At 43.2% G+C, this 1,153,433-nt stretch overlaps 1 non-coding gene across 1 annotated transcript; it reads right to left on the bottom strand.

Moving 5' to 3' along the window:
* Positions 1 to 470,977: 470,977 nt before the first annotated feature.
* On the bottom strand, positions 470,978 to 471,051 carry Trnat-ugu. Its single transcript has one exon. It is a non-coding gene; the product is annotated as a tRNA-Thr (tRNA).
* Positions 471,052 to 1,153,433: the final 682,382 nt, after the last annotated feature.

Genomic DNA, 1,153,433 nt, shown 5'->3' with positions numbered 1-1,153,433 from the left:
TGGACTACTCAGTATGTATATTCTACTAATTTTTTTCATAGTTCCACACAACTTCTTCCTGTTTTCTCGATTGATCTGTGTTCAGTTTTTCAAGGTCTATCCACTGTGCCAACTTAGAACTAAATCTGAGGGGGGTGCGATGGGGGGGTTCCCTTGTAAGTTAGAACGGCAACACATGGAGCAGCCGTAGATTAATGCTGGGAGGATCATCACTCGATATAGCCTCAATTTGGTAGTGATGATGAGTTCGTCGCTCGCCGGTACTGGGTAAAGTTGGCGAAGAAGGCGAAGTATTTGATTCTCGCCGTCTGGATCTGTACTTTAAATAGCAGACTGCTGTCAAGCACAGTTCCCAAGTATTTGACTTGAGCTGTCCAGGGTAGTTAGATATTGTGTAAAACAGCTTTTCACGGAGGTTGGGACGACGCCGTGTGAACATTGTGGCTGTTGTCTTTTCCACATTGCCTCCTCCAGGAGGAGCGCGAGGCCACGTAGCCGCCTGTGGAAGGATACGGCGCGATATTCCCTGATAGTGCGGACGTACAATAGGGCCGCCGTCCGCAGCTCTGCGTATTGCGACACACACGCCATGTAGTGTCTACGCTGGCGCCCCCGTACGCTGAGGCAGCTGCTGGTTGGTCGACTGAATACCATGCCTTGCCTCGTATATTTACGAACAATTGCGTAGGTGAGGCACGGATCTCACCTGGCCCGCTAAACATAGGCGAAAATATAGTGGTCGAACCATGCAGGGGGCAGCCATGCATGGACCACTGGAAACAAACGTGTTTTGTGAAACAATTACGCCTCACTGCGCCGGCCTGCTAAGTTCATCGAGGTGTCCAAACTGAAGTGGTCTCTCGCTTTGTAATCTGATCTACTGGGAAGGCACCGGCACCGGAAATGTGGCATGGCGACTGCTCTGGGGCTCACAGCGTGCGGTATGCAAAACTCGGACAATGCTGTTGCCGTCTTATATGCTCGGCCGCTCCGGACCTTTCGGTGTCTGCTTTAAGGCCGCGGAGGTTGGTCGCTCTAAAGTGCGGAATGGGACCTCGCTCACCTGAGGAAAACAAGCTCCTCAGCCTTGTACGACATTCTGAGATCCTTCCTTCACGAAAACTGCAAACAGATTTCATGTAACTACAGGACAGAAATAGAGAAAAGTAAGATATTAATTGCCGTCCCAATCCCTGCAATCAATAAATATTCTTTTTTTTTTTAAATTGATCTTAGATCAACTATCTTCAATCGAACTCGAACTAAATGAATTAGAGAAAAATATAACAATAAAAGAGGAGACGTGTCAGTCCATAAATTGACTGCCATATACGTGGGCAGTTCAATAAGTAATGCAACACATTTTTTTTCTCGGCCAATTTTGGTTGAAAGAACCGGAAATTTCTTGTGGAATATTTTCAAACATTCCCGCTTCGTCTCGTATAGTTTCATTGACTTCCGACAGGTGGCAGCGCTGTACGGAGATGTTAAAATGGCGTCTGTAACGGATGTGCGTTGCAAACAACGGGCAGTGATCGAGTTTCTTTTGGCGGAAAACCAGGGAATCTCAGATATTCATAGGCGCTTGCAGAATGTCTACGGTGATCTGGCAGTGGACAAAAGCACGGTGAGTCGTTGAGCAAAGCGTGTGTCATCATCGCCGCAAGGTCAAGCAAGACTGACTGATCTCCCGCGTGCGGGCCGGCCGTGCACAGCTGTGACTCCTGCAATGGCGGAGCGTGCGAACACACTCGTTCGAGATGATCGACGGATCACCATCAAACAACTCAGTGCTCAACTTGACATCTCTGTTGGTAGTGCTGTCACAATTGTTCACCAGTTGGGGTATTCAAAGGTTTGTTCCCGCTGGGTCCCTCGTTGTCTAACCGAACACCACAAAGAGCAAAGGAGAACCATCTGTGCGGAATTGCTTGCTCGTCATGTGGCTGAGGGTGACAATTTCTTGTCAAAGATTGTTACAGGCGATGAAACATGGATTCATCACTTCGAACCTGAAACAAAACGGCAATCAATGGAGTGGCGCCACACCCACTCCCCTACCAAGAAAAAGTTTAAAGCCATACCCTCAGCCGGTAAAGTCATGGTTACAGTCTTCTGGAACGCTGAAGGGGTTATTCTGTTCGATGTCCTTCCCCATGGTCAAACGATCAACTCTGAAGTGTATTGTTCTACTCTTCAGAAGTTGAAGAAACGACTTCAGCGTGTTCGTAGGCACAAAAATCTGAACGAACTTCTCCTTCTTCATGACAACGCAAGACCTCACACAAGTCTTCGCACCCGAGAGGAGCTCACAAAGCTTCAGTGGACTGTTCTTCCTCATGCACCCTACAGCCCCGATCTCGCACCGTCGGATTTCCATATGTTTGGCCCAATGAAGGACACAATCCGTGGGAGGCACTACGCGGATGATGAAGAAGTTATTGATGCAGTACGACGTTGGCTCCGACATCGACCAGTGGAATGGTACCGTGCAGGCATACAGGCCCTCATTTCAAGGTGGCGTAAGGCCGTAGCATTGAATGGAGATTACGTTGAAAAATAGTGTTGTGTAGCTAAAAGATTGGGGAATAACCTGGTGTATTTCAATGCTGAATAAAACAACCCCTGTTTCATAAAAAAAAGTGTTGCATTACTTATTGAACTGCCCTCGTACTAGTTGCCTTCAGAGAACCGGAAACCAAGAGTTCCTGATATTCTGGCACAGTCGGCAAAGAATGTTCAGGGGAGGGTTACAATTCATATTACAGGCTTATAGGAGTTGTAGAGGGGACTTGGCAGATAAAGTTATGATCAGGTACCCACGTCCAAAAATCTACCGTTTGGATATCAAATAAATTGGAAGACTGCATCACTTTCAAATTTCCCGTTTCACGGTACGTTGCAAATGGTAGAATTGCACAACCCAAGTATCGAAATTGTTTTCCCGATTTCCTCGGTCCGTCACATACAATTTTCGTGTGACTACAAGAACGGCTGTGACAAGCAGGTACGTACGCAAGCGGGAAGGTTGACAATGGTGCTCCACGGATGCACATCAGGCTTTGTGGACCGCGTCACAGGTGCACCTTGTGCTGTGAACAGCAGCGTCATACGTGGAGCATCTCCAGTAAGGGACACATGTCAGGGATCGTGCTCTGTGTGCATATCGTGAATTGGGAGGTTTGAAAGTGACCCGATCTTCAAGCTTATTTTCCATCCAAGATGTGCATTTCTGGAGACTCCTTTTTTTTTTAGTCATAAGTCTTCTGACTGAATTGACACGGCCCACTACGAATTCCCCTCCTGTGCCAACCTCTTCATCTCAGAATAGCACTTGCAACCTACGTTCTCAAATGTTTCAAATGGCTCCGAGCACTATGGGATTTAACTTCTGAGGTCATCAGTCCCCTAGAACTTAGAACTACTTAAACCTAACTAACATAAGGACATGACACACATCCATGCCCAAGGCAGGATTCGAACCTGCGACCGCAGCGGTCGCGCGGTTCCAGACTGAAACGCCTAGAACCGCTCGGCCACACCGGCCGGCACCTACGTTCTCAATTATTTGCTGGATGTATTCCAGTCTCTGTCTTTCTCTACAGCTTTTACCCTCTACAGTTCTCTCTAATACCATTGAAGAGTTATTCCGTGATGTCCTGCCAGATGTCCTACCATCCTGCCCCTTCTTCTTTACAGAGATTTCCATATACCGGGTGGTTATAATTAAACTTTCCCAATTTAACACATTATAACATGGAAACAAATTACCGTACGAGGACCAAACTACGTAATATTAATGTCAAGGACATGGGGAAGAGAAATAATGCAGAATCAATTCAATTGAAACACTCTCAATGTGCTGCTACGGTACATTATACCATTACATACCGGTACCATTACGACTACCAAAGAGGCTCAATAGGGTGCCCATAAGTTTCCAAAAGAGACTAAAAGCGCAGAATTGCATTCTGCACAGCAGTACGAAGCATTTCCAGAGGTGTTCTGGCTACCTCTCTTGAAATGCTGAGCATCAGATCAGCACATGTGTGAATGTTCCCCTGGTTATCCCTGTATTCCAGGTAGCCCCACAAACAGAAATTACGGGGAGTCAGATCAGGTGTTCGTGCCGGCTGATATTTCGATCGTTTCCAAGTGTATTTTGGAGAAGAAGGTGAACTTCACGGGCGATGTGCGGTGGGGCTCCATCTTGCATGAAAACTGTCGAGTTCAATGGGTATCTCTCCTGTGGACGGATATGATATACTGGCGAAGCATACTGCAGTAATGCTGGCCAGTCAACTGCACGTCTTTGGTCCTTGAGCGCCAAGCTGTTCAAAAAAGAATGGGCCAATTATGAACGTAGCCGTGAAGCCACACCATGCGGTGACACGTTCACCATACAGAGGGACTTCAAGTATAATGAATGGAGGTGAAGGTCCTCAAACTCGGCAATTCTGTGTGTTGACCTCAACTGTCAGAGAAAAATGAGCTTCGTCTGTGCAAAGGGATGGTCCAGGGCCAGCCGCCGCCGAGCAGTGTCAGCAGTGCTCAAATAGCAACATTAATGCATTAATTAGGCAATCTTGTGTTTTAATAACCGTTTAAATTTTGTGTCGATTGGTTTGCGCTCTCTGTAGATTAGTACAGACTTTCTTTGCACAACAGTTTTTAGCATGGATAGGGACTGCAACTGCTGTGTTCGGATGCAGGCTGAGTTGGCATCCCTTCGCTCCCAGCTTCAGGCAGTGTTGGCTTCGGTCACACAGCTTGAGGCTGTTGCCAATGGGCATGACTGTGGGGTTCCGGATGGGGGTTTGTCGGGGACGGCCAGCTCGTCCCACGCATCCCCCGATCGGACTACGACTGTAGTTGCCCGGGATACTGCCCGCATTGAGGCTGATCCCTCACCTGTGGTAGAGTGGGAGGCGTCTCAAGGTGTGGCAGGGGGCGAAAGACATTCCGGAGGGCTGAACGGAAGGCCTCTCCAGTTTGTCTGACGAACCGGTTTCAGGCTCTGTTTGAGGTTGATACTGATCTTCGGCCTGACATGGCTGCTTGTCCTGTTCCAGAGGTTGCCCCTCAGTCTGCAAGATCCGGGTGGTCGCAGAGGGTGGGCTTACTGGTAGTCGGGAGCTCCAGCGTCAGGCGCGTAATGGGGCCCCTTAGGGATATGGCAGCAAGAGAGGGGAAGAAAACCAATGTGCACTCCGTGTGCATACCGGGGGGAGTCATTCCAGATGTGGAAAGGGTCCTTCCGGATGCCATGAAGGGTACAGGGTGCACCCATCTGCAGGTGGTCGCTCATGTCGGCACCAATGATGTGTGTCGCTATGGATCAGAGGAAATCCTCTCTGGCTTCCGGCGGCTATCTGATTTGGTGAAGACTGCCAGTCTGGCTAGCGGGATGAAAGCAGAGCTCACCATCTGCAGCATCGTCGACAGGACTGACTGCGGACCTTTGGTACAGAGCCGAGTGGAGGGTCTGAATCAGAGGCTGAGACGGTTCTGCGACCGTGTGGGCTGCAGATTCCTCGACTTGCGCCATAGGGTGGTGGGGTTTCGGGTTCCGCTGGATAGGCCAGGAGTCCACTACACGCAACAAGCGGCTACACGGGTAGCAGGTTAGATGGCCTTGGGCAAGGACAGAAAGGGCAACAGTCTCAACGGGTGCGGGGCAAAGTCAGGACATGCGGGGACCAAGCAGCAATCGGTATTGTAATTGTAAACTGTCGAAGCTGCGTTGGTAAAGTACCGGAACTTCAAGCGCTGATAGAAAGCACCGAAGCTGAAATCGTTATAGATACAGAAAGCTGGCTGAAGCCAGAGATAAATTCTGCCGAAATTTTTACAAAGGTACAGACGGTGTTTAGAAAGGATAGATTGGATGCAACCGGTGGTGGAGTGTTCGTCGCTGTTAGTAGTAGCTTATCCTGTAGTGAAGTAGAAGTGGATAGTTCCTGTGAACTATTATGGGTGGAGGTTACACTCAACAACCGAGCTAGGTTAGTAATTGGCTCCTTTTACCGACCTCCCGACTCAGCAGCATTAGTGGCAGAACAACTGAGAGAAAACTTGGAATACATTTCACATAAATTTTCTCAGCATGTTATAGTCTTAGGTGGAGATTTCAATTTACCAGATATCGACTGGGACACTCAGATGTTTAGGACGGGTGGTAGGGACAGAGCATCGAGTGACATTATACTGAGTGCGCTATCCGAAAATTACCTCGAGCAATTAAACAGAGAACCGACTCGTGGAGATAACATCTTGGACCTACTGATGACAAACAGACCCGAACTTTTCGATTCTGTATGTACAGAACAGGGAATCAGTGATCACAAGGCCGTTGCAGCATCCCTGAATATGGAAGTTAGTAGGAATATAAAAAAAGGGAGGAAGGTTTATCTGTTTAGCAAGAGTAATAGAAGGCTGATTTCAGACTACCTAACAGATCAAAACGAAAATTTCTGTTCCGACACTGACAATGTTGAGTGTTTATGGAAAAAGTTCAAGGCAATCGTAAAATGCGTTTTAGACAGGTACGTGCCGAGTAAAACTGTGAGGGACGGGAAAAACCCACCGCGGTACAACAACAAAGTTAGGAAACTACTGCGAAAGCAAAGAGATCTTCACTCTAAGTTTAAACGCAGCCAAAACCTCTCAGACAAACAGAAGCTAAACGATGTCAAAGTTAGCGTAAGGAGGGCTATGCGTGAAGCGTTCAGTGAATTCGAAAGTAAAATTCTATGTACCGACTTGACAGAAAATCCTAGCAAGTTCTGGTCTTACGTTAAATCAGTAAGTGGCTCGAAACAGCATATCAAGACACTCCGGGATGATGATGGCATTGAAACAGAGGATGACACGCGTAAAGCTGAAATACTGAACACCTTTTTCCAAAGCTGTTTCACAAAGGAAGACCGCACTGCAGTTCCTTCTCTCAATCCTCGCACAAACGAAAAAATGGCTGACATCGAAATAAGTGTCCAAGGAATAGAAAAGCAACTGGAATCACTCAACAGAGGAAAGTCCGCTGGACCTGACGGGATACCAATTCGATTCTACACAGAGTACGCGAAAGAACTTGCCCCCCATCTAACAGCCGTGTACCGCAAGTCTCTAGAGGAACGGAAGGTTCCAAATGATTGGAAAAGAGCACAGGTAGTCCCAGTCTTCAAGAAGGGTCGTCTAGCAGATGCGCAAAACTATAGACCTATATCTCTGACGTCGATCTGTTGTAGAATTTTAGAACATGTTTTTTGCTCGAGTATCATGTCGTTTTTTGGAAACCCAGAATCTACTATGTAGGAATCAACATGGATTCCGGAAACAGCGATCGTGTGAGACCCAACTCGCTTTATTTGTTCATGAGACCCAGAAAATATTAGATACAGGCACCCAGGTAGATGCTATTTTTCTTGACTTCCGGAAGGCGTTCGATACAGTTCCGCACTGTCGCCTGATAGACAAAGTAAGAGCCTACGGAATATCAGACCAGCTGTGTGGCTGGATTGAAGAGTTTTTAGCAAACAGAACACAGCATGTTGTTCTCAATGGAGAGACGTCTACAGACGTTAAAGTAACCTCTGGCGTGCCACAGGGGAGTGTTATGGGACCATTGCTTTTCACAATATATATAAATGACCTGGTAGATAGTGTTGGAAGTCCCATGCGGCTTTTCGCGGATGATGCTGTAGTATACAGAGAAGTTGCAGCATTAGAAAATTGTAGCGAAATGCAGGAAGATCTGCAGCGGATAGGCACTTGATGCAGGGAGTGGCAACTGACCATTAGCATGGACAAATGTAATGTATTGCGAATACATAGAAAGAAGGATCCTTTATTGTATGAGTATATGATAGCGGAACAAACACTGGAAGCAGTAACTTCTGTAAAATATCTGGGAGTATGCGTGCGGAACGATTTGAAGTGGAATGATCATATAAAATTAATTGTTGGTAAGGCGGGTACCAGGTTGAGATTCATTGGGAGAGTCCTTAGAAAATGTAGTTCATCAACAAAGGAGGTGGCTTACAAAACACTCGTTCGACCTATACTTGAGTATTGCTCATCAGTGTGGGATCCGTACCAGATCGGGTTGACGGAGGAGATAGAGAAGATCCAAAGAAGAGCGGCGCGTTTCGTCACGGGGTTATTTGGTAACCGTGATAGCGTTGCGGAGATGTTTAACAAACTCAATTGGCAGACTCTACAAGAGAGGCGCTCTGCATCGCGGTGTAGCTTGCTCGCCAGGTTTCGAGAGGGTGCGTTTCTGGATGAGGTATCGAATATATTGCTTCCCCCTACTTATACCTCCCGAGGAGATCACGAATGTAAAATTAGAGAGATTCGAGCGTGCACGGAGGCTTTCAGACAGTCGTTCTTCCCGCGAACCATACGCGACTGGAACAGGAAAGGGAGGTAATGACAGTGGCACGTAAAGTGCCCTCCGCCACACACCGTTGGGTGGCTTGCGGAGAATAAATGTAGATGTAGATGTAGAACTTCAATCCTTGCGAGAAAGTGGAAAGCGAAGTCAACACGTCGTTGTGCGTCCTGCGGTGCAAAGATCTTCTACGGATACCATTTGAGAATGGTTCGAAGCACCTTCCGTACAGTGGACCAAGGGATGTCCAACTGCCTTGACACAGCATGCGCACTGCCTGATGACCGGGAATTGCCGCCATAGAGATTTCATCAAGCGTGGTGCAAGCGGTCGTCGGCCTCTTCCTGGAGCGACCCCCAGTTCTCGAGTTGATTCGAACTTCTTCGTCATGCTCCACACAGCAGGTGAAGAAAGAGGACCCTTCCGTAATCCTTTCAGCTGGCAATATTCTCGAAGTGCAGCTGCAGCATTACTGTCGTTTTGACAATAGGGCTTCGCCAGTAATGCCCTGCTCCTTTTTTCCAAGCTCATGTTGACACGTCAACTAGTGCACTGCGACCTGTCAGGTGTGTGAGCCTTTGAATCACGATGACCGATCACGGCCTGTTCGAACTGGACGGTGACGCCGTGACGCATGAAAATCACGCAGCCAATGCTGTGGACATTAATAGTGGCGAGTTTGGTACTCGTACGGTAATTAGTTTCTGTGTTATAACGTGTTAAAAAGGTAAAGTTTAATTATAACAATCCGGTACTTCTCTCCTCGCAGGCTCTCTGGAGAACCTCCTCGTTCTTTAACTTATCAGTCCACCTAATTTTCAACACTCTTCTGTAGCCCACATCTGAAATTCTTTGATTCTCTTCTGTTCCGGTTTTCCCATAATCCACATTTCAGTATCATACAGTGCTGTACTCCAAACCTACAATCTTAGAAACTTCATCCTCAAATTAAGACCAATGTGTGTTAGTCTGCTTATTTTATCCTCCCTCTTCATCCGTCATAGGTAATTTTGCAGGCTAGATAGCAGAATTCCTTAGCTTCATCTACTTCGTGATTCACCAATTACTATGTTAAGTTTCTCACTACTCTCATTGCTGCTACTTCGCATTACTTTCATCTTTCTTTTACCCTCAGTTCATTCTGTACTCATTAGATTGCTCATTCCACTCAGCAGATCCAGTAATTCTCGTTCACTTTCACTTTCAGTTTCCTTCCTTATCAAAATTTTATCTACCAAGTCTTCTCTACGCCTTCAAAATCCTGTAGAAACTGTCACATCTTATTGGAAATGTAATGCAGTTAGAAACATACGGTCTGCAGTAGTATCTAGAGTTGACAGTGCTGGAAGTAGTGCCGCCACAAGACTCTAGTCTGTTAAACGTATTATTGAAATAAATAAACCGTAAATCGACATGTTTATGCTGTGTGATGGTGAGTGAAGAGAGAGCTATCCATCGTGCCAACAAATAGCCTACTTCTCGTAAACAGCAGAAAGGTACCAGATGAGCTAAACGTCCCCATCCAAAGGACAAAACACCATCAACATTGTCGCAACTCTCACTCCACGACACTATGCAATGAGGTTTGGAATTTAATGCAGAACTTCTCGCAAAGTCTGACGATCGGGAACTTCGCGCCACCGCCTCTCTCCCGAGCCGGCCAAATACCGGCAGCGAACATTCTATTTGACTTCATCAAGAGTAATGAATTTAGAAATGAACGAGGAATCTGGCAAGCAATTGCATATCATCAGCACTACTGCCTTCATTTGCAGATGAAACTGTCGGAATAAGAGAAAGAAGGAGAAATACACGTAAACGGAAAATACCTCAAGCACCTTCGTTTTGTTGGTGACGTCGTATTATTTGCCTCCAGACCAGATAAATATCAGCTAAAAGTGAGAGATTTAACAGAGCGCCGCGCGGGATTAGCCGAGCGGTCCTAGGCGCTGCAGTCATGGACTGTGCGGCTGGTCCCGGAGGAGGTGCGAGTCCTCCCTCGGGCATGGGTGTGTGTGTTTGTCCTTAGGATAATTTCGGTTTGGTAGTGTGTAAGCTTAGGGACTGATGACCTTAGCAGTTAAGTCCCATAAGATTTCACACACACATTTAACAGAGCAAAAGCCTGTGTTGGTTGAAAATCAATTGAAATAAAACTAAAATACTGTATAACCACCACAGCGAAAAGAAAACTGCACAAGTTACCAGTCAATTAACAGAACTAGTTGGTGTATATTTGTGTTTAGATGAGCTGAAGACGTGATAAATAAGTTGAAGAGTGTATATTACCTGTAGTGTTGTAAGTAAAGTAAGTGGAACTTACAAATCGAAGCGTTCAGTGCGTCTGAAAAGTAATCTTTGAAATAGTGTGTTTTACCGGTTTCGACCTACGGAAATGAGACTTGGAGTTTTAATGCGAAAAACGTCCCAAAGCTGAATGTTGAAAAGTTACTTAGAGAACAATTCAGAGATGCACATTGGAAACTGCGAGGCGATAATGAAAATAAAATCGAAGAAGATGGGATATGTAGCCAGGGGAATGTGTACTAGAAGGGGTAACGAAGTTCTTTGATAGATTAGATAATAAAAAAGAATACCGAGGAGTCAATTAGTGGAAGATTGGTCGATGACGTTAGAAAACATGCAGGACCAACTTAGATACATACAGACGAAAGCCAAATACATGGAAAACTCTGAAGGAGGCCTTAAGTAACATAGATGATGATGAAGGTGGTGCTGATGATGATGATTGGGGGTGAACTTGAAGAAGATGGAAGCGTGTACTCCCAAAACGGACTGTTATATAATATGAAGAAGTAGTCTGTGTGGCTAAATGCTGAAAGTAAAAATGACGTTTAATGTTTTCATTTGGTGTAGGACATCTCACAAATATTCCTTGATATCACTTCATTATCTACAAGCTGATCGATCTTACAATCGCGTTGTGACCTTCATAGGAAAGTGTCAAGTGATTAAATCAGGAGCAGCAGCTAGGACTGGCCACTACTTTAACTTCCTTTTTTTCAATGTAATACGTCTCTTGGTGAGATCGATGGCGTGGTGAGTACTAGTGGGAAACAGAGTAGCGTGAGTTTTTAATGTTTTAGTGTTATCGTTGATTAGTACAGTGAAAGAAAGGGGCAGTGTTAAACAGTGAACTATCACGTAGTCTAACCCTATGGAGGAGCACCTAAGTTGTCTCCGAGGTTAAAGTAAAGGAGAGTGTTGTACCGTGGTATACTTTTCAGAATTTTGCCTCCAGGCAGTCCTGTAATAGAAGATTGATATATTTTCTTATTCCGTGTTTAAATGACAGCATACACTTTTTATGTGCTGAACTCTCTTTCTGCAATGAAACAAAATTACTCTGGAAAATTAAGGTTTTTATAAATGTGAGAGGTGTTCCAAAGTGCAAAATGGTCATGCACCTACGAGCAAATATTCTATTGAAATTTAGAACCGTTGCAATCGAGGCGAAGTTGTAAAAAAGAAATTGCTGTAGGCAAACTTTAAAATTTTACATTATTGACAAATGATCAGACATTTGATAGCTTCAAACTGAACTCCATTCCTAACCACCGACAACTTCAGTAATCAGAAATAAAGGTATCTTTTTCATTCCCTTTTGTAGCTGCGAACACCATCATTCTTCTCAAAATGTGATGGATTATTTATGACTAATTTCCTTGGAGAGTATACATATTGTGAAGGTACAATTAAAATATGTAACACCTTGAAGAGGCGTCTAAAATACGATTGTGAATGAACACCATATATTAATTATTCTTACTGTCCATCAGTACTTTCTAAGTTATGAGTTACCTCAGAAAATTACGCCGTAAGATATGAATGAGTGAAAATATGCAAAAGATGATTCATTTGTTTCCAAAATTAGCTATTATACGGAGAGAAAAAATTACTCACAATTTCTACATTACGTTTTACAATTCTTCATCTTTTAGTTCACATTGCTTTATACGACTTACACAGACATAAGTTATATTTATGACGGAAATAGTTTCGTTTCTAATGAAGAAACAAAATATTTGAGAGACACTTTCCATCTAAATGACGTTCACCTTAAAACATCGGGTAAATTTTTGACAAATTGGCTACCTCAGAAGTGCTCGACGTTTTCCAGGTCCACAACAAACGTAACGAAATTCATATTACGCACGAATCTATTATTTTTACACGGTTTCACATGGCCCCACGCATAAAAGTGTACCTCGGAAACTCCGATTTACATAATATCGTCACGATTGTAATGTTCATCACGTCTTGAAATTTCCGTGTTAGTTACTAACAAGGGAACATCCCCATTGCACCCCCCTCAGATTTAGTTATAAGTTGGCACAGTGGAGAGGCCTTGAAAAACTGAATACAGATCAATCGAAAAAACAGGAAGAAGTTGTGTGGAACTATGAAAAAAATAAGCAAAATATACAAACTGAGTAGTCCATGAGCAAGATAGGCAACAATAAGGAAAGTGTGGGCTCAGGAGCGCTGTAGTCCCGTAGTTAGCGTGGTTGCTCATGGACTACTCAGTTTGTATATTTTGCTTTTTTTTTTTTATAGTTCCACACAACTTCTTCCCGTTTTCTCGATTGACCTGTGTTCAGTTTTTCAAGGCCTATCTACTGTGGCAACTTACAACTAAATCTGAGGGGGGTGCGATGGGGAGGTTCCCTTGTAAGTTTATGCTATGGGAGTAACACTTCTTATTCTCCTTATTAATTTGTCCTTGGTTTATCTGTTTAATATTTGGTGAAAGAGTCCTGTTCCTCTCAAGAAGTGAATGTGGAGCAAATGCTTCCTGGAAATGAGATTACCAGTAATATTAACGTTGACCTGTAGATCTAGATCCTCTATGATTGCTTACAGCTTGTAGTCAGTTGTCCATCTACAATTTATTCCTAGAAAATGGAGCAAATCAGAAGTATATAATCAGCGGAATCTTCTTTTTCATAACTAAAACTTTATGTATTCCTACATAAAACTCAGATGGGGCGTTTGGGATTTTCCTGTATCTTATCAACGAGTGCACACACCTCTATTAAGATCAATATTGTGCATGCCAACATTATTCTTAATATCGGGGAACACGCTCTACATGTGTCCGTAGTGCTTCCGGTGACCCAGTCAGACTGTCAGACTAGCACTGCAAATATGGCTGACATCGAATGACCAACTTTTCTTTTGGAAAATGGCCGGTAAAATCCATGGCACCGTGACAGAAGACAGATGGGTTACGATTACTGAGATTTACGCGAACGTACATCTCTCTTTTGTCAACAAGAATGAAGTTATACGGCAATATCCGATGCATGACGCGGTTCTTGATTTCAGACCAAATATGACCTAGGAAGGACATTTCAGAATTATACTTGGAAACACTGAAGCGCAGTTCGAAGTACTTTTAACGTTGTTATATGTGAATATATTAAATGCAATGAGATGGCGGAAGTGTAAATTCAAGAAAAAAAAATTGTGTCTGTTTCCTAGTACTAAGTGAGGGTTGATAGAGGAGATAGAGAATATCCAACGGAGGGCAGTGCGCTTCGTTGCAGGATCATTTAGTAATCGGGAAAGCGTTACGGAGATGATAGATAAACTCCAGTGGAAGACTCTGCAAGAGAGACGTTCTGTAGCTCGGTACGGGCTTTTGTCGAAGTTTCGAGAACATACCTTCACCGAGGAGTCAAGCAGTATATTGCTCCCTCCTACGTATATCTCGCGAAGAGACCCTGAGGATAAAATCAGGGAGATCAGAGCCCACACAGAGGCATACCGACAATCTTTCTTTCCACGAACAATACGAGACTGGAATAGAAGGGAGAACCGATAGAGGTACCGAAGGAACCCTCCGCCACACACCGTCAGGTGGCTTGCGGAGTATGGATGTAGATGTAGATACAGCTGAAGGAATGAAACACTGAATAGATCTTTTGCATACTGAGGTAAAATAAGACGCGACTAATATTAATACCCAAAGGTGTGAGTTTGCGACAGGCGAATATAGCTGCACACTCGTCGGCCACTCCTATGGTAAAAGCGAAGTCAGTTGCCACTGATCCTGTTTCCATGAATTGGGCCCACGTAATTCTTTTCTATTTCCTAACACAAAAAATTGGCTTCGGAGGGAGAATGTTTTTTCGAATGGAGCGGTTATCTACGTTACAAACGTATTATGAAGACCTACCGTGACGAGAATTTTCATATCACAAAGAGGTTGTTGTATTTGGAACAGTACACTGTTCTCTTGGCATATTTATATTCAAGGGACATCACTGCTGCAGCACTGGGACTCTCCGACTCTGATCACAATTTGCTTTTAAAGCATTCATTGCACACAAATGCGCTGTAAAGATACTCACTGAGGTGACAAAAGGCATGTGATGGCGAAAGGGCAGTGGATTGACAGAGCTATCATTTTTACTCAGGTGATTCATGTGAAAAGTTTCCGACGTGATTACGAATGCACGACGCGAATTAACAGACTTTGAACGTAGAATGGTAGTTGGAGCTAGACGCACTGGACATCCTGTTTCGGAAATTGTTAAGGAATTCAGTATTCTGAGATCCACAGTGTCAAGAGTGTGCCGAGTATTTCTAATCCCAGGCATTACCTCTCACTACGGACAACGCAGTGGCCGACGGCCTTGACTTACCGAACGCGAGCAGTGGCGTTGGTGTACTGTTGTCAGTGCTAAGAGACAAGCAACACTGCGTGAAATAACCGTAGAAATCAATGTGGTTCGCACGATGGACGTATCCATTAAGACAGTGCGGCGACATGTGGCGTTAATGGACTATGGCAGCAGATGACCGATGCTAGAGGGCCTTTGCTAACAGCGCGACATCGCCTGCAGCAACGCTCCTGGGCTCGTAACTGTATCGGTTTGACACTACACGACTAGAAAACAGTGGCCTGGTCAAATGCGTCCTGATTTCAGTTGTTAAGAGCTGATGGTATCAGCAATTTCTCTGGCATTCACGTGGGACTGCATTCACTGACATCAGCAACTGCTGTCGGATTTGACAGCGACAGCAATTTACCAGGCGTGACACTTGCCTCCCGTCACTGTCAGTTAGGATCTTTTTACAAACACTGTTCTTACGCCTCCTCGTAGACCTGTTGGGGTCCCTGCATTGACACATCACGTCTTTCAGCGGTGGAGGGTCACGTGACCGCTTAGTAGCATTCTACTTCATCTACAGAACTCCAAAGCTCTGTCAAGGAGGTGACCAATAGGATGAGTGGTTCAAATGGCTCTGAGCACTATGGGACTTAACTTCTGAGGTCATCAGTCCCCTAGAACTTAGAACTACTTAAACCTAACTAACCTAAGGACATCACACACACCCATGCCCGAGGCAGGATTCGAAACTGCGACCGCAGTGGTCGCGCAGTTCCAGACTGTAGCGCCTAGAACCGCTCGGCCACGCCGGCCGGCATAGGATGATTGTTCAGTAAGCAATCCAACACATGTTTTGCTCAAAACAGGTTGGTTTTATTCATGATTCCAGTACACCTTATTACTCCCTGAGCCGTAGTAAAAAATTGCTGTTTTGAAGAGCGCGCCGCGGCGCGTTGTGTGAAGCAGTTGCCCTCCGTTTCTGGCAGTGGCACCGCTGAGGTAATCGCAGCTTTGGTGTCTCCCTCTGGTGGGAAAGCGGAAAGGCTGCCTGTTCACGTGCATTTAAGGGGCGCTATGAGCTCGGCAGATGGAGTCTGGGAGTCTGTCAGTCTGGGGGAGTCTGGTCAGTTGGTCAGACAAGTGGGTCTGGGTCTGTCTCTCGCCCGCATTGGTGAGGCGGTTAGTGTCTGTTTGTCGTCCGGAGTGCTAATATGTGTTAGGCCGCCAGTCTGCTCGAGTTTGCTCAGGCAGTGGGCATTGGCGGTTGGATCCATCCCTTGGGCGGTCGCGCACTGGGACACAAGATGACTTGTCCGTCTTGAGCGTCGGCGCATGTGAGATCGCCACGTCAGTCCAGTGGGCCGCGCCGTATTGCCAGGGGTACTGGCTTCGCGGCCGACTCGAGAGCAACAGGAGTCGACCCACGACGACGGTCTGGCCGGGGCGAGCTGCGACGCCGTGAGACGGGAGATCGGCGCGCCTTACTGCGTCTGTTGAAGCGGCTGGCAGCGGACGGTTCGAGAGAGCGTTTTGCGGTGCTGCGCCAGGTCTTCGCCAGAAATCGCAGTTCATTAGAAGTTAAGTGACTGGAGATATGTTGTGTCATTTAGTTGTTAAATTCTACTTGTTTTCTTGGTCAGTCTCTCGTTCCCAGCTTGCTCGTCTGTCTCTCGTCCGCATTTGTTAGGCAGTTAGTGTCTGTCTGTCTGTCTGTCGGTCTGTCGTACGTTAATAGCTGCCTCTGTCATGATTGTCGGATGCGGTGTTAATGAATTTATTGCTTAAAGTCCGAATTGTTGAAATATGTTTTTATCTTTCCTATCATCTTGCGAGGTGGTATATGTGTAATGTAGAGCATGTTGTACATTTTATCTAAGTCTGCATTTTATGGGTTTTATTTAAATAGTCATTTTAGGTTATAAGGTTGCCATCCTTCCACCGTAAGAGTCCTTAAAAAAATTGCACTTTCGGTGGTAAATAATTTGAGTGTTGTACCATTTTCATCCCTCTTACGGGGTGCATAGTTTACGTGTTTGTGTGAGTTGTTAAAATTTTTTTAGTTTAAAGTAATCTGGTGTGTTGCAGATTTGCACTAGTGTACTCTTTCAGAGGTTGTTGTGAGCGGTCATGACTACGGCCGCGTTGAAAGGGAGCAGGCAAGCTTCTCAGCCCGAAGGGTCATACTGTTAATATTGTTCTTTCTGCCTCTAAATAAAATTGTAACTTGATATTTCGAGGGTGCTTTTCTGCTTATAATTTTAAATCTGTTTTTGAAAACCTTTTAGGAGTAAAATTCACATTTGTTAAAAGTAATTTTATTTTCCATCAGTTACTTCCTGCCAACTACTTCCACGCTCACCTAGTGTGATTAAATGTGTTAATGTTCTTGACGAATCGCTAGTAAATAACGGAAATTCTTTAGGAAAAGATTTTGAAAGCAAAGTTCACTCCCCAATCTTTTGGTTGCAAAACACTATTTTTCAACATAGTCTCCGTTCAAAGCGACGGTCATGCACCATCTTACTGGGAGGTTCTGTATACCCGCATGGTACCACTCTCCTGGTAGACGTCGGAGCTGAGGTCTTGCTGCATCAGTAATGTCATCATGTTCCACTGCTTCTCGTGGAGTGCGGTCTTCATTGGAACAAACAGATGTGCACACACCTGCAGTCGGAAGATGACAGGTCCGGGCTATAGGATGGATGCGGAAGAAGAATCAGATGAAGTTTTGTGAGATCCTTTCGGGTACGCAGACTTATGTGAGGCCTTGCATTGTCATGCAAAAGAAGAAGTTCGTTTGCATTTTCGTGGCAACGAACACGCTGAAGTCGTTTCTTCGATTTCCTGCGGATAGCACATTAAATTTCAGAACTGATCGTTGCACTATGATGAAGGACATCAAAGAGACCAACCCCTTCAGAATCCCAGAAGAGATCGCGATGACTTTATTGGCTGAGGGTGGGACTGTGAACGCATATACGGACAGGGTCTTGTCAGAGATTTGCGGACACCACGTGTAGCAGGTAATTTTGGCACCCATTCCTTTACAGAGTTGGAGCGTCCGCAAATCCCCGCTTTCAGGCATTGGCGACCGCATCTTTCCTGACGGAGCCAGTACAGAAAGGGCCTCCATACTTCTACACTACTGGCCATTAAAATTGCTACGCCAAGAAGAAATGCACATGATAAACGGGTATTCATTGGACAAATATATTATACAAGAACTGACATGTGATTACATTTTCACGCAATTTGCCGGCCGGAGTGGAAGTGCGGTTCTAGGCGCTACAGTCTGGAGCCGAGCGACCGCTGCCGTCGCAGGTTCGAATCCTGCCTCGGGCATGGATGTGTGTGATGTTCTTAGGTTAGTTAGGTTTAATTAGTTCTAAGTTCTAGGGGACTGATGACCTAAGATGTTAAGTCCCATAGTGCTCAGAGCCATTTGAACCATTTTTTTGAAACTGCATGTTCCTTCTGTGATACTGCACAAAGACTTGGTAGGAATGTAGCCACTGTACGTGACTACTGGCAGCGGTGGTCATGGGAATGTACGGCCGCAAAAAGATCGGGCACCGGACGGCCACGTGGCACTACAGAAGCGGAAGACTATCGTGTTCAGTGCATGGCTCTGGCACATCGTACTGCGTCTGCGGCAGCAATTCAAGCAGCAGTTGGTACTACGGTGACACAACGAACTGTTACCTATCGGTTACTTCAAGGACAGTTCCGAACCAGACGCCCTGTATCGTACACTACTGCGCATTAAAACTGCTACACCACGAAGATGACGTGCTACAGACGCGAAATTTCATCAACAGGAAGAAGATGCTGTGATATGCAAATGATTAGCTTTTCAGAGGATTCACAACAGATTGGCGCCGGTGGTGACACCTACAACGTGCTGACACGAGGAAAAAATGGTTCAAATGGCTCTGAGCACTATGGGACTCAACTGCTGTGGTCATCAGTCCCCTAGAACTCAGAACTACTTAAACTTAACTAACCCAAGGACATCACACACATGCATGCCTGAGGCAGGATTGGAACCTGCGACCGTAGCGGTCGCGCGGTTCCAGACTGTAGTGCCTAGAACCGCTCGGCCACTCCGGCCGGCCTGACATGAGGAAAGCTTCCAACCGATTTCTCATACACAAACAACAGTTGGCCGGCGTTGCCTGGTGAAACGTTGTTGTGATGCCTCGTGTAAGGAGGAAAAATGCGTACCATCACGTTTCCGATTTGATAAAGGTCGGATTGTAGGCTATCGCGATTCAGGTTTATCGTATCGCGACATAGATGCTCGCGTTGGTCGAGATCCAATGAGTATTAGCAGAATATGGAATCGATGGGTTCAGGAGGGTAATACGGAATGCCGTGCTGGATCCCAACGGCCTCGTATCACTAGCAGTCGAGATGACAGGCATCTTATCTGCATGGCTGTAACGGATCGTGCAGCCACGTCTCGATCCCTGAGTCAACAGATCGGGACGTTTGCAAGACAACAACCATCTGCACGAACAGTTCGACGACGTTCGCAGCAGCATGGACTGTCTGCTCGGAGACCATGGCTGCGGTTACCCTTGACGCTGCATCACAGACAGGAGCGCCTGCGATGGTGTACTCAACGACGAACCTAGTGCACGAATGGCAAAACGTCATTTTTTAGGATGAATCCAGGTTCTGTATACAGCATCATGATGGTCACATCCGTGTTTGGCGATTTGTGGTGAACGCCATACTGGCGTATCACCCGGCGTGATGGTATGGGGTACCATTGGTTACACGTCTCGGTCACCTCTTGTTCGCATTGACGACACTTTGAAGAGTAGACGTTACATTTTAGATGATCCCTGCGAAACCGTACATTTCAGCAGGATAATGCACGACCGCATGTTGCAGATCCTGTATGGGCCTTTCTGGATACAGAAAATGTTCAACTGCTGACCTGGCCAGCACATTCTCCAGATCTCTCACCAATTGAAAATGTCTGGTCAATGGTGGCCGACCAACTGCCTCGTCATAATACGACAGTCACTACTGTTGATGAACTGTGGTATCGTGTTGTAGCTGCATGCGCAGCTGTACCTGTACACGCCATCCAAGGTCTGTTTGTCTCAGTGCCCAGGCGTATCAAGGCCGTTATTACGGCCAGAGGTGGTTGTTCTGGGTACTGATTTCTCAGGATCAATGCACCCAAATCGCCTGAAAATGTAATCACATGTCAGTTGTAGTATAATATATATGTGCAATTAATATCCGTTTATCATCTGCATTTCTTCTTGGTGTAACAATTTTAATGGCCAGTAGTGACAGTTCCGCACTGTCGCCTGATAAACAAAGTAAGAGCCTACGGGATGTTGGACCAGCTGTGTGGCTGGATTGAAGAGTTTTTAGCAAACAGAACACAGCATGTTGTTCTCAATGGAGAGACGTCTACAGACGTTAAAGTAACCTCTGACGTGCCACAGGGGAGTGTTATGAGACCATTGCTTTTCACAATGTACATAAACGACCTAGTAGATAGTGTCGGAACCACCGTGCGGCTTTTCGTGGATCATGCTGTAGTATACAGATAAGTTGCAGCATTAGAAAATTGCAGCAAAATGCAGGAAGATCTGCAGCGGATAGGCACATTTGTGCATGGAGTGGCAACTAACCCTTAACATAGACAAATGTAATGTATTGCGAATACATAGAAAGAAGGATCCTTTATTGTATGATTATATGTTAGCGGAACAAACACTGGTAGCAGTTACTTCTGTAAAATATCTGGGAGTATGCGTACGGAACGATTTGAAGTGGAATGATCATATAAAATTAATTGTTGGTAATGCGGGTGCCAGTTTGAGATTCATTGGGAGAGTCCTTAGAAAATGTAGTTCATCGACAAGGGAGGTAGCTTACAAAACACTCGTTCGACCTATAGCTGAGTATTGCTCATCAGTGTGGGATCCGTGCCGGATTGGGTTGACGGAGGGGGTAGAGAAGATCCAAAGAAGAGCGGCGCGTTTCGTCACAGGGTTACTTGGTAAGCGTAATAGCGTTATGGAGATGTTTAACAAACTCAAGTGGCAGACTCTGCAAGAGAGGCACTCTGCTTCGCGGTGTAGCTTGCTGTCCAGGTTTCGAGAGGGTGCGTTTCTGGATGAGGTATCGAATATATTGCTTCCCCCTACTTATACCTCCCGAGGAGATCACGAATGTAAAATTAGAGAGATTCGAGCGCACACGGAGGCCTTCCGGCAGTCGTTCTTCCCGCGAACCATACGCGACTGGAACAGAAAAGGGAGGTAATGAAATACGTGGCACGTAAAGTGCCCTCCGCCACACACACCGTTGAATGGCTTGCGGAGTATAAATGTAGATGTAGTGTACATTCCAGTGATCCCAAATCACCGCCAATTGCGACTTCAGTGATGTCAAGTGAGAGCTGAATGATGGGTGGAGCAGAGGTCTGTTGTGTTTTCTGATGAAAAAACTGACTCTCCCTCAGAGCGAGTGATGGCCGTGAGTTGGTTAGGCCAGCTGAGGGCCTGGAACCAAGCTCTATGCCTGCTAGACACACTGGACCTACAACTGTAGTTATGGTGTGGGGTGAGATTTCGTATGACACCAGCAACACTTTCGTGATTATGCTACGCACCCTGAATGGCTATTTGTATATCAAACTGGTGATTCGATCTGTTGTGCTGCTATTCATGAGCCGCATCCCAGGGGGGTTTTGCATCGCGATGACGCTCGTCCTCATACCGCTGTTTTAATTCACAATGCTCTACAGGGTGTCAACATGCTGCCTCGATTTCCAGATTTGTTTCCAATCGAGCACATAAGGGATGTCATCGGATGACAATCTAACGCCCTCTACAACCACGTTAACCGTCCCTGTATTGATCGATCAAGTGCAGCTGGCATGGACCTCCATTTCACAAATTGACATCCGGCACCTGCACAACAGAATGTATGCACGTTTGCATGCTTGTATTCAAGGTTCTGGCTGTTACACCGATTATTAATGTACCATGATTTCACATTTGCAATGGCTTATCCCGTCCTTACATTAACCTGTGATCTTGCAATGTTAATTACTTAAATATGTTTTAGGCCATTGTATTACCGAATTTCGATACTCTGCAACAATTACTTTTTGGCGTTGCGATTTTCTAGATTTTCTACCGTCAGTGTAAGTAATGATGTCACGGGATATGTGTTTTGTGATTATTGTTTCGTGCAATATGAAGAACAATGCCGTTATAAATTAATCTGCAAATATCAGGAAATTCAGATATGTCTTAAATATATACAGATTTGATTTTGATCAGCATATAACTTAGTATTCCTGTGGCTAGATTCTTAATCATTTGTGATAATTTCGTAGGATTAACGTGCATTTTACAGATTACTTGTGATTATATAACTGTTTTTAAGTGGACGCTGTTTTCCGTAACTGCAGTGTGAAATAATACTAAGCTTTATCTCGACAAGCTAAAACTGTGTTTTAATATACACTAAGGAAATGTGGTTCTGCCTTGAGCAAATATACTTTTTCTTGTTTTACTACACTTATAACGGGCGTTCAAAAAGAAACAAGCCGGAGGCATAATTACAGAAACCGGTAACTGTATGTTAGAAGTATTGACCCTGGATGTTGAGACACTTGTCCCACTATGACAAAAGGCGGTGGATTTCTGTCTCATAAAATTCCTGGGTTGCGATGTTAACCAGTCCCGCACGTACAGCTGGACGTCGTCGACCGAGGTGAATCTTTTGCCCCTCAGAGCCTTTTTAAGGGGACCAAAAATGGCGTACCCACAGGAAGAGAGGTCTTTGTCATGGAGCAGAATGACTGCACGGGTGAGACTGCCTGGTCGTTTTGATTTGATCGCTTAGCGAAGGGTGGTCAAGGTTTGCGAGTAACGCTGAGCATTCACTGTTGTCTCATGCTGCAGAAACTGAATCAGAAGGGGGCCATCTTGGTCAAAGAAGAACGTCAGCATAACCTTTCCTGCACTCGTGTGGACGGCGACGTCCAACTGTACGTGTAGAACTAGTTAACCTCGCAGCCCCTGGAATTTTATGAGACACCCATTCACCGCCTTGTGTCACAGTGGGACAAGTGTCTCAACAGACAGCGTCAATACTTGTAACACACAGGTACTGGTTTCTGTAATTATACCCCCGGCTCGTTTCTTTTTGAACGCCCCTTATACATGTTTCGGAGAATTTTCTCCATCTTATTTATAACCTGTTGAAAATATACAACGAATTTATGCGCTACGATATTTACCAGTTCACGTAATAATAGTATGTTACTAAAAGTGTTGAAAGAAATATTATCATAAAGAAGAAATTATACCTTATTGTTACATACAGGCGTTTAGAAGTCACTTTGGCATCTGCAGCACAGCTATAATTATTTCCTGCGAGCATGTTAACTGCAATTAATAAGTGTTAGTTAATGTTTTAACGTAATTTCTCAATTTTTTGGGTCTAATATTATGTTATCCATTTATTATTTTTATTTTTTTCTGTTGCACTACTGTCATTATATTATCTTTGTAAACAAAGATGCCAGCCGGTGTGGCCGTGCGGTTAAAGGCGGTTCAGTCTGGAACCGCGTGACCGCTACGGTCGCAGGTTCGAATCCTGCCTCGGGCATGGATGTGTGTGATGTCCTTAGGTTAGTTAGGTTTAATTAGTTCTAAGTTCTAGGCGACTGATGACCTCAGAAGTTAAGTCGCATAGTGCTCAGAGCCATTAAACAAAGATTAATTATTTTCTCTTTGACTAGAATTTTTTGGGTTACAGTACAATCTCACGAAAAAATGTGTTGAAATGTATGTTGATTGTGATTAGGCTTCCTGACATGTTGCTTGGGGAAGGGAGCAAACTATTTATGTAAATGAGTGTACTTACTTTTTGCAGATATCGTGTTTTCGTTCTCCTACAGGGTGTTTGAGTGGAGCTTCCTGACACACACTGTTTCCATGTTTGGATGATGTTCACTTGTTCTGCCATCTTGTTCTCGCGGTTCTGAACGGGAATTTTGAATTTTGGAGCGGCTTTACGCTGTGGGAGTCTGTCAGTTTGATTGTGTGTGCATGTGCGTCCGCGCGCGTGTTTGTGTGTATGTGTGTGTGTTCTGACAATTTCTCTAGAGCTGAGAACAGAGTACCATTGCATAGTGCTGTGTATTCATTCATCACTTCTATCACTTCTTTTCGCTCCACTATGGTTTCTCGTACATGGTAATTTTTATCTGTAATAAGTTTCTGTGAAGGGCTATTGCTGTATTTAAGAATTTTGAAGCCTATTAGTCTTGGTTTCTTATCCATGAGATTATCTACAAATGTGGAATGACTGTTGCTAGTCTTCAGCGCCCTTCTGCGTTCAGTGTACCTGAAGCGAAAATTTCTATTTGTTTGCCCAACTTAGATTGAGTTGCAGTCTTGAAGCATGCGGTGTTAGGTTCCAGATGGTCGTGTTTGTCTGTGTTAGTGTTAGTTATGCTCAGTTTCTTTTGCGTAGAGTCGTCTGTCAAAAAAATGGTTCAAATGGCTCTGAGCACTATGGGACTCAACTTCTGAGGTCATCAGTCCCCTAGAACTTAGAACTACTTAAACCTAACTAACCTAAGGACATCACACACATCCATGCCCGAGGCAGGATTCGAACCTGCGACCGTAGCGGTCGCGCGGTTCCAGACTGTAGCGCCTAGAACCGCTCGGTCACCCTAGCCGGCTAGTCGTCTGTCCTGTAGGCAATTTTCATTCTTTGTTTTTCGAATATATAGCGTATTCTGAAAGCTGCTTTGCCACAGTAGGTGAGTATCTGCCATCCGTTTGTTGTTCTGGATGCTTCTTTTTCAGATGCGTTCTGTGTGTTAGTGTTTAAGTTCTGTGTGCCAGTGGTTATGTGTTGGTGTTGATCTGTTTGCTGTTGTGCAACCACAATTTGAAAGGTTGAATATAGTTATTGGTGAATAACCCTTCGTAGCTAAGAATTTTGTATTAAAATGCTGTTCAAAAAATTTAATCTCTGGAACTACGTTTTGATTTGTTTTAAAAGTGAATACGAAAACGTTCAAGTACGCTGTTTTAGTTGTATCCTGGAACCAAACAATGCTTTCTGCTTCTTCATAGGGTAGAAAATGTGGACTGTTATTTGAACAAATCACCTTCTTCATGTTAAACACTATCATGTCTTGTCCTGGCACTGGAAACAAAGTAATCGCAGGATTTTGTTTCTCCACTAGTGCGACGTTCACACAGCTCCTGAGGGGTGGGGGAGGGGGCAAACTGTCGGCCCGAAGGAGGGTTCTCGCAAATTTGTGGTGTCCACATATCTCCGTGTCCGCATTCCTCCGAACACTTTCCGCCTCATTAAGTTTCCGAGCGAAAATTTCGAAAGAAACTGCATGAATTATATATTTTGGGCCGGAAACCTTGCACAGACTCTTGCTCACAGCACCACATAGAACTGCACGCATTCAGTGGGAGAAAAAACACACAAACTGTTCAGGGGGGACGTTCACGAAAAACATAAGCTATTTAAATGATTCACCAAACTCGCAACTTTGAAGATACGGCAATGAAATTTTGTACCATGCTTTACATTGAATTTGACATTTAGTCTTACGTTTTTTCGATTATATACCTTCAACTAATATATGTACCTTAGTGTTAGTTATGCTCAGTTTCTTTTGTGTAGAGTCGTCTGTCAAAAAAAAATGGTTCAAATGACTCTGAGCACCATGGGACTCAACTTCTGAGGTTCAAGAAATTTCTACAAAATTTTCTAAGTTCAGTCTCTTTGCAAATAGTAAGCTACTTTCATGAGGTTTTTTGAATAACTCGAATAAGAGAATTTTAACAATTTTTAATTATAATTCTCTAGGTTTAATATGAAATTCATGCAAAATTCCAAGTCCCATTTCGCAGTGTACACACAGAACTTCAAAATTTATCTTTGAGACGATATTTATTGGGTTTATAGAATTAATTGTACAAATTTCGTAATACTAGTCTTCATAGATGCTGAGAAAAAGATGCATAAACTTAAAAAGAACGTAATTTTCAGAAAATACAATTCAAAGTTCAAAATTATATTTTTTCTTATGTCATCTTTTCAGAAGGTGCCAGATTTGTAGTGAGAGTCCTCTTTCCCTTCAAGGCTTCTCCTCTTGTTTCTTATTTTCTGCCTTCTTTCCTTTACCGGGTCATCAGCTGACTTTTCAGCTGCAGACAAGTGCTGTAAATCTATTTTCCTTTAAATACAAGAACTGCATCATAAGTTTCAATTCTGACAACTGTAGGAGGTGAAAGTGTGCCAAAACAAGAATTACTTTTTCATAAACGAAGCAGCTGGTTTGTCTTTGTTTCTAAGATACCGAATACTCACAGATGATCTATAAACCCAAAGTACCTTCCAGATGCATCCCATTCAAGTTTACTTGAAAGTAATCTACGGAATCGTTATTCAGTGAGCTTGTATTCAAGTGATGCTTCAGAAAGTGAGTGTGGCAAGCAGGTCGCGTCACACAATTAATTATTTTTCAAGCACTTCGGATACTATTTCATCATTGAAACTTTGGGAACTTACTATCCATGAGTTCTACTAAAACATAAATTGAAAATTGAGATTTTCATTCAATTTCATAAACGTCCCACCAGTAGCTGACTGGAGACGTGTAATGTCGGTCGATGAGCCACGGCGTTGCTTCTTTTCAAACTATGCAAAGAGCAACAAAGCATTTAACTCAGGATGATGTTGAGGCCACAGGTGGTTGTGTGATGTTCTGGGGCTGCTTTTCCTAGCATGACGTGGGACAACTCTTTCATGTTACAATGCACATGAATCAGGATGTTTATTTCAGCATTCTTGGCGACCAAGTGTTTTCCTTTCTTTTACATATTTACGATGTGTTTGCTGTGGACGAGTCATCTTCCAAGATGGCAACAGTCGTATACAGAGGGCTGCTCCCATACGTTCGTGGTCTGATGAACACTCAGGCACCCTTTCGTATCCGGTCTGAATCCTATAGACAGTGTCTGGAGTTATTCGGAACTGCGGTGAAACGTACCATTAGACGTCGCAGCGATTTGATAGCTCTACCAGATCTAAGGATCGATGAGAGCTTCAGCTGGGTATCGATTACCTAAAAAAACTCTCTCTCACCGAATCGAGGCTATTATGGAGGCTAGAGGCGGGTTTACGTGGTTTGTGCTTAATCTATCATGATGGACACTAATTTTTTCCCCTGCGTGCTTAAGCAGTGTGAATGCGGACTGTGACAGAATGAGCTCTTGGATGCTCATGTTGCTGCATTTCTCGGTTTCACCCCTTAGTAACTCTCAAAAGTTTTTTTGTGTACCACCGAAATTAAGAGTGTTTGACGTCATCACGACCTGTATCACAAATTTCAGTGTTTCAGGTCTATCAGTAAATAAACAGGCGAGACAAGGATATACAGGGTGTTACAAAAAGGTACGGCCAAACTTTCAGGAAATATTCCTCACACACAAATGAAGAAAAGATGTTTTGTGGACATGTGTCGGGAAACGCTTGATTTCCATGTTAGAGCTCATTTTAGTTTCGCCAATATGTACTGTACTTCCTCGATTCACCGCCAGTTGGCCCAATTGAAGGAAGGTAATGTTGACTTCGGTGCTTATGTTGACATGCGACTCATTGCTCTACAGTTCTAGCATCAAGCACTTCAGTACGTAGCATCAACAGGTTAGTGTTCATCACGAACGTGGTTTTGCAGTCAGTGCAATGTTTACAAATGCGGAGTTGGCAGATGCCCATTTGATGTATGGATTAGCACGGGGCAATAGCCGTGGCGCGGTACGTTTGTATCGAGACAGATTTCCAGAACGAAGGTGTCCCGACAGGAAGACGTTCGAAGCAATTGATCGGCGTCTTAGGGAGCATGGAACATTGCAGCCTATGACTCGCGACTGGGAAAGACCTAGAACGACGAGGACACCTGCAATGGACGAGGCAATTGTTCGTGCAGTTGACGATAGCCCTAATGTCAGCGTCAGAGAAGTTGCTGCTGTAGAAGGTAACGTTGACCACGTCACTGTATGGAGAGTGCTACGGGAGAACCAGTTGTTTCCGTACCATGTACAGCGTGTGCAGGCACTATCAGCAGCTGATTGGCCTTCGCGGGTACACTTCTACAAATGGTTCATCCAACAATGTGTCAGTCCTCATTTCAGTGCAAATGTTCTCTTCACGGATGAGGCTTCATTCCAACGTGATCAAATTGTAAATTTTCACAATCAACATGTGTGGGCTGACGAGAATCCGCACGCAATTGTGCAATCACGTCATCAACACAGATTTTCTGTGAACATTTGGGCAGGCATTGTTGGTGATGTCTTGATTGGGCCCCATGTTCTTCCACCTACGCTCAATGGAGCACGTTATCATGATTTCATACGGGATACTCTACCTGTGCTGCTAGAACATGTGCCTTTACAAGTACGACACAACATGTGTTTCACGCACGGTGGAGCTCCTGCACATTTCAGTCGAAGTGTTCGTACGCTTCTCAACAACAGATTCGGTGACCGATGGATTGGTAGAGGCGGACCAATTCCATGGCCTCCACGCTCTCCTGGCCTCAACCCTCTTGACTTTCATTTATGGGGGCATTTGAAAGCTCTTGTCTACGCAACCCCGGTACCAAATGTAGAGACTCTTCGTGCTCGTATTGTGGACGGCTAATACGCTATTCTTCAGAGCTGCATCAGCGCATCAGGGATTCCATGCGACGGGGGGTGGATGCATGTATCCGGACATTTTGAACATTTCCTGTAACAAAGTGTTTGAAGTCACGCTGGTATGTTCTGTTGCAATGTGTTTTCATTCCATGATTAATGTGATTTGAAGAGAAGTTATAAAATGAGCTCTAACTTGGAAAGTAAGCGTTTTCGGACACATGTCCACATAACATATTTTCTTTCTTTGTGTGTGAGGAATGTTTCCTGAAAGTTTGGCCGTACCTTTTTGTAACACCCTGTATAAGGGGCGACGAAAACGTTTCTGTTTGAGGGAGTTGCTGCAGCGTATATGCAACGTAGCGCAATACCGATGCGGGTGTATAAGCACTGTCATGTAGGCAAGGCATTAGTGTGGAATTCGTGTCTTTCCAACATGCGTACGGCAAATGCGGAAACGCGAACTATGGCGACCATTTTACCAAATGCGTCCAACATGCCGTTGTCTTAGCTGCCGAAGGACAAACACCGGTAGACACCCATCAGAGAACGAAGAATGTCTATGGGGCAGCATGTCAGTCGAAAGCTACCCTTGTGGAGTGAAACGTCATGTTCCGTGCTACTGCTTCATGGTAACGCACGTCCCCATATCGCAAACGTCATAACACAGAACTAACGACAACTCAAGTGAAACAGACTCGAGCACCCGTCCTATAGTACTGATCTTTCCCTTTGCGATGTCACCTTACGGTCCTTTAAAAAAGATCTTGAAGGGTCGGCGATTTCTGTCGGACTAGGATGTGCAGCAGGCAGTTGCGGAGTTCTACATGCAGCAGGATACTGTGTTTTGCCAAACGGGTATCTCCAAGCTGGTGAGTCGGTGGGATAATGGCCTCTATGCTCACGGCGATTTTAACTGACTGTCATATCGATTCTGGACTGTACGGCCTTCGAACGGAAACATCTTGATCGCCCCTTATAAAAAATGGTTCAAATGGCTCTGAGCACTATGGGACTTAACATCTCAGGTCATCAGTCCCCTAGAACTTAGAACTACTTAAACTAACCTAAGGACATCACACACAATCATGGCCGAGGCAGGATTCGAACCTGCGACCGTAGCCGTCCCGCGGTTCCGGACTGCAGCGCCTAGAACCGCAAGACCACCGCGGCCGGCCGCCCCTTATACTTCACCCTCTTATTATTTAATACATACATAGATGATGTCTCCTGCAGATAAAGTCTACATTTAGCGCAAAGTCACAACCGAACGGCTCCTCAATGCTGAAACCGCTACTTTCTCTCTATGACGGCACAGTGATTTTTATAAATAGCCGCTATCTACAAATGCGGATACACTGACAGGAAAAAATCGCAGCACCAAGAAGGAGTTATGCGACATAAACGGAAGTTGGTAGGCGTGTTTCTACATCTGAAGGATGACGTCTATTCGAATTTCACGCTAGCCGCATCATGGTGGAGCTAGTAGCGCCACTATGAGGATGCAAATCAGGTTTGCTTTAAATACACGCAGTAACAGTCGTGAGCGCTGGTTATCTTTCAGACAGTTGAGTTGATGTTAGTCAAGAATGGTTTTAAGGCGACAAAGACGCCATTATCAAAACCCCGCTTAGTTTGAAGGAGGTAGTTTAATAGGGCTGAATGTTTCTCCTGCGAACTGCAGAAATACTTGGCAGAAATGTAGCCACTGTATATGAATGCTGGCAGCGGTGGTCACAAGAAGACCTTTGTAACGTCGACGAGATAAATTTTAGCTACAGTGCGACGAGAGGATTATATAATATTTTATGATGTAATTGGACATAGCGATGTGTATCATATGAAGACAATGATAATTGAAAATTCCTTTTATGATCTGCGTTCGTCTTCCTTTGTTTTTACCTTTTGTCCTTTTGTTGGTTGGCTTTTGTAGGTTGCGGACGCAAGACGCATATAAAACTGAGGTCTGTTAAGAAATTGTAATTATTTGTTAATTATTACTTGAGAATAAAGTTCATTATTATTATAAATATGAGTGAATAATTATTTATAACTTTAATTCCTCTCTCAATAAGTGTTATCTGTGTTCATTATTTCTTTCCGCTGCAAGGAGCGCAGCCATTGATGATAGCGATTTGTATCGCGTTTTTATCTGCGTTTCAAAGGTTTTCTTGATGAAAATTAGTCTAAATAGTGCACAATATGAAAGTAAAGTCTAATAAGCATTTCAAATACTTATCCTGTTAAATTTGCTCTAACAATAGAAAGTCTCTATCAATTGTCTGCCGCCATCTTAACAATTATCTCAGCGGCAAATTCAAATTACGCAACTCTGCAGACATAAATGCCGAAGGTAATAAAAACGTGTAAAAATAAATGTGCACCGGTGGTCCCGAACTCATTTTAATGAAAATAATTCGAATCAGATTGCTTCTTTAAAAACAGTGCTCATAGCACGATCCATATAATAAACTTTTCTTGCTGATGTATGGAGCCGAAATTAATTACGCACGAGTTGTGAAGAATACTGTTTCAGGTACTATACGTCAGTGTTGTGCGCGGCTGATATTCGGTGGTTTTAATGATCATTTTGGTGAAGATAACTGTTTCCATCATAATCAATAGTTGTATAGAATGTGTTGAATGAACTGTGATTTAATGACACTTACACAAATTACAGACAACACTTTAAAGCAACGTTAACTCGGAGTTCCTTAGCAACTTGATCAAATCTTTAGCCGGGAGAAAAATTATTTAGTGATTACTGAATGTAATAAAATAAGATTATCATTTTCATTTACAAATTAGTTAAATACTAAACCACTGAATAACACAGCGAACGCCACGCCTTGTATGGACGGCCACATGGCACTACAGAGACGATAGACCATCGTGTTCGGTGCACGGCACTGGCGCATCGTACTGCGTCTGCAGCAGCAGTTTGAGAAGCAATTGACACCACAGTGACACAACGAACTGTTACATGTCGGTTATTACAAGGACAGTTTCGAGCCAGACGGCCTGTAGTGTGCACTCCAGTCACCCCAAACCACCACCATTTGCGACTTCTGATGAAAGCCGGTTCTGCCCCGGTGCCAGTGATGGCCGTGTGTTGGTTAGAAGGAGGCCAGGTGAGCGCCTGTAACCATCCTGTCTATGTGCTAGATACACTGAACCTACACTTGAAGTTATATTCCGGATTGCGATTTCGAATTACAACAGGAACACTCTCGTGATTATACCACGCACCCCGGCTGCTAATTTGTAAGTCAACCTGGTGATTCGACCTGTTGTGCAGCCATTTATGAACAGCATTTCTAACAGGATAACGCTCGCCCACATACCACTGTTGTAACCCAACGTGCTCTAAAGAGTGTCGACATGTTGCCTGGCCATGATCGACCACCAGATCTGTCTCCAGTCGAGCATATATTGGACATCATCATTAACGGTCGCTGTATTGGCCGTCCAAGCACAACAGGTATGGAGCTCCATCTCACAAACTGACTTCTGGTACCTGCACAACCTACTGCATGCACGTTTGCAATCTTGCATTCAAATTCTGGCGCACCGGTTATTAATATACCAGCATTGCACATTTGCAATAGCTTGTCTCTACCTTAATTAACCTGTGATCTTGCAACGTTAATCACTTAAATATGTTACCTAGACAAATGTATTCCCGAAATTTCATTAAACTACATTAATTATTTTTTTGGTGTTGCGATTTTCTCCCGTCAGTGTATTATACGAACTGAACATATCATTCAAAAATAGTAAAGAATACGTCCAATCTAAAGATATTGTTAGTAATAATGTAACACCATAGCTCTAATGCTGTACTGATTTATTTTGCTTTTGTTTCATTTAATGTTACATTGCTGTGCTTCTGTAAATGTGTTTGTTTGAATCCATAACATAAAATTGTATACTCCTTTCTTTGTACAAACTTTGATGTCATGGTTTGGTTCTATGCAAAGTAGTGTATCTGTCATTTAAATTCTTTGTCCCATTTGGAGGGAACAAAACTTACTGTATGTAATTGCAATTTTGTGTGAATAATTTTTGGTAGAAATACTAATATGTGCAAATGTTCTGTTTTATTTAATGTGTTTGGTTGCTGTGATGTAAACTGCTGATCCTCACTTAGGGTTCTAAGTTATTCTGTATGTAAAAGTTGTAGTGGTTCCCCTCGGGAACGGAACTGTGTATCGCGCGCAAATTGTGGTTGGCCTATGTAGAAAAGGTGGAACTGACAGTCAGTCAGGGACGAGCTACGAGTCGGGGACGAGCTACCAAACTGTGCACTGTCATGTAAATGTTGCATATTGTGCTGGTTCCGAGAGAGGCTTTTCCTGCCGCTTTCCAATGCCTCGGATGGATGGATAAATAGCTGGAACTATTCTGGAATTTGTATCTGCCGTCGCCACCAAGGAATGACAGAGTCCAGCAATTCTGTCTGCGAATCCACCTACCAACATGCAGTTGCCACCACGTCGCGCAATCACTGTAACGTAATACTATAATGATGTACAGTGAAGGATCAGCTTAATGGATGTGCTAATGAGCTCAAATATAAGGTAATTTATATCTGAATTTATGTAACTACCCTGATTTTTCTCCTCATCATAACACCTCTCAGGTTCCTCTCCGTTTGAGCTAAAGTGGTATCCGAGTGTCCTTACTAAAAGAACATTAAAGCCCGGTATTTTGCTCATTAATGCCTCTTCAACATAGTAAAAAGAAAAAGTTAATGTGGCAAGAGAGTGAGTTAAAGTAAATGTTGTTTGCTGAAAATATTCCTATTAAAACTGCTTATTAAAGTGCTGTTGCCAACTTCAAAAGACTGAGGGTTATAAAGTAAATGATGGCATTGTTGTCTGTAGTAAATTCTAAAAGGTGAGTCAGTTTCTTGTAATTTTGTCAACATTGTGTTTCGCTGTAGTAAAAGTGGGAAACTGCAATAGTAGAAAAGTATATGTTCATGATTGCTAAGTGTTTGTCTCTCTTGTGTATTCGAAGTGCATATTAATAGTATAACAAGATACACAGTCTGTCTATTGTGCTAATGCTAGGTAACAAGTAACGGAAAGATCTCTATTTATGAAAACCATAATCTATTTATTAGAAAGACAGTGATAAGTAACCTGACAGTGAATTTCAACTAACTTTCATTTTAAATAGTAAAGTGTTTAACTGAGAGAGACTTAACCTATGTCCAGTATATGATCCTGGAGGGAATGTTAATGGTAATGTTATAAAGACCACTCAGTTTGTATGAGCCCTGAAAGTAATAGTGTGTTTCGGTATCTGTTATAATTCTGCAAATAGTTGATGTTGCTCTAACTGCTAGTTTCAATCTTACAGTAAACATATGCATGTGTCAGAGTTCACTGCACTCGCGTGTGACAAAGTATAGGTTGTGTTTATCCATCAAAGTTACTAATAACTATTTTCTTGAACGAGAATGTTAATCATTCTCTTGCCTAGTTAGGCTGGCGACCGTTTTCTTTATCCGTTAAACAGTGCAGATAGGCAAAATTTTGTTTGTTACTGTTCAAATATTTACGTAATTCTGACTTTCTTTTCCGATAAGCCACCTCCGTTAGGTGAAACACGGTCAACATAACAAAATTCCTCTCAGAGGGTAACACTGCTCTGTTGCTTTATACCATAATTGCTTTAACAAAACAGTTTTATTTCACAAACTTGTTTCCAGCTTTAAGATTATGGTACAGCAGTAGCAGACGGTAGTGTTATAATAAAACCGGCTTAAATTTTAAATTACCTGGTTTATGACATGGTTGTAGACAGCAGCTGAACACGTTTAATATGATATTCGAAGTTGTCAACAAGCATCTGTATGAAGAGAGATTCCTGGCTTTACAGTACAGATGACCCAAATGGCAGTGAGCACTATGGGACTTAACATCTGAGGTCATCAGTCGCCTAGCACTTAGAACTAATTAAACCTAACTAACCTAAGGACATCACACACATCCATGTCCGAGACAGGATTCGAACCTGCGACCGTAGCGATCGAACGGTTCAAGACTGAAGTGCCTAGAACCGCTCGGCCACCAAGGACTGGCTACAGTACAGAAATGAGTGGCGTTCTATATAGGAAATAATAATTTGAACAAACAGCATAGATGAAGATTAATAAGACATACTAGAGAATTTAACATTACAAACAGAATTAGAATACTGTCATAAAAGAACTTCTGTGGTTGACTGAAAAATTACAATAGAAATGGAGATTTTGCAACGGACGTGTACAGAAAATGGACACAAATAGACTGTCAGCCACGCCAAAAGTTTTTCAGCCCAAACAGAAAAGTGTTCCTGGCATGCCAACGTCAAAAGTCAGACCGCTCTAGGCGATAAGTTGATTAATATGGAAAGTAAAGGAGCTTTCATTTTTCACAAACGCGATCGTGTTAATTTAAAAGAAATGTAATACATGCACAGCATGGATAATTTTAAAATAATATTCTTTGTTCATTTACAAATGAACATCTTGTGGAAAGGAAACGAAAATATGGGAAAGTTAGTTATGTAACCGTAGTGCAATAAACTGTGCCGCAATATAGTGCCACGAGGTCGGTACCGCTCTCACGGAAGTAGAAGGGCGTATAAGCTCTGTGCTCGGGTTAATCACTCACATGTTCTGGGCTGACTAAAGTGCAAAAATAAATCACAGAAGAGTTGAGAAGTGCGCGAAGTACGGCACAGTGGTAACATTTCAGAGCACTAGCACTACTGTATCCCTGTTTGTTGATAGTCTGCGTTGTTTCAACATCAATCGCTCCGAAACGGTAATACATATAGACACTCTGCTATTACATAATATCTTCAGGTAAAGTCGTGCTTACTTGTAATTGTGTGGCAAATGTTTCACAATATATTTAAAGATTACCTCACATTTTTTCTCCCAAAATTGTCGTACGTTACTTCCTTAGGCATATGTCACCCACTGTTCAATGAAATCAGATCTGAAAAATAGATCGGTAGCTATTGGGATAGGAATAGTGCCCCAGTTACTATTTTTGTAATTACTAGCAGTTGAAAGTTTCGCAGTTCAGCTGTCTTTCACGCTGTGTACGTATTTTCATTTTGAGCTAGTCAGTTACTTGTTCTACCAGCATATCTGTCTGATCATTTACTAAACTGTCATTTGTAGTTCTTCGTAGGGCTGGCACATGCGCGTCTACGGTGAACATACGGATGAGAGGAACTTAAGAAAGACAGAGTTTAATCGTTACAAATACCTTCCGGAGTTCAAGATCCCTGGATACTTCTGACATCTGGCGGCAGCCAGTGAACTACATGAAAAGCCACCTCCGTACCGACAGATGGCAGGAGAGTTTAGACTGCTACTGTCCCGCGTCCTCGATTTTTCAGCCAAGTGCTACTTGGAAGTAAACACGTAGCTACTGTTTGTGTTAGTTCCTGCTATGCAAATATGTGCAGATTTCCTTAGTTTCAGTATGTGGAAATTATTTGTATTACTGAAAGCTTCCGTGTTTAGTATTCTTCCTGTAGCAAAGCAAGTAGGAAATACTAAAAAGTATGAAGAATGAATATTACGTGCACATCTGATCAGAATCGACAGACACGACGTGTTCGTTGTCCTACTACCGTAATCTGTTATGCCCCAGACATAAAATTTTCATCTTTCTGTTGCATTTTCTGTCGTGCTATTGCGCCATCTATCTCACTCGTGTAGCTCATTCGTAATTTCACAGAAAGACATTGGAGAGCCTAGTGAAACGAAGTGTAGAAACGCATAAAATGCTTACAGCAACACACCGCGAATTTAGGAAATGTTGTCCTCAGAATTGATACCTCACATCAGTGGGGAGTCACGTGACTGCTTGTTACCACTCTACACCAACTACAGAGCTCCAAACCTTTTTCAAGGAGGAGACTAATATGATGAGCGTTCAGTAAGCAATACAACACATTTTTTTTTTTTTAAATTCAGGATTCCAAAACATCATATTATTCCCCAATACTTTGGCTACAGAACACTATTTTTCAACATAATCTCCGTTTAAAGCGACGGCCGTACGCCATCTTACTGGGAGGGCCTTTATGCTCGCATGGTAACACTCTACTAGTCAACGTCGGAGCCAAGGTATTGCTGCATCAATAATATCCCAATTTTCCACGTACTGCTTCCCGTGGAGTGCATTCTTCATTGGGCGAAACAGATGGAAGTCGGAAGATAAGAGGACCGGGTTGTAGGGCAGATGAGGAAGAACAGTCCAATGAAGTTTTGTGGGATTCTTTCGGTTATGCAGACTTGTGTGAGGCCTTGCGTAGTCATGGACCAGAAGAAGTTAGTTTGCAGTCCTGTGGCGGCGAACACGCTCAAGTTGTTTCTTCGATATCCTGCGGGTAGCACATTATATCTCAGAATTGGTCGTTGCACCGTGAGGATGGACATCGAACAGAATTACCCCTTCAGAATCCCAGTAGACCGTCACCATGACTTCAGCGTCTGAGGGTGCGGCTTTGAACGTTTTCTTCGGAGGAGATGGGGTGAGGCGTCAGTCCGCGGATTGCCGTTCCGTTACTGGTTCGAAGTGAGGAAGCCATGTTTCATCTCCTGTGATGATGTTCGACAAAAATTTGTCACGAACAGCGTCATAATGCTCAAGCAACTCCGCATAGATTCTACCCCCGCGCAGACAGATTTTCTTATCGTAATACAGAGAAAATACTTAGTTCTGTTTCCTTGGAGTATTTCGCGGCGGCATGTCTGAATAAAATCTTCTCTGTTTATAAGCTGCATCAATTCGAACCGACGCGGCTTGTAAACCGAGAAGATCTTAGTCACTTAGTTCTGTTTCTAATTGCTTTTTCACTGGCAGATTTGAAAATAACTGACCAAAATGGACTAAAAGCGCATCAGGCGAAAACAACCAGACATCTAATGAATCAGGTAAAATTCCATGGCAGTCCACTATCAGCAGGTGACGAGACAACTTGTCATCCAGCGAGAGTGCGACGTTTCGGCGGCTTTGTTTGATCATCTGGAGAAACAACAAGCCCACCTGACGTACTTGTGGAGTAACACTGTTCTCATAACGATTAGAAGTTTTTTCCTCCGCCTATATTCAGATTTTGTCTTCACCTTCTTTGGCACCAATATTCACATATGTGAAGAAATACTCAGTGTATAAATTATTTTCTCACAAACATGAAAATACGTAGATTGAAATTACTGTATACCGTTTTTTTTCCCCTCTCTCTTTCACCCTTCACAGAACTGAGGAGGTTCATTACTGACTGAAAGTTTCATTTAGAGACTTCATCTACAACTTGGATTCATCCATTTACAGTGACGTTAAACTTGATGTAAAGAAAAAAAGGAGATATTACGTCTAGAGTGATATTTATAGATTACAATTGTCACGAACAATTACTGAAAAAAAGGAAAATTAAGGTCAGCTTATAGTGAATTTCGTCACCAGAGACACATCTTTCTGAAAAGAAACCAAGTCAGTAAGTGGCTTTACGACCACTTTTACTATGTTGTAGCTATTTAACATACATCTCCCATGTTTCCGAATGGCCACGAGCAGACGAATGAGATGTCCGGATTTGTGTAGGCATGTGTTTACCGAAAGGAAAGGCGAAAACGAATTAAGTCTCCCCAGCGCTCTAAAGAGAATCTTACCTAATTGGATATGTTTCTTAAGTAGATTCTCTGTGTTGAAATGCAAAAGCATCGGTGCTGTAAGCTCTTATTGGAGTACGTGAGAGCAAGGGAAAGTTCTTCCAATGAAATACGAGTGTAACACATTTTAAAAGAGACGAAAAATAATCGTATTCCTTGAAACATTTTTTTCAAGATAGAAATGCAAGATAGAAGTGTAACGTCGAACCATCACATAAAACTAGTTGTAGGAAAGGCAAATACCTGACTGAGATCCACTTGAAGAGTCCTACGGGAACGTAGTTCAACCACGGGAAATAGTAGTTTGCAAAACCCTCATTCGACCGATTCTTGAGTACTGTTTGTCAGTCTGGGACTCTCACTTCGTAAGATTAACAGAATAGATAGAGAAGATCCTTAAAAGAACGACTCGTTTCGCCACAGGTATGTTTAGTAAAAGCGAGAGTATCTCGTTGGATGATAAGTTATCTTGTCGCCTACTGCTCCTCAAACTCCAACAGCAGACGCTACATGAGAGACGTTTTGCATTACGGAGGGATTTGTTTTTTTTAAACTCAGAGAGCGAAAGTTCCAACATAAACATGAATACCACTCGTGGATTACGCCTTAAACCTGTTCCGATTGGCCGACTACTGCCTATAAAGCAGCGCGAGGACCGATCTGTGTTCGTGGGGCATGTGAACAGAATGTCGCTATTTCCCCATCCATAGAGGAATCCTAATGGTGCCTCCTCATTCGGACATGATGCTGACTTCTCTACCCTCTTCAGTCCCTATCACGCATTAATAATGCAAGTCAGCTACATTTGTGCTAATCGCTTTTTGTTAATGCTAGTTAACAATGAATGATCCTCAAAAATATTTTTGAAGCATTAGTGAATTATTTTTATAGAAGCTTTATCGCAAAAAGAAAGGTCAGACTACAAACTTAGTATTACAACTTTCAACAATTGTAAGTAAAAAATTCAAAACGTTAAGAAAAATTTTCTGCTTTCACTGTCTACAAGAAAACAGTAATTATTTCAATGATACACGTATTCTTACTCATTTTTATGTTTCTAGAAATCGCTTCTACCTCGATTTTGAGCAAGAGGCACTTTTTCTTCTTCCGGTGCACTGCATAAAAGGGTCATTTTCATCGTCAGATTCATCAAGCCCTGTGTCAGATTCATCTGGATTAACTGTGTTGACCAACTGTATGGTCTCTTCATCAGTCAAGTCTAGGAATCAAGTGGAAAAAAATATAACCACACTTCATCGTACATAAATGAAGTCAGCATTGAGTCCCGAGGTATAATATGTAATACTCAAAAGTTTAAAGCTTATAAATCAGCTATAACGTTAATTTATAGTTCGCTACTGGCTGAGATATGTCTCTACACTTTTTATACGATATTGAAACATGTGAAAACGCATTAATTGGAGAGAGTTATGTCTTTTCCCTTATTTCATCGAGACATGCTGTGCAGTCGCATAATCCTAAGTTTCCAGTCGGTGCTGGCACATCATAGTGCTCGACAGATGGACGAACAAGTGAACTGACGCGAGCACGATATCTGTAGTACGTGATATCACAGACCACAAAAAGTTCAGCAGTTTACGTGAGCAAGAAAAATATAAAACCTGGAGGTATCTTATACGATACTTCGGGACTGAAGAGGCAACGTCAGAAAAAAAACCACTAATCGGGACCGAGAATCGAAATCGGATCCTTCATTGCCTAAGGCAGTGACGTTAACCGTTCGGCTTTTACCTTACTTTTTTATGTGGGAGCCCCCATCTCCCCTTATAATCCATCCCGACTCTCCTCAAAAATGTCTTCTACGGCTAAATTCTCGCGTTATGTTCTCCATCGTGGTTTTTTGTGCTTTCTTGTACTCTTCTTTTTTTAATGTGAATTCTTGAAATTAAGTCTCTTTGTGTGTAAAATGGAAAACAAATCTCTTCTTCTGGATTATGATATTCTTCCTGGTCCAATAAAGACCATTAGCACTCCAGAAGCGTCGTCGGTACTCGTTGAATTCCAACTTGTAATCCTCATCGTTGCAAACCAAAAGACATGATTAAAACAATCTTTGGAACCGCTCAACACATTTTCTCGAGTAATAATATTCGAAAAAAAAGGATTCGAATGATTCAGGGATTAACATTTAGCGGTGAAGATGTATAAAGACGGAGTAAAGAACGTGTGATTCCAGTTAATTAAAGTTTTTGAGATTCTGCAAGTGATTTATGAACGTATGATGTGTGAGCTATAAATGATTGAAGAATGTTACTTTTACTGAGTCGCGGTGGGCAATAATTGATTTCTGAACCATATTTTTTTGCGGCCATAGCGCTTCTAACTGCTTGATATGTCTTTCATGTTTAATAAAAGATCGTGCCCCTGTAATTATATACCGGGAGTTGCGATTTATTAAGACCGAAAATCGACAGTGGTAAGTAAATTGAAAATATTGATCCAACTCTGATATATCTTCACGAACAACTCCGAATATATTTGTACTTTTCTGAATAGCTCTTTGATTCATCCCATTGCGTCGCACAAGAGCGTCAATAATTGCTTTGCTGTAGACTGTAGAGGGTCTCGGGAAAGAACAAAAAGAGTTTGTCTCAAAGAGTGTAGGTCAAACACAGGATAAGGGTAGTCCTCGGAACCATGGGTATTATCGCAGTGAATTGTCGTAGCTGTGTAGGAAAAGAACCAGAGCTCCACGCGCTAATAGAAAGCTCTGAAGCACGAATCGTTATAGGCACTGGAATCTGGCTAAAGCCGGAAATACGATCATCTGAAATTTTTACAAAGGACCTAATCGGGTTCAGAAATAATGGATTAAATAAAGTTGGTAGTAGCGTGTTCGTTGGTGTTAGAAGTAGTCCGTCTTGTAGCGAAATGGAATAGATAGTTCCTGTAAGTTAGTGTGGGTAGTGGTCATACTTGATAACGGGAATAAATCAATAATTGGTTGCTTTTAACGACCTGTTCGACTCAGATGATGCTGTTGCTGAATAGTCCAAAGAAGACTTGAGTCTCGTTTCAAATAGATACCTCACCATTATACTCGATGGTTACTTCAATCTACACTCGACATGTTGGCGAGAATGTTTGTTTAAAGCTGGTTGTAGGCATAAAACATCCTCCAGAATCGTACAAAATGTTTTCTCCGAAAATTATTTTTAACAGTTAGTTCAGGAGTCCAATAGAAGTGTAGATACATGACATTTGCAGTTGTTAATATGGATAACCATCAGCTGTGTAGTGGAATGACCACAATGAAACTTTGTACCGGACCGGGTCTCGATTCCGGATTTCCGCTAATCGTGAGCGGTCGCCCTCGCCATTTTCATTTTACAATACCATTTTAATTTTACAAGAACGGTTTTCCTGCAGTACAAAATTTTGTATCTCAGTTCGGAATGCTGATAACAAACCAAATTTATGTATATGAACATAATAATCATAGTTCTTACATGAAACAGAGCTTACTCTAAAATTAACGTATTAAACGCGCAAACTAAGTTGACATTCGGCGCACTGGCTAATGGGAGCAGCTGCAAAGAGGAAATGCCTTCGCAGTCGCTCCCATCAGCCACCGCGCCGAGTGTCAACTTTGTTTGCGCGTACAATTTATCTAATGACAAAAAATTACAGAATGTATAGGTAAGTAAGGAAACAGTTTTGATGCATCTTTTTTATTTACACAGTGTAAATAGAATAACAGAAAACTCCTTTATTTAGCATAGGAAACGGGAAAAAATAATTTAAAGATGCTCCTGGTGTGCGAAAACGAACGGGAGATCGCTAGTTTTGAATATGTCAGTCGGAAAGCGAACGCCGAGCATTTGATGAACATGAGAATAGAGCTTCACCGTCAACTCCGCGCACCAGGGAGTTTCTAACCGTGAGTCAGGATGGAGAAAATGCTCCCTAGATAGTTAGCAAAGGTGGACTAGTATTGTAACGTGTCATCCCATTATCTGGTGTTGTATTAGGAAAAACGTCCAAAAATCGATCACGTTCCTGAGTCCATTTCTGAAAAGATAAAGGACTGCAGTATCCTTTACCCTGGTGACCGCATGCATCCTCGATGGTGGAAAATACACTACTGGCCATTAAAATTGCTATACCAACAAGAAATGCAGATTATAAACGGGTATTCATTGGACAAATATATTATACTAGAACTGGCATGTGATTACTTTTTCACGCAATTTCGGTGCATAGATCCTGAGAAATCAGTACCCTGAACAACTACCCCTGGCCGTAATAACGGCCTTTATGCGCCTGGGCATTGAGTCAAACAGAGTTTGGATGGCATGTACAGGTACAGCTGCCCACGCAGCTTCAAGGCGATACCACAGTTAATCAAGAGTAGTGACTGGCGTATTGTGACGAGCCAGTTGCTCGGTCACCATTGAACAGACGTTTTCAATTGGTTAAAGATCTGGAGAATGTGCTGGCCAGGGCAGTAGTCGAACATTTTTTGTATGCAGAAAGGCCCGTACCTGCAACATGCGGTCGTGCATTATCCTGCTGAAATGTAGGGTTTCACAGGGATCGAATGAGGGGTAGAGCCACAGCTTGTAACACATCTGAAATGTAACGCCCATTGTTCAAAGTGCCGCCAATGCGAACCAGAGGTGACCGAGACGTGTAACCAATGGCACCCCATACCATCACTCCGGGCGATGAGGAATACACGCATCCAATGTGCGTTCACCGCGATGCCGCCAAACACGGATGCGACCATCATCATGCTGTAAAAAGAACCTGGATTCATCCGAAAAAATGACGTTTTGCCATTCGTGCGCCCAGATTCGTCGTTGAGTACACCATTGCAGACGCTCCTGTCTGTGATGTAGCGTCAAGGGTAACCGCAGCCATGGTCTCCGAGCTGCTGCAAACGTCGTCGAACTGTTGGTGCAGATGGTTGTTGTCTTGCAAACGTCCCCATCTGTTGGCTCAGGGATCGAGACGTGGCTGCACGATCTGTTACAGCCATGCGGATAAAATGCCTGTCATCTCGACTGCTAGTGATACTAGGCCGATGGGATGCAACACGGCGTTCCGTATTACCCTCCGGAACCCACCGATTCCATATTCTGCTAACAGTCATTGGATCTCGACCAACGCAAGCAGCGATGTCGCGATACGATAAACCGCAATCGCGATAGGCTACAATCCGACCTTTATCAAAGTCGGAAACGTGATGGTACGCTTTTCTTCTCCTTACACGAGGTATCAGAACAACGTTTCACCAAGCAACTCCGGTCAACTGCTGTTTGTGTATGAGAAATCGGTTGGAAACTTTCCTCATGTCAGCACGTTGTGGGTGTCGCCACCGGCGCCAACCTTGTGTGAATGCTCTGAAAAGCTAATCATTTGCATATCACAGCATCTTCTTCCTGTCGGTTAAATTTCGCGTCTGTAGCACGTCATCTTCGTGATGTAGCAATTTTAATGGCCAGTAGTGTAGGTCTCGTTCGGACACAGGAGCGTACTGGGGACGATCATGTGTATTGCGCCCAGATATAAAAGGGCCAGTAACTGCTGGAGGAGGAACAATACGTCCGCCGCCGCGCCGCACGGGAGACGATGTTCGTCCGTGTCGTCCACATTACACCTCAGGAAGAGGGGGCTGTCCGCCAGAGGGATGGGTCGGAGTTTGTACGCGTCGGGTATTTACCTGTAACGACGATGTACCAGATGGCTCTCGCGTCCGTGGTGAAGTATGGTTGACAAACTGCTTGCCACATCGCCGGCCACCTAACCTGTGGGTGATATTCTTCGTCGGCGTTCCTGGGGTGAGTCCGCATTAAGAGGTGATAAATATCACGCATAGTGGGAGCTTTAGTGCGAGGAAAGTCAGCATGGACATAAATGTATTCCAGAAGGAAAAGTTTGGTACGTGATAGCTCTGATGCGACGTGGCCACGGCGACCGGCGGTTGACACGAAGTAGGTGCTAGTTCGTCGACCATTGATACTGCTGAGGCTGTGATTCCATGATTTGAATATCGGTCGTACCTTAAGAGCTGTAGCGTGCGCATGGACATTGACCAGGGCGAAAACCCCTCTTCGCTTGGGGTGTGCGAGGGTTTCATACTTGACCTTCAATATGTGACCAGTACTGACAAAATAACCGAAGGCCACTTGGATGCGACGCTCCATAATTGTAGGGATAGATAAAATTTGTGCGGTGTGTGTTATGCGGGATTCCATACAAATGTTACCAAACTGCACCTTTTTTAACATGTCTATTGCCCGCAATAACTGACTTCGAACGCCTGTCCTGATGTTCTGAAGAAGACGCCGGAAGTCGACCACCGTGGTACGACGGATATCTAGAGTAAAAACAATTCCTAGACAGCGTAGGGTCTCCATCACCCTGAACGGAGCCACGTTTTCATCAGCGAGACTGCTTCAAATGGTCATCGCGCAGCATTTGTCGACCTTCATGTGGCTGTCCACCCCGCGCCCGTCTTGTACGGTCCCCCTGCGTTTCCTCTTGAACCTCCTCGTTGGCACGTGCGATGAAGACGAGGCCGCCTGCATAGGCGCGGCATTTGAATGTGTGTCCTGGTAGGGTGATCCCTGATAAATGTCGTTGGAGGCCGCAGAGAAGCGGCTCTAATGCGATAGTTTAGATGATCGTCGAAAGGCAGCAACCCTGTCGGACTGACAGTGTGACCGCTATTGGTGTTGTCGTTCGTCTATTGACTAGCACCCCCGACAAAGCGTCACGAAGCAGGTGCATGATTAACAGGACGAAGGTAGGTTCGAAAGTCATCCGTTCCATCACCTTCGCACGGAAGGTGTGGTTCATGCGATCGAATGCCTGATCGAAATCGACGGAAGTCATGGCTCCCTGCAGTAGACAGAATGCAATGGCAAAGTCTCGATAAACACATAGCGTTGATTGTATATTTGTATCTCCACCCAATGACGTTTGGGCAGGCGACAGGATCTGGTGTAGGACTCGTCTGACACACATTGCGAGGAGGGGCGTAAAAATTTTAAAATCTGAACTGAGTAAAGTGACTGGCCGATCGCTGTCAGGTCGCGTGTCTCCAGAGGGTTTGAATATCGGAATAATTAGACCTCCAGAAAAGTCAGTGGTGGCGACATCGTAGGGGACAGTAGTTCCTGGTACACTTCCCTCTATCGTGGCAACCTTAAGTCCTTGAAGGTCCTATAAAATTCTAACGGCAGGTTGACTGGTCCTGGCGATCGACTGACAGCCCCTTGGCGAGCGCATCAGTGATGTTTTCAGGGGAGATGTTTGCTACAAGGGAGTCGTCCGCCTGGCCATCAAGAGAGCGATGGACCATCTGTAGTATGTCTAAGTGCATCAACGTTAGAGTCTTCTTCACGGCAGAAATGACGATAAGGCTTTTGTGATGTCCGCCTGCCATACGAACTGTTGGCCGTCACTCATATCTACAGAACGAAACAGCGCTTGTCGACGGGGTCGGAGATCTACGACGACATGATGCATTGAGAGCGTTTCTCCGGTGATACAGTTTTGGCATCGCGCTCGGACAGCTACGCCTTCCAAGAGGCGTCGAGCAAAGGCCAATATCGTGGCCTTGACGTGTTGAACTTCGACCTGACATTCCGGGGATGGCGGATGCTCCATAAGGTAGTAAAATTCTGTCGTGTCTCGGTGCCACTGCATTCGTTCCTTGCCATACTGGACCAGCGTGCGACGCATCACTGGCTTTACACATCGTACCCACCACAGAAATATGGACGAGTATTGTGTGATGCGTCTTTCGCAGGATTCCCATTCGTCGAGATTCCGGTTCCTATAAGTAGGCAGCATTGTTTCCACGGGCCCCGACTGCGCCATATCATTTGTCGTCGGATGTTGATCGCGCACACATAAATGATATGGTCTAAGAAGGTCGAAGGCCATCCTTCCGTGTTCAAGACGTCTGAAGCGAGAGGGGGAGTCACATAGACGCGATTCAATCGACTGGCTGACTGGCTCATGGCGTATGTATATCCCAGGCGATCCCCATGCACCACCTCCCGGGCGTATGCGAAATTGAGTCAACTTACTAAATAACGGAGTTCGGGACAGGTGGTAAAATCTGGATGTTGGTCCTTCCTCGCGAGAACACAGTTAAAATCTGCACCGATAATTACATGCTCATATCGCCCCAGAAAAAGAAACGTGATAGTTTCAGAATAAAACTGTGAGCGCTATCTTCGTTGGTATGTGCCTGATGGCACATAGACAGTCACTAATCTGACCCCCTGTGCTGTCAGTGCTAGGCTTCGTGTTGGCTGCAACTAAGTGACGTTTCCTACAGCAATGCCTTTGCGCACGATAATCGCTACTCAGCTATCTCCTTTGGCGGCGGAGGTGACGTATGAAGTGTAACCATGAAAATGGAGCCAGGTCTCCTCCCATAGCTCTTGGAACAACATCCACTACTCGTAACGTGTCACTTAACAATTGAAGTTTAACATAGGAATCGATCATATTTAAATTGATGCCGGCAGTTCTGTACGCTTGAATTGACAGCACGTTGCCATGGGCGCTCATATCGGGAAGAACAAGTGTAGTAGGGTCTTAAGCATTGTCTGTCTCCTGATCATGCCTGGCTCACGTGGGCAGCTGTGGCATTTCTTCGTCTAGTGGAGGTTCCACGAAACGTGGCAGTCAGATCTGGCCAGCTGGTGTAATGGGGAACGTCGCCATTTGGGTCCTTAGTGCGTTACTGGGTTCCGGAGTCACTCAGTAAAACGTCCTGACCGTGAAGGGGATGGGTATCGGCATCTGCACACGCGACCTCCTCCTGTGAATCCTCTGGTGGCCGTGTGAGGGTTTCATCTTGGAAGCACGACTCCGAATCTGCCGTCGATGTCATCTTCCTCTTCTTGCGTTGTTTTGGTGACATTTGTTTGCGCGGATGTGGTTCAGATTCAGACGATGGGAGGGAGTCGCGACGCTCAAAAACGAAGGCGGCAGCAGGCACAACCATGGCATTCAGGACCATATCACCTTCAAGTCTGTCAATATCCTCATCCGGCAACGGGATCGCGTATTGCTGTAGACGATCGGCCTCGTCTCGTCCGGTCTCTCTCGGCTGTGAAAGATGGTGAGGAAGTTGCTGTGTAGTCATCTGGAGGGCATCAGGTCGCAGTGCAGCAGCGTAGGTGAGTGGAAGGGATGTCACAATAGGAAGGGGAGGAGCTTCGTCGGTCCGCAGCTGCGTAATTCTGAGTTGGAAGCCTTCATTACGCATGTCCTCGTTTACCGCATGCAGAACAGGTCTTTGGGTGCTCACCGTATTTGACTATGGCTCGGCAACCGCCAATGAACAGGTAGGACGGGACATGTTTCTTTAGCTCAGTGCAGACTTACCGCAATCCGTTCAAAACTGGGCGTGTAGTGAAGTGTGCCCATTTGTCTGCTACATTTCTAAGTACTTTTCCACAAGGACGCAGTGCCGCCATCATGTCTTCTGCCGCCATTTCGAATGAAAGTTCGAAGTTACGGATCGTGCATAATCCAAGACCGTCATGTTCAACAATTACTGGGCTGATGTGGCCGTCCGAATGTCGGCATTTGAGGCCATCTCTCGTCCGTTCTAAAATCTCATCGCAAGCTGGTCTTTTGCCAGTCTCACGTAAACCGCGCTACTAACGATGAACAGGTCTATTCCGAACATGTCTTCACGAGACATCTTCACATCGTCAAGTAGGACTTACTCGACGATGAGCGCTATTGGTCGCGCATATTCGTTCGAAAAGGTGAACTTCAATGAGGTTTTGCGATAAGGAATGGCCATTCTATCGTTGATCGTAACACGCGCGAATACCATGTGAAGTAAACAACCGCGAGGTACACGCAACGGCGAGAACGTAAACGTTTGGGTCTGCACTACTTGGCCACCGACGGCGAACTACCATTTGTCTGTCCGAGCACGACTCAGGGCCAGATGTTCATTTCCGAAGGAGCATTGCTTCGTAATTCGGACTAATACAGGTAATACAGACACTGCAATATCGCAGAAGTGTAAATGGTTGCCGAAACAAGCTCGACGTCTTAGCTGCAAATAATCCTGAAGAAATAGGGAGCATTAAGACGGAACAAGGATAAACAACCACAAGGTCGTTGTAACGAGACTAAATACCTTAACACCCAAACTCACCAAAAGTATAGGCAAAATATATCTATTTAAAAAGCAGATAAAGTGTTGCTTTGCTCCTTTCTAAGAGCCAGCCTTCATTCCTTCAGAAGTATGTAAGAGTAGACGAGATGTGACTTGAATTCAAAGAAATAGTATTGATACCAACTGAAAGATTTATTCCAAAAAAACTAATAAAAGACGAACTGATAGTTCATGTAACGCAAAATAAGTCAGAACACTGTTGCAGAAACAACGAAAAAAAACATGTTAAATTTAAAAGAACGCAAAATCCCCAAGATTGGCGAAGTTTTACAAAATCTCGAAATTTAGCAGACTTCAAAGCAAGATGTTAAAACAGTTCTCACAGCGAAACTCTGGCAGAAAATCCAAAGAGATTCTGGTCGCATTTAAAGTGCACCAGCGTGAGACATAACCAACACCTTCACTGCGCTCTAGCGATGGTTACAGAAGCCAGTGCCACTAAAGCGAGTTGCTGAGTACAGTTTTCCGAAATATCTTCGACAAAGGAGACGAAGTAAATATTCGAGAATTCCAAACAAGAATTGATACCAACATGAGAAGTTAGAAGTAGATATCTCCGATGCAGCAAAGCTGCTCAAGTCACTTAATAAAGGCAAGTCCTCCAGCCCAGACAGTATACCAGTTAGATTCCTTATACTGATACAATAGCTAAGAACTTACACACTCATATACAACCACTCACTCGACATAAGTCGTGTTCCTAAAGATTGGCATCCGGCCGATGTGGCTAGGTGCTTCAGTCTGGAACCGCGTGACCGCTACGGTCGCAGGTTCGAATCCTGCCTCGGGCATGGATGTGTGTGATGTCCTTAGGTAAATTAGGTTTAAGTGGTTCTAAGTTCTAGGGGACTGATGACCTCAGATGTTAAGTCCTATAGTGCTCAGAGCCATTTGAACCATTTTTAAAGATCGGCAAGTCTCCCAGGTCATACCAATACCCACGAAAGGAAATAGGAGTAATCCGTTTTACAGACTGATATCACTGACGTCAATTTGCAGTAGGATTTTGAGACATGTACTGTGTTCGAACTTTATGAATTCACTCGAAGGTACAATACAAACAGTCAGTACAAATTCAGAATACATATTTCTTGTGAAACACAGCTAGTTATTTATTCATACAGCGTAATGAGCGTGTAACCTCCCCCTCACTTATCGACCTTAATGACAGTGAAAAATTAAACGCGTGTACCTAATGGAAATTTGGGAAAAGCAATCGTTACCAAAGTCAATTTGTCGGTAAAGAGGGAGGAAAGGGTTACATCTAAATGAAAGGAAAAATGCAAATGAAACTGGTGGAAATTAATTTTGAAAAGGGGTAAAGTTAATAAAGAAAGTAAATGTGCGGCCGTTACGTTAACAATTAACTAGCGGTAATTAGATATTTGAGATTTGGGGGAAATGACGGTCGCCAGTCCTAAGGACAATTACTACAGTAACTGAAAAAAAAAGGTTATTACACGTATAATTAGCACTAGAAGCGTGGCAACTGAAGGTTGACACGTGTAGTGTGAAAACTGAAAGTTTGTCAGAAGTAATAAATTTCGCTACACTCTGACTTAATTTAGCAAAAGAATTAATAAAACCGGAAAATCGAAAGTTAATTTAGTGACTGAAGTTAATAGTGAGCTTTCTTTCTGAAGCACATCGAAATTCAGTAAAATACGGTTAGTCTTGGACTACCTCAACAATCATTTCAGAATCTACTTGAATCTACGCAATTTAGAAATAATCAACAATCATTTCAAAAGCTACTTGAATCTACGCAATTTAGAAATAAGAGATTTAACTTTGAACTTGAATTAAATGATTCTGAACAATTAACAATAGTAAAACTTAGTACATACCAAGCTGAGCTGCAGTCACAGGTAACTAAAATACGGTAACAAAACTCGCACTCTTAATTTGTGCTTGTGCAATCTAAATATTGTAGCCAGCTATGAATGTCTTAACTGAACTTTGAAATTAAAGCAGTGAAATCGAATGATGCTGGCGTTTGAATTTCAACGACACTCGGGCTCTCGGGCTCATTTCGGAAAAGGAAGGGACCCTGCTTGGCAATGCAATTGGGACAATGAGCAACAAAGGTTCATGCTAAGTTGCTGTAATTTTGTGATGCAACAATTTTAAAAGTTTGAAAAGCTGAGGTCTGCCATACAGTTCTAAAACTTTACGTGCTTCCAGTCTTCCTTGTTGGCTGATTGAAGGTTTGAAGCCGTCGATCGAGGAGGTGGCGACAGTCACTCATTGTCGGCCGTCGCTGTTGCAGAAGCTGGATGTTGGCGCGCCTTCTTCTCGACACGGTCACCAGACGAAACGGGCTCTTGATGTGCGCCAGCTAATGCTTCCCGTCGGCGACACCATGTCAGAAACTATCATCGCAAGTCGAGCGCAATTACATGCTGCCAAACCCCGAAAGCGCGGCAACTCGCGGGAGCTTCACACAACACACCTGCTCCACTGCACAACCCCAGCCAGACTCCCCTCTGCTCGGCCCGCGTTCCACGCGGCAGAGTTAACACTACAAAAGATCCTTAACACTTTGGTTCTCCACACGACCTATCGATGTAATGGTTCGATAGCATAGTTTCCCTAGGCCAGACCCAGCGTAAAAATACAAATAATCTTTACACAACAAACCAATTATACATCGACATAAATGCATATATATACAAATAGTAAAACAATTACAATATACAAAGACACAGAAACGTCATATATTCAGGTAACAAAATAAGGAAAAAAAATTATAGTACAATAGTTGGAAATACGAGGATATGCATTTCCGGCGTTACAAGTGCTGTCGACAAGGGATCTCAAATTGATTCCATATTTCTAGATATCCAAAAGGCTTTTGATACCGTTCCTGAGAAGCGACTTCTAATCAAATTGCGTGCCTATGGAGTATCATCTCGCTGTGCAACTGGATTCATGATTTCCTGTCAGAAAGGTCACAGTCCGTAGTAAATGACGTAAAGTCGTCAAATAAAACACTTGGCGTTAGACAAGGAAGTATTACAGGTCCTGCGCTAATCTGTATAAATTATGCAGGAGGAAATCTGAGCAGCTCTCTTAGCTCGTTTGCAGATGATGTCGTCGTTTACCCTCTAGTAAAGTCACCAGAAGATCAAAACAAATTGCAAAACGATTTAGTCGAGATATCTGTGTGGTGCGAAAAGTGGTAAACGACCGTAAATATTGAAAAGTGTGAGGTCATCCGCACGAATACTAAAAATAATCCGTTAAATTTCGACCACATGATAAATCAGAAAAACTGTTGTTGTTGTTGTGGTCTTCAGTCCAGAGACTGGTTTGATGCAGCTCTCCAGGCTACTCTATCCTGTGCAAGCTTCTTCATCTCCCAGGACCTACTTCAACCTACATCCTTCTGAATCTGCTTAGTGTATTCATCTGTTGGTCTACCTCTACGATTTTTACCCTCCACGCTGCCCTCCAATACTAAATTGGTGATCCCTTGAGGCCTCAGAATATGTCCTACCAACCGATCCCTTCTTCTAGTCAAGTTGTGCCACAAATTCCTCTTCTCCCCAATCCCATTCAATACCTCCTCATTAGTAATGTGATCTACCCATCTAACCTTCAGCATTCTTCTGTAGCTCCACATATAGAAAGCTGCTATTCTCTTCTTGTCCAAACTATTTATCGTCCACGTTTCACTTCCATACATGGCCATACTCAAAACAAATACTTTCAAAAACGACTTCCTGACACTTAAATCTATACTCGATGTTAACAAATTTCTCTTCTTCAGAAACGCTTTCCTTGCCATTGCCAGTCTACATTTTATATCCTCTCTACTTCGACCATCATCAGTTATTATGCTCCCCAAATAGCAAAACACATTTACTGCTTTAAGCGTCTCATTTCCTAATCTAGTTCCCTCAGCATCACCCGATTTAATTCGACTACATTCCGTTATCCTCGTTTTGCTTTTGTTGATGTTCATCTTATATCCTCCTTTCAAGACACTGTCCATTCCATTCAGCTGCTCTTCCATGTCCTTTGCTGTCTCTGACAGAATTACAATGTCATCGGCGAACCTCAGAGCTTTTTTTTCTTCTCCAGGGATTTTAATTCCTACTCCGAGTTTTTCTTTTGTTTCCTTTATTGGTTGCTCAATATATAGATTGAATAACATCGGGAATAGGCTACGACCCTGTCTCACTCCCTTCCCAACCACTGCTTCCCTTTCATACCCCTCGACTCTTATAACTGCCATCTTGTTTCCGTACAAATTGTAAATAGCATTTCGCTCCCTGTATTTGACCCCTGCCACCTTTAGAATTTGAAAGAGAGTATTCTAGTCAACATTGTCCAAAGCATTCTCTAAGTCTAAAAGTGCTAGAAACGTAGGTTTGCCTTCCCTTAATCTTTCTTCTAAGATAAGTCGTAGGGTCAGTATTGCCTCACGTGACAACCACTTCTACGGAATCCAATCTGATCTTCCCCGAGGTCGGCTTCTACCAGTTTTTCCATTCGTCTGTAAAGAATTCGTGTTAATATTTTGTAGCCGTGGCTTATTAAACTGATAGTTTGGTAATTTTCACATCTGTCAACACGTGCTTTCTTTGGGATTGGAATTATTATATTCTTCTTGAAGTCTGAGGATATTTCGCCTGTCTCCTGCATATTGCTCACGAGATGGTAGAGTTTTGTCAGGGCTGGCTCTCCCAAGGCTATCAGTAGTTCTAATGGAATGTTATCTACTCCCGGGACCTTGTTCAGACTTAGATCTTTCAGTGCTCTGTCAAACTCTTCACGCAGTATCATATCTCCCATTTCATATTAATCTACATCCTCTTCCATTTCCATAATATTGTCCTCAAGTGCATCACCCTTGTACAGATCCCCTATATACTCCTTCCAACTTTCTGCTTTCCCTTCTTTGCCTAGAACTGCGTTTCCATCTCAGCTCTTGATATTCATACAAGTGGTTCGCTTTTCTCTCCAAAAGTCTCTTTAATTTTCCTGTAGGCAGTATCTATCTTACCCCTAGTGAGATATGCCTCTATCCTTACATTTGTCCTCTATCCATCGCTGCTTACAAGGGAACCTCCCCATCGTACCCCCGTCAGATTTAGTTATAAGTTGGAACAGTGGATAGGCCTTGAAAAACTGAACACAGATCAATCGAGAAAACAGGAAGAAATTGTGTGGAACTATGAAAAAAATAAGCAAAACATACAAACTGAGTAGTCCATGTGTAAGATATGCAACATCAAGGACACTGTAGACCTAGCAGCGTCGTGGTCCCATGGTTAGCGTGAGCAGCTCCGACACGAGAAGTCCTCGGTTCGAGACTTCCCTCGAGTGAAAAGCTTTTTTTCGCAAAATTATGATCTGTCCATTCGTTCATTGACGTTTCTGTTCAGTGTAATAAGTTTAGTGTCTGTGTTTTGCGACCGCACCGCAAAACCGTGCGATTAGTAGACGAAAGGACGTGCCTCTCCAATGGGAATCGAAAACATATGATCGCAATGTCATGGTCAACCGATTCCTCCACAGGAAAACACGTCTGATATATTCTATACGACACTGGTAACGGCATGTGCGTCACATGACACGAATATGTTGTCGACCCACCTAACTTGTACACTTGGCGAATGGGTTTTACCTTGCCCGATTTAGGTTTTCTTGTGGATGTGATAATCACTCCCAAAAAAGTGGTGAAAACGTAAGAGTGTGTCACATAAACTGCAACAAATGAATGCAACAGTTTTACAGTCGCACAGTTTTCCCTGTGCTCTGTCAAAACATATGTTTTTAACGGTTTCAAATTTTTCCGTGTGTAGACCGTCAAATCCTGCATATGTCCAAGCAAATCTGAACATGTCCTGAAATTTTGGAGAGCGAAGTTGAATATGTGTGAGTGCCTGAACTTTGATAATTGTCTGAAAATAAAAAAATAAACTTTTCACTAGAGGAAAGACTTGAACCAAGGACCTCTCACTCCATAGCTGCTCACGCTAACCACAGGACCACGGCGTTCCTCAGCTCACATTTGTCCTAGATGTTGCCTATGTTGCGCATGGACTACTCATTTGGTATATTTTTGATTATTTTTTTCATAGTTCCACACAACTTCTTCCTGTTTTCTCGATTGATCTGTGTTCAGTTTTTCAAGGCCTATCCACTGTGCCAACTTATAACTAAATCTGAGGGGGGTGCGATGGGGAGGTGCCCTTGTTAGCCATTTTCACTTCCTGTCGATCTCATTTTTGAGACGTTTGTATTCCTTTTTGATTGCTTCATTTACTACATTTTTATATTTTCTCCTTTCATCAATTAAATTCAATATGTCTTCTGTTACCCAAGGATTTCTACTAGCCAGTAAAAGCTAAAGGCTGTCAATCCAACTATATACCTAGGAATAACAGTTACGAACAACTTAAATTAGAGCGCGCACATAAATAATGTGGTGGCGAAGACGAATTAAAGACTGGGTTTCATTGACAGAAGACTTAGAAGATGCAACAGGTCTGCTAAAGAGACTGCCTACCCTATGCTTGTTGTACTCTGCTGGAGGACCGCTGTGTGGTATGGGACCTTTACCACATAGCACTGACGGACGCCACAGGACAACACGTTGACCGGACCCGCTGCGAAAATAATTCTTTCCTCAGCAGCCTGAGGGCAACTCATGTCCACATCACCAGAAGCCAGTCTTGCTCCGAAAACAGTTTTCACCACAGCAGTTTGAGGCCAAGCATCTCCACATTACCTGAGGATAATCCAGTAAGTCAGGTGAACATAATACGACATCGAGAGATTTAGCAAGAATAATATTCTAATGTTTGACCTGCACACATGCAGAGCAAGGAATGCTTTCCAGATACGTGACTAGCGACTAGCAATTGACGGATAACATAGAAAAAGTTCAAAGAAGGGCAGCTCAGTGTGTATTGTCAGGAGACAGGGGAGAGAGTGTCACGAATATGATAAACGTGTTGGGGTGACAGTCATTTAAACAAAGGCGTTTTTCGTTGCGGCTACATCTTTTCACAAAATTTTAATCTCCAATGCGAAAATATTTTGTTGACACCCACCTACATAAGGAGAAATGACCATTGTAATACAATAAGAAAAATCAGAGGTCGTACAGAAAAATTTAAGTGTTTATTTTTCCCGCGTGTTGTTCGAGAGTGAAACAGAGTGCAAGTGGTCCGATGAACCCTCTACCAGGCACTCAGGTGCGAATTTCAGAGTCGTCATGTAGATATAGAACGAAGAAAGACATCTCAGCAAAATCTTTGATTTTGATGGGGCGGGCGTATACATATAACTTGTAACAATCACACTGAGTGACTTCTGTAACTTGGAATATGTAAAAAAGAAATATTTTGAAATCAGTAATTAATCCATTGGCAACGGCCTTGCCGCAGTCGATGCACCGTTTCCCGTCAGATCACCGAAGTTAAGCGCTGTCGGACGTGGCCGGCACTTCGATGGGTGACCATCCGGGTCGACATGCACTGTTGCCATTTTTCGGGGTGTACTCAGCCTCGTGATGCCAATTGAGGAGCTACTCGACCGAATAGTAGCGGCTCCAGTCAAAGAAAACTACCATAACGACCGGGTGAGCGGTGTGCTGACCACATGCCACTCCTATCCACATCCTCCGCTGAGGATGACACGGTGGTCGGATGGTCCCGATGGGCCACTTGTAGCCTCGAGACGGAGTGTACAATTGATTAATTAGCTTTGTGCAATATTGCAATTTCAGTCCAGAAATTATCAAGTTTTGCAAATTTTCCAATACTGTGTACATGCACGAATCTCATATATGCTTTGGAAATGTAATTTTGGTACAAGAGTAAAGTTAAATAAAGGGATAATATTAATAAGGGAAAAAATAAGACTAGAGATTCTATTACAGATATCTTTCTGGTCCCTCAAGAAGACGTATGTATGTATATATATATATATTATTAAATTAGTGGTATGCCTATAACATTAATCCTGTGAAAGGATTATTATTTTTGTGACCGTGACTGTGTAATGGCAAGGTATTATACTAATTTTGATTCCCTACGTATTCTATTGCAAGGAAGCAGTAGCAAGATAAGCGGAAACTGAGCCTAGGGTAATGAAGCAAACTGTAATTACGTAAAAGAAAACGGTCGCCAGCCTAAATGGGTAAAGTTGTACCCAATATTAGCATGGTTCATAAAGAAAGTTAACTATTGGGATTGACTTTACTTGATATTGACTTCTGTTTTGTTGATAAGATACAAGACAGTAGCACAACTTAGCAATTAACGTACCAGTGATTTGACTTGAACGACACAGAAGGAGTATTAATGCGTTTAGGCAACAATTGGCTCTCAATAATACTTACTGTCTGTACGTTACTGTAGGAAGCTAATGATAATTATAGGTAATTGATTACTAACGGTGACCACTACTGACTTGGACAAGAGGTTCTTTTGACGGTTTAATTATAGGAAATTACTCGTATTGATATAGTTATGAATTAATTGTATCTTTCACACTGATTATTATTTGCATTCTCAAGGAATATTCACTTCCTCGTACTATTTAGCTCCAGCAGTAAATATAATACCTGGATCTATTATAGTTTAAATATTTGTAACCAGTTACTTATTCTTGATTGCTGTTATTGTAATATGACCTTTAAATCTAGCTCGCCTATTAGCGTGGGGACAAGAAACTGATCTATCGGTAGACTCAGGTCGAGGCTGAACACTATAGTCACAACACAATATGAGAAACACTGTTACCTACTTAACACATGGAATTGTAAACAGTGTTATTTCAATAAGAAAAATCTTTGAACTGAAAACTTAAATCTTCTCTTAGTAACTGTACTTTGATGAAACATTAACTGTCCGTTTATGAAAGCTATCTGTAGTATTTCGAACCTTATCCTCACTAATTAATTATGTACTTTAAACTCCAAAACGTTTATTAACTTTTGTTAAAGGAGATAGTCGCTTTTCAGTTCAGTAGAATAAGATACTCGGATTTATCGTAGCACCTGGGATAGGACCCTGTCCAGGTAAATGACTAAGGATAAATTGGGATGGCTCAACACAAAGTTTACAGAACACAAAATTATTATTCAAAACGAAACCACATAACTGGTCCATGCAGTTGTACAGTACTCAACTGATAATTTCAGATGTACGTAGTGGCAGCGTCAATCTTCTGAGCTATTAAAAAAAAGGTGACAAAAATATCCATTGCTCTTCATGTGTACCGAGCTCTGAAAATTCTCTTCTTAGCGTCGGATTTTCATAGTACAGAGCTAAACAAAGTATGCCATGAATAATAACCCGAATTACTTCCGCCGCTCGGGATTAGCCGAGCGGTCTATGGCGCTGCAGTCATGGACTGTGCGGCTGATCCCGGCGGAGGGTCGAGTCCTCCCTCGGGCATGTGTGTGTATGTGTGTGTGTGTGTGTGTGTGTGTGTGTGTTTGTCCTTAGGATAATTTAGGTTAAGTAGTATGGACGCTTAGGGACTGATGACCTTAGCAGTTAAGTCCGATAAGATTTCACACACATTTGAACATTTTTTTCCGAATTACTTCCCCATCCGAGGCCTGTAGTTCTTCTCGCTTCTTTCACTTCACAGGATGCTCATACTTTGCCTGCTAGCCACCGATTGACTCATGCCACTCAGCAGTCTTGCAGTTTGACCGCCAGATCCACCTCTTCTATTCCCGCCAAACTACAGTGGAGAGCCAAAGAAACTGGTACACCTGCCGAGTATCGGGTAGGACCCCCGAGAGCACATAGAAGTGCTGCAGCACGACGTGACATGGGCTCCACTAATGTCTGAAGTAGTGCTGGAGGGAACTGACACCATGAATCCTGCAGGGCCGTCCATAAATCCGTAAGAGTTCGAGGAGGTGGAGATCGCTTCTGAACATCACATAGCAAGGCATCCCAGATATGCTCAATAATTTTCATATCTGGTGAGTTTGGTGACCAGTGGAAGTGTTTAAACTCAGAAGAGTGTTCCTGGAGCCACTCTGTAGCAATTCTGGACGTGTGGGGTGTCGCGTTGACCTGCTGGAATTGCCCAAGTCCATCGGACTGCTCAATGGACATGAATGGATGCAGGTGATCAGACAGGATGCTTACGTATGAGTCATCAGTCAAGAGTCGTATCTAGACATATTAGGAATCCCATATCACTCCAACTGCACACGCTCCACACAATTACAGAGCCTCCGCCAGCCTGAACAGTCCGCTGTTGTCCTTGGAACATGAGGTTGTCTCCATACCCCTACACGTCCATCCACTCGATTCAATTTGAAACGAGGTTAGTCCAACCAGACAACGTGTTTCCAGTCATCAACAATCAAATGTCGGTGTTGACGGGCCCAGGCGAGAAGTAAAGCTTTGTGTCGTATAGTCATCAAGGATACAGGAGTGGTCCTTCGGCTCCGAAAGCCCATATGATGTTTCGTTGAATGGTTCGCATGCTGACACTTCTTGATGGCCTAGCAATGAAATCTGCAGCAATCTGAGGAAGGGTTGCACTTCTGTTACATTGAATGATTTTCTTCAGTCGTCGCTGGTCCCGTTCTTGCAGGATCTTCTTCCGGCCGCAGCGATGTCGGAGATTTGATGTTTTACCGGATTCATGATATTCACTGTATACTCGTGAATTGATCGTACGGGAAAATCCCCACTCCATCGCTACCTCGGAGATGCTGTGTCCCATCGCTCGTGCGCAGACTACGCCACGTTCAGACTCACTTACATCTTGATAACCTGCCATTGCAGCAGTAACAGACATATCGACTGCTCTAGACACTTGTTGCCTTATGTAGGCATTGCCAACCGCAGCGCCATATTCTGCCTGTTTACATGTCTCCGTAATTGAATACGCATGCCTATACCAGTTTCTTTGACACTTCAGTGTAGTTCCGTTGAGGAGGGACTTCCCTCCGAGTCTTACATGATTACAAACGCACCTTCCCTATCCATGAACCAGTATTACAATTAATGTTGTAACTTTAACATGCTTTTATAGCACATTTCTTTGGAAGTGACATCCATAGGTTTCCTACAGTTACATAAATTATCACAAAAAGTGAACAAAACATTTACATGGATGTTGCATCAAAGAACATGGTTATAACGAAGTCACCTTAAGTGACAGACAAAGAAGTTAGATAAGAGCTTTATATGTAATAACAATAGTAGTATTACACACTCAAATGTACCGCCATGTTTTTTAAAGAAATTTTTCATTCATAGTAGGCTCACTGAACAAAGTCACCAAATCCTGGCTTGACGCACCGAAATCTCGTCAGCTGTTGCCGCCAGTTAATGCAAATATCATTACATACATAGAAGCTCAGATAACGCGCTTCGGTATTATGTAGAATTGAGTTACTTTTAAGTTTTGAAAACAGAGTGGAATACAAAAAAGATTCATGAGCCCCAAAAATTTTTCTGCTAAGCATACAGTCGAGAGTTAATAAAAATGGAATTTATTGAGAAAGTGTGTGGTAAAACAACACTGACCTTTGTCTTACACACCAGTAGGAATATCAATGGGGATCATTTTGTACTAACGCCAATGTGGTACGGAACAGCTACCAACACTATCTCTACTGGAGAAAAACTGCAAGCAGTAAATTTAAGAGCGACTGCGCTACGCCCCCAACGTCTTCTGCCATCACACAAATTCGTTTGCACAAGCCAAACATAAATATAGCCACTGCTGAGAAGAAATTGCCTCTAATAACCAGAGACGTCAAGACTCAGATAACGCTAACTCACAATTTTTAAACCAAACGGGCACGCTTCGCACTTTCTAAAAATATGTGTTATATGGAACCTTGTACATTACACGCAATACACTACAAAAAAACGACGCTAACAGACCATGAACAGTCGTTAAAAATATACTCTCTTTAGAATAAGACGTCATTCAATGAAACTAATAGCTGTAGAGCTTCCATACAGCAACGCTTGGTACGTAAAGGAATAGAATGTGTTTTTATTTATTTACTTTTATGGTTTTTAATTAATATGATAAGAATTTTTATTTCCAATGAGAGAGAAATTTTCCAGCACTGAGAATCTGTTAATGCCTTAGGCGTTAAATTGTGAGAGATCCCTTGGCACGCCACAGAGGACGGTAATAGCCAGTGCAAAGACGAAAGAGATCGACTGTAAGGGAAGACGGAGAATCCTCACTCCCCGACTCCCCCAGCAACTACCCCAGAAAAAAGAAAGATTCATCGTTGTGTTCACTTTGATAAGAGTAGCACAACTGTCAGCTCTCGTTTATTCTCTAGTTATTAGACAACGAACGACGTCTATGGAAGTTTTATCTCTAACCTTTCCTGTTAAATCAGAATTGAGGGTAATCATTCTCGGCATGTCGGCATGGATTATATAAAAAAAAAAAAAACAAAAAAAAACAAAAAAACTGCTAATGAAACATGGGACTCAGAGTAAAAGACGTCTGTACACAAAAATGCAACAGTATAATTCTAGCGGCGACCCTGAAGAAAAGCGTCTGGCAACAGCTGCTAGATTCACATCCCTAACAAGCGGTTTGTTATTGGATTTCGACAAAAAATTGTGGTATTTTTGAAAATTACAAATAATAGCTCGTAAAATAAGACAAAAGGAGTATGCTTTTAAGAGCACCCTGAGTTGAAAACTGTGTAGGAATGTCTACAAAAATTTCGTCAGTGGTTTTCAAGTGAGGTTATTGTTCCACCTCCTTAAAACAGTCAGTTACCGTCTGCTGCGCACCTAATAATTTCCTAAGTAAAACAAAGAAGTTTCTGGTTGCGGCGCGATTCCTTCACGAAATTTCAATATGTCAGTCACCAACTTTATCCTCGGAATGCGAAAATATATTTTTGACGCCAACCTACATAGGGAGAAACGATCATCATAATAACATACGGGAAATCAGAGCTCGCACGGAAAGATACAGTTGTTCGTTTTTTCCGTACGCTGCGCGAAAGTGGAATACAGAGAATTATTGTGAAGGTAATCTGATGAACCCTCTGACCGGCACTTAAGTGTGATTTGCAGATTTGCCATGTAGATGCAGACGTAGAAAACTTCCTCATCACCTCTATAACTTCTTCACGAATCTCATAATTTATAGAGTAATATTGTCATTAAAGTTCGAACACTCAAAAATTATGGAAACGTTCCACAGAACTTAGTCTTTCATTATTTCACGTAAATGAGACATTCAACAAATCTCTCGCTCTCCAGCACCGACATTTGTTAATGTTATCGATTGCAGCAATAAAACTATACAGAATGTGGGCAAAGAAGTAATAATTCAGCTTGCCTAAATAACACCCGTACGACTTTTGCCTTAATTAAATAACTATGATATTACTGACAACTCCCAAAAGCAAGCATTTTTAACATTTTCTAAGTATCAGAATAAAGAGATACAAATGATTAATTCTTTCCTTATTTCCAGTCTGTGGTCACCTGTATAAAACTATTAATTTCAGTTAATTGTGCTCTTTCTCAGTTCTTGGAAGAATAAAAGGCAAAAAAAGAAACAATGTAAATTTCTGTATTTCCGTATTTGTGAAAAAAAAACAGTTTATATATTGACCGTTTTCTCAGATATATGAAAATTATGACCCAAATCGTGAACAACATCGACATTAAAACGGTATTTTATGAGCATAGACTGGATGAGGAGAAAGAATCTCCTAGATCTTCTGCATCTCTGTACGTACACATGATTAAGTCGCACCTCATAAAATTAAGCAGTTTAGTCGAAGAAGCATGAAAATTGGTGGAGATACCATTCTCTACCATTTTTAGCAACTGGTTGTAGTTCATACAATCTTTTCTAACATAAGTGGGCTGACAAACAATTTCAGAAACAGGCGCTCACATTCTGTCAATGACTTTTGGAAGTAACTATAAAAAGTTTTGTTAACTTAGTAACTCATTTTGTTAGCCTTACGTCTAAAGCTTCATTAAAAGAGGGACTTTCTGGAGACACTGAAATGTGCCTTTGTTAATCCTGTTCGCAGGAAAAGAGACATTATATCTACAAATGTATCGTCCTGCTTTCTTACTGACAGATTTTTCCATAGTGTTCGAGAAAGTAATGTATCAAATAATCAAGTAACGTTTAAGTGGAGACAGTTTATTTAGCACATCACAGATTGCGTTCTAGAATAATTTCTTGAAAGAGAAGTCGTTTGCGCACTGACTCCGAAAGTATTACAAGCCCTAAGTGGGAAACTATCATCAGTTGGCGGTAATTTTATATTCTGTTACAAAGCTGAAGTTTGGTAGCATCAATGGTATTACGAAAAAGTAGTCTGAATTGTTCGAGTTGTTCAAAAAAGGAATGCCCCAGATACAAATTTCAATTGCATCAATTGCAAGCGTTGTAGGGTGTCGGTTCAAGGTCGTAATTAAAGAGTAACTGAGACAATTGTAGATAAGAGTACGCGCTTTGTTGTTTTCCCGCTTGCAGCACCACATGTGACACATACGAAAAATGGCGACTTCTGGGTTTGTGTCAGCCAGTTTGCTAAGAGTGAATGAGTTCAGTTCAACGTGAGTTCATTTAAAAGTTTAATTGTGATCTTCCATGTGGCACAAACAGTCACCTTGGTACAGTCTGTTCGAAACGACTGGATGTGCGTGTAAAGAAAAATGTACGGTACGACCAGTGGTGTCTGAAGAGGATATTGACCGTGCCATAGTATCTCACCTCCATAATCCTAAGAAGTCTGATCAGAAAGCGCCTTGAGCTTCAATTGCCACAGACCACAATGTGGAAAGTTTTAAGACATCGTTTATACACGTAGTGTTGACGCATGCCTTAAAATAAAGTGAATATGGTGCACATAAAGGTACGGTAAGGTAAATACCCACAATATTCGTATCTGGGCGTCAGAACGTCCTAGTGAACTTATAACACTACCACTCCTTCTGCTATACCATAACCCTAAAGTTGGAGGCAGATCGCATAATGAAATTATCTTATTAAAGAAATTATGGTATAAAGAAGCAGAGCAGTGTTACCCTCTGAAAGGAGTTTTGTTATGTTGACCGTGATGAACCTAAAGGAGGTGGCGTGTCGAAAGTGAAAGGCAGAATTACCACGCGCCGTCGGGTGGCTTGTTGAGTATGGATGTAGATGTAGAGAATTACGTAAATATTTAAACAGTAGCAAACAATATTTAACCTATCCACACTGTCCAAATGATAAAGGAAACGGTCGCCAGCCTAATTAGGCATAAGAATAACTAACATTTTTGTTCAAGAAGCTAAGTATGAGTAAGTCTAATGGAGAGACACAGCCTATACTTTATCACACGAGAGTGCAATGAACTCTCTCACTAACATATGTTGACGTTAAGGAAAGTGCTAACAGTTACAGAAGAACGAGTCTATTTACAACAGATCATGACACACACTATTGCCTCCAGGGCTTAGTCAAACCGAATGGTTTCAATAATATTACTATTAATATTTACTGTAAAACTATAAAGTTGGCATGAATTTAGTATCACTTGTCAAACACGTTCCTATCTGATATGAAACGTGAATAAAGTTCACTGCAAAATTATAAATTGGGCGTAGGTTTAGTCTCTCTTTTACCAATTACTTTTCTATCTGCACAGTACACATTTTAATAATATTCACATGCAATAAGATTCACACTATTCTTTAAAGGTAAAGAAGTAACTGTTCTCATGGACAATGACATTCATGGCAACTTTACCTTCAATGAGGATAAAACGGAAAGTGGGTGCTCATAAACTGACATTACACTTCCTAGAACACAAGGAGTACAGAACTCAACATAAATATCAAGGGTAGTTAGAACTTATTATAATCAAGTAACTTGGTGCATTTCGGCAACTTTTAATTGGGGGGGGGCCTTAATCTTGAATACTGTAGTAAAGCAAACTACACCTACTTTCATAAACAATTTAAAGAATGCCAACGAAAGAAAACTGTTTCAATGTTCTTTAACTTTTTAAACCAGAAGTGAGAAATTTTGAAAGATCACAAGACACAAAAATTATGAAAAAGTTCAGGTACCGGGAGGCTCTCACAAAAGCTACACTTACTTCCTCCCTCGACGTCACCAAAATCCACAACAATATTAAATAATTTACTTCAAACGGTTTGGATCCTGAAAGGTGCTGTGATAAGGAAAAAAATCAAGGTAGGTACATAAATTCATTTATAAGTTACCTTATATTTGAGCACACTAAAACATCCAGTGAGCTAATCCTTCACTTTCATATCTACAATTCGCCCATTACGTTACAATGGTTGCGCAATGTGGTGGCGAGTATATCTTGGCAGGTGGGTCAGCAGTTGATAATGATGAAGCTCTGTCATTTCTTGGTGGCGATGGAAGATACCAATTCCAGAACAGAGCTAGCTTACAAATCCATCCATACGAGGCTTTGGCACAATGGAAAAGGACCCAAAAAGCCTCTCTCGGCACCAGCACAATACACGACTTTTACATAAGCTGTTGGCAGTTTGGTAGCTCGTCCCCGACTAACTCTTAGTTCCACCTCTTCCTTCACACCAAACACATTTTGCGCGCGCTGCATGATTCCGTTCCCGAGGGGACCACATCACGTTTTATACACATAGAGAACTAATAACCCTAAGTGAGGATCAGCAAATACAGAGTAACTACAAGATATTTTGAACAAAACATATCGTTTGCACATATTGACAATTCTACAAAAAATTATTTACACAAATTTCAGTTATGTATGATAAGTTTTGTCTCCCTCCAAGTGAGGCAAAGAATTTAACTAATAAGGACAATACATCACACAGTATTTTATCCGGACATCAAAGTTTTTTTTTACAAAGAAAGGAGTAAACACTCTTATACAGTATCGAATTAATCATAGAATAATTACAAAAGCTCAACGATAGAATGTTGAAGGAAACAGAAAGCAAAATGAATCATCAAAAGGTATGTAGTGTCTTATCTATGGTGTTACAAATTGTACCATACTAAAGAGATTCCCCGAAATTAAACGTTTTCTGCGCTGTTTCCCAACGTCAAGTGTATGGACCTTTTCTTTTGTTTTCGCCGAAGCTGCCGTAACAGGGGTGACTTATCTGTATATGTTGCAAGAATGACTGTTTCCCCAATTAGAAGATGAACTTTAAAACGTTATTTGGCGACAAGTGAGTCCCTCCACACTAGTATCTCTGTGTGCGAGAGTGGGTGATAGCTGATGTTCACCTGACTTCACACCATGCGATTTTTTTCTTTGTTGCTTTATAAATGATCACAACGTACTGATTTGCCAGAGTTGTGACATGGAACTTAAGAGGCTATTGCTTCCATTACTCTGGACTTCTTAAATGAAGTGAGGGAAGAATTGGATTTTATGTCGGATGTGTGCCATATTACTAAAGACGCAATTATTAAAGATTTGTAGGAGAAACTGGGTTAGTTGACTCTCAGTTTCATGTATCATTGGTTGTAATTAGACTAAATTAAACTGTTGCAATACACTATTTAAACTGGGGCGTTCTTTTATGGACACCCTCTAATTAACAAAGACTGATAAAGGTGGTTCAGAACAATTCAAATAACAAAGAAGTAGAAGAAATGGTGCAGAATAATTCCAATAATGCAAGAGGGTGAAAACATTTATAATTTTACTTTGAAGAATAGTCTTATGGTGCCCTTGTAGGCATGACGAGTTATGTTACGGAAACGATGTTTTGGCGAAAAGTGATTTACATAGTAATTTTTATTTTGACGTACCAACGAATCGCTCATTTCGTGTTTTATGTACCTGCAAATTCAATGGAAAGATTTCGCGTGTAGATGGCTCAAGGTGTATGTAATAACATTTATGATGATCTGAAGATGGTAACTTAATTTTGCCGAAACCAGTTACCTGCAATAAAGCTTTTTCACAGCGATCTCGGCTAAGGAGTTTTCCTTCTCCTAAGTAAACACTACAGACCGGCTGTAGGAACTCAGCATGAGTAATCTAAAGAACATTTATAATTTCTTGGGAATTAAAACAGAAATAGATTTACAAAGAGTTAAATTTTGTTAAAATCCTGTTCCTGTGTATCCTCTATAACTTAAAATTTAATTGGCTCTTTTATCGCTGATATGACTGATATTATCAATCTTGCAAGTGAGATAGCAACAGAGTAAACTGCAAATAAAATTTTTTGGTAAAATTATTAAGTGGTGCTATGTAAATGAGTCTCTTAGCTTCGAAAGAAATACAGTAGATTCAGTTCTACTTAACCAGGACAGCAAAACAACTGCACAGCAAGAAATTTATTACAGAGGTTCTTAAACGACTAAGTTTGTTTACTTTGACTGTTTGCACTGCTTACTGAAACAAGAAGTGCAGTAGTAGATTTTAAGTTAACTTATTAATGTGTTGTTTAGAAACTGTTGATTGTGCAGAATACAACAATGAGAAGCGAAGCTTTAAGGAGTTGGAGGTTCAGATCTCCTTCGGAGAAGGTACATGTCTTTGCTAATGAACTTTGGCGTAAATATCCCAATACACATTCAGACTAATATTAGTGTCTGACAGGTAGGGAAGGAAATTTTAAATCTAAACTGAAATCGTTTCTCCTGCAAAAATTCTCCTGTTCAGTAAATAAACTTTTTGTTAAGAACTAGAGGCATCACAAAAATAAAGATACTTACTTTGGTAGCTACATCGTTTTGCTACAAAGATAACTAATATTACAGACAAATATATTAATTTATATTACATTTAAGCTACTGTGCTGTTTAGTAATCCGTAAATGGCTAGCATGACTACACACACAGACAAATCATTTATGTATACCTTATATACTATCTAGTTCTGCATCATACAATCATACAATCACACAAATGACCTAAATAAAAACTATAAACGAACAACCACTACAAAGAATTAAGAAAGGAAATCGACAAAATTTTAATATTTTGCAACAAAAAAAGTCTTTGAACACAGCAAACGAATTTTTATAAAAGAAGTGTATGAGGAGGAAAAAATATTGACATTTTTTTTTATTGCACACTGACTTTCATGCTATACCTAATACAAATAACTTTAAAAACCGAACATTAAAGCAGTGAGGAATGTATCATGAATAGTCATTGCATAGACTGTTGACTGGTAAGAAAAATCCAAACCTGCGGAAAAAGATGACTGACCAGTCTCAGAGTCTAATATGGAAATCAAGTGAAGCTTCGAAACAAATGAGGGGCGCAACGACAACTTCACGATCTTCCTATCCCATGTTCAGTTGTTAAGTAATACTAATCGTAAAAACATACACAGATCATTAGTGCCAGTACTCGGGGTGAAATACAAAAAGTTATCGAAGTTTGCACTGCTCTTGGCAATTAAACCAGTGCGGTAACAGTCAGACTTACCAGCCAGGATATGAGTGTAGAGAGCAAGCTCCCTTTTTTGCTTTAGGTTCAGCTGAGTTATTAACAAGCACTTTGCTGGCATTGCTTTGTCTTTTTGTAGATAAAACGGAAACACAGACAGAACTCCTACCTTCAGAGAGATAATAAAATTACAAACTTTATACGGGCGCCATACAGAAACGTTGTTGCTGCGAATAAAGGCAGGCGGTAATAAATTTACTGTACGTCCATCGCCTGCAGTCGCTTTGACTCAGATCACGCTTCATAAAAATATGACAGACCCGAGACACAGGGCTAAAAATTTTTCTGTTCCTGTACCGTAAGGTTAGAACGGGTGGGGCGAAGGGTTTGTCCTCTTGTCACTGAGTGATGACAGCGAACAGGAAAAAGGAACAGAATACAGTTTACAACTTAAGACAATCAATGTTGTGAATACGACTACTTACACAAACAGACTAGTGTATTTACAGTTCGGGCACGATAATAAGGAAGAGCATCGATGTGAGAGGTATAAAACGCGAGGGTTCGCGAATAATGTTGTGTTAAGCTATGTGACTAAGAATTTATATTACTTAGTACTATCTCATGTTCTTCGAAATATGTCTGTGATTTAGTTCTTACTAAGTTCTCTGATTTTTATACGCTTTGTCTATTAAGGGGACCCGGAACACCCTATACCTCCAATGTTAAATGTAAGGAACATTTTCTTATGAACTATTAACACCACAATGATGAAACTTTTACAGTATAATATTACATATATTTAATACCATGTACCATATGGATTTTAATTTAGTGTTGTTTTTTGGGAAGATATTAATTATTTTGTTACTGAAAATAATTGACACATTTATGGCATAGTATCTTTGAAATAAAATCTGTTATGAATTATGTATCACAAAAAGGCTATGGTACAAGGTGTATATTGGCACTGATTACATTCCTTGAAAATTTTAAGTCTTTATCTCTAATAGTTTAGCAGAAAATGTTCCTTATATGGCAAAAAAGTGAACTTGTGGAAAACGAGTTTCAAAGTTTCACTAACATTTTAGTGGAGTCCAGCAGCAAAAGAGGGGTTTACACTCACTGTCACCAGACATCTCCCCATCTAGCCTTCTTTTCTCACCTTTCATTCTTTGTCTGGCTTGCCTCTCACACTCCTTTTCTTGCCTTTCAGCATCCCGTTTCCTCTCATTGTCCATCGACATCATTACACTCACCATGTACTTTCCGGGCATCACATCCAACTTCTGCAGCACATTGCACTTTATAATGTTACCTTTGTTGTACATAGCAATGGCATCATATACTCCAAAATGAAGAGTATGAATTTCCACAAACACATTTTTTGGGAGAGAATGAGATTTCACTCTGCAGCGGAGTGTGCGCTGATATGAAACTTCCTGGCAGATTAAAACTGTGTGCCCGACCGAGACTCGAACTCGGGACCTTTGCCTTTCGCGGGGAAGTGCTCTACCAACTGAGCTACCGAAGCACGACTCACGTCCGGTACTCACAGCTTTACTTCTGCCAGTACCTCGTCTCCTACCTTTTACATTTTTTGGGATTCTGGTCCAAATTACATTATTCACACTCTCATTTTGATTTTGTGTACGTCCATGGAGACATTTCTTCAAAAGTTCAGTTGCAGAAAGATCTCTGAAAATTGGTTTTATAGCCTTCATGACAGTTTCTGGTAGACTGTGATGATGCTTGTATACACGTTCAGATCCCTGATATTTGTTGTACTTGCACCAGGAATTGGGTCCCTGTGGGCATAGTCCATGTAGTGGTTCCTCGTCAGTCGATAAGGTATGGTAGTAAAGTGCCATTACAGCCTTTTCCATTGCATCAACACTGTGAGTATTTTGTCTTATTGCCAGTCCATAGTCTCTCTGCAATCTGTTGATTACCTCGTCTGTCAATCTTTTAGCTCCACCCAAAGGTTTTCCGTCACTGAGTACTTGCCTTACATTGTGGTCTTCAGTCGACGCAGCCTTGTTCCCATAGTTTCTGAACGTGACCTATGCACTACTGTTTAGTAATGGTAACGTCATTTCCATAAGGTTTCAGCTCAGATACAGCAGCAAAAGACTTCGAATCACCATCACCCAGGAACTGTAGGTATCTCACCTGGTACCACAGAAGAGAGCGACTGAAATGTCTTTCACACCGGAAACTTCCATGGCCCCACTAGACCCACTATAATTCCTTCGACAGTTTTCTGCATGCTCATCCTTCACTCTTTTAGGACACCTACAGTGCTTGGATTTAATTACAACATTTATAACTTCTGTAGTACCAACACTTGTTGCCGTTATTACCCCATTGTGTGAAGTGTGCCCGCACTTCTGCCACATACCATATAGTGCGACAGTCAGGTCCCGAGGATTCTGAACATCTGGAATTTCTTCATTCACCGCCACAGCCTCCTCCACTGCTTCTTTCATGGATTCTTGGGCAATATCTTCAACACAGGATCCAACAACCGAATTATATTTTGAGAATTTCGTTGGTGGTGGTGGTAGATTCATTACACCACAAAACGTTTGACCAGCAGAGTATCCCTTACTGATTGACCTTAGAGCATAAACACATCTAATATTTACACCATAGTACTTGCTCTTCTCACTATCAGTTTCACCTTGGCCTATTTCGACATATTCTGAGTTCCAAAATGAAACACTGTATTGACAACTAGTACAATGGAGACAGATTTCTGCTGCAAGTCCTATGTGTCGCTTGACATTTACTGACATACTCAATTTGCAACGTTCCTTGCACGGTATTTTTGGCCGGCCGAAGTGGCCGTGCGGTTAAAGGCGCTGCAGTCTGAAACCGCAAGACCGCTACGGTCGCAGGTTCGAATCCTGCCTCGGGCATGGATGTTTGTGATGTCCTTAGGTTAGTTAGGTTTAACTAGTTCTAAGTTCTAGGGGACTAATGACGTCAGCAGTTGAGTCCCATAGTGCTCAGAGCCATTTGAACCATTTTTTTTACACGGTATTGAACTCTCAATCACCTTTGAGAGTAATAAAATGTTAATTATTTCGTTCACATGATCCTCACTACACTTCTCCAATAAACTGTAGTATTTTTCAGTTGATCCATGCAACTTCTTGCTTGTGCTAGAGACAGGAGTAGATTTCACTTCATGAATAACCTCACTATTTTCAGAATCATTTCCCAAGGTCGGAGAAATTGTCGCAGTTCCACTAGTATGCCTCGGAGGAGGCTTCTTCCTCTTGTAAACTCTGTTACTAAATCGAGGCATATTTGATAAGTTCCAGTTACGCAATAGAAATACAACACAAATCGTGCAATAACCACCAAATGCTCAATGTAAACAACAGTGTCCAAAGACTACAATACGCAGACAGAACAATTGCCTATCAAATCGTGTTGCCAACATAATATAAAGCCTTTGGAAAGACCAGAAGTTTTGAAAAACGGTATTTTCCATGAACATGTGTCCATGGAAATTCAATGTCGCGACATGCCCTCTACAGCACATTATTAAAAATAATATTTTCAATACTTGGAGTTGAGCTACAGTTAAGATTAATATGCCATTTTAAAGAGGAAGATCTGTAGTATTTTAGTTCACAATAAACTGAAAACCCAAAATTTCATCATTTTTAGGTTCCAGGTTCCCTTTATGACCAGTTGTGTAACGTTACTCTTGTCTGTCCATAATAATGATATTGTCATTCGACGACATCTAACACGTAAATACTTAACAGGCCTTGCAGACTGATATAAAAGAAACATGTAAATTACACTAATATTCGTTTAAAAATGGCACCATGGAATCACTAAAAGCTGTTGTAACGGTTATTTGTTCACAAGGAGATATGTCCGACAGAGCGACCATCTTCAAGTCACTGATCAAAAGTACAGGTTTCTTGGTGCCAAACACGGAATTATTTTTATTTGTAGCATCTGACACAAATATTTGCACCTATTACTTTACACATATTTCACCAGTCGCCAAATGCAAAAAATCGACAGTTCATTATAATGTTAACCATACTATCTTGTCAAAGTCATACTAGAAACTTACATCCGTCAGAATTCAGTTAAATACGGCAACGAGTCACTTATTTTCGGTTTCACTGTACTGTACAATTCAATGAGAAGCGATATTTAGAGATGTTTAAAACTCCATAGGCTATGAAAGAGATTTTATTATTTTACTTCGTACCGTATTTTCTTCGTCATAATACTAAACATCTTGAATGTTTGCTTCAGTCGTGGATCTGAGGAACAAAAGCTACCAAACGTTCTTTGTTATCCCTTCTAAGACATAATTATGCCGTTACATAGTTCCATTGTTGTTTGAAAACTACGATTAAGTTGCTTACAATTAGTAGTAGGAACTGCTTTATAAGCGTTGATTTGAAAATCTGGGCCGCAGATTAAAAGTATTATTGAAGCTGGAAAGCAGTAATAAACTACTTGAGAATCGTATTAACTAGAAAGTAAAAGAAGAAAAAAATGATTTAAGTGAACGTGCTTCCGTTGTGGAACATTGTCATGGGTACGGGAAGAAGGTCTTTTTTGCGATAAATCCAGTCAACGGATTGCCCTGCCTAAACAATATCTCCATCAGCATAAAAATTCTGCAAGAAGTGCTCACAACATAGATTGCGACAAACTAAATGACACATTTATTACGTGTCATAAAGAAAAGGAAACTACTGGAAAGAGCAACATGGGACATTTCACAGGATTAACAGTCCTTCATCAAAGAATGCAACGAGCAAAAAATAAAACACAGACATCTGAGGTTGAGATCCAATCTTTGAACTACACAGTAGTTTATGTCACTGGACACTGGCGTAGAGACAAAGAAATCCAGCACGCAGTATTATCATTGTATGAAAGGACACACTTACTGCGGACAACTTCAAGGAATGGCGGATCACGTATTTATACCAGAAATGGAACACGGTTTAAATCAAGACGTGACCTTAGTACCATAAGAGAACACAAACATTTTCAACTATCATAATTTTGAATGTGTATCTCTTAATCTGCTTATTTGCTTTCTTTTAAAGACACACTAATGTTGCATTGTCATTAATATTCTGGGAGTAGGTCAATGCGGATGTAGAGGAATCGGGATATGTGGTCGAACAGAGCACGCAGTCTAACTTATCATTCCAATTTGTAACTCCATGTTTATTAGGGGATCTCTTAACACATATCATGACGGAACTATTAGGATACATTTATCACTGCGAGTGGAATCAGCCTCTTATTCGAGATATTAGTTCCAAACCATGAGAGAAGTATCATTCAAATTCACATGCGAGAGAGCGGGCATCGCTTAATACAGCGATCTGCTACCAACGAGGTACCGTACGCAAAGAATGAACAGAGGCCAGTGAATGGTACCAAAATTAAATTATTAAAAATTGAAAAATACTCAATGAATAACAATTCTCCACGCATGGAGATATTCGTTAGGAACAGAATTTTACTTTGTGGAAGATGCATAGCATCGTTAACTGAAAACTGTGAAATAGGAACCACAAAGGAAGTCTAACGGATAAGGGCCACGCTATTAGATACAAAAACTCACCACTAAAGTAGTACTGATTTTAACACAATATCCGCCACATGATACATCGGTTAGTAAGAAATATGTATAGCAAAAGGAGGCTTACGATATCTAGTGCATTGGACTCAAACACACGAGATGTAAGCTCATAACTGAGCAAAGCATATCCCCATCAAAGTACACCCAATTCACGAAATTAAGTAAAAGATTCGAAAAAAGGGATTACTAAAATTTTTTCTACCATTATAAAGCTGAAATAGAATGGATTATGCATTTCTGCGAACTACACTATGTGTCAGATTCAAATACCTGGACCCATAACCGAGCGAGACAGTTCATGAGAGCTGCCCGCTTACCAATTTGCTGGAAGAGTGACGAATAAGGCGTTTGGACGAAATGGTTCCCCTTTCAAACAGGTTGAGAGGAAAGGCCTCGTAGCATAGGCCAACCACATCCCAATAACGTCTGGACTTAGCGTTCGTCTTTGGACTTGCGCACTGCTTTAGTTCTCTGCCATACCTCTCCACAAGGTAAGTTGGCAGTGGCTAACAGCTATGTTTGCTAATTCCGGTTGCCCTTGGAAACATCTGAAATCCACTTGCACGCACACACACATATTCATTCATCGTCAGGTGTAGGATAGATGGGTAATATGAAGAATGTATACAAGCAAAATAAATGAACAGATCGGCTCAGCCCTTTTCCAGAGGCCGATTATTAATCTGACACAGTAATGTGTGTCATGAAATCCGCACCACAAGCACACAAAAAACGTTGTAAATGCGAGGTTCATGAAACGGCTCTGACTGATCCATTTCAGTATATACACATCAGTCGATTCTACTAAGAAATTCAGCAATGAGGCAGGAGTTGGCCACCAATGAATCCTTTACGCTCCTCTTAAACTTAACTTTTTCAGTGATTTAACTTTTTTCGTTACTTTCAATTTACTGAAAATGTGTGTTACTTTTCTGGATCAAAGTAAGTGACATTAAATCCTTGTGAAGATTATTCTTATTTCTAGTACAGATTCAATGAACTGAACTGTCGTTTTGAAAAAGATATACATTGTTAACGACAAATATGATTGAGGAATAAATGTATTGAGAAGCAGCAGACAGTGTACTCTCGAACATGCCTCTTCATGAGCTCCTCACTTCATCTCACAAATAATTCCTATTACACGTTTTTGGACTCGGAAAACTAGAGCTTAGCTTTACCCCAAAAATGATTCCGTATAACAATACTGAATGAGAGTAAGCAAAGCACGCTAGCTTTTCTACTTTTATGTACCTAAGTCTACCAACATCCGATCTGCATATAAAAATTTGTTTCGCGGCTTCAGCAGTTTTGTGGTAGGGTCCTCTAAAAGAATTTATTATGAAACTATAATTCCAAGAATTTAACAGTGTCATCCTCTTATACCTGCTTGTCGAGATATTTTTAGACTTTTACTTGGATGGAACCTTTTGCATATCACGTATAGTATGTTTTCAGAGTTAAGTGACAAAGAATAGGCTAGGGATCATTTATTAATATCCATGAAAATTTCATTATCCGAATTTCTAAAACTATATTTGGTTTGCCATTTACTGCAACGTTTGTACCGTGGACAAACAAAACAAGCTTGGCATCTAGTAGTGTTGCTGTAGAAAGGCCATTGACACACAAAAGAAAAAGTTCCCTAAAACGGAACCTTGTGGCACACCACATGTAATTAGTTCCCAGTTGGATGATGTCTCATAGCTTAATGTAGGTCTCTTTCCTACTGGTACTCCTTGTTTTCCGTAAGAGAAATTCGGTTTGACCCATTTTCAGCACCTCCCGTTATGCCATAATATCCTAATCTCTGTGTACAAAAGGCAATGTTCTGACTAACTGATTCATCATCAGCCGGCCGGTGTGGCCGTGCGGTTCTAAGCGCGTCCATTTGGAACCGCGTGACCGCTACGGTCGCAGGTTCGAATCCTGCCTCGGGCATGGATGTGTGTGATGTCCTTAGGTTAGTTAGGTTTACGTAGTTCTAAGTTCTAGGGGACTGATGACCTCAGAAGTTAAGTCCCATAGTGCTCAGAGCCATTTTTTTGATTCATCATCGCTCAATCCAAACCACTAAGGATAGAAAATTGAAATTTCGAATACTCGTGGACCTTATATGTAGGCGTCGTTTACGAAGGAATTTTTCGAAATTCTAACCACAAGGGGGTGAAATAGAGTATGAAGGTTTGTTTTGAAAAATGTCACTATTAAGGCAATTTTGAAGATAGACCTACGAAAATTGGTATTTGTGTTCTCGATAAGGAATAAACAAATACGTGTTTCAGTACTTCAACTCTAGGGGGGGGGGGGGGGAGGGGTTGGTGGAATGATGAGTGGGTGAAAGTTTGTTTGGAAATACAACATTATTAAAGAACCACTAAAGTACATTTAAAGCTACATCTATGAACATTGGCATTTGACTTTTCAGTGACAGATTAAAAAAAATGTTTCAGTGTTGGAAACGGAACCTCTATGGGGTTGAAATAGGAGTGAGATTTTTTACAAAAATATTTTATTATGAAAGCATTTTGTAGGCTAAATCTATGAAAATTTAAATTTAGCTTCTCGGGTAGGCATAAAAAATACGTGTTTCACTGTTTTTGGAAACTCTACCCCTATGGTGGTGAAATGGGGGTGAAAGTTTTTATGGAAATATTTCATTGTGCAAGCATTTTTGAAGCTAAATCTATGAAAATTTGCATTTGGCATCTCTTTTAGAAATAAATCGTGTGCATGTCACCGATATGGAAATCCAATCCTTAAGTGGGTGAAATTGGGGGTAAAACATTTTATGAAAATATTTCATTGCGAAATAATTTTTAAAGCTAAATCTTTGAAAATTGGTGTTTGGCTCCTCGGTTCGAGATGGAAAAATGCGTGTTTCACTGTTTCTGGAAATTCAGACCCTAAGGGGGTGAAATAGGGTCAGACTGAGTCACTGATTCATCATACCCAGCCCAAACCACCAAGGATAGAAACTTGAAGTTTGGGAAGGGTGAGGATCTTATACTGTAGGCATCGCATAAGAATGAATTGTCCTAAGGGAGTGAAATAGAGTGTAAAAGGATGTTTGAAAGTATGGCGCTATTAAGGGAATTTTGAAGCTAGAACTACGGAAACTGTTATTTGGTTTTTCAGTCAGAAAATAAAAAATAACGTTTCAGAATTTTTGGAAATTCAACCACTATGGTGGTAAAATACAGGGTGAAAGTTTTTTGGAGTTAAATAATTATTAATGAAGAATATTTTAAAGACTACATATACGACTATTGGCATTTGTCTTCTCGGTCAGGAACAAAAAGTACATGTTTCAGTGTTTCTAGAAATTCAACTCTTAAGGGGGTGCAACAGGGGAAGAAAGTTTTTAAGAAAATATTTCGTTACAGTAAAAAAAAAAAAAAGTTACAGCTAAATTTATGAAAATTGGTATTTCACTTCTCGGCTAGATATAAAGAAATATTTGATAGGGGATGAAAGTTGCTGTGGACATATCTCCACAAGAACGCAAAAGACATGATCTAGTAACAGAATCGCTTTTCGGTCAGAAGCACATTCGGAAAAGACCATCTTATTGGGATTTAATTAGCGTGAAAAGCTTAGAAGGTGTTGAAATTTGTGAACAATATAAAAATTGTTCCAATAAAAACTATAAAAAGTCTCTGTAGGACATACAGTCTACACGAGCGAAGTAGGGGGCTTTAAGCTGGTTTATTTATAAGGGTAATGTGAGTTAAACAGTGAAACGCATTTGACAAACCGTTGAATATACCAGCAGCCCTTAATTTTTGTCTAATGAATTAAGTACACTTTCACTGTATGTGTAGATAGATTTCTCCATGTCGGACCCGTTAGAAGTTCGAACCGTGACTTTGATGAAGTATTATTTCTTGTCAGCCGATTGGTTAAGAAGTCGGTTGTACACACATTTTGTAAATTCCCAGAATAACAAAACTGCACCTTCCTCTTGCACCGGTGGCAAGAGAGTGTAACAGTATATTTCCCGCATGTCAGTAGCGGATCTGATTCTGAGATGAGAGCGTCACCCAACAGAGGACAAAGTCATATCCAACTACAAGGAACAGCACCATTCACGGAGGCCGCTGGAATAGCAACGAGCCAATATCAGGCGGCGCATCTCCGGCTATCGAGTATCGACCGCTTCGTCCGACAAGAGTTTCCGGATCATGCCTGTTGTAAGCTCCTCCCCTGTCATCCTCTCGCTGGGTGTTATTTTGGTCCCCTTTCTGACGTGCAGACTATGTAGGGAAGAAGCTGACAGACTTTACTGACTGGTAGGACCCCGTATTGCAAAGTGCAAAAAAGGGTCTGTGAAGTTCGCAGATTAACACATAAATCGTCAAATACGGAACAAAAAGCACGTTTATTTTAGCGGTTCCACAAAACAGACGCCGTAATAGTTATTAATTTCTGTAATGAAAGAGTGCCACTACCACACAGACACCCCTACAATGAAAATATAAAACGTACTATTCAATAAACGCCTCTGACCACTGTGGGCTCTAGACACGCTCCATAGAGCGATTCACTCTCCCGCATTCTGCTGCTCAACACATACAGCTCGTTGGCGCCAAAACAAAGAGCAACGCACTACACAGACAGGTACACCATTCAACAAACTGACACAAAACTGGTACGCTTGAGGTACACATGTATAGGATGTAACAAAAACGTATGGCCAAACTTTCAGCAAACTTTCCTCGCAGACAGAGGAATAAAATTTGTTATATGGACATGGATCCGGAAACGCTTTATTTCCATGTTAGAGTTCATACTTTGCTACTCTTCATAATCACATTAATCACGGGAAACACACACAAACAATGTACCGGCGTTACATGAAACGTTGTATTACATCAAATGTTCAAAACACCCTCTTGGTTAAAATGTACAGTACGTTGTAGTTCTTAGGTTCGCCACCAGTGTTTGTTGTTCCAATTGAATGAAGATGCTGTTGACATGTGACTCACTTCATTGCTTATGTTGTCGTGGGAATAACTTCATTGCTCCACTAGCATCAAGCACGTAGCATCAACTGCTTACTGTTCGTCACGGATTCTATTTCCAGTACAGTGCAATGGCCATGTGCTCAAACGTAGAGTTGGCAGATACCCATTTGCCGTACGGATTACCCGATAGCAATAGAAGTGGGACTCAACGTTCGTATCAGGAGAGATTTCCAGAACGACGGTGCCTCGAAAGGAGGTCGTTTGAAACAACTGATCATCGTTTAGAGAGTATGCGACGTTTAAAGCCTACTACTTGCGATTGGCGGAGGCCTAGAAGGCCGAGGAAACCTCAGCTGGAGGAGGAACTTCTTCATGCGATTGACGAGAACCTAGTGTCAGTGTAATAGAATGAGCTCCAACAAGTAACGTTGACGACGTGACTCGAGAGTGCTACATGAGAACCTACTGTATCCGTACCACGTACAGCGTGTGTAAGTATTATCAGCAGTTTTTTTTCCTGCACCCTTCTGTAAATACATGAAATGAAATTGCAGTTGCGAAAATGGACAGCCATCAGCTGTATAATGAAATGACGGCAATCAAAAATTGTTTCCGGACCAGAAATCGAACCAGGATTTCCCGCATATCGCGAGCAGTCGCCTTACCATTTTTTTGTTTTGAAGTAGGTAGGAGATAGATTTAACTCATAAAGTTCCACGGAAGACTTAAGGAAAAATGCAGTGTACAGCTTATCGAAGCAAACGAGACACCTTAGACATAGAATCCTACAGTAGACTGCTGGAACTGTATTCTCGAAGGAAAACGCCTCAAATTTACACGAGCAGGACTCGAACACGGAACCTCTAGCGCGATAGCCCTGAACCTTTACCGCTGCGACACACTTACTTGCTCACCATTTGGCTATCCGAACACTATTCATGGCCAGACCCAAACCCCCATTCATCATGTATATTCCAGTACGGGAAATTACGTAATGGATGTGTGAGTACAGGATTTAGACACGTGATTGACGGCATATGGAAGGATGGGCCTGGCCGAGAATCGTGCTGGGATAGCCAAATGGTAAGGCGACCTCTTCCGACAAGCAGGAAATCCTGGTCCGAGTTCTGGTCTGGCACAAATTTTCATTGCTGTCACTCCATTATACAGCTTGTGGTTGTCCGTGCTCGCTACTGTGATTACATTTCATGTACTTCAAGAAGGCTGTAATCACCGCAGTGCCTGTTCCAAGTGACGTGCATGCATGTCCGAATGAATGTTGCACCGTAATTCAGAATAACACAGTCTTCTGTGAATGGCCCATTAAACAATGTGCCAACTCTCACTTTAGCACAAATGTGGTGTTCACGGATGAAACTTCGTTTTAATGTGATCCGATTGTAAATTTGCACAATCAGCATGTAAGGTCTGTTGAGAATCCTCATGAAGTTGTGCCATCACGATATCAACAAAGATTTCCTGTCAACATTTGGGCTGGCATTGTTGCTGGCTCTTTATTTGGGTCCCATGTTATTCCACCCAGGCTCAACGGAGAAACTTACCTTGTAGAAACTCACCTCTAATATGGAAATAAAGCGTTTCTGGACTCATGTCCAAGTGATATATTTTCTTCCTCTATGTGTAGGAAATGTTTGCTGGAAGTTTGGTCATATCTTTTTGTTACACCTCATATGACACATATTCCCAGAAACAAAAAAAAACAAAATCATTTCGTGTGCAGCTGACTCAAAATGAGATTGATAAAGTAAAAAGAAAGAAAAACAACTCCTTACAATCAAATAAAAAATTCAAAAATATCATACAAAAATAAAAAAAAGCTATGTAAAAAATACCTATAAAATAAGCTTAGTTACAGTTTCAAAGCGATAGAAAATGTCAAAATGTCGAAAATGATTCCTTAAAAACATCAGTAACCCAAAAAGTGAGATAAAAGCAGTCAAACAAAAATCAAAACCCATTCCTCATGATATACAACAGTAAAGGGTGTGGACAGGCTATTCGGGAGTGGTTCTCTGGGGGAGCTGGAGAGAAGGTGTAGAAAATGAAGGCAGTCGGTAGTAATAAAAAATTTATCGACTTGTGAGTCAGACAGACATAGGTACATCGTACACAGGAGGTGGGCGACGGCGGTGGTCGGTGTACCCTCGATGGACAGGCGATGATGGGTTGCAGTCAGTGCTTTTGTCAGTATGGCAAGGTGGCGACCTTGCTAGCTGCGCATCAGTCGTTCCCGGTGTTGTGACAGCATGCGGCGTCTCTGGCTCCATAATTGCAGCTGAAATCTGCCAATATTGAACCCATCGGGATGTAGTTGCGTTGCACAGGGTCGAGTCATTGAACGGTGGCTGAATCTATCAAGTCCTAGAGACGCGGAGCTGAGAAGATGTTAGCTCGACCTCCGGCCCAGCCAAGCTATAGTTGGTCATCCAGCTGGTCGTCCTATCGAGATGGTGGAAGAACAATGGCTGCCTTATGGCGAAAGTAAACACACAGCAGATGTCAATTCTAAGTATAGACATGCTCAGCCCGGACAAACGGTCAACGTTTGTATATGTCCAAGCATGTCTTGCTGCAGTTGAGGTTACGTACGCATCCTACCAAACACTGTAGAAATGTCCTGAAACCCCGGTTTATTGCCCCAGAGCGAGGTTCGTACCTGCAGAACTGCTGTTGTGGTAAAACTGCAGAGATAGCAGGTGCTGAAAATCACCTAGATTTTGGCACTGGGTCTTGGCTTGTGCCCTTGATGGTACACTCTCCCCTCCAGGAATAATTCGCCCCACCCAATTCCTGGTTTGGTATAGTCTGACTAAAAACGAGGTGCTGTTACCCTTACAATTTACTCTCTTTGAACTCCCAGTTAAAAAACAAATTCGGAGTACAAATTCTAGTTTATGTGCAACGTGTCTACACTCTTTATTCTATTCTTAATATTGACGCCATTCCACAATCCTGAGGCTACATCTACATCTACATCTACATTGATACTCCGCAAGCCACCCAACGGTGTGTGGCGGAGGGCACTTTATGTGCCACTGTCATTACCTCCCTTTCCTGTTCCAGTCGCGTATGGTTCGCGGGAAGAACGACTGTCTGAAAGCCTCCGTGCGCGCTCTAATCTCTCTAATTTTACATTCGTGATCTCCTCGGGAAGTATAAGTAGGGGGAAGCAATATATTCGATACCTCATCCAGAAACGCACCCTCTCGAAACCTGCCGAGCAAGCTACACCGCGATGCAGAGCGCCTCTCTTGCAGAGTCTGCCACTTGAGTTTATTAAACATCTCCGTAACGCTATCACGGTTACCAAATAACCCAGTGACGAAACGCGCCGCTCTTCTTTGGATCTTCTCTATCTCCTCCGTCAACCCGACCTGGTACGGATCCCACACTGATGAGCAATACTCAAGTATAGGTCGAACGAGTGTTTTGTAAGCCACCTCCTTTGTTGATGGACTACATTTTCTAAGCACTCTCCCAATGAATCTCAACCTGGTACCCGCCTTACCAACAATTAGTTTTATATGATCATTCCACTTCAAATCGTTCCGTACGCATACTCCCAGATATTTTACAGAAGTAACTGCTACCAGTGTTTGTTCCGCTATCATATAATCATACAACAAAGGATCCTTCTTTCTATGTATTCGCAATACATTACATTTGTCTATGTTAAGGGTCAATTGCCACTCCCTGCACCAAGTGCCTATCCGCTGCAGATCTTCCTGTATTTCGCTACAATTTTCTAATGCAGCAACTTCTCTGTATACTACAGCATCATCCGCGAAAAGCCGCATGGAACTTCCGACACTATCTACTAAGTCATTTATATATATTCTTGATTTCTGGACTATCTCACTGCAGTTCTCAAACACTCGGTCAGTTATGCACCTATGCTGACACTATTGGTGTGGACCTGCAGATCAAGGGATGGTAAGGGTAGAATCTGAGCAACTCTACGCTTGAGGCGGCAATAAAAAATTTTTACCACCGCCAGGGTGAACCCGACCGACATGGCAGTTCCCACTGCGACGAACCAATGCTGATTTTCGGTATGGTATTTCTTAACATATCCAAGTAGATGTTACAAAGATAAGTGACCTTTCGGAGCATCCTGTATCTGGTCCAGGGGAGGCTAGGGAGGTCGAGTCTAAGATGACATTCAGATAGGTAAGGTTTCCTTCAGGCAAAATTTCGAAGGTAGCGGTCTGTTATTAGAGTAGCGAGTAGCTAGTGGTTAATGCTGTGGTTCCGTAGACGGTGGCAGGTAATCCGACGGTGGGTCCAGAAACATTGTATCTGGCGCCATTGGTCAGCAATCCTTGCGCTTGCAGTTCTAAACGCTGTGCGCTACCGAGACGTCCTTGTTCGTAACGGGCACAGATGAAAACTACAAGGTCTGCAACTGAAAATCGCCAGTGGACCGGATTTTTGAAAGAATTCATTTTTACTTGCGATTCCCTGCATGAGCCATTCAAACACACTTTTCTCAGAGTGGAATAAGTTGAGCTCACGTGATACTGGCACCATATGTATCAGTATTGTGGGGCAGACTGTAACCCGCTCGGCCCAGCACAGTTGCAACTCCAAGGTGAAGAGCAGTCCATGGAACTTCCTGTCCGGTGCTGCCAGCAGAATCTCGTGTACTCTTATTTTTGCACAATTTTTTCCATGTCCACTCATCACCTTAAATGCCCAATCGACACAGCAAACATTCCAGAAAAAATCTTTAAACTTGAAGCTAAATCACCAATAATAAATCACACACACACACACACACACACACACACACACATACACACACACACACATGTATATATGCGCACCCAGTAACAACCTACCTCTTCTTACGAACAATACAAGTGATTTATTTACGGAATGCTTTCTGATAAAAGGAGTCCCCAAAACTCTCTGAAACTGTGTAGTATAACCGCACTTTTAATTAACTTTATCGAAGTGACAGGAAAACGTAACTACACTCCTGGAAATTGAAATAAGAACACCGTGAATTCATTGTCCCAGGAAGGGGAAACTTTATTGACACATTCCTGGGGTCAGATACATCACATGATCACACTGACAGAACCACAGGCACATAGACACAGGCAACAGAGCATGCACAATGTCGGCACTAGTACAGTGTATATCCACCTTTCGCGGCAATGCAGGCTGCTATTCTCCCATGGAGACGATCGTAGAGATGCTGGATGTAGTCCTGTGGAACGGCTTGCCATGCCATTTCCACCTGGCGCCTCAGTTGGACCAGCGTTCGTGCTGGACGTGCAGACCGCGTGAGACGACGCTTCATCCAGTCCCAAACATGCTCAATGGGGGACAGATCCGGAGATCTTGCTGGCCAGGGTAGTTGACTTACACCTTCTAGAGCACGTTGGGTGGCACGGGATACATGCGGACGTGCATTGTCCTGTTGGAACAGCAAGTTCCCTTGCCGGTCTAGGAATGGTAGAACGATGGGTTCGATGACGGTTTGGATGTGCCGTGCACTATTCAGTGTCCCCTCGACGATCACCAGTGGTGTACGGCCAGTGTAGGAGATCGCTCCCCACACCATGATGCCGGGTGTTGGCCCTGTGTGCCTCGGTCGTATGCAGTCCTGATTGTGGCGCTCACCTGCACGGCGCCAAACACGCATACGACCATCATTGGCACCAAGGCAGAAGCGACTCTCATCGCTGAAGACGACACGTCTCCATTCGTCCCTCCATTCACGCCTGTCGCGACACCACTGGAGGCGGGCTGCACGATGTTGGGGCGTGAACGGAAGACGGCCTAACGGTGTGCGGGACCGTAGCCCAGCTTCATGGAGACGGTTGCGAATGGTCGTCGCCGATACCCCAGGAGCAACAGTGTCCCTAATTTGCTGGGAAGTGGCGATGCGGTCCCCTACGGCACTGCGTAGGATCCTACGGTCATGGCGTGCATCCGTGCGTCTCTGCGATCCGGTCCCAGGTCGACGGGCACGTGCACCTTCCGCCGACCACTGGCGACAACATCGATGTACTGTGGAGACCTCACGCCCCACGTGTTGAGCAATTCGGCGGTACGTCCACCCGGCCTCCCGCATGCCCACTATACGCCCTCCCTCAAAGTCCGTCAACTGCACATACGGTTCACGTCCACGCTGTCGCGGCATGCTATCAGTGTTAAAGACTGCGATGGAGCTCCATATGCCACGGCAAACTGGCTGACACTGACGGCGGCGGTGCACAAATGCTGCGCAGCTAGCGCCATTCGACGGCCAACACCGCGGTTCCTGGTGTGTCCGCTGTGCCGTGCGTGTGATCATTGCTTGTACAGCCCTCTCGCAGTGTCCGGAGCAAGTATGGTGGGTCTGACACACCGGTGTCAATGTGTTCTTTTTTCCATTTCCAGGAGTGTATATATTTAATAAGCTTTTTTTTGAAATTCTATTGAGCAGTACAGTGAAGTGCTACGATGCGTGACGTCACAATAGGTAACTTGCTATTCCAGCACACAAAGTTAACAGAACGAAAATGATACATTAAAATAGTAAAAGAATTTTGAAAGAATGAATAACCAAAATGTTTCTCTAAAAATGCCTTGTGAAATTTTGTAAGCAATCTGACTGCCAAAATATCGGGCACTGAATGATAAACACACAAATGTTACACTGCACAGTGAGAACAGAACTGTTTGCATAAGAAATGTAATCTGAACTAAGATTTGTTTAAACTGACGATACTACATTTTCAAAAGCAACACCTAACTGTGAGTGATCTTGTTATGTTCTGACTGTACTGTGACTGGCTCTCACAATTTTTTATGGCTTACCTGCGGCAATGGGAAAATGGTAATGTTGGAAGTGATGAACATAAAAATATGAAGTGAAGCAGCAAGCAAGCTAAAAGGAAAGAAAGTCCTAGTGCAGTGCAATGCGGGACATACAGCTATTCTAAGCACCTCACTATTCAATCTTTGTGTGCTCCATAAAGTACAATGTGGCAACACAAATAATCAGAAAATATGAAGTTCTTTCGTGAGACGACGATGATGGAATTTGAACTTGCTAAATGACAGAAAATAATTTATCCTTTAAGGAACAATATTGCATAAACTGATAGTCATTCCTCAACAATCACAATTACCTTTACAAAAATTATCATTAATAAGAAAAAAATTCTCTTTCATGAAATTAATTACTTCCGAGTGCAAGCCATATGAACTGATAACTGTACTTAATCACGTCCAAACAAAGAACCTGATTAACTCAAAAAATAAAGAAACTTTCAATTAAAACATTTCATTATTCAAACATATCATAACTATGCGCAAGCAAGCACCACAATCTATCTGGGGCAGGAATTTAATTACTTGATTTGCAAAATGTTTGCGTATGTTTCTCAATATTGAAAATATTACGAAGAAGAATCGTCATAAGGTTGTGCTGAGTGTTTTAAGCAATCTATTTGACTCCCGTAAATTGTTAAACAATTAATTTGCTAGGGTGGTGCAAATGGACTGTTTCCCACGATTTTTGATCTCGCAAATATTGCGTCAGCCCTCCCATTGTCCCCAGCATTAGCCAATAAGAACAAAATGGCTTGTGGAGGGATGAAAACCTCCATCTGTTTGTATGAGCACGTTGGTTCATGCATGTGTTCAGACAAACAGGAAGTAACCACTTGAGAGAGACAGAGTCAGGAAGCGAGTCTGGTATTGTCCCTATCAAAGGAATGCCGCAAAGTGATGCTTTGTTTGGAGGCAATAAGAACAAATTTAGGTCCCTCAGCTGGTAGGCACATCAGTTTGGTGTACTGGTTTGAGGCAGAGATAAAGGAAGTAGCCGCTTTCCCGGGTATCGAATATCAAAGGGCATTGACGTCTGGTCCACAGTTGGTGGTATTTAGTATTGTGATCCGTAATTAGGATATTGGGCAGTTTTCAACTTACATGGCGTGCAGATGTGTGCATTTGGGACTCCATCCGGTGCCTGGTGGCGTCCGGCCAGCTGATATATGTACTAGCGACTTAAAATGGCGGCTAATATGCAGCACTTCTTTCCCTTCCTCGGTGCTTACAATTTTACGTCACGGAAAGTTGGTGGAGAGTTCAAACATGAGTTCTACCCAAGTGGGGAAGTTCTGTCTCCTGCAAACTGATTAAATAAAGAATATGCAAATTGAATTGAACAATATATTATCATGTCATCTCATATTGATTGTGTTGTGAGATCCTTCTGCGTAAACAGCTCAGCACAGATTGAGTCTTTTTCCTGCCAGTTTCCAGATGGGAAAAGGGTGGGTGAAGTGGGGGAGGGGACGGGGAAGTGGAGGAATGGAGGGCTGGAGGATTTTTCAGAAGGTGGAAGAACTTCAGAACTGAACTGGGGAGGGGTGACATAAAAGTGTCTCTTTTCCCAGAGAGGTGGGGGAGGAGGAGGTGGGGAAGAGGAAGGTTGGAGGGTTTTTCAGGAGGACAGATTACCCCCATGTGTTTATTAATCAACTCTCAGGGGTCATAAATTACTTACCAGAACAATGATTTCAAGGGAAGGGTAGCGGTATGGATGTTTTAATTGATCAAATTAATCAACTAGATATCAATTTGATAACAATAGTGGGCCAGAAATTTCTTTGCCCCAATACTCATGGTTGGCTCTTGGTGGCCATCAGTATACAATTGACATGTTTCTCCCAGCCTGGTTTTGATGTTACCTCGCCAGCTTACAAGCCGACTGTATTAAAATTCAACGCCTAATCTGACGGATTTTGTGATGAAACCATCAACTGATATATTTCTCTAACCAGCCCCAGGTGCAGGAAACGCATACTGAGTGAGCTCTAAGCGTATATAAAGTATGTGATCAGAAGTAGTGGGCCAACACAATATTGAATTCCTGCATTACAGAAGTAGTGGGCCAACACCATATTGAATTCCTGCATTACCGATGGAGGGCGCCACTAACTTGTAAGTCATTTTCAGCCAGGTGTCCGGATACTTTTGATCACATAGTGTAATTATTTCCGTTCCCGATAACGAATGAGGCTCAGTTTATTCTGGATGGCATATACAGCAGTAATAACTTGCCCACATATACCGATGAAAAGCCATTTTCAACAGTTATGCGATGTTACTACGCAGTTCGAATTAAACATATTGGTCCATATCGTGGACTCCTACATGCTTCGGCCCTATTGCCTCCTCATCTGAGGTGGCCAATGTACAGACTTTCCTGAAAAAGCGTATGCCTACATTGTTGGAGGACGTAGCCCCACATATCAGAGGAAAGTGTGGTTCTATCGCGATGTGGCCCAGTGCACTTCACAGAACCAGTATGAGCAGCATTAAGTCCATCTTCGGCAAATGGTGGATCGATAAATTGCAAATTGGAACCGGTAACGTGCTAAATTTGTATTATATTAATTCTTAAGTTAGCCTGTGGACGAAATCTGTGCCCTTTTGAATGGGGTCTTCATCGAAAAATTTATTTTTCAAATACGTTTCTTCTAAAATCAGTGGTAGCTAGCAACCACATACTCACAGTTACCTCGCAAATGGCTCTTTTGTTGGTCCATGGTTACTGGAACGTTTTTGCTTCTGGTCTAATATACTTTGCCGTTGTCAGTTCCCGCTATTAAATACAATACACCTTGTACATGCGTGGAACCAAGAGGTCTTCATTTGCAAGTGCATGTTGTGTTCAGTTAAAGACCTCACACGTTCCATTCTTCCTCAGCTGACAGTCGACAAATACGAACGTCTGTGTGATGTGGCACGTTACTTACTATCTGCTGTCAGGAGTACTTCGCAAACTCTCGTCACTCATAGCTATCGTATTTTGCTGTGTTATTAGTGAAGGGTCCTCGAGTGCACTTAACACCGTTCAGAACACATTTCTTTCGATACTGGCAGCCATTAAGATGTGCATAATCAGCATGATGTTTTTTGCAGGGACGCAGAAGTTACCATACCAACCGAAGGTATCGGAGACCGATTTCCTACAGAGATTTAAAACGATGACGCGAAAGAGATGGGGCAAATTGTGGAGAAGAACTAACGAACGGAAACATTATCAAGAAATACGGCCTGCGATCCTGAAAACTCAAGGGTATACCTAGAAAATGGAGTTATAAACATAGAGCTGCGTGAAAACGAAACTGCAGGGAAAAATTCGTTAGAGATACGGGTGAAATATGTGTACAGATATGTTAAATGTACGTCAAATATATGTGGCATGTGTGTACGCGGGAAAAACCGTGGGTAAATATATTCCTCCTAAACCCCTGGATCAATTTCAAGCGAACTTGGTACACATATTACTTGTAATCTGGAATGAATAGTTAACAGGCAGCAACCTGCTATTGGGGAGGGGGGGGGGGCGATAACACGGAGAGAGAAGGGAGGACCAAGAGATGGTGATACAGGGGGAGAGGTACACAGATATAGGGGAGGAGCAGATGGATAGAAGCAGATGGACAGACAGAGGAGGTGCGGGAAATGGACAGATAAATGAAAGAAGAGGAGATGGACAGAGAATGGATAAGAAGATGGAGAGAGGAAGGAAAGAAGAAGTGATGGACAGAGAGAGGGGGAAGAAGGAGATGGATTGAGAGAGGAGCAGAAGGACATGGTCAGAGAGATGGAGAGGAGAAAATGGACAGAGAAAGGGAAGAGGAGATGGACAGAGAGAGAAGACAGGATCAGATTGGTAGAGTGAGAGGGGAGGAGAAGATACACTAATGGAATTGGAATAAATACGTATCCGGGTAACGCCGGGTACTAAGCGAGTAAGAAATGTAACTTGCTGCGAACCTGAGTTGTTGTTCTCAGTGTGACAGTGTATCCATTAGCCGCAGTGCATGCAGTGGCCAGAACTAACGGTCACCTATTTTATGTTCAGGGAGGGTAACAAGCATTGCACTCTCTCGTCTAGGATGACAATGAAGTAGTTTATTAAGCACTGAGAAATATTTATACATCCCCTAGCTCTGAACTTTCGTTTTGTGTTCTGCACGACAATTTTGGTCAACGGCATTTCACAGTTATAATATACCAGATAGCAAAGTTTTATAGCAAAATTTTATTGCAAAGTTTTATCATAACTGAGGTCAAGGACATATTACATGCCTGAGTCTGATTTTTTAATCACACGTTTCGATGGTCGAGCGACTAGTGACTGATAAGACCTATTGTTCGTTCAGACGTGGAGGACCGTAGAGCTAGATCGCGTCCCTTGAGTCAGAAAATGCGCTTGTTTGCAACAAGACAAACAAGCACATGGACAGTTGGACATGTGGGTCACCACGGAATGTCAGAAATGATGATCCATTTTTGCCTCTTGCCTTGACGCGACAGGAGAAAGAGGCGAACCGATTATGTGTGCCCAACGATAACACTAAACAAAGGAAGCGTAACTCGTCGTCTTTTCATTGTCTGATTCTGCGTACATCATTACGATGGAACTGACTGTGTGGAGAGTCTCCAAGGGGAACAACTTTTGCCATATGGTCGACACTGAGGCTCAGCACTTGGAATGATAGTACAGAATGCCACTGGGTACAAAACACGACCACGACTGTTTCGCATAGCCAATAATATAGACATTAGGCGTTATATTTCTGACATTTTCTGGTCGGTGGCTGTGCCCTGACTACGTGGCCTCTGTGACTTTATCTTCAAACAAGATAACACAAGATCGAATGTTGTCCGTGCTTTCGTAACTTACCGCGATATGTAGGGTGTTCTACTGTTGCCCTGGTTAGCAGGGTAGTTGGGGATAAGGCCCCACGAGGGATAAAAACCCTAACTGAGTTTTTGAGCTGACTGCCATCGATCCAGGAGTTGACCAACAAAAAAATGGTTCAAATGGCTCTGAGCACAATGGGACTTAACAGCTTAGGTCATCTGTCCCCTAGAACTTAGAACTACTTAAACCTAAGTAACCTAAGGACATCACACACATCCATGCCCGAGGCAGGATTAGAACGTGTGGCCGTAGCGGTCGCGCGTTTCCAGACTGAAGAGCCTAGAACCACTCGGCCACACCGGCCGGCAGTTGACCAACAGATGACAGGTTTTTTTTATTCAAATATTATTCCACGATACAGTAATTCGTCTCGGCAAGGCGCTGCAGAGGTGAGAAGATGAATTAAATCTTGTTATTCACTACTTACATGTAACGTTCTGATGTTGACGTGAACATTGCATAACGCAGGGCTTTTAAAAGAAGAATCGAGAAATTATCCGTTGACACTACTGCGTTTAACCATCACTTTCGGTGAAAATAATTGTTCCACATAGTCCCCAAAATCAACAATGGCGCAATCGTCGGAAAATTGCGAAATTGGGCAAATCCCCGCGGGTGTTTTGGGGTAAATTCTCACAGATCCAACCATTCTTCAATGATAACCTCCACAAAAGATAACATTCAACACAAACTGCGTGAGATTATCCCACCTGAATATATAATTCCGCAGCCTAAAATAAAGATTTCGGGGAAACTTTCTGGCAAAACACAGAAATTGTGCTACTGACGAAGCCACACAATAAAGAACGCATTGAAGAAGACTGCATGGCAAAAGAAAAGCGTGCTACTGAGAAGGAGTGACGTGCCTAAGAAAGAAAATAGTATAGTGTAGAAACAAAACGACATAAGCTAGATTTCATTCCATGGGCGCGAAAAAAGGAAGAAGACAGATCAAACAGTCAACTGATTGTCCTTCTCATATCATGACGGTAGCTCATCTACATCTACATCTACATCCATACTCCGCAAGCCACCTGACGGTGTGTGGCGGAGGGTACCCTAAGTACCTCTATCGGTTCTCCCTTCTATTCCAGTCTCGTATTGTTCGTGGAAAGAAGGATTGTCGGTATGCTTCTATGTGGGCTCTAATCTCTCTGATTTTGTCCACATGGTCTCTTCGCGAGATATACGTAGGAGGGAGCAATATACTGCTTGACTCTTCGGTGAAGGTATGTTCTCGAAACTTTAACAAAAGCCCGTACCGAGCTACTGAGCGTCTCTCCTGCAGAGTCTTCCACTGGAGTTTATCTATCATCTCCGTAACGCTTTCGCGATTACTAAATGATCCTGTAACGAATCGCGCTGCTCTCCGTTGGATCTTCTCTATCTCTTCTATCAACCCTATCTGGTACGGATCCCACATTGCTGAGCAGTATTCAAGCAGTGGGCGAACAAGCGTACTGTAACCTACTTCCTTTGTTTTCGGATTGCATTTCCTTAGGATTCTTCCAATGAATCTCAGTCTGGCATCTGCTTTACCGACGATCAACTTTATATGATCATTCCATTTTAAATCACTCCTAATGCGTACTCCCAGATAATTTATGGAATTAACTGCTTCCAGTTGCTGACCTGCTATTTTGTAGCTAAATGATAAGGGATCTATCTTTCTATGTATTCGCTCAGATGTAGTCATGGCCATCATGTATGGCTAAAAAGTATCCGAAGAAGAAGAAGAATCTGGGACTTCAAGAAAGTTTCAGATCACCTAAGGGAGGTACACTATGTACTAGGTGCCTAGATAGTTTAGCCGCAGATGTTGAATTCTTTCAGGTTACCATACTAATCTTCGTTTCGTGAGGAGAAAGTGTCATTTTTCTACAAGTATTTTTAAGCATTATGTTATTTACGAGGCATTTCTGTTCAGTGTTGCTTTGGGTAACTAGGCTACAATACAACAATGTTCCAAAGGGTTATTTCAAGTGTTTTATTATGCAGTCATCCTGTTTTAGCTTTCAGTATTTCAGATGGGGCAAAGACCCATATTGCGGAGCTTAATCATATCTCGTGGGGTAAACCCCGCAATGTTTGTTCTAGCTAAATTGTACATTTATTTGTAATTAATAGTCAGACAGAACTGAAATTTGGCTGTGTTATTGGTATCAGCTGTATCTATGACATGTTTAAGCACCATGGAATGCTATGCCTGTATCTGTCATCCAAGCCCAGTTCGGCTTGATGCCAAGTTGAGTGAGAGCCACTGTTGCCGTTCTAGACGGCAACCCTGTATACTGAATCTTACATCCTGTATACCCCCGAAATCACCTACAAACTTTATCACGCGTTCTTCCTACAATACTGTAAACACACAGTACGTAACATTTGGTTACTTGCTATTCTTCCTGCAGCTGCAGTTGTAATGGCCAGCAGAGTATCTGCAAAATATTTTACTCGAAAAATGAGCTGTCGGAGGTTGTTTCTGACCTAAATTTCAGAGTTACCAGACAGACAATTTCAGCAACAGTCGTGTGAGTTTTCGTACCTCTAGCGCTTCTTAGTATTCGCTGTTACTCGAGTACTCCACTGCAGCCGACAGTCTCCTGTCACGCGTCGGCTCCTCTTTGTTTACCTTGGAGTACTCCAGTGTGCTTGCTTTAAAGGCTGCGCAAGCCCTCCCGAGGAGACCGCATGTCTACCACCAACAGCTTTTACAGCCCTTGTTCCCGCACTCTCTGCGCTGGTAAACAGAACCAGCGGGCGGGCGTTCCGGAGTTACAGGCTTTTTGTTTGCATCTGCTCTCCAATACTTTATAAGTGGTACAAGTGAAGAACAGTAGAACACATTTTGTTTTGATAAGGGCTTTTTAACAAATAACACTATGTCAATAACTTACACCTATAAGACATCTACATCTCTACTAATAATATAGCTGTAAAACTGTAAAGTCTGTCTGTTTATATGGTTGCACGCTTATCCAAATTTACTAGGCGGCATTTCATGGAGTTTTCACAGGTAACTAGAAAATAGCTTGGGGCACCGTACAGGGTTTATTTTATCAAAAGCACATCAGGGAAAAGACGATATTGCAAATGAAACTTTTGACCATGCTAATATTATAATGCGATAGTAATCCTGTTACGTTTCCGTCACTTATCTACTGAACCGATTTCGATGAAATTTGGTATGGAGATAGCGTGAACCATCAGGAAGAACATGTTGTTGTTGTGGTCTTCAGTCCAGAGACTGGTTTGATGCAGCTCTCCATGCTACTCTATCCTGTGCAAGCTTCTTCATCTTCCAGTACCTACCGCAGCCTACATCCTTCTGAATCTGTTTAGTGTATTTATCTCTTTGTCTACCTCTACGATTTTTACCCTCCACGCTGCCCTCCAATACTAAATTGGTGATCCCTTGTGCCTCAGAACATGTCCTACCAACCGATCCCTTCTCCAAGTCAAGTTGTGCCACAAATTTCACTTCTCCCCAATTCCATTCAATACCCTTCCCATTAGTTACGTGATCTACCCATCTAATCATCAGCGTTCTTCTCTAGCACCACATTTCGAAAGCTTCTACTCTCTTCTTGTCTAAACTATTTATCGTCCACGTTTCACTTCCATACATGGCTGCACTCCATACAAATCTTTCAGAAACGACTTCCTGACACTAAAATCTATACTCGATGTTAACAAATTTCTCTTCTTCGGAAACGCTTTCCTTGCCATTGCCAGTCTACATTTTATATCCTCTCTACTTCGACCATCATCAGTTATTTTGCTCCCCAGATAGCAAAACTTATTTGCTACTTTAAGCATCTCATTTCCTAATCTAATTCTCGCAGCATCACCCGATTTAATTCGACTACATTCCATTGCTCTCGTTTTGCTTTTGTTGATGTTCATCTTATATCCTCCTTTCAAGACACTGTCCATTCCGTTCAGCTGCTCTTCCAAGTCCTTTGCTGTCTTTGACAGAATTACAAAGTCATCGGTAAACCTCAAAGTTTTTATTTCTTCTCCATGGATTTTAATTCCTACTCCAAATTTTCCTTTTGTTTCCTTTACTGCTTGCTCAAAATACAGATTGAATAACATCGTTGATAGGCTACAACCTTGTCTCACTCCCCTCCCAACCACTGCTTCCCTTTAATGCCCCTCGACTCTTATAACTGCCATCTGGTTTCTGTACAAATTGTAAATAGCCTTTCGCTCCCTGTATTTTACCCCTGCCACCTTCAAAACATAAGGAAGAACATAAGGTACTTTAAAAACTGTGTAGTATAAGATACTTGTTGATTTGAAGAATAAACTCTGAGACAAAAAAAGACGTACCGCGAAGGAATTATCCGAATGGGACGAAAATCGGTAGACGTGATCTACATGTAAAGACAAACAAATGAATACAATTCAAGAGAAAGAGCTTCACAAATTGAGTGTGACAACTCAAACTGAGCGAGACAACAACGCGTTGGTTCACCTTTGTGCCTTACGCAAGCAGTTATTCGGCTTGGCATTGGTTCATAGAATTGCTGCATGTCCTGCTGAGGAATACCACGTCACATTCTATCCAACTGGCGCACTAAATCCTCAAAATCCCGAGCTGGTTCGAGAGCCCTGCCCATAATGTTACAAACGTTCTCTTTTGGGGAGGGATCCAGCGACCTTGCTGGCCGAGGTAAGGTTTGGCAAGCCCGAACACAAGCAGTAGAGGCTCCCGCCCTGCCCGGGCGGGCATTATCTTGCTTAAGTGTAAGCCCAGGAAGGCGTACCATGAAGGGCGACAAAACTGGGGATAGAATATCGTCGAGGTGTAGCTGTGCTGTAAGGGTTCCGTGGATGACAATCAAGGGCGCCCGCTTTGAAAAGAAATGGTATCCCAGGACGTCACTCCTACTTGTCCGGCTGTATGGCGGGTGAAAATTAGGTTGATATCCAACCGCTACCCGGGACGTTTCCAGATAAGCATTGGGCCTGCACTATCATTGACTGGAGTAGAATCGTCTGCAGTGGTGAGCCCAGCTTCTGTATGACTCAGATGACCAGCGAAGGCTTGTTTGGAAGACCGCAAACAGCAGTGGGAAACCAGCCTGGCTGTCGCAAGCCATGCGGGCCGACAACCAGGAGCTGTGATCTGGGGTGCCCCTTCTTTGCATCGTAGGCGAAGTCATCCGCGGCGTCCTTATAGCAGAGCGGAGCATCGACGATATTCTCAAAAATGTTCAAATGTGTGTGAAATCTTATGGGACTTAACTGCTAAGGTCGTCAGTCCTTAAGCTTACACACTACTTAACCTAAATGACCCTAAGGACAAACACACACACCCATGCCCGAGGGAGGACTCGAACCTCCGCCGGGACCAGCCGTACAGTCCATGACTGCTGCGCCCTAGACCGCTCGGCTAATCCCGCGCGGCGACGATATTCTACCCCAGTTTTGTAGCCCTTCATGGCAAGCCATCCTGAGCGTACATTTTGGCAAGATAATGACCACACGCACATGGCTATAGTTTTTACTGCTTGTTTTTGTGCTTGCAAAATCCTACATTGGCCAGCCAGGTGGCTGGGTCTTTCCTCGACTGAGAACGTTTGGAGAATGACGGGCAGGATCCTCCAAACCAACTTCGGATTTTGAAATGGATGTAGGGTGCAGTAACTATGCAGAAATGAAGATGACTGCATAGCACAGGCTAGCAGCGAGAGCTACTTCAAACCAGTCTTTGGACTGAAAACCACAAGAGTAACAACCTTAGCTGAGCTGCAATATCAGACTTTACACAGATGAAGCAGATGTTTTAAGAAGTATACGCCTGTTAACAGACTTCACTAGTGATTCCGGTACGAAATGGTGTCATAAGAGTGCACTGAAACCTTTCTGGTAGCGAGAGTGAAATACCAAGTAACTTTTCAGGGGAACGACTACAGTGATATGGCCAGTTGCGCTAGTTTTCTCCGTTTAGGTCCATAGCTTGAACGGCCAGATTGCAGTGGTCCCATAAATTCTCGATTGGGTTGGAATCCATGAAGTTTATTGGACACGGGAGTACGGTAAACTCATCCTGGTGCTCTTCGGACCAGGCACGTTCGCTGTGAGCTGTGTCTCACGTTGTATTGTCCAGCTGGCGCTTTTCGCGAGAAGCACACTATGTGCCGGCACCGTGTTTCACCCTCTACCTTCTCTCAGAATCATCATACAACACAAACACAACACTATACTCACATCATTACACTCACCTACAGACTCCAAATGCATATACGACACAACACTCATACAGTGTATTGTGGCATTAATGTGACTGCCTATCAAAAGCTTGAATAACCACCTTTCCCAGCTCGGATCGCTGCGAGACGTGCAGGAAGAGAGCCAGTGAGGTTCTGGAAGGTGCCGACAGGGATATGGAGCCACGCCGACTACAGTGATATGGCCAGTTGCGCTAGTTCTCTCCGTTTAGGTCCATAGCTTGAACGGCCAGATTGCAGTGGTCCCATAAATTCTCGATTGGGTTGGAATCCATGAAGTTTATTGGACACAGGAGTACGTAAACTCAACCTGGTGCTCTTCGGACCAGGCACGTTCGCTGTGAGCTGTGTGTCACGTTGTATTGTCCAGCTGGTAGATGCCATTGTGCAGAGGAAAAAAAAATGTGTGTGTAGAGGTGGACCTGTTCCCCGAGGATAGATGCATATTGTGTAGAATAATTAGATTCTAGAACGATTAGATTACCCAGAGAATGCCCTGAAAACATTCTCGAGACCGTAACACTCCCTGCTCCAGTCTGGACCCTTCGATCAATCCAACGCCCATTTGTCTGTTGGAGTATGAAATGTGAATGATCCGGCGGCCGCAGTGGCCGAGCGGTTCTACGCGCTTCACTCCGGAACCGCGCTGCTGCTAAGGTCGCAGGTTCGAATCCTGCCTCTAGCATGGATGTGTGTGATCTCGTTAGGTTAGTTATGTTTAAGTAGTTCTAAGTCTAGGGAATTGATGACCTCAGATGTTAAGTCCCATAGTGCTCAGAGCCATTTGAATCATTTTGTGATTGACCTAAAAAGGCCACCTGTCACGATTCAGCGGACGTCTAGTTGCGGTACCAGCGTCCAGCCTTTGTGGCCAATGAACAACAGTCACCATGGGTGCATGAAACAGGCACCACCTGCGGAGGTTCACATGTAGCAACGATCACTGAATATTAGTTGAGGGGAGACTATTGGTAGCCCCTTGGTTCATTGAGGATCTCATTTGCTCAACAGGTGCACTCTGTTTGCCCGTAAACATATCCGCAGCTTTCATTCACCCTGTCATCTACAGCCCATGGTGCACCAGAGTTGTCTCAGCGCCGGTTTTGGATAGCACCATTTTGCCATACACGGTATACTTCAACCACAACAACATGCGGACAGTTTGCAGACATATCAGTTTCGGAAATGCTTGTACCCTTGGCTTGCAATGATCATGCCCTTTTGGACGTGAGCTAAATCGCTCCGTTTCCGCATTACAACAACGGCTGCGTTGTTTTCCGGCATCCGTCCGACGCACTTTGTGTACTTTCCACTGCTAATGCTACAACCTGCCGTCTATGAGTAGTTATTGCACTGGACTGATGTCGAACATGGGTGGTGGTCACATTAACGTGACCGCAGCGTGTGTATCCTCAAGGGACCAATGTACATAGCGGAAGTACATCTCTCCGATAGGCGGCTGCACCCACGCCATGGGATATCCCAGCCAATCATGCTATTCAACATTTGCATGTTTAACGTACTTTCTGCCTCGCGGCTAAGTTATGTGAGAAAGATAAATTGATCGGTCGGGAGACCATATAAAAGCTCAAGAAACTGCTAGGGTTGAGGAGGGGGAGGGGCAGGGATAGAGCTGCAAGTGACGGCAGTCACGGAAGGGTTCATGCTCAGAATTCCAAGAGAATGCGTTCCAAGGGCAATTAAACCACGTAGTATGCTGCTCGACATTAAAGGACATTAGAATTGCAACTACAACAAGGCGGCACGCAACAGACGTCAAATTGACATGAAGTGTACTACCAGCTTGGATATGAATGTGACTGGCATTTCAGCAGGAAGAAGTAATCTCATCTACATTCTGAATGCAAGGAAAGATTAACCAGTCATTTTTGATTCGGAATTAGCTTTTCAGTGTTGTTTGCTTGCGTGTAGATCGCACAAGAAGGGAGAAAGTTTAGCAGGACGTCTCGGATTTCGACAGTGGTCGGATCGTGGTTTATCGAGACTGCAGTTTATCGATGCGCGCGACTAGCACCCGAGAGGACAGGCATTCGTTCGGCCGTGCCCTAAGGACTGTGAGCATGGTGACAACTATTGCGGCCTCCTGTGACACTGCAGGAGAGAGAGGCGCTTTCACAGTGGTGCGTCCAGCGAGGACACTGGACACAGGAGTGGCGCCATGCCGTCTTTGCAGGCGAGTCCCTGTACCGCGCACAGCATGACGATTGGTGTACCGTCTGTAGAGGCTCCAAGGAGAACAGACGTTGCCAGTCTGCATTCGTCTTCGTCATCATACAGCTACAGCACCTGCTGTGATGCTATAGGGTTCCGCTGGATGACGACACAGTCTCCTCAGGTTCACACAGCTGGAAATTTGGACAGCAGCCGTTACGCTTCTGACGTTTTAAACCGTGTAGGCAAGCCCCACAGGATTGCCATCAGGAGAATTTCGTCGCTGAGACACCAACGTGAGTCCACTATAGTGCTCCCCAGACCAGTGTAGCACTGCTCTGGCCCCGAAACAGGGTCAATTGTACTGCTGAAATATGACATCCCTGTCGGTGAAGATCTCAAACATGAAGGGATGTATGTGGTTCGCAGCTGTCAGCATGTCTTCGATTACTACCACAGATCCCCTGCAAACGCAGGAGAATGTATCCCACAGCATAATACTGCTCCCACTAACCAGCCAGATTTCGCAGCGCGTTGCATGTCTCGAGCCGCCGTTCACCTCGGTGATGGCGTTTGAGAAGACAACTATCGACCTAATGTAGCAAAACCGTGATTCACCCGATGAGCCGACGCCTTTCCACTGATCGGCGGTCGAATCCCGATGGTCTAGTGCCCACTGCAATAGTAACTGACGATGGCGTTGGGTCAGCATGTGAACAGGTAGGAGTGGTCTACTGCGGATCTCCATGTACAACAATGTGCGATGAACGGCGTGCTCCGAAAGGCTTGTGCGTGCACCAGCATTGTGCTTGTAACACCATAGCTCTAATGCTCTAATGATTTATTTTGCCTTTTGTTTTATTTAATGTTACATAGTTGAGCTTTTGTAAATGTGTTTGATTGAATCTATAACACAAAATTGTATACTCCTTTTCTTGTAAAAATTTTTGATGTCTTTTAGAGTGTAGGAAGTTTAATATCTGTAATATGCACAATATGAGCAAATGATGTTTTGTCTTTCTCATAATATCTCTTTGGTTATCTTTGAGGTTGAGTAATTTTATTTAAATAATTTTGTGTAGAACTACCAATATGTGCAAATGTTCTGTTTTATTTAAAATGTTTGTTTCCTGTTATGTAAACTGCTGTTATTTTGTATGTAAAAGGTGTTGTGGTTCCCCTCGGGAACAGAACTGTGTAGCGCGCGAAATTTGTGGTTGGCCTAGGTAGAAAAGGTGGAACCAAGAGTCAGTCGGGGACGAGCTACCAAACTGTCAACTGCTCATGTAAAAGTTGTGTATTGTGTTGGTTCTCAGAGAGGCTTTTCCTGGCGCTTTCCAATGCCTCGGATGGATGTATAAACAGCTGGTACTATTCTGGAACTGATGTCTATCATCGCCACCAAGAAACGACAGAGTCCAGCAATTCTACCTGAAAATCCACCTACCATCATGCAATCGCCACCACATTGGGCAATCACTAAAAACGGAACCAAGGAATATTAGAAATATATGGTGAAGGATAAGCTCATTGGATGTATTAGTCTGCACGAAAATAAGGTAACATACTCGAACTCTTATACCTATCTTGTTTTTTATCCCTAGTCTCATTTCCACTTAGGGTCCTTCCCATGCTAAAGTGATTACCGAGTGGCCTTATTGAAAGAACATGAAAGCCTAGTGTTTTAACTAATTAATGCTTCTTTAACATAGTAAAAATGATGTTAAAGTTAAAGTGGCAAGAGAGTGAGCTGAAGTAGATGATGCTTGCTGAAAATAATTTTTCTATTTATCAATATGTTGTTTCCAATTTCAAAATTAAAAGTTCTTAAACTGAGGATTGTAAAGTTTTGCTTAGTAAATGATCACATTGCTGCTTGTTGCAAATCGCAAAAGGTGAGTCAGTTTCTTACAGATATGTCAAGCTGCGTTCTACTGCAGTAAGAGTTGAGAACTAATACCTTGTTTCTTTAGTGTACTGAAAGTGTGTTTAGTATGCTCTGCTACAGTGGTCAAGATTAAGGGCCCCCCTCCACTGAAAGTAGTTCAAATGTACAAAGTTACTTAATTATAGCAAGTTTCAATTACTCTTCCTATTCAAATGAACTTCTGTACAATATTGGACTCCCCTTGTGTATCAAAAGTGCATATTAATGTTGTAACAGGATCTATAGTTTGTCTATTGTGCTCATGCTACATAATAATTAATAGAAAGACAACTATTTATGAAAACAGTATCTTCTTTATTCAAAAGACAGTGAGAAGTAATCTGTTAGTGAATTCCATTTAAATTTCATTGTAAATAGAAAAGTATTTAGCTGAGAGAGACTTAACCTATGACCAGTTCATAATTTTGCAGTGAAATACATTTACAATTTTTTGTCAGATAGGAAAATGTTTGAAAAGTAATACTGAACCTATGTCCAATTTATGATTCTACAGTGAACATTAATAGTAATGTTATAAAGACCATTCAGTTTGAATAAGCCCTGAAAGTAATAGTGTGTATTGTTATCTGTTCTATTTATGCCAATAGTTTGTTCTGCTCTGTCAGCTCCAATCTTCCCGTGAACATATGCTGGTGTCAGAGTTCATTGCACTCGCGTGTGGGAAAGCATAGGTTGTGTTTGTCTGTTAAAGTTACTCATACTTATTTACTTGAACAAGAATGTCTATCATTCTCTTGCCTAATTAGGCTGGCGACCGTTTTCCTTATTCTTTGAACAGTGTAGATAGGTAAAATATTGTATGTTACTGCTTAAATATTCACGTAATTCTAACTTTCACTTCCGATAAGCCACCTCCGTTAGGTACAACGCGGTCAACAAACAAAATTCCTCTCAGAGGGTAACACTGCTCTCTTGCGTTATACCATAATTGGTTTAACAAGATAGTTTTATTTCACGGCCTTCCTCCAGCTTTAAGGTTATGGTATAGCAGTAGTTGACGGGAGTGTTATATACTCTTTCGACAGAGATTCCACACACCGATCTGTCCTTCTTTACAGAGCAGTAAAGCCTCCGAACCCCATGTTCTGTGAAGAGTTGTGGACATCCAACCATTTAGCGCCTAGTGGTAGTTTCACAGTCTTTCTACGTCAATTCGTAGATGCTCACTACAATAGCACGTGAACATTCAACCAGCATTGCCATTTTCGACACACCCGTTCACAGGCTCTGCGTTATAATAATCTGCCCTTTTTCAAAGTCGCTTACCTCAATGGATTTTCCCATTTGCAGTCCATATTTTCGCTAGGACGATCCCCAGTCTGTGTCTGCTCCGCTTACAGTGTCGCGGTGGGCAGTGGTAGTAATGTTTTGGCTTATCAGTGCACTGAACATAGCAGGAAAGTGACGACATAAACTGTACTTCACAGAAGAATAAGGATATGAGCAAAATTTTATGCGCATCTTTCTAACAGTTCCACATTTCAGATCATTCATAATAGAGGACCTGGATTCTTGATTTTATACTGAAGAAGCTGTTTTACAACATCACAACTCGATGTTTTACTCACATTTCTGTTTGTTGTCATAATACCAAAAATTTACAATAAAAACTTTTCTTGTATCAAAGGCAGGTTCTCAATTATCCGGCATTTTGCGTGATAATCACATTTCATAGAGAATTCATATATAACAAAATAATAAACGCACATACACCCTGCCAGCTACAGATTGACACAAAAATACGCACTTGGTGCATAGATTACTCTACTCTGCAGGAATCAACATTGATTCCGGAAACAACGATGGTGTGAGACCCAACTCGCTTTATTTCTTCATGAGACCCAGAAAATATTAGATACAGGCTCCCAGGTAGATGCCATTTTCCTCGACTTCCGGAAGGCGTTCGATACAGTTCCACACTGTCGCCTGATAAACAAAGTAAGAGCCTACGGAATATCAGACCAGCGGTGTGGCTGGATTGAAGAGTTTTTAGCAAACAGAACACAGCATGTTGTTCTCAATGGAGATACGTCTACAGACGTTAAAGTAACCTCTGGCGTGCCACAGGGGAGTGTTATGGGACCATTGCTTTTCACAATATATATAAATGACCTAGTAGATAGTGTCGGAAGTTCCATGCGGCTTTTCGCGGATGATGCTGTAGTATACAGAGAAGTTGCAGCATTAGAAAATTGCAGCGAAATGCAGCAAGATCTGCAGCGGATAGGCACTTGGTGCAGGGAGTCGCAACCGACCCTTAACATAGACAAATGTAATGTATTGCGAATACATAGAAAGAAGGAGCCTTTATTGTATGATTATATGATAGTGGAACAAACACTGGTAGCAGTTACTTCTGTAAAATATCTGGGAATACGGAACGATTTGAAGTGAAATGATCATATAAAATTAACTGTTGGTAAGGCGGGTGCCAGGTTGAGATTCATTGGGAGAATCCTTAGAAAATGTAGTGCATCAACAAAGGAGGTGGCTTACAAAACACTCGTTCGACCTATACTTGAGTATTGCTCATCAGTGTGGGATCCGTACCAGGTCGGGTTGACAGAGGAGATACAGAAGATCCAAAGAAGAGCGGCGAGTTTCGTCACAGGGTTATTTGGTAAGCGTTACGGAGATGTTTAGCAAATTCAAGTGGCAGACTATGCAAGAGAGGCGCTCTGCATCGCGGTGTAGTTTGCTGTCCAGGTATCGAGAGGGTGCGTTTCTGGATGAGGTATCGAATATATTGCTTCCTCCTACTTATACCTCCCGAGGAGATCACGAATGTAAAATTAGAGAGATTCGAGAGCGCACGGAGTCTTTCCGGCAGACGTTCTTTCCGCGAACCAAACGCAATTGGAACAGGAAAGAGAGGTAATGATAGTGACAAGTAAAGTACCCTCCGCCACACACCGTTGGGTAGCTTGCGGAGTATAAATGTAGATGTAGATGTAGATTATACGCTATTTGACAACTCATTAACGACTGTACTACGACTGAATCAACTGGCACGGATTCAGTTCTGTATATTAGAAAATAAGCTTCTAGTATGTTTGAAAAAAAGGTAATGGTTCTGATTAATAATTAAGTTGACTGGCTGTTTTTCAGTAGTGAACAATTTTAAAAAAAACAGCATCTGTTGAAGTTTACAAGAATGTAACGATAATGTTAGTAACATAGATAATTTTAAATAATTATGGGATATAACTTGTCAAATTTTGAAGTATGCCACATGTGTAAAACAGTACGTGCTTAATTTTTTCGACAATGCGAATGTATTTGTTAAATGTTAAAAATGTTTCTAAAACGCAACAATAATTTTCTGTTTAGTGAATAAATAATTTCGTGAACAATTACATAAATAAATTTTTGAAAATATACGAAATACTGAAACTCATTTAAAATGGAGTCTATAGGATAACTCATTTTCGTAGCATAGTATTATCTCACAGAGACATTGAAAGTTACTACGGCGTTATGGACAAAGTTGGAAATATAGAAGACTCGGCAAATGCAAATGTGTAGCCCAAAATTAGAATAAAAATTACTGAAAATGTAAGCTCCCCACTATATTTTGTTCTGTCTGAAATTTAGCCCTACTTTATCTCCCACTCTGTACAAACTACATATCGCTAAGAACTATTTCCCCACGAACTGTTATTCGACTTAAACTCGTATCCTGACCTTTGACTAAACAGAACCTAATCTGAACTTAACTGTAGCTAATCTGAATGCAAGTGAAGTAAAACAATTATCTAGCCCTAATCAAAATTTACACTTCCCTTGCGTCTTGACGACATTGCTGCAGATTTCTCAAAAGTACAACAGCAATCAGCAAGCAGGCTGTGGTTAAGCCAGATTTCTATTTCGAAATGCATGTTAGAACTGTTTAGGATGAAATATATGTTCAAAACGACAGAGTAAAACTTCGCGTGATCTACACACATAACATTGGTCTAAACAGTACTACGCTTAACAAAGTCAACGATGATTTAGAAAGCACACAAAGTTAAGAGAGAATTTCTATAACAATCAATCTGCTTATTCAATTAATATGCAAACACATGACTCAGGAAGTGGGATGGTCTTTCTCTCAGCTCTGAGCAAGTCTACTAGGTGATAATAATGATTCCTAGCTGCACAGTGTTGCAGTCTTACGTCAAACTTCTTCTCTTCGAAAATAATGACATTATTCGAAATTGACATTCTTTCCACCTTTCAATGTACTCATCATAACTCATCCCTGTTGCCCTTCCTACATCTAGCAGATACAATCACAAGTCCACCCAGCACTACTACACTACTGGCCATTAAAATTGCTACACCAAGAAGAAATGCAGATGAGAAACTGATATTCATTGGACAAATATATTATACTAGAACTGACATGTGATTACATTTTCACGCAATTTGGGTGCATAGATCCTGAGAAATCAGTACCCAGAACAACCACCTCTGGCCGTAATAACAGCCTTGATACGCCTGGGCATTGAGTCAAACAGAGATTGGATGGCGTGTGCAGGTACAGCTGCCCATGCAGCTTCAACACGATACCACAGTTCATCAAGAGTAGTGACTGCCGTATTGTGACGAGCCAGTTGCTCGGCCACCATTGACCAGACGTTTTCAATTGGTAAGAGATCTGGAGATTGTGCTGGCCAGGGCAGCAGTCGGACATTTTCTGTATCCAGAAAGGCCCATACAGGATCTGCAACATGCGGTCGTGCATTATCCTGCTGAAATGTACGGTTTCGCAGGGATCATCTAAAATGTAACGTCTACTCTTCAAAGTGTCGTCAATGCGAACAAGAGGTCACCGAGACGTGTAACCAATGGCACTCCATACCATCACGCCGGATGATACGCCAGTATGGCGATGACGAATACACGCTTCCAATGTGCGTTCACCGCGATGTCGCCATACACGGATGCGACCATCATGATGCTGTAAACAGAACCTGGATTCATCCGAAAAAAAGACTGTTGCCATTCGTCCACCAGGTTCGTCGTTGAGTAGACCATCGCAGGCGCTCCTGTCTGTGATGCAGCGTCAAGGGTAACCGCAGCCAAGGTCTCCGAGCTGATAGTACATGCTGCTGCAAACGTTGTCGAACTGTTGGTGCAGATGGTTGTTGTCTTGCAAATGTCCCCATCTGTTGACTTAGGGATCGAGGCGTGGCTACACGATCCGTTACAGCCATGCGGGTAAGATGCCTGTCATCTCGACTGCTAGTGATACGAGGCCGTTGGGATCCAGCACGGCGTTCCATATTACCCTCCTGACCCACCGATTCCATATTCTGCTAACAGTCATTGGATCTCGACCAACGCGGGCAGCAATGCCGCGATACGATAAACCACAATCGCGATAGGCTACAATCCGACCTTTATCAAAGTCGGAAACGTGATGGTATGCATTTCTCCTCCTTACACGAGGCATCACAACAACGTTTCACTCCGGTGAACTGCTGTTTGTGTATGAGAAATCGGTAGGAAACTTTCCTTATGTCAGCACGTTGTAGGTATTGCCACGGGCGCCAACCTTGTGTGAATGCTCTGAAAAGCTAATCATTTGCATATCACAGCATCTTCTTCCTGTCCGTTAAATTTCGCGTCTGTAGCACGTCATCTTCGTGGTGTAGCAATTTTAATGGCCAGTAGTGTAAATACGTCGATCATCTACCACATTTTTTGAAATATGAATGTATCAGACTGCGCAGGAGCGAAAACTGTGCCACGACAAGATCAAAGATTGTTAACAGTAATATAACTTGCTCTCTCTCTGCGTGCACATCGATGAGGTACAAAAATGAAAATAACATGACCACTTTACAAAAAAAGAGAGGGACTGCCAATTTCGAAAAACCCAGGAAGTTACCGCAATTCTTGGTTTGTTATGCCAACATCCCACGCCTTGAGTGTCTTTCTGAGTACAAATAATGATGTAAACATTAAGTTCACATTGTTCATACTGGCGGAAATCACCAATAACGCATGAGCGAGGATTTTTCCTCGATTCAGCTGATTGATTTACCGTTGTACAAATTTGCTTACGTCGGAATCTGCGTGCTTCGTTTCTCGGTGACGACAGCGCTCTTGCGAGGCGGCAGTCGAAGGCGGTCACAGCCGGGTCAGAGTGCAGCGCGGGCGCGCTATATATAAACGACAAGCAGCCGGCCGGCCAGTCACAGTGGAACAAAGTCAGGCCGGCAGAGATGGGCCGCGACGGCAGACAGCACTCTGCAGCTGCGTCTGCCTCTGACGCGACGCGACCACACAATGGATTAGTTACGGTGTCAGCACTCCACAGCCCTCACAGACTGATAACAGGGTAGCCACACACATTACCGGCAGTTCCTCCCTCATACGCTGATCCGCTGCTCGCGACTCCGCACGCTTGAAGTCCAATTAACACTGTTGTTACCGACTTTGGCCCACTCCATTCGCGGATTGACATTTCGAGAGAACTGTCTATATACAGGGTAAATAACGTAAAATTAGCACCGCAAATACTGCGGAAGTGGAAAATGCTGTTGATGTGGTGTTTTCACTGAATGGATTGGAGCTCGTAATGCTAGCCAGTTATCAGATAGCAATAATACTTAGCAAGTGGTTTCCTGTGCAAATCTAGACTTCTTTTTTAAAAATTGAACAACGCCTATTGACATTAACATATTAAAAGTAGGGTAAATCAGCGGTATTCGTTACAGGATTCTGGTGCGAGTCGTGTACGACATATATTTTGAAAGGTTTCCACACTGACACTTGTACAGTACTTGCGGTAGGGCACGCAAAAGAACACCACAAGTGCATACACTAGTTATGTGGATTTCGGCCAGTAAGGAGACAACTGACCATCACGGGTTGTGCTGAAGATGACCCCCGGCAGCGGCAATACGCGCTTCCATTCTGGAACGACTGCTGCACGTGGCTATTATTTCAGTGGGGATGTCCGAGCAAAAAAATGGTTCAAATGGCTCTGAGCACTATGGGACTTAACATCTGTGGTCATCAGTCCCCTAGAACTTAGAACTACTTAAACCTAACTAACCTAAGGACATCACAGACATACATGCCCGAGGCAGGATTCGAACCTGCGACCGTAGCGGTCACGCGGTTCCAGACTGAAGCGCCTAGAACAGACGGCCACACCGGCCGGCCAATGTCCGAGCAGACTGTAGTAATATGTCGTTGTATATCATTGTATGTAGCTGGTATAAACCTTGTAGACAACCTCTTGCAGCTTTCCCCTCAGAAAAACGTCTACAGGTGTCAAATCCGGGAAACGGGACAGCCAAGGTACATGTCTTCTTCGTCCAAATGGGCTCTGAGCACTATGAGACCTAACATATGAGGTCATCAGTCCCCTAGAACTTAGAACTACTTAAACTTAACTAACCTAAGGACATCACACAGGCCGGGCGGGGTGGCCGAGCGGTTCTAAGCGCTACAGTCTGGACCCGCGCGACCGCTACGGTCGCAGGTTCGAATCCTGCCTCGGGCATGGATGTGTGTGATGTCCTTAGTTAGTTTTAAGTAGTTGTAAGCTCTAGGGGACTGATGACCTCTGAAGTTAAGTCCCATAGTGCTCAAAGCCATCTGAACCATTATGACATCACACACATCTATGCCCGGTCGCGCGGTTCCAGACTGAAGCGACTAGAACCACTCAGCCACACCGGCCAGCTCTTCTACGCCCAGTCCAACGATTTGTGTACTTTGTGCGCTACGGTCTGGACAGCCATCACGTTGGGACCACAGGTTACTCCTATTCTACAGAGGAACGTCTTCTAGCATCCGTGGAAGATGGTCTATGAGGAGGCTGCGATACCTGTGAGCGTTCAATATTCCGTCCGTGAGAAAAGGGCATATGAACTTATGGTTCACTATACCTCACCAACCGTTTACACTCCATGTCCGCTGACTTTCCACCTGACGACGCCAAAGGGGTATGTCAACAGACTAACAGTGCATGTTTCCGCGGTTTATCTGTCCGTGATTTATAAGTGTGGCTTCATCACTAAACAAGATACAGCTTTTGACGGAGAGAGATGTGACAGAGATCCATCCTACGTCGATGGAAAATGCGCAGGGCGCTTGCCTGACTTATGCCACATTCTCGCGCGATTGCACGTGAAGTAACATGTGGATCAACTGCAGCAACAGCAAGAACATTAATTTCCCCACTTCTGCCTTCACCTGTGTCCTTCTTTTACGCTGTCTACACTATTGGCCATTAAAATTGCTACAACAAGAAGAAATGCAGATGATAAACGGGTATTCATTGGACAAATATATTATACTAGAACTGACATGCGATTACATTTTCACGCAATTTGGGTGCATAGATCCTGAGAAATCAGTACCCAGAACAATCACCTCTGGCCGTAATAACGGCCTTGATACGCCTGGGCATTGAGTCAAACAGAGCTTGGATGGCGTGTACAGGTACAGCTGCCCATGCAGCTTCAACACGATACCACAGTTCATCAAGAGTAGTGACTGCCGCATTGTGACGAGCCACTTGCTCGGCCACTATTGACCAGACGTTTTCAATTTGTGAGAAATCTGGAGAATGTGCTGGCCAGGGCAGCAGTCGAACATTTTCTGTATCCAGAAAGGCCCGTACAGGACCTGCAACATGCGGTAGTGCATTATCCTGCTGAAATGTAGGATTTCGAAGGGATCGAAAGAAGGGTAGAGCCACCGGTCGTAACACATCTAAAATGTATCGTCCACTGTTCAAAGTGCCGTCAATGCGAACAAGAGATGACCGAGACGTGTAGCCAGTGGCACCCCATAGCATCACTTTGGGTGATACGCCAGTATGGCGATAAAGAATACACGCTTCCAATGTGCGTTCACCGCGATGTCGCCAAACACGGATGCGACCATCATGATGCTGTAAACAGAACCTGGATTCATCCGAAAAAATGACGTTTTGCCATTCGTGCACCCAGGTTCGTCGTTGAGTACACCATCGCAGGCGCTCCTGCCTGTGATGGAGCGTCAAGGGTAACCGCAGCCATGGTCTCCGAGCTAATAGTCCATGCTGCTGCAAACGTCGTCGAACTGTTGGTGCAGATGGTTGTTGTCTTGCAAATGTCCCCATTTGTTGACTCAGGGATCGAGGCGTGGCTACACGATCCGTTACAGCCATGCGGGTAAGATGCCTGTCATCTCGACTGCTAGTGATACGAGGCCGTTGGGATCCAGCAGCAATGTCGCGAGACAATAAACCACAATCGCGATAGGCTACAATCCGATCTTTATCAAAGTCGGAAACATGATGGTACGCATTCCTCCTCCTTACACGAGGCATCACAACAACTTTTCACCAGGCAACGCCGTTCAACTGCTGTTTGTGTATGAGAAATCGGTTGGAAACTTTCCTCATGTCAGCACGTTGTAGGTGTCGTACTGGCGCCAACCTTGTGTGAATGCTCTGAAAAGCTAATCATTTGCATACCACAGCGTCGTCTTCCTGTCGGCTAAATTTCGCGTCTGTAGCACGTCATCGTCGTGGTGTAGCAATTTTAATGGCCAGTAGTGTAGCTGTTACATTACAATTTTCTCGCAAATGGTTGAAGAGGTTGATAAATAATTGTCTAGATGGTTGACGTCTATTGGAGTATCTTGCCTTATACATCGTACAAGAACGAACTCCATTTTTCCTACACAATCCATACACCATGAGCACGCCGGCTTTTTCTGCAATGGTAAATCCCATCGCTCACGCAGACCTACTGCTTGGACTGTCACGCACTAACTGACTAGCAAGTCGCAATACACTCAAGGAACACACAAACACACTGTAAGCGAACATAACAGCATAGTATCTAGCGACTACGCAGATTGAATGGCACAGACAAGAAACTTTTCAAAATACGATGTATCGTAAGCGATTAGCACTAAAATCCTGCAACAAACAGCTGTGTGGAATGTGACTACATTCTCATTTACCCTACTGTTAGACTGTTAATGTCAATAGACAATAAAAAAGTGTATGTTTGCACAAAAATTACACTTCGTAAGACTTACTAGAATCTGTTGGTTGGCTAACGACAGGAGCTCCTGACTACCAACCCATTCTTTAAAACCCGCACATCAATAGTACTTTCCATATCCGCAGTATTTCGGCACGAGTTTTAGACAATTCATCCTATGTATTATTAACTTAGCTCCTGCTGCTTCACTCATGCAGACTCTTTGGTGCGCCCAGATTTTTTTTTTTCTCTCTAATCGAATGCTTATGTTGCGCACAAAATGCAGCGTCGTCTAAACTTTTCACACTAATTAAGACCATAGAAGTATGATCTTTTCCGAATGTACTTCTGACTAAAAAGCAGTTCTGGTAGCGGAATTCAAGAGGTGTTTGTTAATCGTACCTTTTGACATATTGTGGTTATATTTCTATAAAATCTTTCATCCCTTACCTCATATCTTTTTAGAATTCAAATGCCTGTTTTCATAGATTTAACTTTAAATATTTTCATAAAAATTTGCATCCCTTATTTCACCATCTGAGGGGCGAGTTACAGGAAAAAAAAACGCCGAAACCGAGAAGCCACATACCAAATTTCAGAGATTTTGTTTCAAAAATGCTTTCGTACTGAAGTGGTTCCATAAAATCTTTTATTCCCTGTTTTACCCCCTTAGGGGTTGAATTTCTGAAAACATTGAAACCCGTATTTTGTGTGTTTCTAATCCAGAAGCCAAATACAAATTTTCATAGGTGTAGATTTAAAGATGCTTTCATAATGAAATATTTTCATAAAAATTTTCATCTCCTATTTCACCCCCGTCCGGACGGAATTTCAAACAATCGTTAGTATACGATGCTTACAGTACAAGATCAATACCCCCAGCAAGTTTCAAGTTTCTGTTATTAGCCCATTGATCTGAGCGATGAGTCAGTGAATCAGTCAGGCCCTATTTCGCATCCTTAGAGACTGTATTTTCAAAAACCCTGTAAACGCATTCTTTTTGTGTGTAACCGAGAAGTCAAATGCCAGTTCTCATAGCTATAGCTTCTAAAATGCTTTATTAGTTGTTAATTAATTATTTATTTCCAAAAATTTGCACCCATTGTCTCACTACCATAGGGATTAAATTTCCAGAAATGCTGAAACACGTATTTCTTCATTTCTGACGGCGGAACCAAATGCTATTCTCCGTAGTTCTAGCTTCAAAATGGCCTTAATAGCGCCATAGTTTCAGAAAACACTTCATCCCCTATTTCTTTTACTTAGGAGTGGAATTTCGAAAAATCCCTTCTTTAAAAATGCTTACAGTATGACCTCGGCGCCTATGAGACTTTAAGCCCCCAACTATTTGTTTCGCTTTCATTAGCTGACTCTATGTTCGGGGCGGTCTGTTTGAGAACGATCAATTACAGGGCTTGTGGTGACATGTCCTGTCCTCGGAGTCGATGAAAAGTTAGATTCTGAGCCACCATTCAACGACAACACAAACTCACTCGTGGATTACATTAACAACAAAAGACGAGTTAAACTTACTGCAGTCCATTACAGAAGTCTGACCGAAGAGTTTACTTCTGGTATATAAATATCATTAAGTGAGAACCATGTATGCATACAACACCATTTATTTCGTAAACACAGTTCATAATATAACTTCACAATAAGAATAGCCATCGCCCATGTCTTCTCACTATTGCAATCCTACTTTTGGAAGAGGTTCACAGAAATAAAAAGTACTGTAGGTCTCAACAACCTATCTCAACGTTAACTCACTCCAAACAACGTTTTGGCGTCTCTGAAAAACCTGTTTATCGAAACGATTCTCCCCACCACAGTTTAATGGATGTGAGGTTACAAAAACGAAGTGTAAACATGTACTTTATAGTGAAATTAAGCTGCCTGATGGCCGGCGCCATTTTAATTCAGATTAGATTTAACTTGAAAGAGTTTTTCGTTGGTGTATTAAATTATAATGTGTAGCGATGTGGTAGCAACCATACTTGAGTCCATTATTCTTTCCACAATTCGTTCTGCCGTCTTAGCAAACTAAATTAAATTAAATTTGTACGATATTTAAAACAATTGCAAACTGATGTGTGGAACGTCTCATGTTAAAGGGATTAATGTGCTGGTTTCAAATCTGGTCTTAGATTTTGCAAGTCTTTTATATTTCCGAAGTTATTGAGTATTTAATATTGTTATTCATATGTTATTAATATTAACTGGACTACAGTTCTATGTGTAACGCATGATCTTTTGTCCTACAGCATTAGTTGAATTAGCGTTACTAATGAAAACATTCGTTTAACTGAATTATATTATTGTGACACAGCTGCCTTTGTTAAATTGCGATAGAATTTCGGAATTAGCCAAATGAGTAGCTCTCCCACGAAACCTATTATCCTATAATGATGTTTAGTTATTATAGAACCTCAGTAATGGTAGAAAAATATGGGGTGGTGAATTTAACTGATTTCAGGATTCGATATGTGGATTTCTTGTATGAATCCTAAAATACAATTTCATAAACATCATGTGGTATCTATGGAAGTAGCAAACAATCACCAGTGTTGTGCTGTTGCTATAAACATGTCTTATGTATTTAGAAAATAGAAGTTTACGTGATATTACTTTAGGTTAGGGTCAAAGAGTCTATTGCAATGTAGACTTTGCTTCGATAATCGGTTATTCAAATTATATGTCAACATGTGTGTAACCAAGAGGTCTCCATAAACAAGGCGTGTTGTGCTCAGTGAAAGACCTTACACGTTCAGTTTTCCCTCAGTTGACAGTACACCTAAAGAAAGTTCTGTGTGATATCCGCTTTTAGGAGTACATGGCATCTCGTTAGGCGCTGCTGTCGTATTTTTCTGCTTGATTAGTGGCGAGCTCTTGAGTGCATTTAGTGCCGTTCGGAACACATCTCTATCGACCCCATTAACATAATCAGTGTGATGAAGGATCGTACAGTATCTATGAAATCAGCAATGTTGTGCTCCTCTTATAAGCATGTCTTGTGTATAAAAAAATGAATTAACGTGATAAAAATTTAGGTTAAGGTAGAGGCGTCAGATAATCGACAATCGACACATGGATTATATCTCAAGTTCGGTTCTTTAGAGCCAAATACCGCGTAGTTATACTTAAACTGACGGTGTTCCGAGTGCCGCGGTGTGGACTGCATACATCGCAGGACGTTGAAACATCGCAGGTATGTTCATTAATTGGTACACTCGCGAAGTATGCCGAAAAAAATGATAGTTCCACTTTCTGCCACCAGGTAAAAATATGGCGCTGTAAGCAGCCAGAATGTGGTGTGAGAGCACGGAAAAGGGGAGGAAGGATCAAACACATGATAATGGTGGCTCTGGCACGTTTATTAAGAAAAGGTCACACGTTAAAACATGTGGTCACTATGGTCTCCCGACTCAGCAACATGCTGCATGCGTAACACGGCATAGTCGACCGTTGCTCGCGGCATATCCGGGGGAATGAGAGTGATATGTCGTCATATGCTATCCTTCAGATCATGAAGTGTCCGGATACATGTCTTATAGACATGATCTTTCAGATGTCTGCACAACTAGAAGCTACATGGTTTTAGGTCGGGGTGATCTGGAAGGCCACACATCCTGAAATTGCCTAGAGATGATGCCGCCGTTACCGAAGATTTTTCGAAGCAAATTTCGCACGTGGCAAGCTGTATGTATTGTCGCCTCACCTTGTATGCAGTTACTCTCCTGCGAAGCTGGAATCACGTGTTGCAAGAGGAGGTCCTCATAACGTGCCGATGTCACTGCACAGCTAACAGGACTGCAAGGTGTCACCTCCACGAAAAAAAAAAAAAAAAGAGAATGAAGGATCTTATGAAACCACACCACACAGTCACATAACCTGAATACAGTGGATGTTCCTGCACAATATGTTACAGGGTGGATCCACATATGCTATAGTTCTGTGCATTCACGGTACCGTGCATTATAAAATTTGTCTCATCCTCCAAAAGAATATTCCCGGTCCGTATATAATCCATTTCAAATGGTTCAAATGGCTCCGAGCACTATGGGACTTGACATTTGAAGTCATAATTACCTAGAAATTAGAACTACTTAAACCTAACTAACCTAAGTACATCACACACATCCATGCCCCAGGCAGGATTCGAACCTGTGTCTGCAGTGGTCGCGCGGTTTCGGTCTGAAGAGCCTAGAACCTCTCGGCCATAATGGCCGGCTCATCCATTCCCACGCGTGCCAAAAACCGAAGGGCAAAGTCACGGCGTTTTAGCCTATCTTGGGGCTTCAGCTGATACACATTCTGCATCTAATAGGGATATCAATGTAAAACGCGCCACGAAGTCTTTTGAACTGCTGGCCATCGGAGAGATAATTCCCGTGGCACAGCTCAAGCACTGGCTGCAGAACTTGAAGCATATACTGCAAGGTCGGCTCAACTACTATAGGAATACGTTGCCGGTCTCTCCCTGCTGCACCACCGAATTCATCTCTTTCTTCAAATTTCTTGATCGTAATCTGCATGGAGGCTTAATTAAAAAGAAAGGGCTAACATTAATGAATAAATGCAATAATTTTAGTAGCTGTGTGACCGGTTACGAAGCCTCGTAACCGGTTGGCCCTGACTAGTATTAGCACGCAATCTGACTGCATAGAATAAAAATAAAGAATGACAAGGAATTTCCATTAACACAATTGATTAATTAAGTCCCCTGCAACTATAAAAGCTACAAAACAATAAAACACAAGTGTAACTGTTCTGTGTGTGGCAGTGTGACTCAACGTACGTGTATCTGGCTCGGTTCTTTCTCAATACGACAATTTACTGTGAACTAATTGAAAAACCAGAAATACTATAATTGTACATAGAAACCAGAATTACAAGTCTAATAAATGAACACGAGCCAGATGCTTTGTTGACTGTACCTGTGAGCAAGAGGGCTTGTCATTAACGAAAACTGTAATACATTTTTACCTCATTATATATTGACGAAAATATTCCATTACACCAGTATCATAAATCAAAAAACCATCTCCTTTCTCTAATATATTCTGACAATTGCAACTTCTTCCATCTATACATTGCACCAACAGAACAGCGTCTACTCTCTCGCCCAACAGAACAACAACTGCCCTCGACATCCTCTGAACTACTACTGCCTAGTGGAGGCGGCGGAATAATAATCTTTGGCGTAATCTCTGGCGCTGTGACTCAGTGTAGCCACCTTTCAATTCTTCAGCCAATTTATTGACAAAGGGCCTCTTCACAGCTGTTTCCGCCGGCTATATTCCTGCAGTGCAGCGCTGCTGCTGTTGCCGTTCTGATGAAGTAACTTTATCAGCAGTGCGCCGTCTTTCTTCTAAACAGCCATTGCATTTCACACGAAAAACTTCAATCCTCTTAACCCTTTGCTCAAGCAGTCACTCCACAAAGAAATCAACTCGTGTCGCCAAGTGGCAAACAGCGTACTGGCTTCAAAACAGGAAACGATTCACATTCTGAATACTTACTGCGCCCTATTTTCACCTAGTAGCCGAAAGTGGAAGTGTTATTTTCCAAGTGTATACTCCGCGAGCGCACCGATTAATGAACACAGTTACGATGTTTCAGCTTCCTGCTATGTATGCAACCTGCAGCACTCAGAACACTGTCAGCTTAATTATAATTATCTTGTATCAGGCGAGCTGGCGGTTGGATCGAAGGGATCGCAATTAGAAATAGGAAATCAAGGATATTTTTAGAAAGATTGGACGGTAAAGTTTCATGAAATCTGCCATTGTCTATGGAGCATGTGATGTAACATTGAAAATTTTTTACATTGAAATCAACTTGATCGTAAAAAATTAGTAACCCAAATGGCTGGTTGCAATTGCTAAGCAGTCATCATAACTTAAACGCAGCATGAAAACAGAACGCAAATTGTTACAGCAAAGTATGACACAAAAAGCGCATGCATATTAGAGTAGACGTACCTATTCAGCTTCTTACAGAGTAACGTGCGGCAGCTGTGTTCACAAAACACAAACTTCTTTCCGCACTTCTGCACCCCCCTTATAAAAGTGAAATAAACTGTCACTTGAGGACGCGTAAGCAAGCTTGGCTTACGTAAGTAACGATAACTATGTGAATATAAGATAGTAAGGTAGAAATACAATGACATTAGAACACATTATGTAGTAAGACGACCAATACAGAATCACGTAAATTCTATTTTCTAAATACATAATATATGTTGATAACAACAGCACAACACTGCTACTTCCACAGATACCATATGATGTTTATGAAATTGTATTTTAGGATTCATACAAGAAATCCACATTTCGAATGCTGAAAACAGTTAAATTCATCACCCCATATTTTTGCACCATTACTGAGGTTCTATAATAACTAAACATCATTATAGGATAATAGGTTTTGTGGGGAGCTACTCATTTGGCTAATTCCGAAATTCTATCGCAGTTTAACAGAGGCACCTGTGTCACAATAATATAATTCAGTTAAACGAATGTTTTCATTAGTAACGTTTATTCAACTAATGCTGTAGGACAAAAGATCATGTGTTACACACAGAACTGTAGTCCAGTTAATATTAATAAGACGTGAATAATAATATTAAATACTCCATAACTTCGGAAACATAAAAGACTTGCAAAATCTAAGACCAGATTTGAAACCAGCACATTAATCCCTTTAACGTGAGACGCTCCACACATCAGTTTGCAATTGTTTTAAATATTGTACGCATTTCATTTAATTTATTTTGCTAAGACGGCAGAACGAATTGTGGAAAGAATAATGGACTCAAGTACGTCTGCTACAACATCGCTACACAGTATAATTTAATACACAAACGAAAAACTCTTTGAAGTTAAATCTAATCTGTATTAAAATAGCGTCGGCTATCAGGCAGCTTAATTTCACTTAAAGTACACGTTTACACTTCATTTTTGGTTCAAATGGCTCTAAGCATTTTGGGACTTAACATCTGAAGTCATCAGTCCCCTAGACTTAGATCTACTTAAAACTAACTAACCTATGTTTTTAGCTGGAGAAATATATGGCAAATAAAAATTACACCACAGAAAATTGTTATGTAACATGTTAATCATAACACAGTTTTTGGAAGGAAGAGGTGATTAGGTAAAAGCACGAATGAATACAGATAAGGCCGATCGGTGTGGCCGTGCGGTTCTAGGCGCTCCAGTCCGGAGCCGCGCTGCTGCTACGGTCGCAGGTTCGAATCCTGCCTCGGGCATGGGTGTGTGTGATGTCCTTGGGTTAGTTAGGTTTAAGTAGTTCTAAGTTCTAGGGGACTGATGACCACAGCAGTTGAGTCCCATAGTGCTCAGAGCCATTTGAACCATTTGAACCAATACAGGTAAGAACAGAGCTTAAAATATAAAACATGCAAAGTAAATCGCAGAACTCATCTTATAAAATTTAAGAAATGACGATAAGCTGGCTTGGTGGCCTACAGAGGTGGAAATTTCGATCTACTCTTGCCCAGTCGACACCTTACTGCGTCAGCACACAGACTTGCCACTAGGAAGTCGCCCGCCGCGTCTGCCAGATCACACAAACAGGTCACGAGGAAACAGCTAACATGCTCCTTCCGCTGTCTGCACAACACTCACTGGTCGGCAAGAAATGAACTTTTCAGGGATGTGGAAATAAAAAGTTTTGATAGCATACTCCTTGATCGTGAAAAATACAATTAGGCTGTTTCCTCTTGTTACAGACTATCCCCATTCCTTCTGAGACGTTGAGCAGTCTTCCTTTAGATGCGGTATGGCGAATTTTCATTTTATGTGCCATATCTATAACTGAGTGATATTTGCAACCATATGTTCGCCCAAAGTATCATGTTGTTCGGGTAAGTGTGCTTTATGTAGTTCCAAATTCGCGTCCTGTCTGTCTCTTATAGTATCTGTCACAATCGTTACGGTGAATTTTGTATACACTTAAATTCGAAGATTTTATCTCATTTGTGACAAGTCTTACGGAATTATTTGGTTGGTTTTCAGTTATTGTGAAATTTTACCAGCTTAAGTCACGGCAATGCATTTAGTGCTTTTACTGTCAGTCTTAAGTGGTTCCTCTCCATTCCTAGACTGTGCTGCTTCTTGTCTTTTAGTCAAGTTAAAAAATTTGGTAACTTCCCTACCATCAACATCTGTTTGTGGTAACGTATTAAGTTCTTTATTTATTTCGTTTTGTTGCAAGGGCAGACATATCGGGCAATATATCAGGGAATTAAAGTTGGGTTTGTTAAATTGTCGTAGATAGTAGCAGTGGGTGTTAATCATGCCCTGTGTTGTAGTTAGCTTTCCGTAATTACGTTCTTGTTTCCTTTCCTCCTGATGGTCAAAACAATGTAGTTGACGCAAATATGTTTTCTATCTCAAGTACAGTACAGAAACAAGACCATTACTGTAGATGAATCATGGTGCGAGTATGTGACGACATTTGGATGTCTCTAACAGAACTGTAAGTTTTCAGGCGAGACGCCCTGAGAATGGACATGTACAGATTACAATCATATGTTGGACTTTGAGAATGGTCGATCATTGGCGTAAGGGACATTGGGGCATCAGACCAGCAAATCACACAGTAGCTCTCTGCTGACAGAATGATGGCGAAAGGGATGCAGGATAATAGTGGGGTGTGAAAGTAGGAATGGGTTCTTGCAGAAGGACTTTGACGAAGAGATAGATGACAACAACTGAAAGAGGCAGGATTTACAGGCAGAGTATAGTAGAGGTCAGCGGTCATACTGGAGCCAAATTCAAGGTCACTGATAAGATAAGACTTGCGTGAAGTTAGCTCCCTTATGACTACTAACCATCTACTGAATACTATCACGAACTTGCATGGTGCAGAGCCAGGTTTAACTGGGAAACTGAGCACCTCAGTAGGTGAGGATGAGATCGATATCGTCTTTTCTGTAGACGACTTAATGGAAGCTCACACGAAGCAGGTGTCTCTCAAACTTCTGGAATCGTGGTGTAAGGAGATCTTGGATATGAGAGCAAGATTGATTCGTTAATTGCTGAAGGGAGACTGGATACTTGCCAGTATATTGCAATGTTATGCAACAAGATAGTAGCGGAACAAGAGAGAGAAAACTTTTCTATTTCCCTACAGCCCAGAATTGCTCAAGCACACAGATGTATCAACACGAGCCAGCTCTAGGCGTAAACATTTCGGCAAGGTTAGGTGGTCACCAAGAGTGCGACATCAACACTTCTGTGTGTATGGGTGAGCTCAGTGGAAAAGTGTAAGACAAGTGCAGACCAACCTGCGCTGTTACTCTCGAAACATCTAAGAAGCACTAAGCAGGTCACAACAAAACCTATCAGGGGTTTGACGAAGCAGTTATGATACTGAGATAGACTGATTAAGCCAATACAGCAAAACAGAAGATCACTGACGACTCGTAATGAGTGAGACTGATTTGGTCATTACGAATGATGTCACACAGCAAAGCTGCTCGTCCATGCCATAAATACTACACCCTGCTAGCCTAGAGGCAGTCGATCAATGGCATCGATGGCGTTCATGTCGTTTGCACCCGATTCTCTGATTATTGTATTGCAACATCTTGTGTGGCATTGATCAAGTATTGGTCGCACTCTTGCTGCCTGATGTGATGATCACTGATCTTTATCTATGGATGACTACAAACTAGCATTCAGTACTGAAGTTGCTGGCCGAGCGGTTCTAGGCGCTACAGTCTGGAACCGCGCGACCGCTACGGTCGCAGGTTCGAATCCTGCCTCTGGCATGACTGTGTGTGATGTCTTTAATTTAGTTAGGTTTAAGTAGTTCTAAGTTCTAAGGGACTGATGGCCTCAGAAGTTAAGTCCCATAGTGCTCAGAGCCATTTGAACCATTTTTGAACTGAAGCTCCCACTGATGATTAGTCCACGAGTGTACTAACACTGTTCTAGTTCAGGACACCAACTACTCTGAAACTTCAGCATAGTTTGGGTCAAGCGGCATACCGAACCGGCAGGTCAGGGTCAGCATTCAGTGCGACATTATGAAATCTGACATCACGGCCCATCTGATGGCAGAATATGGGTACTGATCTGAGGGTGACTGTGCTTTCAGTAAGGCGGGTGAGCCAAACATACATGCGCCGTAGTCGCAGCCTCATCCTTAGTAGATCAGATGAGGCGAAGTGTCCAAAACCAACAGGTGAGCAGCCTGCCACACTCCGAGTCATCGGCATGCACTTGGGGCTGATGCAGCGATCTTCGACAGTCCTGAATTTGCCTCTAAAGTCAGCAGATTCCACTCCAGCTTACGAAGCCACCAGCCACCACTGAAAACAGGCGAGAAGATGTATTCTGAGGAATAAAACCAGTAATATTTTGTCTTGTTTTATTGCGTCTGACGACGCCACACAGGTTCCTCAGCCTCCACCAAACAAACGAGTTGGGGTTTTCCAACCTGGAAGTCAGCAACTCCTACAGCAAGAATGGTAAACCCTGCTGTGATACACTTTATTATGATTAGGGTAGCAAATGGCGAGGTCCTACTCTGAACTCTGAAGTTCACACCTCAGACGTCTTGAGGAATACGTAGATCTTTGACTGATCTGCCCAGTCACTTGATGGAATGTGTAGAGATGCGATGGGAAGATGTACAATTTCACACAAGCCTCCAGCCAGCAATATCCCTGAACTGGCACAGTATGGCAAGAGATTCGTCAATACGGCATTTGGAAACTTTCTGCTTCCTGGCCACAATGGACGCCGAATACTAATGTTGATTACGAACGTCATTTCCGAGTGTAATGAAAATTTAGCAATACACTGCCATTATGTGATGAATATCTCAGCAAAAATCGATAAATAAAGGAATATTTCATTCGGGCTTAAAAAGAAGATCGTAGAGTCACAAATACTCCCCGCACTTGACTGTTTTGATGTTATTCTTCAAGGACTTTCGTACGAAAGCTCGTGTAGGCCAGAACTGGCGATGAATGCCTGTGTGCGATACATCTGCGACGTAAAAAATAAAACAATAAAAATAAAAATAATTAAACATAATCTTAAGTCATTTCTAGTGGAAAAATGATATTACTCTGTAAAAGAATTTTTAAATTACAAAAAATAGCCTTGTAAACAATGATTATGTAATAATGGTTGAATTCAAATTGCTATATTTGCCACTTGTAATTTATGACTGTTATCTGTAATTAATTTTGTCATACTCTCTCTCTCTCTCTCTCTCTCTCTCTCTCTCTCTCTCTCTCTCTCTGTGTGTGTGTGTGTGTGTGTGTGTGTGTGTGTGTGTGTTTCTGCTCCTATCGCAATTTTGACTTGTCCTATATTCAATGTACTGTTTAAGTATGTAATGAATCAAATGGACCAATAAATAAATGAATGAATACGCAATTTAGACCATATCATCCTACAAACGAACAATTATGTGGTTGCATGCCGATAAGCATAGAGATTATCTTCTTCTATTTTTGCTTTATCGTCTTTTCAATCATTGATCTTGTTTATTTTAAATGTTACGCTACTGCCTGAAGATCATAACAGAAATACTCGTTTTCAACAAAGTAAGCCGGCCGTTGTGGCCGACCGGTTCTAGGCGCTTCAGTCCGGAACCGCGCTGCTGCTACAGTCGCAGGTTCGAATCCTACCTCGGGCATGGATGTGTGTGATGTCTTTACGTTAGTTAGGTTTAAGTAGTTCTAAGTCTCGGGGACTGATGACCTCAGATGGTAAGTCCCTACAGCCAGCCAGCCAACAAAGTAAAATGCTCTTTGCACCATTGCATAACACTACCCTACTCTCTAAATCATTTTCTATATCAGGAAACCGACTTTGGAACAACCTTCCTAAAAAAAATCAGAGGAATTAAACTTCTTACAAACTTCAAATGGCCGGCCTAAGTGGCGGAGCGGTTCTAGACGCTACAGTCTGGAACCGCGCGACCGCTACGGTCGCAGGTTCGAATCCTGCCTCGGGCATGGATGTGTGTGATGTCCATGGGTTAGTTAGGTTTAAGTAGTTCTAAGTTCTAGGGGACTGATGACCTCAGAAGCTAAGTCCCGTAATGCTCAGAGACATTTATACCAAACTTCAAATGATACCTACTAGTCTGCAGCTATCTTCTCAGTCCTCCCTCCCCCACGACTTTTCTCTCCCCCGAGTTGGCAGAGTTCTTTATTGACATTCCCTTCTTTTCTAAGAGCCACTGTCACTGTTATTTCAGTCTTCTCCTCTCTCCTTATCCCTTCCACTTCTATAATAGTAAACATGTATTGAAATGTGCTAAACTAATCCATATCATCTTAATGTCCTTCACTTTTAGTCTCATTAGTGTCAACTGCTGTCTTCATTATTATTATTATCATTGTCAATTATTATTATTGTTATTATTATTATACCTGTGAATGCTTTGTAATATCTTTGGTATACGTTATTCTGGTCAGATGTAAGAGAGGGCGTTAAGGCCCTAATCTGGTCGGGCTAAATAAGCATTAAATAAATAAATAAATGTGGGACTCTTGTTTCATGATAAACACTTATCGTTTTTAGCAGTATAGCTAGGGCACAATTTCGATCATAACGCTCCCCCCCCCCCTTTCTTTTTTGAGCTAACCGGATCAAGTCGGCACAGTAAATTTAAAATAGTATACGTAAATTAAATCGGAACTTAGCTATAATTTGCCACTGCACCGGCACCAGTGGAGGTGACAATGGGTGACCGACGTGATGTATTGGGAAGGGGCGAGGGGCGAGGTATAGTGTGTGTTTGTGTGTGTATGTGTTTACAGTATACCCTAGATTACAAGGTGATTTCTCATTGTAAGTTTTATCGTAAGTATTAAAAAATCGAAACTTGTGATTTTTGTGGCAGGGGGTATTGGGTGGGTTGGTGTAGAGGGGGGGGGGGGGAGGGAGGAAGGGAAGAGTGTATTGTTGAAGAGGACCGTTCCAGATACTAATAGCTACTTGAAAAATGGAATTTTGTGTGACTGGCGTTACGCGACTGTCAATAGACAGCTTGTAAACGCAGTGTTGTAACGATTCAAACTGCGGTGGTCGCTCGTAACACACGCAGAACTTTCAGGGGCAACCCCAGCAACCGTAACGTGGGATTCCACCGCGGGCAGCGCTCGCACGTGGGCTAATGTGTCCTGTGCTTGAAATTCCGGCCTCTAATTCCGCGGCGAGCGGCAGGCGCAGCTGGAGACGCCTCGCAGGGCTCCTCAGCCGGCAGAATTGAGCTAATGCCCGGCGAAGGCCGGCCTCGTTGGAGCGCGCGCAGGCGCCGCCGCTGATTGGCGGCGCACTTGGCGCGCCCTTGGCGCTGCGCCAATCACTGCACCAGACCCACTGACCGGCTGACTGCCCGCGCGCTAGCTCCAGCCACCGGAGTGTCCGCGCGCTGCCCGAATCTGCGTGGAAGCGACTTCTGCCGCCCACGCGTTCCGGTCGCCGCTTTCCACCGGAAGAGGGACCGGTTTTAAAATGAGCCTGGGCGTGCTCTGAATGGAAATCTGAGGCGACGCGCTGCGGCTAAGACAGTATTCGACGAATGGAGCATTGATGAGTGTCTCAGCAATAATTATAAAACTATAACGCACGGTGGTCAGTAGCGGCGCAAAGAAACAGTTTCCCCTTCCGAACCTCGTCATTTCAGCACTATTTAAACGCACTGCTCTAACTCTTTAATAACTCTGGTAGCCTTGGACATACACTACTGGCCTTTAAAGTTGCTACACCAAGAAGAAATGCAGATGACAAACGGGTATTCAATGGACAAATGTATTATATTAGAACTGACACGTGATTACGTTTTCAAGCAATTTGGGTGCACAGATCCTGAGAAATCAGCACCCAGAACAACCACCTCTAGCCGTAGCAACGGCCTTGATACACCTGGGCATTGCGTGAAACAGAGCTTGGATGGCGTGTACAGGTACAGCTGCCCATGCAGCTTCAACACGATACCACAGTTCATCAAGTGTAGTGACTGGCGTATTGTGACGAGCCAGAAGCTCGGCCACCATTGACCAGAGGTTTTCAGTTGGTCAGAGATCTGGAGAATGTGCTGGCCATGGAGCAGTCGAACATTTTCTGTGTCCAGAAAGGCCCGTACAGGACCTGCTTCATGCGGTCGTACATTATCCTGCTGAAATGTAGGGTTTCGCAAGGATCGAATGAAGGGTAGAGACAAGGGTCGTAACACATCTGAAATGTAACGTCCACTGTTGAAAGTGCCGTGAATGCGAAGAAGAGGTGACCGAGACGTGTTGTAAGTAGGCTGTTTAGGTTTTTATATTGGTAACGCCACGTAGTGCTCTGTATGAAAATCACTGGCTGTGCTGTGTGCAGTCTGTGGCTGGGTGGCATTGTTGCAATAATCGCTATTGTAGTGTTGGGTGCTGGATGTTAACAGCGCGTAGCGTTGCGCAGTTGGAGTTGAGCCGCCAGTAGTGGTGGATGTGGGGAGAGAGATGGCGGATTTTTGAGAGCGGATGATCTGGACGTGTGTCCATAAGAAACAGTACATTTGTAAGAATGGATGTCATGAACTGCTATATATATTATGACTTTTGAACACTATTAAGGTAAATACATTGTTTGTTATCTATCAGAATCTTTCATTTGCTAACTATGCCTATCAGTAGTTAGTGCCTTCAGTAGTTAGAATCTTTTATTTAGCTGGCAGTATTGGCGCTCGCTGTATTGCAGTAGTTCGAGTAACGAAGATTTTTGTGAGGTAAGAATTCATGAAAGGTATAGGTTATTGTCAGTCAGGGCCATTCTTTTGTAGGGATTACTGAAAGTCAGATTGCGTTGCGCTAAAAAATATTGTGTGTCAGTTTAAGCACAGTCACGTTCAATTTTTCTAAGGGGACGTTTCAGTGTAACCAATGGCGTTCACCGCGTTCACCGCGATGCCGCCAAACACGGATGCGACCATCATGATGCTGTAAACAGAACCTGGATTCATCCTAAAAAATGACGTTTTGCCATTCGTGCATCCAGGTGCGTCGTTGAGTACACCATCGCAGGCGCTCCTGTCTGTGTTGCAGCGGCAAGGGTAACCGCAGCCATGGTCTCCGAGCTGATAGTCCATGCTGCTGTAAACGTCGTCGAACTGTTCGTGCGGATGGTTGTTGTCTTGCAAACGTCCCGATCTGTTGACTCAGGGATCGAGACGTGGCTGCACGACGAGTTACAGCCATGCGGATAAGATGCCTGTCATCTCGACTGCTAGTGATACGACGCCGTTGGGATCCAGCACGGCGTTCCGTATTACCCTCCTGAACCCACCGATTCCATATTCTGCTAACAGTTATTGGATCTCGACCAACGCGAGCAGCAATGTCACGATACGACAAACCGCCATCGCGATAGGCTACAATCCGACCTTTATCAAAGTCGGAAACGTGATGGTACGCTTTTGTCCTCCTTACACGAGGCATCACAACAACGTTTCACCAGGCAACGCCGGTCAACTGCTGTTTGTGTATGAGAAATCGGTTGGAAACTTTCCTCATGTCAGCACATTGTAGGTGTCGCCACCGGCGCCAACCTTGTGTGAATGCTCTGAAAAGCTAATCATTAGCATATCACAGCATCGTTTTCCTGTCCGTTAAATTTCACGTCTGTAGCACGTCATCTTCGTGGTGTAGCAATTTTAATGGCCGGTAGTGTATTTGTAGGCTGTTTCGGTTGCATACATCAACAAATATGGTAATATTATTCGTCTAAGATGTCACTTACTTTATCCTACGCAACTCCTCATATCTGAATGAACTTCTCTCGTGATTTAATCTCTGGAAGTTTTTACCTGCATAGATCCTGATAGGTAACTGAATAAAAGATGTCTGTCACGTTTGACACACAGCCACTGTCGACAACAAACCGTTCACGGAGCTTGCGCTCGTTTCAAACTTCCCGGAACATTGAAGCTACGAGGGGAACCGAGATTCGAACTCGGAACTCTGCCTTTTGTGGCGAATGTTCTTAACGGATGACTTGCCCATGAAAAGCTTTATTTCCGTCATTACCTCTCTCCTGTGTCATGCAAGCTGTACCTCATGCCATGCTGCATTAGTATTCTTGCAAGGAAGGATATTGTAAGAACTGGGTGAGCCACAGGGGATCGTTTCCACAATGAATTTTTCCCTCTGTACCGGAGTGTGTGTCGTTTTGGGTCCTCCCGCGAATAAGGAAATATCGAAGTGAAAGGAGACGATTTTCTTATGAATAGTGTGTGACAGGCAATAAAAGGTGGCTCTTCATCATTACAAGCCTGAAACAGAATGCTAGTGTTGCCCGACGCCATACGGATTCACCATATGCGGTACCTGAAAGTAATGTTTATTAATGGCAACAGAATTTACAACGGGCAATGGAATTTATCGTTCACATATGTGTCCTACTTTATAAAAGAATAAGCTGCACATTTCTACAGGCCGTTACACTTAAGACAACTTACGACCACAACCGTCCTACTTCCACTTCGGAGAATGTTTTTCGTTTAATTTCGTATTGCGATGATGCTCTTCTCTAATGAGTTTCGTAAACACACATCGATAAAGGAGCAAATACACTAATGTTCAGAAAAAAGAGAAAAAAATTAACGAATAGAGATAGGACGTTTATATTCACAGGTCATGTACATTAGCAATTTTAATGGCCAGTGTATGTTCTGCAAAATGATTAGCATTTGAACCACACCGGCTCTCGGGTTCAAGGTCAACATCGATGTCGCTGCGCAACACCACCTACTGGTAAAATGTGCCTGCGGCTCTCTTTGTCTCTATAAACCGAAGTAATGGATCAGTGTGACTTGAGCAGGCGTGCGGGACGCCTCGCAGACGTATGCGCGAGTCGTATCGTCAGAGCAGTTAGTTTGGAAGAGGGCGTATTTTTGGCATGCTGGACTGTGATGCATCCATCCGAGAAATTGCTGTTCATGAGGGACGCAGTGTTTCTGTAATGCAACAGGGTGTGCAGAATGGTTCACGAGAGCCCGTAGAAGACGACGAGGTGGAACAGGTCGCACCACCCAGACTACCTCCTGAGAAGGTCGACAATGGCACTGCAGAACACACCTGCGTCCTCCTCGGCTATGGCCCAACAGTGGTACATACCGTACACTATCAGGGGTCGCCTTTTATTACGGCACGAGTTATGTGCGAGTCTTCCATTTCTCCGCCTACCTTTAACGAAAGTGCAGAAACTTATTAGACGCCTGTGATGTATGGAACGATGCCACTGACGATAGGAATGGCATCGGACAGTGTTTTCGGACGAACCCAGGTTCTGTTTGTTTGAAATAGATGGCCGCATTTTGGTTCGCCGCAGACAGGGGGAGCGGCATCACAGTGACTGCATTCGCACGAGACATACAGTACCAACTCCAAGTCTGAAGGTGTGGGTTACTATTGATCACAACCACAAATTACTATTGGTGCGTGTCCAGGGCCCTGCCACCAGTGTGACTTACGAGAATGGCATCCAGCAATCCGTAGCCATGCCCTTTTGGCACAATACCGCACACGCCATTTTTCAGCGAGACATTGCACGGCCACATGTTGATGACGAACACGTACTTTCTTGGTGTCACAGGATGTCAGCCTTTTGCCCAGGACCGCCAGACCACCAGACTTATCGCAAGTCGAAAGCGTGTGGGATACGGTGAAACGATGGGTGCAGTGACATGACGCAATGCCAACCACTACAGTTGAACTTTGGAACCAGAGGAATGCAGCATGGATGGCTAATAACACCGGATGCCATTCGCGCCTATACGAGTCGATGTCATCACGCCTGGAGCAAATTATCAGGGCCCATGACGGACCCTGTGCCTACTAGGCAACAGGACACATGCTAAGCCGAAGTGACTGAAAGGCTAATCATTTCTGCAGAACAAGATAATGTACTTGTCCTGTGAATATGAACGTCCCAGCTCTAGTCGTTCACGGTGTTCTGTTTGTTCTGAAAATGAGTGTTATAAATTATATACATAAATATATATACACTCCTGGAAATGGAAAAAAGAACACATTGACACCGGTGTGTCAGACCCACCATACTTGCTCCGGACACTGCGAGAGGGCTGTACAAGCAATGATCACACGCACGGCACAGCGGACACACCAGGAACCGCGGTGTTGGCCGTCGAATGGCGCTAGCTGCGCAGCATTTGTGCACCGCCGCCGTCAGTGTCAGCCAGTTTGCCGTGGCATACGGAGCTCCATCGCAGTCTTTAACACTGGTAGCATGCCGCGACAGCGTGGACGTGAACCGTATGTGCAGTTGACGGACTTTGAGCGAGGGCGTATAGTGGGCATGCGGGAGGCCGGGTGGACGTACCGCCGAATTGCTCAACACGTGGGGCGTGAGGTCTCCACAGTACATCGATGTTGTCGCCAGTGGTCGGCGGAAGGTGCACGTGCCCGTCGACCTGGGACCGGACCGCAGCGGCGCACGGATGCACGCCAAGACCGTAGGATCCTACGCAGTGCCGTAGGGGACCGCACCGCCACTTCCCAGCAAATTAGGGACACTGTTGCTCCTGGAGTACCGGCGAGGACCATTCGCAACCATCTCCATGAAGCTGGGCTACGGTCCCGTACACCGTTAGGCCGTCTTCCGCTCACGCCCCAACATCGTGCAGCCCGCCTCCAGTGGTGTCGCGACAGGCGTGAATGGAGGGACGAATGGAGACGTGTCGTCTTCAGCGATGAGAGTCGCTTCTGCCTTGGTGCCAATGATGGTCGTATGCGTGTTTGGCGCCGTGCAGGTGAGCGCCACAATCAGGACTGCATACGACCGAGGCACACAGGGCCAACACCCGGCATCATGGTGTGGGGAGCGATCTCCTACACTGGCCGTACACCACTGGTGATCGTCGAGGGGACACTGAATAGTGCACGGTACATCCAAACCGTCATCGAACCCATCGTTCTACCATTCCTAGACCGGCAAGGGAACTTGCTGTTCCAACAGGACAATGCACGTCCGCATGTATCCCGTGCCACCCAACATGCTCTAAAAGGTGTAAGTCAACTACCCTGGCCAGCAAGATCTCCGGATCTGTCCCCCATTGAGCATGTTTGGGACTGGATGAAGCGTCGTCTCACGCGGTCTGCACGTCCAGCACGAACGCTGGTCCAACTGAGGCGCCAGGTGGAAATGGCATGGCAAGCCGTTCCACAGGACTACATCCAGCATCTCTACGATCGTCTCCATGAGAGAATAGCAGCCTGCATTGCTGCGAAAGGTGGATATACACTGTACTAGTGCCGACATTGTGCATGCTCTGTTGCCTGTGTCTATGTACCTGTGGTTCTGTCAGTGTGATCATGTGATGTATCTGACCCCAGGAATGTGTCAATAAAGTTTCCCCTTCCTGGGACAATGAATTCACGGTGTTCTTATTTCAATTTCCAGGAGTGTAAATTATATATATATAAATATATAAATTATATATATATATATATATATACATATATTATAAACAGAAATATTCCATATCTAGAAGAATTGGTGGAAACGGTTTGAGTTGTGCAGGGATGATGTGTGGTATATACAGAGTGACTGAAAATCCATGTGCCACAGAACAAATAGGGTGAACATAACTCCACCAACAAACTTCAAGAGGCAGTAATGTGGACCTAAAAAAGAAAAGAAGTCTCATAACTCCACCAACAAACTTCAAGAGGTAGTGATGTGGACCTAAAAAAGAAAAGAAGTCTCATAAACATGGGATGTCTAGTGACATGGTCCCTAAATTTCATAGCTTGAGAGCTATGAGCACTTCTTCTTCTTCGAGACTTCGAAACGAATCTGTTATACTCCAAGCTCTTTGCTAACCGTATTTTGAGAGTTGGTAGTATGAACCAAAACAAGAAAATAATGACCAGTAAATATGGGATCCAAAGTGCATACCCTAAAAGCTATGACCTCTTGTTCAGCAGATTAGGCGTGTTTGACAGTAGTGAAGATGAGCAAGTAGACATAGCTCGTACGACATACACATTACAGCCCATGTATTCTTGACTTTTTTTCTTGTTTTAGTTCATACTACCACCTGCCGAAACAAGGAAAGCAAAGAGCTTGCAGTAGAAGAGATTTGTTTCACAGTATCAAAGATGAAGAAGTGCTCATAGCTCTTACGGTATGCATTTATTTTCCTCATTTGGTCCATTCTATCAGCAGCCCACTAACACCAGTGAAAGTTTCTTGGTGGAGCTCTTTTTCACCCGTTTGTCTCATGGGACATGACTTCTGCATCACGCTGTAATTGTCCGAATAATGGTGGGTAGGAGACGGATTATATAGCACTTGATATAGAGCTCGAGATGGGAAATACAACTATACACCAGTACACTTTTCGGAATTTGGTTATCGCTTTTACCAGCCCTAACTATGTGTAACTAAAATACTAATAAATACACTCCTAGTCATTAAAATTGCAAGGCCATGAAAGTGGCGTGCAACAAACGTCAGACTGGCGTGCACTCGTTCAGAGCCAGTTTGAGGAACGCCAACTGAATTTTTGTACACAAGCAAAAATTATGTATTTCGTTTCTTATTCAGAAATCGCATTTGAATGTTTGTTGCTTGTGAGAAGATAGTGTTGTGTTTGTACAGAAAAGCAAACGTTTACCAGCGTATATCGGATTTCGACAGCGGCAGGATCGTGGCTAAGCGAGAGATAGTTCATCCTTCCACGACAACGCTGCAATGTGAATATAAAATCGATGGATTCATGAGGGATCAACGCCATGCACTACACCAACAGCCTCCCGTGACTTGCGCCCGAGAGGACAGACATTTGCTCCGTAGCGAAGGATAACACAATCAAGTCAAGTATCTTTAGTCAGGAAATGGGCTTTTTTGCAACAATACAAGTACCCACTCAGACATTCTGATGACTTCTGGAGTGTGACAGACTGTCTGCACGGTGGCTGTGGTTGCGGCTTCCACGGAGCAGAAAACTTTTTAAAACACTGAACAAATTTTGCACAAAAAATGGTTCAAATGGCTCTGAGCACTATTAGACTTAAAATCTGAGGTCATCAGTCCCCTAGAACTTAGAACTACTTAAACCTAACCAACCTAAGGACATCACACACATCCATGCCCGAGGCAGGATTCGAACCTACGACCGTAGCGGTCGCGCGGTTCCAGACTGAAGCGCCTAGAACCGCTCGGCCACTCCAGCCGGGCTTTTGCACAAAATATCTGCAGGATGTGCTATGAATATTTTGGAAGAATTGGAGATATACGAAAAATTTCTCTAACGCCCTACGCAAATGAAAACTCTACTTAGAAAATTTTATGGAAATTTTCTGTCACGAGAAAGGATAAACATATGAATACACAGATGACACGTAAATTAAAAAAATTAACCGTATAACATCTAAGCAAAAAAAAGTACCACACCTGGCTCGCAAAGATAAAAAAAAAATCTGTAAACTTATAGCATTTAAGAATCCCAACTGTCCAATAGTTGTCAAAGCATTATTATCACGAATAATTTCATATTACATCAGTTACGTGATTATAAAAGCAATATTTCACAACAGAAAGCTCACAGTTGGCCCCTGTATGTCATGTGATCGTTAACTTCACCTAGACATAAGTAGAAATTTAATCTATAAAATACATTCTTAATCATAAGTGAGATGTAAATAAGATTCGGTATTCATAACACCCGCAGGTGCATTTGAAAACGGCGTTGTAAGTCGAAACAGGCAAGCTTGCTGGGCAGAAATATCAGATACAAAGGAATAAATATTACATTCCAGTGGCTAGAACTGATTTCTTTAAAATGTCGTATTTTGACCTACTGAGAAAAAAAAGTTAATTACATTTTTCTTGATACTTCTTTCTCCTTAAAATGGTGCTTGGTCAGTTCGTTTCTGTACTACCAGTAACATAGCCTCATTTAGGCCTAATATGAAGTGTCAGCTACGACTGCAGCATGTTACTTTAACAGAGCACATGCTTTTGTACCGTTATAGAAAAATTTATGTGAAAATGTTATTGGGGGGCTTAATTTGAGGGTCCACAGCCTAGTGTAAGTCGCACAATAACTGCACTCTTCTAGCAGCTGACACATTATTTTACAGAACAATGATACAAACATTTTAGACTTGGTAATTACACTGACGTAATGCTTACATATTTTTGATGAATATTACAGGCACGGAAATACTGTAAGTTGCGCCATTTATATATTTTCGACAGACATTTTAGATGTGCAAATAACACTGTCATTTACATTCTGTTGCTGATGATACTTATCTATTTTTACAGATATTTTAGATGTGAAAATAACACTGATATGGACTTCGTGTTGCTGATGTATGTATTTTTGACAGGTATTTTACATGTGGAAATACACTAAATTACGTTTTTTTACATATTTTTGACGGACATCTTCGACGTGAAAATAACATTGAAATAAAGAATGTGTTGGTGATGTTGCTTATTTTACCTAACATGTATTTTGTACGATTATATAACAATAATACGGACAGTCTGAACATGTAAATATTTAATTTGAGGGTCAATTGTGCCTTAAACCAAGTGTGGTACAATGATAGAACTATGATCATTTACAGCTCCAGCTTAACCTGTAGGATCAATCAGTAGTAATATCATGCGTGTTTTGACAATTAATACAGTTATTTAATGCCTGAAAATATTTAATATGAGCGTCCGTTGTGCCCTGCACCAAGTGTGTGACAAGGATCAAGATATGGTCGTTGGAAAATGGGAGGTAGAAGAACAAGATGGGAATTGGTTGTTCTGTTTTAATGCGTGGTAAAATACAATGCTGTTCGTGTCTGTTTGGCTTTGAGCGTCAGTGAAAGTACTGGCTGCGATTGGGACAGCAAAACCTCAATGTGTATGTGTGAGCGAGATGTAGTTTAGTATGAAGCCGAATTTTTGCTGTCAAAACTGTGTATCAGATTACCGCTGACATAACTTCTTCCCCAGCATCAAGGAAACAAACATGTGTATGTTATGTGTATGGTACTAAGTCACAAATGTAGCAGCAAAGTGGTTCAGGGTTGGTCAAAGTTGGCCAAGTAATACATTGCTACACTAACACCGACAATGTTAGAAAAGTAAGTCCTGGTACAGGTCCACGGTAACCGGAATGTGTGAAAAGCATCTCCTAAAAGGCACAAAACCACTTCTGGCCTGAATTACACCGTCTGCACGTTTCGGTTTTGCAGCTGAAACGCCACATTGAGCTGTCGGTGCACTCTATACCTTGCGCCACAGGAAAAAATGATGCTTAGTGTTCTGTTTTCCTATCCTGCACCACCGTAGTAATGGTGTTCTGGAACAGAGCTGCCAAACTAATTAGCACCATATACATAAACACCCGTTTATTGCAACATACACAAACCATTTCAGGTTAAACACAAACATGGATCTGTCCTGGCTGAGACTAAATCCTGTACACAATACAGTCATTTCTCAGAGGTAAACACTGTCCAGATCTAAGTGCGTTCTGAAGTCAAGATGTGATAGTGGCTGCTGCAGCTACTATCCATGTTGTCTGCTGATTCCAGAGCGGCAGCTGCTCTCTCCAGATGCTGCTAGCTCTCAAACTACACACAAAATACTTCCAGACAGGATAAAAACTACCGTTAACTCATTGGGGAGCTAGTTAAATAGTCATGCTGCCTGATACTGAAAATACACGCCACTGGCTGTCCTTGCTGAGCGATAATATGCATCTCACTCATTGGCCCCCAGGTGAAGTGATGTTAGCCCTCTGCCCGACCGGTGCATGTGACAAGTTGAACAAAGCAGTGTAGCCGCCACAGTCGTCCTCTGGGTAAGACTGCTGAAGACCATATTGCGTTAGCTTTCCATTGACGTATGCATAGCGGCACGCCACTGTGATACTAGGTTGGACTACCCGGCAGGAGTAGCGGTGTTTATCATAACTAAAAGACGCAAGAGCTCGACTCATCGCACCACGCTACAATACGATCAGGTACTGTCCATTTTCTGTGTAATTTGACCTATTGAAGACTTGCTGCTTTATGTGCCACTATCAGGGAAAAACGCCCGTCGTATGCCTCTGTACGCGGCCAAATCTCTGTTACTTTATACTTATGATCCCTAATGATATTGAAAGGTGGCTACACTGAGCCACAGCGCCAGAGAGTTTTGTTTAGCCGCCTCCACTGGCAGTGCTTGGGGAGAACTCGTAATAGTCAGTGCTTGTTGAGAACTCGTAGCAGAGAGTGCTTGCTGAGATGTCGTAGTGAGGAGTGCTTGTCGAGGTGTGGCAGTGCTCAGTTCTTGTTGAGATGTGGTAGTAGCGACTCGGTATGGTGATAGATTGTAATGTTTAGAGTGCTTTTCATCAATATAAACGAAGGTAAAAAAAAAAAATGTTTTTTCTTTTCTCTCTCATTATTTCAGTGTCTTAAATAATGTGTCATTACAGGTTCAGTCAACAAAGCATCTGGCGTGTGTTCTTGTATTAGAGTGTAATTCTGGGTTTCTTGCGCAATTATAGTATTTCTATTTTTTAGTTACTTCAGTATAAATGGTATTTAAAATTTCTTGTCTTGTTGAAGAAGAACCGTGCCAGATGTGTACGTTGAGTCACACTCCCACACACAGAACAATTACACTTGTGCTTTGGTTTCGTAGGTTTTATAGTTGCTGGGGACTTAATTAATTAATTGTGTTAACGAAAATTTTCATTTCATTCTTTGTTGTTGTTCTATGCAGTCAGATTGCGTAATAATACTAGTCAGGGCCAACCGTTTACGAGACACAGCGTAATCGGACATTCAGCTACGAAAAATTAAAGATTATTTTCAAATTTAATAATAATTAAGCCCCCATGCAATATATACGTTAGTGTCGGCATTATGCCTGCGTAGTCTTCATCGAATATAGGTTCTTCACTTTTAGCTAATAGGATTTCGCCGAACTGTGTCGTCTTTCTTCCAACGACTTTCATTTACACTACTGGCCATGAAAATTGCTACACCACGAAGATGGCGTGCTACAGACCCGAAATTTAACCGACAGGAAGAAGATGCTGTGATACGCAAATGATTAGCTTTTCAGAGAATCCACACAAGGCTAGCGCCGGTGGCGACACCTACAACGTGCTGACATGAGGAAAGTTTCCAACCGATTTCTCATACACAAACAGGAGTTGACCGGCGTTGCCTGGTCAAACGTTGTTGTGATGCCTCGTGTAAGGAGGAGAAACGCGTACCATCACGTTTCCGACTTTGATAAAGGTCGGATTGTAGCCTATCGCGATTGTAGTTTATCGTATCGCGGCATTGCTGCCCGCGTTGGTCGAGATCCAATGACTGTTAGCAGAATATGGAATCGGAACGCCGTGCTGGATTCCAACGGCTTCGTATCACTAGGAGTCGAGATGACAGGCTGCATGGGGGCTTAATTATTATTAAAATGCAAATAATTTTAATTTTTGGTGGCTGTATGTCCGATTACGCTGTTTCGAAAACGGTTGGCCCTGACTAGTCTTAGTACGCAATCTGACTGCACAGAACAACAACAAGAATGAAATGAAAATTTCCTGTTAACACAATTAATTAATTAAGTCCCCAGCAACTATAAAACCAACGCAACAATAAGCACGAGAGTAACTGTTCTGTGTGTGGGAGTGTGACTCAACGTACACATCTGGCACGGTTCTTCTTCAACAAGACAAGAAATTTTAAATATCATTTATACTGAAGTAATTAAAAAAATAGAAACCCTATAATCACGCAAGAAAACCAGAATTACACTCTAATACAAGAACACAAGCCAGATGCTTTGTTGACTGAACCTGTAATGACGCATTATTTAGGACACTGAAATAATGAGAGAGAAAAGAAATTTTTTTTTTTTTTTACCTTCGTTTATGTTGATGAAAAGCACTCTAGACATTACAATCTCTCCACACCGACTCGCCACTACCACATCTCAACAAGAACTTTTCAGTATCACATCTCAGCAAGCACTGCCTACTAGCACATCTCAACAAACACTCCTCACTACGACATCTCAGCACAGACTACCACGAGTCCTCGACAGGCACTGTGGAGGCGGCTGAATAATACTCTTTGGCGCAATCTCTGGAGCTGTGGCTCAGTGTAGCCACCTTTCATATGCCCCTCCTCCACGGGCCAGAATTTGATGGTATTTTTGCCAGCATTGGTGGTGAAAATACCACCAAATTCGTCCACAAAAATACAGACAAAAATTAAAGATAATATTAATACTTAAATATCACATAATTAGATAAAATTTTGGCTTTGCACTGACCTTTCCATAACCTAATATATAAAATACAGTAAGCAATACAACTTCTTCTCATACATGTGACTTTACATAAGAGTTCACACAATACACAAAAAATCAGTTTATACAAATGTTCACATAAAATGCTTTTAATGATTAATTCCAGTAGTAGCACCCAGCGATGGTCAACAGGTGCAAATACCAACAAGTGACATCATTTTAGTAGAAGCAGTCCATCAGTGGCACCCAGCAATGTTGAACAGGTGCAGACACCAACAAGTGACATTATTTCAGTAGAAGCAGTTCATCAGTGGCACCCAGCAATGTTGAACAGGTGCAGACACCAACAAGTGACATCTTTCAGTAGAAGCAATCCATCAGTGGCACCCAGCAATGTTGAGTAGGTGCAGACAGCAAGAAGTAACATCATTTCAGTAGAAACAGTTCTAACAGTGGCACCCAGTAGTGTTGAACAAGTGCAGACACCAACAAGTGACGTTATTCCAGTAGAATCAGTCCATTAGTGGTACCCAGCAATGTTGAGCAGGTGCAGACAGCAACAAGTGACATTATTTCAGTAGAAGCAGTTCCATCTGTGGCACCCAGCAATGTTGAAGAGGTACACACAGCAACAAGTCACATTTCTCAGCAGAAGCAGTTCCATTAGTGGCACCTAGCAATGTTGAACAGGTGCAGACACCAACAAGTGACATCATTTCAGTAGAAGCAGTTCACCAGTGGCACCCAGTAATGTTGACAGGTGCAGACACCAACAAGTGACATTATTTCAGTAGAAGCAGTTCATTAGTGGCACCCAGCAATGTTGAACAGGTGCACACACCAACAAGTGACATTATATCAGTAGAAGCAGTTCCATCTGTGGCACCCAGCAATGTTGAAGAGGTACACACAGCAACAAGTCACATTTCTCAGCAGAAGCAGTTCCATTAGTGGCACCCAGCAATGTTGAACAGGTGCAGACACCAACAAGTGACATCATTTCAGTAGAAGCAGTTCATCAGTGGCACCCAGTAATGTTGAGCAGGTGCAGACACCAACAAGTGACATCATTTCAGTAGAAGCAGTTCATCAGTTGCACCTAGCAATGATGAACAGGTCCAGAGAGCAGTCCATAATATTCACTATCACTGATCACACTGCTAATCAGAGTTTATAAGCAGAAATTAAACTTGTCCTAGTGGCACCAATCATGTAGAAAAAGTACAAGTAACAGTCCATAATATTCACTATCACTAATCAGACAGTTCAGGCATGAACAATAGTTTGAATTCACATACAAATGCTTTTACACTAAACATACAAATCATAACAAACACACAAATGATGTCAGATAATTGTCATATTAACTATTACAAATACACAAATATCAGTAAACCTATAATATTTATGGGTGTCAGTGCAAGCCACTACAGACAAATAAAATAATATTTAGGAGATAGGTGGGTAGGCTTAGGAAAGGAAAACACACAAAACACACTCACTCATCTTTCATCCACATTAAGTACTACTGTGTAATTGAATAGTGTTAACTGTGTAAATGCAATTCTGTCAAAATTTGATGTTCATCATGTGTATCAAGTAGTAGTGGCAGCAATGTATAACAGTCAATAATAGTTAAGTCAACGTCATAGTCATCATGTCAAGACCAATGTTTGCCAAGCCAGATCAAATGTACTGTTGCTGAACAACTGTCAGTGAGCCAAGATATGCAAATACTTCCTCTCTTCAAAAAAAAGTATATACTGCTTAGTGATTTAACAAAGTGTGTATATAGACTATCTTCCTTCCACTTTAGTGTTCTAGTCTGCTATCTTCGTCCTCCTTGTTCCATATAGACCAACAAAAAAAAAAAAAAAAATTATGCACCTCACTTACTTTACCTCTTATCCACCAAAACTCCAATAAACATCAGCATCACATAATCTCAATACTTCAATAATACCTCTTACGTCGATACATATAAATCTTATCATCAGTATCATTTACCTTACCTCTTGTCTTCAAAAACTCCAATAATCATCAACTTCACACAATCTCAATAATACCTCAATAATACCTCTTCAATGCGTCGATACATATAAACCTTATTACCAATATCATTTCACTTCCATAACAACTCTTTCCTCTAGTCAGTCTCCTCGAACAAGTACAGATAAAATCCTAGTGCAAACTTCAGTTCATAATCCCATACAATCTGAAGACACATTGTCAACACACAACCTCAGAGTAATCCGTCTGACCCAAATCTTCTACTCATTATGAATTATAAACAAAGAAATGCATACATGACCTCTAACAGACTTAGTTCGAATAACTCTCAGTAATTAAGTACGATTACGGAGTGTGAATGATCATAATATTTCACAGTGTGTACACCACTTCAAGAATTATGGCAAACAGAAGCAAACATGTGGAGTATTTCTTGTGTCAAGTGTCACTTCCTATTTCAATTGCTCACGAAAAATGCAGTGTAATAACTGTCAATGGTCTAAACCTAGTTTTGGTATGTCATGTCGTTAGCTTCCTTCCTATTAGCATACATTTATACAGCTTTCATAAAACCTCCAGCTCATGTGACTTCTATGAAGTTTCTTGTACTAATGTCGTTCGTCGGATTATAGCAGTTCATTTTCCTATCTTAAAAATATAAGGCACTGAGCGTAAGCAAAACATGCAATAGCGAGTAAATATACCAGTAGTGAACAGAATGTCAACAAGTGGATGCAGCACAATTCTTACAACGAGGCTCTGCCAAGCGAACAATCTGTAACCTATACCATAGTGTAACCTAAACTCTATGTTCGTACACTGTACATCAGCATTGCTATATACCCAATTAAAGAGTAGTTGTGACAACAAACAGAAATGTATAAATATGCAATCCATACGCATAGCAGCAAACATATATCCTACGTAATAAACAGGTCATTAGCATCATATCAGCATAAGCAAATTAATGTTCATATGTCATCTTAATAAGTAAACATGAAGGCGCAAGCAGATAAATCACAAAGTATAACTTACATACATAACCACAGTCAGCACAATTAATCAGGTGACAATTATAATTTAAATAAATAAGCACAGCAGGCACATAATAGAAAAATATGACATCAGTGAAAAAGCAGTGCAGCCAAGCGATGCATAATATATACAAATAACAACCCTATTCAATCATCAATCATTGTCAAAATAAGTTAATGTACGCAAGCACGTCGCTTCACGAGTAAATTCATAGAACATGAAATTAGCACAAAGTATGAATCACGTAATTGCGAGCAGCAAATGACGTCTAAAGTACGTACCTAAGTGGAAATATGTTACCTGAAAAATGAACTCAATTAATAGTTACCTTTTTTAGTTTATTAATTTCTTCTTCAAAATTACATTCTTCCCGAAAATTTCTCGATAGCAAGTCGTCTTAACGTCGGACACGCACAGAATTTACCTGAAGTTCTGAAATATTTTATAGAACCGTATCCTGAAAAATACTGAATGTTAATAACATAATTCATCAAGTCACTATAGCTTTATACTGAATTTAGTCGGAGAAATTAGACTGTGTATTTGTTTACGGCTGTCAGTGCATTCGCACTGAGCGCTCGATCAGCTGTAGGCGCGTGACGTAGGAAGCAATTGTTCGCGGTCAACGACTGCCTTGTGAGGCGCGCAGACTTGACTGTTGCTTTGAGTATGTGCCGCCGCCAAAACACAGCGCGGTATCCTTGTATTCTCTGCGTGTTTACATGTAGCTGTTAGTTTCTCTAAAGTATGTCATTCCACAAAAATTTTAACGTTTGATATATGATGTATTCCCTTAGAGCGTCGCGATTTAAGAGTTTCTACTTCAACAGCGTTATCATGAATAATTTTGCGAATTCTATATGGACCGTTATAAAGCAGAAAAAATTTGCGACACAAGCCTTTTCCTTTGTGCGACAAACGATGAGACTTAATTAACACCTTTTGGCCAACTGAAAAAGTTTTTAAACGACCAGGACGCTTAGCTGATTTCTCTCTTCTAGGAGCCGCAGATGCAATATTTTGCAGAGCCAGGTTCACAACTTCAGAATGCCGCAGTTTCCGTGAAGGCGGAAAAGGAACGATTTCAGATATGCGATTTGTCGGTGCTTTGTTTTTTAATATCAGTATGGGCGGTAAAGAAGTTGAGTCATTAGGAAGTTCATTCAGAATGTTTTGAAAAATATGAAGATACTGATCCCACGTTCTGTGATTCTGATGACAATAAAGACGACACAATTTATTGATTTCCTTCATCCATCTCTCTGAAGCGTTAGACTGTGGGTGAAAAAGTGAAATGAAAATTGGTTTAATCGTACGACGCCGTAGAGTACGAAGCCAAATTTTAGAACGAAACTGTGATCCATTATCTGATATAACCTTATCAACATGACCCACTTCTTTAAGAAAATGTTTGATGAAAGCATTAGATACTGAATGAGCTGTTGCTTTGCGTAACGGTGTAAAACACACATATTTTGATGTCAACTCCACTGCTACGAAAATGTACGCAAAACCATTAGTAGAACGAACCACTGGACCGAACAAATCGACTGCAGCCATCTCCTTTAATTTCGCTGGAATGATAGGAAACAACGGTGCTCTGTGAGAAATTGTTGGCGGCTTAGCCTTTTGACATAATTTGCATTTCGCCAGAACAGATCGAATACGTTTTTCCATATTACTGAAGTAGCAATTTTCCCGTAATTTATGAAAGCATTTTCTGGGACCAAAGTGTGCATAACTGAAATGCGTATACTAAATCAGCTTATTAACCCACTCATCAGGAATACAAACTAACCAAACAGAGTTGTCGACCGATTTTCGTTTAAAAAGAATGTCATTGCGAACTAAATAATGCTGTCTAATCGCTACGCTTTCCTTTCTCCTCCACTTCTCCTTAATGTCCTTCCAGATTGGAGCCTTATTTTGCTCCTTAGCGATATCCTGGAGCGAAGATGAAATAAAGTTCTCAAACGCAACACCTTGAATATACATCAAACAATAATTGTTTTCCTTGCAGTCCTCGTCAGCACTTTGTTTCAAACCCATAGGTGCACGTGATAAAGCATCAGCAACAATATTTGAAGAACCCAGTATGTAAACAATACTAAAATCAAATTCCTGTAGGTACAACGCCCATCGTGACAATCTGCCATGAGTTAATTTTGTCGACATAAGAAATTCCAGAGCTCGATGATCGGTATAAACCTTAGTATGTCTGCCAAACAAAAATGTGCGAAATTTTGTAAAAGCCCAAACAATAGCCAAAGCTTCAAGTTCCGTAATCGAATAATTCTTTTCTGATTTAGAAAGAACACGACTTCCAAATGCAATAGTCTTTTGTACTACAACGCCGTTTTCTTCTATCTCTTGAAATAAATGTGCACCTAGGCCTTTGTATGATGAGTCCGTCGCCAAACAAAAATCTTTAGATAAATCCGGATGTGAAAGAAGTGGAGCAGCAACTAAAGCATCACGAAGCTGTTCAAATTCTGACTGAGCTTCCTCATCCCAACACCAATTAGGTTTCTTTCCAGATAGTTCACATAAACGAGGTGTGGCCAAATCGTCCAATTTAACAAAGCGTCTAAGAAAATTACAGACACCAAGAAAACTACGAACATCACGTTTTGTGGTAGGAACAGCATAATTACGAATAGCGTCAAGTTTTTCTGGATCAGGAAGAATACCTTCTGTAGAAATAACGTGACCGAGAAATTTCACCTGAGAACGACCATATTCAGATTTTTCTAAGTTCACCGTAATGCCAACTCTTGCAAAAATACGGAATAATGAATCCAAAATTTTGTTGTGTTCACTCCAAGAATGTTTAGCAATAAGAATGTCGTCAACATATGAAGTAATATTGTCACGAAGATAAACAGGTAAAATTTCATTTAAGCTACGAATGAATGCTGCAGAAGATACAGTAAGTCCAAACGGTAATTTCCGAATCTGGTAACAGTTACCAAAGGCTAAAAAGGCAGTATATTTTCTACAATCAGGGTGGAGTTCTATTTGCCAAAAACTTGCGCGCATATCAATCATCGATAAAACTTTAATTCCATGGAAATGTTGAAGAAGTTCATCTTAATTTTGTGGGCGGTCAGTTTCAGGAATGATGATATTATTTATCTGTCTGGAATCCAGAACCAAACGAATTGACCCATCCTTTTTAAGAACAACGTGTAATGGGCTGGTATAAGGACTGACTGCTGGCTCAATAATGCCCTGATCTAACATGTATTGAAGTTCATTCTTAACCTTGTCTCTGTAAGCCAAAGGAATAGCGTACGTTTTTCCTCGAAATGGTGTGTGTTCTTTTGCTTTAAATAAATATTGTAAGCCTTGTATAGTTCCTGTGTGATGACTAAATACTGTAGCATGTGAAGTCAAAATGTGGTGCAGCTCTTCTCTTGCAACGTCATCTGGCACTTCAGCTTTCTTAACCTTTTCATTAATTAATTCTTCGCTATTAATTATATCATCCATCGCGTCTCTGTATCTATTGTCATTGTCATGAATAAACACACTGTCGTCATAACGCTCAACGAAAACATCAGAAGTAAGAAACTTTAAACATCTTGTATCTGACTCAGATCTTGTTAAACACTCGAAAAATTTCAAACATTTCGGCATTCCGGCAACAGTCAAATTCACACTTCCTTCTTTAAAGTTCAAAATTGCCTTATGTGCGTTAAGAAACTCCATACCTAATATAATTTGTGTACTGAGTAATGGAACAATAATAAAATTAGCAGAAAATTCGTATCCTTGACAAATGAAATTTAAGTTGGTCTGTTGTTTAACTTCCACACTTTTTCCAGAAATCCCTCCTCGAATTGTAGTTTTTGAAATAGGTAACACAGGACAAGCAATAGTTCTTACACATATACGAAAAACTGATTCACTAATAACATTCAGTGGGCTCCCGGAATCTAAAACTGCAGTGAACTTATTCTTACCGACACATACTTCAATAACAGGATGTAAAAATGCGTCTACATTATTTTCCTTTTCGTCTAGCAAAACGTCTCTCATGTCTTCCAGGCGTACGTAGTGTAAAGTCGTAGTGTCATTACTTTCTGAACCGTCTATATTGCTGCCAGAAGCCGAAGCTGCAAGTCATTGTCGATTGTTTGCGTCACGTCTTTGAGTATTCGCGTCATTTCGCGGATCAATTTCTACGATTTGCACTTGTCTCTCTGAAGTTCTGTCACGTGGAGGATGCCAATTAGGTCCTTCCTGTCTGTTAGATGCAAATTCTTGGTTGTGTCTGTAATTAAAATTTCTGTTTTCCTGTCTGTCTGCATAACTACTTCTTGTGTAATTTCGACTGTCACTTCTGAAATTATTGTTGTATCTACTACCCTGGTTAGTTCTGTAGTAAGAATTTCTGTTACTGTATGAATAATTTCTGTCCTGATGATACCGATTACTGTTTCCGTATGATTGATCATTCCGGTACGAATTACCGCTATTATAATTGTCTGTGTAATTTCTGTTAGAACGTCTGTTATTGTCATAGGGCTGGTATCTATTGTCCTGTCTGTTACGTCCGTCATTCTCAACATTACCCATATAACGCCCGTTCCGATGACTATTCCTTTTCTCTGAAAATCTATTGTAATTACTGTTACTGAAAAAATTACAGGAAGTCCCATCGTCGTCGTCATACTCGAGTTCTTGTAGCAAAGTCTTAAAAGTCTCAATGTCGTCTTTACATCTTCCGGCTAAAGCAATTTGTCTTATGGATTGTGGCAGCTTAGTTAAACAAATGCGAATTAATTCAGTCGGGCTATAAGGGTTGGACAGGAACTGATTCTTTCGAATCATGTCTTCAAAGTACTCTGCCGGCGTGCGGAACTCAGACTGTTTAAAATTACGCTGCATAATCAGACTATGTTTGACTCTGTCTTGTGTGTTTTCGGACCAATATGCCGATAGAAATGCATGATAAAAATCATTTAGATTATTACAATCTCCAATGAGTGCGCGCATCCGCGTCGCCGGTTCGTTTTCTAAATATCCACACATAAATTCCAGTTTGTGACTTAGTGGCCAATTTGGTGGAAGTGCGTACATAAATTGATCTAACCATGCACATGGATGTATGTCATTCTTAGAATTGCGGAAGATCTTAAATTTCCGAACAGTCAAAAAGTGTTTATAGTCAAAGTTTTCGCCTCGTGGCGACAAAGTCCTACCGCGTCTGTTCCAGTCCGAATGTCGATTATTGTCAAGTTCACGCGCCTGGCGCTCTCTTGTTGCTTCTCGTAAATGAAATAAATTATTTTCTTCAAAGCCCTCTGCTACCCGTGATTCTAAATTTCTTCTGCTGTATTTTCCTACGATTTCGCCTTCAATTTGTTTGACTTGCTTTCGTAATGCCTCAACTTCCCTTTTAACGCGTTCATTAAATTTTCCCTGATTTTCAACATGCTTATTTATATTCTGGTACTCTTCGGTTGCTGCAAATGGCAATGGTGCTGTATCATCTGAATCTATGTCCCCAGTTAAACTAAGACTTGTCAGTTTATCTGAAATCTCCTCAACTCTTTCCGATAAACCACCTATTTGTTCTTTCTGTTTATTTATGTCTTCCGTAAGCGTCGCGACTCGGGTTTCAGTATTAACACATTTGGTAGCTAACTGTTCATATTGTTGTGTTAGATTATTTAATCTGTCATTTGGTACGGATTCCTCGATTCTCTCAAATATTTCTTCCTTATCTTTTGCACGTTGTAAATTTAACTCTGAAAATTTCTGTACTATCACGCGATCTCTTTCTTCCTGTTCTCTATCCTGTTCCCTTTGTCTAATCTCTACTGCAACTAATCTATTATTGTGAGCATTCAAAATCGGTTGTACTTCTTCTCTGATTTCTTTCTTTAATTCATCTTTCATATTTTTGAAACATGTCCCTATTCGTGAATCTAACCGTGTTTCCAAAGTTCCCATCTCTGTTTTAATTGTTCCAATCTCTGTTTTTAATTCAGATCCAAACCGTGTTTCCATTGTTCCCATTTGTGATCCCAGTGAGTCTAACCGTTTTTCCATTGTTCCCATTTGTGATCCCAAATTTAATATTGCACTCATCAACTGCTCCATGTTAACTGTTTCAAAATTCTTTTCGCCCCTAACATTTCCCGCAAAACCAGCTTCCTTCGTCATAGCTGTAAAGCTATCTGTGTTCGATACTATTTCAGAATCTTCTATCGGTAATCTCGTATTCTGTGAATTTTCTGATTGAGAAAAATTTTGAAATGGTTCCGGACTGTCTTCCCGACTTATTAAATTGTTTTCAACTCCATTATTCATCATACTGTTGTCCTGTGTTGGCGAGTTCGCCATGTCAACAATTTCATCATTCTCACTATTCATCATTTTCGCCTTTTGCATCGACCGCGTAGTCATTTACAAAACATAAAAAAATTCGTCACTGTTCGAAAATTACACACAATGACTCTTTATCTCCAACAATACCATTTACATGAAATGTTTCCCTCAAACACGATTAATCGAACAATTGAAATAATTGCACTAAATTGTCAAACGCGTATACAAGACAACAAATCAAATTCTGAGAAAAAATACCATTAGAAGAATGACAATTACCAAATCTACACACGCAAAATAGACTACAATTACTAAACTACAGATTACTACAACAATACTACTGTCTACTATCTTTACAATCAGAAGAATTCCAAGGGACGATCCGAAGCAGCGGTCGCCACGTGTATGGGGGCTTAATTATTATTAAAATGCAAATAATTTTAACTTTTGGTGGCTGTATGTCCGATTACGCTGTTTCGTAAACGGTTGGCCCTGACTAATCTTAGTACGCAATCTGACTGCATAGAACAACAACAAGAATGAAATGAAAATTTCCTGTTAACACAATTAATTAATTAAGTCCCCAGCAAGTATAAAACCAACGCAACAATAAGCACAATAGTAACTGTTCTGTGTGTGGGAGTGTGACTCAACGTACACATCTGGCACGGTTCTTCTTCAACAAGACAAGAAATTTTAAATATCATTTATACTGAAGTAATTAAAAAAATAGAAACCCTATAATCACGCAAGAAAACCAGAATTACACTCTAATACAAGAACACAAGCCAGATGCTTTGTTGACTGAACCTGTAATGACGCATTATTTAGGACACTGAAATAATGAGAGAGAAAAGAAATTTTTTTTTTTACCTTCGTTTATGTTGATGAAAAGCACTCTAGACATTACAATCTCTCCACACCGACTCGCCACTACCACATCTCAACAAGAACTTTTCAGTATCACATCTCAGCAAGCACTGCCTACTAGCACATCTCAACAAACACTCCTCACTACGACATCTCAGCACAGACTACCACGAGTCCTCGACAGGCACTGTGGAGGCGGCTGAATAATACTCTTTGGCGCAATCTCTGGCGCTGTGGCTCAGTGTAGCCACCTTTCAAGGCATCTTATCCGCATGGCTGTAACGGATCGTGCAGCCACGTCTCAATCCCTGAGTCAACAGATGGGGACGTTTGCAAGACAACAACCATCTGCACGAACAGTTCGACGACGTTTGCAGCAGCATGGACTATCAGCTCGGAGACCATGGCTGCGGTTACCCTTGACGCTGCATCACAGAAAGGAACGCCTGTGATGGTGTACTCAGCGACGAACCTGGGTGTACGAAAGGCAAAACGTCATTTTTTCGGATGAATCCAGGTTCTGTTTACAGCATCATGATGGTCGCATCCGTGTTTGGCGACATCGCGGTGAACGCACATTGGAAGCGTGTATTCGTCATCGCCATACTGGCGTATCACCCGGCGTGATGGTATGGGGTGCCATTGGTTACACGTATCGATCACCTCTTGTTCGCATTGACGGCACTTCCAACAGTGGACGTTACATTTCAGATGTGTTACGACCGGTGGCTCTACCCTTCATTCGATCCCTGCGAAACCCTACATTTCAGCAGGATAATGCACGACCGCATGTTGCAGGTCCTGTACGGGCCTTTCTGGATACAGCAAATGTTCGACTGCTGCCCTGGCCAGCACAATCTCCAGATCTCTTACCAATTGAAAACGTCTGTTCAATGGTGGCCGAGCAACTGGCTCGTCACAATACGCCAGTGACTACTCTTGATGAACTGTGGTATCGTGTTGAAACTGCATGGGCAGCTGTACCTGTACAAGCCATCCAAGCTGTATTTGACTCAATGCCCATGCGTATCAAGGCCGTAATTACGACCAGAGGTGGTTGTTCTGGGTACTGATTTCTCAGGATCTATGCACCCAAATTGCGTGGAAATGTAATCACATGTTAGTTCTAGTATAATATATTTGTCCAATGAATACCCGTTCATCATCTACATTTCTTCTTGGTGTAGCAATTTTAATGGCCAGTAGTGTATATTATACGGGCATTTCTGTTACGCTTTTTGTGCTGGTGACACCAGCCTATTACTATCCTAGCGCCGCGTCTCTGTATTTGTTAGATATGTATTATCGTGCCAGCTTGATAAGAGTTCCAAACATTGTACTAATACTCTAGATACTGGTTACCATATGTAAGGGGACACCGTTGTTGCATCCCGATCGATACGAGAACAAATAAAACCTGTACGTGGAGCAACAACGCGTGGTTAAGTATCTCTGCGTTCAACTGTGAGTTCTACGATGGCTTGTTTTCGAGCGCGCGCTGGTGCGGTGGTCGTCAGCGTGGAGTTTATAAAAGTGGTCGGTGGCGGAAGCTCTGCGGCGAGCGGTATTCTAAACAAAACCAAGAAGTGCAGTGAGGTTTACGGTCGTGTCTCGAGAGAACATTCGACAGTAATTTGCAAGAAGGAAATGGCGTCCAAAATCAAAGCATTCGTGAACGGTGAAGTTTTATTCGAAATTCCTGGCACGATTTTGTCACTAAAATTCAATAATATTCTTCGAAAGACGATATAATAAACTAACAGTGGCATTTCAGTCCATTCCGATTAACGAACTTCACCCAGTTCATTATCGTCGACATCATCAACGAAGAGCAAATTCACAAGTAACGTCTTGTAGGCGATTTTCTTTGCAGATTCATTCCACTTTCCGATAACCTCTTCGATAAATCTAAGCCACATAGTCGCTTTCCGTAATACTGAATTCACTATTTAGTGCGTAACAGGTACCCAAAGGCATGTAAAAATTGGTTAGGGATTTCGTAACACGTTCTCTTACTCGTCACAAGTTCGTTTCGTTTTCTGCTGGTAGTTCTTGTCCGACTTGCACCTACTCGACAGTTACCTTATTCAGTTTGTTACTTTCAGTGGTCCCAGCCGGTAGTGATTTGAACTGCCGAATATGTTTCGTAACATCTTCGTTTTCTTTTACACGTTATTAGATTTAGTTAACCCCCGATATGTTTCGAGTCTCATGAATTCGCAGGCCGCGGTGGACGAGCGGTTCTAGGCGCTTCAGTCCGGAACCGCGCTACTGCTGCAGTCGCAGTTTCGAATCCTGCCTCGGGCATGGATGCGTGTGATGTCCTTAGGTTAGTTAGGTTTAAGTAGTTCTAAGCCTAGGGGACTGATGGCCTCAGATGTTAAGTCCCATAGTGCTCAGAGCCATTTGAACCATTTGATCTCATGAATTCGTTCCCACACTGCACCAGACTGTCCAATGAACAAAGAAGATACAGATTAATGTATGAATATGTGATAGTATGGAAATGTTACAGGCTTTAATCATTAAATAAACTACTGAGAGTCAACTAGTGGGCAGACTTTATGGTATGAGTAACGTTATGCCACATTTCCGTACGGAACAAATTTAATTATGCCTGGCTATGCTTTGACTTCGCTTCTTATTGGATATTACGCTACATCGACAAGTGCGAACACAAAGCACAGACAGCTTGTCTTTGAGTCATGATATACTCTCCAGCGAACTCTCAACTGGCTGAGGTGAAAGAACTTCCGATTCACATTCGTCGTCAATATCTCATAGCAAAATTTTTATTATATGGGACGTGATTTACAGAAGATAAGCTTTTAACGAATATTCGATAGCTAATCGGCGTGTAATTTACCCGTTCAGCCCTTGCGGGGTATGCTGCTACTAGATGCAAAGTAGCGATGAGGACATTTCACCTGCAGCAGCAATATGGATGTAGAACCGAAAGAGAGCGGAGTATAGACATTGAGCTGCACGGCTGCAAAGACCCTACTCAGATGGGCAAACCCTTTGATTGTTGACATCTTCAAACAAGCGCACACCGCAGCCGGTAAGCAGTTCGTTCGCTAACGTGAAGCACTGTTTTATGCTTCGTTATAGTACTGTGTTGATTACTTCGCCCCTGACTTGGTTTACGATTTGGACACAACAGTGGTTCTTTGTATATTGCTTGCGACGGACTTGCCATCCGTTTTCCTATGTGAAGTCGCACAACGCCATCTCCCAGCTCGCATCGTTTGTGAATTTGTCGTGAACCAGTTTGAACTTTGAACGATTTGTGTTTGTATCCAGTGGCATTCAAAACTACCAGAACACTATCTTTCATCGGAGTTCTCCTTAGTCCTCGTTTTTACGATTGGGGACACTCATAGTATCATAGAAAGTGTACAAATGACAAACCCATATAATCGATGCTTCTTTAAACTAAGGTTGATTCTTTGGCACTGACTAGTATCATGCTGCCAAAAGAAAAGGAAAATTTGTGTTCCCGCCAGACATTGCTTTTTTACCAGTACAGCTGCTAGACACTCAATGTAATTACCAACAAATGGAAGAAACGATCATCAACTTATAGCAGTATTGATATGAGCTCTCTCTCATAAAATACTGAAACAGCATAAGCAGTTATCATACCACTGATAACGACATCCAGGACTGCCAACATTACTCCACAACTGTCAACAGCAGCGCAATCTCTCTTGGATAATGGTAAATTGTGATAGTAAGAGAACTAGTAGATTCTATGGTTTAGGAACACAGATGGGGTGTAGTCCTCAGTCCGAAGAGTGGTTTGATGCAGCTCTCCCAGGCAGTCTATCCTGGATAACTGCTGCAGTATACATCAATTTGAATTCAAGCTTTGGTTCTCCTCTATGATTTTTCTCCCTTCACACTTCTGTCCATTACCAAATTAACTATATTCATGCTCATAAATTAAGGATAATGCTGATACATGGTGAAACAACTCTCTGGTGGGATGTTTGCGGGTTTAAATCACCTCGGGGTATGACCATGCTGTGCATTTGACCTGCGGTCGTCGCACGGTGGCGCTGGCAGCAGTCCACATACGCAGAGGTGTGTTGGTGCATGTCAGAGTACGGTACAGCGAGTAAGTGTGCAGACGTTTTCAGACGTGCGAATGGTGACTGTCTATTGAAAATGGCTCAAAGAACACATGTTGATGACGTTATGAGTGATAGAATATTAGGGCGACTGGAGGCTGGTCAAACACAGCAGACCGTAGCACGGGCCCTCCGTGTGCCAGAAAGTGTGATCTCAAGACTATGGCAACGATTCCAGCAGAAAGGAAAAGTGGCCAGGGGCTACAGTACTGAACGTCCAAATTGTCCAACACCACGAGAAGACCGATATCTCACCATCAGTGCCCGCACACGGTCACGGAGTACTGCAGATAGCCTTGCTCCGGACCTTATCGCACCCACTGGAACTGTTGTCTCCCGGCATACAGTCTACAGACGATTGAACAGACATGGTTTATTCGCCCGGAGACCTGCAAGGTGCATTCCACTGACCTTTGGTCACAGGAGAGCCCGTAAAGCCTGGTGTCAAGAACACAAGACACGGTTATTGGAACAGTGGTCCCAGGTTATGTTCACGGACGAGTTCAGGTATAGTCTGAACAGTGATTCTCGCCGGGTTTTCGTCTGGCGTGAACCAGGAACCAGATACCAACCCTTTAATGTCCTTGAATGGGACCTGTATGGAGGTCGTGGTTTGATGGTGTGGGGTGGGATTATGATTGGTGCACGTACACCCCTGCATGTCTTTGACAGAGGAACTGTAACAGGTCAGATGTATTGGGACGTCATTTTGCACCAGTATGTCCGCCTTCATGGGTGTAGAGGGTTCCACCTTCCTCCTGATGGACGATAACGCACGGCCCCACCCAGCTGCCATCGTGGAGGAGTACCTTGAAACAGAAGATATCAGACGTACCAGACGAATGGAGTGGCCCGCCTGTTCTCCAGACCTAAATCCCTTCGAGAACGTCTGGGATGCTCTCGGTAGACGTATCGCTGCACGTCTTCAAACCTCTACGACACTTCAGGAGCTCCGACAGGCACTGGTTCAAGAATGGGAGGCTATACCACAGCAGCTGCTCGACCACCTGATCCAGGGTATGCCAATCCGTTGTGCGGCCTGTGTGCGTGTGCATGGTGATTATATCCATATTGATGTCGGGGTACATGCGCAGGAAACAGCGGCGTTTTGAAGCACATGTGTTTCGGGACTGGACTTATCACCAATACCGTGGGCTTACAGATCTGTGTCGTGTTTGTTACCTATGTGCCTATGCTATTAGCGCCAGTTTTGTGTAGTGCCACGTTGTGTGGCACCAAATTCTGCAGTTATCGTTAATTTATGAGCATGAGTGTACTTTTTGAAACCTCGGAGTGTATCCTCTCAACATATCCATACTTTTAGTCAACTTGTCACATAAATACATTTTATTCAGTGATGAATCTTAACACTTATTTCTTACACAGGTTTGGGTCTTCAGCCAGAAAAATGGATAACAACCACGTAGAAAATGCAGTCATTGATAAAAGCTACATTGATCACAAGAGCGGTCTAAGGCGCTGCAGTGCGGCTGATCCCGGTGGAGGTTCGAGTCCTCCCTCGGGCATGGTTGTGTGTGTTTGTCCTTAGGATAATTTAGGTTAAGTAGTGTGTAAGATTAGGGACCGATAACCTTAGCAGTTAAGTCCCGTAAGATTTCACACACATTTGATATTTTTTGATCACAAGAAAGAATCAAAATTGTTCACCGATACAGAGTTGTGATTAGTAAAATCTTTATGGCAGATGCGCCAAAAGAGGAAATAAATCAACTTCGTGCAGACATAAACAGTGTACATAAATGTATCCAATTAACCATAGAAAAGAAACAAAAAATTCTTGCAGACAATAGTAAATAGATGACAATAAGCACTAATTTGACATTTCAAGAATGCAAAAGCACCAGACATATCACATCAAATCACCGACAAGACTAAAAACTAGAAGCTTTCACATAAACTATATACAGACTGAATAAAATTCCAATCAGCAAGGAAACCTATGAAAATGAATTAGAAACAAACAGCTCGTAGCCAAAAACAATCGATATAACACCCAAAGAATACAGAAACTCAACCAGAAAATCAAAATGAAACTGAATAAACTTATAACTAAAGAAAAATGAAACTAATCGGACGACACAAACAAGAAAGACACACGAACACAGACAACAGGAATATGGTTCAAGTGGCTCTGAGCACTATGGGACTCAACAGCTGTGGTCGTAAGTCCCCTAGAACTTAGAACTATTTAAACCTAACTAACCTAAGGACATCACACACATCCATGCCCGAGGCAGGATTCGAACCTGCGACCGTAGCAGTCACGCGGTTCCGGACTGAGCGCCTAGAACCGCACGGCCACCACGGCCGGCAACAGGAATACTTACGACACGACTAATATAAGGAACAACTCACTGATCGTGTTAGCCATTAAAAGAGTAACAGAGGTACAGCAGATAACCAGAATAAATAATAACGCAATAGAATACAAACAAAAGACAAACGGAAAATACAGAGTGACAGCTGGTGACACTACACACAGTAAGCAACCAAAACAATCCGCAATGTATTAAATCGAAACATCCTAAGTACTCACGCCAACTAAGTACAACTTCAGAACGGCACATATGCACTAATAAGATCACAAATTGTAATTAGAAACAAATACTACTTTAATGTCACAAAACTTGTGTCAGAGAAAATTGTACTCGTATCTCACATAACAAGAAAATATAAAAAACAGCTGTAATTGTTACATAGTGCCATTATTATATAGAAAAACAAACGTTCACAAGCTACTGAAGATGTTTCACGAACAAAAAGAAGCGAAACGCGTATGACACAATACAAATACCCTTTCATTTAGTTTCGTTAGACCTGTGATTCCTAACCTGGGGGCAGTTACTCCCTGAGGGGTAAAATTAAATTTTCTGAGCAGAAAAAAAAAGATTCGATACCGCTTCGGTCACAAAACTAAATTGTTTTTAAAAGGTCATTAATACAAGGAGGCGCACGAAAAACCGGCCTCGTCTACAGACTGCTTGCCAATTACGCATGAACTGTTGCCCGCCACGAGAAGATACAACAGCAAATAGATAAACGTGTAATAACTGTATTATCACTATTTCCGAATACGGTAATACTGCTTACGTAAGTTAGCAATAATTAAATTTTTTTCAGATAGTGGCATTAACATATGACATAATATGGTGGAGGTTACAGCTTCTGAAACGAATGTATTAACATCATCTTCCTCACATAGTCCACCCTCTACATACATACTTTGAGCTTTGTTCAATGCGTTTGTGACCACAAAACTGAGACATATATGTCACATATGCCTAACATCTCATGAAAATCACTTCCCTGAATTGCAGATAGTTCCCGCAATGGACTAGAAACTGCTTCATTTTTCTCTTCGCAACAGATAAACAAAGTAATTGACAGCACAACACAATAGTAAGTCTTTAATGGTTACTACTCTGCTGTAAGGTTTATACAACACTATCAACAGTATCATCATCAGCATCATCATTATAATTATTATTATCAATTACTACTTTTATTATTATTAGTGGAGCGGTCATAAACAAAGAAATGGCAGCCTGAAATCTCCCAGTTTCTACTAATTCAGAACTGAGAAGTCCAGGAGTCAAATTTACAAACAATAAGAATAGTGCACACATTTAACTTGATTGATTTTAAATAGGAGGGGGGGGGGGGGCGGTGAAGGGTGTGTGTGAAGCGTGTATCGCTAAATAGAGGAGTTCTGCATGTTTAGTAACAAGTGACTTTCCTCAGTCTGGGTAGCGAGCTTTCTTCCCTGGAAAGAAGTTGTAGGCAGAAAAAAAAGGTTGGCATAAATAAGCAGTACCAGTTGAGTCATTGTCTCAATCGTTTGTGGTTTAACGAAACACCTACAAAACTAAGTATCAGTGCCTTTCATCATCTTAAAAATAAAAGTGTCCACAGAAAATTCTTTTTCATTCTGAAGTTTAGCTACGTGCTAGTGCACTCAGGGGAAATGATCTTAGAAAAATTGGTACTGCATTACACAAACCACTTCTCCCAGAATACCTGTAGGGCCTCTCAAAAATTAGGTGCTGTGCTTACCCACTGTTAATCCTATGCCAGTACGTCATTGCTCTGACAGTCACCTTCGTTACTAAGGTTGCTAATACATGTGCGTGTGTATGTGTGCGTGTGTGTGTGTGTGTGTGTGTGTGTGTGTGTGTTGAATTAGGGACCTAGAAGCGACGGAGAAGCCTCGTCCCCGGCGTAGTCCTCAGTGGTTTACAACCCCACAACAGGCCACGGAAGTCCACTCACCCCACCGCCGCCCCACACCGAAACCAGGGTTATTGTGCGGTTCGGGCCCCAGTGGACACCCCCCCCCTCCACCCCATAGGGGAACCTCTCATACCAGCCGTGTGTAACCCCAAATGTTTGCGTTGTAGAGTAATTATGGCGTACGCGTATGTGGAGACAGTGTTTGCGCATCAATCGACGACATAGTGTAACTGAGACAGAATAAGGGGAACCAGCCCGCATTTGCCGAGGCAGATGGAAAACGGGCTTAAAAACCATACACAGGCTGGCCGTCACACCGGACCTCGACACCAATCCGCCGGGCGGATTCATGGCGCGGAACGGCACGCCTTCCCTCTCGGAAGCAGCGCGTTAGACCGGGCGACTAGCCGGGTGAGCTGCTAATACATGGCTCTGCAGTGGCACAATTTGGATGTAATCAATTCGAAACTCGGTGGTGGGAGAAATTTTCTCCTCCAACATTAAGCTGGCAAGGGGAGGAGGGATAGAGTGTACTGTTCCTGATCGTTGGACTTCGCGCCAACGACCTGGATTGGATTCAAAATCCCAAGTTGTGTTTCATGCTGCGAAGGCGATGATCCTGTCGGATGGGGACATCAAGCTCGGCGGTCCCCTGGGTGCTATTTGAGAGGAACTATGCAGTGGCAACGGATTTCTCTCCCTTCTCTCGTCAACAGATGAGTGGAGATTAAAATGTTTCCGTTTGAGAGTGCTGCTGCAGCGTACATGCAAAGTAGCGCGACTCCGATGCGGGTACATAAACACTGACACTTAGCCAAGGGATTAGTGCGACATTCGTGTCTTTTCAACGTGCGTGCGCTAAATGCGAAAGCGTGAACTATGGCGACGTTATTATCAAATGCATTAAAACAGGACGGACGTGCTTGTTCTTGGGTATCAATGGAGAAACACCTGTAGACATTCATCAGAGAATGAGGGATGTGTACGTGGCAGCATATCTGCCAAAAACCACTACTGTGGAATTATGCTCCAAGTTCCGTGCTGGTGGTGATTCGACACAAGACGCCGGTCGGTCTGGGAGGCCAATCGCACTGAAGTAGCAGACACTCGAACACCTGCCGTATAGTTCTCCTCCCACCCGATTATCACGCCTTCGACCCTTTAAAAAAGGCCTTCAAGGTTTGACGATTCCTGTCGGACGAGGACGTGCAGCAGGAAGTTAAGCACTTCTTCACGCAAAACACAGTGTTTTAACAAATGGGTATTTTCAGCACGGTGCGACCGTGGGATAATTGCCTCAATGGTCACAGCGATTTTGCCTGTTTGGCATGCCAGTTGTGGACTATCTTGAAAGGTAGCCGTCCTATTTTCCATGAGGATGAGCCGTGGCAACTGGCGGTCGCGTTTTCTACTTGAATCGCTGATATCGATATACGGCTGTCTTGCTATCTTTCACTGCTCCCCCCCCCCCCTCCCCCCTCCAGGCGGGTTTTCCGGGCGAACGTGTGACGAACCAACTTGTGTTGAAAACAAGCCTGCGTCCCTACCGTGGTGCATGGACTTCGCCATGCTCGCCGCCCTTCTCTTTTGTCGCTCCGGATGTACGGTGCCGATCATTGGGCGCCTTGACATGCAAAATTGTGGTGGATTCGTCGTCTCACGCTGAATAGCTTCCCAGCTCGTAATTTGCAAGCTCCAAGTTACATATGACTTTTCTTCTGTGTTTAACTAAGCAGATTGTTGAAACTTATTGTGGCATGGGTACCTGCCCAAGATGTTTCTGAACTTGGTTCCACAGTGACGATTTCAAGGAGGCTGATGTTCCTCATTTCGTTTCTTATCATCTGTGGAGTGTGATTTTTAAGTTGTTTTCATGCAAATTTTAACTTGTTTTTAGGACATATTGACCGCTTTGGGACTGGTTGCTGTTGTGTACGCTCCCGGCCGCCGTAGAGTTAATGGTTTAATCATTTGTCTCGGCAAGATTTGGTATATTTATTTAATGTCAGAAGTGCCTTAGGGCAACTGGAAGTGATCTCTAAGTTTCCTGCTAATTTACTGGGAGAAGGGTAATGTTAGAGTATTGCTCCATAAGAATTTGTGGGCATGCTTATTACATATTCCAGTGTGCCTGTGATTTGACCTTGTTTTCATTGCAATCTATTTGTGCTGCAGGCCATTTGTTAAATCTACTCGTTTCCCGGTGTCTGTGCGGTTATGGATTCTTGTCAGGACCGCTCATTGTGAGGCCGGTCGGGCTATATATAAATATATACCACCTGCTAGTGAGCCTGCGCACAAGCCGTGGGGAGTGAACGCTCGTGTTGCCTGCCGGCCGTATCCTCATTTCTTCCAAATACTGCTGTGGGCCCTAACGCTGTTCTCTAAAGTTGAGTGCAATTTGGGAATCATTCCGAGTCATTATGTCCGTTAGTCAAGTGAGGCCACTTTGTTAATATTAGCGTTCCTGTAAGTCATTTAACTGGTTGAGTTATTACTAGCCATTATTAGTTAACACTTATGTGTATCTTTTAACACTTATGTGTATCTTTAATGAATGTGCAACTTGTTATTTTTCCTGTGTGCCATTTTTGCGACCTTGGTTGGTCCACTTTACATTTTTAGTATAAGCATGTATCACTGTGGACCTTTATGTGTGCAGTTCAGTTTTATTAAGCTTTAAGATCTTTTTTTTAATGAAGTTGTGGTACTATGTGACTGTGTAACTTTGGGTTGGAAGTGTATAGTGTTACTAGTCTTTTGAGATATGGTTTAACAAGAACGATTGTTTGATTGATTATTTCAGCGTGCCAACTATCTATGATTTTGGTTGCAGACGCAAAATATGATACTTATTCGTGTTTATGTAATTCAATTAAAGTGAAGATTTGTATATTACATCAGTAAGAAGGCAAATGTCCGAATTGAAGTTTATAATAAAGTCTGTTTTGAGTCAAATTTAAAATTGCAAAACAATCACAAGCTTGTCCATCACTAGTGATCCCGGGCTTCCTATTTCCTTTAAATAACTGTGGTGAGATTGTAGTTCCTGATTTTCTAAAGAATGGAGTAGTACCACGGTTCAAGGATTTTCGAGAAGTTTTGCTCATTAAGTTAAAAGGAAGTTGCTAATTTGGTAAATGTTCTCAACCCTTGCAGTGTAGATATAATTATATTCTTTGTAAGTCTTCTCTTGAGGTCTCAGATGTTGGTCAGAGAGGTTACTTCTTTTGAAGAGAGTAGCAATAGTGTGTGTTGGACAGAGTGACTATGTACTTGGTTTGAAAAGGATGGAAGCTCACCTGCTGTATAGTGGAGGCAGCATTATTTGAAAAGGATTTTGCACTAATGTGTTTTGAGGGAAGAAAATATTAATGGAAGAATGTGAAGAGGTCACTCTTACAAGGTAATCCAATTTTTTTTTTTTTTTTTTGTATTTGTTACTGTGTAGTTTCTTACTGTTCCAACTTGTTGCCACGATATTTCGGCGCAGTGTCTTCTAGCCATCTTCAGGTTAATACTGACAGGAAACGCACTGAGCTCACGTATTTAAGACCAGCCGGCACATGCGTGCTGTGTCCAGTTGGCGTTGAGTATGCGCTGTTTGTCTGCAATTCTGTGCGCTGCGTCGCGCGCCCTCCGTGTTGAAAGCTGACTTGGTCGATATCAGATTGATTGTCTTTGCATGGCAAACGACGCCGGCTACGCAAAGTACGAAGTTGTTCTATGACGGGATTTAGTGCAGAATTTAACTGGAAACCACTGTCTCGATTAGTAAGGGACTCGGACAGTCGTATTTCAACTGCTTCATTGATGATGGAGCACCAGACGTTTGATCTATGGACCACAATTTTCGTTTGGTCGTATTTCATCTAGTGACCAGTGTACAATGTTCGGCTATAGCGGACTTATTGTCTTGGAGACTCGAGTATGCCGCTGATGTCCTGCGATGCGATCCTGCACTGTACGCGTCGTTTGTCCTATGTAAGATTTGCTGCATTCGCACGGAATTCTGTAAAAAACTGCCTTGAGCAACTCTAAGTCATCTTTAACAGAACCCAATAGTGCCGAGATCTTAGAAGGAGGACGAAAAACTACTTTATGTCTTCTTAATATTCTACCGGTTTTGGCTGAAATATTTCAAATATATGGTAAACAAGCAGTCGTTTTGAAGGTCTCATTCTCTTGTTTGTCTTGTCGTTTGTACGTGTGCAGCGCTCTCTGTACTTGCTGGGACGAATATGTATTGTTCTGGAACAGAGTTTGCAGGTGCTCCAGTTCTGTTTGCAGATTATTCGAGATGGCAAGAGCTCAGTGGATTAAGGTCCTTAGAACGCCCATCGTTTGTACCGGATGGTGGCAACTAGTGGCTTGTAGATATAGGTCTATATGAGTGGGTTTTCGAAACACCGTATGGCCAAGTGTGCCATCGCTCTTCTGTCGCATCGAGACGTCTAAAAACGGCAAGCAACCATCTTTCTCCATCCCCATAGTAAATGTTATTTTTTCATGTAAGGAGTTCAGATGTTGCAGAACCTTCCGGAGACTGTCCAAGCCATGACGCCAAACTATCAAACCATAAAAGTTTCATCAACGTACCATCGAAATTCTTTTGGTTTTAAAATAGCTGAGGCGAGTGCTTGCTGCCGGCCGAAGTGGCCGTGCGGTTAAAGGCGCTGCAGTCTGGAACCGCAAGACCGCTACGGTCGCAGGTTCGAATCCTGCCTAGGGCATGGATGTTTGTGATGTCCTTAGGTTAGTTAGGTTTAACTAGTTCTAAGTTCTAGGGGACTAATGAGCTCAGCAGTTGAGTCCCATAGTGCTCAGAGCCATTTTTTTCGAGTGCTTGCTCCACAAAATCTTCCATAAAAAGACTGGCCACCATGGAAGACAAAGGGCTCCCCATGGCGACACCGTCAGATTATTCAAAAAACTCGTAGTCAAAACAAAAGTACGTCGAGGAAAGAGTGTGCCAAACAAAGCTGTAATGTCAGTCCCAAACCTACTGCCGATGAGACGCAGTGAACCCACCAGAGGCACATTTCTAAAAAGCGATACGACATCGAAACTGGCCTACAAGTCGTTGCTTTCCAGTTTAAGTGACTTAAGTCTGCTGATAAAACCGCCATGTAATTTTCAAGTTTGGTTCAGACTTCATAATTCCTTCAAGAACATTGATAGCAACAGTTATTCTGGCACATTTTATTTCCTTTGTCATGTAGGGTGTAGTTAAACAAGCTTCGCATATTAAATACTTCCATTCATAGGTAATCACGACATCCATTACTCTCCTTTTTTGGGGATTAATGCAAAGGTACGGTCTCAAGGTAGTAAGCCATGCCCCGAAACAATAAACTTTTGCCCTACTACTGTAAAATATACGGTGAAAACAAGGTAGTTGCACAGAAATATCGTCGTCCAGTTGTCTTGCCCTACCAACGGCCAGACAAAGCAAAAGCAAATTATTGTTGTTTACAATTCTACATTATAATTATACGCAACGTTCTTGTGCGTACCACTTTTGATGTAGTTTTTAACAGGCACGTTTTCACCAGCTGTAGAAATATAAGATTTTCCACTGTTCCGCCTACTTTTCATGACACTCTGCTTACAATTTGATGGATCTGGTTTCCTGCCTGTGTGTCTGTTTGACGATTCACTATTCTCTACAATGAAAGTTACATTAGCCACGTCCGCCGTTTTCAGTGATAGACAACGTTCTTCGCGTATGGTCAACTTTACATCTACACACAGCTCAACTTGTAAACTGAAAAAAGTGCATCCATTGCTATGGTAGCATGTCTCATGAGATGTACCACTTTATTACAGTGAAAACTCAGCTTTGCTGAAAATGTGGTATACTAACTTGTTCGAAGCAGGTCCTCAATATTTGCGCGCTCTGAGGAATTTGATCATTCTTCCTGCGCTCCATAAGCGCATCTAAGAGAAATAAACCCGCAATACGTGATACGACAGGAAGTATCCTCTGCTATGCACTCCGGCTCCGCATGAACTTTAATTTTCTGATTTTCTTGCAGTGCACGTTTTCCGAGGCGTATTTGGGAGGAAGCAATATGTTGACCCACTCTTCTTGGAAGGCACTCTCTCCAAACTTCCACAGTAAACCTGTTCGCGATGCAGATGGTTGTCTTGGAGTGCCTGCCAGTGGAATTTGCTGAGCACAACCATAACGCTCGCGCACCTTTTCAACGACCCTGTGACAGGTCGTATCACTCTCAAGAGTTGAGCTTACAATAATTTATAAGCCACTGCTTTCATGGATTAATGGCGCGCCAGAATTAAAATTTAATACAGTTTTACGGATACCGAAATAAGTGACCCTGAGACAGAAAAGCACCTTAAAGCGCTCAACACAGGTAAGGACACGGGACCTAACGGGATATTAGTATGATTCTACATACAGTATACGAAAGCACTTAGCCCTCTTTCAGAAGCACTACACCGCTAGTCGCAGAAGAAGCGAAGCGTTTCTAATGATTGTAAAAAATCTCAGAAATTCCCGTTTTATGAAAGGGTCGTCGAACAGATGCCTATACCTCTGACGTCGGTGCTTTGCAGAATCTTGCAACATGTATTATGCCCGCTTATTATGACATTTTTGGAGAACGAAAATCGCCTCTGAAGGAATCAGTATGAGTTATGAGAACAACGACCGTGTATAACCCAGTTCGCTCTCTTGGTCCACGAGACCCAGAAAGCAGCAAATGCCGGCGCTCAGGTAGATGCCGTATTCCTTGACTTCCGGAAGGCGTTCCTGACATTTCCTGACTGCCACCTAGTGAGCAAAATATGAACGTACGGAATATCAGACTGGTTGTGTGACTGGATTAAGAAGTTTCTAGCGAACAGAACGCAACGTATCATTGTGAACGGAGAGAAGTCTTCAGACGTAAAAGTAAGTTGGGGAGTATCCCAAAAGAATGCTACAGGACCATTTTCACGATATACTATGTGTTTGTAGTATAAGTGCAGTTATTTCTGTCGATGACCGAGAACAGTGTACTGAACAAGATTACATCAGTGTTTACTTCATTTGCTGACTGATTGCTACAGCTATTAGGAATAGCAGGTGTTCAGGTTGGTTTGTACCTCCAAATCCGCATGGCACAGGCCAACCATTAATATTTATTTTCACCGGGACAGCAGGTCAGCTATTTAATGTGGACACGTAGGCAGATAGGAGTAATCCACTTCGCGGTCCAGTTACGACCGTGCAGAAAACATCAGGTAGAAGATTATGTGATGGGGTTGTGGGGATATTATTAGATGCACAGAAAAAACAACTAACATATTGAAGTGGGTACATATTAAGGTACTCATTATCACAATATCTGTACCTATACACCTAACACGCTCTACGTATATAAACTGTCTACTGGATAACATCGGAGTTTTTCGTCAGCCTTGTCGCCTGATGTTGTTGTATATAGAGAACTCACAAATCAAAAAAATAGTAGTGAAGTGCAGTAAGACGTGCAGAGGATCGACGCTTTGGGAGATGAATGACAATTCATAAACAATGTAACATGCTGCGTGTAAACAGACAGAAAGTCTACTACACCACTGCAGAACGATCACTGTAAGTAGGTACCTACATGAAATGTGTAACAGTATGCGTACACACCCATTTGAAGAACTGAGCATTTGAGCACTGCAGTACCGTCTAGATTCATAACCAGACAGAACTTGTATAGGACATTTCATTACAGGTTTGTTTAATAAGCGCTAAAGTATCAAAGAGATGGTCAGCGAACTCCAGTATGGCAGACGCTGCAAGAGAGGCGTTCTGCATCACTGTGTGTTTTACTATTAAAGTTTCTAGAACAGTCAACAAGTTTACTATTTCCTACTACGTTTATCTCGAGGAAAGACCACAAAGGTAAGCCGGCCGCGGTGGCCGTGCGGTTCTGGCGCTGCAGTCCGGAACCGCGGGACTGCTACGGTCGCAGGTTCGAATCCTGCCTCGGGCATGGGTGTGTGTGATGTCCTTAGGTTAGTTAGGTTTAAGTAGTTCTAAGTTCTAGGGGACTTATGACCTAAGATGTTGAGTCCCATAGTGCTCAGAGCCATTTGAACCACAAAGGTAAAATGAGAGGTATTCGAGCTCACACGAAGGCTTACAAGCAATCGTTCTTCCCGCGAACCATTCGCGACTGGAACAGGAAAAGGGCGAAATGACAGTGGACACGAAGTACTACTCACCACACACCGTAAGGTAGCTTGCGGAGTGTGGATGTAGATGTAACTCCTGGGTAGTACTCACACGATTAAAGGCTCTCTGTTTCATAAATTAAAAAAGCGTAGTGGGCGTCGATCTCAGGCCACTCGTGTGTTTACCACAAATTCTGAGCGCCAAGTTACGGGGACCGACAACCGAGGAATAGGGACGGACAAGTGCAAGGCAACAGCGATTCTTGCGTAAGAGTCGGGGAATCCCCGCTCGCTGTGAAAGGCAGCGGCCTTGCCGTTAGAAAGAGCGAAGGCTGCCGGCAGAGGGCAGCGTAATCTCCCAGGCCGGCGTCTGAAATCTCGGACACCTTATCTAACAGTCCAGCTTGTCATGTTAGCCTAACTGCTCCTGGGGGACCGATATCGATTCCCTCGTGCTCCCTCGCAGTGACAGCATGTACAACTGCACTTCTTGTGGCGGCTGACACTAGGATAAGAACTTAAGTTAGCGTAACCAGACTCCATACCCACTGACTAGATGCACTGTTGTACTCGCTTTCGCAGTTATGTTCATAGGACATCGTCATTTGCTGCCGACACATTGCCTAATATACTGAACGCCTCCAACAGTAAGTGCGACGCCCATAGAAATTGAACGCAACAGTTTTCATCCGATGATGGTTCTAATGCCGTTCCAATCACTGCAGTGCTGGAGCTCTTGTAACTGCTAAAGACATGTCCAAGGATAAGTACGCTGTGCTTCAATGAAAACTGTTCATAAGAATAACTTATAAGACAAGGAATAAGATTGAGAAACATTGACCAGGAGCAAAAAAAAAAAAAAAAAAAAAAGGTTCCTTGGGTAACGGTTGTTAACTTCGATAAGGTACAAGATTATTTTCCCAGTTACATAAAATTTATGCTTGAAAATTGAATGGTTTAAACGTCGACGCCCTATTCAAGCCAGTAATGTATACAGGTTATTAACAAATACTGAACGACAGGAAAGTTTAGATGTATTTCTGGAGCTCAGGTGGCACCATCAATCATCTGTTCTACACTGAAGCGCCAAAGAAACTGGTATAGGCGTGCGAATTCAAACACACAGGTATGTAAACAAGCAGAGTACTGCACTGCGGTCGGAAACGCCTATAAGAGATAGTAAATGTCTGGCACAATTGTTACATCGGTTACTGATGCTAAAATGGCGGTTATCAAGATTTAAGTGAGTTTGAAAATGGTGTTAAAGTTGGCGCACAAGCGATGGGACACAGCATCTCCGAGGTAGTGATGAAATGGGATTTTCACGTACGACTATTTCACGTGTGTACTGTGAATATCAGGAATCCGGTAAAACATCAAATGCATCAAATGGCCGACATCGCTGCCGCCGGAGAAAGATCCTGCAGGAACGGGACCAACGACAGCTGAAGAGAATCGTTCAACGTGACAGACGTGTAACCTATACGCAAATTCACGCAGATTTCAAAAATGGTTCAAACGGCTCTGAGCACTATGGCACTTAACATCTGAGGCTATCAATCCCCTAGAACTTAGAAATACTACAGTCCATTAGAACTTAGAACTACTTAAACCTAACTAACCTAAAGACATCACAGACATCCATGCCCGAGGCAGGATTCGAACCTGCGACCGAAGCGGTCACGCGGTTCCGGACTGAAGCGTCTAGAATCGCTCGGCCACACAGGCCGGCCTGCAGATTTCATTGCTGGGCCACCAGCAAGTGTGACCGTAAGAACCATTCAACGAAACATCATCGATATGGGCTTTCTGAGCCGAAGACCACTCGTATACCCTTGATGTCCGCACGACACAAAGCTTTACGCCTCGCTTGGGTCCATCAACACCGATAATGGACTGTTGATGACTGGAAACACGTTGCTTCGTCGGACGAATCTCCTTTCAAATTGTATCGAGCGGATGGACGTGTACGGCTAAGGAGACAATCTCATGATTCCATGGACCCTGCATGTCAGCAGGAGACTGTTCAATCTGGTGGAGTCTCTGCAATGTTGTGGGGTGTGTGCAGGTGGAGTGATATGGGACCGCTGATACGTCTAGATACGACTCTGATAGGTGACACGTACCTAAGCATCCTGTCTGATCACCTGCATCCGCTCATGTCCAATATGCATTCCGACGGACTTGGGCAATTCAAGCAGAACAATGCGACACCCCACACGTCCAGAATTGCTACAGAGTAGCTCCAAGGAACTCTTCTGAGTTTAAACACTTCCGCTGGCCACCAAACTCCCCAGATGCCTTGCGACGTGCTGTTCAGAAGAGATCTCCACCCTTTCGTACAATTGTGGATTTATGGACAGGCCTTTAGGATTTATAGTGTCAGTTCCCTCCAGCACTACTTCAGACATTAGTCGGGTCCAAGCCACGTCGTGTTGCGGCACTTCTGCTTGCCCACGGAGGCTCTACACGGTACTAGGCAGGTGTACTAGTTTCTTCGGCTCTTCATTGTGTAAGGGGCGACCAAAATGTTCACGTTCGAGTGTCATACTGTCCACAATCGGTATGCCAATCAGGCAAAGTCACTGCAGTCATTGAGGCAATCATCCCACCGACGCAGCAGGATGAAGATGCCCATGAGTAAAACACTGTGTCCTGCAGCATGAAGAAGTCCGTAAATGCCTGCAGTATATCCTCATCGGACAGAAATCGTCGAAACTTCGTGGCCTTTTTTAAGGGACTGAAGGTGTTATAATCGCATGCGGACAGATCAAAACTATAGGGCGAGTACTCGAGTGTCTGCCATTTGAGTTGGCGTAACTTCTGCGCTATGATATTTGCAATATGGGGACGTGCGTTATCATGAAGCAGCGGCATCCCGTGTCGCTCCATTCCACAACAGTGGTTTTCGACGGCCTTGCTGCCCCATACACGCTCTTCATTCTCCGATGGACACGTACCGGTATTTCTACTGTAGCAGACAAGAAAAGAATAATAGCACGTTGGTCCTGTTGGGACGCATTTTGTCATAACGTCACCATATTTCATTTCCGCATTTATTACACTCACGGCGGAAAGACACAAATGCCACACTGACCCCTTGTCTACATGTCGATGTTTCTACACACACACCAGAATCGCGCTACTTTGCATATAAACTGCAGCAATTCCCCCATATGGAGGCCCTTTGATCGACCCTTACGTGATACTGTGAAACATCCCCTTAGAAAAATTTATGAATTACTGTGCTGGTAAGCCCCTTACGTTATTTGATTTTCAAACAGCTGAGCAAAACTGTACGTACTCAGACATTTCTCTCTTTGTCATCACTAAACTGACACACAATATTTTTAGCGCAACGCAATCTGACTTTCAATAATCCCTACAAAAGAATGGCCCTGACTAACAATAACCTGTACCTTTCATGAATCACTTTCCTCACAAAAATCTTCGTTACTCGAACTGTAGGGAAGCAGCATACTCACGCCTTATAAAATTCACATCAGTCTTTCCATTGTGTGCCAGCCTAGTCCGCTGTAACTAGCTCTGACGTCATAAATATTGCGCAATACTTTAAAATGAAGTAAATAACCTGAAACATTTCTGGCATGTCAGGAGTAATACAAAATCAATATGTGTTGGATATCAGTTCAATAACTTTAACCATTTTCGAAATTTGGATGTTTTTTCTGTAAAAATCATTGGCGCAACAGAAAAGAGCTAGAAACTTAAAAATTTATATTTAGATTCTTTTTGCATAATAATTTAGTAGAAACAGTATTCTGGATCTCACAATTAAAATTTTAGTTGAAATTCATGATTTTCTGGTTTTTGTCTTAGAAATTAAGGAAGTAAGATAGATTAAGTAGGCGAATAAATAAAGCTAGGATGTTTAAATTTAAGTAGAAGGGAGATCCGCTATAATCATAAAAATGTGAGAAGTTTCAACAGAATAATTATAAAACTATAGCGATAGCGTATCTCCAAAGAGCAAGTTCAGAGCTCGTCTACTGCGTGTAGTGTAATTAAATTAATTCTCTCGTCCAAAATATTTGACTTAGCCACGTCAGACTTTTAATATGATTACTTACTAGTGTGCTGATTGCACAATTAAATTGAAAGCTTCATCGGCCATCAGCAAAGGAAGCAATGATTTATTCGATAACATAAAGTGGTGCATTACTAGTCCAGTGGCTAGTCGGATGAGCAGATTTGATCAGGCGTTCCCTTAGTCGTCCGCACCGCGGCTTTATATGTAAGAACGCTGCGCGAGAAAAGGAAGGCCCCAGTTCTCTCCAGACGCTGATTAGCGCACCACCTGTGCCGGGAGTCGCGTCGCGTAGCGTCGGTATGCCGTAATAAGTTTCTCGGGATACGCGTAACCATGAAATCGTTTTCGAGTGAAGTGTTAATTCTGGGATGACTTTAATGATCTATCTTAAGTTTGCGTATGTCGTATTTTCACGTGCCGCCGCAGGACAGACATTCTACCATTATTTATCGTGGCGTTTGATGAACATTATCATCAAATTATGGCGAGCATTCACTTAAACATTTAATTTGAACAGTTATAGTGGCATCAGGGCATTAGACTCTGAACTGCTCTGGTAGTTGGATTATGTGGATTCTTTTTGGTCTGTGACTTTCAGAATATAGTGACCATTTTAGAGAGAATGCTTTTTGATTATGAATCCCAGACAATCTCCTAATTCCTCAGAGCTATAAGCTGTAGCTATAAATGTATTTCTCAGATGAAGTGGGCACTAGGAATTCTAATTACAATCTTCACGTTTTGCTAATCACTTTCTGGTTGCCAATACTGTAGTTAGAGAGCCAGTGTTGAGAACGGCAAACAGCATAAATACAAAACATTTATTCTATTATTCCACCCGACGCCCCACAGAACTACTGCGATACAGCTAGCGCCAATACTGCCAGCTAAATAAAAGATTCTAACTACTTAAGGCACTAACTACTGATAGGCATAGTTAGCAAATGAAAAAAATTGATAGAGAACAAACGATGTATTTACCTTAATTGTGTTCAAAAGTCATAATATATATATCAGTTCATGACATCCAGTCTTACAAATTTCCTTTTTCTGGCGGAGATACGTCTTGATCGTCCGCTCTCAAACTCTGCCATCTCTCTTCCTACATCCATCACTGCTGGCGGCTCACCTCCAACTGCGCAACGCTATGCGCTGTTCACATCCAACTGCCCAACACTACAATAGCAAATATTCCAACAATGCAAATGAGCCACAGACTGTATACAGCACAGTCAGTGATTTTCATACAGAGCGCTACGTGAGGTTACCAACATAAAAACCTAAACAGCCTACTTATAACTGAAACGGAATTGTGATTTTTTCCAAATTTTCTGACGCCACTTGAGTCTCATTTCTTCTATATCTGAGTTATTTATGCTTTTAATTGTCATGCCATTACCACTTTCGGGGTGTGAACCACATCTTCAGCCGGGCGGAGTGGCCGTGCGGTTCTAGGGGCTACAGTCTGGAACCGAGCGACCGCTACGGTCGCAGGTTCGAATCCTGCCTCGGGGATGGATGTGTGTCGCTTGGTCTCCGGATTCTATTAGTAGTACCATGTCTCGTCTCCCATAATGATGCGAATGTCCAACAACGTGCGTGGCGGTGCTTCTTGCGATTCCATAAGAAGTGTTTGCTGACCGTTTCCAACAGCTTTATAACCGATGTCAGAAACGTGTTGCAGCTAATGGTGATTACTCTGAAGACCAATAAAGGTATTTTGTTTGAAACTCTTCTTTTCTTTATTTTCCGAGACCATACACCGAACTTTTCAGGCGCACCTTGTATATTCCAGATGCATGTAGGTAAACGTACCTAAGTTATCCTATGGTTGTTTTCTTAGTTGCAAAATAACTCTTAATACCACTACATAATTACTGAGATGATTATAATGATTACTTATCAGAATGTGGTGCAATAAAATTAGAGACTATCTCCCCCCTTCTTATTTCAGTACTCACCTCTCTCTCTCTCTCTCTCTCTCTCTCTCTCTCTCTTTCTCTCTCTCTCTCTCTCTCCCTCTCTCTATGTCTATCTCGCTCACAAATACACACACACACACATGGAAACCTCCTCGTGCTTTTAAAACACAAAATTACCAGGAAAATCACTCCTGATGAAATAACTAAAATTTTATTCCTTTATCTTTCTCCAACATTTAAATATCAAATCGCAAAGATTTGAGAAATTATTCTTGACGATAGTTTGTGTGTTTGCATTTAAGCATCTTGTATCATTTAGAGTTTACGAAACGATTTGTCGTACATTCAAGTTCCAATGGTGAGAAAAGCCATGTTACATAAACTGAAAGAAAACCAACATGTAAGGTTACAGGAATAGATCGCGTGGTCTCCCTTCCTTCTGCGTGCGGAATTTCACAATTTTCCGTAGGAAAGCTTTCAGGCGAAGGCAGCCCTGTCTCAGCCACCAAATTTCAGATGTTATCCTAATACTCATCCAATATAACAAATGTTATAATCCCAGTAAAAGGCTGTGCCGTCAACGATAAACTTGGCTGGAGTACCTCGAACACCAAAACTGCCAACTTTTCCTCCTCCTCTGAGAGATTATTTCTGGAGTTTTCTAATTGACGACTACACGTTAGACTTTGCGCTCGCTTCGAGAAGAAGTTTACACGAATAGTGATCGACCATATTAATTTCATGTAGGTTTCCCTAGACTTTCGACGGTGGAAAGAGATAATTAATCAGATTACATAATTCAGTATCACTATAATAACTCTGCTCATAGTGTTTGGAAAGCAAATGCACTTATATCTTTGCAGATCTGGATATATTCTGCTCCAGTAACTTCACGAAGGAACCAGTAACATAAATCGAGTCTCGTTATTTAGCACTTACAATTACCTGTTTCTCAAGTTGAATGATAACGCGTTCATGAAACACAGATTCCATTTCACACCAATCAAAATAGGAAACTACTACTACTACTATTACTACTACTACTGTAATGGCTCACACGACATTACGTAACGTTTCAGGACACATTTAATTTAAAAGAAATTGGTTTAATAACTCTTCTGTTTGATCAACCCTGTTCACATATGTATAACTGGTAGAAATCTTTTAGTGGTCAGAATGTCAGTTTCGAATACTTCACTTGACGTCTACAAGAAGATGGGCCATTAGTAGCGTACATATGTTGTATATCAAACGCTTATACCCGTTATCTAGCGTGTTCAAAAATGGTTCAAATGGCTCTGAGCGCTATGGGACTCAACATCTTATGTCATAAGTCCCCTAGAACTTAGAACTACTTAAACCTAACTAACCTAAGGACATCACACACACCCATGCCCGAGGCAGGATTCGAACCTGCGACCGTAGCAGTCCCGCGGTTCCGGACTGCAGCGCCAGAACCGCACGGCCACCGCGGCCGGCTATCTAGCGTGTTATCAGATATGTCTTCACTATTATTGTGTTAGATTTTGTGTCATCAAAAAAATGGTTCAAATGGTTCTGAGCACTATGGGACTCAACTGCTGTGGTCATCAGTCCCCTAGAACTTAGAACTACTTAAACCTAATTAACCTAAGGACATAACACACACCCATGCCCGAGGCAGGATTCGAATCTGCGACCGTAGCAGTCCCGCGGTTCCGGACTGCAGCGCCAGAACCGCACGGCCACCGCGGCCGGCTATTTGTGTCATCGTTTCAGTATTTTACTGCTACTATGAGTTAATTCATCCTGTTATTAAGACACATAAAGCGTTTCGTTTTGGTATTTTAGAACTAATTAACTACAGCCGTACCATTAAGCTTTGAAATCAATTTAGTTAATGCTATTGTAAGGCTCAGCTATTAGCTGTTTCGTCACTATTACTTCCGTATACAGGGTGAAAAGTATTTAAGCCGACAAACTCTGGGAGGTTGTAGGGGACATCAAAACAAATATTTTTCCCTAATGTCATTTTTTCCTATGAGGAGTATTTAAACCAGTAGAGGCGGCAAATCAATTAAACCAACAAACACTTTTCCATTTTTTTTATGACCAAGAGATAACAGATTAACACAACCCAGTTTCAATTACAGTAGATTTTCAAAAGTGCCTCCACAGGTTACACCGTCGGATCATGTTCTGTCTGACACGGGCAAAAACCCCAGGAGTATCCTGAATTGTTCCTGTTGCTGCTACTATCCGGGCAACCAGATCCTCTTCTGATGCAACAGGAGATGCAGAAACAAGGTTGCGCATCTCTCCCCACACAAAAAAGTCCAGAGGGGACATGTCTGGGGATCGAGCAGGCCATAGTACAGGACCACCTCTGCCAATCCACGTTTCTGGGAACCGTCGGTCCAGGAATCGACGCACACGACGGCTGAAATGTGCCGGCGCCCCGTCATGTTGGAACCACATGCGTTGTCTTTTAGGGAGCAGGACGTCTTCCAGAAATTCTGGCAATGCTCTGGCGAGAAAGTTGTAGTAGTGCCTACCATTTAATGGCCTAGGTAGCAGATACTGCCCAATTAAACAGTCCCCAGCAACACCGACCGACACATTAACGAAGGAAGAACCGCACTTGTTGAGCGTTAGTAACTGTGGCATGTGGGTTATCCCCACTCCAAACATGCGAATTGTGAATGTTGAAGACTCCATCACGCCCGAACGTTGCTTCATCGGTAAACAACTCAGAGGATGGAAATGTAGGATGCATTTCACACCGTTCCAGGTACCAGTGCGAAAACTGTGCTCTGGGTGGATAATCAACCGGTTCCAGGTTGTGGGCACGCTATAAGTGAAATCGACGCAACGACTGCTCTCGATGGGCTGTTCTCACATTCATCTGATTCGTCCCCGTGTTACGTGCAATTTTACGAATGCTGATTGAAGCCTCCCGTTCCACATGTTGCAAGGCAGCTTCCTCAAATTGCAGCGTTCTTAACGTGCGACTGCGTCTCTGTCCAGGTAATCCGCTAAATGACCCGGTCTCACGCAGACGTTGGTACACAGTAGCAAAGGTCGTATGATACGGGATACGGCGATTAGGATATTGTTGTTGATAAACCCGCTGTACAGCTCGTCCGTTGTGATGTGCTACGTAGTACTCACCAACCATATCAGTGTACTCACTCCAGGTTTATCGCTCCATTAGTAAACAGAGACAATGCACTACTACACTGGTGGACAGCAGTTGCCTACAACTGAAGAGCGTAATACGGCCTCCACCGGTTTAAATAATCCTCATAGGAAAATATGACATTAGGGAAAAATATTTGTTTTGATGTCCCCTAAAACCTCCCAGAGTTTGTCGGTTTAAATATTTTTCACCTTGTATAGTTTATAGTCGCGGCATGAGGTGTACTAAGGACAAGGTATCAGCAGTAAGAAAATGTATGTTACACCACTATTGGAGATACTGCGAACAGTACGGACTAATTTTATTACTTTTATCCGCTTTACTGTCAAATTTTACGTTAGTACAAATGTAAATTTACTTGGTGATGTCACCAGAAGAGTTCACACAATGTTAATAAAACATGCTGTAAAGGATGTTTTGTGTGCAAGCGAGAGTACGCCCAATATAGTAAATTTGTGAACTACAATCTCATGAGTGACTGCAAAAATCGTGCTGTGCTACTTACACCTCACTGTTTAACACAGACTATCGATTAAGACGGGTCAAAGGGAAGACGGAACGGGTAACGAGTAGTCGAGAGAATACTAACGATTTACTGAAATTAAAATTGGGTAACAAGAAGCGCAGAAGCGATAGAATTCTGTTAACCAGAAAGCAAGATAGAACAAAACGGTGATAGAAGCAGACTGGTACAGACAGAGAAGGAGATAGACACAAAGAAAGAAAGTGGTAAGTGTAGCGTGCCAGGGCTAATTTTAACCAGAATATTAGCACAACCTTTTATTACCCTACTTCTCTACAAAAATAACAAACACACATTGTCTTTAAAAAACTTATCTAGGCATTTAATCGTAAAAGAACATTTACTTAGTTCAGTGGTTAAACAATATGCGTATTATTAAAAACAATGAAAGAGTGTTACTAACTGCGATAATTAAACAATCTTTACTTCAGTACAATACACTTTTGGTTCACAGGTGTTACCGGTAACTTAACCAGTTCACTGGAGCGTTTGGAATATTAATGCCAATTAGTCAGGATAATAATAACGCGGGGCTATAACAGAGAGAAATAAACAATTAAAATAGCATCGAGATTATTAAAATCCCACTTTAAACAAGTAATAAAATCTTGGTTTGAAAGCAAGTGAGATTCCAATTATATACTTTGAAACGATTAAAGGGTACAATAGAATGTTAATAAAAAGTACGTGTGGTTCACCGATGCAGACATTATGTTCTGATTTGGTACCCCCGAAATTGTCATGTGGTGCATGGGGGCTTAATCAAATATAATGCAAATAATTTTAACTTTCTAGATTTAGTAGCTGTCTGTTCGGCTACGCTGTTTCGTAGACGGTTGGCCCTGACTAGTTTTTGTACGCAATCTGACTACTTAGAACAACAACAAAGAATGAAAGAAAATTTCGTTAACACAATTAATTGATTAAGTCCCCAGCAACTATAAAACCTACGAAACCAAAGCACAAGTATAACTGTTCTGTATGTGGAAGTATGACTCAACGCACATCTGGCACGGTTCTTCTTCAAGAAGACAAGAATTTTTAAATACCAATTATACTGACGTGATAAAAAAAATTAGAAATACTATAATTGCGCAAGAAAACCAGAATTACACTCTAATACAAGAACACACGCCAGATGCTTTGTTGATTGAACCTGTAATGACGCATTATTTAAGACATTGAGATAATAAAAAGAAAAGGAAAAAATTTTTTTTTTACCTTCATATATTGACGAAAATCTCTCTAATCATTACAATATATCTCCACACCGACTTTCTACTACCACATCTCAACAAGAACTCTCCACCACGACCTCTCGACAAGCACTCTTCACTACCACATCTCAGCAAGCACTGACTACTACGAGTTCTCAACAAGCACTGGCTACTACGAGTTCTCTCCAAGCACTGCCAGTGGAGGCAGCTGAATAATACTCTTTGGCGCAATCTCTGGCGCTGTGACTCAGTGTAGCCACCTTTCATATGCCCTTCCTCCACGGGCTAGAATTTGATGGTATTTTTGCCAGCATTGGTGGTGAAAATACCACCAAATTCGTCCACAAAAATACAGACAAAAATAAAAGATAATATTAATACGTAAATATCACATAATTAGATAAAATTTTGACTTTGCACTGACCTTTCAATAACTTAATATATGAAATACAGTAAGCAATACAACTTCTTTTCATACATGTGACTTTACATAATAGTTCACACAATACACAAAAAATCAGTTTATACAAATGTTCACATAAAATGCTTTTAATTATTAAAAAAAAAAAACAAGTAGTTGATAGTTCCAGCAATGGTCAACAGGTGCAAACACCAACAAGTGACATCATTTTAGTAGAAACAGTTCCATTAGTGGCACCCAGCAATGTTGAACAGGTGCAGACACCAACAAGCACTAATCAGACAGTTCAGGCATGAACAATAGTTTGAATGCACATACAAATGCTTTTACAAAATTATTCTCAATGCTCTTACACTAAACATACAAATTCTAATAAACACACAAATGATATCAGATAATTGTCATATTAACTATTACAAATACTCAAATATCAGTAAACCTATAATATTTATGGGTGTCAGTGCAAGCCACAACAAACAAGTAAAAAAAAATTTAGGAGATAGGTGGGTAGGATTAGGAAAGGAAAACACACAAAACACACTCACTCATCTTTCATCCACATTAAGTACTACTGTGTAATTGAATAGTGTTAACTGTGTAAACGCAATTCTGTCAAAATTTGATGTTCATCATGTGTATCAAGTAGTAGTGGCAGCAATGTATAACAGTCAATAATAGTTAAGTCAACGTCATAGTCATCGTGTCAAGACCAATGTATGCCAAGCCAGATCAAAATGTACAGTTGCTGAACAACTGTCAGTGAGCCAAGATATGCAATTACTTCCTCTCTCCAAAAAAAAAAATATATATATACTGCTTATTGATTTAACAAAGTGTGTGTAGAAAATCTTCCTTCTACTTGAGTGTTCCAGTCTGCTATCTTCATCCTCCTTGTTCCATATAGACCAAAAAAAAAAAAATATGCACCTCACTTACTTTACCTCTTATCCACCAAAACTCCAATAATCATCAGCATCACATAATCTCAATACTTCAATAATACCTCTTACGTCGATACATACAAATCTTATCATCAATATCATTTACCTTACCTCTTGTCCACAAAAAATCCAATAATCATCAACTTCATATAATCTCAATAATACCTCAATAGTACCTCTTGAATACGTCGATACATATAAACCTTATCACCAATATCATTTCACTACCATAACAACTCTTTCCTCTAGTCAGTCTCCTCGAACAAGTACAGATTAAATCCTAATGCAAACCTCATCATCCCATACAATCCGAAGACACACTGTCAACACACAGCCTCTGTGTAATCCATCTGACCCAAATCTTCTACTCATTATAAATTATAAGATGGATTTTAGTTACCCTTCCATCATTAAATAAAAGAAATGCATACATGACCTCTAACAGACTTAGTTCAAATAACTCTCAGTAGTTAAGTACGATTACGGAGTGTGAATGATCATAATGTTTCACAGTGTGTACACCACTTCAAGAATTATGGCAAACAGAAGCTAACATGTGGAGTATTTCTTGTGTCAAGTGTCACTTCCTATTTCAATTGCTCACGAAAAATGCAGTGTAATAACTGTCAATGGTCTAAACCTAGTTTTGGTATGTCATGTCGTTAGCTTCCTTCCTATTAGCATAAATTTATACAGCTTCCATAAAACCTCCAGCTCTTGTGACTTCTATGAAGTTTCTTGTACTAATGTCGTTTATGTCGAATTATAGCAGTTCATTTTCCTATCTTAAAAATATAAGGCACTGAGCGTAAGCAAAACATGCAATAGCGAGTAAATATACCAGTAGAGAACAGAATGTCAACAAGTGGATGCAGCACAATTCTTACAACGAGGCTCTGCCAAGCGAACAATCTATAATTAATACAATAGTGTGACCTAAACTCTCTGTTTGTACACAGTATATCAGCATTTCTATATACCAAATTAAAGAGTAGTTATGACAACAAACAGAAATGTATAAATATGCAATCCATACGCATAGCAGCAAACATATATCTTACGTAATAAACAGGTCATTAGCATCATATCAGCATAAGCAAATAAATGTTCATATGTCATCTTAATAAGTAAACATGAAGGCGCAAGCAGATAAATGACAAAGTATAACTTACATACATAACCACAGTCAGCACAATTAATCAGGTGACAATTATAATTTAAATAAATAAGCACAGCAGGCACATAATTAAAAAAATATGACATCAGTGAAAAAGCATTGCAGCCAAGCGATGCATAATATATACAAATAACAACCCTGTTCACTAATAAAACATTGACAAAAATCAGCAAATGTACGCAAGCACGTCGCTTCACAAGTAAATTCATAGAACATGAAATTACCACAAAGTATGAATCACGTAATTGCGAGCAGCAAATTACGTCTAAAGTACGTACCTAAGTGGAAATATGTTACCTGAAAAAATAAACTCAATTAATAGTTACCTTTTTAGTTTATTAGTTTCTTCTTGGAAATTACATTCTTTCTGAAATTTTCTCGATAGCAAGTCGTCTTAACGTCGGATACACACAGAAGTTACCTGAACTTCTTAAATATTTTATAGAACCGTATCCTGAAAAATACTGAACGTTAATAACATAATTCATCAAGTCACTATAGCTTTATACTGAATTTAGTCGGAGAAATTAGACTGTGTATTTGTTTACGGCTGTCAGTGCATTCGCACTGAGCGCTCGATCAGCTGTAGACGCGTGACGTAGGAAGCAATTGTTTGCGGTCAATGACTGCCTTGTGCGGCGCGCAGACTTGACTGTTGCTTTGAGTATATGCCGCCGCCAAAACACAGCGAGGTATCCTTGTATTCTCTGCATGTTTACGTGTAGCTGTTAGTTTCCCTAAAGTATGTCATTCCACAAAAATTTTAACGTTTGATATATGATGTATTCCCTTAGAGCGTCGTGATTTAAGAGTTTCTACTTCAACAGTGTTATCATGAATAATTTTGCGAATTCTATATGGACCGTTATAAAGCAGAAAAAATTTGCGACACAAGCCTTTTCCTTTGTGAGACAAACGGTGAGACTTAATTAACACTTTTTGACCAACTGACAACATTTTTAAACGACCAGGACGCTTAGCTGATTTATCTCTTCTAGCAGCCGCAGATGCAATATTTTGCAGAGCCAGGTTCACAACTTCAGAATGCCCAAGTTTCGGTGAAGGCGGAAAAGGAACGAATTCAGAAATGCGATTTGTCGGTGCTTTGTTTTTTAATATCAGTATAGGCGGTAAAGAAGTTGAGTCATTAGGAAGTTCATTCAGAATGTTTTGAAAAATATGAAGATACTGATCCCACGTTCTGTGATTCTGATGACAATAAAGACGACACAATTTATTGATTTCCTTCATCCATCTCTCTGAAGCGTTAGATTGAGGGTGATAAAGTGAAATGAAAATTGCTTTAATTTTACGACGCCGTAGAGTACGAAGCCAAATTTTAGAACGAAACTGTGATCCATTATCTGATATAACCTTATAAACATGACCAACTTCTTTAAGAAAATGGTTGATGAAAGCGTTAGATACTGAACGAGCTGTTGCTTTGCGTAACGGTGTAAAACACACATATTTTGATGTCAACTCCACTGCTACGAAAATGTACGCAAAACCATTAGTAGAACGAACCACTGGACCGAACAAATCGACTGCAGCCATCTCCTTTAATTTCGCTGGAATGATAGGAAACAACAGTGCTCTGTGAGAAATTGTTGGCGGCTTAGCCTTTTGACATAATTTGCATTTCACCAGAACAGATCGAATACGTTTTTCCATATTACTGAAGTAGTAATTTTCCCGTAATTTATGAAAGCATTTTCTGGGACCAAAGTGTGCATAACTGAAATGCGTATACCAAATCATCTTATTAACCCACTCATCAGGAATACAAACTAACCAAACAGAGTTGTCGACGGATTTTCGTTTAAAAAGAATGTCATTGCGAACTAAATAATGCTGTCTAATTGCTACGCTTTCCTTTCTCCTCCACTTCCCCTTAATGTCCTTCCAGATTGGATCCTTATTTTGCTCCTTAGCGATGTCCTGGAGCGAAGACGAAATAAAGTTCTCAAACGCAACACCCTGGATATACATCAAACAATAATTGTTTTCCTTGCAGTCCTCGTCAGCACTTTGTTTCAAACCCATAGGTGCACGTGATAAAGCATCAGCAACAATATCTGAAGAACCCAGTATGTAAACAATACTAAAATCAAATTCCTGTAGGTACAACGCCCATCGCGACAATCTGCCATGAGTTAATTTTGTTGACATAAGAAATTCCAGAGCTCGATGATCAGTATAAACCTTAGTATGTCTGCCAAACAAAAATATGCGAAATTTTGTGAAAGCCCAAACAACAGCCAAAGCTTCAAGTTCCGTAATCGAATAATTATTTTCGGATTTAGAGAGAACGCGACTTCCAAATGCAATAGTCTTCTGTACTACAACGCCGTTTTCTTCTATCTCTTGAAATAAATGTGCCCCTAGGCCCTTGTATGATGAGTCCGTCGCCAAACAAAAATCTTTAGATAAATCCGGCTGTGAAAGAAGTGGAGCAGCAACTAAAGCATCACGAAGCTGTTCAAATTCTGACTGAGCTTCCTCATCCCAACACCAATTAGATTTCTTTCCAGATAGTTCACATAAACGAGGTGTGGCCAAATCGTCCAATCTAACAAAGCGTCTATGAAAATTACAGACACCAAGGAAACTACGAACATCACGTTTTGTGGTAGGAACAGCATAATTACGAATAGCGTCTAATTTTTCTGGATCAGGAAGAATACCTTCTGTAGAAATAATGTGACCGAGAAATTTCACCTGTGAACGTCCAAATTCAGATTTTTCCAAGTTCACTGTAATGCCAACGCTTGCAAAGATACGTAATAATGAATCCAAAATTTTGTTGTGCTCACTCTAAGAACGTTTAGCAATAAGAATATCGTCAACATATGAAGTAATATTGTTTCGAAGATAAACAGGTAAAATTTCGTTTAGGCTACGAATGAATGCTGCTGAAGATACAGTAAGTCCAAACGGTAATTTCCGAAATCACTTTTGGGTAAAATAGTCATATCCGGTTATTGTTTACTTACTCTCTAGATAGATTGATAGTCGAAGAGTTGTTTTGACAGATGCAAAGAATAGTAAAAGAGTAGGCAGCGGTACAGAAAACTAAAAGAGAAATAGCACCACTACAGCTCGGGGCCCTATGCACGCTACGGCACATATTCAGTTAGAGTAGTGAATCCCCTGAGGACATTAATAGCCGCACATAATTTCCAGTTTGTGACTTAGTGGCAAATTTGGCGGGAGTGCGTACATAAATTGATCTAACCATGAACATGGATGTATGTCATTCTTAGAGGTGCGGAAGATCTTAAATTTCCGAACAGTCAAAAAGTGTTTATAGTCAAAGTTTTCGCCTCGTGGCGACAAAGACCTACCGCGTCTGTCCCAGTCACAATGACGATTATTGTTAAATTCACGCGCCTGGCGCTCTCTTGTTGCATCACGTAAATGAAACAAATTATTTTTTTCAAACCCTTCTGCTAAACTAACACTTGTCAATTTATCTGAGATCTCCTCAACTCTTTCCGATGAGTCACTTAATTGTTCTGTCTGTTTATTTACGTCTTCTGTAAATGTCGCGACTCGGGTTTCGGTGTTGTCACATTTAGTAGTTAACTGTTCACACTGTTGCGTTAAGTTATTTATTCTGTCATTTGGTACGGATTCCTCGATTCTTTCAATTATTTCTTCCTTATCGTGTGCACGTTGTAAATTTAATTCTGAAAATTTTTGTACTATCACGCGATCTCCTTCTTCCTGTTCTCTGTCCTGTTCCTCTTGTCTAATTTCTATTGAAATTAAACTTTTATTGTGAGCATTCAAAATCGGTTGTACTTCTTCTCTGATTTCTTTCTTTAATTCATCTTTCATGTTTTTGAAACATGTCCCTATTCATGAGTCTAACCGTGTTTCCATTGTTTCCATCTCTGTTTCTAAACGTGTTGCCACTGTTTTTAATTCAGATCCTAACCGTGTTTCCATTGTTTCCATCTCTGTTTCTAAACGTGTTGCCACTGTTTTTAATTCAAATCCCAAAGTTCCCATCTCTGTTTTAAATTCAGATCGTAACTGTGATCCCAGTGAGACTAACCGCGATCCCAAATTTAATGTTGCACCCATCAACTGCTCCGTATTAACTTGTTCGGAATTCTTTTCGCCCCTAACATTTCCCACAAAACCAGTTTCCTTCGTCATAGCTGTAAAGCTATCTGTGTTCGATACTATTCCAGAATCTTCTATCGTTAATCTCGTATTCTGTGAATTTTCTGATTGAGAAAAATTTTGAAATGGTTCCGGACTATCTTCCCGACTTATTAAATTGTTTTCCACTTCATTATTCATGATACTGTTTTCCTCTGTTAGCGAGTTCACCATGTTAACAATTTCGTCATTCTCACTATCCATCATTTTTGCCTTTTTCATCGATCGCGTAATCATTTACAAAACATACAAAACTCGTCACTGTACGAAAATTACACACAATGACTCTTTATCTCCAACAATACCATTTACATGAAATGTTTCCCTCAAACACGATTAATCGAACAATTGAAATAATTGCCCTAAATTGTCAAACCCATAGACAAGACAATAAAAATTAAATTTTGAAAAATACCATTAGAAGAATGCCAATTACCAAATCTACACATGCAAAATAGACTACAATTACTAAACTACAAATTACTACAACAATACTACTGTCTACTATTTTTACAATCAGAAGAATTCCAAGGGACGATCCGAAGCAGCGGTCGCCACGTGCTTGGGGGCTTAATCAAATATAATGCAAATAATTTTAACTTTCTAGATGTAGTAGCTGTCTGTTCAGCTACGCTGTTTCGTAGACGGTTGGCCCTGACTAGTTTTTGTACGCAATCTGACTGCTTAGAACAACAACAAAGAATGAAAGAAAATGTCGTTAACACAATTAATTGATTAAGTCCCCAGCAACTATAAAACCTACGAAACCAAAGCACAAGTATAACTGTTCTGTATGTGGAAGTATGACTCAACGCACATCTGGCACGGTTCTTCTTCAACAAGACAAGAATTTTTAAATACCAATTATACTGACGTGATAAAAAAAATTAGAAATACTATAATTGCGCAAGAAAACCAGAATTACACTCTAATACAAGAACACACGCCAGATGCTTTGTTGATTGAACCTGTAATGACGCATTATTTAAGACATTGAGATAATAAAAAGAAAAGGAAAATTTTTTTTTTTACCTTCATATATTGACGAAAATCACTCTAATCATTACGATATATCTCCACACCGACTCTCTACTACCACATCTCAACAAGAACTCTCCACCACGACCTCTCGACAAGCACTCTTCACTACCACATCTCAGCAAGCACTGACTACTACGAGTTCTCAACAAGCACTGGCTACTACGAGTTCTCTCCAAGCACTGCCAGTGGAGGCGGCTGAATAATACTCTTTGGCGCAATCTCTGGCGCTGTGGCTCAGTGTAGCCACCTTTCAGTGGCTTAATTAAAACAAACCATGGTTATAAGTAGTCTCCGTTGATAACAATGGTTATAAATAGCTAAAACAGTATTCAACAGTTATCATTCGATCCAGAGGAAGAGAAGGCAAATGTCATCACTCACAGTAAATCATATCGATAAACACACACATGAGATATTAGCAATGGCATGCAGCAATAATTGAACTTCAGTGCCAATTTTCCGGTGCGATGCGAGAGGCAATTTTTGCATAAAGTTCTCACCAGATAATATTTCTCTGTGACCGTCCTAGAGTAACGATTTCATAGACCTCGTCGTCGTGTGCCAAACTTATGGGGCCAGAACGCTTCCACTTCATTCAAATAGACTAACCTCCATCTTAATGCCCTTTTCAAAGATAACCGCCAGACGTAGACTGCAGAAGCCACACCGGCACTCGAAGGCGCCGGGTAAAGCCTTCTCGCTCGGCGACAACATGAAATTACATGGCTATGCAGCGCCTCTAGCCAACGGTATCTAGACCTACCTCTAGCTGGTGTTGCTCTAGCCAACCAGCGACAAAAATTTCCCTGCTAACTCCAGCACACTTCTGACTTCAGCGAGCGCGACCGATTCGCTTTAAGTCGGTGTAGCTCCGGCTGTCCCCTGTGGGTGAAGAAGTTTAACGCGTTCTTGCGAGTTAAGCAAAGTTGCAGTAAGACATACTATCGATCCCGCGCACTCGAATGGGTGAGAAAGGGAAAACGTTTGCGACAGTCATGACCTGGCAAACGAGTCTCTTCGCGCCACGCTAGTTTTTGGAAATGTGCACTGCGCGCCAGCTTCCTTTCTACACAGCTATGTAGAAACACAGTTTGACTACAGCGCTGACCATAAAGGGAATTTAGTTCCTTTACGTAGGAACGGGCGTAGATTCTCTCCAACATCTACGATAATTAACTATTGTTAATAAATTACCATAGTATCAATAAATGAGTGGAGGAAGTGTGGGGGGAAATTGAAGATATCAAACAAGAAATAAATCTGTGAGTAGCCCTATTTGGACTCAATAAGTCAATAAAGGAAGTAGATATACGCTCTTAGTAAAAAAATTAAATATAGTGGTACATAGAAATGACGACGAGAAGTTCAAGTAATTCACACTATAAACAAGTACCAAACGTGTTTCAATCTAAAATTTATAAATGTACTTTAAGATCAGTATCGATAGCATCATTGGTACAGGGGATTGCGAAGAATAACTGGCAGTGTAGTTCGGATGTAAAATTATACCCAGAAAGGTAGGAACAAGAGGGTTCTCAAGATCTAAGGAGGGAGGCGGGAGGGGAAGGGATGTGAAAGGAGGGAAGGGGGGACGGCGGTTCATTTTAGTACTCCGGTGAATGACAAAATAGTTTTGAGAGTTCATAACAGATGACTCTGGGCACAACTGCTACCTGTCAGTATCCATCACATGTTTCACTTTCCTTATAACGATATTCTATCGATGCTCTGCTGTTTGGTGCGACCAGATACGAGTTCGGTTTGAAAATATTGTTTACCCTAGGATGTGGGGAGATGAGTAGTATTTCGCCGTGATCCTTCCAGCGTAACATTTGGAGAACACGTGAATCCGTGTACATTATAAGTGTGTTACGCATGTACACTATTGGCCATTAAAATTGCTACACCAAGAAGAAATGCGGATGATAAACGGGTATTCGTTGGACAAATATATTATACTAGAACTGACATGTGATTACATTTTCACGCAATTTGGGTGCATAGATCCTGAGAAATCAGTACCCAGAACAACCACTTCTGGCCGTAATAACGGCCTTGATACGCCTGGGCATTGAGTCAAACAGAGCTTGGATGGTGTGTACAGGTACAACTGCAAATGCAGCATCAATACGATTCCACAGTCCTACAAGAGTAGTGACTGGCGTATTGTGACGAGCCACTTGCTCGGCCACCATTGACCAGACGTTTTCAATTGGTGAGAGGTCTGGAGAATGTGCTGGCCAGGGCAGCAGTCGAACATTTTCTGTATCCAGGAAGGCCCGTACAGGACCTGCAACATGCGGTCGTGCATTATCCTGATGAAAAGTAGGGTTTCACAGGGATCGAATGAAGGGTAGAGCCACGGGTCGTAACACATCTGAAATGTAGCGTCCACTGTTCAAAGTGCCGTCAATGCGAACAAGAGGTGACCGAGACGTATAACCAATGGCACCCCATACCATCACGCCGGGTGATACGCCAGTATGGCGATGACGAATACACGCTTCCAGTGTCGCCAAACACGGATGAGACCATGATGATGCTGTAAACACAACTTGTGTTCATCCGAAAAAATGACGTTTTGCCATTCGTGCACCCAGGTTAGTCGTTGAGCACAGCATCGCAGGCGCTCCTGTCTGTGATGCAGCGTCGAGGGTAACCGCAACTATGGTCTCCGAGCTGATAGTCCATGCTGCTGCAAACGTCGTCGAACTGTTCGTGCAGATGGTTGTTGTCTTGCAAATGTTCCCATTTGTTGACTCAGGGATCGAGACGCGTCTGCACGATCCGTTACAGCCATGTGGATAAGATCCCTGTCACCTCGACTGTTAGTGATACGAGGCCGTTGGGATCCAGCACGGCGTTCCGTATTACCCTCCTGAACCCACCTATTCCATTTCTGCTAACAGTCATTGGATCTCGACCAACGCGAGCAGCAATGTCGCGATACGATAAACCGAAATCGCGATAGGCTACAATCCGACCTTTATCAAAGTTGGAAACGTGATGGTACGCATTTCTCCTCCTTACACGAGGCATCACAACAACGTTTCACCAGGCAATGCCTGTCGGTTAAATTTCGCGTCTGTAGCACGTCATTTTCGTGGTGTAGCAATTTTAATGGCCAGTAGTGTATGTAACATTTGTGCCTTATAAAGAGCAATTAAATTCTGTTATAATCAGACTTGACCTAGATGTCAAGACACTTTTAGTCTTACAATTTTTCCATAGTTAAGCGATCCACAGATGTCAACTGTGACCTGTTTTATACCTAAGTTGGTGTTCTGTGATGTTGTTTACGTGGTGTATAGTGGCCAGACACAACGAACTGCTATTTGAAGTTAGAGAGACACCCCATCGAGTTTTTCTGTGTTCGGGTGCTTTCGTGGCTAGGGAAAGGCCCCTTTATTGTGCTTACGAAAATTCTAAATGCATAAAGATATGGAGGTATACACATTTTGTAGTATTGCGTAGTGCGTTCAGTAGAATACGTTTGGAGACAATGAATGTATGAACATGACAAAAAACCTTTTATAAAGCAGCGTCTTTGAAGGATAGTTTGTGGATAATAACATTCCTGAAATGGAGTGGCCTGCTCTTATTCGCGACCTGAACCCAATGGCGCAGCTTAGGGATGAGTCAGAACGTCGACTTCGCCCCAGACCCCACACTACCTCCTCTGGTTTCGGCTGTTGAGGCAGAATGAGCTGCCACTCATTTGCAGACACCTCAATGAAAGGAGCCGTCAGCAGAATTCAAGCCGTCGTAGAGGTCATTGGCGAACACACGATATATCCATGTACATTAATTGGTATCCGGATACTTTTCGTCGGATAGAGTATAATCTTTCACCCTTTCTCAGATTCACATTAACTCGACTGCCCTTGGGTTCGGTGCAGACCTCGGAAAAACTCGAGCGACAGTGCCTCGTCTGGAATTCGTAATAATATCCTCTTTTTAGCATATTGTACACTCGGTATAAATCGAGCCCTGTGTCCCATGTGAATTGCCACCTATTCAATTTCCTTACACAGTGTAAAACAACTACATATCCCTAGGAACCGTTTACAGTGACAAAAAACGAAGAATTAATGAACGTTGTGAACTACATATCTCTTGGAATTGTCTAAAATTTGAACAAATGAAGTAGCATTGTTATCACGACCTAAAAATTGACTAACATAAATGTATCCTACTAAATCTGTCTATAGGAGCAATTAATAAACAGGAATTACAGTTTCTAACATCAATACAAGATATAAAAGGGAAAACGTAACGCTACATAACACAAATGAGTCGTCGTAAGGAACTTTAACACTTATTAGCTGAGAATCACTTGGCTCTTTTGTGTTCTGAAATCTAGTAGTACCAGAGCGCACGACCAAAACCCCGTCTCATCGTTTCGTGGCCAAAACCATATTAAATCCTCAGAGCAGATGATCACGGATCCGACTAGGTGGGTACTAATGGTCAAAAACATCTAAGCTCCACATGGGTCCACTTCTACTAAGACCAAAAAAAAAAGTTTCTTTTCAGATTTTCAGCCATTTTCGATGTCACTTTGTAACTTCCCCACAAATAATTGTATATATAATAATATGATTATGATTCTAATTTTAGTATAACCTCAGAACAAAATTGGTTCCCATTTATAACCTCCCTACAGAAATTCATTCACATTTAACCTCCACACAAAATTTGTTTCCCATTTAATGTAAGCTCGAAACAGAAAAATTCCTAAACCTCGTAATAAAAAATAAATTCAGTAACCTGGTAAATTTTGGACGAGAGCAGTGCTGCGTCATGGCCCTGTAAGATCATTCTGATTAAAAAAGCAAAAATTCTTACCTCAATAAAGTCGCCAACTATCTGCTCTTACAATAACCTTTTTCCGGCACAGCTCTGTGCAACGCTGGCCGATAGATTTGTCATTTATGAAAGGAAGCAACTGATTTTTCTTTTGCAACAATCGGAATGATCATGGATTGGAGAAATTAGTAAATTCTTTAGATTGAAATGAATGCTTGTAAAAAAAATTAATTTATACACTCCTGGAAATGGAAAAAAGAACACATTGACACCGGTGTGTCAGACCCACCATACTTGCTCCGGACACTGCGAGAGGGCTGTACAAGCAATGATCACACGCACGGCACAGCGGACACACCAGGAACCGCGGTGTTGGCCGTCGAATGGCGCTAGCTGCGCAGCATTTGTGCACCGCCGCCATCAGTGTCAGCCAGTTTACCGTGGCATACGGAGCTCCATCGCAGTCTTTAACACTGGTAGCATGCCGCGACAGCGTGGACGTGAACCGTATGTGCAGTTGACGGACTTTGAGCGAGAGCGTATAGTGGGCATGCGGGAGGCCGGGTGGACGTACCGCCGAATTGCTCAACACGTGGGGCGTGAGGTCTCCACAGTACATCGATGTTGTCGCCAGTGGTCGGCGGAAGGTGCACGTGCCCGTCGACCTGGGACCGGACCGCAGCGACGCACGGATGCACGCCAAGACCGTAGGATCCTACGCAGTGCCGTAGGGGACCGCACCGCCACTTCCCAGCAAATTAGGGACACTGTTGCTCCTGGGGTATCGGCGAGGACCATTCGCAACCGTCTCCATGAAACTGGGCTACGGTCCCGCACACCGTTAGGCCGTCTTCCGCTCACGCCCCAACATCGTGCAGCCCGCCTCCAGTGGTGTCGCGATATGCGTGAATGGAGGGACGAATGGAGACGTGTCGTCTTCAGCGATGAGAGTCGCTTCTGCCTTGGTGCCAATGATGGTCGTATGCGTGTTTGGCGCCGTGCAGGTGAGCGCCACAATCAGGACTGCATACGACCGAGGCACACAGGGCCAACACCCGGCATCATGGTGTGGGGAGCGATCTCCTACACTGGCCGTACACCACTGGTGATCGTCGAGGGGACACTGAATAGTGCACGGTACATCCAAACCGTCATCGAACCCATCGTTCTACCTGTGGTGTCACCGCCAGACACCACACTTGCTAGGTGGTAGTTTAAATCGGCCGCGGTCCATGTAGTACATGTCGGACCCGCGTGTCGCCACTGTGATCGCAGACCTAGCGCCACCACCAAGGCAGGTCTCGTGATAGGAGAGTGGACTCAAGCCCAGTTGTACGAGAACCAAGCTACCGCCCAGTTGTACGCGAACCTAGCTATCGCCCAGTTGTACGAGAACCAAGCTACCGCCCAGTTGTACGAAGCCTTTCTCTCTCATTAGCCGAGAGACAGAATAGCCATCAGCTAAGTTAATGGCAACGAACTAGCAAGGCGCCAATTGTATCAGTGCCTATAGCTTACGAGTATTCAAGAGAGATGTATTCCACGGCCTAAATAAAAGATAAGTAAAAAGCATCTACATACTTTTCTTCTTATTCATTTATAAGTTCTCATGTTCCAGACTTCACGCCCGTCTGCTTTAGCCTTGCGTGCACTATCGGCTACAGCGTTAGTCTAGCTTTCATTTTCAGCCATCAACGTCACGGTGTCGGCCCAGCTACCGACACAACACTACCATTCCTAGACCGGCAAGGGAACTTGCTGTTCCAACAGGACAATGCACGTCCGCATGTATCCCGTGCCACCCAACGTGCTCTAGAAGGTGTAAGTCAACTACCCTGGCCAGCAAGATCTCCGGATCTGTCCCGCATTGAGCATGTTTGGGACTGGATGAAGCGTCGTCTCACGCGGTCTGCACGTCCAGCACGAACGCTGGTCCAACTGAGGCGCCAGGTGGAAATGGCATGGCAAGCCGTTCCACAGGACTACATCCAGCATCTCTACGATCGTCTCCATGGGAGAATAGCAGCCTGCATTGCTGCGAAAGGTGGATATACACTGTACTAGTGCCGACATTGTGCATGTTCTGTTGCCTGTGTCTATGTGCCTGTGGTTGTGTCAGTGTGATCATGTGATGTATCTGACCCCAGGAATGTGTCAATAAAGTTTCCCCTTCCTGGGACAATGAATTCACGGTGTTCTTATTTCAGTTTTCAGGAGTGTATCACAAATATTATTATTAGGACATTTTTAAAACATTTACATCGGAGTTCACATAACATTACTAGATATGCGCGAGGCTGCTTTTTACCTTATACAATAATACTCAGGCTCCGGCATCACTGCACCGCGACCGGCCAGCCAACACGATACACCAGACCAGAGCAGAGCAGACTCCACACAAGCGCAGACTAGCGCAGACTAGCAACAACTTGCTGCTACAGCTACACAGTTCGTACTGCGTCAACACTGCTCTCTGGTCAGCGATTCTCTTATACCTTGCCTATCGCAGGCAGCGCATGAGCAATACATCGAAATTACATCTGCTTGGACCTCTTACATAAAATTACATCTGTATTACATCTGCTCGGACCTCTTGCATAAAATTACATCTGCTCGGACCTCTTACATAAAATTACATCTGTATTACATCTGCTCGGACCTCTTGCATAAAATTACATCTGCTCGGACCTCTTACAACCTATACTTCCAAAACCGAGAATAAAGTTCCAGTGCTTGTTGCCCTCCTATGTTGAAAACTGCTACTTACTTGCTACGGACCTTGGCTCGGATTTTTCATCTCATAAACGAAACAAGTTAGACAATCGGATTTCATAAAAGAATTGCAGAATTTTAAATTTAAAGAATATCCTATGGAACTTTAATTAATAATTGGTCACAAGAGGACACGGCTCAGATTATCGGGAACAAAACCATACATACTAATCAAGAGATGAGCTATGAATATTGAATCGAATATGGTACTGTTAATTAAAAAATTAATGAAGGTCTCATTTCTTAAGAACACGAAGAGATGGTTTACTCTGTTTGTCAAATTAGTTATTGCATTCAGTATTCAGCACTGGCCTTTTAATGTACCATATTTGTCAAATTAGCTATCGAGATCCAGTATGTATTCAATATACAGCACTGACGTTTTCAGTATAACGCTTTGGAGTATGGTATTTGTAAAAAGTTCCATAAAGTTCCATAAGATGTTGGCGTTGGCTATTGCCGCCATTTCGTATCAGTATGAATCAACTACACTAATATTTCGTGCCTGTATGAAACAGTCGGATTCCTTTAGTGAAATATTTACCTGATCTTCATGCTTTGACCGGTTGCGACTACAATCCTGCGTTCTATCACAAAGGGAAAGAAAAAGTCATTGACAGTTCTGAAAAGTACAACACGCCACCAAAAATCTATCACAGAGTTCGCAAGTATACTTCTGACACTTCTGAATGTACTAAATGTCTTACAAGAATTAACGTGCAGATTGTGCAACGAAAAAAGTTAATGATGTCGACTGGCTTAGATTAAACACTTTTAAACAAACATATAAAATTAAAGGTGAACATTCTTCTACAGCTCTAAATCTGAATTTATCTAATTTTGACGAGCGCAATCTCCTGCCGTATAAAACAGATTTGGAACAGCATTTACTCAAAAGAAAATGCATTTCACAAACGTGAAGCAACGCTCATGCGAAAAACCTAACAAAGATTTCAGTTGGTATGGCAACTAGCGACGATACGATTTTTCGTGATTCTGCGGTAGCCAACTACCAGAAATGACCGACGTTATTTTAGACGATGAAGCTACATACGCAAAACGTATAACTGACTCGAATTTCACTGTAAGAGTTTTATAAAGAAATGAGTGTTTTTACTAATTATATTCTTGTTCTAGAAGAAAATATTAAAGAAGTTGGTAGTGATCTGGAGAGTGAGTTTGACGATGATAGTTATATTAATGAGTTCCACAATTATTAAAAGACGCTCACATTTTTTCTCTTTAAATAAGTTGTATTTTTCGAACTTTATTACACTCTCTTTTTGTGCAATTTATTTACAGAATCTTCGGTACGATGGTTTCGAGTGAGCTCTGTATTAATCTAATTATTAAAATGCAACACTCGTTACGATCTTGTAATAATTTGTGAGTATCTAGTCGTTGTCTGATTAGTAAGGTGCACGACTAAATTTGTCTGATATGAATTTTTGGTGCATTGTGTCAATTTATTTTATCATATCCAACAGTTTTCTGACGTAATGTTTTGTTACCGGTGGGTAAAATATTTTAACATTTTCACAACGGTCTCAAAATTGAATGTGCTCATATTTTCTCCTCAAAAACAATTTCTGCGTGTTAACTGAATCAAATCTATTAGTAAAAGATATTTTCGGACGGTTTGCTATGATTTTGTTTCTGGTTCCATTTTGTATTCTTTCAGGTGAATCCCCAGGTTTGCGGTACGTCACAGGCATCTGGGAAACGTGTGTTGGTATGTTAAATCTGTCATTCAGTTATACTCCTAAATTCAGACGTACTGCAATGATAGAGTTCTGTAAAATTTGTTGACGTTTTTAAAAATAAGGTCATATCAGACTTGGCGTAAGAAATATCCGAAATTGCTATATTTAAGTTTACGGTAATCGAATCTATACAGGGTGGTCCATTGTTCGTGACCGGGCCAAATATCTCACGAAATAAGCATCAAACGAAAAAACTACAAAGAACGAAACTTGTCTAGCTTGAAGCGGAAAACCAGATGGCGCTTTAGTTGGCCCGCTAGATGGCGCTGACATAGGTCAAACAGATATCAACTGCGTTTTTTTAAATAGGAACCCCCATTTTTTATTACATATTCGTGTAGTACGTAATGAAATATGAACGTTTTAGTTGGACCACTTTCTTCGCTTTGTGATAGATGGCGCTGTAATAGTCACAAACATGTGGATCACAATTTTAGACGAACAGTTGGTAACAGGTTGGTTTTGAAATTAAAATACAGAACGTAGGTACGTTTGAACATTTTATTTCGGTTGCTCCAATGCGATACATTGCCTTTGAGAACTTATCACTTCTGAGAACGCATGCTGTTACAGCGTGATTACCTGTAAATACCACATTAATGCAATAAATGCTCAAAATGATGTCCGTCATCCTCAATGGATTTGGCAATACGTGTAACGACACTCCTCTCAACAGCGAGTAGTTCGCCTTCCGTAATGTTTGCACATGCATTGACAGTGCGCTGACGCATGTTGTCAGGCGTTGTCTGTGGATCACGATAGCAAATATCCTTCAACTTTCTCCACAAAAAGAAATCCGGGGACGTCAGATCCGGTGAAGTTGCGGGCCATGGTATGGTGCTTCGACGACCAAGCCACCTGTCATGAAATATGCCATTCAATACCGCTTCAACCGTACGCGAGCTATGTGCCGGACATCCATCATGTTGGAAGTACATCGCCATTCTGTCATGCAGTGAAACATCTTGTAGTAACATTGGTAGAACATTACGTAGGAAATCAGCATACATTGCACAATTTAGATTGCCATCGATAAAATGGGGGCTAATTATCCTTCCTCCCATAATGCCGCAGCATACATTAACCCTCCAAGGTCGCTGATGTTCCACTTGTCGCAGCCATCGTGGATTTTCCGTTGCCCAATAGTGCATATTAAGCCGGTTTACGTTACCGCTCTTGGTGAATGACACTTCGTCGCTAAATAGAACGCGTGCATAAAATATGTCATCGTCCCGTAATTTCTCTTGTGCCCAGTGGCAGAACTGTACACGACGTTCAAAGTCGTCGCCATGCAATTCCTGGTGCATAGAAATATGGTACGGGTGCAATCGATGTTGATGTAGCATTCTCAACACCTACGTTTTTGAGTTTCCCGATTCTTGTGCAATTTGTCTGCTACTGATGTGCGGATTAGCCGCGAGAGCAGCTAAAACACTTAGTTGAGCATCATCATTTGTTGCAGATCGTGGTTGACGTTTCAAATGTGGCTGAACACTTCCTGTTGCTTAAATAACGTAACTATCCGGCGAACGGTCCGAACACTTGGATGATGTCGTCCGGGATACCGAGCAGCGTACATAAAGCACGCCCGTTGGGCATTTTGATCACAATAGCCATACATCAACACGATATCGACCTTTTCCGCAACTGGTAAACGGCCCATTTTAACAAGGGAAATGTATCACGAAGCAAATACCGTCCTCACTGGCGGAATGTTATGTGATACCACGTACTTATACGTTTGTGACTATTACAGCGCCATATATCACAAAGCGAAAAAAGTGGTCCAACTAAAACATTCATATTTCTTTACGTACTACACGAATATGTAATAAAAAATGGGGGTTCCTATTTAAAAAAAAGCACTTGATATCCGTTTGGCCTATGGCAGCGCCATCTAGCGGGCCAACCATTGCGCCATCTGGTTTCCCCCTTCAAGCTAGACGAGTTCCGTTCTTTGTAGTTTTTTCGTGAGATATTTGGCCCGTTCACTATCAATGGGCCACCCTGTAGATTTTATATGCTGTAAGTCAGAAATGTTACTCGTGGGGGGTGTCGTACTATAGAATTTTCTTGTGTGCTATGTATAGGAGCAAAATTCATTAATGAATAGCGGAATGGATAGTGAACACTCGTCCAGAACAGAATGTGGGATGATTTTCAAGTCACTGTAGAATCATAACCGTGTTTTCAACATCAAAACAATTCGTGTAATCGGATCGTACAGGCTAGCCCCTTCAGCAAACGCCGACAGGAATTGTGTGCACGGTGAACGCTGGCAGCCAACTGACTGACCTCGCTTCACAGCCCAGGTAGGATATCAACATTCGAGACAAATGGTGTGCTACCGTACGCAAATAGCTAGCTGTTATAACCGTAACGTGTGCTAGCGGGAACTTTCTAAGCCTTCCTGTCGTCTCTTACCCTTGTACATAATTTGTGTGACTTCAACGTTGATGATAGTAATCTTTACTAGTCGATGCGTGATCTGCTGTCGTCCAGCAAATCACCTATCGTGCGACGCAGTCTACCCGTTATCTTTCAGACCGTAATTCTCCCTAGGCAATTGTTGAAGCACGGGATATATGAAACAGAAAATCTTTTTTGGAGGCAGCTGCAGGGAGAAATATTTTGTTATATGGTGTAAAAATCACAAAGGATCATTATGAATTATGTGCTGTCAGTAATAGTTACCCATTGTACGCTAGAGTTGGAAATTGGTCAGTAGAGTATTACAACGATATCTGTACAGTCGGGTCGCACACTCTAGCTCCTCTTCTGTTGTGAGATGGAGCAGCAATAGTGTAAATGATGAAAATGCACATACATAGAAATCTTAATGTTAAACAGAATACGTCTGTCAAAAGCACACACACACACACACACACACACACGCTAGAGCAGATAACATTGTGTATATTAAATAGAGGCCTACCGGCAGTGCAAATATGTCTGTCAACTAGCGTAAATTGCAAGTTAGTATTCCAAAATCAACTGTTCATAATGTTACGTGATTAGGATTTTGAAAAAGACATTCAAATTGAAATTGTTTTACAGAATCAAACAGAATTTCCCAAAAGTGTCAACTGCGTAATCATTATGACACAAAAGATGTAAGACAATGAAAAATTTTGAGATATTTTCACATAGGAGATAACTTCTCGTGTCAACAGGTGCGTCAGTTGGCACAAATTCTGCATCTGGGGTGTGGAGTATCAAGCGGAAATGTTGATTTTCATTTTAGTTCGCCTCGAACAAAAGTTTGATGAAGTTACCCAAACTTGATAGAACTTGTGTGCTTTTCTTACCGAATATGAGAGCTATATAACTAGAAATGAATAGTATTAGCATCAGCTTCCATTTTACAACAAAGATACAAAGGGCGTTCAAAAAGTTTTACACAGTCGCCTCTAATTATTTGCAGGAGGATACTGAATTTTTTTGTGAACATATTTGAAACATTTAGCTATAAGTTGGTGTATAAAAGTATTTTCTTTTATTTGCAGGTGAGCCATAATGGACCGTAAAGTAGATGTCAGGTTGCGACAACGGTCGAAGAGTGGAAACAGTGTTTTGACGGCGCCATTACCAAGGATGAAACATGGTTGCTTTTGTCCGAACCTGAGAGCAAAACCCGGCCATGGAGTGGCGTCATCTGGGTTCCCCTCGGAAGAAGAAGCCAAGACTTTCACGAACAGCAGGCCGAAAATTGATGGCCCCCTTCTTCTGGGATCAGTGTGGTGTCATTTTCATTGACTTTTTGGAACCTGGCTCCACAATTAACTGGGGCCGTTACTGTTTGGCACTGGACAAGCTGCGACTTGCCATCAAGACCCACAGACCACAGCTTCAGGTTCATCTCATCAAACTACACCATGACAATGCCAAACCCCGTACAGCCCTTATGCCGCAAGAGAAAATCCGGAAAATGGGTTGGAAAATTGTTCCTCATCCTCCCTACAGTCCGGACTTGGCTCCATCTGATTTTTACATCTTTGGCCGTCCGAAGGCCCACCTGCGCGGTAAAACATTTGATAGTGAGGAAGACATTTCCTGTGTCAAGCCGGCCGCTGGTGGCGGAGCGGTTATAGGCGCTTCAGTCTGGAACCGCGCGACCGCGACGGTCGCAGGTTCGAATCCTGCCCCGGGCATGATGACCTGAGATCTTTAGGACCATAGTGCTCAGAGCCATTTGAACCATTTATTGAATCCTGTGTCAAGCGATGGTGTAAAAGTCAATCCCCAGAATTTTACCAAAGAGCATTTACATCATAGAAAGAACGTTGGGCAAGATGCGTCACAGCTGATGGAGGCTACATTGAGTAGGCTCATTGTACAGGTAAATGTTCCAAGTAAGTTCACAAAATACGTCATTCTCCTCCTGCAAACAATAAAAAAAATAGAGACGACTGCGTAAAACTTTTTGAACGCCCTTTGGCGAAAAACAGCTGAAACAGTTAATATTTAACAAGTTCCCACTGTCCTACGGATTATCTGTGAGGTCCTATATAGAATTTGCGACTGCTGTTAATCACAATTTACTCCTCAAAAGATATCTAGTCTTTGCTGTGGAAACAAATCACTCAGAAACAAATAAAAGGCAGCAGAACAGATCGCCATTAATATCGTTCTGTATCTCTTAGGCCGGTATTACACTATCAAATTTCTTTGTCAAATATCTTTGTCCAATATCTTTGTCAAAGATATTTGATGGTGCAATAGGGAACGTTGTCAAATGTCGTCAAATATTTGATCAAATCTAGGTCTCGCTCTAGATTTGATCAAAGAAGTCGCTTGTCTTCTGCTTACTGCAATGTGACATGTTACCACATGGAGTGCTAGCATCGCTGCATTCTGTCGTCTGTAGTGTTTTTATAAACATTGCCGGTAAATACAATTGGTGTTTGACGACAACTACAAAATTAATAGAGATGTATGAAGCTGATGAGGCGCTTTACAATGTGAGGCACGCTGAATACAAAAATAGATTACGAAGATTTGAGACCTGACGTGACCTAACCTAATCTAACCTAACCCTCTCCTGTCCCCAAGGAATCGGAGTGTTACGGTGAGCCTACCTTCTGCAGATGTAGCAGTTCTTAAGTGAATATTATGCGTTGTGATATGAGGATACACTTCATTGAGCGCATACAGAAATGTATTCTCATCCATTCTTAAGTAATTTATGTACGACTAGACGCCCTCCACTATAAGCTTATGTAACAAGTTTTGTTGAATGCTTTTATCGTGTCGTCGTAAAACCCACGGCTTCACCCAGGTATGTTTCCTTTCTTCCCCCCGCTTCTCTTCCGCATGTGTACACAGTGCAATTGTGGTACAGGCAACTGCTGCGGTTAATAACAAGTTGCTGTCGTCAGCCATCTTGAACTTTGACGAAAAATATGATGACAGTGTAATACCCCTTCTAACGCTACGTCAAAGATCTTTGTCAAACATATTTGACGGAATATTTGATCACATCTTTGATCAAATCTTTGACAAAGAAATTTGATAGTGTAATACCGGCCTTACCTCTACCACTACAGAATCAGCGCTCAAGTGTAATTACTTGTAGCAAAAGACCTTCTCTATAGCAGATCAGTATTTTTTTTTCTTTGTGTTACGGCGTGAAGTCAAGCGCCGGCACCTCAGCCAGGAACGAAAGAGAAGAGAAGGCCGTGAGAAGAAATCAGCCAATCGAACGCTGAACGGAGCTCCCGCCAGGACGACAACGCGACAGCAGCGACCCCTATGTGAAGAGGACATAAGCGCCACGACCGACTGATGACGGCCCGGTTCAATAGCAGCTTCAACATTAGGCCCTTGTATAGCAGCGTCAACGCTAGTCACGTCGCTTGTACTCTCTACGTAGTTGTTGGGGTTGTCTATACTGAAGAAGATCGAGTATTTTGCATGTCGCCTTTTGCTTGCGACACATCTGTGTGGTTGGCAAAGTTCAATACTCTCTCTTTTCTTATTGTAATAAAACTCATTAACACGACTTGCTTGATTGATTGTCTAGCGAACTGAGTACGCAGGCTTCCTAGACAGCCGGCCGCTGTGGCCGAGTGGTTCTAGGCACTTCAGTCTGGAACCGCGCGGCCGCTACGGTCGCAGGTTCGAATCGTGCCTCGGGCATGGATGTGTGTGGTGTCCTTAGGTTAGTTAGGTTTAAGTAGTTCTAAGTTCCAGGGGACTGATGACCTCAGATGTTAAGTCCCATAGTGCTCAGAGCCATTTGAACCTTCCTAGACACAAGATTGACGACGAGGCTGGACGAAACACTTTGGGGTCATTAGTCTTACAATTGGTTTGATGCTGCCCACCACAACTTTCTCTCGTACGATCAGCATGGACTGAAAAAACAGGTTGTGCAATAAACTTGCTTCACACATGACATTCTAAGATGGTTCAAATGGCTCTGAGCACTATGGGACTCTGTGGTCATCAGTCCCCTAGAACTTAGAACTACTTAAACCTAACTAACCTAAGGACATCACACATATCCATGACTGAGGCAGGATTCGAACCTGCGACTGTAGCGGTAGCGCGGTTCGAGACTGAAGCGCCCAGAACCGCTCGGCCACACCGGCCGGCCTTTATTAATTCCGTCACTCGTTTTGCACGTGATCTTACCTCATTATTTGCGTCTTTAAAAGGAAAACAAGATGGTGCGGAATCTAATATCAGCTGCGACTTGTTGTCAAATATCTCGCAAAAGTTGTTTCGTGACCAGTCCATACTCAGATAGCCTTAAGTTACGTTCACCATTCCTAGAGAGGAAGAATGAAATTGTCCAGTACGAGGACAGTAAGGTTATAGATGCAGAGATAGGGGAAGGTAGGTTGCTCTGCTCTTAGTGCCAAGTTGCCAAGTGTTGCCTACCTGTGCTATCTATTTCGTGCCGCATTCACTAAGTTTAAAAATAATGAATAGAGTATAAGGAACGTCCAAATGTTTGTGTTTGTATAACAGAAAGCGATCAATTAGTTAGGCAAAATGTGCTGGTAAAAAGAGTAACAACAGTTGTGTCGTCTTCGTGCAAAGAGAAAAAATAAAATAAAAAAACTAGGAACATATAGAAAATACACTACTCAGTCACTTCCGTCACGATAAAAATTGTTATGTTACATAACTATGGTTTTATCGAGATTCAGTCATTGCTATGCTAGGATGAACAGGCCATAGAAATTCAAAATCACAAAAACAGCTGTAATAGAAAGGAAGGAGGATTGAAATTAGACAAACTGTAGGCTTTAGTGCTAAATAGAGCAAACAGTGCCAACTCTTCCATATTACAAGCTTCATGACACACGTCGGCGCGGCTCTGCAGTCTTAGATATCGGTCTAATGACGACACGAACCAACCATTGCGTACGTACGTCTAAACTGTTTGGCTTGCTGAGCTTCTTAAAGTGTGTACTGCTGTCTGAATCTGTATAGCCTCTGATGATGTCCCCAGGACTGGAAGACGGTTTCGTGGCGCTAAAAGCCACATCTTCAGGTGAACATATGACTAAAACACTAGAGCGGAAAAGCTTGGAATGTTTTTAACCCAACATTCGTAGTCCGTCTAAAGAAAGCACAGCTAAAAGACAGTACTTCATAGATTAAAAACTCCAGTATAGTGGATGGATCCAAAGAAATCGTTCCATAGTGATCGCTTCTCCGATCTATACAGAACCACCCATAGATCGGAGAAGCGATCACTATAGTACGATTTGTTTTGGACCCATCCACTATATTGGAATTTGGCAGTTTTTAATCTATGACATACCGTCTTTTAGCGGTGTTTTGTTTTGACGTACAACGAATGTTGGGTAAAAAGATTCCGAGCTTCTCCGCTCTAATGTTTTAATTATACGTTCACTTAAAGATATGGCTTTTAGTGCCACGAAACCGGTTGTGAGCCAGTAACAAAGGACTAAATAAAGCTGAAGAGGCTGTTAATACTGAAGATAAGATGGACTGGTCAAGGCTTAGACCAAACTAAGCAAAACACCGCTGATAAATACGATACTAGTATTGATTTTATGAAAGTTATTTTTACTCCCAGTGCATAACAGCCGAAAATGAGGCGACAAGCAGCATAATAAATCTACAGTAATGCTACGATCAAAACTACAACCAAAGGAATTTAGCATGTATCAGTGTAGCAACTCGATACTTGTCACTACACATGCACGCAGCAGCCGTGCTGACAATCTCTCTCTCTCTCTCTCTCTCTCTCTCTCTCTCTCTGTCTCTGTCCCTCTCTGTCTCATCTACTCACTCCGTGAACCTTCTGTTACGCTCTCTCCATCTCGCTCTCGTCCACAACACCTTCAACCGCCTTGAAGGGTTGTTTCGCTTCAAAAATGGATCTGAGCACTATGGGACTCAACTGCTGAGGTCATTAGTCCCCTAGAACTTAGAACTAGTTAAACCTAACTAACCTAAGGACATCACAAACATCCATGCCCGAGGCAGGATGCGAACCTGCGACCGTAGCGGTCTTGCGGTTCCAGACTGCAGCGCCTTTAACCGCACGGCCACTTCGGCCGGCTTGTTTCGCTTCGCTCTGTATTCTTCGCCGCCCTGGGCTATATAAACCCGCACCGCGCAGCTCCTACTCGTTTTGTACGCGTAGTTCTTCAGCATGTGAATCCACGCACCACTTTCGGACCGCAGTCTATTAGATTGGTGTTTGCTATTGACTACAGTTGTAAAATTCAATATCTTATAGCGATTCTGTGCTATGCTTGCGTAATACAACTCTCGATTTTGGAAGACAGAGTGGAGTGTTGACTTAAATGTATTGCAACAAAACCTTTTATCAAAACTTCCAAGGTGGTTCGCCAGGAAAATGCGGCATAAACCTTAAAGAATTCCCAATCAAGACCATGAGAGAAGGTGATGTTACTATTTCAAGCTCTGCAGCCCTCCAGCAGTAAGATATGTTATATAACAAGCTAGTTCTGGATAGTTCCATGCTAAGATGCCCCAAAATTTAGAAACTATACACCACAACTGCAAAGGCAAGAATGAACAATTTTTTATACGCACGAAAGAACAGTTACTGAAAAGTCAACAAACTATGAAGTATGTACCCAAAACTATGAATGAAAAAGTCATGGAGGTATTGTATCTGGGTTGGTTATCGCACTGCACATGTCGACAAAGCTCACACTATACTTGAGAGTTTAATAAAACCATGTGTGGCAGACGTAAAGAAATAAACGCTCGATGAAAAACCTGCGAAGCATCTGTCTACAGTGGCGACTTTAAAAGGCACTATTTCACGTTGAATTAATTGTCTTGAAGGCTACATCCAACAAGAACTAATCGGTTACCTTCAACACAACTAATTCGTTTTGTCAATGGATGAGTCGACTGATGTTGCTGGACTGGTCATTTTGCAGACAATTATGTGATATCCATATAAACGCTCATTCAAAGAAAAAGTTCATTATGTCCGCATCGCCCAGAAAAGAAATTTTTGACATGATTAACAGTTTTTTTCTTTGAAATAGATTATCTCGACTGGAATGACTGTTTCGATATCTGTACAGATGGAACCAAGCCAGTGATTGGTAACACAGCAGTAGCCGAACCACTAATAAAAAGTAAAGCGCTAAAATGTAGTTCCAGCGATTGTATCCAGGATGGACAAGCAAGCACTCGCCGTAAAGAAGATACTTCCACTCTAAACCGGCTCTTGGTGAAGCAGTAAAAATAATAAATTGCATTACATCATGCCCTCGTCAGTGCTAATTGTTTTCAATATTGTGAGAAGATTGTGGAACCGAACACGAAACACTACCGCTCCATACCGAGGTTGCATGGTTATCTCTAAAATACTACTGCTTATCTTGGTGCAAGACCTTAAGAAGACTATTTGAACTAAGAAATAAATTACAAGTAGATATAAATGATATTTATTTTAAATTAAAAGACCGTTTGAGCTATGTGACTTGGTTGTTGCGACTAGCTTTCTAGCCCTATATTTTTGGAAAAATTTAATGAATTACATCCATCTTTACAAGGCAGACAGAAAACTGTTTTCAGTACTAATAACAAACTAATTGCCTTAAAAAATAAAATTTTTGGCTTCGTGGTGTTGCAAAGACAGAAATAGAAACCTTTTTAACAATTGATGTGATTATTGGCGTTTTGAAGAATTGGTGCAATTACTTACTTTACTTTTCCGTGCCCAGATCAAATTTTATTTTTCCAATAGTTAGCCACCGCTACGGCTTTGTCGTTGGCTTGTAGCAAGTCACTAAAACTGCAGGGCTCCGGCAGTGGTCGGCACATGAGCAGATGTGCCTCGTCTTGTACCTCTCCGCATCCGCAAAGAACGTCGTCATCGTTAGTCAGCAGTCCCCACTTGCACAGATTAGTTTTGCATCTGGGTACAGCAGCACTCAGCCTATTTAGTGTTCTCCACACTGTATAAGGAAGTTTGTTTCCAGGTGCCATTTGCTCTTTTGGTATTATCTGCAGTGCGGTTTGTTCATTCTTCCATTTACGGACTCTATTATCTTCCTGTGAACCGTCAAGGATCTTGGTTCTTGCAATAAAGCTATTTCTAGACTTAAGCCTCCGAGCCTGAGCGACGTGCCCATTCAGTGGGTGTCGAGAATTTGTTTCTTTCTTTGTTCTCTCAGCGTCTGCTGCCACCTGCCTTCTGATCTTGGATGGGGCAATTCCAGCAAGTAGGTACAAATTACCCGTTGGTGTGGGTCTGAGACAGCCTGTAACAATTCGCATTGTCTCATTTACACTTACATCAACCTGTTTAGCATGTGCAGATGCTTCCCATACTGGAGCTGCATAGTATACTGCAGAAACACACAGAGCAGGTGCTGATGTTCTCAGTACTGATGGTTGAGCTCCCCATTCATAGTTTGTCAGCCTGCGGATGATGTTATTCCTGGAGCAGACTTTAGCCTTGGTGTTTTGGCAATGCTGCCTGAAGGAAAGCGTTCTGTCAAGTACAACCCCAAGGTATTTAGGTATTGGACAGTGCTTTAGCTTCTTACCTTGCCATGTAACGTCGAGCTCAACTACAGCATCTCTATTGTGCAGATGGAAAGCACATACCTGAGTTTTGTCAGGGTTTGGCTTGAGGTGATTGGCGTCGTAGTATTGAGCCAGTTCTTCAAGCGCTCTAGAGAGATTTCCAGATGCTGCATCAAAATTGGACCCCTGGACCACCACAGCTGTGTCATCAGCGTATACGAACACTCTTGCATCTTGAGGTATAGGTTGGTCATTAGTGTACACATTATAAGGTGTAACGCCGGAAATGCATATACTCCTATTTCCATCTATTGTACTATTATTTTTTTTCCTTGTTTTGTTACCTCAAGATATGACATTTCTGTCTCTTTATATATTGTAATTGTTTTACTGTTTGTATATATATATTTATGCACTCATGTCGATGTATAATTGGTTTGTTTCGTAAATATTATTTGTATTTTTACGCTGGGTCTTGCCTAGGGAAAACTGCTATCGAACGATTACGTCGATAGGTCGTGTGACGAATCAAAGTGTGTAGGATCTTTGGTAGTGTTAACTCTGCAGCGTGGAGCGCGGGCAGAACAGAGGAGTCTGGCGGGAGTAGCGAGTGGAGCAGGTGTCGTGTGACGCTCCCGCGAGTTGCCGCGCTTTCGGGGTTTGGCAGCAAGTAATTGCGCTCGACTCGCGATGATAGTTTCTGACATGGTGTCGCGGACGGGAAGCATTAGCTGGCGCACATCAAGAGCCCGTTTCGCCTGGTGACCGTGTCGAGAAGAAGGCGCGCCAACATCCAGCTTCTGCAACAGCGACGGCCGACAATGAGTGACTGTCGCCACCTCCTCGATCGACGGCTTCAAACCTTCAATCAACCAACAAGGAAGACTAAAAGCACGTAAAGTTTCAGAACTGTATGGCAGACCTCAGCTTTTCAAATTGTTCCATTTGCCTCGCAAAATTACAGCAACTTAGCATGAACCTTTGTTGCTCATTGTCCCAATTGCATTGCCAAGCAGGGTCCCTTCCTTTTCCGAAATGAACCCGAGTGTCGTTGAAATTCAAACGACAGCATTAAAATAATATGATTAGATTTCACTGCTTTAATTTCAAAGTTCAGTAGCTGGCTACAATATTTAGGTTACACGAGCACAAATTTAGAGTGCGAGTTTTGTTAGCATATTTTAGCTTACCTGTGACTGCAGCTCAGCTTGGTACGTACTACATTTTACTATTGTTAATAGTTCAGAATCATTTAATTCAAGTTCAAAGTTAAATATCTTGTTTCTAAATTGCGTAGAGTCAAGTTGATTTTGAAATGATTGTTGAGGTAGTCCAAGACTAACCGTATTTTACTGGATTTCGATGTGCTTCAGAAAGAAAGCTCACTATTAACTTCAGTCACTAAATTAATTTTCGATTTTCCGGTTTTATTAATTCTTTTGCTAAATTAAGTCAGAGTGTAGCGAAATTTATTACTTCTGACAAACTTTCAGTTTTCACACTACACGTGTCAACCTTCAGTTGCCACGCTTCTAGTGCTAATTATATGTGTAATAACCTTTCTTTTTCAGTTACTATAGTAATTGTCCTTAGGACTGGCGACCGTGATTTCCCCCAAATCTCAAATATCTAATTACGGCTAGTTAATTGTTAACGTAACGGCCGCACATTTACTTTCTTTATTAACTTTACCCCTTTTCAAAATTGATTTCCACCAGTTTAATTTGCAATTTTCCTTTCATTTAGATGTAACCCTTTCCTCCCTCTTTACCGATAGATTAACTTCGGTGACGATTGCTTTTCCCAAATTTCCATTAGGTACACGCGGTTTAATTTTTCACTGTCTTTAAGGTCGATAAGTGAGGGGGGAGGTTACACGTGGCGACCTGGTGACAGGACAATCTTCAAATTTGAGGTTGTTCTGGACACGAATTTTGCATTGTACAAATCTCGTAACAAAGTACTGGTTACGAAATGGTCGATACGTCAGCGAGAATATTAGTGTGAGGAATCCTAATTATATTTGAGATTTGGCATTTATATTGAAAATTATTAAAATGAGTGAAGGCAACAATTGCCAAAATTTGGTAGACTTGGATAAGGAACAATCGGTCGAACAGTGGGGAACGCGCACCGCGGTACCCATTGTTCAGGGACAGGCGGCTAGCATGAAAGATGCGACCGCCGAAACGCAACAAAGAGCAGAAATGGAATTCCACACTTTAGAAAATGTTTCGGAATCAGAAGTGAAAATCAAATCTGAATCCCTTGATGACGAATACGGGGGGACAATTAAAGAGGAAGCCGCTACGGAAGTAAGACCGGTAGTTTCCGGGAATTTAACTGATTTATTGAACGTTTTGATTAACGAAATCAAGAGTCAATCGGTCAAGCAAGAAGCTCAGTCTGAAAAATTTGAACGGATGCTAGACAATCAGAACAAAGCTATTAACGTTGTTAACAACAATGTTGGAGTTGTTAACACAAAAGTTGATAAAATCAAAGAAGATATTGTTGTAATTAATACCGAAATCGGTAATCTTAAACAGGAAATGATAGGCGTTCAGGCGGAAATTGCGAGCATAAATACTCGTTTTGATTCCGAAATTAGCAGAATCGAGAAAAGTGTAGGAGAAGCAGTTGCTCCGATCATCGAGAATAAGGTGACGGAACAAATTCAATTAGTGAAAAAAGAGGATCAACAGAAGGTGGAAACTTTAAAGGCTTTAGTGTCCGAAGTAGACACTAAAGTGACGAAGCAGGCTAATACCTGCGAAGAGAAAAAGAGGGAAGTGGAAACGCTTGCGACAACCACTTGCCAAGTAATTACGAGAGTGTCGGAATTAGAAAAGAAACTTGACGAAAAACAGAGCTATGTGCCAATCTGTGCACATAGTTCGGAATTGTTGACGAAAGAGGAGCGGTTCGACCCCTTGAAAAAAGGCGGTATTCACGCGACGGATTTCATTAAAAATTGTGAAAGAGTTTTACCCAGATCATGGACTAATGAGAGAAAAATTAATGCGGTTATTGATGTGCTGGCTGGTGATGCCAAGCGTTGGGGCTTAAACCTCAACATTACGAACCTGACTTTTGACGAATTTAAAAATTTGTTTCTGGCTGAATACTGGTCAGAGCAAAAACAGCAAAGTGTCTGGCGCGAATTTGTCGTATCGAGGCCTTTCGATGCGAATTCGCGCGGCTCCATGAAGGAGTTTTGTGAGGGCTGGATCCGCAAGTTGGAATATTTGCGTGATCGCCGCACGGAATCCGAAATAGTCTGGGAACTCTACAAGAAGCTTCCAGATGATACAAAACGCTATGTAGGAAGCAATTACAGGACAATCAATGATTTCCTGGGAAGAGTTGAGGACGAGGACTATTGGGCACAATAATCGCGACAGTGGTAGAGGCCGTGGTAACAACAACGGGTACCACAGCAACCACAACAACGATAACCACGGGAATAATGCATACCGCAACCACGGCAGCAATAACAATAATGGTTCGGACCGTAATAACAATCGGTACAATGCAAATAATAAGAGGAATAACGGAAACCAGTATCATACTAGCGTGATACGGGCTTCGCGCAATAGTAATAACGTCAGAGGGTGTGACCAGCCGCCTCAGCAGTATCCGGGGAGAGTATCTTCTGGGACGAGACAGGGAAACCATTAGCCGCGCCGGAGAGGGGCCGACCGGGCGTGGAGAAATTTTGGCGGCCCAATAACAGGAGAAAACCCAGGTGTCGTCGTTATGAAAATTCTGTATGGAATAATCAACGGCGGGAGAGTGTGCCAGTATTAGGAGAAAGGAGTGCGCCCACAAGTAGTAGATCAGCTGTAGACACGGCAGTAGAAAATACATTCACTGTCAGTGAGAACAATTTAAGTAGTGTTCCGGAAATCGATTATAAAGGGGCAGCTGTAATACCCACAGCGGAACTGGAGATTGAGTTTAAGAATGATTCGCAATTGTTGAGAGAAGATCAGATGTCGGATAACACGTCCGTCATTGAGCGAGGGGATGCAGAGAGGGATGAGGTCTGGTTAAGGCAGTTCGGTCGCTTATACGACGAACTAAGAGATTATAGGGGCCTGTACGGGAGAAGTATTTATGGAGAGCGCGGGCAGAATTTGCCGCGTCTCGTCCCACAGGAAGATAGTATTTGTAAAGTGTTGGAAAGTTCTGGCCCTAACCGGCAGACTTTACCAGAAATAGTTGATGTTAATGGGGAGCACGAGCAAGATTCGTCGTGTTTCGTCCCGCAGGAGTTAGATGTTGAAGTAGTAACGGAAAGTTCTGGCCCTAACCGGCAGACTTTACCGAAAGTTATAGTGGTAGAAGTAGCCGACCCATCCGACGCAAACCTCCAGTTTAAACATTGCGAGAGTATTAAGGGGAAAGATTACGAAAATTTTAGTGATAGCCGGACACAATTGGTAGAAAAGCACATAGATTTCAGCGTGTATGAGGTTAGAGCTGACGTTATGCGGTCAGACGGTAGCAGTGTGGGTTGCGCAGATCCAGAGGAAGTAATTTCAGATGCGACTGGGCACATTCCTCCAGGTAGATTGGAAGATGAGATCAATCTGATTAAAGAGGAATCAACGAAGGTGACAATTAGTGAATTGATAGCAAAGCAACACTCACTAGTTGACGAGTTACAGGAAAAGGTTTCGGTATTGGAGGCGAAGCTAGAGACTAAGCCTCAGGACAAACGTGTTGAAATTAAAACTGTATGTGAACAGAGGCTGAAAAAGCCGCCAGATAAACCGGATTTGGGATCAAAGCCGGATGGTTTTTTCTGGAATGACCTGGATATAGACGAGGATTTACTGTGGGAAAATAAAGAAACAGTCGAGGACAAGTGTAGACAGATAGTAGTGTCTGTTAATATGCACGACCTACAACTAAACGTGTTGATTGACACCGGTGCAGAATTGAGTGCTGTATCTGGGAAAATATTTGAGTTACTGAAAGATAGACCTGGCATCGTAGTTATGCCAGTAACAGGAGTGAAAATTATCGGTGCTACTGGGAAGGCCAGTAAACCGGTCACAAAACAGATTTTTGTCCACTTCGAGATATGTGGGGCAAGATTTGAACAAGAGTTTGTCGTCGTGCCAGACTTGACTACGGAAGTAATTATCGGGTTAGATTGGCTGTTAAAGTACCGTGCAGTGATTAACTGCGAAAGAAAAAAGGTTGACATGTACGTCCCAAGATAAAACAATAGTAGTTAGTTTTGACGAGACAGGAGACGGTGTGCATAGGCAATACCAGCCTATACACATTGTTAACTGGCCGAATGGTATTGACGTAGGTATGAATTTGAACTACTGTAATGTGAGGAATCTCGGCATTGACAATAGTGTAGAAAGTGAATTGGAAAGTATTGTAGACGGTGTGTCTAACGTAACACACGAACAAAGACGAGGCCGACTTTCCCGTACCTACTGCCATCACAACCATAGGGCATGGGGCAAATATGAAGCAGAATTTAAGAGAATTATGAACACCTTGAGACATGAATCAACGGGATTTTCTCCAGAGGAAATCCTGCTGGATGACAGAAGTAAAAGTTTAGTGGAAGAGATAATCAAATTCCCTCCACGGATTGACATTAGTATTGGTGTGAAAAAAGATCGTTTGCGAGAAGTAATGAAGCTAAAAGCCGATGCTCGCATACGTCGTCATGACACTAAAGCGCGTTTTGATTAATCAATTTAATTTTAATCAATTTAATCATGATCTAATCAACTGAAAAATCCAAGCTGCTAGTTTAAGTTTTCAGCTGAGTCACAGTAGATTAAGGAATGTAAATATGATTTTGTAAATAGCTGTAAGATTTCATAAATATGTGATTTACTAGTCATTGCCGATGTACTTAGACGCTGTTTTAAGTTTCAGGCTAGTACATGCGTGTGATGATGGACAGTGTTGAGTTATCCACTGTGATAGTATTAAGGGACTCCTTGAGATTACTCGGGAGTGAGTTTTTCCTAAAGAATTCAGTGAAACGGACGTTCTGGAAACGCCGTCACAAGGGCGAGTGAGATCAAGCGTGCCGCACACGCGGGCGCAACAATACTGGCGAGGCGAGCCGCTGTCGGCTCTTGTGCCGCTGTTGGCTCTTGGGCCGCTGTCGGCATTCTTTGTACTCGCGAGTACGGAAGGCGGAATTGTTTTTCTTCCTGGACAGCTGAAAGAATTCTGCTGTCAATATTTATGTTTTTTTCGATCTACTGAATATTATTTTCTTGTTTAGCGTTAAGTGGAATCTCATGACGAGATATTAATTATGAAAAGGTTATGCAAAAATGTGTATTCTATGTAATTAATTATTAATTTGCGTATTTTGATCTACCTGTTTTTATGACCATGTACTTTGATTAATTTTGCAAATAGTATTCCATTTCTCATAGTGTTACGAATTTTAATGATTTTGGAATAGCTAAACCATTTTCTATATCTTCTATGAATTTTAATATGTTGTCAACCTGTTTTATTTTGTGCAAGATGACAGAGTGGAATAAGATTAGGAGTGTCCCCACTCAATTATTATGGTCTAAAAATTGATTTATGATTAATTAGACGAATGCTAAATTTTGTTGATGTTTTGAGCATATGCATTTCCGCTGTTTCTTTTTTGGGACATTTTCTGAGTCTGTTTACGTTACACGAACATCCTCAGACAATGTGGGGCACGTGTAACGCCGGAAATGCATATACTCCTATTTCCATCTATTGTACTATTATTTTTTTCCTTGTTTTGTTACCTCAAGATATGACATTTCTGTCTCTTTATATATTGTAATTGTTTTACTGTTTGTATATATATATTTATGCACTCATGTCGATGTATAATTGGTTTGTTTCGTAAATATTATTTGTATTTTTACGCTGGGTCTTGCCTAGGGAAAACTGCTATCGAACGATTACGTCGATAGGTCGTGTGACGAATCAAAGTGTGTAGGATCTTTGGTAGTGTTAACTCTGCCGCGTGGAGCGCGGGCAGAACAGAGGAGTCTGGCGGGAGTAGCGAGTGGAGCAGGTGTCGTGTGACGCTCCCGCGAGTTGCCGCGCTTTCGGGGTTTGGCAGCAAGTAATTGCGCTCGACTCGCGATGATAGTTTCTGACATGGTGTCGCGGACGGGAAGCATTAGCTGGCGCACGTCAAGAGCCCGTTTCGCCTGGTGACCGTGTCGAGAAGAAGGCGCGCCAACATCCAGCTTCTGCAACAGCGACGACCGACAATGAGTGACTGTCGCCACCTCCTCGATCGACGGCTTCAAACCTTCAATCAACCAACAAGGAAGACTAAAAGCACGTAAAGTTTCAGAACTGTATGGCAGACCTCAGCTTTTCAAATTGTTCCATTTGCCTCGCAAAATTACAGCAACTTAGCATGAACCTTTGTTGCTCATTGTCCCAATTGCATTGCCAAGCAGGGTCCCTTCCTTTTCCGAAATGAACCCGAGTGTCGTTGAAATTCAAACGACAGCATTAAAATAATATGATTAGATTTCACTGCTTTAATTTCAAAGTTCAGTAGCTGGCTACAATATTTAGGTTACACGAGCACAAATTTAGAGTGCGAGTTTTGTTAGCATATTTTAGCTTACCTGTGACTACAGCTCAGCTTGGTACGTACTAAATTTTACTATTGTTAATAGTTCAGAATCATTTAATTCAAGTTCAAAGTTAAATATCTTGTTTCTAAATTGCGTAGAGTCAAGTTGCTTTTGAAATGATTGTTGAGGTAGTCCACGACTAACCGTATTTTACTGGATTTCGATGTGCTTCAGAAAGAAAGCTCACTATTAACTTCAGTCACTAAATTAATTTTCGATTTTCCGGTTTTATTAATTCTTTTGCTAAATTAAGTCAGAGTGTAGCGAAATTTATTACTTCTGACAAACTTTCAGTTTTCACACTACACGTGTCAACCTTCAGTTGCCACGCTTCTAGTGCTAATTATATGTGTAATAACCTTTCTTTTTCAGTTACTATAGTAATTGTCCTTAGGACTGGCGACCGTGATTTCCCCCAAATCTCAAATATCTAATTACGGCTAGTTAATTGTTAACGTAACGGCCGCACATTTACTTTCTTTATTAACTTTACCCCTTTTCAAAATTGATTTCCACCAGTTTAATTTGCAATTTTCCTTTCATTTAGATGTAACCCTTTCCTCCCTCTTTACCGATAGATTAACTTCGGTGACGATTGCTTTTCCCAAATTTCCATTAGGTACACGCGGTTTAATTTTTCACTGTCTTTAAGGTCGATAAGTGAGGGGGGAGGTTACAAAGGGATGGGAGAAAGTACACTTCCTTGTGGTAAGCCATTCTTCTGCAGTCGCCATCTACTGTTCTGACCATTTAGGGAGACATAAAATCTTCGAGTCTGCAGAAGACTACCAATAACCATCGTCCACCTACTGTCCCCTGTGAGGTGACAGAAATTGCGCAATAGCTTTCTGTGGTTTACCGTGTCGTATGCAGCAGTAAGAGCTATGAAAGCTGCTCCAGTTATTAATTTTTTTTTCAAAGCCATCTTCTAAATGTTGCGTCAGATTAAGTATTTGCCCACAACAAGATCTTCCTGGTCTGAAACCGGATTGTTCCTTTATGAGCTTTCCATCTATAGTTTCTGCCACCCGAATGAGAATCATGCGCTCCAGTATCTTATAGAGATGGCATAGAAGTGACACTGGTCTGTAACTTTTGGGGTCCTTTATCTCCTTGTCAGGTTTTAGTAAAGCCACCACTCTCACCTGCCGCCATAGTTTTGGAATATTCAGCTCTTTAATACAGGTGTAATCGGCGGCAGTTTGAATGTTCTGACTGAATCTTACTGCTAAGCACAAACAAATATACTGAAGCGCCAAAGAAGCTAGTAAACAAACAGAATACGGCGCTGCCGTCGGCAACGCCTATATAAGACAACAAGTGTCTGGCGCAGTAGTTAGATCGGTTACTGTTACTACAATAGCAGGTTATCAAGATTGAAGTGAGTCTGAATGTGGTGTTATAGTCGGCGCACGAGCGATGGGACAGAGCGTCTCCGAGGTAGCGATGAAGTGGGAATTTTCCAGTACGACCAGTTCACGACTATACCGTGAATATCAGGAATAAACATCAAATCTCTGACATCACTGGGGCTAGGAAAAGATCCTGCAAGAGCGGCACCAAAGACGACTGAAGAGAATCGTTCAACGCGACAGAAGTGCAACCCTTCAGCAAATTTCTGCAGATTTCAATGCTGGGCCATCAGCAAGTGTCAGCGTGAGAACCATTCCACGAAACATCATCGGTATGGGCTTCCGGAGCCGAAGCCCCACTCGTGTACCCTTGATGTTGCACGACACAAAGCTTTATGCCTCACCTGGGCCCGTCAACATTGACATTGGGCTGTTGATGACTGGAAACATGTTGCCTGGTCGAACGAGTCTAGTTTCAAATTGTATCGAGCGGATGGACCTGTACGGGTTTGAGACAACCTCATGAATCCGTGCACCCTGCATGTCAGCAGGAGACTGTTCAAGCTGATGGAGGCTGTGCAATGTTGTGGGGCGTGTGCAGTTGGAGTGATATGGGACCCCTGATACGTCTAGATACGACTCTGACAGGAGACACGTACGTAAGCATCCTGTCTGATCGCCTGCATCCATTCATGACGATTGTGAATTCTGACGGACTGTGACAATTCCAGCAGGACAATGCGACACCCCACTCGTCCAGAATTGCTACAGAGTGGCACCAGGAACACTCTTCTGAGTTTGAACATTTCCACTGGCCACAGACTCCCCAGACATGAACATTATTGAGCATATGTGAGATGCCTTGCAATATGCTGTTCAGAAGAGATCTCCAATCTCTCGTACTCTTACAGATTTATGGACAGTCCTGAAGGATTCATGATGTCAATTCCCGCCAGCACTATTTCAGACATTAGTCGAGTCCATGCCACGTCGTGTTGCGGTACTTCTGCGTGCTCACGGGTGCCCTACACTATATTAGGCAGGTGTACCAGTTTCTTTGGCTCTTCAGTGTATGTCGTTATTATTATTATTATTATTTTCTCTGCTCTGCTTGAGACGTGGAATGGCAGCTCCTAATTACATGCTAATTGTTTCTCTCGTTCCATGAAGGCAAGTTTTTCTTTAAAGTGTAGATTTAGCGATACTATAAGCCATTAGCACTCTTCAACGGAGACGGGGGAGTGAGGGTTTTTTTTTTTTTTTTTTTTTTTTTTGCGGTTAGCAGTGCATGGTGCCTGATATTATGTCCCCTCACATTTCACTATTTCATACATCAGCATCTCTTTTCTAATTCTTTGCTGTTCACCAATGTTGGCAACCGTTTCTGTTTGTCTTTGTGGCTGCTTTTGTTTCTATTGTGGTTTGTAACGAGCCAGGTAGTGCAGTGGTTGGCACATTGGACTGATATTCAGCCAAAGGACGCTTAAAACCCGCGTCCGGCAATCCATGTTTAGGTTTTCCGTGATTTCCATTAAACGCTCCAGGAAAATGCCGGAATGGTTCCTGTGAAAGGCACGGCCAATTTCCTTCCCAATTCTTGACGTGATCCGAGCTCGTGCTCCGTCTCTAATGGCCACGGTGTCGACGAGACGTTAAACTCAGTCTTCCTTCCTACCTTCCATACTTTCTTATTTTGGTATGAAAATCTACCTCTGAGTCCTCATTTCGTTGTTGGATAAATGTAGAGAGGAGAAGTATCGTAGGTTTAAAACCCAGGTATAGCTAGCAGTTTATGACCCGCGGGCCTCATTCATGTGCTTGCTTAAGCTCGCGAGTCGGGTCGTCACGTGACAGAACAGCAACGCTTGTTACTCACAAAGTCAAATCCATACCACCCGTAATGGTAATTTGTATGGGGTAACGCACCGATATGAATGACACACCTTTCCAGACACGCTACGCCAACAAATTATGGCTAAAAAAATGGCTCTGAGCGCTATGGGACTTAACATCTGAGGTCATCAGTCCCCTAGTACTTAGAACTAGTTAAACCTAACTAACCTAAGGACATCGCACACATCCATGCCCGAGGCAGGATTCGAACCTGCGACCGTAGCAGTCGCGCGATCCCGGACTGAAAAATTATGGCTAAAAACACGCGTTATTGAAAGGATATTCATTTTATGTTCACCCCATCTTCAGACGTTTACATTTGTTTACGTATCGTGAACATTGTTACCTAATTTACAACGCTTTGCAGTAGCTGTCTTAAAGGCTACCGTTGCTAAATTCTGCAACGCGATTAGTAAATAAACAATGTCCAAGACACGTAACTAACGACAGGGTGCCAAGTACCTTGAAATGTCATCATGGAAATATAAACACCTATCAAAGGGTCGGCCGCGGTGGCCATGCGGTTCTAGGCGCTTCAGTCCGGAACGGCGAGACTGCTACGGTCGCAGGTTCGAATCCTGCCTCGGGCATGGATGTGTGCGATGTCCTTAGGTTAGTTAGGTTTAAGTAGATCTAAGTTCTAGGGGACTGATGACCTCAGATGTTAAGTCCCATGGCGCTCAGAGCCATTTGAACCTATCAAAGCAACTGGTTGCAACTAATTCATTATTAATGCCTTTCAGCTTCAACAACAGCAGTGCTCTAATACGTCGACAACGGGCAAGAATTATTGAATTATTTACTACAGTTAAAACAAGAAAGAATAGAAAAACGAAATACGGCAATGATGCAGGCAATCCCAGTCGACAAATAATTATGAGTACTTTTGTGATTTTTGGACACGGGCATGTCATTAGAGTGTTTGAAATTTAGGTGTCAATATAAAAAAAAAATGAAAATTGAGGATGCGTTAAATGACGATCAATTTGGCTGTAGGAAAGGTAAAGGCACCAGAGAGGCAATTCTGACGTTGCGGTTGATAATGGAAGCAAGACTATTGAAAAATCAAGACATGTTCATAGGATTTGTCGACCTCGATAAAGCGTTAGGCTTTGTAAAATGTTGCAAAATGTTCGAAATTCTCATAAAAATAGGGGTAAGCTATAGGGAGAGACGTGTGATATACAGTATGTACAAGAATCAAGAAGAAACAGTAAGGGTGCCCAACCAAGAACTGAATGTTCGGATTAAAAAGGGTGTAAGACAGGGATGTAGTCTTTCGTCCCTACTGTTCATTCGGTACATCGAAGAGGCAATGCCGGCTGTTGTGACCGTGCGGTTCTAGGCGCTTCAGTCCGGAACCGCGCTGCTGCTACGGTCACAGGTTCGAATCCTGCCTCGAGCATGGATGTGTGTGATGTTCTTAGGTTAGTTAGGTTTAAGTAGTTCTAAGTCTAGGGGACTGATGACCTCAGATGTTAAGTCCCATAGTGCTCATAGTCATTTGAACCATTTGAAGAGGTAATGATGCAATAAAAGAAAGGTTCAGAAGTGGAATTAAAATTGAAGGTGAAAGGATATCAGTGATAAGATTCGCTGTTGGCATTGCTATCCTGAGTGAAAGTGATGAAGAATTACATGATCTGTTGAATGGAATGAACAGTCTAATGAGTTCATAATATGGACTGAGAATAAATCGAAGACAGACGAAATTAATGAGAAGTAGCATAAATGAGAACAGCGAGAAACTTAATATCAGGATTGATGCTCACGAAGTAGATGAAGTTAAGGAATTCTGCTATCTATGCAGAAAAATAGCTAACGACGGACGGAAAGGGAGGACATCTAAAGCAGACTGGCACTGGCAAAATGGGTATTGCTGGCCAAGAGAAGTCTTAATTTGAGGAAGGAATAGGTCTTAAATTGAGGAAGAAATTTCAGAGAATTTACATTTGGAGTACAGCATTGTACGTCAGTGAAACATGGGTTGTGAGAAAACCGGAACAGAAGAGAGCCGAAGCATTTGAGATGTGGTACTGCAGACGAATGTTGAAAATTAGGTAACATACAGGGTAAGGAATGAGAAGGTTCTGTGCGGAATAGGAGAGGAAAGTAATATGTGGAAAACGCTGACAAGGAGAAGGGACAGGGTGATCGGGCATCAGTTACGACATCAGGGAATGACTTCCATGGTACTAGAGGGAGCTGTAGAGGTCAAAAACTGTAGAAGAAGACAGAGATTGGAATACATCCAGCAAATAACTCAGGGTGTAGGTTGAAAGTGCTACTCTGAGATGAAGTGGTTGGCAGAGGAGAGGAATTCGCGACGGGCCGCGTCAACCAAGTCAGAAGACTGATGACACAAAAAAAGAAAACTCCACAAACACTGTTAGCAAGCATTTTTTAAAAATATTTGTCCAAAAATATTTTTGATGACTGGTCACATGAGCGTGGGTTGATCTGCATCACTAAATAAATTAAGCTATCGTTTCTTTTTTCATTTTAAAACGTTTAAAAGCCCAAATCGCGCGATCTCAACATATATTGGTTGTCTTTAAATGGGAACATTTCGGGTTAGGCTTTACCGTGACTGTTACTGATATCTAATAAAACAACAAGTTACTGTTACCAGTCATGGTTTATTTACACCCACGACTCACTTCGGAGGTTTAAACCTCCATCATCACGTGAAGTTACATGTGTTAGTATGAAATGTGTGTGTTGAGCTACGACTGGTGTATCATGACAGAGCAAAGAGCCTGTAATTCCTGGAGACAGTGCCACAGGCCACACAAAGTCTTAACACAACACACACGTGTGGTACTAACACATGAAAATCTAGTTGATGTTGGAGGTTTAGCCCTTCGAAACGCGTAGTGGATGTAAATTAACAGTCACTGGTAGAAGTGAACTTGTTTCATTCGCTACATCGTTTATATTGCACAGAAGCCAAACTAGAAAAATGTGAACAACAGAGTGGTGAATATCTGAAAACGCGTCGTGGGCGGTGTACAATGCGAGCGCCTCGCTCTCCCACGAATTTGTTCCGCGGGCCGGACTGAAAACAATCGCGGGCCCGGATCCCGGTCCGCGCGCCGTCGGTTGCCTGCCCGTGGTTTAAGTGACTGAGAAACAGACTGCTGAAATCCACAAATTCATTCTCTGCTTATGTTTACGAACAAGTTACAACTGCGTCAGATACAGGCACACTGTTTAAGAAACGCGTAACATATGACAGTTGCGCTGCAGCGGCGTCGCCGGCCCGCGCCGCGAATTGCGATCGCGGGCGCGCCGCGTCCGCTGTCGACTGGCCCGTCTTCGCAGGCGGAGCTCTTTGGCACGCGGCTGAGCGCGGAGCCCAGCAGTCGTATCGTGACAGCGCGCGCGGTAGGTTCGGACGCGACCGCGACGGAGCTGTGGGGCCACGCGCACGCGCTCAAGTTGCCGGTGCATCGCGACGCGGCCGTCGGACGCCACCAGTGAGTGACATGCAGTGAATCCTCCCGTGCCAGTGTCGTGTCATCGCAGTCGACCTCTACCGCTGGCACCATGGACGCACCGACGTCATCGTCAGCTGTAGCTGGGACTTCGTCCTCCGCTGCGGAGACTACGCAGCAGCAGAAACTGTTGCAGCAGATTCGGCAGCCTGTCATCGTGGCTACGGAGACTGTCACCCACGAACTCACATACGGTGAGTTTAGCCCATGTCCCGTTCGCGAAGCCGGTGTTTCACGTAACTGTTGCTCCACTGTAGTATGGTGCCAGCAGTGAAGACCATTTCTCAGCTCTCTGCAGGGTCTTCCACATGCCGTGGCCCACGTGCTGTGTGTATGTGTTTGTGTGTATGGGCAGTCGGGGCCACCTTTCTGGGAGAGGGCGGGGCAGCGGCGGCGCGTTCTGAATCACGCTGTTACCAAGGCTGACCGCGCTTTCTGCTGAGGCACGCTCAGGTCGGCGCGCTCTTGTCTTCGCGAAACCCGATAAGCCGCCACTTATCGCGGGTTTCCTTGACAACTGCAGAGGCTGTGTCGCTCTGTTCCCTTGCGCGGGAAAGCGCAGCTGTTGCCCCACTGCTAAGCGTCTGATTAATGTGGTGGCGCGAACGGTGGAAAACATCTCACTTGTTGTCATCATTAGACACTAAAGACAAGCCTTGTTTATTTAACCAGTCTTCTCTGTCCTTCGCCATCTTCGCCATTTTATGGTAGTTGTTACGGTTCGTTTCACTGACAACACTTCGTATTATGGATTTGCTCGGTGTGCTTCTTGATTTTTTTTTACTAGGATTTGCCCTTTGAAGCTGCTTTTATGAAGCTGTTATGTCAAGTTAAGAGTCACAATTAATGAAATGTTCCGTGCTATTATGCCGTCATCGAATGGATTTCACTTTAAAGCCTGACGTTTCGTCCCCATCTGTGGATGAATGTCCGATTCACACCCTGGCTCTTCCCGCAGATGGGGACGAAACGTCGGGTTTTAATGTGAAATCCATGCGACCACGGCATAATAACCCGGATCATTTTATTAATTGTGACATTTCCGGCCGTGAAAGTTTACATTTTACAACAAGTTAAGGATCCAAATAATTTCGTTTTTCTTCTCTATATTATGTTAGTCGATATCCTTTCCTCTTTACTCTATTGTGATATTTGTCGATTAGATTTTCTTTCAGCACAGAATGTTTTTGTGGTTTTTCCATATCAACATTTATGTTTCTTCTGATTTTTTCTTTTCTTTTACCCCGGTATTATCTGCATGAGACGTTTAGCGGTTTGTCTTTCCCCTATTGCACGTAGACAGTTTTTTTACATTACAGCAGTGATCTTGAATTCTAATCTAGTGTAAGAAGTGTGCCCCTCTCAAGATGAGAGAGTAAAACCTTCACAACTCTATCTTACATCGTTCCAAATTGTTGTAGCTGAATAAATCAACAAACCATTCCTTTCTACTTTGCTTCAGCTATTAAACGTTTCGGACATTTTAAGATGCCTTCTGCCTTTACTTGGTTATTGTTTTTTTAGAAAGTGTATACTGACCAGTGCAGCAAGTGTATTTTGGTGAGTACTGCATTACATAGCAGATTGCTGCGTGGTTCTGATTGTATATTCTGTTAACACAGGCAGATATACAGTGTTTTGAAAATTTTACATTGTTCGTCAACAGAAAAATTTAAATTGACAAACAAAACATGCTGCAGAGATTTACTATTATTATTTATTATCTGCATGAGGCGTTATACGGTTTGTCTTTCCCCTACCGTATTTCACGTAGACAGTTTTGTTTCATTACAGCAGTGATCTTGAATTCTAATCTAGTGCAAGATGTGTGCCCCTCTCAAAATGAGAGAGTAAAACGCGTTCTGGAACAAAAAATAATAACAATAAGGGGCACATGCATTGTTTTTTATTAATCAACTCGATTTGCACCATCTCGGACTTAAAGCCCACCGTGGATGTCCTTAAATTAAAAGTGTTTTGTTATTAATTTGTAATGCTCAACACCGCAAACACATCTATTCATCTTCGTGTTGACCAATTAGGATCACATAGCTACTTCAGTTTCTCGCGTTTTCCAGTACTTCATCCTCTACTTGTGCTGTCTTTTTCTTCCATGTTGCCCCCGATATCTCATTTCATCTTCCTCGTAATCATGTAAATTTAGTATTTTATTCTTGAAAAGGCTTTTTTATGTGATATTACCAGCCTACGATAGCATAAAAAACTTTTTAAGTTAAAAAGCTTACTATAATAGTATTAAAGACAGCAATTTTATGCTACTTAGGATGTTTCTGTAGCCTGAAAGACAACTCGTGGCACTGCCAGTTTTCAACTGGACATCCTGGAAAGTAATGCCTCCGAATTTTTAGTACAAAAACTCTTAAAGCTTTTGAATAAAACAAACGTTATTAATATTCTACTTCTTAATTCTTCATGTCTAGATGTTTATTTCTCGTCGCAGTCACCCTGGCGACGAACACATTTCTCCCAACGAGAGACCAGTCTGTTGACACCGCCACTATAGAATTTTGACTTCGTTGTTGGACCCGCACCCTTACCTCTGCTTGCATCGCTTCATCGCTATCAAAGTGAAGCCCTCCAAAGTGTTCTTTAAATTTTGGGAACAGATTAAAATCGAATGGAGCCAAGTCGGGGCTACATTAAGCATGATCAATGACAGTGAACCCAAGGCGTCGGATTGTTGCAGATGTCGCAGCACTCGTGTATGGTCTGGAATTATCATGCTGAAGAAGAGGGTGCTCAATGTGTGACCGAACTCTTCAGATTCGAAACTTGATTACAGCACGCTGTTTCTCAGGCGTCGACATAGTTACGGTAGACACCGCCGTGTTACACGCTACAATTCGGAAGCCTCTAGGGGCATTGGGCTGCAACTATGTAGACATGAATAATAAAGATATACAACGTTAATAACGTTTATTTTATTACATACCTCTAAGATTTTTCACATAAAAAAGTCGAATGACTGACTTTTCAGCATCCCCTCGTACTAAGAATTACTACCCAGGTGTTCAAGGACAGCTGACCTTCTCATTCAGTGAGAGAATCCCAAATGACGGTGAATTGCCTCTATTTCTAATGGGACCTGTTAAATAATACGACGAGTAGACTGGTTGTACTACATTGCACCCTCAGTTTACAATTTCTTTCACCGTTTCGGACGAAGTAGTAAGTTTTACTAAACAGTGCAGTGATGTCTGAAGGCATACAGCGCTGACAGGAGTGACGGGAAATATAAATCACATTACTTACGAGCTAGATAAAAAGTGAGTTGGAAATTTTGCTTTGTGTCAATCCGCCGGCCGGAGTGGCCGAACGGTTCTAGGCGCTACAGTCTGGAACCGCGCGACCGCTACGGTCGCAGGTTCGAGTCCTGCCTCGGGCATGGATGTGTGTGATGTCCTTAGGTTAGTTAGGTTTAAGTAGTTCTAGTTTATAGGGGACTGATGACCTCAGAAGTTAAGTCCCATAGTGCTCAGAGCCATTTGAACCATTTTTTACGTCAATCCAAAGACCGTCTGAATGAAAGAGAACTACCTTGTAGACGTACAGTGTTGTGGCCAATAGAATTTCTCGAGGTTACAATTGGCTGTAGTGTCATCAGTTCTCGAAGTGACCGCCTGAGTGACAGCCACGTGATAGGGAGATCAAGAGATAACAGCGTATTCGATCGCGGGCCGATGATTAGAACGAGACACATAGAGCACTTTCTCTAATCACGTTAGAGAGTGCACTAACATGTAATCAAATGTGACAAAATAGCGGGTAGTACAAAATTAGCCTTTAAGGTACAGAAATGTAAAGGTGTCCACATCAAGAACTGTTTGAATGCAGTAAGCTTTCACTACAAAGCTAATGAGTCAGAATTGGATTACGTCCAACCATACAAACAACGTCCTAACTGTGCGTGGACGTATAAAGTGAAATGATGATACAACTTCACTTTCAGGTAAAGCAAATGGCAGGCTTCTATATGTACCTATAATACACCGGTACATTATTTTCGTGTCCAAGACATAGGATTGTAAAATCATGCAATGGCACAGGGGAAATATACAACAATGCAAGTGAAGAGTATCAAATGTAAAAAAAAAAAAGAATAAAGACGTCAAATATGCAAACAATATATCAAAGCTACACAGAAATAAAAATATGAAACTGGTGGTAGGGCTCGATGTTCTACTACCTGTATGTTGTTTAAAAAATGGAGGATTGGATTTAACGTCCCGACGATATCGAGTCATTAGAGAGTGTGCATGTTGTTTCCATTAGCTTTGAACAGAGGCAAAGGTGCTATGTACCTATCAGTTCCCCACGTTCACAGAGTCTGAGCTGATGCTTCGGATTGTCCTTGCACTACTGCTCTTCTCTACTCCGTATCTTCCGCGCTGTACTCCGCTTGTCGGGGCCAAGACCAAGTGTCTGCTTGGTATCGTTAGATTGACTTCCAGGTATTGTTCTTCGTCAGAGCTCTATTCGGTGGGACTTAAGAGGGTGCGGAATGAGTTCCGCCTTCAGTAGAAAGGCTTTGTTTGAGCTGAGAGCAGGAGACAGCTTCCATAATCACTCAATGAATGACCGCTGCTGTCGTTTTTCTGCTTCTTTTCTCGACTTCTGACTCTGCCCTTAATCTGATGTCAGAGGATTCTATGACTGTAAGGTCTGCCTTGCTGACAGGAGTCAATCGTAGCCATCCTGTTACAATACGTCATTTATCTTTCGAAGCAGTGACAACCGGTTTGGTGTAGGAAGTATATTTTCAGACGGGTGTCACGTATTGTGTCGCGCAGAAGCACAGAGCAAGAGCTGACGTGCGGGGAACATCAGGATGCGTACCCTGCTTCTGCTACTAGCGAGCGTGCGGGTAACATGCCTTCATGTCCACACTGTCGAAAAAATAGACTGCTCGTAAAACACTTGTGGAATACTGATAAAGTACATTGGATACTTATCATGCTGAACCGACTAAAGACAACGAAGGATTGAGGGCCAGCGCCAAGTTGTCACATGTTTATTTGACAGATGGGAGATTAAAACAAAATCTGCAGTACTTGAAACGGCAGGCACTGAAAGAAGACGCATGATATTCTTCAAGAGCCTGATTAAAATTTTCAAGATGACCTTTTCTGGGCAGAAGTTACGGTTATTAACCAGTTTTCTACATATCACTTCTGTCAAGACTCTGAACATAATTAGAGGCTTAGTCGTTCTTCAACCAGGTCCGTCTGTGAATCGAAGGGAAGAAACTGTACGATAAAGCTGTTCTCAACACGAAAGCTGGTGTGAATACCATAGCGCCTTATCAGGCTTCTTCTTATTGGATGTAGTAGGATGTCATTGCCTTACTTTTATCTTCGAATTGGCGTACCCCTGCCAGTTAACAGACCTTCCGTTGGACTCGGAAAAACGGCGCGACTTGACATTTTTCACATACAGGAATAAAATCGGCATGCGATTCCTCATTCAAGACAAACGTTATGTAAAGAATTCATATCGAGTGTATTTTGAGTACACGTGTATGAAAACGAGGAGTCGACAACACTATCACACTGAGTAGCGCATCGGAATGTATAGAGAAACGTGTATCACGCCGCTATTTCGTATCAGCCGTCGTAACTCACTGAGTAGACTGCTGAAACATCAAAAAACCCACATCCATCATGGACCTATGGTTCGAATCCTCATGTGGTCCCTTTTTTTAATTTTGTTTGGACGTCCATTCTCTAGTTTCGTCGTTTATAAGCAGGACATCATTTTATCACATGGCAGTAGACTGTCACATGGCAGTGGGATCCATCAAACTGCTTGAATGTGTCTACTAACTGCCCAGTGTACAACCATAACTGGTCATGTCAAGTTCATGTGGGCGGCTACCCGACGGAATACACAAACAATGAATATGTCGATACGCTTTTGGTGCTGGGTGCATCAGATAACCAAGCTGCTGCTGCTGTTCGTGTGTATGTTGGTCGGAGCCCTCAAAGGCGCCATCCATGTTGTCCAAGGACTAGACGTACAGCACAAACAGAAGATGCGATTCTGGAAACCGTTCACCAATCACCTCGGCGAAGAACCGGTGATATTGCAGTGTAGTTCCAAATACCTCGAAAACTGGCTGAAGAAGTCCTGCACGATAAAAAACTGGATGTATATGATTACACGTTAACTCAATACCAGCAGCCAAAAGACCGCATTCGACGAGTATAGATGTGTGATTAGCTTTTGCACCAAGTGGAAGATAACGAATGTTTTATAAATAACGTGATGTGGACAGACGAATCTAGCTTCACTCGTGTGGGTGATTTCGAACTCCACAACAACCGTTATTGGTCTGAACACAACCCACATGTTACCCGTGAACGAGGCCCTCAGTCATATTTTGGTATAAACCAATGGGCTGAGCCGGCCGCTGTGGCTGAACGGTTCTAGGAGCTTCACTCCGGAACCGCGTTGCTGCTATGGTCGCAGGTTCGGATCCTGCCTCCGCCATGGATGTGTGTGATGTCCTTAGGTTAGTTAGGTTTAAGTAGTTCTAAGTTCTAGGGGACTCAGATGTTAAGTCCCATAGTGCTCAGAGCCATTTGAACCAATGGGCCGGAATCGTAAGAGGAGTGCTTTTGGGCCCTTGCCTATTGCCGGACAAGTTGAATGCACCCCTGCATCGTAAGTTTCTTTGCAATACTTTGTCTGACCGATTAAAAAACGTTCCACTTGATGTTCGGCGACGGCTGTGGTTTCAGCATGACCCTTTGGAACGAATGTGCATAACTATTTTAATGAAGCGTTTCCATTGGCCATGGAGGTCCAATGTTCTGCACTACATTTTTATTTGTGGCGACACTTAAAGGAACAAGTTTATAGTAATCCACACATGGATCTACACGACCTAGTAGCTCGTGTGCATACCGCATCGGCAATAATGGATGCAGGAGTGTTGCGTAGTGTCCAGCAAAGTACGACCCAGCGAGTGGCTAAGGGCTTGCAAAGGCAAGGTGGTCGCTTTGAACATCTTCTCTAAGGTAAATGTTGCCCATACACGTACGTACCGGCTTTGTGAATATAGGCCTGGACGTCAATTGTAGAGAATGCAATTATCGTACATGGCATCACGTGCAACTAGTGTAGCCTACCTGTTGCACTTTTTGTACCTCATTTTCTACTGACGATGTTATTGTGTCCACTATTATTTTCTATTAGCTTTATTTGTGTCATGGACGAAACAAAGTGGTTGTTTATGTCTGTGAGAAGTTCATGTTATGTCTTAATGTTACAGAAAGAAACACACAAAATACAGCGTTGTGGAGATGTAAATTGGATACAATTTTATACTTTAAATGAAAAAAATATTGAACACGAACACGACTCGAACATCGGCGAGTCTGCATACGCTTCCCCACGGCAGTGCCCTGTTTCACCGATCTAATGGCACAGCTCCGGCACACTGCATAGTTCATGCTACCTGTTCTTGGCCACTCTGCACGCAGTTATAACGTTGCCATAAACTCGTTTTTTATCGCATTTCAGTTAAATCTACTGGCTGGACTAGGTTTTGCTAGATACACTTTTGTCTTGATTTGGGATGAGGAATCGTATGCTGACCGCCAAGTGCAGTATTTTTTCTTCATCCTTTATACAAATCGCAGCTAGAGATGAAAAAAAGAAAAAAAAACAAAGCTGTGGACAGATTGAATACTGAACAACGAATTTTTGGATTTTCCGTCTGACAGCTATCCATGTAGCCACCACGTCACACGCCATACATAATAAAGTAACCTCTTTCGCACGTAATTTATAGAGCACAAATTTATATGTAGCAACCGTGGAGGCTGTAATTTCTTTTTTCGCCAGCGACCGTTCCAGGGGTCACGTTTAAGCACCTCAGTTCAGGCAAAATTGTAACTGTCAGCTCAAGTGTTGTGGTCAAAAACGTTCGAATGGCAGGGATAACCGCCAGCTACATCGGACAGGCAGAAGAGAAATGCGCATCAAAGTATTAAAGATCGCTAACCAGTTAGATGATGGAGTAAAACATTTCAAGAGTAGAGATATCAATGGCGAGCAACTGCTCGTCACGAAGTGCAGTGGCCGCCGTCCTACACGTTTTATGGCAGAGACGTTTCCGTTGGAACTCTAAATGCGGAAAAATTATCAACGGGTAGATGAGGCATACACATACTTGTCCAGCTGAGGTCCCTTCTAGAGAAATTATCCGTAAAATGGAAGTGCATTACACTGAGATTCGTCACTTTTTTCGGTTGGTAGGCTTCTCAAGTGAATAATTACTGTGTGCGTATAATATCACCAATGACATTGTGTATATTAAGAATCTGAGAGCAAGACTAGTATCATACAATAAAATACTTTGTAAAAGCCTGTTCGCAGAACTCTATGATTGATCGAAGAACTTTAAGCACCCCACGAACGGAAGTACAGTGGGCGAAGATGTTATTTCGACATAGCTCCAAACAATTTTATTTGAAACAAAAATAAATGAAACCAGTTATTGGTGTTTAGAGGGGGTTATTAAAATGGAAAAGGTGAAACCACTGACTTGCTCTTTTACACAAGAGTATTGGACACTTGCAGTGGTGAATTGTAGCAAAAGTCGCGAAGATAAGCATGGAGAGATGCACAGCTGCATCAGCCAAGGCACCAGCCACCATAGCAGCCGTTGCGACGATATCAGTGCAAGAACTGGGCCTCGAAATAGCTTCTCTTACTGTGTATTTGACTCCTTGAGAATATTTTATATTCTCTGTCTTAGAAAAGTATACTCCAAGGGAACAAATTTGCAAGGTTATCTGTGATTTATACGTGGGTCAAGTATTAAGCGGTGTTGAAAACATTTTAATTTTCTGAGGTTATAAAAATATGGAGATTGTTTTGGATAACATATTTCTGAAAGTTTTTCGCCCCTGTGTGATGAGATGTCTACATCTACATCTACATCTACATTTATACTCCGCAAGCCACCCAACGGTGTGTGGCGGAGGGCACTTTACGTGCCACTGTCATTACCTTCCTTTCCTGTTCCAGTCGCGTATGGTTCGCGGGAAGAACGACTGTCTGAAAGCCTCCGTGCGCGCTCGAATCTCTCTAATTTTACATTCGTGATCTCCTCGGGAGGTATAAGTAGGGGGAAGCAATATATTCGATGCACGTCATAAGATGGATTTCTGGTACCAGTGTCGGCCAGTGATGATGTTCTTATACCGAGTGATTCAGCTACACGCATCGACTCAAATTTTTTCGGAACCGTTTACAAATATCACAATTCTTTTTTAACCCAGATAAATAATAAGAAAATTTTCACTGCCAAAAATGTACCCTTTTTCCATAAGATATTAATTACGTAAATACTGACAGCAACTTGGCTTGTTTCATATAGGGCTGTAGCAATTTCTGTTGCTGGTGCAGCAAATTTCGAAGAGATGAATGCAACTGCGTTTCAGTCTTAAAGCTCGTCGGAGAAATTGTAATATTTAAAACATAGGATGTATCTGTTTTGAACATCAGCCGATTGCTGTGTTACGTGCATTTTCGCAACTTCACATCCTGTAAGGAAATACGACACAAAAGATAAGGATGAAACAGAGAGTTTCGCAGCCAAGATACCGTTTTAAAATGGTCACTGTTTTCAGTTTTGTTTGTGTAGTTCACGTTTAGTGAGCCCTGGTTTCTTTTAAAATTCCATGCACCAATGGTCTACTTTTTTCGGAGGTTGTAGAGAAAATGAGAATAAACAAATTAAGTTCAATGCACAAATTTATCCTGACGCACAGTGTCCAACAAGTACGACAGTTCAGAAAATATGCAAACAATGGTTGGTTGAAAGGCACCGGGATGCTTCGCTCAGCGTAAGGGGCAAGACGGCAACAAGTGGAGCGAACTAATTGGATGTTCTGGCAGCTGTTGGTCATAATTTACACGTTAGCTCCAGAGATACTGTGAGTGCCTCTGGAATAAGTCAGTCAGACGTTCTTGGCTTTATGCGTGCAAACAGCTTCCATCCCTCTCATGATTCAGTTCAGCAACAGATTAACCAGTGGGATTTTGGGAGACGCGTGGGATTCTGTGACTGGGCTCTGACTCGACAGATTGTTTTTTGAGAACTGTCTTGCAATTAATCTGACTGAACATAGAATAACGATATCTTAAACGGTTCCATAAAAAAGTGAGGTGAGCAGCTTAGCTGAATTGGCCCGTACATTCGATATTTACGCAGGATACTTCACAAAGGAAGACGTAGAAAGCTGTTTACAAATCATGTACAACGGGATTTTCGTCCACAACGCTCTGTAGTGGACCTGCACGTGTTTTAAGACAAAGGACCACCACCAAATATGGTCGTAATTAGTGTGTGGATACTACACATATGTGAGGGTGAATTCATTATACCTACATATATGAGGGTGAATTCATTATGCGTGAGTTCATGTGACATCAGTGCTGTGGAATTAATCTGGGAAACTATACAGAGGAATGCACGTACATTGGATTCAGTTCCGACCAATTGGACCCGATAGATGAAATGTGTTCGCAGTTGCGAATATGGAAAACCATCAACTGGATAGTGGAATACCGACTATGAAAATTTTTCTGCCGGACCGGGATTCGAACTGACTCGCCTCTTATCGCGAGCGGTCGCATGACCATTAGACTATCAGAGCACGTTTCACAGCCAGAACCAACTTCTATTAAAACGTCTCCCTTGTAGGGGAATATACACAATGAATGTACGAGTGCAGGTTATAGATACGTGGTTGGCAACATATGGAAATTTGGTTTTTGTCGTGGAGTGTGAACGGATAGCCTAATGAAAAGGCGACCGTTTGCGTTAAGTGGAAAATACGAGTTCGAGTACCGGTCCGGTACAAATGTTCACTGTCGTCATTCTGTTATAGAGCTGATGGTTGTCCGTACTCAACTCTGAGAGTACATGTCATGTATTTCATAACGGCTGTAGTCGTCGCAGAGTCTGGTCCTTTGGACATGCTTGGATCCCCGAAGGAATATTGCATTGTACTTCTGAACAACAAAGACACTTCAATGTCGTAATTGGACACAATGCTGAACTCTTCAATACTTTCGATGTCTTACTAAAGTTCATTCCACAGAGAGTCATCATCAGTACCAGGATCGCACATTTGCTACATGCTACGTGGGAAGAGTGTTTGATTCAGCCTCCGGCGTATGAGGACGCAACGGTGACCGAGCCAAGAATTCGCGTTATAGAATGGAACAAAATGGTTATTCCCGAATGTTTCCGCTCATCGAAACGTTCAATAATATCCCTAGGGATACGTTATTAGACGAAAGAAGACCGGTGTTTGCTACACCGTTGACGCATCACACAGCGGAAATATTGTGTGGTGGTCGAAAATTCTAACAGCTCAGCTATTACAAACACATCGCTATGACGCCTGCGGCAATAGAGGTATTAGGCAGTCAGACATGGATTATTTTCCAATTACAAAAATGGTTCAAATGGCACTGAGCACTATGGGACTTAACAGCTGAGGTCATCAGTCCCCTAGAACTTAGAACTACTTAAACCTAACTAACCTAAGGATATCACACACATCCATGCCCGAGGCACGATTCGAACCTGCGACCGTAGCGGTCACGCGGTTCCAGACTGAAGCGCCTAGAACCGCACGGCCACACCGGCCGGCCACTATTAAGTAATACTGCTTATGTGGACGACTGACGAGTTATAAATAATGGGAAGTTAGTGGCAGTAATAGAACTGACGATTTATGAGTGGTGTGGTTTAATTAGGGTGCCCATTAACCGGGATTATCCCATTTTCTTAGTCTCAAAAATTCGTTCTGACATTACAAAAAAGTAAATAAAAACAATAAAACTGGCTATTTGGCCCGATTTTCAAAAGGCTTATTATCAAACATTTCCAAACTGGTTGAAATATTTTCTTATTGTCGATTTTATGAACTAACAATCGAAAGTGTCATTCCTTATATGTTGGTACCCCCTGATATGTGTATAGATTAAGCATTATAACCGCTGCGATCTATATTTTCTTTGCTTTTGCCTGGTGTTAGCACCAGGATTATTTTCGGAAGGGCTAACATATGGTGGTGATAAATTACAACGAGTTGTAATACTTATAATGTCGCAACGGAAATAAAACTTCTTGTAAGAGCTTCAGCGCAAACTGCATTGCATCACTGCCACAGACAATGATTTTCCAACAAAATGTAAGATTCGTAATTGTGGTGTATCCGTGTCTCGCGACTGTGCTGCAGGTCTCGGATTCCGAGAAACGCGGGAAGAATCTTCTATCGGCAGATTCCTCGCTAAAGACGACTAGATATTTTGTGACTTCAAACGCAGAGAAACCGAAAAAACGTAATTGCAGCAGAAGGATCCATGTCATTCTATGTTGTTAAACATCACCAGAGCTACCATTCTAATGACTGCAGTGTGCAACTACACACACACACGCAGAAAATGTTTCGTGTAGAAGAGTATAAGAACCAAGTGCGAGGCAATTAGCAAAAAAGTTATAGCTCCGTGTACCCAAAGGAAAGTGTGTAAACAGTACAATTCCAGAGGAAGAGGAAATTTGGAATCAAAGTCGATATTTTACGAGAAACTAAAGTCTCTCTTTTGCCCAAGGAAATTATGGTCATTCTAGGTTTAATGTTACCCTGGCTGCGTACGACAGAGTCCTGAAGATGCAGCTACATTTGGAGGAGAACGTACGAAGTTACGAAATTACGTAGCTGCTCAGTATGGAAATATTGGAGAGGATAAAGGTAACCTAATACATAGGACACTGAAGTAATAGCGGATCCATGAATTATGTATGTTATCCTGTCGGAATTTCTAAATTTAAATATGGATGTCTTTCTATTCTACTGAAGGATAGCGTGAATAAACTTTTCTCTTTCCAAGAAGAACACCTAAACATTAGATTAATCCTTAGGCGTATATGTTGTTCTTGAGCTACGTATCTAATTAAATAGCTGGAGCCAGTTTTGATGTGGAAACGTTGTGGAACTTCAGAGTTTGCATAGACCTGTGCGCCCTTATTATGCAAATATCTGTTAAGAGCAGTTTAGCGTCCAGTGTGGAACAGTATGGAGATTCGTTCTTGTGGAACTCTGCCACGTCGAAAGATACCCTCGAGCGAGGTGACTTTGCAGTCAGCATACACAGTAGCTTCGTCTCCCGATGTAGCGGGTTTCGAACCACCGTCCGACCTTACAAATTTAGATTTTTCTTGGTGCACCCAAATAAATTAAAGCGAATGCTCAGATGTCTCTCACAGAATTCCACGGGCGATTTGAATCTGCACCATTCCGGAATTGCCGCCTATGTAACTAGCCCTACTACTAGCATGCACAATCCCTCCCCAATAAGAGAAGAACTCGAAAAAAATAAATTTACATGGTGTTAAGAATTATGATTTGTAATGTAAAGGAACGCAGTGCTAGCAGTCTTGCTACACAGAAGTTAAAGTTCTGGGCAACTGCAATTGAGCATACAAATGGCTGTTTTCTGCGTAGATTGTTATTGGTATAGTTTTCAAATATTTTTCCGTTATGTATTGTTATTCCTTTACTTTCTCAGACGTTAAGTCTGGTTAAAAATGGAAAGTGACGCGGACCTTGATCAAGCGTCACTTCCTTTTAACTGTACGGTATATGTTACATTGCATTTAGGAACTTTCGGGTAATTGAACATGTATCAATAATTACAGATTTCTGTAGTTGTATATGTAAGTTTGGATGTAGCTGTATTGCATTGATGTACTGGTGGATATTGTGTGGTATGACTCCTGTAGTTGATAGTATAATTGGTATAATGTCAACTTTATCCTGATGCCACATGTCCTTGACTTCCTCAGCCAGTTGGATGTATTTTTCAATTTTTTCTCCTATTTGCTTTTGTATATTTGTTGTATTGGGTATGGATATTTCGATTAGTTGTGTTAATTTCTTCTTTTTATTGGTGAGTATGATGTCAGGTTTGTTATGTGGTGTAGTTTTATCTGTTATAATGGTTCTGTTCCAATATAATTTGTATTCATCATTCTCCAGTACATTTTGTGGTGCATACTTGTATGTGGGAACGTGTTGTTTTATAAGTTTATGTTGTAAGGCAAGCTGTTGATGTATTATTTTTGCTACATTGTCATGTCTTCTGGGGTAGTCTGTATTTGCTAGTATTTTACATCCGCTTGTGATGTGATCTACTCTTTCTATTTGTTGTTTGCAAAGTCTGCATTTATCTGTTGTGGTATTGGGATCTTTAATAATATGCTTACTGTAATATCTGGTGTTTATTGTTTGATCCTGTATTGCAATCATGAATCCTTCCGTCTCACTGTATATATTGCCTTTTCTTAGCCATGTGTTGGATGCGTCTGGATCGATGTGTGGCTGTGTTAGATGATACGGGTGCTTGCCATGTAGTGTTTTCTTTTTCCAATTTACTTTCTTCATATCTGTTGATGTTATGTGATCTAAAGGGTTGTAGAAGTGGTTATGAAATTGCAGTGGTGTAGCCGATGTATTTATATGAGTGATTGCTTTGTGTACTTTGCTAGTTTCTGCTCGTTCTAGAAAGAATTTTCTTAAATCGTCTACCTGTACATAATGTAGGTTTTTTATGTCGATGAATCCCCTTCCTCCTTCCTTTCTGCTTAATGTGAATCTTTCTGTTGCTGAATGTATGTGATGTATTCTATATTTGTGGCATTGTGAACGTGTACGTGTATTTAGTGCTTCTAGGTCTGTGTTACTCCATTTCACTACTCCAAATGAGTAGGTCAATATTGGTATAGCATAAGTATTTATAGCTTTTGTCTTGTTTCTTGCTGTCAATTCTGTTTTCAGTATTTTTGTTAGTCTTTGTCTATATTTTTCTTTTAGTTCTTCTTTAATATTTGTATTATCTATTCCTATCTTTTGTCTGTATCCTAGGTATTTATAGGCATCTGTTTTTTCCATCGCTTCTATGGAGTCACTGTGGTTATTCAATTTGTAATCTTTTTGTTTAGTGTGTTTTCCCTTGACTATGCTATTTTTCTTACATTTGTCTGTTCCAAAAGCCATATTTATATCATTGCTGAATACTTCTGTTATCTTTAGTAATTGGTTGAGTTGTTGATTGGTTGCTGCCAGTAGTTTTAGATCATCCATGTATAGCAAATGTGTGATTTTGTGTAGGTATGTTCCAGTGATATTATATCCATAATTTGTATTATTTAGCATGTTGGATAGTGGGTTCAGAGCAAGACAGAACCAGAAAGGACTTAATGAGTCTCCTTGGTATATTCCACACTTAATCTGTATTGGCTGTGATGTGATATTATCTGAATTTGTTTGGATATTAAGTGTGGTTTTCCAGTTTTTCATTACTATGTTTAGAAACTGTATCAATTTAGGATCTACTTTGTATATTTCCAATATCTGTAGTAACCATGAGTGGGGTACACTATCAAAAGCTTTTTGGTAATCAATGTATGCGTAGTGTAGCGACTTTGTTTAGTTTTAGCTTGATATGTCACCTCTGCATCTATTATCAGTTGCTCTTTACATCCTCGTGCTCCTTTGCAGCAGCCTTTTTGTTCTTCATTTATAATTTTGTTCTGTGTTGTATGTGTCATTAATTTCTGTGTAATGACTGAAGTTAATATTTTGTAGCTTGTTGGTAGGCATGTTATGGGGCGATATTTAGCTGGGTTTGCTGTGTCTGCTTGATCTTTAGGTTTCAGATAAGTTATTCCATGTGTACGTGTATCAGGGAATATGTATGGGTCTGCAATGTAACTTTTAAATAATTTAGTTAGATGTGAATGTGTTGAGGTGAACTTCTTTAGCCAGAAATTTGCTATTTTATCATTTCCAGCGGCTTTACAATTGTGCGTAGAATTAATTGCTCGGGTGACTTCATGTTGCAAAATTATCACTTCAGGCATTTGTGGTATCATCTTCTATGAGTCTGTTTCTGCTTGTATCCACCATGCATGCCTGTTATGTTGTACCGGGTTTGACCATATGTTGCTCCAGAAGTGTTCCATGTCTGTTATGTTTGGTGGATTGTCTATTTTTATGTGCGTGTTATCTATTGTTTGGTAAAATTTCTTTTGGTTTGTGTTGAATGTTTGGTTTTGTTTCCTTCTATTTTCACTTTTTTTGTATCTTCTAAGTCGTTTGGCCAATGCTTGTAATTTCTGCTTCTTTTCATCTAATTGCTCTATTGCTTCTTGTTGTGAAATTTTACCTAACCTTTTTCGTTTTTTGTCTGATATTTCATTTCTTATAAATTGTGGTAGCTGTCTGACGTCTTTTCTCAGTTTTTCTATTCTGATCTGTAGCGAGTGTTGCCATGCCGGTTTTGTGGGTTTCTTCTGTGTGTTGGTTGGTTCTGATCTCTGCCTAGTGTGTATATTTAGTGTAGTGAGTGCTCCTACATAAACCAGTAGTTGTAACTCTTCCACAGTTGTGTATTCATTTATTTTGTTATTTATGATTGTGTTGATAGTTTTTATTGTTGTTTCGACTTGTGGGCTATTTGGTGGTCTATGCAAGAATGGTCTAATGTCTGTATTTGTGTCTTTGTATTCTATATATGTCAACTGAAATTTTTCTTCTATATCTAACATGTGTGTCACTTCGTGTTCTATTTGTGCTTGTGCTGGTGGCTGTCTTAAGATTTCGTTTTCCTCTGATTGTTTAATTGATGCGTGTTGTTCTTTGTTTGTTTGCTCTGGGATGTTTGAGTCCATTACTGTATTTTCTTCTTCTTCTAATTGCACATTATTTTGTTCCATTACTTGTTGTTTGATGTTTTCTAATTCTGACTGGGGTATCCTGTTATTTTTTATTATTACACGGATCTGATCAGCTAGTTGCTGTTCTGTTAAAAATTTTAATTCCGGGTATCTGGTAACAAATGTTGTGTATACTTGTGATCTGTATCCAGTTGTGTTGGTTCCTAGGTTTGTTGCTTGGTAATAACAGAAGATGAGGTGTCGATTAACTTCATCTGACCATCTCATCCTCTGTCTTTGTTTTCCTTCTAGGGTGGTTGCAGGAAGCATATCCTGCAAAACACCTCTATTTGGATTTAAATCATTTTCCAGTTGGCTAGCAGTGTCATTACCATGTGGGTGGGCATAGAGTTCAAGCGTCGTCCCCGACCATGACGGCGCTTGTCCGAGGCTTCTTTAGTTCTGTCCTGAAACAAGTAATCACACTAAAAGGGGGGTTAGCCCTATTAGTGGTTTGTTCTTTTCGTCGCCTTTTACGACTGGCAGAACATACCGGAGGCCTATTCTTTTCCCGGGCCTCCACGGGGATGTATTGTTATTATTATTATTATTATTATTATTATTATTATTATTACATTCAGGACAATTGCAGTGACTTTCAATAGATAGTTCTTCCTATAATGACGTCAACACACTAACTGAAAAATTCAATTGCGTGTCATATACTGTCCAGTAATGCCAAAGATTAAATACCATAAATTGATCGAAATTAATCTGAAATTATTTTGTCTAAATACGTGTGTAAGAGGTAGCGCTCTAGAATTGTTCCTATAATGGAAGTAATTTATTTTTCTTACTCCTAACCTTGTGCAGTAGCCAAGAATCACTACTACCAATAACACATCAGACAGCTCTTTAACCTAAGTCACAGATTTTAAATGCACTCGCTTTCCTATTGAGCTTTTAGTAAAATCACAGTAAAGGTTAATATATTTTGCTACCTTCTTACTTACGCGTACTACCTTCATCAAAAATCCGAGATATGTTTCAAATGTATGAATTTTGACAGAAACAGTCAGAGATCTATTTTGATTGTACGGCAGCGCCCGTCCATAATGTAAACAGCGTCTCTGTCTATTACGAAACTACATTCGTAAACGTTAAACTTTAGAACAAAAATAAACCAATTCTTCGTATTTTCTGTGCTTTTAAATAGATAACTCACTCTTACATCCTTTTAAAAGCAAACTATAGCCCTAATTATTTTATTATGGTTTTATCAGTTAAATGATCTTGAAGTGAAAATTCTTTAACTCGTAAATACTTTGGATTACCTATCTTGCGTTCATTTGTCTCTCAACAATCTAAGACTTTGACAGCTCTTTTCTACTTGCGAGTATTAAACAGTTTAAGATCTCAAATAGCAATTATTTAGTAACTTTGGGCTGAATGAGAACGCGTGGACTAGGTTTTGACTTTTAAACAAAATAGCAATTTATTTCCTTGTCTTTACTAACAACGTACACAGCAAACGCCAACGAGCGGTCGAGCGACAAACAAAACTAAATCCCCACTCTAAGCGAAAAGAAGTAACACAAAAAAAGGTGCTACAGCCACTTTTTAACTCAATTTCAAACTCAAACTGCAAAATTCTCAGCCACATCAGTTGTTAGCAATCCGCGATCCCACTAACAAAACCTCAGTGAAAATATTACTCGTCAGTATTACCTACATTAATAATGCCTGTAGTGGAATTCCCTTTAAATATGGTTCAGCCAGGAGCTGGATCAACGCGAAACGTTACTATTGCTACTCTGAATGGGGTAAACTTTATCAAAATAAAAAAAAAAAACAGCGGTAAAAATCTTCAAATCTCTACAAAAATCGAGAACTCCGCTCGACGATAAAGTAATTCATTGTCCGTAAAATCCTACTCACATATCACCTCAAATACCAAATCCTTCTGCGTGTGTGCGTTATCTTAGCGTAAGTTAGTTTAGTTAACTTAAGAAGTGTGTAGGCCTAGGGACTGATGACCTCAGCAGTTTGGTCCCATAGAAACTTACCACAAATTTCCAAAAATTTTTTTACCAAATCCATCCAATACATTCACGGTCGTTGCTCTATGCCTCAGAGAGACTTCGCCAACTTTTACAATAATCACGGCACCCACTTAATAGGCGTGTTACAGATTCATCATAACCGGAACCCCGACTCAAATAGCTTCAGTCCGACGGCTGAAGTCAAACATTACTTCTTCGATTCATGATTCACAGTCTTCAGAAAACCCGCAATCGCGTTAGAAGTACAAAACTTAAATCCACAATCAGCTAATTGAAGAATGTGTCACTGCGATAAATCTTCAAATTAAATTGAAGAGCACAATAAAATTAAATTATTCCCAGTCTTTGATATGTGGCCCTATACACGTGGCTGCAACCTTTCACGGAAATGCAGACACACTCAGCAATACTTCTAAAATTGCGGAATCTTTCTACCTGCACAATAAATCAATACAACCGTCTGATTAATTAATATGGAATCAGCTCAAATTAAGGATCAAACAGCAACTAAATATCCAATTCTTCTGACGTGCTACACACAAACTTAGGTCCTCTCAAGAGTCTGTCACTGCTCCTCGATAGTAACTCAACTTTCCTCGGACATAAAACCATGGCTTAATCATTTCCTTGACAAAAGTACGGCGCCACTATTATTCATTACCAATTGTAAATGAGCAACATATAGCCGTCGGTCGTTCTTCTAGCGGCCAGCAGGTGCACGATGGTCTCTGGCTCCATCCCTCTGCTGTTCTGTGTGGGCTGACGGATGATCTTTGCCGCCACCTCCCGAACTTGCTGTACAAGGTAGACGACTATCTACACAAGCACACGAGCCATACAATACACAGAGAAAGTTACAAATTTTTACACGCTCGTTTTCCCGTATTTTATTTGTCTCGTCTTGTTTCAATTAATTACGTCGCCAAAGCGTGCAAAATCATTCTTTCCTGCACAAATCATCATCGTTGTCCAATCCGAGCTTATGCACTGTCTCTAATGACCTCGTCGTCAACGACACGTTAGGGCCTAATCTTATCTCCTTCATCACTGTTTGTCATACTCCCAAGATGATAGCAACAGGTAGCTGCCGTATTCCAGCACCTCTTTTCCCTTAACGCCAACTCCTTTGTGACCGAGGCCGTGTACACAAGCATGTTGGGTCACGTTACATCAAGTGAACATCATCCTTGAAAGGGAAACGTATATGCATTTGATCCAAGCCAAATCACAGAAAGGGGTCACAAGAGGACACTGAGGTGACAACAGTCATGGAATACCTTCTAATATCGTGTCGTATTTCCTTTTGAACGGAGTAGTGCAGCAGCTCAACGTGGCGTGGTCTCATTTAGTCGTTGGAAGTCGCCTGCGGAAATATTTAGTCATGCTGGCACTATAGCCGTCCGTAATTGCCAAAGTGTTGCCGGTGCAGAATTTTGTGCACGAAGTGACCTCTCGATTATGTCCCATAAATATTCGATAGGGCTCATGACAGGCGATCTGGGTGGCCAAATCATTCGCTCGAATTATCCAGAATCTTCTTCAAACCAATAGCGAACATTGTTGCCTGGTGATATGATGCACTGTCTTCCATAAAAATGGCATCGTTGTTTGGGAACATGAAGTCCATGAATGGCTGCAAATGGTCTCCAAGTAGCCGAACATAAGCATTTCCAGTCAATGGTTCGTTCAGTTGGACCAGAGGACCCAGTCCATTCCATGTAAACACAGTCCACACCATCATGGAGCCACCACAGGTAGCAGAGTGCCTTGTTCACTACCTGGGTCCATGACTTCGTGGGGTCTGCGCCACCCTTGAATCCTACCATCTGCTCTTACCAACTGAAATCGGAAATCATCTGACCAGCTCCGGGCTTTCCAGTCGTATAGGGTCCAATTGATACGGTCACGAACCCAGGAGAGGCTGCAGGCGATTCGTGCTGTTAGTTACGGCACTCATGTTGGTCGTCTGCTGCCATATCCCAGTAACGCCAGATTTCGCCAAGCTTTACTAACTACGTCTTACAATGATTTACAATGCGGTTGTTTCACCCAGTGTTGCTTGTCTGTTAGCACCGACAACTCTACGAAAACGCCGCTGCTCTCGGTCGTTAAGTGAAGGCCGTCGGCCAGTGCTATGTCCGTGGTGAGAAATGGTGCCTGAAATGCGGTCTTGTCGGCACAGTCCTGACACTGTGGATCTCGGAGTATTGAATTCCCTAACCATTTCGGAAATGGAATGTTCCATGTGTCTAGCCCCAATTACCACTGTGCGTCGTGCGGCGATAATCACGTGGGAAACCTTTTCACATGAATCACCTGAGTACAACTGACACTCCGCTAGTGCACTGTCCTTTTATACCTTGTGTACGCTATAGTACCGCCATCTGTATATGCGCAAATCGCAATCCCACGAGTGTTACCTCTGTGTATACCTATCAGACAGGACACAACTATTATTACATGGGTGGATGTGAAGTAATAAACATTTGACCAACTGTTTCACGGTAGCCGGTCTTTCGTTCTCTGTGCTACATGCTGCGTGCAGTTGTGGGGTAATTGTGGAGGGCGGTTCGCAGAGGCGACATATCGCTGGGGTGAGTGTGACAAACTGTGACAGCGAACGCTGCCGACTGTATAATACGGAGCAGGTTTCAGCTTCATAAACAGAAAATATTAGGCTGTATGGCATTGCTCGTAGGCTAAACGACGAAGGTACTATGAACGTTTCTAGTGTGTGAAGGTAGTGGATCTGCAGAAGTAAAATATGGCGCGCATCATTTACCTGTTTAAAATAAATAAATAAATAAAATATGTTAGTGGTAAGTCTTTTCCGTATGACGAGAATCTGCAGAAATATGCCGTACATTGGGTAACTCATCAAGCACCGCGTGCTGTGAGAAAGAATTTCCTAGCCTGGTGCCAAGATATGCCAGACTGTCTTCAAGGCTATTGTGTAGAAATAGTTTAATCTTTTCGGCGTTTGGCGGTTGTATATAAGAACATGTATATAAGAACAATGACATTCAAATATCTCGTCTAACAATTACAGAAATGGAAACCTCAAAAATGAAGCATTATGTCGTAACAGTGACTCACTAGTGCTTTACTCATGTATTAGTCTAGCTTCCCTTTGGAACCTATGCAATCGCTTAGTACGGTGGAGTGATGCCGAGCGACAGAGAATGCAATGCCGACATGCCGTTAGTGGAGCCAGTAATCTGCCCACGAGCCGTGGTTGTGGTATTGCATAACCACTTAACCAAAGACGAATTCCGAAGGCGACACGCAGTCGCAACAGGTTTCGACAAGATGATGTAAAGTGAGTCCCAATGATATGGACATGCACTCGAAACGGATGTAACAACGTCCGCAAGGATGTTTTGAACCACGGCCGAATACCCACAAAAGGAATATCTGGACATCATTGGGTCGTGACTTTATACAAAAATCCGAAAAATGATCCTCCTATCTCATCGATTTTGGGCTTATTATAGACGGATGTGGCTATCACAGACTCACTCTGCACAAGGATGCGACAGCGAATAGTTCGTAGCATCTTTGAAGCAACCGTTTGCTACGACCCTGAAATGATTTGGGGAGACTACGGTAAACTGATATGAGGAGATGTGCAAGTTCACCTTACCTCATCTCGTGTATCACTACGTTTTCCCCACAGTTGTGCGCTATCAGTCGGTCAATGACCCGAAGATAGTTGGACTAAAACCCGTCTAGACGAAGGACCATACCAGATGTTTCTAGTGGGTTTCTAGGACGAATGTCAAATTTCGTGTAGTGAGTTTTGAATTTTTTTTTACAATAAAAGCAAAATATATCTAGTTCATGTTTCTCTGCGCCACAGACGAAGAAGGGAACTGAATTATTCTTTGTAGACTCCACAAGTATTTTTTTTCTTTTTATGTGTCAAGTGCACAGGGGTTAATCTGTAACAGTTGCGACTGTATGTATGTGTAGCAGAGTACTGCAGACTGTATTTTTTTGACTCAATTACACTACTGGCCATTAAAATTGCTACACTGGCGAAAATGACGTGTTACAGTCTCGAAATTTAACCGACAGGAAGAGGATGCTGTGATATGCAAATGATTAGCTTTTCAGAGCATTCACACAAGGTTGGCGCCGGTGGTGACACCTACAACGTGCTGACATGAGGAAAGTTTCCAACCGATTTCTCATACTCAAACAGCAGTTGACCGGCGTTGGCTGGTGAAACGTTTTTGTGATGTCTCGTGTATGGAGGAGAAATGCTGATAAAGGTCGGATTGTAGCCTATCGGGATTGCGGATTATTGTATCGCGACATTGCTACTCGCGTTGGTCGAGATCCAGTGGCTGTTAGCAGAATATGGAATCGGTGGGTTCAGTAGGGTAATACGGAACGCCTTGCAAGATCCCAACGACCTCGTATCACTAGAAGTCGAGATGACAGGTATCTTACCCGCATGGCTGTAACGGATCGTGCAGCCACGTCTCGATCCCTGAGTCAACAGATGGGGATGTTTGCAAGACAAAAACCATCTGCACGAACAGTTCGACGACGTCTGCAGGAGCATGGACTATCAGCTCGGAGACCATGGCTTCGGTTACCCTTGACGCTGCATCACAGGCAGGAGCGCCTGCGATGCTGTACTCAACGACGAACCTGGCTGCACGAATGGCAAAACGCCATTTTTTCGGATGAATCCAGGTTCTGTTTACAGCATCATGATGGTCGCATCCGTATTTGGCGACATCGCGGTGAACGCACGTTGGAAGCGTGTATTCGTAATCGCCATATTGTCGTATCACCCAGCGTGATGGTATAGGGTGCCATTGGTTACACGTCTCGGTCACCTCTTTTTCGTGTTGACGGCACTTTGAACAGTGGACGTTACATTTAAGATGTATTACGACCCGTGGCTCTACCCTTCATTCGATCCCAGGGAAATCCTACATTTCAGCAGGATAATGAACGACCGCATGTTGTAGGTCCTGTGCGGGCCTTTCTGGATACAAGAAATGTTCGACTGCTGCCCTGGCCAGCACATTCTCCAGATCTCTCACCAATTAAAAACGTCTGGTCAATGGTGACCGAGCAACTGGCTCGTCACAATACGCCAGTCACTACTCTTGATGAACTGTGGCATCGTGTTGAAGCTGCATGGGCAGCTGTACCTGTACACGCCATCCAAGCTCTGTTTGACTCAATGCCCAGGCGTATCAAGGCCGTTATTACGGCCAGAGGTGGTTGTTCTGGGTACTGAATTCTCAGGATTTATGCACTCAAATTGCGTGAAAATGTCAGTTCTACTATAAAATATTTGTCCAATGAATACCCGTTTATCATCTGCATTTCTTCTTGGTGTAGCAATTTTAATGGCCAGTAGTGTATTTTGGCTTGATGGAAAGTATCATTTAAGGAGACCTGAAGATTTTTGTTTCAGAACGTGGCCCACACTCGATAAAAAAATTAATGATGTCTGTCAAATAAGTTGCCAACGTATCCTAGAAGTTGTAGTACACATTTCATTGCGTATATATGGGTATGATCATGTTGAGTCACTTTCCTCAGAAACTATACACTGGTGGACATCTAGTCCACCCTTTAAAACCAGTTTCGTAACTCCTCTTCCTTAATGTACTGTGAACATTAACGTGCGCAAGGCAAAAAATAACCTGCTTTTTAAATATATTATTTTCTCAGGTAAAGGAATAAGTTTTTGAGATTGTTGTCAGGTGAGAATCGAAATTGGTCTAAAAATCATGAAACCTGACCAGACGGTCCGCTCCAAACCCCGATGCGATTCATTGCGGGTGGAAAGACTTTCTGACGAGAAGTAACGTTTGTTGACGTCTCAGCTCTTCACGCAATCGTGATAGTCCCGAAAACAACAGTGCCATGAAATCCTCCAAAGTGCGGTCAGTGTGAACTTAATTCCAGGATGAGTGAGGGTGGCACTTCTTTAACTAGAAAACTCCCATACTTCCAACACCTTGAAAAAATATGGATGTGCAAAGTGGCCCTTCATGCCACTATGATCTTGGGTTTAAATTAGTGAGAAGCGTTTATTGTTTCTCACAGTACGTTGTAATGTCTTGTATTATGAAGTGAACGCGTCATGGGTGGAATCCAGATTGTGAGAGTTAGCGACCTGACAGTTGAAGAAACTGAGAGCAGTAGTGAAATTAGAGGTGACGGATATGCTAATGAAGTGGCAACCGCATCCTAATATCGTCGCGGATGCCAGTCGGAAAACCGATGTGAACTGCAACACACCGTCAGTCTAGCACGTCCCCGATCAAGGAGCTCAGTTGCGGCAAACGACGAAAATATCTGTTTTTTGTGAATGTTTGTCTGCAACGGGATGCGGACTGCCCAGATGATTGGCATCCATTCCTTGGTGTCAATATAGTCTGTGAAAGATGGGCATTTTACTTCACAGCCGGGAAACTGCCATAACCAGTGTATTGCTTCTCTATCTTTAACGCCTTATTTTGCGAGTATTTTCCTATGTAAGCAGTCGCATTGTGGTTTAGAAAAAAGAGTCACCTACAGTTGTTATACCGTCTACAGAGTTGATATTTACGACCTGAAGTAGTTGACCAAAGAGCATCCTAACGGAAACAGAAATGTAGAAAAAAAGTCTTTGAATTCTGCGTTTAAGGATGCCGATGTTGGTACCATAGGCTGGTAAGTTTGCAAAGTTCGCTGTTACGTGTCATGAATGTTTCTTTCTCAGTATGCTTTTTATTGCAGGTTTGATACCATTAAAAAAAAACAGCTAACTACGAATAAATTACATTTATACTTTTGTTATTGCTGCAATGTAAAATAAGTCAGACTGAAATATGATGCCATTTTTTATTTTTTATTTTTCAGTGTTCACTCGATTGCGAAATTAAAACAACAATGAAAATTCGATGAAGCTTTGCATAGCTGTGTTCCGCAATATCTCTAGTACGCCCATCGACCATGTCACGTCGCACTTTTCAGTTCGAGGGCGGAGTGAGCACGTAAAACAATCCTAAGACAATAGTCTCCCGCCATGTGTGAAGTGCGCGCTGTCAAAATAGTCATTTCATAATATCTGTGTTGAGTGATTTGTTTCCCAGAATTTCAGGGTCATTTCTGTATACTGGCGTAAGTGAGAGATTTTAGTACAGCAAATTTTTTTGCGAGATGGGTTCCCAACGTGCTGTCTGTCCATCACAATACACACCGCAAGGGCGCTACCTTGACGTTTCTTTAGCGCTGCTATGCTGAAGGAGAAGATTTTTTGAAAAAAAATTGTCACAGGGGATGAGACTAGGGTTCATTTCAGACGTGAAGAAACAAAAGAGCAATCCACAATGGATACAATCTCATTTCCCGATTAAGCCAAAGAAGTGCAAGCGAATCCTCCGCATCACAAAGTGAGTGGCTACTTTATTCTGGGAACGAAAAGGAGTTTTGTTGGTGGAATTCAGGGAATGTGGCATAACCGCCACTGCAGCCTCATAGAGCGTGAATGTTGGACGTTTACGGAGAGCAATTCAGGACAAGCGAAGAGAATGTTGTCATCAGACATGGTCTTTCGCCATGACAATGTTCGGCCGCGCTCTGCAGTTGTAAGAATGGTGCTTTTGCAGCGTTTCCGATGAGAAGTGATTCATCATCCACCATACTGCCGAACCTGGCTCCCTCTGATTTTCAAATCATTGCTCACATGAAACGCTGGCTAGGAGGACAGCATTTTGGCACAGACGACGAGCTGCAGACCAGCGCAGAGGCAAGGCCATAGCTAAAGGCGGCTCCAGGAGGTCTGAATGCCCCTCCCCCCACCCTCCACGCCGTATCACCTAAATGAAATTACACAGTACCTAGTCGCTGCTTAGCGAAATTGAAAGATACACTACTGGCCACTAAAATTGCTGCAGCAGGAAGATGACGTGCTACAGACGCGAAATTTAACCGACGGGAAGAAGATGCTGTGATATGCAAATGATTAGCTTTTCAGAGCATTCACACAAGATATGCGCCGGTGGCGACACCTACAACGTGCTGACATAAGAAAAAGTTTCCAACCGATTTCTCATACACAAACAGTAGTTGACCGGCGTTGCCTGCTGAAAGATGTTTTGATGCCTCGGGTAAGGAGGAGAAATGCGTACCATAACGTTTCCGACTTTGATAAAGGCCGGTTTGTAGCCTATCGCGATTGCAGTTTATCGTACCGCGACATTGCTGCTCTCGTTGGTCGAGATCCAATGACTGTTAGCAGAACATGGAATCGGTGGGTTCAGGAGGGTAATACGGAACGCCGTGATGGAACCCAACGGTCTCGTATCACTAGCAGTCGGGATGACAGGCATCTTATCTGCATGGCTGTAACGGATCGTGCAGCCGCGTCTCGATCCCTGAGTCAACAGATGGGGACGTTTGCAAGACAACAATCATCTGCACGAACAGTTCGACGACGTTTGCAGCAGTATGGACTATCAGCTCGGAGACCATGGCTGCGGTTATCCTTCACGCTGCATCACAGACAGGGGCGCATGCGATGGTGTACTCAGCGACGAACCTGGGTGCACGAATGGCAAAACGTCACTTTTTCGGATGAATCCAGGTTCTGTTTACAGCATCATGAAGGTCGTATCCGTGTTTGGCGACATCGCGGTGAACGCACATTGGAAGTGTGTACTCGTCATCGCCATACTGGCGTATCACCCGGCGTGATGGTACGGGGTGCCATTGATTACACGTCTCGGTCACCTCTTGTTCGCAATGACGGCACTTTGAATAGTGGACGTTACATTTCAGATGTGTTACGACCCGTTGCTCTACCCTTCATTCGATCCCTGCGAAACCCTACATTTCAGCAGGATAATGGACGACCGCATGTTGCAGGTCCTGTGCGGGCCTTTCTGGATACAGAAAATGTTCGACTGCTGCCCTGGCCAGCACATTCTCCAGATCTCTCACCAATTGAAAACGTCTGGTCAATGGTGGCGGAGCAACTGGCTCATCACAATACGCCAATCACTACTCGTGATGAACTGTGGTATCGTGTTGAAGCTGCATGGGCAGCTGTATATGTACACGCCATCCGAGCTCTGTTTGACCCAATGCTGAGGCGTATCAAGGTCGTTATTACGGCCAGAGGTGGTTGTTCTGGGTATTGATTTCTCAGGATCTATGCACCCAAATTGCGTGAAAATGTAATCACATGCCAGTTCTGGTATAATATATTTGTCCAATGGTATCCGTTTATCATATGCATTTCTTCTTGGTGTAGCAGTTTTAATGGCCAGTAGTATTTTTCGATTTTCAACCATAGGCGACGAAAAAAGATAAGCACTATCACTAATCAGCAAGACCAACGATAGGTTTAAACTATCACTACATCCACAGTACTCTCGGCTGTCGTAAATTCCTATTTAAGCCAAGACCAGTTGTTGAATTTCTTTGAGTTCAAGTGTTGCTTTGTTAATAAGTTCAGTTCTCACTTGCAATTGAGTTTAATGCAAGTTCTACCGTTTATTGGCTTTGTGCTGTGTGCTGTTGTGATAGTTTCTAAGTGTGGATAAGTTTGTAACAAGAAAGAAGAGGAAAATCGATTTTTATTCATTCGCTAGCGTTATGGTAAGTTAAAAATATGTACACACTACCGTAATAACCTTAATACCTATCTACAGAATTTTAATGTTAACACATTAGATTTGTTATTTGGAGGCTGGTAGAACTTTGGGGTTGGAATATTTCAGCATTTCAGAAGGCAATGGAGCGGTAAATATCATTACCAATAACATTAAATTAGTAGCGGTGCATAAAAATACACTCGGATTTGTCTGTCGCCCAAAAATCGCATTGCTCAACAAAAATATCAACCAAACGGCGATGGTTGCATTTCTTTTTTAAAAAAATTGCTGAATATTGTATCATTAGTATTCCAAATGGCAAAATGTCACCCAAGAATGGTCATCTGAGCGGTACTCAATTATGAAAATCCGGGCTGCTTGAATTCGTTCAAGTCGACTGCACCCACTTTCGTCCAAAATCTATTTACACTGTTGTAATAATGTAATAACTGAAGCCAGCAATTCCATGTACAATTAAATTTTAAAATATGCATGTATTCATGCGCTATCAAAAGACTAAATATGCACAATTAAAGAGAAAACATGCAGTATCAGAATTCAGTCTTTTGCTGTGATGCATTTTCTTTTATTTTGAAACAATGTACAACAACCAATTTTTAAAATACTCCACCGACTTGGCTTAGCGCCATGTGTTCGGCTGCTAAGCTAGCAATCCCTGGATTCGTTAGGCGAGATAGTTTGAACCAATCCGCTCACAATTTTGAAAATGGTTTTTCCGTGGTTTCCTATTTTCAATTTAGGATAATTCTGGGTTGGTCTCTTACTGCAGACCACAGCCAAGTACTTCCGAATAACTTTCTTTTCTGACAGATTCCAGTTCTCTTAAAGATGCAGCCCTTCTGCTTAAATGAAAAGAGTTGCATTGAAGGCTATCCGAGCATCTCTGTGGAGACTCCCGGCACAAAAAGCTATATGATAAATAAACAATATTCCAAATTCTCCTCATTTAGGCTCACACATTTGTCTGCCGGGACATTCTTTAATGCATAAAATGCTCTTTCTTACATTGCAAGAAGATAGAGATGCATAATTAAATGAGGAAATTTGGGAAAGTATAAGGTTGAATAATTCGGAACCTTTGTATTTGCGCCATGAAAAATTGTTCTAGCTTCTCTTTCGAAGAGAGCTCTCTTTATTCCAAAAGCCCTGTCAGTAATAATCACGATGTCCCAGAAAATTAGTTCTCGTCCGTTCCTGATCAGTTCCCCAGTTCCAATCCAGGCTGAAAGAAGAAGAATGTAACATGACAGTGGAGGGAGAAGAGAGACTGGAACACGACTATTTTTTTATGGCTTGCCAAAATACAGCACTTCTGTGTAACGAGATTAGATCACCGCTTGGTGACAACCTCGAGATCATTGTCGAATAAAATGGTCTACCGTTATTTAAGGAATTTTAATCATAAATGAAAAACATGAGTCTTTTCGAGGCCCTCTTTAACAAATTGTACACCCCTGCCCCTTAGACAAAATTCTGGCTACGTCCTTGACAGAGAATAAACTGAGAGCACCGGCGGCTGCCTTCTACGACAAATGTCTCTTCTATGTAGAGAAGTAGCTGGAAAGTGTATCTAAATGTTGCAAATAAAACAGTTCTGATTTTCACTGCGGTTTCCATTTCGCGACTGATCAGACCTTGAAAAAATAAATAAATAAATAACCCTCTTACTTAATGGCATCAATATGATAAACCTCTGGACGGAGATGATTAATATTTGAAGGTGTACTACTGCTCGAACGTTTATGAATGAAACGAAAAATTAACAAAATTCTTTGTTGCGAAATAAAGCGATCGGCTCGTTGTAGTTCATGTTCTCATGATCTTTGGCCCGTTTGGCAGGCGTAACAGGGTTCAGTTTACAAGCTGTAATGGTCGAATTTCAGTCGGGTCTCGACACTCAGTCGCTCTACATGAAAAAAAAACGAAAAAAAAACGAAGCACACTAGAAACAATCCTTACGGAAATAAAAATCAAATGTAGTAAAATGGGGGGGGGGGGGGGGCGTTCAGTAAGTAATACAACATTTTTTTTGGTTGATTTTATTCAGTATTCCAGCACACCACATTATGCCTTAGTCCTCTGACTAGAAAACCCTATTTTTTGAACATAATCACCATTACAGTCCGCTCCTGGTAACTGAGTGGTCAGCGCGACGGAATGTCGTACCTAACGGCCCGGGGTTCGATTCCCGGCTGGGTAGGAGATTTTCTCCGCTTAGGGATTGGGTATTGTGTTGTCCTTATAATCATCATTTCAGCCCCATCGAAACGCAAGTCGCCAAAGTGGCGTCAACTCGAAAGACTTACACCAGGCGAACGGTCTACCCGACGGGAGGCCCTAGCCTCTCCGTTCAATACAACGGCCTCACGCCACCTTACTGGGAAAGCCTGTATACCAGCAAGGTGCCACTCCACTGGTCGACGTCGGAGCCACTTGCTGCATCAGTAACCTGCCGATCATCCATGTACTGCTTCCTGCGGAGGGCATTCTTCATTAGGCCAAACAGATGGAAGTCGGAAGACGTGAGATCCGGGCTGTAGGGTGGATGAGGAATGGCAATCCAATGAAGTTTTGTGAGCTCCTCTTGGTGCACAGATTGTGTGAGGCGCTGCGTTGTCATGGAGAAGGAGAAGTTCGTTTGCATTTTTGTGGTGACGGAGACTCTGAAGTCGTCTCTTCAATTTCCTAAGTGTAGCACAATATACTTCAGAGTTGATCGTTGCACCAGTAACACACAATAACCCCTTCATAGTCCCAGAAGACTGTCTCCATGACTTTACCGTCAGACGGTGCGACTTTGAACTTTTTCTTTAGACGAGAGGTCGTGTGGCGCTACTCCATGGATTGCATTTTGTTTCCGGTTCGAAGTGATGAACTCATATTTCATCGTCTGTGACAACGTACGACAAAAATTATCACAATCAGCCTCAGAACGCGCAAGCAGCTCCGCAAAGATGTCTTCACTTAGGAGGCGAGGAACCCACAAAGCACACACCTTTGAGCATCCCAATTGATGGACGATTGTGTCAGCCCCTCTCCTCCCCCCCCCCCCCCCCCGTCCCCAACAAAGACGTCCCGTTCTGCAACGAAGTGTTTGATTGTCATCCGTCCATCATCTAGAATGAAAGAGCCCGCTCGCTCCAACATTGCAGGATCTGTAGATCAATCAGGATTGCCCGACCCAACGTCTCAACGTGCTTTTGTTCACTGTCAGGTCTCCGTAGACATTCTGCAAGCGCCTATGAATATATGCGATGCTCTGATTTTCCACCAAAAGAAACTCAATGACAGCTCTGTGCTTGGAACGCACCTCCGTTACAGACACGTTTTTGATGGCTACGTATAGTTCCGGCACCTACGGGAACTTCGTGAAACTATAGGACCTAAAGCGGTAATATTCCACGATGTTCCATAACAAATTACACATTTTTCAACTCAAATTGGCCTAGAAAAAAAAGTGTTGCCTTACTTATTGAACGCTCCTCATATAACATAATGTGCTGATTAAGAAAATGCAAATTAAATATCCAAGAGTAGGTGTAGAGAGTGATTTAATATGGAACGACAACATAAAAGCATTCCCGCGCTCGAATGGTCTAGAACGTTAATGCACTGCTTCCAGGATCCGGGAAGATAAGAGCTTGTCCACGATCGAATCCGCCACGCGTATTAACATGGAAGGCTGGTGAGCCCTTCAGCCTGGATATGGTATTCAGGAGCTTTCACACCTCCAACTAGGTAAATACCAAGCTGCTTCTTGCGTCCCGCCTCAGATACACGCTACGCAAACATTTGGAAATCGTTCTTACATTTGAACATGAGAGTTACTCTAGACGATAACATATGGGGTACACAGATTCCATCGCAGGGGGACTGCTGGCATCAGGAAGGGCTTTTCGGTCACTATCTGGCACTAACATGCAAAAAACTATGTAACAATTCCGTCCACGCTGAGGTACGGGAAAAGGGAAGGAATAAGAAGAAGGAGAAGAAGACCAAGTAAAACTAATCGCAGGTAAGGCAGATGACAGAATGGGGTTCACTGGAAGACTCCTGAGGAGGTGTAGTCACTCATAAAAGAGGTAGCTTACAAAACCATCGTTCGACCAATACCTGAATATCGCTCGTCAGTCCGCAGTCCGTACCAGACAGGATTCTTAGAGGAAGCAGGAAAAGTCTAAAGACGAGCAACGCGTTTCGTCACTGGTTCATTTATTAAGTGCGAAAGCCACACGGAGATGCTCAGCCAGTCGACCAACTCCAGAAGCAGACGCTGCAAGAGAGGCGTTCTGCATCACTAAGTTGTTTGCTGTTAACATTCCGAGAACGTACATTCCTGGAAGAGTGAACCAATATGTTGCTTCTCTCTACAAATATTTCGCGAACAAGACAATAAGGCAAAATTCGTAAGATTAGAGCTCACACAGGAGGCTTATCAACGACAGTTCTTCCTGTGGACCTTTACCGACTGGAGCTAAAAAGGGGGGGGGGGGGAAGTGACAGACGTACACAAAGTTCTCTTTACTACACGCCATAATTTGATACGGAGTACAGATGTAGAATCAAATGCAAAATATATCGTCATTACCTGTGATTTGGTGCTGCGAGGGGAGATTTTCCTCTTTCCCGTCCCTCCAGGACGGCTCTCAGCTTGTTATCAAATGAGTACCAGGATTCTTTCCCAGGGGTAAAAGGCACCCGGGGGCGAAGGGCCCGTCAAACTTGCTCTCCTCGTGCTGCGGAAAGGAAAAAACTGTAGTCTAGTCACAGTCAGGTCAACAGACCTGTTACAGGGCTTACATCACGGCCCGTACCTCTACGTTGTACTTCTCGTAGAACGAGGCACAGTCATTGAGGCAACGGTGCCCATTCTACTGACTGTTAAAGTGCCTATCACGAAACTCGACATATCAAGGTCATCCATCTTACCTTCTTATAGGGTTGTTAGTTAGTGATAATTCCAAATGCTAGTAAATATTCCCAAGAAGAATGAGGCATCCCTATCTTTTATGTAGAATATGAGAGTGTGTTTTACACAAGAAAGTTCTTGCCAGTGGTTACGAAAAAAATTAAATAAAAATCAACTTTCAAATAAATTTTGAAGAAAAATATATTTCCACTGCGACTTGTGGAAATAAAGAGAAACAATAACGTATTTTTACCGAAAAAATGTATGAAAATTCTCAAAGATGTGATAGGTCTTTTATTGTGAAAAACTAAAAGTATTCCGAGATAAAAGATAACATACTGTAAGAGGTGTGAAAGTGTTTCGCCTGTATAACGAAAAATGTCGTCGCTGATGAATTTAGTTTCTGTTGGACCTAGTAGAAACTTCCAGCGATAAAGCTGTTAAGGAAACTATAAAATTATTCTTACAACGTCTGAGACATCATTATTGTATCGTGTCACCTATGAATCCAATTTATTTACGAGACACACCATGCTCGGCAGCGTTCAGATAGTTGTATTCCGCCGGCAACATTTTATTTCTCATGGTTCGCCTTAATAACATTGAGAATACTCCCTACCGCCCGAAATTTTTTTATCTGCTGTTGTTACACACCTTTCATTCATCATCGCCCTTGCCTCCTAGAACGCCGATATATGCCACACTAAAGTAACTATACGAACTTGAGGCCACTACTTACGTTGCAGCCGAGGAAAATATATTTGTTCCTATGGATTTGTGAAACCCATGTTTTATTGAAGCATACTATAACACTGTCGTAATTTTTCCCGATGGCATGTATCTCTACTGTACGACTAAGTGATAATAGCATCCTCATCGGTAAAATATTTCGGAGGTAAATTAGTTCCCCATCCGGATATCAGGGAGGGGACTACTCAGGAGAATGTTGTCATCAGGAAATACAAAACGGATCGTAGCGTGGAATGTTAGATCCCTTAATCGGATAGGTAGCTTAGAAAATTTACAGAGGGGAATGGATAGGTTGAAGTTAAATACAGTGGAAATTAGCGATGCTCGGTGGCACCTGGAGCAGCACTCCTTGTCAGGTGAATAAAGGATTATAAATACGAGATCAAAAAGGGGCAATGCAGGAGTAGGTTTAATGATGAATAACAAAATAGGAAAGGGGTAAGCTAATAAGAACAGCATAGTGAACGCCTTATCGTAGTCAAGATAGACGCAAAGTCCACACTCACAACGGTAGTACAAGTCTATATGCCAACTAGCTCCGTATATGATAAACAGGTAGAAGAAAAGTACGATGACGCGAAAGAAATTATTCAGATAGTGAAGGTAGATGATAATTTAATAGTGATAGAGGATGGAATTCGATAACAGGATACAAGAGAAGGAGAAGTAGTCGGTGAATATAAAGTGGGGTAGGGGAAAGGAATGAAAGAGGAAGCAGCCCGGTAGAATTTTACACAGAGCATAATATAATCATCGCTAATAATTGGTTTAGGAATCATGAAAGAAAGTTGTATACTTGGAAAAGACCTGGAGACACCGGAAAATTTCAAACTGATTATATAATGGTAAGACAGAGATTTCGGAACCAGATTTTAAATTGTAAAATATTTCCAGGGGCAGATGTGAACTCTGATCACAGTTTATTGGTTATGAACTATAGATTAAAACTAAAGAAATTGCAAATAGGTAGGAAATTAAGTAGTTGGGACCTTGATAAGTTGAAAGAACCAAAGGTTATTGAGCGTTTCAGAGAGAGCATTAGGGAATGATTGAATAGAATAGGGGACAGGAATGTAGCGGAAGACGAATGTGTAGCTTTGAGACATGAAACAGTGAAAGCCTCTGAGGATAGAGTAGGTAGAAAGACAAGGCCTAGTAGAAATCCTTCGGTGACACAGGAGACATTGAATAAATTGATAAAAGGAGAAAATATAAAAATTTAGCAAATGAAGCAGACGAAAGGGAAAAGAAATGTTTAAAGGCCTGGTTGACAGGAAGCGCAAAATTGCTAAGCAGGAAGGGCTAAGGATTTAGAAGCATATGTTAGTAGGTGAAAAATAGATACTGCCTACAGGAAAATTAAAGATACCTTGGGAAAAAAGAGAAGGTGTGTATAGAAAGTCTGTAGAAATGAAAGAAGACGTAGATGAAGATGAGAGGGGGGGGGGGGGGAACAAACTGCGGTAAGAATTTGTCAGACGACCTAAGTCGACACATGACCCCAAGGAATAGACAATATTCCGTCAGACTTATTGATAGCCTTGGGAGAGCCGGCCATCTGGGCGTGCAAAATGAATGAGACAGACGAAATACCTTCAGATCTCAAGAAGAATATAATCATTCCAATTCCAAAGAAATCAGGTGCTGACAGTTGTGAATATTACCGAACTACCAATTAAATACGTCGTGACTGCAAAATACTCACACGAATTCTTTACAGAAGAATGGAAAAACTGTCAGAAGCCGCCCTCGCTGAAGATCAGTTTGGATTTCGGAGAAATGTAGGAACACGCGGGACATTACTGACCGTACGATTATCTTAGAACATAGATTACGGAAAGGCAAACCTACGTCTATAGCATTTGTAAACTTAGAGAAAGCTTTTGACAACAGTGACTGGAATACTTTCTTTGAAATTCTGAGGGTAGCAGGTGTAAAATACAGGGAGCGAAAGGTTATTGGGAACTTGTACAGAAACCAGACGGCACTTATAAGAGTCGACGCGCATGAAAGGGAAGCAGTGAATGAAAAGGGAGTGAGACAGGGTTGTACCCTATATTATTCAATCTGTTCATTGAATAAGCAGTAAAGAAAACCGAAGAAAAATTTTGAGAAGAAATTAAAGGTCAGGGAGAAGAAATAAAAACTTTAAGGTTTGCTGATAACATTGTAATTCTGTCAGAGATAGCAAAGGACTTGGAAGAGCAATTGAACGGAATCGATAGTGTCTTGAAAGGTGGGTGTAAGATGAGCATAAAAAAAAAACAAAACAAGGATAATGGGATGCAGTTGTTAAATCAGTCGAAACCGGGGGAATTAGATTAGGAAACGAGACACTTGAAGTAGTAGATGAGTTTTGCTATTTCGGAATTAAAATAACTGATGATGGCCGAAACAGAGAGGATATAAAATGTAGACTGGAAAAGGCATGAAAAGCATTCTGAAGAAAGGAAAGTTATTAGCGTGGAATATAGATATAAGTGTTAGGAAGTATTTTCTGAAAGTATTTGTATGGAGTATAGCCATGTAAGGAAGTGAACCATGGGCGACAAACGGTTTGATAAGAAGGGAATAGAAGCTCTTGAAGTGAGATGCCACAGAAGAATGCTGAAGATTAGATTCGTAGTCACGTAAGTAATGAGGAGGATCTGAAAAGAATTGGGAAGAAAAGGAATTTTTGGCAGAATGTGATTCGAAGAAGGGATCAGTTGATAGGACACATTCTGAGACTTAGTATTGAAAGGAAGTTTGGGGAGTAAAAATGGTAGAAATAGACCAAGAAATGAATGCAGGAACCAGATTCAGAAGGATATAAGTTGCAGTATATATTCGGAGATGAAGGGGGTTGCACAAAATAGAGTAGCGTGGAGTAGGATGCACCAAATTGTATTGAAGACCACACCAACAACTACATGACTGTTGTCCTCGGCACGCGGTAAGTGCAATACACACGAAAACTTCGCTCTTGCTGCTGAAATTTTTCTGCATTTCATTAAATATTCAAGACGCAGAAGAATTTATGATATTAGCTGCCAGTAAGCATTAGTTTTAATGAATGGGCGAAGTTGAAATTTCTTAACTTTTCCACGCACTACTGATTATCGTCATTACTCGTGGCATTTCACTGATTCCCGTAAGAATTCGAGCGTGGTGTGCGTCCGCAGTGAAGTGATCATTGACAGTCCTCGCCTTAATTATATACGTGGTATCTGTTCTTTCGTGCGTGTCCGAAGAAACACACACCACACATACCATTAAATATTTTTGTCCGTAATTACACTTTTTTGAATGGAAAAGCAAGTCAACGAGCAAGACGATGAACGGAGGTCGGATGCTCTCCTCTTTCGTAATAAACAAGTAGAAAAGTTGAGCATACACATTTTTTTAAAATCATCAAGTTCCCTTAGCTTTCCGTTTCCTATTATATCCCTGTCGTGGAGAATCAAAAGCGGGCCGGAGTGGCCGAGCCGTTCTAGGCGCTACAGTCTGGAACCACGCGACCCCTACGGTCGCATGTTCGAATCCTGCATCGGGCATGGATGTGTGTGATGTCCTTAGGTTAGTTAGGTTTAAGTAGTTCTAAGTTCTAGGGACTGATGACTTCAGCAGTAAAGCCCCATTGTGCTCAGAGCCATTTGAACCATTTTTTGAGAATCAAAATACGGCCTCATATCTAAGATTCTGTCCATGTTTCTGCATTGTTAACATTGATTCGGAAATGCGACAAGCTTTTGTTTTCAGTTTATAAATTTGAGAATTTTTTTATTATTCTTGACTTCTTCATTGTTGACCAGATCAGTAAAAAAAACCTCCAGTACATTTGATACTACACTGAAGCGCCAAAGAAACTTGTATAGACATGCGTATTCAAATACAGGCAGAATACGGCGCTGCGGTCGGCAACGCCTATATGAGACAACAAGTGTCTGGCGCAGTTGTTAGATCGGTTACTGCTGCTACAATGGCAGGTTATCACGAGTGAAGTGAGTTTCAAAGTGGTGTTACAGTCGGCGCACGAACTTTGGGACACAGCATCTCCGAGGTAGAGATGAAGTGGGGATTTTCCCATACGACCATATCACGAGTTTACCGTGTATATTAGGAACCCGGTAAAATATCAAATCTCCGACATCGCTGTGGCCGGAAAAAGATCTTGCAAGAGCAGGGTCAATGACGACTGAAGAGAATCCTTCAACGTGACGGAAGTGAAACCCTTCCGCTAATTGCTGCAGATTTTAATGCTGGGCCATGAAGAAGTGTCAGCGTGCGAACCATCGATATAGGCTTTCGGAGCCGAAGGTCCACTCGTGTACCCTTAATGACTGCACGACACAGAGCTTTACGCCTCACCTGGTTCCGTCAATACCGACATTGGACTGTTGATGACTGGAAACGTGTTGCCTGATCGGACAAGTCTCGTTTCAAATTGTATCGAGCGGATGCACATGTCCGGGTATGGAGACAACCTCACGAATTCATGGATTCTGTATGTCAGCAGGGTACTGTTCAAGCTGGTGGAGGCTCTGTAATGATGTGGGGCGTGAGCAGTTGGTGTAACATGGGACCTCTGATCCAGAATTGCTACAGGTGGCTCCAGCAACACTCTTCTGAGTTTAAACTCTTTCGCTGGCCACTGAACTCCACAGTCATGAACATCATTGAGCATACATGGGATGCCTTGCGACGTCCTGTTCAGAACAGGTCTCCACCCCCTCGAACTCTTACGGCTTTATGGACTGCCCTGCAGGATTCATCGTGTCGATACCCTCCAGCACTGCTTCAGACATTAATCGAGTTCATGGCACGTCGCGTTGCGGCACTTCTGTGTGCTCGCGGGGGCCCTACACGATATTAGGCAGGAGTAGCAGTGTCTTTGGCTCTTCAGTGTATAATTTTAGTTTGTTTTCGAGAGTCTCGTATCCCTTTACGCACAGCGACTAGTGCAAGTCTTTGCCCCTGCATCATGCTCGCTGCAAAACAAAGGGCGCTGCATCTTTCTAAGGAGTCCTGAAATCACATGTGAACACATGATATCGCACGAATACTAAACGTGCAGCTGGTGCTGACCTTCGTCGTTGCTGCATTGTGTGTGGCAATAAGGCTGTAAAACGGACAAATCAAAGCGTTTTGCGTCTGACGACACCACACAGCGGGTATGGCGTTGTGACGCCTATTTTGGTCACACCCATCGAAGTAAGAGTTATGGAAGAGGGAGGTCTGTCACTGCGGCAGCACAGTGCTGGGTCGGAGGTGTGGAGCAGCTGTGAGGTCGACGGGCGTCAGAGCAGCCTGGATAGGGCAGCGGCGCCTGTTGCCCGGCTGGCAGGTGTCTGCGCGAGGCGGCTGACCGTAAGCGCTGTCCTGGCCGGGCCGGGTCGCGTGGGCGGCGGCCTGCGACCCACGCCGCACGCGCCGGCCGCTCACTTTCTCCGCAGCGCCAGCCGCAGGCTGAGCCCTGCGAGGTGCGGCGTGGAGTCTGTGCCGGGTGACGCGGCGGCCAGCCAGCCCCCCACCACGTCATAAGGAGACGCGGAGGAGGACACGCTCTAGAGACTCCGGTATCGTCGAGCCACGGGGTTCGGTACTCGCGCCACTTCCATTTTTGCTTTTAAATAATTCAGTGAATGGGTCGATATATCAGTAGCAACATATGTTACTAAACTAGGGTGTCCATTTCATTTTCATTGAAAAAGGGGACATTTAAAATAAATCAGAGAAAAACCTGGGACAACGAAGAAAAAAAAGGGACATAAATATTGTATTGACTAAATTTAATACACATACAAGCTTTTGACAATGTTGACTGGGATACTCTCTTTCGAATTCTGAAGGTGGCAGGGGTAAAATACAGGGAGCGAAAGGCTATTTACAATTTGTACAGAAACCAGATGGCAGTTATAAGAGTCGAGGGACATGAAAGGAAAGCAGTGGTTGGGAAGGGAGTGAGACGGAGTTGCAGCCTCTCCCCGATGCTATTCAATCTGTATATTGAGCAAGCAGTAAAGGAAACAAAAGAAAAGTTCGGAGTAGTTATTAAAATCCTTGGAGAAGAAATAAAAACTTTGAGGTTTGCCGATGACATTGTAATTCTGTCAGAAACAGCAAAGAACTTGGAAGAGCAGTTGAACGGAATGGACAGTGTCTTGAAAGGAGGGTATAAGATGAACATCAACAAAAGCAAAACGAGGATATGGAATGTAGTCGAATTAAATCCGGTGATGCTGAGGGAATTAGATTAGGAAGTGAGACACTTAAAATAGTAAAGGAGTTTTGCTATTTTGGGAGCAAAATAACTGATGATGGTCGAAGTAGAGAGGATATAAAATGTAGACTGGCAATGGCAAGGAAAGCGTTTCTGAAGAAGAGAAATTTGTTAACATCGAGTATTGATTTAAGCGTCAGGAAATCGTTTCTGAAAGCATTTGTATGCAGTGTAGCCATGTATGGAAGTGAAACATGGACGATAAATAGTTTGGACTAGAAGAGAATAGAAGCTTTCGAAATGTGGTGCCACAGAAGAATGCTGAAGATTAGATGGGTATATCACATAACTAATGAGGAGGTATTCAATACAATTGGGGACAACAGGAGTTTGTGGCACAACTTGACTAGAAGAAGGGATCGGTTGGTAGGACATGTTCTGAGGCAGCGTGGAAGGTAAAAATCGTAGAGGGAGACCAAGAGATGAATACACTAAGCAGATTCAGAAGGATGTTGGTTGCAGTAGGTACTGGGAGATGAAGAAGCTTGCACAGGATAGACTAGCATGGAGAGCTGCATCAAACCAGTCTCAGAACTGAAGACCACAGCAACAACAAGTTTACCTTTACAACGTGCACTCAGATGATCCCAAATCACTTTTTACAATTATTCTGCCACACTGCCACCGTACTTCTCACTTTTATGTACTTTATCAAGAAGTGCATTTTCGTTTGAAATTATATCATCAAAGTCAGTACACGATACACCATTAAAGTGTGTTTTGGCAATGAGCAAGGCCCTCACTGTTTCAACTTTCATTCCGTTTTTTTTTTCAGCTGACCACAAAGAGTTCACTAACGAAAACACACGTTCCACAGCAGCATTTGACCCAGGAATTACCAGACAAAACTCCACCAAATGAATCATGTTTTTCATGTTAATGTTTTTACTTTTGAAAAAAGCAAATATTTTACATCACGTTGCACCAACACTTTCTTTTTCTCCTTCTTCACTTTTTATGAAGTTCTGTGCACATGAAAATTCATCGAACAGTTCGTCTTCATCAGTAGGAAAATTTGGTACAATATTTTTAACAAAAACACAACAGTGCTGAATATCCTTCCACTGTAGCTGCTCCTTTTCAGTATTAACCCAGTCAACTGCTTTAAAAGGTGTGAGAAATGGTAAACACCATTCTTTAATCAAAGAGTCATAGAAGATGTCAGCATAAATATGAAATTGTTCTACAGTAATTTCACCCTATTCTTCCAGCTTTCATAGAGTCTCATGTACAAAGGATGTGAGAAATCTTTCGGATTTTCTACATTGTAATTTGCCCAATAATTTGTTTATTTCTTGATAAACTTCCACTATTGTGATTTCTTGTTTCGCAATACATTTAATTGTTGTGGAGAAAGGTTTTAGCTGGCTAACAAGAAAATGTAGAAGAACAATAGACACAGGGTTATCAAAGAATTGCTTCAGGATAACAGGACACTTATCAAGGGAAATGAAGTATGATTTCAAAGCAGGAAATATCTCTACAATTGTTTCCAATGCTAGTACCAGAGATAGCCACCTTGTCTTGCTGTGCCCAAGTACAGTTTTGTATTCAGTTTCAGTAAACTTACAGAATGACTTCAGAGATTCAACCCTTACTGTATATATGTCGAAATGCTGGTAGATTTTGTTTACAATTAATTGGCAGTCGACGGGTAGGCAATCTGAGCCAGTTTGTAAGGAATTGTGCACCACATGTGCTGGACAGCTAACATCTAGTATATTATTCACTGTGCTCTGTTGCAGTTTATAGAACAAATTGTTTTTTCCTTTCCTCTGCTTACCACCAAAATTGGTGTTAGTATTGTCTTCAGAAACTGCAATCACCTTTCCCTCAAGATCATATTTCTTTAAAAACTCCAGCACATAATTCTGAAGTAAATCTGGAGTTTCTCCAGCTAAATTAACCAATTCGAGCACTTTCACCGTGATGCCATTTTCAGGGTGAAAATACCTGATAAGGAGAGGAGCCAAGTTCAGATCCAGACTATTTGATGTATCAATCATTACAGAAATGAATCGAGCACTTTTCAGTTCATTTAAAACCTGCTGAGCTGCATACCGTGCAATAACATTTGAAATGATTGCGTTACATTTTTTGTGGTCACATGTGAATTTAAGATTGAAAAGTTTTTTAACAGCTCCTGTAGTACAGTTCATTGACTTACAGCTACGGTTATCGATTTCATTGTGGTATGCAAACGTAGCTTCTGGTGCTGCCAACTGCCTACCCATTTCTGTTACTGGTTTTAAGTTTACATAGTAGTCACTCACGCATTTATTTGCTCTTTTCGTTTGATCACTCATGCGATGTTTCTTCGTCTTAATGTGACTCACAATGTCAGACCTTCCACCATGACCAAAAGCAAATTTTGATCTGCACAACGTACATTCTACAGTTTCTCCACTACCAGTGATAAAAGGAAACTCGCTTTTTATATTGCTGTTAAAATTACACTTTCCTTTTGGCATAATGAAACAGTGATTGCACAGTGCAAAACATTAACAGTGTGGTGACGAAAGCCAGAGAGCAAGTATCAGTAGTGAGAGAGTATCTCTGGACCCAAAGGACGGATTCAGTGGATCGATTTAGAAGAGCAGAGTCTTCGTTGTTATTCGTAACCTATAGTGCGTTTAAAATTACTTGCGATTTTTGACAGTTCGGTGCAAGTTTGGGGTATGCTGAAAGTCATCACACGCTTCATAGCGTAGATAATTGCGCAGTTAATAGCAAGTCAAACAACCAGTAGCGTAAAATACTCTAGCCAAGCGGAATTATAAAAAAAACGGGACATTTGAGTGTCCCCAAAAAAACTTTCGGGACAGCGGGACATTTTGTTAAAAAACGGGACTGTCCCGGGAAAAAACGGGCGGATGGACACCCTATACTAAACACCTGCAGACGCTTTTAGGGAGGTGTCAGTAAGTGCCGCACAGTGTCGCACAGGTTAAGGGGAAGAACTGTCGTCTGTTGCGGCTAGTGGAGGCTGGTGAAAGTGATCGCTTGCCGTAGGCCGGTAGAGCAGTAAAGTAGCGTGTAATTTCATTACAAATTGAAGAAAAATCGATGTCGTATAAATCAGATTTTTGCTGAACATGCGAGGGGCGTTCAGTAGGTAAAACATCGTGTTTTCCTCTTCACCAACTTCGGTCGAAAAAACGGGGAATTTGTTGTGAGACATCACGGAATATTCCCGATTCAGTCCCTACAATAATGTAAAAGTTCTGATAGGTGGCGGCGGTATTGATAGCCTTCAAAGCGACCTCTGTAACAGAGGTAGGTTCCAAGCAGAGAACTGTCATTGAGTGTCCTTTGGCGGAAAACCAGAGCATCGTAGATAGTCATAGTTGCTTTCAGAATATCTACGGAGACTTGGCAGTGAACAAAAGCACTAGCGAGTCGTTGGGAGAGGCAACGAGGTCGTGCAAGCTAGTCAGAGCTCCCACGTGCTGGACGGGCGCATACCGCTGTGACTCCTGCAATGTTGAAACGCGCAGACAGTCTCATTGCAGTTGATCGAATGATCACAATCAAACGCCTCGCTGCTCAGTTGGACATTGGTAGTGCTGAACAGCTCGTCCACCAGTTCGGGTACTGTAACGTTTGTGCCCGGTGGGTTCCTCGCCGCCTAACAGGATACCATAAAGAGTGTGGAACTGCTTTCGCTTTACGATGTTGATAGTGAAAATTTTTCGTCGAATATCGCCGCAAGCGACGAAACATGGCTTCATCACTTCGAAGCGGAAACAAAACGGCAATCCGTGGAGTAGCGCCACACCACGTCTCTACCTCAGCTGGTAAAATTATGGCGACGTTTTCCTGGGACTGCCGGCCGGGGTGGCCGAGCGGTTCTAGGCGCTACAGTCTGGAACCGCGCGACCTCTACGGTCGCAACTTCGAATCCTGCCTCGGGCAAGGATGTGTGTGATGTCTTTAGGTTAGTTAGGTTTAAGTAGTTCTAAGTTGTAGGGGACTGATGACCTCAGAAGTGCCATAGTGCTCAGAGCCATTTTTTTTTTCCTGGGACTCTGAAGGGGTTATATGAAGATGGTATCTGTTCTTTCCGACATGTCCGAAAGAACAGATACCATCTTCATATACAGTTCAGGCTAATCGGCCATTGACCTTCTTCTGTGCGGTTGCACACGTATTGCCCGAACTCTTACGGGACTCGGTAAGATTGTCAGTCCAGGTTTTATGGCGAGTGTGACATTCGGTTCTACAGCTACTTTTTCAGCTGTCGTTCTCTTATTTTTCGTCACAATCGTTTTTACCGTCCGTTAACTCTAGTTTACACGACGACATTGGGTTGCGCCACTCGTTGCGTGGAATGAGTTGCACGCAAATAGTTTCATATTTGACTTTAGACACGGCGAAACCAGTATATACTTCAGTTTCGTCGTATTGTGGGTTCCTGAGTCGTGTCTGAAATGAAAGTTTTGGCAGCTGCACGTCGCACAAGTTGTGATGGTGTTAAGGCTTTGTTGCGTGGAATCGCTGCATAAAATAAAATAAGAAACGTGTTTCGATTCGCGACTGGATGAAAAAAAGACGTCAGCTCAGTTTCTCAGCATCCTTGCTGAAATAATTTGTAGTGGAAGACCCAAGAAGTTCTTTTCATTATCTTAGAATGTCACCAGAACTGTTAACGTTTCTTCCAAATAGAGTTAATTATGCGACAAGGAATAAAGATATTCTAATGCATGAAGCACTGTCGCCGAAACTGAAATTACATATCACATTGCATACATTACAATCGGGAACACTCGGCACGTTATAAGATGCGGTTTCAGTTGGTGATGACGGCTTTTCGTTAACACCAATAATTATTAACATCAACAGTAGTAAATACTCGATGTAGGTCGCATTTAAGAAGAGAATGCTTTGCAAACTACTCTCTTGAAGATGGTAATGTTTCGAAATTCAAACATACGTGAATGGGGAGCACTGCTGCGCCGTTTTAAATAGATGAATATTGAATAAAGAATGTAGCTTCTTGATTTGCGTAGCCATCCCTTCTGTCAACAATATTCCTTAAAAAAAAAAAAAAGAGTGAGCCAACTCGAACGATGGAAATTTAGTCTTGTAGACAAGAGTATTTCTACAGCTACAATTACATTTGCTTGTATTTTTCTTAATTCAGTTGTATATATGCTCCTAATTCAATAAATTTTGCCCTGCAGCTCAGATATTGTCAAACTATCTATGCTCTGATCGCACATTATGGTCTCAGGAGCAGCAATATGTTGCTTATTTTTGTAATCAGCGCCACTGAAATCCCACAAACACCTATGCAAAGCATATATATACAAAAAGCGAAAATTATTCTCCGTTCGCCACTTCATATTTCAGTTTTTCTACAGTCTACGAACACACATAACCACATAACTCATGGAACTAGTGTCGCCCAAGTTGGAACACGCCGAAACTATTTATTTTCACCTACCAGTTGCGCCAACGCGCCTCGTGCATGTGCAGTGGCCGGTAGCGCAGTTGCCTGCAACCTAGTCTCGTGTAAACTAGGCTTTAGGATCAATCAACACATACCTTTCGTCCGCGTTGTACTTAGGGGGATGAAATTTTTCTGCTTTCATTTGCTGGGATGACTCTTGTTTCACAGTGTTTCCTACTTGTGGCCGAGTTTACGTCGCAAGTGTGAAACATGGCGGGATGCTCGATGATGATTTGGGCAGCCATATCCTAGTATTCCATGGGCCCCGTGGTTACCTTGCATGCTCGTTTTACTGTAAAAGATTAAGTGACCATTTTAGCTGATCAAGCCCATCCCATGGTACAGTGTTTGTTCCCCAGTGGGAACCGTATTGACACAGATTGCATCGTCCAAGATTGCTTTTGTGGCCACAAGAATGAACTGTGCTTTTCCCGTAGTCACCACAGTGACCAGATCTAAATTTTACTGAGCCTTTGTGGTCTACTTTGGAGAGATCGGTGCCTCGTCGCTATTCACTCCCATCATCGATGAATGAACTTGCCAGTATTTTGCAGGAACAATGGCGTAAGATTCCCTTGGGCCCTTCGTTATCCATTCCGAGACGACTGGAAACTGTCTGAATGCCAATGGTTTTCCTACGCTGTATGAGGCATGGTAATCTGTTGCGTCTTTGGTGTTTCCAAATTTTTGTCTATCCCCTGTACGTACTCGCTACAAAGAGCCCGCGTTGCAGCCATTAGCTAACTGGAGCTTTTTCTGAAAGAACGAAGCATTCTTGGAGAGCTCTGATAGAAAACAGTGAACTCGATTTGTTCGTATCAGAACTTTAAATGTGGCGCTTTTGCGCTTGCCTTTCCTCTATTTTTAAATTTAGACTGTTCTCCACTTTTACACAACGACGCTCCATAAAGGATTTATCCGAATATGGGATGAAAGTCAGTAGATGTGATGTAAATGTACAGTCAAACAAACCATAAAAACTTCAGAAAAATTGGATGATTTACTCAAGTGAAAAAGCTTCACAAACTGAGAAAGTCAGTAACGCATTGGTCCACTCCTGGGCCTTAGGCTAGCAGTTATCCGACTTGATGTTGATTGATAAAGTTGTTGGATGTCCTCTTGAGGGATATCGTACCAAATCCTGTCCAATTGGCTCGTTTGATCGTCACAATCCCGAATTGGTTGAATGGTCCTGCCAATAATGCTCCAAAAATCCTCAGTTGGAGAGGTCCAGCGACGTTGCTGGCCAAGATAGGGCACCCCAGACCATCACTTCTGGTTATCGGGCAGCATGACGGGCGACATTCAGGTTGGTATTCCAGTGCTGTCTGGAGTATCTCCAGAAACGCTTTTTATGGCCTCTGGGACTCATTTCGAAGCGGGACTCACCATCGAAGGCAGTTCTACTCCAGCCAGTGACATTGCGGGCCGAAGATGTGTCTGGATACGCTCCAGACAGCGGTGGGCTACCAACCTGACTATCGCCCGCCATACGGCCTGACAACCACGAGTGATGGTCTGGTTCGCCATTTCGTTTCATAGCAGGACCACTTTGATTGTCATCCTCCACACCCTTACAGTACAGCTGTACGTCGACGATATTTTTCGCCCCGTTTGTTGCCCCTCACGACAAGCCATCCTGGTTTCACATTTCAACAAGACGATGCCCGCCGGGACACGGCGAGAGTTTCTGCTGCTTGTCTTCGTGCTTGCGAACCCTACCTTGACCAGGAGGTCGTTGGATCTCTCCCAATTGAGAACGTTTGGAACACTATGGGCCCTCCAACTATCTAGAGATTTTGACGATCTAACGCGTCAGTTGGGCAGAATCTGGCACGATATGCGTCAAGAGGACATCCACAATCTCTATCAATCAATGCCAAGCCGAATAGCAGCTAGCATAAGGGCTAGAAGTGGACCAACGCTTTATTGACATGCTCAGTTTGTGAAGCTCTTTCTCTCCAATGAATCATCCAATTTATCTGAAATTGTAAGCTATTTTTTGTCTGTATATATACCTCTCATCTACCGGTTTCCGTCCCATTCGGAAAATTCCTTCATTGTTGCGTCTTTCTTTTTGTCTTAGAGTGTATTAGAGGGAGAGATTTTCGGCGGCAGTGGTTGCGGTGCTACTTCTTCAATCTAGTGGTCACATCTGAGAGTATTTCGAAAAGGATTGCTAAAAGGTTTCTATTAGTGGTACAGAAGTAATGACAATTTTAACCCTGTTTCGCTGGTCAGTGCGAGGCGACCCGTATGAGAGGCATTTAATACTGTAGCAGTGCAAGAGGATTAATCGAGTTGCCATAAACGTTTCCGTGTTAATCTATGGAGCCGCAACTTGCGCCGTTCGCCGCACAGTGCTGGGATTACACAGACTCCAGCCGCGATCGCGAGTGGCTCTCCGCGCGACAGCAGGGACCTCCTGGAGCAGTGACGTCAGGCCAGCTCGCTGTCCCCCAAACCGCTGACAGCCCTGTAGCCAGCAATGAAAACTACAGCCTGCAAATGGTAACACAGAATGGCAAGAAAACAGGCAAGAAAAGTAGAGAAGACACTGTGCGCAAATACCGACAATGGACGTAAAGTACCGTGCACGAGAACTCCACATGAACCAGGGAAAGATCTCATCCCCTGGGAAGGTTCCTAGCGAGCAACAGCTCGGGAGTTTTGAGGACTGAAGGAAGGAACCGCTATAACTGGTAAAATGAATGAAATTAATTTAGGTCGCCATATTGATACAATGGCTGACACATTACCCAAGGAATTTCCAGCAGGGAACTTAATCTTCCAGAGATTGTGGTTTACCCATGTTTGACCAAAATTTATTGTATGACAATGCTTTTGAAAGAACGCATTTTCCATGGTCCCTGTGGCAGCCGTATTTCGTTACTGTTCAGCCACTGAGACCTGTGTTTGCCCAACAAGTAAGGAGCTTTATGCCCCTTTATAATCCCTCAATTAATTGCAGTAGTTTTAACTTTAATTCCTTTTAGCGATGTACGGCGCAGAACCTCCCGCCCATCATTCACGAGTTGTAAACTTAGGGATCATTAAGAGGATTCACCTTGTTTTAAGTACTAAAAGTGCACTGTAACGAAGTAAGTGGGTGTTATTTTGTTCATCTACAGTAATTCTTTTCATATGTGTATCCTCTGTACGGCATTCCATATTTCAACATATAAGCGGAAGAAGGTATTTCTGCAAAGTTGGTCACCTTGAGCAAATGATGATAATGCGTGGCTTAATTGGGTATTATTGCATTTAGGTAGAGTTCGTGATTCTTTTTTTTTATGTTTCGTTCGAGCTCTGAAGGAGATGGCACGCTATGGTAGAGCCCTTTTCAACCAGTTGCTTTTGATTTTGTTTGGCATTCTTTATTTTCGATAAGGATAGAAGCTGAAGCACTGCATTAAATTTTGTGCCATAGCCAGGACGTGAACCCAGGTCTTCTGCTTACTGGGCAGATGCGCTAACCACTACAGAACCACAGGATTATGTCTACCACAACTGCATGGACAACACTAGTTTGCTTAGTACGGAATTTGTAGTGCAGGTTGAAGGAAAGAAGATGCTCTTAAACGTACTGCATAGTTCTGGCATTCATCTTACAGTTGAGGGAAAACCTTCCTGTAGAAAAACCACAGATAGGATTGTCTGCCTTGTGTCATGGTGTTTTGCGTTCTCCTACTTTCCACTAGCCTAATGTCTTAAATGTTTTACCAGTAATATCTCGTGTTACGGAGTCATTTTTTATGCTAGACCATCCCGAGTTCTAGTCGGTGTAGTGGGTCTAAGAAGAAGATTGCTTGTTTTTTCATTGTTTACCAGAGGCTCGTGGAATACATCTGATGTAGCCTGAACTGTGCAGTTGAAAATACCAGGAGAGATTTCGTGAATCCTCCACGCTTTATTCGTTGAGTTCATGTCTAGCGCATTGCTCTTTGAGTCTGTCCTGTGATTTCTTTGTGTTGAGACATTCATGTGGCCGAGCGGTTCTAGGCGCTTCAGTCCGGAACTGCGCTGCTGTTACGGTCGCAAGTTCGAATCCTGCCTCGGGCATGTATGTGTGTGATGTCCTTAGGTTAATAGGTTTAAGTAGTTCTAAGTATAGGGAACTGATGGCCTCAGATGTTACGTCCCATAGTGCTTAGAGCCATTTGATATGAGAGATTCAGGCAGTGAGGGAAAAGGGAAGTCGTATGCTAAGCCTCCAGTTATTCTTAGCATCCTCTTGCCCATAGACATGATCCTTTTATTGTTAGTTTGGTTGGGTGACGTTATCCACGACTGCATTCCAGCGAACTAATATTTAGTTTGCTAACAATGACGTCACAAGCTGTAAATTTCAAAAGTCCTACTCGCTTTAGTCTATTCTCTCCTTTTATAATTTTTTGTGATGCCCTTTATTGCTAGTTGAATAATGCGCCCAAGTAAATTCCAAGGGATTTTGCGTGTGCTTGTGTGATGATTTCTTGGCTTATAGTCGAATTTATAGCTTCTGTGTTTTCTGTACTTGAAAATTAGTGAGGTGCCTGGTTCGGAACAATATCAAATGATCTTTTGTGGGGTTCGGTCTTATCCTTCACCTTCATAGTCACGATTCCAGTCTTCCTATAGCCTTTGGCCTGTTCGATAATTTTGTCACATGTTGGGGTGTGACATCAGTATGCAGTATCATCTGTAATTCTATTCCTTCTTTCCACCATCGAGGTCTAGGAGTGTTAGCTGTATAAATTATGTACAGTTGCTGAGGTGTAACTGTCCCCTGAGTTAGCCTTGCTTTTAGTGTGAAAAATTTCAACAGTTGCTCACTGTCTTCGATTTGTACTATCTTGTCACAGATAAGAATATCTATCAACCGCAAGATTTCACACGGGAAGCTGAAACGAAACATTTCAAAAAGTAGCCCAACAAGTCACAGCTTATCGATCATCCGTTCAGTGTAGAAGCATCCCCAACTCTCATGTGGTTCCCTTTTTAGGTACTCCACGTCGACGTCTGCTCATTTAGTAATTTGCCCGGCTAAAACTCTCCCCTTTTATGATTAAGACAGCCTGCGCCACCTTTCGGAGAGAGTGGGGACGTCAAAGAGTCACAAAAGTTCATATTAAGCTGTCCGTAAAACACGTAAACGTCACTTCAATTAGCGTGTTAGTTAATGCCTACGCTTTCCGCTAGATGGTGCTGACTTACTGCTGAACAGCTTTGGTTCCGTGAAACCTTCACTGATTAGTACTAGGTAAATGAAATAAGTACAACACTCTTGTACTTCACTTTCACTCTATATTCAAGGATTAAGATGGTAATGGATGATGGTCTATTTCAAAGGTTCCTAGCCTGAAGGAATCTAAATAGTCCGCAAATGCCGATATGCACGCGCTCTATGTCCAGATTCGCAACTAACGGCACACGACACTTTCAAAACTCCATACGTTAATATCTGAATACCGGTACCCCTGAATTCACTCGTATCAGCAGATAATTTGAGTTTCTGTCGTCTATATGTCCGTAAAGTTCCAGTCTAGCACTGAAATCTTAAAATCCCCTTAATACTCCTTTGCTACCAACAGTCAGAGATCGTACACTACATCACTTTTAATCTCCGTAATATTCTAACAGTTTATCCTGGATCTTAACACGATAAAGTCCAATCTTATTATTGTCTCGCTGACTGACACGTGTTCCCCGCCCTTTAACGAAACAATCAAGGAAAAAAGGCGGCAATAATGACGATCAGGCCTTTTTATAGGTTTTTCATCACAAGAGTTTAACGTCACTGTCTTGTCCATGACGGAGCTTCCGTGGCTTTGCTGTACTTAGACGTTGAACTACTTGCTGATATACTATAATTTTGATCTGCAATTACCGAACTCTGATTCTACACTGTTTTCCCCTCTAAAAATTCTATTCTTAATTTTAAATTATTCTTTCTATAGCTTTTATCACTGTAAGCTGAACCGAGGTGTTACAGTGTCCAACAGAAATGGTGCTGTTACACATGACATGTTGCATACTTCTGTCGCTTTACTGGTTAACCTTACAATAGGATTAGTTGCTGATGTAACCGACTGCAGACATATCCACTACAAGTATCGAGAACATCTACTTATAGGCCGCTGGAACACAGCCTAGAGGGTGTAACGAATCCACATGTCCTTCCGTGATCTCCGGGTCTTGTAGGAACGAGAGACGCGGAATACTTGTTCCGGCTGGGCAGACGGTCATCCTTGAACAGAGTGAAGCCTCTGCCCACAGAACCGTTCCGCGGTGCTAGCTGGCGCCGGACGCTGTGGACTTCCTCGTGGTCTCAGCCAGCGTGTCGCAGCCCAACGGTGATAAGGCGCGGAAGTGGCAGCCCGAGAGTCACTAGGGAAACGCCGTTGCTACAGCGCGCCGTCGAAATCTTCCAGGGAAAGTATCAGATTTTCCTGGTACTACGAGTTTTTAAATTAATCACGTTTTTCTTTGTTATTCACATTTTTATTCTCTGCATGTTTCTGTTGATTTCAGTTCTCATCGGCTATTTACAGTTTTGTGTTAGAAACGTCCTTCTTTGGGATCTTGCTCAACTCAGTCGTTACAATGGCTTGAATGCCGGGTATATCGTCACAGCGTTGACCCTTCATGTGGATTTCTGTACATTGTCGTTTTGTGCTTGGTTTGTAGACGGTGCTATGCTCTGAAAAAAAAATCTGGCGATACCGTTTGCAAAACTGATGAAAACTGTCTGACCTCTGATACCCAAATAACAGGTTCAATATTCGCCGCTAATTTACCGCTGTCTCCACTACAGCCAGTATCGGACCCAATCTCGTCTAGCAGTCGTAAATATTTGTAGGAGGCGGCCGGCCGTTGTGGTCGAGCGGTTCTAGGCGCCTCAGTCCGGAACTGCGCGACTGCTACAGTCGCAGGTTCGAATCCTGTCTCGGGCATGGATGTGTATGATGTACTTAGGTTAGTTAGGTTTAAGTAGTTCTAAGTTCTAGGGGACTGATGACCTCAGATGTTAAGTCCCATAGTTCTCAGAGCCATTTGAACAATTTGTAGGAGGCAACAGGGGAACCCTACAGAACAGCAGTCCGAAAATTGAGATTAAAAAAAAAATGGGGGGGGGGGGGGGGGGGAGAGAGAGAGAGAGAGAGAGAGAAATGCGAGGTAGCAGGCTACAAGTTAATTACCACTTATCCACGGTCCAGGGATAGTTGATCGGTCTAGCCTGGGATATACTGCTGCAGAACAAGAGAAAAGAAGCAAGTAATTTCAGTATAAACAAGCGTCTTGTTATCTTGTCCAGTCCTTGATCAGAGAGAGAGTACACGGGTAGATGATTAATAGCCACGATAACTGTGCGGATTGAAGCCCCGGCCGGGACAGTACAAAGCATTGGGTGACTGTAATTAAATTTCTCCTATTTAACTCTTTATAACACGAAAAATAATTACCATACGTGTACCAAACTTCGTAGCGTTAATGTCAAGGACATGGAGAAGAGAAATAATGCAGAATCAATTCAGTTGAAACACTTTTAATGTGCTGCTGTTGTACATCATACCATTACATACCGGTACCGTTGCTGCTACAAAAGGGGCTCAATATGGCGCCCATCAGCTTCCAGAAGAGTCTTAAAGCGCAGAATTGCATCCTGCACAGCAAAACCAAGCATGTCCGTAGGTATGCTGGCTATCTCTTGATATGCTACTCTTCATGTCAGCACATGTGTGAATGTTCCCCTGGTAAATCCTGGCCTTCAGGTAGCCCCATAACCAGATATCACACCGACTGAGATCAGATGAATATACCGGCCAACCATTCGGAAACGATCGACTGATAATTCGATCGTTTCCAACTGTGTTTCGGAGAAGTAGGCGAACTTCACGAGTGATGTGCAGTGGGGCCCCATCTTGCATAAAAACTGTTGAGTTCAATACGTCTGCCTTCTGCAGGACGGTTATGGTATGCAGCGAAACATATCACAGTGACGCTGGCCAGTCACACGGCACGTCTTTGATCCTTGAGCTCCAACCTGTTCAAAAAAGAATGGTTCAATGATGAACGTAGCCGTGAAGTGACACCACACAGTGACACGTTCACGACACAGAGGAAATTCATGCACAGTGATTGGAGGTGAAGATCCCCACACTCGGTAATTCTGTGTGTTCACCTCATCCGTCAGAGAAAATTAAGCTTCGTTTGTCCATAAGATGGTCCAGGACCAGCCCTCGTCAACTTTAGTCCTTGCGATAAAGTGGAGAGCGAAGTTAACACGTCGTTGTGGGTCCTGTGAGGCAAGTTGCTGTACGGTATGGACCTTGTACGGATACGTTTGAGAATAGTTCGAAGCACCTTCCGTACAGTGGACCACAGGGTGTTCAACTGTCGTGACACAGCACGCGCACTGCCTGACGATCAGGAATTGCGCGCAGCGTAGTCTGCCGGAACAACCGCGATTTCATGAACCACCTGTGATGCAACCGGTCGCCGGCCTCTTCCCGGAGCGACGCCCAGTTCTCCAGTTGATTCGAACTTCTTCATCATGCTCCGCACAGCAGGTCGAGAAAGAGGACCCTTCCATAAGCATTTCAGTAGGCGATGTTCTCGAAGTGCAGCTGCAGCATTACTGTTGTTTTGATGATAAAGCTTCACCAATAATGCCTTGCTCCTTTTGTCTAAGCTCTTGTTGACACGTCAACAAGCACACTGCGACTGATCAGTAGACTATGAATCAGGATGACTTATCACGGCACCTGTTGGAACTGGAAGGTGGCACTGTGACGCATTGAGATCATGTCCCCCATATTCTGGACATTAATACTACCAAACTTGGTACTCGTATGCTAATTTCCGTGTTATAACGTGTTAAATAGGAAAGTTGAATTATAACCACGCGGTACTTCTACGAAAATAAGGCTAGCTTCATAATTTCCGCCCACTGAAATGCAAGCCGTTACATTTCTACGAATTCACGACCGAAATAGCCCCGGTTGCATTACAGTGAATGCGAAACAGCACTAATTCGAGCGCTTAGATCCATGGGTGCTGTTAGGAACATTAAGCATACAGAAGGATACAGAAATGCTGACAACACCGCGCTGCCGAATATCATGAACCGACTCCAACCAAGAACTGCAAACAACCGAGGGCTAGGGGGCTTACTCGTGTTTTGTTATGGAGGACACGGCACCTTAGTATGCGTCCACTGGTAGAAAGAGGCTCGCATGACCAACCTAAACAGGATGAAAGTTAGCACTTCTTCCAGCCAGTAAGGCCTGGTCTCACAGTTCAGAGGTTGGGGTTCCTGGAATGAGACGAAATGGAGGGACAGACTTGTGTCCCTGCACTTCTAGGAACCCGTGACAAGAAATTCAAATTAACGGATCGACCAGCGTTTGTGGCTGTTTCCCATTTTACGAATTATTATGAGTAATTAAAGTAAGACTCGTAAAATTCCTCCATCCCCATGATTCAACAGTCCTCTGCTTAAGCAACCTTATGGTAATCTGTAAATGTCGAGGAAAATTAGTTTGATACCATTAAATTAATGAATAATTTAATCATATTTAAGAATGTTATTCGGAGCGTTCCATAACACAAATCAAATGATTCTTAAATTTTTGTACAAGCTGTATACTCTATCGGAAATGCAAATTATATTTTATTGGGAAATTCTCTCAGGAAGGCTGGACAGGTCGGCAGTCGTTCCTTTTGTTTGTGTGTTAAGTTCCTATGGGACCAAACTGCTAAGGTCACCGGTCCCTAGGCTTATACTCTACTTAATCTAACTTAAACTAGCTTAGGCTAAGGACAACACACACACCCATGCCCGAGGGAGGAATTGAACCTCCGACGCGGGTAGCCGCGTGAACCGTGGCAAGGCGCCCGAGACCTCACGGCTACACCGCGCGGCATTCCGTTTGCATGACTTGTGGGCTAGAGAAAAGTTCCTGATCTGAAGGTTCGTACTGTTAACGACAAGACTCGTCTCTGACGTTGATTTTTTTCCAAAAATAATTGACTGCGTATTGCATTTTAATCAAGTCATGGCTGGCATCAACGCCTTGCTATTTCTGTTCGCGAATCAAGATGTATGGACAAGTTTTGCAGACACTTTTCAACGCTTAAGATAGATATGTTGCTCCAATATGTTTTGTGCCACGACAACGTTGAGACACTGTGATCGCATGTGCACTACTTAACACTGCCTGTTCACAACTGTTTGGTCACAAGAGCAGCTGTTGTTTACAGTTGTTAGTTGAAGTTGCCACCACAGGCATTGCGCTGACGTTGCTTATATGCTTGGAATAACACCAGTCGCGGAACATCTTGGGTGGGTGGATGTCCTTACATATTGAGTTCCTTTCAGTTTGTATGATACGGCTTTTCTCTGCGGTGAATCTGGAATTTATGACAAATCGTTTCATGAAGTGTATAGATGATACTGAGAAGTTAAGCTGCAAACAGACGAACTATTGTCGATAAAGTTTTCTTAAATGACTGGACTTGTGTTCTGTCAGACGAAGGTAGAACATTATTCACCACGTATGTGAGGGACTACACCAAGAAAACCATGAAGTTCATAGCAGAAATCGAAATAACAAGGCTAAAAAGTGACCATAACCAAGGATTCCAAAGAGACACTCAAAATCTGTTAAAAAATTGGTCATGTGTCAGTAGGACTCAGGTACTGAGGGATCCCTAGAAACATAATTGATATTTCACCCATCCTGGGAATCGACAATGTCGACGATTTTTCCCGGTTGTCGATATCGATACTAGCAAGATATTGGTCCGGCGTTTGCCAAGATTGTATCAAAATCTGTGCAGTATGTCCTGATACTAGCCCGGACATACAACAAGAATCATACAGGGGAGCTCAGTTTATATATGTAGGGAACGAAGATTTAATGAGATGTTTCGTATTTGCTTACTGAAACGTGACTACAGCTCACGCCGATAAATACCAAACGACGTCTCGCTTGGTGTACGGAGCGTAAACATTGGACGATTGAACAGTGGAAAAACGATGTGTGGAGTGACGAATCACTTAACACAACTAGCGATCCGATGGCAGAGTGTGGGTATGGCGAATGACCGGTCAACGTCATCTGCCAGCGTAAAATTCGGTTGTGTTCTGGTGTGGTCGTGTTTTTCATGGAGGAGGCTTGTACCCCTTGTTGTTTTGCGTGGCACTACCATAGCACAGGCCTACATTGATGTTTTAAGCACCTTCTTGCTTCCCACTGTTGAAGAGCAATTCGGGGTTGGCGATTGCATCTTTCAACACAATCGAGTACCTGTTCATAATGCACGGTCTGTGGCGGAGTGGTTATACGACAATAACATCCCTGTAATTGACTGGCCTGCACAGAGTCCTAACCTGAATCCTATAGAACTGCTGTGAGATGTTTTGGAACTCCGACTTCGTGCCCGGCCTCACCGACCGACATCGATACCTCTTATCAGTGCAGCACTCCGTGAAGAATGGGTTGCCATTCCCGAAGAAACCTTCCAGCATATGATCGAACGTATGCTAGTGAGAGTGGAAGTTGTCATCAAGGCTAAGGGTAGGCCAACACCATGTTGAATTCCAGCATTATCGATGGAGTGCGCCAAGAACATTTTCAGCCACGTGTCCATATACTTTTGATCACGTAGTGTATTTTTTAACTGCAATGAGTTAGAAGCTTGAATTTCTTACACAATCAAGCAATCTTAGACCGTAGTATGTTTCATAAATTTCAACTTTATATGTCTATCCAGTCCAGAGTAAAAGGGGCCTTAACGGACAGACACACAGACAGGCGGATAAAAAATGACAAAACAAGTCTTTTTTTATTTGATATATTTACAAATTAACAACTTTCGGATTTCTTTCCTTTACTAATACTGTCAAACCTAGCTTCATGCTAAATTCATGGTTATAGGTCAACAGAAAGTACCTTGTAGGTGATTAGCAAGTTTTTCTGTGTCAAATATTTGATATAATATTTGACATAAATCTTTTGATTGAACTGATTTAGAAGCTTACATTTATTACACCGACAAGGGACCATAGACTTTTGACATAAATTATAATTTGATAGGCCTAGGTGTTCTTGAGAAAAAGGGTTCTGTGCATCGGACAGACAAAAAAATGATCCTACAAGGGTCTTTTTTTACCAACTGAGGTACGGAATCCTAAAAACATGAAATTTACGCTATCACAAATCCCTATAAAAAGAACAACACAGAAAAACCCCAGAGCACGCACACTCGATAGTTTACAAAAAATTCACATGCCCATTATGCTAATCAAACGTGTGATCAGTTTCAGAATTGCACCAGCATATCATTTAGCCAGACACATGCACAAACAACATTAGCTTAGTTTTTGAGTATCAAACATTTGACATAAATGGGCGTATCTTTTGATTGCACTGACTTAGAAGCTTACATTTATAGATAATACCAATGACCTGATCCACAAAATCAAAGACATGAATATGCTATGAGCGAGGTGGCGCAGTGGTTATCACATTGGTCGCGCATTCGGAAGGACGACGCTTCAAACCCGCGTCCGGTCATCCTGATTTAGGTCTTCCGTGATTTTCCTAAAACGCTTCAGGCAAATTCCGGGATGGTTCCTTTGAAAGGCCACGGCCGAGTTCCTTCCCCATTCATCCATAATCCGATGGGACCGATGACCCTCTCCCAAATCCATCAAGCAACCATGAATATGCCCCATACTACTCTCGTTTCATATCACATTAATGTACACCCACATACAAACTGAAGAAACAATAACAATAATTGAAAGACAGCGAATACAGAAAAATATTATACCAGACAAGGAGACACGTGGAGTCTAAACCGTGGCCGAGCGGTTCTAGGCGCTTTAGTCCGGAACCGCGCTGCTGCTACGGTCGCAGGTTCGAATCTTGCATCGGGCATGGATGTGTGTGATGTCCTTATGTTAGTTAGGTTTAAGTAGTTCTATGTCTAGGGGACTGATGACCTCAGATGTTAAGTCCCATAGTGCTTAGAGCCATTTGAACCATTTGTAATTGCAAAGATAAATTATTTCAAATTTAAAGATGAATTTTACATATAGCAGGAATGACTCTCCATGAGTTCACCTGGCAAATATCTTCAGTACTATCTTAAAGATAAAATCTTTGAATAAATAATACAACCAAAATAGTACAAATTAGTATGCTGGTACCAGTATGTTGAAGGCGTAATTTGCTAGGTGGAAGAAACATATTATTGGCTACCATAGTTACAGAGGGAGGTCAGTGATACCCACTCAGACATCCAGTTTCCACTTGTGACTGAAACAAACAGAAAAATACACATCCTAGACATCAGAATAGAAAACAAAAACCACAAACGCTAGTTCTCTATATTCAGAAAACCTTTATCAACCAGTAAGATAACACACAATACATAAATAATCACACGGCACATAAACATGTCAGCCTCACATACATGTTACACAATCATCATCATCATCATCATCATCATTTAAGACTGATTATGCCTTTCAGCGTTCAGTCTGGAGCATAGCCCCCCTTATAAAATTCCTCCATGATCCCCTATTCAGTGCTAACATTGGTGCCTCTTCTGATGTTAAACACTTCAAAATCATTCTTAACCGAATCCAGGTACCTTCTCCTTGGTCTGCTCCGACTCCTCCTACCCTCTACTGCTGAACCCATGAGTCTCTTGGGTAACCTTGCTTCTCCCATGCGTGTAACATGACCCCACCACAAACTGAACGTAATTTCAATGGATAAGATTAGACACGCAATAACTAAACATCATCCGGCAGATTGTCGCAGTAAATGATTACAAAGCACGAGTATATACAATAGAAAACCGCAACCAGATAATAAAAACGCGACTGAAACCAAAAAAATATAATGATATTACAGCGTAACATACCAGTGCGATCACACAACAGAGAACACACAAAACACAGGAAAGCATGGCACACACTGACGTTTCACAACAAGTTTACACACAGAGCAGGAAACATTATTACAAAAGAAGGAATACATGTGGCGTAGAGCGCAAAAATACGCTACAGATAAGATTAAAAACACTCACCACCAAAGTAGATAAATTCACTGAAGCAGAACTCTGAAAGGCGATGGCACACACGCCACATTCAAAGAGCCCTTCATTGAAACAAACCACCACTCTAGGGCATAGAAACAGACGTACAGATCCACAGCTCTTAAAATGAAATAATCATCGGTAGGACTTTTGAACAACAAAGGAAAATTACCACGGGGCACCATAAAGAGCAAAAAAGTCATCAATGATCAAACAGTACTCTCCAATAAAACATTCAATGCTCTAAACGAACTACAAAACAATGCAAAACAAAATTTGCACACACAAACATGCACACACACAGGCAGATACACACAAACAGCCGGCCAAGGTGGCCGAGCGGTTCTGGGCGCTTCAGTCCGGTCGCAGGTTCGAATCCTGCCTCGGGCATGGATGTGTGTGATGTCCTTAGGTTAGTTAGGTTTAAGTAGTTCTAAGTTCTAAGGGACTGATGACCTCAGATGTTAAGTCCCATAGTGCTCAGAGCCGTTTGAACCATTTTTTGAACACACAAACAAAATGAAAACACATGTGGACAAATTCAAATTTCGTGATCGGCAATCGAAAGCGAAACAATGAAACAAACAACTGCCAACAGCTCATCTCAAACGTACGTTGCGCAGTGAAATGTGGCCAAAGCCAAAGCAACATTATAAAATCCAGACTTTACCAATGAGCAAGAGAAAACCAAGTAGAGGTATTAAAATATGCAACACATTCTATGAACAGTAAATGACATCAAATAATTTTCCACATTAACGCTTCAGAACTTTTTTTACCGATGTCAACAGGTTATTTTAAATAAATCACCAATAATAAAGACATAAGCTCAGGATAAGTCTAATACAGTAATGGTGAGTGTAAAAACGGGACATATGTCTCAATTTCATTGGAATATATAGTTTCAAGGTTGTAAATAAAAATTCAGTTCAGATGTTGCCCTAACATCCTTGCGTTACAAACGACATGATGTACTGATTTAGACTTGGGGCGGATTTCCGTTGGCCGGCAAAAGGCACATCAATGTAAGAAAAAGAAAGAAAAAAAAGTAGGGGAGAATCCTACAGTATCGATCGTCTTACAGTATCGGCCATCGCTAGTTATCGTTTCTAGTACTGATTGACAGCACTTACAAACGATGAGCTGAAAGATGCCGCGATACGTCGGGAATTTTGTCCTGCGTTGGGTTGTTTGTAGATTGTGAGCGTTCATTGTTGTTTGTGTGGGAGGAAGGCGCAAGAAGATAGTTAAAGACTGTGGCACATGTTTATAAGGCGAGTAAGTAAATTTATTTTTACATTTATTTTAAGTGTATTGTTTAAGGATAATTTAGCTGTAAAACTTTCGAGACATCGTTTAATAAACAATACGCAACAGGTGTCGTTTTTATTGCGTGATCGTCGCACAGTAACGGCCGGCCAGTTGTCTTCCAGTTCCGACCAGTCAGAACGTTATGGGAAAAATAATTATAACTGTTTCTATTCATTTTTCAGAGTGCAATGTCTGAGAACAAGAGAAAAATGAAAGGAAAATGGAATGAAGAGAATATGAAAAAATGTTCAAATGTGTGTGGGACGTAACTGTTAAGGTCATCAATCCCTAAGCTTACACACCACTTAACCTAAATTATCCTAAGGATAAACACGCACACCCATGCCCGAGGGAGGACTCGAACCTCCGCCAGGACCAGCCGCACAGTCCATGACTGCAGCGCCTTAAACCTCTCGACTAATCCCGCGCGGCGAGAATATGAGGATGGCAATGTATCAAGTAGAATCGGAGACAATGACAGAAGGCAGGCAGCTGAGTCTTTTTATGTCCCGAGGAACACTTTAGTGAAAGTAATTAGGATAGGCGCATCTGTGGATCTAACTCCTAAGGTGGGCAAGTTTAAGAAGACATTCACCGATGATATGGAACTGCACTTAGTTCTGTATATGAAAGATTTAGACAACAGTTCCATGCACGTAGCAGCAAAGAATTTTTGAGTTCAGCGTTTGCTTTGGTTGAACATTTGAAACTAGTGTAAAGTGTGGGCACATTATTTCCTGCATGCACTGGAACAGAACTTAAAATTTCATTGTGATAGTTCTGTTCATTGACTGGATGCTAGTACTACAAAGGAGTTTGATTAGAGAAAATTTGTGCGCCGTATCGTAGAATAATGCACGAATGTGTGAGACACATGCCAAACAGGACTAACAGGTGATGCTGTGTGTCAACAAAGATGCGCAGCAAGAATGGTCTTAGGTTTGTTTGTCTGAGGGGAGAGCGCCACGGAAACGCTGTTAAACAATAATTTGAAGACACTCGTAGATAGATGCCAATTATCAAGCGAACATCCGCTTAAAAAGTTTGAAGAACCAGTATTAAGTGAAGAATCTGCCCATCACACACTGGTCTGGAAAGGACGGACTAATTCTAGCGGGCAGAGAGACGTTTATGCAGTCATCGTGCCTGCGCTACGTTCGCCTGTGGAACGGGAAGTATCAGGAGACGTGCACTTCACAGTGGTTAGCCGATTATGTACACAGATGCAGATCTGAATGTGTACTGTAAACGTAAGCTTTGAGTATCTCTGGTGTATAAATTACAAAAGAAAATCTAGTACAAAAATGACTGTAATGTTAACAACCTCAATGTATATAACATTTTTTAGTTTCCTCTCCAAGTGTAGAAATCAATAAATTCTTACGTAACCCCTCTCTTGAGCAAGCAACATAAAATATTTTTGTATGTGACTCCCTTCACCTCCTTCGCATCCCTACTTACACTCATAGGTGTGAAATGCGTCAGACTGTCGGCACTCACGTCGAAAACTATGGATTCAACAGTAATATCGATCGTTTTTTATTATCTCTACTTGTCAGCTCTTTAGAATCTGCAACTGCAGCCCTAACATTGCTAAGAGCGTCTTACGTCGATACTGTTATTTGTTTTACCGACAAGAAGTCCTGTACGTACCGCGTTCAGTTGAATGCGCTCGAGGTGTTCCAGGGTTACGGTTACGTGTGACTACTTTCTGACGACTGCTCCTTAAATAGTAACTTTGCGGCTCGCTTGCCTGTACATTATCTGTTCCCAGACTGTAAGTCGGATGAATTCCAAAATTTTTCTTCCGTATCTCCCGCTCCCAGTCCTGTCCCCATCCCAGTGCTTGGAGTGTTCAGGGTGTTCTAGTTCTGCAGTACTTCTTTCCACATAGTAGTTCACGTGCGTTCCAAATTCGGTTGGAATAGCCACATGCCTTCCAGAGTTATGTTTTATGTACCATGTCTTCCTACTGGAAACTGTGGGTTAGAAAGCAACCAGTAAGGCGTCCACCCCCCCCCCACCCCCGCAGAAATGTAATAAGTAATAATTTTCTTTATTTCTTTAATTTGACGGATATGTCAGCGAGACAGAGTTTCGAAAAGATTTGAAGTATGTTTAAAGTTTGTTGGAAGTCGGTAAGAGCTCTCACTCTCAAATACTCGACGAATATAGTCTTGATAAGTCGCGCGCTGTGAATTGCGCCGCCCCAAGACACATGCACGATTTATAACTTCAACACTTTACTTACTGTGTTAAACTAACGGAAGGTTACATATCTTATTGAGTAGATTATGGTAGCATTTTAAATTTTTAAATTTGGCCAATAAATATATGAAGCACTGAAAATAATATTTTTGTTTCCCCTGGAAGTTATTAGACAAGCAAATTACGAATGGAAGTGGGTGATTGTTGTAGGCATTTAGTAATATAAGCGACGTTAGTTTTCGGTTGCTTCACACCCATACTCCACCCCAGGAATGCTAGCGGTGTCTTAACCCAATAGCATATTTTTTCATGGTGGTCTTAATTACTATACTTGGAAAAACGAGACAGTGAAATGAATCGGAAATTTTATGATCATGTCCATCTACTTTCTTTCCTGTAGCGTATTTACTTCGCCAGTGTACATTTAGAAGCCCAGCTGCGTCGTCAGAGCTTCATTTGATTATCGAAGGACCTTCACTGCAACGTCAACACTCCAGCAACGCGTATCTGTGATTCACTTCGCTTGCATATCCCATGGAAATGCCGTTGCTTCCACATATCGTGTACACTATTATATGAACATACACAGTTTACAAACATGCCTCTACAAATATTTGTTTTCGGGTAGTGAGTTATGTACATACTAACACTGTCATTTTTTTGTTTTCCGTCGTTCCTTCCTTGCTTCTATATTCTTGGGATGTGGTTCGTGTAATGCAACTACATGAAATGTTGATGGTATTGTGCCACACGTATTTCGATTCCTGTTATTTGTGAAGCATCTTCGGTGGAGTGTTATATATTTTTACTTTTGTAATAATTATTGCATTATATAATAATTACAGATTTGTTATTACCTTAGAATTTGTTATTATTCTCTTGTTAGGTTGGAAGTAACTTTGTACCATAAGTTTTGTGAGAGTAAATTATTATTCTTTTTACGTACGATTTGTGACGTTACTGATGCATGCGTGCTGTAATGGAGTTGTGCTTACAAGGAAACCACGGACACTCGGATTTTTGTAATTTTTATGTTTATGGCAGATGAAGTTCAGAACTCAAATATCGATCAGTCAAAGCATTTCGATGCAAACGTCAAACTTCTCGATAACATCGACTCTGAAGTTCTTAGAGCGTCTTTAACACCCTACAGTAAGTTTTGCATAGGCAATTTGTCTCTGTGGTAGAACGCTTGCCTGCTACATAGGGATCCTGGGTTCGATTTCTGATTGCTGCTAATTTTTAAACAAAGGTGCATGTTCCACGAGCATTTTCGTGAGGCGTAAAACACAAAAAGAGAAGAAATTAGCAATAGTCGAGACTGGTAACCGTTGGATCACTGATTCGAGTCTCATTTCGATGATCAGTTCGGATAGCTATGTCATAAAAACATAAAATTCATCAATATACGCTAATTAACACGAATCTAATTGTAATTTTTATGAAAGATGCATGTTATGTAACTACTTATTACACACAAAAATCCAATTTACATAGCAAATAGAAATTATTAATTACCATCTTTTATAAAAGATTGTTCATAGCGATTGTTTGAATTTTTAAAAAATCGCAAATTATTTTTTCGTCTTTATGTTTTGTCAAATATAAGTCAGTCAAAGCATTTCGGTGCAACCGTCAAAACTTCAGGAGACAATCGACTCTGAAGCTTTCCGAGCTTCTTTAGTACCCTACAGTAAGTTTCGTTTTCGATAGGCAGTGTGTTTATGTGATGATGAAATGCTCGCCTGCAACGGAGGAGTCCTTGGTTTGATTTCACACAGAAGCTCGTAAATATGCACCTTTGTTTAAAAATTTGTCTGTACCGGAAGTCGAACCCAAGCCACCCACGTGGCAAGCGATCACTCCACCACACAGCACACAAACCATCGAAAAAATGATCCTATTGTACAGTATTAAAGACGTTTGGAAATCTTCAGAATTGATTCTCTCGAGAATATTTGAGAGTTACATGGAACAGCTTTGGTTGACAGATGTTTGTGTTCCGAACTTCCCTACCATACACTTGAAAAAATACAAAAATCTGATTGTCCTGTGGTATCCTGGTAAGCAGAATTCCAGGACGGCACATATGCACCAGTAAGAACACAAGTCGTAAGTGAAAACGAGTAACAATTTAACCTCACGAGTCTTATGGTACAAAAAGTTGCCTCCGACCTAACAAGAAAATAGCACATTCTAAGATAGCGACAAATCTGTAATTATTATATTATGCAATTGTTATAAAAAGTAAACATGTATAAAAAGCCAAAAAAGATGCATCACAAATAAAAAGAATTGAAACGCGTGCAGCACAAACAGCCTCTCATTTAGCCACATCAGATGAAGCACATCCCAAGAAAATGCTAAGTTTGGTTGAAATTGTTCCAAGTGTTGCTGTATGACAGTAACATGTCACCCCCTTCTAACGTCCTCCCTCCCCCCCCCCCCCCCCCAAGTCCGTAGGAGTGCTAGCCATGTCGTAGTCTTCCAACTCTTTTTTACAAAATTATGTGTCATGCGTGTTCCATTTACTGTCTGAAATTTTCGTAGAATTATAGAGTTATGCTTCACGTGTCATCTCTTCTTATCCCCTCCTCCCCCTCTGCGTCCTCCAGGTGTTAACTGTATCTGAAACTACCGTCAGTCAGTCCAGCAATCCAGAATACTACATAATTGAAGCTAATATACGAGGATCAGTCAAACAAAAACCGAACACCCACCATAACGGGGCCATGGAATGACTCCATTCAAAAGTAATACCACACGCGTTGCGACAGTTATCCCTGTGGAAGACGAGACGATCAATTCCTGGTTCGTAGAGCGCGTTCAGCCACTAGTTGATCCACAATCGCTCCCACTCTTCCACTTCCTCGTCCGATTGAAACCGACGTCTACGCCTGTCTTTCTTCAGGTCGTCAAAGATGTGAAAGATCCCGGCTACACTGTGAATGTTGCAGTGTTTCCCAACCAAATCGCTCAAGCGTGGTCTCCCAGCCGACTGGCAGTGCGGGAACTGGCATTGTCACGCAACAAAATGAGTCTGTCCGTCAGCATTCCGACAGGCCAAGGGCAAAAGGCAAAGCCAGCCGTGGAAACATTCACATCTTCCCAGCCAAAGAAAATCCAAAGCTGATCACACAAGTTCCGGTAGGATCATGATGACCTCCTTCTTCGACTGCAGGGGCCCTCCGCTCTTCAAGTTCCTCGAGCTTGGAACCATAATCAATGCGCATCGATATGAAGACACTTCAGAAATTGCGGCGCGCCATAAACGCCCAGGAACGCCGACGGATGGAATCATCTTCTTGCACTAAAACGCCCCCTCCCAAACTGCCAATCGGAGGAAGGCTATGATTAAGCGCTTTTGTTGGGAAACACTGCAACATCCTCCGTAGAGCCCGGGTCTTTCACTGTGTTATTTTCACGCCTTTTGCGACCTGAAAAAAGGCATGCATGGACGTCGGATTCAGTCCAGTGAGGGAGTGTAAGAGCGGGTGCGATCGTTGATCCGTCTGCGGCCAGCCGCGTTCTACGAAACAGGAGTTGATCGTCTCGCCTTCCAGTGGGATAAATGTCTCAACGCGTGTGGTGGTAACTTTGAGTGGAACCATTCCAGGATCCCGTTGAGGAGGGTCTTCTGTTTCTGATTATTTTTAAATGTCCCCACCTCTACGGCAGCTCCCCGCCCTAAATGTGCAACGGATGTAAGACACCAACAGTACATTTTCCCAGACAGTAAATTATATTGTGCCAATCTCACTTGAAATTTTCTTGAAGGCTTCCACTGTTACACTAATCTGTCACCATTTTTTCAGACGCATAAATAGGGGGTGGCTTATCCCCATGGTAATTGTCTCTTGGTATTAAGTCACATGTGCACCAAGTTCCAGGAATTCCAGAGAAACACTGCAACATAGACAAGAAGCTCCGTCTGATGCAGAATTTTGCTAAAAGGAGATTTAAGAGCAAACACTAACATCAGAAATATGTCAAACAACCAAATATTTGAGTAATTCGTGATTGGCTATCTTACATATGGATATTTAATAGAATTTTAAAATCAACTATAAGAGTAAGAAATACATCGTAGAGTCAAATGTTCAAATGTGTGTGAAATCTTATGGGACTTAACTGCTAAGGTCATCAGTCCCTAAGCTTACACACTACTTATGCTACGGACAAACACACACACCCACGCTCGAGGAAGGACTCGAACTTCCGCCGGGACCAGCCGCACAGTCCATGACTGCAGCGCCTCGTAGAGTCCAAGTTGTGGCGCTGTACTACATCTCCAGCTTAGAACGTGTGAAATTACAGTACAAAAGCATTTGGATTTCGGGATAACTGTCCCCATTTGTCAGCCCCGAGCATCAGAGCACTGTGGCAAGAATTTTTTCCAAGAAACAGAAATGGAGATTTCGTCTTACGCGAGACACTATTGATTTACGTTTCTTGATTCATATGTCTATCAGCACATTGTGGGCTATCAAAAATGGCTTTATATTTTATTTATCTGCCTGAACATTTTGTCAACGGTTAACAGCATTTCAAGTTAAGAATTAACATTATTTCTGCAAATAGTCATATTAATTGTGGCTTTTATTCGAACTTGTAGCTGAAGGCTATAATACACACTGTGAAACTGACCTATACATTATTCTACGTTTGTTCTTAAAAATTAGATATACAGAACTATTTGTGGGAATAAGACAATAAAATATTTGGATTTATTTTACGTAAGATTACCAGTCCTGAGTCAACAGTATCACAAGATAAACATTTCTACAATTTGTCAATCGTATCAACGTAACGTTCTTTCTCTCCAGAACGAAAAGATTTTTTTCTACTAGCCACAAGATTGTAAGTTAAGTCGCACAGTATTTAGAGTGACATACGTAATTGCTGTATTTTGAAACATATTACCACAAATGTGTTTCTGTTTAACGAGTTCACTCAGCACGAACTAATGTTTTCTAATGGAAACTTTGTAACGTATTCTGCTATATGCTTGTGCGATATTACTGCTGATGTTGGTGTTTTATTTGTTTTCCCAGGAATATGTTTGCGGGAAGCCCACAGTTAAAAAAAAAAAAAAAAACAACGCAGTGTGTGTGTGTGTGTGTGTGTGTGTGTGTGTGTGTGAGGGGATGGGACTAAGCAGATATGTGTGACTGGGCTACAGACAACAAGAATCATCAAATAATAGAGAGAAATAATCACGATAACAAAACAGGAGAAATCACAGGTCTCATGGAAAGGTTTCAGTTTTCGTTTTCCCCGCGTGCTGTTTGAAAGTGGAACGACAGAGAAATAGCCTGGATATAGTTCGATTAATCTCTTAAATGTGAACTGCAGATTACTCCTGTAGCTGTGGACCAAGTGTCGTGGACGCATAGAAGAAGTGAGACGGGAAAGTGGTTAATGTATTTCATCTCTGGTAGTATCAGTATACCTGTTTAGTTCTTCTGTCGCGGGAAAAGGTATTAAGGTATGTTAGTGGGAAGTCGTGAAGTGTGTTCGTTAATTGTATTTTTATTCTGAACTGTTGTGATTTCTATGAGAGGATTTGCCTCTATCATTAATTTCTAGTACGAGCTATTACTAATTGTAAGAAGTCTACAGTTTATGTCTTTGTGAGTGGTGAATTTGCACCGCACATTGGGTACTAAATGTTCTCTTTTTTGTCTGAGCTGTTCTGCACACTTAGTTTTCAAATCCTTATATGTTTGACCTACATATACAGATTGGCCCGAGTTGCAGATTAATTGGCAAATACTCGATTGGCTGTGCTAACCAATCACAGCGATTTCTTTCCCAAGACCCCTTTTATAAAGCGCTAGGAAGCAGAGCCCAGCAGAAAAATAAACAACGAAATCAGACTAAACAATGGGCAGAGGAATAAAATAAAAAAAAACATGACAGCTATGATACCTGACAAGACTAGAACATGCAGTATTTAGAATGTAATAAGCCATTAAAACAAACAAGATGATGATGATTATTATTGTAGTTACTAGAAGGCCGTAGCTCAAAATACGAACATAGAAACGCAACATGAGAGGACGATATCTCTCTAGCTGTATACTAAAGCTCTTCGCAGTCCGGAGTGTTATTTGAAAATCGCAGTGCTTTAGTAGGCGTCATCCATTTGGAGGTGATATGTCCTCGTCTTGCTCAGACTTTTGGACTGGGCTACCCAGCAGGTATGGGAAAACCAGCTGCTTACCGTGAATACCAAACCACGATGCCAGTTGGCTTTTATCACGCACAGACGTCAAAGGAGTGATACGTGACAGAAATTGTCCTAGGACCGACCGGAGGACGAATATCTGACCTCTGAATTTTAATCGTGGCATCTGTAAAATTAGTAATGTGCTGAGGCGACTCATGAGAAACCTAATAAAATTGACAGACATGTCCACAGTGCATGTTCGTTATCCCGTGTACCTTTATAACAGCGCCAAAAATCTAAAATAATCCGTAGGTTTTGTTTGGTTCCAGATGAAGGCTTGTTCTTTGAATTCATGAACCACATTGAACTAGAGAGGGAACGCAAAAATTGCGAGCTACGTAGGTTGTGAATTCATCGAAATAAAGCTGCTTCACGATAATGCATTTGGCTTTTACGCTGATGAAATGTTTTGATGGAGCCGCACGCAGGACTGCCATCCGCGAGTGAACGCAATCTGACGACCTCGTCCCTACTTTCTCATCTCCCCTTCGCGCCCTCTTTATCAGCTTGCTGTGGCGTGCTGTTGGCGTATTGACTGAGCTGATTCGCTAGAGTGCGTTACCTCTTCACTTACCGCTACGAAACGTCGACGTCTTCTTCTCCTAACAAGGGCATCTTCGGACAAATTAACAACATACAGTGGTATTAAGATCTCTCTTTATAAGTTTATCTGTTTAAACAATAAAAAACTTGCTAATTTTTGTGGTTACATAATTTCACAATATTCCTCACTTTTATTTTCAAGAATAAATGTCTTTTTTCAGACAGTTCAGTAATATAATGTCTTTTTCTTGAGGTACTATGTCTTGAGCAAACTCAGTTAAATATTTACACATTTATATGGAAACATAAAAAGTTATGATGTTTAAAAAGAGTAATGTTTTTAATTTTTCAGATATTTGAATTCTTTACTCTTGTTTTCTGGTTACATGTCCCATATAACTTAAAAAAGTAGGATTTTGCTAGGTTATAAAAATACTTTTAATTAAAAATATTCACTAGATTATCTGTTATAACAATTATTATCACTGTGGTGCGATACACCGCTGTATGTCAAGCACGCCACTCGACAAATTAGGAATTAGGATTAAACTGTGACCAAGTTCATGTTTTTATAAAATAAAATAAATAACTTGGTGTTTTTTATTCTCCCCACAGACATTGGTGAATAGAAACAGCGGTGTTAATCCCCATTTTTTCTATTTATTGGTCTTCGGGGTAAATAGGAACACGTCAAAATCTGTTTTGGACCCGGGAGAATAAGCAAAAAAAAAAAAAATTATCTAGTTCGATAAAGTTTTATTCAATACAAAAACTATAGGTATTGCATGAATTGCGGTTCTTTATTACGCGTATCAAATAAAAATTGATGTATCTGTAATTGTGCATCTATAATCAATTTATTTTAACATTAAAATGATGAACATGGTTCTTCCCTTAATGCTTCAAGTCGCTGACATTACGTTAAAAATGATGTACTTGAATCTACAAGTCGTACGCCCAGAAGCAACGAATCATGCTCGAATGTCATCTGCTACACTAACAAATTATTCGTCACATAAAATAAACGTGTGTAATCGGCATTTTTTTTTTTTTTGCAAACAAACATCAACGTAACCTTTGCCTTCTAAATAACAAATTTTACATGCATACAATCTAAATGACTGCTTTTTTATCCATATACTTAAATCACGGCATAATCTCCTGTGTTGCGAACAGTGACGGATAGTTCGTGTCTGTCAAATTCTTTCTCTTCTTCTGAACAAACATTGGCGATTATTGTTTCTCTTTGTCCGACAAACTCTGAAAACACAATGCTACATTTTCAGTCAGCCGAAACATAAATCACATTGAAATCTACTTTATAACGGAATGTTTCGTTAATGAAACGGGGTTGCAAATTTGCTTGCCACAGGCTTCAATTAGAACAATACAAATTAGATTGCACTTACAAATAATATTCGAAGTAAGCAAATTCAGCATCACATCCGAGGTTTGTTATAGACTGTCATAGACAGGGTCTTCAACTTTGAAATTCATATTTTCCCTGTTAGATTGGTGCATTACCAATCCTTCACAAACAAACCTTTCAATTATATTCCCCATTTGTCTTCCACCATGGCAGCAGAGAAATTTTTTGAAAGTTTTCGTTTCCAATTACCCTGTTGTTTCTGTTCATCCCATTTTGCGGTACACTCCCTTAGAATTCTTTCGATGAGCCCTCAGCCCGCCATCTGCGTTTCTTACGTGTAGTTCTGTGTAGTCGTTCCACTTTAAATTGCTCTCTGTACATATTCCCAGATATTTAATGATGTGGCTGCTGTCAGTGCTTTTTCGTAAATCTTGTAATCATACAATAATTTCTTACTTAATGGGTGAAGGCGAGCCACTACACATGATTAAAATAATAATGATAAGCTGATGGGAGGTCTATGGGAATAAGCACGCGGGCAGAATCTCGAGGCGATACTTGCAGTGCTATGGTCAATCGGGAAAATTCACGGAAAGCAGAGAATAAAAGTAGTAATAGGCTTTAGTTTTTAGTTACTCACTCGACTGTTAAGTGAAATTGTAATGATAATAATAATAATAATAATAATGAGAAAGCGAACAATAATGAAAGGAGAGGATGACATTGTTCACGTTTGCTGTGGAGTGCACATTGATAAGAATGTTGATAACGAAATACTTATTTTCAGCATGCCTTTTACATTTTCTGTTGTTTACTTCTTTGTGCAAGCAGTCTCTCTCTCTATCCAAATAGCATCAGCTAGCGCTCGAATCCGAAGGAATTGGGTGGAAAGCATTTAACGTCCTGTCGACGACAAGGCCATCAAAGGCTGAAAAAGAACTCAGTTTTGGGAATGAAAGATTGGGAAGGAAAACGACCATATCCTTTTCAAACGAAGCACCCCGATATTTGCGGTAATCTCTTTTAGGGAAACAATGGAAAATTCTATAACTGAGTGGATGGAGAGGATTTGAACCACCACTGTCTTATTGCTGCGCCACCTCGCTCTGTACGAATCCGAACGCAGATCGGTCATGTATACTCGGATATTCTTCGCGTTGACATTATTTCTCCAGGATAGCTACCTGTATGAGTAATAGCTTGTTAGCCTTTTACTCACAGCTCCACCCATGCAAGCATATGTACACGTGTTACTTACGTCTCCTCATCCTCTATTTCTCTGTCCATTTCCTCTTCTTCCCTCCTCTCGCCATCTCCCCATCCCCTCTATCCATTTTCTTCTTCTGCTCCTATCTCCACCCACCTCTTCCTCCCCTCTTTCTGACCATTTCCTCCTCACTGTATCTGTACATACGCTTCTGCCCCCTCTCTCCTTCCCTATCCCTCTGACCCCTCCCTAATCCATATCTCTCTCTCTTCTCGCTCTGTCTGTAACCTCCCCCACCTCTTCATTTCCCACCTGCCCACTACCCCTCTCCACCTTCCACCTGCCTCCTGCACATCCCCCTCCTCTCTCCTCTCTGTGACCATCACCTCCTGTCTCTGTAACTATCCTCCTCTCACTCTGCCTACATCTTCTTCCCCCTCTCTATGTATATCTCTCCCTTCCCCTCTCTCTGTCCATATCCTCATCCTCCTCTGTCAATATCCTCTTCCCCCTTTCTTTGATCATATCCTTGTCCCATGCTACCTGTCCATCTACTCCTCCTCCCACTCCCCATTCATCTTCTCCTCAGCAAGCGAGGTGGTGCAGTGGTTATCTGCATCTACATACATACTCTGCAATTCACCATACGGTGCGTGGCGGAGGGTACCTCGTACCACAACTAGCATCTTCTCTCCCTGTTCCACTCCCAAACAGAACGAGGGAAAATGACTGCCCACATCCCTCTGTACGAGCCCTAATCTCTCTTATCTTTGTGGTCTTTCCGCGAAATCTAAGTTGACGGCAGTAAAACTGTACTGCAGTCAGCCTCAAATGCTGGTTCTCTGAATTTCCTCAGTTGCGATTCACGAAAAAACGCCTCCTTTCCTCCAGAGACTCCCACCCGAGTTCCTGAAGCATTTCCGAACCACTCGTGTGATGATAAAACCTACCAGTAACAAATCTAGCAGCCCGCCTCTGAATTGCTTCTATGTCCTCCCTCAATTCGACCTGATAGGGATCCCAAACGCTCGAGCAGTACTCAAGAATAGGTCGTATTAGTGTTTTATAATCGGTCTCGTTTACAGATGAACCACATCTTTCCAAAATTCTACCAACGAACCGAAGACGACTATCCGCCTTCCCCACAACTGCCATTACATGCTTGTCCCACTTCATATCGCTCTGCAATGTTACACCCAAATATTTAATCGACGTGACTGTGTCAAGCGCTACACTACTAATGGAGTATTCAAACATTACGGGATTCTTTTTCCTATTCATCTGTATTAATTTACATTTATCTATATTTAGAGTTAGCTGCCATTCTTTACACCAATCACAAATCCTGTCCAAGTCATCTTGTATCCTCCTACAGTCACTCAACGACGACACCTTCCCGTAAACCACAGCATCATCAGCAAACAGCACCACATTGCTATCCACCCTAACCAAAAGATCATTTATGTAGATAGAAAACAACAGCGGACCTACCACACTTCCCTGGGGCACTCCAGCTGATACCCTCACCTCCGATGAACACTCACCATCGAGGACAACGTACTAGGTTCTGTTACTTAAGAAGTCTTCGAGCCACTCACATATTTCGGAACCAATCCCATATGCTCGTACCTTAGTTAGGAGTCTGCAGTGGGGCACCGAGTCAAACGCTTTCCGGAAGTCAAGGAATATGGCATCCGTCTGATACCCTTCATCCATGGTTCGCAAGATATCATGTGAAAAAAGGGCGAGTTGCGTTTCGCTGGATTGATTCTTTCTAAAGCCGTGCTCCTGCATGGGCAGCAACTTCTCTGTCTCAAGGAAATTCATTATATTCGAACTGAGAATATGTTCGAGAATCCTGCAACAAACCGATGTTAAGGATATTGGTCTGTAATTTTGAGGATCCGTCCTTCTACCCTTCTTATATGCAGGCGTCACCTGCGCTGTTTTCCAGTCGTTCGGGACTTTACGTTGGGCAAGAGATTCGCGATAAATGCAAGCTAAGTAAGGAGTCAATGCAGTAGAGTACTCTCTGTAAAACCGAATTGCAATCTCATCAGCACCTGGCGATTTATTTATTTTCAACCCATTCACACTGGACTCACATTCGGGAGGATGACGGTTCAAACCTGTGTCCAACCATCCTGACTTAGGTTTCATGTGATTTCCCCAAATCACTTCAGGCAAATGCTGGGATGGTTCCTTTGAAAGGGTACAGCCGACTTTCTTCCCCATCCTTTCCTAATCCGATGGGACCAATGATCTCGCCGTTTGATCCCCATCTCCAAATCAACCAACCACCAATCTCCTCCTCCCTCCACTCCCTGTCTATCCTCTCCTACTCCTCTCTCTGTTGGTATCTTCCTCTTCCCTCTCTCTATCCATCTCCTGTTCTCTCTTTCTCTGTACATCTCTTCCTACCTTCTATCCAATCTACTTCTGCCCCCTCCCTCTGCTCAGTAGTGCCCATCTGCTCGTATAGCCCCTGGAACAGATTCCAATACTACGTGAACAATACACCTCTCACACCAGACATCCTAGATGTTGAAATCGACCCAGTGGATTAGGAGGAGATGTGGAACATACATACAAACATACTCGTGTACGTTTTTGTATAGGTTTATGGTTTAGTGCAGGTTGAGATTTGATCTACCCACACAGCGCAACACAGAGTGAGCTGGCTTGACGCACAGGAAGATGAGCTGGAGCCGGCTCGCGCAGCGGCCAGCTTTAGTGTGTATTTTAGATGGTTTCCCATGCTCGTTTAGGCAAATGCTGGTCTGGGTCTCACTTTCCGTCTCAGACAACACGTTACACAAACCATTAAAATACGATCACACAGAGAATAAAGTTTTCACGAAGACTAGAGGCGCACATCGCTTGCCTTCCCTTAGGTAACTGACGAAGCGGTGACAGGAAGGGCATCCGGCCACAGAGTTAAATACATCAAACTGTCAAAACTTGAGTGCAGTGGCGACCGTGTATAAGATGGGATAAATGCTAACGAACCGAAGAAGTCTGTGTCGAGACTACCTCCATGATAAAAGGGAAAGAGCCGGAGTATAGCATCACTGGGACTCTCCTCGGCTGTCTGAGGCATATTTGTCAGTTCCTTGAACAGTGGCAGCAGTTGAGGTTACCTAGTGGAAAATCTCAGAGAGAAGACTCATTATAACATGCATGATGTAGTTTCCAAGCCTACGAACTTTAGGATCGAAAGTGAAATTTGTGAACTCGTGCAAAAAAATGTTGTGACACGTTGATCGAGAAATTTGATGAACGAAAGAGGGTAACATTGTTAACGGGCAAAACAGGCGTATAACCAAGTTCACTGAGAGGCAGTGCCTGTATGACAAACGAAGTACGAATGTTGTAAGGGAGACGGAAATATTCTTGGAAACCATGGGAGAGACCATTTAATGTATCGATTGCATGGTACCTGAGACAGTTCAAAATGGTTCAAATGGCTCTGAGCACTATGGGACTCAACTTCTGAGGTTATCAGTCCCCTGGAACGTAGAACTACGTAAACCTAACTAACATAAGGACATCACACACATCCATGCCCGAGGCAGGAACCGAACCTGCGACCGTAGCGGTCTCGCGGTTCCAGACTGTAGCGCCTAGAACCGCACGGCCACTCCGGTCGGCGCTGAGACAGTACAAGACATTTTTCGCCATGGGTAATTCACAACGCAAAGGGTGCGCTAAATTCATATTGAAAAGTCACTTGCAGAGAGGCTGTAACAAGTAATGAGATGTTTTTGTCTCAGCTGGGTAGATCAGTACCCCGCACGTAATAACTATTACATTCTGAGGCGTATTTTTTTCAAATTTGATTCAATGAAGAATGTCTAACACTGCAGCACTCAGCAATATTTTAGTTTCGTAGACTATGCATGAAAAGGGTACTAATGACTTTGTTTCTCATGAAGTGCCTCTGACATGTTATAAAATACAGTTAAACAGAAGAAGACTTATCGCAACATCAACACTCATTAAACTTAGGATCTATTGTTTCGCAAAAAGCCGAAATTTTCCCAGGCAGAAGACAACTCTAATTAAAGTACCACCTGAGTACACCAGTTAATAGCCAATCTGTGAAACTCTGAAAAATATTGAAAGAGAGATATTCCGTGCTGCGGAGAATAGAGCTAAGGAAAATACAGATTAATTTAGAGATATTTGGAATCTCGAAACAAATTTTCTCATACGAATCTGTAGCTCTCAGTATGCTTACTCTTGTACTCTGCAGCACGCTAGGATATACTTCAGAATTCTATGCGACCATCATGATGCTGTAAACAGAACCTGGATTCATCCGAAAAAATGACGTTTTGCCAATTGTGCACCCAGGTTCGTCGTTGAGTACACCATCGCAAGCGCTCCTGCCTGTGCTGGAGCGTCAAGGGTAACCCGCAGCCATGGCCTCCGTGCTCATAGTCCATGCTGCTGCAAACGTCGTCGAACTGTTCGTGCAGATGGTTGTTGTCTTGCAAACGTTCCCACCTGTTGACTCAGGGATCGAAACGTGGCTGCACGATCCGTTACAGCCATGCGGATAAGATGCCTGTCATCTCGACTGCTAGTGATACGAGGCCGTTGTGATCCAGCACGGCGTTCCGTATTACCCTTCTGAACCCACCGATTCCATATTCTGCTAACAGTCATTGGATTTCGACCAACGCGAGCAGCAATGTCGCCATACGATAAAGCGCAATCGCGATAGGCTACAATCCGACCTTTTCGAAGTCGGAAAAATGATGATACGCTTTTCTCCTCCTTACACGAGGCATCACAACAACGTTTAAGCAGGCAACGCCGGTCAACTGTTGTTTGTGTATGAGAAATCGGTTGGAAACTTTCCTCATGTTAGCCACCGGCGCCAACCTTGTGTGAGTGTTCTGAAAAGCTAATCATTTGCATAAAACATCATCTTCTTCTTGTCGGTTAAATTACGCGTCTGCAGCACGTCATCTTCGTGATGTAGCAATTTTAATGGCCAGTAGTGTATATGTACAAGGAGTTTTCAAATGAAAAGGTACGAAACGTAATAACCAGACCAGCTGAAATTTGCATATGCAGTTTTGGGATGACGTAGTGAAACATCTAGGTACTGGAATCATGCGTCACCTCCACTTAAATAATTCAGACCCGTGCCCTCAACAGGCAAGATGACACTGACCGCGTTCTTCGACGTCGGAGGTGCGATCCCCATCGAATTTCTCGGGCAAGGAAAAACCATTACCAGTGACGTGTACCGTCAGACATTCCGAAACCCACGCTGTGACTTTCATGTATTTGCTTCGATAAAAAAAAAAAAAAAAGTCTCAGAGGGAAGTGCTTCAACTCGACAGCGAACTGAAGGACACAGTGGTGGAGGACTGGCTACTGCCACAGCCACAGGAATTCTGGGAACTGGGAATCCTTTGGCTCGTGAAACAGTGCTATAGTTGTGCTCGGACGTCTGGTGATTACTTTTGAGTAAAGACTTCTGTTACCTCCACAGTGTTGTTTCGTACCTTTCCTTTTGAACGCCCTTCACGTTCTGAGCAAGCAATAAGGAAAACCAAAGAGAAATTTGGAATGGAAATTTTGTTCAGGGAGACGAGATAAAAAAATTTTGTGTTTCGCAATGATATTTTACTTCTGTGAGAGACGAAAAAGGACCTGTAAGATCAGATGAACGGAATCGATAGCATCCTGAAAAGTGGTTATTAAATGGACGTCAATCAAAATTTAAAAAACGTAATGGAATCTATTTGAATTAAATTAGGCAATACTCAAGGAAGTGGATTAGGAAAGCACTACAAGAGTTTCTGTACTTGAGTACCAAAATAACTGAGAACGGTCGAATGCAGTCTCACAGCAGAAGGACAAATGTTTCTGAGAAAGAGAAATGTCTTAACACCGAAAATAAATATACATTAAGTGCTATATGTCGGGAGTGTAGCCTCGTAGTGAAGAGAAACGTGACTATTAACAGTTCAGGCAAGAAGCGAGGCGGAGATTATGAAAAATGTTGAAGATCAAATGGGTGGATCGGGTAACTGGTGAGGCGACAATGATCCGAAATGGAGAGGGAAGAAGAAGGAAGAAGATTAATGTGTCGTCGACATCGAGGTATTTGGAAACGGAGCACAAGCTCGGAAGGATTCAAGGATGAGGACGGAAATTGGCCGTGGCCCTTGCAAGGAACCATACCCCTATTTGCCTGGAGCGATGCAGGGAAATAATGGAAAATCTAAATCTGTGTGGCCAGACGCAGATTTGAAAAGTCGTCTTCCAGAATGCAAGTTCATTGTGCTAGCCACGAGGTATAAAGAAGTTTATGTCACAAGTTCACTAAATGAAGGTATCGGTTGATAGGACACGTCCTGAGGCACCGAGGGAGCCGGCCGTTGTGGCCCTAGCGGTTCTAGGCGCTTCAGTCTGGAACCGCGCGACCGCTACGGTCGCAGGTTCGAATCCTGCCTCGGACATGAATGTGTGTGATGTCCTTAGGTTAGTTAAGTTTAAGTAGTTCTAAGTTCTGGGGGACTGATGACCTCAGATGTTACGTCCCATAGTGTTCAGAGGCATTTGAACCAAGGGATTGGAACTGTCAATTTGCTAACGGACGTAAGTGTAGGTTGATGTGTGTGTGTTGAGAGAATGAGGTAGTTGTAGATGGAAGCCAAGGGATGAATACAACAAGCAGGTTCAAATGGATGCACACTGAGATGACAAAATTGATGGTGTAGCGATATGGACCTACACATACGGCGGTAGTATCGCGTACACAAGGTATAAAAGGGCAGTCCATCGGCGGAGCTGTCATTTGTACTCAGGTCATTCATGACGAAAGACATCCGACGTGTTTATGGCCGCACGAAGGGAATTAAGAGACTTTGAACGCGGAATTGTAGATGCATGGGGCATTCCGTTTCGGAAATCGTTAGAGACTTCAATATTCCGTGATACACAGTGACAAGAGTGTGCCGAGAATACCAGATTTCAGGCAGTACCTCTCACCACGGACAACGCAGTGGCCGACGGCCTTCTCTCAACGACCGAGAGCAGCATCGTTCGCGTATAGTTGTCAGTGCTAACAGACAAGCAACACTGCGTGAAATAACCGCAAAAAAAAATAAAATAAAAAAATCAATGTGGAACTTACGACGAACGTATCCGGCGAAATCCGGCGTTAATGGGCTGTGGCAGCAGACGACTGACGCGAGTGCCTTTGCTAACAGCACGACATGGCCCACAGCGCTTCTACTGGCCTTGGGACCACATCAATTGGACCTTAGACGACTGGAAAACCGTGGCTTGAACAGATGATTCCCGATTTCAGCTGGTAACAGCTGATGGTAGCGTTCGAATATGGAGCAGACCCTACGAAGCCATGGATCCTAGTTGTCAGCAAGGCAGTATCCAAACTGGTAGTGGCTACATATTTCTGTAGGCTGTCTTTACATGGAATGGACTGGGTCCTGGTTATGTGCGGGTACTTGGAGACCATTTGCAGCCATACCTGGACTTCATGTTCCCACACAATGATGGAATTTCCTATGAGAATGCGCCATGTCGCCGGGTGACAATTGTTCGCGTTTCGTTTGAAGAACATTCTGGACGATTCGAAAGAATTATTTGGCTACCCATATCGCCCGACATGAATCCAATCGAACATTTATGGGACATAATCGAGAGGTCAGTCCGTGGTCAACATATTGTGCTGACAACACTTTCGCAATTATGGGCGACTTTAGAGGCAGCATGGCTCAATAATTCTGCAAGCAACCTCTGACGACTTGTGGAGTCCATGCTACGTAGAGTTGCTGCATTACATGGAGTCCATGTTACGTATAGTTGCTGCTCTGCTCGGATAAAAGGAGGTCCGACACGATGTGAGCAGATATGCCATGATTATCATCATCTCAGCGTAGGTCGCAGTAATTAAGCAGAGATGGAGTATAGATTTCCGTTGTAAGCTGCATCAAACCAAACTTCAGACTTGAAGACGACAACAACAACAAACATCAACAACTGAAGTTTAGTTATACACCCGTAGCCAATATACGAGGGTTGGAATTATAATAGTGGCAACTATTTGTTTTCAGCTCATACTAAATAGATATGTGTTTTAATGTTTTACTGACCTTCACCTGCATTGTGTGTAGCCCGTTGCCAGCGATGTGAGAGTCGTAGGATACTCTTAGCAGTGCCAGTTGTGTTGACAGTTCGAGCGGCGCGGTCTATTGCTCGACGAATTTGTAGCAGTTCTGAAGTGAATGCGGTGAAGTGTTTCCTTCAGTTTAGAAATCGAGTTGAACTGGAGAGGGCTTATGTCAGGGGACTGCAGTAGATAGTACAACACTTAGCAGCCCCATTAGTCAAAAAACTCAGTAACAGCTTGCACTGTACGTGCCTGAGCATTTCCTGCAAAGTGATGGTCAGATCCTGCAGAAAGTGTCATCACTTCTGTCTCTATGGTGTTCAGTTTTGGAACACAACCTACGACCAGCTTAGTGACAGAAGCGATGACACTTTCTGCAGGACCTGACCATCATTTTGCAGGACAATGCTCAGTCACATACAGTGCAAGCTGTTACTGATTTGTTTGACTGATGGGGCTGCTAAGTGCTATATTACCTACTGCACTACCCTGAGTTAAGCCCTCTTCAATTCAACTCGATTTCTAAACTAAAGGAAACACTTCATGGCATTCGTTTTAGAACTGCTAGACCGCGCCGCTCGAAAAATGTTCAAATCTGTGTGAAATCTTATGGGACTTAACTGCTAAGGTCATCAGTCCCTAAGCTTACACACTACTAAATCTAAATTATCCTAAGGACAAACACACACACTCCCATGCCCGAGGGTGGACTCGACCGTCCGCCGGGACCAGCCGCACCGTCCATGACTGCAGCGCCACAGACCGCTCGGCCAATCCCGCGCGGCCCGCGCCGCTCGAACTGTCAACACAACAGGCACTGCTAAGAGTATCCTACGACTTCCACATCGCTGGCATCGGGTTATACACAATGCTGGTGAAGGTCAGTAAAACTTTGAAACACGTATCTATTCAGTACGAGCTGTAAATAAATAGTTGCCACTATTAAAGTTCCAACGCTCGTATATTGTCTATGGGTGCATAATTAAACTTCAGTTGTTATGTTTGTTGTTGTTGTGGTCTTCAGCCTGAAGTTTGGTTTGATGCAGCTTACCACGGAAATCTATACTCCATCTCTGCATAATTACTGTGACCTACGCTGAGGTGGTGAAAATCATGGCAACGGGTTGTTCACGATGCTGCTGATCACTTTGAAGGTCAGTGAAACTTTGTAACACATATCTATTTTGTACGATCTGCCCCTAGTAGTCAGCCACGTGTTTTTCCACGTTGTTTTCAAGCCCCATCCGGGACAGTGAAACAAATCCCTCTTGCTCTCTTCAGAGTGTAGCGAGAGTTGTGAGAAGCTCGTTCTACTGGAGCGCCCAATAGGTTGTTTACGCTCCACTGCTATCGTCTGAGTGTTTATTGGTACGTTGCCGGGCGACGACGGGTGGAGCGCACCCCTACCGGCTGTGTGTCCGCCGGAGCCACGAGGCGGCTGGCGCGGTGTTTAAGGACAGGTGACCAAGACGGATCGCCGTAATGAGCAGTTGCTAGCAGACCGTCTGACAGTGCTGGAGCACAGTCTAAAATATTCCCGCCGATTCATCACACAATATTTATCGCGCATCAGGTAACACGGCATTCTCAACGATAAGTGTAAAATCTGTGGCTAAATGCATCCTGAGAAGTGAGTCTGTAGTTCGCATAAAACTTCAGACTGAAACTGGTTCTCTATTTGGCGCGGCTTCACCGTTTCTGCAAATACATCGTTTTCGGAAATTCCCATCACAAACTTCTCCAATTGTAGAGGGGAGTGAGTACGTAATATTGAGAATAGGAACCCACGTCCGGAAACGTACCGTTTCCGTGCTACAACCGTTTGAAAACATCTTTGGTAGGTAGATATGCAACAGGGTAGTCGTGGTTAGGGGTGGTTACGTCGAATCGGCTGATATTATTTGACGTCTATCCTACGTCTCTGACCTGGTTCGAGCCTCATTCATGTGTCTGTGAGTGTTAGGGCAACATAACTGAGTACACATTTGAGGAGTACACTGACATGATCCTTTTGAATGGCGAATCTCACGATAATGGAAGAGCTGCTCGTCGTCTTTTTCAAGATCGTTCTCCACAACGTCCGACTCCATCGCGTTCCTTTTTCGTCACAATTACCCAACGGTTTCGAGAAAGGGTACCTTCACCATCAGCAGGCGTGACTGTGGTGCTCCATTGCAAGCGGCTGTACTGCATCACGTTGAAGAGAACCCGTCACCGAGTACGAGAGGGATATCTTTGGCTGTTAATGAGTGGAATTGTAAAAGAAGTGATGGACTGAAATGAAATGTCGTGTACCGAGGGTCTCCCGTCGGGTAGACCGCTCGCCTGGTGCAAGTCTTTCGATTTGACGCCACTTCGGCGACTTTCGCGTCGATGGGGATGAAACGATGATGATTAGGACAACACAACACCCAGTCTGTGAGCGGAGAAAATCTCCGACCCAGCCGGGAATCGAACCCGGGCCCTTAGGATTGACAGTCTGCCGCGCTAACCAATCAGCTACCGGGGGCGGACAGTGATGTACTAGGTCGTCCCTAATCAATTACTTGTAAAAGTAGTCGCTTTACCTACATGTTTACAAATGCTTGTAGCACAGAAGCGGTACGTTTCCGGACATTGGTTCCAATTCAAAATATTATCTACTCACTCCCTTCTACAACTACTAGAAATTTGTAACTGGTGTATCCGAACACCATGTATATGTTAAAACTTTATGAAACTTAATTCTTGGATAAAACTTAATTCTTGGAAATTGCACCTGTTGTAAAGTATTATAAAAATTTGCATGTAGTAAAAAACAATCTAGACCGCACACAGTAATTTTATTTTAACTTTAGAAAAGGCTTTATTTATTTATTTTTTTTTTTAAAGTGATCGCTTTCGATCAGTGTTTGACCTTCCTCAGACCGTTACTCTGCACACGGAGTACCATGAAAGTTATTAGAGGCCACGTAAAAAACTAAAAACAATAATAAAAATTCCATAACTACAATGTAAACAGAGAAGTACCCATGCTGCCCCCTGGATATGATGGCATAGAACATGAACCCCTCTAGGATGGCCTGAAGATTAACAGTTGGATGACATGCGATTCCCGTCACATAAATAACGAAAGCTCCGCCAGCCATTTCCAGCAGTGCATTACGTCAGTGATAGCCAATGGCCGTGAAATACGAATAAAACGGGTATAAACACAACTGAGAAATGAAACAATTGGATCACGACTACAGTAATGTACATATAAAAATAGACTTTATCAAAATTTAATAAAATAACATGCATAAGAAGCTTAATAAAGAAATAAGTAATTCACTTTAGCATCAGTCACAAGGTGTCCTGTATGGGGCTTGTGCATAACATACGTAGAGCAAAGATGGTAACCATGGTAAGAGCATAAAGATCGTTGTCTTCCGAGTATTAATCAAAGATACAAAAGTGTTGCCTTGTTAGCACAACTTTGATTCGGATCGGTATATGCACCATAATATTATTACACACAGCAGAAGTAATGGGTACAATAGATACGGTAGAAACAGACTACTGTAGCTAAATGTAGACTAGTTTTAATTACGTAAATATTTTGAATATTTTAAAGCAATGAAGTTTATCCTGTCCCTCACCTCCTAGCGTTTGTCTTGTTGAACGGGGTGCGCTGTTTTCATGGCTTCGCAAGTTTATTTTGTTGTAATTTTTGCGGTCGGGCCGCGCGGGATTAGCCGAGCGGTCTCTGGCGCTGCAGTCATGGACTGTGCGGCTGGTCCCGGCGGAGGTTCGAGTTCTCCCTCGGGCATCGGTGTGTGTGTTTGTCCTTAGGATAATTTAGGTTAAGTAGCGGGTAAGCTTAGGGACTGATGACCTTGGCAGTTAAGTCCCGTAAGATTTAAAAAAAAAAAAAAAAAAAAAGAAATTGTGGTCGGAGACCATCTTCTCGCCAGTCATCTGTTAACCAAATAAGGGAGCGAATCGTGTTAACTTCTTTCTGTGTGTGATGGTGTTTTAACTGATGGTGTGTCGTAATCGGTGAGGTGGAGGTTGCGGACCAGCCCTGTGTTGGTGTAAGCCGGCCAAAGTGGCCGTGCGGTTACAGGCGCTGCAGTCTGGAACCGCAAGACCGCTACGGTCGCAGGTTCGAATCCTGCCTCGGGCATGGATGTTTGTGATGTCCTTAGGTTAGTTAGGTTTACCTAGATCTAAGTTCTAGGGGACTAATGATCTCAGCAGTTGAGTCCCATAGTGGTCAGAGCCATTTGAACCATTTTTTTGTTGGTGTAAGTAAACAAGTAATACGCCGGCTGACTTCAATACAGATCTCGCTATCCTCTCAGGCTCGAAAGCTAGCGCGTTGCGTGTTAAGCTGTACGAACTAGACTGAGAAAGCTTAAACTAACGGCAGTTTTTGTGATTTTTGTAAGCATTCGGTTATGTAAATCACAATATCTTTTTTGATAAACCTTAATTTGCTAATACAATGAGTAATTATGTCATTTCATGTTTAACCGAAGGGAAGTGTAGAGTCAGTTTACTTGGGCGGGTTGAAAAGTAATGCCTTCGAATTTTTGTGTGATAAAATTATTTTAAATAAAACAAAAATTATTAACAGTCTACATCTTTATTCTTCATGTCTACATGTTTATTTCTCAATCTACATCTTTATTCTTCATGTGTATATGTTTATTTCTCAATATAGTCACCCTGGCGACGAATACATTTCTCCCAAAGGAATACCAGTTTGTTGATACCGTCGCTGTACAATGTTTGACTTTCTTGACCGAGTCACAACCTCATCAGTATCAAAGTAAAACCCCTAAAGCAGCTTTTTTTTTCTTTAAGGTAAGTTTTAGAAAGAGATGGAAATCGAATGGGGCTAAGTTGGGACCTTATGGAGAATGGTCGATGGAATTTTGTAAATGTCACAGTGCTCGTGTGTGATTTGGCATTGTCATGATGAAGGAGAGGGTACTCCATTTGCGGGCGAACTCTTCGAATTCGAAGCTCCGTATTTCTTATGCACCGACATATTTACATGACACACCGCCCTTTTGCACGCTGGAATTCGGAACTCCAAGCGGCAGAGGGCTGCAAGTATATAGACATGAAGAATAAAGATGCATAACGTTACTGACGTTTGTTTTATTTAAAAAGCTTTAAGATTTTTCACATAAAATATTCTGAGGGATTACTTTCCATCACGCCCTTCTAGATAGCCCAGAAAGTTTTCATGTTGTGTCATCTTTTTTTTTCACATTTTACGCGAGCTGATTTGTAATTTTTGCCCACTGAGGAGATAAACTTCGACACCGAATGTAAGAACTTAATAGAAAAAAACTGAGTAGCCCTGGAAATCAACTACCATAAGAATAAAAAGTAATGTGCAGGGAGCACATGAAGGAGAAAACTTTTTAAATTAAGGATGTGGTAATAAAAAAGTGAATTATTCCGTATATAGTTAAGCTGAAGTCAACGACTGCATGGACAGAACAATAAATAAACTGGAGAGTAATAATGCCGTGGAGTGCTTTAGCTAAACTAAACAAGGTTTTCAAAATTAAAGTTCGGACCTCTTGAAAAGCGAAGTTTTCATGAACAATTAAATTGAAATGAACGTGGGGGAGACATGTAAGAAGACGAATGGACATTGTATGGACCGCGGAATATCTTTGTTACATTCCGAAAAATTGGGAAAGATCGATACGATAAGCAAATGTGAGCTGCGTACATGGCGTTAGAGAACAATCAGGAGCATGTGCGATGGAAGCTTGTGGTCGGAGACACCGTAAAGTAAGCAAAACTGTAGACGAGACTTCTGTTCAACGGCGAGTGTCAAACGGCTGTTGACTGTGTGTGTCGATACAAGAGAAATATTTGATGGTGAATAAAGCTTCATAATCAAGCCTACACGAGTACGCATCTACAGAATACTTCTGCAACCATTATTAATTGACATCTCGTTAAATTAAAAACCGCTTATTCAGCCTTATAGATCACGTACACAACATCATTAGAAATAAAAGATCAAAGCGAAAAGGGATTGTGTAAAACTGAATTCTTTTTCGAAGTTTAAAGTGGCTGAATCAAATCGTTTCCAGAAAAGTTTCCAGATACTTCAGAATAAATCAGTCGTGTGTGTCTAACCTCAAACTTATGACCTTAGCATCCAGAACTGTTCAGAGGAAATGTATCGTTACAGAGTTTTGGAAGTTTGTCAGTTCATGCGATTTCTTTCCAGGAAGACGGAAATACGTTATTCAGAACATTGCGAGACGGTGAGGAGAGAGAGTGCTCAGCACTCCACAGATAGGCCTTCCTTCTACATACAGGTCGTGTCATCATTCATAGCGAAAGAAGACTAGGGTGAAGATATACGACAGTGCAGGGTGTTCCAGGAAGAAGGCTCAGTATTCAGGAATATGAGAGGAACGCTCATTTGAAGAAAAACTTCGTATGGACATATGCCCCATTCCGAATTGTTTCCGAGATAGGACACTTTTAATGTGCTTTTCTTTTAGGGCTAGTGGAGCCCAAGTATGTGTCTTATCCACCCAACGTCTTTGACGCTTTATTCTAGCCCATTCTACCTCATTTATTTTGTGTTTTCATGCTGCAGCTTGGGTATCCGTTATTTTATGTGTCTAGCAAAGCGGTGTCGGCAGTCGAGCAGCCAAGGCATTAAACTACCAAATTGTTGGTCCGTGTTCGATTCTTGGTCGTGGCTCTTTTTCGTTCGATATTTTTTCTGTGTACCTGATAATTTTCTCATAATCGGAATACTTTTCTCTGCCTTTTTTGAAGTAAAACATCGGTAGGTTTGATTAATAACCGAATAAGTATATATAATCTACTGACAGTTTATTTTTATCGTGATACATTGTACAAAAATACACCAAAAGCATGTTACTGCGTAAACTTTACTGATCGTCTATTAGTGAGCCTTCTCGCAAACAGTGTGGTAAAACTTATCATAAAAACAGGCGAAACATAAATGTTTCTCGCACCATGTATAACACACGAGCAAAGTCTAGCCGCATGTTTTCTGGTACACTTAAGATTCACATTGCTTGAAACAGATCTGTCAGATCTTAATTTCGATGCGTACCAAGCGTATGAAAACATATCTTGAAAGTTAGGTGTGGTCAGTAGTAATAGACTATTGCATGAATTTTGAGATCATCCACTATATCTCGTAATTCTCTGCTCTGATGTGATGTCGCATGATTTTGAAGTCGTTCGGTGAAATTATTTATGCTCCGGAAAAATTAAACATCACAGGGTTGATAAAGAGAGGTACATTTCGGTGGTATCGCTTTCACGATGTTGGTCGGTTGAGCATCATCATTTACGAAAGTCCTATCTTAGTGCGTCATATATGACGATGAAAGTACTGTAAGTATATCATATTTACTCATCTGATTAATAATCACACTTCCCGACATTTTACTTCAAAATAAGGAGAGAAAGGTATTCCCAGTGCCAGAATATTATCAGATACACCGAAAAAAATATCGAGTGGAAAAAAGCCATGACCAAGATTCGAACAGGGGCTAGCAATTTGTTAGTCAGATGTCTTGACCGCTGACCCCGTTCTGCCAGACACCCAGAATGGGTGCCAGCAGCCGCGTTTATACGATTGATACAAGTGAATATTATTGGTTAAAACAGTTGTTTATATTATTAGGGTTAAAATATAAATTTGTAAGGTGAAATGTTAAAATTTATTTGTAGCTCTTTTTATGAATCTGTGAAATTTAAATAATAAACTAGGATTAGATACCCTATTATTTTAAATGTTAATTATATTTACCAGGGTACTATTAGTTAAGGTCTTTAAACCCAAAGAATTTGGCGGTATCTCATTCCATTCAGAGGAACCAACCCCGTGATTGATAATACACGATTTACTCTACTTAATTTATGTGTTTGTATATCTCCGTTATCAGACAATCTTTTTAGAGTTATAATTCTCAAGATTTATAATTATAAAATATTTCAGCTACAGCGTGAAAACATAAAACGTTAATAACTCTAACATTATTAACTTTGGACCTCATATTAATAAAAGTGATTGCTTTTAGACGCTCTTTCAATGTATATCGATTTTTTTTCAAAAACTAGGAAGTGTGTAGTAAAAAACCTAAACGTGTAGTTCATTTATTTTCATTATAGGACGTCCTTGCAAAATTGTATCAAAATCGGTGACCTTACCCTTGCTAGAGATGAATGTGTTCAAAATACCTAGATCTTTTGATTGATACTTTATACTTGTAGTGTTCACTAATTGTTGTTTATGTGTACACGTGTGAACCTGACAATATGTTGAATAATACAGGAAGTAAATAACAGTGTACATTCAAGATTTTCGATCTCGGAAACATTCGGAATAGGGCATATGTCCGTATGAAGCTTTTTGCTTCAAATGATCGTTCCTATCATATCCATGAATACTCTTGGGACACCCGTAGGAACAAAAGCATACCAGTAAACACGGATGCGCAAGCGAGCCGTCTGCGAGGTAATTGGGAATGTATGCTTACTCACCACCACCGACGTAATTGTGGAGTGTTGTCGTAGTTAATACCTTTCGACTAAATTTCCATCTAAATGGGTTCAGATTTGAAACATGGCCGACGCTAACAAGAAATACTATTTTACTTCTGAATGTTACATATTACAATTTACAGTGCACACTTACCTCTTAAAGGAGGTGTTCCATGTGACTTCTTCGCATTTTGATGCAATACCGCCCTCGTCTCTGCATTGCGTTACAGACTCTTTCGAACACTCCCGGCTCATTTTATAAAAGCGTGATAAGATTGTACAATTCGTTGCTCCTGTTCGTCAACGTATCAAGGGCATGGTTCGGGCGCTGCTCATATCGGATCACATTGTGGTACATTAGGAGCAAAATGTGCCTGTGTCTCATCATGCATGTGCCACATTCCACAGTCTTTCCTCATGTGTGGTGGGTCCAATTAGAAGAGGATTCAATCGAAAACTGTATATTCAAATATAACTGCGTTAAGTGGGACAATGACTGAAATGAGTAGCTGCACGTATTCACACATTCACAGCTCTCTCGCAAACGGCCCGTTTGGGGAACATCGTTGCTTTAACGTTTTTTGTTTTATTATCGTATACTTCAACTCGTATCTGAAATTACTATTAATTATGATATACTCTGTATATAAAAAGATGAAGACTGTTGCAATGTTCACATTCTTCAAAGTAAAATCTCCGATGAATATCGCATTAAATTAACTATTGAAATTTCGTGACAGAGAAGGACAGGGCCTCGAACCTGCACCTTCGCAAGCCACCGTATTGTCTATTGTGTACGTCAGCTATAAAATCTCTTTCATCCTCCACACATGGGCATTTTGTTCAGAAATGCCGATAACCTGGTTTCCAGTCACCTTTCCAACTTTTACCAAGAAGTTTAATCACATTCAACTGTAGTAAAGAGTTGCTACTCTAGAAGGTATCAAAACAACGACTGTACATTTCTCATCTTAATTTGTAAAAAGGCATTCTGCACTTTGGTAGAATAGCCGCAGTTCTCTAATCTCCACTCAATTGGGTAAATTGGAACTTGCTAGCTAGCCCCCCAATCCAGACCGTGACCCAGTTACCACTTTTCACGTCCTGCATGTATTGTCAGATTATGTCCAGACTTCATTCTTAATGTCAACCGACATGCTTAAAGCTACACTTAGATATATTCGACAGGAGGACAGCTTACAACACTAATCAGATAAAAATTCTTCTGAAACTTCAATAAAGCTAATATATTGTGATATTATAAGCTAGTACAAATAAATCACACTGCTTCAACACTTTAATTGCATTAGAAAGAGTAGCAAAGAAAGTCTGCTTTATAGAATGTGAATTAAGAAATTAATCTGGCAGATATTTCTCGGTAATTGGATGATGGCGATCACAGCTAAATATATGCCTCAGATAATAAGGCGAAGGAGAGCGAGATAATATCAAGTAACGATAAAACGGCGGTAGAACATTTGGCGTTACCTGAGAGACAGCACCGATGATATCTTGACTTCGTGACACTGTTAAATTCGTGCTACTATCGTCGAATTAGCCAACGAGTTATCGCGACTCAGCTAGTAACAAGACAATTGGAGTGAGATTGAGACGGCAGCCTTCCTTAAGCTTCTAGCCTTTAGCCCTCAGGTAACTTGTACTAACTTGACACCGAAATTAAGGCCTGGTTCTCTGGTGCGTGGCTGTACCGCTCGCGGAAGCGGGTTTTGTTTCTTCGAAGTCCGCGTAAAACGTGCGGTCCTATTAAAAGATCTCTTATCCGGAGGCAAACAGTCGACTGATCACAGTCGAATTACATTTCGTGACCAACCAATATGTTCTGCTACAAATTCTGAAATAATCACTCTCGGATGTTAGTTTGCCAGACTGTGGTGCTCTTTTTGCCGCTAATTTCAAACTGCAGATGTGTACCTGCACTTGAAGCCTCGCTTTTACCTACAAATACATCGTCTTCACGGAATCTGACATTTTGTCGGTACATTGTAACTTATTAATGATATTATTTATTTAGTTGTAAAATGTGGAGAAAAGTGCCTCTTTGTTTGAGGAACATAATAACGTTATCGGCATCCCGCGGTTGCCTTCAGAAAGCAGAAAATAATAATATTAGTTTTGGTAATTTAGTACTTAATAGCTAATGAGGTTTTCTAATTCTTTCTTAGTTTTAGTTACTTCCTCAACTTAATTTGAGAACTCCTTGATTTTAAACCCGAGATCGCCACTCCTTGAACTTGAGGCATTGCACATCTTAAAAATCCCAGTGAAGTATCTGTACAAAGAAAAGCGTCTTTTGGATGCTGTGAAAGTTTCTGAATAGAATCTGCACTTCGTCAGGATCAAATTGGACTAACCACTTATTCGGACGCCGCGCGGGATTAGCCAAGCGGTCTAGCCATGGAATGTGCTCGCTGGTCCCGGCGGAGGTTCGAGTCCTCCCTCGGGCATGGGTGTCTGTGTTTGCCCTTAGGATGATTTAGGTTAAGTAGTGTGTAAACTTAGGGACTGATGACCTCAGCAGTTAAGTCCCATAAGATTTCACACACATTTGAGCACTTATTCGGACAGGGATTACTCGAACGGCCACTTCCTATAAATACGTCATTGGTAAGTACGGAAACTTGGTACAGCTGCATACGATATGCATAGTTTGATGTTCTGGAAGAAAGTATTCGCCATTTGTGTTTATATGTCGGCGATAATTATATGACTATAAAACTGATGAACTTAACCGAAACCGGTTAAGATTAAAGCAGCGACTGAATTTTTAACCACCGAACATTAGAGCAGCTATTATCCAGCATAAGAAATGTGAAGTGTACGGAGATGAAATATTGAGTGAATCAGTGATTTATTGGCAGATGTCACATTTTCAGAACAGGGAGTGAAAATGTTTACAGTGAAGAGCGGAACGAATGATAACTGAAGATAACTATTTGCTGTAAAGCGTAGACGCGGAAATTATATAAAGCGAACTTTTCAAATCGACGACCCTGCTTGTTGATGATAGTGAGGAACTAAAAGAAACTGTCGCCAGGCCGTTATCGGCATAGATGAGAGCACACAAAAAATGGGCCCATTGGTTGATAATGAACTGAAAATTTTAGACAATTCTCTAGGAAACTTGAGGAAGGTATGTACTTGCAAGGGTATGTTCCACTGCAGTAATGTCTGCGAAAATTCTAATACCAACGAACATCCTTGTTACTGATTAGAGTTCTACATCAAAGATTAAATACATGATGGTACGTAAATGGTCAGGACTTCGCCTCTTAAAACAGGGAATGGTATGATGTCTCATTGTCTTGTAATGAGAGACTCTAAAAGTCCTGAATTGGATTTATACACTCCTGGCGAACCGTCCTCTATACTGTTGCACGTGAGTCCAATATGCAACGACAATGGTGCAGGGCCACCGTGACCAGCAAGTTGCCGTGAACGACGGTCCAAAGAAGCAGTGTTACACATCTGTCTTTGGGGATTTCTCGCCGGATGAAATCAAGAATTGTCGTGATGAAATAAAAGTGGACTTGCTTTTATCTACCTATGCCCCACAAGCCACCTTACGGTTTTGGGGCAGAGGTTACTTTTTGTGGTATCGATAGCTGAAATGAAATGTCGTGTGGCTAGAGCCTCCCGTCGGGTAGACCGTTCGCCTGATGCAGGTCTTTCGATTTGACGCCACTTCGGCGACCTGCGCGTCGATGGGGATGAAATGATGATGATTAGGACAACACAACACCCAGTCTCTGAGCGGAGAAAATCTCCGACCCAGCCGGGAATCGAACCTGGGCCCTTAGGATTGACAGTCTGTCACGCTGACCACTCAGCTACCGGGGGCGGACGTATCGATAGCTACGATGCCACAACGCAGGTGCGCTCTGCTGGGTTGGCACTACGACACCGACCTCTAGCCGGCGCTGTGCAGCTCTACGAGCGCCGCTCCGGATTTAGCCCGTTTGATGCCGAGCCGACGACCAAGCAACATTGTTTCTATTTCGTAGTGGGCGAGCCACTACTTGTAACTTTGCAACTTGATGTACAGCTTCGCACCTACGTGCTTCTCTCAGCCAAAGTACATAGTAAAACCACTTTCAATTGCAGTACCAAGTGCTCTACCTCAGCTGCTCCTCCTAGCTTCTTACATCCGGCCTACCCTTCAAGTTTCAGGAGCAGACCCATGCGCCGCATATCCAGGCGGGATACAAACCTTTTAGTACCATTAGTTGATGCCCAGCTTCTTTGTTCTGGCGCGTGGGAAGAAAGATGTCGGTACATCTCAGTATTAGCTCTAATACCTCAGATTTTCTCGACAGACGTATGTGGGAGGAAGTAGTGTGTTTCCCGACTCTTACCAGAACGTGCTGTCTCGGATATTCAGTATCAAACGCCACCGTCATGTACAAAGTCTCTCTCGTAGCATCTGCCGATGAAGTTCGTTGGGCATCTCCAAACGCTGTCACGCCGACTAAACGATTCCGTGACGAAACGCTCCACTCTTCGTTGGATCTTCTCTATCCCTTCTACCAATACTGTGGTGTCACCGCCAGACACCACACTTGCTAGGTGGTAGCCTTTAAATCGGCCGCGGTCCGTTAGTATACGTCGGACCCGCGTGTCGCCACTATCAGAGATTGCAGACCGAGCGCCGCCACACGGCAGGTCTAGAGAGACATCCCAGCACTCGCCCCAGTTGTACAACCGCCTTTGCTAGCGATGGTTCACTGACAAAATACGTTCTCATTTGCCAAGACGATAGTTAGCATAGCCTTCAGCTACGTCAATTGCTACGACCTAGCAAGGCGCAATTATCAGTTGCTATTGATATTGTAAACAATGTACAGACAAGAGCTACGTTCAACATTAATGGATTAAAGTTAAGTATTCCACCATCTGCGTCCGTTTTTCTAAGTTCTCATTTCCTTGTCCTGTTCCAGACCTCACGCCAGCCTGCGTGACCTAAAACGCGTGCCTTTCGGCCTCCTCTCAATTTAGTGGGTTGGTCTCCTGCCAATCCACAACAAATACAACCTGTAGGTGTCCCAGACTGAAGAGCAATACACAACTATCGGTCGAACAAGTGTTTTGAGAACCCCGTCTTTCGTGAACAAATGAAATGGTTCAAATGGCTCTAAGCACTATGGGACTCAACATCTGAGGTCATCAGTCCCCTAGAACTTAGAACTACTTAAACCTAACTAACCTAAGGACATCACACACATCCATGCCCTAGGCAGGATTCGAACCTGCGACCGTAGCGGTCACGCGGTTCCACACTGAAGCGCTTAGAACCGCACGGCCACACCAGCCGGCGTGAACAAATGACATTTCCTTAAGATTCGCTTATGAATATCATCCTGGCATCTGCTTTGCCTGCGGTTTGTTTTGTATGGTCGTTCCACTTTAGCTCGCTCCGTATAATTACTGCTGTTTTACGGTATTTAGTGTTTAAAGTGATTTTTCACCGATAGTGTGGTCGCACATGAGGGGCCCTCTTCGCCTATTTATGCGCACCACGTAACGTTTATTTATGTTCCGGATCTACTGTCAGTGTCTGCACCAATCATCAACCCTCTCCATGTCTTTCTGCAGTTCGCTACAGTCTTCTGACTTTGCTACCTTCTTATAGACAAGAAAGCCCCAGGGCACGATGGAACTCCTGTCAGATTCTATATCCAGTTCGCAGCTGAGTTAGCTCCTCTGTTAACTATGATCCACCATAGTTTTCTCGAACAAAAAGCTGTACCCAGTGGCCAGAAGAAAGCATATGTCAGATCTGCTTGCAAGAAGGGCAGCAGAAGTGATCCACAAAACTGCCGCTCAGTATCCTTTGCATCACTTTGTTGTAAAATTTTAGTACATATTCTGAGCTCAATCATAATAATGTAGCTCGAACGGAACGATCTCTTTCACGCCAACCAGCATGGGTTTCGAAAACATACATCATGTGGAACCCAACTCTCACTTTTCTCACATGACGTCCTGAAAGCTATGGATCAAGGCAGTGAGGTAGATGCAGTGCTTTTCGAGCCCCGAAAACCATTTGACTCAGTACCTCGCCACGTTTATTATCGAAAGTACAATCATATGCGGTATCAGACGAAACACGTGAATGGGTTGAGGATTTCTTTGTAGGGAGTACGTAACATGTTATCTCGGATGCAGAGTCATGAGCAGATATAAAAGTAACTTCTGCTAGCAGTGATAGTGTTATTCCCAACGAAGTACAATCTGGACGAAGCCGTACAAATACTGAGTCAGACCGTGATAAGATTTCATAGTGATGTAACGATTGTCAGCTGGCTATAAATGTTCAAAAATGTAAAATTGTGCACCAAAAAAAAGTATCCTATGAATGTAATATTAGTGAGTCGCCGTTGGAATCTGAAAAATCTTACAAATACTTGGGTGCAACACATCGTAGGGAAATGAAGTGGAACGATTACATAGGCTCAGTCCTGGCTAAAACAGGTAACAGATTTCAGTTTATTGGTAGAATGCTAGGCAAATGCAATCAGTCTACAAAGGAGACTGTTTACAAATCACTCATGTGGCCCACTTTAGAATATTGCTCAAGTGTGTGGGACTCATACCATATAGGACTGGTAGAGTATATTGAACCGATACAGAGAGAGGCAGCACAAATGGTCACAGTTTTGTTTGAAGCGCAGGAGTGTGTCACTGAGATGTTGAACGAACTGAACTGGCAGACTCTTAAAGATAGACAGAAACTATCCCTTCAAAACTTACTAACAATGTCTCAAGCACTGGTTTTAAACGATGACTCTAGGAATGTACTACATTCCCCTACATATCGCTCCTATAGGGATCGTGAAGAGAAAATTAGATTAATTACAGCACGCTCAAAGGCATTTGCACAATCATTTTTTCCAAGCTCCATATGTGAATGGAACGGGAAAAAACCCTAATAACCGGTACAGTGGGACCTATCCTCTGCCATGCACTTGTCAGTGGTTAGCAGAGTGTAGATGTAGATGTTCTAGAGAAAAAAAGACGAAAAACTTAGTTCAGCGTTCAGAGTTAATCATGGGTGGGTGACATGCAAAACACAAAACCACGAACAACCAACATATTTATTTAAGGTGAGGTTAGCAAAAATATATTTAAAAAACATATAGTGCTCATCTAGGAATCCGAATCTCACAAACTAAGCAGCAAAAACATTAATGAGATCTGTGAAATTGACGTTGGCTTTCAAGATATCATTAGAGACTAGAGATAAGGTTATCCTTTCCCTGAAGTTCCAACTTCATTTCATTCGTGTGGGATGCGATGATTGAAAGTCTAAATTGGTGTCAGGGATGAACACGAGAAGTTGTAATGTACTCGATAAATCAGTAGACCCACGCAGCACCAGAGAATACCACGACAAGTGCCTAGCTTTCTCGCGTGTGTGAAGCACTATATTCTCTCCAGTTTGTTCTGTTCTCTGCACAGCTGAACTTACCGAAGGGTTGATACTGCCAAACAAATCGGCTTTCTTATGGCGCAAGGCATGTGCTGCTTCAATCATACACTCTTTGATGAAGTTGCCGTCGGGAAACGGTTTTTATCGTCCTGCCATGTTGTGTACAATTTAGATAGACTCATTTTCAGAAAAATTTATAGCGAAGACCACAGCCAGGAGATCTCCGCACGTGTGAAGATCTCCTAGTTGTTGTTGTTGTTGTGGTCTTCAGTCCAAAGACTGATTTGATGCGGTTCTCCATGCTATTCTATTCTGTGCAAGCCTCTTCATCTCCGAGTAACTACTGTAAACTACATCTTCCTTAAGCTACATAATGTATTCATGTATTCGTCTCTTAATCTCCCTCTGGATCTCCCCCCCCCCACCTCCCCCGATCACCACGGACAACGCAGTGGCCGAGCAGCCTTCACTTAACGTCCGAGAGCAGTGGCGTTTGCGTTGAGTTGTCAGTGCTAACAGACAAGCAACACTGAGTGAATTAATCGCAGAAATCAATGTGCGATGTACGACGAACGTATCCGTTAGGACAGTGCTGCGAAATGTGGCGTTAATGGGATATGGCAACAGATGAACGATTCGAGTGCCTCTGCTAACAGCACGACATCGCATGCACCGCTTCTCATGGGCTCGTGACCATATCTGTTGGACCCTAGACGACTGGAAAGCCATGGCCTGGACAGATGAGTCCCGATTTCCGTTGGTAAGAGATGGTGGTAGGGATCGAATGTGGCGCAGGACCCACAAAGCCTAGGACCGAAGTTGTCAACAAGGCACTATGAAAGCTGGTGGTTGCTCCATAATGATGTACGCTGTGTTTACATAGAGTGGTACTCTGGTCTAACTGAACCGACCACTGACTGGAAATGGTTATATTCAGCTACTTGGAGACCATCTGCAGCCATTCATGGACTTAATGCTCCCAAACACCGATGAATTTTTATGTAAGACAATGTACCATGTCACCGGGTCACAGTTATTCACGATTGGTTTGAAAAACATTCTTGACAATTCGAGCGAACGATTTGGTCATCCTGGTCGCCTAACATGAAACTCATCTAAAATTTATGGAGCGTAATCGAGAGGTCAGTTCGTGCACAAAACCCTAAACCGGCAATACTTTCGCAGTTAGGGACAGGTATAGAGGCAGCGTGGCTCAACATTTCTGCAGGGGACTTCCTACGACTTGTTGAGTCCATGCCAGAGTCGAGCTGTTGCACTAAGTCGGGGAAAAGGAGGTCTGACACTCTGAAACAAGCACCTGTTTTGTATAAGTTGTAAATAAATAGTTGACACTATTAAAGTTTCAACCCTCATACATTTACTTCTGCACTCGACAAGCCCTCTTACTCTGTGTGGCGGAGGGTAAGTTTGGTACCGCTATCATCCCTTTCCCCTTTCCCTGCCACACCATTACCTCCGCAAAACCTTTCGCATCCGCCAGTGGCGGGTAGGATGAACGGTAGTGAATAAACCTCCGTATGAGCACTAATTTGTGTGATTTTACTCTAGTATTCATTTCGAAAGACGTGAATAGGAGGAAATAATGTAGTACCTGCCTCTTCTTCGAACCTGTTATCTCGGTATTTCAGTATTCTGTGTTGCCCAACGCCTCTTTTATAGCGTCTGGCACTAGGATTTGTTGTTGACCATTTCCATAACACTCTTGCGCTTACTAAATGATCCTTGCCGCTCGTCATTGAATTTTCTCGATCTCTTCTCTTAATCCAGCTTGGCAAGGCTCCGCATTGGTGAGCAATAATCAAGAATCAGTCGAATGAGTGTTTTGTAAGCCACCTATTTCGTGGATTAATTACATATCTTTAATATTCTTCCAACGAATCTCAACCTGGCATCTGTTTTTCCTACAATTATATTTACTGGGTGGTTATAATCAAAGTGCAGCAATCACAGAGGTCCTGTGGGGCTGTAATTATAGCGTGGCAGCGGAACTTGGTAGATATTCGAATGCGTTAATGCAGAACCGATTTTTGCTGGGAAAGAAATTAGTTCCAATCTTGGCCACCAGATGCAAATCTGATGCTATATGGCATCTCGTTGATGTCTCCGGTGCTCATGTTGAACAAATTGTGTGAGAGGCGGTTCATAATAACAACATTATGCCTTTCTCAGTTGTTTGACATTTTCTGCCAGTGTCCCGTTCCTAATCCATTACATATGGAAATATTTCTGTACGCCTTTCTTTTACTCACAGCTACAATTTGCACCTGTTGGTCAAAATTGGAACTATTCTTTTTCCAGCGTAGTTTAGTTCAGCTTTAACGCCTAGGAGTATCTTCTAATTTCTGGTATCATGCGATACTTACAGCCCACACTGGACCTCTGTGAGTAGCCAAACTTTAATTATAACCATCCGTAATGTGGTCAATCCACTTCATGTCACTGTAGTTGTGACTGTTTCTAGTGATTTTCGGCTATTAGCGAAATCCAACAGTAATGGATCTGATACTGGCAGATTAAAACTGTGTGTTGTACCAGTACTCTAAACTGGGACCATTCCCTTTCGTGGGCTACTGCTCTTCCAACTGAGCTGCTCTAGTAACTTTACCTCCGCCAGTACTCATCTCCCACTCCAAAACTTCACAGAGGTTCTTCTGTGGAACTTGCAGTATTAGCAATCCTGGAAGAAAGGATATTGCAGTGACGTGACTAGGGAACTACACTACTGGCAATTAAAATTGCTACACCAAGAAGAAATGCAGATGATAAACTGGTATTCATTGGACAAATATATTGTACTAGAACTGACATGTGATAACATTTTCACGCAATTTCGGTGCATATATCCTGAAAAATCAGTACCCAGAACAACCACCTCTGGCCGTAATAACGGCCTTGATAAGCCTGGGAATTGAGTCAGACAGAGCTTGGAGGGCGTGTACAGGTACAGCTGCCCACGCAGCTTCAACACGATACCACAGTTTATCTAGAGTAGTGACTGGGGTATTGTGACGAGCCAGTTGCTCGGCCACCATTGACCAGACGTTTTCAGTTGGTGAGAGATCTGGAGAATGTGCTGGTCAGGGCAGCAGTCGAACATTTTCTGTATCCAGAAAGGCCCGAACAGGACCTGCAACATGCGGTCGTGCATTATCCTGCTGAAATGTAGGGTTTCGCAGGGATCGAATGAAGGGTAGAGCTACGGGTCGTAACACATCTCAAATGTAACGTCTCCAACATTCTGCGTGGTGTCTGTTGTTCTATATCGTGTCTCCCTACCACTTTCGCACAACGACGCTCTGAGCGTGTTTTTTAGGGAATTGACTAGTTTGAACCTGGGACCTGTTGCTGGTAAGGAGACGCCAGACCACACATGATATGTAGAGTTCAGTGAGACTAGCGATGATATAACCAAATACTTAATGATTTCAGTGTCAGCTCCACTGCACTCTCTATAAAAGAATCTTAATACTAACTAAATTTAGTGGAAGGGGCTCAAGGCTTTCCTATTTTTAGTTAGCTGGTAAAATAACGTCGAAAAAGCAGTTAAGTTTACCATTGGAAATTTTGTTCTACTCGCAAAACATTGTTTACAAATTGCACTATTGATAAAAGGAAATGTTTTAATACAGGATGGTAAAAACCAACTGCGTTCAACAAAAATGTGAATGAATAGTCCCTGAATGGGCTTCCAAGTTCTACAATGGATCGAAGGATGACCTATGCCATATCACATCTATAATCTAGGTTTAAATTAAGTTTCACAAAAGAGAAAACTATCAAAATGGTCTACAGTGACCCTCAATTATCTTTAATTACTTATCTAACTTATCATAAATTACAGTGGCTGATGTGGCTTCTCAATAACTATATAACAGAAAAATCGTCGCGTTTCAGATTTTTACTTCAAGTGGCAAATGTGAACACCATGAGCTTTAATTGACGATCGACACTAGTATTACGCAAAAAGGGAGTGTAACAGATGAGACTTCTGCAGTTCTGAGTGAAGCTTTATGCGCTGTTATGCGGCATCACGTGCGTTCATTACCTTGTCGGTGTTCGTCAGGGGCCGACGGGCAGCACAGCTCCGCTCACCTTGCCGTCTCGGAAGCAACTCTCTCCTTACTACAATTTACCGAAGTTGGTTTAAAAAAACTATCTGGCTGTGTTTTCATCTGACCAATCAGGGTCTCAATGTTAACCTTAAGCTCCGCCTACAAAAATTCTGTCCATCCAATGAGAAACGTTATACTTTTCGTGGTGGGGCAATGTTCTTAAAGTTTGCAACATAACAGAGACGCGAAAAAGTCTCACGCTGAAACTTGCAGCTGGTGTGGTCCTTTTAGTGTTATCGTAAGATCTATACTGTTCTTCTGGAGGGCTCTATCTTTTAACATGGGCTGGGGGGTGGTGGTCCTGACGTAACAGAGACGCGAAACAGTCTCACGCTAAAACTTGCGGCTGGGGTGGTCCTTTTAGTGTTATCGTAAGATCTATACTGTTCTTCTGGAGGGCTCTATCTTTTAACATGGGCTCGGGGGTGGTCCTAGCGGTTAGCTGGCGACGTGGGTGTCCGTCCCTTATCGTAGGGCCTTCCAGCTTAACACGGTTCTGCTCTCGGCTTCTGTTCTCGTTTCTCCCATCAGAACTGCATCTGTCTCACAGTGGGAAGGTATGACATGCATTTAGGCATTCTTGTGTTAGTCTGTGGTATTCCATTTGCTCACTAGTTACTCGTATTACTTTGGTTAATTTAATGTCACGATTTATTCGGAGCTATGTGACATACTACTGGATTTGCTTATCATGTCAGGGTTTTCATGGAAGGTGTTGGATTTGCCTGACACCTTACATGTCACCACCCTTCGAACTTAATTTTTGTACTGAAGTTAGGCAATGATTGTATCGTTGTCTGAGCCAGACAAAAATCATTCCGTTATCTACATTTTGTTGCCTACTGTTCAGCTACGTAATTCTGTTCTATGCTAGTTTGTATTACTAATTTATATTTTTATATTCTTCCACATTATTATCAAAAATATGTTTATATTGACAAGGGAAGAATATTTTTATTCTATTATAATCATTATTTTTTAATTATTTTCTTTCTTTATTTAATTGTGAAGTTTGTTTTTTAAGAAGTTTGTTATCGAAAGTGAGGAGTCTTTCACATCGATTTTCTTAGAAATATTGTTTCTATAAATGTAGTAATTAAGTAAAATCCATTCCTAACACATTTTCTAAATATCATGTACAAGTAAAATGTTTTTGTTTCTAGACACTCATTTCAACATTGTTACACTAACAAATAAGAATTATTTCCAAGAATTGCTTTGACAAAGAAATAAGTGGCATATAGTTTTAGTGTTTATTATGCCTTACCTTTGTTCTTTATATACTGTCCATTTCAGAACTAATGACTTATTTTTATCGATAGTCTATTTTTTACTTAAGTCCATAGTCAATGACTGTGATTTTGTAGTTTATTAGCTGTCTGGTGTGCTTAACTCATTTAGTTTTTCACTCATTTCTTTTGCACAATTCCTACATCACATAATTTGATTTCACACATTCACACAATCTTATGAATGTTTAAACATGAGGTTGGCGAATGTTTTTTTTTGCACAAAGGTGATGGACTTGAGCGAGATGGATATAGGCAAGTATTTGATGTACAGCTTCGTTCGTCGTTCCTTGTTGGCTTTGCAAGTGTGTGTTGCTGTTGTGGAGGTCCCATAATGGAATGGAGCTGTGAGTGCAGAATCTCGTGGTTTACTGGCTTCGTATGTGTGAAAGTCATCGTTATGTGTCGCTGAAAGCGGTCGTTTTTCGTTGTAATACTTTGCAGAGGACTAGTTTACAATAGGATAGGGATTTGGGAAGGTATGTCGTCTATTCTTCACCCATCTTCTTTCTTGCTCTCAATCTTGTGAATCTTCAACTTCTGTTCTTCCTGCTTTTTCTCTGCTTCTTACTTGCTTCTTGGTTCTTCTCTGGACAGGATATGGAAATATTTATTGATAACTAGTCGCTTTGAAGTTCTCCTCTTAGTAACAGTTTGATAAATTGTTTGGGAGTGTCATTTTTACTTTGTGGAAGTTTTCTTGAGTTTCGTGCATCAGCGTGCTGTTTAATAGCAGTAGTGTGACTTTTACACATAATTTTTTTTTTGCCAGTGGTGGCTTGCCCAAGCAGTCTTCTCGTCGGGCCGTTTTTTGCTTGCTCTGCTGAGTTGGGGCATCCTGGGGTTTACGAGTGGTGAAAGTCCGGTGTTTGCTTGTCAGTCCCTGCACCAGTTCCTTCCGTGTTCTGCCACTCTGTGGTTCCGTCTTCTGTCCCAGCAGGGTTCCGCCACCCTGTGGTTCAGCAGATTTACTGTCCACTTCAACTACCCTCTGTTGGTCTTGCTGTCCTTTCCCTTCTCTCGATGCTTCTGCCTTGTAGGAATCGTGTCTTGCTAATTACATCATTTTCTTTCTTGATCCTTCTTGCGTTGCAACTTGTGGGTCATTGCATCTGGTCTTTGTTGGAGTTTTTACAATGGTTCTTACAAAAAGTTTTACTTATAATCATTTAACATATGTCTAGTACCTACATTGTTTTACACCTTCTTAAAAATCTTTACAAATTTCGGTGCCCTTTCCATGTTACAATTCAAAGATATTTTGAGTCTTAACTCCTACAAAAATCCTCAAATTGGTTTTTTTATTTTTTGTGTAGTGTCGTGATGTATAGCAATTTAGTATTTCATGCTGTTAGACTATCTACGCTTTATCCCTTCACCTTAATCTATGGTACTATTAGTGTTATTTTTGTTTTTGTTTTTATTGAAACTACTTTCTTTTTCCCACCTTCCTCTCTCTTCATTCTTCTTTCTCCTGACGATCTTATCTCCAACATAGTCTTGAAATATTGTGCTGATTATTTACCAATAATAAAATTAATCTTCAAACTTGTACTGAAAGTGTTTAATACTGCCAGCGTTAGGTAAAAATACCTCTGATTTATCTCGTAAAATACCCTCTAATTCTCTTTTACTGTGTTCCGAAATACCTTGAGCTTCTTGCAATTTTTCGTCGATTTCTTTATGGACTTCTAACATGAGTTGAGGCGATTCCCCCTTTTGTGCTTACCACTCTAATTCTTCATCCTCTTTATCTCACGTCATTCATAATTGTTTGTTTATAACTGGTATTTCTTCTAATTTTAGCTTTTGCTCAAAGAGAAGTGTGACATTCCCGAATGTTACGCTACCTTTCCCCATATCTATTATTGCTCATCTCTCATTTAAAAAATCTACACCTATAATCAAATCTACAGTTAGTTTAGGTATAATCACGAAGTTGGCTTCGATCTTTTGACCTTGACACGAAAGAGTTAACCTTGTTTGTCTCGTAACTTCCGCAGCATTGTTTCTAATAGGACCTCTTACTTTAATCTTACGTGTTTTCAGAATTGGCAATTCCTCATTGGCATTACACTGCATGAATAAATTTTCTGAGATCGCAGTCAGTTCACTTCCGCTATCAATTACAATATTGACTGGGATGTGCTTTACCATGGCCTTCCCAATTGGTTGAATTTGAAAGGGTTGGTCCTGTTCTTCTTCTTCTTCTTCTTGCATCAACGAATCCTCCACTGAATCATACATGAGTCTTTTTAGGAATTTCTCTTGTGAATTCGAACTTTCTGTAGGATAAGCTTCGACTGCTACTTCTCTCTCTTTTATTTCCTCTTCTCTATTTCTTCCTTCATTTACGCATTCTTCAACATCCTCTACTTTTTCCTCATCCTCGTCTATCTTCTCCTTCTTCGTCGCTACTTCCACATAATCGCATTTAAATGCTCTAATTATCGCTTCATAACTTCCTTCATTATATACGTTGGGTTGTGTACCCACTCGTAACTTATTTTCAACTTCTGTCGAATGCACATTATCCTCATTGAATTCGCTTTCCCTGGTTTCCGTCTCAAATAGCTCTGCAATACTCATTACTTCGTCTTTTCCTCCTACATTCGTTGTGCATGCCTCTGGTAATTCATCTTCCTCGTCAGTATTCTCCCAATTAATTTCGCCCCAACACGATATTGTTATTTTCTTGTCTTCGTTTTCATTTGGTCCCTACGGATTTGTTTCTTCCTTCTTCTCTTCTCGTGATAAGAGTTTTACTTCTCTGTTCAAGGTGCTGCAATTGTCCTGGGTCGGTGCGTCATCCCCTTTGGCGTGGGCGCTTAGCTGTCAATTCGAACGTTTTTTGGGGTTTGGTGGTCTTACCTCCACCTCTTCTATTTGTATTCTCTTTTCTTGCTCCGCTTGTTGATATTCGTTTCTTTGTTGATAATTTGTCGGTCTATTGGTTCTCCAATATCCGTTACGGTTGTCGTTATTCCCTCTGTAATACTTGTTGCCGTTCCTGGGTAAATTATAGTTATTGCCATATTCTCTTCTAAATCCATAACCGGTTCTTTGTTGAAATCTATTGTCGTTTCTTGGTGCGAAGTTATCACATGGTTCATAATTATTGTTTCTTCGTACTGTGTCTTTGGATTCCACTGCTTTTTGCTTTCGTTTTCACGTGAGCTTCGTCTTTATCTTGCGTCATCTTCCGAAAATATGAACTCTAGTTCCCTTAGAATACCTTTAAATGCTTCGACGTCATTGCCTCCGCGACCTACTAATGATTGCTGGTATTTCAATGGTAGCTTCATCGCGCATAATTTAATCAACTCTCCGTCACTGTATGGTACATCTAAGAATTGATTTTTATTTGCCATTAATTCGAAAAATATTACGGGACTCTTCTCTCCTGAATTTTCAAAATATGAGTTCTGTAATAATTCGTACTTCACTCTGTTCTGTGCTTCGCTGGACCAATATCGTGAGAGAAGTTTCTCTCTGAAATCTTCGTACGATCGGGATGTCGCTGCAACATTCTGCGACTGTTCCTGACATGTGTGCACATATAAAGTCTAATTTGTGTGCTAGCGTCCAGTGTTCTGGTAATCCTACTCGGAATTGATCAATAAAAGTTCGTGGATGTAATGAGTTTCCTTCTCGAAAGTGTTAACATTTTCTGACTGTGAGGAAATGATCGTTGTCGTACTTCGTCATAGTTCCATATGAAATTCGCGATTCTTCGCCACTTTTGTTTCTGATCATTTCTCCCGTCGTTCTTTCCGGTTGTGGTAGATCCATTGGATATTGTCCACTGTAACTTTCGCCTACCCTTGCGTAGTATCGTTGGAGTGATACGCAATAATTTTCTTCCATCGGTTGTGAACGTGTAGCTGAATGCATTGCACTGTACTCTTCGCGACCTGGCTTTCCATTGTCAGGTATTGGTTCGGTATCTTGTCTGGCTAACCTTGCTGCTTCATTGCACGATCCAAACTGTCTTGAAACATACATTTGTGGTTCCGCATGTGTTTGTGATGACGTTTGTTCATCAAGAATTTCGAAACGTGTTTGTTGCTGTGCAGGCTGTCTGATTTCACGTATGTTACTTTCCGCCTGTGATTGGTATCGCAAATGCGTAATATCTTCGTTAATTGCTTGTTTTTCCGGTGCTGTTACAGATACGGATGTGGTTGCAGACTCTGTGCTTGTTCGATCCTGTTCACTATGCTCTTCAATGGTTTGCAACAACTCTGTTCGCAATTTCTGAAATTGTCGCTTCGTTTGCGCTTATATTTTGACTATGCGGTTATCATATCTTTTCAGCGCTGCTTTTGTGATACGTTAGTGTAACACACTGTTTTCAACAATTTCACGCGCTTTACCTGCTGCTTGTCTAGTAATTTCGTTTATCTGTTTCTCTAGTTTCTTGACTTCTCCATGGGTGTTGTCACGTAATGTTTTGATCTCGTCCTGAGTGTCATTACGCAATGTTTGTACGCCCGCTTGTACCTTGTCAGTGTCTGTTCTCAATTGATTGTGACCTGTTATTAAGTTTCCTACCACTTCTCCAGATTCTTTTGCCTCGTCTTCAATATGACTTAGGTGTAACTGAATTTTTTTGTTTTGTTCTTTAATCTCACGAATTTGTCTCGTGGTTTCTGCATTCTGAATTTTAATTTGGTTCGCAATTCTTTATTTTGTCGTGTCATGGTTTCTGTCATTAATTGTAGTAATTCTGCCAGATTGGTGGGTCCTATTGCGTTTTATTCCGACGTCCTACGCTCTGTGTTTTCGCCCAATTGTTGGTTTGCAACCGATTGAATTGAACTGTGCGGTGACACGTTTCTGCTCGCATCCCTTGTACTCTGTGGTGAGGGAGCTCTGATTACTTGTACTATGGGCTCTACGTATTCAAGACGCAAGTTAGAATCCTCATCGACTGTCTCTCTACTTTCCTGCTCCTCTGTCGTACGCCGACCTAGGTTTTCTGTGCCTTGGCGTACATTATCCTCGTTATGGTGCGTTATCTGTCCTATTTCTCGCGATACTGCATCGTCTGTTGTACTGTCCTCTATTCTCTGTCCATCTTCGTGCTGGGTCTCTACCTCAATTCGGTCAAGGTCTCGATCTGCCATTGCTAATGTTTCCGAATCCCTCATTTTCTGTTCTAAAAGCAATTCACGCGCCCTACTTCGAGTCAACAAGAGCTCATACGATCTCACGCGTTTCATAAACTTTTTGCACACACGACTTGACAATCCATTCACTTACTTGTTGGGTCAGAACCAACTTGTCAACGATGTATCCGCCACCTGTGCGCTTGCATTGGAGAGAAAACTTAATTCTAACAATATTAAAATTCACAACTTAATTATGCTATTGTCTCACTTTCTATTGAATACTTTCTTACTATCTATGGCTGCAGCTACTGTTTTCAACTATTTGTGCCTTTCAAAAAAAAATTTTTTTTTTTTAGGAAAAAAATTTTTTAACAGGATATTTTTCTGACCTAATTAGGCATGTGGTCGACCTTCAATCATGGTATTTTACCATCCTGGCAGGGTCGCCATTTGCTAACGTTCTGCATGGTGTCTGTTGTTCTATATCGTGTCTCCCTACCACTTTCGCACAACGACGCTCTGAGCGTGTTTTTTAGGGAATTGACTAGTTTGAACCTGGGACCTGTTGCTGGTAAGGAGACGCCAGACCACACATGATATGTAGAGTTCAGTGAGACTAGCGATGATATAACCAAATACTTAATGATTTCAGTGTCAGCTCCACTGCACTCTCTATAAAAGAATCTTAATACTAACTAAATTTAGTGGAAGGGGTTCAAGGCTTTTCTATTTTTAGTTAGCTGGTAAAATAACGTCGAAAAAGCAGTTAAGTTTACCATTGGAAATTTTGTTCTACTCGCAAAACATTGTTTATAAATTGCACTATTGATAAAAGGAAATGTTTTAATACAGGATGGTAAAAACCAACTGCGTTCAACAAAAATGTGAATGAATATTCCCTGAATGGGCTTCCAAGTTCTACAATGGATCGAAGGATGACCTATGCCATATCACATCTATAATCTAGGTTTAAATTAAGTTTCACAAAAGAGAAAACTATCAAAATGGTCTACAGTGACCCTCAATTATCTTTAGTTACTTATCTAACTTATCATAAATTACAGTGGCTGATGTGGCTTCTCAATAACTATATAACAGAAAAATCATCGCGTTTCAGATTTTTACTTCAAGTGGCAAATGTGAACACCATGAGCTTTAATTGACGATCGACACTAGTATTACGCAAAAAGGGAGTGTAACAGATGAGACTTCTGCAGTTCTGAGTGAAGCTTTATGCGCTGTTATGCGGCATCACGTGCGTTCATTACCTTGTCGGTGTTCGTCAGGGGCCGACGGGCAGCACAGCTCCGCTCACCTTGCCGTCTCGGAAGCAACTCTCTCCTTACTACAATTTACCGAAGTTGGTTTAAAAAAACTATCTGGCTGTGTTTTCATCTGACCAATCAGGGTCTCAATGTTAACCTTAAGCTCCGCCTACAAAAATTCTGTCCATCCAATGAGAAACGTTATACTTTTCGTGGTGGGGCAATGTTCTTAAAGTTTGCAACATAACAGAGACGCGAAAAAGTCTCACGCTGAAACTTGCAGCTGGTGTGGTCCTTTTAGTGTTATCGTAAGATCTATACTGTTCTTCTGGAGGGCTCTATCTTTTAACATGGGCTGGGGGGTGGTGGTCCTGACGTAACAGAGACGCGAAACAGTCTCACGCTAAAACTTGCGGCTGGGGTGGTCCTTTTAGTGTTATCGTAAGATCTATACTGTTCTTCTGGAGGGCTCTATCTTTTAACATGGGCTCGGGGGTGGTCCTAGCGGTTAGCTGGCGACGTGGGTGTCCGTCCCTTATCGTAGGGCCTTCCAGCTTAACACGGTTCTGCTCTCGGCTTCTGTTCTCGTTTCTCCCATCAGAACTGCATCTGTCTCACAGTGGGAAGGTATGACATGCATTTAGGCATTCTTGTGTTAGTCTGTGGTATTCCATTTGCTCACTAGTTACTCGTATTACTTTGGTTAATTTAATGTCACGATTTATTCGGAGCTATGTGACATACTACTGGATTTGCTTATCATGTCAGGGTTTTCATGGAAGGTGTTGGATTTGCCTGACACCTTACACGTCCACTGTTCAAAGTGCCGTCAATGCGAACAAGAGGTGACCGAGACGTGTAACCAATGGCACCCCATACCATCACGTCGGGTGATACGCCAGTATGGCGATGACGAATACACGCTTCCAATGTGCGCTCACCGCGATGCCACCAAACTCCGATGAGACCATCATGATGCTGTAAACAAAACCTGGATTCATCCGAAAAAATTACGTTTTGCCATTCGTGCACCCAAGTACGCCGTTGAGTACACCATCGCAGGCGCTCCTGTCTGTGATGCAGCGTCAAGGGTAACCGCAGCCATGGTCTCCGAGCTGATAGTCCATGCTGCTGCAAAACGACGTCGAACTGTTCGTTCAGACGGTTGTTGTCTTGCAAACGTCCCCATCTGTTGCTCAGGGATCGAGACGTGGCTGCACGATCCGTTACAGCCATGCGGATAAGATGCCTGTCATCTCGACTGCTAGTGATACGAGGCCGTTGGAATCCAGCACGGCGTTCCGTATTACCCCCGTGAACCCACCGATTCCATATTCTGCTAACAGTCATTGGATCTCGATCAACACGAGCAGCAATGTCGCGATACGATAAACGACAATCGCGATAGGCTACAATCCGACTTTTATCAAAGTCGGAAACGTGATGGTACGTATTTCTCCTCCTTACACGAGGCATCACAACAACGTTTCAGCAGGCAACGCCGGTCAGCTGTTGTTTGTGTATGAGAAATCGGTTGGAAACTTTCCTCATGTCAGCACGTTGTAGGTGTCGCCACTGGCGCCAACCTTGTGTGAATGCGCTGAAAAGCTAATCATTTGCATAACACAGCATCTTCTTCCTGTCGGTTAAATTTCGCGTCTGTAGCACGTCATCTTCGTGGTATAGCAATTTTAATAGCCAGTAGTGTATTTACGCAATTAAACTTTGCAGCGGAGTGTGCGGTAACATGAACCTTCTTGGCCGATTAAAACTGTATGCCGTACCGGGTCTCGAATGTGGGAGCTTTGCCTTTCGCGGGCAAGTAGTTTACCAACTGAGCTCCCCGAGCACCATAAGTTAGGTAGATAGGAGAAGAGGTACTGCCGAAGGTACAGCTGTGAGGAGGGGTCGTGAGTTGTGCTAGGGTACCTCAATTAGTAGAGCTCTTGCCAGCGAGAGGCAGTGTTCCCAGGTTCGAATCATGTTCTGGCACACGGTTTTAATCTGCTAGGAAGTTCCATATCAGCGCACATTCCGCTGCAGAGTGAAAATTCATTCTGAAAGTGCTCAATAGTTCAAATTTATATATATTCAAGGTCAACTTCTAGTCCCATCTTCAGTGATCGAACTTCTGCCGGTCCCCGTGAATTTCTCTATAGTCCTCTGTTATCAATATCGTCAGCGACCAGCCTAATCATTACTGTCCTGTGCGAACCTAAATGTGACAGTATGAAGAATACATTTTGCGGACACTCAGGATTCTGTTCCATTTTAACACACCTACTTGTTGATAATAGCTTTCTTCGTCGTTGACAATGTGTACTGGCACCTGCTTTCATGTTCCCACTCACTATTCGGTGAGCGATATTTCCAATTATAGAAGAGGAAGTAGTCTTGTACATCTCTCTGCTATTCGAATTATTCATTTACGATGTATTGTTCTGCAAATCCCCCAAGTTCGGATTCATTACATGTCGCTCGTGCACAATCGTAAATACTCCAAGCATAAATGTTAATTGAGTGTGGTAGCTCGATCCAGCAAACACCTAGTTTTACCTGCTTGAAGTGTTGGAGTGCTGTTAAAGTCTCCAAAGGGTATTCTACCGGAAAAGCCCCCTCCCCCCATAAAAAAAAAGGATTCGGTACCCGGTGTAGCACCACAATTGCATACTCTTTTTATTTATTTTTTAATTTTATTTTCTTGCTCAATCCGTCTGTATTTTTATATCTACATTTTTCTCGGCAGTTTTCCGCAAGGAACAAGAGCACAATTGAAGGAGTTTGTCTCTTTCCATTTTATCTGACATTTTTCCTCGTCTTCAAACTCACATGTGTTGTCAACTTGACTTCAGCCGATTCATTGGTAAAGTCTACAGGACAGTTCAAATGAGGATATTTTTTCATTCTGCAGGTTTTTTCACTCTCTTTCAAATACAGAGTACTCTTTTGAAGGTATGATATGCAAATAAACACAGTCGTGTGTGTGTGTGTGTGTGTGTGTGTGTGTGTGTGTGTGTGTGTTGGTGTGTGTGTGTGTTTTCTGTGCTTGAGGGGAGAATGGGAGAGACTGACGGGAGTTCAGGGCTTTGTATTCCTCTGTACAGCGTCGGAACTTTAAGTTTACGTTTTTTTTTTTGTTAAGGTTCGCTGTCAAGATAAAGTTTTTACTAAGCCTCTAATGCAGGTCACTTAAAATGGTTTTATGCTTTGGCCGTATATTCGTTGACAGTATATTTCTTGATTTGAGTATTTTCAGTTGGACAGCGTTTTGCATTGTCAACATGATATTCAGCGCGTCATAACTAATTATTATTCAGTCATCCTTAAGAAACCCACCTTTCTTGCTTTCAATCGCGTTCAGGCACTCTTGCTTGGTGAGATGTTTCGTATTACTCTGGCATCTTCCCATGCTGTTCCCCCTGTGGATTACGTGGCGTCACAGCCAGTTTTAAAGGATTTTTCCCCCCATGTCAAGAGAAAAAATCATTAACTGACAGCGTCTAGTACGCTTAAGTGAAATAATATTTAATTTTAGTGTGACAAGGAACTACGTAATGCACCGATGAATGAATTTTCTAATTCTTACCAGGGAAAATTACACAAAGATAATACTGATGGCCTATAAAAAGACTTGGAATAGCATGGAAAGGTCTATTGTTATCTGACACTCTTCCTCTTGGGTTCAGGTCTCTCTTGCTCTCTTGTTAGTTTCCGCTATTATCTCTGTTACCATTGGTTATACGAGATTGTTGCTGTGCTGTATAACTTCTTGTAAGTGTCGTAAATCTTTTTCAGATTAAAACTCTAAAAAGAAGTATTTTCTGCCTATAGACTACGTCATTAGATCATTATTTCATTGTAAAGTACAGTAACAGCATACCAGTGAATGAAAGTGAAATATTTAAATAAGGATCCTTTATCGTCTGGTTCGTGATTTCGTTACGTGCAGTTTTGTGCGTGATTACCATTTAATTGTTACACTCATTAGAACGTGAAATCAAATGTATTTTCAGATGTCCGGTAACCTTTACGAAGACAAAATATTATATTTTCGCAGTCAAATAAGTAAAAAAATGCCAAACGAATTGTGGACCGTAGCTAAATTCTGAAATGAGCGTAGAAAGTGATAAAAGTAGTAATTATTCTTGTCTGCGAAGCAAAGTAATTACGATAAATCAGAAAGACATAATTTCATATTTAGCCCCAGTTCTTCTTATAACGTTACCGTCAGATATAAGATCTTCAGTAAGTCATTTACGTTAACTTCAGTTTTGCCTCTTATTAGATTTGATAGTTAAACTCAAGTTTTATTTCAAATTACAGGCAGTAAGGTTATAATTCGAACAACTGGGAATTTATTACAGTATACCGCGCATTGTCATTTCTCTTGTTTGTGATTAGAGCAGTACAACTGTATTAGAATATCGCCCGCTTCTCCGATATCAGCGGTGCGTGGATGGCAAAACAACTCAGCCTCGCAGCTCTTAACGACACACGATGAGCTTACAGTTCCTGTTATCATGTTTCCATTTATTTGCATGCAGACCACTGTGTGCGTTCGCTACGAGTGAGAAATTGTACGATACGTGTTGTTATCACAAGAGGATATGTTTCTGACGGGCTATTTATTTTCGCGAGCTTTGCACTACAGCCTTGTATTCTGTATTTGCTTTCCCGTTAGCGGTGATGGTTGCTGCCACCACTACATTCCGCAATCTATGCCCAAGTATTTACCGTGTATCGTGCCGTGAACAGAATGTCATTTGAAAATCTCTTTTAAACCTCTCCGTACCCCCCCTCCCCCCCCCACCCCCCCCCCCCGCCCCCGTCTCTCTCTCTCGCTCTCTCTCTCTCTCTCTCTCCCTCTCCCTCTCCCTCTCCCTCTCCCTCTCCCTCTCTCTCTCTCTCTCTCTCTCTCTCTCTCTCTCTCTCTCTCTCTCTCTTTCTGTCTCTCTCTGTCTCTCCCCCTTTCTCTTTCTCAAACACGAGCGCAGAATGATGCGTCGTCGGCCAGTAGAGAAAAAAATGGTTATTTCGTGCCTATCGTGGAAGTCTCTGTCGAATTTAGTTTCAGCTAAATATATTCTTCTACTGAATGTGATCTTATATCGCGGCCCAAATTTCGACGGAAACACATGTAATTCACGTAAATGGAAAAAAGTATCTGGCACACTGCTTAGAACATACACTGTCCTCTGAAAATAGCAGGTCCTTATGTGTTGAACTATTCTGGGTAATATCGGGTAAATCACCAAACGTTGCAGTGAACTGTTAATCGTCACTTCAGTTTTGCATAATAGACCGAAAACTTAAAGGTCAGTAGTATTCTATTTATGCCACAGTTTACATGTGGGTTTCGCCGAATTTTCTGCCAATTCAGCGCTGGTGTTCAAATGCGAACGCACGTAATACTTGTTTGCACATTCCTGTTCCGTAGAGGCGCTCTGTATTTTTCTCTGACACTGTTTGCTGAAGCAGACTCGAAGTTCCTCCGGGGAACAGGATACGCCTCTTTCTCATCTGGACGCCATGTTTACAAAAACTTTATTGAGATTTATGCTACAGTGCTACTACGGCGTTACGATGTTGGACGCTTGTTCCTCAATACACTCGTCTCTTCGACATCGACTTTCTTGAAACGCAGTTGAAGTGTTTTGTTGAAAGACGTCGGTGTTAAGCCGATCAGACAGGAGTCCTTAGCAGAAAAAAAATAATAATATGTACGCTACAGAATCTAGAGTGATTTCTGAAGCTAGTAACAAGCCTTCCATGTACAGCACTGTTATAATGCACTAACAGGCAGTTTCTCGGCCATCTCAGATTACTCTATTTATTGACGGGTCATTTATATGCAAAATATAAAACTGTAGACTACCAATAGGCCGTGCGGTTCTAGGCGCTTCAGTCTGGAGCCGCGCGACCGCTACGTCGCAGGTTCGAATCCTGCCTCGGGCATGGATGTGTGTGATGTCCTTAGGTTGGTTAGATTTAAGTAGTTCTAAGTTCTAGGGGACTGATGACCACAGATGTTAAGTCCCATAGCGCTCAGAGCCATTTCAACTGCCAATAGGACACATGATATTTACATTAGCAGCCGCCGATTGCAGTCACTACTGAGCTTGCCTTTCTTGTTTTTGCACGATGAAAAGTGTCACCATTATCAGCGCCATAGAACAGTCCTCTAACTTTTTCCGAGGTAGCAGACCACTTTATTTAAGACACGCCAACTACGACCTCGCATCGCACAGCTACTTTCAATACGGTTTATCTATTCATTCTCGTCAAAATCTTAGTTCGTTTCTATTCCTATCCTTGTACTATAAGTCCTATGTAACAGTAATATATTTCCTCTCCGATGTAGTAATGACATACATATTCTCTCTTGAAAAAGTACTTTCATACTTGTGATCATTTCTTCTACTCGGATGTGGGCTTCACCGCACAGTTTTGGTACTTCTATAAAACAGACACTGCAACAGCCATAGCTTTATTCAACTTATATTGTATCTTTTCTGAGGTGGCTTCCCCACGTTCCATACATCGTGCCACACCGTGTCCTGTATCCTATAGAAAACGTATTTCTTATTTTTAATGTCTGGGTTTTGCATCGAAAGAACTCACAGCGAAGACGTTCAAAGTGTGTAATCGTTTATTTTTCCCAGTTTACATTATTGTTATGTACGGTCCAGTTACGTTAATGTGACCACTGCTACGTTCCACGTCGCTGTACAATAACCATTCGCAGACAGCAGATGGCAGCACTAGCAGTGAAGGGTATACAGGTATAAAGTGTGCAAGTGGCGGTGGTGACGGGGGAGGGGGGGGGGGGGGATCGGGGGCGCGGAAAACAGTGCAGTCGCTATCGTAATGCAGAAACGGAACGATTTATCTGGCATCCAACCGAAACAGACGCTGATGCATTTGTGGTGCACCATAGGCCGTAGATGACAGGGGTGAACGACGGCTGCGGAAATGTTTACGGGCGAATAGACGTGCAATTGTTGAGCAACTGACCGTCCAGATGAACCAAGGGGCTATAACAGTGTCTCTTCTATGACAGTGCAGCGAACGTTGCTGCGTATGGGCATCCGCAGCAGGTGCCTACTTCATCTACCCATGCTGATTGCAGTTCGTCGATATTTACACGCCAGAGCCGCAACTGGAAGTCTACTGAATGCCGGCAGGTGGCGTTTTCAGGTGAATCACGTTTTATGCTCCATCGCACATATGGCCATTGGCGTGTCCGCGTGAAACTTCTGAAAGCAGACACCTTGCAACAGTCGCAGGAAGGGTCCGGGCAGGAGCTGGGAGTGTTATGGTATGGGGAATGTTTTCATAGCATTACCGGGGTGATCTCGTCGTTCTGGAAGGCACAATGGGTTAACACAAGTATGCATCTATCCTAGGGGACCGTAGTACGACTACAACTTACCACGTCTCCATTGCACTGCACATACTACGAAACACTCCCAAAACTGGGCACTGACCCATACAGACGACTTTTCCGACTTTATGTCCACCTCTACATCCAGTTTGTTTCCCCTCGCCACTATGACAGCTTCCAGAAGGACAATGCAACGTGGCACGCAGCTTGCAGTGAATGTGGATGGTTCGCAGAACACTTCCCTGGCCACCAGACACTTCCTCCCCCCACTCCCCTCCACCGCAGATGTAAAACTAATGGAGAATATGTGTGACCACATCGACTGGGCTGTTTGCGACGTTGTCCTTTGCCATGAAACCTAAAGCAGATGATAACGGCACTGGAGTCGGCAAGGCTTCACATCCCTGTCGGTAGCTTTCAGAAATTCGTGGCACTCTTCCTGCACTTCTCCCAGAGGCCTGCGCCGCAAAAGATGGTTATTCAGATTTTTGAAAAATGGTGACATTAGTGACGCTGGGCGGTGTATGTTTCCTATATTATGTAGTCTTTGCATCGGAACTCCATTAATTTAAACTTTGCAAATACATTCCGCAGGAATTCTTCTCTACTACTGACAATATTGTGGATGAACAGGAAAGTAATTGCCGTTTTCTGACAACCAACTTATATCCCTCTAGGCGCTTCCACTTTCCAGTTTTGCAAGGAAGGACCGAAAATTAGAGTAGAGCATCCTATCGATGACGAGGTCGTTAGAGACAGGACGCAAGCGCGAATCAGGAAAGATGGGGAAGTAAGTCGGCCTTGTCATTTTCTCCTAAGCGATTTCGGAAAACTAGTCAAAACCTGAATCAGAGTGGCCAGACAGGGATTTGGACGTTTTCTTACCGATTTCGAGTCCGGTATTCTATCTCTGAAGCATTCGTCGATGTGCTTATAAGTGAACAATGCTAATAACGGTCTGAATACGTGTCTGTCTTATTGCATCTTTGAAACCCTGACTAAAGCACCATGAAATATCAGACGACCATCAACCAAACTAGAGAAGTAAACAACATCAATGAAGAGGTGGGCAGAAATTTAACTCTTACCAAGAGAGTGAATCAAATTGCTTGAAGCCCCAGGTTACAATGTGCTAAGCAATTGAATATGTAGGGGCATAACGGGATAGTTAGGATAATGTGTTGAACTACTGGTTAAGTTTGGGTTACACTTTTAACAAAGCCTTTATTACAGTAATTCCCAAATTTAACATTGACAGAAATTCCTGTATCACAGTCAGTTTCATGGACTCAGTCTCGCCAAGGAAAAATGTGACTTCAGAGCTATAAAAGAATTTCAGCTCTGATTTATATTAAGAGAAAATAAATTTAACTTAATGAGAAAGATAAACAATAAATCATTATTACGTAAGAGCGTCTGACTGAACCAGAGCTAAATAAATGTGCTTGAATACAAAACCTCATGCAGATTAGGAATACTGTAGTGAGAGAATTAGTTGTCAGACTGTGTGTCGGTGTACAGTCACCAGTGACAGTTACATTTCTCTGCGATTCCGTACGTAATAAGGCATAACACAGTCATAATTTATTTTCTGAAACAGATAAGGTTATGCGAAAATCTGAGTTCAAGATTATAATCACTAGTCACAATGGCGTCAATCCTTAAATAGTAATTTCACGCTGATACGGCTTCCCCAGAATTTTCATTCAGTTACACCAACAAATTTGGTACTTACAGACAACACAATTAGCCTAATATTCCAAGCAGAAAACTGGCCAGTAGTTTTTAATGGCAACATACTAAGACAACTAACTACTTATAATTATACGCCATTACAACCATAACTTAAAAAGTAGAAGTTAAAAACCAGATTAAGGCAAAGTTAAAAACCTTTTCCGATCTACAGATGAGATCCCAACTTCGGGAAATATCATGATCGTACGAGCTTTTTGACGCACGGTACCTTTTGCAATACTTTTGTACTACACAGGTGTGTACCAAAATTTCAAATACGAGTACTGAGTCATATAACAGATATATCTTCCTTGGACAAGTACGAAATACGTCACGCTACACTGCTTGGCGCAAATCTTTAGCACACGGAAACTTCAAACTGGAATGCATAATTAATAGCAATCGGGAACAGGCTGTTACTAATACGCAGAAATGACGAATCTTATTATCAAAAGAGTTCAGTTCAGTTCTTCTTCTAGTTACGATAATATCAAACAGCGTACAGCTTCACACGCATTACAGAACGGTCAGTTAACATGAGTTGACTTGCAAAACTAGTTACCAAATAATGGCTCCCACAAGAAGGTCGATAGAACTTGACTCAGCACATACAATCTCCAGTGAACTCGCTGTGGCTCACTACTGTTCCTCGCAGAATGTCACAAATATCAGTACCTTTAACACGAAGCGTAGGATGGCCACACCTAGCTGCACATAGTCTACAGTCAAGCTCTGTCTTCTTATGACCTGCTGGCTTAGTGGCCGCCACAACACAAATAGGCAACCCACGGCTCCAGTATGAACCGTCCGACGAGCTGCGGACCGGACTTTCAACGCTAAGAGCATCAAGAACCAGTACTTCTCGGTCACCGCTGCGTAACTGACTCCTCGTTCTTTCTTTTTTTTTCCTTTATTGGGTTTCGATTCCCCCTGAAGGCGATAAAACTGTGACGTAAAATGTAAAACGACGGAAAATTGTGGAAAGTTAAAACATAAATCTAATGGTGGGCGATGATAATAAAATACACAGGAAGCAGACAGGGAAAAAGTAGACAGACAATTAAAAAAACACGGCGACAGTCTGGATTCTGTTTGCAAGAGATATAAAAAAAAAACACACCCTGCGGCAGCGTGATGTCCGTTCGCAAAACTTCGGAAAAGATGCACAACACTTAACAGTCACTAGGAACACTGCACTAAAACGTCGGCACGAAGATGACACTCCACAGGCAAGGACAGATGGGAGGGGGGACCTGGACAGAGGGAGGGAGGGGGCGGAAGAAAAAAAGGGGGGAGTGGCGAGGAAAAAACGAGCTGCGGGGGGGGGGGGGGGCGACGAAGGTAGAGGACTCAGAAGGGGGAGCAGGGTAGACTCGAGAGTGAATGGGGAAAGGCAGAGGAAGGAAAACGGAAAAGGACTCGGTGGAGAGAACGGAGGCAGAGAGAGGGTAGGTGGGGAAAAAACAGGATGGTGGGGGGGAGGGGAAGAGAAAGCCTGGGAAAAGGACAAAGTAAAGAAGGGGGGGGGGTGAGGATCAGAGTCGATAGGAGGGATAAATGGAGGGAGAGAGGGCATCATCCAGGAGGAGGAGTTGATGGAAGCCACTTTGGGAAAGGAGTTGAAGGGTATAGATATGGAGTGTAGGGGGACACAACAGTGAAGGTGCAGCAGAGGGTGGGGGTTGAAGAGGAGAGGAGCAACCAAGGGATGAGGGGGAGCAAGGTGGCGGGAGGTGTAGAGTGTGCAGGTATGTTCGAGGAACCCTCGTTCCTCCTTGTCACCTCTCTTATAAACCCTACTTCACTAGCGATACCACGAGTCCAGAAAGCGGAAGTACTGCCAACCTCTGTGAACAGTGGCAACCCTGGCACAAGTGGGAGGGAGGGTAGAGGATGTTCTAAAACTCTATTCAGTTTATGAAGCGGCTTATTCTCCGTAGGCCATTTTGAGTGGAGAACTTACCTTATAAACTTTCGCCTGAATGACAGTTTGCATCTTGGTTTCAAGTTTATCGAACGATAACACATTTTTAGTTAAGGCATTCCAATGCAACTACCACCCTCACTTTACTCTCAGGATAGTTAGTAATTTACCACGATAATTCAACCTGAGGCTTTAGTAATTCCTCCTACGGCTTCCTATCGCATTAACGATTTACCCTCACGCCTAACTTGCGACGTAACGAAGATTTTCGAATGGGTTACCTCTCTGTTTCTGCCTCTTTTCTGTCCCAGCTTCTGTTTGTCTTCCTCCGACGTTCAAACTGACTGAATGAGCCAGTTAGATGAATAACTTGTAGCGTAACGTGCAATCCCTAACTTGTTGCATTTTTCTCGTATAGCCGGCCAGAGTGGCCAAGCGGTTCTAGGCGCTACAGTCCGGAACCGCGCGACTGCTACTGTCACAGGTTCGAATCCTGCCTCGGGCATGGATGTGTGTGATGTCCTTAGGTTAGTTAGGTTTAAGTAGTTCGAAGTTCTAGGGGACTGATGACCACAGCAGTTAAGTCCCATAGTGCTCAGAGCCATTTTAACCATTTTCTCGTGTACAAATTGTTACGAGATGATAGCGTTCACAAAAAAAAAAAAAAAAAAAAAAAAATCCACTCAGAATGAGCGCGGGGTATCACGACTTGTGGCGCCCGTGAACAAACTCCGAGAGTCAACCTAATCGCTTAGGGCAGTGTGTCCGAAAGCGCGGTCAGGGACGAACACGGAACTAAGAGAGCGCGACAGTGCCAAGTATTCACACGGTAGTGCAAGCGAGCGTAGGCCGAAGTAAACAGGAATCCAGGCTAGAGCTAGCAAACAACTGACTCCGAAGTCCTCCTTGTCGCGCCACAGAAGTTACGACACCAGAGAGGCTGCCCATTGCAGGCAACGCTCACGCCGCTTACGGTGGAGTCGCGGATCATTCCGACTCTCGACCGCCCTCGTCAAACACGCATGCGTCCGGCGGGGATACCAAACAAATAATTGTTAGCGTATAAAGAACAAGAAGTAAGAGACATAAAAACCAGTGACTGACCAAGGAAATAACCCGTGAATATCGATTTGTAGTGTGACACTATCCCACTTATCTAACGGTACATACGTCAGGTTTTTGGTGTGGGAAACGAAATCAGAAAATACTTCAACTAAAAGAAGGCCCAAAATAGTGAAAAACCGAATGTCAGCTGGTTGGTGTACCTGAGAAACCGTCAGATCGATCCCAACCTGATTACCTTAGCCTCTCGCAGGCAGTATGTGATCAAACTGCTTTCGAATGGGTAATTAGCTGATGCCCACTACAGAATCTGAATTCAGGCAGATCTCAGGTTACTTCCAGTAAGCGTAAAAAAATAAAACTGATTATAAAATTCAGTCCGACATTTATAAACTATACGGTTTACGTCAGCAAGTTAAAAAACACACTGCGTTATTTCGAAAAATACAGTGTAATGGATAGTACGCTGGTTCACTACCCCAGAAGCATCAGGCGCCAAGACCTCAAAAGAAATTGTTGTGCTATCCATTCAACAAAATGCTTTCAACCAATTGGAGAAAGTATTGTGCATATAAACATTTTAGTACAGAACATGTTGACGGTGCTAACACGAAGGCTGCAAATTTAATACAACGTTACTGGAGTGTTTGTTACTGCAGGATAAATACTATGTTCGGTCAAAAAAAGCGCTATGGAAAATTCATCATCAACTTTTTATGTTTCAAAAGGACTTGCTAGTCGGCCGCGGTGGCCGAGCGGTTCTAGGCACTTTAGTCCGGAACCGGGCGGCTGCTACGGTCGCAGGTTCGAATCCTGCCTCGGGCATGGGCGTGTGTGATGTCCTTAGGTTAGTTAGTTTTAAGTAGTTCTAGGTCTAGGGGACTGATGACCTCAGATGTTAAGTCCCATAGAGCTTAGAGCCATTTGAACCATTTGAAAAGGACTTGCTAATCCGTCGATCAAATACCGGCTGAAGAAATAAGTGCCCTAGCCGCACTGTTACTTTCACTGCTCTTTGTGAAATGCAGTTCATTCAACGCTTGTCCTCCATGTCATCAGATTGGCAACCATCATTATGCATTTTTAACGGTCACCTGTATTCATTGTCTTTGTGGGTGTTGTTTTACTCATGGCCTCTCTTGTGCGCAATAGCAGTTCGTACGTAGAACAACATCGGAGGTGTATCTGTGATATTAGTCTTGATATTTGTCCGATCTGGCCTTCTAACATTTGTCACATGGCCCAAAATCCAGATAATTTTGTATAAATTGAAGTATTAGGAACGATATTTGAAACTATTTGTGTGGAGTGTAGCTTTATATGCAATGCACATTGGATGATTAACGCTACATGCGATTAGTGAATAGAAGTACTCGAAATGTGTTGCTACAGCAGAATGCTGAAGATTACGTGCTTAGATAAAATAACTTACGAAGAGCCTCTTTGCACAATTTGACTGAAAGAAGATATTCTTCGTTAGGACACATCTCAAGGCATAAAGGAATCGGGAAAATGAACGAAGCGTGAAGGGATGCTAATGCTTGGATTCAGTGTTCCGGTTCAAGAGGACGTAGACTGCATCAGTTATACAGAGATGAAGATCCTTGCACAGGATCTATTTGTTTGGAGAACTGTATGAAACCAATCTTCGGGCTGAGGACGACAAACTATTTCAGCAGATTTAGTGACATAAAAACCAAATGTTTGCTGATGCTTCTCTATTCTTTCATGGTATTCGGACAAGAAAGCATTCCCGTTAGTGTCGAAAGTAACATGCTCAGTCCACAGTTTAAGTGGTCTTAACCGAACATTCACTTCAGTTTAATTTATTACATTGACGGTTAACTCTACATCGTATTGGCCGCTAGTCTGCGCGGTAGCAGCTGTTTAACTTTGATGTGGTGGAATCTAACAAAACGTTTGTCACCTGGTGTACTTTTCGAAGCAACAGCAGATTGTGTATTATGGGTATACACAGCTGTAGCACTGTACATGATGAATAAGACCGCTTCAGCTGCATGAGAAGTCTTTAATTTCTGGGTACGATCCATCTAGTTTCGCGGCGTTAAAGCCACACTTTCAGGGAGACATATTTATTTCAAAATTTATTTCAAACGATAACCAGTAGGTGACCCAGCCTTCTTCGTCAAATTGCAATAAAATGTTTAACCGTCAAGAGGTCGGTAACCCAATTTAAAACAGAGAATAACGCAGGGAACATCAGCCCGATACAAGAAATCTAAGGAATTAACGTCGCCATGCCAACATGAGGTACGCAGTGACCACCTAGACGAATTGAAATTGGACTACCGACGTCTTGGCGGTTAAACCTTTTATTACAGTTTGACGAAGAATGTTGAATTATCTACTGGTTATCGTTTGAAATAATTATGAAATAAATATATATCCCTGAAGATGTGGCTTTAACGCCGCGGAACTAGCTGGATCATAGCTACTCACCACTGTGGAAGTTTATTCAAAAGTGGTTATTGCCGGACAGAAACAGAAGAGAATGCAAAAGAAACATTTAAAGTCATGGGAATGTAATATTGCAATGTTTATTGAGTGGAAGATATTGCTCCTTCTCATCTAACAGCAGGAGACGAAACTGCAGTTCAGATCATCGAGTTTAATAACGCGACTCGAGAGTGTCCCAGCGATGGGAAACCAGTGAGGAACTCCTACAGGAGCGCTAAAATCCTCTGCCGCAAGCGTGTAGTCTCTCACGTCCATTTCTGACATTACATACCCCCCCCCCCCGCCAACATGGTGGTCTGTAGACAGCAGGAAGCGAAGGGCGCAAGAATCAGAAATTCTCTTCTCATCACCGGTGGACGATGCCCTAGAACAGAAGCAAAAGGATAAGGCGAAGACGAAAGACCAAAATAAAGAGAGAAACAGAGTACATATCTTCTAGAACTGAAAAATACTCGTTCTGCAAAAAGAAAATTGTTCGTTACTCGAAAGATACCTCATACCACAAAAAATGCATTAGCAATGGTGTGGCCACAGAACAGAGAGTATACCGAAAGGAAAGCAGCGAGCGGCTCCTTTGATTTGTTGTGAAGTCAAGCGTTGCGATCGACGCCATATTGAAACCGAGTAAACGCGAAACGGTAGCTGCTTCCTACTACGGCTCGAAATTGACATTCTTACGAAACGGTACTAATTTAACCGACTAAATTAAAACTTTTACGAAAGGAATCGCTAATGAAACAATGTGTGACAAATAGTAAGTTAAAAACGTATCACATGAGATTTTAAATTAATTACTGTGCGCATGTGCAAGCTGTGAATTGCCACTGCTTTTAGCTTCAGACGACAATGAAGTTACTTTGTTTTGTAAATATCATTTTCTTCTATGCAGCAATTTTATTTTACTCTTTAATTTTACTTTTATGGAATTGTGAAGCGATAAATCAACTTCGCTTCCAATGGAAACAGCTGTTACTGAACACTCTGCAGGAGTTTGTGTCTACATCATTGCTGGAATTATCATTCATGTTCTCATCCTGAAAGTATTACTTTAAATGGCGCCAGTAGGCTGATTAACATTTAATTTACAAATATGTTTTGAGTTAGGTCCAGATCCGTAAGTTCACTCTAACATTTTACATACTATGAATCGCATTCGGATAATAAATGACGACGGTTAGACTTTGCCCTAACCATGAGATGCGTGCATCATTTTTCGCGCATGTTGGGAGAGGCATTAGACATTTATGTTGGCATAGTTTCTACATAGTGCTTGGCACAGCGGAAAGAGTGCAGAACGATAATCCGTGGGTCGGGTTGGGGGGGGGGGGGGGAGGTGTCGGAAGGAGGGTTTGAGGGAGGGGGGGAGCCTTAGGGGTCGACACTCTATGTGGATACCATTTTGTCTTTGCCTCAATTTGTGTGTTACTTACACCGAAAAGAGACCGTAGCAATGCTCTATATGCTACATTTATCGATATATTCATAAAAGGTATGAAAAGGAAAGGCGAAGGCAAAATACAAAAGTGTTATCACTATTTCATCAATATCGGAGAAAATTACACCAGCCCTGTTTAAAAAAATTAAAAAAAAAAAAATTAAAAAAAATATTGACATACAGGGCGTTACAAAAAGGTACGGCCAAACTTTCAGGAAACATTCCTCACACACAAATAAAGAAAAGATGTTATGTGGACATGTGTCGGGAAACGCTTAATTTCCATGTTAGAGCTCATTATAGTTTCGTCAGTATGTACTGTACTTCCTCGATTCACCGCCAGTAGGCCCAATTGAAGGAAGGCAATGTTGACTTCGGTACTTGTGTTGACATGCGACTCATTGCTCTACAGTACTAGCATCAAGCACAACAGTACGTAGCATCAACAGGTTAGTGTTCATCACGAACGTGGTTTTGCAGTCAGTGCAATGTTTACAAATGCGGAGTTGGCAGATGCCCATTTGACGTATGGATTAGCACGGGACAATAGCCGTGGCGCGGTACGTTTGTATCGAGACAGATTTCCAGAACGAAGGTGTCCCCACAGGAAGACGTTCGAAGCAATTGATCGGCGTCTTAGGGAGCACGGGACATTCCAGCCTATGACTCGCGACTGGGGAAGACCTAGAACGGCGAGGACACCTGCAATGGACGAGGAAATTCTTCGTGCAGTTGACGATAACCCTAATGTCAGCGTCAGAGAAGTTGCTGCTGTGCAAGGTAACGTTGACCACATCACTGTATGGAGAGTGCTACGGGAGAACCAGTTGTTTCCGTACCATGTACAGCGTGTGCAGGCACTATCAGCAGCTGATTGGCCTCCACGCGTACACTTGGTTCAAATGGTTCAAATGGTTCTGAGCACTATGGGACTCAACTGCTGAGGTCATTAGTCCCCTAGAACTTAGAACTAGTTAAACCTAACTAACCTAAGGACATCACAAACATCCATGCCCGAGGCAGGATTCGAACCTGCGACCGTAGCGGTCTTGCGGTTCCAGACTGCAGCGCCTTTAACCGCACGGCCACTTCGGCCGGCCGCGTACACTTCTGCGAATGGTTCATCCAACAATGTGTCAATCCTCATTTCAGTGCAGATGTCCTCTTTACGGATGAGGCTTCATTCCAACGTGATCAAATTGTAAATTTTCACAATCAACATGTGTGGGCTGACGAGAATCCGCACGCAATTGTGCAATCACGTCATCAACACAGATTTTCTGTGAACGTTTGGGCAGGCATTGTTGATGATGTGTTGATTGGGCCCCATGTTCTTCCACCTACGCTCAATGCAGCACGTTATCATGATTTCATACGGGATACTCTACCTGTGCTGCTAGAACATGTGCCTTTACAAGTACGACACATCATGTGGTTCATGCACGATGGAGCTCCTGCACATTTAAGTCGAAGTGTTAGTACGCTTCTCACCAACAGATTCGGTGAACGATGGATTGGTAGAGGCCGACCAATTCCATGGGCTCCACGCTCTCCTGACTTTCATTAAGGGGGCATTTGAAAGCTCTTGTCTACGCAACCCCGGTACCAAATGTAGAGACTCTTCGTGCTCGTATTGTGGACGGTTGTGATACAATACACCATTCTCCAGGGCTGCATCAGCGCATCAGGGATTCCATGCGACGGAGGGTGGATGCATGTATCCTCGCTAACGGAGGACATTTTGAACATTTCCTGTAAAAAAGTGTTTGAAGTCACGCTGGTACGTTCTGTTGCTGTGTGTTTCCATTCCATGATTAATGTGATTTGAAGAGAAGTAATAAAATGAGCTCTAACATGGAAAGTAAGCGTTTCCGGACACATGTCTACATAACATATTTTCTTTATTTGTGTGTGAGGAATGTTTCCTGAAAGTTTGGCCGTACCTTTTTGTAACACCCTGTATATGTAGAACCCCTATGTGCAGGAGAACAAATTTCTTCCGTTAACTGACTAGTATGGAGGACAAACAAATCCATAATTATACGACGAGATTTTTCAAGATGAGGAACGATTGCCATCAGGCAGTGTTATAGTGATTCCCTCAAATGCACTACGCTAGTGCAAACCTACGGTGTCTGTTTCCATCGTCAGGTAATGAATTTGATGAGGAATCAAAAAATGGCTCTGAGCACTATGGGACTTAACATCTGAGGTCATCAGTCCCCTAGAACTTAGAACTACTTAAACCTAACTAACCTAAGGACATCACACACATCCGTGCCCGAGGCAGGATTCGAACCTGCGACCGTAGCGGTCGCGCGGTTCCAGACTGAAGCGCCTAGAACCGCTTGGCCACCGCGGCCGGCGATGAGGAATCTTCAAAACTGCTTTTATCTCATAGACAAAAAAAAAGGGTGGGGGGGAAATCATATTCTGAGTAGTCTGTTTCAAAATACATTCTATTGTACATCATCGGCTATCTTCGCCAGTGTTTGGCAACATGATGCGTTACGTGTGGTTTGCTGCCAAACTGTGCGTTGAAGGAGAATGTTTTTTGAGTGTAAGCCAAGTTTGTTTTTGTACAGAAACTTTCAAACAACTATGCAATTGTAAAATTACGACGTTTATATTGTGTGCAACATGCCAAGAATTTTGTTGTTTTCCCTGTTTTTACGATAAATATGACGCCAGCAATTGTAAATCATCAACTGCAAAATTATGAAAGCATCTAATTTTATATACGAAGTTCTCGTGTATAGTTTACAATCGTTTTCTGGAAAATCATATGTGATTCCAAATTTTTGTTTCCCTTTCCTTTTCATGTCTTTTATGGAAGTATTGATAAATACAATATGCTATGTTAAACATTATTTATGTTTATTCTGCAGTATAAGTAGCGTAAACAATTGAAAATATAAACGACAAAATATTTCCCACAGTGGAACTCGAGCCCGCGACTCTCGGAATTCCTTTCCGCACTATTTCCGGTGCGCAATTATAAGTGGCTTATGCCTAGGCCGAGTCGCTCCAAAAATGCAATCTTCTTTTAAACGCGTGGTCACTTTCGTTTCTGACCATGTCTTGCGTAGGCCTACTTCATAAATTTGGACGAATTTGGTGATGACGAGTAGGTGCGGTCCACTTGTGAGCTGCAGACTACTTTTGCGTGGTGCGCTCACGCAGCGCGCTCAAATAAAGTACTTTACCGTCTACTTTCTCCTACTGTAGTGAGATGTGACATTCCTTCCAACTTTAAAAACAATTACGATACGCTAACTATGTTTAGTATACAGCAACGTATCTCCAGGAGTTGATGTTGCTATGATTCATTTACACAAAGTATTTTTTTCCAGTTTAATGAGATTTTATTGTCGACAGCAAGAAAATTGAGAAACTTTTTTTTTTTTTTTTTTTTTTTTTTTTTTTGACGTACGGCTATCAGCAGCTTCGAGGGAATTGCTCATTACTTTTCTGTGTGACCTTTCTCTTACTGCTGTTCATCATACGTTTCTAACTTTCATATCACATCAGACAAATGTTTATGTGTAAGTAAGCCCAGCAGCTAAAGTGCACAATTATCAAAATAAATAAAACGCATCCGTTCGCCTTTGGCTTCAAACACAGCTATTTACTCGGTTTGAATACGGCAGACTACGCACATGCGCACTAAATTTTGGCAATTGGATTTCAGCTCAGTGTCAATCCCGTGTACTCTAATTTCTGTGGTGTGGTTTTGACTTTGATTATGACTGAATAGAGTGTGATAAATGTAAAGCATGGTAGCACGAGAAGTTTATGGATTATGAAGATGTAGAACATAATCTCTGTGATTACTGCTGAAGAATTCCGTATGCGAACTCTTGTCTGTGCGTGGTGATGGGACAGCTAGTTTTAACAACCCGCTGTCCAGTTGATTGTACTTTCGTGCAGTCAATTATTTCAGTCGAATGAAACATCCCAATGAAACTAGTCTCTGTGGCCGAGTCAACTACACCAATGTTTTCGCTCTAGCACTGTGAATACGAGAAAGATGTATAGAATGATGTTGATTTTGCTATTAACCGCCGCTTACGAAATTGTTCAGTGTGAGCACCAGAGACATCGACGAGGCACTGTGCAGCGGCAGATTTGCGCCTTGTAGCCAAAATTGGAACTAATTTTTTTCCGGCGTAAATCGGTTCTGCATTAACCCCATTAGCATATCTACCAGTTTCACTGTTACATGATAATTACGGCCCACACTGGATCTCCGTGAGTAGCCTCACTTTAATAATAACCACCCGGTATTAGTGTTTTCGCCGTCTCCGTGCTTGAGTGATAACGTTTACATACTTCTTCAACCATATCGGTTGTACATGAAGCATGACTAGCATTTTTTAGAGTTATTTCAAGTAGAGGCGAATAAAAAGTATATTTCTAAAAATGAAATATTTCCAAAATTTATGTATTTATTTACTCAAATACGGTTGTTTCCTACTTATGGCATTAAATATGAATTTTTAATAGGTTTTTAAAGGTTAATAACTGAAGCTATATTATAAATTTATGCTTAAACGAATCAAGAGTTACAGTTTTATTTATATTTATTGAAGCTCTGTCTCTCTCGTCCCGGGGATTTGCAATCATCGCCGATAATTCTGTTGTGGTAAATGCTGAAGTGACGTGAACAGAAAGCATATAAGATACAATTTTTTTGATTGTTTGGCGACTTAATCACTTGCTTTTCAAGCACATACAGTCACTTGCCGGAAGTAAAATTTCGCGAGAGAAATAAATGTTTGTCACATCATTAAATATTTCATAACATTAATCATCCTTTCGGATACTGTATACAGAGTGTCTCAAACCTTTTGGGTCATATTTAAACATGTAATAGTGGACCCACAACTGATTATATTGAGATAATGAACCAATGGTTAGAAATGCGTATTTATTGTCTTACGGACACGCACAGCATCACGGCGTAACAACAGTTTAGCTCGTAATAACTGTGCAAAGCGACGGCCGCCAGACTCTGTGCATACATGGCAACAGCGCATGAAGTTCTGTCGCACTCTCTCAAAGATCACTGGTGTCTGTTGTACCAGGAAACAGGCGGCTTGGATCCTAGCAAGCAGATCTTGATCCGTTTCTACGGGTTTTCATACTCCAACGATTTGGCGTAACCCCAGAGGAAAAAGTACAGAGGTGCGAGATCCGGCAATCGCGCTCGTCGTGGGACAGGACCTCCCCTTACAGTTTAATGATGAAGGTGGAGGAAAGGTGCCTAATAAGAGACACACTTTTGTAAACCCATTTGAAAGACCTAAAAGTAAGTGCAATTGTATTTTTTATGATGGTAAAAATATCTTGCATTATCTACTTTTACCATACAATTATCGTATTTGCAATAATAAACAATCTTTCAGAGTAGTTATTAAAGCTTCACAAACAAGGCATTTCGTAGAAATGAGATCACGGTTTCCCAATATGAGACAGTATTAATATTTTGCTTTAATTATTTTATTACAGAATAATGACATATGAATATACAATTTTTACATGTTCATTCATTTCTGTTATCCTTCACTCATTTCACACAACTTAGGTTTATATTTACGACATCCGTGGCAAACAAAATTGTCTTCTGTGACACCGCAATCTTCATGAGCCCAGCGGTAAGGTTTCATACACTGTGCCTATTTCTCCCCGTGTTTGCCTTCAGAAAAGCGACCAGTACAGAACAGACACTCCGCGTCATCATCACTGCTGTCTGAATCCCCACTGTCATCAAGATGGACATCAGATGCCGAGTCACTAGACGATTCTTCTGCTTTAGGCCTACGATTTGAAGATTTTCCACTCTTCTCCCCAAATAACTTTCTGGCTGCTTTCTTAGCTTCAATCTCTGATTTCTTCTGTTTAGATTCTTGAAATTGCTTCACATAAGGAGTTGAAGATATATTTGACTATCTCCAGGTGGGTTTGCGATATGTGGGAGAGCTCTGATGTCTGCCGGGCTGTCCGCAGCTCGTGGTCGTGCGGTAGCGTTCTCGCTTCCCACGCCCGGGTTCGATTCCCGGCGGGGTCACGGATTTTCTCCGCCTCGTGATGACTGAGTGTTGTTTGATGTACTTAGGTTAGTTAGGTTTAAGTAGTTCTAAGTTCTAGGGGACTGATGATCACAGATGTTAAGTCCGATAGTGCTCAGAGCCATTTGAACCATCTGCCGGGCTGACGGCTTGACCATCACCATCAGTAGTGTCATTTTCGTTTTTGGCATCTCTTTCTTGAAGAGCGGCAGCATGGCGATGGATTGAAAATCCATGTTCCGTGAAGATGTTACTGTTGCATGGGATGAGACCAGTTTTTCTGAAGGCATTCACAGATGCTTCCATTGCTGCTGCTCGGTTGTAAGCTGCCCCAAATAACCTAGCTATTGATAATGGGATGATAACACGACCTGGGTTACTTGCCAACCACGTTTCTATCTCTTGGGCATAGTGGGTTTTCAAAGGCCCCATAAATCTGACGTCAAGTGGCTGCATTTTATGCGTCGAGAGAGGTGGCAAACATTCAATATGAACATTGTTTTCACGTGCTTTGTCTAACACATCGAGATTCTTTGTGTGGGAATAATGACCATCAAGAATCAAAATGACAGGGTCATTTGAAGATGGCTTGACCTGACTCACAAAATGATCAAACCACTGAGTAAAAATGTGAGTTTGTATCCAGCCACTTGGATGACAAGCTGATATTGATCCTGCAGGTGCACCGTCCATCAATTCCTGCTTCATATTCTTCCTTGGGAAGACGATTAGTGGTGGAACCTAAGTGACAACTGCGTTCATACACGTTACAACTGTGATGAGATTTCCCCTTTGTGCTGAAGTCAAGGCAGCAACTTGTCTCTTCCCTTTCATAGCAATAACCTTGCTGTGTTTGTGCTGCACAGGCGTCACCCCAGTTTCATCAACATTGCAGACTCGATGCTGGTTATGGTTGACTTTACATAGCACAGATTTGTAAATATCAAAAAATCTCCCCACATTTTCTGGAGTTAAAGCTTTCACTCTTGCTGCTGCAAGACTCTGAGGAGTTCTCATTGATAAAATGGGATGCCTGTTAAGGAAAGCTTGGAGCCATTTCTTTCCTGCTGAAGCCTTTTCTGAATTGAAGGGATTCTTCAGCCTATTCCTGACAGCAAACTGGAAGGCCATGCTTCGTATGTCCTTACATTTAAGAGCATAAAATCGCTGTTCCATTGCGAGACAGTATTTCACTTGCCAAAATTTTACTACAATAAATGACAAAATATTGTTATGTCATGATAGTATTGCGAAAATTACATATAACAAATCGTGAGAGAACGAGTTCCCCCAATATGCGATAGGTATTGTAATATGCGACACTGTCGCGTATTTGGATCCCCATACTATCGCATATTAGGAATTTCGCCATGTTACACAAACAATCACGCACTTACTAACAACGTTCGTTGGAAAATGAACCTAATTGTCAATTACTATAGGTAATACCGTCACAAATAACATCAATAAAACAGTGCAGTAATATTCACTCACCTTTAAGCTGAAATATTGTCTTAACGCCGATGTCGCAAAAACTCCAAACACAAGAAATTTTCTATCAACCTCTCCGTACTGTGTCCGGCTCAACTATGGCGTCTTACTCGCTGTGTCGTCGTCTGGCACGCAATAGACGTGTTTAAGAAACTCTCCGCCAGAGTGCAACCCCTAACATGAGCACAGTTGGGTTATCTCATATTAGGGAACTATCGCATAATAGGCACCTTTCCTCTATGTGTTGTTCAGGAGTTCGCGGACGTTAACATCGAAGTGGGCTGGTGTACTGTCGTGTTGAAACGACATACTTTCGCGGAGAACAAGAGGTACAGTCTCCAAGAACTATGGCTGTTCGTACCACAGTAACACCACGTAATGTGGTACGCGGGGAGGTAGCAAATAACGTCGTATTAGGTGATCCTGGACAATGACTGCCAATATGTTGACAGAGAATCGTTGCTGGTGTCCACCGATGGGGTGGCGTGGGTATTGCGGCTGTTGAAAACAACATTACAGGTGAATGAGCCCTCATTCGTGAACAATACAAATTGTATGAAGTTTGGCACTACAGCACTGCAATGGATAATCCACTGACAGAAGTGAATGGGGGTCACAGAATCCGTTGGTCCCGTGCTCGCACGAGTTCTTAATGATAGGGGTGTAATATCTGTTCCATCAGTACTCTCCACATTGTATCATTCGAAGTGTGCGTTTGATGGGCAAGTTCACGGGTGATTATTGCTGGGTGGGCGGTCACGCATCCAACAATATCCCCTCGAAGTCTTTGGTGGGAACCCTGTTCGGCTCTCTGTGGCGTGAACGACCCCATCTCTCGTAGGTTGGTATCCACAGAGATAAACTTCTTCCAGTTGCATGTCACATGTTGGGAAAGCGTTCTTTGTACAGTCGTGCTACTGTACGTGAACGACAACCTGCTGCACCATACATGAAATACATGTCTGACAACTCTCGTCACGAATAGCGTGCCATCTTTGATCACTCGTCATGTACTGTACACAATATCACACATCACCATGAACACATCACAAGCTGTCTGATGCAGTGGACAACTGACACAAAGGGTAGTGGTGCGAACTGAACAGGTTACTGCGTTGGTGCGGTGCATGTGGTCGTCACATGACACAAGTACTATGAACTAAAGGTGTGCACAGTATGTCTGTTTGGTAGTCAGGTGCGTAAGCTGTTTATCACCCGCTGCCTTTCTCCTGTTACAACAGACACCGACGATTTTTGGGAGAGTGCGGCAGAACTGCATGCGCCGCTGCATTACATGCATTGAGACTGGCGCTCGTCGCTTTGAGCGATTACTATGATCTACATTGTTGTTACACGGTTTACGCTGTGTGTGCCACAACACAATAAATATGCATTTCCGACCACTGGTTCCCCTATACAATGTAATGGACTCTGGACCCCCTATCACCTGTAATAATTTGACCCAAAAGTTTTTAGACACCGTGCATAGCACTGAATTCATCTAGAGAATAACTTTTTGTCCCACCATGGAACGTTCCGCTATTTTGATCCAGACGTAAGGACTCACTACAAAGAAAACGCCTATTCATAAATATCGACGTTAAACGGAACTAAAACTTTCTTATTGGTACTCAATAAAAATTATATGTTTGAACGGAAATAAGAGTGATGACAGGTGATAACAGAAGGCAGTCAACAATAATGGTTTAACCATGACAAAACGAGCCTGCGTTTCCACCCGTAACTGAATGCGTTGCACGGCGTCGACTATTTTCATTCGAGTGTTCCCACAGACTGATTTCACTCGAAAGAAATGAATGAATTAGCATCCAACGGATACGTAAAACTACAACCAACTAAAACGATTGTTTTGATTTGGTTGGTCCCATACATTGGTTTCACTCAAAAGAATGAGCGAAATTCCCCCGGCACGTAAAACTACACGGAATGAGTCGATTGTTTCCCGACAATCGACTGGACAGATCGGTTTCATTCAATTGTTCCCTCACTACCTGCACAATTAAGAACATGCAGTGAACGCTTTTGTAGTCTCCCTCTTAATTTGAGGAGGCAACTATCAAAGATGGCCAAGAGCCAAGTCCACTTTCGATTTTTATACAGGACAGGCAGAAAATTGGAAAGCATATTAGCAGAAAACTCACAGTTGTGAATTTTTTATCTGCTCTTTTTTCTGTAAATCAAATGACTTTTAGCAACGAGAACGTGGCAAAATGTAGTCGTAAAACTGGCTTGAAAGCTGAACTTGGCCAGCTTTGACGCTAATTACGGATTTATCCGCTTTTGAAACTAAACCAAAGTGTACCCACGTACTTCTTGGATTAGTTTTTGCTGTATATTAAAAAAACAGAAAACAATCTGTGCTTCGTGTACTTTTGTTTTACGAATTATCCTGTTGATACTTAATATAGAATGAACACATAACACAGGAAGCATGGAAGGGTTTAAACAATAAAAAAAGCTGAACTATTAAATCTGAACGTTTATTAACTGACTCGTCTAAATTAAGTTGCATTAACATGAATTTTAGCTCTGGCTGCTCTTGAGTAAAAAGAGAAATACTTAAGATGTTTCTAACATTTAAATTTTCTTTTGCGTGCCTCGTTTGGAGGAATTGACATATTCATTTCCATTTTCACAAGGAAAAACCGATTGGAAATTGAACAAAAACAGAATAATAAACAGCGCTGAGACACATACACGCGCAAGCGCACACGCCCGCACGCACACACACACACACACACACACACACACACACACACACACACACACAGAGAGAGAGAGAGAGAGAGAATACACAAGTAAACAGAAGAAGATGGGTGTCGCGTACAGAGCGTGATTGTCTACTGATGCAGTTGGCTTTTGAAACGCCACCTGCAAGAGGCGTTTTAAAGCATATTCGCCCATTTTTTAAGCTCAGTGAGGCTACGATCTGGTTCAGCGCGGAAAATACTATGAGAAAACATCGATACCAGAAAATCTAAATAAATGTACTTGGCTGTTTTTGGTACAGGTTCCTCATTCATCTTTTCAGTGATTAATACGTAGGAGCTTAAGCGACAGGGTGGTATATGAAAGAATTACAATAAACAATTGCGTAGATTTTTGGATTTTTGCTCACTGTGTATTCTTACCAGAAACTCCCTTATCGTGGTTTAGTAAGAAAGGATGTGGTAGAAAACTAGACACGTGTTTGCTATCGTAGGACCCTTAACTGATATGCAAGTTAGGGGCCTATGTTATGTAAATCACACCCAAGTGAGTTTATAGCCGGCCGAAGTGGCCGTGCGGTTCTAGGCGCTGCAGTGTGGAACCGCGAGACCGCTGCGCTCGCAGGTTCGAATCCTGCCTCGGGCTTAGATGTGTGTGATGTCCTTAAGTTAGTTAGGTTTAACTTGTTATAAGGTCTAGGGGACTAATGACCTCAGAAGTTGAGTCCCATAGTGCTCAGAGCCATTTTTTGAGTTTATATTGAATCTGCATAAGGTGTGTAACGCAATTTTATAATGGCTTTGGTATTAAATCCTACGTGGGGTGGCTAGCCTCTCATATATTTTTTTCATTAAATTAATTGATCAAAGTTTCTCTTCAAGAATGATGATGAGAACGGATTCTGGTGAGTGTGACTGTTTGACAAATAAACGCTGTCCTACAAATTTACAATTAGATTTATTTTCTTTAAATGAACACATAATTTGTCATGAATTTCAACAAGGAACAGTCATGTATATTAACGTAAACCAAACATGTAAATAATCATCAGTTGATAGAGGTGTCGGCAAAAATCCAGTGCGAACGACACATAACGCAATCTAGAGTGCTCCTCTACTACGAAAAGGCGGAGCGAAGAGAATAGGTGAAACGTATAATGTTGATAAACAAGTGGGTAATTGACATCTCGTGGAAATCGGGTTTTCTGCCGGATATCAGCGTCTTCCAAACACGATATTTCGGCGTCATTACTTGACGTCTTCATCAGGTGTTCCCTGAGACTGTGGGTAATTGGTTGCAGTACCACGCGTTCACCTAAGGAGGCATAGTGGTTTTATGGTTGCTACCAGCGAGGAAGCTCAATTCGAAATTTGGGTGGCTGAAAAATCAACTGAAACCCTATAGACCATAAATGTGTATATAACCAACAATACAGAGCGTGCTGATGACGGCTGCTACTCGTGGTCGGCCGCTACATTGAGATGGGCTCTGCCTTGGAGACTGATCGAGCGAAGAGTGAGCGGAAAAAAAAAACTTCGTCAGGTGGCCGGACATGTGAAACTGCGAATGAAATTACTCTCCAGCAAAGGCGGCAAAGTACGTGACCGACTCCTTCGGTGGCCAGGAACCAACAGCTTCAAATTCTCTCCCGCTCAGCACCCAAAGAGCGGCCGTCAATAGACAAAAGATTTCGCCAATTATGGTCTTCAGTGAATTCATCTAGACTCTCACTACTGCACTGTGTCAATCTAGTCGCCAATACCGTTCCTTCCCACCAGTTCCCGATAGTGACTGCAAACGAGTGCTGACGTATCAGTCAAGCAGCCTATCGTAGCCTCCGCGAGGACTTAGTGCGGGAAGCTTTCTGGTGACGAATGTCACTGGAATATGATAATCGGGTTGTTGCATGGGGCGCCATTCTGTCGGCTATCCCGTGGAGCTCGGCGACCATTTCTCCAAAAAGAGGATCTCAAATTAAACACCTTTCAGCCGTCAATTTTCAACCACATTTTATTGGGCAACCAATTTCAGCGTTTTATTACGCCATCTTCAGGCCCCTGACAGACGTGTAGGAATAATCTACCTCGCTTGTGATCAAAACAGGGGCCAGCAATACTGGTATTAGTGTCAGCAAGTGATGGTTGAAGTGGTCATTGTAACAAGCAGATATCTAGTAATACCAGCGTTGCTGACCCTTGTTTTGATCACAAGCTAGGAAGATTTTTGCTACACGTCTTTCAGGGTCCTGAAGATAGCGTAGCAAAACGCTGAAGCTGGTAGCCCAATAAAATAAGGTTGAAAATTAACGGCTGAAAGGTGTTTAATTTGACACCCTCTTCCGAACAGCCGAGTCCCGCAACCGTCGCTAGAAAGATGGATATACAGAGATTTCTCCAAAACGTCCCCAACAAAAGTGCAGCCATGGCCCCGAGATGGAGCGTTCCTGAGAAAAATATGAGTCTTTCGCGAGAATACTGCCTCCAGCGATTGTAACATACAGCGAGCATCCGTCGCTCTGTCCCCTGAGATCCGAAATCAGGAGAGAAAGCCGCCTGACACGGGTCGGGACTCTGTGCACCATTCCCAGTGACTGGATGTTCCCCCCGCCTTCTGACCATTCGTTGTTATTACGAGCAATTTGCCTCCTCACAGCCCAGAAGTTCCCGCTCATCTCCTACGTGAAATGAACAGAATTATGGTACGCATGCATCCTATTCTCAATCATGTACATGCCGGTACAAAGCATCCGATTATCTACTTTACATGACAGTCCTTACGGGAGTACATATGGTAAAATTAGTCAAAAAGTGACATTTCGCGATTATTATCTCTTAATAATATTGGAAATCTCCTGAATGATTTGATGCATCATTCGTCAATTAATTCCATTTGGAAGTGTGGTTTTCATTATTTCAAAGTTAATAGTGTAAGTGTAGAAAAATCCAGTCATTCTGCAATGACTATCTTAAGTGTCTCCATCTCCGGAACTATTCAATCTAGAAGGCCGTGGTTTTCAGCTATTTATTCCTTGAGTTCGTGTAAACAGGTTGAATACAGTGTGTAAAGAGAAATGGCGCTATTACAGATGCATTTTGTGGAGACTCTGAAAGGTAAAGGAAGACTTACAGACAAAAACATTGATGAAATACACGTGACCTACAAGGGATGAAAAGAGCAGTGTCGGCTACATTCTTCCACAAATTATCCACTGATGATAAACATATACATGGTCCAAGTTCTGCATAGCTCAGACAGCGGGCACACAGGAACAATTTAGGCCCAAAAATAGCATACCATCTGCAGTGATGGAAGCTATTAAACCAATATACACTCCTGGAAATGGAAAAAAGAACACATTGACACCGGTGTGTCAGACCCACCATACTTTCTCCGGACACTGCGAGAGGGCTGTAGAAGCAATGATCACACGCACGGCACAGCGGACACGCCAGGAACCGCGGTGTTGGCCGTCGAATGGCGCTAGCTGCGCAGCATTTGTGCACCGCCGCCGTCAGTGTCAGCCAGTTTGCCGTGGCATACGGAGCTCCATCGCAGTCTTTAACACTGGTAGCATGCCGCGACAGCGTGGACGTGAACCGTATGTGCAGTTGACGGACTTTGAGCGAGGGCGTATAGTGGGCATGCGGGAGGCCGGGTGGACGTAACCGCCGAATTGCTCAACACGTGGGGCGTGAGGTCTCCACAGTACATCGATGTTGTCGCCAGTGGTCGGCGGAAGGTGCACGTGCCCGTCGACCTGGGACCGGACCGCAGCGACGCACGGATGCACGCCAAGACCGTAGGATCCTACGCAGTGCCGTAGGGGACCGCACCGCCACTTCCCAGCAAATTAGGGTCACTGTTGCTCCTGGGGTATCGGCGAGGACCATTCGCAACCGTCTCCATGAAGCTGGACTACGGTCCCGCACACCGTTAGGCCGTCTTCCGCTCACGCCCCAACATCGTGCAGCCCGCCTCCAGTGGTGTCGCGACAGGCGTGAATGGAGGGACGAATGGAGACGTGTCGTCTTCAGCGATGAGAGTCGCTTCTGCCTTGGTGCCAATGATGGTCGTATGCGTGTTTGGCGCCGTGCAGGTGAGCGCCACAATCAGGACTGCATACGACCGAGGCACACAGGGCCAACACCAGGCATCATGGTGTGGGGAGCGATCTTCTACACTGGCCGTACACCACTGGTGATCGTCGAGGGGACACTGAATAGTGCATGGTACATCCAAACCGTCATCGAACCCATCGTTCTACCATTCCTAGACCGGCAAGGGAACTTGCTGTTCCAACAGGACAATGCACGTCCGCATGTATCCCGTGCCACCCAACGTGCTCTAGAAGGTGTAAGTCAACTACCCTGGCCAGCAAGATCTCCGGATCTGTCCCCCATTGAGCATGTTTGGGACTGGATGAAGCGTCGTCTCACACGGTCTGCACGTCCAGCACGAACGCTGGTCCAACTGAGGCGCCAGGTGGAAATGGCATGGCAAGCCGTTCCACAGGACTACATCCAGCATCTCTACGATCGTCTCCATGGGAGAATAGCAGCCTGCATTGCTGCGAAAGGTGGATATACACTGTACTAGTGCCGACATTGTGTATGCTCTGTTGCCTGTGTCTATGTGCCTGTGGTTCTGTCAGTGTGATCATGTGATGTATCTGACCCCAGGAATGTGTCAATAAAGTTTCCCCTTCCTGGGACAATGAATTCACGGTGTTCTTATTTCAATTTCCAGGAGTGTATATAGAGAATTGGTTCATCCTGACCTCCTTCCCAAATGTGTCCATGGTCGAACTCAAAAACCGAATGAGTTTTTCAGCAATGTCATTTGGACCCGCATGCCAAAAAATGTCGTTGTAGGAATGAAAACTCTATGCTTGGGTGTTTGTGACGCTGTGGCAACGTTTAATGTTGGTAATAAGGAAGAGTTATGGTACTAGAGCGACTTGGTATCACCCCAGGAGTCAACAGGCTGCAAGCCTTCCAGTGAATGGATCGACTTAGGATTATGATAGCCCTGCAGCAGACGAAATGACTAAAGAAGCAGGAGGCAGTAAAAGAAAGACGCTTTTAGGTTTGCAGCATGATCAAGAACAGGATACAGATAATGCTGATTATGGGCCTGGCTCTTTCTAGGAGGTGGCATGCCTCCATATGTGATCTTATAGCAAATGAAACGTTTAAACTTGATTTCCTGAAATTAGTCAATTTTTAATATTTGACCCATTATCTCAGGAAGTATTACAGATACGTATATCTAATTGTACACTTTGGTACCTCTTAGTATACTGCTGCTGAACCTCCAAAACATTTCTACCTATAATGTTTTTTTCACTAATACAAGCCACCGTGGATTTACAAAAATTACATAAATTTTAAAAAATAATAACTAACCAATTATTTAAATTCTACTTACTTATCACACAAGTATTATGTAGTTTTTTAAACTGCATAAGATTTTCTGACATTTTCTTGTAGATTTTGACCTCCTAAAAACAGAAAAAATATTCAAAAAATTCTATCGCATAGGTTTTTATGTATATTGCAGTATTTATATTCATTAGCAATAAATCTATGTGGTTTCTTTAATTTAATAATTATTCAAAATTATATCAATTATAATTGATAAAATAAACTTAAATTAAAAAAAATACGATCTTAACTATTCTTTGGTACCACTTGCAAGTTTTACCGTGAACTCCTGGACGCCAGAAGAAAATGCAAACAATCTTATTGCTCAGTTTTATCATGTTGCGAAAAGTCAAATGACGATTTGTATCTCGCATGAAATGAAGAGAAACTCTCAGTAGACATATTGCTATTCAAGTGAACAGTGCTGTTGTTTCTGTCTAGTCATGGCTACAAGAGGTTGTGTTATTTCTCCAGACAGTTTTTGTTATATTTGTGGTGAATACACTATTAAAAGTCAACAGAGAAATAAAAGTGATTTTGTGAGGAAAGTTTATTTTGCTTACTTTAAATTAAAATTTGGCGATAAGATAAACCATGGACCCTGCATAAGGTGTGCAGAAGATGTGAAGAAGTTCTTCGTTTTGGTTTAAGGTTAAGAAAAATACATTTCTATTTGGAATTCCAATGATATGGCGTGAGCAGAAAAACCACTGATTGCTATTTCTGTTCAGCTGACGTAAAGGGATTCAATTCAAAAAACAAAAGAAGCATAAGTTATCCTAACCTTGACTCAGCTATACGTCCAGTGCCCCATAGCTCTGAAATACCTATCCCACAGCCACCTTCAAGTTTGGATGAATACCCGATTCAGTTGGAGGACGAAGTTACGGTACCTCCTCAAGGTGAATCAAGCTCACATTTTTCTTCAGACGAGACGAAATGCCTCAACTATTTTCGCAATGTGAGCTCAATGATCTAGTAAGAGATTTAGGTCTTTCAAAAGATGCAGCCGAAGTGTTAGGTTCCAGATTAAAAATAAAATCTTTTTATCATCTGGTACCTCATTTTCATGGTACAGACACAGAGAAAAAGAATTTACCCAGTTTTTCTCAAAAGAAGGAAATTTAGTTTTTTGCAATGATGTGGAAGGACTCATGCTTTGATTTGATACGCAGTATGACTCATGTGAATGGCGCCTATTCATTGATTCATCCGAAACTAGTCTTAAAGTAGTATTATTGCACAATGGAAATAAATTTCCATCGCTTCTCATGGGACATTCTGTGCATATGTACGAAAACTATAACGTTCGAAGACGTAGTGCGAAAGTTTTTGGGAAATTCTATGGATCCTGATTAGAAAACCATTGTTCAACGTATGCTGGCAAGATGAGATTGGAGGTCCATTTTTTACACTCCCACATAGACAGTTTTCCTGAAATCCTGGGAGCTTACAGTGAAAAACAGGAGGAGGGGTTTCACCAGGATGTCCGTGATATCGAGAGACGGTGGTAGCAAGGGAGATGGGATGTCACTATGCTTGCTGACTACTGTTGAATGCTTAAGTGGGAAACTAAAGATGGAAATCGGAAAAGGACTCAGCGAAGTATCAAGTAAAAGAAGAAAATGTTTCATAAAAAACATGAATAAGTATAATATTATTACTATATGTCTCAAAATAATATTTCATTGTTTGTAGAAAAATATTATGTTTGAAAATTTTGAATAAACGAGTGCTTTTACCAATTTTTTGTGTTTGAATTTGCAAAAAAACCCTATGTGATAGAAAAAAATGGACATCAGTTCTGAAATCAGCGTATTCTAAAACATATAAGTCAGTAAAAATATGTTTTTGCAGAACTGTATCATTTGTCTGTATTTTATGATTCTGGTTAAGTGATCAGAAAAGGAGTGAAACTATACTTCACGAAAATTTCAGATGTCTGTCAAAGATTCTGAGATAATGGATCACCATTATTACAAATTTAACATTGTAGGTATAGGATGTAGGTACTCCGCATAACTTACATATATGCAAATTCATATTTTAGAAATGCAAGATAGGCTGGTTTGATGGTCATTAAAATTGCTACACAACGAAGATGACGTGCTACAGACGCGAAGTTTATTCGACAGGAAGAAGATGCTGTGATATGCAAATGATTAACTTTTCAGAGCATTCACACAAGGATGGCGCCGGTGGCGACACCTATAACGTGCTGACATGAGAAAAGTTTCCAATCGATTTCTCATACAAAAACAGCAGTTGACAGGCGTTGCCTGGTGAAACATTGTTGTGATGCCTCGTGTAAGGAGGAGAAATGCGTACCATGACGTTTCCGACTTTGATAAAGGTGGGATTGTAGCCTATCGCGATTGCGGTTTATCGTATCGCGACATTGCTGCTCGCGTTGGTCGAGATCCAGTGACTGTTAGCTGAATATGGAAACGGTGGGTTCAGGAGGGTAATACGGAATCCCGTGCTGGATCCCACCAGTATCACTAGCAGTCCAGTAGCAGTCGAGATGACAGGCATCTTATCCGCATGGCTATAACGAATCGTGCAGACACGTCTCGATGCCTGAGTCACCAGATGGGGAAGTTTGCAAGACAACAACCATCTGCACGAACAGTTCGACGACGTTTGCAGCAGCATGGACTATCAGCTCGGAGACCATGGCTGCGGTTACCCTTGACGCTGCATCAGAGACAGGAGCGCCTGCGATGGTGTACTCAACGACGAACCTGGGTGCACGAATGGCAAAACGTCATTTTTTCGGATGAATGCAGGTTCTGTTTACAGTATCATGGTGGTCGCATCCGTGTTTGGTGACATCGCGGTGAACGCACATTGGAAGCGTGTATTCGTCATCGCCATACTGGCGTATCACCCGGCGTGATGGTATAGGGTGCGAATGGTTACACGTCTCGGTCACATCTTGTTCGCATTGACGGTACTTTAAACAGTGGACGTTACATTTCAGATGTGTTACGACCCGTGTCTCTACCCTGCATTCGATCCCTGCGAAACCCTACATTTCAGCAGGATAATGCACGACCACATGTTGCAGGTCCTGTACGGGCCTTTCTGGATACAGAAAATGTTCGACTGCTGCCCTGGCCAGCACATTCTCCAGATCTCTCACCAATTGAAAACGTGTGGTCAATGGTGGCCGACCGACTGGCTCGTCACAATACGCCAGTCACTACTCTTGATGAACTGTGGTATCGTGTTGAAGCTGCATGGGCAGCTGTACCTGTACACGCCATCCAAGCTGTGTTTGACTCAGTGCCCAGGCGTATCAAGGCCGTTATTACGGTCAGAGGTGGTTGTTCTGGGTACTGATTTCTCAGGATCTGTGCACCCAAATTGCGTGAAAATGTAATCACATGTCAGTTCTAGTATAATATATGTGTCCAATGAATACCCGTTTATCAACTGCATTTCTTCTTGGTGTAGCAATTTTAATGGCCAGTAGTGTATATGGAGAGGCCTGAGGGGGCTGCCGTTTTGCGTGGTAATGACGTGCACCGTAGTGACTGCACAGCAGCTCGAGTACGGGCCGCGCGGCGTGCAGTAGGCTGACGTCTGAGCAAGTGCCGGCCGGCCGGCAAGTAGCTGGCAGAGTTACAGCGGCCGGGGCCGGCTGTTAAATGTGCTCCTGCGCGACCTTGACCGAGTTCCTGCGCAGCGCGGCGTGCGCGAGGCGGCCGGCGCCTGGGACGCGCCTCTGGCCTGCAGTCTGCGCTGTGAGGAGCGCCGCCCATCGATTCCGCAAAGTGAAGTGCCCGCCGGACGCTCCGCCCTTCCTTGCCGATTATCTCGGCTGCCCGGTCGTGAGACGCTCGCCAGATAACTTTGGTAAACAAGCCGGCTCCCCAGATAACGCCAGCCGCACGGGTCGCCTTCGGGAGTAACTCAGTAAACCTACAGGAAAAAGTAGAACCGCTACGACTGTTTACGGGAAAAACTCCCCCCTACAAGTGTCACCAGTGTAGCCACGGTACTAACCCCATTTTTACAGAGACTGCAGTCCGTGTGGGGATCACAACTGGATCGCAACATATCGGAAAAGATTGCGGACCTCCGTAAGCCGTCCTATCCTGGTCTTCTCACTCCAAGTATGATAATTAAATCAAGACCTTAAGCTGTCAAGAGGCGCTGATATAGATCAACGGGGGCAGTTGAAAATGTGCACCCCGACTGGGACTCGAACGCGAGATCGCCTGCTTACATGGCAGACACATTGTCCATCTGAGCCACCGAGGGCACAGAGGATAGTGCGACTGCAGGGATTTATCCCTTGCACGCTTCCCGTGAGACCCATATTCCCAACTTAATGCCCACACACTACATTCGTAGTGCCCCTACCCATAGCACTCATTACTCGCGGCAGACTATCTTGAGTGTTATAGGCAGGGGCACTACGAATGTAGTGTGTGGACATTAAGTTGGGAATATGGGTCTCACGGGAAGCGTGCAAGGGATAAATCCCTGCAGTCGCACTATCCTCTGTGCCCTCGGTGGCTCAGATGTACAGCCGGCAGGGTAGCTGAGCGTGTTCGGCCAGAAGGGTTAGCTGCCCTCTGTAATAAAAAAAAAAAACTGAGTTAATCGATCAACAACGAACTTCAACGGATGTCTTACGACGTCCGCCTCGAGCAGATGCAACGAAGAAAAGCGAACAAAATGAGATAAGAAAAAAAGATGGACAGAGCGTCTGCCATGTAAGCAGGAGATCCTGGGGTCGAGTCCCGGGCGGGGCACACATTTTCGACTGTCCCTGTTGATGTATATCAACGCCTGTCGACAGCTTAGGGAAGTCATTTAATTATCATTTCATTCTAGAGAGCTGCATGGTCACTGATGGCATCTGTTCTTTCGGACATGTCAGAAAGAATAAATACCATCTTCATATGACTCCAAGTAGAGTGTCCCAGCGCAGTCATAGACGTGACGTCAATTATTCATTAGATACTGTTTTCTGAAATGGATCGCTACTATACGTGATGCGGATGTTCAGGGTTAGGCAGATTATTAAGTGACCGAGTCGAAATTTCAAAACAGATTATAGTTATTTTATTTTCGACATTGGTGTTCTTTAAAACAACAAAATACGAGGGGGTATCCGAGAAGAAAAAAAAAAAAAAACGGAATAACATTGCCGTAGGCGTCGGTTGTGTAGTACGCATTTCTACCGCTAGGCGTGTACAACGTAACTCATTGCCAGTTCATTGCCGCCAGTGTTAACGACCTTGCTCGTTCTGTTCATCTGCAGTGATGTGATTGTATTTGCTAGCGTCTTGTTTCGTTTTCTATCTCTGCTAGTTTAAGTGAACAACGTGCAGCTGTGAAATTTTGTTTTCCACTCGATTAAAATGCTGCTGAAACTGCTTTAATGTTGAAAACAGCTTACCAAGATGACGGACCGAGCGAGGTGGCGCAGTGGTTAGACACTGGACTCGCATTCGGGAGGACGACGGTTCAATCCCGCGTCCGGCCATCCTGATTTAGGTTTTCCGTGATTTCCCTAAATCACTCCAGGCAAATGCCGGGATGGTTCCTCTAAAAGGGCACGGCCGACTTCCTTCCCCATCCTTCCCTAATCCGATGAGACCGATGACCACGCTGTCTGGTCTCCTTCCCCAAACCAACCAACCAACCAAGATGACGCTGTGGGAAAAAGTCAAGTGTACAAGTGGTTTGCTCGATTTAAAAATGCCAACATGTCTATTGATGACAAACCTCGTTCTGGACGACCATCAGCTGCCCGAATAGACGAAAATATTGAAAAAAAATTCGAGAGCTTGTGCTCACAGACCGTGTACAGACAGTTGATCAACTGTCAAGAGATTAATGAGTTATCTTGGAGCTCGGTTCAGCGAATTTTAACAGAAGATTTGGGAATGAAAAGTAGTGCTGCCAAGTTCGTGCCTCGGGTTCTCACCGCCAATCAAAAGAAACGCCGTGATGAAAAATGTCGTGCTTTAAAACAACAGCTTGAAACTGACACAGATTTTCTGTCAAAGGTCATTGTTGGAGTCATGGTGCTACAGTCAAGCCAATGGAAAACGTCCGCATCACCCGCTCAAAAATAAAAAAAAATAAAAAAAATGTCGTCAAGTCAAAGCAAAACATCAAAACAATGCTGATTTGCTTTTCTGATCCCAAGGGCGTAGTTCATTCAGAGTTTTTCCCCCCCAGGTCAGACGGCCAATCAAACCATTTATTTGGAAGTCTTAAGAAGATCGCACAACGCTGTTCGTCAAAAAAGACCCGATTTGTGGCAGACAGGAGACTGGTTCTTCCACCACGACAACACACCTGCACACACAGCAATCTCTGTTGGCTGAAAATAGCATGGTTCCACTGCCCCACTCATCAGGTCAGACGTGTCCTGGCTCCGTGCAACTTTTTCTTATTTCCACGAATGAAAAGGGGTGTGAAAGGACACCTGTTCAACAAAATTGAAAAAGTCAAGAAAAAACGAGGTAGGAGCTGTCAGTCGTTTCTGAAGATGACTACAAAAACTGTTTCGAACAGTGGAAGCACCCTGGGACAAATGTATTAGTTCTAATGGAGAGTATTTTGAAGGGAAAAAGGTTGTTTTGTAAATAGTTTGAAGATATAAAGCTTTTAAAAAATAATTCCGTTTTTTTTTGGGCACCCATTCGTATTTATCGGAAAGGCACGTGATCACGACGACTAAAGATATGTAACGCACGCCTGATAACCAACGTATGTTACAATAACTCTTTTCATACACAGTGAATAACTTTCCTGATAAATATAAGGGGCTGTCGAGGAGTTTCCTCTCGAAGCCCGTACAGTCCAGAATCGGTATGCCAATCAGCCTAAATCGCTGTGTGCATTGAGGCAATCATCCCACCGATGCACCACGTATATTATACCCACTTGTGGCCCTATTGGTTACGGGGCGCCATGACAGTGTGGAATAATACGGGGCGCCATGACAGTGTGGAATAATCACTTGTTATTTTCTAATAACAGTCACTTTTCTTTGTTTTTGTGTTTAATTTAACTTATTGCAACGCGTTTCGACCATTTTCTCTCCAACTTCAGGCGTTTATATATAAAGAAAATCGTTACTTAAAAATAAAATAAACATAGTTTATTGATCGCTGCTGGTATGGCTGTTGGGGTACTTGGAAAGAGGAGGGAGGGCAATGGTTGCCCAGAAATTGATGTCCAATGACGTCTCTCGCTGATGTGGAGCTGTGTCGCGTTGGCCGGCCGGAGTGGCCGAGCGGTTCTAGACGCTACAGTCTGGAACTGCGCGACCGCTACGGTCGCAGGTTCGAATCCTGCCTCGGGCATGGATGTGTGTGATGTCCTTAGGTTAGTTAGGTTTAAGTAGTTCTAAGTTCTAGGGGACGATGACCTCAGAAGTTAAGTCCCATAGTGCTCAGAGCCATTTGAACCATTCTTTTGTGTCTATTATAATTGACACGACAGGGGTTTTGGCGTGCCAAGGCTTCGTTTGCATTATTGGTGCCCTGGCGGAGCTGAGAAGAGCACTACTTTTTGGCAGTTTCCCACTGCACAAATTTTTCTACATACATGTAAACACTACACGTTTAATACATGTTTTTCGTCGTAATCCACTGCACAAATTTTCTACATACATGTAAACATTATACACTTCATACTTATTGTAATAAATTAGAATTCCTATGTTAATTTAGTTTAAGACATTATTTTTAAGTAACATTTTTATGAATGTGTGAACGCCTGAGGATGAGCAGAACGTGCTCGAAACGCGTTGAATTAAACATAACACCTAATAAAAGTGAGTAGTTGCAGAAAATACAAATAAGTAATTAGAACATAGCCGATTGGTAAAACGCGGTGACCTGGTGCGTGAAAAAGTCCGTTGCTGCCTGGAGCACATCTCCATCCGACAGGAATTGTCGACAGTACAAGGACACCTGTAAGGGACCAAAGACGCGATAATCGCATGTGAAGAGATCAGAACTACCGGGCGGGAGCTCGACTCTGTCCCACTTGAGTTGGCGTATCTTCTGCGTTACGACATTTGCGATATGGGGGACGTGGCGTTATCATGAAAGAGCAGTAGCTCTTGTCACAATTGTCGTGGTTTTCAACAGACAAGCTGCCCCATAGACATTCTTCACTCTCTAAAGGATGCCTGCCGGCGTTTGACCTTCGACAGCTATGAAAATAATAACAGCAAGTTCACCCTGTTTGGACGCATTTGGTGATAACGCTATAGTGCATTTACCGCACGCATGTCGGAAAGACACAAACGCTACACAAATCTCTTGCTTACTTCTCGGTGCTTGTACAGTATAGTCGCAGTACGTTGCATATACGCTGTATCAACACCCTCAAACAGAAACATTTTGATCGTCCCTTATAATTATCCTGCACTGTTCGCAGATTCACGCCAACATGCAGTTATAGTTCTGCCAGCAAGAAGTACACCCTTCGATTAACTATCAGCGCGGATCACTTCCCGGGGCATCCTTCGTGACAGCCCGACATCGAAGTGATTTGGGTTGTTCGTATCTTTTATTGTTTTACAGTCGTTGTAATTAGATTATTGTAATAAATACTTCGTAATGCTGTTATTGCAAGAGACTTTTGTTCACGCTTTAGCAAATTCTTGTTTGATGTCGTGTTCAATTAATGAATAGTACTTGATGCTATAGGTTTTGTTACGGAGCCCGTACTCTGGTAGCCAATCATGGCGTGGTCTTCTCCGCTGTTTCCACGTCATCTAAGACATGAGCTCACTGAACTTTAGTACCATATGCAAATCTATGCGTGGCAGCTTTTTTTGGTCGGAAACACAGATCAGTACTTTTCTGTAACGTCATCTCCCTGCAATAACACGTGAGATACTTAGAACGACAAGAAAGTAACCAATGCTGCAACAGCCAGTTACACTTACATCGTTATTCTCCTGAAGATCAGTGTGAACACAGCTGTGCTTTACTGGGTGTGCGACTTTCAGCGACAGTATGCCCTCTCCTTCTGCTGATCGAAGAACCAACTTACTCAAGAAGAAATCTACCGTCTTAATCTGTATTTCTACTAGAAAAGCTCTATAAAGTGTGACAAAGTCTACTTAATGGATAACTACACGCCTAAAGAGCACATTTACGCATGTACTCTGAAGCCACCTTATGGTATGTGTTGGAGGGTATTGACGGTTCTGTGGTGTCACCGCCAGACACCACACTTGCTAGGTGGTAGCCTTTAAATCGGCCGCGGTCCATTAGTATACGCCGGACCCGCGTGTCGCCACAGTCAGTGATAGCAGACCGAGCGCCACCACACGGCAGGTCTGGAGAGACGTACTAGCACTCGTCCCAGTTGTACAGCCGACGTTCATAGCAATGGTTCACTGACAACTACGCTCTCATTTGCCGAGACGATAGTTAGCATAGCCTTCAGCTACATTTGCTACGACCTAGCAAGGCGCCATTGCTTTAATAATTAAATGTGTGAAGCATGTATCATCAAGAGCGATGTTCTACAAATGTGGATTAAAGTTAAGTATTCCAGAAGCTACGTACTTTTCTTTATAGCATTCATTACGTATCCTGTTTCAGACCTCACGCCAGCCTGCGTGAGTTTAAGCGCGTGCCTTTCGGCTTCCTCTCATGGTGTCAAGGCTGTCTTGTCTAGACACAACAGGTTCACCCCCCCCCCCCCTTCTCCCCTCCCCCCTCCCGCCACCCTCTTCCTTTTCCAGTTGCGAATTATCCACGGAATGGACGATTGATTGTTGGGCCTCCGCGTGAGCTCGAATCTCTCTAATTTTACGTTCATGATCTTCACGCCAGATATACGTATATGAAAACATGCATTTGAACGTGCGCTCTCGGAATTTTAACAATAAACCATACCATGATGCAGAACGCCGCTCCTGCAAAACCGCGGTGCTTTTCTTTGGATCTTATCTATTTCATCTACCAATCCTAAGCGGTAAAGATCCCACACCAACGAGCAGTAGTCAAGTGTTCGTCGTATCAGTGTTTTGCGAGGTACCTCCTTTGTGGTTAGTTTACGATTCCTGATGATCCTTACAATGGATATCAGACTTACCTGCCATTAATGCTGCATTATAAAGTCGTTCCACCCTAAATCGCTCCGTATTCACAACGGTGGTAGCATTCTGAACATATCCTGCAACCAAAACTGTTGTAGTGAATGAAGGCTTATCGCCCCTCCTTCTTTCAACCTTAGCGCGAACGCTAAAATGACAGATACCGAAAAGAGTTAGACGGGTGAACAGAACCAACTACAATCGATGAAGAAAAAAGAGTCTTGTTTGAGGGGTTCTAGTTATTATTTATTTACCAATGATGCTTTTTGCCTGTTTCAGGCATCTTCAGACTGGCCGATGTTAGATGGTCTTACGAACATGGGATAATGAGCACACAAAACGTCCCAGCAAATAACTGCCCTCGTCAAATATTCGTATGCACTCCACGGTGTACTTGTTGAGGCATGCAACGGAGATCAATGAATACAAAATAGTACCATTGGACTTCGTTGCATGCCTCAACTAGGACACCGTGTGATGTTTACGAAAATTTGTCGAGGGAAATTATTTGCTCCGACGTTTTGTATGCTTGGTATCCCGCCACCTAACGTCATCCAATCTCAAGATGCCTGAATAAGGCGAAGCATGTCATTGGTAAACAAATAATAACTACAACGCTACAACCACAACTGTTTGTTTCTCCACCGCGTATTAGGTCTACTCGTTGCTATACTAGCCCCGCTAGGAGCAAGAAAAAGTTTTACCAAGTAAAATCGTTCACCAGAGGAAACAGGACTTGATTCCATGGTATATCAAGACGGTACTGCAAAGAGTATGCGAAAGACTTGCACCTGTTCTAGTAGTAATCGCGGTGGCCGAGCGGTTCTAGGCGCTTCAGTCCGGAACCGCGCGACTGCTGCGTCGCAGGTTCGAATCCTGCCTCGGGCATGGATGTGTGTGATGTCCTTAGGTTAGTTAGGTTTAAGTAGTTCTAAGTTCTAGGGGACTGATGACCTCATAGTGCTCAGAGCCATTTGAACCATTTTTTTTTTAGTAGTAGTCTTCCATAGGTTGCTGAAGGAACGAAGTGATCGAGATAACTGGAAAAATGAGCACGTCATTCCGATTTTCACAAAGGGTTTTCGAACACACGCACGAAGCTCTAAACATACCTTTTGCTCACGTATTGTGACCATTCTGGGCACCGAAAGCGTCCCCTGTAGAAATTATCATAGATTTCACAAATAACAACCACGTGAAACCCAGCTTGCCCAGTTCGTTCACGAGATCCAGGAGGCAGTAGATACCGGCGCCCACGTTGATGACGTGTGCCACTACTTCCAAAAGGTCTTCGATACATTTCCGCTCTGTCATCTAGTGAACAAAATACGAAAGTACAGAATATTAGGTCAGCTTTGTGATTAGACTGAGGAATTCATAGCAAAAAGAAGAAAGCGTGTCAGTCTTGACGAAGACGAATCTTCAGACGCAAATTTAAGTTCAAGCGTAGCCCAAAGGTGTGTAAAAGGAAGATTACTGTTCATTGTATATAAATGATCTAACGGACAAATAATTAGTCTCTCGGTTGATCTTCGCAACTTCAGTTTTTTGTGTTTATACTAAAAAAGGAAAAGAATTCGTTACAGATGACTGCATGGCATAAAATAAGTCAAAATAATAATAGACCGCCTCTAAAGTACGCCTCTCAGTTTTAGCTCGAGCCACTGAGCTGTTCGTTCTACAACGCGCTCTCATTTGTAATTAAAACGTTCACATAAGGTACTTTAGACAGTGCTGTACATAAGATTTATCTAGGCCCGAAGGCACAAATAAATAAAGACATCAGAGCTTGTAAGTGTTCTGGTATTTGTAATTAATTTCATTTCTTATTTATATTGTTGGATACCATTTAGTGTTCGTTTTGCCTCGATAATTAAATTCTTGCGCAGTTAAAAGGAAACTATGTTTTGAAACTCATACAAAGAAACAAGTCTTTAAATTTATTCATTGCACAGTGATAGTAAATGTACAAAGGTAAGAGAAATGGGTCTTAAATTTCAAAAGTGATGAGGTCTCCCTGTTACAAAGGAGAATCATTACGCTAATAAGACAATGCTTACAGTAAAGTAACCAATGTCATCTATCTCGAACAACCGCTCTGCATTTTGAAACTTTTCGGATTAGTTGTTGTTGAGACCTCGCGAAACAGAAGACAGTCTTCAAAGTTGGAAAGAAATATTTTACTGAACTTGAAAAGTCAGAGACAATGTAGACGATGCCTCTGGAGAGGGGAGAGAAAACAAACTGAACAAATGCGGTGAAAGAAAAAGATGAAATAATAAAACGGATTCCTGCACTGTAGAAGTGGGTTATCTACAAATTCAAGAAAAGGGAATGTAGTGAATACATCAGAAACAGTTGGAATAAACACAATTAATTCGTACGCTGTACACTACGCAACAATGCCCATCTTCACTTTCTAGAGATAAGCGTTTGTTTTAATTTCACAAATCTAGACTACACAGTTCTGAAATGAACAGTAAAATATTAATCAGCATATAAAGCGCAACTAGGGATCGTCAAAAAATTTGAAGCTGGGTGCAGACATAGTGTACAGGAGAAACAGATTTCTGTTAAGGTAATAAAAAGCACCTTGAAATGTGAAATCAGCAAAGGTTCGAAAAACAACTGGCATACATACAGGCGCTTGGAATAGCGGAAAGCTGAGGTACAACGGAGTGAAAATAATAATAAGTACTGAGTAACGCGACTCCGGGACACAGTCACTATCATGAAACGTCTGTAACGATTGATAATAACGTGGTCGTTGAGCGTAACATCGATCAACGAAAAGTTCGTATCCTGACGAGCAAGTGAAACATAACAGGTAGCTCGCGTAGCAATTACACCAAAATCGTTTAGCGGATGTCGTCGTAAGTCATCCATTAACAGTCTGGTTGTAACCTTGACAATAGCGGTGGGCACATCACAGTCATATTCATAGGCAATTGGCAACTGGGTTATGAATGGGTTTACACAGTGCTACAGAGAGTGGGTGCAGCGCCTTAAGGTCGGTTCACACGTGATAGCACTCAACGGAACGTCAAAACATCCTACATTGAATTTCAAATGGCAGCACTCAGATAAGCCGTCAGCGGGACAGGATGTCAGCGTCAACGGCACCGGCACGGTTTCTCGAGGCGGAAATTTCGACGTTGACGTTGGTGGAAGATCGGTAGCGCTGTCTGCTAACCAACTGTCGGTGCCATCGCTCCTGCTATAGTTGTGGTTTTTCGTGCGTTTCTGTACTTTGCAGAGCTACCGGGAGGACATATATATTTTTGCTACGAGTGTCCTTCCACAAAAGAGGCCCGACACATAAAAGCGAGAAACATTTACGTTTTACAGAACCTCTTCACAATTACACTTCTGCGAAGGAAAAGTCTACAGTATGTATAAATAAAAACATAAGCATATCAAACACTTCCCGCTACAAAAAAACCAGCTCAAATGAAGCATTATTTGGTACTTGAAGAAAAAAAGTCTAAATGGGTAAAATAATTTCGTTTCATGTGTTTATATGCATATATTTTCCCTAGCAAATAAATATGGACGTTCTAAAATGCTTGGATGAGACTTTTCCTATTATTTCATTTTTCATCTGTTTACCATCTGTTTGTCAAGAACATCCATTATGAATTTTGCTTTAGCCATTAATAAACTTTAACATTGCTAGTTACTTTGTCAGTATAGATTAACCGTTTTGCCTCCTGGAGTTCACACTTGAACACCTGACCTGCTGCGCAGGGGTAAATAACCATTAATGACTTGCTCTTGCCACATGTACTTGGAGGTACCAACCAACTTAAAAATATATTGCTCTTAATAGCTATAATTATTAGTCTGCAAGTGAAGTAAATACTGATGAATGTCGTTCAGTACACTGTCCTCAGTCACCAATAAAAATATCTGGACTTACACCCCAAAGACCGTGTGTATATCTAATCCATTTATTTCATACATTCAATTTCAATTAAATGGAAAAAGATGAAGGCGAATAATCAGTGTTATTTTTTCTTTTTTCTCTATTTTTTTTAATCAACCTCTTACATCTCTTAATATTTTTAAGAGTTTTTTTTTTTACATTTACGTGCCATTTTAAAATTTAATGAAGTAGAAGACAACAAAGAGAAGAAAGTCATCCTCTATTCTTACAATTTTTGTGTAATTTATTGTTGTTACTGTTATTTGCCATTGACTTCGTTACAGCGAAGTTTTTGAGCTATGGATAGGAGATATATTTTCTTCCAATTTAAAACCGCAGGTGAATATTTTATTTTTTGCAAAACAAAATTATAGTGTTATACAGCCAGGGCGAGATGGCAAATCAGTTTCTTAGCGAAAGGAAGGGCTGCAGGGCATCGTCTGGTGTCTAAACGACTGCGACCATCTCGACTTCACTGTCTGGTGGGGATGAATAAATACTGGGAACAACAGAAATGAAGATGAGCAGGATCTCGATGTAGACCAACTACAATACTGGGACAATCAAGACATTTACGCGAATTTAAAGTCCGAGGAGGTCAGAGTTGGCTTTTAATCTTAATGGCCAACAAAGAGGTGTCGAACTGCAGAAATTTGATGGTGATGTCTCGGCGTCGAGTGTACCCGGTGGGTTTTGTCTGTGGCTGCATTTCTGTTATTGATAAAGTACTGCTGGTGACGTGAAGCACCTGATGTAAGTTCCCCACTGTGTGCATCTGTATGAACTTTAGCCCAACTTTACCTCCACTCTATAAAAAGTCTATATATTAACAAAACTATGTACCCACAAAATGTTATTCAACTTAAGTTCGTATGATAACCTTTAACTAAGCAAAATTTGAATTGAGTTGTAACTGGTCTGAGTACAACTTCTCTTTATATTAAATGCGCAACTGAAGTAAAACAATTATCTGGTTCTAATCAAAATTTCCTTTTACCTGCGTCTTGACAACATCGTTGCAGACTTCTCGAAAGCACAGCAAGAAAGGGAATGCAGAGAGCGGCTAAGCTAGTTCTGTATTTTTAATTAAAATTTCCAAACAATATTCAAGCTGTTGCATACCATATGCTGAATATGGCAATGCGTAATGATAAACCTTCTTTAAATTGTGGGATGGGGAGAGTAACTATTCCTACGAAATGATATGGAAAGACAACGGTTTTAGATCGAAACGTGTGTTAAAAAAGACAAGAGTAAAATTTCGCGTGATTTCACGCATAACATTGGTCTAAACAATAGTATCCTCAACAAAGCCAGCAATAATCTTAAAAGGATATAATGTTAACATAGAGTTTCTGTAAACATCAAACAGCTTAGTCAGTTAATATGCTAATGCACGACTCAGGGGAAAAAAAACATTATTCCAAGTTTATACATCATATTCATCCTTAGTGTCCTTTACAGTAAATCTTTCTTCATATAACAGATACGATCACAAGTCGACACAGCACTACTTAATACGTCCATCACCTGCCACACTTCAACTAAGAATGTGTCAGACTGCGCAGAGGCACAAACTGTGCCAGAACAAGAACAAAGATCGTTTAACAGTAAGATAACTTGCTCTCTGTCTGACGTGCACTTACAAAAATCGGTCGACATGGCCATGTTGCAATGTGATCGATCTCTGTTGCAGTCACTCTCTCGCATTGGATAACGGCGGAGAGTACAAAAGCATGGGGCACCATTTGTTACTGGCGAGAGTACCAGTATGTGTACTCAGAAGCCTCACTGGATTTTCTTTAATGGGATACTGTGGCAGAGAGTTGACGGAGTCTAATGATGCCAATCGTATCGCTACGTGTTTGAACAACGGGGGATAAGCGACGAAGGAAACGCGGATTAATTTGCCATGAGGTTCTCTTCGGCTATGTTTTAGAGGAAATAAAGAATGAATAAATACAGAAATAATAAAAAATACACAGAAAGGGTTAGCATAAATATGTCTATAAAAACTTGCAATGAGTATTTAACCAGAATATCACCAAGAAATCTCCGTGAACTAGAGATTTCGAAGATATATTAATTATCTTACTGTAAATCAGAATCAACACGATCTTACGCATTCCCGACAGACTATTTCCGTATTCGAAAGTTTCTTATCGTAGTTCATTTTATCTAGTACAATATGTGGCACTCCGACGTAGAGGATTTGGTAGACACTTTTTTTGAAACTAAGACCCACAGTAAACTTTTCTGTACTTTTGATTATTTTCAACCTTTGACTTATGGTGCGATGTCCTGATTTTGTTTCAGGTAAGATCCTGTCTACAATTCCACTTCTTGTAATGTGGGACTTTCGTCTCGTCTTTGACCAGTTTACCAACACAGCAGAATTAAATTACTGGTTCGCAGCACAATTCCAAGATGGGAAATTCTTGCAGAAATACGGTAAGTTTATTTATTTCAACATGAGAAATACTTTTGTTGCATGAAAACCGCCAGACCCTTCGGCATGTCTGGAAAATTCTTTGAAGAAACGAAACTGAGAACTATTTGCAAGGAAAAGGCGAGGGAAAGGAAGATTACAGTGGGATCTATTTTTCTGTTTTGTACATCATGCAATGTTTTCTTGTTTATCACTGACCTACAAGTATTATGCGGACTCTCCAATAAATTTGGGTTGTGTCTGAACTACCAAATTGTATGGGAGAGTAATCAGGACTGTGTATAGCATGTGTAAGGGCTTCCCAGGGAAAATTCTGCAGCGTAGACGAAACAACCTTTGCAACATGTGGGCGGGTTCGCATAAAATTTGCCGGCCGCTGTGGTGGAGCGGCTCTAGGCGTTCAGTACGGAGCCGCGCTGCTGCTACGGTCGCAGGTTCGAATTCTGCCTCGTACATGGGTGTGCGTGATGTCCATAGGTTAGTTAGGTTTAAGTCGTTCTAAGTCTAGGGGACTGATGACCTCAGTTGTTAAGTCCCATAATGCTTAGAGCCATTTGAATTTTTTTTCGGATAAAATTTATGAACAGTTATGGCGATTAATTTGGAAATAGTAAATCTGTCTCTTTTTCATTTGACTGCCCCTTGAATGTCGGAAGGCGTAATATGTTTCAGAACACATCAAGGAACGTTCCCTCTCAGAAATTTAAGAGCAAGCAATTCCATGATGTACTTCTTGCTTTGCAAGCAGTAGGGCACAACAGTTATCACGCAGTTTGCTTAAATTGAGCAATTTTGTGCTATAGACATGCGGTGTTTTATGTTTACTGCAGCGAATGTTTTTCATGCTTCATGTTTCCGCGGTAGTTGCCTGAAGCGGCAAAACAGCAGACTTCAGTATTTATTTAAAATTGTATGGAAAAAGTGCCTGAAGCTTATGCTGCCGGATCGCTTGGTCACACACTTCCAGCATTCTTTTTGGAAGGAAAACTTCTAATGTGTCTACAGATCTGACTGACTTCCATACTGTTCTCATACATTGAAGCCAGTACTTTCTCTCATAATTGCACGCTAAATTACCTGTGTTGCTTTAGATTCTCTCTTTCACAATTCTTCGATTTCCCACCAGAGGAGAGGCCACTGATAAGGCCGTAACTACGAGGATTATATTTTTCGATCACTTTTTTCTCAAAAGACTAAAATTTTCCTTTTCAAGCTGCTGACAGCGCTTTGTGTGTTCCAGAGTTAGGTTATAGTTCAATGCACCGCACCGGCATTTTAAGCGCTTGTACGAGTAGGACGAGGTACTTGTATTGTGACGCCGGAGAGCCCGTAACGAACTCTTCACAAACGATCGCCACACACACGCACACACACACGCACAAACACTTACACGCTCAAGAGCGCTTACTGATAGCGCTACCTATCGCTACATTGACTCTGAGCTTAAAGCCTATCATACTTTTTAAAAAATTAAAAATGTTTTCGTTGCAAGCACCGACTACGTCTGCTGTCCTATTAGGAAGGTGTGTTGAAAAGTAATGCTTCAGAATTTTTTAAGTAAAAGCTCTTAAAGCTATTTAAATAAACAACATTCTACGTCTTTATTCTTCATGTCTGCATATTTATTTCTCAACGTAGTCACCCGGGCGACGAACCCATTTCGCCCAGCGAGAGACTGGTTTCCTGATAACGTCACTGTAGAATGTTTGATTTTGTTCGTGGAGTCACAACCTCACCTCTGCTTGCACCGCTTCATCACTATCAAAGTGAAGTGCTCTAAGGTTTTCTTTTAGTTGTGGAGTGAGATGAAAATAGGCTGGGACCAAGTCGGAACTGTATGGGGGATGATCCATGACAGTGAACTCAAGGCATCGGATTGTTGCAGATGTCGCAGCGCTCGTGTGTGGTGTGGGATTATCATCCTGAAGGAGAGGGAGCTCCATGTGCGGACGCACTCTTCGAATTTGAAACTCGATCACAGCATGCTGTTTTTCGCGCACCGACATAATTATGTTACACACCGCCATGATACATGCTACAGTTCGGAGCCCTCTAGCAGCAAAGGGCTGAAAATATGTCGCCATGAAGAATGAAGATGTAGAATGTCAATAACGTTTGTTTCATTTAAAAGGCATTAAGAATTTTCACACGAAATAGTCGGAGGAATTACTTTTCAGCAGGCCTTCTTACATTAGCTGAAGGAAACGGCGACAGGTTACCAGTCAAACCAAGGTATACTTTAAATTCCTTCCCAGCGCTGATTACATTAAACGTAAATTTTCTGTTATGTTTTGTGGGTACAGTTTGAATGTTAATCAACTGTCCTCAAAGTACTGCTATATCATTGAAATGGAAATGCTGTGTGGCTGGGGCCACCTGTCGGGTAGACCGTTCGCCTGGTGCAAGTCTTCCGAGTTGACGCCACTTCGGCGACTTGCGTGTCGATGTGGATGAAAGGATGATGATAAGAACAACACAAAACCCAGTCTCTGAGCGGAGAAAATCTCCGACCCAGCCGGGAATCGAACCCGGGCCTTGAGGTATGACATTCGTCGCGCTGACCACTCAGCTACCAGGGGCGGACGCTATATCACTGATTTGTCACGATAATAAACCGTAAAACAGAACCAGCACTCCGACAAGATAGTCAACATATGGTACTGTATTGTGCAACATAATAAAAATGATGTCCAAAGGCCACAAGTTTTAATTTTTGCTGATGTTCGGAGAGAATGAATCAACTTTCGTTGTGACAAGTACAGTATATCAGTAATTATGAGCTGAGGCAATGATAAAAAAGGAAGAAACAAATGAAATTTTAAATACACTTTTTTGTTAAGTACCACTTTTTGTGACATATGTTCGAAGTTCCTGTCTGTACCACTGCCGCATTGTTTACATCGTCGAATAAATGAGTCTCGTACACTCTCGAAAATTCCTGATATCTAGAGAATGATCGTCGCGACCTCAAAAGTTCTTGCGGCCAGTCCTTCACGGATGTTGACTTCCGCGTGACCGTTACTGTTTGGTGGCCGTTTTGTGACCATAGTTCCACAAGTGTGCTTCTTAAACCTGTGGTTATATACGGCAGGTTTTGTTCGATTCCTCATCCCCCTACCCCCTCTGACCTCACTAATACGCTCTTTTTCTCCACCCTGCATATTGTGTGAATTTTGATCCGCCTTAGCCATTAATCTCGCCGGACCTTAAAGTCAAACGTAGGGATAAATAAATACTTTACGTATGGGGTACGAATGACAGTGAAGGGAAACATAGAAATTACTACGTGTTTGCTAGAGTGCGGAACACGGCGGAAGAATCAGTCTAAAAATCTTTACGGCGATAGTCATGAGCGATTAAAGAACTTGAAGAAATTGAACATGTAACCAGAAAACAATTTTAGAATCGTCATCGGATGTATATCTCATACTGTATCAGACTTACGTGACAAAATGACATTGTCTTGTCACCGTCTCTCGTTTGAAAGTAGTCACCTTGCTACCACACTTACACGATTGTGTTCATAAATATAGAACAAATATTGCCTGATTATTTTTCTTAATAGTGTGTCCAATAGAGACGCTAGGCATTTAATTTCCGTTTGGAATAGCTGGATTTAAGAAAGGACACACCCTGAACGATAATATTTTCAATATTAAAAGCATTTTTAAAAAAGGATGTAAACTTCAGTCAGTAGAAACAGACAGCGTACAATAATGTAAAAAAGATAATATCCTGTGCATCTTATAAATCTTAAACAGACAATCAAAAACTTTTATGAAGATTCCAAAACAATCATAACAACAGGAACCCCAAAAACAGAAGCGATAATAAGAAATCAAAATGTCAAGCAGTGATGCAGATTGTCTCCGATACTCTTTAACGTTTATATTGAGGATCTCCTAAGAAAACTGAAGAATGAAGCACGTGAAGTTATACAACTGAAGAGAGACTATAATCTGTTCTAAACCCTTTGCTACATAGGGATAATGTGGTCTCAATACAGAACAAGAAAGCAAACTTACAACATTCAGTGTAGAGCTTATGTGAACTAGGAGGACAGTGCTACAGTCTGAGAATATCTTCCCCTAAAACTAAAGTTATGGCCCACTATGGAAACACCCATTTATATCAAAAACTGTTATTGAAGACAAATAACTCAAACAGTAATCAGTTTTAGATATTTACGGTCTCATATCTACTCAGATAACTATGATGATGAACAGAATAAAATTAAAAATGTGCAGCAAATATGTGGGGCTATACATAAAATCTTAATGAAAAAGATGAGGAAATATAAAAAATTAAAGTTTTACAAAATATTGGTTGTGACTTTCTTGCTCCATGGAAATATATCTTGTATTGAAAATAGTGAAGACAGAAGCAGCATACAATCGGCTGAAAGAAGATTTATAAGGTCTGTCAAAGTTTGTTCAATGAGGGACCTTATAAGAAATGAGGATATACGAGAAGAATTATAAATATTTAACCTAAATGAGAAAGTGAAATAATATAGGTAGAAATAGAGATGGCATCTTAAACGCATGTATGAAGCCTGAATTACACTCATTGTAAACTAGCACGAGAGCGTGCTGAAAAGTAACGCCTCCAGATTTTGTATGTGAAAACTCTTATAGCTTTTTGACGTATTGCTTAGATCTTAAAGTGAAGAAAGAGAAGAAATAATGCAAAAGGGATGACTGTAAGTGGTCGCCTACGCTGAGAGTGACGTTGGATCGAATTTTGTTAAGATAGCAGAAAGTAAGCGTTTCGTCATAATGGGACTATCAAGTTACATGCCACAATAGTGTGCCTCGTAATGACTGGGTGTTGTGTGATGTCCTTAGGTTAGTTAGGTTTAAGTAGTTCTAAGTTCTAGAGGACTGATGACCATAGATGTTAAGTCCCATAGTGCTCAGCCATTTGAACCACAATAGTGTCAGCAATATTCGTTGCCATCCTCTACTGCTAATATGACAATTATAATGAATTAGATTTTGTGTGTGCAGCCGCTTAGACCGTATTTCATTCCCCGACATTCCGATCGTAACATCTTTCGCCCATCTTCCGACCGAGTCGACATTATGAAACTACAGTCCTGGCTCCCGTCTTTTATACCCGACTGCGGCCACAGATCACAAGCGCCAGATGTCATTCGGCGGTCAAGTGTACGCAGATCAAGAGCTACGCATAAAACGACTCTGTTAGTAACTGGTCGATACAGCCTGCGATATACCATAAATGTATCATTAGTTGTTGCATTTTAGTGATAACTTTGAGAATTTATTAAGAAAGCGATGGATTCCAAGCTCCGTCCTGGCTGAAATTGCTATCTCTGTTAATCTTCGCCAAACGAACTTCTACTATTTCCTTCAGCACTGAGTCCCACGAAGATGGAAGTGGACACTAAGATTTCGGAAACCTGCAGAGGCGCGTAACTATTGTCTTACATTACTTTCTCGTGTCGAGTAGGGGCTAGCCATCAGCTTTCATAAGAAGCCCAAAACGTCATAACTGATGTCAAGCAACGAAGATCAATACCATGTACAGTAAATCATCTATCAGTTCTGAATGTTACAACGAAAGAGTTAACAACCGGCATAAACATCCAGAATTTTGTTTGAACGTGTGCAGTCGAGTCCAGGTAGAATTATCCGCCGTGTAATTTGTAGCGGCTCTTACATGTGACTCATAGGTTTAGAAGTTACGTCACTAAGTTTGGATTAATATAGGTTACGGTCCGTCATTGTTAGTTATCGACATTAGTGTCTGGAAATTTGTGGTAAGGTCTTACGGAACCAAACTGCTGAGGTCATTGGTTCCCAAGCTTACACACTATTTAATCTAACTTAAACTAACTTACAGTAAGGACGACACACACACACACACACACACACACACACACACACACACACACACACACACACACACACACACCCATGCCCGAGGGAGGACGCGAACCTCCGACAGAGGGAGCCGCACGGACCGTGACAAAACGCCATAGACCGTGCGGCTGCCCCGCGCGGCCGCGTCTGGATAAGTTACTGTTACAGAAAAGGCCTGTCAGAGTAGCGTACAGTTTCATTCGCTTGTAGTGTCGGCAATGACTGCGCCCGACAGTCCATCAAACGGTCGTGATCTCATCCCCTGCACCTGGCAAGAAGCCGGCCATTGTGGCCGAGCGGTTCTAGACGCTTCAGTCTGGAACCGCGCTGCTGCTACGGTCGCAGGTTCGAATCCTGCCTCGGGCATGGATGTGTGTGACATCCTTAGGTTAGTTAGGTTTAACTAGATCTAAGTCTAGGGGACTGATGTTAAGTCCCATAGTGCTTAGAGCCATCTTTTGAACCTGGCAAGAAGATGCAATCATTTGTGTACGTTCGAGAGGTCAGAGTTCAGTTCAGGCACCCGTAATTTTTTCTCAATTTTCTTTCATCGTTACAGACAGAGATCTACCTTTACTTATTTTCTGGAATTTAAATTAACAGATAACCTAATCCACATCTGCCGTGGATACTGGTATATCATTATTGATATCGCTTCGACCACATTCATAGGTCAAAGGCTTTCTTCGACGTCTCAGGTTATACTGATCTCCCAGTAACAAACAAAAACTTTACGCAACTGAGAAAAACGACTTCTCGTTTAAGGAAATTGGTGATTCACTCACTGCAATCTTTTGTTTATTTTTCACATAATAGCTGTTTCTGACAAAATCGTAACAGTTACAGGCCCACAATGGCGAACATCAAATGATATGGGTGGCATTAGATGATCAAACCCCCATGCATTGTCATGTCGTGTTGATGAAAACTCGAACTGCAAGAAGCAGAATGCTGAGACTCTCAAACAATTAAGTTGGTTGGTTGGTTTTTGGGGGAGGAGACTAGACAGCGAGGTCATCGGTCTCATCGGATTAGGGGCGGATGGGGAAGGAAGTCGGCCGTGCCCTTTGAAAGGAACCATCCCGGCATTTGTCTGGAGCGATTTAGGGAAATCACGGAAAACCTAAATCAGGATGGCCGGACGCGGGATTGAACCGTCTTCCTCCCGAATGCGAGTCCAGTGTGCTAACCACTGCGCCACCTCGCTCGGTAAACAATTAAGTCCAGCTGCTTTTACTCTTCTTATAATTTCTAGCCTCGGAAACAAACGAATCAATGTCATGACATATTTTGCAAATTTTCTCTCAGTAATGTCTTATGGAATGATTTTATGGGGTAACTGACCACTTAGAAAGAAAATAGTGATTGCACAAAAGCGACCAGAAAGAATGATTGTGGTGTTCACCCACGGACGTGGGAGCCAGGCGTTTTAAGTCTGCCGCCACAACACATACACTGTCCTGGCGCATTAATGTGACCACATGTCAGAAGTCTCAATAGCCAGCTTTTGCGACACGGACCGCTGCGAGACGGGCAGGGAGAGAGTCAATAAGGCTCTGGGAAGCATCGGCAGGGATGTGGATGGAACCATGTCGACTCCGGTGCCGTGGCCAGCTGCACTGGGTTTCTCGGTTGAGGATCCCTGGCGCACACGGCTCGACCGCGATGGTCCCACAGATTCTCGTCTGGGTGTAAATCCGGGGAGTCTGGTGGTCAGCAGAGTACGGTTAACACATCCTGGTGCTCTTCGAACCACGCACGTACACTGCGAGCTGTGTGACACGTTGCATTGTCCTCCTGGTAGATGTCATCGTGCCGAGGAAAAGAAAACTGCATTTAAGTCCGCAGCTCGTGGTCTCGGGGTAGCGTTCTCGCTTCCCGAGCACGGGGTCCCGGGTCCGATTCCCGGCGGGGTCAGGGATTCTCACCTGCCTCGAGATGACTGGGTGTTATTGTGTCATCATTATCATTCATCGTCATTACGGTCGGAGGAAGGTAATGGCAAACCACCTCCACTAGGACCTTGCCTTGTACAGCGGCGCTGGTCTCCCGCGTTGTTCCCCTACGCTCTGTCAGAGAGTATGGGACTTTATCATCATCATCGTAAGGATGGACATGGACAACAAGGATAGATCCATACTTGTGTTGATGCATTACGCCTTCCAGAATAACGAAATCATCAACTGAATGCGACGAAAACATTCCCCAGGCCATAACGCTACCTCCTCAGACCTGAATCCTTCCCACTATTGTCGCAGCGTCTTTACTTTCAGATGGATAGAGAGGGTTGTATGAGCGCACGACGGAAAGGTCTTCAGCGCCCGCTGAGTAACAGATTGAGACGGGTGTCAAGAAAATACTAGAACATAAGATAAAACAGAACGTAAAACACAGGTAACAAGCTTGGAAAAATATGTGCCTACCCACACGGAAGCGTGGGACGAAGCATGCCGTCAGCAGTAAAACATGGACAACACAGGAAGAAAGTGGTAGAGGGAGCTAAAGCAATATAGCAGATGGAAGTGACTGGCTGACCTCAAAGAAAAGGGGAGGAGCCAGCCGCTGTGCAATACACTAAAACCTGCAGCCTAAAAGTTTAGGCCAGAGTCCAGACACATCACAAAACTTTAAAACCCTAGACACACACGTCTCATCGTTAGCTAAAACACAGGGCAGATCCCCATCGACTTGTGCTTCTGCCCTTGCATCACCGTATAAAATGCAGTCTGTTAAAATGTGCCGGACATAGATGTGCACACCACAAGCATTACAAAACGGGGGATCCTCCCGCCGTAATGGAAAGCTATGTGTGAGAGGACTGTGCCCAATCCGAAGACGCGTGAAGGTCACCTCTTCCCGCCTGAGCAACCGGTAGGAGAAACGCCACGGCCGGGTTGTCGACTTCACCAACCGCAGTTTATTGGCCGTCACCGCCAGCCATTTTTCCTCCCACAACTCCATGCACATCTTGTGGAGTGTAGAAATGACAGACGGCAAGGGAATAGGACACTGGACCACACCCTGCTCTCTGCAGGCTTCCTTTGCAGCCCGATCGGCCTGTTCTTTGGCCGATATTCCTACATGACCAGGCACCCAGCAGAAGGACACCTCCTTACCCCGCCGTTGGAGCAAGTACAGTTGGTCATATATCAGTTGGACCATCTCCTCAGTTGGGTACAAATTCTGAAATGATTGTAAGGCACTAAGAGAATCGGAGCAGAGGAGAAATCGATTGCCCCGAACACGATTCATCCGCTCCAGTGCCTTCAGGATCACGTGGAGCTCCGCTGCGAAAACGGCATTATTCATCAGGGAGCCGAATCCGGGTAACATGATCAGGGAACATTACAGAACAGCCAAAGAAATTCTCCTGTTTGGGGCCATCAGTGTAAACGACGGTAAAACCGTGATGCGCATCTAAAATGTTAAAAAACTGAGATTGGAATGTAAAATCTAGTGTACTATCTTTCTTAATATTAGTCAAATCTAAAATAAGTCTGGGTCTCCGGAGGAACCAAGGTGGAAATCTGCTCCAACCGCGACGGAAAACATAAAGACCAGCCACATCCATCACAGAGAGGCAATCCCGTGCGCGAATCCCATAGGGCCGCGACGCTCATTGCCAGTTATGAAATAGCCGTGCCAGAGGAAGCTGAGCAACGGTATGGTATGCAGGTGCGTATGGTGTGGACAAAGTTTTATACGCCTGGCGCACCGTAAGTAGCCGCCGCCGCATGTGAAGTGGCGGTTCACCAGCCTCTGCACAGAGGCTTGGTATGGGGCTAGTTCTGAATGAGCAGAGCTTTGCCCGCATATTCGTGGTCGTGCGGTAGCGTTCTCGCTTCCCACGCCCGGGTTTCCGAGTTCGATTCCCGGCGGGGTCAGGGATTTTCTCTGCCTCGTGATGGCTGGGTGTTGTGTGCTGTCCTTAGGTTAGTTAGGTTTAAGTAGTTCTAAGTTCTAGGGTACTGATGACCATAGATGTTAAGTCCCATAGTGCTCAGAGCCATTTTTTGCGCAGAGGTTTCACGCCGTACACGCCAGCGGCCAACTGTCTGATGCAGCATGAAACTAGCTGAAAAGGCCACCGCCGGCCGCAGTGGCCGTGCGGTTCTAGGCACTACAGTCTGGAACCGAGCGGCCGCTACGGTCGCAGGTTCGAATCCTGCCTCGGGCATGGATGTGTGTGATGTCCTTACGTTAGTTAGGCTTAATTAGTTCTAAGTTCTAGGCGACTGCTGACCTCAGAAGTTAAGTCGCATAGTGCTCAGAGCCATTTGAACCATTTTTGAAAAGGCCACCCGTCGTCACTCGGTGGCTCTCTAATTGCGGTACTGGGGTGCAAACAGTCGTCGTTGATGAACAGCAGTCAACACAGATGAAAGGACCAGGCGCCTGCTGTGGAGACCCATACAACGTTCCCTCAACAGTCGTTCAGGAGGCACTGTTGGTAGATCCTTTTTAATCTGGTCAGTCAATTGCTCAACAGTTGTACGCCTATTCGCCCGTAGACATCGCAGCCGTCGTTCAACCTTGTCATCTAAGGCCCTTGGTGCACCACAGTTGCCTCGGCGCCTGTTTTCGGTGGCACCATTTTGCCATGCACGGTACACTTTAACCACGGAGATACGCGAACACTTTACGAACTTCAACTTCAACCCTCCCGATCAGGCCATGAAGGCCCAACGCGTCACTGGATGCGGATATGGAGGGGCATGTGGTCAGCACACCGCTCTCCCGGCCGTATGTCAGCTTACGAGACCGGAGCCGCTACTTCTCAATCAAGTAGCTCCTCATTTTGCCTCACAGGGGCTGAGTGCACTCCGCTTGCCAACAGCGCTCGGCAGACCGGATGGTCACCCATCCAAGTACTAGTCCAGCCCGACAGCGCTTGACTTTGGTGATCTGACGGGAACCGGACTTACCACTGCGGCAAAGCCGTTGACATTTACGAACTTTGCCGTTTCGGAAATGCTTCCACCACTGGCCCGCAGGCCAATGATATGTCTTCTTGCATGTGAGATAAATCGCTCCGTTTCCTCATTACGACAACGACTGTGCTGTTTCGCGCGTCCCCCATACACGCTTTATATACTCCCTCCGCTAGTGCTGCTACTTGCCGTTTTGAGTGATTATTGCAGTTTGACATCGAACATAGGCAGTGGTCACATTAATGTGGCTGGACAGTGTATATTCACTATTAAAAATCATCATAAAAACCCATCACAATATGAGCAGAACTGTGATGTCCGTAGCTTTTAAAGTAGAGGGAAAATGACCTTTATTATCTGTTATTAAAGATCTTAAAGGAGCTCGGCATGCAGCAACGAAACTTTGTATCATTTGGCCAGTAACATGAAATGTCCGACATTAGCAAAATAGATTTTAAATCAAACTCCGGTTTTAAGTGTGGTTGCGCAGCACTAAAAAATGCGTTCATTGATGTTCACACTAACAATGTATCCTCTAATTTTTTTTACTCTCAATGTCCAGCGCAACTAAAAACATATCTCAGTCGTTCCAAAATGACTTCTATCAGGGCTGCCATCATACCATTATTCAAAACCAAAATGCAACGCCATCTTAAGGGACACACTTGTTGTTAAACCAGCTAGTACTGCCCGCACTTCTGTGTGTACATATAGCATATTTGGCAAAAAGTCCCCTTTCTACATCTACATCTACATTTATACTCCGCAAGCCACCCAACGGTGTGTGGCGGAGGGCACTTTACGTGCCACTGTCATTACCTCCCTTTTCTGTTCCAGTCGCGTATGGTTCGTGGGAAGAACGACTGTCTGAAAGCCTCCGTGCGCGCTCGAATCTCTCTAATTTTACATTCGTGATCTCCTCGGGAGGTATAAGTAGGGGGAAGCAATATATTCGATACCTCATCCAGAAACGCACCCTCTCGAAACCTGGCGAGCAAGCTACACCGCGATGCAGAGCGCCTCCCTTGCAGAGTCTGCCACTTGAGTTTGCTAAACATCTCCAGCTAGTACTGCCCGCACTTCTGTGTGTGCATATGGCATATTTGGCAAGAAGTCCCCTTTCTACATCTACATCTACATTTATACTCCGCAAGCCACCCAACGGTGTGTGGCGGAGGGGACCGCTTAGTGCAAATCTTTTTGTTTGATGCCACTTCGGCGACTTGCGTGTCTACGTTAATAAAATAACGACGAGGACAACACAGCATCCAGTCCAAGAACGCAGCACAATCTCCGACCCGGGCGGGAATTGAACCCGGGCCCCTTGCATGACATTATACCGCGCCGATCACTTAGGTTCGGAGGCGGACTTTGCCTGTAGTCTCTTCTCACCTTCAGCTGATGCACCTTGTTTTGTAATTGTGGTTGATGACATCATTCTTATGGCGTCAGCGAAGCTGTATGTCATAATCGCATCCGTCTTTTAATTCAAATCATCGCTTATTTAATTTCAAATAACGCTGAAGGCTAATGTCGTGCAAGATTCAACGTATCAAAATAAAAATTGGAGTTTTTTACCGACTGACGGGTTTGTCCGCGTGCTAATAAACTTTACCATATAAGTTGATTGAACTGGACTAACATGCGGATAGAAGACATAAAAACATCCAAAAATAAGTCCTCTGAAAATATCAAAATATAAATTAAGCAAATGTCGTCGTTATGTACATCAAATGATCGCATTTGATTAGGACAGAACATATCTAAAATCGGAATTTGTCAAGGCAAAGTATTTTGAAAGTTATTGATGCATTTTACCGATGTTTTATTTGATTATTTGAAACATCCTACTTTAGGTGAAACCATTTATTTGAATAGAAATATTTTGACTCGGTGCTTCGATTGAGATACTTCAAGTAGACGCAGCCTGATACTCTGATCTTCCATCCATCATTCTGAAAATTATCTGTCAAGACTTCATCGACCCCTATGATCTCACTCTGATATTTATAAAGTTTTTTAATAACAATACTAACAATCACGATTTTTATAGTTTACTGGAAGTGAAAATCAGCGTGAAATCAATACTAAAAGACTCTAACGCTTCAGGCAGAAGCTTACACGGGTGTCTTCCGCGTTCAGCTGATGGATGCTTTAGGTAAGGATGTTGTACGGATAGGGGTGTGCAGGTACGACAGAATTTCAGCAACCGATTTCTTCTACAGCACTGAGATATATTCTTGGATATATTGCAACCTCTTGCTAAAATTTCCATGTGACATTAAATTCGAACGCTACACACTGATACTGTACATGCCTGCGGTGCGAGGGCAAAAAGTGTTTTGACGAAGTTCATAGCGATGATTGCCTGGCTATTTTTTCAACGTGGGAACTTCCGTTAGCACCTTAGTTGCAGCAGTACCTCTAACAGCAACTGTGACATAATTGACGATCTTTATCATATTGGAGTGGTGCATAAGTTCGTAGCATTTTTCATAAGTTTCATAAACATAACAGACGCACATAACAGAGACTTTAGTCATCAATGATTTATTTTCCTTCACTATTTACAAGTGTCTGCCAACGCTACGGTAACATTTCGATTTCGCGACTGTAGAAATCACGTGGTTTGAGGCAAAGAACTCATCGAGCCATGTCTGGAGAGCATTTTCATCAGAAAAGGAAGATTGATCGATAGATAGAGGAAAAGGTGAAAATCTGAGGGCGCAAGATCAGGTGAATAACGTGGATCCAGAATGGCTTTCCAACCCAACTCGTGTACAGTGCGTGTTTTCTTGTCACTGTAGCAGAACACGGGCTGGCGTTATGATGAAGTAGGATCACTTCACGCAGTGTTCCGGGTCATTGTTCTTGGACTGCGTCTACAAGACCTCTCAGCTGTTGACAGTGAATATCATCAGTGAGGGTTACACCTCGGGGAAGCAAATTGTAGTACAACTCACAGTCGCTGTTCCACATGATGCAGAACATTATCTTTTGCGGTTGCGCGCAGGTCTTTGTACATAGAGTTGACCCTTTATTTGGGCCCAGTCATTCCTTTCATTTCCTTATGTTAGCATAAAGACACCATTTATCGTCACCAGTAACGATACAGAACAGAAATAGTCGGTACTGTTCACGAGCCAATTGATGACGAGCAAGCAGAGATGCACATATGGCCATTCACTGATTTTTGTGATTTCGGCGTAGAGCGTGTTGCACACATACAGCCGATTTTTGAACCTTCCCCATTGCTTGCAAGTGTCGCAAGATTGTGGAATGATCACAGTTCATCACATTTGCCAGTCATCGAGTACACTGACATGGATCGTTGTGGATTATTGTGTTTAAACGATCTTCATCATACCCCGAAGGGCTTCCTGAACGTGGAGAGTCAGTAACGTCAAAACGATCCTGCTTAAAACGAGAAAGACATTTTCTTGCCGTACTCTTTGCAGTGGCATTTTCCCCATACACGGCGCAAATGTTTCCGCCTCCCTCTGCTCCTGTCACCCGTTTATTGCGCTCAAGCAGAAGAATACGTCAGAAATGTTCCGATTTCTCCACTTGCACTTCATTTTCTAGCGTCTACAGTGCCACTCACTGTCTCCAAATGACAAAATGACGATATGTAAACTCAAATGGCAATAGTGAACTACAAATAAAAAATAACAATCGATAAATAAATTCATAGCAACCGGAATACCAACATGTAAAACAAAATCGCTACGAACTTATGTAACGACGTAATATTTTCCTTTGCCTCGCCAAGAGGCTAAGGGCCTATTTGTAGAAGCTGCGAACCTAAATTATTATCAAGTGTCAAGACTTTGCTTGCAGCTAAAATCAATCCTTAACATAAACTTTTGTATGAGATTTTAACAGAAAGACTTGTATGTTTGTATTGGAGTGATGTTAGAGATGTTTTATAGCTTCATTCATTATTGATCGAAAATTATGCACTTTCACAGACAAAACTTTGTGTCTGTGTATGTGTAAGGCGATTACATGCAACTCGTGTCGGTGGACCAAATAAAAACTGAAATAAAGAAACGTATTCTTGTACGTAACGTATACTTGTTGCGTTAATTTTACTTGGTTCTATATAATGTTTCATGTCTAGGATCAGAACCAGTCAAAGCATGGAGGAGAAATACCTCGTTACTGTCGTAACAGTTTGAGGGGGTTGGAATTTGTGCCGTTACTTTGTAAACGGAGCGAAGTGTGGAGGGCAAAAATTTTAGAGTGAGATTAAGTTAGAATACAGTAAGCAGGTTCAAATAAATGTAGGTTGATGTAGTTACGCAGAGACGAAGAGATTTACACAGGATAGAATAGCGTGGAGAGCTTAAGACGAAAGGATACAACAACAACTTCCAAAATAAATTCAAGTACAAAAGGAAGACCGATATAGCTCAACATGCAAATCGTATACCGGTACGCGTTATCTGAAATAGCGGAAGTAGAAAATACTCTTATGTCCTTAATGTTCAGGTTAGATTCTAGATTTTATACCACACGGGCTAAACCATAGCCGGAAGGTTATACTGCGCAGCAAACTGAGGATTCAATCGGAACATTATTTATTTCCTAATAATTTTCTGTCGTTGAAGATTTCGGTTTGCCTAAGTTATCCGAAGAACTGAAACACTGGTAGTCCTCCAGATGTGTGTGACCAACATTAACAAAACTGTCGGTAGAAGACGCAACAGGACAAAATATTCAAGGCTATACGTATTGAAACCCACATCCATTACCAAGGCTAGACGTGAGCACATGTATTTTTCTTATTCGACCAACTCGTAGCAAGTACGACTATAGTAGATCGTATGAAAGTAAACTGTTCAACAAAAGCCGGGAAATCCTGTGTGTATGGTCTACTTATAACTGAATTAACTTACGCATACAGCGAAATCAAACAACCGTTTCGTTTTTCTTTTGTAGAAGGGTAGAATCTTTTACTAATCTGTAGTAGGAACAGATTAATATCAAAGTACATTAAAGAAGAGGATGTGTGCCTCTGACTACAAAAATATCGCCCTGAGCAGCTTACATGGCACAGAACAACGCTGTTCGCTGTAAATAACTGTTGATTTGCTCGTTTATTATTCCAGAAGTGTACTTTGTAGCTTTTGTAAGGTTGGTGGAACCTACTGTGACAGAAGCTCTTTACTGCCTAGTAATAATAACACAACACTTTGTGAGCAGCAGAGAAGAGGCTGACGGTGAAAAGTGACTTAGAATAGAACAGTGTCGCGTGGCAGGGTACACTCGCGACTAGTGATTCGTATATCTGTTTCTTCTGATCTGCACGAATATCCTAACATGTTGTACAGTCGAATAATTTGAGGAATGATGGTAGATCTATAAATTGACAAGACATAAGAACATGTACTGTTAGATGGTCTGTTCTGTCTTAATATGACGTTCATGAAACCGATGCGAGCTACAGAAGCGATAGTAGTTTCACTCCGACAGCAATGCGAGAGTGGTGAATTCTGTTCCAATGCAATGCAACTATGCTAGACGGCAGCGCCCCTTTCTTTCAGTGCAGGCGCGACGAATTTAATTATTTATAATTGGTATCTGACCGTTTTCTCATTATAATAATATCTCTGTTTAGCTGAAGCTAATGAGAATGGTATAACAATATCTATGTCTATTATTGATATAATAACAAGAAAGCTGTAATTTATCTTGATGTCAATCCAAGTTTGTAAAGTTTCACAGGCATTTTTTTAAATAGTTTAATAAACGAGAGTTAAACAGAAGCCGATTTTGCATGAGTAAATGTGTAGATCATTTATGATTTGGTTAATAATGCACTATGGAGACAAATGAGTAACAGCTGTGGGTGAAATATTAAGCATCGTTTATAACTAGTATAATACAGCGCAATAATTACTAATTTCACATTGAAAAAATTCTTTCTTATCCACTACTTCGTACATTACTGGTGGGACTTATTCCAAAATTGTGTGTCGTGGGTATTAATGAGTCTTTCTGCATACCAGCGATGCTGTTTTGAGTATCATTTTGTGGGTATTTTTCAGCTAAGTTTAGCGTGTCGAAAGGAATCAGATATTAAATATTGATGCACATTCTTCGTTACTTTAGATACCTAGCAGTGAAGCAGGCAACGACTCAAGACAAATCGATGACTAATCTTAGGCATCAACGGAATTACAGCTATAAAACTAAAGTATTTTACTTTCGCTTATCAATGTGCTTCAGTTTACGTATGACAAATGGATCATGAGCTTGCAATAATAGTTTAGTCAATAACTATTCTGCGCACTGAGTTGAAGGATCACTTTTTCGAAGCTCCGTAAATGCCTCTTATTGCAACGTATAAGTTTGAATTTTCGTTTAAATGTACCAACAAACGTCCTCTGTAGCGATGCAAAGACTGTGATATCACACTGGCACCAAATTTCACCACAGTGCTGCCCATGGACGTGTCACACGATGAAAAAGTCGTCGCATCCCTGTTACCCACAATTCACCCATTCTTTAGGTCCGCCCCCGGTAGCTGAGTGGTCAGCGCGAAAAATGTCAATCCTAAGGGCCCGGATTCGATTCCCGGCTAGGTCGGAGATTTTTCTCCGCTCAGGGACTGGGTGTTGTGTTGTCCTGATCATCATCATTTCCTCCCCATCGACGCGCAAGTCGCCGAAGTGGCGTCAAATCGAAAGACTTGCACCTGGCGAACGGTCTACCAGACGGGAGGTCCTAGTCACACGACATTATTATTATTACCCCTTCTTTAGATGTCCCTGCGATGGAGGTGAGAACAGCGACACCCAGCGTTGAAATCACGAGTTTTTCTTGTGGATGGCCGACGAAACCATTTTAGACACACTGCCGCTCAGAATCGACATGAAAAGGCCTAAGAGGGTGGCATCAAGGGCGCCAGTGAAACCAACTGTTGTGTACATAGTTCCGCGTAGTCAGCGCATACACAACTTTCCCACTAGAGCGCGCCCCGCTAAGCACAACAGCGCAGGCGCAGCGCTCGTCCGTCTCCGCACTACGAGATGGCGCTGTCTTAGAGACAGACCAAATTCTGCTTCCGCCGATCCGCGTATTAATATGTAACACAGCCAATGAGATTGCTGCTAACGTAGAACCTTTTCTCCTCGCGGATCACACTCGCGCAGTGATACCTGAACGCTCGAGGTATTATAACGAGTGTACAGACCTCCGATTACTCAGTCTGCATTAGTCTGCAGTCAAGTTTCAGTCTGCGCCTAATAATATTATCATATTCCTGTACTTAGCCATGAAGATAAATGAATAGACACTTTGTCAAGTATCAGAGATATGTGAGAATAAGATTAACGTACCAAAACCAAAGTTTCAGTCTGCGCCTAATAATATTATCATATTCCTGTACTTAGCCATGAAGATAAATGAATAGACACTTTGTCAAGTATCAGAGATATGTGAGAATAAGATTAACGTACCAAAACCAAAGGAACTTCAGATTGTCAATTGTAAATAGCATCCAGAATCAAGTTAAGCAAGGTTTATGATTTTTACTATCTTGATAAATGCGTGTGAAAATTAATCAAGTTCTGTTTAAAGTTGGTCACCGTCAATCTGCTACTCTAAGCGTGCAAGTGGCATTTCTATCATCTGACCTAACGGCAGAAGATAAACACGCCGCGATAAGACCACAAGACATATTGCTGACACTCGTCTACTTCGTTAGAGCGACAAGTCAAATAATCTGATGGTGTGTGTACCAAATGAGCCTGGGGGCTGCTATAGCAGCTGAGGGTTATGGAATTACTTCGACGCCCTGCGGGTTACATTTTTCTCACCTTTAGTTGCTAGAGCAGCCACCAGACCGATTTGGTGTCGAAATTGGTGAACGATTCAAATGGTTCAAATGGCTCTCAGCACTATTGGACTTAACATCGGAGGTCATCAGTCCCCTAGAACTTAGAACTACTTAAACCTAACTAACCTAAGGACGTCACAAAAATCCATCCCCGAGGCAGGATTCGAACCTGCGACCGTAGCGGTCGCGCGGTTCCGTACTGAAGCGCCTAGAACCGCTCTGCCACCGCGGCCGACTGTGAACGATTCCTAGAGGTTCGAACCTGTTCGCGAGAGCAAAAATTGCGGTCGCGCTGCGCTGCGGAGGGGTGCTATCACATTCAATGAGGATGCAGCACCACAATTTCCTTATAGAGGGGTTGAAACGTCCTAGGTTGTCAGCAGCGTTGAAGGCTGTCAAGAATGTCTTCCCCCTGCTCGTCGCGCCACGAATTGTTGTTTTCGACCCCGAAATGTGTGCGAACTAGCGCCCCAGGGAAGGGTTGGTTTCACTGGCGCCCTTGATGCCACCCTCTTTGAACTTTTCATGTCGAGTCCGAACGGCGATGTGTCTAAAACGTTTTCCTCAGCCACCCATAAGACAAATGCCTGATTTTTCGCCGGGTGTCACTGTTCTCACCTCTGTCGCAGAGTCGTGTAAAGAAGGGGCAAATGTGAGTAACAGGGCTTCGACGACCTTCCCATCGTGTGACACGTCCACGGTGTCGTTGGGCAGAATTTTGGTGAAATCTGGTGCCAGTGTGATATTACTGACCGACATTATAGCTCACATCAGCTTCTGAGCTGTGGCCCTTTTTCGCATGTGTTGGTACCTTGCTGTCTGCCGAGCCCGGGGGTGACGTAGTGAGAGCCGGCCGGTGTGGTCGAGCGCTTCAAGGCGCTACAGTCTGGAACCGCGCGACCGCTACGGTCGCAGGTTCGAATCCTGCCTCAGTCATGGATGTGTGTGATGTCCTTAGGTTGGTTAGGTTTAAGTAGTTCTAAGTTCTAGGGAACTGATGACCTCAGATGTTAAGTCTCATAGTGCTCAGAACCAAAATGGTTCAAATGGCTCTGAGCACTATGGGACTTAACATCTGAGGTCATCAGTCCCCTAGAACTTAGAACTACTTAAACCTACATCTACATCTACATCTACATTGATACTCCGCAAGCCACCCAACGGTGTGTGGCGGAGGGCACTTTACGTGCCACTGTCATTACCTCCCTTTCCTGTTCCAGTCGCGTATGGTTCGCGGGAAGAACGACTGTCTGAAAGCCTCCGTGCGCGCTCTAATCTCTCTAATTTTACATTCGTGATCTCCTCGGGAAGTATAAGTAGGGGGAAGCAATATATTCGATACCTCATCCAGAAACGCACCCTCTCGAAACCTGGCGAGCAAGCTACACCGCGATGCAGAGCGCCTCTCTTGCAGAGTCTGCCACTTGAGTTTATTAAACATCTCCGTAACGCTATCACGGTTACCAAATAACCCAGTGACGAAACGCGCCGCTCTTCTTTGGATCTTCTCTATCTCCTCCGTCAACCCGACCTGGTACGGATCCCACACTGATGAGCAATACTCAAGTATAGGTCGAACGAGTGTTTTGTAAGCCACCTCCTTTGTTGATGGACTACATTTTCTAAGCACTCTCCCAATGAATCTCAACCTGGTACCCGCCTTACCAACAATTAATTTTATATGATCATTCCACTTCAAATCGTTCCGCACGCATACTCCCAGATATTTTACAGAAGTAACTGCTACCAGTGTTTGTTCAGCTATCATATAACCATACAATAAAGGATCCTTCTTTCTATGTATTCGCAATACATTACATTTGTCTATGTTAAGGGTCAGTTGCCACTCCCTGCACCAAGAGCCTATCCGCTGCAGATCTTCCTGTATTTCGCTACAATTTTCTAATGCAGCAACTTCTCTGTATACTACAGCATCATCCGCGAAAAGCCGCATGGAACTTCCGACACTATCTACTAAGTCATTTATATATATTGTGAAAAGCAATGGTCCCATAACACTCCCCTGTGGGACGCCAGAGGTTACTTTAACGTCTGTAGACGTCTCTCCATTGATAACAACATGCTGTGTTCTGTTTGCTAAAAACTCTTCAATCCAGCCACACAGCTGGTCTGATATTCCGTAGGCTCTTACTTTGTTTATCAGGCGACAGTGCGGAACTGTATCGAACGCCTTCCGGAAGTCAAGAAAAATAGCATCTACCTGGGAGCCTGTATCTAATATTTTCTGGGTCTCATGAACAAATAAGGCGAGTTGGGTCTCACACGATCGCTGTTTCCGGAATCCATGTTGATTCCTACATAGTAGATTCTGGGTTTCCAGAAATGACATGATACGCGAGCAAAAAACATGTTCTAAAATTCTACAAGAGATCGACGTAAGAGATATAGGTCTATAGTTTTGCGCATCTGCTCGACGACCCTTCTTGAAGACTGGGACTATCTGTGCTCTTTTCCAATCATTTGGAACCCTCCGTTCCTCTAGAGACTTGCGGTACACGGCTGTTAGAAGGGGGGCAAGTTCTTTCGCGTACTCTGTGTAGAATCGAATTGGTATCCCGTCAGGTCCAGTGGACTTTCCTCTATTGAGTGATTCCAGTTGCTTTTCTAACTAACCTAAGGACATTACACACATCCATGCCCGAGGCAGGATTCGAACCTGCGACCGTAGCGGTCGCGCGGTTCCAGACTGAAGCGCCTTTAACCGCGTGGCCACACTGGCCGGCGCTCAGAGCCATTTGAACCATTTTGACGTCGTGAGGGATCTCGCTTTTGCACCATTACAGGGGCAGGTTGTAGATACCTTTGAGTTAAGTTCAAAACTTATGCATTGTAATGGGAGGCAATTACGGAGTTTAGAAAAAGTAACCCTCTAATTTTCTTGCGCAGTGTAGTGTCCTCCATCTACTCTGTAAAGAATCTAACTCCCATGTATAAGACAAGTTAAGACATCTGATTGGTTTACAAGTCAGTTAGTATGTTAAATATTTGACGGTAAGAATGTAAAACCCTAATGGCCGAAGACGTAATACGTTCAGCGTTGTATGTGGGTAGTGCCTGCATAATGTGTCGCGATTAGTGTTAGTAGTAAAGGAGTTGAAGTTTTACTGAATGAGCAGCGGACACGCAGAAAGCGATAAACTTCTTTCTTTCATTACTTTTTTGGGGGGGGGGGGGGGAGGGGAGCGTCAGCGAGAAAAAGTTTCGTAAAGTTTTGAAATTGTGTTTAAAGTTTGTTGGAAGTCGCTAAGTGCTCTCATTCTCAAATATTGGAGGAATATGGTCTGAGTAATTCGCGCAAATCACTGTAAAATGCTTAACCGAGGATATGTCAAAAAACGGTTCAAATGGCTCTCAGCACTATGGGACTTAACATCTGAGGTCATCAGTCCCCTAGAACTTAGAACTACTTAAACCTAACTATCCTAAGGACATCACACACATCCCTGCCCGAGGCAGGATTCGAGCCTGCGACCAAACTGAAGCGCCTAGAACATCTCTGCCCCACTGGCTGGCGAAGAGGTATCCCTTCGTACTACTAGTTACGACTTTTTCCACTCCACTCACGTGCGGAACGGGAGAACGACGATTGCTTAAACACCTCTGTGAGTGATGTAATTAGACTTCGCTGCCACAAGAGTTTCTAACTTTAATACTTATCTCACCGTGTTAAACCTTTATTGTAAGACTGTCGCTCTTAATGAACAGATTACGACAAGAATGAAATTTTCACTCTACAACGGAGTGTGCGCTGATTTGAAACTTCCTGGCAGATTAAAGCTTTGTGCCGGACCGAGACTCGAACTCGGGACCTTTGCCTTTCGCGGGCAAGTGCTCTACCGACTGAGCTACCCAAGCATGACCCACGCCCCGTCCTCACAGCTTTAATTCCGGCAGTACCTCGTCTCCTACCTTCCAAACTTGCTAGTTCTGCTAGGTTCGCAGGAGAGCTTCTGTGAAGTTTGGAAGGTAGGAGACGAGGTACTGGCGAAATTAAAGCTGTGAGCACGGGGCGTGAGTCGTGCTTGGGTATCTCAGTCAGTCTGCCGCCGGCAGTGCTGCGAGGCGGTCACGCGCCAGAGCGCTGCGGGCGAGGCGCGCACCGTGTGTTTGTGTTTACTTCGGCCGCTGTAAGTTCCGTTTTTCCCTTCTAGACCACCATGGCGCACAACTAGCGGAAGAAGACATTACTTTTCAACTTTTGTTCCGACTTCGCCCGACCCAACGCCCTGGAGGTAGAACGATTTATTCGCGATGAAGTTAAAATACCACCAACGGATCTAACTGGTATCCACTTGTCCATAGTTGGCAGTACCGTCTATGTCAAAATGATCAACTATGCAGCGTGCGACAAGGTGCGTCAAGAGGCAAAACGTGGACTGCGCTTCTGTCATTCCGACGGCAACGTGGGACCCGTTACCGTCGATCACGCAGGTCTCGGCACACGGACGGTAAGGATCTTCGAACTGCCGTTCGAACTACCTGCAGACGTCGTCATCGAGGCGTCCCGTCCCTATGGCAACGTTCTGGAACCTGTTGCCGAACGATGGGTTCAATTTCAAACCTATCCCGTTTTAAACGGTGTTAGACAGGTCCGCATCGAGTTGCAGAAACACGTGCCTTCCTATCTACGTATCGGAGGCTGCCGTGACATTATAATGTACGACGGCCAACCTCGGACCTGTTCCGGTTGCGGGAAAGAAGGTCACCTACGGTCTGAATGGATTCAACGACGTGTCGCGCAGCTCCCGTTGTCGTAAGCGTCCGTCACACCCACGATGACCACCCTACCGGTCACTTACGCAGCGGCTCTTGCCGCGTCTACAGTTTCGTCCAGTCCGTCGCCCGGTCCTTCCGATCGGCACGTCCCACCGTCCCAGTCACCTATGGACGGTGCAGACGTCCCACCTGACAACATTGCCGCCGAACAGGCTCCCGCACCGGACGCTGAGGAGACCAGTACTTCTTCACAACACCTGTTTGACAATTTCATTGTACCCACCGACGCCTTCGAACCAGATCGACGCTCCTCCTTGCCATCGTCCGACACTGGGGAACACGTGCGCAAACAACGCTCGCCACGTAGGCGCAAACGCCGTCGCCGTTCACTCACGGGCTCTCAAAGCGTCGCCACCCGCGACGACGAAGACGACACCCAACCAGCCGAAATTTCAACGCAGAGGTAGGCGGACAACTTTCACGATGAACAAGACGTTTCGCAGGACGGGACCACTATAGAGGTCGCCACGCACAATGTAACGATCGGTGCGCCGGTTGAGACGCCTGTCTCCCCGCCGACAACTCCAGATCTCTCTCACCACGACGCAATTCCCATGGACATTGGACAGACCCACGGCACAGGAGCATGGGCTGACGACATTGAGGAAGATACGCCCCCTCCTCCGGATGAGTTGCCTCCGCCGGACGAGGCTGCCTGTTAACATCAAAAGCGAGGCACTGCAGCTGATGGGACGGGACTTCCTGTCGGTGCCCTCCTCTTACTTTCCTTGGTGATGGTAGATGCGAGTCCACCACCATTGAAACAAACGTACCGGGTTGCCACACTGAACATCAACATGATCGGCACTGCACCCAAGCTGCAACTCCTATGTGACATGCTTCGGGCCTCTGACATCGACGTCGCCCTTCTTCAGGAAGTACGCGTTGCCACACTACCACCAGTCTACGGCTACGACTCATACACGTCCACATGTGATCAATCAGGGCGTGGAGTGGCTTTCTACATACGCGAAGGAATCCCACTCAAGGACACGACAATCCTTCCCTGTGGAAGGGGCATGGCTGCTACCATCTTCGACAAGCGCGTCATCAGTATCTACGCTCCGTCTGGCTCCACGAACCGTCGGCAGCGGTCCACTTTCTTCGGACATGACGTGGTGCCCCTGTTTTCTGGACGCTATGATCGCCTTACTATGGGAGGCGATTTCAACTGTGTCCTCCATCCGCAGGACCAAATGCCTCGTTATTCGCCATGCCCGGCGCTGCTCACCTTAATCGAAGATTTTCATCTAGTGGACGTTTGGGAGAAAATTCATGGCAATACCCCCGGTTTCACCCATTATACAGCACATTCTGCGAGCAGAGTGGACCGGTTTTATGTCTCTGCCCACCTTGGCAATGAAGTCGCTCAAGCTGAACGATGGCCCCTTGCATTTTCGGACCACTGCGCCGTCATTTGCTCCCTGGCTCTGCTACCTCATTCAGTGTGGGGCAGCAGAGGTTACTGGAAGCTTAATACATCCCTCCTTAATGATCCACACTGCCGACAATGTATTGCCACTACATGGGCGTCTTGCGAAAGACGCCTTCCGCAGTACACATCCACGTTCCATCGGTGGCTCAAATGTGCCAAACCTGCGATCAGAAAGGCCTTAATACAATGCGGCAAGGACGCAGCAGCATGGCATCGAGACACCACAAATTTTCACTACGCCGTCCTCCGTGAACGCGATGCGCTCCCTCCATCACCTGACACCCATAGGGAACGACAGCGTACTACAGCTCGTCTCCTCTCTCTTCAACGTGCAGGACTGCATGGTGTCGTGGTGCGCTCCCGACGACAAGACCTCCTCCACGACGAAACCCCATCCACAATCCATGCCGCATCCGACCATAGTCGTCGACGTCGACTTTTCGTCCCCAACATCACGACCTCCGATGGTGTTAACCACACAACACAGGCGGCGGTGGTGTCTGCCTTTGCTGAACATTATCGCCAATTTTATGATGATGAACAGATGACGACGCCCATTCCTGATGATCTCCGTCGTTCCCCTGATCGGACCGTCACCGTAGCGGAGTCAACGTCCATGATGTCTGCAATCACCGCAGAAGAGGTGGTAGATGCGATCAACAAAGGGGCCAAGAACAAATCACCCGGACCAGATGGTCTCCCAGTGGAGTTTTACCGGGCGTTCACCACGTTAATGCTTCCTCGCTGGACGGAAATGATTCAGGAACTCTTTACTCCGTCCTTCCCAATTCCACCTGAATTCGTCACTGGCATTCTTATACCTGTGCCTAAACCGAAGGGAGGGTCTCATGTCTCTGCATATCGCCCCCTTACACTACTGAATGCAGACTATAAAATCCATGCACGCCTCTTAGCAGCGCGTATACGCACCGTCTTACCTACGGTCCTTTCACCTGAGCAGACTGCACGTGGTTGTGGGGCCACCTTACAAACAGAATGCCGTGACCTCATTGCACTGGTGTCGGTTTGTCACCTTCGTGCAGCACTGGTATCCGTCGATTTCACGAGTGCCTTTGATCGCGTTCGACACCCATTCCTCCTCATGGTGGCGACACGTATGGTGTTCCCATTACTTTTTGTCGATGCCATTCGCCGGTTACTACTTCCCGCGGTTTCGATGGTACAAGTCAATGGGAGGCTTGTAGGACCGATTCCTATACGCCGCTCTGTGCGTCAAGGATGCCCTATGTCTACTTTACTATATGCCATTGCACTTGAGCCCCTCATCACTGGACTTACCTCTAGACTGCAGGGCCTCACTTTGCGTGGATACCTTTCACTGTAGGGCTTATGCGGACGATCTCCTCCTTCTCACCTGCTCCTCCACGGAACTCAATGACGCCATCCAATGGATCCACCAGTATGGACGTCTTTCTGGTAGCATTCTTAATGTCCGTAAATCGACTATGATGCACATTGGGCGCGGCCTCCCGGCTATGGTGCCAACCCCACTCCCCGTCAGTGCCACCCTTCGTTACTTGGGTATCGAATTTACGAGCTCCACACACCGCACAGTGGCCCTGGCTTACCGGCGGCTTTTGCAGTCGATTCGGCACCATGTCCGCGGTCAAGTGCACCGTAACTTAAACCAACTCCAACGTGTGTCCTATGTCAACATGTATGTCGCCTCTAAACTGGTACACGTCGCCCAGATCCTCCCAATGCCGTTACTCCTTGGCCGCCGCATCCAATCAACCTTTTGATATTTCGTGTCGGCAAGGACACTTTTCAAAGTCCGCTACAACACTCTAACACTGCCTCCTGCCAAAGGTGGCACGATCTTCTGCACTCTTTGTCCATACCATGTTGCGGCACTGGCAGGGGCCGGTCCCGTCCTTAACACGCAGTCTCTTAGATATCCTTCGACCAGCTTCTCTCGGTCCACCGATCCACCTATTTCTCCATTATTGTACCACGTCGCCAGTTGTTTCATAGAACTCAGCTACGTTCGGGCTGATCTTCCAGTCACCCGTCCTCCCCGTACAAAAGATTATTATCGTTTGTTTATGCTGTCCAACCCTTGTGACCCTATGGTGCTTCAGCATCCTGACATTAACTGGCGCACGGTTTAGGGCTGTGTGCATGCACCCTTTGTACCGTCGTCTGTGTTTGCACTCTGGTATGTTTTAGTCTATGGAAAATTCCCGACTAATAGTCGACTTTATCGCATAGGACTGGCCACCTCCCCACTCTGCCCTGACTGTCAGCTCCAAGACACCGACGAGCACCGTCTTACGTGCCCCCTGAAACAAAACGTATGGCTCCTCATCCATCGAATCGTGGGCTTTTACCTCCGTGCCCCGCGAACGACGGTAACCCCGGATTTCCTGTTGTTGCCCCAGACATTTCACTACCCTCTTGCTAAGCACCAGACCCTAATCTGGTTTCGAGGACAGGCTTTAGAATACCTCTTTCAGAGTGGTCCGCATACAGTCCTTGGCTTCTGGTACAAAGTTGTGACCGCGCATAGCACCCTCACCCGAAAACCATCTTACCGACAAGCTTTTGCCGGTTATCTCCGCAGCGTCTTCCTTGGCCCCCCTCAAAGTTGGGGTGTACCATGCTTACCTGTCACATGATGCAACACCCTTATCCACATTCCCATGCATCGAACAAAAACAAAAAAACAAAAAAACAAAAAAAAAAGAAAAAGGAAGGAAGAAGATAGAATATGTTATATTTTGTTGTATTTAATCTTTTTTTTTTTAACTAACAGTCATTTGTGTATGTTTAAATGGTACCTTGAAGAACTCTTGCATAGTGAATATACACTCCTGGAAATGGAAAAAAGAACACATTGACACCGGTGTGTCAGACCCACCATACTTGCTCCGGACACTGCGAGAGGGCTGTACAAGCAATGATCACACGCACGGCACAGCGGACACACCAGGAACCGCGGTGTTGGCCGTCGAATGGCGCTAGCTGCGCAGCATTTGTGCACCGCCGCCGTCAGTGTCAGCCAGTTTGCCGTGGCATACGGAACTCCATCGCAGTCTTTAACACTGGTAGCATGCCGCGACAGCGTGGACGTGAACTGTATGTGCAGTTGACGGACTTTGAGCGAGGGCGTATAGTGGGCATGCGGGAGGCCGGGTGGACGTACCGCCGAATTGCTCAACACGTGGGGCGTGAGGTCTCCACAGTACACCGATGTTGTCGCCAGTGGTCGGCGGAAGGTGCACGTGCCCGTCGACCTGGGACCGGACCGCAGCGACGCACGGATGCACGCCAAGACCGTAGGATCCTACGCAGTGCCGTAGGGGACCGCACCGCCAGTTCCCAGCAAATTAGGGACACTGTTGCTCCTGGGGTATCGGCGAGGACCATTCGCAACCGTCTCCATGAAGCTGGGCTACGGTCCCGCACACCGTTAGGCCGTCTTCCGCTCACGCCCCAACATCGTGCAGCCCGCCTCCAGTGGTGTCGCGACAGGCGTGAATGGAGGGACGAATGGAGACGTGTCGTCTTCAGCGATGAGAGTCGCTTCTGCCTTGGTGCCAATGATGGTCGTATGCGTGTTTGGCGCCGTGCAGGTGAGCGCCACAATCAGGACTGCATACGACCGAGGCACACAGGGCCAACACCCGGCATCATGGTGTGGGGAGCGATCTCCTACACTGGCCGTACACCACTGGTGATCGTCGAGGGGACACTGAATAGTGCACGGTACATCCAAACCGTCATCGAACCCATCGTTCTACCATTCCTAGACCGGCAAGGGAACTTGCTGTTCCAACAGGACAATGCACGTCCGCATGTATCCCGTGCCACCCAACGGGCTCTAGAAGGTGTAAGTCAACTACCCTGGCCAGCAAGATCTCCGGATCTGTCCCCCATTGAGCATGTTTGGGACTGGATGAAGCGTCGTCTCACGCGGTCTGCACGTCCAGCACGAACGCTGGTCCAACTGAGGCGCCAGGTGGAAATGGCATGGCAAGCCGTTCCACAGGACTACATCCAGCATCTCTACGATCGTCTCCATGGGAGAATAGCAGCCTGCATTGCTGCGAAAGGTGGATATACACTGTACTAGTGCCGACATTGTGCATGCTCTGTTGCCTGTGTCTATGTGCCTGTGGTTCTGTCAGTGTGATCATGTGATGTATCTGACCCCAGGAATGTGTCAATAAAGTTTCCCCTTCCTGGGACAATGAATTCACGGTGTTCTTATTTCAATTTCCAGGAGTGTATATGTTCTTTTAGGTTGTTCAATACAAATTATTAAAAAAAAAGTCCGTAGAACACTTGCCCACTAAATGCAAAGGTCCCGAGTTCGAGTCTCGGTCCTGCACACAGTTTTAATCTGCCAGGAAGTTTCAGATTACGACAATATTGAAATCGGCTAGTATTGTATGAAACACTAAAGAAGAAATTTTACTCCCCTGAAAGCCTTTAGGTACGCAACCTGCATTATAATCAGGTGATCGTTTTTGCCACTCAGTAATACAACTGCAACATGCAAAACAGTAGACGAAAATATTCTTCGTTTCTTCCCACTTAACAGATTTGCACACACATTCCGACAACGGGTTAATGTGCTCACTATGGGATACGATCACCTCTGTGAGCAATACGGGTTCTGACAACGACGGAGCATGCTGCGAATAACGTCATGAACGTCATGTTGAGGCAATAGCGCCAATTCTTTCTGCGGCGCTGCTCGCAAGCCTTGGTTAGTGGATGCTGACGAGATGCAACCCCTCTCCCTAGTGCATCCCAGACATACTCTATAGGATTCCAATCGGGAGAGCGAGCAGGTCACGCCATGCGTGCAGTATCTTCAGTTTCCAAGAAAACATCTATGAGGTCGAGCATTATCACTCATCAGTACGAAGTCCGGAGGCATAGCACCTCATAACAACCGTATTTGAGGTCCCATGACCTCGTCACGATACCGCAGTTGAACCTTTCCGATTCACCCGTACAATTTCACGAAGAGGTGTTCATGTGGTCAACATAATCCCTGCTCACACCATTAGGGATCCTTCCCGGTATCGGTCTCTTCCCACAATGTTTGGATCCCCTGATCGTGTTCCACGTTCCCTCCAGATACGAATCCATCGAGAATCACTTTCCAGACCAAATCGGGACTAATCTGCGATAAGAACATTGGCTCACTATCTGACCGTCCAGGTGGCATTTAGACGACTCCGCACTACACGTTCTCTTCTGTGTGTCAGAGGCATGCATACAGCAGGTCTCCGTCAATGAAGGCCAGTTTACCGAAGCCGTCTGTAAACTGTGTGCCTCGATACAACACGTCCAATAGACGCTGCGAGGTCAGATGCCACGTGCCGTGCAGTACTAAGGCGGTAACGTCGTGCCCTTACAGACAAATAACGGTGACACGTGGATACAGTTATGGTGTGTGTAAACTGTCCCCACATCCGAGAAACAACAAAAAGATTCACTTTAAGCCATCCAGCCACATGAGTTTTCGACTGTCCTGCTTCCATTCTTCCTATGGCTCTCCACACAGAGAACCTGGTAGGCGTCTTCTCTGAGTATGCACACAGCGACTGTGGACGTCGGACTACCCAGCAAGCACCACTCCGTTCGATAGGTGGCCTGAGTCATCGTTGGCGTGGTTTTCCGTTGACCGAAATGCCATCTTCTGTGCAGAACACGATCGTAGGGGTATCTGTTGACGGTTTATATGATTATATCGTGAATTAGACACACGACGGGGAAATAGCGGTTTGTCGCTTTAATTTTGGGCACCAGTGTAATTTAAATATTTTAAACATTTCGCGGCCCTGTCAGCAACTGTATAAACATTAATTTTAATTTTAATAACCAACAGCCTCAGTTGCACCGTTTACCTATAAGTTACCTAGGTTTCAGTCGGGATAACCCAACCTTCTTCAGAATAAAAATAACTACCGTTTGTTCATAGTGGACATCGTCAAGCTAAAACTACAACTGCATAAATTATCGTCGGACTGTAAAACTTATATGAAACTGCCTCGGCCCCACTTCGCGACCGCGATGCAGCAGCCACGAGTGCAGCACAGATAAGTTTATACAGTCTGACGATAATTTATGGATTGGTATTTTTAGCTTGACGATGTCCACTATGGACAAACGGTAGTTACTTTTATTCTGAATAAGGCTGGGTTATCCCGACTGAAACCTAGGTAAATTCTAGGTAAACGGTGCAACTGAGGCTGTTGGTTATAAAAATTAAAGCCAGTGTAATTCACCGTTTGAATACACTGACGGAAAAAAACAACATCAAAATTTAATTAAAGTAAAGTAGTGAAATTTCGGCAATACATTTTTTTAGGTAGCATATTTAAGTGATTAACATTGCAAGTTTACAGGTTAATCTAAGCGCAAAAAAAGCCACTACAAATGTGAAACGCTGGTACGGTTATCACAGGAGTAACCACCAGAATACTGAATGCAAGCCTACAAAAGTGCATGCATTGTGTTGTACAGGTGTCGGATGTCAGTTTGTGGTATGGTGTTCCATGCCTGTTGCACTTGGTTTGTCAATAAAGTGACGGTTACTGTTGGTTGTGGATGACGTTGAAGTTGTCGTCCGATGATGTTCCAGAAGGGCTCGATTGAAGACGGATCTGATAATCGAGCAGGCCAAGGCATGTTGGCTTGCAACAGTGGTGTGTGGGCGAGCGTTATCCTCTTGGAATACACCTCCTGGAATGCTGTTCGTGAATGGCAGCACAACAAGTCGAATCACCATATTCACGTAGAGACTTTTAGACGCGGAGCTTGTGATAACCATGACAGTGCTTCTGCTGTCATACGAAATCGCACCCCAGACCATAGCTCTAGGTGTACGTCCAGTGTGTCTAGCACGCACACAGGTTGGTTACATGCCCTCAACTGGCCTCCTTTTAAGCCATACACTACCATCACTGGCACCGAAGCAGAACCAGCATTCGTCAGAAAACACAGCAGACCTCCACTCCGCGCTCCAGTGAGCTTTCACTTGACACGACTCAAGTAGGGAAGGGCGGTGGTTTGGGATCAGTGGAATGCACGCTGCAGGACGTTTGCTCGCATGTATCTTTGAAACAGCCCCTTTGTAACAGTTTGCTGTGTGACTCTGGCGCCAACTGCTGCTCAAGTTGCTACTGCTGATGCGATACGGTGCGCCAGAGCCATACGCCGAACACGGTGCTCTTCGCTCTCGCTAGTGCCACGTGGCCGTCCGGCACCCAGTCTTCGTGCGACCGTATATTTTCGTGACCACCGCTGCCAGCAATTACGTACAGTGGCTACACTCCTGCCAAGTCTTTGAGCAATATCGCAGAAGGAACAGCCAGTTTTTCGTAACCCGTATTACATGACCTCTTCCAAACTCAGTGAGGTGCTGATAATGGCGTCTTTGTTGCCTCAAGACGTTCTCGACTAACTTCAACTCGACATGTCCAATATCAAAGGTAACTAACGCTCATCACCGTTTGGCGTGTACTTAAAGCAAATGTGATGTGCATCCTTATAGTGGCGCTACTAGCACCGCTTTCACGCTACTGGCACGAAACATGAATAGACATCGCCTCTCAGATGTAGAAACACGCCTCCCAACTTTCGTTTATGTCGCACAACTACACCTTGCTGATGCGTATTTTTCGGTCGGTGTATATCATAAATTTGAAATTAATTATGACAACAGACAGACAGTTGAAACTTCCTGACAGATTAAAACAGTGTGCCGAACCGAGACTCGAACTCGGGACCTTTGCCTTTCGCGGGCAAGTGCTTCACCAACTGAGCTGCCCAAGCACCACTCACGCCCCGTCCTCACAGCTCAGATGGTAGAGCACTTGCCCGCGATAGGCAAAGGTCCCGAGTTCGAGTCTCGGTCCGGCACACAGTTCTAATCTGCCAGGAAGTTTCATATCAGCGCACACTCCGCTGCAGAGCGAAAATCTCATTCTGGAAACATCCCCAGGCTGCGGCTAAGCCATGTCTCCGCAATATCCTTTCTTTCAGGAGTGCTAGCTCTGCAAGGTTCGCAGGAGAGCTTCTGTAAAGTTTGGAAGGTAGGAGACGAGGTATTGGCAGAAGTAAAGCTGTGAGGACGGGGCGTGAATCGTGCTTGGGTAGCTCAGTTGGTAGAGCACTTGCCCGCGAAAGGCAAAGGTCCCGAGTTCGAGTCTCGGTCCGGCACACAGTTTTAATCTGCCTGGAAGTTTCATATCAGCGCACACTCCTCCGCAGAGTGAAAATCTCATTCTACACAGACAGTTATCGTATACAATTCTTTACACAGCATCGGATATACCAGGTTTGCTGTCGATAAATTGTGTTACTGATGAGGCTCCTACTCTAATGAATATAGTACAAAACTGATCCATCGCGTGTCGTATTTCTTTACAGCAGTGGTTGACATCCCGAAGAATCTCTCTACAGTCATGTAAATAGCCTAACACTTCTCCAAAAACAAGAGACTAAAACTGTACAAGGGGAAGATTCTCGCCTTCACTGATGAGTAATGATACCGACGCCTCCTCAGCTGTAAACATGGAGGAAAAGTTTTTACTATCAAAAACAGTCTTGATCACAATTTATTTATTACTGTGAGCGGTGTCGACCACTACTGTGGTCATCTGCAGACCAATGAGTAAGGACCTCCTTCTGCTGGAGATTCTGGAGATTAATAAATTAATTGTGACCAAGACTGTTTTTGATAGTAAATATTTGTAACGCTTTGATCACTGTTCACTCCCACAATGTATTCAAAAGTAATGGAGGAAAATAACTAACGGTTATTAAGCGCCAAGTTTAGATCAAATTCAAGTTACGGGATGCTTAAAGGATCTAGACGTAGTGAATGTCTGTGTATATCTTTGATCTGAGACGAATGACAAAGGAGAATTTGATAAAGAAATAAAACCACGAATCGTCTTTGGTAGTGCCGCATTGGAGAAACCCACAGCTGACGGAACCGGAAAATGTCCAAAGCAACGAAAATGCGCTTGATGGAATCATTGGTATTTCCTGTGATCTTGTACAGCTGCGACACTTGGACCGTGAAAGCTAGTGACAAGATCAGAATTGATGCCTTCGATATGTGGCGCTGGCGGAAGATAATACGCGTACCACGGAAAGAAAGAAGAACCAATGCTTCCATTATAGAAGAACTTATCATAACAATAAGTTAACCTTCGCGTGTCAGCCAAAGACGCTTCTAGTTCCTAGGCCACATTTTAGAAGGAAAGTGGATAATTTAGAAAAACCAATCTCTCAAGCAAAAATCGAAGACAAAAGGCCACGAGAAAGAGCAGCAAGCATATGGTTGGATCGAGCGAAGAAGATTACCGGTCTACTTCTTCATATTGTAGTAAGAAGAGCTGAAGATTTCTGTGGATGGAGACGCCTAGTTGAAGACTGAATTACTTAAAAAATGAAAGAAGAAATTAGATTATGGCGCTCAGCAATGAGTAAACCGAATAATGATGATGACGATACTGATGATGATCTAGTATTGAGATTACTTTATAAAGACTTAACACACTGGAACAGTAATCCAGAATTGGCTGCAGTAGCGGCATGTGTGCTATCCGCTTTACAGATGCACAACTCCTAATCAGAACCGTCCTTAATTTAAATACCGGGTGATCAAAAGTCAGTATGAATTTGAAGACTTAATAAACCACGGAATAATGTAGATAGAGAGGTAAAAATTGACACACGTGCTTGGAATGAATGGGGTTTTATTAGAACAAAAAAAAAACCAAGTTCACAAAATGTCCGACACATGGCGCTGGACAGCAAAACGTCAGTGACCAGTGACTGCTACCGTGACGGGTGAGAGGTACGCCGACATGTTACAGAATCGAACCATCCCCAGCCTGGTTGATAAACACTTGCTGGAACGTACGATGTTTATGCAGGATGGCGCTCCACTGCTAGACACGTGAAAGATCTCTTGCGCGCGCCGTTTGGTGATGATCGTGCGCTCAGCCGCCACTTTCGTCATGCTTGGCCTCCCAGGTCCCCAGACATCAGTCCGTGCGATTATTGGCTTTGGGGTTACCTGAAGTCGCAAGTGTGTCGTGGTCGACTGACAACAAAAAAAAAATGGTTCAAATGGCTCCGAGCACTATGGGACTTAACTTCTGATGTCATCAGTCCCCTAGAACTTAAAACTACTTAAACCTAACTAACCTAAGGACATCACACACATCCATGCCCCAGGCAGGATTCGAACCTGCGACCGTAGCGGTCGCGCGGTTTTCGACTGTAGCGCCTAGAACCGCTCGGCCACCCCGGCCGGCTGAAAGACAACACCCGACACCAATGCCTCACCATAACTCCGGACATGCTTTACAGTGCTGTTGACAACATTATTCCTCGACTACAGCTATTGTTGAGGAATGATGGTGGACATATTGAGCATTTCCTGTAAAGAACATCATCTTTGCTTTGTCTTACTTTGTTATGCTAATTTTTGCTATTCTGATCAGATGAAGCGCCATCCGTCGGACATTTTGTGAACTTTGTTTTTTCTTTGGTTCTAATAAAACCCTATGTTATTCCAAGCATGCGTGTCAATTTGTACCTCTCTATCTACATTATTCCGTGATTTATTCAGTTTTCAAATTTATACTGACTTTTTGATCACCCGGTACACTACAGAAAAAAATTGTCATTTTTACGAAACTCTGAAACTTTCTCCCATTGCGAAGCATAAGTTTGAAATTTGGCTCTAAGGTGTCTACTACCTTCCTCTGTAATAGTGCAAAAGCGTAGCGCCCTGCAATGTCACGCCAGGGCACGGAGACGCTCCGTACAGCAAGGTGTCGAAACGTGCGGGAAAAAAAGGCCACAGCTCAGAAGTTCATGTGAGGTGTAAGGTGGGTCAATCATTTCACATCGGCACCAAGTTTCACCACAATTCTAGCCAAAGCCATTGTGGACGTGTCTCACGATTCGAAGGTCGTCACACCTCCTTACCCATATTTCACCCCTTACTCTGACGCCTGCGCGATGCTGGTTAGAGCAGCAGCACCCAGCGTTAAGTGATTTTTTATAGGTGGACGTGGAAAATATTGCAGACACACCGCCGCTTAGAATCGACACGAAGAGCGCTCAGAAGGTGGCATAAACGACATCACTGAAACCACCCCTTCCTTTGGAGCGTTGATTCCCACTCGTTTATCGGTCTAAAACGACAGTACGCAGTGCAGTGAGCGACAGTACGACGTTCTTGAGAACGTTTGACGCTGCTGATACCACCTCCACTGTAAGGATATCGCGGGGCTGCAAACCCACAGAACGTGATCTGATCCCTTTCGAGTGTAATGCGACTGCAATGTTTTGCTGCGATATACAGAATGGAACCACTAGGGACCATGCAAAACCATTTGACGAAATTTGAACGTGACTAGGAGTAACATAGGGTGTTCATGGTTTTTTAGCCCTCCTGTCTCGCGCCCTCCTGTGGCATGATCATGGAGAAGTGCAACGTCGACCTGTGCGTGATTAAGACAGCAAAGGGTCCTTCTAAGACCTCGCACCCCCCCGCCCCCCCCCCCCACCCGGTCCCCACCCAGTTTGGCAGCACCTTCGCTGCCAGTCACGCACCTTTGCTGCTCATGTTAAAAATATTCATGTGAGAGACTTCGATACCCATTCAGTTGAGTCGTGCCCCGCAGCTCCTCATGCCCCAGGGGGCAGGCAGCCTCACCTAAGGAGTGTCCATTAGCTGTGGACTCACAAAGCAAAACTTTTGTTACAATGAAATGAACACCCTTAGCTGCTTACAGGCGTTGACATACGTCAACGGGGACAGATGAAAATGTGTGCCCCGACCGGGACTCGATGTAGAAACACGCCTCGGCAACGCGCCGCGAGTAATGAGTATAATGGGCGGGGGCACTACGAATGTAGTGCGGGACAATATGTTGACAGAGTGGGTTTCGCAGGAGGCGTGCCAGAGATAAATCCCTGCAGTCGCGCTATCCTCTGTGTCCTCGGTGGCTCAGATGGATAGAGCGCTGCCATGTAAGCAGGAGATCCCGGGTAGGAGTCCCGGTTGGGGCACACATTTTCATCTGTCCCCGTTGATGTATGTCAACGCCTGTAAGTAGCTAAGGGTGTTCATTTCATTGTAATTCCATTCTAACGAGCTGCATGGTCACCGATGGTATCTGTTCTTTCGGACATGTCCGAAAGAACAGATACCATCTTAGTATACAAAACTTTTGTGCTCGATATAAAGTTGAAATTTGGCTAGTAAACACATGAAATTTCAGTGTAATCTAGAACACAAACGAGCCTGTACCTGGCAACATGTTTACTGGTGCTCTTCTATGTCACTCATTCGTGCTCGAAAAGCCTCAGCAGTTCCAAGTCACCAGGCTCCTCACCTCTCTATGTTATCCTTCTGCTGTGTTCCAGTGAGTTAAAAATGTTGAAGGATTTGAAGACAGTATTTGAATATATACTGCGGAAGTTCCAGACATGTTATGAAAATCACTTACAGTGGTGTAGTACTGACAAGGGAAACCCTTCATCGGACTGCTCTCGATTTAGTGGTAAGATGTCCCAGTGGATATCCTGTCAAAAACTGAACACCAATCAAGCCTGATAACGGGAAGATTGGGTGCTGAATTGTGAAAAAAGAAGCAAAATCGAAACATTGAACGGCCCAAGCTCAAGATATACAACGCTGAGCGAGTTTGAATAGTCACGACATTGTGGTTATGCAGTCACGGGCCCCATTTTTTTCACAAAGTTATGGACTGTCTGTCCGGTCATTGACTTGTCTGTTCGCTGAATTCAAATTTGTGTCTGTGTCGTGATACAGCGTCCGTCTGCAACAGCGAGGTGTAATGGAGGGACCTCCAAACGTAGGTATCTCCTGTTTGTGCTACAGAAGCACCACCTGTTATCAGTCTTGCATTCCGTTTTGACTCTTGAATTCCTTTGTTGCAAGATAGTTCACACCCGTTTATTTGTTGTTCTCATTTCTGTGAGAGATCTATGCCTGATCTTACTATTCATCACATTTACTTGCGACGATAATTTATTCTTACCACACGAGCCATAATCTGTAACCATGACAATTGCCAAGACTATAGAAGGAGAACAGACACGTCAGTGACCGGGTGGAAAGTTCATAGTTTTGTGAAAACAAAAATGGAGCACGAGGAAAATTTGAACACCCTCCCGCTTTGCAGTCCAACCCCGTGACCACACAGCCACGACGCCTACGTTCTTGTTATTCTCTCGATGTTGCACATATTTGGCTTGGATCGTTCACTTTCTATTTTGCTTGTTTTTTCACAGTTCAGTACACATTCTTCCTATTTTCACCCTTGATCTGTGTTTAGTTTTTGAGCAGGTATCCACTGGGCCATCTTACTACTAAATCTGAGGGGGGTTCGATGGGGAGTTTGCCTTGTGAGATGGACGATAAAACTGCAGATGATGATTCTTTTTAAATTTCTCTCTCGCACACAATCTTACTGTCGTAAAGTAGTTTCGTCATGTTGCTTTGTATGGCGTCTTATATATATCAAGTGTTTTCATAAAAATACTAAAAATGTTCCGTGTTTTTCTGTGTTTGTTTTCCGTCTGAAACATAAGACTGAATGAAGTTTTGGGTTCCATCTACTTCGATAATTAAATATTTTCCTTCTCTAACAATAACTGTTTTTCATCCAAATGTTACTCATTTATTGCAGGAAGTACATTAGCTTTTCCAAATTTTTATGTTTATAGTCTTCAATTGAAACAACATTCATGAGCTGTTTTCTGTAAAAGAAGAGCTTTCATTTTAATTTGGAAAAAAAGATAGAGTTTTCTCACTCACGGGTAAAATTAGAGAAACAAAGCTTCAGTTATTTCTTCAGTCACTCGTACAAGTCGTCATTTTGCGTTCGAACGTATGCCGTTCTTTGTTCTCGCAGAGCTCGGCTGCACTCCTTGTGTTTATGAGAAAACCGTTTTCGTGAATAAACACTTTTACTGTATCCACGAAGGCGGCAAGCAACGTTCAAAGTCACAGCTGTCTGACATTAGAAAGATTCCTTTGTCTCCAGTCACGTGTTGAGTGTAGAATGTAGTTTCACAATTCCACGTCTTTTTCCATAAAAATTTTTGATCACTTCCTGCATAATTTTCTGGTAGTTAAAATGGAGACGGTGTGAAGCACATACATACTTTTCCCCCGTCCGTAAATGTTACAAATGCCTCAGGTTCGGATATATCAGCAGCCAGTGGCGGAGGAGAACCATCAGCTAACCACATGGGTACCAATTTGCAATGCCTACATTGCGGAGGAACCACCACGCTACGGAAAAGAACTGTCCTATTTTCTTCAGGAAGTGCAAAGAGAACGAGTTAGCTATACCCAATACCATACTGTTCAGTGACACAGAGGTCAGACTTAATACAGGGTGCAACGAAAACGCCTGGCTAAACTTTCAAGAAACATTTCTTACACATGAAGGAATAGAATGTGTTATAGGCTATACTCATGGGTCCGGAAACGCTTTATTTCCATTTTCTGCTTCTCTTCATAACCAAATTAATCGTGGGAAATACGCAGATACAGAGCATACTAGCGTTACGTTAAACGTTTTCTTATATGAAATGTTCAAAACATCCTCTTCGTTACGCTTGGTTAGAATATATAGCAAGTTGTAATTCTTAGGTTCACGGCAGAGTTCGTTGTTCCAGAAGAACTATATGGTTCAAATGTCTCTAAGCACTATGGGACTTAACATCTGAGGTCATCAGTCCCCTAAACTTAGAACTACTTAAACCTAACTAACCTAAGGACATCACACACATCCATGCCCTAGGCAGGATTCGAACATGGGACCGTAGCAGCAGCGCAGTTCCGCAATGAAGCACCTAGAACCGCTCGGCCACAGCGGCCGGCGTAGAACTATATGACATGTTGACATGTGACTCTCTTTCATGCTTGTGTTGACATACAACTAACTTCATTGCTCTATTGGCATGAAGCACGAAACATGAAATGTTTAGTGTTCATCGCTGATGTGGTTTCGCGTACTGTGCAACGGAAGAGTACTCAAATGCGAAGTTGGCAGATGCCCATTTGCTGTACGGATTAGCAGATGATAATGGCCGTGGCTCTCGGCAGAGAATACCAGAATGACGGTGCCCCAAGAGGAGGACGTTTGAAGCAATTGATCTTCGTCTTATGGAGCATGGGTTGTTCAAGCCTACTATTCGCGACTGGAGGAGACCTAAAAGGACGGGGACACCTCAGCTAGAGGATGAGCTTCTTCCTGCAGTTGAAAACAACCCTTGTCTCAGAGTAAGAAATTAGTTGCACAAGTAATGTCAACCACGCGACTGTCTGGAGAGTATTACGTGGCAAACTGGTGTGTCCGACTATTTACGGCTTGCGCAGGCACTATCAGCAGCTGACCTTCCTGCACGGGCACGTGTTTCCAAATGGTTCATTCAGCGATGTGTCAGCTCTTAATTTAATGCAAATGTGCTGTTCATGGATGAGTTTTTATCACAAAGTGGTTAATGAATGTGTTGAAGAGTTGCATAAACTGAGCTCTAACACGGAAATAAGCTTTCCCGGACCCGTGTCCGTGTAACATATTTTCTTCGTGTAAGTGTGATGAATGTTACCTAAAAGTTCGGCCACACCTTTTTGTTACACCCTGTTTACAAATCAAGGTCTCAGGAGGCTACTTGACTGACAATAACTATAGATATGTATTCAATCTCTGCACGACATTTTTGACATATGGCATGAGAACTCTTTCTTTGCTCTTCCTCAACTTGTTCATTAACAAAGAAGTTTCCGTTCTCCAATTGGTACGTCAAGACCGTCCTTCTCAGGTACACGCACATGAATAATTCAACGTAGACTTCAAGACTTCAGTTTATAGGGACAACAGTCCCCAAACGATTCTGATACCAGTTAATCGACAGTTTGGTACACGTAATAGATTTCAGTCTCAAGAAGTTCGAACGCCGTCCTTCGACCCGAGCGATGTGTCGGACGTCCTATGACGATGGACCGCTATCGTCCTCCATGTTACCCCTTAGACATTGGAACAAATGGCGGCAACAGTGAATTTATAGACAATATACGCAGTCTGATATTAACAATTGTGGAACATTTCTCTACCGTAGCATAGTTATAGAATCACAAATTTAAGGAACAGAACTGTAGGCATTATTTCATGTTATGGATGACAACTGACTGGAAGAAATGTTTGACTACTTGGCTCCTCCTTGTGTCTGTAGTCTCCCTGTTCCCCCAGTAGGCATAGTATCCGACCATTTCTTGCGCTCACCGTTTCAGTTGAATGACTTAAAGAAAGTGCTGAAGTTCTCAACCAATTCTGCCCCTGGGATGGATTATGGTCACTATCCTATGTCCTACAAGCTCTCAGATCGTGCCTTGACGACACGTCTGAGAACCTTTAACGACTTCTGGTTGAGGTGCAGGCCCCTACATTCTCTAGATCATGTACAAAGACCTCGTCTGCTCTGTCATCCATTATGGATGCGTTTTGTATAACACCACTAAATGTCCACTTCGTAAAGTAGACATGGTACAATTCCGATGTCTACGGATATGCCTTAGAACAATACGTTTGACTCAGACGAATGCTTCATTGCTAGAAGTCGACGAACCTCTGTTGTACGTCCGGCGCCAGTATTTGGCGAGAAATTTTATTGGCCATAAAAGTCCACATCCTGATAGTAGACTGGTCACTCTCGTACGAGAAATGCGAGCCAATCTTCTTCTCGTAAGGTCTACACTAGAAATGAGGAACCTTTGCCCTCTGCTAGTGCCAGAATTAGAATCAGTGCATATCAACGACCAGTGAATTGAAGTAGATAGCTACATAGCCCCATTTGGAACTCCATTCAGACTTTCAGACATCAGTTGGAAAACCTTAATATGCACTATTATAGTTTTATGTCTTTACGTATTGAACACACTTTGTTCCATGTGTTAATTGATAGCTCTACATTTCAAGAAACTTGAACAGAAGAATATTTCCACTACGGAATCAATAGCAATTCGAAAGGCCCTCAAATATGATCGCCATGAATTTCTCCAGAACCTGCTCGTAGTCTCAGACTCAAAAAGCGTAATGCAATATATTGAAAACTCGAAGTGGAACAGTAAAATGAGTATTCAGATACTGGAAATCATACGATAATCACGGCTAAATAAACGAAGAGGTATGAGAATCGTCTTTCTACGTGTCCCATCTCAAGTAAGATTGGTCTACAATGACATGGGCGACCAGCTAACGCAGGAGACCAGCCTAATGGAAATCAGTCTACCATCCTCCGATTTCAAGTTATGGCTATGGAAACAAGCGGAAGAAGATTGGCACCTTTCAGTCTGCCGTACTGGCCCCTTTCAGTCTACCACACACTGATCAGCTAGAACATTATGTCCACCTACCTAATAGCCGGTATGTCCGCATCCGGCACAGGTAACAGCAGCGGCGCTTCGTGGCTTGGAAGCAATGATACTCTGGCAGGTCGCTGGAGGAAGTTGGCACCACGTCTGCACACGCAAGTCACCTAAAATGTACACGTCGTGTGACTAGGGCTTCTCCCGTCGGGTAGACCGTTCGCCGGGCGCAAGTCTTACGATTTGACGCCACTTCGGCGACTTGAGCGTCGATGGGGATGAAATGATGATGATTAGGGCAAGACAACACCCAGTGCCTGAGCGGAGAAAATCTCCGACCCAGCCGGGAATCGAACCCGGGCCCTTAGGATTGACATTCTGTCGCGCTGACCACTCAGCTACCGGGGGCGGACACAAGTTACCTAATTCCCGTTAATTACGGGTAGGGAGGGGTGGGGGGGGGGGGGGGGTCGGTGAGCTCTGACGTCAAGTTCAATCACATCCCAGACGTATTCGACCGGGCTCAGATCTAGCGAGTTGGAGGACCAGAACATCAATTGGAACTCGGCACTGTGTTCCTTAAAGCACTCCATCACTCTCCTGACCTTGTAACATGACGCATTACCTTGTTGAAAACTGTCACTGTCGTCGGGAAACATGATCACCACGAAGGGGTGTACGTGGTCTGAAACTAGTGTTCTGTAGTCCTTGTCCGTAATGGTGCCTTGCACGACCTCTACAACACCGAAGGATGCCCACGTGAATGTTCCCCAGAGCATAATAGAGCCGCCGCCAGCCTGTCTCTGTCCCACAGTACAGGTATCAAGGAGCTGTTCCCCTGGAAGACGACGGATTCTCGTCCTCCCACCGGCATGACGAAGAAGGCATCGAGATTCATCAGGCCACCCAAGGCTCTGCCACTGTGCCAGCGTCCCGTGCCGATGGTCACGTGCTCATTTCAGTCGTAGTTGCCGATATCGTGGTGTTAACATTGGTACATGCATGGGTCGTCGGCTACGGAGGCCGATTGTTAGGAACGTTCGGTGCACCGTGTGTTCAGACAAACTTGTAAACTCTAATGTTAGTTCCGCCACAGTTCTCCGCCTGTTCTTTTTTACCAGCCTGATCAGCCTACGACGTCCGACATCTGTAAAGAGGCGTGGCCGCCCAACCCCAAGACGTCCTGGCGTGGTTATACCTTCGTTTCGCCACATGTGAACGACACGCGTCAGAACACTCCTCCAACACCCGACAAGTCGCGCAGTTTCCGAAACGGTCGTGCCGAGGCTGCGCGCCGTCACAATCAGCCCTCGGTCAAACTCAGCTGGGTCGTGCTCCTTCTCCAACCTACACAAGGACAACACGCTCACTGATACTATATGCACCGTGCGTTTGTGTGACTAGCAGTCCTTCCTTCATCGCCAGGTGACGCTGCTATCGCCTGGACGGCTTTATATCGACAGCAGGTCGGTTGTCGTGATGTTCTGGCTCATTAGTATAAACGTCAATACTACGATACGATCCAACCAGTGATCAGAAGAACACGCTGGTTTCGAAAATACAGCAGGACATTGGAAACTACGTTGCTACGAATTTGTACCAACGAGCTCCTTCCGTCTTGCATCAGATACGCATCAAGGATAACACTTTCGTGATTATTAGAAGGAAGAAGAAGATATCAAGCAGTTGATGGTTTCCTACTGTTTCTTCGAAGCACACGAAAACCTCTTACAGCAAAATTATGTGAAATTGAGGGCATTCCTTCCATCATGCTCTCCTGTTTTATTATGCCGTGAAGATTCTCAAACGTGCAAACTCATTTTTTTGTTTTCTGTTGGACTGTAAAGTGTCTATATGAAATTTAGTGTTCTGCAACTGGTGGGCTACACATTATAATCTACAGGTGTGTGCTTCCCATCATTGTTGAGTTCTTTTTATTTTCTATTTTGTCTCTGGTTAATAACTGAAATTTCCTTAGCTATATGTTTTGTACCTATGTGAATAATGTAAAATAACTTTAAATCATTGTTCCAACATTTTATATTGCACTTTCTCTGCGTTGTTGTTGTTGTCCAGTCCGAAGACTAGTTCGATGCAGTTTTCCGTGCTACTCTGTTTTGTGCAAGCTCCTTCACTTCCGAACCTGCTTACTATGTTCCTCTCTTGGTCTCCCTCAACAATATTTACCCCCCACACTTCTTGGTTACCCCTTGATGTGCCGGTCGGGGTGGCCGAGAGGTTCTAGGTGCTACAGTCTGGGACCGCGCGACCGCTACGGTCGCAGGTTCGAATCCTGCCTCGGGTATGGATGTGTTTGATATCCTTAGGTTAGTTAGGTTTAAGTGATCAGAAGAACACGCTGGTTTCGAAAATACAGCAGGACATTGGAAACTACGTTGCTACGAATTTGTACCAACGAGCTCCTTCCGTCTTGCATCAGATACGCATCAAGGATAACACTTTCGTGATTATTAGAAGGAAGAAGAAGATATCAAGCATCGAGGGGACTGATGACCTCAGAAGTTAAGTCCCATAGTACTCAGGGCCATTTTTTGAACCCCTTGATGTTTCAGAACGCATCCTATCAACCGATCGCTTCTTTTAGTCAAGTTGTGCAGCTAACATCTTTTCTGACCAATTGTACGCATTCGGTATCTCATTATTAGTTACATAACCCGCCAATCTAAACTTCAGCATTCATATGTAGCATTGCATATTCTCCTCTTGTCCAAACCGTTTATCGCCCACGGTTCACTCTCACACGAGGCCGCCCTTCACAAAACGCCGTCAGAAAACTTTTTCTACCACTTAAAAAATCTATATTCGACGTTAACAAATTTCACTTTTCAGAAACGGTTTTCTTGTCATTGCCAGTCTACATTTTATGTGAGTGCCTTTCACAGAGCAATTCGTGAGAAAGAAATATTTCAGAGTAGTCAAAAGAGCAAAAATAATTCTTTCAGATGATACGGATGTGGCGACGACTTGTATACATTATTTTAGGTTTTGACATGTACTAAAGCACACTTTCTCAGTATTCGACTTGATAATGGTCACATGATTGAAATTGCAATGCTGGGGTTTATAAATAAAAGAATTTTACAGTCAAAGGAGACAATGAAGCCATTTACAAAACAACTGAGATCTGAGATTCAGGTACAGAAGATATTTCTTTAGACGACCATTACGTCACTACCATCACTTCCTACCGTAACTGAACTTAACAAAGGTCCAGTATCCAAAAATTAATTGATTCTATCGAAGCAAACTGGTTTTTGACCGACACTGGGTTCCAAATCAAATTGGAGGCCACAGTTGATTTATCAATCTGACACCTGCCCTCGACTCAATATGCCATGAAGCAGTACAGCTTAAGGTTCTTAAAATAGATCCTTGCCAAATGTTATATAAACTTCTAAACAGTAACAAACTCCGATTTAAAGCACACTAAATAAGGGTAAAATAAGAGGATTGTACGTTATCATCAATGGCTTGCAGCAAGGAGTTGTTCAGTACTTAAGTGGCAGATGTTCGTGCAGTATAAAATAACGCATCTTTGTCTGCAAATGATACTGCAGTATTACACCAGAATAGAAGCTGGAGAACCATGAGGACGAACTCAGGAAGAGATTGAAGAAGTTGTTCTAGCACTTTTAAATGGCGCTTCAAACCCAGTATTCCAAAAGCAGAAAGGCGATTTTTCCTTCCACATACCAGGAAGCATCCTGTAACACAGTACCACGTTCTGGACGAATTGTAACAGTAAACTATAATTACACCCTGTGTGCCGGCCGGAGTGGCAAGGCGGTTCTATGCGCTACAGTCTGGAACCGCGAGACCGCCACAGTCACAGGTTCGAATCCGGCGCCAGCCGGAGTGGCCGTGCGGTTCTAGGCGCTACAGTCTGCAACCGAGCTGCCGCTACGGTCGCAGGTTCGAATCCTGCCTCGGGCATGGATGTGTGTGATGTCCTTAGGTTAGTTAGGTTTAAGTAGTTCTAAGTTCTAGTTGACTGATGACCTCAGAAGTTAAGTCGCGTAGTGCTCAGAGCCATTTGAACCATTTACGAGGGCAGTTCAATAAGTAATGCAACACATTTTTTTTCTCGGCCAATTTTGGTTGAAAAAGCCGGAAATTTCTTGTGGAATATTTTCAAACATTCCCGCTTCGTCTCGTATAGTTTCATTGACTTCCGACAGGTGGCAGCGCTGTACGGAGCTGTTAAAATGGCGTCTGTAACGGATGTGCGTTGCAAACAATGGGCAGTGATCGAGTTTCTTTTGGCGGAAAACCAGGGCATCTCAGATATTCATAGGCGCTTGCAGAATGTCTACGGTGATCTGGCAGTGGACAAAAGCACGGTGAGTCGTTGGGCAAAGCGTGTGTCATCATCGCCGCAAGGTCAAGCAAGACTGTCTGATCTCCCGCGTGCGGGCCGGCCGTGCACAGCTGTGACTCCTGCAATGGCGGAGCGTGCGAACACACTCGTTCGAGATGATCGACGGATCACCATCAAACAACTCAGTGCTCAACTTGACATCTCCGTTGGTAGTGCTGTCACAATTGTTCACCAGTTGGGATATTCAAAGGTTTGTTCCCGCTGGGTCCCTCGTTGTCTAACCGAACACCATAAAGAGCAAAGGAGAACCATCTGTGCGGAATTGCTTGCTCGTCATGTGGCTGAGAGTGACAATTTCCTGTCAAAGATTGTTACAGGCGATGAAACATGGGTTCATCACTTCGAACCTGAAACAAAACGGCAATCAATGGAGTGGCGCCACACCCACTCCCCTACCAAGAAAAAGTTTAAAGCCATACCCTCAGCCGGTAAAGTCATGGTTACAGTCTTCTGGGACGCTGAAGGGGTTATTCTGTTCGATGTCCTTCCCCATGGTCAAACGATCAACTCTGAAGTGTATTGTGCTACTCTTCAGAAATTGAAGAAACGACTTCAGCGTGTTCGTAGGCACAAAAATCAGAACGAACTTCTCCTTCTTCATGACAACGCAAGACCTCACACAAGTCTTCGCACCCGAGAGGAGCTCACAAAACTTCAGTGGACTGTTCTTCCTCATGCACCCTACAGCCCCGATCTCGCACCGTCGGATTTCCATATGTTTGGCCCAGTGAAGGACGCAATCCGTGGGAGGCACTACGCGGATGATGAAGAAGTTATTGATGCAGTACGACGCTGGCTCCGACATCTACCAGTGGAATGGTACCGTGCAGGCATACAGGCCCTCATTTCAAGGTGGCGTAAGGCTGTAGCATTGAATGGAGATTACGTTGAAAAATAGTGTTGTGTAGCTAAAAGATTGGGGAATAACCTGGTGTATTTCAATGCTGAATAAAACAACCCCTGTTTCAGAAAAAAAATGTGTTGCATTACTTATTGAACTGCCCTCGTAGAATCCTGACTCGGGCATGGAAGTGTGTGATGTCCTTAGGTTAGTTAGGTTTAAGTAGTTCTAAGTTCTAGGGGACTGATGACCTCATTAGTTGAATCCCAAAGTGATCAGAGCCATTTGAGCCATTACACCCTGTGTTTAGATAGGGCATTTATTAAGAGACAATTCAATTTTTCGTTGTGGTTTATATTGTAGGCTGACTTGCATAATGCGTAACCTTGCTGTAAATCTGGCACATAGCACTAGAGGAGCAGGCAGTTGTATCAGAAGAACTTCCTTTGCTTCCAGTTTGTCAGTTACAGAGAAATGTTCGCCAATATGTCCGGAAAATGTTAATATTCTTCACATTGTTTAGCAGCTATGAGAACAATCAGTGGAACGATTCCATCAACTTGTAGCTGTTACGTTCTGAAGATGTCAAATATTTTGCAGTTACTTTTGCGCAGAACAGTCATGTTTATAAATAAGTGGGGACACATTTTAAGTAACAGAGATATCCTTGGTTTGGAAAACTTTTACAAATTACCACGGAGGTGAGGGATACTAGGTCATCAGAGGAAGCCACACGACCATAAGAACCTCTATTTGAATAGCTTAAAGTCTGTCGGAGAGAATGACAAGTGAAAATTCCTGCAATTTTTAATAAGTGCATAGTCCGATTGCTGGTAATCCTCGTCACTATCTATCTATCTACCGCTTGAGCCTTGTCCCGCAGTTACGCAGGGTCGGCCATCGGTAATCGGATTTGGCATGTTAATGTTTAAGGGGTGGCCGGATGCGTGGCCGGATGCCCTTCCTGCCGCCACACCGTACCCCCCCAGGACGGAATTAGTGTACCCCTGCTGTCTGCGTCGAGTGTAATCCATGGAATAGTGCGAAAGTGTTCAGATGTCTGCGAGCCGTGTGACTGAGGCGGAACGTGGAGACCAGTTCAGTACTAACGTAGCGGGATGTGGAAAACCGCCTAAAAACCACATGCAGGTTGGCCGGCACATCGGCCCTCGTTAATCCGCCGGGCGGATTCGATCCGGGGACGGCGCGCCTACCCGAGTCCAGGAAGCAGCGCGTTAGCGCTCTCGGCTACCCTGGCGGGTTGGTAATTCTCTTCACTATCAACAAGAAAAATGTTTGGTACCATACCTGTCAGGGATCTGGCAACTACACTGCGCAACAGGAATAAAGAATCATTTCTTCAAAACCCCATAATTATTTCCCATTGCGGCGCATAATTTTGAAATTTGACTCAAAGGAACCTACAGCCTTCATCTGTAACAGTGCCAAAGATTGGCGCCCTGCAACTTCAATCTCGGACTCGACAACGCTTCAAACAGCAAGGTTTCTACACGTGCGAAAATAAAAAGACGGTAGCTCAGAAGTTCATGTGACGTATAAAGTGGGTTAATGACGTCACAGTGGCACCAAATTTCAGTACAATTCTGTCCAACGTCGCCGTGGTCGTGTCACACCATGGGAAGGTCACCACACCGAGTCTTACCCACATTTCACCCCTTGTTTTGATGCCTCTGCGATGGGCAGAACCGCGACGCCCAGCGTTGAAATTACGAGCCTTTCTTTTCAGTGACCGAGGAAAACATTACGGAAACACCGTAGCTGAAAATCTACACGGGAAGACCTCAGGCGGTGGCGTAAAGGACGTCAATGAAACCGTCCCTTTCCTTGCGGCGTTGATTCTCATATATCTCGCAGTAGATTGTTGTTGTTGTTGTTGTTGTTGTTGTAGGGGAAGGAGACCAGACAGCGAGGTCATTGGTCTCATCGGATTAGGGAAGGACAGGGAAGGAAGTCGGCCGTGCCCTTTGAAAGGAACCATCCCGGCATTTGCCTGGAGCGATTTAGGGAAATCACGGAAAACCTAAATCAGAATGAACCGTCGTCCTCCCGAATGCGAGTCCAGTGTCTACCCTCTGCAACACCTCGCTCGGTCTCTCGCAGAAGAAAACGACAGTCTACGGCGTGATGAGCAACAGGAAGACACTATTGACAATATTTGGCATTGCTAGCATTTTTCTGGCGTTTCAACCCTGCTCTAAGATGGGCTAGCAACCCCACTGAATGTGATTTCACCCCTTTAGCGTGCAGAACGACCGCAATTTTTGCTCTGGTTTACAGGGTGGAACCACTCGGGATCGTTCAAAACCATTCGATGAAATTTGAACGTGATCCGAATAAACAAGGGATCTTCTGCTTTCTCAGTGTTCCTGTTTCACGGACTTCTGTGGCGTTAACATGGAGAGGTGCAACACTGATGCATGCATGAATAAAATAGCAAAGGGTCCCTCTGAGATCCCCCGGTTCGGCAATAACCTACGTGGCAATCCTCCCCCTTGAGAACTTCGACAATGTACCTTTACGGAGATGAAGTTAACCGCAACGTCAGAACTAACTCTCTGGTGCCTTTACCTTTCCTAAAGTCAAAGTAATCGTCACGTTACAGACTCTCGATTTTCTTTTCCATTCTTCTGTATATTACTCTTGTCAACAACCTGGATGCATCAGCTATTAAGCTGATTATGCTTTTCCGAATGTCTGACGGCATAGCACCGCTCTCATACATTCTACATATCGATGTGAACAGTCGTTTTGTTACCACTACCCCCAAAGATTTTATAAAATTTTTGGTGGGGAATTTGGAATGAGGATTGAGGCAGCTGGTTCCCAACTCTTCTGTCAGAGTCTTTTAAAGAGGAACATATTCGCCATTTTTGTGCTCAGACAGAAGAAAAAATAGATGGTTCAAACGGCTCTGAGCACTATGGGACTTAATATCTGAGGTCATTAGTCCCCTGGAACTTAGAACTACTTAAACCTAACTAACCTAAGGACATCACACACATCCATGCCCAAGACAGGATTCGAACATGCGATCATAGCAGTCGCGCAGTTCCGGACTGAAGTGCGGCCGGCCCCGACAAAAGCATTTTTCCGCTGGTCTTCAATATGTTCCGTACAATCTCGTCTCACGGCACAGATGTTGCGAGGCAAGTCCTTCTAGACATGCTGCAGAATTTGCTTGCCAGGTGATCGGGACATTTAATTACTTGCTGACCAGCGAATTCGGGAGACTCGAGTAGCATCTAGTTTCTCGACAGCTATCTGCAGGCGGCACTGCAGACTCTACCATTCACAGCGCGAGTTTTGCGAAACAATATCTCGCGCTTTTAACGACATTCATTATGTTTTTCCATTTTATTAATTACCATTTTAAACAGAATATGCAATTAAATGCTCAAAATAAATTTGTAATTCGTATTTGTCGAGTTATTTTCGTTTAAATTTTGCAAATTATTTTATAATTGTAACTCTAAATACATTTGCGCAGGATTTCGAAAAAAACAAATTCCTGTCACGACAGCAAAGGGCGTACGTTTAAACCTGTGTAGTTCGGGATAGAAACTGAACTTAACATTGTTTGTTTACGTGTATGAAATTATTGTAAAACACACACACACACACACACACACACACACACACACACACACACACACAAATATTCGATGTCGTTACTGTAAGTGCACCATTTTTAGAAAGGAAATGAAAGGATAAGCACAGCAACACTTGTCTGTACAAGTGGAATGCAATAAAATTTATTTAATACAGTATCCTCCAACCAGAGATAGAATTGTCTGAAACGTAGACTAGAACATAGGTCTCGCTTTTCTAATATTCATGTACAAACGTTGCTACTACAAATATGTAGTTAAGGATAGTGTGAAAATGGACCACGCCTTCGGAGATATGCTCACTGTGTCGATGAACTCTTCTGAATGAAAACAAGTAACAGTGTCCATCTCGTCCTTAGGCGCATTGTTTTCTAACTGAAAGTCTCTTACTTTATTTTTACTTTTTGAAGTTTTACGTCTGACAGTCCTCACTAAGCCTGTTATTCTGAAGTATGGCTGATAATTTCGATTAGCAGTAAGTGCATGCTTCAAATAAAAAAATTAAACTAAAATACACACATCAAAAAAAGTTTTGCATCACCTCAGTTTCCAGAACTCCTGAAGATACACGTTGACTGTCGATATTGTATCACAGACACGGCCCCTTTGACTGTTCAGAGATGTCACTAAACCCGTCCAAAGATGTAAACAACCATGCATGAGCAGCGTCTATTAGACGGAGGGGGTCCGACAGCCGATCAGTTCCAGTCATACCACCCGGAAGGAGGTACTCAGCTTTTGTTGTCTGTAGTTCAACCATGCCTGGACGGTCAATACCGCTGCTCGATCGCGTCCGCATTGTTACTTTATATCAGGAAGCGCTCTCGACAAGGGAAGTGTCCAGGCTTCTCGGAGTGCACCAAAGCGATGTTGTTCGGACATGGAGGAGATACAGAGAGAGACAGGAACTGTCGATGACATGCCTCGCTCAGGCCGCCCAAGAACTACTACTGCAGTGGATGACCGCTACCTACGGATTATGGCTCGAAGGGACCCTGACAGGAACGCCACCATGTTGAATAATGCTTTTCGTGCAGCCACAAGAAGTCGTGTTAAGACTCAAACTGTGCACAATAGGCTCGATGATGAGCAACTGCACTCCCAACGTCCATGGCGAGGTCCATATTTGCAACGACGACAGCATGCAGCGCGGTGCAGATGGGCCCATGCTGAATGGACCGCTCAGGATTGGCATCACGTTCTCTTCACCGATGTGCGTCGCATATGCCTTCAACCTGACAACTGTCGGAGACGTGTTTGGAGGTAACCAGGTCGGGCTGAAAGCCTTAGACATACTGTCCAGCGAGTGCAGCAAAATGGAGGTTTCCTGATGTTTTGGGGTGGTATTATGGGTGGCCGACGTATACCGCTGGTGGTCACGGAAGGCGGTTGTACGATACGTGAATGCCATCCTCCGACCGATTGTGTAACCATATGGGTAGCATATTGACGAGGCATTCGTCTTCATGAACGGCAATTCGCGCCCCCATCGTGCACATCTTGTGAATGACCTCCTTCCTTGGATAACGACATCGCTCGACTAGAGTGGCCAGCATGTTCTCCGGACATGAACCCTATCGAACATGCCTGGGTCTGTTTATTGGCATCTTGAGGGATCTACCCCGAATCGCCGTTGAGGAGTGGAACAATTTGGACCAACAGTGCCTTGATAGACTTGTGGATAGTATGCCACGATGAATACAGGCATGCATCAATGCAAGAGGACGTGCTGCTGGGTATTAGAGGTACCGTTGTGTACAGCAATCTGTACCACCACCTCTAAAGGTCTCGCTGTATGGTGGTACAACATGCAGTGTGTGGTTTTCATGAGCAATAAAAAGGGCGGAAATGATTTTTATGTTGATCTCTATTCCAATTTTCTGTACAGGTTCCGGAACTCTCGGAACCGAGGTGATGCAAAACGTTTTTTGATGTGTGTATATTTATATAATTCGCTTGGATATATAACACAGCGGAAGGTGTATGTGAAAAATCTCTGTAAGCATTTGGCATTATTTACATGTGTTTAAAAGACGATGTTCCCTGTACCACGGTCCAGATTTTCAGATCCGTTGTGCTAAACCGCAGTTCAAATACTTTGATTACTCACATTCCCTTCTCTGTCGTACCTTAGCAATCAACTGTCATTCACAAATAATTTCAAAATTTCAAAACGTCTTATAAGTTATGTGCTGGATGTAATACTGATAATTTGATACTGCGACGTCTTGGTATACTGTCTGCTGAACGAAGGTAATAAGTGTGCTGTGGGCATGAGGGAGGAATTTTCCAAGTTCTAGACTTATGGAGATTTGTTTAGGTGGCACGAATAAAAATCCTCCGCACCTGATGGTAAGAGTACGGGAGAAGTACATGGCCTTGGATCTGGCGCAGACTTACTGGGTGGTGACCAAGGCCGATGCTTCGTAGGTGCGGTTAGCCAGGAAGGCGCAGAGCATGTAATAGATGTTGTCATTGGCGTATCTATGTGGATGGTGCCATGTCAGGTCAAGGCCCCAATGTTTCCTTGCACGAAATTCGACAGGAACAACTTGGGGTTATTAGTGAGACGTGTTGCACGATTACTGGCTGTCTGAGACCACTGCTTTTTTTTACGTTGTGTTACTGGAATTATTCCTTCTGACATTTGAAAAGAAGTAGAAACGCGAAAATAAAAGACCAAAGTAATGACACCTGAAGCTGATTCTCTATTCTGTTGCCAGTAAACATGTCCAGTTCTGAATTCGAGAAAGTGTTTTCTTAAAATAATAGAAATGGTTATTTCGCAATCGTAGCAAACGGAACTACAATTGTAGCCGGCCAGAATATCGTATCTTGAAACATGGATGATACCGGCAGTAGGGCTGTCACGAGACTAGTCAAAGGAGCGGACTACCTAGAAGTAACTCATTCGAATCGTTTCTGGTGTCACAATTACAGAAATAGCGCACATCTTCAAATGTCGATTGTGCCTAGCCCCATGTCCTATGGAAACAATTAGCAAACTCTACCGTCAGTGGTTTTGATGTGCCAAATTATCGTCTGCAGTTGTCAAGATTTGTAGTTAAGCTGGGTGTGTTTGCTGGGAATGTGTGTGAACTTAGATTCAAAGTGAACAGGACGTGAAGGAATATGATGCTAAAAAAAATAGCATCAGTATGAAATAAAAATAAAACAATAACTAAAATAAAGGCAGTCTATTGGCCAGCGCTCATCTCTAAACATTAGTGAAATCAAAATCTGCTGCTGGGTATCATTCAATTCCATGTTCCGCCGCCCCATGTGTTGTAACAGGCTTGGATCCGATTTGGCATGATGTCCACAAGGTGGAAGAAACCTTGCCACTCAAGCATGTGTCGTTTTAAAACCATCCTTTTGTCGTCCATTGTAAGAGGAGGGTTCCTGTGACGACGCACTAGAAGTTAAAACTGATTTCAAGCATAATCAGTCGAGATCACGTCAGCAGATACGGCACGATATTCCGTGCGGTTGATCCTTGCTCCTCGAGGAAGGTTTATATGAGGAGGGCGAGATGTTCCCAGATTTATCATCTTGGAAGTTGAGCTCGTCATCGAAATGTTGACTGCATGGCCGGACGATAGGTTGGACGACCCTGTCCAGATCTCGACAGCCCTCAAACTACCCTTAAAGGAATGAGAATCGCGACATCCGTGCAAGATACCTGCAACAAACATGTTGTGCTGTTACAGTGGCAGGGGGACCACGCCTTTATTGTGCTGAAAAGGGGTTAACGGGAGGTTGGCAAATACAGGACACATTTGCAGAATGAATTTTTCACTTTGCAGCGGAATGCGCACAGACACTCCCTTTGTCAGAAAAGTTCCAGGAGAGGTTTTTTATTTCCGAGTGTGTAAAATAAAAAGGAACAAATGTTGTTTTTTTGTTACCTGGTATGTGTGCGTTCTTGAAATGACCTTGGCCACATTTCCGCACAAACTCACTGGGTGGCAGGGCTGTACTTAACAACACATTGTTTGGGTTCTTGACTCTTCAGCCGGCCGAAGTGGCCGTGCGGTTAAAGGCGCTGCAGTCTGGAACCGCAAGACCGCTACGGTCGCAGGTTCGAGTCCTGCCTCGGGCATGGATGTTTGTGATGTCCTTAGGTTAGTTAGGTTTAACTAGTTCTAAGTTCTAGGGGACTAATGACCTCAGCAGTTGAGTCCCATAGTGCTCAGAGCCATTTTTTTTTTTTGACTCGTCAATTACGATGACACGACGGTTGCTGATTGTGAGCAAAGAGTGATCATTAAGTTGTGCTCGGGAAAACCCCTAGTAATACGTGGACAATGATTAAGCAAGCATATGCAGGCGAAGCACTTTAAAAAATCCGTGTTTTCGAGAGGTTCAAAGGGTTTCGTGAAGGTAGAGATACAGTGTAGACTATCCGAGAGCAGGTCGCCCGTCTGCAGCACATACCGCCGCAAACGTGGAGAGTGTAAAGCAGTTATTGCAAGAAGACCATCATGTAAGTGTGCGTGCGATATCAGAAGAACCTAATTTGAATCTGATGAATGTCATAAAATTTTACCCAAAAATTTAGGGCAACGGAAACTTAATGCAAAACTCGGCCCTCGCACTCTAATAGACGAACAGAAAGAGGAAAGACGAAGAATTTCTGCTGAGCTACTGGACAGAGCCAGACATGATCTCACATTTCTGTGAAGGATTATTGCTTGAGATGAAAGTTGGTGCTACCAGTACGATCCTCATACGAAGCGTCAAAGTGTTGAATGGCGGAGTCCTGGTTCCTAGGCCTCGAAAAAAGTCAAACGACAACCTTTGAAAACAAAACAAAAAATGTTGATAGCAGTCTTTGATGCTAAAAAATTAGTTCACCGTATGTTTCTCCCGGTCAAACAATGAAACAATCTATTTACACTAAAGTCTTGAAACCTTTGCGACATGCAATTCCACGTCGCGCGTCCTGATTTGTGGCATTTTCAGGACTGGATCGTACTGCGTGACAATGCAAGGCCCCATACAGTTTTATCTGCTACCGAGTATCCAGTCGGACATTCTGTTACTGTCATCCCATATCCGCTGTATTAGCTCGACCTCTCGCCTTGCGATTTTTCTCTATTTACCGCGAGTGGAAAAGTGTGTGAAAAGAAAGCGTCATTAAAAAGTCGCAGGCATCCAACGGGCTGTGACAAATGAGCTTGCCAGCATCGCAGTTGAAAATTTCTCTCCTTGCTTCCAAGACGTCCAGAATTGTTGGCAACTGTGTATAGTCAGCAACGGGACTACTTCAATAGGAAATAAAATCATTACTTGATAAGTACAATTTTCTACTTAGAAAAATAACGGTCACCTGGAAGAAGTCTAACAAAGGGAGTATGTAACCTCCTGGTAGACCTCGTGCCCTCGAAAGACAAAGGTCCCGAGTTCGAGTCTCCGTTGGGCACACAGTTTTAATCTACCTGCAAGTTTCGTAGGGCACGTTTGACTGAACTCAGGAATAGATGGAGTTTCAGGAGGCACAGCCCCACGTTGAGCGTGTCTTAGTATTACAGTTTAAGAGCAACAAAAATAATGTGTTTCATACACTGAAGCACCAAAGAAACTGGTATAAGCATCCGTATCAAATACAAAAACAGGCAAAGTATGGCGCTGCGTTTGGCAACGCATATATAAGGCAACAAGTGTCTGGCGCAGTTGTTAGATCGGTTATCAAGATTTAAGTCAGTTTGCACTTGGTATTGTAGTCGGGGCACGACCCGTGGGGCACAGCATCTCCGAGTAGCCACGAAGTGGGGATTTTCCCGTACGACCATTTCACGAGTGTACCGTGAATATAAGGAATCCCGTAAAACATTTAACCTCCGACATCGCTGCTCCCGGAGAAAGATCGTGCAAGAACGGGACCAACGATGACTGAAGAGAATCGTTTAACGCGACAGCAATGCAACCCCTCCTCAAATTGCTGCAGGTTTCAGTGCTGGGCCATAAACAAATGTCAGCGTCCAAACCATTCAACGAAACATGATCGATATGGGCTTTTGGAGCCGAAGGTCCACTCTTGTACCCTTGATGACTGCATGACAGAAAGCTTTACTCCTCGCCTGGGCCTGTCAACACCGACATTGGACTATTGATGACTGGAAACATGTTGCCTGGTCGGACAAGTCTCGTTTCAAATTGCATAGCGCGGCTGGACGTATACGGTTATGGAGACAACCTCAAGAATCCATGGATCCTGCTTGTCAGCAGGGGACTGTTCAAGCTGGTGGGGGCTCTGTAGTAGTGTGAGGCGTGTGGACGTGTACGGTTATGGAGACAACCTCAAGAATCCATGGATCCTGCTTGTCAGCAGGGGACTGTTGAAGCTGGTGGGGGCTCTGTAATGATGTGGCGCGTGTGCAGTTTGAGTGGTATGGGACCCCTGATACTCCTAGACACGACTCTGACAGGTAACACGTACGTAAGCATCCTGTCTCGTCACCTGCATCCATTCATGTCCATTGCGCATTCCGACGGATTTGAGCATTTCCAGCAGGATAATGCGACACCCCACACGTCCTGAATTGCTACAGAGTGGCTCCAGGAACACTCTTCTTAGTTTAAACGCTTCAGCTGCCAACCAAACTCGTCAGATATGACCATTATTGAACGTATGTGGGATGCCTTGCAACGTGCTGATCAGAAAAGTTCTTCACCCCATCGTACTGGTTTATGGACAGCCCACAGGATTCATGGAATCAATTCCCTCCAGCAGCACTTCAGACTTAAGTCGAGTGCATTTAACGTCGTGTTGCGGCACTTCTGCGTGCTCGCGGGGGCCCTAAACGATGTTAGGCAGGTGTACCAGTTTCTTTGTCTCTTCAGTGTATATACAGACATTTACGTACTAGTTTGACAAGGATGGGGCAGGTTGCCGTCTGTGGCCTTATTGTAGGAACGATCACAGAATTTATCTGAAGTAATAGAGAGAAACCACGGAAACCTTAACGAGGAAGGTCGGATAAAGCCTCTACCGTTCCGAATACAGGACCAGTTGCAACGGTACTTACGCGTTCTCGTCAATACGGTACCAGAACGTTTAAGTTCTACCACAGTAAAGACGGAAGATCCGCGATTCGGAATATCAGAACTGTGTAGTAAGTAGGGGCAGGAACACCACCACAAAATTACGTAGCACTAACACCCCAAACCATTGACTCTCAGAGAGAGATTTTAACCGTGTTAAACCTAATGGTAAAGTATCGAACTATTTTTCTCTGAATCATACAGTTTGTGGGAAAAGCAGTGAGAATAATTGCTTTTGGAAATCTTTAGTCAGACAAAGCCTGTTATAACAATAAACTGTTTCGCTTAATAAAACGGCCGCCAGCCCAAATCGGGCACATGTCTACACAAAAAGATGAAGTCAATTTTCGACACTGAATAAATAACTACTTTCGCTTACTTCGGTCACTTGGCAGTAAGTACTATTAATTTCACTTTCTGTTACTTATGGAATTTATCACTATACTTCAGTAATTATTTAAAGAAGACACACATATGTTTCAACAAGCATACAAAAAATATTAAACTTATAGCTGTCATTCATATGACCAAAACTATTATTTAACACGACTAAATTTCATTTCTTTAGGACTGTTATTTGTTAACGTTTTACGAACACCAATATTTGTCTGGCTTTCTTTGACATGGAGAAGCAACACGAACAATTACTGTTAAGATTGTTGCAGTTAAACAATTATGTTACTTTACTTTCAGAAATGCTATTGAAAACTTATCCTCATGGTCACGAAAAGCGGTGGCCCTTAAACTGATACGTCCAAACTTTAGTATTGAATAATGATTTTCAGAATTTACTAGCAAAACAATACTATTGCCAGTAATTTACTATTATTCAAGCTTCAATAAACATCAGGATACTCGAAATAAATTCGTTTAACTTAGGACCCTACTGAGGTAAATGAAATAGGAAAATTACGGTTAAACACAAAGGTACATTTAACACTTATATTCCACTGATTGAAGAAGGCTGGTTCATACTGTGATACACTTCTAAATAAAGTACTTTGCCTGTTACTGATGTCGAAGGTGGTGTGAGGCGGTGCTGAGTAGTAACATTGTGCAGGTACGGCTTTTGATGTACATAGATAGCTCTGTCTTCCTCTTGGTGGCGACGATAAAATTGCAAATTTCTGAGCTATTAATTTATTGCCGTGCTGCGCCAACCATGTATAACAAGTCCTAGGCCAAAACCCAGTCTTGCAGGTAAATTTGGGGCCTCTAGTGCTTGACCAACGTAATGCGTGTTCACCACCTGCAGGGCAGCTACCGACTGTATGAGCCACTTGCGCACCAAATCTCACTCGCGCGCCCCACCACTTTTTCCATTCCACCACAGAACGGAGCTCCGTTCTACCTATGATCCCTACACCTTTTCAATTTACACTTCTGCTTACAAAAACCCTAAGTATGAACCACCTACAATTGCATGATAGCATATACATACAAAATTGACATAATTACAGTTTTACTTGAAATATTACATAATTATTTACAAAATATGTTTTAATACATTTATTCCACCTACGTCAAAGAGGTTATTTTAAACAGATAAACTACACTCAACAAAAGCTTACTCTCGTTATAGTATTTGCTTAATTTTTCAAAATTATTACGGACAAAAAATTTTTAAAATATACAGATTAACGGCAGTATTATATTTACAATAGCATTGCACAGTGCGCTTAAAACAGCGCTGCCTCATTCGATTTATTCTTACTGTGCAATATTGTTTCGCAAATAAGCTATTTAATAATGTAACAGGGTAATGCTAGACTTTCAGTTCATTGCTCACTCCCAGTCACTGAACACACTGCACGCTCTATTCACAGATTGTAACACTGCATAAAGTATCAGTTGGTGTCAACGAGCGGCTGTGAAACAGTTTGAGTCCAGCTAACAAGTAATGACAGCAGTATGCGGGTATTTTGCAGACACTGCAGTGCAGGGATGGAATTTATGCACTCGCACACCGCTAGGAAAACTGCATAGACCTAAAAAGGGACTGCGTCGAGAAATCTGTGCATTATTAAAACTAAACACGTTCTTTCACTGCGAAGGTCGCTTGACAAACAGCTTGTAAGAGATTTGTTTCAGCCCATTACGGTATATCGTGCAACACATTCGTGTAACAGAGCAAACCTTGACTGCATAGGGAGCAAACAGTGTGAGGCACCAGCGGGAGACCGCTGCCGTGGACACTTGTGAGTAACCGCGAGGCGCAGGGAATCTCAGGTCCTCTAATGGCCGCCAACTTGGCCGCTGCCGGAGTGGAGCGCCAGCTCCTCCGGTTCGCTGCGAACAAAATCAATTACGCGGCGGGCCGAGGCTCGGAAGCCGCCCACGACCGGGACCCTGCCTCCTGCAGCAGCGCCGCCTGCCGGCCTGGACCGCTGGACACCACTTTGGTCCAAGTAAACCGGCTAACCAGCTACAAGAGCCGCAGTCACGTTTCAGCCGAACCCAGTCTGCTTTACTGTGAAGGGTGCAAGCTACCATTCAACAAGTGTTACCGGTACATCGCTTACGTCCCGGGCCTACTGCTACAAAAACAACAGATATCCTTATGATTCACATACACTACTGGCCATTAAAATTGCTACACCACCAAGATGACGTGCTACAGACGCGAAATTTAACCGACAGGAAGAAGATGCTGTGATATGCAAATGATTAGCTTTTAAGGGCATTCACACAAACTTGGCGCCGGTGGCGACACCTACAACGTGCTGACATGAGGAAAGTTTCCAATCGATTTCTCATACACAAACAGCAGTTGACCACCGTTGAATGGTGAAAAGTTATTGTGATGCCTTGTGTAAGGAGGAGAAATTCGTACCATCACCTTTCCGACTTTGATAAAGGTCGGATTGTAGCCTATTGCGATTACGGTTTATCGTAGCGCTACATTGCGGCTCACGTTGGTCGAGATCCAATGACTGTTAGCAGAATATGAAATCAGTGGGTTCAGGAGGGTAATACGGAACGCCGTGCTGGATCTCAACGGCTTCGTATCACTAGCAGTCGAGATGACAGGCATCTTATCAGCATGGCTGTAACGGATCGTGCAGCCACGTCTCGATCCCTGAGTCGACAGATAGGGACGTTTGCAAGACCACAACCATCTGCACGAACAGTTCGACGACGTTTGCAGCAGCATGGACTATCAGCTCGGAGACCATGGCTGCGGTACCCTCGACGCTGCATCACAGACAGGAGCGCCTGCGATGGTGTACTCAACGACGAACCTGGGTGCACGAATGGCAAAACGTCATTTTTTCGGATGAATCCAGGTTCTGTTTACAGCATCATGATGGTCGCATCCGTGTTTGGCGACATCGCGGTGTACGCATATTGGAAACGTGTATTCGTCATCGCCATACTGGCGTATCGGCTGGCGTGATGGTATGGGCGTCATTGGTAACACGTCTCGGTCACCTCTTGTTCGCATTGACGATACTTTGGACAGTGGACGTTACATTTCAGATGTGTTACGACCCGTGGCTCTACCCTTCATTCGATCCCTGCGAACCACGATAATGCACGACCGCATATTGCAGGTCCTGTAAGGGCCTTTCTGGATAGAGAAAATGTTCGACTGCTGCCCTGGCCAGCACATTCTCCAGATCTCTCACCAATTGAAAACGTCTGGTCAATGGTGACCGACCAACTGGCTCGTCACAATACGCCAGTCACTACTCTTGATTAACTGTGGTATCGTGTTGAAGCCGCATGTTCAGCTGTATATGTACACGCCATCCAAGCTCCGTTTGACCCAATGCCGAGGCGTATCAAGGTCGTTATTACGGTTGGAGGTGATAGTTCTGGGTACTGATTTCTTAGGATCTATGCACCCAAACTGAGTGAAAATGTAATCACATGTCAGTTCTAGTAGAATATATTTGTCCAATGAATACCCGTTTATCATCTGCATTTCTTCTTGGTGTAGCAATTTTAGTGGCCAGTGAAGTAAGTTACTGGTTCACCTGCAACTCTGTTTACAATGATGTTGTTCATATCGTGTACGTCGAAATTTTTAGCCGCTAGAATAGCTACTACTCTCAACCATGCGTGATTTCGATAATTTGTTTCGATGCTTTGGAAAACCATATCTACTGTTTTATGTTTCTTTTGAATTCACAAAGTTGCAGAAATTATATGGGAAAATGATTTTTTCCTGTTTCTAGGTTTGTACGTAAATCCCGTTACCGACCTGGAGAACTTGTGTTGAAAATGTGTCAGGAGTTGGATTAGTTTGAAGCTGAACTTTCATATTTGTTCTTAAATGCATTTTTTGACCGTGTTCCAAAAAATGAATATTTCAAGCGGGATGCAACTCATCAGCGCTTATTGAGCCAGATATAACTGGACGCGTTTGCCTAAAATCACCGGACAGTAAAACCAATGTTCCATCAGATGGACCTTGAGTATTATCTTTCAATGTATGATGTAATGCTTCCAAGGAATTCTTTTGATCCAAGGTAAATTCATTCCACACATTGATTTTACACGTCTGAAGAAACTTTTCCATTCCTAATGTTTTTGAACTGTCAGTTATTGTGTTTTTTTTGTGAACTGCATATTTACTGACAGTTTAAGAGCTGAATGCGCTGTTCTCCCTCCTAGCATCAGAGTGGCAGTAATGTCTGAAGAAGCAAGAGCTAACGCAATATAGCCGTTTGAAAGGGTTTTAGCCACATCAAGGAAATTAAGAACGTTTTTCCAGTTCCACCCGGATTGTCCGCAAAAGAACAGTCCACCGTATTGGTTGGCTACAGCTTGTATGGTTGTATAAAATTCCATCTTCAGCTCTGGAAGGAGTATCGATGTATTTTCTTGATGAACAGTTGTAAATCATTTCTAGAGCCCGAATTTGATGTAATACCAAACTAAGAAATACAAACAAAGAAGTGAAATATGTAAATAAATATGTAATTAAGCAGTTATATGTAAGAGCCGAAATTGTATTCTTTTGCTAGAAAATATAAGTTCATTGGTAGACTAGTCAAATACCTATGTTAATTGTTAATCAGTCCTCTTTTGCTACAAAGCACTGAAGTGCAAGTGTCTCCTATTCAAGCATGTAAGTTACATTGGAAAGGGAAGCACAATTAATTATAATACACATCTCCAAATATTATGTTGCCATGCACAATCTCCTGTCTGACAATATGGTTTTATAAATAGAGAATATTTGCTCAACTTCACAATAAGGCCGGCCGGGGTGGCCGAGCGGGTCTAGGCGCTACAATCTGGAACCGCGCGGCCGCTACGATCGCAGGTTCGAATCTTGCCTCGGGCGTGGATGTGTGTGATGTCCTTAGGTTAGTTAGGTTTAAGTAGTTCTTAGTTCTAGGGGACTGATGACCCCAGAAGTTAAGTCCCGTAGTGCTCAGAGCCATTTGAACTTCACAGTAAGTCAACGGTGCATATTTATACAGAGGGCAAATGCTAGGAATAATATTGTCCGGGGGTTCTACAGTGTCGCCATTAAATAAGCGGGACAAAATAAAAAAGATTAGAGTTTTCGTGGTTCTTATTCAGCACAGATTGAAGTTTACTGGAAACTACTCAACCCACTTCATCTCATATGACACTGACATTACGGAATGCATCTTCCATTACTCCCACAGCCTCCTGGAGAGGCATACTTGAAGTCTCCAATTTCTTGATACTGTCGGGAAGCCAGCTGAAATGATTTGCGATGTATGAAACTGAACTGAGCACTTTAGATCTGTGGAGTGCTGACAAGGATTCACTCACAGACACTGCAGAATCAGAAGAAAACTTCTTCATCACAGACTTCACCGTTTCAAAGTTTGTACTGTAGAAAATGATAGCTTCAGTCCAGGTTGCCGACCTTGTTATCACTGGCTGCGGAAGGTAGGTGCTGCTTGTAGCGTTGTATACGATAAGGAGATTTCAACAAATCCTTCTTCGTTGCTGATATCAGAGTATTTACTTCTGGGAATTAAAATCTGACTGTCTCTGCTACTCGTTGCAGTGCATGAATCGTACGTGTCACACGCACTAAGTTTGAATAACAGACATGAAACGATTTCTCCGCTTTCAACGTCAAAAGGACCCTTTGTTCTTTTACTCTATCAGTCCATTGTACCATAAGTCCATCATTATTTAACCTAGCAGTTGTTGAACTATTTGCTGCCCCCAAAGGCTTACAATAAATTAATCATGGTTTAGATGCAGCCTTAGGATCCAACTTGCCCACAATTAGACCAGCGATGAAACGGCCTATGACATCCGTCGGCCTATCAGCAGAAATCCAAATAGGTGATCTGCCAATGTCAGCCCTGATTTTTTTCTAATATGTCAACATAGTAAGAATCCTGGTAAGCCGTGCGGAGTGGCCGTGCAGTCAAAAGCGCCATGTCACGGAATGCGCGGCCACTCCCGCCGGAGGTTCGAGTCCTCCCTCGGCCATGGGGTGTGTGTTGTTCTTAGCATAAGTTGGCTTAAGTAGTGAGTAAGTCTAGGAACCAATGACCTAAGCAGTTTGGTCCCTTAGAAATTCACACATATTTGAACAATCCCGGTAATTCTTCCTGAGGGTGGATCCGTCGGGAATGCTGCGGTTGCAGTATTTATGTAAGAAATGTTTAACTTCAGGTACATGAATTTTGTTCCAGGATATTTTCCGTGAAACCAGTGCAAAACACAGTTCTTTGTAAAATTCACTATTAGGTGATGTACGCTTTCCCTGCAACTATGTAAACAGAATCTGTTTCTTTGAAGAGATGCGTTGCTTATTCACAATATGCAGAATGCTTCATAAATATTGTTCATTTGTAAATTTCATTGTACATCCTACTCGTTTATTACAAGCCTGGCAGAGGAATGTTTTAACGTCAGTTGTTAAAGCACTGTTAATAGATACCCATGTTTTCAACCTCGATGACCATGAAGGCGGCATTTGGTGCCATTGTTAACTTAAACGCAACTGACTGTTACTTATTGTGAAGCTCCTGAGAAGAAGAAAGGGAAGCATTTAAAACGAATCATGTTGTCGACATGAAACTTACGCAGTTTAGCTTTGGGTGTAACGCGGTTGACTGCAGTATGAAAACACAATAATAAAACTTAATTTTCTTTCCTTTCTTGCTGTGTTCGAAAATGTTTAATAATTCCGCAATAATATTAAAACGTCTAAAACTATCTACTATGGTGTGAAATTTGTATTATATCTCAAAATATGAAAATATGTAAAAAGAGTCATTTATAACTTTGAAATAAGGGTCCTTTCACTGTAATTAGTCGAGATTTTACTTTTGGTCTTATAGCTACACATAAAGGAACAGAATACGTAATTACGTAAAATCCGGGCTCTAGTCATTTGTGTTGTTTGATCACTCGCTGAGCAGTTCTCTGTCGAATGTTGCATTGATGGACCGATTTTGTGCTGTTATTCCCAATCGTCCCAACAACTTAACGCACGTTGCAACTTGAAGATCCTAAATGAAGACTAATGCTTCATTGTATAATTATTCTGTGAAATCCGAGGCATTTCCTGGCGCATTTTGTGCAAAGTATCTTCCGTGATGCAATCTTTGTAATAGTCCAGGATGCGACGGGGAACATGTAGATAAAATAGTTGCGAACAGTGTACTTATTTGAATGATTAGAAGTGGCTGATCGATCTTCAGTTGAGTTGTCCCAGTGATCGCCCTTTTCCAGAAAATGAAGTGCTAACACGCACTTCAGTACGTGTTATATACTATTTCTTCCACTGTTCGTAAATGTATAAATGATGTTGGACCACAATAGTTAGGAAGAATATACACTGTATATCCGAACAACGTTGAATGCTTGTACTTATGACTGCTTCTGATAACCACCTTACACTGTTTTCTCTGATGAGAAGCTTCCTAGTATTTTTGAGCAGTTTGCCGAGAGACATGATTTCAAGAGAACACCACCAAGTCCTAGGACACAAGAACAAAAAAGCTGACTAGTGGGGCCTCTAATTTGCAGTGTTGATGACTGAGATTTAGTGAGAACACACATGAAGTCTTCTAAAGTAGAAGTTGAATTTAAGAGGTTCCACAGTCGTTTCACTGGGTCAGTAATATAAGTAAAAGTGCATCCAAACTGTTTACATTTCAAAGGTGTTAACGGCGAGAAATCACACAGACTTCAGCATATCGAAAATGTAAAGCTATACAATAAAAGTTAAGGACTATAATCGGCCAGTGTTGTATACACTGAAGAGCCGAAGAAACTGATGCATCTGCCTAACATCGTGTAGGGCCCCCGGGAGCACGCAGAAGTGCCGCAACACGACGTGGCATGTAGCTCTGTCCTGTTGTTTTGTCCCTCTCGTGGACTGGGAATCCTAAAATACGCCACACTACTCCATTGCTGCTGATATATCTGTCGATTTGATATTGAGACGTTTCATGTAAATTACTTCTTGTTGAAACTCCGAACACGGGCATATTGCTTCTTTTGTTGACGTATTTGCAAACGTATTTTATGGTTTTCACAGAACTGTAATACTCAGCGTTGATGTGTGCTTTGAAAGTTTTGGATAAAAGAGGGAAATAAACCAACGATCATTTCAAATGTTCAAATGTGTGAATTCGTAAGGCACCAAACTGCTGAGGTCATCGGTCCCTAGACTTATGCACTACTTAAACTAACTTACACTAAGAACATAACATCCAAACATGCCCGATGGAGGACTCGAAACTCCGGCGGGAGGGCCGCGTAACCTGTGACAAGGCGCCTCTAACCGCGCGGCCACTTCGCGCGTCTATATTGTCATTTACTCCCACTTTCAAAGCAATTGCTTTTCCATTGTCTTGTGTACTTCTTCATCGATATATTGAGTAATCATCATTGCCAGTAATTGTGTCTATTAACAACTGTCAGGGATACCGTTTACAGCATTTTCAATCACTCGTACGTGGTGAATTTGTACTGATTGCTCCAAATGATCCGTGTATCATGTTCTTGGTCAAAATTTCAAACAATCTATTTTCAGTTGAGAGATTAGGTGTTTCGGTAGGTATTCCTTTATCAACTTCACTTGGCATTATCTTCACAGGAAGCAATAGTAGATAGTGTGCTTGTGACAATCCTATTTTTTGCCACTCCATATAGTACGTCCAATATTTTTTTTATCCGAAAACGTGTAGCGAAGTGATAAGTTAATGTATTGAGCCTTTGTTTGAATACGCGTGCTGTTATGCTGTAGCGATTAGTATGAGTTTTTCCTGGAAGTAGTAACTCTTTTATTTCATCCCATGCTGGATTACAGTTAAATATAATGAAAATATCGGAACGATCGTATTTTCAAACATACGCTATAGCTCCCTGCGCATATTCATGCAAGTGTTGTGGACTACGAATAGATGTGGCAAGCGGTACGCTGATCTTTCCCGTGTTGCTTTTATCTTCATCATTGCTTATCGGGTCTCGCAAGTGTATATATTCTTCTGATCTCAGTTTCTTTCGACTGAGCCCAATGAACAGCAATCGTTTCGGCTCTGTTTTCGAGTACATATCGACGAAATCCTGGTAGAAGAGCTGCCGGAATTTCAGAGCAGGGTTGTCTTTATTTTAACGTACCATGATCCGACAGGAATATAATCCACTGATCTAACTTCCTTGCTTATGAGTTCACACGTGACTGTGTTTTATCATTTTGATATTGAAATGACTACCGTCTTGACCGTCTGGAAACATAATTGGATACTGCAATGTATCTAGCATCTGTGAGTGTTAGAAATTATTTATAGTTGTTCATTTCTGTGCTGCAGAACATTATAGCGAGGATGAAATTTCTTTTACAACCATTGACAACTGCTACCTCATCAACAGCTAGAATACTATATCGTTTGGCTGACTCGCTGGATTGTGTTTGATCAGCACGAATGAAAATTCTAGGGTTGTCTGATTGTCGCATTTTTTAATATCTGAATTAAATAATTGTTGTCATGTGACATTTTTGACAACGACTCAACAATGTTCAATAGATGTTCGGCACCATGCATTCAGTTGATCATTTTCATCTGCAGTGAAGCAGATTTGGAGAAATTTATGGTTATTTCTGGGAAAAGGAAACAAAATTTATCGCTGAATTTTAAATGTCGGCACATAATGCTCCGCTACAACATTAGCGCCAAATAGTCATCTGGAAACAGGAATTGAAATTTCTGATGTTTTTGAGGAAATGTTCTGAAACATCATTAATTCCATTTAGCAGATTTTAGTGATTCTTTTTGCCGCTCAGATTCAGGTAGCTTCACTTTCCCGCTCATACAGAACATTCCGAGGGTATGTCCTTTAAATTTCGTATCTACTCAGTGCGGAGAAACTTTACCCATTTTCCTGACCTGGATGAATTTACATGAGATATTACATTGAATATCTGGTTCGCATGAAAAAGCAGTTCATTGATACAAAGCTCAATCATTCAGATACTGTAACTGTATACGTCTTCCCTGTTGATCTGATTATTCTGGACGATGTTCGGACTCTAAGTCGTCCATTGTCGTTTAAACATTCTTGATCAGTGCAATTTTATCTCCTTTGACGTCCTGCGACTGCGTGCCAAGAACGGTGGCTTATGTTCGAAGGCGAGGCATAACAGGTGATTGATGAACGAGGTACTATGACTTAAGAATCTTTTATTATGACATAAATATGTTAAGCTCTACCAAACAGATGTAACTGTATACGTCTTCGTTGTTGATCTAATTGTTCTTGGCGTTGTTGAGACGATTGTGGTGCTCTTCTTCTCGATTCAAATCATAAAACTGGGAAAAAAACGAAAGAAATGAATTTAATTGAATATAATAATCACAAACAAAGTAGCTCACGTTTTTATTTTTGAAAAAAAAATTAAACCATATCAAAAACAAAAGAAATTGATTGAAATGAATACAACAGTCGGTATCAAATTAACTCACATTTAGTTTTTCGAAAACAGATAATCAAATCACTTCTCAAATAATCAAGTTACTTTCAGCGATTGATTATGCACACCATTGTGTAGGAAAGCAGATTTTCTCTTCCTCTTCGACCAATAAAATTTGTAATATGGCGCACGAAATCAGAGACGACAATCAACTTAAAAAAACGAAACCTTTATCGGAAACATGTAATCAAATCACATCCTAAACAAAAGAAATGAATCAATGCAACAGTGGGAATGGAAGGAATCTACATTTTGATTTTAGAAAATATGTAATGAAATCACTCCCCACATATAAAAACGCGGGTTTTCGAATGCAACGTTGTGTCAAAATTTCGAGTCAATCGACCGACTACTTTTCGAACATTGCGGCCACAGACGTATGCAGGGTGAACGTTTATATATAAAAACTTTTTCTGTTGGTATTTTTGTCAAAATATATACTACTTCCAATTTATTAATGCTTACATACATTGCAAAATTTTCTAGTCCATTCTGCTGTATAATTTTACAAAATGCTAACTGCTCTATTTTTCCTATTTGTGTGTCTTTTTATTTTAGTGTGCGTTTTGTAACAGTCATAATTCTTTTTTCATGCGAAATTCTAACGCAAGTTTCATTCATCATTGTCTGCAGCAGATTTATTTGAGAAACTTTTTCTGTCATATTATCTGAAATTATTGAGAAAACGTGTGTAAAAGTCAGGCCGTATTAACTGAAATTCCCTATGATTTTCTTATCAGAAATTTTGCTATTTTTAAGCTCAACTTTACAGATCATTAAATATTTTCCTGGAACAGTTAAACAGTCAAAGTGATAAGTCGTACCCTTATGTAAGTTTTAATTTCAAATGGCTGAAATGTTTCTCGCATAAATTTCGCACAAGATATTGTATTTGCTAGAATGTTAGATTTAATGACTTTTTATTACTATCTTTCAGTTGAATTCTCTGATTAATATTCTCCTGGTTATCGCACGTTCACTTCTTGCCTACCATCGACATTTACCTCAGTTTTAATATTCATTACTACTGAATATGACTTAGTTCATTTCAAGAAGCTTCCTATATACCCTCGCAACACAGCCTGCTGGTTCATTTTCCCGTATTCTCTGTACATCAGTCGCTAAAAACGAAGATGGTATTTATTCTTTCGGACATGTCCGAAAGAACAAGTAGCATTGGTGATCTGCTGCTTCTTGAAGAATGAAATTACAATGAAATCCAGACCATTAGCTGCTTATGGGCGTTGATAAATATCAACGGGGACAGTTGAAAATGTGTGCCCCGTCCGGAACTCCATCACGGGAACTCCTCTATCCGACTGATCCTTCGAGGACACAGAGATTAGTTCGATTGCAGGGACTTATCGCTGTCACGCTCCCCGCGAGACCCACATTTCCAACTTACTGTCCACAGACTACATTTGTAGTCCGAAAGAACAGATAGCATCTTCATATAGATGAGGCTTAGCAGCCAATGATCTTCTTTAGTGCGGATACACTCACATTGCTCAAACTTTTACGGGGATAGGGAGATCGACTGCTGCGAGTAATGAGTATAGTGGGCAGGGGCGCTACATACGTAGTGTGTGGACAGTAAGTTGGGAATGTGGGTCTCACGGGGAGCGTGCCAGACATGGGTTCCTGCAGTCGCACTATTCTCTGTGTCCTCGATGGATCAGTCGGATAGAGCGTCTGCCATGTAAGTAGGAGATCCTAGGTTCGAGTCCCGGTCGGGGTACACATTTTCAACGTCCCCGTTGATATTTATCAACTCCCGTAAGCAGCTAATGGTGTGGATTTCGTTGAAATCCTCACATGTCACTTTGTTGTCCGTCTGTCTGCCTGTCTGTTTGTCGCCGGCCATAGTGGCCGTGCGGTTCTAGGCGCTACAGTCTGGAGCCGAGTGACCGCTACGGTCGCAGGTTCGAATCCTGCCTCGGGCATGGATGTGTGTGTTGTCCTTAGGTTAGTTAGGTTTAATTAGTTCTAAGTTCTAGGCGACTGATGACCTCAGAAGTTAAGTCGCATAGTGCTCAGAGCCATTTTGTCTGTTTGTCTATCCGACTGTTAAAAATCCTTTTCCTCAGAACAGATAGACGTATCAAGCTCAAATTTACGTCACATAATAAAGTCTGTGGTCGCTTAACGGTGTAATACTTTCAAACTTCTATTTCAATGCAGTCAAAAGATACGGCCATGTCACATAGTCTGATACTCGCAAACTCACTCATCAAAGTCTAGAGGGTACTTCCCGCTGTATAGAACCACGAAATTTGCCAACAAGCAAGCAAGGTTTCACAGTATACCTAAAGGATAAAATCCGAAAATTGTTAATTTCTAACTGTATCACACGGAAACCTATAATTTGTCATTTTTTATTCAATTATGTCTTTCCAACTGTTACGATCCCTTTTTTTTCAGTAACGGATAGATATATCAAGTTGAAATTTATGCCACATACTACGGTCTGCGGTCACTTCTCTCTGTTATCGAGGAGAGAGAGCTGCAAAACATGTTTTTGCCAGCCGTACCAGCACGCATACGAAGAGAAGATGCGTACTTTTAATGCAATGGCCGGCCGCTGTGGCCGAGCGGTTCTAGGCGCTACAGTCTGGAACCGCGCTACCGCTACGGTCACAGGTTCGAATCCTGCCTCGGGCATTGATGTGTGTGATGTCATTAGGTTAGTTAGGTTTAAGTAGTTATAACTTTTAGGGGACTGATGACCTCAGAAGTTAAGTCCCATAGTGCTCAGAGCCATTTGAACCATTTGATTTGAAGTCAATGAATTCGAAAGATATGCTGTTTATGTCAAATATTTTGATACTCGCAAACCCAGTCATTAAGCCTGTAGGGCCTAGAATCATGAAATTTGGAAGAAGGACGTTTCATATTGCAAGTAAACCAAAAAATCGGAAAATTGTTAATTTATAATTATATCACACAACAAAAATATTTCTTTTGTATTTGATATCCGACTTCAGCTTAAAATTAAGACATTCTCGAAAGTCTCGGAATTTCTCCGGACCGATGTCTTTCCCGTATCAGTGTCTATAGGACGCAAAAATCGTCGAGATTCCCGATCCCCTGAATGGATGAACTGTCTACATACAAAATTAAGTTTGTACGGAACCTTCAGAACGCGAGCACTACTCGCACCTGGCCAGTTATCTGAGTCTCAGCGTACTCGAAAAAAAGCGCGCGTACTCGAATCCTAGAACGGGCATTGTTAGCGCGACAGTGCCCAACAAATGTCCTCCTTTCAAAGAACACTGGTCCCGGCAGATGTAGTTTACATACCTTCAGTTTCAGGGATGCAATCTAGTCGAGAAACACTGATCAGCGTGTACTTACGTTGCAAGTAGACTACGTCAAAAAATCTAGTTCGGTTTTGGCGCAAAAACAGTATGTCAGCCGGGATGGAAGGTGATACCGTGACATTCTTCCCGTATAACAAGAGAGGCTTAATCAGTTTTTAGATACCGCGAAAACTCTCCTTTGAATCAATAAAACTGATCAGAATTTCGCAGGATTCAATTACTCAGCCGGTGCGTAAGCGAATGGACTGCCACAGCTGCTCTCGGTGAAGTAGTTTGGCCTTTCAAGCAGCGCCAGAAACAGGTGTTCGCGCCGAACGGCAGTTCCATTAGTCTCTCTCCAGAGTGCTGCGTGTTGTACAACACAGTGCAAAGTACCTATTACTATAATTAGTCGTTTCACGTAATTAGAGCGGGGTTAGGCCGCAACGGCTGGTGGCGTATTACCGCCACTTGTTACACGCGATCAATAGGATCCCGCCGCTTGCGAGTCTGTCGTTGCTAGGAGCAGCCCACGTCATACAGCCCTCCCTGTCTTAATCCCAGCAGTGCATGAAATTCCGTGATGAAGACCTTAACAACACATTGCAGCCTAAGCAGATGAGATGAAATTTCATTCGGAGGATCTCTTTCCATCTATTTCTCTAACTCAGAAACGCACATAAGCGCCAAAGTAACTTCTCGTACAAATTCAACGACTTACAGCTGTTCATCAAAAAAGGTGTGTGGATACGATATAGTAGACGTGAGGAATGTGAGGCGGTTAGTGCCGCGTTTCAGTATAGGTGTAAAGTATGTGCACTAGAAGCCACCCCTCCGTAGACCCTGTTCAATGTCATATTTCGTAATGAACAGCGTTTCGGTCATTTCATCCGTGATAATCCCCGAATTATGATCACGAAATTTTGTTCACAGCTGAATGTCGACTGTTATGCCTCAGACAAAATGTCACGCAACTTTGGTTACTTGAAGTGTTTTTTACTCGTGTTGAGTTCGTGGAGGCGATCAGCAGTGACTACTTAGGTGAAGAATTTCTTATGAAGATCTGAAGATGACAACTTAGTTTTACCGAAACCGGTTATTTACAATAAAGTTTTTTTCTTTGCAGTGGTCTCGGCTACGAAGTTCTTCTTCTCCTAAATAATCGCAAAGTGTGTTCAAGATAGGTCCAGAGCATTCTTAGACAAGGAAAAAAAATCGTCAAATGGAAATTATTCGTGACCTGCTGGACGAATAAGAGGCAGAAAGTGAAACTTTTTTGAACATCACCATCAACACACATGAGACGTAGTGTCGCTACTAACAAGGGAACCTCCCCATCGCACCCCCTTCAGATTTAGTTATAAGTTGGCGCAGTGGATAGGCCTTGCAAAACTGAACACAGATCAATCGAGAAAACAGAAAGAAGTTGTGTAGAACTATGAAAAAAATAAGCAAAACATACAAACTGAGTAGTCCATGCGCAAGATAGGCAGCATCAAGGATACTCTGGGCTCACCAACGCTGTGGTCTCGTGGTTAGCGTGAGCAGCTGCGGAACGAGAGGTCCTTGGTTCAAGTCTTCCCTCGAGTGAAAAGTTTAATTTTTATGTTCAGACAATTATTATCTGTCCGTCCGTCCGTCCGATGCGAGGTAACTGCGCCGTAGTATGGGGACGCTACACCTAAACAAACATCGAAACACACGACGTCAGTCGACTACTGCGCACGGAAGAGAGTATTCCTGCTAACGAGGCTCACTGGCTGGCAGTTGACTGTTCGCTACTTTGGACGAGAGTGCATTAAATACGTGAGATGTATTCCGTGGGCAATATGAATCCAGCAAATATAGCTCGCGACTTCAATAACAAGGTCAATGAATATTTTCCTGTGGAGGAATCGGTTGACCTATGACCTTGCGATCAAATGTTTTCGGTTTCCATTGGAGAGGCACGTCCTTTCGTCTACTAATCGCACGGTTTTGCGGTGCGGTCGCAAAACACAGACACTAAACTTATTGCAGTGAACAGAGACGTCAATGAACGAACGGACAGATCATAACTTTGCGAAAATAAAGAACGTAAACTTTTCACTCGAGGGAAGACTTGAACCAAGGACCTCTCGTTCCGCAGCTGCTCACGCTAACCACGGGACCACGGCACTCCTTAGATCACACTATCCTTGATGTTGCCTATCTTGCATATGGAATACTCAGTTTGCATATTTTGCTTATTTTTTCCCAGTTCCACACAACTTCTTCCTGTTTTCTCGATTGATCTGTGTTCAGTTTTTCAAGGCCTATACACTGTGCCAACTTATAACTAAATCTGAGGGGAGTGCGATGGGGAGGTTCCCTTGTAAGAGCTAGAATCTCTCAAACAGTCCATGGAGTGGTGAAATGCGAATTTTCCAGCAAAGAAGCAGTTCGAGACACACTCTACTGCAGGTAAAGTAATCAGCACAGTGTTCTTAGATAGCCAAGATGTCATTTCTTTTGGATGCCTTGGAGACTCGAGTAGCTGTCAATTCAGAACACTACAGAACGACACTAACTCGGTTTAAAGCCTCAATTTCCAGTCGCGCCAGAGGATAAGAAACTTCCGCTTGCCACTCAATGACGCCAGGCCTCACAACAGTTTGGCTACCATGAAACTCACCGTCAAATCTAGTTGCACTCTCCTATCATATTCACCGTCATATGCGCCGAAAATATTACCAAAGAGCAATGCATAATGTTGTTATTCAACTAAAACTTGTTCCGTGAGTACAACACAGTTGGCAAAATTTGGCCCATTCTGTTTAGTTTTATATTTGTAATGTAGTAATATTATATTCTCTCCACTCCCTTAGCCATCAGAACATAGCGTTTTATTTAACTGTGATTTTAATTCAGGTTAAGCGACTATAAAACCCATTTCAGGGTTCGACTGAAGTAAGAACCGACATTTCCTTTAAACTGTGACAAACTAATTCAGAAAGCAACAAGTGATACGAAAGGAAAAAATATCAGCTGTAGGCTTCTGACATTTGCTTTCTAGACTTACATTTGCGTTTGTTAATTCAGGTTAAGCGACTATAAAACGCATTTCAGGATTCGACTGAAGTAAGAACCGACATTTCCTTTAAACTGTGACAAACTAATTCAGAAAGCAACAAGTGATACGAAAGGAAAAAATATCAGCGGTAGGCTTCTGACATTCGCTTTCTAGACTTACGTTTCCGTTTGCTAACAAGGCGCAAAATTAAGAAAAAAATACATTTTCTTCTTTTCTCGTTTAGGTATCCTGAGGAACTAGTTTCCACTTTGCGCTGAGTTAGCAAAAGTCATGAGATACCTCCTAACATCGTGTCGGATCACCTTTTTCCCGGCATAGTGCAGAAACTCGAAGTAACATTCACTCAACAACTCGTTGAAAGTCCCCTGGAGAAATATTGAGCCTTGCTGCCTCTGTAGCCGGCCACAATTTCGAAAGTGTTGCCGGTACAGGATTTTGTGGACGAACTGACCTCTCGATTATGTCCCACAATTTTCGATGAGATTTATGTCACGTAATCTAGGTGGCCAAATCATTCGCTGAAACTGTCAGGAATGTTCTTCAAACGAATCACGAGCAATTCTGGTCCGGTGACATGGCGATATGACGCATTGTCATCCATAAAAGTTCCGTCGTTGTTTCGGAACATGAAGTCGGTGAATGACTGCAAATGGTCGTAGCCGAACATAACCACTTGCAGTCAGTGATCGGTTCAGTTGGGCCAGAGGACCCAGGCCATTTCATGTAAACACAGCCCACATCTTTATGGAGCCACCGTTAGTTTGCTCAGTGCCTTCTTGACAACCTGAACCCATGGCTTCGTGGTGTCTGCCCCACACTTGAACCTTACCAAATGAAATCGGGGATCATCTGACCAGGCCACGGTTCGCCGGTCGTGTAGGGTCCAAACGATATGGCGCTGCAGGCGATGTCGTGCCGCTAGCAAAGTCACTCCCGTCGATCTTCTGCTACGATAGCACATTAACGCTAAATTCCGCCTCAGTGTCCTATCGGATACGTTCGTCGTACGTCCCACACTGATTTCTTAGGGATATTTCACGCAGTGTTGCTTGTCGTTTAGCACTGACATTTCTACGCAAGCTCTGCTGCTCTCGGTCGTAAAGTGAATGCCATCGGACACTGTCTTGTCCGTGGTGAGAGGTAATGTCTGAAATTTGGTATTCTCGGCGCACTCTTGACAGTGTGGGCCTCGCGGTATTAAATTCCCTAACGAATTCCGAAACGAAATGTCCCATGCGTCTAGCTCCAACTACCATTCCGTGTTCAAAGTCTGTTAATTCCCGTCTCGCGGCCATAATCACATCGGAAACATTTTCACATGATTCACTACATCTCCTCCAATGCAGTATCCTTTTATACCTTCTGCATGCGATACTACCGCAATCTGTATATTTGCATATCGCTGTCCCATGACTTCCGTGCAGCGAGTGTCAAGTTACTTGCTTCATCAGATCTAAATCTACACTACAATCCACAAGCCTCCTAATGATATGTGGCGGAGGGTACTTCAGCTACCACTAACTGAGCCCCTATTCCCCGCTGCACGCGCAAATGGCGCGTCGAAACAACGATTGTCGGTAACATAAGTCTCTATATTAGGTCTAATCTGGAATTTTCCGTCGTGGTAATTTCAGGAGATATACACGGTGACAATTATTGAACTATATGAAATAAAATCGTCATTACTTCTGAATGGTTTGCTTTAGGACGTTCAAACCGCACGGTTGCTCCCAGAGCATGATGTAAATTGTATGGTTTGGTTTAGCAACGAAGTCCACTTTCATTTGGATGGGTTCGTCGATAAGCAAAACTGGCGCATTTGGGGGACTCGGAATCCGCATTTCGCTATCGAGAAGTCTCTTCACCCTCAATGGATGACAGTGTGGTTTGCCATGTCCAGTCAAAGACAGTCCGATATTCCTTGATGGCACGGTGACTACCGAACGGTACGTGAAGGTTTTGTAAGATGATTTCATCACCATTATCCAAAGTGATCCTGATCTCGACAAGACGTGGTTCAGCAATAACCCAAAAACCATTGCTGAGATGAAAACAGCCATTCATGATGTCATCGACAGCATCCATGTTCCGACACTTCAGCGGGTCATGCAGAATTTCGCTATTGGTCTGCGCCACATCATCACCATTGATACGTGTCATAACCTAAATCCGAATACCTGTAGTGACGTTTACGTGTTGAATAAAGTGTGTGCACGCCGTAGTTTGTGACTAATTTACGTTTTTTTCGTCTGGTTCAACTATCGTCGCCCTGTATGTGGGATGAAGTAATAAATATGTTGTACAACTCTTCCCGGAAAGTGCTCTCTCCAAATTGCAGCAGTAAACCTCTCCGTGACGCACAACGCCTCTCATGTAGCGTCTGTCACTGCTCAGTTAAAACAATGTAGCCCACCGCGAGACTCAGTACCGCCTGTTGGTGTAGCGGGCACGTGACCACCACTCCGTCTACAGACCACAAATGGCCCATCGGGACCATCCGACCGCCGTGTCACCCTCATCTACATCTACATCTACATCTATACTCCGCGAGCCACCTTACGGTGTGTGGCGGAGGGTACTTATTGTACCACTATCTGATCCCCCCTTCCCTGTTCCATTCACGAATTGTGCGTGGGAAGAACGACTGCTTGTAAGTCTCCGTATTTGCTCTAATTTCTCGGATCTTTTCGTTGTGATCTTTACGCGAGATATATGTGGGCGGTAGTAATATGTTGCCCATCTCTTCCCGGAATGTGCTCTCTCGTAATTTCGATAATAAACCTCTCCGTATTGCGTAACGCCTTTCTTGAAGTGTCCGCCACTGGAGCTTGTTCAGCATCTCCGTAACGCTCTCGCGCTGACTAAATGTCCCCATGACGAATCGCGCTGCTTTTCGCTGGATCATGTCTATCTCTTCTATTAATCCAACCTGGTAAGGGTCCCATACTGATGAGCAATACTCAAGAATCGGACGAACAAGCGTTTTGTAAGCTACTTCTTTCGTCGATGAGTCACATTTTCTTAGAATTCTTCCTATGAATCTCAACCTGGCGCCTGCTTTTCCCACTATTTGTTTTATGTGATCATTCCACTTCAGATCGCTCCGGATAGTAACTCCTAAGTATTTTACGGTCGTTACCGCTTCCAATGATTTACCACCTATGGCATAATCGTACTGGAATGGATTTCTGTCCCTATGTATGCGCATTATATTACATTTATCTACGTTTAGGGAAAGCTGCCAGCTGTCGCACCATGCATTAATCCTCTGCAGGTCTTCCTGGAGTACGTACGAGTCTTCTGATGTTGCTACTTTCTTGTAGACAACCGTGTCATCTGCAAATAGCCTCACGGAGCTACCGATGTTGTCAACTAAGTCATTTATGTATATTGTAAACAATAAAGGTCCTATCACGCTTCCCTGCGGTACTCCCGAAATTACCTCTACATCTGCAGATTTTGAACCGTTAAGAATGACATGTTGTGTTCTTTCTTCTAGGAAATCCTGAATCCAATCACAAACCTGGTCCGATATTCCGTAAGCTCGTATTTTTTTCACTAAACGTAAGTGCGGAACCGTATCAAATGCCTTCCTGAAGTCCAGGAATACGGCATCAATCTGCTCGCCAGTGTCTACGGCACTGTGAATTTCTTGGGCAAATAGGGCGAGCTGAGTTTCACATGATCTCTGTTTGCGGAATCCATGTTGGTTATGATGAAGGAGATTTGTATTATCTAAGAACGTCATAATACGAGAACACAAAACATGTTCCATTATTCTACAACAGATTGACGTAAGCGAAATAGGCCTATAATTATTCGCATCTGATTTATGACCCTTCTTGAAAATGGGAACGACCTGCGCTTTCTTCCAGTCGCTAGGTACTTTACGTTCTTCCAGCGATCTACGATAAATTGCTGATAGAAAGGGGGCAAGTTCTTTAGCATAATCACTGTAGAATCTTAAGGGTATCTCGTCTGGTCCGGATGCTTTTCCGCTACTAAGTGATAGCAGTTGTTTTTCAATTCCGATATCGTTTATTTCAATATTTTCCATTTTGGCGTCCGTGCGACGGCTGAAGTCAGGGACCGTGTTACGATTTTCCGCAGTGAAACAGTTTCGGAACACTGAATTCAGTATTTCTGCCTTTCTTCGGTCGTCCTCTGTTTCGGTGCCATCGTGGTCAACGAGTGACTGAATAGGGGATTTAGATCCGCTTACCGATTTTACATATGACCAAAACTTTTTAGGGTTCTTGTTTAGATTGTTTGCCAATGTTTTATGTTCGAATTCGTTGAATGCTTCTCTCATTGCTCTCTTTACGCTCTTTTTCGCTTCGTTCAGCTTTTCCTTATCAGCTATGATTCGACTACTCTTAAACCTATGATGAAGCTTTCTTTGTTTCCGTAGTACCTTTCGTACATGATTGTTATACCACGGTGGATCTTTCCCCTCGCTTTGCACCTTAGTCGGTACGAACTTATCTAAGGCGTACTGGACGATGTTTCTGAATTTTTTCCATTTTTGTTCCACATCCTCTTCCTCAGAAATGAACGTTTGATGGTGGTCACTCAGATATTCTGCGATTTGTGCCCTATCACTCTCGTTAAGCAAATATATTTTCCTTCCTTTCTTGGCATTTCTTATTACACTTGTAGTCATTGATGCAACCACTGACTTATGATCACTGATACCCTCTTCTACATTCACGGAGTCGAAAAGTTCCGGTCTATTTGTTGCTATGAGGTCTAAAACGTTAGCTTCACGAGTTGGTTCTCTAACTATCTGCTCGAAGTAATTCTCGGACAAGGCAGTCAGGATAATGTCACAAGAGTCTCTGTCCCTGGCTCCAGTTCTGATTGTGTGACTGTCCCATTCTATACCTGGTAGATTGACGTCTCCCCCTATTACAATAGTATGATCACGAAACTTCTTCACGACGTTCTGCAGGTTCTCTCTGAGGCGCTCAACTACTACGGTTGCTGATGCAGGTGGTCTATAGAAGCATCCGACTATCATATCTGACCCACCTTTGATACTTAACTTAACCCAGATTATTTCACATTCGCATTCCTCAGAGGAGGATGCGGATAGAAGGGGCAGTACATTGGGGTGTGGGATCAGCGCAACGCTCTCCCGGTCGTTATGATGGTATTCTTGAACGAAGCCGCTACTATTCGGTCGAGTAGCTCCTCATTTGGCATCACGAGGCTGAGTGCACCCCGAAAAATGGCAACAGCGCATGGCAGCTTGGATGGTCACCCATCCAAGTGCCGACCACGCCCGACAGCGCTTAACTTCGGTGATCTCACGGGAAACGGTGTAGCTACGGCAGCAAGGTCGTTGCCTGCGGGCACTTGATGCAGTGCGGTGGCCGAGCGGTTCTAGGCGCTTCAGTCCGGAACCATGCGACTACTACGGTCGCAGGTTCGAATCCTGCCTCGGGCATGGATGTGTGTGATGTCCTTAAGTTAGTTATGTTTAAGTAGTTCTAAGTTCTAGGGGACTGATGACCTCAGATGTTAAGTCCCATACTGCTCAGAGCCATTTTTGAAAGTATATAAGCGGAGCCGATACGAATGAGGAATTACTCTAGCGACAATAAGGATCGCAAATGGAGAAGTTCCCCGACATGAGCGAATTTCGCAAAAGGTAGATTGTTATGACCCGGTGGTTGCTAACGAGCACCCTGGGAATGGTGTAGCTATTACGCTGTTCGCGTGCTACAGCCGTGAACATCTTTGGTAAGTGAAAGTGCAAGTGGGCGAAACATGTAGGATCTCCAAGCATCGTCGCAGAACATGGAGGTCGGAGGCTTTCCCGCTCTGCAATTGGGATAGGCGACGGTCTGTAGCAGATCTGACGACAGAGTGCAATGCTGGTGCAGGCACAAACAATTCGGAGCACACCGTTAAGAGTACGTTGTTGAGCATGGGGCTCCCCAATAGACAACGCCTTCGTGTTTCCATGTAGATTGACATCGTCAGTTGTGATTGCACTGGCCACGGAATCGTCGAGATTCGGCTGTGGATCTTTGAAAGCGTGTCACCTGATCGGATGAATCATGTTTCTTGTTACAGTTGGTTCACAGTCGTGTTGGGGACGCCGTCGTCCAGGCCAATGGCTGATCGAAACATGCTCCGTCCCACAGACGCAGGGCTGTGTGAGACGTGAAGGAAGACGGAAGGGAGCCAATGAGGGTCTGGAAGATACTGAAGAGCCTCAGTGCCGTGGCCAGCTGCGCTACGTTTCTAGATTGATAATCCATGGCACACACGGCCCGATCGAGTCGGTGCCACAGATTCTCTACTGGGTTTAAATTCGGAGAGTGTGATGGGCACCGGAGTACGGTAAACTTACCCTGCTGATCTTCGAACCACACACGTACATTCAGAGCTGTGTGACATGTTGCATTGTCCTGCTATTAGATGCCATGTAGTGGTGGGCACAGTCTCCAAAAATAGGTGCATACTTGTGTTGACCCACTGTGCCTTCCAGAATGACGAGATCACCCAGGGTACGCCACGAAAACATTCCACAGACCATAACGCCCCTTCCTCCACCCTGGGCCTGTCCGACGATGGCTGCAGGGTGTCTGCTTTCAGATGTTTGAGGGCCATTTGCCCCGTGGAGCATAAAACATGATTCATCTGAAAAGGCTAACTGTAGCCACGCAGCGGACGCCCAGTTGCGGTAATGGTGTGCAAATTCCAGCCTCTGTCAGAATGGGTGGATGAATCATGCTCTTGCCGCGGAGGCTCATGCGCAGCAACTTTCGCTGAATGGTCGTTGGGGAGACACTGCAGGTAGCCTCTTGGTTAATCCGGGCAGGCCGGCTGCTGTGGCCGAGCGGTTCTACGCTCTTAAGTCCCGATCCGCGCTGCTGCTATGGTCGCAGGTTCGAATCCTGCTTCGGGCATGGATGTGTGTGATGTCCTTAGGTTAGTTACGTTTAAGTAGTTCTAAGTCTAGGGGACTGATGACGTCAGATGTTAAGGCCCATAGTGTTCGAGCCATTTGAACCATTTGAGCCATACGGGCAGTCAGTTGCTCAATAGTTGCACATCTGTTCGCCTCTACACATCTGTCAGCCATTGTTCATCGCTGTTATCTATGTCCCGTGGTGCATCACAATTGCCTCGCCGCCGGTTTTGGATTGCGTCATTTTGCCATGCATGGTATACTTTAACCACGGCGGCACGCGATCAATTTACAGACTTATCCATTTCGGAAACATTTCTACCCTTGACCCACCAATACATTTTATATAACCTCCATTGCTAGTGCTGCCATCAGGCGTCTCTGAGTGGTTATCACAAGCTGAGTCGAACATAGGCGGTGGTCACATTAATATGACTGCACCTTGTACCACTGCCGTGTGATAATCTATAATGGATAAAGCGGTACTGAATTATAAGAAAAAATACTGTAATCAGCCACTGAGTGATTGGTTGGTGAATTTCTTTAAACAATTTAATCCACAGTCACGGAGTTCAACCACCATCATCATGTGGTCTATTATCAATGTGATCTTGCGTAACACGTTTCTGCAGACACTGATTTAGAAACTGACTAAACTGAATTTGGGGTGGCACCTCGCGAGCCGTGCTTGAATGGTCAGTCCATCATAGCATTGGCATCAAAATACAGGGATATGGCTTGGAGTCCTGGTCCGGCACAAACAATTAATCTTCCACGTAGTCTCATAACAACTCATGCCTTGCAGCGTGACATATTAATATGTTGATATTCTACTCCGCTGGTCTGGATAGAAGCACAATCTCTCTTCACAGTCATACTCAAAAGTGTCATAATGACAACGGAGACCGTAGGAGGAGATTAGTGTTTTGTGTCCCTTTGAGAACGATGTCATTCCAGACGGAGGACAAGATGGGAGCAGGGAATGATCATCTCGACATTTGCCTTAAGTGATTTACGGAAATCACGGAAAAACTAAATCAGGATGCGAGGACGCGGGTTTGAACCGTCGTCCTCCCGAATGCGAGTCAAGTGTGCTAATTAATGGGCTACCCGTCTCGGTAACCGCGTTTGGTTCATAAAAATGAACTTGAATAATGTTCAGGCCTGAGGGCTTAGTTATTACCATTCTTCGACACTGCTAGTCAGACAGCATCGCTAGTAAAGCCACATGAGTGGAATTGGACGTATTTTCTACCTAACAGGAGCACATATATTTACAGGATGGCACAGAAACCGTTTGTATGAAATATTCACTGCGAATAGCAGCTTTATCGCTTGCTGATGAAAGTGTGTTCCGTTTCAGTGAGCTCTCGGTAGTATTTCGCAATAGGTCACTTCAGGACTATTTCACAAAACAAGGGGACGAGTGTCTTACCTGTCATGTTTATGCTGTGCATTGAAACCGATATCGGGCGGTAAGGTACGCTCCTCTCGTTTAATAATAGAGCGAAGTCAGTTCATGTTAGACATGTTTTTGAATCTTTATCTAGTATTCATGATTCATCTGAAATTGCGCCTTTCTAGAACATTATATTATTCACACTTCCAAGCTTAGAAGTGTAACCATTTTCGCGTTTTGGAGGAAGAAAGCGAAAGGTTAGAGATAAGTAGCCCAGCGTCACAGACTGATAGAAATGGAACACCAGCTTGTTGGGACAATGATGGGAGACAGAAACAGCTGTGACCTTATTGAAGGATTAGGGTTGTATTTTCTTGAAACTGTTTAGCCAATCAACAGAAAATCTGCTCCATAATGGCCAGGTGGTGATATGAATATTGCTCTCGCCAAGTGAGATCTTACGTTACTGATATCAACGAAATACAATTTGTGTGTAAAGACAATAAATTAGTTTAACAAGGAATAAATATACTATAAAAGCAATTCTGATATTGTGTTCAGAAACTGAAGGATTAATTACGAATAACAACGGTAACTTCATGTTAGCTATGCAGACAAATAAGCTTAAGACTGTGTTTAGTGTTAGGTAATTCTGAGAAACAGAAGAATGATAGAGGGAAAGAAATAATTTTCGAGCTCTTCTAACTAGATTCGAAACGATATTCTACTAAAGACCATTGAAAGTTCAGTGCGCTAGAAACATATGAAAGAAACAAATGTTAAGCAAAATTCGAAGAGAAATAAATTTTTGGGAAAACCATATCACCAGGCGGGATTGATTGATGAGCATTACGACTGTTTAAGTCGCTTTATGGTACTGTTGAAGATACATAGTGGCATAAATACACATTAGATTAAACCTTATGATAAGGAAGGAAGACAAGTGAAAACCTGTTCGATTACTGAAGTGCCAATTTGCTTGTCCATATCAGCAACAACAGTAATCTGAACACTGAGAACACGTATCATTTATAACCTCTAACATACTTATAAATGTTACTTCAGTTATTTAGTTCGTTCTTTCATTGTTTGTCTCACATTGACCCATAAAACTAGATGTTTCACAAGTCACGGTCAATGAACGCTTCGAGCTTACGGCTTTGTGGAACACTACAACTTCTAGAGTCATCGCAAGCAGTCCCTGCGAATTATTTAGGTGCACATGCATTACAAGCTGACCAAATGAATAGGAGGAATCACTTACATGAGGGATCATCGGTCAAGGTTCGTAAGATCACAATACTTTTTCGAATAAAAATGAAAATAATATAATCTGGTGCGTGAAACTTGTAAGAGATATAAAGAAAATAAATTGCTGATGTAAAAAACCAGTACTTCCTTAGTGCTAGTGACAGCTTACACACGCATCAAAAAGGTTTTGCATCACCCCAGTTCCCAGGACTCCTGAAGATAGCGTTGACTGTGGATATTGTATCACAGACACAGTACCTTTGACTGTTCAGAGACGTCACTAAACCCGCCCAAAGATGTAAACTACTATGCTTGAGCAGCGCCTATTAGGCGGAGGGGGTCCGACAGCCGATCAGTTCCAGTCAGTCCACCAGGAAGCAGGTACACGGCTTGTGTTGTCTGTAGTTCAGCCAAGCCTAGACGATCAACACCGCTGTTCGATCGCGTCCGCATTGTTACTTTATGTGAGGAAGCGCTCTCGACAAGGGAAGTGTCCAGGCTTCTCGGAGTGCAGCAAAGCGATGTTGTTCGGACATGGAGGAGATACAGAGAGACAGGAACTGTCGATGACATGCCTCGCTCAGGCCATCCAAGGGCTACTACTGCAGTGGATGACCGATACCTACGGATTATGGCTCGGAGGAACCCTGACAGCAACGCCACCATGTTGAATAATACTTTTCGTGCAGTCACAAGACATCGTGTTAAGATTCAATCTGTGTGCAATAGGCTGCATGATGAGCAAATTCACTCCCAACGTTCATGCCGAGGTCCATATTTGCAACCAGGACACCATGCGGCGCGGTACAGATAGGCCCAACAAAATGCCGAATGGACCGCTCAGGATTGGCATGACGTTCTCTTCGTCGATGTGTGTCGCATATGCCTTCAACCAGACAATCGTCGGGGACGTGTTTGGAGGCAGCCCGGTCAGGCTGAACGCCTCACACACACCGTCCAGCGAGTGCAGCGAGGTGGAGGTTCCCTGCTGTTTTGGGGCGGCATTATGTGGAGCCGACGTACGCCGCTGGTGGTCATGGAAGGCGACGTAACGGCTGTACGATACATGAAGCTATCCACCGACCGATAGTGCAACCACATGCGCAGCATATTGGCGAGGCATTTGTCTTCGTGGACGACAATTCGCTCTCCCATCGTGCACTTCTTGTAAATGACTTCCTTCAGGATAACGACGTCGCTCGACTAGAGCGGCCAGCATGTTCTCCAGACATGAACCCTATCGAACATGCCTGGAATAGATTGAAAAGGGCTGTTTATGGACGACGTGACCCAGCAACCACTCTGAGGGATCTACGCCGAATCACCGTTGAGAAGTGGGACAATCTGGACCAACAGTGACTTGATGAACTTGTGGATAGTATGCCACGTCGAATGCAAGCATGTTTCAATGCAAGAGGACGTGCTACTTGGTATTAGAGGTTCCGGTGTGCACAGCAGTCTGGACCACCAACCCTGAAGGTCTCGCTGTATGATGGTACAACATGCAATGTTTGGTTTTCGTGAGCAATAAAAAGGGCGGAAATGATGTTTATGTTGATCTCTATTGCATTTTCTGTGCAGGATCCGGAACTCTCAGAACCGAGGTGATGCAAAACTTTTTTTGATGTGTGTGTATATATAACATAGAATTAACATTGCCCAAGGACAGGTTGCTGCGCGAAGTGGCCGCGCGGTTCGAGGCGTCATGTCACGGATTGCGCCTCCCTAGGGTATGGGTGTGTGTGTTGTTCTTAGCATAAATTAGTTTGCGTTAGTTTAAATAGTGTGTAAGTCTAGGGACCTTAGGAATTCACTCACATTTGAACATCTGAATTTGAAAGACGTTTCTTCGAATTTACAATGCTAGGAATGAAGGTACAGACATTATTCATAACTGTATGAAGAGATGTGCTTTGCACAACATCCTTCGTTCTAGTGCGACATGTATTTGGAGATGTGGCTGTTGTTACCAATTCGACGCAAAATAAATAAATAAATCCGCTCACTCACCACAACTGTTTCGAAATAAAACTGTTAGTTTCTCTATACTTCGTGCAACGCAAATCCGTTCTCGGATATGTCAGTTCAGGTCAGTCATGAATATCGGACTCGCAGAGCAATACGTTTAACAGTTTGAAAAGCATTGACCTTTATCGAATGACAGCTATATTAAAATCTGAATGTTCTCTGGATGTAACGAAACGATGAACGCTGTGTTTGCACAAAAAAATTTGAGGTTACATAGGATTTAAATATATATTTCAACTCTACTTGCGAAAATGTAACCTTGATCACTGGCAGAAAACACCAAGAATGTTCTCACATTATTCTTGTGATGAAACTTGTCTGTGGACCATTACTCTCAACACCGCCATATAGTTCAAACTGACTATCTGGAACTCCTGAGCCATATTAAAGCGAAGAAAAGAAACAAGAAAATCTACCACTGTCCATTTTTTCCTTATGTATTTCTGTCTTCTTTTTCGATTTACTTCACTGCAATTTGAAATGAACGTGGCTTCCTACTTTTCTTCGAACCTCAACACGTTGTCTGTGATAAATGCCTAATCAAAATCAGATTCATGGCTAAGCAAAACGATGTGCTGTCGTGGTTAAGGAAACAGAAAAAAATAGCATTACATGCGAGCAAACACTTAAACATGATCGGCCAAACTGTACCACCTGTGTTTCGTTCATATCCAAAATCTCGATTGAGAAATATTCTATGCTGAACTCTTGTAAAAGTATCTACCTGCACTAACATAAATATTCGCGAAATTTCTTGAAGTTTTCTGTAAGCAGTGAACAAATGTGCTGCTCATAATAACAGTAGACTACAGGAAACCTCTGTTCTGTAGCATTTATTAAATGTTTTGCATCTTGAACTACAGGAGTATCTCAAAAACAGAAAGTTACAATAAAGGTACTGAAAGGACATGAATTTGTCGGTGGTGCAATCTTCTTTTAAGTCAGTAACACGGGCATTTCCTTTATCTCATCTTTCTTGAATCATTACGAAGACTTCTGAATATTCCTGTTCCTTCCTCATGTAGTTCATGTTCACGTGTTGTCCCTAAAAGTTACAGATCATTTTAAAACTGTGGCAACTAAAATAGTTATACATGAATGCTTGACAATGCATACAGTTAACAGTTTTTATTTAAAATCAGCGTTAAAACTATTAAAATGAAACAGAATGAAATGTTCATTTGTCGTAGCTATATTTTTCGGGTCAATCATAAACTCACACAATCGGTTTCGCAACTTTTAAATTGCATCCTCGGGTGCAAATGTAAATGCTATGTCATAGCTTACATAATGCCACAGAGTAACAGTTGGCGTGGCTAGGTGAAGTTCTCAGTCCTCCCCAATTGATAAAAAGCCATCATATCTTTGTATGTCATAAAATAAGTCATTTTTATACACATTTCTTTGAAAAGATAAAGTTGTAAATGACTTCACTGCTCCAAAGGTTTGAATAATGAATTAACCAGAAGTAAAAGTATTGACGCGAAAATCAAGCATTCTAATTGAACGCTTGGCCTGGCGTGCTCCGTGGTGACGTGCGCAACAATGCAGGGAAAACAACGTAGTGAGGCTTCGAAGTGTGCTGATACTATGTCAGTTAACGAAGATGTAAAATTATAATTGTGATAAACAGTGCGACGAAACATTCCCAAAGTGGTGTGGTGTTTACCTGCACGTTATTAAGTTGTCTCAGAAAAAATCAAGTCGCGGATGGAACAATTTCCAGACTTAAGGCGCTGTGAAGTGTTGTAAGCCATGGCTACTGCTGGAGCAATAGCTCTGGAAAGCGTCATTTTGGTCGCTATTTAGTGATATATCAGAGACGAGAAAAAGCTGTGTAAGATCATTAGCCACCACAGTTTTGACGATGCAACTACGATGGGGCAAGGTGTAACACTTATATCGATTACAAGTAGGTTTATATTATGTAACTGTGTATCTGTAATTATGAAGTTTTTATTCTTTGTTAGTTAAGGTCATTGGTTTGTGACAGGAAATTTAAAGTTAGTGATGTTTGTATGGAACAACATAAATGATGTTTAAAATAATGAAATTTTATAATATGGTATATTTATAAGAAAAACAATGTATATTTGAAACTGGTTCATGCTTAGGACACTTGTATTGTAAAATATAAAAGATGTAGTGAAGTCCCTCCACAACGGAAGTGGCATGGCGCGATGTGAAAGGGGGTTTTGGCGGTCGAACTGGGCGGCTCCTTGGTGTGAACGGTACGCAGTCAGTGGCTAGCCGTTGCACGGTACACGTCGACGGTGCCAAGGGAGGCAACTGGAAGCCGCTTTGCTAGGAATTTTGCCTCGGATGTGTATTTGGCTGTGGCTTGGTATTCTCGGCAGTTATTTCCGCAAAAGTTTTAAGGATGGCAGCCTAATTGTGGAATAAGAAACAGTATTGCTTGCTTCCTCCCTAATTTTTACGTATGAAGCAGATCAACAGAATAGAGCAGTAATTCTCAGTGAATATCAGAATTAGTAAAAGCCGGCCGCTGCTGGCCGAGCGGTTCTAGGCGCTTCAGTCTGGAACCGCGAGACCGCTACGGTCGCAGGTTCGAATCCTGCCTCGGGCATGGATGCGTGTGCTGTCCTTAGGTTAGTTAGGTTTAAGTAGTTCTAAGTTCTAGGGGACTGATGACATCAGCTGTTAAGTACTATAGTGCTCAGAGCCATTTGAACCATAAGGAACCTGATGTGATTGTACCAGTTCGTCGCCACGTAAGAGTACAATTTGAATTTACGTAAAACTGTGCGAATTCGGTCATACACTGCAGAGTCACATCACCGGGAGTCGACTTTGATAGCATTAGAAAGATTGAATTATTTTATATTTCGCTGATGGGTCTGTTACTCAGGTGTCATCCAATGTCTAGCCCAGCTTCAAAGTCACTGAGCTGCTCTGAACGATCCATTCTTCCGTTACTTCGATTCTACTAACAACAAAATACTCCCTGTCTCCTTATATATTGGCAGGTACTCCTCTCGTGGCTTCCACATTACATAAAGCTGTCTGTGTGGTGTTGATCAGATAGTGTACACTGTACTTACGAAAGTCATGGGATACCGCCTAATATGGCGTCGGACTTCCTTTCGCCCGGCGTATGCAGCATCTCGTCTTGGCACGGATTCAGTAAGTCGCTGTAAGTCTCTTGCAGAAACAGTAAGCCATGCTGCCTCTGTAGCCGTCCATAATTGCGAAAGTGTTTGCGATGCAGGATTTTGTGAACGAACTGACCTCTCGATTATGTCCCATAAATGTTCGATGGAGTTCATATCGGGAGATCTGGGTGGCCACATCATTCGCTCGAATTGTCCAGAATGTGCTACAAACCAATCGCGAACAGTTGTGGTCTGGTGACATGGCAAATTGTCCTCTGTAAAAACTCCATCATTGTTTGGGAAAATAATGTCCATAAAAGGTCTCAAAGTAGCCGAACATATCAATTTAGAGTCAATGTTCGGTTCAGTTGGACCGGAGGACTCAGTCACTTCTTGAAAACACGGCCCACAACGTTATAGAGCTACCACCAGTTTGCGTACTGGTTTGTTGACAACTTTGGTCCATAGCTTCGTGGGGTCTGCGCCACTCTCAGACCCTACCATCAACTCTGAACAACTGATATTCGGACTCATCTAATCAGGCTATGGTTTTCCTGTCGTCTACGGTCCAATCGATGTGATCACGAGCCCAAGAGAGCCGCTGCAGGTCGTGTCGTGCTGTTGGACAAGGCACTCGCGTCGGTCGTCTGCTGCCATAGCGCATTAACGCCAAATTTCGCATCACTGTTGTAACGGACACTTTCATCATACCTCCCATATTCATTTCTGCGGTTATTTCACGCAGTGTTGCTTGTCAGTTATCACTGACAACTCTACGCAAACAGGTGGCCACTGTGACCGAGCGGTTCTAGGCGCTTCAGTCCGGAACCACCCTGCTGCTACGGTCGCAGGTTCGAATCCTGCCTCGGGCATGGATGTGTGTGATGTCCTTAGGTTTAAGTAGTTCTAAGTCTAGGGAACTGATGACCTCAGATGTTTAGTCCCATAGTGCTTAGAGACATTTGAACCATTATCTACGCAAACGCCGGTGCTCTCGATCGTCAAGTGAAGCCCGTCAGACACTGCATTACCTTTGATGAGAGGTAATAACTGTAACTGGTATTCCTGGCACACACTTGAAACTGCGGATGACGGAATACTGAACAGAGTAACAATATCCGAAATGGAATGTCTCACGCGTCTAGATCCAACTACCACTCCGCGTTCAAAGTCTGTCAGTTCTCGTCGTGCTGGCATAATCATGTCGGAAACCTTTTCACATGAATCACCTGAGTACAAATGACAGCTCCACCAATGCACTGCTCTTTTATACCTCGTGTACGCTGTACTACCGCCATCTGTAGAAGTATATGACCACATCTTTTTGTCACCTCAGCGTTTGTGCTACGTCTGTAATGACCTCGTTGTTGACAGAATGTAGAATCTTGATCTTTCTTGAATCAGTATGCCACGTGGAACTCTGAGAGTTGTCTGTGTAAATATATTTAAGTACAGTTGGAATAGCATTCGATCAATCACTTTTTTTTACGACCATCTTCAAGGATGATATTAAATAGACCATTGGCGGCCTCAAAGCACCGAATTATTGCAAACAGTGCAAGCAAGCGTCTCAAGACAGCGAGAAACGGGTAGAGGTATTTTGTCGTTACATTCGCCATATCCTCTCATTCCACATTGAAATGGTTATAGATACAAAGATGTATGAAAGTCGGAGATAGAAAAAAGTTATTGAACTGTCAGTAGCTTTTAATATTATATTAATGATATTTAGACTGGGACCATCTGTTTGAAACTGAATAAAGGCAATATTTCTATTGCCAGGCATCATCAAAGGCTGAGTGTGTTGACACTGCCCTACATGTACTCTTGTTACACTGTTAATTAAGCTAAAGTTCTGCCTGTGGAACTACAAGCAATTTTGAGAACAGGTCGCAAACTGCATAGGCACTCTTCCCCTGTGTTAACATTATCACTGGTGATGCTTTAATACTCTGTCTGACAAAAACAGTGAAGCAACCAGAAGACGTGGTGGGACACCAATGTAACTTCGTAGGTATACACACCATCAGTGGGTATGTCAATTATTTGAATTGCAATTCTCTGTGACAGGTGCAATGACCACCAGAGTGCATTAGTGCTGTCTGTGTTTAGTGCTATTACCAGACCTGGTAGATTATACAAGGGCCGTAAACAGCGTCTTGTACTGGATGGTCACTGTGTAGGACACGGAGGTGCCACGTACTCGTGTAAGACGGCATTAATAGCAGCACATGATATAGTTTGAACGCCGCGTCATTGTGGTCTTCATTTGACCGGCTGATCGAAACGTGCAAATTCTAGACTTTTGGGGCTGTTGTTTGATTGCATGGGAACGTGAGGGCAGGCATACTCATCGCCAAGGTTCCGATCCACCACATCTGACCATCTCAAGGAAGAATCGACATATTGTGCACCAAGCACCTGATAACCTCTTCACATCTGCACCTGACATCTGTCAACATGTAGTGGACTTCCTGCAATATTATATGTCATCCCGCACCGTTGGTTGAGAATGGCGGCAGATGGATAAGGAAATTAACAGGTTGCCATTAACAAAACAACACAAACGACTGAATTTCGAGTGCCATTGGTCAGGAGCGGCCGGACAAGAGAATTAATGACGCATGCGCAAGCTGCCATTAATAAAGCAACACAAACGATTGGGCTTCGAGTGCCATTGGGCAGAGAGCAGGAGCAACCGGACAAGGCAATTAACGTCCCATGCGCAGGCAGCCATTAACAAAGCAACACAAACGGTTCAGTTTCAAGTGGCACTGTGACCAGGGAGCATGGAATGCTGATAAATGACATCACATTGTGTTCAGCGATGAATCGCGTTGCTACACTAGCCCGGATGAACATCGTCGGCGAGTATGAGGGCGACCTGGTTGCAGATCCCATTCGTACATTGTTTTGGAGAAGCACAGCGGTGTCATTGTTGGCGACATAGTGAGGGGAACCATCGGCTGTGACTTCTTGTCACAGCTGTTAGTGACTAAGGGAACTCTGACACCATAACAGTACTTCATGCACATCCTGCGGCCTCGTGTGTTACCTCTCACGTGACAACATGGTGGTGAAATTTTTCAACAGTACAATGCTCGTTCACACACATAATTTATCTTTATGATCTAGAGATGGGCAAAGTCGTTCATCCTTGGGAACTAGTTCACCAGTGATCGAACCGTTCATTTTTACTCGTTCACCGTTCATTATGCTTGGTATATGGTTCTTATGAAAAACTGAAAATTAGTAGCTTAGGTGACTGAAGATGGAAGGCACCAAGAGGTGGCACTTGCCTCCCCCCCCCCCGCCCCCAGGGAAAAAAATGGCTCTGAGCACTATGGGACTTACCATCTGAGGTCATCAGTCCCATAGAACTCAGAACTACTTAAACCTAACTAACCTAAGGACATCACACACATCCATGCCCAAGGCAGGATTCGAACCTGCGACCGTAGCGGTCGCGCGGTTCCAGACTGAAGCGCCTAGAACCGATCGGCCGCACCGGACGCCCTCCCCCCTGGAATACAGAATTTTTATTCATAACAGAATTCTCACTAACTTCTAATTTTCGTGATTCTGCAAAACAAATCGTTTAGCTAACTGTAGCGTTATGACCGAGCGAGGTGGCGCAGTGGTTAGACACTGGACTCGCATTCGGCAGGACGACGGTTCAATCCCGCGTCCGGCCATCCTGATTTAGGTTTTCCGTGATTTCCCTAAATCGCTCCAGGCAAATGCCGGGATGGTTCCTTTGAAAGGGCACGGCCGACTTCCTTCCCCATCCTTCCCTAATCCGATGAGACCGATGACCTCGCCGTCTGGTCTCCTTCCCCAAACAACCCAATGTAGCGTTATGTGGCTGATCGCAGTGAAATAATATAAGGTGGCGCACGAAAAACCGGCCTCGAGTACGAAAAACCAGTCCCGAGTACGGACTGATCGCTAGTTACGCACGATTTGTTGACCGCTACGAGCATAATAGATAAACATGTACTAATTATGGAGTGAAAAAATAAAAAATAAGCTATTGCAAACAACTTCGAAACAACAGATGACGATTGGTAAGCGACAATGAGCAGTCTAGTACTCGGGGCCGATTTTTCGTGCTACACCCTGTACCAATGAAATAATATTGTAGGAGTTATCGTATTCTCTTTACAAAATGTGACACCATACACTCGATTTCGAAGCGCGTGCTTCATTCGGTTGTAAGTCGACCTGCCTTCCATAACAATGAACATGCTCTTTTACCTTGGATCAAAAAAAGACGGAAAATGGCAATTCGTGTGTGCCGTGGCGACGTCCTTTGCATGTCTAATAGCAAAGAATCTTGCCTTTTTACAAATATTTCTTCTGCTGTTTATCGAAATTGTGAAGTAAGCTGATACGCCGTTTTGTTGCCTGAAAAGATGTATGTATTACATACCACGTAATTTTTATGTAATTTATGTAATTATAAAATACATTTTAATTGCCGGTCGTGGACGCTGAATAGAATACGAAAAGAACCAGAAGTTCAGAGTTCAAAAGAGGTTTGAAACAGATCTAGAATGGGCGTGCGAAGCGAACGAAACGAACAACTCGATGCTGAACTAATTATGAGTAGTCGGCAGTGGAACCTAGCGAGATGGCGCAGTGGTTAGCTCACTGGACTCGCATTCAGGAGGACGACGGTTCAATCCCGTCTCTGGCCATCCTGATTTAGGTTTTCTGTGATTTCCCTAAATCGCTTCAGGCAAATGCCGGGATGGTTCCTTTGAAAGGGCACGGCCGATTTCCTTCCCAATCATTCCCTCATCCGGGCTTGCGCTCCGTCTCTAATGACCTCGTTGTCGACGGGCGTAAAACACTAATCTCCTCCTCCTCCTCGGCAGTGGAACTGCAACGAGTGGCCACGCGAAAAAGGACGAGTCCGGCCGAGCGAGACCGAGACCGAAACAGACGGGAACGGGACCGAGGCTGGAACGAGACCGGCCGACTTGCTGTTGCGGGAACGAGACCGATCGTATCCCGACAGTGAGCACGTAAATATGCCTAGAAAAAGTGTCTCCCGCCAAGTATGAGGGCCTGATGTGAGATTTACCCTGATGTCATGGAACCCACATAACATAACTATCATGCGTTTCCTTACTCATGATAGTTCTCGGCCACACTTTGAGGGCCAGTGAAGATGGGATATGTTCGATCACTCACAGTACACCCCGTAACTGCCTCCCTTTAATGTTCATCTCTGGTGACGTTAACGGCTGACAGTGAAGAGGCATAGACAACGAGCTGTAGACCAGTGTAGAGAATTGGCGGAAAGCACTGGCGACTACCCTCCATGACGAGGGTAAAATGCTACGACAAATGTCTTTAAGTCGGAGTGGCGACTATGATGAGAAGTTGCTGGAAGGTGTAGCTAACTGTTGCAAATAAAACATTTTTGATTTCCACATCGCAACCGATCTGACCTTAATTTCCGGATAGCACTCTTATTTACGATTATGGCAGCTCTACGAAACTATCAATACATTCACTTGAGGAGCAGGCTGTTGCTATCTAGGCGGAAGGAAGCGCACAATGGCTGGCACGCACCCCATGGGAGAAGAGGCGCGCGTGAACAGCGAACTGCCAGCTGGCTCAGCTTCCTCTGCCTGTAGGCTCTGAAAGGCCTCACATACACAGCGCCACACTGTTGTCCCGTCTGATTATCATCCTGCTTAACGCACAGTTCGGCCGTAACACAAACGGTGTAGTAATGTTTATTTATATGAGCAGTTACGTCAAAATCGACTCAGATACGCAGAAGCGCTCAGGGACTGGAATTGCTGGAAGTTCCAAGCCGAGACGATAGCAACATGCATTCCCTCTGAACCTGTGTTTCCATTGTTCAGACACAACAAGTGTTATTTTTACACTTGTCAGTTATTCTATTGATGATGCGTTCCACCATATTTATCTTCTCCTTTCCTCGCACGTTATTATCAATTATTCTTTTCTATTATTCTTACACTATCAAGTGAACTACCCTCTGGACACCACAACAAGAGTTTTCCATAGGTTTCTTTCCTTATCGTATTCATTCACTTCAGTGAGTAGACCTACTTGAGACCTGAATTTTATGTTTAGCATTCTTCTGTAGCATTTCGCATGGAGTGCTTCCAGTTTCTCCCCAGCACGTTTTCTCTCGGTACATTTGCCACAATTTCTTCCTCAATTGCAGATACGTTTTAATTCTTTTACGAAATGTTTTTCGTCAGCCTCAGCGTGCACAATGGAGAAAAGAACAGCAGCTGATCGCGAAATACATCGTTTTATTACAACATATCAAGACTTTTGTGTTATATAGTCGTCTTCATTGCACTTAATAACAGGTGACATTAGTCTAAAGTGTCACGAAGCAAACAATATTGGTTGCTGCAGAACTACGTGATACTTTGGCCTAACGTCACCTATATACTAAGATGGTATCTGTTATTTCGGACATGTCCGAAAGAACAGATACCATCAGTGACCATGCAGCTCGTTAGAATGAAATTACAATGAAATGAACACCCTTAGCTGCTTACAGGCGTTGACATACGTCAACGGGGACGTATGAAAATGTGTGCCCCGACCGGGACTCGAACCCGGGATCTCCTGCTTACATGGCAGACACTCTATCCATCTGAGCCACCGAGGACTGTTTAATAGTTGAAATCTAGATCTGCTGTGATAAAACGTCAGATTTCGCCATCGATTGCTTTTCTTTTTTCCGTTGTCTCTATTACGAGCGCTGCGCAGTGACATCATACGGATTACAATCTAAATAGGCATATAAATGCTTCATTGGTTCCACAACCTTATCCGTTTTGGATTTTTTATCACTTATATTGTGTCTCCCTCCAATTTTGATGTTTAGTAAGTCACTGTTCTTCTTATTGTTGCTCTTTACGATCATCGTGTTTGTCTTGAAATCAGGCAAGTAAATGCCAGGTTCCGATCAACATTCCGTTTGATTGCTTTACCTCCGAAAGGTAGGACTTTGAGTTCTACGAACCTTAGCATGAATGTGTTTCTCTGGTACTTTCATCGTATTTTTACTATTTTTCACTTCCTTCAGAAGTTCTTCCACATAGAAGTTGATAAGCAGTGGTGACAACCTGCGACCTTGTCTATCACTGTACATACTGTGACAGTCTATGCTCATCTTCCACTTTTACCACTACCACGTTCTGTTTGTAGATATTGTTCATTTTTCGCCAGTCTCTGTATTCAATACCCAATTTCCTTAAAAATGAGAACATATTCTCTGACTTACTGTCTCCCTCTTATGTGTATTACTCTTAACCAGCATTTTTCAGCCACAGGAAAATTAGCCATAAATTCTGACATTGACTGATGCGGTTGCGGGGTGCTCTGTGAGCAAGCGAACTAGGGCTTCGTGAAAAGGAAGTTCGCTATCTGTTTCTGTTTCATGACAAACTATGTTTCTTCCTGAATGGAATTTAGGTGTTCCAGGAATTTCTGTAGTTTTTCGGTTTCATGTGGCCAGATGACAAACATGTCGTCGACATGCCGAAAGAAACAAACAGGCTATAGTTCGTCGGTTTCCAGTGCTATGTTCTCGAAGTAGTCCTTGAACAAAATTTGTTGCCCATGGCTACGTCATCAATCTGCTCATAGCATGGTCCATTGAAAATAAAACAGATTGATCTGAGAACGTGTCTATAAAGCTGTGTCAGCTCATGGCTGCACTTCTCATTGATTGGTTTTCCAAGCGGACTCGAGTGAAAAGTTAGACGACATCAAAGGTGACCATAATGTCGGACTCCTGCAACCTTAACTCATTCAGCTGACCGATGAAATTATCCTAGTTTCATATGTGATGTGTACAGTTGTCGACATGAGGGTCGAAAAGATAAGCCAGATGCTTCGTCTGGGGAGATGTTGGTGCCCCAGTGTTGCTCGCTATTGGTCGAATGCCTTTACTTCGCCAGCGCATTGCTGCACCACCTGGAATGTATAGCCTAACAAAGACCCACAAAGAAGGCATTCGACCAATAGTGAGTAACTCTGGAGCCCCAACATATCCCTTTCCGAAGCATAAATACAGATCTAAAAAAATGGTTCAAATGGCTCTGAGCACTGTGGGACTTAACATCTCTGGTCATCAGTCCCCTAGAACTTAGAACTACTTAAACCTAACTAACCTAAGGACATCACATACATCCATGCCCGAGGCAGGATTCGAACCTGCGACCGTAGCAGTCGCGCGGTTCTGGACTGAGCGCCTGAACCGCTAGACCACCGCGGCCGGCACTAAATCAACAGACCAGGCGAAATTACAGGAGACACACTGCTTAAACTGAGAACCGAAACAACTTTTCCCAGTGGCACTGAATTTTGTGGTACTAAGGGAATTATATGCAAAGACACCTTAGATGTTCCACATGACTGCTTTTAGGAAGGAGTGTAGGAGCTCAGTAAACAATTCCAATTTGCTTATACACTCAGAAAACGGAGTGTTATTCTGCGTTAAAGGCGATAAATTCACGTATTTGGCCACATTTAATAGTTATATAGAGCATAAGAACTGAAAAGCAACTGAAGTTGCCGTAGTTAATCTCGTCGTGACAAAGTGGGTGTCGATACAAAGAATTTCTTAACTGTAGCAGGTACGTATCTGAACACAACTTCTGGAAAACTGGAAAAGCGGAAAAATACTTGAAAGACGCACAACGTTTCCTAGTGACGGGAGTGTTTCGCTCCTCGCTTTGTGGCATTTCTGGTGAAAGTTGCTCCTCTGTAATGAAGCAGTTTGTGTTACACTGATTACACAAGAGGCTGTTTGCAATCTAGGGACTAGAAGTTCTGAACACAATATAGTAGTTCAGCTACGTGGCGGTGGTATCAATCAGGCACTGAAGCGATGTGAAGCAGCAGTTAATTGCGGGAGACACTGTTACTGCGAACAGCGACGGAGGATAATTACCTCCGCTCTTAACTGATCGGCCGGCGAGAACCTGAAACTATTTCATGGCAGAGAGCTAACTGAATATTGGTCGATATATTAGCTCTGTGAAGCAAAGTGACACAGAAATTTAATGATGTTGAAACAGTTTTAGTGTCGCTGTTTCTTAAACACATCCATCATCGATCTAATGTTTAAATTCGGAACTGTTTTGAGTTTGGAACAAAACTTTATACACACAGCCGAAACACACGTTGATTTTCAAGCAAGCTTCATCTGAGTGACTCTTGATATTTTTCATGGGACTTGTTATATGGACAGGAGTGGAATTTCATTACTTCGCGTAAAAATTAAGCGGCAATTATTTTGCTGTTCATCCAATTTTTACCACTTGAAACCGCAACTGGAAATGCACATTTAACTAACGAAATAACACGTACGTAAAAGAAGTTATTCAGCAAACACACGCATAGACGTACGCACGCACATACGCACACATACACACACACACACACACACACACACACACACACACACACACACACACACATCGACGCTGTAAAATAAACAGCGCAGTCCAAAAATGCAGTATTATACAGCACGTTTAATTATCTGCAATTCTGAAGCTCTTGCATCCGTAACGTGAGCTGTTGTTATCTTTCCTGCGTGTATATTCAACAAACACGGCCCACTACAGAGGTCGCTAACGACTTATATTGGTGCTTCAAACGAAGGTTCCTGAGTCGAATACTGGTGAATTTTCGTAAAGAGTATTTGGCTGTAGGTTGCTCAAAGGTGTCTCGGGTTGAGTACTGAATCTGCATGACATGTCTCACAGAGTATGCTGTTATCCTTTCATCGGATGAGTACGTTAACCGAGCACACCCCTTAGCTCTACTCGAAGGAATCCAGGTGGAAAGGTAGCTTAGGGTCAAACGTCTCGCATTCATGAGGTCATTAGATACGGAGCACAAGATGTGACAGGACAAAAACTGGGCAGGAAATTTTTCATTTCCTTTTCAGAGGAATAGTTCCGGCATTCACTTGAAGTGATTCAGGAAGACCGAGAAAAACTCGTATTACCAGGCAGGGGTTTGAATCTCGTTCTTCCAGAACACCCACCCATTGTCGTAACCGCTATTTCAACTCATTCGGTTGGCACTCCCCTCGAATGGACCGAGCTAGTTGACGCAGTAGGACAGTGGACGCGCTTTGGACCACCCGTGGTTTCCTTATTTCGCTTAAGATAAATGTTGGTACGGTTTGTTCTAAAAATTTCCACAAAAATTAATACAAGCTTTTGAGAAGTAAGCAGTGATACTTTCTTTATCAACATAAATTAATCAATTTAGATCTGTAAATTTATTTTCGGCGTTAATGGTTATTAATCGCATCGAAATCTTCTTGAAAAAATGAAGGAAATAAACGTCAGATTTATGTCACAAAAAATAATTGTCATTAAAAAGCACAATGTATTTCGAGTCCCGATGGCTGATCTTCAAGTGCTTAACATACTGTTTGTCGTTGTTTGTACATGGTTCTACTAGAGAAATGTTTATTTTGGTCACATTTATTTGTCGTATTTAACCGTATTTACTTAATAGGACCAGTGGATGTTCAAATCAGGTGGGCCTCTGGAGCTAGAAATCCGTAGATACCTATCATTTACGTTTCACGAATTTAAATCGCTCACAGCATCAGCAATAGCCGATATGAGTAAAATTAGTCTTCTTTCTTTTTCTGTTTTTCAGTAGCAGGGCAACTATTTCTGTGCAGACAGCATTCTAAAATTAATTTTTGTGTAATAATTTTGATCCAGTAGCAAAACATGTTCTATTGATGCCTAGCAACACTGATTAAATTTAAAAAAACACGTTTTTTCGAGAACTGTGGGTTACGTTTGGCCACTGTTCTGGAAGAAATGATAAGAAAAACGGTTCCACTAGGATGTGTGAGATGGTTTGCGAAGTTCATGCCCTACCTTTAATTTTTAATTAGTCGAAATCATTGTGCAGTTCCTAAAAGGCATTAGATTCTTGTTCTTGAAATAACTGCAGACTTTCTAGTCCTATCCCATTTCTCATCGAATGAAATAGAGTTGTGGATAATATCAAAGCCTAAATCTGAGATACATAGAGGTAACACCAGTACATTGTTCTTTGAACACTGAGGTGACAAATGGCACGAGACAGCGATATGCACATCTACAGATGGTGGTAGGCCTAATATCGCGTACACAAAGTATAAAAGGGCAGTGCATCGGCAGAGCTGCCATTTGCACTCAGGTGATTCGAGTGAAAAAGGTTTCTAACGTGATTATGGCTTCCAGACGGCAATTAACAGACTTTGAACGCGGAATGTTAGTTGAAGCTAGACGCAGTTCGGAAATCGTTAGAGAGCTGAATATTTCGAGATCCACAACGTCAAGAGTGTGCCGAGAATACCAAATTTCAGGAATTACCTCTCACGACGGACAACGCAGCGGCCGACGGCCGTAACTTAACGACCGGGAATAACGGCGTTTGCGAAGAGTTTTCACTGCTGACGAGATAGTGCGTGAGATAACCGCGGAAATCGATGTGGACGTACGAAGATCAGTTAGGGCTTTGCCTTGGAATTTGACGTTAATGAGCCATGGCAGCAGATGACCGATGCGAGTGCCTTTGCTAACAGCACGACATCGCCTGCAGCGCCTCTCCTGGGCATGTGACCATATAGATTGGATCCTAGACGACTGGCTAACCGTGACCTGGTCAGATGAGTCCCAGTTTCAGTTGGTAAGAGCTGATGGCAGGGTTCGAGTGTGGCGCAGACCCCACGAAGCCTTGGAACCAAGTTGTCATGAAGACACTGTGTAATCTGGTGGCGGCTTCATTATGGTATGGGCTGTGTTTACTTGGAATGGTCTAGGTTACTGATTGTAAATGATTATGTTGGGCTGCTTGGAAACTATTTGCAGCCATTCATGGACTTCAAGTTCCCAAACAATGATGCGCCATGTCACCGGGCCACAATTGTTCGCTGTTGGTCTAAAGAACATTCTGAACAGTTCGAGCGAATGATTTAAATTCATTCCATCGAACATTATATAAGGGTCAGTTCGTGCACAGGTTCTTGCACCGGCAACACTTTCACTCTTATGGACGGCTACAAAGTATTTCTACAGGGGACTTCCAACGGCTTGTTGAGTTTATTCCACGTCGAGTTGCTGCACTGCGTCGGGCAAAAGGGGGTCCGACACGATATTAGGAGGTACCCCATGACTGATTCACTAGATTCCAGCGATAGTGCCAACGAAAATCCATCTCTTAAAAGGATATTTTGGCATTATGTCTTTCGTATAACGTAGCAAGCCAGCAATGGCGTAACAGAAAAAAAAGGACAGAAACACTGTGCAATTTCAGAAAGATCGCGAACGTCCTAGGCAGTTACTTCCCATCTAGAGAATGACACGAAATTTGATTGAGATTATGAACTTTCAGTCCGTCAACTCACTGGGAAGAAGTCCAAAAGGTATACGGTCAAAATATTAATCCTGGTAATAGACTTTCTGCGACTACACTTCCGAATTCTAATGTGTCACTAAGGTTTTGTTTGAGGATCAGGGAAGTGAAAGAATAATTAACGTAAGTTACCTTTTTCAAATTTTACTCATATTACATATCTGTTTCGTATGGGTGACTACATCGTGATGTGACAGTTACCAGTGTACGGGCTTATCTTCTATGTGACCTGCATGAGAGGAGTCTAGCAACATAGCAGCTTCATCTATTATCACGTTAAGAACTCAGCTCGTATTTTGTTTGGATAAGAGAGAGAGATGGGTATGAAGGAATAAGCCTACATTGATAGTATGTTTCATCTGAAAGTTGTTGGATTGTATTGAAGATTGAGAAACAACCTGGTACCGTGACGTAGTACTCAGTCCGCGCGATGCCCCGTGACTGTCGAAACAACTCAGTACGTTACGTGCCTTCGGAAGCCTCGCGAGGGTTGTCGGCCTTAAGGTCGGTTGCTGCTGGCAGCCAAGGCAATGGGTGCGTGTATCCACCATCATGATTCATGCTGACAGCCTGCCTCAGAATCCCAATTACCTCTCCCGTCTTTCTCTTGAAGATAAGTAGTACGCGAGCTTCCCGGAACTGCACAGGTTTCTGCTTTGATTATTCAGCTCTGCCACCCCTGGACTTCTCTGATACCCCATCGTAAGTTCCAGATTTATGGAGAAGAAAACGATGGACTTTTTCAAGACAACTAAAAAAAAAATGCCTTTTGCACAAACTTGACATCGCTTGCTCAAACATGCCTCTATTGACAAACATTACTTCTGAACAAAGCAATTATATATATTTTATACACAGTACGATATGGCTAGGAACTTTGCTTATTGTGAGCGGACACAAGGAGAGTTGGCTGCTGTCCGTAAACCCCTGGAAGCTGCGTTGGCTACCGTCGACAAGCATCTACCTAATGCTGCGGTTACGTCACGGCGCCAGTGACGAGACCTGCGACAACTTAGGCGCCACTGGAATCTCCTGGTAACCAGGACGTCGTTGCGGCTTCTGATACACAACATCTGAACGAAACTACCTGGAAGATTAAAACTGTGTGCCCGACCGAGACTCGAACTCGGGACCTTTGCCTTTCGCGGGCAAGTGCTCTACCAACTGAGCTACCGAAGCACGACTCACGCCCGGTACTCACAGCTTTACTTCTGCCAGTACCTCGTCTCCTACCTTCCAAAATTTACAGAAGCTCTCCTGCGAAAGGCAAAGGTCCCGAGTTCGAGTCCCGGTCGGGCACACAGTTTTAATCTGCCAGGAAGTTTCATATCAGCGCACACTCCGCTGCAGAGTGAAAATCTCATTCTGGAAACATCCCCCAGGCTGTGGCTAAGCCATGTCTCCGCAATATCCTTTCTTTCAGGAGTGCTAGTTCTGCAATGTTCGCAGGAGAGCTTCTGTAAAGTTTGGAAGTTAGGAGACGAGGTACTGGCAGAAGTAAAGCTGTGAGTACCGGGCGTGAGTCGTGCTTCGGTAGCTCCGTTGGTAGAGCACTTGCCCGCGAAAGGCAAAGGTCCCGAGTTCGAGTCTCGGTCGGGCACAGAGTTTTAATCTGCCAGGAAGTTTCGTATCAGCGCACACTCCGCTGCAGAGTGAAAATCTCATTCTGGAAACATCTGAACGGTCCGTCCTCACTCCAGAGTGGGTGGCAGACAGTGGTGGGCTAGCGTGTCACTGGGCGGAAGACGAAAGAGGGAGCAGGCCGAGCGGCTGGCTCCCCACGTCTTTATTTATTTATTTATTTACACGTCAAATTCCGTAGACCCAAATTGAGAAGCAAATCTCCAAGGTCATGGAACGTGTCAGTACATGAACTTACAACATTAAAGTAATAACAGATAAAACTAAATGTTTATGAACCTGAAAAAAGTTAGTCCATAAGTTTAAATAAACGCAATCAACAATGCAACCAGAATCAGCTTAATTTTTAATGGACCTCCTCGACAGAATAGAAAGAGTGACCCATGAGGAAACTCTTCCGTTTCGATTTGAAAGCGAGTGGATTACTGCTAAGATTTTTGAATTCGAGTGGTAGCTTATTGAAAATGGAGGCAGCAGCATACTGCACAGGTTTCTACACAAGAGTTGAGGAAGTCAGATCGAAATGCAGGTTTGATTTATACCGAATATTAACTGAGTGAAAGCTGCTTATTCTTGGGAATAAATTAATATTGTTAACAAGAAATGACAGTAAGAAGTCTATGTATTGAGAGGCCTATGTCAAAATACCCAGACTCGTGAAGAGGGGTCGAAAAGAGGTTAGTGAACGTACACCACTTATTGCCCGAACGGCCCGTTTCTGAGTCAAATATATCCTTTTAGAATGCGAAGAGTTACCCCAAAATACACTCCTGGAAATGGAAAAAAGAGCACATTGACACCAGTGTGTCAGACCCACCATACTTGCTCCGGACACTGCGAGAGGGCTGTACAAGCAATGATCACACGCACGGCACAGCGGACACACCAGGAACCGCGGTGTTGGCCGTCGAATGGCGCTAGCTGCGCAGCATTTGTGCACCGCCGCCGTCAGTGTCAGCCAGTTTGCCGTGGCATACGGAGCTTCATCGCAGTCTGTAACACTGGTAGCATGCCGCGACAGCGTGGACGTGAACCGTATGTGCAGTTGACGGACTTTGAGCGAGGGCGTATAGTGGGCATGCGGGAGGCCGGGTGGACGTACCGCCGAATTGCTCAACACGTGGGGCGTGAGGTCTCCACAGTACATCGATGTTGTCGCCAGTGGTCGGCGGAAGGTGCACGTGCCCGTCGACCTGGGACCGGACCGCAGCGACGCACGGATGCACGCCAAGACCGTAGGACCCTATGCAGTGCCGTAGGGGACCGCACCGCCACTTCCCAGCAAATTAGGGACACTGTCGCTCCTGGGGTATCGGCGAGGACCATTCGCAACCGTCTCCATGAAGCTGGGCTACGGTCCCGCACACCGTTAGGCCGTCTTCCGCTCACGCCTCAACATCGTGCAGCCCGCCTCCAGTGGTGTCGCGACAGGCGTGAATGGAGGGACGAATGGAGACGTGTCGTCTTCAGCGATGAGAGTCGCTTCTGCCTTGGTGCCAATGATGGTCGTATGCGTGTTTGGCGCCGTGCAGGTGAGCGCCACAATCAGGACTGCATACGACCGAGGCACACAGGGCCAACACCCGGCATCATGGTGTGGGGAGCGATCTCCTACACTGGCCGTACACCACTGGTGATCGTCGAGGGGACACTGAATAGTGCACGGTACATCCAAACCGTCATCGAACCCATCGTTCTACCATTCCTAGACCGGCAAGGGAACTTGCTGTTCCAACAGGACAATGCACGTCCGCATGTATCCCGTGCCACCCAGCGTGCTCTAGAAGGTGTAAGTCAACTACCCTGGCCAGCAAGATCTCCGGATCTGTCCCCCATTGAGCATGTTTGGGACTGGATGAAGCGTCGTCTCACGCGGTCTGCACGTCCAGCACGAACGCTGGTCCAACTGAGGCGCCAGGTGGAAATGGCATGGCAAGCCGTTCCACAGGACTACATCCAGCATCTCTACGATCGTCTCCATGGGAGAATAGCAGCCTGCATTGCTGCGAAAGGTGGATATACACTGTACTATTGCCGACATTGTGCATGCTCTGTTGCCTGTGTCTATGTGCCTGTGGTTCTGTCAGTGTGATCATGTGATGTATCTGACCCCAGGAATGTGTCAATGAAGTTTCCCCTTCCTGGGACAATGAATTCACGGTGTTCTTATTTCAATTTCCAGGAGTGTATAATACCATACGAGATAAGCGAATGAAAAGAAGCAATGTAGACTAATTGTCGTGTCGAACGATCACCCACTTCAGATACCTTTCGAATAGTAAAAGTGGCAGTATTAAGTCTTTGAACAAGATCCTGAACGTGTGCTTTCCACGACAGCTTACTATCTATCTGAACACCTAGAAATTTCAACCGTTCAGTTTCACAAATCATATGCGCATTCTGTGAAATTGAAACGTCAGGTATTGTTGAATTGTGTGTTAGAAACTGCAAAACCTTAGTGTCACTGTGATTTAGCATTAGTTTATTTTCTCCAAGCCATGAACTTAGGTCATGAAGTGCACTATTTGAAACCTAACCAATGTTGCACGTAACATCCTTTACTACCAAGCTAGTGTCATCATCAAACAGAAATATTTTAGAGTTATCCGTAATACTAGAGGACATATCATTTATGTAAATAAGGAACAGGAGTGGCCCAAACACTGGTCCCTGGGCACCCCCACTTGACCGTACCCCACTCAGACCCCACATCACAGCCATTCTGAAATTGTGAATAATGACCACTTGCTGTCTGTTGCTAAAGTAAGAGGTGAACCAATTGTGAGCTACTCCCCGTATTCCGTAATGGTCCAACTTCTGGAACAATATTTTGTGATCAACACAATCAAAAGCCTTAGTTAAATAAAAAAAATATGCCAAGCGCTCGAAACCTTTTGTTTAACCCATCCAGTACCTCATAGAGAAAAGAGAATATAGCACTTTCAGTTCTTAGACGACTTCTAACGCCGAACTGTACATCTGACAGCAAATCGTGTGGTATAAAATGATCAATTATTCTTACATACACAGCCTTTTCAGTAACTTTTGCAAACACTGAGGGCATAGAAATACGTATAAAATTACCTACATTATCCCTTTCCCCCTTTTTATAGAGCGGCTTTACTACTGAGTACTTTAATCGTTCAGGAAACTGACCATTCCTAAAGGAAAAATTACAAATATGGCTAAATACAGGGCTAACATGTGCTGCACAGTACTTTAATTTCTGCTAGGCACTCCATCATAACTATAAGCGTCCTCAGTCTTTAGTGATTTAATTAGTGACTCAATCTGTATCACTGAGGAGTATTTCAGGCATCAATTTCGGAAAGGCATTTGTCAATATTTGCCAAGAAAGTCATATGATTCCCCGCAGAAACTAAATTTTTATTTAATTCACCAGCAATGCTCAGAAAATTATACTTAAATACTGTGCATATATCTGATCTATCAGTAACAGAAATATTTTTAGTGCGAACAGACTTTACATCTTCAACCTTGTGCTGCTGACCAGACACTTCCTTCACAACTGTTCATATGGTTTTAATTTTATCTTGTAAATTAGTTACTCTATTTGCATACCACACACTCCGTGCCGTCCTAATAAAATTTTTAAGCACCTTACAATACTGTTTGTAATGGGCTACTGTAGCCAATACCTGTAGCCAGATACGAGGTGCTACCCAGTATTCATGACAACTCTGAGCCAGACCGTGATGCCTCTCCTGTTGGTCAGTGGTCGATTTTCTTGCCCAGACCGGAAAAGTACAGAGGTTGGGTATGCTTGTCATTGGGAGCTCCAATGTCAGGCGGGTGATGGAGGTCCTCATGGAGATAGCAGGCAAGGCGGGAAAGAATTCCAGCATGCATGTTTGCCGGAAGGTCTCATCCGTGATGTGGAGGAGGCCCTGTCGGCGGCTATCGAGAGCACTGGGTGCAACCGACTGCATGTAGTGGCACATGTCGGCACGAATGTCACCTGCTGCTTCGGTTCTGAGGCCATTCTAGGCTCCTTTCGGCGGCTGGCTGATTTGGTGAAGGCAACTAGCAACGCACGCGGGGTGCAGGATAAGCTATTTGTAGCATTGTACCCGGGGTTGATCGCGGTACTCTGGTTTGGAGCAGAGTGGAGGTCTAAACCAGAGGCTCAGACGACTCTGCGACGGTATCGGATGCGAATTTCTCGACCTCCGCTATCGGGTGCAGAATTGTAGGGTTCCCCTTAATAGGTCAGGCGTGCACTACACGCAGGAAGCGGCAACTAGGGTAGCAGAGTACGTGTGGCGTCCACATGGGGCTTTTTTAGGTTAGAAAACCGCTCCCTTGGTATCAAAGACGATTTGCCTGTTATATCAGCCACAGTGACGTCAAAGAATCTTGGTCCTCACAGATCAGGGATAACATTAATATGATTTTAGTAAACTGCAGGAGTATCCAAGGGAGCGTTCTAGAATTAGTATCACTTACTGAAGGTTATAATGCACAGTTAGTATTGTGAACAGAAAGTTGATTGAAACCAGACGTCAATGACAACGAGATCCTAAGTTCAAATTGGAATGTTTATAGTAGGGATAGTTTAGTTGGTAATGGTGGCGGTGTGTTTATTGTAGTAAAAAATTCGATGAACACAGATCCCAAATGTGAATTAATCAGCGTGAAACTGAGTATCAAAGAACGGTCAAAAATGGTGATCAGATGCTTTTATAGACCATCTGGGTCATGATCTGTAGTTGTAGAGCGCTTCAGACAGAACTTGCAGAGTAACATTGGTAGTTTTCCTGATCATGCTTTTGTCATAGGGGATGACTTCAACTTGCCAGGAATACATTGGGAGTGTTATGCCATCAAAACTGACGCCAGAGACAGAGATTCGTGTGACATTGTTCTGGATGTCTTGTCCGATAATTACCTCGAGGAGATAGTTAGGTGGGCCACGCGGAGTAGCCGCGCGGTTTGAGACGTGTTGTCACGGTCCGCATGGATCACCCCTTCAGAGGTTCGAGTCTTCCCTCGGGCATGGATGTGTGTGTCGTCCTTAGCGTAAGTTAGTTTGAGTTAGATTAAATAGTGTGCAAGCTTAGTGACCGATGGCCTCAGTAGTTTGGTCCCGTAAGTCCTTACCACACACTTCCACAGACAGTTAGGGAACCAACTCGTGAGGGTATCGTCTTGTACCTCCTGCAACATACTGACCTGGACTTATCGAATCAGTTAACGTAGAGGAAGGTATCAGTGATCATAAGGCTGTGGCAGCATCTATGACATTGGTCCTGCAAGAAATGTTGTGAAAGGTAGGAAGATATATTTGCTCAGCAAGGATGGCAGGATATAAATTTCAGAATATTTCAGCAGTCAGCATCAAATATTCGGTGATGAGGACGAAGATGTGGAGAACAAATGGAAAAAATTCAAAGGTATCGTTCAATATTCCCTAAACAATTATGTTCCGAGTAAGTTTTTAAGGAATGGGAAAGATCCACCATGGTTTAGTAGCAGTGTTAGAAAAGCGCTACGTGAACAAAGAGCACTTCATCGCAGATTCAAGAGAAGTAAAAAACTAGCTGAAAAACGAAGGCTGAACGAAGTGAAAATGGCCGGCCGCTGTGACCGAGCGGTTCTAAGCGCTTCAGTCCGGAAACGCGCTGCTGCTACGGTCGCAGGTTCGAATGCTGCCTCGGGCATGGATGTGTGTAATGTCCTTAGGTTAGTTAGGTTTAAGTAGTTCTAAGCCTAGGGGACTGATGACCTCGAATGTTAACTCCCATAGTGCTTAGAGCCACTTTTTTGAAGCGAAAATGAGCGTAACACTAAGTGGGTCAAAATAATCTTTTCATTCTCTCAGTGAGGACACCGGCACCGAAACGGAAGATAACAGACAGAAGGCCGAAATACTGAATTCGGTCTTCCGAAGTTGTTTCACCGCGTAAGATCGTAACACTGTCCCTCCTTTCAATCGTCGTACGGACGTCGAAACGGCAGATACTGAGATAACCGATCGCGGAATTGAAAAGCATCTACAACCTCTTAGTAGTGGCAAGGCGTCAGCAGCAGATGAGATACCTATAAGATTCTATAAAGACTATGCGAAAGAACTTACTCACCTTCTAGCGGTAATTTATTGTAGATAGCTTGAGCAACGAAATGTATCTAACGACTGGAAAAAATCACAGGTCATTCCCGTTTTTAAGAAAGGCTGTAAGACAGTTCCACACAATTGTAGACCTATATCGTTGACGTCAATCTGTTGTAGAATTATGGAATGTTTTTTATGCTCAAGCATTATGACGTTTTTGGAAAATGAACATCTCCTCTATAAAAATCAACAAGGATTTCGCAAACAGAGATCCTGCGAAACTCATCTCGCTCTATTCCTCCATGAGATCCACAGCGCAGTGGACAACGCCGCTCAGGTTGATGCCGTGTTCCTTTATTTCAGTAACGCATTTGACACCGTCTCGCATTGCCGCTTAATGAAAAAAAAACGAACTTACGGAGTATCAGAGCAGCCTTGCGATTGGATTGAAGGCTTTCTTGCAGATAGAACTCAACACGTCGCTCTTAACGGAACAAAATCGATAGATGTGAGGGTAATATCCGGAGTACCACAAGGAAGCGTGATAGAACCGTTGTTGTTTACAATATATATAAACGATCTAGTAGAAAGCGTCGGATCCTCTTTAAGGCTGTTCACAGATGATGCAGCTGTCTACACCAAAGTAGCAACGCCAAAAGATAGTAAGAATTTGCAGAACGACCTGCAGAGAACTGATGAATGGCGCAGGCTCTGGCAGATGACCCTTAACGTGAGTAAATGTAACATATTATGCATACATAGGGAAAGAAATCCACAACTCTACAGCTACACTATTTATGACAAACAGCTGGAGACAGAGTCTGCCGAAAAATATCTAGGCGTAACTATCCAGAGGGATCTTATGTGGAATGACCACATAAAACAGATAGTGGGAAAAGCAGATACCAGACTCAGATTCATCAGAAGAATCTTAAGGAAATGTAACTCATCCACGAAAGAAGTGGCATACAAGGCGCTTGTTCGCCCCATTCTTGAGTATTGTTCATCTATCTGGGATTCCTACCAGGTAGGACTGATACAGGAAATAGAGAAGATCCAACGAAGAACTGCGCGTTCCGTCACGGGATCGTTTAGCTGGAAAGAGAGCGTTACGGAGAGGCTAAACAAACTCCACTGGCAGACGTTACAAGAGAGGCTTTGTGCATCACGGAGAGATTTACTATTGAAATTTCGGGACAGCACTTTTCAAGAGTCGGACAACGTTTTACTTCCCCCACATACATCTCACGTATTGACCAAGAGGAGAAAATTCGAGAAATTAGAGCCAATACGGAGGCATACCGATAATCATTCTTCCCACGCACTATCCGCGAGTGGAACAGGGTTGGAGGGATCAGATAGTGGTAACGAAAGTACCGTCTGCTGCACACAATTACGTGGTTCAAATGGCTCTGAGCACTATGGGACTTAACATCTGAGGTCATCAGTCCCCTAGACTTAGAACTACTTAAACCTAACTAACCTAAGGACAGCACACACATCCATGCCCGAGGCAGGATTCGAACCTGCGACCGTAGCAGGCGCGCGGTTCCAGACTGAAGCGCCTAGAACCGCTCGTCCACACCGGCCGGCTCAATTAGGTGGCTGGCGGGCTATGATGTAGACGTAGATGTATGAATTGGACGCAAATGGGGTGGACATCGGCTATGTCCCTCCTAAATTTATCACCCCGACATCCAGTTCAATGGGAAACCCCTTTGGATTCTCCGTAAGCACTTTTTAAGCTACCCGACGGTGTGGAACTGTGTCACAAGTTTTCCGAAGTTAAGATCAGTGGGTTAATAAACAGAGCAAGTTAATGCACGCGCTATCTATTCTTGCAAATACTGTGTCTATTGCTCCAGCTGAAGTTCGTCTCTGCAGATGAGCGGGCAGTGCGCATGACTGCCATGCAGGGGATACGTGCTCGATTCCCAGTACTGCTATGGATTTTTCCTTGGTAGGAGGACTGATACGGGGTGCGCTCAGCCTCGTGAGACCAACTGAGGAGCTACTCGACAGATTAGTAGCGGCTCCCTGGTCAGGGAAACTGACAACGACCGCGAGAACGGAGTGCTGACCAAATGCCCTCTATACCATATCCGATGACGCCACTAGTGGAGGATGGCACGGTGGTCGCCCGGCTCCGACTAGCCCGCCAAGGCCATAACGTGGAAATATAGCTTTCTACTTCCAACTGAAATAATCAGATACATGCATGAGATATATTCTGCACTTGTACAACTACTTGACTTCACTGAGATAAGAGAAATGAGATCGAAGATTTTCGTGGCGACATCCCTATATAACAAAAATTCTCAATTTACTAATCGCATCAAATGTGTCGGTGACTCATCGTATTTGCTAGAACGACTTGTGCCCTTTTCCACTCACGTGAGGCTCTACTTTCTTCCACCGATCTACGATACATCTACATCTACGTGATTACTCTGCTATTCACAATAAAGTGCCTGGCAGAGAGTTCAATGAACCATCTTCGGGCTGTCTCTTTACCGTTCCACTCTAGAACGGCACGCGGGAAAAACGAGCACTTAAATTTTTCTGTGCGAGCCCTGATTTCTCTTATTTTATCGCGATCATTTCTCACTATGTAGGTGGGTGCCAACAGAATGTTTTCGCAATCGGAGGAGAAAACTGGTGATTGAAATTTCATGAGAAGATCCCGTCGCTACGAAAATCGCCTTTGTTTTAATGATTGCCACTCCAATTCACGTATCATGTCTGTGAGACTATCTCCCCTATTTCGCGATAATACAAAACGAGCTGCCCTTCTTTGAACTTTTTCGATGTCATCCGTCAGTCCCACCTGATGCGGATCCCACACCGCACCGGAATACTCCAGAATAGAGCGGACAAGCGTGGTGTAAGCAGTTTATTTAGTAACCTATTGCACCTTCTAAGTGTCCTGCCAATGAATGGCAGTCTTTGGTTTGCTTTACCCACAACATTATCTATGTGATCGTTCCAGTTTAGGTTATTTATAATTGTAATCCCTCAGTATTTAGTTGAATCTACAGCCTTCAGATTTGTGTGATTTACCGCGTAATCGTAATTTAGCTGATTTCTTTTAGTACTATGTGAATAACCTCATACTTTTCCTTATTCAGTGTCAATTGCCACTTTTCGCACCATACATGCAAGTTGTTTTGATCATCTGATTTGACGATAGATGGTTGCTAGTAGGATATGCGGTATAGAATTTATGAGGACCCTATCAGGCCCAACGTCGTTTCCTGTATCAGGTGTCTACAGTCGTTAATCAGTTCATTCTCATTTATTTCTGTAACTGACATGTTCGCATTCGTAAGATCAAAACTAGGCATTATATTGCGTTATCCTTCGGTGAAGCTCCCTTTTTAAAAAAATAGCTGTTAGATCATGCGTATGATGGACCACATACTAGATATTATTTCAGATTTTAATTAAGATGTCGCAGTACGAAGTATAATCACGAACGTGCTCGATGTTCGTGTTGGCGGCTACCTGAAGATCTTCGCTTTTCTAAAGAGAGCGAGACATGTTCAGTTGAAAATATTGTCTTGCTGTCGCAGCTGTTCGTCGTTTCCTGTTCGACTAATTACTTCTAATTACATCGTAATATGCAGGCGCATTAGCAACCTAACTTCATTATCACCGGGAAATAACGCTGCATGATAAGCCCTGGTGCATCTTTAATGTAATCGTGTCCACCGTGTTAGCCTCGATTGAAAAGCTAAACCACATTATTAATGAATAATCACGCTTCTGTTGGCAAAATTGCGATGCAACTCACACTCCACGGTCTTTCATGAGACTGTACCTATATTTATGAAAATTAACAGCTGCACTATCCGTGAACAAACATTATAGCCATTTGTATGAGCTGATTGTAAGATTAAACTTAAAAATGTTCATTAGAACCACAGTGGAAACGATGACCATGGTTTCCATATGCAGGGTTTAGCTGCGGACACAGAGATCAAGCGAGTTTATTCATCAAAAGTGGTTATTTGTTTCTCTAGACGTAACATTATTGTACCAAGTAACTCCAGACACGTAAAATTCCACAAATAATGCATGAAAACCACAAAATCTCTATTTAAAATTAAACGCATCGCCTAGACACTAATTTTAGTCATTGAAGATATCCCACCCGATTCTTGAACAAAGTCCCCTCGACTGGTTGTAAATTTAAACCTCTCCATCTAAATATCAACAAACACCCTAAAGCCGACAGACTCAGAAAATATAATACTCATAATGGAATCAAAGACTCAGTTTCATACACTACTGGCCATTAAAATTGCTATACCACGAAGATGACGTGCTACAGACGCGAAATTTAACCGACAGGAAGAAGATGCTGTGATATGCAAATGATTAGATTTTCCGAGCATTCACACAAGGTTGGCGCCGGTGGCGACACCTACAACGTGCTGACATGAGGAAAGTTTCCAACCGATTTCTCATACACAAACAGCAGTTGACCGGCGTTGCCTGGTGAAAAGTTGTTGTGATGCCTCGTGTAAGGAGGAGAAATGCGTACCATCGCGTTTCGGACTTTGATACAGATCGGATTGTAGCCTATCGCGATTGCGGTTTATCGTATCGCGACATTGCTGCTCGTGTTGGTCGAGATCCAATGACTGTTAGCAGAATATGGAATCGGTGGGTCCAGGAGGGTAATGCCGAACGCCGTGCTGGATCCCAACGGTCTCGTATCACTAGCAGTCGAGATGACAGGCATCTTATCCGCATGGCTGTAACGGATCGTGCAGCCACGTCTCGATCCCTGAGTCAACAGATGGGAACGTTTGTAAGACAACAACCGTCTGCACGAACAGTTCGACGATGTTTGCAGCAGCATGGACTATCAGCTCGGAGACCATGGCTGCGGTTATCCTTGACGCTGCATCACAGACAGGAGCGCCTGCGATGGTGTACTCAACGACGAACCTGGGTTCACGAATGGCAAAACGTCATTTTTTTCGGATGAATCCAGGTTCTGTTTACAGCATCATGATGGTCGCATCCGTGTTTGGCGGTGAAAGCACATTGGAAGCGTCTATTCGTCATCGCCATAAATCACCCGGCGTGATGGTATGGGATGCCATTGGTTACACGTCTCGGTCACCTCTTGTTCGCATTGACGGCACTTTGAACAGTGAACGTTACATTTCAGGTGTGTTACGACCCGTGGCTCTACCCTTCATTCGATCCCTGCAAAACTCTACATTTCAGCAGGATAATGCACGACTGCATGTTGCAGGTCTTGTACGGGCCTTTCTGGATAGAGAACATATTCGACTGCTGCCCTGGCCAGCGCATTCTTCAGATCTCTCACCAATCGAAATCGTCCGGTCAATGGTGACCGAGCAACTGGCTCGTCACAATACGCCAGTCACTACTCTTGATGAACTGTGGTATCGTGTTGAAGCTGCATGGGCAGTTGTACCTGTACACGCCATCCAAGCTCTGTTTGACTCGATGCCCAGGCGTATCAAGGCCGTTATTACGGCCAGAGGTGGTTGTTCTGGGTACTGATTCCACAGGGCCTATGCACCCAAATTGCATGTAAATGTAATCACATGTCAGTTCTAGTATAATATGTTTGTCCAATGAATACCCTCTTATCATCTGCATTTCTTCTTGGTGTAGCAATATTAATGGCCAGTAGTGTACCTCCTTTCAGAGCTACCTGGAGAAAATCCGAATTCACAGTGAAGATATTAATACTGGGTGGCCCAAAAAGGATGGTCGGATTTGAACTGCGCAGTACCATTGAAACGTGAGGAGGGGGGACCACTGCTGGCCGTCTGCAAGTCGGCCATTACACCCAGTTTGCCACGAGATGGCGCAGTGGACGGTCGAGCATCGTGTTTTTGCTGTGGAACAGTTTTTCAGAAATGATGAATCGTTTATTACTGTGCAACGATTGTTTCGACAACGTTTTGGTGTAGCGCGTGATGGACCCATTCCAGATCGCAGATCCATATCACGTTGGGTGACTGCATTCCGGACAACAGGGTCTGTCAAAAGTGGTAAATCTACAGGGCGTACACGTACGGCAGTTACTCCACAGAACATTGATGATGTTAGAGCGTCAGTGCTGCAAAGCCCGCGTCGTTCCACTAGGCGTCGTGCTCAAACTTTAGGCCTCAGCCGTAGTTCGTTGCAGCGTATTTTAAGCCGTGAGTTACAGTTTCACCCATACAAAATTGTGATCACGCAAAAGCTGTATGATCGTGATTTTGAGCAGCGAAGACGATTTTGTGAATCAATGCTTGACATTTTGTACTCTAATAATGATGTTGTGCTTCTTATGTCAGATGAAGCCCATTTCCATTTAGACGGCTATGTCAATAAACAAAACTGCAGGTATTGGGCAGCAGATAATCCCAGAGAATTGCACCAAAAGCCTCTTCATAGTGCTAAGGTAACAGTCTGGTGTGGAATTTCAAGATTGGGGATTGTTGGTCCTTATTTTTTTGAGGAGAACAACGCTACAGTCACAGTGAACTCGAAACGTTACGTTAACATGCTACGTAGCTTTTTGGTGCCGAAACTGCGAGAGTTCCATGTAAATCGAGATCGAATTTGGTTTCAACAGGACGGGGCCACGGCCCACACAGCCAATGACTCCATGTGTGTTTTAAGGCGGATGTTCCCCCACCACATGTCCACTGGCCCGCGAGATCACCTGACCTCTCAGCCTGTGATTTTTTTTCTTTGGGGATACCTAAAGTCAAAAGTCTACGTAAAGAAGCCCCGAAACTTAATTGATCTGAAGGAGGCAATCAGTGCGGAAATTATGGCAATTCAAGAAGAAACAGTAGTGAAAGTGATGGAAAATTTCGAGGAAAGACTTGTGGAATGCATCACCGAGGAAGGACACCATCTTCCGGAAGTCATTTTCCGTACATGATTTTTTGTGGTTAGTTCTTGTAATTGGGTGCCTGGGAGCATTTAGTTACGTAATTGAATAAAATTAATTTGTAAAACTGATGGAGTTATAGTTATTTAAAATGTGACCATCCTTTTTGGGCCACCCTGTATTTTTCGATAAAAAATGCCAATAAAACTTCAGTGTATGCTTCATTCATGTAGTAAACTCCATTTGTCTACTACATTCCAGTACGGAGGAAAAAATCCTGAATTTGATCAATATTTTCGGCCGTCACCCTGTCGTTCGCCCGGCCCTGGATAGAGTAAGGTGGCTCTATAAATTCCCTTTGGACGTTCCTGAAATTCCTTTACAGCTGTCAGTTTAGTTCAGTTCTTCACGACGTGTTGGGTTCCATCTCTACGGAAGTTCTGAATCCACCATAAAGCCAGTCCGACACTGGATGAGTCTGTATTTGGTTATATATACAGCAATGCTTGAGATCTGCCTCCAGTGCATCGAGAGTATGTCAAATTTTTTCTACTGTTTATTTCGTGGAGCACTAGATATTCGAAACGTCCCAGGTTCCAAAGACACAGTCAACCGGTAGGAGCATTGTGGTTTGCGCGTTTCGTCTGGAGAGGACCATCACCATCGTCCTTGTATCAGCACATGACATTTGTGAATTCATTTTTCTCGCCTCCAACGTCTCTTCTCATGATTGTGTAAGAGGTACAATACAGGGTTGTTAAAAAGGATTCATTCGTTCTCAGAAATCTATATTTTACAAAGTATTTCATGTATAAATATGACTGATCCATGACAAGAATCGTAAATTCGCCGGATTTGCACTGTACTCACCATTTGCCATTACCAGTGCAGTGGCTTGGCTAAATGGCGACAAACCAAGAAAAGAGTATCTATGTGCTGGATCATGCGAGATGTTTATCTGGTATAACAGTTCGGCGTGCATACAGAAGGAAATACGGAGTAGTACCGCCCTCTAAACAGAGCATTTTAGGACAATTTAGGGACAGTGGTTGACTCTGTAAACAGAATATTACCAGTCGACTAACGAGGAGAACATGGTAAGTACCAGCATCCGCTTTCCTAGGAGCAGTGGAAGAGGAGTCAAAATAGGCAAATACGTGTCTCAGCTTATCCGTAGACACTCGACCGTTGCAGAAAAAACGACGGTCGAAGCTTTAGAGGTATTTTCGCGGTACTTTTGTGCCTTTTACCCCGTAATATCCTCAGATGAAATTGTGCCTCAGTGGTTAGCATTGTAGCTTCTTAATTTTGCACCACGTGTTTGAAACCCGATAATTATTTTTATTTTATTTTTTTTTGTTTTCCTATATCTACCCATGTCCGTAGACCGTTACTACACCAATGTTTCTTAAGAAATTAGGGGTACAAGGGCGATATATTAATTGTAAAATTACCACTGGCTTATACAATAAGTTTTACACATTTGTTATACAATATGTGTGAGTATAGTATGCTGAGGGGTTACAATCCTTACAAATTTTCGCATTCTGATATTTCATTCTCGCATCAGTTCTTATATTAACTCTCATATTTTGCTCATATGTGTCTTCTTCAGGAAGATCTGGTGCATTCCTTTGGATGATATCGATCGTAGAAAAATTCCAAACACCGGTATTTCGAACCCAACGAGCATTGATCGAAGTCAGGTTTGCCACACTGAGATTTCTTTGTATGAAACCTACTCGGGAAAGAAACGTCATTAGCATCGGTGAAGATTTCGCACCCTGACAATTATTTTGCGGCAAACCAAGGATAATGACCACTTTTCCGAAAATTGGCGCTTGCAATTGATTACAAATCAGGATACACCACAGCTGTTTCAATGAAAACAAATTTAAATAATTTTTATTGTTTTTTAATTCATTCATCTGAGGTACTAAGACGAATAAGGACATACCCTTATTCGTCTTAGTATGTCACATGAATGCACTAAAAAACAAAGAATGAGTGTGTATACAGGATGTTACAAAAAGGTACGGCCAGACTTTCAGGAAACATTCCTCACACACAAAGAAAGAAAATATGTTATGTGGACATGTGTCCGGAAACGCTTCCTTTCCATGTTAGAGCTCATTTTATTACTTCTCTTCAAATCACGTTACTCATGGAATGAAAACACACAGCAACAGAACGTACCAGCGTGACTTCAAACACTTTGTTACACGAAATGTTCAAAATGTCCTCCGTTAGCGAGGATACATGCATCCACCCTCCGTCGCATGGAATCCCTGATGCGCTGACGCAGCCCTGGAGAATGGCGTATTGTATCACATCCGTCCACAATACGAGCACGAAGAGTCTCTACATTTGGTACCGGGGTTGCGTAGACAAGAGCTTTCAAATGCCCCCACAAATGAAAGTCAAGAGGTTTGAGGTCAGGAGAGAGTGGAGGCCATGGAATTGGTCCACCTCTACCAATCCATCGGTCACCGAATCTGTTGTTGAGAAGCGTACGAGCACTTCGATTGAAATGTGCAGGAGCTCCATCGTGCATGAACCACATGTTGTGTCGTACTTGTAAAGGCACATGTTCTAGCAGCACAGGTAGAGTATCCCGTATGAACTCATGATAACGTGCTCTATTGAGCGTAGGTGGAAGACCATGGGGCCCAATCAAGACATCACCAACAATGCCTGCCCAAACGTTCACAGAAAATCTGTGTTGATGACGTGATTGCACAATTGCGTGCGGATTCTCGTCAGCCCACACATTTTGCACTGAAATGAGGATTGACACATTGTTGGATGAACCATTCGCAGAAGTGTACCCGTGGAGGCCAATCAGCTGCTGATAGTGCCTGCACACGCTGTACATGGTACGGAAACAACTGGTTCTCCCATACAGTGACGTGGTCAACGTTACCTTGTACAGCAGCAACTTCTCTGACGCTGACATTACGGTTATCGTCAACTGCACGAAGAATTGCCTCGTCCATTGCAGGTGTCCTCGTCGTTCTAGGTCTTCCCCAGTCGCGAGTCATAGGCTGGAATGTTCCGTGATCCCTAAGACGCCGATCAATTGCTTCGAACGTCTTCCTGCCGGGACACCTTCGCTCTGGAAATCTGTCTCGATACAAACGTACCGCGCCACGGCTATTGCCCCGTGCTAATCCATACATCAAATGGGCATCTGCCAACTCCGCATTTGTAAACATTGCACTGACTGCAAAACCACGTTCGTGATGAACACTAACCTGGTGATGCTACGTACTGATGTGCTTGATGCTAGTACTGTAGAGCAATGAGTCGCATGTCAACACAAGCACCGAAGTCAACATTACCTTCCTTCAATTGGACCAACTGGCGGTGAATCGAGGAAGTACAGTACGTACTGACGAAGCTAAAATGAGCTCCAACATGGAAATTAAGCGTTTCCGGACACATATCCACATAACATCTTTTCTTTATTTGTGTGTGAGGAATGTTTCCTGAAAGTTTGGCCGTACCTTTTTGTAACACCCTGTATATATATACACTCATTCTACAAACATGATCATATAAACGATAAACAAAAATAAGAGTTATAATAGTAAATCGAAGACGTGGCGCAAAACTAACAAGCCGCAGCGCTAACCATCGTGCGGTAAAAGGCAAATAAAGTACCACGAAAACAAAACCTCTAAAACTTTGTCTGTCGGTTTTTCAGAAAACGGTCGAATATCTATGGTTAAGCAGAGGTCGTGTTCTCTCATTCTGACTCCTCTTCCAACGAGCGAATCGTGTTCTCTTGTTTTGACTCCTCTTCCAACGAGAGAAGTTTCTTGGGTTCGGGTTATGGCACTTCCTGTGTTCTCCTCGTAAGTGCGGCAGTTACAACATTGGAGAAGCCTAGCGAAAGTTTCGTACACAGGCCAAACAAAGCAACGTTCCGCGCAAGCGACGAACTTTGAATACTGTGTGGAAGGTTTTTACCAGGGCGAATACATTTCAGACTATACCGTTCGTAGCTCGTGCAACAATTCAGACCGGAAGATTATGGCCGGCGCCTTCAACTTCGCATCAGTATGCAGGAAGCACTTTAGGATGAATATTTCGCCTTCAACTTGAAAGTCAGCGACGAAGAAACCTTCTATTTATTTGGAAAGATTAATCCTACAATGTGAGAGAATGGAACACTGAAAATCCTCATGAAATTGTGTCGCACGAACAAGATGGTGCTGTGCAATGTCACAGGCGAAGCTATACGGACTGCTTGTATTCAGTGAAAAGACTGTAGGGCACCTTTTACCTTGATTTGATGCAGTTGTGGTTGTTTCCAGAATTGACTGCCGATTCCGAGAACTTCAGAGTTGAGTTTCGTCGCTACCTAAACTACGAACTTGGGTGTCGCTGGATTGAGCGTTGTGGTGGCGATGATGTGGTTCTGTTCCCTTAACCCTCCAGGTTACATGTAATTTTTTTTCATTGAGGGTACATTAAGGACCGTATTTACGTGTCCACGTTTCCAAGAACACTGGAACAGCTCAGGGAGTGCATCAGTGCTTCTGCGACGACTACTGACAGATTAGTTCCTCCTGTTTTTCCAGGTTAATACACAACATTAAGATGAATAATACCAAAATAATGGCATATACAAAATTCATTGCTCTGACTGTAAAGCGAGCTACATTGAACAAACCGGATTTCAAAACGCCATATAAGGAATTAAAAAGAGAAAAATCATCGTTACCATGTCCACATTCGAAGCTCACCATATACAAGACAGTTACAAGGTACACAGTATCGAAAACAACCGCTTAATCCATCACGCAATGAACAAGGTCTACTTTATGGACAGAAGTTTACCCTTACATGAAAAAGTCAAGGAGAAGTCGATTACCGAGGGATATACATAAATAACCACCAATTTCTTGGATATCTGCCTCCCAGTTATCGACAACTTCCTTTACCAATAAAGATTTTCTGCAAGTTCGTAGTTGTAGCCTGTTGTTTGTAAACATATTTTTGTAAGCTGTCGATGGTGCGTCGAAGCTATGCTAGAGCCTTAAACAGATACCAGTGGTTCAAATTTTACTAGTTGGAGGTCGTGTATTTAAGCTCGACTTGGACAGCTCGTTCATTGCTACTACTTTACACATTTATTAATTCCAAATAACTACTTTTAAAAAAATGGCTCTGAGCACTATGGGACTTAACATCTATGGTCATCAGTCCCCTAGAACTTAGAACTACTTAAACCTAACTAACCTAAGGACATCACACAACACCCAGCCATCACGAGGCAGAGAAAATCCCTGACCCCGCCTGGAATCGAACCCGGGTAACTACTTTCAGTTTTTATTTGAAAAACATGCATCTGCTATTCTGAAACACTTCAGAACATAACTCTTTTAAGCTACATCCTGTTAACAGTTTTTCGGATTTTATAATTAGGACATACATTTTTATCATGACGTCATTGGTCATGAAACTTTTCTTTTAAGACCACTTGACTTCTACTGTTTTTATCATTAACGTCGCTTCTCTACAACATAACGTAAGCTGCATATTATTTATAAACTTCTACTGCACATGCAGGGAGGCAATTAATGAACTACGTGTATATGAAAAAAACGTAAATTAATTTCAAACTACGGCGTGCACGTTATTCAACATGTAAACGTCCCTACAGGTATTCGGATTTAGGTTATGACGTATTCGATATGACGTATGTCTGCCACTATCGGTGATGATATGGCGCAGACGAATAGCAAAATTCTGCACCATCCGTTGTAGTGTCGGAACATCGAAGCTCTCGATGACCTCCTGAATGGCTGTTTTCAGCTCGAAAATGGTTTTGGTGTTATTGCTGTACGCCTGCTCTTTAATACAGCCCCACAAAAAGGAATCGCATGTGTTGTAATCCGGGGAATATGGCGGCCAATCGAGGCCCAAGCCAGTGGACTGTAGGTACCCCAAAGCCAGAACGCGGTCCCCAAAGTGCTCCTCAAGGACATCACTCTCCTGCTTCGAGGGGTTTGAGCTCCGTCTTGCATGAACCATATCTAGTCGAAATCAGGGTCGCTTTGGATAATGGGAATGAAATTATATTCCAAAACCTTCACGTCCCGTTCGGTAGTCACCGTGCCATCAAGAAATATTGCACCGACTACTCCGTTACTGGACAATGCAGACCACACAGTCACCCGTTTTTAGTGAAGAGACTTTTAGAATGCAAAATGCGGATTCTCAGTCCCCCAGATGCTCCAATTTTGCTTATTGATGAACCCATCCAAATGAAAGTGGGCTTCATCGCTTAACCAAACCATACAGCGCATACTAATTTCCATAATGCCTCGCGACCAACTGTGAAATTTGAACGTCCTAAAGCAAACCGTTCAGAATTTATGAAGATTTTGTTTCATGTCCTTCATTAATTTGCCATCCTGTATGTAAGCATTCTCTCTCGCCTCTTGTTAAAAAAAAATCTATATGCCAGTTAAATTAGTGTTAACGTTAGACAGTTTCAGATACAATTGATAGTGGCCCAATATAGAAGCCGAAACCGGCCGTATGACGTTGATACAGATCTAAAAAGCAACAGAAGCAGCTTTTCGTTCATTTACACAAGGCTGCTACATAGAATATGCAACGAACTTGGCCACCGCATGGACGTGTGTCGTGTGGCCAGAGAGGGCCTCATAGAACATTTGTAGAATGCAAAATGTAAAGTTCATTAGTATACAGTTCTAATTATGAAAAAGAATGGTTCATTTGCAGTAGCCCTGTATTTGTCAGCATACACTTAGTGCGTGTATCCTTGCGATAACATTGACGCCTGCTCCTGGGCAATTCCTTTCTCCGATACTTTGCCCGTTACAGTGTTGAAACCTACTATCGAGACAGCATCAGCTGTACGTATGATGAATTAATCGAACTTTGACGTGCTACTGCGGAGAGGTGCGTCCTGCTGGGTTGTTAAGAGGATGACGGCGTGCACTTGGCCAACAGTTGGACCGTGCACTCCGCGACCGCTTTTTGTTCTCTTTCCTTGCGCCCGTGCCAGACCGGCGCCTCACGGCCGATTGCGCGGCCAGATCACACGCAGTGCGTGCCGCACCAGATGACACGCACCGCGCCCCAGCGCCCACCGCGCCCTTTGCGCGTTTCCGCTGTTTCGCGCGCCACTGTGCGTTGCGCTGGACGCGGACAAAGACGCGAGAGCGCCGCAGCGACTCCCGCTGCTTTGATTCACGGTCGCCCGCCGCGATTCAGGTCACTGCTTCTCTCCCAGCTCCGCCCGCTGGTGCTTTGTATTAAAATCATCTTACCTGACCCTCATGGACCAGGCCATCTCAGTGGCTCTCGTGTTCTGCCGAGGGCGATTCCTGCGGCAGTACCGAGATGTGTATCCAGAGCTCGGTTCTGTGGGAGGAGGGGGGAGCGAGAGGAAGAGAGGAAGAGAGGGGGAGGGAAGGTCGAATCCTTCCGCCCCCCACTCAAATATAACTTGTCGCCATGGCTACCTTTAAATGCCAGATATGCCTACTATTTTAATAACAACAATACGGCCACTAATAGAACAAGTAAAATCCCGTAAGCGAAACTCCGCCATTTCAAGATAGCTGTTTTGCCCGAAGCAGTACAAGCCTCAGAACCTACTTCTCTAGAATGTTTCTTCTTTAGGGCCATCAGCATAATATATGTCTGTTAATGACCAAATAGCTGCTTACAATTTGTGATCTTTATTCACGACAGACTGTCTCGGCCGGCCGGTGTGGCCGAGCGGTTCCAGGCTCTTCAGTCTGGAACCGCGTGACCGCTACTGTCGTAGGTACGAATCCTGCCTCGGGCATGGATGTGTGTGATGTCCTTAGGTTGGTTAGGTTTAAGTAGTTCTAAGCTCTAGGGGACTGATGTCCTCAGATGTTAAGTCCCATAGTGCCCAGAGCCACTTGAACCATTTAGACTGTTTCGGCCTTCATCGCCATTGTCAAGTACGTCTAGATTGATGTGGCGTCCATAATACGTCGTTAGTGAACTGTCTTATAACTGTCACTGTTTTAGTAAGATGGTAAATGATGTACATGTGTGGGAAATAAAATGTTAGTTATGCTGTGACAGTAGTTTGACCATTCTACTCTTACGACGTTATACAGAAAAAGTCCCACCAAGAAATAACTATCCGAATGGGACGGAAATCGGCAGATGTGATCTTCATGTACACACACTCACTCACACACACACACACACACACAAAACGAATAAATTTCAGAAAAACTGGATGATTTCTTCAAATTGAGCGAGTCAGTAACCCGTTGGCCCACCTCTGGCCATCATGCAAACAGTTCTTCGGCACTGGTTGATAGAACTGCTGGATGTTCTGCTGACGAATATCGTGTCAAATGCTGTCCAGCTGGCGGGTTAGATCGTCAAAATTCCAAAGGGCCCTGCCCATAATGCTCCAAACTTTCTGAATTCGGGGGAGACCCAGCGATCTCGCCGGCCAAGGTAGAATTTGACACGCACGAAGATAAGCAGTGGACGTTAAAGTAGCCTCTGGCGTGCCGCAGGGGAGTGTTATGGGACCATTGCTTTTCACAATATATATAAATGACCTAGTAGATAGTGTCGGAAGTTCCATGTGGCTTTTCGCGGATGATGCCGTAGCAGACAGAGAAGTTGCAGCATTAGAAAATTGCAGCGAAATGCAGGAAGATCTGCAGCGGATAGGCACTTGGTGAAAGGAGTGGCAACTGACCCTTAACATAGACAAATGTAATGTATTGCGAATACATAGAAAGAAGGATCCTTTATTGTATGATTGTATGATAGCGGAACAAACACTGGTAGCAGTTACTTCTGTAAAATATCTGGGAGTATGCGTGAGGAACGATTTGAAGTGGAATGATCACATAAAATTAATTGTTGGTAAGGCGGGTGCCACGTTGAGATTCATTGGGAGAGTCCTTAGAAAATGTAATCCATCAACAAAGGAGGTGGCTTACAAAACACTGGTTCGACCTATACTTGAGTATTGCTCATCAGTGTGGGATCCGTACCAGGTCGGATTGACAGAGAAGATCCAAATAAGAGCGGCGCGTTTCGTCACAGGGTTATTTCGCAAGCGTGATAGCGTTACGGAGATGTTTAGCAAACTCAAGTGGCAGACTCTGCAACAGAGCCGCTCTGCATCGATGTGTAGCTTGCTGTCCAGGTTTCGAGAGGGTGCGTTTCTGGATGAGGTATCGAATATATTGCTTCCCCCTACTTATACATCCCGAGGAGATCACGAATGTAAAATTAGAGAGATTCGAGCGCGCACGAAGGCTTTTTGGCAGTCGTTCTTCACGCGAACCATACGCGACTGGAACAGGAAAGGGAGGTAATGGCAGTGGCACGTAAAGTGCCCTCCGCCATACACCGTTGAGTGGCTTGCGGAGTATAAATGTAGATGTAGATGTAGAACTCTCGCTGTGTGAAGGCGGGTGTTATCTTGCTGAAATGTGAGTCCATGATGGCTTGCATAAAGGGCAACAAAACGGGGCGTAGAATATTGTCGACGTATCGCTGTACTGTAAGGTTGCCGCAGATGACAACCAAGGGGGTCCTTGTATGAAAAGAAATGGCACCCCAGACCATTGTTCCTGACTGTCGGACCTTATGGCGGCCGACAGTCAGATTGGTATCCCGCCGCTGTCCAGGGCGACTTCATATACGTCTTTGACCTGGAATTATTGTCTTCAGTGGTGAGTCCGTCTTCGAAACGAGACCCGATGAGCAGCGAAGACGTGTTTAGAGACGTCCCAGACCGTGGTGGAATACCATCCTGGCTGTCGCTCGTCACACAGCCATTTCCTTTCATAGCAGAACCCCATGAGTTATCATCTGCGGCACCCTTAACGCACAGCAATACGTCGACGATATTCTGTGCACTATTTTGTTGTCCTTCGTGTCAAACCGTCCCAGGATTAATTTCAGCAAGATAATTCCCGCTCGCACACGGCGAGAATTTCTGTTGCTTGTCTACGCGTTTGCCAAATCCTACCTTGTCTACTAAAGTCGTCGGATCCCTCACCAACTGAGAACCTCTGGAGCATTGGGGGCAGGACCCTACAACCAGTTCGAGACTTCGACGATTTAACATGCCAATTGGACAGAATTTGGCACAACTGTCAAGAGAACATCCAAGAATTCTGACAATCAATGCCAAGCCAAATAAGAGCTTGCATAAGGGCCAGAGCTGCACCAGCGCGTCATTGATTTGCTCAGTTTCTGAAGCCTTTTCTTTTTAATAAATCGTATAATTCTTTTGAATTTGTCTGTGTGTTCATGTACATCACATCTAACGATTTCCGTTCCATGCGGATAAGTCCTTCGTGGTGCGTCATTTTTTTGTCTAGAGTGTACAAATAGCATGCTGATTACAACAAAACTACAGATCTATAAACAGCAGTAGACAAGTTCACTGATGAAATACGTAGACGATACTGGGAGTCCTGTGGTCACATATGCAGCATGGACAAAACTAGACTAAAAAGAGCGCTTAATACAATAAATTCAGGCACGAGGTTTGAAGAAATTTCCATTAACAATATTCGAATGGCAGAGAGAGGGGTTTGGGTGACGTAGCTTTGCATGATCATCAGACAATGCGCAATCATCGTGTGTTGATCCCGAGCCGCTCCACCGTGTCTGATCGAGTGAGAGCGTGATTGAATGGAACGTTAAGCTCTACCCTCCGATGATCATATTGCAGAGCAATATACAGGGTTATTACAAATGACTGAAGCGATTTCACAGCTCTACAATAATTTTATTATTTGAGATATTTTCACAATGCTTTGCACACACATATAAAAACTCAAAAAGTTTTTTTAGGCATTCACAAATGTTCGATATATGCTGCTTTAGTGATTCCGCAGACATCAAGCCGATAATCAAGTTCCTCCCACACTCGGCGCAGCATGTCCCCATCAATGAGTTCGAAAGCATTGTTGATGCGAGCTCGCAGTTCTGGCACGTTTCTTGGTAGAGGAGGTTTAAACACTGAATCTTTCACATCACTATGCGTGAAACTTGCCCGCACGCGTTCAACCGTTTCTTCGCTCACTGCAGGCCGACCCGTTGATTTCCCCTTACAGAGGCATCCAGAAGCTTTAAACTGCGCATACCATCGCCGATTGGAGTTAGCAGTTGGTGGATCTTTGATGAACTTCGTCCTGAAGTGTCGTTGCACTGTTATGACTGACTGATGTGAGTGCATTTCAAGCACGACATACACTTTCTCGGCTCCTGTCGCCATTTTGTCTCACTGCGCTCTTGAGCGCTCTGGCGGCAGAAACCTGAAATGCGGCTTCAGCCGAACAAAACTTTATGAGTTTCTCTACGTATCTGTAGTGTGTCGTGACCATACGTCAATAAATGGAGCTACAGTGAATTTATGAAATCGCTTCAATCATTTGTAATAGCCCTGTACTATGTGCTCGTAAAAGAATGCAGTCTCCCATCTACTGCCATTTCCATGTTTACCTACTGTAAGGTTAACACAACGCTGCACTGCATGGACACAGACGTGTCACCAGCATGATACGTTGAACGGTGCGAAGAAAAGGGGATGTAACCCATTTAATCAGATATTTTCTACAAGGCTGGAAACTTTCCCTTTTACATTACTAAGACAGGTCATGTGATACGAATGACATATTGAAGATGTTCTACATAATACTGTTCATTATTATTTTATGCTCATTACATACAATTAGTGTTGAGAAGAAAAAAAAAGAAAAATAGCAGCAAATTAAGATGAAAGTGTAATGAAAGTAACAGGGTAAGAAAGCAATAAAATCAAAAGAAAACACTGTGTTAACGGAAAGTAACGTGCGTGACCTCTTTCAATACCCTTTAGTATGGGAGTACCTCTTTATGTCTTGAGTTGTGCATTCGTCAAATGGGAACATGATCTTCATCTACACCTGCGTTCCCCAACCTATTATCAGCAAACGACACCCTACTTATTATTCTAGGCAAATAGTTCTGCGGTTAATGTATGTCCTGTCAAGCAACGGGATTTTATCGCTGATGAGTATTTCAGGACGTCCCTTAACCACAAATGAAAATCGGTCACATTGTCAGGGCTCGAACCTATGACTCACCAAGACCACCTCGTTTACTAAATCCTGGGATCACTGACGATCAGTATGTCATCATCTGGTATTTATGAACGTTAGCAACTACTGTGGGACTGATCGATAGTGTTTTGTGTATCGCGATACAGCCTGAATGGTCGAATGACATCGCTGTGGTGTACGCCAATCAGGCGGACATGCTCACATACCGACAACCCTTCTTGATGTCAGATGTCAGATCCCATACGGTATAAGTTTGAAATTACCCTTCGAGGCATGTTGACAGACTGACCAGTGGTACAGAAGCACCATTGTTCCGTTCCTAGTTGGGGATACGTCAGGCAGTGCTACGCAGCTATAAGAATGGAGATTTACTTTTGCCTCCAGTACACAGTACGTAGCGATTTCCTCCGGTCAATAATACAACTGGCCTGTGAAATTCTAACAGCTTGAATACAGCAAATAAAAAATGTCAAATTGGCAAGTAGGGGGCTACCAGGTTGTTATAATTAAACTGCAGCTACTTACGGAGCCCCAGCGTGGATACAATTACAGTACAGCAGCGAAACTTGGTATATGTGCTAACCGATGCGGAACCAATTTATGCTGGAAAACAAATTAGTTTCAGTTGTGGCCACGAGGTGGAAATCTGGCTCTGTATACTATTTGTTTGACGGTATGATATCCGCGCTGTCATTTGAGCAGCTATAACGTGAGTGAGATAATAACACCAACTGAAAGGTATGAAGAGAGGCCCGGTGTCATTAAATGGCTTAAAGTAGATAATAATGAAATTCTAAAACACGGGTGAGCTTGGTGTAACACCTTGAACAGGAAGGCGTCTTACACCGATGTGGCTCGGCACATTTAACATTACAGGGTGCTGTGAATACACAGCATTGCCGGATTTAGGGTACAGTTAAACCACGTATTGTGCACGAGGAGCCACTTCACTCGCTATATGTGACTGTGTGGTGTGAATTCACAAGCACCTTTATTCTCGGTCCATTCTTCTTTGAAGATGGTATTCCTGGGGAGGGGGGGGGGGGCGGCTTTAAGGCATATCGTTACATTTGCACGTTATCGAGACCCCCTTGTACAGCACGTGGCTCCTGCTTTGGAAGAGCGCAACTGCGTGGCTACTACTGTTTTCGTGCAAGATGGGGCAACACTTCACGTCGCTCGCCCAGTGAAAGATCTGTTCAATGCAACCTTCCACGAACTTGTAATCTCTAGAGATTTTTCAGGTACATCGCCTGCGTGGTTAACTGATCTAAATTCATGTGACTTTTGGCTCTGAATATATCCTAAAAGAACGCTTTTACAAGGGACATTTTCGGTCTCAACCTGATTTGAAGTAACACATTGCTCAGATTAAGCCAGAATTGCAGCGAGTAAATGACGGTTTCGTCGTTTCATGGATGCTGCATCTCTTCGACCTGTCTGGTTCTCGTACCGAACAAATTGTTTAACTGGCGGTTAATAGCAAAATCACTTGTTTGACCTTTTCTGCCCACGTCACATTACTAATCAATTACATATGGAAACATTTCTGTACTTCTTTACAGTCACTGGCGCCAGATTTGCACCTTGTTGCTATAAAATTGGAACTAATTTTTTCCAGCATAAATCGGTTTTGCATTAACGCGTTAGCATATCTACCAAGTTTCGCTGCCATACATTAAATACAGCCCACACTGGACCTACATGAGTAACTACACTTTCATTATAAGTACGCGGCACACACATGGATGTGAACAACAGCAGAAAAGAGTAATGCCCTCTACGTTCTGTGGATAAGAAAAAATTAAGCAGAAGGTTCCTCGTTTAAAAATCGCATTTAGAGGCTGTAGTTCATTATCATCGTGTAAGAAGGAAAAATGCCTACCAGTGCGTGTAGGAATTCGACAGCAGCAGAATCGTGAGCTATCGAGGATGCGCGATCCAACGACTGTTATGCGAAGATGGAATACAAGGATTCACGAGAGCCGTACTCAACCCTATGCAGGACCTCAACGGCCCCACTCGACTAGCGCCCGAGAGGACTGACATATTGTATGCTCTTCACGTACGCTGAGACAGGAAATGGGCTTGTTTGCAGCGATAAAACTATCCATCCGGACAGTGCGACGGCGTCTGGAAGACCACAGATTGTCAGCACGGGGACTGTTGTTGTGGCTCCCACGAGGCGGCAGTGGAGGGGCGATCACAGACAATGTTGTCCCCTACGAGAAAGCTGGATACAGGAGTGGCACCACGTTATATTCTCATGCAGGTCTCGCTTCTATAAGAGGCGACCAAAAAATTTCTGTTCGAAGGCCGTACAGCTCAGGACAGGAGTCCCAGTCAGGAAAAGTCGCCGTGAGCATTTCGGCAATCATCCCACGGTCGCGTCAGGTTGAAGATGCCAGTTTTTAAAACACCGTGTCCTGCTGCGGAAGAAGTCCGTAACTGCCTGCTACACATCGTCGTCCGACAGGCATCGTCGACCCTTCAAGGCTCTGTTTTAAGTGACCGAAGGCGTGATAACCGCATGGGGAGAGATCACGCATGTAGAACGGGTGCTCGAGTGTCTCCCACCTGAGACAGTGTCTGTTCCGGCATTTGCGATATGGAAACGTGCGTTACATGAAGCAGCAGCTCCCCTTTCGCAGTTTTTCCGGACGCGGTTTTCGACAGACATTTTGCCCTACACGCATTCTGCGTTCGCCGATGGATATTTACTGGAGTTTGTCCTTCGACAGCCGAGAAAATAATAACAGCACGTTGGTCCTGTTTTGACGCATTTGGCAATAACGCCGCCATAGTTCACGTTTCCGCATTCGCGACGCGCATGTGGCAAAGACACAGGTGAAAGACAAATCCCTTCTCTGCATTTCGGCGCTTCTACCATACCCGCATCGGTGTCGCGCTGCGCTGAACATTATGTTGCAGCAACGCTCTCAAATGGAAACATTTTGATAGCCCCTTATACTTACAGCATGCATGGGCGGTATTCACATGCTTTCTTAGTCACGGTGGCCGCCTCGTCACGTAACTCGAAGATAGCGCTCGTAGCGCATAAAGTCAAAAATTTGGAATTTTGTTGTAAGATCTTATAGGGCCAAACTGCAGAGGTCATCGGTGCCTAAGTTTACACACTATTTAATCTAACTTAAATTAACTTTCGCTGAGGACAACACACACACACATGCAAGAAGGAGGACTCGAACCTCCGGCGGGGGCAACCGCGTGAACCGTGACAAGACGCCTGAGACCACGCGGCTATCACGCGCGGCGAAGTCAAAACTGTACCACCGTGATGGTAATGTTTATGGGGTAACGTACCGATATGAATGTCACCCATTTCCTGACTCGCCACGCCTGCAAATTACGCCTCAAAACGTGCGTGTTAGAGAGTAAATTCACTTCATATTCACCTCGTCCTCAGATGTTTACATCTATTTGTGTGTCGTGAAGATTGTTTTTCTATATTTAGAAGGTTCTACAATAGCTATCTTAAAAACTTCCATTGCAAAACTCAGCAAAGCCGTTAGTAAAGAAACACTGTTGATGGCACGCAAATATGAGGTGCTAAGCGTCTTGAAATGTCATCACAGAAAAATAAGCGCCTGTAAAAGCAACTGGTTGCGACTAATTCATTATAAATTACCTTCAGTTTCAACAGGTGCAGTATTCTGAGACGTTCGCAGTGGACAAGCGTTATTTACTAATGTTAACGTGAGCAAGAATAGAGACAAAATGCAGCAATATGGAGGGAGCCCAGTCGGTAATAATTAACAGTAACTTTACGATGTTTTGCTAGCGCCAGATCATTAGAGTGTTTGAAATTTATCGTGCTAATACTCAAAATCACTGCTAGCAAACAGTTTTTAGGTATTTATCCAAAAATACTTTTGATGAGTGATCGCATAAGCATGGTTTGTTTATGTAGCACTAAATGAATTCAGACATAATTTCTTCGTCATTTTAAAAAGTTTAGAAATCTGACTCACGCGATTCCAACATACATCGGCTGTATTACAGAGAAGCCGCAGTGGGAAAACGCGAACAACTGTCACAGGTGAAGTACGACCCGAGCGCCTCGCTCTTCTGCGAATGTCTTCCGCGGTCCGGATTGAATCCACCCGTGGGTTACAGCATCACGGTGGACGTAACTGTATGTGGGTGGGTCCTAGGAACAGTAACGTTGTCAGACTCCACTGCATTCTTCATCGTTACGCGGGCTCAGCACATGCCGTTATGGTATGAAGTTCCGTTACGTACACAAAGCGATCACCTTTGGTTCGCATAGCCGGTAATTTGAATAGCATCAATTACGTTTATGAAGTGTTAGTGCTTATGAACGTACCCAATATTCGAGGGCACTTTGATTCAGTCTTTCAACAAGATAATACGAGACTACATGCTGGCCATGCTGTCCCGACCTACCTTCTGTTTTGACCATCCAAACGTGTACTCGAGATATCTCTCTCTCTCTCTCTCTCTCTCTCTCTCTCTCTCTCTCTCTCTCTCTCTTTCTCATTGAAAACATGTGGTCTCGAGTTTCTGAGAAACTGGGATGTCACCACCCGTCAACCACCACGACTGATGAAGTCTGGCACACTGCTGAGGCAGCATGGAATGACGTAGTCGTATCTGTCGCCCAAGCTCAGTTACACTCTATGGACAGTCGTTGATACTACCAGAGATGGCAGCTGTAAATGCACAACCCAAGCTCAGTTACACTCTATGGACAGTCGTTGATACTACCAGAGATGGCAGCTGTAAATGCACAAACTATGTAAAAATACATTGCCACGTCACATAACACCTGTCAATAGACTGAATAACTACCTTTCGCAACGCGGACATCTTCGAGAAGTGCAGGAAGAGAGGTAATGAGGTTTTGGAAGGTACCGACAGGGACGTGGAGCCATGCCGACTCCAGCGCTGTGGTCAGCTGCCATAGGTTTCTCGGTTGAGTATTTATGGCGCTAGTGTCCCGATACAGGTGGTCCCAAAGATCCTTGATTGGGTTTAAATCCGAGTAGTTTGGTGGCCAGGGAAGTACGGTAAACTCATCCTGGTGCTCTTCGAACCATGCGCGTACACTGTATGCTCTGTGACACGTTGCATTGTCCTGCTGGTAGATGCCATCGTGCCGAGGAAAAACAAACTCTATATAGGGGTACACATTGTCCCCCAGAATAGATGCATACTTCTGTTGATTCATTGTGCTTGCCAGACTGACGAGATCATCCAAGGAATGCCCTCAGGCCTTGATCCTTTCGACGGCTGTTGCATCGTGTTTACTTTCAGACGTTTCACAGTCAACGACCATCTGTCCGATGTAACATAAAACGTGATTCATCTGCAAATGCCACCTGACCCCACTCAGTGTACATCCAGTTGCATTATTGGTATGCAAATTCCAGACTTCCTCGCCGATGACCAGCAGTCAGCATGGAAGCTCGAATCAGTCGCCTGCTGCGGAAACCCATCCCAGCAACGCTCGTTGAGGAGACACTGCTGGTAGCCCCTTGATTCGTCTGGGCGGTCAGTTGCTCAACAGCTGCACGTCTGTTCCCACATACACATCTCGGCAGCCGTCGTTCACCCCTGTTATATGTGACCGTGGTTAACCGCAGTCGCCTCGGCTCCGGCTTTTGTCAGTGCCACTTTGCCATGCACGGTATACTTTAAACACGGCGGCACACGAACAATTTGCAGACTTACCCGTTTCGGGAACGCTTCCACCCTTGCCCCAAAAGCCAATGATCCTGTCCTTTTGGACGTCAGATACATCTACATCTAATGGATACTCTGCAAATCACATTTAAGTGCCTGGCAGAGGGTTCATCGAACCACCTTCACAATTCTCTATTATTCCAATCTCGTATAGCGCGTGGAAAGAAAGAATACCTATATCTTTCCGCACGAGCTGTGATTTCCCTTATTTTGTCGTGATGATCGTTTCTCCATACGTAGGTGGTAGTCTCCTTAGTAGATCTCTTACATTTTCTAAGTGTCCTGCCAATAAAACGAAGTCTTTGGTCAGCCTTCCCCACAACATTTCCTATGTGTTCCTTCCAATTTAAGTTGTTCGTAATTGTAATACCTAGGCATTTAGTTGAATTTACGGCTTTTAGATTAGACTGATTTATAGTGTAACCAAAGATTAACGAATTTCTTTTAGCACTCATGTGGATGACCTCACACTTTTCGTTATTTAGTCAACTGCCCTAAGCCGGGTGCTCAGATTGTCTTCGAAATCATTTATATAGATAAGTAACAGCAAAGGACCTATAACACTACCACTACACTGTTTTACTCGATGATCTTCCGTCAATTAATACGAACTGTGACCTCTCTGACAGGAAATCACTCATCCAGTCACACAACTGAGACGATATTCCATCAGCACGTAATTTCACTACAAGCCGATTGTGTGGTGCAGTGCCAAAAGCCTTCCGGAAATCCAGGAATACGCAGTCAATCGTTTTCGGCATTACGGCAACGACTGCACTATTATCCGAGTCGACCGATATGCTTTATGTACTCTCTGTTTTACTGCTGCCAACTGCCGTCTATGAGTGGTTATTGCACACTAGTGTCGAACGTATGCGGTGATCACATTAATGTGACGGACTGTGTATAATCACTATACGGTGTATGCACAAGAAGTAAACTTTCGTAATTTTCTATCATTCTTAGTGTTGGAACAATTTTAATGAACAGCAGTGTAGTACCGATAAAGCGGTTTTCGACCAAGAAAATGATTAATGTTCCGACCAAGGCTACACATGTGTTTGCTGAACATAAGTAACCGGAGGACAGAGAAGAGACAGACAGATGGCGGCAGATGACACAGTGCTCGGCTCCCCACAGCTAGGCAGACTGCGTCTCGCGTCAGACTGGAGACCGCGTCCTTGGCGGCGCGCAGTTCTGTTTACGCTGCGCCGCGGTGTTTTATGTCGCCGCGTGTGTCTCCCGAGCGGCTCACTTACCGGAAATGCCGACTCCGCGGCGAATCTTATTCCCGGCCCTCCCGTCTGTTACTACAGCTCTAGTGATACGCATATCGACAAAGCCGTATCCTTTCTGAGTTATGGCACAGTACACTCTTACTCATGAAGGACGCCGTCCTAGTAAATCTGTCTTTCTGTTGTTGTTGTTGTTGTTGTTGTGGTCTAGTAATAAGCCTGGTTTTCATGCAGCTCTCCACGATAACCTGTGTTGATTAGGCCCACTGCAACCTATATCCATTTGAACCTGCTTAGGGTATCATTCCTTGGGCTTCCTCTGTAATTTTTGCGCCACCGCACTTGCCTCAATTACGAAATTTACGATTTGTTGAGGCCGCAGGATGCTCAACTTCTGACATAAATTTCTTTATACGTATGTGCAGTGTGTGCTCTTTCGGAAATGTCCGTAAGAACAGGCACCACACACGTAAATATATACACCTTGAAGGCAATTAATGATTATTCAATGCAGATGCACTTTTCGTCCGACGTCTTGCCGGAATCAGCGTGAGATTGCGAGCAATGAAGGTTATGAACAGAGGACGCTACATACACTGATGTCCAAAATTAAAGCAACTAACAGAAATTTTGCAAGGTTGCGTTTATTTTGCCACAAAACTGTATAAACTGGTGATAGTAATGTAGAAACAATGTAAATGACACAGAACGTAAACAAATGCAACATGCATAACGGTAGACAAATATATTCTTCGTTTATTCCAACTTAACGGATTTGCACACACATTCCGACAACTGATTAATGTGCTCCATATGGGGTATGACCATCTCTGGCAGCTATAAAGGCCTGACATGGGACTTGCTGTGAACGATGTCATCAGTCTCATGCTGAGGTAATAATGCCCATTCTTCCTGCAGAGTTGCTCGCAAGTTTTGGAGAGTGGTTGGTGAATACTGACATGATGCAAGCCGACTCCCTCGTGTATCCCAGACCCGCTCTATAGGATACAAAGCGGGAGAACGAGCAGACCATGCCATACGTGTAATATCTTTAGTTTCCAAGAAAACATCAGCCATCCGTGCTCTATGAGGTCGAGCATTATCGTCCATCAATACGAAGCAAGGGCTCATAGCACCTCGCAACAACCGCAAACGATGTCCCAAAATCTCGTCCCAATACCCGACAGCAGTTAAATCTTGTCGATTCTTCCGTACAATTTCATGAACAGATGTTAGAATGGTCAACGTATTGTAATCCCTGCCCACACCATTACGGATCCACTTCGATATCGGTCCCCTTCCACAATGTTTGGGTCCCGAAATCGTGTTCCTCGTTCCCTCCAGATACGAATCCTTCAAGAATCATTCTCCAGACTAAATCAGGAGCAAGTCTCCGACAACAAAGGCCCCGCTGCCGAAGCTTTCTGCATCCGTTTGCCTCGATACAACACGTCGACTCGATGCTGCGAGTTCTATAGGCGTAGATTTGCCTTTGTTTAACCTAGCTTTAACCTCAGGTAAGTAGTTGGGTCAGTATTGCCCCTCGTGTCTCCGGAACCCAATCTGATCTTCACCAAGGTCGACTTCTACCAGTTTTTCCATTCTTGAATAAATAATTGTCTCAGAACTTTACAGCTGTAATTTATTAGACTGATGGTCTCCTAATATTTATTTATTTATTTGCTGCTTGTTTATCCTGACCAAATTAGGGCCTTAAGGCCCTCTCTTACATCTAACCAGGATCAAGACATACTAAAGATTTCACAAAAAAGATCACAGAAATAATGGTCTTAATAATATTAACAATAATAGTAGTAGTAGTTAACACTAATAATAATAATAATAATAATAATAATAATAATAATGATAATAATCTGCTCATATGAGTATGGGATAGATGGCTATTGTGATGGAAGGTGGGCCATTAGCTGTCGTTTGAAGCTTGGAAGGGATTTGGTTTCTCTGTTATTTTGTGGAAGATTGTACCAGAGTCGGATTCCTGATACAGAGAATATTTCGAGAATATGGCAGTGTCATGTGCTGGTACACAGAGATCTGACTGTGCTGAAAGCGGGGTTTTCTGCTGTGCTGCTCAGATAGTAGAGTAAAAGTTGACGATAAATAAGAGGGATTGAGAAGATGATAGAGCAAGCATAGGGTATGATAGTCTCTACGCTTATTGTCACGTAGCCATGATAATTAGCCGGCCGCTGTGGGCGAGCGGTTCTATGCGGTTCAGTCCGGAACCGCGCTGATGCTGCGGTCGCAGGTTCGAATCCTTCCTCGGGCATGGATGTGTGTGATGTCCTTAGGTTAGTTAGGTTTAACTAGTTCTAAGTCTAGGGGACTGATAACCTCAGATGTTAAGTCCCATAGTGCTTAGAGCCATTTTTGAACCGTGATAATTGTTTGTAGGCAGGAGTGATATAGTCAACAAAGTGAATGTCACATATGTATCGTGCACAAGGATTCATCGCCAGTTCCAACCTGTATAAGCTTTCGTATGAAAGTCCTTGGAGAGTAGCAGCAGCATAGTCAAGTATAGGGAGTATATGTGACTCTACAGGCTTCCTTTTAAGCTCGAAAGGAAACACTTTTTTATATTTATGCATAGAGTGAAGTGACGCTGATACCTTCGTAAAGACTGCAGTTGAGAGTTCAGTCCAGTCTGGATGATGGTCCAGAATTATTCCCAGGTTCTTTGCAGAAGAAGAAAAGTTCATTTCTGTGCCGCTTAGGACCAATGGTCAAAGAGATTCTCTGAATTGAGGGTTTATGAGACTTTCATGAATGACTAAGATTCCTTGTGTTTTAGGTGGGTTAAGTTTCAAACCTAATTTCTGCTCCCAGTCTGACAAGGCAAGCAAATCAGCATTTACATACTGGGTGGCTGTGCACAAGTTCGTTGTGTTTCCACTTAGATAGAGATGGAGATCATCGGCATATTAGTGATATTTACAGTGGGAGAGTACAGGTGAGACGTCATTAACATATAATGAGAATAGTAGCGGACACAATATTGATGATTGAGAGACTCCTTATACTAAATGGTTCAAATGGCTCTGAGCACTATGGGACTCAACTGCTGAGGTCATTAGTCCCCTAGAACTTATAACTAGTTAAACCTAACTAACCTAAGGACATCACAAACATCCATGCCCGAGGCAGGATTCGAACCTGCGACCGTAGCGGTCTTGCGGTTCCAGACTGCAGCGCCTTTAACCGCACAGACACTTCGGCCGGCACTCCTTATACTACATTCCTCCATTGTGACCGTTTTGTTCCAACCACTGCACCTTGCTGGCACGATGTAAAGTATGAGTGGAACCGTTTTAAGGCACTTGAAGAAAAGTTTAGGCTTTTGAGTACAGCAAGTAAAATGTCAGAGTCCACAGTGTCGAAACTTTGCTGAAATCTAAAACACACATAATAGTCCCCTGCTGTCTGTCCATGGCTTGTTTCAAATCGTCACTCACGTTTATAAGATCAGTCGTCGTACAGAGATTTTGCCGGAAACCTGATTTGTAATCTTCTATTCATTGGCACCTGTTCGCATTTGCCCTCCATGGATTTGAAATTATTATTTTTTCTTGAAGTCTGAGGGGATTTCGCTTGACTCATGTATCTTTTTGGAAATACAATACACTATTTCACAATATCGTATAGTGATTGGCGACTTTCGTTTTCCTCAATCAAAATCTCTGTGTGTATCACTTATTCGCCAACAGAAGCGAAGTTGTTGACCGGGATAGAGTTGTGACATATGAGAACACAGGGAGACACAGCAAATATCTAGACTGTAGTCCATCTAGTAGTATCAGACACATGTCAGTATGTGTTCGACTGACTGAAATGGTGCAGTGGTTAGTACAAGGGGCTCATATTCGAGTGTGCGACGGTTCAAATCCGCATCCGGCTATCCAAATTTAGGTTTTAAATCGTTGCCTGAGTCATTCCAAGCAAATACCGGGATGGTTCCTTTAAAAGGGCATGGCCGGTTTCGTTCCCCATCCTAGGATTATTACGAGCTTATGCTCCGTCTTCAATGATCACAGTACTGGCGGGGAGTTAATCTCTAATCATCCCTCCTTCCTTTCTGCATTGTGTCTTCAGTTAATTGCTCCATATAGCGAAAGAGACTGTTCTACAACTCTACCCGATGTTGTGATAAATGCGAAACACAGGAGTTTACAAACGTTCCAATGGAAATAGGAAGAGCACCAACTAGTTGAAAGACAAATATAGAGAGATCTCCATATAACTGAGACATAAAACTTCCCATTAACATATCCAGGTAGGCGACGCAACCGAGAGTAGCTCTATAGAAAAGAAGAGCCCATACGTTTGGCGTTTGCTCAACGCGCAAAGCACGTTCATTTTTGGTGGGTTTAATCATGTTTTTAAAATAATTTCCTGTCCGGCGCAGTCACACTAATTTCAAAACGAAGCGAGCGGTTTCGACCCTCATCGCCCATTTTCAGACCTACAAGACAAATGAGTTAAAAAGAGAAGTTACGAAGATTATGTCGAATCTAAAATACAGTTAAATTTTTCGATGTCATACCATAAAACACACGCAGCAGTTGAAACCCACCTCTGAGGAACCACTCTTTATAAAAGTTAAGCCCCTGGTGGGCTATTGACTGACTATTAATGTGTTGTTGCCATATTTGAATAATGTTCTTCGGTACTAATTTTAAAACAGCATGCATAAATACTTCAATCAATAAAATTATAAACCTTCATTAGACAATCTGCAGTTAGCGTATTTTTCGATACAGATGTGATCCATCTGTAATAAGTGGTACATCACAGAAAATGGTAAGACAAATCGGTGGCCGGACGATGTGGCCGAGCGATTCTAGGCGCTACAGTCTGGATCCGCGCGACCGTTACGGTCGCAGGTTCGAATCCTGCCTCGGGCATGGATGTGTGTGATGTCCTTAGGTTAATTAGGTTTAAGAAGTTCTAAGTTCTAGGGGACTGATGACCTCAGAAGTTAAGTCCCATAGTGCTCAGAGCCATTTGAACCATTTTAACTCGTTTACCAACGCATAACAGTGTGGCTTCATAAATAATAAATCAATTTCATTTTTGCACAATTTTGTTCGTAGTTATTAGTTTTATCCAACTGTTAGCCGCCCTGCGAGCTTCTGAAATTAGGGATTAATATCTTTACATTGCTTTTATATCTTCTCAACATGCAATGAAACATTACGATTACCGACTTAATAGAGCGTTGTTACACATTTGCTGTAAATTGGTACCGTAAGAATTCACACAAGTGGTCAAGAAGGGTTTATATCTGACGCTTTGGCACAGAAAGGCGCCTATTTGCAAAAATCCATTTTCTCTGGGTAAGGTCTTGAAGTATCTGATACATGTGGCAGTACCGAAGATATCAATTCTCGTCACTAACAAAAACAGGCAGATATTTATACAACAATCTCGAAGATTACACTTTTTCTTATGAGACAGATTACACGAAGAGATAAAAAATCCTTGATACCGAGTCCGTCTTACGATGAAGACACATATTTGACATATATAAAATTGGACTGAAAGAAATGTCATGTTTCCTTAATGAGTAACGCCTTAATTCCCAATGAACCATGATTTCAATCCAGAACTGGTGAACCGATGTCCGTCGTCTCATAGTATCTTGAGTATGATATGCAATGCGTGCGATCTGCACATTTAAGCTGCTCAGTCAAGCTGTGACCTAACTAGTGCCTATTTCTAATACCACAGCGCTTTCCCAGGCATTGCGCTTAGAACAAATAAGCTTATTTTGTCATTACGCAAGATACACAAATTTCCAACAAAGACATCTGATCAGTGTTTTCTTTGAACTGGAAAGTAATTAATATTGCAGCCTCTAAAACTTTACTTTTATATCATAAACGAACGTTCTGATAATCAAGCTGTTTGCGAGAAATACAACAAAAGATAGAGTTAACGACGTGACTTATCTTCCTTCATAGTGGTGGTCTTCGTAACCCTAGACGTTTAGATCCAGCTTTTGTTCACTATATTCAATGTATCCCCCCCCCCATGAACCATGGACCTTACCGTTGGTGGGGAGGCTTGCGTGCCTCAGCGATACAGATAGCCGTACCGTAGGTGCAACCACAACGGAGGGGTATCTGTTGAGAGGCCAGACAAACGTGTGGTTCCTGAAGAGGGGCAGCAGCATTTTCAGTAGTTGCAAGGGCAACAGTCTGGATGATTGACTGATCTGGCCTTGTAACAATAACCAAAACGGACTTGCTGTGCTGGTACTGCGAACGGCTGAAAGCAAGGGGAAACTACAGCCGTAATTTTTCCCGAGGGCATGCAGCTTTACTGTATGATTACATGATGATGGCGTCCTCTTGGGTAAAATATTCCGGAGGTAAAATAGTCCCCCATTCGGATCTCCGGGCGGGGACTACTCAAGAGGATGTCGTTATCAGGAGAAAGAAAACTGGCGTTCTACGGATCGGAGCGTGGAATGTCAGATCCCTTAATCGGGCAGGTAGGTTAGAAAATTTAAAAAGGGAAATGGATAGGTTGAAGTTAGATATAGTGGGAATTAGTGAAGTTCGGTGGCAGGAGGAACAAGACTTCTGGTCAGGTGACTACAGGGCTATAAACACAAAATCAAATAGGGGTAATGCAGGAGTAGGTTTAATAATGAATAGGAAAATAGGAATGCGGGTAAGCTACTACAAACAGCATAGTGAACGCATTATTGTGGCCACGATAGATACGAAGCCCACGCCTACTGCAGTAGTAGAAGTTTATATGCCAACTAGCTCTGCAGATGACGAAGAAATTGAAGAAATGTATGATGAAATAAAAGAAATTATTCAGATTGTGAAGGGAGACGAAAATTTAATAGTCATGGGTGACTGGAATTCGAGTGTAGGAAAAGGGAGAGAAGGAAACATAGTAGGTGAATATGGATTGGGGGACAGAAATGAAAGAGGAAGCCGCCTCGTCGAATTTTGCACAGAGCACAACATAATCATAACTAACACTTGGTTTAAGAATCATGAAAGAAGGTTGTATACATGGAAGAACCCTGGAGATACTAAAAGGTATCAGATAGATTATATAATGGTAAGACAGAGATTTAGGAACCAGGTTTTAAATTGTAAGACATTTCCAGGGGCAGATGTGGACTTTGACCACAATCTATTGGTTATGACCTGTAGATTAAAACTGAAGAAACTGCAAAAAGGTGGGAATTTAAGGAGATGGGACCTGGATAAACTAAAAGAACCAGAGGTTGTACAGAGATTCAGGGAGAGCATAAGGGAGCAATTGACAGGAATGGGGGAAATAAATACAGTAGAAGAAGAATGGATAGCTTTGAGGGATGAAGTAGTGAAGGCAGCAGAGGATCAAGTAGGTAAAAAGACGAGGGCTAGTAGAAATCCTTGGGTAACAGAAGAAATATTGAATTTAATTGATGAAAGGAGAAAATATAAAAATGCAGTAAGTGAAACAGGCAAAAAGAAATACAAACGTCTCAAAAATGAGATCGTCAGGAAGTGCAAAATGGCTAAGCAGGGATGGCTAGAGGACAAATGTAAGGATGTAGAGGCCTATCTCACTAGGGGTAAGATAGATACCGCCTACAGGAAAATTAAAGAGACCTTTGGAGATAAGAGAACGACTTGTATGAATATCAAGAGCTCAGATGGAAACCCAGTTCTAAGCAAAGAAGGGAAAGCAGAAAGGTGGAAGGAGTATATAGAGGGTCTATACAAGGGCGATGTACTTGAGGACAATATTATGGAAATGGAAGAGGATGTAGATGAAGATGAAATGGGAGATATGATACTGCGTGAAGAGTTTGACAGAGCACTGAAAGACCTGAGTCGAAACAAGGCCCCCGGAGTAGACAATATTCCATTGGAACTACTGACGGCCGTGGGAGAGCCAGTCCTGACAAAACTCTACCATCTGGTGAGCAAGATGTATGAAACAGGCGAAATACCCTCAGACTTCAAGAAGAATATAATAATTCCAATCCCAAAGAAAGCAGGTGTTGACAGATGTGAAAATTACCGAACTATCAGCTTAATAAGTCACAGCTGCAAAATACTAACACGAATTCTTTACAGACGAATGGAAAAACTAGTAGAAGCCAACCTCGGGGAAGATCAGTTTGGATTCCGTAGAAACACTGGAACACGTGAGGCAATACTGACCTTACGACTTATCTTAGAAGAAAGATTAAGGAAAGGCAAACCTACGTTTCTAGCATTTGTAGACTTAGAGAAAGCTTTTGACAATGTTGACTGGAATACTCTCTTTCAAATTCTAAAGGTGGCAGGGGTAAAATACAGGGAGCGAGAAGCTATTTACAATTTGTACAGAAACCAGATGGCAGTTATAAGAGTCGAGGGACATGAAAGGGAAGCAGTGGTTGGGAAGGGAGTAAGACAGGGTTGTAGCCTCTCCCCGATGTTGTTCAATCTGTATATTGAGCAAGCAGTAAAGGAAACAAAAGAAAAATTCGGAGTAGGTATTAAAATTCATGGAGAAGAAATAAAAACTTTGAGGTTCGCCGATGACATTGTAATTCTGTCAGAGACAGCAAAGGACTTGGAAGAGCAGTTGAATGGAATGGACAGTGTCTTGAAAGGAGGATATAAGATGAACATCAACAAAAGCAAAACAAGGATAATGGAATGTAGTCTAATTAAGTCGGGTGATGCTGAGGGAATTAGATTAGGAAATGAGGCACTTAAAGTAGTAAAGGAGTTTTGCTATTTGGGGAGCAAAATAACTGATGATGGTCGAAGTAGAGAGGATATAAAATGTAGGCTGGCAATGGCAAGGAAAGCGTTTCTGAAGAAGAGAAATTTGTTAACATCCAGTATTGATTTAAGTGTCAGGAAGTCATTTCTGAAAGTATTCGTATGGAGTGTAGCCATGTATGGAAGTGAAACATGGACGATAAATAGTTTGGACAAGAAGAGAATAGAAGCTTTCGAAATGTGGTGCTACAGAAGAATGCTGAAGATTAGATGGGTAGATCACATAACTAATGAGGAAGTATTGAATAGGATTGGGGAGAAGAGAAGTTTGTGGCACAACTTGACCAGAAGAAGGGATCGGTTGGTAGGACATGTTCTGAGGCATCAAGGGATCACCAATTTAGTATTGGAGGGCAGCGTGGAGGGTAAAAATCGTAGAGGGAGACCAAGAGATGAATACACTAAGCAGATTCAGAAGGATGTAGGTTGCAGTAGGTACTGGGAGATGAAAAAGCTTGCACAGGATAGAGTAGCATGGAGAGCTGCATCAAACCAGTCTCAGGACTGAAGACCACAACAACAACAACATTCAATGTATTTCTTTTCCTGAAGCAGGTAGACTCTTTCTTCGTCGTGGATTGAGAGTGACGGTCATTTATGGTACCTTGACGTATTTATAGCGTCAGTGACATGGCAATATAAACGATTGTTTCGTTTCACTGTGTCAGATGCCGTTATTGTAAACGCATAAACATTATACTATGCAACACCAGCAGTAATGAAACTATCCGTGATGTGTACTTTAAATTATTGAGTCGAAATTACCTTGTATTAATTGATTGCCTCTGTCTTCCTAGACGTCGTCATTCAGAATATATTTCTGAACATTGTATTGTATGGAACTGGGGACCTAGAAACGACGAAGAGGCTTCGTCCCCGCCGTAGCCCACGGTGGTACACAACCCCACAACAGGCTACATCAGTCCACTCACACCACCGCCGCCCCACACTGAACCCAGGGTTATTGTGCGGTTCGGCCCCCAGTGCACCCTCCCAGGGAACGTCTCACTCCAGACGAGTGTAGGTTAGGGGTTAGGTTAGTGGTGTTTAACGTCCCGTCGACAACGAGGTCATTAGAGACGGAGCGCAAGCTCGGGTTAGGGAAGGTTGGGGAAGGAAATCGGCCGTGCCCTTTCAAAGGAACCATCCCGGCATTTGCCTGAAACGATTTAGGGAAATCACGGAAAACCTAAATCAGGATGGCCGGAGACGGGATTGAACCGTCGTCCTCCCGAATGCGAGTCCAGTGTGCTAACCACTGCGCCACCTCGCTCGGTACGAGTGTAGCCCCAATGTTTGCGTGGTAAAGTAATTATGGTGTACGCGTACGTGAAGAAAGTGTCTGCGCAGCAATCGCCGACATAGTCTAACTGAGGCGGAATAAGGGAAACCAGCCCGCATTCGCCGAGGCAGATGGAAAACCGCCTTAAAAACCATCCACAGACTGGCCGGCACACCGGACCTCGACACTAATCCGCCGGGCGGATTCGCGCCGTTGACCGGCACGCCTTCCCGCCCTTAAATATCTGAACATAGTCAGATTTTCTTGGATGGCTGTAAAATGTATAATACCTTGTCATCTATTGAGAAAATGTGTGTTGGCATCGTAAATTTACTGATGTTCCGGACATCGTTGTACGAAAACTCTCTTAATGGAAAAGTAACAGACCCATTATGTGGTATTGCCTACCAAAGTGACCAGATTACAGCCTACACTTAATTGTTGCTGTCTTATGAAAGAAACTCATGAGTCGTTGCCGGGCAACGCTCCATCGTGCGTCTGAATCCGGCGTGTGTCACCGCGTCAGGCAGTCCGGGGGAAGGAACAACATTCGCTATGCCGTGAAGACAGAAGGCGCCCGAATACCAGGTAACATTTGACACAGCATTGTCTTCTTGGAATATTGAGCTCAAGGTTGCAATACAGGAAGGGTACTACATGGTCCTCTCATACTTGAGTAGGTTAGAAGCATAACTCACATGCTCCAAAAACATAAATTTTCACAAATGATTAAAAACGTGTTTTACATGCGTCGTGCGCATGTCTCATATATTGACATCAGTATGTGTAAGAACAATGGCTACACATCATTATGTATATTTCAGATTTTGTTTGCTTATTGAGACATTACAATTATTTAAGGTTATATAATATGGATCATGTGAGTTTTGTTAGTGAGCTATGGAACATATAAGTTTTGACAATCTCCATTTTCGATCTTGTGAGTTTTGGTACTGAGCTGTTTGGACAATGTCGGTTTCGCGGGAACTACCGTGTTGTGACTCGATATACAACACTTTTTGGTTCCGACTGCAAGCCACTTTCTCTTATGCAGTGTATATATAATATTACATTCCGATGTTAATCGTGATAAATACCTACTAATCATCTTTTATGGACTTTACTTGTGTTAGTTTACAAAAGATATCCTCTAGTTGGAATACCGTTTGCAATTTCATAAAAGAAATTTCTACTCTGCACATTTCTTCAGTTTAGTGATCAAAGAAATTTACAAATTTTTCCATTCATGAGAACTAATTATTGATCACAAAGAAAAGTAGAATATTATAATCAGGAAAATAATTCAAACTTGTTAACCATTCTTTGAGAAGAAAGAAACTATCAAATAACAAAAGAAAATAAGCTACTAAAATAAAACTGAAGATTTGAAGGAGATTCACTTCTAAAACTGAAAAAAATTTTACTCATCTATGTCTATATCACAACATTAAGTTCCTCTTGAATCATATCACACATACACTCATGATTAGTTTGGTCCGTTGTATTCTCATCAGTAACATGCTTATAGAACTTGAGCTCCTCAATTTCTCTCCAGCTTTCCCCATAATGGGCAGCCAGAAGGTTTTCAACATCCCTCCTTTTCTCTAAAGAGATTGAATTCTTTGGTTGGAAGAGTTCGGGATGTGTAAGTGCATTTACTCCAGATTTAAACACAGATCTAAACATTCCAAGGTCATTTTTGTACGTTTGTTCACCACGCGCAAGAATTTTATTTCCCACTCCTCACTTTATGTAAATGCGTTTACATTTTGAAATTGAAAAATGCCATGATCCTGGATTTCGTAATGCAATTTTCACACAATTCTTGAAGTCGGCAACCTTGGAGTCTCTTCCTGCCAATTTAAATGCTGAGTGAATAGAAATTATCTCATACACTTGTTCAGGCTGTACTATTACTTCCATTGTTTTCATTTTCCTTTCTATATTTCCAAACACACGGTCTGGAGGAATGTAACTATGACCGTTGACTGGAAAAATCATTTCAATTTCATCGATATGTGGGGGAGACTTTACGGAAAGCCAAAACATGCACATCGCAACCAAAGTAGAATTCTTATTTTGTGCAGCACACCCATCACATACCAATCGAATTTGTTTGTAATGGGACATGTCTAGGGAGTTTAATGTATCAAACACACATGAGGCTATAGTGTTTGAATCTCGACTGAATTCATTTTCTGCCCAACAATAAGAAGTGACAGTGGAACGGTTTAACTCAGATATACTGTGACCTTTAACAATGGTAAAATTCTGGACATAAATCTGTCTGCTATAATAGCATGACTGATCTGGAACTTTGGGCAATGGAATATTCTTCTCACATTCAAATGGAAGAATTAACGTTTCAACGTTTTTGCCCTTCAGGATGTTAAAAAAGCCATATACTTTAACTTGTGAACCCTTTTTTCAGTAATTAATTGAGTTTTCTTGTTAAGGTCTCACTCATGTTTTAACTTTTCAGCTAGGCTTAAACATGTAGAACACACATCAGTTCTAGGTGTACCAAAGCCTACGTTGTATTTTGTGTTAAAGATGTACCTGAAGTAAGATAACTTCACAGGGATGTTTTCGGGAAAGGAAGAATAAATTTTTCGTAACATTTTACAGTTCATAAACGCAGAGAGATACCGTCTTTCTGTTCGTCCTCTACAGTAATGTGTGTCTACACACTTTAGACTATTTATAAACTTCTTGACACGGTCTCTCGTGGTTTCATATTCTGCCGTCCTACTGAAGCCGCCTCTCTGGTCTTGTACAAAACCTTGCTGATGAAACTGTTTAGTGATATTATTTATTCTGAATCGTGACACTCCCAATACATTTATAAAGGTTGACATGCAAACTGGAACTTTATTTTTCTGTGTGCTTCGTATAAAATATTTCGTCGTTCTAAGCAGCTGCGACTTTTGGCTTTGACTTGATTTGTCTTTTCTAGGTCGACGTCTGAAGACGTTGCGAATTTCCACATACTTCAATATGAACTGATTCTGATAATCTCTTTCCGGTGTTTTATAAAACAAATCATGAAAGTTTTTAATATCGTTCATAGAAAGTGAACAGCAATTAAATGCTCCTCCACGGTGTTGACACGTCGGATACTGGGGCAGCACTGAAGGTTTGTACCTCTAAGGATAGAACAAACTACACTGTGAGGTCCTGTTTATTTTTCAAAAATGGACTTATATTGAATTTGCGATTCCTCACTGTTAAGTTCCAAAGAAAGAGTCCTATACATTCTTACGTGGAGGAACAAATCAAGCCAATAACCAGAATCAGTTTAATTTGAAAATAATGATGAAAACAGGATATTCTAACCTCATTCGTTTGATTTCGTGACTTTTCTACATTTCTGGATGCTTTGAACGTTTGCTTGGCTTTCCTCTTTCTCCATCGGGTGAAATGTTTTCTTCCATGACTTGTGTCTCAAAAAATGGTTCAAATGGTTCAAATGGCTCTGAGGACTACGGGACTTAACTGCTGCGGTCATTAGTCCCCTAGAACTTAGAACTAGTTAAACCTAACTAACCTAAGGACATCACAAACATCCATGCCCGAGACAGGACTCGAACCTGCGACCGTAGCGGTCTTGCGGTTCCAGACTGCAGCGCCTTTAACCGCACGGCCACTTCGGCCGGCAAAAAATTGTTCAAATGGCTCTGAGCACAATGGGACTTAACTGCTGAGGTCATCAGTCCCCTAGAACTTAGAACTACTTAAACCTAACTAACCTAAGGACAACACACACTTCCATGCCCGAATCAGGATTCGAACCTGCGAACGTAGCGGTCGCGCGGTTCCAGACTGTAGCGCCTAGAACCGCTCGGCCACTCCGACCGGCACTTGTGTCTCAAATCAGTTTTATTACAACCACTGTATTGAATTATATTCCCCAAAATAACTGAACAGAACAGAAAACACAGTCCACTGGCATCAATATTTACTACTACACAAGAAAACGGCGCCGAGTGAGCCAATCGCTGATCGGTCAAGATGAGGTACGCTACAAAACTCACAAGATCCCGCGGATCATGAGGCTTTTGAAACTAACCACGAAGTTTAACACCGGTTTTCTCAAGGATCTTGTGCCAAATGTGAATAACTGTTTCGTGAATTATGCTCTATGTATAAAGCTATATGAGAATATGTCGGCATCTCAGTTTTCATTATTTTGGAGCATATGAGTTATGACTCTAACCACCGCCGCCCCACATCGAACCCAGGATTATTGTGCGGTTCGGCCCCCAGTGCACCCTCCCCGGGAACGTCTCACACCAGACGAGTGTAGCCCCAATGTTTGGGTGGTAAAGTAATTATGGTGTACGTGTACGTGAAGAAAGTGTCTGCGCAGCAATCGCCGACGTAGTGTACCTGAAGCGGAATAAGGGGAACCAGCCCGCATTCGCCGAGGCAGATGGAAAACCGCCTTAAAAACCATCCACAGGCTGTCCAGCATACCGGACCTCGACACTAACCCGCCGGGCCGCCTTCCCGCCCTTAAATATCTGAACATAGTTAGATTTTCTTGGATGGTTGTAAAATGTATAATACCTTGTTATCTATTGAGAAAATGTGTGTTGGCATCGTAAATTTACTGATGTTCCGGACATCGTTGTACTAAAACTCTCTTAATGGAAAAGTAACAGACCCATTATGTGGTGTTGCCTACCAAAGTGACCAGATTACAGCCTACACTTAATTGTTGCTGTCTTATGAAAGAAACTGATGAGTCGTTGCCGGGCAACGCTCCATCGTGCGTTTTGAATCCGGGATGTGTCACCGCGTCAGGCAGTCCGGGGGAAGGAACAACATTCGCTATGCTGTGAAGGCAGAAGGCGCCCAAATACCAGGTAACATTTGACACAACATTGTCTTCTTGGAGTACTGAGCTCAAGGTTGCAATACAGGAAGGGTACTACATGGCCCTCTGATACTTCACAAACATGGCAGTTGCTTGAGTGATCCATCCGTTGTTTACAGTAGTAGATACTGACGATGCCGCCGGCCGGTGTGGCCGTGCGGTTCTAGGCGCTTCAGTCTGAAACCACGTGACCGCTACGCTCGCAGGTTCGACTCCTGCCTTGGGCATGGATGTGCGTGATGTCCTTACGTTAGTTAGGTTTAAATAGTTCTAAGTTCTAGGAGACTGGGATCAGATGTTAAGTTCCATAGTGCTCAGAGCCATTTGAACCATTTTTGAACTGATGATGCCGCCCACAGTCTAGTGTTACAACGCGTCTGCTGTTTCTTCAATATAACGTATCGCAATGTCTGCAGAATCATCCTAATCATGTAAAATGAACGCAGTGGTCTAAATTATACATGGGCAACTGGAAGGAAATTCAGCACCAACACTCCTGGAAATGGAAAAAAGAACACATTGACACCGGTGTGTCAGACCCACCATACTTGCTCCGGACACTGCGAGAGGGCTGTACAAGCAATGATCACACGCACGGCACAGCGGACACACCAGGAACCGCGGTGTTGGCCGTCGAATGGCGCTATCTGCGCAGCATTTGTGCACCGCCGCCGTCAGTGTCAGCCAGTTTGCCGTGGCATACGGAGCTCCATCGCAGTCTTTAACACTGGTAGCATGCCGCGACAGCGTGGACGTGAACCGTATGTGCAGTTGACGGACTTTGAGCGAGGGTGTATAGTGGGCATGCGGGAGGCCGGGTGGACGTACCGCCGAATTGCTCAACACGTGGGGCGTGAGGTCTCCACAGTACATCGATGTTGTCGCCAGTGGTCGGCGGAAGGTGCACGTGCCCGTCGACCTGGGACAGGACCGCAGCGACGCACGGATGCACGCCAAGACCGTAGGATCCTACGCAGTGCCGTAGGGGACCGCACCGCCACTTCCCAGCAAATTAGGGACACTGTTGCTCCTGGGGTATCGGCGAGGACCATTCGCAACCGTCTCCATGAAGCTGGGCTACGGTCCCGCACACCGTTAGGCCGTCTTCCGCTCACGCCCCAACATCGTGCAGCCCGCCTCCAGTGGTGTCGCGACAGGCGTGAATGGAGGGACGAATGGAGACGTGTCGTCTTCAGCGATGAGAGTCGCTTCTGCCTTGGTGCCAATGATGGTCGTATGCGTGTTTGGCGCCGTGCAGGTGAGCGCCACAATCAGGACTGCATACGACCGAGGCACACAGGGCCAACACCCGGCATCATGGTGTGGGGAGCGATCTCCTACACTGGCCGTACACCACTGGTGATCGTCGAGGGGACACTGAATAGTGCGCGGTACATCCAAACCGTCATCGAACCCATCGTTCTACCATTCGTAGACCGGCAAGGGAACTTGCTGTTCCAACAGGACAATGCACGTCCGCATGTATCCCGTGCCACCCAACGTGCTCTAGAAGGTGTAAGTCAACTACCCTGGCCAGTAAGATCTCCGGATCTGTCCCCCATTGAGCATGTTTGGGACTGGATGAAGCGTCGTCTCACGCGGTCTGCACGTCCAGCACGAACGCTGGTCCAACTGAGGCGCCAGGTGGAAATGGCATGGCAAGCCGTTCCACAGGACTACATCCAGCATCTCTACGATCGTCTCCATGGGAGAATATCAGCCTGCATTGCTGCGAAAGGTGGATATACACTGTACTAGTGCCGACATTGTGCATGCTCTGTTGCCTGTGTCTATGTGCCTGTGATTCTGTCAGTGTGATCATGTGATGTATCTGACCCCAGGAATGTGTCAATAAAGTTTCCCCTTCCTGGGACAATGAATTCACGGTGGTCTTATTTCAATTTCCAGGAGTGTATATCTAAGCACAACGCTAAGGCATTTTTCGGAAAATATACGAATTATTTAGCAAGTTTGCTTGAGACAGGTTTTCGTCCCGCCGAAAGCGGGTACCCGAAAGTCAACAGATAGACTAGAACAGTGCAAAGGATATTTTGCTTCGAAATTTTTTGAAATACAAACTTTGCTGATAGGTAAACCTGTAGCGTAGGCTACGTCGGAAGATGATAATTTTGTTGGCCATTTAGCGATGCAGTCAAACGCGGTTGTCCGGAAAAGAAGTGAGGCTACAGTTGCTGAAAAGATCTTGTAATAATTCAGAAAAATCAGTGTCTAAAGCAGTGGTGTCCAACGTTTTCGCTTCCTGTGCCACACTGGAAGAGGACAAGTATTTTTAATTCGCACATAATATACTTAATTATAACCGCTGATGAGAAAAAAACGTAAAGGGACGGTGGAGGTATACAGTTAACACATCCAAAAAATTTAGAATTTATTAACTTATGATTTATTATTGTAAAATAGCAAGGTAAAATTGATTCAACATTTTAAATATGACATTTAATTAAATATTTTATATATATGTATTTACAAATCACAGAATTAAGGCATCATTCGACTTGGAATTTCGGAAACTAATGTATCAACATGTGTTTAAAACTCTGACTCCCTGCTTTGACAATAATATTATGAGCATCAATAATACGTAATTCATGATGCATAAGAAGCCAGTCCGTGGGCTGTCGAATGAAGATATTAAAATGGATTAAAGCTCATCTTGCCTGGGGTGTTAGGTGATATGCCTGGATTATTTCGGCCAAACAGCCGATTACTTTTTATCGTTCTGCTGCTACGTTCAGTTTAGCGTACAGTTGTTATTGATGTTGTTGTTGTGGTCTTCAGTCCAGAGACTGGTTTGCTGCAGCTCTCCATGCTACTCTATCCTGTGCAAGCTTCTTCATCTCCCAGTACCTACTGCAACCTATATCTTTCTGAATCTGTTTAGTGTATTCATCTCTTGGTCTCCCTCTACGATTTTTACCCCCACGCTGCCCTTCAATACTAAACTGGTGATCCCTTGATGCTTCAGAATATGCCCTACCAACCGATCCCTTCTTCTAGTCACGTTGTGATACAAATTTCTCTTCTCTCCAATTCTATTCAATACCTCCTCATTAGTTATGTGATCTACCCCTCTAATCTTCAGCATTCTTCTGTAGCACCACATTTCGAAAGCTTCTATTCTCTTCTTGTCTAAACTATTTATCGTCCACGTTTAACGTCCATACATGGCCACACTCCATACATATAGTTTCAGAAACGACTTCCTGACACTTAAATCTATACTCGATGTTAACAAATTTCTCTTCTTCAGAAACGCTTTCCTTGCCATTCCAGTCTACATTTTATATCCTCTCTACTTCGACCATCATCAGTTATTTTTCTCCCCAAATAGCAAAACTCATTTACTACTTTAAGCGTCTCATTTCCTAGTCTAATTCCCGCAGCATCACCCAACTTAATTCGACTACATTCCAATATCCTCGTTTTGCTTTTGTTGATGTTGATCTTATATCCTCCTTTCAAGACACTGTCCATTACGTTCAGCTGCTCTTCCAGGTCCTTTGCTGTCTCTGACAGAATTACGATGTCATCGGCGAACGTCAAAGTTTTATGTCTTTTCCAAGGATTTTATTCCTACTCCGAATTTTTCTTTTGTTTCCTTTACTGCTTGTTCAATATACAGATTGAATAACATCGGGGAAAGGCTACAACCCTGTCTCACTCCCTTCCCAACCACTGCTTCCCTTCCATGCCCCTCGACTCTTATAACTGCCATCTGGTTTCTGTACGAATTGTAAATAGGCTTTCGCTCTCTGTATTTTACCCCTGCCATCTTCAGAAGTGAGTATTCCAGTCAACATTGTGAAAAGCTTTCTCTAAGTCTACAATTGGTAGATACGTAGGTTTGCCTTTCCTTAATCTATTTTCTAAGACAAGTCGTAGGGTCAGTATTGCCTCATGTGTTCCAACGTTTCTACGGAATCTAAACTGATCTTCCCCGAGGAGTACCCTTATTAATTTTTTTCTTGATCGCAGCATTTGGCCACATTTTGCATTATTTTACGGGTCTTGCTGTGGACAACGGACTTAGGAAGAATCATTGAAATTACAGATAGCTACACCCTTCACTTGTGGTCTCTCGTCTTGTCACAGTATCAAAGACGCAATGCTATCTATTATTTATTTGCATCGGTTGACGATAGTTCCAAGACGATGACGTCCCATATCTGCCGACAATTATCGACCAGAGACCGTGGCCAAGTTGTTGCAGCCTGATAGTACATTACAACCACGTTATAGAGGACTTTTTCTAGTAAAGACGGGTTGTGAGGGGTATGAGCATGAAGGGCAACGAAGCAGCTTCAGCCATCACTTGGAGTACTAACACATTTCGGTTTGTACTGATCATCTGCCATGGTAGAAACTGAACATGAAAGTAAAAATATTTCGTCAAAGCTCATTGTAGACACATACAGGGGATAGGCAAAATAATGTGAACACCAGTAATTACTTAGGAATGGTTTATTAAAAAGGAGTAGGACCCACAGTTGCCCTTAATACAACTGCCATTCTCCTTGGAATACTGGCATAAAATGATTGTATAGTCTGCAGAGGAATGTTGTGCCACTCTTCGATCGGAACCTCTTCTAACTCCTATAGTGACGAGGGAGTCTGCGCTCCAATATCGCCCATAAGGGTGCAATAATGTTCCAAGCCTGGGGACTGTGATGGCCAGAGAAGACGCTGCTGTCGAGTTGCATGCTCCTCATACCACGATTGTACTGTCCTGGCTGTGAGAATGAGAGCATTATTGTCCTGAAATACGGCATCATTGTTGGCCAACAACATTTGAATCAGGGAATCCACCTGATCACCTACAATGTACACAGAACCGTTGGATCTAAAACGGCTTTTGAGAATATTGATAGTACCAACAGAATACCATGATATGGCTGCCCACACCAACACACTTCTACCTCCATGCTTAACCGTTGGAATCAAGCAATTAGGATTGTAGGCTTCTGTTGGCGTTCTCCAGACATAAGTCCAGCTCGATGTTGGAAATAACGAAAACTTTGATTCGTCAGACCATATGACATGTTTCCACCGATCAGCCGTCCAGGATTTATGCTCCTGACACCATGTTAAAGCGGCCAGTGTCGATAGATACGGGGTCTCCAAGATGGCTATTGAGCTCTGCAATCACTTTAGCCGCTGTAGTTTTGTGCTTTTTCTTTTTCTTTTTTTCTTTTTTTTCCCACACACAATTCGTATTAGCGTACGACGTTCTGCCATTTAGTTTTGATTTCCGCCCACTATTACGTTTACGCGATGATGTCTTTCCATGTCTTGTAGGCTGTCATGACTGTTGAAACAGTTGCTCTTGAAATATTCAATAAGTTGGCTGTCTTGGTTACTGATGCTCCAGTTAATCGGACCCCCACAATCTGCCCTTTTTGGAACTCTTTTAGGTCTTTCATTGCACGTCGACCTCGGCCTCTGAATGAAAATACGAAGTGTGCACTACTGTGTTGCTGAGCGTCAAACGCAACCATCCCATTACTACCACTGTTCACATTTTTTTGCCTATCCCCTGTACATGTGGTTCTTATTTGTAGCGATGGATATGATATCAAATTAAACCTGTTTCAACAGAATTACGGTGCTGATAGATAGTAAACACTGGCAGTAGCTGCACTCCACATGAAGGTTCCCAGCATCTTACTTACTTGTAGTTATCAGAAGTACGGTGAAAAAGGTTTCTTATCACAATCGTACAGAAATAGCACAGAATTTTCTTGTATTTCCAGAAACTAATTTCATTATATATCTCTAAAATTCTAGTTTCGCAGTTGCACCTGAGGCATCAGAAAGATAACAGACCAAAGCATTCGACGGGTTCGCTGGTATTAAAACGAGATTTTGGTGGTTCAGGTATAGCAAGGGTGGCGGAGTTAAGAACAGGTTGGACCAATGAGAGCTAATGGGACAATAGCATGGTGTGGCGGGAATTTTAGATTGAAAATGTTCAATTTATCATAACTTTACGTAAACGGAATGTTATGGACTTTTTGATGCTCTCTTCTTGGCCCGCACTGTTCTTTTGGACCACATGTTGTCCGCGGGCCACTGTTTGGGCAACCCTGGAGAGGCTACTCTGAACTGCAGTTTCAACATTGTATCATATGCTGCACAACTGTATTTACTGTTGCTGAGAATGTCTTACGAACTTAAGGTTTGCGGCTTTTTCGTATTATAATACTGGTACCATGATGAAGAATCATAATCGTCATCTCTATAATGGGCTAGGAGATCTGGCATGATTCAGTTTAACTGTCCATCTTTTTCTTGGACGTCACACACTGAGTGCTCTTGAGGTGTTATAACGTAGAACTGATTTTCATATGCAATTTTCACCCATTCGCACCACATTTTCACCGATTTACGTAAATTAATGTCGATTTCGGCTCCTGCGAAATATATTCTTTTCTGATAACGGCATCTCTCTCGGATCACGTAATCCGTGACAGTTATGTGACCTTGTAGAGCAACCACTCCAGCGGTCTCTCCGCGGTGGTAACACGGGTACCAGTCAGATCACAGAAGTTAAGCGCTGTCGGGCTTGGCTAGCGCGTCGATGGGTGACCGTCCGGGTCTGATGAGGGCCGTTGACAAGCGGGATGCACTCAGTCCTTGTGAGCCAATTGAGGAACTACGTGATTGAGAAGTTGCGGCTCCGGTCACGAAAACTGACAGTGGTGTGCGGCGGACCACATGCTGCTCCACATCCGCATCAGTGACGCCTGTCAGCTGAGGACGGCACGGTGGTCGGTTGGTCGGCACCGTTGGGCCTCCGACGGAGAGGAGGATAACCACAAAGCCCCATTATATGGCTGCCCAAGCCGTCACTGATTCCCCATCGTGTTTCACTCCCGTTACGTAAACTCGGCCAGAAGTTGGGAAGACTATGGAACAAGACTCATCCGACCGAATGACTTTTTTCCATTTATGCGTAGTCGAGGTTTCACGGCCTCGGCAGCACGTTTTCCTGTTACGGGCTTTAACATAATTGATTCGTGGTTTTCGGAATTTCAGCTCTCCCTGAAATTCCTTGCATATGGATCTCCCTTAGTGTTATAGTGCTGATATGGTTCGAAATTATGTCCTGCAGTGACTTCTGCAGCTGTCCTCCTCTTATTTTCCGTCACAGTCCTCTTCAGTGACCGTGTGTCACTATCACCCGACAAACACTTTCGTCTGCGGTGTGACATAGTGGACGATGTTTTCCTGCTTTCCCTTTATGCGGTATGCCTTCGGTACTGTGCCTCTTGAAACACTAAAATCTTCGGCTCCGCTGGTTACGTAAGCACCCACCATACGAGCACCAACAAAAAATGGTTCAAATGGCTCTGAGCACTATGGATCTTAACTTCTAAGGTCATCAGTCCCCTAGAACTTAGAACTACTTAAACCTAACTAACCTAAGGACATCACACACATCCATGCCCCAGGCAGGATTCGAACCTGCGACCGTAGCGGTCGCGCGGTTCCAGACTGTAGCGCCTAGAACCGCTCGGCCACCCCGTCCAGCGAGCACCAACAATCTGCTCGTCTTCGAATTTATTTAGTTCCAACATAATGCTCTCAGAATTAACACAATACTGCTGTGACCACGGCTGACACTTAACAGCATATTAAAAACATTGCCCAGGCGCCGTTCGTGGTGAAATAAAGCAACGCAACCTGCAGGCTTGGCTGCACCTGCATTTATGTTCTACTACGTTTTTCTCGCGTTGTTTCCATATTTTTGTCCCAAACCAACATTACATCATGCGTACTTGTCAAGTATTCCACAGGCTGCAACAATATTCTAGAACTGTATATATGCAGACTGAAGCGACGACTGAAAATTTGTATCAGGACCTCCTGCTCACTAGGTAGATGTGCTAACCACTATGTCACCCTGGCACAGTGGTTTTTCAGAAGGGCGCAGACTACCCTAGCATGCCTTCCTCCTCAGTCCAAATTCCCATTCACGCCTCAGCCCATTTGGAATTTGGATTTAGGAGGGAGGCGTGTTAGGGTAGTCCACGCAGTTGTGCAAAGCCTTTGTGCCAAGTGGCATAGTGGTTGGGGCATCTGCCTAGTGAACACGGGACCAGAGTTCAAGTCCTACCCTTGGTACAAATTTTCATTTGTCCCTTCAATTTGCAAATATGCATCATAGATGTATGAGACCTTAAAAGGTTGGAATCACTTGGTTTCACTTGATCTTAGAATTGGTTGCATAAGCGATGCACAGCACTTTACCAGAACTTAGCAACAAATCTGTCTCCTATTCGCCATCCCTGATCCATCGATGTACCTCCTTGTAAGTAGCTATTAAATGGCTTACGGAGTATGTTTGCAAGGTGTAGATGTGGATGCAGTTGTAGATGTAAATGTGACTCATTATCGAGAATGGCTAGTAGGTGAGACCTCAGGAACGCACGATATGTCTCTTACTTTTCATCGCGTCACATCTGTCTTATCTATAAACTCTTGATTAGGCAAATGGAAGCGTCAGAAAGTAATTGTTCCGGTTATGTGGAAAGTAATTGTTCCGGTTATGTGGCAGGCTCCTTACCGTGCGCGCATATCTTCACCGTTGAGTGATCTGTAGGTGTGAAATAACCACTTAATTACAGTGATGAACAAGTGTCGCTTTTTTTATACGACGTGCTTACTTTCTGAAGAAAAAAATGACTATGTAGCAGCAGCACTAAAATCACGTACTTCTACTGAGGAACTCTCACCTCATGCAATAATTTAACGTTTTCAGTCGATCTCGTTTCCTTCGGCACTTCCGCTATCTTCTCCAGGAACGCCCGATGGTGTAAAAGCTGTTTAATAGACTACCGTAAAAATATCCGACTACACAGTTCTTAAATTTCGTCTTTAACGACTTCTCAGTCAGCGAAGTATTAAACAATAAAAGAAGTCCTTACATTAATTCCCTTTTTGATTAGACTGGGGCTTTAATCTGTCTCCTATTGCAGCATTTCTCTTTCTCAAATGATACTTTTGTCTAATTATCTGTTTTTCTTCCGGACTCAAAACTTTCTAAATAATTACACTTTTTATCTCATAAAAGACAGCCGTCTTAGATCGTCGCTCCCCTGAGTTTCTTCTGACACAGTTTTATCGAACTTATATGCGGTTGCACGATAGGTCCCTGATCATTGTTATACACGTAGATTGAGAGGGTTCATCTATATTGAATTTACTACACCGCAAACAAGGCCATTTTGTTTTTAACAACTGTTACAGCATAACAGTTCGAAAATTTTGATTAGCTATAAAATAAAATAATTTGCTAAAACTTCGCGATATTTACCCCATCGTTTGCTCTCGTCCACATACAAACGTGTCCATACATAGCGATAGCGCCGAGAAAAAAATGTGCGATAAGGGGAAGTCCGTTTGCAGCATCGATCTTCTGCTGGACGTCCAGAGCGTCGATAACTTTGCGGGCTACGCGTTTAAACATACAAATGTGATATCAATTGAAGGATACGCAACGAAGATGTGGAAAGCTGGATTTAGGTTATGACATATTCGGTATGTCTGCCACCATCGGCGATAATGTGGCGCAGACGAATAGCGAATTCTGCATTCCTCGCTGAAGTGTTGGAACATTGATGCTGTCGATGACCGCCTGAATGGCTGTTTTCAGCTCACCAGTGGTTTTGGGGCTTTTGTTGTATAGCTTGTCTTTAATAGCCCTACACGAAGGAGTCACATGTGTTCAGATCCGGAGAATATGATGGTCAATCGAGGCTCATGACAGTAGGCTCTAGGTACCCCAGAGCCAGAATGTGGTCTCCAAAGTGCTCCTCCAGGACATCAAACACTCTCCTGCTTCGATGGGGTCATGCTTCGTCTTGCATGAACTACATATTGTCGAAATCAGGGTCACTTTGGATAATGGGGATGAAATCGTCTTCCAAAACCTTCACGTCCCGTTTGGTAATCACCGTGCCATCAAGGAATATCCCACCGATTATTCTGCGACTGGACATGCACACCACATAGTCACCCGTTAAGGGTCAAGAGACTTATAGATCGCGAAATGCGGAGTCTCAGTCCCCCAGTTACGTCAGTTTTGCTTACTGAGGAACCCACCCAAATGAAAGTGGGCTTCGTTGCTGAACCAAACCGTATTCACATCAAATTCCTGTTTGCCAGTTCTATGGACAATAGTGCTGGCGAAACACAACCGCTGTTCCATATCCCTGGGACTTAATAGCTGATGGGTTTGAATTTTGTATCGGAAGAGATGCAGGTCTTCAACAATTTGTCGCAATGTTTCCCGGTTGATTCCCACCTGTTTTGCAGTTCGTCTGACCGGTTTCCTGGGGCTAGTTTGAAACACAGCGCCTGTCTTCTCTATGTTTTCAGGCTCTTTCACCGTTTTTGAACGACCGACATTGCCAACACTGCCTTCACGAACACTAGCCGTTCTTTCAAACTTGTGAATCAAATTCTTGACTGTTAGCACACTTGGGCCGATCGTCTTCAGCTTGAACTCGGTCGCAATTTTCCTTTGAGCCGCAGATGGGCTGTTATTGCTCGCGTAGTAGGCTTTCACAAGCGGTATACGCTCAGGCACGCTGCACCGTGTCATTTTCACGTGCAAATGGCCGACAACAACTAATTCCCATAACACACTAATTCCCATCATGCCCCGCGGCCAACTGTGCAGTTTGAACGTCCAAACGCAAACCGTTCAGAAGTTATGACTACTTTATTTCGTATAGTTCAATAATTGTCACCCTGTGAATGCCACTGGAAATAAATTATACATTAATAACATCAACGAGCCTTATTCACTGCAGCTTGTAAAAAAATACACGAGTAAAAAAAAAATCGTCCGCTGGAGCAAGGCCTAGTTACACGTGAGAATAATTAATCTTGGCCACAGTTATGGCAGGATTTTGGAGTGGGATTGACTGGCATAAAGGAGCGAGTCTGTGTATATGAGGTGCAGGTAAAAAAACGTACTGTGAGAGGCCTTGCTAAAACTGTGGAACAGTTGAGAACTGCAGACATTTCTACTTCCAGCAGGACAGCTGTCCGCAACACACGACAGAATCTGTCAGTATTATCTCTAATATATCTTACTTGTAGCCATGCTTGTCTAGCAGGTAGATCACTAGCTAACTTCCGGCCTCAGAAGCCCCGGATTCGATCCTGCGTAGGAGTCAGGAGTTTTCCTTCTTTCAGTTCCTCTAGGAGCAACGGCCTTGTAGCAGTGGTAACACCGGTTCCCGTCAGATCACCGATGTTAAGCGCTGTCGGGCTTGGCTAGCACTTGGATGGGTCACTGTCCGAGTCTGACAATGCTGTTGGCAAGAGCGGTGCATTCAGTCCTTGTGAGGCCAATTGAGGAGCTACTGGACTGATAAGAAGTGACACAGGTCACGAAAACTGACAATGACGGGGAGAGCGGTGTGCTGACCACTTGCCCCTCTGTGTCCGCATTCGGTGACGCGGAAGGAACAGGGATGACACGGCGGCCGGTCGGTACCGTACAGCCTTCAAAGCCTATTTCGGACTGTTTGCTGTTTGTTTTAGCTCTTCTAGGACGGTCCCATGCCTACTCAGCCTGCTATGAAATGAGGACCGGGAATCTTTCCTAGAGGTAATGAGTCCAGGGCGATGTGCCCGCCATCCTCCCGTCGTAATAGTATCCCGACGAAGAAAGGGTGCACTCCACCTGCAGTATGGATAATAAATCGGTAACGGGACTGCGCCTCAGGCGATACCTTTACCGTAAATGCCTTACACTGGTATAACGAATGTCTTTTGCGTGTCTAACATTTTTCATGTCGCATCTTACTTGTATTGGAGAAATGCAGAGACACTCAAGTATCCATTTCAATATGAATATTGAGGCCTATTTGTACGAGTACATGTTGCTTCGTCTGATGAGAGCCTTCCTTTTTGTATTAGCTTCTACAGTACTCTATCTGTTCTCAGCATCGCGAATCATCAAGGTATGTTGAAACTCATAAGCTATATTCCTGTTGGCATTACCTCAACATTCTGTAACACTTTTTCCCGGCCTTGAACGTTTTAACAAGTGAGACTGCAGTGCTGTGCTCTCTGACAAGCACACACACACACACACACACACACACACACACACACACAAAGACTTTCTACACGTTGTCTATGTGTGTCATGTAGTTTCAAACGTACTGCTTGCAGCTTGTTGGCACTAGAACTACCCGCTGAAGACGTATTTAATTAATGCCACACATGGTTCCTTAAATAATGGCACTGGCGTTTACTATCCCCATGACAGTCAAAGCAAACAGATTTAGAATTAAATATTCTGTCCACTTAGAAAGTTGTCGTTTCTGAGACATTATACTAAATCTTCTGCTGTTTCGTGGTAGTAGGAAGATTCTCGCAATTTATGCCCTTCGCATCACTCGCCTTCTTTCTTCCAATTCCAGCTACCACTGAACAATTATTGAGGAGCGTTAATCATTTTCCACAGCGAAAGTTCTAATATTCCCACTAACGAAAGATGGGGTAACCGAATTGTGACATTAGCGATGATAAAACAATTTATGAGGAAATTGAGAGGTCATGTAAATGAGTGTCCTCGATAGCCTTACCGTTTTGAGTAGCTTCCTTTCTATGGAAAACTTCCTGAAATAGTGAAAAGAGAAGTCGAGTTTCGATACGGAGGAGCAGTAGAAAGCTTCAGAACGGTGGTTAGTTGTTTCTCGAAATAGGGGAAACGCAAAGTGAATCTTCGGTACGGAACAGGAGTTGAAAGCTTTGAAATGATAATTTGGTATTCCGTTAAAAAGTGAATTTCTGTCTGCTACCACTGCTGTTAAAAAAACAGAACAAAAATAAATATTGATGTATAAGGTCAAATTTAGAAGAAAATACTAGATGCATTATTTTGTGATACCTAAAAGACGTTGAATCCAAGCAAGAAACAAAAACGTTTGGCCTCTCACCCAACCTGATCACTTGTAAACAGTTCAAATGATCCTTAATAAGTTGCAATTCAAAATGAGTTCTTAGTGGGTTCATTCGAGAGTCTGACGTTTCGGCGGCGCCAATTGCTAGCAGTGACCCGTTGTACTCTCTGAGGTTATGTTAGCAGGAGGTATCCGAAAGCATAAATATTGTGTGTGAAATCTTATGGGACTTAACTGCTAGGGTCATCAGTCCCTAATCTTACACACTACTTAACCTAAATTATCCTAAGGACAAACACACACACCCATGCCCGAGGGAGGACTCGAACCTCCTAAAGCACAGAAGATGGTCTAAAGTCCTGTTGATACAAGTTCACTTAACACGTGTGAAAGCGTAAATAATATTATTTGGAAATATAGATGATATTCTAGGACAAGTTATTCTTGCGCTGTAGCTGTTTGTGAAACGAGATAGTGGCTGTCCACCAAACACGCATCACGAAGTAACGCAAAGGTTCAACCAGCCACAGACTTCTTTCTGTTTCCTCTAAAGATCACTAAGGCGCTGCCATGAGCCTGTGACACCGTCAGGTTCTGAAACTTGAACTTGACTAGAAATCTGGTCACTCCACAGCTCCAGAAGCCGAAGAACAGTTTTAGCTAGTCATTTTGCTAAATCGGAATGAACTGCAGAAAACGATCCGTGAGAAGATAAGGAGCGAAATAGGTTATACAGACATATGATCGAAAATTTTTTCCATGGGAGGTACAGCCACTTGAAAATGGAGATAAAAGGTCTTTCACAGTGCCCAGTGACTGAAAGCACACACGAGAACATATCAGGCAAGTGGGAATATTCTGTCCAGCTCCATACTCAAGAGGGCAGTGAGCTGGAGCACCATCATGTAGTTGCCACACTACCCTTCACTCCAGCAAAGGCATGTCTTCCAGCAGGGTGCAGATATGCACTGACTGTGAGGTATCGTGGAAGGATGATAGATCTCACGAGGCAGTCGTCAGTAATTGCTGTGGTACCCGAGACATCCGGCGCCTATTGCAGCATACACAGCTTATTTGTCACGTGGGTTGCAGCGAGCTCAGCCCTTACAGTGCAGACGACATGGAACTTCGCAGCCCTGGAACTCTGCGGACAGATCAGTAGTGGGTGTCAACTGCACTCTGGCTACGTCACCAGGCGGCGTACATGGTGATGGTAGAGGTCGTTGGCAAACCGCAGCCTTTCATGCATTCGCCATGTCATGTTCCAAAAATAAGCCTACACGGATCTGTCTATGAGGCAGCTATTAAGGCTTGTGCACGAGCTCAGGGGAGCAGTTCTGTTGTAGCCAGCAGCAGTCATGGACTGTGCGGCTGGTCCCGGCGGAGGTTCGAGTTCTCCCTCGGGCATGGGTGTGTGTGTTTGTCCTTAGGATAATTTACGTTAAGTAGTGTGTAAGCTTAGGGACTGATGACCTTAGCAGTTCAGTTCCGTAAGATTTCACACACATTTGAACATTTTGTTGTAGCCAGCAACCTGAAGATATCCACTATGCCCCACAAAGGATTGGGCAATCGACTTCTGGGCGACACGCCGCTTCCTCAGACGGGACTCTTGAGTGATAACTGATGTGTTCATTGAGACTTGGCACAATTATACTCTTGTTCTTCTAGTCGATAATATAGTGTCGTACTGGAGGTTCCCATTCTTGTCAGACTTAGATATTTCATTACCGTTGGCTGTCAATATTTTTTCGGCAAAGTACACGATAAAGGTCGTTAAGCGTTTATTCTTCTGGATTGAATCTTGGATCTGCATTTTGGTTTTAAACCGGAAATGATAAGCTTGGCCGGTCGGAGTGGCCGAGCGGTTCTAGGCGCTTCAGTCCGGAACCGCGCGACTGCTGCGGTCGCAGGTTCGAATCCTGCCTCGGGCATGGATGTGTGTGATGTCCTTAGGTTAGTTAGGTTTAAGTAGTTCTAAGTTCTAGGGGACTGATGACCTCAGAAGTTAAGTCCCATAGTGCTCAGAGCCATTTGAACCATTTGATAAACTTGTTTTTTTCCTTTTCAACCTAAAATTTTTAGGACGTAAAGACTCTGCTCATTAAAGAGCATGTGACTGTAGGAACTTATTTCGCTTTACTGTAAAGCTATTTTAAAATTTAAGATTGTGTTCAATGAAGCGTTGTAGCACTTTTAAGTCTCATGGAACTTATTTATTTACTTTGCGAGTCTGAAAGTCTAAGTGTATGGAACTTATTTATTTACTTTGCGATTATGAAAGTCTAAGTGGCTCCGTTATTTACGAACCATTAATTAGTTTCACTTATTGAAGGACTAGCATCCTGAAACTTTCTGGCAGATTAAAACTGTGTGCCGGACCGAGAATCGAACTCGGGAACTTTGCCTTTTGCCCGCGAAAGGCAAAGGTCCCGAGTTTGAGTCTCGGTCCGGCACACAGTTTTAATCTGCCAGAAAGTTTCATATCAGCGCTCACTCCGCTGCAGAGTGAAAATCTCATTCTGGACTAGCATCCTGTTTGTTTCTCTTATTGAAGAACCATGCTTTCTTTTGTTTCATTGCGGGGAATATTTTTATGGAAATAGTATTCAGTAAACTTATGTTTGTTCCCTACACCCGGGCTATTTACTTGAGACCGCCATTGGCGAACACATCAATAATTCCCGCTGACGCAATGAGGCTGCCAGCACACTATGGGGATCCTCAACGCAACTCAGGTGGGTATTTTGGAGGGTGGCGATACCGCGTCCGTAAAGTTGGCTTTATCTATGAATAGGATGGATGACAGAAATTCTAGCACCGTGGTGGCCTATGCGACGAACTAGCAACAAACGGTTGCTGCGGAAGCAATTCCTTAGCTAATAGGGAATGGACGCGTTGTTAGCGATAAGGATTGTCACAGTTCTTTTGGAGAAGGTTCCACTTGGTCATCTGGCTTACCCCATGCCGGCGCGCCACCTGCCTAGTAGTCCATATGGATTTTATTTATTTATTTGCTGCTCATCCTCTGAGGGATCGTTCCCTGCTGTTTGTCCCCATTTAGCAAAATCACCCTGTATAACCAAAACGGCGCATGTTGTGGAAAGAGTGAAAGTGTTCCATCTCAGAAAACAGGAATATTTGTCTGTTGACATTTGCTAACATCGCAGTTATTGCGAAAGAATCCTGGACGATGGACGTATTTCCATTGACTGGAGAATCCGGAACTCGTAGAAGCACTTAGCTTCATAAAAAAATTCCCATATCGATGGCATGAATAATGAAGAATAACTGGGGAAGGATGGGGAAAGATATCGTCCATACCCTTTCAAAGGAATCATCGCAACATTTTCCTTAAGCGATGCAAGGAAATCACGTAAAACCTACATTTGAACGGTCGGGCAGGGATCTGAACCGACGCCCTCCAGAATACGAGTCCACTGTTTTACCATTGGGCCACTTCGTACGGTCTTTCCGAATAGAAACACCACACCACGGGAAAAAGTGTCCCAGTAGAGATAGTAACAAAACCTAATTGAGTAGTTAGTGTATATCTTCGTCAGAACCAGGTTTAGTTCAAAGTCGGATGAAGGCAATGTATTACGCTCGTATCCAACAAGCCCTGTAGACACTGAGGGTACGTTGTACCATTCTCTGTCTTCGTCCTTACGCAACCCCTAGCCGCTCCCATTCTTCTCCACTGTGACAGTTCCATTCGAGGTGCTGCCAGTATTCGCCGCTTATCATGTACTAATGTGCTACAGCACACTGTAAATATCGCACTTAAATTATGGTATATCTGTTATAATTCGACCCATGAATCGCATTAAAAGTATGTCGTTTCTCCTCAAATGCGAGCCAGAGATTGCATTAAAAGTATCTTCTCTTCGCATACGTGCTGCTATGGCGGACAAAAATATGTTTTCCAGCTCTCTCTCCTCTATAACTAGAAACCAGCGTCAAGTGCTGAAATGATAGTCAGCTGCAGTACGATCAACTAAGAGAAAGGACACAGCTGTCTCTTTTTGACTGCGCATGCTCTGATGTAGCGTCCACCGCCAAGTTAGCCGAGAGCGCTAATGCGTTGCTTCCTGGTCTCGGGTAGGCGCGCCGGCCCCGGATCAAATCCGCCCGCCGGATTAACGACGAGGGCGGTGTGCCGGCCAACCTGGATGTGGTTTTTAGGCTGTTTTCCACATCCCTCTAGGTGAATACCGTGCTGGTCCCCACGTCCCGCCTGAGTTACACGACTCACAGACATTTGAAACACATCCGCACTTTTCCATGATTTACACTAGACACAGACAGATGGGGTACTCTGATTCCGTCCCGGGGGGTACGGGGTGACGGCAGGAAGGGCATCCGTCCACCCCTTCAATTTAATATGCCAAAGCCGATTTAACCACGCCAACCCCGCGAACAATGCGGGACAAAGGCGCAAGCGATAGAATGCTCTGATGTGGCGTCATCCCTTCCGGCACTGTCTGCTACGTTGCTCGTAGAAGTTGGCAAGCATTTTTCTCTGAATTTATGTTTAAATCTCGAAAGAACAGTGCGTGGGACAGGGGCTTATCAGTTTGGCTCAAATTATGTAAGTAGAAGCAAGTAGGCGTCCCTTCCAGATTCCTAGAATATTTCGCCTTAGTGAACTATACGAGAAGGTAAAACGCTCCCTAAATATTTACATGTCGAGTATGAGGAGTTTTTGAGCAGTTGCTGACAGATCTGTTGTGTAGCGCAATGGTCAAGCACAACGATAGCCAATTCATTGGTTTGGGTTCCATTCCCTCTGCTACCACATTTCTTCCATTTTATTTTATTCTTCACAATGTTAAACAATTAACTGTAAAATTATTGTAGAACTGTGGTAAAATTTGGAACGAGCCGCCACTGGTTGAACAGTTGGTCATAGTTCTCCATATAACTCCCTACTCCACAAATTTTACCCTCATGATGCTTATGCGAGAAGAGCGGCAAGCGAAGTAACATATCTTTCATTCGTCTTCAGGCGTGCACTCTCATGAGCCAGGTGGCACAATTATCAGCGCAGTGGACTCACATTCGGCAGTACGCCTGTTCAGATCCCCGTTTGGTCACCTTGATTTAGGTTGTCCGTCGTTTCCCTAAATCGCTCCAGGCAAATGCCCGGATGTTTTTTTTGGAAATGGTGCGGCGGATTTCCTTCCCCATCCTTTCGTGATCTGAACTTGTGCTCTGTGTTTAGTGACGGCACTGTCGACGGGAAGATAAACTTTAAATAGTCCTTCCTTTTTTTCGTCCACCAAAGACATTTCACTAGTAACTCTTTCCCAGCTTTTTTCATAATAATTCCCAGAGCTCTCTTTTGATCACTTCTGTGACTCTATCGCACTCACAGAACAGCTTGTAACGAAGCGAGCAATCTTCCTTTAAAGCAATACTTGCATGAAATATCACCTCCAAGAAACAGACTCTCATCGCAATGCCTCGGAATCTCATCGTCGCCACTTGAATTGAAGCCCGAGAAGATTTCGTCAGCCATATATGCCGGGAAAGTCTACATCCACATACATTCAGATAATAGTAAGAGATATAAATTAAGATTCTGCCAGCGGGCTCTGCAATTCGACTCTCCCACACCAGTTCCATTTTAAATAAGTACTCCCAAACATTTGGTGGTTTTAGATGGTTCTAGTGAACGTTATCAGAATGTGGTAACAGTAGAGCGAATTTTGAGAACTATCTGGCATAATTGTGCGTGTTACAGTTCTGAACTGCTCATCCAGACGCAAATGTGACTTTCAGCAGATATAAGAATATTGGAATATTGTTCACTCGTCAGCAAACTACAGTATTTCTGTGTCTCTATACTTCATTAGTCAGTCGAATTTAATGATTATCTAATGACCAAGCTATGCTTTCTATGTTGTATATGTTTGTTGCATAATCTTTATTTCTATGATAAATCAGCGCTTCCCCGCTGAGGAAATTTACCTGCTGTTGCACGATTTCTGCCTAACGGGAAATGTTTTATGATGTTATTTTTCCCATTTTGTGTCAGTACCTTTTGAAACGTCCCCTTTTTGAACAATTATACATGACTGTGCTTAAACTGACACACAATATTTTGTTAGCGCAACGCAATCTGACTTTCAAAATTCCCTACAAAAGAATGGCCCTGACTAACATTAAACTATACCTTTCACAAATCACTTACCTCACAAAAATCTTCGCTGCTCAAGCTACTGCAATACAGCGAGCGCCACTACTGCCAGCTAAATAAAAGATTCAAACTATGGAAGGCACTAACTACTGATAGGGATAGTTAGCAAATGAAAGATATTAATAGAGAACAAACAATGTATTTACCTTGATATCATCATATATAAATATAGCAGTTCATGACAAATTTCAAAACTCCGCCATCTCTCTCCCCACATCCACCACTGCTGGCGGCTCACCTCCAACTGCGCAATGCTACGCGCTGTTCACAGCCAGCTGCCTAACACTACAATGGCGAGTATTACAACAATGCAAAGCAGCCACAGACTGCACACAGCACAGCTAGTGATTTTCATACAGAGGTGGCGTTACCAATAAAAAACCTAAACAGCCTACTTACATGTATGAAACGTCCCCTTTGAAAAATTATACATGACTGTCCTTAAACTGACACACAATATTTTGTTAGCGCAACGCAATCTGACTTTCAAAATTCCCTACAAAAGAATGGCCCTGACTAACATTAAACTATACCTTTCACAAATCACTTACCTCACAAAAATCTTCGCTGCTCAAGCTACTGCAATACAGCGAGCGCCACTACTGCCAGCTAAATAAAAGATTCAAACTATGGAAGGCACTAACTACTGATAGGGATAGTTAGCAAATGAAAGATATTAATAGAGAACAAACAATGTAGTTACCTTGATATCATCATGTATAAATATAGCAGTTCATGACAAATTTCAAAACTCCGCCACCTCTCTCCCCACATCCACCACTGCTGCCGGCTCACCTCCAACTGCGCAATGCTACGCGCTGTTCACAGCCAGCTGCCTAACACTACAATGGCGAGTATTACAACAATGCAAAGCAGCCACAGACTGCACACAGCACAGCCAGTGATTTTCATACAGAGGTGGCGTTACCAATAAAAAACCTAAACAGCCTACTTACACTTTGTCTATATGTGGCGGAGATGTTGAGCAGTAGCATCTTATAGGAAGATCCAGTGAAAAGTTCTCATATCAAGCAGGAAAAGGTTTTCTTTTTAGAAAACTGAAATCAGTTTTATGTCCACCATAGGCTGCCAGAAAGTTTTGTACGGATGAACTTCATTACAGCATATGGTAAGTTGCTGTACAGTTTCGGCCTAGAGCCATTTTCAAATACAGTTCCGCCAATGAATGTGTGTCGATATGTTTAATACCTATGACGTGACACATTTCACGAAAGTAACCGCATCTTAAAATGGTCACAGGCTGGTATTGTCCTACATGGTGTGCGATCCGTCCGGATAACCGTGTTAAATCGCCTCTTGCAGGACGGGGAGTTGCGCCAGTCCCCTATGGAATGCGCCTGGCGGCTTAACGCCAAGGGTCTGTGTGCCAACCAGCCCGGATGTGGTTTTTAGGCGGTTCCCACATTTCACAGGGTGAATAACTGAGCTGGTACCCAAGTTCCGCCTCAGTTACAGGATTCGCACTTTTGGAAGTCTTTCACTCACTTTGACATGCATAACACTACAGACAGACAGTTGAGGTTCAAAACTTCCGTCCCAGGGAGGAGAGAGGGAGTGGGCCAACGGGAAGGGGAGCCTGGCGTCACTTAAATTAACCATGAAATATCCGATAATAGCAATGCGGACCCTGCACCTATGGGAGGACAAAGGCTTAAGAAAATGAAGAAGAAAAAATGTCCTACATGATGTAACGTAGTTAATCAGTACAAACATTTCTGACAGCCTTCGGTGGATACGAATTTTGTTTTAGCCTTACGTAGACGCCTTCGATCCACACACAAGGAAACTGTTTTTTGGTAAAAATGTACTTACTTTTAAACAAGTGAAGTAAGTAACATTATAAGAAACGCTTTTCGGCTTATGTGGTTCAGTGACTCAGAAAGATGTTGTGTGTTTCAGTTGATATCTGGATTGTAGTGCAATGACAAGTTTGATTCAGAACAAATCACACCGGAAGAAACGACCCTCACGACTATCGATTTGCCATTGTCACAGCAGTTTCATGTAGACGGCCTCTATTGATGTGCTACGTGATTTTTATCGAATAAGCAGCGGCAGGACTTAGAGTGTTGGCTTTCCAGTGTTCACCTGACAAGTCTCAATGGATCTCCATATCCCTAAATCGTTTTTCAGTTGGTTTTGATCAGCTGATGCCTTTAAAAGACGATAAATGACACCGCCATCTTCACAAAATCTAACAGGGTCACTGAGTCTGTCTCCTATGTCGTTTATGTAGATCAGGAACAACAGAGGTACTATAATACTTCCTTGGGGAACGCCAGATATTACCTCTGTTTTTTTCGACGACTTTCCTTCAGTTACTACGAATTGTGACATTTCTGACAGGAAATGACACATCCAGTCACACAACTGAGACGATACTCGACAGGTACGCAATTTAATTAGAAGTCACTTGTGAGGAACCGTCAAAAGCCTTCTGGGAATCTAAAAATATTGCATCAGTTTGACATCCCCTGTCAATAGCACTCATTACTTCTCACGAATGAAGAAGTAGTTGTTTTCCCCAAGAACGATATTTTCAGAATCCGTGCCGACTTCTTTTTCGAGGCAATTCATAATGTTCGAAAAAAGTATATGTTCCAAAAGCTTACCGCAAATTGATGTTAGGGTCTCTAATTCAGCGGATTACCCCTGTTTTCTTTCTTTACTATTTGTGTGAGCTATGTGTCGGATCCTTCGACCAGCGAACGGTTCTATATGATTGCTAACTGTAAGTTACTCATGTTAGCAGTTGTTCTGGATTCGTATTATGGAATGCTTACTCCGTCTTCTTTAGTGAAGGAGTTCTTGAAAACCGTGTTTAGTAATTCTGCTTTAATGGCACTGTCACCAGTGACATCAACATTGTTATCGCGCAATGAAGGTATTGATTTCATCTTGCCGCTGTATATTTCATACTGAGGTATAATGGGGATGGAAATCCAACGTAACCTCTCAAGAAACCATCTCGGCACAAGCATTAACCTATGGTTGGCCCGCTAGATGGCGCTGCCATAGGTCAAACGAATATCAACTGCATTTTTTTTTTTAATAGGAACCCCCATTTTTATTACATATTCGTGTAGTACGTAAAGAAATATGAATGTTTTAGTTGGACCATTTTTTTCGCTTTGTGATAGATGGCGCTGTAATAGTCACAAACGTATAAGTATATGGTATCATGTAACATTCCACCAGTGCGGACGGTATTTGAATCGTAATACATTACCCGTGTTAAAATGGACCGTTTACCAATTGCGGAAAAGGTCGATATCGTGTTGATGTATGGCTATTGTGATCAAAATGCCCAACGGGCGTGTGCTATGCATGCTGCTCGGTATCCTGGACGACATCATCCAAGTGTCCGGACCGTTCGCCGGATAGTTACGTTATTTAAGGAAACAGGAAGTGTTCAGCCACATGTGAAACGTCAACCACGACCTACAACAGATGATGATGCCCAAGTAATTGTTTTAGCTGCTGTCGCGGCTAATCCGCACATCAGCAGCAGACAAATTGCGCGGGAATCGGGAATCTCAAAAACGTCGGTGTTGAGAATGCTACATCAACATCGATTGCACCCGTACCATATTTTTATGCATTAGGAATTGCATGGTGACGACTTTGAACGTCGTGTACAGTTCTGCCACTGGGCACAAGGGAAATTACGGGACGATGACAGATTTTTTGCACGCGCTCTATTTAGCGACGAAGCGTCATTCACCAACAGCGGTAACGTAAACCGGCAGAATATGCATTATTGGGCAACGGAAAATCCACGATGGCTGCGACAAGTGGAACATCAGCGACCTCGGTCCGGCATTATGGGAGGAAGGATAATTGGCCCCCATTTTACCGATGGCAATCTAAATGGTGCAATGTATGCTGATTTCCTACGTAATGTTCTACCGATGTTACTACAAGATGTTTCACCGCATGACAGAATGGTGAAGTACTTCCAACATGATGGATGTCCGGCACATAGCTCGCGCGCGGTTGAAGCGGTATTGAATAGCATATTTCATGACAGGTGGATTGGTCGTCGAAGCACGATACCATGGCCCGCACGTTCACCGGATCTGACGTCCCCGGATTTCTTTCTGTAGGGAAAGTTGAAGGATATTTGCTATCGTGATCCACCGAGGACGCCTGACAACATGCATCAGCGCATTGTCAATGCATGTGCAAACGTTACGGAAGACGAACTACTCGCTGTTGAGAGGAATGTCGTTACAAGTACTGCCAAATGCATTGACGTTGACGTACATCATTTCGAGCATTTATTGCATTAATGTGGTATTTACAGATAATCACACTGTAACAGCATACGTTCTCAGAAATGATAAGTTCACAAAGGTACATGTATCACATTGGGATAACCGAAATAATATGTTCAAACGTACCTACGTTCTGTATTTCAATTAAAAAACCTACCTGTTACCAACTGTTCGTCTAAAATTGTGAACCATATGTTTGTGACTATTACAGCGTCATCTATCACAAAGGGAAAAAAGTGGTCCAACTAAAACATTCATATTTCTTTACGTACTACACGAATATGTAATAAAAAATGGGGGTTCCTGTTTATAAAAACGCAGTTTATATCCGTTTGATCTATGGCAGCGCCATCTAGCGGGCCAACCATAGCGCCATCTGGTTTCCCCCTTCAAGCTAGACAAGTTTCGTTCTTTGTAGGTTTTTCCTTTGCCACTTATTTCGTGAGATATTTGGCCCGGTCACGATCATTGGACCACCCTGTATACAAGAAAAAGCGCTTCACAAACTCAGCACGTCGGTTACGCTTTTGTCCGCCTCTAGCACTTATTCAACTATTTATTCGGCTTGACATTGATTAACAGAATTAGAAAATCGTCGAGGTACGGCTGTGCTGTAAGGGTGCCACAGATGACAACCAAAGTGGTCCTGCTGTGAAAAGAAATGGCACTCCAGACCGCCAATCCAGGTTGTCGGGCCAGTGAGGTTGGTATCCAACTGCTCTCCAGGGAGTCTCCAGACACGTCTTCCGCTTGGAATCTCATTGAATGTAGCAGAATTGTCCTCAGTGATGAGTCGCTCCGAACAAAGCCTCGATGATCCGCGAAGACGTGTTTGGAGACATCTCGACAGTGGTGGGATACCAACCTCACTGTCGCTCGCCATACGCCCCGACTACCAGGAGTGATGCCCTGTGGTGCCATGTCCTTTCATAGCAGGACCCTCTGATTGTCATCTGCTATCCCCTTACTGCACAGTGGAACGTCGACGATATTCTACACCTCATTTTCTTGCCCTTGTTGGCAAGCTGTCCAGCAATATCACAAGGCGAGGATTTCTACAGCTTGTCTTCGCGCTTGCTGAACCCTACCTTGGCCAGCAAGGTCGGCGTCCTGTCCCCATTTGAGAACGTTTGATGCATTATTGACAGGGCCCTCCAGTCATCTCGGAATTTTGACGATCTGATGCGTCAGTTGGACACAATTCTGCACTATATCCCCCCACAGGACATCCAGCAACTCCATCATTCAATGCCTAGCCGAATCACTGCTTGCATCAGAGCTACAGGCGGGCAAACGCGTTACCGACATGGTCAATTTATGAACCTCTTTCTCTATAATAATTCATCCAATTTTTCTGCAGTTATAATCATTTGTTTGCCTATGCCCGTACATCACATACACCAATTTCTGCCCAATTCGGATAATTCCTTCATGGTGCGTCTTACTTTTGTCTTAGAGTGTAGACATACAGTTTCGAGAAGTTATTACTGTGTGAGAGAGGTTCTTCTCTCTTCTGTAAGAATCCAGTAAAGAACTAATTGTCTTTTTGAGTTCATGACTTGGCATATCCATTTTGTTACTTGTGTTCTTCCATACGTACTCACGATTATTTTTGTTATAACAGCCTCTGTTCTTTGGAGCGCACGGCGCCTCTTTTGTTTTGTCTAGGCCTATCAGGGCGAGACACGTATCGCTGTTCGTTTTCTACCACCCACGGACAGCAGAACTACTCAAGCAGAACACTCTGAAATCTCATTACCGCGACACGACAGACCACTCATCTTCGGATCGCTGCGCAGCAGGTTCGAACACCGCAGCCACGGGCATTAACACGACATCGACCGCGCGAAGCACTGTAGCGTATGCAACCGCGGACCGCTGTCGCACTCAATCGATACGCGGCATTAAGCGATTAAGAGAAATCGTAGGGAGCGTAAATCTGGATGACAGGAGAGGAATCTGAACCACCGTCTTGGATACGAGTTCATTATGTTGTCACTGCGCCACCTCGGTCGTTGAAAGCGTTGAAATCTGATGACGAGACATACTCGTATACTTCAAGAAACACGGACTGGTAGAGGTTACCTGTGCCCCTTTGCTTCCTAGGTCAGCCAGCATTACGCTCACGGACTTTTTCGTGTCAGAGTCTGACAACGATAGTTTTCCAATGCCTCTGAACGACTTGGAGATCTGAATAGACGAATAATCCCAACAGATGATGCAGGTATTTCGAGGGAACAAAAAGGGTAAAATCCTCTACCAGTGAACAGACTACTTCTCTCATATAACAGGGCACTTGGGCTGTACGTTCACAACCCAATAGACAAAATCAACAGATCACATGTCCTCACTCAACCAGACTATGCGGATAGGTTTGGAATTTAACTCAGGACGTTGTCATACGGTTTCTGATTGGTAACTCCTCCGATTAGCCGCATTTCAGATAACACGGAGATAAGGGGAAAGGAACTCATCGGCTTCCCTAACAATCTAACCTTTAGACGCCTGGTCATTAACGATCATACAATGAGAACGGGAAGTTATTTTGTTATAATACGCAGCTATGCACGATACAGCACGTCTCTGGCCGTACAAAGATTCCAATATGTAACTAACGCAAATTAGCGGACAACAATGTAGCATTAGTTAGGGAACTGAAGTGGTATGACAAGCATACTATTGTATTAGTAATCTATCACAGAGGCTTTTTTCTGGTTTGAATTTTATTTACTGCTACCGGTTTCTAGTAATGACTCAATCTCATATATATAGGGTGTTGATTGAACCGGGGACCCAGAAACGACGGAGAGGCTTCGTCCCAACATAGCCCTCAGTGGTTCACAACCCCACAACAGACTACAGCAGTCCACTCACCTACAACCACCTCCCATTGAATCCAGGGTTATTGTGCGGTTCGGCCCCCAGTGAACACCCGCCGCCCCCCCCCCCCCCCCCCCGCGCCCCCTCCCCGGAACGTCTTGCGCGGCAATCGCCCGCCGACATAGTGTAACTGAGCCTGAGGCGGAATAAGAGGAACCAGCCCGCATTCGCCGAGGCAGATGGAAAACCGCCTTAAAAACCATCCACAGGCTGGCCGGCACACCGGACCTCGACACTAATCCGCCGGGCGCATACGTGCCGGGGACCAACACGCCTTCCCGCTCGGGAAGCAGCGCCTAAGACCGTTCGGCTAGCCAGGCGGGGTTGTATACCGGGTGGTAAGAAACAGTCTGACAAGTTTGTAAGGGTGTTGTAGTGGAGACTGTGCTGAGAAATAATTGTTGAAAAAAAAATTTGATGCATTTCGCTGTTTCCGAGTTATTTAGCATTGAAGTTAGCCAATCAGGGTGTCGCACGCCCAAATTCAAGCATTTGCACGCGCTAAAAAACGGTAATGCACAGACATCGGTGGATCCGTGAGTTACCACTTTTTCAAAAGCACATTACCAGTTAAAATTTGCCTTTTTCGAAGTGATTAATTTAAGCTACGTAAGTAAAAGTTTGGTATGTTCAGTTCGAGAAAACTAAACGAAGAACAGGTTTGGCGACAATGTCTCTGGCAGGTTGCTTGAATTTGCTCGCGCTACGACCTAACTGCCTAACTTGAATGCCAAATAACTCGCAAATGTCACAACGTATCGAATTTTTTTTCTTAACACTTATTTCTCAGCATTACATCACCTGCAAGAACCTTTTGAACTTTTCAGACTGCTTCTAACCACCCTGTAAATTTCGCTATGTATGCTGTAATATCATGATTATGTCTAGGTACCGCTTGACATTGTTGCCAACGTTTAAAACTGGTAGCAGTAAATAAAATATAGAAAATATTAGCTTTGGTGGATTATTATTATTATTATTATTATTATTATTATATTTCATACAATTTGTTGATGACAAAAGACTGCATACAGAAGCCTCGAATTGGCTTTCGAGAAGCGAGGGGTTCGAATATCCACCTTTTCACCCTATAAGGCACATTCTTTTTTCCCAAACGAGAGCAAATGTCACTGACGAAAATTTTTGCTGACATTCCAATTTGGACGGGCTACCCTGAGCTCTAGCGCTCCGGCCAGGCGTACCTCGGCGACCTTGATTACGGAGTCATGGACTGTATTTAGTGAATTATTAATACCACTAACTAGGTGACTTACTACAGATCAAAAGTCAACTTTAAATGCTCTCTAGCCATAGATTAATGGTGTATTTCAAATGCTCTACCAGTTCTTAAAATATTTCATACAGAGTCAGCAAGCAACCTCACGCTTATTTTCTACTGCGCTAAGGCCTTGGGACCCGGAAGGGCCTGAAAAATGAATAACATATATGAATGAATGACATTCATACTTGTTTAGCTGATAGACTATACCTTACTGTCTAATTATCAGTACCGGTGAGAAATCGTAGCGAAATTCACGCGAAGCATTCATTGGCGAGAACACGTACTGGGAACTAAGCCAGGATTTGATTCACGAGTGGGAACGAAGTGGAGTATGAATCACCACGAACGCAAGTAGACGCCCACGTTCGTGCTGGCATGTACCTCGTTGCTGGAACACATGCGTTTCTCTTGCCTGAGTCAAACGCACCACGAGATAATGTTTCTTCTTACTGCTTACATGCGCCTTAGCTGTAGAGCAATAGTTTTCAAGACTAGTTTTTAAAACAGTTTCTTGCCAAGGTTTACGATCTCATATAGGAAGTCTCTTGTGTTCAGTTTAATACTACCTTGGCAGTAACTCTATTGATGTTTTGCATCTCTCCCAGGGCAGCTGTGGATAGCCACATCGCAAACAAAGTTGTGCGATTGATAATTATGATTACTATTCTAGAGGACATCAGTCTGTTATTCACGCTCAGGACGGAATCTGTGTACCCCATCTGTCTGCGTCTGGAGCAAATCTCATGTGCAAGTGTGAGAACGTTTTTCCATGCGTATCGTGTATCTAAGGCGTGAGGTGGGTATCAGACGGGTGTTTACCTGCTTGGATGTGAGAAATCGCCTAAAAACCACATTCAGACTGGCCGGATCACCAGTGCTCGTTGTTCATCAGAGAGACGGGTTCGATCAGGGTCCGACCACGTCAGACTCGTCTCCCTGCGTCCGTTATCGGCGCGTTAACGCAATTATGAGTATGGTAAGAAGAAAGAGAAAATCAGTAAATGAAAATATCCTACACTGCTATCAGACTTTCTTTTCTGCGATCTCTGCGTAGAATGATCATAAGTCATCGATTTTTGGCAACGCGCATTCACTGATTATTTTTTCTTTCTCGGATCTTATCCGATTTGCCTGCCGTTGTAGCCGAGCGGTTCTAGGCGCTTCAGTCCGGAACCGCGCTGCTGCTACGGCCGCAGGTTCGAATCCTGCCTCGGGCATGGATGTGTGTGATGACCTTAGGTTAGTTAGGTTTAAGTAGTTCTAAGTTCTAGGGGACTGATGACCTTAGATGTTAAGTCCCATAGTGCTCAGAGCCATTTGAACCATTTTGAGCCTTATCCGATTTGTCATGACTACGGTTTTTCTGTAATATTTAGACGGTAATTTGTCTCATTATATTACATTAGTTTATCGGCTATCACCAAGGTTTATCGGTTGTTGGAATCACGACTGTTTGTCTAGAAGTTGTTTTGAAATGTCTTCCACGTTTTGTTGCGTGGTATTAAGCATTATTACGCAACTGAAACACCGTCTTCGTTACCGGTCCAGTAGCAGCCCTTTGAGCAGTAAAACTGACTGGCATACAACACTCCATCGCATTCCTGTTCAAAGACCAACAATTGTCTGTTATCTTTCTCCATATTTACGAATGTGAACATTCCTAATACGGATTTTCAGACGTTAATAAATTGAAATATGGCTCTCTAATAAGTCAGTCATCGAAACAGAAATATGAACATAAGAAACTTAGTTAATAGTCGAATTTGAGGTGTTCAAAAAAGTTTTCCACGCTTGAGAAATCTACGAGACTCATATAAAAATGAATATTCGTTTGTTCGTCTTTTATGCGTTCCTATAGCATTCACTCGACTACGACTAAACTTTGATGGGTTGTTATGCTTCGCCCCCTAATCTTTCTGTGGGTGTAGGGGGGTAACGTAGAAGCTTAACTTATAAACGCCTGGAACAATTTGAGTCACATTTTATACGCAAATGATTCACTATGTGTGTAACCATTTGTATATAAACATTGTCGGAGTAATATAATCCAGTGATGAGTGTGGGGGGGGGGGGATATGAGTCACATGTAAAAATATTAAATAACAGCCAATATTAGCATCAATATACATTTTTTGGAGTCTCTAGACGAACTGAAAACAATCACGATGACGTTTCACCCCCAGAGATAGGGGAAGGGGTGAGAAGGTGTAAAGACAGCGAAGTATCAGCATATCTCTGTAACGCCTGAGCGAATTTCTACCAAAACTAGCACACATATGAATATCTTTAGCTCTCTGGAAAAATTTACTGTGGTGGTAACACACGCTTAGCACTCCTGTGGCCAAGGATTTGGGGAGAAAAGTGGTGGCATAAAAGTATAGCTCAGTAACTGCTGGAACAATTTCATCCAAATCTGGCACAAACATTACTCATTATTTGTATAAAACTGCTGCGGGAGGATGATACCTCTACTGCTGCTAGGGGTGATCGTGGCGATGAGAAGGGGTGACATGTAGATGCGTTCAAATGGTTCAAATGGCTCTGAACACTATGGGACTCAACTGCTGAGGTCATTAGTCCCCTAGAACTTAGAACTAGTTAAACCCAACTAACCTAAGGACATCACAAACATCCATTCCCGAGGCAGGATTCGAACCTGCGACGTAGCGGTCTTGCGGTTCCAGACTGCAGCGACTTTAACCGCACGGCCACTCGTAGAAGCGTCCGAGAGGACATGTTGATATTTCTTTCCTGTAATTAGTTAACCTTGAATTCTTTAAAAGACTGAAGTGCAGTATGTGTCTTTTTTGCGTTTTTCAGTTCATCAACCAATTCGTGTTTAGGGGCCAAACATCACGTCGTACTACTCAATACCGTAGACACATATAACGTTCTCTCTAGATTCGCATGGTGTAGAACAGCGGAGAGTCAGACAGCTCCCAGCGACTGTCTTTCTTTTTCGAAGCGACGATCAGTTACTGTCAGAATTACAAATTTCCTCAGAATTCATGTGAAACTGCAGGATGAAATTCTCTGGAGATACGGATGGAATGTGTGTACAGGTATGTGTTAAATACGTTAAATCATGTGTTTCAAAAATACTTTTACAATATTTGGCGAGAGATTCCTTACACCCAAAAAGGAAAAATGTCTTGTAAACGTGAGTTCACCTTCGATACGGTGAAACCTGTATCTTCTACCGCAACAAGCCCTTCGCTTTTCATATTTGGGGAGGAGGGGTGTGGATCGGAACAAGAAGAAAATGACCAGTAAACATGGGCTCTGAAATGCATACCTCAAGAGCTTTGAGCATTTGGTCGTCTTCGATACGGTGAAACATCTCATCCATTGAACTAGTGTTCGTAGCTATTAAGATATGTATATTAGACTCCTTGTTTAGTAGCAATTTTTTTCTTGTTTTGATGTGGGGAATCTGTCCCCAAAGTTTGTAAAAGTACTTTTGAAACATCCTGCACATAAATGTGGAATGGGTGTGACATATGTGTCTCCTTTGTATACGTGCCCCTACTTACAAAGAGGGAGAGGCGTCGCCAACGCATGCAGGGCACAGACAGTGCCTTCTGTAAAGGTATTAACTGTACCTTTATAGAATTAGCTGTCAAAAATTGGGCGCGTTACGGCAGTTCATAAATTATATCTTTGTGATAAATGATATGTCTCTAATAGACACGCCGTCAGCATTACTAAACATGTCACATAATTACAGAAGTAGTCAGCACATGTAAATAACTTTATATACATGTACCAGGTGCTGACAATATGCTTGAAATAGCACACGGCTACAAAAGAAATATCCTGATGTCAACATAATTTAATGTAACTTATCTAATGATCAGGCAGGGGCTAGAAGCCAATAGTATCAAATTTTAAAAAGTAAAATAATTAAGTATTGACTGACAAGGTAAAGACAGATCCAATCGTTCCATAGGGTATACAGCGCCAGAAGTATTTCACACGTTGTCCGCCGACACGCTGGAAATAAATAAATTATCTTTGATCTCTAAACACATCTCTGTTCTTCAGCAACGGGACTTCCTGATATGCTCAGGTGACTGCTGGGAAGTTATCAATTGATCCACGGACGGCGTGACCATGGGATGTCCCCTATCATCAGTAGTAGCGAATTTATATAAGCGGGACTTATAGGAGGAGATTTTGCAAGAGGCCATTCTAAACCCTTCATGCTTTTACCGCTACTTGGAAGACACGTTCGTTGCTTGGACCATGGGGGAGGAGGAAGGGGACAATGGACGAGTTCCTGAAACGTCTCTCCCCAGAGCAGAGTTCGCCATGAACATGGAACAAGTCGAAGCTCTCTCACTGCTGGATGTCCTAGCGAGACGGAAATATGATAGTACGCTGGCACACAGTCAATACAGAAAACTCACTGACACCTATTTATATGACGCGCTTTGCGGCAGCCGGTGGCGACACGAAAGCAGGACACCGGCAGTCCTAAGGCAACGCTGTACACCTCGTTTGCGAGTAACACATCGAACAAGATCAGCAGGATCCTAGGAAGGCATAACGTCAAGCGTGTTTCGCCCACCTCTCAAGGCCTTCGCTCTATTAGGATCCATGAAGGACGACATGAGACTCGCCAAACGGGGAGCCTACCGTGTCCCCTGCCAATGCGGTATCTGCATCTACATCTACATCTATACTCCGCAAGCCACCTGACGGTGTGTGGCGAAGAGTACCTTGAGTACCTCTATCGGTTCTTCCTTCCATTCCAGTCTCGTATTGTTCAAATGGTTCAAATGGCTCTGAGCACTATGGGACTTAACAGCTGTGGTCATCAGTCCCCTAGAACTTAGAACTACTTAAACCTAACTAACCTAAGGACATCACACACATCCATGCCCGAGGCAGGATTCGAACCTGCGACCGCAGCAGTCGCACGGTTCCGGACTGCGCGCCTAGAACCGCGAGACCACCGCGGCCGGCTCGTATTGTTCGTGGAAAGAAAGATTGTCGGTATGCCTCTGCGTAAGCGTATATCGAAGACATAGTAATGTACCATTGATAAAAGCTATCGTGAGGATTAACACCGATTGAAACTCCTCCAACTCCAAATCTACCGTTGCCGAGAGCTATTTAGTAACTGGCCGCGCCATGGATTATGACAAGAAGGAAAGTACTCCGTAATTCTACTTTCTGGGATTGTGTAATGAAGCAAACACAACCTGATAAACATAGACAATGGATTCCGCCTTAACAACGCTTGGCACTTGCCACTTGTTGGCAGACAGAGCGCAGCTTGAGATGAGACACGATGAAACTTCCTGGCTTCTGTAAAGTTTGGAAGGTAGGAGGCGATATACTGGCAGAAGTAAAGCTGTGAGTACCGGGCGTGAGTCGTGCTTTGGTAGCACAGATGGTAGAGCACTTGCCCGCGAAAGGCAAAGGTCCCGAGTTCGAGTCTCGGTCGGGCACACAGTTTTAATCTGCCAGGAAGTTTCATATCAGCGCACACTCCGCTGCAGAGTGTAAATCTCATTCATGAGACACGATATCAGTGACGATGTGGCAGCAACTTAGCAACCAGAATCCCCTCCCCTCTCCCTCCCCCCTCCACAACGCACATGCACGGAAGCCCCCCCCCCCACACACACACACAAACACACACACATACACGCATACACACAACACACACGCACACACACTACCCGGGAAATGGTGTACCTGTGGAGCATCCAATAATTTTCCAGCAATCTCTTAAGATGGCGCCGGCCGAAGTGGCCGTACGGTTCTAGGCGCTGCAGTCTGGAACCGCGAGACCGCTACGCTCGCAGGTTCGGATCCTGCCTCGGGCATGGATGTGTGTGATGTCCTTAGGTTGGTTAGGTTTAACTAGTTCTAAGTTCTAGGGGACTAATGACCTCAGAAGTTGAGTCCCATAGTGCTCAGGGCCATTTGAACCATTTGAACCTTAAGATGGCAGAAAGTCTCGCTGCCAAAAATTCGTTCTCAGCTATCGGCCACGCTCGACTGAACACCCGAGAAGAATGTACATCACATATTCACCAAGAACATCTCAGACCGCATGTCTTTGATCTGTTGTCGTCCTTCTCATAATGTCTGTTTACGACGGTACGCTAAAAAGTAACGCCTCCGAATTTCTTAGGTGAAAACTCTTACAGCTTTTTAAATAAAGCAAACGTTATTAACATTCTACATCTTTATTCTAATTGTCTACATATTTTTTTCTTAATTTAGTCACCCTGGCGACGAATACATTTCTCCCAACGAGATACAAGTTTGTTGATACCGTCACTGTAGACGGTTTGAATTTGTTGATAGAACAACAATCTCACCTCTGCTTGTACCGCTTCATCACTATCAAAGTGAAGTCCTCCAAGGTGTTTTTTAGGTTTTGGAAACAGATGAAAATGGGATGGGGTCAAGTCGGGAGTGTATGGAGGATGACTGATGACAGATGTCGCAGCGCTCGTGCGTGGTCTAGTGTTGTCATGCTGAAAGAGAGAGCGCTCCACGTATCGACGAACTCTTCGAATTCGAAACTCGATTACAGTACCCTGTTTCTCACTCCCCGACATACGTGCGTCACAGACCACCACAGTCTCCAAGCTCTCTACCCTGTCCATCCTCTGGTCCACCGAATTCAGGACTGCCTCCACTTGCTCCACTTGGGGGCCGTCTCCGTGGCGTTCCTCTGGATCCCAGGACATGTTGGTATTTGTGGGAATAAGGTGGCCGATATAGCGGCCAAGGCTGCAGTCTCTCTTCTTCGGTCAGCTATTCGCATGATTCCCTTCGCCGATCTATGGAGTGTTTTATGTTGTCGTGTTGCTCTTTTATGGTACGCACATTAGTCGACACTTTCCAATAATAAACTGCGGGACGTGAAAGATCTTCCCTGTGTTTGGGCCTCTTCGTCCCGAACTCGTTTTCGGGAGCAGGTAATTTTAACTAGACTCAGGATAGGGCACTGTCTTTTTAGCCATCGACATCTTTTAAGCGGCGATCCTGCCCCACTCTGTCCCCACTGCTCTCAACTGTGGACGGTGAGACACCTTTTACTTGAGTGCCCCTATTTTACACCATTACGCGCCCGTCTACAGCTGTCGTCTGATATATCTTCCATTTTAGCAGATGACACGCGATCAGCCGATCGTGATCTTGAGTTCATTAGTGCCAGTGAGATGACGTCAGTCATTTGAAGCTCTTTTTGGGGACAAACAACCCCGCTTCTATAGTGGTTTTTTAAGCTTTCCTTCTGCTTTTGGTTTCCCCACTGTTTTGAGTTGTTCTCCCATTGCTGCTGGTTTCCAGTTTCGTTTGTTTAGCTTTTCCTAAGTCACAGACCGGGCGCTAATGACCGTAGCAGTTTTGCGCCCTAAAACCATAACAAAAAAAAGAAAAGACCACCATTTTACACGCTACAATTCGGAGCCCTGTAGCGGCAGAGGACTGAAAATTGTAGACGTGAAGAATAAAGATGTAGTATGTTAATAACGTTTGTTTTATTTATAAAGCCTTAAGAGTTTTCACGTAAAAAAAAATGGAGGCATTAATTTTCAACGCAGCCTCATGTTCCCTGTATGTGTGTAGCCTGGTCTAACCAAATGTGTAACGCGTCACAAAATGGTTCAAATGGCTCTGAGCACTATGGGACTCAACTTCTGAGGTCATCAGTCCCCTAGAACTTAGAACTACTTATACCTAACTAACCTAAGGACATCACACACATCCATGCCCGAGGCAGGATTCGAACCTGCGACCGTAGTGGTCTCGCGGTTCCAGACTGTAGCGCCTAGAACCGCACGGCCACTCCGGCCGGCTAACTCGTCACACACGATGTGAAAGTGAACACAGCAGAAGGTAAAACTGGACCGATTGCGCAGCACAGATATTTGGGTAGCACGCTAACTGATAAATGGATGAGTAAAAAAGACAGGGTTCGAACCTGCGACAGTAGTAGGCGCGCGGTTCCAGGTTGAAGCGCCTAGAACCGCTCGGTCACAGCGGCCGGCTGAGAAAGACAGAATTGGAGCAATCTAGATGAGGATTGAGAGGAGAACACAGAAAGTGAAATGGGTAGATGAAGTGAAAAGCATTAAGAAAAGTAATGTCGTGTGGCATTACTGGCTGCGAGACCTCAAGGGTTAGGTTCAGCTGCCTAATGTGAAAGATTTTTCCAAACCTTCGCGCACACTGGCTCGTTTCCTCTTTTGTGCCTTAAGTGTATCTACGCGATGAGGGCTGAACAGAAAGCAATGCACCGCATTTTTTTTTTCTCAGCCGAAAACAATGGTACGAATGTGAAACGTTACATACGTATTAATTGAAGCCTCATGAGAGAGCGCGCCAAGTTTCCGTCACTTCCGACAGATAGTGTAGCTGCAGAACAGTTTCAAAATGGCGTCTATGGGAGATGTACGTTATAACCAACGTGTTGTCATTGAATTTCTGACTGCAGAGAAAGAAACTGTGGGAAACATTCACAAACGCTTCTGGAAAGTCTATGCATCATCCACGGTCGACAGAAGTACAGTTAGACTCTGGGCACAAAGCGTTAGGTTATCAGTAGGCCGTTCGGCGGAGATCCACGGTTTGCAGTGGTCGGGGAGATCATCCACGGCTGTCACAACTGACATGTTGCAGAGAGCTGATGTTGTCATTCGCCAGGACAGACCCCATTGCGACTCGGAAGTTGGCGCTGCATCCGTCAGTCAGCAAAGGAAGTGTGGATGCCATTATCCGCACTCTTGGATATTCAAAAGTGTGTGCAAAATGGGTCCCGCGGTGTCTAACGGTGGATCACAAATCGACCAGAAAAAATATTTGTCTTGATTTGTTGCAACATTTTGAAGCTGAGGGCGAGGCCTTCTTGTCCCGGATTGTGACGGGTGATGAGAGCTGGGTTTGAGCCTGAAGAAAAGCGACAGTCGATGGAATGGCGCTATACCCACTCCACATAAAAGAAAAAATTCGAAGCAACTGCTTCTGCCGGTAAGGTCATAATCACCGTGTCTGGGACTGTGAATATGTGATTCTCATTGATGTGATGCCAAGAGGCGGTACCATTACATCTACATCTACATGATTACTCTGCAATTCACATTTAAGTGCTTGGCAGAGGGTTCATCGAACCACAATCATACTATCTCCCTGCCATTCCACTCCCGAACAGCGTGCGGGAAAAACGAACACCTAAACCTTTCTGTTCGAGCACTGATTTCTCTTATTTTATTTTGATGATCATTCCTACCTATGTAGGTTGGGCTCAACAAAATATGTTCGCATTCGGAAGAGAAAGTTGGTGACTGAAATTTCGTAAATAGATCTAGCCGCGACGAAAAACGTCTTTGCTTTAATGACTTCCATCCCAACTCGCGTATCATATTTGCCACACTCTATCCCCTATTACGTGATAATACAAAACGAGTGTCCTTTTTTGCACCCCCTCGATGTCCTCCGTCAATCCCACCTTGTAAGGATCCCACACCGCGCAGCAATATTCTAACAGAGGACGAACGAGTGTAGTGTAAGCTGTCTCTTTAGTGGACTTGTTGCATCTTTTAAGTGTCCTGCCAATGAAACGCAACCTCTGGCTCGCCTTCCCCACAATATTATCTATGTGGTCTTTCCAACTGAAGTTGTTCGTAATTTTAACACCCAGATACTTAGTTGAATTGACAGCCTTGTGAATTGTACTATTTATCGAGTAATCGAATTCCAACAGTTTCCTTTGGAACTCATGTGGATCACCTCACACTTTTCGTTATTTAGCGTCAACTGCCACCTGCCACACCATACAGCAATCTTTTCTAAATCGCTTTGCAACTGATACTGGTCTTCGGATGACCTTAATAGACGGTAAATTACAGCATCATCTGCGAACAACCTAAGAGAACTGCTCAAATTGTCACCCAGGTCATTTATATAGATCAGGAACAGCAGAGGTCACAGGACGCTTCCCTAGGTAAAACCTGATATCACTTCAGTTTTACTCGATGATTTGCCGTCTATTACTACGAACTACGACCTTCCTGACAGGAAATCACGAATCCAGTCGCACAACTGAGACGATACCCCATAGGCCTTCAGTTTGATTAGAAGTCGCTTGTGAGGAACGGTGTCAAAAGCTTTCCGGAAATCTAGAAATACGGAATCAACTTGAGATCCCCTGTCTATAGCGGCCATTACTTCGTGCGAATAAGAAGAACGATGTTTTCTGAAACCATGCTGATTACGTATCAATAGATCGTTCCCTTAGAGGTGATTCACAATGTTTGAATACAATATATGCTCCAAAACCCTACTGCAAACCGACGTCAATGATATAGGTCTGTAGTTCGATGGATTACTCCTACCACCCTTCTTAAACACTGGTGCGACCTGCGCAACATTCCAGTCTGTAGGTACAGATCTATCGGTGAGCGAGCGGTTGTATATGATTGCTAAGTAGGGAGCTATTGTATCAGCGAAATCTGAAAGGAACCTAATCGGTATACAATCTGGACCCGAAGACTTGCCCGTATCAAGCGATTTGAGTTGCTTCGCAACCCCTAAGGTATCTACTTCTAAGAAACTCATGCTAGCAGCTGTTCGTGTTTCAAATTCTGGAATATTGCATTCGTCTTCCCTGGTGAAGGAATTTCGGAAAACTGCGTTCAATAACTCCGCTTTAGCGGCACAGTCGTCGGTAACAGTACCATCGGCACTGCGCAGCGAAGGTATTGACTACGTCTTGCTGCTTGTGTACTTTACATACGACCAGAATTTCTTCGGATTTTCGACCAAAGCATAATTCAGAAGCATATGTCAACACATTAACAAAACCCAAGACGCGCTTCCGGCGACTTCGGCGCCACGCCAACCCAGGAGATGTTTTGCTGCAACACGATAACGCTCGGCCCCACACAAGTCTGAGGACTGCTGTACACAGAGCAAATCAGCGTTACCCCATCCACCCTACAGCCGTGATCTAGCTCCCTAGGACATCCACTTATTTGGGCCATTAAGGGATGTCATTTGTGGAAGACATTTTGAGGACGATGAGGAGATGATTCACACAGTGTAGCATTGGCTCCGCCACCGGACAAGGACTGGAACAGACAGGGCATACACGTCCTTGTTTCGCTCTGGAGTAAGACCATAGAATGGGATGGAGACTACGTGGAAAATCAGGGTGTGTAGATAAAACACTATTCTTTCGTGTGTGTAATTCTCATTTTGTTCAATAAAGAATTGTTGCAAAAAATATGTGTTGCAATACTTTCTGGGCAACCATCGTAATGTGTAGATGACAGTAATGTGTGTGTGTGTGTGTGTGTGTGTGTGTGTGTGTGTGTGTGTGTATGTATGTATATATGTGTTTGTTTGTTTATTTGTGTAATGTGGTGTCGTGTTTGTGTTATATGATGACGACAGAAGGGAGAGGGTGAAACCTGGTGCCAGAACGCAGCCTACTCCTCTCAAATAGCACCGAGGGGGGCCGGCGATCTTAACGTCCCAGATTACTGTCAACAATGTCACTGCGGAGAGGTTCGGAATTTAATCCAGAACACTGGCGCCACGTCTCGTGATCAGGAACTTTACGCCAGCACGGCTCCTCTCCTTTGCCAGAAAGGCAAAGGGAAAATTGCCAGAAGTGCATGAGGTACCTGTGCGATTACCCTTCTAACAAGGGAACCTCCCCATCGCACCCCCCACAGATTTAATTCTAAGTTGGCACAGTGGATAGACCTTGAAAAACTGAATACAGATCCGTCGAGAAAACAGGAAGAAGTTGTGTGGAACTATGAAAAAATAAGCAAAATATACAAACTGAGTAGTCCATGTGCAACATAAGCAACATCGAGGAGAATGTGAGCTCAGGAGCACCGTGGTCTTGTGGTTAGCGTGAGCAGATTCGGAACGAGAGGTCGTTGGTTCACGTCTCCCCTCGTGTGGAAATTTTAGTTTTTTGTTTTCAGTTTATGTCACAAACTCTTATGTTTTCATCACTTTTTTGGGAGTGATTATCACGTTCACAAGAAAACCTAAATCGGGAAAGGTAGTACCCATTCGCCAAGTGTACAAGTTAGGTGGGCCGACAACATATTTCTGTCATGTGACGCACGTGTCGTCACCAGTGTCGTATAGAATATATCAGACGTGTTTCCTGTGTTTTCGGTTCCCATTGAAGAGCCACGTCCTTTCGTCGACTAATCGCACGGTTTTGCGGTGCTGTCGCAAAACACAGACACTAAACTTATTACAGTGAACAGAGACGTCAATGAACGAACGGACAGATCATAACTTTGCGAAAATAAAGAAGGTAAACTTATCACTCGAGGGAAAACTTGAACCAAGGACCTCTCGTTCTGCAGCTGCTCACGGTAACCACGAGATCACGGCGCACCTATGCTTACATTATCCTTGATGTTGCCTATCTTGCGCATGGACTACTCAGTTTGTATATTTTGCTTATTTTTTTCATAGTTCCACACAACTTCTTCCTGTTTTCTCGATTGATCTGTGTTCAGTTTTTGAAGGCCTATCCACTGTGCCAACTTATATCTAAATCTGACAGGGGTGCGATGGGGAGGTTCCCTTGTAAGTACTGGCCACGCCTGGCGTGGTGAGAACCGGTGTACTCAACGAGGCAAGGCCGTTGGCATTCGAAGAATAATGAAGTACTGACAACTCTCCTAAATCTGCCTAAGAAAAGAAAAGCAAACTGAGATGGTCATATACTACGAGGCACAGGAATTATGACAGCTATCGAAGATACAGTGGAAAGATAGAAAAAAAAAAACAGGAAAGAGATGAAAAAATGCCGGATGAAGTGAAAAATGGTTCAAATGGCTCTGAGCACTATGGGACTTAACATCTTAGGTCAACAGTCCCCTAGAAATTAGAACTACTTAAACCTAACTAACCTAAGGACATCACACAACACCCAGCCATCACGAGGCAGAGAAAATCCCTTACCCCTGAAGTGAAAAGAAGAAGATAATAGAATACGATACAGTTGGCTCGGGACAGGATGAGATAGAGACAGCAATGTTGTCACGAACGTTCCGATAGGCAAATCATGGTTATTATTATGAAAAATCAATAAATTTTGTATCAAATTGTCATTATTGTGTCGTAAATCCATGCCGCTCCAGATAAAATCAGTTTTTTTTTGTACAATGACAGAAAAAATTGCGTCACACTCGAGGACTGTGTTCAGTGGCACCAGGCTATAATACGTGCGTGGTGAGGCGTTGTACCGTTAGTGGTTCATTTGTCAGCCTCATCGACGACCTAGTGGCGCTCAGGAGGCCTGTCTGTGAGCCCTCTGTTTTTGCTCCGCAGGCAGTAATTGCGCTGAGTTTGGAACTGAACTCTGACTGCAACGTTCATTCTAGAGTACAACCACGCCCGCCGACGAGTACGTACTTCTATTGAATAACTTCAGCTATTGGAACGGGGGTCGCATTACAGATCTGGGGGAAGCTAGACGGACTATCGCAGCTTGCTGCACATATTGGGCACAGCGTATCGGTGAGTGTCGCTGTTTTCAATAACAGTCTGTCGGACATTCACATACCCTTCGATCAGGTACTGGACGTCCGCGTGGTATAAATGTACGTCAAGATCCACGCATTGTGCGGTCAGTAGTGGTCAATAGAACATCGTCCAAGGAAGAAATCCTGTCACGTGCGCCTGTAGTTCCACCGTCTGCTTGCAGCAGGACAAAGATCAGGTGTGTCTCTGGCCAGGCTGCCACTGACACCGTGACATCGCCAATCATGGCTGATCTGGTGTCGTCAGAGAGTCGATTAGACAGTGGAATGGCGTTCTGTTGTCTTAAGTGATGAAAGTACACTCATGCTCGTCAATTAAGGATAATTCCAGAATGTGGTGCCACGCAACTTGGCACTGCACAAAACTGGCGCTAATAGCATGGGCACATAGGGGACACACACGACACAGATCTGTAAGACCACGGTATTGGTGGTAAGTTGAGAATATGGTCCCGAAACACATGTGCTACAAAACGCCACTGTTTCCTGTGCATCTACCCCGACGTCAATATGAGATATAATCACCATGCACACGCACACAGGCCGCACAACGGGTTGGCATACTCTGGATCAGCTGGTCGAGCAGCTGCTGGGGTATAGCTTTCCATTCTTGCACCAGTGCCTGTCAGAGCTCCTGAAGTGTCGTAGGGGTTTGTAACGTGCAGTGATACGTCGACCGAGAACATCTGAGACGTGCTCGATGGAGTTTAGGTCTGGAGAACAGGCGGGCCATTCCATTCGCCTGATATCTTCTGTTTCAAGGTACTCCTCCACGATGGCAGGTCGGTGGAGCCGTGCGTTATCATCCATCCTGAAAAGGTGGACGTACTGGTGCAAAATGACGTCCCGACAGACTTGACCTGTTACAGTTCCTTTGTAAAAGACATGCAGGGGTGTACGTACACCAATCCTAATCCCACCCCACACCGTCAAACCACGAGGTGTCTGGTTCTTGGTTCACGTCAGATGCAAACCCGGCGAGAATCACTGTTCGCACTATACCTGGATTCGTCCGTGAACATAACCTGGGACCACTGTTCCAATGACCATGTACTGTATTCTTGACACCAGGCTTTACGGGCTCTCCTGTGACCAGGGGTCAGTGGAATACACCCTGTAGGTCTCCGGTTTAATAAACCCTGTCTGTTCAGTCGTCTGTAGACTGCGTGTCTGGTGACAACTGTTCAAGTGGCTGCGGTAAGGTCCCGAGCTAGGCTACCAGGAGTATTCCGCGGCCGTCTGCGGGCACTGATGGTGAGATATCGGTCTCTTTGTGGTGTTGTACACTGTGGACGTCCCGTACTGTAGCGCTTGGATACGTTTCCTGCGTGCTGGAATCGTTGCCATAATCTTGAGATCACACTTTGTGGATAACGGAGGGCCCGTGCTACGACTTGCTGTGTTTGACCAGCCTCCAGTCGCCCTAGTATTCTACCCCTCATAACGTCATCGATATGTGTTCTTTGGGCCATTTTCAACACACAGTCACCATTAGTACGTCTGAAGACGTATGCACACTTACTCGGTGCACCGTACTCTGACATGCACCATCACACCTCTGCGTATGTGGACTGCTTCCAGCGCCACCGTGCGACGACCGCAGTTCAAATCCACCGCATTGTCATACCCTGAGGTGGTTTAAACTCGCAAAATGGCCCCCAGAGCGTTGTTTCACGATGTATCAGCATTATCCTTAATTTATGAGCATGAGTGTAGATTCTGTCTATATGCGAGTCATGGACGAACACATATGCGGCGCTGATGTGATGAGCGACGCATTATAGACAGCATTCGCTCACGAGGAACAGGTCCCATCCTAGGCTTCTTGTTGCCGATGACCATCAGTTACAACCCGTGATCACATCTGGTTTTGCTGCAGGGTAAAGTAACCATTGCCCGCTACTTTGCATATGTTTTTATCCCCACGCTATTGCCGTTTTTCAGCGGGAAGGTAATAGGCTTCTTTAGGAGAACACTGCACGTTTGCATACAGCTGGTGCGACCTAACGCCCTCTTTGTGGTGTACAACTGCCCTGATCAGCAGGAACATCAGGTCTCTCACCAAATGAACACGCATGGGACATAGAAGAGTACTTAACGTGTACTCCACAGCTCGCAAGAGTCGTTGCCGAATTGTAAGAAAAGGTTTGAGATACTCTGGACTACCGTCGCTGAATGGCATTCGGCACCTTTATGATCGTTTGCAAGCGACAATACACACCTGTATTTGTACGACTGTTGAGACACCCTTTACTCTAACGTGTGTGTTCCATTTGACCTGAGTTGGCAGTCGTATACTTCTCAATGATCAACTACCTGCCACATCACTAGTCAATAAAATGACCTTTTCTTTGAGGGTTTGCATTTTTTAAGGCAGTGTATGACGAATCATTGAAACGTTTATTAGCTTATTTTATTGTAAAACAGAAACAAAATCAAAGCTTTAGTTGTTAAAAAAACTTCTTAAATTACATCGCGCTGCTGAAAGTGCCACTCGCTCATTTCTTTTTCTTCATCGTTTGTCTCTTTGGTGACAGCTACCGCCTGTTTTGGGCAGTAGTCAATCTACGATTTGTCTATTCATTTAACTTTTGTTCTGTGGGTGGTATCCCTCTTATCACCGAATCCGACTCGTGGATTCCGTCCGGGTTTGATTCACGCCACAGTCTCGCAAGACAGAACACTGCACAGCAAGTGTAAATATAATTGTAAGTTGAAGAAGCTGATGACTACGTTTTTCTTTTCAAATAAAAAAGAAAGTCACTGACAGAGAATCCAGAGCAACAGTAGTTCCAGTTCTTTCAAGCGAGCTCCTTCCCTGTCACCACCACCAATAACATATTCATACATTTATTCGTGATGATGATGATGATGATGATGATGATGATGATATTTGGTTTGTGGCGCGCTCAAGCTGCCGGCACGGTAGCTTAGCGTGTTCGGTCATAGGGTTAGGTGTCATCTGTAATACAAAACTGAGTTAACGACTCAACACTGAACTTGAACGGGTGTCATGGGACATCCGCACCGAAGAAATGCAACGAACAAAATCGAACAAAATGAGAACAATAAAATAAGTGCACCATTATCAGTGCCCGTACAATTTCCCAATCTTTACACAGTCCAATCTCGCCACTTCCACGTATGGTGATGAAATGATGCGGACAACACAAACACCCAGTCCCCGAGCGGAAAAAATCCCCGATTCGGCCGGGAATCGAACCCGGGACCCCATGATCCAGAGCCAGCAACGCTAGCCATTAGATCACGAGCTGCGGACACATTTATTCGTGATCACTGTCACTTGGATACCACATCATGACATCCTTTCCCACACCGCCAGCACTGCTAATGTCTCTTAACACCTCTCCAGTCATTGGCATCTTACCTTTTACTCACACCCTCCCCTCTGTTAACATTTCTCAGATTGTGTTTGTGTCTCTGTTGTCAGTATCTGCTTTGAACACGTTTAGCTTATTCTTAACTGTTTTGTTCGTTGCAGGACTTAGAAACAACTATATCGGTATTCCTAATTAACAAACGAAGTGGCCGTGCGGTTAAAGGCGCTGCAGTCTGGAACCGCAAGACCGCTACGGTCGCAGGTTCGAATCCTGCCTCGGGCATGGATGTGTGTGATGTCCTTAGGTTAGTTAAGTTTAACTAGTTCTAAGTTCTAGGGGACTAATGACCTCAGCAGTTGAGTCCCATAGTGCTCAGAGCCATTTTTGAACCTAATTAACAAAAGCGTTTCTACCTTATAGCTTCCGCTTGGAGGTGAAGCGAACGACGGACTCATCGCCGGCCTGTGCGACATCCTCCCTGGCCCCTATACTGTAGATACCCATCGCCCGTTATGCCATGCAATTTCGCTTAGCCGTGTTCAGTTCCAGTAATTAAGTGTGGATTGTTAGCAGGCGTAGCACGAAAGCTGGAGCGTAATGGAGCCTGTGGGGCTGCAGGCTGTTACAGTAATAGCACAGCAACGCTAATTCCAGCTAAATTTGTACGCTCCCCTAATACACCCAGGAGTGTAATGTACAGTATTAGTATACTAATAGAAAGCTCACGATATCAATTGGTAGACAGCAAGTTTTTCCGTCTTTTGTTTCTATATTTCTTACAGGGCAGGCTAACTGGTCAGATCCTGACGGTCCATCCTGCATACAGTCATGTACTGTGACTGTTGCCTTGGTATGGGTGGGCGCAGTAATAGGTATGACGATTCCGAGATCTTTATTGAAATGAATGAAACTTGGAAAATTTGCTTTCAGTAGTAAGGAGTTAGAAATGTTAAATGATCCAGCTGTAGTGGTTTCGGATTTTGAATGTTTTTCCAACATCATCTCTGACGAAAACGCGATCGTTTCTAATAGTAAGCCCATTCCTTTCTCATTATCATTATCAGTAATTTTACTATAACGTCTCCTTCAATGCATTTTTATAATTATTGTTACAGTTGTTCAAAGTGTTCAATTATGGTATATATTATAAGACGACACTCGCTTAACAAATTAAACAACTCCCACAAAAATGTCCTTGTAACTCAATAGGGTATCAGGCTGATCATGGAAACATTGAATCTCCTATCATGTGTTGGTCATGGAGAACTTCGGTTCAAATCTCCGTCCAGCCATTCAGATGTAGGTTTTTCCTAAATCGCTTTGGTGAATGCCGAGATGGTTCTCTTGAGAAGGATGAAGGCGGTTTCCTTGTCTTTCTCTGTCCTATTTGTACTACAGTTATTTTATAATAACCTTGTCATCGATGGGACGTCAAAACCTCCCTTGATAACTAGGAGCAAAAAGATCTGAAATATTTCTTAATTAATTGCAACGTTGTGCACTGATCTTCCCTCAGGTCAGACTCTCAAGTGTTCCAACAAGGATAAATCGACAGTGCCCGTTTAATTGATGTATGCGTGAGAACAACCATAAATGTATTAACAGCATCTGAAGCTGCTGCATTTAGTTTCATGACAGGACGAAGACTTCGTAGGGAAACTTAGCGCAATGACAGACAACCTCGTACATCTACATCTACGTATGTACTCCGCTAGCCACAAAGCAGTGTGTGTGGCGGAGGGTACAATTCGCGCCAAAGTCATATCCCCCCCACTGTTCCACTCTCGGACCGCGCGAGGGAAAAACGACTGTCTGAACGCCTCAGTACGAGCTCTAATTTCCCTTATCTTTGAATGGTGATCATTGCGCGATTTGAAAGTTGGTGGTAATAATATATGCTCCATATCCTCAGCGAAGATCGGATTTCGGAATTTAGTGAGCAGCCCTTTCCGATTAGCGCGTCGTACACCTGCAATATGAGATTTGTAACGCTCTCGCGATGGCTAAATGTACCAGTCACGAATCTTGCTGCTTTTCTATGGATCTTCTCAGTCTCTTGATTCAGACCCAACTGGCTCCATACAGACGAACAATACTCTAAGACTTGACGAACTAACATATTGTAAGCAATTTCCTTTGTTGAAGGACTGCATAGCTTCAGGATTCTACCAATAAACCGCAATCTAGAGTTCACCTTCCCCGTTACTTGTGTAATCTGATCATTCGATTTGAGATCATTTCGAATACTCACAAACAGATACTTGACGGATGTTACCGCTTCAAAAGACTGGGCATTTATTTTGTACTCTGTCAGTATGACAGAGCAAGTGGCCGCGTCTCCTGTACCCGGTTCCGTATAGATCGGAGAAGCGATCACTATGATACGATTTGTTTTGGACTCTTCTACTATATTGGAAACTGGCAGTTTTTAATCTATGACATACCATCTTTTAGCGTTTTTTTTTTTTTTTTTTTTTTTTTACGGACAACGAATGTTGCTTAAAAAGATTCCAGTCTTTTCCACTCTAATGTTTTAATCATACGTTCGCCTGAAGATATGGCTTTTAGTGCCCCGAAATCGGTAGTGATCCAGTAGTAAAGGACTAAATACGGCTGAAGCGGTTATAACAACCCAAGATTAGAACAATGAATTCGTTTTTGAGGGGATGGCAGTTCAGATTCCTTCTTTCCATCCAGATTTACGTTCTCCTTGATTTCCCTGAATCGCTGAAGGTGAATTCTGGGATGGTTCCTTTGAAAGCCACGACCGACTCCTTTCCCCATCCGTACGCCTATTCAAAATATGCTACGTCTCTGACGACTACCTCGTCGTCAGGTCGTTTACTCCTGGTCCTAATTCGTTTAGTCTCCTTACACAATAGTGCAAGGAAAAATTAATGACTGAAAGAAGTAGGATTAAAGACCGTTTATGCTTCTAAGAGCTGTTTTGCAACGGGGGGGGGGGGGAGGGGGGCAGTTATGTTGTGGTGTTCGATGGGTGGAGCTGTGAAGGGAAAGAGATCCAACGCACTCAATGAAACACATTTTTCTGACTATCTAGGGTGGCTAAATGGGTAAGTGTTAGACTAGAAATTCACATTACTGTAAAGACCACATGTGCACTGATGACTTCCAGTCGTATCTGAACTCTGATGACCTCCCGCTGTACCCAAACGCAAAAACAAAAAAACAAAAAAAACATAAAGAAGCTGTCGGGCTGTCGGGAATATTAATACCTGCGTGCACTATCAAAATGGGTGCAGGGTGTACGGTTAAAGCTCAACTCATCCAAAAGCGAAGCGGTTCTGGTTGATCATTCTAGGCTCACTAGCCCGAAATATCAGGATCTTCTATTATCTTTATCGCTAAATGCGAAAAATATCAACTTCTCTCCATCAGTAAAGAGTCTAGGAGTAAAACTAGTTGCAAATCAAAATTGGACTGAGCAGATAACCGCAATGTGCAAGAAGGTATCAGCTTCTCTCCATGCCATATAAAAATATAAAAACTCTTCCCTCTTGGTCTGAAAAAGGCACTTGTACAAATACTTATACTGCCACGTATTGATTGGCTCAAATGGCTCAAATGGCTCTGAGCACTATGCGACTCAACTGCTGAGGTCATCAATCGCCTAGAACTTAGAACTAATTAAACATAACTAACCTAAGGACAGCACACAACATCCAGCCATCACGAGGCAGAGAAAATCCCTGACCCCGCCGGGAATCGAACCCGGGAACCCGGGCGTGGGAAGCGAGAACGCTACCGCACGACCATGAGATGCGGGGCACCACGTATTGATTACTGTGTTGTTATCCTGCAAGGCCTTTCTCAGGGAAACTGACGACACCTGGAACTGGTTATGAACGCCTGTGTTCGTTACATCTGTGGTGTTCGACTCTTTGATCACATTTCGCCCTCACATACACAGCCACACTGGTTACGTGCAGACAAGCACAGAGATTTTCCTGCCCTCTGTCTTCTCTACTGTCTTATCAACGTATGCTGTCCCCTGTATTTATCCTCCATCTTAACACTCTTGTCTGAACAACACGACAGAAGTCCTTCTCAGTAGAAGCAGCCCGACACAGGAATAACCTCCCGGATTACATTAGAGAACTGAATGACATCTCCATCTTCAGGAGACAGTTAATGAAATATCAGCTAAAGCAACTATAATGATTACCATTGTCCCTGTACGTACTCGTTACCATTGTATATATCCTTCTTTGCAACCACATCTTCTTCATTTCCCTGTACTCTGGTGCAGTACCTTTAAACTTCCTTTCCCCAGAACTCACTATATCAGAAAACATCTATTTTATACAACCATAGATTCTTTTTGTGTCTGCCACTATCATTACTGTTGATACTATCACTATTACTGTCATCTCTGTTATTATTATTATTATTATTATTATTATTACTATTATTAGTGGCAGCAGCAGCAGCAGTAGTATAAGTACTGCCAGTATTAACTTTATTACTTTATAGTCCGTATCATTTACTCACACTGTCTCTATAGACACTCAAATCATTGTAATACTATGTCATGTTAAAATTGTTATTTTTAGATAACTATGATGTAAAATAGGTACTTTGCTTAACCTTGACACGGTTGAGAGAGGGCCTGATGGCTCCCTAATCAGATCAGGTTAAATAAATAAGTTCATGGTTCAGTCCTCGGATACACCTAATAACGTTTCTGACACATATTGCTTATTTCACCTTTCGCGAAGAAAGGTGGTTTGTGAATCTCTGGGGTCCCGGACGTTAAAATGGTTCCGTTTTATCGGATACTCACCCATAGAAACGATGAAAGTCAGCTGCACACATAACCTTCAAATACAATCCATTTTCCGCTTGTGCCTTAAGAAATTACGTTGATTTGTAACCTGTACGAAAATACAGCGACAATATTGCTGTATCATGCGTACTGAGTTTAGTAGCCAATTTTAAATGAAGAAGACGAAGAACTGAAGACATTTTAAAAGAACGAAAACAGTCCAGTATACTTTCTCGTTGAATAAAAAGTTATCTCCACTCAGTGAACTCGTCTGTTTTACTTTTTTTTGGACCCTTGGATTGCTTGGCAGAAGAATGAATACAACCACATAAAATTGCAGTAACTTGGATATTCACTAACGTAAAGCGTCAATATATGCTCGTTTTTGGCTCTTAAATTATTTAAGGCACAACGCAAAACGCACATCGTATGAACAAAGAACAAATAAACCAAAAAGGGTGCGGAAACGGAATAAAATGAGAGAAGAAATGATAAACCTTATTACGTAATTTTAGTGGTACCACAGAGTTTTATGGTCTTCGCAATGGAAATTTCATAATTTCGACAAGAGTGGTTGTGTGAGATTTCTTCGGAGTTCCTTAAAAGCCAGTACCTTCTTCCTCTGTTGATAAGCTTTGAGTTTCTGCAGTTATGTGTACTGAGAAAAAGGACGAATATTACCAGGTCGCTTTAGTCATTCGTGAAATGAACATCTTATTGAAAAGAGAGGAGGGAGGGGGGGAGGGAGGGAGGGAGGGAGGGAGGGAGGGAGGGAGGGAGGGAGAGAGAGCGAGCGAGAGAGCCGGCCGCGGTGGTCTAGCGGTTCAGGCGCTCAGTCCGGAACCGCGCGACTGCTACGGTCGCAGGTTCGAATCCTGCCTCGGGCATGGATGTGTGTGATGTCCTTAGGTTAGTTCGGTTTAAGTAGTTCTAAGTTCTAGGGGACTGATGACCACAGATGTTAAGTCCCATAGTGCTCAGAACCATTTGAACCATTTTTGAGAGAGAGAGAGACAGACAGACAGAGACAGAGAGTAGGGGGAGAGAGATGGATGTATGTAAGAAAAATCCTACATTCATCCCGATTCTAATTAGTTCTTCAAATATTGAACATAAATTTTACAATCGCTTAACATAATCTAAATAATGACACTCGTGATGTTTTAGTTGAGAAATCTGTATTTTAACTCAGGAATTTTACATTACAGATAAATGAGATCAGTATATTACTCGAGTAACGATAATATGTACTGTAATTGGCTTTGTTAAATATCAGATTCAGGTTACGCTGCTGGCTCAACTGTAGAACCATTTGCTTTTGTCAGGAATTAAATCAAACATCCACGCTCTGTAAACTGTTTCCCACTCGAACCGTTAAACGCCTCCTCGAATACTCGGGCAGCTTGATTCGCGTTTTGATTGTCACATAATTCACAATGCGTGAGTTGTTACAGAAATTTTAGAACGCTACGAATACAGGCACGAATCTGGCAGTTTGCTCCACTTCCAGTTTTCCTAGTGTTTGGCCAGAAAGACCCTGACTCTTCTATGGATCACAGGCCAAACAGCGCTCTTTACGTTTATGGATAGAGGACGAAAACAATGAAAAAAAAATGTTGGCAGAAGCCTTTCCATAGCGATCGCACCCGCAACCCTTCCGCTACACCGACCAGCGTCATCACTTGCTCTGTGGGCTCAAACGGATATCGTCCGCAGCGCTCTGAAATCGTTTTGCCATAAGGCAACGATTAACCCGAGTGTCTTTTTAGAGGTCACTCCGAGCTATAAAAGAGTGCCTTTCTTTTATACAAAGTAGTAGAGGGCCAACACCGAAATAAAATCAACACGAAGCACTCAGGAACGGCACGTAACAGTCAGATTCCAGCACAACCGGAAAACGTTCTCTTGTCTGTAGATAAAAATCTGATACTTCGGAAGGAAAAATTATAACTATACTCGTTCATTGCAGAGAGTAAGCTGGAGAATTGTGTCATAAAGATCAGTCCAAGGTCAGGAATTTACCAAGGACGCTACAGGATCTGTCTGTTGCGTGTTACATAAAAATAAGAGTGCGTTATAATATCGGTGCTAGCACTCTTGCACCTCGTACGTGGGTAATGGTCGGCCGGTGTGGCCGTGCGGTTCTAGGCGCTTCAGTCTGGAACCAGGCGACCGCTACGGTCACAGGTTCGAATCCTGCGTGGGGCATGGATGTGTGTGCTGTCCTTAGGTTAGTTAGTTTTAAGTAATTCTAAATTCTAGGGCACTGATGACCTCAGAAGTTAAGTCCCATAGCGCTCAGAGCCAGCCATGGGTAATGAATGTAACTTATGATATTTCCTTAGTTTGTATCCAACATCTTTATTAGCTGTAGTTCTAAATGAAGCTTATCATTCTGTTTCTTTTTTCTGTTTTAGGTGAGTGACCAGAATATTGCTTGTTGTGCGACGCGCTGGTAAGTTCATACCTTTGATTTAATCATGCATCTGCAACCTACCTACGCTGTAGTAGCATCTCTAGCTTACCGCAGGGAAAACTGTTGAATATCACATCAGTGGCGATGGTAATAATAGTAGTGGCTAGACGTGCTTCATCTTACCACTGTATAGGAGTTTGGGAATCGCTTGATAGTGACGGAATATCGACTGCAAAGTCTCTGCAAAACGTCGCACCTGTGGCAGCTAAATTTTGTGTGTACGTGGCAGTCGCATTAATTTTTGCTTAATATCGTTTGAAAGCGTAGTTGAGCTAGTAGTCATGTACATGCGTGTGCAAGGAAAGTTAAGAGAAGTCATTGGTCTTTACGGTATGCAATTTTCACAGGTGTTGTGTAAGAGATTGTTGAGAGAATTTTGGTAAGGACTTGAACAGACACCTAGACCACGCAGTGTGTGGACGTACCCTAATGGTCGGAAAATGCTCTCTTGTATTCTCAAAATAGTACATGCTAGTCGAAAATATCCTTGTCGGTTTAGATGCAACTGCTAAGTCACCGAATGAAGACTCTGGAATAAGTAAAACAATCTCAAACTGAACGTCAAATCAATCTTCAGGCAACGATGACACCTGCCTTCATCATGAGACTGAGATATTGCGGTAGTCACCATTCTTGCACAGTATATTTACAATCGGTTACATGAAGGCAGTACATGCGATAGAAGGTGTAACGAAATTAATTGTGATGACTGCAATTCTAATCTAATGTGTCTGTTTAATTCTGGTAACTAATACCGTCCTTTTTCTAACTGGAAAAAGAGATGTGGAATTACTGTAGCTTAGCTGGCTTGTAACTCGTACAAGGCTGTCATAAACTTAAGCATCGTTTATTACGAGATAAACTATTTCTTCGTAACTGCTGGACCCTTTCTTTTAGACGTACCGGATTTGTTCCCGAGTGAAGTGATCGGTTTAAACCCTCTACAGTAGTCACCACAGTCTAGCTTACAAACCAAGAGATAATAGTTTGTCAAATTGTCACAGTGCATCTTGATACACGTAAGCTTTACCGCACGGAAATATGCTCCCTCTTTCTCCCCTACATTTTTCTACTGAACATAGCGACGCAGATTTCAGTTCAAATTAAAACAATATTCAGAAACAATATGCGAATAAGCTGTAAATAAACTGCAAATCCGTAAGTATTGACACTGTATCACCATAGGTATTCAGCTGTAAATTACAGTATTTAATTAACTCGTATATCAATACGACCCGAATAGTTACCAGCCAAAAGTTAATTTACTACTAGAATTTATCTAGTCAGTTAAAAATGTTTTGAGACTGGATTAGTAAACAATGCAGAAACGTTAAGATGAGGATTTTAAAGCTTCAAGTCTCCTACATAGTCTTTCACCACTTGAGTTCAAAGCACAGAATGTTCGTATAACCATGTGAAGCTGTCAGAAAAGTCCTTGTTTGGGATCTTACTCAACTCGCATGTCACAATGGCTTGGATGTCGGCTATGTCGTCACTGCGTTGGCCCTTCATGTGATCTTCTGCACTATATCGTTCTGTAGTGGGTTCAGATTGATAACGCTTAAGTCTCGTCACCCGTTATGATTTTTTCAGGCAAGAACTGTCCGCGTTTTGCATTTCAGTCAAGTCGTGCCAGGCGTCCACGTGCCTTTTCTTTTGTTCCGGAGTCAAGGTGTGCGGAACAAACTTCGCACACACTTTTCTCTTCCTCAAAACATTCTGGAGAGCGCCTTGAACACTTTCTTTAGAGATGTTGCTCCATTGCGTTTTGCGACACAACATCGTTGACGCACAACGGTAACATGTTCACTGTTCCACACTGCCTACTCAAACTCGACTACTAGACTAATACGCATCTGTTTTCTTGCAATTGTTAGATCAAGCATCCACTGTAGTTACTGCGCTGACGTCGCTCAAACGCGAGGAAACAATCAGTGTCGGAACTTTTTGAACGGCCGGCGTACCGTCATGTTTTAGTGTAAGCGAATATACTATGGTTGTCTGTGAGACCATGTTAGTCTGTAACGGAGCAGCTACACACTGAAACGAAGTAATTTAATAAAAGAAAACATTGTCCGTTGTAGGCTGTATTGTGCTTTATTAAAATCGTGCTATTAGCTAACTTCTGTCGTGAGCCATTATCAAGCACATTTGCTATGTAATATATTAAATATTGTGCTCATCACATGACACATGACATAGAAAATATGCTTGACAATGGCTCACGGCCGAAATTAACTAATATCATCTTTTTAATAAAGCACAATACAGCCTACAACGAACAATCTTCTCTTATATTAAACACTTAGAGGATGTGGATTCCTGCGGAAGCAAAATCTTCACCAAACGAAGTAGTTTGCTGTCACTTGCACAGTTTTCCTAATCGTCGATACTAACGGACGGACCAATAAAGCAGCAGGCGCGATCGCAAGTTATATATCCTGTAAATTCTTCTTTTGTGGTAGCATGTCAAGTCTTTTCTGATAACAAACCCCAGTCGAAACCGAAGATAATATATTTGCTAAACGTATGAGATTAGAATTAAAACTCCACATAGCGTTGTAATGCGTTTTTCGAGATTGGTGGTCATTACATCGATCGGTTACGTTCAGTCATGTGTAGCCTGTAGGCAGGAATGCTTTTCTTTTGTATGCCGTGCTAACTGCTCCACATATTTATTGAATTTGTCTCTGGGGGGGGGGGGGAGTACAAACACCTGTCCGGCTATGTATGTTTAGATTCCTTTGGCTGCCAAAATAAATTACTTGAGGCACATGTCTAATTAGTTCTTTCGCAAGAATATAACTTGATTTCTTTCCTGTTATCGATTAATCTGAGTCAAAGCTCCGTCTCTGTCTCGACTTTATCGTCGACGGGCCATTTAGCTATATAACTACATCTTTACGTTTACTGTTTATGAAACGCAGTCTGTACATGCTGTGATGCCGTACTTTGGGTGTATGACGAAAAGAGGCAATGAACATCACCAAATTGAATACAGTTTTCCCGCCATCCTGGTTATACTGTCAACCTAGCTATGCCTGATCCAGACCACTCGGGTCTTTTAACATCATGTCCCAAAGCATTAATTTGGAGACTCATTGTTGTCTGTCGCATCTCAACCCAAGAAGTGAGGGAAACAGCAATTAACGCTGCGTTGCCGGTAGCAATGAAAAGTTAATGACCTGTTACTGTGTGTCCAGATACATGCGTTGACACAGTGTTCAGTACTGTTTTCGTTCGGAGCATTGTTACTGCATGTAATGGCAGTAGCTTTCATATCTGTTCCATAAGCTAATAGATCTACTCATGAAAAATGTGTACTGATGTCTGTAATGTGTCAGTATTCAGTCTCGTGCGGGAGTCTGTAAACAGTGAGGGTTCCAACCGAGAAATGACCTTCTCCGGTAGATTAATCTGTCAGTTTTCAACAGTCGGTTAATATACAGTTCTGAGTGTGTACTAAATGATGTGACCGATTTCGCTCTCGAATGAAGTGACCTTTGGAAATGATACAAGACAACTGTTTCGTTCTTTTTAACCTCGTCTCCTATACCTCGTAACACGGCCTCACACACCTATATATTGTCACAAATAGATCAAATATGTTATTGCTATCAAAACCCGCAAAGCTCGCTGCAGTAAACAATGGATTAGAGAATTTACTGACACTGTCTTCCAACGTGCCCCTAGAAATGGGAAGGCGTTGTACTAGATAGATGATAATCCTACTTGTCATGCTTCATTTTGCAAGAACTACACACTACTCAGCGCTCACCTACCACGGCTCATCAAGATGCCATTTCTTGTCCACCCTCAGCTGTGTGAATAGAGAGCATCCTCGTTAGGAAACAAACATTGTACCATAGGATGGACAAATGTGTATGATAAACCGTTTTCTCTTCCGCTTTTTCTCCCTCTTTCAGCCTCTAAATAATTTGGGTATTTTTTTCAAGCATGGTCCAGCATGAAAGATGGTCTCTTTTGGCGATATTGTGTGCAATTGTTCCCGAATTTTCTGAAACAAGCGCGTGCTGTGGCACTAGATCAGGAAGGGAGCTCCATCTATCCTCAACAGTGATACAAGTTTTTGTCACCAGTATTTGGCTGTGAATGGGCGTCGTACAGTTACTAGAGTATGCGCTACTGTGGAGACGTTAAACTGATGTGAAATTTCCTGGCAGATTAAAACTGTGTGCTGGACCGGGAGACGAACACGGGATCTTTGCCTTTCACGGGAAAGTGCTCTACCATTCCTTTTTTTTTAAAAAAAAAAAAAAAGAAAAGAAAATCTTCGCGACGCCCAAAGAAAGGAGTGAGGTCAATATGGGCAGGGGTCGCAACCCGAGGCCTGGCCATTATGTCCCGTTCCCACCCACCAGCAACCAAGGAAAGCGTAGGGAACGGTGAGTAGAGATACAGTGAACATCGTTTATTTATTTATTTTTCTTTTCATTATTTTTTATTTTTATTTATTTATTTTTGTCCTTAATACCACCGAGACTATCAGAAAACCGGCGTCACGTTAGGAGGAGTGCGCAGCAAGATGTCAGACTAATTGAAGCTATCAACATACATTCGAAAGAACATTACCAGTGAGTATATCGGTTCCAAGTGTGGAAGAGACGGAGATCAACTCTTCATGATGGGAAGAACCCAGGTCGGGGATGGATTAAGGAAGACACTGCAGAGGAAATTGGACAAAAATTGTCTGTGTTTTGGATTGCGGACAACTGCACAATGGCGTCCATTAAGGAACTGCCAAAAGTCAAGGACACATTTCTCGTCATCAGCAAACAAGTAGTGTGCTGCGTGTCCACAAATCCACCTCACAAAGTTCGTCTTCGTTTGCGGGAAGTATCCGGCGTCCGGAAAGAGGAGCAGGTGAGTAGGTATCTTATGAGTCGCACGTGTAATTGGGGACAACATCTGTCGTACCAAGAACCAGGCACCTCTCGCCAATCTGCACACCAAGCGGTGCTCGTCTATGTCCTTAACATCACAGTCGACACACAGCGGGGTGTCTGCGAGGTGAATCCTGTGAAGGCGTGACCGTCATACTTCTTTCCCATTGACAGCAGACTGGACGTCAGTGTCAAGATAAGGAGCGCACACCGATTGCCAAACGGCACGCCAGTCGATGTGCGAAAGGTTCCCCTCGACCACATTCGGTGACCTGTGGTGCTGAAGGAAACCATAGATTACCTTCGTGGATACCAATTGCACCTGCAGTATCACAATACGGACGTAGCCCAGCTCAAGAAAAAAGTGGCGGAAATAAAAGAATGGCGGCAGGACTTCCGAAAATAGGATAGGTTCTGAGAGAGAGTGTGATACAAGGCCCTTCAGCAACAGGCTGGTAATGCACTTAGGACTACAGTGCCACAACGACACTTGAGAGCCAGTGAAAAGGGCTACCAGTCTGTCAGGCACATGATATAGAAATTGTTAAGGCTTACGTGGCCACTTGTTGACAAACTGCCTATTGGCTTCTGTCTCGGGTTCTTCGGCCGACGTTCATCTAATGATTTTTCTGACGTTTCGCCAGCACGAGTGGCTGGTATTGTCAAAGGTTCACCCTCCACTGCCGGTGGTGAACATCCCACCGAGACAGAAACCAATAGGCAGTTTGTCACATGATATAGACATAAACCGCACCCTCACTGCAGGAGGTTGAGGGTGCCCTATCTTGAACAGCAAGCCTTGGCAAACAAACGAACCCAATACCGCTAGCATGCGGCGGGCCATGATTGGCGGGATAGGAAGTGTCTGTGCCACGTGTGGGATACGTGATGGCAAATATACATTTACGTATTGTGTCCATTGCAGAAGATCTAATGCTCGTAAACGTTGATCTAAGAGCACAGCTCGTAGTTGGGAAAGTAGACGTCGGCAGTTGAGGGCAACTGTCCGCCGCAGATCACTTGCGAAGTCGAGTCCTAAGCATCGGAGAGTATCAGTTACACGCAAAGGAGAAGCACTGTCCGCAGGGAGTCCCGCGCCTTTAGCCATGGCGCTCGATTTGCGGACATTAAAGCAGCGGCCAGAAGCTTCGCCGTAGGTGGTGACCCATGCCAGTAACTCCATGACCTCAGCACCGCTACGAAGAACGATAACGAGATCGTCTGCATATGCTGTCCAGCTGAATACATGGTCAGCGAGAGATATACTAGAGACGTTGGCGGAGCCCGCATAGCGACGGTTCCATGGCGAATGCATACAACAGCGCAGAGAGCGGGCAGCCTTGTTGCACTGATCGACGGATCGAGATGGGAGGAGTAAGACGGCCATTGTAGAGTACACGAGACGTAGCTCCACGAAGGAGACGCATTACGACGTCGACGGTAGTATCAGGGTAGCCCATATTACGGAGAACCCCATCCAGGACGACGCGATCGAACGCCTGGCTGAAGTCAAGAGCTGCCAAAAGTCCAGGTACACGACGAGCGTGAGCAAGATTGATTATGTCCCTATAGCGGCAGAGGGCATAGCGGATGTTATTGGTACATCCCAAAGAAATTTGATCGGGGAAAGCCACCTACCGAGATGTCCGTTTAAGCCACGCAGCCAACAGCTGGGTAACGCTGTTGAGTAACGTCAAAGTGCGGTAATCGCATATCCATGAGGTACCCTGAGGCTTCTGGATAGGAATCAGGAAACTATCGAGGAAACCGTCTGGAATCGGCACGAAAGGTGACATAAGGTCCTGACAAATTTCCGCCCACACTGGTCCCAGAAGAAGACGAAATATCCGATAAAACTCCAGTGGGAGGCTGTCAGGACCAGGCGACCTGTTCGTTCTCCGTGACGTTAGCAATCAGATCCATCCTCGTATCCACGGGAACCGGTCTGGAGATGGCCCTAATGTTGGCAGGGCGGCGGCGTTTCTCAGAGTACAGCGTAACATAATGTGGATGGAGGGCAGACCCGATACCCCACTGGGTATCAAAACGCTGCCCATCATCAGTCGTAAGAACATTAATCAAACTCCTCCGACGGCGTCGTCGTTCCGCTATGACATCACACCTAGATTGTCGCTCTTGCACTGACCCATCGCGTATGCGCGCCGTGACCATAGCTTCTTCAAGGTGGCGGCGAGAAAGGGACGTAAGCTGTGCCTTGGCACGATTCGCCATCTCCTGGCGCTCTGGAAAATACGGCATCATAGTACATTCCCAGGAAATGGTGAAATAGAATTCCTGAGTCCGTCTCCGCCACGCCGAAATCTCCCTTTCGTAACAAATCAAGGTCTTGCGGAGATCAGGCCTCGCATATAGCACCTACCATGACAGGGCAGACTGATAGGCAACACGGCGTCGAAGACAAGCTGCCCACGTGGTCCCGATGAGCTGCCGGCAGTCGGGAGAAGTAAGGTGGTTCATGTTCAGATTCCATGGTCCACAGCTGCGCCACACCCTTTGGCGGCAGAGACTGATGGCCCAGATATATGCGCAAGGTCAGAGAACGCAATGGGCCAGACTTCAGCAGCCTGCACCCCACTGACAATATCGCGGGAGATGTAAACTGATCGAGTAGGCTTAAAGAATGTCTAGTGAAATGCGTAAACCCCGGACGACCGCCATGAACGTGCTCCCAAGAATCCACTAGGCTGCTCCGCGCTGCAGAGTTGTCCCTAGCGCCACGCACAGAGAGTGACGTGGTAGTTGGTCTTTGGGTGCCCGGGTGCAGTTGAAATAGCCTCCATGATCACTGCATCCTGCTGACCCGGGAAGAGAGGCTGACTGTCTCTGAGAAGAAAATGGAAAGTTCACGGCGGCGACCTGAACCAAATGGTGCATTGACATTGACGATCCTGGCACCACTAAACGTGAGAGCTATACCTCTGGCATCAGGGAGATAGGCAACTGCATCAGCTAGGATACCGTCACTTAAGAGGATCGCCACCCCACTACCAGTAGGGAAAGCGTAAGACACATGTGCTGGAAAACCAAGGGGAGCACAGAAAGTTGCAACATCCTCGGCATACAGCATGTCATGGAGTAAAGCCAGTTTGTGGCGTACGCGAATGACGTTGGCGTTGACCGTGGCTATGCTATAAGTTTGGATAGCTGCCATCGTCAGGAGGACAGGCGATTCAGATACGGGGTAATCACAGAGAACTCCCTGTTAGGCCCCCACTGAAGGGCACATCACTGTGACGGGGAGTCCATCGTTCTGTACACCTCCAGAATGTCCATCCTCAACATCGACGTTATCCGCCCAGGAGACAGACCTGTCGCCATGCAGGTTCAGTAGAACATTATCAGAGCTGCGCTCACAGGTAGCGTCCTACACAGAAAGGGAGGCAACCGCATCAGACGCAGGCGGGGGGGAAGGTCTGTGTCCGGAGGTGGGCGCTGACTAGAGGTGGAAGCAGGGAAGGACGTCGCATCGCCAGGTGTCAGGGCGTCAGAGGACATCGCACCATCAGTAGCAGGGTCATCATCCTGTACAGACTTCCGATGGACGCAGTCACCAGAAGGCGTAGGGCGTTGTCTCTTCCGTTTCCTCGGCGACTCTTACTTCCTGACATGCTGTTCCGTGTCGGATGGCGGCCGGCTATCGTCCAACATGTGGCCAGATGGCTGAAAGGCGGAGGTAGGTGCAGCTCCATGTTCAACAACCATGGGTTCGGGACAGACAGCCTGTGCCTGCTGACAGTCGTCGTTCACTTGTATTGCCTCCGGTAGGGGTGTAGGAGAGACAAGCGAAACGTCCATTGCGTCATAGAGAGCAGCCGACGCCGGCACCGACTGATTCAGAGGGGGCATAGTAGGCGGCACTGCCGCAGACGCGTAAGACAGGTATCACAGTGGACGCCGCAGGAGGAGCGACGTCTCCGATGGGCGTCTGAACCAGTCTACGTCGGAGACAGTCAGAACGGACATGGCCTTCCTGGCCACAACCTGAACAGGCGCGCAGGTGGCCATCGTACATGGCGACAGCCCTGCAGTAGGAAGGCACTTGTTTCCGCAGTTCAATTTTTATCTGACGGACACCATTCAAGACACGGTACGTTTCGAACGTCTTCCACGTTTCAGCCACGTGACTGATGACGTTGCCGTAAGGTTTAAAAGCGGCCACCACAGCGTCCGACGGTACTTCAAACGGAAGTTCGAAAACCCGAACGTTCGGAAAACAAAACCAGCGTGATCAACCACTGCAGTCCCTTTATGCCCGTCAGAGTATCGAAACTTGAGATCGTTAACGTGGCGCCGAACAACGTCGGCGCACGGCTCGTCCTTCATCAACTTTATGTACACAGTAGTACTGAGGATCTAAAAATGTATTCCGTGAACGTCTTGTGGCGGGAAACTCATTTCATCACGTATAAAGGGTTCAACTTCATACGTTTCCGGTCGTTCGTGATCTAATGGAAAAGTTAATTTAATTGTGGCTTGGCGGTAAGAAAACACCATGATGGTCTGTGAAGTCGGACTCTGAGACAAGCCGCTATGCTGAGGTAAGCAAACGGGCGCTCGCTCGCAAGCAGGCGAGACCCAAACAACGCGTGCGCGCCTCACCACAGCCAACGGCCGACTGCCAACTGAGCTACCCAAGCACGACTCACGACCTGTTCTCACAGCCTTACTTCCGCCAGTACCTCGTCTCATGCCTTCCAAACTTCACACAAGCTCTCCTGAGAACCTTGCAGAACTAGCACTCCTGGAAGAAGGAATATTACGGAGGCATGGCTTAGCCACAGCCTAGCGAATGTTTTCAGAATGAAATTTGTTGGTAGAGCACTTGCCCGTGAAAGGCAAAGGTTCCGAGTTGGATTCCCCGTCTGGCACACAGTTTTAATCTGCCAGGAAGTTTCATTATAACCGCTGTTCACCGCGACATTGAATGCCGCCTGGTGGCTCTGCGGGCACGTGACACTGTAAGGAAAGTGAGTAATCGGCGCAGAGACGAAAGTGGAATTATTAGGCTATTGGCCGCCTCTGATATGATGACCGTTTATACAGGGGTTGGAAAAAGACACCAAAAACACAAAAAATTACAATATCTAATACGGCGTAGGACATTCAATAGAGCTTCTTGTCGCCTCGGAATCGATAAGTACAGGCCCTGTAAGGCTTTCAAGGGAATGTTAGACCGTTCTTTCTGGAAAATAGTGGCAAGTCAGGTGACGATGATGAAGGTGGGTGGCGATCACACACCCTTCTTTCCAAGTGGGACACAAAGGTTCAATAATATTGACATCACATTCTCACTCTCGTGCTCGAAAAACCGCTCCTGGACGATGCCAGCTGTGTGGATAGAGGGTTCATTTCGTTTTGGAACACAGCATCCCCATTAGGGAATAAATATTGTACCATGGGATGGACCTGATCAACCTGATCAACCAAAAAGTCACATAATCCTTGGTAGTAATACTACCTTGCAGAGTAACCATGGGGGTCAATGTAATATCACAATGTGGCTGAACAAATCGTCACTGAAGCCCTGCCATGTTTCACTCCTGAGACGTAAACTCGGTCAGTAGTTGGAAAGTGCGAAGAAAGGCTCATTCCACCAAATGACATTCTTCCACTTCTCCATACTTTAGTTTTATGGCTTCGGCATCACGTTTTCCAGTTACAGGCTTTTGCATCATTGATGAATTGTTTTAGAATTCCAGCCCGCGCTGAAAATTCCTGCTTTTAGGGCTCTCTTCGTGTTTTTCTGGTGCTGACAGAGTCCCGGAGTGCGACATTCAGTTCTGCAGTGACTTTTGCAGCTGGCGTCCTCTTTTGTTTCGTCACAATCCTCTTCAACGGCCGTCTTGGATTATCACTCAACACACACTTTCGTCCGCCTTGTGACTTAGCCCTTGATGTTTTTCCTCTCTTCCTGTATGCGGAATAAATCTTCGACACGATGCCTCTCGAAACACCAAAGCCGGCCGGGGTGGCCGAGCGGTTCTAGGCGCTACAGTCTGGAACCGCGCGAACGCTACGGTCGCAGGTTCGAATCCTGCCTCGGGCATGGATGTGTGTGATGTCCTTAGGTTAGTTAGGTTTATGTTGTTCTAAGTTCTAGGGGACTGATGACCTCAGAAGTTAAGTCCCATAGTGCTCAGACCCAATTGAAACACCAAACACTTCGGTTCTCTTGGTTATGGAGACACCCTCCATAAGAGCACCAACAATTTGTAGACGTTAGAATGTACTGAGCTCCGACATAAAGCGTTTACAAATACACAGAACACTGTGCTGACCACGACTGACGTTTGCAATGTTCTGTTAATATTGCACAGGTGCCGTCTACGGTCAAATACAACAGCGTAACCTATAGGCTTGGCTACCATCTTTATTTTTCTTCACGAATGCATTTCTCGCGCTGTTTCAATTTTTTGTCCAACCCCTGTACATTATGTGAACAAAAGTATCCGGACACCTGGCTGAAAATGAGTTACAAGTTCGTGGTGCCCTCCATCTGTAATGCTGACCCACCCTAAGCCTTAATGAGAGCTTTCACTCTCTCATACATTCAGTCAGGTGCAGGAAGATTTCTTGTAAAATGGCAGCCCATTCTTCACGGAGTGCTGCGCTGAGGAGAGGTATCGATGTCGGTCGGTGAGGCCTGGCACGAAGTCGGCGTTCCAAAACATGTCAAAGGTGTTCTATAGGATTCAAGTCAGGACTCCGTGCATTATAGGGATATTATTGTCGTGTAACCACTCCGCCAAAGGCCATGCATTATGAAAGGGTGCTCGACCATGTTGAAAGACATAATCACCATCCCCGAATTGCTCCTCGACAGTGGGAAGCAAGGTGCTTAAAACATCAACGTAGGCCTGTGCTGTGATAGTGCCAAGCAAAACAACAAGGGGTGCAAGCCCCCTCCACGAAAAACACGATCACACCATAACACCACCGCCTCCGAATTTTGCTGTTGGTACTAAACACACTGACAGATGACGTTCACCGTGCATTCGCCATATCCACACCCTGCCATCGGATCACCACATTGTGTACCGTGATTCGTCACTCCACACACTGTTTTTTGCCTGTTCAATCGTCCAATGTTTACGTTCCTTACACCAAGCGAGGTGTCGTTTGACATTTACCGGCGTAATGTGTGGCTTATGGGCAGCCGCTCGACCTTGAAATCCGTGTTTTCTTATCTGCCGCCTAACTGTCATTGTACTTGCAGTGGGTCCTGTGTGATGGTATATCACAACGGAAACAGTGGACCTAGGGATGTTTAGGAGTGTGGATATCTCGCGTACGGACGTATGACACAAGTGACACCCAATCACCTGATCACGTTCGAAATCCGTGAGTTCCACGGGGCGCCCCATTCTGCTGCCTTGCGATGTCTAATGAATGATGAGGTTGCTTATATGGAGTACCTGGCAGTAGGAGGCAGCACACTGCACCTAATAGGAAAAACGTATGTTTTTGGGAGTGTCCGGATACTTTTGATCACATAATGTATATGTTAGATGCTATAGAATGTCCGGGCCACGTGCTAAAAAAAAATAATTGACTCGTTCCTGAAGCAGAGGAAATTCTTCGTCAGGACCGGACTTTGTTGTAGTTGCACGGATTCAGTTACGGCTGACCTACCGCAATGCTCGGTTCTGGGATGCATGCTGTACACTACGTCCCCGAACGATGTACGGAAGCAGGCGGAATGGGAAATTTCCCTGTACGCCGGTGGCGCCGCGCTATTCAATCACTACCGCAACCTACATTATGTCGTTAGGCGGCTTTGCAGACGTCTGGACAAAAAGACCCAATTATGTAATTGTGGTGTCACCGCCAGACACCACACTTGTTAGGTGGTAGCCTTTAAATCGGCCGCGGTCCGTTAGTATACGTCGGACCCGCGTGTCGCCACTATCAGTGATTGCAGACCGAGCGCCGCCACACGGCAGGTCTAGAGAGACTTCCTAGCACTCGCCCGAGTTGTACAGCCGACTTTGCTAGCGATGGTTCATTGACAAAATACGTTCTCATTTGCCGAGACGATAGTTAGCATAGCCTTTAGCTACGTCATTTGCTACGACCTAGCAAGGCGCCATTATCAGTTGCTATTGATATTGTAAATAATGTACAGACAAGAGCTACGTTCAACATTAATGGATTAAAGTTAAGTATTCCACCAGCTACATCCTTTTTTTCTAGTCTAACTTCCTTGCCCTGTTCCAGACCTCAGGCCAGCCGGCGTGAGCTAAAACGCATGCCTTTCGGCTTCCTCTTACATTAGTGGGTTGGCCCTCTTGCCAATCCACAACAGTAATGTCTGTAAGCTGGAAATAAACGCGAACAACAGCCTGACAATTTTGATCACTACCAAACGTAAACTCCCCAAATGCTTGCTCTTGTACGTGCTTTTTAAATGTTTCCGAACAGTGGTTGTTGACAGCTGACAGACATTTACAGTGCTTGTAGGTATTGTATAATAAAGTTTTCAAAGTTATAACGAACGCTCCTCGATACGCTCGCAACACTGACAATAGGCGACGCTTATGGCAACCGTCCATCTCCCATATCATCAAACGGAAATCCATCAAATTTTGTCAGAAAATAAATCTCTCTCCTCGTCAACTTATTCACTCATCTGGCCAAAAACGTTCCCCTCCCCCTTTCCCTCGACCAATTCAGGTCATAGAATATCTAAAATGACCTTCACTCGTCACTTTAGGGACTAACACACATTTGCGAACTACAAAGATAATTACAATAAATAAGCAAACACCGTCCAGATCACGACGTTTATTAATCGGGTCCATCACTTAGAATAACCCTGTATTTGTTAAGTTAGGGTCACTTATTCGTTGGAGAATCTGTAGGTAGAAGGGCTCTTAAATGCAAGATGGTATCATAATTTTCGAACACTTATTCATATTCAGAACCAACATGGAATCTTGTTGCAATATGATTCTTGAAAAACAAAGACACAGGAAACTACCATGAAATACCGAAATTAATTATGTGGAACTTCAAGTGATATCACCAGGCAGACCAAAAGAAGGACAAAAGTAGAGTTCCTCATCTGCACAACTCACTCTTTTAATTTAACAAGAGAAAATAACCGAATGAATTCCCAATGCAAAATCCACAAAGAACTGCTGACGCACAGAATAGTAGGGGACTGAAAATTAGAAAATTTTATTAAAACTCAATCACCTTGTTACAAGCAAAGTGCGGTCATCCCAGAGACAGAACATGAAAATAAGTGGTATGTCGCAAGAGGGCCACACCTCGACACATTACAAGAGGGCAGAGAGAGGGAGAGAGAGAGAGAGAGAGAGAGAGAGAGAGAGAGAGAGAGAAAGGATGAGCTCAGCAGAAAATAGCACCGGGCAGTAAACCAACGGAAACATGACACGCATATTTGGTAGCTCGTAAGAGATGTCGAAAGAAAGTGTATCTACTTCGTAAGAACTGGTATCAGAGAACCTACACAGCAGTTAAGAGCCTGTTAAGCGAATACAGGAGAATAAGGAGGACACATGCGGTCATTACGAAAAGAACATGGCATCATAGCCTCACGTTAGCTCTCTGTAAATACTCGAACTCTTCAGCTCTCAAGGCGTTAATAACTGAAATCGGTGGGGTTGACAGTAATACACTACTGGGCATTAAAATTGCTACACCACGAGGATGACGTGCTACAGACGCGAAATTTAACCGACAGAAAGAAGATGCTGTGATATGCAAATGATTAGCCTTTCAGAGCATTCACACAAGGTTGGCGCCGGTGGCGAACTCTACAACGTGCTGACATGAGGAAAGTTTCTAACCGATATCTCATACGCAAACAGCAATTGACCGGCGTTGCCTGGTGAAAAGTTGTTGTGGTGCCTCGTGTATGGAGGAGAAATGCGTACCATCACGTTTCCGACTTTGATAAAGGTGGGATTGAAGCCTATCGCGATTGCGGTTTATCGTATCGCGACATTGCTGCTCGTGTTGGTCGAGATCAAATGACTGTTAGCAGAATATGGAATCGGTGGGTTCAGAAGGGTAATACGGAACGCCGTGCTGGATCCCAACGCCCTTGTATCACTAAGAATCGAGATGGCAGGCATCTTATCCGCATGGCTGTAACGGATCGTGCAGCCACGTCTCGATCCCTCAGTCAACAGATGGGGACGTTTGCAACACAACAAGCATCTGCACGAACAGTTCGATGACGTTTGCAGCAGCATGGACTATCAGCTCGGAGACTATGGCTGCGGTTACCCTTGACGCTGCATCACAGACAGGATCGCGATGGTGTACTCAACGACGAACCTAAGTGCACGAATAACAAAACGTCATTTTTTCGGATGAATCCAGGTTCTGTTTACAGCATCATGATGATCGCATCCGTGTATGGCGACATCGCGGTGAACGCACATTGGAAGAGTGTATTCGTCATCACCACATTGGCGTATCACCCGTCATGATGGTATGGGGTGCCATTGGTTACACGTCTCGGTCTCCTCTTGTTCGCATTGACGACGCTTAGAACAGTGGACGTTACATTTCAGATGTGTTACGGCCCGTGGCTCTACCCTTCATTCGATCCCTGTGAAACCCCACATTTCAGCAGGATAGTGCATGACCGCATGTTGCAGGTCCTGTACTGGCCTTTCTGGACACAGAAAATGTTCGACTGCTGACCTGGCCAGCACATTCTCCAGATCTCTCACCAACTGAAAACGTCTGGTCAATGGTGGCCGAGCAACTGGCTCGTCACAATACGCCAGTCACTTCTCTTGATGAACTGTGGTATCATCTTGAAGCTGCATGGGCAGTTGTACCTGTACACGCCATCTAAGGTCTGTTTGACTCAATGCCCAGGCGTATCAAGGCCGTTATTATGGCCAGAGGTGGTTGTTCTGGGTACTCATTTCTCAGGATCTATGCACCCAAACTGCGTGAAAATGTAATCACATGTCATTTCTAGTATAATATATTTGTCCAATGAATACTTGTTTATCATCTGCATTTCTTCTTGGCGTAGCAATTTTAATGGCCAGTAGTGTAGCATTCGATTCCATCTACCATTGCTGATGGAGAAGCTGCCTGTCTTTCAACAGCACATCGCGTAGTGCTGACAGTACCGAACTTCAGCGCGTTAACCAGGGGTGGACGTTCCTGTTCAACACTGTTAGGTGCCTCCGGGTAGTGAAACCTTCCTGGCTGGCAGGAAGGAGATCGACCGATCACACATCTTCTAAGAACACCGCATCACGGATGGGTCATCAAGGGTCAACACAGAATTCGGGGTGGGATCGAGCACACTCCAGCAGCTAGTAAGAGGACTTCGTGCTTGACCATAGCCGCGCCGGCAGCGCGGCGAGGTGTCACTCACTCTTCGCCTGGGCCTGCAGACGAGGAGCTGACTCGGCAGCCGTCAGCGGAAATCCAACATGGAACTAAATGAGGCATCGGCTATAAGGGCGGTGTGGAAAAAGACGACTGTAAACATGCTTAGTAAATAATTGAAATCTGACGATGTTTTACTAGCATCAGAGACGCTACACGGGTACCCAACTGCTGTCCTGCCTTCACGCACCGGTGTCTCCGCTCGGCCGCCATCTATACAACCAGTTAAATCCGCGTTGCTTAGAGTACGGACTAACACCTCATGCTATTAGCAAAGGCGACACTTACACACAGGCTATACAGTCAGCACGGGACGACAGCCAGGAAGCGTAGGAGCAGAATGCCTGGAAAGCGAATACAACGTTCTCTGTTCTTTAGCCAAGCTCTGTTAGTAGAACGACAGCCAATATACGAACGAGAAAGTGCCCCGAAGTATCAAAAAAAAGGGGGGGGGGGGAACGCTGAAAAAGTTTCCCTGACGTGGCGTACTAATATGCATAAACAATTTGCTAGGTTGCTACCGAGATAGAACGCTTTTATACTGTTGGTTTAGTTAGTACACGCAGTGATTTGGAGGGCAGGCATTATACCTGAGTCGACGAGCAGAAATACTATTAAGATGGAGCTAATTTTTTCACATTTTGTGGGAACGAAAGAGCGGGATTCTTGTTGACATCCATGCTAAATAGATACTTGCTATATCTCAAATTGATACACCGGGGCTAAGGCACGGCCCGGAAACCGTAACATCAGAATACACAGAGCAAGGCCTGCGAACCTACCCAGACTTCTACCCAAGACTTGAATGGAGATTTTCTGCTGCAACTCCACAGTAAACTTGGGGTGTTCTGGAATTCGCTTCCTTGCGTGAGAATCTTTCAGGCCGCACCCAAAAGCTTCAAATGGTTCAAATGGCTCTGAGCACTATGGGACTTAACATCTGAGGTCATCAATCCCTTAGAACTTAGAACTACTTAAACCTAGCTAACCTAAGGACATCACACACATCCATGCCCGAGGCACGAGTCGAACCTGCGACCGTAGCGGTCGCGCGGTTCCAGACTGATGCGCCTAGAACCGCTTGGTCACCCAACACCTTCTATTGCCGGTTTTATACAGGGTGAAGTTATCGAACTATATGAAATAAAATAGTCATAACTTCTGAATGGTTTGTATTGGGATGTTCAAACTGTATAGTTGTCCGCGGGACATGGTGGGAATTAGTATGCGTATGATGGTTTGGTTTAGCCAAGAAGTCTACTTCCATTTGGATGGCTTCGTCAAGAGGCAAAACTGGCGCATTTGGGGGACTGATGATCCTCATTTCGTCTCTTCAGCCTCAGCAGGTGACTGTGTGGTGTGCAATGTCCAGTCACGGAATGACCGGTGCGATATTCCTTGATGGCGGTTCTAGGCGCTTCAGTCCGGAACCACGCTGCTGCTACGGTCGCAGGTTCGAATCCTGCCTCGGGCATGGATGTTGGTTAAGTTTAAGTAGTTCTAAGTCTGGGGGCTGATGACCTCAGACGTTAAGTCCCATAGTGCTTAGATCCATTTAAACCATTTGAACCTTGATGGCACGGTAGCTATCGAACGGTACTTAAAGGTTTTGGAAGATGATTTCATCCCCACTATCCAAAGTGACCCTGATTTCGACACGATGTGGTTCGTGCAAGACGGAGCTCGACCCCATCGAAACAGGAGAGTGTTTGATGTCCTGGAGGAGCACTTTGGGGACCTCATTCTGGCTCTGGGGTGCCCAGAGACCACTGGCACGGGCCTCATTGGCCGCCATATTCTCCGGATCTGAACGCATGCGACTCCTTTTTGTGGGACTGTGTTAAAGACAAGGTGTACAGCAATAACCTCAAGGCCACTGCTGAGCTGAAAACAGCCATTCACGAGGTCATCTACAGCACCGATGCTCCGACACTTGAGAAGGTCATGCAGAATTTCGCTATTCGTTTGCACCACATCATCGCCAATGACAGCAGGCACATCGAACGTGTCATAACCTAAATTCGAATATCTGTAGTGACGTTTACATATTGGATAAAGTTTGTGCACGCTGTAGTTTGTAACTAATTTACGTTTTTTTCGTATAGTTCAACAATTGTCACCCTGTATATAAAAATAAAATGTAAGTGAGCTAATATAGGATCCTGAAGCAATCTGTACTACTTATGTTACACGGTGATACCCTCTCACTTTTCTGTTCGCCGCTAGCATGTTGGAAGTCAGACAGGCGAAAGGCATTTCCAGTTTTTATTATGAACACTGTGCCTGGTACGTGGGGAATCAATCTAGCGACGATGTGGGTAGCAAATGGGGAAATATGCTGATATAACGACTTTGACAAAGGGAAGGTTGTTATATCCCAGGTCTGTGAACGTGCATCTCGGAAATGGCGAAGCTGGTCCGCTTTCCGGCTGCTACTGTAGTGTTCATCTGTGGAAAGTGGTTGAAGAAGTGTGGAATCACGAGTATAAGTGTTATACTTCCACTCCTCATATTAGAACGGAGGTCGAGGCTTACAGAATAGGCGGTGGTTTGTCGTTGGCCAGACGACAGAGTACAAATATGGTGCAGGTACAAGTGCCTTGGAACACACCGTTGAGCGCACAATGTTGTACATGGGATTCCACAATTAACGCAGTGGTAATCAGTTGGATTGCCGTAGGCACGGAGTCATCAAGAATGGACCATGGATCGATAAAAATTCATTGCATGGCCGGGTGAATCGCGTTTCCTACTACGTGAAGCCGTTGATTGTGTCCGAATAAGCCGTCATTCAGGTGAATGGCTGCTCGAGTCATGCACCTCACAACGGCCTAGACCGCAGTATTATGCAGTGGGGGGACACTCACCCGGGATTCTGTGGGACTTGAGGTAGTAATCGAAGACACCATGACAACTGCGAACTATGTGAACATTATTGGGAACAACCTGCATCTCTTCATTCTTGATGTCTTCCCTAACGGTGAGCCGCGCTGTGTAGTCGCGTTGTCTGGGGCGCCTTGCCACAGTTCGCGCGGCTCCCCCTGTCGGAGGTTCGAGTCCTGCCTCAGGCATGTGTGTGTGTGTGTGTGTGTTGTCCTTAGCGTAAGTTAGTTTATGTTAGATTAAGTAGTGTGTAAGCCTAGGGACTGATGGTCTCAGCAGTTTGGTCCCATAAGACCTTACCATAGGAAATTTTCCTAACGGCGATGGCATCTTACGGCAGGGTAAATGTCCATGTCACAAGGCCAGAAACGTTTGAGGAGCATGATAGTGAATTCACGTTGATGTACTGGCCACCGAACACGCCTGCTCTGAACCTGATGGGACACTTCTGCGACGCTATCGGTCGCCCACAAACTACCGGCCCGTAATTTACGTGAACTGCGTGACCTGTGCTAGACATCTGATGCCACATACATCCAAAATCCTACCGAGGACAGGTGGAACCCATGCCCCGCATCATCGCTGCTGTAACGCGCTCCAAATGTGGGCTGACACACTGTTAAGCACGTGATAGTTATGGTTTGACTCATCAGCATATGGCAAGTATTCCACCTGTGGATATCTTTGATTAGGTATGCATGTGCCTTTCGGTTGTATAGAGTTGATGAAATAAGACGGATCGATGTGGAAACGTGATGTGGAACGGTGTGCTCGATTTGTTGGTATATCGTCGCGGACTTCGCAGCGTATCTACAACGAATGGTGTACCACTCGCGGCCACGTAACACGGCGTAAGAATGGTGGTTGTATAAGATCACGATCGACAAGAACCGGAGACGAGCTTCACGCATTATCAGTGGCAGCGGTTTCAAAACCGACAAAAATAGCTCCTTTCCGTCAAAACAAGTACATCTCAACCAGGTTACTTCAAAACAATGCGAAGGGAACTGCTTGTAATGGACATTTAGAGTGGGGTACATCGTAAAATGTCATTGATGACAGCGGTTCATGAAGCTTTACGTCTTCAGTGGGCCAAACAACACAGAAACTGGACAGTAGCTGATTGGATGCGTATCGTGCGGTTCGACGTGTCACAACGTTGCCCCCTTTCAGATGATGCAAGCCGTCGAGTGTACTGGCAGTCCATGAATGTGGAGGATGTGGTTTGTACCTGAGGTGGTTCGGTGATTTTTGAGGTAGTTCTTCGTACGAAAACTCGGGCTTACTAATTAGGTTGCCAAGAACATGAATCGGGTTTCAACACTAGATGAGCACCTGACATCGCCCAAATATGTATTTATTCCAGTCTTCTGTTAGTCCATCTCCTACTTCACTTCTGTCCCTGTCCACCACCTCCCTCTCTCTGTCCACTTCCTCCACCCCCCACACTCCTACCCCTCTCCATCAATCTGCTCCTCCTCCTCTCTCCATCAATCTGCTCCTCCCCTGCTGTCCATCTGATCCTTCTCCCTCCAGCACCATCTCCTCCTCCAACTCTCTTTGTCAATCTCCTCTTCCCCTCTCTATCCATTTTCTGCTCCCACTCTCTTTGTCCATCTCCTCCCTCACTGTCTAACCCCTCCCCCTTCCTTTCTGTGTCCATGCCGGCTGGTGTGGCCGAGCGGTTCTAGGCGCTTCAGTCTGCAACCGCGTGACCGCTACAGTCGCAGGTTCCAATCCTGCCTCGGGCATGGATGTGTGTGATGTCCTTAGGTTAGTTAGGTTTAGGTAGTTCTAAGTTCTAGGGGACTGATGACCTCAGATGTTAAGTCCCATAGTGCTCAGAGCCATTTGAACCATTTTTTTCTGTGTCCATTTCCTCCTCTCCCGTTTCTCTGTCGATCTCCTCCTCTTCCGTTTCTCTTTCCATTTACTTCTCCATCTATTTCACACATATTTAACGTGTATTTGTAGATATGTCTCAACCTCTGTCTCGAGAGTTTCGTCCTCAGTCTCATTTTCACGCAACTAAATGTTTATGACGTCGCATCGCCTGATTTATGTGCTGTACCCGATGTAATTGTCCAGTGGTATATGTGCCTACAGTTTGGAATAAAATTGGTAGTAAAGGAGTAATAACTTAAAACATCATGCAGGGCGCGGCAGTTTCTGACGCATCTCAGTGTATATCTCCTGAATTATATGTCGTACAATGGTATAATTTTTCTGGTACGTTCAGTGGTATGTGTGAATTGTTGTTGTTGTTGTTGTTGTTGCTGTTGTCTTCAGTCCTGAGACTGGTTTGATGCAGCCCTCCATGCTACTCTATCCTGTGCGAGCTCCTTCATCTCCCGGTACCTACTGCAACCTACATCCTTCTGAATCTGCTTAGTGTATTCATCTCTTGGTCTCCCTCTACGATTTTTACCCTCCACGCTGCCCTCCAATGCTAAATTTGTGATCCCTTGATGCCTCAGGACATGTCCTACCAACCGATCCCTTCTTCTAGTCAAGTTGTGCCACAAACTTCTCTTCTCCCCAATCCTATTCAATACCTCCTCATTAGTTACGTGACCTACCCATGTAATCTTCAGCATTCTTCTGTAGCACCACATTTCGAAAGCTTCTATTCTCTTCTTGTCCAAACTATTTATCGTCCATGTTTCACTTCCATACATGGCTACACTCCATACAAATACTTTCAGAAACGACTTCCTGACACTTAAATCTATAATTGATGTTAACAAATTTCTCTTCTTCAGAAACGCTTTCCTTGCCATTGCCAGTCTACATTTTATATCCTCTCTAATTCGACCATCCTCCCTAAATAGCAAAACTCCTTTACTACTTTAAGTGTCTCATTTCCTAATCTAATCCCCTCAGCATCACCCGATTTAATTTGACTACATTCCATTATCCTCGTTTTGCTTTTGTTGATGTTCATCTTATATCCTCCTTTCAAGACACTGTCCATTCCGTTCAACTGCTCTTCCAAGTCCTTAGCTGTCTCCGACAGAATTACAATGTCATCGGCGAACCTCAAAGTTTTTACTTCTTCTCCGTGAATTTTAATACCTACTCCGAATTTTTCTTTTGTTTCCTTTACTGCTTGCTCAATATACAGATTGAATAACATCGGGGAGAGGCTACAACCCTGTCTCACTCCTTTCCCAACCACTGCTTCCCTTTCATGCCCCTCGACTCTTATAACTGCCATCTGGTTTCTGTACAAATTGTAAATAGCCTTTCGCTCCCTGTATTTTACCCCTGCCACCTTCAGAATTTGAAAGAGAGTATTCCAGTTAACGTTGTCAAAAGCCTTCTCTAAGTCTACAAATGCTAGAAACATAGGTTTGCCTTTTCTTAATCTTTCTTCTAAGATAAGTCGTAAAGTCAGTATTGCCTCACGTGTTCCAACATTTCTACGGAATCCAAACTGATCTTCCCCGAGGTCGGCTTCTACCAGTTTTTCCATTCGTCTGTAAATAATTCGCGTTAGTATTTTGCAGCTGTGACTTATTAAACTGATAGTTCGGTAATTTTCACATCTGTTAACACCTGCTTTCTTTGGTATTGGAATTATTATATTCTTCTTGAAGTCTGAGGGTATTTCGCCTGTCTCATACCTCTTGCTCACCATATTGTAGAGTTTTGTCAGGACTGGCTCTCCCAAGGCCATCAGTAGTTCTAATGGAATGTTGTCTACTCCCGGGGCCTTGTTTCGACTCAGGTCTTTCAGTGCTCTGTCAAACTCTTCACGCAGTATCGTATCTCCCATTTCATCTTCATCTACATCCTCTTCCATTTCCTTCGCTCTTGTATAGACCCTCTATATACTCCTTCCATCTTTCTGCTTTCCCTTCTTTGCTTAGAACTGGGTTTCCGTCTGAGCTCTTGATATTCATTCAAGTGGTTCTCTTTTCTCCAAAGGTCTCTTTAATTTTCCTGTAGGCAGTATCTATGTTACCCCTAGTGAGATAAGCCTCTACATCCTTACATTTGTCCTATAGCCATCCCTGCCTAGCCATTTTGCACTTCCTGTCGATCTCATTTGTGAGACGTTTGTATTCCTTTGTGCCTGCTTCGTTTACTGCATTTTTATATTTTCTCCTTTCATCAATTATTTCTACTAGCCCTCGTCTTTTTACCTACTTGATCCTCTGCTGCCTTCACTACTTCATCCCTCAGAGCTACCCATTCTTATTCTACTGTATTTCTTTCCCCCATTCCTGTCAATTGTTCCCTTATGCTCTCCCTGAAACTCTGTACAACCTCTGGTTTAGTCAGTTTATCCAGGTCCCATCTCCTTAAATTCCCACCTTTTTGCAATTTCTTCAGTTTTAATCTACAGTTCATAACCAATAGATTGTGGTCAGAGTCCACATCTGCCCCTGGAAATGTCTTACAATTTGAAACCTGGTTCCTAAATCTCTGTCTTACCATTATATAATCTATCTGAATGTGTGAATACTGTCTGCTAAAAGCATCACGAATATAATTTGTAGTAAAGATGTAAAAAATAAAAATGTTATGCTTCATGTGGCAGTTTTACTTCATGAACAGCGAAATGTGGTAAGCGATAAACTTTTTACTTTTTATCATTTTGTGGGTGTCGTCTGGGAGAAAAAGTTTCGTAGAAGTTTGAAATTATGTGTGGAGTTTGTTGCAAGTCTCTAAGTGCTCTAATTCTCAAATACTAGATGAGTGAAGTATGGGTATTCTCGCGCCATGGACTACACTGCTTCTTCGCCCACACCTGCACCCCTTTGATAGGTGGGTTTGTCTTACTACCACAGGTATTGTTGCCAGACAGTAAATGATATATGTACAAAGTTTGGTTTGAAATCGGTTCGCCGGCCGCTGTGGCCGAGCTATTCTAGGCGTTTCAGTCCTGAACCGCGCTGCTGCTACGGTCGCAGGTTCGAACCCTGCCTCGGGCATGGATGTGTGTGATGCCCTTAGATTAGTTAGGTGTAAGTAGTTCTAAGTCTAGGGGACTGATGGCCTCAGATGTTAAGTCCCATAGTGCTTAGAGCCATTTGAACCATTTTTGAAATCGGTCCTGTGGTTCAGGAAGAGATGTGGAACATACATACACACACATGCATTTTTATAATTTGCAAGGGTTCTCGCTGACCAAGTGATGCACTTTCCTCTACAGTTTCCTGCTGATATTTTGTGGACACTCTCTTCTTCCAAGATGGCAACAGCTTTGTTGACTCCAAAGCAGCCTGACACACTTCCATGGGCCCACTAAACCTTGTATGAATTGTCTGGGATTGTTTGGAAAAGGGGGTGCGACCTAGCTGTAGACATCCCTTCATTTTGGTAGCCCTACGGGGCCTAATCATCAATGAGTCGCTTCATTGGGATATGTCATACATGAAGAAACTTGTGGGTTCCTTTCCTCGCCGAAATAGGGCTCATATCAAAGCTACGGGCTGTAGCTCAGTTTGATGTGTTCTGTGGGTGACAAATTTTTTGTCCATTGTATTTATGTTCTTACTCGTCTCGCTGATATGTTTTTCTTTTCCCTTGTGGACGAATTCAGTTGCAACCTGACAAGCGTTACTGGCAGTCAGATGAACGACGGAAGTACAGTGATGTGCAAAACTTTCGGATGAAAGTAAGTTTCGCATGATGTGTCTCAGCCAAGTAACGTAGCTCCACTAAACTTAAATGAGACGAACACAAATGGCAATTTTATTCAAACAATTATTCCACTGCAGTCACCACGATTCAAGATGGCCCCCTGGGCATTACAAAATGTGGGACATGGAATTTTGTCATATCGTGACATGATGGAGACCGTGGCTGTTGTTTGAAGACAAATGTTGATATGTTAGGGCAGCAACCAGCCACAAATGTACTTTGATGTCCTTTATTCAAAGGGTACCGTTACCGGTTTCGAATCGTTGTGATTCATCCTGAGACGGTTTACACGCTTTCTTTATGACATGTGGTGTGTTTTTTACAGATTAATTGTCTTGAAACGTCGGTTTGGAGTGTTTGTTTTCATAACATCCGTCCAACAGATGTGAATACATTCCCACTGCATTGTTATTGTTGCACACGTAAATTGTCCCCACTGAACACTTTAGATTTGTCACTGAGAAGATTTCTACCACGCACCACATGTTTTGATACATACAAAGAGCTTACAAAAATGTAGGACATGGTTCTTAATAAGGAGGGTGATTACAGCGTAGGGGAGAGCATGCTCTGCAACGTGCTCCCATGCTGGCCAAATGGGTGATAATGAGTTCTTGTGGTACGGGGTTCCAATCAACCACCAGCGTGTTCACAGCTGCTGGATCCCCAACGTGCTCAACGGGGTCGGGAGAACGGGTAGGCCAGTCCATTCGCCGAATTTTCTCTCGCATCAGGAGCTCCTCCACCTGCGCTGTTCGATGCGGACGCGCATTGTCATTCATAAATATGAAGACAGAGCCGATGCACCCCTGAGAAGACGCACGTGGGAAAGCCGTACAGTATCACAATAACTTTAACCGTTGAGTGTACCGTGTTCAAAGATTTGGAGGCCAATACGCCCATGCAGCATTATGCTTCCCAAAACCATAACACTTCGACCACCAAAACGATCTCGTTCGACGGTGCTGGACGTACTCTTGACATGGTAAGAGGTCGGAACACGATATGCACCTACGAATGCTGTCGAACAGGACTATTTGGTGGTTAAGGTGATATGGTGTTGGAAGGCACAATGTTGCATCGGCGTACTGACCTCCAAACCGCTGAACAGGGCACACTGTCGGGTCAAGGCTATTGTGACTCTGAACTCGTTCCACCTGTGCTTCTTTTCAGGAGTGCTTTCGGCCCCGGTTTCAATTTCATGGAAAATGGAAATGAGCGTTTGGCGTCATTGGCCGGGAGGCCTCTTGCGGGGCAGGTCCGGCCGCCATAGTGCAGGTCTTACTGCATTCGACGTCACACTGGGCGAACTGCGCGCCGGAAATGATGATGAAGACAGCACAATACCCAGTCCCTAAACGGAGAAAATCCCCGACCCAGCCGGGAATCGAACCCGGGCCCGTAGGACGGCAATCCGTCACGCTGACCACTCAGCTATTGGGGCGGGGTGGAAGACAATGAGCGACCGCATCGAGTAGAGCAGATGGAACGCGAGGATATTCGACAAATGGACCGGCCTCCACATCCCTCCCCCCTCCCTTTCCAACTTAAGTCCCAAAGATCTCGTGGGGGATGCGTTGGGGAGACGTATCGCAGCAAGTGCACATGTATCAACGAACCCACCAGCAGTCGTCACCCACGCTGGTGGAGGAATGGCACACGCTACCACGAGAACTCCTTACCAAGTTTGCGGCCAGCGCGGGGGCTTGTTACAGAGCATGTATTGTCCCAGTGGTGGTCAGACACCCCATTAAGAACCGTGTCCCACCTTACGAGATGTCCAGGGGACTACAGTGTCATTTCTGTTTGTATCAATGTTCGTCTTTCAGTTACCTTCTGCGCTTTTCTGTGGCAGTCTTTCTACACTACTAGCCATTAAAATTGCTGCACCACGAAGGTGACATGCTACAGACGCGAAATTTAACCGACAGGAAGAAGATGCTGTGATAAGCAAATGATTAAGTTTTCAGAGCATTCACACAAGGCTGGCGCCGGTGGAGACACCTACAACGTGCTGACATGAGGAAAGTTTCCAACCGATTTCTCATACACAAACAGCAGTTGACCGGCGTTGCCTGGTGAAACGTTGTTGTGATGCCTCGTGTAAGGAGGAGAAATGCCTACCATCACGTTTACGACTTTGGTAAAGGTCGGATTGTAGCCTATCGCGATTGCGGTTTATCGTATCGCGACATTGCTGCTCGCGTTGGTCCAGATCCAATGACTGTTAGCAGAATATGGAATCGGTGGGTTCAGCAGGGTAATACGGAACGCCGTGCTGGATACCAACGGCTTCGTATCACTAGTAGTCGAGATGACGGGCATCTTATCCGCATCGTGCAGCCACGTCTCGATCCCTGAGTCAACAGACGGGGACGTTTGCAAGACAACAACATCTGCACGAACAGTTCGACGACGTTTGCAGCAGCATGGGCTATCAGCTCGAAGACCGTGGCTGCGGTTACCCTTGACACTACATCACAGACAGGAGCGCCTTTGATAGTGTACTCAACGACGAACCTAGGTGCACGAATGGCAAAACGTCATTTTTTCGGATGAATCCAGGTTCTGTTTACAGCATCATGATGGTCGCATCCGTGTTTGGCGACATCGCGGTGAACTAAAATTGGACGCGTGTATTTGTCATCGCCATACTGGCGTATCACCCGGCATGATGGTATGGGTTGCCATTGGTTACACTTCTCGGTCACCTCTTGTTCGCATTGACGGCACTTTGAACAGTGGACTAAAGAGAGATGGGGCCCCTCCACGCCTGCATCAACGTGGTGACCAAACCAAAAGTTCTACTGTCACCTCCGTAAACATGTTAGTTATCTAGTAAGTGGATCACAGGATGCTGGGCTGTGATGTTGTCCGTGCGTCTGGGTAAGGCTACGCATTAACACGGTCCATCGGGTGATAGATAGTGGACGAAACGCGAGTGAGGGTAGCGATTTGAAGAGCAGAGGGGAAAAAAGTGCCATGGCTCGTGCCGTGGGAAAAAAAAACCTCTGCGACAGTGGGATGGGTAGTAAGAGCAGTAGTGGCTTACTAGCTGCGATAGCTCATGCAAGGTTGGATTTGTTAGTATAGGTATCATGCATCATTACCGTGACAAGCGATGGCGATGTGTCCCAGTTGCTGCCGCTGCTACATTCCTGGAACAATCAAGATCGTTATACAGTAGTGGGAGATCGGCCATAGATCATCTCACTGTGTGGGGGATGTGTGAAGCTTGTTTGCATGCAGTGTACGGTACGGCTTCCCTGTGTGGTGCCAGTTACTCGACAGTGTATTTCAGCTGGATATCCAGTAATGGCGTCTGATTAACAGGGGCTCGCCTATGCCGTTATGTTTGCGTATGCTTGGCCACAGATGTTATGTCCTTACAAGTATGTCTTTTGGTCTTTTATGTTTCCATCTATGGTTGTGGTCGTAGTTCCCCAGATTCAGAATAAACGGGTTCTGCGAATGTCTGGAGTTTCTGTATAGTCTTGTGGTGAGTTTGTGGATTACCTCCGTGAGAGTCTCAAGTCGGTATTCCCGGTGAAGGTCCGCGATGCGTGTGTATCGTGGAGCATTGCTCATGATTTTGAGTACTTTGTTTTGTATGAGCTGCAGACGGCGCAGGCGTGTAGGCGCAGCGTATCCCCAGACAGGAGCTGCGTACGTCATCAGGTGTCGGATAAGTGTCATGTACATGGACCTCGATACCCTTCTGTTCAGTGTGCTACGCCTGTTGAGCATAGGATAGAGCTGTTTGAGCCCCGCGCTAGCTCGGTTGGTCATGTGTTGTATGTGGTCCCCCCAGAGTAATTTCCGGTCCAGCCAGACACCAAGGTACTTGACTTTCTCGCGGAAACGTATTGGACGTGCATGTAGAGTTATTGGTCTGCAGTAGCGATGTTTGCGCAGTTGCTTCGGTCTTCTGGTGAACAGAACGGCTTCGCACTTGTCGACGTTTACTCTAACACGCCATTTCTCCAACCAAGGCTCGGCCACTCTGAGTGCAGTCTGTAGGCGTGACGTAATGTTTGATGGTTTCCAATCTTGCGCAAGGATGGCTGTGTCATCCGCGTAGATTGCCATCATTGTGTTGTGTGTGGTTGGGAGATCGTTTACGTAGAGGTTTAACAGTAGGGGCCCTAGGATGCTTCCCTGGGGTACACCCGCGTGTATAACGTGTCGTGTTGATTGTTTTCCCTGCACGTCAGTGTTGAAACTCCTGTCTGTGAGGTATGCGTGTATTAGACGCAGCAGCCCGTCGGGGAATCCCGCGTCGCTGAGTTTGCGGATGAGGCCGTTGTGCCATAGACGGTCGAAAGCCTTTTCGATGTCCAGGAACACTGCCCCTGTAGCTTTGTTTATGTTGAAGCCATGTGTTATATGTTCAACGACCCGTAGGAGTTGTTGTGTTGTGGAGTAATGATTCCTGAAGCCGAATTGCTCCGGTCTCAGGATGTCATTTGTTATGCAGTGCCTAGTGATGCGTTTGAGAATCACCTTCTCAACAATCTTACTGAGCGAGCTCAGAAGGTTGATGGGTCGATAATTTTGTGGGAGGCTGTGGTCTTTCCCCCGCTTCCTGAACAGTGGACGTTACATTTCAGATGTGTTACGACCTGTGGCTCTACCCTTCATTCGATCCCTGCGAAACCCTACATTTCAGCAGGATAATGCGTGACCGCATGTTGTAGGTCCTGTACGGGCCTTTCTGGGTACAGAAAATGTTTGACTGCAGCCCTAGCCAGCACATTCTCCAGATCTCTCACCAACTGAAAACGTCTGGTCAATGGTGGCCGAGCAACTGGCTCGTCACAATACGCCAGTCACTACCCTTGATGACCTGTAGTATCGTGTTGAAGCTGCATGGGCAGCTGTACCTGTACACGCCATCCAAGGTCTGTTTGACTCAATGTCCAGGCGTATCAAGGCCGTTATTACGGCCAGAGGTGGTTGTTCTGGGTACTGATTTCTCAGGATCTATTCACACAAATTGCGTGAAAATGTAATCACAATCAGTTCTAGTATAATATATTTGTCCAGTGAATACCCGTTTATCATCTGCATGTGTTCTTGGTGTAGCAATTTTAATGGCCAGTAGTGTATGTATAGTCGAAGTCTCATCGAGCTGTGTAACTTGGCAGTGACTCATCATGCGAGTGCTTCTTTCGTCATTAAGTTTTGGACACCAGTGTATAAAATATATCTTGCAGTTAGTGCGTTTTACTGAGGAGAACAAAGGATGATGAGTCCACTGTCGGTTTCTGGCGGCTGTCGTCTCGTCAGGTGCGACGGTAGTCTCCACTGAGCGGTGTCGGCGGCTGCGACGTAACCGTGTCAGCTCCGCGGCCTCTACTCGCTCAGTGATTCATGGCGCGCCCGCTTGCGCCTGCTGGGAACAGATTTATCGTTACTCCCTCGCGCCGCTCTAGTGCAGCGTACTAGAGTCGACGGACTGCCTACACGGTACTGAGTCGCGTCAAGACAACCGAGCAAGCTCTTGTTACTTACTGCCGTCTTTGTATAGCCATCAGGATTCGCTGCTCGATTTCTCTTTACGTCTTCGACCTGTCGTAGCTCACTGTGACATATGTTAGTCGTAGTGTTCAGAACCATATACGGTTTGGCGGCATCCACCATCCTAATTCTGCTGTCTGACAATGTTTTACATCTGTGTCTCACATCAAGCAGCGACATTTTTACTAGTTTTCCATCCCACGAACTGGAAACATGTTCGAATACTTAATTATACATAGTGGTCCATCTGACGTTTCGGATGAGATTATCTCGAAAACTATACATCGGGTAAAAATAGTGGGTAAGACAAGTTCGTAAGCTCAAAGGGAGACATCAGAGCATACGACCAGCCCCCGCCCCCTTGGGTGGGGCAGGAGGGAAACTTTTAAATCTTAAATGGAAACCCCCATTTTTTATTTCAGATTCGGATTCTCCATAAAAAAGTTATCAAGTTTTTTCTGAAACAAGTCTTATATTGCTTCGAGCCATTTTTGAAAGACTACCCACAACCCGAAACGATATGGAGCAACGCATTCGATGAGCTTGTGCAGCCATACCACGGGATGTGCTGCTCAAAATTGTGGACAACTTTCGCAGACGACTGACTTTATGCATTGAAGCAAATGGGGATAATTTTGAACAATTTCTTCGTGGCTAATTTCATTAATTAAGCACCCCAAATTATGAGAGGCAAGGGGACTCACACTAATGAAGCACCCCAACATGTGAGAGGCAAGGGGACTCACACTAATGAAACACCCCATGGGAACATCATTCTACTACGTCCTTGTCGTTGTTCCTGGGTAACGCTAAAAGTAGGATACATTTTGTACAAAAATAGCTTAATTTGGGGTAACGAAAGAATTGGTGCACATTTTTTATCGCTTTGATGCGTCTTTCTCGGATTATTCTAAATAAATCAGAGTTCTTCCCCAATTCTACTTTTTTCTGGATTTCAGAGCCATCTGTCAATGGTTTGAAAAGATGTTTCAGACAAAACTTGATTACTTTTTTATGGAGAATCCGAATCTTCAATAAAAATGGGTGTTTCTATTTAAGATTTAACAGTTGCCCCCCCCCTCCCGCCCCACCCAAGGGGGCGGGGGTTGGAGGTCACGTGTAGTATTATTTGATGTCCCCCTTTGAGCTTACGAACTTGTCTTACCCACTATTTTTACCCGATGTATAGTCTTCGAGAAAATTTCATCCGAAACTTCAGATGGACCTCCCTGAATGTATTTTTAGATTGTAATGAGAATAAAAGTTCCTGACATCGTGATTGTGTATTATCTTATGGATTTACTGATTTACAGCACAGGAATTTATCTGTCTTAGTTATACACACATTCGTGGAAAGTGTTTGCTAATCAGTGTTCAGATCTTTTAGCAGCTGGATAACACTTATGGGGAAATAGCCCAACGACAGCACCTCTTTCGAAGTGGGTCATTCCTGTTTACACGTCATCAAGTTAAGTAAAACGCTTCTGCGTATGTGGGTGCACTTAGTAAAGGACATTTGAATTTTTTAGCGGCAATTCATATCTTTTACGACAAGGTGAAGATTTATATACTGATGAAGTGTTTCACACCATGATGACGATGACGAAATCCGTGAAATTTTTTAGATTTTCTCAGCGTAACAGATCCACAGTGTCGAGCCTGATGATGGATCCCATATCTAAACACGAAATTTCGACGTCGGATGCTCTCCGTAAGATGTACCTTACGTGTGCTCGCTGTCTGGGCTGCAGCCAGACTGATTTTCAGAACCTGCCCGTTCGCCATGTCACACTCAAACGGACTGTATCATAGATGCATGGTAGTCACGATCTAGGCCAAAGAAACCTGAAATCATATGACACAGACTGTGATCCGTTTTAAAACAGCGACCGAGGGTGGGAACCCTGCGTGTGTTCTAAATGGTTTCCCTGACCCAGAAAATTAAGACCTGGACACACGTTTAAGACCCAAGCTGAAATTACTGCGTGCAGTGGAATGACTAACGCAAAGAATTTATGACCAAAGCCGTGGATCCTAAAGTGGAGAATTGCAAAATATTAAATTTGATATTAAGTTCAGGTGTCAACAAAACAAATGAACTCATTAATTCATTCAATCAAAACACAACAATAAAACACGACTGACTATGAAAGAACTTTCATTGATACTAGAAATATACTCTGCGTGAATTACACCAACTGAACCTGCTGGTTTTGAGAGTTACTTGAAGATGAATGAAAGCGTGTCATTTAGAGGCAACTTACGCTCACAAAATGGCTCACGAGTTTCAAATGAAATGAATGCCGTGACTGTCAGCCCGGCACTAAGATTGAAGCGGGCCCATGTGGCCGAGCGGTTCTAGGCACCTCAGTCCGCAACCGCGCTGCTGCTACGGTCGCAGGTTCGAATACTGCATCCGGCATGGATGTTTGTGATGTCCTTAGGTTAGTTAGGTTTAAGTAGTTCTAAGTCTAGGGGACTGATGACCTCAGATGTTAAGTTCCATAGTGCTTAGAGCCATTTGAACTAAGATTGCGAAACACATTCATCTATTATAGTAGTGCTGGACTTGAGGCAATAACTGCAGTGTTGTGACTAAATACGGACCAGGGGTTGTCCTAAGATACCGGTGCTGCTGCTCATACTCAATGTAAATAATGAGCATGAGATGTGCAGAACGCTGCCGTCTTGCCTTTGTCTCTGAAGTACAGGGCGCAGGCCGTGCTTCCGCCAATATAAATTCTGGACTGTCATTGTCTGCTAACATATCCGCCAAATATGCACACCTCCCTGTCTCTGATTGGACTTCTCGATCCGCACTCGTCTCCATCTTGAGAAGAACTCAACTTTTTTAGCCGACTCGTACAGTCTGCTCTCTCCTTCTCGCCAAACAATAAATGACCGTCAATCGCTGAAGAACAACATTCAGCTGGCTGGCCATTTGGTATGATACCTTCTTCCGCAAATATCCCACCAAGAAAAACGCGTCACGTTAAAACTCCAATGACTTTCCAATCCACCCCTCATTTTAAAAAAAAAAAAAAACTATTGCTTATGCACCGACTTCCTGACGTCACAAGCATTTGTACCAATCACACGGTTTCATACCCAGTAACTGACCCCGCATCAGAAGATTTCAGAAAATAAAGAAAAACTACGTCCGAATCTAGGTCAATATATTTCGGCATACCATGTGTCTTTGGGAAAGCGTAAGATTGTCATCGGCTAAACACGCTCTTCAGAACGCAGGAGAGCATTGGCCAATCACTAACGAAGTTCCTCCCCTCGCCATTTCTCAGCTCCTAGGACGGGGGCGAGTCGTAAACGTACAACACCTCCAGTCCCCAGAGCTACTTTCTTGGAGATAGCACTTGACGCTACCTGTCTGTGAGAATACCACTTGCCCCGCTGGCTCCTCACACCTGCTTCTATCGTTACCACGCACACTGATTACCTGTCCCAGATCCGATGTGTGCCCCACTCCCATTCACTCTCAGAAAGTAAACAGTAACGTAAGACGTGCACCATGTTAAATGTAGTTAAGGTACAAAGTTAGTTAAAAGTCAGAATGTACAGTCACTGCATGCCAGTTCGCTTTTATAAAACGGTCTTATCATATTCTGCCCCTCATTATCCTCGAAGTATACTGTGCTTCTCATACAATGAAGCGCCAAACTACCGTGAATATCAGGAATCCGACATCGCTGCGGCCGGAGAAAGATCCTGCAAGAACGGGGCCAACGACGACCGGAAGGAGTCGTTCAACGTTACAGAAGTGCAATCCTCTCTCAAATTGCTGCAGATTTCAATGCTGGGCCATCAGCAAGTGTCAGCGTGCAAACCATTCAACGAAACAACATCGATATGGGCTTTCGTAGCCAAAGGCCCAGTCGTGTATACTTGATGACTGCACGACACAAAGCTTTACACCTCGCCTGGGTCCGCCAACGCCGACATTGGACTGTTGATGGCTGAAAACATGTTTCCTGGTCGGACGAGTGTCGTTTCAAATTGTATCGAGCGGATGGACGTGTACGGGTATGGAGACAACCTCATTAATCTATGGCTCCTGCATGTCAGCAGGGGACTGTTCAAGCTGGCGGAGGCTCTGTAATGGTGTGGGACGTGTGCAGTTAGAGTGATATGGGACACTGATACGTCTAGATACGACTCTGACAGGTGACGCGTACGTAAGAAATCTGTCTGATCACTTGCATCCATACATGTCCACTGTGCATTCAGACGGAAGTAGGCAGTTCCAGAAGGACAATGCGACATCCCACACATCCAGAATTGCTAAAGAGTGGCTCTAAGAACACTCTTCTGACCGCTAGCCACCAAACTCTCCAGACATAAACATTATTGAGAATATCTGGAATGCCTTGCAACGTGTTGTTCAGAAGCGATCTCCACCCCGTCGTACTCCTAGGGTTTATGGACAGCCCTGCAGGATTCACTGTGTCACTCCCCTCCAGCACTGTTTCAGACATTAGTCGAGTGCATGCCACGTCGTGTTGCGCCACGTCTGCTTACTCGCAGGGGCTCTACACGATATTAGGCAAGTGTACCAGTTTCTTTTCTCTTCCGTGAATTAAATGAAAAGGTACATCTGCATCTACGTGATTACTCTGCTATTCACAATAAAGTGCCTGACAGAGGGCTCAATGAACCACATACCAAATGGTTTTACACCTTTGAAGGGGTGCTCATTTGACGTCTGTATAGATTGCTTGATCGACGATGATGATAATGATGTGAGTATGGTTTAATTTGTTGAATTAAAAATTCTACATAGATCTACAATGCCACAGCGCTCTATAACACCAACTGCCTAGATGTAGCAACCGAAAGGCACTTCAGTTAGCTGGAAAGGCGGGTAAGATGCTATACGTGGATGTACAAGAGCCAAGCGGGAGTGACCAGAATGGAAGACGTAGAGAAGGGCTAGCTTTAAAAAGGACCTAAGGTAGGGGTACAGTGTGTCTCCACTACTATTCAGCCTAAATATCGAAGAAGTACTGATGGAAATAAAGGAAAAGCTTCAGCATTGGGGCTAAAACTCAGGTTGAAAAGATATGATTGATAAGCTTTGCTGATGATATTGGAATCCTCAGCAAAAGTGGGAAGGAATACAGTTTCTGTTGACTGAAATGAATAGTCTAATGAAGGTGAAGTGTAGAATGAGAGTAAAACGAAAGTAATGATGAACAGCAGAAATGAGATTAGCGATAAAGTCAATATCAGACTCGGAGATCGTGTTGTAGATTGAGTCAAAGTATTCTCCTCCCTTGGAAGCAAAATGACGCATGATGGACGAAGCAAGAATGATATAAGAAGCAGAATAACATAGGCAAAGAGGGCAGTCCTAAAGGAAGACGATGCGTAGCACTTAATTTGAGGACACATTTTCTGAGAATCTTCGTCTGGAGCACAGCGTCCTATGGAAGAGGATCAAGGGCTATGGAAAACTGCCATAGAAGGAACAAAAGCGTTTGAGATATGATGTTACACAATGGTGCTGAAAATTAAGTGCACTGATAAGGTAAGAATTGAATAGGTTCTCCACAGAATAGGTGAGGAAAGGAGTACGTCGGAAACACTAAATAAATGAAGGGATAAGATAATGAGACATGCGTTAAGACATCAGGAAATAACTTCCATGGTACTAGAGGGGACTCTAGGTGAAGCAGGGATCTGAATGCATCCCCACGAATAATCGAAGACGTTGGGCGTATATGCTACTCTGACAGAAGAGGTTGGTGCAAGAGAGAAAGTGGTGGCAGGTTGAAGCAAACCAGTCAGAAGACTGATGAAAACGGAGAAAAAGTATCCTTTACTGTGGAAAGAAGTTTGCCACATACTTCTCACTATGTTAGAATTAGTTTAGACGGCGTTGCTCTCATTTGTGAAGACCTCTATCACGTGACACTGTTCAGGAAAGATAAAGTTCTTTGTAAATGATAGCACACTTTACATAACTCATCTAAAAAATATTTTTCAGAACGAATGGTACAAGATTAATTTCTGTAAATACTTTAGGTAGTGATTTCAGACCGGTAATAATTGCGTACTAATAAATAAGATTAGCATTTTATTGCCGAATAGTATGCCGGGAGTATCAATTAACCCCTTCGTATTTCATAGGACACATTACGTCCCACTAAACAAATTCGAAGTTTTGAGCATTGGAATGTCTGTGTCGTATGTTTGTCGCTTGTTACCACCTAGCGGCAAAGTTTTGAAAATTGGAAGGAAATAGTATGGAGCATCGATCAGTTACATACACTGCCGAAAAAAAATAGTACACCCTTTTAGAAGCTTCCACTTCACGCAAGACTTGTTGTTGCAACAGTGCATTGGAGTACATGAAATGATTACCTTTACAGATGAATAGCACAAGCGGTTCTAATGTATTATGTATCGACTCATGCTGAAAAACCCATATTAGTAGGTGGTGTGACCTCCATGGGCGTCAATGCAGGCGCTGACTCTGACATCTAGTCCGTCTCTCTTATTATAGAGGAATGCTAGCTCAGTTTCTCAGGTTAGAAAACTGTGAACTGTAGTACACAAAACGGATATCATACATCGTCACTATGGTCCTGACATCAACTGATGGTGTTTTTAGTGTTACAGTATGAACCAATGAGTGTGTAGTGTGGGCAGTGACTGTGAGTGAGAAATGAGTGAACCGTAAATCCCTGGACTTTAATATTATTACATAACTTATTTGCAAAACAATATTGTACACTAAGAACAAAACGAATGAGGTAGCACCGTTTCAAATAGACTGCAATTGTGATTTATGTTTTCCATGGTTTACCTGAAGTTCTTCAGGCAAATGCTGGGTCGGATTCTACTTTAAGATTACGGTCGATAGCCCCATCATTGTCAAGACCCGTAAGTGTGTAAATGACTATATGTATGAATTACGTCTTGCTTAAATTTTAATACCATGACATGTCTAGAACAAAAAGTACTCTACCACTACTACTACGACCAGAAAAGTTTTTCCTCTGTTCATTAAAACATAAACCTCTGCATCACTGATATGCAGCACGCTGAACACGAGCTTGACTGAAGACAAGATGGCGGACACATGTGCTTACATCCGACGTCACGTCAGCTAGTGATTTAATTGCTTGTACTACAGGACAGTATGTTGCAGTAATCGCATATTTCTACAGCTATGATTTATATTATTGCAAAGATTCTTTTTCTTAGCCTACATCGTGACAGAACGTATACGTTGGATCTTTTATTTATAGTGGCAACGTAAAAAGGAAGTTTTATGTGAAAGATTTTTTAAAGCAACTGACTAGGCTAACTGTGCCAGCAGATTTGTGCCCTCTATCACTACAGTATTGAAAGATGGATGAAATTTTGCGGAAACGCTTGGTTTCTTAGCTCTATCTGGTGCTTCAAGATGCAGTCAGCTTTGTTGTGGAATTGGTTGTATATTTTTATTTTTTCCAACAATTAAGTCTATATTTCTTTCCCAGCAGCGGCGTGTAGTATTTCTAAGTTTCCTTGATTGCTATTTCCGGTATCGCCATGCTGGGCCACATAAGTAGCAAAAGTTGATTTAATTAAGTTTCTTAGCCCAAATACATCCATGTTTGTTTTGTATGTAATGTTGAAACTCCTACTAGCGTGGCCAATATTAAATTTTGTGGACAAAAAGCAGAGAAGTTTATAAACACCAGGTTCGATACGCTGTTTACTTTTAAAATGTAAATTACAAATTAGTTTTCCTTGCATTTTATTATTTATGAATATCTAATGTAGGTTTTTTAGCATGAACAAGTTTGAAATTTGATATGGCACTTTACCAATGAATAGGCGGACATGTTCATCGAGGTGGTGTATGGTAACTGTGCTAAAATGCTGTTTCTTGTAGATGTCGAGCTATTTTTGGTATTGTACTATTTATAATACTGGCGTGAAGGTTACTGATGATGACAGACGCATTAGTTTTATTGTGAGCTGTCAGTTCCACTGTGTTAACTTTGTTAAGTTTACCTTTGCATTCAATGGCATTTTTCCAGTCTTTTGAATGTTGCTTTGTACAAGCGATTTTGTGTTGTTTGGGATGACATGAAGTGCTACTGATCGTCATAAAGGTTGGTTGTTGTGGGTTTTCTATTTATTTGAAATCAAGTTCATTTATGGCATTATCAGTTCATTGTTCTAAAGTCTATTTCGGCAAAAGTACTTAACAAGCTGCATCATAATGTACAAAAAAAAATGGTTCAAATGGCTCTGAGCACTATGCGACTTAACTTCTAAGTTAGAACTACTTAAACCTAACTAACCTAAGGACAACACACACATCCATGCCCAAGGCAGGATTCGAACCTGCGACCGTAGCGGTCGTGCGGTTCCAGACTGTAGCGCCTAGAACCGCTCGGCCACCTCGGCCGGCTCATAATGTACAATTCTTGCGAAAGAACTAACGAATTTCATCGTAGTGTAATGTTCACCTTTCTGCATCTTGAATGACCAAATAGAACTAAGGATACAAATATACCCACAAAATTTTATCCAACTTCTATAATGCTGTACCGCTAGGTGGAATATATATACTGCCAAACTCAGCCTAGTTAGTTACTTTCTTTTAAGAAGATCATTCTCATAGAAGATAGGTTTCATTTTACATTGCTGCCGTTTTAATACTTTTTCATTAGGTCGATTTCTTGTCTGTCTGTCTATTCGGTACAAATTTTGCAATGATTTTAAACTAACTTCTCCGTGAGCTAGAGACTAGAAACTTTAGACATTACTCAGAAGTGGATAACAATGCAGTATTAACTCGCTTTCCCGTCTGGCTTCTGGCGGAGGGCACTTTCTCTACCACTGCCATTTCCCCCTTCCCCTGTTCCACTTGCAAGCGTTTCGCAGAAAGAATGATTGCTGGTGAACCTCCATGTGGACTCGAATCTCTCAAATTTTTAGGCTTACAATCTTTTCGTGAGACATACGTAGGAGTAAGCCATAATAACCTGAAATTTACCTCATGTGTCTGTTGTAATCTTATCAAAATGTTTGAAATCGACTGAAAAATATCGCACACACAAGACTAAAAAGCAGAAAATAATTGTTTAACCATACTGAGTTTTTAATATACTATGTTCTTAAAACGAACTAACCAATTACAGTTAGTGTTCAAAACTTGTGATTGTGAATTTTTAATAGCTGTGAAAATAATTGAGAGATTTAAAACGAAAAACGTGGGGCGCATGGGATGCATAATTGATGCATGAATAGGTCACCTCTTAACTATTATCTACTGCTTAACTCAAATATTTTTCGATTTTTCATAGCTATAAAAAATTCATAATCACAAATTTTCAGGACCTTCTGTATACGGTTAGGAATGTGTATGGCACCAGGAAAATTATTTCTAGTCCGATTTTAAAACATTGTATATCAAAAACTGATTTTTAATTAAATAATTCTTTGAAGATAACATATGCAAGGATCGTTTATAAGTAAAAAACGTTTCGTTTCAGTATAACAAATTTGTTATTCATGAACATAATTTATAATTTTTATACAAAATGAAAGTATGAACATTATGTTGTTTTTCTACACAGTTACCATTAATGTCTAAAGACTCGTTCAGTCGTGTCACAAGCTTTTAGATATCGTTATCACAGACCCTCCCGACATTCCATTAACCAGCGAATCACTCTTGCTTTCAACATATCATCTTTCTCTAATTGTCGCCCACCAAGAAATCCCTTAACTTTTGGAGAAAGATAAAAGTCTAAGGGTGCTAGATGCTGACAGACGGGTGGGTGTCGCAGTAATTCACACCGAAACTTGTACAGTTGCACCCTTGTCCTTGTCGCAAAGTGAGGTTGTGAGGTTGAGCGTTGCCATGAAGCAGGATGATGCTCTTTGAGAGTAGTCCCCGACGACTGTTTTGAATGGAGCACTTAAGCTTTAATAAGGTTTAACAGTTTCTCTCAGCATTATTTGCCACTCCTCTTGGCAGGAAGTTTACTAGAAGAACGCATTTTCGGTCCCAGATAAGCTGGGGCCATTATTTTCCGTGTTGATGGTTGTTTTTTTATTTTTTATTTTTTGTTTTGTCGGAGAATTTGAATGATGCCACTACTGGATTGTCTGGATCTTACGAGAGTTGTCCAGAAGTTAATGCGCCACATTTTTTTTCTGACCCGAAAACAATGCTACGAATTACGTATGTATTATTTGATGTCTCCTGCTTGATCGCGCCAAGTTTCCGTCACTTCCGACAGATAGCGTAGCTGCAGGATAGTTTCAAACTGGCGTCTGCAGGTGATGTACGCTACAAGCAACGTGCCATTATTAAATTTTTCATTGCAGAGAAAGAAACTGTGAGGAATATTCACAAACGCTTGTTCTAAGTCTATGGAGCATCTGGTGTCGACAGAAAAACAGTCAGCCGCTGGGCACGGTTGGTGGGGTCATCATTAGGCGGTCCGGTGGATCTCCACGATTTGCAGCGACCGTGGAGACCATCCACGGCTACATATTGCAGCGAACTGAATGCATCATTCGCAAGGACAGACGCATTACGACTTGGCAGTTGGCCTTGCATCTGTCAATCAGCAAAGGAAGTGTGGATGCAATTATCCGCGCTGTTCGATACTCAAGAGTGTGCAAGATCGGTCCCGCGGTGTCTAACGGTGGATCACAAATCGCACAGAAAAAAGCATTTGTCTTGATTTGTTACAACATTTTGAAGTGAGGGGGAGGCCTTCTTGTCCCGGATTGTGACCAGTGAAGAAACCTGGGTTCATCATTTTAAGCCCGAAAAAAAAAACTACAGTCGATGGAATGGCGCCATTCCCATTCCCCGCAGAAGAAAAAATTCAAATCAACTGCTTCCCCCGGTAAAGTCATGATTACCGTGTTCTGGGACTGTGAAGGTGTGATTCTCATTGATGAGTTGCCAAGAGGCGGTACCATTAATTCAGAAGCATATGTCAACACATTGACAAAACTCAAGACACGCTTCTGCCGACTTCGGCGGCAGAGCAACCCAGGAGATGTTTTGCTGCAACACGATAGCTCTCGGCCCCACACAAGTCTGAGGACTGCTGAAACATCGCAAAACAGGGTTGGACAGTGTTACCCTATCCACCCTACAGCTCTGGCCTAGCCCCCTCGGACTTCCACGTGTTCGGGACATTAAAGGATGCCATTCGTGGAAGACATGTTGAGGACGATGAGGAAGTGATTCACAGAGTGACGGTCTGGCTCCACCACCAGAGGACAAGGACTGGTACCGACAGGGCATACACGTCGTTGTTTCGCGCTGGAGGAAGGCCATAGAACGGGATGGAGACTAGCTACAAAAACAGAGTGTGTAGATAAAATACCAATCTTTCTTGTGTGTAATTCTCATTATGTTCAATAAAGAATTGTTGAAGAAAAAAACACCGTGCATTACTTTCTGAACAACTACCGTACTAAGAAATCGACATTTCATGACCAGTCCCAATGTGACTCAAAAACTCATCACCATTCTTGCCATAACGCTCCAAAAATGACAAAGAATGTGCCAAATGCTCTGTTCGGGGTTCCGACTGTCAACATTGGTTGGCTGGTTGGTTTGGGGAGTAAAGAGACCAACAACAGGGTCATCAGTTCCTTTTTCATCATGCAAACAGGTCTCTGGTTAAAACTATCCCCAAAAGGAGTCGGGGAAAGTATAAAGGTGTAAAACCAAATGGGAACCAAACTGAAAGAGAAAACGAAAGAAGCTAACCAAAATGGGAAAACGCACACTAAAAGGAAAAAGTTGTTGAGGCATTAGAATAATACAGCAAACGGCCGTGCTGGCTGATCGCAAAAATGAAAAAGGATGACACAATAAAATCCCCAGCCTAAGAGACAAGGCTAGAGGAACACAGACAGGGAAAAGACGAACACCAAGGTGAATAAATAGTTAAGAAAGAGTGAGGAAGAGTTAAAATGGAGGGAGGGTAGAAGCCTAGTTGACAATGCCAGACGACCACCTTTAGATTGTGTGATAAAAAACCCCTCGCCGGCCGGAGTGGCCAAGCGGTTCTAGGCGCTACAGTCTGGAGCTGCGCGATCCGTACGGTCGCAGGTTCGAATCCTGCCTCGGGCATGGATGTGTGTGATGTCCTTAGTTTTGTTAGGTTTAAGTAATTCTAAGTTCTAGGGGACTGATGACCTCAGAAGTTAAGTCCCATAGTGCTCAGAGCCATTTGAACCATAAAAACCCCCTCACGTATAAACCACAAAACTGCATCAGCCGTTGAGGTATTCTCTCCCAATACCGTTGGCAGAGAGGCTGGAAGGTTAAAAGTCCGCCTCAGAGTGGCTAAAATTGGGCGGTCCAACAATATATGAACGACAGTCACGTGGGAACCGCAGCGACACTGAGGTGGGTTCTGGCGACGAGGCAGTGGCCATGAGTCACCGAAGTGTGGCCGATGTGGAGCCGGCAAAGAACAACTGAGTCCATGCTAGTGGCTCATATGGACGACCGCCACACGTTTGTTGTCTCCTTGATAACACGCAGTTCATTTGGGATATTGAGGGTGCGCCATTGAGTATCCAAGATCCCAAAAACGGCGTAAGACCGATCGAAAATCAGTCTTCGGCGGGCCGATCTCCAGAGTTGGTTTAGCGGTAGCCTGTCAGGCCAGCCTGTGAGCAAGTTCATTGCCCGGTATCCCGACTTATCTTGGGGTCCAGTTAAGGACACTGAACGTCCACTGTTTCCAAGGGCATAAAGGGACTCCTGGATAGTTGTTAGCACAGGATGGCGAGGGAAGCACTCTCAACATTCTTGGGTCTCATCTTGCTCACATTTTGTGTACTGAAATTAGTCAGTAACATTTGCATAGATTACTGACCTGAAAACTTTATGGATATGTTGAAGAAGGCTCGTCAATAGTAACTCAGCAGTTTTCACGAATCTCTCATCACCTTTCTGTGTCAGCTCTTCATTGATGACAATAAGTCGTCCACATCGATCCAGATCATGCATTTCTTCCTACCTCCCTTCCTTCATCGAACAGTCTCCACCATTACTTACGTATACATCATACATCACACCTTCCCTATACATTTCAACAATTCGTTGACAAATTTCAGCAGGATGGACCCATTCTGAGGTTAAAAACCACGTGTTTGAACTCACCTCACAGTCGGCGGGGCTGTTAAGTGACATGACGGCAAACAATGCAGCACAACTGGACAAGCAACACGGACAGAAAGTTGGAACATACTGGCAGAGTAGTGACAGAGTGGCAGACATTGAATCCCTGACACTCTGCGCGAACACTATGCGCAATCGGTACCTACTTTAAAAAATTGGCCAAATATGAGTGGGACTCGCACGCTGAGTGTTCTGTAAAGACTTAATTACGTATATAGATATTCCGGAAATTGACAATCTCAACGATTTTTGTCTGTTATCGGTCGCAGGGGTCCCAAAATTTCAGAGATTGTTTTAATATGAAATAAATGGCCGTATTCCACTGAATAAGAAGCTAACGTTTGTTATACCGCAAATGGATCATAGGTTTTAGTACGTGGCATGAATCTGAATTTCATACCTGTACCTGATCCTGATGAAAAAATGAGAAAAGAAATATTTTTTAATGTCATATAATTACAAATTATCAGTTTTCTGATTTTTTCCCTTTACTTTACTGTTAAACCTTTCTTCTTGGCGAACTTTGTGATACTGCGGCGACGGAAAGTGTTCTATAGATTTTAATGGGTGAATTTGCGAGTCTCAAAATATATGACATATATGGCCGTATCTTCTTCTGATTGCGTTGACTTAGAAGCAAACATTTATTATACCGCCAAAGGACCATAGACCTTAGTATGCGGAGGCTTAACAAAAAGACGGATGGACAGACACACATACATAAAAATGACAAAAAAAAATTCTCGTGAAGTAATGACAAATTAAATATTTTTCGTATTTTTTCCCTTGCTTGTACAGTGAAACCTTGGTTCCTGCTAAAGTTCATGATTCTAGACGAACAGGAAGTACCCTATACGTTTCGATGAGTGAGTCTGCGAGCTTCAAAATATGAAATAAATGGCCGTATTCCACTGAATAAGAAGCTAACGTTTGTTATACCGCAAATGGATCATAGGTTTTAGTACGTGGCATGAATCTGAATTTCATACCTGTACCTGATCCTGAGGAAAAGGGATGTACATAGATAGACAGTCTGGTAATAATTGACAATTTTTGTCATATAATAAGAAATCAACAATTTTCGGGTTTTTCTTTTGGTTTTACTGCGAAACCTTCCTTTTCACCAAATTTCATATTTCTAGATCAAAGAGAAGTAACCCTGTAAGTTTTGATGAGTGAGTTTTGCGATTATCAAAATATTTGATATAAATAAACTTATCTTTTGATTGCATCAACTTAGAAGCTTCAATATTGTACACCCCCAAGAGAGCGTAGACTTTAGTAGGTGACATAAATTTAAACTTGATACGCCTGCCCATTCCTGGGAAAGAGAGTTTTCAAGAGTCAGACAGAGAGACAGACAGACATCAAAGTGATCCTGTAAGGGTTCCGTCTTTACCGATTGAGGTACGGAACTCTGAAAACGACGCTTGTAGTTTCCTTTACGGTCTGGGCTATAAAAACGAATCTTCGCAGTACTATACATCGTATCTGTTGAAGTATACCATTAGTGCAAGACCTTGTTCTTTGGTACAAGCAATTAAATCACTAGCTTACGTGGTGTCATATATAAAAACCTGTGTCCGTCGTCTTTCCTTCACCCAAGCTCACGATCAGCTTGCTCTTTATCAAGGGTGCAGACACCATGCTGTAATGTATAGAGAAAAACTTTTCTTCAAGTAAACAAATGTCTTCTTTAAACAAGAAAATCATGATTACTATACATTAAATGTGTTCGCAGTTGCGAATACAGGCAAGTATCAGCTGTAGAATGGAATGACGAGAATGAAAATTTGTGCCGGACCGGGACACGAATCTGGGATCCCTCTTATCGTGAGCGGTCGCCTTACCATTTTTTTAAAATCTCATTTTGTTCGTTTTCGTTCGTTGTATCTGCTCGGGGCGGACGTCGCAAGACACCCGTTTCAGTTCGTCGGTGATCCATTAACTCAGTTTTTTTTATTACAGAGGGCAGCGAGCCCCCTGACCGAACACGCTGAGTTACCGTGCCGGCAACCATTTGGCTCTCCGAGCACGATTCAAGGCGAGACCCAAACTTCTATGTGTCGTCAACCATGTGTCTGCAGCCTGTACTCGTACATCCGTTATGTATATTCCCATACAGGTGAGACACTTCACTTGAAAGTCGCGTACCCAGTGTCGCCGGATAAATACGATATTGCACCGCCTATGTTATTCCCAATTATGATGCAGTGTTCCGTTGGACATGTATGTACGGGAATAAACATAATAAATAATCAAAATATCCACGGGTATGCTGCCGGTCTATAGTGTCCAACGGGCACAATATTTCGGCGATCATACATGTCGCCATCATCAGGTGAACTGACGGAGTGAGCTCCTGTGAACGTGCCGGCACGGAGATCCGTACGCTATGGCTGCTCAGAGGGAACTGGGTTCGGTCGCGGCGGCGGCCGATTTAAATGCCCTCCGCCCGCGGCGCGCTCCCTCCGCCGTCCGCGCCCCGCGCCACGGTCGCGCGGTGGAACAGATTGCGACGGCGTCTGAGATGACGTCGGTGTGATGGCTCTGTCCGCCGTGGTCGTCACAACTATACGTTTGCTCGATTTACTCTTGATTAACCCGATCGCTGGTTCCCAAGCCTTGCTAAGATTATAGCCACAGTCACGGTTTATGAGGTCGTCATTGGTGCGAATTTCGATGGCCTCTCTAGTACATAGGGCGCGCACTATCTCTGACGCAGAGAGTCTACCCCAGGAATTGGAACATCTGAGAACTGTATTTCGAAAAAATGGGTACTCAGAGTGGCAGATTCAACGTGCTCTCCGCCCAACCACTGCAGCACAACCTGTTGAGATGGATGAAGTCACGAGGGAGGAGGTAGGCACTGCATTTATTCCATACACAGGCGCACTCTCGGGGAAAATCGCCCGCATTCTGAAGAAACACCGGGTCGGAACTGTGTTTTGTCCTCCAAATAAAACTCGTGCACTGGTGGGGAGCGGCAAAGATGACCTAGGTTTGAGGAAGGCCGGCGTGTACCAGATTCCGTGTCAATGTGGCAAGACGTATATTGGTCAGACGATGCGTACCGTCGAGGATCGATGCCGTGAACACCAGAGGCACACTCGACTGATGTACCCGAGCAAGTCGGCGGTCGCTGAACATTGTTTGTCGGAAAATCACGCCATGGACTATGACCGCACGAGGATTCTGGTACAGACGTCGAGATACTGGGACAGCGTTGTTAGAGAGGCCATCGAAATTCGCACCAATGACGACCTCATAAACCGTGACTGTGGCTATAATCTTAGCAAGGCTTGGGAACCAGCGATCGGGTTAATCAAGAGTAAATCGAGCAAACGTATAGCTGTGACGACCACGGCGGACAGAGCCATCACACCGACGTCATCTCAGACGCCGTCGCAATCTGTTCCACCGCGCGACCGTGGCGCGGGGCGCGGACGGCGGAGGGAGCGCGCCGCGGGCGGAGGGCATTTAAATCGGCCGCCGCCGCGACCGAATCCAGTTCCCTCTGAGCAGCCATAGCGTACGGATCTCCGTGCCGGCACGTTCACAGGAGCTCAGTCCGTCAGTTCACCTGATGATGGCGACATGTATGATCGCCGAAATATTGTGCCCGTTGGACACTATAGACCGGCAGCATACCCGTGGATATTTTGATTATCAAATACGCCGGGAGAAACTCAAGAATCACAACATAATAAATGTACGAATACAGCTTGTAGACGCATGATTGACGACTGTGGAAATTACAGTATGGCCGTACGTCGCGCACGGATAGCCACATAAGGCGACCGCTCGCTGTAAGGAAGGAAGGAAGGAAGGAAGATTGGATTTAACGTCCCGTCGACACCGAGGTCATTAGAGACGGATCAGAAACTCAGATTGCGTAAAGGATGGGAAAGGAACTCGGCTGTGCCCCTTCAAAGAAACCATCCCGGAATTTCCCTGGAGTGATTTAGGGAAATCACGGAAAACCTAAATCTGGGTGGCCGTTTGGGGGCTTACCGTCGTCCTCCCGAATGCGAGTCCAGTGTGCTAACCACTGCGGCACCACGCTCGGTGCTCGCGACGGCAGCGATATTTTCGTTGTAGTCATTCCATTCTACAGCTGACGGATATCCATATTCGCAATTGCGAATACATGTACATCTACTTCTACATGGTTACTCTACAGTTCACACTTAAGCGCCTGGCAGAGGGTTCATCGAACCATTTTCATACTACTTCTCTACCATTTCACTCTCGAATGGCGCGTAGAAAAAGGAACGCCTAAATCTTTCCGTTGGAACTGTTATTTCTCTTATTTTATTACGATGATCATTTCTCCCTACGTAGGCGGGTGTCAACAAAATATTTTCGCATTCGGAAGAGAAAGTTCGTGAATGAAATTTCGTAAATAGATCTCGCCGCAAAGAAAACCGCCTTTGTTTCACTGACTGCCACCTCAACTCGCGTATCGTATCAGTGACACTCTCACCCCTATTGCGCGATAACATGAAACAGGCTGCCCCGCTTTGCAGCCATTCGATGGCCTCCGTCAATCCTACCTAGTAAGGATCCCACACGGCGCAGCAATATTCCAGCAGAGGACGGACAAGTGTAATACAGGCTGTCTCTTTAGTAGGTTTGTCGCATCTACTGAGTGTTCTGCCAATAAAGCGCAGTTTTGTTTCACCTTACCCACAATATTATCTAGGTGGTCTTTCCAATTTAAGTTGCTCGTAATTGCAATTCCTACGTAATTAGTCGAATTGACAGCCCTTAGATTTGTGCGATTTATCGTATACCCAAAATGTATGGGATTTCTTTTAGTACCCATGTGGATGACCTCGCACTTTTCTTTGTTTAGTGCCAATTGCCACTTTTCCTACCATACAGAAATTCTCTCTAGATCATTTTGTAATTGGAACTGATCAAAATGGTTCAAATGGCTCTGAGCACTACGGGACTTAATATCTGAGGTCATCAGTCCCGTAGAACTTAGAACTACTTAAACGTAACTAACCTAAGGACAACACACACATCCATGCCCGAGGCAGGATTCGAACCTGCGACCGTTGCGGTCGCGCGGTTCCAGACTGAAGCACCTAGAACCGCTCGGCCACACCGGCCGGCTGGAACTGATCGTCTAATGTATGAATAAATTTTACGTATTTCATAACGGCTGTAGCCGCCGCAGTGCCTGTTCCTCTGGGCATGGATGCATGTCCAAAGGAACTTTGCATCGTAATTCAGAATAACACGGCCAATGCAACGTCGCATGAATACATGGCACGTGGTACAAAATTGTGAAATTTGTACAAGAAATTCTCGCTGCTGTCTGAAGATGGGCCCAGCTTCGAAACTAGTTACGACTAAGTAAATTATTCACTCAAAAAGTGTGTCCTGTTACAGTTTTTCCTTCAGCGATATTGACGCTGTCATTTTACATAAACAGAAATAGCCCGTTGGACGCCGACATGGGCACTTTTCATCTGCATGTCAGCGGGGAGATGTACAGCTATTGGATAACTTGTGCTGCTCGCAAACGCGTACCGGGCAGTTAGGGCGATGCCCCCCGGATAAACAGGCGGCTCGCCAAAACGCGCAGCTGCAGCGCGCGCGCCACTGCGCTCGCTACCTGCGCCGCTTGCTCCAGGCGGCCGGCGGTGCGCCGTGCTCCGCCACACCGCCGAGGGAGTTGAGTAATTAATTGGCAAACAGCCATTAGCGCTACCTATAGCACTACTATCAGGCGCTGTTACGCAACGCCACTGTGCAGCATGGCTGCTGCCGAGCACACACTAGTACGACGACAATCTGTAATGTTGTTCGTGAATACATAGGGCTTATTCTACCGACTCTGATGGTCAGGGTGGACCGTTTACATCGTCCGCCAGCGGTAAACTATTTGCAGCCACTTTTCGAGCTAATATTATTATCTTCGAGAAGGACAGAAGCTGAAGTAGTGAATTAAAGTTTATATCACAGCCGAGATTCGAACCACGGTCCCCTGCTTACTAGACAGGTATGCTCACCTGTAGTGGAAAACGTAATTCCATCGAATCAACAGAACATTATTAAGTTTATTATGGTGTTCTTTTAGTGTCCACTTGTTTTTAAGATTCAGATTCATTTCTGTTTGGTACACTACTGGTCATTAGAATTGCTGCACCACGAAGATGACGTTCTACAGACGCGAAATTTAACCGACAGGAAGAAGATGCTGTAATATGAAAATGATTAGCTTTTCAGAGCATCCACACGAGGTTGGCGCCGGTGGCGACACCTACAACGTGCTGACATGAGGAAAGTATCCAACCGATTTCTCTTACACAAACAGCAGTTGACCGGCGTTGCCTGGTGAAACGTTGTTGTGATGCCTCGTGTAAGGAGGAGAAATGTGTACCCTCACGATTCCGCCTTTGATAAAGGTCGGATTGTAGCCTATCGCGATTGCGGTTTATCGTATCGCGGCATCGCTGCTCGCGTTGGTTCAAATGGCTCTGAGCACTATGGGACTTAACTTCTGAGGTCATCAGTACCCTAGAACCTAGAACTACTTAAACCTAACTAACCTAAGGGCATCACACACACCCATGCCCGAAGCAGAATTCGAACCTGCGACCATAGCGGACGCGCGATTCCAGACTGTAGCGCCTAGAACCCTCGGCCACCCAGACCGGCTTGCTCGCGTCTGTCGAGATCCAATGACTGTTAACAAAATATGGAATCGGTGGGATCAGGAGGGTAATACGGAACGCCGTGCTGCACTCCAACGGCCTCTTATCACTAGCAGTAGAGATGACAGGCATCTTATCCCCATGGCTGTAACGTCTCGATCCCTGAGTCAACAGATGGGGACGTTTGCAAGACAACAACTATCTGCACAAGCAGTTCGACGACGTTTGCAGCAGCATGGACTATCAGCTCGGAGACCATGGCTGCGGTTACCCTTGACACTACATCACAGACAGGAGCGCCTGCGATGGTGTACTCAACGACGAACCTGGGTGCACGAATGGCAGGCACAACGTCATTTTTTCGGATGAATCCAGGTTCTGTTTACAGCATCATGATGGTCGCATCCGTGTTTGGCGACATTGCGGTGAACGCACATTGGCAGCGTGTATTCGCCATCGCCATATTGGCGTATCACCCGGCGCGATGGTATGAGGTGCCATTGGTTACACATCTCGGTCACCTCTTGTTCGCTTTGATGGCACTTTGAACAGTGGACGTTACATTTCAGATGTGTTACGACCCGTGGCTCTACCCTTCATTCGATCCCTGCGAAACCCTACAATTCAGCAGGATAATGCACGACCGCATGTTACAGGTCCTGTACGGGCCATTCTGGATACAGAAAATGTTCGACTGCTGTCCTGGCCAGCATATTCTCCAGATCTCTCACCAATTGAAAACGTCTGGTCAATGGTGGGCGAGCAACTGGCTCGTCACAATACGCCAGTCACTACTCTTGGTGAACTGTGGTATCGTGTTGAAGCTGCATGGGCAGCTGTAGCTGTACCTGTACACGCCATCCAAGGTCTGTTTGACTCAATGCCCAGGCGTATCAAGGCCGTTATTACGGGCAGAGGTGGTTGTTCTGGGTACTGGTTTCTCAGGATCTATGCACCCAAATTGCGTGAAAATGTTATCACATGTCACTTCTAGTATAATATATCCGTCCAATGAATACCCGTTTATCATCTGCATGTGTTCTTGGTGTAGCAATTTTAATGGCCAGTAGTGTATATAGAAGTGAAATTACACTGAAGGAAAGGAATCCCAACACCACTATATAATTAATGTAGAGTAATATAGTTTCGGGAATAGATTTGTTTAGGTAACATACTCAAGCTATCAAAGTTGCAAGCTCTCACGTTACTGTATGTGCGAGAAAAGCGATTGCAAATATGAAATGCTGATACATTAATAACCAGTGTAACTGACGGAATGTATGCATATACATATGTGCAAGCACCGTGACACGCACGTGCCGGATGTCAGTTTTTGGGGTGGAGTTCCATGGCTGTTGCAGTTGGTCAGTCAATGCAGGAACGATTAATGTTGTGGATGTCGCTCGAGTTGTCATCCGATGTTGCCCCTTATGTATTCGATTGGAGACATCTGGTGATCGTGCAGTCAGAGAACATGTCGACAATTGCAGATCATGCTAGGTTATAACAGCGTGGGGGGAGCATCATCATGTTCAAAAACACCCCCTGGAATGTTGTTCATGAATGGGAGCAGAGCAGGAAGAATCACTAGACTTACATAAATTTGCAGTCAGGATGCATGGGATAACCATGAGAGTGCTCTGCTGTCATACAGAATAGTACCCCAGATCATAACTCGAGGTGAAAGTCCAATGTGTCTATGCCACAGACAGGTTGGCTGCAGGCGCTCACTTTGTTTCCTTCTAACCAAAACAAGACCATCTTTGGCACCCAGACAAAACTGGTTTTCATCAAAAAACACATCTGACCTCCACTCCGCCCTCCGTGAGCTCTTAGTTGACGCCACTGAAGCTGCAAATGGCAGTGGTTTCGGGTCAGTGGAATGTAGGCCACAGGAAGTCTGGCTCGGAGCTCTCCTGGAAGTAACCAATTTGTAACAGTTCATTGTGCTACTGTCGTGCCAACTGCTGCTGAGATTTCTGTTGCAGATGCAGTAAGATGCGCCACAGCCATACTCCAAATACGATGGTGTTCCCTCTCGGTAGTGCCACATGACAGACCGGAGGCCAGTCTTCTTCTGACCGTACATTCCCATGAGTACCGCTGCCAGCTTTCTGCAACATCGCAGAAGGAACATCCAGATTCTCGTCCCACAAGGGGGATAACATGAGTTCATACATGGCGCACCACCTGGGGCCCCAAGCTATAAAAGCGCTTTTTCCCTTCCTGGCCTGCATTCCCTATGCATCTCCCTCCCTGTCCTTGCTCCTGCCCCTCTGCGCCTTCTTCCCCTCTCTTGGAGTCAATGCTTACATCAGCCGGACAATCCTTATGGTTTCTGCTATCTCTTACAATTTTGTTCCTCTTCTTTATTTTCTTCACCTTTCCTTTTGGGCATTTGTGGTCCCCCTTTGGGGTTTGACCTCCCCTTCTAAATTTTGTCTCTGTAGTATGAGCCAACTGGGAAAGAACAACTTACTTAGCTTCTTCGGCGTGTAGTCTTATTATCTCTTCCGTCTTCTCTTCCTCTTAGTCCTGTTCCCAACATTCTCTCCTAACCCTCCACCTCCCCTCCCGAAACCCCCTCTTTGGTTTATCCCTCAGCCCTGGATTCGGATAAGTCTCTTCTGGTGACCTGAAGTCTCCATCACTCCAGTAGTATTGGCCTGCCCACTCTTACAAGAGTTATGGGATGCTATTGTTTTTTGCGCCAATGGCGCTAAATCCGCCGATCATGCGGAATATGCCTTTACATCCTCTGTTAGCATAGAATACTGTCTCTTGCCTGCCACATGTGGGCTGTCTACCATTGAGCTCATGGCCACTCCCTGTGGCCATACCTGGCGTTTTCCCTGCCAGCCTTTGGTCTCTGCCATCCACAACCTTCTTGCCGATCTTGATCATCCTGCTTGTTTGTTTGATTTCATTTGCATTCCTGACCATACGGGTATCCCGGGTAACGCACCTTACGATCGTCTGACTGGGTGAAAGCCGCCTAGCCCCTTTCTCCGTGACCTGTCTGGGGCTGGGGCCGGAATTGCGACTTCACATCAAATTCCCTTTCACTCAGTTGTGGGCCAACTCTTGGGGATTGCCCTCCCCCCCCTCCTGCTATTATGGGGACGTTCACCACGTGGTTTTCTTCCCTCCACTTCTCCTGGCAGGAATCAATCATCCTCTGCCATTTCCGCACAAGCCATACTAGGTTGACCCATGGTTTTTTACTTCCTAATGAGCCAACTCCCCTTTGTAGTTGCGGAGCCCCCTTCAGAGTGATCTATATTTTGCTGGACTGCCCCTGCTCTTTAGCCCTTTGAATTAAGTGCACCCTCCCACTTTCCTTGTCCCAGGTGTTAGTGGACTACCCTTCCATGATTATGTCTGTCCTCAGTTTTCTTCATGAAATGGGTTTGTCCTCCCAGATATAAGTACCTGAATTTCCTTCCAGAATTATCGTTGGCATTGATTTGGGAGGCCTTGAGCTTTGCCTCTACACCAGCCAGGTCCCCTTCCCCCCTTCCCTTAAGATTTTGTGGTCTTTCATGCCATTTTGTTCACCCTTTTCTTACGTCTTCTTCCTGTAGCGTTATCCCCGCTGCATTCGATCGTGATCTGGTGTAGGGATCAGGATGGGTGGGCGGCGATGCCAGTGCACTGTCGTGCGTGGCGTCTCTAGGGTGCCTCCTGCTGACACCCCTCCCCCCTCCACCCACCTGTTCTTTAGTCTTCCTGCTGCCCTTCCCATCGACTGGACTGTGCTGCTGGTGTTGTTCTTCCCTTAGTTTCTGCCACCTTGGATCGTGGGACCGATGAATTCGCTGTTTGGTCTTCTCCCCTCTCCCCCCTTCCCCTGCCAACCAACCAGCCATCTTGTCGTAACCCTATTACACGACCACGTTCAGACTCAGTGAACTGTTGACAATGGCGTCTTCGTCGTCTTAAAGCCATTCTTGGCTGACATAATCTCAATATGTCCAATGTCAAGGGTAAGCAGTGCTCACGACTTTTTCAGCGCTTATCTAAAGCAAACCTCATTTTCATCCTTATGGTGGCGCTATTAGCGCCATTCGTATGGGACAGGCGCGAAATCTGAATAGGCCTCATCTTTCTCATGTAGAAACACTCCTACCAAGTTTCTTTTATCTCGCAATTCATTCTTGGTGTTCGCAGTTTTTTATCTGTCAGTGTATGAGTCTCGATCTTTTGTCAGCATTGTGTCCTGGTCGACTTCCTTGAGATATTTTCGCGTTTTCATTTCCGGTTTATGGTGTGGAAGATTTTACTGGTTAATCGTGAGTCATCCATTCGTTCTGTCCGTAAAACTTCAGACGTGTTTGACCTGCAAAGTAAATACATCGTTCCGTCAGGGAGTATGTACTATTAACCCACCCGAAGAGCTGTGTACGCTAAAGCTCCGCTTCCAGGATGAGGAGGTGCGCCGCCTTCGGATCGAATCTACCTGACGTATTGACGACGAGAGTCGGTCTGTCGGCCAGCCTGGATTTTGTATTTCGGCAGTTTCCCGCATCGCACTGGGTTAATACCGGGCTGGTACCTGATTTTAGTTGAAAGTCGCTTGCCTGGTGTCGGCGGATAAATGCTGTATTGTAGTGCTTGTGTTGCTCATAAGTACGATGCAATGTTTCTTCGAATATGCATGCATATCCGAACATTGCATCGTACGTTTGAACAACACAGACCCTGCAGTATCCAAATATGCATTCATATCCGAACACTGCATCACATTTATTACAACACAGGCACTCCAATTTTGTATGAACGATATTTTGTTTCTTGCCAAAACAGTTTAAATCAGATCACTTATTTTCGTTAAATAATAATTTTAGTGCATCCCTCACAAAAGCAGTGTTACCGGCCATAGCAATCCGTACAAAGAACAATGCGAAAAGGGAACAAAACAGAAATGAGTAAGTAGGAATACTGTTGTTAAATTGATGTAAATCTTGAACACTGAGTATATGATAGATAGAACGGTTAAAAAGTACAGAAATGAGGTTTCTTAGAGCCTAGGAAGAGAAATTAAGGTATCAAGAAAGAATTAAACATACCGAAACTGGAAGAAAACATAGTGACTTACAGAAACAAGTGGAAGAAATATCGGACGAGAAAATGAAAAATCAGGATATAAGGATCACTTGTGTAACTCAAAACAAGAAAGGAGAAAGATCGGCTGGTCAAACAAAAACTAGACAGAACAAAGTACTTGTCAGCCGAAAAATTAGACATGATTTAATCCTTGATGTTTACGAAGAATGTTGTTAACTCCAAGGCTACACTCACACACAACGTATACTGTGTGTCTTAATTATTATTCAGTTTTTATACGTATTCTTTGATTTCTCTTCTACTGACGTTACGTTGATAGTGAAGAATGTATGAAATACATAATATTTTGTAAAGTGGGACACCAACATTCTAAACGTAAGAAAGTGCCTACTGCCAGTGTCGCTAACACTAACTGCACTGGTGGCCGGTTCAAATTTTGGATCTAAAAGATATCTACAAGACGGGGATTTGAACAAAAACTAGTGGACAAGCAGGAAAATACTGTTCATGACAGTCTGGCGGGCCGTTTGAATCTTGATAACTTTGAGATAGTATATCTCTATTACCAAAATTACTGCTGCTTCTTTGTAAGTGTTCATTATACTGGAAATATTTGAAATGTTTGATAGTTTAAAAACCTTGACTGAGGTATAACTATTATTCTTTCTTTTAGTGTTCAGCCCTGAGGTTAGTTTTCAGCAGAGCGCCGTTCCTCTCTTCTGTCTGGCTTCCTCTTCATTTCCACGTATGTGTTACATCCAACGTCACTCATGATCTGTTTCATGTATGATATCCTTGGTCGCCCCCGCCGATTCCTTCCCTCAATAGCTCCTTCTGCTATTGTTCCAGTGACGTTGTTGTGTCGTAGGATGTGCCCTACAAGTTTGTCTTTTCTTGTTAGGATGTGGTTCCTCAGAGATCTGGTTTCCTGTACTCTTCTGAGCACCTCTTCATTTGTTACTTTGTCTCTCCAGCTGATCTTCATCATCCTTCTATAGCGCCACATCTCCAGGGCCTCTAGCCATCTTCTGTCTTCTCTTCCAATTGTCCAAGTTTCACATCCTTGCAGAGCCGCACTCCAAACGAAACCTTTCATTATACGTTTCCTTATTTTCAGACTGATGTTGTTGCTGGTTAGTAAGTTCCTTCTCCGATTAAATGAAATTTTAACCTTTTGTATTCTGCTCGCAATTTCTTTCCGGGTTCTACCATCCCTTGTGATTTTGCTTCCCAGGTAAGTAAATTCCTCTATCACTTCCAGCGCCTCTCTTCCGATTCTCATTCGCAGAGGTTCATATTCTGCTCCTGTACTGCATACACTCACTTTAGCCTTTTCTTTATTCTCATTCCATACTGATTGCATAGAATTTTTTCCATTGTTCTGAGGACTTCCTCTGGATCTTCTTTTGTCTCCGTGACTATCGCAATATCATCTACATAACGTAGCATGTCTATCTTCTGTAACTATTATATTTTGTAAATCACTGCAGAAGACTAAAATTAATTACAGCCATATTGACTGACATCCTTAGTCCTTCAGATTCCCATCTGTCCCTCGAGCTCGCTCACTTTGTTTCATAGTGGAACCATTTACAGCTGTTCAGTCAAACTATCAGTTCACGTTTTGAGTTGCTTCTTCCAGAGTTTCGAATTTAATACCAGGCATGTGAAGCAATTTGAACTTAATAAATTCGCCAGACACGCTGTTACTACAGCATGATGAAAAGTAATGCCTCTGAATTTTGTACTCTTTTCTCAATAAGTGTTTAAGCACTACATGTCAATCATATTAGTCGGTCGACTTTCCCGTATCGCTGACTTAAGTTGCAACCCTCTGTCGTCAGAGGGTTCCGAACTGTAGCGTGCAACATGGCGCTATGTAGCGTTTTGTATGTCGACGCTTGACGAACAGCGTACTGGAATCGAGTTTTTAGCTACAGAGGACGAGACTCCAATTGAAATACACAGAATAATGAAAGCTGTTTACCGTGGTGATTGCATCGACATCAGTAGTATGTGCCGTTGGGTTTTTCATGCTCGTAATGAAGGAAACGGTGGTGCTACACTCAACGCGTGTGACAGAGCTAGGAGAGGACGACCGCGTAAGGTCTGTTTCCAAAACTTAAAGGTTACCGTCGAGGACTTCACTTTGATATGATGAAATGGTGCAAGCAGAGGTGGGGTTGTGGCTCCGTCAACGAAGATAAACATTCTTCAGTGACAATAACAACGAACTGGTCTGTCGTTGGGAGAAATATATTCGCCGCTAGTGTGACTGTTAGTAAATAAATGTGTATAAGTGAAGAATAAAGATTTATAATTTGAATTAACTTTGTCTTATTTAAAAAGCTTTAAATGTTTTCCACTAAAAATTCGAAGGCCTCACATTTCAGCATGCCCCTGGTACTATTACCCCCACTTCTACGTTTGCTACTACTGCTACTACTGCTACTACTACTACTACTATTGTTAACTGTATTTAATTATTATTTATTTAATATGTTTTCATGTTCCTTGAATGTGTGTGCAGCTATCTTATTGCTGTCAAATGTAATAAAAACTAACAGAAAAAATACCTCAGACTAACCATTCGCTATATGTCAAAAAGAACAGAAGCACTAATCACCTAAGAGAAATCCAACAATCGACCAAAATTACTAACCAGACAAATATACGAGGTATTTCCAGGCACACCTATAAAGCTTAAATCCAACACATTGCCATTTACGAAGATATTACATGTTTCTTCCGCGCTTTCAAAATGTTATCATTTCTTTTAGGTCCTTCAGCTCCTTGTATTCAGCTTTGCTACCAGAATTAGTTTATTCTCCCCTACCTGAATCATCTACCTGATCGGTAGTTCCATGGCCCTCCTCAACCACTAATATCTACACGCACCCTACACTGAAAACTAACTACACTACACTGAACAAATAACTATGCATCTCCTACGCTGTTGTTAATAACAGTATGTACGAGAGTTGTAACTCAAATGGTGGCAACTACTTATTCACAACCGATACAAAAGAGGTACATGTTTGCACCTGTTACTGTCCTTCAAAGTGGTCACCAGCGTTGTGTAAAATCCGTTGCCAGAGATGTGGAAGGCGTAGTATACCGTTAGCAGAGCCTGTACTGTTGATGGTGCGAATGGAGCGGTCTACTGTCTGTCGAATGTCTGGAACAAATCTGAAGCGAATGCCACAAAGTGGTTCCTTCATATTCGGAATCAAATCAAAGTCACAAAGACTTAAGTCCGGGGAGTGTGGTGGATGGTACAGTACTTCCCAGTTCCATCCACCGAACAGAGCAGCCACAGCTTGCGCTGTATGTGCCAGCTCATTGTCGCGCAGAATGATGGGTGGGTTGCGCAGAAAGTGTCGCCGCTTCTTTCGTAAAGCTGGTCGCATGTGATGCTCCAAAAACGAACAGTAATACGACTTAAGTCCTTGTGACTTTCATTTGATTCCGAAGATGGCGGAACCACTTCGTGGTATTCGCTCCAGAACTGTTCCAGAGATTCGACAGGCAGTAGACCGCTCCATTCGCACCATCAACAGAACAGGCTCTGATGACGGTATATTACGCCTTCCACGTCGCTGGCAACGGGTTCTACACAACGCTGGTGACTACTTTTAAGGACAGTAACAGGTGCAAACATGTAACTCTTTTGTATCTGTTAAGAATAAATAGTTGCCACTATTTAAGTTCCAACCCTCGTAGCTGCATCCGTAACGACACGTCTCTCTACCTGACAACCCCATACAATCATACTTTCCTATTCATCGCCTACTGCCTATTTAACTGATTCTCACTTCCAGAGCATGAAAGCCGCCCGGACATCTATTCTTCTAAGAAATGTATTCGCATATACGAATGTGGTGAACAATCAGCTGTAAAATGCAATGACAACAATGAAATTTGTGCTGGATCGGGGCGCGAAGCCAGATTTCTCTGTTATCGCAAGCGGTTGCGTTACCATTTCTTTTTTCTGGGATTTTTTAATACCTCTCAACTTTTTTTATCTTCCCTGTATAGGAAATGAAACTACAAAATAGAAAAATAAGATCTGCTGGCTACCGCCACTTGTGTCACAAGAAAAAAAAGCAATAACTGCACCTCTTCAGGCGTTGGCGCCTATCTATCACTATCCCAAAACAACTAACCTATTATTAAGAGTGAGTAGAAAAGGAAGAGAGAAGGGGTGGAAAAAACACAGGGAAGCGATGAAAACTAAAGATGATGTGTAGGTGCTTTTTTATTCTTTTTATTTATTTTTATTTCACTTTATTTTTTTTATGCACCAGAATCAGAATTACAGAAGTTGCTCGCGCTTTCGGATGGTGGAACACCCAAACGAATCTTCACGAAATGTTTTTAGATATTCTGTTTGTGGTCGGGTCATAGTATCACGTCGGCAAAATAAGCATCACCATCGCATGGCCTGAAAGTTCCAGCTGGCGGGCCATGAAAGGCGCTCCATAGAAAACTGGAGAAGAACTGCTCGTATCTAGTGTTGCCAACAAATGCACAGTGTCGATCATTAAGGTACGTACGATAACCCAGTTCCAATTTCTTGTCGGGGCCAAAAAGGTAGCAGACTGTGTGGCCACGTATCCAGTTCACAGCATTAGTTTTCACTGCGGGGTAATGAATCACGTCCGTGAATAAAAGCGTCTCGAAAGCGACCTGAGCAGGTGTCCGTGAATAAAAGCGTCTTGGAAAGTGAGGTGTCTGTGGGGTACGGAAAGCCAAGATACGTTGTGCAAGCATACAGACGTCAGGCGAAGGACCACATGAGACTCAGTGAGCGTCTGTGTCGTCCACAACACGGTGAACACATAAGGGTGCCAGCGAGGTGGAGGCGGTGCAGAGGAGACTGTTTGACGTGTCTGCCATTGACAGTGATTTACCAGACGGATTGGACGCTGGTATCGAGATGGCTTGCATGCACCGCTTTCCACACACGACGACAATGATCTGGGGAAGATTCTATTGGATGGGATTGTGGGGCCGATGGATTTGTAATGGATCGTGTAGAGACTTTGTCTGGAGTATTCCTGAAAGTGGTAAGGAGCGGAGGATGTAACTTAATTCCAGAGATAAATGCCGAAAGTGATAAAAACCGGTTGAATGTATGATAATATGGCTGGGGCTGACTTGGAGACCGGAGCGTGTTCATGTAAAAGCAGTTCAGTGAGGTTCGTCGGGAAAGAACGCTAACAAAAAGTGCCGTAACTCTGTCCAATACGTGGAATAAGTCAACTCCACTACGCTCCTATGGGGAGGTAAGGGAGGCATAATGAAGTTTAATAACATCCCAGTACAGACAAAGGATACAGTCGCCATCAACACGTAAGGGGTCCGTAGGCCCTTACTATAACTTTGCACTCGGCACAGGTCGATAGGGCGAACAATCGATTGTGACGTGTTGAGAGAGCGAGTGCCGAGATGCGCCAGTGTGGCTGGCGGGAGTAGTGTGTGTGTGAAGGCCATTGTTGAAATAAGGTCTTTAACGGAGAAGGGTGTCGCCATCGCCGTGGTTAGACCCCTATGTAATAGATTAATACCGGGAAAGTGAAGAAGTATCATTACGAAAGTGATCAGTGACGTTACTAGTGCCGATATTTGGTTTCGCGTCTACCGCGCCGGCCTAACCATGGATTGCAGTGTTGGATGCAGTGATGGATTAGCGTGTGACGATAATGGAAAATGAAGAAAGCCTGTGCTGAGATTAGCCGTAATTACATATGTATGACGAAGGCAGTGGCTATCTCCATTTTGTTGTTTTGAGAAGAATATAAGTTCATAATTAGTAAACTGTGTTGGTGTTCCTTATTACCAGACATTCAGTATTATAGTATTGAACAGGACAAACTGGAAAGTAACAACTTCCGTAACAGTCAATTCCGATTACCAGCCCCATTAGGTTTACGGTCATGTTAATAATAAATATTGGGCTGCTATTCGATCAGATCAGGTCGGGATAATAAACGGAGGTGTTACAAACACACGATGGACGAGGGTATAGGGACCGGGAATACTTGTGACACATGGGGGATGCGAGAGGAGTGGTAAACATTCACATATCGTGCACCCTGTATAATTCGAGGCATCTAAGAAAGTGAATAACAAGGCCAGCCCTGATCGTGTGAAGGTGATCTTTGCCGTTTGTTGCCACCGAACGACGAAGATCATTGGTAAAACCAATGCCTAAGCAGTTGACTGTGGTGGCAGCACTTAGAGGAGCGACGCATCTCTCAGGTAGGCCCCAACGAATTTGCAGAACCTTCTGTTTGGAAACTGTGGTGTCACCGCCAGACACCACACTTGCTAGGTGGTAGCCTTTAAATCGGCCGCGGTCCGGTAGTATACGTCGGACCCGCGTGTCGCCACTATCAGTGATTGCAGACCGAGCGCCGCCACACGGCAGGTCTAGAGAGACGTCCTAGCTCTCGCCCCAGTTGTACAGCCGACTTTGCTGGCGATGGTTCACTGACAAATTACGTTCTCATTTGCCGAGACGATAGTTAGCATAGCCTTCAGCTACGTCATTTGCTACGACCTAGCAAGGTGCCATTATCATTTGCTATTTATCTTGTGATGCATGTACCGTCAGACCGATGTTCACCAATTATGGGTTAAAGTTAAGTATTCCAGAAGCTACGTACCTTTTTTGCTAGTCTCTATTCGTTTAACTGTTCCACACCTCACGCCAGCCTGCGTGAGCTTAAACGCGTGCCTTTCGGCTTCCTCCTAGTGGCTTGGCTGTCTTGCCAAGTCACAACAGAAACGTTAATAAAACTGCCCGATGCTTCACCATATATCGCCATCCATGTCAGACGGTACATGCATGTCAGACGTCGTCTTCACAGCGTAGATAGAGAACGAGATTGTCACCATGGGCCGTACAACAGAAACGGTGTCCTTGCAATGACAGGCCCACCAGGTGTTGGGGAAGTCCCTGGAGTAGGGGTTAACGCCAAAGCGCCAGTATCGTGTAAAACGGGCAAGCCTGTCGGACTGAGCGTTCAATCGCTAGAGGCGCGGTGAGGCGTCCGTTGTAGAGTATTTTTGAAGTCGCGCCAATCGAGAGGCACATCACAACTGTTACTATATGAGAAGCGAAATCTGTGTGGTGGAGGACCATCTTCAAAAAGGTGTGATCGACACGGCCGAATGCCTGACTGAAGTCAAGCGATGCCAATGCACCAGTCAAATGTCGCGACCTGGCGAGAGCTATCATGTCCCTGTAAAGTCAAAGAGCCATATGTATATTGTTGTCACCACCCAGAGAACTCTAATCAAGGTACGTGACGTATCGTGCTGTCTTCTTCAGTAGTGATGCCAATAAACGGGTGAAAATGTTCATGATGCTGGTGAGTAGAGTGATGGGCCGGCAGTCACGCACCTGCGATCGCCCATGTCGTTTGGCGGCCAGGATACTGACCCAAACAAGGATGGTGGCTGCGCTCGTCGTTGTTGGGGACAACAGTTCACGACAGATGGACATCCAGGTAGGTACCAACAGATAGCTAAAATACCTATAAAATTTGGGGAGGTCAGTCTGTGGGGGATTAATTGACAGCTTGTAACCTCCCCCTCACTTATCGACCTTAATGACAGTGAAAAATTAAACCGCGTGTACCTAATGGAAATTTGGGAAAAGCAATCGTCACCGAAGTTAATCTGTTGGTAAAGAGGGAGGAAAGGGTTACATCTAAATGAAAGGAAAAATGCAAATGAAATTGGTAGAAATTAATTTTGAAAGGGGGTAAAGTTAATAAAGAAAGTAAATGTGCGGTCGTTACGTTAACTATTAATTGGCGTTAATTAGATATTTGAGATTTGGGGAAAATTACGGTCGCCAGTCCCATGGAAAACTACTATAATAACTGAAAATGAAAGATTAATGCACATATAATTAGCACTAAAGGCGTGGCAACTGAAGGTTGTCACGTGCTGTGTGAAAACTGAATGTTTGTCAGAAGTAATAAATTTCGCTATACTCGGACTTAATTTAGCAAAAGAATTAATAAAACCGGAAAATTGAAGGTGTATTTAGTGACTGATTTGTTTCTGAAGCACAACGAAATTCAATAAAATAAGGTTAGTCTTGGGCTACCTCAACAATCATTTCAAAAGCTATTTGAATCTACGCAATTTAGAAATAAGAGATTTAACTTTGAACTTGAATTAAATGATTCTGCACAATTAACAATAGAAAAATTTAGTACGTACCAAGCTGAGCTGCAGTCACAGGTAAGCTAAAATATGGTAACAAAACTCGCACTCTTAATTTGTGCTTGTGTAATCTAAATATTGTAGCCAGCTAATGCTTTAACTGAACTTTGAAATTAAAGCAGTGAAATCGAATGATATTACTTTAATGCTGGCGTATGAATTTCAACGACATTCGGATTCATTCTGGAAAAGGAAGGGACCCTGCTTGGTAATGCAATTGGGACAATGAGCAACAAAGATTCATGAGAAATTGCTGTAATTTTGAAACAGTTTGAAAAGCTGAGGTCTGCCATACAGTTCTAAAACTTTACGTGCTTCCAGTCTTCCTTGTTGGTTGATTGAAGGTTTGAAGTCGTCGATCGAGGAGGTGGCGACAGTCACTCATTGTCCGCCGTCGCTGTTGCAGAAGCTGGATGTTGGCGCGCCTTCTTCTCGACACGGTCACCAGGCGAAACGGGCTCTTGATGTGCGCCAGCTAATGCTTCCCGTCCGCGACACCGTGCCAGAAACTATCATAGCAAGTCGAGCGCAATTACATGCTGCCAAACCCCGAAAGCGCGGCAACTCGCGGGAGCTTCACACAACACACCTGCTCCACTGCACCACCCCAGCCAGACTCCCTCTGCCCGCGCTCCATGCGGCAGAGTTAACACTACCCAAAAATCCTAAACACTTTGGTTCTCCACACGACCTATCGATGTAATGGTTCGATAGTATAGTTATCCCTAGGCAAGACCCAGCGTAAAAATACAAATAGTATTTACAAATCAAATCAATTATACATCGACATAAATACATACATACATATATATATATATATATATATATATATATATATATATATATATATATATATAGTAAAACAATTACAGTATATAAAGACACAGAAATGTCATATCTTCAGGTAACAAAATAAGGAAAAATCTATAGTACAATAGATAGAAATAGGAGGATATGCATTTCCGGCGTTACAAGCTCCTGCATTGATAGCTTCCTTCTGAAGTCCTTGAGCCACGTCTTCTGATACAATGTTTACGGTGAGTGCCGCTATCTCTTAATTAAAGTCGGGTGACACAGGACAGCAATGTAAAACCAGGTGAAATGGGAATGGAAAGCGTGCCCAGTGGCGCACTGCGTGGTATATCGTCGTACTCCTGTATCAGTGAGGTTGTGTATGAGAGCTCGAAGATGACTCCGGCTTTCTCTGGGGAAGTAGAACATCAACAGCGTTTCATGAGGCATTTTGCCCTGGGTGCGGGACCTGACAAGGGTCCCTTCCAAGCGTCAGAGTATGAGTAAAGTGGTCCATGCTTTAGCATGGTGCACTATTACTTGGTGCATGGGAGAAAATGCCAACGAACTGCAGTCACGTAGGATTGCATAATAAAAGTCCAGCGTTGACGTCTTTGCATTATCCCATCAATGCCCTGCACAGAGCCGGTTTTTTGTAGATTAGCCAACAGGATATCGTCAATGCGTAGGCAGGATGACGTCGACGACAGGGGGCCCACACATTCTCAAAGAGCCATAGGCATTCAGGGACAGTCACGTGGTAAATGTATAATTTCCACAGGTCATGACTGTACCACACCTGTTGGCGGGAGAGGGCGACATCGCAGATGTAGACTTCGTGGTTGTAGGAAGCCAGAGGCCAAATAACAGAATGTCGAGTGTCGCCATTAAGGGAAAATGTGAGGTAGATACGGTCAAGGCGACTGGATGAATGTGTCTTATTGTACGTGAAACCCGCTTGTCGGTGAGTTGAAGTCAGTCGGTGATAACAAAAAGACCTTCACTTGGGGAGTGTCATAGCACTTCATCAATAGGCTCGTGTGTGGAACTGACGTCCCTCTGAGGACCACATCATCCAGAGGACCCTCAAAAAGTGGTGTTACTTCGTCAGCAAAGAAGGTGTGTCGTGTGCGACATCGACAGGAGCCAAACAATGCATATAAATTTTATATAAAGACCCAAAACAGTTTGAAGTCTGTGCCGTAGCATTAGGAAGGTACACTACATCCTCAGTGGGGAGCCCTGCATGGAGGAGGATGGCCACTCCATTACCGCTGTTAGAGGCATGAGAGATGTGGACCATGTATCTGGTGGGACCATAGAAATCAACGAAGATCACTTCTTGGAGGCAGGCAGTGTCGATATCAGCAGTGTAAATGATGCCTCTGAACACTGTGGAGCCCAAATGGTGGCCATATTCATCGTCACAATGCGGTAGTGTGTGAATGTGCCCCCCTATTGGCACAGAGGGTCCTGGGGAGATGTCAGTCTGGTGTGAAATATCCAGAGTAGCCACTGTCACCACAATCACTGGATGGAACCTGGGTTGGGCCCCACTGTTGGGCACTCCCGAGTGGGTTGGCCAGCACCCTGATCTGTTCTCTCGTCGACATCGGCAGCCAAGGAGATCGAAGCTGGTGGCAGGCGATTGTCGCGCAAATCGAGGGCTAGGGAGGTCATGCTGCAACAGTAGATATGGGAAACCTCTCTCCATGGGATCTGTCATTGTCAGGTGGGATCACAGGCATTGTAAAGGACACTACCCAGATGGGACATTTGGAGTGGCCACTCCAGTCGTCGGGGCGCTCAAAGGGAGTTCACTGTCTGGTATCTGGTTCAGTATCCATGCATTTTGAAGGCATGTGTCGTCAGAGGGCGTTCGACTTCACTTCTTCCATTTTCGGGGCGCTCGCCACTTCTGGAGATGTTGTTCCATTTCTGAGTGTGGCCGTTTGTCGTCCGACGCTACGCCCATCTGAAGGAAAACAGAGGTAAGAACCCCACTCGGTTTAAAGTCTGTAGGGGAGGGCGAGCAGTTTATCGAGCTCTGGAGAGTTGTTGGTCTCGTCGTCGGCAAGGGAGATGGTGCCAGTGATGTCTCGTCCACACTGTTGTTCCTGAGGGTGAGTGCCAGCGGGGTAATAGAGGTATGATCAAGTGACATGTTTGGGTAGTGCACGACTGAGGTATAGGTTTCTGGTAAAGGAGTAACTGTCGCTTTGGGAGCTGCATCACTGGTTGGGATCTTAGCAAACGACGAAGGAGGCAGTCGACATAACACGGCCCTGTTGTCAATATCCTGCGTGTGTCCACGGTTGGCCATCATACATGACGATGTCTCGTTCACCATCTATTAGCATGTAGGATTTTGTCTGTTTGCTCAGTTCCGTCTTGATCTGTCGCATGCCATTTAACTCTTGGTATGTCGTGAGCGTCTCCCATTTTTCTGCGAAGTGGCCCACAACGTTGTTGTAGTGTCGGAAGGCTTCAACGACCGCGTCTTGGGGCACCTCGATACGGAGACCAGACACCGAAATTGTTCGAAGACTGGAACCAGCATGGTCTATCACCACCTCCCCAATATGCCTCTCAGAATATTTGAAGTTTAGTCCGTTTGCATGTTGCCGTATTACGTCAGCGCATACTTCCACCGTCGCCATTGTAATGTAGACGATACTGCCAGTGATGAATAAGTGAATACCTATCACTTCTTGAGGGGCCAGGTGCAACTCTTCGCGAAGAATTGTTCGATTTCATAAGCGCGTGGTCGTCGGTGTTCGGCCTGGAATATAACTTTAAGTGTCGCTCGCGGTAAGAGTGCGCCAGGGGCTACAATATTGATGGATGCTATACAACACAAATACCGCGACGCGGAAATAAACAACTCTGTCATCGAAGCGCTGCCCTGCGCGCAGAGCAGGTACACACGGGACCGCGGCCGAAAGCCGGCGCTGCTCGTGATTTACGACATATGGAAGTTTGAATCTGGCAGTGAGTCGTGCTGGGATATCCAAATGGTAAGGTGGCCGCTCGCGATAACGGGGATATCCGTATTCGAGTCCAGGTCAGACACAAATTTTCATTGTCGTCATTCCAGTGTACAGCTGATGGCACATTTCTTGTATTTAATAACGGCTGTAGTCGCCACAGTGCCTGCTCCTTCTGAATGCATGCATATCCGAAGGAACTTTGCGTCGTAACACAGGCACTGCAGTATCGTATCTATCCTTGATGTTTGGTTTAAAGCGCACCATTGTCTATCCTTTCCGTATTAGGGTTCAGTTACATCTAAATGACTGCCCTGCTATTCACACTGAAGTGCCTGAGGATGGTTCATCGAACCAGGTTCACACGGACGACCGTTCCACTTTAGAACAGCACAAGGAAATAATGAACTCATTCTTTTCGTGCGAATGCTGATTTCTCTTTTTTCTGTGTGGGCATCTACATCTACAATGACTACTCTGCAGCTCACATTTAAGTGCTTGGCAGAGGGTTCATCGAACCACAATCATACTATCTCTATACCATTCCACTCCCGAACAGCGCGCGGGAAAAACGAACACCTAAACCTTTCTGTTCGAGCACTGATATCTCTTATTTTATTTTGATGATCATTCCTATTTATGTAGGTTGGGCTCAACAAAATATTTTCGCATTCGGAAGAGAAAGTTGCTGACTGAAATTTCGTAAATAGATCTCGCCGCGACGAAAAACGTCTTTGCTTTAATGACTTCCATCCCAACTCGCGTATCATATCTGCCACACTCTCTCACCTGTTACGTGATAATACAAAACGAGCTGCTCTTTTTTGCACCCTTTCGAAGTCCTCCGTCAATCCCACCTGGTAAGGATCCCACACCGCGCAGCAATATTCTAACAGAGGACGAACGAGTGTAGTGTAAGCTGTCTCTTTAGTGGACTTGTTGCATCTTCTAAGTGTCCTGCCAATGAAACGCAACCTTTGGCTCGCCTTCCCCACAATATTATCTATGTGGTCTTTCCAACTGAAGTTGTTCGTAATTTTAACACCCAGGTACTTAGTTGAAGTGACAGCCTTGAGAATTGTACTATTTATCGAGTAATCGAATTCCAACGGATTTCTTTTGGAACTCATGTGGATCACCTCACACTTTTCGCTATTTAGCGTCAACTGCCACCTGCCACACCATACAGCAATCTTTTCTAAATCGCTTTGCAACTGATACTGGTCTTCGGATGACCTTACTAGACGGTAAATTACAGCATCATCTGCGAACAACCTAAGAGGACTGCTCAGATTGTCACCCAGGTTATTTATATAGATCAGGAACAGCAGAGGTCCCAGGACGCTTCCCTGGGGAAGTAAAACATTTTCACCTTCGGTTGAGAAAGATGGTCTACTCATTATTTTCACCTTTCCTCCTCCTTCCAGCCGCCTGTTACCTTTTTCCCGTCCCCATTTTGTTCCTTCACTTTTATCACACTTATCCTCTCTCCTTGTATCACCTTGTATCCCCTCTTTCCTCTTTATTTTCAGTAAACATAATATTTTTTCTAGCCATTTACACTTTCATACAGTTCACAGGTTTTCGTAACCATAGACTCATAAAATTACATATGTTCTCACCGCACACCCACTGATACTACTTGGGTAGTTGTTCAATAGATTGTTTTCACGAAACATAAACAAATTGAGTGTAACGAATCGGATTACAAGCTATGTATATGCGGTCTGTACGTGTGTATGTGTGAATTCTGTCATTTACAAATTCTTAAATAGTTTTACGTTTTATCTGTGACTCGCTTTATTTTGCAGGACAAGTGATCAAACTTTGACAGAATTTTATATACACTCCTGGAAATGGAAAAAAGAACACATTGACACCGGTGTGTCAGACCCACCATACTTGCTCCGGACACTGCGAGAGGGCTGTACAAGCAATGATCACACGCACGGCACAGCGGACACACCAGGAACCGCGGTGTTGGCCGTCGAATGGCGCTAGCTGCGCAGCATTTGTGCAACGCCGCCGTCAGTGTCAGCCAGTTTGCCGTGGCATACGGAGCTCCATCGCAGTCTTTAACACTGGTAGCATGCCGCGACAGCGTGGACGTGAACCTTATGTGCAGTTGACGGACTTTGAGCGAGGGCGTATAGTGGGCATGCGGGAGGCCGGGTGGACGTACCGCCGAATTGCTCAACACGTGAGGCGTGAGGTCTCCACAGTACATCGATGTTGTCGCCAGTGGTCGGCGGAAGGTGCACGTGCCCGTCGACCTGGGACCGGACCGCAGCGACGCACGGATGCACACCAAGACCGTAGGATCCTACGCAGTGCCGTAGGGGACCGCACCGCCACTTCCCAGCAAATTAGGGACACTGTTGCTCCTGGGGTATCGGCGAGGACCATTCGCAACCGTCTCCATGAAGCTGGGCTACGGTCCCGCACACCGTTAGGCCGTCTTCCGCTCACGCCCCAACATCGTGCAGCCCGCCTCCAGTGGTGTCGCGACAGGCGTGAATGAAGGGACGAATGGAGACGTGTCGTCTTCAGCGATGAGAGTCGCTTCTGCCTTGGTGCCAATGATGGTCGTATGCGTGTTTGGCGCCGTGCAGGTGAGCGCCACAATCAGGACTGCATACGACCGAGGCACACAGGGCCAACACCCGGCATCATGGTGTGGGGAGCGATCTCCTACACTGGCCGTACACCACTGGTGATCGTCGAGGGGACACTGAATAGTGCACGGTACATCCAAACCGTCATCGAACCCATCGTTCTACCATTCCTAGACCAGCAAGGGAACTTGCTGTTCCAACAGGACAATGCACGTCCACATGTAACCAGTGCCACCCAACGTGCTCTAGAAGGTGTAAGTCAACTACTCTGGCCAGCAAGATCTCCGGATCTGTCCCCCATTGAGCATGTTTGGGACTGGATGAAGCGTCGTCTCACGCGTTCTGCACGTCCAGCACGAACGCTGGTCCAACTGAGGCGCCAGGTGGAAATGGGATGGCAAGCCGTTCCACAGGACTACATCCAGCATCTCTACGATCGTCTCCATGGGAGAATAGCAGCCTGCATTGCTGCGAAAGGTGGATATACACTGTACTAGTGCCGACATTGTGCATGCTCTGTTGCCTGTGTCTATGTGCCTGTGGTTCTGTCAGTGTGATCATGTGATGTATCTGACTCCAGGAATGTGTCAATAAAGTTTCCCCTTCCTGGGACAATGAATTCACGGTGTTCTTATTTCAATTTCCAGGAGTGTATCTTTCACTTATCGTTTCATTAACTTGTGCACTCAAAACTTTGAAATAAGCTGCCCTGTTCAATGACTCCTGATCACGTGGTGTATTAACCATTACTGTTTTGTGAAAAATTCAGTATACTATATATCTAGAAATTAAGAGGACGTCCACTTGCGAGAACCTCTTCTTTCAGAAACATTAATCAAAGCTTCATTTATTGTTGTATCTCTGACAAGATTTAAAAAAGCCCTTGTGTCATTAGTATAATGCAACAACATACAAGCCGGCCGCGGTGGCCGACGGGTTCCAGGCGCTTCAGTCCGGAACCGCGCGACTGCTATGGTCGCAGGTTCGAATCCTGCCTCGGGCATGGATATGTGTGATGTCAGTTAGGTTTAAGTAGTTCTAAGTACTAGTGAAATCATGACCTCAGATGTTGAGTCCCATAGTGCCCAGAGCCATTTGAACCATTTGAACCAACATACACACGACTGATCGACCTTCCGCTCAAAAGTTGTCTTCCCCCCTCCCCTCATCTCCTACACCAGCCCTCTCCTGACCAGTGAGGATCATTATTTTCAGTTACCTGCTTTGTGTATCAGCTTTCCCATTCGTCATCACAACAATGCTGCCTCTAAATTTTCAGTTTGTAAATCACTGCAATAATTTTGAAAGACATGAACAGTCATGATTTTTACTATAAACCTCTAATTTTTCGTATTTAGTTTCCTAGTCGAAGAGTGGAAACTCACACCTCTCACATCCTGCGCCGTAGCTGACGGGCTACGAATGAAGTAACAATTTCTGGAGGAAAAGCTAGAGCTCTACCTACATTTAGTGATAACACTATAGTACAGCGTGTCCGAAAAATCCCCATGCCAATAACTGAAAGCAAAGAGAAACAGAGACAATTTGTAGATAAAAAGGTATGTATACAGCAGAGATGTATGTGTAACGTCTTGCCTTACGCAGAGATGTACTCGTCTTAGTATTTTCCTTTATATCTTGCGGAGTATCTCACGAGTTATGTTTCGGAAGGCTTCATCAAGACTTTTGCGCCGTCCTTCATTAGTGTTGTACCGACGTCGAGCCACGCGGCATTTGATTATTCGCCGTAGTGAGTTTTCTGGTATTGTTGTCCAGACTTCGTGGCGCTCATTTTAATGGGGCTTGGAGATGTCGCTGACTCATCATTGGGAAATTTTTCCAACGAAGTACGACAAGCAACAACATGCTGCCACATGTTGCTCACATATAATGGGCGACCATTAATTTCGTGAGGGGTTTCCTTAAAATCTGGACCCCTCCGCTCCCCCCCTATAGCGAGATATGGTGAGATGTAGTGGAACCCGCCCCCCCCCCCTCTTTCTCCTCACGTAAAACTGAATTTTTTAATTTGTTTTAAACATCAATTGAAACACGTAATAAAACGATGTTTAAAATGTGTATTAAATACATGACTAAAAACATATGGCTTTAAACATGCTCAATGCAGTGGCCTCGATATTGTTGATCAAAGAACCCATTAATAGTAAAGCTGAGGTATTGAGCATATTTGCAACGTGTGTACCTCTCAAAAATCTGTGGTGTCAACAAGTATTGTGATGACAGCCTCGTCCACATCACAATATGAGGCGGATGCCTTTCCAGCTTCTGAACAAATTGGGGATTTTCTTTAGATGGAAACCATATTTCTCCTATGTGAATTGCAATATATTGCACATTCATCAGAAAATAGCACAATTGAACGAGACTCAGCGTTGGGAAATTTGGCAGCGAAATACGGCGAGCATCGACATGCTGCCACATGTTGCTCTCACATAATGGGCGACCATTAAGACCGTCACAAGGTCCTTTAAAATTCGTGATTCGTAGTCCGGTAAAAATGAAATTTTTATTGTTTTAAACATTGATTAAAACACTTTAATAAGGTTATGTTTAAAAAGTAGATTAAACACGTGATTATGGCCGTGCGGTTCTAGGCGCTACAGTCTGGAACCGGGCGACCACTACGGTCGCAGTTTCGAATCCTGCCTCGGGCATGGATGTGTGTGGTGTCCTTAGGTTAGTTAGGTTTAAGTAGTTCTAAGTTCTAGGGGACTGATGACCTCAGATGTTAAGTCCCATAGTGCTTAGAGCCATTTTTGAAACACGTGATTAAAAACACGTTATTTTGCACATGCCGAACGTAAGTAATATTCAGACGGACGGACAAACAGACAGAGAGAGACGGAGAAAATAGCTACACGAAAATACTATTAACCGTTTTGACGGATCTCAAAAAAATTGATCTTTTATTGGTATATTATATACATTAAATGCCAAATAACTTTTACTTACTTTGCAGATGAAAGGGAACGTTCTTTGTACTTTACTTTGAACCGTATGCAGCTTTTCAATCTCTTGATTTATATGATCCCTATGAGGATTCTTCACCTTAGCTTCTTTGCACCAACGGTTAACTCCTTGCTCACATGTGTTACGACTAGTCGGCATGCCACTTAACATATGCATTTAATTCGTGTTGAAGACAATAACATTTGCTTTATATCCTTTCGAGACTATCACGAATGACTCAGTAACAGACACACAGTGATTTCTACCGAAGTGGCAGAGTACTACCCGAATTAAGTCTGACGCTTGTGCGGCACTTGTTTCAAATCGGGGAATCCCGGGTATGCACGCATGTAAGGCTTTCAGTTCAGTTCAGAGAGGCCATAAAGATTGGAAGGCACTCGAATATTATCTATGCTGGGGATTAATTATACAGAGCAAAATGTTATTCCCTGTCCCGTTTAAATGAGATTTGGTGTGATTTTGTCCTATCTCTCCCACCCCTATCGCCCCCACTATTCTGCACTCAAGTAATTAGTAATTAATGGACGGCCGGAGTGGTCGAGCGGTTCTAGGCGCTACAGTCTGGAACCGCGCGACCGCTACGGTCGCAGCTTCCAATCCTGCCTCGGGCATGGGTGTGTGTGATGTCCTTAGGTTAGTTAGGTTTAAGTAGTTCTAAGTTGTAGGGGACTGATGACCTCAGATGTTAAGTCCCATAGTGCTCAGAGCCATCAATTAATGGACGTCACCTAATTCATTCATTCACAAACATCGGTCTAAATCCTTCCGTTTTCAATTTTTTTAATACTCTCGTGCATTGTTGCTCTCGGTACTTGAAGTTCAGGTTGGACTTCACTAGAAACTGCTCAGTTGGTGAACGACGGTGGCACGTCTCTCGTCGCGTTTTCTTAAGTGAAATCGGGAGTTCTCGAAATCTCTTTACAATGGATCTGCACTTGAGAGAACAAGAAAATACAAAGAGAAAGAAAGTAGAAGGGAATAACGGTAGAACAGAACAAAGTTGTAGAGTACTACGCGTCGCTGCTGACCCGACATGAGTAGCGTCGTAGCTACAGTACAAGAGTGCCAATCGGTGTAAACTATTCCTTCGGAATCTTTGGGAATATGACTGCCAGAGGAAAGATGAACAGAGTCGATCACAAGAGTGAAGAAAGCCGGCTAGTAACAGCGGCGGGTAGCTACGCAGCAGCTAGACCCACAGTGAAGAGCACTCTCCATGTTCGCGGAGTTGTTTCGCGCTCGGCCCGTAATTGCTTGGGCCGCTTGAGCGTGATTTATGCGGCCGACAGCGACCTCCGCGTCACGAGGCGATCCTTGGCAGCAGCCACTGCGAGCTGAATGGTGTCCGCAGACAACAGCTGCACGGCTGGCGCGCCTCCACACACTACCAGGCCGGCAGTGGACAGTGGACACCGCATCTGGTGGACACTGCTTGCCTTGTGAGGGCAGCATCGTACTCCAGCGTATTACGTGAAAATCTGCACCGCTCTTTGGGGCAGACTGGCTTGAGGTTTGCTGATTGGTTAACATTAACGACGTCATAAGAAAGGCAGCTTGGTGATCTACGATAGATATCATGGCAGTATTTGCTGTTTACTCACGATACACTGTCCCTTCGTAGCAGTAATATTCTATATGGACGTAACAACGAAATACCGCTGTTGCAACCCAACATGCGATACAGAGTCTTGATATGTTGCCTTGGTCTGATCAATTACCAGATATGTCTCCAATCGAGCACATATGGGACTTCATCAACAACTCCAGCGTCATCGATAAACAGCATTAACTCTAACGACTGAACAAGTGCAACTGGGGTGGTACTCCATCCTACAAACTGACATCGGCAGCTGTGCGACACAATGCATACACGTTTGCATGCTTGCGTTCAACGTTGTAGTGGCTTTGGTTCAAATGGCTCTGAGCACTATGGGAATTAACATCTGTGGTCATCAGTCCCCTAGAACTTAGAACTACTTAAACCCAACCAACCTAAGGACATCAGACACATCCATGCCCGAGGCAGGATTCGAACCTGCGACCGTAGCAGTCCGCGGTTCCAGACTGAAGCGCCTTTAACCGCACGGCCACACCGGCCGGCATTGTGGTGGCTACACCAGTTACTAATATACCAGCATTTGACATTTGCAATAGCCTATCTGGCGCTTACGTTAACCTGAGAACTTAGCAAGCTTTCAAACACGTGTGTGGCATATTAAATGATTCCATGAAATTGCTCGTTTCCACCAGCGGATCGTTTGTTGTAAACGTTTCCGTGGGTCAATTTTTTTTTTCTTTTGTTGAGAAAGACAACACGTGTGAAGGAACCGATGTGCCCAATGTGCAGATACAAATTAGGTTTAAAAAACACTCCGTAACACAACCAGTAACATGGGATTACTGTGGAAACAGTGAATTTGAGATTACACTGTGTAATCTTCGAAAAAAACTAAAGACTCACATTGAAAATGAAAGTAGTTATGGGTCTGTAAAGCAGTATGCCCAAGAAAAGTTCAAGACGGCATCTTCAAAGCAGACTGCTTACATAGCACTCGCGCGTCCCGTCTTTGAATATTTCTCAAGCGTGTCGGACCAATACGAAATGGGACTGTAGTGGAGTACTAACCTACCCTTAGAGCTAGCTTATCGAATTTTTCACGTTAACGTATCGTTGCGAGAGGTGAAAAAAAGCGATACATGAAGAGAGAGAGGGAGGGACAGAGAGAGAGAGAGAGAGAGAGAGAGAGAGAGAGAGAGGAAACAACATCAGTATGAGATTGAACTGCTGAAGTTCAGATTAGTGGGTCGGCAGTTACGAATGGAACATCTGAACCCGATTGGCAGTACCAGTTAAACACACGAGAACACCGTCCAGTCACATCAGTGTGACCACCTCTTAGAAACGTGAACCTTTTGCGACGCAGACGTGCAGGAAGAGAGTGATTGAGGTCCTGGGAGGTACTGACAGGAACGTGGAGCCCAGCTGATTCCAGTGTCTTGGCCAGCTGCGCTAGGTTTTGCGGTTGAGGATCCATGGCACAAACAGCCTGATATAGATCATACCACAGATTCTCGTATGGGTTTAGATGCTGGTAGTCTGGTGGCCGGAGGAGTACAATAAACTCATCCTGTTGCTGTTCGAGCCACGCACGTACGCAGCGGACTTTATGACACGTTGCATTGTCCTGTTGATAGTTGCCATTGGCCCAAGGGAAAACGAACCGTATGTAGAGGCAACACGATCACCAAGGAGAGACGCATCACTGCGTTGATCCATAGTGATTTCCAGAATGACGAGATAACTCTGTAAATGCCACGAAAACATTCTACAGCTGACAACGCTCCTTTCTCTTGCCTGAGCCCTTCCGACGATTGTTGAAGGGTCATACATGCTAACGGCCATCTGTCCGATGGTTACCTGTTACCACTGAATGGACGTCTAGCTGCGGTACTGGTTTGCAATTACCAGCCTTCGTCGTTGATAAACAGCAGTCAGCATGGGTCCATGAACAAGCCACCTCAGCAGAGGCCCATAAGCTGCAACATTCTCTGAACGGTAGTTGAGAAGACACTGTTGGTAGCCCCTTGATTCATCAGGACGGTCAACAGTTGCACGTCAGTTCGCTGGTACACATCTGCGCAGCCATCGTTCACTCCTGTCATCTATATCCTATGGTGCGCCACAGTTGCCTCGGGGCCAGTTTTTGATAGCGCCATTTTGCCATGCACGGTATACTTAGCCGTTTCGGACATGCTGTCTCCCTTGGCCCGAAATCCAGTCATTATGCCAGTCTGGATGTCGGGAAAATCGCTCCGTTTCCGCATTACGACGACGACTGCACTGTTTTCTGCGTCCCCTATTTTCTTAGTGCTGCCACCTGCCGTCTGTGATTCGTTATTGCATGTTGACGTCGAACACAGGCGGTGGTCACGTTAATGTGACTGGATCGTGTACAAATACAGCATTTTACGACTGGATAACTTATCTCTTTCTATAAAACTCACGTAAATCACGGGAATGAAATTGGCAGATCCTCAGTTGCGAAGTAAGAAAGGGCAATAATTGTCCCAAATTGTTATGAAAGTGCTGCTGAAGATATTATTAGCTGTTGCTTTACGTCGCCTGCTGCAGTACCGACCACCGCACAGGGCTCCGATGCCCTGATCTGCAGCTTCAGCCAATCGGCAGATCCAATGCCAGTGTGTCCCGAAGGGTCGGTCAGTATTTTGGTATAAGCGACCCGTGGTCACTGGTGGCCCGTTACAAAATAAAAATAACAATAATGATTCTGCGATCACACCCAGAGGACCACGTGGTTGCGACCGGCCGCCATGTCATCCTTGTCATATGGCGTCACTTGGATGCGGTATGGAGGGCATAGGGTCCGCGCTAGGCTCTCTCGGCCGTTATCAGTTTTCCAGATCTTGGAACCACCACTTCTCATTTAGGTAGCTTCTCGCTTTGCCCCACTATGCTGACTGGAACCTGTTCCAGTTCTCCTACCGATGAAAAGTCCCTGGCATTATCAGGATTAGCCGAGTGGTCTAGGGCGCTGCAGTCATGGACTGTGCGGCTGGTCCCGGCGGAGGTTCGAGTCCTCCCTCGGGGACGAATGTGTGTGTTTGTCCTTAGGATACGTTAGGTTAAGTAGTGTGTCAGCTTAGGGACTGATGACCTTAGCAGTTAAGTCCCATAAGATTTCACACACACACACACACACACACACACACACATTATCAGGAATTGGAACCCGGCTCTCAGCATAACAATCACACTCGCTGACCGATGAGCTACGGGGGCTGACCGTTACAGTCTTCTTCTTTCTTCGTTTCAACCATCTGTGGCACACATGAAGGAATTTGTTCATGGTTTTGTCTTCTTTCCTGATTTTTTTGTTTTTACAGTAGTTCTTCGTTCTTTCGCTGTGTTCTTTTCCTCTTTCATCTGTCCACATAACGATGTACTTTCTGACTGTTTCACGAAACACGCCCAACTTGTTCCGAAAACTTGATCTGTCGATAATTTCCGCATTCGTGTCATTAATTTCTGCCAAGTCCTTACTTACTTCCCTGAACCAGCTGATTTGCGTTTTGGGAGTTTTGTCGAAACAGTCAGGTATGTTTTTAGGCAGGCTTTACTGGTTCCTTCGAAATAAGTGACCATCAGACGAAATTCTTCTTTTCCTGGGAACATCAGACAGTTCTTAAGTTTAGGTTTGAGTTTCTCTACTGCTTTTCCTCATCCACGTACTTCTAACTTTTCACGAACCGAGTATTTTCCGTAGTACCTTCCTTTCTTTTTCTCCAACTCTTCCATTGTTGTTGAAAACTAAATATACGCTGCATAAAGGCGTTCCAGTTGTATGACAGTGTTGTAATGTGCGATATTTGTTGTTACTGGGGTTATTTTATGTTTTAAATGTTCTTTGCTAATTGATAAGCCATTCTCATTTTCGAGGGCTCTGTTTTTGTTTGTTTCTAGGCCGTTTGGTTGCATTATTTCCTCTAATTACTTAAACTTATTCACTATGTTGATTCGAGCATATCTTCTGCTTAGAAATTTTGGACGATCTTTTTATGATCGGTGCGGATTCTATTTGCTCTAAAGAAATTTGCGTTCCAGACTTCTCCGCCATCTCTTTCGTCACCTTGATTTACACAGTTGCCGTATCGATGTCCTCTGAAAATACTATAAAATTATCTCGAAAGACTAGACAGTTGGGTTGGACGTTCGAGTTCTTATACCCCAATCTGATTTCTTGGATTCCTTTTTGCTGAAGTATAAGATTCCGTTCCCTTACTACTTTTCCAAAAACACAGATGAAGAAAACTGGGGAGAGGCCATTACCTTCTCATAACCAGTTTTGATTTCAAATGCTTCTGAAACTTCTTCACGGAACTTTATTTTGGACTTTGTTTCTATCAATTTTTCATTAACTTTTGTCTGTGTAGAATTTTTTTAGTGTTTTTGAAGAACCGTAATGTAATTATGAATTCTGTCTCGGACATTGATGTGTGTGATGTCCTTAGGTTAGTTAGGCTTAAGTAGTTCTAAGTTCTAGGGGACTGATGACCTCAGATGTTAAGTTACATAGTGCTCAGAGCCATTTGAACCTTTTTTTGTAGTTATGAAACTTCCTGCGCCAGACCGAGTCTCGAAACTGGGACCTTGGCTTTCGCAGCAAGTGCTGCACCATCTGAGCTACGCAGGCACGACTCAGAACCAATCGGCACAGCTTTACTTGCACCAGCACCTCATCTCCTACTTTCAAAACTTCATAGAAGTTCTCCTGCATAAATTTGCAGGACTAGCACTCCTAGAAGAAAGGACATTGCGGATACAAGGCTTCGTCACAACCTGCGGGATTTTCCAGAATGAAATTGTCACTCTGTAGCGAAGTGCGAACTAATATATAACTCCCTTGTAGATTAAAACTGTTTACAGACCGGGAGTCGAACGCCTCGAGTTCGAGTCTCGGTCCAGCACACAGTTTTAATCTGACAGAAAGTTTCACACTAGCGCACACTCCGCAGCAGAGTGACAATTCCATTGCATAATTATGATTTAATCGGTTTGTTGTCCCAATTACCTTTGTTGCTGTGAAAATACGTTCACAGCAGTGAAAAATACTTGTAATTTGCAGTCACCAAAACAGAAGTATACGGTTTCTATTAGGCGTCTATGTACAAATACGAAAGTACTGTGATGTGACTGCTGTCACTGCGGGAACAGGTCAACACAGCGTCGGTGTGCCGCTGACCCACTGCCTGTAGTGATCCCGAGTACGAGGTGCATCTCGGCAGACTCTTTACCAGGAAGCCTATCCATACTGTTGTGTATCACTGTTAACGTAAAAGTAGCATTACCAGAAAACAAATCTGAGTCAGAACCGAAAAGAAGTGAATACAACTTAGGTGGCGAAAGTAAGTGAGCATTATTTTTGTTAAAATATAGTGGCGTGAGTAAATGGAATACACTCGACGTTTGAATTGGACGGATTTTTCACTGCAATACTAATACAAATCAAATGCAATGCAATGAGCCACCGGACGCTACGTGTTACTTTGGCAAGTATCCTACTACAGCCTCCGACGTTTAGTCCGTGGAGTTCGGCTTCATCCCATTTTGTTTGTAGAGACAGAATGACAAAAGATTTTTGTGTAACTTTTCGTTAGTTCATAATGAATCTGACACAGTAGTCTGATGATGGCGTTACTACGCGATAACCTGCTATCAAAAATAAATAAATAAATAAATAGAAAGAAAACAACATCAAAGTTGTTATTTTTGTTTAGTGAACAGGCGAAAGGCTAAAATTTACACACTACAAAATAACCATGGTACCGGCATTACTTCAGGGATAGAATGATAAAGAGTCAGCAAATAATAGATGAGAGTGACTAGATCTATGAACGTGACCCGATGACATTAGTGTGATTCTAACGCATAAATGAAGAACTAATGAAATATAGGTAAAAACGAAGAGACAGCTTAGCAAGAACGGAAGGCCCTGCTGAAAAAGAAGCTCCGAGGAGGCTGGGATTTCCGATATAGCACTCATCATCAACATACGGGACCAGCACATGGCGTGATGTTCTGAGGGTGCCACTGACTAAACAACGCGACCACCTTCGGTTCACATGTCGGCCCGCCAGTCACTTGGCTCAACAGTTGATTGCGTTATGCGCTCTCCTTGCGGTATTCACCGCTCCGGTTCATCGCCGGTGATACGACGCGTCTTGGGTCTGTCTGCAATATCCTAAAACTTACGGAGACCGAATATGACTTCGACGTCGCCTACTGCTTGATGCTTACTATACATCAATGGACTTATACTTAGTGATCATCAGTCATTCCCCCCTCCCCTCCCTAGAATTCTGTTCTGTACGGCTATACAAATGTACTAGGCATGAGATGGCGCAAGATCAAAAGCGTACTTGTCAAGTTAATGCCACATGGGACTTTATAAAGTAGCTGGCTGCCAATCATAATCTTCTCTATTTTTTTTTCTTTTGAGAACGCATAAATTCGATGCCATCTGAAACGACATTACAAACGGGTAACAGCTACACTCTTGTTTAAGAAACAGACAGCAGATATCTTTTACGAACTGCGTGAAACCTTTATCTACATCTGCAAGGCACGCATAATGGTTAGCGGTCGCAGCTTCAATTTTCACTCCGTATAGCACGTCTTTGTTTTTGAGTATAAACATATTCAACACTACTTTTATTGACTGATAAGCCCTGTTCTTGTTGCAATGTAGAATTAACTGTTTTGTAAGTTATTCAAGGTCCGACTGCATTTAAAAGCGTTACGGAGAATCAGTATCAATACATTCGATATGGCTTTTGTCAGTCAGTTCTCGATATAACTGCTCCTGTGTTAGAAGCTTATCAAATTTGGTCTCCCCGTCCCTCGACAAAATCCAGTTGGATCTATCATATTAGTCATTTTGAGGTAATAAGTTAGCAATATACTACAGTATGACATTTAAAGACTGATTTCCAGTGCTTTAATGTTGCACCTGTTCCTTGGCATACTAAACTCGGCTACATTTGTATAATTCTGCGCCAGAGATGTGATCTGTGGCCGTTTATTTTTTTTTTTTCTACCACGCGTTCATCCAAAGCTGAATCGATAGTAATCTTTGAAATTGTAGACGATTTCAAATGTGCTGCATCGTATTACAGGTCCTTCTGAAAAGTTTTGACACGCTCAGTCGACTAATGTTTTGACACTCTGTGGCAAACGCAGAGGACTGTCTGCAAGAGAGAGTGAGTTCTGCGAAACGTTGTACGTCACAACAGAGTACTGTTGATCGATTTCAGGAAACTTGGAAGCATCCGACGCGTTTTCCTCCAGCTGTCGCACACTTTCTCCAGATGACGGTCAGCCAGTGTTTGTGTATGACATAACGGCGGAGGAGGACAAACTCCGCTCTCTCTCCTACGTACTGTATAGCGACAGGGGTGGCTGGTCTCTGTGGCCAGAAGTACTACGACTAGCACGCGTTAGTGCTGCAACGCGCGATTCGCTGGAAGCATGCTCGAATCTTGCTGAGAGAAGAAATTTTTGAGATGTACTTAGGTGATCAGGCAGTGAGGAAGTGTTTCGTACAGATACTGATCAACTGAGTCTTGGGTTACATTCCATGCTACAAGGGGCATTCTATAACTAGTGCGACACTTTTTTCTTGGCGAATTTCCTTGAAAAAATGTGAAATTTGTTGTGGGATATCGTCGAATATTCCCGCTTAAGCCCCTATAGTTTCACGAAGTTCCGACAGATGGCGACAGCCGGCTTTGTGGCCGAGCGGTTCTAGGCGCTTCAGTCCGGAACAACGCTGCTGCTACGGTCGCAGGTTCGAATCCTGCCTCGGGCATGGATGTGTGTGATGTCCTGAGGTTAGTTAGGTTTAAGTAGTTCTAAGCCTAGGGGACTGATGACCTCAGATGTTAAGTCCCATAATGCTTAGAGCCATTTGAAGACGGCGACATTAAACGTAGCTTCGAAATGGCGTCTGTAACGTTCCAAACAGAGAGCTCTCATTGAGTTTCCTTTGAAGGAAAACCAGAGCACCGCAGATATTCATAGGTGCTTGCAGAGAGTCTATAGAGAGCTGGCAGTGACGAAAGCCACGTTGAATCGTTCGGCGCGGCGTCTGTCATAATCGCAACAAGGTCGCGCAAACCTGTCCGATCTCTCACGGAAGGCCGCACACAGCTATCACTCATACGATCTTGGAACGTGCGGACACTCTCATTGGAGGTGATCGACGGGTCACAATCAAACACATCGCTGTTCAACTGGACCTCTCAGTTGGTAGTGCTGACACACTCATCCACCAGTTGGGCTCTCAGAGGTGTGTGCCTGATGGGTTCTCGCTGCCCAAAGGAAGACCATGAAGGGCCAGAAGGGCAGCTAAGAACGCACTTCACGGGAAGCAGTACGTGAATGGTGGGGAGGTTCTTGATGCAGCAAGTCGTTGACTCTGACATCAACCAGTAGGGTGGTACCACGCGGGCATATAGGCCCTCCTAGTAAGGTAGCGCAAGGCCGTCGCATTGAACTAAGATCCTGAATCCTGAATAAAACCAAACCGCTTTCAGAAAAAATGTATTGCAACACTTACTGAACGCCCCTCTTATCTACAGCGTCCCGCGGAGAGAGAGAATTGGATATTTCCTCTGAATGTATTGTATATTATGTGATGTGTCGTCTGTTGGATTTCGCCTCAGATCCTTCGGTCGACGTTTGCTTATTGTTTTGTCTATCGTTTCGCCACCACGAATGACTTGCATCCTCCGTTGCTCGTGACGGACGCGAGTCAAGCCTGCTGTCGGAAATTACACGTACAAGCCGCATCAGCGTCTGAGGCCCTTTCCTTGGTCATTACTGCTGTGGCGTCCGGTAGTTGTAATCCGTAAGAAAGTTTCGAAACGGCGCATACGCCTCTGCAGAATGACTGATTTCTTCTCGAAACAATCCCATAGGCTGTCACTAAGTCATTGCTTCGCAATATCAGAGTCATTTCATCATTTTACATGCCTCGTTTACCCTGTCCTAACTCACTTATCATAGGCAGCTGAAATATGGCACGCATTATACATACATCAGCCACAACATTACGACCGGCGACCTGCTATCGATATAAATATCCTCTCTACTTCGGCCGTTGCCACAGTTTTACTGTCCAAATAACAAAACTTATCTACCACTCCTAGGGTCGTATTTCCTAATGTAATTCCTTCAGTACAGCCTGATTTAATTCGACTACATTCTATTACTCTTGTTTGGCTTTTGACGATGTTCATCTTACGTCCCCCATTCAACACACTGTCCATTCCGTTCAAGTGGTATTCCAAGTCCTTAACCGTCCCTGACAGGCTTGCAGTGTCATTGGCAAATCTTAAAGTTTTTATTTCTTCTCCATGAACTTTAATCCCTACTCCAAGTTTTACTTTGGTTTTCTTTACTGCTTACTCAATGTACAGATTGAATAACATAGGGGACAAGCTACAATCTGTCTCACTTCCTTATCAACCACAGCTGCCCGTTCATACCCCTCTTCTCTTATAACAGTTTCTTGGTTTTTATACAAGTTGTAAATTACTTTTCGTTCCCTGTATTTTACCCCTGCGACCTTCAGAATTTCAAAGAGATTATTCCAGCCAACACTGTCAAAAGCTTTCTGTAAGTCTAAAAATGCTATAAGTGTAGGTTTGTATTTCCTTAACCTATGTTCTGAGATAAGTCGTAGAATCAGTATTACCTTGCGGGCTCCTGCATTTCTACGAAATACAAACTGATCTTCCCAGAAGCCAGCTTCTACCAGCTTTTTCCATTCTTCTGTACAGAATTTGTGTTAGTATTTTGTAACCTTGACTTGTTAAAGTGATAGTTCGGTAATATTCACACCTGGTAGCTATTTTTTATTTGATATTCCAATTATTACCCTCTTCTTGAAGTATGAGGGTATTTCGCTAATCTTATACATCTTGTACAGCAGATGGAAGAGTTTTAACACTCCCAAGGCTATCAGCTTTCCCTTCTTTTTTCGGATTGATGTTTCATCTGAGTTCTCTCCCTATATGCGGTATAAATCTTCGATAAGATGCTTTTTCAAACACCAAACATATACAGAATGACGAATGGAAGTTGTGTGTAGTAGTAAAGGCTGAATTATTGCCAGCCCACTGACAGAGCGGCACATGAAATGCTGTTTTAGGTACAGTATCAGTTGTACCAAATGTGTTCCAACTCTAGCGACAAATTTTCAGAAGCTACTCTAGAGTGCTTGGTGAGTGTTTCAGTATATAGAATTTTGGTGTCCAGTATGACGTCAATGCGATAGCGTTAGTGACTGTGTTGTACTGACGAAACGTGTACACCAGGGCAAAAGCGCGTCGTATGGAATGTATGTGATGCCTGCAAAGAGGACGCTCTCGTTAACTCCTGATATTCACCGTTCAGGAGGGAATAAAATAGCATTTAGCACGTTCTCTGGACGCTTAAACTTTGACAAGGACAGGGCCCTACTACTCGCGAGTAACTCATAACGAAGAGCTACAAAAGTTTAAGCTCGCTTAGTGACTTGCATAACTTGTCTTTTTTTTCCACTTTCTTAAAAATAAAATTGGAAACCTCTTTCTCAAAACTGTTCTCACCACTGGAAATCGTCCCCGTGTAATGGGAGTAAAAATATGTGGGTTACCTTTTTTCAACCTCCAATCGGTCTCAAAATGGGAACCACAGTGAAAAATCAAAAATATTTTATTTGCAACATTTCGCTACACCTCACAGCTATTTCTGTATAAAGGGGCCACTCCTACGTAGACATTTGTCGTTGCATTGAACCAACTTTCCCATACCCTCGTCATAGAAGCCAGCGGTTCATTTGAGCAATGAGAAGAAAATTAGAAGGAGGCACGTCCCGACTGAATGGTGGATGATCGAACACTACCCGTCCAAAATGATGCAGGAGTGTCTTTGTTGAAGCTGAAATGTGCTGCACGGCATTGACGCCAAGAAGGACAACGTCTAATGACGACATTTTTCTTCACTTATTCTGAATTGCCCATCGAAAACGAGCTTCTCGAATAGCCTGACCCACTCGCTGAACAAGATCATCGTTTGCCACTCGATTACTTCCGTGGTCGCATGCGTAAGGAACGTCTGCACGTCCTGCTTCATAGCTCCTGTATCATTGCCACACTTTGCTGTCACGATCAGCTGGAATCCCTATGCATGAAGAAAACGAATCGAATGACAGCACTCAGTTCACATCTGAGTGGACGCACCAATGCTCTAGGCGTCTTTAGGTACTCACTGTGCGCTCAAAACTGCTGAAAAACGCAATCGACGAGCATATTGGAGATACTGCGCAATACATCTGCACAAAGCTTCTTTGGGTTTTCGCTGTAGTTTGAATTTCGTGACCGATCGGAGCTTGAAAAAGCAAAGTAGGTAGTAGCTCTCTCCAATGGTAAACACGACAATATGGCTTGTGTGCATATCCTGTATCTCAAACTTAGACCAAAAGTGCATCGTCGCCTAATGGCAAACAGAGCTGTCAGTACACCATAACGACATTATTTGAACATTCAGTCGCTATTGTGTGCCACAAAACATTTGAAACCTGCCTCTTAATGGTCAAGTGCACCAGAGGATGATCGCTACTTAAAAGCTGTGGTTTGTAGGCACCCCGAAGAGAATGCATCAGAACTGCCCGCTGAGTTTTTAGAAACGACTTCGGAGTCTGTGTCGGTCAGAATACTATGCGACCAACTGCATGCGATCAGTTTGACCTCTAGGCGTCCGTTGTGACTAATAGCAGGAACCACGCAGCACCATGGTGCACCACAGTGGTGGGCAAGGAAACATTTAGAATGGAATCTAGTCCAATGGTTAGATTCTCTCTACCGACGAGTAACTGTTCTGTCCTTCACGAGACAGGAATAAAGCGAAACTATCTGTTGGTATGAAGGTGAATGCGTATGCTTGGGACCAGTTGGAACTTGCAGTGCCTCAGAGCACCTTCCTCAGACACTGGCTGAACGCAGATGGGCCGCGCCGTAGCCAGTGACAGGCTTGAGCGAAGTCGTCTTAGCCACGTTGTGGACGGCACACCAAGGATGCCCCAAACATCTTACAACGCACGGAGTAAGGCTACGCAGTATTTAGTGATACCAAGCAACACGTTTTGATTTTACAGGTATTCAAAGATGGGCACTTCGAACAGATTACCTTTATATTGCTTATTATGTTGTTTATATTTTATGGTAAAATTACGTTTCACGTTCATACAGCTTATTCCTTCGTTCCCTGTACCCCTTCAATCCGTGCGTTTGAGCACTAATTGGCCAAAAGTATCTGGGCATCTAATAGTAAACGTGAATTGGGGTGTGTCCGCCCTTCGTCTTTGTGACGGCTTCGACACTTACGGGGACACTTTTAGTGCGGTGTTAAAATGTCTGTGGAGGAATGGCAGCCCATTATTTCTCAAGAGCCAAAACAAGAGAAGGTAGTGATGTTCTACGCTGCGGTCTGGAGTGAAATCCACTTTCTAGCTCCTGTCCATTATGTTCTTTTGGGCTCACGTCGGGACTCTAGGCAGGGCAGTCCATTCCAGAATTTTTTTTACCTATAAATCATTGCCTCATGACAGGCTACATTGTCATGCTTATGGAAACAATCACCGTTTCCGGTCTGTTCCTCTCATGTATGCAGTACACAACGCTGTAAAATGTCTTCATATCCATCAGCATTTAGCGTTTTCATTAGCGCAATAGTGGGACCACACCCTGATGACGAGAAACATGCCTGCTGTAACGTATCGTCCCTACATCACTGTTGGCACTACACATGACGACAGGCAGCGTTTTTCGGGAATTCGCCAAAACCTACCCTTCCATTCGATTGCCACACGGTATAACGTGATTCGCCACTCCGGTGCCATCGCTCTTTAGACCACCTCAAGCGCCGCTTACAATTGGCTACACAGATGTGTGGCTTACGAGGAGCTGGAATGAGATTTTCACTCTGCAGCGGAGTGTGCGCTGATATGAAACTTTCCGGCGGATTAAAAATGTGTGCCGGACCGATACTCGAGCTCGGGGCCTTTGCCTTTGGTGGGCAGGTGCTCTACTATCTGAGCTACCCAAGCACGACGGTCCGGCACACAGTTGTAATCTGCCAGAAAGTTTCATATCAGCGCACACTCCGCTGCAGAGTGAAAATCTCATTCTGGAAACATCCCCCAGGCTGTGGCTAAGCCATGTCTCCAAAATATCCTTTCTTTCAGGAGTGCTAGCACTGCAAGGTTCGCAGGAGAGCTTCTGTAAAGTCTGGAAGGTAGGAGACGAGGTACTGACGGAAGTCAAGGTATGAGGACGGGGCGTGATTCGTGCTTGGGTAGCTCAGATGGTAGAGCACTTGCCCACGAAAGGCAAAGGTCCCGAGCTTGAGTCTCGGTCCGGCACACTACGAGGAGCTGCTCGACCATTGTTCCCCATTATTTTTAACTTCCTACGCACAGGCAACGTTCTAGATGGACCGGTGGTAGCCCTTTGCAACTCACGGGTGATTCCATACGCCGATTTCATGGGATTTGTTACAAATAAGCTCCGAAAATCTCCATGGTCCCTGGCCGTCAGTAGATGACGTCAGCCTGGTCATGTTTTACCTGTGGGCTTTGCTTCTGGCGTGCAGTGAACAGCCACTTCACCAACTGTCAACTTGGGCCGCTTTAGAAGATTTGAAATGGATCTGTTACTCAGGTGACATCCAGTGACTAGGCCCTGAGCTCTCCTCACGCACCCATGCTGCTGTTACTGCTTCCTTGCTGTCAACAGAATAGTCGCTGCCTCCTTTTATACTGGTGGCTCCGCCTCTCGTGACATATAGTGGCCAATTCCACATTATATAATGATGTCCGGATAGTTTTGATCATATAGTGCACGTTCATTGAAGTACAGGAGGTCCAAAAATAGTTTTGGGCAGTTTGTGTTTTGTATATACTCGTCCCCATCCATTGAAATTTTGAATCTTTAAGTAAAACTCCAAGTAGTTATATGGATATAGCGTGTTCTGTGCGGATGCACACATATTACCCGAACTCTTACGGGACTTGGTAAGATTGTCTTCCGCGAGTAATCAATGTGTTGGGTAGGGACACTACGAATGTAGTGTGTGGACATACAAGGTGAGAATGTGGGTCTCGCGGGAGGCGTGCGCGAGATAGTCCTTACAGTCGCACTATCCTCTGTGCCCTCAATGGCTCAGATGGATAGAGCGTCTGCTACGTAAGCAGGAGATCCCGGGTTCGAGTCCCGGTCGGAGCACAAATTTTCACCTATCCCCGTTGATATATATCAACGCCCGCCAGCAGCTGAAGGTATTAATATACAATTCTAATTCCAAGTAGTGTCCACTAATGGTGCTGATACCGTTGTGCAAGGTCTAGTAACACATTAGTGGAGTAACAGCACGTGATGCAGTAGGCTTGGCGTGTTGCCTATAAAAGACAACCATAACATATGTAGAATAAAGAGGTTTAGAAGACGGCGCCTGTTTTGTGTTCAACCTGCTGTCACTAGACAGCACCTCAATGGGTATGAAAAGTGGAGGCTGTCAAAGCTTATAGCTGACAGTGTAGTGGCTGGTGGTGGGATCACTCATTGAAAAATTCCTGTAGTAGTTGGTGTTAAAGCTGTACCTTTTTTAGACTGAAGTCAGCTGATAGTTATACCTGCTCAAAGGAAGTCCCTCTAGCAAAGGAACCATCTTCAGAGGTCAAATATCCAAGTAGAGAATGAATCAGCATATTTCATCAAAATATAAGAGGTATTAGAAATAAAAATAGCGGACGGCTTATAGACGTTGACTCTGACATTATTGGTATAGCCGAGCACCACTTTAATAATTTGACAATTCAGAGACTTCCTGTAACACGATACAGTTTAGCTGGCTGTTTTTCAAGGAGGCGGAGTGGAGGAGTGGCCATGTGCGTAAAAAGTGGTATTCCATTTGAGTCCGTAGACTTATCGCAGCACTGCAATGAACAGGTAATTGAATGTTGTGCAGGCGCAGTTGAATTTAGTGAAACTAAACTTCTAAATGATGTTGTTTATAGGTCCCCCAACTCTGACTTCAGAGCATTTCTACTACAGTAGCCCAGTTGCAGTGGAATGTCTTGGCTTTCATAAAGGAACCTTCTAATGAGTGAAAAATAAATTTCAGTGAAAATAATTCACATCACAGGTTTGATGGTCGAGCGCTTCAACAAAACAGATTCAGTGCATTTTGCCGATGGACTGCGGTGCTAGTTGCAGTCAGCTGGATTCCAGTAACGAGGAACTGACAGATCAGCCGAACAATGCGTGTTGCTCAATGGCATCGTTTCTGCCGCTCTTGGCTGCTGTTCAGCTGGCTCCGAGTGGTGTTTGAACTTCTGCCGCCGCCACGCAGCTGTGCGTCGTTCCCTTGTAACAGGCTGACGACGCTAGTACGACTCGTGCTAAACCCATTTTGCCGTTTTTACTAGTTGAGGAAACTTCACGTAGACAGACATAACTCGGGTAAAACAGAGAGCCCTGGACAAAGCAACCATACTGCCCAGCCACGTTTATGTGAACATCTGTGAATAGCCCAAATAACCAGTTGTTGTACAGCGGTCAGCTGCGAAATGTGCAGGAAGAGAGTCCGTGAGGTTCTGGAGGGCACGAACAGCGATGTGGAACCATGACGACCCCAGTGCTGTGACCAGCTGCGCCAGGTTTCTCCGTTCAGGATCCATGGAGCGAACAGCACGATTGAGGTTGTAATGGTTCTTTATTTACGTGACCATTACGGCACTCCAACCCCAGTTCTCGATACCAGTAATATCGTACTACTTTTCTGCGAAGTAACAGACATATTTTTGTGACAATATTCACATTTCGTTTTATTAATGTACAGGTACTCCGATGTATCTATATATTACAGTGATATGGTTCTTGTGTGTATTCATTTCTGTGAGACTGTCATAATCTTTGACTTACTTGTAACCGGTTTGGCGCGAATGCGCACAGAGCAGTCTTTGTTTCACTTTCCAGAAGTTAAGTTGTTATTTCGCTTTGTAAAAGAACAGTCAAGTTTTGAGTTTGGTTAAAGTGGAAATTAAATATATGAAGATTGATACAAAGCTGTTTTCTTGATGAGGTGACAATTAAGAAGTAGTATATGTGAATCTACAAGAGGTTTAATAAAAATGTGGCTCGTTAACACCAAGTAAAAAATTATTTCTACCATACCATTGTTCTGATCTGGGATTGTTTGATCATTAAGAATTTCCAGAAAAATGCATTTGTTAGGTCTTCAAATATTGCTAAAATACAGATATGGACCTTCTAGAAGTCAAAGTGGAATCACCCTAGAATCAACAAGATGAGCCATAACAACTTCGACGAAATCTACGTGGGAATCCATTCAAGATAGTGCCAAAATTAATGACTTCTTTGCAGTGACTTCATTATTTCCATTCTGACGATACCATCCACAGTCAATAACTTTGTTGTTGCCCGATAAAGCGAACATATGCTGCGTGAGTAAAATTATTAATCTGATTTCTGACCTACTTTGCAAGTGGTGGTATTGTTAGAAGGTGGTCCCATAGATACTCGATGCGGTTTAATCCGGTGAGTTTAGTGGCCACAGAATTACGATAACCTCATTCTGGTGACCTTAGATCCATGTGCGTACACTAAGAACTGTGTGAGACGTTGCATTGTCCTGATAGATTCCTTCGTGCCAGGGATAAGCAAACTGCAGGCAGGGGTGGACATGGACGCAAAAGATAGATGCATACGTATGTTGATCCACTGTGCCTTGCAGAATGACGAGATCGCCCACGAAAAGCCACGAAAATATTGCCAGACCATAGCGATTTCTCCTCCAGCCTCGACCCTTCCGATTATTGTTGCAGGATGTTTGTTTTCAGGCGTTTCACGACGTACATGCCTACGGCCATCTGGCTGTTGGTTCATAAAATGTCATTATTCTGAATCGGCCACCTGTCGACACTCAGTGGACATCCATTTGATCGGTTGGCGTGCGAATTCCAGCCTTCGCCGGCGATGTACAGCAATCAGCAAGGATGCATGAACCAGGTGCCTGCTGCGGAGGCCCATACACTGCAACGTTCGCTGAAGGGGCATTGAGGAGACACTGCTGATATCCTCTCGGTTCGTCTGGGTAGTCAGTTGCTTAACACCTGCACGTCTATTAGCCCGTACACATCTCCGCATCCATCATTCACCCCTGTAAGGCTCGCAATGCACCACAGTTGCCCCGGCGCCAGTTTTGGACGGCGCCATTCTCCCATGCACGGTGTACTGTAGCCACGACGGCACGCGAACAGTTTACAAACTTATCCATTTCAGAAATGCTTCCACCCTTGGCCCGAAATCCAATGATCATGCCTTTTGAACGTCAGATAAATCGCTCCGTTTCCGCGTTACGACAACGACTGCGCTGTTTCCACCATCTCCTTCCCCCTCACCCCCACCCCACCCCACACACACACGATTTACATACCCTCCACTGCTAGTGCTGCCACCTTCCGCCCGTGAGAGGTTTTTCACGTTGACTTCGGACGTTGGCCATGGCCACATTACTGTTACTGGAGCGTGTATGTCGGTAGTGCAGTACTGATACGAAAAATTAAAGAATGCAAAGCAATGCGCTGCGTTACAGGAAACAGGAAATTGTTATGTATGAGAGAAGGTTGAAAGTAGATAATGCAAGTGTAAGAGTAGACAGCTGCGATGAAAAACTTGCACGAATATTCTCCGGGCAAGACATATTCGAAAATCTGCGATAAAAGAAAGATGTGCAGATTGTTACAGATCAAACTCAAAAAACCGACCAGGCTGTTCTGTGGTCCATAGACTCTGCAACAACTTTGTATCACTGGTTTTTGCATAAAGACTCTAGAGGCTCTGAGAGTAGAGCTGCGAAAAACTTTGTTGTTTGATATTTGCTATTATGCGTTCCAAGATATATGATCATAATTCAAAAATTAACTTCCCATTGGTTAGTAAAAACAAAGAAATACTTTTAGCTTTAGGGTGCTTGCGTAGCTGGAAAAGGAAAGATAGAAAGTCATGTTTCGTCAGTCATCTCTGTGTCAATGTGTCAGCAGCAAGCGATTGAAACGATGTTACTGCGTCTGCTGCCAGTTGCGAGGTACATTCTGTCAATTTCTTCCTGCAAGCAGAAGGAGTTAATATCGCCAAGATTCCATCGACTGGGTCGTATACATCGGGGTAGGCTTATGAGTGATGCTGTTGTGAGGGAGTGGTGCAGAAAACGCAAGTAGGTGGCACAAATGTGCACGGTGAAAGTGTTCGGGAAAGACAATCAGATGTTACCGATTACCTAATAGCAACGTGTTGACGAAATTATGCGCACGAGACAGTCCTTCCCAACACTGTCACAGAGAGGTTAGGTTACCATAAGTTTTGTGCACCGTCTAATCGATCTTCAGGAAACTGAAAGACTGTGTTTGGCCTTGGCATTTCTTCAGTGCTACCGTGAAGACCTAGAGGTATTTCCTAACAGAATCGTTATTGTAGACGGGAAATGGGTGCAATACCTGAACTGTGAATCTAAGGAACAGTCGAAACAGTGGATGCACCGTCGTCCTCCAAATCAGGCAAAAAATTTCAAATAGACTCTGTCAAGCCGCAAAATGATGATTATAGTTTTCTGGGTTCGCAAAGGAATTTTGACAAAAAATTTCATGAGAGTAACATGTGAGAATACTGTGACATAACAGATTTATTGTGAGATTCTTACGACACTCCGAAGGTCAGTCCAAAACAAACTGCGAGATGGTTACCGGTAGAATAATTTTCGAAACTTCTTGGCAGATTAAAACTGTGTGCCAGACCAGGACTCGAACGCGGAACCTTTTCTTTTGGTGGGCAAGTGCTCTACCGACTGAGCTACCCAAATACAACCTCTCCTGATAGCCGTACTTCCGGCAATACGTCATCTCCTACCTTCCAAACTTCACAGAAGTTCTCGTGTGAAACTTGCAAGACTAGCACTCTGAAAACATCCCTCAGGCTAAGCCATGTCTCCGCAATATCCTTTCCTCCACGAGTGCTAGTCCTGCTAGTTTCGCAGGAAAATTTCCGTCAAGTTTAGATTGTATGAGCAGAGGCACTTGGGGCAGTAAAGCTGCGAGGACACGTCTTGAGTCCTGTTTAGAAAGCTAAGTTCGTAGAGTACATGCCCGAGAAAATTAAAGGTCCCGAGCTGGAGTCTTGGTCTGACATACAGTTTTAATCTGCCACGAAATTTCACGTCAGTGCAGACTCCACTGCAGAGTGAAAATTTAATTCAAGACTAACTCTCCTTCACACCACCCAACACTGTGAGTCGAACGAAGGAAAAACTCTGAATTTTTGGCTGGGAGATTCTTCAACAACTCCCCTATAGTCCGGACTTCGTAGAAAGTGACTTTCATCTCTTCCTCCAGATGAAGGTCTGGCCGGCTGCTTAGACTTCACAGCCGACAATATTCTCAAGGATGCTGTCAACAGCAGGCTGAAGAACCATGCCGCAGCACTCTTTGATAAAGGTGTAAAGAAGCTGTTGTCACAGTAGGAAAAATGTTTGACTTTTGGTAGCGACTCTGTGCAGAAAAATGGTTCAAATGGCTCTGAGCACTATGGGACTTAACATCTGTGGTCATCAGCCCCTACTTAAACCTAACTAACCTAAGGACATCATACACATCCATGCCCGAGGCAGGATTCGAACCTGCTACCGTAGCAGTCGTGCGGTTCCGGACTGAGCGCCTGAACCGCTAGACCACCGCGGCCGGCTCTGTGCAGAAGTCATGTCAAAACATGAGTACGGACTCTACATTAAAACTACCTATTTTTCTTAAATAGCAAATCTTAGGTTAATTTATCAGTAGCCTTCGCAGAATGCGACCCCATAGGCCTACTGATTTCATTCTGGTCTACAACTACCGGAGAAGGTGATACAACTGTGTTATCCGTCCATTGGTACTGTTCACTGAAGTGATATTTGGGCGAGGCAACCAGTCTCTAGCAGTGAGAGCAGTGCATCCAAGAGACCGACTGTAATGTGTACAGCAGAATACAGGGCCTAATTGAAAGGTACGGCCAAACATCCAGGAAACATTTGTTACAGGTAGAAGAAGAAAGTGTGTTGAATGGAGACAGGTTGGAACCGCTGTAGATTCAAGTTAAAACTCATTCTCTACAACTGTTCCTTCTCCATTAAGCATTCCATATTAAACTATATCTCACAAGAAGTATTCAGGATGGCCTCCGTTGGCATAAATACAGGATGGTTATAGTGATTATAACTAAAGCTCCAGTTTGAAATCGCCGTAAAAAGAAAAAAACCTAACCACTGCTGAGAATGACGTCAAATTTGAATGGAATATTTTCGAATAAGGAGAAAACGTTATGGAAATAAAAAAGTAACGATAATTTTACCACTAGATGGCTCTGCAAGCGTCAGAATAAGCATAATAAAAGACACGGAGAAGACGGCTGTTTCTCAGTTTCCGTCTGAGGCGCCCGTTTGAAACGCTATCTAAATGCAGGATCGTGCGCTGCTGGTATGGCTGTTTTAGGAGAACGGTGACTGTACGCCAGCAGCTGTGCAGAAGTTCCGAAGCCTCAACGATATGAAAAAACACTTGGTCCGATATCTGTTAAAGGTATGGAGGAAACGGTTACGAAATTCGAAAAGACATGTACTTCTCAAGTGCAATGTGGCAGAGGGAGGCAAACATTTGATCCAACGCCAGTAGAAGATGTGTCGACAGCGTTGCAGGAGGCTTCAAGCTATGGTGTGCATACACGAAGTGCACTTGAAACTGCTCGAATTTAGGACATGCCAGTCAGCACGCACACAAATTCCACGAAACATTCTGAATCGCTGTCCATACAAAGTTACCCATGTTTAGGAGTTGCTTCATGCTGACCTTCCAGTAAGGCAAACGTTTGCTCCAGAATTTCTTGCTCGCATGGGAATGGACAATGGATGGTCACGGAAAATTCTGTAGACAGACGGAGCCCACATCCATTTCCAAGAACATGTCAATACACAGAATTGCAGAACATGGCAACGGAAAATCCGCTCGCTCTATTATCAACCGATACCAATGCGTTCTGCAAACGTAACTGTGTGGTACAACTTGACGGCATCGTTTATCGTAGGGCCACATTTTTTTCGAGCGGATAGGTCGTGCAGGTCCTGTTACCTGTACCGTCACTGGCAAACGCTATGAGAGTATCCTGTACACTAACGTCATTCCAACTCTTCTACACCGCGAATTTTTAGGTAGGATCATTCTTATGCAAGATGGCGCTCCTGCGCACATTGCACAGAATGTGAAACGGCTGCTGTAGGACATTTCGGAAGCTCTGAAATTATCTGCCGTCATTTCCCTACAGCCTGGCTGCCCCGGAACACCTCACTTTAAATCGTTTGACATTAGCTGTGGGTTATCTGCAAGATGCATCCAGTGCTCTGATTACAGACGTAGCTGAATTGAAGGTACGCATTGAGAAACGTGTCCTAAACGTGACCTCGAGGCACTCCGATGTATTGTGGAACAAGCTGTTTCTGGATTTCAACTTGTGGCAGAAAACAGTGGGTAGCTTATTGAGAATATCTTGCACCAATTTCACAAAAATTACAAAGCGATGTGATTTTGATTTTTATGAGATTTTTGGTCTTAGGACAGTTAAAAACCGATGCGAATTTTCTTTTTATGCGATTTTTGGCCTCAGGTCAGTTAGAAACCGATTTTTCCTATATGATGTTTTACGATCCTACCGTGGTGGGTGAGGGTACACAGCTAAATGTCCCAACTATTGACGGCCAAATTTGTGCAGTCATGCACATTTCATAGTACGGTTGGTTTAATTTTATTGCGCAACTCCACCGTATCCGTCCTTCCGGGATTCATATGTCATTTGTAGCCAAAGTCATATAAGTCATGATGCGTGCAGCGGCATCTAATGAGAAATTTTCGTCAGTTTTTTTTATTTTTGTTTCCATAACGTTTTCCCCTTCTTAGATAATACTCCGTTCAAATCTGAAGTCATCCTGAGTAGAGGTTCATTTTTTTTTTCAGTATTTTGAAAATGTAACTTCAGTTATAGTGCTCATCGTTGTTATGTCAAGTGCTGACACCTCATCACATTCTGGTATGAGGATGGCATACGAAACAGGTAACCAGAAATAATAATAATAAAAAAGACTTGGGCTGAGTCACGATTAATGTTTAATATGATGAGACATCGAAACACGTTGACTAAAATCGATCTACCGATGTTGACGACTTGTGCCTGATGAGTTATCGATGTAGTTATACATAGAGTATGCGAAAGAAATTACACCTCATCCTGCAGCAGTGCAGCGTAGATCTCTGGAGGAACCAGGCATTCAGAATGATTCGGAAGAAATATGCAGGACATACCCCTTTCGAACAAAGGTCGTGGAACTAACGCACATAACAGGCTGACGTCATTCTGTTACAGAATTTTGGAACCTGTTTTCTGCTCACGTAGTGTGACGTTCCTCTGTACGTGGCGGCGCGGGGTAGCCGCGTGGTCTTGGGCGCCTTACCATGGTTCGTGTGGCTCGCCCCGTCGGAGGTTCGAGTCCTCCCTCGGGCATGGGTGTGTGTGTTGTCCTTAGCGTAAGTTATTCTAAGTTAGATTAAGCCTAGGGACCGGTGACCTCAGCAGTTTGGTCCCATAGGAACTTACCACCACAAATATCCTCTGTTCGTTCTCGAGATCAAGAAGGCAGCTGACACCGGTACCCAGGTGGACGCCGTGTTCCTAACGTTTCGGAAGGTGTTCCGCACTGTCACTTAATGAACAAAATTTCGCCTAATGAACAAAAGACCACCTTTGTGATTGGACTGAAGGATTCCTAAATTCCTAGCAAACAGATCGCAGCATCCCACAATTGACTGAGATGAATCTTGGGCTAAAAGTAACTTCGGACATGCTTCAAGGGAGTTTGACAGGCTCATTACTGTTTACGTCTAGCAAAATCTAGAAAGTCCTTCATAGGCTCGACGCTTGTGCAGAGGTTGACAGTTGACCATCAATACAAACCCGTCTATCATATTACACATAAATAAACATAAATCTCTGTAGTTACATGATTCTATGACTGCCGAGCAATCACTCGAAGCATTTATGTCAATCAAACGACCGAGTGAGGTGGCACAGTGGTTAGAACATTTTCCGTGATTTCCCTAAATCGCTTAAGGCAAATGCCTGGACGGTTCCTTCGAAAGAACACGGGCGCTTTCCTTCCCCATCCTTCCCTAATCCGATATTGTGTTCCGTCTCTGATGACCTCGTTGTCGCTAACCTCCGTCTCCTCCTCCACCAAACAGAGGAAATGGAAGTGATTCTTAATTTATCAGGAGAATCAGAATGATTTGTATCTAAAAAAAATGAGAAGATCTTCTGATACCACGAAATTATTCTGCCCAACTTATCATTGCAAAAAATAATGAGACAAATGAGGAAATTGTTGATTTAGAACGTCCTGGCTGCCATAGCAGGAAACTGACTAGTTCTAAGTGCCTGTTAAAAAGAGAAAATGCTTTCGTTTCAAGTGCCATTAATAGAGAGTCACTACCATTTATTTATGGCAGTAAAAGTCTAGAAATACAGCAGTAACATTTTAAGCTTGTAGAACTGTAGTCAACCAAAAGCATTTCTCATTTCCTTTACAATAGTTCAAGAATAATACCACTCTGTAGTGACTTCTGTTGGAATTCGCTGTTATTAAAAAAATCTTACTCTGAAACAGAAGATGGTAAAATAACAGTGTATTCAAAAGAGGAATGACCATGGCAGGTGTATGACATGTCGTAACTTATCTGAAGGACCAGGCATATTTGTCAGGTGCAAAGTTTACTGCAAAACTCCAACTGTTTGTTGGTGAGCAAGATATGGCAGCATCATTTACCGAAAATGATGTGGTCGATGTCCTCCTCCGCTACACACTTACGTAGGAGTGATTCATTTAGTTGCAGGCGATGGGAGCTACAGTCAGCACCCTCAATGGTTAAAATGGAGGCGAAACGCGGAGATCAGTAACTTTCTGTGATGTATACCGAGTGAGCACCACGGTCGTGCGGAGATACGTGGTACTATGTCTGCATAATATCTTTGCCTTAGTTGGTGCGATAGGCACCACTTACTGTTCCACAAGGTTCTGATATGTCGCCGCACGTCTTACAGAACTACCAACGTGTTCCAATATGTGTCCCATAACGGAGGGCACTCTAAGCGGGAGCGTCGACAATTTCATTACCTCTGATATCATGGTGCTCCTCTTACCCACAGCATGGTGATTTTCTTGTTACGGCTCTATCGTTCAGCAGTCCACTCAGTCACCAGCTACACAAAATAACTTGTGGTATTATTGACAATATGATCTCATATGAGCAGCAATGCTAATCGGGAGTCCGTCAGCATAATGAGTATATCAGCATCTAAACCACCAGCAGATTTAGGCACCCCTAGTATTGCAATGATCTCCGTTGTAAGTACCGAGGCTTCCGCAGGTAGTTGTAACTAACCACTGTGGCGCACTGCCGTGTAAAAATACAGTTATTCCACAGTCAAGACAATAGCTTTCTTTCGAACTGACACTGAAGTCTTATGAAGTTCTCAAGACAGACAGTTCTTGTTATCTGTGATTCCATGTCGACATTAACGTAAGAATAAATTCGGTTTTTCTTCTTGTTTATACCAGTAGTCTCCGCATTATGGTGGTATCTACCGAGGCGGAAGAGTGCGCTGAACAAAGCCGGTCTCGTTCTCTGTAAAGTCCGCCGTTGCCGGTATTAAACTCTGCAAAGATTCTCCATTCGGTGTGTAGGAAATTGCATTCTCAACATTCCAGCATGGTGTGTGAATCACATACGTGCTGAATTGAGTGAATGATGTTTCCGAAATGCGTGTGTCTGATTAATGATGAAGCAACAGATGAGAAATATGGGCGGTAGATGCGTTGCGCACATTTTGTTCCGTTGACAGCACTGACTCGATAACGCATGCAGTAAATTATGAGCGAAATCTGTTGCAAGATGACTAATGAGCTGCAGGCAGCATTTTGTAAACACGTGTAGTTCGCTGAGAGAGCGTCATCATTCCGATGGTTATCGTGATAAAAAGTGTATTTGCAGCACAGTACTGTTCGGTAATATGACACGTGTTTGCTGAGGGAACCTTTGTTTATTCCGTAAATACAGAAGCTTTTGCTGTTGTATGCAACGATTTTGCTGATTTCAATTTTATGCTATGGGTCGTGACAGCATGGACTGCGAGGGCCGTCTTTTACGATTTGCAAAAAGAGAGAAAGAGAACAAATTTTTGATCGAAATTCACAAAATATTTTTCCTTATAATTTATACACTTTTGCACGCATTCGAATCAGTCTTCGGAATCATTTTGTCATTCTAATATTAGTACCCTAAAATAATGGTACTGAAGCGATTCAGCAGCTTCTTGCGTTAGTGAAAATCGCTGCTTGTGAATTATTTGTTTGCCGTAAGTGAACAGAAATAATTATTAAGTTCCGTTCCTTTCCACGAATATAAACTTTTTAATCGTTTCTTTGTTATAGTGTTACATGGTCAATTTCAGTATTGTGCAAATTTTAAAGTAAATGTTGTGAAACTAATTTGTTATAAACGATAAAAAACAGTTGTAACTTTAGTAAAGTAGACACACCGGGAGTGTCACAGACGTAATGTTGTACGAGTATAAATTGAACGATGTAGTCTGAATAGCAAAAGAAAAGAATACGCGTCGAGACAATAGGACAACGCAACACCATCGGAAAAACCACGAATAATACACGAAAAAGGCGCTTGTAAATGACAATTACTTCCTGAAACACGTTGAGGAAAAGGCGAACAAAGAGAAAACAGTGGTTGGTAGCAGAAAAAGTTATTTTATAAATCAAACCCATGAAAGAAAATGACGACCGACCGACCATGCAAGCTGAAGGAGTCAAGGCCCCTTGGGTTTTTAAGTCCGTGATAGAATCGGCCACATTCCTTTCGTCTGAGTTGTGGTATTATATAGTGACGTCTAATTACATACTGAATGTTACTTTTTTCTATTTCTATATGATTAGGGCAAAAAATAATTTAGAAATTGTATTACAGATTTAAAAATCAGTCGACTAACTTTTTTTCTGGGACCGTGTGAGATTTCACCCATGGTATGACTGAGACGATGGCACGAAGATTCTATCTTGTTGTAGAAGTTGTAGGCTTACTGTTGAATGATTCCAGGAATTTTAAGTATCTGGAATTCTGTGTATATCATTTTGTTTGCGAGATAATAGGAAACATCAGTAACCGAAGAATCTTCTATGGATGACTTAAATCTACTTGTAACTAGTGTTTGGCTAATAGCAAGAGTCTGAAACTACTGTACGTTATGATTCTAACAATAAATAGCGTGATAAATTACAATTTAGTTTTGATGTTGAGTGCATTACCATTAATCAGTAGATACACCTATTATAGTAACTGATTTCCTTTGTTACAAATATAAATATAACGTGTTTTTTGATGGTTTATATTGAATCAATACTTAGGCCTAGATATTTTACGCTTGTTTTCTGTGGTAGGCATGATAATTAATGTATTAACGATTAAGATTCGTTGATTTTTGTTGCTGTTCACGTCATTTTCTACAGAAGGTCCCGTTTCTTGATGTCTACTCGTTGTTGTTGTTTTTGTTGTTAGCGAGCGATTTGTGTTAAGCTTAATTGCTCCTGTAAAAGAGCTGTGTGGTCAGCAAACAATGAGAAGTAATTTCTTCGGTGTTGTAAATATTATTACTGTAGATGGTACACAGGATTGGTACGCTTACTTCATTTGATTCCAGCTGGATAGCTGACGTTTGAATGGTTACATAGAAATGGGCCTGGTAGTCTAGCAGTAAAACGCATTCCTAGAAATCAAAATATCGCAGGATCGAATCCCGGTCGCCGGCCGCGGTGGCCGTGCGGTTCTGGCGCAGCAGTCCGGAACCGCGGGACTGCTACGGTCGCAGGTTCGAATCCTGCCTCGGGCATGGGTGTGTGTGATGTCCTTAGATTAGCTAGGTTTCAGTACTTCTAAGTTCTAGGGGACTTATGACCTAAGATGTTGAGTCCCATAGTGCTTAGAGCCATTTGAACCATTTTTGAATCCCGGTCGGGTCATGGTTTTCTTCAGTCTGTCTTTAATCTAGCCTGCACTCCTCAACAATGTGGAGACCGGCCAGGAGCGAACGAGGTTTGGATTCCATGTTAAATTCTAAGTCCCTTTACCCCAGTAGCATTACTGAGTTAGGTTAGGGATATGCAGGTCACCGAGGTGGGGTCCAGTTGAAAGACTTGAACCCTTTAAAGTTATATGTGGGTGGTCCATTGATCGTGACCGGGTCAAATATGTCAGGAAATGAGCGTCAAACGAAAAAAACTACAAAGAATGGCGCTGACATAGGTCAAACGGATATCAACCGCGTTTTTTTAAATAGGAACTCCCATTTTTTATTACATATTCGTGTAGTACGTAAAGAAATATGAATGTTTTAGTCGGACCACGTTTTTCGCTTTGTAATAGATGGCGGTGGAATAGTCACAAATATATGGCTCACAATTTTAGACGAACAGTTGGTAACAGGTAGTTTTTTAAATTAAAATACAGAACGTAGGTACGTTTGAACATTTTATTTCAGTTGTTCCAATGTGATACATATACCTTCGTGAATTATCATTTCTGAGAGCGCATAGTGTTACAGCGTCATTACCTGTAAATACCACATTAATGCAATAAATGCTCAAAATTATGTCCATCAACCTCAATGCATGCGAGCTATGTGCCGGACATCCATAATGTTGGAAGTACATCACCATTCTGTCATGCAGTGAAACATCTTGTAGTAACATCGGTACAACATTACGTAGGAAATCAGCACACATTGCACCATTTACATTGCCATCTATAAAATGGGGACCAATTATCCTTCCTCCCATAATGCCGCACCATACATTAATCCGCCAAGGTCGCTGATGTTCCGCTTGTCGCAGCCATCGTGGATTTTCCGTTGCCCAATAGTGCATATTATGCTGGTTTACGTTACCGCTGTTGGTAAATGACGCTTCGTCGCTAAATAGAACGCGTGCAAAAAATCTGTCATCGTCCCGTAATTTCTCTTGTGCCCAGTGGCAGAACTGTACACGACGTTCAGAGTCGTCTGGTGCATAGAAATATGGTACGGGTGCAATCGATGTTGATGTAGCGTTCTCAACACCGACGTTTTTGAGATTCCCGATTCTCGCGCAATTTGTCAGCAGCTAAAACACCTACTTGGGCATCCTCATTTGTTGCAGGTCGTGGTTGACGTTTCACATGTGGCTGAACACTTCCTGTTTCCTTAAATAACGCAACTATCCGGCTAACGGTCCGGACACTTGGATGACGTCGTCCAGGATACCGAGCAGCATACATAGCACACGCCCGTTGGGCATTTTGATCACAATAGCCATACATCAACACCATATCGACCTTTTCTGCAATTGGTGAACGGTCCATTTTAACACGGGTAATGTGTCACGAAGCAAATACTGTCCGCACTGGCGGAATGTTACGTGATACCACGTACTTATACGTTTGTGACTATTACAGCGCCATGTATCACAAAGCGAAAAATGTGGTCCAACTAAAACATTCATATTTCTTTACGTACTACACAAATAGGTAATAAAAATGGGAGTTCCTATTTAAAAAAACGCAGTTGATATCCGTTTGACCTATGACAGCGCCATCTAGTGGACCAAACCATAGCGCCATCTGGTTTCCCCCTTCAAGCTCGACGAGTTTTGTTCTTTGTAGCTTTTTGTTTGATGCTTATTTCGTGAGATATTTGGCCCGGTCACTATTAATGGACCACCCTGTATACAGACTCCGTGTGACTTCATATCCGCGTAAAGACTGAGATGAAAAATACCGGTAGAAACATATTAATACTCTGATACGTTGTGAATTTCTGTTTTTGTATTTCTATGTAAAAAGATGTCTTGTAGTCAAAATCATAATAAAAACGTTTAGTCAGAGACTTTTGCTGAAAAGGCCAAACGGAAACGAACTCCGTATATCTTTTGCTATAAAACAAATGATACAACATTTCATTTATAGTCGCCAGTCTTTGTCGTCTTTTTTTTTTCTCTGGCTGTTGTATAGAATCACACAAGTTCCTATGTACCATATCTTTACATAAATTATAAGACATATTTTGGAAATAATAAGTGGAATTCAATTGTAGTATCAAACCTGATAATGTTCCATGATAAAAACGAAAACTTTGTATGAGTATATGTGTCTTTGTTTTCGGAGGCGACGCAAGAAGTCTTGGTTCAAAATGGTTCAAATGGCTCTGAGCAGTATGCGACTTAACTTCTAAGGTCATCAGTCGCCTAGAACTTCGAACTAATTAAACCTAACTAACCTAAGGACATCACACACATCCATGCCCGAGGCAGGATTGTAACCTGCGACCGTAGCGGTCGCTCGGTTCCAGACTGTAGCACCCAGAACCGCAAGGTCACTCCGGCCGGCGAAGTCTTGGTGACGAATTATTCGAGGGTAGAACGACCGAACACATTACGTGTTCTGTCGTTTCCTATTCAATACCACTAAGCGGAACCACCCTCAGATCGAAATGCTGATGATTTCTTTTCATTACTTACGCATATTTTTTACGTAAAAATTATGTTAGGTTGGTCAGTCAATTTCCTTCGAACAATGACGTCGCCAGCCCCTTCACTGGCTTGATATCAGTTGATGGTAACCTGACAATTTCGTGAATACGGAATTTACGTCTTTTGACAGTAATCATTATATTCACTTATTAATAATTCTTGCTCGGGTATGCTGTCTTTGGACGTTTCTGGCACCCGTCAGGGAATTTCATAACAGTCAGTATATTTATTTGTCGAGACGTACAAGGAAAAGTTTTAATAATTGTAATACCCCAGGCCTTCCTCTTGTGCTATATATCTAGAGGGAAACGTTTCAACCAGCCACTTTAGCCAAACGAAATTACAATTATTATTATTATTATTATTACTGTTATAACTGAGACCACGCGAAATTATTAGTATTATTATTATTTTACAATCGTATTGTCCAATTAGGATCACGTTAACAACTTCAGTTACTCTTCTTCCTTTGTTGTTGTTCCCTATTTTTCTCCCTGTGAAGTCTCTTCCTTTCTTCTGTCCATGTTGTTCCCAATTTTTTTATTTCTTCTGCTTTGAAAGACTTCCAATTTTAGTATTTTATTTTTAAACCGTTTTTTCTGCTATTTCTGATCATTTGACGTTATTTCTCTCTAGATCTTTCCTTACTTCTATAATCCATCTTACTGTCGATTTCTTCTTCCAGAAATACAGATTTGTTTTGTTGGTCTATTTCCATCCATTCTGTGGAGCTATCCCAAAATGTTAATCTTCGATTGGCCATTACTTCAGATATTTTCTCTATAAATTTGTAGAACTCATTACTTCTTATTTTCCAACCATCTGCACTTTTTATTGAACCCATTATTTTTCTAATAATCCTTGTTTTAATACCTCTATTTTGTCCATCTTATACACTCCTGGAAATGGAAAAAAGAACACATTGACACCGGTGTGTCAGACCCACCATACTTGCTCCGGACACTGCGAGAGGGCTGTACAAGCAATGATCACACGCACGGCACAGCGGACACACCAGGAACCGCGGTGTTGGCCGTCGAATGGCGCTAGCTGCGCAGCATTTGTGCACCGCCGCCCTCAGTGTCAGCCAGTTTGCCGTGGCATACGGAGCTCCATCGCAGTCTTTAACACTGGTAGCATGCCGCGACAGCGTGGACGTGAACCGTATGTGCAGTTGACGGACTTTGAGCGAGGGCGTATAGTGGGCATGAGGGAGGCCGGGTGGGCGTACCGCCGAATTGCTCAACACGTGGGGCGTGAGGTCTCCACAGTACATCGATGTTGTCGCCAGTGGTCGGTGGAAGATGCACGTGCCCGTCGACTGGGGCCGGACCGCAGCGACGCACGGATGGACGCCAAGACCGTAGGATCCTACGCAGTGCCGTAGGGGACCGCACCGCCACTTCCCAGCAAATTAGGGACACTGTTGCTCCTGGGGTATCGGCGAGGACCATTCGCAACCGTCTCCATGAAGCTGGGCTACGGTCCCGCACACCGTTAGGCCGTCTTCCGCTCACGCCCCAACATCGTGCAGCCCGCCTCCAGTGGTGTCGCGACAGGCGTGAATGGAGGGACGAATGGAGACGTGTCGTCTTCAGCGATGAGAGTCGCTTCTGCCTTGGTGCCAATGATGGTCGTGTGCGTGTTTGGCGCCGTGCAGGTGAGCGCCACAATCAGGACTGCATACGACCGAGGCACACAGGGCCAACACCCGGCATCATGGTGTGGGGAGCGATCTCCTACACTGGCCGTACACCACTGGTGATCGTCGAGGGGACACTGAATAGTGCACGGTACATCCAAACCGTCATCGAACCCATCGTTCTACCATTCCTAGACCGGCAAGGGAACTTGCTGTTCCAACAGGACAATGCACGTCCGCATGTATCCCGTGCCACCCAACGTGCTCTAGAAGGTGTAAGTCAACTACCCTGGCCAGCAAGATCTCCGGATCTGTCCCCCATTGAGCATGTTTGGGACTGGATGAAGCGTCGTCTCACGCGGTCTGCACGTCCAGCACGAACGCTGGTCCAACTGAGGCGCCAGGTGGAAATGGCATGGCAAGCCGTTCCACAGGACTACATCCAGCATCTCTACAATCGTCTCCATGGGAGAATAGCAGCCTGCATTGCTGCGAAAGGTGGATATACACTGTACTAGTGCCGACATTGTGCATGCTCTGTTGCTTGTGTCTATGTGCCTGTGGTTCTGTAAGTGTGATCATGTGATGTATCTGACCCCAGGAATGTGTCAATAAAGTTTCCCCTTCCTGGGACAATGAATTCACGGTGTTCTTATTTCAATTTCCAGGAGTGTAGTTCATCGTTAGGCATTCAGATCCATACAAACATTTTGGTCGTATCACTGTGGTGTAGTGTTTTAGTTTTGTTTTTCTAGATATATATTTCTTGTTGTAAATATTTTTGGTTAAACCATATGCTCTTTCCATTTTGTTACTTCATAGATCTGTTGAAGATTTTTCTAGTCCATTATGTTATATAGTTTCTACAAGATATTTCAATTTATTTACTTGCTCTATTTCACCTATTTGTGTTTCTATGAATTTTGGCCCATTTTTTATATTTGTCATGAATTTTGTTTTTTCAACTGAAATTTTGACACCAGTTCTGTTTGCTATTTTTTCCAGAAAGTTTATTTGACCAACTGCTTCTGTCAGGTTTTCTGGAAGTATTGCAAAATCATCCGCAATAGCCAAGCAGTTTACCTTAATTCCATTTGTTTTCCTTCCCCAAGATATTGGTTCGATTTTGTGATTTTTTAGCTCCAAATTCCAGAACCTTACAGTTTTTACTAGAACGCAATTAAACAGTAAACGTGACAAATCATCAACTTGTCTAACACCAGTTTTTATTTCAAATGGCTCAGATACGTCTCCCATAAATTTGACTTTAGATATTGTACCTGTTAGTGTTTCACGAAATATATTTGCTAACTTTGATTTAACACCAAATTCTCTAATGACCTTATCTATTGTTTCTCTGTCTACACTATCAAATGCTTTCTTGAAATCGAGAATTATTGACTTGAAGTAAAAAATTTTTTCTGCACAGGATCTCCTTTTTCGAAAACCACCCTGATATTCTCCCAGTTGTTTGTCTAAAGTATATACCACTCTGTTCAGGAGAATTTTTGATATTATTTTGTGACACTCCTCTCTAATAATTGACATTTTGTTTGTCTCTCTTTTTATGTAGCAGGTGGATTAATACTGTTTTCCCTTCAACTGGAATCTTTTCAGTTTTCCAAATGTTCTCAAAAAGCAGCTGTAGATCGTTTGTGATTTTTGGTTCTGACCATTACAATAATTCTGCTGTAATGGAGTCTTCACCACTTGTTTTATTGGTTTTCAGTGTTTTGATGGTTTCATGAATTTCTGCCTCTGTTGGTGGGAAATCTTCCTGAGGTGTCACTGGAAATTCTAATTTATCTATTGGAACTGGACAGTTTAATAGCTTTTCAAAAAATTTTGCTAATATTTCATAATTTTCTTTGTTATTTAATCCAATTTTGCCATTTTCGTCTTTGAATCAAATACTTGGTACCTAATATCCTTCAAGCATGTGTTTAAGAGTTTGGGAAAAATTTCTAGGATTATTTTTGGTGTAATTTTCTTCTATTTCAATAAGCTGAGAGTTTTCAAGGTTTTTTTTATTTTCCGGATTGTTTTTGATGTTTCTTTTCTTTGTTGTCTGAATTGTTCAAGGGCTCCCTCTTTTTTCGAACATCTCCATTTTCTCCATTTTTGAGCTCTTTGTATTTATTTATTTACATGTCAAGTTCCGTAGGACCAAATTGAGGAGAATATCTCCAAGGTCATGGAACGTGTCAGTACATGAACTTACAACATAAAAGTAATAACAGATAAAAATAAATGTTCATGAACCTGCAAGAAAATCAGTCCATAAGTTTAAGCAAACGCTATCAGCAATATAATGAGAATCAGCTTAATTTTTCAAGGAACTCCTCGATAGAATAGAAGGAGTGGCCATGAGGAAACTCTTCAGTTTCGATTTGAAAGCGCGTGGATTACTGCTAAGATTTTTGAATTCGAGTGGCAGCTTATTGAAAATGGATACAGCAGTATACTGCACACCTTTTTGCACCAGAGTTAAGGAAGTCCGATCCTAATGGAGGTTTGATTTTGGCGAGTATTAACCGAGTGAAAGCTGCTTATTGTTGGAAATAAACTAATATTGGTAACAAGAAACGACAATAAGGAATATACATATTGAGAGGCCATTGTCAAAATACCCAGACTAGTGAACAGAGGTCGACAAGAGGCTCATGAATTCACACCACTTATTGCCCGAACCGCCCGTTTCTGAGCCAAAAATATCCTTCTAGAATGGGAAGAGTTACCCCAAAACATAATACCATACGACATAAGTGAATGAAAATAAGCAAAGTAGGCTAATTTACGTGTCGAAGTATCACTCACTTTCGATACCATTCGAATAGTGAAAATGGCAGTATTAAGTCATTGAACAAGATCCTGAACGTGGGCTATCGACGACAGCTTTCTATCTATCTGAACACCTATGAATTTGAACTGTTCAGTTTCACTAATCATATGCCCGTTCTGTGAGATTAAAACGTCAGGTTTTGTTGAACCGTGTGTTAGAAACTGTAAAAACTGAGTCTTACTGTGATTTAACGTTAGTTTATTTTCTACAAGCCATGAACTGAGGTCATGTACTGCAGTACTTGAAACCGAGTCAGTGTTGCACACAACATCCTTTACTACCAAGCTAGTGTCATCAGCAAACACAAATATTTTAGAGTTACCCATAATACTAGAGGGCATATCATTTATATAAATAAGGAACAGGAGTGGCCCCAACACTGAACCCTCGGGCACCCCCCACTGGACAGTACCCCACACAGATCCCACATCACAGCCGTTATCAACATTGTAAATAATGACCTTTTGCTGCCTGTTGCCAAAGTAAAAGGTGAACCAATTGTGAGCTACTCCCCGTATTCCGTAATGGTCCAACTTCTGGAGCAATATTGTGAAATCAACACAGCCAAATGCCTTTGTTAAATCAAAAAATACGCCAAGCGTTCAAAATTTTTTGTTTAGCCCATCCAGTACCTCACAGAGAAAAGAGAATATAGCATTTTCAGTTGTCAAACGACTTCTAAAGCCGAACTGCACATTTGATAGCAAATCGTGTGATATAAAATGATCAATTAACCTTACATACACAGCCTTTTCGATAACTTTTGCAAACACTGATGGCATAGAAATAGGTCTAAAACTATCTACATTATCCCTCTCTCCCTTTTTATAAAGCGGCTTTACTACTGAGTACTTTAATCGCTCAGGAAACTGACCATCTATAAAGGAAAAATTATAAATATGGCTAAATACAGGACTAATATGTGCAGCACAGTACTTTAATATTCTACTAGACACTCCATCGTAACCATGAGAGTCCTTAGTCTTGACTCAATCTCCCTCTTGTCTGTATCACAGAGGAGTATTTCAGACGTCAATCTCGGAAAGGCATTTGCTAAGAAATTTATATGATTTCCTGTAGAAACTAAATTTTTATTTAATTCACCAGCAATGCTCAGAAAATGGTTGTTAAATACTGTACATATATCTGATTTACCAGTAACAGAAATATTATTACTGCGAACTGACTTAATATCATCAACCTTGTGCTGCTGACCAGACACTTCCTTCACAACTGACCATATGGCTTTAATTTTATCCTGTGAATTAGCTATTCTATTTGCATACCACATACTTTTTGCCTTGCTAATAACATTTTTAAGCCCCTTACAATACTGTTTGTAATGGGCTACTGTAGCTTGATTGTGACTACTTCTAACATTTTGATATAATTCCCACTTTGTTCTACATGATATCCTTATCCCACTAGTCAGCCAACCGGGCTGTCCATTACAGCTAGTACCCCATTTAGAATGTTCTAATGGAAAGCAACTCTCAAAGAGCATGAGAAATGTGTTATGGAAAGCATTGTATTTATCATCTATATTATCGGCACTATAAACATCTTGCCACTCTTGTTCCTTGACAAGTTTTGAAAAACTCTCTATTGCTGTTGGATTAACTTTCCTACGTAGTTTGTAATTAAATAAGACATTGGTTTGAGTACAAAAACCGTTTAGTGTTAAAATTTGTGCATCATGGTCTGAAAGGCCATTCACCCGTTTACTAACAGAATGCCAATCTAGTAATGAAGAATGAATATAAATATTGTCTATGACTGTGCTACTGTTCCCCTGCACCCTAGTTGGAAAAAAAACACAGTTTGCATCAGATAATATGAATTTAGGAGATCTACCAACATCCTTTTTCTTACACAATCATGTACAAAATTAATATTGAAGTCACCACATACAACTACTTTCTGGTGCTTCCTACAAAGTGAATCAAGAACCCTCTCTAGCTTAAGCAAAAATGCTCTGAAGTCGGAGTTAGGGGACCTATAAACAACAGCAATTAGGAGTTTAGTTTCACTACATTCAACTAATGCTGCACAACTTTCAAATATCTGTCCAGTGCAGTGTCGTGATACGTCTATGGACTCAAATGAAATACTGTTTTTTACGTACAGAGCCACTCGCCCACCCCACAAGGAACTCCTTGAGAAACAACCAGATAATCTGTAGCCTGGTAAAGGAAGCCCCTAAATTATCAAATTATTTAAGTGGTGCTCTGATATACCAATAATTTCAGAGTTAACATCTATTAGCAGTTCACTAACTTTATGTCTAATACCTTTTATATTTTGATGAAATATGCTAATTCCTTCTCTACTTGGAAACATTACATCCCATGAAGGTGAGCCCTTAGTTAGAGGCACTTCCTTTAAGCAGGTATACCTATCAGCTGACTTCAGTCTAAAAAAGGTGCAGCTCTAACACCAACTACTATAGGAATTTTTCCATGAGTGATACCACTACCACCACCACCACCCACTACACTGTCACCTATAAGCTTAGCCAGCCTCCCCTTCCCGTACCTATTGAGGTGCAGGCCATGCCTAGTGAAACCCCATCTACTGATAGACCCAACTGGCACCACTGAGACGTGATCCATGCCCTCCGCCATCAGTGCCCTCCCCAGCCCCACATTAAGGCACCTAACAGCCGCATTAAGGTGAGGCCGATCATGCCGCTGAAACAGTCGCACGAAATGCACATTAGTGCCACCAGTTTGAGTAGCTATCTTAACAAAGTCACCACTGACATCATATTCCCCGTCCCTATCGAGACTGTTCCCTGCTCCACCCACTATCACTACCTGATCCTCTTTCGTAAAATTCTTACACAACTCCCCTATGCTTTCAGTCACCTGAGCCAACTCTGCACTAGGCTTCACAATGCTGGTGACCTGGTACTCACTCCCCAACCCTTCCTGGAACTGTTGGCCCACACCTTTACGGTGGGAACTACCTAGCAGCAGAACCTTCTTTCTGCTAGACTTTGCAACTAACCTAGGCCTCCTAATTGCTGAGGACTGCTGCAAGTTGCCTACATCTACGGCTACACGAGGCTCCTCTCCACTCAACTCTGACAGTTGGTCGTATCTATTGCATGTATGCAAAGTAAAACTGTCTGAATACCTCCTCTTCCTAGCTACCTTCTTGCCAACTGCCAGTTCTCATTCCCCACCACCCTTCACCCTCCTCAACCTATCTAGTTCCTCCTTTGCGCATTGTAACTGCACCTGAAGGGCACAGATCTTACGCTCCTGCTCCTCTGTTAACTTGTTTCTACTACAGATTCTACATTACCAGGAGAAGATCTCCCTAAAATGACCACTGGCTTCCCCACTGCATTCCCCTCAATTAAAATACTTTGAACAAATCCCACACCGTAATCCACTACTCACAAACCTACGACAGAGCCCACACTTTTCACTCATGGTAAAATTTTACAGTTATTGAAAAAAACTATACGTCTATGTTACCAAAGTTCAGTTACACCAGTAGAACTATTTAAGAACTAACAATAATGGTCTCGAAATTCTCTGCCTACTAAGAAAGCAGCTACTTGTATTACTACTACTACAACACAGCCGATACCAATACCAGCAAAACTTCACAAAATTATTAGCTAAAACCAAAAAATTAAAACGACCACTGTAACACTAAGCGAAGTTAAAACACTAAATGAAAAATTTACTGAAATATTTCACTAGAAAGAATAATAAACGTCAGTTGAAAACTAAAGCACGAAATTTACTAAACGACTTCAACACACTGAAAACTCTGTGAAACACAGCGAGCGAACGATTACAAAAGTTTATTAAGTCGTTATTTCGCCACAATCGGCACGCAACACCGCTGAAATCTATTAAATTTAATAACTGTATTACAGAGCACAAATAAGTTTGTCAGTACTTAGCTTATAACCGCTACAGCTGCAGTACACGCCGCAAAATGTAAACACACTACTGAGGCGCGAGGCTTAGAAGAAAGACGAAAGCAGACTCACAAATAATAGGCCACTCGAGTCAATAACACAGGAAGAAAGACTGAGGTTAATGAAAATCCACTAATAAGTTACTTTTACGGCAAATATTAAAACAAATAAACTTTAAAATAAGTAAATGCAGTCTAAAAGTTATAAAATATTAACGAACTATTTCAACAGCAGTGCAGCACACGTGACGTCACCCCGTACGTTGTATTACTGCTTCTTCACACTCCTGATTCCACTATGTCTTCTTTTTATTCTTGGCCAATCCTAAAGTTTTCTCTGCTGCTTGAGTTATTTTCATCTGGAGTTCACGCCAATCACCTTCTTTACTTGTCTCAATTTCTTCTCTAAATTTTTCTATATTTTCTTTTGCAATATTAGCTGTAGTGGTGTTGTGTCTGATTACTTTCTTGGTCGCCTTTTTTCTTTTAGATGGGAGAAATTTTATTTTGATCTTAGACATAATGATCTGAATCGAGTTCCCCATTTCTGACGATTGTAACATTCATAATTTCCGTGATATACCTTTGAAATACGGCAGGTAGTACTACCTGCCTTCCGCATGGAACACGCCTGTTTTACCACTGACTACTAGTGTTAGACACATACGGTTACTGTCAACATGTATGGGCCTGAAGATGATGATGTAACAACATCGAAACTAGTTGCCAATAAAATCAACACCTTAATACAGCTGGAGGAATACGACATTTTTAACATATATTACACCAGCTGACATCTCAAGTCGTCCGTTTTAATTATGGATATACGAAGATAAATAAAATAGTTTTCTTCTTTTACCACTAAGCGTTTCGATGATTCAAACCTGCATTTTCAGGTGGACAACTGTTTAGTTACATAACTAGCTTTAGTGAAGAGCACAGACACCTTTACACAGCAGCACACCAAGGGCAATGTAGGTTATGTTGCGTCTATTCCTGACGATAAAAACTGTTTTCTTTTATTTTAGTAAAGGCAGTTCTGAAGTTAAAATACATTAATTTGTGAGAGAAACTGTCTTACAGGAGGAATAGAGACGTAAAATGTCTGCATATTGCTATTTCTTGTACATCTTGGATACTCCACATTGTGTTTAACTGTCTCTTCAAATATGTGATATGTGTCTGAGATATGCTTGTTTACATTTTAAGGTACTTGAAACGTGCAATAAAATTTTCTGCGAACTACCTCATAACTTCGAAAGCAGAACATAAATTTCCATCCTCTGGAATATAAAAAATCGTGTGTAGAAATGCTCACCGTAGGACGTAGGCCAAATAGGCCGTAACTTCCATACCGGATTCAAAAAAAAATCAACGCCTTCCGATACAAATCACCACACAAATCTGCAATAGTCTCCCATATAAAGGTACAGGTCATGAATTTTACAGCGTACAAAAAGCAACCTTGAGATACCACACACACTAAAAAAGGACACAATATGTCCGTTGGAGAACTAGAATCTATATCCACAAAAAGAAAATTAGAGAAATTCTGCGCGACAGCAATACTGAAACAGGCTCAAGCAGCTTTTCCAGAAGCTATGGCGAATTACTTAAAGCACTCACATGATTTACAATTCCAATAAACACCAATTTCTATTCGTTTCCCAATAAGATCAATGCACAATATACGAGGGTCACTCCAAAAGAAAGGCACACTATTTTTTTAAAATATACCTTTTATTCTACATGTTTGGAAGTTTTACAGTGTGTAGATACATCCTTTAGAAACAATATTTTCATTTCTCCACATAATTTCCATCCCTCTCAACTGCCTTACGCCATCTTGGAACCAGCGCCTGTGTACCCGCATGGCAAAATTCTGGACCAGCCTGTTGGAGCCATTGTTTGGGAGCGTGCACAAGGGAGTCATCATCTTCAAACTTTGTTCCACAGAGAGAGTCTTTCAGTTTCCCAAAGATATGATAGTCACATGGAGCCAAGTCAGAACTGTAAGGCGGGTGTTTCAGTGTTGTCCATCCGAGTTTTATGATCGCTTCCATGGTTTTTTGACTGACATGTGGCCGTGCGTTGTCGTGCAACAGCAAAACATCCTGCTTTTGCCGATGTCGTCGAACACGACTCAGCCGAGCTTGAAGTTTCTTCAGTGCCGTCACATATGCATCAGAATTTACGGTGCTTCCACTTGGCATGATGTCCACAAGCAAGAGTCCTTCGGAATCGAAAAACACCGTAGCCATAACTTTTCAAGCAGAAGGTGTGGTTTTGAATTTTTTTTCTTGGGTGAATTTGCATGATGCCACTCCATTGATTGCCTCTTAGTCTCTGGTGAAAAATGATGGAGCCATGTTTCATCACCTGTCACAATTCTTCCAAGAAATTCATCTCCACCATTCTCGTACTGTTCCAAAAGTTTCGCTGCATACCGTTTTTCTTGTTTCTTTGTGAGCCACTGTCAACATCCTGGGAACCCACCTGACACAAACCTTTTTTAACGCCAACAGTTTCAGTATTCTGCAAACACTTCCTTCCCCTGTCCCAATGTAGAGTGACAATTAGTTCATTGTGATGCGTCTGTCAGCAGTCACCAATTCGTTAACTCTCTGCACATTGTCTCAAGTGTGTGCAGTACGACGCCTGCCGCAGCGAGGACAATCCTCAATATTGCCGTGCCCGCTTTCATCACGTAACCTGCTTGCCCACCAACAAACTGTACTGCGATCGACAGCAGCATCTCCATACACGTTTTTTAAACTCTTGTGGATGTTTCCCACTGCCTCGTTTTCAGAGCACAGGAAGTCTATGACAACACGTTGCTTCTGACGAACGTCAAGTGTAGCAGCCATCTTGAAGACATTCTGTGACGCCGCCACTCACGGGAACAGGTTGATCTAAGTTTGAAAACAAGCGGGAAGGATGTATCTATACACTGTAAAACTTTCACACGTGCAGAATGAAAACTGTATTTTTACAAAAATAGTGCGCTCTTTTTATGGAGTGACCCTCGTATAAGTATGATCTGTTGTAATCTTTTCTCATATATATAAGCACTTAATATAATAACTGATCATGCACATGTGCATATTTTCTTGCAGCCCATTCCCATTTTTTTTAAATGCAATAAAAACATATTTATATGCATATAACCATTTAACATACTAAATGAATCTTGAGCATGTCCATATTCTGTTGTGGCCCATTCACATTTTTTGAAATAAAAGAAAAACATATTCATCTGTATAACCATTTAATATAATAATGGAATTGCGATGTAGAATTACGAATAGCCAAACTGCAGCTATAACACCTTTAAATTATCTTTGTATCCAGTGTAAGCATGCATATCTCTAACATGTATAACATCTCTGAAGTGACTGTGTAAACATAATGCACAGTCAAGAGGACATACAATAAATACTGTATGCAGACTTTTTAAGAGTCTACTTCCCCTCTAAGTTCAATTAACTCTCATAAATTCACGTCTCTTTTTACTTTAAAAGTTTCTTTCCTCAGAAAAAAAGTTTTTATCATGACTAAAAGATGCAGCATACCTTACATTGCCCTTGATCTGCTGCTGTGAAAAGCTGGCTGTGCTCTTCACTGACACCTCCTATGTAACTAAACTATTTTTCACCTGAAGATGATCTGTGAGCCATGGAAACGGGTAATTGCAAAATAAATAAGTGATTGGCGCAGAAAACTGTTTTATTTATAGAAGCCAGAACTCGGGTCATTGAAACAGCCTTCGGGAAGTGTAATCCACTCACGAAACCCCCCTCCTGCCGATCCTTCAGTATTGCTCGTCTGTCTGCGACTCTTAAGAAACAAGATTAATAGATGAAATACAGAAGATCCACACACAGCAGCGTCTTTCGTCATAGATTCGTCTAGCGAGTGCGAAAGCGTCACCGATACACTCAGTCAACTCCAGCGGCAGACTCTACAAGAGAGGCACTGTGCACCACAATGTGGTTTATTATTTAAGTTCCGAAAACGTATTCCTAGAGTAATCCAGTATACAGAATTGCGCTCTCCTACATACACCTCGCAAAAAGACAATGAAGCCAAAATTAGAAACAGGCAATCTTGTCGTTTTTGTTTCAAGACAGCGCTATTCCTCCGTTGATAGGCAGAGAAGTTTTCGTCTGTACATCTCACCGAGAAGGCCTGCATTATCATACGTACGACTACACCCAAAAATGCTTCAGCATCTATTTAGGGTAAGCCTACGCTAGGGACACATATAACCATCCCCGAGGGGAGAGCGGAACCCGTGACCTCCGCTTGACGTGCAATGGCCATACACTGAGAACACACACTACTGGCCATTGAAATTGCTACACCAAGAAGAAATGCAGATGATAAACGGATATTCATTGGAAAAATATATTATACTAGAACTAACATGTGATTACAATTTCCCGCAATTTGGGTCTTTGATGCTGATAAATCAGTACCCAGAACAACCACCTCTGGCCGTAATAACGGCCTTGATAGGCCAGGGCATTGAGTCAAATAGAGCTTGAATGGCGTGTACAGGTACAGCTGCCCATGCAGCTTCAACACGATACCACAGTTCATCAAGAGTAGTGACTGGCGTCCCCATCTGTTGACTGAGGGATCGAGACGTGGCTGCACGATCCGTTACAGCCATGGGGATAAGATGCCTGTCATCTCGACTGCTAGTGATACGAGGCCGTTGGGATCGAGCACGGCGTTCCGTATTACCCTCGTGAACCCACCGATTCCATATTCTGCTAACAGTCATTGGATCTCGACCAACGCAAGCAGCAATGTCGCAATACGAGAAACCGCAATCGCGATAGGCTACAATCCGACCTTTATCAAAATCTGAAACGTGATGGTACGCATTTCTCCTCCTCACACGAGGCATCACAACAACGTTTCACCAGGCAACGCCGGTCAACTGCTGTTTGTGTATGAGAAATCGGTGGGAAACCTTCCTCATGTCAGCACGTTGTAGGTGTCGCCACTGGCGCCAACCTTGTGTGAATGCTCTGAAAAGCTAATCATTTGCATATCACCGCATCTTCTTCCTATCGGTTAAATTTCGCGTCTGTAGCACGTCAATCTTCGTGGTGTAGCAATTTTAATGGCCTGTAGTGTAGATGCCAGTGCGAATAGCTTATAGGCCACCGTTTGTTGGCCGTGGATGACCTTCTCAATCCGAGAAATGAATGCAGATAAATTTTGACCTCAGTTTAGAAAATGAACGCAGTTCAGCAGTTTCCCATATTACTTAATGCTAAACTTGGGTGAAATGAACAGCAGCCAACGCTGATTGGCACGTCCGGCACTCTGCAAAATCAGTTATCGACGCTATTGTCGCAGGTATTAAGGTACCTCGTATATAGGCAGTATTTCTTAGTGACAATTTCGTTTAGTAAAGATGGAGGAAAGACAAGCACCAACGGGTAATTTTTCGAGACAGGATATATTTTTAATGTGCTCTCTACAATAGAAAGAATACCTCGTTCGGTATCTGATACATCACGGGCAAGTGGCATTGGTTGTTAAGTGTCGCGGACGACTTGACTTCGAATACAGTTGCCGACAGTAGCGTCACGTCAGGCTTTCATCCGTTTGCTCAGTAAGGTGCGAATGCACATCGTTGGTCACGAATTTAACTCGTTTCTGTCTGGGCAAAATTTCGTGCTTATTGGCTGTTAAAATATCATTAATGTTCGGCATATACGTGGCTACCATTTCGGTTCATCAACGCGCTCACGGAACTCGTAGAAGTTTATTCACAATGCTGGCGCTCAGTAGATAAATTCTCGTCCTCTTGTCAACACTAACTTGCGTAGAATCTAATAAAATGCATGTAGAGAGAATTTTTGTAAGAGATGTTCGATTATTATCGACTCCATGTACTTATTAGCCAACGGTCTTGTCGCTGTGGTTACACTGGTTCCGAACAGATCGACGTTAAGCGCTGTCGGACTTGGCTAACGCTTCAATAGGTGACCGTCCGGGTCAGTCGATGGCTGTTGATGAACGTGGTGCACTCAATCCTTGTGAGACCATTTGAGGAGCTACTTGACTGAGAAGTAGCGGCGCCGGCCGGGGTGGCCGAGCGGTTCTAGGCGCTACAGTCTGGAACCGTGCGACTGCTACGGTGGCAGGTTCGAATCCTGCCTCGGGCATGGATGTGTGTGATGTTCTTAGGCTAGTTAGGTTTAAGTAGTTCTAAGTTCTAGGGGACTGATTACCTCAGAAGTTGAGTCCCATAGTGCTCAGAGACATTTGAACCAATTTTTGAAGTAGCGGCTCCGGTAGCAAAAACTGACAACAGCCAGGAGAGCGGTGTGTAATCTACATGCCCCTCCGTATCCGCATCTAGTGACACCTCTCGGCTGAGGACGATACGGTGTAACCTCCCCACAAAATTATTTAAATTATAAGAAACCAAGAACCAAATAGCCTCCCAAAAAATAATAATGAAATAATTTTTTTAATTATTGTAACCTCTGAACAAAATTAATTTTAATGTAACCTCTGAACAAAATTGGCTCCCATTTATGATCTCTATGCTGAAATGCATTCACATATAATGTTCCCACAAAATTCTTTTCTCATTTAATGTCAAGTTCGAAACAGAAAAAATTCCTAAACACCAAAATAATAAAAAAGTTTAGTAACCTGATAAATTTTATGAGGACAGCAGCGCTGCCCTTCGGCCCTGTATTCTGAATAAAAAAGCAAAAAATTCTTACCTCAATAAAACCTGCAAATATATCTGCTCTTAATTAGATATTTTTCGACGCAGCTTCGTGCAATGCTGGCATATATATATTTTTTTTTATTCTTGCAAGGAATGATCATGCATTGGAAATATTCTTTAAATTGAAATGAATGCTTTTCTTTAAAAGAATTACTTTATATTATATAAATTATTATTGGGGCATTTTTTGGAACAAATTAAATCACAATTAACATACATTATTAAATATGCGCAATGCTGCTTCTTTACCTTCTACAACAATACTCATCCTCCAGAGTCCTGACCAGAGACGCGAGCAGAGCACACAGCCGACACATGCCGACTCCCGCCGACTCACGCAGACTACACCAGACTACTGCTGTCGACTCGCGCAGACAAGCGCAGACTAGCCAAGCAACAACTAACGACAAACTACTCTCTGGTCAGAGATTCTGTCATGCCTCGCCCATCGCTGGCAAAGCATACGTCTTACAACGGCAGCCTCTCGGTACCGTTAGATCTTCCGAGGCGTGTTCGGACGGATTATTTTTAGTGCATGTACTTATTGTGCAAGACAAATATTTCGAATTTCCCTTTCTTGTTCTGTCGTTAAGAATCTATGAAATGCTTTTAAACTTTTTCGTATTAACTTCTATCGATCCAAGTATTCTAGTGGGAAAATTATTTACTGCACTCGTAATTCTTTTTACTTACCATTATGAATCTAAAACAAAATTTCAAACTTGTGCCATGTGAGAGTAGCCTATTTTGATCTTTACTTACACTTTGTATGCCTGCAACAACTTCTTTAATATTTACTTCTTCTTATCCGCTGTTTTCGCAAAACGAAATCCGTTCTTTTTCAGCGTCGCTAGGTTGTGAATCGATGACTGCGATCGAAGTTAATTGGATGCGAGATATTTTGTTACTCAGAGTCGATCACAATTCACGTCGTAGTCTACATCCAAATGACTATTGTGCGAGTAAAACTTATCTGATTGGCGGAGGGTCCATAGAATCATTTTCAGACTATTTTCTTACCATTACACTCTCCAATAGCATATGGGGAAAATGAACTCCTGAGTCTCTCGGTCTAAACTTTGATTTCTCTTATTTTATCACGATCGTCATTCCTCCGTAAGCAGGTAGGAATTAGCAAACTATTTTAGCATTTGGAGGAGAAAAATTATGCTTGAAACTGTATGAAAAGACTTCGCCACTAACGAAAAACGCCTCGGTTTTAATAACGGCCACCCCATTGGGTATCGGTGATACCCATGTGCTGTTGCATGATAATACAAAACGAGGTACCCTTCTTTCTTTCTTTGAACTTTTTCAGTTTCCTCCGCGCAGAAATAGTCCAGTAGAGGACGGACAGGGGTAGTGTAGGCAATCCCTTCAGATGGTTAGTAGCGCCTTCTAAGTGTTCTGCTAAAAAAAAAAAAAAAAGCAACAACTTCTAAATTCGTAAGATATACTGTACAGCGTAACCGAAATTTAATGAAATCTTCAATAGTACAGACATGGCGAACCCCACACTTTTTATTGCTCCGGGCCAAGCGGGCCAAGTAACTTTTATTTTTACCATACAGATACCTTGCCTAAATAATTTTGTGATTCGTTTTGATCTTATGATGAAAATGACCGTATGGCGTCAGTGGCCGGGAGTTCCCAGTCGGGAAGTTCGGCCGCCAAGTGCAAGACTTACTGAGTGCGACGCCACATTGGGCGACCTGCGCGTCGACAATGGGGATGAAATGGTGAGGAGGACAGCACAACACCCTATCCCTGTGGGGAGAAAATCCCCTTCCCCAACCGGGAATCGAACCCGGGCCCCCGTGCGTGGCAGTCCAACGCGCTGACCGTTCAGCAAATGGGGCGGACTGATATTCTGATGACTACACTCGACAGTGAACGACAGCATCATCTGCAAACAGTCAGAGACGAATGCTTAGATTGTCTCCAAAGTTTATTGTATACACTGAGAACAGTAGAGGGCCTATAAGGCTTCTTTGTGGAACCCCAGCTATAACAGTTTTTACTGGCTGACTTCCCATCAGCTACTACCAACTAAGATCCTTTCAATGGAAAATCACGAATCCAGTTGCGCAGTTGCGACGATGATCCATAAGCACTCAGTTTGATTAGCAACTGTGTTAAAAGCCACACGTAAATCTAGAAATATCGGATAAAGTTGAGATCCCTGTCGACAGCACTCGTTACTTTGTGCGAATAAAGAGGCAGTTGTGTTTCAGGAGAAGAATATTTTCTGAATCCATGCTGGCTATGCGTGAACAAATCGTTTTCTGCGAAGTATTTCATAACGTTGGACCACACCATATGTTCCAAAATCGTACTACAAATCGATACCTCTGGCCGTTGTGGCCGAACGGTTCTAGGCGCTTCAGTCCGGGACCGCGCGACTGCTACGGTCGCAGGTTCGAATCCTCCCTCGGGAATGGATGTGTGTGATGTCCTTAGGTTAGTTAGGTTTAAGTAGTTCTAGGGGACTGATGACCTCAGATGTTCATCGATATGATGGTCAACTGTGGTCCTGAAAAGGACCAAGATGATGTTTCTGGTGTGAAAGGATCAGCACTAGAGAAACCTAACGCCCAGTGTACGCCCGATTGCAACCCCATGCTGCCCGTAATCGCGATGTGATTGACATGCGTAATCACACTTCCATACTTATCAAGAGGTCCGAAACGAATAATACGGTCTGCTGCCATCCTGTTGCGATTACGGGCAGAATGGGGTTCACGCCTGAGCCTCAGGATGTGCGCTAGCAGCGCATGTCGGGTGTTTCAAGCGTCAACATCGCGTCTGAATATCTCGCGATGTAATGGGAATATTGCGACGCAATCAACGCCATTGTGTATGTGCTTTGCCATGCTATGGATTGCTGAAGAAAAAATATAGGAGGTCCATTTAAAAAAACATAAGTTTGTGTTAAAAAACACATATGCTTTCGTTTTAGAATGTTTCCAAATATGTACATTCATACATTGATACCGGTGAAAGTCGTTTTCCAATAGCTGTTATTGTTCCAGAGATATTTTGGGTGGACAAGATAGCTGGGACACCCTATATATATATGTGTGTGTGTGTGTGTGTGTGTGTGTGTGTGTGTGTGTATGGCTACTGTAAATTTTTATGTTTTTGACTCGAGAATAAACACCTCAAATGTTACGTCCCATAGTGTTCAGAACCATTTTAACCATTTGGAATCGATGCCAGAGTGCGACAGACTAACATTTATACGAAACAATTTTCATATTCCAGCTTCACCGGACTTAATGTTTTGCGCTAGTCTGAGATTACGTGGTTCATAAAGTCGGCCCAGTGAATGTTTAGGTTCCTCTGTGTGGCTGGAAGGGACCCCTGCGCCGGCTGCACAGTGGCTGGTGGATGCAGCCGCCTACTATTTCTGCAGCGATCGCCGGACGGCGCGTCCGTGGCGCCGGCGCGCTGCTCTGCCCTGCCCTTCTGCCCGTCTGTCTGTTTGCTTACCTTCCGCTCGCGCGCCCGCAGGCAGCTGTTCCCGACCTGCCGCCGCCTCTTGACCACTTGGCAGCGATTCCCACTGATCGCCTCAGTCCGCGCAGTACCCACACTGCGCTCCTGCTACGGGTCTTTTAAGAAATTGTGTCTGTTTCTATGGTCACAGTTATTACTTTATTTCGTAAGGAGATTACCGGTATCGGAGCAGATGTGTGGAAACAAAATTTCCAGACACTCTGTGACCAAAGTGGTACTGAAATAGAGGATGACAGACTAAAGGCTGTCCGCAGCTCGTGGTCGTGCGGTAGCGTTCTCGCTTCCCGCGCCCGGGTTCCCGGGTTCGATTCCCGGCGGGGTCAGGGATTTTCTCTGCCTCGTGATGACTGGGTGTTGTGTGATGTCCTTAGGTTAGTTAGGTTTAAGTAGTTCTAAGTTCTAGGGGACTGATGACCATAGATGTTAAGTCCCATAGTGCTCAGAGCCATTTTTTGGGCTAAAGGCCGAAATACTAAATGCCTTTTTCCAAAGCTGTTACACAGAGGAAGACTGCACTGTAGTTCCTTCTCTACATTGTCGCACAGATGACAAAATGGTAGATATCCAAATAGACGACAGAGGGATAGAGAAACAACTAAAATCGCTCAATAGAGGAAAGGCCGCGGGATCTGATGGGATACCAGTTCGATTTTACACAGAGTACGCGAAGGAACTTGCCCCCCTTCTTGCAGCGGTGTACCGTAGGTCTCTAGAAGAGCGTAGCGTTCCAAAGGATTGGAAAAGGGCACAGGTCATCCCCGTTTTCAAGAAGGGACGTCGAACAGATTTGCAGAACTATAGACCTATATCTCTGACGTCGATCACTTGTAGAATTTTGGAACACGTATTATGTTCGAGTATAATGACTTTTCTGGAGACTAGAAATCTACTCTGTAGGAATCAGCATGGGTTTCGAAAAAGACGATCGTGTGAAACCCAGCTCGCGCTATTCTTCCACGAGACTCAGAGGGCCATAGACACGGGTTCCCAGGTAGATGCCGTGTTTCTTGACTTCCGCAAGGCGTTCGATACAGTTCCCCACAGTCGTTTAATGAACAAAGTAAGAGCATATGGAGTATCAGACCAATTGTGTGATTGTATTGAAGAGTTCCTAGATAACAGAACGCAGCATGTCATTCTCAATGGAGAGAAGTCTTCCGAAGTAACAGTGATTTCGGGTGTGCCGCAGGGGAGTGTCGTAGGACCGTTGCTATTCACAATATACGTAAATGACCTTGTGGATGACATCGGAAGTTCACTGAGGCTTTTTGCAGATGATGCTGTGGTGTATCGAGAGGTTGTAACAATGGAAAATTGTACTGAAATGCAGGAGGATCTGCAGCGAATTGACGCATGGTGCAGGGAATGGCAATTGAATCTCAATGTAGACAAGTGTAATGTGCTGCGAATACATAGAAACATAGATCCCTTATCATTTAGCTACAATATAGCAGGTCAGCAACTGGAAGCAGTTAATTCCACAAATTATCCGGGAGTACGCATTAGGAGTGATTTAAAATGGAATGATCATATAAAGTTGATCGTCGGTAAAGCAGATGCCAGACTGAGATTCATTGCAAGAATTCTAAGGAAATGCAATCCGAAAACAAAGGAAGTTGGTTACAGTACGCTTGTTCACCCACTGCTTGAATACTGCTCACCAGTTTGAGATCCGTACCAGATAGGTTTGATGAGGAGATAGAGGAGATCCAACGGAGAGCAGCGCGCTTCGTTACAGGATCATTTAGTAATTGCGAAAGCGTTACGGAGATGATAGATAAACTCCAGTGGAAGACTCTCCAGGAGAAACGCTCAGTAGCTCTGTACGGGCTTTTGTTGAAGTTTCGAGAACATATCTTCACCGAGGAGTCAAGCAGTATATTGCTCCCTCCTACGTATATCTCGCGAAGAGACTAAGAGGATAAAATCAAAGAGATTAGAGCCCACACAGAGGCATACCGACAATCCTTCTTTCCACGAACAATACGAGACTGGAATAGAAGGGAGAACCGATAGAGGTACTCAAGGTAACCTCCGCCACACACCGTCAGGTGGCTTGCGGAGTATAGATATAGGTGTAGACGTAGATGTAGATTCTGTTCAGGACTTACTAACACACAGAACTCAACACATTTTTCTTAACAGGACGGAATCGACAGATTTTGCTATTTACAATACAGAAAGCATCTCATTTATACAGGTGCGGATTATCCGATTTATGCATTATCCGTGGATAGTTCGATGATTTAAGAAGAAATCGAAACACGAAGTATTCTATTGCACACGGTCCAGTCACATTAATGTGGCGACCTGCCAAAAGTCTGAATAACTACCTCTCGCAACCTGGACGAGCAGGAAGAGAGTTAAAGACGTTCTGGAAGGAACGGACAGTGATTCAGGGTCGCGCCAACTCGAGTGCTAAGACCAGCTGCGGCAGGTTTCACGGTTGAGAATCCGTGGCTGAAACAGCCCGATCGAGGTTTACATCCGCGGAGGTTGGTGGTCACGAGAGTACGGTAAACTCGTCCTATTGCTCTTCGAGCCACACAAGTACGCTACAAGCTGTCTGTCACGTTCAATTACCCTGCTGGTAGATGCCATACTGCTTAGGAAAAATAAATGGCATGCGGGAGAGAACGGGGCCCGTAACAATAGGCGCACAGCTGTGTTGTTCCATTGTGTCTTCCAAAATCATGATACCACCCAGAAAACACCGCGAAACATTCCCCAGATCATAACGCTCTCCCCTCCAGCCTGGACACATCCGACGATTGTTGCAGTGCTGTACAAGCCAACAGCCATCACATCGTCATTCATCTGGAACTACCAAATGTCGTCACTCAGTTGATGTCCAGTTGCGCTACTGGCGACTAAATTCCAGTCTTCGTCGCCGCTGATCAGCTGTCAGCACGGTTTCATGTCAGGTATGTTACCTAATTTCTATGTCATAAATATGATTCTATGTGCCTGTTAAGCCTACCCACCGTCAGTTTGCCCACACTGGGGGGAATGTAGGTAAAATATGAAGGATAAAATTACGAGATAATTCAAAGATAGATGTGAGGTCGTCCCTTTACCGCCGACTCCCAAGTACGCGTTTGACGTCATGCACCCAACATTTGACTATAACATGTATAGAGCCTGTGGAGAGAGGTGCAGGATTGTCATAGAAAAAGAAAGTATAGTTAGCACCTGATTTTATTAAAAAGAATATTAAGGTAAAGAGCCACCATGCGACATGCTCATTTTTAATATTTATCTAAACTATTTCTGTCTTTCGACACGAAATCGTCTCTAAATTTTCCATAGAAATGCAGGGAACGAGAAGCGCATTATTAATGTTCAATATAACTGCAGTTTGGCCTAAAATTTAGTTAGTGAAACACTGAGCAGTTCCCACGTTTACTTTTACCTTCAGTGTATTCAGACATACTGTTTCCGTAGATTGCTACTTGGTATTCTGCTGGACTGTAGAGTCAGTGTTCCGTCACACAATGTCCTGACCTAAACAGCAGTTATGTATTCCATCATTTCGTTATTTTGATGTGTAAGGTCCCTAATTACAGAGACAAACGGAAAACTCGTCGCTTCGATGTTTTTGCACGTTAAAGAACGTGTATCAGATTGAAAATAAAATAAAATTTCGGCGAGCAAGAGAGTCCATAAGTTCTTTATTATATGTCACATCCTGCTTAAGCCTCTCATTGATTGTTGAATGATGTAGTAGAGGTACAGAATTGGGGGGGGGGGAGGAGATCGCTAAGTTTCATCTTCTGTCCCGAATAGTCCCTGCCAGAGCCTATGGAATCAGGGTCAGGTAATAGAGCGGGCCAGTCTAGGAGCTATAAGATACTGGGAGAGTGGGTATTCGTCAAATCATAAAGGTATGCTTGCAGCTCTGTGAACACGGTTACTGTCATCTTGGAAATCGGGAGTGTCTACAGAATATTCATCATTAAGACTTGGAAGAAACTGTGACAGTTTATCACCGAGAATGTTGAAAAAAACTCTGGTTCCCTGTACTCTACTAATCATCTCCTTTCCTAGTCCACTCGGAAACTGAGCTAATGAAAAACGACTATCTATATACTTCCGTATGAACCATAATTTCTTTTATCTTCGTAATCCTTATGCGAAATTTACGTTCACGGCAGTTGAATCGATGTGCAGTCTAATTCAAGTACTGGTTCTCTATATTTTGTCAGCAGTCTTCCTCGAAAAGAACGTCGCCTTCCCTCCAGGGATTCCCATTTGACTTCCCAAAGCATCTCGGTAATATCTGCGTGTTGTTCGAACATGTTGTTGTTGTTGTGGTCTTCAGTCCTGAGACTGGTTTGATGCCGCTCTCCATGCTACTCTATCCTGTGCAAGCTTCTTCATCTCCCAGTACCTACTGCAACCTACATCCCTCGGAATCTGCTTAGTGTACTCATCACTTGGTCTCCCTCTACGATTTTTACCCTCCACGCTGCCCTCCAATGCTAAATTGGTGATCCCTTGATGCCTCAGAACATGTCCTACCAACCGATCCCTTCTTCTAGTAAAGTTGTGCCACAAACTCCTCTTCTCCCCAATTCTATTCAATACCTCCTCATTCGTTATGTGATCTACCCATCTAATCTTCAGCATTCTTCTGTAGCACCACATTTCGAAAGCTTCTATTCTCTTCTTGTCTAGACTATTTATCGTCCATGTTTCACTTCCATACATGGCCACACTCCATACAAATACTTTCAGAAACGACTTCCTGACACTTAAATCTATATTCGATGTTAACAAATTTCTCTTCTTCAGAAACGCTTTCCTTGCCATTGCCAGTCTACATTTTATATCCTCTCTACTTCGACCATCATCAGTTATTTTGCTCCCCAAATAGCAAAACTCCTTTACTACTTTAAGTGTCTCATTTCCTAATCTAATTCCCTCAGCGTCACCCGACTTAATTCGACTACATTCCATTATCCTCGTTTTGCTTTTGTTGATGTTCATCTTATATCCTCCTTTCAAGACACTATCCATTCCGTTCAGGTGCTCCTCCAGGTTCTCTGCTGTCTCTGACAGAATTACAATGTCATCGGCGAACCTCAAAGTTTTTATTTCTTCTCCATGGATTTTAATACCTACTCCGAATTTTTCTTTTGTTTCCTTTACTGCTTGCTCAATATACAGATTGAATAGCATCGGGGAGAGGCTACAACCCTGTCTCACTCCCTTCCCAACCACTGCTTCCCTTTCATGTCCCTCGACTCTTATAACTGCCATCTGGTTTCTGTACAAATTGTAAATAGCTTTTCGCTCCCTGTATTTTACTCCTGACACCTTCAGAATTTGAAAGAGAGTATTCCATTTAACATTGTCAAAAGCTTTCTCTAAGTCTACAAATGCTAGAAACGTAGGTTTGCCTTTCCTTAATCTTTCTTCTAAGATAAGTCGTAGGGTCAGTATTGCCTCACGTGTTCCAACCTTTCTACGGAATCCAAACTGATCTTCCCCGAGGTCGACTTCTACCAATTTTTCCATTCGTCTGTAAAGAATTCGCGTTAGTATTTTGCAGCTGTGACTTATTAAACTGATAGTTCGGTAATTTTCACATCTATCAACACCGGCTTTCTTTGGGATTGGAATTATTATATTCTTCTTGAAGTGTGAAGGTATTTCGCCTGTCTCACACATCTTGCTCATCAGATGGTAGAGTTTTGTCAGGACTGGCTCTCCCATGGCTGTCAGTAGTTCTAATGTAATGTTATCTACTCCTGGGACCTTGTTCCGACTTACGTTCGTCATATGTTCGAACCTACCAGTAACAAATTTACCAGCCCGCCTCTGAATTGCTTCGAAGTCTTCCTTTGATCCGTCCTGGTGCAGATTCCGAGCACTGCAGCAGTACTTAAGAACACGTCACACTAGCGTACTATTTACGCTCTCCTTTACCGATGAACCACATTTTGCTCAAATTATCCCAACTAACCGAAGTCGAGCATCCGCATTCCGTACTATAATCCTCACATGCTCGTTGCATTTCATATCGTTTTGCAACGCTAAGTTCAGGTATTTAAACGACGTGACTGTGTGAAGCAGGACACTGCCAGTGCTGTATCCAAACTTTACATGTTGGTTTTCCTACTCATCCCCCACTAATTACATTTTTGTACATTTAGAGCTAGCTGCAATTGGCCACACGAACTAGAAACTTTATCTTCTATCCTTTTACAATCACTCAACTTCGACACCTTTCCGTACAGTACAGCATCATCAGAAAACAACCGCAGATTGCTACGCACTCGTCCACCGATCATTAATGTATACAGAAAATAATGCGATCCTATCACATTTCCCTAAGCCACTCCTGACGGCACCTTCGTCTCTGATCAACACTCGCCCTCGATGAGAACATTGTGGGATTTGTTACTTAAGAAGTCTTCGAGCCACTCATGTATCTCAGAACATATTACATATGCTCGAACCTTCGTTAACAGTCTGTAGTGGGACACTGTGTCAAATGCTTTTCGGAATTCTAGAAGTATGCAATCTACCTGTTGCCCTTCACCCATAGTTCGCAGTATATCATGTGAGAAAAGCACAAGCTGAGTTTCACACTAGCAGTGCTTTCTAAAATCGTGCTGATTCATGGGCAGGGGCTTTTCCGTCTCAAGAAAATTTATACTAAGAATAACTTCAAGAATTCTGCAGCAACACAATATCAAAGATATTGTCAGTAATTTTGCGCGTCAGTTCTTTTATCCTTCTTAGGCACAGCCTTTTACCCTACTTACATACAGGAGTCACCTGCGCCTTTTTCCAGTCGCACCACCACACGCACTGCGGGAGAACTCTTATCATCGCTTGAAAAAGACAAAATCGTGACTCGTAGGACCAAACCACACGCCTACATTCAGCTACCGTCCAGTTTTCGTGTTGTTTGGTCCACTGAACAAGTGCCGCATTATGCGCCCCTGTGAGCAATGATATTTCGCAAGGTACCTGACTCAGAATGTCGCCTGCATGCAGTTCTCTTCGCAAAGTTCGCTAGAAAATTATTGTGATGTGCCAAATCACTGACAGCAGCAATTCCTATCGTTTATGAAACTGACTGTCTCTGACAAGGTGTGACACTGATTCCGTGCAACCGACTGCCACACATAAACCATTTCACTGCCGTGACTTTCTACAGACGCCGAGGGTCTCATGACCGCCTGGTAGCAACTTAATACTATCTCCATAGTGACCAGAGTGCTCTTTTGAGGGTTTTCCGTGAACCTTTAAGGTTTTATGGCAAGGGTTTCCTTTATGTTAGCACTGACTGTGTTAATGGATTATGAAACAAGTGCAAAGTTTCCGTTAATAATCCAACCTTCTTCACAAAACTTTTCATGTAAGGAGTGAAGTTGTATTAATATTTAACATGCATATATTAACATCAGACGATATCCTGTGCCAAAAATGACTCATCAACATGTCCATTAAGATGATCCAGTTTCTCTAAAACTATGTGTAAAAAATTCAGAGGATTGTTTTGGGCATTAGAGATCTATTTACGCTAATAGTTATTGTCTCAATTTTATGTTCCCTCCTCCTGTACGCCCTATCTTCTCACTTCGCGAAAAGTACGGTATGGAAGTTATCGATTTAGCTTAAGATGAAAAAGGAGAAGAATGAACAGTAAATACATTGACATCTTGGGTTGTCAGGTGTTCTGCCGGATATCAGCGTCGTACTTGCACGATATTTCGGTCACGTAGCTCGTAACCTTCATCAGGTGCGAGCTGTGACTGCTCCTCGAGTGGACCTGGTACAGTATTTATGCCTATGGCCTTCCCCCTCCACCAACGGCTGCAGGCGCTTCCTCTGTGGTCCGCGCCCATTCCCTGCGACCTGCTGGAGCGTTGCTGCTCCGTTTTCCGTCCGCTGCGGTTCTAGGTGTTCCCTCTGCGGTCCGCGCCCACCAAACCCCCTCCTGGGGGTTTCGTCTAAGGTCTGGGGTACCAAGTGTTCCCCCTGCGGTCCGCGCCCGCTCACCACGACCTGTTGGAGCGTTGCCGCTCGCTCTGGCGGCGGCCTCCAATGCCCCGACCCCCGTGGCCGCTCCTCCAGGGTATCGCCCACTCACATCAGTCGAGCTTTTCGTGGTAATGAACCGCTTGGCCAAAGCCGCCACCGCCTCAGAACGCGAGGCCGCGGAAAAGGCCTACATAAGGTTCATACAGTATGATCTCGCCGCCGCACTGCCAGGCGCAGCCAATGAAGAGGCCAAGGTACCGCCGGGAGCCCCGCCAGGCGTGTCCACGCAAGAGGACACTGCACTGCCGGAGGCGGCCCCGAAGGGAGCAGAGCCACCAGGCGTGGCGTCTCAAGCACCCACTGCCCTTCTGGCCCCCTCTACGGTACAGGCCAGTCAAGAGCCTGCTGACCTGCCAGCAGCATCTCACCAGGACGATATTCCAGAGGCCAACCTGGAAAAATTAATCCGCGATGGCGAGGCTATGGAAGTCTCACTCCCATCGCGAAAAAGGCCGGCGGATGACGATGAGTCGTCCGAAAACACCTCTTCTTCTGCCCACAGAATGCCGCAGCAGAAGAAGAAGCAAAGCGCGCCTGAAGGCGCCACAGAAGACAATGAAGCTGCAGAGGACGAAGAAGATGAGTTTGTCGTCCCCAAGCGGAGGCACACGGCTCGGGCAAGGAAGCTCGAGCAGGTGCAGCCGCTCCCGACGGCAAACTCGTTCGAGGCCGCCCCAATCGACACCGAGGCTATGGAGGAAGCGCCAATGCCGCCCAAAAGTGTGGCCACACCACCAATCAATGTCCTATGGAAGGACACCTTTCGAGCCTTCCTTGAAAAATTCTCAGATGATGTGTCCGCACCACCCAAAATAAAGTCCCTCGGGCGTGAGTTGTTGCGCATCACACCTGCAAACATGGACGACTACCGCGCAACCATGAGAAAGATTCGGGAGGAGGGGCTGTTCTGCTACACTCATGATGCAGAGCGGCTCCCTCTCCTGAAGGTAGTCTTCCGCCGTTTGCCCATGAGCAGGAACCTGACCACCTCAAGGAGGAATTCCTCGCCCTGGGGTACAGCGTTACATCCGCAGGCCTCATGAAGTCACCCAGGACACGGAGGGACATGCCGCTGTTCCTCGTTGTCCTGGTGGACAGCATCGAGGCAAGAAAGATATTTCAGCTTAAAACAGTAGCCACAGTCGACGTAGAAGTTGAGCCGCTCCGGGCCAAGGGGCGAAGAGCACAGTGCTTCTCGTGCCAAGGCCTGGATCATGTGGCTCACTTCTGCACAATGCCAGCCCGTTGCGTCAAATGCGCGGGCTCCCATCAAAGCGGAGATTGCAAAAAGACCAAAGATGAACCGCCGAAATGCTGCAACTGCAGCGAACAACGCGTGGCCAGCTACAGGGGCTGCAACCTGTTTAAAAAGACTAGGCGCCACGGACGCGGACGTGGAACGTCACGCCCAGTCCAGCAAGGCACCAGCTATGCCACAGCCGCAAAAGGCGCGGCCCCAGCCCACCAGGGGCGACAGCAAGCACCCCCAGACGCCACGAGCAAGCCGGCTGCCACAAACCAGTCACCAGCAGCCCAGCCAGGCCCCACACCACCCGCGACAAGCACCAAAGACTGCAGTCAGTGCCCACTGCGTCCCACCCCCAGCTCCCCACCCCAAACATGTCAGGCAGTCGCACGGCACCTGCTGCACACATCCCACCGGTTCAGAATACTGCAACAGCCATTCCTGAGCCCCACAATAAACCCTGTTTGGAGACAACACAGCTAAATGCCCTCCTGCACTCGCTGACCTCAGTGCTCCAGCAACTCCCAGTACTAGTGCAGGCAGTCACGGCGGCCCTCCAGGCCAGCACCGTCCCAGCCCCACACCATGGATAACCCACACATACATGGGCTAACCGTCTGCGGATTCAGCGGAAACGGCCTGGTAAGGCAACAAGATGAGTTTCGCAACTTTCTGCAGGACGAAGCAGTTGATATATGTCTCGTTTGCGAAACCCACCTTAAGCCTGGAGTCCAAGTCAGGGCAGCCAATTACGCCTGCTACCGCTATGATAGGCCGACTGCCGGTGGTGGGACAGCCGTGTATGTTCGACGTGCACTGATGCACCATGCCACCCACCTCCCTGATCTAGTATCGGTGGAAGCCACAGCAGTCAGCGTGTCCACCGCAATAGGACAGATAACCTTTGTTGCTGCCTATAAGCCCCCACACGCTACTCTTGCCGACCAGGATATCGACGCGCTACTGGCGGCTGGGGGGCGGGTTTCATTGCGGGTGACTTCAACTCGAAGCACGCGGAGTGGAACTCCCGCCTCACAAATGCCAGTGGCCGCTGTCTCCTCAGAGCTGCTCAGAGAAATGGCGCCATAGCGCTGGGGCCATTCGAACATACTATCTTTCCAGCTCGCCAGGGTCTGTTGTCCGATGTGCTGGACATAGCACTTCTCAAAGGTATAGGGCACCACATCTCTGCATCGACGCGCTGTGCACTGTCATCAGATCACGTCCCAATGATCTATGACGTGGACATCGTCGGTGCGGCCCTTCCGCCACGTCGCCCGAACTTCAGGCACCTAAATCGAGAGCGCTATGAGGAGGAGGTCTTCCCTCTCCTGACAGACGCCCCAGACCCTTCTGAGGTTGGCACGGACACTGCCCTGCAGTATCTGACCGAAAAACTACCCCAGGCCGCCGAGGCAGCCTCACCGCCTCCCCCACAACATCCACCGGTAAACTCCCGTCGCCTCCCGCCCGAAATCAGGGAGACGATCCGGGAGAAAAACCGGCTCTTCCGAGAGTGGCAAATTACACGCCAACATCACACGAAGGCCCGGCTGAACCACATGCGCCAGGAGATCAAGGCTGCAGTCGAGGCCCACCGAAACAGGGAATGGGTGGCCCTAGTGGAAACCCTTGACCCTGCTGACGGCAACGCCTGGCGCGTCGCAAAATCATTTTTGAGACGCCATAGGCGCGTCTCACCAATTCAGGTAGGCCAGGAGGTTTTCAGCCACCCTGATGAAAAGGCGAACGTGTTGGCCGACCACTTCGTGGCGTCTTTTACGCCCATGGCGGACGTCGTGGACGCCGATCACGTTCGTCTGGTAGAAACACAGCTCCCCACTTTCCTGGCGGCCAGAGAAGATGGAGACAACATTGAACTGATAACAGTGGAAGAAGTGGCCCTGCAGCTACGGACAATCAGCCCGAAAAAGGCGGGAGGGGATGATGGCATCGTCGGCATCCTCCTGCGCGAACTCCCAGCAGAGGCATACCAGACGCTCGCAGACATTTTCAACACCATCCTACGCACGGGAATCTACTCTTCCGAGTGGAAACACGCGGAAGTGGTAGCAATCCCTAAGACAGACAAGGACCCCCATCTGGCAGCCTCCCACCGCCCGATCAGCCTCCTGCCCACACTCTCGAAAGTATTCGAGCGCCTCTACGCCAAACGCCTCCTCAGACACGTGGAGGCCGAACATCTGCTTCCAGATGAACAGTTCGGTTTTCGCAGGGGCCACTCCACAGTACACCAACTCATGCGTGTCGTGGAGGAAGCCATGAGAGCCCTGGAGACTCGGGAATACCTTGGGGCGGTGTCCCTGGACGTCTCTAGGGCATTTGACTCCGTGTGGCACGACGGGCTCGTCTACAAACTATTCGTGCACGGGGTCCCGACGTCGCACGGGGTGCTACTGAAGTCCTACCTTGAAAACCGAACCTTTCATGTGCACCTTGAGGAGGGTGTGTCTACTCAACGACTGATCCAGGTTGGAGTGCCGCAGGGGTCCGTACTCGGCCCCTGCTGTACTCCCTCTAAACCGCAGATGCTCCACGAGTGGCGCGGGTGTCGCTCGCATTAAATGCCGACGACACTGCGCTGCTCGTCCGGAGCATGAACCTGCAAGAAATGAGACGGCGTCTCCAGCTAGGGTGTGAGGCTTTAGGAAGCTGGTCGACGAAGTGGCGGCTGAAATTTAATGCTGCCAAAAGTCAGGCAGTAATATTCACTAAGAGAATGCTGCCTCCTGACTTAGAACCGGTGACGATCACGGGAGGCCCCATCCCGTGGTGTAAAACCGCGAAATACCTCGGGGTAACCCTAGACCAGCGGTTAACATGGCGCCCCCACATACAGGAGGTAAAGGGTAGGGCTGCAGGGCGTCTTCGTGTCCTGTACCCTCTACTCAACCCGACTTCGACGCTTCCCCCTCGCCACGGCATCGCCCTATACCTGGCACTGGTTCGCCCGGTGCTGGAGTACGCTGCCGTGGTGTGGGGAAATGCGGCCGAAACCCACATTGTCGAGATCCAGAGGGTGCAGAACCGAGCACTTCGGCTCGCCCTCCGTCTACCCTGGCATTACCCAACTGCCCAACTACACCAACAAACTGGTATACCTCTGCTGAGAGATCGCTTCCGACAATCAGCGCGACAGTTCTATCAAGAGGCCCACAGGTCTCACAATAGGCTCATCCAGGCACTGGGCCACCAAATAGACCACAGGCTGACCACACGTTGGCCCGACCTGTTGCAAGCATAAAAATCTTGCAACAACCAATGGATGCAACGCATCCGATAGGCCAGCCCGAAGTAAGCCAGTTGCCTCCCACATTTCTGCCAGAATCAGTAGGATCCCCGGTAAACACAATATCAAGTGTGTTTTCTGTCCATCCAACAAGATCGGGAGACTGCTGGGGAGTGTCAAAGACGGCCTAGGGTTACGAAAACCAGGGATTTACAATATACCTTGTCAATGTGGCACGTCCTACATTGGCCAGACGACGAGAACTGTGGAGATCAGGTGCAAAGAACATCAGAGGCACACTAGATTAAGACAGGTGACCAAGTCAGCCATTGCTGAACACTGTCTAGAACTAGACCATGCCATGAAGTATGAGGATACCAAGATTCCAGCACAAACACCCAGATTTTGGGACAGTGTTATAAGAGAATCGATAGAAATTAAAATGGCTGATGATCTTATGAACCGTGACACAGGGTACCAGCTAAGCAGAGCCTGGGATCCGGCTCTGGAATTGTTAAAGGAGCAACGGGGCCAGCTGCAACACTACACAAACAGAAGAACCAGAGACATGGAGATGGAAAACGAGCCCCTGACGGACTGCCAGGCGCACCAGACCGAAGATGGAACACCCAGAAGTGGGACTGGTGGGCGCGGACCGTGGAGGGAACATTCAGAGCCGCAGCAGACGAAAAACGGGGCGGCAACGCTCCAACAGGTCGTGGTGAGCGGGCGCGGACCGCAGGGGGAACGCTTGGTACCCCAGACCGTAGATGAAACCCCCAGGAGCGGGTTTGGTGGGCGCGGACCGCAGAGGGAACACCTAGAACCGCAGCGGACGGAAAACGGAGCAGCAACGCTCCAGCAGGTCTCAGGGAATGGGCGCGGACCACAGAGGAAGCGCCTGCAGCCCGTTGGTGGAGGGGGAAGGCCATAGGCATAAATACTGGACCAGGTCCACTCGAGGAGCAGTCACAGCTCGCACCTGATGAAGGTTACGAGCTACGTGACCGAAATATCGTGCAAGTACGACGCTGATATCCGGCAGAACACCCAACAATCCAAGATGTCATTAGATCGCCGGGAAAGGCCGAAGAGTTACAGTAAATACATTGTATATGTTAGTCTTATACGTATTGGTTTGAGCACAATATTTGTTGACATCATGAGCAGATTTAGCAATATGACAAGTACAACTGTCGCCATATTGGACGTATGTTCCTTTCTATGCTAAAATACTTTTTAACACCATACCTGCAGTCATTAACAGCGTGATGTATTCGACCGATGACTGCCACAATGAAAGTAATTACTAGCCAGGCCCCTACCTATAGTCGCATACTAATCTTGATCCTCATATCCCTTCAATAAAAGGAACGATAGAATATGGACTTTTGGATCTGCAATATCTAAATTTTAATACCAGTAAGACATGTGTGCTTATCTTTGTGTTTTTCTCAAATACCGTTTCTCGCACAGTAGATGCGGAATGCTAGCTTGAAGAGTATCTCCTATACATAGTGTCATGGTGTTAAGAATTATACAATGAGATACCCTCATTACAGCACAATTCTTTTCCGTTTATTTCTTCTGGACGAAAAGTCATAAGGTCTACTTGCAAAATGAAAGGCGATGAGATGATGCTACGATCAACCCCGTGCCTCTCATGTCTAAATATTCGCAGGATCATTAACACTTTAAATTAAACGTATGAAATGCTTTTCTTTTCAAAATACCTCTGCCGTTTGTCGTCGTCCATAGTAAGACTGGTCGTTAAGCTCCTATTTTCAGCCTGAGTTTCCTGCATTAAGGCTCCACTGTACTGAAGCACGGAGCTTAACTGATTATTGTTACGGTATGTTAGATTTTTTGACGTTCATCGTATACCCTTTCACTACTTCAAATGTCGTCTTTTACAACAGAAATAAAAATGAACCGAGAATTAATTAATCAACTTATATTAATTATCCACTTTCTCTAAATTAAAATATTCGGTTTTCCATTATACATTTTTCTTCTCTTCGTTTATTTGCATCGTCTACCGATTTCCGTGAGAGAGTTATTATAATTCATCACGAAATATTAATTCCGTTATGATCCTATATAGAAAAGATACACAGGGGTAAGAAATTCCTTCCATTGACCTGTTTTGTTTTTTCTCAGTAACAATAAATATGAGTATCTGTTTCAGTTATTAGTTGGTCCCCACCCTTCTCTCCCTCCGCCCTCCCTCACGCTCTTTCTCTCTCTCTCTCTCTCTCTCTCTCTCTCTCTCTCTCTCTCTCTCTGACTCGTTACACATCATAATGTGATATCGCAAGTGTAATTTATAGAACATGCAAAAAATTGAGGTATTATTATTCTTTAGGGTATCTGTATTCCAACAGAAAGCTCTCCATCGTGTCCTGTTCCGAGCATCTTCCGTCATCTGTTTATGCTGTCGTTCTCTTCCAATGTCGTCCATCATTCCAATTCTCTTCCTGCCGCTTACTCCCACTTTTCCTAAAATAATTATTTTTTGTAGAAAATTCCTACACAGTTTACATCCCAGTTTAGGCTGTCTCCTTTTTTTGATCACTTCCAGTAACCTTTTTTCTTCAACCATTTTCCTCATGATTTCTTCGTCCTTAAGACTGTCAGTACACTTTCATTTTAACCATTTTATCCCATAGCCCAATTTCAAAACTTCTATAGATCTTCCCTCTTTGTTTTTAACTCTCCATTATTCACTGCTGTAAAACACTAAACTCCACACATAATATTTAGCAGTTTCTTTCCCTCAGCTCCATTGGAATTCTTCTATATGTTAGTAGCTGCTTCGCCTTTACAAACTCTCTCTTTCCCAAAGATATCCTTCTCCTCATTATTTCTGTACAATTTCCGTTCCATGTTATTAAACTTTCCAGAGACATGAAGGATTTTACTCATTCTGTCTTTCTTTTTTTTTAGCTAAGCATATGTTAATTAGAGCTTCACTTTGCTGATTCTCGGGACTCTTGTCTTTCCTATATTTACCTCCACTCTATACTCGTGCCCCCATCTTACATTACTCTTCAGCGTATGTACAGTATCTCCTCTTCGGATTCCACGAGCTTGACTTGATCATCTGCGTATTTTGTAGTCTCCATCATTTCTTCCCTAATTACAGTGCCTCTTTGATCCTCTTCTCAGTCCTTCTCCACATATGCTGAAAGCTTCAATCACAATGAACATCCAGTGTGTAACGCCGGAAATGCATATCCTCCTATTTCCATCTATTGTACTATAAATTTTTTCCTTATTTTGTTTCCTGAAGATATGACATTTCTGTGTCTTTATGTATTGTAATTGTTTTACTATATATATATATATATATATATATATATATATATATATATATATATGCATTTATGTCGATGTATAATTGGTTTGTGTTGTAAATATTATTTGTATTTTTACGCTGGGTCTGGCCTAGGGAAAACTATGCTATCGAACGATTACATCGATAGGTCGTGCGGAGAACCAAAGTGTTTAGGATTTTTGGTAGTGTTAACTCTCCCGCATGGAGGGAGGGCAGAGTGGGTCTGGCTGAAGTAGGGCAGTGGAGCAGCTGTGTTGTGTGACGCTTCCGCGAGTTGCCATGCTTTCGGGGTTTGGCAGCATGTAATTGCGCTCAACTTGCTATCATAGTTTCTGACACGGTGTCGCGGACGGGAAGCATTAGCTGGCGCACATCAAGAGCCCGTTTCGCCTGGTGACAGAGTGGAGAAGAAGGCGCCCCAACATCCAGCTTCTGCAACAGCGACGGCCGACAATGAGTGACTGTCGCCACCTCCTCGACCGACGACTTCAAAACTTTAATCAACCAACAAGGAAGACTGGGAGCACGTAAAGTTTTAGAACTGTATGGCAGACCTCAGCTTTTAAAAGTGTTCCATTTGCCTCATAAAGTTACAGCAACTTAGCATGAACCTTTGTTGCTCATTGTACCAATTGCATTACCAAGCAGGGTCCCTTCCTTTTCTGGAATGAACCCGAGTGTCATTGAAATTCATACGCCAGCATTAAAGTAATATCATTCCATTTCACTGCTTTAATTTCAAAGTTCAGTTAAAGTATTCATAGCTGGCTACAATATTTAGATTAAACAAGCACAATTTAAGAGTGCGAGTTTTGTTACCATATTTTAGCTTACCTGTGACTGCAGCTCAGCTTGGTATGTACTAAATTTTACTATTGTTAATTGTTCAGAATCATTTAATTCAAGTTCAAAGTTAAATCTCTTATTTCTAAATTGCGTAGATTCAAGTAGCTTTTGAAATAATTGTTGAGGTAGCCCAAGACTAACCTTATTTTATTGAATTTCGTAGTGCTTCAGAAACAAAGTTCACTATTAATTTCAGTCACTGAATTAACTTTCAATTTTCCGGTTTTATTAATTTTTTTGCTAAATTAAGTCAGAGTGTAGCGAAATTTATTACTTCTGACAAACATTCAGTTTTCGCACAACACATGTCAACCTTCAGTTGCCACGCTTTTAGTGCTAATTATATGTGCAATAACCTTTCTTTTTCAGTTATTATTGTAGTTGTCCATAGGACTGGCGACTGTAATTTTCCTCAAATCTCAAATATCTAATTAACGCCAGATAATTGTTAACGTAACGGCCGCACATTTACTTTCTTTATTAACTTTACTCCTTTTCAAAATTAATTTCCACCAGTTTCATTTGCATTTTTCCTTTCATTTAGATGTAACCCCTTTCCTCCCTCTTTACCGACAGATTAACTTCGGTGACAATTGATTTTCCCAAATTTCCATTAGATACACACGGTTTAATTTTTCACTGTCATTAAGGTCGATAAGTGAGGGGGAGGTTACAAGTGCTCATTTTTTCCATCTTCGCATTCCTGACTCTTTTACTTTTTCTTTCTCTACATCTCCTTTATTATCCTTCTGGCTTTCCAGTTTATACCAGCATCTTTTAAAATTCACACCAGTATGCTCTAGTTGAGTCTGTCGAATGCTTTCTTCTAGTCGATAAAACAAATTTAAACCTCCGTATTCATTTCTGTCATTCTTTCTGCGACTCTCCTCAGTCAACCAATAACATCTAGTTCCTTTACCCTTTATGAATCCGAATTGGTCTACCGTTTCCTCAATTTTCTTTTCAATTCTCCTTAGTGTTACTCTCGCCAGAGCGTAAGGGGTCAAAAGCATATCTCTTTCGTACGAATGTCAGTAATATGTGCTCATACTGTGTAATTTTACGCCTTTGTTGTTAAGGATAATTGTGAAAATAGATGTAAGGTGCTTTGAATGAAACGCAGGGTACTGGCGTGTAGTCCGATGACCTGTAACTAAACGTCACATTATCTCCTCTTTGTTTGCATATACTGCTGAAGCAAAGGTCATTTAATATCGTGATTTAAGCGGTTATATCTGGAGTCAACGTTGTATTATCAGTGATAGCTAGCTCTTCTCTGAAAGCAGTACCTGGCGATACGGAACTGCACGCGTATTAGAACAATCCAAGCCGTAATACGGATGATGTCGTAGCTAAAACGCGGAGTTATACTCTAACATTTCTGTTGGCATAGCAGTTTGTGGAAACTCTCCGAAATCTGTTCATTGATCAGTACCCATCATAAGAGCTAATACGCTTTAGTTTTATCTTCAAGAAAGTTGAGATTGGACAGCTAATATGATAAAATTTCACCATTCTCCATTTTTCTATTCGTCGAGATACTAACTTGTGAAAGTTTTGAGCCACCGGGCTTCTGGCTGGTTTAATGCGTCACGAATTCCTCTCCTGTGCCAACCTCTTCATCTTATAGTAGCATTTGCAAACTACGTCCTGAGTTATTTGCCGGATGGATTCCAACCTCTGTCTTCGTCTGCACTTTTTACCCTCTACAGCTCCCTCTAGTACTACGGAAGTTATCGCGTGATGTCTTAACAGGTGTCCTACGACCCTCCCCCTTCCTCTTCTTGTCAGTGTTTTCGATATATTGCTTTCCTCGCCTAGTCTACAGAAAACCTCCTCATCCCTTACCTTATCAGTCCACTCAATTCTCAACATTCTTCTGCAGCAAATGCTTCGATTCTCTTCTCTTCCGGTTTTCCCGCGGTCCATATTTCACTACCATACAATGTCACAGTCAATGTCAAACTCACAGCTGCAAAATACTAACGCAAGTTATTTACAGACGAATGGAAAAACTGGTAGAAGCGACCTCGGGGAAGATGAGTTTGGATTCCGTAGAAATGTTGGAACACGTGAGGCAATACTGACCCTACGACTTATCTTAGAAAATAGACTAAGGAGAGGCAAACCTACGTTCCTAACATTTGTAGACTTAGAGAAAGCTTTTGACAATGTTGACTGGAATACTCTCTTTCAAATTCTGAAGGTGGCAGGGGTAGAATAGAGGGAGCGAAAGGCTATTTACAATTTGTACAGAAACCAGATGGCAGTTATAAGAGTCGAGGGACATGAAAGGGAAGCAGTGGTAGGGAAGGGAGTGAGACAGGGTTGTAGCCTCTCCCCGATGTTATTCAATCTGTATATTGAGCAAGCAGTGAAGGAAACAAAAGAAAAATTCGGAGTAGGTATTAAAATCCACGGAAAGAAATAAAAACTTCAAGGTTCGCCGATGACATTGTAATTCCGTCAGAGACAGCAAAGGACTTGGAAGAGCAGTTGAACGGAATGGACAGTGTCTTGCAAGGAGGGTATAAGAGGAACATCAACAAAAGGAAAACGAGGATAATGGAATGTAGTCGAATTAAATCGGGTGATGCTGGGGGTATTAGATTAGGAAATGAGACACTTAAAGTAGTAAAGGAGTTTTGCTATTTGGGGAGCAAAATAACTGATGATGGTCGAAGTAGAGAGGATATAAAATGGAGACTGGCAATGGCAAGGAAAGCGTTTCTGAAGAAGAGAAATTCGTTAACATCGAATATAGATTTAAGTGTCAGGAAGCCGTTTCTGAAAGTATTTGTATGAAGTGTAGCCATGTATGGAAGTGAAACACGGACGGTAAATAATTTAGACAAGAAGAGAATAGAAGCTTTCGAAATGTGGTGCTACAGAAGAATGCTGAAGATTAGATGGGTAGATCACGTAAATAATGTGGAGGTATTGAATAGAATTGGGGAGAAGAGGAACTTGTGGCACAACTTGACTAGAAGAAGGGATCGGTTGGTAGGACATGTTCTGAGGCATCAAGGGATCACCAATTTAGTATTGGACAGCAGTGTGGAGTGTAAAAATCGTTGAGGGAGACCAAGAGATGAACACGCTAAGCAGATTCAGAAGGATGTAGATTGCAGTAAGTACGGGGAGATGAAGAAGCTTGCATAGAATAGAGTAGCATGGAGAGCTGCATCAAACCAGTCTCAGGACTAAAGACCACAACAAACAACAACAACAACAACAATTTTGTGCTCCAAACGTACGTTCTCAGAAATTTCTTCCTCAATTTGAGGCCTATATTTGATACGAGTATACATCACTTGCCAGGAATGCCCTTTTCGCCAGAGCTAGCCTGCTTTTTATGTCCTCCTTGCCCCGTCTGCCATGGGTTATTTTCTTGCCTAGGTAGCAGTAATCCTTAATTTCATCTACTTCATCATCACCAATCCTGATGTTAAGTTTCACTGTATAAATATACAATTAAAAAGTAAGTCGAAGGTAGAATTGACTTGACACGGTGAGGTATCAAAAGCAAATCGGACTGTAGTGCTGCTCTCTTACATTATTACTCGCATGTCCTGGTCATATTTTCCTCAGATTTTTAGGATTTAAACTCCGTGGCTACACCATTATCAGGGCAGATAATCGTGGCACGGACACATAGCGCGCTGCCTGCCCTGGCGCTGTTATCGTATTAGCCTCGGAGCCACGCGCGCAAGCTTAACGGCCGCCACCGACAGCCGACAGCGCTCCGTAATATCTCTGACGCGGGCAGGCTCCGCAGCGGTCCCGCGCAGCTGCCGAACAAAACGACCCGATACGGTTCAACAAAAGCAGCGGGTTATTCGATTGTCTGCGTGCCACCCACATCTCTGGCCGTCCGGGCACCGTAACTGTATTAACCCGAAAACGTAAGCCTTTTTTTTCACTCCGAAACAATAAAACACCACAACTGAATATTGCAATCCACGTAGTCGGCTGCAGACTCAGTGTATAGGAATTTATTTTCCCGATTACTAGAGAGAGAGAGAGAGAGAGAGAGAGAGAGAGAGAGATCAGTAGTGTAACATGCGTAAATAACCATGTTACACTGTTTTATATAATAATTGTCAAGAGATTTCTGATTTCTTATGTGAGAATGGGTTCCGGTTGCTAATGACATTCAAATTAATAGCAATGACCTGGTATTACCAAATAACTAAAACCATAAAACAACGATATTTCAACCAGTTTATCTTGTATTTTCTAATTACTCCAGTTTCAAAAGCAAATTATTTTTACAATAGAATCTTATTGGCTGTGTTAACTCATTATGGCTGTTTCAAATGGCTCTGAGCACTATGGGACTTAACTTCTGTGGTCATCAGTTCCCCGCCGGCTGAATTGGCCGTGCGGTTAAAGGCGCTGCAGTCTGGAACCGCAAGACCGCTACGGTCGCAGGATCGAATCCTGCCTCGGGCATGGATGTTTGTGATGTCCTTCGGTTAGTTAGGTTTAACTAGTTCTAGGTTCTAGGGGACTAATGACCTCAGAAGTTGAGTCCCATAGTGCTCAGAGCCTCATCAGTCCCCTAGAACTTAGAACTACTTAAACCTAACTAACCTAAGGACATCACACACTTCCATGCCCGAGGCAGGATTCGAACCTGCGACTGTAGCGGTCGCGCGGCTCCAGACTGTAGCGCCTGGAACCGCTCGGCCACACCGGCCGGTGTTAATTCATTAAAAATGTGCGAATTCCTAAGTGACCAAACTAGACTTACACACTATTTAAACTAACTTATGCACCAGCATAACTCATTTATTAGGCTGCTAATCGGTGATTAATAATATCGAAACCTCTCGGAAGTGTTTCGGGGTTCACAGAACCACTTTGACACTTTTGCTCTACCGTTCCAGTGTCGAACAGTACGTGTGGAACACGAACACCCAAATCTTTTCTTGCGAGCCCTGATTTATTTTCTTTTGTCACGATGTCCATTTCTCCTTTAAAAAAAAATGGTTCAAATGCCTCTGAACACTATGGGACTTACCATCTGAGGTCATCAGTCCCCTTGAACTTGAACTATTTAAACCTAACTGCCCTAAGGACATCACACACATCCATGCCCGAGGCAGGATTCGAACCTGCGACCGTAGCAGTCGCGCGGTTTCGGACTGAAGCGCCTACAACCGCTTTATTTATATATATAATCATTTTGTTCTCCATTCTTCGGTGAATTTGTTCGGGGCGGGCGTCCGATGACGCCCGTTCATGTTCTTTGTTGACCCATTCACTCGGTTTTTTTATTACAGAGAGCAGCTAACCCTCAACCGTTCGTCCACCGCGGCCGGCCATTTCTCCTTATGTAGGGAGAGTCTACAAAATGTTTTCGCATTCGGAGTAGACAGTTCGTGTTTGAAATTTTGTGGAAAGATCTCACCCCAACGAAAAATGCCTATGTTTTGATTATTGCCACCCCAGATCGCGTATCATATCCGTGGCACTCTCGTCTCTATTCCGCAATTACACAAAACGGGCTGCTCATCTTCAAACTTTTTCAATGACCTCCATCATTCCTCTCTGGAGATGATCTCATGATACTGTTGTGGTCTTCAGTTCGAAGACTGGTTTCACGGAACTCTCCATGTTACACTATCCCGTGCGAGCGTCTTCATCTTCGAGTAACTACTGCAAACTACATCCTTCTGAATCTGCTTACTGTATTCATCTGTTCGCCTCCCTTTACGATTTTTACCCCCCTCCCCCCCCCCCCCCCCCCCGCCTCCAAACCCCCAACAACACTTCCCTCCAATAGTAAATAGGTGAATCACACGTGGCCATTTTTTGAACCAACTAAATAGGTGATCCCTTGATGTCTCAAATGGTTCAAATAGCTCTGAGCACTATGCGACTTCTGCGGTCATTAGTCGCCCAGAACTTAGAAATACTTAAAGCTAACTAACCTAAGGACATCACACACAGCCATGCCCGAGGCAGGATTCGAACCTGCGACCGTAGCGGTCACGCGGCTCCAGACTGTAGCGCCTAGAACCGCACGGCCACTCCGGCCAGCCCCTTGATGTCTCAGAATGTGTTCTATCAACCGGTTCATTCTTTTGGTCAAGTTGTGCCACAAATTAATTATCTTTCCAGTTCTCCAGGATATCATGCTGCATAGCTATTCGCCAGAAGAACACCGACAAATGATTCAAATGGCTCTGAGCACTATGGGACTTAACATCTGAGATCATCAGTCTCCTAGACTTAAAACTACTTAAACCTAACTAACCTAACGGCAGTACACACATCCGTGCCCGAGGCAGGATTCGAACCTGCGACCGCAGCAGCAGCGCGGTTCCGGACTGAAGCGCCTAGAACCGCTCGGTCGAAACGGCCGGCGAGCACGGACAAGCGTAGTGTCAGGAACCCCTTTATAGATCTGTTGTACCTCAAACTATTCTGTCAGTAAAACGTAGTACTTCACCTTTTCGACAACATTTTCTGTGTGATCGTTCCAATTTAAGTTGTTGGTAATTGTAATCTATAGGTACTTGGCTGAACCGACAGCAATCAGATTTGCGTGATTTATCGTATAACCGAGATTAAACGAATATCTTTTAGTACTTATTTGTATGGCCTCATATAGATATCTTGTCTGAATCATTTTGCAACAGGTTTTTATTTTCTGATGGCTTAACTAGACAGTAAATGCAGCATTATCAGCGAGCCATCTAACCGGGCTGTTCACATTGTCGTCCAAATCGTTTTTATAGATTAGAAACAGCAAAGGGCTTATAACACTTTCTTGGGTTTACTATGAACTATGTCCTTTCTGGCAGGAAACCACGAATCCAGTCGCACAACTGAGACGATATGCCATAGGCGTGCAGTTTGGTTAAGAGCCACTTCTGAGGAACTGTGTTAAAAGCCTCCTGGCAAATGCAGAAATGTGGGATCAGTTTGAGATCTCCTGCCGATAGCACTCTTTACTTCTTTTGAATAAGGGGCCAGTTGCGCTTCACAAGAACGATATTTTGTGAGTTCACTATGACTGTGTGTCAAAAGATTGTTTCCTTTTCAGTAGTAGTAGTAGTAATAGTAGTACAGTAGTAATGAGTTGTTACCCTGAAAAGCGAAACAGCTGGGGCCGAGCACCGACGTGTTTTCGCCTATGAACAGGTTTGGGAGGTAGTAACAGTGTACACTCCGGTATTCTTGCTACTGGGACCTGTCACACGCTACACGTCTGCACGCCAGTGCCCTGTATTACACAAAAACTGTTTGTCTGAGAATACAGTTTGTTTGATAATACTTGTTGGACACTATCCCTTTGCCAAAATTTATTCACAGTGTTATGTATATGAATCCACGTGTTGTCTAAATAAACCACTACACACGTCAAGTTTTATGCTTCACCTTCCTGTAAGAAGCTAACGGCTTTTTTTAAAAAAGAAAAAAACTGAAGTCTTGTTCGCACATAATTACTAGTTTACTCTGGTGCTTTTTAAAACAAGATAGCTTTGACGCCCAACAATGTGCTACGGAAGATGTGCAGCTTTTGCGTAATCAGTACTTCCCTTTATTTTTTTATAGTATCGCAGAAACACAATCTTCCATATCATGAATAGGGTATTTATTGCGTGAGTTTTCTTCTTATTCTTCTCTGCCGTAGATGCTTCAGTCCCACTGATGTCAGCACAGAGCCCTTCCCATTTTGCTTGCATATTCCTTCACATTCTCCGAGTACAATGTTCTTTTTCCTTTTCGTTACCACTGAATTCCTTCACCTTAAAAGAAATTCATAGCGTGTAGCGCTTTTTTCGTTATCACTTTCCGTGCTTTCAACGACGAGGTAACGATGCCCCGTAATATGAACTGGAATGTGGCTGTACCTAGTTTCCGAAGCAGCCGAGTTTACAGTTCGCTTTCTCGAGTTCAGTGGCTGTTGAGATTGTTGCCATTGTACTATACAATACTTATTGTTAACTGTTGATATCCCATTTCCACGATCCTAACTGTGTTCTCTCTCTCTCTCTCTCTCTCTCTCTCTCCCTCTCTCTCTTTTGCTCGCATTGGTAATATTCGTAATAGTACCGTCGTCTATTCATCGCACGACCAAGTACATCTGCTTAAGTACCACGACACAACACTAAACTCAGATTAAAAAAAAAAGAAAAATCTTGCTAATATGAAGCGTTGAAGCAATCATTTTTATGTGTATGACATTCAGCTGGAGGAGAGAGAATAATAGTACCTTTCGTCACAAAGTATGTAATGGGTATTAAGTGGACAAATGAAGAAGTCCGTACTCCCCTTGCCGCAGTGGCAACACCGGTTCCCGTCAGATCGCCAAAGCTAAGCGCTGTCTGGCTGGGCTAGCACTTGGATGGGTGACCATCCGGTCGACCGAGCGCTGTTGGGAAGCGGGGTGCACTCAGCCCTTGTGAGATAAAACTGAGGAGCTACATGACTGAGAAGTTGCGGCTCCGGTCTCGTAAACCGACATACGGCCGGGAGAGCGGTGTGCTGATCACATGCCCCTCCATATCCGCATCCAGTGACGCCTGTGAGCTGAGGATGACACGGCGGCCGGTTGGTACCGTTGGGCCTTCGTGGCTTGATCGGACGGAATTTTTTAGTTTTTAATTTTCTTCAAACGGTATTCCTCAACCAACTCCATTTCCAAACATTTGTTCAAATGGAAAGGAACTACTGATTAACACAGTGGATTCATACCAGGAGGATTGAATGAGATCGCGCAATGTTTAACAGTGAACGCACAATTGTGAAGATTTGGTTTTGTGTACTCTTTTCGTGTCATTCATGAATAATTTCAGACGAATGTCGTTGCCGGCCGAAGTGGCCGCGCGGTTCTGGCGCTGCAGTCTGGAACCGCGAGACCGCTCCGGTCGCAGGTTCGAATCCTGCCTCGGGCATGGATGTGTGTAATGTCCTTAGGTTAGTTAGGTTTAACTAGTTCTAAGTTCTAGGGGACTAATGACCTCAGCAGTTGAGTCCCATAGTGCTCAGAGCCATTTGAACCATTTGAACGAATGTCGTTGTTATTGTCTGAAATGGCTACGACACCTTCCTTCCGCCATTCTTTCAAACTGAGCTGCTGCTTCGCCCCTAATGACCTTGCATGTAACGATACCCTAAATCCGCTTAAGACTCCCGCTAGTCATGTTGCTTTTGTATTTTTCCACGGATTACCTCGATCACGTCAGAGTTCATTAACAGCGCTCTAGTCCTTCCCCAGTCGTTCCCAAACTAATTTAAAATTCCATTTCTAGTTACCTCGATCTTAGGACCCTTTACTAATTGCGCTACCTACGTCGACATCTAAACTGCACAAGCCATTTTACGGTGTGGGACGAATAGTACTTCCGGCGTCACCATTTTTCCTCCTCTCTCTCCCTCTTCCGCTCGCGAATGGTGCGTGGGAAGAATTGAGTGTCAGTAAATCTCCGTATTAGCTCCTGCTTTCCAAATTTTCCGGCTGTGGTCATTAGTGAGAAGCATGTGGGAGGAAGTAATATGCTGTACGTCTCTTTTTGGAACGTACATACAGTACTTGAAATGTTAGCAATGAAGTTCTCCGTAATGCACAGTGCCTCTGTTGTAGCGTCTGCCGCTGGAGTTTAATGAGCATATCCAATGCTTTCGTGCTGGCTAAACGATTCTGTGACGAAACGTGTCTCCCTTCATCAGATATTCTCAAAGCAAGATGGGAAAGATCCCAGATTGATCAGAAGCACTCGTGAATTAGTCGATCGAATGTTTTGTAAGCTCATTTCTTTTGTGGGTGAATAACATTTTCTTAAAATTCTTCCAATGAATCTCAGCCTGCCGTCTGCTTTTTTGACAATACCTTAAATTTATGCACGTTCAGAGTCAACTGACAGCACCTGCACTAATCTTTGGTCTTTCTGCATTTCACTATCGTTTCGTGGCGTTTCAACCTTCCTAACAAGTAACGGCATCGTGGACGACCACCCCAACGGAGATTTCGGCATTATGCACATCAATATTTATACGTATTGTAAACAGTGATGGCCTAGAACTCTCCTTTGGTGAACTCTCAAAGTTGACTTTTACGGAGGAATTTTCTTCGGAAACGGCGTAGTGTATGAATACAGATAATGCTGAAATAATTCGCCGTCACTGATACACACTATAATTATAATTATAATAATTATTTAGTGAAGCTCGCAAGCCTGGTGCAAGTCTTTCAATTAGATACCACTTCGGCGTCTTGCGTGTCCCTACCGCACCCCACTTATCCAACAAGGAAAAGGGAGCCTACAGTTTAACGTGGAATCCGAACCACGTGACGTTTCTAGCGACTCGACTTATCTTTGAGAGGAGAAGGCTAGGTAAAACGAAGACTGAAAAATCCAAGATCCGACAGGGATTCGATCACGCGACCTCTTGGTTTCTAGCTATGCGCTTTACCGCTTTTTTATTCTATCCATTTTTTGAGAGGTTTTGTAAAGTGACACTAATTCCTTTTTTCTCAATACTCTGAAATAAGTAAAACATCCGTTTTTCGAATTTTTTTAATTTTTTAAATTCTTTTGTTTTGTAATGTCAGGATCAACTATACGCTGGAGGAGATAAGATGGGCAGGGGTCGAATCCCAATGCCTGGCCACGATGCCTCCACACTTCCATCGCTGAGCCGTCGCTAGGACACCAGACCCGACTGATATACACTGATGAGCATAAAAGTTATGACCACATACTTAATACTGTGTTGGTCCACCTCTGCAACATAATACAGCGGCGATTCTGCGTGTCACCTATATGACGAGACCTTTCTGGGTATCGGAGGTTTACGTCACCAGTTGCCTTCGCACAGGTCATGCCTCTCCCCTAAACTGAGGGACGGTGGTTTGAGTGCGCGGAGGTGGCATCCGGTAGCCTCCTATGTATTTTCTATCGGGTTCAGCTCAGGCAAATTCGACGGCCAAGAACTCACCGCGAGTTGCCTATCGCGCTCCTCCAAGCACTGCAGCATTATTCTGGCCTTATGACACGCACAGTTATCCTGCGGGATGGTGCGATCGCTGTGAGGAAAGACGTTAAGCATGAAGAGTTACAGGTGGTGCGCAATAATGTCCACAGCTGTCAGGCTGCCTTCGATTACTATCATATGCCACACGGAAGCCAACATAACTCTTCCTCACAGTATAAAAGTGGCCCCAACGCTAGCCTTCTTTGTGCAGTGCATGTTTCGAGGAGCTGTTCGCCTAGACGACCGCCTATTGGTACACGACTGGTGTAACAAGAAGTGTGATTCATCCGAGCAAGCGAAACGTTTCCACTGATCCACTGTCCAATCTCTATGATCCCTTGCACCCTGCAGTCATAATAGACGATGTAGTTGGGTCGACGTAGGAACACGTACGGGTCATCTGCTGTGGAGCGGCATCTTCAACAGTGTGTGTTGCACGATATGCCCAGAAACACTTGGTCTTGGATCATCATGGTATTCTGTCGTCATATCTGCCATCGGATCGCCGTCTATTCTTCTTTACAGAGAGGGCATGTTTACCAACTCATAGATTTGTGATCAGGCGTGTTCGTCCAACAACTTGTTATCTACTCGTAGTTTCACCGTCTTTCAACCACTTTTTAGTGATGATGCTCACGACAGCATCCGATCAGCCGAGCCGTTTACCGGGTATTCGTTCCCAGACGCCGCGCGGTAACACTCTGCCCTTTGTCTAAGTGGTTTGTCAGTGGACTTCCTCATATATTGCCCGCATCGTCGCTAGAGTGATTCCCCATTGTCCGCAGCTCGTGATCGTGCGGTAGCGTTCTCGCTTCCCACGCCCGGGTTCCTGGGTTCGATTCCCGGCGGGGTCAGGGATTTTCTCTGCCTCGTGATGACTGGGTGTTGTGTGATGTCCTTAGGTTAGTTAGGTTTAAGTAGTTCTAAGTTCTAGGGGACTGATGACCATAGCTGTTAAGTCCCATAGTGCTCAGACTAATTTCTTTACACCATTATTCTATACCTATAACTTTGTGCATCTCTCTGATGGCCCTTCTTGAAAATGAGAGTAATCTCTGCTTTTTTTCCAGTGCCTATGTTGGTATCTTTCGTGGCTCCAGCGACCTACGGAAACAATGAAGAAGGTTGTACTTAGTAATTTAATCAATAAATTCGGGTACATTATGTTGACTAAGGAAAAATCGCGTACAGGGTCCCCTAAGGCTCAGTCTTAGGTCCGCTATTGTTCCTCATCGGATACATTACTTTGACTGGATAAAAATCGCGTGCAAGGTTCCCTAAGGCTCAGTCTTAGTTCCACTATCGTTCTTCATACGGTCTTTCGTCTAATGTACAACGAGCAGAATTAGTTCTTTCTGCAGGTGGCACTAGTATTGCAATCAAGCCAAGCACACGTACAGAAACAGAAGAAATAGTAAACAATGCTCTTTAAAGTATCATTGGTTTTGTGCGAATGGTCTCGCCCTCAGATTTAAAAAGACAAAAAGAATTCAGTTCTGCACATCTGTGGTTATTAAACTAATTATAAGTGTAACACACGGTGTGGAAATAATAAATAGGATTGAAATTTCAAAATTCTTACGTGTTCGTATTCACGAGAATTTAAAGTGGAACAAGCAACACTCCTGAAGCTACTTAGTTCAGCTACCTTTGCAGTTAGAATTCTTGCAAATTTTTTAGAGAGACAAATCAGTAAGTTGACACGTTTTGCATATTGTCATTCAATAATGTCATATGGAATTATGTTCTAGGTTAACTCATCTATAAGAAAGAAAGTCTTCATTGCTCAAAAACGTACTGTAAGAGTAATATGTGGTGAAGACCTACTATCATCTTGTAGACATCTGTTTGAGGAGTTGGGCATTCTGACTACTGATTAACAGTATATTTATTCCCTCATGATGTTCGTTGTGAATAATGCACTGTAGTTCAAGACGAACAATGATGTACATAATTACTATAACAGAAGTAAAAATGACGTTCATTACTCCAAATTAAGGTTGTCTTTAGCATGAAAAGGAGTACAAAATGATGCATCTAAAATTTTGATCACTTATCCATTGATGAAAATATCTGACAGATAGCTAAGTAAAATTTGGAAACAGTCTAAAACGTTTCTCCTTGACAACTCTTTATATTCTGTAGCAGAATTTCTATTACTCTAACAGGTACTGTTTAGGAATTACTAAAACACATGTGTAGATATTGAAAAAAAAATTTATAAATGATCAGCATGTAGCCATGTTTAAACATTAATTTCAGATGTGTGTGTAAACTGGCCTTTTCCACATCGTTGGGATTTGTCGTGCAAATGATCCATGGAACAAGAAACTAACTAATTAACTACTTACAGAGGGGAAGAAAGTTTTTTTGGCTTAATGTGTGTGCGAGTATTATCATACAGGTATCTCATCTAGTCGAGTTAGTGAAGAAGAGCCGTGATCAGAGACAGCGTGGTTTAAATTTATTACTGGCCACATTCATGTAGGTTTTTTATGTTTTCTTTCAATCGTTGAAAGCAAATGCCGCAATAACATTTCCACAGGGAACAGCTACTTCCTTCCGTCATCGTTATTTAATTAAGGTAGTGCATTGTTTATAATGATCTTGACATCTATGAAGTATTCAACTTCAATCTCCCTCCCTCCAACTATTTCTTTCTTTCTTCTACATCAATAACGCTTTATAGGTTTACTTATGTTTACCATCCACTGGATTAGGAGGACTAGAGGTCCAGAGAATTTGTTTCCTTGTCAGAGACAAAGTTTAATTTTAATATGATTTCTTGTAGAATCCAGTACTTCCTTAGCCTCTTGTCGATCGTGCATCACTGCCATCTTCTAATGGTAATAGAAGATAAAATAAATCTTATTAATACAATGCTGCTCGGTGTAATCCAGTGATATCCTTTTATTTTCTAGTAGCAAGAAGAATCCCCCACAACTCTGAATTTCATAGAATTGATGTGAAACGGGAAGGAAAAAATTGGGCTTTAGCTACATGTCTACGACGAGGGCATTTCAGATGGAACACAATCTCAGACTGAACAAGTGCAGCGCAAGAACCCGGCCGTGCCCTTCACAAAGGAACGTTTCCGACATCCGACTAAAGTGGTTTATAGATACTACTGGACACTTAAATCCGTATGCACGCTCCTTCGATATCAAATCGTGTGAATTATTCATTACACCACGCTTATCAGTAATTATTATGTGAAGTAACAAGTTCAGAGACATTGTTATCATTTTTCAGTACCCTCAGCTCATTTTCTGTACATTATTGGTAGAGAACAGCGCCAGTTGTATAGATTTAAAAGGAATGAGGTTTTGCTTTAGTATTCCAAGCACGTTACACAGTACGTAATAAGTATCATACATCGAAGCGCCAAAGAACCTGGTAAAGGCATGCGTATGCAGATACAGAAATATGTAAACAGGTAGAACACCGCGCTACGGTCGGCAACGGCTCTATAAGACAACAAGTGTCTGGCGCAGTTGTTAGATCGGTTACTGCTGCTACAATCGCAGATTATCAAGATTTAAGTAAGTTTGAACATGGTGTTATAGTCGGCGCACGAGAGATGGGATACAGCCTCTCCGAGGTAGCTATGAAGTGGGGATTTTTCCGTACGACCATTTCACGAGTGTACCGTGAATATCAGGAATCCAGTAAAACATCAAATCTTCGACATCACTGCGGCCGGAAAATGATCCTGCAAGAACGTGGCCAACGACGACTGACAAAAATGCAACGCTTACGCAAATTGCTGAAGATTTCAGTGCTGGGCCACCAACAAGTGTCAGCATGCGAAACATTCAACGAAACATCATCGATATGGGCTTTCCGAACCGAAGGCCCACTCGTGTACCCTTAAAGACTGCACGACACAAAGCTTTACGCCTCGCGTTGGCCCCGTCAACACCGACATTGGACTGTTGATGATTCGAAACATGTTGCCTGGTTGGATGGACGTGTACGGGTATGGCGACAGCCTCATGAATCCATGGACCCTGCATGTCAGCCGAGGATTGTTGAAGCTGGTGGAGGCTCTGTAATGGTGTGGGGCGTGTGTAGTCGGAGTGATGTGGGACCCCTGATACGTCTGTATATGATCTCATACAGGTGACACGTACGTAAGCACAGCATCCATTCATGTCCATTGTGCATTCCGACGGGCTTGGGCAATTCCTGAAGGAGAATGAAACACCTCACAGGTCCAGAATTGCTACAGAGTTGCCCCAGGAATACTCTTCTGAGTTTAAACACTTACGCTGGCCATCAAACTCCCCAGATCTGAACATATCTGGGATGCCTTGCAAAGTGCTGTTCAGAAGAGATCTCCACGCCGTCGTACTCTTACGGATTTATGGACAGCTCTGCAGGACTGGTGCAGTCAGTTCCCCCCAGAACTACTTCAGACATTAGTCGAGTCCGTGCCACGTCGTGTTGCGGCGCTTCTGCGTTATCGTGGGGTCCCTACACGATATTCGTTAGGTGTACGAGTTTCTTTGGTTCTTCAGTGTATTTACGAGCCGGCCATGGTGACCGAGCGGTTCTAGGCGCTTCAGTCCGGAACCGTGCGACTGCTACGGTCGCAGGTTCGAATTCTGCCTCGGGCATGGATGTGTGTGATGTCCTTAGGTTAGTTAGGTTTAAGTAGTTCTAAGTTCTAGGGGACTGATGACCTCAGATGTTAAGTCCCATAGAGCTCAGAGCCATTTGAACCATTTTGTGTTTCCGATGCCCGCCTTATCTAAAGACTCTAACGCACACTAGTATGTTGGCTTTCGAGTCGAAGCGAGCCTACTCCGTTGTGTCTCGCTGTCCGTCTTCGTTGGAGAAACTATCTGAAAAATCAAGAATCGGTTAGCAACAATTCTCATGTTTTAACGTTTGATATGGATGTCTCTGAAGTTTCATTTGCATCAGAACGCGTACTCGATCACTGAAGGATGGCACTGTATGCAATACATTTTAACGGTGATTGAAGACGCCGATTGCGACATGCTGCTCTGGGGTAAAATATTACACTTTTTTATCAGTCATTCTCTGGCGCTTTGCCAAGATATCGGCGGAAAGGTATGAGGTCACTGCGATTAGCTGTGGATCACTGGCTTCCAATACTTGACCGTTCGCCACCGTAATATGATCCTGAAAGCTGTTATCTGCAACTATCTAAGGTGTAATTTAAAATCGTTGAAATATAATACCGTGGCTGGATTCACTTAAGGTTGAGGTGACACGACACGAATTAACCTTCACTATGACAAGTTATATAGTGGGCACAAAAAACTAAAAACTACTACTGGCGAGTGCTTATTCTCTGGGCAGAGCTGCTAATAATTCCTGGCTTGATTGCTCGGACACTAGACTAAAACTAAAAACTACTATTGGCGACTGCTTATCTGTGGGCAGAGCGGCTAATAATTCCTGGCTTGATTGCTCGGACACTAGACTTATTATTTTACAAGTTCAAATTATTGTTGAAACTTGTCAAATTTTCCACTAACTTTGAAGCTTGGAATCAGCTGCTGGATTTGGTAAGAAAAAATCGTACAAAAATTGTTTGTGTTTTCAAAGGAACCTCCATAAACCGACGGTTCCTCTATAAGCCCATAAAGACGCACCGTAGAGAAAATCAAATGCAACGAACTGATTTGCTCCATTTGCCTAAGCAGAAGGAAGTTTGTATATGTTACCGGCCAAACCCGTTTTTAGGATGAACTAGTTTCCCCTAGGACAAACTCGTTCATCCTGTTACCGATAGCATACAGTGGTTTAGCCTGGTTCGAATCGTTTTACCGTAGGTAGAATTTACATGATTTAGGATAAACTGTTATGTCCTTGTCTGAATAATTTCAGCTAGTTTAAATCACCTATAAGCTTTTCAAAGTAAACTGAATAAATGTATGGAAATAAAATAGTAAATGTGATTCATTAAAGTTATTTATTAACTAATCAGTAATATCACGTCTGTCACTAGATCAACTTACATATATCCATCCACAGCAATCACCTTACCCGCAATTTGCTTATTTATTTATTTTTGCAAGGTTTACATTGGTGGCACTTAGTATTGCAGAGTACTTTGTTTTTCTTACAATTGCATTTGTTTGTTGTACAGTTTTTCACGCAACTGCATTTCACGAAGCCTTGCCCTTATCAAACAGAATGTTTGTGGCTGCAGGCCTTAAAGGTATTTCAATATTCTGATTAATATCTCTCACATCTGAAAACTTCTGAATGCAGACGCCGAAATCAGTTGTAAGAAAATAAAAAATAAGTTAAAACTAATATTTTTTATTAATTTATTACAAAAAATTATGGAACATTTTAATAAAATTATATCAGCAATAATGTGTTTAAAGTACCCCATGTATGTCCGACTCTGTAGAGGCCGTCATCAGTCTTTTGAAGTATTACTCCAGTTACGTTTCGAAGGTCACCTCTGCCTTTACCTACATCTGAAATAGGTATAGTTACCTTGTCTCCCATGTTAGCTGGTGGATGGGATTTGTCAGAGGAAGCTTTCATTCTTTTAGCTTGTTTTTTTTTAATGATCTGTCGGAATTTTTCTACCATTTTGAATGTCGTTTTGTCAATTTTCACAATGTTATCATCATCACTGTGTTCGTACTGTACAGTACTGCTGTCATGATCGATTGCCTTCTTTAGGTTATCTTCATCCTGAATATCATTTATGATTTCTTGAGGCACCGAGGAAGTGGGAAGTCCTACTCTAGGTTCGATTCCGAATAATGCTTTGTAAGGTGATTGTTTTATGCCAGAGTGGTAAGCTCGATCTTTCATGAATTGGACATACCTTAATCCTTCCGACCACTTCCTCAAATTGTTGTCCTTTAACCAAGAACTTATACCTTCAATGTCTTGATTGGCACGTTCAACAGAACCCTGACTTTGGCTGTGCCTTGGTTTTCCATGCACAATTTTCAGTTCTGAACAAAGCTTTGCGAGTTCACTTAATAACAACATTGACAAATTCTCTGCCATCATACGACTGAAAAATGCACGGCGCCCCTACAGCTAGGAATGTCATTCAATTGATAAGCCACTTATTCGGCCCTCTTTGATGTTAACGCACGAAGGAGAACAAATTTTGTGAGATGGTCTTGGTATACTAGAATGAATTTTACATTCCCGCCTGATTGTGTTTGGAAATCAATCAAATCGACTAGGCATCTGCTATTCATTTCCGAAAGAGAATTGGCTTTGAAACTAGCCCTCTTTCCTTTTTTGTCTTCTTTTGTTGACAAACCTCGGCTAAGATCCATCGCGACCACCATGACCCACAGCTACATGAGCTGCGTTAATGACATCATAAAGTTCATCAGCTGGAACAAAGTATTTTTTATTCCCTTCACACCATGCAATGAATTTTTTGCACATCACCAATTTTCAAAATTTTCTTTTTTGTAATGATCTTTTTTCCAACTTTTCCGCGTCTTCTGCTTGTTTAACCAAATCCGCATATTCGTCTACTGACAACACATTATAATGAGAAGGCATTTTGTTTTCATTCTGCAAAATTTCCTCCAGAAACTTTTCTCTCCACGGCTTTTGATTGGCTTGTCTACTACATGGAGGCTCATCCATGATGAAACGCCTCACAATAATTATACTAGGATTATAATAAAATCTTTTAAACGTAACCAGCAACTTAACACGCGCACTTGTCGATGCAAAATACCGTTCCAAACAAAGAACAGTGGGGGCGAAGAGCGGTTGAGATGCGCGAGGGGCGAGCCAGAGATGATTTGGGAATTCCCCGTTCGTACAGGCAGCGACATGCGTTCCGACTAGGCAAAATTAGTTCAGACTAGGACGTACCAGTTTATCCTAAAGCATGTAAATTCTAACTAGGATAAACCGATTCTACCTAGGCTAAACTGTTTTATCCTATAGGAAACAGGATGAACGAGTGTGACCTAGGTGAAACTAGTTCATCCTAAAATCGGGTTTGCCCGGTAACATTTACCTTAGACCCTGCACTGTAGGATTTGACACTAAGACGATCATTCTGTTGGGTATTCGAATAGTCCCTAGCCCAAGTGGTATCTGAAACACTTGACCCTCTCTTTCTATCAGCTACTCGTATAGAACCTGAGGAATGAGCCCGGAAAAATCTCTTTCCTTTTCGCGGCGTTTTGGAACCCATTAGGTAGCGCATGTTGTCGCATGCCTACCTATTTCGCTGGCGTGCCAGACTTAGTTGATGTTTGTATGTCAGATAATCAGCGATCAAAGACTATCTAATAAACAGAAAGAGGTGTAATAAAATACTTTATGCAGCACATTAAAAGTAATACACCGATGAACCAAAACATTATGACCACTGACCGGAGTAGAGAAGAATGCGGAATCATTCTAGCGACGATAAGTGACTTTGGCCGGCCGGGGTGGCAGAGCTGTTCTAGGCGCTACAGTCTGGAACCGCACGAACGCTACGGTCGCAGGTTCGAATCCTGCCTCGGGCATGGATGTGTGTGATGTCCTTAGGTTAGTTAGGTTTAAGTATTTCTACGTTCTAGGGACTGGTGACCTCAGAAGTTAAGTCCCATAGTGCTCAGAGCCACTTGAACCATAAGTGACTTTGACAAAAGCCAGATTATTGTGGAGCAGTGCCTGGGAGCGAGCATTTGGGAAACGGCGAAGCTCGCCGGCTGTTCTCGTGCTACTGTCGTGAGCTCCTATGGAAAGTGGTTGAAGAATGCAGAAACCGCGAGTAGCCGACAAGAAGTTGGGCGTCCATACCTCATCACAGAATATAGAAATTGGAGCCTTGCCCGCTCTCTACAGCGGGATAGGCGGCGGTCTGTGGCATATCTGATGACTGAGTACAGCGCTTCTCTAGTGTCGATCTGAAACAGAAATAAAGAAAACTGATATTAGTGTGCTGGTAGGAAGAAGCTTACACTTGCAGCACGTGTGGTCTGTTGGTAGCGTCACAACGTTGTATCGAGGCGTCCAGGTTTCGGATATTTAGTTTTTGTGACGTTCTAGATTTCTCAGAGCAGTCACTGGCCAATCGCATGAACCTGTCTCTGACGTAATGTATTTCAGCTGTCCCTGTAGCTGTTGTGTCGGCATCCACCCCATTCATTATATAACCCTCAGCCATACCATTTACCGGAGCACTTAACACTCCCATTACAACTGTAAGTGGAACTGTTTCAAATTTTAAAATTTACAAGCTACATCAAATCGAAGTAAACCAAAAGGACCTGCTGATGTGCCTATCAAAACTGTACCAGCAACATAATTCGCATCGCATCAGTCATTGTAGTAAATGTTTAAATGTTACCTAGTAGCATTATTTTTGAAGAAGAAAAAAAATTTAAATGTTATTTTATATAAGTACAGTTTTAAAGACTTCTATTGAATATCTGTGACAGTCACTAAATTCTTTGGGTTATACACACATCAAAAAAAAAAAAAATTGCATCATCCTGGTTCCCAGAACTCCTGAAGATCGAGGTTGACTGTGGATATTGTATTACAGACACAGTTCATTTGACTGTTCAGAGATGTCACTAACCCCATCCCCCTCCCCCCCCCCCCCCCCCCCAAAAAAAAAAGATGTAAACAACATGCATGAGCAGCTCCTATTAGACGAAGGGGGTCCGACAACCGTTCAGTTAAAGTCATTCCGCCAGGGAAGAGGTACACGTCTCGTGTTGTCTGTAGTTCAACCATGCCTAGACGGTCAATAACGCGGTTCAATCGCGTCCGCATTGTTACTTTCCGCTAGGTAGGGCTCTCAGCAAAGGAAGGGTCTTGGCGTCCCCGAGTGAACCAAAGCGATGTTGTTCGGAATTGGAGGAGGTACAGACAGACAGAAACTGTCGATGACATGCCTCGCTCAGGCCGCCCAAGCGCTACTACTGTAGTGGATGACCGCTACCTACGGATTAGGGCTCGGAGGAACCCTGACAGCAACGCCACCATGCTGAATAATGCTTTTCGTGCAGCCACAGGACGTCGTGTTACCACTCAAATTGTGCACAATAGGATGCATGATGCGCAACTTCAGTCCAGACGTCCACGAAGAGGTGCATCTTTGCAACCGCGACACCATGCAGCGGGGTACAGATGGGCCCAACAACATGCCGAATGGACCGCTCAGGACTGACATCACGTTCTCTTCACCGAGGAGTGTGGCATATGCCTTCAACCAGACAATTGTCTAAGACGTGTTTGGAGGCAACCCGGTCAGGCTGAACGCCTTAGACACACTGTCCAGCGATTGCAGCATCGCATTCGGGAGAACGATGGATCAATCCCGCGTCCGGCCATCCTGATTTAGGTTTTCCGTGATTTCCCTAAATCGCTCCAGGAAAATGCTGGGATGGTTCCTTTGAAAGGGCACGGCCGACTTCCTTCCCTAATCCGATGAGACCGATGACCTCGCTGTTTGGTCTCTTCCCCCAAAACAATCCAATCCAATCCGAGAGCAGCAAAGTGCTTGTACCCTGCTGTTTTCGAATGACATTATGTGGGGCCGACGTATGCCGCTGGTGGTCATGGAAGGCGCCGTAACGGCTGTACGACACGTGAATCCCATCCTCCGATCGATTGTGCAACCATATCGGTAGCATATTGGCCAGGCATTCGTCTTCATGGACGACAATTCACTCACCCATCGTGCACATCTTGTGAATGACTTCCTTCAGGATAACGACATCGCTCGACTAGAGTGGCCAGCATCTTCTCCAGACATTAACCCTATAGAATATGCCCGGGATAGATTGAAAAGGGCTGTTGATGGACGACGTGACCCACCAACCACTCTGACGGATCTACGCCGAATCGCCGTTGAGGAATGGGACAATCTGGACCGACAGCGTGTATCTCTAGTAAAGTCTGTGTCCTTCGATTTGCTCGGCCTTGGCGGGAAGTGTTGTTGTTTGACCGAGCGATGGAAAGACAATTCCAAAGAGAGATTTGTTTAGTTGTGGAACCTTTTGCGAGGCAAATTTTGCGAGCTAATAATCTACGGATTTATGAATAGAGAAGATTCAGTGAGGAAACTAGTTAATTTGTTGTTAGTAAACCATTAAATTCCTCCATGAACCATGGACCTTCCCGGTCGTGGGGAGGCTTGCGTGCCTCAGCGATACAGATGGTCGTACCGTAGGTGCAACCACAATGGAGGGGTATCTGTTGCGAGGCCAGACAAACGTGTGGTTCCTGAAGAGGGACAGCAGCCTTTTCAGAAGTTGCAGGGGCAACAGTCTGGATGATTGGCTCATCTGGCCTTGTAACACTAACCGAAACGGCCTTGCTGCGCTGGTACTGCGAACGCCTGAAAGCAAGGGGAAACTACAGCCGTAATTTTTCCCGAGGGTATGCAGCTTTACTGTGTGGTTAAATGATGATGGCGTCCTCTTGGGTAAAATATTCCCGAGGTAAAATAGTCCCCCATTCGGATCTCCGTGCAGGGACTACTCAGGAGGACGTCGTTATCATGAGAAAGAAAACTGGCGTTCTACGGATCGGAGCGTGGAATGTCAGATCCCTTAATCGGGCAGGTAGGTTAGAAAATTTAAAAAGGGAAATGGATAGGTTGAAGCTAGATATAGTGGGAATTAGTGAAGTTCGGTGGCAGGAGGAACAAGACTTTTGGTCAGGTGAATACAGGGTTATAAATACAAAGTCAAATAGGGGTAATGCAGGAGTATGTTTAATAATGAATGAAAATTGGAGTGCGGGTAAGCTACTACAAACAGCATCGTGGACGCATTATTGTGGCCAAGATAGACACGAAGCCCACGCGTATTACAGTAGTACAAGTTTATATGCCAACTAGCTCTGCAGTTGATGAAGAAATTGATGAAATGTATGATGAGATAAAAGAAATTATTCAGATAGTGAATGGAGACGAAAATTTAATAGTCATGGGTGACTGGAATTCGAGAGTAGGAAAAGGGAGAGAAGGAACACAGTAGGTGAATATGAATTGGGGGTAAGAAATGAAAGAGGAAGCCGACTTTTAGAATTTTGCACAGAGCATAACTTAATCATAGCTAACACTTGGTTCAAGAATCATAAAAGAAGGTTGTATACATGGAAGAATCCTGGAGGTACTAGAAGGTATCACATACATTATATAACGGTAAGACAGAGATTTAGGAACCAGGATTTAAATTGTAAGACATTTCCTGGGGCAGATGTGGACCCTGACCACAATCTATTGGTTATGAACTGTAGATTAAAACTGAAGAAACTGCAAAAAGGTGGAAATTTAAGGAGATGGGGCCTGGATAAACTGACTAAACCAGAGGTTGTACTGAGAGCATAAGAGAACAATTGACAGGAATGGAGGAAAGAAATACAGTATAAGAAGAATAGGTAGCTCTGAGGGATGAAGTAGTTAAGGCAGCAGAGGATCAAGTAGGTAAAAAGACGAGGGCTAGTAGAAATCATTGGGTAACAGAAGAGATATTGAATTTAATTGATGAAAGGAGATAATATAAAAATGTAGTAAATGAAGCAGTCAAAAAGGAATACAAACGTCTCAAAAATGAGATCGACAGGAAGTGCAAAATGGCTAAGCAGGGATGGCTAGAGGAGAAATGTAAGGATGTAGAGGCTTATCTCACTAGGGGTAAGATAGATACTGCCTACAGGAAAATTAAAAAGACCTTTGGAGAAAAGAGAACCACTTGTATGAATATCAAGAGCTCAGATGGAAACCCAGTTTTAAGCAAAGAGGGGAAAGCAGAAAGGTGGAAAGAGTATATAGAGAGTCTATACAAGGGCGATGTTCTTGAGGACAATATTATGGAAATGGAACTGGATGTAGATGAAGATGAAATGGGAGATACGATACTTCGTGAAAAGTTTGACAGAGCACTGAAAGACCTGAATCGAAACAAAACCCCGGGAGTAGACAACATTCCATTAGAACCACTGACGGCCTTGGGAGAGCCAGTCCTGACAAAACTCTACCATGTGGTGAGCAAGATGTATGAGACAGGCGAAATTCCCTCAGGCTTAAAGAAGAATATAATAATTCCAATCCCAAAGAAAGCAGGTGTTGACAAATGTGAAAATTACCGAACTATAAGTATAATAAGTCACAGCTGCAAAATACTAACACGAATTCTTTTCAGACGAATGGAAAAACTGGTAGAAGCCGACCTCTGGGAAGATCAGTTTGGATTCCGTAGAAATATTGGAACACGTGAGGCAATACTGACCCTACGACGTATCTTAGAAGAAAGATTAAGGAAAGGCAAACCAAAGTTTCTACCAATTGTAGACTTAGAGAAAGCTTTTGACAATGATGACTGGAATACACTCTTTCAAATTCTAAAGGTGGGAGGGGTAAAATACAGGGAGTGATAGGCTATTTACAATTTATACAGAAATCAGATGGCAGTTATAAGAGTCGAGGGGCATGAAAGGGAAGCAGTGGTTGGGAAGGGAATAAGACAGGGTTGTAGACTCTGCCCGATGTTATTCAATCTGTATATTGAGCAAGCAGTAAAGGAAACAAAAGAAAAATTCGGAGTAGGTATTAAAATCCATGGAGAAGAAATAAAAACTTTAAGGTTCGCCTATGACATTGTAATTCTGTCAGAGACAGCAAAGGACTTGGAAGAGCAGTTGAACGGAATGGACAGTGTCTTGAAAGGAGGATATAAGATGAACATCAACAAAAGCAAAACGAGGATAATGGATTGCAGTCGAATTAAATCGGGTGATGCTGAGGGAATGAGATTAGGAAATGAGACACTTAAAGTAGTAAAGGAGTTTTGCTATTTGAGGAGCAAAATAACTGATGATGGTCGAAGTAGAGAGGATATAAAATGTAGACTGGCAATGGCAAGGAAAGCGTTTCTGAAGAAGAGAAATTTTTTAACATCGAGTATAGATTTAAGTGTCAGGAAGTCGTTTCTGGAAGTATTTGTATGGAGTGTAGCCATGTATGGAAGTGAAACGTGGACGATAAATAGTTTGGACAGAAGAGAATAGAAGCCTCCGAAATGTGGTGCTACAGAAGAATGCTGAAGATTAGATGTGTATATCACATAACTAATGAGGAGGTATTGAATAGAATTGGGGAGAAGAGGAGTCTGTGGCACTACTTGACAAGAAGAAGGGACCGGTTGGTAGAACATTTTCTGAGGCATCAAGGCATCACAAATTTAGCATTGGAGGGCAGCGTGGAGGGTAAAATTCGTAGTGGGAGACCAAGTGATGAATACACTAAGCAGATTCAGAAGGATGTAGTTTGCAGTAAGTACTGGGAGATGAAGAGGCTTGCACATGATAGAGTAGCATGGAGAGCTGCATCAAACCAGTCTCAGGACTGAAGACCACAACAACAAACCATTAACTCGATAAACCTGTAAACGGTATATTTCTTCGCATAGAAAGTATCCGAGACTATTATGCCCCAGAAAAAAGATGCCGAGCCTTATTTCAAGACAATCAGCTAAGTAAAAAGTCATATGTTAGTAAATTGGACATGCTGTTCAATTACACTTATTTCAGAAAAATGAAGGAAGTCCCATTAGTGGATGCGTCATTGTATAGACGTTATTGAAGAGGTATGCTACATTACCCAGTATCGATACGAACAGGTAGCATCACAGAGGGGCCTGAAAATGTGGTAATATATCACCAGAATCGATTGAAAATAGATAAAATCTATAAATACAGCCGAAGGTGGAATCCCTACTATTTAAAACTATACAATAGGTTGATGAACTCTTGTGTCTGAGTGTCTGAGTGTCTGACCGATTTGTAGAGAGCGACGTTCGGTAAGATTCGTTCTTGTGATCATCTGGCGGAGATGACTGCTACGGAACTAGCCTAAACGTCGCTCGCTGCATATTGGCCTGATTACTCGACTAACAGTCTGTGAAATTCACCGGGAAACTCAATATTCACATACGCACATACGATATGTTGTTCATCTACATCTACACGGATACTCTGCAAATCACACATAAGTACCTGACAGAGGGTTCATCGAACCACCTTCACACTGATTCTCTGTTATTCCAATCTCGAACAGCGCGCGGAAGAAACGAACATCTGTATATTTCTGTGCGAGCTCTAATTTCCTTTATTTTATTATCATGATCATTTCTCCCTATGTAGGTCGGCGACAGCAAAATACTTTCGCATTCGGAAGAGAAAGTTGTTGATTGAAAGTTACTCTAAAAGTATTTCTCAGCAATATTCTATTGAAGCGCTCAGAACTTAGCTACTTCACACCGTCTGTCTGTTATTAGCATCGTAGCATTTCTAGTGTCATTTATATTAGGAGTAGGTATACAAGTAAAGCGGCCATTAGCCTTAAGGTTAGTTTGAAAACCAGTGCTTTCTAGGAGCGATGCTGCTGGAGAAGGAGTGCCCGAGCCTCCCTTCGTAGTTTGAACTGACTGATCCAGCCAGTTCTACGAGTAACTACAATTTAACGTTGGCGAGGAACCACGGTGTAATCTGTCACTTTTCGAAATAACAAATCATTGCCAGATGTGAAATACGCTATAAACTATAGAAAAAAATGGTGAAACCGACCGGGTATCGAACCCAGTCTTTTTGTAGACCATCATACACCGCTTGAGGCACCGAGCGACACGTCAAACTCGTGATAGTCTTCAAATGAGAAGCTGTATTATTTCCTCCCACATGCTTTTGCTTGCGTTTTTGTGTCTTTTTTAAACTTTTTATGAATTAATGACTAAAGTCTACCGCGTTGACGAAAAATTAACTCAATGTATCGCAAATGTCTCTGTTTCCACAGCGCGTGATAAAAGCCATACGTTGACACCTTGTTCGTCATTATATCTATTTTTGTCTGTCAAATGTTAATTTCTAATAAAATATTTATTTAACATGGTATCAGTTAGCCCTTTACATCAGAAATTTCGCCTTCAATTTTATTTCTGACAATTTGCTTAGTTTTATCGTTGCCCATATAGTACTGATAATGGCCATGCAAATTCTGGCTGTTACATATTTCCCGCCATTTTCACACTTGCATCTGTTGTTGAGCCTAGCAAATTGCGTACTCACAAGGTGGCTGTGACGTTACCTGTACAGACGAGGTGGTCTCCTGGTACCCTGCTGGCCACTACATAGCCTGGCATAGTGAGAACTGTGTAACGTTGACGAAACGCTTACTACACATGTACTGTATTCGCAGTTGTGAATACTTACTTATCGCGAGCAGTCGCCTTACTATTTGCCTATCCGAGCACAATTGACGGCCAAACCCAAACTTCCATACGTCGTCAACCATGAATCTGCAATCTGTACTCCTACATCTCTATCAAGTTCTAAAGGTGGCAGGGATAAAATACAGGGAGCAAAAGGCTATTTACAATTTGTACAGAAACTAGATGGCAGTTATAAGAGTCGAGGGGCATGAAAGGGAAGCAGTGTTTGGGAAGGGAGTGAGACAGGGTTGTAGCCTCTCCCCGATGTTATTCAATCTGTATACTGAGCAAGCAGTAAAGGAAACAAAAGAAAAATTCGGACAAGGTATTAAAATCCATGGAGAGGAAATAAAAACTTTGAGGTTCGCCGATAATATTGTAATTCTGTCAGAGACAGCAAAGGACGTGGAAGAGCAGTTGAAAGTAATGGACACTGTCTTGAAAGGAGGATATAAGATGAACATCAACAAAGGCAAAACGAGGATAATGGAATGCAGTCGAATTAAGTCGGGTGATGCTGAGGGAATTAGATTAGGAAATGAGACACTTAAAGAAGTAAAGGAGTTTTGCTATTTGGGGAGCAAAATAACTGATGATGGTGGATGTAGAGAAGATACAAAATGTAGACTGGCAATGGCAAGGAAAGCGTTTCTGAAGAAGAGAAATTTTTTAACATCGAGTATAGATTTAAGTGTCAGGAAGTCGTTTCTGAGAGTATTTGTATGGAGTGTGGCCATGTATGGAAGTGAAACATGGACGATAAATAGTTTAGACAAGAAGAGAATAGAATCTTTCGAAATGTGGTGCTACAGAAGAATGCTGAAGATTAGATGGGTAGATCACATAACTAATGAGGAGGTACTGAATAGAACTGGGGAGAAGACGAGCTTGTGGCACAACTTGACTAGAAGAAGGGATCGGTTTGTAGGACGTGTTCTGAGACATGGAGGGATCACCAATTTAGTATTGGAGGGCAGCTTGGAGGGTAAAAATCGTACAGGGAGACCAAGAGATGAATACACTAAATAGATTCAGAAGGATGTAGGTTGCAGTAGGTACTGGGAGATGAAGAAGCTCGCAAAGGATAGAGTAGCCTTGAGAGCTGCATCAAACCAGTCTCAGGACTGAAGACCACAACAACAACAACAACAACAACAACACATCTATTATGTACACTGATAAGCCAAAACTTCATAACCACTGCCCACCGCGATGCTGCAATGCCGCCTGGTGGCGTTGCGGGCACGTGACGCGGTAACAAAAGTATGTAAGCGGAACAGACACGGACAGAGGATCACCCTAGCGAAGATATGAGCTGGAAATATGAAAATTCGTTGAGATAAGCGACTCCGACAAAGGGTACATTAATATTACGCAGAACCTGTGGACGAGTATCTCGAAAGCGGCGAAGCCAATCGAATGTTCACGTGCTACTGTCGTGAACATCTACGAAGAGAGGCAGAAGGACAGTGAAACTACCACAAGGCGCTAAATGGTTGGACGTCCACGACTCCTCACAGAACTTGGGGTTCAGAGGCTTTTCTGCTCCGTAAATTAGGACAAGATGGTGACCTGTGGCATTTCTGCAGAAAGAGCACAATGCTGGTGCACGGACAAGTGTTTCGAAGCACACTGTTCATCGTACATTGTTGAACATGGAGCTCCGCAGCAGACTACTCCTATGTTTTCACAACGACATCGTCAGTTACGATTGCAGTGGGCACGGGACCGTCGTGATTCAACTGTCGATCAGGAAACGTGTCAGATCTGCGGGTGAATCACATTTTTGCTACACTAGATCGATGGTCGTCTCCACAAACGTCTTCATAGAGGTGAACGGCAGTTCGAAACGTGCAACGCGCCACGGACGCAGGCTGGTGGGAGCACTATTATGCTGTGGGAGACATTCTCCTGCGCTTGCATGGGACCCGTTGTACTAATCAAAGACACACTGACAGCTGCGAACCACCTGTATCCCTTCATGTCCGGAGGAACTTTACATCGTAATTAGGAATAACACAGGTACTGCAATATCGTATACGTGATTGACACCATATTCCGCCTCGTTCAAGTGGCGCATGACACCACAAGATACGCTAATACAGGAACATCTGCTTGAAATTTTGTGATGAATCAATTGGAGTTCACTGTAGCCCGGTGGTGACGAACGTTACGGAAATGAAAGTTTGCAGAGAGAAGAATCGGTTGTTTGGAAGTGTAAGTCACTTATAATCCCTCTGATTCATTACCTTCCTTTTTGTTTCCGCTAAACGAATGCACATTCGTAAAAAAACTCACAATGTTTCTCACTACACAACTTTTTCATACATTTAATGAATTCCTTGTCGTCTCGAAACTGTATTCTACGCAGATGAGCCATGAATAGTCCATACAGAATGAAATCGGTAGCACTAAATCTGGACTGTATGAGAGTTGTAGCACAGCTCTTGATACCAATAAGTCAGTGTAATGAAGCGCCAGGCGTTCAGCCTGTAGTACTGCTGTATCACGATGCAGCCTGTGTGACTCTAGCCCCTTTCTTCATAAGAAACGCTGCAACTTTATCCATGGACGAACCGTATCTTTCTTCCGTAATGGCTGTTCCAAGTTAGAGGAACTATATTTCGTACATTAACTATCTCATTTTTACGCGAAGAGTTTGTGCAGATCTATTCTATCCCTTGCCTTTTGCTCCGTTGGTATATAGACTAGCAACAAATTTCTTCGAATCGATGCTTTGAGTTTTTACGGGAAACCAGTGACGCCTGTGGGCTAAGGATGACACGGCGGCCGTTCGGTACCGTCGGGCCTTTATGGCCTGCCTGGTCGCAGTTAAGTTTTCTTTAAAACAACGGGAAAAAAATTAAGTACAGCTGCGCTGGTGAAAGGCCAACACTTTATTTAGATTTCTTATCAGTCATTGTCTTGAAATCAGGCATGGAAACATACCCAATCAGCCGTAACACGTTTGAAATGTGGTGATTTTATACAGCCTATGCATGAAAAGAAGAAAAGATAAAAAGCCTCCTAGAGTTCGTATTCGATCGTGAGGGCAAAATAAGCACGCTGTCGTGTCCTTTGAACAGGAATCAGTTTATGTAAGACATCAGAATTGTTTTTTCTAATGGGTGAAGGAGACCACAGCTGTGGTTGATACCGCGAAGGGTAGCTGTTTGCAAACAGGCAGGCAATGAATCAATTCATTTGGGCTGTTTTAATTTTACGAAATTTAAAACGTTTCAGGAGGAACAACGCAGCGAACTAATTTATCCGGAGTTGAGTGCTCTAAAAACCAGATATAACTGTTGTCATCGTTATTAACATGGAAGTAAAACTTTATTTCTCAAGAGGTTACTTAATTTAGAGTGTCTCTTGTGTTCATCGGCATTTTTAACTTCTTCTCGTACTAATTGAAACTATACATTTTAACCATTTCGTATGATTCTTAAATCCACACAAGAGTGAATGTTACAACTACGTGTAATCGCAGTGAAACTAAGTGAGACGAGCAAGTAAACACGGTGTTGGCAGAGCCGATGTCTCGTACGCGAAAACAAGTATATTACTTTATTTTTACACGACACGGAAAGAGATCTGACAGATAAGACAACCAGGCGAATGTACCCGAAGGTTGTTCGCAGAAATTTGAAGGTCAGACAGTAACATATATCTTCATCGACCTGCTCATGATCCACGAATTCAAAGACTGAGCCGCGCGGGATTAGCCGAGCGGTCTAGGGCGCTGCAGTCATGGACTGTGCGGCTGGTGTATTAATAAAAGTTTCATTCACGAGTGTTCAATAGGATTTACCACTCTCTTTTCCACGGATAGTAGTTCGACAACAGATGTTGAGTAATGGTTTCAGTCGAGTTCGTTCTGTCATTACGCTGAGATAAACTGCCACGGCCTATATTTGACTCTAGAGGACAGTGTTTTCGGCGTGACAGTATCGTGTGTGTTTTAAAGTGAAATCGGCCCCATTGTCTTGGTCATCACAACAGCCGAGCATTTGCGGAGTATGGCTGCAAGATAATACCGGTTTCGATGATGAGACAAAGCTGCATGTCATACGATGTCATAACGGAAACAGATGGCGCTCTTCTCTATACTCATATGTTCTATGAAACACTTGACAGTTGGATCTATTGGTCGTAGTGTACAGAACCAATTTACGTTCGCTGAAGTTAAATTGAGATGACTCTTTGTTAATAGAAGATAGGCACGATGCTGTCTCTAAGGAACAGTACACAGTGCTGTAGTTGATAAGCAGATGTTGCGCCGGGTGTTTTCGGTGTAAAGTTCACTCTGGTGGAGCCGTTATATCACGGATTTCCCGTAGCCCTGTTATCTTAACAGCCGTGTCTCTCAGACAGTGGAGAGACAGAAGTACTTCCCTTAAGCTTTCATATGGCGATAAAGTCAGCTAACAGATATTCCTTCAGAGACAAGAAGTTCATATCGGCAGCCAGCCTTTTGAGAAGCATTAATTATGCAGACTTGATTCCTTAAAAATGTCAGATTCGTTCTGAAATTAATTTATTAATGCTAACATTTTACTACTGCACAAGTATTCCGTAACATTAGAATGAACAGTCTAATCGGTGAGTACACGCAATAGGTTGTTATTTTGTTTTGTTCAAAAAAATCAAATGGCTCTAAGCACTATGGGACTTAACATCTGAGTCCCCTAGACTTAGAGCTACTTAAACCTAACTAACCTAAGGACATCACACACATCCATGCCCGAGGCAGGATTCGAACCTGCGACCGTAGCAGCAGCGCGGTTCCGGACTGAAGCGCCTAGAACCACTCGGCCACTACGACCGGCTTTTGTTTCGTACATCCCCTAACCCTGCCACGACACTTCTAGAAAGAATTAATCTACGTCGGTTTCAAAATTTTAATAAAAGTGCCTCTACTACAAACAGAAGACGAAGTGGCATAAGAATAATCGTCGCATCGCATTATGGCACGTAAACAAGATGAACATGTCTTATAGACTTACTTCAATAGGTGATTTATGGTGGAGCCGACGAGAGTCCACTGCCTTTTCGTCATTCCTTCACACCAGAACTGGGTCTCATGTTACTCGGGGCGAACGAGACAATAACTGCGCTGCATCAGGTCCGTGTTAATTCTGAACACAAAGATGCACTCCCCAAAAACTACATCCCGCTCCCCGTCGATACACGCCACATACAGACGCTTGAGGTTAATTTTAGTTTTTACTCTGCAAATCCTGAACTTATTTGTCTTACTTTCTAATATAACCGAGTGATACGACCCTTAACTATGTTTATTTCTGATTTTAAATGCTTATAAAGACTAATCTGCTTCATTACGGCTTTACACATGCACGCAGTATATCGAGCAGATACCAAGGAATGTATGTATCATTCTGTGCATCAATGAAACCTTCGATATTGAGGTGATGTAAGAAAATTTTACTCGTTAATGGGTGTGCATTCGACAGCATTCCTAACTAATTTCTTCCAAAACGCTGCTCACAAAAACGGGATTTTCCTGTGTCCATTCCGCGGGTTCTGTTGGTACTAAAAAGGTGAGATCAAGTGTTTTTCATTGCCATTGGACAACGGACAGTTTGTATACCCAACAGAAGGTAGTCTTAGTATCCCTATCGTGAATTTTTTGGGAACATTTTTACAGGTGCTGAGGAAGGTAGAATGAGACAGCTGGTAACCCTCTTTTAGTCAGTCTTTTAAATAAACAGGTACATATTCGCATTTTTTGTGCACCGATGGGAACATATTTCCACTGGCAAAGAATTGTGACTCTTATATTGCTTGTAGCACAGCGTACACGTAACTCAGTAAGTTTCTATTCAGATTTTCAAGGACAGTCATCTCCGCTTCTGTCTCGACGTCCCTTCAGTTTACGATACATAAATGCACACGCGCTGTGAGCTGCAAAGCTGGCATTCATTAATCCTGGAGAGATAGCATTGTGAGGCTTTTTCATTCTGCAAAAACCTATCTGTGTTGTCCTAACATATTAAGTTTATGCTTCCGTTTTACATGAAAGCTCCCTTGTACGAGGACGGGACGTATGTCTACTACCTAGTTATACATTACCACTCTGATAATCTGCGTTTAATAACTGTATCCTTACTAAAGCCATAGTTGGTGAATCACAGTTACAGTGTTTGCGTCAGTCAGTCTGAACATGGTTTTTACGCAGTTTTCCACACCAGTTTACGTGAATGCCAGATTATTTTCATATCTCCACTTCATAAATACAATAGATAAGTAGAATGAAATGCATTGACTTGAAACTTCTGGGCAGAATAAAACTGTGTGCCGAACATGGACTCGAAATTTGGAACTTTTCCTATCGCGGGCAAGTGGTCTCCCGACCTTTAAAAAAAATAAATGCAAGCACGTTACCACTTAATTTTTTGTTTCCTTTTTTTATTGAAATAAAGAATGTTTTCCTTATCGAGAACAAAACAAAATAAAGTAAATATTATATGAGCGAAATGTTGCAGGTAGTGAGAAAACAAATAAAAATCTCTATTATTTGAAAATAAAAGACGACGTTTTTCACACAATAAACAATATTTCTTGAAAACGTAAATAAGCATACTTTCTCAACACCGACTGCGCTATCCAAGCACGAGCCACGAACCAAACCCACAGTCTTACTTCCTCCTACTTCCAAACTTCACAGAATTTCACCTGTATACCTTGCAGGACTAGCGCTCCCGCAAGAAAGGATACTGCAGTATTGCAGAGATATCGGTTAGCCACAGCCTGGGGGATTGTTTCCAGAATGAAACAGGGGCTGTCCTTGGATAGCTCAGCCGGTAGAGAAACAGCCCGCGAAAGGCAAAGTTCCAAGTTTAGAGTCCCGGCCCGGCACACGTTTTCAATACATCAGGAAACACAAAAACATTTTGTAAAGTTTCCATTGAGGAGTTGACCAGACGTTACATTTTATGACTGTTGTTTCAGATCGAACATCAAACGTTAAAGGAATTTTAATGTTTGTTGCATCAGGATGTAGTGTCGGGAAAGCTGAGAGGGAAAACAAAGAAAAGTTTCGGAACAACCGCCGCCCTAAATGAACGAAGCTTATCACTGTTGATGGGAACTTAGGTGAATCTGGGTTGTTCAGATTTCAGTCACGTGGCCAAGATTCCTGACAACGGATACATCTCATCTCCTCTGGCGCCCTCAAGACCAAGAACATTCTGCACCGAACGCAATGAATTCACGGGATAATCGGATTTTGCGCTGACGATTAGCGAGAGCCAACAGAGTCCTCCTGTTTAGACCCATCCGTGAATGCAGTTATATTGTTGTGGTTTTCGATTAAAATGTGAAATATATGGAATACGTATTTTGATGTTTCCGCATGAAGAGAAGCAGAATTAGCGGTAGTGGTGGTTGTGGCGGTGGTGATGGTGGTGGTTGTAGTGGTAGATGTGCTAGAAAAAGAGGAAGAAACAGTTAGGCTTTATACGATATAATTATGAAAAATCCGCCTCGATTGCACAAACTTCCCGGTGTTTACCTAGGTTTCAGCGTGGGTAACCACGCCATCTTCAGAACAAATATAAAACAGCTTGCCTAAATAGGCACAGTCAAAGGTTAAAATCAACACCTACGGCGGCAAGACCCCATAAAGGTGGAGGTGTAGGTGTTGATTTTAGCCTTTCACTATGCCTATTTAGGCAAGCTGTTTCATATTAGTTCTGAAAAAGGCGTGGTTACCCACGCTGAAACCTAGGTAAACACCAGGTAGTTTGTGCAATCGAAGCGGATTTTTCATAATTATTTCGGTAGTTAACGATTGCTGACGCGCTGCAGTGCTGAAAGTTCTTTTGTACGATATTGCACAGTGTGTTTTTAAGAAGAATGATGCAGTGTTCCTTCTGACATGCATGCATGCATAGTGGCGACTACAGCCGTTATGAAATACATGCATGTACAGAAAAAAAACAACAGAACACCTTGAACGACTACAGATAGGACATTCATATTCACAGGACACTTACAAAATAAATGGTTCAAATGGCTCTGAGCACTATGAGACTTAACTGCTGAGGTCATCAGTCCCCTAGCACTTAGAACTACTTAAGCCTGACTAACCTAAGGACATCACACACATCCATGCCCGAGGCAGGATTCGAACCTGCGACCATAGCGGTCGCGCGGTTCCAGACTGAAGCGCCTAGAACCGCTTGTCCACAACGGCTGGCTAGGACACTTACATCAGTATATTCTCCAGAAATTATTAGCACTTCAGTCACCTCGGTTCGGCACGTGTCCCGTTGCCTAGCAGGCACAGTGTCCGCCTTGTGCACTGATAATTTGTTTCAGACGTGACTGAATCGCCGCGCGGGATTAGCCGAACGGTCTTAGGCGCTGCAGTCGTGCGTGGACTGTGCGACTGATGCCGGCGGAGGTTCGAGTCCTCCCTTGGGCATGGGTGTGTGTGTTTGTCCTTAGGATAATTTAGGTTAAGTAGTGTATAAGCTTAGGGACTGATGAAAAAATAAATGGTTCAAATGGCTCTGAGCACTATGGGACTCAACTGCTGTGGTCATAAGTCCCCTAGAACTTAGAACTACTTAAACCTAACCAACCTAAGGACATCACACACATCCATGCCCGAGGCGGGATTCGAACCTGCGACCGTAGCGGTCGTGCGGTTCCAGACTGTAGCGCCTTTAACCGCTCGGCCACTCCGGCCAGCAGGGACTGATGACCTTAGCAGTTAAGTCCCATAAGATTTCACACACATTTGAGCATTTTTTGACTGAATCGACACGTATAAGGCATGGATGGCGTCCTGTAGTACAACTATCCATGTTGCATTCACCAGGTTCAAAAGTTCATCTGCTGTGATCGGCATTGGGTCACAACACTGGACCCATTGTTACATCCTATCCGACATATTTTCGATTGGCGACAAGTCTGCTGACCTGGCAGACCAGGGCAAAAGGTTGACATTATGTGACACAAAGAAGGCAAGTGTTTGTGCCTTGTCTTGAAAATCGAATCTGGGGTTTGTACAGAAAGGATATGGCTACGGGTTGCAGGATGCCACTCACGTATGCCACACTGGTCACAGTACCCTGGACACGCACCAACTGAGATTTGTGGTTGTACCCAATAGCATCCCACACAATTAGGCCTCGAGCTGGCATTGTACGTGTTGTGCGAATGCAGTCACTGTGACGCCGCTTCCCCTGTCTCTGGCGAACCAAAATGTGGCCATCATTTTCAAACAAACAGAACCTGGTTTCGTCCAAAAACGCTATCTGATGCCAAACCGATCCCCGGTGACATCGCTGCATACTGCATTGCCATCTAATATGTTTCTGCACATTCGTCAAAGGCAGGCGAAGAAGTGAACCACGCACACGCAACGCATGCCGTAGTAAACGGCGACGGACAGTCACCCCTGATAGTGTACGATGGGCTACACTGTTCCACTAGAGCCGAGGAGGACGCAGATCTCTTCTGCAATCCTGTTCGGAGGAGGTGTCAATCTTCTCTGAGTGTGGCCTGGGCGGTGCAGCTTGACCCATCTCGTCGTTTTCTACGGCCTTCCGTGAACCATTGTGCACACACTCGTTCCACTGCCGACGCACTTCGTCCCACACGCGCAGCAATATTCCAGATGGATGAATCACTTGCTCGCATGCCAATAATGCGCCCTCTTTCAAACTCACTGATTTGACGGTACGGTTCGCGCATACGTCTGCGAGGCATTCTGCATATCCGCTCAAGTCACACTGATCCATTACCCTCAGTTTGTACCGACAAAGAGAGCCGAAAGCACATCTGACCGGTGGATGGTGTTGAGCCGCGATATCGATGTTGACCTTGAACCCACTGGCTGACATGATTGAAATGCTAACCATTTCTGTAGAACAAGTTATGTTATGTTAACCGGGGACCTAGAAACGACGGAGAGGCTCCGTCCCCGCCGCAGTCGCAGTGGTCCGCAACTCCACGACGACTACTGCAGTCCACTTCACCCTTCCTGCGCCCCACACCGAACCCAGGGTTATTGTGTGGTTCGGCCCCCGGTGGACCCCCCAGGGAACGTCTCACACCAGACGACTGTAATCCCTATGTTTGCGTGGTAGAGTAATGGTGGTGTACGCGTACGTGGAGAACTTGTTTGCGCAGCAATCGCCGACATAGTGTAACTGAGGCGGAATGAGGGGAACCAGCCCGCATTCGCCGAGGCAGATGGAAAACCGCCTAAAAACCATTCACAGACTGGTCGGCTCACCGGACCTCGACACAAATCCGTCGGGCGGATTCATGCCGGGGACCAGGAGCTCCTTTCCCGCACGGAAAGCCGTGAGTCAGACCGCACGGCCAACCGGGCGGGCTCTGTAGAACATACTAGTGTACATGTCCTGTGAATATGAACGTCCTGTCTGTAGTCGTTCAAGGTGTTCTGTTTTTTCTGAACATGAGTGTACATGAAACGTATTCGCGGTTACAAGTATGAACAGCCATCAGCCCTATAAGGGAATAACGAGAGTGAAAATTTGTGCCGGACTGGGATTCGAACCGGATTTCCCCCTTTACGCGAGCGGTTGCCTTAATCGCTTGGCTATCCGTGCACGACACACGACCAGACCCAAACTTATATATGTCGTCGTTTCCGCGTCCCAACCTGTATTCGTACATTATGTGATTCCGGTACGGGGAGACATTTTAATTGAAATTCTCTTGCCCGGGCATGCATGCATGTCCGAAGGTACATTGCATCACTGTTCTTAACAACACAGGCACTGCAGTATAGTGTTTAGCCGATACTTGGCATCCAGTAGGCGACACTGCAGCAACTGATCCAGGTCTTGTTCCTCGCGTCATTCGCCTAAAACATCAGCTTTATCCGTGGGAGACCCCTCTCCGCATGTTGTATGTTGTCCTTACCTTGCTGCTCAGCACTCTCTCCCTCGTTCTGTTAGGAGGATAGAGGACGGATAGAGAAGATCGAGGGCTTACTGTCGAAAACTGGCTTTTCTCCCAGGTCCTCCGGTCCTGTTCTCCATCTTTCCACACAGTGCTTCTGATGGTCACCCGCGAGGTCCTGCGTTCTTTGCATGAAGCTTCTCCTGGACCGCAGGCGTCTTGCAATGGGCTGCGGCGCATACGCTGTGTACCGTGAACTGGTTTCCATGTTCGTCCTCACCAAATCCGATAGCATGTCCCGGCCCACCGGAGGCGTGCGATGACAATGAGCGGGGAGAGTTTCTAGCGTGATCCCGACTGCGTGCAGACCCAAAATTTAACCTGCTCTTGAAGTGGTCAGCTGGGCACTTGCTCACTTTTCGAAATAGGTCAACTGCACGTGGTGGTCACTTTTTAAGTCAACTGGACGCGGAGAAAACAGAAGTTAAGTTACACTGCAGCATTTTCCTTCCCATGTTTTAAACTTTGGATTCTCTATGACCAGTCATAGGGATGGTTAAAAATGCTTGATAAAATACTCGTTCGCGTGCTATCCAAGGTATTTAGAAAGATACAGAAACTATTTTCATTCTTCATGATCATAACAAGAAACGCTTTATAAAAAATTCGAACGTATCACTTTAAAATCAGTTCCTGTATGTTATGAACATGCTCCTCATGTTTATTGTAAGATGGATGAGGTCTGTCTGCATCGTTCGTTTTAATGTAGGTAGTTGTCTGAACGACAACGCCAACAAAATAATACATACGTGGATGTTCACTTTGAAAATTAAGGCCGAAAGCGCTGCAACATGCCTCACAAGCATTAGTTGTTCCTGCGGAACTTAAAGTATTAGAGGCCCAAAGTTCTAGTTGAAACCCGCGTTCTATAAAGGTCGTTATCAAATAATCCGGAAGACATGTAACCTTTTTCACTTTATGGTTTATAATGCTCATTAAACATGCGATGTTACCTAACGATATTCTGCTGAATAGTTGCTCTCTAACCAGCAGTCCATATGACCAAACCAATTGTAAATTGATGTTCCCACTTTAGGTAAATGGGCTATGCACGGCTCTATCTAAAAGGAATAGCTCGATGCAGTCACAGGGTCGAGCCGCCCAGTTGCTAACTTGCTGCAAGTAATCTTATGTACCTGTGATCCTGCAGTCATATAGTCTTTGTATTAGCTAGAATTGCGAATTAATTAAAAAAATATACATATTAAATAAAGATAAATGAATAATTAATAAAAAGGGTTCTACGTTAGCATCTGCAATTTATTTAGACGGCAGAGAATTATACTGAATAATGTTTATTTAAGAAAGTAAAACTCAAATAAATAGGATAGTGGCCCTACGATAATTAAATATAATACAGACAGAAAAAATCTTATTAAATGCAGTTAAATTGGATTGAGAGTGTTACGAAAATCGTAGCAGACTCCCCAAACTAAACAATCGTACAAGATGCACGAAAAGTAAGTGCATTTTCTGATCACAATACATGAAATATGAACCCCCCATGAACCATGGACCTTGCCGCTGGTGGGGAGGCTTGCGTACCTCAGCGATACAGATAGCCGTACCATAGGTACAACCACAGCGAAGGTGTATCTATTTGCGAGGCCAGACAAACGTATGGTACCATAAAATATATACCAGCTCAAAATAGTTCAGAGTTCAACATGACATTTTACAAATTAACACACGTGAGATGACGACTAGAAACTCATACCCTGTCTGTTCTCTATACCGTAACGCAAACAGAAGAAGTTAGAGTTATAGCGGACGTTCACCGCCCAGAATCTATCACCCACTTGACTGAAAAACGTACTACATCACCGACAGGTCTGCCTTCTTCAAGAACAGACGTAAAAGTGCCTAAAATCGCCCCCTTGAGCGGACCATTCCAGAAGTTTCTGTCTCCACTTGACTCCAGTGGTGTCCCACCAATGCCTGTTTTTCCACTGGCTGAAAGCCTTCCCCACCAGAAACACATTGTACTTAAGTTCTACAGATATGATTTGACTCAACGTGACCACTTCCTGGACCAAACTAATATATTGCAGAAATATTTAAATTTAGAGATGTTATTAATATTCGGTCACACTCAGACGATGTTCAGTGAACATAAGTAAAGGTTTCTTCATAAATGCACGAGCCAGTATTCTTGCAGAAGTGTGCTCACTTTAAAAAACAGCAGATTGTCATTAAATACTGTTTAAAACAATTATTTAAGCCTGTTTGACAGAAGTGTTTTTTGTCCTTCTTTCAAAGGTGTGTCAGCTAACACGTGCAATTGATCACTTCTTAAATTTGTATTAACTCTATAGTGATTTGTATTAGGAGTATTTTCATTTTGTATTAGTAATTGTAATCAATAATTAAATAAATAGCTGGCAAAAATAGTAACTTATTCATTAAATAAGTGCACAAGCCTTGCAAGATATGAGGCGTGTATTGTGTATTGAACTGGGGACCTAGAAACGAAGGAGAGGCTTCGTCCCGCCGTAGCCCTCAGTGGTTCACAACCCCACAACAGGCCACAGCAGTCCACCCACCCCACCGCCGCCCCACACCGAACCCAGGGTTATTGTGCGGTTCGGCCACCAGTGGACGACACCCCCCCCCCCCCACCCCCTGGAACGTCTCATACCAGACGAGTGTAACCCCAAATGTCTGAAATGTCTGGCGTGGTAGAGTAATTAAGGTGTATGCATATGTGGAGACAGTGTTTGCGCAGCAATCGCCTACATAGTGTAACTGAGGCGAAATAAGGGGAACCAGCACGAATTCGCCGAGGCAGATGGAAAACCGCCTTAAAACCATCCACAGGCTGGCCGGCACACCGGAGCTCGACACTAATACGCTGGGCGGATTCGTGCCGGGGACTGGCACCCCTTCGCGCTCGGGAAACAGCGCGTTAGACCGCGCGGCTAGCTGGGCGAACTGGATATGGCGTACTCACGCTGCATTCATTATCCTGTGTAATTGTGGAGAACACGGTGCTCTGACAAATATTTGCATAGTGAAAAGATGTTAAAAGCATAATAAATGAAGAAAAAAATAGATACAGGTAATCAGCTTTCAGGGATGATACAGTGCAATGCTATCATCTGAGATATCGTTTTTGAAATAACATGAAGCATTTAAAAGTTGTTAGTTGAAGGGTTCAGTGTGAAAATATGTAGTCACTGTAAAATATTAATTTTCGCAGTTTTAAAGATATTGAAAATTTTGTTGCCGTCGGATGCGACTCATTCTTCTGAGATTGCAAAAAATGGTTTAAATGGCTCTGAGCACTATGTGACTTAACATCTGAGGTCATCAGTCCCCTAGAACTTAGAACTACTTAAACCTAACTAACCTAAGGACATCACACACATCCATGCCCGAGGCAGGATTCGAACCTGCGACCGTAGCGGTCGCGCGGTTCCAGACTGAAGCACCTAGAACCGCTCGACCACACCGGCCGGCTCTGAGATTGCAGATGTATTCAGATTTGCTTTATTCTGTAAGTGTGATTTAGTGTTGAAAGCCATCTTTCGGTTTGTCTGACATTCCGCCATTGCTGGTGCATCCTCTCTCGTCCTAAGTGTGCGACCGCTGTCCAGATTCCTCGTACCGTGATTTACCAACTGCCCCTCAAGCCTTTGTAGTCACATCTGGGCTCGCCAGCAACGGCGCTTTGTCTGAGTCTGCCATGTCGCGCCCTGAGTCGTGGACCAGCAAGAGTTCAGCCATACAAAACAGTTCACCTCATACCAATTCCAGGCGGCCGATTAACTCGCCTACATATGCTTAACATTACAAACTTCTGTACGAATTAATTTTAAAGATCTGCGCTGAGCAGCGTACTCGGCAGTGACGTAAATGACGTCGGCACCAGTCGTGGATCGCCACCATATGCCCTGCTCGTCAGTGGGCTAGTAATGTTGTTCCTGGCACAGGCGTGGACTTTTGTGTGTTGCTGCGATGCTGTTGAAACGTCAGGGTGCGATCGAGTGTCAAGCCTAGATATTTCAGCTGTTAACAGCGCTGGGGTCTTTAGAGTCGCCACATCACGCTGAGTTCTCGCCAAGCTTCTCCATTGTTGAGAGGGAGAAGGTGGACCTGCGTCTTATTGGGTTTTGAAGTTAGGTGGTTGTGACATTACTAGCGGCTAGCCGGCTAAGAGTTGTGTTACCACTGAGTAATTAGTTAAGCGATTTGTGGCCGTTGAGCTGCCGTGATGTAACTCTTCTAAGTGAATTAAACGTGGCCCTTCCTGAGAAGAGCAGTCGGGCAGTTGCGGCAAACCGTGAGCGGTCAAGGGCTGGCCGGTAGGTTGCAGGACACTGTCAGTGTGGAAAATTCCAAGTGGTAGAGGAGAGACGGCGCAGCCACGTCCTTGATGAGGCGGACTAAGATGACCAGATGACGAATTGTATAAAATAAATCCTGAAATATTCACTGAAGATACCGAAATCGCTTACAGACATGCTAAGGAAATTTAAAGGCAGCTTTTGATTCATGGTTGTGAATTGAGACCACTGAAAATCAAACAACGCTTCCAAACATATTGTTGACGAAGTTATTAATATTTGACATTATTATTGTTTATGAAAACTGTAACTAATTAAGCAGATGCACAATGTATACATAGGATATAACATTTTAAAGATCTTGATACGAGTTATGAAAAGAACAGATCGCTTTTATTATTAAACAAATAAGTAAATAGTCATACAGACTGTATTGAATAGCATGAGGAAATATTCCTAAACAAATGACTATCCAAGTTGGTGCGTAGAAACTATGAGACTGGCGGTGTACCATCAAACTTTCGAAAAAATATCGTCCACACAATTCCGAAGATGGAGAGGACAGATAAGTACGAAAAATATCGCACATTCAACCTAACAACACGTGCAAGCACGTGTTAGACGACAACCTGTTTGGTTTTAGGGGAGGTAAAGGCACACCAGAGATGCGGTTCTGACACTGCGGTTGATAATAGAATTAAGACTAAAGAAAAATCAAGACACGTCCATAGGATTTGTCGACGTAGAAAAATTGCTCGACAGTGTCAAATGGTGCGAGATGTTCGAAATTCTATAAAAAACAGAAGTAAGCTATAGGAAAACATGAGTGATACACAATATTTACATGAACGAAGAGCGAATAATAACACCGGAGGGCCAAGAACGAAGTGCTCGGATTTAAACAGCTGTAAGACAGAGATGTAGTCTTTTTCCCCTACTATTCAGCCTATATATCAAAGAAGCAATGATGGAAATAAAAAAAATTCAAGAGTGGTATTAAAATTCTAGGTGAAATGATATTGAGAGGCACCCACATGCCTTGCTCATACTGTGGCATCAAGCAGTCAGGCCTGCAAGATGAGTGGTCTGCCAAGCGAGTGGATTCATTCTTATTTATCGAGTAACATGAACTCTCGTACTCACAAGTTACAAATTATCCTCCTGTATGAATAATACGCAACGGAAACGCACAACTGACTATCAGTGATTTACAGAACTCTGACTGTTCACTACGCACTGGCAATACCACATTTTTTTTTTTGTCTTTTATTTAACGGCTTTTATCAACACGTGGCCACCGCACTGAATATGAATGGCGCACACATTATAAATTCGGGACATCATGACAACATACAATTCGAAGGAAAAGTCCACCAATCTTTTTCTCTTCACTATCTTATTTATTCCGATAAATTCTATAACCTAAACACACAAATTCTATAACCTACAACAATAACACATGAGAAATTCCGCCCAGTGGGCATGGCTTTACATTGGTGAATCTCTATATTATGGTCTCGTAATTATTTAACGCTACAGTGCATTTTCTGGTTAGGATGGTGGATCTTTTATTATATCTCACACTTCGACTCTCACAATCATCATCACGAAACTTTCCTCCAGATCGAGCGGTACAGAAGGAACAAGCATAACCCACTAATCTTTTGAAACTACCTTGCTACTCTCCCATGCAAACCACACATACCCAAATTACATGACACACACCACTCTACAATATGAAATACTACACAGGGAATAGTCACAACATTATCATTTTCAGCTTTCCCACTTCAATTAATATTTATCCCAGTTTCACACGACACTGCCCCACTTCGTAATTCTACTTTCCTACTATGAACTCTAGAGATATTTGCACATCTTCCTGTGCAATGCAAGCCAAGTGGCGTTGCTGAATAGACGGCCGACTCACCTTGCTTTTCTCTCAGTGTTTGAATCTAGCGTCACACGGAATCATATCACGCAAAGTAATATTAAGAACATATTCATCACACACGCGAGTCCTCAACTGATACCATGGACGAGTACTTCTCTTTATCCTTTGTCTCATACACAGATTGAGACTCACACAGTACTCACCACGTGGAAGTACTCATCTCTAATTTCAAGTCCTGCACACGCGATTTCTTAAATATTTCAACTTATGGTACACAAGCTATTTCTTAAATATTTCAACTTATTGTACACACGCTAGTAATTCAGCTTAACTTAAGCACATGGAAGTATTTCAACTTATTGCTACACGTGGTTTCATTGTGACCGTTGGTCACTTCCGAAGATTACTACAATCCCATTAATATTACCTGCCTGACATTTAATTCTCCCCACAAAAGTTCCTGAAATAGAGAAATTATTATTTCAAACTACTCTTAAATATTCCACATGCATACCATGTCTCCACTCTTTTGTCTTTACGGAGCACAACTAAGACAGGTCTTAACCGCACAAGATCCAGCGGCAGAGTGCTGAAACATGGCCGTTCTTCAGGTCATCTCGCACCTCTGTCGAGGTGGGGGAAGACCATGCTACCGTATTGGCCAGCCACATTTCAGGCGCTCAAAGCTCTGGTAAGTTTCATCTCTTTGGTTCCACCAAAGGTGGCCAAAGGATCGTCTCAAAGATGATCATATATTCACATTCACTATCTGCGGTTAGCAGACGACCATACATTCATTCATTTCACAGATCTCACCAAACTGGATGTAGGGATTTATTTTGTGGGAGTGCACATGTGATCAATTAAATAAATAAATTGTCATTCTTTCCCACACTGGTATCCGGCTTCGCTGTATTAATTGAAATTGAGTTATTTTACAAAAAAAATGTGTTGTTCTGACAAAAATAATGAAGTATGTTGTACCTATTTTCAATGTCGGGCGGTACTGTACCCTTTCACCACCGGCTACCCATGCAGAAAAAAATGGCACGGTACTATCCTTGCAATGCGAGGGTAGTTCCGAACATTTTTTTTAAGAAAACTGTATTAGAACAAACATAGCAAGTCATCAAAATAACCAGGAGGAGACCTTAGCCCCTGGTGACCTCAAATAGACGACCAAATGCTGTTACTTTACCAAATTATTGACACAGTTGTTCCATTATTGTACTCTCCACAATCCGGAGTAACGTACACATACAAATTTACAACAATCCACATGACAAATAAAACATTAAATCATACAAATAAAAAATAATGTTGAGATAAAAATTTGCTTAGTTACTGGGATCTTCGTTATTTTTATGAGTAATCCAAACTTCACTAATTCTATGACAAATAAAAAAATACTAATTGTACTCATGAAATTTTAAATAGCTCACCGTCCAAACACAGAACAAGTAATCTGACATTCATAAATTGCGTTGTAATAATCTTTACACTGCAGTGTCTAAATACAAAACAAAATCAACAAAAGAAAAAAATTGCGTACACTAGTTACACGTAGAAGTCAGGCTCCATATGAGGACTCTAAAATATACATCAAACCTACAGAGAAATAAAACTGAGAAGAAAAACAACGAAATATACCACAAGTTACATACTGGTTATGTAATATAGTCAACCTAAGACATCATGTCATACCTCGTTAACTATCATCACTTAAGCAATTGCCACCACTACTCTACTGTGAGTTTAACCTTATTCTTGTCCACCAGTACAAATACCTGCTGCTGAGCCATTCAGTCCATCAACTTTGATCAATACACGCAGTAAATAGTTTAGCAATAAGTGCTTGAATCCACCAGTGGCTCTCGTATCTTACTCTACTGCTCATTTCTCTGTTGTTACACATTTGGACGACAAGAACTTGCATTTCGACTAGCCTTCGTTACACTTTAATGTGAAATATCACCACTGTGATAATGAAAATAAGTGGCTTCAGTCAACACACCAACAAGATTATTACTGTCCACGACATCAAAATGCATCAATTAATTCCGATATTTGTTGTGCAATGCAAACTCTTGTCCCCTGTGACAACCTTACTGACCTATGCATCAAGAGCCGCTACGTTAGTATTACGCCAATTAAAGCATCATTGTACCAAATATTCTAATAAACATGTTACGTGTACTTGTAACCCAGAACAAACAAAAAAACACTAACTATTCTAAACACAAATGTTAATGAAATACAATTACACTTGCTGTCCCTTCAGGAATGAAACATATAAAAAAATTTACACAATTACAAGTACAAACATTATTTCCTATCTTGCGAGTCACACGGAATTATTGCATTCTGTGATTTTCTTGGGGTCAAAAAAGTTGCTGACAGGTTCCCTAGAAACACTGTCTCGGTGTCAAAGCTCTCCCATGCTTACCCGGACGAAAGTCTTTAAGTCACTCAAATCGGCATTTTGAACACGCACTGAACAGTAAACTGTATCTCACATTAAACACAAATGTCATAGTCACTCTCAGAGTACCATCCACACGAATCTGGTCGTCCAGAAATGGCCCTACAACTACTATTACCCACGGTTCTGTCCTTTCAATTCATGGTGTAATTAAAAGTCGTAAGTTCCAACAAACAGCACTTATTCCTGCACCACACTGGTATCCGGTTTCGCTGTATTAATTGAAATTGAGTTATTTTACAAAAAAAATGTGTTGTTCTGACAAAAATAATGAAGTATGTTGTACCTATTTTCAATGTCGGGCGGTACTGTACCCTTTCAATATCAGTGATAAGATTCGCTGATGGCATTGCTTTCCCGAGTGAAACTGAAGAAGAATTACATGATCTACTGAACGGAATGAACAGTCTACTGAATACAGAATATGGATTGAGAGAAATCGAAGAAAGACGAAAGTAATGAGAAGCAGCAGAAATGAGAAAAACGAGAAACTTGACATCATAATTAGTGATGACGAAGTAGATGAAGTTAAGGAATTGTGCTTCCTAGACAGGAAAATAACTCATGATGGACGGAGCAAAGAGGATATAAAAAGCGTAGCAGCAAAAAGACATTCCTGTCCAATAGGATATTGCTAGTATCAAACATAGAGGAAGAATTTTATGAGAATGTACTTTTGGAGCACAGAATTATATGGTAGTGAAATGCGGATTATGGGAAAAACGGAACAGAAGAGAATCGAGACATTTAAGGTGGGATGCTACAGAAGAGTGTTCAACATTAAGTGTACTGATAACATAAGGAATGAGAAGTTTCTCCGTAGAATCACAGTGGAAAGTAGTGTACAGGAAACACTGACAAGAAGAAGAGGCACGACCAGAGGACATCTGTTAAGACATTAGCGAGTAACTTCCATGGTACTAGAGGGAGCTGCAGAGCGTAAAAACTGTAGAGGAAAACAGATATTGGAATACTTCCAGCAAATAATGAGGACGTAAGGTGCAAGTGCGATTCTGTGATGAAGTTGACACAGGAGGAAAATTAGTGACTGGTCGCATCAAACCACCAGTCTGAGGACTGACGACAATCCCATTGATTCCTGCGTTAATTAAGCGGTGTTTCGATGTTTTAATGTAAAGTGGTCATTTTGACTACCGTAGGACTGCCGCAACGAAATAAGTTAGTGTATTGAGTAGTTTTGTGATCGTATTATCAAGATTTTAAATAAGCAAGCACAACGAAGTATGGGGTCTTTTGTCGGCAACCAGTCGGTTTGGGAAGAATTATTGTGGGGAATTGTAACTGCTGTTCCAGACTTAGAATAATTTGGTGTACGCATGTTGAAGAGTTAGAATAATTTTAGGCCTTTCAATTAAAAAAAAAAAAAAAAGGTTCGAATGGCTCTAAGCACTGTGGGACTTAACATCTGAGGTCGTCAGTCTCCTAGACTTAGAACTACACTACTGGCCATTAAAAATGCTACACCAAGAAGAAATGCAGATGATAAAGGGTATTCATCGGACAAATATATTATACTAGAACTGACATGTGATTACATTTTCACGCAATTTGGGTGCATAGATCCTGAGAAATTAGTACCCAGAACGACCACCTCTGGCCGTAATAACGGCCTTGATACGCCAGGGCATTGAGTCAAACAGAGCTTGGATAGCGTGTACATATACAGCTGAGCATGCAGCTTCAACACGATACCACAGTTCATCAAGAGTAGTGACTGGCGTATTGTGACGAACCAGTTGCTCGGCCACCATTGACCAGACTTTTTCAATTGGTGAGAGATCTGGAGAATGTGCTGGTCAGGGCAGCAGTCGAACATTTTCTGTATCCAGAAAGCATTTTCTGTATCCAGAAAGGCCCGTACAGGACCTGGAACATGCAGTCGTGCATTATCCTGCTGAAATGTAGGGTTTCGCAGGGATCGAATGCTGGGGTGGGCCATGGGCTGTTACACATCTGAAATGAAACGTCCACTGTTCAAAGTGCCGTCAATACGAACGAGAGGTGACCGAGACGTGTAACCAATGGCACCCAATACCATCACGCCAGGGGATACGTCAGTATGGCGATGACGAATACAGGCTTACAATGTGCGTTCACCGCGATGTCGCCAAACACGGATGCGACCATCATGATGCTTAAATAGAACCTGGATTCATGCGAAAAACAGCGTTTTGCCATTCGTGCACCCAGGTTCATCGTTGAGTACACCATCGCAGGCGCTTCTGTCTGTGATGCAGCGTCAAGGGTAACCGCAGCGATGGTCTCCGAGCTGATAGTCCATGCTGCTGCAAACGTCGTCGAACTGTTCGTGGAGATGGTTATTGTCTTGCAAACGTCCCCATCTGTTGACTCAGGGATCGAGAAGTGGCTGCACGATTCGTTACAGCCATGCGGATAAGATGCCTGTCATCTCGACTGCTAGTGACATGAGGCCGTTGGGATCCAGCACGGCGTTCCGTATTACCCTCCTGAACCCACCGATTCCATATTCTGCTAACAGTCATTGGCTCTCGACCAACGCGAGCAGCAATGTCGCGATACGATAAACCGCATTCGCGATAGGCTACAATCCGACCTCTATCAAAGTCGGAAACGTGATGATAAGCATTTCTCCTCCTTACACGAGGCATCACAACAACGTTTCACCAGGCAACGCGGGTCAACTGATGTTTGTGTATGAGAAATCGGTTGGAAACTTTCCTCATGTCAGCACGTTTTAGGTGTCGCCACCGGCTCCAATCTTGTGTGAATGCTCTGAAAAGCTAATAATTTGCATATCACAGCATCTTCTTCCGGTCGGTTAAATTTCGCGTCTATAACACGTCATCTTCGTGGTGTAGCAATTTTAGTGGGCAGTAGTGTACTTAAACCTAAGGACATCGCACACATCCATGCCCGAGGCAGGATTCGAACCTGCGACCGTAGCAGCCGCGTGGCTCCGGACTGAAACGCCTTCGGATTCAGTTGGGGTTAGAATCTCAAGCCGTGTTCCAGTAACTGAACATTATACAACCGTGCGGCGTGCGAGCTTTATTTCTGTTTATACCTTTTATGAAGCAGTGAACTGTAGTGATTTTGCACATCGCGTGATCTCATTAGAGGAATAAACTTTAAGATGTGGCTGCAGTTTCGTGGTCTTGTTGCTTGGCTCCAAATGCTTATTCAGCACTTGATACTGTTTTTGAGTCTTCTGCTTGCACTACACATCTATGCTTTATTTTTATAACTTGACTCACTGTTCTGTTAGATGAGCAACTGCTGTGAGGGCACAATTTGCATATACAGGATGGTCAGAAACAGTCTGAAAAGCTGTTGCAGGGGAGACTGTGCTGAGAAATAACTGTTCAAAACAACAAAATATTCTACACTTTCCGCCGTTTCCGAGTTATTTAGCACTGAAGTTAGCCAGTCAGATAGTCAGGCGCCACAAATTCAAGCAGCCTGCCAGAGAGAAAGTGTCTTTAAACTTTTTCTTCGTTTGCTTTTTTCAAACCGAATAAACGTAGCTTTTTCTCAACTATCTGAAATTTATCACTTCCCAAAAAGGCTTGTTTGAAGTGGTAATGAGCATTTGAACAAGTGGTAACTGAGGGATCCACCGATGTCTGCGCATTATCGCATTTTAGCGCGTGCAAATACTTTAATCCGCGAGCTCAACTACCTGATCAGCTAACTTCAGTGCTGAACAACTCGTAAACAACGTAACTTAACCTGGTTTTTTGTTAACAATTACGTCTTAGCGCAACCTTCCCCGCGGCACCCTTACAGACATTTCAGACTGTTTGAATAAAGATATGGTCACAAGTTTAAACCATCCGTTGTAGACAACATTAGGGTATGGAAACTGCCTAGTGTGAGTTGCTGTTAGCTGATCGTTTGTGCACACGATGTAAAATTTTAGTTCCTGAACGCTTTCCTTGTGTTTCCTCTGCCAAGTGTTTTTCACACTGAGGCTGACGCAGAATCTCATGAATTTTCATTATCATTTACCTTTTTGAAACAAAAGATTTTTTTTTGGATTCATTATCGAGAAATAAATAACAAAAGCAAAGTAATTTTCACGATAAACTAAAACGATGTGCTGGAAATCTTTGTAACCAACTGCTGTAGCTTTTTTCTCTTTTTCCATCGAGTAGCCACTTGTAGTTTTTGCAGCGACGAGCGTTTTGTGAATGGAGCTCAATAGCCAGTCACCAGCCCCCCGGTCAGCAGTAACAACACCGGCTGCTGGCTGCCTCGTTTGTTTGGCATTAACGCCGGCTGTTACGCCAGTGGCTTTTAGCTCTTTGTGCCGTAATGACAGCTCCGACCCCCGCCTGTAGCAATCTGTGCACGTTAAAACACCGCTTTGTCTGCTATGGTGACAGTTGTGCGGCCGGTGAGAGTGGATCCACGACTCCGCAGTGTTTCCCGATATAAATTTTCGCTTATAAACCTTTTAGTTAGGGAGCTATTTTGTCAGTGTATGACATTTGGTAGAATCCGTGATTGTACAGTAAAACACTTTATGTAACAGTTACCAACCAGTAAACTGCGACGTTTTTCTAACTTTTATTGTATATGTAGTTCCAACATTTTATTGGGAAAGGACCAGCAACTTGGATGATAATTCTTCATTTACATTTCCGTCACAGTTGCGTGTAATTTACCGAGCGTCCGTAATTAAGGTCCGAGTTTCAAAACGCTGTAGAAAGGGAATTACTGCTCAGAATGGAGCCAAATTTGAAAAGAATGTTATTGACGAAAGGGGAAAAACGCAGTGAAACGAAAAACAGTTTAACGAAAATTTTACCAACCCAAGGTGCTGTAAGCGTTTTAACGTGAATGACATCGGTAACAAATGACAGCTGAATAGCAATACTATGGCTATGGTTTGAGTTACACAATACATAAACCGTACTGTGCAATGTGCATGACTGCGAAAGTTCGGCAGTCGACAGTTGTGGCGCTGTTAGGTAAGCCAATCGACCACGGCAAAATCGTACCATATCGAATGGAAAAAATCGATTTTTAATTGTCCAGAGACCAAAACCCGCATAAAAAGCCAAATCGCATCGGTTTTTAATTTCCTGGGGCCAAAAATCGTATAAAAAGCGAAGTGATATCGGTTTATAATTGTCCTGAGTCTGGCGCAAGATTGTTCAGTATGCTGACCACGGATTTCTGCCACAAGCTGAAATCGAGAAATAGTGTGTTCCGCAACAGATCGGAGTGTCTCGGGGCTCTCGTTCAGAATGTGTTGCGCAACGCATGCCTTCACCTACGTTCATAACTGGGGCACTGAACATAACATCTTCCGGATAACACCACAGCCAGAAGTCACACGGATTAAGATCCGGCGATGATAATTTGAGTTTTTCGAAATGCCTCTGCAGCAGCCACTTCACTGGCTGTGAAATGCGTGGAGGAATGCCATCTTGCATAAAAACGATCATGCACACAGATCCATGCTGTTGAAGGGTTGGAATGACGTTCACACACAAAAGACTCTCATCGTGAAGTCAATCACAGTGATGGTAGAGGTAACAGGACCCGCGTAAGTTATGTCCTCGAAAAAATACGGCCCTACGATAAATAATGCCGTCAACTCACACCACACAGCCACCATTTCACAATGAAGTGGTACCGGTTGATGAGCATGCAGATTTTTCATTGCCCATATAATGCCGTTCTGCTAACTGACATGTCCTTGGAGATCTAAATGAGCTTCGTCTGTCCACAGAATGTTTCATTGCCATTCATTGCCCACTTTCATGCGAAAAAGAAATCCCAGAGCGAACGTTTGTTCAGCTGGGAGGTCAGCAGTAAGCAACTCCTGAACGTGGGTGAATTTACGTGGGTAACAATGCAAGAGTTTTCGTAGGATTTTACACACCGTGCTCGCAGTCACGTCCAACATTCGGGCAGTTCTGTGTTCTGCATGTTCGCACACAGCAGTTCGACCCCTCCTGCAATGCTGTGGCGACATCTTCGACAGACGTCGGATCAACTGCTTTCCTCCATCTGCCCCACTTCATTTCAGAAGGACCTGTCGTTTCCAAATCTCTAATCATTTTCTACCCTTAGTAGACATCGGACAATGCCTTTTTTCTTGCCCTTGTGTGTCTTAAACTTCTGCAGAACTACTGACACACAGACACTGTTCTTGTAAAAGAGCTTTACCAGCAGCGTTTGATCGTTCATTGAGACAGCCATGTTGGGCGTCTCGGACGCAACCTGAGGAACAGCCGTGTGCCGCACATCTGTTGATGTGTATACTCTGACTCTGACGCTTACAGCACCATCTATTGGTAAAATTTTCGTTAATTTTTTTCCCCATGATGTACCCCCCCCCCCCCCTGCGTCCAAATTTGACGTCATTCTGAGCAGTGGTTCTCTTTGTACAGCATTCTGAAACAAACTTTAGTAATGGCCTTTGTATACTGATGGCTAGTTTCGAACGAGCCCTACCACGATTTCGGGCTCTTAGCCCCATCATCAGGTTATCTGAAATCTGAAGTAAAACAACAGTTGTAACCTACTCAATTGCCGGCCGGTGTGGCCGTGCGGTTCTAGGCGCTTCAGTCTGGAACCGCGTGACCGCTACGGTCGCAGGTTCGAATCCTGCCTGGGGCATGGATGTGTGTGATGTCCTTAGGTTAGTTAGGTTTAAGTAGTTGTAAGTTCTACGGGACTGATGACCTCAGATGTTAAGTCCCATAGTGCTCAGAGCCATTTGAACCATTTTGAGACTACTCGATTAAGCAATTAAGAAAGTAAAAAAAAATAAACAAAAATTGACATTTAGAAACCGATAAAATGATGGAACAGTAGCCTATCTAGCAGTAGTAGGACGTCAGGTCTATGTTCCAACAAGTAATAGGCAATCATCTACCGTAGGTGGACTATCAAATAACGTCCTAAACTGTGGTTACGAAGAAGTTCAGCTTTCAGTCGCGGCCTGAGAAAACTCCTCTTGTCTCAAAATTGCCACTAGGAATGCATGCGGTTTATAACAACAAAGCCACCATAGGACATTAAGTGGAAGTACGCGCTAAACCAATTTTAAACTAAATAACGCCCCGCACTGCAGAAAGCGCACGTCAGCTTACAACCTGATTTGACGAACCACATGAAAACGCGTACATTCGAGGCCAGCACTTACCAAAATGGCTCTGAGCAGTATGGGACTTAACATCTGAGGTTATCAGTCTCCTAGACTTAGAACTAGTTAAACCTAACTAACCTAAGGGCATCACACACATCCATGCCCGAGGCAGTCCGCAGCTTGTGGTCGTGCGGTAGCGTTCTCGCTTCCCACGCCCGGGTTCCCGGGTTCGACTCCCGGCGGGGTTAGGGATTTTCTCTGCCTCGTGATGACTGGGCGTTGTGTGATGTCCTTAGGTTAGTTAGGTGTAAGTAGTTCTAAGTTCTAAGCACGTTGCAAAGCATCCCAGATATGGTCAATAATCATGTTTGGGGAGTTTGGCGATCAGCGGAAGTGTTTAAACTCAGAAGAGTGTTCCTGGAGTCACTCTGTAGCAGTTCTTTCCCATTGTCCTGCTGGAATTTCCCAAGTCCGTCGGAATGTACAATGGACATGAATGGACTGGATCAGACAGGATGCGCACGTGCTGACGTTCAGGGTCCACGGATTCATGACGTTGTTACCATACCCGCACACGTCCATCCGCTCGATCCAATTTTAAACGCGTTTTGTTCGACCAGGAACATGTTTCCAGTCATCAACAGTCCAATGTCGGTGTTCACGGGCCCAGGCAAGGCGTAAAGCTTTGTGTCGTGCAGTCGTCAACGGTACACGGGTGGTGGGCCTTCGGCTCCGAAAGCCCATATCTATATGTCTCGCTGAATGGTTCGCACACTGACACTTGTTGATGGCCCAGCATTGATGTCTGCACCCATTTGCGGAAGAGTTGCACTCCAGTCACGTTGAATGACACTCTTCAGTCGTCCGCACGTTCAAACTCACATCTTGCCATTGTAGCAGCAGTAACCCATCTAGCAACTGCGCTAGATACTTGTTGTCTTATATAGGCGTTGCCGACCGCAGCGCCGTATTCTGCCTGTTTGAATATCTATGTATTTGAATTCGCATGCCTATACCAGTTTCCTTGGCGCTTCAGTGTATAATGCTTTATTAGCCAGCTTAGCCGCGCGGGATTAGCCGAGTGTTCTCAGGCGCTGCAGTCATGGACTGTGCGGTTGGTTCCGGCGGAGGTTCGAGTCCTCCCTCGGGCTTCGGTGTGTGTGTTTGTCCTTAGGATAATTTAGGTTAAGTAGTGTGTAAGCTTAGGGATTGATCACCTTAGCAGTTAAGTCCCATGAGATTTCACACACATTTGAACATATTAGCCAGTTTCGGAGGTAGTTTACTGTCTTCTCTGCTCCTATTTCGTAGCCCTGCCACGCCCCCTTAATCTGCGACCTGTATCACTTTTATTCAAATAACATCAGATGGCCGATTACTTATATTTGACATTTTTTTAAAAAATATTTAATCTTTAAAATGTATCATTTTTTAATTGCAGTGGTTTACAGTCCGTCATTTATTACGTCAGGACTCTTTAACTATTGGACACAGACTTGGCAGTTTTACGTTTTAGCCGGCCGGGGTGGCCGAGTGGTTCTAAACGCTTCAGTCTGGAAGCGCGCGACCGCTACGCTCGCAGGTTCGAATCCTGCCTCAGGCATGGATGTGTGTGTTGTACTTAGGTTAGTTAGTTGTAGGGGACTGATGACCACAGCTGTTAAGTCCCACAGTGCTCAGAGCCATTTGAAACTTTTTTTTTATGTTTCCTCCGGCATGGATGTGTGTGATGTCGTTAGGTTAGTTATGTTTAATTAGTTCTAAGTTCTAGGCGACTGATGAGCTCAGAAGTTAAGTCAGAGCCATTTGGACCAGCCATTTTTATGTTTTAAACGTTTGACTTTTTAATTTCACTGGTTCAAAACCTGTGATTTGTTATATTTGGCTTTTCTGCCATTGGATGCAGATATAGGCAATTTTATGTTTCAAATGTTTTACCTCTTAATTTCATTGGTTACAAGCCGTTATTTGTTGTGCTTGCAATTTACTGCTCTTAGATGCAGATTTTGGCAGCTGTATGTATTTCGGCCTTTGTCTTATCCTGCTGTTTATGTTAGCTGTTCATGTCATGTGTGTGTTGCTATGTTAGCTGTTCACGGCATGTGTGTGTTGCTTTGTTGCACTTATTATGTTATTAGTCTTGTTGCTTTTTCTTATTTGTTTGTTAAGGCGAACATCTCTCGTAATGGACCACCATTACTTTTCGTTGTTATTTATATTCCTTCTGTATTTTTGCGGCGTTCGTACGTGCTTCCAGCTTAGATCATCTCACGCCGCGTTATGCGCTCCCTTTACGGTGTTTACTACGAATGCGGCCCGCAGCGTTACTGCTCAGTCCGTCTGCCGTAGCCGCATGGGTCACGCAGGAGCGATGTATCAGCGTTCGGTAAGTGCATCAGTCCGGAACCGCGCTGCTGCTACGGTCGCAGGTTCGAACCCTGCCTCGGGCATGGCTAAAATGGTTCAAATGGCTCTGAGCACTATGGGACTTAACATCTGTGGTCATCAATCCCCTAGAACTTAGAACTACTTAAACCTAACTAACCTAAGGACATCACACACATCCATGCCCGAGGCAGGATTCGAACCTGCGACCGTAGCGGTCACGCGGTTCCAGATTGAAGCGCCTAGAACCGCACGGCCACACCGGCCGGCTTTCATAGTTCCACACAACTTCTTCCTGTTTTCTCGATTGATCTGTGTTCAGTTTTTCAAGGCCTATCCACTGTGCCAACTTATAACTAAATCTGAGTGGGGGGCGATGGGGAGGTTCCCTTGTTAGTAAAGTGATAAGACTAGTAGTATCGTGCATGGTGAACTCAGTACTGCATGTTAACTGTGTATGTATGTACTGTATTATTCGGTACAGAGCTACACAATTTTTGCTACTGGAGCCATATTACGTTTGCGCGTAGCAACAACTCCCGCTGCCCGTCTTTTCTTTTCACCTGATAGGTTCGGAAACAAGGCAACAGTTCCGAAGTAAATCGAATCACAGTTGGGAGTGTATAGAAATTATTGCCAACGACAGACCTCCTTTCAACTTAAAGATGTTCATTAAACGTTCAATTAACTTAATTATTAGAGCAGGTTACTTAGAATTTTCAAACGATTTTCGATACAGTACCGCTTCCATCTACATACATTCAGGCATACACCGCAAGCCGCTATAAGGTACATTGAACCGCTACTAGTCATTCCCTGTCCTGCTGCACTCGCTAATGGAGCGACGGGAAAACAACAGTGTATACATCTCCTTACAAGTATTAATTTCTATTATCATCTTTGTCTTTGCGGTTTTTAGGTAAAATGTAAGTTGGCGGCAGGAGAATTATTCTCCAGTCAGCCTCAAATGCATGCTCTCCAAATTTTATCAATAATGTTTCGCGAAAAGAGCGTCGTCTTATATCAAGGGATTCCCATTTGGCTTCACGAATGTCCGTAACACTCGCTTGTTGATCGAACCTACCGGTAATAAATTTAGCTCCAAACCTCTAAATTACTTCGATGTCTTCCTTTAATTCGACTTGGTAGAGATTCCAGACACTCACGTAGTACTCAAGAATGGATCACACAAGTCTTCTATGCGTGGTCTCCTTTCCTAGAACTGTCCCAAGTATACGAAGTCGATCAATTGCCTTTCCTAATACCGACTTTATGTTCGATTTCATATCGTTTTGCAACGTTACGCGAAGATATTCGATCTACGTGACTGCGTCGAACACTACAGCACAAGTACTGTATTCTAACATCACATAATTGTTTACTTACACTTTTGTACAGTTACAACAAGCTGCCACTATTCACAACAAACATAATTTTTGTCGTAGACATCTTGTATCCCCACACAGTCACTCAACGACGACACTTTCCGCACACTACAGCGTCATCAGCAAATAATGTCAGATAGGTGCTTCCCCTACGGCCTACGCGATAGATCATTTATTTATAGAGAGAAAAAAAGCAGTGCTATCACAATTGACTGGGGCACTCCTCACGATTCATTTGTCTGTACTTTACACTCACCGCTCAGAAGAGGTACTCACTTCTGCTATTTAAGGAGTCATTGAGCCTCTCACATATCTGAGAACCTATTCCGTAAGCTAGGACCATCGTTAACAGTTTGCTGCGGGGCGATTTATAGAACTCGCGGAAAACCTAAATCTCCATCTCCAGAAGGGGGTTTGAACCACTATCCTTTGAATAAGAATCCGGTGCCACACCATTGCTCCATTGCTGACTAAACGCTCCTCTCTTCGTGTTAAGGCGTAAAACCAAGCGCCCACACGCCAGTCGGGAACGAGAGAACCGAGAAGGCTGTGAAGGAGACTGCAGCCAATTGCACACTGACCGACCCCTCTGCAGGACAACAACGCGACAGCAGCGGCCTCTATGCGAAGAGAATATAAGCTCCGCCCCCGACTGGTCGCGGCCCAGTTCAAGAAGAGCATCAAGACTAGTCATCTCGCTTCTACTATGTAGCATTGTCTATGCTGTAGAAACTTGCTTATTTTGCCTGTCACCCTATGCTTGCGACACATCTGTGTAAATACAAAGATAAGCATTGTAATCATTTCCTTTTGTAATAAAACTCATTAATCCGATTTGTTTGAATATTGTCTAGCGACCCGAGAAACTAGGTTTCATGTTGTTGTTGTTGTTGTTGTCTTCAGTCCTGAGACTGGTTTGATGCAGCTCTCCATGCTACTCTATCCTGTGCAAACTTCTTCATCTCCCAGTACCTACTGCAACCTACATCCTTCCAAATCTGCTTAGTGTATTGATCTCTTGGTCTCCCTCTACGATTTTTACCCTCCACGCTGCCCTCCAATGCTAAATTTGTGATCCCTTGATGCCTCAAAACATGTCCTACCAACCGATCCCTTCTTCTAGTCAAGTTGTGCCACAAACTTCTCTTCTCCCCAATCCTATTCAATACCTCCTCATTAGCTACGTGATCTACCCACCTTATCTTCAGCATTCTTCTGTAGCACCACATTTCGAAAGCTTCTATTCTCTTCTTGTCCAAACTGGTTATCGTCCATGTTTCACTTCCATACATGGCTACACTCCATACAAATACTTTCAGAAACGACTTCCTGACACTTAAATCTATACTCGATGTTAACAAATTTCTCTTCTTCAGAAACGATTTCCTTGCCATTGCCAGTCTACATTTTATATCCTCTCTACTTCGACCATCATCAGTTATTTTACTCCCTAAATAGCAAAACTCCTTTACTACTTTAAGTGTCTCATTTCCTAATCTAATCCCCTCAGCATCACCCGATTTAATTTGACTACATTCCATTATCCTCGTTTTGCTTTTGTTGATGTTCATCTAATATCCTCCTTTCAAGACACTGTCCATTCCGTTCAACTGCTCTTCCAAGTCCTTTGCTGTCTCTGACAGAATTACAATGTCATCGGCGAACCTCAAAGTTCTAGGTTTCATAGACACCCCATATTCGACGAGTAGGCAGGATTCAGCACTTCGCTCTGTGCCCATTTTCTTGCGATGCGCATGGCTTTTCCACCAAATAAATAATAAGCAGTTTACTGAGTGCACAAACCAGTAAAACATTATGCGGTCGAAAGTACCTGGACACCTATTAGGGAACATTAATATGGTACGTGTTAGTGATCGTCTTTGTGACTGCTTGGACTCTGCCTGGGACACTTTTAGTGACGTGGCTAATTGCCTGTGGAGGAATGGTAGGCCAGTCTTTCTCAATAGTCAGAGCCAGAGGACGGAGTGATGTTGGACACTGGAGTTTGGAGGGATGTCGACGTTCTAGCTCATTCCCAAGACGTTCCACTGGGTTCAGGTTGAGATTCTGGGGATGCCGGTCCGTTTCAGGAATGTTATTGTACAGAAAGTATTGCCTGACAGATGGTGCTTTTATGACAGAGTGGTTTATCATTCTGATACAATAATCGGCTCCGAAGTGTTCCTCTACTATATGCCGTACACAACTCTGTAAAATGTATCCACATCCTTCCACATTCAGCAGTTTCTTGAGCACGCCCTAAGCACGAAAAACACCCCCATACCGTAGGTCCACTTTCTCCGTAGTTCGCTATTGACATTGCACATGATGGCAGGTAAAGTCCTCCAGGCGTTCCTTAAAGTCAAACCCGTTACATCAAATTGCCACATGGCATGCCATGATTCATCGCTCGAAACTACTCGTTTCTAGATCTCCAGTATGTAGTGCTATCGCTCTTTACTTCAAACGTCGCCTAGCTAATACTACTGGGGTGTCTGACTTCGAAGAGCTGTTCGAGCGTTCTACCCCATTCTTTTAGCAGCTACCACAATGTAGCTGAACTTCCGGTAGCACTCTGGAACTCAAGACTGGTTCCTTCTGCTAATTTCATGCGGGTGCTTTTTTTTTTTTTTTTTTTTTTAATCAACCTCCATAAATCTTGACGGTCCCTGTCCGTCAGTAGAAGAGGTCTGCCTGATATTGATTTAGCTGCGGTTGTTCCTTCACGTTTGCACTTCACAATCACATCAACAAAGTCGATTTGGGTTGAAACGTCTCTGGTCGAGCTGTTACTCAGCTGACGTCCAGTAACCTGTCCACGCTGTAAGTCACTGAGCTTTCCTAACCAACCCATTTTTTGCAGTTACTCATTATCTACTGACAACACAATACTCGTCGCCTCCTTTTATAGTGGTGGGTCCACCTATCGTGACATCTAGTGGTCGATTCCGTACTGCGTAGGGCGTCCGGATATTTCTGATCAGACAGTGTGTATAGAAATAAGTAGGTGCTTACAACTAACGAAACCAATAGAACATCGTAAATTAAACCAGGTGTGTCACCGCCCGCTACATTGCCTCTGCTAGATGGGAAACAATTTCTTAGCGTGCTTGTACGCAGTCGCAGTGGTCTTGCAGGACAGACTGCTTCCCCCACCAAGCGTGCTGCAAGTTGTTTAGTTTACAAACAGCTTTTTTTTTTTACGCTGTGTGTTGCTGTGCTTATACAAGGTCGCCGCAGTGGCAGATGAGCAGATAGGCGCGCCAGCGGCGTAGTCATGCAACTGGCCATTATCAGCGGCTGGCCTCGTCTGTCCTTCACCGGGGACGCCCGCGAGCTGCAGTGGACAGCAGTAAGCGAGCGGCTGTCTTGCCACACAGCTGCAGCTGGCGGCCACTGCTGATGCTTCTGTTCAGTTAGAGTGTTCTACCGTATTTCCTGTACCCTAATATGGCGCATTACGAATTGCAAATAGTGTGGTACGGTTAAAAGGGTATTTCACATACGGCACAAATACCTGTCCGGCGGTGGGCGGGAACCAATGCCATACAGGACACGTTCCGATCGCTGCAAACGCCGCGGTCAGTTCCTCTAAATCTGACAATGGCACACGTAGACGAGCTAGGAGCGGCCTTGGAACGAAGTCCAGACCTGTTGCACCATTTAGCACTTCCGTCTCCTTTGTCGACAGGATCTGCTCACACAACTATGCGCAAACTCAAAATACAGCCTTGTGAAGTAAAGGCACCAGATCGACTGAGCAATTGAGAAGAATACCAGCTTGCTCTAAATATGGAAAAATGCAAGCAGTGGTAGAGTAGCGTGTGGTGATACACGTGTTTTCGTTTCGGTTGCTTTTCTTATGTCTCTTTATAAACTCTACATATAAAAAAATAGCACGACGCATTTGAAAGGGCTGAGCGATGCCACTATTGGACGATGTTGACAGGAAAGGGTGAACCTCCCTCAAACAAACACGAAGCGGTCGACGTAGAGAGACGACGGAACGTGAGGACCCAGCAAGCGTCACAGAGGCACTCAGAGCACCGGATTGAGCATTATCATCAATCCGACGTCCAAACAGTGCTTCAGCGAGCACAGCTATCGTTAACAGGGGGCTCACGGAAAGAGGGCTCAGCTCACGGTGCCCCATGCGCCTTCTACCGTTCACCTCTGCTCAGCAGCGAGTCTGCTTACAGTCGTGTCGGGCAATTTAGCCTGGAATCTCATTGAGTAGGGTGGAATTGCCTTTAGTGATGAGTCCTGCTTCGAACTGAGACCCGATTATCAGCGAAAACGTGTCTGGAGACGCCCCAGACAACGGTCGGACACCAACGTGATTATCGTCCGCCGTACAGCCCGACAACCACTCTGGGGTGCACTTTCATTTTAGAGCAAGACGTCTTTTGTTGTCATCCACGGCAGCGTTGCAACATAGCGATACGTCGACGAAATTCTACGCCTCGTTTTGTTTCCCTTCACGACTGAGCTTACATTTCAGGAAGATAATGCCCGCCCTCACACGACTAGAGAGTCTACTGCTCGTCTTCGTGCTTGCGAAACCCTGCCTTGATCAGGAAGTTCGCCGGACCGCTCCACAATTGGGAACGTTTGAAGCATTATGGGCGGAGTCATTTGCACGACAGTCTCAGGAGGACAGCTAAGAACTGTATCAATCAATGCCAAGCCGAATAACGTCCAACCTTCTCTCGTCTACTCCTGATTTTACCGTCCTTCAGACGTTCTCCTCAGATGGACGCGACAGTTCCAAGCCAACAACCGAACAGCTTCGCTGCCTCCGAGACGCTCGTTCAGTCCCATGTCCTAACAATCTGCCCGTTATCAAAGTCGCTTATGTCAATGATTTTCCGCATTTGTGGACCGTGTTGTTTCTACAATGATTTCCCATCCGTCTCTCTTCCTTAACACGTCATGTGTCTACAACGCAACGAAGCTGCATTCATTGTCGCGGTGGACAGTGATCATTACATTTTGGCTCATCATTGCGTACAGGATGTGACGCGTATAAGTGCAGATATTTCTACTGGTGACTGCATACAGTGTACGCAACAACATTACATCAGTAGTTACGTTATTTGAAGGCCAATAATTTGGTAGCTATTAGGAGTAACACGTTTTGCAGCTGCAAAATATTTGAACAGGTAAACATCCGAAACTGAGAAACAAATTTATGGAATAAAAACTCGTTTCAGTTGCTGGAAATCTTCTGAATTTATTCCAAGACCGATTTCGAAGCTTAAAGCTTCATCTTCATTATGAAAACAAAAAGTAACACTAGTCACTTCTGTGTCGAGCTATCCAGACGGGCGCTGTGGTTGCTGGTTCTACGCTCGAATGCGTTTGTTTGACATAGGTGTGGTCCCCGATGACTAACTGACCTGACCATTTCAAATTTGTGTTTTCATAATTATTTGAAGGACCTGAAGCTTTAAGCTGCGAAACCGGCCGAGAAATAAAATTAGAAAATTTCTAGCAACTGTAGCTGATTTTTATTCTATAAAAAGTTTTAGGTTGGTTAGTACCTCCATGTACATGTGACAAGAGAAAGACACTAATACGTATTTTCCGTGGGCAGCGCGTCAGATGATGAAATGTGTACACGTGGACGCAAAATGGTTAGTCTATACCGACACCCAACGAGGTGGCGCAGTGGTTAGCACACTGGACTCACATTCGGGAGGAAGACTGTTCAAACCCGAGTCCAGCCATGCTGATTTACGTTTTCCGTGATTTCCCTAAATCGCTTCACGTAAATGCCGGGATGGTTCGTTTGAAAGGGCACGGCCGACTTCTTTCACCACCCTTCCCTAATACGATGGGACCAATGACCTCGCTGTTTGGTCCCCTCTCCCAAACCTACCAATCAGGTAGGTGCAGCTACAACCGTGCAGAAAACATCTGGTAGTAAATTAAGTGACGTGTTTGTGGAAAGACTGTTAGACGCAGAGAAATAACAACTAATAGACGGATGTGTGTACATATTAAGGTACCATTACACTCTGTATATATGAAATTTTTTAACAAAATCACAAAACATTGCGTATTGAATAAAGAATAATCAGTATTACGTGCTGTGTGTAAACGCGTAATTAACTCTTTAATTGAATTAGAATCATTTATACTATTTAGTGCTACTGGTTGCTTTGTCACAATAAACTCGAGTGTATTGCTAAATTTATGGTACAATTATTCGGAATGCCCCCTATTCGCTATGTAGTTACTGTCTTCAGTTACCCCATGTTGCAGTACTGATAGTAATTACAGTTTTCTCGCATCGAAGGGACAGAGACTGACATAAAGTGTCCCTTGTGTTACAGTTACGCATCGAAGTTCGTATTGGAGTTTCACATACGACAGAAGAGCTGTATCCGGCTTTGCGCGGGAACCAATAAAGGAAAGAGAGGGTCCGATTATCGAGTATGGTGCGGAACGTTCGTCGGACTTTGGAAGGTGGCGAATCAGTTTAAGCCCGACCAGGCGAGTTACGAACGACCTTGGGAAAAATTCTGATAAAATTGTTGCTCAGCGTAATACTTCAGACTGTTGTTGTTGTTGTGGTCTTCAGTCCTGAGACTGGTTTGATGCAGCTCTCCATGCTACTCTATCCTGTGCAAGCCCCTTCATCTCCCAGTACCTACTGCAACCTACATCCTTCTGAATCTGCTTAGTGTATTCATCTCTTGGTCTCCCTCTACGATTTTTACCCTCCACGCTGCCCTCCAATGCTAAATTTGTGATCCCTTGATGCCTCAAACATGTCCTACCAACCGATCCCTTCTTCTAGTCAAGTTGTGCCACAAACTTCTCTTCTCCCCAATCCTATTCAATACCTCCTCATTAGTTACGTGATCTACCCACCTTATCTTCAGCAGTCTTCTGTAGCACCACATTTCGAAAGTTTCTATTCTCTTCTTGTCCATACTAGTTATCGTCCATGTTTCACTTCAATACATGGCTACACTCCATACAAATACTTTCAGAAACGACTTCCTGACACTTAAATCTATACTCGATGTTAACAAATTTCTCTTCTTCAGAAACGATTTCCTTGCCATTGCCAGTCTACATTTTATATCCTCTCTACTTCGACCATCATCAGTTATTTTACTCCCTAAATAGCAAAACTCCTTTACTACTTTAAGTGTCTCATTTCCTAATCTAATTCCCTCAGCATCACCCGATTTAATTTGACTACATTCCATTATCCTCGTTTTGCTTCTGTTGATGTTCATCTTATATCCTCCTTTCAAGACACTGTCCATTCCATTCAACTGCTCTTCCAAGTCCTTTGCTGTCTCTGACAGAATTACAATGTCATCGGCGAACCTCAAAGTTTTTACTACTTCTCCGTGAATTTTAATACCTACTCCGAATTTTTCTTTTGTTTCCTTTACTGCTTGCTCAATATACAGATTGAATAACATCGGGGAGAGGCTACAACACTGTCTCACTCCTTTCCCAACCACTGCTTCCCTTTCATGCCCCTCGACTCTTATAACTGCCATCTGGTTTCTGTACAAATTGTAAATAGCCTTTCGCTCCCTGTATTTTACCCCTGCCACCTTTAGAATGTGAAAGAGAGTATTCCAGTCAACATTGTCAAAAGCTTTCTCTAAGTCTACAAATGCTAGAAACGTAGGTTTGCCTTTTCTTAATCTTTCTTCTAAGATAAGTCGTAAGGTTAGTATTGCCTCACGTGTTCCAACATTTCTACGGAATCCAAACTGATCTTCCCCGAGGTCCGCTTCTACTAGTTTTTCCATTCGTCTGCAAAGAATTCGCGTTAGTATTTTGCAGCTGTGACTTATTAAACTGATAGTTCGGTAACTTTCACATCTGTCAACACCTGCTTTCTTTGGGATTGGAATTATTATATTCTTCTTGAAGTCTGAGGGTATTTCACCTGTCTCATACATCTTGCTCACCAGATGGTAGAGTTTTGTCAGGACTGGCCGTCAGTAGTTCTAATGGAATGTTGTCTACTCCCGGGGCCTTGTTTCGACTCAGGTCTTTCAGTGCTCTGTCAAACTCTTCACGCAGTATCGTATCTCCCATTTCATCTTCATCTACATCCTCTTCCATTTCCATAATATTGTCGTCAAGTACATCGCCCTTGTACAAACCCTCTATATACTCCTTCCACCTTTCTGCCTTCCCTTCTTTGCTTAGAACTGGGTTGCCATCTGAGCTCTTGATATTCATACAAGTGGTTCTCTTCTCTCCAAAGGTCTCTTTAATTTTCCTGTAGGCAGTATCTATCTTACCCCTAGTGAGACAAGCCTCTACATCCTTACATTTGTCCTCTAGCCATCCCTGCTTAGCCATTTTGCACTTCCTGTCGATCTCATTTTTGAGACGTTTGTATTCCTTTTTGCCTGCTTCATTTACTGCGTTTTTATATTTTCTCCTTTCATCAATTAAATTCAATATTTCTTCTGTTACCCAAGGATTTCTATTAGCCCTCCTCTTTTTACCTACTTGATCGTCTGCTGCTTTCACTACTTCATCCCTCAGAGCTACCCATTCTTCTTCTACTGTATTTCTTTCCCCCATTCCTGTCAATTGTTCCCTTACGCTCTCCCTGAAACTCTCTACAACATCTCGTTCTTTCAGTTTATCCAGGTCCCATCTCCTTAAATTCCCACGTTTTTGCAGTTTCTTCAGTTTCAATCTGCAGTTCATAACCAAGAGATTATGGTCAGAATCCATGTCTGCCCCTGGAAATGTCTTACAATTTAAAACCTGGTTCCTAAATCTCTGTCTTACCATTATATAATCTATCTGATACCATTTAGTATCTCCAGGATTCTTCCAGGTATACAACCTTCTTTTATGATTCTTGAACCAAGTGTTAGCTGTGATTAAGGTATGCTCTGTGCATAACTTAATGCTCACTTCAGACTGAGCAGAGCGTAAATTGAAACTGAACGATGTCTTTTTCATTGTAGGAACTAATTTGTTACAGTGAGGTATTGGCACTGTGTTCCTTACTTTTTTTCTCTATGAAAATATCTTAAGTTTTCCGTTAATTGATCTTTGACACGCCCATTAAAAGCTATATTTGGGTGGAAAGAGATCGGCTCAGTAATTGAAATTGCACTATTTGCACACCACACTCCTATTTTCGTAACAAACAGACTCCCTTGACCAACTTTGTTTCCATAATGAACCATTGGGTTCAGCGACTGCAGACTATAAGTAAGGAGAGGCACACAGTTGTCAGTAGCAGTCCCATTAGATTTTATTATGCTTGAAAATTTAGATTCCGGCTAGAAATAGCCATCTTCATTGCTAAAATACAAGAAAAATTACAGAATCAAAATTAATTTACATTACATAGAACAAAAGGTAAACAGTATGTTATCAAATAACAGCAATCCATACTGGTCAATACACCACTTCATCTACAATTCAGCCGGCTGGTGTGGCCGAGCGGTTCTAGGCGCTTCAGTCTGGAACCGCGCGACCGCTACGGTCGCAGGTTCGAATCCTGCTTCGGGCATGGATGTGTGTGCTATATTTGGGTTAGTTAGGTTTAAGTAGTTCTAAGTACTAGGGGACTGATGACCTCAGCTGTTAAGTCCCAGCCGGCCGGAGTGGCCGTGCGGTTCTAGGCGCTACAGTCTGGAACCGAGCGACCGCTACGGTCGCAGGTTCGAATCTTGCCTCGGGCATGGATGTGTGTGATGTCCTTAGGTTAGTTAGGTTTAATTAGTTCTAAGTTCTAGGCGACGGATGACCTCAGAAGTTAAGTCCCATAGTGCTCGGAGTCATTTTTTTGAGCTACAATTCAACAGACTCGCTGAGTATATGTCACCATATGTTCTTACAGGTGTATAGGCAGGAGCAAACTTGCTGCAAATAAGTTTCCTTTTCCTTATATATCTGTAAGAAGATGTGGTGAGATGCACTGTCCCGAGTCTATTGAATTGTAGCTCGAGTGGTGTGTTTACTGTATGGATTCCTGCTATTGAATAACGTCGTGTTTACTTTTTGTTCAATGTGAAGTAAATTAATTTTGATTCTGTAATTTTCCTTGTATTTTAGCACTGAAGGCGACTATTTATAGCCGAAAGCTACATTTGCAAGAATAATAAAAACTAATGTAATTGCGACTGATTGCTGTCTGCCTCTCCTTTCTTAGAGCCCTCGATGTTATCGATGGACATTTCGAGAACTCCACCGTTGACCATTCTGCGAGTTCACATACCCCCACATATGCAGCAATGATTCATTGGGAAAAAAAGAAGAATCTCTGGCGGCCAGAGTGGCCGAGCGGTTCTAGGCGCTACAGTCTGGAACCGCGCGACCGCTACAGTCGCAGGTTCGAATCCTGCCACGGGCATGGTTGTGTGTGATGTCCTTAGGTTAGTTAGGTTTAAGTAGTTCTAAGTTCTAGGGGACTGATGACCTTAGAAGTTAAGTCCCATAGTGCTCAGAGCCATTTGAGTCATTTTTTGAAGAATTTCTACATATGCAGTTGGGGTCCGTGAAAATGACGGCATAAAATCGTACCAAGTGTTTCGTATTAATATGTAATTTAATTATCGATTTCTTTAACACAATCGTTACACAGAGTGTTGCCTTCCAACGGCTGGCCGTGGTGGCCGAGCGGTTCTAGGCGCTTCAGTCTGGAACCGCGCCCCCTTTGGTCGCAGGCTCGAATCCTGCATCGGGCATGGATGTGTGTGGTGTCCTTAGGTTAGTTAGGTTTAAGTAGTTCTAAGTTCTAGGGGGCTGATGACCTCAGATGTTAAGTCCCATAGTGTTCAGAGCCATTTTTTGCTTTCCAACGATCCCTGCAAATGATTCGTGGATGTTTGAACTGCTACTGACCGCTCTATGCGCGATGGGCCAGATACGTAACAGCTTTGCGCCGTTAACTCATTTCCTTTTCGACGCCGCCGTAGCCCTCGCTATCGCTCGGCAATGGACCTTTTACGCTTTTTGGATTCAAGTCGATGCGAGTAGTCCTCTGACTTACGTTTTCGATGATTCGGGACATAATTTATGAGTCATATGAAACGGCATCTTTTATGATTTTGTAATTTTCAATATAATAGCCATTTTCAGTTATATTACAACAGATATTTTTATTTTCTCACTTTGGGTTCTGGTAGTGCTCCGCAAACTCTTCGTAATGACACTCGAATCAATATCCCAATAAAATGAGTTTCCACGCTCCGCCAGTTTATATTTTTACACAAAGCAAATTCGGAACGATCATGCGCCTGTGTCTACACTGAGCGGTGACGTCACAGGTAAAACAAATCCTGCGCGAAGAGCACCAACAGATATGATATATCGGTTGTTGGCTCAACCATTGTTTACTCATTATTATCCTCGTAGTTATTAGTGATTCAGGTCTGACGATATTCTGTCACACAAGAAAACTCTACCACGGAGGGAATAAACCGTATGCACGTCAGAAGAGTGTTCCATCATAAATCTCTCCGTCACGCTAAGACTGCAACATCTAGTTCAGTACTGACATCGAGCAACAGTATCTTCTACATTTACATCTACAGACATTCTCGACAAGCCGCCATACAGAGCTTGCCGGAATGTTCCGTGTAGTACTGCTGGTCATTCCCTTTCCTGCTCCTCTAGCAAATGGAGCGAAGAAAAACCGGTTGTGTACATGCTTCTGTGCGAGCCGTGATATCTCTTACTTTGTCTTCGTTATCCCTAGCGGAGATTTATTTCGGTCGCTGTAGCAACGTTCTGTAGTCCGTCGTAAATCCGGTTCTCTAAACAATGGCAACATGTCTGATCGCCGAAATGTTGTACCCTTTTCCACAGGCGTCTGCCGAATTTTTTCCAATTGGGGGTAAAATTCTAAAACTGTCACAATTGATAAAACTGAATCGGTGTGTTTAAATAGGTGCCGTGCTCCAATAACTAAATTTATCAACTACACAATAGTTTTATTATTTCAGTCGACTGACAGTTATTCACTTGGTATTTTAAGGTAGATTACTTTGATACATATACCGTAAGCGTATTTCAGTAGCATATACAAAATTCATCCTTTTATCTTACTAATGCGAATACAGACCTTTTTGATCCAAGAACAAATTACATTCTCATACGATAACCTCCACCGTATTCAACGAGTTATGAAATAAAGTTACAAAATATTCACGAAGGCTTTAATAAAATTGTCACTCAAAATTAAAAGTTTGCTGTAGAAAAAGAATCAGAACGGTTGAGCTCTTCCCACGGCATATGAAGAAAAACAAACAACAAAAAATGACGAAACTTGAAAGTTTCACATGAGCGCACATTCCGCTGCAGAGTGAAAATTTCATTCTGCAAACAAATGACGAGTTAATACTCCTCGGAACCGAGCGAGGTGGCCCAGTGGTTAGACCCTGGGCTCGCATTCAGGAGTACGATGGTTCAATCCCGCGTCCGGCCATCCTGATTTAGGTTTTTCGTGATTTCCCTAAATCATTCCAGGCAAATGCCGGGATGGTTCCTCTGAAAGGGCACGGCCGACTTCTTTCCCTAATTCGATGAGACCGATGACCACGCTGTCTGGTCTCCTTCCCCAAAAAACCAACCAACCAATACTCCTCGGAGTGGAAAAACAGGGATAAACTTTGATGACATCCATAACATTTTGCATGCTTACAAAACTTGGTATTTGATGACGTTAATGGATTTATTCCATTACTTCCACAATTTCTTTTTTGGAATGTTGGTATAACTGGAGTTAAACGAAATGTGTTTTTAAAGCCATATTTTTTGATGACCATGAGAAATCTCCCAAAATCACTCTCAAAATGACTTCTGGGCTGCACGCAACGGAGTTCGAGAAGTTCTGGGTTCATGGAGATAAGAGAACGCTTCTGTAATCTGCACTACAGCAAAGTAGCAAATAATTATTGCTAGAAATTCATGAAAATTCCGTAACAAATAAAACGCCGTACCCAGATTAGAGGAGGGGGCTAATCGCCAATTTCGCCCCCCCCCCCCTCCTCCCCCATTTTTGGACGCCTATCACCGTATCACAATATAAGCCGCCAGTACACCCAAGGAGTGTCCCATCAACTAATATGCCAGAAGAAAAGGAAGAATCACATTTCTTCATTGTGTTTCACAAGAAAACATGTCTTCTTCCCTCCAGGGAATCACTTCTGTATACACAGTGCATTGTCGTAACAGTCGCTTGTTGATAGAACCTATCAGTATCAAATACAGCAGCACACCTCTGAATCGCTTCGTTGTCTTCGACAGTGCGACTAGATGGACGTCCCAAACGCTCGGGTAGTACTCAAGAATCAGTAGCACAAATATTCTGAACGAAGTCTCCTTTTAAGATGGGCTTTACTTTCCTAGAACTCTCCTAATAAACCGAAGTCGATCATTCCCCTTCGTTACAACCGACCTAACTTACTCGTTCCATTTTTTGTCGATTTGCAACGTTACGACGAGACATTTCATTGAAGTGACTGTGTCAAGCAGCACACGACTAATGTTGTATTCGAACATTACATTATTGTTTTTTATTGTCATCTGCATTAACTTCTATCACACTTAGAGCAAGGGGCCTTTCATCTCAACAAACAAATTCAGTCTGAGTCATCAAGTACCTCATACAGTCCTTTAACGCTAAAACTTTCCCGTTCATTACAGGGTCATCAGCAAACAGTGTAGGACTGCTGCTCCTCCTAACCAACATGACGTTTACGTATATAGAGAACAAGAGCGATCTATGATACTTTCCTGGGGCACTCCTGGCGATACCCTTGTTCCTGATGAATTTTCGCCGTCGAGGACACCGTAGCAGATTCTATTAGTTAGCAAGTCTTCGAACTAATCGCATATCTAAGAACCTATTCCGTTGCACGGATCCTCGTTAGCGGTCTGCAGTGGGGCAACTTAGGGAAACCACGGAAAACCTAAATCTTTATCGCCAACTGGGTTTTGAACCACCACCCATCGAAAATGAGTCCAATGTCGTACATCTAGATCATTGCTCTCGCTTTAAACATAAGCAGGTATCACGTTAGGAATTACTGAACGCTCTTCTCGTCACATCGTGCCCATTTTCTTGCGATATGGATGGCTTCTGCACTAACTCGTTCATCCGAATCCTAATCAAATAATAATCTACTGCTTGAACAGGTAACTAAATGTAAAGATATAAACTGACGCTAGTAATTAATGCACTCTGAGACAAGAAAACTGCGCACCACGAAAGAATTATCCTAATTGACCGGAAATCAGTAGGTATGACGTACGTGTACTGACAAACAAATGATAACAATTTCGGAAAAATTGGATGATTTATTCAAGAAATGGTTCAAATGGCTCTGAGCACTATGAGACTTAACATCTGAGGTCTTCAGTCCCCTAGAACTTAGAACTACTTAAACCTAACTAACCTAAGGGCATCACACACATCCATGCTCGAGGCAGGATTCGAACCTGCGACCGTAGCGGTCGCGCGGTTCCAGACTGAAGCGCCTAGAAACGCTCAGCCACACCGGCCGGCATTTATTCAAGAGAAAGAGCTTCACTAATTCAGCAAGTCCATAACGCTTTAGTCCAACTCTGGCCCTAATGATACTTTCGCCTGCCTCCACGTACTGGAACGCCATCATTAAAGAAACAGACGAAATACATATGTCTTACGACCTGATCAACAGACTCACGGGATTTCAAAGTTGCAACTTAGCGAGGCATGGGAACCAGCACCGACGGTTCTAAAGCATTGTCGACTGCAGGCGAACGAATCCAGAGAATTAACACAGATGGAGAATCGAAGTCAGGACACTTAAACTGGGCACCAGCACACCGCCCACGCACGCCCTGGGCCGCGATTTGTGATCCCGCTTTTCCTTCGTACCGCATGCTTAGACCGTCATCCGTTCCACCGTCAGGGGACTATGGATGTCGAAGTTCTCTACGATTCGTCTGCGATGACTTTATAGTCCCACCCCATGGCGCCTGCGCTTTTCTGGTGAGCCAGCGAATATACTGAAGAGCAACTACAGCAGCATGTCAGTAAGCACATGAAGATGACGAGCAGCGTTCACAAAATTATCCGACGCGACGCCCCTGAACCACAAAAGCTGATAAAATTTTTTACCTTGTATACAAAATTAACGAAGTTGATCTTGCAATTTCGTATAATCTGGACTGTTTAGTAGGTGACAATATATCGCTTATGCACCTCGATGTTCTATTAGGCCCCAGGTGAATAATCCCAGATACGTGATACGTAAGTGACACTAGTTTGCGCTTTAGAATGTACGTTTAGGGCTTGGCGGTTCATATAGATTACTCTGTTTTACTAGTTTTATCTATTGTCGACAACCAAGGACTTCGATACTGTAAGCTGTGAATCTTTGATGAAGTTGCGATCGATGATCCAAATTTGTAAGCGATATCGCTCCACTCGAATGAAAACAAACATCACTCAATTCGGTCTCTAGTTTATGATACAACTTTGGTGAGACAGTCTACTGAACAGTGCAATGGTCAGTCAATTTGTGCACTTAGTGATTAATAGGGCAACAAATCTACCTCGATATCTGAGTGGTCAGCGCGGCAGAATGCCCTGCAAGGGGTCCTGGGTTCGATTACGGTTGGGGATTTTCTCCGCTCAGGTGCTGGGTGTTATGTAATCATCATATCATTCCCATCGACACGCAAGTTGCCGAAGTGGCGTCAATTACGAAGACTTACACCAGGCGACAGGTCTCCCCGACGGGAGGCCCTAGCCACGTGACATTTCATTCATAAGGTGAAATTATGCATATTGTTATTTAACTGCTGCACCTGGTAACAGTTATGTACTTGGCGTCACTGAACGTTCCTTTAAACTGATGTAATGGCCTCCGTGGTGACTGCTGTACACAATGATTCACTTTGTTGTTTTCACATGTTCTATTTCTTATACATTGTTGTTAATACATAGATCGCTTCAAGATGTCCGCTTGATAGGAACTGGTAGACTATATTTATAAATACACATTACAGCAGCTTTTGGTAATTTCGTGATGCCGTTCTTTTTAGATTACATGCGAAATGAGTTAAATGTGCTGTAATGAAATGAGCAGACCGATGACGGTGAAATCTGTGCACAAGGAGTGACAGTAAATAATATCATCGTAAAACGCCGATACGCGCTAAGCCTATGATCTAGTGAATCTGTAGTTACAATTGAAGTTACGTGCCGGACCAGGAGTCGAACCTGAATTTCCTGCTTATCTCTGGCAGTCGCAGTCGCAGTCTGTGAGAACCTCTGGAAGCAGTGTTCGGAAATATCAGGTGGAAACATCAGTGGCAATGTGTAAGTAGGCTGTTTAGGTTTTTATATTGGTAACGCCACGTAGCGCTCTGTATGAAAATCGCTGACTGTGCTGTGTGCAGTTTGTGGCTGGTTGGCATTGTTGTAATATTCGCTATTGTAGTGTTGGGTAGTTGGATGTGAACAGCGCGTTAGCGTTGGGCAGTTGGAGGTGAGCTGCCAGCAGTAGTGGGGTGGGGAGAGAGATGCCACAGTTTTGAGATCGGAAGATCTGAATGTGTGTCCGTCAGAAAAAGGAAATTTGTTTAATTGGATGTCACAAAATTAAGGTAAATACATTGTTTGTTCTCTACCAAAATCTTTCATTTGCTAACTATGCCTATCAGTAGTTAGTGCGTTCAGTAGTTAGAATCTTTTATTTAGCTGGCAGTATTGGCGCTCGCTGTATTGCACTAGTTCGAGTAACGAAGATTTTGGTGAGGTAAGTGATTCATGAAAGTCATACGTTATTGTCAGTCAGGGTCATTCTTTTGTAGGGATTATTGAAAGTCAGATTGCGTTGCGCTAAAAATATTGTCTGTCAGTTTAGTGATGATCAGAATAAGTAAAGAGAGAACTGTCTGAATACGTTGTGTATTACACAGCTGCTTCTGTATCAAATAACGTAAGAGTTCTTCCAGCACTGTCATTCATAATTTTTCAAAGGGGACGCTTCATATGAAAGGTTGAGTCAGGTTTGGAAGGAGTGCTCAGCTAGTCGAATGATGAAGGTGACTGCTTCCGACGAGCGAGATATTCGGTTCTGAGCCTCAGTCACTCGCAGACTGTCAGCTGTCAATAGAAATTTGACAGATTCTTGTAACGATTACTGTACTGAAAATGACATTTCTGGACCCCATAGCATCAACTGCATCAGAACAGTGTCTTGCTGTACAGGCGTCAAATTTCTTTAATTCTTTCGATCGTGATTACGCCTGACGTTCAGCGTAGTAACGTGGAGCAAATAAAAAATGGTGAACACAGACGCACAGCTTCTTAAGAAACACAGAAATTATATTCATTAGAAGCATACGTCTTCCAAGTACAACTCCCAGTGATTAATATTGCAACAATGTACGGGAAGAAAGGTCGAATTTAGTTATCCACAACAAACAACATATGAACTGACTCGACGAAATGAAGTAACACTCCCAGCAGAATAAGAAATTTCACATTGTCGCAAGAAGACTGAAAGCTGCGAGATAACAATGTTCAGGCAGATGAGATGTTTTAATTCTGTAGGGAGGAGAAGCGGCAGCCAGGAGTAGAACAATTCTGCTAAGTATTTAACTCGGTCATGCAGGCATTCGGCAGTGCGTTGCAGCAGGCGTTGTACTTCTCTCGCCTGTATGCGGCGCAAATGTCGCTGGATAATCGACCGGTAATATTCTTTGTGCAGTCGCGTAGTTGCTGTTCGGAGCATGTACTGTCTAGCAGTGTTGGTAAATTCTCTTTGTCTGGTGGTGGACAGCGTCTCTTGAAGTGGGTGGATATTGAAGCCACAGTTCTTTGTGATCGGTCTGGCCGTTATTTCACACTCTACTGCCTAAACGTGGTACGGTACTTCTGCTAAGCAGATTAACAAGATGAAGGAGAGGTCGTTTTGAAACATTCTAACTCACTAGCGTCTCCTGTGTATTGTGGGAAGAGTCTCCTGTATTTGTATAGGGAGCAAAGACGAATTAGAGCCCAACTACGTTGGCTGGTGGGAAGAACTCCATAAATACAAGTTCTTAAAATGTCACCACTCGAACAGGCCTGATCTTTTTATGAACGTGGCTCTTAAAATCGATATCGATCTATACACCATTTGCAATAAAGAAGAAAGAACCAAGGGAACATTTGTCCTAAGTTATCCCAGTGTCTAGGTACCCAAATATTTTCATCCACCGTTCTCTCCGCAAAGATGTGAAATCTAAAGGATTATCAAATGCCTAATCAAATCCAAATTTCAATAAAAAAATTTTCCGTGTTTGCGACTGCATTGTCAATATGTAAAACTACCGACGTTTCGGCAGTCGCGGATACATATCGTGTCGCTCCCTACCCCCCACCCCCCCGCCCCCCTTGGGGTATCGCCCCCACTGCCACCTACGCCGCCCCTGCCAGTCAGCCCGCAAGCTATTCGTTCGCTTCTTCCGTCAGTCGACTCGACTGAATCGAGTTATCGAGTAGTCTGCGTAGATAGGTAGCACATACCTACGAGAAAAGTCGCGACCATTCTGGTGATTTCCAGTGATCTCGATACGTTATTCTGTCTGGCATTTGTTCGAGAAAAGTCTCGAACATTCAACTGTTTTCGTGTACAGAGATACGCAACGTTATAAATACGGACTATTCGCCGAATAGGAAGCTAGTTTACATTCAGAAGTCGAAATATTAAGATTGAAGAATAAATAAATAAAAAGTCCGAGTTGTAGCAAGTGCATGTTTGAAGATTAGTAAAGAGTGAACGTGAGCAGTTGATTGTGAAGTATTAATAATAGTAATTCATAGTAATTTCTCACTAAAAATATTGTTACGAGACTCGTAACAATATTTTTACTGATAAGGTAACAATAGTTTCCTATACCTAACTAATTACGAGTTACGTTTGGGTAACTATTGATGCGTATATCTCCGGCAATAGTGACTTCCGAGATGATTACTAAAAACGCATTATTAGGCCCTCTGTCGAATGCACTAGAAAGGAACTGAATCGACAACAAAAGTTCCGCACACATCAGTTGCTGGATGACATCATCATTGCAAACTCGCCCTTATATTATACGTCGTAAGGTACGTATTGGCTTGTTGCTTTCACAGTAGATATTTGTTCACGCTCCATAGAAGTCGGGGAATCGAACATTCTGACAGCTAATGTTCTCGAAACAACCGAGCCACATATATCAGGGAAGCAGAGTCGCTGCCAGGTAGTCAGTTTGAAAGCTATAATCGTCTCGATAACTTGGAAGTGATAAAAATTGAACAACTGCGATTATTGGCTATTACCACGGACGTCAGTCAGTGTTGTGCTTCGTGATATTAGAAATACGGGGAGTGTGACCGTGTGTGTTTTAGAACTAAGTGTACTAGTGTTGGCGGCCGTGGTGGCCGAATGGTTCTAGGCGCTTCAGTCCGGAACCGCGCGACTGCTACGGTTCGAATCCTGCCTCGGGCATGGATGTGTGTGATGTCCCTAGGTTAGTTAGGTTTAAGTAGTTCAACGTTCAAGGGGACTGATGACCTCAGATGTTAAGTACCATACTGCTCAGACCAATTTGAACCATTTTTTTGTACTAGTGTTGCATTTTTGAGTGCGAATAAAGTGCTTATTCGAGAATTATACTTTGGATGTTACTTTATTATTATTTATTATGGTGAAAGTAGAGGTAGCTCAAGATATCTTCAGCGCCCCCTCCTTGAGGTTGTCTGTATCCGCCACTGCGTTTCGGTCACTTGCCACAGCGATCGAACCGTCGGTAGTTTTACATATTGACAATATGGTCACAAACCCAGGAAAATTGCATTGACTTCGACAGTCACCGCGAAAGCCTACGTTTATAAATTCAAATTTAATTACTACAAAATACGTGTCAGATTCAAATTATTATTAATCTGCACTATATTTGCCAGTAAAATTCGCACTAAAGGAGTTATATTAGGAAAAATTAGGATATACATGTAAATTTAAGAGAAATTTCCGTAGGAAATAGATCTGGCAGTTACGAAAGGGGCGATATGAGTGAAACAACCAATCTCAGAAGAGGGATTCAAGGGATTGTAGTAAGCTGGCTGTGAGGTTGAGCCCAGTGCCTCTCGCAGTTTGTTGCTTCCGTATGGTTGGTACAAGGCCACGACGCACAATCTGAATACCTGCTGTGTAGCAAGCAAGAATTGCACAACTAACATCGCGAGAGACCGCCACCCTACAGAGACAGTCCACACCCACTCGCCGGGCGCCTCTCACAAGTGGTGCGGCAAGTCGGAAGCTGTCCTGAATTTTTTCACACAGTAAGAATACGCCGAAAGAAATGCCCTGTCAGATTTTTAGTCGCTAAGGCGAGCTGTAAATATATTTAAAAAATGTTAAAGGTACTCATTTCAGCCGCACAAAGTGCCGCTTATAACAGCGGTACAGCCTTTCCTGCCTAGAGCGCGAATCGACGAGTAAGCAGACGAAGCAATCGACGAGTAAGCAGACGAAGCAGTGGCTCTGAGCACTATGGGACTTAACATCTATGGTCATCAGTCCCCTAGAACTTAGAACTACTTAAACCTAACTAACCTAATGACAGCACACAACACCCAGTCATCACGAGGCAGAGAAAATCCCTGGCCCCGCCGGAAATCTAAACCGGGAACCCGGGCGCGGGAAGCGAGAACGCTACCGCACGACCACGAGCTGCGGACAGACGAAGCAGTGACAAGAGGCGGTAGCGCCGTGTACCGGGAAGTCGAAAGTCCTCACGCGCGAATTTTAAGCGCTTAATCCACATCAAGAACGCTTCAGATCATTAATTTTTTTCAACAGCTTGCAGTTCATAGCGACAGCTTAACTGTTGCAGATGTAATTGTTACACAAAAGACTAGTAGAGGAAAGAAAGCAGTGTATGACGATACATTACAGCCGACTTCCATCAATCGAGACTTTGTAAAATGTCGATATGAAATATTTTATAATAATTCCTGTAGTGCAGTTCTTATGATAATTTTACAATAATGCATATTTTAGTAACAATGACACAGTTCCTTGTTTGTTCCCTGTACTCGTCAGAAAAATCCGAAGTGTCTGCTGGCTGCCGAAAGCAAACATTTTCCTTACACCAGGCACACTTGACAAAAGAAAAGTTAAGGCATTCAGGCACTTCGCAAAAATCACCTGTTTTATTTAGGCAGAATAGGGATGAAGGAAGAAATGGCCGAGGCCCCTGTTTAGCAAACTGTGTCTAGTAGCAGGCATACTTAACCAAACTCATAAAATACGATTGTGCAAACTGACAGTGCACAGGTATCTGAAGTTTAACAACACTGTTCCGCTGATAAACCTGAAATGACAAAGAGCTATCGGAAAGTATACTGTCGACAATTTCCGGAAAAATACTTTACACTGTCAAAAAACTTTCGTTATCGAGAGGCTGTAACACACTATTAGTTCCGGGTAGAATCCGAAATACAGGGTGTTACAAAAAGGTAAGGCCAAACTTTCAGGAAACATTCCTCACACACAAAGAAAGAAAATATGTTATGTGGACATGTGTTCAGAAACGCTTACTTTCCATGTTAGAGCTCATTTTATTACTTCTCTTCAAATCACATTAATTATGGAATGGAAACACACAGCAACAGAACGTACCAGCGTGACTTCAAACACTTTGTTACAGGAAATGTTCAAAATGTCCTCCGTTAGCGAGGATACATGCATCCACCCTCCGTCGCATGGAATCCCTGATGCGCTGATGCAGCCCTGGAGAATGGTGTATTGTATCAACAGCCGTCCACAATACGAACACGAAGAGTCTCTACATTTGGTACCGGGGTTGCCTAGACAAGAGCTTTCAAATGCCCCCATAAATAAAAGTCAAGAGGGTTGAGGTCAGGAGAGCGAGGAGTCCATGGAATTGGTCCGCCTCTGCCAATCCATCGGTCACCGAATCTGTTGTTGAGAAGCGTACGAACACTTCGACTGAAATGTGCGGGAGCTCCATCGTGCATGAACCACATGTTGTGTCGTACTTGTAAAGGCACATGTTCTAGCAGCACAGGTAGAGTATCCCATATGAAATCATGATAACGTGCTTCATTGAGCGTAGGTGGAAGAAGATGGGGCCCAATCAAGACATCAACAACAATTCCTGCCCAAACGTTCACAGAAAATCGGTGTCGGTGACGTGATTGCACAATTGCGTGCGGATTCTCGTCAGCCCACACATGTTGATTGTGAAAATTTACAATTTTATCACGTTGGAATGAAGCCTCATCCGTAAAGAGAACATTTGCACTGAAATGAGGAGTGACACATTGTTGGATGAACCATTCGCAGAAGTGTACCCGTGGTGCCCAATCAGCTGCTGATAGTGCCTGCACACGCTGTACATGGTACGGAAACAACTGGTTCTCCCGTAGCACTCTCCATACAGTGACGTGGTCGACGTTACCTTGTACAGCAGCAACTTCTCTGACGCAGCCATTAGGGTTATCGTCAACTGCACGAAGAATTGCCTCGTCCATTGCAGGTGTCCTCGTCGTTCTAGGTCTTCCCCAGTCGCGAGTCATAGGCTGGAATGTTCCGTGCTCCCTAAGACGCCGATCAATTGCTTCGAACGTCTTCCTGTCGGGACACCTTCGTTCTGGAAACTTTCTCGATACAAACGTCCTGCGCCACGGTTATTGCCCCGTGCTAATCCATACATCAAATGGGCATCTGCCAGCTCCGCATTTGTAAACATTGCACTGACTGCAAAACCACGTTCGTGATGAACACTAACCTGTTGAGGCTACGTACTGATGTGCTTGATGCTAGTGCTGTAGAGCAATGAGTCGCATGGCAACACAAACACCGAAGTCAACATTACCTTCCTTCAATCGGGCCAACTGGCGGTGAATCGAGGAAGTACTGTACATACCGACGAAACTAAAATGAGCTCTAACATGGAAATTAAGCGTTTCCGGACGCATGTCCACATAACATCTTCTCTTTATTTGTGTGTGAGGAATGTTTCCTGAAAGTTTGGCCGTATCTTTTTGTAACACCCTGTATAAACCATTCACTTTTCTTTTTCCAAGCTCTGCATGCCTGTATGAAGCTGTCAGTTTTCTGGGAAGACAATTATAGATAACTTCTGGTGAATGCAGCTAAACGTAGTAGTCAGTTCCAGGATTATTTTCGAGAAGTGCCTGCAGAGGATAATATTTTTATAGTCTCCTGTTGAGCTTTTCATGAATTATCTAGGACGTACTAGTTAGTTTCATCATTTACTTACATTTAAGCAGCATAAGAACTCACGACGAATTCAGAAATACAGCTGACAGAGTCCTTTGCGGGGAAAAACTCAAGCGTAACGTGTCTGTACTCGAAATTATTTGAGTGGGGGGTACTGTAAAAGTTGCAATGAAACTTTTAATTGGGCGCCTTCATGAGACGCCAGCCCCAGGGTCTGCTTATACGGAGTACTTCCCACGAGCCGTGTCTGCTTAATTTTCGGCATGCCTTTCAAAATGCTGTAGCAACTGAATCAGACTTCTCTCTCTCTCGTTTGTACAGAAACACCAGACGTGTGTTCAGCTTCAGCACGACCGTTGACGAGGCTAATTTATTTTACACAACTGGTCGTAGATATAGCATTTGATGTAATTGTCCTAGAGCTGCTCGCGGTAAGCGGTTATGACATCATTGTAGTTCATGCGCTGGTCATACCTAACAATTGTGGCTTTTTACCGGGCCACAATAATTATAGTTTTCTGTAAAACAGTTGCTAAATAAAAATACGTATTAAAACGCAACACGTAGCCCCTTTACGCTGGTAAGAATAACAATAGGGAAAGGCATTTATGTAGTTAGAAAAAATGGTTCTTCACCACCAAAACTGTACCTAATTTTAATTTTCTGTTGTTCCAGGTAAGCTACCATGGATGATCAACGTGTCGCTACACTACACCACTGAGAAATGGTCGGATTCCTCTATGAATCGCCGGCCGTTGTCACCGAGCGGTTCTAGTCGGTTCAGTCCGGAACCGCGCTGCTGCTACGGTCGCAGGTTCGAATCCTGCCTCTGGCATCGATGTGTGTGATATCCTTAGGTAAGTTAGGTTTAAGTAGTTCTAACAAGGGAACCTCCCCATCGCACCCCCCTCAGATTTAGTTATAAGTTGGCACAGTGGATAGGCCTTGAAAAACTGAACACAGATCAATCGAGAAAACAGGAAGAAGATGTGTGGAACTATGAAAAAAATAAACAAAATATACAAACTGAGTAGTCCATGCTCAAGATACGCAACATTAAGGAGTGTACAAGGTCATTACCGCCGTGGTCTTGTGGTTAGCGTGAGCAGCAATTAAATGAGAAGTCCTTGGTTCAAGTCTTCCCTCGCGTGAAAATTTTAATTTTTTATTTTAAGACAGTTATGAAAGTTCAGGCACACACACACAATCAACTTCGCTCTCCACAATTCCAGGACATGTTCAGATTTGCTTGGACATATGCAGTATTTGACGATCTACACGCGGAAAAATTTGAAAACGTTAAAAACATATGTTTTGACAGAGCTCAGGGAAAACTGTGCGACTGTGAAACTATTGCATTCATTTGTTGCAGTTTATGTGACAAACTCTTATGTTTTCACCACTTTTTTGGGAGTGATTATCACATCCACAAGAAAACCTAAATCGGGCAAGGTAGAAGAATCTTTTTACCCATTCGTGAAGTGTACAAGTTAGGTGGGTGGACAACATATTCCTGTCATGTGACGCACATGCCGCCACCAGTGTCGTATAGAATATATCAGACGTGTTTTCCTGTGGAGGAATCGGTTGACCTATGACCTTGCGATCAAATGTTTTCGGTTCCCATTGGAGAGGCACGTCCTTTCGTCTACTAATCGCACGGTTTTGCGGTGCGGTCGCAAAACACAGACACTAAACTTATTACAGTGAACAGAGACGTCAATGAACGGACAGATCATAACTGCGAAAATAAAGAAATTAAGCTTTTCACTCGAGGGAGGACTTGAACCAAGGACCTCTCGTTTCCCAGGTGCTCACGCTAGCCACGGGACCACGGCGCTTCTGTTCTCAGACTGTCCTTGATGCTGCCTATCTTGCACATAGTCTACTCAGTTTGTATATTTTGCTTATTTTTTTCATAGTTCCGCACAACTTCTTCCTGTTTTCTTGATTGATCTGTGTTCAGTTTTTCAAGGCCTATCCACTGTGCCAACTTATAACTAAATCTGAGGGGGGTGCGATGGGTAGGTTCCCTTGTAAGTTCAGGGTACGGATGACCTCAGCTGTTAAGTCCCATAGTGCTTAGAGCCATTTGGACCTCTATGAATCGGGGGATAACTCAGCAACGTAAATCTACAGAAAGGTGTTACTAGTCTGTGGGGGAAACACAGTGAATCGTGGTAGTGTCTTTACATAGCTTCATAAGTATCTGGACAGTGAGTGGTTGATTCAGGACCAGTCACGTTTAGGTAGACCGTCAACCGTCACAACCAGTGAAGCCGTATGGCACTTTAAATTCATCTTTAATGAAATATTGATGATTAAGTGACAGATCATGGAGCATAAAAGCTTGGTAAATGAATCTGTGTATTTGCTAATCGACTAGGAAACGCCCTCGTCGCCGACGGGACGTCAAAAACTAATATTCTTTCCATTCTATGAGTAAAGCCTATAGTCATTGATGCCTTGAATTCCATTACCAGGGATCACATAGAATATTTCTGGGAAGGAGAACATCGGCCTACCTTGTGAGTCCAAATCTCAAGATGATCGAACGGATAAGAAGCGAAACTTGTGCAAGTTGGCCGGCAGTCAGCTGGCAGCCACGTGGCACTTATTTGTCAGTGTCCGAGTATATGCGAAGAAGCACGTGTATAGGAATTGGTAACGTTATACTGTATTTTCCTTCGGAGACAGTCGTAAGCCCAGAAGGCAGTCTTTACGAGCCTCTCTCTCTCTCTCTTTATCTATCTATGTATCTCTCTCTCTCTCTCTCTCTCTCTCTCTCTCTCTCTCTCTCTCTCTCTCTGTCTCCCTTTCAAGAAATTAGAAGAGAACATGGCGATGGTATACTTAACAGTTTCGTGAAAAGTAAAATTAATATTAGTTTGTTTCGTCGGACCAATAGCGGGATGAAAAACGATCTAGGACGTCTGCAAATTTCTGAAGTCTTAGATGTCCTCTGCCTCTCTGAACGCCATGTAACCACAGGGCGAAGAAGTTAAATGTCTGGGATTAGAAACTACCATCATTTTCCTGTAGAGTTAACAAAGAAACTGGAGAAGATGCAGCATATGTAAAAGTTTGACACAAAGTCAATGATATTGAAATAAGTACTTTTTGCGTAGATCAGAACCTAGAAGCATAAACTTTTGAGTTGGTAATCCAGAGTATTTCTCTTGTAATAGTAACAGTCTGCAGATATCATCTAGAAGCTTTCAGTTGTTTTTGAGATATCCATATTCATTGTCAAGCTGTCAGACAAGAAAAAACAGTTAGCAAGTAGTTTGTGGAGATTTCGGTATTGATTTCGTAAAAGAGTCGGGCAGGAAAAAAGAACTAGAATCATTATTGGTTGTTTCAATCGGTTTTCACGTGTATGCAGCAACTCGTGAGCAGCAAGATAGAAGGGGCCTAAATGATAATATTTTTATACATAGTACTCAGGTTGTAACAATTAATGTGCACCCAGTTGTTAATGGAACTATCTGATCTTGATGCACAGTTAGTCGAAATAAACAATTTAGTACCTCACTGCTCCGCAGCATGTTCTTACAACACAGTGGACTTATTAATGAGATCAGAATATAATTTTTGGAGAATAAAGGAGATTACGCTCTTGTTTGAGGCATATACAGGGTGTTTCAGAAGTATGGTCAATAATTCACGCATGGAAAGCACAGGCCGAAAGTAGCGAAGAAGCTCCAATAAACATGGGTCCGTAGACCAGCCTTTGCTGAGGTATTGCATTAATTCGAGTTTGGAACCGACTGTAAACGCTCTTGAGTACCGCAGTATTTAAGTTGGTATCTCAGGGTTTTGGGGTCGACTATCTGTTTGTTTACGCATGCGCAACTACTTTCCTTTCCCCCTCCGTACACTGTGCTGTACCGGCCTCACAATATGTTACGAACGTGAAGGAACCAAGGACAGAGGTTATACCAATGAAGAGTATGCTGACATGCATTTCATGTATGGCAAAGCGAATGGCAGTGTCCTTGTGGCTCGACGATTGTGTGAAAAAGTTTTTCCTGTCTGCAGGCAGCCCGACAGGCGTTCATTTAGCCCTTTACGTCAGCGCCTTCGAGAAACCGGGAGTTTCACACACCGTGTACTAGGAGGCCGACCCAGATCCATAACACCCGATGTTGAGGAAAGGGTGTTACGTGTTCTACACGAATGCCAAGTACTTCAACAAGAAGGATTGCTACCCAAGAGCGTGCCCTGAGTCACAGCAGTGTGTAGCGGGTTTTACATCGGCAAGTACTCTATCCACATCATCTCCAGCGAGTGCAAGCCCTCAGTAATGCAGACTTCTCTCTATAAAGAGAATTTCTCCCAGTGGGTGCAACAACAGTGTACCCTGAATCCCCTGTTTCTAAGCAATGTTCTGTTCACATATGAGGCTGAATTTACACGTGATAGTATTTTTAACTACTATAACTGTCACATTTGGGTCTATGTCAATCCCAATACAACACAAGTATCACGACATCAGCAACGTTATTCGTTGAAAGTCTGGGCAGGACTGCTTGGAGACTGCATAACTGGACCACCCTTCCTACTATAAAGACTAACAGGACAGCAGTACATGCGGTTTCTCTGAACTGCACTTCCAGATGTACATGATGATGTCCCACTGAACCAACGGCTGAACATGTGGTTCATGCATGATGGTGCTCCAGCACATTTTCATTTACGAGTACGGCGGCCTCTGTAACTCGGACGCACGATCAACATTGGACAGGTAGTGGAGGGCATGTGCAGTGAACTCCAAGATCTCTGGATTTAAACCACATGATTTCTGTGTGTGGGCCCCTGCCAAAAGCCTGGTCTACGCTATTAAGGTCACGCTTCCGGATTGAAGCAGCCTTCCAGCATTTATAGAATTCCCCAGGAGTGCGTGTGATGGTTCATAACTCATTTCAGAGACGAGTTCAGTTTTGCATTCAGACGCGTGGACAACATTTCTAACACCTACTTTAACGTCTAGAGATGCCATGTGTTCCTAGACACTGATAAACCGCAACAGAAAATGTGTTGTATCCCGACAACGGTTCATTTGTGGACCCATGTTTATTGGAGCTTCTTAGCTACTTTCCACCTGTACTTCCCATGTGTGAATTATTGACCATCACTTCTGAAACGCCCTGTATACATAGAGATGCTAATGTGAAATTCTAGCCGCGCGGGATTAGCCGAGCGGTCTAGGGCGCTGCAGTCATGGTCTGTGCGGCTGGTCACGGCGGAGGTTCGAGTCCTCCCTCGGGCATGGGTGTATGTGTTTGTCCTTAGGATAATTTAGGTTAAGTAGTGTGTAAGCTTAGGGACTGATGACCTTAGCAGTTACATCCCATAAGATTTCACACACATTTGAACATTTTGTGAAATTCTACATATTCCACAGCACCTTTGTGTCAACATTTGTAAGCATCTTTATTAAAATGTTACCCAGAACGTCCATTAGAAAATAAATAACCCATGTGTGATTAAAAGGATTAAAATCTGCATTCTGCAAAATATACAACGATATTGTGCGGAAATTCATTAAAATGTCCGGAAACATGCATGACCTGTAACAAATTAATAATGCAAATCGTAAGAATAAAACTGTGTGGGATGATGTGAAATGGGAGGCAGCACACTTAGTCAGTGCACAAGGTTCCATCACAATAAAACAAAATGACATTGTTGTGCCTGTAAATTCGTAAGTTACGAGGAAGAGTGCCAAAGTACAGAACTCATATGGTATTGATGGAATTTCAAGTATAATTCTGAACAATTGTTCTGACTTACTAAGTAATGCCCTTAGTGATGTAAGTAATGCGACTCTGACATAGTAAATTTTTCGAGACGTATTAAAATATGCCATTGTTAAACCTCTTTATTAGAAATGTGGCAATAATCATGTAAGTAATTATCATCCATCTTTCTTCCTGTTTCTTCATTGAAAAACATTCGAGAAAAAATGTACGCAATTTACTTCGCATGTTCCATTTCGGGTTCCAGAAGGATTTTTCGACTGAGAATGCAATTTATACATCCATTCGCTACATATTACAAGCATTAAATAATGAAATATCGCCAGTTGGTTTTTTGTGATCCTTTCGAGGTTTTGATTGCGTAGATCATGTTACTCTTACGAACAAACTTAAATTTTATGGAACTGACGGCCATACTCACAACTCATTTGATTCACACTTACCAAACAGAATGCAAAACGTTGTGCTGTATATGTTAAAATATGGGAAGGAGAGAATGTTTCAGTAATTGGGATGAAACTACGAAAGAACTCCAAGAGGGTTCACTTTTGGGCCCCATCTCATACCTTGTATGTGTGAATGATCCTCCACTAACAGTCATCAAGAAGAATTTGTACTTTTTGTATATGTACTAGTGCTGTAATAGGTAAAACTAGAGAAAAAGCACCACAGGAGATTGTTAATTATGTATGTATTTCAAAGAACTGTTAAGTGTTTTTGTGATAGGATCTCCGCCTAAATTATGAGAAAAAATTATATTCAGTTCTGTATGAAAAATGGTCATATCAGCAACTGGTTCACTGCATGGACAGAAGTCATTAAACAGGGCAGAATGTTCCGAAGTTTTGGGTGTACACTTTGCAAAATACTTTAGTTGGAAGAAGCGCGCCTGTATAATAGAGCTGCTCAACATTTAAGTTCAGCTACTTTTGCTCTTCGTGTAATTGCTAGTCATGGGAATAAATGAATCAGTCTCTTAACATAATTTGCATATTTCCGCTCAATAATGTCTTAAGGAGCAATTTTTTAATTAACTCATCACTGAGAAAGAAAGTACTGATTGCACGAAAGTGAGCAGTAAAAGTAATATGTTGTGTTTACCCGCAGTCAATATTGTAGTTACTTTTTTTAATGAGTTAGATATTTCATCTGTTGTATCAGTATATAGCAACATCCATACCTGCAAAAGTAGAAGAAAAAATAGCCGTTATTACCCATTATTAAAGCTGTCAGTAGTTCAGAAAGGAGTTCAATACACAGCAGCAATAATTTTTTACCATTAGTCCAATAATGCAAAATGTGTAACAGGTAGCCAAGCAAGTTTTAGATCTAAACGAAATCATTTCTTCTGCACAATGGCTTCTATTCCATGAACGAGTTTTTTATTTAAAAACTGGTAACAAGTAAAAGAAAGCCTTAGTTTTTAAGTGCTGCTACATGAGTAGAACTGAAAAATTACCATGCGTGTTACATATCCTGTAAAATGACTCGTTCCACATCATTTCGATAAAAGAATCGTTGAAATGATCTACGGAACATGTAAATAACTAAGTAACTATTGTGTAATGCCAAGTCTTGGATGCCAACGCTCATTTTGCACTACATTTGTTCCTTGATGTTTATGTCTGACAGAAATTGGTTTCAGGCGAACTGCAGTTTACGCACCCACAAAATTAATTTGTATGTAGATTGTCACTTTCTCAGAATTTCTCTGAATTTTGCCACAAACATTTTTCTTTTATTTATTGTTTTCATATCTTTTCGACATAGTTATATGAGCTTTGCACAGCGTCATAATGTGTTCACGTTTTATTCAGTTTGGCTATTTCACTAATCATTTTAATTTCTGGTATATAATTTGTGACAGTATTACTGTCTAGGTTTTCTTGACACTGCGTTAGTGTCTATTACGCAAAATGTTCTCTTAGTCATTATTTAAAGCAACGCTAGATACAGGGTGTTTCAAAAATGACCGGTATGTTTGAAACGGCAATAAAAACTAAACGAGGAGCGATAGAAATACACCGTTTGTTGCAATATGCTTGGGACAACAGTACATTTTCAGGAGGACAAACTTTCGAAATTACAGTAGTTACAATTTTCAACAACAGATGGCGCTGCTAGTGATGTGAAAGATATAGAAGACAACGCAGTCTGTGGGTGCGCCATTCTGTACGTCGTCTTTCTGCTGTAAGCGTGTGCTGTTCACAACGTGCAAGTGTGCTGTAGACAACATGGTTTATTCCTTAGAACAGAGGATTTTTCTGGTGTTGGAATTCCACCGCCTAGAACACAGTGTTGTTGCAACAAGACGAAGTTTTCAACGGAGGTTTAATGTAACCAAAGGACCGAAAAGCGATACAATAAAGGATCTGTTTGAAAAATTTCAACGGACTGGGAACGTGACGGATGAACGTGCTGGAAAGGTAGGGCGACCGCGTACGGCAACCACAGAGGGCAACGCACAGCTAGTGCAGCAGGTGATCCAACAGCGGCCTCGGGTTTCCGTTCGCCGTGTTGCAGCTGCGGTCCCAATGACGCCAACGTCCACGTATCGTCTCATGCACCTCTATCCATACAAAATTCAAATGCGGCAACCCCTCAGCGCCGCTACCATTGCTGCACGAGAGACATTCGCTAACGATATAGTGCACAGGATATGCATGTGGGCAGCATTTGGTTTACTGACGAAGCTTATTTTTACCTGGACGGCTTCGTCAATAAACAGAACTGGCGCATATGGGGAACCGAAAAGCCCCATGTTGCAGTCCCATCGTCCCTGCATCCTCAAAAAGTTCTGGTCTGGGCCGCCATTTCTTCCAAAGGAATCATTGGCCCATTTTTCAGACCCGAAACGATTACTGCATCACGCTATCTGGACATTCTTCGTGAATTTGTGGCGGTACGAACTGCCTTAGACGACACTGCGAGCACCTCGTGGTTTATGCAAGATGGTGCCCGGCCACATCGCACGGCCGACGTCTTTAATTTCCTGAATGAATATTTCGATGATCGCGTGATTGCTTTGGGCTATCCGAAACATACAGGAGGCGGCGTGGATTGGCCTCCCTATTCGCCAGACATGAACCCCTGTGACTTCTTTCTGTGGGGACACTTGAAAGACCAGGTGTACCGCCAGAATCCAGAAACAATTGAACAGCTGAAGCAGTACATCTCATCTGCATGTGAAGCCATTCCGCCAGACACGTTGTCAAAGGTTTCGGGTAATTTCATTCAGAGACTGCGCCATATTATTGCTACGCATGGTGGATATGTGGAAAATATCGTACTATAAGAGTTTCCCAGACCGCAGCGCCATCTGTTGTTGAAAATTGTAACTACTGTAATTTCGAAAGTTTGTCTGCCTGAAAATGTACTGTTGTCCCAAGCATATTGCAACAAACGGTGTATTTCTATCGCTGCTCGTTTAGTTTTTATTGCCGTTTCAAATATACCGGTCATTTTTGAAACACCCTGTAAATCTTCCATGCATTTAAAAATTTTGTGAACGTGAGGCGCTTGACGTGGTAGTCTTTCTTTAGAACCTCTAGCCTTCTGTGTAAATATTTTTATCTAATGCGAGTTTGAAATTACAGTGATGTTAAGCTGTTACTAATTTTAAGATGCCCTTACATCACTTTTCGTCAGTTAATTGTGGTTTTTTATTTACTTCTTACAATTGTACTTTAATCCATCGCATTTCACTCTCTTTTTTTTATCTTGGTAGCTCTCCCAGAAAAGTACTTCGTTTTTATTGTGCAGTAAGTAATGATGATTTCTGACTTTAAACAGGTGTTATTAAAATTAATTTTAACTCTCTTTGTTAACTCCTTTAGTTTAAGTTGAATAAATATCTAATACCTCTGTACACATGTCTCGGTACACTCTTTGGAAAAACGATATATTGTCTTGGAGATAAAGTGATTCACTTAAATGCTCATATGATTGTGTCCAATAACTATGGTATAACTAATACAATGTTCTTGCTTATAAGGTCTTTATTCATATTAGATCTATAACTCTGCTTCCGCCGTTTTGCAGTAGACGGCAGTAGCGGCAAGTAGGGTTCAGGTGGTTGGTCATAGGTGTAATACAATAAGCTTAGACATCTGTAAATATAATGCCATAAAAATATTAGTCGATTTGTGATTGCGTCATAAGGTTATTCTCGATTAAGTACGTCAACTTACCTACCCATTTCTCTCCATTTCCGGTAAGTTTTGATTTTCTGCTTTAACATGGAGAAATCTGCGGCTGTGGCTCTTAAAATGCTGGGTAAGACCAATGGTGAGGGAAATATTAGTGGAAGATCGTGCAGAGGATGTTTTCAACGCCTTAAGAACGTTAATTTTGATGTCGAAGACCGACATGTCGGTGGAAGATAGAAGGTTTTCGTAGCTACTGAAACAGACGAAGACAGTCACAGGTCATCATTATCGAAAGCAATTGATGCGTTAGAGCCCAGCACTGAAACACAAACGGCCACAATACAACAATAGACACCTAAAGGTAATTTTGCAGCTGGTCAGTGCTCGACCACATGTCGCAAAACCCGTTAAAATATACATGGAAACGCTGAAATGAGATGCCCTGTCCCTCCCGCCATATTCTCTCTCTGACTACCACCTTTTTCGATCAGTGGCATACAGTCTGGCTGATCAGCACTTCCGATCACATGAACAAGTGCAAAATTGAATCGATACATGGATCCCCACAAAAGACGCCCAGTTCTTCCGCCACGGGATTCGTATGCTATCCGAAAAATGGGAGAATGTAGTGGCCAGCTAAGGGTAAGACTATGAATCATAATTTTTTGTAAGTTTTTCACAATAAAGCTCCAACTTCGAGAAAAAACGGAGGAAGCAAAGTTTGTAGACCTAGTACAATAGACAGAAATTTTCCTTTTGATAATTATTAACCATGTATATATTAAGCAACCAATAGAAGTGTGCTGTAAACATTAAGGGTCAAAATTATATACGTAATACAGGATTCTAAACTGAATATTCTGGGGTCAGGAACTAACGTGCAGAGGTAAATATTTAGTCTGTCTTTATGTACAGAAACAAGTACAGCCTATAACAGGTTCTCAAAGTGATGACATTAAAGTTAAAATGTGCTTATCGATGTGTCTTCTGCGACATGATGCACAGTTGCCTTCTCAGAAATCATTGTTGAGAAACCTGCAGAGTTCTATGGTTGGAACGGCCCAGTTTCTTTTACATATATATACACGACGGTAAATTTCTTCCAGATGGGGCCACATCTGTTGAGAAATTTTAGTATATCTACATTCCTTCGGCTTTCAGGAAGCACATACTCCTACAACATGTATTAAACGCATGTACGTGAGTTCCTGTAACAGGCAAGCCTCCGTCTTCAACAGACAGGCGTGAGCTGTAGCAATACTGAACTCTGCCAGGAAACAGTGTAGCGCTACCAACCTTGTTTTTAACTCGTAAGTGTCATGGCATTTATTCTTTGATTGTCGCCCTGTGATTATTGGATTTGGTGAACAATTGTTCATAACGTACACAACACATATTAAATTATTTTTCGATCTCTTCATATTTTTTGGCGCCAAGTACCATATCGATGATCAGCTTTGTACAATGCAGGAGCCTCAGAATCTTAACACAGTTCTGTAAAATAAACCCATTAACAAATTTTCCACTTGTAGCAAAGGCTAACATAGTTTTTTACGCCACGCTAACTGTGATAATGACTATGCTGACTGAAATCTTGTCCACAACGGACGGACGCTATTATTTATTGACATATATTATACAAAGAACACAAAATAGGCAAATACAGGCTTACTACCTTTTAAATATATCATCTTATTCTTCTCCCATGTTCTATGCATCTACCTTCTATACATATATAAACTGAAGTACCAAGCTACGGTTCAGTTCGCATGTTTGGATTAAGCTTAGAAACTACGGTGTTGCAGAGATTTTGAAATGGTTTTCACTGACAGGTAGACTGATTTACGAAGAAGGTATGTGTGTATAACTATTTGATTCAAATAGACTGAACTATGAAGAATTAAAATTTCCTGTCGTTGTGAAAACGGTATCACTGCCACCTAGCAGTGAATGGCAGAGCTCCTTGGAATCGCGATAGCTCGTGCGATGCTCCGTACCAATGTTATGCAGCAGACGGTTCTTCTTATCAGTTGTGTGTGGCAAATGGTGTTTCTTTCCATTGTTGCGTGGCACAGGTAGTTTCGTATCGATGTTCCGCGGTGGAGGGTGCTTCGTACTGGTGCTGCTTGGTGGAGGGTCTTTCGTACTGATGTTGAATGGTATACAGTGACATCATTACTGAATGGTAAAGGCTGCTATGTACCAATGCTACATGGCAGAGGGTGTTTCGTACCTAAGTTACGTGGCCGAGAAAGCTTTGTACAAACGTTGTGTAATAGAAGCTGTTTCATACAAGTGTTTCATGGCAGAGGGTGCATTTTGCCGATCACGCATGACGCATGGCGTGCGCTGCTTAAATCATTTGTTATATGAAAGTGGTGAGACTCATTTACCTAACATCATTCTCTGAATTTTTATCATAAGTCTATGCAGTGGCCCACCACCAAAATTACGGCTAGGCCACGCAAGTCATCTGGCTGTAGACACGCAAAGCCACCTGCGCGAAGCTGGAGCGTGTCTACTAATACCAACACACAAACATAAACAACAAGAAATATAAAGATACTATAGGTAGATACGTATATCTGTTCAACAAAAAACTTAAGTGTAAAATACACTACTGGCCATTAAAATTGCTACCACGAAGACGACATGTTAGAGACGCGAAATTTAACCTACAGGAAGAAGATGCTGTGATATGCAAATGATTAGCTTCTCAGAGCATTCACACAAGGTTGGCACCGGTGGTGACACCTACAACGTGCTGACATGAGGAAAGTTCCCAACCGATTTCTCATACACAAACAACAGTTGACCGGCGTAGCCTTTCGCGATTGTGGTTTATCGTATCGCGACATTGCTGCTCGCGTTGGTCGAGATCCAATGACTGTTAGCAGAATATGGAATCGGTGGGTTCAGGAGGGTAATACGGAACGCCGTGCTGGATCCCAACGGCCTCGTGACACTAGCAGTCGAGATGAAAGGGATCTTATCCGCATGGCTGTAACGGATCGTGCAGCCACGTCTCGATCCCTGAGTCAACAGATGGGGACGTTTGCAAGACAACAACCATCTGCACGAACAGTTCGACGACGTTTGCAGCAGCATGGACTATCAGTTCGGAGACCATGGCTGCGGTTACCCTTGACGCTGCATCACAGAAAGGAGAGCCTGCGATGGTGTACGAACCTGGGTGCACGAATGCGAAACGTCATTTTTTCGGATGAATCCAGGTTCTGTTTAAAGCATCATGATGGTCGCCTCCGTGTTTGGCGACATCGCGGTGAACGCACATTGGAAGAGTGTATTCGTCATCGCCATAGTGGTGTATCACCGGGCGTGATGGTATGGGGTGCCATTGGTTACACGTCTCGGTCGCCTCTTGTTCGCATTGACGGCACTTTGAACAGTGGACGTTACATTTTAGATGTGTTACGACCCATGGCTCTACCCATCATTTGATCCCTGCGAAACCCTACATTTCAGCAGGATAATGCACGACTGTATGTTGCAGGTCCTGTACGGGCCTTTCTGGATACAGAAAATGTTCGACAGCTGCCCTGGCCAGCACATTCTCCAGATCTCTCACCAATTGAAAACGTCTAGTCAATGGTGACCGAGCAACTAGCTCGTCACAATACGCCAGTTACTACTCTTGATGAACTGTGGTATCGTGTTGAAGCTGCATGCGGAGCTGTACCTGTACACGCCATCCAAGCTCTGTTTGACTCAATGCCCAGGCGTATCAAGGCCGTTATTACGGCCAGAGGTGGTTGTTCTGGGTACTGATTTGTCAGGATCTATGCACCCAAATTGCGTGAAAATGTAATCACACATCAGTTAGTGGCCAGTAGTGTAATAAATAAAGTTTTATGAGAGATACATTTTAATGTGTGCTAGGATTCCCAAAGCCCACCAAGTATTGTCTACAATCTAAAAATATTTAATTTGAATAATTAACAAACTAATATGCTATTTTTAGTGAAACTATACATTTTCAGAAAAAAAGTCAGGGCCACAAGACTGTGACATTGAATTTTAGAAATAATTATAGATTGGAACATTCTGCAACACAAAAATCTTGAATGGAAATAACTTGTGAAATAATACGTTTTTAGAAAAAGTAAAGCGATTGCTGAACGTTGGGAAACGAGGGCTTTTGAATCACCTGCAAGTTCCTTATTTACATGTGTGAGGCGAATGATTTTTAGCAGTATTGAACTTCAAAGTGTATTTGTTTTCATATACCAAGAATTATGAATATTCCTTTAAATAAAATGTTGCCAACTGTGTTCAACAATGTTTAATGAAATATAGTACGGATAAGAATTTAACTATTTTTATGTAACTGTGATAAATGCGTTAAGTGTGTAGTGGAAAAAATTACGCATTTAAGAAGTAGAACTGTAAAAAGTGGAGATATTCCACCTTGCTACGTCTCAACGTCGCAGATAGCTGCGTCGGAATAATCAACTTAAGACCCTTCGCAGCGTTTATAATTTTGACTCCAATGGTTTTCGCCATCCCGGGTTGATGAGGATGCAGTGGCTTTGATTCAAATAACAACTTTGATTCTATATAATTATTTTTAATGCAATACAAACAGTTATTTTATGACAGGTATTTCTCTTCGTAAAAACATGGGTATTTTTAAGGTCTAGAACTCGCATTTGGGAGAACGTCGGTTCAGATCCACGTACGGCAGACAATATTTACGTTTTCAGTAGTTATTGTAAATCACTTAAGGCGAAAGCCGTTATGGTACCGGTTTTCATTTCGCATCCTTTTGTATCCAAGAATGTGCTGTGTCTGTGTTGGTGTAGTTGTCGATGGACTGTTAACGCCAAATCGTCTTCACTTGCTATTCGTTAGTGTGTAACAAGAAGTTCCATGATCCTCAAAGTTCTCAAAATATGGTGAAAGAATGTGGCTACTCTCGTAAGAGCAATGAACGTTTTAAGTGACGTTCGTGGTTTATTATAACACACACACACACACACACACACACACACACACACACACACATTCACGCCCCACTTTAGAACCTTGCAGCGCAGTTTATCTTGTACTGAACAACTTTTATTATTTGGATTAGGTGTAATGAGCCATACTGCCTACAGTTAGGTAAAAATAAATTCGTATACAGAGGGAACCAAAACTCCACCGATAAACTTTCAGAGGATGTTCAGAGATACTTTCTGAGTATTCTGGTATAAGGGACCCATCGTTATTGCATTTAGTTTGACATCTTGTCCCAATTAGCTTTGTACGAATATCTGTATTGCACTGAGATAGTGCACAACAATATAGATGTCGACAGTATGTAATGTTTACTGTGTGTCGTGTCGGAAGAAACTTGTTCTGTTCACCCACGTACTTGTTGTTAGGAACCACATTGAAGACAGTATGGACAAGAATGCACTGGTCGCGGAGCCCACGTTCTGTGGCCAGCTCGGTCACCAGACATGACACCAATGGACGTCGTCTTCTGGGGGCATGTGAAGAGCCTAGTTCACGAGTTACAGACTTCTTCACTGTTATGAAGGTATCTTCACAGAAACAAAGGCGTTTGCTGTGATAATCCGAATAAATCATAATTACGTAATTACTCTGTAACGAGCGGCTGGATGCCATGGATCCCTTACACCAAAGTACACAGAAGGTATACCTGAATAACCTCTGGGAGTTTGTAGGTATAATTCTGCTCCACCTAGAATACACAAAAAAAATTACAATTGAAAAGTTTGAGCAATTAATCTACAATTTCCAGGAGAGTAAAGTGTTTATGTAACAACAGGTATAACACCAGATTTCATACACACATGTTACAATCTCAGAGAAAACAAAAAGAGGGCTCTGTATATTTGAGGATCGTCATGACACAATAAAACAGGAGCACTTGAAATTTCCCAAGGTTGTGCTGGAAGCCGTTTTCCGGGCTTCGAAGAAACCGCAGGAAAACACAGAGTGGTTGACATAACCTTCTTCTTTCTTCTGACAGTCGCCGAACGATTTTCCTTGATACCTCTACGATTTAAGTGAGAAGAATTGAACCGTGGTTGATACGTATTCGTGCCAGGGTAGTTACCTGCTTCCTGCTCGTCTGAAAAATTAGAAACTAGGGGGTGCTTCTAATTGCTGGTTAGATGGCATCGTGTTATTGACCTTCATGGACTCTTAAACATGAAACATGGAACGTCCTGATACTCCTCACTCTAGCAAACTTATGTTGACAGAATTGGAGGTAGGCTTGTAAGACACGCACACGCTCTTGTCAGGGCAACAACGCCCCTCACTTCAAAAGCGATCTCCGCATGGCAAGTCCACACTGGCCGCGTTGTATAAGCGTCGTCCTATTATCTGCGCTGTGTTAGCTGCCTTCAGTTACCTTCACGGTCACTGAGGGTCATTTAGTGCTCATTAGGGCGCCCTACCTACGTCTCCCGAACAGTTGTTGACAGGTCGCTATTGTGAAGCGAGAGTACCCCATGAAAACTGCTACGAATTTTGTTGAATAGTTTCTATCGTCTCTACAGCGGAGTATATTTTAGACAAAGGAATAAGCGACTACGTCGGACCGTCATCTCCTCTTTCCACACATTTTTCGTGCGTAAACTAGGCCTATCCTTCTGGTTAATATAGTCAGATCATGATACATGGTTTATGGAACACCTTACAATACAGGGTATGCACGGTATAATCATGAAAAGAACTGTGTGTTGATTACAGCGCATTTAGAAGCAGTGATATGCATATAATACTCAAAGTATGCCACAATAACGGTTTTGTGTTCGCGTAAATACTCTCACTAGTAAAAGAAAAATAGTGACTTCCCGTGTTTTTTTTTGTTTTTTTTTGTTTTTACAAGTTTATTATTTCAGCTAGCGTAAATCTTATCATAAATTACCTGGTTGTCGTACCATCTGTATGAATAATAATATAATGTTCCAAAACAGACCCCTATGAATTATGCACCTTCTCTTGGTTTTCACAGGAGGGTAGTCAACAAAGCTGCACAGAATCAACCGTTATAAGAGTAATTTTTTTCAGTGTAGAATATCATCGGTAGCTTCACATACTTAGATGAGGTTTCCCATGCGTTTATAACCAATCGGTAAAACATATACCGCTAAGACTGTAAGTGAACTTACACACATCAAAAAGGGTTTCGCATTACCCCGATTTCCAGAACTTGACTATGGATATTGTATCACAGACACAATCCCTTTAACTGTTCAGAGATGTCACGAAACCCTGCCAAAGATGTAAACAATAATGCATGAGCAGCGCCTATTACGCGGAAGGGGTGCGACAGCCGACCAGTTCCAGTCATTCCACTACGAAAGAGGTACACAGCACGTGTTTGTACTTCAACCATGCCTAGACGGTCCATACCGCTGTTAGATTGCGTCCGCATTGTTACTTTGTGCCAGGAAGAACTCTGAACAAGGGAAGTGTCCAGGCGTCTCGGAGTGAACCAAAGCGATGTTGTTCCGACATGGAGGAGTACAGAGAGACAGGAATTGTCGATGACCTGCCTCGCTCAGGCCGGCCGAGGGCTACTACAGCAGTGGATGACCACTACCGACGGATTATGGCTCGGAGGAACCCTGACAACAACGCCACCATGTTGAATAATGCTTTTAGAGCAGCCACAGGATGTCGTATTACGACTCAAACTGTGCGCAGTGGGCTACATGATGCGCAACTTCACTCCCGACGTCCACAGCGAGGTCCGAGGCGTGTTTGGAGGCAACCCAGTCAGGCTGAACGCCTTATGTGGGGCCGACGTACGCATCTGGTAGTCATGGAAGGCGCCGTAACGGCTGTACGATACGTGAATGCCATCCTCCGACCGACTGTGCAACCATATCGGCAGCATATTGGCGAGGCATTCGTCTTTATGGACGACAATTCGCACTCCCATCGTGCACATCTTGTGAATGACTTTCTTCGAGATAACGACATCGTTCAACTAGTGGCCAGCATGTTTTCCAGACATGAACCGTATCGAACATGTCTGGGATAGATTGAAATGGGCTGTTTATGGACGACGTGACCCACCAACCACTGAGGGATCTACACCGAATCGCCGTTGAGGAATGGAAAATCTGGACCAACAGTGCCTTGATGAACTTGTGAATAGAATGCCACGACGAATACAGGCACGCATCACTGCAACAGGACGCGTTACTGGGTATTAAAGGTACCGGTATGTACAGCAATCTGGACCACCAACTCTGAAGGTCTCGCTGTATGGTGGTGCAACATGCAATGTGTGGTTTTCATGAGCAATAGAAAGGGCGGAAATGATGTTTATATTGATCTCTATTCGAATTTTCTGTACAAGTTCCGGAACTCTCCGAACCGAGGTGAAGCAATAGTTTTTGATGTGTGTATATTAATGTTTCTGAAAGTTATCATGCATCTCACTCTGGCTATGAATTAAAATAAAAATACACTATAAAACGTTTCGAAACACTGCTACTATGAAACAATAGCTTTGTTTTTATCATAGAGTATTTGCTGTTGTCAGATGTGATTTTCGTTTATTTACCTATTTATGAGGACTGGGAGTTTTTCACGGCCAGTAGTGTTTTTTATTACATTATGAAGATTTAAATGTGATGCCTGTTGCGTCTCAACACCTGCAAAGTTACGAAATCCTTACTGCTTTGTACACCCGCTAACATTTGTTGTTACTGACTTTCATAGACTGTTCTACAAGAAAATTTGATGGAACATGTGAGTCTACGATAGGCTGAAAGTTCTAGGTTTGTAGAACAACTCCAGCTACTCCTAAATTACGAGTACTGTCTATTTAATAGCAACATTTACAAGCAGCCAGGCAGGTATACCTGTACGATCGTCCTTATGTGGTACCATAGCTGACATCTACTTAAATCACTTGCATCAGAAAGTACTCCCAGTCATTACCTTAACTGAGGAAAAATATTTATTAAAAATATGCATATACACATACATCGAAGGAGTCGCCAAACACATAATTAATAGTATTAAAAAAGAAATCACTTCCTAATGTTCCGCAAAGCTATATTTATTTGGTCACGAACCGGTTTCTGGCTTCTTAGGCCATCATATAACAACTGAATGTTACCGACACAGATAAAAATCATGTGAGAGACACACTGATATTATTTGTACAGAAGTTACAAAGATGTCGGAGTATTAACGTGCAGAAACATTGCATTTTTTGTCACTTAGAAATAATGACATATGTAAAAAAGAGATAAACAAAATTTTTATGTGGAAATACATTTAACAACTGATGATGAATAAGGTGACATTGAAATCTGAATCTAGTATTCGTGACGAAAACTTTGTTTAACAAATGGAAAAATGGAAACGGAGTCTGATCATTTAATGCTAGGCTGGTATTCTGTGTCATGTGTTCGTTATATTCCAGTATTACCTGCACGGTCATCTTTCTGCTTTTCTTAACAGAATGTAGAGCTTCACATTCTACTTCATATGAATGGTCTTCTTTTAAAATATGAGCATCAAATGTTTAATCCTTCGTTCCTAATCTTCACCTTCTCTTGTGTTCACGTAGCTTAATTGCCACAGCTCTGCCTGAATGACCAATATACTATTTTTTACACTGCTTACAATTTATTTTATACACACCACTCTGTGTCAAGAGTTTCAGTTTGTCTTCACTATTGAATAAAAATTTTGATATGCTATTGGTATCATGAAATGTAGGTCTGTAGTTACGAGATTTTAACTTTTTTGCACCGTTGTCTGAAATGTCACCAATATATGGAATTTTGCAGCAGGCTTTGTAACTACCGAGTGACTATTGTTGACCAGCGTAAAATTTTTTGTAGAATATTATCAACAAGCGCAGAGCTATGGTCATTCCTGGAAGCGATGTGTTTGACGGTCTGTAGTTCTGTTTGAAAGGCTGATTCAGATAATGGAAAAGGTATGCACCATCGAATAAAAGTCGCATGTTCGTGGCTGTGCATTTAAGTACTTCAACGGTCTAGATAAAAAAAAATAGTACTTATATTTGAACAGAAACGGAACAAAAATATTAATTAGCTCCACTTACGCATTAAATGATGCAACACACACACACACACACACACACACACACACACACACATTTAAAACATAAAGAAGAGGCAGTGATAGATGCACAATACCTTTGACGTCACAACTTCACATTAAAAATTAATCTCCCCTGTGTTTTTCTGTCTGTAACCCCTGCGTTTTCCTGCCGAAGTTTAATCTGTAGAGCTACTGAGGCATTTCGATACGGTTTTCACTAATAAACAGACTGATTCTCGAGGAAGGATTGTGTGTACGATTTATTACCGCTATGCCAGACAGTGGTCCGGCCATAGATGCTCAGTGCTGCCCGTAAAATACAGAGTGTTTCTCCATCTCAGAGTAACAGTTGCAACCTACTTCCTCAATTATTTGCTGAATGTATTCCAATCTCTGTCTTCCTCTACAATTTTTGTCCTTTACAGCTCCCCCTAGTACCATGGAAGTTTCCTGATGTCTTAATAGATGTTCTATCATTCTGTTCCTTCTCTTTGTCAATGTTTTCCACATATTCTTTTCTTCTCCAATCCCGCACAGAACCTCCTCATTCCTTACCTTATCAGTCCACCTAACTTTCAGAATTCGTCTCTAGCACCACATCTCAAATACTTCGATTCTCTTCTGTTCCGGTTTTCCCACAGTCCATGTTTCACTACCATACAATGCTGTGCTACAAACGTACATTTTCAGAAATTTCCTCTTCATATTAAGGTCTATGTTAGATACTAGTAGATTTCTCTTTGCCAGGAATGTCCTTTTTGCCAATGATGGTCTGCTTTTGATGTTCTCCATGCTCCGTCCGTCATTGGTTATTTTGCTGCCTAGGTAGCAGAAGTCCTTAACTTCATCTACTTCGCGACCATCAATCCTGATGTTGTTTCTCGCTGTTCTCTTTTCTGCTACTTCTCATTTCTTTCGTCTTTTTTCGAATTACTCTCAGTCCATATTCTGTACTCGTTACACTATTCCTTCCATTCAGAAGATCATGTAGCTCTTCTTCACCTTTACTCAGGATATCAAGTCATCAGCGTTTTGTATAGTTGATATCCTTTCACCCTGAATTTTAATTCAGATATAGGGCGTATTACTTGTGACGTTAATGTGTGGTATTCACAGGTGAGGCAGGCTTCGCAAAAGATGGCATAAGAAATTACCACAGCCGCACGCATAGGCAGATGCAAATACTCGAGCAATCATGAAGGTGAGGCATCAGGATCGCTTCTGTATCAATGTTTGGGCGGGAATTGTCTGATAGGGCCATAAATTATACCAAAATTTCTTCACGAGGAATTACCAGCGCTACTGGAGAATTTTAACCTTGCAGGAAGAGAAGAATTGTGGTTTTGCACGGGACGCCATCCCATTTTCTCCGGGCCGTGCGACATTATGTCATCGCAACGTTTCATGGGAGATGCATTTACTGGTGGAGGAGATGCGTTAGCAAAATTTCCAACAATGCAAAGCAGCCAAAGACTGCACACAGCACAGTCAGTGATTTTCATACAGAGCGCTACATGGCGTTACCAACATAAAAACCTAAACAGTCTACTTACACGGTCTGTGGTGCAATTTCGTGCGGCAACAGGAGCACGCACCCTGACTACAACCTTGTACGTCTTTCTGGTGATTCGACCTGCTGCACTTCCATTCATGAACAGCCTGGCGGAGGGTTGGGAGTTGTTTTCCAACAGGACAACGCTCACCCACATCCCGTTGTTGTAGCCTAACATGCTTTACAGAATGTCGACATGTTGCATTGGCCTGCTCGATCACCAGATCCGTCTCTAAGCGAGCACGTAAAGGACGTCACCGGACGACAACTCCAGCATCATCCACAACCAACATTAACCCTCCCTGTACTGACCGACGAAGTGAACCGGGCGTGGAACTCCATCCCACGAACTGAGACACGCCACCTGTAAAACACAATGCACGCACGTTCTCATGCTTGCATTCAACATTCTAGCGGGTACACAGGTTACTAAAGCACCAGCATTTCACATTTGCAATGGCTTATCTAGTGCTTACATTAAGCTGTGATCTTGTAATGTTAATCACTTAAATATGTTATCTAGATACATGTTTGAAGGTCCCTCGGGTATGCAGCCGGGTTGACTGGTCGTTGTTGAACGAATTTTCGACGGCGTAACGTGCCATCATCATCAGGTTACTCCTGTTGACTGACGTCCTAGGCCGGGGGTGGTGTGGTATATATATCTGTCGCCTCTCCCCTCGACTGACTCCGCGTATGGACCGAGGGATGTGCAGGCCGCGGTGGTGGGGGTAGCTTGCGCTGACGAGATGACTGATGGGCGTCAGTACGCATGCCGCCTTCCTCGGGTGTGGTGTCCCGTTTCCGCTGCTCCTGCAGAACTTTTATTGCTGGATTCCACGCTTGGCTGAGTTGAAATCCGTTGTCCTTGTTAATAAGGTTCTCGTGCAGCCGAATTTCAGTTGCTTCCTTGTATACACAGTTCCAAAAGCGGGATGTGTTGTGCAGGACTTCTGTGTTCTCGTATTCCATACGATGATTTGTCTCGAGGCAATGTTCTGCGATTGCTGATTTTGTAGGCTGTTGGAGATCGGTGTGCCGTTTGTGTTCAGTACACCTTTCCTCGATGGTGTGAATGGTTTGCCCCACATATGATAAAATGTGTTCGTGAAATTTCATTTCTCTGTATTAATTTTTTTTTTGTCAGTATAGATCCGAAGAAAAAGAGATACTAGGCTGACAAGGGAACCATCAGACCTGTTATTCAGTGATTTTGATGAGTCTCATGTATGTTGTATAGGGACCTGTCCTGGCTACCAGGCTAGCGGCTTTTCGTGTGACGGACCCCTGTTTTCTGAGAGAACTGATGTTGAAGTTTTATGAATACCTCCTATACTGGTAAAGGTACCGCTGATTCGATAGCGGCTTAAGCTCCCGGTAGGTGTTCAACTCAAGTGTGTGCACTTTTTTTTTATTTTTCAATTTCAACGTACAGAATATCATCAAACAGTATACGTCATGCCAAATTATTAAAAAAAACAATCATTTTAGCGGTAGTAACAGCATTAATAAATCAGTCAGTAAAGTACACTTTCTTGAAATGTGTACTCCGTTTTTGGTTCTAAGTTAACGTTCAAAATATTTTAAAAGCTCCAAAGAGTTCACAACGATGGACGAAGTATTGATGGCTGCGGAAGAATTACAGATACAGTCGAAAGTGCTTATGCCTAATTTCGACCTCCATTACGTAAATAATATCAATCAAATCGGTTGCAGTACCAGTCAACGTGCAATCAAGATTAGTCATTCCTTCACAGTACAGTATACTGTCACTGCTCCAGGAGAGATGTTTATTTTTACACTCAGGTTAAAGTTTTAAGGAAATAACTCAAAATGTTCCCGACCTGCTGAAGATTGACAGAGAAATAGCTACAGGTGAACTTTTTACAAAAACACGTTCCTAATTCTGTGCCAATGTAGTGCAGCTGCTTTCACAGGAGTGATCAAATACGTGTGGTTCCCATCGAAGTTGATCGAAGGAAGAATATTCTCTTTGATTTTGATCTAAATCCGTTTTCCGAGTTTCGCTTCAGAAAAATCCGTGTGCCAGCAAGACAGTAGCTAGCGTTAAATGAGGGTAGTAAAGAATTTGTGTTTCGGTTCCACCTACCTACGACAATTGTCTTTCAGAATTCTGTTGTAACACAGAAAGCGATGTATGCTATAGCGAGTAAGACGGTTCTATAATGTATTCTGCAACAGCCGGCCGGTGTGGCCGAGCGTTTCTAGGCGCTTCAGTCTGGAACCGCGCGACCGCTACGGTCGCAGGTTCGAATCCTGCCTCGGGCATGGATGTGTGTTATGTCCTTAGGTTAGTTAGGTTTAAGTAGTTCTAAGTTCTAGGGGACTGATGACCTCCGATGTTAAGTGCCATTGTGCTCAGAGCCATTTGAACCAGTTTTTATTCTGCAACAAACGGAATATATATTTGAAGAAAGTTTGCTGTAACGATTGATTTATACTTAACAGCCGAACTAAGTTAATAATTGGTTCCTTCTACCGACCCTCAGACTCCGATGATATAGTTGCTGAACAGTTCAGAGAAAATTTGAGTCTCGTAACAAATAAATACCCCACTCATACGGTTATAGTTGGTGAGGACTTCAACCTTCCCTCGATATGTTGGCAAAAATACTTGTTCAGAACCGGTGGTAGGCAGAAAACATCTTCCGAAATTGTCCTAAATGCTTTCTCCGAAAATTAGTTCGAGCAGTTAGTCCACGAACCCACGCGAATTGTAAATGGTTGCAAAAACACACTTAACCTCTTAGCCACAAACAATCCAGAGCTAATAGAGAGCATCATGACTGATACAGGGATTAGTGATCACAAGGTCGTTGTAGCTAGGCTCAATATCGTTTCTTCCAAATCCACCAAAAACAAACGCAAAATAATTTTATTTAAAAAAGCGGATAAAGTGTCACTAGAAGCCTTCCTAAGAGACAATCTCCATTCCTTCCGAACTGACTATGCAAATGTAGACGAGATGTGGCTCAAATTCAAAGATACAGTAGCAACAGCAATTGAGAGATTCATACCTCTTAAAGTGGTAAGAGATGGAACTGATCCCCCATGGTACACAAAACAGGTCCGAACGCTGTTGCAGAGGTAACGGAAAAAGCATGCGAAGTTCAAAAGAACGCGAAATCCCGAAGATTGGCTAAAATTTACAGACGCGCGAAATTTGGCACTGACTTCAATGCGAGATGCCTTGAATAGGTTCCACAACGAAACATTGTCTCGAAATTTGGTAGAAAATCCGAAGAAATACTGGTCGTATGTAAAGTACACAAGCGGCAAGACGCAGTCAATACCTTCGCTGCGCAGTGCCGATGGTACTTTTACCGACGACTGTGCCGCTAAAGCTGAGTTATTGAACGCAGTTTTCCGAAATTCCTTCACCAGGGAAGGCGAATGGAATATTTCAGAATTTGAAACACGAACAGCTGCTAGCATGAGTTTCTTAGAAGTAGATACCTTAGGGGTTGCGAAGCAACTCAAATCGCTTGATACGGGCAAGTCTTCAGGTCCAGAATGTATACCGATTAGGTTCCTTTCAGATTACGCTGATACAATAGCTCCCTACTTAGCAATCATATACAACCGCTCGCTCACCGATAGATCTGTACCTACAGATTGGAAAATAGCTCAGGTCGCACCAGTGTTTAAGAAGGATAGTAGGAGTAATCCATCGAACTACAGACCTGTATCATTGACGTCGGTTTGCAGTAGGGTTTTGGAGCATATAATGTATTCAAACATTATGAATCACCTCGAAGGGAACGATCTATTGATACGTAATCAGCATGGTTTCAGAAAACATCGTTGTTGTGCAACGCACGAAGTAATGGCCGCTATCGACAGGGGATCTCAGGTTGATTCCGTATTTCTGGATTTCCGGAAAGCTTTTGACACCGTTCCTCACAAGCGACTTCTAATCAGGCTGCGGGCCTACGGAGTATCGTCTCAGTTGTGCGACTGGATTCGTGATTTCCTGTCAGTAAGGTCACAGTTCCTAGTAATAGACGGCAAATCATTGAGTAAAACTGAAGTGATATCAGGTGTTCCCCAGGGAAGCGTCCTGGGACCTCTGCTGTTCCTGATCTATATAAATGACCTGGGTGTCAATCTGAGCAGTTCTCTTAGGTTGTTCGCAGATGATGCTGTTCAAAAATGGTTCAAATGGCTCTGAGCACTATGGGACTTAACATCTATGGTCATCAGTCCCCTAGAACTTAGAACTACTTAAACCTAACTAACCTAAGGACAGCACACAACACCCAGTCATCACGAGGCAGGATGATGCTGTAATTTACCGTCTAGTAAGGTCATCCAAAGACCAGTATCAGTTGCAAAGCGATTTAGAAATGATTGCTGTATGGTGTGGCAGGTGGCAGTTGACGCTAAGTAACGAAGAGTGTGAGGTGATCCCACATGAGTTCCGAAAGAAATCCGTTGGAATTCGATTATACTACAATTCTCAAGGCTGTCAATTCAACTAAGTACCTGGGTGTTAAAATCACGAACAACTTCAGTTGGAAAGACCACATAGGTAATATTGTGGGGAAAGCGAGCCAAAGGTTGCGTTTCATTGGCAGGACACTTAGAAGATGCAACAAGTCCACGAAAGAGACAGCTTACACTACACTCGTTCGTCCTCTGTTAGAATATTGTTGCACGGTGTGGGATCCTTACCAGGTGGAATTGACGGAGGACATCGAAAGGGTGTAAAAAAGGGCAGCTCGTTTTGTATTATCACGTAATAGGGGAGAGAGTGTGGCAGATATGATACGCGAGTTGGGATGGAAGTCATTAAAGCAAAGACGTTTTTCATCGCGACGAGATCTATTTACGAAATTTCAGTCACCAACTTTCTCTTCCGAATGCGAAAATATTTTGTTGAGCCCAACCTACATAGGTAGGAATGATCATCAAAATAAAATAAGAGAAATCAGAGCTCGAACAGAAAGGTTTAGGTGTTCGTTTTTCCCGCGCGCTGTTCGGGATTGGAATGGTTGAGAGATAGTATGATTGTGGTTCGATGAACCCTCTGCCAAGCCCTTAAATGTGAATTGCAGAGTAGTCATGTAGTTGTAGAAATGAAATTGTTATATTTAAAATGACTATTTGTAAATAATTTCGCGTTACATACACTAATTAATCACGTTCTGTAAGACGAAATTGAAAAAAAGGAATATACAGGCAGGATTTGAACCGGTCTTGCCAGCATCGGTGACCGTGGGCCGTCAGTCTTAACCGCTGCGCTACGCAAGCTTTATTAAAAGATGACTTAGGTACAGCTATTGGAGGCAACTTCAGCATCGATTGTCTCTAGGGGCCATGGCATGAAAAGTCGCTTGGCAGGTACTCCGTACAGGTCTGTCTACAACATACCTGAGACTCATCAAAATCTGTGGTTAACAGGTCTGATGGTCCTATTACGAGTTCCATTTGGATTGATACACGGTAGAAGTAGCTCATAGAATGTGCAGTCCTAAAGCGTCGAGCCCGCATCTCGTGGTCGTGCGGTAACGTTCTCGCTTCCCACGCCTGGGTTCCCGGGTTCGACTCCCGGCGGGGTCAGGGATTTTCTCTGCCTCGTGATGACTGGGTGTTGTGTGCTGTCCTTAGGTTAGTTAGGTTTAAGTAGTTCTAAGTTCTAGAGGACTGATGACCATAGATGTTGAGTCCCATAGTGCTCAGAGCCATTTTTAAAGCGTCGACTGCGCGCCTACCACCGCAGCGCCTCGAAACGGCATCAAGAAGGCGCTGACCCGCATTTCAGTGGAAACAGCGGGCAGCGCCAAACCTCCAAGTACGCGGCTACTGTGGTCGCAGGTTCGAATCCTGCCTCGGGTATGGATGTGTGTTAGTTACGTTTAAGCAGTTATAAGTTCTAGGGGACTGATGACCTCAGATGTTAAGTTCCATAGTGCTTAGAGCCATTTGAGCCAAACCTCCAAGAAGACAGAATTCAACGCCCCCTGTCAACGCTGACTTAACCAGCCACCCGTCGTTGGTCGGCCCACCTCGGTCGTGAGACGTGCTGAGCATTGGTACGGGGTGATAGGAAGACGATACGTAGCCTGCGTTTTGCGAGTGCGAGTAGTAATAGACAGTAAATGTCATTGCTTGTAGGAGGCACAGGAAGCGCTTCAATCCCGTCAAGCCACCTCACGTTTCTTTCCTTTTGAGAAATAAAGTGTTTATTAACCTTCAACTGTTATGTACAGATCCGCTTACATTCCTGCCAGCGGCCATCCCAACGTCTCTACTTCCTTGTTTGTGTCGGCGCTGACTCCAACAACGCAGAAGGCTCTTGAGACACATTGCTGAGCATTGCATGCATTTACTTGAATAAATAGAAGAGATAAAGAATATCGTATGAAGAGTGGCGTGTCCCACCCCTGTATCATTTAGTCGGGGCGAGACCGTAAGGGGCAGGCGCTGCTAGAGCGGCGTTGTGCATCACGGAGGGAATTATTGCCGATTGCCGAGAGCGTACATTCCAGGAAGAGTCGGGCCACGTATTACTTTCTCTACTTAGGTCTCGCGAAATGACCACGACGAGAAGATCAAGGAGATTTGAACTCATATGGAGCTCTGTAGACAAGAAAGGTCGGAAAAAGTAGTGGTAACAGAACTATCCTGCGCCTGCGGAGAATAAATGTATATCTAGTAACATTTCACTTTGACTATTCACCTTTTTTGACGGTAACGGAGAACACATGATTATCTGATGAAACGTTTAAAGCATCAGTGACTGGCAATTGTTTCCCCGGTGGAGGTAGCCGTATTTAGACGAATGTGCCCTACTCTTAATCGTGTTAAAGGTAGATATTATTAGAAAAAAATCTGTGTAACTGAACGTTGTCTGCATGTGGGTAGCAATGTTCCGGTATTACTGACAAGAGTAAGTACCGATGTTTTTGTTTCATCGCCGATGTTACTAGTATCGGCACCAAGTATTTGGAGCGTTTCATTGTATTGTCATATAAGTCAGAGTATCGATATCGGGAGTATATGTCAGATTAGCTGAGAAAAAAATAACGTTTGAAACGTCCCCTTAGAAAAATTTATGAATTCCTGTGCTGATAAACCCCTTACGTATTTGATTTTCAAACAGCTGAGCAAAACTGAACGTACTCAGACTTCTCTCTGTTTACTTATTCTGATCAACACTAAACTGACACACAATATTTTTAGCGCAACGCAATCTGACTTTCAATAATCCCTACAAAAGAAATGTCCTGACTAACAATAACTTATAACTTTCATGAATCACTTACCTCAGAAAAATCTTCGTTACTCGAACTACTGCAATACAGCGAGCGCCAATACTGCCAGCTAAATAAAAGATTCTAACTACTGAAGGCACTAACTACTGATAGGCATAGTTAGCAAATGAAAGATTTTGATAGTGAACAAACAATGTATTTACCTTAATAATATTCAAAAGTCATCATATCAGTTCATGACATTCAGTCTTACAAATTTACTGTCTCTGATGGACACACGTCCAGATCATCCGCTCTCAAAACTCTGCCATCTCTCTCCCCACATCCACCACTGCTGGCGGCTCACCTCCAACTGCGCAACGCTACGTGCTGTTCACATCCAACTGCCCAACACTACAATAGCGTATATTCCAACAATGCAAACCAGCCACAGACTTCACGCAGCACAGCCAGTGATTTTCATACAGAGCGCTACATGGCGTTACCAACATAAAAACCTAAACAGCCTACTTACACGTTACACTGCTAATTTAATGTCAGTTAAAATGTAGTCGGTATGTAGTGTAGTAGGGTACTAGTAGCAAAAGTTACACATCGTGCGCAGTTTCTGCACAATGAACATATCACATTTTAGACTTATCAAATGTAGAAGTATGAAACCGGAATTTCTCTACAGATGGTGCTAGCCGTCAGTGTATGGCCCGTGAGACCACGTCTGCAGCGCCATCTGCTTCCTGTAACGGCTGGCGACCAATGTCAAAACACAATAATCCAAGTTCCATACATCGGAATCTGTTTCAAACCCGTAAACACGTCAGGTTTTGTGGCTACGAACTATGATTTGCGGACAGTATTGATTTCCTTTTATCATTTGAAGTAAATTGCTGCAGAATTGCATCGAATGTTAGTCGAAGCTTTCGGCGGAAATGCGTTTGCGAAAACACAGCGTTTCGAGTGGTTCAAAAAATTCAAAAGTGGTGATTTTGACGTGAGAAAGGACGAGCACGGGAAACCACCGAAAAGTTCCAAGACAACGAACAGCAGGCCTTATTGGATGAAGATGATACTCAAACAGGAAGTCGCGGAACAATTGAATGTGATGGAGAATGTTGTGGCGTAACAAGCTAGTTACGCCACACTGAGAAGGGAGCCGAAAGGCACGCTTACATACACGCCGACTGGCGTCAAGTCTGGAACAGGATACGTTATGACTGCTATCAAGAAAATACGTAGCTTTGGAATATACTAAACTTTTAATCTTTGTTGGTTTACAACGTTCTTCTTGAGACATTTATTCGATAACTCTCAAACTAGGTAAGGCTAATGGCGCCTTGCTAGGTCGTAGCCATGGACTTAGCAGAAGGCTATTCTAACTGTCTCTCGGCAAATGAGAGGAAGGCTTCGTCCGTATTGTCGCTAGCAATGTCGTCCGTACAACTGGGGCGAGTGCTCGTCCGTATCTCGAGACCTGCCTTGTGGTGGCGCTCGGTCTGCGATCACACAGTGGCGACACGCGGGTCCGACATGTACTAAATGGACCGCGGCCGATTTAAGCTACCACCTAGCAAGTGTGGTGTCTGGCGGTGACACCACAGAGAAAGTCGTCTCTCTTTGGTTGAAAGCTATGGGAAAGGTGCAGAGTGAGAAAATGGGTTCCGCATGAACTGAATGAAAGACAGCAAGCAACTCGAAAGACCACTTGTGAAATGCTGCTCGCCAGAGGCAAAAGGAAGTTGGTTCTCCATCGAATAGTGACAGGTGTTGAAAAATTGATATATTTTTAGAATCCTATGCTTTGTAAGTCGTCTGTGAAACCAGGCAAACCATCGACATCGCCTCCAAGACCAATTCGATTTGGAACGAAGACAATGCTCTGTGTTTGGTGGAATAAGAAGGGTGTCATCTATTATGAGTTGCATAGCTGGTGAAACCGTTAACTCAGATCGCTACCTACCAACAACAAATTATCGATTTAGGTCAGGTAAACGATCGAGCGTTCAGTTGGGAAATACTAAGGCATGCGGCTTAATCTCCAGACTTGGCTCCGTCCGATCATCACCTGTTTGCATCATCGGGACACGCTCTTGCTTAACAGCGCATCAATTCTTATGAAAATGTACGAAGATGGCATGTTGACTGGTTCGCTTCAAAAGAAGAGATGTTTTTTTGGCGTGACATTCATACCCTGCCGGAGAGGTGAGACGAATGTATAAATAGCTACGGAGATTATGTTAGTCAGTTTCAAACAACAGACGTGTAATTATTGCAACCAAATTCCGGATTCGTACTTCTACGCCTGGTATACCAGTAATATTAAGTATGTACCCACTATCTTAGATACCACAAATAGAAAAGATTTTATCTTGCGGTTGAAGCTCTTCTGTCCATATTTGCTTACAAATAGATTTGTTTTTAGAAGTGTTCTCCCTTGAGCTAACCACAATTTTATCTTTTCTTCTGTGTCCCAGACATGTTTTGCTGAAGTTCCAACATCATCAGTGGCCTTTTGTTGTCGTTCTGTTAAACAGAACTACTTGAACACACATACGAGTAAATCTGAGTTTTTGAAAAATTATTTACAAATCTGAAGAACAGACATACCGGTTTTTTATCCTTTTTTTGCACTTGTTTTCTTTCACAGTTTAACATCTGCAACCACACAGAACGTAATATAGAAAACATATTTACTTCGAAATTTTTTGACTGGGAATGTTGTGATTAGGCCTAACAATAACTAATTCTGTGGAAGATTGTGTGTGTGTTTTTACAATATATTTCACTTACTTTTTCTGGTTTCCCCACTATCTTCACTGAGAAAAACTTCATCGTCTAACTCTCACTGTCACTGTTCACAAATTGGGAAAACAAGATGGCGGATATTTGAACAGTTGAATGTGTTCTGGATGGAACATTTGAACCTTTTTGAGGCTTATCTGCCATTTTGTGAGTGTGTGTGTGTGTGTGTGTGTGTGTGTGTGTGTGTGTGTGTGTGATTATTAGTTTTATTGAGGCGCTGCTGGTGCTTTGCAGAATTTCCAAGTTGGTGTTGATATCTGCTGGGCTGTGTTTCATGGTCGTAAGCTGTTCAGCAAACGTGTAATGAACATTATTAGTTTTTAATGCTTTTCTGTGATTTGTGCGCCTCACATTAAAGCTTATATTTGTTGTCCTACATAAATTATTTGCAGTCGAAGCATGTCAGTTGGTAAATACCAGTCGCTTTGGGTTTGTATGTATTTGTATTGACTGCACTTAGTTTAATTTGTATTGAGTTTTCTGTTCTGTAGGCTATTTTTGGATCTCGTCTTTTGAGGCTGTCGGCTATTCTGTTGGCTTCTTTGTTGTTGTGAGAGCGTGCCATTTGATTGTTGTTGTGGGTGCATCTTGTTCATGTGTGCTTACATGTGTATTTTGTTGTTTGTGTTCTGTCTGGCTGAGTTTGTAAATTGGTGGCGAGCTGTTTGTTTTTGTTGTTTTTGTGTGTTAGATGTCCACTTTATTTTTGCTTGAGTTTTGTGATTCAGTTTCTCTGTGATGTTTTTATGAAATCCATTCTCTAGAGCTGTGTATTGGATTATCTGTAATTCATTTTCGTAGCTGCTTTTACTGAGTGGAGTTTTCTTCTGACCGTTCAGCATCTATTGGAAACTGGCTAGTTTGTACGCAATCAGACGGTTAGTGTATTTCTGTTTGGCTGTGCTGGTGGTGGTGACTCTCCTGAATATGGAAAACTGGTGTTGGTTGTTGTGTCTGTCTATTGTGAGATCAAGGAAATTAATACTGTATCATTTTCCTGATCCTATGGTGAATTTTATTTTTGTGTTCACTGTGCTTATGTCATTGTGGAGTCGCTGAATGCGACTGGATATTTCATCTACAAGGCACATGATGTTATCTACTTACCGATACTAACATAATACATTATGTTTTTTGAGTCTTACCATTGTTTCAAATGTTTTGGTTTCATTCTGATTGAAGGAGATATTGACTAGGAGTCCAGTGACTAGTGAACCCATGGGAAGCCCATCTTGTTGTGAGTAGAAACGGTTGTTCAATGAGAAACAGTTTTGCCGTGTGATTTGTTTTATGTTGGGTTTGGGAATGTCTTGCTGTTTTTCTAATTGTTGTTGGGTGATATTGATGGTTTCAGCAGTAGGACTATTCGTGTACATGGATGTGATGTCGAATATTCTGAGTATGAATGATGTAGGTGTCTTGATGTCTTTGACTTTTTGTATGAGCTGTTTGGTGTTGTGTATTCTTCTTCTGTTTGTGTATGCATAGTGTGCGGCTGGTCCCGGTGGAGTTTCGAGTACTCCCTCGGGCATGGGTGTGTGTGTGTTTGTCCTTAGGATAATATAGGTTAAGTAGTGTGTAAGTTTAGGGACTGATGACCTTACCAGTTAAGTCCCATAAGATTTCACACACATTTGAACATTTGCACAGTAAATGAAATATTAAAATTTCTAAGAGACAACAACATAAGAAATTTCTGTTATTCCATCTTGTCTGAATGAAATGGGACGGTGGCTGGTCAAAGACTTGAAGAAAATAAATACCGACAGCCATAATTTTACCATTTACGGCTGTCGGTATTTACTTTCTTCAAGGCAACATAAAGAAGCTAATCAGGGACCCAAAACAAAGATACCAGAAAAATATACAGGCACTTGTGAAAACATCTCACACATACTCACGAAAGTGAAGTGGGTTAAACAAAATAATCCCAAGGCACCCATACTGAACAGCCTACTAAAGCTCCACAAACAGGATATTCCAGTATACCAAGCGGTACATTTCAGAAGTGCGCCTATATACCACCTAAAAATGGTTCAAATGGCTCTGAGCACTATGGGACTTAACAGCTGAGGTCATCAGTCCCATAGAACTTAGAACTACTTAAACCTACCTAACCTAAGGACATCACACACATCCATGCCCGAGGCAGGATTTGAAACTGCGACCTTAGCGGTCGCGCGGTTCCAGACTGAAGCGCCTAGAACCGATCGGCCACAACGGCCGGCCATTACAATGCACCCTGCCATAAAACGCCATCTGTGAAACAATGTTTTCTGGACAACAACAATCCTAAAATGGACTGTTCTGCCAAGACTCTAGACCTAAACCAGCTGGAACACCTTTGGGATGAGCTAGATCGTCGACTTCGCTCCAGACCCCAGTGTCCAACGTCAATATCTCCTCTGAAATGATAATTAAATCGACACCTTGGCTGCAAACAGGAGTTGATATATATCATTGTGGACATGTTGAAAATGTGTGCCGCGATCGTGACTCGAACCTGGGATCTCCTGCTTACATGGCAGATGCTCTATCCATTTGAGCCACCGAGGGCACAGAGGATAGTGTGCCTGCAGGGACTCATCCCTTGCACGCAACCAGTGAGACCCGTATTACCAACATGTCGACACCACTACATTCGTTGTGCGACTAATACACTCCTGGAAATTGAAATAAGAACACCGTGAATTCATTGTCCCAGGAAGGGGAAACTTTATTGACACATTCCTGGGGTCAGATACATCACATGATCACACTGACAGAACCACAGGCACATAGACACAGGCAACAGAGCATGCACAATGTCGGCACTAGTACAGTGTATATCCACCTTTCGCAGCAATGCAGGCTGCTATTCTCCCATGGAGACGATCATAGAGACGCTGGATGTAGTCCTGTGGAACGGCTTGCCATGCCATTTCCACCTGGCGCCTCAGTTGGACCAGCGTTCGTGCTGGACGTGCAGACCGCGTGAGACGACGCTTCATCCAGTCCCAAACATGCTCAATGGGGGACAGATCCGGAGATCTTGCTGGCCAGGGTAGTTGACTTACACCTTCTAGAGCACGTTGGGTGGCACGGGATACTTGCGGACGTGCATTGTCCTGTTGGAACAGCAAGTTCCCTTGCCGGTCTAGGAATGGTAGAACGATGGGTTCGATGACGGTTTGGATGTACCGTGTACTATTCAGTGTCCCCTCGACGATCACCAGTGGTGTACGGCCAGTGTAGCAGATCGCTCCCCACACCATGATGCCGGGTGTTGGCCCTGCGTGCCTCGGTTGTATGCAGTCCTGATTGTGGCGCTCACCTGCACGGCGCCAAACACGCATACGACCATCATTGGCACCAAGGCAGAAGCGACTCTCATCGCTGAAGACGACACGTCTCCATTCGTCCCTCCATTCACGCCTGTCGCGACACCACTGGAGGCGGGCTGCACGATGTTGGGGCGTGAGCGGAAGATGGCCTAACGGTGTGCGGGACCGTAGCCCAGCTTCATGGAGACGGTTGCGAATGGTCCTCGCCGATACCCCAGGAGCAACAGTGTCCCTAATTTGCTGGGAAGTGGCGTTGCGGTCCCCTACGGCACTGCGTAGGATCCTACGGTCTTGGCGTGCATCCGTGCGTCGCTGCGGTCCGGTCCCAGGTCGACGGGCACGTGCACTGTTATGTCCTAGCCAGTAATGCCACCCGAGCCCGCTGCCGAAAGGTTGGCAGTACCAAAGTCCGGACGCCGTCCGCATAAGCAGCGCCAGCGAGACAGCAAATCGCCGCAAGTCTGCGCGCGCCACCGCTGGCTTCTGGCTTCTTAAGCGCTGGAGTCGCGAGCGCTAGGACAGTTCTGGATTCGCCGCTCAGTTGTATACTCGCCACCGAATTGTGTACTTGCTAGTCAGTTGTGTGTTCATCGCAGCAGAGCTGTTGTTTGCCGTCAGCCGACGCTGACCTAGCCGCTCCGACTTGAACTAGACAGATTTCTGTAGACACCGAGTTCACTACTGTGTTACTGTATCTTCATTAATAAAAGATAAGTACCGACTTTTATTTAATATGAGTGTTTGGGTTTTCATCTTTCTGTTCACTGTTCCAGCGGACCGGTCGCCCCGCTATTAAAAGTGTGGCGGTGACTTCGTAAGCCATTTCTACAGCCAAGTGTTTGTCGCTACGAACACCGCCACAAAATGCACCTTCCGCCGACCACTGGCGACAACATCGATGTACTGTGGAGACCTCACGCCCCACGTGTTGAGCAATTCGGCGGTACGTCCACCCGGCCTCCCGCATGCCCACTATACGCCCTCGCTCAAAGTCCGTCAACTGCACATACGGTTCACGTCCACGCTGTCGCGGCATGCTACCAGTGTTAAAGACTGCGATGGAGCTCCGTATGCCACGGCAAACTGGCTGACACTGGCGGCGGCGGTGCACAAATGCTGCGCAGCTAGCGCCATTCGACGGCCAACACCGCGGTTCCTGGTGTGTCCGCTGTGCCGTGCGTGTGATCATTGCTTGTACAGCCCTCTCGCAGTGTCCGGAGCAAGTATGGTGGGTCTGACACACCGGTGTCAATGTGTTCTTTTTTCCATTTCCAGGAGTGTAGATGTTTGCCCATAACACTCATTACTCGTGGCAGATTAACAGACGAAGTCCCGTACGGCTCATGAGGAAGAATGGGTTGCCATTCCGCCACAGATATTCAGGCACCTCTTTGGAACTGTAACCCCAAAGTTTGAGAGAACGCATTATTTTTATTTCTTTGCACCAAATGAAACATACCAACAGGTGATGTAGCACATGGACATGAGTCCTTATCAGGGTAGAATGCTCCAAGCTTTAGGGTGTACATATTCGTGGAAACTTGAAATAGAAGAAGCATATCAATGAGCTGCTCAAACAGTTAGTTTAGCTACTTTTACTTTTCGTATAAATGCTAGTCTTGGAAATAAACGAATTACTCTTCTGAAATATTTAGCAATTTTCTACTCAATAAAATATCATTAAATTATGATAACTTATCGCTTAGCATGAAAGTAGTGATTGCACAAACGCGAGCAGTAAGAATAATATCTGGCGTTCACCTACGGTGGTGTTGTTTTCAAGAGGCTAGAACTTTTAACTGCACCATCACATTGCAGGTATTCGCTAATGAAATTCGTCATAATTCGAGAAGAATAATGATGTTCACATCTACAACACTAGGGGAAAAATTAACTTTATTAACAATTATTAAAGCCATCAGTGGCTCTGAGATGAGTTCAGCATGCAGCATGTTTGATCATTTACCCTAACCATAATATGTCTGACAGGAATCAATGCAAGTTTTAAACCTAACCTAAAACAGTTTCTTCCGGTCAACTCCTTCTATTCCATGGATGAATTTTTATTTTAAAACTGGTAGTCTTTAAAAGGAAACGCTGTGTGTGAAATGTAGTTGCGTGAGTAGGACTGAAAGATAATATGCGGATTAATGTTAACATTGATCATGTATATATTCCCTGTAAACTGACCAATACACGTCATTTCGACAAAAGAATCGTTCAAATGATCTGAAAAATGGTTCAAATGGCTCTGAGCACTATGGGACTTACCATCTGAGGTCATCAGTCCCCTAGAACTTAGAAATAAAGAAACCTAACTAACCTAAGGACATGACACACATCCATGCCCGAGGCAGGATTCGAACCTGCTACCGTATGGGTCGCGCGGTTCCAGACTGAAGCGCCTAGAACTGCTCGGCCCAATCGGCCTTCTTGCCGGCCGGAGTGGCCGTGCGGTTCTAAGCGCTACAGTCTGGAGCGCGGGACCGCTACTGTCGCAGGTTTGAATCCTGCCTCGGGCATGGATGTGTGGATGTCCCTAGGTTAGTTAGGTTTAAGTAGTTCTAAGTTCTAGGGGACTGATAACCTCAGAAGTTGAGTCCCATAGTGCTCAGAGCCATTTGAACCATTTGAACCACACCGGCCGGCGCTCAAATGATCTGTGGAACATTTAAGTAACGAACCAACTCTCCAGCAGAGTTCAAGCCGTCATTTAGGCAAAGGGTGATCACCACACGTTAATGTCCGGATAGCGTAGATAGATAGTGTATATTTTCGTTTTTGTTTGGAATATTTTTTTTCATTGGTTACTTTCACATTTTATTTTATACTCAATTTGGTTTGTTCAAATATAACACAATTTCCATATTTGGCCCTGTATTCCAAATACGTCTTGTGGGTTAAAGAAAAGCATAAATATATAAAAAATCAAACAATACATTTCGAGACCGCATGTATCGAAACTATCCTTCCGATATTATCGGGTATCGATGTAGTTTCAAGTATTGATATCGTTACCGTTAATCGTATCGCATCGTCAGTTGGAACGTCCCTTCACGTGTACTGGCCGGTTGATTGACGCGAGTGGTGCGGCGTGCCTGTGGCAGTGGTGGTCGTCACGTTTGGCGCGGCGCCGACTGACAGGCGGATAACCGTCTGCAGCAGGTATCAAGCACGACATCGGGGAATTTCAGATTTCACCCGTCGGAAATGGCCCTTTCATCGCTAGGAAACAACGGTGCGAGATAGCCGAACACTGGTTAAGGACAATAACAACTGGCAGAAGCAAATACGCAAAGAAACTGGGTAGTTTCATCCAACGAAATCTTTACTGAAACAAAACTGCTCATTTACTGGTCTAGTATGTGCATCTTTCACTTTAAGAGTTACAAATATTCAGTGACAAAGAGTTAGCGGAATCACTGCGAATTTAGTAGTGACTAAATGCAGGCACCTACTTTGACAAACGACGTGTCAGCTTTATGGGACGTCAGTTTCCTCTTCGGGCTGAATTATATTCTATTCTACTGTTGCAGTTTCGGCATTACGCCACTATCAAGCGCCTATGTCCATTCACTTCACAAAAAATTCAATAACCAGCGTTACGTAATCGAATAAAAATTCTGCATCTACTGATGTAGATACGAGGTGTGTCAGAATAGTAATGAGATTGATTTTTTTATCAACCGAAGTTTCTATTTTTTTCAAATATTTTCGCCTTCAAAGTAGTTCCCTTCGGCAGCTATACAACGGCGGAGTCGTTTTTTCCAGTCTTGAAATCAGCGCAGGCTTCAACAGGTAGGGCCTTTAACATGTCGCTCACATTCTTTTGAATGGTCTCCAAAGTTAGAAAGTGTTCTTCTAAGATATTTTTCAGTTTAGTTCAAATATTCAAATGTCTGTGAAATCTTATGGGACTTAACTGCTAAGGTCATCAGTCCCTAAGCTAACACACTACTTTACTTAAATTATCCTAAGGACAAACACACACACACCCATGCCCGAGGGAGGACTCGAACCTCCGCCGGGACCAGCCGCACAGTCCATGACTGCAGCGCCTAGACCGCTCGGCTAATCCCGCGCGGCTTCAATTTAGTGAAAAGAAAGAAGTCACAAGGAGGAATGCCTCTTGAGGTCAAAATTCCATGATGGAAATGGCCGTGTGACGTGGGGCGTTGTCATGACGCAGCCTCCACTTGTTTGCCACGTCCGGTCTCACATGATTCAGTCTTCTAACGAGCCTTTCAAGGACATTTTTGTAAAATCTTGGTTGACAGTTTGCACTGGAGAAGCAAATTCTTTGTGCACGATACTACCACTCTCAAAAAAGCAAATCAGCGCTGTTTCGATCTTTGATTTGTTCATTCTAGCTCTTTCCGATCGTGGAGATGTCTGTCTGAAACTCCTCACATTGCCACTTTGTCTCAGGATCATTCTCAAAAATACAGGATTCGTCTCTTGTGATCACACGACTGAATCATTCCTGGTCATTATCAATCCTCTCACGAAGATCAACGCACAGGTTTCTTCGATAGTCCTTTTGCTTGTTTGTGAGGTTTTTCGGCACCATTTTGGCTCAAGCCATTCGCTTGCTCAAACCTTCGGTCAAAATCTGATGCACGGTGGGAGTGTGTACGTTTAATAGGTCATCCACCATCCTTATTGTTAAATGTCGGTCTGATCTCACGAGAGCACGCACACGTTCGACGTTTTCGTTCGTTTTTGAAGTGGAAAATCTCCCTGAGCGAGATTCGTCTTCAATGTTTTCTCGGCCTTACAAAAATGGTTTATACCAGCGAAAAACTTGTGCTCTTGATGTGAAATGGTCCCTGTAGACCTGTTTCAAGTTTTCAAAGGTCACACGCGCGGATTTCCGAAGTGTAACACAAAACTTGATGGCATAACTTTGCTCTAAATTCCGTTGTTCCATTTTCGTAAGACACTACAAAAATGCAAGTTCACTGATGGTGCTGTCAAAAATCACAAGATGGGTGTACTTACCTGTAACTCGGACTGAGCATCTGGAAGGAATGAACACACCCGTCTACATAAGTAGAACAATACAGCATTGCCAGATCACTCCCAGTGTTGTCAGTCTCACTTTTCTGACACACCTCGTAAATGTAACAATAACGTCTCGTTGCTCCTAGTAAGGTGAAAAACAATAAGAGCCACAGGCAAATAATGCGAAAGTAAAAGCTGTTGCTTCCTAACAGTACTGTGATGGGGTCCACGGAAGTGGATTTCGACAAGGGTTTTTAAGTCTGCACTCTCAAGCATCCCATGGGAAATTGTGGCGTGCCAGCAAATTCTTCATTCCCAGAAGCTCTGTTAGTGGATATCAAGCTAGTCTGGAAACTATAAGTTGTAGTAAAATTCTGCCATCGTTGTTTTTGTGCCCTTTGCCACTCAATGCATGAACCACTCAATGAGTGATTATATTCAAAGCACGTAACTTAAATTTTGTTCTGAAGTGGCGGACAAACATCCTCGACAGTAACGCAACGCTGAAATTGCAGTAGCAGAATAAATTGTATCTACACCTATAGACGGAAAGTGACGACCTGTAAATAGTTCATACAGGCTGACGACTCACATTACAAGATCTGCTTTATCAACTGCTACAGAGGGCACCAACGGTTGAATTATTTTTCAGAGTTTCACAATAATTCACAGAATTGCCAGAGCCAGAAAACTATTAATTACAAGTAATTATCGATTTTCACCTGTAATGGACCTATACAAATTACAGTGCATACTGTAAGGGGACGTCAAATGAAAATGATATAGATGGAGGAAAATTAAGTAAAATATTCATTAATTCAATCTTAATTGCCATATCTGTTAATACATTGGGCGACAAGACGGTCAGTGCCTTCACGGAAAAATGTTTGCGGTCGCCAATGGAACCATGATTGTATCCGGGCGTGCACCTCTTCATCTTCCTTCAGGATTCCAAAAATACGGAAATCGCGTGGGGAGAGATCGGGACGGTATGGAGAATGGGGTAAGGGCTTTCCAGCAAAACGTCTGCAGCGTATTCGAACATATGGACCCGCCCACGAGTTGCCAAGATTGTTTCGACTAGGCTCCAGAAGTTTCGCTGGAAAGCCCTTACACATCCTCCATACCGTCCCGATCCCTCTCCACGCGGCGTCCATATTTTTGGAGCCCTGGAGAAAGACATTTGTGACCGTCGATTTGCTTGGAACGAGCCTGGGCACAATCATGGTTCAGTAGGTAGCCGCAAACCTTTTTTCCATGAAGGCATTCACAGTTTTCTCCCAAAACGGAATAAATGTATTAACATTGGAACCTTCCGGTCTCCTCTATACCTCTATATCTCTTTTGTTAATGATAACCTTTTCTTCTACAATAAGCTATGAAACCTTCCCTTTGGATTTCTACCTCTTGCTGAATAATAACAAAATGAAATCTTCCCTTTGAAATTTATTCTCTTTGTCAATCTTCACATAAAAATTTCATTGCTGCTTATTAAAAGTGATTTTCTGTTTATTTCGACGAAACATAGAATGTGTCGTCGTCGTGGCCCTCAGTCGTTATCTGCAATAACCCAAAACTGTTCCTTACCTTTTTTACTGTTACTGGATCACCATCTGACTGCTACATCGAACTGCGACATGAATATACTTACTCTGGTTTACTATACTCTATTAGCTGCTGGTGGTCTGTCATAATAAGTGGCTGTATTTATTACCAAAGCTGACGTTATTCTTTAATTAATTTGACTGAAGCTACGTAATTCATAGTTACACTTTTTCTTGACAACAATAAAATTTTTGCAAAGTTTTACGTTGATGGTTTTTGGGATGGATTATAATCAGTAATGCAACATTGCTGGCAAAAATTAATTATATTCTGAAAACGCTTCAAATATTTACTGTTGGTAATGAAATGATTTTACAAACCTTCAAATGGGACTTACTTTTTACAATAATCTTACAGCTAGCATTGCGCAAACATACCCTCAGTAGTCTTGAGTTTTGCAAAGAAAATAATTCAATAATATTAGTTCCTCTTATGACAGTAGTTAGTTGATGTCTCTGTATGTCCGTTTATAATCTCTTGTAAATCATAGTTGGTGGCTGGCAGGCACACTGCTCCTCTCAACCTCTCGCTTCAGACCTGCTACCAACTCGCTTCACATCTCACTTACTACGAACGCTAAAGTGCGGTCTCTCCTGCCAGCAATGCTTTCTGGTGCAGACAATCCCTGCTACCATTAAAAAATGTATCAATGCGCGGTCTTTCCCGCTCTTTTCTTAAAATGTATCCATACGCTGTCTCTCCCGCCCTTTTTAAAATTATATCAATTTGCGGTCTCTCTTGCCAACAATACTTTGGTGCAGACATTCCCTGCTACCACAATTATTTCCAACATGACAAATATTAATTATTCCTACTTAATCCTATTAATAAAACATACACATCTTTCATAAATTGTGGTTTGACAATAGACAATAGAAATATACATGTCTTACAACATTTATGGCGATTTCTTTTGAATACGCATCAAAGACTGTAAATTTGCGCTAGTGTCGAATGCTCAAGAAACTTCTACAGAAAGCTGGCGAGCATGCGAATGTGTCTTCTTGGTAAGGACCAACAAAATACTAAATAAAGTTTCAGTGCCCGTGTACAGCGTTTCCTAAAAGTAAAATGTAGTGTACAAACTTCTCTACTTCGTGAAATTTAGAAGCGGCCTGGAGTTTACTGCGAAGCTAGGAGGATGTTAGTTTTTATCAAGTGTTCAGACATGAAAATCATCAGTTTGATTATTCACTGTGATTGCAAACCGTCTCATTGATGTTTAGTGGCTTATGATTGGTGTACAGTCCAACAATGAAACTAAATGCTGGATACAATGCAGTTGATAGGACGTGCCACGCGTGACCTACCATAGGTAGACAAAATGAAAGTTTATATTCGCTATTTTTATACATTTGTGACGCGTATGTTTGGCATTGTCAATGTGAGCAGGAAATACTCGTTGTGAATTGAATAAAGAACTTGTTTATTTGCAGAATGTTATTTGGCTAATCGAGTGCTGCAAAATTAGATAACATTCGTTACTTGCTGCTATGACAGAAGAGCCATGACATGAGTCACTGCTATAATTATACATTTCCGTAGAGCTGTACTTGGTTATCATACTCAAACGATATATTTAGTTGATTTCTACTGTTTCTATTTAGTAAACCATATCAAAATTCTTCTGTTAACTAATGACAAATCCAAACTTGCATACGTTTGTCTTCCATAGTGCCATTTTGCCAGTACTTATATTTGCTTTTAGTGAGTATTTCTTGCTTGATCTATTTTGGCAAAGACTTATAAGAAGTTATTCTTTGAGCTCTTTCTCAAACATTTTTTTTATAAGTAGCTAGTCGCGACAGTTTTATAGCTGCAACATCTGCGACATACGAATGCGGAATTATACTTATTGCAGCATTTTCTGGGAAATACTATTGTGACTTGAAAGTATGACATAAATATTATTTCTCTACTCGTCAACTTCCAAACTGTGGTTGTTAAAACAGAAGTTGGCCGTGCAGTTTTTTGAACAAGAGTTGTGAAAAGAAATTGACAAACACAGCTAGCAAACAGTCGTGCTGTTCTAGGCGCTTCAGTCTGGAACCGCGTGACCGCTACGGTCGCAGGTTCGAATCCTGCCTCGGGCATGGATGTGTGTGATGTCCTTAGGTTAGTTAGGTTTAAGTAGTTCTAAGTACTAGGGGACTGATGACCACAGATGTTAAGTCCCATAGTGCTCAGAGCCATTTGAACCATTTGCGACGTGAATTTCAACTTACTACGTCTACCCATTCCTGAGAAAAACAGTCGGACAGGCAGACAGACGGATAACGCAGTAATGCTGGAAGGGTTCCGGTTTTACCGATTGAGGACATTTTATACCTTTCTGTATTTCTCAATTTGGATGTAGAGAACTATGAGTGAACAGTAGTTTCACTCGCTTTTGTAAGCCCTGTTCAAAGAACGGTCCTCAGTTTAAATGCACAAGAAAATTTGTGCTACGCCCGCTGGAACTCCAACATTTCCATAGCGTAGCGTTGTCATCGGTAGCGAGTGAGAACAAAAAACCTAAAATTCGATGTTATGGAAACGAGCGCAATGTCTGATGCCTAAGGGATTAAACGCTTGTGACAGATATTGAGATCGGGATTTAGAAAATGAACTAAAGTCTGCCAACAAGCATTTCTGAAACCGCTAAGTTTGTAAACCGTTCGCGTACCACCGTATTTAAAATATACCGCACATGAGAAAATCCCGCTATCCAAAACCGGCGAGAGGGGTACCACGGGCCGTAGATGACAGGCGTAAAAAACGGCTGCATAGATGTGTACGGGGAGTGGACGTGCAGTTGTTGAGCAAAGGACCGCCGAGATGAGCCAAGGCGCTGCCAACACTATCTCCTCAATTACAGTTAAGCGAGCGATGCCTCGTATGGGCCTCGGCAGCCGGCGCCTGATTCATGCACTCATGCTGACTGTTGTGCAATAGCGACGAAAGCTGGAATTTGCACGCCAGTACTACAACCGGTCGTTCACTCAATGGCGAAAGATGGACTTTGCAGATAAATCACGCTTTATGTTCGATCGGACTGATGATCGTTGGCGTGCACGGCGTAAAATGTCTGAAAGCAAGGGGATCACCCCGATGGTGGGAGCATTACAGTCTGGGGAACGTTTTCGTGGCATTCCCTCGGTGATCTCGTCATTGTGGAAGGCACAGTGGATCAACACAAATATGCATCTATCCTTGGGGACTGTGTTCACCCTGCATGCAGTTTGTTTTTCCTTGGCACGATGGTATCTATCAGCAGGACAATGCAACGAGTCAAAGCTCGCAGTGTACGTGCGTGGTTCTAAGAGCACCAGAATGAGTGTACCGTATTCCGCTGGCCACCCAACTCCCCAGAGTTATGCCCAATCGAGAATCTGCGGGGCCACCTCGATCGGCCTGTTGGCGCTGTGGATACTCAATCCAGAAACGTAGCGCAGATTCCCACGGCAGTAGAGTCGGCACGGCTTCACACCCCTGTCGGTACGATCCACAACCTCACTGACTCTCTTCCTGCACGTCTTGCAGCCGTCCGCGCATCAAATAAGAGTTCTTCAGGCTTTCGACAGGTGGTAACATTAATGTGACTGCACGTTGTATAAGGCTGTTACTGTTCAGAAGGTATATGCAGGGAGTAAAAGACTACGTATACAATTTCGTAGAATTATTAGAGGAGATAGCCGGCCGCTGTGGCCGAGCGGCTCTAGACGATTCAGTCCGGAACCGCGCTGCCACTAAGGTCGCAGCTTCAAATCCTGCCTCGGGCATGGATGTGTGTGATGTCCTTACGTAAGTTAGGTTTAAGTAGTTCTAAGTTCTAGGGGACTGATGACCTCAGATGTTAAGTCCCAAAGTGCTCAGAGCCATTTGAACCATTGGAGGAGATAAAAAGAAGCACTGCTGTTATGTTACACAAATATTATAGCAGCACAATTTGCTCGCTTAGGGTATTTGGAAAGTCTGAGGCTGGATTTCCCTTACGCCAACGTTCACAGTTATTTTGACTGCTTCGTAAGCAACACGTTGACACAGCAATCTGAGTTGCAACACAATTACATCTCAGTGCGAGGAAGGGTAAGTTTTTATTACTGCTAGCAGTGTCAACGTACCTAGATAAACAACTGCTTTCGGTGGACGAAACTGCGATATTTAGCTACAGTATAGCAGGTCAGCAACTGGAAGCAGTTAATTCCATAAATTATCTGGGAGTAGGCATTAGGAGTGATTTAAAATGGAATGATCATATAAAGTTGATCGTTGGTAAAGCAGATGCCAGACTGAGATTCATTGGAAGAATCCTAAGGAAATGCAATCCGAAAACAAAGGAAGTAGGTTACAGTACACTTGTTCGCCCACTGCTTGAATATTGCTCACCAGTGTGGGATCCGTGCCACATAGAGTTGACAGAAGAGATAGAGAAGATCCAACGGAGAACAGCGCGCTTCGTTACAGGATCATTTAGTAATCGCGAAAGCGTTACGGAGATGATAGATAAACTCCAGTGGAAGACTCTGCAGGAGCGACGCTCAGTAGCTCGGTACGGGCTTTTGTTGAAGTTTCGAGAACATACCTTCACCGAGGAGTCAAGCAGTATATTGCTCCCTCCTACGTATATCCCGCGAAGAGACCATGAGGATAAAATCAGAGATATTAGAGCCCACACAGAGGGATACCGACAATCATTCTATCCACGAACAATACTAGATTGGAATAGAAAGGAGAACAGATAGAGGTACTCAAGGTACCGTCCGCCACACACTGTCAGGTGGCTTACGGAGTATGGATGTAGATGTAGATCTTTCTCGTTGAAATAATACTCGAAATGTTGGAGAAGGTTCCGGTAGCAGTCAGGCAACCATCGTGGTTCCAGCTTGACGGGGCTCCACCTCAATTTGGCGTTGATGTTAGAGAACATTTAGACAGTGCTATCCCAAATATTTGAGTGGAAGGGGTGGGCCAGTACCGTTGTCACCACGTTCCCCCAATTTCTCTCCTATGGACTTCTGTTTGTGAAGAGAGATGAACCGTTAGTTGTGCGAGACCGACACTTCAGAAGAGCTGGTTGCCCGTTTGGCTCAAGCTGCAGCCATCATTCGTAAAACACTTGATTGTTTAGACTTGAGAGCCTGTTAGAAGGGCGCTTGCACGCAGATGCCAGTTGTGCAAAAATGCAAACGTTGTTGCTGTTGCGTACAAGACAGTAGCAACACCGTAAAGTTGTATCGTGATGCAAGAAAAGATCCACAGGATTGACTCTTGGTGCAAGGACTGGTGTGTGACATTGAACACAACACATGTAACAGATTATGCATAAATAGGTGCAAAGACCTCTTATTGTTTGATCGTACGATTGGCGATTAGTTACTAGAAAGAGTAGCTGTCTAAGAGTATGCGTACTGTGCGATTTCAAGCGGTACGATCACAAAAAATTAGTTATCAGAAAAGCACATGCCAGGATCAGATTCATTGGAGAATGTTTAAGAGATTAATTCATCCACGAAATAAGCTGCTTGCAAAACATTCGTTCGACCAATACTAGAGGTTGATACCATTTGTGGGTCTAACTTTTTTTTTATGAGAATGGAGCTGGCATCTACTCAAGGTGATAACAAAGAACTGCAGATAGCTAATATCCATGTCGTAGGACGAAATACCCCAGTGCATAGTGTCGGGTGGAGGGTATGTAGTGCACTAGAAGCACTTTTACAGACATATTCCATTCGTGACCAGCACCTCTCAGAATGAAACTGAATTTCCCTGATTTTGTCATCGTGGTCATTACGCGAGATGTATTTTTCAAGAAGTAGTATAATCATCGACCACTATTGTAAGAGAGGCTGAAAATAAGGCTTTTCTTCCTGCACAATGCATTTTTGTAACGTTCCCCATCAATATTTGCCAACAATGTTAAACGTATGTGAGAGAAAACGAATTTAACGGTAGCTGTTACGCTCAGCTGTTTAAATCCTGCTCTTGTAAAGACGGAAACGCTTCTGACGTATAAGTGCAGTCTTTGTTCTTAAGCAGCACTTCAGATCTCGATCGTAAAAGTGTAGAAAAATCGTTTGTGTTTTTGCCGCATTGCGCTGTGGCCGACACCTGGTGTATAGGGCAATATTAGCGTTCACACATGGGTCGGTACCGATACGGCCCTGGGCGGCAGATAACGCATTTATCTGCGGACTGAGCAAGCAGCTGCGCTGTACGCGTGAACACGATGACAGCGGCGTGTCCGTATATCTCTCTTCTAATGCCTGTCGGCCGTGGCGGAACTCTCTCTGCCTTCGTGACACGAACCTTTCTGTTAACAGAGATGATAAACCACACGAACAGTACCTGGTGCATCCCTTCACACAATGCGCCCTCGCTGCATCATTTATACCGACAAGTCTGATGAGCGTGTGGGCCCGTCTTTGGTACGCAATGAAGCAGCGATACTGCGAGGTATGGAGTCGACAAGTCCGTGTTAGTACGTTTCCGTGAGATACGTCGCACCAGATGTCTACGCCACCTCCCATAAATTACGGACCGATGGTTTTCGGGCGTGGAGCTAATATCCGATAGCGTCCCCAAATACACTCCTGGAAATGGAAAAAAGAACACATTGACACCGGTGTGTCAGACCCACCATACTTGCTCCGGACACTGCGAGAGGGCTGTACAAGCAATGATCACACGCACGGCACAGCGGACACACCAGGAACCGCGGTGTTGGCCGTCGAATGGCGCTAGCTGCGCAGCATTTGTGCACCGCCGCCGTCAGTGTCAGCCAGTTTGCCGTGGCATACGGAGCTCCATCGCAGTCTTTAACACTGGTAGCATGCCGCGACAGCGTGGACGTGAACCGTATGTGCAGTTGACGGACTTTGAGCGAGGGCGTATAGTGGGCATGCGGGAGGCCGGGTGGACGTACCGCCGAATTGCTCAACACGTGGGGCGTGAGGTCTCCACAGTACATCGATGTTGTCGCCAGTGGTCGGCGGAAGGTGCACGTGCCCGTCGACCTGGGACCGGACCGCAGCGACGCACGGATGCACGCCAAGACCGTAGGATCCTACGCAGTGCCGTAGGGGACCGCACCGCCACTTCCCAACAAATTAGGGACACTGTTGCTCCTGGGGTATCGGCGAGGACCATTCGCAACCGTCTCCATGAAGCTGGGCTACGGTCCCGCACACCGTTAGGCCGTCTTCCGCTCACGCCCCAACATCGTGCAGCCCGCCTCCAGTGGTGTCGCGACAGGCGTGAATGGAGGGACGAATGGAGACGTGTCGTCTTCAGCGATGAGAGTCGCTTCTGCCTTGGTGCCAATGATGCTCGTATGCGTGTTTGGTGCCGTGCAGGTGAGCTCCACAATCAGGACTGCATACGACCGAGGCACACAGGGCCAACACCCGGCATCATGGTGTGGGGAGCGATCTCCTACACTGGCCGTACACCTCTGGTGATCGTCGAGGGGACACTGAATAGTGCACGGTACATCCAAACCGTCATCGAACCCATCGTTCTACCATTCCTAGACCGGCAAGGGAACTTGCTGTTCCAACAGGACAATGCACGTCCGCATGTATCCCGTGCCACCCAACGTGCTCTAGAAGGTGTAAGTCAACTACCCTGGCCAGCAAGATCTCCGGATCTGTCCTCCATTGAGCATGTTTGGGACTGGATGAAGCGTCGTCTCACGCGGTCTGCACGTCCAGCACGAACGCTGGTCCAACTGAGGCGCCAGGTGGAAATGGCATGGCAAGCCGTTCCACAGGACTACATCCAGCATCTCTACGATCGTCTCCATGGGAGAATAGCAGCCTGCATTGCTGCGAAAGGTGGATATACACTGTACTAGTGCCGACATTGTGCATGCTCTGTTGCCTGTGTCTGTGTGCCTGTGGTTCTGTCAGTGTGATCATGTGATGTATCTGACCCCAGGAATGTATCAATAAAGTTTCCCCTTCCTGGGACAATGAATTCACGGTGTTCTTATTTCAATTTCCAGGAGTGTACGTTCTAAGACACATAAAAAAGACGCACACGAGGGAGTTACGCAAATTGGTCACAAACTGATGTTCATACAAGTGTCAACGCAAAATACAAAACTGTAAACTTAGGCGTCCGATGGATGAATCTGTGACACAACAACGCAATTTCACCGTGCAGCTGCCAAGGATAGTAAGCAGTGGGACGTATCTTTACTGCGGCATAAAGTCTTTGCGAATCTGATTCCATATAGTCAACTGAGCAGGACAGGTGTGTGAACAATAAACGCAGTTGACAGCATTTGAGAGAAAACGTGTAGTTGGACTCAAAGAAGCCAGTTAGACTAACCGGCGAATCGCTCTACATTTGAATAGGAGCGATGCCGCTATTGGATAGTTTTGGCGGAATGGGTGAACCATGACCGAACACAGCGTTAAGAAGGAAGCGATCGACCTAAACAGACGACAGAACGTGAGGACCGAACAATCGTCAGAGAGTCACTCAGACCTCCGAATTCATCATTATCATCCATCCGACGTGCAGCTGGTGCTTCAGTGATCACAAGCGTGATTAACAGACGGCTCACATAAATGGGGACTGGGCTCACACCTCCCCTTGGGCTAACTAGCATTGACCTCTGTAGTCCAGTAATACCGTTTGTATTGGTATCTGGAACATTTGGCCTAGAATCTCAGTGACTGCAGTGGAATTGTCTTCGCTGATGCGACCTACTTCGAGCTGAGCCCCGATGGCCGGCGAAGACGCCTGGGACAGTTGTGGAATACCGACCTGTTGATACTCGTCATATGGCCCGAAAACCAGGAGCGATGGTCTGGGGTGCCATTTAATTTCATACCAGGCCCCCATTAGTTGTCATCCGCGGCTCCATTACAGCACAGCAGTACTTTGACGCCATCCTACGCCCGTTTCATTGCTCTTATTGGCCAGCTATGCTGGGCTTAAATTTCATAAAGGTAATGGACGTCCGCACACGGCAAGAGTTTCTTCTGTTTGCCTTCATGCTTTCCAGATCCTACCTCGATCAGCAAGGTCACGTGGTCTCTGCCCAGCTGAGAACGTTTTGAGTATTATGGGCAGGCCCCTTCAGCCAGCTCGGGATTTTGACTGTTTAACGCAGAACATTTGGCGCGAAATTCCTCAGAAGGGCATCCAACAACTTAATTAGTGTCAAGCCGGGTAACTAGTTCCGACCCGTTATGAGAATCCTTTCATGGTGTGTCCTTTTTCTGTAAATTGTATGTTACACCAGGTTCTGATCCAGCAAATATTACAAAGACCTCAACGTGATTTCATTGTCATGCCCCTCAAATCACTTTAGCATGATTCTAAGCTTCTGACACGGCCGTTGATGTCAGGAAAGACAAAGTGTGATCGGATGCACATGGTCCGCATTAATAGTCATCTTTTAAGTCTCAAACATATGTGATGTATACATGCAGACGTCAAATAAAAATTTGTACCAAAACCGGGATTCGAACCCGAGACAGGCAGGATCCCCCATTTCGTTCTGTACTGTGGCACTATTCCAATACAGTGGGAGAGGCTCTGCAATGCTGTTCGAGTTTATGGGGAATATCAAGTAGTCTGGAGTATGAAAGGGAATTTGATTTTAGGGGGCGACATGCTAGAGAAGTTAGTGCAGTTGTGCAGAGCCACCGTGTCTAGGTGGTGTAGTGATTAGCAGATCTGCCTGGTAAGCAGGAGACCCGGGTTCGAATCGCAGCCTTGGTACAAATTTTCATTCGTCTCTTCAGTCTGCATGTATACATCGTAAATGTTCATCTAGTCCACAAGTGTCATGATGCCTTTCATTACTGCCATAGGTCCCTTGCAAGACAAGGTGAGTGTCCCTCGTAGAATAATATTCCCGCACTGGGCTGCGTCCGTGGCGCAGTTAATGTACCAAGCAACCGTTCATCTCCATGACGGCTTATCCGGGTACGAACAATGACTTGGGGTAACAAAAAGCGTGATCCATTCGATCATACGACAGGTTTCCATTGATACAATGTCTAATCTGGATGATCCTGCGTCCACTCCCATCGCAGCTGACGATGTCGTTGGGCATTGGTTCATAGTAGGAACACGTAACTGATGTCTGCTGTCGATCCTTATGTTCAACAATATGCACGGGACGGTGTGCTCCTAAAGACTTGTGCCTGCACCAGCTTTGTGCTCTGTGGACAGACCGGCCAAAGATCGCCTCTCCTGCTTTACAGGGCAGGCAATCCTCCGACCTCCACTTTCTATGATGAGGCGTGAACGTCCAACACCTTGACTCGAACTCGGGACCTTTGCCTTTCGCGGTCAAGTGCTCTACCAACTGAGCTACCCAAGCACGGCTCACGCCCCTTCCTCACAGCTTTAATTCCGCCAGTGCATCGTCTCCTACATTCCAAACTTCATAGAAGCTCTCCTGCGAACCTTGCAGAACTAGCACTCCTGGAAGAAAGGATATAGTGGGTAGACACTTGCCCGCGAAAGGCAAAGGTCCCGAGTTCGAGTCTCGGTCCAGCACACAGTTTTAAGCTGCCAGGAAAAGTTTCATACCAGTGCACACTCCGCTGCAGAGTGAAAATTTCATTCTGGTCCAACACCTTGTACGCGGTTCGTGGTTTCACCGAGCTTCAGCCACTTTGCATCGATGCTCACGATAACAGACCGAGAATAGCCGACCAGCTTCGTCGTTTCAGAGATGCTCGTTCCCAGGCGCCGGGCCGTTAACAGCCTGACCTTTGCCACAGTAGCTTATGTCAGTACAGTCCCCCATTTACAGCACACAACAAAAATTGCCCAAAATTGTTAAGAAAAGTTATTTAAAAAATCCAGAAACATGCACTTAATGTCAGGAATCAGTAATTCCGACAACAGACTTAAGGTTATTTGGAGTGTAGTGGAACGAGAGGCAAGACAACAAAACACAGAGCAGGATAACATCACTACTGAACTGAATAGAAGGGCTATGTAAGATGAGTCTCGGGCGGGGGAAATAAAAGTAACCCGGTTGAGTGGCAGCATTAACGAAGGAGGAAAAGATCTACAGTTACTTCCAACAGGATGGAGCAACTGCCCATAGAGCCGGCTGAACATTAGTGCACATTTACACAATCTTCACGCTTGACAAAGTTGTTAGCAGAGGTCAGTCTCGTCGAGGCCCTAGCTATCCATCCAGATCACTTGATTTGTCAATGTGCAATTACTTTGTAGGCGGAGCCCTCAAGCATAAAGTGTATCGCAACAGCCGTCATAGTCTTCAAGAACTTCAGCAGAACATTTCGGATGAGACTGCAGCAATTCCAGTACTCCAGCTTCGATCAGCCTTCAGCAACTTGCTGACCTGGGCCCATAAATGCCACGAGATGGATGGTGGTCACTTTTACCATCTGCTGTAGACAGGTTAGTACAGTATCTCCTTTCCTGTGCTGTGTTTCTTTGTAATCTGGAACCTGTTCTCCGGACCACTTTTATTTGCCTCACCCTGTATATTTGATAATCATTTCTTAAATGTAGCAGAAAGTATAGGGACAAACAGCTCAAGAGTAAAATCACAGAAGTATGCTAAAAAGCTACTCTCATAAAATTCACACATTAATGTATCACCAACTACTCCTTCTGAAATTAAGAAAATTATGCATTCTGTCAAGAATAAAAGCTCATCTGATTTTGACGCTGTTCCCAATAGAGTGCTAAGGATTTGCTTCCAATCAATAAGCCCTATCATATGTGAAATAAGAAATGCGTGACTAGCTCAAGGCATTTTTTCAGAGAGACTGAAATGTGTCATTGTCAGTCGCTCTTTAAGAAGGGTGACAGGAGAAATGCCAATAACTACCGACCAGTTTCACTGCTGGCATTATGATGTGCTCTAGAACAGCATCTCACCTGAGCAACAATAATATTCTCAGCAAATGACAGGTTGTGTTTCAGAAAAGTTGGCCTACTGAGAAGTCATTTACATGTTCACTCACCAAATTTTACAAGCATTAAACAATAAAACAGCGTCAACCAGTATTTCCTCTCTAAGGCATTTGACTTTTTGAACCACAGTATTCTCCCAGGTAAATTGAAGTTTCGTGGGATTGGTGGTATAGACAACCAATGGATAATGTCATATCTGACCAAAATAATACAGAAAGTTGTATTTAGTAACTCGGCCAGTGTAGTCCGTATATATGATTCTGACTGGAGAGAAATCACATATGGGGCGCCCCAGGACTTAGACCTAGGTCCAATATTGTTGCTAATCTATATAAACGATGTTTCGTCTAATATACAATAAGCTGAATTAGTTCTTTTTGCAGACGAAACTAGTATTGTAATACATCCATCCATACATACAAAAACAGAAGAAATGGTAAACCATGTTCTTGAAAGTATCATTGACTGGATTTCTACGAATGCTCTTATACTCAGTTCTTCACATTTAGGTGTCCTACACCAGTGAGAAGTGTAACACATGGCGAGGAAACAATAAATAGCTTGAAAACTTCAAACTTCCTACGTGTCCATACTAATGAGAACTTAAACTGGAAAAAACATGTTTTGGAACTCATAAAATAACTTAGTTCAACGAAATTTGCACATAAAATCATTCCAAATCTTGGAGAAAAATTAGTAAGTTGACATATTTTGCGTATTTTCAATTACGTCGTATGGAATAATGTTCTTAGTTCAGTCAAATGATGGTTTTCCGGTAACAAAACTGTGGAAGTTTTCTTCTAATAGTTTCTACATGTTTCTTGGGGTACTGAAGTTTGATGCCTTGTAGGAGGCAGCTTGACGATATTGATTACCATATATTCATCAGTACTTCTATTACTATTACTATTATTATTATTATTATAGGCCGCTCGATGACAGCACAAAGGGTCAACTTGCTGTCAGATTTTCTCAGGCGCCACACTTCTTTCATCTTCTCACAATGTTTATAATCCTTTAATGCGATCAAGTTGTTCCTGTCTTGATATTCTTTACCTCTTGGCTCACTTTCAACTTGAGGTCTCCATCATTCAGTGTTTGTCTGACTTGTATACCTAAGTCTGTTATGCAAGCATCTTTCAGTTCTTCTGAGACTTCGGTGATGCACTTCATGTTCATAATGCCTCCTGTGCACTCAAAGATCTGTTTAGTTCATCGGATGTCGGGCATTCGCTTGATAGTCCCGTAAAATAAGAGTCGACGTTTCTTCGTGTCATGTACCGTGTCAGATAAGTGTTCGGTCTCTTGTTTAACACCCAGTCTGTAGCTTTCTTCTGTCTAATTGTGTTCAGGCATTTTTCTGATGATTCTTCTCTATAGTTTCTGATACTTTCTGCTGTACCTTTTCAATCCATGACCAACTTTGTTGTTGCATATAACGCTTTTGGTTTTATGACAGTGTAACAATGTCTCACTTTTACATTACACTACAGCAAAATTTATTGTACATGTTCCCAGTCGTCCAGAATACACCAGTTATTTTTTTATTTCTTGTGCTTTTTTTCTCCATCCCATTTGCCTGTATCATCGACGAAAGGTACATGAATTTGTCAACTGCCGTGACCTCAGCATTCTCGATTTAATTCCCAAAGGCGGAGAGAGCGGAAAACCTGTCAGAGAAATTCTTTCAGCTTCTGCTCGGAGCGAGCGCGAAAGGTCAGCATCTGTTGAGCTACATGGTGCGGCTGTAAATAAAACTCTGGAAGTAACTACTCCAGCTCTATTCATCCAGGGAAAGCTGGACACTCAAACCAAGTGATGACATGAATCGTGAAAGGAATATAGCAATTGTTATTGTGACTATTATTATTGTTGTTGTTACGTATTGTTCAGGCACCATGCACGTTTTTTTGTTATTGTTGTTATGTATTGTTTGTGTGGTATCTATATAGTAATAATTACTATAGATGTCATTATTTTTTATGTTTTATGTATATTGCAATTTTAATTTTCTAAAGATGTCTGGTTGGACGTAAAGAGATGGCCTACAGGCATTCAACTTTCCAGGTGAAATAAATGTATAAATAATAGAAACTTGCAGTTGGCACCAATTACGCAATCCTAATAAAATCAGACGAAGTTATCAATGCCTTATGTAGGGCCGTTACAAGATGTAACGCTTTAGTGTTAGGCGACGTATTGATAACGTGAAAATTCAGATCGTCCTTTAAAAAATCCGGATAACTGCGAGTAGGGCTCCCGCACCGAGGGTTCCGTATAAACTTACTGTTGTATTAGATAGTTTATCCATCCCGGAAACCGATAATCTCCACAATTTTTGCCCGTTATCGATATCGATACTGGCAAGGTATCGGTCAACGAGAAGTACTCTAGAGGTTTTGATGAGTGAGTTTGCGAGTATCACAATATGTGACGTAAATGGCCGTATCTTTTGATTGCTTTGATTGAGAAGTTTAAATTTTAAAAACCGCCAAGGGACAATAGACCTTAGTACGTGACATTCCGAAATCAGATGTTGGATTGTAAGGCGTACCCAGGGCCAATTATGGACTAAGATCATAATTTAGTAGTGATGAAAAAAATCACAATTTAGTAGTGATGAAGAGTAGGCTGAAGTTTAAGAGATTAGTCAGTGAGTATGAATGTGCAAAGAAGTGGGATTCGGTAGTATTGAGTGATGAAGAGATTCGCTTGACACTCTAAGGCTACAGATACTGCGATAAAGAATGACTTAGTAGACAGTTCAGCTGAAGAGGAATGAATATCTCTGAAAAGGCCAGTCACAGATGCTGAGGAAAAAAACGAAAGTACACTGAAAATAAGTGCGAAGAAACCAAAGGTAACGGAAGAAATACTTCAGCTGATCGATGAAAGAAGAAAGTAAAAAAAATGTTCAAGGAAATTCAGGAATACAGAAACACAAGTCACTTAGGAAATAAATAAATAGGATGTGTACGGAAGCGAAGGCGAAACGGCTGCATAAAAAATGTGAAGAAATCGAAAAAGAAATTATTGTCTGAAGGACTGACTCAGCATATAAAACAGTCAAAATAATCTACGGTGAAATTAAAAGCAAGGGTAGTAACACCAAGAGTGCAATGGGAATTCCACTGTTAAATACAGTACAGAGGAAAAAGTGGGTAGGTGGAAACAGCTCATTGAAGGCCCCTATCTAGTCTGAGGACTAGACAGAAGAAGAAACAGGAATCGGTATGGAGAAGATAGGGGATACAGTATTAGAATCAGAATTTAAAAGGGCTTTGGAAGATTTAAGGGTCGAATAACGCAGAAAGGTTAGACAACATTCCATAAGAATTTCTAAAATCATTGGAGAAAATAGCGACAAAAGGACTATTCACGTTGGCGTGCAGAATGTATGTGTCTGGCGAAATACCATCTGACTTTCGGAAAAACAAACATCCACAGAATTCGGAAGATTGGAAGAGCCGACAAGTGCGAGAATTATCGCACAATCAGCTTTACAGCTCGTGCATTCGAATTGCTGACAAGAATAATATACAGAAGAATGTAAAAGAAAATTGAGGATATGTTAGATGACGGTCAGCTTGGCTTTAGAAAAGGTTAAGGCACCAAGGTGGCAGTTCTGATGATGCGGTTGATAACATAAAGAAAAATCAAGACATGTTCATAGGTTTATCACCGTGGAAAAAGCATACGGCAATGCCAAATGGTGTCAGATGCTGGAAATTCTGATAAAAATAGGCGTAAAAATAGGGAAAGACGGTCAGTATACACTGAAGCGCCAAAGAAACTGATTTATGCATGCGTATACAAATACAGAGATACGTAAACAGGCAGAATACGGCGATGTCTTCAGCAGCGCCTATGTAAGACAACAAGTGTCTGGCGCATTTGTCAGATCGGTTACTGCTGCTACAATGGCAGGTTATGAAGATTGAAGTGAGTTTGAAAGTGGTGTTATGGTCGGCGCACGAGCGATGGGACACAGTATATCCGAGGTAGCGATGAAGTGGGGATTTTCCCGTACGAGCATTTCATAAGAGTACCGTGAATATCGGGAATCCGGTAAAACATTAAATCTCCGACATCGTCGCGGCCGGAAAAAGATCCTGCAAGAACGGGACAAACGATAACTGTAGAGAATCGTTCAACTCGATAGAAGTGCAACTCTTCCGCAAATTGCTTCAGATTTCAATGCTGGGCCATAAACAAGCGTCAGCGTTCGAAACATTCAACGAAACATCATCGATGTGGGCTTTCGGGACCGAAGGCCCACTAGTATACCATTGGTGACTGCACGACGCAAAGCTTTACGCCACGTCTGGGCTCGTCAACACCGAGATTGGACTGCTGATGACCGGAAACATATTGCCTTGTCAGACGAGTCTCATTTCAAATTGTATAGATCGGATGGGAGTGTACGGGTATGGAGACAACTTCATGAATCCATGGACTCTCCATCATGTCAGCAGGGGACTGTTCAAGCTGGTGGAGGCTGTGTGATGGTGTGGGGCGTGAGTAGTTGGAATGTTTTGTGACCCCTGATACATCTAGATACAACTCTGACAGGTGACGCGTACGTAAGAACCCTGTCTGATCACCTGCTTCCATTCATGTCCATTGCGCGTTCCGATGGACTTGGGCAATTGCAGCAGGACAGTGCGACACCCAACACGTCCAGAATTGCAAGAGAGTGGTTTCAGGAACACTCTTCTGAGTTTAAACAATTCCGCCGGCCACCAAACTCCCCAGATAGAAACATTGTTGAGCCTACCTGGGATTCCTTGCAGTGCGCTGCTCAGAAAAGACCGCCACCCCAGGTATTCTTACGGATTTATGGACAGCCCTGCAGGATTCATGGTGTCAGTTCCCTCCAGCACTACTTCAGACATTATTAGAGCCCATGTCACGTCGTGTTGGGGCACTTCTGCAGGCTCGCGGGGTCCTACACGATATTAGGCAAGTGTACCAGTTTCTTTGGCTCTGCAGTGTACAATATGTACAAGAGCCAAGAGGGAAGAATAGGAGTGGAATATCAAGAACGAAATGCTAGGATTAAATAGTATGTAAGACTGGGATATAGTTTTTTGCCCCTACCGTTCAATCTATACATCGAAGAAGCAACGACGAAAATAAGAGAAGGGTTCAAGAGTGGAATTAAAATTCAAGATGAAAGGATATCAATGATAATATTCGCAGATGACTGCTGTCCTGTTTGAAATTGAAGAATAATCACAAGATCTGCTGAATGGAATGAGCAGTCTAATGAGTAAGGAATATGAATTGAGAGTAAATCGAAGAAAGACGAAAGTATTGAGAAGTAGCAGAAATGAGAACGACGAGGAACTTAACGTTAGGATTGGTCATCGCGAAGTTAAGTAATTCTGCTACTTAGGCAGCAAAATAATCCATGAGGGATGGAGTAAGGATGTCCCAAAAACAGACTAGTACTGGCAAAAAGGGCATTCCTGGTCAAGAGAAATTTACTAGTATCAAACAAAGTCCTTAATTTGAGAAAAACATTTCTGAGAATGTACATTGTATGGTAGTGAAACGTGGACCGTGGAGAAACCGAAAAAGAAGAGAATTGAAGCATTTGATATTTGGTGTACAGAAGAATGTTGTGGACTGATAATGTAAGGAGTGAGGAGGTTCTCCGGAGAATTGGCGAGGAAAAGAATATATTTATTCTTCTTCTTGTCACTGTAACTGACAAGAATAAGCGACATGGTGGTAGGACGTCTGTTAAGACATCACAGAATAACTTCCATGGTGCTAGATGGAAATGTAGGCAGTAGAAACTGTAGAGGAAGAGAGAGATTCGAATTCATCCTGCAAATAATTGAGGAAGTAGGTTGCAAGTGCTACTCTGAGATGAAGAGGTTGACACAGGAGATGATTTCATGGCGGGCCACATCAAACCAGTCAGAAGATTAATGACAAGTTGATACGTTTACTGTTCGCGAGAAAAAGGGTTTTTAACAATCGTACAGACGGACAAAAAAAGTGATAAAGTGATACTGTAAGAGTTCCGTTTTTATGGAGTGAGATAAGGAACGGTTCAAATTGTTCAAATGGCTCTGAGCACTATGGGGCGTAACTTCTGAGGTCATTAGTCCCCTAGAACTTAGAACTATTTAAACCTAACTAACCTAAGGACATCACACACATCCATGCCCGAGGCAGGATTCGAACCTGCGACCGTAGCGGTGGCGCGGTTCCAGACTGTAGGGCCTAGAACCGCTCGGCCACTTCGTCCGGCCCTAAGGAACGGTGAAAAAGAAGGTGATTACGTAAATATTTTACGTTTTAATTATAAAGACTAGGTATCGCGTTCAAAATGAAATTTTCAGGCCCTAAAGTCTTAGCACCGGCAGAAAGCAGAGTCTGACAGGATGTTTTGTGCCAAGAAAAAAGCGTAGGCAATGATACAGGAGGTAAGACTTTAATTTCCACGGAAGTCCGACTGCCTTCGTGGAAAATAGGACTCCAGGGACCCCAGCAAACGAGGTTGCTGTTACTTAAGAAACGTTCTCATACACGGCACTATAATATAATGCCAATTGTTGTCTGAAGAAAATTGGAAAGCGAAACAGTTCCACATTTGCGCAAGAACCATCCCATTATATTTCGTAGTATGCAATGCTGATACGGGCTGTAATGAGCATAAATTTGATTTCCGCTTGCGAAGCTGCACCTACGTTGTAAAAAATCACAATGATATCAGAGACTGCCTTTTAGCGACTACGGATACAACGCCTCTCCAGGTAGTGCAGCTCACAGTTCCCCTCGCTGATGCCCCGTCGGTAGCATGTCGTGTATAGACAGATTAGCGGCTGCCTGGTCTGTGTTCCGCTCACAGGCGGTGCGGTCACTTTGTGGAGGTGTAGCGCCTGTGAGCAGCCGTTGCCCCGGGCCTCGTTTACAAAGTGCAGCCACTCGCTGTGCGCACGACCGACCCATCGTGGTGACGGGTATGATCTAGCGTGGCCTTTAGCAGAGACTGCACGGCAGGTTGCAGCGCCACATTCGCCAGCCATGGAGTCGCACGAAAATTGGCACGAGCTCTCGCGCAAAAGAAAGTCGAAAATGCAATTAGAGCAACTTTCACAAATTATCGATTGAAACTACAAGCTTACTGTTACCAGTCACAGTTTATTTTGTCTAGACGAGCGTTTCAGAGGTTTAAACCTCCATCATCAGGTCAGTTTATGAGAATTGATACTACTTCGTGTATCCCATTGAATTGATTGCTATCCATTCAATATACGAATGAAAACTCCGTGCTCCACATTCGATGACGACGACGACAAGTGCTACCTCCCCCCCCCCACGCCCCCACCCCCCTCCTTGCAGCTGCCTACTATGCTTTGGGGTAATTATTTTTCCTTAAGTTGTGCTTCTTGTTTCTGTTGTAGTGGACATCATTACAACTACGGCTTTTCCCTCCAAAACGCCGGATGCTTGCTCTGTGACCCTGTAAATACCAGAGCTAAACAATGTAGAACAACAACGTACGTTGCAAGCATAGCATTCTGTATTACTTCATTTCCTTATTTCTAACATTTTAAAATTTTACGTCGACTTTAGATGACATGTCAATCAAAAATGATCTTATCTCTGTTTATGAACGTACTTTCGGTCATGTTTTGAACATTGTCCCGCTACACTTTGTTAACTAATATTTCGACGCAAGGGATATCGGCTTTTAGAGAGTAAATTAATATGGAGTATGTCGTTCTTCTTTTCAAACATTCACATACCCATTTCTTCTTTCCTTATTGTCTTTTGGGTATGCAGATGTAGTAATTAAAGTAGGCACAAATGCGGTGATAAAAAAGAAATGATTAGAGTACATTAGCATTCTCTTTACATCGTTCCTTTCTTGTTGCTCCCATGGTGATGGAGGGATCTATATTTATACTTGGCAGAACTAATTACATACTGACATAATCGTCGGAATTGCTTCCGTTTCCTAAAAGTTATAAACATTTCGATTTCGGAAAAGAAGCTCTGTATTTGGCCAAGATCTCGAAGAAGAAGGTCCCTTACGTACTGGTTGTATCGAGTAAGATGTGGAGACGGCGGTTTGAAAGTGGACAGAAGTAGTACGAGGAAGGGCGTCCCTTACCTGAGGGATCGCTACTCAATCTACCTGGCGAAGGGGCAAGTGTGGCAAACGTCCGGCGTGGTAAATGTCCTGCGTGGCAATGTCCGGCATTCAACTGTAGCCCTCATTCCAATCCTCGGCCTGCCGGCCGAAGTGGCCGTGCGGTTAAAGGCGCTGCAGCCTGGAACCGCAAGACCGCTACGGTCGCAGGTTCGAATCCTGCCTCGGGCATGGATGTTTGTGATGTCCTTAGGTTAGTTAGGTTTAACTAGTTCTAAGTTCTAGGGGACTAATGACCTCAGCAGTTGAGTCCCATAGTGCTCAGAGCCATTTGAACCATTTGAGCCAATCCTCGGGCTCTTGTTGTTCTGTTGTCTTGTGAATGATATGTATGTGATAATCTGATCAGGCCACTTAGATTATTTGCAGATGACGCTTTAATTTACCGCAAAGTAAAATGATCAGACGATCAACTCCAATTACAAAATGATCTAGTAAGAATTTCTGTATAGTGCGGAAAGTAAAAATTAGCACTAAACAAAGAAAATTTTGGGGTCATCCACATGGGTACTAAAAGAAATCCGATAAATTTAGGGTATACGATAAATCGCACAAATCTAAGGGCTGTCAATTCGACTAAATACTTAGGAATTACAATTACGAGCAACATAAATTGGAAAGACCACATAGATAATATTGTGGGGAAGGCGAAACGAAGACTGCACTTTGTTGCCAGAACACTTAGAAGGTGCGACAAACCCACTAAAGCGACAGCCTGCATTACATTTTTCAGTCCTCTGCTGGAATATTCCTGCACGTTGTGGGATCCTTACCAGGTAAGATTGACGGAGGACATCGAAAATGTGCAAAGAAGGGCAGCTCGTTTCGTGTTATCGCGCAATATGGCGAGAGTGTCACTGATATGATTCGCGAGTTGGGGTGTCAGTCACTGAAACAAAGGCGGTTTTCTTTGCGGCGAGATCTATTTACGAAATTTCAATCATCAACTTTCTATTCCGAATGCGAAAATATTTTATTGACACCCACCTATGTATGGAGAAGAGATCATCATAATAAAATAAGAGAAATCAGAGCTCGGGCGGAAAGATTTAGGTGTTCCTTTTTCCCACGCGCCATTCGAGAGTGGAATGGTAGAGCAAGAGTATGAAAATGGTTCGATGAACCCTCTGCCAGGCACTTCAGTGTGAATTGCAGAGTAACCACGTAGATGTATAGCTTACAAAAGCACATTCACTTTGTAAACATATCAGTGTTTACTAAGGGCATATGATTCTGTCACTATAAATATTAAATGTTCATTTCGGAACATTAGTTCTTTATGGCAAATTACTCAGTTTGGGATCTCTTCTGTCTGCATAATTTAGACTCTATATTGTTAGAATGCGTGATGTATATAATGTATAATTCTACGGTGTAATGCTATGTGCATCTTCAGTTCTCATCCGGACGTACGTCGCCTCCAAACGTAATGAAGCCACCTGCGATTGTTGATCATTATTGTAAGGAGATGTATATAAGAAAACGAGTAAATCGGTGTGCGATGCTAGTTGCAAGTTACCTATCTAACGACTTCCAGGGGCAAATAAAACTTGATTTCAACATTTGATATAATTATTGACCGAATTTTGGCTACACGATAAATAATACAAATTAACGGTTGTCGACTCATCTAGATACCTAGGGATTATCTATTACGAACAACTTAAACTGGAACCATCACATAGATGATGTTATGGGGGAGGCAAAACAAAGGCTACGTTTAACTGGCAAAACATTAAGAAGATGCAACAGGTCTTTAATGAAGCTGCCTACACTACGCTTGTCCGTATTCTGTTAGAGTGATGATGATGATGATGATGATGGTGATGGTGATGATGATGATGATTATGATTATGATTATGATGTCCTCCTCGCCGTGTCCGGCGACAGCGACTCCGTCAGTCGTTTAGTCCGTATTCTGGCGAGCTCGGATGTGGCTTGCAAAACCGAGCTTTGCTTTGAGGATATGGTCGCACGAAGTGCAATACAGTTGCCCTATGGAGTTATACCTATAGATGTAATTAGGCTTGGGCTTAGATTTGCGGAGCTTTCGTTTATCGTCCAGGTTCTTGAGGCGGATTTACTCGAATTGTTCCACACTCTTGTGTACAGTTGAGAGCCACTCTCATCGGTGCAATGCAAGCTCCTCCGAACGTTTGCTCGGAATGCCACAGGCTGTGAGGTGGCGTTTGATGGTGTCTTTATATCGCAGGTGTTGGCCACCTGGCCGCCGCTTCCCACACGAGAGCTCTGAGCAGAACACCGCTTTGTGAAGTCTAGTGTCGTCCATGCGTGTGATATGGCCACTCCATCTCAGTTGGTGTTTCATTAAGAGAGCTTCAATGCCTGGCAATTTCACAGCGAAGATGAAAGGTGTCTAGGCTCCTAATGTCAGCTTTATAACAGCACCAGGTTTCAGAGGCGTAAAGTATAGTTGGTAATATCATTACTTTGTAGACCGCAATTTTAGTCTGTAGTCTGAGATCATGTGATTTCCATAGTCGATGATTCAGTTTGCCGAAATCTGCGGCTGCACTGGCTATACGAGCTGCAATTTCTGTTGTCAGGCTGTTGTCGCTTCAAATCTGGCTACCTAGATTTTTAAAGTGTGACACGTTTTCCAAATGTTTGTTGTCCAGCTTAATACTGTAGTCGTCTGTATTGAAACCCGTAAGTGGTTGTTTAAGGACTTGCGTCTTGGTGATGCTTACTCTACTAGAGCACTGCTGTGTCGTATGGGATCTGTACCAGACAGGATGACGGAAGACATAGATAAATTTCAACGAAGGGCAGCTCGTTTTCTGTTATCATTAGAACATTAGCAGTTTCCGTTGTGCCGAGATCTTTTCACAAAATTTCAGTCACCAACTTTCTGTTCCGAAAGCGAAAATATTTTGACTCCCACCTACATAGGGAGAAATGACTATCAGTGCTTGCACAGGTAGATTTAAGTGTTCTTTTTTTTTCAAATGCTGTCATAATCTACTGATCAAGAGGTATAATCTTATGTTAACATTTAACGCAAAGTCAGGTATTAAAGTTGCAAACTGTGTATGTGTGCATGGGGGCTTAATTAATGAGGGCTCTCGTAACCGGTTGGCCCTGACTAGTATTAGCACGCAATCTGACTGCATAAAATAAAAATAAAGAATGACAAGGAATTTCTATTAACACAATTGATTAATTAAGTTCCCTGCAACTATAAAAGCTACGAAACAGCAAAGCACAAGTGTAACTGTTCTGTGTGTGGTAGTGTGACTCAACGTACATGTATCTGGCTCGGTTCTTTCTCAAAACGACAAAATATCTTAAACACCATTTACAATGAACTAATTGAAAAACCAGAAATACTATAATTGCACATAGAAACCAGAATTACAAGTCTAATACATAACACGAGCCAGATGCTTTGTTGACTGTACCTGTGACCAAGAGGTATTGTCATTAAAGAAATCTGTAATACCTTTTTACCTCATTATATATTGACGAAAATTTTCCATTACACCAGCATCATAAATCAAAGCCCATCTCCTTTCTCAAATACACTGTGATAATTGCAACATCTTCCATCTATACATTACACCAACCGAACAGCATCTATTCTCTCGCCCAACAGAACAACAACTGCACTCGACATCCTCTGAACTGCTACTGCACCAGTGGAGGCGGCGGAGTAATAATCTTTGACGCAAACTCTTGCACTGTGACTCAGTGTAGCCACCTTTCAACATGGCGCATTTTACTCCGTTTATATTCAACCAGTATTTGAGAATGAGAACACTTACCGATTTCCAGGACACTTTGCACACGATTTCGAACCTTTTCAAAACGTTTCTCGCTGACGCTCTTCATATATTAATGAAAAGGAAAATCGTTTTATCGCTTACTAGCGCCGTTCACGATGCTTCAGAGTCAGGTACGGCGTTTCAACTTACTACTTCTTTGCTGCTAACTCTGTTCGCAACTCATTTTGCAAGCGGTGTCCACATATACTACTGCAGACACGTACAAAATTATTTAACTATACGAGACATAGTTCAGCAGATATGACGTTTTACGTGCGGGAGTTTGATTTTTTATAGACTCGGGGGCTGCGGTGGGGGCTCACTGATATACGTAGTATGTTATGGATGACACTAATGATTTATTTTCCCCTTTGACTGAGATAGACAATAGAGTTGTGCAACCTCTAGTTGTGCGGTTTGCGGGGCTTTCCACATCTAATTTTTTATTAGTGTGAGTGATATGACACCGTCCCCCACTTACACACACACACACACACACACACACACAGGGAAGGAACTGTGAGATTTTAAGACGGCGATGTATTTCATCAAACTATGAATCAGTGCGGCCGTTTCATATCTTGATGTGAGAAATCATGTTGCTTTGATTATGCAGGCATATGATAGCACAATATCTGTTTTCTTCAGGTATTTGTCATTGTGCCGTACCAAGAAGTTCGAGAGACACACTGAACTGTTTTCGTGTTCGTCTGTCGCAGTGATTACTATAATGTAGTATCGGAATACCAGCGTTCAGATCCTCACTGAGCCAACTAGATTTAGAATTTCCATAGTTCACCTAAATAAAGTAATATGAATATACAACTAACATCACTTTCGTGCTTCAGTCATTCTTTAGTATCTGCTGCACGTTTCAATTGTCATGCCGCCATGACGTGAACAGAAAGCACTTTACCTGTTAATGATGTAGCGCCTAATGGACTGCAAAATGTAGTGACTGAATCAGAAAATCAATGTTACTGGCCTATTACGCAGTCACCAACATTCATCGAATAACATTGCATTACCGTCGAGCTATTATTTAGTTCAGGTAAATATCAGGACACATCTTTTGAGTATCCACTGTTCTTTATCCTATGCCAATTTTTTTCAATCCGAGCTTGCGCTCCGTTTGCAATCACCTCTTGTTCGATGAACCATAATGTTTGTTTTTTCAACCTCTGTTTCTCACAACTACTTTGTTAGGTACTTTAGGTAACTTAACTTCATCGCTTCGTTTGACAATTGGTTCGCATGCATTTGCATGTTGCCACACTCGGACACGTAACTTTCTTCTTATCGTTATGTTTATGAAGCCAATGTATAATAGAGAAAGAAGCGTAAGGCGGAAATTAATCACTTCCATAGACTAGAGGGTTACCACAACTAAGATAGTGCCGACGTAAAGTCGACGTTACATAAAAAAACTTTTTGTATTTGATGTTTCGTCGTTTTATAGGATACGCAGAAACTTATTTTCGCTTATGTGCCAGTGTTATGACGTTGACGTTGTTAGGGAGTTCTTGATAATGAAAGGAGGCTGGAAATAGTGACCCGTCTCAGCAAGCAGGCAATCTTGGAACGAAATCAGTAAACAAATGCATTCTGCTTGTACTTCCGGTTTATTTATAAAATATCGTACATGATCCACAGCGAATTAGGTACTTTAGGTAACTTAACTTCATCGCTTCGTTTGACAATTGGTTCGCATGCATTTGCATGTTGCCACACTCGGACACGTAACTTTCTTCTTATCGTTATGTTTATGAAGCCAATGTATAATAGAGAAAGAAGCGTAAGGCGGAAATTAATCACTTCCATAGACTAGAGGGTTACCACAACTAAGATAGTGCCGACGTAAAGTCGACGTTACATAAAAAAACTTTTTGTATTTGATGTTTCGTCGTTTTATAGGATACGCAGAAACTTATTTTCGCTTATGTGCCAGTGTTATGACGTTGACGTTGTTAGGGAGTTTGTAACCTCCCCCTCACTTATCGACCTTAATGCCAGTGAAAAATGAAACCGCGTGTACCTAATGGGAGTTTTGGAAAAGCAATCGTCACCGAAGTTAACCTGTCGGTAAAGAGGGAGGAAAGGGTTACATCTAAATGAAAGGAAATGTGCTAATGAACTGGTGGAAATCAATTTTGAAAAGGGGTAAAGTTAATAAAGAAAGTAAATGTGCGGCCGTTACGTTAACAATTAACTAGCTGTAATTAGATATTTGAGATTTGGGGGAAATCACGGTCGCCAGTCCTAAGGACAATTACTATAGTAACTGAAAAAGAAAGGTTATTACACATATAATTAGCACTAGAAGCGTGGCAACTGAAGGTTGACACGTGTAGTGTGAAAACTGAAAGTTTGTCAGAAGTAATAAATTTCGCTACACTCTGACTTAATTTAGCAAAAGAATTAATAAAACCGGAAAATCGAAAATTAATTTAGTGACTGAAGTTAATAGTGAGCTTTCTTTCTGAAGCACATCGAAATCCAGTAAAATACGGTTAGTCTTGGACTACCTCAACAATCATTTCAAAAGCAACTTGACTCTACGCAATTTAGAAACAAGATATTTAACTTTGAACTTGAATTAAATGATTCTGAACTATTAACAATAGTAAAATTTAGTACGTACCAAGCTGAGCTGCAGTCACAGGTAAGCTAAAATATGCTAACAAAACTCGCACTCTAAATTTGTGCTCGTGTAACCTAAATATTGTAGCCAGCTACTGAACTTTGAAATTAAAGCAGTGAAATGTAATCATATTATTTTAATGCTGGCGTTTGAATTTCAACGACACTCGGGTTCATTTCGGAAAAGGAAGGGACCCTGCTTGGCAATGCAATTGGGACAATGAGCAACAAAGGTTCATGCTAAGTTACTGTAATTTTGCGAGGCAAATGGAACAGTTTGAAAAGCTGAGGTCTGCCATACAGTTCTGAAACTTTACGTGCTTTTAGTCTTCCTTGTTGGTTGATTGAAGGTTTGAAGCCGTCGATCGAGGAGGTGGCGACAGTCACTCGTTGTCGGCCGTCGCTGTTGCAGAAGCTGGATGTTGGCGCGCCTTCTTCTCGACACGGTCACCAGGCGAAACGGGCTCTTGATGTGCGCCAGCTAATGCTTCCCGTCCGCGACACCATGTCAGAAACTATCATCGCGAGTCGAGCGCAATTACATGCTGCCAAACCCCGAAAGCGCGGCAACTCGCGGGAGCGTCACACAACACCTGCTCCACTCGCTACTCCCGCCAGACTCTCACTGTTCTGCCCGCGCTCCACGCGGCAGAGTTAACACTACCAAAGATCCTACACACTTTGATTCGTCACACGACCTATCGACGTAATCGTTCGATAGCAGTTTTCCCTAGGCAAGACCCAGCGTAAAAATACAAATAATATTTACGAAACAAACCAATTATACATCGACATGAGTGCATAAATATATATATACAAACAGTAAAACAGTTACAATATATAAAGAGACAGAAATGTCATATCTTGAGGTAACAAAACAAGAAAAAAAAATAATAGTACAATAGATGGAAATAGGAGTATATGCATTTCCGTCGTTACACGTGCCCCACATTGTCTGAGGATGTTCGTGTAACGTAAACAGACTCAGAAAATGTCCCAAAAAAGAAACAGCGGAAATGCATATGCTCAAAACATCAACAAAATTTAGCATTCGTCTAATTAATCATAAATCAATTTTTAGACCATAATAATTGAGTGGGGACACTCCTAATCTTATTCCACTCTGTCATCTTGCACAAAATAAAACAGGTTGACAACATATTAAAATTCATAGAAGATATAGAAAATGGTTTAGCTATTCCAAAATCATTAAAATTCGTAACACTATGAGAAATGGAATACTATTTGCAAAATTAATCAGAGTACATGGTCATAAAAACAGGTAGATCAAAATACGCAAATTAATAATTAATTACATAGAATACACATTTTTACATAACCTTTTCATAATTAATATCTCGTCATGAGATTCCACTTAACGCTAAACAAGAAAATAATATTCAGTAGATCGAAAAAAACATAAATATTGACAGCAGAATTCTTTCACATCAGCTGTCCGGGAAGAAAACTATTCCGCCTTTCGTACTCGCAAGTACAAAGAATGCCGACAGCGGCACAAGAGCCAACAGCGGCACAAGAGCCGACAGCGGCTCGCCTCGCCAGTATTGTTGCGCCCGCGTGTGCGGCACGCTTGATCTCACTCGCCCTTGTGACGGCGTTTCCAGAACGTCCGTTTCACTGAATTCTTTAGGAAAAACTCACTCCCGAGTAATCTCAAGGAGTCCCTTAATACTATCACAGTGGATAACTCAACACTGTCCATCATCACACGCATGTACTAGCCTGAAACTTAAAACAGCGTCTAAGTACATCGGCAATGACTAGTAAAACACATATTCACGAAATCTTACAGCTAGTTACAAAATCATATTTACGTTGCTTAATCTACTGTGACTCAGCTGAAAACTTAAATTAGCAGCTTGGATTTTTCAATTGATAAATAATCACTCTCTCTTAAATCATTTAGTCAAAATTAATTACTTATTAATTACAACTTCTTTAATGTCCTCTTGGTCAGTCAAAAGCATGGCAATCTAGCAAACCTTAAATCTTACACTCTATATTTACATATTGTACAAATTACCCATTGTGTGGTATTAATCGATCCTAGGTTGGTACAATTTCAAATCTATTATATTTCGTATACCTAATAGCTTTCCAGAGCTTGGATACTCTAAGCAATAAGCATTTGTGTGAGGTATACCGATGACTTTATATGGTCCATTATAAACAAACTTAAATTTAGAGATTTCATTGTCTATCTCGCTCGATTTCTCATGAGCTTTTACAAGTACTAAGTCTCCGATCGCAAACTTAGCAAAACGCGCTTTAGCGTCATGACGACGTATGCGAGCATCGGCTTTAAGCTTCATTACTTCTCGCAAACGATCTTTTTTCACACCAATACTAATGTCAATCCGTGGAGGGAATTTGATTATCTCTTCCACTAAACTTTTACTTCTGTCATCCAACAGGATTTCCTCTGGAGAAAATCCCGTCGATTCATGTCTCAAGGTGTTCATAATTCTCTCAAATACTGCTACATATTTGCCCCATGCCCTATGGTTGTGATGGCAATAGGTACGGCACAGTCGGCCTAGCTCGCGCACATACCTCTCAGCGGGATTCCCAGCCGGACAATAAGCTGAAATATGGATCACCTCGACCCCATTACTTTCCAAGCCTTCATTCCACAACTTAGAAGTAAATTGTGCCCCATTGTCTGATAGAATCGCCTTGGGCTTACCAATATGAACAAAATAATCGTTCACAAGCTTGCTATAGACTGCTTTGGCTGTAGCTTTCCTAATCGGGTATAGTTTGATGAACTTGGAAAAAGCTTCTAGCACTACTAAAATGTAAGCAAAGTTTCCTGATGACTTGGGCAAAGGTCCGTACAAGTCCACGCACAGTAACTCAAAGGTGTCGTTAGGCCTTATACTTTGCATAGGACCACGACTCGTACAGTTGGTAACCTTCACCTTCTGACATAAATCGCAAGTTTTCACTCTGTCAGTAACTCGTTTTAACATGTTGTTGAAATGCACTACTTCACTCAGCTTTTCCGTACATTTCTTTGGTCCACAGTGACCATACGCCAAATGGTAGTAGTCTATTATTTCCGTGACGTATTTGCTGGGCCAGCATACCCGCCAAATATTACTATCTTCACCCTTACGTATGTACAAGATATGATCGTATATCTTGTAATACTTCCTTAATTTCTCTCCTTCTGGACTCTTTTCATCATATCGGGTTTTCACCATATTTAAACAACCATCCTCGTTCTGATGACGACGTAGATTCTTACAAATGTTCATTATTAATTTACGTCCCTCAACTTCTTTAAAATAGTACAATTTGACCACTCCATCTGCCTCATCTTTCAATAGACCTTGATTAGACTCGGGCAACCGCGACAGCGCATCCGCTACGCAATTGTCGGTCCCTTTTACGTAACAGATGTCATAGTTAAATTGCTGTAAATACAGCGACCACCTAGTCAGTCTTTCGTGAAGTAGTTTACAATCCTTCAGATAAGTGAGCGCCTTATGGTCCGTATGAATAATCACCTTACGGTCCCATAGGTAACCCTTGAACTTCTTGAATCCCCACACGATAGCGAGACACTCTTTCTCAGAAATCGTGTAGTTTCGCTCACTTTTTAATAAAGTTCGACTCGCGAACGCTATCGTCCGGTGTTCCTTATCCTCTCCTTTACCAACTTCTTGGAACACTTCTACCCCCACCCCGTAATTCGACGAATCCGTTCCCAGATGGAAGGGTAGCGATAAATCAGGATGAAATAGTATGTTAGATCTTAACAACTCGTCTTTTAATCTCTCGAAAGCGGTCTGACACCCGTCAGTCCACACAAACGGAACATTTTTGCGCAAGAGGTTATTCAAATTTTCATCATTAAACACTTGTCCTTTTACAAATTTACGGTAAAATCCTGTGAGCCCTAGAAAACTTTTTAACTGTTTCCTAGACTTGGGTGGAGGACAATTCTTTATTGCCTCTAGTTTCTCTGGGTCTTTCGTAATACCAGCAGTGGTAATTACATGCCCTAAAAATTTCAGTTCCTGCTTCACAAATTCGCATTTCTTTAGCTTTAGAGTCATTCCGCCACGGCGCAATGCTCTAAAAACTTCATCTAACAGGTCACAATGGTCATGCCAAGTGGCATTGGCCAACAATAGGTCGTCAACATATACAGTTAATCTTGAACTCAAAGCCGGTCCTAGCACTTTATCTAGGGCCCTGATGAACACGGACACAGATATATTAAGTCCAAACGGCAGTACTCTATACTGATAACACCTGCCCGCAAACAAGAAGGCGGTGTATGGCCTAGATTCTTCTTCGAGTTCTATTTGCCAGTAACTAGCTGTCAGATCGAGGCTAGTCATGAACTTAACGTCATGAAAACGTTGCAAAATCTCCTCCATACTCTCTGGTCTGTCTGTTTCACGTTGAACGACCCTATTCAACGTGCGTGCGTCAATCACAATACGCACACTACCATCCCGTTTTGCTACAATGACCAAACCGTTATTGTATGGACTTGTACTTCTTTCAATCACTCCCCATTCGATCATCTTATCTATCTCCCGTTGCACTGCTTCCTTTTTGGACAGCGGTATAGCATACGGTCTCACGAAGAATGGTTCGTGCGGAATTACATGCAACTTGCATTTATATCCTTCCACAAGACCCGGTTTGTCTGAAAACACACTCTTATTCCTCATTATTACTTCATACAGGCCTCGTCTTTGTTCGTGTGTTACGTTTGACACACCGTCTACAATACTTTCCAATTCACTTTCTACACTATTGTCAATGCCGAGATTCCTCACATTACAGTAGTTCAAATTCATACCTACGTCAATACCATTCGGCCAGTTAACAATGTGTATAGGCTGGTATTGCCTATGCACACCGTCTCCTGCCTCGTCAAAACTAACTACTATTGTTTTATCTTGGGACGTACATGTCAACGTTTTGCTTTCGCAGTTAATCACTGCACGGTACTTTAACAGCCAATCTAACCCGATAATTACTTCCGTAGTTAAGTCTGGCACGACGACAAACTCTTGTTCAGATCGTGCCCCACATATCTCGAAGTTGACAAAAATCTGTTTTGTGACCGGTTTACTGGCCTTCCCAGTAGCACCGATAATTTTCACTCCTGTTACTGGCATAACTACGATGCCAGGTCTGTCTTTCAGTAACTCAAATATTTTCCCAGATACAGCACTCAATTCTGCACCGGTGTCAATCAACACGTTTAGTTGTAGGTCGTGCATATTAACAGACACTACTATCTGTCTACACTTGTCCTCGACTGTTTCTTTATTTTCCCACAGTAAATCCTCGTCTATATCCAGGTCATTCCAGAAAAAACCATCCGGCTTTGATCCTAAATCCGGCTTATCTGGCGGCTTTTTCAGCCTCTGTTCACATACAGTTTTAATTTCAACACGTTTGTCCTGAGGCTTAGTCTGTAGCTTCGCCTCCAATACCGAAACCTTTTCCTGTAACTCGTCAACTAGTGAGTGCTGCTTTGCTATCACTTCACTAATTGTCACCTTCGTTGATTCTTCTTTGGTCAGATTGATCTCATCTGCCAATCTACCTGGAGGAATGTGCCCAGTCGCATCTGAAATTACTTCCTCTGGATCTGCACAACCCACACTGCTACCGTCTGACCGCATAACGTCAGCTCTAACCTCATACACGCCGTAATGTATGTGCTTTTCTACCAATCGTGTCCGGCTATCACTAAATTTTCCGTAATCCGTTTCCTTAATACTCTCGCAATGTTTAAACTGGAGGTTTGCGTCGGATGGGTCGGCTACTTCTACCACTATAACTTTCGGAAAAGTCTGCCGGTTAGGGCCAGAACTTTCCGTTACTACTTCAACATCCAACTCCTGCGGGACGAAACACGACGCATCTTGCTCGTGCTCCCCATTAACATCAACTATTTCTAGTAAAGTCTGCCGGTTAGGGCCAGAACTTTCTATCACTTCACAATCACTATCTTCCTGCGGGACGAGACGCGGCAAATACTGCACGCGCTCCCCATAAACACTTCTCCCATACAGACCCCTATAATCTCTTAGTTCCTCGTATAAGCGACCGAACTGCCTTAACCAGACCTCATCCCTCTCTGCATCCCCTCGCTCGATGACGGACGTTTTATCCGACATCTGATCTTCTCTCAACAATTGCGAATCATTCTTAAACTCAATCTCCAGTTCCGCTGTGGGTATTACAGCTGCCACTTTATAATCGATTTCCGGAACACTACTTAAATTGTTCTCACTGACAGTGAATGTATTTTCTGCTGCCATGTATACAGCTGATTTACTACTTGTGGGCGCACTCCTTTCTCCTAACACTGGCACACTCTCCCGCCGTTGATTATTCCATGCGGAATTTTCATAACGACGACACCTGGGTTTTCTCCTGTTATTGGGCCGCCAAAATTTCTCCACGCCCGGTCGGCCCCTCACCGGCGCGGCTAATGGTTTCCCTGTCTCGTCCCAGCAGATACAGTCCCCGGATGCTGCTGAGGCGGCTGATCACACCCTCTGGCGTTATTACTATTCTGTGAAGCCCGTATCACGTTAGTATGATACTGGTTTCCGTCATTCCTGTTATTATTTGCATTGTACCGATTGTTATTACGGTCCGAACCATTATTGTTATTGCTGCCAAGATTGCGGTATGCATTATTCCCATAGTTATCGTTGTTGTGGTTCCTGTTGTTGTTACCACGGCCTCCACCACTGTCGCGATTATTGCGCCAGTTGTCCTCGTCCTCAACTCTTTCCAGGAAATCATTGATTGTCCTGTAATTGCTTCCTACGTAGCGTTTTGTATCATCTGGAAGCTTCTTGTAGAGTTCCCAGACTATTTCGGATTCCGTGCGGCGATCACGCAAATATTCCAACTTGCGGATCCAGCCCTCACAGAATTCCTTCATCGAACCGCGCGAATTCGCATCGAAAGGCCTCGATACGACAAATTCGCGCCAGACACTTTGCTGTTTTTGCTCTGACCAGTATTCAGCCAGAAACAAATTTTTAAATTCGTCAAAAGTCAGGTTCGTAATGTTGAGGTTTAAGCCCCAACGCTTGGCATCACCAGCCAACACATCAATAATCGCATTAATTTTTCTCTCATCAGTCCATGATCTGGGTAAAACTCTTTCACAATTTTTAATGAAATCCGTCGGGTGTATACCGCCTTTTTTCAAGGGGTCGAACCGCTCCTCTTTCGTCAACAACTCCGAACTATGTGCACAGATTGGCACATAGCTCTGTTTTTCAAGTTTCCTTTCTAATTCCGACACCCTCGTAATCACTTGGCAAGTGGTTGTCGCAAGCGTTTCCACTTCCCTCTTTTTCTCTTCGCAGGTATTAGCCTGCTTCGTCACTTTGGTATCTACTTCGGATACTAAAGCCTTTAAAGTTTCCACCTTCTGATGATCCTCTTTTCTCACTAATTGAATTTGTTCCGTCACCTTATTCTCGATGATCGGAGCAACTGCGTCTCCTACATTTTTCTCGATTCTGCTAATTTCGGAATCAAAACGAGTATTTATGCTCGCAATTTCCGCCTGGACGCCTATCATTTCCTGTTTAAGATTACCGATTTCGGTATTAATTACAACAATATCTTCTTTGATTTTATCAACTTTTGTGTTAACAACTCCAACATTGTTGTTAACAACGTTAATAGCTTTGTTCTGATTGTCTAGCATCCGTTCAAATTTTTCAGACTGAGCTTCTTGCTTGACCGATTGACTCTTGATTTCGTTAATCAAAACGTTCAATAAATCAGTTAAATTCCCGGAAACTACCGGTTTTACTTCCGTAGCGGCTTCCTCTTTAATTGTCCCCCCGTATTCGTCATCAAGGGATTCAGATTTGATTTTCACTTCTGATTCCGAAACATTTTCTAAAGTTTGGAATTCCATTTCTGCTCTTTGTTGCGTTTCGGCGGTCGCGTCTTTCATGCTAGCCGCCTGCCCCTGAACAATGGGTACCGCGGTGCGCGTTCCCCACTGTTCGACCGATTGTTCCTTATCCAAGCCTACCAAATTTTGGTAATTGTTGCCTTCACTCATTTTAATAATTTTCAATATAAATGCCAAATCTCAAATCTAGTTAGGATTCCTCACACTAATATTCTCGCTGACGTATCGACCATTTCGTAACCAGTACTTTGTTACGAGATTTGCACAATGCAAAATTCGTGTCCAGAACAACCTCAAATTTGAAGATTGTCCTGTCACCAGGTCGCCACGTGTAACCTCCCCCTCACTTATCGACCTTAATGCCAGTGAAAAATGAAACCGCGTGTACCTAATGGGAGTTTTGGAAAAGCAATCGTCACCGAAGTTAACCTGTCGGTAAAGAGGGAGGAAAGGGTTACATCTAAATGAAAGGAAATGTGCTAATGAACTGGTGGAAATCAGTTTTGAAAAGGGGTAAAGTTAATAAAGAAAGTAAATGTGCGGCCGTTACGTTAACAATTAACTAGCTGTAATTAGATATTTGAGATTTGGGGGAAATCACGGTCGCCAGTCCTAAGGACAATTACTATAGTAACTGAAAAAGAAAGGTTATTACACATATAATTAGCACTAGAAGCGTGGCAACTGAAGGTTGACACGTGTAGTGTGAAAACTGAAAGTTTGTCAGAAGTAATAAATTTCGCTACACTCTGACTTAATTTAGCAAAAGAATTAATAAAACCGGAAAATCGAAAATTAATTTAGTGACTGAAGTTAATAGTGAGCTTTCTTTCTGAAGCACATCGAAATCCAGTAAAATACGGTTAGTCTTGGACTACCTCAACAATCATTTCAAAAGCAACTTGACTCTACGCAATTTAGAAACAAGATATTTAACTTTGAACTTGAATTAAATGATTCTGAACTATTAACAATAGTAAAATTTAGTACGTACCAAGCTGAGCTGCAGTCACAGGTAAGCTAAAATATGCTAACAAAACTCGCACTCTAAATTTGTGCTCGTGTAACCTAAATATTGTAGCCAGCTACTGAACTTTGAAATTAAAGCAGTGAAATCTAATCATATTATTTTAATGCTGGCGTTTGAATTTCAACGACACTCGGGTTCATTTCGGAAAAGGAAGGGACCCTGCTTGGCAATGCAATTGGGACAATGAGCAACAAAGGTTCATGCTAAGTTGCTGTAATTTTGCGAGGCAAATGGAACAATTTGAAAAGCTGAGGTCTGCCATACAGTTCTGAAACTTTACGTGCTTTTAGTCTTCCTTGTTGGTTGATTGAAGGTTTGAAGCCGTCGATCGAGGAGGTGGCGACAGTCACTCGTTGTCGGCCGTCGCTGTTGCAGAAGCTGGATGTTGGCGCGCCTTCTTCTCGACACGGTCACCAGGCGAAACGGGCTCTTGATGTGCGCCAGCTGATGCTTCCCGTCCGCGACACCATGTCAGAAACTATCATCGCGAGTCGAGCGCAATTACATGCTGCCAAACCCCGAAAGCGCGGCAACTCGCGGGAGCGTCACACAACACCTGCTCCACTCGCTACTCCCGCCAGACTCTCACTGTTCTGCCCGCGCTCCACGCGGCAGAGTTAACACTACCAAAGATCCTACACACTTTGATTCGTCACACGACCTATCGACGTAATCGTTCGATAGCAGTTTTCCCTAGGCAAGACCCAGCGTAAAAATACAAATAATATTTACGAAACAAACCAATTATACATCGACATGAGTGCATAAATATATATATACAAACAGTAAAACAATTACAATATATAAAGAGACAGAAATGTCATATCTTGAGGTAACAAAACAAGGAAAAAAATAATAGTACAATAGATGGAAATAGGAGTATATGCATTTCCGGCGTTACAAGTTCTTGATAATGAAAGGAGGCTGGAAATAGTGACCCGTCTCAGCAAGCAGGCAATCTTGGAACGAAATCAGTAAACAAATGCATTCTGCTTGTACTTCCGGTTCATTTATAAAATATCGTACATGATCCACAGCGAATTTAATGCAATAACACAGGAAATAGCATTCAGCTCCTCGCAGATCTGTGATGGATGGAGATTCGGCAACGATAATTGTTCTGGCGGTAAATCCGTTCAAAAGTGATAACAGTTTCGAAATGTGAACCTACCCGGGACCTAAACTCACTCTCGTCCCTTTCTGTTTGTTCGAAATTCATCGTCAGCCACTAGACGGTAAGGAAGGGAAGTAATGGTCATTGTCTTGTTGGAGCAGCAGTCATGATGTTCTCCGATGGTGATTCAAACAAGACCAAAGGGAACAAACTAAAATACGAATTTTGCATCTCCGTCTGATTACGAGGGCATCCCTCTCTGTTGAAGTATTTTCCTCTGTCCTACAAATATGAGTTGAGAAAATGGTAATGATTTTTCTTACGGTTATATTTTGAAAAGAAGAACCATAGCCTTCGGCAAAGACGGAGTGGTTAAGATAACTAAAGATCCATTTCCTCATTATTAACAAAGTAATTACTATGTAATTCCATATGTTTTTTAATTTTAGTTGGAATTTGCTTACATTTGCTGCTTCTGCAGCCTTCGTGAGTACACTATCATAGTTCCTCCATGTCGTGGAGAGAAAACATAATTTCGTAGTTACGTCTTATCCCTCCGACCCCTCCCCCCTACCTTCCCCACAATGTCACTGCAGTTACTGTTGTAAGTCACCGTGGGAATAACTCCGCGACCAAGAAGTTATAGCTGCAGGCTAGACGTTCGTATCGTTGTTGGTGATAATAATACTGTAATGACACCAATTCACTGCTTGGGCTTGTGTAACTCTGAGATGGCACACCCGAGTGTAGACTTCTTGTGTTTGATGACGGTGTGAAAATCCCATAAAATGCTGAGCAAATCGCTTAGACAGATGCAAAGAATGAAATTATACCGGAAATGTACGTCTGAATTCTTCTACGAACTATGGCTTTAGCAGGCCGTGATAGGTACCTGTTTTCGAAGTTCGAAGTAGTGTTTCCCACATCAGTTAAGACGCATTCCAGAGAGACGTATTGGTGTACATAGATGCCAAAGAGTAGGACAGAATTAGCGGATAAATAATGCGCTTGAAATTGCTGCGCTTTGAAGATTTTTAATAAGCTAATTTTAGCAAAAAAGAAAAAAAACTGACAATCGCGACAGTCAGATGCTGTTAACATTCTCAGTCCAACGATCCTGCTGCGCTGGTCGACAAATACCCAGCAGCAATGGTGCTCGAAATTCAGATAAACTGTGCTCTCTTAATTTCTCCACCGCTTCTTCCTATTCCACTAGTGGCCGAGCGGGTCTAGGCGCTTCAGTCTGGAACCGCGCGACGGCTGCAGACGCAGGTTCGAATCCTGCCTCGGGCATGGATGTGTGTGATGTCCTTAGGTTAATTAGGTTTAAGTAGTTCTAAGTTCTAGGGAACTGATGACCTCTTTGAACCTATTCCACTGCCGCCAAGAAGTCACCTTGGTGTAGCTGCCAAGTAACTTGTACACTGATTGTAATGACACATTCCGACGGAGAGACATACAATACCTTAAAAGCTGCGCCAAAGATTAAATTGAGAGGCATGTAGATTATAATCTTTGTAATGTTCACATTGGATTCTCTTTTGTTTCATACTCCAAGGAGCTAAGCGACACTTTCGATTGTTGCCTTTGGAGGATGGACGTAATTTTTTATGTGTGCGGAAAGGTAGCCATATTGTTAGTAATTATGGTTTGTGCGACGAGTAGAGTAAGTCTTATTGTCCTGTGAATAAAAAATAGTGAGAAGTATCGAAGTTTTACGTAAATTACTTAAAGCAACGTAGCATTGTATTCCTTGTTTCTACCGTCTTCGCGAAGGGAACCGATGCCGACTTAGGAAGATACACACGGTCAACAAAGAGAAGAACATCGATGGCGACTAATGAATTAATATTGTGGCAGAAGGACGAATTCTACGTCTAATTTGAGAACTCTAAATAAATCAACCATGACGCAGAGTTCAAAAATGTAATTAATCGGTATGTTAAATTATATTCCAGGCATATTTCACGCAGCACTGTATTTGTCCGCATTCAAGCCGGTCAATACAATCCGTAAAAAAGCCTTGCAAAAATTCTAAAGTTACAGTTCTATGTCCGTAATTTTTCCCCTTTTCAAAAAACCAATAAAAATATTTTTTTTATTTATTTTGCCACACTGGCGACCGCTGACAGGGACAGTGCTGGTGGAACAAAGTAAGTACTTGATTGTTGTACTACAAATGTACTTGTACTAATTACTGTTTCTCTGTAACATGACGCACATGGAAAATGACGAATAAAGTGAAACAATATTAACTGTATAAACGGATGGCACAATAAGCAGAAGGAACAAGGATTTACAAAACTAACGTAATCGTGAGTGACGCAGCTCAGCCGGAATTACGGTAGGAAAGCGCAAACGCATGCAGCGGCTGCACCTTGGCTTAGCTCCACTTAAAGCAGAACCTTTTCCTTTCCATATTAAAATCCTGGTAGTGTTGGTGGCAACACACAGTTACACTTTGATAATTACTTTTTTATGTTCAACAATCGCAGAATTAGAAGACGTAGTGCGCCATCTTGTAAATTTCCGACGCGCAACAAATAACAATCGCGAGATATTTTTATTAATTCAACTGCGAGTGAATTTAAAGATTTAGATTAACAGTAAAGTACAGATAAAAATAATATGTCCACAATGGAATCGGAGAATTTTAATTTGACAAATGTTCATGGACGCGTCACCGATTCTGACAATAGTGACGTAAATGATGACGCAATTAGTTTTTCAGCACAACATAATGTAGAAGTAAATACAATTCAGTTGCACTCGACAGGGATTAACATTAACGAACCACCTGCAAATGAAACCTTGTACACAGTCGATGAAGCATCGATTACCAGATCAGATGAAAATATTTCACGTGAAATCAGTGAACCTAGCCCGGTTTCGAATCAATCAGATCGTGGTAGAGAAACAATGGTTACAAATAATGGGATAAATAGAAACGCACAAGCTTCGTCAGTTACGCTTGAGACATTATATAGTCTGATGTCAAACGTGAGCGAGCAATTATCTGATTTAAAGATCAGTCACAACACAACGAACACAAAACTGTGGAATGTAGAAATCAGCCACAACACAACGAACACAAAACTGGCGAATCTAGAAATCAGCCACAACACAACGAACACAAAACTGGCGAATCTAGAAATAGGCCACAACATGACAAACACAAAATTGTCAAACATGGAAATTGGGTTCCAACAACAGTTTACAAGTGTAAACACACAATTTGAAAATATGCACAAACATTTTGATCAACGCTTAAATAAACTCACCAATGAAATCGATCAAAAGATCGAAGACAAAGTCATCAAAACAGTCAATAGTGTATACAATGTATTGGCAAATGATTTAGAAAAAAAATCGTAGAAACACACAATCAAACACAAACGGTACAAAAAGAAATACATGAAAACGTACAGGCTATTCAATTAAATTTAACTAGAGTACAGTCCGCATGTGAAGAAATACCTGACCAAGTTAATAGAGTTAACGAAGAAGTCGGTCTTCTGAAACAGGAGACTGGACGTATCAAGGCGGGCATTATCAAAATAAGTGAAACTTTAGAAACCGGTAATGTAAATGAATCAATAACTGACCGGGAAACAAAACTTTTTGAAAAATTAGGTAATGAAATCAAAGTAGCCGAGGACGGAATACGCAAGGAAATTGCGGGTAGAGTAAATGTTTCAAATGATTCGCCTACGTCAAGCAACAGGCAGCCTGACACTTATTCACCCGTGCCAGATTACGATGTCAATAACGCAGAACATCACGCGCCCAGTCCGGCGTATGCGCACGCACCGGCGCAGGCAAACAATGGCTATTCGCCAAACGCGGTGCTGCAACAGGCAGTAGGCGTGTCGCCTTGCATCTCGACGATTCTAGTCGATGAGAGCCTGTTGAAACATAGACAGTTTCCAGTTTTCTCCACAGAATCCAGAAAAACTCATCCAGTCGTATTAGTAAGAGCATTTAAAAATGTCTTACCAAGAAACTGGACTGAGGCACAGAAGATTAGATATGTAGTAGGCTTCACACAAGGCGACGCACTTTTGTGGGCCACAGACATGGCTGAACAGTGCGTCACCTACGAACAATTTGAACGAGCTTTCTTGGAGAAATATTGGTCTGCTGGGGCCCAAGAAAGACTGCGACGTGAGGTATTCAACCCACAACCGTTCAACCTCAAAAACGGCGGGTTGAGAAAGTATTTCGAAAAGTATTTGAATAAGACGCGCTATTGGAACAATCCAATACCGCACGTAGATGTTCTCAGAATTCTGAAAAACAGACTACCCGCGAACTTACACGAAAAATTGGTAACCATACCAGAGAACGACCTTGAATACTTTCTTTCCGTGCTTGACTCAATTGATCTAATATACGAAGGAGAGCCGAGCACAAGTAATCGGGATGAACATTCCGGAACCAATCAAAACAACGGTAACGGGAATCATTTTAATGGCAATGGACAAAACCATCACAGTTGGCATCCGTATGCGACAAGGCCAAATAATGGAACCTGGAATTACGGAAATCGGTGGAATTCGGCGCCACAGAGACGTGAAGACCGAAGATATAGTACAGATTACGGTCCACGCCGGTATGGAAATGATAGAAATCACGTGAATGATTGGTCAGGCCCGCGTGATGAAAGGCGGCACACAAATGAAAATTACAATAGTTACAGTAATAGGAATGACAGACCAAGGAGGAATAGCGACGGCCGGTCGCAAGAAAATGTTGCACGCAGCGGTCCGGAAACTAATTGGCGACAGAATAAGCACTCAGTACACTTCGTAGAGGTAACGGACAGTAATGAAGCAACGCCTTTGTCTCCCCCGGTAAACAACAATCGGTCGCAATGAGCCCCCAGCGGCCGACCGATTTGACAACAGGGGGCACAAACAAGCACACATTACATCTTAAACAATTATTTTTAAGATATGATCAGGATGCTACCGTAGAAGATGATCTATGTGAACAAGAGATGAAAGCACCGGACAAGGTAAGTGACCTCGTGCAGGCTGTAATAACAGCAAAGATAGGAACTATAATTACCAACGTAATTTTAGATACAGGCGCATCTACGAATATTATTTCCAACAGTTTATTTAAAGAAGTTTCGAAAGCATTAAAAGTACCAGTGCTGCCAACGGAAAATTGTAAAATCTTGACAGCTGTAGGTAACAAGTCAAAAAGTATTAAGTGGCAGACGCAAATACCTGTTACCATTAGCGATGTCACGATAAACTGTACATTCTTAATCGTTGAGAAATTAATCGTCAATTGTATTTTAGGTATGGAAGTTTTCCGGCAGTATAAAGTAAACATCGACATAGGCAGTGGACTTTGCCATTTCCGAGTGGGCAGTCTGGGCAGTCGTAGTGTGAAGGTCAATCTTGTAAAGTCAACAATAGAGCGTAATGGTCAATTATAGAAAACATAACTGAAATTTCAGTTAAACATCGAAACTAGTAACCAACTGGGGGCATATGCCAGGTTAAAAACGCATATTTAACCACACCTAATGAAACATGTGTTACTGTGAGTCTTAACACTATAAAATAAACCATACGGTACTTTTGTAGTCCAACTCAGTTATTTAAGAGATAGGAACAAAGACAAATTAGCGCGAAGGTCAGAGTTTGTTCGCTTGAGACGAGCAACAAACCACGCGTCGAAGTTGCAATCCAACGCTCAGCTCATGAGCACGCGATAGCTGCATGTCAAGACGAGGTCATTGGCCGCGCTGTAGGCAGCGAGCCGGGGAGAAATCTTCCCCCTTCCCTGTCCGATCGGCTGAGTGTATACAAAGAGCGAAGGCGCATGCGCGGTCGAGTCCAGACGACACGTGACTCATTACACGATGGCGGCTATCACGAATAATGTTCACCAACAATGCAGAGTTTTCCCCGCGCCTACAGTCCAGTCGTGGTGCGTAAGCGCGCATGCGCGGAACGTTTAAAAATTTTGAGACCATGCTTACTATGAGACACAGAGACGAAAGTCATTCAAAAACAAGAAAGGAAAGGGTACACAAGTCTTGTAAATAGTAGCTTAGGAAATTTAATTATAAGCTGGTATTACGTAACAAAAGTGAACATACAAGTACATACCGGTCATGGACGGTATTGAAATATTATATTGAGTAAAATCTTAGCTTGTACGGAAGGACAAAGAAAATAGCTCAACAGAAAAAAATAAATAATGCAGATATATAACCGGAAGAAAGGCTATGTACACGAGAACAACACACAATTACATATAGGGAAAAAGCAGCAAAGAAGAAAGAAAAGAGATAACGCATACATTTACATTACACAGTAGCGAGCGATTTTCAGAATGAACAACAAGGCAAACGCGTTAATTTTTGTGACTAAGGTAGAGAATGACAGAAGCTTTAAAATAGGAAAATAATAAACAGATCTATGCAACGTGAGTAACGAACTGAATCGCCCTCAAAAACAAATACCTAGGGTTTATAGAGAGAGAGAGAGAGAGATACATTAAAACTAGGAAACACCTAAAGCACTCAGCAAACAACTTTGTAGAATATATAAGCTATACATGAGGTTACATGCACGAAAGCTAAAGTGCAAAGGAGGAAAATATGGAATGATTGCGCATTAATGGACTGTAAGGCAGTTATGTATGTAAGAAGAAATATTTATTTGTAAGTATTATTAGTATGAGGGGACGATGCTCAGCACACCCTGAATTATTTTGGAATATTGAGGGAATGGTGCAGGGTACCGAAAAAGGGCCCCACCAGCAACGTGTATATTATAGTGGTAGATATTTTTTGTGTGTATAGACTTATGTATGAATGTGTGAAAGGCGACAGAAGCTCTGTACATGTTGTTGTTGTTGTGGTCTTCAGTCCTGAGACTGGTTTGATGCAGCTCTCCATGCTACTCTATCCTGTGCAAGCTTTTTCATCTCCCAGTACCTACTGCAACCTACATCCTTCTGAATCTGCTTAGTGTATTCATCTCTTGGTCTCCCTCTACGATTTTTACCCTCCACGCTGCCCTCCAATACTAAATTGGTGATCCCTTGATGCCTCAGAACATGTCCTACCAACCGATCCCTTCTTCTGGTCAAGTTGTGCCACAAACTTCTTTCCTCCCCAATCCTATTCAATACCTCCTCATTAGTTATGTGATCTACCCATCTAATCTTCAGCATTCTTCTGTAGCACCACATTTCGAAAGCTTCTATTCTCTTCTGTCCAAACTATTTATTGTCCATGTTTCACTTCCATACATGGCTACACTCCATACAAATACTTTCAGAAATGACTTCCTGACACTTAAATCAATACTGGATGTTAACAAATTTCTCTTCTTCAGAAACGCTTTGCTTGCCATTGCCAGCCTACATTTTATATCCTCTCTACTTCGACCATCATCAGTAATTTTGCTCCCCAAATAGCAAAACTCCTTTACTACTTTAAGTGCCTCATTTCCTAATCTAATTCCCTCAGCATCACCCGACTTAATTAGACTGCATTCCATTATCCTTGTTTTGCTTTTGTTGATGTTCATCTTATATCCTCCTTTCAAGACACTGTCCATTCCATTCAACTGCTCTTCCAAGTCCTTTGCTGTCTCTGACAGAATTACAATGTCATCGGCGAACCTCAAAGTTTTTATTTCTTCTCCATGAATTTTAATACCTACCCCGAATTTTTCTTTTGTTTCCTTTACTGCTTGCTCAATATACAGATTGAACAACATCGGGGAGAGGCTACATCCCTGTCTCACTCCTTTCCCAACCACTGCTTCCCTTTCATGTCCCTCGGCTCTTATAACTGCCATCTGGTTTCTGTACAAATTGTAAATAGCCTTTCGCTCCCTGTATTTTACCCCTGCCACCTTTAGAATTTGAAAGAGAGTATTCCAGTCAACATTGTCAAAAGCTTTCTCTAAGTCTACAAATGCTAGAAACGTAGGTTTGTCTTTCCTTAATCTTTCTTCTAAGATAAGTCGTAAGGTCAGTATTGCCTCACGTGTTCCAGTGTTTCTACGGAATCCAAACTGATCTTCCCCGAGGTTGGCTTCTACTAGTTTTTCCATTCGTCTGTAAAGAATTCGTGTTAGTATTTTGCAGCTGTGAGTTATTAAGCTGATAGTTCGGTAATTTTCACATCTGTCAACATCTGCTTTCTTTGGGATTGGAATTATTATATTCTTCTTGAAGTCTGAGGGTATTTAGCCTATTTCATACATCTTGCTCACCAGATGGTAGAGTTTTGTCAGGACTGGCTCTCCCAAGGCCGTCAGTAGTTCCAATGGAATATTGTCTACTCCGGGGGCCTTGTTTCGACTCAGGTCTTTCAGTGCTCTGTCAAACTCTTCACGCAGTATCGTATCTCCCATTTCATCTTCATCTACATCCTCTTCCATGTACATGTACATGTACGGAACCTAAACAACATAGAAGTGTATAAGAAAAATTGAACTCTAAGACAACCTCATATAAACATGTATACCTAACGTCAAGAAATAACTTAATTAAAACCGTAAGACTCCACGAGTTTACGAGAAAATACGAAAAACCTGATACCCAGTGCAACATTAGCGATTCTTCACTCATGTATGCAGAAGGAAGGTATGAATTACTTTACACACTTGAAATATGAAATGATAAATCATGTCAAAATTATGTCATTTATACATATAACGATTTACGGTCACAAAGAATGAAAATGATATCGCCGCTGTACGAGAAACAGGTAAGTAGTCTGATGGACGACCTGTAAGCAAAGGAATCGTCTATAAAATAAACTATGAAAAAAAAAGTCATACAGAATTTTATGCTGCACTGAAGCTGTGAAAGTCGGATTATTCGTGTACATAGATTTTCATGACAACCGATACATTAAAATGTCTGTATTTTTTCTCCCACGATAACACAAGACGCCTATAAGCGCACTTTAATTGAAGATGATACACGCACACAAGGGCGTGCCGCTATTATGAAACACTGTGCATAGTAATAGTAGTTACACACTGAACTTCAAAATTTTATGTTTATATGTCCATGTTAATGTAGGAAGTTTTATTAGGGTTAATGATTTACAAGCACACCAGAATGTGCTTACGCCCAAAACACTGTACATATTAGGGTTATGCTGCATATAAATGATTATTTCGTGCATTTTCAGATTTTATACGTAAAAACCGTAGCATACATGTAGTCGTTGCCACTACCCTAAGTAGAAGGTAGAAAATTCCCTTCCCAAGCTTCAGTGGAGCGGCTACAGGTGTATTCTCTGCATGCTGACGCATGTCGTTGCGTATGAAGAATACGTAACGGAGGTAAACCTTAACTTATACTCGAGTTCAAGAAGGAAAACAAAGGACTTGTTCCTTCTAACAGATTAATGGAAAAAGGTGTGTGTGTCAGTAAAATCCAAGACGACGAAGCCACTATGAGTGGTCAAAAATTTTTCAATTTTAGTCAATAGTTTTTTCCTGTAGTTAATGTAAACACAATGTATTGTATGTGTTATATGTTATTCCATTGTATGTGATGTACGTTGTATTTCATGCCAAGTCCCGTGACTTACAAATTTGTGAATACTTATGTACATTGACCAGAAGTATTGAGGGAAATGAATCTCGGTACAATAGGTAAAAGGGATTAACGCAAAAAAAAGTGTAGTGAAAAGAAAGTTTCGATCGTAATACTCGCGGTTAAAGTGGTGTGTGTAGAAATTAAAATTGTGCAAAGTAGTGCTACGTTGCAAGTGTCAGCGAGCCTAAACAAGTGACATCGAAAATTGAAGCTTGTATCGGCAAACGACCCATGGCGTCACAATAAGAAAAGAAAATGCCAAACAAGTTTGACATGGTACGCTTCTTACCTGGTGCTGCATCGAAGGGATCGTCCTCCGCCTCGCACATACAGTAGTGTGGTGTGTTCTTCGGGGCACATATTCCAATGTACCTCGTCGTATCCAGTCTAAGTACTGGAAGGAACTACAAAAAGCACACGCATACTGAGGTTCGGAAGTCTTGACGGTACCCGCAAGTCGGTGTATATTCATTGCACTGGCGCGCGCATTCAACCAACGTCGCCCGCTAACGGATGACCAAACAATCAGGCGCCATTATCACCCGCCCATATTCAAGACTGGGGCTAGCGAACAAAGCTCGTCGCCCCAGAATAAATACAGAAAGCAATACAAAGACTTAATTTTCACCTCTGATGAGGAAGGAAACATTTGTAAATAACGTTGTATTCATTGTATATTTTATTGTACAAACTTTACCAAATGATGTCGTTTTCTCAGTATTAACCAAAACTTTGTATATTAGGATTAAGGTTTGTAAATATTAGCATAAGTATACCAAAAAACTGACACACACTCAGTAATACCAAAGAATTCACAGTGCAATGAAAATGAGACAATAAAACTGAAGTTTGTAAATAAAAGACCCCCAAACCTATCAATTGCAAGGTCGACTACTGTATCCTGTCAACCAAATAAAATTTTCTAGTGACAGTATACAGTAGGGGGGCAGTTGTAATGACACATTCCGACGCAGAGACATACAATACCTTAAAAGCTGCGCCAAAGATTAAATTGAGAGGCATGTAGATTATAATCTTTGTAACGTTCACATTGGATTCTCTTTTGTTTCATACTCCAAGGAGCTAAGGGACACTTTCGATTGTTGCCTTGTGGAGGATGGACGTAATTTTTGGTGTGTGCGGAAAGGTCGCCATATTGTTAGTAATTATGGTTTGTGCGACGAGCAGAGCAAGTCTTAATGTCTTGTGAATAAAAAATAGTGAGAAATATCGAAGTGTTACGAAAATTACTTAAAGCAACGTAGCATTATATTCCTTGGTTTCCACCGTCTTCGTGAAGGGAACCGATGCCGACTTAGGAAGATACACACGGTCAACAAAGAGAAGAACATCGATGGCGACTAATGAATTAATATTGTGGCAGAAGGACGAATTCTACGTCTAAGGTGCGAACTCTGAATAAATCAACCATGACGTAGAGTTCAAAACTGTAATTAATCGGAATGTTAAATTATATTACAGGCATATTTCACGCAGCACTGTATTTGTCCGCATTCAAGCCGGTCAATACAATCCGTAAAAAAACCTTTCAAAAATTCTAAAGTTACAGTTCCATGTCCGTAATTTTACCCCTTTTCAAAAAACCAATAAATTTAATTTTTTTTATTTATTTCACCACACTGCAGGCTAGACGTTCGTATCGTTGTTGGTGATAATAATACTGTAATGACACCAATTCACTGCTTGGGCTTGTGTAACTCTGAGATGGCACACCCGAGTGTAGACTTCTTGTGTTTGATGACGGTGTGAAAATCCCATAAAATGCTGAGCAAATCGCTTAGACAGATGCAAAGAATGAAATTATACCGGAAATGTACGTCTGAATTCTTCTACGAACTATAGCTTTAACAGGCCGTGATAGGTACCTGTTTTCGAAGTTCGAAGTAGTGTTTCCCACATCAGTGAAGACGCATTCCAGAGAGACGTATTGGTGTACATAGATGCCAAAGAGTAGGACAGAATTAGCGGATAAATAATGCGCTTGAAATTGCTGCGCTTTGAAGATTTTTAATAAGCTAATTTTTGCAAAAAAGAAAAAAAAACTGACAATCGCGACAGTCCGATGCTGTTAACATTTTCAGTCCAACGATCCTGCTGCACTGGTCGACAAATACCCAGCAACCATGGTGCTCGAAATTCAGATAAACTGTGCTCTCTTTATTTCTCCACCGCTTCTTCCTATTCCACTAGTGGCCGAGCGGGTCTAGGCGCTTCAGTCTGGAACCGCGCGACGGCTGCAGGCGCAGGTTCGAATCTTGCCTCGGGCATGGATGTGTGTGATGTCCTTAGGTTGGTTAGGTTTAAGTAGTTCTAAGTTCTAGGGAACTGATGACCTCTTTGAACCTATTCCATTGCCCCCAAGAAGTCACCTTGGTGTAGCTGCTAAGTAACTTGTACACTGATCGATAGTAAGAAGGGATAGAGCAGCAAATCATCACTGAAGTGTAGGAAAGCCAGTCCCGCTACCACAACTGATGGAAAATGCTTCACTGTTCTAATTACGCATAGAAATGGTGGTGATAAAAGAAAAACAAAACCAACACTTCGTAAACAATAGCTCACAATGCAACACATGTACTGAACTGAGAAAAATCATTGTAATAACATAACTACCGCAAAAACCGACCCCAAAAGATCGCACCAGGAGATAGAAGTGGCAGCTGCACACGTGTTCTCCTCGATTTTTGGTCACGAACTAACCAGCTTAGAGCCAGTCTTACCTTTACTTCTGCCACACCTTATCCCTTCCTCCCCTCACCATTAGTGGCGATACAGGCCTGTTCTATCCTGTTACTGACGGTCCACAAAGAGATCCATCTGGTGGAAGTTCAAATGGCTCTAAGCAGTATGGGACGTAACATCTGAGGTCATCAGTCCCCTAGACTTAGAACTACTTAAACCTAACTAACCTAGCCGACCGGTGTGGCCGTGCGGTTCTAGGCGCTTCAGTCTGGAACCGCGTGACCGCTACGGTCGCAGGTTCGAATCCTGCCTCGGGCATGGATGTGTGTGATGTCCTTAGGTTAGTTAGGTTTAAGTAGTTCTAAGTTCTAGGGGACTGATGACCACAGATGTTAAGTCCCATAGTGCTCAGAGCCAGAGCCTAACTAACCTAAGGACATCACACACTTCCATGCCCGAGGCAGGATTCGAATCTGCGACCGCAGCAGCAGCGCGGTTCCGGACTGAAGCGCCTAGAATCCCTCGGTCACAGCGGCCGGCTGGTGGAAGTGATATACTGTTTCTGGTCTGCGGAAATCAGTCACAGATGGACAAAGGACTCAAAAACAGGACGCTTCCTGCAAGCTGTTAAACATATTTTCTGGAAAGAGTGTCCCCACTGTGTACACGAAATTCTGGAGAACTCTCCAGAACACTTTTTCTAACGTCCGCTATTTGGGAAACAGGCAGCTGCCACCGCTTCCGCAGGCCGCCGCCCAAACCACACCAGCAAGCAAAGTCCTTGGCCAGCCGTAGCCAGAGGCTCCGCGCCTCTAGCTGAGCAGCCGGTCTCGGCAGTCAGCGAGCCACAGAACAAAGCGAGATAAATGACAGCTATCCTGACCGTGTGTTGTTTGTCTGAAAGTGCAACTGCGCCGCTTTCCCCCTGCCGCGAAGTATTACATCAACTGGCGCCCACCGTTCTGCAAGGAACATTTCAGTGTAACTGTTGCATTTAACGTGACTGCACCTCTTATAAGCGAACATCTACTTAAAAAAACACACACAATCGCTATGACAATAAAAAAAGAATAGTCTTACTTCCACGAAAATAGGCGCCGTCCATTTTTTTTAGTTTTATGAGAAAAACCAGTATAGTTTGAGAGCATTCATCGTGTTCAGATTATAAATTGTCATGTACGAGGGCATTACATTCTTTTCAGATCACTGAATTATCAGTATATAACTGCGTCTATACAGTCATTCTTTTACGTTTGACAGCAGGACACACACTGCTTGTTTGTCTGTCTGTCTCGCTGTTCTACGAATCAAATAACGAAACCATTTCATTCATTATTTTGGACATTCTTTAACAAATTTTTGGGGCGTCATGTCACGGACTGCGCGGCCATTCCCGCTGGAGATTCGGGTCCTCCCTCGGGCATGGGTGTGTGTATTGTTCTTAGCGTAAGTTAGTCTAAGTAAGTTTAAGTAGTGTGAAAGTCTAGTGATCGATGACCTAAGCAGTTTGGTCCCTTACGAATTCACACACTATGAACAATTTTTGAACAATTTATTGCATTTATTTATGTAACTGATTAATAGCAAATGTCTTGAAACACTTTTTGTCTGCCCGTATTCAAATAAAATTTCTGTTTCTTGTTTAACACGGCAGTCTCAACGGTGAGACACAACCAGTAGATCGCTTTAACGAACAGCTGCCTGACTGCGATGCTGGTGTAGCCGACCTCCAGGGAGCAGTAACGGCCGTGCAGCGTGGTTTTACGTTGACAGCTCCTGCGATTTTCCGTCACAGAGCGGAATGACAGCTTGCGCCTGTCACTCATGAATCACAGTACCGATGCCAGATAACAAACGATCTGACGGTTCTCCGACTTTTCCTCATTCATGCGTTTATATTATAATCACCGATGCTCTGTCCGAATGGCTTGCGTTAATATGACATGGAGAGTTCATTACACCTCTTAACTTGGTTGTGTTGGGACGGAGAGAGAGTGAAATTTTGATGCTGCCAGTGACATCTTGGGAAGACAATGTAAACGACTGCTGCTCGTGTGTAGTGTGATAATCCACATTTACATGTCTACTCTGCAAGCCAGCATGCGGTCACATCTCGTGACAGATAATTAAAATTTTGTTCATTTACTGGTGGGTCCAGCATATCCAAACCACCTCGTGACACTTTCTAGTAGTCTGTCGCCCGCAGTTAAACATTATTCTCATTTAACATTGCCCCTTTTTGTGTTGCTATGGAACGAATTGTGGCCATACTAGCACCACGTATAAGGTTTAGAGTTCTTAGTTTAATTCTCTCTATTATTTAATGAGCGTTTTATTAATGTGACTACGTATTATTATTAATTGATTTTTTTTTTTAGTTTGGTTTAGCGATTCCTTTTTACTGTTTGCTCCTTTTAATTGAGTCCTCTTATTTATGTTTGTGGTGGTTATTAAGTCTATATTGCTCAGTGTTCTCTGTAAGTTAAAGAATACGGTAATACCATATGCGTTTCGCAGCAGCAGATCTCGTTGATTCTCCTTGCTGGAACTTCTCCACATGAAATCGCTAAAGTTAATTCATCGCTCTACGGAAATCGATCGGTACAGCCAAGTGCTATGCTGTGTCATGTGTATGGAATGTGGCGACCAACTGAAGTTCGTGAAATTATTTAGGTCTTCGGAGAAATATTCTCGACGAATCCCAAAACCGTGTAAAACTGCAGGTTCGCACCATCAAACCACGCAACACTTCCGAACGACTTGGGTCTTTATAATCACTAAATATTTCTTTTGAAATGATTGAGGGTTATGAACTCTACACACCTGATACCCCTTTTTGTGCTTTTATATGTATTTATTTTCTTCATTATCATAAAACATAGATTACTGCCTGAACGGCGGCTTCCAACAATGTCCTCCCAATCCGATATAGAACATCTCTCTTCCGACATGGAATTGCCGTAGCTTAATACAGTCTGTATATCTTTGCTATCGAGTTCGCACGTAGATGCTTAAATTCCACAGAGTATCTATCTCTCGCGCAGGTATTTTACATTTATCGTCATATTAATAGTCCGTCGCACCATACCTGCTTCGTCATCCCACCCCTGCCCTGGCGTACGGGACTACAAGTCCCACCGCCACACCTTCACCTGTCCATGTTAGGCAAAGTATTTCAGCCTGACTCATGTAGTACTATCACCGTCAGAGGGTGGTACGAGACTACAAGTCCCACCGCCACACCTCCAAAGCGAATTGCAGTGACGGAGTCACTGCCCTGTGGAAATTTACTGCCTCACCAACCCAGTTAGACCGCAATACACCGGTGACGCTGTATTGTAACATATCACCCCGGACTACAAGTCCATTATAAAATGTTCATGGAGTTATGCGACACAATACGCTTCAATGTTGTTGCTGTTTTCAGTCCTATGATGCAGTTCTCCATGCTACTCATCCTGTGCAAGCCTCTTGATCTCCCAGTACCTACTGCAGCCTACATCCTTTTGAATCTGCTAAGTGTATTCATCTCTTGGCCTCCCTCTACGATTTTTACCCTCCATGCTGCCTTCCAATACTAAATTGGTGATCCCTTGATGCCTCAGAACATGTTCTACCACCCGATCCCTTCTTCCAGTCAAGTTGTGCCACAGACCGCAATACACCGGTGACGCTGTATTGTAACATATCACCCCGGACTACAAGTCCATTATAAAATGTTCATGGAGTTATGCGACACAATACGCTTCAATGTTGTTGCTGTTTTCAGTCCTATGATGCAGTTCTCCATGCTACTCATCCTGTGCAAGCCTCTTGATCTCCCAGTACCTACTGCAGCCTACATCCTTTTGAATCTGCTAAGTGTATTCATCTCTTGGCCTCCCTCTACGATTTTTACCCTCCATGCTGCCTTCCAATACTAAATTGGTGATCCCTTGATGCCTCAGAACATGTTCTACCACCCGATCCCTTCTTCCAGTCAAGTTGTGCCACAAACTCATCTTCTCCCCAATTCTATTCAATACCTCCTAATTAGTTATGTGATCAGCATTCTTCTGTAGCACCACATTTCCAAAGCTTCTATTCTCTTCTTGACTAAACTATTTATCGTCCATGTTTCACTTCCATACATGGCTGCACTCCATACAAATACTTTCAGAAACGACTTCCTGACACTTAAATCAATACTCGATTTTAACAAATTTCTCTTCTTCAGAAACACTTTCCCTGCCATTGCCAGTCTAGATTTTATATCCTCTCTACTTCGACCATCAGTTATTTTGATCCCCAAATAGCAAAACTCCTTTATTACTTTCAGTGTCTCATTTCCTAATCTAATTCCCGCATCATCACCCGACTTCATTCGACTACATTCCATTATTCTCGTTTTGATTTTGTTGATGTCCATCTTATACCCTCCTTTCAAGACACTGTCCATTCCGTTCAACTGGTCTTCCAAGTCCTTTGCTGTCTCTGATAGAATTACAATGTCATCGGCAGACCTCAAAGATTTTATTTCTTCTCCCTGGATTTTAATACCTACTCCGAACTTTTCTTTCGTTTCCTTTACTGCTTGCTCAATATACAGATTGAATAACATCGGGGAGAGGCTACAACCCTGTCTCACTCCCTTCCCAACCACTGCTTCCCTTTCATGTCCCTCGATTCTTATAACTGCCATCTGCTTTCTGTACAAATTGTAAATACCCTTTCGCTCCCTGTATTTTACCCCTGCCACCTTCAAAATTTGAACGAGAGTATTCCAGTCAACATTGTCAAAAGCTTTCTCTAAGTCTACAAATGCTAGAAATCTTTCTTCTAAGATAAGTCGTATTGCCTCACGTGTTCCAACATTTCTACGGAATCCAAACTGATCTTCCCCGAGGTCGGTTTCTACCAGTTCTTCCATTCGTCTGTAAAGAATTCGCGTTAGTATTATGCAGCTGTGACTTATTAAACTGATAGTTCGGTAATTTTCACATCTGTCAACACCTGCTTTCTTTGGAATTGGAATTATTATATTCTTCTTGAAGTCTGAGGGAATTTCGCCTGTCTCATACGTCTTGCTCACCAGATGGTAGAGTTTTGTCAGGACTGGCTCTCCCAAGGCCGTCAGTAGTTCTAATGGAATGTTGTCTACTCCCGGGGCCTTGTTTCGACTTAGGTCTTACAGTGCTCTGTCAAATTCTTCACGCAGTATCGTATCTCCCATTTCATCTTCATCTACATTCTCTTCCATTTCCATAATATTGTCCTCAAGAACATCGCCCCTGTATAGACCCTCTAAATACTCCTTCCACCTTTCTGCTTTCCCTTATTTGCTTAGAACTGGGTTTCCATCTGAGCTCTTGATATTCATGCAAGTGGCTCTCTTTTCTCCAAAGGTCTCTTTAATTTTCCTGTAGGCAGTATCTATCTTACCCCTAATGATACATGCTTCTACATCCTTACATTTGTCCTCTGGGCAATCCTGCTTAGCCATTTTGCACTTCCTGTCGATCTCATATTTGAGACGTTTGTATTCCTTTTTGCCTGCTTCACTTGCTGCATTTTTGTATTTTCTCCTTTCGTCAATGAAATTCACTATCTCTTCTGTTACCCAAGGATTTCTACTAGCCCTTGTCTTTTTACCTACTTGATCCTCTGCTGCCCTCACTATTTCATTCCTCAAAGCTATCCATTCTTCTTCTACTGTATTTCTTTCGTACATTCCTGTCAATCGTTCCCTTATGCTCTCCCCGAAACTCTGTACAACCTCTGGTTCTTTCAGTTTATCCAGGTCCCATCTCCTTAAATTCCCACCTTTTTGCAGTTTTTTCACTTTTAATCTACAGTTCATAACCAATAGATTGTGGTCAGAGTCCACATCTGCCCCTGGAAATGTCTTACAGTTTAAAACCTGGTTCCTAAATCTCTGTCTTACCATTATATAATCTATCTGATACCTTTTAGTATCTCCAGGATTCTTCCATGTATACAACCTTCTTTCATGATTCTTAAACCAAGTGTTAGCTATGATTAAGTTATGCTCTGTGCAAAATTCTACCAGGCGGCTTCCTCTTTCGTCTCTTAGCCCCAATCCATATTCACCTACTACGTTTCCTTCTCTTCCTTTTCCTACTGTCGAATTCCAGTCACCCATGACTATTAAATTTTCGTCTCCCTTCACTACCTGAATAATTTCTTCAATGGGTAGATTAAAAAGTTTCCATCTGAGGGCGTTAATGCAGCGCATTAGCACCGCAGCGAGCCTTCGGAGTAGGTATATCAGCACCGACATGAATGCAATCTTGTTCCTTCGACGTGCGTGCGTTAAATGCGGAAACGTGAACTACGGTGATGCTATTACCGAATGTCGCCAAACGGGACCAACGTGCTGTTATTCCTTTCTTGGCCACCATAGAACCACCACAGGTAGACATCGATCGGAGAATGAAGAATGTATACGTGGCACAATACCTGTCGAAAACCACCGTTGTGGAACATTGCACCAAGCTTCGTGCTGGTCGCGGTTCGACACAAGACGCCGGTCCGGTCGATTTGGGAGGCCAAAAATTGACGCCAGTTCAAGTGTGGAACACTCGAGCACCCGCATTTCAGTCCCGATCCCTCCCCATGCGATTATCGCGCCTTCGGTTCCTTAAAAAAGGCTTTCGAGAGTCGACGATTCCTGGCCGAGGAGGAATGTGCTGCAGGCAGTTACGGACTTCTTCGCACTTCAGGACACGGTGTTTTTACTTAACGGTTATCTTCAATCTGGTGCGTCGGCGGGATGATGCCTCAATGCTTGGCATATCTTTTCTGGACTGCACGACCTTTGAACAGAAACTTTTTGATCGTTAGCAGTCCACAAGTACTTATCAAACATTTACTATAATACTCGTGCACTGAGCAAGAATGACTCTAAATGGAAACGAAAAGTTAGATTTCAGTTTACTTAATACTACAGTGACGATAAAGACCTCTATAGAAACCGTGAATAAGTTGAAACACAACTTAATTGTACGTTACAATACTGGGCTTTAATATTTCTCTCATATTTAAATAACCAAAGCTACTTTACATTTTTTTCTCTTCGTAACGAAGATGAATGATTCTCTGGTTTCACACTTTATAATAAAGTCCCTTTTTACAAACAGTAACACCAAGAAGGTGATTTAGTGTACTACTCAGACATTCCCTGTCTGATGAATGAGTTTGGTATTCAATACAAAAAGAAAGACTGGGAGCTGTTTATTGATTCATCCAAAACTAGTTTAAAGGTAGTTTTATTACACAATGGTAACTTGTATGCATCTATACCTGTTGGACATTCTGTACTTATGAAAGAAAGCTTTGAAATCCTAGAAATAGTGCTAAATAAAATAGGCTATTCTGCTTATGGTTGGATGATATGTGGCGATCTAAAAGTAACATGCATGCTCCTTGGGCAGCGTGGTGGCTTTACCAAATTTCCATGTTTCTTGTGTGAATGGGACACTAGGGCTAGGGATCAACACTGGAGCAGAAAGAACTGGCCTGTGAGGGATCCTTTAAAACCTGGTGAGAAGAACATCCTACGCAAAAACCTTGTAGACTCAAAAAACGTACTCCTACCACCTCTACATATAAAGTTAGGCATAATGAAACACTTTGTAAAGGCTGTGCCTAAAGAGGGGCCATGTTTTAAGTATCTCTGCCAAAAGTTTCCACACCTTTCAGAAGATAAACTAAAAGAAGGCGTCGTTGTCGGACCTGACATTAGGAAATTGATGTTTAATGTTAACTTTGAATCCACAATGACATTAAATGAGAAATAAGCATGGGTATCATTCGAGCAAGTCGTAGCAAAGATCTTAGGACATGAAAAAGACCCAGAATGTGTTTCTATTATAGCTACAATGTTAAAGAAGTTTAAAACTTTAGGATGTTTAATGGGCCTGAAAGTTCACTTTTTCAACAGTCACCTTGATTACTTCCCGGACAGTATGGGAAATGTTAGTAAGGAGCAAGGAGAGCGTTTTCACAAGGACATTAAAGTGGTGTAAAAACGCTACCAAGGCAATTGGAACACCAGCAAGGGGGGGGGGGGGGGGGAATACTGTTTGTCACTTCAACGACAAGTTCAGCGAGAAACTCATCGTACACAAAGCTACACAAAAAGCTTCAAAGAAAAAAGAGAAAGAAAATACAACCCAATTCCAGCTGACATGTGAAACCTCTGTTAACACATATCATTGTTTTAATTAGCTTACTGTGGATGCAAAGCATGCTAATGTTGTAACAGAGCGTCTCATTAATTTCCCCGTTTACCGTTTAGCATAGGCTTTTTATACTATGTAATAAAAAGCATATTGCTCGAAAACTATGGGTGATACAAAAAAGCTAAGGCTAGATTTGAATTCAGCTCATAAAAATCTATAAATATCAGCTATCAAAGTAAAAAAAAGTTTTCCAAAAAAAAATTTTCGTTGCCCTGTGTAATTAATTGTAATAACATTTTTACTTGCTGACGAGAAGACAACAATTACAGATAGTGGGGAGTCTATAAAGAGCCGTTCATGGACTTCGTTTGATAGCTACAGAGGATAATGTTACTGTTTCTACAAGAGGCAGTCAAATGAAAACTAGACAGATTAGAAAAATTAAATAAATCTATTATTATTGAAAAGTAATCACAACAACGGTTGGTACAATTATCTCACAGTGAAACAAAATGATTAGTGCCTTCACGAAAAAACGTTTGCGTTTGACAACAGAACCATGATTATACACAAGCGTGCGTTTAGACTTGATAGCTGCCTAAATTTTGATAAATAATCAGCATTGGCGGCCGAAGTCTTCCGGCACAAGAAGTCAGCCTCATTCTGCCAACGGCCTTGTCAAAGAGGGCGGAGGAGCGGATAGAGGTTCAGGGCACTCTCTTGTCCTAGGGGTGGGAAATTGCCCCTAAAGGCGGAAGAATCAGCAATGATCAACGACATGATGATGCAGAAGGCAATGGAAACCACTGCATTAAAGACACGTAACGTGTATCCACAGGACATGTGGCCTGTGATTGAAGAAGTGTCATGATGACCTCTCCATTGGCAAAAGATTCCGGAATAGTCCCCCATTCAGATTTCCGGGAGGGGACTGCCAAGGGGGAGGTTACCATGAGAAAAAGATTGAATAATCTACGAAAGGATAACGTTCTACGAGTCGGGGCGTGGAATGTCAGAAGCTTGAACGTGGTAGGGAAACTAGAAAATCTGAAAAGGGAAATGCAAAGGTTCAATATAGATATAGTAGGGGTCAGTGAAGTGAAGTGGAAGGAAGACAAGGATTTCTGGTCAGATGAGTATCGGGCAATATCAACAGCAGCAGAAAATGGTATAACAGGTGTAGGATTCGTTATGAATAGGAAGGTAGGGCAGAGGGTGTGTTACTGTGAACAGTTCAGTGACCGGGTTGTTCTAATCAGAATCGACAGCAGACCAACACCGACAACAATATTTCAGGTATACATGCCGACGTCGCAAGCTGAAGATGAACATATAGAGAAAGTGTATGAGGATATTGAAAGGGTAATGCAGTATGTAAAGGGGGACGAAAATCTAATAGTCATGGACGACTGGAATGCAGTTGTAGGGGAAGGAGTAGAAGAAAAGGTTACAGGAGAATATGGGCTTGGGACAAGGAATGAAAGAGGAGAAAGACTAATTGAGTTCTGTAACAAGTTTCAGCTAGTAATAGCAAATACCCTGTTCAAGAATCACAAGAGGAGGAGGTATACTTGGAAAAGGCCGGGAGACACGGGAAGATTTCAATTAGATTACATCATGGCCAGACAGAGATTCCGAAATCAGATACTGGATTGTAAGGCGTACCCTGGAGCAGATATAGACTCAGATCACAATATAGTAGTGATGAGGAGTAGGCTGAAGTTCAAGACATTAGTCAGGAAGAATCAATACGCAAAGAAGTGGGATACGGAATTACTAAGGAATGACGAGATACGTTTGAATGGTTCAAATGGCTCTGAGCACTATGGGACTTAACATCTGTGGTCATCAGTCCCCTAGAACTTAGAACTACTTAAACCTAACTAACCTAAGGACATCACACACATCCATGCCCGAGATACGTTTGAAATTCTCTAACGCTATAGATACAGCAATAAGGAATAGCGCAGTAGGCAGTACAGTTGAAGGGGAATGGACATCTCATCTCTAAAAAGGGCCATCACAGAAGTTGGGAAGGAAAACATAGGTACAAGAAAGGTAGCTGCGAAGAAACCATGGATAACAGAAGAAATACTTCAGTTGATTGATGAAAGGAGGAAGTACAAACATGTTCCGGGAAAATCAGGAATACAGAAATACAAGTCGCTGAGGAATGAAATAAATAGGAAGTGCAGGGAAGCTAAGACGAAATGGCTGCAGGAAAAATGTGAAGACATCGAAAAGTATATGATTGTCGGAAGGACAGACTCAGCATACAGGGAAGTCAAAACAACCTTTGATGACATTAAAAGCAACGGTGGTAACATTAAGAGTGCAACAGGAATTGCACTGTTAAATGCAGAGAAGAGAGCAGATAGGTGGAAAAAATACGTTGAAAGCCTCTATGAGGGTGAAGATTTGTCTGATGTGATAGAAGAAGAAACAGGAGTCGATTTAGAAGAGATAGGGGATCCAATATTAGAATCGGAATTTAAAACAGCTTTGGAGGACTTACGGTCAAATAAGGCAAAAGGGATAGATAACATTCCATCAGAATTTCTAAAATCATTGGGGGAAGTGGCAACAAAACGACTATTCACGTTGGTGTGTAGAATATATGAGTCTGGCGATATACCATCTGACTTTCGGAAAATCCACACAATTCCGAAGACGGCAAGAGCTGACAAGTGCGAGAGTTATCGCACAATCAGCTTAACAGCTCATGCATCGAAGTTGCTTACAAGAACAACATAAAGAAGAATGGAAAAGAAAATTGAGAATGCGCTAGGTGACGATCAGTTTGGCTTTAGGAAAAGTAAAGGGACGAGAGGGGCCATTCTGACGTTACGACTAATAATGGAAGCAAGACTAAAGAAAAATCAGGACACTTTCATAGGATTTGTCGACCTGGAAAAAGCGTTCGACAATATAAAATGGTGCAAGCTGTTCGAGATTCTGAAAAAAGTAGGGGTAAGCTATAGGGAGAGACGGGTCATATACAATACGTAGAACAACCAAGAGGGATTAATAAGAGTGGACGATCAAGAACGAAGTGCTCGTATTAAGAAGGGTGTAAGACAAGGCTGTAGCCTTTCGCCCCTACTCTTCAATCTGTACATCGAGGAAGCAATGATGGAAATAAAAGAAAGGTTCAGGAGCGGAATTAAAATACAAGGTGAAAGGATATCAATGATACGATTCGCTGATGACATTGCTATCCTGAGTGAAAGTGAAGAAGAATTAAATGATCTGCTGAACGGAATGAACAGTGTAATGAGTACGCAGTATGGTTTGAGACTAAATCGGAGAAAGACGAAGGTAATGAGAAGTAGTAGAAATGAGAACAGCGAGAAACTTAACATCAGGATTGATGGTCACGAAGTCAATGAAGTTAAGGAATTCTGCTACCTAGGCAGTAAAATAACCAATGACGGACGGAGCAAGGAGGACATCAAAAGCAGACTCGCTATGGCAAAAAAGGCATTTCTGGCCAAGAGAAGTCTACTAATATCAAATACCGGCCTTAATTTGAGGAAGAAATTTCTGAGGATGTACGTCTGGAGTACAGCATTGTATGGTAGTGAAACATGGACTGTGGGAAAACCGGAACAAAAGAGAATCGAAGCATTTGAGATGTGGTGCTATAGACGAATGTTGAAAATTAGGTGGACTGATAAGGTAAGGAATGAGGAGGTTCTACGCAGAATCGGAGAGGAAAGGAATATGTGGAAAACATTGATAAGGAGAAGGGACAGGATGATAGGACATCTGCTAAGACATGAGGGAATGACTTCCATGGTACCAGAGGGAGCTGTAGAGGGCAAAAACTGTAGAGGAAGACAGAGATTGGAGTACGTCAAGCAAATAATTGAGGACGTAGGTTGCAAGTGCTACTCTGAGATGAAGAGGTTAGCACAGGAAAGGAATTCGTGGCGGGCCGCATCAAACCAGTCAGTAGACCGATGACAAAAAAAAAAAAAAAAAAAAACACTCTTAAGTTTTTGCAAAGTGTCCACGTACCGCTGGGTGTTAGTTGTGGCGCCATGTGGAGTGTTCTCATGAAGTCAAAGAAAAACGTCGTCATGATTCTTCCAGTGCTGGTGGCCTGTTGTTTCTACTACGCTGCCTAAGTTTCGTTGGCAGCCCTTGCATGTCTTCCACACAGTCCTGATCTCTCCCCATGCGATTTCCGTATTTTCGGAGCCCTGAAGTAAGACACTGGCGGCCGTCGATTTCCTTCAGACGAAGAGGTGCACGCCAGGGTATAATCATGGTTTCGTATGCAACCGCATACGTTTTGCCATCTAGACATTGACAGTCTCATCTCACAATGGGATAAATGTATTAACAGCCTAGACGATTTCTTTTGAAGTAATAAAGAGTCTACTTACCTTTTTACATGTGTCTCGTTTCCATTTGAATGGCCCTTATAAAAAATAATGCTTCCTTTATAGAATACTAAAAAATTAGAAGCAAAATTGTGATTTGAAAAAGAAATTTTAATCCCGAATTTATTCAAGTAGATAGAATGTAGATTATTTTTCCAAGAAGAGGATATTTGATACAAAATAGGAAATCCAGTTGTATTAACGGCAAATTACAAAAATTAAAAAATGAAGTAAGAGGAGAGGTTGTAGTAGAGTGGTATGTATGTCTATTACTACTCAACTGCACGGAAGTGTTGGTGCGGACGAAAGAGATATGTGTTTTGGTAATAACAGCAGGCTACAGAAGACCAAACAGGAAAATAAACTTTGAAATAAGGATAGAATTACAAACACACACAATACACTGAAGAGCCAAAGAAATTGGTACACCTGTCTAATATCGTGTAGGGCCCCCGCGAGCACGCGGGAGTGCTGCAACACGACGTGACATGGACTCCACTAGCGATTGAAGTAGTGCTGGAGGGAACTCACACCGTGTATCCTGCAGGGCTGTCCATAAATCCGTTAGGGTACGAGGGGGTGGAGATCTCTTCTGAACAGCACGTTGCAAGGCATCCCAGATATGCTCAATAATGTTCATATCTGGGGAGTTTGGTGGCCAGCGGAAGTGCTTAAACTCAGAAGAGCGTTGTCCTTCGAGCCACTCTGTAGCAATTCTGGACTTGTGGGGGTATCACATTGTCCTGCACAGTGTAGTAATGCACAATGGACATGAATGATGCAGGTAAATAGACAGGATGCTTATGTATGTGTCACCTGCCAGAGTCGTATCTAGACGTATCAGGGGGCCCATATCACTCCAACTGCGCATGCCCCACACCATTACGGAGCCTCCGCGAGCTTTAACAGTCCCATGCGGCCATGCAGGATCCATGGATTCATGAGGTTGTCTCCATACCCTTTCACGTCCATCCGTTCGATACAATCTGAAACGAGACTCGCCCGACCAGGCAACATGTCTCTCAAAGCCGATATCGATGATGTTTCGTTGAATGGTTAGCACGCTGACACTTATTGATGGCCCAGTATCGAAATCTGCAGAAATTTACGGAAGGGTTGCTCTTCTTTCACGTTGAACGGTTCTCTTCAGTCGTCGTTGGTCCCGTTTTTGCAGCATCTTTTCCCGATCATAGCGATGTCGGAGATTTGATATTTTAGCGGGTTCCTGGTATTTGCGGTACATTGGTGAAAAGGTCGCACGGAAAAATGCCGACTTCATCACTACATCGTAAATGCTGTGTCCCGTCGCTTGTGCGCCGATATAATACTACTTTTAAACTCACTTAAATCTTGACAACCTCCCATTGTAGCAGCAGTAACCGATCTAACTACAGCGCAAGACACATGTTGTCTTATATAGTCGTTACCGACCGCAGCATCACATTCTGCCTGTGTATATATCTCTGTATTTGGATACGCATGCCTATGCCAGTTTCTTTGGCACTTCATTCTAAGTTCTTGTATTCCCAAGCGTACCTAGTAGTCAAGGGAATGAAGGCTGTTGACGTGACCGAGAGAATGGAGGAACGATTAACACCGTGAAGAAGAAGAAAAAGAGGAGAAGATGAACTTTGAGAGAAAGAATCTTGCAACCAGGCGATGTACACTCCTGGAAATGGAAAAAAGAACACATTGACACCGGTGTGTCAGACCCACCATACTTGCTCCGGACACTGCGAGAGGGCTGTAAAAGCAATGATCACACGCACGGCACAGCGGACACACCAGGAACCGCGGTGTTGGCCGTCGAATGGCGCTAGCTGCGCAGCATTTGTGCACCGCCGCCGTCAGTGTCAGCCAGTTTGCCGTGGCATACGGAGCTCCATCGCAGTCTTTAACACTGGTAGCATGCCGCGACAGCGTGGACGTGAACCGTATGTGCAGTTGACGGACTTTGAGCGAGGGCGTATAGTGGGCATGCGGGAGGCTGGGTGGACGTACCGCCGAATTGCTCAACACGTGGGGCGTGAGGTCTCCACAGTACATCGATGTTGTCGCCAGTGGTCGGCGGAAGGTGCACGTGCCCGTCGACCTGGGACCGGACCGCAGCGACGCACGGATGCACGCCAAGACCGTAGGATCCTACGCAGTGCCGTAGGGGACCGCACCGCCACTTCCCAGCAAATTAGGGACACTGTTGCTCCTGGGGTATCGGCGAGGACCATTCGCAACCGTCTCCATGAAGCTGGGCTACGGTCCCGCACACCGTTAGGCCGTCTTCCGCTCACGCCCCAACATCGTGCAGCCCGCCTCCAGTGGTGTCGCGACAGGCGTGAATGGAGGGACGAATGGAGACGTGTCATCTTCAGCGATGAGAGTCGCTTCTGCCTTGGTGCCAATGATGGTCGTATGCGTGTTTGGCGCCGTGCAGGTGAGCGCCACACTCAGGACTGCATACGACCGAGGCACACAGGGCCAACACACGTCATCATGGTGTGAGGAGCGATCTCCTACACTGGCCGTACACCACTGGTGATCGTCGAGGGGACACTGAATAGTGCACGGTACATCCAAACCGTCATCGAACCCATCGTTCTACCATTCCTAGACCGGCAAGGGAACTTGCTGTTCCAACAGGACAATGCACGTCCGCATGTGTCCCGTGCCACCCAACGTGCTCTAGAAGGTGTAAGTCAACTACCCTGGCCAGCAAGATCTCCGGATCTGTCCCCCATTGAGCATGTTTGGGACTGGATGAAGCGTCGTCTCACGCGGTCTGCACGTCCAGCACGAACGCTGGTCCAACTGAGGCGCCAGGTGGAAATGGCATGGCAAGCCGTTCCACAGGACTACATCCAGCATCTCTACGATCGTCTCCATGGGAGAATAGCAGCCTGCATTGCTGCGAAAGGTGGATATACACTGTACTAGTGCCGACATTGTGCATGCTCTGTTGCCTGTGTCTATGTGCCTGTGGGTCTGTCAGTGTGATCATGTGATGTATCTGAGCCCAGGAATGTGTCAATAAAGTTTCCCCTTCCTGGGACAATGAATTCACGGTGTTCTTATTTCAATTTCCAGGAGTGTAGTACTAGCACACCAGTGCATTTATATCGTCAGTTCAAGTACACAATGCTGGCGCTCTGCCCGATCGTCCACTGTTTTCAGCTGCTTCTCGACGACAGTTTCCTCTTGCTGTGCACTCTAACTCCTGCAGCTGACACTGGAACAAGGAAATATTAAATGTCAGTAGGCCCTGTGCTTATTTCTGCCCTCCTACAGTCGCTTTGTAACTGTGTGCAGGCTCAGGCGAACAACGTCTTCATGTACACAATGTAGGTAGCCTAGAGAGGTGAAAATTTTCCGGATTATGAATTGCGTCCTGCATTTGAGTAAGAGTTGGCGTCTTCTTTACACGCTGTGCGTGTTTTAGTAATGACGGATAAGAAAGGAAGGTAGATTAACTTTTACTGTCCCGCGTGCATACCTAACGAATCTTGCAAATGAATACGATTAATAACAACACGAAACTCGGTTTCCTTCTCCTTCTGTCTTCCTTTCCTTCTAAACCCTTCTCGTAGTAGCCAGCTGCATGTTGAACAAGTTTGGAACTTTCAGCGAAAGCTTTAGAAGACTCGTGTTTATTATTATGGCTGCACATTAACAAAATTTCCCGGTATTTTATAGAATCTGCCCAAGATTGTCGAGGTACTGTCGTCATCTTCTGAGGTCACAGTGTCTCCTTTTGCAGTCTCCCTCTCTGTAGTGTGGTGGCTTCGGCACCGGGTGCAAGTGTTCTTTTAGTTGACACCATTAAGCGACTTGCCTGTCGGTGAGGATGAAATGACGATGAGGACAACAGGACACCCAGTTCCCAAGCGGAGACAATCCCCGACCTGGCTGAGAATCGAACCTGGGCACCTTCGTTGCCATCCAGCCCCCTTGACACCACAGCTACCGAGGCGGGCTGCTTTTGCGATAGATTACGAATTTATCAACAGTCATATTTTATATAGTTAAGGTAAACGGACAGTTGTTACAGTTAAATCTGATCCCGTGGTGGGCTATAATCGGTTGAATGGTTCAAATGTCTCTGAGCACTATGGGACTTAACTTCTAAGGTCATCAGGCCCCTAGAACTTAGAACTACTTAAACCTAACTAACCTAAGGATATCACACACATCCATGCCCGAGGCAGGATTCGAACCTGCGACCGTAGCGGTCGCGCGGTTCCAGACTGTAGCGCCTCGAACCGCTTGGCCACCCCGGCCATCACTCAGTTATATGCATGGAATCACACACTGTTTTGCAGAATTATCTCCACACCGTATTTCATATCATCTTCTGATGTCTTCATGTACACACTCTTTAATCATACAACAGAGATATGGAGAAGGGGGTCTACACCTTTGCAGAAGGCTGCACTGAACTTATTTGTATTTCTTTCACTTTTAACTATACGATTGTTTCAGCTAATAATTGAACATAGAGAAATGGGCTAACGAGATACAAGTTATTAGAAGCTGAGGACGTTAACATCTTAGAGGATGTCAACAGCAAACTCAGTAAAAACAAAGTCTATGTTTAAGTTAGCCTCTGCAACTGGGCTTTATAATTTTATAGCAAATTCATTAGCATTGCAGAAAAAGAATAAACGGAATTTGTGATCTTAAAAAAAAAATTTTTAACGCTGAGCAGATATTACCCCAACACCGTCTGCCACTGTCCTTGATAATGGCTGTCTCAGTCCGGGCAAGCACACCCCACCCGTTTCTTCAGGTATGGCACTTGCAGCTGAAGCTAATCACTGGGGGTCTAGATCCCGTAGATCTACCAGATTGCGGGGGTATTGATTGCCACGTATCACCTGTTGTTCCAAATAGCCCCAAACATTTTCTGTGGAATTAAGATCGGGAGACTTAGCGGCCAAACAGTGATTGCAACAGTACATCTGAGTGTTTATCGACGCAGTAACGTCTGCAGGCAGCCTCGTGGACATGAGTGTAACCATCTTGGAAGATTGGAGTGTCCACAGCATGCTCATGATGAAGATGTAATAGAGATGGAAACTCTTCGTCACCGAGAATGTTGAAGTAAACATCCAGCTTCATATTGACAGTAAACTGAATGACTGGGCGCAGTCATGGTTCGGAAAACTCTTTTAAAACATCATACAACTACTTCCAGCATGAACTACACTCCCCATGTTCCAAGGGTTCAACGCCTCGTCGGGACCTCAGTGCATCATTTGAAAAGAACGTAAATCGCGATCCGTCGGACCGTACTGTATAGGGCGTTAGAGATATAATGCAGATATTTTTATTGGCGACTGAGAATAGGATATTGGACAATGTTACATCAGTATTTTCATTTGATGACTAAGAATTATAGCTTTTAAGAGTGGTATGTTTGTAGGTTGGTTAGTATCTCCAAGTAAGTGTGGCAAGAACAAGAACTTGGGGAGCAGGTCATGTGTTCAAATGCGGACGCGTGGATGCAGAATGGTTCGTCTATACTGACAGGCGTAGTCCACTTAGTGGTGCAGTTATGATTGTGCAGCAGACATAATTAGTAAATTATGTGTCGTGTCTGCGTTAAGACTAGTAGACGCAGGAGAAAAAACTAATTCACTGAAGTAGCTACATATTAAGGGATCAATGACCACAATGTCTGCACTTATGCCCCTTACACCTGTATGCCTACAATCAGCTAGTGTCCAGTTTCTTGTTGTTTGGCCCACTGTATAGATGTAGCTATGTTTTCCACTCTGAGGTACTCGACTCCAAATACAAATGCATGCTGTTCGCTCCGCAGTGTCCGCGCGAAAACTGAATGAAATGGGTGTGCGTCCACTGACAGAAGCAGTTCCTGTCGGCTTTGAAACCGACTGTCGTTGACATGACGTGACACTCGTCGCTTGTTTCTGTTGATTATGTCTTTTTACGACCATTGTTCTTACAACGTATTATGTGGCTGCGAGACGTACACCATTCCTCATAGACACGTTGTGTAAGGGTACAGTACCCTTACATAGTATCGATTATGCAGCGATCATAAAACAAAGCAAAGACTGCAGTGTAGTTAACACTATGCCGTCCGGCGACACCACAGTGATGACGTGCGCGAAATAGCGGTCAACGGCCGGCGACACCACAGGGGTGTCTTGTGCATGGTGTCGCTCACTGGCCGGCGACACCACAGTGGTGTCGTGAGCGTAGTATCGCGCAGTGGCCGGCGACAGCACTTAAGAATCTTTTGTATTCTGTTGGTGTTTCGTTTAGGTAACAATAAATTACACACGTCAACAAGTTTTTTGTTTTTATAAGTACTTGTGCCCTTTCAACATGGTGGACGAAAGAGACGACACGATTATTTACGATGAATGCGCGGACGTCTTGTCTGACGTTCCGGACGACTTGACCGATTAGGAAGGAGACAATGGATATCGAAAAAATGAAAGTCAAGCAGAATCGTCGGAAGATAGTGAAATACGTCCAAGAATAATTCGGCGAACGCTACGGTTGCCAGCTGATTCGGATGAATCAGACGAAGAAGACTGTAGATACTGGTCAGACTTTGATTTACGGAGGACCAATAATAAATTTCAGCCGGCTGCGGAGACCGAGCGGTTCTAGGCGCTTCAGTCCGGAACCACGCGACTGCTACGGTCGCAGGTTCGAATCCTGCCTCGGGCTTGGATGTGTGTGATGTTCTTAGGTTTGTTAGGTTTAAGTAGTTCTAAGTTCTAGGGGACTGATGACCGCAGATGTTAAGTCCCATAGTGCTCAGAGCCGATATATTAGCAACGAAACCAACAAGTACTACAGTCAAAACTGCAATAGAAGAAAACGAGATTAAAAAATTGTCAACGAATCCGTTGATGGACAATGGTATTTCGCAAAACGATGTCCCGCAACCGATTCAGACAAATGTTATCATTTTTACATTTTTCTGACAACAACAATAAACCGGATAATGCCGACCGGATTTCCAAAGTGCAATTCGTAACTGATTATTTTTCCAAATAGTTTAAATAAACAAATATTTGAAACAAACAAATTTTATATTTATTTATGTATGTATATCTTAGAAATTTCATGAAAATAGGAGATCAGGGTTGAGAACTTAAGAGAACTAACGATGAGATTAGTAACACTTAACAATTTATAATCTCCCGATAATGTCAAGAACGGCCGGCGACATGCCAATTAATCCGAATTAGCGCTGCCAGAGCCAAGCGAATCAATTTGTACGAGACGTCCGGACGGCAAAGTGTTAACAATGCGGTAGTGGAAGTCGGGTGTGCGAGGGGCTAGAGACGGTTTCTCGGTAACGAAGCTGGATATTTTTGGCAGAATATAGGCGTAATGACACAAAGTATTTGATTCCTGTTGAGTGTTGGTTTACGAAAGGGTGTTATTAATTAATAAAATCCAGTATTTGTGAAAGGAGATGTTATAATTTAGTAGTTTTCCTTAGATTTCACAGGAAAAGAAGGGCACGACAATGAGTTTCATGAAGATTACCTATTATGCTAAATTCATTAAATATTACTTCATCTTCAGCGTATGCGAATAATAAAGTTCGGTGGGAAACTGGGAGGGTTATAGTTGGACAATACGCGCTGATACAGCAATAAATCGAGTAACTTTATTCATGGTGTGATCGTGGGCACGTCCAGAAACGACAGCTCCTCGTCACGTCTCCACGTCGACTCATCTCGTTACGTTGACTACGTACACCTTACTGGCGCTTACACAACACATCACTGCAGTGACTTACGTGAGATGTGCAGGGTCACATGACCGCCTGCTATCAGTTGTACACCACCTTACAGTGTCAGAGAAGTCCCTAGTCATTTCTGGAACAGTGTAATTTTGTCTCTTTATTTCTGAGCAAGATGTATGAAACAGGCGAAATACCCTCAGACTTCAAGAAGAATATAATAATTCCAATCCCAAAGAAAGCAGGTGTTGACAGATGTGAAAATAACCGAACTATCATAATACTAACACGAATTCTTTACAGACGAATGGAAAAACTAGTAGAAGCCGACCTCGGGGAAGATGTTTCGATTCCGTAGAAACACTGGAACACATGAGGCAATACTGACCTTACGACTTATCTTAGAAGAAAGATTAAGGAAAGACAAACCTACGTTTCTAGCATTTGTAGACTTAGAGAAAGCTTTTGACAATGTTGAATGGAATACTCTCTTTCAAATTCTAAAGGTGGCAGGGGTAAAATACAGGGAGCGAAAGGCTATTTACAATTTGTACAGAAACCAGATGGCAGTCATACGAGTCGAGGGCCATGAAAGGGAAGCAGTGGTTGGGAAGGGAGTGAGACAGGGTTGTAGCCTCTCCCCGATGTTATTCAATCTGTATATTGAGCAAGCAGTAAAGGAAACGAAAGAAAAGTTCGGAGTAGGTATTAAAATCCAGGGAGAAGAAATAAAAACTTTGAGGTTCGCCGATGACGTTGTAATTCTGTCAGAGACAGCAAAGGACTTGGAAGAGCAGTTGAATGGAATGGACAGTGTCTTGAAAGGAGGATATAAGATGAACATCAACAAAAGCAAAACAAGGATAATGGAATGTAGTCGAATTAAGTCGGGTGATGCTGAGGGAATTAGATTAGGGAATGAGACACTTAAAGTAGTAAAGGAGTTTTGCTATTTGGGGAGCAAAATAACTGATGATGGTCGAAGTAGAGAGAATATAAAATCTAGACTGGCAATGGCAAGCAAAGCGTTTCTGAAGAAGAGAAATTTGTTAACATCGAGTATAGATTTAAGCGTCAGGAAGTCATTTCTGAAAGTATTTGTATGGAGTGTAGCCATGTATGGAAGTGAAACATGGACGATAAATAGTTTGGACAAGAAGAGTATAGAAGCTTTCGAAATGTGGTGCTACAGAAGAATGCTGAAGATTAGATGGGTAGATGACGTAACTAATGAGGAACTATTGAATAGGATTGGGGAGAAGAGAAGTTTGTGGCACAACTTGACCAGAAGAAGGGATCGGTTGGTAGGACATGTTCTGAGGCATCAGGGGATCTCCAATTTAGTATTGGAGGGCAGCGTGGAGGGTAAAAATCGTAGAGGGAGACCAAGAGATGAATACACTAAGCAGATTCAGAAGGATGTAGGTTGCAGTAGGTACTGGGAGATGAAGAAGCTTGCACAGGATAGAGTAGCATGGAGAGCTGCATCAAACCAGTCTCAGGACTGAAGACCACAACAACAACAACATTTCAGGTGATCTGGAAAGTGTTGAAAATTTCTCGGGTATTCAGCCGGGTGGTGTCGATGTTACCGTATGGGAGCCCCAATTCGAACGACTATTAGAGGGTTTGGTCAACAACTTCCAGCGAACCTGGAATGTTTCTGATGAGAAACGTTCTCGAAAATGTTAATCACATAACAACGAATCACAGACGTCTGTTGGAGACACAGTGGACTGCCCTTTGCTGAGGTCCAAGAACAGTCTCGTTGATTTACCATAGGAGAGTCCCAAGTCGAACAACCATTAGAGGTTTTGCTCAACAACTTCCAGCGAACCTGGAATATTTCTGACGAGAAACGTTCTGGGCGACCGTCGATGTCTCAGGAAACTGGAAATCATATGACAGGTGGTCGAGCAGACTCCAAAAGTGCCTATAAGTCTTTTTCACCCGGGAACACGACATCCCAAAGCCCACTGCATGGCGAACCTTGCACTTCGTACTGAAGAAGAGGGATTATCACATCCGTACGCTCCATCATCTTGAACCTGAGGACTGTGCGGCACACATGACCATATGCCAAGACTTAACTGTGGCAGTAAAAGTGAACATTTGTTGGCAAACGTCCTGGTCAGTGATCAGGCTACCTTTCATATCTGTGGCCTCGTCAGTAGTCGCAACAGCAGGCTATGGGCTGATTGACAACTACTCATCACCATGGAATTGGAAAGTATTACTGCAAAAGTATGGCTGGGCCTCACCTAACAGCGCGTCTACAGTCCGTTCTTTATTGCAGAGGGAACAATCACGTTAACATCGTACATGGATAAGCTTGAGCAATTCCTGCAGCCCCAATTTTTTGCCGACAACATTTCGGATTCGGTGGTGTTCTGACAGAACTGCGCCCTACTCCAGTTCGCGCACATTATGTGTAATTACATTAGTGAGGCTGCGCGGGATTAGCCGAGCGGTCTCAGGCGCTGCAGTCATGGACTGTGCGGCTGGTGCCGGCGGAGGTTCGAGTCCTCCCTCGGGCATGGGTGTGTGTGTTTGTCCTTAGGATAATTTAGGTTAAGTAATGTGGTAGCTTAGGGACTGATGACCTTAGCAGTTAAGTCCCATAAGATTTCACACACACCGCTACGGTCGCATGTTCGAATCCTGCCTCGGGCATGGATGTGTGTGATGTCCTTAGGTTAGTTAGGTTTAAGTAGTTCTAAGTTCTAGGCGACTGATGACCTGAAATGTTAAGTCCCATAGTGCTCAGAGCCATTTGAACCATTTTTTGAATAATCAGTACTCCAGCAGCAACTGAGCAGCACTTCTGTTAATGATCGTAGCTGTCAGCGAGAGCCAGTGTGGTGCTGTCGATGCTGAAATGATGGTTGTTCGTTGTGTTTTACTCTCTTTGTAAATATACATCGATAAAACGTATACACACGAAACTAATCTGGCACCGCTGTCGGTTCGGCACATCTAATTCCACTTTAAAAATAATTTTGTTTGTCGCTTTCAGTCGTCGCGTGAAAGATATGATGAGCGGTATTTGTTCAGGCTACGTCGAGCTGCACGTTGCTGAAATGAAACTGCAAATATCTACCGAAACACCAGAGAAAATGCACATGACGACTCTTAGGAAAGACACCCTGTATATTGTGCCAAAGGAATTCACACATGGGTACCTATTATTCAGGACCACAGTTGCAGCAAGGAAATATCAATGTTGCCAGAAACAGAGCGTAAATTACGACGATAATTAGACTCTGGCACATCAGAATCTCAGTGCTAAGGAAACGTACCTGCTGCGCTATTCGAATCTCGGGCTGCAACATAGTTTAAATCTGCCATGAAGTTTCAAATCAGGGCAAACACCGTTGCAGAGTGAAAATTCACTGTTGAGGCATACTTAGTTGGCCATCTGGTCACGTTACTGGCGGTAGAATGTACTGAATAGAATTTCCTCTGCTGAAGGCGTTACACACCCTCATACACCCCATTTCTAAGATCAATGCATTTGTATTACATAAATGAGTTGTAAGATTGCATGTATATCTGTGCGGCGGTATTGATTGTGTGTGTGTGTGGGGGGGGGGGGGGTTTCATGTGTGTATCCTGACTCATTTCTGTGCAGTCGTGCTTGATGCTAACTATGTATCAGTTTCTGTTTACGTTTTTCTTTTGTAGCAGGTACTAAATATTAACAAAAGTGTCAGTTTTGGACGATGATGAAAATGAAAGAAATAATTACGCGTAATTAATGCAGAAAGTAAATTAATTAAATTAATAAATGTTTGTGTCTGACCACGATCGTGCCGTATATGTTTTGACTGTGTGTGTGTGTTTGTGTGTGTGTGTGTGTGTGTGTGTGTGTGTGCGTGCGTGTGTGCGTGCAGACGTTTATATAAGTGTGAACTCTTGTTGTAGCAGATGCTAAATGAGTGCCTGTCAAAGATTTAAAAAAAAGTGAATAAAAACTATTGAAACAGCGCGTTAAGTAAACAAACAGTTGCGTGGGATATCGGGAGCGAGAAACTGCTGTTGGACACCGTTCAAGAAAAATAATTCTCTCTGCACTCAGGAGTACCTGACGCGTGAAGCACCCCCCCCCCTCTCATCCTCCCCCCTCTGCTCAGCCTGAGTTGGTAGCCCTTAGCTCATTCTGTAATTTCTCAGTGGTAGCTTATACTGGTAAGGATATTGCTTCTCATCTGTAATATTTCTTTCTTGTGATTCAATACTTCTTACAACCCTGGCAATACCAAAGTAGTTTTCGTAGCGTTTGTTACCAAGGGGGAGAGGGGGGGATAGTACTTTATGCGCACCATAAATAAATATGTAAAAGTAAAGAAAATTTGTTTGGGTTGTATTAAAAACATACTTTTTATAGAGACTGATGTGTAAGTTGCGTGCGGAACCTAAAAATATTCATTTACATAGTCTTAGCATTATCAATGCACTTTCGATAACGTGTACTACTGACAGGAGTTATTTTATGCCCATCTAAAAAAATTAAAAAATTCAAAATTTGTCAATTGTTGCTGAGTTTTACTCAGAACATACGTTTTGCAGAGACATTAATGTGTGAGTAACGTCCTGAAAGTGAAAATATTGAATATGACAGCTACTAGGGAAAGTACATCTACTACTAAGACTTACATTTTTGGGTTGACATTAACTGAAAATTTAACATATTTATGGAATCTGCTAGAATAATTCATTAAAAACAACAAATATTTATTTCAGAATTTTGAAACAGAAAGTCATTGACTTGATTACAATATTTTCAAAAGATCAGCACAAAGTACACCCCTCCCTCCCCATTGGGAGGGTTAATAGCGATGTCTTTTAATGCTCTGTATAATCGCTGTATCTGAAGTCAAGTACGTGTTTTCACCTATAGAAGAGTCAATGAACTGCTGGAAATTGTACATAACTTAGTATTTATCTAGTGCATTTCTAAGATCGATGCATTTATACTACGTAAATGAATTATAGCAATGAATGTATGTTCGTGCTGTAAGATTGATTGTGCGTGTGTGTGTGTGTGTGTGTGTGTGTGTGTGTGTTTGTGTGTGTATGTGGGGGCGCGATACCTGTATTTCTGCGAAGTCGTTCTCGACAATAACTTAATATCTGTCGCAGTGTACGTTATGTTTCGTTACGAATACTTAATATTAACAAACGTGTCACTACATGTAGTTGTAGTGAAGCTTTCTCCAAACTACTGGGGAAACATTTTCTTTAATACTGTTGAGACGAGTGCAGCTTTCAGTAGTGCTACTGTTTCATCTCCCGGTAATTAGTCCGACAGCTGTTAATTAGGCCTGTCATACGCTGAGATTCTCATGTGTACTTGTCCTTATACTTTGATTCGGAGATTGATGAAGCGTTGTGCAAGTGGAACGGCAAGGGATGAGCCGGCTCCATTACGAAATCTTTAACAAATCGCAGTCGTAATCATTCATAATGTGGTTAATCACGCGAGCAATCTGACGGCATATACTGTTGAAAAACATGAAGTTCTCAACTATTGTAGAAGGAAATGTTCCATAAACCTCTCACCGTATGCACAATAGCTAGATCTCCTGACTGGTTGTTAAAAGGTTAAAATAGTAGTGATAGAACTGAATTTAATTATACTGCATCGACCTGGTAATACAGTAGGTCCAGATTGTGAAATGTGAGTTTATTAATACGTCCATTAAGAACGGCATCATTAGAACTGCGACTGGTAACTAAGCACATACTACAGTTTCCTGCGTGAGTTATTTATTATTCGGACACGCGTTTCAGTAGTTCCCAACATCATCTTCAGGAAAAAGACTATACCATTACAGAGTTAGGACTACTGACGCGCACAGACGACTTTTCACAGCATCATACCAAGTGTAAACCAGGTTACCTCATAAATGCAGCAAAGGAAAATGATTGCCCGTATGCTTCTATAGAACTCGTTACCTCCCTTATGTTATCACACAATGCCATCTTTTACAGCTGGTATTTGCGTCCTTGATTTTTGTTTTTATGGGCGTTAGCGCGTGGTTAAAGGCATAGTTGGGGGGTTCATGACGTTATCAGACGGCTGCCTAAGATCGCAGAGTCGCGCCGAAGTGTGAAATGGAGCTTGTAGTGGGGAAGAACTGGCGCTGTTCGCTTTATGTGGCACGTAGGTCCAGAACGTGCCTGATTTCAGTCTGCAGTCTTTTATTTTAAAGTTGTTATTGCGGCTTTGTGTTCTCTGAGCATTGTGGCATAGCAATACCTGAATCTTGATAAAAAAAATAGTATTGGAGAAAACCTTTCGGTGGTTATCTGGTCCCAGTGCATGATCTGTCGTTGTTGGTTTATCTGTCTTTTCTAGACAACAATTGCCCTTGTAGACGTTAAGTTGCGTGTTAATGCTTATTTTTATAGTTAAGCACACTTTGCCACATATGTAGGGCCTATTATACGGGTGTTTGCTTTAACTTGAGACATCTAAAAGTCTCGAAAACGCCGTGTCTTACGAAAAAACTTTTCTAGATGAAAAGTTAATATTAATAAAGCGAACATCCGTCTGTACCACGGCTGGCGCCTCCTAGCCACCCCTCCTGTGTTGGCGGGGTCCACTCTATATTTTCAGATGAGAGCCCTCCCTTTTTATTGCATATTCGGATTATAAGCCAAAAAATACGTACGGTTCACTCAAACCATTGTTTTCATTCCGAATAATAAAATACCAGCACGCGTTATTTTGGTTTTATTTGTTAGGCAATCAGTTTCGGCATTACCTTGTGCTACCTTCAGGCCTGCATATATCGAGTAACCCTCGTGTTAGAAACCAGTGCAGCACTGTCAGCTGGTATCGTGAAGATTTCTTTTTCCCACGGGCATGTGCGGTCCTTGGACAGTTGTCAGTTGCTGACAGTTTATTGGAAATCGACCAACCGAAGTCCCGCACTCCGGACATAGAATGGAATTACATTTATTGTTTTCATTTTTGGTAGATGGAGCTGTAACCTATAAATATCATGTATGCCTATTTTTGCTAGTAAAACACCGCATTTGCGTCTGCATTTCATTTACGATGTAAATGTAAACTTGTGTGTTCTAACGGTTGATATCTATGTGCAAAATTTCTTTTAGAGTCGCAAATCTGATTGTACAGTACAATATGGTTAGCCGTTTCAGTATGGTTATAAATTACCTTTAGCGTGATCCAGAAACAACGATGTGGATGTAATAGTTTTCTGTACCCAATGAAATACGTGATATTGGTGAGACCACTTGTCTGTCACCAATGGCGTGTTTGATTTTCGTATGTATCCATGGCAGGTGCGTCTGTCACTATCATTTAATGAACATTTTACCTTATTACAGTGATTGTGGTTTGTATTCTCCCAGTAGCTACATAGTGACCAGCGCGAGAGTTACGTTGGTTGGATGGAAACACACCCTGAAATCAGTCACCCAGATGGTGGGGCTTCGATGGTTTCGACACTCACCACAATCAACCCCCTTCAGAGTAGAAATCTGTGTTACATTACAAGTAGCTTACTTGCCAGAAATGTCAATGTCTAGCTGAGGTATCACAAATAGATACCACCCCATCTACATCTACATCCATACTCCGCAAGCCACCTGGCGGTGTGTGAGTACCTCTATCGGTTCTCCATTCTATTCCAGTCTCGTATTGTTCGTGGAAGGAAAGATTGTCGGTATGCCTCTGTGTGGACTCTAATCTCCCTGATTTTATCCTCATGATACTTCGCGAGATATACGTAGGAGGGAGCAATATACTGCTTGACTCCTCGGTGAAGGTATGTTCTCGAAACTTCAACAAAAGCCCGTACCCAGCTGCTGAGCGTCTTTCTTGCAGAGTCTTCCACCGGAGTTCATCTATCATCTCGGTAATGCTTTCGCGATTACTAATTGATCTTGTAACGAAGCACGCTGCTCTCCGTTGGATCTTCTCTATCTCCTCTATCAACCATATCTGGTACGGATCCCACACCAGTGAGCAGTATTCAAGCAGTGGGCGAACAAGTGTACTGTAACCTACTTATTTTGTTTTCGGACTGCAGTTCCTTAGGATTCTTCCAATGAATCGCAGTCTGGCATCTGCTTTATCGATGATTAATTTTATATGGTCATTCCAGTTGCTGATCTGCTATATTGTAGCTAAATGATAAAGGATATTTCTTTCTATGTATTCGCAGCACATTATACTTGTCTACATTGAGATTCAATTGCCATTCCCTGCACCATGCGTCAATTCGTTGCAGATCCTTCCGCATTTCAGTACAATTTTCCATTGTTACAACCTCTCGATATACTACAGCATCATCCGCAAAAAGCCTCAGTGAACTTCCGATGTTGTCCACAAGGTCATTTATATGTATTGTGAATAGCAACGGTCCTACGACACTCCCCTGCGGCACACCTGAAATCACTCTTACTTCGAAAGACTTCTCTCCATTGACAATGACATGCTGCGTTCTGTTATCTAGGAACTCTTCAATCCAATAACACAATTGGTCTGATAGTCCATATGCTCTTACTTTGTTCATTAAACGACTGTGGCGAACTGTATCAAACGCCATGCGGAAGTTAAACTATCTTACATTGGTAACGGTACTACAAGTTTTTGTTCGACGCCGATAGATTTCGCGTGGGTTCAGACGGACCCAATGGCACGCGTCCGCTAAGCCATATCTCCAGCAGTTCCGTACTTCGAGCGCCCTCTGCCGCCGCAATGTAGGGTGGGCAGCGGCAGCCGCTCACTCCACTCATGCTCGCAGCCACATCGCTACATGAAGCTACGCAGACACCACTTAGTCATGGCTCCGTCACCATCGTCGCTGCTGTTATAATAGCTGGATTCTGTTTCTTGCCACGTTATCTGTAATGAGTCTTCATATACATGGAGAAATACAAATTAAGTCACTCTTCTGCCTGTTGTGTTAACTTGTCCGCTATCATTACTGCCCCTGTCCAGCGTTCCTACGACTACAGTTGCCACACCAGTCTGTAGCTCACCTCTCCTTACCACTGTTTACAAAGTCATATACAACAACAGCCCTATTGTGACTTCGTAGGCTTTCCCAGCGTAATAAGTCTTGAAAGTCTCTTCGGGTTTGCTGCCTGATCAATACTCCTACTATTTGTGCTCTACAAACACATTTTTAACACTCAAGTAACATTTGAACATCAGCATCAACCGTTAGAACACAAAGGTTTACATTTACATCATAAATGAAATGTAGAATAAAATGCGTTGGTTATTATCTGCAAAAACAGGCACGCTTGACATTTGTCGATTACAGCACCCTCTACCACGAATGGGAAACAATGGATTAAGTAAACCGTACGTATTTTTGGCGTAGAATCCCAACATGCAGTAAAAAGAAGGGACTCCCATTTGAAAATACAGGGTTGACCCCGCCCACACAGGAGGTGTAGTTAGTAGGAGGCCAGTTGCAGTACAGACAGATGTCCCCTTTCTTAATATTAACTTTTCACCCAAAACAGTTTTTTCGTACGTTGCCTTATTTTCGAGACATTTAGTTGTCTCAACCTGTATACCTCTGTTATGGTAGCAGCGGGCGTAAGTCTTTTGCAGTCTCCAAATATTCCCGCACCTCTCTTGTTGGTATGAACTCTGTGCCGATACCGTGTCTTCTTAGTACAGTACTATGCTGATGTGATCTGTGACTGTTTTCACGAATGCTAGGAAAACTTCCCCTTTAGTTGTTTTTTTTCGCTAGAAATGTTCAAATGTTTGTGAAATCTTATGGGACTTAACTGCTAAGGTCATCAGTCCCTAAGCTTACACATTACTTAACATAAACTATCCTAAGAACAAACACACACGCCCATGCCCGAGGGATTCGAACCTCCGCCGGGATCAGCCGTACAGTCCATGACTGCAGCGCCTAGACCGCTCGGCTAATCCCGCGCGGCTTTTCACTAGAAGCTCCAGGTTTTTTAAGGTATGGTGCCCAATTTATCTCTTTGCTTTCTCAAAGCAATTCGTAAATGATCGAGCGCTTGCTTCAAATACTGTGTTTCACAGATTCTCTTAGCCCGATCCGCCAGTGTTTTAATCCATCTTCAGTCCTGCTTCGTATGGTGATTGGAATTTCTCCGCAGATACACCTATACGTGTGAGAGACCTTTCTGTGAACTTCGTACCACAAAGTTTCGTTGGGTTTTATAGGTACCTGTGCATTCAAAAATAAAATTTGACCTTTCTCTTTTTCCAAATTGTTGTGGTCTTCAATCTACAGGCTGTTTTGCTGCAGTTTTCCATGTTAATCTTATCTTGTACGAACCTCTTCGTCTCTGCATAGCTGCCGCAATCAATATCCATTTGAACCTGCTTATTGTATTCATCTCTTGGTCCCTCTCTACAATTTTTACCCCTCCCCCCCCCATACACACACACACTCTTTCCTCCAATACCAAACACGATTCCTTGATGCGCTAGAATGTGTCCTACTAACCGATCCCTTCTTTTTAATCAGGTTGTGTCAGAAATTTCTTTTCTCCAGAAATTGGTTTAGCACCTCCTCTTTAATTAATGCGCTGTATCCATCTAATCTTCAGAAGTCTCTTGTAGCACCAGAATTCAAAAGCTTCTACTCCTTTCGTCGTTGAACTGCCTTTCGCCAACATTTCACTACCTTACAGGGCTATACTCGAGACAAATAAATGCGGAAAAGACTTCGTAACAATTTATGATTTTATTTTTCCCTTCCACGTGGTAGAAGCGTAGCTAGGGGATGCCGAGGGGTGCGGCCCGCTCCGGGTCCAGCTGCGTGGTGGTGAATAAACTTGCTGCGTCCTGTGGCACGAGTTATAAAAATATTTTTTTCGTCGTTTCATTCCTGAGCCCGCCCGATAGCTGAGTGGTTAGCGTGGCGATCTGTCACACCAAGGGGCCCGGGTTCGATTCCTGGCTGAGTTGGAGATTTTCTCCGCTCAGGGACTGGGTGTTGTGTTGTCCTCCTTATCATTTCATCATCAGCGGAAGGCGACGGGAAACCACCAATGGAATCACTTCCTTAGACGCTCATGCGGTGGACTTCTCTGACGAGGCCTCCCCCATAACCTGGCCGGCCGGAGTGGCCGTGCGGTTCTAGGCGCTACAGTCTGGAGCCGAGCGACCGCTACGGTCGCAGGTTCGAATCCTGCCTCGGGCATGGATGTGTGTGATGTCCTTAGGTTAGTTAGGTTTAATTAGTTCTAAGTTCCGGGCGACTGATGACCTCAGAAGTTAAGTCGCATAGTGCTCAGAGCCATTTGAACCATTTTGAACCCAGAACCAGACCTGCCGTAAGGCAGAACACAAAGTTTTTTTAGTCATTCCTGAGAGTTACTGGAGCGGGGAAGCATCTAGAGAGCTTATGGACTGGGCCTGACACTTTCGCACGTATACGAGCGTGCCCTACTAAGAAGGTCAATCGTAAGAGTGCATTGACAGGTATATATGCACGTTGCAAACCCAAGTGCCGTATAGTAGATCGTTTTACTGCTTTCAGAGATCAAAAATCTGATTAAAATCTCAGAAACGCAACTTTCTATGACTGGAAAAATTTTAGTTGAGAGCTATGATGAGATTTCTGAAGATGGTAGCTTTGCAGAAATTCCTAGCCTAAGAAGATAACTGCAAACTGCAGATGTTGCATTTCGTGGATGGAAATGAATTTTGAAGATCTGTTCTTATTCTCAGTTTGGTGTGTGATTGTCGTTAACTTAGTACGTTTCAGTAGCGTCATGTGGGATGAGTTTACAGAACTCAGTCTAATTAAGAATTATGTTAGGTTCACCATGAGTCAAGCACGACCTTATAGTTTGGCAGATTTGTTAGTCGAAAATAGAATAGCCAAAAGCATCCATTTTGAAGACCCAGTTTCAAAATTTACGGCAGAAAAAATTCGTAGGAGAAGATTCTAAGCTACATGTTAATTCATCTATCACTAAGATGATCTTTTGTTGTTTGTAAATCTTCATTACTAATGAATTAAACCGTCTTATGTATTAAAATGCGTTTTACTTATTTGTTTCCATTCGTAAAAACAATTTTAAAAAGCGTGGACTGTATAGTTTGCTTACTTGTATTAAAAAATTGGTTCCCCAAAAAGAATTACTAGATGTTTCGCGGGGATGATGGGTACGGGAGACGGGGAGGGGGAGGGGGGGGGGGCAAGTGTGACAACTTAAAGCACGCACTGTGCGCCAAACTACGTAGATATGCTAGTTGGAGAACACCGTCATGGAGAACTTTTTGAATTAAATTTCTTCTATTTGACTCTATGTTTTAATATTCATTTATTTCAACTTCTTACGCATTTTCAAGTGCAAAGGCGAAAGGCCACAAAGTGTCGTGACATGTCTAAGTGACACGTCATCGTCGAAATATTACAACATTCATCTGGTCACACACAACAGCCGTCATATTACGGAATGTGAATACGAACTGAAAATACATGGTGCGGCTGGCACTGTAAATAACAGAAACACTTCATCACGCGGTATTGTGTTTATGATGGCCGAAATAGTGCAGCGACGTGCACTTACGATGTCCATACATAGCCAGAATTTGATGCAATGACTAATTTCTTTATTCAAATGTTGTAACTTGATATATGCGAGCATGAAAAACATTCCTGTGATGTTTAAATAGTGCGTGAACTGTACATTGCTTGACGCACTCGCATCGACTAAATTTCTAGGCTTAACTTTGGAAGTGACATGGAATGGAACGAGCACATAAGGTTGTTTGCAGTTAGTTTAGTGACTACTTTCACTGCAGATTAAAGTAAGATGTCGAAGCAATTCAGAGAGGTGCTGCTAGGTTTAAGTCCGGTCGTTCTGATCGGTTGGAGAGCGATACGAAAATATTCTGTGAGCTTTGATGGAAACGCTGAACGGAGAAGAGTTGAAGCGTGCTAGAGTGCCACCTCCAATTCCTTACTTCTCATATACTAGTCATACTTTGCCAATAACTGACACACAAAAGAAATTATTTTAATTTTTTTAAACGTATTTACTTTTTGTTGTTATGACAGTGAAGGTTGTTCCGCGAAAAATAGATTCCGTTTACTGACTTATTTGCTCAAGTGTGGTGTTGCAGTTGCAGCTGGGAATGGTTTCAACGAGAGTGGTGTCCCTGTTTCAGGTATGAACCAAAGTTCTAACGAACTAACATGCTATCCATGGTTGTGTTTATACTTGTTAAGCTGGAACTTAAATACAAGATACCATGGACAGAGCTCTTCAGTGATAATTAAATAGTTTCACAGACGTTACAAAAGACCGTTATACGTACGTACTTCCGTTGATAAGGCAAAGAAACTTGCGGACTGGCATTCCCCCCAAGGCTGTACTGTTAAATTTGTGATCAAGTTCGGTACTGATCTGGGCGTCTGATCTAATCAGTGGATCTTATGTTACACCGCGTCCAACTGGTTTTCACTTCCTTTCGCCTTAAATATTTCAGAGAAGGTTACTGGCTCTAGTGGAGCCAGACACAATTATAATCACCGTTACTTCATAGTGTATAAATTAATGCGGTACTTACTCTGTGATTCGATTTCAAATTTGGTAGCTGTTTGACCTCAAGACGGATGTTATTTCTCATTGCCGTAAGAAACGTTAGCCGTTGGGCTCGGATGAACTTGCGTAGATAAGATTGCATGAGGCCTTTTTGAATGTTGGCGACGTTTTAGTGTGGGATTAGTGAAAAATCAGTGTCTATACAATTCCCGACTGGGCTTGAGAGATTTATTTTTCAGCCGTGAGACAGTTACTAAGTGCGGGAAAGTTTCTGCACTGTCTGTCTTATTCACACACCAATCATTAGCAGCATGGCAAATTAGCACAGAGCTCATTCTGCAATAAAATAAAGTTCCCTATATTTATCTTTTACTACCAGATCTACACTATGTGGTCAAAAACATAAGTGTTTCATATTAGGTGCCTTGTGCTGCCACGTACTGCCAGGCACTCCACATCAGCGACCTCGGTATTCAATAGACATCGTGAGAGAGCAGAATGGTGCGGAACTCACGGACATCGAACGTGGTCAGGTGACTGCGTGTGACTTGTGTCATACGTCTGTACGCAAGATTTCCATACTCGTAAACATTCCTAGGTCCACTGTTTCCGATGTGATAGCGAAGTGGAAACGTGAAGGGACACGTACAGCACACAAGCGTACAGGCCGACCTCGTCTGTTGACTGATAGAGATCGCCGACAGTTGAAGAGGGGCCGGCCGAAGTGGCCGTGCGGTTAAAGGCGCTGCAGTCTGGAACCGCATGACCGCTACGGTCGCAGGTTCGAATCCTGCCTCGGGCATGGATGTTTGTGATGTCCTTAGGTTAGGTTTAACTAGTTCTAAGTTCTAGGGGACTAATGACCTCAGCAGTTGAGTCCCATAGTGCTCAGAGCCATTTGAACCATTTAGTTGAAGAGGGTCGTAATGCAGACATCTATCCAAACCATCACACAGAAATTCCAAATTGCCTCAGGATCCACTGAAAGTACTATGACATTTAGGCAGGAAGTGAGAATACGTGGATTTCATGGTCGAGCGGCTGCTCATAAGCCACACATCACGCCAGTAAATGCCAAACGACGCCTCGCTTGGTGTAAGGCGCGTAAACATTGGACGATTGAACGGTGGAAAAACATTGTGCTGAATGACGAATCACGGTATTTCATGTGGCTATCCGATGGCAGGGTGTGGTATGGCGAATGCCCAGTGAACGTCATCTTCCAGCGTGTATAGTGCCAACAGTAAAATTCGGAGGCGGAGGTGTTATGGTGTGGTCGTGTTTTTCATGGCGGGGGCCCTGACCCCTTGTTGTTTTGAGTGACATTACCACAACACAGGCCAACATTCATGTTTTAAGCACCTTCTCGCTTCCCACTGTTGAAAAGCAATTCGGGGATGGCGATTGCATCTTTCAACACGATCGAGCACCTGCTCATAATGCACGGCCTTTGGCTGAGTGGTTACACGACAATAACATCCCTATAACGGAGTGGCCTGCAGAGAGTGCTGACCTGAATCCTATAGTACACTTTTGGAATGTTTTGGAACGCCGACTTTGTGCCAGGTCTCACCGACTGACATCGATATCTCTCCTCAGTGCAGCACTCCTTGAAGAACGGGCTGCCATTCCCCTAGAAACCTTCCAGCATCTGGTTGAACATATTCCTGCGAGAGTGGAAGCCGTCATCAAGGCTAAGGTTGAGCCAACGCGATATAGAATTCCAGCATTACCGAGGCGAGGGCCATGAACTTGTAAGTAATTTTCAGCCAGGTGTCCGGATACTTTTGATCACATAGTGTATAATCCTGCAGCGCCTAGAGACGTCGATGTAAATTAACTGTCAAAAATTCAAGATCACGACATTCATTTTATTCTGCTTGTTTGCTCTTGACACATGACAACTCTGAAGATAGTGACATAATTATCTTCTTCATTGTCAACGAAAGAATCATCCAGGCATCTATCCGAGAAAACTGGGCCTCTGTGAAGTTTCTATTGACAACTGTCCCCATTCGTTGCTGTGGTCGTGTTTTTATTTATACTGTTTATGAAAGAATAGAGGAATGACTTTAAAAATAACTTGTAATTAAATTTTGTTTTACAATGTTGTAATTAAACTAGCATATATCTCAATATAGACCAATATTATATTATTTTGAAAGTTATAAATATGCACTATGGTCGGAAAATATATGAAAAACATATAGTACTCTGTGCTCCTTTCAATTCTGCGCTACAAAATTCTCAGTTAATGATTTGTTATTAATTTAAATGAAGACAATCAATAATTGTAAACTATCATACATGTCCCTGTACTCGTTTTCAATTTGATTGGTCACTTTTAATTGCTGTGTAATTTAACTACAGAGGCTACTGAGGTTGCAGATGACGTTCCTATTTTCATGTGTTGTGTGTTGCAAATACAAGTATGTTTCATTTTTTTGGGTTCCATTTCTGTAAACTATCTCTTCTGATGTTGTTGTTGTTGTTGTTGTTGTGGTCTTCAGTCCTGAGACTGGTTTGATGCAGCTCTCCATGCTACTCTATCCTGTGCAAGCTTTTTCATCTCCCAGTACCTACTGCAACCTACATCCTTCTGAATCTGCTTAGTGTATTCATCTCTTGGTCTCCCTCTACGATTTTTACCCTCCACGCTGCCCTCCAATACTAAATTGGTGATCCCTTGATGCCTCAGAACATGTCCTACCAACCGATCCCTTCTTCTGGTCAAGTTGTGCCACAAACTTCTCTCCTCCCCAATCCTATTCAATACCTCCTCATTAGTTATGTGATCTACCCATCTAATCTTCAGCATTCTTCTGTAGCATCACATTTCGAAAGCTTCTATTCTCTTCTCGTCCAAACTACTTATCGTCCATGTTTCACTTCCATACATGGCTACACTCCATACGAATACTTTCAGAAATGACTTCCTGACACTTAAATCAATACTGGATGTTAACAAATTTCTCTTCTTCAGAAACGCTTTCCTTGCCATTGCCAGCCTACATTTTATATCCTCTCTACTTCGACCATCATCAGTTATTTTGCTCCCCAAATAGCAAAACTTCTTTACTACTTTAAGTGCCTCATTTCCTAATCTAATTCCCTCAGCATCACCCGACTTAATTAGACTACATTCCATTATCCTTGTTTTGCTTTTGTTGATGTTCATCTTATATCCTCCTTTCAACACACTGTCCATTCCAATCAACTGCTTTTCCAAGTCCTTTGCTGTCTCTGACAGAATTACAATGTCATCGGCGAACCTCAAAGTTTTTATTTCTTCTCCATGAATTTTAATACCTACCCCGAATTTTTCTTTTGTTTCCTTTACTGCTTGCTCAATATACAGATTGAACAACATCGGGGAGAGGCTACAACCCTGTCTTACTCCCTTCCCAACCACTGCTTCCCTTTCATGTCCCTCGACTCTTATAACTGCCATCTGGTTTCTGTACAAATTGTAAATAGCCTTTCGCTCCCTGTATTTTACCCCTGCCACCTTCAGAATTTGAAAGAGAGTATTCCAGTCAACATTGTCAAAAGCTTTCTCTAAGTCTACAAATGCTAGAAACGTAGGTTTGCCTTTCCTTAATCTTTCTTCTAAGATAAGTCGTAAGGTCAGTATTGCCTCACGTGTTCCAGTGTTTCTACGGAATCCAAACTGATCTTCCCCGAGGTTGGCTTCTACTAGTTTTTCCATTCGTCTGTAAAGAATTCGTGTTAGTATTTTGCAGCTGTGACTTATTAAGCTAATAGTTCGGTAATTTTCACATCTGTCAACACCTGCTTTCTTTGGGATTGGAATTATTATATTCTTCTTGAAGTCTGAGGGTATTTCGCCTGTTTCATACATCTTACTCACTAGATGGTAGAGTTTTGTCAGGACTGGCTCTCGCAAGGCCGTCAGTAGTTCCAATGGAATATTATCTACTCCGGGGGCCTTGTTTCGACTCTGGTCTTTCAGTGCTCTGTCAAACTCTTCACGCAGTATCGTATCTCCCATTTCATCTTCATCTACATCCTCTTCCATTTCCATAATATTGTCCTCAAGTACATCGCCCTTGTATAGACCCTCTATATACTCCTTCCACCTTTCTGCTTTCCCTTCTTTGCTTAGAACTGGGTTTCCATCTGAGCTCTTGATATTCATACAAGTCGTTCTCTTATCTCCAAAGGTCTCTTTAATTTTCCTGTAGGCGGTATCTATCTTACCCCTAGTGAGATAGGCCTCTACATCTTTACATTTGTCCTCTAGCCATCCCTGCTTAGCCATTTTGCACTTCCTGTCGATCTCATTTTTGAGACATTTGTATTCCTTTTTGCCTGTTTCTCTTACTGCATTTTTATATTTTCTCCTTTCATCAATAAAATTCAATATTTCTTCTGTTACCCAAGGATTTCTACTAGCCCTCGTCTTTTTACCTACTTGATCCTCTGCTGCCTTCACTACTTCATCCCTCAAAGCTACCCATTCTTCTTCTACTGTATTTATTTCCCCCATTCCTGTCAATTGCTCCCTTATGCTCTCCCTGAATCTCTGTACAACCTCTGGTTCTTTTAGTTTATCCAGGTCCCATCTCCTTAAATTCCCACCTTTTTGCAGTTTCTTCAGTTTTAATCTACAGGTCATAACCAATAGATTGTGGTCAGAGTCCACATCTGCCCCTGGAAATGTCTTACAATTTAAAACCTGGTTCCTAAATCTCTGTCTTACCATTATATAATCTATCTGATACCTTTTAGTATCTCCAGGGTTCTTCCATGTATACAACCTTCTTTTATGATTCTTAAACCAAGTGTTAGTTATGATTATGTTGTGCTCTGTGCAAAATTCTACCAGGCGGCTTCCTCTTTCATTTCTGTCCCCCAATCCATATTCACCTACTATGTTTCCTTCTCTACCTTTTCCTACACTCGAATTCCAGTCACCCATGACTATTAAATTTTCGTCTCCCTTCACAATCTGAATAATTTCTTTTATTTCATCATACATTTCTTCAATTTCTTCGTCATCTGCAGAGCTAGTTGGCATATAAACTTGTACTACTGTAGTAGGTGTGGGCTTCGTATCTATCTTGGCCACAATAATGCGTTCACTAAGCTGTTTGTAGTAGCTTACCCGCATTCCTATTTTCCTATTCATTATTAAACCTACTCCTGCATTACCCCTATTTGATTTTGTGTTTATAACCCTGTAGTCACCTGACCAGAAGTCTTGTTCCTCCTGCCACCGAACTTCACTAATTCCCACTATATCTAACTTCAACCTATCCATTTCCCTTTTTAAATTTTCTAGCTTACCTGCCCGATTAAGGGATCTGACATTCCACGCTCCGATCCGTAGAACGCCAGTTTTCTTTCTCCTGATAACGACATCCTCTTGAGTAGTCCCCGCCCGGAGATCCGAATGGGGGACTATTTTACCTCCGGAATATTTTACCCAAGAGGACGCCATCATCATGTAATCATACAGTAAAGCTGCATGCCCTCGGGAAAAATTACGGCTGTAGTTTCCCCTTGCTTTCAGCCGTTCGCAGTACCAGTACAGCAAGGCCGTTTTGGTTATTGTTACAAGGCCAGGTCAGTCAATCATCCAGACTGTTGCCCTTGCAACTTCTGAAAAGGCTGCTGCCCCTCTTCAGGAACCACACGTTTGTCTGGCCTCTCAACAGGTACCCCTCCGTTGTGGTTGCACCTACGGTACGGCTATCTGTATCGCTGAGGCACGCAAGCCTCCCCACCAACGGCAAGGTCCATGGTTCATGGGGGGCTGTTCTGATAGCTATCAGCTATTATCTCAGTAGGGTGATAGTAATGTAACATCCCAGAAATAATTGGAATTCTCTAGAGGACGTTCTCAAAGCTAAGTGATTATCACATCAAATATTTCATCAGGTATATAATAATATGAACAAGTAACTATAAGCTGTTTAGTATATTTTTTGTCAAGGAGCTAGTAGAACTGATTCTTTTGTATTTGTTTTACGTACGACTCTACAATTTAATTATTATATTTTTAGAAACATTAATAAATCGATGTTTCAATATGTTCGCAAGCCAAAGAGGGTGCCACCTGCAACATGCGTGAACTGATGAAAAATCATGGCTACTGCCCACTGAATTCTGCCTGCCTAGGAACGACATTCTGCAAAATAGCGAAGCTGATCGGCTCTTCACGAGGTACTATCCTGAGCGTTTATGAAAAGTGGATGAAGGTCTGTCAAAGCGCGAGTAGTTGACAAGGTGTATCGCATGGAGGTCGGAGGCTTGCAACTCTTCAAAGCAACACAGTGATCACTGGAAGACCTGGCGACAGTTAGTGAAAGTTCAAGTATTTCGGAGAATATCGTTCAGTGCACATTGTTGAACATGGGGTTCCGCTGCAGACGCCTCAACGTGTTCCATGTTACACTTACGACTGTAGTTGGCATACAATCGTCGAGTTTGAACCGTGGAGTGATGGGAACGTGTTGCCCGGATAAGCCGCCATTCAGCCGTTACATACACGCAAGATTGGGTGGTGGGGGGTGGGGGAGGGGGAAAGCAGACAGCAGTGTTATGTTATGACGGACATTTACATCGGGTTTTCATGGGATCTGTGATACTAGTCGAAAGCTCCATGATGGCTGTAGACTACGAGAACACTACCGTTAAACACCTGCAATCCATCATGCCCTACGTCTTCCCCTACGGCGATGGCTCTTCCAGCAGGATAACTGTCCGTCACACATGGAAAGAATCTTTGTACAGTGGTTTGAGTAGCATGATAGTTAGTTCACATTGATGTCTTGTCCACAAAATTAGCCTGATATGATCCTGGTGGAACATATTTGGGACGCTATTGGGTAACAATTCAGCGCCTAGAAACCGCCAGCCTTTAATTTTCGGGAACTGCCTGACCTATGGTATCTGCTGCCACATACCTTCGGATACCTATCAAGGACATGTTGAACCCATGCTCCGCAGAATCGCTTTTGTATGTCTTCCGAAAGGTGGTTTCAACAGCCTACTAAGCAGGTGGCCATAATTCTTTGTCTCATCTGTAAGTGAGAAATTCGATATACCAGTCTCTCGTCTGTCTGTAATTTTCTGAATGAAGTTATCATATTACGACCCCTTCGAATGAAGACACGACTGTTGAGATGAGTTAATAATCATGGGTGGGGCAAAGAACTGTTATTTTGTTTCAAAATATAGTGAGTATGATGGAGGAGTGAAAGTACAAGCTTGTGAATCGGTGCCAGCTGTCCAACGGGAGACTAGGCTGTCTGATTTTGAACCCTTCTTAGTACGAATGACAATCAGTTAACAGACTTGGTAAAGCAACAAAGAGACTGTAAAATACACTCCTGGAAATGGAAAAAAGAACACATTGACACCGGTGTGTCAGACCCACCATACTTGCTCCGGACACTGCGAGAGGGCTGTACAAGCAATGATCACACGCACGGCACAGCGGACACACCAGGAACCGCGGTGTTGGCCGTCGAATGGCGCTAGCTGCGCAGCATTTGTGCACCGCCGCCGTCAGTGTCAGCCAGTTTGCCGTGGCATACGGAGCTCCATCGCAGTCTTTAACACACCGTCCAGGCTGAGTTGCCGCGTAACCAGGAGGCGGGAACTGGTCTTACATGCACATGTACACACATACACACACACGCACATAGCACATATATACAAGAACACACACAAGAGGATATGCAGTCAAAGGTGACATGACACCTGTAAACAAGGGTTAACTCCAAGATAGGCACCTACCATACGAACCTACGCCTCCCGACGAGAGGCAACACTGGGCCTGGATGGAAGGATCTTAATTGTGGTTCCCCTTAGCTGGGCCCAACCCGACAGATACACAATGTAGATCGGGGAAAACCACCGTCCAGGCTGAGTTGCCATATAGCCGGGAGGTGCTAATCATTCATCAAGCGAGAACTTGTCTGACAAGCACACACACACACCCACAACCACACATAATGACACAAACACAGACCTAAACAAATTCAATAAAATCACTCCATCACATCTAGACTAGTTAATATTTAATTTTGCACTATGTAAGTAGTAATAAGCTAATGAAGTATACAAGTACATATGTGAACTGTGAGTGGCGGCCAGCGTCTTGAAGGTCATTCCAAGACCCTGACCGCAACCCACACATAGGTGGTGGTAATTTCTCTATCCTTTTCTTTCCTATCTTTCTGTTTACTCCTTCTTAAATTCAAAATGAAATTGTTTTCCATTTCCGTATTATTTATATTATTTGTAATGTATCTAAAAGCTGCACAACGAACAAAAACGAACAAATAACGTAAAAGCCCGCCTCCACGTGGCAAGACTTGGGCAACAGTGTGAGTGGGATCGGGAACAGGGGAGGTAACTCACATAACCACTCCTGGGCCCGAGCCCAGTCACAGTGGCTAAGCGGCTTAATACGACCCACCATAAGCAATTAGAAGGTGGGTCAATAAATAAAGAGCAGCAAGTGAAAAAAAAAAAAAAGTCTTTAACACTGGTAGCATGCCGCGACAGCGTGGACGTGAACCGTATGTGCAGTTGACGGACTTTGAGCGAGGGCGTATAGTGGGCATGCGGGAGGCCGGGTGGACGTACCGCCGAATTGCTCAACACGTGGGGCGTGAGGTCTCCACAGTACATCGATGTTGTCGCCAGTGGTCGGCGGAAGGTGCACGTACCCGTCGACCTGGGACCGGACCGCAGCGACGCACGGATGCACGCCAAGACCGTAGGATCCTACGCAGTGCCGTAGGGGACCGCACCGCCACTTCCCAGCAAATTAGGGACACTGTTGCTCCTGGGGTATCGGCGAGGACCATTCGCAACCGTCTCCATGAAGCTGGGCTACGGTCCCGCACACCGTTAGGCCGTCTTCCGCTCACGCCCCAACAGCATGCAGCCCGCCTCCAGTGGTGTCGCGACAGGCGTGAATGGAGGGACGAATGGAGACGTGTCGTCTTCAGCGATGAGAGTCGCTTCTGCCTTGGTGCCAATGATGGTCGTATGCGTGTTTGGCGCCGTGCAGGTGAGCGCCACAATCAGGACTGCATACGACCAGGGCGCACAGGGCCAACACCCGGCATCATGGTGTGGGGAGCGATCTCCTACACTGGCCGTACACCACTGGTGATCGTCGAGGGGACACTGAATATTGCACGGTACATCCAAACCGTCATCGAACCCATCGCTCTACCATTCCTAGACCGGCAAGGGAACTTGCTGTTCCAACAGGACAATGCACGTCCGCATGTATCCCGTGCCACCCAACGTGCTCTAGAAGGTGTAAGTCAACTACCCTGGCCAGCAAGATCTCCGGATCTGTCCCCCATTGAGCATGTTTGGGACTGGATGAAGCGTCGTCTCACGCGGTCTGCACGCCCAGCACGAACGCTGGTCCAACTGAGGCGCCAGGTGGAAATGGCATGGCAAGCCGTTCCACAGGACTACATCCAGCATGTCTACGATCGTCTCCATGGGAGAATAGCAGCCTGCATTGCTGCGAAAGGTGGATATACACTGTACTAGTGCCGACATTGTGCATGCTCTGTTGCCTGTGTCTATGTGCCTGTGGTTCTGTCAGTGTGATCATGTGATGTATCTGACCCCAGGAATGTGTCAATAAAGTTTCCCCTTCCAGGGACAATGAATTCACGGTGTTCTTATTTCAATTTCCAGGAGTGTAATTCCATATGCCTAAACGTTAGCAGAGCTGTTCTCAAATGTCAGAGATTCAAAAACTTTATTTTGTTTCTGTGTATGTTGTCGCCACACTTACGAAAGTATGCATCTTCAAAGAAGACGATGATACCTTCATGCGGATGCACTCTTCGTTTGACTTCTTGCGGAAATCGGCTGAGGATGCGAGCAATGAGGATAACGGACTAGTGGCACTACACCCGCAGCGTGCGACATGTGGCAATTGAGGTTGGACGGGAAGCGTGCTCGGAGAGCCAAAGTTACTAAGGCGACCACTCGCAAAAAGCGGGAGATATGGGCTCCAGTCCAGGTCCGGCAGAGATTTTCACTTGTAGGCATTGGATTTATTTCAGTGCCCGATTGCGGCTCATTTTATTTTGTTTGTTTGTTGTGACTTTTCAGACAGTCCGGGAGACGAAGCGAAACTTACGAAGCGTCAAAAGTTAGCGGAACGCTACGTTCTCTGATTTGCTAAGAATGGTAGCGGTACTTGCGCAATATCGGTTAGGTTCGTTTCGTGGATACGGGCGAGCTAGTGACCCTAGCATAGTCATTGACAGCGAGAACAGTGGACATAATACGTGGGCGTGGTCTACTGCTCACGTGTACTTCCGACTGGTGTTGCGCAATCACGGTTGAGCTGACTAGGCGCTCACGGAGAATAATTATAGGTCACAGTGCATCACCTCCACCGCACAGACGACACTCGTATAAACGGCTAACGCTCCAGATATAGGAGTTCTTTTTCATGTCAATAGCGCTATTTTGACGAGACTGTCAGGAATCGGTTTAGTAGTAGTGTCAGATTAACAAAAATGGTTCAAATGGCTCTAAGCACTATGGGACTTAACATCTGATGTCATCAATCCCATCGAGTTAATCTGAAAGCCAGCCGCTGTGACCGAGCGGTTCTAGGTGCTTCAGTCCGGAACCGCGCTGCTGCTACGGCTGCAGGTTCGAATCCTGCCTCGGGCATGGATGTGTATGATGTCCTTAGGTTAGTTAGGTTTAAGTAGTTCTAAGTCTAAGTTCCTTCAGGGAGACCTACAAGACCATCTCTTATTCTATTTGGATTTAGGATAAAAATGGGTGTGATGGTTTACCGGATGGTTTAGAATGGAAACGGAATGTAAAAGAGTTTAATACGATATTCTGCGCTTCATGCGCTCTGTAGTGGTACATGTTGCTGTAAAGCATATCGCAACGTCTCACTTTTCTTTTATTGGACCGATGAAAGATGTGCGTATGGAAAAAGTGACATTCATTAGCAGAAGAGTAAAGAACATCTACTGTGCCCCAGTTTGTTGGAATTTATGTGCAGACATAAGAAAGAAAAATGCGGGCACAGCGCAGAAAGCGACGACGGGTGTGTAATTTGGACTGGTCAGAGAGAGGTCGCTTCCACTTTGCAGTCGTGCTTTAGGGGTGCTGTGGACGCCAAAGAAGAAAGGGACCTAATGACAGTGGTCAAGCACTGAAGAAAAATGCATGTTATTATATAAAGTCAATGCCATGCTATCTGGAGTTAAGTACGAACTTATGGTTTCGGTGATCATGTTGTCTGAAAAGCTTTATGGTGTGTTTTTGTGAGCTGATAACTTACTTGAACGCAGAAGAATTATGGAAACAGTGTCGGGTGATATCGTAGTGAGTTATCTAAATTTAGAAATCTCTTAGAGCCCTCGCCCCTCTGCAATCGGAAACGAAGTCAGCGGTTACGTAAGTGGCACTGCATAGCAGGACCACAGCACCAGGAGAAAACATGACCGCAACCTGGAAATTCGGAAAAGAAGATAACGATACGAGAAAGAATAAAGACTTGGCATCTCGCAGTATACCGATTACTTAAGGTCAACCCTCAGCAAGATAAACACCCCCAATTGCCTGACAAGGAAGTGAAACACTAAAAAGAGGAGAAGGAAATGAAATAAAACTTCACTGTTGACAAAGTATGTAACGCATTTGCAGTGACTGGAGTATTAACTCAGATTTACAATGGGCTCAGCAGTGTGAGCCCACTTATCAGTATTACACTGCACCCCCTCTGGCCTGAATGCATACACGGATTCGTTCCGGAAGGGTGTTACAAAGTCCTTGTATCCTCTTCTGCGGCAAGGTGGTCCACACCTTTGGTAACTGGTCGTTGATGACCTGGACACTGACGCTGGGACGGAGTTAATATCCTAGATGCTCCCACACACGTTCTATTGAGGACAGATCTGGCGATCTTGCTCTCCTTGGGAGTACCTCAACATCACGCAATCAGTTCGTTGGGAAACATGCGTGTGTGGACTATGACTGCCCTGTTGAAACATGGTAACATGATATTGTTCCTTGAGATCTAACACATGAGGTCGTAGTATATCTGTGACACATCGTTGTGCCATCAGAGTTCCCTCAATACCAACCAGCCGTGACGTGAAGTCATGCCCTTTGCTGGCGCAACCTATCGCCAGAACACCAGTCGTCAAAGATGTAGCGCGATGGTCGATAGTAGGCCCTGGATCTAGGGCGCCTATCACAAGAGAGGCCAGAGACCAACTTGCAAGCAACACACTGCCAACGTCCTCTCGACCGTAAGTATTTATGCCGCCGCCACTCACCAGAGGGTCTCAGTCTCTAGCTCGGTCACTAGCTCACTCACTCAGTCTCTGACAGACTAGCTCACTATCACTCGCATTCTAGTTTGTTTTCTGTAATTCATCAGCAGAGCCGGCTTAAGCTACAACAGTACAAAGCGGGACTTGTACTTTACCCATGACGGTACTAAAGTTTGTAATAGCTATACCCGATTGCTTCCCACACCATGCTGCCAGGAGTAACACCACTGCGCCTCTGTAAAACACTGGAAGAATGGTACCTCTCCCGAGATCATGGCCATATTTGCCGTCGATGGTCATGTGGTGTAGTGCAAAACCGCGATTCATCGGTGAACACAATGCGATGCCGTTCATCAGCAGCCCATGCTTCCCAATGATGGCTTCACTCCAAGCTCAGCTGTTTGCATTGTGACGTTATCGGCAGCCTACGCATGGACGGTACTTCTCCATTCTGGTTGCTGCTGGTCTCTGATCAATGGTGCAGGAGGACACAGAATGTTGTACACTACTGGCCATTAAAATTACTACACCACAAACATGACTAGCTACAGACGCGAAATTTAACCGACAGGAAGAAGATGCTGTGATATGCTAATGATTAGCTTTTGAGAGCATTCACAGGCATCTTATCCGCATGGTCGAGATCCAATGACTGTTAGCAGAATATGGAATCGGTGGGTTCAGGAGGCTAATACAGAACGCCGTGCTGGATCCCAACGGTCTCGTATCACTAGCAGTCGAGATGACAGGCATCTTATCCGCATGGCTGTAACGGATCGTGCAGCCACGTCTCGATCCCTGAGTCAACAGATGGGGACGTTTGCAAGACAACAACCATCTGCACGAACAGTTCGACGACATTTGCAGCTGCATGGACTATCAGCTCGGAGACCATGGCTGCGGTTACCAATGACGCTGCATCACAGACAGGAGCGCCTGCGATGGTGTACTCGACGACGAACCTGGGTGCACGAATGGCAAAACGTCATTTTTTCGGATGAATCCAGGTTCTGTTTAAAGCATCATGATGGTCGCATCCGTGTTTGGCGAAATCGCGGTGAACGCATATTGGAAGCGTGTATTCGTCATCGCCATACTGGCGTATCACCCGGCGTGATGGTATGGGGTGCCATTGGTTACACGTCTCGGTGACCTGTTGTTCGCATTGACGGCACTTTGAACAGTGGACGTTACATTTCAGATGTGTTACGACCTGTGGCTCTACCCTTCATTCGATCCCTGCGAAACCCTACATTGCAGCAGGATAATGCACGACCGCATGTTGCAGGTCCTGTACGGGCCTTTCTGAATACAGAATATGTTCGATTGCTGCCTTAGCCAGCACATTCTCCAGATCTCTCACCAATTGAAAACGTCTGGTCAATGGTGGTCGAGCAACTGGCTCATCACAATACGCGTCACTACTCTTGATGAACTGTGGTATCGTGTTGAAGCTGCATGGGCAGCTATACCTGTACACGCCATCCAAGCTCTGTTAGACTCAATGCCCAGGCGTATCAAGGCCGTTATTACGGCCAGAGGTGGTTGTTCTGGGTACTGATTACTCAGGATCTATGCACCCAAATTGCGTGAAAATGTAATCACATGTCAGTTCTAGTATAACATATTTGTCCAATGAATACCCATTTATCATATGCTTTTCTTCTTGGTGTAGCAATTTTAATGGCCAGTAGTGTATATAGCCCGTTAGTTGTTCCTGGTTGGCAGGCGCAGATGAGATGAGCTCGCGATGTGCTTGGTACACAATACGGCAGTCCTCCATTGTGCTTGTCAGACGTGCTCCACTGGTAACTTAGCGATGGGTGTGCCTGAACGTCATGTTCTCATGCAGCCCAACACGGCGAACTGTCACATACTATTGTTCTTCAAATCTGGATGTAGCACGATTCCACCAGCTAGCCAAATGCCACATACCTCTAATTGTTATTTTAATTAATAGATTGTAAAATTTCAGTGTGTACTCATTTGTTTTAAGAAATATCTATTAGACTCCTTGATTTTACCTTCGTTTAAATAGGTGGCTTCTGATAACTACTATGAGCTCATATGTAGACCTGACATAGTCACTACGAAATTGACATTCTTACTGTGAACTTCATTTTTCGTTTTCGTCCTTATTTCATTATTTGTACTTATTATTACATTACACTGAAAAGCCAAAGAAACTGTCTAATATCGTGTAGGGCCCCCGCGAGCACGCAGAAGTGCCGCAGCACAACATGGCATGGACTCGAATAATATCTGTAGTAGTGCTGAGCGAACTTCCACCATGAATCTTGCAGGGCTATTTATAAATCCGTAACAGTACGAGGGGACGGAGAGCTCTTCTGAACAGCACGTTGCAAGGTATCCCAAACACGCTCAATAGCGTTCCTGTCTTGGGAGTTTGGTGGCCAGCGGAAGTGTTTAAATTCAGGAGAGTATTCCTGTAGCCACTCTGTAGCAATTATGGACGTTTGGGGTGTCGCATTGTCCTCCTGGAATTGCCTAAGTCCATCGGAATGTACAATGCAGATGAATGGATGCAGGTGATCAGATAGGCTGCTTAAGTGCGTGTCACTTGTGAGAGACGGATCAGAGATCCCGTATCACTCCAACTGCACACGCCCCACACCATTACAAAGCCTCTAATAGCTTGAACAGTCCCCTGCTGACATGCAGGGTCCATAGGTTCATGAGGTTTTCTCCATACCTGTACACTTACATCCGCTCGATACAATATGAAACGAAACTCGTCCGACAAGGCAATAAAGCTTTGTGTCGTCTAGTCATCACGGGTACACGAATGGGGCTTCGCCTCTGAAAGCCCATATCGATGATGTTTCTTTGAATAGTTCGCACGCTGACACTTGTTGATGGCCAATCACTGAAATCTGCAGCAATTTGCGGTAGGGTAGCACTTCTGTCGCGTTGAACGATTCTCTTCAGTCGTCGTTGGTCCAGTTCTTGCAGGATATTTTTCCGGCCGCACCGAAGTCGGAGATTTGATGTTTTACTGGATTCCTGATTTTCACGGTACACTCGTGAAATGCTCGTACGGGAAAATCCCCACTTCCTATACCAGTTTCTTTGGCGTTTAAGTTTAGATTGTCTGTACTCATTTGTTTTAAGAAATACCTATTACATTTCTTGATTTTACCTTCGTTTAAGTAGTTGCCTTCTGATGACTTTTATGAGCCAATATGTAACCCTGACATAGCCGCTACGAAACTGACATTCTTATTGTGAACTGAAGTTTTCGTTCTCGTTCTTATTTCGTAATTTGTATTTGTCATCGTACTAGAACGCAGATGACATCAACAAATCTTATCATAAATGGCTGTATAAGGTTGGATGCACCCAGCCTGCGTACCCTCAGCATCTAGCTCGTTTAATTCACTGAAGCTCTCGCAGCTCGTTCCGTGGTTAAGAGAAATTACCTTGTAACATCGAAAAATAAATTGTTCAAGGAGAATTCATTCCAGTAGAAATGTAGATCAGATCTTACAAAGTAACTTGAGATTCTCAAAGCAATTAACAACAGATACACGATAATCGGAATGATGGTTGTAAGGGGACTTAGAAACAGTTTTCAGTATCATGCGCAGCACGCGTAACTATTAGCCGGTAACTCTGGAATTTTCACTCAAAAGCAATATGTTCTCAGTATTTCAGTCTTTTCACGCTACGTTACAAACTCATCAGAATCTCAGTGTCATGAAACTTTCTGTCCCATTTTCGGTTAATTCAGTGCGACCAACAGATGAAACACTAATTGGCTAACATTCTCCGACGTGAATTGCATTGTCGTCACAGCGATAAATCACCAGAAATGATTGTAGATATATACTTAGATTACCGGCTCCCTGGTATCACCTATTCTGACTGCGCATTATTTTTCTACTCCAGAAATGAAGTGAACAGCTTACGTAAAGGCGAATATTGCATGTGGCGAGCAACCAGTGCTTTCATCTTTCCAACTCACCACCAAAAATAGTGAAAATAGTTGACATGTAAGTTACTAAGAACAAATAAATAACAATAACAGTAATAATGCTATAGTAAAAACGAAATAAGTTTGGCGGATTCCTTCAGTGAGCTGATGGTTATCAAAAATTGTGGTTCAGTCTATAGGAAAACTGCAGTACAAGGTCAGAAATTTTCTTAAGGTTGCTTTACTGAATTTCATTCTGAGCCTTTTCAGTTGCATTAGAGAAGGTGAAAAACAACTTTTACATATACCAGTTTTCCAGGGTACTGGAAACAGTTGAATTCGCATCAGCAAACAAGCGCCATACGACGAGCTAGTGAGGTGCAATGCTGGGAATTTCTCTCACTGCTATACTAGCAAGTAAGGCTGAAAGATTAACAGATTGGTCACAGAGTGAAATATGAGAGAAGCTATTATAATTATCCAGTAAAATCATCTCCTTGGAATCTAATACTTAAATTTCTTCATTGTTCATAATATTTCACACGGTTATAAAAATACATCCGATGAATTTTGAACGATAATTCAGCCCCAATCGAGGAAGTAAGTTGACAACCACAGATTTCCCAAACAACTCCGTGATGTTCTCAAGGCACAACTTCTCCAACAGCTGGAATATATTTTTGTATGGCTCTGAAAATCTCTCTCTGCTGCTGCTACCCCAACCTTGCTGATCCTGTGGGCTACCGGGCAACAGATGGAGGCCTGTGTTCATTCAATGCACCTACGGAATACACCACCGAGTTTTGCATCGATTCTACCTGATAACTATAATTATCTGAAAATGTGTAACACCGTAGAAACATCGTAAAGCTAAGTAAAATACCCTGTGATTCATGTAATTTTGTTACTATATGTTTATATACGTAAGTATGTGATGATGATATAATTGCGTCATGGTAACTGCCAAAGATGAAAGATTTTATTCAAAACTTTTGGAATGAGCCATTCCTGTGGTAAACATATTGTAGCCCTGTTTCTGGTATTGTAAAACAGCAATGGTGGCTAGAATCTCAGCTTTCGGCAGTTTTTCACAAGAAACGGATTGTGTGAGGTGGGGCCAGAGCTTCGTAAGTGTACCACAGACCCGAAAAACCTGAAAAACTTGCCTTATGCTCTTGGAAAAGTTCATAGAGTATGAGCTAACACTAACAAGTAATAGCCGGCCGGTGTGGCCGTGCGGTTAAAGGCGCTTCAGTCTGGAACCGCGTGGCCGCTACGGTCGCAGGTTCGAATCCTGCCTCGGGCATGGATGTGTGTGATGTCCTTAGGTTAGTTAGGTTTAAGTAGTTCTAAGTTCTAGGGGACTGATGACCACAGCAGTTGAGTCCCATAGTGCTCAGAGCCATTTTTGAACTAACAAGTAAACACCAACGTGGCAGTTGCTGCAGACACGGCGGTACTCAAGAACTGTCCACTCCCATCTTCCTGCGGCAGTTAAAAGTCCTCATTTTAGCAGAAGCGCATAGAATTGTAATCCGCAAAGTGGCATGGTTTTTTTTTAGTTTTGAGACAATAAAGTAATCAGATATAAATTGCCTCAGATAAAACTTTAATCCACCAAGTGCCTCAATTTATTTGTCCTTCGTGCATCTCTTCTCATCTCTGCGCATCGCTTCGTCCCCACTCTCTGTCCTTCTCCTCCTCTCGCTCTTTCTATGTCCATTTCCTTCCTCCCTCCCCCCACCCCCACCCCCCACCCACCGCCACTCTCTGACCTGTTATCCTATCTCTGTCTTTGAGCCTTGGGCATTGTTATTCCAAACGAAACCTTGATTAGTAATTGAAGTCGCTGAAAATGAATGGGTAAATCATTGGGATCATTGATATATGGGATATGAGAGAGACCTCCTCAGCTGCTGGAACAGCGAGGACAGTAGCTTCAATGATAGTATTTCATATAGTTTCAATCTAGGAATAGATGGGATAATAAAGTTTCAGCCTATCCAGATTCTGCAGTAGTTTCATAAGCCGAGAAGCCACAAATACAGATTTTATTTAGTCTGTAAAACTCACGGCGAGGAATAATATAAAACAATACACCGTTGTGTATACAATCTTTGTTCGAAATTACTTGTAAGGAGAAAGAATGTATATAGGAGAAAAACTTTGTCTAATGACTTACATGCTCTGCAATCGTAGCTGAAACTGATTGGGACAGAGAAAACGAAACCGCACGTTTCGACAGCACGGCATTTTCTTTTCTCTCAGTCGATTTCAAGAGAAATCTTGTACATTTTCGCTTAAAATGAAGCTGCTGTATACTGTGTAAATCTCTTACCCCCCCCCCCCCCCGTCCCTTTGCAACTCTGTCTCGGAGTATATGCTATCAGCCGATCCCTGCTTCTAGTTTGGTTGTGCCACAAATTTCTTTGCTCCCCAATTCTTTACAGTATCTCCTCGTTTGTTATGTGGCATACTCACCTAAACTTCAGCACTGTTCTGTAGCACTACATTTCAAGAGCTTCTATTCACTTCTTGCGAAAACTGTTTATCGTCAGTGTTTCATTTACGTACATGGCTACACTCCAGAAAAATACTTTCAGAAAAGACTTCCTGACACTTAAATCTATACTCGGTTATCTGTTTTTCAGAAAAGCTTTTCTTGCTGTTGCCAGTTCCCATTTTACATCTTGTCTACTTCGGCCATCATCAGTTATTTTACTGCCCAAATAGCAAAACTCATCTTCTAGTTTAAGTGTCTAATTTCCTAATCTAATTCACTCAGCATCACCTGATTTAATTCGACTACATTCCATTATCTTTGTTTTAATTTTGTTGATGTACGTCATATATCGTCCTTTCAATACCTTGTCCATTTCGTTTCACTGCTCTTCCAGGTCCTTTCTTTTCTGTGAAAGAATTACAATGCCATCACAAACCTCAAAGTTTTTATTTCTTCCCCCTGGATTCCTACTCCAATGTTTTTTTTTTCCCTTCACTGCTTGTTCAATAAACCGACTGAATAACATCGGGGATAGGCCACAATCCTGTCTCACTCCCTTTTCAGTCACTGCTTCCCTTTCATGCCCTTTGACTCTTATAACTGCCGTCTGGTTTATGAACAAGTTGCAACTAGTCTTTTTCCCAGAGTTTTCCCTGCTACCTTCAGAATTTCAAAGAGAGTATTCGAATAAACATTGTCGAAAGCTTTCTCAAAGGCTACAAACGTTGCCGACAAGCACAGACAGGAGATAGCGTTCTAATGGCTTCAAATAATGACAAATAAGCTTAATTAACTTTCATACTTTTATATTTCATTTTCTCGATTTTGACAAGTAACATTTCTCAACGAGGATGTGTAATCTTTGTGTTTAGATACACTTCTTAATAAGTATGGTCTATGTTTTTTGTGTTTTATATTTTCCACGTCTGTTTTAAAGTAATTTATAGCTTGAATTCGGTTTGTTTCCTTTATTTTTAGGGGAAGAAAATGTTAGTGTTATAGGGTACAACGTATGTAGACACGTTGTCTCTAGCATGAGCGGTATGTCATGACTTTGTAACTATCATTATCCTGAAATATGGATGTTCTTGAAGTAAGTTCAACCTAAGGCAGTTTTCTGTTATTGTTGTTGTTAAGTGAGAAAGAACGTTTTGTAACACAAGTTTCGTGAGATTAAGTTGCTGTTTTGTTCTGCCTGACGAAACATCGGCTGCAAAAGGTTGTTTCTCATCTAAAAACAACAAAAGTGTAATACAATAACATACCTCTAATTATTACACCACGCAGTTACTGTATACACACAACAAAAATGTATTGCAGGCTACTGGAGATGCTTTTCAAATGAACAAAAGCGGAACGCGTATGGCAGATAACAAGCAGCTTTCCATTTGGTTGTGTAAGCGGAAGACATTTTCAGAAATACAGAAGCAACTAAGGAACGGCGGAAAATATAAAAAAAGAAATACTTATCAACTAGTGTGATGTACCCTGGGATATTAAAATGGTTTTACACCGTACATAAAGCCACCTATTTAAACTGTATATTGTTTGAAACTTCCTGGCAGATTAAAACTGTGTGCTGAACCGAAACTCGAGCTCGGGACCTGTACCTTTCGCGTGCAAGCTGTCAGGACGGGTCCTGAGTCGTGCTTGGGTAGCTCAGATAGTAGAGTACTTGCCCACGAAAGGCAAAGGTCCCACGTTCGAGGCTCGGTCCGGCACACAATTTTAATATGCCAGGAAGGTTCATTTCAGCGCGAAATCGGCTGCAGAGTGGATATTTCTTTTTGTGTAATATTTATTTTGTTATCATTACTGTCATATATTTCCGAATGCCTCTGCGGACAAGTTTCTTACTAAAACGTTTTCATAGTTTCGTTCACTTACGGCATTCTGTGGCACGACAGAGAAGATGACATCGTGGTTGCCTGCTGCCGCCTGGAAGCAGTGATTGCTGAGTCAGGGACGCGTCCGGTGCTAACTTGTTTGTCCGCGCCTCGCACACATCAGAACGCAGTCATTACGGTGGCGTGTTGGCGGAGGAGCAAGAGGGAGCCTCATTCCGAGAGCGTCTGTGTGTCCGAGGCAAACACTACGTAGGCGTGCCTTAGGGCCAACTTGCTTCCGCCCTCTGTAACCAAACACTGAAACTTCTTTATTCAAATGTGTGAATCTGTACTTAAATTGCTGAATGACTGAGAAGATGAAACTTCTGCGTTATTTGATTCTGAAACAGCTGAGTAAAACTGAACGTACTGAGCCTACTTTCTCTTTACTTTTTCTTATCATGTCAACACTGACCCACAATATTCTAGCGCAAAGCAATCTGACAGCTCAAAAAATTACAACCTGACTTCAAATAATTAATTCAAAAGAATGGACCCGACTAAAAAGAAATCTTAACAATAACCTATACATTTCGTTAAGCACTTACCTCACAAAAATTTTCATTATGCGAACTACTGCACTACAGCGAGCGTCAATACTGCCAGTTAAATAAAAGATTCTAACTACTAAAGCCACTAACAACTAATAGGCATGTGGTTAGCAAAGGAATGATTTTGTTGCAAACCAAACAATGTATTTTTTACCTTAATAATGTGACATCCAGTTCAAACACGAATATAAATCGTCATTGACGTCCAGTACAAAGATATATAATCATGAATAATTTTCAATCTCCAAGTCGGATACTTCCAGATCGTTAGCCTACTCGAAGACTTCAGGCTTCTACCCTCCATCAATGCTAACTTCTCGCATCCAACATCCATCACTGCTGGCTGTTCACCTTCAACTGCCCAACTGTACTTTCATCACTGCTGGTGACTACCTTCCAACTGCCCAACTCTATTGACGATTAACTTACAACAACGAGTCGAACAACCAGCCACAGAATGTCTTACAAAGAAAGCGCAGTCACAGATACAATGCAAAGCGCTACACAGCGCTGCCAACACAGAAGCAGCCCACTTACAACGCGTTGAGATTCGCGACAGTCTTTGGTGCTGCGCGCCGAAGTTACGTGTAACCTGCATTTAGGACGAACATCGATCCCTGTGAATAAATGTTCTGTGTGACCCACGTATCGTTGACAACCCCAAAACTTCCATGAAGGGTTCGATTTATTGAAACAGTGTAATCGCCAAATGATATTACATAAGGAGACCAGTGTATTGCTGTAAAATTGCACTCTGAACTTTTATCTTGGTCGAAATTGTGAAGCAACAATGTAGTTTTAAATACAGTGGTGTATGTTTTCGAAAACGTCTAGTAGCTCCTCAAGAGATCAGTGCTCTTAAAAAATGTCTGTAACAGTTTAGAGTGAGACGTTTTACAATAATAGCCGAGTTATTAGCGGCAGTCAAACGAAAACGAAACAGATAGAAAAAAAGTTAAGTAAACTATTTATTATTTCAAAATTAACCGCTCTAACTGTTAATAAAAATGGTTCAAATGGTTCTGAGCACTATGGGACTTAACGTCTGAGGTCATCAGTCCCCTAGAACTTAGAACTACTTAAAGGACACCACACACATCCATGCCCGAGGCAGGATTCGAACCTGCGACCGTAGCTGTCGCGCGGTTCCAGATGTAGCGCCTAGAACCACTCGGTCACTCCTGCTGGAAACAGTTAATACATTTATTCGACAATGAGATAAGATGGTCAATGCTTTCACTTAAAAATATTTGCAGCTGCCTACGGAACCATCATTGTACTCAGGCGCTCATCTCTTCGACGGCTACTAATGACTCTTCAAGGCACCAAAAATACGTAAATCGCGTGGGAGAGATATGGACTGTATGAGTGACGTATAAAGGTTTCCAGTGAAACTTTCGCAGCGTAGTCGAAACAACAGACACGCCGACTCCACGTAAGTCATGATGACCTTTTGTTTGACTGCAAGGGCCCGCTGCTCATTGACTGTCTCGATCATGGCGCAACAGGTAAAGTACTGTGGCACGTGGACATTCGCAAAAACTGCAGAGTGCCGTCAAGTCTAAACGCCCGGGAATGTTGAGGGACGGCTTCATGCTGTTGCAGGATAATGCCCGCCCACATGTTGCCAAGGTTTTCGTAGAAGTTTCGCTAAGAAGTCCTTATACACCTTCCATACAGTTCCAATCTCTCCATGAGCCATTTTCATATTTTTGGTACCGTGAAGAAAGATATTGGTGGCCGTCGATTTGCTTCGGACGAAGAGGTGTACATCTGGGTACAATAATGTTCCACAGGTAGTCGCAAACATTTTTCCGTGAAAGCATTGACCGTCTTGTCTCTCAGTGGGATAAATGTGCAAACAATTACCTTTGAAATAATAAACAGATTACTTACTTTTTTCCATCTGTCTCGTTTTCATTTGGCTGCCCCTTGTAAAATAAGATCAAAGGAAAGAAGGTTGGTGGTTTAATCATCCATGGACGCCACGGTCATTAGATTGAATTTTAAAGCAGATTCGTCAAAGTTAGCTGAAACATGAATCCACTGATTCGTTTGTGGTGTATTGAGGAAGCCAAGGTGATTCTAAACTGGGACGGCTAGAAGCGAATTGGTACCCCCGTTTCTCACAAATATAAGTATAGTATTTTAACTACTAATTCAAATGCACTGTTCGACGGCATCTTGGTCTATCGATTCTTTCAGTACAGAACCAACGTGTTAGACCAACTGTCGATGTGTATTCATGCAATTATATGAAAATTAGCTGAAAAATTTTGTGGAAAGACGTTAAATAGAAACAGTCCCCTCCAGACCTCTGAAAAATGATATCAAACCGACCAAAGAACCTTGTCTGAGATACTACGAATGTATTACCACATTAAACTTGTTAATATCTTTACTTCTACACAATTCCCCGTATAATATGCATTATCTGAGGCATCTGATATCCATATGCAGTGACTAAGATAATAGGCTTTGAAGGGAACAGCGTGATTGAATAGGATTTTGCACACCACAAAAGTGCGTCTCAGTTTTACTATCGTTTTCGTATACTTTGTAACATTACCTGGTAAGTCCACAAGCATTCTCATTCGAGCGGGACACTGCAGCTACCACAAACACAGAAAAGGGAAATGAGAAGGACACTCCGACAAACTATACAGTGATTAATTATATCATTACTTATATGTTTGTATTAGTCATTTTTTATTTAACGTTAATTCAGTCCACATACCCTGGATAGCCCGTCGGTCACTGTCATTTCAATCTTCACCTCTTTCTTCATCCATTCTGAAACTTCCTGGCAGATTAAAACTGTGTGCCCGACCGAGACTCGAACTCGGGACGAGGTACTGGCAGAAGTAAAGCTGTGAGTACCGGGCGTGAGTCGTGCTTCGGTAGCTCAGTTGGTAGAGCACTTGCCCGCGAAAGGCAAAGGTCCCGAGTTCGAGTCTCGGTCGGGCACACAGTTTTAATCTGCCAGGAAGTTTCATATCAGCGCACACTCCGCTGCAGAGTGAAAATCTCATTCTGGAATTCATCCATTCTGTTTCTAATAATATTAAATATGGCTGCGAATGTGATAAACTAATCTATATCATCGTAAATACTCTTTACTACTACGAGCAGTACTATTACTACTGTAATGATTACGAGTGTTCGTAGTAGTATTACTGTTGTTAGTGTCAGTTATTTTTATTATTGTTGGGAAGGTATTGTAATATCTTTGGTATGCGTTGGTCCAGGTCAGATGTAAGAAAGGCCTTATGGTCTTACCTGCTCAGGCTAAATAGGCAATAAATGAGGACACACATACTGTTCACTCGGCCGTGCAAGGAGGTATATCCACGTTACGTACCCTAAGTCAGGATATGAGCTTATTCATTGCAAGACAAGTATCAACACGGACAGTGCGGAGACGTTTGCAACACCACGAACTGTTCATTTTTTGTCACGGAGAGGAAGCTGCATAGAATGACGCAACCGCATCTGCCGTCCAAGCTCACTTCCAATCGTTGCCCATCCGTGATAGTGCCGCTGCTGCTGCCAAAGGTGGTATCTTTCTTATTTGAAACAAGCGCCACACAGAGGTCGTTACTCACTGTTGTGGAAGTTCGCGCTCATTCGAAAGGGCAGGGCATAATTTTTTAAGATTACTTTAGCAGCGATTATGCAGAGAACGAGAGAGGAGTGCGCGGTATTTACTTGTCCAATGGCCGTTCGGTCACTGCAGCGCAGCGTCCATTCAGGAAACAGTTTAATATTGCGCCCGCAGGTCGTGTTCCTGATCTAAAATCGATTGTTATGTGTGAGTACACGTTCATGCGTGCAGAAAAAGAAATCAGAACCTTCAAGTATGAGTAGAATAGCCGAAAACGTCGAGAAAGTAAGGCTGGTGATTTTGTCTTTCCCCAAGCGCTCTGCACGCAAACCTGTAGCAGCTGTTCTTGCAGTTTCTGATCGCACAGTCTGACGAATTCTTCACGAAGACTTGAAATTTCATTCGTACAAACTGGCCGTGGTACACACACTTAATCCATGCGGTTTTGTTTCACGAAATAATGCATGTGAAGCCTTGATCAGAAAACTGCCTAAAATAAACAAAACATGCGACACTGGAGGGGCAGGAACCTCCCGACACATTCTTGAGCAGCATCTGCATACAGAACTCGTGACTATTTGGTATGCATTATCCAAAATTGGCATAATTGGCACTTGGTTTTTCGGAGAGGGAGTTAGGGAGTTACGGTCACTTCTGAGCGTTATGGCCGTATGATTGACGAGTTTTTTCTTCCAAGACATGAAGAAATTAATGTGGGGAATGCCTGGTTCCAACAAGAGGGCTCACGCTCAGGCGGTACGAACACCAGTGACCCTCTTGCCGGAACACTTCCCCGATCGTCTCATCTGCTTGAGGGGCAGTCTTCAGTGGACAGCACGCTCGATGGATTTAGCCCCTTGCAACGTTTTCTGATGGTGATATCTTAAATTCTCGGTGTACATCAGTCATCCACAGACGTTGGGTGAACAGTGGAGCAATATTCGTGCTGCTATTGACAACATAGAGACAGACACGCTGGATTAAGTTGACTGAAACTTCCGCTTTCGACTCTCCAAATGCATTGAGCAGAACGGAGCCCACCTTCAAAATATCATTTTCAAAACCTACTGAAATAAAACTTCAAATGTTTCTCTGCGTAAAGAAAAGAGAATTAAACTGATATCTCGAAGACTTTCTGTTTTATGATTTTTTTTTTTTAAATAAGGTAGTTCCCATATGCCGTACCCTACATATTCCGCACCCTACATTCTCGCAAATCAACTATACATTTAATCGCATATTTTTCCTACTAAGAACTTTATGCGCAGTGAGTAAAATTTCGTTATTTGCTATCCTACCTGGTCTTACAACTTCTGTAAATTACTAGGGGCCACCTTAAACCAACCTTCCTCACTTATAATCGAAAATAGTGTCAGTAGCTGGTGAAATGTAACATGTCATTGTATAGTTCTGCCACATTACTATACCTTTTACGAATATTTTACCGTAACTTCAGTTCACATCGGAAGTTAAGTACTGAGTAGCGTCATAGTAGTACTGCGTTTCTAATCTGGACAAATTTGCTGAGTAACGAAAGGGATGGTTCATATTACATGTGTGGGGCATAAACCTGGGTTGTAAGTAAATCGGATTGGAAAGTCTGTGTGCAAACAAGTAGTCTGCATTATCACGTACACAGAAGTGCAATCGCGTTGGTGAACGTATGCGTATTATTTATAATAAAACTCATCACGCTGACACGAGTGCAGATGAAACCAAATTCATATAAAATATAAGGGGTTATCATAAAGTTTCCGTTCGAAAGTCAATCAGACAAAATCGCCGTGAGCACTAAGGCAATTATCCCTAAGACGAAGTAGGCTGAAGATACCCATTAAGTAAAATAACGTGTCCTGCAGCGCAAAGAAGAACGTAACTGCCTGCCGCACATCCTCGTTCGACAGGAATTGTCAACCCTTCAAGGCCTTTCTTAACGGACCGAAGGAGTGATAATCGCTTGGGTACAGACCAGGACGGAAGGGCGGGTGCTCGAGTATCTCCCACTGGTGTTGATGTAACTTCTACGTTACGACATTTGCGATATGGGAACGTGCGTTATGATGGAGCAGGAGCACCCCTTGACGCAAATTCCACAGCGGTGATTTTCGAGAGACATGGTGCCCCGTACACATTCTTCATTCTCCGATGGATATCTACCGATGTTTGTTCTTCGGCAGCCCAGAAAAGAGTAAGAGGGCGATGGTCCTGTTTGGACGCATTTGGTAATAACGCCGTCCAAGTTCACGTTTCCGCATTTAGTGCACACACGCCAGAAAGACACGCATGCTAAAGTAATCCAATGCCCACATGTCGATGCTTATGTGCCCGCGTTAGAATCGGAGTACGTCGCATATACGCAGCCGGCCGCTGTGGTCGAGCAGTTCTAGGCGCTTCAGGCCGGAACCGCGCTGCTGCTACGGTCGCAGGTTAGAATCCTGCCTCGGCCATGGATGTGTGTGATGTCCTTAGGTTAGAGAAGTTTTTTGTAGTTCTAAGTCTAGGGGACTGATTACCTCAGATGTTAAGACCCATAGCTCTTAGAGCCATTTCAACCATTTTTGCATATACGCTGCAGCAACGCCCACAGATAGAAAGTTTGTGATCGCCCTTCTAATTTCGGGTCAGATGGATATTTTTATACCTGTAGAGTGTTCCAGATTTACATGACATGAATAAATACTGTGTCGCAACTGGACAGTAAATATACAATCTTCATTGACACATTCATGTAAGATAATGGGGTTGAAATTCCATCTTTGGCATTCACATTTGGTACACTGCCCATCTGTTATGGTGTCGCAGCTACGTATAATGTGGGTGGCTGTTAGTTACACATAACAGCAGTTTGACCGTGTACTTCCCTCATTGAAATCTTCAATGAGAATCTTACAAAATCAGTACAAACTATTTGTGCTGAATTTAAATCAATTGCTTTTTGCGTATTGTTTTGTGCATTACATGACTTGCATTTAAGAGAAAAATAAATTCGATTGCTGCCTTGGTAATTTATTGCAGTTTAGAATATAGTTAGTTGAGGGAACAACGCGAAAACATTTTAAATTGGCCCTAAACATGTCATCTATATATTTCAGAGAACCCAAATTTATCTCGATTCTGAAGCATTCTATAGGTTGTGCGTGAGAGGGAACACAATGTATACCCATAAATCAACCTAAAAATCAAAGTTGAAGCTTGAGGTAGCGGTTCATTAGCGCAAAATATGGGAAATGTTATAAATACGAAATTTTAATGACTGGAAAACAATTAATTTAGAAGGTAAGGCTTACTATAGGACCAAGGCAAAAAAGGTAAACAGCGGAAAATCTTTAAGACTGGGAATGTAAAAATAGGTTTTACTATAATTATACTGATGAAAACTTGCAGCCACACCTGACTTACTGAGGCGGAAATAACAGCAGTAAAGGAAATTCTCGAATAAAATCATTGAAAAAACAGTCTAGATCGCGATGGTACTTCATTATAATGACCGGTTTCGGCCTATACTTAGACCATCTTCAGACAGCAACATCAGCGGACGTTGACGATGTGTACAACAGCCAATTGATCTCAGTCGCTGAAACTACAGTTTCTGCGACTGGGATCAACTGGCTGTTGTACGCATCGTCAACTTCAGCTGATGTTGTCGTCTGAAGATGGTCTACGCAAAGGCCGAAACCGGTCATTTTGGTGTGGTACCATCGCGATATAGACTGTTTTTTCTCTGATTTTAGGTATATTACAAGATCGCTGCTACTCTAAAATGTTACCAAAAATTGTAAATTCTCGAAGCATTGTATAGTACGACTTGTTGGAGAACTTGATCTGCTTATGAACTATAGGGACTGTCCCAGCAGTCTGAACATACTCTTCATCAACTGAATTTGATGAAGGTACTCTCTCGTGCGAGAGAGGGGGGGGGGGGGGGGAGAGAGAGAGAGAGAGAGAGAGAGAGAGAGAGAGAGAACGCGTCTGTTGTCACAGGGAATGGAACTGATTGTCTTGTGACGTCATTGTGATGTCATGAGGCCCATTCCTGACCGCTGGAATGAACATCAATAGAAGGTTGTGAGAGCTGAGCGATACTGGCGTAAAACCGCCGTTGCCGAAGACAGTTGCTGTGGGAAACAAAGTTTTGGCGATAGGAATCGCAGTCGACTCCCGCGCATTGTTAATAGCGCGCAGGAGTACGGTCCAGCAAATCATTTGCGATTTCAGTGTTGGACGACAAAAAGCTATGGGGAATCGTATCATACAGAGCCACATTCTCGCTCTTTATGATCAAAAGTCACTGCAGGGGTCCAGTACATCAAGATCTCCATGAGACGAAGTATCCCAATTTCCACGTCACTTTGCAGGCAACCAGTCGCATCACAAATACAGAGGGCTTTACTTTAAAACTCTTGCCGTTAGTCCTGCCGATGACAGTATCCTTTAATACTCGCAAATAAAAACTAAAGGAATGTCGTCACCTAGCTTAAATGATGTTAGTTAGTTTGAAGTGAAGCAGGCAAAAAGCAATATAAACGTCTCAAAAATGAGATCGACAGGAAGTGCAACATAGCTAAGCAGGGATGGCTAGAGGACAAATGTAAGGATGTAGAGGCTTATCTCATTAGGGGTAAGATAGATACTGCCTACAGGAAAATTAGAGAGACCTTTGGAGAAAAGAGAGCCACTTGTATGAATATCAAGAGCTCAGATGGAAACCCAGTTCTAAGCAAAGAGGGGAAAGCAGAAAGGTGGAAGGAGTATATAGAGGGTCTATACAAGGGCGATGTTCTTGAGGACAATATTATGGAAATGGAAGAGTATGTAGATGAAGATGAAATGGGAGATATGACACTGCGTGAAGAGTTTGACAGAGCACTGAAAGACCTGAGTCGCAAAAAAGCTCCGGGAGTAGACAACATTCCATTAGAACTACTGACAGCCTTGGGAGAGCCAGTCCTGACAAAACTCTACCATCTGGTGAGCAAGATGTATGAGACAGGCGAAATACCCTCAGACTTCAAGAAGAATATAATAATTCCAATCCCAAAGAAAGCAGGTGTTGACAGATGTGAAAATTACCGAACTATCAGTTTAATAAGTCACAGCTGCAAAATACTAACACGAATTCTTTACAGACGAATGGAAAAACTGGTAGAAGCCGACCTTGGGGAAGATCAGTTTGGATTCCGTAGAAATATTGGAACACTTGAGGCAATACTGACCCTACGACTTATCTTAGAAGCTAGATTAAGGAAAGACAAACCTACGTTTTAGCATTTGTAGACTTAGAGAAAGCTTTTGACAATGTTGACTGGAATACTCTCTTTCAAATTCTGAAGGTGGCAGGGGTAAAATACAGGGAGCGAAAAGCTATTTACAATTTGTACAGAAACCAGATGGTAGTTATATGAGTCGAGGGACATCTAAGGGAAGCAGTGCTTGGGAAGGGAGTGAGACAGGGTTGTAGCCTCTCCCCGATGTTGTTCAATCTGTATATTGAGCAAGCAGTAAAGGAAACAAAAGAAAAATTCGGAATAGGTATTAAAATCCATGGAGAAGAAATAAAAACTTTGAGGTTCGCCGATGACATTGTAATTCTGTCAGAGACAGCAAAGGACTTGGAAGAGCAGTTGAATGGAGTGGATAGTGTCTTGAAAGGAGGATATAAGATGAACATCAACAAAAGCAAAACAAGGATAATGGAATATAGTCGAATTAAGTCGGGTGATGCTGAGGGTATTAGATTAGGAAATGAGACGCTTAAAGTAGTCAAGGAGTTTTGCTATTTGGGGAGCAAAATAACTGATGATGGTCGAAGTAGAGAGGATATACAAAGTAGACTGGCAATGGCAAGGAATGTGTTTCTGAAGAAGAGAAATTTCTTAACATCGAGTATAGATTTAAGTGTCAGGAAGTCGTTTCTGAAAGTATTTGTATGGAGTGTAGCCATGTATGGAAGTGAAACATGGACGATAAATAGTTTGGACAAGAAGAGAATAGAAGCTTTCGAAATGTGGTGCTATAGAAGAATGCTGAAGATTAGAGGCAGTATTGAATAGGATTGGGGAGAAGAGAAGTTTGTGGCACAACTTGACCAGAAGAAGGGATCGGTTGGTAGGACATGTTCTGAGGCATCAAGGGATCACCAATTTAGTATTGGAGGGCAGCGTGGAGGTAAAAATAGTAGAGGGAGACCAAGAGATGAATACACTGAACAGATACAGAAGGATGTAGGTTGCAGTAGGTACTGGGAGATGAAGAAGCTTGCACAGGATAGAGTAGCATGGAGAGCTGCATCAAACCAGTCTCAGGACTGAAGACCACAACAACAACAACAACAGTTTATATTCGATTAACTTTATGGCCAAATTATACATACTTAATGTCTTGGACTGAGCAAGGATAATTGTCAGTGACGTCACTAGGAATCGGAGCCGCTGTACCCAAAGTTTCGGTTTGATATCACTAGTCGTTAATTAATTATTTAATGCACTGAACTTGTCTCTGTTCACATTTAACGCGTATTTCGACGGCAGTAGTCACAAACATACTTTTCAGTAGTGTCACATCCACTACCCTCTGAATGAACCCATCCGCTACAAACCACACACTGAACCACAGCTCCCTGTTTCCCCAAACACTCCAAAGAGTGGGCAAACGGAATCGTTGTCAGTGAAATTTCCAGTGTTCCTTATAACAGCAGTTTCTCCTAAAGTGTCAATGCCATCCATGGTGATCAATTAGAAGCAGCCGTTGCTCGCTTGCGTTGCTACTTCATTGAGGCTTTCCTCCTACACTCATAATGGATGCCAACCACAAGCTGTAAAAAAGATCCCTCCACTGTTCAGCGGCAAAAGAAGGCGATGGAGCGTCGGTAGCGTGCTGACTTGGCCAACCTCCTGATCGTTTGGAAACCGAGCTACCGAATTGCAAGTACACTTTGCCGCGACCTCATTGTCTGGAAACCGTGCTACCGAATTGCAAATACACTTCGCCGCGACCTCACTAGGTTCCTGCGCTTTAAGGAATCTATTACAGGAGTTCTGTCTCCATGTGAGTTCTCATCTTCGCTAGGCCTGCCATTGCTCTTTCCAGGTACTTATAAATATTTGAGCATTTTTGAATCTGAATTTAAAAGAACTGGTACATGACTAGAAGAGGAAACCTTGAAAAATGAGTGGAAAGTCCATGTGATGCTTACCGTCTTTTAACAGATCTTTTGGAAAGATTTTTGTATATGAACTATAGCTTTTGGTGACACTCTTTTTTCTGGATCGTACTTTGTGTTGAAACTGAAATGAGACATGATAATTATGTAAGCACAGCATAGGTAAACATGTCTCGAAATAAAAACAAAGGAGAACTTGATTTTTTGTAGTTCCCAGTACTGTTTTCTTTAATGAAGACGTTAAAAAGATGTTGGCTGTCATAAATTACGATCCAAGAATTTTTATAATTATGCTCATCAAAAATTTCGGTAATTAACCCTTAGTTTTTCTTTTAAAAATCCTCAGTTTTCGAGTTTTAGTCATAAGAAGGGTCTACTTTTTAGTTACGTATACTTTAGTATACAAAATTTTATCTCTCCATTTTAGTACATTTCAACCAGTGTGTAAAAGAATATCAGGAAAGGGAAATTTTGGGAAATTCCAGTTAAAGTGATATGTCTCGGTTCCTTTGGCTCGCCATGTCACCTAACCTAAAGGTCTGTGAATTTTGCCTTTGAGGGTTCAGTAAGGACCATGTACACGGGTTCCCAGTACCAAGAACACTGATACAGCCCAGAGGACTTATCACTACTGCTGTGATGAAATTTGACATGATGAAACTTCCTGACAGATTAAAACTGTGTGTCGGACCGAGACTCGAAATCGGGACCTTTGCCTTTCGCGGGCAAGTGCTCTACCATCTGAGCTACCCAAGCACGACTCACGACCCGTCCTCACAGCTTTACTTCTGCTACTATCTCGTCTCCTAGCTTCCAAACTTCACAGAAGCTCTCCTGCGAACCTTGCAGAACTAGCACCCCTGGAAGAAAAGATATTGCAGCGACATGGCTTAGACACAGCCTGGGGGATGTTTCCAGAATGAGATTTTCACTCTGCAGCGGAGCGTGCGCTGGTATGAAACTTCCTGGCACATTAAAACCGTGTGCCGGATCGAGTTCGAGTCTCATAATTCTCGGAATCGTAACCGTAGCCTTTAAATTACACCTCTGGCACATTGCTGAGACTACTGTCGTGTTTAACGTGCTTTAAGATGGACAAGGAATCTGCTGCTCAGCAAAACAGGGTCGAAATCTTGCCTAATAGACTTTAGTAGTGTTAACCAAAATACTATGATTCGTTAAAAAGGAAAACCCCGTGAAAACTGTTCTATTAATGCTATTACATATAGGCAGGCATTCTGTCATCAGATGAAATTGATCTCCTCTTCTGGCCGATTTACAACATCCGACTATGTCCTTCCAGAGTCCATTCCCCAGATAAAACAAAACGCCATCTGCTGGCAGTCCATATTATTAAGAACTCCTTCCGCTAGATAGATTTGCCATCCCGATTATTTCGTGATCAAAGAGGCGACAAGTTTATCTGGGTACTTGAAAATTTCCCAATGCCGAAATTCTACAACAGCATGTAAATAAACTAAATACTGACAGTCGCAGACATTATTGAGTCATTAAAAATGTTAATATCAACTGTAGACAACGGGAGTGAAATTCTGATAGAGACTTCCGGTAACACTACCTAATTTCGCTGCCAGGCCACGTGGAACATTGCAGGTTTATCAATCGAACATGTCAATTTCTTACTGGCTGATTTTTAGTCTTCAATGTTTGTATGCGTTTCGTAGTTAACAGATGTATTCAGGACATTGTGCTTCTGCTTACTGCTTCTCATGAGTATTGCACCCTTGGAATTGCCTTGTGAATATGTTGCTCGTGCCGGCCGGGGTGGCCGAGCGGTTCTAGGCGCTACAGTCTGGAACCGCGCGACGGCTACGGTCGCAGGTTCGAATCCTGCCTCGGGCATGTATGTGTGTGATGTCCTTAGATTAGTTAGGTTTAAGTAGTTCTAAGTTCTAGGGGACTGATGACCTTAGAAGTTAAGTCCCATAGTGCTCAGAACCATTTTTATGTTGCTCGTATTCTGATTGAGTTCTGCTCATCACCGTAATATTTGGTGGAGTAAATAATTCCACATTTGGTTTTGTTTTATAAAAATCGAAACTGGTTTCGCCTTACAGTGCTTTGTTGATTTTTGTGTATTTGATACTGTTTAGGGATCTGTGTGTGAACAGCTTGATTTAAATGTACGATAAGTATATTGCTTTCATTCTTTTTTTTTTTTTGCATCTGTTTTCCTTACTTTCTCGCATTTAATGGAGAACTCCCTCTTGACAGTGTTGGTATTCAACTTCATTACAACTTGTCATGGAATAAGTAGGGGAGAGCGGGGATATTCCGTGCGCTTGAGCCATTTTTTAAATATTTCTTATTTTTAGAACCTACCTGAAATGGTAAAATTTTGTTTTGTCAAGCAGTCGATCCCTACACGTTTATGGTACCATATTTGGTATATTAAATCTATTTCCATTTCTACAGGTGTTTTACAAAGCTGTGACTTTGCACGATATTACTCCAAGGGGTTGGATAATACCGCGCAGTGTAAGGCATAATACAAAATAGCACATAAAAAGGCAAAAGCTCCGAAAAAATAAAACACCTGAAAAATCAGAACTGTAGAATTTATTTACAATTCAAAAATTTAAATATCACTACCTATTAAAGTTCCGACATAGAATAAAAAATCAAATATCCTTTTACTGGAACTATTACATTGTAACATAATGCACTGAACTTGTCTCTGTTCACATTTAACGCGTATTTCGACGCCAGTAGTCACAAACATACTTTTCAGTAGTGTCACATCCACTACCCTCTGAATGAACCCATCCGCTACAAACCACACACTGAACCACAGCTCCCTGTTTCCCCAAACACTCCACAGACTGGGCAAACGGAATCGTTGTCAGTGTAAGTTCCAGTGTTCCTTATAACAGCAGTTTCTCCTAAAGTGTCAATGCCATCCATCTCATTGCTATTACAGTATTTGTAAAACGGTGGGTCTAAATCATCATCTGAAGAAGACTTAAAAGAAATATTCTGTAGACATTTCATTATGCCAGATTGCTGAGGTCTTATCTTTGACGCAAACTTTCTGAACTTTCTTTTTCTCTTACGCTTTAACTTTGATTTTTCTACAGATAATTCACCTTCTTTTATTTATTTATTTCTTAATTTTGCTAATTTATTCACTGCAGCTTTTTCTAAACTAACTTTCTTAGGACCCAAACTGAAAATCGGGGAATGGTGTTGTGTAGCACTTTTCTTCTATTTAAGCGGGCTTGGTGATGAAGAAAAATCTTTGAGTTGTAACCCAAGTGCAGGCTGAACTTGTAATTCTTTGTCCACATCATTGAGGACACCAGTTGCTTTCTTCAGAGGACAAAGCACAACTGTCTCATCACTTTCACAATTTTTAGCGCTGCTATCCTCAACAATTAGTGCTCTTAAAGCTGTCTCTTTTTCTGAGTGTAAAAGCATGAAGTCTTTGTCACTAAATTTGGTAGGATCTGGAGGGAAAATTACTGTTTTGCTAAAGCATGAGATACCCTGTAACCTCCCAACAGAAAAATTGCGTAACCTCTCAACAGTAAAAATATAATTATTTATAATTCACATTCAGCGTAACCTTCCAACAGATACACTCCAAGACCTCCCAACAGTAAAATTTCGTAACCTACCAATAATATAATGTGACTAATCTCTCAATAAAACTGTGCCTCACTTATAACCTTTCAACAATTGACTGTGTGAATTTAAACTGGTAAATTTTGGACGTTAGCAGTGCTGCGTCATGACCCTGAAAGATCATTCTGAATAAATTGAAAAATCTTACCTCAATGAAGTCGCCGGATAACGTATATATATATCTGCTCCTATAAGAAATTTTTCTGGCGCAGCTCAGTGCAATACTGGCAGATAAATTTGTCATGTATAAAAAGAAACAACTGATTTTTCTTTTCAATAATCGGGATGACCAAGGATTGGAGAAATTAGTAAGTTCTTTAAATTAAATTGAATGATTGTCAAAAGTTACTTTTTATGAGAAAGATTATTATTAAGAGATTTTTTAAAAACATTTACATGGGACTTGATATAACAATACTACATATGCGCGAGGCTGCTTTTACCTTATACTACAACGCTCAGGCTCCGCCATCGCTCCACCACGACCGGCCCTGCCAACCCGATACACTAGACTGATAGCTAGCAACTACTTACTCCTAATGCTACACAGTTCCTACTGCAGTCAACAATGCTCTTTGGTCTGAGATTCTCTTATAGCTTACATATCGCCGGCAGTGCGTGAGCAATCCATCGAAATTACATCTGCTCGAGTGGGCTAGCAACGATTTCTTTAATCATGGACCTCTTAACCCTTTTCAATATTAGCAAACCTCGTGAACGCTTTTACTAAAGATAGGACAGATGTCATGGGGAGTTGCTGTCTGGTGTCGGTTAAGCTTCATAACTCTTGATTAAATGAAGCCTTCAAGCTGCTGAAAAAGGCCAGGTCTGAAGGTTGTATGTAGCCTGTGAGAGCAATGAGGTGGTAGGGTTACCACTACTGTTCCACTGCCCTTGCAAAAGTTGTTCGCATCTAGGGACACATGGCTGGTGTGATTGTCCGAAATCCAAAGAATCGTACGGTTCTTAGATATCTCGGTAAAGTTAGCTAACTGCTTCAGGCACTTTGGGAAGAGATCCTCGGTCACTCAACCATTCTTGCTACATTCTAATACTGAATTTGGTAGCCCCTCATCTTAAGCCGAGGAAAATTAAACAGGAGAGTCATATATGACCCACTGGCACTCGCTGAACAACACACCGCAATGTTCTTTCCACACTTTAAGCTTGTTGCTGAGCTAACTTATTTAGCTCCTTTGGATACTAAAATTTTGAACTATTGACATCCCTGTTTCATCAGAACTGTAATTTCTAGAGGCATCGAATTTATGGACGTCCATTACAGCGGTGAGGTTGGAGAAAAAGAATTTAACGTCACTTGCATTAAAAGTTGAGATCCGATTAAGATTGGTAGCCACAGGTTTCCGAATGCTGACTGACGGATGTTTTATGAGAAAACCAGTGAGACAATCCTTTCCAGCTATTTTGGATGATATACGAGGGCTATTCGGAAAGTAAGGTCCGATGGGTGGTGAAATGGCAACGACAGCGAAAATCCGATGCAGCTTTGCACAGATATGTAGGACAGCGTCTCTAGTATGTCTGTCGATAGCATCACATCGCTCTTTTCAGTTCTGAACACACCACGAACATGTAAAGTTGCCTAGAACAATAGTGTCTACCGCGAACTATGAGTGCCCGCTGGGAGGTTTCGCGTGATTTCATGTAGCGACCCTGCAACGGTTTCGATGGGAACTGCTTGATCACCGACATAGAGCCCGGAGTTGTTTCCTTCTGGTCTTCATCTCTGCCCATATGAACCACCGTCTATGAAGACAACATTTTGGCACAGTGGCGGAAAGCACAGGCGGCTGCCTTCTATGACAAGGATGTCGCGAAGTTGGTACAACGCTACGACTAATAACTAAGTTGGCGCGGTGACTATGTAGAGAAGTAGCTGGAAGGTGTACCGAACTGTTGCAAATAAAATATTTTTGATTTTCACTGAGGTTTCCATTTCGTGACCGATCGGACCTTACTTTCCGAGCAACCCTCGTATTTTCTTTACAAAATGTATGGTCTTCCTAAGCTTTCTTTAGAAGAGTCTCCAGTTTTTAAGCTATCTCTTGAAGTAGAGAAAGGTATTCCATATAATCTTGCAGCTCCTCTCTGTGGCTTTCCATGTTGTATAAAATCGTGAAGTGCTGAATTTATTTCACGTCCCGTCCACTCTTTTCTCCCTTTCAGTCTTTCTGACTCTCTTTCTCACCGCATGTATTCTTTTTCTTTTTTAAAAAAGTAAGTTTGTAAGATAGGATAAACGTCGAAAAATATAATTCACAAAAACAGTAAAACAAATAACCAACTGGGGCAATAGCGTTCACCAAGGGGGCAATACCGTGGTACTGCTCCATGACAGCAGTATCCAGCATTTTTTTGTTCTAACGTAACAATCGCGATTTGCTAACATTTGATGTTTTGAAACAAGTTCAAGAAATGCTCAGTTAACTCGAACTCTTTTAAATATTGTTACTATTAACATACGTCACTTAATTCTACATTCGTGAGATGCTGGTTTTATAACGAAACAGGTGAAATCAAAAGAAACCAATTGTCGAAAAAGACTGTGCCGTTAAAAGCTCACGACCTTTCTGGATATGATTGTAGTCCCTTCCACTACGCGGCAGCACTACACGGCGTTCTTTTCTCCCTCCAGAAAACTGGAAAAAGCGGTGTACGCTATTACCCCATTGAACGGCACTGTCCCGCTCTCCGCTACGTAATTCTGCTCTTGGACGGTGTTGATTCCTGCCAGTGAGTGCCACGCATTTCACAGTGGCTTACAGAATGTGGATGTGGATGAGTATGCTTTGTGGGCTTGGTGACTACATTCATTATTCCTTGCAAACGCTCAAAATGCGACATTAGCTACGCAGACGTTTTCATACGTTATTAAAAAGATACTACAAACAGCAGAGGTTCATGGAAATTTCGGTATACCATACAAAGAAACCAGTTCTATTTCGTATGAACCAAAAACAAATATGGAATCATCTACCCCACCTAATATTACGGATAAGAACAAAGTATATTAAAACTGAAGAAATTGCAAAAAGGTGGGAATTTAAGGAGATGTGACCTGAATAAACTGACTAAACCAGAGGTCGTACAGAGTTTCAGGGAGAGCATAAGGGAACAATTGACAGGAATGGGGGAAAGAAATACAGTAGAAGACGAATGGGTAGCTCTGAGGGATGAAGTAGTGAAGGCAGCAGAGGATCAAGTAGGTAAAAAGACGAGGGCTAGTAGAAATCCTTGGGTAACAGAAGAAATATTGAATTTAATTGATGAAAGGAGAAAATATAAAAATGCAGTAAATGAAGCAGGCAAAAAGGAATACAAACGTCTAAAAAATGAGATCGACATGAAATGCAAAATGGCTAAGCAGGGATGGCTAGAGGATAAATGTAAGGATAGTTCAAATGGCTCTGAGCACTATGGGACTTAACATCTGTGGTCATTAGTCCCCTAGAACTTAGAACTACTTAAACCTAACTAACCTAAGGACAGCACACACATCCATGCCCGAGGCAGGATTCGAACCTGCAAACGTAGCGGTCACGCGGTTCCAGACTAAAGCGCCTAGAACCGCACGGCCACACCGGCCGGCACAAATGTACGGATGTGGAGGCTTATCTCACTAGGGGTAAGATAGATACAGCCTACAGGAAAATTAAAGAGACCTTTGGAGAAAAGAGAGCCACTTGTATGAACATCAAGAGCTCAGATGGAAACCCAGTTCTAAGCAAAGAGGGGAAAGCAGAAAGGTGGAATGAGTATATAGAGGGTCTATACAAGGGCGATGTACTTGAGGACAATATTATGGAAATGGAAGAGGATGTAGATGAAAATGAAATGGGAGATACGATACTGCGTGAAGAGTTTGACAGAGTACTGAAAGACCTGAGTCGAAACAAGGCCCCGGGAGTAGACAACATTCCATTAGAACTACTGACGGCCTTGGGAGAGCCAGTTCTGACAAAACTCTTCCATCTGGTGAGCAAGATGTACGAGACAGGCGAAATACCCTCAGACTTCTAGAAGAATGTAATAATTCCAATTCCAAAGAAAGCAGGTGTTGACAGATGTGAAAATTACCGAACTATCAGTTTAATAAGTCACAGCTGCAAAATACTGACACGAATTCTTTACAGACGAATGTAAAAACTGGTAGAAGCCGACCTCGGGGAAGATCAGTTTGGATTCCGTAGAAATGTTGGAACACGTGAGGCAATACTGACCTTACGACTTATCTTAGAAGAAAGATTAAGGAAAGGCAAACCTACGTTTCTAGCATTTCTCGACTTAGAGAAAGCTTTTGACAATGTTGACTGGAGTACTCTCCTTCAAATTCTAAAGGTGGCAGGGGTAAAATACAGGGAGCTTAAGGCTATTTACAATTTGTACAGAAACCAGATGGCAGTCATACGAGTCGAGGGGCATGAAAGGGAAGCAGTGGTTGGGAAGGGAGTGAGACAGGGTTGTAGCCTCTCCCCGATGTTATTCAATCTGTATATTGAGCAAGCAGTAAAGGAAACAAAAGAAAAATTTGGAGTAGGTATTAAAATCCAGGGAGAAGAAATAAAAACTTTGAGGTTCGCCGATGACATTGTAATTCTGTCAGAGACAGCAAAGGACTTGGAAGAGCAGTTGAATGGAATGGTCAGTCTCTTGAATGGATGATATAAGATGAACATCAACAAAAGCAAAACAAGGATAATGGAATGTAGTCGAATTAAGTCGGGTGATGCTGAGGGTATTTGATTAGGAAATCAGACGCTTAAAGTAGTCAAGGAGTTTTGCTATTTGGGGAGCAAAATAACTGATGATGGTCGAAGTAGAGAGGATATAAAATGTAGACTGGCAATGGCAAGGAAAGCGTTTCTGATGAAGAGAAATTTGTTAACATCGAGTATAGATTTAAGTGTCAGGAAGTCGTTTCTGAAAGTATTTGTATGGAGTGTAGCCATGTATGGAAGTGAAACGTGGACAATAAATAGTTTGGACAAGAAGAGATTAGAAGGTTTCGAAATGTGGTGCTGCAGAAGAATGTTGAAGATTAGGTGGGTAGATCACGTAACTAATGAGGAGGTATTGAATAGGATTGGGGACACGAGAAGTTTGTGGCACAACTTGACTAGAAGAAGGGATCGGCTGGTAGGACATGTCCTGAGTCATCAAGGGATCACAAATTTAGCATTGGAGGGCAGCGTGGAGGGTAAAGGTTGTAGCCTCTCCCCGATGTTATTCATTCTGTATATTGAGCAAGCAGTAAAGGAAACAAAAGAAAAATTTGGAGTAGGTATTAAAATCCAGGGAGAAGAAATAAAAACTGTGAGGTTCGCCGATGACATTGTAATTCTGTCAGAGACAGCAAAGGACTTGGAAGAACAGTTGAATGGAATGGACAGTCTCTTGAATGGATGATATAAGATGAACATCAACAAAAGCAAAACAAGGATAATGGAATGTAGTCGAATTAAGTCGGGTGATGCTGAGGGTATTTGATTAGGAAATCAGACGCTTAAAGTAGTCAAGGAGTTTTGCTATTTGGGGAGCAAAATAACTGATGATGGTCGAAGTAGAGAGGATATAAAATGTAGACTGGCAATGGCAAGCAAAGCGTTTCTGATGAAGAGAAATTTGTTAACATCGAGTATAGATTTAAGTGTCAGGAAGTCGTTTCTGAAAGTATTTGTATGGAGTGTAGCCATGTATGGAAGTGAAACGTGGACAATAAATAGTTTGGACAAGAAGAGAATAGAAGGTTTCGAAATGTGGTGCTGCAGAAGAATGTTGAAGATTAGGTGAGTAGATCACGTAACTAATGAGGAGGTATTGAATAGGATTGGGGACACGAGAAGTTTGTGGCACAACTTGACTAGAAGAAGGGATCGGCTGGTAGGACATGTCCTGAGTCATCAAGGGATCACAAATTTAGCATTGGAGGGCAGCGTGGAGGGTAAAAATCGTAGAGGGAGACCAAGAGATGAATACACTTAGCAGATCCAGAAGGATGTAGGTTGCAGTAGGTACTGGGAGATGAAGGAGCTTGCACAGGATAGATTAGCATGGAGAGCTGCATCAAACCAGTCTCAGGACTGAAGACCACAACAACAACGAGAACAAAAATTAAGCCGAATACGAGCAACACTTTTACAAAGAGTGCAATACACACAAGAAGGTCGTAATCAGAAACATAATTTCCGCTTGATAACAGCCACACAGTGGAAATTGCAGTGTTTTGTTTTACAAATAAATGCACTTAACAACCAGTCCCACCCAATAAGTATACATGAGAAATATTATCACCTAGTACTCGTATTTCGCAAAGTAAGAATACAAATTATCGTGCCATATGTTCCCGTATTTGAAGTTGAGTGCCTGGACGACACGGAGCGCTACAGTCGGTCACTGTTTCTGTACGATAAGATGGGCCTTTCGCTTTTGGTGTTCTGTGCTGCATACCAGAGATGGAAATAATATTTATCAATTGTGGGGCACGTTGGCAAGCAGCAGACTTCCATGCTGTCGAACATGTTTTCTTCCTAAATTTTCTCATATTATATAAATTGTTATGTTAAATTTTGCCTGCGGGAGAGTTCGTACAACTAACTTGTCGTATTAAGCAACGCAGCCTTTCTAATTTGGAGTTTATTGAAAAGGTTAATTGAACTAATGGATTTACCCTAGAAAGATACAAACTATCTTTTGTTTGTGTCTCCTCGCTGCTTGTCGGTACTCGTTCCGCTGCAAACAAAGATGTGCCTTTGATGTCTGCTCCAGCCTCATGACGTGAATTAGTGCCGAGGGATGCTGCAATGTCTGATCCCATTGTCTCTACTTCCGCGTCGTTGTTCCATTATGGAGTCTCCTCGTTTTGAAATTGCTCACATCGTTCGTCAAAGTTACGGTTGCTACTTTCGTGTACTGGTATACTGGGAAGTTCTCGGGTTTTGACTAGACAAATAATTTATTGAAGCTCGGGAGGAAATTTTCAGATGGAATTTGAGTAAAATTTTCAGTTAAACACACGTTTTCAGTTGCGTTTGAGCGGACGACCGTTTTATTTAATTTTACTAAGGTGCGAGCGGTTATTGGAAAGCCACACAATGACGCTCTATATGCTGTGCGCTTACCAATGTCACCGTTTCTTATTCTCGCATTTGCACGAATGTTTCTATTAGAAAACTACCACGTAAATTTCTCGAATGTGCTTGATAAACAATTCACAAGTCCCTTGCTGTCATTCAACTCAACATCTTTCCTCTAAAATTTTATTACGAGATCCTTGTTGTCCTAACTGTCTTTTACATGTCGTTCAGAGGGATAGCTGAATTTTGATGCCCTTGACTATAAAATTCTCGAACATCCTATAAGATTGATGAGCGCCATTACAGCCTCTCCGGGTAAAGTTTGTTCGTCCGAATTGTCTCTGGAAGTCTAACGTGAATAGCATTACTACATTATGTATCAGGTGACCCCTGCTCAAAGCACTTATGCTTTGACCGTACGCGTTTAGAAACAGGCTTTCGCAAAAAATCACACTCACCACCTCTCAGAACACTTTCCTGACCCCACTCTAACACTTTTAGGATTCCGAACCTCAGTCGGTAATAGCGAAATTGTTATGGGATCACTTTGTTGTCTATGTCTGTGTCAGACTGTTCAAAAGCATTTTTCTCAGAAACGGGTGGACGTATCGAATTGAAATTTATGTTGTTGTTGGTCTTCAGTCCAGAGACTTGTTTGACGCAGCTCTCCTTGCTGCTGTGTCCTGTGCAAGCCCCTTCATCTCCGAGTAACTACTGCACCTTACATCATTTTGAATCTGCTTAGTGTATTTATCTCTTGGTCTCCCTCTACGACTTTTACCTTCCATGCTTCCCTCCAATGCTAAATTGGTGATCCCTTGACGCCTCATTACGTTTCCTACCAACCGATCCCTTCTTCTAGTCAAGTTGTGCCACAAATTCCTCTTCTCCCCAATTCTACTCAGTACCTCCTCATTAGTTACGTGATCTACATATCCAGTCTACAACATTCTTCTGTAGCACTACATTTCGAAACCTTCTATTCTCTTCTTGTCTAAACTAGTTATCGCCCATGTTTGACATCCATACATGGCGACACTCCATACAAATGCTTTCAGAAAAGACTTCCTGGTACTTAAATCGACACTCGATGTTAACAAATTTCTCTTCTTCAGAAACGCTTTCCTTGCCATAGCCAGTCTACTTTTTATAACCCCCCTACTTCGACAATCATCAGTTATTTTGCTTCCCATTTAGCAAAATTCATTTACTACTATAAGTGTCTCATTTCCTAATCTAATTCGCTCAGCTTCACCTGATTTAATTAGACTGCATTCCATTTTCCCCGTGTTGCTTTTGTTGACGTTCATCTCATAACCTTCTCTCAATACACTGTCCATTCCGTTCCGCTGCTCTTCCAGGTCCTTTGCTGTCTCTGACATAATTACAATGTCATAGGCAAATCTCAAAGTTTTTGTTTCTTCTCCATGGATTTTAATTGCTTTCTTAACCTGCTTGCTTAATATACAGATTGAATAACATCGGGGAGAGGCTACAACCCTGTCTCACTGCCTTCTCAACCACTGCTTCCCTTTCGTGCCCCTCGACTATTATAGCTGCCATCTTGTTTCTGTACAAATTGTAAATAGCCTTTCGCTCATGTTATTTTATTCCTGCCACCTTCAGAATTTGAAAGAGAGTATTCCGGTCAACATTATCTAAAGCTTTCTCGAAGTCTACAAATGCTAGAAACGTAGGTTTGCCTTTTCTTAATCTAGCTTCTAAGATAAGCCGTAGGGTCTGTATTGCCTCACGTGTTCCCACATTTCTACGGAATCCAAACTGATCTTCCCCGAGGTCGGCTTTTACTAGTTATTCCATTCGTCTGTAAAGAATTCGCGTTAGCATTCTGCAACCGTGATTTATTAAACTGATAGTTCGGTAATATTCACACTTTTCAACACCTACTTTCTTTGGGATTGGAATTATTATATTCTTTTCGAAGTCTGAGGGTATTTCACCTGTCTCATTCATCTTGCTCACGAGATGGAAGCAATTTGTCATGAGTGGCTCACACAAGGGTATAAGTAGTTCTAATGGAATGTTGTCTAGTCCCGGGACCTTGTTTCAACTCAGGTCTTTCAGTGTTCTGTCAAATTCTTCACGCAGTATCACGTCTTTTCTCATCGCCCTCTACATCCTCTTCCATTTCCATAATATTGCCCTCAAGTTTATCTCCCTTGTACAGACCCTCTATATACTCCTTCCACCTTTCTACTTTCCCTTCTTTTGGTTTTCTCTTCTTTGGTTTTCCATCTGAGCTCTTGATGTTCATACAGACTATTCTCTTTTTTCGAGAGGTCTCTTTAATTTTCCTGTAGGCAGCATGTATGTTACCCCTAGTGATATATGAGTCTACATCCTTACATTTGTCCTCAAGCCATCCCAGTTTAGCCATATTGCACTTCCTGTCGACCTCATCTTCGAGACGTTTGTATGGCTTTTCGCCTGCTTCATTTACTGCATTTTTATTTTTTCTCCTTTCATCAATTAAATTCAATATCTCGTCTGTTATCCATCGATTTCTACTAGTCCTCGTCTTTTTAGCTACCTGATCATCTGCTGCCTTCACTATTTCGTATCTCAACGCTACCCATTCTTCTTCTACTGTCTCTCTTTTCCCTGTTCTTCTCAATCGTTCCCTAATGCTCTCTCTGAAACCCACTACAGCCTGAAATTTATATCACGTATTAAGGTCTGGGGTCTTATGGCCAAGTAAAAAAGTGAAACTTCTAAGCGAATGAAATCAAATGATGTATGCATTTAAGTCACATATTTTGACTCACTCATCCAAACCTACTACTTCCTGTTGACCTAGAATCACGAATTTTGCCAGGAAGCAAGGTTTCGCACTAGAACAAAAGAAAAAATCTGAAAATTGTTTATTTGTAATTATATCACAAGGAAAAATTATTTCTCTTGTTGTTGGTTATCCGAATTTATGCTTGAAATTGAAACATACTCGAAAGTTTTGGAATCTCTAAGACCAATATCTTGCCAGTATCATTCTCGATAGCAGACAAAAATCATAGAGATGCTCTATTCCCAGCCTCGATGAACTGTCTATATGCATAATTAAGTTCCTATGGAGCCCGCCCGGTTGTCGTGCTTTCCGGACTGGGAAGGAGCGCCTGGTCCCCGGCACGAATCTGCCCAGCTGAATTGTGTCAAGGTCCTGTGAGCCGACCAGTCTGTGAATGGTTTTTAGGCGGTTTTCCATCTGCCTCGGCGAATGCGGGCTGGTTCCCCTTACTCCGCCTCAGCCACACTATGTCGGAGACAAGTTCTCCACGTACGCGTACACCACCATTACTCTACCACGCAAACGTAGGGGTTACACTCGTCTGGTGAGTGACGTTCCCTGGGAAGGTCCACTGCACAATAACCCTGAAAGAGTGTTTCGGTGTGGGGCGCGGAGGGGTGAAGTGGACTGCGATAGTCGTCGGGTGGTTGTGCACCACTGCGGCTGTGGCGGGCACGTCGTTTCTAGGCTCCCGGCTGACATACAATACAATACAATGCAATACAATACAAGTTTCTACGGAACCCTCAGTGCTCGAGTCCTACTCGCAGCTAGCCAGTTTCATTTTTTCGTCTACCGTACTATTTGCATAAAGTCAAACGCCATAAAATATATTTGTGCAACGATTGACACACAGACGGAACAAGATGACCACTTGTTTAATAGCGTATTGGTTCACGATTAGAGCGCAAAGCAACAGCGGGTCCGCGTGCCATGGATTAGACAAGTCGTCGTTAGGTTTCCTGAGATAGAGGCACCAGATGACTACACAGTAATTCCCATCAATTATAGATCAGTGGTTTGAGGTCGTAAAGCTGGCGCCCCATTACCTCCACCTCCCCAGTGTGTTCCGTTTGGTTCAGATCAGGCGAATTTGGTGGCCGAGACACCAGTGTGAGTTCACTCTCATGCTCTGCAAATGTAGCATGATTCTGATGCGGACAGTCATCCTGTTGGAAATGCCACTGCCGCCGAGGGATGCTGATTTTCCGCAATAATGTTCGCGTAGTCCTCGGCTGTCATGGTGCCATCGATTACTACCACAGGTGCCATTGAAGCCCAGGTGAATGTTAACCACAGCACTGCCTTACGTCGGTGGCGCGGTGCGTGTTTCGAACAGCTATTCTTCTGGATGACGCCCTACCTAGTGACAGTCATCAACTTGTAACAAAAAGATCCGGATAAATATGAGTAGCACTCGCGTACCGAGGGTTCCGTACCAATTAATTATGTATATAGATAGTTCATCCCTTCGGAAATCGAGCGTCTCCACGATATTTACCTGTTATCGATATCGATACTGGTAAGACTTTCGAGGCTTTCCAAGAATTTTAAGATAGACAGGAAAAAATATTCTTTTCGTGCGATGTAAATACAAGTCAACAGTTTTCGGTTTTTTTCCTTTAGCTGTACTATGAAACCTTGATTCTACATCTACATCTACATCTATACTCCGCGAGCCACCTTACGGTGTGTGGCGGAGGGTACTTATTGTACCACTATCTGATCCCCCTTCCCTGTTCCATTCACGAATTGTGTGTGGGAAGAACGACTGCTTGTAAGTCTCCGTATTTGCTCTAATTTCTCGGATCTTTTCGTTGTGATCATGACGCGAGATATATGTGGGCGGTAGTAATATGTTGCCCATCTCTTCCCGGAATGTGCTCTCTCGTAATTTCGATAATAAACCTCTCCGTATTGCGTAACGCCTTTCTTGAAGTGTCCGCCACTGGAGCTTGTTCAGCATCTCCGTAACGCTCTCGCGCTGACTAAATGTCCCCATGACGAATCGCGCTGCTTTTCGCTGGATCATGTCTATCTCTTCTATTAATCCAACCTGGTAAGGGTCCCATACTGATGAGCAATACTCAAGAATCGGACGAACAAGCGTTTTGTAAGCTACTTCTTTCGTCGATGAGTCACATTTTCTTAGAATTCTTCCTATGAATCTCAACCTGGCGCCTGCTTTTCCCACTATTTGTTTTATGTGATCATTCCACTTCAGATCGCTCCGGATAGTAACTCCTAAGTATTTTACGGTCGTTACCGCTTCCAATGATTTACCACCTATGGCATAATCGTACTGGAATGGATTTCTGCCCCTATCTATGCGCATTATATTACATTTATCTACGTTTAGGGAAAGCTGCCAGCTGTCGCACCATGCATTAATCCTCTGCAGGTCCTCCTGGAGTACGTACGAGTCTTCTGATGTTGCTACTTTCTTGTAGACAACCGTGCCATCTGCAAATAGCCTCACGGAGCTACCGATGTTGTCAACTAAGTCATTTATGTATATTGTAAACAATAAAGGTCCTATCACGCTTCCCTGCGGTACTCCCGAAATTACCTCTACATCTGCAGATTTTGAACCGTTAAGAATGACATGTTGTGTTCTTTCTTCTAGGAAATCCTGAATCCAATCACAAACCTGGTCCGATATTCCGTAAGCTCGTATTTTTTTCACTAAACGTAAGTGCGGAACCGTATCAAATGCCTTCCTGAAGTCCAGGAATACGGCATCAATCTGCTCGCCAGTGTCTACGGCACTGTGAATTTCTTGGGCAAATAGGGCGAGCTGAGTTTCACATGATCTCTGTTTGCGGAATCCATGTTGGTTATGATGAAGGAGATTTGTATTATCTAAGAACGTCATAATACGAGAACACAAAACATGTTCCATTATTCTACAACAGATTGACGTAAGCGAAATAGGCCTATAATTATTCGCATCTGATTTATGACCCTTCTTGAAAATGGGAACGACCTGCGCTTTCTTCCAGTCGCTAGGTACTTTACGTTCTTCCAGCGATCTACGATAAATTGCTGATAGAAAGGGGGCAAGTTCTTTAGCATAATCACTGTAGAATCTTAAGGGTATCTCGTCTGGTCCGGATGCTTTTCCGCTACTAAGTGATAGCAGTTGTTTTTCAATTCCGATATCGTTTATTTCAATATTTTCCATTTTGGCGTCCGTGCGACGGCTGAAGTCAGGGACCGTGTTACGATTTTCCGCAGTGAAACAGTTTCGGAACACTGAATTCAGTATTTCTGCCTTTCTTCGGTCGTCCTCTGTTTCGGTGCCATCGTGGTCAACGAGTGACTGAATAGGGGATTTAGATCCGCTTACCGATTTTACATATGACCAAAACTTTTTAGGGTTCTTGTTTAGATTGTTTGCCAATGTTTTATGTTCGAATTCGTTGAATGCTTCTCTCATTGCTCTCTTTACGCTCTTTTTCGCTTCGTTCAGCTTTTCCTTATCAGCTATGATTCGACTACTCTTAAACCTATGATGAAGCTTTCTTTGTTTCCGTAGTACCTTTCGTACATGATTGTTATACCACGGTGGATCTTTCCCCTCGCTTTGGACCTTAGTCGGTACGAACTTATCTAAGGCGTACTGGACGATGTTTCTGAATTTTTCCCATTTTTGTTCCACATCCTCTTCCTCAGAAATGAACGTTTGATGGTGGTCACTCAGATATTCTGCGATTTGTGCCCTATCACTCTTGTTAAGCAAATATATTTTCCTTCCTTTCTTGGCATTTCTTATTACACTTGTAGTCATTGATGCAACCACTGACTTATGATCACTGATACCCTCTTCTACATTCACGGAGTCGAAAAGTTCCGGTCTATTTGTTGCTATGAGGTCTAAAACGTTAGCTTCACGAGTTGGTTCTCTAACTATCTGCTCGAAGTAATTCTCGGACAAGGCAGTCAGGATAATGTCACAAGAGTCTCTGTCCCTGGCTCCAGTTCTGATTGTGTGACTATCCCATTCTATACCTGGTAGATTGAAGTCTCCCCCTATTACAATAGTATGATCACGAAACTTCTTCACGACGTTCTGCAGGTTCTCTCTGAGGCGCTCAACTACTACGGTTGCTGATGCAGGTGGTCTATAGAAGCATCCGACTATCATATCTGACCCACCTTTGATACTTAACTTAACCCAGATTATTTCACATTCGCATTCGCTAATAACTTCACTGGATATTATTGAATTCTTTACTGCTATAAATACTCCTCCACCATTGGCGTTTATCCTATCCTTGCGGTATATATTCCATTCTGTGTCTAGGATTTCGTTACTGTTCACTTCCGGTTTTAACCAACTTTCCGTTCCTAATACTATATGCGCACTATTTCCTTCAATAAGAGATACTAATTCAGGAACCTTGCCCTGGACACTCCTGCAGTTTACCAATATTACGTTAACTTTTCCTGTTTTTGGTCTCTGAGGACGGACGTTCTTTATCAACGATGATAATGTCCTCTCTGGTAAGCCGTCAGGTATTTTATCGTTTCGCCCAAGGGGGGGTCCCTCTAACCTAAAAAACCCCCGTGTGCACGCCACACGTACTCTGCTACCGTAGTAGCTGCTTCCGGTGTGTAGTGCACGCCTGACCTGTCTAGGGGGGCCCTACAGTTCTCCACCCAATAACGGAGGTCGATGAATTTGCAACCATTATAGTCGCAGAGTCGTCTGAGCCTCTGGTTTAGACCCTCCACACGGCTCCAAACCAGAGGACCGCGATCGACTCTGGGCACTATGCTGCATATATTAAGCTCAGCTTGCACTCCGCGTGCGATGCTGGTTGTCTTCACCAAATCAGCCAGCCGCCGGAAGGAACCAAGGATGGCCTCAGAACCCAAGCGGCAGGCGTCATTCGTTCCGACATGTGCTACTATCTGCAGCCGGTCACACCCAGTGCGTTCAATAGCTGCCGGAAGGGCCTCCTCCACATTACGGACGAGACCCCCCGGCAAGCACACCGAGTGCACACTGGCATTCTTCCCCGACCTACCCGCTATTTTCCTGAGGGGCTCCATAACTCGCCTAACGTTGGAGCTCCCTATAACTAATAGGCCCGCCCTCTGTGACTGTCGGGACCTTGCCGGAGAATCGGCCACTGGCCCAACAGGCGAGGCATCCTGTGGTGGCTCGGAAACGATGTCATCACCACTAGGAAGCACCCCGTACCTGTTGCAAAGGGGTAAGGCAGCTGCCACGCGGCCAGATCCCACCTTCGCCTTTCGGCCAGGCACGCGCGAGCCCACCACTGTCCGCCATTCACCCTGGAGTGATGGCTGACCGGTAAGATGCTCACTGCCGGAAGACGCAGCGACATCAGGGGTTCCATGTGATTCCAAGGCCACCGAAGTAGGCATAGGTCTCACCACAGTTGCCCCAACGCCACTACGAGCCGACGCCTGCGCCTCGAGCTCTTGTCAAATTTCACGATTCAAGTTCAACGAGAACCACCCTTTAAGTTTTGATGTCTAAGTTTGCGAGTAAGAAAATATTTTGCATAAATGACCGCAATTTTTGATTGCATTGTCTTAGAAGATTAAATTCACTACACCGCCAAGGGACTATACCAGGTGTAGAAGTGTGAAACCGGAATTTGGTTGCAATAATTACAAGTCTGTCGTCTGATAAATAAACTCCACTGCTATTTATACATTTCTTCCACCTCTCCGGCAGGCTGTGAATGCCACGCCAAAAGAACAGTTCTTCTTTTGAAATAGAACCAATCAGCGAGCCATTTTCGTACATTTTCATACGAATTGAAGCGCTGTTCGGCGAGAGCATGACCCAGTGATACAAATAAAAGGTAATTGGATGGAGTCAAGTCTGGAGAATAAGCCGAATACCATAATATTTCCCAACTGAACGGCTTGATCGTTTCCCTGACCCGTTTTGTTGTGTGTCATGGAGCTTTATCATGGAGCAATATGAATTCGTGTCGCTTTTTTCCATATTCCGGTCGTTTTACACGTAATACTCGATTCAGATCAATCATTTGCTGTTGGTGGCGATCAGTGTTAACGGTTACACCATGTTTTAGCAGTTCATAATAGATGACACCCTTCTGATCCCACCAGACACAAACCATTGCCTTCTTTCCAAAGCGAATTGGTCTTGCAGTGGACGTCGATGGTTTGCCTGGATTCACCCATGATTTACGAGGCTTAGAATCCATTTTTCATCACCTGTCACTGTTTGATGGAGAAACTACTTTCTTTTGTATCTGGCGAGCAGCATTTCACATGTGGTCATTCTATTTGCTTGCTGTCTTTCATCCAGTTCATGCGGAATCCATTTTCCCACTTTCTGTACCTTTGCTATAGCTTCCAACCGAAGAGAAACGGCTTTCTGCGTCACATTCAATTGTTCCGCGACATCCAGTTGAATTTTCAAAAATGGTTGAAATGGCTCTGAGCACTATGCGACTTAACTTCTGAGGTCATCAGTCGCCTAGAACTTAGAACTAATAAAACATAACTAACCTAAGAACATCACACACATCCATGCCCGAGGCAGGATTCGAACCTGCGAACGTAGCGGTCGCTCGGCTCCAGACTGTAGCGCCTATAACCGCACGCCACACCGCCCGGCAATTGAGTTTTAGTATCACCTTCATCCAATAAGGCCTGCAATTCTTGTCTTCGAAATTTTTCGGTGGTTTCCAGCGTTCGTCGTTTCCCACGTCAAAATCACCACTTTTGAATTTTTTGAACCATTCGAAACAATGTTTTCCCAAGAGCTTGTTCGCTGAAAGCTTCTACAAGCATTCGATGTAATTCTGCAGTAGTTTTCTTCAAATGATAACAGAAAACCAATGCTGTCCGCAAATCGTAGTGCTTAGGCACAAAACACGTCATGTTTACGGATTTGAAACAGATACCGATGTATGGAACGTGGGTTACTGTGTGTTGACATTCGTCGTCAGCCGTTACAGGAAGCAGATGGCACTGGTCTCACGGGCCCTACAATGACTACTAGCACCATGTATAGGGAAATTCCGGTTTCATACTTCTACACCTGATAGATCTTTATACACGATGTAAAAAATTCAACTTGATATTACTGCCCCGCTCCTGAGAACAATGTGTCTTAACAGAAGAACTGACAGACAGCCGGAAAACAAATGACAACTTTTTGTGTGATATGATTACAAATTAACAATTTGCGGATTTTTTCCTGTAATTGTTCTGTGAAACTATGCTTCTTCCCAAATTTCATGAGCTGGGTCAAAGGGCAGTACGCTATAAATTTTCATGTATGAGTTTGCGAATAAAATATGTGACATAAATGGCCGTATGTTTTAGTTAGACTGACTTCGAATCTTCAATTATTTACGCCGCCAAGGGACCGTACACTTTAGCATGAGACATAAATTTCAACTTGTTATGCCCATCCTTTCCTGAGAAAAATACTTTTTAACAGTCGGACAGAGAAACAGATAGACGGGCGGACAACTAAGCGATCCTACAACGGTTCCGCTTTTTTTTTTTTTTTAAGTGATTCAAGCGACCATTGATCCACGGTCCAGACTCCATCCATGTCCCAGTGTCCACTGTACACTGCAGTTGTAATTTACGATGCTGTTGGGCCAACATGGGAACACTTAGGATTCGTGAGCTGCAGTGTCCGATGTCCCAACATTTTGCGAAGAGCGGCGTACTCCGAAACACGTGTGCCTTTAGCGTCGTTGTTCTCTGTCACTATATCTCCCATGGATCGCCTGCCCTGTTTTAGAGAGCAGACAAGCCTCCACGTTCTGTAATGAGGAGTAGGCGTACAGCAGATTGTCGCCTGCCCGTGGTTTAACCGTCCTTAAGCACTTTCTGCAGGCGCTCCTGACTGTAGCACGCGAAGAGTCGTGATACACTTTTCCCCGCGCCGGTCCGTAACAGTCTACCGTTTGCCAAAGTCGCGTCTGTCAGAGGATTTCCCCATCTGTGGGCTCCCTCGTCGCGCCAATTCTATTACGTTGATGGAAGTCCTATCACTAAAGTGATGCCTACTTCGTTGGTGGCATAGTAAGGGTTTTAATTTTCTGTTATTAGCCTCTTGATGTGGGCTTTTCAGGGTCAAGGAGGTCCGTAAGCGTGTCCCTATATTTATATATATTTTCTACTTGTGGATTTAGTTTGTTGCACCAGCAAGCGAGGGAATTCACATCTGAGCCAGAAAGCAACACTGATGACTCTGACGTCCTAGACTTGCCTAGATATGTTTCTAAGGTGGTCTGGTAGGTGGTGGACTTCACTTGCAAATATATTATTCTGGAGCATTTGCATTCTCTCATGATCCACCTAAGATACTTTCTCTGCACGACCTGAATTTTTCTCCTATGTGTGCCCCTGCACAGACCCCAGGAAGTGCTAACATGCAATATTTTTGATTGATCTGTAGCCTCGTATAATCCCACTGTAGTATGAGTAGGAACCTCGCTGCTTGAGCCATGGGTGTTGGATGTGATTATGAAATGAGAGTTGTCTACCCATAGTCTCTCTCTAATACACGACCTTTGGGCTCTATGGGATGTACTGCCCAGAGAGATGTAATGTCTGGTTTCAGCTAGGGCTTTTCTTGCAGACTTGTATAGCAGTTGTCTGGAGTTAATTTTGATTCTTTTGCTATGAGATCACTGAGACGTTAAAGTAAGTTGAGCTTGTAATCTTCTTGGTTGCCTGTTCGTCCCTGCTCTGTTTAATATACAATGCTGGAAAAAAGATGCAGCACCCTCAAGGAGTGTGTTCAGTGGCGACACGGTGTGGTACGACCATACTGTGAAGTTGTTGTGTTAGTGATTCATTTGTCACGGTCATCGGGGATCAGATGGCACTCAGGAGGCCTGCATCTGTACCCTCTGTGTTGACTTTATGGGTAGTAACTTTGCTAAGTTTATATGTGAACAGTATTTGCAACATTCAGTCTATGGTAAAACGAACTGCCGAACAGTTTCAGCTACCTGAATTAGATCGCATTGTGAGCCTGTGGGAAGCTAGATCGTTGTATCGACGGATTGCTGTCCATGTTGGGTACAATGTGTTACTGGTGTGCCGCTAGTTCCAGCAGTGGTCTCTGAAATATTCCCTCACCCATAGGCCAAGTTCTGGACGTCCGCGTATTACAGACGCATTTCAAGATCGGCGTACTGTGCGAGCACTGACTGAACACCATCCAAGATACGAGGGTGAGTCAAACGAAAACCTTAAATATTTTTTTTTAAAATATTATTTATTGTGCAGAAGTGGTACAAAGCTGTATCACTTTTCAACATAATCTCCCCCACGCTCAATGCAAGTCCTCAAGCGCTAACAAAGTGCATAAATTCCTTTAGAAAAAAATTCTTTTGGTAGTCCGCGCAACCACTTATGCACCGCGTGGCGTACCTCTTCATCAGAACGAAACTTCTTTCCTCCCATTGCGTCTTTGAGTGGTCCAAACATATGGAAATCACTTGGGGCAATGTCTGGTGAGTATGGTGGATGAGGAAGATACTCAAAATGCAGGTCTGTGATTGTTGCAACTGTTTTACGGGTAGTGTGGGGCCTTGCATTGTCATATTGCAAAAGGACACCTGCTGACAGCAATCCACGTCGCTTTGATTTGGTTGCAGGCCCCAGATGATTTTTTTAGGAGATATGTGTACGATGCACTGGCGACAGTGGTCCCTCTAGGCATGTAATGCTCCAAAATGACGCCTTTTTCGTCCCAAAAGAGAGTCAGCATAACCTTCCCTGCTGATGGTTCTGTTCGAAACTTCTTTGGTTTTTGTGATGAGGAATGGCTCCATTCCTTGCTCGCTCTCTTCGTTTCCGGTTGGTGGAAGTGGACCCAGGTTTCGCCCCAGTAACGATTCTTGCAAGGAAGCCATCACCTTCTCGTTCAAAGCGCCGAAGAAGTTCTTCACAAGCATCAACACGTCGTTCTCTCATTTCAGGAGTCAGTTGCCGTGGCACCCATCTTGCAGACACTTTTTGAAACTGGAGCACATGATGCACAATGTGGTATGCTGACCCATGACTAATCAGTAAACATGCTGCAGTGTCATTCAGTGTCACTCGACGGTTTTCCTTCACTATGGATTCAACTGCTGCAATGTTATGTGGAGTCACAACTCGTTGTGCCTGACCTGGACGAGGAGTATCTTCCACTGAAGTCACTCCATGTGCGAACTTCCTACTCCATTCGTAGACTTGCTGCTTGACGAACATGCATCACCGTACTGAACCTTCATTTCTCGGTGAATTTCAGTAGGTTTCACACCTTCACTACGCAAAAATCGAATAACAGAACGCTGTTCTTCCCTGGTGCAAGTCGCAAGTGGGGCGACCATCTTTATATTGATATTGCGACGGTATGTGTGCATCTGCACTATGCTACCACCTACAGGCCATTCTGCACGCTGTTTGTAGCACGCTTACCAACTCGCAGGATAAAGGCGCAAAATTTCGATTTGTTATTACAAATTTAAGATTTTCGTTTGACTCACTCTCGTAGAAATACCGGTACATATGGCACTTGGTTCAAAGTGGTTAAAATGGCTCCAAGCACTATGGGACGTAACATCTGTCCCGGCGGAGGTTCGAGTCCTCACTCGGGAATGGGTGTGTGTTTGTCCTATGGATAATTTAGGTTAAGTAATGTGTAAGCTTAGGGACTGATGACCTTAGCAGTTAAATCCCATAAGATTTCACACACATCTTTGAACTTAACATCTGAGGTCATCAGTCCCCTAGACTTAGAACTACTTAAACCTATCTAACCTAAGGAAGTCACCCATATCGATGCCCGAGGCAGGATTCGAACCTGCTACCGTAGCAGCAGCGCGGTTCCTGACTGAAGCGCCTAGAACCTCTCGGTCACTGCGGCTGGCTGTGCCACCAAGGACCACTGGGAACCGTCTCCTCGCAGCAGGATGAGGATCATGTTATCCTCTGGCCACTCTAACACCGCGACACCGCCAAGCAAGGCTGCTGTGGTGTCACGAGGGAGTTGATTGGGGAGTGGCCAGGCGCTCTGTTGTTGTTGTGGCGTAGCAAGACAGCCACGCCACGGAAGTAGCCGGAAGGCACGCGTTTAGCTCACGTAGGCAAGAGATAGGTCTGTAACAGGATACGTAATGAATGCTATAAAGAAAAGTACGTAGCTTCTGGAATACTTAACTTTAATCCATCCTTGGTACATCGCTATTGACGATATAAGTGAGACTCCATAGATACATGCAATGTTACTAATGGCGCCTTGCCAGGTCGTAGCCATTGACTTAGCTGAAGGCTATTCTAACTATCTGCTCTGCACTTGAGCGAGGCTTCGTCAGTGTGCATCGCTAGCTACGTCGTCCGTACAACTGGGGCGAGTGCTAGTACGTCTCCCTAGACCTGCCGTGTGCTGGCGCTCGGTCTGCTATCACTGAAAGTGGCGACACGCGGGTCCGACATGTACTAATGGACCGCGGCCGATTTAAAGCTACCACCTAGCAAGTGTCTGGCGGTGACACCACAGTTGTCTTCTGTGGTGAGAGTAGTTTTAGTATGTACGCGAGTGATAGACTTACACGTGTACGGTGTAAACCTGCTGAGTGGTCTGTTCTGGAGTGCATTCGTCCACGATACACAGGTCCCACATGTGTTGGGGACCTTTAGATGCAACTCGCTGCAACGTTTGCAGTGTAAAGTAACAAGTGCCCGCTATATTAAACAGACTGCTTTCCCGTGCTACAGCCATTTCTTCGACAGGAAGGTGATGTGCTTTTTCGGTGGGACAATGTACGTCCATGAACAGCTACAGGGAAGCAACATGCTTTTCGTGCCGCACAAAAACTGTCGTAGGTACCGATATAACCAGATTTCTCGTCAGTTGAACCCATGAGACATAATGAAGCGGAAACTTAATCGTTCCCCATGAACTTCAGCAACTAATGCTGAGCCGGCTGCAGTGGCCGAGCGGTTCTAGGCGCTTCAGTCTGGAACCGCGTGACCGCTGAGGTTGCAGGTCCGAATCCTGCCTCGAGCATGGATGTGTGTGATGTCCTTACGTTGGTTAGTTTTAAGCAGTTCTAATTTCTAGGGGACTGATGACCTCAGATGTTAAGTCACATCGTGCTCTGAGCAATTTGAACTATTGCCGAATTGGAACAATGGGCACAAAATGGTTGGAACAGTCTACTGCAGGATGCCATTCAGCATCTTTATGATCGTTTGCATGTGACAATACAGGCCTGAAGTGTTCGCAGACATGGGGGGGGGGGGGGGGGGGTAGATGTTCTGTGTCTTGCTGCGACTGTTTCGGCACCCTTTACTATGACATGAGTGTTTCGCTTGGTCTGAATTGTTATCATATAACGCTACAATTACGAACTACGTGTCACCTCACTCGGCAATAAAACGATCTTGTTCTTGAGGGTGTTGCATTTTGTTTTCCAGGCAGTGTTCTTTCCTTACGGCGCACAGTAGGCCAGAATTCTGGAAAAGTGATTATAAATGAAAAATGAAGATTTCGGAGGTAAAAAGTTTCGTTTAATTGGTTTGCAAGATTAATCTTCGGACTAATGAATCCAGGTCTTAGAAGCGGCCAGCTATTTCTTCCGAAGGTTGAATTTCAGGACTAATGCAGCAATCACTAGCTGGGCTGGAAAGGTACTGTGCCGTTCGGCGAAATCAGACCGAATTTTTTTAGGTGGAGGTTGTTCCAGACGGTATGTACTTCATTGCGACCGCTTATTTCATTATTTGATCCTTAATTAACAGTTTATTTTTGTTAATTAACATCTTACCGGAAAAAAGAGATGAGTTTTAGATTTCACGACGTTCCACCATCTATTTCGTTCTGTCCTTAAGTATGTACTACTATCTTCGCGAATCAGCCTTAAAAGCCAGCTACTAGCCACAACTCCGGGCCTGAGCCACATTTTAAGCGACTGTTGCAAAATGCCATTACTGACCCGGAGAAAATCGAACTGAAAATTGTACCAAAATACGAATAAAACATGTATGTGTACATAATCATACAGTTGTTATTTTTGTAACATCGCTAATAAGTTATTACAAAATAAAAACATATTTGCTACAATTTTACTAGTCGTTCAGCCGTTGGAAGATGCACAAGAATCAACAAACAAGTTCATAAGGCAATATCGCCAAAGCTTTGCCCGAAAGTCTTCTCGCCTGATAAACATGGAGGATGTATTCCGAAGGCTTCTGCCAACAACGGATCCTTCTATATCTTCTTTGCGGAAACCATTTCCAAGGAAAGTGAAAACTTTGCTATCGGAAGCTGTTGCCCTCCTGGTACCTGTAGCAGAAGATTGCGAGGAATCATATGCTGAGTATGATGAAGAGGATACAAATGCCAGTCAGGAATAAGTTGAAGAAGGAAATGAAGATGAAGAATTGGAAGCACAAGAGGAAAAAGAGTGAAAATACTTACAAAACTTTCGATTTTTGTTACTAATATACCGGGTGATCAAAAAGTCAGTATAAATTTGAAAACTTAATGAACCACGGAATAATGTAGATAGAGAGGTAAAAATTGACACACATGCTTGGAATGACATGGGTTTTTATTAGGATGGCGCTCCACCCCATATTGCTAAAGACGTGAAAGATCTCTTGCGCGCGTCGTTTGGTGATGATCGCGTGCTCAGCCGCCACATTCGTCATACTTGTCCTCCCAGGTCCCCAGACCTCAGTTCGTGCGATTATTGGCTTTGGAGTTACCTGAAGTCGCTAGTGTATCGTGATCGACCGACATCTCTAGGGATGCTGAAAGACAACATCCGACGCCAATGCCTCACCATAACTCCGGACATGCTTTACAGTGTTGTTCACAACATTACTCCTGTTGTTGAGGAATGATGGTCGACATATTGAGCACTTCCTGTAAAGCTTTGTCTTACTTTGTTATGGTAATTATTGCTATTCTGATCAGATGAAGCTCCATCTGTCGGACATTTTTGAACTCCTGTATTTTTTTTTTTTTGGTTCTAATAAAACCCCATGTCATTCCAAGTACCTGTGTCAATTTGTACCTCTCTATCTACATTATTCCGTGGTTCATTAAGTTTTCAAATTTACACTGACTTTTTGATCACCCGGTATATGTGTATTTTCTGTAATAAAGACAGTAATAGAGACAGTTTTGTAATAAAGTTTACCATTGGAAATGGAAATGTCGTGTGGCTAGGGCCTCCCGTCGGGTAGACCGTTCGCCTGGTTTACCATTAAAATTATAAATGTTCACCTACAATATTTTTTGTCCCCTTTATTAATTTTTTCCGGATTCTTTTTGCCATATAGGATCCGCCATTTTGAATTTCTCCATTCTGATATAAAAATCGTTATCAGAAGAGTTAGAAGCTCCGTTATACCCATTTTGGGCCATACTGGAGCATCTGGAAAATTTTCAGGACTCTGGCTCATAGTGTGGAGCCACTTGCACGTAACGTCATCAGGCGGTATTGAATCCCACATTAGGCAGTGTTCATAAAGCTTTGGCTTATCGGTGTGCATGTGCAGGGTAGCGTAAATAACACCAATGTAAGATAAGTTTAAAAAAAAATAAACATATTAAGAGGAATTCCGTATCATATTGCTGTTCGTTATCCGTGAAGCATACACCTCTTCGAAACACGTACTAATCCTTCCCTAGACAGGTAGTACAGGCGTAGTTTGCGGAGAAATCTTGAAAGGCAATGCTCGTCTTTTCCCGGTCCAACTTCTTCATTTCCCGGCAATGTTTAGTGTTGAGAACCTGTCGGAGCACCGTGGCCGCTCGTCTGTACTCACAGAGTACGGGTGTCGGCCGGTCTCTCGGCGGCGCCTGGTCTGGTACCGAGCGGCTTCTCCCGCCACGCGCAGCCGGCCTTATTCGGCGGGACACGGGTGGCCCGCGTTGTGCAACAGGCGGCCGTGTGCGCCCCCCGCCCTGGTCGGCTTGACCCGCCGGGCCACTCGCCGATGTGCCGTGGGCGGGCGGGCAGCTAGAGGCAGGTAGCCGACCCGTCTGCGAGGCGCGTCTCGTACCGTTCGGCAGCGTGATCGCTCGAAGCAGAAATGCCTTGTACCGCCAATGTCTGCGGCGCTCCATCCTTGGCAGAGTTCTGTAATGTCGCGGAATAGCACAGAGTTGGAAACGTGGAATATTGTCAAAGTTTCGTTGCCTATGCCGAGAGCCAGAGGCAGTAGGTTAGCCAAGAGGTAAGAGGATTGCATATATATCTGAATGTGTCGTCATGCAAGGGCAATGGCCTTGTTACACACAACAGGCGACAGAGAATTGCTTAGCACACGGGTTTGAGTTAGACGGAGACTTTCGTAGAGTGCAAGACATAGGTATAGCGTCAGCTGTACTGCATTTCACAACTTCTTGTAAGTCTGTCGTAACAACACGTAAGTCTGCCACAAGAACACCTAAGGGGCGAGTACGACAGATAAGTCAGCAGTATAAGTGGATCGAATGCGTTCATTACAAACGAGCATGATGTCAGGACGTCGCTCATGCTTCCTTTAAATACGCCAGCTTTGATAGCAACAACGCACTCGCAGTTAGACTTGCAGTTAGATGTGTACTGGGTCGCTGCGTAGCGCTCAGCTCGGTGATCGAGATGTTAATCTTTATTAAGGAGATGTTTCAGTAAGGGCGGCGCACCCAGCAGCAGACGTGAGGGGACGGTAACAGCTCTGGTCCTCTCTGCTGCCGCTGTCAAACATCAACCCAGGATTAGCAGACATCGCGGCAGACTCGATCGCCGCCAATGCTGACCTCATCAGTGAGCTGTCGTCGAGATCGTGTGGTGCCTAGGCCCTGTGCATCCTCCGTCACAACCGGTGAGCCGACGACGCTGGGGGACTGCAGCCCGTTCCGCCCGTCCACCGCGGACGAGCCACCAGGAGGAGCAGGGAAGACGACGGGGTGGGATAGAGTACACTCCGCACTACGAGAACGCCTCTCGTGCCGACAGCGCCGGGACTCCAACCCGGAGCCTCCTACACGCAGCAGCCGCTGTCCGCCGGCAATCCGGCTGGCCAACCGGGCGCCACCAGCCACGCGCGGCCGAAGTAAGGGCATTCCACGCTACGTCACAGCACCGCAAGACTGGTGCGGCCCGGAGCTGGTGTCATCGCTACGAGTCAGCGAGGACTCGGGGAAGGTCGTTGATATCTCCAAGCTCAGCCAGCCTGTGTTACGCGGGCCACATTGTACTCGGCAGGAATAAAGGTGTCATGAATTTATAATGTTTCTTTGGCGTTTCTGACACTTCCACAGTCATTTCCTAGCATCCTGACAACTAGAGAGATCACCGCTTCGCTTTCCAGTCCACCGTAGGAGACTAGGACCACCGGGGCGCCTATAGTTACAGTGGAGCCCTCTTTTGATAACAAATGGCTAAGTGGCGCTACCCCACAGCCGCAGTGCTCAGCAGATGTCAACGAAGAAACGGAAATAAAAGAGAACCGGCGACCCCCCCAGTTTCGCACGGGTAGCATTAAGAAGTGTTATAAAAGTATTTGCACTCAGACAGTGCACCATTAGCCTATGCCCATCATTACTTTTGCACAGTAAACCGTGCACTCGGTGGTTGTGGATAGAGTCGCGACGTTACCCCCATCGAACGATACATGAGGGATCCAAACGGCCGTGCCAGCGGAGGAAGGTGCTGTTCGCCTTGAGCAGTTTGAATTCCAGCGGAAACTGATGGCAGGATAGCAGGTCCTCATGGTGGTAGATCACGTCACCAGACACTTTAACGTCCCATGTGCCACCGCCGCAGCCTTCTTGGACTGGGACAATGCACGTGACAGAGTATGGAATGTGAGATCGGTCCACATACTGGCAACATAAATATTCATCTTCGAATGTTACATTCATCTCATTGAAGACTGTTACTGGATTGTTGAATTATGGTCACAGTCGAAGGACAGCAATCCAGTCTGAAGACACTTGCCGCCGCCAGGGTCGGTTCTCTCACAGACACTTTTCATTGTATTTACAAACGATCTCCCTGGAGCAGGCAACATCCACCTGGCGCAGTCTACGACACGGCGCTCTTCACAAGCGTCCATCAGCATTTGTCAACCTCCTGCAACGATAGATGGACAGGGTCGTCCTCTGGTGTCGTTTTAAAAGAGTTGCCCTGAACGCCCACAAGACAAAGACGATCTGTTTTTGCGAGAAGAGACCGAGAATGGGTTCCGTGCAAGTACTAGGATGTAGGCTGGCGTGGACACCTAAAGGGCTGTTCTTACACACACACACACACACACACACACACACACACACACACACACACACACACACACGAGCAAACAGGAAAGAAAAGAAAATGTCTTCAGATGGCCGAAGCACTGACCTTTTTCTCGTTAGCGACGAACTCAGGTAGGATACGATTCTTTGCTTATATAAGGCCACAGTACTACCGGCCCTCCTATACGGCAGTGCAGCATGGAGAACTGAGTCAAATATTCAACTGGATCTCCTTCACGTGGTTCGAAACAAGGTCCTATGATGGATTCTCCGTGCTAGCACTTGGGAACGTATTCACGATTCCCACACTGCTATCCAAATGAACACCCTGAAAAATGCCTCTAGGAAAAAGGCCACAAAAGTTGATGCCAAAATCAACCAATTCCAGGACACCTTACTACAACTGAGAGACTTTGGAGTGGCTCGTCCTAGGCCTGGTGACCAATACGAAGTTCCCCTGTGTCTCTTAGAGCAGGAGAAGCAGTCCGCTAATCTGTACTTCAGTTTACAGTTATATCATCATGGTAGGTCGGCTAAAGGGGCTTGAGGCCCAAGGAAGCCTGTCCGTACAAATCGATCTTCGTTCAACAATAAAGAATTAAAATCCAAAATAGCCAACTGTTCACAACAAGTGGCATGAGCGATGGTCCTGCAGACACCAACAAGACACAATAACGAAAAAAGGCTGTGAGGCCGTGCCTGCCAGTACCACAGCCAGTAGCGTCACTAGAGCGTCACCTGAACGTGCACTATGCCCAGGCGACACGTTAGACAGCAGATTGCTCAGCTAACGGGTTCGAGAGGCGCTGCCTGAGGCTGGGTGGTCCTGTAATCTTACTGCACACCACAATGGTCCTACGGACACCACCATTCTCTGTTCTAGCCGGCAGAAAGTACAGGAAGCCATTCGTGCACGACATTTGGCATCTGCACGTTCGACACTCACCACAGGGAGGGAGGACCGATGAATTGTCCGCCACGCGTGAACAGATGCAACAGCATCGACAGGGGCCATTGAGTGGACTGTCCAGCCTTCTCTGCAACATCCTGTAAGTGCTAGGACCATTGACAGGTGTTTGCATGACGCAGGACACGTTGCATACCGACTGTTAAGACGCCTGCCAGTCGCTCCCCCCGTCCCCCCTTCCCCTCACTCCACAGCATCGCGCCCAACTAGCCTGGTGTCGGCAAAGACGGACGTTGCTGCCTGCTGACTGGCGGCGGGTCATCTTTAGTGACGGGTCCCGCTTCTGCCTTGGAGGCGACAACCACCATGTCTGTATCTCGAGGCGCAGTGGAGAGCGCCACAAAGAGCATTTGTGGTCTCTCATCACACATTCAGGAAACATGGTGTGATGGAAGCGATATCCTGTTGTGCGCATCATCGTCAGTGTTACTAACGGGCTCTATGACAGCTCCACAGTATGTGGTGGAGGTCCTCTAAACGGTGGTTCTGCCGTTCGTGAACGCCACACCGATTCCCAGTTTCAACAAGACAATGCTCGTCCTGTTACCGGTGCTACCTCCTGAGCGTGCCTTGCAGCGGCAGGTACTCTATACTACGAGCAGCCACATCAACCGGTCTCGCCCCAGTTGAGAATGTGTGGAGGAGACATGGAGGGCGTCATCAGGATTCCACCTCCACTCACCAATCTGCTGCAACTGCGCGCTCAGATGCAAGAGGTATGGATTGGAGTATCACATCCGAGACTTGTACAGCTGGATGCCACAATGTCTGGATGGTTGTATTCGCAGCCGTGGGTGCCCAATACCACAGTAAAACGTACATTTTGTGCCCGTGTTGTGCAATAAGAGATGGTTCTTCAAAATTGAAAGTGTAATCACTTCGTATGTATGGTGCCATCTGCCTATTTAGTTACCAACAGTGACCGCAATCTTACTTGTTCTTCCGGGCGCAGCTATTTTTATAATGATCAATGTATCTACAGCCTGATGACTTGTCTGGCGTAGAAGTAGTTTAGTTTTGTTTACGGGGCATTGGGTACAGTAATGATTCAAAATGAGAGAACAACGGTATTCAACCGAATATCACCACTTTCATATAAATTTCCGGGCAAGCGCTGCACGCCTTTGCATCGTCTGGGCCTGCTACTGGACCACGCCAGCAAGAGTTCAGCTGGACGAATTGTAGGTGGCCGAGTAGTAAGTCGTCTACATACGTCTAACGTTACAAGGTCATGTTATGTCTCGTGTAAGAAGGAGAATCATGTACCAGTAGGTGTTGGAATTCTGCAGTACAAGGTTCGTGGCACATCGAGTCTGCAGCATATCGTTCTGCAGTACTGCTGCTAACTTTGGTCAGGATACAATGACTGTTATGTTATTGGGTTCGGGAGGCCTGCACTAAACACCATGCAGGACGTCAGCACCCCGCGCGGCTAGTGCTCAGGACGACGGACATATTATTTGCTCCTCTGTACGAGATTGTACAGCCATGAAACATACCTTGACTCAAGAGACGGAGTTGCTTACAGCAAGACAAGTACCCGCAAAGACAGTGCGACGACGGCTGTAGCAGCAGGGACTGCCAACACGGTGACCATTATTGCGCCTTGCCTTGAAGGAATAGTCTGCTAGACTTGAGAGTGGTTCTGCACCTTCTCTGTTTGTCTGACTATCTGACTGAAGAAGTCTTTGGAACGCTATCTAAGGGGACGTGCGCGCCTTGTCAAAGCTCTGACCGAGATATATGTGGCGGGTGACCAGACACGGCTCAGGATGTCTCCACATGGCTACCAGTGTCTCGTGGTGTCCACGCCTCCGCCAGCATGGTAAAATGGGACTCCACGTGCTGCTAGAGGTACCTATATTTCCTACCGTGTGAGGTGGCGCAGCGGTGGGATTTTGGACTTCCATTCGGGTGGACGACGGTTCATATCACATCTCGAAGATACGGTTCTAGGTTTCCCATGTTGTTTTTGTTGTGGTCTTCAGTCCTGAGACTGGTTTGATGCAGCTTTTCATGCTACTCTATCCTGTGCAAGCTTCTTCATCTCCCAGTACCTACTGCATCCTACATCCTTCTGAATCTGCCAAGTGTATTCATCTCTTGGTCTCCCTCTACGATTTTTACCCTCCACGCTGCCCTCAAATGCTAAATTTGTGATCCCTTGATACCTCAGAACAGATCCTACGAACCGGTCCCTTCTTCTTGACAAGTTGTGCCGCAAACTCCTCTTCTCCCCAATTCTATTCAATACCTCCTCATTAGTTATGTGATCTACCCATCTAATCTTAAGCATTTTTCTGTAGCACCACATTTCGAAAGCTTCTGTACTCTTCTTGTCCAAATTATTTATCGTCCATGTTTCACTTCCATACATGGCTACACTCCATACAAATACTTTCAGAAACGACTTCCTGACACTTAAATCTATACTCGATGTTAACAAATTTCTCTTCTTCAGTAACGCTGTCCTCGCCATTGACAGTCTACATTTTATATCTTCTCTACTTCTACCATCATCAGTTATTTTGCTCCCCAAATAGCAAAACTCCTTTACTACTTTAAGTGTCTCATTTCCTAATCTAATTCCTTCACTATCACCCGTCTTAATTCGACTACATTCCATTATTCTTGTTTTGCTTTTGTTGTTGTTCATCGTATATCCTCCTTTCAAGACACTGTCCATTCCGTTCAACTGCTCTTCCAAGTGCTTTGCGGTCTCTGACAATTATAATGTCATCGGCGAACCTCAAAGTTTTTATTTCTTATCCATGTATTTTAATACCTACTCCGAATTTTTCTTTTGTTTCCTTTACTTCTTGCTCAATATACAGATTGAATAACATCGGGGAGAGGCTACAGCCCTGTCTCACTCCCTTCCCAACCACTGCTTGCCTGTCATGCCCCTCGACTCTTATAACTGCCATCTGGTTTCTGTACAAATTGTAAATAGCCTTTCGCTCGCCGGCCGGAGTGGCCGAGCGGTTATGGGCACTACAGTCTGGAACCGCGCGAACGCTATGGTCGCAGGTCGAATCCTGCCTCGGGCATGGATGTGTGTGATGTCCTTAGGTTAGTTAGGTTTAAGTAGTTCTAAGTTCTGGGGGACTGATGACCTCAGAAGTTAAGTCCCAAAGTGCTCAGAGCCATTTGAACCAGCCTTTCGCTCCCTGTATTTTATCCCTGCCACCTTTAGAATTTGAAAGAGAGTGTTGCTAAATCGCTGAAGGCAAATGCTGGGATGGTTAGTTTGAAATGGACACTTCCAACTTACTTCACTTTCGAAAATTGTCATCTGTGTGTGATGATCTTCTCTCGAAAGGAATGTTAAAACCTGATAATCTTTCCTTCTGTTTCATATGTCTCTAATTCAGTTACTCATGACTCCTGAGCATATAGATTTCTAGGACTTTGAGTCGTGTCATATATGAAATAAAGATTCGAACACACGAATATATCCCCGTAGGCAGGGAATAAAAAGGGGATTGACATTTCGTGTGCCGTAGACAGTTTTATATTTAAGGATGTCGTTGCAGCCGACAGAAGGTGTACCGTAACAGCGCATCCGTCATAACCAGATGCGGCTCCGCCATTTGCGGACGCCCATCTCGATGGCGAGACTGAATCGCGTTCGCCAGTAGCGTCTCTGTAATGTCCACATTCTCTGTTCTTACACAGCTCCACCACCAGCACCACGTTTCATGTCTCGCGCTGAGGCACTATGGGGGTGGATCCAGTAGAGGAAAGAACCATCTACAGCTTCAATGAAACCTAATAAAAGAACAAAAGCAGAATAGATTACGCAGTACTAACAGTAGTATCAGTATGTGGTAACTAGTAAAGGTTTATATTGTAATTTTGTATTGCTAGGAAGTAGTTACAGTATTTATATTTTTGTAGAATTAATATTTCTTTTTAATTAAGTACGAGGACTATATAATTAATACATATATTTACGTATTTTTCATGAAAATGTGAGGTGTATGGCGTATTTTAGCTTCTCAGACAGTAGGCTGTAATTGGGAAGAGTAAGTAAATAAATAAAAATTTCGCATTCTAGGTAGGATAGCTATCTTCATTAAAATTTTTTGGACACCGAACAGGTATCTGTTGCAAATTGTTTACGTAATGAAAGTAATGTAAGACAAAGACTAGCTTATTACTGCTGTCCAACAACAATTTATACCCCTGAGATTAGCCCTCTACGAATCGTGAACTTGGTTGGGGTGGTGTGACTTGCATGCCTCAGCGTCACAAATATCTGTATCGTAAGCGCAAGCGTATCACAATGGTGTCGGTGGAGAAGCAAGACCGACATATGTTTCTTGAAGAGGGGCAGCAGAATTCTCAGTAGTTGCAGTGGCAACATTCTGGATGACTGACTGATATGACCTTGTAACATTACCCACCATGGTCTTGCTAAGTTGCTACTGCTAACCGTTGAAGGTAAAGGCAAAACTACAGCCGTCATTTCTCTCGAGGACACACAGCTCTACTGTATAAGATATAAATTGCAGATTGGCGATACCAACAGGACCATTTCTGAAAAAAAAAATTTTAATCTAATGTACGGTAAATTTAATTTTAGAAAGTCTTTTCGAAATATGTATACTTTGTGTGTAACCTTGCAAGGAAATGAAACATTTCAGAAAAGGGGAGAACAGAAGCTTGCTGCAGAAGAATGCAGAAGATCAGACGAGAAGATCGAATAACTAATGAGGAGACACATTATCGAATTCGGAAGAAACTAAATTGATGGCTTATCTTGAATAAAAAAGTGGTCGATTTATGGGACACATCTTGAGGCTTCAAGGTATCCTCACTTTGGTAATGGAGGGAAGAGTGGAGCATAAGATTTGAGGGAGACGAACGCCCAACCACAGCAATTGGGCTATAAAGGATGCTGGTTGCTGTAGTTTTGCGGGAGATGAAAATGCTTGCACAGGGTGCACTAGCTTTGGGGTCCTACGGACTCAAGACAACGACGACAACAACAAATAACAGTAGTGAGATTAAATTCCGCTGCAGTTTGCTATTCAAATTTTTTGTAGCCAGCGGTGACGCCGACGCTTAGGTTGCTAGCTATTAATAACACATTTCGGTGAAGACACATTGTTTTCATGCATTAAGACTTCCACTGAGGTGACAAAACTCAAGGGATAGCGATGTGCATGTATACAGGTGGCGGTTGTATCGGTAGGGTAGTGCATTGGCGGAGGCGTCACTTGTACTCACGTGTTTCATATGAAAAGGTTTCCGACGTGATGATGGCCGCACGACGGGAATTAATAGATTTTGAACGCGAAATGGTAGTTGGAGCTACAGGCGTGGAACATTCCATTTCGGAAATAGTTAGGTAATTCAATATTCCGTGATCCCCAGTGTCAAGAGTGTGCCGAGAGTACCAAATTTCAGACATCATCCCTCACGACGAACAACGCTGTGGCCGACGACCTTCACGTAACGACCAAGAGCAGCAGCGTTTGCGAATGGTTGTCAATGCTAACAGACAAACAGCACTGCGTGAAATGACCGCAGAAATCAATGTGGGATGTGCGACGAATATATCCTTTAGGAAAGTGCTGTGAAATTCGGCGTTAATGGACTACGGAGTAAGACCACCGATGGGAGTGCCTTTGCTAACAGCACGACGCCGCCTGCTGCGCTTCTCCCGGGCTCGTGACCATATCGGTTGCACTAAAGACGACAGGAAACCTTGGTTTGGTCAGACGCGTCCCGATTTCAGCTGATAAGAGCTGATGGTAGGGTTCAAGTGTGGCGCAGACCCCACGAAACCATGGACCCAAGATATCAACACGGCACTATGCGAGCTAATGGTTGTTCCATAATGGGGTTCAAACGGCTCTGAGCACTATGGGACTTAACTTCTGAGGTCATCAGTCCCCTAGAACTTAGAACTACTTAAACCTAGCTAACCTAAAGGCATCACACACATCCATGCCCGAGGCAGGATTGGAACCTGCGACCGTAGCGGCCGCGCGGTTCCAGACTGTAGCGCCTAGAACCGCTCGGCCACACTGGCCGGAGTCCGCAGCTCGTGGTCGTGCGGTAGCGTTCTCGCTTCCCGCGCCCGGGTTCGATTCCCGGCGGGGTCAGGGATTTTCTCTGCCTCGTGATGACTGGGTGTTGTGTGATGTCCTTAGGTTAGTTAGGTTTAAGTAGTTCTAAGTTCTAGGGGACTGATGACCATAGATGTTAAGTCCCATAGTGCTCAGAGCCATTTGAACCACACCGGCCGGCCCATAGTGGTGTGGTCTGTGTTTACAAGGAATGGTCCAGCTTAACAGATCATTGACTGGAAATGGGAAAGTTTGGCTACTTGGAGACCATTTGCAGCCATTCATGGACTTCATGTTCCCATACAACGATGGAATTTTTATAGATGAGAATACGCCATGTCTCTGGGCCACAGTTGTTCGTAATTAGTTTGAAGAGCATTCTGGACAGTTCGAGCGAATGATTTGACCACCCAGACCGCACCACATGAATCCCGTGGAACATTAATGGGACATAATCGAGAGGTCAGATCGTCCTTCACCGGCAACAGTTTCGCAATTATTGACGGCTATAGAGGCAGCGTGGCTCAGTATTTGTGAGACCTTGCCACGTCTAGCTGTTGCACTTCGCCGGGCAAAAGGTCAGATTCGATATTAGGAGATGCCCCATGACTTTTGTCTGATAAGTTTACAGTACGCGGCAGATAATTCACCAGAACGGAACTGGTAAGATATGCAATAGTAGCGGTGTTGGGAACAGCGAGCAACCTTTACAGAACTAATATTCTGAGCATATTATGTTCTTTTCTCAAACTTCACACAAGTCAGGACACTGCACCAATGTTACTCGAAAGAGCATTTCCCCCGCTTTCGTTCCACGCCTTTTACTACACATCAGTGCGTACTATTCAAGACGCCTGTGGCATTTAGCGTAGACGTTCTGCGTAGTGTTGAGCAAACAAGACTTCACAGTGGCAGAGAGTGGTTTGTTATCAACAGCAGGTTGGCGGTCTATGAATAGTCAAGCAGGCATACACCTTCAAGCTCTCTGCGTCGTTTGATGTATTATGTAATTTGCAATTCTCTGCACTATCATCTCCGGTAGAGCAAAGCACGAAGACGCGCGACGTAGCGAGATGTCTTGTTTGGCTGTTTGTATAGTACAGAAGGAAGAGAGGAGAAGCGGAGGTGAACTTGGTACTGCTGTACCGAAGCGGTTGCCGAGATAAACTTGCTTGTCCGTAGCGGACTACTTCTGAGTCACGTATTTTCACTTCTAGCCTTCAATGCACTTCGGTTCTCTTAACAGAAGTACAATTACATTGCTTGACGGAGATGTTGTAGGTTTTCATGACAAATAGCCGCTCGTGTGTTTTTAATTTTTTTTAATCTTTATTTTTTTCGATGTGGCTCTAAAACTCCTTGTGGTATCTGCCGATAACTGAAATTTCTAACGAGTCATCAACAGTGGCAACCATATAGATGAAGTGTGAGGTAAGTGAATGGAGGATAGGGGAACATTATATGCTGTGATTGGTATGTACAATCTAAATGCTTGATGCGGTGCACCAGAATAACTAATTACTACGGAATCAGGAAGGGTGTACAATATGTAAAGCAACACTTTTTTCTCGGCCAATTTCGGTTGGAAGAACGCGGAATTTTTTGTGGGACATAGTGGAAATAATCCTTCTTCAGTCCCTGTAGTATCATGAAGTTCCGATACGTGGCGACGCCTTTGAAATGGCACCTTTAACGGAGACGCGTTCCAAGCAGACGACAGCAGACAGCTGTCACTGAGTATTTTTAATTATTTTTTTTTTGCGGATAACCAGAGCATGAAAGATATTCACAAACTTTTGCAGAATGTCTACAGGGGCCAACAGTGAACAAAAACACGGTGGCTCGTTAGGCAAGATGTCTGTCATCATCGCAACAAGTGCGCGCTAACCTGTCCTGCCTGCCTCCCGCGTGGCAGCCGGTCACGCACATCTGTGACTCCTGCAGTGTTGAAACGTGCGGACACTCTCACCCGACGCGATCGACGGATCACAAACAAACATCTCGCTGCTCAAATGGACGTCTCTATTGGTAGCACTGAACTCACTCGTCCAACAGCTGGGGTACTCAAACTTCTGTGGTTTCCTCGCCGCCCAACAAAGGACCGTAAACAGGAACGGAGGACTATCGGTGCGGAGCAACTTGCACCTTACGAGACAGATCGTGACAATTTTTTGTTGGACATTGTCACAAACGATGAAACATTGGTTTATCACACCGAACCAGAAACAAAACGGTAACCGATGGAGTGGCGCCACACCACCCTTCCTCCGAAGAAAGAGTTAAATGCCGCACCCTGAGCCGATAAAGTCATGGCGATGATCTTCTGGAACTCTGAAGGGGTATTCTGTTTCATGTCCTCCCTAATGGTTCAACGATCAAATGTGGAGTGTGTCGTGCAACCCTCAGAAAACTGAAGAAACGGCTTCAGCGTGTTCGTCTCCATAAAAATGCATGGGAACTTCTCCTTCTCACGCAAGTCTGCGCACCCGAGAAGAGCTCACAAAACCTCACTGCACGCTTCTTCCTCATTCACCCTACAGCCTGGATCTCGCACCTTCCGATTTCCATCTGTTTGGCCAATGAAGAATGCAGTCCATGGCAAGCAGTACGTGGATGGTGAAAAGACTATTGATGCAGCAAGACGTTGCTTCGTCGTCGACCAGTGGAGTAGTAGAATGCGGGCATGCAGGTCCACTCAGTAAGGTGACGTAATGCCGTCGCATTGAACGAAGGCTATGTTGAAAAATAGGATTCTGTAGCCAAAAGAGTAGGAAATAATATGGTGTACTGGAATCTTGAATAAAACCAACCTGCTTCCAGAAAAAAATTGTTGCATTATTTATTGAACGCCCCTTGTAATATTTCCCTGCACAGCTATGTATAATTCAGAGTGTTTCAGAAATATACTGAAACGTTCCATACTTAAGCTTCATGACATGATTATAGAGATTTGTTGAGAGCCGTATCGCGCGTACGACCAGTCAACATCACGTCCTTCTGGATAGTTCCATACAACAACTGGTAAACAAGATCTCCGATGGTAGTGGTAGGGGCTCGGTAGTGAACAGCCACTGTGTGATAGGGAAAGTGAGGTTCGATACTGAAGCCTGTACACAAATATAAAGGCTACAGCTAGCTAGTCTGCAAAAGGTCGCAGTAAAAGATTATGTCAATTTGACCAATAATTGGACAAATATAGATGTTCGACAGTCTGTAGTTTCTCACTAAGAAAGACATAGTGTCATCAACCAAGTCTGGTTATCCACTGTGTGGCGTCTCCTGGCATATTTTTCTTTGAAAAAAAAAAAAAAAAAGAAAAAAGAAGACTTAATAGTTTTCTGTAATATATGAATAAATTCAAAGTTTCTCATGTGACATGCATCGAGTGAAAAAGACAAAGACAATAAACATGATGTATTACCTGTGTAGACAATGACTAAAGAAGACAGTGTATACTCTGTTAATTTTCACTTGTCTGATAAAAGAGAAGACATTTTACCTTTTCGAGTAGTACCGCTGAGCTATCAGGACGCACTCTCCCTATGTTCCATATTGAGAGGTCTGTAATAAGTATAGTAACTGTTAATTTATCTAAATCGTTTCCAGAATACAAAATGATATTTGTTATTGTTGAAACCATCTTTCATGTGTAGAAGAATTGTGTTATTTCCTGCACTTATTAAAAGTTTTGTTAGTTACGATCTTACCCTATTGTTTTCCGCCGTAACGGTCGGTACGACTATTTTTGGTAATCGCGGCCCTTCCAGCCCAAATATTATTAAGATAACTAATTCAGCTTATACATTTATGAAAGTACTGAAGCGCCGGCCGCGGTGGTCTCGCGGTTCTAGGCGCGCAGTCCGGAACCGTGCGACTGCTACGGTCGCAGGTTCGAATCCTGCCTCGGGCATGGATGTGTGTGATGTCCTTAGGTTAGTTAGGTTTAAGTAGTTCTAAGTTCTAGGGGACTGATAACCACAGCAGTTGAGTCCCATAGTGCTCAGAGCCATTTGAACCAAAGTACTGAAGCAAGTCCCTCATTATTTTCATTTTCTGAGCTAAATGTTGGCGTACTGGGCCACAAACATTGAGTACGTTAATTTTCACGTAGGTGCCCTTAGAGAGAAAGCTGTAACTAAATATGCTTCATGCAATTAAAATTAACAAACCAAACAAAACTGAATATACATACAAACCCCTGCCCTGAGACCTAAAGAGATCATGTTCATACGTTGCTTTTGTTTTGGTGTGCAATAACATATCTACACGGTTACGTAAATTCAATAAAAGGAAATAATTATAATCAGTTAATTAGCACAGCCAAGTTTTTGGTGTCGTAAGTCTTTGCTAACATTTTTACAGTGTAAAAGATTCTATGAAGATCTGTGATAAAAATAATTAACCGCTATCTACTGAAAAGACAGTTTTATACAACACGTTACAATTTAACTGCACACAGATAATTCATTCATATTTACACACACACACACACACACACACACACACACACACACACACACACACAATAAAATATATATGTGTACAATTGCACTACAGCTGCCAGAAGACAATATCATAAAAGAGATGCGGATAGGATTCGCGCTGTGACTTTTGCGTACGAACTGAATTATGTATTCAGATAGTTCAACGATTCCGGGAATCGAGAATCAAGACAATTTTAGTCTCTTATCAACATTGGTGCTGGCGAGATATCAGTCTCAGAAATTCCAAGGCTTTCGAGAAGTCTGAATTTTAATTTTGAATTCGGATAACAAATGACAAAATAAATATTTTTTGTGATATAATTACAGTTTATCAATTTTCGGATTTTTCCTTTTACTTGTACTGTAAAAACATTGCTTCTTACCAAACTTCATGATTCTAAGTCAACAGGAAGTACCCTGTAGATTTTGATGATGATGATGATGATGATGATGATGATGATGTTTGGTTTGTGGGGCGCTCAACTGCGCGGTTATCAGCGCCCGTACAAATTCCCAATCTTTGCTCAGTTTAAACTGGCTACTGTCAGGAATGATGAAAGACGCACAACACCCAGTCATCTCGAGGCAGGTGAAAATCCCTGACCCCGCCTGGAATCGAACCCGGGTCCCCGTGCTCGGGAAGCGAGAACGCGACCGCAAGACGACGAGCTGCGGACCCTATAGGTTGTGATGAGCGAGTTTGTGACTATGAAAATGTGTGATATAAGTGGCCGTATCCTTTGATTGCATTGACCTACAAGCTTAAGTTTTTAACATCACTAAGGCGTCACACACCTCAGTAAGCGACAAAAGTTTCCACGTGAAACGTCTACTCGTTCCTCAGAAAAAGGCGCTTTAACAGACGGACGGGCAGACAGAGAGTCAGATAACAAATCACAAAAAAATCTTTTTTCGTGTTACATTATAGCAAATTAACAATTTTCGGATTTTTTCCCTTTACTTTTACTCTGTAGCTTGCTCCCTGCCAAATTTCATAATCCTGAGTCAACAGAAAGAATCCTATAGGTTTTTATGAGTGAGTTTGCGTGTATCAAAATATGTGACATAAATGGCCGTATCGTTTGATTGCATTGATTAAGAAGCTTGCTAACATTTATTTCACTGCCAAGAGACCATAGACCTTATTATAAGACATGAATTTCAACTCAATACGTCTACCCTCTCTGAGAAATATGGTTTTTAACAGTGGAACAAACAGGCAGATGGACAACAAAGTGATCCTGTATTGATTCCCAGTTTGCCGAATGAGTTGCGGAAAGGTAAAAATGTGGCATAACAGACAATGTCACTTACTGCCATACTTACAAATAAAGTAAAGAACATTTGTCATGTGGAAAACATGTGTTAGTTCCATAACAACACATTCGTCAATATCAGCTAAACACGAAATTTTCTTGTTGTTCTACGTCTGTCCCGAAGCAGTGAAGCCTCTGGAAGTAGTTGTAGCTATGTTTTTCTCCAGTTCTATTCTCTTGATTGTGCGCTTGAGAAAGCTATCGCTCAAACACACTTTTCTTGATATGTTTGTCCCTCATTTCCCCTTCCGGCGTATATATTTAATAGCAGTGCAACAAACACATTTGTAACAAATATGTTTAACAAGGTCGTGCTCATAATCGACGTTTGGGTTGAGGTCTTAGTGCTCGGTTCCTGTTTGAGCTAGGGACATGAAGTGAAACGTTTTTGGTGTGGGCCGGACCAGCGGTCATTTGTATAGCCATTCTTGCTGTAGCTATGTAATAGCACACTAAGCAAGGTTTAAACTACGAACCGGAGCTGCCGTCCAGGTAAACTGTGCGAACCGATTAATTCCTTTTGCAAAAGATGTTAACTGGGCTGTAATCAACTTCCAGCTAATGGCACCATTTGTATGTCCACCGTTCATATTTTACGTGCAAAAAAATACGTTTTTCTGAGAGGCTATTGAAGCGCGCCACTTCTATCCCTTGACTTGTACGAATCGCTTCAAACTTCGCATGAAGGCAGATAAATGGATAAAGTAAAAAAAAAAATCCAATAATGTTAATTCGTTGTCGAAATTCGATGGTTTAAAGTCGAGCTAAACAGAGCAAGTACAATTCATTATTACGTGAAGTCAATACGTGGAAACGGTTTAAAGTAATTCAAAAAAATAAAAAATGCATTCGTACGATAAAACTGGAATCTCACTTTCAAAAGTCTAGGTTTATTGGGATTCTTGAGCAAAAAAACTCTTTTTTTTTGCAATATTTTACGCGCGCCACTTACTTGTTTCAGAATTATCCGAATCGGTTTTGTGAGGAGATAGATAAATAGATGTAATTGACGGTCGTCATATTGTTTTGTGGAAGCTCTATCCGTTGCCACGATGCCGTTGTCATGATTCGAAAGAGAATAAAAGAAACCTATACCGGATCAATACGCGCACAAGTCAACGAAAATCTACATCGGCTGCCAAACTATGGCGGTCTAACGTCAAAATCATGGTAGAGTGAAAGCTGTGAACCAGAATGAAAAATGATCCCATCATAGCACAAAAAGGCGAATATGTCCTAGCCAGAGTTAGGACTGTAAAAGCAGGGAACTAGCTTTTCGACGTATCTGACAGCTTCAAAGGCATTTAAATCAAAAACGTCTTGATGTTTCCGTGCATTTTTACTAGTAAACCCTACTGCCACAGTCCAGTGAGTTTTCTTTGCTACAAGGTGTTGGCAGACCTGTCTTCTGCAATTTGTAGGCTAAAGTCCCTGATCCTGTGCCCAAAATCCAGAAGATTCGTCAGCCATAGTAAACCATGTATACTACAATATGGCTGCAGAGCATACGTATAATAACTGAAAAAAGGTTTTCTAGTAAAGTTTCTGGGGGTGGATTTGTTCCCTGGGGGAGTGACATTATGTGTAATCTTGCTTTACTTACTTTACATGACACGGGTAGAAGAACTTTCAGTGGACCTACAGTGCACCGAGACTTCTGTGCCATGGTATGTAATAAAGAGGTAGCAGTGAGAATGCTCGAAGTACGTAGGTCGGTAGGCGACAGCCAGCTAAGGCGACTTCCCCTATGGAACAACGAGGTTGACTCGCCCAGCATGTAGGACGAAAATGCGTTTCTGCACAGAGTTCAAGTTATTTTGCGCGAGCTATGCACTATGCTAAACGACACCGGCACATATGCTGTTCGTTTCTTATCATATTCTCAGAATACCATCAATGCATGCCGAAAAACAGATGTGAAGGGTGAACTCGTTACAGTGGGACATAGGCCGGCCGAAGTGGCCGTGCGGTTAAAGGCGCTGCAGTCTGGAACCGCAAGACCGCTACGGTCGCAGGTTCGAATCCTGCCTCGGGCATGGATGTTTGTGATGTCCTTAGGTTAGTTAGGTTTAACTAGTTCTAAGTTCTAGGGGACTAATGACCTCAGCAGTTGAGTCCCATAGTGCTCAGAGCCATTTTTGAACAGTGGGACATAGTGCAAGGTACTGCTATTGCAAATTCCGGCCGGTTTCAAATACAACTTTTCTCATTCTGATTTAGGTTTTCCAAGGTCTTCCAGTAGCAATTAAGGTAAACACCCGGATAATTACTTTGAAAAGAAAATGGCTGGTTTCTTTCCTCATCCTTATCTTATTTTTGCTTGTGCTCTGATTTAATGACTTCATCAACTTCGTTAAATCCTAATCTTTCTTCCTTCTTTTCATTAGGTTGTTGTTACCAACGTACGTACCTTCTCTGATAACCGTCACATCTGTACACATTTGTTTCATCATAAATATTTTAAAATAGAAAAAAGTTTCAAATCTGTTCTATTAACTTCAGCATATATTACTAGATCAGTTCTCTCAAAAACAATGAAACTGAAAATAAAATCTTATAAAAATCGTCTTGCGACTGCTGATGCGCTACAGTGCTACTTAAAAGTAAAGGTTTTCCACTTGAGGACGGAGATGCTCAGGTGTCAAGATTGGACAGTAATTTTCTTTTCTTCAAGTACTCTATTCAAGAAACTTCAGTGTGTACGATACAAACTCCTTGCCCCCAAAGGACGCACATACACCGTTAGGCAGCGTTCCACTTTACTCAGAACCTGTGGTTCAGTCCAGCAGCTATCGGAAATGAAAGCAGAGTGTAGAGTAAACTGGACTCAGCCCAGAGAAACCAACAAGCAGTGAGGACCACGGCGTCCGCCATTTTGTGCCACTTCTGTGTTATTTAATCTGTACATTGAGTAAGGTGTTGAGGAAACCAAGGAGAACTTTGGAATGTGAATTACAGTTCATGGGGAAGAAATGAAAATTTTAAGGTTTGCTGACGACATCGTAATTCTGTGAAAGAAGTCAAAGGACTAAGTAGAACTGTTAAGCAGAATTGTTGGTGTCTTTAAAAGACATTATAAGATGAACATCAACAAAAATAAAACTATGAGGAGGAACGTAGTCGAACTACACCAGGCGACGCTGAGGGAATTAAATTCTGAACTAAAATACTAAAAGTGGTAGACAGTTCCGCTACTTGGCTAGTAAAACGACTGATGGTTGCCGTAATAGAGATGATATAAAATGTTTGCTGCCAATAGCAAGAAGAGGAATTCTGAAAAAGAGAAATTTGTTATTACCAGATATAAATTTAATTGTTAGAAAGTCTTTTCTGATGGTGTCTATTGACACACAGTCAACATGGGTTTAGGAAACATCGTTCCGGTGAAACACAACTAGCTCTTTATTAACATGAAGTGTTGAGCGCTATTGACAAGGGATTTCAGATCGATTCCGTATTTCTGGATTTCCGGATGGCTTTTGACACTGTACCACACAAGCGGCTCGTAGTGAAATTGCGTGCTTATGGAATATAGTCTCAGTTATGTGACTGGATTTGTCATTTCCTGTCAGAGAGGTCACAGTTCGTAGTAATTGACGGAAAGTCGTCGAGTAAAACAGAAGTGATTTCTGGCATTCCCCAAGATAGTGTTATAGGCCCTTTCCTGTTCCTTATCTATATAAACGATTTGGGAGACAATCTGAGCAGCCGTCTTAGGTTGTTTGCAGATGACGCTGTCGTTTACCGACTAATAAAGTCATCAAAACAAATTGCGAAACGATTTAGAAATGGTGCGAAAATTGACAGTTGACCCTAAATAACGAAAAGTGTGAGTCATCCACATGAGTGCTAAAAGAAATTCGTTAAACTTCGGTTACACGATAAATCAGTCTAATCTAAAGACCGTAAATTCAACTAAATACCTAGGTATTACAATTACGAACAACTTAAATTGGAAGGAACACATGGAAAATGTTGTGTGGAAGGCCAACCAAAGACTGCGTTTTATTGGCAGGACACTCAGAAAATGTAACAGATCTACTAAGGAGACTGCCTACACTACGCTTGTGCGTCCGCTTTTAGAATACTGCTGCGCGGTGTGGAATCCTTACAAGATAGGACTGACGGAGTACATCGAAAAAGTTCAAAGAAGGGCAGCACGTTTTGTATTATCGCAAAATATGGGAGAGAGTATCATAGAAATGATACAGTATTTGGGCTGGACATCATTAAAAGAAAGGCGATTTTCGTTGCGGCGGAATCTTCTCACGAAATTCCAATCACCAACTTTCTCCTCCGAATATTTTGTTGACACCGACCTACATAGGGAGAAACGATCACCACGATAAAATAAGGGAAATCAGAGATCGTACGGAAAGATATAGGTGTTCGTTCTTTCCGCGCGCTATACGAGATTGTAATAATAGAGAATTGTGAAGATGGTTCGATGAACCCTGTGCGAAGCACTTAAATGTGATTTGCAGAGTATCCATGTAGATGTAGATGTAAATGTGTTTGTCTTCATGTAGCCTTTTACGGAAGTAAAACGTGATCGCAAAATGTTTAGACATGAAGAAAATAGAAACTTTTGAAATGCAGTGCTACAGAAAAATGCGGAAGATTAGATGGGTAGTTCGAGTAAGTAAAGGGAAGCTTCTGAATCAAATTAAAGAGAAAAGCAATTTATGGAACAGTCTGACCAAATGAAGGGATTGATTGATAGGAGTACACTGGGGCATCAAGTACTGTCCGTTTGGTAACGGGGAACAGAGAGAGACAAAGGCTCGAATACAGTAAACAGGTTCGAATGGATGTATGTTACAGTTGCGGTGCAGAGTTGTGGAAGTTTGCACAGATTACATTACCGTGTAAAGCTGCTTCAGCCAGCCTCTGGACTGAAGACCACAACAGAAACGACCTCGTCCAGTGGAAATCGGTAGTTAGCGCCACTCTCGCTCAGGTCACGGCAGTTCACGTGAACAATCAGAAGGCGTGTCTGCGGGGCAGGCGGCGAGCCCCACGTGGGACGTTAACGACCCGTGTGATGACGTACACCTGTATCCTCACTGCCGACTCCACCTTACCTCAGCCAACGCAAAAGTTTTCATCTGCTCTCGCTGACACCTGCATGTAAAGTTCTATAAGCATCTTAGTTTTGTAGCCCTGCCTATTTTGAGGGCGTTCTGAAGTTACACTGCATGAAAATCTCAACTGTTATCCTATAATTATCTTATGCTTTTACAGTTTGTGATGATATTTTTAAATTTCGTGCTCGTACGTACGAAGTAAGCTATTATCCCACTATCATTCTTTCAGGTATTCGAATGAAATATATTAGACTGCTTTCAGCAATCAGACTGCTTTCAGCAATCGGAAGGGAATGGGGACGAAATGATAATTTTCTTGTATTATACCATAAATTTTGAAGTGGCGTTGATCACGTCAGGTGATAATCAGAATATTTCTCGAAGCCGTTCGCAAGAGATATGTTACTTCAAACGCCCGAAGTCAAAGAATATTTTCGAATTTTGCAGTTATTTGGTACATAGCTGTTTATTTGTTCTCCCTCTGCCAGTTATATAATATTTGCAGTATTTTCCCCGAATAACATTCAGTGGAAGTCTTTAAAAAAGTAATAATAATAATAATAATAATCAGCAACCAGTTTTACAAAAGAAATTTTATATTCTTTACCTGCTTCAGGCAGCTAGCGCTCTTCTTCAGAAGGTTGTAATTATCGCATCATTTGCGAGTGTCAGAATTAAGATATGTGCAGCATATTGCTGTGATCCCGTGTTCGTAGTGCCTGTACAAAAATGGTACAAGAAAAGCAAACCTACCATCTTTGTAAAGGACTATGAACCACATAATCACAACAATATGCTGCATACATCTTCATTTTGACACTCGCAGATAATGCGGTAATTACAACCTTCCGAAAATGAGCGCTAGGTGCGTGTAACCGGTAAACGAAAAAAATTGTTTCGTACAAATAGACGCTAATTATTTCAACAAGCAGAAATACAGTTGCTGAAGATGTATAAAACACTATTCGATTGAGTCTATATGAATCTGCATTATTTATGCTACTTATTTACATTTTATTCACCTTACATTTTCATGTCTATTTAAGCTAAGTACTGTAGACAAATCCGTCATACAGACGTGGATTGTTTAGTCTAGTTTTCCATTCACATTCTATGGTTTTCCTCATGTTATTATGGTAAGTACGTTTAATATGAGTGAATCAAGACATTTGTATAAACTAACCTTTGCAACAAGATTATACTATTACATTCATAATTGTTCGTGGGTTGCTGCTTCAAATACATGAAATGCGGGTAGGCAACGCTATGTGACGAATATCGTGACCTTCATCGGTTTACTGTTGATGATACCAAAATATGGTGGTGCAATTGATCTATTTCAGTATACTACCTATAATCAGCTTTAATACTTTAACGTCAAACAGCGATTTTATTGTCTCTGTCATGAAACGAACCCATATTTGTGCGTACTGAAATGTACATCTATCTTATGAAACAGTACCCGGGTAACACATTTGTTCCCCTTCCCCCTCACCCCCTCTCTCCCCGCATTCCCTCTATCTTCCGTTCCTTCCAACATCCAGTTACAAGTTCCAGTGATCGCAAGCACGTATATACAAGTGCGAACGATTTCTCAAAAGATGGCGGCTTGGTAGAAAGATTGCTTACACGTTTACTTCCTTTTTCAACGTTCTAGATAGTTTCTACTCATCACTGAACAATATTTCTGAAGTTCTACACAGTCCTGTCGTTCTGTTTGATTGTATGTGGATTCGGATATGTTATCAGTCAGTCTAGCAACTAGAAAGACGACGGATAACACATGGTGTAATAATATCAAACGTTCGTCTTACCTTACATTTCATTTACTTCACGTAGTAATTTTGTTTCCACTTATACCTCGATAAATTCCGTGAGTGACGTTTTCAGTTGGTCATGTTGTAGAGGCTGGGAGTCAGCCAATCACAGCTGTTTGTCACGCTGCATGTGCTAGCCGTGTTGCCTGCCCTGCAGGCTCAAGCACAGTCTTGCCAGGCGACGGAGGTTCGAAGGGGCGAAAAGGGCGATGGGAGAAGGAGGAGGAGAAGGAGGTTAGCGTTTAACGTGCCGTCGACAACGAGGTCATTAGAGACGCAGCACAAGCTCGGATTAGGGAAGGGTGAAGAAAACGGCCGTGCCCTTTCGAAGGAACCATCCCGGCATTTGCCAGAAGCTATTTAGGGAAATCACGAGAAATATAAATCAGGATAGCTTGATACGGGTGTGAACCGTCGGCCAACCGAATGCGAGTCCAGTGGGCCAACCACTGCACTACCCCGCTCGGTGGGCCAGGCGATGCAGGTCGCACTGGGTACTTGCTTTTTTTGGTGCGTGCGCAACTGCTCACCGCATGAGCACAAGGCAGTTGTGTACGTGCCGGCAACTACGCTCCCAACCTTAGACATCTATCAACCATAAAGTTATTTTAACCGAAGTACAGTAAGTAGTATGTGTAGCAAGTCTGCTTGTGATTCTGCATTATCTTGTAAATCTGTCTCGCACTATCTCTACCCCAAGGATGTCGATGGTATGCCACACCCACAATACAGGGTTATTACAAATGATTGAAGCGATTTCACAGTTCTACAATAACTTTATTACTTGAGATATTTTCACAATGCTTTGCACACACATACAAAAACTCAAAAAGTTTGTTTTAGGCATTCACAAATGTTCGATATGTGCCCCTTTAGTGATTCGGCAGACATCAAACCGATAATCAAGTTCCTCCCACACTCGGCGCAGCATGTCCCCATCAATGAGTTCGAAAGCATCGTTGATGCGAGCTCGCAGTTCTGGCACGTTTCTTGGTAGAGGAGGTTTAAACACTGAATCTTTCACATAACCCCACAGAAAGAAATCGCATGGGGTTAAGTCGGGAGAGCGTGGAGGCCATGACATGAATTGCTGATCATGATCCCCACCACGACCGATCCATCGGTTTTCCAATCTCCTGTTTAAGAAATGCCGAACATCATGATGGAAGTGCGGTGGAGCACCATCCTGTTGAAAGATGAAGTCGGCGCTGTCGGTCTCCAGTTGTGGCATGAGCCAATTTTCCAGCATGTCCAGAGACAAGTGTCTTGTAACGTTTTTTTCGCAGAAGAAAAAGGGGCCGTAAACTTTAAACCGTGAGATTGCACAAAACACGTTAACTTTTGGTGAATTGCGAATTTGCTGCACGAATGCGTGAGGATTCTCTACAGCCCAGATTCGCACATTGTGTCTGTTCACTTCACCATTAAGAAAAAATGTTGCTTCATCACTGAACACAAGTTTCGCACTGAACGCATCCTCTTCCATGAGCTGTTGCAACCGCGCCGAAAATTCAAAGCGTTTGACTTTGTCATCGGGTGTCAGGGCTTGTAGCAATTGTAAACGGTAAGGCTTCTGCTTTAGCCTTTTCCGGAAGACTTTCCAAACCGTCGGCTGTGGTACGTTTAGCTCCCTGCTTGCTTTATTCGTCGACTTCCGCGGGCTACGCGTGAAACATGCCCGCACGCGTTCAACCGTTTCTTCGCTCACTGCAGGCCGACCCGTTGATTTCCCCTTACAGAGGCATCCAGAAGCTTTAAACTGCGCATACCATCGCCGAATGGAGTTAGCAGTTGGTGGATCTTTGTTGAACTTCGTCCTGAAGTGTCGATGCACTGTTATGACTAACTGATGTGAGTGCATTTCAAGCACGACATACGCTTTCTCGGCTCCTGTCGCCATTTTGTCTCACTGTGCTCTCGAGCGCTCTGGCGGCAGAAACCTGAAGTGCGGCTTCAGCCGAACAAAACTTTGAGTTTTTCGGCGTATCTGTAGTGTGTCGTGACCATATGTCAATGAATGGAGCTACAGTGAATTTATGAAATCGCTTCAATCATTTGTAATAGCCCTGTATACACTGACGTCCGGGCGAACGCCGCCAGGAGCGTACCGGCCGATGACTGTCGTAGCTACGTGCGGAACCCAAAGTATCTCTACCGAGTTTGAAACATGAAGTGACTCTGCTGCCAACAGAGGCCGAAGTGTCCTGCCTGCAAGCAGAGCCTGAAGTCACTCTACTCAGAGCAATATCCGAAGTGAAGTTAAAACCGCAGGGCGCATCAATCCTGCGGATGTTTCCCACGTCTCTGTCAGCAAATCCCAATTATAAAAGTTACATTTTTGTTCCAGCAATGAAAATATTAAGCAGACGCAGATGTAATGTAGAAACGTGACCCTCCCGATCAAGTGCTGGGCGCGTATAACCCTAGTTGTTTCTGCGCCCTAGAACAAAACAAACAAAAGATCAAGTGTAGTGAAATCCCTCTTCGAGAAACTTGCGTCTAAGAATTTTACGTCACGATACTCCGGCAGGCCAGTCCAGGTGCTTTTACCACGAGTGCTAGTCTCGCAAGTTTCGTAGGAGAGCGTCTGTGAGATTTGGAAGGTAGGGGACGAGGTACTGGCTGAAGTAAAGCTGTGAGGACGGGTCGTGAGTCGTGAATGGCTAGGTCAGTCGGTAGAGCACTTGCCCGCGAAAGGCAATAGTTGCAACTTCGAGTCTCGGTCCAGCACACAGTTTTAATCCGACAGGAAGTTTCATATCAACGCACAGTCCAATTCAGAGTGAAAATCTCATTCTGGAAATATTCCCGAGGCAGTGGCAAAGCCACGTTTCGCAATATCCGTTCTTCCGGGAGCGTAGTTCTGCAAGATTCGCAGGAGAGCTTCCGTGAAGCCGCCCGGTGTGGCCGTGCGGTTCTAGACGCTTCAGTCCGGAACTGCGTGACCGCTACGGTCGCAAGTTCGAATCCTGCCTCGGGCATGGATTTGCGTGATGTCCTTAGGTTAGTTAGGTTTAAGTAGTTCTAAGTTCTAGGCGACTGATGACCACAGATGTTAAGTCCCATAGTGCTCAGAGCCATTTGAACTATTTTTGCTTCCGTGAAGTTTGGAAGGTAGGAGACGAGGCACTAGTGGAAATATAGCTGTGGGGACGGATTGCGAGGCGTGCTTGGATAGCCCAATCGATAGAGCAATTTCCCGCGAAAGGCAAAGGTCCAGAGTTCGCGTCTCGATCTGGTAAACAGTTTTAATCTGCCAGAAAGTTTCATGCCAGCGCACACTCCGCTGTAGAGTGAAAATTTCATGCTGGAACTGTTCCTGCTACTTATCATATCCTCTTTTTACAAGTGAAAAATTGCACAGATTGTCCTTAGACAAAAAAGGTTTCAGAGTACGCCTGGCTGACAAAGCCTCTCCAAGGAGCAGATAGAGCACAATAAACGGCTATCTCCAGCATCCGTCCTTCCCCTACTTGTGAGCGACACCAGGGACCAAATACATTCTTTGAATGCTAAACCAACGGGGGCTGGAACAGTTCTTATGTTTAACTTCACTTGTTGTTCTGCAGACAGCATAGCGTCCAGTACATGCAATGGAATGTCTCCATGTGTCGAGGTGGAAGAAATGGAAGAAAAGGAAGAAATCACCTACGTAGTAACTGTTGTTTTATTGCAATTGAAAATGAACGTGCAGTTCTGCAGAATTGATTTGCAGACCAGACTGAAACTAATTTGCAAATGAAATGTGGCTATTTTGCATAATAACGTTTGGTAGAATGAAAAGGACGAGGCTTATTGCTTGGATACTTTTCAACACTACATTTTAATATCTATGCTACTGCCCATTAAAACTGAAAGACGCAGAAGTATAGAAAATAACAATATTTCACTTATTGTGCGTATATCGCGTTACATTTATAGGTGATCCAGGATAGAAAGGATGCGAAACTTAGTGCACAGATCTGACACCTCTGGCGGGAACCGTGGCGCTAATCCGCCGGGACACTGAGTCCAAAAGAGCCTGGACTATCCATGCCAGCCGGCTGCTGTGGCCGAGCGGTTCTAGGCGCTTCAATCCGGAACCACGTTGCTGCTACGGTCGCAGGTTCGATTCCTGCCTCTCGCATGGATGTGTGTGATGTCCTTAGGTTAGTTAGGTTAAAGTAGTTGTAAGTCTATGGGACTGATGACCTCAGATGTTAAGTCCCATAGCGCTCAGAGACATTTGATTGAACTACCCATTCCCTGATGCTACAACTCTTTGCTAGAGTTGATCAATCGTAGTGACGAGCTGTTCTCTCGACAACGCATAATCAGATGTTTGGAGTGGGCGAGAGATCTTGTAAACGTGCTGACAAGGTCAACAGCGGAACTCACCTTGTACCCTGGGAGTCAGGACAGCACATCAGCATACGGTCTTGCGTCATCTACATCTACATCTACATGCCTGCTCTACAGTTCACACTTAAGTTCGTGGTAGAAGGTTGTTCGAACCACCTTCAGACTATTTCTCTACCGGTCCACTCTCTAACAGCGCAAGGGAGAAACTAACACTTAAATCTTTCTGTACGAGCTGTGATTTCTCATGTTTTATTACGATTACCATTTCTCCCTGTGTAAGCTGGCGACGGTAAAATATTTTCGTATTCAGGAGATCGAAATTTCGTGAAAAGATATCACAACAACGAAAAAACTCTTTGTTTTAATGATTGCCGCCCCAACTCGTTTGTCACATCCTAGACATTCTCTCCTCTGTTTCGCTATAATACAAAAATAAAAGTTGATAAATAGCGTTGCAGAGACCTCGAAATAGGGCCCAGCCACTGGTTGCATTGCGTCGGGCATGTACCGGCCGCTGTCCAAACTACCGGTTACACGACCCAGAAGTGATCGTATTGATAGCCCAATAACATTCCGTACCGTCACGCGAAGTTCGCTTCAGAAGAACACAGCTAAAGGCCTGCCTAATCCTTACCCAGAACGTGCATCTGCTCCGTGTCTAATGATGACATCGTCGTCTGGCAACGGTCGCTATCCTAGGGGCCTCCATACACGTATACGTCCATCGTGACGCCACTCCAGTGTCCAGCGTTCGGCGCGTTATCCTAGACAAGGTTTTAGAGGTGTTTCCTTCATCTGTAAGCAAATACTGGGATTAAACTTCACCATCTCATAACCAAAATCAAAACTCAAATTGCAAAAACACGAAATTGTCCTTTCTCCTTATCTATAAATAAATGAAACAAAGACACAAATACCAGACCTTTGGCAGAAACGAGCATAAGCTCTCTCATGAGCCCACTCCGTCCCTTCAAGAATCATAATTAAAAAAATAAAGTCCTTTTGAGGGAGCACTTGTCTCTGCTGCCACGTCAAGGGAAGCTGTAAGATGTTCGCTGTGCTATCTGTGGATGACACTCCAGACGTGGCACTGTCCATTTGGGTACTTGGCTTTCTACAGACAAGTCCAGTTCCTGACTCAAGACACACGGTCGGACGAACTGTATCTGTACTCTCGGGCCCTTGTCGCGTGGGGTTGTTGTGAACCTACGTGGCGCTGAATATGACTCTCTTGATCTCATCGATTCCATATGCGCACGACAGTCGTACGATGTCCACTGACGATAAACTGCAGTTTCGTTACCCTACCACCCTGCCATTATCGGATTCCGGTCCGTGCTGATAACTGTAAAGATAGTCTTTTGGGGAGCTGCAAGAATGGTTCCACTGCTACAGCGTGTCATTTGGTTCCAGAACGCCCTGCAGTCTTCGTTAAATTGTGAGCGACATTCGACTTCTTAAGCCACCATCCGATAACAAATGATGAACTGGTATGTGTAGCATACCCGTTGATTTTTTAACTATTATTTTCATAACTGCTCTCGTTGATCTTCCACATTCCCTGCATCTCTGTTGGATACTATGGTCGATGTGATCCATGCGTCTTCGGAAACAGGTACGGGAAGCAGTGCAGGCGTGTTCGTTCGATCGTGAAAGTTTCTCATATAAGCGATGCATAGATACACCGGCTATATAGTTTCCGTTATCTCTCCATGCAGCACGAGTTTATGAGAGAAATGTTTTACGGTCTGTTTCATGAAGTCGAAAATATTTCTGTGTATGCATTTCGGGTCCCCGCCGTAGATTTTTGGTGAAAACGTTAGGATAAAAATCATACCGTTTTCGTATCGATATGTGGTTTAATTATCAATCCCTTTAATGCAGTAGCTACAGAAAGTAGTACAATGGTTGCAGAAGAGACAGGTCACAGCTAGAAAGGAGTTTAGCTACGGTATTTGATTCGGGTGTCATTGTGAAGAGCTACTACTAGGACCCAAAGTTAGGTAATAAAAAATTCGCCACGCTAAATCAATTTATAACTGTACAAAAAGCTAATTCGTAACAATTACAGGTATGCGGCTACACTGTTACGATTAAGTCACAAATAAAACAAATATTGCGCGACAGACATGTACCGACATGATCTATCCGATGTGAGCTTAACTATAGTTGACGCTTTATTAGTCCCGGTGCTGTTAGAGATTCAAAAGTGTCGATATTGTTTCACACAAGAAAGTTCGACCGACGTACCACTTAAGGTCAATATCCCATCTTCATTTTTTGATAGTATGTGGTATCTCCTACATATTGTAAATAATGGCTCAAAATTATTTGGAGAACATCACTTTCGGCGTCTGCCATACTCCACTGAGCAATAATTGAGGACTGGGTACGTTAGCAAATTATATATTCATCTTTCGCGTATTAAGTACGCAAGAAAACATTATTACAGCCACGTTTATTTATATAACAAGAAGTGAAATGTCCTGCAGGTGTCGAAAATGGAGTGGAAACAATCATTCATTCCGTGATCCGGGGTATTTTTAATTGGACTTCGAGTACAACAGTACTGTGTATGCACTACTTGAGCGTTTATTATTGTCTTATATAGCTTGCATGCTGCCTATAACTACGGCAGTCACCCTGTCACATCCGTTTCTACTTTTCAATGAGAGAATTTGAGCGTTCTCTGAGAGTCTATGATGGGACAGGATGACCACAAACATGTGTTTCAAGCATGTCCCAAATATGTTCGATGGGGTTTAGCTCCGTACTCACAGCTGGCCATTCCATTATTTCAATGCCAAGACTTCGCAAACCATCCCTGGTGTCGCCCGCCACATGGTCCCTGGTATTATCATGAACTGAAAGGATTTCGGTTCAAATGGTTCAAATGGCCCTGAGCACTATGGGACTTAACTTCTGAGGTCATCAGTCCCCTGGAACTTAGAACTACTTAAACCTAACTAACCTAAGGACATCACACACACCCATGCCCGAGGCAGGATTCAAACCTGCGACCGTAGCGGTCGCGCGGTTCCAGACTGAAGCGCCTAGAACCGCTCGACCAACTCGGTCGGCAAGGAATTCGGGGCCGCCACCGCATGCAGTAGCCACCACATGGTCCAACATGATTTGTTTGACGTTTGCTTGGCAGGAAGGTGACCAAGAACAATTCTAGGTTCGTACGGATGTCAACACTGATGCCTCCCCTTACTACCACAGAACCTTGCTGAAGCGGTCGAATTCCTGCACCACATTTGGCAGGTACCGCTCACTACGGCATATCCACACACGACAACGACGATTACCTTACATCAGAGGAACTCTGGACTCATCTGTCGATAATACGTTTCGCCAGGACGAACTTGCCAGTTGACATGGGAACGCCAGAATTTAAGACGAGCTGCAAGATGTTGTGTCAAGCGGGGTGCTCGAACAGGACGTCTGGGTGTTAAAGCTAACCTATTGTTTACGATCGGATCGAACACAGCGGTTCTAGTGGTCCTTCTGAGAGTACCTTGCAGTGCTTTGCCAGCAGCCGTGCGACACCGCAACGCAGAGATAGCCAGATTTGGTTTTCAACGGGGACTGTAATGCGTCAGAGATCTTGTACAACTCACCTTGTGCACTGAGCTGTCTACTTGTAGCGTGTTCATAGTGTATGGATGACGTGTGGAGAGACATTGGCATTTGCAGCAACACAATGGACAGTCCATCCCTCTTGGAACAAACAGATAGACCTTGCAACTTGGCTATAGTAATATGTTGCAATGGATGTGCTTGGCTGAGTATAACATCCACAAACGACAACTATGTTCGGTGTATCTAACTCGAGAATACTGGCCACTGATACTCACTTCCATCTACAGGATCACCTGATACTGTAATCCGTAACACAGCCAATAGCTGGCGAATGATATTGTTACATACAATGAAACCGAAAAGTTCAAGCTGTGCAATAAGACCACAGGTACAACCTGTATTAAAACAGATTTAACATACCAGACGTTATACATGCCTTTCCATAATTCTTCTCAGCAGTGTATTTGTGCAAAAGAACGACTTAAAAAAAAACCACGTGTACAAGGAAGTAGAGCTAATACGGTTGATGTCCGCTGACGGATGCAGAGATTACGACCCGTCGAGGTAGAAGGTATTCATCGGGGGTGAGGGTAAACGAAACATCAACAACAACAATTAACACCTACTTTTCTACACCGGAAACAGCCAGAATCATCCTAGTGATAGACACATATGAATTCAGAATGGTTTTCAAAGGGGTTCCTTACACTTCTTCGTAAATGAATTGTGACCAATTATTTGATAGATGTTGGATGAGAACATGGACCAAAAGTCATCTGTATGACTTTTATAGTGATCAAGAAACAATGTTATTGACTGATGACCTCAGATCCATAGTGCTCAGAGCCAAGCAATGTTATTGCATTCAGTCGTTGATCAAATCGATCCTGGGGAGGCAGAGCATTGTGAATAAATCATTGTCGCTCCCGCGCTGAGAACAATGTTTGTGTCATAAAGCAAACTTACCTCACTATCAAATGGCACTGAGCAGCACTATGGGATTTAACTGCTATGGTCATCAGTCCCCTAGAACTTAGAACTACTTAAACCTAACTAACCTAAGGACATCACACACATCCATGCCCGAGGCAGGATTCGAACCTGCGACCGTATCGGTAGCACGGTCCCAGACTGTAGCGCCTAGAATCGCTCGGCCACTCTGGCCGGCTACCTCACTATCCAGTGTTACCCTGAGAGCCATTCGGAACTGCCAAATCACTGTCAAAACTATTGAGCAGCGTACACCATGCCTCATACTTTGAAGATGATAGTCTCAATTGCATCTTCTTCTAGTTTTCGCCATGCCACTGTGGTGTGGTGTATACACAAAGTAGAAGCACTGAACCCTATCACATGTGTTGTAATCCACTCTGTCCTACAGACGCATTTTGACCCCAGCATTCAGTTCTGCAGTTCAGTACTCATGTTGACAGAGGTCACGATTCACTTGTTTATAAAAATAGTTTTCTTATATATTTACTGTCCTGTCCAAATATCTCCTATGTGCTCTACATACCGTCCTGAACATTCATACGAGTGCAGCAGGTACATCCTTCAAATCTGCAGCTTTTGTTACGCTTTCACCCACTGACGTTACAGACAAGCGTTTGTAGGTACGTGAGCAGACAGAGGAGGTGTTCATGCCAGGCTTCTCGTATTATTCCGTCGGATCGCTGTATTTGGCGCACGTGTTCCCGCAGAAGTGGCAGGGGAGTTAACCCGCTAAGCCCAGCACGTGACGACGACACGTGACTTACCGGCTGCCAGTAGCGTTTCACGTGCGTTACGCAGAGCTGTGGCCGATTGCTGCGGCAGCTCCTTTGCTAGAAACCGTCTTTTCTTGTCAGAGATTGATTCCTGGAACACCTTTGCTGGAGTATTTCCCAAAGAAAGGCAGCAAGCTTTAAGTCGTCTGTCAGTCGAGTAGCGATATCTCCGTTTGTTATTTCTTTCTATTTGCAAAAGCTTTTTAATACATGGGAATCAGCTTTTGCTGTTTCCGATGTAACGATATCTCATGCTCGGGTAGTACATCACGACGGTAGAGATGTCTTCAGTAGCGTCTAGCCATTGTTGTTTGGGGAATGTTGTTGTCCTCATATTTCCTGGTGTGCTTCATATCACCAGGGAAAAATAGAAAACCTTTTTCGTATCTATAACTAGGAGCCACTGATTTAAGGTGGTATACTGTTACCAACTTCACAATACAACTGCCACGAATTTGGGAATTCCATACCTGTAACTTCTTCTTCTAAATGATGAAACCATTTTAAACCACTGTAGGCTGTCTGTTTTATTATTAATAATAAGAATATTACATAATGGACTTTGAAACTAATTGCAACTATTAACAGCATAATCTGTTACTCGTTAGTGCCACTTAGATGCTTCGAGGTGTTAATAAATCTTCCTTAAATTAATTTTTTATATGCCGTTCCTAAAAGTGGTTTCTATACTAGTTGCCACGACACAGACCATACGGTGGCACTCGCCACTGCATGAGAAACAGCTCTTACATTTGACTAAAAGCTCTACGCTACACAAATTGTGTAGTGTTAAAATTATTACAGTACTGTCAAATAATAAAATCATTTACATTTATTACTGCTGCGTAAAAATTAGGTAATTTTGGCAGCACTCTTCTAAAATGGTCTCATATGCTGGTTTTCTCTAAAGTAGTGTATTAAAATTAACCACTTACGCAGTTAATAAAAACACAAAAACCACTCCTACACATAAACACAATGCTGCTCAGCAAACATCACGTCATTTAATAACGATAAAAACAATCTCTCATGTTAATCTATTCACATGGAACCTAAAATACGACTGCAATTATCTGAAAACCTTTTATTTCGCAAGTCTGCCTGATCATTTAACATCTTTATTGGCGGCTTTATCAGATGTTCGTATATCTCTGTCTCTCCCAAGATGTTCATGGTTTTTGCTTTATTTGCTCTATCTAAAATTTTTGTTGTTTAGTTTATGTCTAACGCTTAGTGGCTATTATTTTCTCACGGATGCTTACTAAAGACGAATGGATTACTTTTACACTCAGTGACGTGTTCTTTAAACCAGGTGCTAAAATTTTTCATCCGTTTCGCCAAAGTAAAACTTCTCGTAATCTCCGCAATTAGTTTTGTAAATGCCGGTTCGATTGATAGGCAGCTATTTCTGCGTTTTATGACGAAGGATGTTATTCGGAGTGTTGTCGGTATGGGAACTTGCATGAACGTTAGTCTTACGCAACATACGTGCTATTTTATCTGACATCTTTCAGATTCATGGCGTGAAGGTGTTTTTTTAATTTTCTTTATTTACTTCTATACCTAGCGTGATCTCATCTTTTCAGCATCTTCTGGTACATCCCGTTAATTTCCTCCATTCTATGTCTGAGACTAAGAGCTATGCAACGCTATGATCTTCTGAAATTGTGTATTTAAACGCTTTTTTACTATGTGCGATCTCTGATTCTACATCTACATCCACATAAATACTCTTCAAGTCACCGTACGGTGCGTGGCAGAGACTACCCTGCACCATTGCCAGTCTTTTCCTTTCTCGTACCACAGATAAATAGAGAGACGGAAAATCGACTGTCCATATGCCTTCGTATGAGCCCTAATTTCTCTCGTCTTATCTTCGTGGTCCTTACGTGAAATGTAAGTCGGCGGTAGCAGAATTGTTCGGCAGTCACATTCAATTGCTGGTTCACTAAATTATTTCAACAGCGTTCCTCGAAAAAACGTCACCTTCCCTACAGAGATTCCCATTTGAGTTCCGCAAGCATCACAGCTACACTTGCATGTTGTTCAAACCTACCGATAACAAATCTACCAGATCACATTTGAACTGCTCCGATGTCTTACTTTAATCTTACCTGGTACGGATCCCAAACGACATTGTTGTCAATGCTAAAAGCTGGAAATTTTGGAAAATTTTTGTAACGTCCCCTTAGAAAATTATGAATGACTGTTCTGGTAAACTTCTACGTTATTTGATTTCCAAACAGCTGAGAAAACTGAACGTACTCAGACATTTCTCTCTTTACCTATTCTAATCATCGCTAAACTGACACACAATATTTGTTTGAGAGCAAACGTCTGACTTTCAATAATGCCTACAAAAGAATGGTCCTGATTAACAATAAACTTTGCCTTACCTCACAAAAACCTTCGTTGCTCGAACTTCTGCAATACAGAGAGCGCCAATACTACTAGCTAAATAAAAGATTCTAACTACTGAACGCACTAACTACTGACAGGCATAGTTAGCAAATGAAAGATTTTGATAGAGAACAAACAATGCATTTACCTTAATAATGTTCAAAAGTCATCATATACATATCTAACAATTCATGACATCCATCTTTATAAATTTCCTTTTTCTGGCGAACACACGTCCAGATCGTCCGCTTATAGCAACCTCTCAAAATCCTGGCATTTCTCTCTCCACATCCACCACTGCTGGCGGCTCACCTCGAACTGCGCAACGCTACGCACTGTTCCCATCCAACAGCCCAACACTACACAAGCGAATATTCCAACAATGAGTCAAACTAGCCACAGACTGCGCACAACACAGTCAGTGATTTTCATACAGAGCGCTACGTGGCGTTACCAACATAAAAACCTAAACAGCCTTCTTACAGTTTCTCAGTTTATTCGCCACTCATAAAGGCCATTCAACGAGAACAGTGCGTAAGTGTGTGCGCTGGACTTCTCGCAAGTTGAATATAAATAATTTTTCGAGACTCATTGAATTATCTGTGTGAAAATATTATTTACCATGATTTACGTGTGTCTGGGGTTGCAGTCGAGTTAACGTTGCATTTATTTGATACTTCCGTTGTCCGCTGTTCGGACTCCAGCTAAACTGGAGTACATACAGCTAACAATGAAATCTGCCCTCGCCATCTAACCGAGATAAGCAGCGAAGCATCGGAATATCGTGTTAAAAATAACAACGGAAAATCGGTTGCAAGGCAAGACATTCGGAAATCCCGAGCAAGCCTGAAAGGTCACACCATTTACAGTTTATTTTTTCCGTCAAGATTGGCCACAGACGAAATGGACGGCACTATTAATCTGAGTTGGAACCAGAAATTTTTTGATATGCAAGCTTACATTATGTTAAGTTGGACGTGGGTTTTACTGTTTCGTCAGAAGAATGATAATAAGTGTGTTTGGTGTATATTTCTTAGGAAAAGAGACACTGCGTAAATGCTATGTCGCCTGAAGCTGGCTTTGGCTCAAAGAGCATAGGAGAGCCCAGGCGCTAAGATGAAGCCGCCGCGGCTTGTTTGACGCGCCCATCATCTCGTGATTACAAACTCCGCTACTGCAGATGTAATGCCTGCACTCCCGCCGACGGAAGGAGATAAATGTTGCAGACGCCTCGAGAGCGAAGCGAAGTGGGCGCTCTTTCTTCCCTTCATTTTTGCGCCTTTGTTTTACCGTCTGGAGTTTATCTCGCCCGTGAGCAGCGCGCGCCAGTGATGGATGAGCCGGCGTCGCGTCTCGGTATACGCCACCCACTCCTCCCGCACCACCACACCGCGCGTTCCATTAGCCGGGGTTGCCGCCTCCACCCCTGCAGTACAGTGTCTTTGTCTGACCTACGCCACGCTGCAGTAACTCGTCCTACAGTGGAGGTTTGCGCTGGCTTACACTGAGAGATCCCTTTTCAGTCCTCAAACACTTTTCTTCGCTGGAAAAATGTCTGAGCTGCCGCCAACAAAAATGCGCGTGTGATCCGATAGTGATGAAGTGAATCACAGCAAAGTACAGTCCGCACAGAATAACGTGGCGGGTAGATGCACATTCGGCAGGGCACCCGGGGGTAGAGTGGTAATGGTGAGGGTTGTGGGTTGGCGACGTAGGGGGAATGCCGAAAGCTGGAGGGGAAGTACCGTTCTAAACTGAAGCCTAAGCTCACATTTTTGGTAAATATTAATTGGAGCCCCTCCACAGCCACACTTGCATGATGGCTATTCAAAGAGATCTACTGACACCTCCGCTTCGGTTAGTATAGAAAGAATTCCGATGAAAATGCAACAAAAGCAGTGATTTATTTTCGCCTTGCTTTTTAACCATTCGTAACTTTCAGAGAAACATCATGAGTGGCGAATTTTGAGAACAACCTACACTTCTCTTGTTGTCTTTTTAAAGTTCGCTTGTGTGGCCGAGCGGTTCTAGGCGCTTCAGTCCGGAACCGCGCTGCTGCTACAATCGCATGTTCGAATCCTGCCTCGGGCTTGGATGTGTGTGATGTCCTTAGGTTAGTTAGGTTTAAGTTGTTCTAAGTCTAGGGGACTGATGACCTCAGTCCCATAATGCTTAGAGCCATTTGAACCATTTTTTCAAAATTATCTTCTTTCTCCAAAACAGAGCAGGGTTTACAGAATGGCACCTAATTAACATGTTGTGTAGACGCAATTGCAGAAGAATTAAGACACTGTGGTTTATAAAGTTCATTAAGCGAGGAAGTGAGGAAAAGTAAGGTCTGTAGCTTATGAAAAAGCATATCTTTGGTACAAAAGTAAACGTGTAATGTCTTTACTTATGCTGTTCCAAAAACCACAGTATTTCTCATTGCACCAGCTATCGATGGCGTTTAAAAATTACGTTCTTTCATCTAAAACGTCTGTAGTTAGTGGAATAATACAGTACGTAATGAAGTTTTGCGTAACAACAATGTGGCACAATGTATGCTGTCATTTGCCAAAATCTCATTTCGATGTCTCAAACAGTTTATGAAATATGAGGAATTGTGTGGATATTTAATTCTGGCGCCCGCGAAGTTTCATACACAGCAACATTTTATGTAATATGCACAAAGCACAAATTAATGGCGACTCCTGTTCTTCATTGCAAACTTTCTGGAATTTTGCGCAGTGTCTTACTTAAATGGAAATATCACAATAACTGTGACCATTAACGAAATGATGGCCAAGCTACCAAGAAGCTGACATATAAAGCTATAAGTAAGCAAAAATGAAATTCTTTTAGCAAACAGTTTCTTTAAAATCGTTTTAGGCAAACTGCAGGGCTTGAGTCTCGATTCCGTTATCTAGACGCGTCGTGTCCACAGTTCGTGGTCTACTGGCTAGCGTTGCTGCTTCTGGATCACGGGGTCCCAGGATCGATTCCCGGACGGGATGGGGATTTTCTCTGCCCGGGAGCTGGGTGTTTGTGTTGTCCTCATCATTTCATCATCATTCGTGAACGTGGCGTGATTGGACTGTGTAAATATTGGGACTTTGTACGGGCGCTGATAACCGTGCAGTTGAGCACCCCACAAACCAAACATCATCATCATCATCATCATCGACGCGTCGCTACCAACCTAAAGTGGGCGAACTATGTCAGCCTTCCCTTTCGAACTAACAAATGAACTCGCCCAGCACTTAGGACGAAAATTGGTCACAGCGCATCAGTTATGTACCCTGCGTGGGCTCTAGTACTGGTTACAACAGTGATCATAACAATTAAAATAATACTGACGTGTACTACTGTGAGGGAGCATGGAATGTGGAAAACTATGATTCCTAATCTGGGACAGCTACAAGATTGGTCCACTAGCGAATAACAAGTGTTAGTAGTGATTGCACTACTATTACTGTTGATACTAGTTGTGTGATTGGTCAAGGAAAGGCAGTTGTGGCGTAAAGTACAATCGATGTCAGCAGAGCCTTAGGTAACGGTGCAATGTGAAAAAGACAAAAGTAGCTGTAGTAGTGGTGGTGGTAGTGGTAGCAGTAGTAGTAGCCAGTCTACTACTTTGAAGGCTTCTTGAATTTTGTAGAACGGCTTCCCTGTGGGTTCCTGGACTTTCCGGTCAAACTATCTTGTTCCAATTTGGCTCTAGTGGACTTTGACTCGACACAGGCTGTTTTTCATATTGTACTGTGATTCAGTAGTGAATAAATCAGAATTTTCATAAAGTCTTGAGTGGCGGTGAGGACTCTGGTTACTGCGTCAACTGGACTCGAACACTGCACTCTGCTTGTAGCCCTCAGTGCCACCATGGACACAGCATTACTGTGAAACTGTAACAAATGCATCTATATCAACAGGCGGAGTGAGGTGAACAGCTACGGATAACGCGACGAGCAATCTTAGAGCATCTAATACGGCGAACTGCCTTTCCAGTGCAGCACCTGCTGCCATTCCAACCTTCAAACCCATTGAACAAGGCAGACAGCGTCCACCGCACAATTCACACGTTCTTTCTGACATGTAATATGACGGATGTTGTTATTCCACATATCAGCCTTTTTGCTAATAATCCCATACTGCTCTCTGTCCTTCGTAAACTACATTACATTGTAGAAACTGAGTTTTTTCTGATATTTCTAACCTGCTGTCTTCCAGCTATGAACGAAAGCGCCACATATCTCAGTCCAGATAGGTCAATTCCCGTACAAACCCATGACACAGTCAATAATTATGAATATTTTTTATTGAAGGTTATTCTTTTCCAAATTTACTGATAGAAGCAACTGCTTTGTTGCGCAGCCTGAAGCATTATTGTATGTCATATTTCGCTGACATAAATGATTCATTTATTAATGAAAAGGACTGGCGTAAATTGAACAGTCGCCAGGAAATACTCTACGCTACACACTAACATGAAGCGGTTATGTGCTCGGAGTTTTCCTGATTTACATAGTACAGCGCTTGAATCATTCGCTATACTGCTATATTACAATTTGTACAGAAACCAGATGGCAGTTATATGAGTAGAGGGGCATGAAAGGGAAGCAGTGGTTGGGAAGGGAGTAGACAGGGTTGTAGCCTCTCCCCAATGTTATTCAATCTGTATATTGAACAAGCAGTAAAGGAAACAAAAGAGAAATTCGGAGCTGGTATTAAAATACATGGGGAAGAAATAAAAACTTTGAGGTTCGCCGATGACATTGTAATTCTGTCAGAGACAGCAAAGGACTTGGAAGAGCAGTTGAACGGAATGGACAGTGTCTTGAAAGAAGAATATAATATGAACATCGACAAAAGCAAAACGAGGATAATGGAATGTAGTCGAATTAAGTCGGGTGATGCTCAGGGAATTAGATTAGGAAATGAGACACTTAAAGCAGTAAAGGAGTTTTGCTATTTGGGGAGCAAAATAACTGATGATGGTCGAAGTAGAGAAGATATAAAATGTAGACTGGCAACGGCAAGGAAAGCGTTTCTGAAGAAGAGAAATTTGTTAACATCGAGTATAGATTTAAGTGTCAGGAAGTCGTTCCTGAAAGTATTTGTATGGAGTGTAGCCATGTATGGAAGTGAAACATGGACGATAAATAGTTTGGACAAGAAGAGAATAGAAGCTTTCGAAATGAGGTGCTACAGAAGAATACGAAGATTAGATGGGTAGAATACATAACTAATGAGGAGGTATTGAACAGAATTGGGGAGAGGAGGAGTTTGTGGCACAACTTGACTAGAAAACGGGATCGGTTTGTAGGACATGTTCTGAGGCATCAAGGGATCACCAATTTAGTATTGGAGGGCAGCGTGGAGGGTAAAAATCGAAGAGGGAGACCAAGAGATGAATACACTAAGCAAAATTTAGAAGGATGTAGGTTGCAGTAGGTACTGGGAGATGAAGGAGCTTGCACAGGATAGAGCAGCATGGAAGCTGCATCAAACCAGTCTCTGGACTGAAGACCACAACAACAACATTGCTCTCTAAGCGACCCTCATGCTGTCATGGCATCTCTCTTTAGAAGTGTCAACTATTCATTTCTTCACCATCATATTGATTCGTAGATTACAAGGTATATTCCTTTCAGTATTTACAAACAGCCAGTTGATGAGTATTTTGGTAACATGGTGCTACAGATAAGCACCAAAAACATGTGTAGCCGCTCGGTGTCGCCGCGCGGTTCGAGGCGTCATGTGACTGACTGAGAAGCCTCTCCCTGCGGAGGTTTGAGTCCTCCCTCGGGCATGGGTGTGTGTTTGTTGTTCTTAGCATAAGTTAGTTTATTTTAGTTTAAGTAGTGTGTAGGTCTAGAGACCGATGACTAAGCAGTTTGGTCCCTTACGGATTCACACACATTTGAACGTTTGAAAAACATGTGTTTAATTAAGGAAAAGCAACCGCACACGTATGGCGGATCGATGTGTGGGACACGGAAATATGTAACAGAAAACAGCATTCACATTTGCTTTCAAGCACTAGCTCTCTTTCTAGCAACAGTAGACACAGTCACACACATAATCACGCAAACATCCAAACGCGTACTCCCCGTGGCCATGGAAAGGGTGTTTCGAATGTGAATTTGGGTGCCTGTGTGGTTGTGAATGTGTATACTATTCCTAGAAAAAGAGCCACTGCTCGAAAGATCGTGTGAATACTCTGTTATGTGTTTTTGTGCTTCACACATCGATCCGCTATAGGTCAGGGGTTGCCTTTCATTAATGTACGTATTGCTCCACCCAGGAATTTCCATCACTTTTATAAAAATATGTATTTGCTATTTCTAAATGACATCCTGAATATTTTTATCGTACGTTTTTCTGATTTGTTGCAGGTAAGCAACGCACGTCAGTGAGGATGTCGATGGTAGAAGTCGTTCTGTAGAAGCTGACGTGGCAGTACTTGAGTGATGTACGTCCATCGTGAAGGTGAAAATCTATCATCATCATTTTACGGAAGATATATTTTTTTTATATGGATGTTCAAAATTATTATCGTGGGTGAACCCACATTAACACTGTTTTCAATCACTGTGGTGTCCACTGCGGAAAGTACTTTTTAATTTACTAGTTATTTCAGACGTATTCTCGTTGGATTCGCTGATGACTTGGTAGAAGAGTGATAACTCATGTGTTAAAACTCATTAAATGAAGATGGATTAGGGACTGGAGATTAATTCGAAAAATTAGATCTCCATGAGTGTTCATTTTGGAAGTCAGGCCTGAACTGGTTGCCATCCAGGACAGGTTTAATTAATAATGGTTATGTTGAAGATATACGCTGTTTTTCCAGCATGATGGAGGGGGAGGCAGTGACGAGCATCCAGCATGTTATGGGTCAAATTTTCGTAACATATTTTGTATAACTAAATTAGCTGCATTCTTCAGATGTTGCGAGTACCAGTGTAGGCGTACTCGCTGTATAAACTACAATTAGAATGTTATAACTTTGAAATGTAGTCCTGGAATCAGATAATGGTAAAGCTGTCGGGTCTTAGACCCCACTGAACCGTATCATCGTCGGCCCTGTGCGGTACTTAAAGTACTTAACAATCAATATGATTTCATCCATGTTTGACCTGGTAGGACTCTGTGGCTGTAATGCAATTAAGAAGTGTTTATGGAGAATGCAACAAGTCACAAACATGCTGTTGCGTTCTCCATCAACAACTGACGCACGTACATACCAGCTGCCAAAATAATGGGAAAAATACTTGTAGGTGTGTTACAACGCCACATACGAAAATTTTGTTAAATATTGGACTTCATTCATCACTCAAAGCAGAAACGTATTAACGGCGTGGGAACAATACAGGGTATAATAAAACGGAACAGCCAATTTTTTGGGAAACGTTCCTCAAACATAGAGAAAAAGATATGTTATATGGACATGGGCCCAGAAACGCTTTATTTCCATGTTAGACTCATTTTATACATATCTCCGTGATCACATTAGTCATGGTGAATACACAGAAACAGAACGTACATGAAGCGCTTCCTTACATCAATTGTTCAAAATACCGTCTTAGGGAGTATGGGATGTTTTAGCGTACTACTCGCACCTGCGGGTGTTCTAGAAGAGCAAGGATACCTCATATGAAGGAGGAATTTCATCGTGCAGCAGACGACAACACTAGAAGAGAGTTGGTTGCAATAATTAATATCTGGAAAGCATATATGGACTGTCGAGAATCCACACGAAATTACGCCATCACGTGAAGAACAAAGATGCTCTTCCAGCGTTTGGGCCGGCATTGTTGGTGGTTATCTGTTAGGGCCTCATGTTCTTCCACCCCGGCACAACGGCGAAACTGTCATGCTCTCTTAGGGAATAATCTACCAGTTTCACGAAAACATGTGTCTTAACTAATGCGACATAACATGTATTTCGTGCACGATGGAAATTCTCGTATTTCAGTGTGAATGTTCGTAAGTTTTCCAGGTAACATGGTCCGTGGTAGATGAATAGGTAAAGGTGGACCAGCTCATTGGTCTCCGTGCTCTCCGGACCTAATCCCACTCAGCGCATCAGGATTCACTGGGACTGTGGATTGATGCGTGTATCCTTGCTAACGGAGGCCTTTTCTACAATTCATTTAGGACAGCGTTTCATACAGTGCTGATACGTTCTTTTCCTGCGTGTCTCCCATCATTAAGGTGTCGAAGAGTTGTTGAAACTGACCTCTAACATTGGAAATAAAGCGCTTCCGGACCCTTATCCGAATAACATATTTTATTCCTCTGTGTGTGGGGAATGTTTCCTGAAGGTTTGGCCGTAACATTTTGCCACACCTTTTATAGTTCTTTCCCCATACTCCGAGACATTTGTCTTTTTTTTTTGTTAATAATAATCACCCGGTCCATTCTCGCATAACTAGAAAACTCATTCATTTCTTGAATGAATAATAATTATTCAGGCTTTTTGGTGTCAATTTACAGTACAGCGTACTTTTGTCCCAGGTAAGCGATTAACAAGGTTTCTTACCATTCTAATGACTTGCATAGCTCGCTTTTTTCTTTTGCTCTCAATCGTTTTCTCTAATTCCTGCATCGGCAGTGTAGTAAAGCAAGGCGTTCTGTATCTGGAGTCTTGGCTAATAGGTAACAAAACTCGATTCTAGTAAAAGCACGCGCTGCGATTCTGGGTGAAACTGGGAGGGCTGCATCGATGCACACAGTGTGTAGTCGTGTCCTCACGATCATTTTGGTATCTAGGTGTCCTTCATGAACAACACAGTGAAGCGCGATGGAAGTAAGCAGGGCAGTGCACACAGTGGTTCCTATACCAATGGGGCCAACTTCTCTATACCTACGAGTGCAAGATTCGTGTAACACATGATGACCCCCGTAACAGAGTGCGGGCACAGCCAGGTATCACAGCACATACCAGGTATACAGTCGTACGGATTCACTAGGGAGATGGGACAGTGATGTTTTGAGCCAGTATCATGTACGGATGTCGGACGTCTCTGAACATTGTGCAGACTACTTTTACTGCTGGGTAGTGTCGGAACAGAATCCTCCAACCATTTGTCCTTCCCCACAGTCAACATTTCAGCGAAGCACGAACATACGACGCACACCTCCTGAAAATATTCCATCAGAGGCAGGCTCAACCGAATGGAATGACCTGCAAATGTCTATAACGTGGGACAAGTTTGAGTAGCAACGTCTGAACCACGTTCTAGAAAAAAAATCAGTGAAGTTACAAGCACGTTATAGTGCACGGGGTAGAGCTGAATGGTATTGAATCTTACTCAGAAGGAGATGTTTATTTTACAGATACGCAAGAACGTGTACTTTCGAGCAGGATGTCTTCTTTTGGTTATTGTTTTGTTTTTAATTCACACTGATATTATCACTGATTAGTGTTGCGTACCTCGATCAGTAGTAACAGAACCCTTATAGAATCACTTTGTTGTACCTGCGGCTGTCCGTCTGTCTGTCAGTCTGTCTGTCCTTCAGTCTATCTGTTCATCTTTTTGATGTTCCGTGCCTCAGTCACTATAAACGGAACCCTTATAGGATCATTTTGTTTTCCAACTGTCTGTCTATTTGTCTTTTTAGTGTTCTGTAGCTGAGTTGGTAAAAATGGAACCCTTATAGGATCACTTTGCTGTCTGCCAGTCTGTCTGTCTGTCTATTGCTCTCTTTAGTGTTCCATATCTCAGTCGGCAAAAAGGGAAGCCTTATAGGATCACTTTGTTGTCCGTCCGTCTATCTGTCTGCCTGTCTGTCTGTTTCCCCTTTTTATTGTTCCAGTGTTCCAACCCCAATCAGCAAAAACAAACTCCTTGTAGAATCACTTTGTTGTATCCTCATCCGTCTGTCTGTCTGTCTGTCCGTTTGTCTGTTTCTCGTTTTTAGTGTTCCATACCTCAGTCCATAGAAATGGAATCCTTATAGGATCACTTTGTTGTCTGTCCCTCTGTCTGTCCATCCATCTGTCTGTCTTGTCTTGTCTGTCCATCTATTCCTCTTTTAAGTGCTCCACATCTCAGTCTGCAAAAACGGAGCCTGTATAGGATTGCTTTGTTGTCCATCCATCAAACTGTCTGTCTGCATTTGTCTGTCTGTCTGCATCTGTCCATCTGTCTGTCTATTCCTCTTTTCAGTGTTTAGTATCTCAATCATTAGAAACGGAACCTTATAGGATCACTTTGTTTTCCATCCGTCTGTCCATCTGTCTGCCTGCCTTCCTGCCTATTCCTCTTTTTAGTGTTCTGTACCTCAACTGGTAAAAACGGACTCCTTATAGATTCACTTTGTTGTCTGCCTGTCCTTCTGTCTGTCTGTATGTCTGTTCCTCTTTTTAATGTTCCGTAGCTTAATCGGTAAAAATGGAACCCTTATAGGATCACTTTGTTGTCTGTCTGTCTGTCTATTCCTCTTTTTATTGTTGCATACCTCACTTGGTAGTATTGGAACCCTTAAGGGATTACTTTGTTATCCGTCCATCTGTCTGTCTGTCGATTCCCTATTCCTCCCTTTAGTGTTCCGTATCTCAGACGGTAAAACTGCAACCCTTATAGGATCCGTTTGGTGCCCATCCGTCGTTCTGTTAGTCTGTATTTTCTCTTTTTAGTGTTCCTTACCTCAATCGGAAAAAACGGTCTCCGTATAAAACCACGTTGTTGTCTGCCCATCCGTCTGTCTGTCTGTCTATTCTTCTTTTTAGTGTTCCGTACCTCAGTCAGTCAAAATAGAACCCTTATAGTATTGCTTTGTTGTCCATACAACTGTCTGTTCGTCGTTCTGTTTGTCTGTCTATCTATTCCTCCTTTTAGTGTTCCATACTTGAGTCAGTAAAAACGCAACCCCTATAGGATCTGTTTGTTGTCCGTCCGTCCATCCGTCTGTCTATCTGTCTGTCCATTTCTCTTTTTAGTGTTCTGTACCTCAATCGGTAAAAACGGACTCCTTATAGGATCACTTTGTTGTCCATCCCTCCGTCCATCTGTCTGTCTGTGTGTAGGTCTATTCCTCGTTCTAGCGTTCAGTACCTCAATCGGTAAAAACGGAGCCCTTATAGGGTTACTTTGTTGTCCGTCCATCCATCTGTATGTGTGTCTGTCTGTCTATTCCTCTTTTTTGTGTTCTGTACCTCAATCAGTAAAAACAGAACCCTTATAGGATCACTTTGTTATCTGTCTGTCCCTCCATCTGTCCGTCTGTGTATTCAACTGTTAAAAGCCATGTTTCTGAAGATTGAGCTGACCTATCAAGTTGAAATTTATGTCACATACTGGAGACTATGGTCACTTCTAAGTTAGTGCCGTCAAAGGGTACAGCTATTTATGTCACATGTTTTAATATACACAAATTCTCTCACCAAAACCAGTAAGGCACCTCCCATTGGACTAGAATCGTGAAATTTGTCGAGAAGCAACATTTCACAGCACAAACAAAGGGAAAAAAACGAAAACTGTAAATTTGTAGTTATGTCACAGAAAAAATATTACTTTTTTCATTTATTATCCAATGTTAAACTTCAACAATTAGCAGTTATGCATTCAGACTTACTGGGTCGCAATGACAAAGTCAAACATGAGGCAAGGAATGACTTTATTGCTGATATGGTGCTTTTCTGAATTTACTTATCATTAGACATCCAGGAGCGATTACTGCTCGTAGATATGGCACTGCCAGTCGTAGTAAGGTCGCCTGGATATCTGATGATGGATAAATTCCGAAACGCGTCATATGAGCAATAAAGTCATACTTTGCCTGATGTGTGACTTTTACCATTGTGACCCAGTCAGCCTGAATGGAGAACTACTGATCATCATAACAATAGTCGCCTGCCTCCTGCCTGACTTCGTCACGTTTATATTATTGAAATTAAAACATTCTCGAAATCGTGAACGCCCTGGGACCAATATCTTGACAGTTTCAATCTCGATAAAGTACAAAAATGGTGGAGTTTCTCGATTTCCGGAATGGATAACTGTCTATACACATAACTAAGTTCGTACGGAGCTCGCAGTGCGCGAGTCGTACTCGCATCTGCACAACTTTTTAGTATAGTGAAACTTTTTCTTTCATTCTGTGCTCTCCTTGAATCCAAGCTTACACACGTTCGCGGATATGCTGGTTGTATGAAACTTTTTTTAAGCAGTTTAGTTCAGAGACGCTGTAAAATTATATTTTGCAGTTATTACTAACTGAATTGCTGCCTGTCAGCCAGCATACAGTTTTGAAAACAGCTTGTATATCTCTTACTTGAAATTCAGTGACAATAAGAAGTCTTTCTAAACCAATATTATCGTTTCATAGCCTATGGTGAATAAAATCCACTTTCACCTCACAAAATTACAACTCTCCTGCATCCAAATACTTTATTATGCTCTTCAAGACTTCATCCCTGTTTTCCAAAACATACAGTATCAGATTTTAAAACACATTTATCGTGTTGGTCATAATCTTTCCGGCAGATGCAGTCAACTTCGCCTTGTTTTTGTACAAAATCACTGGCTTCCACCCATACTTTGATCGCTGTATGGTCCTGTTGTGAAGCGGTGGATCCACGTTTCCTATAGAGCAACCAACTGCAGAAATTGCATCTGTATCGCTCAGGTTTTCACCTTAGAATTTTCTTGTGGCTAGCATTCACTTTCCACAAATCATTCTCAGTTAAAATGTATGCTGTTCTCTTTTTCACATACTTCTGTAGCTTTTACGCCCTTAACTGTTATTCGTTCAGTACAGCATGATGCACTGTCCCGGGTTTATAATATTCCATTCCATTTTTTGTAAATCCTTCACGTGGATCACGCTCAGATTAAGCGACTTTGAATGTTTCTTATGTGTTAATACTGAAGGTGCAGTATCTGTATTAATCTTCACCAATTTTGGATAAATTTAGAGTGATGGTAAGCTGTCTGCAGGAAAGAATTTCATGAGGGCATGATTTGAGAAAAGCAGAAAAGAAAATGGAGGCACGGAGCTTCAAATCACAATTATGAGAAGGTAATTTTGATAAACGGTTAGTGAGTGAGAGATAAAGGGAGGCTACCATTACGAGGTCATTACCACCAGTTTATTTTAATCTGAGGTTACTTGTAACTGCTTTACTGTTAAACGGCAGCTATTCCCATAGGTGGTTCCCTGCAGGACACATGGATTTAGCGTAAATACCTATGTATGGGTGGGAACTATTAAGACAGTACTATATCAAAAGCTTGTTGTACATACCATACTTGCAAATTCAAATTTCAGTGAGTTGCGGACGCTAAGACGAAAATAGTATTTTCGTCCTTGGGTCTGTGAATTCCTACAGTTTTTGTCAGAATTCCGCAAACCCACATTAATGTTTGCAAAAGGACGCCACTTCGTCTGTCATCCACTTCAAAATGAAAGGGCAGTTAATACGCCAATTACTTTATTTACCAGTTTTAAATTTATTTTTATGATGTCGGTGGCATATGCTAATGGCTTCCTTGCTCAGTAATATCAATCTAAGTCATTTTAGCGGTAGAAATTGTAGTAATGAGGGTTTTGGTGATCTGAAAGGATGAAGAAACAGAAATTAAATTTTATAAAATTGTCGTGCGAAGAACAGGGTATAACTATTTATCCGAAATCTCTAAATCGCTATATGTGATAGTCTAACAGGATACGCAATTGAACTTCAATTAACTAGATAATGAACTCATCTACTTTGTAAAAGGCAGAGCCAGTGTTGCACTTACCTTGGCTGCACTTTATGATCAAAAGGACTCAGCACTGCAGACAGAGTTTGTCAAGAATAGGCGTCTAAGTGCGGTATCTCCCGCACTTTTTCCTTATTACTGTTTCCACGCACTTACACAAAACTGTGTTTTCGGGGAGACGGGGGAACGCGTTCTCTGCAAGCAGCTGCAACTGAGAGGGAGGGGGGGAGGGAGGAATCATTGACGTAGGCCTCTATTGTCTGCCACAAAACTCATGTCTCAGAAAATATCATGGATACAGAGACCTGATAAAATCAGGCTCCGGACGAAGCCAATTCATACTGGCACGTTTCTTGTAGTAAAACATATTCTTGAAACTATTAAGTATGTTCCTACGTACGGTCCGTGCATTTGAGAAATGGCCTTAATAGAAGCATTAAGAGTATGATTATAAATGCAGGATACTCACGTAACAAGGAGGGAACAAAAATACACAAGCGTCAAACATGTTGAAATACGGTCCTCGGCTGGAAGTAATAGGGTAAGAGCGAATATTTTTTCCCATTTAACTACTACTACTGTGTAACTTGGCACTGAAACTGCTGTTGCACAACACTGATATGACAAAAAACATGAGCTATCTCCTAATACCGTATCGGACCGCCTTTTGCCCAGGTATAGTACAGCAACTCGACGTTGCATGGACTCAACAAGTCGATGGAAGTATCCTGCGGAAATATTGAGCCATGCCGCCTCTATAGCCGGCCATAACTGCGAAAATGATGCCGGTGCAGGATTTTGTGCCAGAACTGTTGCCTCGATTAAGTCCCATAAATGTTCGAAGAGATTCATGCCGTGTGATCTGCATCGCCAAATAATTCGCTCGAAGTGCCCAGAACGTTCTTCAAACCATCGCGAACAGTTGTGGCACGGTGATATGGTCCATTGTTACAGAACATCAAGACCATGAACAGCTGCAAATTGTCCCCTAGTAGCCGAACATGACCGTTTCCAATCAATGATCGATTCAGTTGGACTAGAGGACCCAGTCCATTCCAAGTAAACACCGCCCACACCATTACGGCATCAGCAACAGCTTGCGCTGTGCCTTGATGACGACATGAGCCCACGGCTCTTCGTGGGGTCTGCGCCAGAGTCGATCCATACCGCCAGCTCTTACCAACAAAATTTGGAGCTCGTGTGACCAGACCACGGTATTCCAGTCTTCCAGGATCCAAAATGAAGGCCTTTGGCCACTGCGTTGTCCATAGTGAAAGGTAATGCCTGAAATTTGATATTATCAGATGTTCAAATGTCCAAACGTGTGTGAATTCGTAAGGGACCAAACTGCTGAGCTCATTGGTCCCTAGACTTACACACTGCTTAAATTAACTTATACCAACTTACGCTAAGGACAACACACACACCTATGCCCGAGAGAAGACTCGAACCTCAACCTCCCACGGGGGGAGCCGCTCGAACCGTTGATTTATCGGCACACTCTTGGCACTGTGGATCTCGGAATATTGAATTCTCTGACGATTTCCGAAATGGAATGTCCCATGCATCTATCTCCAAGTACCATTCTGCGTTCAAAGTCTGTTAATTCTCTTCGTGCGTCCATAATCACGTCTGAAACATTTTCACGCAGATGACCCTACCACAAGTGACAGCTCCGCCAATGGACTGCTCATATGCGCCTTGTGTATGGGATACTAACGTCATCTGCATGTGTGCATATTGCTATTCCATGAGGTTAGTCGCCTCGTGTAAATCTGGTGACTGAAATTGTTATGACAGCTCAGTTTCACCTCCTGTCCCACATACAGATGGAATACCTGGGAGGTAACCGTGAAGGACTATCAACATTGGTCTTTCACTTCACAACTGTTCAAATCTCTGTTAGAGAAAAATTTCGCTGTTAACATTAAAAAGAGGTGTCCCATCGTACTCCATTTCAAGATTATCCGAATGTAATTTCTTCTAAAGTCCATATTTACATTTAATGTATCACAATTGCTCCAATACCGCGATAGATAAGAGTAGAAAATGTGAACCATATAGCTTTACTTCGGAAGCTGCAAGTGGCTTTACCCCGTGGGAGGCCGGGTCGCTAAATCCATGGACTGGTATTTGAGGAGGTGCTGACTCATGTTGCCGCCGTGAGTGGGTTTCTCTGTGGTTTACCCAAACCTTTTTATGCGAATACTATGCTGCTTCCGTTAAGATCACGAGGAGTCTGTTTCTCGCGGCATCGAAAATTACGGAACGTTAAGTTCCAGTTTTGTTATCGTTTGGCCGGCCACTGTGGCAGAGCGGTTCTAGGCGCTTCAGTCTGGAACCGCGCGACCGCTACGGTCACAGGTTCGAATCCTCCTTCGGGCATGGATGTGTGTGATGTCCTTAGGTGAGTTAGGTTTAAGTAGTTCTAAGTTCTAGGGGACTGATGACCTCAGATATTAAGTCCCATAGTGCTCAGAGCCATTTGAACCATTTTGTTATTGTTTGACTCTATAATCAGCAACAAGACAGTGGTGGCAAATATTGTCGTGAATTTGCGTTATTTATTAATTAACTGCTTCGATAATCTGGGCAAATCCTTGTCGTTCAAAGCGACACTCCACAGAATGTATACACGGTCCAATCACATTAATGTGAGCAGCGCCCATGTTTGACGTCAACGTGCTATAAGCACTCACAGAAGGCTGGTAGCAGCACTAGCTCTATACAGGGTGGGTCACGAACTATTGCCACGAACAATAACTTGGAAAGTATGATAGTAGCTGAAAAGTTTGTGGGACATATGTTGCATGAGACAACGGGGGGTCATAATATGACGTTGGTTTTTTTTTGCTAGGTGGGATCGAGTCAGAGATATGAAGGTCAGTTTTGTTCTTTTAAATGGGATGCTATAGTTTGGTACTTATTTTCTGATAGCGGCTATCGAGACGAATCCAATGATACGTAACAGTAGGGTGTTTCAAGGTCAACAAGGTGGCATGAACTTCCATTTACAGAAAGTGTTCGAAGTGGTGACCATTGGTATCAAGGCAGTGCCACAATCTTCTTGTCATGGACTTAGTGGTATACCTTATCACTTCGGCACTTATCGAAATACATGCTCTGACAATTCTCTCTCGTATTCGCGCAAATAGTAAATATTCGCCGAATACGGCGTATCCATCTAACGTGCCATTGACATGTAAACACAATTCGACGGTTTGGCAATACAATACTGATAGGAATGGTAAGACTAGTACCATCGAATCAAGCGAATGTGAATGACGTATTCCGTCGAAGAAGAAGTCGATATGCTCCTCATTTATGGAGAATGCCAAAGGAATTCAGTGAGAGCTAGAGACTTATACACTGAAAGATATCCTCAACGTACTCACCCTACACGTCGTACATTTAAGTATCTGTATGATAAATTGAGAACAACTAGATCTTTAACACATCGGAAACATATCCGGCAAAGGAAAGTTACTAACGAGGAAACGGAAATTGGTACTCTTGCCGCTGTGGTTCGAGATCCTTGTGTTAATTCGCATCAAACCGCAAGGGAATCTGGCGTGAGCCAGAGTAGTGCTGTTCGTGTTCTGCATCGCCATAAATATCATCCTTACCATATCAGTCTTCACCAAGAATTAACTGGTACAGATTGTATGCGTCGCACTGAATTGTGCTGATGGTCTCAACTTCAGATTCAGAGGCTGCAATCGCGAGCATGGAAATGTTACTCTGCATAACATGCATTATTAGGCAACTGAAAATCCGTGTTGACTGCGGCAAGTTGCACTCAAAAACCGTGGTCATTGAATGTATAGTGTGGGATTCTGGAGGATAGAATTATAGGCCCCTATTCCATCGAAGGAAATCTTAATGGTAGGAAGTTCACCACATATCTGCAAGAAACATCAAGTCTGTTTAAGTCTGTTGTTCGAAGAAATACCTTTAGGAACAAGGAACAGAATGACGCATCAACACGATGGGTTCCCGCACATTTTTCGCTGATGGCTGGAAATGATTTGCAGAGACAGTTCCCAAATCGTTGGATTGGACACGGGGGAGATCTCGTGGCCGACTCGTTCGCCAGACTTGACGCCTCTGGATTTTTTTCTTGCGGGAATTCGTTTATAAAGACGTTCCAACTGTACCTGAAGATATGCGAGACAGAATTCTCAGATTAGTGTCGATGTGATAAGGAATATCACTCAGTCCATGATAAGAAGACTGCAGCACTGCACTGATACCAATTGTCTTCACTTCGAAAACTTTCTGTAAATGTATGCTCATGCCACCTTTGTGACCTTCGTTGAGCTTTAAAGACGTCACTGTTACACATTATTGGATTCGTCTCGCTAGCCGCTATTAGAAAATAAGTACCAAACTATAGCATCCCATTAAAAAAAAGTTGACCTTCATATCCCTGAAGCGACCCCACCTTGCAACAAAAAACCAACGTCTTATTATGGCCCCTGTTGTCCCATGCGACTTTCGTCCCAGAAACTTTTCACCTCCTATAATACTTTCGGAGTTATTCTTGGTGGCAATGGTTATTGACTCGGCCTGTATAAAGCGTGGCAGGGTGACGCGTACACCAATACTGTCTTTGTCATAACACAGATACTAGCGTTTTGTCTGACGCCCAGAATAGGGTGTTCATTGGCTTCCGGATCAAGGATGAAAGCATCTCCGAAAGAGCTAAGTTTGTAAATTTTTCACGTGCCGCCGTGTTTAAAGTATACCGTGCATGCAAAAATACGCTACCCGAAGCCGGCACCAACGACGCTGTGGCACACCATGAACCGTAGATGACATGGGTGAATGACGGCTTGCAGAGGTGTGTCCGGGCGAACAGACGTGCAACTGTTGAGCACTTACCACTCAGATGAACTAAGGGGCTACCAACAACCTCTCCTCAACGAACGTTCAGCGAACGTTGCTGCTTATGGACCTCTGCAGCAGGCCTCTGGTTCATGCCCCCATGCTGACGGCTGTTCAACCAGCAACGAAGGATGGAATTTGCACGCCAATACCGCAACTGGATGTCCACTGAGAATGAATGACGTTTTATTCTCCATCGGACAGACGGCCGTTGGCGTGCGCGGTGTGAAACGTCTGGAAGCAAAAACCCTCCAACAGTTGAAAAGTCCAGGTCGGAGAACATTCCCCGGGTGATCTCGTCATTCTGGAAGGAACACTGCATCAACACAAGTATGCATCTATCTTTGGGGATCATGTCGACCCCTACATGCCGTTTGTTTTTGCTCAGCACGACGTCGTCTATAGCAAAATAACGCAACGTGACACACAGCTCGCAGTGTACGTGTGTGTTTCGAAGAGTACCACGATAAGTTTACCGTACTCCCCTGGCCACCAAATTCACCGAACTTAAATGTACTCGAGGATCAGTGGGACAACCTCGATCGGGTTGTTAGAGCCATTGATGCTCAGCCGAGAAACCTAGCGCAGCTGGTCACTGCACTGTGGTAGGCATGGCTCCACACCGCTGTCGGTACCTTCCAGAATCGCAATGACGTCCTGCACATCTCGCAGCGGTCCACGCTGAGTAGGTTGCTATTCAGGTTTTTTTTGCAGATGGTCATATAGATACGACTGGGCAGTATATAAATGTAGGGCGCGGAAGTATGAATATTCCAAACCTTGTAATATAGTCATCATGAATACATGATTCTCAACAACCAAAGCTCAGAAAGAAGTACTCATATGATGTCTGAGCGGTATCTCATTAATAAAGGGTCTTTCTTTCTTTAACTTAAATTTTCACGTGTTAGAAGTTGGATCTGATAGAACGTAAGATACACTTTCCGTGCAACATAAGACTGATTGATATTTCCCGTTCCTTTTCGTACCAATAATGTCCTTACATTTACCAATTCTATCAATTCTGCTCATGTGATTCAAGTTATCACATTTGGTTACTTTCTTAAAATAACATAAATAACAAAATAATAAAGTAATAAAATAGCGTTATTAACGTTTGCTGACAGTCCGAGACACCTTTTATTCACAGTGAGATAATACGGTTCTGGGAAGGGTTTCTGCCATGGGTTACTTACCTTCAAATCTCATACGAAAGTACTGCAGCATTTGGTTTTACATAGTTCTTAGACATAGTCTGTTGGAGTAATCTAAGCTCCTAAATCGGAACGGAGTTCAAAATATCTCGAATAAAACGGTATCTTTCTTAGGCCAGATAATATTTTAATTAATATGAACAATCAAATTAAAACATCAATATGGAAACATCGATTACCTTTCGAATACTTTTCCTAGACAGAAATATAATTCCATATTCATAAAAACACATCAGACCTATAGTTTGATGTGTTGATGACATACTACTCAATTTTCATTTTGGAAAAATAATGGTTGTATGCTAACTATCATTTTTCCTTCGTGTCTGAATACTCATGTAAATATGTTTTTAGAAACATGGCGTGAATAAATGCCCTTTTCTACACAAAGTTTCTACCCGAGAAACGTCTCATAACAGTATGATTGTATTTGAAAAAAAAAGAAAGTAACATATTTAAAGGTATTTACTGCTTACTTTGCGCAATGGAAAGAATAGCAGGCCTCCGTGGATATTTAAGGAAATTTCATTATCACCCTCACTTCCAGCAACCTCATAATCTGACTTCAAGAACGTGCAGATAACCCAGTTTATAGTCAAGCTGTGTACGATGAGCATAAATGGCTCAGTTTGTAAACCTAACACTTTCCACTTAGAAACCTGAAACCTTAAGACGCGTAGCAGTCTTGTCGACCACGATGTAGTATGCCATCAGCTCTCTCAGCGTCTCCACGCTGTCACTTACCTTGTGACTCGTAAGGAATGCAGAGAATGGCGAAAGCGGTCTGATAATTGGATGCCCGCACGTCTGAAGGAAAAAGACACTGTTACGACGATTATTGCTGCGGTAAATATTATGAAATGTATTCGCTTTTTGCGAATCTGGAATGACTTCAGCTTTTGTGATACCTGAAACATGGATTTCCCACTTGCCGCGAGGAATCGCCTTAACCACTTCGGCTATCTGTGCACGCTTCCAGGTCCGATCCAAAGTCCCGTATGTCACAGATTCCAAACTCTTTCGCTCGCACATTTCGCGATTCTCGCCTAAGGAGTGAGAAACAATTTATCGTTATTCCAGCCCGTCGACGGATGTATACATTATTGATAGCTACAGGGACTGAAGTACATTGTAGTGTGAAGACACAGACACCGCATAAACCCCAGACATTGTCACCGTAAATGCTGTATCTATGCTTCGACGGGTTAAAATGACGGTAAAATATTTGTCTCTCCCTGTGCGGGAATCACGAAGTGTGAGAGCGTAATGACTGGGGACTCCATTACACATGGAAGTTTGGACAGGTGGTGGAGGCGTGCTCGGATAGTCGAAGTTGGTAAGGCGATAGCTTACGATAAGCGGGAAATCCGGGTCCTAGTCCCGGTCCTGCACAAATTTTCTTGCTTCAATTCTGGCGTCAATTCTGATTCCCAAAATGCGAGTCCGTCTCGTAACAGTTCTTAAAATGTGTATACTGCTTGCGGTAGTGCCTGACTGATAAGTATTTCTGCTGAAGCCAGAGAAGCTGTAGATTACAGTGTGTACACAGTAACATGGAAGTAGTAGAACCAGTGGCACGGGAATACCAATGAATCTCAGAAACTTCAACTGAACTGGTAATATTTCATCTAAAACATAATTATTGACATAAGAAGACATACAATCGTCTATGCATGAAGCATGTGGTGTACTGGATCACCACAAAAGAAAGAACTGGACACGTAAAAATTCTATTCAGAATGAGAAATGCTGGATACGTTTAACTAAATGAGAGTGGGTTGAGTTCAGCAACCTATTTTTCAAGTGGATTAATGAAAACTCGATTCTGAACTATGTTCCACGAAACTATCTATGTCAGTGGACATTGAACGTCAAGTTTCAACATAAACAAATGCCTATTAAAGATCTGAGAATTCCGCAAACTATGTTACACCAAGCTGCACGATGCTAACCAGAATCTTGCCATACATTTGCAACTCGTGGACTGTGAATGACCACAGATAGCTGCTGCAAAGCAAGTTAATACATTATTCGAGCGTAGCAGAGCCGCAGCAAACGGGAAATGAAGACAAGAAGTCTTGTGTGCTTCACACGGCCTGCACACGGGAAGAACACGCCTCCGTGCTCACTTCTCGTTGGTTAACGCTACAACGCCCCTGTGTCTCACTTCAGATATACCGCCTCCAAGTAGTTTAGAATGAAGGGGAGATGGTGTTATCAGTGCCGAACTTAAACGTAGGTCTGTCGGCCATCTTAGTGAGCGTTAGAAGTCTGTTCCTCCGTTACAGCCCAGTGTTAAACCTACCATGGCAGTGTTAATCCTTTGAACTGCCAATCAGTTCTGAGTATGTTTGAAACAATATACTTTCTTTAATGAATGCTCATCATCCGATAGTTGAAAACCTAGTGTTTTAACTCAAATTCTCTGCCGTCGAGTGTGGTTTACGTGGCGGCAAAACAGCCGAAAGTTTTATTACTGTTTTAAGTAAGATCGAAGAGCTGAACTGCAATACGAACACTTCATTAAGACTCGCCAATATGGCGGAGGCTGGCTTCACGATTTTGGCATAACGACGTTTCCTCATATTCTAACCTTCTTGCCCTCCTCGGCTAATCAAAGACTGTGATACCCTCAACAACTGAAATCTTTGTACAGAACATCTTTGCCGTATGTTTGCGATCTAGAATACGTGAAAGAAAAAATAATTCTACAGGTAATGTTTTCAGAAGTTCTGTTGCCATATTATTCGGTTCCATTAATAAGTTATAAACAAGTTCCGTACACATGCAGAATTAGTAGTGTGTAAGGGATTCCACGTGTTCTTATGTTGCACTAAATTATACAGTAAATTCGCCCTAAGCAAAAATTAATAGGACGGGAAACATCAGTTGAACTGGAAGTCATGTCATTATGATGTGTAGCTTGTCTATCGCTCAAACAGTGAGGTCACGGTTTTGTGCCGGAAGTGTTAAAAGTGTAGCTGTACGTGCGTTCGCGTAGCAAATTTTGTGATGGCGACACTTGACGTCAATCAGATTTAATTTTACATGTTTGATGTTGGCAATTTGAACGGCTGTTACCGATAGATTCGATCAACACGCGAGTATTACGTAAGTTGTACCTGATCTCAAACACAAATACCCGGAGGGGAGAAGACGTTCTCGTCCCGAAATTTTATTGAGAAAGTTTAGAGAACAGGCATTTGCTACAGACTGCGGAACGGTTCTACTGCCATCAACGTACATCTCACGTAAGGACGTCGAAGACAAGGTAAGAGAAATCGGGGCTCTTACGAAAGCATATGAAAAGTCGTTCTAACCTCGGTTTTACCTCGCTCAATTTACGATTGGAAAACGAAAAGAAATAACTAGCCATGGTGCATTCGCCAGGCATCGTATGTTGGTTTGCGGAGTATGTAAAAAAATGGCTCTGAGCACTATGGGACTTAACACCTGTGGTCATCAGTCCCCTAGAACTTAGAACTACTTAAACCTAACTAACCTAAGGACATCACACACATCCATGCCCGAGGCGGGATTCGAACCTGCGAACGTAGCGGTCACGCGGTTCCAGACTGAAGCGCCTAGAACCGCACGGCCACACCGGCCTGCCGGAGTATGTACGTAGCTATTAATATAGAAGTGAGAAATAAACGAACATATCACCGGTACGCAAAATTTTGTCATCTAGTTTGTTCATTGACAACGTTACGGAGGAACAACACCAGAAAATGAAGGGAAACATTATTTGTGTTGAAACTTCCTAGCAGATTAAAACTGTGTGCCGGACTGAGACTCAAACGCGGGACCTTTGTCTTCCGCGGGCAAGCGCTTGCCCGCGAAAAGCAAAGTTCCAGAGTTTGAGCCTCGGTCCGGCACACAGTTTTAATCTGCGAGGAAGTTTCATGTTAGCGCACACTCTGCCGCAGAGTGAAAATTTCATTCTGCATTATTTGTGTTACACAGAACTAGTTAGATAACCTACTGAAAAATCACCACTGAAACCCAATATCTATATTTCGAATAAATCAGATTAATTTATAGTGAAACTTCCTGGCAGATTAAAACTGTGTGCCGGACCGAGACTCGAACTCGGGACCTTTGCCTTTCGCGGGCAAGTGCTCTACCAACTGAGCTACCCAAGCACGACTCACTCCCCGTCTTCACAGTTTTACTTCTGCCAGTACCTCGTCTCCTACCTTCCAGACTTTACAGAAGCTCTCCTGCGAACCTTGCAGAACTAGCACTCCTGAAAGAAAGTATACTGCGGAGACATGGCTTAGCCACAGCCTAGGGGATGTTTCCAGAATGAGATTTTCACTCTGCAGCGGAGTGTGCGCTGATATGAAACTTCCTGGCAGATTAAAACTGTGTGGCGGACCGAGACTCGAACTCGGGACCTTTGTCTTTCGCGGGCAAGTGCTCTACCGGTACAGAATTTACAGAAGCTCTCCTGCGAACCTTGCAGAACTAGCACTCCTGAAAGAAAGGATATTGCGGAGACATGGCTTAGCTACAGTCTGGGGGATGATTCCAGAATGAGATTTTCACTCTGCAGCGCAGTGTGCGCTGATATGAAACTTCCTGGCAGATTAAAACTGTGTGGCGGACCTAGACTCGAACTCGGGACCTTAGTCTTTCGCGGGCAAGTGCTCTACCAACTCTACCAAGCACGACTCACGCCCCGTCCTCACAGCTTTACTTCTGCTAGTACTTCTCATTCTGGAAACATCCCCCAGGCTGCGGCTAAGCCATGTCTCCACAATATCCTTTCTTTCAGGAGTGCTGGTTCTGCAAGGTTCGCAGGGGAGTTTCTGTAAAGTTTGGAAGGTAGGAGACGAGGTACTGGCAGAAGTAAATCTGTGAGGACGGGGCGTGAGTCGTGCTTGGGTAGCTCAGTTAGTAGAGCACTTGCCCGCGAAAGGCAAAGGTACCGAGTTCGAGTCTCGGTCCGGCACACAGTTTTAATCTGCCAGGAAGTTTCATATCAGCGCACACTCCGGTGCAGAGTGAAAATCTCAATCTGGAAATTTATAGTGAATTATTAAATCATTTACACTTGTCAGCCTCCGTAAGTGAGTAGTCAGGCTCCACGGGCACCATGCGGAGTACCTGGGTTTGATCCCCAGTACTGCCAAAGATTTTTTTCTTTGGTGAGAGCTCTGCTACGGGCTGCGCTCAGGCATCGTAATGCCAATAAAGGAGCTACCTCAATGAAACGTAGCGGCTCCAAGGTGTAGTAAGTCCACTACATGACCGGGAGAGCGGTGTGCTGACCACATGCCGTCTATACTGCATGGCAGAGGATGATACGGCAGCCCGTCGATATCGCTTGAGCATTCAGGGCCTGGATGAGGAGCTCCTTTTCCTCCACTGGTTCCCCTTTTACAAAGTTGTCCTACAAAAAGTCCAATAAAATAGGCATCATTCTTGATTATGACGTCTATGCGAGTGAAAACAGACGATGAGATACGTGAGCTGTATATGCTTGTGAAAGCAGTAAATGAATATAATTTAAACATCTCTACTTCAAAAACAAAATTTAGAGCATGTGAACTATAAAGGCACATTTGCATGCCGAGCGTGAGTTTCCTCGGAAACGCGAAATATTAATTAAATAAATAATCAGTGACAAATAAATAAAGCCTATGGCACACAACTGCAGCGCTGTGTCGCTGATAAAACAAAAGCACAATTACGTTACTCTTATGTTTGATTAAGAAAGGGAGAGCTCTGGTTGAAGTGGTGCGAGAAGCACGTATTTTATTTTATTGTCTGGCACACCGCCATATTTCATGTTATAGAAGAATACTGCGAGTTGCAACCACACTAGGCACTCGATTCTGTAAAGAATTTATATTTATAAAAGTAAGTAAGATTATGAACTGTGGGCTTATTCAGTGAATATATCTGATTTAACTAACTGTGTAACTTTTTTATGTTTAGTAGACAATCACCTCTGTACGACGTATTGGCATGGCTGGCAAATTATTGTAATATTGAGATTTAGATTATGAGTCCGCACCTACCGCAGCAGTCTTTGGAAACGATTTAATTACGAAGTCCAATTATTCAGTTTTATTTCACGGTCAACTACGAGTAACATTGCCTTTACGAAAAAGCCATTGTCAAGCGTCTGATAACGAATAATTAAACGTCCACGTTCCAGATAAGCAAAATATTAATTACAATTGCAATCACAATCACCATCATACAGATAGAATAATTAATATTTAAATAACAATATATTTTTTTTATTTATTTTATTTATTTTATATTGGCGACTGCGTGTCGGACTTGTTATTTTGTCATTTGTTACATTGTTCTCTTTGTTTCATGTAAAAAATCAACTTTCTGGACCTGGACGTCAATGTATGAGAGATAACAAAATCTGAAGATATTTTCCAATTCTGAAATTTTGCGGGAAGACGCAATGAAACTTCCAGCAAAATAAGGTAAGACGCAGCATCTTTGCATTGGTAGGCTTGACCAGACGTATAATTCAGTGTATTAGCTTTTCAGTAAATTCTGTAGTGTTTCTTTTCTGCATAACAGTTTCAGTGATAAATTTCATTCTCAGTACTTTTCCCTAAACAATAACGTATGCAACAATACCAATACACGAGTGTACAATATGGCCGACTTCTGTACGATATCATGTAACATGGCCAGCAGCCATTACCAATAATCTCAAATTCAGTTTATATTTTTAAATTAACAAACAGCCATTGTTGCTACGAGCGATTCATGCTCAACTACATTTTATTTTAAAATCAGTGTCAAAAATTTTCTTGAAACATATATCACGTGTGGCATGGTAATAACTAGAAAACAATACGCAAAAATGGAACAGCAAGGACGTACTATTCAGACGCAATCCGACTCGGACGTGAGACAAGTGTTAGAAAATGACTTTACGACAGCAACCGGTAGTGACGATTCATCAAACATTGACGCAAGTGTTGACGAAAATTTTGACGATAGGCCGTCCACTACAAAAATTTCAAAATCTCAATCAGAGCCCATGTTAATGCATGACGTCACGTCTAATGACGCGGCGGGGGCAGAGACCTTGCAAACGGTAAACATTGCCGACATGTTACAAATGCTAATGAAACAAAACGCCAAAAACATGGCAACCTTAAAGGCACAATTAGAGACACAAAATGAACAGTTAAAAACACAAAATGACGAAATCAAATCTGATCTCATAGCAATCAAGATAGGTAATGACACTTTATGTAAGCGTGTGGAACTTATAGACGCCACACTGACCAAACAGATGACCGAACTCAGTACTAAATTTTCCCAGCTCAATACGAGACAAGAAAAGACTACAACTGACGTAGCACTTTTACAGACACAAGTAAAAAACCTTAATGTCACGTGTGAAGTTCTTACTGAACAAATTCAAACATATCCTTCAGTACATGACAATCTTGAAAAACGAATTACTGACGTACAGAATAAATTTGACAATGTTGAACAACACCTGACTGACATCTTACAATCAGATGCCACAGCTCATTTTCAAAATATTAATAAAGAATTTCATGATTGGGTTGAGAACAAAGACAAACATTTTGATAGATGCTTACGTGAAAATTTACCAACAATTGTGCACGACTCCGTAGCGCAATACATTACTAATAACAAACAGCTGATCAGTGACGCAGTACAATCCGTCACTGCACCCATGAGACAATTCACCGATCAACTACAGTCTGAATGTAACGAAAATATCAGTCAAAATGTACAGTTCAGAAACCAATATACATTCGAGTATGATACACACATTCCGCACACGACAAATACACAAGAACAAAACACACCACGACTACAACACATACCACGATGTGCAAACACAAACACAAGCTATTATCATGGTAAACCACAGCAACATTATCGATCTTTTACTTTGAGAAATAGATTAGACGCACATCTCTCAACACGAAAAGCATCTATCAGTAGTCAAGGCCACACAGACACTCTACACACACGCACAAAACGCGAGGAATCGAACATTTTCTCTCTCTTACTATTTTGAATATTTATTGAGTAGTGAAAACGCCTGGTCTTGCCTACTGATGTAATGAATGTTGTGTCTAACCTATCTTAATTTCAGATGACATCACAAAAAACATCGATAATATCCCAGCAAAACCGCTAAAGAGGATGTAAATATCTGCAATTCATGTAATCAAATGTGACACAATGTAATAACCTATAGCGATGTAATGATGATGTAAACATGTTTATGTGCAACTATATTATGTTTATGCTAAGAAAATATGTGACGTGTGTATGTATAATTACTTATTTTTTTAACTGATGTATAGTGTAACTGTTGCTATGTACAAATTTGAGCAAAACGAGTGCCAAAAAGACATTGCATAGTGAACCACTGTTCATGGACATTAACGAACATTACTAACTCTGCAACTACGCGGAAACCTATGTGAAAGAAACTGTTAATGCCATTCATTATGCAGCGTATCTATGTGAACGCGATGAACGATTTCCTTGATTAATAACTACGAACATTTAGGTGAGCTATATTCAGCAAAAAAAATGAAAATGTGAAGTGCATAATTCGTGCATCGTCTAGTGATATTACTACAGTACCCAACTTCAAGATGTTAACTGGATTAAATGGACACAAAGTGCCTGTCCAGAAAACAACACGACGGGTGGAAGAATTTTGGTTGGAACTTCAGGGAATGAAATGTTCTCGAAATGTGACGGACACTCTTACCTGGACTGTCCAAGGATCGACGCCAGCTATGTGCCGTCCGAGGTTCTGCAACCAAGCTTCCACGGAATGTAAAAAACGAACTGCACGTGGACCAATTACTCGACGGGTCACGTCTGATCTGTAATAAGCAATGCTTTTAGTCACAACGAACTGCATCACTACGACTATAATGGAAATGAGAAATGGACACGCTTATGTATTAATCACGTTGTTATACAACGATGTTACTGTGATCAAAAAAACTTTACCACGACGATACTAACCTGTAAAAAATTATTGTGCAGCGGATGAATATGAACTGTAATAACGACACGATGTGTATAGGTCAACGCACCTGAAAAATACGGACATTTTTCTTTGAAGTATTTCAAAACAATACTATGTAACTAAGAACATTCAACAATCTAAGTTGTATTGTGTTATAACAAATATTGTAAAATTTAAAACTAAGTTACCTGTCATAGAATGTAGTCTTCATATGTAATCTTGGTTGAATATTTTCTTTGTGCAACGACTGAAAAACGCGCGCACACGAACAATATGATCTGCAATACTGTGCCGCGTGATCTAACTGTACGATATAACGGCAGTGCCGCAGTTACACAGACGCTTCTGCGCATGCGCGCACTCTATCTGCCAACATTAGAACTTTTACGGCGCACCCGCGTCATTCAAATTTTGTATATAATGTGTAATGTAAGTCATGTAAATAGTTGTAGATAACTTAGATTTTCTTGTGCCTTTAGGTGAATTGCTCGCCTGCAGGTGTGTCCTTTCGCCTCGCAATTCAGGGGGCAATATAAAGGCACATTTGCATGCCGAGCGTGAGTTTCCTCGGAAACGCGAAATATTAATTAAATAAATAATCAGTGACAAATAAATAAAGCCTATGGCACACAACTGCAGCGCTGTGTCGCTGATAAAACAAAAGCACAATTACGTTACTCTTATGTTTGATTAAGAAAGGGAGAGCTCTGGTTGAAGTGGTGCGAGAAGCACGTATTTTATTTTATTGTCTGGCACACCGCCATATTTCATGTTATAGAAGAATACTGCGAGTTGCAACCACACTAGGCACTCGATTCTGTAAAGAATTTATATTTATAAAAGTAAGTAAGATTATGAACTGTGGGCTTATTCAGTGAATATATCTGATTTAACTAACTGTGTAACTTTTTTATGTTTAGTAGACAATCACCTCTGTACGACGTATTGGCATGGCTGGCAAATTATTGTAATATTGAGATTTAGATTATGAGTCCGCACCTACCGCAGCAGTCTTTGGAAACGATTTAATTACGAAGTCCGATTATTCAGTTTTATTTCACGGTCAACTACGAGTAACATTGCCTTTACGAAAAAGCCATTGTCAAGCGTCTGATAACGAATAATTAAACGTCCACGTTCCAGATAAGCAAAATATTAATTACAATTGCAATCACAATCACCATCATACAGATAGAATAATTAATATTTAAATAACAATATATTTTATTTATTTATTTTATTTATTTTATAGAACCAGTTACCACCAAAGTAGCCATCAATAACAAAGTAACAGGACAGGTTAAATTCCTTTATCTTGAGTACGATATCACTTCCATATCAGATAATGATATGAGTAGAAAGCTATAGCAGTTCGAGTATCTGCTTGGCACAATCAAATGGCTTTTCAGAGGAAGCAGAACAGATATAGAACTTAAACTACACTGGTGTGAAAAACTTAAGAACGGCAATAATTTCGCATAATACACTACTGGCTATTAAAATTGCTGCACCACGGAGATGACGTGCTACTCACGCGAAATTTAACCGACAGGAAGAAGATGCTGTGATATGCAAATGATTAGCTTTTCAGAGCATTCACACAAGGTTGGTGCCGGTGGCGACACCTACAACATGCTGCCATGAGGAAAGTTTCTAACCGATTTCTTATACACAAAGAGCAGTTGACCGGCGTTGCCTGGTGAAACGTTGTTGTGATGCCTAGTGTAAGGAGAAGAAATGCGTACCATCATGTTTACGACTTTGATAGAGGTCGGATTGTAGCCTATCGCGATTGCGGTTTATCGTATCGAGACATTGCTGCTCGCGTTGGTCGAGATCCAATGACTGTTAGCAGAATATGGAATCGGTGGGCTCAGGAGGGTAATACGGAACGCCGAACTGGATCCCAACGGCATCGTTTCACTAGTAGTCGAGATGACAGGCATCTTATCCGCACGGTTGTAACGGATCGTGCAGCCACGTCTCGATCCCTGAGTCAACAGATGGGGACGTTTGCAAGACAACAACCATCTGCACGAACAGTTCGACGACGTTTGCAGCAGCATGGACTATCAGCTCGGAGACCATGGCTGTGGTTATCCTTGACGCTGCATCACAGACAGGAGCGCCTGCTATGGTGTACTCAACGACGAACCTGGGTGCACGAATGGCAAAACGTCATTTTTTCGGATGAATCCAGGTTCTGTTTACAGCATCATGATGGCCGCATCCGTGTTTGGCGACATCGCGGTGAACGCACATTGGAAGCGTGTATTCGTCATCGCCATATTGGCGTATCATCCGGCGTGATGGTATGGGGTGTCATTGGTTACACGTCTCGGTCAACTCTTTGTCGCATTGACGGCACTTTGAACAGTGGACGTTACATTTCAGATGTGTTACGACCCGTGGCTCTACCCTTCATTCGAACCCTGCGAAAACCTACATTTCAGAAGGATAATGCACGGCCGCATGTTGCAGGTGCTGTATGGGCCTTTCTGGATACAGAAAATGTTCGACTGCTGCCCTGGCCAGCACATTCCTCAGATCTCTTCCCAATTGAAAACGTCTGATCAATGGTGGCCGAGCAACTGGCTCGTCACAATACGCCAGTCACTACTCTTGATGAACTGTGGTATCGTGCTGAAGCTGCATGGGCAGCTGTACCTGTACACGCCATCCAAGCTCTGTTTGACTCAATGCCCAGGCATATCAAGGCCGTTATTACGGCCAGAGAAGGTTGTTCTGGGTACTGATTTCTCAGGATCTATCCACCCAAATTGCGTGAAAATATAATCACATTTCAGTTGTAGTATAATATATTTGCCTAATGGATACCCGTTTATCATCTGCATTTCTTCTTGGTGTAGCAATTTTAATGGCCAGTTGTGTATATCGCTGCCAAGCAACATTGCTCGATGAAGCTTGGACTATGGATAGAACGAACAGCTACAGTATAGTGCAGAGAGTAGTTGACATTACAAAAGGCAGTACGTTGTTCTTAATATGGTGTGTGATTACAGTGCAGAGCAATAGATACTCTGCAACGTCCTCCCATGTTTGCCCGAAGTTTAGTGAGGATTTCTTCTTACGGAAGAGGGAGTGTTGTGGTGCAGACCACATGCCTCATCAATATGCGCATCCAGTGACACCTGTTGACAGAGGATGATACGGCGGTTGGTCGGTACTGTTGGGTCTTCCGAGGTCTGTTCGGTCAGAGTATTTTTGTATACTCCCAGATCACTTAGATATATGTTAAGGCGAGAGGTCCAATGATCTCTTCAGTGCAGATGTATACCAGGCTCGAACTCTTACGGGAATTGGTGAAATGACGCGAGTAATGAGGATAATGGGAAGGAGCACCACATTAGTAGTGTGTGGATGAGTTGAGAATTTGAGTCAGACGGGAGGTGTGCTAGGGTAGGCCGTGCAGCTGCTCCGACCACTGTATCCAAATGACTGAGTGGTCAGAGCGACTGCCTATTAAGCAGGAGAGTCGAGTTCAGATCCCAGTCCGGCATAAATTTCCAACTTCAGTTTCCAGTCGCAGTCAGTGTCCGTAATTCCTTTGTGCCTTACTTCAGTTAGAAAATTAATCGTGTGTTATTGCTACTATACTGTGTGTGCACAATAAGTAATTTTTCTTTATTTGCTGTGCACAATAGTGTTGCAGTTTTATTGGCCAGTAGTGTATTTCAGGACGGAATAAACCAGACATGGTTATCTGCTAAATGCTGTTGATGATGTATTTGCTGTGGAATCCGTGTAAAATTCCGGAGGCACAAGTTGATGCCCAGATGAGATGCCCCTGTTGGAGGGAATGAGGCGGGCAGACGGCCTGCGCGCCTATTTCTGCTCCGCCAGTAAACGCGTCAGAGAAGGCCGGTCATTCGCGAACGTAACCTGCGTCGGTCACGCACGAGCCCTCCTTTGTTTGTTTACAGCCGAAGACCACAAAGTCCGGAATTTACGCAGCACGCTCTCAAGTCGACGGGTGGGTCGGCAAGACAGCTGATGTGATACACGTGCCAACTCTTCTTGTCTTATGCAAAGCTGATTTTCCTCCTACTGATTCCTCCGCGGTGCATAAACACTTATTTCTCGAGCTCCCATTTTCCGTGGTATGTTTTGCCGTATTCGCGAGTCCTCAAGACGATTACTATTCGTAATTTACGTAAGAGGACAGCGTGCTGTCAGTAGCTGTTTATTTTCTTACACTCTTGTGAGACGCGAGGGCAATGTAGAGTATCTCCGAGAAGCGACAGGAAGTAGTGCAATTGAAAATAAAGAAACGTAGATTGCTTGTAAAGAAGGCTGTGTCGCAGAGATGCGGCTTTTCACCGCTGCTCTTTACCTTGTAAGTCGAAAACCTAATAAAAGAGAAAATATCAGAACATGAATTACAGTACGAATCGATACCAACGCTGCAATCAACGGACCTTATACCTCTCGTGCCCAAAACTAAGATTACCACGGAATTTTAAAGTCAGGTGGACAGATTACAGAACACAGAATTTTGATTAAGGATAAACATTACCAAGAGGTAACATATGAAGAGTAGAAAACAGAGAATAGCTACACCGTAAACCCTAAACCGAAAAAGTAGCAGTAGGACAAGGGAAGCCGTTCTTTTTTCTAGGATGCAACGGTATTCATGACTGCCGAAGAAAAGTAGATATCAGAGCTGGATATGCACTGTCGACGAGAACTTTCTTGCATAAAAATTGATCAGATATTTGAAACTATTCGTCTAGCGTAAAACGTTGCGTGGAAGTGAAATGTATACCGTGTTAGGAGGAACTTGAAGTATTAGAAACACATAAGAACGTAAAATCACGTAATTAGATCAAATGAGAATTGAAGAAATAGCATAAACAACAAATGAGGAATGTTTACCAGAAGACAGGACAGATTAGTGGAACATATACTGAGGCACTCAGAAGAAAGAGGAAAAGGGGAGCTGCTCGGATTTGAGAAATAGGAACCATCCCGGAACTGACGTTGGATGACTGACAAAAAAAGTAAAAAAATATATATATATATGGGTCGCCGTATGGTGATTTAAATCCTTCTGCCTTCAAATTTGAGTTGAGTGCATTAACCACCGCGCGCCCTTGTTCGGCCCTCACCCAGAAATATTTGATTTGTCGCTGGATAGCACAGGACGGAGGCGTAGAGGCGAAGTTGTTTTGTGAGGAAAATCATTTGATATGTAAATCAGGTTACCCTCACGTTGTGTATAGTAGACGCGCAGAGGTGGAAAGATCAGTATAAAAGGTTATGGATGTCTCGAATCAACTAGCTGACTGGCGACGTTAATTCTTGATATTATAACTAAACTGAAACATCATTTGAGATAGTGAAAGTGGCTAATTAGTTTATTGTTGCATTTTAATGTATAGTTATATTTACTGGTATTTTGTCTGTGTGGTAGTGTGAAGCTAGACTCGTAATTAGAGAACCAGTTAAGCTCGAATTTAAGTTAGTAAGTAATCTCGTGACTCTTGAGAAGTGATCAGCAATGCAAAAGTTAATTGGAAACGCAACATTAAAGAAAACTGTCCTGTTAGCAATAATACAAGCAATCTGACTGCGAGAAAATATGTAGTATAAATAACTACCAAAAATGCCCTGTCTGAAAAGTATGTCACTGTTGAAATGTTAATTTTATCACACATAAATTATAAATGGCCTATCTGTTTCCGAAATGAATAAACGCTGGTGCTGCTATCTCCAAACCCTTGTGGTTGCTGCTACTATGCTAGTTAACATACAAAAATTCAAACCACTGGCAACGCAATGTGCAATGCGTGCTTTAAACTATAGGGACATCCACAAAACTTCTGTAGTAATAAATCTTACTACTGCAGTGATCAGTGTCAATTAAAGTTCTGTTATTGAGAAACTCGGGAATGTAAAATTGTATATGTGAAACTTGAAATAAAGAGTCCAAAGCTGACTGATGGGAAAAAAGCAATAAAGTAACTATTTTAACAAAACTTTACATCACTAATACAAAATATTTTAACACATGAAATGTTAAAAATTCACTTTAAATTAATAGTGGAATAACCTGAACAAATTCTCTTTAATTTCTTACAAACACGTATGCTATCCATCTTTCAAGAAAAATCAGTAAATCACACATTGTTATCTTATTATAAACATCTACAGTTCTAAATCCCTGACCAATTAATACTACGCTTCGTGTATCAGTAAATGCGCTATTAGAGTAGCTTTTGAAGTCTTCAGAATGACTATACAAAATATCTCTCCATAAATGAAAAATGATTATTGCTGGCACACAGCATGGCCTAAACACATCTTACTCCATCACATGATACCCCTCGACTCCTCTCTCTCTCTCTCTGTCTCTCTCTCTCTCCAAGACTGCACTCCACTCACAAGCAGCGGTTCGACTAACAGTTTATCGCAGTGCAACCTCTTTGGCAGAGATGTTTCCCATTATTACTCAGATGCTATTGAAGTGGAAGAGGCCTAGAGACGCTGGAAGGTTTCAGATAGATTACATAATAGTAAGACAGAGGTTTAGGAATCAAGTTTTAAACTATAAGACGTTTCCAGGAGCAGATGTGGACTCTGACCACAATCTATTGGTTATGAACTGTAGTTTAAAACCGAAGAAACTGCAAAAACGTGGGAATTTAAGGAGATGGGACCTGGATAAACTGAAAGAACCAGAGGTTGTAGAGAGTTTCAGAGAGAGTATTAGGGAACGATTGACAAGAATGGGGAAGAGAAATACAGTAAATGGAGAATGGGTAGCTTTGAGAGACGAAATAGTAAAGGCAGCAGAGGATCAAGTAGGTAAAAAGACGAGGGCTAGTGGAAATCCTTGCGTAACAGAAGAAATATTGAATTTAATTGATGAAAGGAGAAAATATAAAAATGCAGTAAATGAAGCAGGCAAAAAGGAATACAAACGTCCCAAAAATGAGATCGAAAGGAAGTGCATAATGGGTAAGCATGAATGGCTAGAGAACAAATGTAAGAATGTAGAGGCATGTATCACTAGGGGTAAGATAGAGACTACCTACAGTAAAATTAAAAAGACCTTTGTGGAAAAAAGAACCACTTGTATGAATATCAAGAGCTCAGATGGGAAAACGGTTCTAAGAAAGGAAGGAAGATAGAAAGGTGGAAGGAGTATATAGAGGGTCTATACAACGGCGAGGTACTTGAGGGCAATATTATGGAAAAGAAAGAGAACATAGATGAAGATGGAACGGGAGATATGATTCGGCGTGAAGAGTTTGCTAGAGCACTGAAAGATCTAAGTCAAAACAAGGCACTGGGAGTAGACAACATTCCATTAGAACTACTGATAGCCTTGAGAGAGGCAGCCGTGACAAAACTCTACCATCTGGTGAGTAAGATGTATGAAACAGGCGAAATTCTCTCAGACTTCAGGAAGAATATAATAATTATAATCCCAAAGGAAGCAGGTGTTGACGGGTGTGAAAATTATCGAACTATCAGTTTAATAAGCTACGGTTGCAAACTACTGACACGAATTCTTTACAGACAAATGGAAAATCTGATAGAAGCCAACCTCGGGGAAGATCAGTTTAGATTCCGTAGAAATGTTGGGACACACAAGGCAATACTGACTGTACGACTTAGAAGATAGATTAAGGAAAGGCAAACGTGTGTTTCTAGCATTTGTAGACTTAGAGAAAGCTTTTGACAACGTTGACTGGAATACTCTCTTTCAAATTCGGAAGGTGGCAGGAGTCAAATCAGGTATCGAGAGTCTATTTACAACCTGTTCAGATACCAGATGGCAGTTACGAGTCGAGGGGCATGAAAGGGAAGCAGTGGTTGGGAAGGGAGAGAGACATGTTTGTACCCTATCCCCGATGTAATTCACTCTATGTATTGAGCAAGCAGTAAAGGAAACAAAAGAAAAATTTCGTGTAGGAATTAAAATCCATGGAGAACAAATAAAAACACTGAGGTTTGCCAAAGACATTGTAATTCTGTCAGAGATAGCGAAGGACCTGGAAGAGCAGTTGAACGGGATGGACACTGTGTTGAAAGCAGGTTACAAGATGAACATCAACAAAAGTAAAACGAGGGGAATGGAATGTAGTCGAATTAAATCAGGTGATGCTGAGGGAATTAGATTAGAAAATGAGACACTTAAAGTAGTTGATTAGTACTGCTATTTCGGGAGCAAAATAACGTGGCCGTCCGGCGGCGGAGGCATCCCACCGACACGTTGCAAATCTGGCGCGGGCTCGCCACGCACTTCCGTGAGTGGCGTCCATGTCGCGCGCTCACTCTCCACAAAGCAATCCTTGCATACTAGACCTATTCATTTAGTAACGGTTGTTTGCACCGTCACAGCCTAAACACTACTTAGCTAAAAAAAAAAAGGCTCTGAGCACTATGGGACTTAACATCTGAGGTCATCAGTCCCCTAGACTTAGAACTACTTAAACCTAACTAACCTAAGGACGTCACACACATCCAAGCCCGAGGCAGGATTCGAACCTGCCAACGTAGAGCAGCACGCTCCCAGACGGAAGCGCCTAGAACCGCTCCGCCACAACGGCGAGCTACACACTCCTTAGCCTAACTTAAACTAACTTACACTATGGACAACACACACACACACACACACACACACACACACCCATGCCCGAGGGAGGACTCGAACCTCCGACGGGGGGAAAATAACTAATGCTAAATTTTGTTGACAAAACTTAGTTTTCCACTCTTTGCAATCATATGAACGAGCTAAAAAAAAAAAACACCTTCTCCCCACCTTTTGCAAGATGCAGGCCGACTGTTTGACTGGATTACAAACGTAATGTCCAGTTCTGAAATTTCGTGTGTCGATATTTTAGAATCGTTTTTGAAACTTATGGAAAATATTGTAACACAGACTCCAGTTTTTTCAGTAAATGTTGAAACAAACATGTGTTGCCGGCAACAGACGTTCCCTCACTTTTGAGAAACTCTGCGTGCTAACTTTCATTCACAGTAATAGTTCTGTTCCTACACCTTTAAAGAATGAGATTTCTCAAAGAAAAACACAGAAACTTTACGTTAATTATCATTTTTGTAATTTCAGTTCCAACCTCCTACAAATCTTTACAGTACTCTAATTCACTTTACAGCTCATTTTACGAACGTTTCATATCAGTGATACAGCTGTTTGTATAATTTTTCTATATTATTCTATCCTTTACTCAATAGTAATTTCTGTAAAGCCTAAGACCTGGCTCTTAGTTATGCTTAATCTGCTGGACTACTACGTATTTTCAAAAATACATTAAGCTCTCTTCCTTTGGATTTAGTTATAACTGTCGCTTTTTCAATTATTTCTGTTATAATGTTTCAGATATTTGTATTGTTTTCGTTTCAGCAATGTAAGCCACCGGGCCGATCAGTCTGATGATGTTCCTATCTAGGCACACGTGCCAAAGGCTGGACCGTGTTTTAGCTTTTGACTTGAGCATATCTGCTCTTAATTCTGACCATTGCTTTCTCGCAGCCTAATTTTACGTAAGTAACCTTTGTACGTCATGAAAGTTGTCATCTTTGTTAATGCTTGTTGTCATACTTAATTTCCTGTGCGTTATAGGGTCTCTCTAAATTTCATTCTGATGAAGACACTCATAGAGGTGTCCAAACCTAAGTCAATATACCAAACAGTTATCTGCAGCCGGTTGGCTGTATAACCCTATGTTGAAACGGTTGCTGAGAAACAGCCATGTTTAAAACTGTAACTTTCCATAAATTTTAGGTGCTAAAAATTAGGGTCCTGCGGTTACGGTTGCTTTACTTATTGACTAGATGAATTCTCCTTCGAATCCTTGTTCTGTACTATCACACATTTTACACGGTGACTATGAGTAGCGTGTGGCACAGGCGCCTGTGTTACGGCATCGGAGTTAACCTTCCGCAGTGATAGCTTCCACTGGCTTCTGCCGGCTGGATGTGTTGGCGAGACTCTCACCAGCTGACATCTGTCGGCGAACATCCGCGTCTGTAACAGCGGACGCGTCTGCCTCAGTTAGCGGGTCGAGCGAGACAATTAGGGTCGGCTCCGCCCTGCATATCATTCTCCTAACTGCCCGACAAGCGCCACGTGCACCATCCAATGCGCGAAGTTTCAAACAACACGAGAAAGTAGCCGCTAAAGTGAAGCCATAGCGCCGAACGAACTCGTGTATGACTAACATGTGTATGAAAATCAACACAAAAACGTAATCGAATTAAATCAAGCGATTCTTAGGGAATTAAATTAGGAAATGAGACACTAAAAGTGGTGCTATTTGTGCATCAAAATAACTGATGAGAGCCAAAGCAGAGAGGAGCAGAGAGGTTAAAAAATTCAATAAGAAAAGCGTTTCCGAAAAAGGAAAAAGAGGAATTTTCGAACACTGAATATAATTTTAATTGTTAGGATGTCCGTTCTGAAAGTATTTGGATTGTAGCCTGGAACGGATGTGAAACATTGACGATAAACAATACAGACAAGAAGAGAATAGTTTTAGAATGTGGTGCTGCAGGAAAATGCTGAAAATTATACAGGTAGATCGAATAGCCGGTTAGCAGGTGTGGAATTAAATTGGAGATAAAAAAGATTACGGCACAACTTCCCTAAAATGAGGGATCGATTGATAGGACACATCCTCAGCCATCCAGGAATCATCAGCTCGGTGAAGGAAGGAGTGCAGGGAATGAGGGGAGGGACAGGTACGGAAATTGTACCGGGAGACAAAGAATCAAAAATGGTTCAAATGGCTCTGAGCACTATGGGACTTAATATCTGAGGTCATCAGTCCCATAGAACTAAGAACCACTTATCCCTAACTAACCTAAGGACATCACGCACATCCATGCCCGAGGCAGGATTCGAACCTGCGACCGTAGCCGTCGCGCGGTTCCAGACTGAAACACCTACAACCGCTCGGCCACTGTGGCCGACGACAAAGAATCGAATACTGTATATACACTGAGGTGAGAAAACTCATGCAGTACTTCATAATTTCGTGTCGGATCTTTTCTGGTTGTCGTCCCATGTGGCATGGACCCAACAAGTCGTTGGAAGTGTACTGCAGAAATACTGAGCCACGCTGTCTCTAAAGCCGTCCATAATTGCGAAAGTGTGTCGGTGTAGGTTTTTGTGCAGGAACTGACCTCTCGATTATGTCCCATAAATTTTCGATGGGATTGACGTCGGGTGAACTGGGTGGCCAGATCAGTGGCTTGAACCGTCCAGAATATTTTTCAAACCTATCACGAACAACTGTGGCGCGGTGACATAGCGCATTGTCGTTCATAAAAATTCCGTAGTTGTTTTGGAACGTGAACTCCAGGAATGGCTGAAAATGGTCTCCAAGTAGCCGAACATAATCATTTCCACTCAATGATCGATTCAGTTGGACCAGAGGACCCAGTCCATTTCATGTGAACACAGACCACATCATTATGGAACCACCATTAGCTTGCACGGTTCCTTGTTGCCCATCTGGATCAATAGCTTCGTGGGATCTGCTCCATGTTCGAACCCTACTATCAGCTCTTACCACCTGAAAACGGGACTTACCTGACGAGGCCACAGTTTTCCAGTCATCTAGGGTCCAGTCTATACGTTCACGACCCCAGCAGAGCAGCTGCAGATGAGGTAGTGGTGTTAGCAAAGCCACTCGCGTCGGGCAGTTGCTGCCATAGCCCATTAATGCTAAATTCTGCCGTGCTGTCCTAACGGATTCATTCGTCGTATGTCCCGCATTGATTTCTACGGTTATTTCATGCATTGTTGCTTGTCTGTTAGCACTGACAATGAAACGTCCCCTTAAAAAATTTATGAATGATTGTGCTGGTAAACCCCTTACGTTATTTGATTTTCAAACAGCTGAGCAAAACTGAACGAGCACAGACATTTCTCTCTTTACTTATTCAGATCGTCAATAAACTGACACACAATTTTTTAGCACAACGTAATCTGAGTTTCAATAATCCCTGCAAAAGAATGGCCTTGACTAACAATAACCTATACCCTTCATGAATCACTTACCTCACAGAAATCTTCGTTTCTCGAACTACTGCAATACAGCGAGCGCCAATACTGCCAGCTGAATAAGAGATTCTAACTACCGAAGTCACTAACTACTGATAGGCATAGTTAGCAAATGAAAGATTTTGATAGAGAACAAATAATGTATTTACCTTCATAATGTTCAAAAGTCATCATATATATATATATATATATATATATATATATATATATATATATATATATATATCAGTTCATGATATACAGTATTACAAATTTACTCTTTCTGATGGACACACGTCCAGATCGTCCGCTCTCAGAATTCTCTCCCTCCCCACATGCACCACTGCTGGCGGCTCACCTTCAACTACACAACGCTACGCGCTGTTCACATCCAACTGCCCAACACTACAACAACGAATATTACAACAATGCCAATCAGCCACAGACTGCACACAGCACAGCCAGTGATTTTCATACAGAGCGCTACGTGGCGTTACCAATATAAAAACCTGAACAGCCTACTTACAACAGTTCTACGCAAACGCCGCCGCTCTCGTCGCTGTAAAGGCCGTTGGCCACTGCGTTGTCCATGTTGAGAGGTAACGCCTGAAATTTGGTATTATCGGCACACCTTGGCACTCTGTACCTCGGGATATCGAATTCCCTAACGATCTGCGAAATGGAGGGTTCCCTGCGCCTAGCTCGAACTATTATTCCGCCTTCAAATTCTGTTAATTCCCGTCTGTGGTCATAATCACGTCGGAAAAATTTAAACATTTCATATGAATCACCTGTGTACAAACGATAACTCCTGCCATGCACTAACCTTTTATACCTTGTGCACATGATACTACCGCGATTTGTGTATGTGCATATCGCTACCCCAAAACTTTGTCACATCAGTGTTGATGCACTATTCATGCAAAGATGAAGAGGTTTGCACAGGACAGACGAACGTGAGGAGCTACATCAAACTAGGCTGCCTACTTGAGGCCTTAACAACAACGATGACAACTTGGCATTTCAATTTCCTAAATAGACCTCTTCTCTCCGGCTTAGTGAGAGAAAAAAGCTACTTACTGACGGGACGTTTTTAGTACTAGCAAAACTAGATATGACTCAATGGGGGACTGAATATTTATGACGCTGTCAGTAATGTGTAACCTTTTTTTCGGAACAAGTAGCATACCTTGCTTTTCATTACGTGAGGAATACTCTTCAGAAGATATGAATACAGGAATGAAGACAAATGTGGTGATTGTGAAGATGCTACTCAGCGACTGAGGAAACAGCTCACTACACAAAACTAGAATTTCTCACAGGCCCTCAAATTTTTGGTGGGATGAATAAGAAAATATACATCAAGATGGAAGACACCTAGTGGGATGGAAATTTGTAGTACAACCAATAGTCTGGCTCGGTTCATATTATAAAGGAATGCATTGGCTCACAAATTTTCCCTCTTAGCAACTTCAAGCTGGCAGCCATAGAGACCAGCATAACTGTTAATAATTAAGTTAAAAAACACAATGGATCTGATTAATTACTTTGCTACTTTTATGAACTAAAATTAAGAGATGTTATAAAACGCTTACTAGTTCCTCAATGTCGAATGTGAATGGAATTTAATACAAATAATTCTTTCAGTTCTTTCGTGCAGATTAAGTTTGACGTTATTAGTTATCGCGCTTAGTCAAGGCAGTATAGCAAAAGGTACACCAGTTTCATTACCCAACTTCATTTGAATAAAAATAATAGCTTGCAGAAGTTCTTGTTACAATTTTTGCGAGAAAAACATAATATCCGATAACATCCCGGAGACAGGAACATATTTCATGAATGAACGTGTTTTTAAAGCGGTTCTGGTGACTAATTATGCGGCTGGAACACATAAGGAGCCCACGCAAGCGTTTCAGGCCAGTCGTGATCGTAAAATACAGTCATAGAGCTCTTACGCTCTTATACTATGGTTAGCAGCAAGCTATTAGCAGACAAGTTTATATCCATCTTATGCTCTTATCTTGGCGGTGAAAGCGTGTGTAAAGCTGTTACGTTACTAAATACGTTGTGAGAAGAGTGTCTAGAAATTGAGGAAACAATGAAACCCTAGACACAACTGGAAACAGAGATTCACTTGTCACACAAGCATTTTCTTATTACGCTGAGAGATATAGCTTACACTTCTGAAGTGTCGTCGTAAAAATACAGGCCACCGGTTCGTAATTTCACGTTTTAATTGTGTTCTAGGTGTAAAAGTAATAAATATACCAACACGTAACCCGGAGCTCACACGTGCAACCCACAATGGTCTAAAGTTTATTTTCAGATTTAAGCATTCAGTTTGTGCTGTCAGCTGGTAAGTTACAGTGTTACAACTTGGCGTGCCACATGTTGAATCAAAGTGACAAACGCAGTAGTTCCCCAGACAAGGACAGAGTCATCTGAGGATGCCCGATGTCAGATTTCCCAAACTGTTAATATTCATAATGTTCGAATATCGCCGACCAGTGTGGCTGAGCGGTTCTAGGCGCTTCAGTCTGGAACCGCGCGACCGCTACGGTCGCTGGTTCGAATCCTGCCTTGGGCATGGATGTGTGCGATGTCCTAAGGTTAGTTAGGTTTAAGTAGTTCTAAGTTCTAGGGGACTGATGATCTCTGAGGTTGAGTCCCATAGTGCTCAGAGCCATTTTGTTCGAATATGAAGTTCACGACATCTGCGTGAAGCTCAAGAAAACAGGACATGTCTGAAGTGTACTAAAATGTTACGTGATTATCGGGCCATTTCTGTTCACAGTGGAAACCATCGTGGTATCAAGACCCGCTGAACGAATACATCTTTCCACATCTTGCACGCCTGTACTGGTTTCAGCTCTAAAGTGCTAAATTTCAGTGGGCACTGAAAGTGTGGTCTACCCTTTATCAAAGCTTCTCTAGGGTTAACGTAATCCAGCATGGGTTGTGAGAAGAGGTAGACCACCAAACTGTCAGACGTCTCTTCTCTAGAATTTTCTTCTTTTGTTGCATCAAGGATTGCGTTTTTCCTCTAAGGCGCTGATGTTCAAGATCTCAAGAGCCTTACTCCCATCACTTCAATGATATTGGAACTAACGTGGATGAATACTGGATGCAGATTTGATAAGGTTCGTGAAATCAGATGGTCCCACGTTTAAGCGCTGTTAATGATGTTAAAAAACCTTCCTTAGGTAAACTTGTGAGAGACGGATATGAGTTACATGTCTGTACCTTTATTAACTTGGACTTGTAAACGCAGTGTAATTAGAGCATGATAGCGTTCTTACACATTTGAAAGATGCAACTCTTTATGAATGAGCATAACTTCTGCTGACATCGAAAAAATTGGTGATCAGTAACCTTTCCTCTGTAGACTCTATAGGTAGTGTGGAACCTTGTTTATCCGGTCCTAATTTATCATGGTCTTCGATTCATACGGATCGGTGTTTTTTTATAGTATAGTAACTTTACAGTATTTGGTACTCCGAAGGTGTCGGTAACAATCGACGACAGCAATCATTAATTTTAAATTCAACCAACCGCCGCACCGGCCTGCTGACACGGTGTCAAGTTGCGCCGGGGTGGGGTCGTTCTGTCGTTCTCTCTTCTCCCTACTCTCTCTCATTAATTTTCATGGAACAGTTCACCTACCTCTATATTTCTTCCTTCCGACATCCCTTCACTCTGCAGTAGTAGGTATACGCTAGGCAGTGTAAAGCAGCGGCGATGAAACCATTACCTAATACCTATCCCACAGAGGCCACATAACTCAAATCGCAAATCAATTCCTGTAAGATCATTTTCACAAATTTCGGGCGGTAGGAGAATGCAGTTTAATTGCAGTAAGGTTTTGAAAATTCTATTAACGTCTTTTTTATTCATAAGGAAACACATGAAATGGCTATCAAGTCCGTATTTAATAGTGCAAATGTTCTATCATTCCAAGTTCACTGTTTATCCAACATATTTCACACGTAAAAAATGACTTTGAGCACTATGGGACTTAACATCTGACATCATCAGTCCCCTAGAACTTAGAACTACTTAAACCTAACTAACCTAAGGACATCACACACATCCATGCCCGAGGCAGGATTCGAACCTGCGACCGTAGCGGTCGCGCGGTTCCAGACTGAAGCGCCTAGAACCGCTCGGCCACACCGGCCGGCATACGTAAAAGCAGCCAAATTTCGTGCAAGTCCGACACGATTAATTTTGCGATCTGACAGTCACTAACCCACCACTATTAGCGAGTTGAACATTCTGTGGTTTCAGTGGTCTTCTATGTTAGAACTTAAACCGTTTTAGTCACGACACGTTATATCTGAAATGATCTCACTAGCTCTTCAATTTACATACTATTTTCGCGGAGACATCTAGCACGGTGTCACTCGGTAACAGGTTAGCGATGCTCCTCTCCTCTCTGCCTATCTAACTATCTGGGCGCGGGAATCGTTTTTAATTCTGAATGTCTATTGAGCTGAATGACGAATCAGCATGATCCTTCCAAATCATTCTCGCTGCAAAACTTGCCTTAGCCAACCACTAATCAGACAGTCATTTACGTTATTACAATTTCAGTTTCTGATACATTGTTTAATAAAATAGAATGAAATGCAAAATATTCTTTAAATTAATATAGAAACTTATTTCTCATCCGACTTTCATTCTGGCTGCTCTCTTACAAAAGCAAGCACACGTCGACATACGTCGTCAGCATCGTGGTTGCAACACAATTTTCCCACGGTTCAATTTTATAAGGTTTTACCACAAATGACATTAAGTTTTAACGCATGTCCCTCATACACTCTTTCATTAATTCCCATGTATTCACACACAAAAAAATAATAAGCAAATAATAATTTTGAATGATTTTTGTACTACATAACGTAGAGTAATTAGAGTTTTGAAAAGAAAATTCCAGTTAAGTGATTTTATATACTGTGAACTTTGTTATGACCTCAGATGATAATAAAAGACATTTGCTTATTGTTTCTAACTGAAACATGTCGGATTTAGGACATTTAAGCGATTTTCTCAATCTACGTAACTATAAAAGATAAAAATATGAAATTTTGATCGGATCCCTTCCTTAATAACAAAAGATTGCGTACCAAATTTGAACAAAATCGGAAGATAATTACTATGGTTTATTTAGATTCGTAGGGGGTATGAATTGGCGTACCTACTGAATGTTACTTCAGACCGTTCTCACGGCTGGTAACGTCAACTGCGGTATGAGTCAGAGTGAAGAAAAAACGTAGCCATCCTGAAGCCACCGTGCTATAACGGCTGCGTGCCTTACTGCATCGAATGATACTTCGTAATAACTTGCTACGTTACAAAGTTAACGTTGAGTTGTACAATAAGGTACTGATCGTGTTTGATGCGAGTGTAAAAAGACAAAGGCAACAACGAGAAAGAAAGTGGTTGTGTCCATAGACAAAAATCCAATTGCACTGCATGGGGCGTATAAAGGAGAATTGTTGAGAAATACTGCTGTTGCATTTGGTGTTGGAACATGTAAGGTGTCAGATTAGAAGAATAACAGGAAAGAACCTATAGACTCTTGTTTCAAAACGATGACAAATGTCAGCGCTGTGAGTCACGAGACAACCAAAGAAGCAAGCAATGACTTTCTAGATGACGCACTGTTCATGTGTTTTAATGCAAAGCGGTGGAGTGGCGTTCTGATTTCAGACTCGGTACTTCAGGGAAAAGGATACGGTTTAACAAGAAGATTTCAAGAGTGATGGCAGTTTCGCAGGCGGAGAAGGTTAGTTACAAAGGTGGAACTCGACATGGATTCCGTCAGTTGTCAATTACTGACGATACTGGCGCTTAATTTGGAGCCATTATGACACGTGCAGAGGTAACAACCCAGGACAGATGGAAACCACTTGGCATAAACTAATGCCATCGAGACTCCGGTGTGATCTTGCTGTACATAAACGACATACGAGTATGATTCAAAAGAAACTTATATATTGTTCCAGGATGCATGAAGCGTTCAAAGATTCGAAAGCAAAATTCAATCTACATACTTGATAGGAAATTCTAGGAAGTTTTGGTCTTATACTAAATCAGTAAACGGATTGAAGCCATCTGCCCAGACACTCTGTGACGATAAAGGCATTGAAGATGATGATGACACAGAAAAGGCCGAAGTACTAAACGTCATTCTCCAAAACTGTCTCACAGAGGAAGTTCACACTATAGTTCCTGCTTCAAATCGTCGCACGAACTATGAAATGCCTGATATCGAATCAAGTGTTCGCAGGATAGGAAAGCAAATGGAATCGCTCAGTAGAGGAAAGAACACTGGATCTGACGGGATACCAGTTAAATACTACATAGAGTGTGCGGAAGAACTTGCCTTCTTCTAGCAGCTGGCAACGCGGTCTCTAGAGGAGCTAAGCGTTCCTATTGACTGGAAAAAAAGCACAGGTCAAATGGTTCAAATGGCTCTGAGCACTATGGGACTCAACTGCTGTGGACATAAGTCCCCTAGAACTTAGAACTACTTAAACCTAACTAACCTAAGGACATCACACACATCCATGCCCGAGGCAGGATTCGAATCTGCGACCGTAGCGGTCGTGCGGTTCCAGACTGTAGCGCCTTTAACCGCTCGGCCACTCCGGCCGGCTTGTCCCTGCTTGCTGATGATTTTGGTGATCGCATAATTTCACAGGGGCTTTGGCCTCCACGATCGCCTGACCTAACAGCAAATGAATTTTTCTTATGGGATGCAGCGAAAGCAACTATCTATAAAAACCGTCCAAAATCCATCGATGAACAGAAAACTGCAATATCCACTTTCACTGCTTCTGTTGCAGAAGAAATGTTACAGCTTGTGTTTGGAAACATGATTAGGCGAATTGAATTGTGTATTCAACAGCAGGGGAGACACTTTCAACATTTAAGGTGAAAATTTGTGAGTAAAAATGAGTATTCAATAAATTAATAGCTTTTACTTCACTGAGTTTCATTTCGGTATATTCACTGCGTCATGCGGCACGCGCGGCTAACAATCATACGGAACTGCGGAGAGACTTTTTGAACACCCCGTAGATATCGTCTGAAGTTACATGAGGTTTTTCGCTAATGATGCCGCTGTATAAAGAGAAGACGCAACGCTAGACAACTGTTGGGAAATACAGGAAAACCTGCAGGGAATCGGCGCTTGGTGGAAGGAGTCGTAATTGACCTTAAACCTAAACATATGTAACGTACAAAGACCCGTTATTTTGTGATTACATGACCTCAGAACAGTCACTGGACTAAGTTACCTCTATAAAATAACTAAGAGTATGCTTACGGAGCCGTTTTAAGTGGAACGCCACATAGAATTAATTACGGATAAGGCAGACGCCGGACTGAGATTCGCTGGAAGCATCCTCAGGAAATGTAGTTTTTCAACAAAGGAGTAGGTTAAAGAACACTCGTTCGACCAGCACTTGAATACTGTTCGTCACTCTGGGATCCGTACTTGATAGGACTGCTAGAGGATATAGAGAAGAGCCAAAGAAGAGCAGCACATTTCGTTACAGGTTCATTTAGTACGCGCGAGAGCGTAATGGACATGCTGAGTCAACTCCAGTGGCAGACGCTGCATGAGAGGCGTTGTGCATCACGGCGTTGTCAAGGAGCGTATGTGCTGGCAAAAGTCAATCAATATCTTGCTTCCTTCTATTGAAACGTCCCCTTTGAACAATTATACATGACTGTGCTTAAACTGACACACAATATTTTGTTAGCGCAACGCAATCTGACTTTCAAAAATCCCTACAAAAGAATGGCCCTGACTAACATTAAACTATACCTTTCACAAATCACTTACCTCACAAAAATCTTCGCTGCTCAAGCTACTGCAATACAGCGAGCGCCACTACTGCCAGCTAAATAAAAGATTCAAACTATGGAAGGCACTAACTACTGATAGGGATAGTTAGCAAATCAAAGATATTAATAGAGAACAAACAATGTATTTACCTTGATATCATCATATATAAATATAGCAGTTCATGACAAATTTCAAAACTCCGCCATCTCTCTCCCCACATCCACCACTGCTGGCGGCTCACCTCCAACTGCACAACGCTACGCGCTGTTCACATCCAGCTGCCGCTGCCCAACACTACAATGGCTGACAACAATGCAAAACTAGCCACAGACTGCACACAGCACAGCCAGTGATTTTCATACAGAGGTGGCGTTACCAATATAAGAACCTAAACAGCCTACTTACATAAAGAAAACATAAACAGCCTACTTACACTATGTATATCTCGCGGAACGACCGTCAAGATAAAATCAGAGATATTCGAGCCCACACGGAAGCTTACCAGCAATCGTCCTTCCACCTAACCAATCGCGAATGGAACAGGAAAGGGGGGAACTGTGAAGTTGCTTGCTGTATGTAGATGTAGAGGGGTGTAAAATTAACTGCTTCTTTTAATATCTGGTGAAAATTTATATGAAAATAATGAATAATTTGTGTGTTTATGATATTTAAATCATGTTATTCTATTTTTTTCTGGATTTTCGGATTATCTAGATTTTCGATGACCCGGTCCCATCCAGTAGTGATAACGAGGTTTTACTGTACTAATGTTTTATTAATTTTACTCTTCGTAAACATGGTGTTCATTAGTAAGCCATGTCAAGAAACTGAAGTGATTTCATCTTAAGTCTGTCAAGTCAATTCTTGACGCAAAACCCAACGGCTGTCGGAGGAATTCTGATAAAATGAGGACCTCGGAAAGTGAGAATATAATTACATGAGTCAACGCTAACAGGACAATTCGCCGTCAACCAATCTAAGTGTCATCAGATGATACGCAGACCTATCTAAGTATGCAAAGTGGAAGGATCTCAAACGTTGAACGAGTAACAGGTTGCATTAAAGAAATCGCTAAAACAACAATATGTTTACGATCAAAAATCGAAGAACATCCTCGAATGTTCAGTTATTCGGGGATGATTAAAACAAAAATTAGTTTCACTCCCCAAATAAGAAGCCATGACGTGGTTAAAGAGAACGCTGTACAGCAGTTACCACGGGAAGGCTAGACTTGGAGTATTCAAAGGAATGTTTGTCCTTGTAATCCTAGCATTACAAATTTTCATCTAATAGCCAAAACATGCAGAAGAAATTACAATACAACACAAACTTTGCAGCCTTCCTGATTCTTAATCAAAGTAGTGCGGAAACACCTATCCACCTGTCGGACTCTCCAAACAAATGACACTGGTTAGGCTGAAGACGGTATCGGGCGCCAGAGAAGCTCAGATGGCTTCCAAAGTTTAAAATGAGTCTACGGAGCGACATAGTCAATTTGTGTAGGTTTTATTGGCTCACATAAATCCTGCACGTGTGAATTTTCCCATTGTACCCAGGCATGCGTCCTCTCGCTGTTAATTTTCGCGACCATTACTCCGCCATTACAGTAGCGCAGGGCTATTTATTGTGCGGTACCGAAGACAGATTTCACATCTTAAGGCCCAGAAAAGAGACCCCAAAAGCGACCGCAGGCGGAGCCGCGTAGAGCATAAACAGAGTTTTACGACTTCACGGCACGGCTAGCGTGATTTATGGCCAGCGCTGTTGGCGCCTCGGCTAAATGTCTCAGCGTTCGTTCGCAAACGTTCTCCGACGCAGGAAAACAGTCTTGCTATATCTCACACACACTAGCGTTAGGGAGTGTACGCTGTAATAGGGTAGGCGGGGCACAGTTTATATGGAAATGCGGACTGAAATAGTAATGAATCGTGATCAGCAGCAAGCAGAAATTCAAAATAAAACAAAAACACTCAAAGAATTGGGTAATGAACAATATAGGGTGTTCCAAAACTAGAGGGCATCGTTTCGGACTATATTCCCGATGCATAGGCAATATAAAAAGTTGATTACATCACGCGTTCGGAAACGCTTGTTTTCCGAGTGACGGCCTTCAAAACAGAGATGTTCACTGAATCCTTTTTCCCCCTTGCTGCTTGAATACAGTCCTCATATCGATCTCTCGTGGCCCTGCGAACATAACCCCAAATTCCAGGAGTGCTGCGTATTTCCTGACAACTTGCCACAGTTCGACTCCGAAAGGATTCCATGTGAGGAACGGGACAGGAATACACTACTGAATTCAAGCAGAAATTGGTTGGATTCAAGTCAGGTGAGCGTGGAGACCAAGCATTTGGGCCATCTCTATCCATCCATCGATCAGGAAACGTTCGATCCAAGTAGCGACGAGCCATACTACTGAAACGTGCACGACCGCCGTCGTGCAAGCTTGTTGACGAACGATCAGCCGAGTGTCTTCATAAAGACGAGATATAATGTTTTCCAGGACGTTTGTGTACGTCTGCTCCGTGGACAAGTACATGGGGTCGTATTAACAGATCACCAATGATACCGGCCCACATGGTGAAGGAGAACCGCAGTTGGTTATGAGATGGAACAGTCCTATCGGTGTTTTCATATGCCTGTGCATTGCGACGGTACCTAATGGTTACTGCTGGTGTAGTTGCTTTTCCTAACAGTATCCGATACGAGAAAACCAGTTGCGGCTTTGCCTGCGCTTACTCGTACGTTAGGTACTTGGACTGTGCACGGCCCTGTTCAAAAGAAAAGCTTGATGTAGTCATGGGGTCGAGCCGTGCGCGTGTGCTTTCATGCCTCACAATTAATTTGCTGCAAATAATAATCTGCAGCTGTGGTCCGTCAGTCAAATAGTCTCTGCATTGGTTAGAATTGCAAATTAATAGAATACACAGAAATACAAAATAAAAGTTAAATGAATAATAACGAGTGTTCTGTTCTCACGTGTGTAATTGATGTATGCGGCAGAGTATACGTTCAATAAAGTTTATTCGGGAAAGGACATCTCAAATAAATGGGAAGTGGTCCGACGATATTCAGTTTAAATAGGGACAGAAATGACCCTTTTCAAAAGCTATAAAGATGCGTTGAGAGCGTCACGAGAATGGCGCAAAATCCCCAAAGTAAGCAGTCATGAAAGACACGCGAGAACTAAGTCCATTTCGTAATCACAATACACGAACATTCACCAGCTCAAAATAATTCGAGGTTCAGCATCATGATTGACAAATTAACATACGCGATGCAAAGAATAACTCATACTCTATCTGCTCTCAGTTCCCTAACACAAGCAAAAATACTAAGAGTCCTTCTCTGGAGCACATACAGATCTGTCGTGAGTAAGTCCCTACAAAATTTAGAGCCTCGTTGTGGCTGTTCACCACCCAGAATCAATCACCTATATGACTGAATCGTGCACATTCCCATAGGCAGGTTTGCCTTCTTCCAGCACTCGACGCAAAGTGTCCAGAATCGCTCCCTTGAGCTCTTCATTCGAAAAGTTCCAGTCTCCAGTTGACTTCCATAGTGTTCCGCTACTATTTGATTTTCCATTGGCTGAAGGCCATCCCCTTCAAAAATACATCGTTCTTACATACTACATTTGACTATTGTGATCGCTTTCCCACTCTGAAGTAATATATCACAAAATATTGAAATAAAACAATGTTATAAACATTTGGTCACACTCGGACCATGCAAAATGGATATAAATAAAGTTTAGTCCATAGGTAAATAAGCCAGCATTCTTGCGCAAATATGCTCACGATGAATGACGCCAGAGTGTCCTTAAATATTGTTTAAACAGTTATTTATGCCTTCTTGACAGAAACGTCTTTTGGTTCTCTTTTCAGTCCTGATGTCCGCGAACACATGCGACTGACCACTTTTAACTTAGCACAGCTTTTTAATAGCACTTGCAATCAATATCTGAATAAAGTTACAGGCATAATAGTAAATGATTCATTAAATAAATACAAAAGTAACACAAAATATGACTTACTCAAGAACTATTCATTTGCTGTGTAATTGTGGAGGATACAATGTTCTGACAAACATTTGCATAATGAAAAGAAGCTATAAAACAGTAAATCAAACAGATACAGATAAGTGGCTTTCAGGTATGAAAGCTATAGTGCAGTGCTATCATCTGAGATATCAGTGTTGAAATCGCATTTGGTGTTTAAAAGTTGTTAATTCAGAGGTTCACTGTGTAAATGTTAATTCATTGTGAAATATTAACTTCTGTAGTTAGAAAGATATTGAGACATTGTTGTGGCACTGGATGTGCCGTATTTATTCCCACTAGCATTCAGCTGTACATCAAATCCACCTCACCTCGCGGCAATTCTGGGTGGCACAATCACTCGTCTGGATACGCATAACGTTACAATGTACTGATTGTGGAAGTTTGTAATTTCATCTCAAGTGAATTGCAATTTATCTGTGAACAATAATAAGGCAGGAACCACCGGCAGAACATAATTTTTGGAGGGGATTCTGCTGATGACAGGATCTGTATACATGGCGGGTGACGAAAGTGCAGCAGTTGTTCTCACAACAGCCTCCAGACAGTCATTTGAGCAACATTCACTTGCAATGCTAAAAGGGGGAGTCATGTGTACAGAATCCAGAGTCTCATCTTCTACGTATGCAGCAGTAGATATCAGTCGTCCTCTCTTCAAACCAGGAAATGTAAATTTCCCATGAGCGCACAGAAAGATCTCCACATCTATGCTGTGGGTATTATAACGATACAGCCTTCCCAAAAATTCATATGAAGTGTCTGATACCACCTTTTTTATATGCATCTGGATAGTTATCGGACAAATCAGTGCTTCCTAATACCTTGTATGTATGTCTTTATATATATCATTCTGCCCTATTTGATAAAAACTTGATATTCATTGCGAAGGCGTGTGGAATGTTCTTGAAGGACGTGCGTTGTCATAATTATCGGTGGATTGTTGTCGTTGATAAAATTTTGTACATATTAAGTAACTAATCAAAAAAGTGAAGTAATAAGCCCTCAGCAATAAATAACTAGAGACTGTAGAGATGTTACCATGAAAAATCAGTGCTTCTAATTAACAAAATGGTAACCAAAAATCCAGCAACAGAAGACCTCACTCCCATGAGAAACAGCTTAAAAGTTATTACCAAGCGATGTATTTTCATTTGTTATTTATTTTCATCTCTTCCTCTGTAATTAATATTCTTTGTAATTACATTTCTAATTAACTCTCCAGTTGTTTACATCTCACAGTTTTCCAATTTCCAGAATTTGAGGCCTTATTTGTGCTCGTTATTTATATAATCGGATAAAGCACGAGTTCTGTACTCCCACTGAATATTAGAAACCAAATCCAAACTGTAATTAATTACGTAACTAAAATAATACGAGAGCCATTATTGTAATTAATGATTTTCTTATGGAAAACTAAAGATATTGCTGTAAAAGATTCTCATTGAATATTGCGTTTTATGCCTTATTCGGCTGTAACATCAGTTTCTTTACGTTTTGTAAATTTTAATTGTAACATCAAAATTGTACAAAATTAATAAGGCTTTATTTTGAAGTTATTGTTTAAATTCTATATAAAGCGATGCTGCGAGAAATCAGTTTTCAAGTTATTTTTCGAAGTCAAAGAGATCAGTGAAGCCGATCCGTGTTTTGTTTACATGACGAGTGTGCAGTTCGGATGTTAATTAATGTGAATAAATTTTGTGAAGCATGACAATTTCGCATTCATTTATCAATGGACCAGGTAGAAGAAAGCTGCAAACTCTTCTCTTAGCCTTAACTTACTTCGTATTTGCGTCATATTTGATAATAGTGATGATGGTCAATTTTGATTAAAGTTAAGGGCAGGAGGATATGGCTAACTCAACTGAAATAAAAATCAACTACAGACTCTATTATCAGAATGAGATTTTCACTCTGCATCGAAGTGTGCGCTGATATGAAACTTCCTGGTAGATTAAAACTGTGGCTAAGTAATGTCTCCGCAATATCCTTTCTTTCAGGAGTGCTAGTTCTGCAAGGTTCGCAGGAGAGCTTCTGTAAAGTTTGGAAGGTAGGAAACGAGGTACTGGCAGAAGTAAAGCTGTGAGGACGGGGCGTGAGTCGTGCTTGAGTAACTCACATGGTAGAGCACTTGCCCGCGAAAGGCAAAGGTCCCGAGTTTGAGTCTCGGTCCGGCACACAGTTTTAATCTGCCAGGAAGTTTCATAGACTCAATTAAACAGATATAGTGTCTGTAGAGGCCGAGCACATTTCCAAAATGTCTGACACATTTAATCAATTAAATAAAAGTGAAACATGCCTGGCAAAAGTGGTGTTATTGTAGATAACCAGTCGTTAAGAGAATAACATACAACGATCGGTCAATAAGAAAAGAACCACACACAAGGGATCTTTTATCATGCAACCCATTAGCCGTCAGTATAAAGCGCATGCACTGACTGTGTCTGTGGAAAGCATACCGTGGTGAGCGGAAAGGCAATCTACATTGACCAGTCACATTAATATGAGTATCTGTGAAAACCCTGAATAACCATCTTTTGTGGCACGGACCGCTGGGAGACGCGCAGGAAGGGAATCAATGAAGTTCTGAAAAGTACCGAGAAGAATGTGGAGCCACGCCGACTCCAGTGCTGTGGTCAGCTGTGCTAGTATCCTAGGTTGAGGATCCACGGTGCTAGCAGTCTGGAAATGTTACCGCCGTTTCTCGGTTGGGTTTGCATTAGGTGGAGTTTGAGAATCAGGCGGCTATAGTAAACTCACTGTGATGTTCTTCGAACCATGCACGTACACTGCGAGCTATGTGAGACGTTCCATTGTGTTGGTGGCAGGTGCAGTCATGCTGAGGAAAAGCAAACTGCATGTAGGGGTGGATTTGGTCCCCAAGGATATATGCATGTTTGTGTTGACCAACTGTCTGCCACGGAAACATTCCCCAAGTCATAACGCTCCCTCTATAACGGTACTTTGCAGGCAGGCGTGTCAATTAGCGTCATATTAATTAAAATCGGGGAAGAATTAAAAAGGGGAAAGTAATACGAAACTTTAATAACTACATAGTATTACTAAGAAGCAATATAATGAAAAGTAATAAAAAGAAAAGTAGCAAAGACCAAGCGGGACAGAAAGATATAGGGGCGCGTTTATTTTTTAATACATATGAAAGAACATGTAACATATTATTGAGCTCTCTACCTTATCGCGATCGGGCTAGTCGATGAAAAGGTGGTACGAGACTGCGAAATTCGTTAAGGAGATTATTTAAAGACTCTTCAAGCACGTTTAAAATACATTACGTGTGACGAAGTGATCAGAGACGTTTATTGTCGGCTGAAGTGAAAATGATACCGACAACATAATTCGAACTTTGTGTTAGCTGGGAAAAATACTCTTGGGAAACTATTATGGTTGTGGTACCCACGAAAGCTGTACGCAACGGAAAGCTATAGTTTACGTAATTCTGCATTTCATGAAATTGTGAAACGCGTGTGCGCGGAACATTAAGAGAACCTTATCCTTGGACGGTTGCGGGGGGTAACTGATACAAACAACGCGCCAGCATAAAAATAGTTCGCTTATTAACTACCAGATATTAATTAACGTGGACCTAAACCACTAAAAACAGTGCATACACCGTTAAATTGAACCCTGCGTGTGAAAAACAATCACATCGAATATTTCGAGAGCGAAGAATAGACATTTAAGTGTCGAATTGATAGCCTGGGTCGTGTCGCTATTTGGACATCATTATATGACACGCGTTATTCAGAACACGATATCAACGATTTTAATACTGAAAAAAAGATAGGATCATCACCTGCAATCCCGAGTCATATTTCATATTTAGTTAGTGAAAAGGAAAGTGTTAATAAACAAACTACATTTCAATTTTATCCACGATTTCGGCTTCATTACGTAGTCTTGACTACATGATAAACAATATCTGTGGGAGTTGTATACAACGTATCGTCATAATATTTAGCCAACCAATATTGCGGGACACCAAAAATGTAATTGCATGAAATTGTTCTTACAGCGGATGTTTAATGAGTGAGTGCGACGAACTATATTGACAAACTGAATATCCATTACGTACTTGCATGTTTATCTACGAAAATGGTCCTTGTCGGTACATCAGCATAGAGTTCGAATAGAATCGCTGGAACATTGCAAACCATTCAGATTAATCGAACATCTAAATACGCAAAATGCTGGTATCACCAGGATGTGTTCTTTCTCCTCACCGCCGTGGCAGTAATTGAATTAAGAGTCAGCCGGGAATAACATTTAAATCAAGTGACGACCATTGAGGTAGCGTCACGAATTTTCAAACGTCCACTGCCATGTATGAAGGCGAGTGACACCACGAGTGCTAACGTCGATCTAGGGGTGCCGTCGTGATCGTATTGAATGATATTGAGCGGTCACACCTCCTCCGGCTTGGATCCTTTCGACGATTGTTGCAGGATGTTTGCTTTCAGACGCTTCATGCCGTACACGCCAGCAACCATCTGTCATCTGAAAAGGTCACCTCTTGCCACTCAGTGCATAGTCAGCTGCGGTACTGACGTGCAAATTCCAGCCTTCGTCGCCGATGAGCAGCATTCAGCGTGGGTGAATGAACCAGGCGACTGCTGCGGAGGCCCATACGCAGCAACGTTCGCTGAACGATCGTGGAGGAGACGCTGTTGCTAGCCTCTTGGTTAATCTTGGTTCTCATTCGCTCAACAATTGTACGTCTATTCGCTCGTACACAGCCCTCCCCCCCCCTCCCCCCCCCAACCGTCGTTCACCCCTGTGATCTACGGTCCGTGGTGCACCACAGTTGCCTATGGTTTTGGAAAACGCCATTTTGGCATGCACGGTGTATCTTAACCGCTGCAGCCCGCGAACAGTTTACAGACTTCGCCGTTTCGGAAATGCCTTCACCCTTGTCCCGAAAGCCTCTGATCATGCCGTTCTGGACATCAGATAAATCGCTCCGTTTCTGCACTACGACAATGACTGCGTCGTTTTCCGTGTCCCCCTGATACACTTTGCGCACCCTCCACTGCTAGTGCTACCACCTGCCAACTGACTATTGCAAATAGCCATCGAGCATAGAAGGCGGCCGCATTAATGTGAGTGAACCATGCAGAAACTTTTCAAGGAAGTACCCAAGATCGAAAATGCGCAGGAATGTTATTTAGTCGAAGTCTGCGCTTCCAGTTTACACTAATGGATAATGGTTGCATAACTAAGTATAGGCCGGCCGGAGTGGCCGTGCGGTTCTAGGCGCTGCAGTCTGGAACCGAGCAACCGCTACGGTCGCAGGTTCGAATCCTGCCTCGGGCATGGATGTGTGTGATGTCCTTAGGTTAGTTAGGTTTAATTAGTTCTAAGTTCTTGGGGACTGATGACCTCAGCAGTTAAGTCGCATAGTGCTCAGAGCCATTTGAACTAATTATAACATCAAGAGTAATCCGAAGAATCGCACTGCCCCCATACCTAAACTCTGAATATGTTTCCATTTCCTGCGCCATTTCACTTCCACTGTGAGTTACATGTTACCCGTTCAGCACCAAAACAGTGTCTGCAAAAAAACCTGGAAAATGTACTCTCTTTTGACAATGCGACACTCTTGCTGCGGTATGGTCGTAGCGTGAAACAACATGTTCAACTTATTTTTTGAAGTATGTACAGTCGTGGACAAAACGAGCGAGACCCCTCGCCTTTTCGTTATGCTGATCCGCACAGCTTTAAAGTCTGCTACACAGCGTAACAGGAAAGGCGACGAAGTGCTACCAACATACTATGCAAGTTCGCTCAGCTGATGTGCTGAGATAGCTAGCACTGGCGAAACTCGAACTTCGAAGACGCCACAGCATTTTCTGCCACCACTTCGTGGGAAACGAAATACCTCAAGTATAAGCCAATGTGTTATATTCGCATATCTGTGACTATGACTTGGATCTAAAGTGTGGTTATGCATAGTACGTATGCTCAGGTTGCGAGTCTAACATCATGAATAAAGACAAGAGGAAATGAATTAGACGTCCTTCCTCTTCCGTAACATCAAATATATTTTAGTTATTCTTTCTTAAGTGAACTTCGCAGAAAATCATTCACCGGAAGTGAATAACTTTTTAGTAACACCAGATGATATTAACAGCTTGCCGGCGCGGGTAAGCCGTGCGTCATATCGCGGACCGTGGGGCTCCTTGCGCCGTCAGTTGGAATCCTTCCCCGGGCATGAATGTGTGTTAGGTTACGTAGGTTTAAGTTGTTCTAGGTCTAGGGGCTGATGACCTAAGCAGTTTGGTGGCGTAGTTCTTACAAGGGAACCTCCCCATCGCACCCCTCTCAGATTTAGTTATAAGTTGGCACAGTGGATAGGCCTTGATAAACTGAACACAGATCAATTGAGAAAACAGGAAGAAGTCGTGTGGAACTGTGAAAAAATACGCAAAATATACAAACTGAGTAGTCCACGGGTCGCATATGCAACATCATGGACAAAATGAACTCAGGAGCGTCGTGGTCCCGTGGTAGCGTGAGCAGCTGCTGAACGAGAGGTCCTTGGTTCAAGTCTTCCCTATAGTGAAAATTTTATTTTCTTTATTTTTGCATAGTTATTATCTGTCCATTCGTTCATTGACGTCTTTGTTCACTGTAACAAGTTTAGTGTCAGTGTTTTGCGACCGCACCGCAAAACCGTGCGACTAGTAGACGAAAGGATGTGCCTTTCCAATGGGAACCAAAAACATTTCATCGCAAGGTCATAGGTCAACCGATTCCTCCACAGGAAAACACATCTGATATATTCTATACGACACTGGTGACGGCATGTGCGTCACATGACAGGAATATGTTGTCGACCCACCTAACGTGTACACTTGGCGAAGGGGTAAAAAGATTCTACTACCTTGCCCGATTTAGGTTTTCTTGTGGATGTGATAATCACTCCCAAAAAAGTGATGAAAACATAAGAGTTTGTCACATAAACTGAAAATAAAAAAATAAACTTTTCACTCGATTGAAGATTTGAACCAAGGACCTTTCGTTCCGCAGCTGGTCACGTTACCACGAGACCACGGCGCTCCTGCGTTCCGAGTGTCCTTGACGTTGCCTATCTTCCCATGAGCTACTCAGTTTGTATATTTTGTTTATTTTTTCACAGTTCCACACAACTTCTTCCTGTTTTCTCAATTGATCTGTGTCCAGTTTTTCAAGGCCTATCCACTGTGCCAACTTATAACTAAATCTGAGGGGGGTGCGATGGGGAGGTTCCCTTGTTAGAGCCATTTTATGACCTTTCGCGTAAATTTTTTTTACATAAACGGCCGTATCTTTAGATTGCGTTGACATAGCTCACTTTTTTACACCACCAAGGCACCGTATATCGCAGGAAGTGCGATATATTTCCACTTATGATGTCCACCCGTACTCGAGGTATACGGGTTATAAGGGTTGGGTAGACAGATAGACGGTAAAGAAAGTGAGACTAGTAGGATTCCATTTTTACCGATTTACGTGACGAAATCCTAACAACGAAAATAGTTACTGAAGATGACGGCCGCATAATAATTTCCCCTACTCTTTATTCGAAATGTTCCAGTTGCAATCGATACATCAGCATATTAATCGTAGCTACGCTTTCGATCCAAATCACGTTTACAGGAATGCAAATAAAATCCATTTGCCTATACACATGGTAATTCAGATCCCACTATTAATGCCACCGCGTTTTAAATGTGCGAGCATTCCCATTGCTAGCTACCTTAAGGAACATTTCGGCTAATGAACGTTTTCTGGCTGTGGCACGTCTAATGGAGAATTCGAACGATTGTAGAATACGTTTGGCAGCTACGTCGCCGCTTATTTCCTGGGGTGGTGCAGAATTATCCTACTAAATTTACTCGCTAATAACAGTTTTTTGTTATTTCGATAAACATCCCGAATGATTGTCACATAAGCGGTGACATAAAGATAGACAATTCATGTTTTTGTGTCCAGAAAGCTCTATGCAACAGAAACTGCAGATCATTTTGCCATTTTCATTGCGAAATTGCCGGCTTATTCGTGTCTGGGGTAATAATAGAGGGCTGTTTGCCTGGGTTGTCTGCTAGCGTAGTGAAAGGTGTTTGCTACTGCAAGGGAGGTCTGATTTGTTTGCGTTTCTAATCTCGATGGAGGCAGATAGACTATCAGTAAAGGAATTTTAAGAAATTCTCGCGCCCCCAACACGTTTCTTTGCTACCTTTATTCTGTACCGGCTCCCTGAGGATGTCGATATGGAACTCCTGTAGAATTTCATACTTGTTACTGTCTACGTTTTCCGCTTCTGTCAATAACTGAATTGACTTAAGTGTGGCACTGAATGATTTTTAACTGAATTTCGTTATCAATCTTCACGAATTGCTAAATTTCCACACTTTCATGGTAGGTCAGCAACGGTAATCCAGTATGACTGGTCTGAACGTTGAAAAAGACCATTTCGCGGCCAAATGCGCCTAATATTTTGCTAATTCGTAACGATCTGGTGTACTTTGTCTTACTAAAACAGTTATGTTATCTCAATAAGCTGAAATTCATTTTTATTAGTGTAGTTCATACTAATTAGCGTTTCTTCTTTCATTTATATCTTACATTTAGGTGTTGTGGTTAGCCGGCCGCGGTGGTCTCGCGGTTCTAGGCGCGCAGTCCGGAACCGTGCGACTGCTACGGTCGCAGGTTCGAATCCTGCCTCGGGCATGGATGTGTGTGATGTCCTTAGGTTAGTTAGGTTTAAGTAGTTCTAAGTTCTAGGGGACTGATGACCACAGCAGTTGAGTCCCATAGTGCTCAGAGCCATTTGAACCATTTTTTGTTGTGGTTAACACACTTATCAGCATTAATATAGTGTTACACATGATTGAAAACATTCTGACAAATTTCGGATAATTTTTCAATTTCACGCCTGTGCATACAAAGTATGTTGGTAGCACTTCGTCGCCTTGCCTGCTATGGTCTTTAGCAGACTTAAAAGCTGTGCGGATCAGCATAACGAAAAGCCGAGGGGTCTCGCTCGTTTTGTCCAAGACTGTACGTACACAAAGTCTACTTGTAGATCAGCAAGGCTCAATGATCTACTATAGGAGTTTGTAGATAAGTGCTTTCACCATGCTGAACCGTTATTAAACATACTGTTAGTTGGGTTCCACATTAGACTTCAACTCCGCCAAAGTATTTAGCATTTCAGTCCCACATACATGTGAGAATTGTCAAATTTCCTTTCTCCACACCATGTGTTACCCTTTTCGCGTACAGTCCAGAAACAGGTTCGATAGTTTTTTAACAATCTGAGGACTGTATATATCGTATTCTATGCTGGAATAGGGGAAGAGACGACACCTATGTTGGCAAGATAATGGTAGAAATGGTAGTGGAAGGCGACGGAGGAAGAGGAACACCAAAAAGGAGATGGATGGCCTGTATACTCGATGACTTGAAAGAAAAATGTCTAAGGGAAAGGGATATGTAGCACCGAGGTAAATGGTGAAGACATGCCAGGAAATCGGGCCCACATGAGTGGGAAAAGACGACGGGAAAGAAGAAAGGAAGAATTTGTTTTCGTGAAAACACTATTTTCTGTGAAAACTGTAGTTTTGATTTTAGAAAAAGTAAGACTTTCAGCGGCTAATAGCAGATTTTGGTATACGAGGTGTGGCTAGAAAAAAACCGGACTAGTACTGGTGAAACAATAAAACGAATGCAATAAGGCTGAAAGTCGCGTGGCCTGTCACGTGACTCTCGCTCCGCCTACTGCTCGAGTTTCATCTGCCTCCTGCACTCAGTCTGCCCGTGGCGTCTGTTTTAAGTAGTTGACGTTTTGTCTGTGCGTCGGAAAATGTTGAGTGTACAGAAAGAACAGCGTGTTAACATCAAATTTTGTTTCAAACTAGGAAAATCTGCAAGTGAAACGTTTGTAATGTTACAACAAGTGTACGGCGATGATTGTTTATCGCGAACACAAGTGTTTGAGTGGTTTAAACGATTTAAAGATGGCCACGAAGACACCAGTGATGACACTCGCACTGGCAGACCATTGTCAGCAAAAACTGATGCAAACATTGAAGAAATCGGTAAACTTGTTCGACAAGATCGCCGTTTAACAATCAGAGCAGTGTCTGAGTTAGCAGGAGTTGACAAGGAAAGTGTTAGGCAGATTCTTCATGAAAGTTTCAACATGAACAAAGTGTGTTCAAAAATGGTTCCAAAGTGTCTCACAATTGAACAGAAGGAACGCCGAAGAATGATTTGTTCTGACATCCTGGAAAACATTGAAAGTGATCCCACCTTCTTACAAAATGTTATTACTTGCGATGAATCGTGGTTTTTTACTTACGGTCCCGAAACTAAACGCCAATCGATGCATTGGAAAACTCCTGATTCTCCACGGCAAAAAAAGCACAAATGTCAAAATCGAAATTAAAGGCAATGATGATTGTTTTTTTTTGACATCAAAGGGATTGTGCACATTGATTGGGTACCAGAGGGACAGACAGTGAATCAGCATTACTACATTAGCGTCCTGGCTACCCTACGTGAGCGAGTACGGAGAAAACGGAACGATTTGTGGAGAAAAAAGTCATGGATCCTTTACCAAGACAATGCCCCAGCTCACAGTGCGTTGTCAGTGAAGACGTTTTTGGCAAAACACAACATTCCCATCTTAGATCATCCACCCTACTCACCTGATTTGGCCCCCTGTGACTTTTTTCTTTTCCCTAAAGTCAAGTCAGCTTTGAAAGGAACTAGATTTGAGACTGTTGAAGCAGTAAAAGAAAAAGCGACGGAAGTAATGTATGGACTTACCGAAAATGATCTGCAGCATTGCTATGAACAGTGGAAAATTCGTATGGAGCGGTGTAGAGACCGAGGAGGAGAGTACATTTAAGGAGATAACATGAAATTGTAAATAATTGTAAATAAATGTTTTTTCCAGCATCAGTCCGGTTTTTTTCTAGCCGCACCTCGTATGCGCGAGTTTCCAGTGTCGATTCACTTGACCTTAGGGAGCCAGTGAGCGTGTTACCGCTGCTGCCGGCTATGCAGACATAATGCTGTCGACTTGTTGGGCAACCTGTGCTATTGGGAATTGCTCAGGGACAGGTTCCGGCAACTGATCCTTTCCGTGAAACCGGTTGCACGCTGCAGTGTGCGCTGCAGTGCTTGGGAGGTCGCTCGTACGTCAGACGCTAATGTTGGTCTCACTCACGCGTCAGTAACACTTCCGTGACTCTGAAGTAATAGTTGCTGTTTCAGATTTTTGCTCCGGTGAACGTGCGCAGGCTAGGACTACAGGGGTTGGGCAAAAGTATCGAAACACCGTGAGAAATCCATGCTTGTACATAAATGAAGATGCTAGCTAAGCCTGCAGGTTGCGGTGCTGTATTTTACAACGAAGGGAACCTGAGTAATGTCCTCAATACGTCGCAAGTGTCAGTCGTGGCCAGAACAAAGTTCTGTGTAGTTGTGAGAGAATTGTGCCGAAGCTAACTGAATTCTAAAGTGGGCAAGCTGTTCGTGTTTGTAATGTAGATGCTTCCGTAACCAAGGGAGGTGAAATGTTTCAAGAGGCACCATATCGAAGATCTGTGCCGCATACAGGGAAAATCCCTGCTAAATCACAACGCGGCGGAAAGTGTGTATTGAGAGATCATGACAGCTGGTCGTGAAAGAGGACTGTGACGAAAAATAGGAATACGGCAGCTGAACTCAATGTCAGCATCAAAACGACACGAAGGGAGCTACATAATCTGGGAAATGCAGGGCGAGGTGGAATTCCAAAACTTCCCATCGGTGATGTAAACGTCCGTAGCAGGGAAACGTGGTGCCGAGCCCTTAAAAGCTGGGCTATAGAACGGTGGAAGAAAGTCATTTAGTCGGACGAGTCATGCTTCACACTGCTTCCAGCTTCTTGTCGAGTTTATACCGCAAGAGTGTAACACGGCGGGGTTTTGGTGCTAATTTGGGCAGCCATACCCATGGGCCTCATGGTTACTCTGCGAGACCGCATTACTACCAAGGATTATTTGACCATTTTGGCTTATTAGGTCTATCCCACGGTACATTGTTTGTCCCCCAATGATGATGCCATGCTCGAGGACGACAGGGCCCCCGTTCATACAGTTCGCATCGTCCAGTACTGGTTTTGGCAGCACGAGGTTGAATTGTCGCACTCCTCCTGACCACCACAGACGCCAAATCTCAATATTATTGAGCTTTTGTGGTCCACTTGGGAGAGAAGGTTGTGTGATCGCTGTCCACCTCCATTACCTGAACCTGCAACTATTTTCGAGTAAGACTGGTATAAGATCCCCTTCTAAACCATACGGGATCTGTATTTTTCATTCTGAGAGGACTGAAAGCTGTTTTGAATGCCAACAGTTTTCTTACTTCAGCTTGCACCTTACAGCCTTCCTGTTATTCTCATGCTAAGCTACTTGGCGTCTACTTTGACTGAGACTAACGTGGACACGTCATGTTACATACTTCATAGACAAGGTAGAACACACTGCGAATATATTGCGGATGCTTTCTTGAGTTTGGTCGGGAGCGGAACCGACAGCCCTCTTAAATCTTTGTAACATCTTGCCACGCTCTTTCTTCGATTATGACAGCGTCGACTATGGCAAGACAACGAAATGGACTTCGCGTGTACACGATGTCCTTCATTACAGGGTTGTCACGAAATCTACGCCCACCAACGCACTGTTAAGCCTCTTTTACAGGATCGACTTTCTTGTCTCTGTTGGCTACTCGAGACAAGCTTGTCTACTGCAGCGTCCCTGGCGTTGTATTCCCGTACTCTCTGTGGTCTGGAATCATTTTCGTTTACACGTTACTACCAAAATTGCCGGTGTCGTGATAGCTGTCTGCTTTGCTGTTTGGCATTTGAATGGTGAAAGTGGGGTTATGAGGGGCTAGTCCTTTTACAAAAATCGAATTATAGTGACAAGTGGTAGGAACAAACAATGACAATAGAGTTTCATCAGGTTACCTTCCATTCGGAAAGTGGCTGCATTCGGCGACTGTTATGTGACTTATAAATTATAGAGTGCAGCAATCAGTCGTCCTTTCTTCTAGATTTTATTACGCAAATCCAGATTTAGGCTAGTAGCTAGCCATTCTCAGTGCACTGTTTTCTATTCTCAGTGCATATAAGTCCCCGTTGTTTGGGCGTCAGTCACAGTTCTTGGAATACTACTAGTATTCAAAGAACAACATGGACTTACATGCATTGAGAATAGAAAGTAGTGCCTAAATCTAGATTTGCGTAATAAAATATAAAAAAGAACGACTGATCGCTGCACTCTATAATTTATAAAGCAATAGAGGTTATTAATGGAAGTTCTTGGCAAAAGTCGTGTGGTAAATTCTCTACACTTCTGAGAACTTTGTGACTAGAAAAAGTGTCATCCAAACATTTTAGAACATATACATGAGAAAATAAATACTTACAAACACATCACACAATATGTAGAACGCACTAAATAGCGCCCTTTTGCTTTATCCTTTGTATCTTGTTTTCTTACTAAGTGGAAGATAACAACTAAAATAATTTTTCTCGTCTAATAACTCTGCCTTTTTTACAGTTGGAATAATTTTCGTTAAAATACTTATCTATTTACATTCTTATTCATGCATAGTTGAACTTTTTCTCTGTAAAAGTAAATGCTTTTTAATGACCTGTTTACTAGAGTGCACGCACCAAATAGCTGCTTATAATAGGTAATCTTTGTTTGTGACAGACTGTTTCGGTTTTATCGCCATTTTGAAGTACCTGCATTTGTAATTTTGGTGAGAACAGGTATAGATGCCAATGTCATTTATATTAAAGTAGCTGTATTGTACTCACATCTAGATTGATGTGATGTCCATATGAGGTCGTTACTGGACTGTTTTACAACTGCCATTGCTTTAATAAGATGGTAAATGATGTCAAGATGCTGAAAATAAAATGCTTTTTGCTTCCAGGTATTTTGTCTCTCTTGTAGGAGAACACTAGCAGGCAGGAAATGATATCAGGATCTTGTGTAACTTTTTAGTGTACCTCAGAAACAAAACAAACAATAAACAACAAATATTTAGTAGACACGAAAGCACATAATCCGTTTCTATAACAGGAGTGAGCTCTACCAGAATATGTTATAACTTCAGATGTTACCAGGTGCCGCCATAGTCCTTTGTCTCTCCGAATGCGCAACGTGCAGCATACTGGGAAATTTAGAACTCCGCACTCGGCACAATCTATAGGTCATTGACGTCATAGACATACTCGCGTCGCATTTGGTTGCTGATTTACACACAGGCACGAAAGGCGCACGCACTTCGAGTAGTCGATTTTGACCAGAAAGTCGCTCGTGTAAAACGAGCTTTAGTGGAAGAGTGTACAGTGCCGCTCACGATACGTCGGCAGATGTTGTCCGATAATTTTCTTTTTAATCGTTATTTCTTATTTGGTTGCGTCTCTTGCAAGGCGGGGATTGAATTCTGGTGGGTCAAGCAGGCACTTCACAGACGAAAGACGAACCAAAACACCTTGCTAATTCGCAACTTTGAGAAATGACGACGACTTTTACCGCTAGTCGTACAAGACTCGAAATTCCCCTGCTTTCACTCTCCATTTGGTCTTTCTTCACTCCAGCCCTGGTTTCATACTTGTCATTTGATGTCAGAACGGCGGCAAACATTAATCACGACCTGGAGCTCTTCCTTACCCGACAATGGCCACAGTATGTTTGTATCCTTACGGATGGCCCTAAAACTGAGGCGGGTATGGGATACGCCTCCTTCAGCCCTTCCAGCAACACATACCAAATGTTTGAACTGCCACTTGAGTCGTCTGTATAGACGGTGGAGATACTGGCCATCACGGAGGTTATTTTGGCACGCAGACTTTACAGCTCGTCTTGATCATTGCTGTGTAGCAGAAACTACAATGTCCGGCGTTTGATAAACGGACTGACAAATATGCCTTAGATGTCTTGGTGGCCATAATAGACGCGCAGACATTGGGCGTTGACGTCTGCATACTTTGGATAAAAGGGCTTCATGGCATTCTCCATAAAGAGACTGTTGAAACCTCGCTAAGAGGAACATTGTGGAAGGACAGTTCCGCCCAACACAGATCCCTTATACGGATTTCAACTCGACAGTCAAGAAAGCTGCTTATTGCGACTTGTGACTTGAATAGCACGCACACCAGCACAGTAAGGGTGGCCACCCGTTGGCCATGCAATCGATCGTCTCTTCTCGGCCATGATTCACCTCGGTGAACCTTAGAAGACGCCATGTGATCTCTGTCGTCCGCATGAGGCTGGCATACGGGTGGTGCTCCGTCCACCTACACCAGTTGAAAATTATCGTTTCTGGACACGGCGGTGACTGATCTGAACTACGTCACATTGGCGTGTACCAAATGCTCAGCTGCACAAGCGGTCCTGTACAAGAATTGGTTGCGAGCAGCTACCCTCTCCCTACAAGTGTAACTGTCTTACCTCGCTAGCTCGATACATGTAGGTATTATCTTTGTAATCGACACCGGTGTCCAGCTTTCAATTATAAGTGGGTGTGGATTTCATGCTCCCATGGAACCGGCCGGGTTCGCAACCTGGGTCGCAATTTTGTTTTTAATTTTTATTACGAAATTATCTGTGTGCTTCACACTCCTATAGTTATTCTGTTACGTACATTGCACTAATTTTAACTTGGCATTGTTGTGACTATTCCTGGATGTATGCTATTCGTCTTTTAGTGTTTTTATTTTACAAAATGTTTCAAATGGCTCTGAGCACTATGGGACTTAACATCTGAAGTCATCAGTCCCCTAGAACTTTAGAACTACTTAAACCTAACTAACCTAAGGACATCACAGACTTCCATGCCCGAGGCAGGATTCGAACCTGCGACCGTAGCGGTCGCGCGGTTCCAGACTGAAGCACCTAGAACCACTCGGCCACAACGGCCGGCTTTTATTTTACGTTAAGAACTTATGTTTGTATGTCGAACTCTTTTTATTGCTCTGCTGTGAAAATTGCAGCTATGTTAACGTGACACTTTTCTAATCACTGTTGGCTGTAAGGTCTTTGCTGCCCCCTCCCCCCGCCCCCCAAAAAGAAGAAAAAAAATGTAGCAGGAATCCTGGCTCCGGATCAACGCAATAAGAAGCGTTCTCACAGGACAAACTATGAAATTATTGAGGCGTTGTTGTCAGAAGCGTGATTCACTATTGTTACAAACTTTCTTCTGTATCATGTATTTTGATGAAAAACTTTGCATGACGTTAGACACATATTCTGTTGTTTCGTTTAGTGCTTCGCAGTTTTAAACGTGCGTGGAAGTAGTTATAACACCTTCAGTTACATCTTCCTGAACAAAGCAAGCAGGTAATTTTGACCAAGTCTATTTCACTTGAAACCAGGATTTTAAGCGAAACCACGTGGATATCGACGGATAAAAATATGTATGACACTGAGCTGTTCAACCTCAAAATTTTAATTCTTTGTACGATGTACAGCCATAAAATCATATGTACTGCGATAGGCCTACCATTCTTACCAAATTAGTGACGTAGAAGCAGCGTATTTGCATGATGCAATGACAGAAGGAAGTAAAGGCAACTCTTCAAAGCACCGCATTGTGTTAGTGAGCATGAACCTAATGAACATGTAATAACTGTATCTGAGCTGCTGAAAGAGTGCTTCTTCATTTGAGCGTCTTACTCTATCAGAATACATTGCACCCGTGTATTGGACAAACATAATTCACGGAATTTATTAAGTTGCAGTGAGGTAACACAATGTGCCTTTGTTTCAGTTATCAGGGGAGTGGGAGGTTTCCAAACACTACTGGACAGTGACATGTTGAGGGAGTCAGACGCTTCAATCACTGTACACGTTTGTCGAAGAAGGTACCGCTGCGAAAGTCAACAGGAGGTACAGCGGTGTTGATATGTCAGAAGAGCCGCATGATTTTGTGGGTGTTATGCACAGACATTATCGACATGCTCGTGTGGAACGAAGAAACGATAGTACAAAACAGATGCACATAAACAAACATTTAGATCTCACAATCGAATTTATTCAGAGACTATACTTGCACCGAAACGGAAGATAACAGAGCGAAGGCGGAAATACCGAATTCGGTCTTCAGGAGTTGTTTCGCCCTGAAAGGTCGCAAAACAATCACTTCTTTCAATCACTGTACGAACGAGGAGATGGCAGATATTGAGATAACCGATCGTGGAATAGAAAAGCAACTACAGTCACTTAGGAGCGGAAAGACATCGGGACAGGATGTGATAACTATAAGATTTTACAAAGATTATGCGAAAGAAGTTCCTCCCCTTCTAGAAGCAGTCTTTTCTACATAGATGGAACAACGAAGGGCACCTAGAGACTGGAAAGAAGCCCAGGTCATTACCGTTTCCAAGGAGGGCCGCAGGACAGATGCACACTTTTTATATCGTTGCGTCGATTTGTTGTAGAATTACGGAACAAGGTTTATGTTCTAGAATTATGACGTTTTTGGAGAACAAAAATATCCTCTATAAAGATCAAAAGATCAATATGGGTTCCGCAAACAGAGATCTTACGAAAGTCAGCTCGCTGTGCCCGGCTCGTGTGGCCGAGCGGTTCTAGGCGCTTGAGTCTGGAACCGCGCGACCCCTATGGTCGCAGGTTCGAATCCTGCCTCGGGCATGGATGTGTGTGATGTTCTTAGGATAGTTAGGTTTAAGTAGTTCTGAGTTGTAGGGGACTGATGACCTCAGATGTTAAGTCCCATAGTGCTCAAAGCCATTTGAACCATTTGCACCATCAGCTCTCTGTCTTTCACCATGAGATGCGCAGCGCTGTACACTACGGCGTTCAAATTGATGCCATGGTCCTTGACTTCTGAAAGGCATTTGACTTCATACCGCATAGCCGTTTAGCAAAAAACTTGATTCAAGACTTTTTGCAAATAGAAATCAAAACATCACTCTTAATGCATCAAAATCGACAGATGTAAAGGTAATTTCCGGAGTACCAAAAGGAAGTGAAATAGGACGATTATTTCCATAATAAAATGTTGACTGAGCAGCGGAGTGTGGGCTGATATAGGACGAATATTGTTTCAAACATATGTAAATGATCTAGTAGAAAGCGTCGGATGCTCTTTGAGACGGTTCGCAGGTGATGCGGTTGTCTATAACAAAGAAGTAACGCCAGAAGACAGTATCGATTTCCAGAATGACCTGCAGAAGATTGATGAATGGTGCAGGGTCTGGCAGTTGACCCTGAACATAAATAAATGTAACATATTGCGCATTCATAGGAAAAGAAAGCCACTACTGTGCAACTACAGTGTTGATGAGAATCTTTTGGAAACCGTAAATTATCTAGGAGTAACTGTCCATTGCGACCTTAAGTGGAATGAACGCCTAACACAAGGAAATGTAACTCATCCACGAAGGGAATGGCTTTTAAGGTGCTTGTTCTACAGATTCTTGAAAATTGTTTATTAATATGGGGTCATTTCCAGGTAGGACTCATTGAAGAGACAGAGAATATCCAACGAAGAACGGCGTGTTTTGTCACGGTATCGTTTAGTCGGCCAAACAGCGTTACGTATATGCTCAACAAACTGCTTTGGCAGTCGTTGCAAGAGAGGCGTTCTGCATCACGAACAGTTTTAATATTGAAATTTCGAGGGAGCACAACCCAGTAAGAGTTGGACAACATATTACATCCTTTCACATACATCTCACGTAATGACGACGAAGACAGAATTCGAGAAAATAGAGCCGATACAGAGCCCTCTATCATTTTTAACATACAACAATCGCGTATGGAACAGGGTAGGGGGAATCAGTTAGTGGTCTCGGAAATACCCTTCGCCACCCACTATTGGATAGTTCGCAAAGTATGCTATAGATGGGTTCTGTGGAAACTGACAAAGTAAACGTAATCCTCTAATGTTGCACAGGTTACATCCTTCTACAAGAATGATAGCATAATTCAGCCACGAAATGGTCGTCCGTTATCATTAACACCCATGTTAGAATATGTTGCGAGTTCAAACATAATGAGCTATCTTGAAGAGGATGCCTTCCTCCGTGCGAACCAGCATTGATTCCGAAAATGCTGACCCTGCAAAACCCAACTTGCTCTTTTCGCTCATCATATCCTGCAAACTACTGACGGCCTTGGGAGAGCCAGTCCTGACAAAACTCTACCATCTGGTGAGCAAGATGTATGAGACAGGCGAAATACCCTCAGACTTCAAGAAGAATATAATAATTCCAATCCCAAAGAAAGCAGGTGTTGACAGATGTGAAAATTACCGAACTATCAGTTTAATACGCCACAGCTGCAAAATACTAACGAGAATTCTTTACAGACGAATGGAAAAACTAGTAGAAGCCGACCTCGGGGAAGATCATTTTGGATTCCGTAGAAATGTTGGAACATGTGAGGCAATACTGACATTACGACTTATCTTAGAAGAAAGATTAAGGAAAGGCAAACCTACGTTTCTAGCATTTGTAGACTTAGAGAAAGCTTTTGACAATGTTGACTGGAATACTCTCTTTCAAATTCTAAAGGTGGCAGGGGTTAAATACAGGGAGCGAAAGGCTATTTACAATTTGTACAGAAACCAGATGGCAGTTATAATACTCGAGGGGCATGAAAGGGAAGCAGTGGTTGGGAAGGGAGTGAGACAGGGTTGTAGCCTCTCCCCGATGTTATTCAATCTGTATATTGAGCAAGCAGTAAAGGAACATAAGAAAAATTCGGAGTAGGTATTAAAATCCATGGAGAAGAAATAAAAACTTTGTGGTTCACCGATGACATTGTAATTCTGTCACAGACAGCAAAGGACTTGGAAGAGCAGTTGAACGGAATGGGCAGTGTCTTGCAAGGGGGATATAAGATGAACACCAACAAAAGCAAAAGGAGTATAGTGGAATTTAGTCGAATTAAGTCGGGTGATGCTGAGGGAATTAGATTAGGATATGAAACACTTAAAGTAGTAAATGAGTTTTGCTATTTGGGGAACAAAATAACTGATGATGGTCGAAGTAGAGAGGATATAAAATGTAGACTGGCAATGGCAAAGAAAACGTTTCTGAAGAAGAGAAATTGGTTAACATCGAGTATAGATTTGTCAGGAAGTCGTTTCTGAAAGTGTTTGTACGGAGTGTAGCCATGAATGGAAGTGAAACATGGACGATAAATAGTTTAGACAAGAAGAGAATAGAAGCTTTCGAAATGTGGTGCTACAGAAGAATGCTGAAGATTAGATGGGTAGATCACGTAACTGATGAGGAGTTATTGAATAGAATTGGGGAGACGAGGAGTTTGTGGCACAACTTGACTAGAAGAAGGGTCTGGTTGGTAGGACATGTTCTGAGGCACCAGGGTATCACAAATTTAGCATTGGATGGCAGCGAGGAGGGTAAAAATCGTAGAGGGAGACCAAGAGACGAATACACTAAACAGATTCAGAAGGATGTAGGTTGCAGTAAGTACTGGGAGATGAAGAAGATTGCACAGGATAGTGTAGCATGGAGAGTTGCACCAAACCAGTCTCAGGACTGAAGACCACAACAACAGCAGCAGCATCCTGCAAACCAAGAATCAAGGCAGTTATACATTTTCAGTATCACTTTATGCGTTTGGTCGTTTACTAGTCGATAATTACGAATATTATATTATTTGTGATAATATAAATTTGTAGACTGCCAAATAACATTGTAAATTTAATAAAAGTCCATCCTATTACACGTATTTTTTCCATTACATCAATTTTAATATAAATAGTAAAGAAAATTACTGTGTTGAGAATTAAAAAAGAGACTGACGAACGGGACTCGATCCAGCGATCCATTGATCACGGGGCTTGAACGCTAACCACTCCGCTGCCACCGCTTCATGGTAAAAATGGCCACGCACAGGTATATATTTGACGACCGAAATTATCTTACGATTTGCTCAATAACGCTTGAGAAGTACGCGCTACTGCTTACACATTTTGTTGTCTTCATAGAGTACTACGAGCGTACAAAGTTTGCAGTAAATCCGCGTTCCAAACGTCATGGCCTCCCCTTGTAAGTATAGGGGACTGATGACCTCAGATGTTAAGTCCCATAGTCCTTAGAGCCTTTTTTTTTGGGATCGAGGTTGTTCTGCATAACATTTTATTGCTTTTCATTGTGATCGCTGCTAAGCCCAGTATTAAAGAAGGTAAATTTTCAAAGAGGGGCCAATATTTTCAAATTGTTTTTATCCTCGTAAATGTGTAATTGGGACTTCACGAAACGCTAAAATGTTGCATCCGAAGACTAGAATATTAGTGAATCTCCGCTGGGATCGTTCAACTCACAGAAAAACAAGAGTGTAACAATTCGTAGTAATATGAAATGGAGTGTTCACATAGGCTCTGTCGTAGGTAAATCAGGTGTCAGACTTCGATTCATTGGTAGGATACTGGGAAAGCGCAGTCCATTTACAAATGAGATTACTTACAAAGCTCTGATGCGACCAATCCTGGAATATCGCTCAAATGTGTGGGATCCATACGAAATAGAACTAACAAGGGATATTGAGAGTACACATGAAGGGCAGCACAAACGGTGATAGGTCTGCCTGACCAACGGAACAACGTCATGGAACCACTGAAAAAGATCCTTTCCTACGAAAGCCTCCTTGCAAAATTTGAAGAACCATTACTAAGTGAGGAATGTAGAAATTTGCTACAACGCCTTTACGTATCGACGCCGAAGAACCACGAAGACAAATTATACTAATTGTTGCGTGTACAGAGGCTTTTAAACAATCATTATTTCTGCATTCCTGACGTGAATGGAAAATGAAGGAACCGAACACGTACTGCAATGAGGAGCTCCCTCTGTCATGCAGTTTACAGTAAGTTTGCAGAGTATAGATGTCGATGTACACGTAAAGGCAAATATAAATGTATTCCAACACACCTTGCAGCTGTACTATTACTTACTACAATTCTGTAACAAACTGACGCAACGATATAGGTCTATAACAAGTGTGTATCTGTCCTGCAGCCCAGCTGGGAAGCCAGAATGACCTGCGCTTTTTTCCAGTCGCTAAGTACTCTTCGTTGCTCCAGCGATTTGTGAAAAATTGCAATCAGTTATCGCAATATCGCAATAATGTTTGAAAGGAGGGACTGTTTTATGATCTTCCGTGGCGAAACAGTTTCGGAAGACCAAATTCGGCATTTCCACCTTATCTCTTTTATTTTCCGTTTTGGTGCCAATATTTGTTTTAAATGATGGCCTTGTAAGCAAAAATAAATTCGATAGAATATTCACAGCTTAGGTATTTGATCTTTATTAAAACATATTCAGCACAATACTTTGCGTGTACGCAAGACGTTTTCGGTTAGACGAAGGCACCTGTACGAATACGGTGAGCTCCTAAAGAAAGAGCAATACAGAAAGCGTTACATCAGTCATAGATACTTCACAACCACTGGTAAATATTGGAAAACTGTAAACAAGGAATTAAAATATGATACGAAAAGCATACAACATTTTTCAGAGTTAAATTAAACTACTATTCACAAAAATAGTAAAACACGAAGGGGCTATATATACCTTCTAACTGATGGAAAATTTCTTATGAGCTCTTGTTCACTTTTTCTAAGACACCATTAATCTTCCCTGTTTACCGCTTCAAATGCACTCTCACGACACTATACGACAATAATATATAAATAAAAATGAAAAAAAAGTTGTGCAACATATTACCTGACAAAAAAACTCTGGGTTTAACAGCCCATCGGCGACGTGGTCATTGATGACAGAGTGCTTACTCGGATTGAGAAACGACGGGGAACTAAACAGACTGTGTCCATTTCAAGGGCGCCTTAAATGATTTAGGAAAACCACGGAAAACTTAGATTCCCATATCCAGATGGGAATCTGAACCACCGCTCCCTCAAATGTGAGTCTCTTAGTAGGCCGAGAGCAGAAACACCGGTTGACGGGGAGATGTCTTCGTGCTCGGTTCCTATCTGAGCCAGGAGTAGTAGGTAAAAAGTTTTGGTTTAGTCTGGACTAGCGGCCATTTTCATTGCCATCCGAACATCTGTCTTACTGTATATTAAGTAAGGTTTGAACAACGAACCGGACCTGACGCCCAGCAAATTGTGCCAATCGCTCTGAAAATTCTAGTTTCATTCGTATTTTACTCACAGAAAACATATTTTTGCGAGTTTTTCAGCACTCCGCTTCTGTGTTCCTGAAACGCGCTGCTTCTATACTTTAAACTTGTATTTATCGGCTTAAACTATGCACTGCGGTAGATAAATGGATAAAGTCAAAACTAAATTATTTTTATCCATTACCCCATCAGTTGTCGAGGTACTATGGCTTAAAATCGAAGTAAATCTAGCTCGTAAAGTTATTCTTGCGTGAACAGAGTGCGGGGTAACGCTTTAAAGTAGGTTTGGGTTTGTTCCTGGAGGGATAACACGGGTAGTAATACTAACAAGTTAAAAAAAAATTGATGATGTGTTAGATGAGGATCTACGAGTATTTGGCTCTAGAAAAAGTAAAGGCACCAGAGAGGCAGTTCTGACGTTGCGGTTGATAATGGAAGCTAAAGAAAAAATAATACATGTTCATAGGATTTGCTGGCAATGTCAAATGGAGCAAGATGTTCGAAATTCTGAGGAAAATAGGGATAAGCTACAGGAAGAGATGAGTAATATGCAATATGCACAAGAGCCAAGATGAAATAATAAGAGTCGAAGACCAAAAACGAAGAGTTTGTATTAAAAAGGATGTAAGACAATATGCAGTCTTTCGCTTCTACTGTTCAATCTATACATCGAAGTAGCAATGATGAAAATAATAGAAAGATTCAAGAGTGGAATAAAAATTCAAGATGAAAGGATATCAGTGACAAGATTCGTTCAAGGCATTGCTATCCTCAGTGAAAGTGAAGAAGAGTTACAGGATCTGTTGAATGGAATGAAAACTCTAATGAGTGCAGAATAAGGATAGGGAGAAAAACGAAGAAAGACGAAAGTAATGAGAAGTAGCAGAAATGAGAACAGAGACAAACTTAACGTCAGGATCGACGGTCACGAAATAGATGAAGTTAAGGAATTCTGACACCTGCGAATAAAAATAACCCATGACGTACGGAGCAAGAAGAACGTCAAAAGGAGACTAGCACTAGCGAAAAGGGTATTCCTGGCCAAGAGAAGTCTGCTAGTATCAGATAATAGGCTTTAAATTGAGGAATAAATTTCTTAGACGGTACGTTTGGAGCACAGCAGAATATCGTAATGAAACACAGACTGTGGGGAAATCGGAACAGAAGAGAATCGAAGCGTTTGAGATGTGCTGTTACATAAGAATGTCGAAAATTAGGTGGACTGATAAGGTAAGGAATGAGAATGTTCTCCATAGCGTCGCGAGAAAAGGAATGTATGGAAACACTGACAAGAAGAAGAGACACGATGATAGGACAAGTGTTAAAACATCACTGAATAACTTCCATGGTACTAGAGGAAACTGTAAAGGGTAAAAAGTAGAGAGGAAGACAGACATTGGACTACATCCAGCAAATGATTAAGGACGTAGGCTGCAAGTCTGTTCTAATATGAAGAGGTTGGCATAGGAGAAGAATTCGTGGCAGGCTGCATAAAACCAATCGGGAGACTGATGACCAGAGAAAACTGCAATATGTCAAGATGCTTTGAGTTAAATGTCTATGAAGCTCTGCTAGGTCAGTTATACAGTTAGTTCCCTTCTTCTACAACTCTAATACTGTCCAGGAAACATGTGCTGTGACAGGGGCATTGCATGATTAAAAACAAGCTGGAAGGTGGAGATTTTCGTAGCCTCGCCCAAACATACAGAATCGCCAGCGGTGTTGGCTACACGGGACGGCGCAGAGGTCATTCGCAGTAGCGCCAGGTGCCGACACGACAGCCAGTTCCGCAGCTCTCCGCTCTCTTTGCTCCCCTTATTCCTTCCTTTCGCTGCTGTTCTATTCCTCTAGTTCCTCTTTCCCCCGCCTCCGAAAGCCCGCACAGTGGACGCGCTCTTTCGCTGCCAGTCTTCATTCACGCCCCTAACAATTCTTGGTCGAGCTCTGCGGGTTCCTGGGAAACTCCATCGCTCTTCCGTGAAATTTCACAAAGTAAGACCGACGAGGACACGAGAATCTTGATTAACGAACTTGTCTTTTCGCGTTCGCTCACCGTAAGTTGAAAAACTGATTAGTACAAAATGATTTTTGTCGTTTGCACCATCAGATTTGCGAAGTACAGCAGTGTACAAGCATGGTGAACCTGAACTCCTCCGACAAAACGTCAGAGACGATTAAGAAATATTTTCTGAGTATTGTGGTATAAGGAACCCATGATCTCCGGTGGATAGTTACAGAGTAATGGTGCAATTGTAATTTTTTCAGTTCGTCTCTACAGTTAACTTCTGTTATGGGAAAATACCTCCACAACAGCGGAAAAGTCTGTAATACAACACAAAACACAAATTAATGTAATAAGCCAAAGAGGATGTGAAAGTAGTGTGATGGGGTTGCTAACGATGGGAGAACACTGTAGCACTGCGTCGTTGTGTCGCTTTTCCACTGCACACAGTGAACTCACATACGAGGTGCATTTCGGCCGACTCTTCATTAATAAATCTATCCGTGCTACTGTGTATCACTGTCAACGTGTCAACGAAGAACTAACTCCGTCGGAAAAAGAGAGAGAGAAAGAAAGAAAGAGAGAGAGAGACAGACACACAGAAGCAAGCAGTACTGAATGCAATCTTGAGGTCGGAGACTGAGGTGACCCTTACTATTGTGAACAACAAGTACCATGAGTGAACGGAACAAGTGTTTCCAACTGAGACACACAGTGCAAACCATCGATATCTGCAGTGTTATGCAGATTTTTCTGTGCAGTACAGATACAAAGGTAAGTAAGGACAAGAAACCAGACGAAATACAATTTCACTCTAACGAGCCACTGGAGACTGCAGGTACTCAAATACTCAGAAAACATCGCCAAACAATATTTAATATTTTGTTGGTGAATTCTCGTTCACCCTATATAAATTAAATATCTCGAAAGCAACGCATCGTAGAAAAAAAAAAAATGTTCTAGGCGAAAATTTAATAGTAGTAAAAGGGACATTTGTCTGTGCTACAACTGGCAACGTCCTAACCACCCCTCTTGCGTGGGCGGGATCAACCTTGTATTTTCAAATGGGAACACCTCTATTTTTATTGCACATCTGATTTCTAAGACAAAAATTAGGTACAGTTTCCTCAAACCATTGTTTCCCATTCGTAGCAGATCGCGCTTTAATTGACAGTTATTCAGTGTACCTGTTTTTGCAAATTAAGAACCGACGCATTTGATTATACATTTCATTTACGACGTAGATGTAAACTTTTGTGTTCTAACGGTTGATGTTGATACTCAGACTTTACTTAACTATAGCAAATGTGATTGATTGTACAGTACTAATGATATGGCTAAACAGTGACATTTCTGCCAAACAAGCTACTTGTACGTTAAAGTAGTTTCCTTTTCTCTACGCGGTTGATTGTGGTGAGTCCCCAGAAACCATAACCATTGTAATAAGGTAAAATGTTCTTGAAGTGATAGCGACAGGAGCAGCTGCCCTGGATCCTCACTGAAATTAAGCACAACAATGGTGAGAGTAAAGGGGACTCACAGGCATCAAGCATCCCAATGGGAACAGAAAGCTATTACATTCACATCGTTGTTCCAGCATCACGCAAAACGTAGGTTCTAACTGGACATTGAAACGGCTAACCGTACTGTACTGTATAATGAAACACTATAGTAAGTTTCGCACATACACTATGTGATCAAAAGTATCTGGACACCTGGATGAAAATGACTTACAAGTTCGTGGCGCCCTCCATCGGTAATGCTGGAATTCAATATGATGTTGTCCCACCCATAGCCTTGTTGACAGCTTCCACTCTCGCAGGCATACGTTCAATCAGTTGCTGGAAGGTTTCTCGGGAATGGCAGCGCATTGTTCACGTAGTGCTGTACTGAGGAGAGATATCGATGAGGTTGGTGAGGCCTGGTACGAAGTCGGCTTTCCAAAACATTCCAAAGATATTCGGTAGGATTCAGGTCAGGACTCTGTGGAGGCCAGTCTATTACAGGGATGTTACTGTCGTGTAACCACTCCGCCACAGAACGTGCATTATGAACAGGTGCTCGATCGTGTTGAAAGATGCAATCGCCATACCCGAATTGCTCTTCAACAGTGGCAAGCAAGAACGTGCTTAGAACATCAATGTAGGCCTGTGCTATGATAGTGCCACGCAAAACAACAAGGGGTGCAAACCCCCTTCACGAAAAAAGCGACCACACCATAACACCGCCGCCTCAGAATTTTACTGTTGGCACTACACACACGCTGGCAGATGACGTTCACCGGGCATTCGCCATACCCACACCTTGCCGTCGGATCGCAACATTGTGTACCGTGGTTCGTCACTCCACACAACGTTTTTCAGTCGTTCAATGTTTACGCTCCTTCCACCAAGCGAGGCGTCATTTGGCATTTACCATTTACTGGCGTGATGTGTGGCTTATGAGCAGCCGCTCGGCCATGAAATCCAAGTTTTGTCACCTCCCGCCTAACTGCCATAGTACTTGCAGTGGATCCTGATGCCGTATGCAATTCCTGTGTGATGGTCTGGATAGATGTCTTCTTATTACACATTACGAGCGTCTTGAACTGTCAGTCAACAAACGAGATCGGCATGTACGCTTTTTTTGGTGTACATGTCCATTCACGTTTCCATTTCACTGTCACATCGGAAACAGTGGACGTAGGGATGTTTGGGAGGGTGGAAATCTTGCGTACAGACGTATGACACAAGTGACACTCATTTACCTGACTACGTTCGATGTCCGTGAGTTCCGCAGAGCGCCCCATTCTGCTCTCTCACCCTGTCTAGTGACTACTGCGGTCGCTGATATGGAGTACGTGGCAGTAGATGGGAGCACAATCCACCTAATATGAAGAACGTATGTTTTTGGGGGTGTCCGGGTACTTTTGGTCACATAGTGTACACATCAACCGTTAGTACACAAAGGTTTACATTTACATAGTAAGTGAAATGTAGAATCAAATGCTTCGGTTCTTAAATGCAAAACCAGACACACTTGATGTTTTACGACTGCAGCGCCGTATACCACGAATGGGAAAAATGTTCTGAGTAAATCGTACGTATTTTTTGGCGCAGAATCCGAATATGCAGTAAAATTGGGGAGTTCCCATTTGAGAATAAAATGTTGTTTCCGCCCAAGCAGGAGCGGTGGTTAGGAGGTGGCCAGTTGCACATACAGATGTCCCCTCGACTAATATTAACTTTACACTTAGAATCTTTTTTGCACGATGCATCGTTTCTCGTTTCCGAGATATTTAGTTGTCTCAATTTAACACAAAATCCAAAGTCTTTGTATCAGATGTCTAGGGGTGATAGATCATACAGTGCGGAACAGTTTCTGTTAGAGACAAAATGCTGATGCTTCATGGCGATGTCAGGCTCATTTTTCCTTTAATTTACGTCTATGGTCACAATATTTTCTGTTTAACAGATTACCTGTTTCGGTCTTTAATGACCATCATCAGATCTGCCGGTCACGTTCCTCCAACTGCTTCCCGCCTGTGCGGAATTCTGGCGCTAGAGCTAACAGAGGGCGCTGATTATGTGCATAAGTATGTTTCCTTTCATTTGTGGCTCCTTTAGCGATTTGTTTTATGTTGTTTAATATTAACCGGTGCAATATCAACGGTGTTTAACATTCATGTCGTTGTTTAGAATATTGGCACTAGAGCATATGTCAACCACTGTTTTTTAACTCTTCGTCTTTTTAACAATATTAGTTTTGTCGTGTTCTTCTTTTTATTGTTTTTTACTACTGTAACACCTATTATACTTTATAAGCTTATTACAGACTTTTAACTATTGTATCCCCCTTTTATTTTCGCTGTTTCAATTAATTATTGAAAACTAGTGTATGTCGACATTAGCTACATCTGGTCAACTTACAACACAAATATCTTGTGGCTACTGTACGGCAGCTTGTTTTAAACAGTAGTTTTACTGACAGCATGACTCGAGCATGTGATGTGATTTATATGTATTTGACGATGCTGGTGCTGATTCCGCATTTAACATTTGACGATGCCACTATGGCTGCAATACATTAGGACTTTGCTTTTATGAAACAGGTATGACTCTTCATATTTAAAGCTCACAAATGTAAATTTTGTCAGTACTACTTTTCAATATGCTCTATGTATTGTTCTTAAGCTGAATACAGTTTGCGAGTGTATTTATATTTTTCCCATTTTTGCTGCAGATCTGATGATGGTCATTAAAGACCGAAAACAGGTAATCTGTTAAACAGAAAATATTGTGACCATAGACGTAAATTAAAGGAAACTTATTACATATACGGGTCACTGTGCTTTTTCGCAGCGATGTTGCAGCTTGTGAGGCTCCTTTTTATTGAATTCGCTGGCCGTGGGACAACGACATCTCAGTCAACTAGCGGGGTCTATTAACCAGGTTTACTCCATCTGCATACTGCCTACCTCAATAAATTGATGGAGTTGGTTTTAACAAGAAAACTTTAAGAACGGGCATTTCCAACTGGAGGAAATATTTTACAAGCAAATCAGGAACTCAACCTACCCGCTTTCACCCGAAGCAGTTGACTGGATTATAGGCAGCACGTATTGCATATTCATGCTGCCGAGTGCCTTTTCCATGCTACATCTCAGGGTCATAACCAGTTTCAAAATTTAAAGTTATAAACGACTCCTAGTGTCACCGGGAAGCGTCAGCAAACTTTTTCTCTGTAACAAAAGTTTTCATGATGTGATCTATCTCCCCTAGATGTTGGATGTTTGATGCAAAGACGCTGAACAACCCGTACACACATCATGCAGAGGCTCTTGGTATAAATTATGGCGTTTTCAGAACTCCAACGTCAGTTGTTCTGCTAGTCCACATATACGTATAAATGTTCATGCTGAGATTGCGAACATCCAGTTATAGTCCGAACATTAAGCGGCAGAGCCTGAATTGATCATTCGATGCACTACTGTTGTTACTGACACCTCTATACTCGCAGTTTGCTGTGTCTAATGGAGCAACAATTTTCTCCGACTTTTTTCCAAGGCTGCTGGTAACTCGCCTAGTCAGGCTAAAACCGTCACGCCACCTATCACAGTCCTCGCCGATTATGGTTCCCGTAGAACACTGAGCACAGTACTTGCATTGTACTTGAACCATCCTTTACCGTAGTGTAATATTACAGAGACGTCACTTGCATACAGAAGCGTTCTTCACACAATATGAAATTTTCTCGGCAACGTTATGCGCTAAATAAATTTGGTTATTCCCCGCAAGCTTCTAAATCATGAAACAAATGTAGTGGATGTGAAATTGTAACGCAACTTACGAAAAGTTTTCCCTTTAAGCACCATTCCTGCCATATGATGGACTATCGAAAATGTCCTCCCACCACAAGGCCCTTTATATGACGGATCAGTGAAACTGTGCCCTCACAACGAAACGTTTCATACGATGGAGTAATGGAAGCGTACTCTCACAGCGAGACGAAACAAAAATTTTATGGTATTCAGTATTATAAACGCATAGTAATTAAATGTGATCTAGCCAATGAATGTTTAAATCTCTTTTTTTAACATTTTCTGACAATGTGTTTTGAGCGAATGATTATACACTGCCTGACAAAAAGAGTGAGGCACCCAGAAGACATGGTCGGATGCCATGTAATTTCGTACACGTACACGCCACCGGCGAGTATATAAACTCCTCCCGAACAGGCCATGAAGGCCCAACGGTACCGACCGGCCGCCGTGTCATCCTCAGCCCATAAGCATCACTGGATGCGGATACGGAGGGGCATGTGGTCAGCACACCGCTCTCCCGGCCGTATGTCAGTCTACGATACCGGAGCCGCTAATTTTCAATGAAGTAGCTCTTCAGTTTGCCTCACATGGGCTGAGTGCATTCCTCTTGCCAACAGCGCTCGACAGACCGGATGGTCGCCCATCCAAGTGGTAGCCCAGCCCGACAGCGCTTAAATTCGGTGATATGACGGGAATCGGTGTTACCACTGCGGCAAGGCCGTTGGCGGCGAGTATATTCACTGACCGAAAAAAATAGCAACACTAAAAAAAAAGTATAGTAATAAAATTCTGAGAATACATTTGCCTAGGTAATATATTTAAGTGATTAACACTGCAAGACTAAACGTTAGTGTAAGCGCGAAATAGGCCACTGAAAATGTGAAATGCTGTTACGTTAATAGCCGGTGCAACCGTCAGGATGTTGAGTGTGAGCAAGGAAACGGGAATGAATTGTATTGGACGGGTGCCGGACGTCAGTTTGTGGGATGGAGTTCCATGCCTGTTGCACTTGGTCGGGCAGTACAGGGCCGATGATGTCCCATATGTGGTGCGCTTGCAGACAAATCTGGTGATGAAGGAGGGCAAGGCAACATGTCGACACTCTGTAGAGTATGTTGGGTTACATTAGCGGTATGTGGACGAGCGTTATCCTGTGGGAAAACACACCGTGGGATGCTGTGCATGACTGGCAGCACAACTGATTGAATCACAAGACCGCAAATTCGCAAATTCGTACGTCAGTCAGGGTACGTGTGATAAGCACTAGAGTGCTCCTGCTGTCATACGAAATCGCGCACCAGACGATAACTCCAGCTGTGGGTCCAGTGTGTCTAGGACACACACAGGTTGGTTGCAGGTTCTCAACTGGCCTTCTCCTAACCAAGACACGGCCATCACTGCCACCGAGACGGAACCAGCTGTCACCAGAAAACACAACAGACCTCCACCCTGCTCTCCAATGAGTTCTCGCTTGACACCACTGAAGTCGTAAATGGTAGTGGTTTGGGGTCAGTGGAACGCACGCTACAGGGCGTCTGGTTCGGAGTTGTCCTTGAAGTAACCGATTTACAACAGTTCTTTGTTTCACTGTGGTGCCAACTACTGCTCAAATTGCTGGTGCAGATCTTTTGCGATGGGCCAGAACCATACGCCGAACACGATGGTCTTCCTTTTCGGTACTGCCACGTGGCTGTCTTCTTGCGACCGTACATTTTCGTGACCACCGCTGTCAGCAATCAAGTATAGTGGCTACATTCCTGCCAAGTCTTTCTGCAATATCGCAGAAGGAAATTACAGATTTTCGTAACTCTATCACACAACCGCGTTCAAACTCTGTGAGGTGTTGATAACGGCGTCTTGTCGCCTTAAAGGCATTCTTGACTAACATCAACCCTCCACGTCCAATCTCAAAGGTAACTAACGCCCACCAGCGTCACAGCGTTTATTTAATGCAAAGCTGATTTGCATCTTCACATTAGCATTAGGAGACTAGCGTGAAATATGAGTAGTCATCACCTATCAGGAGTAGAAATACGCTTACCGACTTACGTTTATCGCACAACTCTTTTTTGGTGTTGTGATTTTTTTCCGTCAGTGTACATGATTAGAGTTGCAGTTCTCTCTGATAGATATAACGGCCACCGGAATGCATTAGTGCTAGTCAGGTTTAGTGTTGTTAATATGCGTGGAAAGGTATATAAGGGGCGAGAACAGTGCCAGGTGCTGAGTGATCAGTGTGAAGGAAACGGAGATGTCTCGTTTCGTGTGAGACAGCGTTATCAGCACCTTACATAGTTTGATAGAGGACTCATTGGGGACCTCCATTTCACCAGCTGTTCATACCGTGCAATATCCAAATTTTTGGAGCATCTGGATGTGGAAATGGCACACATAGGAACATGAGGGTAGGCATACTCATCAACAACGTATCAGCTGACCCCATCTGACCATCTCGAGGGAGGATCACCGGATTGTACACCACGCACATCATAGCCCCTTCTAATCTGCGCCTGCCATCCGAGAGGGTCAAATGGACGCTCTACAACAATCTTCCATCGCGCACCATTGGTCAGAGATTAGCAAAAGCCGCACGGGGGAGCTACCGCCCCTGTGTAATCTGCCGTTGACACCAGAACTCAAACAATTGCATTTGAAGTGGTGACGTAATTGGGAAGCATGTATTGCTGATGAATGACCCAGCACTGTCTTCAGCGATGATCCGTGGTTCTGCACTACCCCAGACGATCATCGTTGGTGAGAATGAAGACGATCTTGGCAGAGATCCTACTCTTTAAACGTTTTGGATGAGTACAGTAGTGGTACTCCCGGTGCCACCTTGTGGGGAGCCATTGGGTACGACTTCAGGTCACAGCTGGTAGTGACTGAAGGAAGTCTGGCGGCACAACGATACGTCACGGACATCCTGCGTCCTGATGTGTTACCTTCCATATGACAACATCGTGGTGCCATTTTTCAACAGGAAACTGCCCATCCATTCCTGGCACTTGTCTCTGTGAACTGTGTGCGTGTTGTTGAGGTACTTCCGCGGCCAGAAAAATCTTCAGATCTGTCCACCACAGAAAAAAACGTGTGACTAGCTCCGACGTCAAGTCTGTCCCCAGAATATCAAGGGCCAGCTATAGCAGTTGCGGGGCAGCTTGTCTCAGGAGAGGATCAAACTGCTTTATGACACCAATCCCACACGAAACAGTGCATGCATCCAGGATAGATGAGGCTGCAAAGTCATACTGACTATTGAGGTCAAGCTCTTCGTCAGTTTAACTCGATATAGTAACAATTGAAATAATATCACATATCTCCTCAGCTTCGAAGTATCATTTTGTTGCCTCTCCCGCTTCCGGGTGCTTCGCTCTTTTTGTGACACAGAAGGTTCCGAGTTCGAGTATCGGTCCGGCACACAGTTTTATCTGCCAGGAAGTTTCTAAAAATATTTTTCACACTTACCCCTCAGTGACTGAGGTATGGTGAATGGCCAAGTAATATCACCTTCATGATATCTGTCCTTATAGAGGACATCATGTGACATCTCATGATCGTATAGTGAAAGCATACAGTAGGTGCAGCCTACTACAGAGGAAAAACACGTATGAGAAACATCAATATTTGCGTGGGATTTAAAAATGTGAGACGATTCACTTTTCCTTGCGGTATAGGAACGGACCATTTCTGGTCTTATAATAAAAATAAAAATTTTGTATTTTTTGTCCAAATATCTCTTTGTTAAGTTGTCTCTACGACCTCTTGAAATGTGATAGGAACTGCAGAACATGTGTATTTGTAGATAGACTAACTGCCATAATCAGAAATACTACATGCATGAGGGCAATAGTACTAGGGCACATATTTAGTATCGCAGAGACAATGTTTCCTAACAATCTCCGCAGAACAACCACAAGGTTCTGACGAACTGATCATCGCCGACTTGATTGTTGGGCGTTAGGAATTCATTTATACTAGGACTGCACGGAGAAAAAAAGCATCGCATAGCCTCCATCTGCCGACCACCGACTACCCTCCACGCAACTCTATACTGTTAAAGTCTCTTCATGTATAAATAACTACTGCAACCTGCCTACTGTACTCATCTCTTGGTCTCGCTCTGCAATTTTCACCCCTGACACTTCTCTCCGGTACCAAACTGAAGATTCCTTGATGGCTTAAAATGTATCTTATCAACCGATCCATTCTTTTAGTTAAGCTTCGCCGAAAATTTCTCATCCCCTCAAATCTGTTCAGTAACTCGTCATTAGTTATGCGTTCGACTCGTAACCTAACCTAATGTAACCTGTAATCTTCAGAATTCTTCTGTTGCACCACATCTTAAAAGCTTCTGTTCTCTTCTTGTCTGAACTGCTTATCGTCAACACTTCACTTTCGTCGAAGGCTACACTCCAGATAAATGACTTCGGGAAGGACTACCTGATACTTAAATTTATATTCGATTTTAACAAATACCTCTTCTTCAGAAACTCATTTTTTGTCATCGCCATTCTACATTTGATATTCTCTCTACTTCGGTCATCTTACGCTATTTTACTTCTCAGTTAACAAACCACGTCTACTGCCCGTAGTGTCTCATTTCCCAATCTAATTCCCCCAGCATCGTCTTATTGAACTCAACTTTTTGCTTTTCTTAATGTTCATCTTATATCTTCCTTTCAAGACATTGTCCATTCCCTTCACCTGTACTTCCAAGTCCTTTGTTGTCTCTGGCAGAATTGTAATCTCATCTGCAGTTTTTTATTTCTTCTCCCTGAACTTTAATTCCCTTTCCATATTTCTTCTTTCTTTTCTTCACTGCTTGTTCAATGTACAGATTGAATAACATAGTGGCCGTGCGGTTAAAGGCGCTTCAGTCTGGAACCGCGTGACCGCTACGGTCGCAGGTTCGAATCCTGTCTCGGGCGTGGATGTGTGTGATGTCCTTAGGTTAGTTAGGTTTAATTAGTTCTAAGTTCTAGGCGACTGATGACCTCAGAAGTTAAGTCGCATAGTGCTCAGAGCCATTTTGAATAACATAACCCTATCCCACTCCTTTCTGAACCACTGCTTCTCTTTCACGCCCTTGGTATCTTATAACTGGCGTCTGGTTTCTGTATAAGTTGTAAGTAACCTTTCATTCCGCATATTTTACCCATGCTACCTTCAGAAATTTAAGAAGGACAGTCCAGTCAACATTGTCAGAAGCTTACGCCAAATCTACAAAAGCAATAAAAGTAGATTTGCCTTTCTTATTGTCAGAAGCTTACGCCAAATCTACAAAAGCAATGAAAGTAGATTTGCCGTTCTTTAACCTATCTTCTAAGATAGAGCCAGTATTGCCTCTCGTGGTCCAACATTTCTCCGGAACTCAAAATGATCTTCCCCGAGGTCGGTTTCTATTAGTATTTCCATACTTATATAAATAATTTTGCACACATGACTTATAAAAGTGATGTGGGAGTGTGCTGAAAAATAATGTCTCCTAATTTTTTACGTGAAAACCCTCAAACCAATTAAGTAGAACAAACGTTGCTAACATTCTACATCCTTATTCTTCACATCTACGTATTTATTTCTTAACATACCCATTCTGGCTACGAACACATTTTTCCCACCAATAGACCAGTTTGTTGATACTGTCACTGTAGAATGTTTGACTTGCACTGCTTCATAACTATCAGAGTGTAGTTCTCGAGGATGTTCTTTAAGTTTTGGATACAGATGAAAATCGGGTGGGGCAAAGTCTATATGGAGGATGGACAATGACAGTGAACCTAAGGCGTTGAAATGTTGCAGATGCCGCAGCATTCGATTACAGCAAACTGTTTCTCACGCACCCACGTAGTTACGCTACACGCCGCCATGTTACACGCTACAGTCCGGAACCCTCTCGCTGCAGAAGGCTACAAATAGTGGAGAATAAGGATTATAATGTTAAGGAAGTTTTTTATTTAAAAATGTTAAAGAGTTTCCACATAAAAATATCGGAGGCATTACTTTCCAGCAAAACCTCGTTGTTCGGTAGTATTCACAACTGTCAGCACCTGCTTTCTATGGAACTGTAATTATTACATTCTTCTTGAAGTCTGAGGGTATTTCCCTGTCTCACACATCTTGGGCGCCAAGTGGAATAGTTTAGCCATGGCTGGCTCTCCCGAGGATATCAGTAGTTCTGAGGGAATGTCGTCTTGTATCGGCTTAGGTCTTTCAGTGCTCTGTCAAATTCTTGCCGCAGTATCATATCTCCCACCTCTTCTTAACCTACTTCCTCTTCCGTTTCTGTAATGCTGCCTTCAAGTTCATTTCCCTTGTACAGCACCTCTATATATTTCTTCCAGTTTTCAGTTTTCCCCCCTTTGCTTAGTACCGATTTATCTTCGAGCTCTTGATATTCGTACAGCTGCTTATCCTTACTTCAAGGTCTCTTTAGTTTTCCTGTAGGCTGTATCTTTCTTTCATCTAGTTACACATAATCATATAACTTACATTTGTCCTCTAGCCACTCCTTCTTAGCTATTTTGCGCCTCCTGTTCAAAAAATGGCTCTGAGCACTATGGGACTTAATATCTGTGGTCATCAGTCCCCTAGAACTTAGAACTACTTAAACCTAACTAACCTAAGGACATCACACACATCCATGCCCGAGGCAGGATTCGAACCTGCGACCGTAGCAGTCGGGCGGTTCCGGACTGAGCGCCTAGAACCGCTAGACCACCGCGGCCGGCGCGCCTCCTGTTACTCTCATTTTATAGACATTTGTATTTCCTTTCATCTACTTCATTTGATGCATTTTTATATTTTCTCCTTTCATCAGTCAAATTCATTATTCACTGTGATATCCAGTGATTTCTACTAGGTCTTTTCTCTTTATGTGTTTTGTCCTCTACTGTCTTCACTATCCATTTCTCATATCCACTGCATTTCTTTTCCCTGTTCTTGTCAATCGTTGCCCTATGCTCCCTTTGAAACTTTCAACAATCTCTGGTTCTTTCAACTTATCCAGGTACCATTCAAAGCCATTAGATGTAACTTCAACGTGATCCAAAGCATCAAAGTGCAATAATGCATTTTCAGCCCTTCTGTTTTGCGCCCTCCTGAAGCGTTATCCAGCTGGAGTGCAACATTAACATGTGCGTGAATAAAACGGCATGGGGTCTCCCAAAGACACCCGCCCCCCTCTGCTTTGGCAACACTCTGGGTGCCACCACTCACGAAACTTTGTTGAGCACGTTACAAATGCACTTGTCAGGAACCACGACGCCAATTCAGTCTGGCAGCTGTTCTAACGCTTGAGAGATATGCAATCCCTTCAACTCCTCTTTGTTGTGGTATGCTTTCATAAGTCAACAAGTTGAATTGGTGTACGTTTGTAGTGTGCTCAATAAAGTTGCCTATCCGCCTCGGTTCCTGCGCGGTCAGCTCGGTGTACTGTTAACCGGAGGGACCTGGGTACGATTCCCGGTCGGGTCGGAGATCCGTATCGCCATAACCGACGTTCCAATATTGAAATTGCAGAACGGGTAATTCCCGAAAGCCAACAAAAAAAAGAAAAAGGTTGCGCCGGTGGTACCGACGGTGTTACCAATCTCTGAGGTCTTAGGACGACACTTCGCCATTTATTCACACACATTTTCATGTTGTAATCCGGCCGCCGTAGGGAGGAAAACAGGAAAATAGAAAAAGCATAAGTACGCTTAGATGCTTCACATCACGCTGAAATTTCGTCGAATGGTTTTGAAGGGTCCGTAGTGGTCCTAACCTGTACACTAGAGTAAAAACTCAGGCCGCGCTGCTCCGCAATAAGGGTGCGATCACGTTCAATGGGGATGCAGAACGTCCTCAGAGACAAGTTGAAACGTCCGAGGGTATCAGCAGTGCCAAAACTAGTCAAGACCATATTTCGATTGCTTATCGCACTGCAAACTGTCGTTTTCGACCTCGAAATGTGTGGCAATCAACGCCCCGATGGAAGAGGTGAAATCGCTAACGCCCTTTATGGCACCCCATGAGCCCTTTTTGTGTCGATTCTGAGCGGCGGTGTCTTAAATGTTTTCCTTGGCTACCCATAAGAAAACTATGTGATTTCGATGCTGGGTGTCGCGGTAGTGACCTTCACCAAAGAGGCGTCACAAGAAAAGGTGGAATATGTGTCAGCCGGGCTATGACGACCATCTCATCATGTGACGTATCCATGGTGTCGTTGGGAAGAATTCGGGTGAAATTTGGTGCCAATTTGACATTATTAACCCACTTTACAGCTCACATGAAATTTTTACCAGTGGCCTTATTTTCACATATGTCACCACATTGCCGTTTAAAGCGTCGCCGAGCCCGAGGGTGACGTCACAGGACGCCACGCTGCTGCACCACTACAGAGGCAGGTTGTTGGCACCTTTTAACCAAATTTCAAACTTCTGCGTTACAGTGGGACACAATTAAGGAATTTCTAAAAAGTGGCCCTTTAATTTTGTTCCGGAGGATATTTTTCCTTCTCTTCATCTTCCTACTACGGAATTCCAGTCACTCATCACAATTAATTTTTCCTCTGCCTTAACTATCTGAATAATTTCATTTGTCTCATCATACATTATTTCAGTCTCTTCACCATCTGCGGTGGTAGTTGGAATATGACCTCGTATTGCTGTTGTGGGTGTTTGATTCGTGCCTGCCTTGGCTGTGCTACTCTTAGTAGCTTAACCGACATTCCTATTTTCTTACTGACCATTGGACCTACCCCTGAATTGGCTTTATTAGATTGATTTTTTCTTTATAATCCCGCAACAATCCGACCAGAAGTGTTGTTCATCTTGCCACCGAACATAGTTAATCCCAACTGTATCTAACTTCAACCTATCGAGTTCCCTTTTTCATTTTTATAATCTACCTGCCGGATTCATGGATCTAATATTCCACTCTTCGACCCGTACAATGCCAGTATCCTCCTGAGCGGTTCCCTCTCGGAGATTCGAATGAGGGACTATTTTACTGATTAGCATGCCGTCATCCTTTACGATACAGTAAAGCTAGATGCCCTTGGGAAAAGATTCCCTTGCTTCCAGTCGTTCACGACACCAGCACAGCAAGGCCAAGTTGGATGATGTTACAAAGCCAGATCAGCAAATCATCCAAACTGCTGCCCTTGAAACTACTGATAAGGCTGCTGCCCCTCTTCAGGAACTGCACATTTGTCTGGCATCTGCACATACACCCTTTCTCTGTGGTTGCACTTACAGTTTGTCTATCTGTATTGTTGAGACGTGCAGGCCACCCCACCTCGCCTGCATCTGTGGTTCGTGTGGCAGAGTATGTACTTATATGCGTCTAATTTATTAGTGTTAAATTTAGTACAAATGAACTGAGTTTTATGTTAACGCTTGAGATGTACAACAAAAATTTCGTGTCCACACATACAAAGACTAGATATTACAACTCGCTGATCCAACATGCCGCGAGGAATGGCCGTGCGGTTAGAGGCGCAATGTCACTGACTGCGCGGCCCCTCCCGCCGGAGGTTCGGGTCCTCCCTCGGGCATGGGTGTGTGTGTGTGTTGTTCTTAGCGTAAGTGAGTTTCAGTACTGTGTAACGACTAGGGACCGATGACCTCAGCATTTTGGTCCCTTGGGAATTCCCACACATTTGAACATTTTTGATCCAACGTGAAGTGAGATACCATTAATTCTCTACAGAAAACGAGACATGGCAAACTAATTAAAAGAAGAATGGAGGATAGTACGGAAAGTTCTTCTGCCAAAAAAATGTGGCTGGGTGGATGGATGGATTTAAAATTGTAGGGCACTAAACAGCATGGTCATGAAAGTCCTTCCTCAAGATTGTGGTACTCTTGTTATAACTAAAAGCCAAGACCACACACCTACACCCACTATCATAATAAATTTCGCATACCATTTCCGATACAAACTGTAATCTCGTAAAGCAACAGCGAAATTATAACACCTGGCAGCAGGTATTAGAATACAATGATCGAAGTTTTAGTAACATATTGGAAGACCACCAATAGTTAGGATTACACACAAGATTATGACATAATAAGAAAATTAAGGAATATACCTTGAACAAGTTTAAAAGGACCCCCGGAAAGCCCAAATAGAAATAGCCGAAATAGCAATCACGAATCTGTTCAATTAAGAGCTAAAATGTTAGTTAGTACAGCAGAGAATGAGGGTCCAAAAAATCGTTAACAAAATGGACTTGAGAAAGAATAACAGCTTACAGAGAGCGAGTGATCGCTATATGGGAGATCAGAAAAACGAATCTAAAAGCAGTGCGTGATCCAGTAGAGTCAGTGCGCAAGTTCGGGACGCAAATGGGGAAATCCCTTAAAATAAGCGTCTCTGACAAAAGGCAGATTGTTATGGTCCGATGTCTTGAAATGAGCATCTAGGAAACATAGGAGCTGACATGTTGCTCACTACTGTTGTAAGCATCTGTGGAAGGTGGCTGAAGGACTGTGAAATGGTGAACAGGTAACAAGATGTTGGACGTCCACGCTTCCCCACAGAACGCAGAGGTCGGAGGCTTTCCTGCTCTGTATACGCGGCTATCTGGGGCGGCTCTGAAAATTATGGTGAAGACACACAAGTGTTTGGGTCTGCACCTTTCAGCACACATTGTTGCACACGGATCTTCGCTGTAGACGACTGCTACGTGTACTCATACTGGCCCATGGGTGTCGTCATTTACGATTGCAGTTGTCACAGGGTCATCGAGACCGGATCGTGAATCAGTGAGAACGTGTCGCCTGGTCGAATGAAGCACCATTATTGTTACACCAGGTCGATGTTGTTGTCCGGATACGCCATCATCCAAGCGAACGGCTACCCGAAACATGCACTACCCCAGGGACGCAGTCCAGTGGGGACAGTACTTGCTGTGGGGGACATAACCGAACCTTAACGTGACCTGTAGTAATAACCGAAGGCACCACGACGAGGTGAATGTTATTGAGGTCCCCATACGTCACTTTTTCCCGAAGACATGCAGCTTTACTGTATGATTAAATGATGATGGCGTCCTCTTGGGTAAAATATTCCGGAGGTAAAATAGTCCCCCATTCGGATCTCCGGGCGGAGACTACTCAAGAGGACGTCGTTGTCAGGAGAAAGAAAACTGGCATTCTACGGATCGGATCGTGGAATGTCAGATCCCTTAATCGGGCAGGTAGGTTAGAAAATTTAAAAAGGGAAATGGATAGGTTAAAGTTACATATAGTGGGAATTAGTGAAGTTCGGTGGCAGGAGGAGCAAGACTTTTGGTCAGGTGATTACAGGGTTATAAATACAAAATCAAATAGGGGTAATGCAGGAGTAGGTTTAATAATGAATAAAAAAATAGGAGTGCGGGTTAGCTACTACAAACAGCATAGTGAACGCATTATTGTGGCCAAGATAGACACAAAGCCCATGCCTACTACAGTAGTACAAGTTTATATGCCAACTAGCTCTGCAGATGATGAAGAAATTGATGAAATGTATGACGAGATAAAAGAAATTATTCAGGTAGTGAAGGGAGACGAAAATTTAATAGTCATGGGTGACTGGAATTCGTCAGTAGGAAAAGGGAGAGAAGGAAACATGGTAGGTGAATATGGATTGGGGGGAAGAAATGAAAGAGGAAGCCGCCTTGTAGAATTTTGCACAGAGCATAACTTAATCATAGCTAACACTTGGTTCAAGAATCATGAAAGAAGGTTGTATACCTGGAAGAATCCTGGAGATACTAAAAGGTATCAGATAGATTACATAATGGTAAGACAGAGATTTAGGAACCAGGTTTTAAATTGTAAGACATTTCCAGGGGCAGATGTGGATTCTGACCACAATCTATTGGTTATGAACTGCAGATTGAAACTGAAGAAACTGCAAAAAGGCGGGAATTTAAGGGGATGGGACCTGGATAAACTGAAAGAACCAGAGGTTGTACAGAGTTTCAGGGAGAGCATAAGGGAACAATTGACAGGAATGGGGGAAAGAAATACATTAGAAGAAGAATGGGTAGCTCTGAGGGATGAAGTAGTGAAGGCAGCAGAGGATCAAGTAGGTAAAAAGACGAGGGCTAATAGAAATCCTTGGGTAACAGAAGAAATATTGAATTTAATTAATGAAAGGAGAAAATATAAAAATGCAGTAAATGAAGCAGGCAAAAAGGAATACAAACGTCTCAAAAATGAGATCGACAGGAAGTGCAAAATGGCTAAGCAGGGATGGCTAGAGGACAAATGTAAGCATGTAGAGGCTTGTCTCACTAGGGGTAAGATAGATACTGCCTACAGGAAAATTAAAGAGACCTTTGGAGAGAAGAGAACCACTTGTATGAATATCAAGAGCTCAGATGGCAACCCAGTTCTAAGCAAAGAAGGGAAGGCAGAAAGGTGGAAGGAGTATACAGAGGGTTTATACAAGGGCGATGTACTGGAGGACAATATTATGGAAATGGAAGAGGATGTAGATGAAGATGAAATGGGAGATAAGATACTGTGTGAAGAATTTGACAGAGCACTGAAAGACCTGAGTCGAAACAAGGCCCCGGGAGTAGACAACATTCCATTAGAACTACTGATGGCCTTGGGAAAGCCAGTCCTGACAAAACTCTACCATCTGGTGAGCAAGATGTATGAGACAGGCGAAATACCCACAGACTTCAAGAAGAATATAATAATTCCAATCCCAAAGAAAGCAGGTGTTGACAGATGTGAAAATTACCGAACTATCAGTTTAATAAGTCACAGCTGCAAAATACTAACGCGAATTCTTTACAGACGAATGGAAAAACTGGTAGAAGCGGACCTCGGGGAAGATCAGTTTGGATTCCGTAGAAATGTTGGAACACGTGAGGCAATACTAACCTTACGACTTATCTTAGAAGAAAGATTAAGGAAAGGCAAACCTACATTTCTAGCATTTGTAGACTTAGAGAAAGCTTTTGACAACGTTAACTGGAATACTCTCTTTCAAATTCTGAAGGTGGCAGGGGTAAAATACAGGGAGCGAAAGGCTATTTACAATTTGTACAGAAACCAGATGGCAGTTATAAGAGTCGAGGGACATGAAAGGGAAGCAGTGGTTGGGAAGGGAGTGAGACAGGGTTGTAGCCTCTCCCCGATGCTATTCAATCTGTATATTGAGCAAGCAGTAAAGGAAACAAAAGAAAAATTCGGAGTAGGTATTAAAATCCATGGAGAAGAAATAAAAACTTTGAGGTTCGCCGGTGACATAGTAATTCTGTCAGAGACAGCAAAGGACTTGGAAGAGCAGTTGAACGGAATGGACAGTGTCTTGAAAGGAGGATATAAGATGAACATCAACAAAAGCAAAACGAGGATAATGGAATGTAGTCAAATTAAATCGGGTGATGCTGAGGGGATTAGATTAGGAAATGAGACACTTAAAGTAGTAAAAGAGTTTTGCTATTTAGGGAGTAAAATAACTGATGATGGTCGAAGTAGAGAGGATATAAAATGTAGACTGGCAATGGCAAGGAAAGCGTTTCTGATGAAGAGAAATTTGTTAACATCGAGTATAGATTTAAGTGTCAGGAAGTCGTTCCTGAAAGTATTTGTATGGAGTGTAGCCATGTATGGAAGTGAAACATGGACGATAACCAGTTTGGACAAGAAGAGAATAGAAGCTTTCGAAATGTGGTGCTACAGAAGAATGCTGAAGATAAGATGGGTAGATCACGTAACTAATGAGGAGGTATTGAATAGGATTGGGGAGAAGAGAAGTTTGTGGCACAACTTGACTAGAAGAAGGGATCGTTTGGTAGGACATGTTTTGAGGCATCAAGGGATCACAAATTTAGCATTGGAGGGCAGCGTGGAGGGTAATAATCGTAGAGGGAGACCAAGAGATGAATACACTAAGCAGATTCAGAAGGATGTAGGTTGCAGTAGGTACTTTGAGAGTAAGAAGTTTGCACAGGATAGAGTAGCATGGAGAGCTGCATCAAATCAGTCTCAGGACTGAAGACCACAACAACAACATACGTCACTTCATGCTCCATGTGTTCCCCAAACGAGATGGTCTTTCCCGGCAGGATAACAGTCCATGTGACAAGGCCAGAAACTTGCTGCAATGGTTTGAGAAGCTTGACCGTGAACTCACGTTGATGTCTTAGTCACCAAAATAGCGTGTTCTGCATCCGACTTAATATGCCTGAAACCATATCGGAATCCAGCACAGCTCCCACAACAAACCGGCCAGTACTTTATTGGAACTGTGTGCCACGTGCGTGAACATCTGGTGCCACATTCCTACGAAAACCTTTGGAGGACTTGTCGATTCCGTACTATGCAGAATTGTTGTTACACTGCTTTCTAAAGGAGGACGAGCATGGAATTAACTAGCTAGTCATTTTGGTTCATCAGCTCATATATGGTGTGTGTTCAACTGTTGTGGCAGCCAGCAACTAGTAAGTTACGGCGAACGGTAAGCCATTTATGTCCTAAGCTGTTTAGGGAAAGCACGGAAAACGTACATCGGTATGGTGGATCGGACATTTGAACCCAGCTGTTCCCGAATGAATCCTACGTTCCGTGACTGACCCATTCTACTCCGCTACATACACATTAGTTAAATTAATTTGTTTCTGACACGCAAGCACCAGATAAAAAGTAATTATAATGCTAATGAGTTGCTCACACAACCGCCCAACGCGCTGTCACAGTGACTTATTACCACATCCACAGTGCAACAGTTCTAGAGCTCTAGTGTAGACTGTTTTGCAATCTTTTTTTTGTTTTTTATGAATGGGGCTCGTCTTTTGTATTAGTGTAGTGAAATATGCCTGGACTGTATGCCTACAAGTTTGGTTATATGTGCACGAGCTAACTGCGTGAAGGTAATACTCAGTCGTGGAGATCATTTCGGACACCTCTTCGTTCACTTTGAGCAATTTCAGATCAGGCGAAATCTACATCTACATCTACATACACACTCCGCAATCCCCCATACGGTGCGTGGCGGAGCGTACCTCGTACCACAACTAGCATCTTCTCTCCCTGCTCCACTCCCAAACAGAACGAGGGAAAAATGACTGCCTATATGCCTCTGTACGAGCCCTAATCTCTCTTATCTTTGTGGTCTTTCCGCGAAATATAAGTTGGCGGCAGTAAAATTGTACTGCAGTCAGCCTCAAATGCTGGTTCTCTAAATTTCCTCAGTAGCGATTCACGAAAAGACCGCCTCCTCTCCTCCAGAGACTCCCACCTGAGTTCCTGAAGCATTTCCGTAACACTCGTGTGATGATCAAACCTGCCAGTAACAAATCTAGCAGCCCGCCTTTGAATTGCTTCTCTGTCCTCCCTCATTCCGACCTGATAGGGATCCCAAACTCCCGAGCAGTACTGAAGAATAGGTCGCATTAGTGTTTTATAAGCGGTCTCCTTTACAGATGAACCACATCTTCCCAAAATTCTACCAATGAACCGAAGACGACTATCCGCCTTCCCTACAACTGCCATTACATGCTTGTCCCACTTCATATCGCTCTGCAATGTTACGCCCAAATATTTAATCGACGTGACTGTGTCAAGCTCTAGACTACTAATGGAGTATTCAAACACTACGGGATTCTTTTTCCTATTCATCTGCATTAATTTACATTTATCTATATTTAGAGTTAGCTGCCATTCTTTACACCAATCACAAATCCTGTCCAAGTCATATTGAATCCTCCTATAGTCACTCAACGACGACACCTTCCGGTAAAAGAAAGAAAATGGGCGACTCAGTTTTAGTATTAAACTGTAGAATACATCTTGGTCTTCTCCGAGGAATTTGGGTGTAGAGTGTTTGCGTTAGCCACTAGGGAACAGCCTACCTGTCGCTTTTATCTGACCTGTTTCTGCGATCTGAGGCGCCTTGCCACGGCTGGCGCGGCTGCCCCCGTCGGAGGTTCGAGTCCTCCCTCGGGCACGGGTGTGTGTGTATTGTCCTCAGCGTAAGTTAGTTCAAGTTAGATTAAGTAGTGTGTAAATCTAGGGACCGATGATCTAAGCAGTTTGGTCCCATAGGAACTTACCACAAATTTCCAAGTTTTTACCTGTTTCTGGTTTTCTCCAGTCGTATAGAATCTTAAATACGTCTGAAATGCAGGTTCTCCTTACCAAATCCCAGCAGGGAACTTACATGCATGAGAGAGAGATTGCCTGTGGGAAACCTTAAGAAAGCTATCAGTCACAGACGAAACACTATCACCGTTCAAAAAGATAATCAGTCTCTTTGGGCCAATTACTTCTTCTTGAATATTCAGTATCATCTGCCTGCCACCAGTGCCTTCCAATAGAGTGCGCTCTTTGCCAGTACCTTTGTGTTAAGGACCGCTGCTTGTCGGAAGTATTCTCTTAACTTTGCCACGACAATACATTCAACGCTTGGATCTCCACCAGCATTAAGCAATGTCGTCTGAAAATAACGGACTTGTACTTTATTCAAATTCGTTAGGCTTCAGCGACATCATTTAATGAAAACCTAGATCCTAAGCTACATTTACGACTCGTGATGAAATTTTGACTGAGCATTTTCCGGATGGTTAAAGTTGTTAAATATGTAGTATATCTTGTCAGCCTACTTTTGTGACCTCATCGGGTCCTGCAGAAGCAGTGATTATTTTATAACTGTATTTTCAATTTGGAAACAATTAACCTTTGTTTAGGTAATGTGATGTCTGCCCCTGTTGCTAAGTGATCAGTGTAGATGATCGCTATGTGGAAGATCTGGGTCAATTCCCTGTACTGTCAATGGTTTTGCCTTAGTGGCAGGAGCGGACCTGGATCAGGTCAACCTCATGATGGTAATTAAGAAGCTACTTGAATGGGAGGTAACGGCTCCAGGGTCTGCAAAGCCGACAGCTGCCGGGAGAACGGTGTATCCCAAGCCCCTCTACACCGCATCCAAGTGACACGGCTGCTGAGAACGTTTAGGGGAGAAAGAGAGTCTCCAATGATGTGGACGTTTACACAGCTGTTCTCGAATGGCTCCGTGTCGTCGAGAAATTGAACCAAATAGGACCGTTGTTGAGACTTGACCACGTTACAAAATAGTGCCAAATATCTGTGTCTCTCTGAAATGTAGTGTGACATCCAGTAAAAGTTATTTGCTCTGCCATAACAATGTGTAAGCTACTTTTTGAAGTGTCTTCGTATAACCTGAGATCGTTACAAGCTCTGACAATAGTTCACGTATTTTACCGCATCTTGTTCAGTAAACCTTACCACAAACATTACGCTGATCTTCTCTTGTTCAGCAAAGCAATTGTTTTCTGTACCGTACTCTAGAAAAATGCGTAGTGTAGGGTAAAATGTGAATTTCTTACTCTGCAGCTGTGAGTGTGCTGCTGGAAATTTGACTCGTATTAAAACACTGTGCCAGATCAGGAATCGAACCCAGAAATTTAGAAAATAATGCAGAGATATTGACGCAATTACAGCTGTGGCGACAGGTCGTGAGTTGTGCCTGGTTAGTTGAGTGGCGCAAGGGAAGGTTCCAAGTTTCGGACACGATCAGGCGGAAGTTTCAAGTGTAAGATAGTTTTACAAATAATGGGAAAATAAAGTGATGCCGTGCAAGTATAAGACTGACCTACCACACTGGTACAAAATACTATCTGTCTTTTGTGGCGGTGTGGCCCGATACGAGTGAAGGCTTTAGACACTGTTCCTCACAAGCGTCTTCTAACCAAACTGCGTGCCTACGGAATATCGCCTCAGTTGTGCGACTGGATTCGTGATTTCCAGTCAGAAAGGTCACAGTTCGTAGTAATAGACGGAAAGTCGCCGAGTAAAACAGAAGTAATATCCGGCGTTCCCCAAGGAAGTGTTATAGGCCCTCTATTGTTGAGTAGCCGTCTTAGATTGTTTGCAGATGATGCTGCCATTTACCGTCTCGTAAAGTCATCAGATGATCAAAACGACTTGCAAAATGATGTAGGTAAGATATCTGTATGGTGCGAAAAGTGGCAGTTGACCCTGAATAAAGAAAAGTGCGCGCCGGCCGAAGTGGCCGTGCGGTTAAAGGCCCTGCAGTCTGGAACCGCAAGACCGCCTACGGTCGCAGGTTCGAATCCTGCCTCGGGCATGGATGTTTGTGATGTCCTTAGGTTAGTTAGGTTTAACTAGTTCTAAGTTCTAGGGGACTAATGACCTCAGCAGTTGAGTCCCATTGTGCTCAGAGCCATTTGAACCAATTTGAAAGAAAAGTGCGAAGTTATTCACATGAGTACTAAAAAAAAAAATCAGCTAAATTTCGATTACGCGATAAGTCACACAAATCTGAAGGCTGTAAATTCAACTAAATACTTAGGACTACAATTATAAATAACCTAAATTGGAACGATCACATAAATAATATTGTTTGTAGAGCAAACCAAAGACTGCGGTTCATTGGCAGAACACTTAGAAGGTGCAACAGGTCTACTAAAAAGACTCCTTACACCACGCTTGTCCGCCCTATTATGGAGTATTGCTGCGCGGTGTGGGATCCGCATCAGGTGAGACTGACGGATGATATCGAAAAAGTACAAAGAAGGGCAGCTCATTTTGTATTATCGCGAAATAGTGGAGATGGTGTCACAGACATGATACGTGAATTGGAGTGGCAATCATTAAAACAAAGGCGTTTTTCATTGGAGTTGCAATCATTAAAGCAAAGGCGTTTTTCGTTGCGACAGGATCTTCTCATGAAATTTCAATCACCAGTTTTCGCCACCGATAGCGAAAACATTCTGCTGGCACCCACCTACATAGGGAGAAACGATCATCACGATAAAATAAGAGAAATCAGGGATCGCACAGGAAAATTTAAGTGCTCGTTTTCCCGCATGCCGTTCGAGTGTGGAACGGTAGAGAGACAGCTTGAAGGTGGTTCATTGAACCCTCTGCCAGGCACTTTACTATGAATAGCAGAGTAATCACGTAGATGTAGATGTAGATGAACGCCAAAACTTGTAAAGAGCAGACGCGGCTGGGCGCGCGGGTGTCTTTGCCGGCTGAGGCGGCGTTCCAGCCACACTAGGTTGGACTCACAAGGAAACCACCAGCGATTTTTCGGACGATCGATCCCTCGCGAAAACTTGAGCCATAATTCTGATTTGCAAGATACCAGCCCCAAAAAAATCGATCCCCGAGAGAAAATTTGGCCCATAATTCTAGTAGCAGGCAATTATGATCTTCTGAACGTACAGCTTTTAAGCTATCCCCAACGGTTGTCTGTCACCCGGCCTGCCCCTCTGATATTTTAGGGTAAAATTAGTAAGTATTATGAGTACGTAATATGTCAGCCTCATTCATATAATTTTAAAAATATTAACATACTGCCATTCTGAGGTATATGTGTGCCTCAAAATCAAAATAAATAATCCTAAGCAACTGAACAATTGTTATTATGAAATGAAGTTAACGAGTTTCAATTTACCATTTAATCATATCAGTCACATTGAAGAACACCACATCTCCTGCAAATGTACTTCACTTTAACAGTGCTACGGTACCTTTAAAATCCAGAGAAAATTACGCATAATAGTGATGTTAATAATTAAACAGCGATACGCTACTTCTTTGATGACACAGTCATTCGTTTCGTTCATTTACACTTGATTTGTGAATCGCTTCATGAAATCGTTCAAAGAAGAAAGTTTCTGGTACCAGCTACAGGTTAGAAACAGCGCAGACACAATGAACTTGAACAAAGCATGTTACCTATATCCAAATGGTATTTCAAAAACCTCTTACTCACTTCACTGTACAGCAATTCACGCTCGGGCATTAAGCGGCTGCTGTGGGGCGGAGCGAGTGATAAACTAACGGTGCGGGTGACAGTTTTAATGCAGCACTTTTATAAGGTCGTAACTGTGTCCATCAGAATTATGGCTCAAGTTTTCGCAAGGGATCGATTGCTGAGGTTGACGTCTTGCTAGTGTGCTTTTTTATGCTCACAGTATGATGTCAAGTTCGTGTTGTTTCGTAGTCAGAAGCTTTAACATTCCCCTGGATGTGGGGTGTTGCCCACTTGTCTTGTATAGAGTGCCTAAAGGATGCTTCGTTCTCGGAATGCTATAAAACAATTCAAGTAAAATAACATTAATAGTTTTTATTACAAATAAGAAGATTGACAGTACTTAACTTTGAATTTACAACGGTGTCGCAAGTGATGCGCGACATGCAAGCAATCAAAAGTCCTCTGCTGCATACAATGTTCGTGTAAGCAGTTGGTATGGATCACACGTCACTGCTATCGTAGGGCTCTCTGCTAGTACCGTGCTAATGCTGTCCTGTGCGCATAATGTCCAGCCGAGGCTGGCAGAAGCGGCACTTACATTCTCCTCGGGTAGAGGACGCTCCTGTCATGGTGTGGCCCTTGTCAGTGAGCTATTGGCTGACGTCGTCTCACTACTTACTTTGCTCTTGCGATCTGCGTCTTCGTCTCGGCGCTTGTCGATACGCTGGAACACAGAAGATGGAGGCAGAGAACAGCAGGCGACTACAGCATTCAGACTCAGTGGTTGGAGGACACTGACAATATTGAAAATGCCACAGTTACGGGAGGACAGCAGGTAAACCCAGGTGCTCTGGCTTGGCGGCTGGGAAAATCCCGTGGGCCTAGCCCTTGGAGAGCAGCATGGAAGGGATAGACCTCCATGACGAAAATGAGTGATCACGGTGACCACTAAACAGACATAAATTCAATAAAAACCGGTACAAGGCAGTTACATGATTGAAATTAACTTTAAAAATTAATATCTGCCTAACTCCTTCTGCAATTCTTATAAACGTAGCGTCTACGGATACAGTTCGTGCAACTCTGTCATAACATACTTGTAGAAACTTCGCAAATATTATGTATTATAAACTACATGTCATTACATGTATTCAGAGCATAAAAACGGAATTTTTACAAAAATGCAATAAAAGTAAACTTTTTCGATGTGCTCCGTCAGTCCTATCTGGTAAGGACCCCACACCGCGCAGCAGTATTCTAAAAGAGCACCGACAAGCGTAGTGTAGGCAGTCCCCTTAGTAGGTCTGTTACATTTTCCAAGTGTCCTGCCAATAAAATGCAGTGTTTGGTTGGCCTTTCCCACAACATTTCATATGTGTTACTTCCAATTTAAATTGTTCGTAATTGTAATTCCTCGGTATTTAGTTGAATTTACAGCCTTTAGATTTGACTGATTTATCGTGCAACCGAAGTTTAACGAATTCCTTTTGGTACTCATGTGGATGATCTCACACTTTTCGTTATTTAGGGCGAACTGCCAGTTTTCGCACCATTCAGATATCTTTTTTAAATCGTTTTGAAATTTGTTTTGATCTTCTGATGACTTTATTAGTCGATAAACGACAGCGTCATCTGCAAACAACCGAAAACGGCTGCTCAGATTGTCTCCCAAATAGTTTATATAGATAAGGAAAAGCAAAGGACCTATAACATTACCTTCGGAAGCCCCAGAAATCACTTCTGTTTTGCTCGATGACTTTCCGTCAGTTACTAAGAACTGTGACCTCTCTGACAGGAAGTCACAAATCCTGTCACATAAATGAGACGATATTCCATAAGCACGCAATTTCACTATAAGCCGATTGTGTCGTACAGTGCCAAAAGCCTTCCGGAAATCCAAAAATACGGAATAGATCTGAAATCCCTTGTCAATAGCACTCAACACTTCATACGAATAAAGAACTAGTTATGTTTCACAAGAACGATGTTTTCTAAACCCATGTGTACTGTGTGTCAATAGACCGTTTTCTTCGAGGTAATTCATAATGTTCGAACACAATATATGTTTCAGAATTCTGCTGGATATGGACTTTAATGACATGGACCTGTAATTAAGTGGATTACTCCTCCTACCTTTCTTGAATATTGGTGTGACCTGTGCAACTTTCCAGTCTTTGGACACGGATCTTCCGTCTAGCGAACGGTTGTATATGATTCTTAAATATGAAGCTAGTGCATCAGCATACTCTAAAGGAACCTAATTGGTATACAGTCTGGACCAGAAGACTTGCTTTTATTAAGTGATTTAAGTTGTTTCACTACTCCGAGGATATTTACTTCTACGTTACTCATGTTGGCAGCTGTTCTTGGTTCGAATTCTGAAATATTTACTTCATCTTCTTTTGTGATGGCATTTCGAAAGGCTGTGCTTAGTAACTCTGCTTTGGCAGAACTGTCTTCGATAGTATCTCCATTGCTATCGCGCAGAGAAGGCACTGATTGTTTCTTGCCGCTAACATACTTCACGTGCTCTTGTGCGTGCATTTCCTCCCACACTCCCCCCACTCAATCTGTCCATCTCCTCTTCTCCACTCTCTATGACCTTGTGCCTTATTTATTGTCATTGCAAAGGAAACTGTGTTACCGAATTGAAGTCGCTGAAAATGAATAGGATGGGATGATTGCTGTATGTAAATACAACTACCCCAATAAACAGGTTTCTCTTACAAGCGACTGCGAGGAAGAAAGCAAAACAACATATTTTTTGTATACAATTTTTAGAAATATTTATGTATACTGAGGAACAATTTATGTCCGATAAACAATTTGTCTGATGGTTTAAATGCTCTGTTGTGTTACTTGAAACCTATTGCTAGAAAGGAAAGGGGAGTATCGTGTAAAAGTACGAAGTAAATCGGTGTAGAACTTTTCAAACTTTTGCTAACAAGGTGTTTCCGTATTATGTATATTACAAATATTAAAAAATCTATTGCCCATTGCCGTCTGAACGTTTGGAGTATCATGTAAAAAACTGAAGTAAATCGGTCAATGATATTTTGAGATTTTTGCTAACAACATTTCCCCTTTACATATTATGTATAATTATATATTATCTGTACTAAAAATATAGCCTACGACCGTCCCACTGTTTATTAGAGCCTCTTGTAAAAATCTGAAGTAAACTGGTCAAGAACTTTTCGAGACTTTCAGCGACAATGTTTAACAACGTCTTGTCTTTATGTGCTCACAAACAAAACAAACACGTCCAGCAGGTCTTGAAGGCCCAACAGTGCCTACCGGCTGCCGTGTCATCCTCAGAGGTGCATGTGGGGTCAGCACACTGCTCTCCCTCCCGTTGTCAGTTTTCTTGCAGTTACTTCCCAATGAAGCAGCTGCTCAATTGGCCTCACAAGGGCTGAGTGCACCTCGCTTGCCAACAGCGCTCGGCAGACCCTGACAGTGATCCATCCAAGTACTAACTAATCCTGACAGCACTTAACTTTGGTGATCTGACGGGAACCGGTGTTACCACTGTGGTGTTACCACTTATTGCAGTAGTATTGAATATTTCAACGAATTTCTAAAATAAACAGTTGTATCGCAAATGGATGGCTTAGTCCGGGATCAAAAACTTTTGCCGAAATAAATAATGCTACAGCCGCACTTATGGAAGTTCCACCTCATTGCTACAAAGCCTCATCTCGCTGCTATGAGGCATCGTGCTTGAAGATGGCTCACAGCTTCAAAATGAAAAGTCACGGATGTGACCCTGGCTAGACATACGTTCTCCTTCAGTTAGTCGACAATGGCTCTTGCAGATGTTTTCAGACAGTTACTTTTATCAACTCACTCGATAGGTTATTTCAAGTTATTTTACACTCCTGGAAATGGAAAAAAGAACACATTGACACCGGTGTGTCGGACCCACCATACTTGCTCCGGACACTGCGAGAGGGCTGTACAAGCAATGATCACACGCACGGCACAGCGGACACACCAGGATCCGCGGTGTTGGCCGTCGAATGGCGCTAGCTGCGCAGCATTAGTGCACCGCCGCCGTCAGTGTCAGCCAGTTTGCCGTGGCATACGGAGCTCCATCGCAGTCTTTAACACTGGTAGCATGCCGCGACAGCGTGGACGTGAACCGTATGTGCAGTTGACGGACTTTGAGTGAGGGCGTATAGTGGGCATGCGGGAGGCCGGGTGGACGTACCGCCGAATTGCTCAACACGTGGGGCGTGAGGTCTCCACAGTGCATCGATGTTGTCGCCAGTGGTCGGCGGAAGGTGCACGTGCCCGTCGACCTGGGACTGGACAGCAGCGACGCACGGATGCACGCCAAGACCGTAGGATCCTACGTAGTGCCGTAGGGGACCGCACCGCCACTTCCCAGCAAATTAGGGACACTGTTGCTCCTGGGGTATCGGCGAGGACCATTCGCAACCGTCTCCATGAAGCTGGGCTACGGTCCCGCACACCGTTAGGCCGTCTTCCGCTCACGCCCCAACATCGTGCAGCCCACCTCCAGTGGTGTCGCGACAGGCGTGAATGGAGGGACGAATGGAGACGTGTCGTCTTCAGCGATGAGAGTCGCTTCTGCCTTGGTGCCAATGATGGTCGTATGCGTGTTTGGCGCCGTGCAGGTGAGCGCCACAATCAGGACTGCATACGACCGAGGCACACAGGGCCAACACCCGGCATCATGGTGTGGGGAGCGATCTCCTACACTGGCCGTACACCACTGGTGATCGTCGAGGGGACACTGAATAGTGCACGGTACATCCAAACCCTCATCGAACCCATCGTTCTACCATTCCTAGACCGGCAAGGGAACTTGCTGTTCCAACAGGACAATGCACGTCCGCATGTATCCCGTGCCACCCAACGTGCTCTAGAAGTTAAAAGTCAACTACCCTGGCCAGCAAGATCTCTGGATCTGTCCCTCATTGAGCATGTTTGGGACTGGATGAAGCGTCGTCTCACGCGGTCTGCACGTCCAGCACGAACGCTGGTCCAACTGAGGCGCCAGGTGGAAATGGCATGGCAAGCCGTTCCACAGGACTACATCCAGCATCTCTACGATCGTCTCCATGGGAGAATAGCAGCCTGCATTGCTGCGAAAGGTGGATATACACTGTACTAGTGCCGACATTGTGCATGCTCTGTCGCCTGTGTCTATGTGCCTGTGGTTCTGTCAGTGTGATCATGTGATGTATCTGACCCCAGGAATGTGTCAATAAAGTTTCCCCTTCCTGGGACAATGAATTCACGGTGTTCTTATTTCAATTTCCAGGAGTGTAGATCGATTACACAGTGAAGCGTAAAGAAAAGGAAATTGTAGAATATATCGGCGTTATTCTCGCCTGTAGAGCGTAAGAAGCCGCGCAGGGAAGAAGATTTTTTGCCCCGGACGCGTCAGGAGGCGGCGTGAGCTAACCGCGTTAGAGTGATGAATGGAGAGGCTGAGCGCTGGCGGCGAGCCGACTAGCACCTCACTGCGCGACCTGGTTCGCCGGGAGCACGCGAGGCGGCGCTGATCTCACGGCAAGCCGGTTCACTTAACGGTTTCCGTCCTCTTCACAGCCTGCATCCCAAATGTTGGTTGGCTGCCTAAATACGGTGGATTTCCTGTAACAGGATCTTATGTAAAAGAACTACTCCATTTATGAAGACAAACACAGTACGAAGTACCACAGATGGAAGGTCGTGTAAGAGGGACATTCAGTAAGTAACGCAACACTTTTTTTCTCTGACAGTTTCTGTTGGAAAACACGGGAATTTACTGTTTGTCGTTCTAGAATATTCCCGTTTCAGTACGTTTCGTAAGTGGCAGCGATGTACGTGGCTTTCAAAATGGCTTCTGTAATGGAGATGTGTTCCAAGCAGGTAGCTGTCATTAAGTTTCTTTTGGCGGAAAACCAGAACGTAGCAAACATTCCAAGACTGTTGTAGAATGTCTACGGAGGTCTGGCGTGAACAAAACCACGACGAGTCGTTGAGCGAGACGTCTGTCATTATGGCAACGAGATCGTGCAAACTTGTCCGATCTCTCACGTGCCGGCCAGCCGTACACAGCTGTGACTCCTGCAATACTGGTACGTGCGGACAGTCTCATTAGAGGTGATTGACGGATCACGACCAAACTCCTCACTGCCCAACTGGACGTCTCTGTTGGTAGTGCTGGCACACTTGTCCACCAGTTGGGGTACTGAGAGATGTGTGCCCAGTGGGTTTCTCGCCGCCCAAGAGAATACCATAAGGAGAAACGAAGGAGCATGTCTGCGGAAATGCTTGCGCGTTACGACGCTGATGATGACAATTTTTTGTCGAACACCGCCACAGGCAATGAAACATGTGTTCATCACTTCAAACCAGAAACAGAACGGCAACCAATGGAGTTGCACCGCGCCATCTCTCTTCCGAGAAAAGGCTCAAAGCCGTCCAGTCATCGTGGTGACGGTTTCCTGGGGGTCTGAAGCTGTTATTCTGTTTTATGTCCTCCCTCACGGTACAACGATATACTCTGAAGTGTACTGCGCTACCCTCAGGAAATTCAAAAACGACTTCAGTGCGTTTGCCGCCACAAAACTGCAAAAGAACTTTTCCTTGTCGAAGACAACGCAATGCCTCACACAAGTCTGCGCTCCAGAGAGGAGTTCACGATGCTTTATTGGACTTTTCTTCTTGATACACCCTACATTCCGGATCTCGCATCTTCCTACTTCCATCTGCTTGGCCCAATGAAGAATGCACTCCGCGGGATGCAGCATGTGGATGATGGGGAGATTGTTGGTGCACCAAGACGATAGCTTCGATGTCGTCTAGTAGAATGATACTATGCGGGCATGTAGGCCCTTCCGATGAGGTGATGTTAAGGCCTCCGCGTTGAATGGAAATTATGTTGAAAAATACTGTTTTGTAGCCAGAAGAATGGGGAATAATATGGTGTATTGTAAAATGATCAAAATCAAACCTGATTTCAGAAAAAAATGTTGCATTACTTATTGAACGACCATTGTAGGTTCCCCTCCGATCAGCGATCTTGATATGCTATTGCCCCTACACCAAAACATGGTATCCATGAAGTCCAGCAGTGATTTCAGAAAATTTTACTTGGAAAACTGCTAGAAACAGAGAATCGTGGTTTGTTGTAAAATGTTTAGCGCCTCTTAAAATTTTTGCTTTTGACCTTTGTTGCAGATTTGACTTGGAGTGAAACAAAATGGAGACAGATCAGAAGAAGGTGCAATGTGCCATCCATTATGCACAGATCAAATCTGTGACCATGTTATTACGCCATTAACGACACTAGTATCGGAGGGCAACACCGGCAAAAGCAAGCATAATGAGGTGCTTCAATTTTTTTAAAGATTCAAGAAACGTCAAAGACCATCCTCGAAGTGGACGTCCCAATGTATCTCATGTACGTGCGGACAGAATGCAAGAGTTACATTTCAACGCAGCCCGCAGACGTCAATTCGTTATCCATCACGCGAATTGCAGGAAGCAAGATCAACTGTTGTCGAAGTGTTACATAAGCGATTACAGCTTTTTGCGTACAAGTCCACAGATGCCGACAAAGACTACTTGGAGGGGTGCTTGTTTCCAGATGAGGCAACGTTCCACATTTCTGGACATGCGAATCACCACATCATTAGGATTTGTGGCTCCGAAAAACTACTCAAATCATGTGAACACATCCGTTATAGCCCGAAACGTAATGTTTGATGCAGTCTGATCCACGATATGGCGACAGGCCCATTTCTCTTCGCAGAGAAAACCATACTGGGAAATTTATATCGGGTCATGCTCCAACAATTGTTGTTATCACAGATGGAAGAGCTGCACCGGTCCATCATCTTCAAGCATGATGGTACCCCAACCCCCCTTCCCCCGCATTTGAATTTGAAAGTGCGGGGTGTGCTGAATCACATGTTTCCTGAGAGGTCGGTGGATCGTGATGGTCTATTTTTCTTGCACGAATCAATGAAGCAGTCAGAACTGCTGATGCTAGTCTGCTGACCTGTGCATGGACAGAATTCGACGATTGGGACGCACATTGATATTGCGAAGTTTCAGAAAAAGAAGCGTTGAGAACTGCTAAACGATATAGAAACACCACGATACTCCACCTGCAATAATTTACAAGCTATGAGTGTTTTCAGTAATAGCGGGACGTTGTGGACTTCCTGCATATCCCACCACCCCTACACCTGGAAACACTCCATATCCTATTCCAACGCAACTTCAGTCGACTTATTGTCCTAGACACTCAAATCCGCCCCTGTATTTGTTCAACCCATCAACAACCTGGGCTTTTCCACAAATAATACCACAATTTCTACAGGCGATAATATAAATAATGAAACGTCATTTTAGGTGTCTCAAATTTGATGTTTCTTGTTACTTCTGCACGTGTGCGAAGTTTCGAACAGCTTCGATAGAAGGCAGAATCGTAGTGAACCATCAAATGGGCTCCACACAAAGCAAATGTTACAAGCAACAAGCTATACTTGAATTCTTGGTTACGGAAAAAGAAACGTGTTTAACACCAATAAACGTTTGTGCGCAATGTTCTGTAATGCTGTTGATAGAATTACTGTTGGGCGATGGGTAAGAGAGTTACAGCGTGAACAAGTGCAGACAATGAGCTCCATGATGTTCAGGACGCCCTGTCAGAGCCACTGCTGGCCTCGGACTCGCATCAGTTTGTGCCACTTAAGGGTTCTCCACGTGAGACACACTTTGAGGATGATGAGAGTGAAATTCATGCAGTGAAAACATTGCTACGACTACAGGACAAGAGCTTAAACCAACAGGGAACACATTTTCTTACACAACAATGGCATAAGGGCACCGAATGTAACGGAGGCTAAATAGCAAATCAGTACATATAAAAGAAATACTGCTTGATATTATCATCAGATTGCAACTGTTAAGAATATCAAAAGTTCTTAGGATACAATTGTGGGGTATTATTTATTGAACGATCCTCCTAAAACACTTCCCCCAGCCATCCCGATCCACGTTCAGGCTCCCCATTGCCTCTTCCGTCTCCTCCTTTCCGCAACCCCTCTCCTTTAAGCACTAATGCCTTGCTCACACGCCAAGCTCTTCCTCACCTTCCGTCTTCCCAGTATCCATACCAACAACTGCCTTCATCTCCATACATACTACTCAACGTGTATCTGTATGTATACACTCATTCTTCAACAGTACAGAAGACCTACCCGCCCTGGTCCTTCAGCTTTCTGGGGAAAGTGCGTTACTCCTTCCAAAGAAGGACGCCGTTTCCGCAGTGTGTTTTAAATTTATATTTTTGTTTTTATTTTTATCTTTTAGTTTTTAGATTTTTTAATTTAAAAGACAAAGGATATCAACAGTTTAACGATATGCAAACATAAACAAAATTAATCTTTTTAAGGCATTTATAGACATCTTTAAATTTTTTAACCTTTTATCATATGTGTTTCTTTACTATATTTATTGTTAAATCTTTTCCGCGATGCGCAGAATTCTGTATCGCTGACAGCCAACTTCCACCCATAGCTGATGAGGGGGAGAAATAACAATAAAGAAAATATGTATCATTAGTGAAACAACTTGTTTGGCGTTTTGCACACCTACAACATTCACGACATTTAATAAGTTGGTTTAAAATTAATAATTATAAGAATCTAAATTTCTGTCTCTTTTTTGTATGACTGACTCGTAAAAGTGTAATACAGTATTTTACATATGTGTTTCAGCAGGAAGGAAACGACGCGTTTTCGAATGTCAACTCTTGTTAAAAGTAGTAGCCTATTCGCCCGCACTACCAGTCTTCAACGATTTTGACTGAAATTTAGAACAATCCGTATTTTACATAATTTATGCCCAGTTTCAGATAGGTAACCATGTGTGAAAACCAGATAAGATAATGGTATCTCGCATTTACAACAAATCAGGAGAAGTAGTAGTTCGACACAAACGAGTGACACTACTAACACTTTTACCACTAACTGCTCAGCACAAACTACGCAACACACAACAAAATTCGACAGTTGTTGTACTAAGAGCTCATGTCTTCCACATATTGATCGCGTCAATCCTTATGTGGCATGTATGCTGTATACAAACTTTATTTTTTTGTTGTTTTCTAGGTCATAAAATAAATAAAATTCACCATGTGCTTTCAGAGCAACACTGTCTCTCGTTTCTACATGTTCCCAGTATGGGCAGCATCTGCTTAAAAAAAGGACGTCTTTGAGAAATGTCTTCGAGTAATTTTGGAACAGAATGTGTTTAGAGTATCCTGTAAAATCCTAATATACCCTACACTATCGAATAAGTTATTGTTCACTTCATCACAGCTATACAAGGATTTTCTTTTCGATGTAGTACTGGACTGTGTTCGCCAACGACCTGTACTTTTACATCCCAGTTGCATTGTCTTCATAATTTTTAAATGTTTAATATTCAGTTTTTTGAGTATAGCACATATTTCAGCTATTATGTAATATAAGTAGTATTCACTTTTTAACAAATTCTAAAATTGTAGTAAATCACACCGCTTTTTAAATTTAGTGTATTAATCTTATTTGGTCCCAGAACACTGCATTGTCCACCAATATTAACTTTCTATTCATAAAATCTAAGCCCAGAACTCAGGAGGTTAAAATAGTTCAGAATTGTTCACATTATCCATAAAAGGTAAGAATCTGTAGAATCCCTGTAGGAGCACTGTTGTCTGGAAGACGCACTAACCATTGTGACATCCAGCATGCCCGCTCCGTTAAAAACAGAAATTATTTCGTTTAGCTACGGGCTTTCATAGATTAGTCTACTCTAACGTTTAGATCTGTGATGAAACGTTTAAGGTCTCGGCTAAAAAACTGGTGATGGTGTTATCGTTCAGCTGCCTCTTGCATTCATAACTCACTCACTTAATACAGTTCAGATGTATATTAAAGAGCTCTGTACAGGAGGAAACCATACTTACAAAAATTCATTAGAGAATTTAATTAACATAGTGGTGAGCATTTTTTTGAAATAGTAACTTTTATTTTCAGTATTTAGTTTTCCTGTGTCCGAGAGGGGGAAAATAAAGTGGCGACCATGACAGAACAGATCTTTATAGCACTGTTCAGATTGTATTAGTAGAATACATATGCAAATAAACAGATAAGTGTAACTAAACTAATTCATATATGTGTACCCAATATTTTCCTCTGAAATAATTTTATTATTACGTGCAAAAACATCTTCCCTCTACTATTCAAAAAAGGAGATTAGACCAAATCGTCTATTTTAGTGGGCTAAATTCTCTGTGACTCACATAAATAATGACAAATTTTCCGCCTCTTTTTTTTTACCGGAGGCTTCATATCGGAAGCAAATTCCGGACAGTTCTGGAAAGCAAATCCACTTGCAAAATTCTGAAGTATTTTCATAGATTAACGTACTATCGTTGAGCAAAGGAATTCACAAATGTGGCGCCATTGTTGGAATTACTGAAAACTAGATAAGAGAAAGGTTTCACGACCTCCCTGGACTGGAGGACATCGCCTAGACGCCTAAAGCGGTGTTTCCGTCGGGTGCACGGCAACTACGCCTAATGAGCCGGCATAACGCGAATGGCGCGCGGTCACCGCCGTTGCCATGGCGACCGGAGACGCCGCGAGACCTGTTGTGGCCGGCGGACGCAGAGCGGCTGCTGCGTATTGATCAGCGGCTCGGCGGCGAACAGCGTCGTTGCGTCGCTGCCACGCACCCTCTCCGTTTCCTTTTACAAGAGGGCACACTGAGGTGATCTGTCCACTTGTCGTTACACCAGGAGCTCCTTTCGTCAAGTGTGATGTGCTCGTTGAATACCCTGACCAGTGCACTATCTCCAGAACAGTCTGTAATTTTTTAATAATACGAAGTGCATATATCACGCTGTGTGAAAAAATAAGGGCAGCGGCTTTACTTCTTGATGTCTTCATTACGTTGCACGGTTGTCGATATAATGTATAAGAATGTAGCCGTCTCATCGTTTTTCAACCAAGTGGAGCTTCCACCTGTTGCGATTACTCCAATTCGTCAGTTCTGTTACGCATTAGGCACTCTATTGCAATTATAAGAGTCAAAGTACAGGGAAGGGAAGCAGTAGTTGAGAACTGAGTGAAACAGAGTTGTAGCCCATCCGAATCCTACTTAGCGTGTACGCTGAGCAGACTGCGAAGGAAAACGAGGAAAAATTTGGAAACGGTGTTGTTCAGAGAAAAAATAATGACTTTTATGTTTACTGATGACCTAATTCTCTCAGAGGGGACAAAGTATATGGAAGAAGAGGTGCATGGAATGGACAGTGTCTTGACAGTAGGTTACAAAGTGAATATCAACAAAAGGAGAACGAGTGTAATGATTGTAGTCTAATTAAATCAGGCGAATCTACTAAAGGAATTACATTAGGAAAAGAGATTCCAAAACAGTTGTTCCCATCCAGTGGAGGGGTAAAATGAAGATTTCTGAGGGGAAAAAACCAAAAGGCTTTGATTGTGTTTCAGTCATGAAACTAAATTATTTTTAGAAGTTGATCATTATTATCACAGTTTTGTGACAATCTAATATTGATTATGTAAGTTATCAAGTATTACTTTTTTCCCAGTTGCTAGCAGTAATGCGTGATACCATGTGGTGGAGGTTGCAGGTTCCTCACATAGGCCACTCAATACACACACACACACACACACACACACACACACACACACACACACACACTGAGGCGACGGAAGTCATGGGATAAGGATATGCACATATAGAGGGTGACTCATGAAGATATGCAAATATTTTAATATGTTGTTCTACAAGTAAAACTAAAGAAAAAAGTTCACATAAAGATAGGTCTGCTAATGTTTAGTTACGGAGTTACGACTAATAAAAGATTTTGCCTGAAGTTTATAAAAAATGGTTCAAATGGCTCTGAGCACTATGGGACTTAACATCTGAGGTCATCAGTCCCCTAGACTTAGAACTACTTAAACCTAACTAACCTAAGGACATCACACACATCCATGCCCGAGGGAGGATTCGAACCTGCGACCGTAGCGGTGGCGTGGTTCCAGACTGAAGCGCCTAGAAACTCTCGGCCACATTGGCCGGCGAAATTTAGCAACTTCGCTAATATAAAGCCATCGCAAAACTGTTCGAGGTTAAAGTAAAGCACGATTTCCATTTATTTTGTTGTTATTGGTCTGGTGCATCTAATAAAACATATCCGAGACTTGTGTCTGCAGTAGTTTCTCAGAATATCGAGGGAAGCAAAGATTATTATACAAGTAAATTTGTTTATTTTCCATTAAGACTGTAGAAACGTTTATGTCATTGTTGGCAACCGCCGCTCTAACCTCGAAACGAGTTAGTTTTCTGTATTGTTCAGTGAAAGAACATAATAACAACAGTGTATTTAAGTGAAACCACATAGTAACTGTTGTAGTTTGTTGACTATTTAAGAAACAGGGATGCCTTTCAAATTTACGACAGAGGAATACGCCGACATGGTATATATTTGTGCCAAATGTGATGGTAATGCTACGGCTGCAGTTAACGAATTTTATTTACTGATGAGGCGCAGGTTACTCGAGATGGTATAAACAGTTTACATAAAGGGTATTTCTGCTCTGAAGCAAACCTACATGCAACAGTGCAGCGCAATTTCCAGCAGCGATTTAGAATGAATGTGTGGTGTGGTATAATCAACACACACTTTATTGGACCATTCATTTTCCCACGACGTATAACTGGCGAGACGTACTTAAAATTCGTTCAAGAAGAAGTACCCCGCTTGCTCGAAGATGTTCCAATTGCTACGCGATGACAAATGTAGTTTCAACATGACGGCGCGCCTCCATATTTCACCAACTCAGTCACTACACATTTAAATGAACATTTTCCCGAGAAATTGATTGGTCAATGGTCTACACGCCTGTGGCCACCCAGATCGCCAGATTTAACACCAATGGATTTTTGTATATTGGGATGGATGAAAGATATAGTTTGTGAGGACAAAGTCAATATACGTGAGGCATTACTTGCTCGCATTGTGAATACAATAGACGAAATTAAGGACATCCCTGTGAAACTGAAGCGGGCAACAAAATCTGTCCATACACGTGCAGCTAAATGCATTGAACTTGGTGGAGACATTTTTGAACGTTTATTGTGAATGTAGTTGTATGTACACTATACAACTTCCTTAACATTGAGCTTTGTTTTTTCTGGTTTAACACTAATTCACGTGTGCTGTGGTATTAATAAAAGCTTATTATCTGACACATTCATACAGTTTCAGTTAACGTTATTACCTTCATTTTTCCAAAGTTCAATTGTCTACAACTTCTGGTGAAAACTTTGTGCAATTGTCTGGAATTTAAAAAACAAATTGGGCCAAGTAGTTAATACATTAAAAATTTTACGAAATTACGTCTTTGCTTCTCTTGGTGTTCTGGAAAACTACTGCAAATACACGTCTAGGACATTTTCTATTAGATTCAACAGGGCAATAACAACAAAACAAATGGAAATCGTGCCTTACTTTAACCTTGTACAGTTTTGCGATGGCTTCATGTTAGCGAAGTTATTAAATTTCAGGCAAAACCTTTTATTAACCGGAAGTACGTAACTAAACGTTTGCGAACCTACGTTTATACGAATTTTTTCCTTTAGTTTTACTTGTAGAATAACATATTAAAATGTTTGCATATCTTCGTGAGTCAGTCTGTATACACGGTGGTAGTATCGCGTACACAAGGTACCGTATACAATGGCAGTGAATTGGCGGAACTGTTGTTTGTACTCAGGTGATTCATGTGAATAGGTTTCCGACGTGATTATGGTCGCACGACGGGAACTAATAGACTTCGAATGTGAAATGGTAGTTGTAGCTAGACGCCTGGGACATTCCATTTCGGAAATTGTTACTGAATTCAGTATTCCGAATTCCGGGATCACAGAGTCGAGAGTGTATCGAGAATTACCAATTTTCAGGCTTTACGTCTCATAACGGACAACGCAGTGGCCCACAGCTTTCACTTAACGACCGCGAGCAGCGGCATTTGCTAGAGTTGACAGTGCTGACAGCCAAGCAGCAATGCATGAAATAACCGCAGAAATCAATGTGGGACGTACTACGAACGTACCCGTTAGGACAGCGCGGGGAAATCTGGGGTTAATGGACTATGACAGCAGACGACCGACGCGATTGCCTTTGCTAGCACTACATCGCCCGCAGCGCCTCTCCTGGGCTCGTGACCGTATCGGTTGGATCCTAGACGACTGGAAAACCGTGGCCTGGTCAGATGAGTCCTGACTTCATTTGGTAAGAGACGATGGTAGGTTTCGAGTGTGACACAGGCCTCACAAAGCCATAGACCCCAGTTGTTAACAAGGCACTCTGCAAGCTGGGGGTGGCTCCTTAAGGTGTAGGCTGCATGCACATGGAATGGACTGGGTCCTCTGGCCCAACAAACCAGTCACTGACCGGGAATGGTTAAGTTCGGCTACTTGTAAACCATTTTCCGCCATTCGTGGACTTTCTGTTCCCAAACAGCGATCGAATTTTTATGGATGACGATGTGCTGTGTTACCGGGCCAAAATTGTTAGCGATTGGTCTGAATAAAATTCCGGAAAATTCGATCGAATAATTTGGCCACCCAGATCACCGGCGTGTATCCCACCGAACATTTAGGGGACGTAACCGAGAAGTCAGTTCATGCACAAAATCCTGCACCGGCAATTCTTTTGTAGTTGTGGATATTTATAGAGGCAGCATAATTCGTTATTTCTGCAGGGAACTTCCAATGACTTGGTGAGTCCATGGCACATCGAGATGCTGCACTACGCAAGGCAAAAGGAGATCCGACACGGTATAAGGAGGTACACCATGACTTTGACACCGAAGTGTACTTTTGCTTTGTACCATATATCCATGAGGGTAAAAGTGAGATATATACGTAAGAAACGCTAGATATCTCATTAAAATATATTCTATAAATTGTAGATAGTTCCTGCAGTAGACCAGATATTGTTTCATTACTTACTTCGAAATAGATAAATGAACTAATTGACACCATGTCGCAACAGTGATTACAGAGAGACTACTATAGTACTGAACGCAGAATTATTTGTATTATCATTTGAGTGGCCAGACACAAAGTATTAAGAGCTTGAAGTCTACAAATTCTGCCACTGCCACTAAGGAGAGGAGTACTGCATGGACAGTATGTTTTGTCACATGTATTGTCCTCACTGTCTTTCTTCATTCATTCATTCATTCATTCACTCTAAGAAACACCCACACACGCACACACTGCCTGAACACAACACAGAGGAAAGGAATGTGGCATTTCAGATTTATAAATGTGAAATCAGGCTATTGACTACGATAGCAATGAAGAAGGAATTGACTGGATTTGGAGCATGATTTATGAAATGCACTGATTGAGAAAAACTTTAATGTAAAAAAGGTTGTTAGACATAAGCAGTAGCATTTGTCTCATTAACTCAATAGTTCGTGGGTTAATAAAACATCCACTAAAACCAAATATCATTTATCTTTCATAGCGTGAAAAATAAAGATGTTAAAGGAAAATTATTTTTCATTCTCAAATTTCGTGAGGTGCTAAAATTGGTGATGGTGGTGGAAACAGTAGCGGTGACGGGGGCTGGGTTTCTAGCTGTTATCTGACTGCACTCATTGTTAATGGTCTAAGAAAGGTAGACAACCACTGCTCTGAAAGCAGTAGGTGAGCTTTGATACTTGGGCGACAATGTAAGTGACCACGAGCGAAGCACTGAGGAAATAAAATGCAGAAGGGCAGTAGCAAGACAATCGTATCTGAGAAAGATAAATTTCTCATCATGGAATGTAAATTTAAGTATTATGAAGCAGCTCGGACCGCTGCGCGACGTGTAATAAGGGTTCTGGAAGGTTCCGACGGGGATGTGGAGTCACGCCGTAGCCAGCTGTCCTAGGGTTCTCGGCTGAGGCGCAAACAGCTCGATCGAGGTGGACCCACAGATTCTCGATTGAGTTTTAATCTGGGGAGTCTGTTGTCCAGGGGAGTACAGTTAACTCATCCTGGCGCTCCTCGAACCACGCACGTACACAGCGAGCTGTGTGATTCATTGCATTATCCTGCTGGTAGATGCCATCGTGTCGAGGAAAAACAAATTGCTTGTAGGGGTGGACGTGATCCCCAAGGATAGAAGCATACTTCCGTTGATCCATTGCGGCTTTCAGAGCGACCAGGGAATGCCACAAAGACATTCCCGAGATCATAAGGCTCCCTCTTTCGACCTGCACGCCTCCGACGATTGTTGCAGGCTTGTGTACACCAACGGTCATCTGCTCGATGGAGCGCAAAAGGTGATTCATCTGAAAAAGCCACCTGTCGTCACTCAGTGATAGTCCAGTTGAGGTACTGGCCTGCAAATTCCAGCCTTCGTCGCCGATGAACAGCAGTCATCATGGGTGCCTAAACCAGGCGCCTGCTGCGGAGACTCATCTGCAGCAACGTTCACTGATCACTGATCTGTCGGTGAGGAGACGCTGTTGGTACCCCCCCCCCCTCCGCCTCCCCGGTTGATCTGGGCTGTAAGTTGCTCAATAGTTGCCCGTCTATTCGCCCGTACACTTCGCCGCAGCCCTGTTCAAATGGTTCAGATGGCTCTGAGCACTATGGGACTTAACTTCTGAGGTCATCAGTCCTCTAGAACTCAGAACTACTTAAACCCAGCTAACCTAAGGAAATCACACACATCCATGCCCGAGGCAGGATTCGAACCTGCGACCGTAGCTGTCGCGCGGTTCCAGACTGAAGCGCCTAGAACCGCTCGGCCACTCCGACCGGCCGCAGCCCTGTAATCTACGTTCCGTGGTTGCTTCGGTACTAGTTTTGGATAGCGCCATTTTGCCATGCACGCGATACTTCAACCATAGCGGCACGCTAACAGTTTACAAACTGAGTCGTTTCGCAAATGCTTGCTTTCTTGACCCTGAAGCCAATGGTCATGCTTCTTTTGGACGTAAGATAAATCACTCCGTTTCCACATAACGACTGCATTGTCCCGCATCCCCCCGACAAGTTTTACTACCCTCCACTGCTAATGCTGGCACATACCGTCTGCGAGTGGTTATTGGACGTCGACAAGGAACATAGCTGGTGGTCATCTTAATGTGCAGAAGGGAAACGTGGCTGATACACAGTTCAGACAAGAAGAAAATAGAAGCTTTTGAAATGTGGTACTGCAGAAGAATTCTGTGGATTGAATGGATAAGTCGGATAACTAATGACTAGGTACAGAACTGAATAGGGGAGATGCGAAGTTTATGACACAGTTGGATTGGAAGAGAGGATAGGGTTAGCAGCACACGATCTCAGACGTCAAAAAATCGTCAGTTTGATAACAGAGCAAACTGAGGAGGCTAAAAATTGTAGAGGGAGACCATGGCTTGATTACAGTGAACAGGCTCAGTTAGGTGTTGGTTGCCGTAGCTATGCAGAGTTGAAATAGATTCTCCATGATAGACTACCGTAGGGAACAGCCTCAATCCAGCTTAAGACTGAAGACTGCAGCCCAACAGAACACATCTTGACGATAATATGTTGGCTTTCTCAGAATCTTGCAAAAACTGTTTCTGAATTGCACATACGTGATGTATTTAAGAGACGTCGTTTCATCATGCTGAGAAATAATGCAAAATTCTGCCTGCCCTGTAACGATGTACACTACTGGCCATTAAAATTGCTACACCAAGAAGAAATGCAGATGAAAAAACGGGTATTCATTGAACAAATATATTATACTAGAACTGACATGTGATTACATTTTCACGCAATTTGGGTGCATAGATCCTGAGAAATCAGTACCCAGAACAACCACCTCTGGCCGTAATAACGGTCTTGATACGCCTGGGCATTGAGTCAAACAGAGCTTGGATGGCGTGTACAGGTACAGCTGCCCATGCACCTTCAATACGATAACACAGTTCATCAAGCGTAGTGATTGGCGTGTTGTGACGAGCCAGTTGCTCGGCCACCATTGGCCAGACGTTTTCAGCTGGTGAGAGATCTGGAGAATGTGTTGGCCAGGGCAGCACTCGAACATTTTCTGTATCCACAAAGGCCTGTATAAGATTTGCAACATGCGGTCGTGAATTATCCTGCTTAAATGTAGGGTTTCGCATGGATCGAATGCAGGGTAGAGCCACGGGTCGTAACACATGTGAAATGTAACGTCCACTGTTCAAAGTGCCGTCAATGCGAACAAGAGGTGACCGAAGCGTGTAACCAATGGCACCCCATAACATCACGCCGAGTGATACACCAGTATGGCGATGACGAATACACGCTTCCAATGTGCGTTCACCGCGATGTCGCCAAACACGGATGCGACCATCATGATGCTGTAAACAGAACCTGGATTCATCCGAAAAAATGACGTTTTGCATTAGTGCACCCAGGTTCGTCGTCGAGTACACCATCGCAGGCGCTCCTGTCTGTAATGCAGCGTCAAGGGTAAGCGCAGCCATGGTCTCCGAGCTGATAGTCCATGCTGCTGCAAACGTCGTCGAACTGTTCGTGCAGATAGTTGTTATCTTGCAAACGTCCCCATCTGTTGACTCAGTGATCGACGTGTGGCTGCACGATCTGTTACAGCCATGCGGATAAGATGCCTGTCGTCTCGACTGCTAGTGATACCAGGCCATTGGGATCCAGCACGGCGTTCCGTAGTACCCTCCTGAACCCACCGATTCCATATTCTGCTAACAGTCATTGGATCTCGACTAACGCGTGCAGCAATGTCGCGATACGATAAACCGCAGTCGCGATAGGCTACAATCCGACCTTTATCAAAGTCTGAAACGTGATGGTACGCATTTTTCCTCCTTACACGAGGCATCACAACAACGTTGGTGGGCAACGCCAGTCAGCTGCTGTTTGTGTATGAGAAATTGGTTGGAGACTTTCCTCATGTCAGCACGTTGTAGGTGTCGCCACCGGCGCCAACCTTGTGTGAATGCTCTGAAAAGCTAATCATTTGCATATCACAGCATCTTCTTCCTGTCGGTTAAATTTCGCGTCTGTAGCACGTCATCTTCGTGGTGTAGCAATTTTAATGGCCAATAGTGTAGGACACGAAATCTATACGTATTAGAATGCATCAGAGCTGGGCTACACATGAGGCACACAATGTACTAAAAGACACTCGTACTGCAGCACTGACGAACATATGAACAAGAGTGCTGCTGCGTGTCCAGGGCGATGTACAGCGCGCTGAATGAGTTATCAAGGCCGATGAGTTCTTGGGAAGTTGTTCCCTAAACCTGTTTGTAGAAACATTGCCCAGCGAAGTGACACGTCGAACGGGGAAAAATTCGGGCACTATAGTTTTGCCTTGTATTCCAAGAGAGACGAACCAAAGTATAAGAACGAGGACATGACCAAATCACAGATAAATTACTACTAAAGGCAGGGGAAAGAGATAGGTAAGAAATGTCTTGGAGCAAGGCAGGATGTTGACCCTATCATCTGTCTGCGTGAAAGTAGAAAACCGGCAAGTGAAAGTAGGAAACTAGATCAGATAGCTGTGAATGTGCAGAGTTCGGTACACTGTGGCCGTAACCAGCCATATAGTTTTAGTCCTCGTGTTTTTATTTGATATACAGTCACGAGGATACCTTCACCGCCTACCTCAGTAGTGTCCTATTGGCAAGCAGAGCGCATCGACCACAGCAGTTTTCCAACTACTTGTATCTATCCATAAATTTTTTCTCAAATGGACCACCACTCATCAATCAGCTCAAACTTTGCCATTAGCTGAGTGTGCAATTAACTGGAGGAAAAGGAGGATAATAACCGATCTATACAGCACACAAAAAGTAAATGCAACAACAGGAGACAAGGTGACAAAATAAATTAAAACTGGGAGAGGACTATGGTAATGCTGTTGTGTTTCACCTACATTGTTCAATATCTATTTACATGATTCCAACAAAAGGGTGGTGTCATAATAGGAGGAATAAAGTGAAATGTTTAAGACTTGCTGATGACATGATATTGCTGAGTGAAAATGGTGAGACATTTAACAACATGTTTAAAAGAACTTTTACCAGGTGGAAGAAATATGGAATGAAGATAAATATGAAGAATACTAGGGCACTGGGTTTTACGAGTCAATTAAAAGAAGCTAAAAGCGAAAGTCTGCCACCAGTTAGTGGAACAAGTTGTTACCTGCAAGTACGTAATATGCAAAATTAGCAGTATCGTGACATGCAATCAAGAAATAAAATCATGAATAGTTTGTGCAAAAGAAATGTTTTACAGAACGAGCAGTGTCAGTGGTCCATTGAATGTGTTTTCCGTGGAGTGTTGCCCTGTATGTTGCCGAAACAGGGACACAGTATCAGAGAAAGGAGAAATATTTAGAGGCTTTTCATAAAAGGTTGTGGAGAAGAATGGATGGCGTGAAGTGGACAGGTATGGTAAGGAATGAGTTAGTGTCACGTAGGATTAACGAGAAAAGGCAAATTCTGTATACAGTTACGAGGAGGAAAACAAACTTGCTGGGTTACAGAATGAGAAGAGACTGCATAACAGACGATGCACGGGGGGGAATGATAAATTGAAACAGAAACAGAGGTAGACGAAGTTACCAGTTAACTGACATAAAGATAAATGCATCTTACGCAGTTGCAAAGAGGATGGTGTAAAACCAGGAGGACTATGTAATGCTGAACCTGCGGTGATGGAGCTATCTAATTGCTAGAACACATGCTCATCATCTGTATCTGCATCATCATCGTCGGAGATCCGGTACATCCAATGCCGAAGAGGTGGATTTGGGTGCCATGTCCACTAACTAGTTGTGGCTAAGCAACATCAAATTGCTGAATGATTCGTTTCACTTTACCCCATGTTTCCTTCGTTAACATCTTTGACAGTCCGCGGTAGGGTGGACCAAGACGCGCAAAACCTCACGCGCGTACAATGAGCTGCCTGTGTGTGGTCTGAGGGTCAGCCTACCCCGGCACTACTCGGTACTTCTCAGCTTTGCTCGGCCCTTCTCGATAAAGCGTGACATTTCATTTCGCAGTGCGACGCTACACTTTATTCCAGCATTTGATGCGGTTTATTTTGGTCAGAGCGACTTTCTTCATTTCGGCAGAATCTTGGTATGATCGCTGTCTCTCCTTCGCTATTTGTTCGCTGTATAAAGAAGTTCACAGGTCCGGTGAGTGTTTGCACAAAAAGAGGAAGTCTAACTATCTATCGTCACATTCCGTAACCCCTTCAGACCTGCATTTTTTCTGGAGGAAAGAAACTATTTGTTTATGTGGGAATGCTCTTATTTCATTTTTTAATGATTTTAGAGGCAAGATTTATACAAAAATATGTACCCAATTTCAAAACATACTTTGCACACTTGGCTTCATTTTACTTATTTAAAAAACTAATTACGAAATATTGTCTATTTTAGTATTACTCTCTTTCAGATTCTGAAGGTGGCAGGGGCCAAATACAGGGAGCGAAAGATTATTTACAATTTGTAGAGAAATCAATGGCAGTTATAAAGAGTCGAGGGGAATGAAAAGGAAGCATTGGTTGGGAAGGGAGTGAGACAGGGTTGTAGCCTACCCTGATGTTATTCAATCAGCATATTGAACCAGCAGTAAAGGAAACAAAAAAAAATTGTAGTAGGAATTAAAATCCGTGTAGAAGAAATAAAAACTTTGAGGTATTCCGATGACATTGTAATTCGTCAGAGACAGCAAAGGACCTGGAAGAGCAGTTGAATGGAATGGACGGTTTTTTGAAAGGAGGATATAAGATGAACATCAACAAAAGCAAAACGAGGATAATGGAATGTAGTCGAATCAGATCAGGTGATACTGAGGGAATTAGATTAGGAAATGAGACACTTAAATTAGTAGACGAGTTTTGCTATTTGGGGAGCAAAATAACTGATGATGGTCGAAGTAGAAAGGATATAAAATGCAGACTGGCAATGGCAAAGAAACCGTTTCTGAAGAAGAGTTTGTTGAGAAGTTTGTTAACATTGAGTATAGATTTAAGTGTCAGGAAGTTGTTTCTGAAAGTATTTGTATGGAGTGTAGCCATATATAACAGTGATACATGGACGATAAACAGTTTAGACAAGAAGAGAATAGATGCTTTCGAATTGTGGTGCTACAGAAGAATGCAGAAGATTCTGTGGGTAGATCACGTAACTAATGAGGAGCTAGTGAATAGAATTGGCGAGGAGAGGAATTTGTGGCACAACTTGACTAGAAGAAGGGACCGGTTGGTAAGACATGTTTTGAGGCATCAAGGGATCACCAATTTAGTACTGGAAGGCAGCGTGGAGGGTAAAAATCGTAGAGGGAGACCAAGAGATGAATACATAATGCAGATTCAGAAGGATGTAGGTTGCAGTAGTTACTCGGAGATGAAGAAGCTTGCACAGGATAGAGTAGCATGAAGAGCTGCATCGAACCAGTCTCTGGACTGAAGACCACAACAACAACACAATAAACGGTAAAATGATCGACCAATAATTACCATGCAAAATAACAATAACAATATTCAATTATAGAGTGGAATACAGCGAACCAAACACGTCCGTGTATTCTGGTGGTCACGAGCTTCTGTGTAGTGCTCCACCGACTAGCTGATATTTTCATAGTGACGCCTAACAGCTGGCAGCACTAACGAATGATGAAAAGGTTGAATATTCAGAAATCTGTACCTCAGGTTTCCAATGAGGAAAAATGCTTGTGTTTTAGCTAACACACAGTAAAAGTTAATGTACACAACTGTAACCACAGAGTCTGAAAGGTTTAAAAATGAATGGGAATAACAGAGGAGTAGGATGAGAGCTCTCAATACCTATTATGTAACGGCGTAATCGACAAGTTCCGTAAATTTGCTATGAAACGACATTACAAGACCATGAAGATAGAATTTAAGGATTCAGTCAACGATGAAATAGATAAAAACTGTAACGATCAACAGACGTTTTTTAAGAAATTCGTTGTTCCGTACATCAAGAGCGACTTTGTGCTGAATATGCAGGCGTGGAACACTTGATGGATTAGGTAGGGCGAATAGTAAATTTTCTGAAGTCGCACATATTATTAAGTCATGATTTGTAACAGTTTTTCTTCGAACTGAATGAAGAGTATGGAGACTTTACGTACTGTTGCTGCAAAGTACGTTGATTAAGTCAACAACACGTTTTGGAAGATCCGGAATGAATTACAGACGTTGCACTCTAAATAGAACTGAGTTCAGTCTGCCTTCAGTAAGACGCTGAAAGACGAGAAGCAACTAATCTCTGATTTCGTCGAGAATGTGGAGGCATTTGAAACAATCGCATTGTGAAGAAACAACTTTTGACAATGAACACGACGTATTTCCATAATTTCACTGGCGTTTAAGAAAACGCGAATTTGGAACAATGCATTGTGGCGTTGAAAAAATTTCGTTTTCGGGACAGTTTGCCATTGTAGTTGAAAGTACCCCTGTGCATCTGCAGATGGAATTGGTCGATCTGGACTGTGATTCCCGCTTAAAAGACAAATTCTTTTCTGTTAAAACGTTGAGTAATTATACGTCGTTTTCCTCGGAAAGTTTCCATGTATCCATAACGAGGGTGCGAACGTAATTCCAACGTTTCGATCAATATGTATGTGATAGACTTTTTCGATAATGAAACAAAAAAGTTGCGAGTAATTGGCAACCAGAGTGACGAAATTTGTTAAACTGTCTGCGTTCGTCCATTTGCCAACAGGTTGTCTTTACTAGGTAGATATAAATTTTATTGTGTTTTCTTCAGCACGCCAAGAATAATTAAATAATATGAAAAATTATTTTGTTTGTTGCCTATGTCGTTGACAAATATGAAATATGAAACAAAGCCGCAGGCTGCATGCGGCGCTATCGCAGTTTTCCCCCCAGTTCCTCCCCTCTTCCCGTTCAGTCAGCGTGGCACGGTGGAGGGGGATGTGTGCATTCGGACGAGAGAGTTTGAAATGCGTGCGCGGGCACTGCATTTGAACCAAATTCATGGCCGTTTCTGGTTTAAGGTCACTCCTATCGCCCGCGCTTTGTGGTCCATGGCTCTCAACTCTGGTGGAGGTGGTTTTTCTCGAATCTAGACACTCGCGGTATATCTTTGACGCAGCAGCACGCGAAAAGCCTCGTGAGATCTCGGAATCGTAGAGAGCCATGCAACGCGTGCCCTTGCCTGGCCGCTATCGAACCCGATGGCGTCACCCATTCTTCGGTTGGCCGCCATGCCGACGGCGAGATGGTGAAAAACTCAGTCACGTGACACGCAGTACTACTACACTACTGGCCATTAAAATTGCTACACCAAGAAGAAATGCAGATGTTAAACGGGTATTCATTCGACAAATATATTATACTAGAACTGGCATGTGATTACATTTTCGCACAATTTTGGTGCATAGATCCTCAGAAATCAGTACCCAGAACAACTACCTCTGGCCGTAATAACCGCATCGATACGCCAGGGCACTGAGTCAAACAGAGCTTGGATGGAGTGTACAGGTACAGCTGCCCATGCAGTTTCAACACGGTACCACAGTTCATCAAGAGAAGTGACTGGCGTATTGTGACGAGCCAGTTGCTCGGACACCATTGACCAGACGTTTTCAATTGGTGAGAGGTCTGGAGAATGTGCTGGCCAGGGCAGCAGCCGAACATTTTCTGTATCCACAAAGGCCCGTACACGCCCTGCAACATGCGGTCGTGCATTATCCTGCTGAAATGTAGGGTTTCTCAGGGATCGAATGAAGGGTAGACCCACGGGTCGTAACACATCTGAAACTCAACGTCCACTGTTCAAAGTGGCGTCAGTGCAAGCAAGAGGTGACCGAGACGTGCAACCAATGGCACCCCATACCATCACGCCGGGTGATACGCCAGTATGGCGATGACGAATACACGCTTCCAATGTGCGTTCACCGCGATGTCTCCAAACACGGATGCGACCATCATAATTCTGTAAACAGAACCTGGATTCATCCGACAACGTGACGTTTTGCCGTTCGTGCACCCAGGTTCGTCGTTGAGTATACCATCACAGGCCCTCCTGTCTGTGATGCAGCGTCAAGGGTATCCGCAGCCATGGTCTCCGAGCTGATAGTCCATGCTGCTGCAAACGTCGTCGAACTGTTCGTGCAGATGGTTGTTGACTTGCAAACGTCCCCATCTGTTGACTCAGTGATCGAGGTGTGGCTGCACGATCCGTTACAGCCATGCGGATAAGATGCCTGTCATCTCGACTGCTAGTGATACCAGGCCATTGGGATCCAGCACGGCGTTCCGTATTACCCTCCTGAACCCACCGATTCCATATTCTGCTAACAGTCACTGGATCTCGCCCAACGCGAGCAGCAATGTCGCGATACGATAAACCGCAGTGGCGATAGGCTACAGTCCGACCTTTATCAAAGTCGGAAACGAGATGGTACGCATTTCTCCTCCTTACACGAGGCATCACAACAACGTTTCACCAGGCAACGCCGGTCAAGTGCTGTTTGTGTATGAGATATCGGTTGGAAACTTTCCTCATGTCAGCACGTTGTAGGTGTCGCCACCGGCGCCAACCTTGTGTGAATGCTTTGAAAAGCTAATCATTTGCATATCACAGTATCTTCTACCTGTCGGTTAAAATTCGCGGCTGTAGCACGTCATCTTGGTGGTGTAGCAATTTTAATGGCCAGTAGTGTACTTTCGCCATGTCGACAGACGGTCATTCCCTCCAACACAGCAGCTGTCTCTAATCCAAACGGTCCTGAGTGTACAGGTATGCATACGTAAGTGTACCGTGTACACTCTTGCTTGGCCGAGGTGTTGTACTTTTCGTTTCGCCTTAGGTGATATTTGGCCTTACAAGCAATGTGTTACTTAATGATGATCGAATTACCATTTACCAAAAAAAAGGAGACTTCCAAATGACAACACACCCACCAAATCTAGTGTCTAAGTACTGTAAGGAAATATCAAATGACATAGCGAGTGTCATGCCTTTCGATGATATGCAGTGGCAAGAAGAAATTTCACTTTTTAACACCCTAGGAGAATCATACATAAGGCGACGTTATAGAAGCAAATTTCAGAAATTTATATGGAAACGTGCAGCATTATTAACACTGTAAATCAATACAGGAGAAGGTTTACCGTAAAGAAGAAGCAAACTGTACTAAATATGGGTCTGCCTTTTGTGAGACAACTACAAATGTGTAGTTATGAGTCGCTACTGACTTTAGTATGAAATATAGACCCAGTTAGTACAAATATATGTAAATGTGAACTTTCTGAAAAAATTACTATCCGAACAGGTTCAAACTGACCCTTGGCCCATGATTAGCGAATGTGGCACATGCATGGTGTGCCACCTGTATACTGCCCGTACGTTGCTCTGCAAGATCACCTGGTATCAACTCTCTGGCGTTTTCTGCCTGCAGTCATATGAAAAGTGAAGTGTAGAGCACTTTCTTTAATGAAGTTTAACAATTGTAGCTGCGAACTGTACTTGTCCAGATTTGCAAGGTAGTTCTGGGATGTTTGAACGAACATGTAACTCACAGCAGGGATGGGTGCAGTATTACATATTAATGACAGAATGACACGGAAACATCTCCTTAAACAGGTACAAATATACAGTGAGTTGTAATACCCTCACGTATTATTGAATGTCTTGTTAAGGTAGGTCAGGGGTGAAACTTGTGCTCATTAGGTAAGGCTCTAATGGAACTAATCGGAGCACGATTTCGCACTGAAAACAATGGAAGCTCGTAATTTCACATTCGCAATGTTATCGGGAACGGCTCGTTTGCGGAAACACATTTACTGGACCGGTATTGTTTCTGTTATCCCGTACTTCCTCCCGCGTCAGTTTTCACTATAAATTATGAAGGGTGCTCTATAGTTGCATAACGCACCGATCGCTGAAGAATGACATAAGAAATATGAGCTATCCTGTAAGAGGTTACCATCGACTACAACGTTATACAAGGAGGTTATAATTAAGCTTTCGCTAGTTGAGTCACTGTACTTGAGTCACTGTAGATGGAAAACAGTTTACCGTGTGATAATGATGTTCAGACAGCGCACTGTAGGATTTGTCTTGGTAGTGGTATTAGTGTCGTGACTTATCGTCAGGCACTGGTAGTGGTACGGCGACGTTGAAACACAAGTATCAGCGTGCATTGCAGTTGCAAACAGCCAACATGGGTCTGGAATAGCAAAGCATGGCTTTACTCGTAAAGCTGTTTTATCACAATAACGGGTGTAGTGCTGCTGCTCCTCGCGTACATCACCGCATTGCTCTTGAGGTCACTCGGTTACTTCGTAACACATTTGGTTGATGCAAAGCAACCCATATCAGGCTGCTGCCTCTTCGCGTCGCAGAATACAGCATAGGGGTCAAATGGTTCAAATGGCTCTGAGCACTATGGGACTTAACATCTGAGGTCATCAGTCTCCTAGAACTTGGAACTACTTAAACCTAACTAACCTAAGGACATCACACACATCCATGTCCGAGGCGTGGGATTCGAACCTACGACCGTAGCGGTCGCGCGGTTCCAGACTGTAGCGCCTAGAACCGCTCGGCCACCCCTGCCGGCGTAGGGGACAGGGAAGGACTTTACTCAAACCGTAGGTCGCGGCATGATTGACGTTGTAGGCGTGTGGCCTCCGTGGGCGATGATCGCAGACTAGATGTTCCGTAAGGACCTGAGTGCAGCGACAGGGTAGCCAGGCAGCTACCAGACTGGATTCGAACGCACGTCTCCCTAGGGTTAGGCGTTAGTTACCCAGTAGATGACTCGACGGTGCGAAATCTGCATACACTCTTCTGCTCAAGCGGATGCTTGTAGCTTTTGGAACTGAAGTTCAGAGTATGTGAATGGCTGCATCATCAACTGGTCTTCGTCTCAAAGTTACACGCTGATCCTGGCGACGAAATTTGGCATCACATTCACGCCTGGACACTGTCTCAGACCATTTGAGCACATTGAGACAGTGGGTCTGAATCATAGTACTATTGATGCAAACGAGACTGGCAAGTATTTCCCTGTCGCCGGAAACTTTTGCGCACTCGCTCGATACCGCGAAGCAACAGTGACTTCACTTTTCTTGCCTAGTCAAGTCTTCTCGCTATTCTGTCGTACCTGAAAGGTGGCTTTACTTCGGTTGGTAGCGGCATTAGACTGTTTGTCGATGATGCTGTAGTCTACAGGAAAGTAGTGTCAAACGAAAGATGTGAACAAATAGCCGGCCGAGGTGGCGGAGCGGTTCTAGGCGCTACAGTCTGGAACCGCACGATCGCTGCGGTAGGAGTTTCGAATCCTGCCTCGGACGTGGATGTGTGTGATGTCCTTAGGTTAGTTAGGTTTAACTAGTTCTAAGTTCTAGGCGACTGATGATCTCAGCAGTTAAGTCCCATAGTGCTCAGAGCCAATTGAACCATTTTTTTGTGAACAAATCAGTGAGGATTTGCAGAAAATAAATGCGTGGTTTAATGACTGGCAGTAGTTATCTCTCAATATTAGTAAGTGTAACCTACTGCTTATAACAAGGCGAAAATCCTCATTAATGTACCAGTACAAAATAAATGCCCAGTCTTTGGGAGCGGTAACATCCATCCAGTATCTGGGTGTTACAATTCGAAATGATCTCAAATAGAATGATCAGATTACACAAGTAACGGGTAAGGCGAAATCTAGACTGCGGTTTATTGGTAGAATCCTGAAGCGATGCAGTCCTTCAACAAAGGAAATAGCTTACAGTACGTTAGTTCGTCCAGTCTTAGAGTATTGTTCGTCTGTATGGGACCCTTACCAGTTGGGTCTCATTCAAGAGATTGAGAAGGTCCAAAGAAGAGCGGCAAGATTCGTAACTGGTACATTTAGATCGCGAGAGCGTTACAAATCTCATAGAAAGTTGGAAGTGGGACACACTTGCAGATATTGGTTCAAATGGCTCTGAGCACTATGAGACTTAACATCTGAGGTCATCAGCACCCTAGAACTTAGAACTACTTAAACCTAACTAACCTAAGGACATCACACACATCCATGCCTGAGGCAGGATTCGAACCTGCGACCTTAGCGGTCGCGCGGTTCCAGAGTGAAGCGCCTAGAATCGCTCGGCCACCATGGCCGGCGCTTGCAGATGGAGTGCTAAACGGAAGGGGCTGCTCACTAAATTCCGAAATTCGATCTTCGCCGAGGATGTAGAGCATATATTTTTACCACCAACTTTCAAGTCGCGCATTGATCACCATTCAAAGATAAGGGAAATTAGAGCTCGTTCTGAGGTGTTCAGGCAGCCGTTTTTCCATTGCGCGATCAGCGAGTGGAACAGAGCGGGGGGGGGGGGAGGGGGGGGGAGGGAATATGACTTTGGCGCGAATTGTGCCCTCCGTCACACACCGCTTGGTGGCTAGCGGAATATATATGTAGATGTAGATGTTTTCAGAAGTGGTTCAGAAATGGCTCTGAGCACTATGGGACTTAACTTCTGAGGTCATCAGTCCCCTAGAACTTAGAACTACTTAAACCTAACTAACCTAAGGACATCAAACACATCCATGCCCGAGGCAGGATTCGAACCTGCGACTCCAGAAGCGGTGGCAGGCGTATTTTGTAGCGTTGGTGTACTGAATAAGTACTCTTGCACTCTGAATACGACTTCTTACTTCATAGTGCGTGATCGCCATATTGACGGCACTTATCTCCCAATAATGTAGTTTTGCTGCGCTGGCTCCAGGCAGTACAATGCTCCAGGCTAACCCGTTGCGCGAAGCAATGCAACAGCATAGACAGAAACGGAAAAACGAATCTGAATGTATGGATAACGCCTTATAAACCAAACAGGTGATTTGTAGCGCCTAGTGGACAAGAAGGAGGTGACGTAGTGAGTGTATCGGCACTTGAAGCCGAAACGGGGCAGAATATAAAGCAGAAGTCTCTCAAGATGTAGCTTTTGACGTGACATTAAACTCGAAACACAAGCTCTTCTTTCCTGTACGCCTACGTGGTATCTGAAGGCCATTCGCGCTGAGAGGCAGAAAAAAATTTCTTAGGGGCACAACGGCATAGGAGGGAAGTGAGACTTCTTGTCCGTAGAGTGACAGAAAGAGGAGGCGAAACATGCAGATAGACGTCGCTAACGAGTTGCCAGAGCGGCACAGGAATCGTTTTACTGCCGGCGGAGGGAGGGAGCTTCGAAAGCGGGCAGTAAACCCGCCACAGGGCACTCCAATTACCATTAAGGGCGGGATTGGCTCTTGTCAAGCGATATACGAGCGCGCGCTGCAGCTTCCTGCGGTCGACGGCGCACAGAGATAAATTTATTTTAGTCAGGGATCGGGCTTAAATATGCTTCGCTGGACCGAAGAAGTTGAGACGCTGACTTTAACGGACCACTAATCCGTTTTCATTCAGAATATTCCACCGCGTACCGTTAACCAAGCACTCATTTCTTCTTAATTATTAAGTTTACTGAAGTATCAGCTATCCTTGGTTGCAACAGGTTTCATGGGGAAATATCATTTCTTGACTGGTAACTGGTAAATCACACTGTGTGTGTGGACAAGGGAGAGAGAGAGAGAGAGAGAGAGAGAGAGAGAGAGAGAGAGAGAGAGATAGTTTTCAGGGTGATTTTTATACACGGGATCCACCGTCTCCGGTGGCTTCTTGCCCCCGTTATATTTGAATCTGTGTTGCACTAAAAATAGTGCACAGCAGTGCAAATGTCAACGGTATACTTCTTCTGTGTTCATGTGAAGGGCTCACTTTACGAGATTCCGGTGGATTCTCACATGGACCTGGTTGCTACGATTATCACAGCCGCGAAAGTTGTACTCCAAACTCTTGGGATTCTTGTGTAAGGTAAACCAGTTCACGGTGCGTCACTCTAAGCTCTGCCGCGATCGTGTTGGTCGAAATTCTGAACTATACCTGAGCAAGCAGTAAAGGAAACAAAAGAAAAATTCAGAGTAGGTATTAAAATCCATGGATAGGAAATTAAACTTTGAGGTTCGCCGATGACATTGTAATTCTGTCAGAGACAGCAAAGGACCTGGAAGAGTAGCTGAACGGAATGGACAGTGTCTTGAAAGGACGGTATAAGATGAACACCAACCAAAGCCAAAACGAGGATAATGGAATGTAGTCGAATTAAGTCGGGTGATGCTGAGGGAATTAGATTAGGAAATGAGACACATAAACTAGTATATGAGTTTTGCCATTTGGGGAGCAAAATAACTAATGATGGTCGAAGTAGAGAGGGTATAAAATGTAGACTGACAGTAGCAAGGAAAGCGTTCCTGAAGAAGAGAAATTTGTTAACATCGGGTATGGATTTGTCAGGAAGTCGTTCCTGATAGTATTTGTATGGAGTGTACCCACGTATGGAAGTGAAATGTGGACGATAAATGGTTTAGACAAGAAGAGAATAAAAGCTTTCTAAATGTGGTGCTACAGTAGAATGCTGAAGATTAGATAGGTAGATCACATAACTAATGAGGAAGTATTGAATAGAATTGGGGAGAAGAGAAATTTGTGGCACAACTTGACTAGAAGAAGGGATCAGTTGGTAGGACATGTTCTGAGGCATCAAGGGATCACCAATTTAGTATTGGAGGGCAGGTTTGAGGGCAAAAATCGTAGAGGGAGACCAAGAGATGAATACACTAAAGCTTGCACAGGATAGAGTAGCATGGAGAGCTGCATCAAACCAGTCTGTGGACTGAAGACCACAGCAACAACAACCAGTAAGTGAACAACTCTGCATTTGTTGCGTGCTGTACTGTACACTGACAGAAGTAACTGAACATTTCGTGATAAAACTCTACGTATTTCTTCTGAGAGTTGCTGGATAACTCTGTGTTGTGCGTCTTGATTATTGCATATTAAAGCCTTCTTCACAGCTTGTGAAGGTAATTTCACAAAAACAAGTGTGACTGGAGTAAGAAACCGAATTAATCATAATTATAATATGACTCTGTAACAAACTGTCGGAAACTCTGAGTCACTTACACCAAAACATTCAAAAGGTATCGCAGAACGACCTGTGAAAGCTTACCGTTGCAGTTCTGGTTCGTCCTGTCTATATTAGAAGCAGTTCGAAAAAATTTATATGCACAAATAAAAATATCTGCGATCAGGGAAACAAACAAATATTCTCTCAAAGTTATGACAATTATCGTCATAACCATCTGAAATAATTGCTAAACCATTATCAAACGTTTTAACCTACAATTTGCATGAAATGAATTAATTTAACGATATGGTGACTGTGTCAGGATATGTGAGACAAAACTACCTGTAACTACTTTTGCCATACCCGCAGAATTATGGACAATAACTGTCCAAAATCTACAATCAATATTTTGGAAAACATCTGGTTTAAAATTACGTCATATGAAAGACTGTTTACTGTAAGTGACCATACAATTAGTAAATCTCTTTCCTAAATGTTAGGTGCGAATAAGTTATAAATAAGTTCTGTTCGTAGAACGGTATCGGTTTGTTACGTAACATATCTTCACAAGCAATGCATCGTCCAGTGATTCTCTTGAAAAAGCATTCTGAGTGCAAAAAATAGCGAGCAACAAGACAAAGATTAAATGTTCTC

This window comes from Schistocerca piceifrons, chromosome 2 (assembly GCF_021461385.2).
Source record: "Schistocerca piceifrons isolate TAMUIC-IGC-003096 chromosome 2, iqSchPice1.1, whole genome shotgun sequence".
In the NCBI taxonomy this organism is placed as follows: domain Eukaryota; kingdom Metazoa; phylum Arthropoda; class Insecta; order Orthoptera; family Acrididae; genus Schistocerca; species Schistocerca piceifrons.
Note: the sequence above shows the minus strand (reverse complement) of the source record. Positions and strands in the feature narration are given on the sequence as shown.